This window comes from Thalassophryne amazonica, chromosome 12 (genome assembly GCF_902500255.1).
Source record: "Thalassophryne amazonica chromosome 12, fThaAma1.1, whole genome shotgun sequence".
Lineage (NCBI taxonomy): Eukaryota > Metazoa > Chordata > Actinopteri > Batrachoidiformes > Batrachoididae > Thalassophryne > Thalassophryne amazonica.
This window is the reverse complement of record NC_047114.1, coordinates 54,402,650-55,556,082: the sequence shown is the minus strand read 5'-3', so window position 1 is coordinate 55,556,082 and position 1,153,433 is coordinate 54,402,650. Positions and strand designations below refer to the sequence as shown.

General features: G+C 41.7%; 2 protein-coding genes and 3 long non-coding RNA genes across 5 annotated transcripts in view; 4 read left to right on the top strand and 1 right to left on the bottom strand.

Annotated features, from left to right (window-relative positions):
- Positions 1-304,092: 304,092 nt before the first annotated feature.
- brinp2 (bone morphogenetic protein/retinoic acid inducible neural-specific 2) lies at positions 304,093-984,354 on the bottom strand. The gene is made up of 9 exons (XM_034184056.1): positions 983,603-984,354; positions 697,611-698,036; positions 589,070-589,260; positions 574,469-574,650; positions 488,093-488,198; positions 421,763-421,999; positions 338,767-338,989; positions 314,673-314,979; positions 304,093-306,540 (listed from the first exon to the last, which is right to left on the bottom strand). The coding sequence occupies exons 2-9, from the start codon at positions 697,967-697,969 to the stop codon at positions 305,719-305,721; spliced, it is 2,427 nt and encodes an 808-aa protein (XP_034039947.1). The 5' UTR covers positions 697,970-698,036; positions 983,603-984,354; the 3' UTR covers positions 304,093-305,718.
- LOC117522613 lies at positions 571,689-586,522 on the top strand. The gene is made up of 3 exons (XR_004564257.1): positions 571,689-571,698; positions 575,639-575,643; positions 586,427-586,522. It is a non-coding gene; the product is annotated as an uncharacterized LOC117522613 (long non-coding RNA).
- Positions 736,041-755,369, top strand: LOC117522612. The gene is made up of 3 exons (XR_004564256.1): positions 736,041-736,229; positions 738,795-738,797; positions 755,359-755,369. It is a non-coding gene; the product is annotated as an uncharacterized LOC117522612 (long non-coding RNA).
- On the top strand, positions 855,138-864,702 carry LOC117522611. Its single transcript, XR_004564255.1, has 3 exons — positions 855,138-855,151; positions 862,843-862,848; positions 864,412-864,702. It is a non-coding gene; the product is annotated as an uncharacterized LOC117522611 (long non-coding RNA).
- A 123,742-nt stretch (positions 984,355-1,108,096) lies between the features above and the next one.
- The window catches only part of astn1 (astrotactin 1), a 1,400,536-nt gene continuing 1,355,199 nt past the window's right edge, over positions 1,108,097-1,153,433 (top strand). Inside the window, exon 1 of the mRNA XM_034183391.1 lies at positions 1,108,097-1,108,508. Coding sequence (XP_034039282.1) covers positions 1,108,229-1,108,508 — 280 coding nt within the window. The 5' untranslated portion in view covers positions 1,108,097-1,108,228. The remainder of the gene's footprint in view (positions 1,108,509-1,153,433) is intronic.

Below are 1,153,433 nucleotides of genomic sequence, written 5' to 3'. Positions count from 1 at the left end.
AATGCTTTGGTAAGAAAGTTTGGTATGATTCTGTGTTCAAAGGGGAGCGTTAAGGGAAAATGTTTTTTTTAAACATTCAAAGTGAAATAAAAACTGAGTCTGGAGTTAAACAGAGGTGTGATTATTGTATCAATCTCTCGTGATGCTGGTGTGTTTCTTCCCTTCACATCTTTACAGCTGGTTTCCTCATCTCACCTGGTCTTTTATGAAGTGATTTGAAAATACGTACAAATTTCAAAAAAGGTGATATACAGTTGTGCTCATAAGTTTACATACCCTGGCAGAATTTTAGATTTTTTTTTGCCATTTTTCAGAAAATATGAATGGTAACACAAAACGTTTTTTTTTTGGACATGGTTAGTGGCACACTCTCACAAGCACCACTAGCTTAGCTTATGACGAGCTAAAAGTGGACGCTCTCATTACGGCCGAACAACTTTCCACAGTTTCTGGGGATTCTGTGTTAGTATGCACATGTGGCCAATGTGCTTGATGAATTCCTGCTCAAAAAGTAGTTTCCAGATAATTGTGATACATTCGTGTGAGATAATGAGTATATCTCATCTAAATCAATTCTAAAATTTACCAGTAATGAAAATTATAAAGAGAACTGAAGTTTTAAGAGTGGCCGTAATAAATATTTAAGAAACTTAAAAGTTTATGAGCATTGTAAACATTGGCACGATGGATTTTGATGTGGAAGAGTTCAGAAAAATACAACAAATGTTTTGATTACCATTTACAGTTGGCAATGAAAGACTTGGGTGTTAACTTCGTGTTAAAGTCAGAACAAGAAGCTACACTGAAAGACATCTATCTGGGAAGAGACACATTCTGTGTGTTGTCGCGTCAACGAGAGCGGCACGTTGAGCAGGGTGGCGAAAGTAGTCCGGTGAACTCAATCTGTGGGCGCAAGCTATCCCACAGTGCTAAAATAGCAGAGAGGTCGGTCCAGTGAGAGTGGCACTCTGAGCAGGGTGGGTTAGTGGTCGTGTGACGCCATTCATTGTCAAACAACTGTGTTTACTCTTTTTAAATAGTAAATGGACTGCATTTATATACCCAGGTAACAAAAAAATGTTCCCAGAATGTTATCAGAACATAACCAGAAATAATCCCAGAACGTTACGGAATACGTTTGCAGAACGTTCTTATGGATGGTAGAGAAGCTTGAATCTTCAAGTGGACTGGGTTGGTTGACGCGAGGACGTTTCGCTTCGCAGTGAAAGTGTCAGTCCGACAATTGGTGTGGATAGCTAGGGAGATGAGCTTGTCCAGCTCTTCTGGTAGGTCAACAGCGATGAGCTGGTTCTGGACGTGGTCAGCCAGTCCCTGGAAGAAGAGATCTTGATTCCACTCACTCTTGCAGGCCAAGATGCAGAAGTCATCTGCGACTGGAAAGAGTCACAAGAGGAAGACTGCCTGCTCCACTCTGCCGTAGCCAACGCCACAGCCCGGCCGGTAAGCTGAGTGATCATGAATGCTATCATCATCCTTTCGGACGGAAACATTGATGACATTAATTCAAAATGCAGTGCACACTGGGTGATAAACAGTTTGACATCTCCAGACTCGCCGGAGAAACGCTCTGGTCATGACAGCTGGTTGCAAAGAATTGGTTCAGCTGTGGATGCTGCACTCAGTCCCGGAACTGAATTGCTGGAAGTCACGGGAGCCAAATCAGTAGAGGCCTGAATGTTCAATTTAGCAAGAAGCTGCTCCATCTGTGAGCTCACGAAGACATGAACGAATCTTATTGTTTAGCAAGGTCGCTAAATGCTGAGCTTAGAGCAGTAAGACTGTCTTCTTGCTGGGCTAACTAGTGGCTATGATGGTGTACCACCAGCTAGAAAGAGTTAGTGTCTGCTGTGTCCATTGTTGGCCAGATCGTTCTATCAGGCTTAGTGGTCAGAGACGTCTGGACACAAATGCAGGACTCAAACTCACAGCTCTGAATTTAAGATTGTTTACTGAAGGAATATGCAGAGTCCGGTACACAAAAAGGCAGTCCAAAATCAGCAAAGAAATCAGGATCATCAGGCAATAAGGCATGGTCGAAAAAACAGGCAGTAAGTCAATCTGACAGGTTTGGACGAGGCAGTCTGTCTGTGTTCTGGCAGAGCTGGCCATGCATCTTTTCCTCTGGACTGCATCAGATTATGGCACTATTTGCTGTGTCGGGCATGGCTCCAGCATATTCTTGCTATGTGTGACGGGGGCTTTACATTTAAACAGTACATTCATTGCTCTTATGAAGTTCTGTGCACTCTCATTATTTTGTGCTTTACACATTTCTGTTGATTTATGCACAGCATAAATATGTCCAGCATGTAATCACTGCTGCCGCTGTCTGAGCACAATGTACGTCCTTGCACTGTTTTGTTGCCCCGGCATCATTCACACCTGTCCGACCATGTGTCCTTCCCAACAGCAGGTGAAATTTTTCGCCTTTTTTTTTTTTTTTGGTCTTTTTTGGCCAGTTCCTGCTTCTTTTGCCCAACTCTCATACTTGAAAGTGATTTTTTTTAGACATTTATATTTAACTTTGAAAAGCCCATTTGGTGTACATTTTGCATTATATCTCAATCATAAGTGCCTCAATCACTCTCATTTTACAGTTATGGATCTTCCTACACTGCCAAAATTGGATGAAGGTTCCAATTTTATGCCTGTTCGTATGTCTTCCAGTTATCAGTTGGAAACCCATAAAGCAATGACAAATTGTGCATAGCAGCGATAACCAATGAAAATTGTGAAAATTATCTGGAAAAGAATTCATAAACTCAAAAGTTGAAAAAAATTCCCCGCTGATAATAATACAAAATAACTTTGATTCAAGTGCATGAACTAAATACATACTCCTGACATTTGATCACATGCAATTTAGGATATGAAAACGCACTTCTAACAGGACTTTGTCCTTGAAAATTTTTCCAAGGTAAAATTTTGTAGAATTGGAAACTAGTGTTGGCGGAAGTTTGCACTCTATCTGCTACTGATTGTAGGGGGAAAAAAAGTACAATTACTACAGAAATGTAATGTTCAGTGTGATACTCAACAAATCAACTGTTTGGTCTGTGTCAAATTCTCTTCACTCAGATGACGAGGCTGGTACAGCCACACACAGGAGGAACTTTCCCCCTGTCTCCTGGTGCCATACCTGCATCCGCTGTCCTCGTACAACAACCAGAATAGCGACCAGAGTCCAAGACTGACTCAGACAGGTAAAGCAAGAAACATTTCTGTGGCTATTATTTTAATTAATCTGAAAGTAAAGATCTGTAAGATCAGGAGACAGGAAACATAGATTAAATTGTCCTTGTTTTCCTGTTCTTCAGTGGCAAAGGCAGCTGCATTGAGGCGTCTGAGGAGAGGTTGAAGAATGAAGTGAGCAGATGCCCCTCAGAGGAAGATGATGCTGCTACTTCAGCAGATGACATCTCGCTAAGTCCCATCGAACAAGAAGAAGAAGCTTGCATTGCCTAAACATAATGATTTAAATAAGACCATCATTGTAATGCCTTTTAAAATATATATTATCCATACCTTGTGTTCTGACTGAAGCATTCAGATATTGGCACATTATGACAATATTAATTCCCTGAAACTGTCCCAACCATTTTTGGAGCTTTTTTTTTTTTATTTAATGAAACATCAACCCCCCTGGGCCTGACTCTTCACCACCATTATTCAGAAAATCAGTATTTTTGAGATTTCCTCAACATGGACAAGGTATTTTTCTTTTATTTTTTTTCCTGACCTGTGTGAACATTAAAAGTTCACAGCCTGCATTTTTCTCTGATCAGTCACTGTAGAAATTCAGGTTTGCAGTACACATTTCTACATCATGTTGCATAAATGCACTAACCTGCTGTCAAAGTTTCAGCCTGCATCAAACTATCCTATGTTGTTTTATGTCATACTCTCATATATCTTTCTTTTTGCAAATGCACACTTGTGGAAGAACATGTTTTGGTGCTTGCTGCTCAGACAGTGACTCTGGGCAACACTGTGTCACTCACTGTCCAATTCCAGCCATGTCTGCAGACATTCTTGATATATCCTCCCATCTATGAGCAGTACAGGGAAAATCCTCCCTTTTGTGACATGTTTAAAGCGCATAAATCACTTTAAACAAATTACATGCATTTCATCTTGCCAAGGACGCCACCATTTTGAAGATCATATAATTTAACCAGGTTAGTCCCATTGAGATCAAGATCTCTTTTATAAGGAAGACCAGGGCAATTATAAAGTTTCCAATTCACTGAACCTGTATGTTTTTAAATGTGTGAAGAAGCCGGAGCACAGGGAGAAACCCAGGGAGAACATGCAAACTCCACACAGAAAGGCCACAGGTGGGAATCGACCCCATGATCTTCTTGCTGTGCGACAACAGTGCTAACCACTAAGCCACCATGCTGCCCACATGATCATGCGAGGCAAACAAGCACTTTGGTTGGTCAAAATTCAAAATCACTGCCCTCGACCTCAGACTAAATACTACAGCATAAAAGCAGGCTAAAATTTAAAAGTGGCAGAATTTGTGAGTTAAACCTTTTGTCTGTGCTATAGTTCTTCTAAGTACAAATGTTTACTTTTTTTGGCTACTTGAAGTGGGAATGAACCGAACGAAAAATGGGACTCAGCTGGCATCTTAAATGGCAATATGTTATACCAGTCTTTTATATATATATATATATATATATATATATATATATATATATATATATATATATATATATATATATATATATATATACACACACTACACTCAACAAAATATAAATGCAACACTTTTGGTTTTGCTCCCATTTTGTATGGCATGAACTCAAAGATCTAAAACTTTTTCCACATACACAATATCACCATTTCCCTCAAATATTGTTCACAAACCAGTCTAAATCTGTGATAGTGAGCACTTCTCCTTTGCTGAGATAATCCATCCCACCTCACAGGTGTGCCATACCAAGATGCTGATTAGACACCATGATTAGTGCACAGGTGTGCCTTAGACTGTCCACAATAAAAGGCCACTCTGAAAGGTGCAGTTTTGTTTTATTGGGGGGGGGGGGGGGATACCAGTCAGTATCTGGTGTGACCACCATTTGCCTCATGCAGTGCAACACATCTCCTTTGCATAGAGTTGATCATAGAATTGCATAGAATTCATCATAGTACAGAAACAGCATTAGTGAAGGTTACAAATGATCTTCTTATGGCCTCGGACAGTGGACTCATCTCTGTGCTTGTTCTGTTAGACCTCAGTGCTGCTTTTGATACTGTTGACCATAAAATTTTATTACAGAGATTAGAGCATGCCATAGGTATTAAAGGCACTGCGCTGCGGTGGTTTGAATCATATTTGTCTAATAGATTACAATTTGTTCATGTAAATGGGGAATCTTCTTCACAGACTAAAGTTAATTATGGAGTTCCACAAGGTTCTGTGCTAGGACCATTTTATTCACTTTATACATGCTTCCCTTAGGCAGTATTATTAGACGGTATTGCTTAAATTTTCATTGTTACGCAGATGATACCCAGCTTTATCTATCCATGAAGCCAGAGGACACACACCAATTAGCTAAACTGCAGGATTGTCTTACAGACATAAAGACATGGATGACCTCTAATTTCCTGCTTTTAAACTCAGATAAAACTGAAGTTATTGTACTTGGCCCCACAAATCTTAGAAACATGGTGTCTAACCAGATCCTTACTCTGGATGGCATTACCCTGACCTCTAGTAATACTGTGAGAAATCTTGGAGTCATTTTTGATCAGGATATGTCATTCAAAGCGCATATTAAACAAATATGTAGGACTGCCTTTTTGCATTTACGCAATATCTCTAAAATCAGAAAGGTCTTGTCTCAGAGTGATGCTGAAAAACTAATTCATGCATTTATTTCCTCTAGGCTGGACTATTGTAATTCATTATTATCAGGTTGTCCTAAAAGTTCCCTAAAAAGCCTTCAGTTAATTCAAAATGCTGCAGCTAGAGTACTGACGGGGACTAGAAGGAGAGAGCATATCTCACCCATATTGGCCTCTCTTCATTGGCTTCCTGTTAATTCTAGAATAGAATTTAAAATTCTTCTTCTTACTTATAAGGTTTTGAATAATCAGGTCCTATCTTATCTTAGGGACCTCATAGTACCATATCACCCCAATAGAGCGCTTCGCTCTCAGACTGCAGGCTTACTTGTAGTTCCTAGGGTTTGTAAGAGTAGAATGGGAGGCAGAGCCTTCAGCTTTCAGGCTCCTCTCCTGTGGAACCAGCTCCCAATTCAGATCAGGGAGACAGACACCCTCTCTACTTTTAAGATTAGGCTTAAAACTTTCCTTTTTGCTAAAGCTTATAGTTAGGGCTGGATCAGGTGACCCTGAACCATCCCTTAGTTATGCTGCTATAGACGTAGACTGCTGGGGGGTTCCCATGATGCACTGTTTCTTTCTCTTTTTGCTCTGTATGCACCACTCTGCATTTAATCATTAGTGATCGATCTCTGCTGCCCTCCACAGCATGTCTTTTTCCTGGTTCTCTCCCTCAGCCCCAACCAGTCCCAGCAGAAGACTGCCCCTCCCTGAGCCTGGTTCTGCTGGAGGTTTCTTCCTGTTAAAAGGGAGTTTTTCCTTCCCACTGTAGCCAAGTGCTTGCTCACAGGGGGTTGTTTGACCGTTGGGGTTTTACATAATTATTGTATGGCCTTGCCTTACAATATAAAGCGCCTTGGGGCAACTGTTTGTTGTGATTTGGCGCTATATAAAAAAATTGATTGATTGATTGATTGATTGATCAGGTTGTCAATTGTGGCCTGTGGAATGTTGGTCCACTCCTCTTCAATGGCTGTGCGAAGTTGCTGGATATTGGCAGGAACTGGTACACGCTGTTGTATACGCTGGTCCAGAGCATCCCAAACATGCTCAAATCTGTGATAGTGAGCACTTCTCCTTTGCTGAGATAATCCATCCCACCTCACAGGTGTGCCATATCAAGATGCTGATTAGACACCATGATTAGTGCAAAGGTGTGCCTTAGACTGCCCACAATAAAAGGCCACTCTGAAAGGTGCAGTTTTATCACACAGCACAATGCCACAGATGTCGCAAGATTTGAGGAAGCGTGCAATTGGCATGCTGACAGCAGGAATATCAACCAGAGCTGTTGCTCGTGTATTGAATGTTCATTTCTCTACCATAAGCCGTCTCCAAAGGCGTTTCAGAGAATTTGGCAGTACATCCAACCAGCCTCACAACCGCAGACCACGTGTAATCACACCAGCCCAGGACCTCCACATCCAGCATGTTCACCTCCAAGATCGTCTGAGACCAGCCACTCGGACAGCTGCTGAAACAATCAGTTTGCATAACCAAAGAATTTCTGCACAAACTATCAGAAACCGTCTCAGGGAAGCTCATCTGCATGCTCGACATCCTCATCGGGGTCTCGACCTGACACCAGTTCATCGTCGTAACCGCCTTGAGTGGGCAAATGCTCACATTCGCTGGCGTTTGGCACGTTGGAGAGGTGTTCTCTTCACAGATGAATCCCGGTTCACACTGTCCAGGGCAGATGGCAGACAGCATGTGTGGCATCGTGTGGGTGAGCGGTTTTCTGATGTCAATGTTGTGGATCGAGTGGCCCATGGTGGCGGTGGGGTTATGGTATGGGCAGGCGTCTGTTACGGACAAAGAACACAGGTGCATTTTATTGATGGCATTTTGAATGCACAGAGATACCGTGACGAGATCCTGAGGCCCATTGTTGTGCCATACATCCAAGAACATCACCTCATGTTGCAGCAGGATAATGCATGGCCCCATGTTGCAAGGATCTGTACACAATTCTTGGAAGCTGAAAATGTCCCACTTCTTGCATGGCCAGCATACTCACCGGACATGTCACCCATTGAGCATGTTTGGGATGCTCTGGACCGGCGTATACGACAGCGTGTACCAGTTCCTGCCAATATCCAGCAACTTCGCACAGCCATTGAAGAGGAGTGGACCAACATTCCACAGGCCACAGAGAAAAAACACCTCCGTGTTGATAACCATTTGTAAAAACCAGGCAGCTTTTGATGGCTTTCAGTAGAGTGAGTATCTGAGAAATTGTTTAACAGCTGGACATGTTCCAACTTGTCCTTAAGGCTTCCAGCGGAGGTGTTTTTCCTGTGGTGGCGCATTGCGCGGCTGCCTGCCGACGCGCCAATCCGGCCGCACGTCTTTCATTACAAAATCTCCCTTAACAGTGGAATGTCCGGATAAACTGCTGATCCCGAGCTCTTCTGAAACTTCTCTGTTCTCTCACGACATCCTGGGTCAACAGAGGCTTAAATTTGGAGGTTTTCAGCTCGAAACAGGCTGACGACGGCGCCTCAGAGCACGGCGCGACGTCCTGCTCCGTGGGAAGTCCTTAAACCGACAGTAACACTCCATAATCTCTCATCAGCCATTAAAATTTTCACCGAAAACCAGCTGAATTTCTCGAATGGTTTCCACTTCGATCTACCTCACAGGTTCTGAAAAAATTTTGATCAAGCAAAGCGCCAGTCTCTCAGGAAGAAGTCAAAGGAATTCCGATGAGGGGGGTGGACCACTCCTCACTCAAAGCCTGCCCACAGGCGAATGACGTAACCGACAGGCGTGAAAAAACTCTTGCATGCCCACGAGGGTTCAAGCTTGTCTGATGTAATCACACATGATTCAAATCCATATAGTTTTTGAAACAAATAAAGAGGTCCGATGCTTTTCTCACAGACCTCGTATATATATATATACACACAAGGTTGGGTAGGATTACTTTGAAAGAATACATGTGGATTACATGTATGTATGTACATACATTTTAATTACTTGTAATCTGATTACTTTTGGATTACATTTAAAAGTAATCCTACCCAACCCTGTATATATATGGCAATCTATGTGTGTATATAAGTATGCGGCACGGTTTGTGTTCGGGGTGAACTGCCACACTACACTATATTGCAGACATACACAAACACTAAAAGACTTTTAAATAACCCTGAACACTATGTGTGCAGACACCCGATAGATTAGATAACTCCGTGTATCACGGTTTGAACTTTTTTCAATACAACATATAAACTTTGAAGTACGTTTCCTGCCCAGTTCTTTTTGAGATCACTCACCACAATAAAAGAACCTAACATTACGCCAGGGAAGACTCCAATAAATTTTGGAGGTGATCCAGATCTGGATCCAGATTCTGGATCAAGATTTCACTTTATATGCGCGTTGAAGGATTATGTAAAAAAAAAAAAAACCTTCACAGATTCTCACCAAATTTGCACAACAGATAGATATTTCAGCATGGAAGACTCCACTGAAATGGTGGAAGTGATCCAGAGCTGGATCCGGATTCTGGAGATATTATATATATGGCAATCTATGCATGTGGTACGGTTTGTGTTTGGGGTGAACTGCCACAGTAATTAAGGAATCAACACCAAACTTGGTATGGTGACTGGGTGCACCAAAGGGGATGTCTTTGGGGTCCTTGGGTTGAAAGCGCACGTGCGCGAACACACACACACACAAACACAAACACGCGGTCAGCCTTATATAGGCTTTGAAGGATTACGTCAAAACTACTTCATGGATTCTCACCAAATTTTCACCATGGATACATATTAGGCCATGGAAGACGCCAATAAATTTTGGACATGCTCTGGCTCTGGATCCAGATTCTGGATCAAGATTTCATTTTATATAGGCTTTGAAGGATTATGTCAAAACTACTTCACGGATTCTCACCAAATTTTCAACACAGATACATATTACGCCAGGGAAGACTCCAATAAATTTTGGAGGTGATCCGCATCCAGATCCAGAGTCTGGATCAAAATTTCCCTTTATATACGCTTTGAAGGATTACATCAAAACTACTTCACAGATTCTCAGCAAATTTGCACAACAGATACATATTAGGACACGGAAGACTCCTCAGAATTTTGGAGGTGACAGTACAGTAGGTGTGACAGGAAGTACAGGAATTCATTTTGTCACCAAACTTCCAGTGGAGTTCGTTTCACTCGGCAGCTTGGATAAAATTATTTTGCAACACTGCACAATGAGGCAACATGATGTTGTTTGTGGATATTATCCTTACAATCAATTGTCTAAATGGTCTTTTACGCCCTCTATTTTACCATTTTGAGCCTGTTATACAGCGTAAAGTGCAAGGACAAGGACAGTGTTGGGGAAAGTAACTTTGGAAAGTTACTTCATTAGTTAATTTATACTTATATTTTACAGTTACTTCATACAGTTAGTTCATTAGCAGCTGCGGACACCTTGTCGGCAGCTGCTGAATGTAATTAATAAAGTTACTCATAATCTAATTTGGTTATTTTTAAGATTTAGTACTCAGAAAAGTAACTATTAGTTACTTTGCTGATGAGTTACTTTGCTGATTGCTCAATCTTACGAGTAACCAAGTTACATTACTCGTTACCTTATTAGTTACATTACTTATTAGTTGCAAGTTTTCGGCAGATTCTAATAAAGTAATTGCATAATGCTGCTAATGAAGTAACTGCATAAAGCAACTGTATAAAGCAACTAAAAAAGTAACTAAAAAAGTAACTTGTCAAAGTTACTTTTCACAACACTGGACAAGGAGAACCAGTTCAGCTGCTGGATCAGAAGGGCCCAATGTGGACGCGAGTAGGAAGAGATCTCACCGAGCATCAGGGATTTGCTCCGTTGTAAAACAAACAACAAAAAAACTGTTTTCCATTTAGCTAAATGTTGATGCAGGCCACTTCCACAGATGGACAAAGCTCTGGAAATGCACACTTAATCTCTGAAACACACAAAGACATGCTTATTATAGCTCACACTTAAGCCCTTTGCATTGTTGTTTCTATGCCAACACGAGAGGCAGCTATCTATAAAAGCTTTTAGCGAGCCATGTGGCACTTCAGAGGGTGTTTGATGGTGCAAAAAACATCAGAGAGAAAGAGTTCTGAAGGCACAATGTCTAAAAAGAGAAGCAAATCTTTCTCAAAGAACTGTGATAACAAAGAATATCTGTCCAACTGGTCATTATTCTTACCTGTGATGACACGTTCCTCCTGTGTGGTGCTGGACGTTGATACAGATGTTGAAGCTGGTGTTCGAACCCTTCTCGCTTATGGAACTGGATTCTTCAACAAAAACACAAAATGGCGACATGTCAAAAAAAAAAAAAATCATCACCGTAATGGCACTAAATGAGTCAAATGTACACGTTTGTTGTCTTGCTGACTTGAGGTGTTTTTCTGTCAGAAGTTAATAGTTTAAAGCAGAGCACAGAGTTAGCTAGCTCGCTAGTTAGCAGTCAGCTAGCTCACTGAGTCCGCATACATGAGACAACGATGTTACTTTAACACAAGTTTAGACTCACAATCTTAGTTTGTTAAAGTGTGCTTCCCACCAATGGGAAAAGGAACGTTAAACGGTGCTTTCAAGCAAACTACAGTCACAAAAACACTTCCAACAAAGCCGAGTCGCGGTCATTCTGCCTCCCGTTGCTCGCCGGTGTTGTCCGTAAACAGCGTTCCTGCGGTCGTACCGTTTCCAGCCCTTTTACGGTCCGACCTACTCTGGTCATTGTGGTCCTTTAATCACTTTTAAGCTTTTCAGATGTTCTCTGAGTTGCTGTAATGTCCGGTGAGCCGAGTGCGGCCTCATTTCAGATCGCTTCATCCACTCTGTATTTTCTCCTCCGCCACCAAACATAAACGTCCGCAGCTCATCCACAGACCACGGTGTGGTTTTGTGCGAGTAAAAAAAAAAAACTCGCCATGAAACGAAAGAAAATGACGGTCGTTCTAACGCTGCTGTGACTATTTAAAAATGCCAGGTTTTGATTTTCCTCTCGGACGGCGCACTCATGACTCATCCAGTGACGACGTTCTCTGACCAATCAGTGGCCGGCAGCCTGTTGACGTCACATTTTAGTATCGGCTCGGCTCGCTTGGAACCGCTCCCGAGCAGGTACTAAAAAAAACCTACCCGGTACTAAAAACTACCCTAATGGAAAAGCGAAAAAAACGAGTAGAGTCGAGCCGAGTAGTGCTACTTTTGTGAAGTGGAAAAGCGCCTTAACGTGTCTCACATCACCTTAACTTTCCCAAATACTATATATATACAGGGTGACCCCCCCCCCCCCTTCACCAAAAAAAAAAAAAAAAAAATCCAGAACCCATAAATATTGTCATAAATCCCACAAAGGTCCAGCAGATTTTGCTGGACCTTCCCAAAGTTTCAGTTATCTTGATCGCTTTGCATAAAAGTCATGTTCTTTCAAAATGATGCTCCAAATGATCTGATTTGTTGGAGGATAAGTTTGAAAGAACATAATTTTTATGCAAAGTGACCAAGATAACTGCAACTCTGGGGAATGATCATACAGAGATTGAAGGTTTTTTTTTTTTAAACTTTCTTTCCCATTTCTACCTTCATTATTGTCCAGGAAAGAGATAAAGGGAACCTGTTCCAGCAGGAGAATCTGACCATCTTGAGTGACGTTGAGGCTGAAGCTGAACTGGTTTCAGTGTGATCGACACATCCGGTTGATCCTTGAGGAAGCAACGGTGGTGGAAGCTGCATTTAATCAGGCATATCTTGGCATGCTGGGTGACCTTGTGCACGCGATGCATGACCACATGTGACCTGCACCCCCAACCCAGACTACAGACACATGAAACTTTTGTATAGTTTGTGTTGCTTTTTTTATGTGTGTGTATTTGCTCTTTTTTGTTGCAGTAAACAATTTGACTCATGTGACTGTATCATAATTTGTCATTTCATTCTGAGTCAACAGTAAAAAACATTTTGGTTCATTTCTAAGAATTTTTAATTTGGGTTTTAGCCTCTCCAGAAGACACTGCACATGACACCTGGCTGAATCTTTACACAGATGCTGGAATAATCATGTCTAAACTGAGATTTTACCAAATGGTATTTAACATAAACAAAAAGGTTTACTCACTTCAGTGAAGGCACCATTACATCAAGGAATTTTGAACAACCAGTTTTACTGTCTGTTACATTTACATTTATGACCCCATTAAATGTAAAACTTATTTTACTACTGGATTATGCTTAAACAGCTTTTCAAACTGTTAGCCTTTAAATCAGTAAACCTTGGTAACTTTTACAAATCAAACTGATGTTACACAAAAGTGGAGACATTTTAGCAAAAAGTACAATAATTTATTCAAACTTCACAGTGCAACATAACTGGTGTATAACATGATGATGACAAAGGTGTCCCATTCTGTGGCATGAACCTCTGCAGCGGTGACTCTGAGAAAACCATCTGAAACACACACATACAGCATACATATTTTAATTAGTGCTGTCAGGTTATTAAAAAATAATGTGATTACAAGGTTTGTGATTAGTTAATCTAAATTAATCATTTAATTGCAGGTATATTAAAAAAAAAAAACTCAGATCTGTGTGTGTTTGGGACATTTAATAATCAGGTAAAAAATAATCAGGGTTATTTTTGTTACATATCAAGGAGGTATTAAACAAGCTGTAAATTGGTCTTAAATTGGGAGAACTGTCTAAGTGTAATTTGGATGGGTTAAATGCAGGCAAATTTCATTGTATTTATGTGTACAATTACAATAAAAGGATATATTATAAAGAATGTCTATAAAATCAGAATTGTGGGAGTTTGGAGGCTGATTCTTTCTGCACAATATGACTCCTTTAATAATTATCTTATTAGATTTCATATTTTAAATTTGTCCATTGAACATTAAACTCTGGATGAAAAACAAATGTTTTTAATGTTTTAAGCCTGTTCGAGTTCAGTGACGACGTTAATTAACGGTCATTAATGTTGTGAAAGTGTAGGAACACGGACCCACAACAGGGGGCGCAATGAATGGACAATGGAGGAAGTAAAAAACAAGATTTACTACTGAAACAAGCACGAGTAGTATAACAAACACAATGTTTAGGGTCGAATCCGCTGGTGTCGTGTGGGCAGGCTCGAAGATAGGAGACGTCCGTCTCAGTCGAACCGGAACCACCCAGATCTCCACTGCCACCGAACCCCGGAAATACTGGAACCGCCAAGTCCCGAATTCCCAGGTGGCCACTGCCTCCGCTCGTCGGATCCGGTACTGCTGGCAGGAGAGAGCAAGAACACACAGGAGTGGATGAACGCACCCAGTACAGAGAGGGGAGAAGCCGCCTCCACCTCTTGGCAAAGTTCAGCAGGAAGGTGAGTACTTATCCAAAGAAGGAGGGTCTCAGTAGTCACCAGTCCTGAAAGGTTTAACAAGTTTATCAATCACAGAATATGCTGCAGAGAATGTTACCTTGGTCTTAGGCGATATCTCGGCACTGAGGTGGAGACGCCGTCCTCCTGATATACCTCGGTGCTGAGTAGAAACAGCTGTGTTTGGTGATGGGTGACAGCTGTCACCCAGATTACTCCCATGATGCGGTAGCGCCCTCTGGTGCCTGGAGCCCGCACTCCAGGCAGGGCGCCCTCTGGTGGTGGTGGGCCAGCAGTACCTCCTCTTCAGCGGCCCACACAACAATTAAAACCGAATCAACATTTTGTGCGTGAATGTCAGTAAATGCACAAACTCCCACATTTGAGATTTAACAATAAATTATCAAAGCAAGTTACTTTGGTAAAAAAAAAGTATTGACATTAACACTATTGCTCAGAAACGCGTCTTTATTCACAGACCAAGTCACTGACGTCAAAACAAAATGGAGCAAAGTGTGACTGAAGGCCTGATAGGTATTGTAATTAATCTAAATTAACGCTTTATTTTGACAGCCACAATTTTAATAGTTAATAGCGACAGCCTGCAGTTATTAATTATTTACGAGCTACTTAGGAAGCTAACGATTAGCTTACCGTCATGCTTTGCCTTTTCATCTCTAGCAGCTTGTACCTTCTCGTCTTCATCTTCATATGAATTCCCAAAGTCTTCTGTACGTCTCAAGCGTGTTTTTCTCGCCGCCAGCAACTTTCTCTTAAAAACTCACACAGTAGTAAACACACAGAGTTCGCCATTGTTTATTTTTGTGTCGCGTATAAAACGACGTCACTGCAGTTTGCTCTGCTGACCCCGCCCACGTTGAAGAGGTACCATTTGCAGTGGAAAAGCTCGCGCTTGGAACCAGACCGAATAGAGCCGAGTAGTGCTGGAGCTTTGTAGTGGAAAAGTGGCTTTACAGTACGTATTTACAGGGCTGCAGCTAGCAATTTGGGTGCCCTTATCACAACTGCTCGTTTGTCTCAAATAGTGAAAGCACTGAGAATGAAGCAACCAAAACTTGGCAGGATAGTAAAGTACTGTTTATTCTTTATTTTGGCCCATTTTTTGTGTCCCAAATCTTGCTCAGTGCAGAGATTTCACTTTCACTTTATTTCATTCATGTCATTTCATTCATTCATTGCCTTCTTACGTAAGCATTTTTCATGAATAAAAAGGAACAGAAGGAAGATATATATTGTGTTCTTTGCTCCTTTTAACAAAAATAAAAAAGAAAGTAATCCATTTGTTTCCTCAATTCCAACCCGAGTAAGTAATCTAGCATCAAATAAACACCATTTACAGTAACATGATTGTCTTATATTTCAGCATTTACATTCATTTTTCTTCTAATTTTCTACATTCTGTCATGATTTTGTCCTTATGCATTTTTTTAATTCATAAACATTTATACAACATTTAATTTCTTCATTCAATGCATTCCAAAGCATAACTCCATAAACAGAGGGACACTTCTGTTTTGTAGTTGTCCGTGCGAAAATAGTTTGACAGTTATATTTTTGTCTATGCCAAATGGCCTGTGTGACAAAATTAAATCAATTTTGGACATCATATGGCAAAATTCCTTGCTTAGCTTTCCACATATAAAAAGTGTAATTTTTAAGTCAACAATATCCTTAAATTGTAACCTTTTTTAAACCTTTTTTGTTAATAATTCTAATGGCTCATTTTTGTAACAGATACAAGGACTAAGTGGTACTGCTATATGTGTTACTCCAGACCTGAGAACAATAACTGAAGTATGGGAGAATCACTGAGCAATACAGCATACGCAACAAGTTACAAACTTTTTTTTTACTTTAAATAAAATGTCAGTACTTTTACTAACTGTCCCATTTATATAATCTATATGGGGTTTGTTTTGTTCCAGTTCAAAGACAACTTATTTTCATTAAATCAATTTCTCACTTTTATCATTTCTTCTCCTAACTTACTCTTATTTCCAACAATTTACTTCCTGAGTGATATACGAGGTCTGTTAGAAAAGTATCGGACCTTTTAATTTTTTTTCAAAAACCTGAAACTGGGTGACAGCCAGGTGGAAACCATTCGGAAGATTCAGACAGCTTTCGGTGACTTTTCAGTCATGTGACTATCTGAGAAATTGTGGAAGAGGTGGGCATGTCACAGCATGTCCTGTGAGACTTCAAGACAAAGGTGCTTTTGCTGCGCCGTCAGCAGCTTCGTGCCGAAGCCATCGGCATGATTTTCACCGCCACTCTTTTCATGGCCAAATCTTCTATCACAGTGGAATGTGCTGAAAAAGTGCTGATGTCCACCTCTTCCGCAATTTCTCGGATAGTCACATGATGGTCCCGCATCACCACAGCGTTCACTTTGGAAATGATCTGGTCATTTCAGTATGTTGATGGCCAACCGGAGCGTGGCTCGCTCTCCACCATTGCGTGGACGTCTTTAAACCGGTTGTACTGCTCCTTAATCTGTGTGATGCCCATAGCATCGTCACCGAAAGCCGTATGAATAATCCGAATGGTTTCCACCTAGTTGTTGACCAGTTTCTAGCAAAATCTGATGCGGCGCTGCTCCAGTCGTTCCGTCTTTTTCCTTGGAATGAAAAAACGCCAAGCGCACGACACACACCTCACACAAAGGCTGCTTACCAGAAAATGATGCAATCGACAGGCATGAAAAAGTTCACGCATGTGCATGAAGGTCCAAGGTTTGCTCATGCAAGCACACGTGATTCAAATCCATCAGGTTTTTGAAAAAAATAAAAGGTCCGATGCTTTTCTAACAGACCTCGTATACTGGTATCATCAGTAAACAACAAAAAAATTTAACATTTTTGATGATTCATTAATAAACAAAAGAAAACACCAAAATCCCTAAAACTGACCCTTGTGGGACTCCATATAGGGAGTTCAATCAGAGTAAGTGAAGCATTCTTATCCAAGAATGGGGTGATGCTGATTAAATCATGATTGAAAGAAAAAATTATGACAGATTTATTATTTTGATAATTTAAACAATGGACACCTTGTTTTCATTCAGCACCATCAGCAAATTTCTTTGTTTTCCATTGATTAAAGGATAAAGAAAACAGGAAAATATTTCTCTCCCTTTTTTCTGCTGATCAGAAGTGATCTGATCCAAGTCTAAAAGCTGTGATTCTATGTGAATCAAGTTTTGTGATCCACAGGGTTGCCAGTGTCGCAGACCGAACAGTCCCCCCATAAAAATTGGTCCACCTGCCCTCGCTGTACATGCTTCATTTGGGACCAGAGCAGCTCGTCTGAGACTTGCGTCTCTACACCCAAAACGATCAAAGGGAATAATGTGATTATTAACCATCAGATGACAAGCTAAAACCTCTTAAATCATTCTAAAGTCAGTTTTAAGCAGAAACAAGGCCGTTTTCAGAAAAAATGATGCAGTAATCGGTTAGTCGTTACTGACGCTTTGAAATAATGGAGGCGCAGTGAACGCAGCACCAGAAGCTCGTGCTGCTGCGGTGCTGTGATCGCTTCCTCTGTCTTTTATGATGAAATAACGCTGAATTTATGTGGAAATGATTGTTGCACAAAAGCTTCAGATATCTGTCGCTGAGATAGTTTATGACTGGAGTGTGAAATGAGGTGATGATCCGTGAACTGCGGCTGACGCACAGGAATGATGCATGCACGGTGAAGGCAGGGTGGACCGTAACACGTTACTGTAATGTGACCGTTTTTTTCAGTAACGAGCAATCTAATGCGTTAATAATGCCAAAACAGTAATCAGATTAAATTTACTTGTCCAAGTCACTGTGCGTTACTATTATTTTTGTATTTTTATCCAGTATAAGGGGTGCCTGACTGGTTGATCGCAGAGATAATGTGGGTAAATCGCAGCATGGGCAGAGCAGCTCTGAGTTGAAAAAACAGTTGTCGTCTATCAAAGTGTGGTGATGGCAGCACACCTACACTGAGCTTTACAATGACGTTTACGATTTTTTTCTTTAAAACTCTGTGCCGCTCTGTGAGTGTCCTCGTTAAAAACAGGTGAACACCTGCGACGCATTAACAACAAATACTAACACTTTTTTTTTTTTACACCCAAATGCACCTAAAGTCTCTTTCTGAGGATGACATGATGTAAAAAAAAAATGCAGATAAAACTTTCTTATCTGGCAATCCTGGTCATGCTTTTTGCATAAAAACACATTATCCATTATTCCTGCTCAGACGGCAAACCAGGGGCAAATCCAGATGGAAAGGGGACATGGGGGAGAGATGCGGCTCCCCACAACACCCCGAGATTTAAGGTCCGCTTTTGATACATTTTTTCATACTACTACGACAACTAATAATAGTAATAATAATAATAATAATAATAATAATAATAAAATTAATTTCAACAACTAAAAGGTTTAGAAAGAATTTAAATGTTAGAAAAATGGTAGAAAGACTTATATGTTACATTTATAATACACCCATCACAGTAGAGCACGAATGAGCCCGAATGCAGCACGAGTGACGATTCGAACAACAGTCATGCAAATTCCAGCTGCACTCGAATGCCTCGTACAGCATTCTTACTGCAGTCAGCACATTCCTCCAGCCAGACCACATGCACTCTACATTTGTGTTCCGCTCGTGTTGGAAAAAATTCAAACGGTGGTTGAGTTGCAGTCGTACCACAATCTGACTGCCATACTAATGTGGTATGACATATGTCCAGCAATTCGTATGCAATTGGAACCATTCAGACTGTGTTCGGGGGGCTGTACAAATTGTTCGAGCACGCTGAATCCTGGCCGAATGTCTCCTCGTCACACTAGAGCATGACTGAGCACAACTGCCATACAAATGGACACTCGAACATCATTTGTGCACACTGAGCTGCATTTGAATTCCAGGTACAGCACTCGTGTGGCACTGAACACATTTAGCAAATTTGCAAGGCCAGCACGAATGTAGAGAACATGCACACCACTGTCATGCTGCATTCGAACTGGGGAATATTTGAACGCCAGTTGAAGGTCAGTCATACTGCATTTGTGCTGCATTCGGAGCATTCTGATAGTGGTCGAGGGAACCTAGAAATGGATCAGGCATCCCGATGAGCTAGACCCCCCCTTTTGCAATGTGCAAAGTCTGTGGCATGCAATCATTATGTGCACTAGACATGAACATTGCTCAATCACACTGAATACACTGTGTGTCAAAGCAAGTCAGTGCATCTCTGTCACGCACTGATGAGCAGTCTGAATGGGGTCTAACAGCCATGACAACATGATGTTACAGATACATCCTCTAACACATGAGGTGGGCTGACAATGGATCTGTGACATCATGCTCATTCTGGACATTACGCCAAGATCACAGGCACACCCCCCCCCCCCCTGCCCACTTGTCTTCCACCCAGACCTCGGGTGGCACGTACGGCATTGGATGAGCCTTCTGCCAGCATTGTGGGGTTTCGTGCTATGTTCTTTTCATACTTTTGGATTTTATTCTGTTTTTATTTTTTCAAGTTACATGCTGTGTTGTGTTGGCATTTGACCTGAACTCTGGGTAGTCGACCTGGATTCGGGAGCTACTGCGCTCCAAATGTGCTGGTATAAACTGGTAAATTCTAGGTATTCGTATGGCATTCGGACATGGCTATATGCAGCCCAGTCTCACGTTTTTTTTCGTGCTCCCTTTTGTGATGGAGCTTTTTATAACTACCTATTCCTAACACTACTCCCACCCCCAACCCTAACCTTAACCATAACCTGATCATACTCCTTCCCCCCCACCCGAACCATAACCTCCCCGACCCCCCGCTTCACTTTTAATTTCGTGCAGCCATCAAGGAATGAATGAGAATGAATTTGTGCTGCCATGACAAAAATGAGGCGCTTTTCGTCACAATATCACAAACCACTGGATCAGTGTATAGTTCATGCTGCTGAAGCATGACTTGCCGTGAGACCAGGTTGCTGTATGAATGTCTCTCCCATATGAATGCATCTTGAATACTGTTTCTTTTTTCAATTTGTGTGATTCATATGGCATTCATGCTCTAGTATGACAGGGCCCTTATGTAGATTATAAATTGTAAGTTTTGCCATTACAGTGCTGTCAAAAATTAAATATGAGGTAAAAAAAAAGATGTCTTTATTTTTTTTAATAAAACAAGTATTTATGTTTGTTGAAGTATATATATATATATATATATATATATATATATATACCTTCGTGTGCATGAGTGAGTTTTTTCACACCTGTCGGTTGCGTCATTCGCCTGTGAGCAGGCTTTGTGTGAGCACTGGTCCACCCTCTCGTTGTTTTTTTATTGCGAATAAATGTCTGAATGATTTGGAGCTTTGCTGCATCAATTTTTTTCCAGAAACTGTGAGAGACCTCCAGGTGGATACCGTTCGGAAAATTAATATGGCTTTCAGGGACGATTTTATGGGGATTATACAGATTAAGGAGTGTTACTGCCGCTTTAAGGACGGGCCGAATTTCGCTCCGCTTTCCATGACAAAAACTCCTGTAACAGTGGAATATGCAGTTCATTTCTAAACTGGACGCTGTCTTGATCCGGTATGTCATCTGACTAGCACAGGAATTGTGAAAAGACGTGGACATCAGCACTTTTTCAGCACATTAAGACAGACGTGCGGAGGAGTTCCGCGCGTCGCGGTGGAGCCGCATGGCGCAAAGCAACGTCGTGATGAAGCCTTCTGGGACATGTTGGGGCATGACCAGTTCATGCACAATCACAATCGGATAATCACACGACTGAAAAGCAACCGGAATCCATCTGAAATCCACCTGAAAGCCATCCTGTGAGACCAACACGGAGGTGGTTTTGTGCCGCGTAATGAACGGCTCCGTGGTGCGTCCCTCCGCTTTTCTTTCCATGAAAAAAACTCCTGTAACAGTGGAATGTGCCCAAAAAGTGCTGATGTCCACGATTTCTGCCTTTTTGTGAAAGTCAGACGAGGACCCAGATCAACAAAGCCTTCACGTTGGAAATGATCTGATTGTTTCAGCGGGGTCTGAGCATGTCGATCTCAGCAGTTGTGGGCCGTCCATAAAGCAGCAGTAACACTCCTTAATCTGTATAATCCCCATAAAATCATTCCTGAAAGCCATATTAATTTTCTGAACAGTGTCCACCTGGAGGTCTCTCACAGTTTCTGGAAAAAAATTGATGCAGCAAAGATCCAAATCGTTCAGACATTTATTCGCAATAAAAAAAACGACGAGAGGGTGGACCAGTGCTCACACAAAGCCTGCTCACAGGGCGAATGACGCAACCGACAGGCGTGAAAAAACTCACGCATGTGCACGAAGGTTCAAGCTTGTCTGATGCAATCACATGTGATTCAAATCCATATGGTTTTTGAAAAAAATAAAAAGGTCAGATACTTTTCTAACAGACCTTGTATATAGTCCCTGATTGTGCAAGGTCTCCTACGAGAGAGGTCTGTAATTTTCATCATAGGTACACTTCAACTATGAGAGACAAAATGAGAAAAAAAAAAAATCCAGGAAATCACATTGTAGGATTTTTAAAGTATTTATTTGTAAATTGTGGTGGAAAATAAGTATTTGGTCACCCACAAACAAGCAAGATTTCTGGCTCTCACAGACCTGTAACTGCTTCTTTAAGAAGCTCTTCTGTCCTCCTCCTGTTACCTGTTTAATGGCATCTGTTGGAACTCGTTATCTGTATAAAAGACAACTATATACAGCCTCAAACAGTCAGACTCCAAACTCAACCATGGCCAAGACAAAAGAGCTGTCGAAGGACACCAGAAGAACATTGTAGACCTGCACCAGGCAGGGAAGAGTGAATCTACAATCGGCAAGCAGGTTGGTGTGAATAAATTTCAATTTCAATTTATTTTATTTATATAGCGCCAAATCACAACAAAGTTGCCTCAAGGCGCTTCACACAAGTAAGGTCTAAATAAATCAACTGTGGGAGCAATTGTAAGAAAATGGAAGACATACAAGACCATTGATAATCTCCCTCGATCTGGGGCTCCACTCAAGATGTCATCCTGTGGGGTCAAAATGATCATGAGAATGGTGAGCAAAAAATCCCAGAACTACACGGAGGGACCTGATGAATGACCTCCAGTGAACTGGGACCAAAATAACAAAGGCTACACACCACGCAGAGAGGGACTCAAATCCTGCAGTGCCAGGCGTGTCCCCCTGCTTAAGCCAGTACATTTTCCAGGCATGTCTGAAGTTTGCCAGAGACCATATAGATGATCCAGAAGAGGATTGGGAGAATCATGTGGTCAGATGAAACCAAAATAGAAGTTTTTAGTAAAAACTCAAATAGTCATGTTTGGAGAAAGCAGAATGCTGAGTTGCATCCCAAGAACAGCATATCTACTGTGAAGCATGGGGGTGGAAACATCAAGATTTGGGTCTGTTTTTCTGCAAAGGGGACAGGACGACTGATCTGTGTTAAGGGAAGAATGAACGTGGCCATGTATCATGAGATCTTAAGCTAAAACCTCCTTCCATGAGTGAGAGCATTAAAGATGCAACATGGCTGGGTCTTCCAGCATGACAATGATTCCAAACACACCGCTCGGGCAACAAAGGAGTGACTCCGTATAAAGCATTTCAAGGTCCTGGTGTGGCCTAGCCAGTCTCCAGACCTCAACCCCATAGAAAATTTGTGGAGGGAGTTGAAAGTCTGTGTTGCCCAGTGACAGCCCCAAAACATCAGTGCTCTAGAGGAGATCTGCATGGAGGAATGGGCCAAAATACCAGCTACAGTGTGTGCAAACCTGGTGAAGACTTACAGGAAACATTTGTCCTGTCATTGCCAACAAAGATTATGTTACAAAGTACTGAGTTGAACTTTTGTTATTGACCAAATACTTATTTTCCACCACAATTTACAAATAAATTCTTTAAAAATCCTACAATGTGATTTTCTGGATTTTTTTTCTCATTTTGTCTCTCATAGTTGAATGAAGTGTACCTATGATGAAAATTACAGACTCTCTCATCTTTCTAATTAGGATAACTTGCACAATCAGGGACTGACTAAATACCTGTTGTCCCCACTGTGTGTGTGTGTGTGTGTATATATATATATATATATATATATATATATATATACACACAGTGAAGTATACTGTGAGAGACATAATCTAAAAAAAAAATAAAAAATCCAGAAATCACAATGTATGATTTTTTAAAATAATTTATTTGTATGTTACTGCTGCAAATAAGTATTTCAACACCTGTGAAAATAAATGATAATATTGGGTACAGTAGCCTTTGTTTGCAGTTACAGAGGTCAAACGTTTCCTGTAGTTTTTGCCTCAACCCATAAGTTGAGGCCAGGCTGGGCGAATTGGAGACTCAGCTCCGCACCTTGGAAAATCCTACAGCTAGCCAGGCCCCTGTAGTCGGTGCGGACTAAGGTAGCTTAGCCGCCGTTAGCTGCCCCCAGCAGATCCCGAGCAGCCAGGAAAGCAGGCCGGCTGGGTGACTGTGAGGAGGAAGCGTAGTCCTAAACAGAAGCCCCCTGTACACCACCAACCCGTTCACATCTCTAACTGTTTTTCCCCACTCGGCGACACACCCGCCGAGGATGTGGCTACTCTGTTTTGAGAAATGTGAAGTTAGCGACACCAGCAACCACAGTCAATTGTCTTCCGGGGGCCAGAGCAGGTGACACTGAAGGAAATTTGAAACTGCTGGCTAAGGCTAAGCATAAATTTGTTAAGATTGTAATTCACATCGGCAGTAATGACACCCGGAGGTCACTAAAACTAATATTGAATCGGTGTGTAACTTTGCAAAAAAAATGTCGGACTCTGTAGTTTTCTCTGGGCCCCTCCCCAATCGGACCAGGAGTGACATGTTTAGCCGCATGTTCTCCTTGAATTGCTGGCTGTCTGAGTGGTGTCCAAAAAATGAAGTGGGCTTCATAGATAATTGGCAAAGCTTCTGGGGAAAACCTGGTCTTGTTAGGAGAGACGGCATCCATCCCACTTTGGATGGAGCAGCTCTCATCTCTAGAAATCTGGCCAATTTTATTAAACCCTCCAAACCGTGACTACCCAGGGTTGGGACCAGGAAGCAGAGTTGTAGTCTTACACACCTCTCTGCAGCTTCTCTCCCCCTGCCATCCCCCCAATACCCCATCCTCGTAGAGACGGTGCCTGCTCCCAGACCACCAACAACCAGTAAAAATCTATTTAAGCATAAAAATATAAAAAAAGAAAAAATAATATAGCACCTTCAACTGCACCACAGACTAAAACAGTTAAATGTGGTTTATTAAACATTAGGTCTCTCTCTTCTAAGTCCCTGTTAGTAAATGATATAATAATTGATCAACATATTGATTTATTCTGCCTTACAGAAACCTTGTTACAGCAGGATGAATATGTTAGTTTAAATGAGTCAACACCCCCGAGTCACACTAACTGTCAGAATGCTCATTGCATGGGCCGAGGGGGAGGATAAGCAGCATTCTTCCACTCCAGCTTATTAATTAATCAAAACCCAGACAGAGCTTTAATTCATTTGAAAGGTTGACTCTTAGTCTTGTCCATCCAAATTGGAAGTCCCAAAAACCAGTTTTATTTGTTGTTATCTATCGTCCACCTGGTCGTTACTGTGAGTTTCTCTGTGAATTTTCAGACCTTTTGTCTGACTTAGTGCTTAGCTCAGATAAGATAATTATAGTGGGCAATTTTAACATCCATATAGATGCTGAGAATGACAGCCTCAACACTGCATTTAATCTATTATTAGATTCAACTGGCTTTGCTCAAAATGTAAATGAGTCCACCCACCACTTTAATCATACTTTAGATCTTGTTTTGAATTATGGTATGGAAATTGAAGACTTAACAGTATTCCCTGAAAACCCCCTTCTGTCTGATCATTTCTTAATAACATTTGCATTTACTTTAATGGACTACCCAGCAGTGGGGAATAAGTTTCATTACAATAGAAGTCTTTCGGAAAGCGCTGTAACTAGGTTTAAGGATATGATTCCTTCTTTGTTATGTTCTCCAATGCCATATACCAACACTGCAGAGTAGCTACCTAAACTCTGTGAGTGAGATAGATTATCTCGTCAATAGTTTTACATCCTCATTGAGCACAACTTTGGATGCTGTAGCTCCTCTGAAAAAGAGAGCCTTAAATCAGAAGTGCCTGACTCCGTGGTATAACACAAACTCGCAGCTTAAAGCAGATAACCCGTAAGTTGGAGAGGAAATGGCATCTCACTAATTTAGAAGATCTTCACTTAGCCTGGAAAAAGAGTCTGTTGCTCTATAAAAAAGCCCTCCATAAAGCTAGGACATCTTACTACTCATCACTAATTGAAGAAAATAAGAACAACCCCAGGTTTCTTTTCAGCACTGTAGCCAGGCTGACAAAGAGTCTGAGCTCTATTGAGCCGAGTATTCCTTTAACTTTAACTAGTAATGGTTTCATGACTTTCTTTGCTAAAAAAATTTTAACTATTAGAGAAAAAATTTACTCATAACCATCCCAAAGACATATCGTTCTCTTTGGCTGCTTTCAGTGATGCCGGTATTTGGTTAGACTCTTTCTTTCCGATTGATCTGTCTGAGTTATTTTCATTAGTTACTTCCTCCAAACCATCAACATGTCTATTAGACCCCATTCCTACCAGGCTGCTCGAGGAAGCCCTACCATTAATTAATGCTTCGATCTTAAATATGATCAATGTATCTTTATTAGTTGGCTATGTACCACGGGCTTTTAAGGTGGCAGTAATTAATCCATTACTTAAAAAGCCATCACTTGACCCAGCTATCTTAGCTAATTATAGGCCAATCTCCAACCTTCCTTTTCTCTCAAAAATTCTTAAACTTTTATTACTAGAAATCTGGCCAATTTTTTTGGATCCTCCAAACTGTGACTGTCTAGCGTTGGGACCAGGAGGCAGAGCTGTGGTCTTATACACCTCTCTGCAGCTTCTCTCCCCCTGCCATCCCCTCATTACCCCATCCCCGTAGAGACGGTGCCTGCTCCCAGACCACCAATAACCAGCAAAAATCTATTTAAGCATAAAAATTCAAAAAGAAAAAATAATATAGCACCTTCAATTGCACCACAGACTAAAACAGTTAAATGTGGTCTATTAAACATTAGGTCTCTCTCTTCTAAGTCCCTGTTGGTAAATGATATAATAATTGATCAACGTATTGATTTATTCTGCCTAACAGAAACCTGGTTACAGCAGGATGAATATGTTAGTTTAAATGAGTCAACACCCCCGAGTCACACTAACTGTCAGAATGCTCGTAGCACGGGCCGGGGTGGAGGATTAGCAGCAATCTTCCATTCCAGCCTATTAATTAATCAAAAACCTAGACAGAGCTTTAATTCATTTGAAAGCTTGTCTCTTAGTCTTGTCCATCCAAATTGGAAGTCCCAAAAACCAGTTTTATTTGTTATTATCTATCGTCCACCTGGTCGTTACTGTGAGTTTCTCTGTGAATTTTCAGACCTTTTGTCTGACTTAGTGCTTAGCTCAGATAAGATAATTATAGTGGGCGATTTTAACATCCACACAGATGCTGAGAATGACAGCCTCAACACTGCATTTAATCTATTATTAGACTCTATCGGCTTTGCTCAAAAAGTAAATGAGTCCACCCAAAACTTTAATCATATTTTAGATCTTGTTCTGACTTATGGTATGGAAATAGAAGACTTAACAGTATTCCCTGAAAACTCCCTTCTGTCTGATCATTTTTTAATAACATTTACATTTACCCTGTTGGACTACCCTGCAGTGGGGAATAAGTTTCATTACACTAGAAGTCTTTCAGAAAGCGCTGTAACTAGGTTTAAGGATATGATTCCTTCTTTATGTTCTCTAATGTCATATACCAACACAGAGCAGAGTAGCTACCTAAACTCTGTAAGGGAGTTAGAGTATCTCGTCAATAGTTTTACATCCTCATTGAAGACAACTTTGGATGCTGTAGCTCCTCTGAAAAAGAGAGCTTTAAATCAGAAGTGTCTGACTCCGTGGTATAACTCACAAACTCGTAGCTTAAAGCAGATAACCCGTAAGTTGGAGAGGAAATGGCGTCTCACTAATTTAGAAGATCTTCACTTAGCCTGGAAAAAGAGTTTGTTGCTCTATAAAAAAGCCCTCCGTAAAGCTAGGACATCTTTCTACTCATCACTAATTGAAGAAAATAAGAACAACCCCAGGTTTCTTTTCAGCACTGTAGCCAGGCTGACAAAGAGTCAGAGCTCTATTGAGCTGAGTATTCCATTAACTTTAACTAGTAATGACTTCATGACTTTCTTTGCTAACAAAATTTTGACTATTAGAGAAAAAATTACTCATAACCATCCCAAAGATGTATTGTTATCTTTGGCTGCTTTCAGTGATGCCGGTATTTGGTTAGACTCTTTCTCTCCGATTGTTCTGTCTGAGTTATTTTCATTAGTTACTTCATCCAAACCATCAACATGTTTATTAGACCCCATTCCTGCCAGGCTGCTCAAGGAAGTCCTACCATTATTTAATGCTTCAATCTTAAATATGATCAATCTATCTTTGTTAGTTGGTTATGTACCACAGGCCTTTAAGGTGGCAGTAATTAAACCATTACTTAAAAAGCCATCACTTGACCCAGCTATCTTAGCTAATTATAGGCCAATCTCCAACCTTCCTTTTCTCTCAAAGATTCTTGAGAGGGTAGTTGTAAAACAGCTAACTGATCACCTGCAGAGGAATGGTCTATTTGAAGAGTTTCAGTCAGGTTTTAGAATTCATCATAGTACAGAAACAGCATTAGTGAAGGTTACAAATGATCTTCTTATGGCTTCGGACAGTGGACTTATCTCTGTGCTTGTTCTGTTGGACCTCAGTGCTGCTTTTGATACTGTTGACCATAAAATTTTATTACAGAGATTAGAGCATGTCATAGGTATTAAGGGCACTGCACTGCGGTGGTTTGAATCATATTTGTCTAATAGATTACAGTTTGTTCATGTAAATGGGGAATCTTCTTCACAGACTGAAGTTAATTATGGAGTTCCACAAGGTTCTGTGCTAGGACCAATTTTGTTCACTTTGTACATGCTTCCCTTGGGCAGTATTATTAGACGGTATTGCTTAAATTTTCATTGTTACGCAGATGATACCCAGCTTTATCTATCCATGAAGCCAGAGGATACACACCAATTAGCTAAACTGCAGGATTGTCTTACAGACATAAAGACATGGATGACCTCTAATTTCCTGCTTTTAAACTCAGATAAAACTGAAGTTATTGTACTTGGCCCCACAAATCTTAGAAGCATGGTGTCTAACCAGATCGTTACTCTGGATGGCATTTCCCTGATCTCTAGTAATACTGTGAGAAATCTTGGAGTCATTTTTGATCAGGATATGTCATTCAAAGCGCATATTAAACAAATATGTAGGACTGCCTTTTTGCATTTACGCAATATCTCTAAAATCAGAAAGGTCTTGTCTCAGAGTGATGCTGAAAAACTAATTCATGCATTTATTTCCTCTAGGCTGGACTATTGTAATTCATTATTATCAGGTTGTCCTAAAAGTTCCCTAAAAAGCCTTCAGTTGGTTCAGAATGCTGCAGCTAGAGTACTGACGGGGACTAGCAGGAGAGAGCATATCTCACCCGTGTTGGCCTCTCTTCATTGGCTTCCTGTTAATTCTAGAATAGAATTTAAAATTCTTCTTCTTACTTATAAGGTTTTGAATAATCAGGTCCCATCTTATCTTAGGGACCTCGTAGTACCATATTACCCCATTAGAGCGCTTCGCTCTCAGACTGCGGGCTTACTTGTGGTTCCTAGGGTTTGTAAGAGTAGAATGGGAGGCAGAGCCTTCAGCTTTCAGGCTCCTCTCCTGTGGAACCAGCTCCCAATTCAGATCAGGGAGACAGACACCCTCTCTACTTTTAAGATTAGGCTTAAAACTTTCCTTTTTGCTAAAGCTTATAGTTAGGGCTGGATCAGGTGACCCTGAACCATCCCTTAGTTATGCTGCTATAGACGTAGACTGCTGGGGGGTTCCCATGATGCACTGTTTCTTTCTCTTTTTGCTCTGTATGCACCACTCTGCATTTAATCATTAGTGATCGATCTCTGCTCCCCTCCACAGCATGTCTTTTTCCTGGTTCTCTCCCTCAGCCCCAACCAGTCCCAGCAGAAGACTGCCCCTCCCTGAGCCTGGTTCTGCTGGAGGTTTCTTCCTGTTAAAAGGGAGTTTTTCCTTCCCACTGTAGCCAAGTGCTTGCTCACAGGGGGTCGTTTTGACCGTTGGGGTTTTACATAATTATTGTATGGCCTTGCCTTACAATATAAAGCGCCTTGGGGCAACTGTTTGTTGTGATTTGGCGCTATATAAAAAAATTGATTGATTGATTGATTGAAGGCTTATAGTTAGGGCTGGATCGGGTGACCCTGGACCATCCCTTGGTTATGTTGCTTTAGACGTAGACTGTGGGGGGGGTTCCCATGATGCACTGTTTCTTTCTCTTTTTGCTCCGTATGCATCACTCTGCATTTAATCATTAGTGATCGATCTCTGCCCCCCTTCTCGGCATGTCTTTTTCCTGGTTCTTTCCCTCAGCCCCAACCAGTCTCAGCAGAAGACTGCCCCTCCCTGAGCCTGGTTCTGCTGGAGGTTTCTTCCTGTTAAAAGGGAGTTTTTCCTTCCCACTGTGGCCAAGTGCTTGCTCATAGGGGGTCGTTTTGACCGTTGGGGTTTTTCATAATTATTGTATGGCCTTGCCTTACAATGTGGAGCGCCTTGGGGCAACTGTTTGTTGTGATTTGGCGCTATATAAGAAAAACGTTGATTGATTGATTGATTACAGAGATTAGAGCATGCCATAGGTATTAAAGGCACTGCGCTGCGGTGGTTTGAATCATATTTATCTAATAGATTACAATTTGTTCATGTAAATGGGGAGTCTTCTTCACAGAGTGAGGTCAATTATGGAGTTCCTCAAGGTTCTATGCTAGGACCAATTTTATTCACTTTATACATGCTTCCCTTAGGCAGTATTGTTAGAAAGCATTGCTTAAATTTTCATTGTTACGCAGATGATACCCAGCTTTATCTATCCATGAAGCCAGAGGACACACACCAATTAGTTAAACTGCAGGAATGTCTTACAGACATAAAGACATGGATGACCTCTAATTTCCTGCTTTTAAATTCAGATAAAACTGAAGTTATTGTACTTGGCCCCACAAATCTTAGAAACATGGTGTCTAACCAGATCCTTACTCTGGATGGCATTACCCTGACCTCTAGTAATACTGTGAGAAATCTTGGAGTCATTTTTGATCAGAATATGTCCTTCAGTGTGCATATTAAGCAAATATGTGGGACTGCTTTTTTACATTTGCGCAATATCTCTAAAATTAGAAAGGTCTTGTCTCAGAGTGATGCTGAAAAACTAATTCATGTATTTATTTCCTCGAGGCTTGACTACTGTAATTCATTATTATCAGGTTGTCCTAAACGTTCCCTGAAAAGCCTTCAGTTAATTCAAAATGCTGCAGCTAGAGTACTGACGGGGACAAGAAGGAGAGAGCATATTTCACCCATATTGGCCTCTCTTCATTGGCTTCCTGTTAATTCTAGAATAGAATTTAAAATTCTTCTTCTTACTTATAAGGTTTTGAATAATCAGGTCCCATCTTATCTTAGGGACCTCTTAGTACCATATCACCCCAATAGAGCGCTTCGCTCTCAGACTGCAGTTAGACTACTTGTAGTTCCTAGGGTTTTTAACACCCTCTCTACTTTTAAGATTAGGCTTAAAACTTTCCTTTTTGCTAAAGCTTATAGTTAGGGCTGGATCAGGTGACCCTGAACCATCCCTTAGTTATGCTGCTATAGACTTAGACTGCTGGGGTGTTCCCATGATGCACTGAGTGTTTCTTTCTCTTTTTGCTCTGTATGACCACTCTGCATTTAATCATTAGTGACTGATCTCTGCTGTCTTCCACAGCATGTCTTTTTCCTGATTCTCTCCCCTCAGCCCCAACCAGTCCCAGCAGAAGACTGCCCCTCCCTGAGCCTGGTTCTGCTGGAGGTTTCTTCCTGTTAAAAGGGAGTTTTTCCTTCCCACTGTCGCCAAGTGCTTGCTTATAGGGGGTTGTTTTGACCGTTGGGGTTTTTCTGTAATTATTGTATGGCTTTTGCCTTGCAATATAAAGCACCTTGGGGCAACTGTTGTTGTGATTTGGTGCTATATAAATAAAATTGATTTGATTTGATTTGATTTAGTTTTTCACCAGTTTTGCACACACTGCAGCAGGGATTTTGGTCCACTCTCCATACAGATCTCCAAATCTTTCAGGTTTGGAGTTTCAGCTCCCTCCAAAGATTTTCTATTGAGTTCAAGTCTGGAGCCTGGCCAGGCCACTCCAGGACCTTGAAATGCTTCTTACAGAGCCCCTCCTTAGCTGCTCTGGCTGTGTGTTTGGGGTCATTGTCATGCTGGAAGACCTAGCCATGACCCATCTTCAATGCTCTTACTGAGGGAAGGAGGTTGTTTGCCAAAATCTCGCAATACATGACCCCATCCATCCTCCCTTCAATACGGTGCAGTCGTCCTGTCCCCTTTGCAGAAGAGCACCCCCAGACTATGATGTTTCCACACCCATGCTTCATGGTTGGAATGGTTTTCTTGGGGTTGTTCTCATCCTCTAACCCTATAACGCCAAGTGTATCATATTTGATACAGGATTTTCTTCATCAGTGTGATATTTTCTCCCCAAAAAACCCATCATACGAGGTCTATTAGAAAAGTATCCGACCTTATTATTTTTTTCAAACCCTCGTGGGCATGCAAGAGTTTTTTCACGCCTGTCGGTTACGTCATTCGCCTGTGGGCAGTCTTTGAGTGAGGAGTCGTCCACCCGCTCGTCGATTTTTTTCATTGTTTAGGAATGGCTCAGAGACTGTTGCTTTGTTTGATAAATTTTTTTTCAAAACTGTAAGGCACAACTGAGTGGACACCATTCAATAAATTCAGCTGGTTTTCCGACAGCTACTGAAACAATCGGTTTGCATAACCAAAGAATTTCTGTACAAACTGTCAGAAACCGTCTCAGGGAAGCTCATCTGCATGCCCGTCGTCCTCATCGGGGTCTCGACCTAACTCCAGTTCGTCGTCATAACCGACTTGAGTGGGCAAATACTCACATTCGCTGGCATTTGGCACGTTGGAGAGGTGTTCTCTTCACGGATGATGCGAAGGAGATGTGTTGCACTGCATGAGGCAAATGGTGGTCACACTAGATACTGACTGATATCCCCCCTCAATAAAACAAAATTGCACCTTTCAGAGTGGCCTTTTATTGTGGACAGTCTAAGGCACACCTGTGCACTAATCATGGTGTCTAATCAGCATCTTGGTATGGCACACCTGTGAGGTGGGATGGATTATCTCAGCAAAGGAGAAGCGTACATTGTGGATTGTCTGGGTTACCTTCATGGGCCTGTAAACTGCTGTTGATGGTAGAATAGTGTGCCCTACTGCAGTTAGCTTTATAGTCTGAAGAGTATATAAGCAAATGTTCTGTTTTGACTACAGATGCCAACTTCTTTTGATCATCTCTTTATTTGGAAAAGTTTTGTGCTGGAGGCTGCTATGAAACCCCCTTCCATCTGGTCTCACGTTTTGTGCACAGTTTGTATGTGGTGAGAGTCTAAAATATGTGATAGCCATAGAGCAGGGTCAGTTGGTATGGGACACATTGGTCTCTGCTTCATCACTCGCTAATGGTTTCTGAATTACAGTAATTGTTGACACAGCTGTACCTTCAGAAGTGGTCTTTTGTGTCTTGTGTATCATCCATACCTGAACTGCTGCACAAAGGTAGTATGCTGTGTCTGCACGGCACATCATAGTAGAAAAGCATGATACTGTAGTTATTTAAAAGCCAGAAAGAATGTCTGCCTTGACACATTTAATATATTTCACAAAAGTACAGTTTTGCTCAGTTATGCACTAGGTTTAAAAGAAGTGATATTTTCTGCTGTCAGTGAGCAGCAGGTGGAGACGGAGTTAACAGTACCTGAAACCCACAGTGCCACTTCTTAATGTGAAAGGTGAGCAGAAAATGTAGATAGTATTAATCACGTATTTAAAAAATAAACCATAATCTATACCCTAATATTTGTCCCTAGTTCATAATTAATCTCTTGTGAATTATTTGCCCAATAGAAAGCTTAAAATAGGAAAGTCTATAGAATATTTAGCTTGTAGTTGACATGAAAAAATCTTTACACAAGAGCATCTGATCAAGGTGTTTCCAACTCCAAATTGTTTTACTAGATTTTAAAAATAAATATTTGAAAACATATAAGTGTCGTCTCGCAGGTTTTTTTCTTATCTACCCCTGACTGCTGCTGTTTTGTGGACAATTCTAAAATTGTCTCTATCAGACAGCACAACAGGACAAACCAAGGGCGGGACTCAGCTATTCTAACTTTTAACTAAGTTCATTATTTCATACAATTTATTCATTCATTTTCTAGACTCACTTACTCCAATTAAAGGTCACGAGGGGTCTAGAGCCTATCCCAGCAGTCACTGGGCAAGACGCTGGGTACAGCCTGGACAGGGTACCAGTCTCTCGCAGGACCACATGTAGACAGACAAACACCACCTCACTCAGACGTATGGTCAATTTAAAGTTTTCATTTCACAAAACCTGCATATAGTTGGAAATGGGAGGAAGCCAGAGCACCTGGAGGTAACCCACACAAACATGGGAAGAATATGCAAAGTCCACACAGAAAGGGCTGGGTGGGTAGCGGCCCCAGGACATTGTTGCTAACAACTATGCCACATTATGATTATTATTATCATTATTATTGTTGTTATTATTATTATTATTATTATTATTGTGCAGTTGTTATTAGGCTATTTTGGTGCCCCATCCAGCACTTGGTGCCCTACTAGGGATGGGTATCGAGAACCGGTTCCTTTCGGGTATCGTTAAGAAATGGTTCGATCCACCGACATCAATAACCTTTTTACTTAACGATTCCCTTATCGGTCCTTCAGAGTGGTTGTTGTTTTTGGGGGTGTTTGTCAGGAAAATTATAATTTCTCTACATTGATTACAGACCCTGTAGCGGGTCTGTAATCAACTTTTCTGCAGCGCGGCTTTGCTTTGAACCTTGAACCAATCAAAGCAGTGATTCACAGATCGAAGCAGTGCTTTGATCATTGCTTTGTTGATTTATTTTTTTCTTTTGCTTTCCCCGGCTAAAATCCTAACGAGCATATGGCTGTGAGTATTATTTACCTTTTTTTATGTTAAACCGACCTATTGTGGTCTTCTGAAACAGTTGATAGATGTATTTTATAACTTAAAAACGGGACCGATGCTAACATGTTAGCATGTCTATGGCATTTTCAATGTTAAGTTAGCATTAAGCAGTTGCAGCTGTCAAGTGTCTGTTGTTGTAAAAGAGTCAAATGTATTATAAATTGTAATATTTTTTAAATTTATTTTTGTTTATATATTAATAATAGCAAGTACAACAATAGTAATAACAGTAATAATAACTAATCTCGTGATTATATACAATTTTAAAGAGACATAAAGAACCTGAATAAAAGCACAACAGAAAATATAAAACCAACTAACAATGAACATACATAAATAAATAAATACATACATACATACAGAAATAAATAAGTGTTTCCTGTGAACACCTAGTGACTCTTACACCTCCATTTCATCCCTGTCTTATTTAAGTTTAATGACGTTTAATGAAGTTTAATTTCGGTAAAACCATATTTTCAATGTGTTAATTTATTCAGTGATTTCCTCCAGAACTATCTGCCAAACTAGAAAACTGCTGCATCCTAGTAAGAGCAAAATACTACTGGAATGAATTTGAACAAGGAAAGTTTTTTTTTTTTCTCACTAAATGGATGCTGCACTCACTGCAGTTTTATTGTCTGGAATAGCCCCAGATTGCATTTCAGAGCTTCTAGAATTCAAACATTTTCATGCAGGTGGTGTTGGGGATAATTTTGGGTTTCAGCTTTTTTTGTTTTTCACCACTTTCATCCCTGAATATGTGAAATCGTGAGTCACTTTCGTGTGGATTAAAGTCACTAACTGGGAGTCTTGTCTTGTTGCGAGAAAGAAATGAGAATCGTCCTCCGTTCTGTTCACTCAGCTCCAAACACTGCATGGCTCTCTGCCGAGTCAAGTTAGAATAATAGAGTCCAGTCGGAATTAATAACTTCAAAGCGAAACACCGTTTTGTTTATTTTTATTTATGTCCAGAGATCAAGGATACAGTGACCAATTTCATATTTAGTTACTTTAAGACTTAATGAAATACATAGAAAACCTGTAAAGCCTACTTTCAGTACAAAATTCACAAGAGGTATCGATAAGGGAATCAATAAGGAATCGGATCGATAAGCAGAATCGATAATGGCATCGATATCGATAAAATCTTATCAATGCCCATCCCTATGCCCTACACAAAGTACCTGATGTGTGTAGTGGTACCGGCAGCCCTGCATAATAAGTGACATAATTCACTCTTTTTCTTAACCAAACAATATGAAAAAGAGAGATTAGATTTTTCAACATGTTTTCATGTGAAGGTATCCATGAAGCAAAGCTTTTGATAAAAGAAAGAAGAAAGAAAACAAAAGGGACAAAATGCTGTTCAAAGCAGCTTGAACTTCATTAACACCTCAGCAGTGCTACAAGCTGATTGCCTTAGTGTCACAACATATTGCAGTAATTAATTCAAAAGGAACCCCAACCAAATACTGAGTGAACTTTGTGAAAAATCGGAACAAAAATTCTTGAAATTTTCATGATATTCAAATTTTTGAGCTGCACCTTACTGGTGCCTAGGGATGGGTATTGATAAGATTTTATCGATATCGATGCCATTATGCTTATCGATCCGATTCCTTATTGATTCCCTTATCGATACCTCATGAATTTTGTACTAAAAGTAGGCTTTACAGGTTTTCTATGTATTTCTTTGAGTCTTAAAGTAAATAAATATGAAATTGGTCACTGTATCCTTGATCTCTGGACATAAATAAAAATAAACAAAACAGTGTTTCACTTTGAAGTTATTAATTCTGACTGGACTCAAATAAACAAAACAGTGTTTCACTTTGAAGTTATTAATTCTGACTGGACTCTATCGTTCTAACTTGACTCGTCAGAGAGCTGCGCAACGTTTGGAGTTGTGTGAACAGAACGGAGGACGAGTCTTGTTTCTTTCTCGCAACAAGACAGGAGTCCCAGTTAGTAACTTTAATCCGCACAAAAGTGACTCCTGATTGACATATTCAGGGATGAAAGTGGTGAAAAACAAAAGAAGCTGTTACCCCCCAACACCACGTGCATGAAAATGTTTCAATTCTATAAGCTCTGAAATGCAATCTGGGACTATTCCAGACGATAAACTGCAGTGAGCGCAGCATCCATTTAGCTGAGAAAAAAAAACAAAAAAACAAAAACAACTTTCCTTATTCAAATTCATTCCAGTAGTATTCTGCTCTTAGTAGGATGCAGCAGTTTTCTAGCTTGGCAGATAGTTCTGGAGGAAATCACTGAAGAAATTAACAAATTGAAAATATCGCTTGATCGAAACAAATTGTCATTAAATAAGACAGGGATGAAATGGAGGTGTAAGAGTCACTAGGTGTTCACAGGAAACACTTATTTATTTCTGTATGTATTTATTTATGTATGTTTATTGTTAGTTGCTTTTATATTTTCTGTTGTTTCTATTCAGGTTCTTTTTGTCTCTTTCTCTAAAATTGTATATAATAACTAATCATTAGATTATTAATATATAAACAAAAAAAATTTAAGAAATATTACAATTTGAAAAGAAATGCACCCGAACGTGATGACAGCTGCAACTGCTTAATGCTAACTTTTAACATTGAAAATGCCATAGACATGCTAACGCATTAGCATCGCTCCCGTTTTTAAGTTATAAAATACATCAACTGTTTCAGAAGACCATAACAGGTCGGTTTAACATAGAAAAGGTAAATAATACTCACAGACATATGCTCTTTAGGGTTTTAGCGGGAGAAAATTAAGCAAAAGAAAGAAAGAATAAACAAAGCAATAGATCGAAGCATTGCTTCAATCTGCGAACCACTGCTTCGATTGGTTCAAGGTTCAAAGCAAAGCCGCGCAGCAGAAAAGTTGATTACGGACCCGCTGCAGGGTCTGTAATAAACGTAGAGAAATTATCATTTTCCTGATAAAACACCCCCAAAACAATGGCCACTCTGAAGGAGCGATAACAGAATCATTAAGCACAAAGCTTATTGATGTTGGTGGATCGAATCATTTCTTAACGATACCCGAAAGGAACCGATTCTCGATACCCATCCCTACTGGTGCCTGATGGCAGCAGAGTCTTATGGTGTCTGTTATCATGTCCCTGCAACTGGTGCACATGCACGAATGCAACGGTGCCCCATCTGGGACATTACGGCTGTGGGAAACCTCCAATCACCTGAAAAAGTCAAACATCAGCCCTGGCAGTCTTGTCATGACCTTTTCCAACAGTAACCCCTTGAGGGGAGCTGTCAGGAAATGGATGTTGTTGCCCCCAAGATGAAAGATTTATTTTTGTTAAAGCTTAGTTTGGCAAAAAGCAAAATGCATCAAATAATAAACCTGTATTTCAGCTGTTGTCTTCTGCAGCTTCTTGTGGTCCTCAGGATTGATCTCTGATCTCATCTCCCTTCTTTCTCCACTCTGTCTTTCTGTTTCAAAGGAGGTTGACACTGCAGGTTGAGTAAAGCCATAGAAACATCTTTTCCTTTAAAATTCCAAACTTCCATGTATGAGAGGCAATGCATGAATTATAATTTCTGCGCAAACTACTGGAGGGCTGCAAACTGATGCTGTACTCAAAAGTCAAGAATCTGACAACAGAGTGTACATCTGTGTCATTGTTCTTCATTACAGATCACAGCGGTGGCTATAACCTCATTAATGTTATCACTGTTTGACAGGGCAAAGGTTTCAGGTCTTTTGGCATCCAGGAAAGCTACAAAACTCTATCTCAGCCTTGCATGCAAAAGAAATGATTTATCTCACTCAAATAGGTTTGCACTCCAAAACCGTATGGGTGCCAAGTTCATCCATTCTTGCACAACAGAGCTTCAGGAGTTAACATTTACAAAACCACAATCAGGCAGGAATTAAATATTTAATGAATTCTGAATATACTAAAAGTTTCATGGCCATTAATTTTACAGTAGAGAGCATTGCTCTTTGCCTCAGTAAACCTCAAAATATACTGGTAGTCAGATTCTTTTGTGTCTCAGACACAAAAGAATCTGACTACCAGTATTTTATTCTGTGATTCAGAATTGCAACTAGGCTATACAAGGAACTTTTTTCATGGATCTATCAAACATTTGATCTCCAACCACATTCAGAAAATTAAGAAAATGTACTTATTAACTTAAAAAGTGGATTTTTTTTTGCAAAATTACAGGTAATTTAATTGCTGGAAAAATACTTATTTTGGGGGGATCCAAAGGCAAATATAGTGAATTCGCTTCATGAAATCCTGCAGACATGAAGGAGGACTGCAAGGTTTCAAATTTACCATAACTGTGTTATATAAATTAATTATGTTGTGTAAATTAGTACATTTCAACAGCAACAACAAAAAAATGGTATAAATGTAACTAATGATAGTATTGACAACTGACATGGCAGGTCAGTTATCCAGCAAAACATGTACAGAAAACATGCCCAGATTGTATATGGAGTCCTTCTCAACAGGATCTCTGGTCTCCTGCGTTTACCAGAAGACACAGAAGACAAGCCTTAATCACTTTGGAAATATAAGATTGTAAATCCTTTATTTGAATTGTACCAAAGTAATTTATTTGACTTTGGCAAAGGATCTTTTGATCCTTAGCCATCAAGAACATACTAAGACAACAATGCATGATATGCATTGAGAATAAGTTTGCTTTTGCCAAATGCTCAAATAGACCTGGGAAGAGTTTACGGCGTCACAGAATCCCTTCAGAGAGGTGTTTGGCAATGCTGATACCTTTGCAAGAGAACAAAGGTCCATGTTTTTAACATCATGTCTTAATGTATGAGTGTGATGGCTGAATGCTAATCAGTGACCTAATGGCAACAAACGGATATCTTCGGTCTTTTCAGAGGATCCCTGGGTACTCCTGGTATGACGTTACATCAGTTAAACGGTTACTTTGGAGAATTCAAATGAAGTGTAGTATTTGCACTGTGAAGTAACTTCAGCTGAAAAGTGTAGAAAGAATAAATGAGTAGATCTGAAGGAGGCCACAGGAATGATAGCTTTACAGCATAATGAGCTTCCTTCTACAGCATCTTCAGGAGAGGCCCACCCGCGGGAATTTGTCATTGTCAACAAAAATGCTAGATACCACCGGCTGGCTGACAGCAGAAATAGATGGAACTGGGCCTCATTTATTGTTAGCTGCTACCAAGCAGGAGTCGTCAGCAGGGCAAGTCAGCCAGCATGGGTTCACAGCAGGGTCAGCAAAGCTCCGAGAGGAACACAAATGTACACAGGATGTTTCAAGAATCAGCTTATGGTTACAGTACTGAGAAAGGGAAAACACGAGGCTTGGCATGCGTATACATCCTGTTGTAAATGTTGTTGAACTGTGATGTGGAAAAACAGCATATATGCAGTTTACAATTCATAAATTATTTGTGTACCCCACGATTCCTTCCATATGGTGACTGTATACTGCCTGATTGTGTCAACATCAAAGACCAACTCGGCAAACATCACAATTTACTTATGTATATTAATGCATTAATAATATGTTGGAATATTAACAGTAGATGGGAAGAGCAGATGGGATGTGTTCATCAATGAAATCACCTGTTGGAGTTGGTGGTTACAAAGAAACCTGACCCTTTGCCCTTTCTGGAATCAGGTTGACATCTATGAATGTTGCAAGTGAGTGTTGTATTCAATCACTGTGCGCTTGATGAAAATTGTTTATTTTTGCAACAGCAATTTTTTAAACCATGAAAACACTGGGATGAAGCACTCCACAGCCATGCCAGGGTAAAAAAAAAGAAAAAGTAATGTAAATGTGGGGCCTATGCAATTGATGAGAAGTTATGGTGATAACAGCAGCAGAGCCATCAAACAACTCTCAAACAACCAAGAAATATGGTGTGACAACTGTAATGTTAGACTATGGCAAGCCCACATAACGCAATAAACAAACAAACAAATAAATAAATAAATACATTCTAAGAGTTTTGCTTCTATATTTTTATTGATTGATTTTTTTTTTTGGGTTGCTCTCAATCATTCCTTCTTGAACTAATTTTTTTGAAAAAGGAATTCTCACAATTAAAGCACCTAGCAAATGTGAGTACAGCACCAGATGGTTGATTGAAAATAATGCTACAATAATATGACAATGGTTGTAAAAAGTGAACTTTTTCTTTACGATTGATTCAGTTTAAAGTTGCATTTGTGTTTATAGATCAGTTAAATATCTGTAGTCTCTTCAATTAGTGATTAACACTTTTCTGTCTGGGAGTGGTTTGAGACATCTATTGATGTCATGGTGTGGTGCTGTAATTGGCTAATGTCTACAGTCACATGTCTTTCTGTGGAAATGACACAATGCTCTGGGAGGTTGACCTTTAGTTTTCTGGGTGAGCAATTTAGATGAAGAATGAAGCTCTGAAAATGTGAAGAACAGCTACTTTTATTTTATATCTACATCATTGTGAGTTACTGCAATAAAACATCCTAATGCCCAATGTTGGAGTTATTGAATAGAGCTGACTCTGATAGATGGTGATTGTAAATGTAGAATTGTTCTATATTAAACTGTCTTCAACATTAAGAGCTTTTTGATACTTCACTGAAAGAATTAGTGTGTAGAAAGAAGTCTGTCATTGTCTTACAGCCAAAAGGGACAAAAATGTGTGTGCTCACTGCAGGCATCTTGATAGTCTGACATAAAGAAACTAGTTTAGTCAGGATAATTTAAGTCATCTTCAGTTTGCATGCCCTTGGTTCTTTTTCAGAGAGAATAACAGTTTTTGAAATAATAATGTGGTGTGTTGCCCCAAAAAAACAGTGAGGTAAATAATTAAAAACCTGAAGTACTTGTATAGGAGGAAATTTAGAAAGGCAATGTCAAAAACTGCTCACAGACTGCTCACGTTCATCAGCCTGCTTATCTGTGACATATATATCAGCGATAGAAGGAAAGTTGGTAAGTTTAGTTTTTACTTTGTTGCCACTTTAGTCTCATAAATGTATGATTTTAGAAGTTTGGCTTGTGGTTTTGGAGGCAATGTGACATTTATGCTAATATTCACCTCATTGATTCTAAGTATTTGTCATATTAAATGTACTGTTTGAATTCTTTAAACATGTGCATGTAATATATTGGATCTGGATGGACCTTCTGCCTTTTTGCCTGAGCATGAAACCAACTGGATGTGTACGTACATGTGCACGGGTGGCAGCAAATGGACAAGCACAACATAACTAATAAATCACATTAAATAAACAGCCATGTTCTAGCAGGATGCAGTTCAATTGTGCTAAGTAAAATGAGGGAATGCAAGTTTAACCCTCTGGGGCCGACGCCGTCGTATACGACAGCAAAGACCAAGCTTTACTAAATTATAAATAACTTTTTAATGATATGAGATAGAAACTTGCTTTTTTTTTTGCTGAAAAGTTAACTCCGCGGACTTTCGAGCCAGCCATCTGCCATCTTTGCACTCATAGAAGCTGTGTGATGACATGCGCAATGTGAGTGTCTAATCTGAAGTAGTTCACCGTCACATGGCTTTCCAAAATCCAATCATAGGGCAGATTTACCTCACGTGAAAAGCCAAAGATCGTTTGCAGGAGTGATATGTTACTAGTTGGCCCGTTTGAATAGCCCCCTGGGTCCTCCAATGAGTACATACTATTAGTACATACTCAGTGCGCCCTACGCCATTATGCACAGTAAGTGAAAGCAGACGGAGCGCCTCTGATGACAATCTCACGTGCTCAAACAAAGAGTGTGTAACTATCAGGATTGCTCCACTAGTTTGCATGTGAATGTTACTGGATAACTCTGTTGCTTTCTCTGCGTAAAGCACTGTTTACCATATCAAAATGAAAAAACGCAAAGGCCATTTTGTATATATATTGTTCAAAATGTGCATTTGTGTTTATTGTTTGAATCTTTCTGTTGTACAGTCTTTTACACAAGACCTCAAATTACCTTTATAACGTGTCAAAACAGTTGTTTATTATAGTTTGCTGTGTGTTTTGAATAAATGTGTGTGGAAAAATATTTTTCGCTTTATTGTTTCCTTGCCTATTTTTGATTGTAAACCTTTATTACACTTATAAAACACAACAAAAAACATATATGTTCTGAAAGCACAGGTTGTCTTGAAAAAAAAGAGACATAAAACTTGATTGTGGGATGCAGGGAGAGCTGTTAACAGCAATAATAAAACATTTATGCCAGGCGAGTGAACTGTCCAAAAAATGCCCTCGGACCCCAGAGGGTTAACATTTAATATTTATATCTTAATCAAATATGCCCCAATCATATTTAAAAGTGAGATGCAGACTGGCACTCACTATCTCCTGACAAAGTTTGATCCGGATCTGATCTGGATTGTGTCATGATCCAGCCCTTTAGGGGCTGTTGTTGTAGTTCTTGAGATTTTTTTGTTCCCATGCTCAGAGCCTTTGCATTTTTTAGTCATGTCATGTATCATAGTCTTGCTTAAGTTATGTTTTGGTTCATATCAGGTTTCCATGCTCAGTTTATTATTGGTTTTGTTTATTCTCCGTGTATGTTTTCTTCACCACGTATTTAGTTTTGCTTTATTGTGTGTTTGCTTCCACTCTTGGTCCCTCAGGTTGTTTTAGTCTTAGTTTACTTATGTTTATCATATTTATTCTTTTATGCTTTAGTCACAGGTTTTGGTTATTATTTGCCTTCAAGAGTCTTCTCATCTGATTATGTTCCGTTTGTTATTTATTGCATTCATTGCTTATCAGTTAATTCCTTTTATTTATTGAACTATTTTGTAGTCTCTGGTTTTGTCATTTTGTTGATTATGAAGTATTAGTTTATGTTGTCACCCACTATTGGTTAATGCATTGACATTTATATTTTAATCCGTCTCACTCCGGTTATAGTTTTGATTATGCTCATTGATCTTCTTGTTTTCCGCCATTTACTTAGTTCTGTCAGGTCTTGTTAATATATACTCAACAAAAATATAAACGCAACACTTTTGGTTTTGCTCCCATTTTGTATGAGATGAACTCAAAGATCTAAAACTTTTTCCACATACACAATACCACCATTTCCCTCAAATATTGTTCACAAACCAGACGAAATCTGTGATAGTGAGCACTTCTCCTTTGCTGAGATAATCCATCCCACCTCACAGGTGTGCCATATCAAGATGCTGATTAGACACCATGATTAGTGCACAGGTGTGCCTTAGACTGTCCACAATAAAAGGCCACTCTGAAAGGTACAGTTTTGTTTTATTGGGGGGGGATACCAGTCAGTATCTGGTGTGACCACCATTTGCCTCATGCAGTGCAACACATCTCCTTCGCATCATCCGTGAAGAGAACACCTCTCCAACGTGCCAAACGCCAGCGAATGTGAGCATTTGACCACTCAATTCGGTTACGACGACGAACTGGAGTCAGGTCGAGATCCCGATGAGGACGACGAGCATGCAGATGAGCTTCCCTGAGACAGTTTCTGACTGTTTGTGTAGAAATTCTTTGGTTATGCAAACTGATTGTTCCAGCAGCTGTCTGAGTGGCTGGTCTCAGACGATCTTGGAGGTGAACATGCTGGATGTGGAGGTCCTGGGCTGGTGTGGTTACACGTGGTCTGCGGTTGTGAGGCTGGTTGGATGTACTGCCAAATTCTCTGAAACGCCTTTGGAGACGGCTTATGGTAGAGAAATGAACATTCAATACACAAGCAACAGCTCTGGTTGACATTCCTGCTGTCAGCATGCCAATTGCACGCTCCCTCAAATCTTGCGACATCTGTGGCATTGTGCTGTGTGATAAAACTGCACCTTTCAGAGTGGCCTTTTATTGTGGGCAGTCTAAGGCACACCTGTGCACTAATCATGGTGTCTAATCAGCATCTTGATATGGCACACCTGTGAGGTGAGATGGATTATCTCAGCAAAGGAGAAGTGCTCACTATCACAGATTTAGACTGGTTTGTGAACAATATTTGAGGGAAATGGTGATATTGTGTATGTAGAAAAAGTTTTAGATCTTTGAGTTCATCTCATGCAAAATGGGAGCAAAACCAAAAGTGTTGCGTTTATATTTTTGTTGAGTATTCTATTTCAGCTTTGCTCATAGTTCGCTGTTTCCCTCACGCCGAGTATGTTCCCACTCCATATGACTGCACCAGCCATTGTGTCTTTGTGTCACACTTTGTTTCTGTCTGCTTTGTATGTCCATTCACTCCTGCTCTTGCACCTGCTCACGTCTTTGCTTCTTACATCACTCCACTCTGTGTTTTCCTGCCTTCACTCTCTTGCACATACCTTTGTTTTCCCTGGTCACACCCCCTTCCAGAACTTTCACTGACACCTGTGTCTTGTTCCACAAATTACACCACCAGTTATTTAAGCCCTCACAGTCTCACAGCTCACTGCCTGATTGTTAAATGTTATTCACTTTCCAGCCCTCACACCTTGCCTTGTTCTGCTTCGTATTTAGCCTGCCAGTATTTGAACCCGTTTTGTCCTCAACCACGTTTTTTGACTTTGTTTGCCACCACGTTGTGTTTTTGACTTCCGCCTGTTTGTTGGACCTAGCCTCAGCCCGCTGACTGTCTGTACCTTTGCCTAGCTGCTGGACCACCACTACCAAATCCTTGCCTGTTTTAATGATTAAACCTTATTCTAACTGCCCCTACTGTGAGAGTTTATTTGTGCCCCGCCCTGACAGATTGTGGACTTTGTGGACATTTGAATTTTATATATATATATATATATATATATATATATATATATATATATATATATATATATATATATATATATATATATATATATATATATATATATATATATATAAATTCATATTGAAATATAGAAAAGCCCACCATTTGGTGTACATTTTGGATTATGTCTCCATCAATGTGCCTCAATCACTCTCATTTTTCTGTTTTGGTTTTACACCAACAAAATTGTATAGAGGTTCAAACTTTATGCCTGTTTGTCTATATTCCAGTTATCATTCGGAAAACAAGTGCCAGAAAGCAATGACAAATTGTCCATAATGGAGATAACTACTGTTCTGTTCTGCAAATTTTCTGAAAAATAATTCACCAAATAAACTTGAATTCAAGTGCATAAACTAAATAAGACTCCTGGCATTTGATCACATCCAACTTTAGCTTATGAAAAATCACTTCTAACAGGACTTTGACCAAACTGTCGAATTGGAAACTAGTGTTGGCAGAGGTTTGCGCTCGATGAGCACGGTGCTCTATTTAAACATGTTGTTTTTCTTTTCATGTCTTCATTGATCCCCTTGTTGTTAACACAACTGTACATATCCTTAATGATATGACTTGGCCCTTACTAGAATATACAGATAAGGGGTTACAAGATAGTACTAGAAAGGCAAGGACAGTTGTTGCACTTGGGGACATTGCAGATGTATTTGCATGAGTTTCTCTGACAACCTACAAAATTTATACCCCCGTCACACATAGCCAGAATCACGCAGAGTGGTGTTGGACTTATAAATTGGCGCACATCCGAAAAGTGTTGGATTTCAGTTCCAGCACATTCTGACAGCCATCTACGGAAATCAACACAGTTGGTCCAAATCGGCCGGCAGTCCCGAGTGTGAGCACATGTTCAAAACTCTCCGGGCGTCGTCGAGATTGGACACCTATCCAACGGTGGTCCATGTGTAATCTGACGACCATCTGACCGCAATTTACATATTCTGACAGCATCAAAACAGCACCTGAAAAGATCTGATCGCAGTTGATTGAGCTCTGAGATCGATCAGTCACAGCAAAGCCTGCCAACATGCTGTGCCACGTTTATCCACCTCCACTGGACCCTGACCAGGGAGTGCGAAGGAAATGTTGTTATGTAGTAACATGTATGTAGCACTCTGCGCACATCAGAGGCTCAGTACAGCGCCCAGCAATGCAGCTGAACAGTTGTAATGCACATATTATTACACATACACCTCCTAAGTCTGTAGCAGATATGATGTGGAAATGTTTGCCAAGCATATGACAACATAAATAAACATGTAACTCACCTCCGGTACCTCGCGTTCCAAAACGCAGTGCAGGCAGCTGGTCAAGTCGCTTTCACCTGGGTGCGCTGTGTGCTGGCAACATTGATCAGCTGACAAATGCATAATCCACCTCTGATATGAACAAATCCCATGTGAATTGCTGTACCGCACCGATAATCCAACTACAGTTGTGTTAAGATGCGTATCAAGTAAAATGACAACAAAAGAGTTTAAAAAAAGAGAAAAGGGAAAGTCCACTGGCTGTATCTGAAAGTTGCGCACATGTGGGAGGATGGCGCACTGCCAGCACAGTTCAACAGCAGTTATGGAGTCCAGCCAGACAAATAAAATCTAGCAATGCAAGCAGTGTTGTATAGTAATGAAGTAAAAATACTTCACTACTGTACTTAAGTACGTTTTGGGAGACTTTGTACTTTACTTGAGTTTTTTAAATTCAGCTTACTTTTACTTTTACTTCACTACATTTCCGACCTTAATTGCATACTTCTACTCCAATACATTTTCTATTTGCCCTGTCATTACTCATTACACACACAAAAAAACAAACAAACACACACACACGAAAAAAGTCGTGTTTTCACCCAGAGACACCACTGATTTCTAGTGACTGCAACAAAGTCAGGCCCATACATGTCAACCTATACGGATTTTCCGAGCTTCAGATTCATACGGACGTACAAATAAAGTCTTACGGATATTCAGGGTTTGGTCTGCAGCGGGTCTGTAATCATCTGCAGCGCGATTCCACTTTGATGCGTGAGCCACTGAAGCAATGCTTTGAAGCACTGGCTTGTGATCCTTTGATTCGCTGCTCTTCAGAAGCGGTAAGTCTGCTTCTTAACTCCTCTCAAAGCCATTAAAATATCGTGAGTCGCTTTTGTGTGGATTAAAGTCACTAACGGGGACTCTTGTCATGTTGTAGCCAAGAAACGAGAATCGTCCTCCGTTTTGCTGACACAAAATTGCCACTTTAAATAAAATGACACCTCTCCAAATGCTATAATACAGAAAATAAACTACAATCAACTAAAACATTTTTTTTCTTCCCAAAATGAGACGTCCTGTGTTCTTTATGAATTAAACTGATGCTGACATACAGCACAGCCAGCTGTAAGAGCTCAGCTCAGATATATGGAAAGACATTCATGCCAAAATGTCTGAAAGGAAATGCTTTTGACAAAAACTACAGATTTTGTTTATTTATGTCCAGAGATCAAGGATCCACCGTATAGAGTTTATTATGTCCAAAGTTTAAGGATCCAGTGACCAATTTCATATTTATTTACTTTAAGACTCAATAAAATGTTGTTCAATTCAATTTCAATTTAATTGGCTTATAAAGAACCAAATCGCAACAAAAGCTGTCTCAAGGCACCTCACACAGAACAGTTCAACATAAAAAATTAAAATAAATAAATAAAAATTAAAAGATTTAAATACATAATTTAAAAGAGAAGTACACGAATAAAACAGATAAAAAATAAAAACTATTCATAAGAAAGAGAATAAAATAGGCTTTAAGGCTTGACTTAAAAATGTCCACAGACTCCAACTGCCTCATGGTCGCAGGAAGACCGTTCCACAGAGCGGGTGCATGATAAGAAAAAGCTGTTTGACCCGCTGACATAGAAAAGCTGTAAAGCCTACTTTTAGTACACAAAAAATTCACAAGAGTTATCGATAAGGAATCGGATCGATAAGCGGAATCGATAATGATATCGATAAAATCTTATCGATACCCGTCCCTAATAAACACACAGGGTGAAGTCGAGGATCACTGACATGCCCGTCTGCAACACAGGCACTGGCGAGGCGATTTTTCGATACACTTGATGAAGTTCTGAGGTATGTTTTATTTTGTTCATTATATTCGATTTATTTTTCATGATTTTATTTCCACTAGTGACACACAGTTCTTGTTTCTGTAAAAAATAACTAAATATGACACATTCAGTTCTATAAAATTCAGCTTGACGCATGAATACTAGATCTCTATTGTTTGAAATTCAACTGTGGAGGAAATACTAATGATCCTGACTTTAATGTCATTGTGGCAACTTTAATATGTGGACAAAAACCCAGTTAGTGATACCACTATGCGGTATCATTAACATCATTGATAACAAAGCCCTTCTGAACTCCGGTGGTTCACTTAGCTGGGTCTGTTGGATTGTGGTTTTGCTCCGGTCCGATTCCTTGATGGGCCTTTGGGTCTTCACCCATCTGCGTTGGGGTTGTGCCCAAGCAGGCCTCCCAGGTGACTACAGACTGCAGGTCCAACTCATTTTACTGACAAAACCAAACGTGCTAGTTTGACGGTTCTGTTGAAGACGGTGATCGACCCAGGAATGAATGTTTGAGGTGTTTATTCTCAGACATACTCTGGTGGCTTCCAAAAACTTGTCGAAGGCCAAATTAAAGTCTTTGTATGAATTTAGAAAAAGTTCAAGGCTTGATAACTAGATTTGTAAAGTTAAAGAAAGAAAAAAAAAAGAAATACTCTTGGCATGAGTGGAGGTGATAGGAATTTGGACACCTCATAATTTCTGAAAAATTGGAAAAACTCTGCTAGAAAATTGTCTTTAAAATGAAGAAAACTTGACTCAAGCCTTAAAACCTATCAAGACTGGCCCTTTACCATAAAAAAATATGATACAATGAACAAAGCACACTGGAACAAAAAGAAGAATAAATGAACAAAGAAACCATGTGGTGGAACTTTTAAAACAAAGGAACAAGTGCACATGTGGCCTGCAGTTGCCCAATACACACAATGGAAAAGAGAGAAGGAAAAATGCAGAGGGAAGAGAGTAAGTTCCTTTGTGCGAAGCCTTTTAAAGGGAGCTGCTACGTCAGTAAGCGCCGCCCATTTGGTGTATTGTTTTGTCTCACAGGGAAAGTCAGAAAAACTTCAACTATAATGGCAGACATTGTTATTTTTTTCTACAACATATATGATTATTGAGTTTTCTAAATACCTCTTAAGAAAGAACTTGATTAAAAAAAAAACTTTCCACCATGACAGTTCATTAATAATTTAAGAAATAACATTTGACATACATCATGGTTACAAAAGACTTCACCTGAAAGAAGCATGTCAACAACTTAGAACATATAATTCGTCTTATGATAAATTATACAAACAGGAAAGGCATTCTAGCTTTTCTACTTTGGATAAAAAAATGAAGCATGTCTGTGTACTTCTCACCCTGGGCCTCCCGGAGTAGCTCTGGTTTTGCCCCAGTGTTGGTCATTTTTATGACACTTAACATTAGGGTTGAGGGTTGATAAAGCATTTTTGATGAGCACGAGCATGATCCGAATAAAACTCATCAATATCTGTGCTCGTGCTGAAGGAAAATCTTGATTGGCTAACTGACTGTCTTCATGCTCTGTGACTGGCCAGTCACTCACAGTGCCCGCCCCTCCCTACACAGACACGTCTCACTGCAGCTTCTCTCACACACACAGACAGGATCTTTCTCTGTGCTTGGCTGGATTCTGCTTCACGTTGCTCTCAGTACTCTTAAAGTTTTCTTCAGCTCGCCTCTTTTTCGGTTTGTCTGACATTTAAATTTACTTGGTGAACTTGTTTCGTATCATACATGGTGCTTTTGACAAGACAGAGCTGAAAACGGCTCATGTCACGTCAGTCACTGCATCCACTCCAGTCGGTTTTTTATTTTCTTTTTTAAACTGTTTGTTTGCTCTTCATTTTGTTGGTGATATAAAGTCATTTGGAAAACTTTGCTCCTATTGAACGTGGTGCTTTTGAGAAGAGTACAGTGAACAAGGCTGACATATTATTTCCCTGTTTGCCATCCCTGGATGTTTGCATGAATCATCAAGTTCACACAGATCATTAAAAATAAACAGTCTTACAGACCACTTACACACATACACATATAACTGAACACACAAAGTAGCCTATATCAATATTTTTATTGAATATGGCTGCATGCAGTATCTGACACTTTCTCACTGCAGTTCATAAAAATAAATTGGTCAGTCGAACAACCTCTCTCTCTCTCCCTCTCACACAGTCATTCAGTCACACACACATGCACGCACAGACACAAACACACCTTAATCAATATTGTTTAATTTTGTGTGGAAAAAATGCCAAGAACTTTAGGTAGTAAAAATAAACAAATAATTGAAATTTCCTGCTACAATGAATGTCAATTCTGAGGCTGTTCTGTTATTCATTCATACACTTAAGAATATTCATGTTCTGAGTTTATAAAAAAAAACTTGTTCTGCAAATAGTTCTTTTAATTGGTGATTGATCTCTGCTCTCTTCCACAGCATGTCTTTTTCCTGACTCTCTCCCCTCAGCCCCAACCAGTCCCAGCAGAAGACTGCCCCTCCCTGAGCCTGGTTCTGCTGGAGGTTTCTTCCTGTTAAAAGGGAGTTTTTCCTTCCCACTGTCGCCAAGTGCTTGCTCATAGGGGGTCGTTTTGACCGTTGGGGTTTTTCTGTAATTATTATATGGCTTTTGCCTTACAATATAAAGCTCCTTGGGGGCGACTGTTTGTTGTGATTTGGTGCTATATAAAAAAAAAATTTGATTTGATTTACTTTTGTGATCAAAAACATTGATTTGAATAGCAGTTTTGAGCCTGTTCTGCAAATAGTTTTCAAATAAACAATACATATAGCAACTTCTGATCAATCCTTTTCAATTTCAGACTTAAAATAAAGTACTGATTTAAGCCCCGGCCATTTCAGGTTAAACCACGCCCACTTCTGGGTTTGGCCTCGCCCACTATGAGTAAAGATATGGATACAGATAATTTAGATGGTTGAACAGATACAGATACAGATAGTGGTGTACTTGCTCATCCCTACTTAACATCTTGATGCTGACAACTCTGGGTTTACTCTGGAATATCTCTGGCTTTGATGTGTGGCTGTTAAAATGTCCAATAACTTATGTTGAACTGAGTTCAAACCAATTCTGGTTTCAGAAAAATCTTTCAAGTATAACCCTGTTGTTGACATGTGATCACTCTTGTGGGATTGTGGCCTTCCACAGGAAGCCTCCCCTGTGAAGTTGTCAGATTAGGTTAAGTAACAACTAACTTTTAGTTTAAAACATTATGCCTTTGGGAGGTTTGGATAGACAGTTCTTTGAAAAAGGAGAACGTTTTTTTGTGAAAGTGAGTCTGACACCAGATTCACAGTTACACAGTTGACTGCATTACTTACTGTTTTCTTTGAAGCAGTTATACCTGCTAATTCCATGTTTTTCTGAATTTCCTCACAAGTGGTCCTTTGCTCTTTCACAACTCTTCTGATAATTAATTTCACTCCTATGTCAGAAATATTATTAGGAGCACCTGTTCATGGCTGGTTTGTGGTGAAATGATGTTCTTTCCACTTTCAGATTATGGCCCAAACAATGTTCACCGGAACATTCAGATCTTTAGGAATCCTTCTTTAACGCTCTGGGGCCAACGCCGTCGTATACGACGGCTAAGACCGAGCTTTACTAAATTATAAATAACTTTTTATGATATGAGATAGAAACTTACTTTTTTTTTTGCTGAAAAGTTAACTCCGCGGACTTTCAAGCCAGCCATCGGCCATCTTTGTACTCCTCATAGAAGCTGTGTGATGACGTGCGCAATGAGTGTTCAATCGGAATTGGTTCACCGTCACATGGTTTTCCAAAATCCAATCGTAGGGCAGATTTACCTCACGTGAAAAGCCAAAGATCGTTTTCAGGAGTGATATGTTACTAGTTGGCCCGTTTGAATAGCCCCCTAGGTGCTCCAATGAGTACAACCAGTGCGCCCTGCGCCATTACGCACAGCGATCAGTGAAAGCAGGAGCAGATGGAGAGCCTCTGACGACAATCTCACGTGCTCAAACAAAGAGTGTGTAACTATCAGGATTGCTCCACTAGTTTGCATGTGAATGTTACTGGATAGCTCTGTTGCTTTGTCGGCATAAAGCACTTGTACACCATATCAATGGAGCGAGGTGGGGAGGGCTGCTCCTCAGACTGTAAGGAGCCAAAGTGGGCCAAATTTTCCAGTGTTTCCACTGAGTGACGAGAATCCACTGTGCTGTCTGCAGGATGTTGCCAGGAAGTTGGAATGAAAAGCTGGACTAATTTCTGATGTGACTTTTTTCGCTGCACTGAGGATGTACACAGTCTTTTTTTGGTAGTACATGTGCGCACAAGCGTTGACCAGGTAGTGTGTGTGCATGTGCAGGGGACAATGACAACCGAGACATGATTTGATTGAACTAAATGACGCTGCTAATTCTTGTAACACACACACACACAAAACAAATCCACTGTGCTATCTGGAGGCTGTTGGCAGGAAGAAATAATGAAAAGCTGGACTAATTTCTGATGTGATTTTTTTTCCCGCTGCACTGAGCATGCACACAGTTTTTTTTTTTTTTTTTAGTAGTACATGCACGCACAAGCGCTGACCAGGTAGTGTGTGTGCACGTGCAGGGGACAACGACAACCGAGACATGATTTGATTGAGCTAACTGACACTGTTAAGTCTAGTAACATACACACATACACACACAAAATCCACTCTGCTGTAAGCGGTCTGGATGTATGAAGAACTCCAGATGAAAAGCTGACGTGACTTTTTTTGCTGGACTGAGGAACTACACAAGTTTTTTTTTTCTTTTTTTATGAAAGTCTGAAGTCAGTGCACAGCATCACTGGACTACACATTACAATTTGGACTTTAGCAGCAGTGGAGCACCAAAATGTAAATTCCCTTTTCTGTTGTTTATAAATTAATAAAATATCAAATGACAAGGATCTATTTTAGCCGTTATATAAAACAAATAATGAATGTTTTTACATTCTTTCAATGGAACAAATATTTAATTCATGAAATATTCATACCATTGAACTCATAAACATTCAGTATTTGTATACTAATTACTGATAGATTTCAGCTGGTGTCTTAGTTTTCCAGGCCTTATTGCACCTCCCTTTCATCAGGTATTCAGTACTTTTCCCGGCGTCATTTTACATTATTACACATAATTTATGGACATCTATGGTTTGATTTCTTTCAAGGGCACAATTTAGAACTAGAAATTGGGGGAGACAAAGTGCGAGGCCCGCAGGGCCGAAGCCCATAGGCTGGGGGTCTGGGGGCAGCTTTAGGCCCCCATAAGCCAACGGTTTCTAGATGAGCTCAGATGCATTCTGAGCATCCAGAACAGTAATTTTAATGTTTTGAGAAGACCATAAAGTGGACACCATTTGACTTATGCAATTTGAAACTGTGGATATAAGTACTTTATTCTGAGAATAGCCAGCATTGATTTTATTAACATTCTGGTGTAAATAAGGTATCACCACATGTGTAGAACTCAAAAAGAATGATAGGTTGAATTTTCATTAAAAAAAAACAAAAAAAAAAAAACAACTGCAATGTGGTAAAATATATTCATAAATATGAAAGAACAAGCTCTTAATTATTAACTATCACATACTGTATTTTTTTTCTCAAGATTTGTTTTTGCATAAGTATGAAAAAACAACAGATCATAAGTTTAGGATAAATTACTTATCATGAATTTAATTTTCGAATTGGCACTAATGACAACACTCATACTGAACATAATTTTGCTTGCATAGACGGATTTTGGAGCTCAAGCAATAATTGCAGATGGGCTTTCTGAGGTCCCAAATAGCTTTTCTGATTTCCTTTTCTAACTTTCAGAATTTAGTAAATTAGCATATGGTCCATTGATACTTATGTGTAGACACTAGTCCCTAGAGGCAACTATTAGTTATTTAGTTTTTAATTTATTAATTTATTTAGTAATTTATTTATAATTATTTAGTTTCAAATCTGGGCAAATGCAGTCCCAGAAAATTCTGAATGTGACAAACAAGAAACAGGTGTTGTAAACAAGTCAGTGCTGCTAAAAATACAAACTTGCAGAAACAAAGATACTATTCTGACATGGTTTTGCACATAAGACTGGCATAGCATGTTTCAAGTACACACATATATGTCAGAAGGTGGGGGGGATACCATATTCTGTCCCCTCTGGTTGTAAAGGTGGGGGGGGGACATGTCCCCCTATCCCCCACCAAATTGAGCCCATGATTTCTTCGTATGTTTGGATTACTTGGGTTGTTACAGACATCTGGTGAAAATTTCATGGAAATAGAACCTTTTGAAAAATATTTACTAAGGAAAAATGGTGTGGTCAATATTTATTTTACCCACTATATATGCTGGATATGAGCAGAGTTTGTCATGGTCTTAAGGAATGATGTTATATTTCGTCACTGTTTGTGCATTCCATGTACTCTGCTTGTGTTGAATTGATACCGGAGCTTTGGTAAGCCACTGGACAGCCGCAGGAAAAGTAGAAGACAAACCTCTCTGCCTGATCTGGAAGAGATGTCGAACTTCTGTGCCTCCCCGTGAGATCCCTTTACCTTCCGAGCGAGTTTGTTAACATTTTAATTTTTGCTGTTTATGTTCCTCCTGGTGGAAACACAGCCCCGAACCACAGCTCCAATTTCAGACTTTGTCCACCTACAACTACAATGTGTGCCTGGTGCTTCTGTAATAGCTGTAAACTAGAACTGTCCCTCCCTGGATGTGATCAAAATGTTGATTGTGCAACCCGGGATAACAAGATTTTAGATAAATGTTATGGTAAGAACACCTACAGGGGCAGAGCAAAGCCTCCTCTGTCTAATTCAGATCACAACACAATACACCTGATCCCAATTTACAGTAAGAGCAGCAATCCACAGATCAAGACAGTGTCTGTTTGGTCTAGTGATACTATAGAGGATTTAAAGAAGTCTTTCCTCTGCACAGATTGAGACATTTTTCATACACTGGACATTGATGAGGCCACTGACACCATAACAGACTACATACAATTTTGCACTGACTGTATGGTTACCAAAAAGGATATTATTATGTATCCAAACAACAAACATTACATATCTAAAGAAGTTTAAGACTGTATCAATCTAGGGGTCCTTAAAGTGAATGAGGCAGACATTGAGCTGACTTGGAAGGAAACCAGAAGTGACATTCTGCAACTGAATCAATTATTTTGTGACCCTGCAGTGAGTTTCTGTCATCCTCCTAGGACGTCCCCTGGACTGGGTCTTCAGCCAATCAGCCGGGCAGTTGGTGTATATATTGATGATTATTGTACTTGGTACAGTGGGGAAAATAAGTATTTGATCCCCTGTCAGTTTTGCAGGTTTTCCCAGCTACAAAGAATGGAGAGGTCTGTAATTTTTATCGTACCAGGCACACTGTATGTGCCTGGTTTTGTTTTCGGCAGTTCCGCCTTCCGGCCCCCTCCTCCCTCCCAGTGTTGCAGACCAAACGGTCCGCCCCTAAAAATCAGTCCGCCTTTTGCATCTGCGCATGTGTCATTTCGGACCACAGCACCACGTCTGCTGTGTCACCCAAAGCAATCAAATGGATTAATGGGATTATTAACCATCAGATGATAAAGGTTAAACCTCTTAAATCATTCTTAAGTCAATTTTAAGCAGAAACGAGGCTGTTGTAAGAAAAAATTCCGTGATGCTTGAAATGACCGACTCACAGTGAACTCATCAGACAGCAACTCATTTAGCTGCAGCGCTCTGATCACTTCCGCTGCTTTTTATGATGAAATAATGCTGAATTTATGTGGAAATTATTGTTGTACAAAAGCTTCAGATATTTGTCACTGAGATAAACAATGCCTGGAATGCAGTTTGAAGCAGAAACAAGGTGCTAATCCATGAACCACATCATCAGGGGAGACCGATTTTTAGGGGGACTGTTCGGTCAGCGACACTGGGTTCTTCTAATTTTGGGGGGTCTTGTTTTTTTTGTGTGGTGTTTCACCTTTTGGCTGTCATCTCTGTGTTTTGCTCCCAATGTTTTTGTTGGGTCCATTTTGTGTTGTTGGGGGGTGGATCTTTGTGGGCCATCTGAGCCATCCCTTGGGGTAGGGGCCCTGTTGTGGTTTGCCCCCTGCCAATACCCCTTTAAGTGTCATGTTCTGTTTGTGCTCAATTGGTTGTGCTCTGATCCCTGGCAGTGTCTGTCTCATGGTGGTCTGTCTCCGGTCTGGGTCCCCCATGTTCCACTCCCATGTCCTGACATGTACTGTTTCATATCGTACACATCTGAATCTCATGTTATGTTTTGCATCTGGTATTATTCATTTTTTTTGAGCATGCTGGCACTTTGCGTTTTTGGTTATTGTTATATTATTTTCTCGACTCACCTATTGATGTCTGTTTAGTTCAGCCACCTTGTTTCTTGTAGTTTTCCACATGCATTTTCTTGTTCCTGCCTCCTTAGTTTCACACACGTGTTTAATTGATAGTTTGGAATTTAAGCCCTCACTTGTTCCCTGCCGTTTGTGGATTCATTCTCTGTCTTCTTGCCTCACTGTGAGTATTGGTTTGCCTTGATGTATTTTTCAGTGTTACCCCGTGTTAACAGTTTCTTAGTGATTGAATATTTTCTTTTGTGTGAGATACCGCCGTGTGTTCTGCCACCTGCTCCCTCCCGTTACTCTCCAGTTTATTGCCACCTTGGGGAGTTTTTGTTTGTATTTTGATCGTGGACTTTCACCATTTGTTTAGGACTGTGTTTTAACTGTTGTCTGGGAAGAATAAGTCACTTTGGTTTCTTCACTCAAAATTCTGTCCTGGTTACTGCCTGCATTCATGGGTTTGAGTAACAACTGCCAACACAACACATTCACATTAACAAACTGGACAAAAATTTTGATTGTATGTTGCATATAATCAGCAAGGTCATCCTCAGTATGTGGTCCCGTGTGGCTAGTGACAACCCAAATTCCAATGAAGTTGGGATGTTGTGTAAAATGTAAATAAAAACAGAATACAATGATTTGCAAATAGAATAGAATAGAATAGAATAATTCTTTATTGTCCACCGATGTGGAAAATTGTCTTTGGCTCACCAGCACAAAAAAGACAAAAAAAAAAAAAAAAAAAAAAAACAGTCATAAAACATTCATACAAACACACGAATAAAACAAAAATAAGATACATAAAATACATGGAAGTAAAAGAACAAATAGAATAAGACCTAGTAAGATAAATAAAACGTACAGTAAGATCTAATAAAATAAAATAAAACAGAAGTAAAGCAGTTCAGGTTTAATTTGTGGAGTGGTCACTTTTTTGAGTTCATTATGGTGACGGCATTTGGTACAAAAAATTTTATAAAAGCCAGAGGAGCTCTATAGCGCCTCCCAGACTTCAAGAGCTCAAACTGACAGGACAGAGGATAAGAGCTGTCTGCCAGGACTCTCTCAGCTTTCCTCCTCATCCTATCAGTGTAAATGTGAGAGTCTTCTGGGGTTTTCCCACAATTTTCCCCACCATTTTTACAATTCTATTTAATTTGTCCTTACATTTACAACTCAAGTGACCAAACCAAACACAAAGATGAAATGTTAAAATACTCTCAATATGTGCAGAATACACAAGCTCTAAAATCTGCAGATTAACACCAAGACAACTCAATCTTCTGAGAAGACTGAGTCGCTGTGAACATTTCTTAAAGATAAAATCAGTGTTTTCAAAGAAGCTCAAGTGACTATCAAGAACTGTACCAAAATATTTAAAAGTTTCAACCGTTTCAACAAGCTGGCCATCGAGTGAAACTGGCTGCACGGTCAGTTCTTGCTTTGTGTGAAAAACAAGCTCCTTTGTCTTAGACACATTGATTTCCAGCTGGCTGTCGAGACACCAAGCTTCAAGAGCCTTAATGTGAGCGAGATAGGAGGCTTCGCCAGAGGAGTCACACTTCTGTAGCAGGCCGACTAGGGCCATGTCATCCGCGTATTTAATCAGTTTAAAGTTTGTGTCATTAACTGCAAATTCGTTTGTAAAAAGAGAGAAGAGCAGAGGTGAAAGAACGCTACCCTGTGGGCAGCCAGTGCTTATGATGAGCTCTCCTGACAGAATGTTGTTAGCACAAACTCTTTGAGGGCGACAAGACAGAAAGTCTCTGATGCAGAGCATCAGGCCCTTTTCAACATTTAAATCAGCCAGCCTTTTCAGAAGAATATGTAATTTCATAGAATTAAAAGCTGCACTGAAGTCTACAAACAAAACCCGAGCATATGCTTTAGCAAGTGAAAGCTGCTTTGAGATCATGTCCAGCAAGATCAATCCGGCATCATCAGTACCTCTGTCCCTCTTATAGGCAAACTGCAGAGGGTCTAGTTCACTGACCACTGTGGTGGTCAGGACATCAACTAAAACTCTCTCCATAGTTTTACATAATATGGAGGTTATGGCAATGGGCCAAAAATCTTCAAGTTTGCTTGCCCCTGGCTTTTTTGGTATAGACCTTATTATGGAGAATTTCCAAGATTTGGGCACTCCTGTGATAAGAAGGGAATTAAACAATCTGGAAAAGACTCCTTTTAATTGAGGAGCACAGTCTTTGAGTAGACGGGCTTTCAGGCCATCTGGGCCAGTGGCCTTGTTTGGCTTCAGTTTAGAAAGACTTTTAGCCACGTCATCCTCAGTGATGGCTGTGGGAGCTCCTGCTGGAAGATTTTTACAGATCTCATCACATTCCTGTTTATCATCCACTTTATCAAATCTACAGAAGAAACGGTTTAACTCATCAACAAAACATTGATTAATGGTTGTAAGAGCATCACATTTCTTACTGGATTTGCCCATCAGTGTATTTAGACCTTCCCAGGCTTGTTTTATATTGCCACTGAAAAATTTACTTTCTACTTTATTCTTGTACTCAATTTTTGCCTTAAATATATTCCCTCAGCTGTCTCCTTTTTTCCTGCATTAATTGCACATTACCAGAGCAGAAGGCTGCCTTCTTTTCATTAAGACAGATTTTCAATTGTTTGGACACCCAGGGTTTGTTATTTGGGAATATTTTCACAGTTTTAGTCTCTGACACGTTATCCTCACAGAACTTAATATAAGATGTGATGGTGTCAGTGAGTTCATCTCCATCCAGACAGGATTCAAAGAAAATGTCCCAGTTTGTTTCATCAAAACAGTCTGAGTTGCTCTTTGCTTTCCTCGGACCACACCTATACCTGCTTATTAACTGTTTTAATTCTTTTGACCACAGCTTTGTATTTAGGCAAAAGATGAATCACATTGTGGTCAGATTTTCCAAGAGGCGGTCTGCATACCGCTTTATAAGCCTCTGGGATGTTGCCATAGCAACAGTCAAGCGTCCGATGCAGACGTGTAGGACAGTCTACATATTGCTGTAGAGTGGGCAGGTAGTCAGACAGACTGCAGGAGTTAAAGTCACCCAGAATGAAAACGGGCTGGTCAGCAGAGCGGGTGAGTGCATTATTATAGCTCTCTGCTATTCTCTCTCCTGCTGCGTCATCATCTGGACCGGGCACGTATACGAGAATGACAGTGATCTGTCCAAACTCCCGCGGAAGATAAAAGGGTCTAAAAGATACAGTCAGTATCTCATAGTCTGGTGTGCATACTTGCTCTCGTATGCTGTATTGAGTGGCCCAGCTGTTATCCACAAACAAACACAGACCCCCTCCGATGGATTTGTGCGCAGTGTGCGCGTCCCTGTCCGCTCTGACAGCGGTGTAGCCTGACAGGCTCGGTGTATCGTGATGATCTTTAAGCCATGTTTCCGTCAAACACACAAGATTACTCTAAATTCACTGTCATGCACGGCTCTCAGCACAAGTTCATTGAGTTTATTGCTTACCGAGCGGACGTTAGACAGAGTGATGACAGGCAGCGGGAATCTGCTGCGGCATCTCCAGAGTCGGTGCCTCACGCCTCCCCTGGAGCCACGCTTTTTCCTCTTCCCCAGACATTTAAGAGGCCGTCGGATTTCCTGACAGTCCGCAGGTAGACAAACTGAAGGAACCCCACCAGGTGAGCGAAGTGACAAAAGATGCTCTCTGGTGTAGGTAAGGAAGCTTTGCCGGCTTGTGAGGCAGCTCCCGTGTGCAAACGCTGATAGGCAGAAAATGATCCACAGCAGTGCGATTTTCATTGCGATGATAAGGTGCAAAGTGCAGTGAAGTTCTGACAGGTCACATCCACATTAAACCAATGAACTGCTTAAAAAAATACGTTAAAACAAATTTAATAACGGTAACAGACAAACAATGAAACAAACAGTGAGCGCAGGGTCAGCAGCAGGCCGCGCCCCCGGAAGTAAACGTCTTAAACGTAAATCCTCTTCAACCTATATTCAATTGAATACACCACAAAGACAAGATATTTAATGTTGAAAGTGATAAACTTTATTGTTTTTGTGTAAATATTTGCTCATTTTGAAATGGATGCCTGCCACACCTTTCAAAAAAGCTGGGACAGTGGTATGTTTACCACTGTGTTACATCACCTTTCCGTCTAACAACATTCAATAAGTGTTTGGGAACTGAGGACACTAATTGCTGAAGCTTTGTAGGTGGAATTCTTTCCCATTCTTGCTTCATGTACGACTTCAGTTGTTCAACAGTCTGGGGTCTCCATTGTCATATTTTGCACTTCATAATGCGCCACACATTTTCAATGGGCGACAGGTCTGGACTGCAGGCAGGCCAGTCTAGTACCCACAATCTTTTACTATGAAGCCACACTGTTGTAACATGTGCAGAATGTCGCTTGGCATTGTCTTGCTGAAATAAGCAGGGACGTCCCTGAAAAAGACGTTGCTTGGATGGCAGAATGTGTTGCTCCAAAACCTGGATGTACCTTTCAAGCATTTATGGTGCAATCACAGATGTGTAAGTTGCCCATGCCATGGGCACTAACACACCCCCATACCATCACAGATCCTGGCTTTTGAACTTTGCGCTGGTAACAATCTGGATGGTCTTTTTCTTCTTTTGTCTGGAGGACACAACAGCCATGATTTCCAAAAACAATTTGAAATGTGGACTCATCAGACCACAGCACACTTTTCCACTTTGCGTCTGACCATTTCAAATGAGCTCAGGCCCAGAGAGTTAGCAACGGCGTTGTTAATGTATAGCTTTCGCTTTGTATGGTAGAGTTTTAACTTGCACTTGTAGATGTAGCGACGAACTGTGTTAACTAACAATGTTTTTCTGAAATGTTCTTGAGCCCAAGTGGTAAGATCCTTTACACAATGATGTCAGTTTATAATACAGTGCTGCCTGAGGGATTGAAGGTCACGGGCATTCAATGTTGGTTTTCAGCCTTGCCATTTATGTGTACAAAGTTCTCCAGATTCTCTGAATCTTCTGATTATCTTATGAACTGTAGATGATGAAATCCCTAAATTCCTTGCAATTGAACATTGAGAAATATTCTTGTTAAACTGTTGGACTATTTTTTCACGCAGTTGTTCACAAAGTGGTGATCCTCACGCCATCTTTGCTTGTGAACGGCTGAGCCTTTTGGGGATGCTCCTTTTATACCCAATCATGACACTTACCTGTTTCCAATTAACCTGTTCAACTGTGGAATGTTCCAAACAGGTGTTCTTTAAACATTCATCAACTTTCCCAGTTTTTTATTGCCACTGTCCAAGCTTTTTTGAAACATGTTGCAGGTATCCATTTCAAAATTAGCAAATATTTGCACAAAAACAATAAAGTTTATCAGTTTGAACATTAACTATCTTGTCGTTGCAGTGTATTCAATTGAATATAGGTTGAAGAGGATTTGCAAATCATTGATTCTGTTTTAATTTACATTTCACACAACATCCCAACTTCAATGGAATTGGGGTTGTATTTTCTAAGATGGTCATTGTAAAAAGATTGAGAACCACTGCTCCAGGGGGTTAAATAAAAAGAGAGTGAACACTTATGGAAAGATACAAATCTTCACCTTACTGCTGTACTGTTTCATGTCAGGGAGCTTTGGCAGCCTCTTTCCTCTCTTAGCTTTCATTGGCTTGAAGTAATCCCTGTAAACCATAGTGGACTGTACCTAGTGGTTTACAGGGAAATACAGGTATCCATCTGACTGGTTGGTATAACTTTTGTTCTAAAACATTCCCAGTCTCCACCTTTCCTGAGGTATTTCCACTTGCTTAAATAGCAATATGTGCTCAGGCACACCGCAAATGAAGCCCCCCGCACACACACACACCTCATCTTTAAGCATCAAGATAGTGCCTTGAGAATTTGGTTGATGGAATGTGTGCTAAATGCTTTAAGATGATTTTACATTATAAATATTAGTTTATGTAATGTTGCAGTGTTAAGACTATTTCAGACCAGCTACTGATGCATTCAGGCTTTAATCATGCATAGATTCACCAACAGTTAAATCATGTTTGTGTACCTCAGACACACTTCTGAAGGTGTTGCTCATAACTGCACTTCCTCACGATGTGTGGTTGTACAAACTCACCTCTGACCTACAAGTGACAAGTTACAACCTTGATATATTTTTGATTTGTTGATTGTATTGTTAAATCTTGAACTTATATTTGTAATTTGTCATTAATGACTGGGAAATTTCCTTCCAAAATGTAAATAGCTAAAGTGATACCACTGTTCAAATTGGGGATGCTCCTTTTATACTCAGTCATGGCACTCACAATTAGTGTCCTCAGTTCTCAAACGCTTATTGCGTGTTGTTAGAAGGAAAGATAATGTAACACAGTGGTAAACATACCACTGTCCCAGCTTTTTTGAAACATGCTGCAGGCATGCATTTCAAAATGAGCAAATATTTGCACAAAAACAATAAAGTTTATCAGTTTGAACGTTAAATATTTTTGTGGTGTATTCAATTGAATATAGGTTGAAGAGGATTTGCAAATCATTGTATTCTGTTTTAATTTACATTTTACACAACGTCCCAACTTCATTGGAATTGGGGTTGTAGATGTTTGTGCTTTTCACCTGGAATTTGGCCGACACCTGCCGCGAGAGCGTGCGATGGGTTCGCACAGCACATGCTCTGTCTTTCAGCTGCTGGTGTGTGCAAATAGTTGTAGCAACAGGTGTATGCGGTGTGGGAGGCAGGTACGATTCTACATGTTTTGCATACAATTCCTGCTTTGTGCACACTTTGACCAAACTTTGCACTGTGTGAACGGGCCCTTACATTTCAATCAATCAATCAATTTTTTTATATAGCGCCAAATCACAACAAACAGTTGCCCCAAGGCGCTTTATATTGTAAGGCAAGGCCATACAATAATTACGTAAAACCCCAATGGTCAAAACGACCCCCTGTGAGCAAGCACTTGGCTACAGTGGGAAGGAAAACCTCCCTTTTAACAGGAAGAAACCTCCAGCAGAACCAGGCTCAGGGAGGGGCATTCTTCTGCTGGGACTGGTTGGGGCTGAGGGAGAGAACCAGGAAAAAGACATGCTGTGGAGGGGAGCAGAGATCGATCACTAATGATTAAATGCAGAGTGGTGCATACAGAGCAAAAAGAGAAAGAAACAGTGCATCATGGGAACCCCCCAGCAGTCTACGTCTATAGCAGCATAACTAAGGGATGGTTCAGGGTCACCGGATCCAGCCCTAACTATAAGCTTTAGCAAAAAGGAAAGTTTTAAGCCTAATCTTAAAAGTAGAGAGGGTGTCTGTCTCCCTGATCTGAATTGGGAGCTGGTTCCACAGGAGAGGAGCCTGAAAGCTGAAGGCTCTGCCTCCCATTCTACTCTTACAAAACCTAGGAACTACAAGTAAGCCTGCAGTCTGAGAGCGAAGCGCTCTATTGGGGTGATATGGTACTATGAGGTCCCTAAGATAAGATGGGACCTGATTATTCAAAACCTTATAAGTAAGAAGAAGAATTTTAAATTCTATTCTAGAATTAACAGGAAGCCAATGAAGAGAGGCCAATATGGGTGAGATACGCTCTCTCCTTCTAGTCCCCGTCAGTACTCTAGCTGCAGCATTTTGAATTAACTGAAGGCTTTTTAGGGAACTTTTAGGACAACCTGATAATAATGAATTACAATAGTCCAGCCTAGAGGAAATAAATGCATGAATTAGTTTTTCAGCATCACTCTGAGACAAGACCTTTCTGATTTTAGAGATATTGCGTAAATGCAAAAAAGCAGTCCTACATATTTGTTTAATATGCACTTTGAATGACATATCCAGATCAAAAATGACTCCAAGATTTCTCACAGTATTACTAGAGGTCAGGGTAATGCCATCCAGAGTAAGGATCTGGTTAGACACCATGTTTCTAAGATTTGTGGGGCCAAGTACAATAACTTCAGTTTTATCTGAGTTTAAAAGCAGGAAATTAGAGGTCATCCATGTCTTTATGTCTGTAAGACAATCCTGCAGTTTAGCTAATTGGTGTGTGTCCTCTGGCTTCATGGATAGATAAAGCTGGGTATCATCTGCGTAACAATGAAAATTTAAGCAATACCGTCTAATAATACTGCCTAAGGGAAGCATGTATAAAGTGAATAAAATTGGTCCTAGCACAGAACCTTGTGGAACTCCATAATTAACTTTAGTCTGTGAAGAAGATTCCCCATTTACATGAACAAATTGTAATCTATTAGACAAATATGATTCAAACCACCGCAGCGCAGTGCCTTTAATACCTATGGCATGCTCTAATCTCTGTAATAAAATTTTATGGTCAACAGTATCAAAAGCAGCACTGAGGTCTAACAGAACAAGCACAGAGATGAGTCCACTGTCCGAGGCCATAAGAAGATCATTTGTAACCTTCACTAATGCTGTTTATGTACTATGATGAATTCTAAAACCTGACTGAAACTCTTCAAATAGACCATTCCTCTGCAGATGATCAGTTAGCTGTTTTACAACTACCCTTTCAAGAATTTTTGAGAGAAAAGGAAGGTTGGAGATTGGCCTATAATTAGCTAAGATAGCTGGGTCAAGTGATGGCTTTTTAAGTAATGGTTTAATTACTGCCACCTTAAAAGCCTGTGGTACATAGCCAACTAACAAAGATAGATTGATCATATTTAAGATCGAAGCATTAAATAATGGTAGGGCTTCCTTGAGCAGCCTGGTAGGAATGGGGTCTAATAAACATGTTGATGGTTTGGATGAAGTAACTAATGAAAATAACTCAGACAGAATAATCGGAGAGAAAGAGTCTAACCAAATACCAGCATCACTGAAAGCAGCCAAAGATAACGATACGTCTTTGGGATGGTTATGAGTAATGTTTTCTCTAATAGTTAAAATTTTGTTAGCAAAGAAAGTCATGAAGTCATTACTCGTTAAAGTTAATGGAATACTCAGCTCAATAGAGCTCTGACTCTTTGTCAGCCTGGCTACAGTGCTGAAAAGAAACCTGGGGTTGTTCTTATTTTCTTCAATTAGTGATGAGTAGAAAGATGTCCTAGCTTTACGGAGGGCTTTTTTATAGAGCAACAGACTCTTTTTCCACTTTCCAAGTGAAGATCTTCTAAATTAGTGAGACGCCATTTCCTCTCCAACTTACGGGTTATCTGCTTAAGCTGCGGCACTTCTGATTTAAAGCTCTGTTTTTTAGAGGAGCTACAGCATCCAAAGTTGTCTTCAATGAGGATGTAAAACTATTGACGAGATACTAATAATAGATTAAATGCAGTGTTGAGGCTGTCATTCTCAGCATCTGTGTGGATGTTAAAATCGCCCACTATAATTATCTTATCTGAGCTAAGCACTAAGTCAGACAAAAGGTCTGAAAATTCACAGAGAAACTCACAGTAACGACCAGGTGGACGATAGATAATAACAAATAAAACTGGTTTTTGGGACTTCCAATTTGGATGGACAAGACTAAGAGTCAAGCTTTCAAATGAATTAAAGCTCTGTCTGGGTTTTTGATTAATTAATAAGCTGGAATGGAAGATTGCTGCTAATCCTCCGCCCCGGCCCGTGCTACGAGCATTCTGACAGTTAGTGTGACTCGGGGGTGTTGACTCATTTAAACTAACATATTCATCCTGCTGTAACCAGGTTTCTGTAAGGCAGAATAAATCAATATGTTGATCAATTATTATATCATTTACCAACAGGGACTTAGAAGAGAGAGACCTAATGTTTAATAGACCACATTTAACTGTTTTAGTCTGTGGTGCAGTTGAAGGTGCTATATTATTTTTTCTTTTTGAATTTTTATGCTTAAATATATTTTTGCTGGTTATTGGTAGTCTGGGAGCAGGCACCGTCTCTACGGGGATGGGGTAATGAGGGGATGGCAGGGGGAGAGAAGCTGCAGAGAGGTGTGTAAGACTACAACTCTGCTTCCTGGTCCCAACCCTGGATAGTCACGGTTTGGAGGATTTAAGAAAATTGGCCAGATTTCTAGAAATGAGAGCTGCTCCATCCAAAGTGGGATGGATGCCGTCTCTCCTAACAAGACCATGTTTTCCCCAGAAGCTTTGCCAATTATCTATGAAGCCCACCTCATTTTTTGGACACCACTCAGACAGCCAGCAATTCAAGGAGAACATGCGGCTAAACATGTCATTCCCGGTCTGATTGGGGAGGGGCCCAGAGTAAACTACAGAGTCCGACATTGTTTTTGCAAAGTTACACACCGATTTAATGTTAATTTTAGTGACCTCCGCGTAACCGGGTGTCATTACTGCCGACGTGAATTACAATCTTACCAAATTTACGCTTAGCCTTAGCCAGCAGTTTCAAATTTCCTTCAATGTCGCCTGCTCTGGCCCCCGGAAGACAACTGACTATGGTTGCTGGTGTCGCTAACTTCACATTTCGCAAAACAGAGTCACCAATAACCAGAGTTTGATCCTCGGCGGGTGTGTCGTCGAGTGGGGAAAAACGGTTAGAGACGTGAACGGGTTGGCGGTGTACACGGGGCTTCTGTTTAGGGCTACGCTTCCTCCTCACAGTCACCCAGTCGGCCTGCTTTCCCGGCTGCTCGGGATCTGCCAGGGGGTAACTAACGGCGGCTAAGCTACCTTGGTCCGCACCGACTACAGGGGCCTGGCTAGCTGTAGAATTTTCCACGGTGCGGAGCCGAGTCTCCAATTCGCCCAGCCTGGCCTCCAAAGCTACGAATAAGCTACACTTATTACAAGTACCGTTACTGCTAAAGGAGGCCGAGGAATAACTTAACATTTCACACCCAGAGCAGAAAAGTGTGGGAGAGACAGGAGAAGCCGCCATGCTAAATCGTCTAAGAGCTAGTAGCTACGCTTAGCTAGCGGATTCCTAAAAACACGCAAAGTGAATAATGTGTAAATAATTTAGAGGTGATTCAGCAGAAGGAGTGCTTTAGTTAAGGCACGTAAAGATTACACTGGGAAACAAATCGTAATCTAGATAACTAGATCAATCTAACTGCGCAGATTAAACAGCTAACAGATACAGAAAAACACCGCTGTGCTCCGGAACAGGAAGTGATACAATACCGCAGTGAGAGCCAACATTTGTGTGTGTATAGGCACCAAATAAAATTCATTCATTCAATTCATTCATTCATTCATCTTAATGTAAACATTTTAACTCTGTAGCAAAACCATTTGAAGTCTTTAGGACTAACTATTGACGTAGCTATTGTTAGTTTCAAAAAAATGTTTTCACCACATGGACATATCCAACCATCCATTTTCTAAACCTATTTATTACACTTAAGTTACGAAGTCACTGGAGCCAACCCCAGGAATCACTGGTTGAGAAGTGGGGTACACTATGGACAGCTCGCTAGTCTATTGCAGGACTGACACATATAGACAGACAGACACAGTCCCACTCTCTGTCACACCTACAATCAATTTAGAGTCACCTAACCTGCATCTTTGGAAGTGCAAACACAGAATAACATGCACACTCCACACAGAAAGGACGAGGCAGGTATCAAACTTCTTTTCACTGTGAGGTAACAGTGTTAACCACTAAGCCACCATGCTACCACATGGACACATATCATGGAATGCATATGAAAGCAGGTGCAGGGCTGACCCCTGTATCGTGGATGTGGTGACACGCTGCACCAGTATATACTCCCAAACGTGACTTTAGTTGTTCATTCCATCTGCAAAAGGAGCTAACAGAGACTGAAAAAGAACTACGTTTGTGTACCGCCGTCCATAAGATATGCGGGTCAGGCAGGACACGTGCGCGGGGCCGGCTGGACATGCTGCCAGCAGATGTGGACATGAGAAGTGCGCACATGCGTGCCGTAGGACAGACACAGCATCATGTGAAACAGAGCTCACATGGGTGACGTGACATTCAGATCACCCTCTGCGTGTTATGATCTGATGGTCCGTTGCAACGTGGGGTAGCCTGTCAATGTGTGCGGCATGCACTCATTTGCTGCAATCCATTGCAACAGCGATATATGTTTTTATGTATGTCCATATGAGGACAGCAAGCAGACACATGCGCATCACAGTGAGCAGTTCTTAGTTCATGTCCATCCAAACACGGTACGTGTTTTCCAGCTGGAACATCCAGAACCAGAAATCTCCACAGCTGCTCCTTTTGGTGGATGGACCCCCTGTCAGTTCAGTGCACACACTGTGTCACTGAACTGTTTGAAAAGCCACACTTGTGGGTCACTTAGACAAATTTCACATCCAGCCCGAAAGTGATCAACTGCTGATTGTTTTTGTGCTAATAGCGCGAATGGCCACACATTTTCTAAGTGCCAAGTGAACGGTGTAGAAGTTCGTGTGTATCACCTGGAATTTGGCCAACACCTACCGTGAGAGGGATCGATGGGCTTGCAAACCGCACACTGTCTTTCAGCCACTGGTGTGCATAAATAGTTGTAGCAACAGGTGTACAAGGCATTGGAGGCAGCTACAATTTTACATGCATTGCATACGATTCCTGCTTCATGCGCACTTCATGCACAGTTAGACCACATTCGTACTATTTGTGAAGGGGCCTTAAAATAGGTCAAAGTTAGCCATGTTTGAACTTGTCCAAGGTCTGCTTCCCAAGAATGTCCCTGTGAATCTGGAGTCTGGCAGTAATAGGACTGGACTTATGCTGAGCACAGACAGACAGACGGACGGACAGACGGATGCATGCAAAATCTTCACAGTACCCAATGATCATATTTGATGGCCTCTGGTAAAAATGGAGTTGGACATGCCTAAAATGCAGTTGTGCAATGCGCTTTAAGGCGGTACACTGTAAATCTTGGTAATAGAAACCTCTATTCTTTGATGCAATCTGTGCAATGTAGAAGCGAGAAACTGAAACTGATATCAATCCTATGGATACTGGAACTGATCTTCAAACAAGAGGGATAGTGTCTACAGTATTGATGTTTTGGAATCGAAAAAAAAAGCCCTCCGTAAAGCTAGGACATCTTACTACTCATCACTAATTGAAGAAAATAAGAACAACTCCAGGTTTCTTTTCAGCACTGTAGCCAGGCTGACAAAGAGTCAGAGCTCTATTGAGCCGAGTATTCCTTTAACTTTAACTAGTAATGACTTCATGACTTTCTTTGCTAATAAAATTCTAACTATTAGAGAAAAAATTACTCATAACCATCCCAAAGACATATCGTTATCTTTGGCTGCTTTCAGTGATGCCGGTATTTGGTTAGACTCTTTCTCTCCGATTGTTCTGTCTGAGTTATTTTCATTAGTTACTTCCTCCAAACCATCAACATGTCTATTAGACTCCATACCTACCAGGCTGCTCAAGGAAGCCCTACCATTAATTAATGCTTCGATCTTAAATATGATCAATCTATCTTTATTAGTTGGCTATGTACCACAGGCTTTTAAGGTGGCAGTAATTAAACCATTACTTAAAAAGCCATCACTTGACCCAGCTATCTTAGCTAATTATAGGCCAATCTCCAACCTTCCTTTTCTCTCAAAAATTCAATCAATCAATCAATTTTTTTTTTTTAATATAGCTCCAAATCACAACAAACAGTTGCCCCAAGGCGCTTTATATTGTAAGGCAAGGCCATACAATAATTATGTAAAACCCCAACGGTCAAAATGACCCCCTGTGAGCAAGCACTTGGCTACAGTGGGAAGGAAAAAATCCCTTTTAACAGGAAGAAACCTCCAGCAGAACCAGGCTCAGGGAGGGGCAGTCTTCTGCTGGGACTGGTTGGGGCTGAGGGAGAGAACCAGGAAAAAGACATGCTGTGGAGGGGAGCAGAGATCGATCACTAATGATTAAATGCAGAGTGGTGCATACAGAGCAAAAAGAGAAAGAAACAGTGCATCATGGGAACCCCCCAGCAGTCTACGTCTATAGCAGCATAACTAAGGGATGGTTCAGGGTCACCTGATCCAGCCCTAACTATAAGCTTTAGCAAAAAGGAAAGTTTTAAGCCTAATCTTAAAAGTAGAGAGGGTGTCTGTCTCCCTGATCTGAATTGGGAGCTGGTTCCATAGGAGAGGAGCCTGAAAGCTGAAGGCTCCATTCTACTCTTACAAACCCTAGGAACTACAAGTAAGCCTGCAGTCTGAGAGCGAAGCGCTCTATTGGGGTGATATGGTACTACGAGGTCCCTAAGATAAGATGGGACCTGATTATTCAAAACCTTATAAATAAGAAGAAGAATTTTAAATTCTATTCTAGAATTAACAGGAAGCCAATGAAGAGAGGCCAATATGGGTGAGATATGCTCTCTCCTTCTAGTCCCCGTTAGTACTCTAGCTGCAGCATTTTGAATTAACTGAAGGCTTTTTAGGGAACTTTTAGGACAACCTGGTAATAATGAATTACAATAGTCCAGCCTAGAGGAAATAAATGCATGAATTAGTTTTTCAGCATCACTCTGAGACAAGACCTTTCTAATTTTAGAGATATTGCGTAAATGCAAAAAAGCAGTCCTACATATTTGTTTAATATGTGCTTTGAATGACATATCCTGATCAAAAATGACTCCAAGATTTCTCACAGTATTACTAGAGGTCAGGGTAATGCCATCCAGAGTAAGGATCTGGTTAGACACCATGTTTCTAAGATTTGTGGGGCCAAGTACAATAACTTCAGTTTTATCTGAGTTTAAAAGCAGGAAATTAGAGGTCATCCATGTCTTTATGTCTGTAAGACAATCCTGCAGTTTAGCTAATTGGTGTGTGTCCTCTGGCTTCATGGATAGATAAAGCTGGGTATCATCTGTGTAACAATGAAAATTTAAGCAATACCGTCTAATAATACTGCCTAAGGGAAGCATGTATAAAGTGAATAAAATTGGTCCTAGCACAGAACCTTGTGGAACTCCATAATTAACTTTAGTCTGTGAAGAAGATTCCCCATTTACATGAACAAATTGTAATCTATTAGACAAATATGATTCAAACCACCGCAGTGCAGTGCCTTTAATACCTATGGCATGCTCTAATCTCTGTAATAAAATTTTATGGTCAACAGTATCAAAAGCAGCACTGAGGTCTAACAGAACAAGCACAGAGATGGGGGTTCCCATGATGCACTGAGTGTTTCTTTCTCTTTTTGCTCTGTATGCACCACTCTGCATTTAATCATTAGTGATTGATCTCTGCTCACTTCCACAGCATGTCTTTTTCCTCCCTCAGCCCCAACCAGTCCCAGCAGAAGACTGCCCCTCCCTGAGCCTGGTTCTGCTGGAGGTTTCTTCCTGTTAAAAGGGAGTTTTTCCTTCCCACTGTCGCCAAGTGCTTGCTCACAGGGGGTCGTTTTGACCGTTGGGGTTTTTACGTAATTATTGTATGGCCTTGCCTTACAATATAAAGCGCATTGGGGCAGCTGTTTGTTGTGATTTGGCACTATATAAATAAAATTGATTTGATTTGATCCGCCCACCCTTGGAGTGAGCAGTCGCTCCTTCCCAGTAAAAGCAGTTGGCACAGAAGCCATTTGTTTCCCAGAGAGTGGAAAATTATGATTATCTTTTTTGAATGCATCGCCTCAGTGTCTCCAGAGTATTCTTGGCTGCAAAGTTCTGCTTTTAATACACCCAGTGACTGCTTGAGTATGTCATGACCATGATGACTATATCCATCAATGCTGTTATGACATTTTTATTGAAGATTCATATCCTGATAGACAAAAACTGATTCAAGGTCATAGGTCAAAGGTCACAGTCAGGAAAAATCTTGGAAAATAGGAAAAATCCCTATCTTTAACATTGATCACTTACACACACACACACACACACACACACACACACACACACACACACACACACACACACACACACACACACACACACACACACACACACATCTTCAACCGCCTAGTCCAATCAAGGGTCGCGGTGGGCTGGAGCCTATCCCAGCAGTCATAGAGCATGAGGCGGGGTAGACCCTGGACAGGATGCTAGTCTGTTGCAGGGCCCCATACAGACAAACAAACACATTCACACCCGCACGCACACCTACGGACAATTTATAATCTCCAATCCATCCAACCTGCGTGTCTTTGGATGTGGGAGGAAGCCGGAGCACCCCGAGAGAGAACCCATGCAAACATGAGGAGAACACGCAAACTCCACACAGAAAGGCCATTGGTGGGAATTGAACCCATGACCTTCTCACTATGAGGCAACAGTGATAACCACTAATCCACCGTGCTGCCCTAACATTGAACAATTATACAAACATTCATAACTCTGCCAAAAAAAAAAAAAAAAATCACATTCTTTTCATAACTGAGAACCTTATGTAGGTTATTATCCTTAATCCACTAACAACATTTGATCTGGAGCTGATGCAGATTGCAGGTTACAGATTTTTTTTGGCCATTTAAATTTTACATTGAAAACCCCATGTAATGTATATTTTACATTATATCTTTACACACACAAGCCCCAATCACTCTCATATTTGCTAGTGAGGTGCAGACTGGCACCCACTATTACCTGACAAAGTTTGATCCAGAGCTGAACCGGATTGTGGATTTTTGTGGACATTTGAACTTAATATTGTACATTTTGCATTAAATCTCAAACAGAAGTGCCTCAGTCACTCTCATTTTTCTGTTATGGATTTATCTACACTGCCAAAATTGAATGGAGGTTCCAGTTATATGCCTGTTTGTCTGTCTTCCAATTATCAGTGCCAAAAAACAATGACAAATTGTGCATAGCAAAGATAACCAATGTTCTGTGAAAATTATGTGAAAAAGAACTCAGAAACCGAAAAAGTTGAAAGAAAAAAAAACTGATTCAGGTGCATGAAATAAATACATACTCCTGACATTTGATCACATCTAATTTATCTTATGAAAAGTCACTTCTAATAACACTTTGACCTTGAAAGGTAAAAATTTGTGGAATTGCAAACTAGTGTTGGTGGAGGTTTGTGCTGTAAGAGCACGATGCTGTAGTTAATTCATACATTCATTGTCATCAGTAAGCATTTTGAGTTTGTTGCAAATTAAATTCTGTGCACAAAACCTGACAGACACACACAGAGAAAGGTCCAGGTGGGAAGCTATCCCACAACATTTTTGTTGGCAGCAGTGTTAACCACAAAGCCACTGTGCCTGCCCTGTTATTGATTAGGTGATTAAAATCTGAGTCTTCCTTATACAACCTGGCAAAAATTATGGAATCACCGGCCTCGGAGGATGTTCATTCAGTTGTTTAATTTTGTAGGAAAAAAGCAGATCACAGACATGACACAAAACTAAAGTCATTTCAAATGACAACTTTCTGGCTTTAAGAAACACTATAAGAAAACAGGAAAAAAAAATTGTGGTAGTCAGTAACGGTTACTTTTTTAGACCAAGCAGAGGGAAAAAAATATGGACTCACTCAATTCTGAGGAAAAAATTATGGAATCATGAAAAACAAAAGAACGCTCCAACACATCACTAGTATTTTGTTGCACCACCTCTGGCTTTTATAACAGCTTGCAGTCTCTGAGGCATGGACTTAATGAGTGACAAACAGTACTCTTCATCAATCTGGCTCCAACTTTCTCTGATTGCTGTTGCCAGATCAGCTTTGCAGGTTGGAGCCTTGTCATGGACCATTTTCTTCAACTTCCACCAAAGATTTTCAATTGGATTAAGATCCGGACTATTTGCAGGCCATGACATTGACCCTATGTGTCTTTTTGCAAGGAATGTTTTCACAGTTTTTGCTCTATGGCAAGATGCATTATCATCTTGAAAAATGATTTCATCATCCCCAAACATCCTTTCAATTGATGGGATAAGAAAAGTGACACAGTGACACAGCTGACTGTGAACAACCAACATCTTTTGCAACATTGCATGATGATTTGCCCTCTTTTAAGAGTTTGATAATCCTCTCCTTTGTTTCAATTGACATCTCTCGTGTTGGAGCCATGATTCATGTCAGTCTACTTGGTGCAACAGCTCTCCAAGGTGTGATCACTCCTTTTTAGATGCAGACTAATGAGCAGATCTGATTTGATGCAGGTGTTAGTTTTGGGGATGAAAATTTACAGGGTGATTCCATAATTTATTCCTCAGAATTGAGTGAGTCCATATTTTTTTCCCTCTGCTTGGTCTAAAAAAGTAACCGTTACTGACTGTCACAATTATTTTTCCTGATTTCTTATAGTGTTTCTTAAAGCCAGAAAGTTGCCATTTGAAATGACTTTAGTTTTGTGTCATGTCTGTGATCTGCTTTTTTCTACAAAATTAAACAACTGAATGAACATCCTCCGAGGCCGGTGATTCCATAATTATTGCCAGGGGTTGTAGAACTAATGCTTATGCTACATTTTCTGTGGTGTGGTGGATGCTGTGGCATGTGCTACAAGCACATACTGGCAGATCTGACCTGACCCTTCTGTGTGATGCTGAGTTCATTGGTGTACCCTCTGCAAGGTCTAGAATCTGGGTATATGCACCTCTGCCATTTTAGTCATGAGAGCATCCACAACATCCTGAGTTGGTTTCCACATCAACCGAGGACCTGACAACAATCTGTCATGCTCATGTGCTAATTATAGGCCCTCTTCCTTTGCTGCAAGGAGCGGACTATAGTAAAGGTGAACGTAATGTGCAAGTGGTTCTTATGATAAACTTATGATATAATTTCAGAATGTATCATCATGATCTGCAAACATGAGAATGAACACAGACGTGTTTTGTGTGTTCATGAGAACGTATTCACACCTATTTCCTCTTCTTTTTCACTCAAATCATCTTTGATCAATTTGCATTTGTTTCATTCTGGCAGCTGTCCCTTTGCTTCCCACATTCCTCGTATATTTTGCATGACACAATTTGGTGGGGGATATGGGGGGACACGTCCCCTCCACCTTTTCAACCAGGGGGGACAGAGTATGTCCGCCCCACCTTCTGACATATATATGTGTACTTATACAATTTCTAGTTCTAAATTCCGCTCTTGATATTTTGAAGTAGCTTCCTTATATGATAGTCTTCCATGTGAATATTAATCCTAGTTGTCACTGCACTTACAGGTGTGACCATATTTGTATGAAGACAAGACCAGATGTTTCGGCGTGTCAGAGGACAAGTTTGGACATGTCTATCTCGGCTTTCAATGCTTACCAGTCCAGTAAGTATCAGTGAAATTGTGGAGAGCTGGACATGTCCAAACTTGTCCTCTGACACGCCGAAACGGAGGTGTTCCTTTGTCTCGCTTCCAAAGCGAATCGGTCGTGATGCGCGAAGCCTCCGCGCGGCTTTCCATGACAAAATCTCTTGTTAAAAGTGAAATCTGCTGGAAAATGCTGATGTCCAGCTCTTGTGATAACCAGAGAAAGAGCACACGACGGTCTCGTATCCACAGAGCCATCCGTTTAGAAATGGTCCGGTGGCTTGTGCCGCGTCGTCGCAGCTCGGAGCGCGGCGCACCGAGCGTCCTTAAAGGGGTCCTTAAAGCTGTACTAACAGACCTTATTCTCTGTGAAGCCCGTAAAATTTTCACCGAAAGCCAGATACATTTTTCAAATGGTTTCCAGGTGCCAGTCTCTAACAGCTTCTGAAAAAATTCTGATGGAAAAAAAGTCCTTTTCATTCCGCCATTTCCAGACAATGAAAATCGGACGAGGGGGCAGGACCACTCCTTCCCAAGGCGTGCTCACAGGCGAATGACGTCACCGACAGGCGTGGAAAAACTCATGCATGCGCATGAGGGTTCAAGCATGTCTGACATAAAAACATATGAATGAAATCCATATTTTGAAAAAAATAAAAAGGACCGTTACTTTATTGACAGACCTCGTATGGGTTAACTTGCAGGACCAAGCACACTGATTTGCTGTATGTGTTTTTCTGCTACAGAATAAGTGCAGAGTGAAATACTGCAGACACTAAGAGATGGTATCCATCTCAAAGGAATGTCTTATTCATGTAATTTCCCTTTATTCTAGAGAATGTCTGGATTTTTGTATCCTGGCACATTACAGCTTTCACACTAATACTGTATTACACACTAGCCAACTTATGTGTAATCAGGACTTCGATGTCAAGGTGACATGGCTCTTTTTATGGGCAAGCAATAGTTGAAGAACAGTCTGACAGTCTGCAACCGGGCAGTGGCATTCTGGGAGATATTTAATGCCTTTAGCTACCACAAGATTTTCACTATCTGAACTGCATGGTGTAAAAAGGCCTATGTTTGTCTACTTGGTGTCACAGCACTGCTATGTGCAGTCAGAAAGAACATACAATGAACTCTGTCAGTACTTTCAGAATAAGAGATGACAGGAACTAATAATCAAAACATATTAAAAAGGATGTGGTGGCCAGAAATATGAGAGTTGTACCCAAAGTGGTTGGTACTGGCATAAGACATCTCTGTGCAGTGGCACTTTGGCGCTCTAAGCAGCTATGACAGAACCCAATAGCGCCATGCCGTTATTAACAAAATATTAAAATACTACAACATTATAAGGGGTTTAAAAAAATGTCAAATAATGTATAATTGCTGATCTTTTTGTCTCAGTGCTGACTTTAAATGAAGTGCAAAGTGACTTGAAAGCAATATTTTGATGCCCTTTTGCTGTTACATTGGTCTTGTTGCATAAGTGTCTTCTGAATTACTGGTATTATCTTCAGTAATGCACAATCTGAAATGTTTTTAAACTATGGCTTTCGAAATAATTTAATTTAGATTAATTGGTTACAGCACCTTTATTTTTTTTTAATATTCAACTTTCGTACATTTTGATGTCACTTAGGGTGCTTCCACACATGGACCTTTTCAGCCTTCAAATCAAACTCAGGTTGATGACTCGGCATTTTTTTCACTCCAACCAGACTCAGACCCTGAAGGTGGTCTCAGTGCGGTTCGCGTAATGTATGTATTGTGAACACAAAGCGTGGAAGGTTCACAGAACCTTTTTGCACTGTATTGTAACTCTTCTTCACTTGCCGTCTGGCATGAACAGGCCATCTGGTGTACCGGACAATGTTTAGTGGGCTGATGCTCATTTTTGGGCCAGCTGTCATAATTTACCCTCTGGGGCCGATGCCGTCGTATACGGCGGCTGAGTGCAAGTTTTACTAAGTTATAAATAACTTTTTAATGATATGAGATAGAAACATACTTTTTTTTCTGAAAAGCTAACTCTGTGGACTTTTGAGCCAGCCATCCACCATCTCTGTACTCCTCATAGAAGCTGTGTGATGACGTGCGCAATGTGAGTGTCCAATCGGAATTGGTTCACTGTCACATGGTTTTCCAATATCCAATCGTAGGGCAGAGCAGTGAGGTAGACCAAAGATCATTTGTAGAAGAAATGTGTTACTCTTTGGCATGTGAATGCTGTCTGAATAGCCCTCTGGCTGCTGCCTCCATGCGTAAAAGCGCAGCATTCGCAGCATTGCGCATATGAATGAAGGAGATCAGCGTAAGAGGGTCTCATACAACCTCACGTGGTCGACCAAAGAATGTCACTGAGAGAAATAATTCACTACAGGGAATATTGTTGAATAAGCCTCTTTCGCTCTCACTCATAAAGTGCCATTTACGCATTTGAATGAAAGGAGGGGGTGTTAACAGGGCCTCAAACTGTGAAGATAGGTTGTTTACAGTGCAAGAACACATTCCAAAAAAGAGTCAAACTCCATGGAAATAAAAAGTTTCTGTTGTAAGCCTTTGTCTAATAGCAGACAGAAATTCTTTGAGATGTGGCATAAAGACAAACAAAACGCATGGACCATTTTGTATATATTGTTCAAAATGTGCATTTGTGTTTATTGTTAGAACCTTAATTCTGTAGATTATTTTGTACAAGACCCCAAACTAACTTTATAAAGTGTCAAAATAGTTTATTATAGTTTGCTGTGTGTTTTGAATAAATGTGTGTGAAAATTATTTTCTGCTTTATTTTTTATTTTCTTATTTCTGATTGTAAACCTTTATTGCACTTTTAAAACACCACTATAGCACATATATTCTGAAAGTACAGGTTGTCCTGAAAAAAAGAGACATACCACTTGATTATGGGATGCAGGGTGAGCTTTTAACAGCAACAATAAAACATTTATGCCAGGTCAGTGAACTGTCCAAAAAATGCCCTCGGATCCCAGAGGGTTAACCAAAAAAGTATATTATAAATTTATCAACTGTGAAAGGCCCATTGGTTGATTTTCTTGAAGGACATTGAGGTAGTCCAATGACGGCGTCGGCTACTGTCAGCCCAGTAAGAACTAACCAAAATGTTTATGAAGACAGACCTTTCATTTACAGATGGCAGAGGGCTGTGTGCATGTGTGTGAGTGTGAGCGGAGAAAGGCTATTTGCACCACGGTGGTGTAAATAACGGCACGTTACAGCCTTATATACACCACAGCAGTATAAATTCTATCTCTTTATGCCCTTATTTGCACCACCATGATGGATACACTGTAAAAAAAATCCGTTGTTTTTACAGAACAATTCTGGCAGCTGTGGTTCCCAGGGAAATTCTGTAAATTTACACTGAATATGGCAATGTTTTTTTATGTAAAATATGTACATTTTTAATTTAAACCTGTAATTTTAATGGTCCTTTCCTGTTGAACTAGCATGGCCATGCTGTTATTAAAACATTGTCTTTGTTATGTGCCGACGCGGGTTGAGGAGCGGACCTGCGTCTGACTGAACCCAGCGCTAAATAACCAGAAAGCGGTTCCAAAAAACAAAACAATTTTATTATCCCCCTCTTGTGCAAAACTCTGTGTACAACATAAAGTGCGTTTGTCTGGCGGAGTGAAGGATGGCGCGCTCTCCAGCGCCCAAAGGGATTGAAGCCTGGCGCTTCTGGACTCACATTCACCGCCAAACACCCCCCAGGTGGACACGACAAACTGACTCTGTGAAGGATAGAAGAGGTGAGGTAAGTCAACAGCTACAACTAATATCCTTCAAAGGCACACACTATCAGCAACACATTCAGGTCTGAATTTAAGCTTTATGTAAATGAGCAGCTTCTCACAACAGGTGGAGGATCATCTGTCCGCACGCCACGGCCGTGAGAAGCGAGCTGCACAACTCTCATCAATATTCACATATACTGCGTAACAAAATACCAAATTACTGTTAACACTTATTCAGACAATCAGTCACCTCTGATGTGTGCTGACAGCATGTGTCCCTCACCCGTCCTCCTTCACAGGCACGATGTGTCAAACCCAGGCGCGGTCCTCAGCGTCTCACAAACGAACGTCACAAGGTCGAGTTCCCGGCAATTCTGCTTGAATCACTCATGGCTTAAATGCAGAACGCCATCTCATTATCTGCTTCAGCTGAAAGTCTTTAAGGTTGCACGTGAGCATCATCCACAGGTGCTGCAAATCATGCTGATGAGGGTGAAGGACTCTTCTGCCAGCACCTTCTCCACAGACAGAAACCAGTTTGCATACCACCTGGAGAGCAAAGAAAAGAAAAGAACACCAAAATGTCCAGCCAAACCCCCCCCAACACACAACAGTCTTTCTGTAATATTTACACATATAGTAAGTCCCTTTGGCTGCTCCCTTGTTTTCACTCAGGGTTGCCACATTTTATCTCACCAGTGAAAAAATAATGCTATCGGTACATCTGCAGTGCTTGGATCAGCATTATGTCTTTCTCAACTGTCAGCCTAGTTAATCTTTCCTTCTGCTCAGCTCCACATGTCAGTCAAACACCTGTTGAATGCTGCCATTGATATAAATGTGGGGTCTTGTACATAAACAATCAGACATTTTCTGCTGAAACGCTGGTTAGACTTTAACAATCGTATATTACACAGCCACGGAGCTCTTACAGGCTTAAACAATGTAGGAATGATTGAGCCATGGCGTTTCTCATTCAGATTTAATTCCTCAATGAGCAGATTTGAAAATGAGATGATCTTGGATCCAGTAAGATAATTATTAAAGGGGTCATACTGTGCCAAATCACTTTTTAACTACCTTTTCCGTTTTCATATTTGATATTTAATGTTCAAAATCACCACAGTCCTGCAGTTCTATAAGTGTTTCACAGATATTACTCATGTTTAAGCATTACCTTTGACTGACACAGCTTCTTTAAGACCTCTGTGACATTGATTCATTCATTTTATGGGGGATCCCAAGGTGTTCACAAACCAGCTGGGAAAAATATCCCTACAGTGTGTCTTGGATCTTCCCTGGGGCCTCCTCCAAGTTGGATGTGCCTGGAAGACCTCCCTAAGGAGATGACCAGGGGGAGTGTGAAGCGACTGGGATGAGAATCAGCTCCTCCAAATCTGAGAAAAAGGTCCTCTGTTGGAACACAGTGAAATGTCCCTCTGGGTCAGGGGAGAATTATTGCCCCAAGTGGAGTACTTTAAGTATCTTGGGGTCTCGTTCACAAGTGGGTGTAAATTGGAGTGTGAGATTGATAGTTGGATTTGGCTGGCATCTGATGTTTTATGGATGCTGTACCGGACCATCGTGGTGAAGAGAGAGCTGAGGCTGACGGTGAACCTCTCAATTTACCTATGGTCATGAACTTTGAGTAATGACTGAAAGAATAAGGTCGTGAATACAACTGGTGAAAATGACATTTTGCTCTCGGGTATCTGGGCTTAGAATCCTGGATAGGGTAAGGGATAGGGTGAGAAGCTCGACTATCCAAAAGGAACTCAAAGTACAGCTGCAGCTTCTTCACATCGAAAGTTGCCAAATGAGGTGGTTTGGGCTTCTGGTGAGGAAGCTCCCTCTGTGACATATGTAACAGAAATAACTTGCCCTCTAATAATCTCTACCTCAGATTATTAAAAGCCCACAAACACTCTCTCAATGGTCCAGAGTACAGTCTGATTCCAAAATCAGATCCCCCCCCCAATACATTTCTGAAAGCCCTCTATGTTTTATGCTGTGCTGTATGTACCTTGCAATTTGGGGGGGGTATTTCAAACAATGCACACTTTTAAATGTGACAAATTTCGATTAATTAATCACAAAGCTTGCAATTAATTAACTTTTCATCGCCTGACAACATTCAACATATTTTATACAATACTTACTTCTAAAAGTGCAAACAAACTTTACAGTTCATCTCTCCGCGCACCTCATCATGCCTCCGCCTGGTATTTGCATCTTTGTATCAGCTGCAGAGTGTAAATTTCAATTATCGCCTCACGGTCCAGAAATAATCTCACAAAGCCTGTAGCACAGAACAATGGAGGTTTCAGACAGCTTTTCAGACAAATGTGTGAGCACACTTGAGATGGTGTAAAAAAGGTACAAACTGCATGTTTGTGCCACAGTGCACATTCCTGTACAAATGGAATCATTTACTGCATTTTTCAGAACTGTCAATCTTGGCTAATGACTAAGCTGCACCCATTCTGGCAGGTTTCATACAGTCAAAGTTGAACACATGTTCATGTTCTTCAACGGTTTGATATCTTACCCGTGTAGAAGTACAAGATTAAAAGTATGCTTTTCTAACACTGTGTATTATCCTAGTTAACGCACAATCAACCACCAGAAGTGCATTTGGATGCAGTGACTGTGTTGAATCTGTAGAGGCATTCATTCATCTCAACAGTGAAATTCATCCCTCTGGATTCTCGGCTTTTGAGATCGAGAGACTCCAGGGCGTCAAGAGGTTGGTGGACAGAGGCCAATGTCTTTGCAGGAGAATGAAGGTCCAAGGCACTGATTGTCTTGAGTGAGCCCGAGATGAAAAATACTGGAGTTCTCCTTTAAGGATACTAGGAAGGAGAGGAGCATTATGATGAATTATTCTCAGAGTTGTGCACTATTCTTTGCAAATGATGATGGTGTGCACTGGTATAGTGAAGTGACGTGCCCATTGAAATTCTAGTACTTTGTCCTCTTGTGAATCTGTTGTGTGAGTTATAACCTTTTACACTTAGATACACACACAACACAAGTAGGACATTACATTTAGAATTCAATGTTAATATTCTAACTCCTTCACTCTCCACTCATTCATCCAACTCATTTTCTACACCCACCACCCCAGCCTCATCTTGCTCTGCGGTGGAATGAGGTGATGTACCGCTACATGCCATTTTGATGTAGTGTGAAAAAACTGCTGGTGGGACTGCGGCTCCACTGACAATGAATACAAATTGAGGGGGGGAGCAGCAGGCTCAAGGTCACCTGGGAGGACAATTTCAAAACGTGGCTCCATTGTTGAACCAGTAATGAGAGGAGGGATCTGGATTACGGAGCAAACCGCTGAGTGAGTGCTCTCAGTCCGTCAGCTGGTCCATTGGTCACAGCTCAATTATGTGTCTGCAGGACTGTCTTAACTCTTCTACCTTTGCTGCTTCTGTAATCCCATAATGAACTGTTATTACTGGCACTAACAACATGAGAAAATCACTGCAAAATTGTCACAGTCAAACGCAGCTCACTCCAGTCTTAGTAGAAATCGGTTCCATACTCAGTGTCATTATTTTCTGATGAATAATTTTGAAATCATTTGCATGAATAATGTGTGTTACTGGTCTTGGGAATTAGTTCAAATAATTGCTTAAAGTATTGTCCTTGGAAATTGTAAGCTTTTTTCTTTCTTTGCAAAACTGATTTCAATGAAAAAAAAAATCACAGTTTTTGAATGTGTGGAAAACACATTAAAAATTAAAAAAAAAGCTATAGGTCACTTCATGGAATCTATCATTAAAGACCATGCAGAGCTTCCATAATATTTTATATTATACGATTTTACAGCTTTGACACAGTGTTTCAGTAGTATTTAAAGGTATTCAGCTCTGTGAAGCCTTAATGGGAATATTTTAATTGCAGAGCAGCTGAGTTAATGAACTACTGTGCTCATTTCACCACAAAACTCAGTTCACATTAAAGAAACATAAAGTGGTTTAAATAAGTATTGAACACGTCACCATTTTTCTCAGTAAATCTATTTCTAAAGATTGTATTGATGTAAAAATTTCACCAGATGTCAGTAACAACACAAGTAATCTATATTTGCAAATAAACCAAAACAAATAAATAAAGAAATTAAATTATATGCAATAATATGTAATGACACAGGGGAAAAGTATTGAACATGCTTGCTTACAAATTTATTTAATATTGTGTACAAACGCTTGCTCAGGTGTGATTTTGGTCTATTCTTCAACACAGTCTTCAAATTTTGAAGGTTCAGTGGACCTCTTCTATGAACTCTGATCTTTAGTTCTTTCCATAGATTTTCTATTGGATTCAATCAGGTGGTTTTCTGGGCCATTCTACCAGCTTTATTTTCATTCTCTGAAACCAACTGAGAGATTCCTTGGCTGTGTGTTTTGGATCACTGTCTTGCTGAAATGTCCATCCTTGTTTCATCTTCATCATCCTGGCAGATGGCAGCAGATTTTTTATCAAGAATGTCTCGGTATATTTTTCCATTCATCCTTCCTTCAATGATATGATGTTTTCCAACATCATCTACTGAAAAACAGCCCCACACCTCTAAACTTCACTGTTGGTGTGGTGTTTTTGGGCTGATGTGCAGTACCATTTGACCCCCGAACATGGTGTGTATTATGGCATCCAAAGAATTCAATTTGGGTTTCATCTGTCTAAATGTTGTGCAGCAAACTTTAAATGAGCTTCAACATGCTTTTTCTTCAGGAGTGGAGTCTTGCATGGTGAGCGTGCGTACAGGCCATGGTGGTTGTGTGCATTACTTATTGTTTTCTTTGAAACAATTGTACCTGCTATTTCCAGGTCTTCCTGAAGCTCTCCACAAGTGGTCCTTGCCTCTTGGACCGCTCTTCTGTTAATTCTTTTCACTTCTTTGTCAGAAATCCTATGAGAAGCACCTGGTCACCTTTGAAAAAGCTCCCTATTTTATAAACATTACCCAATCTAGAGCCCTTTGATCCCCACGGGCATGGTGCCAGTATTGTTTGTATTTCTTAATGGTTGTTGTAAATTAAATCCAAAACATATTCAGTAACTTGCAAATGTTTATGTATCCATGTACTGACTTGTCTAAAGAAAACTGGCTATAAATGCGATGATATGTATAAACAATTATCCTGGCATTTAGTTTGTCCAATAGGGCAGCGCAATCTCGTTTGAACCCTCCATGATATTGCGGGATTTGACCACTAATGGGAACCTCCATTTAATATATACACAACATAACTTCACATGGATAAATGGTGTACGGTTTTGTTTTTGGCTGCAATCACTGAAGCAGTCGCAAAAAGGTTTTTTTTTTTCGGTTCTCAGTGGAGAAGAAAAGGTGAGGAGGTGGGAGGCATCATGTCGGTAAGTGTTAACCTACACAACTAACCAGAGTAGCTCCGTTCTCTATCGCCTGCAAAACCGCCTTGACAAGTTTGAGCTCCGGATCATAAACAAACCGCAACACATGTCCACTTTCCCACTGCATTGTCACTTTTTCTTTGCATTTACACTTCGTTTGCGTGTCATTTGTCCAAAGCCCCATTGAAAATGCTGTGGTTTGTACCCCGGAAGTACAGAAATTACATCATATGCGTCATATTTTACCCCTTTAGTGCCCGCCCCCAAGCAAGACTGCACTGCCTTATTGCTTATTGCCCCTGAAAGTGGAGGGACCATGTGTATATTTTGTGTATATTTACATTTATTCATCCATTTTGTTGTTAAGCCATGACCTCACAACGCCACATGTTTTACGCTTCCAGGTCCAAACAAGCTTTCTGCACTCGGCCACTGCACAGTGAGCAGACGACAGCCCCACGCAACAAAAAGCACGTCCGTGTTGGAAGTCTCACAGGACAAGTTGTGACATGCCCAGCTGTTACACAATTTCTCGGATACTCACTTGACTGAAATGCCACCGAAAGCCGTCTGAATCTTCCGAATGGTTTCCAACACGGACGTGCTTTTTGTTGTGTGCCATTGCGGCTTCGTCCCGACGCGCGAATCCCTCCGCATGTCTTTCATTACAAAATCTCCTGTAACAGTGTAATGTGCCGCAAAAGTGCTGATGTCCAACTCTTCTGCAATTTCTCTGGAAGTCAGACGACGTCCCGGATCAACACAGCCTTCACTTTGGAAATGATCTGGTCGTTTCAGGCTGTCGATGGCCGCTCGGAGCGCGGCGCGCCCTCCATCGCTGTGGGACATCTTTAATTCGGTTGTAACACTCCTTAATCTGTGTGACGCCCAGAGTATCCTCGCCGAAGCCGTCTGAATCTTCCAAATGGTTTCCACCTGGCTGTCTCTCACAGTTTCTGGAAAAATTTGATTCAGCGCTGCTCCAATCGCTCAGCCATTTCCCTGACAATGAAAATCTGAAGAGGGGGGTGGACCAGTGCTCACTCAAAGCGTGCTCACAGGCGAATGACGCAACCGACAGGCGTGAAAAAACTCCCGCATGCGCACGAAGGTTCAAGCTTGGCTGATGCAAGCGCACATGATTCAAATCCATATAGTTTAAAAAAAAAAAAAAAAAAAAGGTTGGATAGTTTTCTAACAGACCTCGTAGATCTATGAACAGTGTGCCCTGGTTTTTGTTCAAATGATGCGATGTTTCGCACCCGGTGACGTGAGAATTTCTCATGAGAATTGCAGGATTTTGAGAAATTCCTGATAAATTATTTTTTTCAACATTTTGAGTTTTTTTTTTTTTCCTCAAAGAAATTTTCTTGGAGAAAAATTTTGGGAAACATATGCAATGGTGATGTCATAGTAACAACTGTTCTTCTGACAATGGATGACATCATTCAATTGTTACCAAAGGAAACTATCAATAACCGCAGATCATACTGGATCAGTTTTTAAGAATTTCTCAAACGCATTTATTTATTCACACCCAAATAATTTCTCAAAATCTTGAGAAAGATTTCGCATGAGAAATTCTCAGGGCTAAATAAACACTGCCAATATAAACAATAGTGTACATAGAGCTTTGTTCAGCGTTCCAGTATAACTCGAATACAAATACGGTAATTTCTAAGGAACATTTCTTGAAATTCTGCCAAGATGAAACTTACAATTAAGTCTATTACCACACATATGTCTCCTCTACTGTACTCTTCATAAACATAAACTGTGTGACCTTAACATTGATACATTCTTTAATCTTTAGTAATTTGCTCATGCATTTGTTATATATTAACAAATATTTTGTTCTTCACAGGCGCAAAGATTTCTAGCCAACCTGTAACACAGGAATTTGCAGTTAGCACTTCCCTGATGGAAAAGCTGCAGGGCCATCAAGATTTGCATGGGATGAGTCCAAGGTGTTCAATTTTCCGGATCAAGGTCGTTGCTCATCAGGTGTGAAACGCAAAGCACTCAGCATGGAGGAAGATGAGCTGGAGACGCGCTCAACATGCTCGCTGATGCTGTGTCTGAACTTCCTAGAGTCGGGCGTGAACCTCTGAGTGTTTCAGACATTGAGAACGATATGTTAAAGAAGGAGAATAAGCGGCTCAAGAAGGAACTGGAGTGGCAGAAGCAGATCTTCTCGTTCAGCCAGATCAAGGACAGCCCAGAAAAGGTGCAGTACTTCACTGGACTGCCAGATAGTGCCACCATTATTTTTTTGGAACAGCTGCTCTCCAGATTTGAACTGCAGTACCACAGTGACTGGTCAGTCCAGAAGCTGCATCTCATTGACCAGGTTCTTCTCACACTGATGTAGCTGCAGCTTAACCTGGGAAACATCAACCTGGGGACTCGCTTTAACTGCACCACTGCCACTGTCACAAATGTGTTCAACACAGTTGTGAGTGCTCTGTTTGACACTTTGTTTGTTGGAATGCTGAAAAACAACATACCGTCCAGGGCCAAAAACCAGAGATGCATGCCTGAGTGCTTCAAGCCATTTCCCAACTGTTGCATAGTGCTGGACTGTACGGAAGTGAGCATGTCCAACACAGAGAAACTGGACACTCAGTGTCATCTCTACAGCCAATACAAGGGTCGCACCACATTGAAATCTCTCATTGGGGTTGCCCCCAATGGAATAATAACTTATGCCAGTGACGTATATGGTGGCAGCGCATCAGACAAGGCCATAACAGCTGACTGTGGCATCCTCGAGCAGCTCGTATCCGGCGACATGGTTCTGGCCAACAAAGGCTTTACGATTCATGACATCTTACCCCAAGGAGTGTCTCTTAACATCCCAGCCTTCCTTGTCAACGGACAATTCACAAAAGAAGAAGGAATTAAAAACCGCAAGATATCGTCTACCCGGATTCATGTAGAAAGGTCAATCCAGAAACTCAAAGTGTTCTCAATCTTGGCCCACATTCCATATCAGTATAAAAAGATGGCCAACAAAATTTTGAAAGTGTGTGCATGCCTCACAAATCTCCAAACTCCAATATTGCGTGAAATTGAAATGTTTTAATGTGTCCAGATGATGTACATAAACAGAACAATTACATGACAAGTATGTGTACTTTCAAACTTTGAGAAAATTGGAAAAAATAAACATTACCCAACTTCAAAGCACTCACATCAAAAACTGTGTACATGTACAAGGAGTCGAGAGGATTTGAGTTGGGGATGGGGGAGAGTGGGGCGGGGGTTGGGGGGTTGAAGGAAGGTACGGGGGAGGCAAAAATGGTCTGCAGATATTTGCCCGACACATGTACACCATACCACTGATGTGTGAAGTGATTTCTGGGATGGCAACTTTTGGAAAAGAAAGTAACGGTACATTTAATTTGGGTCATAATTCACCCGGACAAAGATATATCTCAAAGCCATTATAGTCATGACTACAAACTTGACAATATTTTGGGCAAAAAAAAAAAAAAAAACAGCTTTGTAAAAGGCTTCCGGAGCCTCCAGGTTTGTTGCCCATGCTGTATCTTTCATCAGAGGGACAATAACAAAATCCTGCAGTGTCCACACTGCCAGGTCACATCTGCTTGTGCCACTGATGTGTAAGTTGCCCTGGATCTGGTGGTAGTAGTTGTGGGCCTTTTTGAGCCTCAGAGCCCCAGTGACCTCATCCAGCTCCAGGAAGAACCCGTTGTCTTCTGCTGCCTTTAACACTGTCCCTGAGCGGAACTTCCAGGGACACTTGACTTCAATGATCCTGTCGTTGGCGATTCTGGAGAACCCCCAAGCATTCCACTCAAAGACAGAAACACCCCAGTCTGATGTACGGGTCGACCTGTCTCCTGGTTGTACAGCTCCTTGGCTCTGACTTCATGATTGGAACCCCAATCACAGGCCTAATGCATGAATGAAGATACATATATTTACGTCATACTTTTACATACATTTAGATAAGAACCAGCTGTGGAGTACTGGCCAAGAAGCGTCTTGAACGGCGATGGCGGCAAAGACTTTCTCTTTATCGCTGCCAGGACCAAACCAAAATTGCTTGCGGTGATGCGGCATTTGCAGTACAATACCCTGGAAGAATAAAATCCTATTATTTAAGTACAAAGAGTGTCAACAGCAGGGTAGAACTTGTCAGTCATTCTTGGCACTCAACCACAAACACTATAAATTTTCTACAGAGGTGCATTTCTATGTCTACATAAAGTGCTTTGGTGGTGGCAAGATACATGTAAGTTGTCTTTGACCAGTCCCTGAAAGGGACTGACTTCAATTGCACAATCCACACATGTTATACTGTGCCACAGTATAAGACAGAAGTAAATACACAGATACAGATACTACTAAGTGTTACGTGCCCACATCCAGCTCAACCAAGTGAGAGAAAATAGGAGATAGCTGAGACAAATATAGTAAGCAAAATGAAAGCTCCACAACCACAAGCGTACTTACATCAGGTGCAGGTGCCAGTTTTTCTCTGAAAAACTTGTCTCGATTTAATACATTGTGAATCTGACATATTCAGAAGAAACATAATTTCACTTGAATGCCAACTTGCAAGAGAGTGCATGTATGTACACCTCTGACCATAAAGGGTTTTTGTTCTGGCCCACAGTGCTCCTCTCTATCGCTTGCAGCTCTGTGGGTGAGATGGCCAGGTTGGACAACACTCACTCCACCTTGTTGGTCACTTCGTGGAACTCCGACCTCTCCATCAACACATCAAAGGTCTTCACAGGCATTGTCTATACTGTAAATTGATCATACCAACATGCACAAATCAATGAACAAATATATGAATACTATGATATGGGTCCACCACACAACTATACCTTCTCGGGTTCAGGGTACAGGACCCATCCCATGCCAACGAAACGGTTCCAGATGGAGATGACCTTGCCTGCACATATCTTGTTCTTTTCAACCAATGGTCGCTTGACACCAGCTGGAAGTCAAACATTTTCATTGTCCCACACAAAAACTTTGAATATCAATTTATATACAAGTTACCTCTACTTACTGATGGAGCCATTACAGCCACTTGCTTTGCAGCGATTACCTCCTGCTTATGGACTTTAGGTTTTGTCCACCGGCACTCCACATCAGTGTGACTGATGTTCTTCTCAACCCAGATCAAGACAGCTGCCATGTAGTGGCATCTGTCCTTCCCTTTGGGGCATTCACAGCTCCTGACTTTAACAAGCTGATTTTCAACCTGCAACTAAATCAAATGAGAAACTTAATAACATACACCAGTATATGTCAAACAGGAAAATATTAATCAATATTTCAAAAATTAATAATAAAAAAAAAAAGGCATACAGATAACACTAAACTGATTTACTCCCTTACTTCTCCCCACACCCCTCCCCAATACCCAGAAGTCTCACACACCTAACCACCCATTTAACCACTTCTCTGACAACAACAGTCATGCCTAAAATAAAAAGGAAGGTTTGTATCGTGGCATAGACAATTATCAGGACCTGGGCCAGGTGATGTTACTTTCAAGCCAGCAATATCACTTGTCAGACAACAGACGTCAGTGTGTTTACATGCTTACCTCCACTTTGTAGGTCTTTTTTTCATGGAAGCTTGCACGCTCCCACGAATGACACCGCCTTTCTGCAGCTCCACAGAACTTACACGATTCCCATTGTACAAAAGTAAACCCTTCTTTACCCTCTCCAGTGCCTCAGAAAATAAATTTGTGATGGTAAACATGGTCATTGGCTCAGCCGTTTTCGCAGAGCGCGCCGCTGTGGTTTTGCTGTTTGGACCCGGAAGCGTAAATCACGTGACGCACTGACGTCACACTTAACAAGCAGATAAAGGTGGACTTTAGTAACACTTGAATCCAGGCCACTCTCAGCAGCCAGTTGTTATTCAGCTGTCAGACAGTAAGAGTTATTCGGTTACCAGGTGCACTTTTATGGCACAAGCACCTGCTCAGTAAATTCTGTTCAGTGGCGGCTCCAGAGATTTTTTTCTGCAGGTGCTATGGGGAGCTTGGCATTTTTATGAGGGTGCCATGGGCTCGTGTCATGACGGCTCTCTGCTACACCTCTGCCACATTCACGTGCGTGCATACACATAGCCACATTCTGATCTGCAACAGTCACTAATGACACAGAATGACCAAAATCACACACAAACCACAAATATCCATAGACCTCCACAGGTATCCTGTAGCCTCAGGGAAAAATGGTGCAACAGCAGGCAGAGGAAAAAAAACTTTCACATACTGTTGATTTCTTCATAACAGTACAATGTGCCTGTTGTTGTGGTTAATAGCAAAATCATCAATGATTTGGTCGCTGTCCAGAGGCCATGCTCTCTGAGGGTTAATTGCCTGGAGTGACAAAGGGTCACTGGTTTGTCTGTACCTACTGCTGTTCCCCAGGTAGTTCTTTAGATGACACAGACTTCACTTCTTTCCAATTCCACTCATGGATATTTGGGCAGCAAAACCTGAACCATTTCAGCAACTTGAAACTACACTAACTACAGTACAACATCATCACTGATGCTGGAAAAACTCGTCCATGCCTTTGTCTCCTCTAGGCTTGACTACTGTATCTCCTTGCTCTTTGGTATCTCTGGAAAAAAAAAAAACCTTTAAAGGCTCCAATACATTCAAAACAGTGCAGCTAGAATTCTGATTTCAGTTTCAATATTCAGTGATGTAACACAGTGGTAAACGTACCACTGTCCCAGCTTTTTTGAAACGTGTTGCAGGCATCCATTTCAAAATGACCAAATATTTGCACAAAAACAATAAAGTTTATCAGTTTGAACATTAAATATCTTGTCTTTGTGGTGTATTCAATTGAATATAGGTTGAAGAGGATTTGCAAATCATTGTATTCTGTTTTGTTAACATTTTACACAATGTCCGAACTTCATTGGAATTGGGGTTGTATCTTATACTTGATTTTCTCTTGAATAAAATTATGCAAGGAGTCACATTTGCTTTGTTGCATTAAAATAAGTAGACATTTTAAATTAGATTTTCTACTCAGCAATTATATTATTATGAAAAAAATCTAGATTACTGTCTGGATTTCATGTTATAATTTCAATTAAATTTTCAATTTATTTAATTTATATTAATAGGCATTTCACACAAGCAAGATCTAACCTTACCAACTCCTAGAGCAAGCACACAGGCAATAGTGGTAAGGAAAAACTCCCTCTCTTGATACTGAGGAATAAATCTCAAGCAGACCACACTGAAAGGGGTGACTCACTGCTTAGGTCATTCTAACAAGTTACAAGGTTTTAACAAAGCTTTACAAAGGTGAAGAAACAGGAATTCAAAACAACATGACATAATAACAAAAGAAAGAATGTATTTGATGAATAGTCCATGCAGGCGGTTATACCACAGACAGGGGTCATCCAGCAGTCCTCATGCCATCAGTGGGCCTGTTCCCGTGGCAACATCCATTTCAGCTGTCAGTCTAGCATCCAGTGTTAAGTAGCCATCCTACTATCTGTACCTCAGACAGAGAGAAAAAGAGCAGAATTGCATCTAAGGTATAATTCATCGACAGGTAATTGACAGGAAATCAGAGAAAATACTAAAGGTGATCCCTAGCCGCTAGCACCCAGCTTCACTAACAGATTCAAACTTTCTGAATGGGAGACCTGTTCCGTTACTAATAAAATTAATTTAAAAGGATAGGAAGCATAGTACCATACTATGCCAATATGCTAGACATACAAAAGGAAGAATAAATGTATGTAAGTATGGATTTGAATGTCTCTAGAGAATCTGACTGTTTTATCCCTAGCCGCTAGCACCCAGCTTCACTAACAGATTCAAACTTTCTGAATGGGAGACCTGTTCCGTTACTAATAAAATTAATTTAAAAGGATAGGAAGCATAGTACCATACTATGCCAATATGCTAGACATACAAAAGGAAGAATAAATGTATGTAAGTATGGATTTGAATGTCTCTAGAGAATCTGACTGTTTTATCTCCATAGGAAAATCATTTCACTAAACAGGTGCACGATAAGAGAAGGCTCTGTGGCCCACACACTTTTTATTCACCCGAGGGACACAATGTAGTTCTGCATCCTGAAAACGCAGAGCCCAGGCTGGTACATATGGTTTAATTAGGTCAGCTAAGTAGGGAGGTGCTAGTCCATGAATAATTTCCTAAGTTAATACCAGAACCTTAAGATCCGATCCCACATAGACAGGAAGCCAGTGAAGTGACACAAAATAGGTGTAATGTGGTCAAACTTTCTGCTTCCTGTCAAGGGTTTGGCAGCAGAATTTTGACACAATTGGAGACCCCTAATACTGGACTGCGGTCAAGGTTGGGTAGGATTACTTTGAAATGTAATCCACAAGTAATCAGATTACAAGTAATCCAAATGTATGTACATACATACATGTAATCCACATGTATTCTTTCAAAGTAATCCTACCCAACCTTGACTGCGGTAAACCAGAAAACAGAACATTAGTGGTTAGCTGCGTTTGTTTCTAGAGCATAAAGGTCCCGCTGCAAGGCTGCTCCTTCTCATTCTCCATGTAATGTGGAGAATGTGTAGTGCATTGTGTAGTGTGTTTAATGTGTAATGCAGGAAGGGCATCCAGCATAAACTTGTGCCTAATCAAGATGCACATCTTCCTCGGATCTGCTATGGCAACCCTGAGTGAAACAAGGGACAAATCAATGGGATTTAGAGTGTATAAATATACGAGGTCTATTAGATAATAAACCGACCCTTTTATTTTTTTTTTAACTATATGGATTTGAATGACGTGCGATTACACCAATCATGCTTGAACCCTCGTCCGCATGCGTGAGTTTTTTCACGCGTGTCGGTGATGTCATTTCCCTGTGGGCAGGCCTTGAGTGAGATGTGGTCCCGCCGTATTGGCTGAATTCCTTTGTTTCACACGCTGCTCGAGACGGCGCGCGTTGCTTTATCAAAATTTTTTCTGGACCTGTGAGGAATATCCGAGTGGACACTAGTCGAGAAATTAAGCTGGTTTTCGGTGAAAAGTTTAACGGCTGATGAGAGATTATGGGGTGTTTCTGTCGGTGTAAGGACTTTCCACAGAGCAGGACGTCGTGCAGCGCTTCCAGGCGCCGTCGTCGGCCTGTTTCGACCTGAAAACATCCTAATTTAAGGCTTAATTCACCCAGGACGTCGTGAGAGAACAGAGAAGATTCAGAAGAGGCCGGCATGAGGACTTTATGCGGACATTCCACTGTTTAAGGACATTTTTTAATGAAAGACGTGCGCGCAAATTCGCCGAGTCGTTTCCGTGACGACTCAGCAAATCTGTGTGCGCGGCGACAGGAAAAACACCTCCGTGTTGAAAACCATTTGTAAAATTCAGGTGGCTTTTGATGGCTTTCAACAAGTGAGTAACTGAGAAATTGTTTAACAGCTTGGGCATGTTCCAACTTGCCCGTTAAGGTTTCCAACGGAGTTGTTTTTCCTGTCGCGACCCCCCGCGGTCGGGTCCGGCCCGACATGCGACTCTGCCCGCACGTTCTTTCATTACAAAATGTCCGTTAACAATGGAATGTCCGAATAAACTCCTCATGCCGACTTCTTCTGAAAGTTCTCTGTTCTCTGACGACTTACTGGGTCAACAGAGCCTGAAATGTGGAAGTTTTCAACTTGAAACGGCGAGACGCTGCCGCCTCGAAGCGCAGATCGCCGTCAGGCACCGTGGGCCGTCCTTACGGCGACACTACCAGACCAAAATCTCTCATCAGCCGTTAAAATTTTTACCGAAAACCAGCTGAATTTATCGAATGGTGTCCACTCAGTTGTGCCTTACAGTTTTGAAAAAATTTTGATCAAACAAAGCAGCAGTCTCTGAGCCATTCCTAAACAATGAAAAAAATCGACGAGAGGGTGGGCAACTCCTCACTCAAAGACTGCCCACAGGCGAATGACGTAACCGACAGGCGTGAAAAAACTCTTGCATGCCCACGAGGGTTCAAGCATATCTGATGTAATCACACGTGATTCAAATCCATATGGTTTTTGAAAAAAATAATAAGGTCGGATACTTTTCTAATAGACCTCGTATGTGGGTAATTTGATGGCCTGAACACACACAGTATGTTTTGCTCTGTGCAGTCTTGAGCAGCTCACACAGTATACTGTAACAATTTGATTAATAGTGAATGTAAACCAAAGTGACTCCATATTGGTCCCTACAGTAGATAAGCTCACAATCACTGCATCCCATGCGTATTGGTGCCTGCAGGTGCAAATTCCTGAAGTGCTCTGAGGGTTAAGTTAAAGCAGAAAAGAGACATTTCAAATTAAAATGCATCTCTGAAAATAATTCCCCTGTGAAAACAATAGTCCAAAAAAAAAAAGCATGTTCACGTTCTTATTTTCCCTTTCTCAAGAAATACATAATTCATTCTAATGTGATGAAATCCAAATGTCTTAAGTGGCCCAGCTCAGTATCAAGTTCTATTAAGAAAATGTAGCCACATATGTTGCATTGTCATCTGTTGTGTGTGTTGATTATGTCTGTCCCCCGTATGTGCTTGCTCCTGTCTCCGGTCTGTGTGTGGGTGTGCCCCTCCCGAGTTCTTTGTATGTATAAGGGTGTGTCTGCCTCCCTGCTGCGTGTCCGAGTTCCGTGTCTGTCACATCTTATGCACCTGTCTCCCCACGCCCTGCGTGCATGTGCGTGTGTGCTTCCACACATTTTGATCTCTGGTGTTATGTAATGTGTTCATTGTGTACAGGCAACTTGTGCGCATGGTTGAATTCTGTTTTCCATGTCGTTGTTCCATTATAATTCTGGATTTTGACTGTACTCTGTTTTTGTGTTGATCATTTATTATTTGTCAGAGATACTTATTTTCCATTTTCGTTTGTAGTCTGAGAGTTATCATTTTTCATGCGTTGTGTTTTCATTTGTCATGATTATTTAGTCCTCACGTGTTCTGGCCACTTCCGTTTCATGTTAGTCTGCACCTGTGCCTCATTTATGTTCTGCATTTAAGCCACTCCTATTTTGCTTGTCTCTTCCAGGTCAATTGACATATTGTTACTGTTAAGGTTTCTTTTAGTCTTATGAGATAGTGTTCTTTGCCTTTATTCCCTCTGAGTATTTGTGTCTGCAAGTATCTGGCGTTATTAAGTAGGTGAGAAGATACTGACTGAGGGGAACTGCTGGTTTCCCTCAGTCCTGAGTTTGTATTTTTGTTGGAACTGCCTCTGCACCTGTTTATGCTGTTTGCTCACCGTTTGATAATTAAGGTCTTTTTGTGGATTTTGCACACTCAAGTGTTGCTGTCCTGGTTGACCTGCATACTTGGGATCCAATATAGTTTCAGTTGTCATGGACCCACTTCCTTCCAATTTCTGTTTGGGTCGCAGGTCATATGATAGCCTGAGAAAGGTCGTAAAACGTTTACAGTCAAGTGACATAAGGCTGAGTTTTGAGCATCAAACCTTCCCTCAGGGCCCCTTCACACATTGTATGAATGTGGTTGAATTGCGCATGAAGTGCGCATGAAGCAGGAATTGTATGCAATATGTGTAAAATCGTAGCTGCCTCCAACACCTTGTACACCTGTTGCTACACCAGCGGCTGAAAGACAGAGTGTGTCCTGTGAGAGCCCATTAGATCCCTCGCGCGACAGGTGTCAGCCAAATTCCAGGTGATACACACGAACATCAAACACCGCTCACTTGGCACTTAGAAAATGTGTGGCCATTCATACTATTAGAACGAAAACAGTCAGCAGACAATCACTGTCAAGCTGGATGTGAAATTTGTCTAAGTACCCCCATGAGTGTGGTGATGTAAACAGCAACACACATGTGGTCTGCATGTGCATCGCATGTGTGCGCGTGTCACCCCCCGAAACACATGTGGCATACGTGTGATTCACCCCCCATTCCCCCAGCACATGTGGCATGCCAGGGGGGGCACACTTGCATAAAATGCTGATATATATGCTGCACAGACATGATCACATGTGGACCGGACAGGCAGGTCTGAGCACACACAGCACAGCCAGGTGCCTGTCAGCTGCTGACCAGAGACTCACTGACAACTCACATAACACAGACACAGAGTGACACATTGGTGTGTGCACTGAACTGACAGGGTGCGTGGCCGCCAACAGAAGTTGCTGTGGCGATATCTGGTTCTGGATGTCCCAGCTGGAGAACACGTGCCGTGTTTGGACGCACATGAACTTACAATTTTTCACTGTGACACACATGTGTCTGCTTGCTGTCCTCACATGGACATACTTAAAAACATATATCGCTGTTGTGACGGGCTGTGGTGAGTGAGCGAACACACACCGCGCACGTTGACAGGCTACCCCAAGTGAAATGGACCATCAGATCATAACAAGCAGTGGGCGATCTGTATATCACGTCACCCATGTGAGCTCTGTTCCACATGACATGGTGTTAATCCTGCGGCGCGCCGTCCACAAGACACTTGTCTGGCCGAACATATGCACAGGGCCGGCTGGACAGGCTGCCAGCAGATGTGGACATGATAAGAGCGCCCTGCTTGTCATTCATGTCATTTCATGACTGTACAGCTGTAACCATGGGTCATCTACAGAGGAAACGATGGATCATACTTGTATTGCCTGCTTGATAAGTGGGATTCATTAAAATGTGGTGTTTTTATATGGTGTGTGATTTTATTTTGTTTTTAAATACGTCCATGTCCTTCTTGATATCAGGCATTTTCCCAAACCTTTCACAGGACAGTGATGGTAGTTCAGAAAGAGTTTCCAAGGTTACTGTATTTGGATACAAATATACACTCATTAGCCAGTTATTAGGTACACCAATCAAATGTAATGAAGAGGTAAAGGTGCGACCTCTTCAGAAATCAGTAAACCCAACCCCCACTGGTGATGAATAATGGAATATTTCTCATAGACGAGACCACTTACCACCATTTTTCTCAGGAAGCATCATTTTTGAGTAGAAGTTGGTATTCACTCTTGTTGGATGGAATAAACTCTCCTGAAGCTTGAAAAAAATGGACACCAAACTCAAAATTTCTCATTGGAAAAACGTACTTAGAAATATATCCTTAAATAGGCAAAATTCACACATTCTAAAACATCACAGCCTCATTTATTTATGTCCACTTGCTACCTCTCTTTAATATAAAGAGATCTTACAAGTTTTGGATGTTGAACTCAACTTGTAAAGCTGAGTTCAACATCCAAACCTTGTAAGAGTTCTTTATGTTAAAGAGATGTAGGAGTGGACATAACTAAATGAGGCTGCAATGTTTTCGAGTGCAGTATTTCAGTGTTTCAGCCAATGCCCTTTGCTAATGATGTTGTCCAGCATGTGCAATGTGATCTTATATTGCTGTCTCAGTTTTGAATATTGTTTAATAATGTTTCCATATGTTAAGCAAAAGCAGCAGGACATGATTGATGTCTGAATGACAGTACATAAAATATGTGTTCTCTCAGCAACAAACATGCATGCTGTTATTATGTGGATGTTGAATATTTCTCCTTAATCCTTATTTTGGTCTAATTTGTCGTTTGGTCTAATGGTCATTTATGTGTTAGTCATGATTTAAAGAAACATAAACTGGATAGTTTGAAATTTTGTTCCCATAAGCGGTATTCTGCAGCCACTATTAATCAGTTGTAAGCTCTTAATGAAATGGCATAGAAGATGTAGAAGTGACAATGGTCATTGTATTTTTTCAACAGTTTAAGAGGAATACAATTTTTGTTGTGATGTTATGTTGAACACTTTACTTAAAATTTGTTGTTTATCTACTGTGTACATTTCTTGTCCATTGAAGCTAAAATAAAAAAAAAAATGTTAGCTTGGTATCCTGTTTTTCTATGAACTGGACCATTTGATCAAATTAAACACAATACTGCCCCTAGCAAAAAGAAGTTTATTCAAGTGTACTATGAGTATACTTATTTTTTACTAAAATTGAGGAAGTATACTTGAAGGTGACTTTTTATGAACTATATTTTATATACTTAAGAATAGTATAGTGAAGTATACTTGGCTTATACTGAAAAGTATAAACAAAAGTCTAAGTCTAAGTACATTAATACTAAGACTTACACTTATACTTTAATACTAAAACTTATACTTTAGTATACTTTTTACATCTTTCTGCCACAAAGTACTAACACTTATTATGCACTTGGAGCAAGATATACTAAGTCAAGCCATTGACTCAAGTAACTGAAAAGAAGTCATAAAAGTACAGATTTTTTTTTCTATGTAGCTATTTGTTTTTGGTTCCAAAGGTTCACACTTTTCTTTTACCTTTTTTTGACAAGGAAGGACTTTAGTTCTCAGTTGAAGACGCTATGTTTACATTTTTACAAATAAGGACTTGATCTTGTAGAGACCATTATGTTTACATTTTACATGGACTTTTTCCTTTAATTTTCTCCACAAAGGAAGGACTTGATTTCATAGATCTTTGTTTTTGAAATGTTTGAAAATATATCAAACTTGTTTTCAACATTCTGTGTTGTGATTTTTTAAATGTATCACACCCTTGTGTACATACAGTATGAGTAAACTTTAAGAATACTTTAAGGAGTATATTTTCAGTGTATAAATAGTAAGCTACAAGTAATATGCCAAGCAAAATGAAAGTATAAAAAGTAAAATAGTGACCAATAACCAATGTGTATAACAGAATACTTTAAGTATACAATAATAAACTAAAAATAGGGACTCAAAGTATATACAACTAGTACAATGGCAGTATATCGATAAGTGCACTTGTGGTGTACTTTAAGCATACAAGAGGGCAGTGGTGGGCACACTTCCGATAATCCGATAACAGATAATTATCAAAGATAATGTATTCATTATCGGATTATCTTTTTAGATAAATTTAAAAACCATCATCGGACTAATTATCTTCCGATGAATTACCGTCCGATAACCTTTAGACCGATAACGTACTAAACTAAGATGAACAGTGAAAAACATTTTTAAAACTGATAAAGCTGTTGAGACCTACCTGTCAAAAGTTTCCTAATAAGCATGTTGTTCTACCCTCTGCAATCAGAAACCACTCTATAGTCTGTAAGCAAAGGAGAACTGGTGACCAAAAAAAAAAAGTCATTTCCTTTAACACCATACTAATATAATCACAATGTCACCAAGTCATCCAGAGGCATACATGTTTAACTTATGGTTCAAATTTTAACCACTCATTTTAGACAAGTTATTTAAAATTATTTTCATGTCTGAAGTTTATAAAGTGAAAATATCAGATATATGTTTTCGTTTTAAAGTAATGTGCTAATTTTTAAGGTTTTGTGAGCACATGCTGTGCCAGGCAGCAATGCATTATGGGTAGCATAAGGTAATCTCAGACATTCACGACAGGACAAATGCATTTCAGATACTCTGTTCGGGGTCCACAGCATTAAACTCTAGTGCCTAAAACTCTCATGAATATATTCTCTGGGTTTATAGACGTTAGTGTATTTGTGTTTGTTAAATTCCACGCATCTTAAATGTAGCAGACACGGATTATCTGGAATTTTGTTTGACATTTTTTCAAGGCCGCTACTGCCATCTACTGGCCAGGAGTGTTCATGGCAGTATTAAACATCTGGGTACATGGCTGCTCTCAAAGTGTTGGTACTGTCCATTGTCCAGGCGCTTTTTGTGTGCATATATGTTAACTTTGTATTCTAAAACTACGGTTAGAAGTAATTCCGACTCCTTATCGGTCCACACGAACAAGGTTGGCGCCATGTTTTTAGTTTTTGTGGAAGTGACGACAAGAGAATAAGGCTCCTGATTGGATAGAATTTTAATCAGTACCGCCACCCAAAGGTTTGGCAGACTAATTACAACACATTTATACGGTTCGATGTGGATGGATTTTTTTTTTAAACGACGTAGTGTGGATGAAGTTTTTTCCCCAAACTGAAAGGGTAAGATATTCTGTTTTACAAATACCCGACAACGTGTGTACATGGCCTTATGTCTGTGAAAGGCACTATATAAATACATTTACTTACTTACTTACTAATATTGAGTGCACGTTTTACAACATCATAAAAGTTTTAAAACATGCAATTGCGATGACACTTCCAGGGCTCCGTAAAAATGCCTATTTTTACAAATAAAAATTGAATATTTTACAAAAGCACATTTATCTTTAAACCAACACACGACACACGTCACATTAACGTGTTGGTTTACATAATGGATTACTGAACCAATCACTGTTTAGCACTTTTACCCAGAATGCTTTGCGGTCTGTGTTTGTTACAAAACCTCAGAATTAGTGCCTTATTCAACATTAAAAGATATATGTTATATTTTAACTTTGTACAAATGACAGAATTGACATTAATGGAGTTATTCTATCAGTATTTTCAAAAAACCATAAGTTAGTATGACTTTATTTTTCAAGATCTCCACCTGACCGGAGTGTTGAAATTGATAGGGAGCTGGCCTTATGGCTGCTCTTGGTGCACCTCTGTGGTGGGAGCGCTGTTGTAAACAAGAGCTTCCAGCAGGAACAGAATGTTGAAAGAAAAATGATTATGATTAGTAAAGAGTTGATTTTGTGGGTGCTGCTTCCTGTAGGGGGCAGCATGGTGAAACATTTTTGCTTATTCTTTAGGTCTTTTACCGCTTTTGATGCTTTCAAAAGCGATCATGTTAAAAATCAATTTCAGCTCTTTAGTAACTGCAAATGTCCCATAGACAACACCGGAATTTATCGGTTATCGATTATCTGTAACTTCCGATACATTTTTGGGTGGTTTATCGGTTTATCGTTATCAAAGATAACTTTTCAGTTATCTTATTATCCGTTATCGAAGTTAATTTTTTGGTTATCTGTGCCCACCACTGCAAGAGGGATATACCAAGTACATTGATAGTATATAGATAAGTGTACTTGTTGTATACTTTAAAGTGTACTTTTGCAAACTTAAAACGAACTTTAAAATATACTTTTATAAATTTGAAATGTTCCAGTTTAGTCCGAAAAAGTATTAAATTTGTGTACTTTCTAGTATACTAACAGTACACGGTCTGCAGTATACTTATACTGAAGCATACTTAATAAAATGAACTTTAAGTATACTACTTTTTGCTAAGGGTGATATATTTCTACTCAAAAATGCCGGTTAACCTTTTATAAAGCCACTTTTCATGAATTCTGTCTAGACTATCACCCTCTTTGTATTTTTCTCACCATCCTGTTGATACATTTTTCAAAGTAAACAATTTAAATGGCGCTTCACCTGCTGAGCTTTTGTAAATAAATTCCACAAAGACTAACCATTAATTTTGAAGCACTTTTTCCTGTGTGAGTGATAAAAAAAAAAATACTGATATCCTAAAACAAAGAAACCAGTCCTAACAGCTGCCATTTGATTTTTCAGAGAAGTGATGAATTAAACAAGTTTAGAAAAGTTTGTTAATTGTTGTATGACTGGGGGGGCCTGGCTGCCTTTTTGTTTCTGTCTTCTGTTTCTGTGTTTTGTTTTCCCTTCAGGTGGTACGCGTTTAGGACTGAGTGGCTGTGTGGCTGAGTTTTCAGGACCTCACCCTGATCACCTGAGGCTGATAAAGTGCAGCTCGTCAGGACTCACAGCTGTGGTGCATCTACACGGATTGGAGCATGGTGGCATTTAAGTCTGGAGTACACAGTGTGTATTTGCCAGAGACTCGACCTTGTGACCAGACGGGTGAGATCGTCGTCTCGAGAGCCATCTCATCATCAGTGGATGCAGAGAACGTCCAGGTTTGATGCATGGTCTGTGAAAGAGGAGGGGGTGAGGTCTCACGCTCGTCAGCACACTTCCTGAGGTACGTTAGGTTTTGTGACTAACATTATTACAGTCAGTAAATGTGGTGTCCCTCACACCTTATTATATTGAGCTGTTATGTTAGTCGTTTAATCAGCTTCCACTGCAGTTGAGTTATGTGAACGGGGTGTTCCATGCCTGCAGGGAGGGAAGCTGATTAGTGATTAAGCCAGGAAGTGTTTGCTGTTTATATACACCTTTGAGCGGTCTCTCTGTGTGTGGAGTGTGGACTCACATGATGATTTCTTCTTTCACAGACTCGGTTTGTCGCGGCCACCTTTGGGGTGTCGGCGGGGTCCTTGGGTCCGAACTGTTTCTGGCTCCGGACCGTTAGTGCTGCTGGGAGCGCACCGCTTATCCACCACGCCAGACCGCGCACTCATTTGTTGTCTTTTTCCACATCACTGTTATGTAATTAAATTTAGTTATCCTTTGTACCGTGCTCTGCTTATTTCATACTGGGTCCTTCAAACGCTGGTCGGTTCTCCGGGCTGCGTCCGACACATAACATTAATGTGCTGTATGTGGCAGCAGACAAGCATGTTGGCAAATACTGCTGATTATCGTCAAGGACATTCGTTGGATCACATGCACCTGAGCTGAATTAGAGACCGAAAGACAACAGAGAGATTTGTTGCTTTCCAGACAAAAAAATGAGGAAGTGCTGCCAGTATCTGAAGTGAAATGAGTGATCCATTTTGAAAGATTTTATTTTATTTTATTCCATAATTTCATATTTACTACCTCTGCCTAGCAGTTTTTTTTTCCCTCCTGCATCAGTCTGTTTGTTCTGTCAGTAAGATTGCACAAAATCATTGGATCTTGGAGTAAGGATGGTGTCTGACATGGATTAGCGCCCCTTCACACATAGTGCAAAATTGGTTGAATTGTGCATGATGTGCACATGAACAGATATGCAATATGTGTAAAATCGTAGCTGCCTCTAATACCTTGTACACCTGTTGCTACAACTATTTGCGCACACCAGTAGCTGAAAGACAGGCAGGTGTCTGCCAAATTCCAGGTGACACACACAAACATCTAACACAGCTCACATGGCACTTAGAAAATGTGTGGCCATTCGTGCTGTTAACATGACAACAGTCAGCAGACAATCACTGTCAAGCTGGATATGAAATTTGTCAAAGTGCCCCACGAGTGTGGCTTTGCAAACAGACACAGTGACATGGTGTGTGTCTGAACTGACAGGGGGTGTGGCCACCCACAGGAGTGGCTGCGGAGATCTGTGGTTCTGGACGTCATGGCTGGGGAACATGTACCGTGTTTGGATGGACATAAACTAACAACTATCCACTGTGACGCACGTGTGTCTCCTTGCTGTCATCACGTGGACATACATAAATATTGCTGTTGCAATGGGTTGCAGCAAGTGTGCGCACGCCGCGCAGTTAGGCAGGCTAGCCCAGGTGATCTGGACCGTCAAATCATAACACGCAGCGGGTGATCTGACTGTCATGCCACCCACGTGAGCTCTGTTCCACATGACACAAGTGAGAGCAGTTGAAACGTTGCCCCTTTGTGACATAACAATCCATTGAAGTGGTTATATCCTTTATAGGCCCTGAAATAAAAGCAGTAACTAATGGGGAAGAAATTGTAATAACTTGGTTTTTAACCATCATTTCACATTAGTTTTCTTTCTCCCCAGGTTGGTTATTGGACAGTAACAAAGGCTGATTTTACTGGGGTGGACATTCAGTTTCCACAGGGGTATAACTAGGGGTATAACAAGTTACTGATAACTGATATAAACAAATAACTGAAATCAGAAATTGATTTTAAAGTAAAAAACCACTACCAGTACATTTATACACAGAACCCTGAGCTAATCTAAATGTACTATATGAATTTAGTTAATGGCTTCATTGGTCATAATGTATCATTTAATTTGTTACGCTGCTGCTTTCATATTTTCAAACAATCCCAAAAAGTTCAAAGGTCAGCCCAAGGCCCTCATGAGGGCCTTGGGCTGACCTAGAAGGAGGCCTAGAAGGAGAGAGCATATCTCACCCATATTGGCCTCTCTTCATTGGCTTCCTGTTAATTCTAGAATAGAATTTAAAATTCTTCTTCTTACTTACAAGGTTTTGAATAATCAGGTCCCATCTTATCTTAGGGACCTCGTAGTACCATATCACCCCAATAGAGCGCTTCGCTCTCAGACTGCAGAGTAGAATGGGAGGCAGAGCCTTCAGCTTTCAGGCTCCTCTCCTGTGGAACCAGCTCCCAATTCAGATCAGGGAGACAGACACCCTCTCTACTTTTAAGATTAGGCTTAAAACTTTCCTTTTTGCTAAAGCTTATAGTTAGGGCTGGATCAGGTGACCCTGAACCATCCCTTAGTTATGCTGCTATAGACGTAGACTGCTGGGGGGTTCCCATGATGCACTGTTTCTTTCTCTTTTTGCTCTGTATGCACCACTCTGCATTTAATCATTAGTGATCGATCTCTGCTCCCCTCCACAGCATGTCTTTTTCCTGGTTCTCTCCCTCAGCCCCAACCAGTCCCAGCAGAAGAATGCCCCTCCCTGAGCCTGGTTCTGCTGGAGGTTTCTTCCTGTTAAAAGGGAGGTTTTCCTTCCCACTGTAGCCAAGTGCTTGCTCACAGGGGGTCGTTTTGACCGTTGGGGTTTTACATAATTATTGTATGGCCTTGCCTTACAATATAAAGCGCCTTGGGGCAACTGTTTGTTGTGATTTGGCGCTATATAAAAAAATTGATTGATTGATTGATTGATGAGACTGATCATAAGAATGTTACCTTTTTGATGTAAAAATAAACTCAATATATCCAGTTGTGGTAAATATCATAATGCATACAAATGCCTGTTTGAACTTTATGTTCAGTTCACAATACAGCCATATTGTTTCATAAATGGAAGGTTATGATGTGCTATTTATACTGTGCAAACAACAGCTGGCTTCTTTTTCAGGGCTCCTTCTGTGCTCTGCTTTCTGCTACTTGATGTGCTGATCCCAGCTGGTAAACAAAAGTCATACAGAAGAGGTGTTAATGTTCTGTAGCAATTGTAAAATCTAAAGGTTCCTGATTACCATGTGGGGTACTGTTTTCACTGGCGTGCGTGTGTGTGTGTGTGTGTCTGTAGACAAGATAAATTAAAAATGGCTGGATGGCTTTCCTCTAGACTTGGTGGGTATATTAACTGAATAGATATCACATCAACCTGAAGAAGACACAGATCCTGTACCAGGCGTCACCCAACACGGTCAATCAAAAGCTCCCTGCTGTGAAACTGCATGGACAGGTCGTGGAGAATGTGACCCACTTGCCATACCTGGGCACCCATGTGCCATGAAACACTGACATTGATGATGAAATCCAACAGCGACTCATGTGTAGTTCCTTCTGTAATGGATAAACAAATTGTTAAGTGCAATATGGCACAGTATATAGCTGAGGAATATTACCTCGATTTACAGGCGATATCTCGGCAGTGAGGTGGAGATGCTGCCCGGCTTTTGTGGTGATGGCTGATGAATGAGAGCTGACAGGGGTGATGAGTGACAGCTGTCACTCCCGGTTGGTTCTGCAATGCGGCAGCGCCCTCTCATGCCCGAAGCCTGCACTTCGGGCAGGGTGCCCTCTGGTGGTGGTGGGCCAGCAGTACCTCCTCTTCAGCGGCTCACACAACAGGACCCCCCCTCAATGGGCGCCTCCTGGCGCCCGACCAGGCTTGTTGGGGTGTTGTGTGTAGAAATCGGCCAGGAGGGCCGGGTCCAGGATGAAGCTCCTCTTCACCCAGGAGCGTTCTTCGGGTCCATAGCCCTCCCAGTCCACCAAGTACTGGAACCCCCGGTCCTTCCGATGGACGTCCAGGAGCCGGTGCACCGTCCAAGCTGGCTCCCTGTCGATGATCCGGGCAGTAGGTGGCGCCAGTCCGGGAGCCCTCATCCGGGCCTTCAACAGGGCAGAACGGGTGGTGCGCCACACCCGACGGCATCTCCGCAGGTGGGCCTGGACCGAGGGCACCCCGACCTCTCCCTCCACCATGGGAAACAATGGGGTTCCAGACACACCTCAAACGGGGAGAGGCCAGTGGCAGAGGACACCTGGCTGTTATGCGCATACTCGATCCAGGCCAGATGTTCACTCCAGGCCGTCAGGTGCGCGGATGTCACACAACGTAAGGTCTGTACCAGTTCTTGGTTGGCCCGTTCTGCCTGTCCGTTAGTCTGCGGGTGATACCCAGACGAGAGGCTCACGGTGGCCCCCAGTTCTCTGCAGAAACTCCTCCAGACTTGAGAGGAGAACTGGGGACCACGATTGGAGACTATGTCTATGGGTATCCCATGCAGATGAACGACGTGGTGGACCAGAAGGTCTGCTGTCTCCTGGGCTGTAGGGAGCTTCGGGAGGGCCACGAAGTGGGCCGCCTTGGAGAACCGGACCAGTATCGTGAGGATGGTTGTCATACCCTGGGATGGCGAGAGACCGTGACGAAGTCCAGGCCGATGTGGGACCAGGGGCGATGGGGCACAGGTAACGGCTGGAGGAGTCCCTGTGCCCGTTGATGGTCAGCTTTGCCCCTGGTGCAGGTGGTACAAGCCTGGACATAGTCCCAGACATCGGCTTCCATGGACGCCCACCAGAAGCGCTGCCGAACCACTGCCACGGTCCTTCGCACCCCTGGATGACAGGAGAGCTTGGAACCGTGGCAGAAGTCCAGGACTGCAGCTCTGGCTTCTGGTGGGACGTAGAGGCGGTTCTTCAGTCCATTTCCTGGGTCCGGGTTCTGTGCCAGGGCTTCCCGGACGGTCTTCTCCATGTCCCAGGTGAGGGTGGCCATGATAGTGGACTCAGGAATGATGGATTCCGGCGGATCTGACAACTCTGTTTTGACTTCGTCTTCGTGGACCCGGGACAGGGCATCCGATCTTTGGTTCTTGGTCCCGGGGCGATAGGTGATCCGGAAGTCAAAACGCCCGAAGAACAGTGACCAGCGGGCTTGCCTGGGGTTCAGCCGCTTGGTGGTCCTGATGTACTCCAGGTTCCGGTGGTCCGTGAAAACCGTAAATGGCACCGCAGCTCCCTCCAACAAATGTCTCCACTCCTCAAGAGCCTCTTTCACCAAGAGGAGTTCCCGATTGCCCAGCGCAGAAGTTGTGGAGCGTGGGGAGGGCGGAACCTTTTCGGACCCGGAAGGGAGAGGGACGGCGCGTGCCCGGCCACGTCCTTCATCTCGCTCCCAACGGCGTTGTTCTAACCGATTGTCTAATCATATGACTAGATCAATAAGGCCGTCCAAATCCCACAGCTCGTCCTTAGCCACCAGATGCTCCTTTAGGACCAGAGACAGTCCGTTTACAAAGGCGGCGAGGAGTGCAGCAGTATTCCAGCCGGACCTCGCAGCCGCAATGCGGAAGTCGACTGCATACTCGGCTGCACTCCGACGCCCCTGTCTCACAGACAGCAGCACCGTTGAAGCGGTCTCACCTCTATGTGGGTGATCGAACACCAGTCTGAACTCCCTCACAAACTCAGTATACACCGTTAGGAGCCATGAATTCTGCTCCCAAAGTGCCGTAGCCCAGGCGCGTGCCTCTCCTCGAAGCAAATTAATCACATAAGCCACCCGGCTTGAGTCCGACGCGTGCATGATGGGACGCTGTGCAAGACGAGCGAACACTGCATTAAGAAGTCTGCGCACATCTCGACACAACCTCCGTATGGTTCTGGGGGACTTATGTATGCTTCAGGGGACGGTGGGGGGGTTCGTTGAATGACCAGTGGAATGTCTATATCCGGCACCAGGACAGCAGGAGGAGGAGCTGCAGCCGCGCCCTGTGCACACGCTTCCACCTCCGCGGTGAGAGCCTCCATCCTGCGATTGAGTATATTGCTCTGCTCAGTCCATCTGAGCAGTGAAGGTGGTTAAGATGCACTGCAACTCACCTAACACACCTCCTGCTGGCGCCTGTGCACCCTGCTCTTCCATTGGTTGTTCAACAGATGGTTGACGCCCCTCGGAATCCATGAGATTGGCCGAGATATCCTGTTGGGAAAGTGTAGGGACACGGACCCACAACAGGGGGCTTAAATGAACCGGACAATGGATGAGCCAAAGAATAACAATTTACTGTTGTACATGTGCACAACGGAATACAGACAGAAACAGAATTTAGATTACAGTCAATTACATGAAGGTGGCGTGTGGGCAGGCTCGAGGATAGGAGAGCACCATCCAGAGAAGAGCCGGGCCCCACACGATTTCCACTGCCACCGGATCTGGAAACACACAGGAGACGCCCAAGTCCTGATCTCCCCAGGTGGCCACCGTCTCCAGCTGTCGGATCTGGTACTGCTGGCAGGAAACAAAACAGAAATAAAGGTGAGTGGAAACACTCAGTAACTCCTCGGAATAGTCCAGTTCATGCAGGTTGGAAACAACACTTCCACCTCCGCAATAAATGAACACAGTCTGTCCACTAAACCCGACCAGTTACTTGTCTTACGAGTCGTGAAGGGTGAAATCCGTCACTCTGCCGTCAACGACTGGTTCAGCCTCCAGCTGACACAAGTAATTAGGTCCTTCTGTAATGGATAAGCAAACTGTTAAGTGCAATATGGCACAGTATATAGCTGAGGAATATTACCTCGATTTACAGGCGATATCTCGGCAGTGAGGTGGAGATTCTGCCCGGCTTTTGTGGTGATATCTGATGAGTGACAGCTGGCAGGGGTGATGAGTGACAGCTGTCACTCCCGGTTGGTTCTGCAATGCGGCATTGCCCGAAGCCCGCACTTCGAGCAGGGCACCCTCTGGTGGTGGTGGGCCAGCTGTACCTCCTCTTCAGCGGCCCACACAACAATATGTATATTAACTTTTACGAGGTCTATTAGAAAAGTATCCGACCTTATTATTTTTTTGAAAAACCATATGGATTTGAATCACGTGTGATTGCGTCAGCCAAGCTTGAACCTTCGTGCGCATCCATGAGTTTTTTCACGCCTGTCGGTTGCGTCATTCGCCTGTGAGCAGGCTTTGAGTGAAGAGTGGTCCACCCCTCTCGTCGTTTTTTTCATTGTTTAGAAATGGCTCAGAGACTGCCGCGTTGCTTGATCAAAATTTTTTCAGAAACTGTGAGGGACATCAAAGTGGACACCATTCGAGAAATTCAGATGCATTTTGGTGAAAATTTTATGGGCTTCAAAGAGATTACAGAGTGTTACTGTCGCTTTAAGGATGGCCCAGAGCGACTGGTGGTGCACCGCGCTCCGAAGCCGCCATCGACAGGCTGAGCGACCATTTCATTTCTAAACGGATGTCTCTCAGCTGGCTTGGGAACGCCTGAGGGTTTCCCCGGAGGAGCTGGGGGAGGTGTGTGTGGATCCGTGTTAGAAGTCTCACAGGACAAGTTGTGACATGCCAAGCTGTTACACAATTTCTCGGATATTCACTCGACTGAAAAGCCACCGAAAGTCGTCTGAATCTTCCGAATGGTTTCCAACACGGACATGCTTTTTGTTGTGCGCCATTAGCGGTTCCGTCCCGACGCGCGAATTCCTCCACACGTCTTTCATTACAAAATCTCCTGTAACAGTGGAATGTGCCGCAAAAGTGCTGATGTACACCTCTTCCACAATTTCTCTGGTAGTCACACGACGTCCCAGATCAACACAGCCTTCACTTTGGAAATGATCTGGTCATTTCAGCCAGTCGATGGCCGCTCGGAGCGCGGCGCGCCCTGCGCCACTGTGGGCTGTCTTTAATCCGGTTGTAATGATCCTTAATCTGTGTGACGCCCGGAGTATCTTCACCGAAAGCCATCTGAATCTTCCGAATGGATTCCACCTGGCTGTCTCTCACAGTTTCTGGAAAAATTTGATTCAGCGCTGCTCCAATCGCTCAGCCATTTTCCTGACAATGAAAATCCAACGAGGGGGGTGGACCAGTGCTCACTCAAAGCCTGCCCACAGGCAAATGACGCAACCGACAGGTGTGAAAAAACTCACGCATGCACACGAAGGTTCAAGCTTGGCTGATGCAAGCGCACATGATTCAAATCCATATAGTTTTTTAAAAGAATAAAAAGGTCGGATAGTTTTCTAACAGACCTCGTAGCCCGCAGGATGTGTTCCATCTGGGCAGGTAGGATCCCTGGTTCTGACCTTCTTGTAGAAAAGAAGGTGTCAATAGCGTTCAGAGACCAGCTGATCAATTCTATGGTTAATCCAATAGTAGTCCAATAGATCCAGTATCCAATATAATTCGAGGAATTCACAGTCTGGTGAAGTAGGGACTTGAAGGTTAAAGCAGACAGCAGAGATAAGGGAGAGTGGAGGAGATGTGGCCGAGGGTATTTTAGCATGGTGTTATGTTTCTATGTTGTATCCCTGACTGCCCCATCATACATCTCCAACTTTTCTGTAGTGTTTCATTCAGTCGTCAATGAAGATGAGCTTGTATTGATCATTAAATGGATGATGAAAGAGACCAATCAGTGGTCATGCCACTATTGGCAGTGTCTGCTCTCATTAATGTCCACAGAGTGGAAATGTAAGCATTTGTCAGCAGGAACAATAGAAGCACTGTAATACTGCCACAGTGTTATCCTTGTATTGCAATGGAACTCTTGTGGGTTCAAATCAAGGTTAAAAAATAAATAAAATGTGGTGGATTGGTGGCACCTTTTACTTTGGGAAACCTATGTTCTGACTATGTAAATGATAACATTAGCTGATTCAAGTCATTTGATGTACTGCTGCATCGAACTACTTAAATGAAGGGTGTTGATTGCATAAAGGCTCATAATGTTTAACTAAATCAAGTCTATAAAGAGTTAAAATATTAAAGTCTACCCTCACGTGGACGTGCATGTGAAAAGACTATAATACTGGAGTGATATAGTATACACACTTCTAGGCAATGATTAAGTCAGTCAACATTTAAGATTACATTTCTTTCTTTCTTGTGTAACAGTAACACTAACCATCCAACAGCTTACTGCTAGAGTTTCATTAAGACTCATCACCATGCCAACTTTGAAGCAGTGGTACGTGAGCAAGCTCACAAAAGACAGATGTGTTTCCTTCTGTGCTTTCATCCTGTGGGTCACAACAAGGTAGTGTCAGTTGCAGCAACACACACACACACACACGCACACACACACACACACACACACACACACACACACACACACACACACACACACATGCACACATCAAAGGTTGTCACTACTTTGTGTTGTGTTGTCCTGGCTTTCCTTTTTCAAATACACCCACTCTGCATTGTACATGTTTGCTTCATACTCTTGATTTTTACATCTGCTGATGAGGTAAATATACTAACTGGAAGTCTCCAAGTACAAATGGCACATGCCACAGAAGATGGTTGAGAATGCCAGAGAAAACATCATGGTGGTTTACAAGGAGCAGAAGCTGTTGTGACAGATCAAGGAAACCCGAGAGGCAGCAACAACAGTAAGAAGAAGCATGAGAAGTACAAAGGGCTGAAAAAAGAAGTGGACCGATACGGAAGGTGAGGTCATATGGTCCCAGCGGTAATGGCAAAATTCGGGGATGTGAAGTCTGACTTGAAAGAGTCGTTGCAGCAGATATCTAAGATCTCTGTCCCTGAGTGCAGCCTTAAGAAAAGGAGTAGCTAAGATAATGTGCAGAAATGTCAAACTCCTAGGTGTATGTTAGAGAACCCAAGGGAGAAACACACCATCCAAGGGGCACAGTAAATTTAGCAGAGTAAAATGTACTCTGATCCCAGTCTAAATAGAGTAAATTGCAGTCTATTATAGAGTGAAATCAGCTCAACAGTTGTCACAGATTGAAATGTCCCCACTAAAACTCAGCCACCCTGCCGCCACTCTGCATGCGTCATCAGCCGCGGTTCACCAATTATCACCTCGTTTTTGCTTAAAACTACACTCCAGTCATCATCTGTCTCAGCAACAGATACCTGAAGCTTTTGTACAACAATCATTTCCACATAAATTCAACATTATTCCATAATAAAAGACAGAGGAAGTGATCAGAGCTGCTAGCTGTTGCGTTCATTCCACGTCGGTCATTTCAAATCGTCACCAATTATGGCCTTGTCTCTACTTAAAACAGCCTCATTTCTGCTTAAAACTGACTTTAGAATGTACACCTTTGTGCCAAGGTGAAAACGTGCTACACAAGGTCACGGAATTCCGACCTTGGGCAAGTTCAACTTCTGGTGTGTGTGTTGATTCTAACTGTGGTCACCAGTGTGTTGAATAATAACATGAGAACTTCATGGCTCATGGTGAAATTTACTGTGGAATATACCTCACTAACCCTATGGTCACATTAGCTACAAGGACAGAGGCAAATGGACAACTTGCTATTGACTTTCATTCAAAGTGGCCGTTTTGCAGTGACAAGAGGCAATGGCCACTCTGGTACCTACTAGACGGAGCCAAAATAGACCACAAGTCTATTTTATACAAATATGGAACTAAATCGTAAATATGATGCCACAATATACGGTATTTAGGTAAAAAACAAACAAACAAAAAACAAAACAACATTTTATACATTCATGTCTTGAACAAGAAGTAATTTCCAACAACTCAGTGTTTCTTAATGAAGAGTTCAGGTGCAAAACCCTGCATCTCCACCAGACCACTTTTGTTTTAAATAAGGATATTTACCTGATGGAAGTTGTACATCTCCATGAATCATTCTTTTTTGTTATGAAATGGTTATGGTGCACTGAACAAAATAGCAGAATCTCAAAAATCAACCTTTATTCAGAAATGTGTTAATTAGCAACCTTTAATATATTTGGATGCAAAACCTGGTATCTTCACCTTCAGTTTGTATGTAAAACTCACTAAGTCCATCACTTTAATGTACGTTTGGACAGAGACGTCAAGTCGGCTAAAAGTCTCGTTCCAATGCTTCACATCGTGGTCCTGCAGGTGTTCCACCTGCTGCTGTGCCTGATGTTTGGGAAAACGAGCGACACAAGAGCCGTGTGAAGCCACGCATCTGGCTCTCTCTGTTTCCTCCTCCTCTCTGCGCTACTCCATGGCACAGAACCCAACTAAGCATGGCGTCACAAAGTTCTTCTGCTGTGGAATTAAAGGAGCAAACTGGAGCAATCTGAATTGTTCATCAGCAGATGGATGAATATGGGTGTGTGTGTGGAGACAATTCGCATCATTCACAACGTGACAGAATTTAACGATACGCTGTTACGTGGTAATAGGTTGGAGCAGTTCCTGAGGACACCTGATGCCTCTGCCTCAAATCATCACATTCGTTTTCAGCAGTCAAGAATGTATACTTTGTGGCATTTGTGACGCGCTGTCGTTATGTATAAACGCAGCATCAGGGAAGCTCTCGTTGTGCCGCAATCTTTGCGTCACGTGACCGAGATACATGCCAGTGAGTGGTGCGCTGTTCACTGTGTGGTTTTGCACACAAACTGGGATGGAGCTTATGAGGTTCTGCATACAAACCGCATCCTGACTTGCATTTACCACAGGATTTATGGGGTGTTGCAGCAGAATTGATTTTGTTATCGGATACAAGCCTCGGTCAGCTTTCATTCACAATTATCTCATTTTCCGTGGGCGTGGCGTTTATCAATCAATCAATCAATTTTTTTTTTTTTTTTATATAGCGCCAAATCACAACAAACAGTTGCCCCAAGGCGCTTTATATTGTAAGGCAAGGCCATACAATAATGATGTAAAACCCCAACGGTCAAAACGACCCCCTGTGAGCAAGCACTTGGCTACAGTGGGAAGGAAAAACTCCCTTTTAACAGGAAGAAACCTCCAGCAGAACCAGGCTCAGGGAGGGGCAGTCTTCTGCTGGGACTGGTTGGGGCTGAGGGAGAGAACCAGGAAAAAGACATGCTTAGTGTTTAGCGCCTGAACACTTCTTATATACCTATGGTAATGTTACGATGTGCCAAAAGACATTTTATAGTTTGTGAATCTTGCAACAGAACATATCCAGATCAACCATATTGTTCATTTTAACACATGCAGGTCTGTGATCCACATCCTGATTACTCACCAAAGTTTTATTTTTATGACTGCCTTGCCCTCTATTCTTTAATCTGGGCAATATTGCAAAAATGACTCTGATACCAGCTGATATAATCTAAGCCACGAAGAATGGTGCAGTGCCAACTTTTTAGTAATTTTTATTCAAATTTTCTATTAAATTTAGCCTGTTGAATTTACAAAAACTTTAACAAGCAGATATACCACGGAGTTGCCAGCAAGTATCCATAAAATAATGTGCTGACCTTTCATGGGACACACGGATAAAAGAAGAAGATAAATATTTTGTACTGAGTCCAAGAACATTTCTCCAAAAAGTCGTGAACCTATTCGAAACACTACGTGTCTGTGTGTCTCTGCGTGTACGCAGGGCATCTGAGCGATTATGATGACATGTTACATCTACAGTAAACATAATTTTACAGACTAATAAGAAGGAATGAAAATGCAACTGTTTTACCGCACACACACACACACACACACACACACATGCACACACACCTACACACAAAACAAACCCACTGCGCTGTAAGCCTTCTGGAGGCTGTTTGCAGGAAGTTCGAATGAAAAGCTGGACTAATTTCTGAAGTGATTTTTTTTTTGCTACACTGAGGAGTACACCGTCTTTTTTTGTAGCGCACTGCGTGCACACGGGACAATGACACCAGCGAGACAATGATTTGATTGAGCTAAGCTAACTGTGCTAGTTCTTGTAACACACACACACACAAAATCCACTCCGCTGTAAGCCGTCTGGAGGCATGAAGAGCTGTTCAGATGAAAAGCTGATGTGATTTTTGGCTGCAGTATGGAACTACACAAAGCATTTTTTTTTCTTTTTATGGCAGTCCGAAGTCAGTGCACAGCATCACTGGACTACACGTTACAATCTGGACTTTAGCAGCAGTGGAACACCAAAATGTAAGTCCCTTTTCTGTTGTTTATAATTTAATAAAATATCAAATGGCAGGGCTCTATTTTAGCTGTTATATAAAACAAATAATACATGTTTTTACATTATTTCAATGGAACAAATGTTTAATTTGGTGAAAGCTGGAACAAACCATTCAACTTTCACCTCATGAAATATTTGTACCATTGAACTCGGAAACATTCATTAGTTGTAAAATGAACTATGGATGTTTTTGAGAAATGTATAGAGCCTTTATTGTCATTGTACAGTAGTGTTCAGAATAATAGTAGTGCTATGACACTAAAAAGATTAATCCAGGTTTTGAGTATATTTTGTTTTTTAGCATTCCTGTGAATCACTAAACTAGTATTTAGTTGTATAACCACAGTTTTTCATGATTTCTTCACATCTCGAGGCATGGAGTCAACCAACTTGTGGCACCTTTCACCTGTTATTCCACTCCAAGATTCTTTAACAACATTCCACAATTCATTCACATTTCTTGGTTTTGCTTCAGAAACAGCTTTTTTGATGTCACCCCACAAGTTTGTCAATGGGAATTAGGTCCGGGGATTGGGCAGGCCACTCCAAAACATTAATTTTGTTGGTTTAGAACCAAGATTTTGCTCGTTTACTAGTGTGCTTGGGGTCATTGTCTTGTTGAAACACCCATTTCAAGGGCATGTCCTCTTCAGCATAAGGCAAAATGACCTCTTCAAGTATTTTGACATATCCAAACTGATCCATGATACCTGGTATGTGATATATAGGCCCAACACCATAGTAGGAGAAACATGCCCATATCATGATGCTTGCACCACCATGCTTCACTGTCTTGACTGTGAACTGTGGCTTGAATTCAGAGTTTGGGCGACGTCTCACAAACTGTCTGCGGCCCTTGGACCCCAAAAGAAAAATTTTACTCTCATCAGTCCACAAAATATTCCTCCATTTCTCTTTAGGCCAGTTGATGTGTTCTTTGGCAAATTGTAACCTCTTCTGCACATGTCTTTTATTTAACAGAGGGACTTTGCGGGGGATTCTTGCACATAAATTAGCTTCACACAGGCATCTTCTAACTGTCACAGCACTTACAGGTAACTCCAGACTGTCTTTGATCATCCTGGAGCTGATCAATGGGTGAGCCTTTGCCATTCTGGTTATTCTTCTATCCATTTTGATGGTTGTTTTCCATTTTCCTCCATGCGTCTCCGTTTTTTTGGCCATTTTAAAGCATTGGAGATCATTGTAGATGAACAGCCTATAATTATTGCACCTGCGTATAAGTTTTCCCCTCTCCAATCAACTTTTTAATCAAACTACGTTGTTCTTCTGAACAATGTGTTGAACGTCCCATTTTCCTCAGGCTTTCAAAGAGAAAAGCATGTTCAACAGGTGCTGGCTTCATCCTTAAATAGGGGACACCTGATTCACACCTGTTTGTTCCACAAAATTGACAAACTCACTGACTGAATGCCACACTACTATTATTGGGAACACCCCCTTTTCTACTTTTTTTTACTAATAGCCCAATTTCATAGCCTTAAGAGTGTGCATATCATGAATGCTTGGTCTTGTTGGATTTGTGAGAATCTACTGAATCTACTGATACCTTGTTTCCCATGTAACAATAAGAAATATACTCAAAACATGGATTAATCTTTTTAGTCACATAGCACTACTATTATTCTGAACACTACCGTACTTACATACAACAAAATTTGTCCTCTGCATTTAACCCATTGTAATTACAGTTAGACACAATCCAACCACTAACAGCAGTGAGCAGCCACACTCTGGTGCACGGGGACCAACTCCAGATGTAGAGACAATGCCTTGGTCAGGGGCAGAGAAAGTGTTTGGCAGGGGCGTGTTTTTGATTGTGGGAGGAAACCAGAGTTTTGTTTTTTTTAAGGAAATGTGCCAGCAGCAGCTCAGACATGCTCATGTTTAACAATGATGATGACATAACCTTTAAAATACTGATGCAAACACATGATTATTTTTGATTTATACACTTTTCAAAATGGCCATTTGAGGAGCACAATTTATTCTTCAGTTATCTTGTGACCTTCCTAAATATGTAAACTCACACTGCAGAACTAGAAAAAAAGTTTTGGCATTTGTGCCAAAATGGATTTTTACACAAAATTAATAAGTGCATCAAGTGAAAATACACATAATTTTGGACATAGTGAAAATACTTTCCATTTATTAGCTTTGCATTGTTCATGTTCCAGACAGCTATGGTCATCCATGGCACCCATCATCTGACATGTATTTTATGCACCCAAAAGCATGCCTGTTGCCATGGCCAAACAAAAGCTGGTAAAGCCAATAAATCAATAATTAAAACACCTGCTAGCCTACTGTCAAATTGTAGAGAAGAGATTTTAAAATTTAAGTCCCTCCAAAAAGTGATTATATTAAAACAAAAGGCCTGAATGAAGCAATGCTTAGTCAAGAAGCTATCTTGTGCTTTTATTGGATTTTTCTAGGAAGGATCACTGGTCTGTACCATGAAATCAGAAAAAAAAACATGGGACATAGGGAAAATGCAAATTTAGAAAATCCACATTCTTACATTTACTTTGACTTCTATTTTATTGCACAGTATGAACACAAGATAATTCAGATTTTGTGTGGTCAACTTCATTTCATTTGTTCATATACATCCTTTCCCAGATTTCAAGCCTGCAAAACATTCCCAAAAAGGTCATATAGGCACAGATTCAAACAAGTGATGTCAACAGGTGATTGTACTCATGAATTGTATTCACAGTATCCACAAAAAGGCTGTCATTGACAAGCAGTATCAACAAATGAGTGAGAAAATTATTGAAATGTTTCAAAACAACACTCCTTTAGATTAGAAGATTAGAAATAGTTTCTATATGTCTCCCTCTACAGTGCATAATATCATTAAATGGTGAAAGGAATCTGGAGGAATTTGATTGCATAAAGGGCAAGAGTGCATGCCTAAGCGGAACACCCATGAGCTCTGATCACTCAGATGACACAGAAACAAGAACTCATTCATCATTCATCAATAGCTGATATAAACACATGGGAAAGGGATTAATTTGGGAAACCATTGTCAGGGACTACAATACGTAGTTGGCACTTAAAACTTAACTGTGCAAAAATGAAGCCTTTCCAAGAAGCTCTGAGGCATCTGGGTTGAACCATCACACAAGGACCATCCAGACTGTTATCAGCAACAAGTCCAAAAACCATGTCTGTTATTGGATTGGGGTTGTGCCAGTGATCATGGCAACAGTAATTTATACTTCTTTGCAGCATTATGGGCCTTTCACACTGAATACGTCAGGCCAATCCGTCAACGCTTCCCAATCCGTCGGATTCATTTCCAACACGTCGTGACGTCACCACGCTTCGCTTCGGAAGCGGCAAGGGGGCAGAGATTGCTGCATCACACTCTGGCTGTTTCCACAATCTGAAAAAAGTTCAGCGATCGTCATCTTGAATTTGCGTTTCCTGAACCACAAAAAAAGCTTAAAAAAAACAGCAGTAGAACAATTCTCCCATCACCCTGCTGGGAGAAGCTTTATTTCAGTTACTTTTCGGAGTGACGCCGACCGAGGGAGGACTGACGAGTTGTTGGATATCGATCGTGACAGTGGGCCAACCCGCACGGAGAAGCCGGCCTTCAGGCATCATTTCTGGGCAGACCGAGGCAGACAGCCGGCATGATGGAGCAAACCCACTCAGTCTGAAATCTCCCACTTTTTGGATATATGAGGTCTGTTAGAAAACTATCCAACCTTTTTATTTTTTTTAAAAACTATATGGATTTGAATCATGTGTGCTTGCATCAGACAAGCTTGAACCTTCATGCGCATGCATGAGTTTTTTCACGCCTGTCGGTTGCGTCATTCGCCTGTGGGCAGGCTTTGAGTGAGCACTGGTCCACCCTCCTCGTCAGATTTTCATTGTCAGGGAAATGGCTGAGCGATTGGAGCAGCGCTGAAACAAATTTTTCCAGAAACTGTGAGAGACAGCCAGGTGGAAACCATTCGGAAGATTCAGATGGCTTTCGGTGAGGATACTCTGGGCGTCACAGAGATTAAGGAGCATTACAACCAGATTAAAGATGGCCCACAGCGGCGGAGGGCACGCCACGCTCCGAGCGGTCATCGACAGGCTGAAACAACCAGATCATTGCCAAAGTGAAGGCTGTGGTGATGTGGGACCGTCGTCTGACTACCAGAGAAATAAAGAAGAGGTGGACATCAGCACTTTTGCGGCACATTCCACTGTTACAGGAGATTTTGTAATGAAAGAAGTGCAGAGGAATTCGCACGTCGGGACAGAGCCGCAATGGCGCACAACAAAAAGCACGTCTGTGTTGGAAACCATTCGGAAGATTCAGATAGCTTTCGGTGGCTTTTCGGTCGAGTGAGTATCCGAGAAATTGTGTAACAGCTGGGCATGTCACAACTTGTCCTGTGAGACTTCCAACATGGAAGTGCTTTTTGTTGTGCACCATTGCGGCTCCGTCCCGACACGCAAATTCCTCTGCACATTTTTCATTACAAAATCTCCTGTAACAGTGGAATGTGCTGCAAAAGTGCTGATGTCCACCTCTTCTTTATTTCTCTGGTAGTCAGACGACGGTCCCACATCACCAGAGCATTCACTTTGGAAATGATCTGGTAGTTTCAGCCTGTCGATGGCTGCTCGGAGTGCGGCGCACCCTCCGCCGCTGTGGGCCGTCTTTAATCCGGTCGTAATGCTCCTTAATCTCTGTGACGCCCAGAGTATCCTCACCGAAAGCCATCTGAATCTTCCGAATGGTTTCCACCTGGCTGTTTCTCACAGTTTCTGGAAAAATTTGATTCAGCGCTGCTCCAATCGCTCAGCCATTTCCCTGACAATGAAAATCCGACGAGGGGGGTGGACCAGTGCTCACTGAAAGCCTGCCCACAGGTGAATGATGCAACCGACAGGCGTGAAAAAACTCACGCATGCGCACGAAGGTTCAAGCTTGGCTGATGCAAGAGCACATGATTCAAATCCATATAGTTTTTAAAAAAAATAAAAAGGTTGGATAGTTTTCTAACAGACCTCGTATGCGAAGGCCCAGTTTGCCCAATGGAGTTTAGTTCTGCAGCTTTATCGACATGAGAATAATATTAAAACAAAACGTGACATTTGCACTGCTGTGAAGGTTTAATTATTGGCTAAGTTAGCTTAGCGTTTTAGCAGAGTTGATCTGAGTGAACTCTTTAATTTGTAAATGGTTCAGTCTTTTTTATTTTTACCAAATAAGGTACAGCTTTTTTCAGACACCACAAAAGCTCAACTTTAAATAACTTTTTTTTTTCAGGCATTTTTTTCCATTGTTTTTTCCGTTTTTTTTTTCTTTTTTTATGTATAAACTGTTTAGTGTTTCTTTATATTTAAAGAAATATTTTTATTTGTCCCAATGAAGAATGGTTGCTGTGCAGACAACCAAACTTCCAATGAGCTGAACACCATGAAGTCCAGTCGAAAGAAAACATCTCTGCTCTTCAGCAACACCACCAGAGGTCAAAGCTGCAGAAGAGACCTTCATCTGTTTCTGAGAATCCAGCAGAACATCACCTGCTTTTAAATAAAAGGCTCTTTCAACAGCAACTATTTTATTATTTTTTAAAAAGCTGTTTCATTTTATATTTTAACAATAAATGAACGGATCATTAAAAATGTCCACGAATCAAAATCAAAAGACATTTGCACAAGTAGAAGCTCTCCACGTGCTCAAATTCATATTTTAGAAATGGCTCTGTCCTGATAACATTAAAGGCAATTACATATTTTGACGAAATTACAAGTTGAAATGACTATAAAAAAATCAGCATGATTTTTTTATGTCACAGAAATCCTACTTTACAGTCACACTGCAGTCATTGTTAAATTATTTCCTGTTGCATTTATAATAAACATTTGTATTTATTTATAATGTCTGTTTTTCTGGTTGAAATGAGATATAAATAATCTACCTGACTTAAAAAATGTACAAATGTTCATGTTATTTTATTTGTCTAAAAATAAATGTCCGAGGTTCCTTATGTTAAACAAGAAATTATCTAATCTGAAATAACAGGTGGGTTTAATTTACAGATGAAAGGTTTCTAAAGAACCATTTATTGATTTATTTAGCTATTTTAATTACAAGTGTTCTAGACTTTTTTAACAGTAATCAGAAATTTTGAGGTAACAAACAACAACAAAAAAACATTTCCAAGGATTTTTCTTCAGAAATCTGCCGTATAAGTGAGCAGTCCTGTGACATGTTTCTGTTTTGAACAGATCAGTGGTTTCTGCACCGATCTGTTTTGCAGAGATCAGTGGTTTCTGCACCATTCCATTTTGTAGAGATCAGTGGTTTCCGCCACTAGTCTTTCGTGTTTTGGCCCGACGCGTCGTTCCTATTGGACAGCGCGAAGGTACGTCACAGCTCAGAGCGTCCAAAGTGGGACTGGTTTGAACTTTGACTGCGTCAGCCTGCCGACAAGCGGCAATGTGCGCTCCCGTCAGAAGCGTCAGTTTAGCTCGGCTTTTGACGCGACACTTCTGACGCATCTAAAAAGCAATGCGTCTCATTGAAAATAATGCTTTTTAGACCGATTTTTGACGCATTTGACACTTCTGACATGTTTAGTGTGAAAGGCCCATTAATGTAGAAAAGTATACTGAGGTTTTAGAGCAACACATGGTGTACATGAAAATAGATGGGTGAACAGAGTGCAGTAAATATGTCAGAAATAAACTGACACTTTCTCTTTCAATGCCAGAATTAAAGAAAAATGTAATCACAAAATGCATAGCAGAATACAGAATACAAGAACGGTTTACTGTACTCTGATCTTACTCACTGAATGAGTACCAAGTACACATGAAAACTTAGATTGTATTTCAATTTTTAGCATTCGATGCTTTAAGTTTAACGGAGCAGCTGTCAAGTGTGTAGCCACTCCCACAGTGAGCAAGCCATGATTCTGGACAGGAGGATTAAAAACAAAACAAAACATCAAGACCTCGAAGGAAAAGTTGGACCTTTTGTGAAGTGAAACATTTTGCCTGTTTTATGAACAGCGGGAACACAATCACTGCATTTTTCGAGGACTCCAGCTTTAAAGGTCACTGTGACACATGGCATGACAGAGACAAACGGAGTAAAAATAATAAATACTCTGCTGGAAGTCGAGTGCATCTGTATTAGCAGTTGATTTACTGCGCGCTTCTGAGGCGTGTGACCTAAAAGGAAACTGAAAAAGAACATTTCATGACATCACAACCTTTCAGACAGCAGGATCTTTAAAAATAAATTGCTTGCTTCTATCAGGCGGTGACAGTACAGACGTGCTGGCTGAGAAGATGTTAAGGCAGTTGCACTTTACCTCATGTACCTCCACACTAAGGTGAGGCAGCCTGCAGCATCTGTGATGACTCACATCCACCTGCTGCTAATATTCTGAACAGACTGTTTTTACCTTTAATTTGCTTCTGCTTGCATCTCACTTCAAAGAAAATCTGTTTCATTTTCCTTCTTAGTTCTTCCAGCCAATTTGAAGTTCATGATGTTATATGTATGTGTAGACATAGACCTCAATCAGAGTTATATATTCCAGTGCAGATTCCCTCAGACGTGTGCAGAAGGTAAGAGATGCTGCCGACAAGTGACGTTTTCCCATCTGTGAAGTCTTAGATAATCTGGTGCATTGAACCAGAGTCTTGTAAGCAACAACTGAAGGAAAACTAGATGCCGGGGCAGCTGGTCACAAGACTGGTGACCAGCTGCAATGTTTTCCTTTCTCAAAACATTGAGAAAGGAAAATCTACGAGAACATAATCAATAAGAAATCAATATAATTGTGTCAGTATACATTTAAATTTGATCCATGTCATTTCAGTGTTTTTTTTCCCATTTCATTGAATTTCATTTTGATTGATGAGAGGAAAACCCGTTCCCTGGTTGGGTTGGCAGTAATATGAAAGTCTATGGAAGGTTGAAAACTTTTCACAATCATGTGACCTGAGGCTGATTTAATTTAAGTCAAACTTTGAGTCAAACTTTCCCTCAGTGTTATGTGTCGACGCGGGTTGAGGAGTGGACCTGCATCTGACAGAACCCAGCGCTAAAAATAACCAGAAAAGCGGTTCCAAAAACAATATATTTATTTCACCCGCTGTGTTTAAAAGGTGTAAAAACAAAAATAGCATCCTTCTGGTGGAGTGACTGTTGGCACGCTCTCCAGCGCCCGCAAGGATCAAAGCCCGGCGCTCCTGGACCCACTACCACCACCAAACACTCCCCAGGTGGACACGACAAACTGACTCTCTGTGAAGCAAAGAAGAGGTGAGGTAAGTCAGCAGTTACAACAATATCTTTCAAAAGACACACACTATCAGCAACACATTCAGGTCTGTATCTTTTTTAACTTTATGCAAATGAGCAGCTTCTCACAACAGGTGGAGGATCACTTATCCGCACGCCACAGCAGTGAGAAGCAAGCTGCACAATTCTCATCACAATTCCAGTATACTGTGTAACAAAACACCAAGTTACTATCAACACTTAATCAAACACTTAATCACCTTTAATGTGTGCTGACAGCAAGTGTCCTCACCCTTCCCTGCTTCACGGGCTCAATGTGTCAAACCCAGGCGCGGTCCTCAGCGTCTCACAAACAAACATCACAAGGTTGAGTTCCCGGCAGTTCTGCTTGAATCACACATGCCTTAAATGCAGAACGCCATCCAATTATCTGCTCCAGCTGAAAGTCTTTAAGGTTGCATGTGAGCACCAGTCACAGGTGCTACACATGATGTTGATGAGGGTGAGGACTCTTCAGCCAGCACCTTCTCCACAGACAAATCAGTTTCCATGCCACCTGAAGAGCAAAGAAAAGAAAAGAACACCAAAACATCCAGCCACACCCCCCAACACACAACAGGATAGTTTTCTAACAGACCTCGTATTTTTGATTAATTTATAGCAAGCTGTAGAGATTTGCTTTCAGTTTGACTTTAAGGAAGATCAATTTAGAATTTTTTATTTTTTGTATTTGAAGAGACATAAACAAATTAAAATGTGTGAAATACCATGTGTTACAATACTTTTGGGGGGCACTGTAGAGGCGACAACCTGGAGATTGTCTGCCCATCTTTGTTCCTGAAAAACTCAGGCTTTCACAGAAACTGCTTTTGTATACATACATACATCTTCAACCGCTTATCTGGTATCGGCTCCAGTGGGGGATCCCAAACTTCCCTTTCCCAGGCCACATTAACCACATTTGACTGGGGGATACTGAGATTTTCCCAGGCCAGTGTAGAGATATGTTACAGATAATTACATTCCCCTGTTGACATAACCCATTTGAAATAATATAAATGCTTTCTTAATGTCATTACAAGCCCAACATTCTTGGGAATGTATTGTTGACCTGAAAACATTAAACATCTTAGGATAATACTGTCTGCAATAAAACAGAAGAAAATGCAGAGGTCCCATGAGTAAAAGTCCAACCACATCTTAAAAATACAATAGATACAGATCACCAACAATAGATACAGCTGTGCTAAAGAAGCAGATAATGTAAAATTCACCTTACAGGTTCTAATAAATTGTAAAATTATCACATACATGAGCTGCTGCTCTCAAGATATTCATGGTATGAGCATTTTTCATATGGTCTTTCTGAAATGAACGTGTCATAATCCTCCCTGATCACAAACAATCCTCTACTTTGTAAAGATCGGAGTAAAACAAAATTAAATGTTAATGTATAACTGCTGCAAGTGTTGATGTGTGTTTCAATGAGACAAACAAAGGCATCAGGAACTGAAAAGTGAAGGAATGGTTGCTCTCATCTATCTGTGCATGATGGAAACCTTGAGCTGTCAGTAGCGGGGTTTTGAACGGAAGAGGATAAAGCCAGCGTTAAGCTTATTAAAACACCAAGGTGTTGAATAGCCAGATTATAAAAACTCCTCCCTAATTTCACAAGCAAAAGGAGGAACAGTGCCGTCAGAGCCAACGAGATATGCCTCCAACCAGTTTTAAGCTTCTATCATCATTCAGCAGACCACTTTTCATTTGCATTATCTTTTTCACACCAGTAGGAAAAAACGGGGGGAAGAAAACTCTCAAGGCATCTTCTCTCTGTCTCTCATTTATTTTTGTCTGTTTTTGTCGACACCCCCGCCCCCCTTTTTCACTCATCCTATCATTCTTTCTGCATGATTTCTCACCATCTTGACATCTAAATCAGACATTTCAGGGCCAAGCAGCAGCTTCCATTAGCTCTGTGTGGAATTGGAGGCAGAGATGAGAGCAGCTACTTCAACAGGAACAAGTAACTGCTGAAAACTTTACTCTTTAAGTTTTTTGGTAAAGTCGAGCTGAGATACAGGAGCACTGCAGCTCTGGAGCTCCCACAGTGTTGTTCACTGTGTGCCCATTAAATACAACCTTTTCGCTTTGTCAAACGAACAGCAGTAAAAAAAAAAAAAAAAAAAAGATTTCCACTATCACTTCAATGTATCACTTCAATGTACTGGGTCATGGTATTTCACAGAATTGCTGCTTATGTACTTTAAATGTTCTGTTGTTACATGATATTACAATAGTTCCGTGTGGTATGAAGGCTTGGGATTTTTTTTTATCTTTGCAATACCTAATAGCCAAAATATGGTCATGCGGTATTGCGAAGGTCTTGCGTCCGTCCATCTGTCTGTGCTCAGCATAACTCCATTCCTATTACTGCCCGGGTCTTCAAATTCACAGGGGACGTTCTTGGGACACAGACCTTGGACAAGTTCAAAGATGGCTCACTTTGACCTATTTTATGAGGTCAAAAGGTCACATTCTGCTTCCTATTTCATGCTCATATGCCTGAGGGTATTATAGCATTGCATTATATATGCGTTATTTATTTATATTTACACACATACATACATACATACATACACACACACACATATATATATATATATATATGTACAACCCCTGGCAAAAATTATGGAATCACCGGCCTCGGAGGATGTTCATTCTGTTGTTTAATTTTGTAGAAAAAAAGCAGATCACAGACATGACACAAAACTAAAGTCATTTCAAATGGCAACTTTCTGGCTTTAAGAAACACTATAAGAAATCAAGAAAAAAAGATTGTGGCAGTCAGTAACGGTTACTTTTTTAGACCAAGCAGAGGAAAAAAATATGGACTCACTCAATTCTGAGGAAAAAATTATGGAATCACCCTGTAAATTTCCATCCCCAAAACTAACACCTGCATCAAATCACATCTGCTCATTGACATTGACCCTATGTCATGAAATTGACCCTATGTGTCTTTTTGCAAGGAATGTTTTCACAGTTTTTGCTCTATGGCAAGATGCATTATCTTCTTGAAAAATGATTTCATCATCCTCAAACATCAGAAAAGTGTCCAAAATATCAAAGTAAACTTGTGCATTTATTGATGATGTAATGACAGCCATCTCCCCAGTGCCTTTACCTGACATGCAGCCCCATATCATCAATGACTGTGGAAATGTATATGTTCTCTTCAGGCAGTCATCTTTATAAATCTCATTGGAACGGCACCAAACAAAAGTTCCAGCATCATCACCTTGCCCAATGCAGATTCGAGATTCATCACTGAATATGACTTTCATCCAGTCATCCACAGTCCACGATTGATTTTCTTTAGCCCATTGTAACCTTGTTTTTTTCTGTTTAGGTGTTAATGATGGCTTTCGTTTAGCTTTTCTGTATGTAAATCCCATTTCCTTTAGGCGGTTTCTTACAGTTCGGTCACAGACGTTGACTCCAGTTTCCTCCCATTCGTTCCTCATTTGTTTTGTTGTGCATTTTCGATTTTTGAGACATATTGCTTTAAGTTTTCTGTCTTGACGCTTTGATGTCTTCCTTGGTCTACCAGTATGTTTGCCTTTAACAACCTTCCCATGTTGTTTGTATTTGGTCCAGAGTTTAGACACAGCTGACTGTGAACAACCAACATCTTTTGCAACATTGCGTGATGATTTACCCTCTTTTAAGAGTTTGATAATCCTCTCCTTTGTTTCAATTGACATCTCTCGTGTTGGAGCCATGATTCATGTCAGTCCACTTGGTGCAACAGCTCTCCAAGGTGTGATCACTCCTTTTTAGATGCAGACTAACAAGCAGATGTGATTTGATGCAGGTGTTAGTTTTGGGGATGAAAATTTACAGGGTGATTCCATAATTTATTCCTCAGAATTGAGTGAGTCCATATTTTTTTCCTCTGCTTGGTCTAAAAAAGTAACCGTTACTGACTGCCACAATCTTTTTTTCTTTATTTCTTATAGTGTTTCTTAAAGCCAGAAAGTTGCCATTTGAAATGACTTTAGTTTTGTGTCATGTCTGTGATCTGCTTTTTTTCTACAAAATTAAACAACTGAATGAACATCCTCCAAGGCCGGTGATTCCATAATTTTTGCCAGGGGTTGTATATACGAGGTCTGTTAGAAAAGAATCCGACCTTTTTATTTTTTGCAAAAACTATATGGATTTGAATCGTGTGCTTGCATCAGCCAAGCTTGAACCTTCGTGCGCATGCGTGAGTTTTTTCACGCCTGTCGGTTGCGTCATTTGCCTGTGAGCACGCCTTGTGGGAGGAGTGGTCCAGCGTCCTCGGCGGATTTTCATTGTCAGGAAATTGGCTGAGCGACTGCCGCTTTACTGCATCAAAATTTTTTCAGAAACTGTGAGAGACAGCCAGGTGGAAACCATTCGGAAAATTCAGATGGCTTTCGGTGAAGATCTTATGGGGATCACACAGATTAAGGAGCATTACAACCGGATTAAAGACGGCCCACAGCGGCGGAGGGCGCGCCGCGCTCCGAGCTGCGATCGACAGGCTGAAACGACCAGATCATTTCCAAACTGAACGCTGTGTTGATCCGGGACATCGTCTGACTACCAGAGAAATGGCAAGAGAGCTGGACATAGCACTTTCTCGGCACATTCCACTGTTACAGTAGTTTTTGTCATGGAAAGAGGAGCGGAGGACTTCGTCACGGAGCCGCTAATGGCGCGGGACAAAAGCACCTCTGTGTTGGTCTCACAGGACATGCCCTGACATGCCCAGCTCTTGCACCATTCAGAAGATTCAGACGGTTTTCGGTGGCTTTTCAGTCGTGTGACTATCCAAGAAATTGTGGACGAGCTGGACATGCCACAACATGTCCTGTGAGGCTTCATCATGGCGTTGCTTTTTGTTCTGCGCCCTGCGCCTCCGTCCCGACACGCGAATTTCTCCGCTCCTCTTTCCATTACAAAAACTCCTGTAACAGTGGAATGTGCCGTTCATTTCCAAAGTGAACGCTTTGTTGATCCAGGACGTCATCTGACTACCAGAGAAATGACAGAAGAGTTGGATATCAGCACTTTTTCGGCATGAAAAGACATGCAGAGGAATTCGCGCATCGGGACAGAGGCACATATATATAACAGTGGAATGTGCCGAAAAAGTGCTATGTCCAGCTCTCTTGCCATTTCTCTGGTAGTCAGACGATGTCCCGGATCAACACAGCGTTCAGTTTGGAAATGATCTGGTCGTTTCAGCCACTTGGCTGTCTCTCACAGTTTGGCTGATGTAATCACACATGATTCAAATCCATATAGTTTTTGCAAAAAATAAAAATGTCGGATTCTTTTCTAACAGACCTCGTATATATATATATATATATATATATATATATATATATATATATATATATGTATATACGTGTCAGCAAAGTTAACAAGTAAGTTAAACTATTTGTTAAAGACAAAGTTTGGCTTCAACATTCAAAAAATACTGTATGTGCTGCTGAATGTTTGCAGTTCAAACTTCAGAGACATAGTACCAATGGCCAACAGAGTTCAATGTGATGCTACATCACAATGCTCGATGAGTCTCCATACTAACATTCATGCCATCTTGGAAGATTTTGGACAATTACTACACACAAACTAACTTTGCACCATTTATCATGATTAATTATCATGTTACAGGGTAACATATGTCACATGTCATAGAATCCAATGGATGTTGACATTGTTTGACCCACTTTGGAGACCAAGCATTCAGCATAATGTTGTATAAAGTTATCTTCAAAATGCAGGGGCTTTACTCGTGCTTATGTCTGTTCCATAGGGACTGTTTATTGAAGCTTTCCAGAGGCATCGTAAATTTGGTCAGGGAATGTTTGGAAAACTGGTAACTTTCTGAAAAGTTGGCAGTTTTTGGTTCCTAACAAGGAGACAAGTGATAACACAGTCCTTCAGTTTAAGACATTCTGGCCTTAGAAATATCTGGAGAGTCAGTTCTTTGTTAAAAGTGGAAAATTAAGACAACTTTTGATTCTGTAATGCCGCGTTCACACCGGGCACAACGTGAGCAACAGCAGCGACAGGTTGCCATGTAATTCCTATGGAACGACGCATTTTGGCGCCAAGTCACGCAGTGCGACGCGATGGACGCGGATGAAGCGATGCCAGTGAAGCGATTTTGAGCTATTGGCGCGTTTATGGCGTGATATTGCATCGCATCACGTCGCGTTGCCGTCCTCCCCAAGTTGAAAAATCTGAACTTTTTCGTCTCGTCGCGCCGCGATGACCAATCAGGGACTGAATATGTAGTGACGTGGAGATGTCTGGAGTTTGACTGAAGATGTGAACATGTCCTGTATCTGGTAGCAGCCTGTGAGCAGGACTTATGTCTCTTTTGTCCTTTATTTCACAATTATGGCAGAGTTTTTGGAGCGAGCAGCAGCCCCGCAGCAGCGGGGAGCGGAGTTTCTTTTTCTTTTATTTTTACGTGCGCGCGCGAGCGAATCATCCGTGGAGAATATTTTATTAATTAACTACACAAATGTATAGTAAAACAAATGGTGACTGGTTTCTAAACACAATTATGACAGAGTTTTTGGAGCGAGCAGCAGCCCCACAGGTTGGGAGTGGAGTTTCGATCTTTCTTCTTCTTTTTTACGTGTGCACACGAGCGAATCGTCTGTGGAGAATATTTTATTAATTAACTACACAGATGTATAATAAAACAAATGGTGACTGGTTTCTAAACACAATTATGACAGAGTTTTTGGGGGAAGAGAGAGCTGCAGCCCCGCAGCAGGCAGCAGTAATTTTTTTTTTTTAAATTGTTTACATGTACGCGCGTGAACGGGACAGGAGGTCCTCAAACTGGGTCCCGCAGAGGCGGCAGGACCGCTGAAAGCAGCCGTCATCCAGACACAGCTCCTGCAGCAAATAATGATACTCCCTGAATTGGGAATGTCTCATGACGTTTGTCATCTTTCCACAACTCGCTCCGTGTGATCAAGGTCCGTCATGTTAACTTGACTGACAACCGGAGCTGGCGAGTAGAATGGAAGCTCCTCCTATTTGATGACACACCAGGGCAAATTTTCGCAGCAAAAGCAGAGCGACAGACCGGGCAATGGTGGCACGTCCGTCTCCACGCGACCCCCACGATTTGTTGTGGAAAGCTCCCAATACAGGGAATATCACTGTTTGCTGCAGGAGCTGCGTCTGGATGACGGCTGCTTTCAGCGGTCCTTCCGCCTCTGCGGGACCCAGTTTGAGGACCTCCTGTCCTGTTCACACATGCACATGTAAACAATTTTTAAAAAAAGAAACTCCGCTGCTTGCTGCTGGGCTGCTGCTCGCTCCAAAAACTCTGTCATAATTGTGAAATAAAGGACAAAAGAGACATAAGTCCTGCTCACAGGCTGCTACCAGATACAGGACATGTTCACATCTTCAGTAAAACTCCAGACATCTCCACGTCACTACATATTCAGTCCCTGATTGGTCATCGCGGCGCGATGAGATGAAAAGGTTCAGATTTTTCAACTTGGGGAGGAGGGCAACGCGACGTGATGCGACACAATATCGCGCCACAAACGCGCCAATCACTCAAAATCGCTTCACTCGCGTCGCTTCATTCGCGTCCATCGCATTGCGCTGCATGACTTGGCGTCAAAACGTGTCATTCCATAGCGATTAATGACAACCTGTCACTCACGTCGCGCCCGGTGTGAACGCAGCATTAGACAAAAACTCATTTACACTCGCACACACACCTACGGTCAACTCAGAGTTACCAATTCACTGAACCTGCATATCTTTGGAAGTGGTAGGAAGCCAGACCACCCGTACTCCAGACAGGAAGCACCATTCGGGAAGTGAACCAAGGACCTTCATGCTGTGAGGCAACAGTGCTAACCCTTAAGCCAACGTGCTGCCCCAATTCCATGTCCCAATCAGGAATAATTCAGATTTGCAAAATCTTGTTGTCCCTGTCTCCAATGTACAAGAAGCAATGTTTACACACAAGGCATGGTTGGTTGCTCAGAATGCATCTGTCAAGTGGCAGTTGAACAGTGTATAAAAAAGTGTTTTTGTGTGCACACTGGATGCAGAACAGCCTGGTAGTTGTAAATAAAGCAGTGATTTTTGTAAAATGTTGAGAACTTGAATGTCCAAAATCTCTCTGCTACAACTGAGTGTTTTATCCTCGAATTGATGGGCAGGTAACTTGAATACGATCACCAGTGGATGTAGACCTTGTCCACACGGATATGGCACTTTCCCGGTACAAGCTTTTTCTTTATTTTCAAATAGTGTTCCATAAACACAGCCCTGTTTCAAGATTTATCTGCTTCCACATGAATGGACACATGAATGAATTTAATATTTGAAACAGTATATATCGGATCAGTATGAATTGTTGAGGGAGGACCTTACTGCGTTTCTCAGCCATCTCAGGACATCCCACCAACAACAAAACAAAATAACATTCTAAATCTGAAAGTCTTCTGCAATTATTTTAAAACTATCACAGCGCTCCATTTATTCACACCAGTGCATTTAGCACAGACATCTGTCTTCTCTTCAGTATTTTGCTCGCAATGAAAAATTTCATCCATTTTCAAAAAGTGTTTTCAGTGTTAAGTTCTTTTATCATGGTCTGTGGTCTCCAAAGAATTGGACAGGACATGGACTTCAAAGTTTAGATGTTGTATTGTAAAAGTTCTTACACTGATACAGAAAGTCATCTCAGCACTGGGATCTTGACCAAGTCGCATGAAAACACCTGAAACAAAGAACCCAGATTTCCACTCTATGCTACCTTTTGATCCTTCAGCCTAAGCTACCCCCATATGGGCTGTCCTTAACCTAACTTGAATCAGTGTCTATGTGAGATGGCTGCAAATTGAGGTGAAATAGACTGGTGTCTGTTCATGTTGCGTTCACGGTTGTTATGTAAAAATCTTATAATGTGTGTTTATGTCTGTAATTCAGTGTCACGCAATAAAAACAGTGTTCCATCATGCTGATTGGGTTTATCAATTAAACATCTATAAAAAGATCAGCTAATTTTACCAAATACAAGGACATTTTGTGCATCAGCCATTTTGAAAAGCAGTTAGGTTAAGATCAGATAGTTACAAGGACATTTTGGATGTGCGTCAGAAAAATTGTGTCATCCATCATGGAACACACCAAAAATGCCGTTCCTGTGTGGACGAAACACCAATGAGATACAAAACTTATGCGGATACAGCTGAAACCATTTCCATTTGGGCAAGGCTGTAGTTTGCCTGCAATTTGTGTTATATGTCAGAAGAAGGAAACAAAAACAAAATGAAGAAAAAAAAAAAAAAACAACCTACAAACACATTTGGCTTAGTACACAAGAAGTTTCCAATAAGCCACTTTCCTTATAGGGACTGAAACTGACATGAACAGCCATGTTAAAAAAAAAAAAAAATCACAAACAGCATAGTACAATAGGGAGCTCTATGACATTAAACAGGAGAACACTCACAAAAGGTTTTGGACCCTTAAACTGCAAAATCGTATACATCATTGTCCAAAAGGGATACTGTCCAAGTTTTCCTCAGTAATTCTTTTTAAATGTGTCTTGTTCACACACACACACGCACGCACGCACGCACGCACGCACGCACACACACACACACACACACACACACACACACACAAAGCCACAGTCTGGTTTTAAACAATGTTTTTCCCACCCAAGGCAATACAGATAACCATGCAAAAAGTGGGAAGAAAAGTGAAATATGCAGTGCAAATGTTGCAGTTCATGTCGATTTTTGTCAGTGCAAAAGGCAGTGCATGCTGGGCCACCCTCTGAACTGGTGCTGCACAGACGCATCTCATCAGTGGCCACTGGCTTACTTAAGCTAAGTTAAGCATACCTGACAATAGATGAGGTCATTGCGTTGACACTCCAATATGATATGCTTACAAACCCTAACTTCATTCACAGAAAGGTTCTGCTTCCATTGTGATTGTTTCAGTAACAAGCAAGATATCTTTAAGATACCTTTACTTATTCACTATCGGGACACCAAATGGTTTTTGCCTGCAATTTCAGGCATTTGCAGAATCACCTTCAATGTATCACATGCAGACAGTATTTGGCCTGTAGCAGCCGATTTATACCAGCCACAGAAGTATAGAATCAAGTGCAGGTTCATGAACTCTGACCGATATCTGGACACTTTGCAAAAGCTGTGTGCATGCTTGAAGTGAGTTCATCCTGGAAAAGACACAATTCTTCAGCATGACAATACTCATGCACACATTAATTGACATAGGATGCATTGCAGTGTCTTAAATATTACCACACCCACCGTACAGTCCGGATCTCTGACCCTATGATGGTTTTAAACTGAAAGAACACATGAAGGGACACCATTATCTGCACCTCTGCATCATTAGTATTTGGGTCTGCAGAGAGAAGATACCCAATTTCAACACCAATTGGATGGAAATACTTGTCAAGAGTTGGTGAAAGTGTTTGGAAAGAGAAGGTGACTATATGGAAAACTTATGACACAGACAGGTAGAGAACATTTCAAACTTTAAGGGCCCCTTCACACATAGTATGATTAAGTACAAATCTGGGTGACTCATGGCAGAACAGCTCGTATGAGCGAATCACGAAAACATCTAGCCGACAGGCAGGCTTGCACGATCCCAGTGCGACGGTGCTGTGAATGCAACAGTGTCATGCGAGCAGGAACACAATGCGAGCAACTGGGACGAGGTGCACCACATCGCGCCGCTGATGTGGAGGAAAATAAAATAAAAACCAGCTGTATAATTAGTGAAAGTCACTGGGTTGGTATAAATAATACATAAAAGGTGACGCACTACAAAACCCTGCGGTTAAATAACCCTGGTTAAATTAAAAAAAAAATGCCACTCATAGGATTTGAACCTGGAAGCTCTGATAACCAGACAGAAACTTTACCACTGCATTACCATCACTGGCCTGTAACTGAAGCAGAAAAATGCCTGAATACAATAAGGACATGAAGGACGTGCACTGTGTGCAACCGCTGCAGCCCGGCGCAAAGGCATAAGTTGTTTTATATATATTTTCACGTGAGGACAGTAGACAGTGCCATGCACCTCACGGAGCAGAATGTTGTAAGCTCATGTCCTTCCAAACACAGAATGTTTTCTCAATCTGTGACATCCAGGAGCAGAGATCTTTACAGCCGCGGCTGTAGGCGGACATGCCCCCCATTGTCTGTTCAGCGCCCAGACCAACGTGTCACTCTGTGTTATGTGGTCATTCATTTTCATTATTTGTTATGTAATTGCATATGTAGGTATTGTCATAATTATTTATATAACTGTCCTGGCGGTGGTTTCTGTGTTTGTAATGTGTGCACTGAGTGGTCATCCAGCTGTCAGTGTGCTGCAATCAGCTGACAGGCCACTCCCCATCCTGTGTGCGATCAGACATCGTTGTCCAGCCCCCATGTGATCAGATCTGTACTTACATATAAGCATTTTATGCAAGTGCGCTCCCCCGGCACAACAGATATGTTGGGGGATTTGGGGGGGGGGGGGGGCGACACATACGCACATGTGCAAGACACATTGTGGTGCAGGATATGTCAGGAACACTCTTAACTTTAGAAAATGAGAAAAAAATTGAATATTAAAAAAAATCTCTTTACCAACTTCATCAACAGATAAGATTTCCGAGTGTTTTGCTTTATTTATTTATTTTTACATCGCATATGGTGTGCACATATGGTGATGAACAGATGGTGTTAAATAGACAAGACAATATTTTTTTACTTCTTTAGTTTACATTTGGTAAGTAAATCATTTCATTTCTTCCCGTGAGCTTTTGCTGATGCCTGATCTGCGTAACTGGTGATGCATCTGACAAAAGTTGCACAGTTTGTACAGTTTGAACATTTACAACCACACAAGCTTGTAACTCCTTCCTAGTTGTGTTGGTGTTTTCCCTTGCTCTCCTCCTCCTTGCACACAATATCATGCTGTTTGTATTTCTTAACTCTCAACCGACCAACCTATTTTAGCAACTAATATGACTGAGTGGGGTCATATATGACCACATTGACATTATATTGAAATACTTCTATGTAAATGATTGTTTTAGGGTTCTTCATGCTTATTTCACCCTCTAATATATTTGTCCATCATCTAATGTAATAATGTATGGAATTTGATTGTTTTTTTCTTTGCATCAAAAATGAAAACAATAAATCATAAAAGGTAAGGTTTCTTTCAGTAAAATATGTATTACAGTGTGGTTGGATAATTATAGCATCAAAATATAAAAGAACCAGTGACAAGCAAATATGCCAGTACTTTAACACAACACATCTTCACTGTCTGACGCTGACTCATCTCCATCAATGGGGCTATTTTCATCCCCACTCTGGGCATCAAAAATCAGTCTCAATGCTTATGTAGCTGTAAATCTTGTATTCTAGGTCTGTTGGGCATGCTTCCCTGCAAAACAGTAAAATGTAATGATTATAGTTGGCAAATTACAATACCATGTGAAGCTATGAAAAATCTCATAGATCTTCCCACAAGTTTGGATTATGCTTGCCACACGGATCAACTTGTTGTGTGGGCCGCCCGAAGATGAGGTATTGCTGGCCAACACCAGAGGGTGCCCTGCCTGTTGTCGGGTTTCAGGCACCAGAGGGTGCAGTGGCCACAGGAGTCACCAGGAGCCAGGAGCTGACAGCTGTCAGTAATCATCATCATTCATCACCACCATCCATAAAAGCCTGGAAGAGACATCAGAACTCTGCCAAGTTATCAGCTTACTACGCAGGTAAACAACTCAGCCGTTCTGTGTCGTACGCACACGTTTTTCGCATCAGAGCTTTTTGCAGTCGTTAACCTTTTGTACACTTGCAGCTTGTAGCCGCGTTTGTGGAAGTTGGAAGGAGTTGGCGTACCCACTCCTCAACTCCTGACTTGTTAAGTGATACATTAGGCACTGCACGTACTGGGTTCCTGTGTAAGGAGGTGGAGGTTTTTCCCTCAGGAAGGAACTGTACTTTTTGCTGACTGTTTGCTGGGTGTACACACACCCACCTTTAAACTGTTTGTTTTCCCTGCCAGCAGTACTGGATCTGACAGCTGGAAGCAGAGGCCACCTGGGGACTCAGGACTTGGCGGCTTCGGTATACTGCAGGTCTCCGTTGGCGGTGGAACCTTGTGGGTCCCGACTCTTCTCTGGATAGGCGTCTCCTACCCTCGGGCCTGCCCACACGTCACCTTTTATGTAACTGTGACTGACTGACTAGAAGCAGTATTTGACCTGTTGTGCACATATGCAGCAATAAATTGTATTTATTGGCATATCTATTGACAGTTCAACAATCGAGGCGAAATTGCCTCAAACGTGCTGCTGTCGATACGACAGGGGCGTCGGAGCGCCGCTGAGTATGCCGTCGACTTCCGCGCTGTGGCAGCGAGAGCCGGCTGGAATACGGTAGCACTCCGCGCCACCTTTGTAAATGGAATGTCTCCGGTCCTTAAGGAGCACCTGGTGGCTAAGGACGAGCCGCGGGAATTAGACGGGCTTATCGACCTCGTTATACGGTTAGACAACCGAATAGAAGAACATCGACGGGAGCGAGATGAAGGACGTGGCCGGGCACCAGCCGTCCCTCCCCCTTCCGGGTCTGAAACAGCGCCGCCTTCCCCACGCTCCAAAGCCAGAGCTCTCTGCGTGACAACAGCTCCCCCTGCTGATGTTGCTATGGAAACGAGCAGGGCCAAAATAAGATCAGTAAACAGACAAAGGAGGCTGGCCCGTGGAGAGTGTTTTTACTGCAACTCTGATGAGCATGTGCAGAAGAATTGCCCCAAACGGACAAAACGTCAACACTCTCCCTTAGAGACTGGGCTAAGGGTGGGCCATAACACACACGCAGGAAATGCACGGAAATCCGCACGAGTCCCAGTCATGATCCTCCGCGGGGATTTAACCCTTCATGCCCCAGCACTGATCGACACGGGGTCAGAGGGGAATCTGCTGGACAGCAGATGGGCTAAGGAAGTAGGGCTCCCTCTAGTGGCCCTTCCTTCACCATTGAAGGTACGGGCACTAGATGGCACCCTTCTTCCATTAATCACACACCAGACACAGCCCTTAACACTGGTTGTGTCTGGAAATCACAGGGAGGAGATTGTGTTTTTTGTAACACCTTCTACCTCCAGAATTATTTTGGGTTATCCATGGATGAGTAAACACAATCCCCGGATCGATTAGCCGTCTGGGGTTGTGGCTCAATGGAGCGAAACCTGCCACCGGGAGTGTTTAAGATCCTCGGTCCCACCCGGTGCGACTGCTAAAGAGGAGGTTCGAGTCCCCCCAATCTTACAGCGGTGCCAGCTGAGTACCACGATCTTGCTGACGTTTTCAGCAAAGATCTGGCACTCACGCTTCCCCCGCACCGACCGTATGATTGTGCCATTGATTTGATCCCGGGCGCTGAGTACCCGTCCAGCAGGCTGTACAACCTCTCATGCCCGGAGCGCAAATCAATGGAGACCTACATCCGGGACTCTTTAGCTGCCGGGCTGATCCAGAACTCTTCCTCCCCGTTAGGTACTGGTTTCTTTTTTGTGGGCAAGAAAGACAACGGACTCTGTCCATGCATTGATTACAGAGTGCTTAACGAGATCACGGTTCGCAACCAATACCCGTTACCTCTGTTGGATTCAGTGTTCATGCCCCTGCATGGAGCCAAAATATTTACAAAACTGGATCTTCGTAATGCTTATCACCTGGTTCGGATCCAGAAGGGAGACGAATGGAAGACAGAATTTAACACTCCGTTAGGTCACTTTGAGTACCTGGTCATGCCGTTCGGCCTCACTAACGCCCCCGCAACGTTCCAAGCATTGGTAAATGACGTCTTGCGGGACTTCCTGCATCGGTTCGTCTTTGTATATCTAGACGATATTCTCATCTTCTCCCCGGATCCTGAGACTCATGTTAAGCATGTACGTCAGGTCCTACAGCGGTTGTTGGAGAACCGGCTGTTTGTGAAGGGCAAGAAGTACGAGTTCCACTGTACTTCTTTGTCCTTCCTGGGGTTCATCATCTCCTCCAACTCCGTCGCACCCGATCTGGCCAAGGTAGCGGCGGTGAGAGATTGGCCCCAACCGGTAAGCTGCAGGAAGCTGCAACAGTTCATCGGCTTCGCAAATTTCTATAGGAGGTTCATCAAGGGCTATAGTCAGATTGTTGGTCCCCTTAAAGCCCTGACCTCCCCAAAAGTCTCCTTCACCTGGTCGGATCGGTGCGAAGCCACGTTTAGGGAGTTGAAACGCCGGTTCTCAACTGCGCCAGTTCTGGTGCAGCCCGATCCTAATCGCCAGTTTGTTGTAGAAGTTGATGCCTCTGACTCAGGGATAGGAGCCGTGCTGTCCCAGAGCGGGGAGTCCGATAAGGTTCTCCACCCTTGTGCCTATTTTTCCCGCAGGTTGACCCCGGCAGAGCGGAACTATGACGTCGGCAATCGGGAGCTCCTGGCGGTGAAAGAGGCCCTGGAGGAGTGGAGACATCTGTTGGAGGGAGCTGTGGTCCCATTCGCGGTTTTCACTGACCATCGGAACCTGGAGTATATTCAGACCTCTAAGCGTCTGAACCCCAGGCAAGCCCGTTGATCACTGGTTTTCGGGTGTTTTGACTTCAGGATCACCTACCGCCCCGGGACCAAAAACCAGCGGTCTGATGCACTGTCCCGGATGCATGAAGAGGAGGTCAAAACTGAGCTGTTGGATCCACCAGAAACCATCATCCCGGAGTCCGCTATCATCGCCACTCTTACGTGGGACGTGGAGAACATCATCAGGGAGGCCCTGACGCGTCACCCGAACCCCGGCGGTGGACCATCTAACCGTTTGTACGTCCCACCAGACACTAGGACTGCAGTTTTGGACTTCTGTCACAGTTCCAAGCTCACCTGCCATCCAGGGGTGCGAAGAACCGTGGCAGTGGTCCAGCAGCAGTTTTGGTGGGCATCAATGGAGGCCGACGTCCGGGATTATGTCCGGGCCTGTACTACCTGTGCCAGGGGCAAGGCCGTCCACCAAACTGAAAGAGGACTCCTCCAGCCGCTTTCTGTGCCTCGTCGCCCCTGGTCCCACATCGGCCTGGACTTTGTCACAGGTTTCCCTGCGTCCCAGGGAATGACAACGATCCTGACGATAGTGGACCGGTTCTCCAAGGCGGCCCACTTCGTGGCCCTCCCGAAGCTCCCGACGGCCCAGGAGACTGCAGACCTCCTGGTCCACCACATCATACGTCTGCATGGTATCCCCACGAACACAGGACTGTGGTCCCCAGTTCTCCTCTCAAGTCTGGAGGAGTTTCTGAGCCTTTCGTTTGGGTACCACCCTCAGACCAACGGACAAGCAGAGTGGGCTAACCAAGATCTGGAGCAGGCCCTAAGATGTGTGACCTCCGTGAACCCGACGGTCTGGAGTCAACATCTGGCCTGAATCGAGTACGCCCAAAATAGCCAAGTCTCGTCGGTGACCGGCTTCTCCCCATTTGAAGTATGTTTGGGGTACCAGCCCCCATTGTTTCCGGCTGTGGAGGGAGAGGTCGGGGTTCCCTTGGTCCAGGCCCACCTCAGGAGGTGCTGTCATGTGTGGCAAACAGACCGCTCTGCCCTTCTGAAAGCCCGGACGAGGGCAAAGAGCCATGCAGACCGCCGACGCGCCCCGGCCCCCACATACCAGCCCGGGCAGGAGGTTTGGCTGTCTACTAAAAACATCCCGCTGAACACGGAGTCACCAAAACTCATGGACAGATACATCGGACCCTTCAAAATCACTAAAGTCATCAGTCCAGCCGTAGTGAAGCTGAAACTCCCAGCTTCACTGCGGATCCATCCCGTGTTTCATGTCTCCAAACTGAAGCCATACCACACCTCAGACCTCTGCACCCCCGGACCAGCGCCGCCTCCTGCCTGCATTATCGAGGGCGAGCCTGCTTGGACAGTCCGCAGGCTCTTTGATGTTCGCCGGAGGAACGCTCCTGGGTGAAGAGGAGCTTCATCCTGGATCCGGCCATCCTGGCCGAGTTCTACCAGCGACACCCCGACAAGCCTGGTCGGGCCCCAGGAGGCGCCCGTTGAGGTGAGGGTCCTGTTGTGTGGGCCAACCGAAGAGGAGGTACTGCTGGCCAACACCAGAGGGCGCCCTGCCTGTTGTCAGGTTTCAGGCACCAGAGGGCGCAGTCGCCACAGGAGTCACCAGGAGCCAGGAGCTGACAGCTGTCAGTAATCATCATCATTCATCACCACCATCCATAAAAGCCTGGAAGAGACACCAGAACTCTGCTGAGTTATCAGCTTACCACGCAGGTAAACAACGCAGCCGTTCTGTCCTGTACGCACACGTTTTTTGCATCAGAGCTTTTTGCAGTCGTTAACCTTTTGTACACTTGCAGCTTGTAACCGAGTTTGTGGAAGTTGGAAGGAGTTGGTGTACCCACTCCTCAACTCTTGACTTGTTTAGTGATACATTAGGCACTGCACGTACTGGGTTCCTGTGTAAGGAGGTGGATGTTTTTCCCTCAGGAAGGAACTGTACTTTTTGCTGACTGTTTGCTGGGTGTACACACACCCACCTTTAAACTGTTTGTTTTTCCTGCCAGCAGTACCGGATCTGACAGCTGGAAGCAGAGGCCACCTGGGGACTCAGGACTTGGCAGCTTCGGTATACTGCAGGTCTCTGTTGGCAGTGGAACCTTGTGGGTCCCGGATCTTCTCTGGATAGGCGTCTCCTACCCTCGGGCCTGCCCACACGTCACCTTTTATGTAACTGTGATTGACTGACTAGAAGCAGTATTTGACCTGTAAATTGTATTTATTGGAATATCTATTGACCGTTCATTTACGCCCCCTGGTGTGGGTCCGTGCATTACACTTTCCCCAACACAACTGATCCTTGCAAAATTCTATGAACAAATGCAGGACAAACAGATTGACAAATTCATCGCCGGAAACCTTTTACTGATTAAAATTAGAAAAGTGGTGCACAAAAATATATGCGCCGGGTCATACACTCAACAAAAATATAAATGCAACACTTTTGGTTTTGCTCCAATTTTGTATGAGATGAACTCAAAGATCTAAAACTTTTTCCACATACACAATATCACCATTTCCCTCACATATTGTTCACAAACCAGTCTAAATCTGTGATAGTGAGCACTTCTCCTTTGCTGAGATAAACCATCCCACCTCACAGGTGTGCTATATCAAAATGCTGATTAGACACCATGATTAGTGCACAGGTGTGCCTTAGACTGCCCACAATAAAAGGCCACTCTGAAAGCTGCACTTTTATCACACAGCACAATGCCACGGATGTCGCAAGATTTGAGGGAGCGTGCAATTGGCATGCTGACAGCAGGAATGTCAACCTGAGCTGTTGTTCGTGTATTGAATGTTAATTTCTCTACCATAAGCTGTCTCCAAAGGCGTTTCAGAGAATTTGGCAGTACATCCAACCAGCCTCACAACCGCAGACCACGTGTAACCACACCAGCCCAGGACCTCCACATCCAGCATGTTCACCTCCAAGATCGTCTGAGGCCAGCCACTCGGACAGCTGCTGAAACAATCGGTTTGCATAACCAAAGAATTTCTGCACAAACTGTCAGAAACCATCTCAGGGAAGCTCATCTGCATGCTCGTCATCCTCATCGGGGTCTCGACCTGACTCCAGTTCGTCGTCGTAACCGACTTGAGTGGGCAAATGCTCACATTCGCTGAAGTTTGGCACGTTGGAGAGGTGTTCTCTTCACGGATGAATCCCGGTTCACGCTGTTCAGGGCAGATGGCAGACAGCGTGTGTGGCGTCGTGTGGGTGAGCGGTTTTCTGATGTCAATGTTGTGGATCGAGTGGCCCATGGTGGCGGTGGGGTTATGGTATGGGCAGGCGTCTGTTATGGATGAAGAACACAGGTGCATTTTATTGATGGCATTTTGAATGCACAGAGATACTGTGACGAGATCCTGAGGCCCATTGTTGTGCCATACATCCAAGAACTTCACCTCATGTTGCAGCAGGATAATGCACGGCCCCATGTTACAAGGATCTGTACACAATTCTTGGAAGCTGAAAATGTCCCAGTTCTTGCATGGCCGGCATACTCACCGGACATGTCACCCATTGAGCATGTTTGGGATGCTCTGGACCGGCGTATAACGACAGCGTGTACCATTCCTGCCAATATCCAGCAACTTCGCACAGCCATTGAAGAGGAGTGGACCAACATTCCACAGGCCAAATTGATACCTGATCACTCTATGCGAAGGAGATGTGTTTGCACTGCATGAGGCAAATGGTGGTCACACCAGATACTGATCTGGTATATCCCCCCCCCACTCCCAAATAAAACCAAAACTGCACCTTTCAGAGTGGCCTTTTATTGTAGACAGTCTAAGGCACACCTGTGCACTAATCATGGTGTCTAATCAGCATTTTGATATCAATCAATCAATCAGTTTTATTTATATAGCACCAAATCACAACAAACAGTTGCCCCAAGGCGCTTTATATTGTAAAGGTAAGGCCGGCCATACAATAATTATGTAAAAACCCCAACGGTCAAAACGACCCCCTGTGAGCAAGCACTTGGCGACAGTGGGAAGGAAAAACTCCCTTTAACAGGAAGAAACCTCCAGCAGAACAGGCTCAGGGAGGGGCGTCTTCTGCTGGGACTGGTTGGGGCTGAGGGAGAGAACCAGGAAAAAACATGCTGTGGAGGGGAGCAGAGATCACTCACTAATGATTAAATGCAGAGTGGTGCCTTACAGAGCAAAAAGAGAAAAAAAACACTCAGTCCATCATGGGAACCCCCCCAGCAGTCTAAGTCTATAGCAGCATAACTAAGGGATGGTTCAGGGTCACCTGATACAGCCCTAACTATAAGCTTTAGCAAAAAGGAAAGTTTCAAGCCTAATCTTAAAAGTAGAGAGGGTGTCTGTCTCCCTGATCTGAACTGGGAGCTGGTTTCCACAGGAGAGGAGCCTGAAAGCTGAAGGCTCTGCTCCCATTCTACTCTTACAAACCCTAGGAACTACAAGTAAGCCTGCAGTCTGAGAGCGAAGCACTCTATTGGGGTGATATGGTACTATGAGGTCCCGAAGATAAGATGGGACCTGATTATTCAAAACCTTATAAGTAAGAAGAAGAATTTTCAGTTTTATCTGAGTTTAAAAGCAGGAAATTAGAGGTTATCCATGTCTTTATGTCTGTAAGACAATCCTGAAGTTTAGCTAATTGGTGTGTGTCCTCTGGCTTCATGGATAGATAAAGCTGAGTGTCATCTGCGTAACAATGAAAATTTAAGCAATGCCGTCTAATAATACTGCCTAAGGGAAGCATGTATAAAGTGAATAAAATTGGTCCTAGCACAGAACCTTGTGGAACTCCATAATTAACCTTAATCTGTGAAGAAGATTCCCCATTTACATGAACAAATTGTAATCTATTAGATAAATATGATTCAAACCACCGCAGCGCAGTGCCTTTAATACCTATGGCATGCTCTAATCTCTGTAATAAAATTTTATGGTCAACAGTATCAAAAGCAGCACTGAGGTCTAACAGAACAAGCACAGAGATGAGTCCACTGTCTGAGGCCATAAGAAGATCATTTGTAACCTTCACTAATGCTGTTTCTGTACTCCGATGAATTCTAAAACCTGACTGAAACTCTTCAAATAGACCATTACTCTGCAGATGATCAGTTAGCTGTTTTACAACTACCCTTTCAAGAATTTTTGAGAGAAAAGGAAGGTTGGAGATTGGCCTATAATTAGCTAAGATAGCTTGGTCAAGTGATGGCTTTTTAAGTAATGGTTTACTTACTGCCACCTTAAAAGCCTGTGGTACATAGCCAACTAATAAAGATAGATTGATCATATTTAAGATCGAAGCATTAAATAATGGTAGGGCTTCCTTTAGCAGCCTGGTAGGAATGGGGTCTAATAGACATGTTGATGGTTTGGATGAAGTAACTAATGAAAATAACTCAGACAGAACAATCTGAGAGAAAGAGTCTAACCAAATACCAGCATCACTGAAAGCAGCCAAAGATAATGATATGTCTTTGGGATGGTTATGAGTAATTATTTCTCTAATAGTTAAAATTTTATTAGCAAAGAAAGTCATGAAGTCATTACTAGTTAAAGTTAAAGGAATACTCGGCTCAATAGAGCTCTGACTCTTTGTCAGCCTGGCTACAGTGCTGAAAAGAAACCTGGGGTTGTTCTTATTTTCTTCAATTAGTGATGAGTAGTAAGATGTCCTAGCTTTACTGAGGGCTTTTTTTTTCCAGGCTAAGTGAAGATCTTCTAAATTAGTGAGATGCCATTTCCTCTCCAACCTATGGGTTATCTGCTTTAAGCTGTGAGTTTGTGAGTTATACCACAGAGTCAGGCACTTCTGATTTAAAGCTCTCTTTTTCAGAGGAGCTACAGCATCCAAAGTTGTCTTCAGTGAGGATGTAAAATTATTGACGAGATACTCTATCTCACTTACAGAGTTTAGGTAGCTACTCTGCACTGTGTTGGTATATGGCATTAGAGAACATAAAGAAGGAATCATATCCTTAAACCTAGTTACAGCGCTTTCTGAAAGACTTCTAGTGTAATGAAACTTATTCCCCACTGCTGGGTAGTCCATCAGAGTAAATGTAAATGTTATTAAGAAATGATCAGACAGAAGGGAGTTTTCAGGGAATACTGTTAAGTCTTCAATTTCCATACCATAAGTCAGAACAAGATCTAAGATATGATTAAAGTGGTGGGTGGACTCATTTACATTTTGAGCAAAGCCAATTGAGTCTAATAATAGATTAAATGCAGTGTTGAGGCTGTCATTCTCAGCATCTGTGTGGATGTTAAAATCGCCCACTATAATTATCTTATCTGAGCTAAGCACTAAGTCAGACAAAAGGTCTGAAAATTCATAGAGAAACTCACAGTAACGACCAGGTGGATGATAGATAATAACAAATAAAACTGGTTTTTGGGACTTCCAATTTGGATGGACAAGACTAAGAGTCAAGCTTTCAAATGAATTAAAGCTGTATCTGCGTTTATGATTAATTAATAAGCTGGAATGGAAGATTGCTGCTAATCCTCCGCCTCGGCCCGTGCTACGAGCATTCTGGCAGTTAGTGTGACTCGGGGGTGTTGACTCATTTAAACTAACATATTCATCCTGCTGTAACCAGGTTTCTGTAAGGCAGAATAAATCAATATGTTGATCAATTATTATATCATTTACTAACAGGGACTTAGAAGAGAGAGACCTAATGTTTAATAGACCACATTTAACTGTTTTAGTCTGTGGTGCAGTTGAAGGTGCTATATTATTTTTTCTTTTTGAATTTTTATGCTTAAATAGATTTTTGCTGGTTATTGGTGGTCTGGGAGCAGGCACCGTCTCTACGGGGATGGGGTAATGAGGGGATGGCAGGGGGAGAGAAGCTACAGAGAGGTGTGTAAGACTACAACTCTGCTTCCTGGTCCCAACCCTGGATAGTCACGGTTTGGAGGATTTAAGAAAATTGGCCAGACTTCTAGAAATGAGAGCTGCTCCATCCAAAGTGGGATGGATGCCGTCTCTCCTAACAAGACCAGGTTTTCCCCAGAAGCTTTGCCAATTATCTATGAAGCCCACCTCATTTTTTGGACACCACTCAGACAGCCAGCAATTCAAGGAGAACATGCGGCTAAACATGTCACTCCCGGTCCGATTGGGGAGGGGCCCAGAGAAAACTACAGAGTCCAACATTGTTTTTGCAAAGTTACACACCGATTCAATGTTAATTTTAGTGACCTCCGTTTGGCGTAACCGGGTGTCATTACTGCCGACGTGAATTACAATCTTACCAAATTTACGCTTAGCCTTAGCCAGCAGTTTCAAATTTCATTCAATGTCGCCTGCTCTGGCCCCCGGAAGACAATTGACTATGGTTGCTGGTGTCGCTAACTTCACATTTCTCAAAACAGAGTCGCCAATAACCAGAGTTTGATCCTCGGCGGGTGTGTCGTCGAGTGGGGAAAAACGGTTAGAAATGTGAACGGGTTGGCGGTGTACACGGGGCTTCTGTTTAGAACTACGCTTCCTCCTCACAGTCACCCAGTCGGCCTGCTTTCCCGGCTGCTCGGGATCTGCCAGAGGGAAACTAACGGCGGCTAAGCTACCTTGGTCCGCACCGACTACAGGGGCCTGGCTAGCTGTAGAATTTTCCACGGTGCGGAGCCGAGTCTCCAATTCGCCCAGCCTGGCCTCCAAAGCTACGAATAAGCTACACTTATTACAAGTACCATTACTGCTAAAGGAGGCCAAGGAATAACTAAACATTTCACACCCAGAGCAGAAAAGTGCAGGAGAGACAGGAGAAGCCGCCATGCTAAACCGGCTAAGAGCTAGTAGCTGCGCTAAGCTAGCGGATTCCTAAAGACACACAAAGTGAATAATGTGTAAATAATTTAGAGGTGATTCAGCAGAGGGAGTGCTTTAGTTAAGGCACGTGAAGATTACACTGTGAAACAAATCGTTATCTAGGTAGCTAGACCAATCTAACTGCACAGATTAAACAGCTAACAGATACAGCAAAACACCGCTGTGCTCCGGAACAGGAAGTGATACAATATCGCAGTGAGAGCCAACCACCAGTATATGGAACACTTGTGAGTTGGGATGGATTATCTCAGCAAAGGAGAAGTGCTCACTGTCACAGATTTAGACTGGTTTGTGAACAATATTTGAGGGAAATGGTGATATTGTGTATGTGGAAAAAGTTTTAGATCTTTGAGTTCATCTCATACAAAATGGGAGCAAAACTACAGTGTTGCGTTTATATTTTTGTTGAGTGTAAATGACCCCACTCGGTCGCTTTAGAGTAAATGGCTGATGTAGACATATTCAGTGATATGGCAATAATCAAGTCTCCATGTGCTAACTTGTCTAAAGAACACTGTAAAAGTGATTATTTACACATAAATCTCTTTATGCTGAGCCTCTACTGGTGGTTGGCTCTCACTGCGGTATTGTATCACTTCCTGTTCCGGAGCACAGCGGTGTTTTTCTGTATCTGTTAGCTGTTTAATCTGCGCAGTTAAGATAATTATAGTGGGCGATTTTAACATCCACACAGATGCTGAGAATGACAGCCTCAACACTGCATTTAATCTATTATTAGACTCTATTGGCTTTGCTCAAAATGTAAATGAGTCCACCCACCACTTTAATCATATCTTAGATCTTGTTCTGACTTATGGTATGGAAATAGAAGACTTAACAGTATTCCCTGAAAACTCCCTTCTGTCTGATCATTTCTTAATAACATTTACATTTACTCTGATGGACTACCCAGCAGTGGGGAATAAGTTTCATTACACTAGAAGTCTTTCAGAAAGCGCTGTAACTAGGTTTAAGGATATGATTCCTTCTTTATGTTCTCTAATGCCATATACCAACACAGTGCAGAGTAGCTACCTAAATTCTGTAAGTGAGATAGAGTATCTCGTCAATAGTTTTACATCCTCATTGAAGACAACTTTGGATGCTGTAGCTCCTCTAAAAAAGAGAGCTTTAAATGCCTGACTCCGTGATATAACTCACAAACTCGTAGCTTAAAGCAGATAACCCGTAAGTTGGAGAGGAAATGGCGTCTCACTAATTTAGAAGATCTTCACTTAGCCTGGAAAAAGAGTCTGTTGCTCTATAAAAAGCCCTCCGTAAAGCTAGGACATCTTTCTACTCATCACTAATTGAAGAAAATAAGAACAACCCCAGGTTTCTTTTCAGCACTGTAGCCAGGCTGACAAAGAGTCAGAGCTCTATTGAGCTGAGTATTCCATTAACTTTAACTAGTAATGACTTCATGACTTTCTTTGCTAACAAAATTTTAACTATTAGAGAAAAAATTACTCATAACCATCCCAAAGACGTATCGTTATCTTTGGCTGCTTTCAGTGATGCCGGTATTTGGTTAGACTCTTTCTCTGCGATTGTTCTGTCTGAGTTATTTTCATTAGTTACTTCATCCAAACCATCAACATGTTTATTAGACCCCATTCCTACCAGGCTGCTCAAGGAAGCCCTACCATTATTTAATGCTTCGATCTTAAATATGATCAATCTATCTTTGTTAGTTGGCTATGTACCACAGGCTTTTAAGGTGGCAGTAATTAAACCATTACTTAAAAAGCCATCACTTGACCCAGCTATCTTAGCTAATTATAAGCCAATCTCCAACCTTCCTTTTCTCTCAAAAATTCTTGAAAGTGTAGTTGTAAAACAGCTAACTGATCATCTGCAGAGGAATGGTCTATTTGAAGAGTTTCAGTCAGGCTTTAGAATTCATCATAGTACAGAAACAGCATTAGTGAAGGTTACAAATGATCTTCTTATGGCCTCGGACAGTGGACTCATCTCTGTGCTTGTTCTGTTAGACCTCAGTGCTGCTTTTGATACTGTTGACCATAAAATTTTATTACAGAGATTAGAGCATGCCATAGGTATTAAAGGCACTGTGCTGCGGTGGTTTGAATCATATTTGTCTAATAGATTACAATTTGTTCATGTAAATGGGGAATCTTCTTCACAGACTAAGGTTAATTATGGAGTTCCACAAGGTTCTGTGCTAGGACCAATTTTATTCACTTTATACATGCTTCCCTTAGGCAGTATTATTAGACGGTATTGCTTAAATTTTCATTGTTACGCAGATGATACCCAGCTTTATCTATCCATGAAGCCAGAGGACACACACCAATTAGCTAAACTGCAGGATTGTCTTACAGACATAAAGACATGGATGACCTCTAATTTCCTGCTTTTAAACTCAGATAAAACTGAAGTTATTGTACTTGGCCCCACAAATCTTAGAAACATGGTGTCTAACCAGATCCTTACTGTGGATGGCATTACCCTGACCTCTAGTAATACTGTGAGAAATCTTGTAGTCATTCTTGATCAGGATATGTCATTCAAAGCGCATATTAAACAAATATGTAGGACTGCTTTTTTGCATTTACGCAATATCTCTAAAATCAGAAAGGTCTTGTCTCAGAGTGATGCTGAAAAACTAATTCATGCATTTATTTCCTCTAGGCTGGACTATTGTAATTCATTATTATCAGGTTGTCCTAAAAGTTCCCTAAAAAGCCTTCAGTTAATTCAAAATGCTGCAGCTAGAGTACTGACGGGGACTAGAAGAAGAGAGCATATCTCACCCATATTGGCCTCTCTTCATTGGCTTCCTGTTAATTCTAGAATAGAATTTAAAATTCTTCTTCTTACTTATAAGGTTTTGAATAATCAGGTCCCATCTTATCTTAGGGACCTCGTAGTACCATATCATCCCAATAGAGCGCTTCGCTCTCAGACTGCAGGCTTACTTGTAGTTCCTAGGGTTTGTAAGAGTAGAATGGGAGGCAGAGCCTTCAGCTTTCAGGCTCCTCTCCTGTGGAACCAGCTCCCAATTCAGATCAGGGAGACAGACACCCTCTCTACTTTTAAGATTAGGCTTAAAACTTTCCTTTTGCTAAAGCTTATAGTTAGGGCTGGATCAGGTGACCCTGAACCATCCCTTAGTTATGCTGCTATAGACGTAGACTGCTGGGGGGTTCCCATGATGCACTGTTTCTTTCTCTTTTTGCTCTGTATGCACCACTCTGCATTTAATCATTAGTGATCGATCTCTGCTCCCCTCCACAGCATGTCTTTTTCCTGGTTCTCTCCCTCAGCCCCAACCAGTCCCAGCAGAAGACTGCCCCTCCTGAGCCTGGTTCTGCTGGAGGTTTCTTCCTGTTAAAAGGGAGTTTTTCCTTCCCACTGTAGCCAAGTGCTTGCTCACAGGGGGTCGTTTTGACCGTTGGGGTTTTACATAATTATTGTATGGCCTTGCCTTAACAATATAAAGCACCTTGGGGCAACTGTTTGTTGTGATTTGGCGCTATATAAAAAAATTGATTGATTGATTGATTGATTTAGTCTGACCAATTACTTATTGGCTCTGAAAATATCAATCAATCAATCAATTTTTTTTATATAGCGCCAAATCACAACAAACAGTTGCCCCAAGGCGCTTTAAATAGGTGCATTAGGCATACATCAAGTACATCTTGATTTATTTCAACTCCTTTGTGGCTGTTACAAAATGATCACTGTCCAGTTACTTATGGACCAAACTTGGCCTTTCAAACACCAATGTATGTTTTTGTTCTCGCACTTGCAGTCATTCTCATGCATGTGTCGTGTCAGTGTCATATATCACTGTATCAGGTTTCACTGATCTTCAAGGTTTTAGTTTTTCTTTTGCTCATCCACTATCCTCTGCTGTGGTCTTCCTCCTGTTCTCTTGCTGTTGTGGCAGCACAGCTTGGATTTCCATCTTCTTTTTTTGTTTCTTCCTTAAAGCCTGGGAAGCCTGTGTGCAGAATGATAACTCATTACTGCCTGAACTGTACCTTTTACATTAGACATTTGCACTGCGCTGCACCCTGCTGACTGAATAATGTAAATCTATTCTCTGCAGCTGAGCCACAAGCAACACAAGCTGTTTGGCCTTTGGAAAACAGTCATCCTAATGGGGTCCAATTATAATGCACATGCTAGTTTCAATCATCCATATGGTGAATGTTACTGGTGAAAGGAATTGATATTAAAGGAACTTTTTAAATCATAACCTCAGATAATATGACATTCACATAGCTTTAGTGGAATTAGATGAAGGTGGTGCAATGGTTCAGTATTTAGAATGGCAATTATGAAAATATATGCCATTATTCCATTATTATTTTTCCTTATAAACTTGTAAAGATTTACGTTATTTGCAACTAGCTGGGGTACCCAGCGCTGCCCGGGTTAACCTGTTTTAGACATAAGCCAAATGCCAGCCATTTTAATCAAAACAATTGCCCAACATTTGTTTTTGTAATGCTGATGTCTTATAAATATAATAGTTAATGGGCTAAGGTTTGTCCAGCAGAAATATATAGTGCAGCAGATAAGTGAAACAATCATGCAAATGGTGATAAAAGCATCAAATTCGGCAGAAATACTCCTTAGACACTCCTCTTTTTAAAAAAAATGATTGGCCACTTGACTTTTCAATCGGTGGTCAGGTAGGGGTCAACTGAAGAATTACACAGAGGTCAAAATTAAAAGATGCTCCAATCATATTGAAAAATATTCCACATTATTTGCCTGATCATAAAGATTCCAAAAAGGTATAGTTTGGACAATCTGTGACTGAATTCTATGGAGTTATGGGATAAAAATAGCAAGAATGGTGACAAAGGTCAGTGTCATTTTGTACAAGGGTCAAAAGTTAAAGTTGCTCCAATTTTGGTAAAAAGTTATGCAAATTATTGGTTGAGCTAATAGGATTAATAAATGGAATAGTGTTGACAGTGTTGAATGCTTGGTCTCCAAAGTAAAGGTCTACGTCTATTGGATTCTATGACATGTGACATATGTTACCTCGTAACGTGATAAGTAAGGATGATAGATGGTCCAAACTATTCCTTTTTAAAACCTTGTTTTAAAAAGGAATACGAGGGCTGTCAATAAAGTATAGGTCCTTTTTATTTTTTTCAAAAACTATATGGATTTCATTCTTATGTTTTTACGTCAGACATGCTTGAACCCTCGTGCGCATGCGTGGGTTTTTCCACGCCTGTCGGTGACGTCTTTCACCTGTGAGCACTCCTCGTGGGAGGAATCGTCCAGCCCCTTGTCGGAATTCCTTTGTCTGAGAAGTTGCTGAGAGACTGGCGCTTTGTTTGATCAAAATTTTTTCTAAACCTGTGAGACACATCGAAGTGGACACGGTTCGAAAAATTAAGCTGGTTTTCAGTGAAAATTTTAACGGCTGATGAGAGATTTTGAGGTGATACTGTCGCTTTAAGGACTTCCCACGGAGGGAGACGTCGTGCAGCGGTCCCAGGCGCCGTCGTCAGCCTGTTTCAAGCTGAAAACCTCCACATTTCAGGCTCTATTGATCCAGGACGTCGTGAGAGAACAGAGAAGTTTCAGAAGAAGTTGGTTTCAGCATTTTATCCGGATATTCCACTGCGTCGGGATGCAGCCGGCGCGGTGCGGCAGCACAGGAAAAACACCTCCGTGTTGATAACCATTTGTAAAATCCAGGTGGCTTTTGATGGCTTTCAGTGGAGTGAGTATATGAGAAATTGTTTAACAGCTGGACATGTTCCAACTTGTCCTTAAGGCTTCCAACGGAGGTGTTTTTCCTGTGGCGGAGCGTCGCAGCGGCTGCGAGCTGATGCTGCAATCCGCCCGCATGTCTTTCATTAAAAAAATCTCCTTTAACAGTGGAATATCCGGATAAAATGCTGAAACCGACTTCTTCTGAAACTTCTCTGTTCTCTCACGACGTCCTGGATCAATAGAGCCTGAAATGTGGAGGTTTTCAGCTTGAAACAGGCTGATGACGGCGCCTGGGACCGCTGCACGACGTCTCGCTCTGTGGGAGGTCCTTAAAGCGACAGTATCACCTCAAAATCTCTCATCAGCCGTTAAAATTTTCACCGAAAACCAGCTTAATTTTTCGAACCGTGTCCACTTCGATGTGTCTCACAGGTTTAGAAAAAATTTTGATCAAACAAAGCGCCAGTCTCTCAGCAACTTCTCAGACAAAGGAATTCCGATGAGGGGCTGGACGACTCCTCCCACAAGGAGTGCTCAAAGGCGAATGACGTCACCGACAGGCGTGGAAAAACTCACGCATGCGCACGAGGGTTCAAGCATGTCTGACGTAAAAACATATGAATGAAATCCATATAGTTTTTGAAAAAAATAAAAAGGACCTATACTTTATTGACAGACCTGGTAGTTTGATGGTAACCATTTACTGTAAATATTGATATTTACTGTAAATGTAAATATCAGTGAATCAAAACTGAGGTAGTGGTGTATTTCACTGTTTTTACATTGCAGTTTTACAAACATAAAATGAAAGTATTCAGACAAGAACGCAAGCTGGGTTATACAGGACAGTCAGGTGCTTAACAGTTGAGAACTTAAAGTAGCTGAAGGAAGGGATTAAATAAACAGAGATGGCCAACACATATACAGGGCTGGAAATTTGAATCTGTCTGGTCATACCCACAGCCTCAGCCTAAGCATGTTGTTGTTTTGCTGAGTGTGCTGTGGCTGTGCTGAGTGTGCTGTAGAAAGGGATTAAATAAACAAAGATGGCCAACACATATACAGGGCTGGAAATTTGAATCTGCCTGGTCATACCCACAGGTGGCTATTTTGGGGTAATTTTCAGTTCAACTTTTAAAAAATGGCACCGGTTTGTTCCCCATGCCATGAGGATTCAGAATATATATAGTTTTTAGGGCTACATATTATAGTTCGGGAGTTTATCGCACATGGTACAACATGGTATAATCTTACATAAATGGCTATTTTGGGGGTAATTTTCAGTTCAACTTTTTAAAAAATGGTACCAGTTTGTTCCCCATGTCATGATTCAGAATATATATAGTTTTTAGGGCTACATATTATAGTTTGGAAGTTTATCTCGGACAGACAGACAGACAGATGTTGTTGTGAATGTGTAGGAACACGGACCTACAACAGGGGGCGCAAATGAACGGACAATGGAGAAAGTCAAATACAACACTTTACTGTTGTGAAAATGCACAACAAACACAACGGATCACAATAGAATGCAATGAAGTCAATTCACAGAATGTGTCATGTGGGCAGGCTCGAAAATAAGAGACGTCTGTCCAAAGTAGAACCGGAACCACACGATTTCCTCCGCCACCAAACCCCGGGAAAACTGGAGCCGCCAAGTCCCGAACTCCCAGGTGGCCACTGCCTCCGCGTGTCGGATCTGGTACTGCTGGCGAGGAACAAAAACAGTTAAATGTGGGTGCGTGTGCACCCAGTAATCCGCAAGGTGGGAAAAACACCTCCACCTCTCGTTGGAAGAATATCTGTCAGTCAACGCACAAAAAGTAGCAAAGGGTTACTGTCACAAAATACAGTCAGCTGAGTACAATACCTTCTGGGTAGAGTGATATCTCAGCAAAGAGGTGGAGACGTCGTCCTGCTGATGTACCCCTGCTGATCCGGTGATTGGTAACAGCTGTTGCAGGTGATGCGTGACAGCTGTCACCCTGGCTGCTCCTGTGAGGCGGCTGCGCCCTCTGGTGCCTGGAGCCCGCACTCCAGACAGGGCGCCCTCTGGTGGTGGGCCAGCAGTACCTCCTCTTCTGGCGGCCCACACAACAGGACCCCCCCCCTCAACGGGCGCCTCCTGGCGCCCGACCAGGCTTGTCCGGGTGGCGGCGGTAGAAATCGGCCAGGAGGGCCGGGTCCAGGATGAAGCTCCTCTTCACCCAGGAGCGTTCTTCGGGGCCGTACCCCTCCCAGTCCACCAAATACTGGAAGCCCCGGCCCATCCTTCGGACATCCAAAAGCCGGTGCACAGTCCAAGCCGGCTCGCCATCGATGATCCGGGCAGGAGGTGGTGCCGGACCCGGAGTACAGAGGGGTGAGGTGTGATGGGGCTTGATCCGGGACACATGGAAAACGGGATGGATCCGCAGTGAGGCTTCAGCTTCCGGCCTCACTGCGGCTGGACTGATGACCTTAAGGATTTTAAACGGTCCGATATACCGTTCCTGCAACTTAGGGGAGACCACTTGGAGGGGAATGTCCTTAGTAGACAACCACACCTCCTGCCCTGGCCGATACGCAGGGGCCGGGGTCCGCCGACGGTCTGCATGGGCTTTTGCCCTCGTCCGGGCTTTCAGCAAAGCAGAACGGGCGGCACGCCACACCCGACGGCACTTCCGTAGGTGGGCCTGGACCGAGGGCACACCGACCTCTCCCTCAACCACCGGAAACAACGGGGGCTGATACCCCAGACACACCTCAAAAGGGGAGAGGCCGGTGGCTGAAGACACCTGGCTGTTATGGGCATACTCGATCCAGGCCAAATGGGTACTCCAGGCCGCCGGGTGCGCGGCTGTCACGCAACGCAGGGCCTGTTCTACCTCCTGATTGGACGTTCTGCTTGCCCGTTGGTCTGGGGATGATACCCGGACAAGAGACTCACCGTGGCCCCCAGTTCCCGGCAGAAGCTCCTCCAGACTTGCGAAGAGAACTGGGGACCGCGATCGGAGACGATGTCTGTGGGAATCCCATGCAGCCGGACGACGTGGTGGACCAGGAGGTCCGCTGTCTCCTGGGCCGTCGGGAGCTTCGGGAGGGCCACGAAGTGGGCCGCCTTGGAGAATCGGTCCACTATCGTGAGGATGGTGGTGTTGCCCTGAGACGGCGGGAGGCCCGTGACAAAATCCAGGCCGATGTGGGACCAGGGGCGATGAGGCACGGGCAGCGGCTGGAGCAGTCCCGAAGCCCTGCGATGATCAGCCTTACCCCTGGCGCAGGTGGTGCAGGCCTGGATGTAATCCCGGATGTCGGCCTCTAGGGATGCCCACCAGAAGCGCTGCCGGACAACTGCCATGGTTCTTCGCACCCCTGGATGACAGGAGAGCTTAGAGCCGTGACAGAAGTCCAGGACTGCAGCCCTGGCCTCTGCTGGGACGTAGAGTCTGTTCTTCGGCCCAGTTCCGGGGTCCGGGCTTCGTGCCAGGGCCTCCCGGACGGTTCTCTCTACGTCCCAGGTGAGGGTGGCCACGATAGTGGACTCCGGGATGATGGGTTCCGGTGGATCCGACAACTCCGTTTTGACTTCATCTTCATGTACCCGGGACAAGGCATCCGATCTCTGGTTCTTGGTCCCGGGACGGTAGGTGATCCGGAAGTCAAAACGGCCGAAGAACAGTGACCAGCGGGCTTGCCTGGGGTTCAGCCGCTTGGCGGTCCTGATATACTCCAGGTTCCGATGGTCAGTGAAAACCGTGAATGGCACGGACGTTCCCTCCAACAGATGTCTCCACTCTTCAAGAGCCTCTTTCACCGCAAGGAGTTCTCGATTGCCGACGTCATAGTTCCGTTCGGCCGGGGTCAACCTGCGGGAAAAATAGGCACACGGGTGAAGAACCTTATCGGTCTTCCCGCTCTGGGAAAGCACAGCTCCTATCCCTGAGTCCGAGGCGTCCACTTCAACCACTAACTGGCGACTAGGATCGGGCTGCACCAGAACGGGTGCAGACGAGAAGCGCCGTTTCAACTCCTTGAACACGGCATCGCAACGATCCGACCAGGTGAAGGGGACTTTTGGTGAGGTCAGGGCTGTCAGGGGGCTAACTACCTGACTGTAGCCCTTAATGAACCTCCTGTAGAAATTAGCAAAGCCGAGGAACTGTTGCAGCTTCCTACGGCTGGTGGGTTGGGGCCAGTCTCTCACCACCGCGACCTTGGCCGGATCAGGAGGGACGGAGTTAGGGGAGATGATAAACCCCATGAAGGACAAAGAAGTGCGGTGGAACTCGCACTTCTCGCCCTTCACAAACAGCCAGTTCTCCAACAACCGCTGCAGGACCTGACGTACATGCCGGACATGAGTCTCAGGATCCGGAGAAAAGATGAGTATATCGTCTAGATATACGAAGACGAATCGGTGCAGGAAATCCCGCAAGACATCATTAACCAATGCTTGGAACGTCGCGGGGGCGTTTGTGAGGCCGAACGGCATGACCAGGTACTCAAAGTGACCTAAGGGGGTGTTAAATGCCGTCTTCCACTCGTCTCCCTTCCGGATCCGAACCAGGTGATACGCATTTCTAAGATTAACACTGAATCCAACAGGGGCAACGGGTATCGATTACGAACCGTGATTTCGTTCAGCCCCCTATAATCAATGCATGGACGAAGTCCGCCGTCTTTTTTACCCACAAAAAAGAAACCTGCACCCATCGGGGAGGTGGAATTCCGGATCAACCTGGCGGCTAAAGAGTCCCGGATGTAGGTCTCCATTGATTCGCGCTCAGGTCGTGAGAGGTTGTACAGCCTGCTGGACGGGAACTCAACGCCTGGAACCAAATCAATGGCACAATCGTACGGACGGTGGGGGGGAAGGGTGAGCGCCAGATCCTTACTGAACACATCCACAAGGTCGTGGTACTCCACCGGCACCGTCCCTAGATTGGGCGGGACTCTGACCTCCTCCTTAGCCTGGGAACCGGGAGGAACCGAGGAACCTAAACATGCCCGATGGCAGGTCTCGCTCCACTGAACCACTACCCTGGATGGCCAATCGATCCGGGGATTGTGTTTCAACATCCAGGGGAACCCTAGAATCACACGGGAGGTGGCAGGAGTCACAAAAACTCGATCTCCTCCCGGTGATTTCCTGACACCACCAGAGTTACTGGTGGTGTCTTATGTGTGATTAGAGGGAGGAGGGAGCCATCTAGTGCCCGCACCTGCACAGGCGAGGTAAGCGCCACCAGAGGGAGCCCTATCTCCCTGGCCCATCTGCTGTCTAACAGATTCCCTTCAGAGCCCGTGTCCACCAGTGCTGGGGCCTTCAGGGTTAAATCCTCATAAAGGATTGTCACTGGGAGTCGTGTGGCAATATGGGTATGTCCCACGTGAATGTTTTGGCCCACCCCTAACCCAGTGTCTAGGGGCGGGCGTTGGTGTTTAACCGCTCGGGGCAGTCCCTCACTTGATGCTCTATAGAGCCACAAACAAAGCACGCTCCGTGGGCCAGCCTCCTCTGTCTATCTGGTGCCTTAAATGTGGCCCTGCTCATGTCCATAGCTTCGTCAGCAGGGGGAGCTGTCACCACACGGAGCGTAGAGGCCGTGGAGCGTGGGGAGGGCGGAACTCGGTCGGAACCGGAAGGGAAAGGGACGGCGCGTGCCCGGCCACGCCCTTCGTCTCGTTCCCGACGGCGTTCTTCTAACCGATTGTCTAATCGTATAACGAGATCAATAAGCCTGTCTAAATCCTGCGGTTCGTCCTTGGCCACCAGGTGCTCCTTCAGGACCAACGATAGTCCATTTACGAAGGCGGCGCGGAGGGCAGTGCTATTCCAGCCGGACCTCGCAGCCGCGATGCGGAAGTCGACAGCATAGGCAGCTGCGCTCCGGCGCCCCTGTCTCATTGACAGCAGCACGGTTGAAGCGGTCTCTCCTCTATTTGGGTGATCGAACACTGTTCTGAACTCCCTCACAAACCCATCATATGTCTGAAGGAGCCGTGAATTCTGCTCCCAGAGCGCTGTAGCCCAAGCGCGTGCCTCACCGCGAAGCAGATTTATTACATAAGCTATCTTGCTGGCATCAGTCGCGTACATGACAGGACGTTGTGTGAAGACGAGTGAACACTGCATGAGGAAGTCCGCACACGTCTCCACACAACCTCCGTACAGCTCTGGAGGGCTTATGTATGCTTCCGGGGAAGGTGGGAGGGGTCGTTGAACGACCTGTGGAACATCACTATTGCGCACAGGACCGACAGGAGGGGGAGCTGCAGTAGCGCCCTGAGGGCGCGCTTCCACCTGCGCGGCGAGAGCCTCCACCCTGCGGTTAAGGAGGACGTTCTGCTCGGTCATTAGATCCAACCGAGCCGTAAAGGCGGTGAGGATTCGCTGCAACTCACCGACCATTCCTCCTGCAGGCGCCTGTGCGCCCTGCTCTTCCATTGGCCGTTCAACAGCCGGTTGACGCCCCTCGGGGTCCATGACGTTGGCTGAGATATCCTGTTGTGAATGTGTAGGAACACGGACCCACAACAGGGGGCGCAAATGAACGGACAATGGAGAAAGTCAAATACAACACTTTACTGTTGTGAAAATGCACAACAAACACAACGGATCACAATAGAATGCAATGAAGTCAATTCACAGAATGTGTCATGTGGGCAGGCTCGAAAATAAGAGATGTCTGTCCAAAGTAGAACCGGAACCACACGATTTCCTCCGCCACCGAACCCTGGGAATACTGGAGCCGCCAAGTCCCGAACTCCCAGGTGGCCACTGCCTCCGCGTGTCGGATCTGGTACTGCTGGCGAGGAACAAAAACGGTTAAATGTGGGTGCGTGTGCACCCAGTAATCCGCAAGGTGGGAAAAACACCTCCACCTCTCGTTGGAAGAATATCTGTCAGTCAACGCACAAAAAGTAGCAAAGGGTTACTGTCACAAAATACAGTCAGCTGAGTACAATACCTTCTGGGTAGAGCGATATCTCAGCAAAGAGGTGGAGACGTCGTCCTGCTGATGTACCCCTGCTGATCCGGTGATTGGTAACAGCTGTTGCAGGTGATGCGTGACAGCTGTCACCCTGGCTGCTCCTGTGAGTGCCTGGAGCCCGCACTCCAGACAGGGTGCCCTCTGGTGGTGGGCCAGCAGTACCTCCTCTTCTGGCGGCCCACACAACAGATGTAGCCCTTTATGTACACGAGGTCTATTAGATAATAAACCGACCGTTTTATTTTTTCAAAAACTATATGGATTTGAATGACGTGCGATTACACCAATCATGCTTAAACCCTCGTGCGCATGCGTGAGTTTTTTCACGCGTGTCGGTGACATCATTTCCCTGTGGGCAGGCCTTGAGTGAGATGTGGTCCCGCACTCTCGGCTGAATTCCTTTGTTTCACACGCTGCTCGAGACGGCACGCATTGCTTTATCATAAATTTTTCTGGACCTGTGAGGAATATCCGAGTGGACACTATTCGAGAAATTAAGCTGGTTTTTGGTGAAAAGTTTAACGGCTGATGAGAGATTATGGGGTGTTTCTGTCGTGTGTAAGGACTTCCCACGGAGCGGGACGTCGTGCAGCGCTTCCAGGCGCCGTCGTCGGCCTGTTTCGACCTGAAAACATCCTAATTTAAGGCTTAATTCACCCAGGACGTCGTGAGAGAACAGAGAAGATTCAGAAGAGGCCGGCATGAGGACTTTATGCGGACATTCCACTGTTTAAGGACATTTTTTAATGAAAGACATGCGCGCAAATTCGCCGAGTCATTTCCGTGACGACTCGGCGAATCTGTGTGTGCTGCGACAGGAAAAACACCTCCGTGTTGAAAACCATTTGTAAAATTCAGGCGGCTTTTGATGGCTTTCAACAAGTGAGTAACTGAGAAATTGTTTAACAGCTTGGCCATGTTCCAACTTGCCCGTTAAGGTTTCCAACGGAGGTGTTTTTCCTGCCGTGACCCCCTGCGGTCGGGTCCGGCCCGACATGCGACTCTGCCCGCACGTTCTTTCATTACAAAATGTCCGTTAACAATGGAATGTCCAAATAAACTCCTCATGCCGACTTCTTCTGAAAGTTCTCTGTTCTCTGACGACTTACTGGGTCAACAGAGCCTGAAATGTGAACGTTTTCAACTTGAAACGGCGAGTCGCTGCCGCCTCGAAGCGCAGATCACCGTCAGGCACCGTGGGCCGTCCTTACGGTGACACTACCAGACCAATATCTCTCATCAGCCGTTAAAATTTTTACCGAAAACCAGCTGAATTTATCGAATGGTGTCCACTCAGTTGTGCCTTACAGTTTTTAAAAAATTTTGATCAAAAAAGCAGCAGTCCTCTGAGCCATTCCTAAACAATGAAAAAATCGATGAGAGGTGGGGGCGACTCCCACTCAAAAGCCTGCCCCAGGTGAATGACGTAACCGACAGGCGTGAAAAAACTCTCGCATGCCCACGAGGGTTCAAGCATGTCTGATGTAATCACATGTGATTCAAATCCATATCGTTTTTGAAAAAAATAATAAGGGTCGGCTACTTTCTAATAGACCTTGTATAGATTACTCTATTGTGTTTGGGCTCAACTTTTCATTCTAGTCCATATTATTGCCAAGTAGCATCTGTGTGCACGTATGTGTGTGTGTATGGCTTCGATCACAGACAAACTGGGGAGAGCTGACATTTGCTGTTTGGTATGCTTATGCATTTTGGGTCAGAGATGAACGCTGCAAAAATGGAAAATTCGTAGGACTAATATTTTTGGAGAAATTAGCGATATTAGCTAACAACAGTGAACCAATGTATTTGTGCTTGCAATACACCATGGGAGTTTGGGGGTTTAATGTTGTATTGTGGTTCATCTTAGTTTAACAGTTTTGTTATTGTCACTGATTTACTATGTATTTGTATTTTAATTGGTTTAGTCAGTTTAGTTACGTTTCATGTTGCCATTACCATGAGTGAGAAGTGTAATGTGTTTGATGTCTTCCACCACCACCTCTTCACTGTCTGACGCTGGGATGGGATGGGTCTGGGAGGACTGGAAGATGGAAAGTCTGTGCTAGTATACTAGAGGAGAATCAGACTATTAGTCGAAGCTCGTATTCAGGAGCTGCAAGGCGGGTTCCCCTCTGGTCGTCGAGTGGTGGACCTGCTCTTTAGCCTCGCAAGGACATTAGAAAGGTCTTGGCAGTGTGACCAACCAGTCTGCTTGTGTTTTGTGGACTTGGAAAAGGTGTACCACCAGGTCCCTCCAGGTATCTGGCCATGGGCCCTGCATATTTGTCGACCAACTCATTCCATCGTGGTTACTGCTCTCTGTGCTTTCATGATGATATATTTAAAACTCCACATTTGATCTGAAATTCATTCATTTGTCTCATTATTGTGCTACTGCAGACATTATTACTAATGTTGCTAGGATTCATAGAATAAATGCAAGTGAAACACGTTCAGACTCACCATGAATACCAGAGCGACTCTGCGGGGTGTTTGTGTTGCTCTATTGAGGTGTCATTGGAAACGCTGAATATGACCTCTTCAGACTTTCTTTCTAACATATCTTTTATTTTCTGCCTCAGATGAAACACTTTATTGCCTGGCATGACTGTGATGATGTTTTCAAACTGTAAAACAGATTCCAAAGCCACATCACTATGACTGATGTGAAAAGGTCAGAACCCATCCGATATTTGACAAAGTATTCAGTGATCCCATGTTTCAGGATTTCAGAATCATGTGATTGTTAATAAGAAGAAAAGATGGGGTGACAAACTCCATCCATTGGCTACAAACACTATCAAAGTCAAGTTTGTCCAGCAACAGAGTGATAAGCAGGGTGTCCTGTCATTAATCATCTTGCAGTGACTGATCCTGAAACATGATAGTGAATGCATTCAGGGTCTACAGTTTAGTTATGCAACATTTTGTTGTCTGATGTTGCACATGCACACACAAAGTCAACATCACCAACTTCAAACATAACAGGCCCGGATCCAGACCGGTTTGGACTGATGCAGTTGCATCGGTCACATTTTTATGCAGCGTTCGTCACTGGTTAAAAAAAAAACAAAAAAACAAAATTCGAATAATCCCGAATAGTGCCGAACGTGTCCCCGCGGTGAACACAGCTTTTGATTTGATCCCACATTGCACCATGCAGGTGTACACAGGAAAATTCAAACCGGATCAAACAAACATAGCGTCAGTCCAGTTGAGTCAATGATCATGGCATCCTGGAAAAAAGTTGTGCAAGGAAAATTGGGTGCTTATTTCAGCAAGAAATGGTGAGTGGTTTATAAATAGTTTTCAGACAATAGTGTGTTTGAAAGGCATTCTATGATGACTGAAATTACATTTTCGGTGGTGTTCCGACCATACATGTCAACCTATACGGATTGTCCTTAAATTATACGGATTTTTCCGAGTTTCAGAGTCATACGGACGTACAAATAAAGTCTGATATTCAGGGTTTGGTCTGCAGTGGGTCTGTAATCAACCATTTCTGCAGTGCGACTCCACTTTGAAGTGCAAACCATTGAAGCAATGTCTCAATCCACTAGTTCTTTGGTTCTTTGATTCGCTGCTCTTCAGAAATGGCAAGTCCGCTTCTTAACCCCTCTCAAAGCCATTAAAATACTGTGAGTCACTTTTGTGTGGATTAAAGTTACTAACTGGGACTCTTGCCTTGTTGTAGTCAAGAAACCAGAATCATCCTCCGTTCCGTTGTCACAGCTCCAAACGCTGCGTGGCTCTCAGCCAAGACAGAGTCCGGTCGGTAGTAATAACTTCAAAATGAATTGCAGCTTTAAATAAAATGACACCTCTTACAAACGTTGTAATACAGACAAGAAACTACAACTGACTAAAACGTTTTTTTTTTTCCTCCCAAAATGAGACGTGCTGTATTTCTTTACAAATTACATCCTGATGTGCAGCTCAGGAGCTACAAGAGCTCAGCTCAGATGTATGAAAAGACATTCATGCCAATAATGGCTGAAAGGAAATGCTTTTGACAAAAATGACAGATTTTGTTTATTCCTATTTATGTCCAGAGATCAAGGATCCACCATGTCAGTTTTTGTTATAGTGGGTGTTTTTTTAGGACATCATATTTATACAATAAGAAGTGCTCACTGTGGTCCATAAAGTATAATAAATATATTAAAAGAAGTGTGACAGTGTATGTTGCACACGAATAAAATAATGAAGATTATTGAATAACAAGACACGTACGATTTTTATTTTATCATTGGGCAAAAATGCTTCTGTCAGATTTTCACTCTGGATCCAGCCCTGCATAACATCCTCTGTTTTCCCCTTTAGACTAATATATTGTCAAAACACACACACACACGGATGGTGTACAGATGCCCACATATATTTCAGACCACCATAAACAAACATGGCTGAAAGCAACCAATGAAATTTATGAACTGTATGCTACTCTGGATGACATTCTTGCATTATTCATTGCAAACAAGGATTTTTCTATAAATTGTACACAGCGCCTGTTGTTTCGGGTTTTGGGAATGCGATACATCACATCAACATCAATAAATGTTTGTTTTCAAGTCGGTGCTTTTTTATGCTGTTGTTCGTTAATTTTACACTATTTGATGCTCAGGTAAAGGATGTCAGTGGAGCAGAGTAATTAGGTTTGTGTTCTCCACTGTCATTTGTGTGTGGAATCATTTCCCTGTTTTTATTTTGCTCTGTACCACCTGTGGTGTGGTTGTGTCACCACTTGGGGGTGTATGGGTTAGGTAGGCGGGGAAGGAGATGTGAGGTGTGTGGGTGTCCTACCTGGAGCCCTACTATTTTGGCAGAGTCCACCCTTTGATATTTGTCTTCCCTACACTTGCCCTCCATGTGGTGAGTTGTGTTGGTTCTCTCTTATTTATATTATAATTTATTTGTTGTTTTATATTAATTTATAGTAGTATGTCTTTTCTGGTATAGTGTTGTTTCATTGTAAAATTGAGTTTATTCCCTTTCTTTTAGACAATTGAATGCTGCTGGAGAGTGATGCATTTTGTTTTTTATGTATATATTTTTCTACAGTCAGATGTTCAGTAATAAAGACTGAGAGAAAGGCAAAATGTCTGTGGATTGTGAAGTGACAGAAATAAAAAAAGAAACAACACACAAGTAAAACCACTACAACAACATGGACCATCACAGGTCATGAGCAAAAGATTCATTCATTTTCTATACCCACTCACTCCAATTAAGGGTTATGGGGGGCTGGAGCCTATCCCAGCAGTCACAGGGCCTGAGGCAGGGTACACCCTGGACAGGATGCCAGTCTATTGCAGGGCCACATATAGACAGACAAACACATGCATTCTCACGCACAGACTTATGGTTAATTTTTTTTAGTTCATAATTAACCTAACCTGCATTGCTCTGGAAGTGGGAGGAAGCCAGTGCACCCTCAGGAAACTCACATGAACACTGGAAGAACATGCAAATTCTGCACAGAAAGGACCAGTTGAGAAGTGATCCCACAACCTTCTTGTTAAGAACAGGCTTCCAAACACAAAGTGAACCCGCAACAACAGACACCAAACAGAAGAAAGTTTAAAAGGGTTTATTGCAAAAGAAAACGGGGTTTCAAAAGGTGATCAAGGGAGGAGAGACACTGGGCTAAGCATGACAGGCTGGTGAGCAGTGTTGCCACAGTTACTTTGAAAAAGTAACTTAGTTACTTTACTGATTACTCAATTGTAAAAGTAACTTAGTTACTTTACTGATTACTCAATTGTAAAAGTAACTAAGTTAGATTACTAGTTACTTTTTTAGTTACTTTTCCCAGCTGCCGACAACAACCCTCTGCCACCTCAACATGACAATGATACCTGTTTTGCCAAAACTCACTTTATAGTCACCCTTTCTTGACTTCAATGAAAATAAATACTTGTTTTATAAAAAGTAAAATAAAGACGTCTTTCTTGACCTCATATTTAACTGTTGACAGCACTGTAACAGTAAAACTTGCAATTTTGAGCCTACATTGTTTATAAAGGTAACTATTAAATTCTAACATTTTTCTAACATTTAAATTCTATCTAAACATTTTACTTGTCGAAATTATTATTATTTTAAGCAATATTAGTTGTAGTAAAAAACGGCTTCAAAATTGCACCTTTAATCTAGGGGTGTTGTGGGGGGGGGCACATCCCTGCCCCACGCCCCCATTCCATCTAGATTCGCCCCTGCTTTGGCGTTTGAGCACAAAGAATGGATAACATTTATTTATGCAGAAAACAGGACCAGATTTACAGGTAAGAAAGTTTTATTGCGTTTTCACATCATGTGGTCCTCAGAAAGAGAGTTTAGGTGCATTTGAGTGGAAAATAGTGTTAGTTGTTGAGGCGTCGCGGAGGATCAGCTGTTTTTAACGACCAGATACAGAGCGGCTCAGCTCAGAATTCTAAATAAAGGAGGAAAAAAAAGTATAAAAATGTCTTTGTACAGCTCAGTGCAGGTGTGCTGATCACCGCACTTTAAGAGGTGAGGACGAGTCGAGCAGCTGCAAAAAACCGCGGATTAAAAGCTCACAGCTCGCTTAAAGTGGGCAGTTCAGTCGAACCCCGACCTCCTGCCCACAGACCAAGTTTAATGCTGTTATCGACCCACAATGAAAAATAATAGTAACACACAGTGACATGGAGAAGTAACTTTAATCTGATTACTGATTTGGAAAGATTAACGCGTTAGATTACTCGTTACTAAAAAAAGTGGTCAGATTAGAGTAACGCGTTACCGGCATCACTGCTGGTGAGCACGGCTGGGCTGGGGTTAGAAGAAAAACACAGGTGTCAAAATGGTGCATCAAAAACACAGAATACTTCTAAGATGCAAAAGGTCACCCTGGCCAAGTAGCTACCATGGTGGTTACAACAACGACTGGGGCTAAATATGCAGCTTAAGGTGGAGATAATCAGTGTAGGCGAGGAGCAGGTGAGCTTGATTAGGTGGAGACAGAGGGGAAACTAGGTCAGCCACACCAGGCCCAGCACACAAGAGAGACTGGGATAACAGGTAGAGACAATGGGCAGATCCCAACACCTCTTTCTGTGAGGAAACAGTGCTAATCGCTAAGCCGTTGAGCCACCTGAGTGAAGAATTAATTATTTGTAATGTTGCAGTGTGCCCCCCCCTTTTTAAAATTAATTCAGTTATTAATTCATTTTTTTGGCTAGTTTCAGTCAACAACAATTGTGGAAAGTTAAGTAAGGGCAGAAGAAGGTATTTACCCAAAATTTAAATAACTGAAATGATTCTGTCGTATGACAGATGATGTTAAACCCAACAATGTCTGGTGATTATAAACTAAGAGAGGAGAGACGACATGAGCAAGACATGAACAAAATAAAACCAAAATGAGAAGGGACAGCAGACTTCTTGCTGCACACACCAGCGCCATCTTTCATGACTCTTGCTTCAATTCCTAAGTGGTTAATGTGACATTTTTATTAGACACACTGAATTAAAGCCGAAAGTCTTCACCACAAACACATCCTGATGGTTTAATTTCAACCCCATTGTGGTGTGTCGAGGCAAAAATTACAAAATAATAATAAAAAAATGTGTATCACTGACCAACTGTTCTAGTATGTTGACTGTGTGGCACTTATAGTGCAGCGGCTAAGAGAATATTTAGAGCAAAATCGTGCAAATGGTGATACAAGCACCAAAGTTGGCACAAATACTCCTTAGACATTACTCTTTTGAACTGGCCACTTGAATTTTCAATAGGGGACCAGGTAGGGGTCAATTGAAGAATTACACAGGGGTCGAAATTAAAAATGCTGAAATCATTTTGAAAACTACACCACATTATTTGTCTGATTGTAAAGATTCCAAAAAGGTATAGTTTTGACTATCTATGCCTGAATGATCAGAAGTTATGGGCTAAAAACAGCAAAAATGGTGACAAAGGTCAGTGTCAGTTTGTACAGGGGTCAAAAGTTAAAGTTGCTCTAATTTTGGTAAAAAGTGATACAAATTATTGGTTGAGCTAATAGGATTAATAAATGGAATAGTTTTGATTGTGTTGAATGTTTGGTCTCCAAAGTAAAGGTCAAACAAGGTCAATGTACCAATTTACCAAAATTGGAGCAAGTTTAACTTTTACCCCTGTACAAACTGAAACTGACCTTTGTCACCATTTTTCCTGTTTTTATCCCATAACCCAATCTATACCTTTTTGGAATTTTTGCGATCACACAAATAATGTGGTGTAGTTTTCAAAATGATTTCAGCATTTTTAATTTTGACCCCTGTGTAATTCTTCAATTGACCCCTACCTGGCCACCTACTGAAAATTCAAGTGGCCAGTCGGTTTGTTCAAAAGAGCAATGTCTAAGGAGTATTTGTGCCAACCTTGGTGCTTGTATCACCATTTGCACGATTGTTTCAGTTATCTGCTGCACTATTATATGAGTGGGAAAGACAAAAAATAAGCGGAGTGGTGTTACTCCGCGAAGTGCATTCAAACCGTATAATGCACAGCTTCGAGTTGTTTAATCCGCTTATACCATGGTCCCACACAGTGAGCTAACACACAAATATTTATTTAAGTTAACAGAACTTGATAAAAATGTGTGAGTATTTGGTATTATTTTATGCCAGTCTCAAGATATTTTGCCTCCGATGCACTTACCGAGTCTGCGGGCTCGGTAAGTGCCGCAGCGGGCCACTCACACCGACCCCTCTCTGCTGTACGGAGCTGCGGCCAACTCTGGCAACAAGTCCAGAAACTACACTCGCTGTTTAGGATAGAACCGTTCTCTTCTTCTTTCCCGTCTTCAATCTTGTCCAGTTTGTCCAATGTTAAATCTTTACGCCGTTGCTTTTGCTGTTCTTCTCGTTTGCTCTCCTCCTCTTTCCATTCCTTAAACTTTTTATTTTGGCCAAAAATATTAAAATTCACTTGGAAATCCATGTTTTATCACGTTTCTGTCATTCACTTGTCAAAACACAGCTGATCTGCGCCAACTGATTTGGGCGTTGCTATGGTGACGACCAGAGCGGAGTGATATTACAGTGACTTAACTCGCCGAACTATGTGTGCGTATACATGAAAATAATGCACGCCAGTTAGACATGGAATTCTCACTGACAATGGTATAAAATAAAATAAATAAACTTGTCATTTTAGGTTACAAAAGCAAATGTGACATGGCAGCAGAAAAGGCCTTTTTGCACCTTGTACATAAAGAGTCAGACTTAAATTGACCACAGTTCTTGGACCTATCAGCATGATGGCAAGTGTTGTCCATCCAGATGTGCTATCTGGCTATCTGTTAGCCCCCGGTTTAACTCGGTGTTCCGAGGCCTTACACATTTATCAACGGCATACCTGCCGCCAGCTCTTCACTTTTCAATCAATCAGCATTTGGCACTCAATAGAGTGGAGCGCCTTGCCATTTTCTCTCCAGCTATATACTCAGGTTACATGAACAAGCTGGAAAGATTGAGAGGGTGGGAAATAAAGAGAGAGAGGCCCCCAAAAAATGATACAACAGAAGAATGGAGAGGAATGACAGTCTGAAAGGACAGAAAGACAAGTAGAAGTATTTCCATAGGTCTGGTTGTTTGAATAAGGCCACTGTATTATGATTTATGGATATGTATAAAAGAAAAAACATACATACATACATACATCAGCATTAAAATATCAAGTCAGGTCTGGGAGCATGCTAGTGCCACAATTTTCCTCATTCATGATACCACTGAACATCCTTGGGTCATGGATAGCAACCACGCAGACATACAGCCGATCCATCCCCACATCTCTAAAATAACCATCTATTTGCATCAGCCAAGTAAAAATGAAATGCTTGTAGAATTCCTCTGTAAATATTCTGTTATCTGCTGCACTATTAGATCCCAATACAATCAGAAATATGTCCAAACTGCCGGACTTTAGCTGTCATTGACTTGTCAACTCATTATCAAGTCTGAGGCTGAGTTTGCAGGCTGACTTCACAGCCTTTGGGGTTTGAGGCCATCAAAAAGTTGCCTCGAGCCCTGGCTTGAGGGCAATTCCGGTTTTGAATCCTCCAATACGATATACATCTCATAAACCCTGATGCTTTTGTACCTGGGCCCCTCAGAAAGGAGTACAGCAAATATCATTTACACATCCAAGTGAATAGGTGGTGGTGGAATACCTGTAACTGACATTTACTGCCTATAAAATGCATTCACTCCTTCAGTGTCTCATTGTTTTATTATTCATTCATTCATTCCCCACAGGATCTCACTGAGCTTTCTGTGGATTATTGTGATAAAAGATTGTGAGTTTACTGTGGCTTTTCTGGAAAAGTGAAAGTGACTTGTGGCATTTATTATTATTTATGTTGGAAATATATTGTATAAATCCATTGTGTTAAGCTTATACTGTAAATGACAAGTCATCCACAAAAATGTGGTTATTTCAAACACTTTCACATAATTAATGCAGAAATTATTACATATATTATAAAGTGTTAATCTGTTACATGTGCATTAGCATATTGTCATAAACTGAGGCATGATGCTCAGAAAAATGGCATGTTGAATAGCCAAACTGTCTGGCTTTACCACTCTGTTGGTAATTACAGTAATTTTGGGAATTTAGAGGACATAAATTCACATATATCTGGGCTAAACTCATTCAAACTCAAATTGTGCAGATTCAGTGTTACCAAACACATACTGTGTATATGTTAAGCATGTTAGAATGATTGCTTTATTGTTGGGAAACGTGTAGTGACATGGACCCACAACAGGGGGCGTAAATGAACGGACAATGGATCAGCCGAAATACAACAATTTAATGTTGTGAATGTGCACAACGGAAAAAAACAGACAAATGCAATTTAGAACAATAGTCAATAATACGAGGTGACGTGTGGGCAGGCTCGAGGATAGAAGACGTCTGTCCAGAGAAGAGCCAGGTCCCACACGATTTCCACTGCCCACGGATCTGGAACACACCAGAGCCGCCAAGTCCTGAATTCCCAGGTGGCCACCGTCTCCAGCTGTCAGATCGGTACTGCTGGCAGGAAGCAAAAACAGCTTATAGTGGGTGTGTGCACACCCAGCAAAACAATCAGCAATCAGTTCTTATCCACTTGGAGGGAACACCTCCACCTCCAACTCAGGAACAATTTAACGGCAGAGCCTGAACCACTACTTATCGTATGTGGAGCGAGGAGTGAAGGTCGTCACTCCTCCACCGTCCACAAAACCCAGCTCCCAGCTGCAAATAGAGGTACAGGAACTCCTGCAAATAGTTCAGAAAAGGATTACGTGCAATCGGCACAACAGCGGCTGAGAATTTTACCTTCCAGGTAGACTGATATCTCAGCAGGGAGGTGGAGTTGCTGCCCGGCTTTTATGGAGATGGAGATGATGAGGAACAGCTGTCAGGTGGTGATGAGGGACAGCTGTCATTTCCAGCTGCTCCCGTGAGGCGGCGGTGCCCTCTCCTGCCTGAAGCCCGCCATTCAGGCAGGACGCCCTCTGGTGGTGGGCCAGCAGTACCTCCTCTTCAGCGGCCCACACAACACTTTATGTCTGTATAAAGTTATTTAATCATGTGACTTACTAGGTACATTTATTTGAGATTTTTGATATTTGACTGCATGGATGATTCCAAAGTTTCTATAAATTGGTGGAATTACTAATTAGGTAGGGGTTCATCAGGCTGCATTTCAGTCTATTTAATGTGCTACCTGTAGAACCAATGCTTTCTTGCATATACGAGAAGCAGGGGAAAATACCAAAGTGTTAAGTAAAGGCACCTGGAGGAAAATTTTGCATCTCCATAAGTTGGGTTCCTCCTCCTAAGTAGTCATCTCCAAGCCGTTCATGGTAACACAAATAAATGCCCAATCTGTTTTTCAAAAATGCGAGACGCTTGAGACTATGCAAAGCCCCAGATTAACACTCAGGAATTCATGAGCATTTGTCCCAAAGGTACAATAGAACTTCAGAATGAAAACTAAAGAGCTGACAGTTTCATGAGGGGTCAGGTGGAAAGTTGCGATCTCTAACAGAGCGCTCCATGATCAGCAAACTGTTAAGTCAAGTGTGGGACCATGCATTGGTGTCATGTGTCGCCAGACCCACCACACTACAAAGCCACCTCAAGTCCTGAATGCAACCACCCACATCGACAGCCGGTCCATCTCCACTTCTTGAAAGTAATCATCTGTCTGCCACAGCCAGGTGAAATGTAAGTGTCCCCTTTGGCCTGTCCAGTTGCTAGGCACATACAACCCCAATTCCAATGAAGTTGGGACACTGTGTAAAATGTAAATAAAAACAGACTACCATGATGTGGAAATCCTCTTCAACCTATATTCAATTGAATACAACACAAATACAAAATATTTAATAAAAAAGAAGAAATAACTGGTGCCGTCTTTAATAAGGTGCTGAAAAAAATGTTCAAAGGGACTGACGTTTCGATGTGAGAGTCACATCTTCCTCAGAGTCCAGGACTGCACCAGTTATTTCTTCTTTTTTACAAATTGGTCTTGCCTGGTTGCACCAGATTTGTTTGTGCTGTGCAGAAGCGCGGTGAACTCTTTGTCTTTGCTTTACAAAATATTTAATGTTCAGACTGACAGAATTTTTTGTTTGTGTGCAAATATTTGCTCATTTTGAAATGGATGCCTGCAACACATTTCAAAAAAGCTGGGACAGTGTCAACAAAAGACTGGGAAAGTTGGTGAATGCTCAAATAACACCTGTTTGGAACATTCCACAGGTGAACAGGTTAATTGGAAACAGGTGAGTGTCATGATTGGGTATAAAAGGAGCATCCCCAAAAGGCTCAGCCGTTCACAAGCAAAGATGGGGTGAGGATCACCACTTTGTGAACAACTGCGTGAAAAAAAATAGTCCAACAGTTTAAGAACAATGTTTCTCAATGTTCAATTGCAAGGAATTTAGGGATTCCATCATCTACAGTCTATAACATAATCAGAAGTTTCAGAGAATCTGGAGAACTTTTTACACGTTAGCGGCAAGGCTGAAAACCAACATTGATTGCCCGTGACCTTCGATCTCTCAGGCGGCACTGCATTAAAAACTGACATCATTGTGTAAAGGATCTTACCGCGTGGGCTCAGGAACACTTCAGAAAACCACTGTCAGTTAACACAGTTCGTCGCTACATCTACAAGTGCAAGTTAAAACTCTACCATACAAAGCGAAAGCCATACATTAAAAACATCCAGAAATGCCGCCACCTTCTCTGGGCCCGAGCTCATTTGAAATGGACAGATGCAAAGTGGAAAAGTGTGCTGTGGTCTGATGAGTCCACATTTCAAATTGTTTTTAGAAATCATGGATGTCGTGTCCTCTGGACAAAAGAGGAAAAAGACCATCCAGATTGTTACCAGTGCAAAGTCCAAAAGCCAGCGTCTGTGATGGTATGGGGGTGTGTTATTGCCCATGGGATGGGCAACTTACACATCTGTGACGGCACCATCAATGCTGAAAGGTACATCCAGGTTTTAGAGCAACACATGCTGCCACCCAAGCAACGTCTTTTTCAGGGACGTCCCTGTTTATTTCAACAAGACAATGCCAAGCCACACTCTGCACGTGTTACAACAGCGTGGCTTCATAGTAAAAAAAAAGTGTCTGATCTGCCTTCAGTCCAGTCCTGTCGCCCATTGAAAATGTGTGGTGCATTATGAAGTGCAAAATACGACAACGGAGACCCCAGACTGTTGAACAACTGAAGTCGTACATCAAGCAAGAATGGGAAAGAATTCCACCTACAAAGCTTCAACAATTAGTGTCCTCAGTTCCCAAACGCTTATTGAGTGTTGTTAGAAGGAAAGATGATGTAACACAGTGGTAAACATATCCCAGCTTTTTTGAAAAGTGTTGCAGGCGTCCATTTCAAAATGAGCAAATATTTGCATAAAAACAATAAAGTGGTTTTTAATAAAAAAAAATAAAATTTGTGGTGTATTCAATTGAATATAGGCTGAAGATGATTTGCAAATCTTTGTATAGGGGAGGTGATGGTGGCTAAGGTGTTGGGCTTGAATCCAGAAGATCATGGGTTCAAATCCCCACCTGACTGGAAAATCACTAAGGGCCCTTGGGCAAGGCCTTTAATCCCCTATTGCTCTCGGTGTGTAGTGAGCCCCTTGTATGGCAGCACCCTAACATCGGGGTGAATGTGAGGCATAATTGTAAAGCGCTTTGAGCATCTGATTCAGATGGAAAAGCGCTATATAAATGCAGTCCATTTACCATTTACCATTTGTATTCTGTTTTATTTACAGTTTACACAACATCCCATCTTCAATGGAACTGGGGTTGAAGTATGGACACCTATAAGTAAAATAGTCTTTATAAATCACACAATACCATGAATAGACCATTGTTACATTCTCACTGTGCATGGTCAGTAGTGTGTAAATCTCACATATCTAAGTGTGAGTTCCCACCTCCACTGCAGGTATGGGAAAGGTTAAGTGTCTATTCATCCAAAAAACATACGAGGAGCAGTTCTCCTAATTTATTCCACAGGGCACTGTTCTACTACAATCGCATACAGTATACAAAAGGTTACGACTGCAAAGAGTTCAGAAGCAAAACGTGCATACGGCACAAAACATCTGAGTTGGTTTACTTGATGGGTAAGCTGATAACTCGGCAGAGGTATGGTGTCTCTCCCAGGCCTTTATGGATGATGCTGATGAATAATGGGTGACAGCTGTCAGATGCGGTGCTCCTGTGAGGCGACTACGCCCTCTAGTGCCTGAAACCCGATGACAGGCAGGGCGCCCTCTGGTGGTGAGCCAGCAGTACCTCCTCTTTGGGTGGCCCACACAACACCATATTTCAAAAGGGAGCAAATTAATTTTTCCCTCAAACGTCTCCTCACAACACCCCATAATGGCAACAGGAAACAGGTTTTTCATGGAAATTCTTCCAGATTTATTAAAAATAAAAAACAGAAATCACACGTACCTAAAGTAAGTAATCACAACGTTTGCTCAATACTTTGTTGATGCACTTAAGGCAGCAATTACAGCCTCAAGCCTTCTTGAAGATGATGCCACAAGCTTGGTCCACCTATTTTTAAGCAGTTTTGTCCAAAAGATTGGTGGACTAAAGATATATATATATATATATATATATATATATATATATATATATATATATATATATATATATATATATATTTATTTATTTTTTTTTTTTCTTTTACCTCTCAAGCTCCATCAGGTTGGATAGGGAGTGTCAGTGCTCAGCCATTTTCAGATCTCTCCAGAGATGTTCAATCAGATTCACGTCTGGGCTCTGGCTAGGCCACTCAAGGACATTGTTCTGACGCCACTCCTTTGATATGTTCCCACCCGGAAGTGAACATTTGCGAACATTAATAAAATGTTAACAGAAAATTTGTTTACTGTTCAACAAGTTTGCGAACATTCATGTAATGTTTGTGATGTTTGTCTAATGTTTGCATGGAAGCGAAAATTTGCGAACATCAATTGAATGTTCATAGAATGTTCATTTGCTGTTCAGCAAGTTTGCAAATGTTCATATAATGTTTGTGATGTTTGTCTAATGTTTGCATGGAAGAGAACACCACAAACATGTAAGCAAACATTTGCAAAATTCAATCAAATGTTCATACAAGTAGAATGTATGCTTAATGTTCAGTGTGTTTGCGAACATTCACATAATGTTCATATTGTATGTGTAAAGCTTGTCCCTAAATAAAAGTATATATATTCTAAAATTTTGTAAAATTTCTTATCATTATTACAGGAAAACAATAAATATAATTTACTGCCTACAGAAAGTTAATGTTGGACTCCTTTTAAATGATGTATGCAAACATATGTAGAATGAACAATAGGAAATAATTTAAGCACTCTACCATGGTAGCCAAGAATTTGTCGATTTATGATTTATTCAGGCCTACTGAATATATAATTTCAAGATTACTGTGATAAACTGATAGAGCTAACTCAGAAACATGTCTTGGGGCAACTTGCATAAACATGCACTATGTTAATTGGAATATTAATTTTTGCAAAATAATTTAAGTCACTGCACACTGTGATTGTCAGCTACCAAAAATATGTTTTTTATGGAAACAGATTGCAATGGCACCTTGTTATCCAGAAGTCCCACAGACCTGAGTTACATACATTTTGCCAAATTTTATAAAAGCATAATATCTTTAATATTTTTGTAAATAATTAAAAATTTACTCAGAAAATAATGTTTTCAACATGCATGAGCAGGAAGCATTGACATTTAAATAAAACAGCTCACAGACAAACAATATTTTTTACCGGTCACTTCACAACTTGCAATTCAAACATTATCAGACATGTTTTTAAACAAACATGCTGAACATGAGATGAATATAGCATCCACACATGTTACAGTGACATGTAGAACATCAACTAGATTTCACATTTCCAGAATGAACATATTTGTCCAGGGTTTATTGTTTCGCTCAGACCTCATTTGAGGATGACTTCATGTCACAGTCAAACAGTGTTTAGTGGGAATTGTTACCATAACAACATATTTTTTGCTTTCTGATTCCGGTAATTTCAGCTGCTCAATTCAGTTTTGCAGTGAGGCATGATATTATAATTATCGAGGGTAAAACATGTACATTGTACACAATATATTTGTAACACCTGAATACAATCATTTCTGTATGTAAAATGCAACAATCTCATTCTGGTAAAAAAAAAAAAAAGACTCGTTAGCAGACTTTTAATGAGCCTTTCATTGGATTCAGGTGTGTTGGATCAGGGAGACAACTAAGAATGTCAGGAAGGTAGCTCTCGAGGACCGAACTTGGCCAGCCCTGTTTTATACGCATCAGGCAACGCGTCATGACGTCAGTTGCGTCGCGTCAACGCCTCCCACATCCCCGACGCGTCGCACGCGGCAAGGGGGCAGAGACCTTCGCTCTGATTTTTTTTTTTCCAGAGGAAATCTGAGTGATCACCATGTTGTATGTGCATCGATGAACCACGAAAAAGCTTTCATACAGCAATCAAATTAATTTTGAGGTTAAAAAAAAACATTTGCAAGGATTTTTCTTCAGAAAACTGCTCTGTATAAATGAGCAGTCTTGTGACACATTTCTGTTTTGTAGAGATCAGTGGTTTCTGCCACTAGTCTTCCGTGTTTGGACCCGACACGTTTCTATTGTACAGTGCAAAGCTTTGTCACAATTCAGAGTGGCGAAAGTTGGATTGGGTTAAACTTTGACCATGTCAGCCTGTCAACAAGCAGGGATGAGCACACTCCCGGCAGAAGCATTGGTTTAGCTCGGCTTTTGACGCAACGCTTCAGACGCCTCTAGAAAGCAACATGTTTCATTGAAAACAATGCTTTTTAGACCGATTTGTGGCACCTCTGATGCTTCCAATGCATACAGTGTGAAAGGCCCTTTACACAAATAGCAGTGGGTACAGAGGATTAATCATTTTGTCTGATCTGCTTTCATCTGTGTGGTATATCTAGCTGATAACTAAATTGAGAAAATTATGCAACAATATAAACAGCTTGTTAAAAATATAGGGTGTCCAATAAGGTGTTGAGTTGAATTCCAGTTATGACCATGCCGCTCAAATTATACAGTATCTGAACAGTAAAATATATATAATTGCTTATGACAATGGAACAATGGAAATTTTTAACTTGCAGCTCAAGCGTGCTAATGATAGACTTAATGGCGAGGACAAGGGAACCAGGCACCAGAGGAATGCCCTAATCAATACCTTGACTGCATACACCCCTGGAATGGAACAAGAGAAGGATATGGCAACAAGCATTGTCAGGGGCTGCTTGAACGCTACGGCTCCTGTTTATCTTTGGCAGTGCTTCAACAGTCAGGGCAAGTCAGGAACCATCAAAGGCAACCTTGCCAGGGACGTCCCACAAATTTACAGAGTTGTCATGGCGGCTGCAATAAATATCATGTCAATGGACAGTACTACCATCATTTCTATAATTGTGCCATAATCCGAAGATGTCCTATCTGAGCAGAAGAAGTATAGACGGGACCATCCTGAACTTCTTCCTGACCCAGATTACAGGTTTGAGAAACTAACAATCTTGCAAATCTGTTTTTTTATTTTTTTGTTGGGGGTTGGGGGGTGGCAGCCAGTCACAGTAGAGAGGCACTGATCTCACAGAGAGGTCTGATCGAATGACGCAACCGACAGGCGTGAAAAAACTCACGCATGCGCATGAAGGTTCAAGCTTGGATGATGCAAGCGCACATGATTCAAATCCATATAGTGTTTGCAAAAAATAAAAAGGTCGGATAGTTTTCTAACAGACCTCGTATATATATATATATATATATATATATATATAATATATTATATATATATATATATATATATATATATATATACGAGGTCTGTTAGAAAAGTATCCAACCTTTTTATTTTTTTCAAAAACCATATGGATTTGAATCACGTGTAATTGCATCAGCCAAGCTTGAACCTTTGTGCGCATGCGTGAGTTTTTTCATGCCTGTCGGTTGCATCATTCGCCTGTGAGAAGGCTTTGTGTGGGCACTGGTCCTTCCTCTCATTGTTTTTTTTATTGCGAATAAATGTCTGAACGATTTGGAGCTTTGCTGCATCAATTTTTTTCCAGAAACTGTGAGAGACCTCCAGGTGGACACCATTCGGAAAATTAATATGGCTTTCAGGGACGATTTTATGGGGATTACACAGATTAAGGAGTGGTCCAGATGGTTTAAAGACCGCCCACAACTGCTGAGAGCACGCCGCGCTCTGAGCGCCAATTGACAGGCTCAAACCCCACTGAAACAACCAGATCATTTCCAATGTGAAGGCTTTGTTGATCCGGGACGTTGTCTGACTTTCACAAAACGGCAGAAGGCGTGGACATCAGCACTTTTTTGGCACATTCCACTGTTACAGGAGTTTGTTTCATGGAAAGAAAAGCGGAGGGATGCGCCACGGAGCCGTTCATTACGCAGCACAAAACCACCTCCGTGTTGGTCTCACAGGACGGCTTTCAGGTGGATTTCAGACGGCGAGAAATTGTGCATGAGCTGGACATGCCCCAACATGTCCTGTGAGGCTTCATCACGGCGTTGCTTTGCACCATGCGGCTCCACCGCGATGCGCGGAACTCCTCCGCACGTCTGTCTCAATGTGCCGAAAAAGTGCTGATGTCCACATCTTTTCATAAGTCCTGTGCTAGTCAGACGACATACCGGATCAAGACAGCGTCCAATTTAGAAATGAATGGCACATTCCACTGTTACAGGAGTTTTTGTCATGGAAAGAGGAGCGGAGTTCCGCGAGTCGCGGTGGAGATTGTTGTAGTTTTTGTTTCAAGCGGTGATTTATGTTTAAGCTGAATTTATTTTTGCTTCTAAAATGTGTATTATCAGTTGTTTGCAGATCAATAGATTATTTCTAGAAGATTTATTCTTGTTTTGACTGAACATTTTTTGGAGTAGTGTCCTGTGGTATACCACATAAGAAATCTTTTGTAAAGTTGAACATTTTTTATTTTATGTGCTTTTTTTTTTATTTTTGAGCAATGATGTTTAATTCTGTAAAGATGAATTCCATCATTGTGACTTCAAAGGTTTCTGCATTATTGATTTTATATGTGAATTCCATAAATACATTGCAAGTTACTATTGGAATAAAACCTATTGAATTTTAAAACATTTATAGAGTTTGTTTTACATCATTTTTAGTTCTCAATAGGAAAAATCATACAAATTGTAGGTATATTGAGCATGAACAAAGAATGAGGACAGGTAATGTTCACATTCGAACATTCTACAGATGTTCATTTAATGTTCTGGTTCAACGGTTCATATCATGTTTGTGAACATTTGTGAACGTTTGTATAATGTTCATTAAATGTTCACATGCAAACATTACCTGTCCTCATTCTTCGTTCATATGATGTTTGTGCAATGTTCATGCCATGTTTGTGAACGTTCTCATGCAAACGTTCAATGAACATTCAAAGAATGTTCAGTTTCTGGGTGGGTTGGCTGTGTGCTTAGGGCAGGGGTGGACAATGAAGGCCAAGACAGTGCAGGTTTTCCTTGCAACCAATCACCTCATCAGGGTTTGCTGATGAGTTTCTCCCCTGAAAATAAATACCTGAACCTCAATGAAATGTTGAGGTGATTGGGAGAAAGGGAAATCTGCAGTGTCTTGGCCCTTCATTGCACATGATTGCCAGTCAACTGATTCCAGTCAACAGAATTTACCCCAGGTGGGCTCCAGTTAAGCTGTAGAAATATCTCAAGTATGATCAGTGGAAACTGGATGCACAAGAGCTTAATTTTGAGTTTCATGGCAAAGGCAGTGAATACTTATGTACATGTGATTTCTTATTTTTTATTTTTCATAAATTTGCAAAAATCTCATAAAAAACATTTTTTCAAATTGCCATTATGGGGTATTTTGTGTAGAATTTTGAGGAAAAAATAGTTTCATCCATTTTGGAATAAGGCTGGAACATGACAAAATGTGGACTAAGTGAAGCACTGTGAATACTTTCTGGATGCACCATATGTAGAATTAAAGTAGAGATTATGATGAACTTAATACAAAAATTGTTTCATAAAATGGAATACATAGTCACAAAATATTGGGTTAAATTTTTTTTACAAATGTGTATGTAAAACGTATGGCCTCAGAAGTAAGTCTGTGTCAGATTTGACACATCAGGGCACACTCCATTTCAGGTTGTGTGGGAGTACAGTCTTTCAAGTTCAGTCACTAATTCAAACTTGGCTTGAGAGCTGTGCTCTCAGTCACTCCAGGACATTAATGTTGTTGTTTTAGCTGTTTCATTTAAGATTTGTTCTTATGCTTGTGGTCAGTGTCTTATTGGAAAATAAATCTTGTGACAGGTAAGGCATCTTGGAGGCTGCATCAGATTTCCCCCTGTAATTTGTTGCATTATTTCACTCTCTGCCAAGAGAGCTTCCAAGGACATTACAGTAGTCCCAACAGCATAATGTCCACAATGGTTAAAATCTTTAAAAGGCAAACTTTTAAATGTATTTATTTTCTTCTCCTAATTTTTGCTATGGATGCATAATTGTTTTTGTTCTGTTTTTATGGTTCATTTTGTAGAGCAGCACTTCGTGAAATAAATAAATAAATAAAATTCTGCTCGAAGGTGCTAAATAAATCAGTTATTATTTTTGTTACCTTTGACTATATCAGGTTCGACAGGCAGGACAGGCAGGACAGGCTGGACAGGCTGGACGCAAATGCAGGACACAGGTACACATCTTAGTGGAGTAAAAGCGTTTACTAAGTTAGGTTGGGATCGGTACACAGAGAGGCAGTCAGAGCAACAGTAGCAGAAGCATCAGGCAAAAGACGTGGTCAAGGTATACAAGCAGGTAGTCAAAACACACAATGAGGCAATCAGAGCAAGACAAAAACTACAAGAACTGAGCTGGAAGGAAGGCACAAGGCACATAGATCTGGTGAAGAACAAAGGCAACTGTGAAGCTTATAAAGCACCCAGGTGATTAACTGCAAATCAATAACAGGTGTAGAGAAACTCCCAGAACCTTGGTGTGGCCAGACAGAGAGACACCCACCACCAAGAGCCAAGACAAAGAGACAAGAAAAAGCAGAATGGAGAAAACCCAAGCAGAAAGACAGTGCAAACGACAGACAGAACACAAAAACAGCCCAAACAACACAGTAATGGAAAACAAATCACCCAACAGGCCAAAAACCTGACAGACTAACCCTCTGGGGCCAATGCTGTTGTATACGACAGCTGAGACCAAGTTTTACTAAACTATAAATAACTTTTTAATGAGATAGAAACTTACTTTTTTTTTTTTTGCTGAAAAGTTAACTCCACAGACGTTCGAGCCAGCCATCCACCGTCTTTGTACTCCTCATAGAAGCTGTGTGATGACGTGCACAACGTGAGTGTCCAATCGTTATTGATTCACCGTCACATGGTTTTCCAAAATCCAATTGTAGGGCAGATTTACCTCATGTGATACACCAAAGATTGTTTTTAGGAGTGATGTGTTACTAGTTGGCCCATTTGAATAGCCCCCGGCTGCCGGCTCCGATGCCCCCCTGCGCCATTACACACAGCGATCAGTGAAAGTGAGCAGACGAAGAGCCTCTCATACAGTCTCATGTGCTCAAACAAAGAGTGTGTGAGTATCAGGATTGCTCCACTAGTTTGCCTTTGAATGTTATTGGATAAGCCTGTGGCAAGCTCTCTCGCTCTGGTGTAAAGCACCGTTTACCATATCAATGAAGCGAGGGGGAGGGGCCGCTCCTCAGAGTGTGAATGGGCCTTGAAATGTGAAAGCTGCTTTCAGAGCAGGGGAGAACAAACACACAGTCAACTTCATAGAAGTATAAGTTTGTGATGTGATCTTTGTGTAATAGCAGACAGAAATTGATATGATATGAAGACAAACAAAATGCATAGACCATTTTGTATATATTGTTCAAAATGTGCATTTCTGTTTATTGTTTGAACCTTTTTGTTGTACAGTCTTTCACACAAGACCTCAAATTACCTTTATAAAATGTCAAAACTGTTGTTTATTATAGTTTTCTGTGTGTTTTGAATAAATGTGTGTGAAAATTATTTCCGCTTTATTTCTTATAACACATCACTATAGCATATATATTCTGAAAGTACAGGTTGTCCTGAAAAAAAAGAGACATAAAATGTGATTGTGGGATGCAGGGAGTGCTGTTAACAGCAATAATAAAACATTCACGCCAGGCGAGTGAACTGTCCAGAAAATACCCTCGGACCCCAGAGGGCTAAACTCTAATAATGGACTGCTTATCTTCTCAGCCAAAAATCATGATATTAACAACAACAACAAAATTGCCTCTCGAGCTCTCACCACAACCAGAAAAGTAAAAGAAAAAACCTCAATGTCATGAATGATGATCAAGTATCCTTCTCAGGTGTTATTGCCTCTTTCTCCTGGTCATGCTGTTTCACAATATTCAACATAAGGATATCAGGCCATACGTACATACTCAATATGCCACCCATGCCCTGGGACAGGCTAGGGTTATCTCTTGCCTTGAATACTGTAACACCCTTCTGCACTGCTTACTAGGTGAAAATAAATTTGGCGGTGCATTTGGTTTTTGATCATTCCAAAAGGGCATGTTATCCCACTCCTTATGAAACACATGATAGTGGAGTAACGGAGTCCCTGATGACTTTCAAGAAGCTCATGACAACCCCACAATTCCATGAGTACCTCCTCAACCATTCATACCATGGGTACCTCCTAACCAGGCACATAAGTGGCTCTACTCTACTCTATTCTACTCTTCTATTCTACTCTTCCTTTTTTAGATATTTAGATATACCTTAGTATACAGTAGTATAGCTCTACCTTAGAATTGGAATATATTATAGAAGACATACCTTACTGAATTTTCATGTAGCTACTTAACTTTCAGTTCTGTGCTTGGTGGTTTCACTACCCTGGCAGACTGGCTTAGGTTAAGTTTTGGTATGACACGTTTATTTGTGCCTGGTAATCTTCATATATGCTCCATATACTGTTTGTATATTGTGTAACTTATTCTTAGCTATTCTTAAACCTACCATCCTTGGTTCTCAAAACCAGGCACCTAAGTGGCTCTACTCTACTCTATTCTACTCTTCCTTTTTTTGATATTTAGATATACCTTAGTATACACTAGTATAGTTCTACCTTAGAATTGGAACATATTATAGAAGACATACCTTACTGAATTTTCATGCCTAACTCATAACTTACCACGCACTTCTTCTCTCTCTGCACCTTTCATCACATTATCAAATTTTACTCTCTGGTGGCAACGTCAGTTATTGCATCATCACTCTATGGTTTGTATGTATATGTAATGAGGATATTTTTCATTATGCTAAAGTCTACTTTTACCCATAAATATAGTATTTCTTGTTATGGTCAACGACTGTATTTGACTGTCAGGAGTCACTCACAACCAATGAAAAAATCTTGAACTGTTTTAGAACAGTCACTCTCTGGTATATAACCAAGTTTATCTACAGACGAAAAAAATACACATTTGGAGTGAATTAAGCTATTTGTGTCTTCTTTTATTCATTTTCAGCCACTTATCCAAGTCCAAGTCATGGTGGCAGCAGAGCAAGCAGCTTTTCCCACACTTTCCTTTCCTGGACCAAGTCCTGAAACCCTTCCCAGGGGATCCCAAGGCATTCCCAAGCCAGCTGGGAAATATATTCTCTCCAGTGTGTCCCAGATCTTCCTCCTGGTTGGACGGTGCCTGGAAGACCTCCCTAGGGAGATGACCAGGGGGCATCATCACCAGGTGCCCTAACCACCTCAGCTGGCTCCTTTCAATGTGAAGAAGCAGCGGCTTTACTCTGAGTCCCTCACAGATAGTAGAGTTTCTCACCCTGTCCGGGAGTGTAAGCCCAGATACGCAACAGAGGAATCTCATTTCTGCCGCTTGGATCCGTGATTTTATACCTTCAGTTATTGCCCAAAGCTCACGACCATAGGTGAGGATTGGAGCATAAGTCGACTGGTAAATTGAGAGCCCTGCCTTCTGGCTCAGCTGCTTCTTCACCACAATGGTCTGGTACAGAGTTCACAAGATTTCAGATACCACCCCAATCCAACTATCAATCTCACACTCTAGCTTACCTCCACTCACGAACAAGACCCTGAGATACTGAAATTCTTCCACTTGGGGCAGTAACTCTCCCCTGACCATTGGGGACAATCATCCATTTTCCAACAGAGGACCATGTTCTCAGATTCGGAGGTGCTGATTCTCATCCCAGTCACTTCACACTCGTCCTCAAACATGCACAGTGTGCATAATTTTTTTTTATCTGAAACAAATCAGAGTTGTTTGTTGCAATGCAAAGTTGAGTCAAATAAAGCTACTCTTCTCTGTGAACTCAAGCGCTTACTTCGGAGAACAAGTCAGTACAACTATCAGGCCTGAAGCTGAGAAAATTAAAAACCTTTCACAGCTGGTTGTATTATATTTTTAAGTTGACTCAACTTTTTATTTTTTCAGTATGTTCATTATTGTGTTGAGCATTACCACAGTACTTTATGGCATTTGACCCATGGCCTAGATATGTTTTTTATAAAGGTACATGTTCCATTAACTGTACCACCTTATCCCGTGCAGTGTGAAAGTCAACCACTATCAAGCCACAGCGGTGAGAAGCAGGGTTTATAAATACATGAGAAAGATGACAACCTTTACACTGCTGCAATGTTCTCAAGAATGTCCTTACTGAGACTTCTCAGGCACAGAAACATTTACTAAAATATGGTCTTGTGTAAAAGTGGAGGTGAAGCTACAAAGGTCAAAATATATTCTGCTACAGCATCAGCTTCTTCTATGTTTACAAAAGATGAGCAAATTGTTCTTAGAAGATGTATTTCAATGACCACGTTTTCTTTTTTAAAGCTGTGTGCAATTTTTAGTCATTTTTTCACAATATCACACTGTGGAACCTTTGTACTTGGAGAATACATGTCTGGATTGGAAACACTGTCGCACATTTTATTTTGCACCTGTTCACAGTTTTACTGTAACCCTGTCTGTTCAAATTGTTTTACCAACACATCAAATAGAAAGACAGTATTAAGAACTAGAAGCACTCGGAGAGTGCAAACCTCTGCCAAGGCCATGGAGTCACTGACGCCATAACATCTACACGCCGTGGAATCATTGAACCTAAAAACGTCTAACGATGTTTGCTAGTAAAAAAAGTTTCATCTGCTGTGACTGGATAGCATGTATCCTTAGCGCTTGGCATCACAGTTTATTGCAACTTGCACCTTTCCCAGAAGCTACTGTCATCTGAGCACTGATTTTGATGTTGCATGTGTTTATAGACAAAAACAAGAGACAAAATTCAATTTATTATTCAACTAAACTGCAAATATATGAATTTTTTAACATGTATGCAACACTTCTCTAAATATATAACAGTAAATTCTGAAATAGAACTGTTTTTTAAGTGTTGCATGTGCTACACAAGGCCATAGGGTCACTGACCCTAAAGAGATTCCCTCCTTGGCACAGTGATCTATTCAACAATTCAGTGTTACAACCAAAACTATGATACATACACTTTTCTTTATATTTGACATCCTTGACCATGAAAACATATCACTAGAACTTGGAATCACTTTTATGTCTTTATTAGTTCAAAAGTTATTGTATAAAAACGATTTTTTGGTAATGGCGGTTTTCTTCTGGATCTAGCTTCATAACATTTGAAGCTACATCAAATCTGATGACACCTTACTAAATCAGTACAGATTCAGCTACAATTTGGTGTTAGTTGTGCATGTCTAGCTTCATTTGTCACCTCACACTGACACATTTTCTATTTTCCCTATATTTTTGCATATTCTGGATCACCAGATCCGGACGGAATCCAGATCCGATCATCACCAAACTTTGTTGTTTGATAGAACATTTGACTATGTTACACCCTAATTTTTTTCAAGCCTTTCTGCCTTGTTTTTGTGGAGTTAGAAACTAGAATGTCAAAATTCCCCCTATCCCGCAATGGTGAAGAATCCTTTACAAAATTCCTGGATCCGGATCATGATCTGGAGCACCACTAAAATTTAATCACTTGTTCCTCTTGTCATTTCCAACCACTCCACAAAATTTCATCAAAATCTGTTCAAAACCTTTTGAGTTATCCTGCTGAAAAACAGACAGACAGACAACAAACAAAGAAACAAACAACTCGACCAAAAACATAACCTCCTTGGCGGAGGTAATGACGTGACACAGCATGATCCAGGGGATTTATCAGCTGCAGAGAGTTTCTAGACCCAGACCCTAGCAGTTTATGATTTTTAAAAAATATTTGGATTCCAATTCCAGTGACATGACTGCACCCGTGCTCAAAATCTGACTCCAGGACACCTGTCATCTACTTGAGGACTTTAATACCTGCTACTTTGAACTTGTCACCTGTATAAAAGACACCTGTTCACACACTCCATCAATCACACTCCAACCTGTCCACCATAGCCAAGACCAAAGAGCTGTCTAAGGACACCAGGGACAAAACTGTAGACCTGCACAAGGCTGGAATGGACTACAGGACAACAGGCAAGCAGCTTGGTAGAAGACAACTGTTATGATTATTTCTTAGAAAGTGGAAGAAACACAAGATGACTGTCAATCTCCCTTAGTCTGGGATTCCATGCAAGATCTCACTTTGTGGGGGTAAGGATGATTCTGAGAAAGCTCAGAACTACACAAGAGGACCTGGTCAATGACCTGAAGACAGCTGGGAACACAGTCACAAAGATTACATTAGTAACACATGATGCTGTCATGGTTTAAAATCCTGCAGGGCAGCAAGGTCCCCCTGCTCAAGCCAGCACATGTCCAGTCCCGTTTGAAGTTCACCAGTGACCATCTCGATGATCCAGAGGAGGCATGGGAGAAGGTCATGTGGTCAGATGAGACCAGAATAGAGCTTTTTGGAATCAACTCCACTTACCATGTTTAGAGGATGAGAACAACCTCAAGAAAACCATCCCAACCGTGAAGCATGGGGGTGGAAACATCATACTCTGGGGGTGCTCTTCTGCAAAGGGGACAGGACGACTGCACCGTATTGAAGGGAGGATGGATGGGTCATGTATTGCAAGATTTTGGCAAACAACCTCCTTCCCTCAGTAAGAGCATCGAAGATGGGTCATGGCTGGGTCTTCCAGCATGACAGTGACCCTAAACATAATGCCAGGGCAACTAAGGAGGGGCTCCGTAAGAAGCATTTCAAGGTCTTAGAGTGGCCTGGCCAGTCTCCAGACCTGTACTCAATAGAAAATCTTTGGAGGAAGCTGAAACTCCAAACCTGAAAGATCTAGAGAAGATCTGTATGGAGGAGTGGACCAAAATTCCTGCTGCAGTGTGTGAAAACCTGGTGAAAAACTACAGGAAATGTTTGACCTCTGTAATTGCAAACAAAGGCTATTGTACCAAATATTAACATTGATTTTCACAGGTGTTTAAATACTTATTTGCAGCAGTAACATACAAATAAATAAATTAAAAAAATCATACATTGTGATTTTCGGATTTTTTTTTTTTTTAGATTATGTCTCGCACAGTGGACATGCACCTAAGTGAAAATTTCAGACCCTTCCATGATTTCTAAGTGGGAGAAGTTGCAAAAATGCAGGGTGTTCAAATACTTATTTACCTCACTGTACATATATACAACAAAGCCCTGAGCAACACCTGGTTGGTTCAATTAGCTTGGGTCCGTTGAAGGTGGGTCTGGTCTGCCCCAATTTCTTGATGGCCCTTCATGGCCTTCGCTTTTCTGTGCCTGGGTGAGGCCAAGTGGGTCCTCTCAGGTGACCACAGACTGCAGGTCCAGCTCATTTAACTAGCAGAACTGAGCATGTTAGTTTGGCAGTTCCATTGAAGAGGGTGGTTGATCTATGAATGAAGGATTTTGTTTGCTCTCAACTGATGCTGTGGCAGCTTCAAAAATGTGTGGAAGACTGAATTAAAGTCTCTGTAAAAAATTGGAAAAAGTTCAAGGCTTAATACAAGATTTGTAAAGTTAAGGGAAAAGAAAAACACTTTGGCATTGAGTGGAAGTAATAGGAACTTGGAAACTTCACAAATTCACTGTTAATCTAAAAAACTCAGCTAGGAAATTGCCTGTAACAGGCAGAAAACTTGACTCAAGCCGTAAAGGTTTTCAAGACTGGCAGATTACCATCAAAAGTTATGAAGCAATGAACAAAAGTACACTGCAGCAAAAGAACAAAGAAGCTACGTAGTGGAACTTTAGCAAGTCCAAAAACAAAGGGAAGCAGGAGGATGTCTGACAGCCACAAAAAAAAGGCCTTTTAACAGGAGCCCCATCTGTAGATAAGGTCCCACAAGGAACGTCAGAAAAAACACATCAGATGTTCTTTTCTTAAAATACGTTAGTTCCTGCCTGTTATGTGTTTGCAACAGTCAGGCTGGTGTTCTGTCGAGATGCGCTCCCATAATGTAAATCGGCAGTTAGTGTGTCGAGTGTAGCTCCCTCATCGAGATAGGGTTCCTGTTATCTGGCAACGGTGTTCTGCTTCAAAGACACAGTGTACATGCAAATTTTTACTTTATCAAAGTGAAAAGAAAGTTATTGCTGTATTTTTATATAAAGACAAAACTTACATGGGTTTTCTTGGGTGGGAATATGCATATGTTACGGACATGAATGAGGGAAGCTTGTTAGCATCTCACCATGTCATTTAGGGCCTTCAGACTTTATTTTGAGTAAATGCTTCAGGGGAGCATTGGCATGGCAAAAACCTTTCAGCCCCCCAGACCAGCCCTCTCAACCCCCTGCCACTTTAAGCATTTTTTTTAATGTAGATGTAAATTAATATTCAAAGTTTTCAGCTAGTTGACATGGGGGCTGTACAATATGGCCAAATTATCGTATCTCAATATTGTCATATAAATTGTCATGTAAATGTCACTTATATACATCCTGTCAATATTCTTGAGCCGCGTAGGTGGATAGGGACAGTTCCCATGTGAAAAAAAAAACTACCATCCCTGGTTCTCAAGACCAGACACCTAAGTGGCTCTACTGTCTCTCTCTCTCTCTCTCTCTCTCTCTCTCTCTTTTTAAAAGATATTTCGGTGTACAGTACCTTAGGGCCCTGTCCCACTGGGGAGAGAATTAATTGAGCATGAATTGAGTACACAAATTAAGGGCGTTCGTTGTCGTCCGCAACAAAAATGGCCAAAAATGACAAATGTCCCAGTATGAATTACGGATATATTAATAATATATAGCGAATATATGATGAACAATCACGGTTATATAACGCATGTAGTGAGGAAACTGATCCAACACATTGAGATTATCACAGCAGTATTACGGGTGTATTATGAATGCATTGCGCATGTGTTGCGCGTGCACGGCATCTGCATTGCGGTAATAAAAGAAGCGCAGTTGGGCCTTTCGCAATCACTATTCACACCAACAATACAGGTTCTGGAGCATTTGCTGGACTTGGACAAGTTGATCACAGAGTTTTGTCATGCGAGGGTTAACTGTTCATGAGTTTGGGGAGCAGGAGGGGGGAAGCCGCTCGGGGTGTGAGACCGTGTTTTTTTTTTCTTTTCTTTTTTTTGAGAGTGTCACAGAAAACAGACGTCAGCATGAGTTGTGGCTAAACAGCAACTCTTCCTTTTGTTGGTGTTAAATAAAAGTCCTGGATTGCAGCAGCTACATCTTTGTGGATTGACACAGCCGGACCGGCACTGACTGGCAGGTATGTCGCTTTCTGCCACATATAGTACTTTGGGTTTACGTGACGTGTTTGTTATGCATTCACAGATTGTCCGCAAATCAGCTGCAAAGCAGATGTAATAGAAACGCTTTATTCATGGCCAATTTGTATGCATTCGCTACAACTTATTTTAGTTTGTAATGTGGAAATGATGGGAGTGCAATATATCTGTTTTACACACTGTCCCAGTCCGCTGTCAAGCCACAAATCCACGTCAGTTGTGGATGTCAATGTCACTCTATGCGCTGTATATCTGTCGTTAAGACAGATATACAGCGCATAGAGTGAGTATGTATTGTGTATGAATTGAGTACATATGGAGTATGTAAGGCGGATGTCATCCGCATGCAGATTTTTGAACAGCTCAAAAATCCTGGCTGCGGACATGCATGCCTCTGCGGACGATCATGGGCGTGTTTGGATGACGGCTGACTCATACAGGCATGTTACATGGATATTGCGGATGTTTGGCGAATATGGGCCAATTTTGTGCACAATCCATACGCAAATCCTCCTAAACGCCAGTGGGACAGGGCCCTTAGTAAACACTAGTAGAGTTCCACCTTAGATTTGCAATGTATAATAGAAGATATAACTTACTGAAATTTCATATCAATAAGATATACGATATGACTATGATTTGACACAAAATTGCAGCAACAGTGAAAATTTAACATTAATAGACATAAAATACTAATAATACCACACTCATTTTGCACTCATCATAAGATTAGGACACTGTGCCCTCCAAAAGTATTGGAACACTTGGAATTTCACACATTTTAATTTGTTTATGCCATTTTAAATACAAGAAATACAAAAAAATTATTAAAATTTCTAAAATTATCTTCCTCAAAACTGAAAGCAGATCTCTAAAACTTGATAAAACCTGTAAATAATAAACAGTTTTACTGCTAGTTTTCTTTTGACAAGTCAGGGGATGGAAACATGAACATTTCCAAGTGTTTGGACTTTATTTACATCAATTATGAAGAAATACAAAAGTTTCTTTCACCAAAACATCAAATCTAGGCCTTCATCTCAAAGAGAATTTCTGTCAAATTGTAGCTGAACTTTCAGGTCTTCTTTTTAAGAAAATCTTCCTCTACACCACTTCATCAGGAAGCTGGATTTTATATTTTTAATTAACTTATATCAAGTTGGAGAGATTTGCTTTCAGTTTGAGTTAAGGAATATAGTTTTAGAAAAAAATGTATTTGAAATGGAATAAACAAATTAAAATGTGTGAAATACCAAGTGTTCCTATACTTTTGAGAGCAATTGAGAAACACTGAGGAGCAGCATCTTACATCTCATATATAGTGCAGCAGATAAGAGAATATTTAGAGTGGAATCCTGCAAATGATGATACAAACATCAAATTCAGCAGAAATAATCCATAGATATTAACTCTTAAAAAACTGATTGGCCACTTGAATTTTCAATAGGCAGCCAGGTAGGGGTCAACTGAAAAATTACACAGGGGTCAAAATCAGGGGTGGGCAACTTGTTCTAGAAAGGGCCAAGAGGGTGCAGTTTTTTTGCAGCCACTGATTCCACCAGGTGACGTCACTGATTCATATCACTTTGAGCAGATGGAATCAGTTAATCAGGTCTTTCAACCAGCCGTGCAGCTCTTTCAACCAGAGATGCGGTGCCGTGACATGTCAATCATCTGTGTCCAATCAGATTTCAGGGGAGTCCAGTGAAACCCCGGCCTCCGCTCTAGCTCCACCCATGCCAGTAAATGTTCATCATTTCACATTTCCTGTTTCACTGTGACTGATAAATTGGCACTTCCTGTTTGAGTGTGAGCTTGCCACTGAGTTCCCGCGAGAGTCCTTGGGATCTCGTCTGTCAATCTAGGAAGTGTTTGACATTTGAACATTTCCTGTTCTACTGTGGAATTGAAAATTGGCACTTCCTTTTTAGGACACCCTGTACCATGAGTGAGCTTCGCACCGATGCGCAACGCTTCGCTCATATTAATACTGCAATTTACTGCTTTTTATAAAGATGATGACCATGTTTGGGATTTAATTTTTTTATTTTTTTATTTTTCGTGCATTTGTGTTGTGTTTGTGAACGTAATACGGGTGAGCCATAGCTCCGTTAAAGGTTTATAAATACATAATATAAACTATGACTTCTAATATTGCAATTTACTGCTTTTGATAAAGATGATGACAGTGTTTGAGGTTTCTTTATTCATTTACTTTTGTGCATTCATTTTGTGTTTGTGATCCTGGGAATGTGCGAGTTATGTGACTTGACCTTTGAATTTACCCAGCAGCCCTTGCGGCACTTAAGCTCGAAACTGGCTATAGCCGACAGTGTAATCCGATGTGGCTGCAACCAAGTCAATACTAAAAGTTAGCGGTTAGCTGTAAATTCTACTAAATGTTTTATTGGTTTATCAGTTTAGCATTATAAAATTTAACTTTTCAGTTAGTGGATTAATGGTTTATGAATACATAATATAGAGATAAACTGTGACTTCTATTACTGCAATTTACTGCTTTTGATAAATATGATGACAGTGTTTGAGGTTTAATTTTTTTATTCATTTACTTTTGTGCATTCATTTTGTGTTTGTGATCCTGGGAATGTACCAGTTATGTGACTTGACCTTTGAATTTACCCAGCAGCCCCGGCGGCACTTAAGCTCGAAACTGGCTTATAAGTAGCCGCCAGTGTAATCCGATGTGGCTGCAACCGAGTCAATACTAAAAGTTAGCGGTTAGCTGTAAATTCCACTAAATGTTTTATCGGTTTATCAGCTTAGCATGATAAAATTTAACTTTTCAGTTAGCGGATTAATGGTTATTGAAGCTAACTTTTCAGTTAGCTGTGCCCACCACTGGAGGTAGAGAGCTCAGCTGGCCTGGAATATCTCTGGCTTGGACAGGTTTATACGAGGTCTGTGAGAAAAGTATCTGACCTTATTATTTTTTTCAAAAACCATATGGATTTGAATCACGTGTGATTGTGTCAGCCAAGCTTGAACCTTCGTGCGCGTGCGTGAGTTTTTTCATGCCTGTCGGTTGCGTCATTCGCCTGTGAGCAGGCTTTGTGTGAGCAGTGGTCCACCCCTCTCATCGTTTTTTTATTGCGAATAAATGTCTGAATGATTTGGAGCTTTGTTGCATCCATTTTTTTCCAGAAACTGTGAGAGACCTCCAGGTGGACACCGTTCCAAAAATTAATATGGCTTTCAGGGACGATTTTATGGGGATTAAACAGATTACGGAGTGTTACTGCCGCTTTAAGGACGGCCCACAGCTGCTGAGAGTGCGGCGCGCTCCCAGCGCCGATCGACTTGCTCAGACGCCGCTGAAACAACCAGATCATTTCCAATGTGAAGGCTTTGTTGATCCGAGAGGTCATCTGACTTTCACAAAAAGGTAGGAGACGTAGACATCAGCACTTTTTCCGCACATTCCACTGTTACAGGAGTTTTTTTCATGGAAAAAGAAGTGGATGAATGCGCCACCGTGCCGCTCATGGCGTGGGACAAAACCACCTCGGTGTTGGTCTCACAGGACGGCTTTGAGATGGCTTTCAGACGGATTCCGGTTGCTTTCCAGTCGTGTGATTATCCGATTGTGATTGTGCATGAGCTGGACATGCCCCAACATGTCCTGTGAGGCTTCATCATGGCGTTGCTTTGCGTCGCGGTGGAGCCGCTCCTCTTTCCATGACAAAAACTCCTGTAACAGTAGAATGTGCCATTCATTTCTAAACTGGACGCTGTCTTGATGCGGTATGTCATCTGACTAGCACAGGAATTGTGAAAAGATGTGGACATCAGCACTTTTTCGGCACATTAAGACAGAGGTGCGTAGGAGTTCCGCTTCGCGGTGGAGCCACATGGCTGTGGGCCATCCTTAAAGCGGCAGTAACACTCCGTAATCTGTTTAATCCCCATAAAATCGTCCCTGAAAGCCATATTAATTTTTGGAATGGTGTCCACCTGGAGGTCTCTCACAGTTTCTGGAAAAAAAATTGATGCAGCAAAGCTCCGAATCGTTCAGACATTTATTCACAATAAAAAAAACGATGAGAGGGGTGGACCAGTGCTCACACAAAGCCTGCTCACAGGCGAATGAAGCAACCGACAGGCATGAAAAAACTCATGCATGCGCAAGAAGGTTCAAGCTTGGCTGACGCAATCACACATGATTCAAATCCATATGGTTTTTGAAAAAAATAAGGTCGGATACTTTTCTCACAGACCTCGTATGAACTGCTCCATCATTCACGCTTAACTGAGTTCAACCCATCTTGGTCGCAGAAGAACCTTTGAGGCATAACCGTGTTGTTGACATGTGCTTACGTTTTTGGAATTCCCCAGGAAGCCACCCTGTGGAAGGTTGAGATCAAGTCAAGTAATAACAGTCCTTTAGTTTAAAACATTCTGCCTTTGGAAGGTTTGGAAAGATGGTTCTTTGGAAAAGGAGAACATTAACATGTCAAATCAATTTTATTTATATAGCACCAAATCACAACAAACAGTTACCCCAAGGCGCTTTATATTGTAAGGCAAAGCCATACAATAATTACGGAAAAACCCCAACGGTCACCAGCTTAATTTTTCGAACCGTGTCCACTTCGACGTGTCTCACAGGTTTAGAAAAACTTTTGATCAAACAAAGCGCCAGTCTCTCAGCAACTTCTCAGACAAAGGAATTCCGACGAGGGGCTGGACAGCTCCTCCCACAAGGAGTGCTCACAGGCGAATGACGTCACCGACAGGCGTGGAAAAACTCACACATGCGCACGAGGGTTCAAGCATGTCTGACGTAAAAACATATGAATGAAATCCATATAGTTTTTGAAAAAAAGAAAAAGGACCTATACTTTATTGACAGACCTCGCAGACCATTCCTCTGCAGATGATCAGTTAGCTGTTTTACAACTACCCTTTCAAGAATTTTTGAGAGAAAAGGAAGGTTGGAAATTGGCCTATAATTAGCTAAGATAGCTGGGTCAAGTGATGGCTTTTTAAGTAATGGTTTAAATAGACCATTCCTCTGCAGATGATCAGTTAGCTGTTTTACAACTACCCTTTCAAGAATTTTTGAGAGAAAAGGAAGGTTGGAGATTGGCCTATAATTAGCTAAGATAGCTGGGTCAAGTGATGGCTTTTTAAGTAATGGTTTAATTACTGCCACCTTAAAAGCCTGTGGTACATAGCCAACTAATAAAGATAGATTGATCATATTTAAGATCAAAGCATTAATTAATGGTAGGGCTTCCTTGAGCAGCCTGGTAGGAATGGGTTCTAATAGACATGTTGATGGTTTGGAGGAAGTAACTAATGAAAATAACTCAGACAGAACAATCGGAAAGAAAGAGTCTAACCAAATACCGGCATCACTGAAAGCAGCCAAAGAGAACGATATGTCTTTGGGATGGTTATGAGTAATTTTTTCTCTAATAGTTAAAATTTTATTAGCAAAGAAAGTCATGAAGTCATTACTAGTTAAAGTTAAAGGAATACTTGGCTCAATAGAGCTCTGACTCTTTGTCAGCCTGGCTACAGTGCTGAAAAGAAACCTGGGGTTGTTCTTATTTTCTTCAATTAGTGATGAGTAGTAAGATGTCCTAGCTTTACGGAGGGCTTTTTTTTATAGAGCAACAGACTCTTTTTCCACTTTCCAAGTGAAGATCTTCTAAATTAGTGAGACGCCATTTCCTCTCCAACTTACGGGTTATCTGCTTAAGCTGCGAGTTTGTGAGTTATACCACTGAGTCAGGCACTTCTGATTTAAGGCTCTCTTTTTCAGAGGAGCTACAGCATCCAAAGTTGTCCTCAATGAGGATATAAAAATACTGACGAGATAATCTACCTCACTCACTCACAGAGTTTAGGTAGCTACTCTGCCCTGTGTTGGTACATGGCATTGGAGAACATAAAGAAGGAATCATATCCTTAAACCTAGTTACAGCGCTTTCTGAAAGACTTCTACTGTAGTGAAACTTATTCCCCACTGCTGGGTAGTCCATCAGAGTAAATGTAAATGTTATTAAGAAATGATCAGACAGAAGGGGGTTTTCAGGGAATACTGTTAAGTCTTCAATTTCCATGCCATAAGTCAGAACAAGATCTAAGGTATGATTAAAGTGGTGGGTGGACTCATTTACATTTTGAGCAAAGCCAATCGAGTCTAACAATACTGATTAAATGCAGTGTTGAGGCTGTCATTCTCAGCATCTGTGTGGATGTTAAAATCGCCCACTATAATTCTTATCTGACCTAAGCACTAAGTCAGACAAAAGGTCCAAAAATTCACAGAGAAAGTCACAGTAACGACCAGGTGGACGATAGAAAACAACAAATAAAACTGTTTTTTTTTTTTTGTATCTGTAGAGAGAGTCCGTTTAGGGCCTGGAACAACTCTGATTTAGACAGGTTTACTTACACCTGCCTAATAATTCAGACTGAAATGGGTTTAACAGTAGAAGTCCCACAGAGCAGCAATTTGGCTTTTCTAACTATAAAACCCACAGGGCAGCCGATCGGATGTATGGCTTTTAGCTAATCTGCTAAATCATCTGTGAGTACTCATTTTGTTATGTAAACAAGGTGATAATCACTGGTGCACCACAGGAGGGACTGGACACTGGACAAGCTTGTGGGGGAGGGGGTGGCTTCACTCTTGTAAACCTGGCAAAGAAACTGGTTCATCCCAAAGACAAAACACCAACACACATGGGTTTTTTTCCTTTGTTGCTGAGATTTATTGATAAAAATGGTGCAAAATATTGTGAATTAAAAAAAAAACATATTTACACATATTTACAAATAATAAAAAAACTATGCCTTATCAGGATACAGTGTTCGAGAATGGCAGTGAGTACGTTTCAGCAATCACTCACAATCCCGGCACTGCCATGGCATCTCCCTTCTGCATTTGCCACATGTGTATCTGTAGCAGTCAACACATCGCACAGTGGCATGATTGTTCTTACAGTGATTTCTAATCTGACACATGGCTCTTTTCCCAGGGCTAGGTGTGGAAGGTTGTTGCCGAAGCAATTGTTCCTTTTGTGCCTTCTTCTCACCCACATGAGAGTTAGCCAACTCTCTTGCAAGCTCCACCAGGAAGTCCACCTGTCTCTCCTGCCTCCCGGTGCATGCTTGATACAACACGTGTATTCAGTGCTGCCATATCAATCATGTTATAGAACACAGCGACTGGCCAGCGCCGTGTTCCTGTGCGGACAGTGTACTCCCGCATCATCTGGTCCATCACATCCATGCCACACTTTGTAGTGTTGTAAAGGGTGATGGTGTTTGGCTTCCTTTTGGTGGTATTCTCAGTCTGAGCCACACTGCGCATGCTGCTGAGAATGCAGACAGCCTTCTTCCGTTTGGGCACATACACCGTCAGTATGGCACCGGTGGTTGAAAACACCTGAGTGGTGAATTCATTGCGGTCCCTCTGTCGAGTTGATTGTGGAATTTCTCGGCGAATCTTGTTGACTGTGCCAAGGATGGTGGTTTTCAGGCTAAGTAGTCATCGCGCAAGTGACAGCGATGTGAAAAATTGTCCATGGTAACCTTTCTGCCCTTGTCCAGGAATGGTTCCATCGGCGTCATAACTACATTCTCAGACAGTGTCTCCCCACTGGGACGACTGGGGTCCTTGCCAAGATATGGGAGGACATTGCAGATGTACTTAAATTTCAAGTGACAAGCCACCCAAAACTTGATCCCAAACTTGTCAGGTTTTGTTGCAATGTACTGAAGGAAACAGCAGCGAGTCTTTGATGGAAAAAGCTGTTTGTCAATGGTGATGTGTCAACCAGGGTTGAAAGATGTGATGCAGTTGGTGACAAACGATCCCCACACACCTGAAATTGCAGCAAACTTATCAGTCTTTGCTCGCTCACTCTGGGTGTCCCTGACATCAAAGTGTAGGTGATGCATGATGTCTCGGAAGCGTTTTCGGGACATAGTTTTAATGATCTGTGGGTTTCCCAGGTTTGCTGACCAGCAGTCACGCAGTGATGGAACCTTGGTCAGCCCCTGCAAGATGACAATAGCAATAAATGCCATTAGTTCAGGGAGGGCCATGAACCAATCCTCATGCTCTGTTTGCTGTGCATGTTGAACAGTCCAGTCTCAAATGAGATGAAGCATGTCCAGAGTGATGAGACACAAGAAGCTCTGAAGGCGACTCAAGATGGACCTCCTGGCCTTAGCCGTTGGCTCTCCATCTGTGTCATACGCATACGGAGGGGTGAAATGGAGACCCAGCCCCACCTGTTGTTCTTGCCACACTGTGCCATCTTTCGCCGTCTCTGTCAGGCCAGTCCCCAACTGAGCTCTCTTTTCTGGTTGAGGAGCAGTCTCTTTATCTGCAGTGTGACCAAATCAAATTATGAGCAATGGGAAAGTCAAATGATATCACAAACGCATGCATAGAAGCTAATAATAATAATTCCAGCACATCTCAAATAGTTTGGCTAAGGTGCTAAGGTGCAGGGACCTCAGGAGAAGTAGAACCAAATGAAACAAATGGCTGTCTGATGCAAGATGGCCAAAACTCTATTAACATGGTGCTTTGTGTGCCACCATTTTCACCTTCCTGCCTGAAATGAAATATAAAATAGGAAATAATATGAAATGAAATCTAACCTGAAGACAGCTCAGACGGCTCGGAATCTGAATCCAGCTGAAGGTTTATGTCTTCTCCATCCAAGTCACAAGGGTTTACTCCATCCAGGACCATTTCCAACGCCTGTTGAGTGTTGAATCTTCTCTGCATCTTCGTTCCTTGGAGAGGAGGTTCGTACACCACTCAATTCTTGAGGGCACTGAAGTGGCAGGCTATGTGCAGTGAGGGATTTATCTACCTCAGCACAAAAGGAATTATCTCTCCTTTGAGAGCAAGCTGCATATACAATAGGCTATCAGATGGGTCAACCACACTCTTGTCAGCATGTCCCCCTCCTGTGGTACGCCAATGATTGCCTTGTTTACATAACAAAACGAGTGCTCACAGGTGATTTAGCAGATTAGCTAAAAGCCATACAGCCGATCGGCTGCCCGGTGGGTTTTATAGGTAGAACAGCCAAATGGGGGGGACTTCTAGTCAACTCCAATTCCAATGAAGTTGGGACATTGTGTAAAATGTAAATAAAACAGAATACAATGATCTGCAAATCCTCTTCAACCTGTATTCAACTGAATACACCACAAAGACAAGATATTTAATGTTCAAACTGATAATCTTCATTGTTTTTGTGCAAATATTTGCTCATTTTGAAAAATGAATGCCTGCAACACGTTTCAAAAAGTTGGGACAGGGCAACAAAAGACTGGGAAAGTTGATGAATGCTCAAAGAACACTCAATTGGAAATAAGTGCGTGTCATGACAGGGGATAAAAGGAGCATCCCCATAAGGCTCAGGCCTTCACAAGCAAAGATGGGGCAAGGATCACCACTTTGTGAACGACTGCATGAAAAAATAGTCCAACAGTTTAAGAACAATGTTTCTCAACATTCAATTGCGAAGAATTTAGGGATTCCATCTTCTACAGTCCATAATATAATCAGAAGATTCAGAGAATCTGGAGAACTTTCTACACGTAAGCGGCAAGGCCGAAAACTAACATTGAATGTCCGTGACCTTCGATCCCTCAGGCAGCACTGCATTAAAAACCGACATCATTGTGTGTGGGCTCAGAAACACTTCAGAAAACCATTGTCAGTTAACACAGTTCGTTGATACATCTACAAGTGCAAGTTAAAATTCTACCATACAAAGCAAAAGTCATACATCAACAACATCCAGAAACACCACCGCCTTCTCTGGGCCCGAGCTCATTTGAAATGGACAGATGTAAAGTGGAAAAGTGTGCTGTGGTCAGATGAGTCCACATTTCAGATTGTTTTTGGAAATTATGGATGTCGTATCCTCCAGACAAAAGAAGAAAAAGACCATCCAGATTCTTACCAGCGCAAAGTTCAAAAGCCAGCATCTCTGTTAGTGCCCATGGCATGGACAACTTACACATCTGTGATGGCACCATCAATGCTGAAAGGTACATCCAGGTTTTGGAGCATTAATGTAATTTTTAATTCCGGGAAGATGAGTCTGTGTGGCTAGTTCCGCTACACAATGCTGCAGGCAGTTAGCGAAATGTGTTAAGCCATAATGGACAACATTTCCGGCTTAATGTGCTTCATAGTACGATACGATACGATACGATACGATACACTTTATTGTCCCCTCAGGGAAATTTGTCTTGGACTCATGCTAGGTGCCTTACAAGAAAAGAGAAAACAAACAATACAGATAAAAACACAACCACATCCATAACAAATTAATATGACAGGAGTCAGGAGAAACACCATAAATATTGCATAATTCCAATTTTAAACATTATTGTTTAACAATTTAATAGACATGGGGACGAATGAATTTTTAAATCTATTCAGTCTACTCCGAGGAACTCTGTACCTTCTCCCAGAAGGAAGGAGAGTGTACTCTGCATGAAGAACATGAACTGAATCCATCAGTATCCTCTGAGCTGCTTTCAAAACAGACTCTTCATAGAGTGTATTGAGGGACTGATATTGTTTCTTTCCGATTATCTTCATTGCATCATCAATTTGTTAAGTTTCGTTTTAAATTGTACAGAAAGATTGCCGTACCAGGCAGTCATGCCATACCTAACTAGGCTCTCTAACACTGCCTGGTAAAACAACAACATAATTTTCTGATTGACTCCATACAAACGAAGTCTACGAAGGAAATAAAGTCTTTGATGGAATCGGGAGCACAAACTGTCCACATGTGCAGTCCAGCTGAAGGTATTGTCTATGTGCAGCCCCAAGTACTTGTATGAGTTGACCTGGTCAATGGGAATACCATGTATGACCACAGGAGTATGGTCCCCAACAGTCCTTGGATCCAGAATCATTTCCTTGGTTTTATTGACATTTAAAACCAAGTGGATGTCATCACACCACTGCACAAAGTGTTTCACTTCAAGGAAGTACTTTGTTGGACTTGAATCCTTGTGCAGTAGGCTCAAAATAGCTGTATCATCAGAAAATTTAAAAACAAAGTTATTGCAGTAGTTATTTGTACAGTTATTAGTATAAAGAGTGAAGAGAACAGGAGAACTGACACAGCCTTGTGGTACACCTGTATTTGATGATTTGAGTACCGAAAGAGCTTGATTAACTCTAACTTGTTGAGTTAATCAAGCTCTAGTGTACGAGGTCTGTGAGAAAAGTATCCGACCTTATTATTTTTTTTAAAAAACTATATGGATTTGAATCATGTGTGATTACATCAACCAAGCTTGAACCCTCGTGGGCATGCAAGAGTTTTTCACGCCTGTTGGTGACGTCATTCGCCTGTGAGCACCCCTTGTGGAAGGAGTGGTCCAGCCCCCTCGTCGGAATTCCTTTGTCTGAGAACTTGCTGAGAGACTGGCGCTGTGCTTGATCAAAATTTTTTCAAAAACTGTGAGGCACATCCGAGTGGACACCATTCGAGAAATTCAGCTGGTTTTCGGTGAAAATTTTAACGGCTGATGAGAGATTTTGGATTGTTTCTATCGCTGTAAGGACTTCCCACGGAGTGGGACGTCGCGCAGCGCTCCGAGGCGACGTCATCATCCTGTTTCAAGCTGAAAACCTCCAAATTTAAGCCTCTGTTGACCCAGGACATCGTGGGAGAACAGAGAACTTTCAGAAGAGGTCGGAATCAGCAGTTTATCCGGACATTCCACTGTTAAAGGAGATTTTTTTAATGAAAGACGTGCGGACGGATTGGCGCATCGGCTCGCAGCCGGCGTCGGCTCGCAGCCGGCGCGCCCACCACAGGAAAAACACCTCCGTTGGAAGCCTTAAGGACAAGTTGGAACATGCCCTGCTGTTAAACAGTTTCTCAGATGTTTTTCCTGTGGCGGGTGCGCCGCGCCGGCTGCGAGCCGACACGCCAATCCGTCCACATGTCTTTCATTAAAAAAAATCTCCTTTAACAGTGGAATGTCCGGATAAACTGCTGATTCCGACCTCTTCTGAAAGTTCTCTGTTCTCTCATGACATCCTGGGTCAACAGAGGCTTAAATTTGGAGGTTTTCAGCTTGAAACAGGATGACAACGTCGCCTGGGAGTGCTGAGCGACATCCCGCTCTCAACAGCCATTAAAATTTACACCGAAAATCAGCTGAATTTCTCAAATGGTCTCCACTCGGATGTGCCTCACAGCTTTTGAAAAAATTTTGATCAAGCACAGCGCCAGTCTCTCAGCAACTTCTCAGACAATGAAAATCCTGACGAGGGGGCTGGACCACTCCTTTCACAAGGCGTGCTCACAGGCGAATGACGTCACCGACAGGCGTGAAAAAACTCAAGCATGCGCACAAGGGTTCAAGCTTGGCTGATGTAATCGCACGTGATTGAAATCCATATAGTTTTTAAAAAAAATAAAACTGTCGGTTTCTTTTCTAATAGATCTCGTAAATATTATAAAGCAGTGGTGGCTGTATAGTAAGGCCACAGTAAAGAGCTTTATTGTTACTGTTAAATTTGCAAATTGTATAATCTGTATAGGACCTCTGAACACAATGATGTTGGAAAGTTGTTCATGTCAGTACTTAGACTAATTTGACAAGCCTATTTTAAACTTATTGTAGCACACATTTGGAGACGGAATTTTGCATTTTAAAATGGTGGTACAAATGCATAATCATGTGCATGAGGTTCACTTGTGTCCCTCATACCCTCTTCCAAGTCAAGCTGAGTGGATAATTACAGTATTTTGTGTCGTCAGACAGCGTGCGAGCCCACTGGGGGACAGTTATCGCTGTAATTGAAGGATTACAAATTATTTCATTTGGAATGAATACCGTCATCGAAATAGGCAGTTTAGAAATGGTTTAAATGAAGATCTGATCAGTGAAATGGATGGGAAGGGAGTTGGCGTATGTGCTCATGTGTGTTTTTATTTTTATTTTTTACTGACAGTTTAGTATTTGACTTCTTAGCCTCCAAAAGGAGAAATGTGAAACATAAAGCAATGAAGGCTTTATTGGCGCAAAATGAATTTTTGACCTGTAACTGTAAATATTTCTTCCTCTGGAGTTTTTCCAAATATACTTTTTCGTGTGAACAGATATGATTCAAGAGAAGTTCAATATGATGTGGCCTTTACTTTGCAAGGTCAAATAAGTAGCAATAAAATGAGTAAGTCTAAAAGCTGGCAGCACGGTAGCTTAGTGGTTAGGAGAAGGTCATGGGTTCAATTCCTGTGGCCTTTCTGTGTGGAGTTTGCATGTTCTCCCCGTGTTTGTGTGAGTTTCCTCCGGTGCTCCGGTTTCCTCCCACATCCAAAGACATGCGGGTTAGGTGGATTGGGATCTTTAAATTGTCCTTAGGTGTGTGTGTGTGGGTGTGTCTGTTTGTCTGTGGCCCTGCGACAGACTGGCGTCCTGTCCTGGGTGTACCCCGCCTCGCGCTCTATGGCTGCTGGGATAGGCTCCAGCCCCCCGCGACCCTTAAATGGACTAAGCGGTAGAAGATGAATGAATGAATGAACTATAAAAGCTCAATGAATGATAAGCAATATGTAAAGAATTTAAGCAATTTAAATGATACTTTGAGTTTATTATAGTCAGAAAAATTATTCTGAATAACTCTGCATCATGTTGCATATATTTGATTTCTCTTCAAGTGTTGGGCGTATTTCTAAAAGCTATTTCTTATTCTGAGAATTTTTCCATGCAGGCAGTAGACAAGAGAAGGAGAATGCAATTACCCAAATGTGTACTCTCACTTCCTAACTGAAGCAAAAGCAGAATATATTACAAACGGATGCGGCGGAGAAGACTAACCCTGGACTCTGTGTGAGCTTCATGAATCATGTAGCCTTCGTGAGATAAGCAAGGTTCCAGTTGTTATTCTTTGCTAGCTGCTGAGTACCAAATGTGTTACACCTCTTCCATGTGTTTGGTCAAGTAAAGATCTGCTGGTGAATTCAAGTGTTGCTCCAGTTCTTCATATCCCAGTGCAGATTCAGAATGCCACATCCAAATGTCACATTTGGGTTTCAGTGTGTTTATTTGCATAGGTCACACCAATACCTATTTGTGATAAATGGTAAATGGACTACATTTTTATAGCGCTTTCCCTCCTGCATCAGATGTTCAAAGCGCTTGACAATAATGCCTCATATTCACCCCAATGTTGGGGTGCTGCCATAAAAGCTGCTCATTACACACCGGGAGAAACAGGGGATTAAAGACCTTGCCCAAGGGCCCTTAGTGATTTTCCAGTCAGGCTGGGATTTGAACCAAGGATCTTCTGGTCTCAAGCCCAACACCTTAACCACTAGACCATCACCTCCTATTTGTGGATGTATTCATGTATAGCATGTATGCAAGCACATAAGCAATCTATACATACATACAGTGAGGAAAATAAGTATTTGATCCATTGACAATTTTGCAAGTTTTTCCACCTACAAAGAATGGAGAGGTCTGTAATTTTTTATCACAGATACGCTTCAACTGTGAGAGACAGAATCTAAAAAAAAAAAAGCATCAAAATCAAAATCACATTGCATGATTTTTAAATAATGAAATTACATTTTATTGCATGAAATAAGTATTTTATCACCTGTCAACCAGCAAGAATTCTGGCTCTCACAGACCTGTTAATCTTTCTTTAAGAAGCCCTCTTAGTCTGCACACTTTACCTTTATTAATTGCACCTGTTTGAACTTGTTACCTGTATAAAAGACACCTGTCCACACACTCAATCACACTCCAACCTATCAACCACGGCCAAGATCAAAGACCTGTCTAAGGACACTGGGGACAAAATTGTAGACCTGCACAAGGCTGGGATGGGCTACAGGACAACAGGCAAGCAGCTTGATGAGAAGGCAAGCACTGGTGGCGTAATTATTAGAAAATGGAAGAAAATCTTTTCTGGATGCCCCCTGGACGCCTCACTGGAGAGGTATTCCGGGCACGTCCCACTGGGAGGAGGCCCCGGGGAAGACCCAGGACACGCTGGAGGGATCACATCTCTCGGCTGGCTTGGGAATGCCTTGGGGTTCCCCCGGAGGAGCTGGGGGAGGTGTGTGTGGATCGGGAGGACTGGGCGGCTTTGCTTGAGCTGCTGCCCCCACGACCTGACTCCGGATAAAGCGGAAGAAAATGGATGGATGGATGGATGGATGGATGGATGGATGGATGGATGGATGGATGGATGGATGGATGGATGGATGGATGGATGGATGGATGGATGGATGGAAGAAACACAAGATGACTGTCAGTCTTCCTCGGTCTGGGGCTCCATGCAAGATCTCACCTCTTGAGGTAAGGATGATTCTAGGAAAGCTCAGAACTACATGGGAGGACCTGGTCAATGGCCTGAAGAGAGCTGGAACCACAGTCACAAAGATTACATTGGTAACACATTACGCCGTCATGGTTTAAAATCCTGCAGGGCAGCAAGGACAAAAAAAGGTAAATATTAAATGAATCATTTTCTTTGCTATGCAGTGTGCATTCAGTTTGGATTTTTCTTGCATGCATGTGTGCATGCATTTTATTAATTTTTTTTACTGCCACATGCCTGACAGCACCTGGTTGAAAGCACCTCGTGTGGAATGTTTTATGTATAAATGGATACATTAAGTTCATGGAGACTTACCTTTGACATTGTCTTTTTCCATAATTTGTATTTAATTTGTATATATAGTTACAAAGCTCCATGTGGAGATCTGGGTGCAAAGAGGAGAAAGTTTTCGGAACTAGACAGCAGTCATGTGACTTTTTCAGTCACTGCAGTGGTTTAAAAAAAACTTTCTATTTTTTATGGCTGTCAGCTGTTTTCCCAGCCTTAGACAGTCCAGTGAAAGGTGATAATCATTCAATGTTTTAATTTATAATGTCTGATTGAGCTGCACGCCACCCATGTGAAAAAAGGTTATCACCAACAGTACAATGAGGAAACGCAAGAAAAATCCAGACTGAATGCACACTGTGTTGAGATTTTCTTTGTCAACTTTCCAATAATGAATTGAAGGCTGTCAGCGAAACCAGGACATACAGTTTCAGTTCCAACTGAAGGGCATTCTAGGAAGAAAGGGAAGCAAAACTGAAGGCATTCTTTCCTGTTTCCTTTAGACTTGGGGAACATAAAATTCAAAATGTCATTTGAACATAAGGCATAGCAGTTTACAGTTCTCCGCAAAAATGCTGACATGTACAGAGGAACTAGCCTAATAAGAGCGTTATACACAGCAAAGTCGTCCAATGTGTGCATCGCCTTACATCCAAAGAGGGCATGCCAGCTTTGGCATAAAGTTCACAGTGGTGGATCAGGCGGCTCCTGCCAGTAATAAATCTAAGAGCACAATGATACAATGGGGACAAGGACTGTAAACAAGAATCTGAGGTACACAAATATACAATATCACAATAGGGTAGCAGAGTCTCGTTTGAACCCATGTGTGATATTGCAGGATTTGACCAATTCTTGGGACAGCCTCCCGTTGCACAATACAAAAACAGCATAACTTCACATGGATAAATGGTGTCCGGCTGCAATCACTGAAGCAGTCACGTAAAGTGCATTTTTTTCAGTTCCCAGTGGAGAAGGGAAGACAAGACAAATGGAGAAGGTCGTGTCAGTAAGTGTTAGCCTACAGAGCTAACCAGAGTAGCTGTGTTCTCTTGCCTGCACAACCACCTCCACATGTTTGAGCTCTGTGTCATAAATAAACCGCAACACATGTCCACTTTCCACAGCATTGTCACTTTTTCTTTGCATTTTCACTTTGTTTACCATGTAATTTGCCCCAAATCTCAGAGAGGGCTGTCCCTGGATGTAGAATTATAGCCTCATATGTGTCATATTTTAACCCTTTAGCATCCAACCTCAAACAAGACTGCGCTGCCCAATGGTCAACTACAGACATGAAAGTAACGTTTATCAGATGCTTTCGAGCTCTGAGAGAGAAACCTGACTCGTTTCTATTAAAGGAAGATTACGGTCACATGAGCGCATATAGTCTTTGTCTTCAGTTGCCACCATCTCGCTTAATCATTGTCCGTATTTCATAATGATAAAAATGCATAATAATACAAAAACATGCTTTTGGAGGGTGGTATGCATTTTCAGAGGCTCAACATCCATGCCGTCGCCCAAAATGACTATCCATGAGAAAATCATCCGGAATATCCATAATGAGACCAACACACACTTCTCACCTTTTCATCTTTTCCTGTGCGGACAGTTCTTGGGCTGCGTGCGCGCGCTATGACGTCATCAGTTTATGCACAGCAGGCAGGTATCCGGATACCTGCCTGCTGTGGGCAGCTGCGGGTGGGTATAGCCAGGTAGCGTAAATGTAAATCTACGCTACCAGCCCAGCAATGCCTCAGTAAGTGATAATAATGTGTGCTATAGTTCTAGAAGATATTGACATGTCGCAAGATCTGGTCCACACCTATTCTTCACATATAATATGGATCACCAAGACTCACCATAAATTGTCTCACCATCAGAATCAGAATTCTGATGGTGAGACAATTTATGGGGATTCTTGCTTACATTTTGTCATGTCTGGTTGAGGTCTTGGTGGCATCTCGCAACACTGCAGTAATGTAGTACCAATATTGCTACAGGTGCTGTGACTATATAGTTGGTGAGGTATGTTTTGAGTCAAGTGGCCAAGGACTGTCACAAACTAGTTAGAGGCAGTTTGGCTTAGAAATTGTGACATTTCATGAAGGTGGAAACCTAAACTATGCATCATGTGAGGGAACATCAGGAGGCTAAAGCAGAAGAATTTATTTTGCTGCATGAAGGGACAGGAGAGAAAGTAGTGATTATTTGATAGTCTTTCTCATGTTCACACATGAACACACACAATCAGCATTTCTCATCTCTTTAGCTTTTATTATTTTTCACAACGGGGAACTCGCTGCCAGTTCCTTCAAAGACCCATAATTGCTTTGCTGGCCTCTTTATGAAATGGCCCCGTACTGTGTAATCCCGAGTCTGTGCACTGCCTATGACTAAAGATTACTTTATTGATCTTTAACTGGTCCATTTTTTCCCCTCCTGCCTTCCTCTATTGCTCTCATTTTCTCTGCTTTTTCATGACCAGCAGTCAACTCTTTACCGCTGCTGTTTCCTACCGCTGGGTTCACACAGTCCCATACTGTGTGCAAAGCTGAGTTCCTACGGGTAATTGGCCACTGGGTGGTTGATACTCCAGATTTCCCTCAGCCAGCCAGGCTGTATCCACTGAAGGTATCTCTTGTTCTGACACTCAACCATTATTGCAAAATCTGACCATCTCTACAAAGCGTAGGTGTAGAAAATGGATAAATAGCGCATGAGAAGGTTGAGATAGCGATAACGCATTGCTGAGATATAAAAAGCTGCAGCTATAACAGTGTTTGAAAAAGAGACAAAAGGGAGAAAGAGCAAGATGGTGTTCACTCTGCATGAGTGCGTTGGCTAGACAAACAGGTTTTTGGCAGAGTGGATGGCCCTTGACACCTGGATTGTCATTCAGATCGTAGGTGGCTTTTAGATGCGCTGCCCACTGCTGCTTTGACGCACAATCGGCCTTGTTCAGAAACCCATTTCACAGTCAGTTTAACAACTTTCTCCAGCAAGGAAATATTCATACACTCGCTCTTTCACTCTACAATCTCTTTGGGGGAAATTGAAGTTCACATTCTCTGGAAATGAAGTTCATATTTCTTTTGTTTATTGTCGAGAGAGACGAGAAAAGTCATAAAGATGACAATATCATGTACTCAGAGCAAGCACGAGTGAAAGAATTCCTGTTTTCTCTTCTGGGCTGGCAGTAATCCAACAGACAATTGTCTCGTTTTCTTTTTTACAACGTAGTCATAAAAAGCAACAGTAAATTACACGCTATGCTGAACAGACCCACACATGACACAAGTCATGAATTTGGAAGAGTGGAAAAACTAGGATCCTGTCATGGTTAATAATAACAGCATAAATACCTCATGAGTTCACAGTTAACTTTACCAAAAGTTAACAAAATCAGGTGAATCGCAAGTGCTCGTGAATGGCGTTTTCTGAGTTTATTACATAAGTGTAATACACATTTGGATGAGTGGGTGGGAGGGTGAAAGAAGGCTATTTTTTCCTCCCTTTTCAAGTTTTACTCCTGCAAATAAAATAAATCTATAACTCATATAAAAATCTCTCATCCCCAATTTATTGTAGTGTGTGGGCTGACATAATAGTCCCTATATTTTCATTATTTTTCCCTCCATAAAGTTTTTATAGAAAGGATGCAGTTTTATGTTTCTGCTGAGGATAAGGGTTCCTTTCTATCTCAATCTGATTAAATTTTTAACTGTTCGCACAAACATAACGTTATTTCCAATTTTGTTTTTTATACTCGCATCTTCTTTAAAATGACCCAAAATCGATCTCAATCAGTTCAAATTTTTACAGTCACAATAAAGATGACAGTGATATTATATCTATTACATCAGTAATTGGAAAGAAAATGATTCATCTTGTATCAGTAAAACACACAAAGATACCAACAGCACCTTCATCCAAAATTGTTTTACAATTATAATTTACAAAAATACTCATGGAAAAACTCAGACAGAACAAATGAAGTTTACATGGGTGGAACTGGAAAATATAGAACCGCATGACACAGCAAAATCAGCATTAATGGCTAGATAATTATACACATCATATAATTAGTAGGGGTGTATACACCCCTACTAATTATCATTATAACGATACATAAAAATCAGACTTTGGTACATACCTCGGTTTTGAGGTCACGGTTCGGCCATTTTTGGTACAGTATGGGCAAGGTTGGGTAGGATTACTTTGAAAGAATACATGTGGATTACATGTATGTATGTACATACATTTGGATTACTTATAATCTGATTACTTTTGTAATACATTTCAAAGTAATCCTACCCAACCCTGAGTATGGGAACGAAATGCAAAACCAAAATTTGCTTATTGTTTAAAACCAACAATTTATTGTAACATTATACAAACAGGAAAATAAGATAATTGCAAAGTGCTGCCTGGTAATAAGATAAATAAAATGTTCTCAAATAAACAACAAATGTATGAAATATGATAAAAAATAAATTCCTCCTAAACAGCTTTTAACAAAACCTTTCCACAAGTAAAGCACAGCACAACGGTTCCAGCATGAAGCCCTGTTCAATTTTATTCAACCTTCATATGTTTTGCCAAAAAAATTAACTTGTCCAAAACTGTCACACTCTATAAGGAATTTTTAAAAGAGAATTCATGTTAAAGAATCTCTTTACTTTTGTACAATTTATTTTATTTTCTATCAATTTCTATTAACTGTTCATTTAATGTTTGTTAATATATATTTTTAAATAAAGTTTTGAAAACAAAAACATTGTGGGAGAGGCAAAAAGTGAGTAAAACCACCTGCAAAAATATTTAGAACCACAAATAAACTTGATTCTTGGTTTGTTTATTTATTTTGCCATTAAAATTGGCCAAATTGACTTATTAAAATAAAATAATTTCAAGGCCAGGGCTTCTCAAAGTCTGGGGACTATTTAATCGCAGCACAGCAAACGAGGTCAGTAGGCTGAGCGAGTCGAGTGAGGAGAATTGTAGATGTCCCTCCGCTCAGCACTTTACAGGCTGCAGCGGTCAGCGGAGGAGGGGGAGACCCTCTTCCTCTCAGTGACAACAGACTTTCAGTCACTAAACATCAGAAAAGTCTCCAGTAATGTCAGAAAAAGTAGCTAGATTTGTCGCTAGTTGCTTTTGAGAAAATAATTCTTGACAACTTATTTTCTCAAAGGGGGGTTTAGAAAGTCACCAGATTTAGCGAGAAAGTCGTCAAGTTGGCATCACTGAATGTAAACGCACGCAAGGCAAACTCACCCATGCACAGCCCTGTACCGAACCGAACGTCCCGTACTGAAATGGTTCAATATAAATACATGTATCATTACACCCTTAATAATTAGTGAAAAGCAAGATGGCCTTTGTTTTTTCAAGTTCAGGTAATATAGAGGTGATAAAAAAGGTTGACATACAATGGCTTTTAAATATTGCTTCCTTTCAATGTGTTGTGCTGCCTGTTCTTGGTTCTATGGTTTCTGTTCTCTCCCCCTCCCTTCCCTGTGTTCCAGGTGGCTGTACTGTGGAGCTGATTTGACTCACCTGTTCATCATTGTCACTGTACTTAAACCTTGGTCCTGCCTCTTGACACTCGCCAGAAACTCAACGTTGGCTATGTGGTACCTGGATTCATTCTTCCTTTGTCTTGTGCTTTTTTTTTGCACTATTTTGTCTCCGTGTTCCAACCTGGGTTTTTTTTTTTGACCATCTGCCTCTTTTCTTTTCCAGCAATCCTGCCTCCAGTAAGCTCCGTAGCTGCCTCCTGGTCCTGGGTCTGCTTTATCTGCCATCTGGTCTGGGAACTGACTCCACTACCAGCCTGTGCAAGCCAGCGTCTCTTCTCTCCGGCGTCTCGATGTTCATTTGTAACATTATCAAATTCCTCTGGTTGTACACAATAAATTGTTATCCTTTTTTATCCATTCTGCTTCCCTGCATTTTGAGTCTTACAGGAGTTTCTGGCCGCAGCCGATCTACTCTGTGTAAGCCTGATCCCATTAGATCTCAGAAGCTAAGCAGTGCGAGACCTGGATAGTACTTGGATGGGAGACCTCTTTGAAACACCAGCGATTGTGTGTGTTTGTCCAGCTAAAACTAGAGTTGTGTCAGGAAAGACATCCAACATAAAACTTGTGCCAAATACCAATGCGGATCTGGCTGTATCTGCTGTGGCGACCCCGAATGAAATGGGAACAGCTGAATGGACAACAACAACAATAGGAGTTTCTGGCCACAGCATGGACTTAGCGGGAGCATATCAGGTTCACAAGGCCCTCAGCTTGCAGGGCACCTTGTTAGGATAACAACAGCAGCAACTGGAAGCACTAGCCGAACAATAGCAGGCGTTGGCCACCCAGGTATCTGCTCTATACACTCAGCTGATCGGTTACCTCCTTGCTTAGCTCCAGCTGCACCAACCACGCCAGCCCTCCACCTCCAAGCTAGCTACACTGGCTCCATTCCAGCTGTCCCTGGATCCACTTATTTGTCATCCTGAACACTATTCTAGTTCAATGAAAACATGTACGTCTTTTTTGCTTCAGTGGTCATTGGTATTTTCTCAGCGACCCTCTATGTATACAACAGATCAACACAAGATAGCCTACCTTATTAGCTTGCTCCGGGGCAAGGCGTTATCCTGGGCTAAAGCCCTGTGGGACTAACAGTCTTCTGTTTTGGTTTCATGTTCCAGGTTCAAGCAGGAATTCTGGATGGTCTTCAATCAGCCGATGTGGGAGCAGGCAATCTCCAAAAGGCTACTATGGATTCGGCAGGAGATCTGCAGTTTGGTGTCACATTTGGTCAAATTTAGGGTGCTGGCCACAGAGTCCCGCTGAATGTAGCTGCACTGCGGAGTGCATTTGTTGCAACAATTGACAAGGATGAACCAGTTAGAAATGTCAGTGGCTGTGACTGGAGAATCTATAAAAATAAATTATAAAAATGAATTAACCCTAAAAGAAATTTTATTGTTACTTCACCAGTCTGGACTGGAATACTGGAATGCAGAAGTGCTACGTGGGCCCTGAGGGTCAATGGTGCTGTTGCTTATCCCTGGATTCTGCACTGTCAGGCAGATGAGAGGCTATGAGTCCCCCTGGAGGGACACCAGTTCTTTGCAGGAACACAGAAGACTTTGTTAAAAAGATGAAATGAGAACTTTCAAATAGACCCTCTGCCTCCTGCAAACTGTACTGGCATCTTTCACTTCTGCACCTAAGTCAGTGTTTCTCAGTATTTTTCAAACCAAGTAACACTTAATTAATAAAAAGACACTGATCTCCCCAAATATCCAAAAAACAATAGATCTGCTGATCAATCAACGGTATGTCCATCCATCCATCCATCCATCCATTTTCTAACACTTTATCTGGAGTCGGGTAGCGGGGGCAGCAGCTCAAGCAAAGCCGCCCAGACCTCCCGATCCACACACACACCTCCCCCAGCTCCTCCGGGGGAACCCCAAGGCGTTCCCAAGCCAGCCGAGAGATGTAGTCCCTCCAGCGTGTCCTGGGTCTTCCCCACGGGCCTCCTCCCAATGGGATGTGCCCGGAACACCTCTCCAGCGAGGTGTCCAGGGGGCATCTGGAAAAGATGCCCGAGCCACCTCAACTGATTCCTTTCAACGTGGAGGTGCAGCAGCTCAACTCCAGGGCAACAGAGTCCCTGCTCCCCCTCTAGCTGCCACTCCCCCTCTAGCTGCCACCTTATCGTGGTGGGGGAGTTTGCGTACCCAGATGATCCTAGGAGCTATGTTGTCAGGGGCTTTGTGCCCCTTGTAGGGTCTCCCAAGGCAAACAGGTCCTAGGTGATGGGTCAGACTAAGGGCAGTTCAGAACCTCCAGTAAGGTCGAACCTTGCCAACTCCGTGCGCTGGTGGCATCCTCCACCAGCGCACGGCAGTCTGTGATCATGGTGTTGGTCAGCGCTGCACGCACCTGAGAAGGGAGGTGCTGCACAAAAAGTCTGGCCGGTGTCCTCTCAGAAGCTGTAGCCTTCTGTCCATGAGCTCTGAGGGCTTGCTGTCCTCCAGCCCATGCAGAGAGAAGAGCCTGCTGGCCCTTTCTGCATCTGACAGTTCAAAAGTTTTGAGGAGGTGATCCTTGATGGTTATGTATTTGTTCATAGCAGGGGGGCTTTGCAGGATTGATCAACCTTGACCAGTCTACCGAGGAGCTGCTGAGGGCCGACACGACGTAATATTTCATGTCGTCTGCAGTGATCTCTCAGAGCAAACTGCATCTCTGTTTGTGCAAACCAGGCCGCAGTTTACAGAAGTATGACTTTGAGCATCACGTGTGAAAAAGTGCCCAGCTCTCCACAATTTCTCTTATACTCACTCGACTGGTAAGCACTGAAAGCCAAGATAGGCATATCCCAACTTGTCACTCCGAAACAGAGGTGTTCCTTTGTCTTGCTTCATCAGCGAATCGGTCGTGACGCGCGAAGCCTCCACGCGGGTTTCCATGACAAAATCTCTTGTTAAAAGTGAAATCTGCCGGAAAATGGCTGATGTCCAGCTCTTGTGATAACCAGAGAAATTGCACACGACGGTCCCGGCTCCACACACCGATCCGTTTAGAAATGATATGGTGGTTTCTGCCTCTCGATGGCGGCTCGGAGCGTGGTGCGCCGTGCGCCATTGTGGACCATCCTTAAAGCTGTAGTAACACTCTTTATTCTCTGTGAAGCCAGTAAAATTTTCACCGAAAGCCAGATAAATTTTTCGAATGGCTTCCAGCTGCCTGTCTCTAACAGTTTCTGAAAAAATTCTGAGGGAAAAAAAGCCCAAATCATTCAGCCATTTCCTCGCAATGAAACAACGACAAGAGGGGTGGAGCAGTGCTCACTCAAAGCCTGCCCACAGGCGAATGACGCAACTGACAGGCATGGAAAAACTCACGCATGCGCACGAAGGTTCAAGCTTGGCTGACGTAAAAACACATGAATCAAATCCATATAGTTTTTGAAAAAAATAAAAAAGGTACGATACTTTTCTAACAGACCTCGTATTGCGGCATTTGGGATTACCTTTCACTGCTATGATGATGATACTCAGTTATACATGCCAATAACTGCTGCTATTCACATGAAATCCTTAGAAGACTGCCTTGCATCAGTGAGAAGTTGGATGTCTAGAAACGTCCTACTTTTAAACTCTGATAAGACTGAAATGATGGTTCTTGGTTCAGTGAGACATCAGCATCAATTTGACCAGTTAATGCTTAGCCTAGGCTCGTATGTCATACTTCACACTAACAAAGTGAGGAACCTTGGGGTAATTTTTATCCTACATTGTCCTTTGACCTCCACATTACAAATATTACGAGGACTGTTTTCTTCCACCTGCGAAATATAGCGAAGATTCGTCCCATCCTGTCTATGGCTGATGCTGAGACCCTGTAGTAGTCCAATCTATCTCTAGATTGGACTACTGCAATGTTCTATTTTTTGGTTTACCACAGTCCAGCATTAGGGCTCTCCAATTGGTTCAAAATGCTGTAGCCAGACTTTTGACACGAAGCGGAAAGTTCACCCACATTACACCCATTTTGGCATCCCTTCACTGGCTTCCTGTCCCAGTGAGATCAGATTTTAAGGTACTGCTACTAGTCTAATAAATTGTTCATGGACGGGCACCTCCCTACCTAGCTTACCTAATTAAACCCTATGTACCGGTCTGGGCTTTGCAGGAGTACTTTGTGTCCCCAGGGTGAATAAGAAGTCTGCGGGTCATAGAGCTTTCTCTTATTGTGCCCCTGTTCTGTGGAATGATCTCCCTGCATCAATGAAACAGCCAGATTCTGTGGAGACTTTCAAGTCCAGACTTAAGATGCACTTATTTGCCTTTCGCATGGTTAGCATACTGGCACAGTATAGCTTTACGCTTTTTACTCTTTTAATTCATTTTATTAGGAAACGGACCGTGCTGCGGCCTCAACTTTACCTAAATTCTGGGTCTTTTAGTGAAGCTTAGGGCTCATGGCCGGCGATCGCCTTAGTATTTCTCTGTTTTTCTTGTTGTTTAATGCTGGCAAATTATACTGCATTTCTTGTCTTTCTGATGCTGATTCTGTTTTTTCTCTCTATTTAAGGTGCAGCTCCATCCAGAGATGGGTGTGGTATTTGTGCTGGAGACCCTCCTGTCCTGTGCACCACCAGCATTTCCTGTATATTCATTTTGTGAATTGTTCTGTAATTTGTGTGTGTAGCATGGCCAAAGCAGAGGGTCACCCCTTTGAGTCTGGTCTGTTTGAGGTTTCTTCCTCAGAGGGAGTTTTTCCTTACCACTGTTGCTCTGGGGGTTAGTAACATTAGACCTTACTTGTGTGAAGTGCACTGAAGCAACAATTTGGCACTATATAAATGAAAATAAATTGAAAAAATTGAAAATTGTTCATCTAACATCCCCTATCTGATATAAAATGGCTGTAAAAGTGATGAATAATACAAACAAATCCATTTACTTATACTATCTAAATCTGGAGCCACTTTATATGAAAATGGTGTCAGGGTTTGGGGTCTTGGATGTCTCCTGGTGTTTTTTTTTTATGCAGTAATTTTTTTTATGTTCTGTGTGGTGTCTTCCGTGTCTATTACTTTTTGCTTTGGGTTTTCTGTCACTGCCTCTCTTGTCTGTTGCATGGTGGTGGGCGTTTCCTTCTGGATCTTTCCGTCACACGTGTTCCTCATTGTCTGCTCATCACCTTCCTGCATTTAAACTCCACTGTGTCCATCTGTTCCCCACCAGATTGTTGGGCTTTTCTGCCTTCATTTCCAGCCTTCCTCAGAATCCTTGTTTTTGAACTTCCTGCCTGCTTCCTCGACCTCGCCTTTGCCTGATGCTTTTGATACTGTTGCTAACTCTGGACTGCCTATCTGTGTACTGACCTCAGCAAGTATATTCACTAAAGCCTTTTAAACATCAAACTCTGGTGTCTGTGTCCAACATTTATGTCCACTCATCTCTGGGTTCAGATTCTGATAAATGGCTGCAATTTCTTAATGGTTAATGCATTTCTTTTTTTGACCCCTTGTGGGAAAAAATCCCAGAAAGATTACACTCCAAGCAAATTTTGATTTTCCCAATTCATCTGCATTGTTGTGGTGTACAGAAGCAACATTACAAAAATTGCCACTGTCCAAATACTTATGGTCCAGGATGAAGCTTCTTTAGTTTCTGTCCCTAACAGTAGATACATATTGTTCCTTTGATATTTGACAGTCAAATCAATAGCTGCAAGCAGAAAGCAAATCATTGCTAAAGATTGACTTGAGAGCCCCACAGCAGCAAACAACCACACAGTTACTTAAACAGTAATTAAGATGTTGTAGTTAAAATGGAGCTCAACTTGGGCACACTTCAAAGAAAGTCAAACTTTAAAGAAGTATGTACGTTGCAGAATTTGATATGGTATTATAGTGTTTCTATGGTGCTATAACAATTGTAGTAAGAGACTATGACCAGGTAGAACTGGGTTAATGTGTTCCAGCTCTCTAATACCAAATACCACCCAACTCCACATCACTTGGCTGTTTAGCACTAACCCATATTGCGTGAATGAATGCTTGTGTCATGCGGTGCTGTCACCTCGAAATTGGCTTTAGAATTGAATTTTATAATGTCTATTTGAAAATCACCCCAGGAAAATGCATTAGATGTCCAAACCTGCTGTGATTTTATTCACTGTCCATTTTAAATTTTTAGACATAAAAAGCTACAATACAATAAAGGTTTTTTTCCTTCCAAAGTGCTCCAATTCTACCTTCAGGCTAATAATGGCTGAAGAAAGGCGGTACAAGCAGGGCGACACACACACAAAAATAAGCACTAATGCACTGCATGTGTACACACACACACAGTGTGAAAGCAGATTGAAAGTCAAATCAAAATGATTATAGTCCAAAGAAACAGTGACATGTTAGGTGTTCTTTTTGTCAGTTATGTCCAAACAAGCTCAACACTGAACTCCACTCAGCATGATATCACTGCTGCAGCTCCATAAACTGGCTTTATTTGTACTATTTTTCAAGACAATGGATCTCTGAACAATGAAAAGTCAGCATGTGTTGCATTATAAAGAGTTGGAACTGTACTCCTTAATCTTTAAAGTCTGCACTTTAAAGATATTTTCAGATAAAGAAATTTAATATATTTTCAATAATTAATGGAATCTAAACAAGCAATTCTATTGGAGTTCAGGGTTAATAGGATGAATGCATTTCTGTTGTTTAGATATCCTCCTGAGTCAAGTCTGGGAGCATTCATTAATGCCACACTTTGCTGCATCCAGAACACCAGGGACCCAGCTTAGGTCCTGGATTGCAACCACCGAGGTAGACAGGTGGTCTATCCCCACCTCTCCAAAGTAACCATTTGTCTGTTGCAGCCACACCCACAGCCACTTGCATTGTAATGCTCCCTCACAATGGAAGTGATGCTCCTAATCTTTGTCTCCCTATTGGGGTTTTATCTCACTGGGTTGCAACAGCCTGTGAACAGCAATTGTAAGGGAAATTGATTTTGCGAGACGTTCACTGGGTGGGGCTCTTCCCTTGCTTGACTCACAGGGTGTAGCAAGCATTTGCCAGGATTTTGGGCTGTTCACTCTTGGCAAAGGAACAAAGGTCTTCACAATATTAATAAAACTCCCGGTCCCCAATCGGACCGGGAGTGACATGTTTAGCCGCATGTTCTCCTTGAATTGCTGGCTGTCTGAGTGGTGTCCAAAAAATGAGGTGGGCTTCATAGATAATTGGCAAAGCTTCTGGGGAAAACCTGGTCTTGTTAGGAGAGACGGCATCCATCCCACTTTGGATGGAGCAGCTCTCATTTCTAGAAATCTGGCCAATTTTCTTAAATCCTCCAAACCGTGACTATCCAGGGTTGGGACCAGGAAGCAGAGTTGTAGTCTTACACACCTCTCTGCAGCTTCTCTCCCCCTGCCATCCCCTCATTACCCCATCCCGTAGAGACGGTGCCTGCTCCCAGACTACCAATAACCAGCAAAAATCTATTTAAGCATAAAAATTCAAAAAGAAAAAATAATATAGCACCTTCAACTGCACCACAGACTAAAACAGTTAAATGTGGTCTATTAAACATTAGGTCTCTCTCTTCTAAGTCCCTGTTGGTAAATGATATAATAATTGATCAACATATTGATTTATTCTGCCTAACAGAAACCTGGTTACAGCAGGATGAATATGTTAGTTTAAATGAGTCAACACCCCCGAGTCACACTAACTGTCAGAATGCTCGTAGCACGGGCCGGGGCGGAGGATTAGCAGCAATCTTCCATTCCAGCTTATTAATTAATCAAAAACCCAGACAGAGCTTTAATTCATTTGAAAGCTTGTCTCTTAGTCTTGTCCATCCAAATTGGAAGTCCCAAAAAACAGTTTTATTTGTTATTATCTGTCGTCCACCTGGTCGTTACTGTGAGTTTCTCTGTGAATTTTCAGACCTTTTGTCTGACTTAGTGCTTAGCTCAGATATGATAATTATAGTGGGCGATTTTAACATCCACACAGATGCTGAGAATGACAGCCTCAACACTGCATTTAATCTATTATTAGACTCTATTGGCTTTGCACAAAAAGGAAATGAGTCCACCCACCACTTTAATCATATCTTAGATCTTGTTCTGACTTATGGTATGGAAATAGAAGACTTAACAGTATTCCCTGAAAACCCCCTTCTGTCTGATCATTTCTTAATAACATTTACATTTACTCTGATGGACTACCCAGCAGTAGGGAATAAGTTTCATTACACTAGAAGTTTTTCAGAAAGCGCTGTAACTAGGTTTAAGGATATGATTCCTTCTTTATGTTCTCTAATGCCATATACCAACACAGTGCAGAGTAGCTACCTAAACTCTGTAAGGGAGATAGAGTATCTCGTCAATAGTTTTACATCCTCATTGAAGACAACTTTGGATGCTGTAGCTCCTCTGAAAAAGAGAGCTTTAAATCAGAAGTGTCTGACTCCGTGGTATAACTCACAAACTCGTAGCTTAAAGCAGATAACCCGTAAGTTGGAGAGAAAATGGCGTCTCACTAATTTAGAAGATCTTCACTTAGCCTGGAAAAAGAGTCTGTTGCTCTATAAAAAAGCCCTCCGTAAAGCTAGGACATCTTTCTACTCATCACTAATTGAAGAAAATAAGAACAACCCCAGGTTTCTTTTCAGCACTGTAGCCAGGCTGACAAAGAGTCAGAGCTCTATTGAGCTGAGTATTCCATTAACTTTAACTAGTAATGACTTCATGACTTTCTTTGCTAACAAAATTTTAACTATTAGAGAAAAAATTACTCATAACCATCCCAAAGACGTATCGTTATCTTTGGCTGCTTTCAGTGATGCCGGTATTTGGTTAGACTCTTTCTCTCCGATTGTTCTGTCTGAGTTATTTTCATTAGTTACTTCATCCAAACCATCAACATGTTTATTAGACCCCATTCCTACCAGGCTGCTCAAGGAAGCCCTACCATTATTTAATGCTTCGATCTTAAATATGATCAATCTATCTTTGTTAGTTGGCTATGTACCACAGGCTTTTAAGGTGGCAGTAATTAAACCATTACTTAAAAAGCCATCACTTGACCCAGCTATCTTAGCTAATTATAGGCCAATCTCCAACCTTCCTTTTCTCTCAAAAATTCTTGAAAGGGTAGTTGTAAAACAGCTAACTGATCATCTGCAGAGGAATGGTCTATTTGAAGAGTTTCAGTCAGGTTTTAGAATTCATCATAGTACAGAAACAGCATTAGTGAAGGTTACAAATGATCTTCTTATGGCCTCGGACAGTGGACTCATCTCTGTGCTTGTTCTGTTAGACCTCAGTGCTGCTTTTGATACTGTTGACCATAAAATTTTATTACAGAGATTAGAGCATGCCATAGGTATTAAAGGCACTGCGCTGCGGTGGTTTGAATCATATTTGTCTAATAGATTACAATTTGTTCATGTAAATGGGGAATCTTCTTCACAGACTAAAGTTAATTATGGAGTTCCACAAGGTTCTGTGCTAGGACCAATTTTATTCACTTTATATATGCTTCCCTTAGGCAGTATTATTAGACGGTATTGCTTAAATTTTCATTGTTACGCAGATGATACCCAGCTTTATCTATCCATGAAGCCAGAGGACACACACCAATTAGCTAAACTGCAGGATTGTCTTACAGACATAAAGACATGGATGACCTCTAATTTCCTGCTTTTAAACTCAGATAAAACTGAAGTTATTGTACTTGGCCCCACAAATCTTAGAAACATGGTGTCTAACCAGATCCTTACTCTGGATGGCATTACCCTGACCTCTAGTAATACTGTGAGAAATCTTGGAGTCATTTTTGATCAGGATATGTCATTCAAAGCGCATATTAAACAAATATGTAGGACTGCTTTTTTGCATTTACGCAATATCTCTAAAATCAGAAAGGTCTTGTCTCAGAGTGATGCTGAAAAACTAATTCATGCATTTATTTCCTCTAGGCTGGACTATTGTAATTCATTATTATCAGGTTGTCCTAAAAGTTCCCTAAAAAGCCTTCAGTTAATTCAAAATGCTGCAGCTAGAGTACTGACGGGGACTAGAAGGAGAGAGCATATCTCACCCATATTGGCCTCTCTTCATTGGCTTCCTGTTAATTCTAGAATAGAATTTAAAATTCTTCTTCTTACTTATAAGGTTTTGAATAATCAGGTCCCATCTTATCTTAGGGACCTCGTAGTACCATATCACCCCAATAGAGCGCTTCGCTCTCAGACTGCAGGCTTACTTGTAGTTCCTAGGGTTTGTAAGAGTAGAATGGGAGGCAGAGCCTTCAGCTTTCAGGCTCCTCTCCTGTGGAACCAGCTCCCAATTCAGATCAGGGAGACAGACACCCTCTCTACTTTTAAGATTAGGCTTAAAACTTTCCTTTTTGCTAAAGCTTATAGTTAGGGCTGGATCAGGTGACCCTGAACCATCCCTTAGTTATGCTGCTATAGACGTAGACTGCTGGGGGGTTCCCATGATGCACTGTTTCTTTCTCTTTTTGCTCTGTATGCACCACTCTGCATTTAATCATTAGTGATCGATCTCTGCTCCCCTCCACAGCATGTCTTTTTCCTGGTTCTCTCCCTCAGCCCCAACCAGTCCCAGCAGAAGACTGCCCCTCCCTGAGCCTGGTTCTGCTGGAGGTTTCTTCCTGTTAAAAGGGAGTTTTTCCTTCCCACTGTAGCCAAGTGCTTGCTCACAGGGGGTCGTTTTGACCGTTGGGGTTTTACATAATTATTGTATGGCCTTGCCTTACAATATAAAGCGCCTTGGGGCAACTGTTTGTTGTGATTTGGCGCTATATAAAAAATTGATTGATTGATTGAATATCCTCCCAGAGCCATTGCTGGTGTCATGCAACCCTCTGAATGCACTCACTGGGACTCCTAACATGCGAGCTTCATGAGAGAACTGTGGTAGGGGCTGGGCTGCATGCACGAGCTGGTGGGAAACACACCAAAATAGCAGAGATGATTGGAAAGGAACAGCCACTTTTGCAAGTGGTTGAACTGCTGCCAGCATGGCTGCAGTTGCAGTGGATATCAGGACTCCCATTCAAGCTTTCTGGACACGCATTTTATGTTCTTCTTTTTTTTATTGAGGCACACAATTCTGCAGGAGCGGAGGGCACAGTGCTGTGTAATTTTTAATCTTTTTCTGTCTGGAGAGCTTTCTCTCTCTCTCCCTCTCTCTGGGGATGTGCGCCTAATTTGTTTGATGTGTTTGCTGTGAGGAGTGTGTGTAACACATGATCACTAAGGAAATATTTAAGAATTCACACACTCTACTTATATCCAGCTCCAACAGTGCACGTGTCTTTAAACCGGGAAAATCTTTCTGTTAAATGCCGTGCCATGGAAATGTGACATCTGTCCATCAAAGCCAAATTCAGGAGTACATATCCATGCCCGATCAATATGCAAGTCCACGTCTGATCTGCTGTGGAGACCCAGAGTGATAAAAACAAGGGGACAGACAAAGGAACTTACAATGTTATTGCCAAATCAAATCAAATCAAAGGACGCACACCCCTGAAGCACTGCTGGACATCGCTGCATCACAGAGAAGAGGCTGTTCCAGTGCGTGGATGAGCACTTTGCATCCAAGGACAAAAAGATCATATAAGTGAGAGATTATACACTGGACATGGAAGAGGGTTCAGGAGATCCAGCAGGGACCTCATTCTGCAAGTCAGTGATTGCACTGTACACACGTTCATTCCAGTCCTCACCCCCCTGCCTCTGTGGAGATACTGGCTTTATTATTTTTAATTTGTTATTGTTTCATTATTTTAATTTGTTGTACTGGGTACAGTGGGGGAATTTCCACAGTCCATTCACATGGATAATATTAGGATAGTAAAAGCTGAACACTTTGTACAAAAACATGTCATCATTTCAGCTGCGAGTGGCCACTTCAGCGACATATCAACTGCCAAATTATCGCTTGTTCGTGTATTCGGTTGTTAATTCGTATCTCCAACTGCTCTCCAGCAGTCACAGTCCAGTGGGATATTATTACAAAGCACAATTTGCTTTAAGTGCTTTTTTCAAAAGAGACTGTCATCTATTTGCTGAGGAACCACCCCAAAAAACAAATGCATCTCTATTATTGTACTCGCATAAATTCTCAGAGTTACGCGGGTATGCGGGCGGTACTGGACATACGCATTGCGGGAACAGGTAGAAGTGTAAAGGCCCATTTACACGAGCATGCCTTTTCTTCATGCAATAACACGAACATTGTTGTGACGACCACCGGCTGCCATGTGCTCTGCTGGATGCTGCATATATAAAATAATTATTTCAAGGTGGATTAATCATTTTTTTCCTGCAAACTGGCCATTGAAAACAGCTCTAATCACTTCTTGAATCACAGAGGAGGCTGCAGCTGGAGCCATTCGCACACGAGTGCTTAACAAGCTGCAGAAAGTATTTTGAGCCGTCTAAAAAGGTAATTATTTGTCTTGTTTACATTGTCATGGCTTGACAACATAGTTGCGTGTTCCTTCCTTCTTGTCTGCAGCTGTTAAAGTATTTATTTTTATGTTTATAACAGATTTAACTTTAACTTAATCCTTCAGACGAGCTGCGCTCTGATGCGATCTGCTGACATCACTCTGTTCACTTCGTTTACGCCACTTGATGAGCTGCACGTCGTGTTTGAGATTAGATAGCGCCACATAGCACAACATTTGTGTGTGAAAGATTTTTTTGAACATTTCAAAATTCTCCTGTCTGCACCAGTGAAAGACAAGTTTACTCTCAAGCATGACACATCACGACACAGGTTATGATGTGTCGTGAAGCAAAGGCATGCTCGTGTAAATGCCCCTTATCACACACGTTGTGGTGCGAGTGGTAGTGGTCTGAAATTCAGCGGAAACGGGACAAAGAAATTAGTCCCATGCAGGGCTCTAGTTCACAGTACCCCGACAGTGTCAGGATCTACATCAGCCCCAAAAACTGGCTTCTCATTTGCAAAATATGTCTAGAGAGTAAAGGTTTGAAATGGAATTTAAAACTCATACCAATGCCTGATATATCTGTCTATGTCAGATCTGGAGTGTCAACCCAAAGCAAATGGAGACAGATGAAAGACAAAATATTGTATGATCAGTGGTCTGAGGAGTTGAGTTATATCAAGAACGGCATCAGGCATAAAACATGCAGATCCCTACCGGATCTGCTGTGGCATAAAGGGAGCAGTTAAAAGAAGCACACACATATTTTTGAAAACACCAGCAGACTAACATGTGACTTCAGATCTTATATCTTTTTCTTTTATTAACATACAGTGGTATATTCCTTTACAACCTCATATGTGAGTATGTACTGTAGGTATTTGTGAAAACAAAAGATGAATGCCAATTTGGCTTGAAAATGAATACTGATGCCAGCTTCAAGGGGTGAAGTTTTGGATTGTTTTTAAGACAGTCATTAGATTGTTGTTTTCCAAAGATTTTTCTTGGCAGTCTTTTCCCCCAAAAAATACTCACAGCAGACTGAGGCAGCATTTATTTTCAGTTCCACAGTAAATATATATTGAATGAAAGGAGTTCTTTCAAAAATACATTAAAGTTGCTTTGTTTATTTCAGTTTGATTCCACAAATGAATGAATGGCTCATGTAACGGCACTCTTGGAAGTTGTTTTTGAGATTTTTTTTTAAAAGCATCATGATGTAATTATGAATATGGCGATTAGAGATGAGGAAATGCAATATTTCTGTCCAACACTGAAGGTTGGATTTGTTGTTCTGCATCTTCCAGAGTAGATTTTTCACCACTGTTTTAGTCAAACTCTGCTGCGAGAAAGTCAGCAGGCAGCTTTAAATGGGCTCACATTGTAAAATCCAACAAAACTCAGCATTTGCCTCTCTTCATTGGCTTCCTGTTAATTCTAGAATAGAATTTAAAATTCTTCTTCTTACTTATAAGGTTTTGAATAATCAGGTCCCATCTTATCTTAGGGACCTCATAGTACCATATCACCCCAATAGAGCACTTCGCTCTCAGACTGCAGGCTTACTTATAGTTCCTAGGGTTTGTAAGAGTAGAATGGGAGGCAGAGCCTTCAGCTTTCAGGCTCCTCTCCTGTGGAACCAGCTCCCAATTCAGATCATGGAGACGGACACCCTTTCTACTTTTAAGATTAGGCTTAAAACTTTCCTTTTTGCTAAAGCTTATAGTTAGGACTGGATCAGGTGACCCTGAACCATCCCTTAGTTATGCTGCTATAGACTTAGACTGCTGGGGGGTTCCCATGATGCACTGAGTGTTTCTTTCTCTTTTTGCTCTGTATGCACCACTCTGCATTTAATCATTAGTGATTGATCTCTGCTCTCTTCCACAGCATGTCTTTTTCCTGGTTCTCTCCCTCAGCCCCAACCAGTCCCAGCAGAAGACTGCCCCTCCCTGAGCCTGGTTCTGCTGGAGGTTTCTTCCTGTTAAAAGGGAGTTTTTCCTTCCCACTGTTGCCAAGTGCTTGCTCCCAGGGGGTCGTTTTGACCGTTGGGGTTTTTACGTAATTATTGTATGGACCTCTATAGGACCTCTTGTTTACAGCACAACCCAGTGCAAAAGAGATCCGAGTTGTCTTTGTCTACATAAAGAAAGATATGGCACACCACTAAACATTATATCAGCAGCTGATATCTTGACTACATACAACCCCAATTCTAATGAAGTTGGGACATTGTGTAAAATGTAAATAAAAACAGAATACAATGATTTGCAAATTCTCTTCAACCTATATTCAATTTAATACACCACAAAGACAAGATATTTAATGTTCAAACTGATAAACTTTGTTTTTGTGCAAATATTTGCTCATTTTGAAATGGATGCCTGCAACACGTTTCAAAAAAGCTGGGACAGTGTTATGTTTACCACTGTGTTACATCACCAATTTCCTTCTAACAACACTCAATAAGCATTTGGGACCTAAGAACACTAATTGATGAAGCTTTGTAGGTGGAATTCTTTCCCATTCTTGCTTGATGTACGACTTCAGTTGTTCAACAGTCCGGGGTCTCCGTTGTCGTATTTTACGCTTCATAATGCACCACACATTTTCAATGGGCAACAGGTCTGGACTACAGGCAAATCAGACTAGTACCCGCACTCTTTTACTACGAAGCCACGCTGTTGTAACACATGCAGAATGTCGCTTGGCATTGTCTTGCTGAAATATAAGCAGAGGTGTCTCTGAAAAAGACGTTGCTTGGATGGCAGCATGTGTTGCTCCAAAACCTGGATGTACCTTTCAGCATTGATGGTGCCATCACAGATGTGTACGTTGCCCATGCCATGGGCACTAACACACCCCCATACCATCACAGATGATGGCTTTTGAACTTTGCGCGTTAACAATCTGGATGGTCTTTTTCCTCTTTTGTCAGGAGGACACGATGTCCATAGTTTCCAAAAACAATTTGAAATGTGGACTCATCAGACCACAGCACACTTTTCCATTTTGCATCTGTCCATTTCAAATAAGCTTGGGCCCAGAGGAGGAGGCGCCGTTTCTGGATGTTGTTGATGTATGGCTTTCACTTTGCATGGTAGAGTTTTAACTTGCAGTTGTAGATGTAGCGACAAACTGTGTTAACTGACAATGGTTTTCTGAAGTGTTCCTGAGCCCATGTGGTAACATCCTTTACACAATGATGTCGGTTTTAATGCAGTGCCGCCTGAGGGATCGAAGGTCGATCCCCAGACAGGATGGATGGATTCATCTGGGTGGGAAAAGAAAACCTCATTGCAACTTCCCTGATTCACTTTATGTTTTAAAAACTGTGCAAACTTTCAGAGTTTTGTTTTTGTGCTAGGTTCATTCCTACAATATCTGTGCAGGTGACACATTATATAAGTAATGCTTCAAAGGTATCTTCCACATGAAAACTGAATGACTGAGCATGACTGTAATTCACTGTCTTAATGATGATTATCACAGTGGTAATGCGTGTGCATGTGGGGACGTTAGGATCAAACAGTTTTAGGCGAGGTCAAGCTTGTGTCATCATGAATAGTTTGACAAGCTGCAGAATGACATGCAGTATGATGGGAGATCTTGAAGTCTGTTAAAAGGCAGCGAAGTGTGTCGGCTACAGTGAACAGGGTCAGCAAGTGAAACAGGCACAAAAGGTCAAACCAAGGACCATGTTCTGACTTCAGATCTCAGTTGTCAGCACATCAAAAGAAAACTTTCATATTCACTTTACTTTTTACACAGCCTTTTCTTTATTGCCTTGATCTTCACCTTTGTTCCTATATCTTAATGTTAAATTTTAAGGAAAAGCAAACTAAAACAGATAAAATATTGTTTTGATGTGTACAGTCCTGTCCAAATCCTGATTGCAGCACTTAAGAAACTGAGTGACCATTCGGAGATTCTGAGTTTGCCAATTTCCTGAACAGGGCCAGCTCTAGGCAACAGGGGCCCTCTCCAACATTTTGTTTGGGGATACCCCTTTGCCTACAGTTGGGAATGATGAAATGAACCTATATGCAATATACAAGTCATGTGTTGCAGGCCATGAATGCAGGAATGGATATTAAAAAATAACGAGCTTATGTGGACCACACGAAAAATGACATATCTTGGATTCATACCGTGTGCAGTGAAATAGAAGTCGTAGAAGTAGTACGTAAATGTAAGAATCACAGCGGGCATGTTTTTAGTTGCATTTTCTATACTGTCCCAGCTTTTTTCAAATTTGGGGTTGTATGTTGTTTCACACATGTAGATATAATTACCATGAAATCAAAGCTGACATTATAAACTGTCTTGTCATGTTCATCTTTTGATCTCAAAATATCAACACTGGATATATTTTTCTCAGTGTTAGATGACACAGAGTGACTGACTGAGTATGGTACATAAGATGACAAGTCTTTAAGAGTGTATGCACAAGGAACAGATGGGCAATTCTACAGTAACGGAATTACAGTGACAGCAGCAGGCCATATTTCATCTTACCATTAACATTTGCTTTAATTGTAATTGAATTACTGTAGAAGTACCCACATGATGCTGGCATACTGCACAATGCATTTGCCACTTGAGATAAGTAAGGCTGCAGTTTGCTCCATTGCTTGGCAGTGTAACGTGTGTTGTGTCATCATTTCAATTCATATTTGGCTCATTGGGATTTCATTGAACCACTGCTCTGGTATCTGTTATCACACTCTTAGGTCCTGTTGTCCAAATGGTGCCACAGGTTCTTAGCTAAGAAAATGACAGATGACACAGTGGAAGCAGTGAATTTTTCTTGATAATGTGCAGGAAGCAGACACATTAGCCGAGGCGCTGCAGATTCCCTTGCTTATGAGCAGAAGACATTTGATGTAAGGCTGGTGTCTTGATTAATGCACCACACTGGTCAGTGAGCCATTTTTCTGCTACAGAAGCTTTTAGATGGCTAAAAAAGCATAAATGCAGTGTTCTCTGGTCCCTATTCCATGCTCGTTCCTACCTGTCCTGATCATAAGGTGATTTCTGGCAGTGCAAGGGCCTTGTTTACACAGTGCTGTCCGGGTTTGTGAGTGGAAATGTATGCACACACAAAGCAGAAACATGCAGATACTTTCTTTTTGTGTGTGTTGTTTGTTATAAAGACATGCACTCCTTGATCAGTCTTAATCATGGGAATTTGTTTGCATAAGCCTGTGCCTCCTATCCACTCCCATCTTTAGCAATGAATGGATGCAGATGCACCTTCAAGTATTCATTTCCATAATATGCCTGTTTCTGGCAACCTAAAAATTGACCCTTTTCCCAATAGCTCATGTGGAAAAATACCAAAGAAAAAAAAGAAAAAAAAAAAAAGAAAAAGCAATTTTAAAAATAAAGCACAATTCTTGCATTGAAACAGAGAGTCTTCAAAGAGGGTAAGAGAAGGAAATATGTTTTATTTGGTGGTGCTGGCTCTGAAATCAAATATAACTACAAAGGAAAAGCCAATGAATAGGAAAAAAGAAAGAGGCTATCAACTTGCACACAGCAGAAGGCTGTATATCAGCCATAACTAAACAAAACAAGTAAATTCAGAAATAAATAAATATATTTATTTATTTATATATATATATATATACACACACACACCAAAAATCTAATCACCTTTGAGCTCCACAACCTGCTGATGAGTTTGAATTGGTTTCTTTACAAAAGAAAATTTAACACAAAATTAAAATACCCTCGGCCGTACGATCACGTAATCAGTGAAAGAGTGTGTAGAAGAATGTGACTTTTTGACCCCTTAGAATAGGTCAAAGTTAACCATCTTTGAACTTTTCCAAGATCAGTGTCTCAAGAATGTTCCCTGTGAATTTGAAGACCCTGGCAGTAATAGAACTGGCCGTATGCTGAGCACAGACAGATGAACATATGGAAGGACAGACGCAAAGTCTTCGGAATACCCAATACCCATATTTTGTCCTTGGGTAAAAATATAACACAATGCTAAAATACCCTAGCCCGAATAAACACAACAATAGGAAGCAAAATGTAACTTTTTGACCTCTTAAAATGGGTCAAGGTTAGCCATCTTTAAACTTGTCCAAAGTCTGTGTCCGAAGAATGCTCCCTGTGAATTTGAAGACCCTGGCAGTAATAGGACTGGGATTATGCTGATGGACAGACGCAAGGTCATCACAATACCCGATAGCTATATTCTGGCGTCAGGTAAAAATAACTAAAGTGACTGTATTTATTTATAGCCAGAAAATGTAAAATCATAAATGGTGCTCAGGTTGTCAAAGTATTGGTAATCTTTGAACTAACCATGTCCTTCAAAGATTTTTATCACAAAAATAACCATATCTAATCTAAAAATAGTGGTACAGTACATCCAGAAAGTATTCACAGCACTTCATTTGTTCCACATTTTGTGGAAAATGTTTTGCCTTATTCCAAAATTGATGAAATTCATTTTTGTCCCTCAAAATTCAACTCACAGCACCCTATAATGTGAATGTGAAAAAAAAAGATTTTTGCAAATTTATTACAACCCTAATTCCAATGAAGTTGGGATGTTGTGTGAAATGTAAATAAAAACAGAATATGGTACAATGATTTGCAAATCCTCTTCGACCAATATTCAACTGAATACACCACAAAAACAATATATTTAATGTTCAAACTGATAAACTTTATTGTTTTTGTGCAAATGTTTGCTCATTTTGAAATGAATGCCTGCAACACATTTCAAAAAAGCTGGGACAGTGGTATGTTTACCACTGTGTTACATCACCTTTCCTTCTAACAACAGTCAACCGTTCAGATATCGTCAACGTTCATGCAAGATGTCGGACTTGGGAAGTTGGACGAAGTTGGACGACAATCAAATGGAACACTGACGGTATGGGAACTACGCAAACAATGAAGAACCATCAAGACATAAACCAAAAAGGAATATGGATGAATTGAAGTCGTTGTCGGGATTCGTCCTACAGTTGACAGTGCATGTCAGAGCACAAACCAACATGAAGCCAAAGGAACTGTCTATAGCCCTCCGAGACAGGATTGTCTCAAGGCACAAATCTGAGGAAGGGTATAGAAACATTTCTGCTGCTTCCAAATGATGTGTATATATTATATATAAATCGTTATACAGGGAGAAGGGGTGGGATTCAATAATTTTTGACTTCTTCTTACTCCTTTTTGAACTATATTCAAAATAAATCTTCAATTAAATAAATTAAAAAAAATTCAGGCAAAACTACTCCATTGCTCTCGTCAGGCGCATATCAACCCCCCCCACCACCAAGACACTTTTCAACACCTTAATGATGTATTTCATTGAAATGACCCCTGCAGGAGGAAAGAAATACTGCCCTGTGACAGTGGACATGTAAGCAGTGGCGAAAGCTTTAATGACAGACATTGTTTTCAGATGGGACTACCACAAAAAGTATCCTCTGATAATGGCACACTGAAAAACAAACTGGCAAAATGCACTGCTGAAACAAGCCTGAACTAAATGCTTGCCTCTAGTTCTGATGCAAATGAGATATTGCACACAACAGAGAAACAACCTGTCACCCTTTGAGATTCTGTTTTGACAACTTCCTAACACAGGGCTCCACCCCAGGGTGTTGACAGGGGAAGACACTGTGTTTGTTGATCATAATATGTGCATCAAGCTTTCGCAAGTTTTTTCTGTGTGCAGGCCTTGTGTGAAGGAAGCTTATGATCATCGATGGATTGACCCTTTCCTTGTTCAGTTAAAAACACACGCCACCATCAAGGTTGCGGAAAGGTCCACATGCAGACACGAAACTGGCCCCTGTTCCTGATTCCTTTCCCCCAACAACCTAAAAGGACTTGATCAACCCCATCCCATCAACCATGACTCTTTTTTGTATTGATGATAATTTTGTATTTTTGAAACTTGTTTATGATGCATTATTTGAAACCGGATGATGATGTAATGATGTTGAAGATGTTATCAGTGTTTTCTTTTGTGATGTTATTGGAATGTTTTGATTTCTTTTAAGAATGTGATTGTTTTGTTTTATAATTTTGATTCATTTGTGTAATCAAATTTGATCAAAGGGTGGGAATGTAGTGTCAAAATGATTAATTTAATGTCTTACACATAGCCTGCCTAAAACCTTGCATTCTGAACTCTATTCATTGTCTTTATGCAACGTTGCAGGTTTGCAGCTACACTGATAAAACTCACCATCTCTTCTCCAATGCCAAAAACTGAGATACATTCACTAAAGGTTTAATGGAAAACTCTAACTTTCATTTTACTGGAAAATGTGTACGTGACTGTTTGCTGTGCCCCCGCCTTTCTCTGAATGTACAAAAGATCTCCTCAGAAATGCTGTGCTCACACACATGTATTCAGAATCCTGCTGTTCAGATTTTGACTATTGCGAGTGTCTTTGAGTCTTCGAATTAAAAGCCTGTTATTTTAATCTGCCAATTCTTTGACTTTATTTCCACAAACAGTCTCAGACACGTTGACTTAAAATAATTTTTGCCTCCACACAAGGTCACAATGAGCACATTTCAGATACCCCAGGACCCTTCGTAAAGCTGGCCACCATCTATCTATCTATCTATCTATCTATCTATCTATCTATCTATCTATCTATCTATCTATCTATCTATCTATCTATCTATCTATCTATCTATCTATCTATCTATCTATCTATCTATCTATCTATCTATCTATCTATCTATCTATCTATCTATCTATCTATCTATCTATCTATATATATATATATAGAGAGAGAGAGAGAGAGAGAGAGAGAGAGAGAGAGAGAGAGAGAGGAAAATAAGTATTTGAACACCCTGCGATTTTGCAAGTTCTCTAACTTAGAAATCATGGAGGGGTCTGAAATTTTCATCTTAGGTGCGCGTCCACTGTGAGAGGAATAATCTAAAAAAAAAAAAAAAAAAATCCGGAAATCACAATGTATGGTTTTTTAATAATTTATTTGTATGTTACTGCTGCAAATAAGTATTTGAACACCTACCAACTAGCAAGAATTCTGGCTCACACGGACCTGTTAATTTTTCTTTAAGAAGCCCTCTTATCCTGCACTCTTTACCTGAATTGCAGTTGTTTGAACTTGTTACCTGTATAAAAGATACCTGTTCACACACTCAGTCAATCACACTCCAACCTGTCCACCATGGCCAAGACCAAAGAGTTGTCTAAGGACACCAGGGACAAAACTGTAGACCTGCACAAGGCTGGGATGGACTACAGGACAACAGGCAAGCAGCTTGGTAGAAGACAACAACTGTTATGATTATTTATTAGAAAGTGGAAGAAACACAAGATGACTGTCAATCTCCCTCAGTCTGGGGTTCCATGCAAGATCTCACTTTATGGGGTAAGGATGATTCTGAGAAAGCTCAGAACTACACAGGAGGACCTGGTCAATGACCTGAAGAGAACTGGGACCACAGTCACAAAGATTACATTAGTAACACATGATGCTGTCATGGTTTAAAATCCTGCAGGGCAGCAAGGTCCCTCAAGCCAGCACATGTCCAGGCCCATTTGAAGTTCACCAGTGACCATCTGGATGATCCAGAGGAGGCATGTGAGAAGGTCATGTGGTCAGATGAGACCAGAATAGAGCTTTTTGGAATCAACTTCACATACCATGTTTAGAGGATGAGAACAACCCCAAGAAACCATCCCAACCGTGAAGCATGGGGGTGGAAACATTATACTCTGGGGGTGCTCTTCTGCTAAGGGGACAGGATGACTGCACCGTATTGAAGGGAGGATGGATGGGGTCATGTATTGTGAGTTTTTGGCAAACAACCTCCTTCCCTCAGTAAGAGCACTGAAGATGGGTCATGGCTGGGTCTTCCAGCATGACAGTGACCCCAAACACACAGTCAGGGCAACTAAGGAGGGGCTCCAAAAGAAGCATTTCAAGGTCCTGGAGTGGCCTGGCCAGTCTCCAGACCTGAACTCAATAGAAAATCTTTGGAGGGAGTTGAAACTCACATGTTCAAAACCTTCCGGGCATCATCAAGATGGGACACCTATCCGATGGCAGTCCATGTATAATCTGAGGACCATCCAACTGCAATTCACAAATTGGCGATGGTGGCAAAATGGGATCCGAAATGATTAGAGCGCATACGAGGGAAACTCAAGATGAATCTGGCACGGTAATGCTTGCCAGTATGACCTGCACGTGTCATGTATAATAATGTCTTCCTCCCAGAGCACAAAGGAACTGTTGAAATGTATTTGGCACACTTCATCATGATAATAATTCATACAGTGAATGTGAACAGCGGCTATCAAACCGAAAGCACCATGCACTACTGTGTGCATGCCGCCGCAAATGTGAGCAGGCTGTTATATCCAGAATAGACCTTGCAGTACAGATATTTGTCCATTCCTTCCCATGGATGAATTAAATAATGTGAACTATTGTCTCCATCATAACTGTATATAACACGGGCAGCTGCCTCTCCGTGGTACGAAGTAACGGGTCATTGCACGCATCAGGCTCGGAGCTGAACAGATCTCACGCTGTAATATATGATCACCTTCTAACTGTCGGAGATATGAGGTGGAACTGTTGTGCCAGACTGTTACACGATTAATAAACATGAATCTTTCCTCCAACAGTGGTCCAGGAGTGTTTCACAGCGTGGACATGGACGTGGAGCGGAAACTGGCAGCCGGTGGTTAAAATACTCTCACCTAAAATAAAAATTAAATCCCATGTGATAATCCAACTATCACACTGTCCAGAGTTTTGTTGTGCTCCTGAAGTGAACAAAAAATAAATTAAAGTTCGCTGGAAATTCTCTGTCTGATGCAGGGAACAGCATGGCACAATGCCAGCAAACTTTCAGCGAAGCTGTACAGTGGCACTAAACGTGCGCGCATGCTCTTAGTAGCTCATATATGCATACACATACACACACACAGCTGAGTGATAATTGCAGCCCCACGCGTGGGTGTGGCGCACACATGGGCCACACGTGTGCGGCACACTCGCGTAAACGTGCGCATGAGGAACACAGCACTCCAGTCCTGTGTTTGCCATCTAGACATTTGGAGATTGGGCAGTCTGCAGTGCCTTTTATGGCCGTCTGACAGCACTCTGTATCATCCACCTGTTGTCTACATGCACTTTGGATGCCATCATGCAGGTGTGGACAAGGTATTCCGGATACGTTTCGACACAGCTAACCACACCTCTTTTCCTCCCGACTGCATTAGATTATGGCAATATTTGCAGTGTTGGCCATGGTTCCTCCACATTCTTGCTATGTGTGAGAGGGTTTAAGAGACCTTATCATTTTTAGTCTGAGGAATCTGACTCTTATTAGATTCATGACTCCAAATGAAGGCTTCTTTTCATTAACATTCAGCAACCTACTATATCTTGAAAAGCAACAGGGCATGGCCTAAATTCCATAGCACAAGTGCATTTGTGGCATGTCCAACTCCACTTTGCTATTTAGATGTTATGAATTCTGAGCACAAAATAAGGCACAGGGCACAAAGGAGCTGAATTTCATCAATTAATCATGGGTGTGTTTTGTGCATACCATGAATTAAAAATTGATCAAACACATTTTTTCAGGGTATTGTCTGTTATTCACTTTTAGAGCTAGGTGCACAAGTATCTGCTGCATTGCTGTTTAGATCAGGGGTGCTCAACCTTTTTTGAACCGAGATCTACTTTTAAAGTTGACAGTCTATCAAGATCTACCAAGCCATATTGAACGCCATAGCGTAGCTGCAATTTATTATGCACCAATATAATAACAATTTTCTGGCACAAATATGATGTTTTAACAGTAATAATACATGATTGCAGTAAATGTGTGTAATGCAAACAATAAGCAAAAGTAGGCCTAGGACTGGCCTGTAACAACACAACAAACAACTCGAATAATACAATCCTTAATTCATGTTGGGAAAGTTGTTCCCTACCTTAGTGGGACTTCTGGCACTGAGAGGAGACAGGTAGCCTCTCGTAATCTGAACAGTAGGATGTGACTGCCAGCCGTAAGCAGGCCGCAAGGTGGTTATCTGTCATGGTGGATCTGTATTTTGACTTGATTGTCATGTGTGAAAAGGCAGATTCACACAGATAAGTTGATCCAAAAAGGGCAGTCAAATTCTGTGCAGTTTGTCTGAGGTTGGGGTATTTCTCTTTCTGTATTAAATTCTAAAATTGGATGTTTAAGCCAGGTGTTGCTCTGGATTTCATCTCAATGTCATTTTTCAGTGTGAGGATCTCATTCTCAATAGCACAGCTATCCAGGTTGAAGAGTGATTCTATTTTGGATGTTATACAGTCCACATCAATATTTTCCCCAAATTGAAAACAGAGAAAAGTGAGAACAGGCTCAATGGAAGCAAAATCAGTAAAGCGCCTGTCAAATTCTGACAAGATGCTCAGCATAACGTGCACTCTCAAGCTCCGCACAGTCTTTGCCTTGACGCTTAAGTTCTGCATCCATGTGTGGAAAGTTCCGTAGATTCACACTGTTGCAACCTGCTCGATAGCAAGTGTACCTTGCTTTTAAATGTGTTTACGGAGCTGATCATGTTGATGATGTGTTTGTCTTTACCCTGCAGTTCTCGATTCAAGTTACTGAGCTTGTCAGTCGGAAATAATCGCCTCTGCAGACTCCTGGCTCGAACAGAACAAGCAATTTTGTTGGCCATATCCATAACATCTTCCATATTTAAAGTCTTCCCACACAACCCTTGCTGGTGAATTACGCAATGGTCATTCAGGACCTCTGGGAAAGATTCACACTGTTTGCACAATCCGATGAACGCAGCAGTACGTCCAACCATCACTGGAGCCCCATCGCTGGTTATGGAAATGAGTTTGGAGAAGGGCAGCTGGCTGTTATTAACAAATTCCATAAAAACCTGAAAAATATCTGTGCCTCTCGTGTGCCCTTTCAAAGGCAAAATGGTCAGTAATATTCTTTTACATTCATGTTGTCAAAAACCATTCTAATAAAAACACATAGCTGAGCCACGTCCACAGCATCAGTGGATTCATCAAATTGCAGAGAAAAACACTCACATGCCTCAGTATCATTCCTCAGTTGCCGTTCAACATCCTCCGCCATTAACTCACATCGTCGTGTAACAGACTTTCTTGAGAGCTGCACATCCTGAATAGCAAACACAATCTCCTGATTTTAAAATCGGTAAAGAGCACATCTGTAGTTTCCATGAATGCTTCTTTCACAATCTCCCCATCCTTGAAAGATTTCTTTCTTTTTGCCAGAACACGGCTGACACAATAAGAAGCTGTGGTTGCAGCCTTACTGGTGGTATTTGGCTGGGTGAAAACAGCCTGTTGTGCTGCAAGCTGGCTTTTCAATTCCTGCACTTTTCTGGTGCGAAGAGGTGATTTAGCTGGGAAGCTAGCATTGTAGCCCTTGTGGTTTGTCTTAAAATTGCTCCAAATTCCCTTTCTTCAGTAATGACACGTTTGCATTGCAGATAAGGCAGATGGATTTTCCATTTGAATAAACAAAATAAATAAACTTCCTCCCACTCTGGATGAAAATGATAAGTTTTGGATCTTTTTGCCTCCGCCATTCTACGCTCGCCTCGACTGGTCGGGCACGCCCGGTTTAGATGGTGGGCTTAAATGATATATTTTGTGGTGAGGAAATGCAGCTAGGCACACACTGTTGAAGTGAGTTGATCACTTACTATATGGAGAGTAGCCACCAAAGATCCCTGAGGTGACGCATTGAAATAGTAATGTGAATTGTTGTAATTTTCCAGTAGTATTTGCATGCATTTCATTTTTTGTTTTCAGTTTGTATTTGTTGTAGTTTGATGCTGTAGTGTGCATCCCTGTGTGTGTAAGCAGGGTGCGTGTGTCATCGGTATTCCTTTGTCAGGTGTATCTGAATACTGCACCATATAGTGAAGCCAAGTGTGGGAGCATGCACTGGTGTTGGGGTTCACCGCATTTACAGTATAGCACCTCAGAACCAACTTAGGTCCTAGATAGCAACCACTCGGCAAACAACTTGCTGGATGGACAAGTTGTCTTCAAGAGTGGGGGCAAAGACAGGTTTAAGGAGTCAAGGTTTGGTAAGGCAGTAAGGGAAGCTAAATGCCTGTACACTGAGAAACTATAAAATTCTCTCCAAAGTACTCAGCCAATGACTCCATTTCTGTCCCCAACACACACACACACACACACACACACACACACACACACACACACACACACACACACACACACACACACACACACACACACACACACACACACACACACACACACACACACACTCTGCCAAGGACCCTTGCAAACCAGTTGAATGAGTTTTAGTGCAGATTTGAAAGACAATGAGACAGTTATATTACTATTTCCAACCCACCAGCACCTCTTCCCCCTCCACCCCTCTCTTCATTCATGAGAGGGATGTTAGCTGGCTCTTCAAGAGACAGTAGCCACACAAAGCTGCCGGACGTGACTCTGTCTCATCATCCATGCTAATGAACTGTGCAGACCAACTGTCCCCGTTGTTCACAGACATCTTCAACACCTCACTGGAGACATGCCAGGTGCCAGCATGCTTCAAGGCTCCACCATCATCCCCATCCTCCAAAATCAAAGAACTTCAGGTCTTAATGACTACAGACCTGTCACCCTGACCTCTGTGGTGATGAAGACCTTTGAGTGCCTTGTCCTCATACACCTCAAGGCCATCTCTGACCCACACTTGCATCCCCTGCAGTTCTCCTACAGAGCCAAAAGGTCTGTAGACGATGCTGTCAACATGGCACTCCACTTCATCCTTCAGCATCAGGACTCCTCAGGAACCTACACCAGGATTCTGTTTGTGGACTTCAGCACTGCTTTCACTACAATCATACAGGCCCTGCTGCAGGAAAAGCTCTCTCGGCTTGCCGTGCCTGACTGCACCTGCAGGTGGATCATTGACTTCCTGTCCAACAAGAAGCAGCATGTAAAGCTGGGAGGGCACTTCTCCAACACACGGTCCATCAGTACTGGATCCCTCCACGACTGCGTTCTTTCTTCTCTACTCTTCTCCCTGTTCACCAACAGCTGCACCTCCAGTCACCAGTCTGTGAAGATCCTGAAGTTCATGGATGATACAACCCTCATCAGACTCATCTCTGATGGCCACAAGTGTGCCTATAGAGATCGATCACCTGGTGTCCGAGTGCATGCAGGACACCACTCCACTCTTTCCTCAGAGTTGCTCTCAGACACTTCCTGGATCACTCTAAGATTCCTTGGTAGTAATCTTTAGGCTAAGTTCGGAGCTGTCTGAGAGGACTCAGATTCTTCTTGAATACTGGCCCTGGATCTTAGTCTTGATCCAGGACAAACACAAACCCAGACATTCTCATTCCTCACTCAGCTTCTCAGGTATCAAGTATTTCTCTCAAGTATCTATTGATTCTGCAAGGGTCACAGCAACTTCTTGGGATGTCCCACCAACAAGCCCAATCAAACACCATATAAATCATAGAAAAACATGTGCCCTCAAGACCAGGTAATCTTTGGTTCATTTGACTTCTTATGCGTCACAAGAGGAATGCATAACACTGCATATTAAATGGTATTTGTATATTGCTTTTCCGTCTGAGTGCTTTACAATAAGATAAGATACGATTTTATTGATCTCACAGTGGAGAAATTCACATGTTACGTCAGCTCTTAAAAAACACACAAGATGGGTGCAAGTAGAGGAAAATGTGCATCAAACAGCGAGTGTAAGGATAAGCAACAATACTTGTAACAATACAATAAAATAAGAAAATGAGGTAGAAATAGAATATCTCTCTCTCTCTCTCTCTCTCTCTCTCTCTCTCTCTCTATATATATATATATATATATATGTACATATATAAGTACATATGCATATGTCAACATGACTGGAATTGAAAAAAGATAGGGGCATCTTATTTAGTGGAATTCAGATGTGATAAGGCGACACCAGTGCTGGAATTTGCAAATGAGTTGTTATTGCACATGATTTGTGGACATATTAATATTACACGTTTTGTGGACATATTATTGCATGTGGTTATTTCACAGTGCCACTGCACAGTTTGAAAGCAGCAGGGAGGAACGACCTGAGGCATTGTTCCTTCTTGCACTGAGGATGCCTCAGTCTGTCACTGAAGAAGCTGCTCAGCTCCACTACAGTCCGGTGCAGAGGGTGAGAGGAGTTGTCCATGATGGATTTGAACTTGGCTAACACCCTCCTCTCAGCCACCTCCTCCAGAGAGTCCAGAGAACAGCCCAGGACAATGATGCCTCGCATTCACCCATTCACATACACACACCAGTGTCAGGGTGCTGTCATGCAAGGCACTCACTACACACTGGGGGCAACTGAGGGTTTTAATGGCCTTGCCGTAGAGTCTTTAGTGAATGTCTGGACTGGCTGGCTTTTGAACCTGGGATCCTCTGGTCTCAAGCACTACACTTAACCACTAGACCATCACCTCCCCTGCACCTATTACCACACCTCATTTTAACATCAACGTGCCTTCAGTTATTTGGGATTTAGCCCCTTTATATGTGAGTATTTTCACCCTAATTATATGAGTGGAGCACCGCGCAGTGGTGCGAGGCTCGCTCTATGGTAGACGAAGGCACAAACTGGAAATGGCACAAAAAATCTCCACAGAGGGGAAAAAGCCACAAACCACTGTTGTACAAAGTCACAAACCGACGGTAGACAAAGGCCAGCCCAGTCTCGCGTTTTGTTTTCATGCTCCCAGACAAAATGAGTCAAAGTTTCGTGACGGGTTTTTTTTTTTTTAACTCACTATTCCAAACCCTACTCCTACCCCCGACCCTAACTTTAAACATAACCTAATCTTACTCCTTCCCCCCACCCTAACCATAACCACCCCGACCCCCTGCTTCACTTTTAATTTCGTGCAGCCATCATGGAATGAATTAGAATGAATTTGTGCTGCAGTTACAAAAATGAGGCGCTTTTCATCACAATATCATGAACCAATAGATTAATGTATATTTCGTCCTGCTGAATCACGACTTGCCATGAGACCAGGTTGCAAAGGCACAAATTGGAAATGACACAAAAAATCTCCACAGTGGGGAAAAAGCCACAAACAGTTGCCGTAAAAAGCCGTAAAAAGCCACAAACCAACGGTAGACGAACATAAACATTATAAAGACGAGTAGATGCTGCATTGGTTGCTATGGCGCAAGAAATGCGGCCGCTATCTTGGACCAGTCATCGTAGTGATTCTATCACAAGGCCGACAGTAGACGAACATAGACATTATAAAGAGGAGTAGACACCGTACTGGTTGCTGAGGCGCAAGAAATGTGGCCACCATCTTGGAGCGGTCATCGTAGTGATTCTATCAAAAGACACAGTGAAGGTTTGAATTTATAATCTTATTTTCTTTTTTAATCTTTGTAACATAATATGCGTGAAATACCAAGTGTTCCAATACTTTTGGAGGGCACTGTATCCAAAGCTAATGATGAGTGCAAAATAAGTGTGGTATTACTGTTTTGTTTAAAATGTTTAATTTTCACTGTTGCTGCCCTTTGTGTGAAATCATAGTCATATCTTATATCATACTGATATGACAATATTGCAATATGATAATTTGGCCATATTCTAGGGAAAAAAAGAAAAATGCTCCTCCAGATGCTGAAAGGCAAATAAATAAACAAAATAAAAGGCGGGGGGTGAAGAGCCTGGAACAGCTCCCTAGGAAGGCACACAGGAGGCATCCTTAACTGGCTGAAAGGTTTTAGCCATGCTCATGCTCTATTATAAGGATCGCTTCATGAAAGTTTTCTGAAAATTCACTGTTGAGGTATATTTTCAAAGTTTTGCTCTCTGTGAACCCTTAAGATTTTTATCTTGAGTGTATATTAGTCAACATGGACCAACCACCAAACAAAATGTAAATCTGTTATTGCACTGACAGTGTCATTATGAGAACTTCTTCCTTCACTACAATTATCATCCACCATAGATTTTCATAGCAGCCCCGAGTTTGTTTTCCTCACAGCAGTGGGTAGCAGCACAATGAGGCTTCATGTAAATGGATGGCTACATATCTGCAGCCAGACATACAGCAGTTGTTTTCTGTTTGGGCTGCAGCCTCTGTGATTGTTCGGTACCTTTCACAGGCTAAAAGATGAACAATGGCTGTCAGTCCAAAAATATATTTTTGTTTCTCCCTCCACACTGCATTATAAAAAAAACAAACAGCAACAACAACAACAACAACAAAAACATACTGAGCTAGTCAGGAGCATTGACACCACTGTGTCAGAAAGTAAGGGCCCTGTCCCACTGGGGAGAGGAATGCGCATGAATTGATTATACAAAGTACAGGCGTTCGTTGTCGTCCGCAACAAAAATGGCCAAAAATGACAAATGTCCCAGTTTGAATTACAGATATATTAATAATGTATAGCGAATATATGATGAACAATCACGGTTGTATAACGCATGTAGTGAGGAAACGGATCCAACGCATTGCGGTTATCACGGCAGTATTACGGGTGTATTGTGAATGCATCGCGCACGTGTTGCATTTTTAGATGGCTCAAAATGCTCTCTGCAGCTGGAGCCGTTTGCGCGCGCGTGCACGGCCCAGCTGCAGCCTCCTCTGTGATGCAGGAGGTGATTAGAGCCGTTTTCAACAGGCAACTTGCAGAATAAAATGATTAATCCGCCATGAAATAATTATTTTATATAGGCAGCATCCAGCACAGAGTGCGTGGCAGCCGGAAGAACAAAGAATGGCATCCAGCTGTGAACACAGCGCATCTGATTTGCATCCGCCGCAAATCAGATGTAAAGCAGACATAATAAAAATGCTTTATTCGTGGCCAATCTGTATGCAGTCGCTACAACTTATTTTAGTCCGTGATGTGGACATGATGGGCACGCAAAATATCCATTTTACACACTGTCCCAGTCCACGGCCAAGCCACAAATCCCTGTCAGTTGTGGATATCAGCAGATAATATACAGCGCATAGATTATGCTTGTGTATGTACTGAGTATGTATTGAGTGTGTATGGAGTATGTAAGGTGGATGTCATCTGCAGCCAAAATTTTGTGCAGCTCAAAAATCCTGGTAACAGAAAAACGTGCCTCTGTGGATAATTGTGGACGTGTGCGGGTGTCGGCCGACTCACACAAGCATGTTTCACGCATATTGCGGATGTTAAGCGAATATGAGCCAATTTTGTGCGCAATCCATATGCAAATCTTCCTAAACGTCAGTGGGACAGGGCCCTAACATGTCCAGTGCAGACACCAAAGCCAAAACGAAACAAGAAATTTGGCGTTACTTTGACTTTCAGAGACATTGTTTAACCACCATCCAGCTTCGTTCCTGTAGCTGACGCTTTGTCAGAATTTTCAAACTGTTGAAAAATGTGAACGAACCCTGACAACAACTTCAATTCGTCCGTATTCCGTTTTTGCTTTCTGTCTTGATGGTTACTCATCGTTTGCGTAGTTCCCGTGCCGTCAGCGTTACGTTTGGTTGTTGTCCAACTTTGTCCAACCTCCCAAATCCAACGTCTTGCACGAACATTGATGAAATCTGAACAGATTAATAACTAAAGCTCAGATGAGCTAAATGTGACTTGTCCATCTGTGGGACGAAAAGCAACTTTTTCAAACAGAAACAATAACGGCAAGAACGTTTTATCAACTACTTGAACTATTTATGCACATTCTAGCTGTCTGTGGCTGGAATGAACATGTGCGCACCCGCAGTTGTTGTGAAGACAAACCTGTTGTCAAGACAACCAGATCTTGCACCTGCAGGTGCTGTGGAGAACACATCTTATGAATCACACCGTGCATTATTTTTCCTCATTTAGTCCAGTCTTATGTAAAGGCCCCTTCACACATAACACGACTGAGGCAGAATGGCGCATGAAGAAGGATTCGTGGATAATCAGAGCTGCACTCAAACTCCTCGTACAGCAGTCGCCACATCCATTAGGGCACAGCACCTGCACTCTACACAGTAAAATCACCAGTGTAAAACGAACACTCGTGATTTTACTGTGTACATTCCAGTGCCTCTTGTGCAGGAAACCCATTAGAATGGCAAGCAAGATAAGGTCGCACTGCCATCTGATCCTGCTCGCATCATTCACACGGCATGTCGTACACAGGTCGGATATATGGAGCCGCAGCCATGAAGCTGCACAAAATCATCGACCATGATTCTTTAGTTTATGGGTTCTTTAATAGATATCAACATATAGTATCTAAGTTTGGGTTTTCCATTAGATAGCATATAGAATATGTATTTTGTCTTCCTAGAGTAAACTATCAGGGTGAACTTTAGATAGATACCTAAACATATTACATCATAACTCCTGTTTCTATAATAAAATAACAATATTTATAGCTTAGCCTACTAGCTATAATTTATTTTTACTACTAGTCTACAGACTAGGTATACATATACTACAATCTTCTCCTGTAGTAATATTTAGGTTCTAAGCTCTACTCTATTCTGCTCTTCTTTTTTTTAGATATTTAGATATACCTTAGTATACACTAGTAGAGTTCCACCTTAGAATTGGAATGTATTATAGAAGACATACCAAAGTGAATTTTCATTACACAATATGGGACGTTATGATCATTTCAGCTGTAGTACCAGGCGTGCATGTGCGCAATTGGCATGCTGACAGCAGGAATGTCAACCAGAGCTGTTGCTCGTGTATTGAATGTTCATTTCTCTACCATAAGCCGTCTCCAAAGGCGTTTCAGAGAATTTGGCAGTACATCCAACCAGCCTCACAACTGCAGACCACGTGTAACCACACCAGCCCAGGACCTCCACATCCAGCATGTTCACCTCCAAGATCGTCTGAGACCAGCCACTCGGACAGCTGCTGAAACAATCGGTTTGCGTAACCAAAGAATTTCTGCACAAACTGTCAGAAACCGTCTCAGGGAAGCTCATCTGCATGCTTGTCGTCCTCATCGGGGTCTCGACCTGACTCCAGTTCGTCATCGTAACCGACTTGAGTGGGCAAATGCTCAAATTCGCTGGCGTTTGGCACGTTGGAGAGGTGTTCTCTTCACGGATGAATCCCGGTTCACACTGTCCAGGGCAGATGGCAGACAGCGTGTGTGGCGTCGTGTGGGTGAGCGGTTTTCTGATGTCAGTGTTGTGGATCGAGTGGCCCATGGTGGCGGTGGGGTTATGGTATGGGCAGGCGTCTGTTATGGACGAAGAACACAGGTGCATTTTATTGATGGCATTTTGAATGCACAGAGATACCGTGACGAGATCTTGAGGCCCATTGTTGTGCCATACATCCAAGAACATCACCTTATGTTACAGCAGGATAATGCACGGCCCCATGTTGCAAGGATCTGTACACAATTCTTGGAAGCTGAAAATGTCCCAGTTCTTGCATGGCCGGCATACTCACCGGACATGTCAGCCATTGAGCATGTTTGGGATGCTCTGGACCGGCGTATACGACAGCGTGTACCAGTTCCTGCCAATATCCAGCAACTTCGCACAGCCATTGAAGAGGAGTGGACCAACATTCCACAGGCCACAACTGACAACCTGATCAACTCTATGTGAAGGAGATGTGTTGCACTGCATGATGAGGCAAATGGTGGTCACACCAGATACTGACTGGTATCCCCCCCCAATAAAACAAAACTGCACCTTTCAGAGTGGCCTTTTATTGTGGGCAGTCTAAGGCACACCTGTGCACTAATCATGGTGTCTAATCAGCATCTTGGTATGGCACACCTGTGAGGTGGGATGGATTCTCTCAGCAAAGGAGAAGTGCTCACTATCACAGATTTAGACTGGTTTGTGAACAATATTTGAGGGAAATGGTGATATTGTGTATGTGGAAAAAGTTTTAGATCTTTGAGTTCATCTCATACAAAATGGGAGCAAAACCAAAAGTGTTGCGTTTATATTTTGTTGAGTGTATAATGTTCTGTGCTCTCTCATCTATTTTGTCCTTACACGTTTTTGCTGTTTTATGTACATTTGCACATCTAATTGCTTCTGTTGCTGTGTGAGCGCAATGTGGTATCACACCTCTAATCTGCTCGCACTGTGTTTGTGCACGCACACATGAGCGTGCACAAGACTGCTGCAGCGGGATTGTTCATGCCTGTCCGACCGTGTGTCCTTCCCGACAGTGACTGGAACCTCTTGTGTGTAGTTTGTCTGTTTTCCCTCCAGGCGGCGCACTGCAGAGCCAAGGAACATCTGCCGCTCATCTTCTCCTCACATCTGACGCTCATCAGCTCCTGATCAGGAGCCGGCTACTTAAACCCCAGCTCTGAGCTCAGTCTTTGCCAGAGTTTTCATTGACCTTGACTCGCGAGAGTCTTGCGTGACTTTCCATGATACTTCCTGAGTCTTCCATGACAAATCCATGATCCTGTCTATGCTGATGCTACGATGTGCTCTGACATCTGAGCTTCCTGCAGCTCATCTCAAGGTAACCTCTCGACCTCTAATTCCTGTATTAGAGCTCGTTGATCTTTTGGTGCTTCCAAATGCTTTCCTGCGTGGCTTCCATGCTGCATGCTCCTGGCTCCCACGCCACCCTCTGCATGACCCTCTGAACCCATCTGCTCTCAGCCTCAGAGCGCATAAGTCTGCCACGTTCAGCTAAGTTCCTGCATGTCTGTGAGATCCTGTTCTCACACTACCCCTGTTTGTGACTGTGCATGACCAAGAACTGTTTCCAAGAGCTGTATTCAAGAACTGTTTCCAAGAACTAGTACCAAGAACTGTTTCCAAGAACTGTATGTGTTCTGATGCAGAACCACTAAGAACTTTCCAAGTAGTTTCTAAAGTCAAGTCCAGCTTAATTGGAACTGTGTCACCCGCAGACCCGCAGCAGCTGACCAATAAAGACAATTCATGGACTGTGCACGTTCCTGCCTTAAGCCTATAGTGAACTGTTGTGTTGAGGGCTTCCAGTGTTATGAGTGCAATCACTCACCTCTGTTCTCCTCTGTCCTCCTACTTCCTCGTCCTTGGATCTCTGCGTCCCACCTGGGCCTGGTTCCTGCTCCATATATTCCAGGATTCCAGCTCCAGAGAAGAATAAGGTCCAACCCCTATCAAGAGGGACACGTGGGGCTTACATACAGGATATGATAAGTGGAGGTGAGGCGGAAAGATCAGAAATGGGGTGTGGCAAATGGAAGACAAACAGGAAAGACACACCCAACACCAAACCCCCAGACAAAGGACAAGAGAATACAGGGAGAACAAAACCAATCATAACTGTTGGGAAAGTGTAGTGACACGGACCCACAACAGGGGGCGTAAATGAACGGACAATGGAAGGAGTCAAATTATAACACTACTGGTGTGAATGTCACAACCAAACACAGCAGAATTAGAATGTGCAACAGTCAATTAATAAAAGGTGTCGTGTGGGCAGGCTCGATGATAGGAGACGCCCGTCTGGAAACGAACCGGAACCACACGATTTCCACCGCCACCTGAACCCGAGGAATACTGGAGCCGCCAAGTCCCGGAGTCCCCAGGTGGCCACCTTCCCGGCGTGTCGGATCTGGTACTGCTGGCAGAAAGCAAAAGACAGTCAAAGGGTGGGTGTGTGAACACCCAGTAACAATGGTGGGAATGCCACCTCCACCTCTCACTCAGCGCGTTGCAGCGGTCTCAGCTGAAAAGGAGCGCCGTCATTTTTGAGGAGGCTGTGCAGCCTCCTCAAAAATGACCGGTTCTCCTGCAAACACTCACAATAATAGATTTATTGATCTCACAAAAGGGGCTGAGAGTATTACCTCCAGATGAAGATGATATCTCGGCAGTTTGGTGGAGGTGTCTTCCTGCTTTTATACCAGATGTGTTGATTAGTGACAGCTGTCACGGATGATGGGTGACAGCTGTCACCACGGCTTGTTCCTGAGGCGGCAGCGCCCTCTCGTGCCTGAAGCCCGCACTTCAGGCAGGGCGCCTTCTGGTGTGGGCCAGCAGTACCTCCTCTTCTGGCAGCCCACACAACACATAACATCCAAATGTCAAACAATAAAACCCAAAATACAATAACTCAGAATAAAATAAAAAGTCCAACCATGACAAAATCTTCTCCACAGACACACAGAAACACACACACTCACCAGTGAAAACAATATGCCGTGTGCTTGATAAATAAGGAAGTAGGATAATAATTCATAGTAACTCAAAAGGTCTGTGCATCACATGGAGAAAAAGACTATCTGGAACAGTTTAGTATTTAATGCAAATGAAGCATTTCCTCCTGGACCAATAAGAGTAGTATTTGGTGCAACCTTTCTTTAATGTTTGTCATCTTCATTGTTTTCTCCCTTCGCTCTCCATTGGAGATGCATGTGCTATCCTCTGCCCTGTGTTTGGTCCTTGGAGTCCACCTTCCAATAATTCATGTCCGTCTGTTCTGCAAGCATGCATCCTAACGTGGCTGTGGAGAGACCCCCAGGAAACGTTAAGCTGTGTCTTTCACATGAGCTGTGGGTTTACATTTCTGACCTTGGAGGAGCTCTTCAATGTTTTCAGGAATCATTCACGAAGTTGAGCCCCTCTTCCCAGTCTTTCAGTCACAACCCACAGTGAAGAACACACTGTCATACTTGACCGATTTTTCTTCAGGTTATTTTTCAGTCACAGTTCTTTGCCTTTCTTATTCTTGTTTTACTCCAGTGTCCCAACTTTCCAAAAGCTTCTAACCAGACTCTCACTTGACTGGATTCACCTCAAGTAATTCACTCTTGACATATTAGTTGAAGCAAATTATGTTATTATGTCAAGTGGAAAATAACTACATGTTGTAAATGACCGTAAAGGTCAGCCACCATATAGCACGATTATCGACACTGTAATATTTTGTTTGCAGTTGTCATATGCATCACATTACAAATGTTAAACTGGTGTTGCCATGTTGAGCTGTACCAGTAGTTGGTGAGCTTGGATTCCCTTAAAGCAGAGGTCATCAACCCGGTTCCTGCAGATCACCTGCCCTGCATGTTTTCCAACTCTCTATGCTCCTCCCACTGCTAATGAACTAAATCAGGTGTGCACAATGGTAAATCGACTGCATTTATATATAGCACTTATATAGCACTTTTCCATCTGCAAGGACCTTGCCCAAGGGCCCTTAGTGATTTTCTGGTCAGGCTGGGATTTTAACCGAGTATCCTCTGGTCTCAAGCCCAACGCTTTAACCACTAGACCATCACCTCCAATGCATCAAGAGTTATTTAAGGTCACACAGCCCATTAGTCAAGTCTGATATATCCTGAGTCTGTGTCCTGCATTTGGGTTCAGCTTTCCATTCAACATCACAGGATGAATCATCACTACTTCAGTTCGCCTTAGAGATTAAACTGACAGTTTATGTATGTTCATACAATTTTTTTCTCCTCTACATCAATATGCAGACATTAGGAAGACATTTGCAGTTATTTGTCTGCATGTGTGGGTGTTACTTAGTCTAGTTGCCAGGGCTCGATTAAGACCTTCCATGCACGGGCTTTCAACCTCAACCTTGCACCATCTAATGCTGCACAAACGTGCTGTGAGAGAATAAACCTTTACATCTCCTACATCCTTAAGATCCCCAAACACCTCAGAGCTTTGCAGATCTTTTGTTCTTAGCTTCAAAATGATCTGTGCCCATTAAAAGAAGTCTCTCTGCTGGTCTTCTGCCCTCTGTGCACTTGCCTGCAGCCAGATTGTAGAGATCAAGTAAGAGCAGTAGGTACTTCTCAGCTGTATATTCATTATTTTACAATGGTTCCTCCAAGCTGCCTCTTCTGCACCTTTGCCCTCAGGTTGTAATGGTGAGTCAGTGCCTTGTGGGCTACCAATACATGCTTGGTTAACATGCTGCTGACAATATGAGCTCTTACTGTTTCAGGGCTTTTTTCTTTTTCAGACTTCGCATGACTGTGACTGCTGCATTTATCCCCTCAAGGTTTTCATTCTCTTCATGATTTTTTTGCCCCTTAATTAGTGACGTTCTATAAAAAGATATTCCTAATTGGCTCTAAAATTAATCATCAAACAAGCATGTACTAAAGCAAAACTTTTGTCTTTAGCTCCAATGAAAAAAATTGGAAAAATTGTATGTACGGTGCATCCGGAAATTATTCACAGCGCTTCACTTTTTCCACATTTTGTTATGTTACAGCCTTATTCCAAACTGGAGCAAATTCATTTTTCACCTCAAAATTCTATTCACAACACCCCATAAAACAGTTTATTTGAAATTTTTGCAAATTCATTAAGAATAAAATAACTAAGAAATCACAAGTACATAAGTAATCACACCCTTTGCTTAATACTTTGTTGATGCATCTTTGACAGCAATCACAACTGTCAAAGGTGCTATTTCAAATGTTCTTGAATATGATGCCACAAGCTTGGCACACCTATCTTTGGGTGGTTTTGCCCATTCTTCTTTGCAGCACCTCTCAAGCTTCATCAGCTTGGTTGGAGAGCATTGGTGCACAGCCATTTTCAGATCTCTCCAGACTGTGGACTGACCATCTCTGGAGTCCAGAGATATTTAATCGGATCTAGTTCTGGTCTCTGGCTGGGTCACTCGAGCACATTCACAGAGTTGTCCTGAGGCCACTCCTTTGATATCTTGGCTGTGTGCTTAGGGTTATTGTCCTGTTGAGCTGAAAGACGAACCATCACACCAGTCCAAGGTCAAAAGCAAATTGAAACAACAATCCTTTCTGCTTTAACTGACCACCTAGGAGAGATAAAAAATGTATTACATGTCACTGTCCACCTATTTTGTGAAAACAGTCATGGGGAGTGGCATTTGGTTCCAATTTTCTTCACCTCCAGAAACTGACGTCGATACCACTCAACAACTTGCAGTAGTTATTGGCGCTGCTGTTCATCCTTCGTTACGATCTGATTGTAACCCTGGATAAGTGCAACTCCTCGCTCAGCAAAATCATTGACAGCAGCAATCCACAACCTGCTGTGATGACTGGAATGATGGGTCATCCTCCCACTCTGAGGGGTCCTTGATGAGGAAGTCCATGTTGATGTTGAATGCCTCAAAAATGTGAACTGAGGTAGATGTAACAAAATCATGAAATTTCACCCAATTTATTTTTACCCATAAAGGAACCAAAAAATTAAGAAGCACCTTGAAAAAGTTGAAGTTTGTTTTTCGGGACCACCCTAGTGTTATCAGCATCCCTGATTGTAAGTACCTTTCAGAACTGATTTCCATCCCTTGTAATTCATAGTTTATTTTTGTGTAGAGTCCGTGTTTGGATTCCTGTGTTGGATTTGATTTGGACTTTATACCCACGCTCCTGTTTGTCACCAAGTGAACATTAAATCACATTGGTCTTTGCAACTCATCCTTCTGACTCATTGCTGCCTGGATCTTGTGTTCTATTTTGGCACTGACAAACCTCAACGCACACCCTGATTTGCATTTTGGGATGAAACTGGAAAGAAAGGTGCTCTGTGGAATAGGGGTATTGGGCAGTGCATTCTCATTTGAGGGTGGGTATTAAAATGTTAAAATATGACGCAATAACCCTACATTTGGGGACAGCCCTCCTATGTCCCCATTGGAAACATGGCATTTTGTCTGAGTTTTTGGGCAAATTACAAGTCAAACAAAGTGAAAATGCAAAGAAAAAGTGACGATGCAGTGGAAAATGGACATGTGATTTGTTCATGATCAGAAGCTCAAACATGTCAAGGCAGTTGTGCAGGCGAGAGACTGTGGCTACTTTGTCATTTGCCTCGTCTTCTCTTCTCCACAGGGAACCAAAAAAACAAAAACCCTTGCACTTTTTGTGACTGCTTCAGTGATTGCACCCAAAAACAAAACAGTACACCATCTTTCTGTGTGAAATTATGCTGTGTTTGTGTTGCGCAACAGCAGGCTGTCCCCAAAAGTGGTCAAATCCCACAATATCACGCAGAGTTTCAAATGAGACCCATTAGCTTTTGTTTTTGGGCAAGTTGCCAGGTCTGCACATTGTAAACCAGCCAGTTGCCATGTCTGCTCTTTAAAACCAGCTTGTTAGGAGGCAAACCAGATCAATCTGTTTCATCCCATTTTTGCACTTTTTTTGATCATGGATGATAGTAGTAGAATGATGCCCTGTGGAATATGGTGTTATTTGTGTTAAACCCCTTGAATTAAAGGTGAAATTCTATACTATAAGCATATCTTGACTGTTTCAATTCAAATCCAGTGGGATGGTGTACAGAGGCTGCAGGACAATGCCACTTGAGAAAGACATGTCAGAAGAAGCCATGCACTGGAGGTGAACCGTCATGTTCAAGACAGCTACTAGCTTTTTTTTTTTTTTTAATAAATGATATTGTCCAGTTTTATGTTTTAAATATGAAATCGTGTGATTAAAAAAAAAAAGCCTCCGAACAGATAAAATGACAGGATTGTCACAATCATTGTATTCTTCTTTGCTCCAAGTGACTTTTTGTACCATCGGATTAAATCAGCACATGAAAAGGAAGCTTTTTGCTGACATACAGAGAATGTAGAAGAAAGCTGGCAGACTCTGACAGTGACAGTATTCTTAAAGAATTCAGTCAATGTATATTGACTCCATATTTAAAATACGACCCCTCTAAAGACTGTGAGCTCATGCTGTATACTGTGCAAATTTATGAGTAGTTGTTGTGTGTATTTGCACATCGATTCTCTGTCAGCAAAAGTGTGTGCGTATGCGTGTGTGCTCACGTGGCTGCAGCCGCTGTGTGGAGGGTTGACGTGACGGCGATGAGTGTTTGCCTTCACATCTTGAGAGCAGCTACTTGGTGAACAATTATCATTCATTACCGCCGGCTGTCAGCCTGCCTCTTTCTCTGTCTGTTTGTTTACCATCGGTCTTGAACCCTCTCGCTTTCCTGGGTGTCTTTCAGTGATCGGCATTTGGCTGTCATTCTGTCAGCCCTCTATCAGCCTATTGATTCAGCGATCTCTGCCCAACCATGCACAAATGCTTGCAAGCCAATTTCTCCCTGTTTCACCTTACTTTCACTCTCTCTTCCGTCCCCATGACTTTTTCTTTCGCTTTAAGTACTTTTGGCAGAGAGGTAAATAATCCATTCTAAAGTTTATTTCACTGTGACAAGACATATTGCTTTTTCTAAAGAATGAGGTAAAAAGCTGCCAGCAGTGTTGAAAAAGAAGAATGATGCAGATGCTCAGAAGTGACTTAAATCTTATGAAGTTTCTGGAGAATGTTACCATATTTCACATAGATATGATGATGTTGTTACCAGTTTTCAGTGGGGTATCTGATTTTGTGCACAATCACTTTTATCCTGCCAATTAGGATGCAGTTAGAAATACATGTGTGCTTTGAGAGTGCATACTTCCATCAGGGTAACAACTCAGCACCTGGCCAAACATGCCGTGCCAGCTTTGAGAAGCACCTGCAAGGATTTCTGCCATTGGCTGACTCTAAAAGCTGCCATCATTGTTGGGAAAGTGTAGTGACACGGACCCACAACAGGGGGCGTAAATGAACGGACAATGGAAGGAGTCAAATTATAACACTTCACTGTTGTGAATGACACAACCAAACACAGCAGATTCAGAATGTGCAACAGTCAATTAATAAAGGTGTCGTGTGGGCAGGCTCGACGATAGGAGACGCCCGTCTGGAAACGAACCGGAACCACACGATTTCCACCACCACCGAACCCGAGGAATACTGGAGCCGCCAAGTCCCGGAGTCCCCAGGTGGCCACCTTCCCGGCGTGTCGGATCTGGTACTGCTGGCAGAAAGCAAAAGACAGTCAAAGGGTGGGTGTATGAACACCCAGTAACAATCCTGGTGGGAATTCCACCTCCACCTCTCACTCAACACTTTGCAGCGGTCCCTCAGAAGAAAAAGAGCGCCGTCTTGCACAGCCTCCACTAAACGGACCGGTACTCCTGCAAACACTCACAATAACAGATTTACAAATATCACAAAAGGCTGAGGATATTACTTCCAGATGAATATGATATCTCGGCAGTTTGGTGGAGGTGTCTTCCTGCTTTTATACCAGATGTGATGATTAGTGACAGCTGTCACGGATGATGGGTGACAGCTGTCACCACGGCTTGTTCCTGAGGCGGCAGCGCCCTCTCGTGCCTGAAGCCGGCACTTCAGGCAGGGCGCCCTGTGGTGGTGGGCCAGCAGTACCTCCTCTTCTGGCGGCCCACACAACAATCATATCACCAACATTCCACACACGCAATTACACTGTCACCAACATTTTATCAAAATTCCTGACATACAGCTGTGCTCAAACGTTTACATACACTGCCAGAATTTTAGATTTTCTTGCCCATTTTTCAGAGAATATGAATGAACACAAAACCTTTTTTTTTCATTCGTGGCTAGTGGTTGTGTGAAGCCATTTATTGTCAAACAACTGTGTTTACTCTATTTTTTTTTAAATTGTAATGACGACAGAAACTAACCAAATGACCCTAATCAAACATTTACATACCCTAGTGATTTTGGACTGATACCATGCACACAGGTTGACACAAAAGGGTTTGAATGGCTACAAAACCATCCTCACCTGTGATCTGTTTGCTTGTAATCAGTGTGTGTGTATAAAAGGTCAGTGAGTTTCTAAAGCTCCTGAAAGACCTTTGCGTCTTTCATCCAGTGCTGCACTGATGTTTCTGGTTTCTGAGTCATAGGGAAAGTAATAGAATTGTCAAAGAAAAGGTAATTGAACTGTGTAAAACAGGAAAGAGATAGTAAAAGACATCCAAGGGACTGAGAATGCCAATCAGCTGTATTCTAACTGTAATTGAGAAGTGGAAAATGAGGGATTCTGTTGGAACCAAACCATGGTCAGGTAAACCAACAAAAATTTCAGCAACAACAGCCAGGAAAATTGTTTGGGATGCAAAGAAAAAAAACCACAAATAACTTCAGCTGAAATACAGGACTCTCTGGAAAAATGCAGTGTGGTTGTTCATGGGACATACTTGGATGTCCCAACATGACAACAATCCAAAACACAAGGCCAAGTTGACCTTCCATTTGGCTACAGCAGAATAAAGTGAAGGTTTTGGAGTGCCCATCCCAGTCTCCTGACCTTAATATCATTGAGCCATTCTGGGGAGATCTCAAACATGCAGTTCATGCAAGACAGCCCATTGATAAAAGGTTAAAAATGCAATCAATAAATAAATTGAATAAGAAATATTTAGAAAATAGATGGAGATCAGTCCATTGCACAGTGCCAATGTGAGGTGTCAGGGGGCAGCAACAGCCAGCTCAGGAGCCTCTTCCATTGCCTGAGTTGTTAAACAGTCTATATATATGGCTGTCCTTCGTTATCGAAGATGACAGTCTTGTCTTGAGTTGAGTTATTTAGGACTTGGGCTTTGAGACCCACACAGAATCTGCAAAAACCTTGACAACTGCTGCACTGGAAAGAGCCTGGCGCAGCCACTGTGTCATAGAGGTCATGTATTTTTGGTATTCTTGCTGGCGATGTTCTTCTATGGCTACCGAGGCTTCCTTCAGTAATCCACACCATTTGACTTTCTGGAAAGCATCCTCTTCCCAGGTATCATGTGAAATGCCTGTTCTCTTCATGTGGTGCTTTAAAACATCTTTGTACCACAGCTTTTGTCCTCCTTGGCTCCATTTGCCTTGTTGTATTTCTGAATAGAACACAGGTTTTGGCAGTCTACTGATGGGCATCCGACATACATGCTCTGCCCAGCGAAGCTGTGACACATTTATGAGTGATTCTTTATGCCGCGTTCACACCGGGCGCGACGCGAGTGACTGCAGCCACAGGTTGCCATGTAATCCCTATGTAAGGATGCGTTTTGGCGCCAAACCGCGCAGCGCGACGCGATGGACGTGAGTGAAGCGATGCGAGTGAAGCTATTTTGAGCGTTTTGCGCGTTTGTGGCGCGATATTGCGTCGCATCACGTCGCGTTGCCCTCCTCCCCAAGTTCAAAAATCTGAACTTTTTCGTCTCGTCGCGCCGCGATGACCAATCAGGGACTGAATATGTAGTGACGTGGAGATGTCTGGAGTTTGACTGAAGATGTGAACATGTCCTGTCTCTGGTAGCAGCCTGTGAGCAGGACTTATATGTCTCTTTTGTCCTTTATTTCACAATCATGACAGAGTTTTTGGAGCGAGCAGCAGCACCACAGCAGCGGGGAGCGGAGTTTCTTTTTATTTTTCTTTTACGTTCGTGCGCGCGAATCATCCTGGAGATTATTTTACTTATTAACTACACAGCTGTATAATAAAGCAAATGGTGACTGGTGTCTAAACACAATTATGACAGTTTTTGGAGCGAGCAGCAGCCCTACTTGCAGCAGCAGGAGCGGCACTTTTTCCTTTTCTTTTATGTGCGCGCGTGCGCAAATCATCCTGGAGATTATTTTACTTATTAACTACACAGCTGTATAATAAAGCAAATGGTGACTGGTTTCTAAACACAATTATGACAGAGTTTTTTGGGGGAAGAGCCAGCTGCAGCAAGCAGCGGAGTTTCTTTCTTTTTTTTTTTTTTTATTATTTACATGTGCGCGCGCGAACGGGACAGTTGATCCTCAAACTGGGTCCCGCAGAGGTGGAACACCCAGACACAGCTCCTGGAGCAAATAATGGTACTCTCTGTATTGGGAGCTTACCACAGCAACTCGCTCCGTGTGATCAAGGTCTGTCATGTTAGCTTGACTGACAACAGGAGCCGGCGAGCGGAATGGAAGCTCCTCCTATTTGATGACGCACCAGGGCGAATTTTCGCAGCGAAAGTCCACCCAAGCAGAGCGACACATCGGGCGAAGGAGGCGCATCCGTCGCCTGGTGACCCACGCGAATTTGTAGCGTGCGTCCGGACGCGACGTGAGCGACTGCAGCCACAGGTTGCCATGTAATCCCTATGTAAGGACGCGTTTTGGCGCCAAACCGCGCAGCGCGACACGATGGAGGCGAGTGAAGCGACGTGAGTGAAGCGATTTTGAGTGTTTTGCGCATTTGTGGCGCGATATTACGTTGCCTCACGTCATGCTGCCCTCCTCCCCAAGTTCAAAAATCTGAACTTTTTCGTCTCGTCGCGCCACGATGACCAATCAGGGACTGAATATGTAGTGACATATACGTCACTACGTATACCTATATGTATATGTAGTGATGACCAATAACCAGCAAAAATCTATTGAAGCATAAATATTCAAAAAGAAAAAATAATATAGCACCTTCAACTGCACCACAGACTAAAACAGTTAAATGTGGTCTATTAAATATTAGGTCTCTCTCTTCTAAGTCCCTGTTAGTAAATGATATAATAATTGATCAACATATTGATTTATTCTGCCTTACAGAAACCTGGTTACAGCAGGATGAATATGTTAGTTTAAATGAGTCAACACCCCCGAGTCACACTAACTGCCAGAATGCTCGTAGCACGGGCCGAGGCGGAGGATTAGCAGCAATCTTCCATTCCAGCTTATTAATTAATCAAAAACCCAGACAGAGCTTTAATTCATTTGAAAGCTTGACTCTTAGTCTTGTCCATCCAAATTGGAAGTCCCAAAAACCAGTTTTATTTGTTATTATCTATCGTCCACCTGGTCGTTACTGTGAGTTTCTCTGTGAATTTTCAGACCTTTTGTCTGACTTAGTGCTTAGCTCAGATAAGATAATTATAGTGGCGATTTTAACATCCACACAGATGCTGAGAATGACAGCTTCAACACTGCATTTAATCTATTATTAGACTCAATTGGCTTTGCTCAAAATGTAAATGAGTCCACCCACCACTTTAATCATATCTTAGATCTTGTTCTGACTTATGGTATGGAAATTGAAGACTTAACAGTATTCCCTGAAAACTGTGGGGAATAAGTTTCATTACACTAGAAGTCTTTCAGAAAGTGCTGTAACTAGGTTTAAGGATATGATTCCTTCTTTATGTTCTCTAATGCCATATACCAACACAGTGCAGAGTAGCTACCTAAACTCTGTAAGTTAGATAGAGTATCTCGTCAATAGTTTTACATCCTCATTGAGCACAACTTTGGATGCTGTAGCTCCTCTGAAAAAGAGAGCCTTATATCAGAAGTGTCTGACTCCGTGGTATAACTCACAAACTCGCAGCTTAAAGCAGATAACCCGTAAGTTGGAGAGGAAATGGCATCTCACTAATTTAGAAGATCTTCACTTAGCCTGGAAAAAGAGTCTGTTGCTCTATAAAAAAGCCATCCATAAAGCTAGGACATCTTACTACTCATCACTAATTGAAGAAAATAAGAACAACCCCAGGTTTCTTTTCAGCACTGTAGCCAGGCTGACAAAGAGTCAGAGCTCTGTTGAGCCGAGTATTCCTTTAACTTTAACTAGTAATGACTTCATGACTTTCTTTGCTAATAAAATTTTAACTATTAGAGAAAAAATTACTCATAACCATCCCAAAGACGTATCGTTATCTTTGGCTGCTTTCAGTGATGCCGGTATTTGGTTAGACTCTTTCTCTCAGATTGTTCTGTCTGAGTTATTTTCATTAGTTACTTCATCCAAACCATCAACATGTCTATTAGACCCCATTCCTACCAGGCTGCTCAAGGAAGCCCTACCATTATTTAATGCTTCGATCTTAAATATGATCAATCTATCTTTATTAGTTGGCTATGTACCACAGGCTTTTAAGGTGGCAGTAATTAAACCATTACTTAAAAAGCCATCATTTGACCCAGCTATCTTAGCTAATTATAGGCCAATCTCCAACCTTCCTTTTCTCTCAAAAATTCTTGAAAGGGTAGTTGTAAAATAGCTAACTGATCATCTGCAGAGGAATGGTCTATTTGAAGAGTTTCAGTCAGGTTTTAGAATTCATCATATTACAGAAACAGCATTAGTGAAGGTTACAAATGATCTTCTTATGGCATCAGACAGTGAACTCATCTCTGTGCTTGTTCTGTTAGACCTCAGTGCTGCTTTTGATACTGTTGACCATAAAATTTTATTACAGAGATTAGAGCATGCCATAGGTATTAAAGGCACTGCGCTGCGGTGGTTTGAATCATATTTATCTAATAGATTACAATTTGTTCATGTAAATGGGGAATCTTCTTCACAGACTAAAGTTAATTATGGAGTTCCACAAGGTTCTGTGCTAGGACCAATTTTATTCACTTTATACATGCTTCCCTTAGGCAGTATTATTAGACAGCATTGCTTAAATTTTCATTGTTACGCAGATGATACCCAGCTTTATCTATCCATGAAGCCAGAGGACACACACCAATTAGTTAAAACTGCAGGATTGTCTTACAGACATAAAGACATGGATGACCTCTTATTTCCTGCTTTTAAACTCAGATAAAACTGAAGTTATTGTACTTGGCCCCACAAATCTTGGAAACATGGTGTCTAACCAGATCCTTACTCTGGATGGCATTACCCTGACCTCTAGTAATACTGTGAGAAATCTTGGAGTCATTTTTGATCAGGATATGTCATTCAATGCGCATATTAAACAAATATGTAGGCCTGCTTTTTTGCATTTACACAATATCTCTAAAATTAGAAAGGTCTTGTCTCAGAGTGATGCTGAAAAACTAATTCATGCATTTATTTCCTCTAGGCTGGACTATTGTAATTCATTATTATCAGGTTGTCCTAAAAGTTCCCTGAAAAGCCTTCAGTTAATTCAAAATGCTGCAGCTAGAGTACTAACGGGGACTAGAAGGAGAGAGCATATCTCACCCATATTGGCCTCTCTTCATTGGCTTCCTGTTAATTCTAGAATAGAATTTAAAATTCTTCTTCTTACTTATAAGGTTTTGAATAATCAGGTCCCTTCTTATCTTAGGGACCTCATAGTACCATATCACCCCAATAGAGCGCTTCGCTCTCAGACTGCAGGCTTACTTGTAGTTCCTAGGGTTTGTAAGAGTAGAATGGGAGGCAGAGCCTTCAGCTTTCAGGCTCCTCTCCTGTGGAACCAGCTCCCAATTCAGATCAGGGAGACAGACACCCTCTCTACTTTTAAGATTAAGCTTAAAACTTTCCTTTTTGCTAAAGCTTATAGTTAGGGCTGGATCAGGTGACCCTGAACCATCCCTTAGTTATGCTGCTATAGACTTAGACTGCTGGGGGGTTCCCATGATGCACTGAGTGTTTCTTTCTCTTTTTGCTCTGTATGCACCACTCTGCATTTAATCATTAGTGATTGATATCTGCTCCCCTCCACAGCATGTCTTTTTCCTGGTTCTCTCCCTCAGCCCCAACCAGTCCCAGCAGAAGACTGCCCCTCCCTGAGCCTGGTTCTGCTGGAGGTTTCTTCCTGTTAAAAGAAAGTTTTTCCTTCCCACTGTCGCCAAGTGCTTGCTCACAGGGGGTCGTTTTGACCATTGGGGTTTTTACGTAATTATTGTATGGCCTTGCCTTACAATATAAAGCGCCTTGGGGCAGCTGTTTGTTGTGATTTAGCGCTATATAAATAAAATTGATTGATTGATTGAATGATTGACGTGGAGATGTCTGGAGTTTGACTGAAGATACATGTCCTGTATCTGGTAGCAGCCTGTGAGCAGGACTTATGTCTCTTTTGTCCTTTATTTCACAATCATGACAGAGTTTTTGGAGCGAACAGCAGCACCACAGCAGCGGGGAGTGGAATTTCTTTTTATTTTTATTTTACGTGCGCGCGTGAATCATCCTTGAGATTATTTTACTTATTAACTACATACCTGTATAAAGCAAATGGTGACTGGTTTCTAAACACAATTATGACAGAGTTTTTGGAGCGAGCAGCAGCCCTACTTGCAGCAGCAGGAGCGGCGCTTTTTCCTTTTCTTTTTCTTTTATGTGCACGCGTGCGCAAATCATCCTGGAGATTATTTTACTTATTAACTACACAGCTATATAATAAAGCAAATGGTGACTGGTTTCTAAACACAATTATGACAGAGTTTTTTGGGGGAAGAGCCAGCTGCAGCAAGCAGCGGAGTTTCGTTCTTTTTTTTTTTTTTTTTATTATTTACATGTGCGTGCGCGAACGGGACAGTTGATCCTCAAACTGGGTCCCACAGAGGTGGAAGGACCGCTGAAAGCGGCCGTCACCCAGACACAGCTCTTGCGCAAATAATGCTACTCTCTGTATTGGGAGCTTTTCACAACAACTCGCTCCGTGTGATCAAGGTCCATCATGTTAGCTTGACTGACAACCGGAGCCGGCGAGCGGAATGGAAGCTCCTCCTATTTGATGACGCACCGGGGCGAATTTTCGCAGCGAAAGTTCACCCAAGCAGAGCGACACACCGGGTGAAGGAGGCGCGTCCGTCGCCTGGCGACCCACGCGAATTTGTAGCGTCTGATCGCACCCGGTGTGAACGCAGCATTAGACTACGGGCACTTATGTCCTTTGATCATATTGTATGAAAAACAGAAAAAAGGGGAAATTTCACACTTTTATAGTTATCTTTACAATGAAGGTGTGTTAAGAAATTTGTTCTAGTAGTCTATGATGACTTTTTCACCTTTTTTTCAGCATTATTATATGCAAATATTGCAAATATTGCATTGTCCCACACCCAGACTTTTGATCTTCAATGATAAAAATGAATGGTAAAGAAACATTTTTTCTAATGTTTTAAAATATCTCTGAATAAAATATCACTAAAATAATCAAAACATAATTGGGGTATTCAATGTCATACAACTGTTGTCATTTTTTTAAACAAAATGTAGTTGTCCCACACTATTGCCGTAATTTCCACCACAACACTGTAATGTCCCTTTAAGCAGTTTGTATGAAAGATTGTTTGGGTAGTTTCTATGGAGATAAACAGTGACATCAGAGCACATGTATATAGCGCCAAATCACAACAAACAGTTGCCCCAAGGCGCTTTATATTGTAAGGCAATGGTGTGGTGGAAATTACATTTACAAGGCCAATAATGCCCGTAGTTAAAGAATCACCCTTATAAGGGCTTCAACACTGACTGCATGTGCAAGTCGCAATACCCCGACATCTGGTATGTGATCTTGCCATTTGATCTTGAGGATGGAGCGTAGATGGTGAAGCTGAACACTTGTCAGAGCCTTGATGTGTCTGTGGTAAAGACTCACACACTCAATAGAGTAGGGCAGGCAAGCTCCAGAGAGATGCAGACAGAATACTTCTTTCCACTTCCAAACCTAAAGAGTTTGTGTTGGTACACGTAGATAAAAGACTTGGTTGTCTTCAGTGGATTATCAAGGACTGTAATCCTCTCTGGTAACTCAGTGAACCTTGGAGGAGGTTGATACTAGAATACCTCGGTTTTGGAGATGTTGATTTTCAATCCAAACATATCAACTGCAGAGCAGAAATGATCCACAGTCTGCTGCAAATCAACTTGATTACTGGCTACAAGAGCCAAGTCATCAGCATAAAGCAGTTCCCTGACACACAACACTTGTATTTTAGTATGGCCGCGAATCCTGGCAAAGTTGAAAAGTTTGCCATTTGTTCTTGTGCGGATAAACACACCCCTGTTGAGCCCTTCATAATATCCAGCACAGCTGTTAGGTAAAGAGAGAAAAGAGCTGGTGCCAATACACATCCCTGCTTCACACCATGGTTAACCAAAAAGGCATCACTGGGTTCCCCGCCGACTGAGATTTGTGCCTTCATTCCCTCATGGAATTGTTTGATGATATTAACAAGCTTGTCAGGGCATCCATAGACTTCAAGGACCTTCCATAGTGTTGTGCAGTTCACGGTGTCGAAAGTCTTTGTGAAGTCAAGAAAGACTACATATAACGGCTGATGTTGCTCTGCCGCCTACTCTTGGAGCTGCCGCAGGGTGAATATCATATCAGAGGTGGAATGACCAGTCCAGAATCCACACTGAGATTCAGGGAGAACTTCTTCTGCAATGATTTCAATCTATTCAGCACAATTTTGGCAAGGACTTTGCCAGCTGTGGCCAACAATGATATACCCCGGTGGTTTCTGCACTCTGTGCGGTCACCCTTTCTCTTATAGATGGTGATAATCAAAGCATCTCAATAGTCTTGGGGCACATTACCAGAATGTAGGCATCTTTTGAATAAGTCTAGCAGAACTTCGCACAGCTTTTTGCCTCCATTTTTCAGGTTGTCTGAGGGAATGCCATTGAGACCAGGTGCTTTACCACTAGCCATTGACTTCAGAGCATTCTTGAGTTCTTCCATGCTAACTTCTCCACACATCTCATTACTTATAGGTGTCTTTTCCAGCTGTAGACATGCATATGTCTGTGCAGATCCTTCTTGGTTAAGCAGGTTGTCAACAGTCTGATGGCTATGGGGAGGAAGGCTCTCCTGTGCCATTCAGTCTGTGAGCGCAGGGAGATGAGCCGCCCACTGTGGTTCCCGCTTTGCTCTGCCAGGATGTGGTGGAGCAGGTGGCAAGCATTTATTTCAGAATCAGAATCAGAAGAAGTTTATTGCCATTGCCAATGAACAGGATTCACAGACTAGGAATTTGCTTTGATATAATGGTGCAACATTAAGCAGAAAGCACTATAAAATGCTAAGATAAAACATAAAATATGTGCTAAAATAAGATCAAATATAAGATAAAATATGAAAGGCTGTGTGCAACAGAAAAACAGAAAAACAGTGCAGTGGGAGGAGTGCAATTAAAACCAAAGTACATTTGTCTAAAGTGACCTGTGATAAAATGATAAAGTGACAGAGTTAAGGTTAAGGTGACTGAGTTATGAGGTGTTCATGAGTCTAACGGCAGAGGGGAAGAAACTGTTCTTATGGCGGGAGGTTCTGGTCCGGATGGACCGTAGCCTCCTGCCCGAGGGGAGTGGTTCGAATAGACCGTGTGCAGGGTGAGAAGAGTCAGCTGTGATCCAACCTGCTCGGCCCAGAGTCCTGGAGACGTGCAGGTCATGGAGAGATGGAAGGCTACAGACGATCACCTTCTCAGCAGAGGCCACAATGTGCTGCAGTCTGTGTCTGTCCCTGGCCCCGGTGTACCATACCGTGATGGAGGAGCAGAGGATGGACTCGATGATGGCCGTGTAGAACTGCACCATCAGCTGGACAGGCAGCTTGGCCTTCTTCAGCTGTCACAGAAAGTACAGCCTCTGCTGGGCCTTCTTGATGAGGGAGCTGATGGTTGACTCCCACTTGAGGTCCTGGGTGATGGTGGTGCCGAGGAAGCAGTGACAGTCCACAGTGGTGATGGGGCTGTTGGTGAGGGCAAGGGAGGGCGGGGGGGCTGTGGCTTTCCTGAAGTCCACGATTATCTCCACTGTTTTCTGGGCGTTGAGCTCCAAGTTGTTGCTTCTGCACCAGGTCACCAGCCGGTCCACCTCCCTCCTGTAGGCAGACTCATCCCCATCCGAAATGAGTCCGATGAGGGTGGTGTTGTCCGCAAACTTGATGAGCTTTACGGAGTCGTGGCTGGAGGTGCAGCAGTTAGTGTACAGGGAGAAGAGCAGAGGGGAAAGGACACAGCCTTGTGGAGATCCTGTGCTGAGAGTCCGAGTGTTCGAGACATTCTTTCCCAGCCTCACACGCTGACTCCAGTCCGTCAGGAAGTCTGTGATCCACCTGCAGGTGGAGTCAGGCACGTGGAGCAGAGAAAGCTTGTCCTGGAGCAAAGCCGGAAGGATGGTGTTGAATGCAGAGCTGAAGTCCACAAACAGGATCCTAGCGTAGGTTCCTGGGGAGTCCAGGTGCTGCAGGATGGAGTGCAGGGCCAGGTTTATGGCGTCATCTACAGATCTGTTGGCTCTGTAGGCAAACTGCAGGGGGTCCAGGAGGGGGTCGGTGATGGACTTCAGGTGGGATAAAACCAGGCGTTCGAAGGTCTTCATGAGTACAGACGTGAGAGCCACAGGCCTGTAGTCATTAAGTCCAGTGATGCGTGGTTTCTTGGGGACTGGAACTATGATGGAGGACTTGAAACAGACTGGAACATGGCATGACTCCAGGGAGGTGTTCAAGATCCCTGTGAAGACTGGGGCCAGCTCATCAGCGCAGTGTCTCAGGGTGGCATTGTCCTTAATGGCTAGGAGCTTGCTCATCCTGCACCTCTCCACCGCAATCCCCAATAGGACTAGGCTCCTTCCCAGCACCGACTCAGCCTTCATGACTTTCTTGTCCAGCCAGTTGGCATCCTTGTCTGTGATGTTGCCTCCCCAGCAGACAGCAGCATAGGAGAGGATGGCTGCCACTACCGACAGATAGAACATCTGCAGGATCTCTCCACAGACATCAAAGGAACTGAGCTTCCTTAGGAAGAACAGCCAACTCTGTCCCTTCCTGTAGAATGCATCCACATTAGCTGACCAATCCAGCTTGTTATCCAGGTGCACACTTAAATATTTATAGGTTTACACCATCTCGATGCTATTACCCCAGATGCTGATGGGTTCCAAGGGAGACCTGGACCTGCGGAAGTACATGACTATCTCCTTGGTGTTGGACATGTTCAGAAGAATGCCATTTCATTCACTCCAGTCACTGAAGGCTCCCATCATGTCTCCACATTCCCCCTCCTGACCTCTCCACACACATGGCACAATGGCTGCATCGTCCAAATGTTTCTGGACTTGGCAAGACTCAGAATTTGTAACTAAAGTCTGCTGTGTACAGAGTGAACAGGTTGGGGCGAGAACACTCCCCTGTGGAGCCCCAGTGTTGCTCACCACTGTCCCTGAAACACAATTCCTCGGCCTGACAAACTGTGCTTGTCCTGTCAGGTAGTCTGTAATCCAAGCAGTGAGGGAGGGAGGCACTCCCACCTTTCTTAGCTTCAGTCTCAGGAAGAGAGGCTGGATGATATTAAAAGCGATTGAAAAGTCAAATAGCATAATCACTCACTCTCCGGTTTGTCCAAGTAGGTGTGAGCCCAGTGGAGTATGTAGAGGACAGCATTATCCACTCTAATACGCTCCTGGTACCCGAACTGCAGGGGATCATGAGCATGTTGTACCTGCTGTCTCAGATGGCAAAGGAGCAGCCTCTCCAGAGTCTTCATGTTGTGCAATGTGAGGGTCACTAGTCTGCTGTCATTGAGCTCGGCTGGGTGCCCAGCCTTGGGTACTGGAAGAAGACGTGATGTTTTCCACAGGACTGGGGCCTTCTCCAAATGCAGGCTAGAGTTGAAGAGCCTCTGGAGGGGCTCAGCCAGTTGGTCAGCACAGGCCTTCAGTAATCTGGGACACACATCATCTGGACCAAAAGCCTTACCTGGATGCAGTCTCTTCAGCTCTGGATGGAGAATATTGTGGTGGAAGAAATTTGGCAGATATCATATTGTCTTTTATGTATTTTATTATTTTGTCCAAAGGTTCAGCACAGAGAATAGAGTATGTGCATCTGTCCTTGAATTGACAAAGAGGTGCTTTCTTAGGCAGATCTTATAAGGGGCACAGTTCTCAGTCTTGCATGTCACATACACAGATGACAAGTGGAACATCTTTGCAGTTGAACAGTCTGTTTCAGTAACAGAAAAAACAGGATGTGAGCATGCATTAGTATGGATGTATCAGTGAAAAATAGCAATTTTTCTCTATCAGGATGAAACCACTGGGAAAAAGGAAGTGCCAAAGAGGAGGTTTATGGATGTGGTGAGGTTGGTGGTTGGTGTGAAAGAAGAAGATGCATGCAACCCCAAATGGAAGTAGCAGAGAGAAGAAGAAGAGGAAGAGCTATTGGTGCAGGCTTGAAACAGTGAAAAAAATGACATGACTGTTCCGAGTAAATATGAGATTTTACAACTTTTTAGCCTATGGTTAAAAGGTTGACTCAAAACATGACAGATCCATGCACACATTGATGGGTTTCATGTAATTCTTTAGCCTCCATCCTGGCCTATCTGATGCAAAGGAAAAATGACCTGCATGTACTAGCCAGTAAGTCGGGCTTATTGGCTAGGGCGGCACGGTGGCTTCCCACCTGGGCCTTTCGATATGGACTTTGCATGTTCTCACCATGTTTGCGTGGGTTAACTCTGGGTTCTCTGGCTCCCACTTCCAAAGACATAGAGATTGGGTGGAATGGTGACTCTAAATTGACCGTAGGTGTGAGTGTGGTTGTATTTGTCTGTCTATATGTGGCCCTGCGATTGACTGGCGGCCTGTTCAGTGTGAACCCTGCCTCTCACCATATGACTGCTGGGATAGGCTCCAGGCACCCTATAACCCTTAACTGGCGTAAGCAGGTAGGGAAAATGAATGAAAGAATTAATGTAATAGCCAGTTCTGGGCAGCAAGGTTGCTCGGTGTTTAGCACTCTTGCCTCACAGCAAGAAAATCTGTGTTGAAATCCCACACATCCCCATAGGGATGGGTACTGAAACCAGGTATTAAAAATGGACCTGGTGCTAAATTATTACTGGAGTATCAATAATTTCTGCCCTTTAATAGTAGTGCTTTCAGTACCGGAGACATTAAGGAAATAAACGTAGCGATCTCTTGTTTCGCCTTGTGCATTGGTCTGTGTGTTTGCAGAACTGTGTGCAGAGTGCCTGTGAACCAGCTGGCTCTGCTGTCCGTCTGTCTGGGAGCGTGTGCGTGTGTATGTGTGTGTGTGTGTGTGTATCTCCACTCGACTGTGAAGACAGAGTGCCACTTTTGCATGTGCACATAAACACACACACACACACCCCTAAATTCCCACTTGCTTTTGGTGTAGAGTTTGCATGTGTCCTCGTGTCTGGGCACTCCAGTTTCCTCCTACCATCGAAACATGCAGCTTAGGATCTATTGCTTTCTCTACCTTTAAACAATTCAGCTTCCATAGATTTGGAGTTGGTCCCTTGGTGTACTGCTCTGAGTGGTTGGCTTGTGTAATTAGTACGAGTTAAATGTAGAGTACAAATTTCATTCTGTGTTTCTCTGTATGTACAGTGACAGTAAAGGCCCTTATTCTTCTTCATTCTCAGGGATGTAGATGGACTGGTAGATCTCAAACTCTTCCTTCTGACTCAGGTGCCTTTTCAGGACAACACATATCTGCTTGAATTAGTGCATTTCGTTGTCACTTATTAAAACATCTTATTTCCTTCACTTGGACCAACAACTCAGTCTCAAACCACAGTGAGAAATCTGTCAGTTTTTAACATTGTGTCTTGGCCACAGACATTTAATGTTCTAATTCTCATCCTTTCACATTCAGCTGCAGACCTCCCTAATGAGCAGTGGAGTTCACTTTCAGAAAAACTACAAGAAAATCTACTGCAAAATGCAGTAATGTAACCTCATCCTTTGGCTATTCTGTCCAAGATTACACACACACAAAAAAAAAAACAATCACAGTTACTGACAAGGCACATATGTTGGCGGAGTCCAACAGTGTGCTTGACTTTGTGCTAACAATGTGGCACAACGACTGACTCACCCTGATGGAACCTGACAACTGGCTGTCCTGTGTTTTCCAAGTCAGATGAAGTTAATGTTGAATGAGTCCATTATTTTAGTTTGTGGCTCCGGGACATACAGCAGGTTTTGCACCGTTGTTTCCTTGTCTATTTTTACTGAGTATTGTGGTCAGTCTAGACAGTAGGTATCATACCTGTCTCCCAGAGTGAAACATATATTGTGTACAAACCCAGGAAAGCATCATCTGCTGTAACCTGGAGGAGCTCACTTCCAACAACACAGATCCCTGCAGCTTTCCCCGCTCTCACCTAGGCTAACCAACCTTTGCAATCTCATATTTGGCGGTTCACTGCTGACCAGCCACCGGAACCCTGGCACTGGAAATGTTTGGCCTTACTTACCAACTGAAGCTATTAATTCACAGCACAAACAATGGGTGAAAACATTGAAAATGAAACAAGTGGCTTACCCTCTCTAATAGTTTTGAATCAAAGCTAAAAATAACATTTTTAATGATGATATGTTATAACAAAGGGCACACCTGATCCTGTCAGATCTCAGAAGGCAAGCTTAGTAGGGAGCAGACTTGTCAAGGTGTTTTCACACCTGAAAGTCTGGAATTTTCTGATTTGTTTGGTTTCACACTGTCAAGCTGTGTTCACAATAAAGGATTTTTCATACCATACTTATATGCTGATCTTTCTGATGCCCCTCCCTATACTTTACATTGACTGGTTTATAAGTGTGTGTGTGTGTGTGTGTGTGTGTGTAACATTGGTTTGTTGTCAGTTTGTCAGCACAAATGACTGATCTTAATTCCTTTATTTCATCTACACTATTATTGCTATGGTATTTCTGTGAGCACCACACGACAGCCATCAAGAGTTAAGGTTTTTCCACCGTTATCATCTGCCACATTGACAAGGACAAAACAGATATTGCTTTACTTTTAATGAGGAGAAAAGATAGGCAGCGAGAGATGGACTATTTAAGTGCAGAGAGTCATCTGGTTTTAAACAGATAACCATGAATAATTTATGTGATATTGCAGAGATGAATTAAGTTAAGCTACCTCACAAAAAATTGACATTTTAAGCAACCATCAGAGTCAGAGCATCCTGTTCTAATATAATGTTAAAATGCAAAAAGCTGTTGTAGCCTATAATTAAATTAGTCAGTTTCTTTTCTTCTGCTGTTTGATGGATGACGATAATCTGCCTCAACTTCGTGGAATTGGTCTGAACTATCCAAAAAGTGTCTTTACACTGCAAAGGAACTGGACCATGGTTCAGTTTAATCTCAATTGAGACTACTTCTTTTGGTCGCACCAAGTTTTGGTGTTTTGGTCTGGAACATGGCCTGATGCAGCTGTCACCCATACTATCTTGGTTTAGACCAAACTAAAAATTCCAAAGGTTTGGACTAAACAAGGTAGGTCGGAACGCACCAGGACAGACAATAGTTATGAGCATGTTTCCTCTATGTAGAACTGGATTTGCATCAGGAAGGTCATCTAGTGTAAAATATGCCCAATTCCAAAGTGACTATGCCAGATCCACTCTGGTGGTCAGGGGGTAAGGTGCGCCGGAAAAATCTAGAATGGCATTCTGGGACCTTCCCTAAATTTTTCCACAATTGCTTCTAAATTCCAAGCAAAAAAAACAAAAAAAAACAAAAAACAAAAAAACAAAACAAAACAAAAAACTACTGCTGCAGCATAAACAGTGCCATTATGACTCATTAAAAACACAAAAGTCTGACTTTCCTTTCAGTAGGGATGTATATAAAAATTCTATCCCATACCAATATAAATCTGACAGTGAATTCTGAAAGAACAGGAAAAAACATTTAAAATGACACCAAAATCATGTGATTAGCTTAAGTATTAAGGATGTTATGGCCGTTTTTGTGAACACACTGTGGGAGCTAGGTAATTCTTCTACATCATCGACCTAAAAATAGATCAGGATATCCCTCAAACAGCCAATAGCAATGCGAATTGCAGGGAACTCCCTGTGCAACTCCCGGAAATACAGTCACATGCAATTATGCAGAACCTAATCAACGCGCTGGCCTACTTGTTCACATCCCTACTTTCAGTCATTGTGCATTTCAGACCAAAGAATTTGTATTAAGTGTTTGAAAGGTGGATCCAGATTTTTTGGAAGATGAGTGAGTTATTCCATTAGCTATGCAGGCTAACTGTTGTGCTGCCTTGGTGTTTGCTCTGCTCTGCTCCCCTGTCCTTTCTGTGTCTCCAGGCGCTGCATCACAGAGCTGATTATCATCACCTGTCTTCAATCAACTCACCTGTTTATAAGCTCTGGTTCAGTGTCTCCACCTTTGCGAGACTCAGTAATTACTGCATGGTACCTGAACTTCTTAGAAAGATAGCATTCATGTTGTTCTTGTCTAGTTTTTCTGACCAGTGTCTTGTTTCTCTGTTCCCCAGCATTCCAGTTACCTGTCAGCTCCGTGGGTGGCCACCTGGTTCCGGTGTCCTGCCACTATACCTGTTGTGGTCCATTCTGTGTCCCCTGCCTCCTGTGTCTACAGCAACATTCCAAATTCTTTTGTAAAAATGTAAAATGTGATGAAATGTAAAATTGTCATTTTACATTTCATCACAGCTCCGTGCTTTTTGGGTCCTATCTTGGTTTGATCGGCTCGACCATAAAACTAATGTACTGTAACAATGGCTCATAGTAGCATTCTGACCGTTCTATGTTCTGTAATCAAACTATAATGTTTGCGCTTTAAATAAATATCTCCAGTCTGCAGTTGCAGATAATCAAATCTGGCAGCCTGCCCTTGATCAGAAATGCATTTGTTGAGTCTAACAGTCGTGAATCATTGCTTCAGATCTCCTTGCTAGGACATTTAGTCAAATAAATGTTCATTAGCAATAAAAATGAAAGCTGGCCAAAGAAAAAAATGACAATATGATGAGTGCAGCCCAGTCTACAAATTCCATTCGTGGTCTAATAAATACATTTTTAAAAGCATAAATAGATGATAAAAAACATTCAGAAAAACAGCTAAAATGTTTGTAAAAGATATTAAAATGTTTCTGTAAAATTATAAAATGTTCTGGTTCATCTACAGCATTTAAATCCAGTTCATGCCTGATCTAAAATGTTAAAAACAGCAGCAGCTGATAAAGGAATCATTGAGATACACAGGACGGCCACTTAATTAGATACACCTGTTCAATTGCTTGTTAACACAAATAATAACCAGCCAATTACATGACAGCAACTCAGTGCATTTAGACATCTAGACGTGGTGAAGACGACTTGCTGAAGTTCAAATCAGCATGAGAATGAGGAAGAAAGGGGATTTAAGTGACTTTGGATGTGGCATGGTTGTTGGTGCCTATCCCGCCATACTGTTCTAAGTAATTTAGAAACTGTTGATCTACTGGTATTTTCACGCACAACTATCTCTATGGTTTATAGAGCATGATCCAAAAAAGAGAAGATACCCAGTGAATGGTAGTTGTGTGGAAAAAAAAATGCCTTGTCTATGTCAGAGGAGAATTGGCAGACTGGTTGATTGGGTGACTGTGTGATACTATCATGTCAATTAGGGAATAACCCTGTTGTGTCTGATGCTTTGCGGATGTTAATGCTGGATTTTATGGTCGTAAATCAAGTTTTAAAATGGATATTTCCCATTCTAAACCAATTCCATCATTTGCATGGTTTATTTTTCTGGAAGTAATTCGGTCGGCGAGTCGTTGTGAAAGGGTGTGGTCGGTTCGTTAAAGCTTACCATAGCAACAGTGTCTTCATGCCAAACTGGAAATTCTGTGAGCAGATTTCTCCATCTCGTCAGCTGCATTGACTTAAATTCATGGTAAGTCCATCAATCAATCCAGTTATGCTGCGTTTACACATAACGACGACAAGTCACGAATGCCACGAAGTACACATTCTTGGCCGCTGATCACGAATGTGATGATTCGGGGCAGAGGCGTCAGGAGTCCTCAGGAACTGCTGCAACCTGTTACCACGCGTTACGATTAATGGCACATGTTGCCGGAGAATTATCAGGAACCATTACGCACGGTCAAGAATAGTATTCCGCGTTGTTACGCGCTATTGTGCGTAACAGCGCATCGTTAAGTTCTGTCACGTTGTGAACGAGGTGAATTGTCTCCACACACACACCCATATTCATCAAACTGAATTCAGATCGCTCCAGTTTTCAGAAGAACTTTGTGACTGCATGCATAGTTGGGCTCTGTGCCATGGAGTGGCGCAGAGAGGAGGAGGAGGAGGACAGAGCCAGATGTGTGGCTTCATGTGGCTCTCGTCTCGTGCATTTTCCCAAACATCAGGTGCATGCAGCAGGTGGAACACCTGCAGGAGCGCGCTGAAGAGCACTGAAATTTGATTTTTAGCCGACTTGGTGTCAGCAATCAAACTGAATGCGGTACAGCAGGGTTTAATTGTGCGCACCCTTCTTCCTCCGCCGGACTGGAGGAGGTGCAGAGATGTCTGGCTGCACGTGAGTCTCCTCTCGCTCCTCTGGTTCAGACTCGTTCTCCCGCTCATCGATTACAACAGCAGGTGGAAAACCTGCAGGAGCGTCCTGAGGAGCTTCAGCAGGAACTGTGGACCGACATTTGGAGCCGAGTTTAATTGTGCGCACGTGACAGAAAACTGATTTGCCGTGGCACGCAGTGAAATGTGACGCCGCGTTACAAGTCGTGTCAAAACTTGACAGTTTCTGTATCACTTTGTAATAATGCGTGACAGTTTGGGCTCCAAGAACCATCACAGGAACCACTACGAACGTTGTCACATTCTTTAAGGATCACTACTCATCAAGACGGATCAATACGCTCAGTTGCGACCTCCACGACATGAGACGAAATGAGGGTGGTGTGTGACATTCGTGGAAGATTTTTTGACAGGCAAAAACATGCTCCACGAATATAAAGAATATCACGCACCAACATGCACTATTAAGAAACATATTCAGTTGCGTTAAGTCACATTAAGAATGTCAGGAATGTGTCACGAATGACAGAAAAATAACATTCGTAACATGTCTTGCTTATGTGTAAACTCACCTTTAAATCCATGCATTTCGGCATCGTTGTTGCTGCACTAGTTTCTCTTGCTCTCAGCTGATAGTGCCATTATTGACACCTGCGTAGCAACGTGGTCAGGGCACGGAGCAACACATCAAACAGTCAAATATTTTGCCACTGCCAACGCGATATTTTATGGTCTGAAATCTCACATGATTAACCAATCAGATTTGCGGAACAAATGTAACTGGATTAGAGTATGGACCAATGTGTCTGAGGACTGTTTCCAACACCTTGTTGAGTCTATGCCACTTAGAATTAAGGCAGTTCTGAATGCAAAAGGGGGTCCAACCTAGCAAGGTGTACCAATAAAGTGGCCGGGTGAGTGTATATGTGTATGTTGGGAGAAATTCTTTTGGCTTTTGCTTTTTTGTGCTGCTTGGAGAGTATAGCCTGGACTTCAGCTGCAGTATATTTCCACCACATTGGGGTGTGATTGCTACCTGATGAGTGTTGCTGTTGCTCTCATCATGTCCCTCATTATCTCATTAATCATCACTCCCTCTCATCATCCCAAAACCTCTCCATCAGTTAAGACTGCCACCTGACTGTCCTGGGAGACTGTGAGTAAAACTGTGCATGTTCTTTATTGATTTATTTAGTTTTTTGCTTGCTTTGCCAATGAACGGGTCACTAAGTTTTAGACCTCAACACTCACAAGCTTCGACTCAGGCCTGCAACTTTCTTTTTTTTTTTTTTTATAAAGGATTCTTTTTTATTCAGCAGGAGATTGAGTGTGCGTAAGTGTGGGTCAATTTTTGTTTAAAAGGTTGTGATAACTGAAATTATTGATTTAACAAAGTTATTCTCTAGGAGTGTTTGCATAAGAAAAAAGAAATGTTAAAAATTGTTGGAAAAATATTGAACGCACTGTGAGACCTAATTTTATATTTTATTTAATTTGAAAAAAATAAGAACCCTTTTTTTTTAGCATTTAAAGTACTTTGTGTGTGTGTCTCATACTTTTAGTGAATACAGTACCAACTGTGTCTAAAAAAGCAGAATAAATAGTGTAAAATTTGGTTTAAAAATTCTTAGTGGGTTTAAAAATATAATAGTTCATGTTTCTACTAAGTGGAGGCAACAGTTGTTGCATTCATAATAATGTGTGAAAAGGATAAAATGTGTCACAGTTGTAAAGGTTAGTACTGTCAGATATAGTTAAAGGTACTCAGGGCCCCACCCATTGCACTTCAACACCCCCTTTATTTTTCCCCCTTTATTTTTCAAAAGCCATAGGAGACTAAACAGTGTCAAGTTTAAGTGTAATTTAATTGACGTTCAGTGTCTCAAAAGGTTTGCTAATATGGAGCTAAATCAAGGCCAAAAGTTTTGTAATCTGAAAATAAAAAAGATTGAAAAAATAAATGAAACTGAAAATTCAGTGTTTGTTCTTGAATTTTATAATCATTTAAAAAGTATTATCAAAATAAAAATAAGTGTAAGATATATATTTTTGATTCAGCTCTGTAATTTTTTTTTTTTTGATCAAATAATTTATTTTCATTCATATTTCTTTTTTTCACCTTCAGATCTTTTATTCACTTTCAGATCTTATTTTTTCAGTTTCAAAATTTTGGCCCCGTTCTGGCGTGGGAGGGCATGGCTTCGATTGAGAGGGGCGTGGAATTGTGAGTGACAGGAGAGCAATCAGTCCTCACATGATGTTGCGTTCAGGAACCGTGGGTACTTTGATAGGTAATGACTCTGCTCCTGTCTCCATCGCGGATTACTACACGGCTGGCACGTGAAAGAAGATAGAGAGAATGAAAGCTTATTACGAGGCTTTAAACCCTCGCGATAAAGCTGTTTATTGTGATTGATGTGTAACAGTTGGTTCAGTGGAGCCGTATGTTGTACCAGATAGTGAATTTAATGACGATGTAATAACGTTGACCGCCGGTAAATCCAAAGCCGCCCAGAAGAGCGCTCAAACTACCGGCGGTGTGTAGAAGCCCCACCGTTACAGGCCCGGCACTGAGGCGTTGAGAGATATCCACCGCTACCAGAAATCCACTGAGCTGCTGATCCGCAAGCTGCCGTCCAGGTGCCTCGCCGGTCTCCTGCAGAGCATCACAGCGGAGCTCTGAAAGCAGAGGTCGGTCTTGAAGTCCTGAGCGATTTCTCTCACCAGGTGCTGGAAGGGCAGCTTGTGGATCAGCAGCTCGGTGGATTTCTGGTAGCGGCGGAGTGCCACAGTGCCGCACCTGTAACGGCGAGGCTTCTTCACACCGCCGGTAGCCGGAACGCTCTTCCAGGCAGATTTGGATTTACGGGCGGTCTGCTTGGTTGTGGCCATATTAAAGCTTCCTTCAGATCTGCTGATCCAGGTCTCTGTGTGTCACTTAGAAAGCTCGTAACACTCCACTGCAGCCTGTAAAATGAGTGACCTGCCTCATTTTTATGCAGCTATGCTGTGCTGCGTGCACGGTCTTGTGTGGATTTGGGACATATCAGGTTTTTAGGTATAGGTGTTAAACTTTACAATCTTGCATATTTTCCAGTTTTTAAACATAAAAAATGACCAAGAGTGGTCTAGAATTACTTGTAATAGACATCTTTAGCATCACTTTATTTACAGGTATAAAGACAATACAGTGTAGAGAAAGTGTTAAGTCATTATCTATGAATGTACCCACGTTTCCTGAAAGCAACATCATGTGAGGACTGATTGCTCTCCTGTCACTCACAATTCCACGTCCCTCTCAATTGAAGCCACACCCTCCCACGCCAGAACGGGGCCAAAAGTTTGAAACTGTACAAATAAGATCTGAAAGTGAAAAAAAAAAAAAGATCTGAAGGTGAAAAAAAAGAAATATGAATGAAAATAAATTATTTGATCAAAAAAAAAAAAAATAGAGCTGAATCAAAAATTTATTTAAACTGAAAAATATATATCTTACAATTATTTTTATTTTGATAATACATTTTAAGTATTATAAAATTCAAGAACAAACATTGAATTTTCAGTTTCAATCTTTTTTTTAATTTTCAGATTACAAAACTTTTGGCCTTGATTTAGCTCCATATGCAAAAAGCTTCATTACTTGAAGTTTCATACTAATGCTGCATTAATTATGATTTGGAAATCCAAGTTGAAAATCTTTGGGTTCTGAAGACTGTGTGGTCACATAATGAACTCAGAAAACAGTATCGATCCACACAGTAACATAAGATTTCTTGTATTTTAAAGGAACACATAAATAAGTTGTTCGATCTGCTTGTTGTGGATGAACAAGATAGAAAATGTGTCAGATTAGTGTATTTCTCTTTGAAGACTGGACTCAGTGAAAAGATCAGTTACTGCAGATGCCTTTGAAAAAGCTATAACACTGGCAACCTCACTAATATGTAACAAATGCATATCTCAGACAAAAGTAAATGCTTCAAAAGTAAATGGTATTTGTAAGATTACTGTACAATGTAACATAGCTGGAAAAAACTGGGATATAGTTTATAAGCACTTAAGCCATTAAACAACTTTACAAAATGAAAGCAGATATGAGCTAACAGATGCTGTACACACACTAAGAAATAACTATGTGTGTGTGTCTCTCTCCTGCCCAAATAGTACCTTGGAACTGAGCCAAACTTGGCACACATACTTAGAGATACAGGGAGTGATATACGTAGGCTACTGATGTCCCAATGGGACTAACTGTCTCATCCACCAGCTGCACCAGAACATCAATAAATCAATCAACATTTATTTATAAAGCGCTTTACAGCACCGACTGGTGTCCAAAGTGCTTAACATTAAAAACACAAATTCACAAAAATAAAACACACATAGAATAAAATTTTAAAACAACACATAAAAAAGAACATAAAAATAACAGAACATGTCACCTACCCACTAAGTGTTAAAAGCCATTTTAAATAAATAATTCTTTAACTTAGATTTAAAAAGTGCTAGGTCAGGAATAGTTCGTAACTCAAGAGGTAGCTCGTTCCACAGTCTGGCGCCAGCTACCGCGAAAGCATGATCACCCCAGCGTTTATATCTTGACCTTGGAACATCTAAGTAAAGGTGGCCAGACACCCTTAATGTCCTACTGTAGGTGCGCAAAGTTAAAATTTCAGACAAGTAGGGAGGTGCAAGGCCATAAATAGCTTTAAAAACAAACATTAAAATTTTAAAATCAATTCTAAAATGAACTGGAAGCCAGTGGAGTGAGTACAGGAAGGGTGTAATATGCTCACGTCTAAAAGTGTTTGTTAAAAGACGAGCAGCAGCATTCTGCACCAACTGGAGACGTGCAAGAGAGGACTGATTAATGCCCGAATAAAGTGCATTACAATAATCAAGTCTGGAGCTGATGAAAGCATGAATGGCTGTCTCAAGATCACGTCTACTGAGAAAGTGCTTTATTTTAGCCAAAAGGCAAAGTTGGAAAAAACTAGCTTTGACAACAGAGTTTATCTGTTGATCAAACCTCAAACAGCTGTCAAATATCACTCCCAAATTCTTGACAGCTGGTTTTACATAGTCAGCCAAAGCACCAAAATGTGGTGTTACCACATTTGGTATGCCAGAGCGCTCAAACACCATGATCTCCATTTTACCATCATTCAGGTAAAGGAAGTTTTGGGACAGCCACTGCTTTACATCGTGAATACAATTAAATAATGATGACAAAGCATCACTTCCATTAGTCCTCACAGGAAAATAGATTTGCAGATCATCTGCATAACAATGAAAGGACAGATTGTGCTTGGTTATAACTGACCCCAATGGCAGAATGTACAAAGAAAATAGAATTGGCTCAAGGACAGAACCCTGCGGCACACCACAAGACAGATAAGCAGTTGATGAGGAGAGGTCCCAATCATGACAGAAAAGCTCCTTTCAGCCAAATATGATCTAAACCACTTAAGTGCAGTACCATGAATGCCAATAAAATGTTCTAACCGGGAAACAAGTACTGTGTGATCCATAGTATCAAAGGCTGCTGTGAGGTCCAACAGAACCAGCACAGCAGGATTCCCTGCCCACCACTGACAAAGTGATGTCATTATGAACTTTTAAAAGTGCTGACTCAGTGCTGTGTCGTGATCTAAACCCAGATTGGAATTTTTCAAGGATGAGATTGTTTTCATCAAAGCAGCCATTTCCTGTGACCCATACAAAGCTGAAGTTGTCGTCCTCCCCTGAATACTGATAATTCCATGAGATTTACCTTTCCTGTCCAGATGTGCTTTACCATGATCATCAACATGGCTCACGGACAGTTTCTCAAAGCTAGTGAGCCAACTTTTTCACTGATGTCTTAGCTTCACATTTGACAAATACCCAGTCAGTAGACAGACTTGTGGATAGTTTAAACTCAGTGCTCAAAACTACACTCAACATGATTGCACCACCTGTGTTAAAACCACACTCCCCCAAATCACAGTCACCTTGGTACAATGATTATCTGCGTGACCTCAAGCATAAAGCAAGAGGTCTAGAACGGAAATGGCGTCATTCAAAATGAGAAGTATTTCACCTTGCGTGGCATGATGCTATCTTAGACTATAAGCATGCATTATTGGCTAGAAAGTGGACCCACTACTCTGATTTGATAAAAAAAAACAAGCATAACACAAAGTTCTTGTTCGACACGGTGGCAACACGTATGCATGGACAACCACCTGTAGTTCTCTCTCCTTTTACAGCACAAGATTTCCTGGATTACTTTGGGAAGAAAATAGAAGACATCAGGTTAAACATATCCCAACATGCCTTAACCCAGCCACTACAGCCTGCTATTGATACTCAGTTATACATGCCGATAACTGCTGGTAATCTCGTTCACATAAAATCCTTAGAAGATTTCCTTGCAGCAGTGAGAAGTTGCATGTATAGAAACTTTCTACTTTTAAACACTGATAAGACTGAAACGATGGTTCTTGGTCCAGTGAGACATCGGCATCAATTTGACCAGTTAATGCTCAGCCTCGGCTCATGTGTCATACATCACACAGACAAAGTGAGGAACCTTGGGGTAATTTTTGATCCTTCGTTGTCCTTTGGCCTCCACATTAGAAATATTACTAGGACTGCTTTCTTCCACCTGCAAAATACGAGGTCTGTCCATAAAGTATCGTACCATTTTATTTTTTTTTAAACTATATGGATTTGATTCATGTGTTTTCATGTCAGACAAGCTTGAACCCTCGTGCGCATGCGTGAGTTTTTCCACGCCTGTTGGTGACGTCATTCGCCTGTGAGCACACCTTGTGGAAGGAGTGGTCCCGCCCCGTCGTCGGATTTTCATTGTATGGAAATGGCGGAATGATTTGGGGTTTTATTCCATCAGAATTTTTTCAGAAGCTGTTAGAGACTGGCACCTGGAAACCATTCGAAAAATTTATCTGGCTTTCGGTGAAAATTTTACTTGCTTCACAGAGAATAAGGACTATTACTATAGCTTTAAGGACGGCCCACAGTGGCGCTCGGCGTGCCGCGCTCCAAGCCGCGATGACAGGCACGAACCACCGATGTGTGGAGCTGGGACCATCGTGTGCACTTTCTCTGGTTATCACAAGAGCTGGACATCAACCATTTTCTGGCATATTTCACTTTTAACAAGACATTTTGTCGTGGAAAGCCGCGCAGAGGCTTTGTGCGTAAGCAGAGCACGGTACAAAGGCTAACTGAACTTAATACATAACAGTGATAATAACAAAAAGGTGCGGTCTGGCGTGGTGCGGTCCCAGCAGCGCTAACGGTCCGGAGCCAGAAGCTGTTTCGGACCTAAGGACCCCGCCGACACCCCCCAGGTGGCCGCAACAACCGAGTCTGTGAAAGAAGGAACCATTATGTGAGTCCACACTCTACACACAGAGAGAACACTTAAAGGTGTACAAACAGCAAACACTTCCTGGCTTGATTACTGATCAGCTTCCCAACCTGCAGGCATGGAACATCCAGTTCACAAAACTCCACTGCAGTGGAAGCTGATACATGACTAACAAACAGCTCAATACAATAAGGTGTGAGGGACACCACATTTACTGACTGTATAACTGTTAGTCACAAAATCTAACGTACCTCAGGAAGTGTGCTGACGAGCGTGAAACCTCACCCCCTCCTCTTTCACAGACTGTGCATCAAACCTGGACGTTCTCAGCATCCGCTGCTGATGAGATGGCTCCCGAGACGACGATCTCACCCGTCTGGTCACAAGGTCGAGTCTCTGGCAAATACACACTGTGCACTCCAGTCTTAAATGCCAACATGTTCCAATCCATCCAGATGCACCACAGCTGTGAGTCCTGACGAGTCGCAGGTGATCAGGGTGAGGTCCTGACAGCCTCAGCAACACAGCCACTCAGTCCCAAATGCACGCCACCTGGGAGGAAAACCAAAAGACAGAAACAAACCGGCAGCCAGGCCCCCCCAGCCATATAACAGTACCCCACCCTCACGGGAAGCCTCCCGGCGACCACACACACCTGGCCCAGGAGAAACACCCCCCTCCAGGGTGTCTGCGTTCATCCTCCAACAGACTGGTTGAACTGGCTGCATCTTTGCCCTTGTTTCTGACAGTCTCTTAGCACAGGTGTGGCCAGGAGTTCTTACACCTTTATCTTTATCCTTTATCTTACCTTTATCCAAACATGTGGAATTAGTCATAAAACAAAACACAAACAACCAAAACACCCCCCCCCCCAGGGGACCGTCCCATCAAACCCCAGGGAAGGGGAGAAAGGAAAAACAACCCAAACCCAAGCCCACAAACAAAAATACCAAGACACCCCCCCCCCCCCAGAGGACCGCCCCATCAAACCCCAGGGAAGGGGAGAAAAGAAAAACAACCCAAACTTGAGCTCAAACAAAAATGCCAAAATACCCCCCCTCCTCCCCCCAAACGACACGTAGGGACCAACACCCCCCAGAGGGCCTCCCGCCAGCTCCAGGAGTAATAACCACGGCCAAGGTCCCGCTGGGATCCAACGTCACCCACGGGGACTACCAGCGCCTCCCAGAGGACCACTCGTCAACCCCAGGAGACGCCTCCCCTCATGACCAATGGACCCAGCCCCGGCCGTCCACGGCTAGATGGACCCAACGCCCTTTCCCCCCCAGAGGACACCACAGTCAAACCCTGAGGGCGGAAACTGGGGGGGGAAAACAAAAAAATACCCCAAACCCCCCCCCTCCCCTCCCGGGTGCAGAGGCTACCTGGGAAACGCCCAGCACAACCTAACTGCACCCCTCCAGCAATGCCGACACTACGGCACACCCGGCTGGAGTCAGAGGAGAAGAGAGGGCATAACAAAAAACAAAGAGAAAAAACAACCCAAGTACCACCCCATCACCCCCCAGGGGACCGTTCCATCTAACCCTGGGGATGTGAAACAAAAAGAAATAAAAGAAAAAACAAACAGACCAACACACAGTTGTTTGGGTCCTTTTTTTTTGTTTTTTTTTTGTTTTTTGTTAGACAGGCTGCAGGGTCACAACCCCAGACAAATAGTGGACAACAAAAAATAAAATCCCACACAAAAACCAACTCAAAAAACACCCACACAAAATGAACTAACACAAAACAAATCAGTGAGTTATACCGTCAAGCTCAACCAAATGGAACACACCTGTTCCTACTCAAGAGCTTGACGGTAACATGATTCAGTCACCACAAGGGGGAGCCAGAGTGCAAAAAATGAAAAAACCCCTTTGGCGACAGAAAAAACAAACGAGCTGCTCTTATGTGCGCAGCTGAGTGCAACACACAACCAAAATGTGCTCAACTAAATAACGCCGGAGCTGATACAACAGACGCAGTAGTTACCTTTGTCCGGGGAAACGGGGCTACGACTGTAACACAGGAAGCCCAGCGACCCGTGCTAACAGAGCTCCGCCGTGCGCGTGAACCCATTACAAACGCACTCTTGCAGCTCCCGTTTACACCTCTTATCCGGTCGGAGTGTGACGCGAAGCCGTCGCCAGTCACACTCCACCACGACCCACGGATAAGGCACAACACAGGAACACGGCTGCAAGAGAGCACAAATCAGTATCCAGTAATGGGTCTCAAACACGCACCTTCCGGGCGGAGAGCCCCGCAACTGATCTGGATAACCACTGAACGTCTGCTGCCGCCTTCCCGGCGTGTTACCGTCTCTGCTACCGCTGGGTCCGTGATGTTTGGCCAGAGACTACTGTTATGTGTCGGACGCAGCTCGGAGAACCGACCAGCGTTTGAAGGACCCAGTATGAAATAAGCAGAGCACGGTACAAAGGCTAACTGAATTTAATACATAACAGTGATAATAACAAAAAGGTGCGGTCTGGCGTGGTGCGCTCCCAGCAGCGCTAACGGTCCGGAGCCAGAAGCTGTTTCGGACCCAAGGACCCCGCCGACACCCCCCAGGTGGCCGCAACAACCGAGTCTGTGAAAGAAGGAACCATTATGTGAGTCCACACTCTACACACAGAGAGAACACTTAAAGGTGTACAAACAGCAAACACTTCCTGGCTTGATTACTGATCAGCTTCCCAACCTGCAGGCATGGAACATCCAGTTCACAAAACTCCACTGCAGTGGAAGCTGATACATGACTAACAAACAGCTCAATACAATAAGGTGTGAGGGACACCACATTTACTGACTGTATAACTGTTAGTCACAAAATCTAACGTACCTCAGGAAGTGTGCTGACGAGCGTGAAACCTCACCCCCTCCTCTTTCACAGACTGTGCATCAAACCTGGACGTTCTCAGCATCCGCTGCTGATGAGATGGCTCCCGAGACGACGATCTCACCCGTCTGGTCACAAGGTCGAGTCTCTGGCAAATACACACTGTGCACTCCAGTCTTAAATGCCAACATGTTCCAATCCATCCAGATGCACCACAGCTGTGAGTCCTGACGAGTCGCAGGTGATCAGGGTGAGGTCCTGACAGCCTCAGCAACACAGCCACTCAGTCCCAAATGCACGCCACCTGGGAGGAAAACCAAAAGACAGAAACAAACCGGCAGCCAGGCCCCCCCAGCCATATAACAATCCCTTCACTGGCTTCCTGCCCCAGTGAGATCAGATTTTAAGGTTCTGCTACTAACCTATAAAATTATTCATGGACTGGCACCTCCCTACCTAGCTGACCTAATTAAACCTTACGTACCGGCCCCGGCTTTAAGTTCTCAGGGTGCAGGACTTCTTTGTGTCCCTAAGGTGAATAAGAAGTCTGTGGGTCACAGCTTTCTCTTATTGTGCCCCTGTTCTGTGGAATGATCTCCCTGTGTCAATAAAACAATCAGATTCTGTGGAGATTTTCAAGTCCAGACTTAAGACGCACTTATTTTCCCTTTCATATGGCTAGCATACTGGTACAGTTTTGTTTTATGCTTTTTACTCTTCTAATTCATTTATTAGTAATTGGAGCGGGCTGCGGCCTCAACTGTACCTAAATTCTGGGTCTTTTAGTGAAGTTTAGGGCTAGTTGCCGGCGATCACCTTAGTATTTCTCTGTTTTTTTTCTTGTTGTTCAATGCTGGCAAATTATTCAGTATTTTTTCTCTTTCTGATGCCTGATTCTGTTTTTTCTCTCTGTTTAAGGTGCAGCTCCATACAGAGATGGGAGTTGTATTCGTGTTGGCGATCCTCCTGTGCGCCAATAGCATTTCTTGTATATTTGTCCATGAATTGTTCTGTGAATTGTTTGTGTAATTTATGTTTGTAGCATGGCCCAAGCAGAGGGTCACCCCTTTGAGTCTGGTCTGCTTGAGGTTTCTTCCTCAGAGGGAGTTTTTCCTTACCACTGTTGCTCTGGGGTTGGTAAGGTTAGACCTTACCTGTGTGAAGCACTTTGAGGCAACTCTGTTGTGATTTGGCACTATATAAATGAAAATAAATTGAAATTGAATTGACATGGCATGTGCTACGTAGCAGTCTCACGAATTGGAACCCTTGAGAACATCTTCCTCTTTGCATCAGATGTATAGACAAGAAACATGGTGTACAATGTGGTGCAGTAAATGTGCGGCCTCTTCTTGAAGCAGCCTTAGTTATGCCCTAATAGTTCTCTGGAATCCAGGGCATTCAGAAAGTATTCACACTGCTTCAATTTTTCACCATTTTGTTATGTTACAGCCTCATTTCAAAATAATAATAATGACTTGGATTTTATAGAGCACTTTTCAAGACACCCAAAGTGCTTTACAAGATGCATTATTCATTCACTGGTGGTGGTAAGATACTAGTGTAGCCACAGCTGCTCTGAGGCAAACTGACAGAAGCATGGCTGCCATTCCATGCCTACTGTCCCTCTGATCACCACCTCATTCATACAAAGGCAAGGTGGGTTAAGTGTCTTGCCCAAGGACACAACGGCAATGTGCTGAACTATTGAGCCTTCGCTGTACCAACTGAGCTATTGCCGCTCACAAATGGATGAAATGCATTTTCCACCTAAAATTCTATACACAATACCCCATAATTACAATGTAAAAAAAGTTTGATATTTTTGCAACTTTATTAAAAACAAACAAACCTAAGAAATCACATGCACATAAGCATTCACAGCCTTTGCCATGAAACTGAGCTCAGCTGCATGCTGTTTCCACTGACCATCAATCAATCAATCAATCAATTTTTTTTATATAGCGCCAAATCACAACAAACAGTTGCCCCAAGGCGCTTTATATTGTAAGGCAAGGCCATACAATAATTATGTAAAACCCCAACGGTCAAAACGACCCCCTGTGAGCAAGCACTTGGCTACAGTCCTTAACCCTCTGGGGCAGATGCCGTCGTATATGACGGCTAAGACCAAGCTTTACTAAATTTTAAATAACTTTTGAATGATATGAGATAGAAACTTTTTTTTGCTGAAATATTAACTCCGCAGACTTTTGAGCCAGCCATCGGCCATCTTTGTACTCCTCATAGAAGCTGTGTGATGACGTGCGCAATGTAAGTGTCCAATCGGAATTGGTTCACCATCACATGGTTTTCCAAAATCCAATCGTAGGGCAGATTTCCCTCACATGAAAAGCCAAAGATCGTTTTCAGGAGTGATATGTTACTAGTTGGCCCGTTTGAATAGCCCCTTGGGTGCTCAATGAGTACATACTATTAGTACATACTCAGTGCGCCCTGCGCCATTACACACAGCGATCAGTGAAAGCAGGAGCAGACGGAGAGCCTCTGATGACAATCTCATGTGCTCAAACAAAGAGTGTGTAACTATCAGGATTGCTCCACTAGTTTGCATGTGAATGTGACTGGATAACTCTGTTGTTTTCTCTGCGTAAAGCATGGTTTACCATATCAATGGACAACAAAACGCATAGACCATTTTGTGCAGTAGTGTTCGGAATAATAGTACTGCTATGTGACTAAAAAGATTAATCCAGGTTTTGAGTATATTTCTTATTGTTACATGGGAAACAAGGTACCAGTAGATTCAGTAGATTCTCACAAATCCAACAAGACCAAGCATTCATGATATGCACATTCTTAAGGCTATGAAATTGGGCTATTAGTAAAAAAAAGTAGAAAAGGGGGTGTTCACAATAATAGTAGTGTAGTATTCAGTCAGTGAGTTCATCAATTTTGTGGAACAAACAGATGTGAATCAGGTGTCCCCTATTTAAGGATGAAGCCAGCACCTGTTGAACATGCTTTTCTCTTTGAAAGCCTGAGGAAAATGGGACGTTCAAGACATTGTTCAGAAGAACAGCGTAGTTTGATTAAAAAATTGATTGGAGAGGGGAAAAATTATACGCAGGTACAAAAAATTATAGGCTGTTCATCTACAATGATCTCCAATGCTTTAAACTGGACAAAAAAAAACAGAGATGCGTGGAAGAAAATGGAAAACAACCATCAAAATGGATAGAAGAATAACCAGAATGGCAAAGGCTCACCCATTGATCAGCTCCAGGATGATCAAAGACAGTCTGGAGTTACCTGTAAGTGCTGTGACAGTTAAAAGACGCCTGTGTGAAGCTAATTTATTTGCAAGAATCCCGTGCAAAGTCCTTCTGTTAAATAAAAGACATGTGCAGAAGAGGTTACAATTTGCCAAAGAACACATCAACTGGCCTAAAGACAAATGGAGGAATATTTTGTGGACTGATGAGAGTAAAATTTTTCTTTTTGAGTCCAAGGGCCGCAGACAGTTTGTGAGACGACCGCCAAACTCTGAATTCAAGCCACAGTTCACAGTGAAGACAGTGAAGCATGGTGGTGCAAGCATCAAGATACAGGCATGTTTCTCCTACTATGGTGTTGGGCCTATATATTGCATACCAGGTATCATGGATTAGTTTGGATATGTCAAAATACTTGAAGAGGCCATGTTGCCTTATGCTGAAGAGGACATGACCTTGAAATGGGTGTTTCAACAAGACAATGACCCCAAGCACACTAGTAAATGAGCAAAATCTTGGTTCCAAACCAACAAAGTTAATGCCTCACAGATTTGAAGAAATCATGAAAAACTGTGGTTATACAACTAAATACTAGTTTAGTGACTCACAGGATTGCTAAAAAAGCAGTTTGAACATAATAGTTTTGAGTTTGTAGCGTCAACAGCAGGTGCTACTATTATTGTGAACACCCCCTTTTCTACTTTTTTTACTAATAGCCCAATTTCATAGCCTTAAGAGTGTGCATATCATGAATGCTTGGTCTTGTTGGATTTGTGAGAATCTACTGGTACCTTGTTTCCCATGTAACAATAAGAAATATACTCAAAACCTGGATGAATCTTTTTAGTCATATAGCACTACTATTATTCTGAACACTACTGTATATATTGTTCAAAATATGCATTTGTGTTTATTGTTTGAACCTTTTTGTTGTACAGACCTTCACACAAGACCTCAAATTACCTTTATAAAGTGTCAAAACAGTTGTTTATTATAGTTTGCTGTGTGTTTTGAATAAATGTGTGTGGAAAATAATTTTTCGCTTTTTTTTCCTCGCCTATTTTTCATTGTAAACCTTTATTACACTTATAAAACACAACAAAAACATATATATTCTGAAAGCACAGGTTGTCCTGAAAAAAAAGAGACATAAAACTTGATTGTGGGATGCAAGGAGGGCTGTTGATAGCAATAATAAAACATTTATGCCAGGCGAGTGAACTGTCCAAAAAATGCCCTCGGACCCCAGAGGGTTAAGGGCCCCTTCACACACAGTGCGAATACATACAACTCTGGGCAACTCATGTAGGAACAGCTCATATGAGCGAACCATGAAACATTGCGCTGACATGCACGAGCCGCTGTGACAGTTCATGCACACGGGAACACAGTGCGAGCAACTGCGCAATGTGTAACCACATTGCACAGCTGCTGTGAAAAAAAAAAAAGAATTGAACTTGTGCTTTACAAAAGCTCTGATTGACATTCAGAAGCTTTACCATTGAACTACCATCACTGTCCTGAAAAGTTGCAGGAAACTGCCTGATATCAGGAAGGACATGGACGTATTTACAAAAAATAAAACCACACACCATATAAAAACACTGCATTTTTATTGAATGCCATTTGATAAAGCAGGCAATACAAATATGATCCGTCTGTCCATGGTCACAGGCATACAGTCATGAAATGACATGAATAATGAAGCAATTCGCTCTTATATCCACATCTGCTGGTCCGGTGAGTCCAGCCAGCCCGCACGTGTGTCCTGCCCGTGTTTTGTGGATGGCGTGCCGCAGGACTGACACCGCATCATGTGGAACAGAGTACATGTGGCTGACTTGAGTCAGATCACCCGCTGCGTGTTATGAGCTGACGGTTCGTTTCAACCTGGGGGCAGCCTGTCAATGTGCATGCCATGCACGCGCTCGCTGCAGCCCGTCGCCACAGTGATATATGTTTTTATTTATGTCCATGTGATGACAGCAAGCAGACACACATGCATCACGTGGGGCAGTTGTTAGTCCATGTCCGTCCAAACACAGTACGTGTTGTCCAGCCGTGACGTCCAGATCCACAGATCTCCACAGCCACTTCTATTGGTGGCCATGCCCCTTGTCAGTTCACTGTGTCTGTTTACAAAGCCACACTCGTGGGGCACTTAGACAAATTTCACTGCCAGCTCGACAGTGACTGTATGCTGACAGTTGTCGTGTTAATAGCGCAAATGGCCACACATTTTCTAAGTGCCAAGTGAGCGGTGTTAGATGTTCATGTGTGTCACCTGGAATTTGGCTGACACCTGCCGCGAGAGGGTTTGATGGGCTTTCACAGAGCACACCCTGTCTTTCAGCCGCTGGTATGCGCAAATAGTTGTAGCAACAGGTGAACGAGGCGTTGGAAGCACTTACAAAATTACACGTTCTGCATACAATTCCCGCTTCATGCACACTTTATGAGCAATTCGACCAAATTCGCCCTATGTGTGAAGGGGCCGTAAGATGTTTCAACAACTTAAATGGAGTCCACCTGGGGTAAATTCAGTTGCTTGGACATGATTTGGAAAAGCACACACCTGTCAACATATAAGGTCGCACAGTTAAGGGGACGCAAGAGGGCTCAGTGGTTAGCACTGGTACCTCACAGCAACAAGGTCGTGCAATTGCTTCCTGCCCTTTCTGTGTGGAGTTTGCATGTTTTCCTCATGTCTGCGTGGGTTTCCTCGGGGCACTCTGGTTTCTTCCTACAATCAAAAACATGCTTATTTAGGGTCTGCTCCTTTCGCTGCCCCTGAACAACACCGTGTCTCTACATCTGGAGTTGGTCCCTGGGTGTGAGATTGTGGCTGTCCACTGCACCTAGTGTTTGGATTGTATCTAACTGTAATTTGGATGGGTTAAATGCATAGGACAAATTTCATTTATGCATGTATATGTACAATGACAATAAAGGCTCTATTCTATTCTATTACTGACAGTGCATGTCAGAGCACAAACCAAGCATGAAGTCAAAATAATTGTCTGTAGACCTCCAAGACAGGATTGTCTCGAATCATAAATCTGGGGAAGGGTACATAAACATTTCTGCTGCTTTGAAGGTCCCAATGAGCACAGTGGCCTCCATCATCCATAAATGAAAGAAGTTCGGATCCACCAGGACTCTTCCTTGAGCTGGCCGCCCATCTAAACTGAGCGCTTGGGGGAGAAGGGCCTTAGCCAGTGAGGTGACCAAGAACCTGATGGTCACTCTGTCAGAGCTCCAGCATTTCTCTGTGGAGAGAGGAGAACCTTCCAGAAAGACAACCATCTCTGCAGCAATCCATCAATCAGGCCTGTATGGTAGAGTGGCCAGACGGAAGCCACTCTTCAGTAAATGGCAGATGGCAGTCTGCCTGGAGTTTGCCAAAAGGCACCTGAAGGACTTTCAGACCATCAGAAACAAAATTCTCTGGTCTGATGAGATAAAGATTGAAATCTTTGGTGTGGCAGGCATCATCTTTGGAGGAAACCAGGCAACATTCCTACAGTGAAGCATGGTGGTGGCAGCACAGGTCTTTCTCTTATCATGCCTCTGTTGTGTGGAATGATCTTCCTGCATCAATAAAACAGTCAGATTCTGGGGAGACTTTCAAGTCCAGACTTGAGACGCACTTATTTTTCCTTTCGTATGGCTAGCATACTGGCATAGTATAGTTCTACACTTTTTACTCTTAATTCATTTTATTAGGAAACAGAGCGTGCCGCGGCCTCAACTTTACTTAAATTCTGTGTCTTTTAGTGAAGCTTAGGGCTAGTGACTGGTGATCACCTTAGTATTTCCTGTTTTTCTTGTTGTTTAATGCTGACAAATTATACTGTATTTCTTGTCTTTCTGATGCCTGATTCTGTTTTTTTTTCTCTCTGTTTAAGGTGCAGCTCCATCCAGAGATGGGTGTCGTATTTTTGCTGGAGACCCTCCTGTCCTGTGCACCAACAGCATTTCCTATATATTTGTTTTGTGAATTGTTCTGTAATTTATGTCTGTAGCATGGCCCAAGTAGAGGGTCACCCCTTTGAGTCTGGTCTGCTTGAGGTTTCTTCCTCAGAGGGAGTTTTTCCTTACCACTGCTGCTCTGGGTGTTAGTAAGGTTAGACCTTACTTGTGTGAAGCGTCTTGAAGCAACTCTGTTGTGATTTGGCGCTATATAAATGAAAATAAAGTGAAATAGACTAGTCAGGATTGAGGGAAAGATGAATGCAGCAAAGTACACAGACATCCTGGATGAAAACCTGCTCTGGAGCACTCTTGACCTCAGACTGGGGTGACGGTTCATCGTTCAGCAGGTCAGTGACCCTAAGCACACAGCCAAGATATCAAAGGAGTGGCTTCAGGACAACTCTGTGAACATCATTCAGTGGTCCAGCCAGAGGCCAGACCAGATTCCAATTGAACATCTCTGGAGAGATCTAAAAATGGCTGTGCACTGATGCTCCCCATCCAACCTGATGGAGCTTCAGAGGTCCTGCAAAGAGGAATGTGTAAAACTGCCTAAAGATAGGTGTGCCAAGTTTGTGGCATCATATTCATGAAAACCTGAGGCTGTAATTGCTGCCAAAGGTGCATCAACAAAGTACTGAGCAAAGGTTGTGTTATGGATGTTATTTCTTAGTTTTTTATTAGGTCTGCCAAGGACATAATAAAATCATTGGCATTTATTTATTTGTCTGTCTGACTGTTAGCAGGATTACATCAAAACTACTGCACGGATATTGATGAAATTTTCACCACAAATAGATATTAGACTCCATTAAATTTTGGATGTGATCTGGACCCGGATTCTGGATCAAGTTTCAATGTATAGGCTTTTAAGGATTAGGTCAAAACTACTTCACAGATTCTCACCACATCTGCACCACAGATATATATATTACAGCATGGAAGACTCTGCTGAATTTTGGAGGTGATCTGGATCAGGATTTCTACTTGTATGCTTTACTTTGCTGGATTTTGAGTATTACGTCATAACTACTTAACGGATTTTCAGCAAACTTTCACCACGCATTGGTGTTAGGCTTTGAAAGACTCCATTAAATTTGGGAGATGATCTGGATCAGGATTTCACATTGTAGACTTTGCATTATGTCACACTGTTAAACCGAACACTCCATTTTAACACAATAATTAAGTTAATGTAACTCAAACTTAAAAAAGTTATAGTCACTCATTTCCATTAATTAAACTAACTCAAAAATGAATTGTTGTCATAACAACTCAGTTCCTTTAAGTGCATTTAAAGTTTTGGGGCATTTAAGTGTTGATGATGTATTTCCAGTGCATTCCATTCACTCATTTTAATTGAGTTTATGTAACAGAGGCCAGCAGGTGTCGCTGTACATATGTAGTTAGTAAACCTCACTTCCAACAGCTCAACAGAATTCTCTGGTCACAAGGCCAGAGGCCTGGGTTTTAGCCTTCTGGTTATAGAGTCCAACTTCCATGCCAGAGATGGTGAGTTCCCTTCACGAGGGGAGCAAATGGCTGGGTCATAACAACACAATGCAGAGTCAACAAGTAAAAGAAAGAATGCATAAAAAAAAAAAAAAAAAAATCTAATCCAAAATGTAATGCAAATTTTTTAGGCAGAAATTTGTCACTTTTTATTTGAAAAACATAAACTAGATTTACATAAGTTTAATTAACTACAAATTGTTAAGTTACTAAAACTTTAACAATTACATGTTTGAAAATTATGTTATTTAAGTTAGCAGCATGGTGGCTTAGTGGTTAGCACTGTTGCCTCACAGCGAGAAGATCGTGGGTTTAATTCCCGTGGCCTTTCTTTGTGGAGTTTGCATGTTCTCCCCGTGTGTGCGTGGGTTTCCTCCGGGTGCCCCGGTTTCCTCCCCCATCCAAAGACATGCGGGTTAGGTGGATTGGAGTCTTTAAATTGTCCGTAGGTGTGTGTGTGGGTGTGTCTGTGCTTGTTTGTCTGTGACAGACTAGCGTCCTGCTAGTTTTTAGATTGCTCTTGTTTTTAATCAACTTAATAATAATCATAATAATAAAAAATCTTTTCATGTTGTTATTATGGGGTTTTGCTAGTAGAATTTTGAGGGGAAAATGAATTTACTCCATTTTGGAAAAAGGATGTAACATAACAAAACGTGGAAAAAGTGAAGCGCTGTGGATACTTTCCGGATACACTGTGTGCGTATATATATATATATAATCACAACTTCTTAACCTGTACTCAAGGTTAAGAAGTTGTGATTATACTGTGTCCCCTAAAATATATGAAACTGGGGTACAACATAAACACTTGGACACGCAACATTGCAAAGGCTAACAAATGTTTTTTGTTTTGTTTTTTCCCCTCTGCTGGGTGTCTTTAAATCGCTGACAAAGAAAGTCTGATAGTGTGCATGCAAGACAAGTGAATGTGCAATGTGACCTTGTCTGTTCTTGCTTTGAGGTAATGAATGAGTTTGCTCCCCTGACTTTTTTCTTTTTTGTAAGTCCTTCCATGAAACTTTTGAGCTCAGTAAGCGTGCGGATTTCTGATTTGTCAGCCATGATGCTACCATTAGCGGCATCACGGCTCCGTTTAGCTCTGTCAAGGTCAAACACTCGCTGACTTTGCATGATGCAGTCTCTTTCCCACCTAACACTGCATCCAAGCATGACTTATTTCTTGGGATATGTTTATAATAATGTAATTTGAAACTAATTTGAAACTCCAAATCTACAGGGTTATTGATGACTGTGTCTACACGAGCACGATGCACACACAGAAGTCCGTTTCACCAATTCTCCCTCATTAATTCAAACAGTCTGATTTTCTAAACATCATAAATCACTGCAGGATGAGTGGCCCAACACCTCTCACCTTTCCTGTCTCTCCTTCTTTCTCCTTCTCTGGCAACCATATCCTCTTCATCTCACTCTGGCATCTATTCCCTCTTCGAGCTCTCTCTTTCACTCGGACTTCTTTGGGAGGTCCGGAAAGTTTTTACCACATGGTTTAAATCGTGCTCTGATGGATTGGCTGCCATCCGCTGGCCTGAAGATTAGCCCAAGGGCAAAGCCATTCCTGTTTCAGAGTGCCACGCTGAAGATGAATAACTGTTTATTAAACCAATGTGGACACACCCCTTCCCCACCTCATTATTGGGTTAAAAAAGCATCTCTCTCTCTCTCTCTCTCCCTGATGTTGTGTCTCTGTCACTGTCTCTCTCTTACACATTCTGTTTCTCTCTTGCATTCTTAGATAAACCAGCACTCTGATGTAATGTGACAGTGTGCATTTGCTTCTTGTTTGCTCCTTGACAACCCAGGAAATTGGCTTTTCATCTTACAAAAAAAAAAAAAAAACGTGTCACATATTACAAGACATTCATCTTATTATGAGGGGCTGAGAGAAACTGGAGGTTTTTGCATCCGTGTTATGGCAGCACACACTGAGTGGTGGATTCTCCTGGAGTAGCAACAGTGGAAAGATTGTGATGACCTGGTTTGGAATGATTATTTGACGAAAGTTTAATGAGAAGTACAGTGGCATATTGTGGCCACTGTGAATGAAACTTTAAACTAAAGAATAAACCTGTGTATATTTTATTGAGAAGTTCACGATGTAATGTGGAGTTGTGTCAGGAAGGGCATCTGGCGTAAAACATGTGCCAAATAAACATGCAGATCCAGCTCAGATATTTCTGTGGTGACCCCAAGTGCAAACAAGGGAGCAGCTGAAGGGACTTACTATATATATATATATATATACTCAACAAAAATATAAACACAACACTTTTGGTTTTGCTCCCATTTTGTATGAGATGAACTCAAAGATCTAAAACTTTTTCCACATACACAATATCACCATTTCCCTCAAATATTGTTCACAAACCAGTCGAAATCTGTGATAGTGAGCACTTCTCCTTTGCTGAGATAATCCATCCCACCTCACAGGTGTGCCATACGAAGATGCTGATTAGACACCATGATTAGTGCACAGGTGTGCCTTAGACTGCCCACAATAAAAGGCCACTCTGAAAGGTGCAGTTTTGTTTTATTGGGGGGGGGATACCAGTCAGTATCTGGTGTGACCACCATATGCCTCATGCAGTGCAACACATCTCCTTCGCATCATCCGTGAAGAGAACACCTCTCCAACGTGCCAAACACCAGCGAATGTGAGCATTTGCCCACTCAAGTCGGTTACGACGACGAACTGGAGTCAGGTCGAGACCCCGATGAGGACCACGAGCATGCAGATGAGCTTCCCTGAGACGGTTTCTGACAGTTTGTGCAGAAATTCTTTGGTTATGCAAACCGATTGTTTCAGCAGCTGTCCGAGTGGCTGGTCTCAGACGATCTTGGAGGTGAACATGCTGGATGTGGAGGTCCTGGGCTGGTGTGGTTACACGTGGTCTGCGGTTGTGAGGCTGGTTGGATGTACTGCCAAATTCTCTGAAACGCCTTTGGAGACGGCTCATGGTAGAGAAATGAACATTCAATACACGAGCAACAGCTCTGGTTGACATTCCTGCTGTCAGCATGCCAATTGCACGCTCCCTCAAATCTTGCGACATCTGTGGCATTGTGCTGTGTGATAAAACTGCAGCTTTCAGAGTGGCCTTTTATTGTGGGCAGTCTAAGGCACACCTGTGCACTAATCATGGTGTCTAATCAGCATCTTCGTATGGCACACCTGTGAGGTGGGATGGATTATCTCAGCAAAGGAGAAGTGCTCACTATCACAGATTTCGACTGGTTTGTGAACAATATTTGAGGGAAATGGTGATATTGTGTATGTGGAAAAAGTTTTAGATCTTTGAGTTCATCTCATACAAAATGGGAGCAAAACCAAAAGTGTTGCGTTTATATTTTTGTTGAGTGTATATATATATATATATATATATATATATATATATATATATATATATATATATATATATATATATATATATACGAGGTCTGTCCAAAAAGTATCGTACCTTTTTATTTTTTTCAAAAACTATATGGATTTGAATCACGTGTGATTGCATCAGCCAAGCTTGAACCTTCGTGCGCATGCGTGAGTTTTTCCACGCCTGTCAGTTGCGTCATTCGCCTGTGGGCAGGCTTTGAGTGAGCACTGGTCCACCCCTCCCGTCGGATTTGTTTTGTCTGAGAACTTGCTGAGAGACTGCCGCTTTGCTCCATGAAATTTTTTTCAGAAACTGTTAGAGACAGGCAGTTGGAAACCATTCGATAGATTCAGTTGGATATCGGTGAAGATTCTGTTGGCGTCACACGGATTATGGACTGTTAAAACCTTTTTAAAGACGGCCCACAGCGGCGGAGGGTGCGCGGCGCGCCGAGCGGCCATTCGACAGACTGGATCGACCAGATCATTTCTAAACTGAACGCTGTGTTGATCCGGGACATCATGTGACTACCACAGAAATGGCAACAGAGCTGGACATAGCACTTTTGCGGCACATTCCACTGTTACAGGAGATTTTGTAATGAAAGACGTGCGGAGGATTTCACGCGTCGGCACGAAGCAGCTCAGGACGCCCAGCAAAAAAAAAAAACACCTCCGTGTTGGAAACCATTCAGAAGATTCAGACGGCTTTCGATGGCTTTCAGTCGAGTGAGTATCTGAGAAATTGTGTAACAGCTGGACATGCCCCAACATGTCCTGTGAGACTTCCAAGACGGAGGTGTTTTTTTGCTGCGTGTCCTGAGCTGCTTCGTGATTCTTGCATCATCTTGATGCTAAATTCATATACAATGTACCACATATCAGAGATCCACTGACAAACCTTTTGAAGAGTAGGGACAACTAAGTGTGTGCTGGTGGTAACCAACAGTGGTGGACACAGCTAACCAGAAAGTTAGCTTCCATAGCCATAATCCGCTTACTGAAAAGTTATCTTTTATGATGCTAAACTGATAAACTGCAAAAAAAAAAAAAAAATTATCTTTATTACAGATAACTGATAACTTTTATTCAGACGCGGCCACATCAGATTACACTGTCGGCTTCTGATAAACAAGTTTCACTTTCACTTTTCGCTGCTGGGTAAATTCAAGGATCACAAACACATAAGAACGCAAGAAAATGAATGAATAAAAAAATAAACCCCCAAACACTGTCATCATCTTTCAAAAGCAGTAAAACACAGTATTAGGCGTCACAGTTTACCTCGGTATTAGATACACCGTCATTTATGAGCTAAAAAGCTGCTGCTTTTTTCCCCACACGCTTTCAACCTTGCGGCTTAAACAACTGAAATACGTCTATTAATGCATTGATTGACAGAGCAAAATACACGTAGTAAATATAAATTTTTACCTGTTAGTTTCAGTGGGATTCATCTGAATAAATAATCCACATAAAGCGTCCTTTTTAAAAAAATCCAAAACAGTGTCTAAACGTGAAGAAAAGTCCCTCTGTACACACAGCTGCGCCATGAGAGCTCCTCTCCCCCATCGAGTCTTGGCGATTAAATTACAGCCTCAAAGAAATAAAATCAAATAATGTTAAAATTAGTCTGTTTTGTTTTTGTGTCGAATACTCACTCACTGTAACGTCCAAAGTGAACCTGAACTACACTACCCACAATGCTCCTTGTGTCGACCAGCCAATCACTTTTACGCTTAATAATGATGTCATCAGCAAGCGACAGGCAGCCGGTCTGCTACAAACACACAACAGACAGACTAAAATGTTTGATTTTAGGGTTTACAAATGTTTTTGACCATTAAACTTTGCTCACTTTACCAGCAAAAAAAAATATTACTGGACTGAAAGTTATCGAGACTAAATTTATTGGAAGATGATTGGTCCAATGGTGGTTTTAAAACTTATCTAAAAAGCTAATCCGCTTGCAAATCATTAGCTTTGATAATTATCTGTTATCGGATTAGTTGAACTGTGCCTACCACTGGTAATCAAGCACATTTGGGATGCCACAGGTTTCAGTTACATGGGTCTAATGACAAATAAATGGCAAACTAACTGCATTTTCACGTCATTTTTACATCTAAAGTAGATACTCAAAGCCCTTTCCAATGATGCCCAACATTCACTCATTCATGCACAGCCTCACACATCAGTGTCAGTGTGCTCCCATGGAACAAGCTCAAATCCATAATGGGAGCAACTTCAGAATTAAGAGCCTTGCCCAAGCGTCTTTCGTGATGTTATGATTTGCCAGGGATTTGAACCAAGGATCCTCTCAGTTGAAGCCCACCGCTTTAACCATAATAGATTAAAATCCATCCATTTTCTATACCTGCTTACAATTAACAGTCATGGGCAGAGGTTAGAATGGAATGACAAATTTGTTTAAAGAAGAATTCTGGGTAATTATACCTATTTTTAGATTGTTCAGAGGTTATCATTTTACTTGGGCCAAAAATTAATTTAATAGGCATATTATTTATGGGGAACAGAAACACCTCATTAATAAGCAGAAGCTAACCAGCTACTTGTTTTTGGATGGGGCAAAATGTACAGCAGAGTAAAGTGCTTCTTGTCACCAATAAACAGGCAAAAACCTCATAAATATCTGGTTGCACAGACCTTGGAGCTAAATGTGTGCAGGTTTATCTCACTAAATAAAGAAATAATTTACTTTGGTTTGAAAGATACAATAGATTTTTACAGTTTTGCATAGCATTATAACAGAAAACCCTGGTGCTAATGTTATCTTAAAAAGTTAACTTGTTGTGAGGTTATAGATTAATTTTTAAGGTTTAATTAATTTCTCTCTGTAATATCACAGATTATTCATGTTTACTTGATTAAAACTGGGTGACTCTCTGCACTTAAATAATTATCTTGCTGCCCATCTTTTGTCCTCATTAAAGATAAAACAACATCCAATTTGTCCATGTTAATGCGGTAGGCATTAAAAGTTGAACATTTTTAACTTTTAAGAACAAGTGACATTGTGGTGCACAGTTGTCACACTCACACCCACTGGTGGCATTATTTTTCCACCAACTTCTCACTGAACATACAGTTTACTGTCTACTTACAGCCAAGGTGTGAAGCATGGATCTCATCAAATCTGCTAACGTTTGAATGCTAGAGTGATGCTAGAAATCGACAGATGACACATTGCAAAGAGAAACTCTGCTGTTACTTTATAAAGTGTGGCAGCAGCGCTTGAAACAATAGCAGCACCTCATATAGCACAGCAGTGCTGCTGTGCTATAACACTGGCAACACAATTTTTCTTGCATGGAGCTTTTCAAAGGATTTTGGGTCATTTTGAGGCACTGAATTCGAATCTAGTGTTAGTTTTTGCCAATCACATCACATTTTTGAGATATGACTTTTTTAAATGATATTTATTGCACACAAAATATTCCTGTTAAGAAACTAATGCTGTTACAGTCAAACATATGTTTAGAAATAACATTTCGTAACCTAACTACTTTTCTGGAAACAGCTTTTCTAAGCTTGTTATGGTGTCAGATCAGTGACAAACCCCACTACACGTTAATATCTACATGTGAACGCATTTTTTTGCGCGGGTGGGGTTTTGTCACTGATCTGACCCCATAGTTTGCGGCTACTTCTCGTATCAAGCATTGAAGCAAAAGCTGCAGTTTTGCACACCTCTTCGGCGCCATAAACAATATTACAGCTCTTTGTTCACATTTTGCGAACCTGGTTTAAAAGCTATGCTTTTGAAGCTGCTTTTGTGCATGATTAGTGGCATCAAACTCATGAGTGAATGACAACTTTTGTGTAATCCATCAAGTCCATTCGCCCTATTGAGATATCCCATAATCCCGTGTGCGCCAGAGAGTTGCTGTAGTTTAAACAACATAAAGAAACCACACAATGACAATTGCTAATGAACATTATGCAACCAAAAATGTAATTTTTGATGCTTTTCATCACATTAATAAGAGACTGCTACATGAGACCCTGAAACTTGGTAAAATAAATATTCCAAATAATCGATGTCTACTACATTTAATCTGCGTGGATCTTCATAAACACAAACCGAATTTCAAATGTTTTAGATATACTCCTCTGGAACAAACAGGACAAAGAGTGTTGTAAAGGACAATAAGCAGGGCATTAAAGAGCAAACTTCACTTTCCCTCAGAATGACATGAACAGGAAATGATCATAGCTCACAATGATTCCTATTAAAAATAACGGAGAAACAATCTGAGCTCCTCGTATGTTTACATAAAACAAGCACAATAACAACAAACCCAGATAATATATTCATGAAAGGTTTAGGCACAATATACAAAGGGTTTTATGTTGCAATGTTAATGTTGTTGTCCGTGTGCAGCGGTTAAAGTGCAGCCTGATCAGAAGAGCTGGGTATCAATTCAAATTTCAATAATCGATTTGATTCTGATTCTTAAGATTCAGAATCGATTATTTCGATCCGATATCGATTTGGGTTAGTGTTATTAAAACCGTTTTTTTTTTTGTTTTTTTTTTTAGCTGTTACATGATTGTCTAGTTATGCAACATATTAATACTACTTCACAAAATTTGGCTCTCAAAAAGCAAGTGTTTCAGAGAGTTATAAATGTTCTGAGGGATAATGGTCCAGGTCTCCCTACAAAACTCACACCTGTCATTTTATGTTTTATTTCAAATTATATCAATTTTCTCTGTCCTGCAACTGTGGAAGTATTCACCACCCCACAGTGTTCGTCTTGTTCAGTCCCCTTGGACTGCGGGTGTCTTATTTTGTGGACAGGCTAACACCAGCTGAGACATTTTGTGACTTGAGTAAAAATGGAAACATTCATAAGATTATCTTCAGACCTGAAACATTTGAAAAAGAAAAAAAAAAACATACCTCCTTCACACAGGAGTCACTGAGTGTGACATAGTAAGGTGGAGAGGAACACACATACCTCCCTCTGGCGGGGGGATCATTTATATATGTAATCTCCCTCTCACCCGACCGGGTAGAGTGGTATGTGTGTTCCTGAACCTCGGGCCCTCTAACAGAGGCCTGTTAGTTTGAGGGTTCAGCATAGCTGTTCCTAGGACTGCACTCTTCTGGAAAGAGACCTCTGATGTTGTGCATGGGATTTGTTGGAGCCACTCTTCCAATTTGGAGCTTGCAGCTCCTAGTGCTCTTATTACCACTTGGACCACTTTGGACTTTACCTCCCACATCTGCTCCAGTTGCTACTTCAGTCCTTGGTACTTCTCAGTTTTCTCATGCTCCTTCTTTCTGATGTTGTCAGCTGGGGTTGTGTACATTATATATATATATATATATACATACATGCTTGCTTACTTACTTACTTGCTTATGGCAGTCCATCATTGTTGATGATGACATCACTCCATCACTATTCACTTCTGGTGTGTTCTTCTATGGCTGACCAAGCCAACGGGCAGCAAACACATGTCAGCACACATCACAGACGTAAGTTCTTGACAAACACAGCTATCTCCACCTGCACCTATTCTCAGCTAGTTCTTCCAGCCTTCTTGGCTCAGTGTCACAGTCCTTCAAGTTTGTCTTCAGTTGGTCTTTATACCGCTTGTGCTGACCTCCTACAGAACGCTTGCCTTTTCTAGAGTTCTCCCTACAATACCTGTCTAGGTAGACCACTAGGCGGCATGCATATTGTATGTCCCACCCATTTGAGCTGCCTCTCTAAGAGTAGAGTTTCAAGAGGTTTGATCTTAGCCCGATGTTGAATCTCTGTGTGTGGTATCTTGTGCCACCACTTCAGCCCAAGTATTTGTTGGAGGCAACGGATATGGAAGTGTTCGAGGGTGCAAATGTGGCATCTGTATTGGGTCCATGTTTCACTGGCATAGAGGAAGATTGACAAGCAGACAGCACGGTAGACAGAAACTTTGATCTATAATATATCTGTATATTAAAAGTCCAGGGATCTCTGTGTACGTCTATGCATGCATGCGTGCATGTATATATGGCTTTGATCATGGACAAACTAGGGAGAGCTGACATTTGCCATTTGGTATGCTTATGTATTTTGACTCAGAGATGAACACTGTGAAAATGGGAAGTTGATAGGACTAATATTTTGGAGTAATTAAGGATATTAGATACAACGGTGAGCAATGGACATCGATAATTACAAATTCTGGACTCACACACCATTCCAGCAGGGGGCGATAAATCATCTATATAGTGGCCTGTGTGTACATGTATGCATGCGTATAAGTTTAATCACAGACAAAATGGGGAGAGCTGACATTTGCCATTTGGTATGCTTATGCATTTTGGGTCAAGGATGAACGCTGCCAAAACAGAATATTGATAGGACAAATATTTTTGGAGAAACTACGGATATTATGTAACAACAGTCAACAATGGACATTGATACTTACATTCTGGACTCACACGCCATTCCAAATCATTAAAGAAACTTTGTATAATTTATTACCACCCTTGAAAAATATCAGCTACACTATTTTATAAACACTACCCAAGCTAGGATCACCACGGACACGTGCTAGTGTGTGTATATTTTCCAGATGCATTGTGACATTGTGGAGCACAGTTGCCACACTCACACCCACAGGTGAGATTATTTTTCCTCCAACTTCTCACTGAACATACAGTTTGCTGTCTACTTACAGCCAAGGTGTGAAGCATAGTGATGTGCTGATGTGCAGTCTGTCAAGTCTTAATCAGTCACCTAAAACCTTAGCTAACATGATCATGGGCGTAGGTGAGTTTCTTTTGTCCCACCCAGGTTGCACCGCTCTTGCCCACATTTATGGTTTGACTGGGAGTTCCATGGAGCCAGGTACTGCCAAGATTGCAACAGCCATAACCAATCCATTTGAGCTTCAAACCTGTTCTTCAGAAAACCTGTGCCATCACAGTGGTTTGGTCCATTGTATACACACTCACCACCCACTATTTTAAGGAACACCTTGCTAGTACCGGATTGGACCCCCTTTTGCTTTCAGAACTGCTTTAATTCGTCATGGCATAGATTCAACAAGGTGTTGGAAACATTCCTCAGAGATGTTGACCCATACTGATGTGATAGTAACACAGTCGCCCATTCAACCAGTCTGCCCATTCTCCTCTGACCTCTAACAGCAACAAGGCATTTTTGTCCACACAACTGCCACTCACCAGATATGTTCTCTTTTGCAGACCATTCTTAGTAAACCCTAGAGATGGTTGTGCATGAAATCCCAGTAGATCAACAGTTTCTGAAATACTCAGAGCAGCCCATCTCGCACCAATGACCATGCCACTTTCAGAAATATTTACAGTGAGGAAGATAAGTATTTGAACACCCTGTGGTTTTGCAAGTTCTCCCACTTAGAAATCATGGAGGAGTCTGAAATTTTCATCTTAGGTGCATGTCCACAGTGGGATATATATATATATATATATATATATATATATATATATATATATATATATATATATATATATATATATATATATATATATATGCTCCTCCATGTTGAAAGGAGCTGGGGGAGGTGTGTGTGGATCGGGAGGTCTGGCAGCTTTGCTTGAGCTGCTGCCCCCGTGACCCGACCTAGGATAAGTGGAAGAAAATGGATATATATATATATATATATATATATATATATATATATATATATATATATATATATATATGCTTCAATGAACAGTTGAACATGTACCTATTGAAGAAATAGACTGACGAATGTCACATCTTGGATCTTTCGGCAATCTACTGACAAATCATTCTGGCATGATAAAGTGTGCACATTTACCTATCTAGTTGTTCCGAAAGGTACTTCTAATTAGTTTTGTGCCCCACCATACATTCCAAAAGCACAACCCTTGCTACTAAAATACTGACCTTGTGAAAGTAGGATTTTTTTTTTCTTTTAATAGTACTTTTTCCCCCTTATATTGAGACTTTTTTCCTCATATCACAGATTCCTTTTTTCAAATGTAGTAGTTATTTAATTGTACCAGTGATGGGTAAAATACAATGGAATTACTGAAACAAAGAAAAGGATTCTGTCTTGATAAATCACTTTTTTACTTAAGCAAGCTGAGCACAGAAAGAACTGCCAAAACTGACATATAAGGTTATTGACTTTCCCTGTGAATTTAGTGACGTAAATGTAAAATCATAACAAGTATCATCCTGGTGATTTTGCAGCATTCTTCATTATCATCACTGCCCTGCAGAAACCTTGTATAGCTCCAGTCGCCATGGGAACTGACGGCTGACCTTGGGCCACATGTAAAAACAAACAAAATTAAAATAAACAAATAAGAACCTGTTTCATTGCCCTGAGACAAAGCCAAACCATATGAAAACCACAAGCAAATTAATCACGTTTTGTTGACTTCAAGAAAGTGGTCAAATTGGCATTAAAAGGGTTTTGCAGAACATTTACAATGTGAAAGTACTGGTGTGCACTATGAATAGTGACTTAAACATTTCACAACACCAAGTCCAAACAAAGATCTGCAGAAATTGTGATTGGCATTTACACATAAAAGCTACATTACCACATGTTCTTGAGAATGTGTTTGCGGCCTTGTCTTGGTAGAAAGATTGAAATATAAAAACCAATACAGCCTTCGCTGTGAAAAAACAAACACAGAAACATAATGTGCTTCTTATCTGAACACTGACTCTCCATATAAGGCATGAGTTTGATAAAAACTTTTTTTTTTTTTTTTGGTCTTTGCACTTGGTTATCTAAAAAGCAATGTGCACTTATTGACACCTTGGGTTAGATGGAGCATTATTTACAAGCGCCATATCCGCACACGTTTTTGTTACCACATCAGATTTTTTAAGATTTAACTCAAAAATATGTCAACATTTAAGATATTTTGCCATTCAGTTCGATGTGCTCTCCTTCTTTTGGTATTGTCACACCACCAAGGACAGAATATCACTAACAGGCTTTGCACTCCATGTTAAGCATAAATACTTAATCGTACAAGTTTTCAAATGCCGGATAAAATAGAAGGCAGGGATTCAAAAGAGATATTTAAAGGCGGAAACAGGTATCAGGATTATCAAATTTTAAACTGTTAAGCATAACATAATTCATTCACCACGTATATATAATAATATCCCATTTCTCTCTCTCTCTCAGAGATCGTCCACAAACAAAATAAGGTCTGCAAAGTGGATATCCTCATCCAATAACACACTTCTAAAATCATCTCAAGAGTTCCTCTTCATGTATTACAACCACCTCTATATTTGCAAGGCATTCATCTTAGGTATACTTGATGATGTTGGCTTCATGAGTTTCCAGATCCTCTTTGCTCAGTCAAATCATACTGTTTGTACACACTTTCTGTAAAAAGCAGGGCAGTAACAGGAAAATAACTCTCCAAGCTTGGACAGCAGACATTTGCAGGTCTTGTTCTCCTGAACGTCCCCAACGTGACTGTGCTGCTAAGAGAAAAGCTTTGTACAAACTTGACGCAGTGCACATACTGTGAAACCTCTTGAGAGGAACCATTAGAAAATCCCAACAGTAAGATCAGAGTTGGATGTTCATTAAATCCAGATGATTAGGGTCCAAAACGTCAACTTACTAGGACTTTCTGAGCTCAGTCTGACTTTGTCCCATTTGTTCAAGCATTCATGCCTGAATGTGACTTCTGAGCTGAGTTAGCTAGCTGCACAACTGAGCAAGCTCAAGTTCAGGAGTGGCATTAGGAAGCTTGGAGTTGAACATCTGCAGAGAATCCTTGATACGTGCCACTTCACCAGCTGACAACTTGAGCCGATGGCGCAGCAGACAGGAAAACAGGTCCAATGGCTGTGGGGCTGGTGGTGACAGCCGGTTAACCCGGTCCCTCATCTCCAAAAGCATCTGGAAGGCAGCATCCTGGGTGCCCTGGGTGTAGGGGTAGTCCAGTTGCAGAATTAAGTCTTTGATTCCCTCAGGGTCAAAGTGCATGCTGTATCCAAACACTTTCAGTGTGTTGATCTTCATGTACCCCAGGTTGGACGTCTGGTCATCCAGATCTAATGGCTCATAAAACAGTGTTTCATTCACCGTTGGGTCATCTGTCACAATGCGGCTTCTCAGGTAGATGTGCACTGTTTCAAAGAAGGACTTCCACTTGCTTCCCAGTGAAAGCGTCCAGTTGTAACACTGCGCCATGACAACAGCATCGAGTCGAGTTCTCTCCCAGTCTGGGAAGTCAGGCTGGTTGACTGGCATGAACCAACTCTCTGAGTGACTCCCTCCAAAAGGATTCACATAAACTGCAGGCACAGGCTCCAGGGTGGAATTCTTTGTTGAACAAATCTGGAAGGAAATGCCCATCAGCATGTGGATGAGATTGGACTTATTTTTGTTACTTTTCAGCGTCAGTAACATTCTTTTCCTCCAGGCAGGATTGAACCAACTCCCCAGACGGACATCGTTGCTAATGTAAATTGCATGGACTTCTATCCTGCTGTCCAGACGCTGGAGCAAGTACTTGACCTGCAGATGGAATAACAAATTGTGAAACAGTGCTTCAACAGCTATAAAGAGAGTAGAACATAAACACGTATACATGTGATTTGTACATTAGGAAAAATAGCACTGCAGGGGGTAACTCAATATACCAATACTCAAAAGTACCCCAGTAACTGCACAATATTGCATTATATGCATTATAAACCTACTTTATTTTAGGATCAACCTTTTAAAATATCAGTGCTTGCTGCTGTATTTTCTGGAAGCTTCATGGTCAGTTCTCCATATTGCACACTGCCAAAATTCAGCCCAGAATGCATTCACTTTTGGTCGTTTTCATGATGTGAAGGCTTTTATGTCACAGCGCCTTCAGGAACACGACAGCATCACAACTGGAAAAAAAAAATTGAGCTGAAAGAGGTGAGGTGGAAAATGATGCAGGGAGCTGATAAGTCGTGCAGAGAAAGCAACGCAAATTTATCTGATTTTGGAACAGTGAGGCCATGACGACTCGGAGAGAAAGAGGTGGTGAGTGACTACAGCAAGAGGTGGTGAGTGACTACAGCAAGTTCTCCAATCACAGCCACATAAGCCCAGGCTCGGACTGATAATCTGTGATTTTGGGCATTTGCCTGGTGGGCCGCTGCAAGTTTAGACGTGCGTGGGCTGGCCTTCCCATATTTATAGAGATTATGGAAATATACAGTGTTCTCGAACCGCGCGCTGCTGTCAACACGAGGAAAGTCCGTGACCGGTGAACCTACAGCATTTAATCGGCGCAGCTGCAGAGCCACTTCCTGAATTTGTGTCAAAATAAAAGTTCTGTAGTGTTTCATACACGGCACAGTCTTATTCTAGGTTTCAGTTTTGTTTCCGTTTGATCACATAACGGAGACTTACATCGAGCACAATGATTGACATGACCAACAGCCAATGACAATGGAGAAGCATACAGGGTGGCCAATCAGATTGCAGGAAGAGCAGGCGGCCGCTCCCGCCCCTGTGAATGGATTGAGTCCTCGGCGCCTGGACTTCTCTCCGCTCTTCTACTGATACAAGGTTGGAATCGTTTCTTTTATCTTAATTAACTGTGCTTTACTTTTGTTAATCTTTAAATGCAACAGCTACGGACTTCAGCTCCTTAATTTGCTGCTGTGTGAATGTCTCTCTCTCTCTCTCTCTCTCTCACTCTCTCACTCACTCACTCACTCACTCACACACACACTTTGGAGACACAAAAACTTTTTTCTGCTTGTGTGCATTTGCTTCCGTTTTGTCAGACCTGGCACCAGAAAAAGGGGGCGATGAGTTTATCATAGGGGGCGGGGTGCCCCCCCCCCAAAAAAAAATAGTGCACACCGGAGGAGACGTGTGCTCCTGGAAAGCTTGTGTATTTACGGTGCACCGTTGTAAGAGACTGACCAAGAGTGAAGAGTGATGACAGTATTTTTTTTAATTATTATTTGAACATATAGACCCTCGGTCAAGTGATCTCCTTCATACCACAGAGCCGGTGTTCTGTCGAGATGAGGTGCGCCAACTTTCGACACTCTGAGCTGTGATGTACTTTGGCATTGGCCAATAGGAACGACGCGTCGGGCCAAAACACGGAAGACTCGTGGCAGAAACCACTGATCTCTACAAAGTGGATTGGACCAATCCAATTGGTGCAGAAACCACTGATCTGTACAAAACATTAACGTGTGACAGGACTGCTCATTTAGAGAGCAGTTTTCTGAAGAAAAATCATTGGAAATGTTTTTATGTTGTTGTTACCTCAAAATTTCTGATTACTGTTAAAAAGGTTTAGGTAGGTTTAGGTAACACTTGTAATTAAAATAGGTAAATAAATCAATAAATGGTTCTTTAGAAACCTTTCATCTGTATTAAAACCACCTGTTATTTCAGATTAGATAATTTCTTGTTTAACATAAGGAACCTCAGACATTTATTTTTAGACAAATAAAATAACATGGAAACTTGTATATTTTTTGAAGTCTGGTAGATTATTTATATCTTATTTCAACCAGAAAAACAAACACTAAATAAATACAAGTGTTTATTATAAATGCAAAAGGAATTAATTTAACAATGACTGCAGTGTGATTGTAAAGTAGGATTTCTGTGACATAAACCTCATGATGTTTTATATATATATATATATATATATTAAACTTGTAATTTCGTCAAAATATGTAATTGCCTTTAATGTTATCAGGACGCCCCCTCGTGGCGCCGGGTCCGCGTTTTGTACTATGATCAAGGTGAAATGACAGTGAAAGTGTGTGTTTAGGTGTGTGTTCATGGTGTTTAGGTGTATAGTATTTGTTCATTGGGGGTTCGGTATGGACGGGTTGGTGTGCGTGTTTGGGGGTGGATTCGTCGGGCCAATGGTGGGCTGGTCCAGAGGAAAAATGCCAGGGCCGAAATTTGTTCCCAGTCCGACCCTGCATAAGCCTGTAACTTCTACTGGGTTGTCTTGGTGGCCTTCCTCACTCTTCTCCTTGCACAGTTAGTCTTTGAGAAGTGTTTACTTCATGCAGATTTACCATAGAGTGCCATACTGTTTGTATTTCTTCATAATTGATGTAAATGAAGTCCAAGACATATTCAGTGGCAGCTTTACCATCAGAGAAAATAAAGAGCCTCATCCACAACTACCACAAAAGATTCCAAGCTGTCATTGATGTTAAAGGGAGCAATACACGGTATTAAAGCTGGGGTATGTAAACGGTTGATCCGGGTAACTTGGATAGTTTATGTTGTCATTATGATTTAAAAAGAGTAAACGCAGTTGTTTGACAATAAATGGTCTCACTCAACCAGAGTGAACAAAAAAAAGTTTTTGTGTTATAATTCATATTCTCTGACAAATTGCCAAACAAAAAAAATCAAAAATTCTGCCAGAGTATGTAAACCTTTGAGCACAAGCGTTGCCAGAATCAGCACTGCTACTGCTGCCAACATGGTGACACCCAGATATGGTTTTCATATCGGCTGCTCCAGGTCTCCAAAGAAAACCAATGGGCCTATGTCATGCACGGTTTGTGCAGTATATATACAGTCTTTGGTGTATATGTGTTAGCACTCGCTTTCTGACCACTGCACAGGTGATGCAACTGGATTTGGGAATACGGCTGATTGCAAATATTGGCAAATTAAGGCAATAATAATAATGGTGTGCCTCTATGTTGGTTCTTATGTCACAATGTGCAATATGGAGAATTTAGTTTGTGCACAGACCACGGAACATGTAAGTCATGGGTTGGTGGTAGAATGACCTTCTACTCTTTGTTGTGCTTTCCTCTCATCAGTTTACAACGAAAACTTCAATCCAAGATGGCTTTCATCAAGATATTAATGTAAAATGCTGCAGCTCTGCACTTTGTTTTGGTGAGTGAAAGCTAAAAGTGTAAGGTGACTGTCAGCATTTTAATATTAAAGCAGCAGTAAATGTTTTGATTTAAACAGCGATGATATAATACTGTTGTGTTTACTCTGGTTCTTTAGTAATGGCTGCACCTGTGAGAAATAGTGGTAGTGCTTGCTACAGCCACAATTTAACACTTATGAAGGAGCATAATTTGTTGTGAAACACTACAGAGATCTCACCGAATAGCTTAGTAACCACTTAAAAGCTGCATGGGGGGGTAATGAGTGACAAGTACAGTTTTTATGTATTTAATATATGGATTCACAGGATTCTACAAAAACTAACAAAATAAAAAACTGAAAAACCTGAATGTGTGTGAATTACTTTTTATGTGCTGCTTTTTCTGTTCATATAAAATGATGATCTAAAAAACATCAAGTTCCCTGTTTTGCTCTCTAATACAGCATTTTAGTATTTTTATGTTAGATTGTTAATTTTCTGTATCATTGATTTTGGGATACTTCAACTGTATCCTTATTGAAGTTAGTATCTTGGTATTGTGACACTTTTTGTATTGGTACTAAAGTTACTCTTATCTTACTACTGGTTAAACTTCAAATTAATGTGTTGCCAGGTTTCTTGATGCAACAAAATAAGATTTAATGTAGACTGGACACAGCGCACTCAGATAGTTTAGTGTTCATTCTCCTAACCATAGTTCCTCAAGCAGCATCCTCCACTTTTTGGCCAACACCCTAAAATTGCATCTTTATTTATTTACTTTTTCATTTCCTCCAAAACTGAGGTCATGTGATCACTGGAACACATCTGCACCAGTATATTTAATACATTTGAAAGGAATGCCTTTTTGAGATTTATTGGTAATAATAATAATAATAATAATAATAAAAACAAAAGAGACTGTTATTATGTGCTCTTTGAGTGGCCTCAAGTTTTACACACTACAACTGCACAAAACAAAGTTTAACAGCAATAAAATTGACTTTACAAAAACCCTTAAGAGCGAACTGAAGGTTTTTGGAAAGAAAAGATTTACAAAAAACAGTTGAAATCATTGCATAACTCAAACTAGATATTCACCGAAGTCAGGTTTCATGAGGACCCCTTCAGACATAGTGCGAAGTTTGGTCGAATATGGTGAAACAGCGTGAAACAGTTCGAATTAGTGCACCACGAAACATGACGCAGACGGGCAGGTGTGCACGATCCTGGTGCAAGGGTTCATGCATGCAACGGTGTCGTTTGAGCAGGAACACAGTGCGAGGTGCACCACATTGCGCCGCTGATGTGGAATAAATAAAAAATAAAAACCAGCTGGTACCTGTGGAACCATAAACGCACCGCTGATGTGGATTAAATAAAAAATAAAAACCAGCTGGTACCTGTGGAACCACATCACACATGTGGAATAAATAAATAAATTAAAAATAAATTAAAAAACATACCACCCCTTTACTGATTGCCAGCCTGAAACTTTACCACTGAGCTACCATCACTGACCTGTAAATGGTGTGGGGGAAAATGCCTGAAATCAACAAAGAGATGGACGTATTTAAAAAAAACAAAAAAAAAAAAAAACACAGCATTTTATGTTGAATCCCTCTCATCAACCGTGCAAAACAAATATGATCCATCTGTTCCTCTGTAGATGACCCATGGTCACAGACATACAGTCATGAAATGCCATGAATGAGAAGTAGTTCGCTCTTCTCATGTCCACATCTGCTGGTGCGTGTCCAGCCAGCCCGTGCCCATGTCCTGCTTGATACGCGTGTCTTGTGGACAACACACCAGAACTGACACCGTGTCATATGGAACAGAGCTCACGTGGGTGACGTGAAAGTCAGATTGCCCACTGCATGTTATGATCTGACAGTCTGTTTCAACCTGGGGGCAGCCTATCAATGGGCTGCAGCAAGAGAGCGTGCGCACACTGCAGCCCACAACATATGTCGCCACAGCGATATATGTTTTTATTTATGTCCATGTGATGACAGCAAGCACACACACACACACGTCACAGTGGGCACTTGTTAGTCCATGTCTGTCCAAACGCAGTATGTGTTGTCCAGCTGGGATGTCCAGAATGACAGGTCTCCACAGCCGCTTCAGTGGGTGGCCACACCTCCTGTCAGTTCAGCGCACACACCAAAGCTGGGTGGCCACACCTCCTGTCAGTTCAGCACACACACCAAAGCTGGGCGGCCACACCTCCTGTCAGTTCAGCGCACACACCAAAGCCATACTCGTGGGGACTTAGACAAATTTCACTGCCAGCATGGCTAGGGATGGGTATTGATAAGATTTTATCGATGCTGATTCCTCATTGATTCCCTTATTGATATCTCTTGTGCATTTTCTGTGTACTAAAAGTAGGCTTTACAGGTTTTCTATGTCAACAACATTTTAAATTAGTCATTGTATCCTTGATCTCTGGACATAAATAAAAATTAATAAAATCTGTAGTTTTTGTAAAAAGCATTTCCTTTCAGACATTTTGACATGAATGTCTCACCATACCTCTGAGCTGAGCTCAGCTGGCTGCTGCACGTCAGCACAGGACGTCTTATTTTGGGAGGAAAAAGCGTTTTGATCGATTGCAATTTGTTGTATTAGAACATTTGGAAAGAGGTGTCATTTGATTTAAACAGTGTTTTGCTTTGAATTTATTAATCCTGACTGGACTCTATCATTCTAACTTGATTCAGCAGACAGCAGGGCAGAGTTTGGACCTGTGTGAACAGAATGGAGGACGATTCTCATTTCTTTCTTGCAACAAGACAGCAGTCCCAGTTAGTGGCTTTAATCCGCACAAAAGTGACTCACAATTGACATATTCAGGGATGAAAGTGGTGAAAAACAAAAAAAAGCTGAAACCCAAAATTACCCCCCAACACCACCCGCACAAAATTTTTGGAATTCTAGAATCTCTGAATACATTAAAAGACAATAAAATGCAGTGAGTGCAACATCCATTTGGTGAGAAAAAAAAAAAAAAAACAACTTTCCTTATTCATATTCATTCCAGTAGTATTCTGCCCTGACTAGGATGCAGCAGTTTTCTGGCTTGGCAGATAGTTCTGGAGGAAATCACTGAAGAAATTAACAAATTGAAAATATGGTTTGACCAAAACAATTTGTCATGAAACTTAAATAAAACAGGGATGAAGTGGAGGTGTAAGAGTCACTAGGTGTTCACAGGAAACAGTTATTTATTTCTATATGCATTTATTTATTTTCATTGTTAGTTGGTTTTATCTTTTCTCATGTGTTTTGTTTCATCAGGTTCTTTTTGTCTCTTTCTCTAAAATTGTATTATAGCATTATTAGTTATTATGAGTTATTATTACTATTATTGTTGTTCCTGTTATTATTATTAATATATGAATAAAAAATAAATAAATAAAAAAATACAATTTGACTCTTTTACGACAACGAACGCTGAGCCATTAATTATTATACAGAAAACAAATGCACACAAATGTGCTGAGATGCAAACAGCTTAATGCTAACTTTAACATTGAAAACGCCATAAACATACTAATGCGTTAGCATCTGTCCCGTTTTTAAGTTATAAAACACATATATCAACTGTTTCAGAAGACCATAGCAGGTTGGTTTAACATAAAAAAGGTAAATATTACTCACAGACATATGCTCTTTAGGGTTTTAGTGGGGAAAAATTAAGATAAAGCAAAATAAAACAATGAACCAACAAAGCAGCAGATTGAAGCACTGGTTCGATCTGCGAATCACTGCTGCAATTGGTTCAAGTTTCAAAGCAAAGCTGCACTGCAGAATAGTTGAGTACAGACCCGCTGCAGGGTCTGTAATCAGTGTAGAGAAATGATCATTTTCCTGACAAACACCCCCCAAAACAACGGCCACTCTGAAGGACCGATAAGGGAATCGTTGAGCAAAAAGGTTATTGATGTCGGTGGATCGAATCATTTCTTAATGATACCCGAAAGGAACCGGTTCTTGATACCCATCCCTAAGCACAACAGTGATTGTCTGCAGTTTGTTGTGGTGCCAAACGTGTGAATGGCCACACATTTTTAGTTTTAACTGCCGTTCTTAAGGTACTTCATTGTGACATTGACATAATTGCATTCTTCATCTACAATTATCATTGCATAACAAATCAGCGATCTTGATCAATGAACAAAGGCAAGAAAAGGATTAACAGAAGCTTGGCAAGGAGGTTGCTTCCATTGCTGTTTTTCTTTCTGTCTTGCTTTGATTCTGTAATTAGGATTAAAGCAATTTGTCCTTGTCTCAAGGCGTACCTCTCCAAGTATGATATTTATTAGAGAGAGAGAAAAAAAAAAGAAAAACTAAAAATATTTTGTTGCAGGTTGGGATCAGCACCAAAACTTCAATTTATCCATGACTCAATCAAGAACCATTTCCAGACACAATGTCATCCAAATAACCTCTTTTTCAGATGGAGTGTTCACATGACCAGGATCTTCCTCTGTCAGTTGGTGGAGGTATCTCAACTTCACAGGTGTTGAGAGGTACACTTTGGATTACATGAGGTTAACTGTTTATGCTTCTTTTCATCATTTTACTCAGAACTTTGTGACCCAATCTAAAACTAATCTTTGTCTTGATTTAAAATTGTGCAGGTGTCTGTGCATCATTCGTGACCTGTGTCATGATAGGGTGCTGCAGGAAATTAAAAGCTTTCATGTGTTCTGAAGTATCACTAAGACACAAGGATCGAGAACAAACAAAATTAAATGGAAGCTCTCAAAACCTCAGCATCAGGCATGTCCAGGTCAAAGTTCAGGTAGTGGTCCAGCGATGCAGCGATGCTTGGCCGGCATGAACCAAGATAGAGGACATTGCCATGGTGACAGGCTCCGCATCGGGTTGCATTATCAGTTGCACAGGAGGAGCAGGAGGTTGACGAGGTTCCCACAATGCAGGGAATGACTCCCTGGCAGGTGGGCTGCTCCACAGGGCAGCTGCAGCTCCTCACCTCCTCAGAGAAGGAGCCCGGAACTCCATGCTCATTGCAGTAGAGCAGAGACTGCGCTTTGCTCAACCAATACCCAGCAGGCCTGTAAAGAGGAAATAAATAAAACACATCTTATTGCAGTAGTGTCCGTGTGGCACTATAAATAAAGCTATTTCAGAGAAGCAAGCTGTGACCTGAGTTGTTATACTGAACTTTGTTATTCACTGATTGTAACTGGTCCACTCAGAGGTTGCTGTGATTTCCAGTTTCTCTACACTACACTTTTCATTTCACTTCTGAATCTGCATTTATTTTAAACACGTTTCCAGACACTGTTTAAAAAAAAGGCAGCTGTGGTGCCAGAATATTTCTGTAAAAAATACAAAAGAACCTGTATATTTAAAAATATAACGCAATGCTAAGGAACAAGGATGCTAAGGATAAGGATTCGAATGCCACTCATGAAAAATCTGAGCTGCCTCAAACACCTCGTACAGCACTTGCCTACATCCATTCAGGCTAGGACATCTTTCTACTCATCACTAAATAAAGAAAAGAAAATAAGAACAACCCCAGGTTTCTTTTCAGCACTGTAGCCAGGCTGACAAAGAGTCAGAGCTCTATTGAGCTGAGTATTCCATTAACTTTAACTAGTAATGACTTCATGACTTTCTTTGCTAACAAAATTTTAACTATTAGAGAAAAAATTACTCATAACCATCCCAAAGACGTATCGTTATCTTTGGCTGCTTTCAGTGATGCCGGTATTTGGTTAGACTCTTTCTCTCCGATTGTTCTGTCTGAGTTATTTTCATTAGTTACTTCATCCAAACCATCAACATGTTTATTAGACCCCATTCCTACCAGGCTGCTCAAGGAAGCCCTACCATTATTTAATGCTTCGATCTTAAATATGATCAATCTATCTTTGTTAGTTGGCTATGTACCACAGGCTTTTAAGGTGGCAGTAATTAAACCATTACTTAAAAAGCCATCACTTGACCCAGCTATCTTAGCTAATTATAGGCCAATCTCCAACCTTCCTTTTCTCTCAAAAATTCTTGAAAGGGTAGTTGTAAAACAGCTAACTGATCATCTGCAGAGGAATGGTCTATTTGAAGAGTTTCAGTCAGGTTTTAGAATTCATCATAGTACAGAAACAGCATTAGTGAAGGTTACAAATGATCTTCTTATGGCCTTGGACAGTGGACTCATCTCTGTGCTTGTTCTGTTAGACCTCAGTGCTGCTTTTGATACTGTTGACCATAAAATTTTATTACAGAGATTAGAGCATGCCATAGGTATTAAAGGCACTGCGCTGCGGTGGTTTGAATCATATTTGTCTAATAGATTACAATTTGTTCATGTAAATGGGGAATCTTCTTCACAGACTAAAGTTAATTATGGAGTTCCACAAGGTTCTGTGCTAGGACCAATTTTATTTACTTTATATATGCTTCCCTTAGGCAGTATTATTAAACGGTATTGCTTAAATTTTCATTGTTACGCAGATGATACCCAGCTTTATCTATCCATGAAGCCAGAGGACACACACCAATTAGCTAAACTGCAGGATTGTCTTACAGACATAAAGACATGGATGACCTCTAATTTCCTGCTTTTAAACTCAGATAAAACTGAAGTTATTGTACTTGGCCCCACAAATCTTAGAAACATGGTGTCTAACCAGATCCGTACTGTGGATGGCATTACCCTGACCTCTAGTAATACTGTGAGAAATCTTGGAGTCATTTTTGATCAGAATGTCATTCAAAGTGCATATTAAACAAATATGTAGGACTGCTTTTTTGCATTTACGCAATATCTCTAAAATCAGGTCTTGTCTCAGAGTGATGCTGAAAAACTAATTCATGCATTTATTTCCTCTAGGCTGGACTATTGTAATTCATTATTATCAGGTTGTCCTAAAAGTTCCCTAAAAAGCCTTCAGTTAATTCAAAATGCTGCAGCTAGAGTACTGACGGGGACTAGAAGGAGAGAGCATATCTCACCCATATTGGCCTCTCTTCATTGGCTTCCTGTTAATTCTAGAATAGAATTTAAAATTCTTCTTCTTACTTATAAGGTTTTGAATAATCAGGTCCCATCTTATCTTAGGGACCTCGTAGTACCATATCACCCCAATAGAGCACTTCGCTCTCAGACTGCAGGCTTACTTGTAGTTCCTAGGGTTTGTAAGAGTAGAATGGGAGGCAGAGCCTTCAGCTTTCAGGCTCCTCTCCTGTGGAACCAGCTCCCAATTCAGATCAGGGAGACAGACACCCTCTCTACTTTTAAGATTAGGCTTAAAACTTTCCTTTTTGCTAAAGCTTATAGTTAGGGCTGGATCAGGTGACCCTGAACCATCCCTTAGTTATGCTGCTATAGACGTAGACTGCTGGGGGGTTCCCATGATGCACTGTTTCTTTCTCTTTTTGCTCTGTATGCACCACTCTGCATTTAATCATTAGTGATTTATCACTGCTCCCCTCCACAGCATGTCTTTTTCCTGGTTCTCTCCCTCAGCCCCAACCAGTCCCAGCAGAAGACTGCCCCTCCCTGAGCCTGGTTCTGCTGGAGGTTTCTTCCTGTTAAAAGGGAGTTTTTCCTTCCCACTGTAGCCAAGTGCTTGCTCACAGGGGGTCGTTTTGACCGTTGGGGTTTTACATAATTATTGTATGGCCTTGCCTTACAATATAAAGCGCCTTGGGGCAACTGTTTGTTGTGATTTGGCGCTATATAAAAAATTGATTGATTGATTGATTGATTGATTCAGGCACAGCACATGCACTCTATATTTGTGTGCTGCTTGCGCCAGAAACCCATTCGAATGGCGGGCAAGCTGAGGTTGCACTGCCATCTGATCGTACCCGCAACATTCTCATGGCATGTTGAACGCAGGTCAGACGTAATGTGCCTAAAGGGGCGGCACGAAAGCATCGACCATGTTGAACCCTGTCCAAATGGCACAATCGAGGCAGCCTTCACACCAGAGGCCAAATGACGGTGAATGGCGTGCAAGTGCCCATTTGACTCACTCTCGGCTGGAGTCCAGGTGCCACCCACGAACATCCAACACCACTTGTGTGGGACTTAGAAAAGGTGGGGCCATTTGTGCAGCCAGCACAAAAGTAGAGAGCAGGCAAACCCTTTTGAGCTGGATGCACGAATGTCCCCGCATTTTCTAAGTGCCTCGAGCAACACAAATGGCATGCGAGTGTGCCATTCTCCCGTCCCGCAAAACAAATGCCAGGTGAGTGTGCCCCCCCACCCACCCACACACACACACACACACACACACACACACACACACACACACACACACGCACACACACACAAAACAAACTCTACATCATGATTTCTTTTTGGATTATCCCATTGGAATTATTTATGCCGTCGTTGTTTCCAGCATTCCACCACACCTGTGTGGGCCTGGCGCACTGCCCTGCAAAATGCTCCTGGAGATGAGATTCGTGTTTCATATGTTGTCATGGCAAAACAGTTCCCCGTCATATGTCCGACAGAATAAATGTGATCAAGCAATAATTTGTTTATTACAGCAGTAAGATCTGTTCAGCTCTGAGCATCTGACGCGAGGTGTGACAGCGTGTGCACCTGCCTGCCAGCCACCGTGGTGTCACAGATCTGATGGGCACAATATTTCACATGACTTATGTCACCCATGGGTAGGAATATTATCTGTACTGTAAGATCTATTATGGATATAACAGCCTGTCCAGATCGTGCACTGTGCCACACATTGACCCGCAGTGGACACGGTGCTTTTGGTTTGTTTGTGCTGTGTTCACATCCCCTGCACATGGATGGCTGTGTGCCACATACATATCAATGATCAACGGTTCCTTTGCACTTCAGCGGGGTGAGGCAGTCAAGGTGGACATTATAAGTGGATAAGTTGCATGTCATGCCGGCAGGCGTTGCCATGCCCGAGCCATCTCGAGGTTCCCTCATACACGCTCAAATCGTTTCTCAAATCGATCTTGTTTATGCCACATTCAGGATGGTGCTCAGATAACACATGGACCACTGTCGGCTAGGTGCCCCATCTCGATGGTGTCTGGAGAGTTCTGAACATGTGCGTCACACTTGGGGCCGCCGGCCGATTTTGACCAACTGTGTTGACTTCCGCAGATGGCTGTCAGAACGCAGCAAAGTTTAGCTGGCATGTAAAACTGTCCAGTAACAGCTGAGCACATGCGCACGCATGCGTGTATGAGCACACATAGTGGCTTACTATGAAAACACACACAAACACACACTGAGCGGCCATTTCCAGCAGTTCTACACACACACGCACATGTGAGGTCAGTGAGCCTGGGAAAAAGAGGACGAGTGAATTTGTGATTGAATGGGAGTGGGTGACCGCGGGGATGGACACATATGGTGTGAGTCCGGTCAATACGTTGGTTGTTCTTTGATGTCCAGTACAGGTCCTGTGCAAAGGGAGGAACACAGTACTCCGGTCTGTTTGCCATAAAGACATTTGGACAGCCCTACTGCAGTCTGTAGTAGAGCTGAAACAATTACTCAAATAACTTGAATAATTCGATTACAAAAATGGTCGAGGCAAATTCTGTGCCTCGAAGCTTCATTTAATGTTGTAGTATATATGCCAGGCCTGTGTGTGGCACTGTAACATCCCCAGAAAAAAAAAAAAAAAAAAAAACTGAAAAAGACTACAGCATGCACTCAGGCCATGTAACAGCTAATAATTTAGCCCTTAAAGCTACTGCTTTCCAATGCGACACAGAGTAAAATAAAGTCTGCTCGATGTGGTGAGTGACGATTGACCCCACAGCCTGGTACCCACAGTCGAAGCTGGCTGCTGTCTGTTTTGTTCATACTCGCACTGAGTGTTTCGCTTTTTAATTTTCGCTTTTTTTGGGCAACACACAATGCTTCACAAGCACAGTAACATAAAAAAAAAAAAAACTGACAGCAAGGCTTGCATGTTCAAACTCCAGCTGAAATGCATCTGCTGAATCGCAGAGAAAGAGAGATGAAAAAAAAAAATCATGTAGGGACCCAGTCCACCAGCCTTAAAAAAACAAACAAACAAACAAAAACATTCAAAATGGTTAAATTTTACAAGTTGGGGAAAAAAACAGAACAGAAAGCCACATCCTATCGCCATTTCAGCAAAATGTCAAGACTTTGGCACAGCGACATTGTGCCATTGCTTAGGGACAGCCATGGACTATTGATGATGTTTAAAAATGCAAAAGTACTTTTTATCCAATCGATAGCTGCAGCCCAAGTCTGCAGTGCCTTTTATGACCATCTGACAGCAGTCTGTGTTATTATGCACAGCTATCCAGCATATTCCACCTGTTTCTTGAACTTCTATGCACGCAAATCACTAACTTGCCCGGAACTGAAATGGCGATCACACCTCCTTGTCGGCACACGACTCAGTGTTACTGTGCTCTCTAGTTCTTATATACAGCTCCATGGGTATGACTGACTCCACCGCCATTCAGATGTTTTCCAGCACAAGCAAAACACAAATGTGTCGAATGCTGTACGAGTTGTTTGAGTGCAGCTTGAACGCAGCACAAACTGCACAAATGTCATTCAAAAATTCAATTTGTACGTCATTCGTGCTGTAGTGTGATGGGGATATAAAAGATGTTGCAGAGAGACAAGCTCTCATCAACTCTCTGGTCAGCTTAGCTGCTGTGTATCTGAACTCTTGAAGTAACTGTTTGATGAAGCTGGAACAGAATTAGTGTCCACAGAAGCTGAGGAACATTTGTCCATGTAAGAAGGGGAGAAGAGGGGCCCCTCCTCTGCTCACGCAGCGGGAAGGAGGACCTTCTAAGTGTGTGTTGATACAGTCTATTATCAGAATGAATCAACTCTGATCAGTGTGTAGGATGAACACATTTATCCAGAAGGAGTTCTGAAATAACACTTCTCTTGTCCCCTTCTCATTATTGTGGATGTCCTCATCTCGCTGTGTGTGTGTGTGTGTGTGTGTGTGTGTGTGTGTGTGTGTGTGTGTGTGTGTGTGTGTGTGTGTGTGTGTGTGTGTGTGTGTGTTTTAAAGGCTTAGTTATAATTTCAGATCAGTTTTCCTATTTTTCTCTTTTTAGAATTTTGATGGTTTTGACAAAGACAATTCATTTTTTATTCACCGATACTGTTCATTTCTTATCAAATTAAAGTGTTTTGTCCCCAACCGATGACTGTAAACTGATGGAAAACTGGTGGGGATAAGCTAATCTACACCCACTGTTACTTCATTTTGATCGTATCACAAAATGTGAACCATAGTTTGACAACACTGTGAACCGACATAATTGACATGAATCGGTCAATTTTCGAAAATATATTATTTATTTCTTCTGTTTGTGAAGAGATGGTTTTCCCATTGACACTGGGATTTTGCTGAAAGATCAATTGTGTGTTCACTGTGCCAGTACACCACTCGTTTAATGTGACCTGATTTTACTGTGAGCAACCTGGAAATGTCTGTGAACTACTTAAATTGACAATGAAACAGTTAAATGGTATTGGTTCATAGCTTAGTTCAATGTAACTGTTTCATTCTCAGCGATACATGATAAAGCAGCACTGGCATGCATTGTTAAAATTGATTATTTTACCTCATATCATCTAGAACAGAGGCCTAGATGATATGATATTAACTGATTCCATCTGCTCAAAGTGATGTTAATCAGTGAAATCATCTGGTGGAGTGGGTGGTTGTAAAGACATCCTGCACCCTCTCAGCCCTTTCTGGAATAAGTTTGAGACCTCTGATCTAGAATCTCATTGTTCTGATTCTGCACAGCTATGAATGACAAATTTATTCTGCTATTGCATATCAATTCAAATAAGTTTAACTGAATATTGCTCAATCAGTTTACCATGCAATACTGTGCAGTTTAAAATTTTGCATAATTGTGTCCTATCTGTGGCTTGATTTCAAGCTCATGAATGGAAATTTGTTGAAATGGAAATGAGTACTTTTTCCTGCAACCCCAACCCTGTGAAAATATGTAAAATATAAAATATTTTCAGGGCAAGTATGGACTTTCTTCACTCTATTTATCCCTAAAATTGTGCTCAAAATGCACCATTTGGTAACTCACTTTCAAAATAGATGTGCTTTAGGATGTACAGTGCATCTGGAAAGTGCTTCAGCTTTTCCACGTTATCACCTTTTCTGAGTTTCAGCTTTATTCCAAAATGGATTAAATTCATTTTTTTTCCTAAAAATCATACATACAATACCCCATAATGACAATGCGAAAAAAGTTTTTTTGAGATTTTTGCAAAATTAGTGAAAATAATAAAACTAAGAAATCACGTGTACATAAGTATTCACAGCCTTTGCCAATTGAGCTCAGGTGAATCCTGTTTCCACTGATCATCCGGATGCAATATGCATCCGGAAAGTATTCATAGTGCTTCACTTTTTCCACATTTTGTTAAGTTACAGCCTTATTCCACATTGGAGTAAATTCATTTTTACCCAAAAAATTCTACTCACAACACCCTATAATGACAACATGAATAAAGATTCTTTTTTACATTATTTTGCAAATTTATTAAAATAAAAAAAAACTAAGAAATTACATGTACATACAGATATGCTCAAACGTTTACATATCCTGGCAGAATATTTCTTTTTTTTTCACAGAATATGAATGACAACACAAAAACTTCTTATTTTACTCATGGTTAGTGGTTGTGTGAAGCCCTTCGTTGTCAAGCAACTGTGTTTACTCTTCAAAAATTATAATAACAACATAAACTAATTAAATGACCCTAATAATACCCTGGTGATTTTGGCCTGATAACATGTACACAAGTTGACACAAACGAGTTTGAATGGCTACAAAAGGTAACCATCCTCACCTGTGATCTGTTTGCTTGTAATCAGTGTGCGTATAAAGGTCAATGAGTTTCTGGGCTCCTGACAGACCCTTGCGTCTATCATCCAGTGCTGTACTGAAGTTTCTGGTTTCTGAGTCATAGAGAAAGCAAAAGAATTGTCAAAGAAAATGTATTTTAACTGTATAAAACAGGAAGGGGATATAAAAAGAAATATCCAAGGGACTGAGAATGTCATTCGGCAGTGTTCAAACTCTAATTAAGAAGTGGAAAATGAGGGGTTATGTTGAAACCAAACCACGGTCAGGTAGACCAACAAAATTTTCAGCAACAACTGCCAGAAAAATTGTTGGGGATGCAAAGAAAACCCACAAATAAGCTGAAAGGACACTCTGAAAAAATCAGTTGTGGCTGTTTCAAGATGCACAATAAGGAGGCAGTTGAAGAAAAATGGGCTGCATGGTCAAGTCACCAGCAGAAAGCCATTACTATGCAAATGCCATAAAGTATCCTGCTTACAATACACCAAACACCACAGAGAACAAAGTCATTTGGGGTGATGAGACCATAATTGAACTTTTTGGCCACAACCATAAATGTTACATTTGGAGAGGAGTCAACAAGGCACACCCTTCCAACTGTGATGCACAGAGGTGCATTGCTGATGTTTTGAGGATCTGTGAGCTACAAAGGCACCGGACACTTGGTCAAAATTGATGGCAAGATGAATGCAGCATGCTATCAGAAAATGCTGGTGGAAAATTTGTATTCATCAGCCTGGAAGCTGCACATGGGATGTACTTGGACGTTCCAACATGACAATGATCCAAAACACAAGGCCAGGTCCATCTGCCATTGGTTACAGCAGAATAAAGTGAAGTTTTTGGAATGGCCATCTCAGTCTCCTTACCTCAATATCACTGAGCCACTCTGGGGAGATCTCAAGTGAGCAGTTCATGCAAGACAGCCCAGGAAATTACAGGAACTGGATGCTGTTTGCCAAGAGGAATGGGGAGAGAAAATAAAGAGCCTCATCTACAAGTACCACAAAAGACTGCAAGCTGTCATTGATGTTAAAGGACAATACATGATATTAAGATCTGGGGTATGTAAACTTTTGATCAAGGTCATTTGGTTAGTTTCTGTTGTCATTATGCTTTACAAAGAGTAAACACAGTTGTTTGATGATCAATGGATTCACAGAAAAACTAACCATGAGTGAAAAAATGGTTTCATATTCTCTGAAAAATGCCCCCCCCCCCCCCCCCCCCCCAAAAAAAATCTACCATTCTGCCAGGGTATGTAAACTTTTGAGCGCAACTGTATGTATTCACCACCCTTTGCTCAATACTTTGTTGATGCACCTTTGGCAGCAATTACAGCCTCAGTTGTTTGAATATGATGCAACAAGCTTGGTGGGCCAATCTTTGGGCTTTTTTTCCCATTCCTCTTTGCAGCGCCTCTCAAGCTCCATCAGGTTGGATGGGGAGTATCTATGCACTGCCATTTTCAGATCTCTCCAGAGATGTTCAGTCAGACTCATGTCTGGGCTGTGGTTGAGCCACTCAAAGACATTCACAGAGTTGTCCAGAAACAACTCCTTTAATATCTTGGCTGTCTGCTTAGGGTCATTGTCCTCCTAAAAAATGAACTGTCACCCCTGTCTGAGGTCAAGAACACTCTGGAGCAGATTTTAAATTTATTTATTGCATTTATATAGCACCAAATCACAGCAAAGTTGCCTCAAGGTGCTTCACACAAGTAAGGTCTAACCTTACCTACCTCCAGAGCAAGCACACAGGTGACAGTGCTCATTCTTTTGGTCATAAGCCAAATGTCATGACCATAGGTGAGGATCGGAACATAGATCAATCGGTAAATCGAGAGCTTTGCCCCCCTACTCAGCTCTCTCTTCACCACGACGGTCCGATACAGTGACCGCATCACTGCAGATGCTGCACCGATCTGTCTATCGATCTCACGCTCCATCCGTCCGTCACTCGTGAACAAGACTCCGAGATACTTAAACTCCTCCACTTGAGGCAAGGACACTCCACCGACCTGAAGAGGGCAAACCACCTTTTTCCGGTCGAGAACCATGGCCTCGGATTTGGAAATGCTGACTTTCATGTCCGGATGCTTCACACTCGGCTACAAACCACCCCAGTGCACGCTGAAGGTCCTGATTTGACGAAGCCAACAGAACCACATCGTCCGCAAACAGCAGAGACGAGATTCTGTGGTTCCCAAACCAGACCCCCTCTACACCCTGGCTGCGTCTAGAAATTCTGACCATAAAGATAATGAACAGAACCGGTGACAAAGGGCAGCCCTGGTGGAGGAAAACATGCACTGGAAACAGGTTTGACTTACTACTGGCCATGCAAACCAAGCTCCTGCTGCAGTCGTACAGGGACCAGATAGCCCTTAGCAAAGGACCCCAGACCCCGTACTCCCAGGGACATGGTCAAACGTCTTCTCCAGATCCAGAAAGCACATGTGGACTGGTTGGGCGAACTCCCATGAACCCTCAAGCACCCGATGGAGCGTGTAGAGCTGGTCCAGTGTGCCGCGACCAGGACGAAAACCACACTGCTCCTCCTGAATCTGAGGTTCGACTATTGGTCAAATTCTCCTCTCCAGTACTCTGGAATAGACCTTACTGGGGAGGCTGAGGAGTGTGATCCCCCTGTAGTTGGAACACACCCTCTGGTCCCCCTTCTTAAACACAGGGACCACCACCCTGGTCTGCCAATCCACAGGCACTGTCCACGACTGCCACACGATGTTGCAGAGGCGTGTCAGCCAGGACAGTCCCACAATATCCAGAGACTTAAGGTACTCAGGATGGATTTCATCCACCCCAGGAGCTTTGCCACTGAGGAGCTTTCTAACCACCTCAGTGACTTCGGCCTGGGTAATGGATGAGTCTGCCTCTGAGTCCCCAGTCTCTGCTTCCTCTTCGGAATATGTGACGATGGGATTGAGGAGATCCTCGAAGTATTCCTTCCACTGCCCGACAACATCCCCAGTCAAGGTCAACAGCTCCCCACCCGCACCGTAGACAGTGCTGGTGGAGAACTGCTTCCACGTCCTGAGGCGTCGGACGGTTTGCCAGAATTTCTTCGAGGCCGACCGATAGTCTTCCTCCATGGCCTCCCCAAACTCCTCCCAGACCAGAGTTTTTGCCTCTGCGAACGCACGGGCTGCGGCACACTTGGCCTGCCAGTACCTGTGAGCTGCCTCCGGGGTCCCACCTACCAACAAGGACACGTAGGACTCCTTCTTCAGCTTGACCTGATCCCTTACTTCCGGGGTTGACCACCGGGTTCGGGGACTGCCGCTGCGACAGGCACCAGAGACCTTGTGACCATAGCTACGAATGGCCGCATCGACAATGGAGGTGGAGAACATGGTCCACTCGGACTCCATGTCTCCAACCTCCCCCGGGATCTGGGAGAAGCTCTCCCGGAGGTGGGAGTTGAAGACCTCGTTGACAGAGGGTTCCGCCAGTCATTCCCAGCAGACCCTCACGATATGTTTGGGCCAGCCAGGTCTGACCGGCTTCCTCTCCTCCCAGCGGATCCAACTCACCACCAGGTGGTGATCGGTCGACAGCTCAGCCCCTCTCTTCACTCGAGTGTCCGAGACACATGGCCGAAGGTCAGATACGACTACAAAGTCGACCATTGACCTCCGGCTCAGGGTGTCCTGGTGCCACGTGCACTTATGGACACCCTTGTGCTCAAACATGGTGTTCGTGATGGACAAACTGTGACTAGCACAGAAGTCCAACAACTGAACACCACTCGGGTTCAGATCGGGGAGGCCATGCTTCCCGATCACCCCCCTCCAGGTCTCACTGTCGCCGCCCACGTGGGCATTGAAATCCCCCAGGAGAACAATGGAGTCCCCAGTCGGAGCACTATCTAGTACCCCTCCCAGGGACTCCAAGAAGGTTGGGTACTCTGCACTGCCGCTCGGCCCGTAGGCTGAGACAACAGTGAGAGACTTGTCCCCGACCAGAAGGCATAGGGACACGACCCTTTCATTCACCGGAGTGAACTCCAACACATGGGGAATGAGCTGGGGAGCAATAAGCAATGCAATCCCAGCTCTCCGCCTCTCCCCGTGGGCAACACCAGAAATGTGGAGTGTCCAGTCCCTCTCCAGGAGTTGGGTACCAGAGCCCAAGCTGTGCGTGGAGGTGAGCCCGACTAGCTTTAGTTGGTATCTTTCAACCTCCCGCACAAGCTCAGGCTCGTTCCCTCCCAGCAAGGTGACATTCCACGTCCCAACAGTGAGGGGCTGTGAGCACGGACCAGGCCGCCAGGCCCCCCGCCCTCGACCACCACCAATCCTCTCTGCACCCGACCCCCATGGCCCCCTCTTCAGGTGGTGAACCCACAGGAGGGCGGGCCCACATCGCTCTTTCAGGCTGAGCCCGGCCGGGCCACAGTATCTGCAACCATTTCCTCAAAACAGCTATTTTAAATGTCTCATATAATTAGTATATACATGTATTTTGTACATGTGATTTTTCGCCCTTAAAAGTTGTTTGTAGTTGAAGCAGTCTCTCTTGATAGTGGTAAGCTCAAGTTAGTGTTTGGGAGCTCCACTTTCTAACTACACTGGCTGCAATTATGAAAATGTTCCCAAATGTTCCCATCAAAGGTCAAAACGTAGAGGCAGAGCTACAGCCTTTCCCCTATCTTTTTGTCCTCCTCTATGAAATAAGGGAAACCACTGAAATGGACTGCATGCATCCGTCCATGCCAGTTTTGACGTATCTGTAATTTACTTCATTATTTACATTTCTGGCAACTTTCACTTTTACTCCACTACATTTCCTCATTTATACTTTATACTTTTACTCTGATTAATTTTCCTTAAACATCTTTGTTACTCATTACTACAATATAAAAGTAGAAGAAATTTGATTGGGCAACACCTGTTTGCAGAGGTGAAAGCCAGAGTGCAGCGCCTTCCACCCCTGCAGCGTCAAGTGCCGTGTTTGACATAAAATAAGTTTAAAAAGCAAAAAAATATAAAACATGACAGGTTGAATCTGCATCCCACTGAGGAAGAGGAAGACTGTGGAGGGTGAAAATTATCTGCTCTTTGGACTCCAAATGTGCACTGACACACACACACACACATACTTCCCGATTGGCTCCCGCTGGAGTCCAGCGCATGATTGGAGTTAAGGGGAAAACTTCAGTGACAAAACTTGCCGGCATGGCTATTTTGTTTCATTTATTTTCTTTGAAATGTTCAAGGAGAAGCGCTCCGTAAAAGCGGCACCGTGTTTTGGATTCGAGAGCCCAAAGAGCGCTGCGTTTGGTTGCGGTGATGCTAGCGTTGTTGTTTTTTCTTTCTTTACTTTTCCTTAAATTTGTCACAACTGTGTAGCTATAAATGACTGTTCTGTTTCACAATAACCTGACAGTGTTTAACAGAAAAGTATGTGTGGCTCTTCAGAAAAAGAATGGCAACTTTATTTACAGCTACATACATCCCGTCACCAACACCAACTGCTCTGCCAGAGGTGGATCCAGCCATTTGTTGGGGCTTAGACCCCCTCCTGGTTTCTTCAGACACCACACTGACTTTCTTTTCGTGTCGCTGTTTCACTCACCACTCGTTTTGAATTTTACTTTTACTCAGTACTTTTACTTAAAGTACATTTTATATGAGAAATTTACTTTTGATATTTAAGTACAGTAAATGTCAGATACTTTAAGACTTTTACTCAAGTAATTTTTATAAGGAGACTTTAACCTTTACCAAAGTAATTTTATGGTAAGATACTTGTACTTTCAACTACCACTTTGAGGTACTTTATACAAGACTGTATCTAACCATACTATATTTGCATGCATCTGTGAGGCGTTGTGTTAACGCAATTCTGCAACTGAATGATTGATGAATGGTTTGAATTGAATCCTCTAACACCACTTTATTGATCTAACTGCATGTTTTTATAGAATGACCTATTGAGATCATGGCTCTGAACTACACTAGAACTACCAGAGTGGTGCCAAATGGCACTTCTTCCTTTCATGACCAAGGTGGTGCCAAATGACACTGCTGGGGTAATTTACAACTCATTAGGCCACTTTTTCTTATGTAAGTGCAGCCATTAGATCAGAATGTGGTAGTACCAGAGTGACCGGCAGTTTGAGCCTGTGAGAATGTTCAGTTTTTTAACCCTTGTATTATGGTGAGAAATAAATAAGTTTATTATGTTGCGGGTCATTTTAACCCGTATTGTTTAAATCCACTCAAAACAGTCAAAAATGAAGTTAAACCAATCAGAACTTGATTTTAGAATATACAAACATTTTGAAGAGATGAGAAGAAGAGATATACAATTCAAACACTATATCAAAGAAATCCTGTTTTCAATTTTTCCCTCTTCATGAGCACTTTTTTTTATTTAACTTGCCCCATTTTCTCTGATTTTCAATGTTCAACATTTCCCCCACATGATGGACAGAATGTGACTTTGTGCTTTCTGCAGATGTACTTCTTGCACCTTGCAAAACAGGTACTTGTTTTATTGTCATCTTGATAGGGACAGACTTGGCATCTTTTGCGTTTCTTTGCAACTGTATCCAAAGGATCCATTGTGGGTTGGCCAGATGCCCTTCCCTGGACCTTTACAATGAAAGCTGCAGCTGCTGGGGATCGAGCTGGCCTGGCCCAGTTCTGGATCTTGGAAGTGACGAGTACTTTGCCTAGTTCTTCCAGGAAAAGTTGACGTCTGTAGTTTGCCAGCATTCCACTGCTGGTTGATCTCAATCTACAGCACATAGGCATTGTATGCAGACATGTCCCCAATGTTGTAGAAAACCACCAAGGGCCAACGGGCAGTCTTGCACTGGCAGCTATATGTTGCTGTGACTTTGTTAAGATTGTCAACTCCTCCTTTGGTGGAGCTGTAATCCAGGATCATCTGTGGCTTCATGTCCTCTCTCATGCTCAGAGATGCATCTTTATGCATCATGCTCATCACAAGAACATTCTTGTTTCTCTTTGGGTAGTAAGAAACAAGTGTTTTCTCTGTGAAAGCAAATTTTGAGGAATGGAGAGGTCTTCCTTGCATCTTCAGAATCTCACAAGGAAGTTTTGGCTTATTTTTTCTGACTGTTCCCAACATAGTCAGCTTTCTCTCCTGAAGTTCATTTCCAAGACAGTAGGAGGTAAAGAAGTTGTCACATGTTATGTTATGACCTTGCAACCCTTCAGTCATCTCCAATACCGCACGCATTCCCTGATTCTTCTCAGGTGCTCCTCCAGGTAGCTTTCCAGTATATAGCTTTCCATGCATAACTGGATTTTGCATCACAGGCTGCCCATATTTTGATGCCATATTTCGCAGGCTGGTTTGGCATATACTTTTGGAAAGGACAGCGTCCTCTGAATGGAACGAGGCGCTCATCAACAGTGACATTGGGGCCAGGATTATACAATAAAGGCAGGATTTCGACCCATTTATCCCAGAGATCTCTGATCGCTGGAAGCTTGTCTCTCTCTCGTCGACCAGCTCTGGTGTCACGGTTGTCAAATCGGATCACATAAGAGATCATGTGAAATGTCATCAAAAAAACGTTGTTGCTCTGAAGATTGGCCTTCCATTCTCTTCATTCCATAAACTTGCAGTTGCTTCACCCTTTGACCTGTATACTCCAGCTAACACCAGAATTCCAGTGTAAGCATGCAAGTCTATTGGATCCAGTGGCTTCCATTTCTCTTGATAAACATGCCTCCCCTCCAAGTTCATCATGTCAAGGATTATCTTCTCTATGGGTGGGGATATGAAGAACTGAAATTCTGATTCAATATCATCAATTCTTGTTACAGCAAATCTTGTTGGACCAGGAGTCATTTTGATGACATGAGAAGATGACAATCTGCCTCGACTTTGGTGTGGTGATGTTGACCATTTTATTTCACAGTCTTTAGATGTCCATGTCCCCTGTGTGGATGACGATTGTTGTATTTGTTGGTTTTCATCTGATGAAGGGACACCGGCAGACTCATCCTCTGAATCCTCCTCATCGTGGGAAAGTTGACAATCTGGATCATCAATAGCATTGTCCTCTGGCTCTGAAGTATCCTCCATCTCTGAAATCTCTTCCTCTGCATCACTATCCCAGTTCATAAGCTGCGACAAAACTTCTTCAGATGTAAATCTTCTGGAGCTCATTTTTGGTGTATTTCTCAAAGAAAGGGCATGGAAACAGTGACAAGAACAGGGGAGAGAAAGTCCCTCTTCCACCATACCTGGTTCTGAATGGCTGTCCAGAGGCAATCAAAATAAAGTAGATCAAAGAGTCATGTTTATTTTGGATTTGAACAGCCACTTTGTGTCTGGGTCAAAATGACCTGCAACATCATCTTTGTATACAAACGCTGTGCAGACACTCCACAACACATCAAAGTGTTCAGATTTTACACAGCAGTTCATGACCCTAGATGAGGAAAAGTCCTAAAATTTCATGGGAAAAAAGTGAGGATAACTTGCACTTTGGCCAACACAAAAACTGAAATGGGTCAAATTGACCCAAACCATAATACAAGGGTTTTAAAAAGTGGTGCAGAAGCTTCAATTCAACTTCAATTCAATGTTCAATTTTTTGGTCTTTTTTTATTTGTATGCATGCATAACAGGGACTTTTCTGACTTTCTCAAAGTCAGAATGCAAGCTTGAGCAGAAAGCTCAAACTGCCAGTCACAATGGTACTGCCACATTCTGATCTAGTGGCTGCACTTACATATGAAACATAAGAAGAAGTGCATAAGAAAAGGTGGCCTAATGAGTTGTAAATTACCCCAGCAGTGCCATTTGGCACCCTCCGGTCAGAATAGGAGGTGGGAGAAAAGGCTGGGTTTTCGAGTGTTAATAGCACAAATGACTGATTCACACAGACACATACTGAGCAAACAAGCTGTTCCTCAGTTTCTTTGCTCAGTATGTGCTTTTGGATTCAGTAGATATGATGAAAAAGCAATGCAGGATGTGGTATTGGGCGTTAGCTGCAAGAACATGAGGTTAAAAACAGAAGATGTTGATGTGAGGACTTGGAACGGGCAATAAGGACTGCAGTGATAATCTGTGCTCATCTTCAGTATGTGTAACTCAAACAGAATTGCTGGAAAACCTCAGATTTATATCCCAACCTACATGCCCTCTTACTGCTTTTCACTCAACTTGTAACTAATGTCTCTAGGGATTTTTTTTTCTTAGCTCTAGAAGTCATCAAGTGTTGCAGCTGTCAGATCTTAGTTAGATCATCTGAGAAACACATCTGAGGAACCAAGGATATGGATGAGCTGATATTTGCATTTGCAAATGCTGAAGGCCAGAATTGGAATATTAACATATAAACACCAACAATCAGGAGGTATTACAGTTGTACACTGACCTTCTACTCAGAGAGAAAGAGAGAGAGGGGAAAATCTGGACAGTCCATGAGGACCAAAAACCGTAGCATGAGCATATGTATGGAATTTCTTTACAGCTTTATCCAGTTTTTCTCTGATATCAGTGGAACTCCAGCCCTCCATGACCCTCTAACTGTCCCACTGATAATCTGTGACCTGGGTGACTGATGGATGTTTGAAATTCCTCACTTTGAACAATCGTCTCTCCTTTTGTTCTGTGGCTTTGTTAACTGATAAATGTTGCCTCCAAGTAGTTTTTGTGCAGTAGCACATGATTTCATTAAGCAGAATGGATAAGGGCCTTACACTGGTCCTGGGGTTCTACAAATCACTAAAACTACCTCTGGTAAATCCATACATAAATTACTGTCCGCTTGCTTGTGTTAGAAATAGCAATGGGTACAGACTGAAGATTGTCTCCTCAGAGATTTTGTCCTCAGGCTAACTTCAGGAAATCATACACAACATTGCCAAAATGCTGCAGCATTTCCTTCCCAAGGGGTTGTTTAAATAGACAAAGGCAATGATGATAACACAAATGGATTTGTGCAGAAGAAAATGGGATGCTTTTGCAGACTCGCAGCCCCAGATAAGTTATTGTCATGGATACAGATGGGTTAAAGGTCTGAAACACAGAGGGACAGACAATGAGGGAGACAAATTAAATACAAAAAGTGAGTCAGATGGAGAAACATCAGAAAGTAATAGGGTGAGACTGTGGACAGCCAGTCCAGTTAAGCTGCAATTTGGTTTTGATCTCTACTTGACACAGTCGTACATGTCATCCATTGCTCACAAAGTGGCAGAGATCCTTAAGGTACCTGGAATAACTGGGTTTAGCAAATAAATGGATGGACTTTTATTTTAGTTTTCATTCATTCATGTTTAAGTTACAGTGCACAGATTGTGGTGGCACAAGTGGCTTGTGCGTTTCCATAAAAGAAGATTCCTGGTTCAAGGCCACCTGTACCCATTTTCAATGTATTGTGAAGTTGCGTCCAAATGGGTTGTGCCAGATCCATGTTGGATCTGCTGTGGCAACCCCAGGCAAAAAGAGCGACAAGCCAAAATGAAACACTTTGTTGTGTAGGTATTCTTTGAACCATTAAATGTTGGCAGTGAAGTCTGATGAGCCAAAAAGCAATGTCTGTCTAGAAGGCCAGAAGGAAATCACAGCTTGGACTGTCTGAGAGATGGTATTTAAAAGGAAGACAGGCAAATATATTTAACGAAGACAATCTGTTTGAAGGCCATTATAAGTTTTGGTCAAGACATTTTACGGCAATGAAAGTTGACTTTAGAAAACTATGGTGTGCCAAAACAAGTCTCACATAAAACATTTGTCAGGTTTCAGCTCTGATCTGGGTTATGATTTAGTTTTTTTTTTTTCCTTTCTGTTACCCACCATCTGCCCCGGCCTTTATTTATTAGTTTTATTTTTGTCTCATATTCATTCTCTTTCTTTGCCTATAATTTTTGTCCTTAGTTTTGTCCTTGGTTCATCATTTTTTCTCTGTCTAGTTTTGCATTGTCACTTTGTTTTTTTTATTACTTTAGCCATAGTTCTGTTGCATTCTTGTTTTTTCATCCAGTCTGTGTTTTCATTGTTTATCATTTGTTTATTTTGCTGTGCTCATTTCTGATTTTGTCTGTTATGCTTTAGTATCGGGTTTTGTTTTATGTTATCATGTAGTCTCTGTTTTACTTATAGTTTGTTTAGCCACTTTGTTTTATTAGTCAGTTCCAGTTTAGTTTTGTCTTAGTATTTATTTTCTATATAGTTTTTCTTCTGTATGGTTTGCTTTTCAGTTCTCGTGTTCAGGTCCTGTTCGTCGTAGTATTACATTCTGTCCTCGGTTTCTGTTTGAGCTCCGTCTTCCTCACTCCCATCTGATTATGTTCTCACTCCACACCCCTGCACCTACCATTGTGTCTTTGTTTTTCACTTTGATTCTTTCTGCTTTGTGTTTTCATCCACTCACGCTCTTGCACCTGTTCACATGTCTTGGTCTCTTTCTTCACTCCACTTTATGTATTCCCTTCCTCACTATCTTACACCTTGTATAATCTTTTTCCTCCAGCCATGCCCCCTTTCTAGCTTGTTCACCTGCACATGCACCTTATTAACTCCAGTTTATTTAAACTCCTCCCAGCCACCACACCGTTGCCAGTTTGTTGTCTGTGTGCACTTACCTGCTCTCTTCACAGTCCTGATTTGTCTTGCCATGTTTTTTGATCCTGCTTTGTACTTTTGACCGCACCTTTATCTCATCCCTGAAATCTACTTGACTATGACTGCGTGTTTGCTAAGTTCTGTTTGTACCTTTGCTCCGCTGATTGATAACCTGTGCACCAAACCTAAGCCTGGAATAAAGATGACAACTTCTTTTACACCAATGCCTGATCTGGGAGTCTGCATTGAGGGTCCACCCTCTTCAAGTTGCCAGGCACCCTCAGATTTACAAATGCATGCAATCGTATTATATTACTTCACATGCGTGTGTATGTATGTATACGAATACAAAAACACTCCTTGGTTTCAAATATTTATATTTTCAAAAGTGTACAATTTTGAAGAAGAATCTGCAAACAAGGAAATAACTTGATGAATTTCTGCAACTGTAGATACCAAAATTATAAAATTATTCATGTCACTTTTGATTATATATATATATATATATATATATATATATATATATATATATATATATATATATATGGCAGCACAGTGGCTTAGTGGTTAACACTGTTGCCTCACAGCAAGGTAATGGGATCTCTTGCCACCTGTGGCCGTTCTGTGTAAACTTTAATGTCCTTGGCATGTTTGCGTGGGTTCCCTCTGGGTGCTTCAGTTTCCTCCCACATCCAAAGACATTCAGGTTAGGTGAATTGGAAATGTTAAATTGTCCATAGGTGTGCATGCAGGGGTGAACATGTTTGTCTGTCTAGAGTTTTCTGCAGATGTTAAAGGACCACAGCCTCCTCAGAAAGTACAGCCTACTCTGTCCTTTCCTGTACAGATGGTTGGTGTGGGTTGTCCAGTCCAGTTTGCTGTCCTGCCACAGGTGGACAGTCCAGCCACAGGCCAATCATCTTCCCCAAAATGTTTTGATCAACCAAGGAAAAGACCTTTTGCCTGGATGCCTATTTTGTCAACAAATCATACCATTTGGAGCATAATTTTGAAAGAACATGACTTTTATGCAAAGCGGCCAAGAGAACTGAAACTTTGGGGAATGACTGTATACAGACTGAAGTTTAAGACCTTTGAAGGATTCATTACCCTTTTTATGGGTTATGTTATATATATATATATATATATATATATATATATATATATATATATACACACACACACACACACTGGGTGCACATAACTGGTACTCATTGTGCTTGTGTGCACTAAACATCATTGATGTACAGCAGAGGGAAACACTTTGCTTACAATCTGTCCTTGCTTTCCTCTTATGAATTGCTTCGGTTGTGTTTTCTGCTACGCATCATTTATTTTTAGCATGCACAAGCACCATGAGTACCAGTTATGTGCACCCCTGATATATATATATATATATATATATATATATATATATATAGAGTAGTGTTCAGAATAATAGTAGTGCTATGTGACTAAAAAGATTAATCCAGGTTTTGAGTATATTTCTTATTGTTACATGGGAAACAAGGTACCAGTAGATTAATTAGATTCTCACAAATCCAACTAGACCAAGCATTCATGATATGCACACTCTTAAGGCTATGAAATTGGGCTATTAGTAAAGAAGTAGAAAAGGGGGTGTTCACAATAATAGTAGTGTGGCATACAGTCAGTGAGTTTGTCAATTTTGTGGAAGAAACAGGAGTGAATCAGGTGTCCCCTATTTAAGGATGAAGCCAGCACCTATTGAACATGCTTTTCTCTTTGAAAGCCTGAGGAAAATGGGATGTTCAAGGCATTGTTCAGAAGAACAGCGTAGTTTGATTAAAAAGTTGATTGGAGAGAGGAAATCTTATATGCAGGTGCAAAAAATTATAGGCTGTTCATCTACAATGATCTCAAATGCCTTAAAATGGACAACAAAAAAAAAAAAAAAACAGACGCATGGAAGAAAACGGAAAACAACCATCAAAATGGATAGAAGAATAACCAGAATGGCAAAGGCTCACCCATTGATCAGCTCCAGGATGATCAAAGACAGTCTGGAGTTACCTTGCTGTGACAGTTAGAAGACGCCTGTGTGAAGGTAATTTATTTGTAAGAATCCCCCGCAAAGTCACTCTGTTAAATAAAAGACATGCAGAAGAGGTTACAATTTGCCAAAGAACACATCAACTGGCCTAAAGAGAAATAGAGGAATATTTTGTGGACTGATGAGAGTAAAATTGTTCTTTTTGGGTCCAAGGGTCGCAGACAGTTTGTGAGACGACCCCCAAACTCTGAATTCAAGCCACAGTTCACACTGAACACAGTGAAGCATGGTGGTGCAAGCATCATGATATGGGCATGTTTCTCCTACTATGGTGTTGGGCCTATATATTGCATACCAGGTATCATGGATCAGTTTGGATATGTCAAAATACTTGAAGAGGTCATGTTGCCTTATGCTGAAGAGGACATGCCCTTGAAATGGATGTTTCAACAAGACAATGACACCAAGCACACTAGTAAATGAGCAAAATCTTGGTTCCAAACCAACAAAATGAATGGCTCGCAGATATGAAGAAATCATGAAAAACTGTGGTTATACAACTAAATACTAGTTTAGTGATTCACAGGATTGCTAAAAAAGTAGTTTGAACATAATAGTTTTGAGTTTGTAGCATCAACAGCAGATGCTACTATTACTGTGAACACCCCCTTTTCTACTTTTTTACTAATAGCCCAATTTCATAGCCTTTAGAGTGTGCATATCATGAATGCCTGGTCTTGTTGGATTTGTGAGAATCTACTGAATCTACTGGTACCTTGTTTCCCATGTAACAATAAGAAATATACTCAAAACCTGGATTAATCTTTTTAGTCACATAGCACTACTATTATTCTGAACACTACTGTATATATGTGTACACACACACAGTTCTTTGTAGTGCCATAATGATGTAACTGGTCTTCATGGTCTAGTCTCAAGAAAAGCAAACAAATTACAACATACTGCAATATCAAAATGAAATACATGTGGAATCACATTTCTGAAGGATCATATGTACATACATCAGTACATATCATATCGGCACCCATATATTGTGGTACATATTGTATTGAGATTCAAGTGTATCACACCAGCTCTACTGTCTATTATATCCATCACATGCATTCATTAATTTTTTTTATACCAATCAAGGGTCACAGGGGGCCCAGCAGTCATAGGGTGAGGCAGGGTACACCCTGGACAGGATGCCAGTGTGTCGCAAGGCCACATATAGACAGACAAACACATCCACACTCACACGCACATCTGCGGTCAATTTAGAATCACCAATTCACCTAACCTCCATGTCTTTGGAAGAGGGAGGAAGCCAGAGCACCCGCCATGCAAACTACACTCAGAAAGGTCCAAATGGGAAGCAATCACACAACCTTCTTGCTGTGAAGCAATAGCGCTAAGCACTAAGCCACCATGTCACCCCATCCAATGCCAGCCCAGTCTCCTGTTTTTTTTTAAGTGCTCCAGTGACGAAATGAGTCAAATTTTCGTGATGGAGCTTTTTTTTAACTCACTATTCCTAACCCTACTCCCAACCCCAGACCTAACCTTAACCATAACCTAACCTTACTCCTTCCCCCCACCCTAACCATAACCACCCCGACCCCTCCCCCCGCGCTTCACTTTTAATTTCATGCAGCCATCACCGAATGAATGAGAATGAATTTGTGCTGCTGTGATGAAAATGAGGCACTTTTTGTCACAATATCACAAACCAATAAATTAATGTATATTTCGTGCTGCTGAAGCACGACTTGCCGTGAGACTGGGTTGCAAATGCAACTGAAGCCATAAAGGATTTGAGAAACTGTGTACAATTTGTTCACCAGCATTATGTTTGCCCACCTGAAATGTAATGTGAAAAAACAGAAGAACACCGATGTAAGTTTCAGCCTCTAGTGCGACTGCTCAGCATTAAATAATAAAATAAAAATGATGATTGCCAAAAGTCCATTTTTGGACCCATGTGATGTCTAAATATAGACTTCAGAAGTTGTATGACTATAATAGTTCACGCACAATCCGGTATTCTAGTGGGCTGCTGGTATACTCAACACATTCAGAGAGTAACTTACCAATTAGTACTGCTAACACTTTCCCTTTATAGACCACAGTGTTGCACAGTGATCTATTTTTTACTCCTCTGCACTGAATAAGAAGGAATCACAGATACACTACTAGTCTGCAAGTAGTGTACATATATTTATGTGAATCTGTGAACAGGGAACGCATTCAGCCAGTGTGTCCTTTTTGTGATAAGACTGTTAGACAGCCTTAACCTATAATGAATGAACACACAGCAGCTGCCAAAACTACCAGAAAAGTAAACGGATCCCTTTAGACTTTTGTTTGCATCTTGTGTCTCAGTGAGCTACCTCTCTCGGGGCAGACCAATGCGTGGTTGTCTTGGGCAGCGTTTGCTCAGAGTAAAAAGCTTCCTGACGAACTTGTGAGCTTTTCTCAGAATCAGGGCAGTGCTGGTCTCCATCTGAGTGTAGCGCTTCTGGAGAGACAAGTCAGCTGACCACAACTTGGAGATCATGGTCACATTCAAGAAGCGGTCTGTGGGCAAACGCTTGAGAAAGGCTTTGAATTCATCTGTCAACAAAAATGGAAAACAAGGAGAATGGGGTCATGAAGGAAGGGAAGGCAGAGAAAGAGAAATAATCAAGTTAATTTAGGCTGACAACACCTTTTGGAGAACTGTAAATCAGCACAGTGTGTTTACACATTGATAATGAACAAGGAGGTGGTTTCTGTTGTCATTAGAATACAAATAAAGCTGTTGTGTTCTGACAAATTCTCATTACAAACACATGACTCAATCTGCAGTTATGGTCATTTGTCTCATTGTAAAACCCATTTTGTTCACAACTGCATCATCTGAAACATTTTCAGTTACAAAAGCACCTACAGCGTACTGTTCAAAAACACAGATGGCACAGAATTTGCAACAGGTTCTCCCCATAAACTACGGGAGTGCCAAGATGATGCCGTTGTGTCTGGCTGCTTGTCTCCAGTCTGTTATTTTATTGTTTTTAACTTGTGCTGTTTTTGAATCAGAGTCATTGCGGATGTATGATCACCAAACACTGCTGGATCTCCAGCTCCCAGTCCGGGGTGCGGTCCGGTTATCGGCGGGTGGACAGACGTTTCCGCCCCCATTTTTATCAGAGTTTCTGGCTTTTCTGTGCCGGGCTCCTGTGCAGCCTTTCAGCTGAAAGCACAGTCGTCGCCGCGGGAGACGAAGTGGCCGGCTGGTGAAGCTGAAGCTCTGTTAGGCGTCTGGACAAGTTCTGCACAGAATTCAGACGGGATCTGTCCTGCCCTGGTGCCTTGTGGATCCGGTCAAAGTCTACGTGGTGCCGCTGGTCGGCTCTGAGAACTGTCGGCCCAGCTCTCGGAACCTGTGCTTGCTTCACCGGGTTCCGAACAGTCAGACTGTCATCCCCACTGGGGTCCTTATCCTGGGTCTCATTAGCATAAGATTGCCCTCAAAATCTTTGTTGATTAATGACCTAATCATGGATCATCAATTAGATATGATTAGGTTATGTGAAACCTGGCTCAAACCCACAACTCTCCTACCGCTGAATGAGGCCTGCCCACTGGCATATACATTGAGTCACGTATCTCGTGGTGTGAAGCAAGGCGGGGGTGTTGCTTTTATTTATAAATCTATGTTTTCTTTATTAGGTATTGGGGGTCACAAATATAATTAGTTTGAGCATTTGACTCTCCGCTATGCCCATGATGCTAAGTACTGTCAGGGTCATAAAACTGGAGCTCAGCTATGTTATTTTGTCACTGTTTATAGGCCCCCTGGCCCATATTCTGATTTCTTAGATGAATTTGGTGCATTAATCTCTAGTTTGTCAACTAGTGCAGATAACATATTGATTATTAGTGACTTTAACATTCATATAAATAAGCCCTCTGATCAAATCAAATCAATTTTATTTATATAGCGCCAAATCACAACAAACAGTTGCCCCAAGGCGCTTTATATTGTAAGGCAAAGCCATACAATAATTACGGAAAAAACCCAACGGTCAAAACGACCCCCTGTGAGCAAGCACTTGGCAACAGTGGGAAGGAAAAGGAAAAAAATCTGATCCCCTTAGCAAATCCTGGATGCAAATTCTGGATGCATTGGAATTCCAACAATGCATTCAGGACCTGATGCACATTAGTGGAAATACCCTGGATTTGGTTCTTGCATGTGGGTTTGCTATCACAAATATTGACATCTTGCCTCTTGCATCTATGGTCTCAGACCACTCACTTATCAGGTTTACATTTACCTGCATGTCTTTAAATGTGGGAGGAAACCGGAGCACTTGGAGGAAACCTATGCAAATAATGTCACTACAGTGGGTTATGTATGACTGTTTGGGTATTGAACATCTTCCCACATATATTAACGGGTAGTAAGAAAAGCATGAAAATATAGTTTCTTGTTTCATAATTCTAAGTGATAATTGTGTTCAAATACAGCAAGGTTACAACTTTTTGCAGACTTTCATTCGAAAAACAAAAACAACAGCTGTATATGGTGTTGGATTAGAACTGCATGAAAATGTGATTTTGAAGTCACTTTTTATTGAAGAAGTACAGAAACACCTGGTTTAGGAAATAAACAAACAACCCTGTTGTAATGCATTGTCATCTCATGATGTGGTGATTGGAGAAATTACTTCCTTAATTGAAATAATAAAAGTTTTGATTACAAAAGGTTTACCCTGCAAGGTGACCTCAGCTCATTTATGCACTGTTGTATCAAAGGTAAAGTAAGTCCCTTTGGCTTTGCCCTTGTTTTCAACATGTAGATCTGAGGTGGATCTGCATTTTAATTTTGGTTAATTTGGTTAAGATCATTTTGCTTCTATTATGAACCACTGGGTAAATATTATACAAGCATGAAGCCTTCCTTCTGGGATCTCAAACCTATTTCTTTTTCTCCCACAGCCAACGAAGTGAGACCTTCTAAGACTGTTTTAGCTGTGCTGAAGAATCATCTGCAACTGTTGGCAGGAAGACAGTAAAGAAATCTGCAGACAAGCCAACCTGAGCTAAGCCCAAGTGACGAGACTCGAGACTATTACAGTGCTCAGTGATCCTAAAGGACAAACATTCTGTCTGTGCTTTTCTTTGTCTGCCTCTTTCCCAGGAAGAAAACAATCTGTCTTATCGTCTCTGTTAGGTTAGGTCTTCCCGATTCTTTGTTTCTGTATCTCATCTTACTTTCGAATCATTCATCTCTTTCAACTTTGCTGTCTTCTTACTAGTAAGCAGACAGAATCAGCTTCTTCTGCTTCTCCCTTTTTCACTTGGGGTCACCACAGCAGATCCAGTATGGATCTGCATATTGATTTGGCACAAGTTTTACACCACCTGCCCTTCCTGACACCACTCCACATTACATGGAGAATGAACACTGGAGGTCTTGAACCCAGTGACCTTCTGCTCAAGAAACAAGTGTATGAACCAATTACCTCATTCTGTCTTTTTACTGCGCATGTTTAACTAACAAATTTGCCAGTAATATATTCTATTCTGGGTGCATTAGACTAGTGGTGGGCACAGCTAACCAAAAAGTTAGCTTCGATAACCATTAATCCACTAACTGAAAGGTTAACTTTTATAAAGCTAAACCTTTAGTGGAAGTTACAGATATAAACTAAACTGCTAATTTTCAGTACGGACTTTAGTACACTGGCAGGTACTGACACAACAATGAGTCAGCGCTTCTGTCTCAGATCAGCCTTATGTCAACGAAAGAGACCTGGTGACCAGAAAGAAAGGAGAAAGGAGAGAGGAGAGAAAAAAGATAATTTATCTTCACACCATACAGACCTGCTGCATATCACTGGAGTCATGCACAGGCAGATGGTTTTGACTTATGGTTATAATTGTAAACACACTAATCAAACTATAAAGCAAGTTATTGAAATTAACATTGCGTCTGTCGTTTTACAAAGTGAAAATATCAGCTATATGTTTTAGTTTTAAAGTAATGCACTAATTTTGAAGGTTTTAGCATTTAGACACACATACCGCAATGCATTATGAGCGCATTAGTTTCCTGACATCAGCAGTGGTTGGTTGGTCGGTATAATCATATACTGAAACATGTGGTGGGTTTTACAAATAAATCTGTATTTGTAAATATGTCTTTTTTTTCATTTGTAAAAAAAAAAAAAGAAAAAAAAAAGGTAATTTGAAAACTGAAAATTCTTTATGGTAAGTGATTCATCACTTTTAGCGAATGTGTGGCAAATGCTCTTCACACTGCTATGACCACTGCTATGTATTGGCCAGTAGATGGCAGTGTTCATGGCATCACACATGTGACATATGTTGATCCTTCACTGATTCATTGATTGAACAAAATATAAACATAAGCTAACCCATTCTAACTATTTCTTAAGTCTGAGAGCATCCATGAATCACAGAACTGCCTTGAGTCCTGCTGTCCTGTGTCCTACTTTACTGTATTACTGTACCAGCTACATAATGCACAGAGAAATGTGCCATGTGGCTAAAATGGTGTTGTTGTTGTTGTTGTTGTTGTTGATGATGTTTACTGACAATGCAAGTGATACTTGTCATCTGAGATTGCCTACGGAGCCAGTCACACCAAAGATACAACAAGGTTACAACTTGCCCACAACCTAAAATCTGAGGAATCATTGGATCAATCGTGAGAAAATTGTGTGACCGATTATGGAGGTCGGGGATGATCAGTGAATGGAAATACAAAAAAATTGTCATGAGTGGTTTTTGCACATGTTCAAAATTGAGTTGTGACTGAATTGTAAATTCTGAGGTTGCAGAAGCTCGCCTGGAGGTTGTTCCATCAGTTTTGGGTCATTGAACAGCCAGTCTTGGAACATCATCTGACAATGCTGGCTTAGTGGCTAGCACAGTTGACTCACATCAAGAAGGTCATGGGATCAATTTGTACCTGTGGCCTTTCTGTGTGGAGTTTGCAAGTTCTCCCTGTGTTTGCATGGGTTCTCTCTAGGTGCTCCAGCTTCCTCCCACATCCAAAGACATGCAAGTTAGGTGGACTGGAAACTTCGCAATTGTCCAGGTCTCCTTTGTAAAGGAGATCTTGATCTCAGTGGGACTAACCTGGTTAAATAAAGGTTAAATAAAAAAAAAAACTTGTGGCACAAGTTGTGCAACTGCTTGCGCCACCTGATGATTGGTGGCACAATCGATCAATCAATCAATCAATCAGTGTCCTTCATTTAATCAGATCTTTTTCAAGAGTGACCTGGCCAAGAAGGCAGCACAAAACAAATTACAGCAAACACACAAAACACAAATAAAATACAGTCTCAGCTTCATTCACTGTAGAAAAACAAGTGAGATTACACAGTGCAGTCACAAGATCCAATTGATCTTATTTCTCTGTCTTTTATAATTGTTTTAAATTTTCCCAGAGATACAGGACAATGTGCAACAGCATATAAAGAAAAGTGATGTATATGATAGCTGCAACCAGTAATAAAACACAAAGCACAGCGGTATACAGTATCGAATTTCTTAAAAAAAAATAAAATAAAAAATGATAGGAGCGTTCATATAAAGCAGGTCTCCATAGTCCAACAAGGGTAAAACAAAGTTGTGATCAGACGTTTTCTGACTTGCAATGAAAAACATGATTTATTTCTAAAAATGAAGCCCAGTTTCAGTTTCACCTTAAAAAAATCTATGTGCAATTTAAAGGACTTAAAGGAATTTCTAAGTGTCAATATTACATTTTCAACCCCATGAACAGTTCACAACCTCAGAAGGTGAGATGGAAGCTGTTTGACATTTGAATATAGCATGGTTTTTGATTGTCTGCATTCAGCACCAGTGGTGGGCACAGGTCAGCTAATCCGATAGCAGACAATTATCGAAGCTAATGTTTTTGCTAGCGGATTAGCTTTACAGTTTTAAAACCATCATTGGACCAATTATCTTCCATAAATTTAGTTCTGATAACTTTCAGTCCAGTAACTTTTTTTTTTTTTTTTTTTGCTGGTATAGTGAGCAACGTTTAACAGTCAAAAACATTTGTAAACCCTAAAATCAAACATTTTAGACAGTTTGTTCTGTGTTTATTTATGGCAGACTGGCTGTCGCTTGCTGATGATGTCATCATTAAGCCCAAAATGTGATTGGCAGCTCGACGCAGGGGGCATTGTGGGTAGTGTAGTTCAGGTTCACTTTGGACGTTACAGTGTTACCGTCCCTTGTCCCTTGGAAATGTGCTGCAAAACCCATCGTACATTGGGCCTCATGTATCAAAGTTGCGCAAGTACACCAAAGTTGCCGTGACATGTATCAAGCAGTGCGCACCTGCCCATTTCCGGCGTACGCCCAACGTGACCTTGATAAATGCGGCGGGTGAAAACAATCGTAATTATAATAAACACGCCCATAAATATTCAGACTCCGCTTCAGACACACCCTCATTTTACGACATGGAAGCCAGGAAGACGGCAAAGAAAAAGAACTCCACCAAGCACGACGCATGCCAATAGAGCGGCAAAAGCGGCCATCGTATCAATTGTTTTGTAGTATAATCAAAAAAGTGTTACAGTGGTCCCTCGTTTATCGCGGGAGTTATGTCCTAAAAATAGCCCGTAATACGCGAAACCGCGACGTAGTCAGCATTATTTTTACAATTATTATAGATGTTTTAAAGCTGTAAAACCCCTCACTACACACTTTATACACTTTCTCAATCAGGCATGAACATTTTCTCACTTTTCTCTCGTGTGTAAACACTCTCAAAGTTCAAACCTTAGTAGAAAAATAAGACCAAACTGTTTTCAGGCCCAAACATTTGTTTGAGAAATAAAAATAGAACGTATTCCTATAAATAATTATGATGGCTTTTAGAACTAACAAATTTAAATTTAACGATCAACGTACGAGGTTGGACACATAAGAAACGATTAATAGTGACTGACCAGTATTTCACAGTTCCTCTGATCGCGCCTCTTCATCCTGGCGCCGCGCCTTTTCCACTCACACCTCGCTGCAGGTGTCTTTTTCCGAGCGACGAACACAGTTATGAGTAGTTGTTGGCGTTCTTTTTTCTTCTGGGCGAGAAGATTCTTATAAACAGACATGCAGAACAAAATGCACTGTAAAAAAGGCATGCAAAATTGGACTAAAAAAATCCGCGAAACTGCGAGGCCGCGAAAGGTGAACACTGTATTCTCTTTTCACATGTCAATAATTCTTGACATGTGGATATTTGCTTGCTCAATTAATAAGACATGCCTAATTTTTCAGATTTCATTATTTTTAAAATGTATTTCTTTATTTTATTGTAACAAACAAATGGAGAAGACAGCACGGGCGAAGGGAATGACAACACTACAGTTGTAATGATCAATTTCATTGTCTAAAATTATCACACCACATAAAGTTAAGCTCAGCGCTGCTCTGGCTCCAGGCTCGAAGTCTGGAGAAAAAGGCGAGCAGCGCTTTCTTTGCAGTCAGCGCTGTGGCCACGGATCATGCTCGATAGACCAAAAGCGGGATTTGTATTAATTATTATGTAGTATAATCAAGAAAGTGTTATTTATTTAACATATGCATTGATTTGTATAATGGCACTGTTTATCATGTTGATCATTTTCATTTTTATGTGGATTCCAGTGCTGGTTCATTTTGCCGTATAATTTACACCACCTCTCGACCTGGTGTATATTTTCAGCGCAGCGTACGCCAACGACCACATTGATAAATGCCAAGTACTGCAGCCATTTTGGTGTACACCCCATATACGCTCAAATATCGCCGTACGCAACGTTGATACATGAGGCCCAATGTGTAAAGGACACTGGATTACTTCATCGCATCTGAACAAATGACTATTGCTGCCAGGAGTTAAGGTTTTGAAAAATCTCAGTGATCGCTCACCAGCCCAGTAGGTGGCGGTAAATGCATCTTAAGCTGCACACTCTCACGAGCGCCACTAGCTTAGTTTATGGCAAGGTAAAAGTGGACAATCTTGTTTTGGCCGAACAACTGTCAAGTTTCTGGGTATTCTGTGTTAGTACGCGCCCGCGGCCGACGTGTTTGATGAATTCCTGCTCAAAAAGTAGTTCCCAGATAATTGTGATATATTCATGTGAGATAATGAGTATATCTCATCTAAATTAATTCTAAAATTTACCAGTAATAAAATTATAAAGACAACTGAAGTTTTAAGAGTGGCCATAATAAATACGTATTTAAGAAACTTAAAGTTTATGAGCAACTTCACCTGTTATTACTCGAGCACATTGTAAACATTGATGCAGAACAGTTCAGAAAGACACGATTGGAATGTTTTGATTACCATTTACAGTTGGTGATGAAAGACTTGGGTGTTAACTTCATGTTAAAGTCAGAACAAGAAGCTGCACTGAAAGAGATCTATCTGGGAAGAGACACATTCTGTATGTTGTCGCTGCAACGAGAGCGGCACGCAGAGCAGTGTGGGGAAAGTAGTCCGGCGAGCTCAACCTGTGGGTGCGAGCTATCCCACAATGCCAAAATAGCAGCGATGTCGCTCCAATGAGATGGCACTCTGAGCAGGGTGCTTAAGCTGGTGCTGTCTGGCATTGGATCCGAAAGAAGAAGAAGAAGAATAGAATAGAATAGAATGCTTTTGATTGTCATTATACACAAGATACAAAAAATTAAAAGACAAGTCCCGTAGTGCAAAGGTGTAAAAGTAAATATAAAAAATATAAATATAAAAAGACAAATAACAATATACGAGGTCTGTTAGAAAACTATCCGACCTTTATATTTTTTGCAAAAAACATATGGATTTGAATCACGTGTGATTGCATCAGCCAAGCTTGAACCTTCGTGCGCATGCGTGAGTTTTTTCACGCCTGTCGGTTGCGTCATTCTCCTGTGAGCACGTTTTGTGGGAGGAGTGGTCCAGCCCCCTCGGCGGATTTTCATTGTCAGGAAAATGGCTGAGCAACTGCCGCTTTGCTGCATCAACATTTTTTCATAAACTGTGAGAGACAGCCAGGTGGAAACCATTCGGAAAATTCAGATGGCTTTCGGTGAAGATCTTATGGGCATCATACAGATTAAGGAGCATTACAACCAGATTAAAGACGGCCCGCAGTGGCTGAGGGCGCACCGCGCTTCGAGTGGCCATCGACAGGCTGAAACGACTAGATCATTTCCAAAGTGAAGGCTGTGTTGATCCGGGACGTCGTCTGACTACCAGAGAAATGGCAAAAGAGGTGGACATAGCACTTTTTCGGCACATTACACTGTTACAGGAGATTTTGTAATGAAAGATATGCGGCGGGATTCACGCGTCAGGACGGAGCCGCGTAATGGCTCACAACAAAAAGCACCTCCGTGTTGGAAGTCTCACGGGACATGCCCAGCTCTTCCACCATTCGGAAGATTCAGACGGCTTTGGATGGCTTTTCAGTCGAGTGAGTATCCGAGAAATTGTCGAAGAGCTGGGCATGCCACAACATGTCCTGTGTGATCAACACGGAGGTGCTTTCATTCCGCGCCATTAGCGGCTCTGTGGCGAATTCCTCCGCTCATGTTTTCATGACAAAATCTCCTTTAACAGTGGAATGTGCCGGAAAAGTGCTATGTCCACCTTTTCTGCCATTTCTCTGGTAGTCAGACGACGTCCCGGATCAACACAGCATTCAGTTTGGAAATGATCTGGTCTTTTCAGCCTGTCGATCGCCGCTTGAAGCGCGGCGCGCCCTCCGCCATTGTGCGCCGTCTTTAAACTGGCTGTAATACTCCTTAATCTGTGTGATACCCATAAAATCATCCCTGAAAGCCATCTGAATTTTCCGAATGGTGTCCACCTGGCTGTCTCTCACAGTTTCTGGAAAAATTTGATGCAGCGCTGCTCCAGCCGTTCAGACATTTTCCTCACAATGAAAATCCGATGAGGGGGGAGGACCAGTGCTCACTCAAAGCCTGCTCACAGGCGAATGACGCAACCGACAGGCGTGAAAAAACTCACGCATGTGCAAGAAGGTTCAAGCTTGGCTGATGCAATCACACGTGATTCAAATCCATAAGGTTATTGCAAAAAATAAAAAGGTCGGATACTTTTCTAATAGACCTCATATACATGTATTTACAAGGGAGCCAGTAGAAGCGGAAGAAGAAGAAGAAGAAGTGTTATTGTCCGCTCAACACAAAAACAAAATGGACTAATTTTATTTTATTTTTATTAACAGACTAACATTATTTTATTTTATTTCTTTGTGGCTGACGGTATGGCCAAGACTCAGTGGGAGAGAGGAGCTCTCACGGCACAGCTGTGTACAGACTAGGACATTTCTTCACCATTTAGACCATTTTGGATAATCTCAGAAGGATTATTTTTTTAGATGAATCCCACTGAAAGTAACAGGTAAGAATTTATATTTACTATATGTATTTTACTCTGCCAATCAATGCATTAATGGATGTATTTCAGTTGAAAGCATGTGAAAAAGCAAAAGGTTTTAGTTTGTAAATGATGGTGAATACTGAGATAAACTGTGACTTCTAATACTGTGTTTTACTGCTTTTGAAAGATGATGACAGTGTTTGGGGTTTTATTTTTTATTCATTCATTTTTTGTGCATTCTTGTGTGTTTGTGATCCTTGAATTTACCCAGCAGCCCCTGTGGTGCTTAAAGTGAAACTGGTTTATCAGAAGTCGACAGTCTAATCTGATGTGGCCACGTCCGAATCAATACTAAAAGTTATCGGTTATCTGTAATAAAGATACATGTTTTCATAAAAGATAACTTTTCCGTTGTCTGATTAATGGTTATCGAAACAAACTTTTTGGTTAGCTGTGCCCACCACTGTTAATTGGACTGCATTTATATAGCGCTTTTTCCATCTGCATCAGATGCTCAAAGTGCTTTACAAATAATGCCTCACATTCACCCCGATATGGGGGTGCTGCCATACAAGGCACTCACTACACACAATAGGGGATTGAAGACCTTGCCCAAGGGTCCTTAGTGATTTTCCAGTCAGGCTGGGATTTGAACTGAGGATCTTTTGGTCTCGAGCCCAACGCCTTAACCACTAGACCATCACCTCCCCCACCTGTTCAGCACTAACTTAAGCTGAGTTAAACGGGACTGAACAGTATCAAAGGCTGACTGCAAGAACTCAAGGAATTTTAACAGTGAAGCAACAAACAATAAATTACTGTGTCATTGGCATAAAATTGGGACACAGACAGTGTTACAACCTTATGATCAGTAATGCTACTTGCCATGATCTCTCCTGACTTGTGGCACCATTGGTCAGGCTATCAGCTCAGCAAATGGAATCGATTTGTTACATCCCAAGAATATTTTGGAAATTGCAATAAAAATCATTATGAATACTGTGCCAGGCACTGTGTTTTTTCATTCATTCTGCAACTGTTGTTGTGTGTACATGTAGAAAAACAGCTCTCCTGCCAATGTGCTGCTTTAATTACAAACAAATTCTCAAATGCGGTCCATGCATGCATGTGGGAAGGCACATGTCTGTGGGCGCAAGCATGCTTTGAAGCAACCTGGATTTTTAGGAAGAGGTGCAGGACAATTTTTTTTCTTTTTTCTTTGGCTGTGTTCAGTACCAACAGACAGCAATCGGCACATTTCATTCACAAGTAATCACGATGACAGACAAGTCCGTGGAGACTGGACATGCCACTACCACATTGTGGGTAACTTGTGGAATAAAATAGTCATGCGAGTTGGTGTGACCATGGCTTAAGTATCTGCTGGTTTGACAGAAAGTTATTCCAGCAGTCCCCAAGGATCCTCAGAAGTCACAGGCACTGTGACCAAACATATTCTGTTCATCAGTGCAAAAACATAGTGTGTTGTTGGAATCTTGCTATAACACTTTGACGTGCCATGACGTGCTTTGCGCATAAGATAAGGCTCCAAGTCATTATTTTAACAGTCATTTGTATACCGAACAAAGGGCAAGTTTTGTTAAAAAATAACAAAAAACAAAAAGGGTAAGATTTGCAACATCTCAAATTAGGTATAAATATAGATTTATAAATTAGGTAAATATAGATTATAAATATAGGTTTTTCTGTGAAAACATGAAGCTGCATACAGTTAAAAGTAGTTGATAAATTTAAGACTAAAAGTGCATCTTACTGCTCTCGTATATGCCTTTTAGCATGGCTTAGAGGAAAAACAATGCAATGTTCTACCCACATATTCAACCTGAAATCAAACTGAAAAGCCTCCATCCTCTGAACCATGACCGTGATCTCATCATTTACTATACACAGTAAATAGACTTCATTTCTATCAGACCTTTATATCTAAAAGCAAATGTTCAAAGTGCTGTACAATGGCTCCTCACATTCACCCACTCATCAGTGTCAGGAGCTGTCACTCAAAGCAGTTAAGTCAGAACTTTGAATGTTGGAACTGTAACTGGTACAGGGAGAGAGATGGCTGATATGATGGAGACATTATGTATCAACAAAAGACCAAGTGAAAGGGAAGTACAGCCAGGACCATCATAGGTGGGTTTGACCTGTTCTACTATGGTGTGGATGGGAAGTAACTGAAGGATGAGTGTATAAACAGTGTGCTGAAGGTGAAGCAAGTGTGAAGTGTGATGATGGATGTCATCAGCGATATGCACAGCAAGTGGATTGCGCAGTGGAGGTCTGCGACACTGGGCTGGAAATTATGTGCAGCATTTTAGTGTGATAATTTAAGCATACTATGGAAAGTGCGGACAAGCAAGTTGAGTGTGTTGAAAAAGTGGAGGGAGTACTTTGAGGAGCTGATGAATGAAGAAAAAGAGAGAAGACTGGATAAACTGGAGAGTGCATTGAGAATTGCACCTAATTAGTAAGGATGAAGTGATTATAGCTATGAAGATAATGAAAAATGGAAAGGCTGGTGGTCTCAGTGACATGCCAGTGAAGTCATGCAGATGTTTAGGAGAGACTGCAGTGGGGTTTTAAACCAGATTATTCATTAAAATCTTGGAAAAATGGGAGGATATTTTGCAGAGTACATGACTAGGCTTTGGAAAAGCCTCAGCACACTAAAAAGATAAAATAAAAATGAAAAATAAAAATATATGCCTTTCAAGATCCCAAATAAAAGTCTTGTGCTGATAGAATTAACTCATTAAAACTGATGGTATTCTGTTTAAAGTTGGTTTCTTTTGTGGAGGAGCACTGAGTCTCTTTGTGAACATCATCAGCTGAGATCAATCGCTCAGTGCTTTAACACCATTTTACTACCCCTTCTCTCTTTTTTCTGTCCTATTTTTATTACTCAACCTGCACTCAAGAGGATAACACACATTCTCCTTTGTTCCTTGTTATCAACATTTTAGTTTTGTTTTTAATCCTTAATGCTGTTAAATTTGCATCCAAACCTCTTCCTGCCTTATTCAATTATCAGCCATCATTAGCAGTGCCGTCACGTTGACGGAATCTGTTTGACTCCCTTTTTTGACATTTATGAGCCCATGTCTTAAATTCATGAACAATTTAGATCGCTTAAAATCTGTCAGCTGGAGAAGTGGGTGGAGGAGGTGGAATTTTCCATAATGGGTGACTGAGTGGCCACGAATAATCAGCCCCAGGCTGAGTTAGTGATTCATGACAGAGACAAAAGTGAAGTGAGCGTCTAGCTGAGGCCTGTTCAGCAAACTCTCGACAAGGACACGGGACATTAAAAAGTCCGTCTGGGATTTGAAGAAGCCAAATTGCCGCACACGGAGTAGTGGAGCATTAACTGAGCTCAAAGAGCTCAGTGCTTTGTGTTTCTGTTGTAGAGTCGACTCCTTTCTGGGGATCATCAGCCTTCATGCTGCATTCTCATGGTATCATGTGACAGGAAGTCAGGCACAGCAGCCAAGATGGCTTATTTAACAACCGTGAGTCCAAAAGCACTTAGGAAATTCTATTGTTTTGTCACCTAAAATGTTATTGGAGCACAGACAGAGGGTGTATACAGTGCTGCTTGAAAGTCTGTATACCTTAAGATTTTACATGTTTTAATTTTTTTGAGGACATTAAAAAAAAAAAAAAAAAAAAATTAAGGCTTTTTAATAATAAAAATTCTAAAATTAGCCGTTTACATTCACAGTGAAAAGTAATCTCTACACCATGAATTAAAATAAATAAAAATCTAAAAGCCAAAATGATGGTGTGAATAAGTAAGTGCATCCTTTAGTATAACACACATAAACCATAAACCTTATATGCAGTCTTCTTCAGACAAAGTCAGGGGATGGATGCATGAACTTTTCCAAGACAATGATTATGTCTTGGACTCAGTTATTAAAGAATACAAACAGTATGGCACTCTATGGTAAATTTCTGTGGAGAAAAAAACTAAGGGGCTGTGCAAGAAGGACATGAGTGAGGAAAGCCATCAAGGCACCCAGACAACACTGAAGACATTATAGACTTATGTTCTGCTATGATTGCAGAAATTGTGCATCACTACTCATAGCTTCATAATTGACTGGAACAGAGAAGGTTTTTTTATTTCAACAAAACAGATCAAATCTAGGTTTGCATCTCTGATGTGCCTTCTGGCAAACTGTAAATGAACTGTCAAGTTTTCTTAAAATAATAATAATAATAATAACAATAATAATATTAATAATAATATTAATAATAATAATAATAATAATAATTTTCTACACCACTACATTATGAAGCTGTATAACTGGAGCAGGAATTGCATTTACCGGACTATGAAAATAGTTATTATAAAAAAGGGAAAAAAAAATTTAATTAATTTAAAAATTAATAAAAAAATAAAACAAATTTAAAGGTGAAAAAAAATATGAAGTCATATATCACCTTTTTAAAGGGAACATGACCTTTGACCATGGGTGAGTTTGAAAGGTTAAATACAATTAGAATAGCTACTTGTAGGAATTTGTTAAAGATAGATCTACAGGTTGCTATGAAACAGTAATCTGAAGTCATATATCACATATCACCTTTCTATTGGTAACATATTTGAACTTGGGTACCCTTGGAAGGTCAAACTCATTTTCAAAGATTATTTTGAGGAATTTTTTTTTTCTGTGGTTCCCAAACCAGACCCCCTCTACACCCTGGCTGTGCCTAGAAATTCTGTCCATAAAGATAATGAACAGAACCGGTGACAAAGGGCAGCCCTGGCAGAGGCCAACGTGCACTGGAAACAGGTTTGACTTACTACCAGCAATGGGAACCAAGCTCCTGCTGCAGTCGCACAGAGACTGGATAGCCCTTAGCAAAGGACCCCGGACCCCGTACTCCCGGAGCACCCCCCACAGGGTGCCCCGAGGCATACAGTCAAACGCCTTCTCCAGATCCACAAAGCACATGTGGACTGGTTGGGCGAACATTGAGCTTCTCTGGGGGAATGCCCTGGGGTTCGTATATATATATATATATACGAGGTCTATTAGAAAAGTATCCGACCTTATTATTTTTTTCAAAAACCATATGGATTTGAATCACGTGTGATTACATCAGACATGCTTGAACCCTCGTGGGCATGCGAGAGTTTTTTCACGCCTGTCGGTTACGTCATTCGCCTGTGGGCAGTCTTTGAGTGAGGAGTCACCCACCCTCTCGTCGATTTTTTCATTGTTTAGGAATGGCTCAGAGCCTGCTGCTTTGTTTGATCCAAATTTTTTCAAAACTGTAAGGCACAACTGAGTGGACACCATTCGATAAATTCAACTGGTTTTCGGTAAAAAAATTTTTACGGCTGATGAGAGATTTTGGTCTGGTAGTGTCGCTTTAAGGACGGCCCACGGCGCCTGACGGCGATCTGCGCTTCGAGGCGGCAGCGTCTCGCCGTTTCAAGTTGAAAACTTCCACATTTCAGGCTCTGTTGACCCAGTAAGTCGTCAGAGAACAGAGAACTTTCAGAAGAAGTCGGCATGAGGAGTTTATTCGGACATTCCATTGTTAACAGACATTTTGTAATGAAAGAACGTGCGGGCAGAGTCGCATGTCGGGCCGGACCTGACCGCGGGGGGTTGCGACAGGAAAAACACCTCAGTTGGAAACCTTAATGGGCAAGTTGGAACATGCCCAAGCTGTTAAACAATTTCTCAGTTACTCACTTGTTGAAAGTCATCAAAAGCCGCCTGAATTTTACAAATGGTTTTCAACACGGAGGTGTTTTTCCTGTCGCAGCGCACACAGATTTGTCGAGTCGTCACGGAAACGACTTGGCGAATTTGCGCGCACGTCTTTCATTACAAAATGTCCTTAAACAGTGGAATGTCCGCATAAAGTCCTCATGCCGGCCTCTTCTGAATCTTCTCTGTTCTCTCACGATGTCCTGGGTGAATTAAGCCTTAAATTAGGATGTTTTCAGGTCGAAACAGACCGACGACAGCGCCTGGAAGAGCTGCACGACGTCCCGCTGCGTGGGAAGTCCTTACAGCGACAGAAATACCCCATAATCTCTCATCAGCCGTTAAACTTTTCACCGAAAACCAGCTTAATTTCTCGAACAGTGTCCACTCTGATATTCCTCATAGGTCCAGAAAAAATTTTGATAAAGCAACGCGTGCCGTCTCGAGCAGCGTGTGAAACAAAGGAATTCAGCCGAGAGGGCGGGACCACATCTCACTCAAGGCCTGCCCACAGGGAAATGACGTCACCGACACGCGTGAAAAAACTCACGCATGCGCACGAGGGTGCAAGCACGATTGGTGTAATCGCACGTCATTCAAATCCATATAGTTAAAAAAAAACAAAAGGGTCGGTTTATTATCTAATAGACCTCGTATATATATATATATATATATATATATATATATATATATATATATATATATATATATATATATATATATATATATATATATATATACATACATAATCCACACTGCTGTAAGCATTTGTTTTTGTTTTTTGTGTGTGGCGTTAGAAGAATTAGCTCTTTCAAATTGTCATCCGTCAGCAAAACAAACTGCGCATGTTTAGCTAAATGCCGGGGCGTGCTTCGTTGTGTGCAATGGTACAAAACGTATGGAACTAAATTTGCATGCTAAATGGAACCAAATTGCACGCTAAATTCAACGCAAGCCAAATGGGATGAATAATCCAAGTCAAGTGACATATAAAGCACCAATCAAATGACAAGTATCCACTCAGCCGTTATATAATATACAAATTATGAATGTTTATGAGTTCAATGGTATGAATATTTCACATTGTTGTGCCGAATTCAGTACAGACTGCCATCTGCTTTCCTCACTCCAGCGAAAAACTGCATCAGAAATTTGTCCATCTTTTCATCCTAACTTCATCCTCCCCATCCTCACAGCTCTTCATACCACCAGATGACTTACAGTGTAGTGGATTTGTTTTTTTTGTGTGTGTGTGTGTGTAAGAACAATTAACTCCTTCAAATTGTCGTCCGCAAGCAAAACAAACTCTGCCATGTTTAACTAAATGCAGCCCCCGGTAATGTAAGCATGCGCATGGTGGAAAGGGCTTGCAATAGCACATTTCATATAGTACCAAAATTGCACGCTAAAAACTATTGCATGGTCAATGAAACACAATGGCAAATGGTATGAATAATCCGTGTCACATGACATACAACCAACCAGTCAAATGACAAGGAGCCACTCAGCAGTGATATAAACCATGTATCACGGCATCGCAAAGAGCTAATTTGCATTAATCATTGTGAAACACATAAGGGGCAGAATAGATATAGTGTTCTCTGGTTGTCCATTGTAGTTAATAATGATTTTCAAATGTATGTCAACAACCATGCACAGCAAAAAGTTGTAACTTTAACACAATTTCCCTCTGTGACTCAAATTCCCTGTTGGCTCGTGCGACGCTGTGTTTTGTCAAAATATTTAGTCCCTGACATGCGCTCCCTGTCACACACTGTCACCGTCGCAGCTCAAATTACAACTGATGTCTTTACATCTGCCTGTCACGCGTCGCTGTGAACACCGGTGTCAGTAGCATTTTCTATTTTTCAGGAGATGATGTTTTGCCGTTGTACTGCTCCGATCTGCCAGTTACATCTTAGTGAAGATCCTCTCATTAAATCCCAAATGATTCCGTGCACCAGCAGCTTCAATAATCATCCACTTTCTTCTGTGGCTTTTAATGCTGCTGCAAACATGACAGACAATAAGGTTGGAGTTGGGATGTCTTCAGGCGTAGCTTTTATTCAGCAGTAACGCTCAGGCTGGGAGAGATGAAGTGGAAAACACAGAGTCCAGAACTGTCGAGTAAGCTGCTATCTCCGTCACTTCAAAGTGTCTGGGACACATTAGAGGTGCCATCCGTTATACCCTGCTCACATAACATTTAAGCAGCAGTGATTTCATGTTTGACAGCCTCGTATCCTCTACTAAAATCTACTCTTGAATTATTTTATTAAATATACAAGCTTGTGCTCAGCTGCTTGGCTTATCTAGTTAGAACATCAACTCAAAACATTTTTATGTAAAAGACTGATTTTCAGACAGAAAATGTGATTTATTTATTTTGTTTTATGAAATGGGGGCATAAAGACGAGACAGATTTGTCTAATGAGCCCAACAAATCATCAGCTAATGCAAAAACTGTGTTGGCAACTGAGCGTTCCTTAACTTTGTGACGGTGTGCATGCTGTCAAACGGGAGTCAGAAGCAAAATAAAATCTGTGCATGTTCTTTAGTTGTTTGCAGCTAATGCTGGCACATTTAATTATACTGGCATTAAGCTAAGATGGAATACTTTTCTATTTTCTGATTAACCCATAAGCACCAAGTGATTTACAGGTTTTCCAGCAAATTATAAGAGATTGTCTGAAAATCCTTCAAGAGGACATGTGAGCTCTGTGGAGCTAAACTCAAAAAAGTTAAAAAAAAAATATGTGTCATTAGTAAAGTAATTAAAGTCGCTCTGCAGAGAAAAGATTTTGTAAAATATATTACAGCTTTTGTGCTTACAAAAAGAACCCATATGATGATATACAGCTACAGCAGATGTGTACACACACACACACATACACACACACACACACACACACACAATATGGTGCAAAGGTTTTTTGGATCCCAGAGCTATAAAAAAGCAATGTTTGATGCCCTTCCCTCAACCCCTTTTTTATTAGCATGTCAACACAAAATCGGTTCCAGCAAAAGTGAACTGTGAGCTCACTCACTCACTCACTCACTCACTCACTCACTCACTCACTCACTCACTCACTCACTCACTCACTCACTCACTCACTCATCTTCAATCGCTTACTCCAATTAAGGGTTGTGGGGGGCTGGAGCCTATCCCAGAAGTCAGAGTGTGAGGCGGGGTACAGCCTGGACAAGACACCAGTCCGTCGCAGGGCCACATATAGACAAACAAACACATTCACGCCCGCATGCTCACATACGGACAATTTAAAGTTACCAATCCACCTAACCTGCTTGTATTTGGATGTGGGAAGAAGCCGGAGCACCCAGAGAGAACCCACACAAGCACAGGTAGCTATTATAATAACAATAATAATTTCTTTGTAATGTGCTGGCCAGTAAAATAGCACACAAACAGTTTAAAATATTCATGCAACATTCAAATGATAGTAAAACTCAATTACTCATACTTCAAGTCCACACCAGATGACCAAACCAGTGCTCACATTTTTGTGCTTCTCACCCTTTTTCAGAGTGTAAGCCAAAATACCATACAGAGTATTCTCATTTCCACTGTTTGCATCCACGACCTTGTTCTTTTGGTCATTATCCAAAACTTATGAGCACAGGAGCATTCCAGATTGCTCCACAAATCAACAGAATTACTTCTCCTTTCTGAGAAGAAGCAATGTCTTTTCATAAAGTCTAAATAATTAAACCATGGTGCCCAAAGCACAGTTTTGTATCTGTGCAGGGGTGGTGGCAAAGTGGTTAGTGCATTTAGTTTCAGTGTGGAATGTTTCCAGTTCTAACCCCACCCCTGCCACATTTCTCTATGCAATGTGGAGTTGTGTCAAGAAGGGCATCCAATAAAAACTAAATAAAACAAATAAAAAACAAATAAAACTTGTGCCAAATCAGCATACAGACCCAGTTTGGATCTGCTGTGGCGACCCAGAGTCGCCAGAAAACAAAGGAGAAGCCGAAGGGACTTACTTACAATTCCAGTTACTCCTTAGTACCCTTTTTAAAAAATTAATTGTACAACAAACAACTATACAATCTATTTCACAAAAATATGATACACTTGGTACTTTTCAAACATTGTTAATGAAATATGCCCAAATTAACACCCATAAAGCGATGAACTGTTCTTCTAAAGGTCTACCACAACCACAGAATCACAACTAAAGAACTGGTTATGGACTTGATGGGATCAGTTTGAAATGCAACATAGTCCACCTTTAAGACAGCATTTCATCACAATGACCAAAGAAGACCGTCTGTGAGGAAGTAGCCATTTATCCATAACTGACATTAAAAATGTAGTTGGCTTTTGCTACGGTTTTCAACCGTAAACTTTTATTTTAATGTAGTTTTGTTTTTGTTTTACAGTAATAGCAAGCAAGATGGCACATACAATGTGCACAGACAGACAAATCTGATCAATCGTGACAGATTTCAGGTCACAAACACGTCCCTTGAGGCTTTTTCCGAAACACACCATCTCAGTGGGAAGCTGAAATTGTTTCTTTGTCAGATAGCATTTAAAGAAAGCAGCATCTTCACAGACACCACTCTCTGGAGGAGTCATCCTATCAAGGCCTGCACTTAAAGGACTCTTGTGAATGATTGTCTCAGGGACATAAAAACAACTTCATAGTTGTATCGTTGGCCTTGACCATGTTTTAGCGATCAATCTGAACTGAAGTTTCTATTTAGTTCCCCATCCAAGGCTGGTCAGGAGGCATAAAGTACAGAATATCCTCTGTCTCTGGACACCATGAAAACTGAAAATGGTTAAAATCAGGATGTGTAGAAAATACATCCAATATCTGAACAGTTGGCTGGACACAGTAATCCAAAGGCGCTTACTTTAGCTCAAGTAAATTATGTTTTTTTTTTACATTTTTTTTTGACTGTACAATAAGCAACAAATTGATTAATCATAAAAGTAATCATCAGTTTTATTCCACCCACATGCAGCAGAAACACATGCAAGATATTGGGTTTTGTTTTCAGTCCTTTTCTGTCTTGACTTGAATGAACCAGTTGTCTGTCTGGATGGTTGCCATCCAGGATCCATCCATCATTTGTGGTGTGGTGGATTTTGCAAAGCATGCACTCAGACCTGAACTGTCTTGATCATGTATAATATACAGTGTAAAGTGCATAGCACAAGTGCATTGAATCCAAATCTGTTTTGCTATTTATACAGTACATAATCTGACAGCAGTTTATTCACAGGTGTGTTTTGAGTAGAGCATGAATTCCTCTAATCAGACTGCCATCTGTCATTATTTTAAGATGGCGGACTCAATAGGTGAAAGGAATGAGATAATGTGGGGCAGAGTAACATATCTGCATATAAAGCAACAGTAGGAATCCTCTTCCTCCTCCTATGTCCATTGATCTCTACGGTGGGCTGAACAATTCAAAAGCCTGGCCAAGGAAAACACCAGATATTAAGCTTTCTTTCACTGTGGTAAAGCCACACCGTCCTGAGTCAGGTCGTGCACGTTGTTGAGTCTAGTTGAACAGTAGCACTATTCAGTTGGTTTGCACACAGTGTCCAGTTGGACAGCTGCACTATCTAGTCGGATTGTTATCACAGTCCAGCTAGATAACCATGTTATATAGTTATGTTGCTCGTGCAATCCAATTTTTATTTAACATTTAGGGAATAATCCTGTTGTGTCTGATGATTTGCAGATGTTCATGCTGGTTGCAAATTGACCTTTACCAGCGACACGTTAGCGGCGCTGGTAAAGGTCAGTTTGCGACCATATAACAACATGAACGTCTGCAAATCATCAGACACAATGGAGTTATTCCCATTCTAATACAATTCCATCGTTTGCACTGTTTATTTTTCTTCAGGTAATTCGGTCGGTGAGGTTTACCGTGAGGCAACATCACTCCAACAGCGATCAGGGTGCAGAGTAATCCATTAAATGTGCAAATCCATCAAATGTGAAAATCCATCAAATCCATCAAATGTGAAATGGTAATTCTGTATCAGAATCCACATCAGTACTTTCATATGGTAGCTTAAATTCACCCACTTTGGCAGCGGCGTCGGTATGCAACTTTCTCTCGCTCTTAGCTAACAGCGTGCATGGCTAGTGTTCTGTCGAATTGTGCGTCTCGTCGCATAAATTGACAGTTTCGCGTCCCGACAATATTGTGCATGCATGCGCATGCGCAGTTGCACGGAGGGCTGGTGTGTTGACAGGAATGACATCTCGTCAGAACACCAGCAAAGTAATACATTACATCCAAATGTGAAACCATCAAATATTTTGATAATGTTACCCCGATATTATAAAGTCTGAAATCTCACATGATTAACCAATGAGATTTGCAGAAAAAAATGTAACTGGATTATAATTATAAATGGGTGATTCTTAGACTACGAGCACTTATTATGTCCTTTGATCATATTGTATGAAAAACAGAAAAAAAGGGGAAATTTCACACGTTTATAGTTATCTTTACAATGAAAGTGTGCTAAGAAATTTGTTCTAGTAGTCTATGATGACTTTTTCACCTTTTTTCAGCATCATTATATGCAAATATTGCCAGTTTGTGCTTGTCCCACACCCAGACTTTTGATCTTCAATGATAAAAATGAATGGTAAAGAAACATTTTTTCTAATGTTTTAAAATACCTCTGAATAAAATATCAGTAGAATAATCGAAACATAATTGGGGTATTCAATGTCATACAACTGTTGTGATTTTTTTTTTAACAAAATGTAGTTGTCCCACACTATTGCCGTAATTTCCACCACAACACTGTAATGTCCCTTTAAACAGTTTGGATGAAAGATTGTTTGGGTAGTTTCTATGGAGATAAACAGTGACATCAGAGCACATGTATATAGCGCCAATTCACAACAAACAGTTGCCCCAAGGTGCTTTATATTGTAAGGCAATGGTGTGGTGGAAATTACATTTACAAGGCCAATAGTGCCCGTAGTTAAAGGATCACCCAAATATACACATCACTTGTTTGTGTGTATGTGTGTGTGTGTGTGTGTGTGTGTGTGTGTGTGTGTGTGTGTGTGTGTGTGTGTGTGTGTGTGTGTGTGTGTGTGTGTGACTGAGCGAGTAAGTGAGTGAGCGAGAGAGATAGAAAAAACATACATCACGATGGAAAACATGGTGATCAAACATGCAAAAGAAAAATTCAGACAAAAACAACAACAAACAAAACTGGTGCATATAAAACACTGAACAAAGGCAAACAAAAACAAGGAGCATTGTGAAAAGTCAGGCATTAACAGAGTGTACGTGTGTTGTGCACACACCTACACACCATGCAAGAAAATTCTGCAGTCCACTTTAGACCACGTTTTCAGTGGTTTATGGTGCAAATCATGTTCAGCTGCCTCAAATCAGCAATGCACCTGACCACACCTCATTTTAAAACCAACACAACTGTGGACACACAGGTGACTTAAACAACATATGAACTGGGCATGAAAATGACAACTGCATCCCCTTACATATTTCACAACACACACATACATACACACACACACGCACACACAAGCACACACTGAAAATCCTGCAAACACAGGAAGACACTGCCTGAATCAGTTTTGAATTGACTTGGATGATCAGAAGGCACAAGTAATTAATACAGACGGACTGGAGGACAGATGTATGATGGCAAAACTCTGCTTAACTTATGTGTGCTACTCCTTAACTTTCAAACCTCATACATTAGGGAAAGCAATTGTGGGGTCAGATGGCTCTGCCTAATAAGGGGGAATTAACCTTGAATATCCCCAAGGTCTCAGGTAGCAAACGGAACCCAGATGGACTGGCTTTCCATTTGTCTGCAGACAGATGGGTTTTAATGGTGCACCCGCTCAACCTGCAAATGATCTCAAGTTATGGCACTGCTCTATTTATGCATTTACACCTTCAGCATTATCACTGAGTTCCTTTATGTGTGAAGGTTATGAAGCCAAATGGATAAGTATGCCATCTATGAAGCAGAAAAGCCAACAATTTACAGGAGTGGCAATACTTAGACACAGCTACTTTACGTGTTAATTTTGAAAAGTACACTTATGGTGCTAAAATTTAAATGATAGAAATTTCATTCAATGTCTTTGTCAAGCCATTAAAATGATAGTGTGCGCCTTACAAACAGAAACATAATGATGTGACTGCAAATATACATCCAACATACAGATGCTTCATTGTCAGTCTTGTATAAAGTACCTCAAAGTGATACTTGAGTGAAAGTATGTGTATCTTACCATAAAATTACTTTGGTAAAAGTTAAGTCTCCTTTAACAATGTTACTTGAGTAAAAGTCTTAAAGTATCTGACATTTTTTGTATTTAAGTGTCAAAAGTAAATTTCTCATATAAAATTTCTCATACTTTAAGTAAAAGTATTGAGAAAAAGTAAGATCCAAAATGAGTGGAGAGTGAAACACCAACAGAAAAAGAAAGCTAGTGTGATGTCTGGACAAAAACCAGGAGGGGGCCTTAGCCCCTATAAAAGGCTGGATCCGCCTCTGGTGGAGCAGTTGGTGTTGCCACTTTTTTGTTAAACAGAACAGCCTTATACAGCTACACAGCTGTGCCAAATTTAAGAAAAAAACCCCAAACAAAAACAAACAAACAAACAAACAAAAAAAAAAAACAATGCGACTGTAAAGCACTGTAAAGCAACCAAACGCAGCACTCTTTGCACTCTCGAATCCAAAATGTGGTGCCACTTTTACACACCGCATCTCCACAGAAATTTCAAATAAAATAAATGAAACAAAACAGCCATGCCGGCCAGTTTTGTCAATACTAAGTGTGTGTTAACTCCAGCGGGAGCTGATCCGTGTATGCATGTGTGTCGGCGTGTGCGTGTTTGGAGTCCAAATCGCAGATGGCCCCCTTTTCACCCTCAAGTCTCCTATCCTCAGCAGGGGCGCAGATTCAACTCGTCATCTTTTTGTTTTTTGTTTGTTTTTGTCTTTTATGTCAAACACGGCACTGATGCTGCAGGGTGCATACCCCTGCACTGTGGCTGAAGAGGATGTCCCTTCCCGGTACGGCGAACTGCTGCTTTCACATCTGCAAACAGGCACTGCCCAATGAAATTTCTTATACTTTTATATTGTAGCAATGAAGATGGTTCAGGGAAATGTATCAGAGTAAAAGTATACATTTTATTGAGGAAATGTAGCAAAGTAAAAGTTGGCAGAAATGTAAATAATGAAGTAAAGTACAAATACGTCAAAATTCTACTTAAGAACAGTAACAAAGTATTTCTACTTCATTACATTGGCCACAGGAGGGCCCACCCTCCTGTGGGTTCACCACCTGCAGAGGGGGCCATGGGGGTTGGGTGCAGAGAGGATTGGGTGGCGGTCGAGGGCGGGTTGCCCAGCGGCCCGGTCCATGCTCACAGCCCCTGGCTGTTGGGACGTGGAATGTCACCTCGCTGGGGGGAAGGAGCCTGAGCTTGTGCGGGAGGTTGAGAGATACCGACTAGAGATAGTTGGACTCACCTTCACGCACAGCTTGGGCTCTTGTATTTTTCTGGCGTTGCCCACTGGGAGAGGCGGAGAGCTGGGGTCGCATTGCTTATTGCTCCCCAGCTCAGTCGCCATGTGTTGGAGTTCACTCCAGTGAACGAGAGGTGCCTCAGTGCCTCTGGATTGGCAGACCGGGGTGGTGGTCCCTCTGTTTAAGAAGGGGGACCAGAGGGTGTGTTCCAACTATAGGGGGATCACACTCCTCAGCCTCCCCGGTAAGGTCTATTCCAGAGTACTGGAGAGGAGAATTCGACCAATGGTCGAACCTCGGATTCAGGAAGAGCAGTGTGGTTTTCTTCCTGGTCGCGGCACACTGGACCAGCTCTACACGCTCCATCAGGTGCTTGAGGGTTCATGGGAGTTCGCCCAACCAGTCCACATGTGTTTTGTGGATCTTTAGAAGGCGTTCGACCGTGTCCCTCGGGATGCCCTGTGGGGGGTGTTCCGGGAGTACAGGATCCGGGGTCCTTTGCTAAGGGCTATCCGGTCCCTGTACGACTGCAGCAGGAGCTTGGTTTGCATTGCCGGTAGTAAGTCAAACCTGTTTCCAGTGCATGTTGGCCTCTACCAGGGCTGCCCTTTGTCACCGGTTCTGTTCATTATTTTTATGGACAGAATTTCTAGGCGCAGCCAGGGTGTAGAGGGGGTCTGGTTTGGGAACCACAGAATCTCGTCTCTGCTGTTTGCGGACGATGTGGTTCTGTTGGCTTCATCAAATCAGGACTTTCAGCATGCACTGGGGCGGTTTGCAGCCGAGTGTGAAGTGTCCGGGATGAAAATCAGCACCTCCAAATCCGAGGCCATGGTTCTCGACCAGAAAAAGGTGCTTTGCCCTCTTCAGGTCAGTGGAGTGTCCTTGCCTCAAGTGGAGGAGTTTAAGTATCTCGGGGTCTTGTTCACGAGTGAGGGACGGATGGAGCGTGAGATCGATAGACAGATCATCTGTAGTGATGCGGTCGCTGTATTGGACCGTCGTGGTGAAGAGAGAGCTGAGTAGGGGGGCAAAGGTCTAGATTTACTGATCGATCCTCACCTATGGTCATGAGATTTGGCTCATGACCGAAAGAACGAGATCGCGAGTACAAGTGGCCGAGATGAGTTTCCTCTGCAGGGTGGCTGGGCGCTCCCTTAGAGATAGGGTGAGGAGCTTGGTCACTCGGGAGGAGCTCGGAGTCGAGCCGCTGCTCCTCCACGTCGAAAGGAGTCAGTTGAGGTGGCTCGGGCATCTTTTCCGGATGCCCCCTGGACGCCTCGCTGGAGAGGTGTTCCAGGCACGTCCCATTGGGAGGAGGCCCCGGGGAAGACCCAGGACTCGCTGGAGGGACTACATCTCTCGGCTGGCTTGGGAACGCCTTGGGGTTCCCCCGGAGGAGCTGGGGGAGGTGTGTGTGGATCGGGAGGTCTGGGCGGCTTTGCTTGAGCTGCTGCCCCCGCGACCCGACTCCGGATAAAGCGGAAGAAAATGGATGGATGGATGGATGGATACATTGGAAACACTGTTCATTGTTGAGGACCCAAGCAGCTGAGAAGACCAAGGGGACACCCACATTTCAACTGGTAGGTGATCCTTCAAGAGGTGGGCATGGACTAGTCATCTGCTTGGAAGGTTGCCAGTCAGGACATGGAATGCTTCTGCAGTGTGATGGATGTGGTACCACATGGCACCAGCACATGTTTCCAAACCTGACCTAGTGTACATTCAGTGGCCATTTTATTTGGTAGCACGGTGTGCTCAATAAAATATCACTGTGTTTGTTGCCAGGTTGTATGCTTGTGCTGCTGTTACAGTCCTGTGTGATTCATAGGACCCTATGATTTATGACACTTGCAGTGTGCACATTGACATGGATATCAACATCTCAATGTCAACTGGATGAAGACAATACTCTGAATAAGACACTCTCATCTAAACAGTATTTTCTGACTAACTTAGCATGAATGTCTCTTGTAGACAAATGATCCCTACAAATCATCTGTACACACTTATATTTACAGTTGTTTCACCTTCTATCCAAACAAAAACACAATGTGAATAGGAAAAGCGAACTAAAATACAGTATATGCACTGCAAAAACTAATTATTTTACAGCTTTTCTGTTTATACTGAAAAATATGCAATGAAGTTTTATTTCACTTCTCTTAAACATATGTGCTTTGTTATTGGCAAATTTAAATCTTTGAACAAGAAACTCCCTTCATAATAATCATTTGTATTTAATATATAATGTTACATAATTGCATAATAGCATTTTCACATATTGGTACTGTTGACAAAAGTTGCAGTTAGGAATAAATCTGAAAAAAAACAACATGTAAGATCAAGTGAACAAATTTATTTGTATTCTTTTAATAACATGAAGCATTTCTTTAACATTGTTCATGCAGGTATGGTTGTCTTCTTTTGTCCTCTGAGGTTAATGAAAACATGATTTCTGATCCTTATTTTCTTCTCTTTTAGCATCGAGAAAGTCATTTTGTTTTCAGAAGGAACATTCACCATATGACCTCTTCAAGCTCATCCATGCTCACAAATTATGTTGTTTTATTTATTTATTTATGTTGGTTTTTTTTTTTTTTTTTTTTCAGTGCAAGAGGTGAAACTTTCCTCCTGTTCTGGCTCTGTTTTTTTAATTGCTGGATTTTTTTTTTAATTTATTTATTTCAACAACATTACCCTCTAGCAGATGTTGCTTAGAATGCTTTCACTAAAACTGTTGCTCTGTCTGCATGCATGTGCGTGCACACACAGCAACCTTTTGCTGAGAGTCAAATGACACCTATGCTTAAAGTTTGAGCTTTCCCATTATATTCGACAGATGCAGTCTTTCGAGCAAACTTTAATTTCTTTTTTCTTCCCCCACAATGCGGGGCGGTGGGGGAGAGCTCTGTCACTGCATTTGTTGTGTGCACATCAGTATGCGGTACAGGACATCCATTCCTCACACAGTGCTATGATAGCCGTTGTGGAACAGCGATTGGTTGTGTGTTTGTTGTTTGGATGCTTATTGTGTGCCCACCCGAGACGTGTCATGTAATCTTGTTTGTGACACTTGCACGGATGTGGTCCCTGCACTGCGGCGCCATGCGTCATGCCAATGGGTTTCGCTCAGTCCCGCTTGACGCCACCCTATATCAGATACTCATTTCAGAGATGATGATGCATTTGCTGTCAGAACTTGGCTGATGAAAACACACTTTGTGGACATGTCAGCCTGTTCAGATGTGCGCTCCACATGCGCGGTGCGACACACTGACCCACAGTGGACAAGGTGCTTTTGTTTTGTTTGCACAGTGATCACATCCCCTGCACATGGATGGCTGTGTGCCATACACATATCAACAGATCCTATGCGGGGGGCGTTGAGCGACATTGGAGGTGGACATTATTATACGTGGCACATGCAGATACCAGCAGGCTTTGCGCCATGTCAGATCCATCTCGAGGTTCCCTCGTATATGTTCAGATCATTTCAGATGCTCTTTTGCCACCCTCAGAATATGTAAATTGCGGTCAGATGGTCCTCAGATTGCTCATGGAGCGATGTCGGATAGGTGTCCCATCTCGACCACACCCGGAGAATTATGAACATGTGCTTCACACTCAGGGCCGCCAGCTAATTTTGACCAACTTTGTGGACTTCCGCAGATGTTTCTGTGAAGGCTCTCAGTTGTCCAGGTGGTTTCCATAATGCAAGGACATTTCGCTTCAAATCGCAGAAGCTTCCTCAGCTAATATTCTTGCTCTGGTGGTCTTACTTCTGTCTTGACTCTTGTAGATTCAAGACTACAAGAGTCAAGACAGAAGTCAGACTACCAGAGCAAGAATTTTAGCTGAGGAAGCTTCTGTGATTTAAAGCGAAACGTCCTTGCGTCAAGCAACCGAGTCCAGTCGAAGATTCAAGCTTCTCTATGACTTCCGCAGATGGCTGTCAGAACGTTGTGGAACTGAAATCCAACACTTTTCGGATATGCGCTGATTCATAACTCCAACGGCATTGTGCGTGATTCGGCTATGTGTGACAGGGGTATAATGTTTCCAGAAAACTCAGTGGTACTAAACTAGGTTTAAGGATATGATTCCTTCTTTATGTTCTCTAATGCCATATACCAACACAGTGCAGAGTAGCTACCTAAACTCTGTAAGTGAGATAGAGTATCTTGTCAATAGTTTTACATCCTCATTGAAGACAACTTTGGATGCTGTAGCTCCTCTGAAAAAGAGAGCTTTAAATCAGAAGTGCCTGACTCCGTGGTATAACTCACAAACTCGCAGCTTAAAGCAGATAACCTGTAAGTTGGAGAGGAAATGGCATCTCACTAATTTAGAAGATCTTCACTTAGCCTGGAAAAAGAGTCTGTTGCTCTATAAAAAAGCCCTCCGTAAAGCTAGGACATCTTACTACTCATCACTAATTGAAGAAAATAAGAACCCCAGGTTTCTTTTCAGCACTGTAGCCAGGCTGACAAAGAGTCAGAGCTCTATTGAGCCGAGTATTCCTTTAACTTTAACTAGTAATGACTTCATGACTTTCTTTGCTAATAAAATTTTAACTATTAGAGAAAAAATTACTCATAACCATCCCAAAGACGTATCGTTATCTTTGGCTGCTTTCAGTGATGCCGGTATTTGGTTAGACTCTTTCTCTCAGATTGTTCTGTCTGAGTTATTTTCATTAGTTACTTCATCCAAACCATCAACATGTCTATTAGACCCCATTCCTACCAGGCTGCTCAAGGAAGCCCTACCATTATTTAATGCTTCGATCTTAAATATGATCAGTCTATCTTTATTAGTTGGCTATGTACCAGAGGCTTTTAAGGTGGCAGTAATTAAACCATTACTTAAAAAGCCATCACTTGACCCAGCTATCTTAGCTAATTATAGGCCAATCTCCAACCTTCCTTTTCTCTCAAAAATTCTTGAAAGGGTAGTTGTAAAACAGCTAACTGATCATCTGCAGAGGAATGGTCTATTTGACGAGTTTCAGTCAGGTTTTAGAATTCATCATAGTACAGAAACAGCATTAGTGAAGGTTACAAATGATCTTATGGCCTCAGACAGTGGACTCATCTCTGTGCTTGTTCTGTTAGACCTCAGTGCTGCTTTTGATACTGTTGACCATAAAGTTTTATTACAGAGATTAGAGCATGCCATAGGTATTAAAGGCACTGCGCTGTGGTGCTTTGAATCATATTTATCTAATAGATTATAATTTGTTCATGTAAATGGGGAATCTTCTTCACAGACTAAGGTTAATTATGGAGTTCCACAAGGTTCTGTGCTAGGACCAATTTTATTCACTTTATACATGCTTCCCTTAGGCAGTATTATTCAACGGCATTGCTTAAATTTTCATTGTTACGCAGATGATACCCAGCTTTATCTATCCATGAAGCCAGAGGACACACACCAATTAGCTAAACTGCAGGATTGTCTTACAGACATAAAGACATGGATGACCTCAAATTTCCTGCTTTTAAACTCAGATAAAACTGAAGTTATTGTACTTCAGTTAGAAACATGGTGTCTAACCAGATCCTTACTCTGGATGGCATTACCCTGACCTCTAGTAATACTGTGAGAAATCTTGGAGTCATTTTTGATCAGGATATGTCATTCAAAGCGCATATTAAACAAATATGTAGGACTGCTTTTTTGCATTTACGCAATATCTCTAAAATTAGAAAGGTCTTGTCTCAGAGTGATGCTGAAAAACTAATTCATGCATTTATTTCCTCTAGGCTGGACTACTGTAATTCATTATTATCAGGTTGTCCTAAAAGTTCCCTGAAAAGCCTTCAGTTAATTCAAAATGCTGCAGCTAGAGTACTAACGGGGACTAGAAGGAGAGAGCATATCTCACCCATATTGGCCTCTCTTCATTGGCTTCCTGTTAATTCTAGAATAGAATTTAAAATTCTTCTTCTTACTTATAAGGTTTTGAATAATCAGGTCCCATCTTATATTAGGGACCTCATAGTACCATATCACCCCAATAGAGCGCTTCGCTCTCAGACTGCAGGCTTACTTGTAGTTCCTAGGGCTTGTAAGAGTAGAATGGGAGGCAGAGCCTTCAGCTTTCAGGCTCCTCTCCTGTGGAACCAGCTCCCAATTCAGATCAGGGAGACAGACACCCTCTCTACTTTTAAGATTAGGCTTAAAACTTTCCTTTTTGCTAAAGCTTATAGTTAGGGCTGGATCAGGTGACCCTGAACCATCCCTTAGTTATGCTGCTATAGACGTAGACTGCTGGGGGGTTCCCATGATGCACTGTTTCTTTCTCTTTTTGCTCTGTATGCACCACTCTGCATTTAATCATTAGTGATTTATCTCTGCTCCCCTCCACAGCATGTCTTTTTCCTGGTTCTCTCCCTCAGCCCCAACCAGTCCCAGCAGAAGACTGCCCCTCCCTGAGCCTGGTTCTGCTGGAGGTTTCTTCCTGTTAAAAGGGAGTTTTTCCTTCCCACTGTTGCCAAGTGCTTGCTCACAGGGGGTCGTTTTGACCGTTGGGGTTTTTACATAATTATTGTATGGCCTTGCCTTACAATATAAAGCGCCTTGGGGCAACTGTTTGTTGTGATTTGGCACTATATAAATGAAATTGATTGATTGATTGATTGCTAGAACAAATACAACAGTATTGGAGGCTCCACAGTAATGCAATGCCTGTCAAAGGTTTGTTTTTAGGGGGGGATTTTTTTAATGTCTGCCAAAGTTTGTGAAAAAAAAACCCAAACATAATTTTTGAATGTTAGGCTACCAATACATAGACATGGGTTTGATTAATGTTATCTGTCTTCGTCTTTGGACAAGATCCTTCATTTGCATTGTCCCTGTACATCCAGCTGTGATTGGGTACCAGGTTTGACTGGGGAAGTAATCTACATCAGACTGGACTGTCATCCAGGGGGAGTTGAAGACTTTCATTCACTTCATCCTATGTAATCTGGGGATAAGCACCAGCACCACTGGCCCTCAGAGCCTACATAGCACTACTCCCCCTTTTGGGAAATTCCTGGTCAGGTCAAGTGAGGTCTGGGGGCATATGATGGTGATGTGTGTCACTGCATCCAATCACAACTACAGAACAGCCTCAGGTCCTGGATGACAACCACCAATGTTGTCAACCGGTCCATCTCTAATTCACCAAAGTAACTACTGATCCACCAAAGCAAGATGAAACGTGAGTGATCCTTTGGTCTTCTGCAGTCATTGGGAGCCTTGACACCAATGAAGCTACATGAGGGATCATGTCCAGGGAAATGTGCAACATGGCCAAAATACCTCCACGGTCAAAAACAACATCACCGCACAGTGGTGGCATATCCTCATGGACACGCTCCCACACCCTCTGGGGTTTTCCAATGTAAAAATAATGCATGAAATGGTGATCTTCTGGGATATATACTGTATCTGTCAAACTCAGAACAGGTTTTAACTCTTCATATGTATGTACATATGCACACAAACACATGCTATATTATACATAATCTTCTAGGTTAATAAATTATTATATTTAGCATTGATGGTAACTCACATTTTTAAATTGTCAAATACAATATAGTGCAAGCTCTGGTAAGGTGCCAAATTGAGCCTCAATTTATTGATAAAAATTCATTAATTTTCTGCAGCGACTGCCTCAGCTATAGTGTCAGCAATTATAGTTGAAACGGCTTTTTGCAATCAAGTACTTGTAGTGAGCTATAAATCTTTTTTCCCCACAGTGTAACAGACTAAAGACGTCCATTAAATTCTTCTACAGAATGACTGAGATGCTGAGGACTCAGGGAAAAGTAAAGTTTGCTCTGCACACAGCTCTCGGTGCTGAATCAGTGGGCCTATATGTGTTCCCTCTGGGTGGTCAACGATCTCAAGGAAGCGATGCAAATTCAAAGAGATTAGCAGTGAGAGAAAATTGTTCAGTGAATCCACTGCCTCATTAAAGTCTCAATCCATAATAGGCTATCAGTGTGCTGTGCTGCAGCATAGCACTACACAATGTTTCCATTCATCCAGTGGCTGAGTCCCAAAACCTGACTAACGACCTTATGCACAGCTACAAACGATGTCTGATGTCATTTAAAAGTACTTATAGACTTCAGGTTGGGCTGAATTGCTGCAGTGACTCTAGCAGTTTATGAACATCATTGCTGTAGTAATATTTCTTCTTTTTTTTTTGTAAAAAAAAAATAGTGTTCAGTCTGTCTTGTCATCTCTGGCATCTGTTACAGGAGGGTCCACAATATCCCTGAAATGAGTGGAAAGGATATCATGAACGTTTATTGAGATTGGTTGATTAAATTTTAGTGCTGAGTTGGATTTTTTTTTCATCTCTTCTTTAGTTTTGCCTTAAGCCTGGCTCCCACCGAATAATTAGGATGAATAATGAGCCACGCAGCATGTTTTCTTTGCTACGAGAGGGTTTCTTCAACTATCGTGGGAGTTTCGTGGCTCTTAGAGGTATTATCTTCAGTTAACGAGGATCCTCTCTGATTTTGAATTTCAAGAAGTTCAAAATTTAGCAACAACAGTGTGGCGCAGTTTGTGTATGAGTTACTGCGACGGCTTAGAGGCATTTGCGTGGTGCTTATGAGGCTGCTAAAAGCCCATTATCTGTGTGCCTGGCAGCCACGCAGGACCTGAGAGGCTATTTTTGGAGCGGCTGCCCTCTTGCGCACAGAATTCCACCTGCTCTGTGTGCTGGACGCTATATATAAAAATAATTATTTTGTATCAGATTAATCATTTTCTGCCAAACCTTGGATGCTGAAAACACCTCTAATCGCTTGTGGAGTCACAGAGGACTGTTTCATCTGGATGCTTTTTTTCCTCTCTTTCCTGCTCCATCTGGAATGTATTTTGAACAACAGCTTAAGGTAACTATTTTTAATGTTTTTTATAGCTTGATAAAACAATTCTTAGCCGTAGAAGTATATCTATAGTTGATTTCATATCTTGTTAACGGATCACATGAGCTCTGCTGTGTGTGCGCACTGCGCACTGACGCAGTGACTCATCACGCTCCAAACGAGCATTTAGGCAGAACGCCAGCTCACAAAAGAGTGATTTTTCAGTCAATATTGGACGAACACAAAGTTAAAATTTGGATGACTACGTGAAGTGGATGTGTGTTTGTGTTTGATGTTAAAAGCAGCGCCGAGCTGTGCGGCAACACAGAAGGAGAAGCACGCAAAAGACCGATTTTGAAGACATAACACAAAGTTAAAAGTTGTATCATGGTGACTTGTAAGCTGCGGAATAAATAAAGAAATATATATACGAGGTCTGTTAGAAAAGTATCCGACCTTTTTATTTTTTCAAAAACCATATGGATTTGAATCACGTGTGATTGCATCAGCCAAGCTTGAACCTTTGTGCACATGCGTGAGTTTTTTCATGCCTGTCGGTTGCGTCATTCACCTGTGAGCAGCTGTCTGACTAGCACAGGAATTGCGGAAGACGTGGACATCAGCACTTTTTTGGCACATTGAGACAGACGTGCGGAGGAATTCCGCGCATTGTGGCGGTGCCGCATGGCGCAAAGCAACGCTGTGATGAAGCCTCACAGGACATGTTCTGGCATGTCCAGGCTCATCCACAATTTCTCGGATAGTCACACGAATGAAAAATCACCGAAAGCCGTCTGAAATCCATCTCAAAGCTGTCCTGTGAGACCAACACGGAGGTGGTTTTGTGCCGCGCCATGAACGGCTCCGTGGCGCATCCCTCCGCTTCTCTTTCCATGAAAAAAACTCCTGTAACAGTGGAATGTGCCGAAAAAGTACTGATGTCCACGTCTCCTGCCATTTTTGTGTAAGTCAGACGACATCCCGGATCAACAAAGCCTTCACGTTGGAAATGATCTGGTTGATTCAGCCTGTCGATCTGAGCGGCGCGCTCTCAGCAGCTGTGGGCGGTCTTTAAACCGGCTGGAGCACTCCTTAATCTGTGTAATCCCCATAAAATCGTCCCTGAAAGCCATCTGAATTTTCTGAATGGTGTCCACCTGGAGGTCTCTCTCAGTTTCTGGAAAAAATTGATGCAGCAAAGCTCCAAATCGTTCAGACATTTATGTGCAATAAAAATCCGACGACAGGGGTGGACCACTGCTCACACAAAGCCTGCTCACAGGCGAATGACGCAACCGACAGGCGTGAAAAAACTCACGCATGCGCACGAAGGTTCAAGCTTGGCTGATGCAATCACATGTGATTCAAATCCATATGGTTTTTGAAAAAAATAAAAAGGTCGGATACTTTTCTAACAGACCTCGTATATATATATATATATATACAATTAGTTGAACCTTTGTAGGTGGAATCCTCAGTTCCCAAACGCTTATTGAGTGTTTTTAGAAGGAAAGGTGATGTAACACAGTGGTAAACATACCACTGTCCCAGCTTTTTTGAAACGTGTTACAGGCATCCATTTCAAAATGAGCAAATATTTGCACAAAAACAATAAAGTTTATCAGTTTGAACATTAAATATCTTGTCTTTGTGGTGTATTCAATTGAATATAGGTTGAAGAGGATTTGCAAATCATTGTATTCTGTTTTTATTTACATTTTACACAATGTCCCAACTTCATTGCAATTGGTGTTGTACATCACACTGACAAAGTGAGGAATCTTGGGGTAAATTTTGATCCTACGTTGTCCTTTGACCTCCACATTAGAGATATTAGGAGGTGTGCTTTCTTCCACCTGCGAAATATAGCAAAGATTCCTCCCATCTTGTCTATGGCTGATGCTGAGAACCTGATTCATGCATTTGTCTCTTCTAGATTGGACTACTGCAATGTTCTATTTTCCACCAATAGGGGTCCAGTTTCAGTTGGTTCACAATGCTGCTGCCAGACTTTTGACAGGAAGCTGAAGGTTTGACCACATTACACCCATTTTTGGCATCTCTTCACTGGCTTCCTGTCCCTGTGAGGTCAGATTTTAAGGTTCTGTTACTAGCCTAAAAAAAACTGTTCACGGACTGGCACCTCCCTACATAGCTGACCTAATTAAACCCTACGTACCGGCCTAGGCTTTGCGTTCTCAGGGTGCAGGGCTACCTTGTGTCCCTAGGATGAATAAAAAGTCTGTGGGTCACAGAGCATTCTCTTACCATGCCCCTGTTCTGTGGAAGGATCTCCCTGCATCAATAAAACAGATTCTGTAGAGACGTTCAAGTCCAGACTTAAGATGCACTTATTTTCCCTTTTGTATGGCCAGCATACTGGCATAGTATTTTACTATACTTTTTACCCTTTTAAATTCATTTTATTAAGAAACGGAGCGGGACGTGGCCTCAGCTTTATCTGTCTGGTCCTTTTAGTGACGCTTAGGGCCAGTGGCCGGCGATCACCTTAGTATTTTTTCTGTTTTTCTTGTTGCTTAATGCTGACAAATTATACTGTATTTGTTGTCTTTCTGCTGCCTGATTCAGTTTTTTCTCTCTGTTTGAGGTAGGGCTCCATCCAGAGATGGGTGTGGTGTCTACGTCTGCCACCCTCCCCTCCTGTGCACCGGCAAAATTTCCTTTATATCCATTTTGTAAAATGTTTTGTCAGTTATGTTGGTAGCATGGCCCAAGCAGAGGGTTACCACTTTGAGTCTTGTCTGCTTGAGGTTTCCTTCTCATATCATCAGAGGGAGTTTTTCCTTACCACTGTCACCTGTGTGCTTGCTCTGAGGGTTGGTAAGGTTAGACATTACTTGTTTGAAGCGCCTTGAGGCAACTTTGTTGTGATTTGATGCTACGTAAATGAAATAAATTGAAATTGAAGTAATACTTGAAGCTTTAAGTGCTTTATTAACATGAAACTGTTAATGCTAAACTGTGCAGTCACTGAAGTGTGCAATAATAAATATAAATTTTAAGGAAAACAGACCAATACATTTAATCTTTAAAATAAAAAATAACAATACTTGTTTGCCTAGTTTGCCTTGTACCCATTGCCACTAACGCTGTCAAGACAGGGGTTGAACTCTTCCCACCCACGTGTAGCGAGGACCTGACGCGAGGTACAGAGATGACATTGGCAGCCCTTCATATTTCCTGTGTTTTATTTTGTTCATTATTCAGTTTTTGTGAAGGCTCTCGGTTGTCCATATCGTTTCCATAGTTGAGAAGCTTGAATCTTCGACTGGACTGGGTTGCTTGATGCAAGGACATTTCACTTCTGATTGCAGAAGCTTCCTCAGCTAATTTTATTCTATCAGATGTCAGGAAAACTGTAATGAACACTACATAGGTGAGACTAAGCAGCCGTTGCACGAAAGGCTATACCAGCACCGCAGAGAGGGCACCAGTGGACCTCAGTCTGTAATTCATCTCTACCTTAAAGACACTAACCACACGTTTGAGGACAAGGAAGTTAAAATCTTAGTCAGAGAAAGGAAAAGGTTTGAGAGAGGAGTGAAGGAGGCATTTTATGTGAAACAGTTGAAACCCAGCCTTAACTGGGGAGGGGGTCTGAGACACGCATTGTCCCCTGTTTACAATGGGGTACTCAGGTCAAAGCAGTTTCAGTCTTTTGTTCATGGTAATGAGTCATTCACGTCATCAGGAGAGTCATCAGGAGAGGCGTCAGTCCCATCTTTACTTGGGACAGCTGCCCTCTTATTAGGAGGGTGCTAACTAGAGCACAATAGATGCTAATTAGAGCAATTGTTAGTCACTAGCCAATAGCAGTCTGCCTCTCAGTAGGAGGGGTCTGGTTAGGTTTAAAACTCCAGCTTTTGCTGGCTTCTTTTATTCGTCTCTACAAGAGTCAAGACAGATTACCAGAGCAAGAATTTTAGCTGGGGAAGCTTCTGTGATTAGAAGTGAAATTTCCTCGCGTCAAGCAACCCAGTCCAGTCGAAGATTCAAGCTTCTCTACTATTATTCAGTTTTGAAGAGTGTGTGTGGGACATTTATGAAAACACGGAACAATTTATGTCCAATATTGATTCAATACAGGACGCAACCATTTTTCATCAAATAACGGATAATTCTGTATTTTAAGGGACAGGTGGCAACTAGGGTTGTCCCTTGCCACAAATTGAAAAGGTATCATCAAGAAGAATGTAATGCCTTCTGAGTAGTTCATGTCATACTTGAGTTTAACAATATTATAATAAAGCATAGAGTTCAGAAAGAAAGCACCAATTAATGGAATATACAGACAATAATGTTGCTTCTATACTGCTGTATATGTTTAAGTATTTTAATGATGTTATGTACTAGGTACTTACAGAATGTACTACGTTAATACAGTATGTGTTTCAGGTCAGATCTGTCTCTGGGTCTTCAGCTTTTGAGGGCAGATATGTGTGAGAAGAGCTTATGGGGCCATGAAGTCCCTGGACATAAGTGTTTTGGTGAAGCTGACACCTTTGCACAGGTCAACCAGTGACCTCAGGCAGTGACTAAATGTCAAGGTGTGAGGTCTCTTTGGAGAATCCCTGGGCAGCACTGGAATGACTGTGTCATTTTGGGAGTCTTCCATGAGGGGTATCACTTCTGTACTTACTTCAATTACAACATTGTGGTCATGTGACATATTTCTCCAGGCATGATACAGGATGTAGGTGCTTCATTGCTGAGGACCCCAAGAACTGGACAAAGCCAAAAGGATGCTCTATAAAAATACAGAGTGTGTAGGATTTGGTGTAATCGGGTGGTGAGGTTGCAGAATGCATTACACTGTTGTCAGTCATGATTTTGTTTCCTTTCACATTTTTGCATCTTTGGTGCTTGGGATTCACGCTTCCTAGCATTCTCTTGTCATAAGCAATATGTATGACCCTTTATATAACGGCATGTCATTTGATTGGCCACTTGACATGGATTAATTCATCCAATCTGTGTTTCATTGCATTTTGAGTGCGATTTGATTACATTTAGAGTGCAAATTTGATTCTATATGTTTGGTTACATTGCACTCTGCGTACACACACATGCACACCTATACACACACGCGCACGTACACACGCATGCACACATACTCAAAACAAATCCACTGCACTGTAAGCCATCTGGAGGCTCTTAGCAGGAAGGTAGAATGAAAAGCTGGACTAATTTCTCTGATTTTTTTCGCTGCACTGAGGAAATACACAGTACTTTTTTTGGTAGTACACGTGCGCACAAGCAGATCCCTTTTGTGTGAGCATGCACACACGCGGGACAATGACACAAGCGATGATGATTTGATTGAGCTAACTGACGGTGCTAGTTCTTCCAACACACACACACAAATCAACTCCGCTGTAAGCTGTCTGGATGCAGTAAAGAGCTGTTCAGATGAAAAGCTGATGGGATTTTTTGCTGGACTGAGGAACTACACAGTCTTTTTTTTTGTTTGTTTTAAGTACAAAGTCAGTGCACACCATCACCAGTTTGTGTTGGACTTTAGCAGCAGTGAAGTACCAAAATGTAAGTCTCTTTTCTGTTGTTTATGAATTAATAAAATATCAAATGACAAAGATCTATATTAGTCGTTATATAAAACAAATAATGAATGTTTTTACATTCTTTCAATGGAACAAATGTTTAATTCGGTGAAAGCTGGAACTTACCATTCAACTCTGCTTCACCACGTTGAATGGTATGTTCCAGCTTTCACCTCATGAAATATTCGTACCATTGAACTAATAAACATTCATTATTTGTATACCATTTCACAAAAATGAAGGTTCTCAAACTGCTACCCTGCACTAGCAACCAACAGACAGTGTAAAATGAAGTAATCACTGATTCCTCTTTTTACTTTTACTTTAGTTCTGGCAGTGCTGTGATATGCTCAAAAGTAGGTACGTCCCTTTCAGGATGCTGCATCAAGATGGTGATGCAATGTGGAGGTGTCCATGAGGGGGTTCATTCCCCTGTAGATATGACAAGTTCATTCTAAATTTATAAAAAAGCCACATTGATTCATGTTATGTAAAATCTCCAGTGAAGAAACCTGACCATATAGTTCTGAAATCAAATACATATTCAGATGCCAGAGCCGTGCACATACAGTTTATTGTGACTGTCTTGCACAAAGCGGCACCTTTTGTACAGTGCTGCTATTATTGCAAATTAATTATTCTCAGTGGGTTTTTTTCTTCAATTTTCTCAACATTGAATCAGTTAGTTATGCTGATAACGTATAAAACAGCATGACAAATTATATAATTATATACTTTAAATATATATAAAAAATGATAACAAATTAAAAAAAAATATAATTTTATGTTAACTGATTATTTTAGCTAATCACCAGCTTTGATAAATAACAGTGGTGTTTTTGATTGTTTGTATTGTCCTCTGTCACTCTGACAATCTCATTTTGTACAGGAGGTTGAATTTTACAAGCATTTAAAGGAAAAAAAAATAAAATAAATAAAAGCTGCCTTTAGCTCGATAATGAGCACCTCATTAACTGGAAGGCCTGTCTGCATGGTTACACGCAGCTGTGACTTTATCTCACACACATGCACACACACATACACATAGAGGCAGTTGTACAATTACACAAGAATGCGCACACACACGGTGATGACATTTGATCAGCTGTGTGTCTGTGTTTTAATTGAGTCTCCAGAGGGCCATGGTGACACTTGGCACCAGGAGAGGCTCGGTTCAGCCACGCAGACTAGCAGCTGGAAACACACACAACGGTGGCGAGCCGTGGTGCAACGCACGCCATAAACAAAATCATTCACTAAGTCACTCATCAAGTGTTTGATTTTGTCTTTCATTCACCACCATTTAGTATGAAAGATTTCAGTATCACATTAGTCACGTCCAGTGGCAGATGGTGAAAACAAATCTAAATAGAGCTAACAGTTATACTAATCATTACAGCTGTAACAATTAATTGATGAAAATGATAATGAAATGGCTGTCAACAAAATTCATTTTTGATGAGTTGTTTCCTTGACATCACATGCAGTGCTACGTGAAATGAATGACAAAGGGTCATTACGTGTGAAATCATCAGATTTTCCAAAATATTCCCAGGTCACTGACTCGGATTCTCATGATTTTTGTTTTTAAACAAGTACCCACATATGTTTGATGAACACATGCAAAATATGTCTGCTTAATTCAAAGTAGTTTTTTAGAAATATTTTTTTTTAATCAGGGTACCCGCAATCCTATTTTACACTTGTGAATGCATTTTGAGCTTTCTTTCATTTTTAAAACGCATTATCTCAGTTTAAAATGCAGCTATAAAGCTCAGTTCTGAAATATTAAAATGATCTCTCAATTTACTCTCGGAGTGCAGCTCTTCAAAACTTTGTAACAAAATTGCATTGATGACTGAATTGCTAATTTTATGATGCCATGAAAGAAAAAAAATAAGCTTAATAAGCTGTCTTTCAAAGCTAATCCATTATTTTGGGGTGCCAAATATTGTAAATACCAAATTTGAGCTTTATGCATCCATTCTGAGCTGATACATTGCTTTCTGAATATGCAAATACAGGTTAAATGGTTCGCGCCATGTTACGGTACCCTACTTTGCATTTTTTTTTTTTCACTATGAAGGCATTTGAGCTAGATAAAAACATTTTGACATAAAACTATGAAGTGGCTGAGCACTTGCACACATGGTCAAATCATAAAGAGACTGAAGGCCTATTTTGACATTCTACGATCATGTTCGATTTTCAAGAGTCAATAATTCAAAAACCCTTCAAGTTATGACCACAGTGTTTTACACACATAACTAGTACCCCAGATATGTGTATTCTACATTATGAAGATTATCCATTGAATCCCTTCTTTAGTATAGCTCTTTGAAATTTTGTAATTTTTTGCAAGAATGAACCAGCTGCCATTTTGTGATGCTACAGAATGAAAAATTGGCTCTGTATCCCTTTTTTTTTTTAAATTTACTACTGTATCTGGGGTGCCCAAATAGGGTGTATTCCAAATTTGAGCTTTATACCTGCATTTTTAGTTGAGATAATGCCTTTTAAAAATGAAAGAAAGCTCAAAATGCATTTGCAAGTGAAAAATAGTATTGTGGGTAACCTGATTAAAAAAAATTATATCTAAAAAACTACTTGGAATTAAGCAGAAATATTTTGCATGTGTTGATCAGACATATGTAGGTACTGAAAAATGATGATGATAGGATCTGAATAATCAGGCTGAATCTTTCCACAGTTTATACAGACCCTGTGCAACATCACAAGACCACGTGATCTGCTGTGATGGTGGGAAAAAAGAATTTGCTCCATAGAAGTAGTATTTACGTATTTAAGTATATTTACATGTACCTCACTAAAACCTGCTTGCAGTGTCTCTATTCAACATGACACAAACTATATTTTTGTGCATATTAATTTAACAACATGGATTTTAATTTTCCTGCCTCCATGGATCAGCGTGCCATGTGCTGGTATCGATATCACTGAACTCGAAAAATCAAATTTCATAACTGGGTCCTTTAGCCAGTGCTTCTCCGCTGCAGCTCTGTACCGCTATCTTAGTTATGCGTCAAGGAGACCATTTCCAGTAAGTGAGGCAGCCACAGCGATAAGAGAGTGTTCATTACACCAACTGACCCCCCCCGGAGGGAAGGATGGCACCTTCTTATCTCTATCTTCAGGAAAATGTGAGTTTCTACAAAGACTACGGAGGAGCAGAGGTTAAGAATTAAAAAAGTGGAGTGTAGCTTGTTTGTGGAAGTGCTGTTCCAACAGTAATAAATCACAAAACAGTTTCCTGACTTCTGGAAAAATACCTCAGACCAGTTTCAGAAAACTTTATCGATTCAAGACACAAATTACAGAAATACAAGTTGCACACTGTCACCAGAGTTACAAAACCGTACTTGCACAGTTACCTGCTTGGTAAATCTCATTCTTTGTGAATCTGTGCACACATGCAAGAACTTCAGCAAGTGAACACTTCTGCCTGATCCACTGGTCAATCAACCACAACAACAAGAACAACAAAAAAAAAGCAAGAAGAAAATGAAGTAAAACATCAGAGCAGTGATGTGCACAGCTGGTTCACTGCATAGACTGTATACAGTATACTGGACAAAGCCTTTTTTATACTCAGACGCAGTGTCGCCGACCAAACAGTCCCCTTCTAAAAATCGAAGCCCTCGTCCTTTAAAAGCAAACATTAAAATCTTAAAATCAATTCTAAAACAACCTGGAAGCCAGTGGAGTGAGTACAGGACAGGTGTAATCTGCTCATGTCTAAAAGTGTTTGTTCAAAGATGAGCAGCAGCATTTTGCACCAATTGGAGGCATGCAAGAAAAGACTAGTTAATGCCAGTATAAAGTGCATCACAGTAATCAAGCCTGAAGCTGATGAAAGCATGAATGGCCATCTCATGATCACGTCTACTGAGAAAGTGTTTTACTTTAGCTAGAAGACGTAACTGGAAAAAACTTGACAACAGAGTTTATCTGTTGATCTAACAGCTAAAACATCTTAGTAGAGGAGCTTGAATCTTCGACTGGACTGGGTTGTTTGATGCGAGGACGTTTCGCTTCTTGTAGAGAAGAATTCTTCTCTACAACAGTCAAGACAGAAGTCAGACTACCAGAGCAAGAATTTTAGCTGAGGAAGCTTCTGCGATTTGAAGCGAAACGTCCTCGCGTCAAGCAACCCAGTCCAGTCGAAGATTCAAGCTCCTCTACTATGGAAACCACTTGGACAACTGAGAGCCTACACAGAAACAAGCTAAAACAGCTGTCAAATATCACTCCCAAATTCTTGACAGCTGGTTTTACATAAGTAGCCAGAGCACAAAAGTTTGTTGGTGCCATATTGCGCATGCCAGAATGTCCAAACACAATGGTCTCAGTTTTACCATCATTCAGATAAGGAATTTTTTCAACACCCACTGCTTTACATCACAAATACAATTAAATAATGATGACAAAGCATCGCTCCCATTAATCCTCATAGGCAGATATACTGTATGTTACAAATAATGAATGTTTATGAGTTCAATGGTACAAATATTTCATGAGATGAAAGCTGGAACATTCCAGCTTTTACTGAAATATTCGTTCCATTAAAAAAAACATACAAACATTCATTATTTGTTTTATATAATGGCTAAAACAGATCCTTGTAATTTGATAGAATATTAATTTATAAACAACAGAAAAGAGACTTACATTTTGGCCCATCACTGCTACTTTGACATCAACAGTCCAACACAAATTTTAAATAGGAGTCCAAAAATAATTCTGACAATGTAGTGCGTGATGCTGTGCACTGACTTTGTGTGCTTCAAAAAAAAAAAAAACAACTTTGTGTACTTCCTCACTCCAGTGAAAAATAATGTCACAAATTTGTTCAGCTTTTCATCCTGACTTCATCCTCTCAACAGCTCTTCATGGCTCAAGACGGCTTACAGCAAAACAAACTCTGCCGTGCTGAGGTAAATGCCACCCCCAGCCTACAATGGTACAAAATGTAAGGAACCAAATTGCACAGTAAATGGAATGAATAATCCATGTCACGTGATGTACAAAGCACCAATCAAATGACAAGAATCCACTCAGCCGTTATATAATTGCGGATCATCCACAGAGCATTGAAAAGACACGTTGTGCTGGGCTATAATTGACCCCAATGGCCAAATGTACCAAGAAAACAGAATGTGGAAAAAGTGAAGCACTGTGAATACTTTCTGGATGTTTGTATATATATTGTCATGGCCTCTCCTCTGCCCTGCAGGGTCGGTTCCTCCTGCAGGCAGAGGTGGGTCATGTCTAATTGGAGTCACCTGGGGCTCATTATAAAAGCTGTGCTCCAGCAACATTCATTCTCTCTCTGCTGGCTCCTACAGGTATCACCTTTTTGTTCAGTTGTTGTTGATTTGGTTTTACACTCAGTCATATTTGCACAATCATGCTCACATGCCCATGCACTGCATACATCTTACATATTGACACATCACACCTCATTGTCTTTATCTTTGTTTAAAGTTAAATATTATTTACAATAAAATCCTTCTGATTGGCCTAAACTTCTTTCTTGTCATGGTGCTATGAGCCGGCCTAACTATATATATATATATATATATATATATATATATATATATATATATATATATATATATATATATATATATATATATATATATATATATATATATATATATGTAAAAGTTTGGGCACCTCTGATGATTTCCATAATTTTCCTTTATAAATCATTGGTTGTTTAGATCAGCAATTTCAGTTAAATATATCATATAGCAGACAAAAACAGTGATATTTGAGAAGTGAAATGAAGTTTATAGGATTTACAGTAAGTTTGCAATGATTCTTTACACAAAATTAGGCAGATGCATAAATTTGGGCACCCCAACAGAAAAAAAAACAAAAAAAAACATCAATATTTCGTAGATCCTCCTTTTGTAGAAATAACAGCCTCTAAACGCTTGCCATAGCTTCCAATGAGAGTCTGGATTCTGGTTGAAGGTATTTTGGGCCATTCTTCTGAACAAAACATCTCAGGTTGTCGGTTTCTGAGCATGGGCAACCCACTTAAAATCACACCACAGATTTTCAAGAATATTCAAGTCTGGGGTCTGAGATGCTCATTCCAGAATGTTATACTTGTTCCTCTGCATGAATGCCTTAGTACATTTGGAGCAGTGTTTAGGGTCTTGTTGGGTTATCTTGTTGAAAGATCCAGCCCCGGTGCAACTTTAACTTTATCACTGATTCATGAACATTGTTCTCAAGAATCTGTTGATATTGACTGGAATCCATGTGACCCTCAACGTTAACAAGATTTCCTGTACCTGCACTGGCCACACAGCCACACAGCATGATGGAACCACCTCCAAAATTTACTGTAGGTAGCAAGCATTTTTCTTGGAATGCTGTGTTCTTTTTCAGCCATGCATACCGCCCCTTGTTATGTCCAAATAACTCAGTTTTAGTTTCATCAGTCCACAGCACCTTATTCCAAAATGAAGCTGGCTTGTCCAAATGTGCTTTACCATACCTCAACTGACTCTGTTTTTGGCGAGTATGCAGAAAAGGCTTCCTCTGCATTACAGCATCGTACAGGATCTCTTTGTGCAAAGTGTGATGTGTAGTTGAATGATGCACAGAAACACTATCTGCAGCAAGATCATGTCAGGTCTTTGGAGCAGGTCTGTGGGTTGACTATGACTGTTCTCACCATTCTTCGCTTCAGTTTATGTTCCTCAAAGTGGAAACTGACAGTTGAAATCTCTGAGATAGCTTTTTGTATCCTTCCCATAAATCATGATGTTGAACAATCTTTGTTTTCAGGTCATTTGAGAGTTGTTTAGAGGCTCCCATGTTGCCACTCATTAGAAGAGATGCAAAGAGGGGAAACATTTGCAAATAGCCACCTTAACCCTCTGGGGCCAACGCCGTCGTATACGATGGCTAAGACCAAGATTTACTAAATTATAAATAACTTTTTAATTATATAAGATAGAAACTTACTTTTTTTTTGCTGAAAAGTTAACTCAGCGGACTTTCGATCCACCATCGGCCATCTTTGCACTCCTCATAGAAGCTGTGTGATGACGTGCGCAATGTGAGTGTCCAATCGGAATTGGTTCACCATCACATGGTTTTCCAAAATCCAATCGTAGGGCAGATTTATCTCACGTGAAAAGCCAAAGATCGTTTTAAGGAGTGATATGTTACTAGTTGGCCCATTTGAATAGCCTCCTGGGTGCTCCAATGAGTACATCCAGTGCCCTGCGCCATTATGCACAGCAATCAGTGAAAGCAGGAGCAGACGGAGAGCCTCTGATGGCAATCTCACGTCAAACAAAGAGTGTGTAACTATCAGAATTGCTCCACTAGTTTGCATGTAAATGTTACTGGATAACTCTGTTGCTTTCTCGGCGTAAAGCACCTGTTTACCATATCAATGGAGTGAGGGGGGAGGGGGGCGCTCCCCAGACTGTAAGGAGCCCAGGTGGGCCAAAGTGTGAATGAAAGCTGCTTTAAGCCCCTGTCACAGTGGCGTATTCGGAGAGCAGCTCATTACAGCGTATCGTCTACACTGTACACTGTTAAAGGCTGAGTACATGTGTATTTCGGGCATATTTAAATGAAACACAACGCTGCAATGAGCAGCTCTATGAATACACCACTGTGACAGGGGCTTTAGGAGCAGCACAGAACAGTCCAAAACGCAGTAAAAGTAGAAGTTTGTGTTGTAACCTTTGTGTAATAGCAGAAAGAAATTGCTTTGAGATGAAGACAAAAAAAAAAACAAACAAACAAAAAAAACACGCATAGACCATTTTGTAAATATTTTTCAAAATGTGCATTTGTGTTTACTGTTTGAACATTTTTGTTGTAGGGTCTTTCACACAAGACCTCAAATGACCTTTATAAAGTGTCAAAACAGTTGTTTATTATAGTTTGCTGTGTGTTTTGAATAAATGTGTGTGGAAAATTATTTTCTGCTTTACTTTTTTCTTTCGTATTTTTGATTGTAAAACTTTATTACACTTATAAAACACAACAAAAGCATATATATTATGAAAGCACAGGTTGTCCTGAAAAAAGGAGACATAAAACGTGATTGTTAACAGCAATAATAAAACATTCATCCCAGGCGAGTGAACTGTCCATAAAATGCCCTCAGACCCCAGAGGGTTAAATACCCTTTCTCATGATTGGATTCACCTGTGTAAGGAGGTCAAGGATCAGTGACCCTACCAAACCAATTTTGTGTTCTAATAATTAGTGCTAAATATATTCAAATCAATAAAATGACAAGGGTGCCCAAATTTACGAGGTCTATTAGAAAAGTATCTGACCTTATTATTTTTTAAAAAAACATATGGATTTGAATCATGTGTGATTGCGTCAGACAAGCTTGAACCCTCGTGCGCATGCGTGAGTTTTTCCACGCCTGTCGGTTGTGTCATTCGCCTGTGAGCAGGCTTTGAGTGAGGAGTGGTCCACCCCCTCGGTGGATTTTCATTGTCAGGAAATGGCGGAATGATTTGGGCTTTTTTTCCATCAGAATTTTTTCAGAAACTGTTAGAGACTGGCAGCTGGAAACCATTAGAAAAATTTATCTGGCTGTCGGTGAAAATGTTACGGGCTTGGTAGAGAATAAGGAGTGTTACTGTCGCTTTAAGGACGGCCCCCAGCGGTTGTGGGGCGCGCCGCGCTCCGAAGCCGCCATCGACAGGCTGAACGACCATTTCATTTCTAAACGGATGACTGTCTGGATCCGTGACCATCGTGTGCCATTTCTCTGGTTATCACAAGAGCTGGACATCAACCATTTCCAGCAGATTTCACTTTTAACAAGAGATTTTGTCATGGAAAGCCAAGCAGAGGCTTCACGTGTCACGATGGATTCGCTACTGGAGCGAGACAAAACCACCTCCGTTTTGGTCTCACAGGACGGCTTTGAGATGGCATTCAGACAGCTGTTGGTGGTTTTTCCATCGAGTGATTATCCGAGAAATTGTGGATGTGCCTGGACATGCCAGAACATGTCCCGTGAGGCTTCATCACGGCGTTGCTTTGCGCCATGCGGCACCGCCACGAAATGCGGAATTCCTCCGCACGTCTGTCTCAATGTGCCAAAAAAGTGCTGATGTCCACGTCTTTTCACAATTCCTGTGCTAGTCAGACGACGTCCCGGATAAAACACAGCGTCCAGTTTGGAAATGAATGACACATTCCACTGTTACAGGAGTTTTTGTCATGGAAAGAGGAGCGGAGGTGGAGGGTTATGGATATTCTTTTTTCCTTACTTTTTATTTTTGAGAATGAGTACTCTGCATGTAGACTGAGAGAGACAGAGAGAGAGTGCTGTCTTCTGCACAGTGAAAATGCACCAATTTAATTTCATATCCCAAAAGCAGTACCAATAACACCAGACCCTATTGGTATCTTTAAATAAAGTGAAAAGCAGCAGCTTGCATGCACACAAGAGGGACTTCCTCATACAAGCTAAGAGAGACAGAAGACAGCTGCACAGCGAAAATGCGCTGAGTTTATCGATACTATGGTCATCAATAATTTATCCCTGGGGCCTGTTTTAATACCGGGTTTTGCCTGCTCAGGGGGCTGATGTGGGTCCTCACATGTTTGAGGGAAATATGTCTTCACATTATTATGAATATAAAACATTTGGCTATGGTTGTAAAGTTTGAAAGTCTCACAATTTAATCTGATCACGGGTTAATGAGTAACACCTGAATTATCCTTTAAAGTGAAGCTCATGAAGGTGTTCTGAGTGCAGCTGCTGCTGAGCTGACATTAAAATGTTACTATGAAGCATCTGTAAGAAAATCTAATTCTCAGAAATGAGCCAAACCCCACCACAGGAGATGTGATGCTGATGTAGAACATGGACATGCAGAAAGACCAGCAAAGCAAATAACTGATCTTCAGATGGCACTACAGCAGTGCCTATTAATCCCTAATAAAATTTTTATCATTAATTTTCCATCTGATTTCCCAATAGTGACAAACCTTTGGCCATAATAACATGCCACACACCGTCAAAATAAACCTCTTCTGATATTTCTCCTGCCATAACCTCAAATCAGAAGAAAGTTTGGACTGCATGAAAAGTGCAAGACAACCAAATAAAACACACAAACAAAAAAGCCATGCAGTGACTGTAACATTTACTTTGATTTCTGTTTCATTGCAGACCATATGAACCAAAGACATTTCATGGCCTTGTTGACAAATGCAAAATAGATGTCCTCATGAAGGCATATGATGTACTAAAATCTCTAAAACCTCTCTTTTCTGCCTTAATACCTTTGAAAAGGGCAATGACACAACCCCATACCATGACAAACCCTGGCTTTTATACTGGTTGCTGGGAACAGTTGGGATGGTCTTCTCCATCTTTAGTTCTGAAGAACATGGCTTCCCTTTGTTCCAAGAAAGGAATTCTGAGTCATCTGACCACAACACGTATCTGCTGTGCGATGGTCCAACTCAGAGCCCACAGAAGTCATCGTTGCTTCTGGACATGGTTAACATAGTACAACTTTTAAGTGGCATTTGTGAATGTAAAGCCTAGGTCCCACCAAATAATGAAGGATGAATAATGAGCAACGCAGCATATTTTCTTTGCTACGAGAGGGTTTCTTCAACTATCGTGGGAGAATAGTGGCTCTGAGTTGCTCTTAGAGGCATTATCTTCAGTTAACAAGGCTTCTCTCAGAGCGTGGCGCTAATTTCAAGATGTTCAAAATTTAGCAACAACAGCGTGGGGCAGTTTGTGTACGGGTTACCACAATGACTTAGAGGCATGTGCGTGGTGCTTATGAGTCTGCTAAAAGCCAATTATCCATGCACCTGGCAGCTACGCAGGACCTGAGAGGCTGTTTTTGGAGCGGCTCTTGCGCACACAATTCCACCTGCTCTGTGCGCTGGATGCTGTGTATAAAATAATTATTTTGTAGCGGATTAACACCTCTAATCACTTGTGGAATCACAGAGGACTGTTTCATCTTGACGCTTTTTTTCCTCTCTTTTCTGCTCCATATGGAATGCATTTTGAACAGCTTAAGGTAACTATTTTTTAATGTTTTTATAGCTTGATAAAACAGTTCCTAGCTGTAAAATTGTGTCTATAGTTTATTTAATATCTTGTTAATGGATCACATGAGCTCCGCTGTGTGTGCGCACTGCGCACTGACGCAGTGACTCATCACGCTCCAAACGAGCATTTAGGCAGGAGGCCAGCTCACAAAAGAATGATTTTTCAGTCAATTTTGGACAAACACAAAGTTAAAATTTGGATGAGTGCGTGAAAGTGGATGTGTGTTTAAAGCTGCGGAAAAAATAACTAAGACACTAAAACCACAGCAGAGCTGTGCATCCACACAGAAGGAGAGCATGCAAAAGACCGATTTTGAAGACATACAGTTGAGTTAAAGAGTTAAGTGAGTTAAGTTAAAAGTTGTATCACAGTGACTTGTATGCTGTGGAATAAATAAATAAATAAATAAATATATATATATATATATATATATATATTTGAAAGTGTTCCACAAGTGTATATAATTATAGCGGCCACCTCATTGTGTATGCAGAATGGCACTGCGCGCAAAATAGTGATTTTGCAGAAATAAACGGACGAACACAAAGTTAAAAGTGGGATCGTGGTTTGAAAATGACTGTGTTTAAAGCCAGGAGAAAAATAAAGCCAGCAAGCTAAGGATGGAAAGGAAGCCAGTGAGAAGGAGCACAGAGGCGAATGAAGAACAGCAGTGCACGCAAAACAGCAATTTTGCAGAAATAAACGGACAAACATAAACTTAAAAGTGGGATCATGGTGTGTGTGTTTAAAGCCACAGAAGAAATAAAGCCAGCGAACCACAGAGCCAGCAAGGAGCACAGAAGCGGCTGTCCAGGAACCCTTGGTTCACTTCTAGCTGGTCTGGTGCATTATAGGTGGATAGCAGCCTATCGCACAGTGCACAACTGCGGGTCTGTACTGGAGCGTCTATTTTTGGACTGCATTTAAAAAATGTGACATCTTTAAATGCTGCTGTGAATCTGTGTTATCATGGCGCTAGCATGGCACTACATGGCTTAGTGTTGCTGATGCGAGCCATTTGAGGCTCTAATGACAGGTCGGTCGTGGCTCACTAGAGGCTGCTACGTGGCACATGTGGGGTACAGAGAGGCACATAGAGGCACCTTCATAGCGGATACATGATAGATGAAAATGTGGGTCATTCTTTGTATAATAACTGACACACCCATGCGTGGCTCATTATTCATCCTTCATTATTTGGTGGGTCCCATGCTTAACTCTATCATACTGCTTGACAAAGTAATCCTTTGCCCATATAGTTATATCAGTTGTTGATGAGTAACAGTTCTTGATGTAGTGCTACAAGAAGGATCCGAGATCACGGGTGTTATCCACTCCAGATTCCTTGAATCACTTATTGATATTATGAACGGTAGTGGTAGAAATATGCAGATCCCTTCCACAGACAACAAGCCATCATCCAAACTGTAAAGAGATGGACTGAGGACTCTGAGGAGGCCCTTAAGGACTGTTTTGATTCAACAGTGTGTGGTCTGTATTCTGGGACTCACATGGTATATCGCAACCTAACAGATTGCATTACAGATTACATTAATTTCTGCATGGACAACATTGTATCTACCAAAATGGTATGATGCTTTCCAACAGGAGGAGAGGAGGGCTTTCAGATCAGGTGTGAAGAAGGAGATGAAGGTTGTGCAGAAGGAGCTAACAAGGAGGATCAGAGAGGGAAAGAAAAACTACAAAGAAAAAAATGGCGGCTCAACTGCAGCAGGAGAACATCAGAGGAGTCTGGATAGGCTTAAAAACTATATCTGGGCACCAGACCCGGCGCCAGACACAGATTTTTAGAGTCGCCTTGCATTGCTTGGAGGGGGCACTTTTATTCTTAGGCCAGACGTGTGAAGTCCTATTTAAATGGGGGTTTCTCCCCCAGGATATTTAATAATTTGAACTTTTGAATATGCAATTATAATGTAGTTTGAGAAGGAAAGAGCAATCTTCTCATGTCTGACTCACATGAACAAAGTGCAGGGCTGCAGAACAATCAAAGTTTAAATGCACCTCTAATATTAGGCTACTGAATAGGATTTAAAAATGTCATACACCTCATTTATGCACCAAATGCATAGGCCAAACAGTCTCTAGAGACTGTTTATTATTGTTACCAGTAGGACATGCAACTCATACCCAACCTGAGTTATCTGTAATGGTAAAATTCACAATTTCTTTCACTCTCTCACTGTCTGGGGTACTTGATTAAAGAAATGCTGTATATCCATCTTCAGCATAGTTTTGTTTTTTTTGTTCACTTCTTGCTCTCTTTCACATGTCCAGTAGTCAACACTCGACACATATCATTTCCATTTTACATTTGAATTTTACCCAGGTCATTTCATGAACCAATCGAAATATTCACAATTAGTTTAGTAAAAATTAGATAAAGCACAGTGTGTTTATCAATATTATCATGATTCATCTATATTGGAAATTTGTACAAATTGTAATCAGGGTAGTACAGAAGTTCATTGCATTCACTGGATTAAAAAAATGGAGACCTTATCTAACAAACTGAAGTTATTGTACTTGGCCCCACAAATCTTAGAAACATGGTGTCTAACCAGATCCTTACTCTGGATGGCATTACCCTCACCTATAGTAATACTGTGAGAAATCTTGGAGTCGTTTTTGATCAGGATATGTCATTCAAAGCGCATATTAAACAAATATGTAGGACTGCTTTTTTTTGCATTTGCGCAATATCTCTAAAATTAGAAAGGTCTTGTCTCAGAGTGATGCTGAAAAACTAATTCATGCATTTATTTCCTCTAGGCTGGACTACTGTAATTCATTATTATCAGGTTGTCCTAAAAGTTCCCTGAAAAGCCTTCAGGTAATTCAAAATGCTGCAGCTAGAGTACTGACAGGGACAAGAAGGAGAGAGCATATCTCACCCATATTGGCCTCTCTTCATTGGCTTCCTGTTAATTCTAGAATAGAATTTAAAATTCTTCTTCTTACTTATAAGGTTTTGAATAATCAGGTCCCATCTTATCTTAGGGACCTCATAGTACCATATCACCCCAATAGAGCGCTTCGCTCTCAGACTGCAGGCTTACTTGTAGTTCCTAGGGTTTGTAAGAGTAGAATGGGAGGCAGAGCCTTCAGCTTTCAGGCTCCTCTCCTGTGGAACCAGCTCCCAATTCAGATCATGGAGACAGACGCCCTCTCTACTTTTAAGATTAGGCTTAAAACTTTCCTTTTTGCTAAAGTTTATAGTTAGGGCTGGATCAGGTGACCCTGAACCATCCCTTAGTTATGCTGCTATAGACTTAGACTGCTGGGGGGTTCCCATGATGCACTGAGTGTTTCTTTCTCTTTTTGCTCTGTATGCACCACTCTGCATTTAATCATTAGTGACTGATCTCTGCTCCCCTCCACAGCATGTCTTTTTCCTGGTTCTCTCCCTCAGCCCCAACCAGTCCCAGCAGAAGACTGCCCCTCCCTGAGCCTGGTTCTGCTGGAGGTTTCTTCCTGTTAAAAGGGAGTTTTTCCTTCCCATTGTTGCCAAGTGCTTGCTCACAGGGGGTCGTTTTGACCGTTGGGGTTTTTCCATAATTATTGTATGGCCTTGCCTTACAATATAAAGCGCCTTGGGGCAACTGTTTGTTGTGATTTGGCGCTATATAAATAAAATTGATTTAATTCGATTTGATTTGATCTCATAATTACGAGAAAGATTTTGTTAAAGACAAGCATGAGACTTCCTGAGTCATAATATCCCTGAGTTGTCGGTGAGGCTGTGGGAGGGAAGACTGGAGGGGGGCACTCCCTCCAACATACCCCCCCCCCCCCCCCACACACACACACACACACAACAGCCTGCTTATACTGCTTTTCTGACTAAAGGTGCGCTGACACTTGATGCACATCGTCGTGATGATCCCACCGGCTGTGTTCCCAGCTGGACACTGTGCTTTGTTCCACTGGACGCTGCGTATATATTTCGTAATAGATAGATAGATAGATAGATAGATAGATAGATAGATAGATAGATAGATAGATAGATAGATAGATAGATAGATAGATAGATAGATAGATAGATAGATAGATAGATAGATAGATAGATAGATAGATAGATAGATAGATAGATAGATAGATAGATAGATAGATAGATAGATAGATAGATAGATAGATAGATAGATAGATAGATAGATAGATAGATAGATAGATAGATAGATAGATAGATAGATAGATAGATAGATAGATAGATAGATAGATAGATAGATAGATAGATAGATAGATAGATAGATAGATAGATAGATAGATAGATAGATAGATAGATAGATAGATAGATAGATAGATAGATAGATAGATAGATAGATAGATAGATAGATACTTTATTGATCCCAGAGGGAAATTCAAGAGGGAAATTAATCATTTTCTCTGCAAGTTGGCTGCTGAAAGCGGCCCTAATCACTTCCTAAATCACAGAGGACTGCTCCAGCCAGAGCCGTTCAAGTTGAACGAGCTGGAGAAAGCATTTAGAGCTGTGTAGAAAGGTAATTATTTGTCATGTTTACATTGTCATGGCTTGGTAAAACAGCTGCATGTTCTTTCCTTATTGTGTGCAGCTGTAAAAGTATGTTTATGATAGATTAAACTTTTTATTATAATCAATCAGACCAACTGCTCTCTGATGCGGAGCACTGACACAACCACTCGCTCTGTTCACTTCTTCTTTACTCCACTTGACGAGCTGTACGTAGTGTTGGTGGGCAGATTGTGCCATGTTGCATGACATTTATTCATGAAAGATTTTTGAACATTTCCAAATTCCCTTTGCGCAATTGCACGCGCCAGTGCTCCTCTCACATTCAGTCTACACCCATTAAAGATGAGTTTACGCTCCTGCACGACACAGGTTGTGCAAGTGCGTGCACCAAAGTCGTGCAAGTGTCAGTGTTAAGTGTCAGTGTTTTTTCCTGAAGAGGAACGTTACACTCTGATGTCAGAAAACAGAAGACAGTCTGCAATTGTTAACAGTGTAAAAAAAGTGGAATTAAAGGACCTGTGAAAGCCAGCAAGTGGTAAAATATAATGAGTACTTTTAAAGTCATTTCAACCCACTGAGGTCAGACCCCATCGCTGAAATAAGAAAGTAATGGTTTGGCATGTAATTGGATTTAAAAAAGTCTTGCCATATTGTACACACCATTTATGAAAGGATCTGTGAGTAGGAGTCCAAAGTTTTCATCGGGGTATCTGCTATAAAAACATTTGCATTGCTGTTAAATTGAATTGGTCCACACTGGTATACAGTAGAGTTCAGAATAATAGTAGTGCTATGTGACGAAAAAGATTAATCCAGGTTTTGAGTATGTTTCTTATTCTTACATGGGAATCAAGGCAGCAGTAGATTCAGTAGAGTCTCACAAATCCAACAAGACCAAGCATTCATGATATGCACACTCTTAAGGCTATGAAATTGGGCTATTAGTAAAAAACAAGTAGAAAAGTTGGTGTTCACAATAATTGTAGCATCTGCTGTTGACGCTACAAACTCAAAACTATTATGTTCAAACTGCTTTTTTAGCAATCCTGTGAATCACTAAACTAGTATTTAGTTGTATAACCACAGTTTTTCATGATTTCTTCACATCTGCGAGGCATGTCATCCAACTTGTGGCACCTTTCAGCTGTTATTCCACTCCAAGATTCTTTAACAACATTCCACAATTCATTCACATTTCTTGGTTTTGCTTCAGAAACAGCTTTCTTGATGTCACCCCACAAGTTCTCAATTGGATTTAGGTCCGGGGATTGGTCAGGCCACTCCAAAACATTAATTTTGTTGGTTTGGAACCAAGATTTTGCTCGTTTACAAGTGTGCTTGGGGTCATTGTCTTGTTGAAACACCCATTTCAAGGGCATGTCCTCTTCAGCATAAGGCAACATGACCTCTTCAAGTATTCTGACATATCCAAACTGATCCATGATACCTGGTATGTGATATATAGGCCCAACACCATAGTAGGAGAAACATGCCCATATCATGATGCTTGCACCACCATGCTTCACTATCTTCACTGTGAACTGTGGCTTGAATTCAGAGTTTGGGGGTCGTCTCACAAACTGTCTGCGGCCCTTCGACCCAAAAAGAATAATTTTACACTCATTAGTCCACAAAATATTCCTCCATTTCTCTTTAGGCCAGTTGATGTGTTCTTTGGCAAATTGTAACCTCTTCTGCACATGTCTTTTATTTAACAGAGGGACTTGGGGGGATTCTTGCACATAAATTAGCTTCACACAGGTGTCTTCTAACTGTCACAGCACTTACAGGTAGCTCCAGACTGTCTTTGATCATCCTGGAGCTGATCAATGGGTGAGCCTTTGCCATTCTGGTTATTCTTCTATCCATTTTGATGGTTGTTTTCCATTTTCTTCCACGCGTCTCTGGTTTTTGTCCATTTTAAAGCACTGGAGATCATTGTAGATGAACAGCCTATAATTTTTTTGCACCTGCATGTAAGTTTTCACCTCTCCAATCAACTTTTTAATCAAACTACGCTGTTCTTCTGAACAATGTCTTGAATGTCCCATTTTCCTCAGGCTTTCAAAGAGAAAAGCATGTTCAACAGGTGCTGGCTTCATCCTTAAATAGGGGACACTTGATTCACACCTGTTTGTTCCACAAAACTGATGAACTCACTGACTGAATGCCACACTACTATTATTGTGAACACCCCCTTTTCTACTTTTTTTAACTAATAGACCAACTGTGGTTATACAACTAAATACTAGTTTATGATTCACAGGATTGCTAAAAAAGCAGTTTGAACATAATAGTTTTGAGTTTGTAGCGTCAACAGCAGATGCTACTATTATTGTGAACACCAACTTTTCCATTTGTTTTTTACTAATAGCCCAATTTCATAGCCTTAAGAGTGTGCATATCATGAATGCTTGGTCTTGTTAGATTTGTGAGACTCTACTGAATCTACTGGTACCTTGTTTCTCCTGTAACAATAAGAAATATATTCAAAACCTGGATTAATCTTTTTAGTCACATAGCACTACTATTATTCTGAACACTGCTGTACGTCTACAGATCACATGTTCAGGTAATACGCACCAGGTGTAGTTCATTACAAGTTGCAATACACATTCTTCTCAACTTCTCAAAGTAGGATACACAACAGTACAACAAACCAACAACAACAAAAAGTTAACCATATTGACCTTGACATTTTCCAAAAAGAAACCTTGAAGGACAATTCTGGAGTTGAGAGGGTACTATGAAACAAGACTGACATACAGAAGCTAATGATGAAAAAAAAAATGCTTGCTGATTACATAAATTCATGTTCATATATTTATGTTACCACTCTGAATGCTTGACCTAGGCTCTGCTGTGGTGACCCTGAGTGAAAAAAAGGAAGAAGTTGAAGGGACTTACTGTTCATATTCCAATTCAATATAACAACTAGCTCATTGTGGGATCCACGGGTTCTAGATTAGGCAGTGTTTATAAAATAGGTAGCTGACATTTTTCACGGGTGGTAATAAATGATCCAAAATTTGTATATAGTGGAATGGTGTGTTAGTCCAGAATGTTTTTAGAACCTTAGACCTCAACAGTTAGATGAAGAATGAAACTTTTTTCCTGTTAATTACATTTATAAATTCTGTTATTGTAATCATATACACACTATTATTATCATCATCACTATTATTATTATAATCAGTATTTTTATAATTATTTTATTTTTACTTCTATTTTGTCATTTGATTTTGAAATGGACCACAATGGAAATAAGTGTTTTCACTTTCTTGTGACATCCATGTATTTTCAACGTATTTATATTATGTACTTACATTGAACTTACTAAATAAAATCACACACTCACACTTTTAATATATAGATGATTTAACACCCCCTGCTGCAATGGCATGTGAGTACATAATGTAATTATCATTGTCCATTGTTCAGTGTTGCTTGCCAATATCCGTATTTCTCCAACAATAGTAGTCCTATCAGTGGTCTGTTTTGCGCATTCATCCTTGACCCAAAATACATAAGCATATCAAATGACAAATGTGAGCTCTCCCCAGTTTCTCTGTGATTTAAGCCATACACACGCATGCACACAGAGGCCACTTGCATATTATTATATAGACATAAAATATTTTTATTTTGAAAAATTATGTAAAACACTGGACACCTTGTTTTCATTCAGGACCATAGGCAAATGTTTCTTGTTTTTGTTGCCCATAGTTATTTTTTTGAAAATAGAACACAAATTAGTATTTGTCTGTTTTCTTTCTTTCTTCTTTTGATCTGATCCATGGCTTAAAACCCATATCTGATCCAAACCACGGCTTTTGTGATCTGTGACACCCCTACTAATCACTGCCCTAATCAGTCTTCTAAGAGCTATTTTAAGTTCAAACTCTCAATAGAAGTTGCTCCAGACCAGGTTATGTTTGCAGTGTAAGTTACCATTGTGATCTACCCAGAATGAATGATAAATGCTTTTGGATTTATACACCATGTTAACACAATAACAATGATCTGTAGTACATCCCTCATTCGATTGGCAGCTTTCACTTTGCTGTAGGTTGTGAATATTTATCACCCAGGCAGATCTATAGTGTTGAGAATGACAAGTTAAAGTGACTAGAAAAAAATTAATTGCACCACACTTCACCTAAACAAAAAGTAACCATTTGCAGATGATATTTTTTTTTTCTTGATGTAAATTAATGACTTCATTTTGATAATGTGGGCTATTATAATAATAGCAAACTCTTCTGTAGATGAAATTATCCTCTGATTCAGTCTGCCCTCTGAGTTGGATATAAAAAAAATGCTTTTAACTCAGTGTCTTATTTTTTCCCTTTCCCTCGATAATGGCCAGTGCTCCTTTGTGATCTCTGATGTGAACCCTGACAATAACACAGCTAATCCTTTTCAATTTAGTGGCAGAATAATATCTTGATGGGACAACTTTCAGTTGAGGCTCCAACAAATCCATTTACAGTAAATGTTAGACATGTATACATGTGCTGTCTTTGATTACAGGCAGCTTGGTCACTTCAGCTCTCTTGTGTGTTCTGCATTATATATAATTATTATTGCAGTATTCTTTAAACCTTAGGTACAATCATTTATGATGATCAAATCATATATACGAGGTCTGTGAGAAAAGTATCGTACCTTTTTATTTTTTTCAAAAACTATATGGATTTGATTCATATGTTTTTACGTCAGCCAAGCTTGAACCTTCGTGTGCATGCATGAGTTTTTCCACGCCTGTCAGTTGCATCATTCGCCTGTGGGCAGGCTTTGAGTGAGCACTGGTCCACCCCTCTCGTCGTCGTTTCATTGCGAGGAAATGGCGGAATGATTTGGGCTTTTTTTCCATCAGAATTTTTTCAGAAAATGTTAGAGACAAGCAGCTGGAAACCATTCGAAAAATTTATCTGGCTTTCGGTGAAAATTTTACAGGCTTCACAGAGAATAAGGACTGTTACTACAGCTTTAAGGACGGCCCACAATGGCGCACGGCGCGCCGCGCTCCGAGCCGCCATCGAGAGACAGAAAACACCACATCATTTGTAAACGGATGGCTGTGTGGAGCTGGGACCGTCGTGAGCAATTTCTCTGGTTATCACAAGAGCTGGACATCAGCTATTTTCCGGCAGATTTCACTTTTAACAAGAGATTTTGTCATGGAAAGCCGCGTCAGGACCGATTCGCTGATCGAGCGAGACAAAGGAACACCTCCGTTTCGGAGTGTTAAAGGACAAGTTGGGACATGCCTATCTTGGCTTTCAATGCTCACCAGCCCAGTGAGTATAAGAGAAATTGTGGAGAGCTGGGCATGTCCCAACTTGTCCCCTGGCACTCCGAAACGGAGGTGTTTCTTTGTCTCGCTCGATCAGCGAATCGGTTGTGATGCGTGAAGCCTCTGCGACAAATGGCTGATGTCCAGCTCTTGTGATAACCAGAGAAATTGCTCACAACGGTCCCAGCTCCACACAGCGATCTGTTTAGAAATGTCGGTTTGAAAATGGAGTCGGTTCCGTGACGACGCCGCAAATCCATCTGCGCTGCGACAGGAAAAACACCTCCGTGTTGAAAACCATTTGTAAAATTCAGGCAGCTTTTGATGGCTTTCAACAAGTGAGTATCTGAGAAATTGTTTAACAGCTGGGCATGTTCCAACTTGTCCGTTAAGGTTTCCAATGGAGGTGTTTTTCCTGTGGCGACCCCCCGCGGTCGGGTCCGGCCCGACATGCGAATCTGCCCGCACGTTCTTTCATTACAAAATCTCCTTTAACAGTGAAATGTCCGCATAAACTCCTCATGCCGACTTCTTCGGAAACTTCTCTGTTCTCTGATGATGACCTGGGTGAACAGAGCCTGAAATGTGGAAGTTTTCAGCTTGAAACAGCGAGACGACGCTGCGTCGGAGCGCAGATCGCCGTCAGGTACCGTGGGCTGTCCTTAAAGCGACACTTACACACCAAAATCTCTCATCAGCCGTTAAAATTTTTACCGAAAACCAGCTGAATTTATCGAATGGTGTCCACTCAGTTGTGCCTTACAGTTTTGATAAAATTTTGATCAAACAAAGCAGCAGTCTCTGAGCCATTCCTAAACAATGAAAAAATCGATGAGAGGGTGGGCCACTCCTCACTCAAAGACTGCCCACAGGCGAATGACGTAACCGACAGGCGTGAAAAAACTCTCGCATGCCCACGAGGGTTCAAGCATGTCTGATGTAATCACACGTGATTCAAATCCATATGGTTTTTGAAAAAAATAATAAGGTCGGATACTTTTCTAATAGACCTCGTAAGTAGCGGTGGGTGGGATAACAATTAGGCCGGAGAACTGATTCAAAATTTATATTTGGTTCAAAATGTGTGAATTTAAATTCTATTCAATTTATTTTATTCGTATAGCACCAAAGCACAACAAAACTGCCTCAAGATGCTTCACATGAGTAATGTTATGTGTCGGACGCAGCTCGGAGAACCGACCAGCGTTTGAAGGACCCAGTATGAAATAAGCAGAGCACGGTACAAAGGCTAACTGAATTTAATACATAACAGTGATACAAAATAACAGAAAGTGCGGTCTGGCGTGGTGCGCTCCCAGCAGCGCTAACGGTCCGGAGCCAGAAGCTGTTCGGACTCTGGGACCCCGCCGACACCCCCCAGGTGGCCGCAACAAACCGAGTCTGTGAAAGAAGAAACCATTATGTGAGTCCACACTCTACACACAGAGAGAACCCTTAAAGGTGTACAAACAGCAAACACTTCCTGGCTTGATTACTAATCAGCTTCCCAAACCTGCAGGCATGGAACATCCAGTTCACAAAACTCCACTGCAGTGGAAGCCGATACATGACTAACGTACAGCTCAATATAAAAAGGTGTGAGGGACACCACATTTACTGACTGTATAAATGTTAGTCACAAAATCTAACGTACCTCAGGAAGTGTGCTGACGAGCGTGAGACCTCACCCCCTCCTCTTTCACAGACCGTGCATCAAACCTGGACGTTCTCTGCATCTACTGATGATGAGATGGCTCCCGAGACGACGATCTCACCCGTCTGGTCACAAGGTCGAGTCTCTGGCAAATACACACTGCATACTCCAGTCTTAAATGCCACCATGTTCCAATCCATATAGATGCACCTCAGCTGTGAGTCCTGACGAGCCGCAGGTGATCAGGGTGAGGTCCTGATAACCTCAGCAACACAGCCACTCAGTCCCACATGCAAGCCACCTGGAAGGAGAAACAAAGGACAGAAACAAAAAGGCAGCCAGGCCCCCCCAGCCATATAACAAGTAAGGTGTAAATTTACCAACCCCAATGAGCAAGCACACAGGCGACAGTGGCAAGGAACTCTCTCTGGGGATGATGAAGAAACCTTAAGCAGACCAGATTCAGAGGGGTGACCCACTGCTTTGGCCATTCTAACAGTTACAGGGTTTTTACAGATTGTACAAAAGTTTGTTTACAAACAAATAAAACAGAAGAACAACAAAAACAGAGTCCTTAATTTAAAATACAGTGGAGTCCATCTGCTGGGCCACGATCAGTCAGTGATGTTGTCACTGCCTCAGATAGAGAGTAAAAGAGCAGAATCAGTTGGCCAGAAAACCTGCACCTAAGGTATGAGTTTTCCAGTAAATCGATAGGGAAGCAGAGAGAATACTAAGGTGATCGCCGGCAGCTGAGCTTCACTAACAGACCCAGAATTTAGATGACGTGAGCCTGAGACCTGTTCCATTGCTAATAAGATGAATAAAAGGGATAGGAAGCATAGTTCCATACTATGCCAGCATGCTATTCATACAAGAGAGAAAATAGAAGCATCTTAAGTCTGAACTTGAATGTTTCTACAGAATCCGACTGTTTTATCTCTGTATGGCAATCATTCCACAAAACAGGTGCATAAGAGAAGGCTCTGTGGCCCGTAGACTTTTTATTCACCCTAGGGACACAAAGTAGTCCTACCCCTGAGAACACAGAGCCCAGTCTGGTACATAGGGTTTAATTAGGTCAGCTAAGTAGGGAGGTGCTACTCCGTGAATAATCTTATAGGTGAATAATATAACCTTAAAATCCAACCTCAGAGAGACTGTAAATCAGTGAAGAGATTCCAAAATCGGTGTAATGTGGTCAACTTTTTGCTTCTTGTCAAACACTGGCAGCAGCATTTTGAACCAATTGGAGACCCCTAATGTTGGACTGCGACCATAGAATAGAACATTGCAGTTGTCCAACCAAAAGAGACAAAGGTCTCTGACTAGATTGCCAGCCATTATTGACAGGTACAACTGAGTGTCATCAAAAGTAATCCCATAACCCTGCAGTATATGTCTGAGGCATGCTATATAAAGACAGCAAAGCACAGACCCCTTTGGAACCCTGTATTTCATGTCACCAAGATTAAAGGTCTATAGAACACAATGAGAGTGAGTGGTTAGGTAAGATGTCAACCATGCAAGGACATTCCCAGTAATCCCAAAATGATTATATAGCCCATCAACTAGAATATGATGATCTACTGTATCAAAGCAGCACTAAGATCTAACAGTAACAGAACTGTATTGGTGTCTAAATTTATTGCAAGCAGAAGATCATTTACCACTTCAGTGAGAGTTGTCTCAGTGGAATGATATGTTCTAAATGCACACTGCTGTGGCTCAAAGACATTAATCTGAGTAAGGTGGTCCACGAACTGCTGTGAAACCACCTTTTTAAGGATCTTAGAACAAAATGATAGGTTTGATATTGGCCTATAATTTTTCAGTAGACTAGGGTCAAGATTAGGTTTCTTTAATCACTCCAGATTTGAACCATTTTTAGTGACAGATTAATAATTTCTAACACAGTAGGCCAGGTCCTTAAACAGTTTTGTTGGCATACCAACAATCAAACAGACAGGCAGAAGTTACAAGTTTTGTCAGCGCACCCAGTGAAATAATATCAAATTCATATATATATATATATATATATATATATATATATATATATATATATATATATATACATTTTTTCAAGAAGTTTCAATTTTCTGATTCAGCTACTGGTCTGGTAATACATATTTGTGTTTTTGGTTGCCAAGTTACACTCAGTTGCATGTATTACCAAATGTGGAAACACACACAGACAGCCATGAAAAATATTACTTCACTCCTCCTCAATTAAGGATATATTTTAGCCACAGGTTTCCCAATGACAAATCTAAGAGTGGCTAGAAACTTGCAACTATTTTTCCCCACATACTCGTATATTCTTTGAGCATACAGACTTAATCTGTTTCTGATAGAGTGAACACAACACAATATTACCATAAAAGTTTAATCATAACAAAATCACAGCTAGAAAATAATGAAAAAAAGGAAATTACAGCAAGATGAGTAAGCCTTTAACAATTTTGTTGTGTTCACTCGTTCAGAAGTAAATATTATTTTTGTATGCTCACAGAAATTGTTTGTGTACATTTGTTATCTTTCACTCAGTATAAATGCACCCCTTAAAATTGCTATTTTGATTAATAAAATCCAGACATTTACAGGAATTTGCACAAACTTAAACAAAACATTGAAAAGTCTTAGAATATGAATACCCCACTTTTAAAATAATGGTTTTGACATTAATTTCCAAGAAACTGACAAAGATTTGCTAAATTGTCCTGTCTCAATGGGATAATGAAAGTGGGAGTGGGACAAAAAACAAAAAAAAATTCTGAATTTACTCCCTTTGTTGGATCAGTTCCAAGGATTTTTGGTTTTCTCCTTGTTCCATATTCCACTCTTCCACTGAGTTTAAAAATAAATAAATAAATAAATAAAAATCTGGATTATTTGGCATAATCCTGCTAACACACAAGCAAATACGAGGGCTGTCCATAAAGTATAGGTCCTTTTTATTTTTTTCAAAAACTATATGGATTTCATTCATATGTTTTTACGTCAGACATGCTTGAACCCTCGTGCGCATGCGTGCGTTTTTTCCAAGCCTGTCGGTGACATCATTCGCCTGTGAGCACTCCTTGTGGGAGGAGTCGTCCAGCCCCTTGTCGGAATTCCTTTGTCTGAGAAGTTGCTGAGAGACTGGCGCTTTGTTTGATCAAAATTTTTTCTAAACCTGTGAGACACATCGAAGTGGACATGGTTCAGCTGGTTTTCGGTGAAAATTTAAACGGCTGATGAGAGATTTTGAGGTGATACTGTCGCTTTAAGGACTTCCCACGGAGCGAGACGTCGTGCAGCACTCCCAGTCGCCGTCGTCAGCCTGTTTCAAGTTGAAAACCTCCACATTTCAGGCTCTATTGATCCAGGACGTCGTGAGAGAACAGAGAAGTTTCAGAAGAAGTCGGTTTCAGCATTTTATCCGGATATTCCACTGTTAAAGGAGATTTTTTAATGAAAGACGTGCGGACGGATTGCAGCATCGGCTCGCAGCCGCTGCAACGCTCCGCCACAGGAAAAACACCTCCGTGTTGATAACCATTTGTAAAATCCAGGCAGCTTTTGATGGCTTTCAGTGGAGTGAGTATATGAGAAATTGTTTAACAGCTGGACATGTTCTAACTTGTCCTTAAGGCTTCCAACGGAGGTGTTTTTCCTGTGGCGGAGCGTCGCGGCGGCTGCGAGCCGACGCTGCAATCCGCCCGCACGTCTTTCATTAAAAAAAATCTCCTTTAACAGTGGAATATCCGGATAAAATGCTGAAACCGACTTCTTCTGAAACTTCTCTGTTCTCTCACGACGTCCTGCATCAATAGAGCCTGAAATGTGGAGGTTTTCAGCTTGAAACAGGCTGACGACGGCGCCTGAGAGTGCTGCACGACGTCTCACACTGTGGGAAGTCCTTAAAGCGACAGTATCACCTCAAAATCGCTCATCAGCTGTTAAAATTTTCACCGAAAACCAGCTTAATTTTTCGAACCGTGTCCACTTCGATGTGTCTCACAGGTTTAGAAAAAATTTTGATCAAACAAAGCGCCAGTCTCTCAGCAACTTCTCAGACAAAGGAATTCCGACGAGGGGCTGGACGACTCCTCCCACAAGGAGTGCTCACAGGCGAATGACATCACCGACAGGCGTGGAAAAACTCACGCATGCGCATGAGGGTTCAAGCATGTCTGACGTAAAAACATATGAATGAAATCCATATAGTTTTTTAAAAAAATAAAAAGGACACATACTGTATGGACAGCCCTCGTATACTGTAAAACAGGCTCCTTGGCCGACAAAATCAATCTTCACACATCAAACTGATGAGTAGCCTTGCATTAGTTATCTTTGTGGTCTGTTTCACCGAACATGCACAGCATTTGTTTGGATTAGGAAAACACAACCTGATGTCAGAAAATACTTTGTGTGATAGATCATGAGGGGAGCACTATTATAGAGTCACTCATACATGAAGCATAATATGGAGCTTCACTGTAATTGAGACTTCCATGCTCAAAGTGTGGGGAGGAGGGGGAATTAACTCCCTGCTGAGAGAAAGAGAGCGCGAGGATAAGGAAGAATTCCCAGAATAATTTTTAAAATGCAAGCCTTTTATCTTGTGCTGAGCAGACTGATGATTTAAACATAAAACACTGTCAGAACAACGTTGCATCCATCAGGCGCACAAAGACTGAGCTGAGATCTTTTGTTCTCGTTCAGTTTGAATTTGTATAATGTGCAGAGTTCTGTGGTGGGAGCAAGTGAGCACTGACATTTAACTGACTTTCTGCGGCAATAGTGATTTTTAAAGTTCTCCAAGGGCCATGCTGAAACATGAAGCATAAAACTCTCACTGCATGTTCTTACATTATATAGTGTATCCAGAAAGTATTCACAGTGCTTCAGTTTTTCCATGTTTTGTTGTGTTACAGCTTTATTCCAAAATTGATGAAATTCATGTTTTCCTCCAATTTCCACACACAATACCCCATAATGACAATGGATTTCTTTTTTTTTTTAGATTGTTGCAAATTTCTTAAAAATAATAATAATAAAAACCCTAAGAAATCACATGTATATAACTATTCACAGCCTTTGCCATGAAGCACAAAACTGAGCTCAGGTGCATCCTTTTCCACTGATCATCCTTGAGATGTTTCTACAGCTTAATTAGATTCCACCTGGTGTAAATTCAGTTGATTGGACATGATTTGAAAAGACACACAACTGTCTACATACAAGGTCCCACAGTTGACAGTGCTTGTCAGAGCACAAACCAAGCATGAAGTCAAAGGAATTGTCTGTAGACCTCCAAGACAGGATTGTCTCTAAGCACAATCTGGGGAAGGGTACAGAAACATTTTTGCTACTTTGAAGGTCCCAGTGAGCACAGTGGCCTCCATCAACTGTAAATGGAAGAAGTTTGGATGCACCAGGATTCTTCCTAGAGCTGGCTGCCCGTCTAAACTGGTGTGGTAGGACAGGTGATGACCTCATTTTTATACTCATCCACGATGACCTGGTGCCACACGGAAGCTATACATCAGGCTTGGGTGTTTGTCACCTGATGCCAGGTACATGATGGTGATGGCCAGCTTCAGTACTGCAGGCAGCGCCTTTCTCAGACGTGTGTCCTGCCTCTGGATCCTGGGCCCCACCCTCTGCACCAGCTCGTTGAAAATGGCAGGCTCCATCTGCAGGTAGTTGTGGAAGGTCTGCGGGTCCTCCATTCAGAGCTCCTCCATCAGCCAGGTATAATGACCATACAGCCTCCTCCTCTCCTTTGCCAGCCATGGTCTGGTCTGATATCTTCTGTGTCTCCTCCTCCTTCATACTGTCCTTTTCCTGGCCTCCACAAGCTGCTCCAGCAGCTGTTGCTGGAGTACAGCTATTTGCAGCATCACTACATGGCAAATGGGGTGCATACTCTCAGTAGTCTGGGAATGATAACTCGGTTGCAGTGGGCAGGCTTTTATACCCTGGCAGTAACATTTCAGCCGTCATTCGTAGGACACTCGGGTTATTCGTCTCAAACTCTGGGAACATTCCTGTTATTTGGGATGCAATCCCTTTGGGTCATTACATGTTCGACACACAGTCGGCACACATTCTGCGGGCATTCTGGTTGCCTTTGGGGTCTTGTAGAGCATTAGGGGCGCCTTTTGAGCGGCCCTTGGGTGTGATTCGGACAGCATTCAGCCCTCTGTTGTACGCTATTTGGGATGTATTCTGTGTATTCTTGCTGCATTCTGCCGGCATTATGGGTATTCATGCTGTGTTCCGGCTCCATTTGACCTGTATTCTGGATATTTGTATTGTGTTCCGGCTCCATTCGACCTGCATTCTGGGTATTCGTACTGTGTTCTGTGTGCATTGGACCTGTATCCGGGAGTTGCTGCACACGGAATGTGTGTGGATCATTCATTTTGGGTATTCGAACGGCATTCATACACTACTGTTGGAATATCTGTCCCTCCCAACTGCATCTTGAATTATGTCTTTTTCCCCCCATTCTGGCTGATTCGGCTAGATTCCTGCTCATTTGTGATAAGTGTGATGGGTCCTTTATGGACAGGGATAGAGTTATCATTTCCCCACACATTATACAAGGTCTATTAGAAAAGTATCCGACCTTATTATTTTTTCAAAAACTATATGGATTTGAATCACGTGCGATTACATCAGACAAGCTTGAACCCTCGTGGGCATGCGAGAGTTTTTTCACGCCTGTCGGTTGAGTCATTCGCCTGTGGGCAGGCTTTGAGTGAGGAGTGGTCCACCCCTCCCGTCTATTTTTTCATTGTTTAGGAATGGCTCAGAGACTGCCGCTTTGCTTGATCAAAATTTTTTCAGAAACTGAAAAAATTTTTCAGTTCCAACATCCAACTCCGTTGGAAGCGTTGCTCAGCTGTTAAACAGTTTCTTGGATACTCACTCGACTGAAAACCATCGAAAGCCGCCTGAATTTTACGAATGGTTATCAACACGGAGGTGTTTCTCTGTGGCGCCGGGCCATGAGCGGCTGCCTGCCGACGCGCAAATCCATCCGCACGTCTTTCATTACAAAATCTCCTTTAACAGTGGACTGTCCGGATAAACTGCTGGTCCCGACCTCTTCTGAAACTTTTCTGTTCTCTCACGACATCCTGGGTCAACAGAGGCTTAAATTTGGAAGTTTTCAGCTCGAAACAGGCTGACGACAGCGGCTCTGAGCGCGGCGTGCCCTCCGGCTCCGTGGGTTGTCCTTAAAGCGACAGTAACACTCCATAATCTCTCATCAGCCCTTAAAATTTTCACCAAAAACCAGCTGAATTTCTCAAATGGTGTCCACTTGGATGTGCCTCACAGTTTCTGAAAAAATTTTGATCAAGCAAAGCGGCAGTCTCTGAGCCATTCCTAAACAATGAAAAAATAGACGGGAGGGGTGGACCACTCCTCACTCAAAGCCTGCCCACAGGTGAATGACGCAACCGACAGGCGTGAAAAAACTCACGCATGCCCACGAGGGTTCAAGCTTGTCTGATGTAATCGCATGTGATTCAAATCCATATAGTTTTTGAAAAAAATAAAAAGGTCGGTTTCTTTTCTAATAGACCATGTATAGTGAAGCAATAGGATTAACAGACTCATCACATATTGACACTCTGTCAAAATGAGCCCTTTGCAGGGTGTGAGCGTGGGTTGACAGACCAGGTTGAATCTTCACTATATTCAGTAACTCACTCTATCTATCTATCTATCTATCTATCTATCTATCTATCTATCTATCTATCTATCTATCTATCTATCTATCTATCTATCTATCTATCTATCTATCTATCTATCTATCTATCTATCTATCTATCTATCTATCTATCTATCTATCTATCTATCTATCTATCTATCTATCTATCTATCTATCTATCTATCTATCTATCTATCTATCTATCTATCTATCTATCTATCTATCTATGTCATAAGACACATACGGCTTTGATGTTCTGTTTCAATCCACTTAGATTTTTTCTCCTTTTTAATCCTTCAACCATCCTCTTTCATGTTATTTTTGGTCAATCTGCTTTTCTCTTCCCCTCTCATCACCTCCACTCCATTACCATAACACAGTCCACTTGCATCTTCATCTTTAGATCTCTTATCATGTTCTGTTCATGCCTGTGATCTTTCACATTTGTTGGTGAGAAATGGTTTGGAGTCAAAATATTTTTAGTACCTACGTCATACACTTGTATTGGAATGCCTTACATTTCTTTGCCTCTTTTCCATTCCTTGCAGCCATGCATCAAGTCAACATCTTGTTTTGAACAACTGACTTTCCATCTTCCTGCCAATGTATGAAGCCAGTCTGGTTTTACTTAATCTCTGCTGTATGTCTTGAGTTGCTCCACTGGCTTTGTCCAACAGTGCACCTAAATGCATAAACCTTTCCATCCTTTTTTCGTCAGCCTTCTCAATGGGGGGTTGCCAAGGGGCATTTTCATTGGCATAAAAGGTCAAAAGAAGTGATTTAATCAAACAGGTAACTGGGGTATCTAAATAATTTTAGGCCAGACTTTGCTCTCTAGTCCCACTAGTTCTAAGTATATAACAAGGGGCGATTTAATTTATAGGTAATATCGTAACAGGCATTTCTGGTCATCTTTCAGAAATGTGTTCAGTTGTAATAAACAGAAACTTGGGGTCACTGAGAAATTAAAATCCACAATCTGCTCTAGGTTCTGAAAAAGTGTTGTATTACAGGCCATAGAAATGTGTATCTTGCACGTAAAATGGCACCAGAATTTCAAGTGTGCACCTAATCTACATTCTGCCTAGAGTAGGCGAATGATGAGACAAATGTTACCGTGTAGAACACACATTAGGGAGTTTTGTGCTAAGCCTTAAACCCGGTTGCAATTTCCAAATCCACAAACCCAAAGGTGTGATTTGTCAGACACAATGTAGTATTCGCACCTGTACAGAACTCCCCAAACTGTACGAGAGTCATCCAAAGTAAAGAAGAAAATGGGCCAGAGAGTGGAAGCTCTTCTGATGCCTGATGTGTTGAGCAAGCTGTGGGAAATGGTGTGTGACTGATTGTTAAGGATATTATTCTCCTTTTTTTTCTTTATAACACAAAGACAGCAGTCATTTAGTCTCTATCTTATGTGGAATATGCAGCAGATACACATCTGTCACATTCTAGCTGTATTACAGTGGCTTGTGAGTCTGCCACAATGTCCACAGGAGAAACACCAGAAAGATATTTTGTCTTGTCTGACGAAATTAACACTACTTCTGTCTGCTAATTCAGTGTTTATGTTATACATAAAGATTGCACTGATTAAATTTACTTTGTCCCAAGTGAAAAGGTTTCTAAAAATAGAACCTGTTATAATTAGGCATAACTGTCCATTAAGTTGCATTGCATTTTAAGTGTGTCAATTGTTTCATAATGAGATTTTTATTCAAATTGTTTTGTTTTTGTTTAGTAAGCCCCTTCGGCTGCTCCTTTGTTTGCACTCAGGGTCACCATAGCAAATCCTGTAGAAAAAATCTTTGTATGCAATGTGATCAAAGCTGAAATGGGAAGTAAAACAAAAAAGTAAGTCCCTTCGGCTGCTACCTTGTTTTCATTCAGGGTCGCCACAGCAGATGCAAGGCAGATCTGCATGTTGATTTGGCACACTTTTTGCACTGGATGTCCTTCCTGACGCAAATCCACATTACATAGAGAAATGTGGCAGGGATGGGGCTAACTATTTTCTAGACTCACACGCCATTCCAGCAGGGGGTGGTAAGTCATCTTTATATTAAACGTGGGTGAGGGTGTGATGAGTGATTTTTTTTTTCTCATTATTTTTATTTGCAATTTAACTTTAACTTCACAAACACAAGTGAACAAAAGGACACAGCAAAACAGATGACAGCTTGGTCAATAGAAAAAAAAAATCCAACGAGGAAAATAAAAGTAAGAAGAAGAAGTGGTGGGATTAGAAAGGGATGCACTGAGGTCAGAATCCACCCAACCCTACAATAATTTAAAGATAAAAGATAAATTAACAAATAACAAAATGTCACACTTATTTAATAATATGAAAATCCAAAAAAAAAAAAAAAAAAATAGTAATAATAAATTTCTCAAACTCCATATCCAAAATTTGAGTCAGTAGTCACTACATTGGTGCATCTCTATACAATTGAAGTGTCATTTATAGGAGACCTTTTAACAGAGTGGAAGACAAATCTGGCCCAATATAATCTAAAAATGGGCACCATACTTTGTTAAACTGATGCCCAGTATCATGAATGATACTTGTGAGATATTCTAAAGGAATTAACTCAAAAACAATTTTTCGCCAGCCACTAATAGATGGGATCCGGTCACTGACCCAGTTCAAAAGAATATTTTTTTCTTGCAGCAAAAGTTAGAGTATTGTAAAGTCTTTTACCAGCAGCTGTTTTTACACATTTACTTGGGAGGCCCAGGAGTAAAGATACAGGGTTTACTTCTAAATCCAATAGTAATATTTTCTCAGTCTCCCTTACAATTTTGACCCAGTATCTTTGAAGTTCATGACAAGTCCATAAACAATGCGTTAAGGTTCCTACTTCAGTTTTACACTTAAGGCAGAGAGGAGAAAGGGTGCGGCCAAAGAGGTGTCTGCAGTGTGGGGATATATGAAGTCTATGAATCATTTTTAACTGTATTGCTTTAGTTTGTGTACAAACTGAAATCTTTTTTGCACAAGACCAGATACTATCCCATGTCTCTTCATCAATGGTTAAAGACAACTCCTTTTCCCACACACCCCTCACTCCCTACGTATCAGTAGTAGTTAAATTGTTCAGAACACTGTACAGAGAGCTTAGAGACACTTTCCTGCGGTGTTGTTTAAACAGCATATCCTCTAGTGGGGATATTTCAGGGTGGTCGATGAGAGTAGTACTATGAGTTATATGTCTTATTTGCAGAAAACGAAAAAAATCTTGCTTCATCAGTTTATGGCGTTGTGAAAGTTTTCAAACAACATTAGTCTGTCATCGGAAACAGGTCCTTGAGCATCCTGACATCCTTATTTACCACTGACGAAAACCAGGATCAGAAGAACCCGGATAAAATGCAGGATTATTTATTATTGGGGTGAACATAGATGTTAATTTAGAACGACCCTCTAGACAGCGCACAATATTCCATGCCTTTAGGGTGATCAATGTAATAGGATTTGTACAGTATATTTGAATTTCTTTTAGATTTAAAAAAAAAAAAAACAGATCACTTAATTTACACCCAGACAATGCCGTCTCAACATCCATCCAAACAGAGGTTTTGTTATTACTGACCCAATCCTTAATAAACCTTAAATGAGCACTAAGTTGGTATAATTTAATATTAGGCATATCCAAGCCGCCCTTAGAACTTGGTGAGTGTAAAACCGCCATTTTAAGCCTGGGTCTACGCTTGTTCCAAATAAATGAACTGAGCCAACCATTTACATCTTTTAACACCCTTTTAGAAAATATTGCAGGAGTCATTTGAATAGGATATAGCAGTCTTGGCAACACATTCATTTTAACCAAGGCTATTCACCCTAGCCAAGAAATAGGCAGTGAGCTCCAGCGTTCTAGTTCCTGCTTAATTTGATCAATTAGCGTTTCAAAATTGGCTTTATATAAATTATCAAAGGAAGGAGTAATAAAGATACCCAAATAAACAAACCCATCTGGTGACCATTTAAATGGAAAGGCAGATAAGTTTGGTATTGATGAAAGTGTCCCAAGAGGCATAGCCTCAGACTTTGCCAGATTAACTTTATATCCTGAAAAACAACTAAATGAGTCCATCAGGTTGACAAGGGCTTCTACAGAAGTTTCATGGTTAGTGAGAATAATCAAGATGTCATCTGCATACAGGGTTATCTTATGACATAACTGTCCAATATTTAAACTATGAATTGTAGGTGACATCCTTATCGCTTCAGCCAGTGGCTCTATAGCCAGGGCAAAAAGAAGTGGCGATAAAGGGCAGCCCTGCTTTACTCCTCTCCCAGTAGAGAAGTACTCAGACCGAAACCCATTTGTTAAAACTGCTGCTTGTGACCCGCTGTACATTACCTTAACCCAATTAATAAAATTTGTACCCAAATTAAACCGATTTAAAGTATAAAATAAAAAAGACCACTCAATTCGGTCAAATGCCTTCTCTGCATCGAGAGAAAGCACCAAACCAGGAACAGATTTTCTTTTAAAAGCTTCAATCACATTGAGCAGATGTCTGACATTAGCAGTAGAGCAACGACCTTTTATAAAACCAGTTTGGTCCTCTTTTATTAACATTGGCAATCTCCAAACGAGAGGCCAAAATTTTAGCAAGTAATTTCCTATCCACGTTTAATAGAGATATAGGCCTATAAGAGGCACACAATTCCAGACATTTTCCTTTCTTTAAAATCAAAGATATATTGGCCTCCTTTAAAGTTTGTGGTAATTGCCCTGTTATAAAAGAATGATTAAACATATCAAGCAGAGGCTCCACGAGAATATTTTGAAAGTGTTTGTAAAATTCACTACAAAACCCATCAGGCCCAGGACCTTTTGAGTTCTACAGTGATATAATAGCTTTGACAACCTCAGCCTTTGTAATTGCAGAATTCAGGGCATTCTTTTGCTCTACTGACTATCGATTAATCGCTCTGAGTCCAAAGCCTGGTCAGATGTATACAATTTTGTATAAAAATTTTTAAAACAATCATTTATTAATTTATTTTCATAAACTTTGTGTCCAGCATCAGATATAGCTGCAATAGTTTGCGATTCTGCCCGCTTCTTCACGTGATAGGCTAGGCATTTTCCTGGTTTATCTCCATGCTCATAGAACCTCTGCCTGGTAAATCTTATTTTCCTCTCTGCATCTCTAGTTAGAAGACAATTTAAAGCTGATCTATTTGAGGTAATTTCTTGCCATAATTTTGACGAAGGGGAGGAGATGTATATCCTTTTCTTATCTATTAATTCAAGTTCAAGAGATTTTTGCTTCTCCAGTCTTTGGTGTTTCTTTGTAGCAGTGTATGATATAATCAAACCCCTAGCATATGCTTTAAAAGTTTCCCATAAAATAGACGCGTTATTAGCAGAGGGGGTGTTAATTGACAAAAATGCTCTAACGTCTGAGAAGAAATAGGATACAAATGTCTCATCTTTCAGTACAGACGTGTTAAGTCTCCAATAACGAGACTAGTGTGAGGGAGATCTGAGGTTCATGTCCAAGATCACTCTAGCATGGTCGGAGATAACAATACTGGTAATTTCACAGGAAAGAATTAAATGCAAATCAGTTCTCGGCAGGAAAAAATAATCTATTCTCGTTTGGCATTTGTGTGGGCTAGAGTAGAAAGTGTACTGTTTATCTGATGGATAAACACATCTCCAAGCGTCTACCAAACCAAACTCATCACACAGAGCCTGAAATGCATTGGCTTGATGGGAGGGGAGTATTGTACTATGTGGAAATCTATCAATAAGTGGATTAAAAATTAAATTTAGGTCCCCGCCTACAATAACTGTTGAGTTAGAAAGAATCTGTGCTAACTCTAGAAATATTTTGGTAAGAAAATTGGTTGGGTGGGCAGGAGGAAAATAAACATTCATTAAAATTATATTTTCACCTTGTAAAGTTCCTTTTACTATTACATAGTGACCTTTGTGATCTCTAATACAATTGGACATTTTGAAGGTCAATGTTTTCTTTATAAGCACAGCAACTCCTCTACTTCTAGTTGTGAAAGATGAGAAAAACACCTGATTGTATAATCCTTGTTGTAATTTTGAATGCTCAATGTCATTGAGATGTGTCTCTTGCAAGAAAGCAATATCTATCCCATCCTTTTTCAGACAAGTAAATACTTTCCTACACTTAATGGGATTATGCACACCTCGTACATTCCAACTAAACAATCGCAATTTACCCATTGAAATTAACAAAGAAATATGTTGAACATAGATACATAGGATCCCACCACACTTCCAATAAAACATATATAAGCCAAGCTGTGTCAATGCTAAACAAAGATAAAACAATAGAACACAATAAAATAAAACACAAATTAAGAAACATAGTATTCTTGGAATAACGCCTTACAGAACAAGTAGGAACCAAAACCGATCTTGGCCTGCTAGCAAATTTACCAACAGGTACCTGCATCTAGCACACGCCTATTCATAGAGACAAGCACAGTGCGCCAGGCACCAAGTGAAAAATAACAGTTTCACCTGAATATCGAGAGAATGTGAGAGAATGATGAGTGATTTTAAGTTCAATGTAAGTACATAATCTAATTGTAAATATGTTAAAAATACATGGATGACACAAGAAAGTGAAAACACTTATTTCCATTGTGGCCCATTTAAAAATCAAATGACAAACTAGAAGTAGAAATAAAATAATAATAATAATAATAATAATAATAGTGTAAATGATAACAACAACCTAAACAATTTATAAATACATTAAGACAGTAAATTAACATAAAAAATACATAATTAACAGGCCATAAAAGGGTTGAGTTCCTCGAAAAATTGCTGAGGTCTAAAGCCTCAGTCCCACTGAATAATAAAGCCATGAATAATGAGCCATGTATAGATTTGCCAGAAATTTCAGTGTTTATTTGAGTAATGATCCATGTATAAATCTATCATGTATCCGCTATGAAGAAGCCTCTATGTGCTTCTCTGTACCTCACATGTGCCAGGTATCAGCCTCCAGTGAGCCACGACCGACCTCTCATTTGAGCCCCGTCCAGCCTCGATTGGCTCGTGTCGCCGAATATGATCCATGTCAAGCCACATACGATCCATGTAGCACCACATAATGCAGTGTTGGGGTACGTTTAGGCATGGGTTTGGTCCAACCCTCCACCCCTCCCACACTTGGTCCCTTTAAAGTGTGGGTTTTCAATTCATAGCATCTATTCAAGATGTTGTCACATTTTTTAAACACAGTCCAAAAAAAGATACTCTGTACGCGAGGCTGCAGTTCACCTGTGTTCCAGAGTCATTAAATGCGCTTCTTCTCACTGGCTTTATTTCTTCCGTGGCTCACCGGTGATCCAACTTTTAACTTTGTGTTCATCTGTCATTGTCTGCAAAATCACTTTTGCATGCTTGCATTCTGCGTAAATGCCCGTCTTCATTTTGACACCAGTGATCCAACTTTTAATTTTGTGTTCGTCCGTTACTGTCTCCAAAATCGCTCTTTTGCAAGCTGGTGCTCTGTGTAAATGCTCTTTTTAAGTGTCAGTCATTGTCTCGGCGTGCACAGAGCACGCTTCATCTGATCCATTATAACAAGATGTTAAATCTATCATAAACATACTTTTACATCTGCTTATAAAGAAGGAATGGACATGTTTTACCAAGCTATTACAATATAAACATTACAAAAAAATTACATTTTAAGCTGTTCCAAATACGTTCTCCACCTCAGCGCATGAGACAGAGACAGGAAAAAAGCTCCAAATGAAACAGTCCTCCGAGATTCCTAAAGCGATTAGAGGTGTTTGCAACTGCCAAGCACACAAAGCAGGTGGGATTGTCACAACTAAGTGCACAAGAGGGCGGAGCCAAAATAGCCTGTCCAAAACAGCCTGTCCTGTCCTCATAGCCACCAGGTACTTGGATAATGGGCTTTTAACAGCCTTGTCCTCACTACAAACATGCCTCTAAAATCCTCGTTTGTCCTCTGCCCCACTCTGTTGTTGCTAAATTTTGAACTAATTGAAATTAGCACCACACTCAGAGCTGAGCCTCGTTTGCCGAATATTCTGCCTCTAAGAGCCTCTCAGAGCCACTATTCTCCCAGGATTGTTGAATAACTGGACTCATACCAAAAAAACATGCTATGTGGCTCATTATTCATCCTTCATTATTCGATGGGACCAGGGCTTAAGGTTCTAAAAACATTCTGGACTCAAACGCCATTCCAACTCATTATACAAACTTTGCTTAATTTATTATCAACCTTACCACAAAAATGTCAGCTACCTAATTTATAAACACTACCCATTCTGTAGCCCGTGGATCCCCATGGGCAACACGCTAGTTTTTATTTTAATGTCTATGTAAACATGTGATTCTTTTAAGTGTTTTACTTCTGCTCAGGCTTATCACAACAGATCTGGTGTGGAATAATATTCCAGGGGGAAAAAATTCAATTAATTACATGAAAAACTTCGATATTCTCTTTACCTCCACCTACAATGGACCTAATACACTGTAATATGTACACCAGATGTCCTTCTTGATGCAGTTTGCAGATTTGCAAGACGATTTGGGCACAGATGGGCTTTGAACCATGATCTTTCTTGCTATGAGGTCATCCTGTCACTTCAACGGCTAAAAACAGGTGCTTTAAATAATGATTAATGACAAAATTTTAATTCTGTCCCTGCTCATGGTGTTTTACATGTCCTTTAAGACTTTGTCCCATTTGTATTTTAATTATCCTTGTTAATGTGGACCTTGTTAAAAAAAAGCATTGCATATATTTTTGCAAATTACTCCTCAAATAGAGCTATACTAATTGCAGCCCCTTAAAGTCTGATAAAACTTGATGTTGAGAATATGTGGCGGACGTGTACAGTGTATGTCTTTTATATTTTTTATCTGATTACTCACACAGTTCTCTGAAAGTACTAAAGGCATGTTTTCGATGTTAAATAACACAAAGTTGAGATCTTGACAAAACCACTAACATCAGCATAACACGAAGAGTTTTGCATTTACTCCTCTTGTCTTTTCAACACCAAAAAAGCAGTGGCATCCTTCCAAAGATGTAGTATGCAGCAAAAATGCAACTCTGCAAAGTCAGGCAGTGTCAAAATGAGGCTAAGTGAATGCAGAGAAATGCTATTTAGCTCCATAATGTCACTCAATATGCACCTTCCAAATATATGGTAACACATACAAATTTACCTGATGTGTATAGAGAAACACAATACACAGGCAATATTCAGAAAGCTGTCAGAAACCTGTCTCCAATTGCTGCCTTCCAAGTCATTAAGAAATAGCGGGCGGTGTAGTGAGATGTAGGAAAAAAAGCCAATTTACATGCCAATTTATGCCTGAATGACTGCAGCATTACCGCCATTACCTCACACACCTGTGTCTCACTCTCTGTGATAAACAGCTTTGATAAAACACCGGCTGGCAGGAAATGAGTTTAACAAGACTACGAAAACACCTATGTTCTGAGAACTGCAATGTATTAGTCCTAATCCCAGTCTGGAACTTCATCACACATCGATAATAGAAGAAATAGTAAATCCTATATAGGCCCATTGGTGCCCGTGCTTACCTTCAGATTCCAGGTAGATAATGCAATAATAATAACATTTATAAAAAAAATACAGTAAAACTCACAAACTGGCCTACTTCATGTCATACCAGTCATAAGTGTTATGTTTGTTTTTGTTAAGAAAATGTTACGGAAAGTCAAACCTCAGAGAAAATTTAATTACCATTCACCTTTCCTTTAATTAATCTACTTTCATAAAACGGCTTCACTCAACAACAGTGTTATGCAGCTGTAAAATTATCACCCTAGTTAGATTTGAAGGAAAAGGCTTTTCTCAAATCATAAAGTTAAAAAACTTCACATTGCTCACTTTTTCAAAGTCATTCATTCTCTATTCACGGTCTTAGAGTATCCCAGAATCCTTTGCACGCTGGGGAGGGAGGCTTGATAGTGGTTCAGCTTAAAGCTAACTTTAACATTGAAAATGCCATAGACATGCTAACATGTTAGCATCGGTCCCGTTTTTAAGTTATAAAATACATCTATCAACTGTTTCAGAAAACCATAACAGGTTGGTTTAATATTAAAAAAGTAAATATTACTCACATACATATGCTCTTTCGGGTTTTAATGGGGAAAATTCGTTCAAAGTGCAAAGCAAAGCCGTGCTGCAGAAACGGTTGATTATACAGACCCGCTGCAAGGTCTGTAATCATAGTAGAGAAAAAATCATTTTCCTGACAAACAGCCCCAAAAACAACGACCACTCTGAAGAACCAATAAAGGAATGATTAAGCAAAACGGCTGTTGATGTCAATGGATTGAATCATTTCTTAAGGATACGCAAAAAGAACCGGTTCATGACATGCAACCCTAATAACAACATGCATTTTATTTATTTATTTTTTTATAAAACTCACATTAAAGACTCACAGTTATCTTAGTTAAACACCTAAAGACATATTTTGGTTAAACTCACCTCCATAATGACGCAATGTTGCAAACAAGTTGCTTGTGGCTTGTCCATTCCACTGACAACAAAATCTTGGCCTCCCCAGCAAGAACATGATTACGCGTGAGATTTGACACCGTAAAGGCATCAATACCTGCTTATTAATGGTCATGGGGAGTTGGAGCCTATCCCAGGGCTCATTGGCCAGGAAATGGGGTCCACGCTGGACATGTAGCCTGACAACTGGCCTGAAAAAGGTTGGATACTACCCTCTCTCTCCTAGCCTGTGATTGGTTGGTGGCCGAGACGCTGACATCAGCCTCACTTTGGTGTGGCACAAGTGCTGCTCTCCTATTGGTCGTTTGGGAGTGGAAATTCCCACTCCTAAATGGCAGCCAATATCAGGCCTAATTAGGCGGTTGTCGGGCTATGTGGACATGATGCCAGTCCATCGTAGAGGCCACATATAAACACACCTACAGTGAATTTAATGTCTCCAATTCAACTAACATGCATGTCTTTGGAAGTGGGATGAAGCCAGAGCACCTGGCGGGAACCCACGCAAACATGGGGAGAACACGCAAACTCTACCAAGTCAGAAGGAACCATGCTAACTTTTAATAATAAATGTCTTAATACTAGGGATCCACCCATCATACATTCCTGATTTAGTACCCTGTGACTTCCATCCATTTTCAAACATATCAAAGCATTTGTCTGGGAAGCTTAACAAATTTGCCCTAATTGCTGTTGCGGACCTTTTGATCATCAGGATGAAAGCTTCTATGAGCCAAGGTGTTCCAAGTATTACAGTACTGTTGGAACATGTGTGTAGACCTCAAATGTGATGATGTTGACAAATAATCCAGATATAGTCTCATCCTACAAGAAGAAAACTAAAAGGTGGTATCATCTCACAAAGAGGATGAGGCCAACTCTGCCTTATTTTTTAACAATGTCCTTTTGAGGTCCACACTCTTCTTCTGATGGTGCTGCAACATTTGGACCCCCTTAGCTCATAGAACCAAAAGGCAGTTGCATTGTGCCTGTAGATTTAGGGAAAGCTCAGGATACATTGAAAAATGATGTATTATATGAGGAACCAGCAAAACAACAGACATGGTTGAAAACATAACTTCTTTAGGGGAGATAATGAAGAAGCGCAGACATCTTTGTGCTTGATGACTTTGTGGTATTTGGAATGCCACAATATCCTGACACCTGTGGAACCACACAAAATCTCTGCCAACCACCTCTAGTTGAGGTGGTTGTCCTTTTCTTTGGACACACATTAGTTTAAACCAACACGGCCAACATATGTGCAGGAGTTCCCAGGATATAGAATACCTTGGTGTTCAGTGTGAAAATGACACTCGCACTGTGCACTCCTTTGTGCCACGTGAAAAACTGGGCACAATGTATAACAAACTGCATCCCACACTGAACTTGTCGTGATTTATGTGAAGATGCCAATAGACAAACACACAGATGCACACTCTTAAAATAAAATAGTTTAGCTCTCATTTGGGTTGGACTATCAGAATAACAGGTCTTCCATTTTCACCACATGGCATTAAATGCCACATGAAATGATTAATCCATAGTGTACTGAAAGCCCACAGACGATATATATATATATATATATATATATATATATATATATATATATATATATATATATTTATTTATAAAAGACATAAATATGTGTTGTATCTTCATGATGTGCTGTCATTTCGGTATATTGTCACTTATTGATTGCATAATCACAAGTACACGATTTTTAAGAAGTGTTTCATGGGATGGAATCCATCCAGACTGAACCAATAAATCATCACCATCTGTAAGAGGAACAGAACTGTATTATGTAATGTTGTCACATCTTCTCTGTGCATCTCACCTTTTTTTAGTGTAGTACTGAACACCAACAGAAAAACAGCATGAGAATAAATGTTTATGTGCAACTTGCAGAAGATGTAGTCTTGTTTTAATGGAGCTAATACTTTCTGAAGTGCAATATATTGCAATTTAAATATATTTTCAGAAGCTCATAGTGTTATCTGGTCTCATTTCAGAGGACTTGGAGTGGATCAGTTCAGTTTGTCACGGTTCTTGAATGAATATGTGCTTGGTGTAAACAAAGGCTCCTTGAGCACCCTTCCAGTTCATTGATTTGCACCTCAATGAACTGGAAGAGTGGATTCTAATGGACAGATTTTAGTCATCCAGAAAGGGAAAAAGTCAAACGTGGTGAAGCATCTGCTTCACTGACCTCCAGTTCTAACATCCAATCAAACTTATTTGAATATTTGTTCATACGTATCATTTGATCAGCCATTAGCCTAACTTTCTATTTTAGATGCTCCAGCAAATCTCCCAACGTCACCACACTGTAAGCACGTTACACCTCACTGTATCAGCTTTAATGATAAGCATTCTCCTTTTTACCTGACTCCATGAATTCTTTGTTGAAGTTCTGCCAAGCCTCTTTGCTTTTCTCCAGGTTATCTTCCATGACCTTGATGTCAGCAAAGGGACAGTTGCATTCTGGGAAGCGAGGCGAGCATCGGCACCAGCAGTCGTTGTTACGGCACAGCAGCTCGCCCTCTGAGTTACAGGCCACGTAGCTGAGGGCTGCCTCCACAAAACGCCCACGCAGGAACTCAGGAAGGACATCCTGCAAGCCTGGTGGGAGAGATAACAATCACTTACATTTACTTTTACATCAAGACACCAATCTTTCCAACTGTTTTCAACTATAATTTGGTCAGGTGGAAATGGAAATGATAAAAAACGTGGCACTGCAAATGGGTCTTTGTGAAAAAGAAATATATACTTGAGAATATAAGTTCCTGGTTTTACAAATACATTTTAAGGTGTGTGACAATTCCTTACAGTGCTGTCCAAGGGCATGCTGGGAACATTTTTCAGCCCGGGAGTTTCATATCCAACTAGCCCACAAACCGCCAGCGCACAGGGATAATAAGAGTTCTGCTGTGGCATTTAAATCCAGCATTTATGTGCTGACTGACTGTGAAAATTGGGTGGCTTATAATACAAAGTAAAAGTTAGTTAGTTAAAACAAGAACGGTATTGTTAACTCACCAGTGCACCACCTGGGCTTACACTGTGCGATTTCTGGCCCTTTTTCAGTTTTTTTTTTCTGATTTTTCACTCATGCGAGAATTTTTTGGATCGCACCGAGTTTCAGCTTAATCGTGCGTCCTGCGTCGGAGTAACGAGCTGCGTTTAACATCTCACGACCACCTCCCGATGGGGAATCATATGGTCGGATGAAAATCAAACCTGTTTGATATTTTGGTCGGCCGTCGTGGCTCGTGAGGGTTCCGCGCTGTTGAAGCAGCGCTACAAGCGTCTACGCGCTGATTACCTCGCGCACTGTGCATGTGCAAACACCGGAGAGAGCAAACAGTGATCTCATGTAAAGTCTTGTGTTTTTTTATTGCATTCCCTCGCAATAACCTAATATCATATTAAAGTTCATGCCTATCAGCGCGCACAGTGAGTGGAATCAGGTGGGGGGAGACTGAACGTATATGCGCGTGCACACACACACAGCAGACAACAACAGGATTTACGACAGATGAGCACAGCTGTAAGACTCCGTATGAAATATAGTTTATTTATACAACAGTGTAAGTGCCAACACCTGTTATGAATGTTTATGTTTTCTTTTTTTACCATCCTTTCGTGAATCATGTTGCCGTCTGCTGTGTGTGCGCGCACGCGCATATGCGTTCAGTCTCCCCCAACCTGATTTCACTCACTGTGCGCGCTGATAGGCATGAAATAAATAAAAAAAAAAAGAAAAAAAAGCTTCTGTTACGTTTTGCTTTTGGAAACACCAGTCCGACATGTGGTTTTTGAACGTAAAATGTGAGCAGTCAGATCGCATCAGAGCATCGGGCCGTACAGTGTGAGACCATGAATCGTGTGCTCTGAACTTTTAAACCCTGCAGTTTTGTCGCACAGTTTGAGCTGGAGCCAAGTATAACGATTGAAAATATCGTACAGTGTCTGTGAAGTCTGTAAGTAGCTGGAAGAGGTGGTACTGGACTACAAATGTTGATACGGCTGACACCCTGGCATAGCCTGTTATGTCCGGCCCTATTTACCATTTCCCTCTTCGCTCTGTCTTCTTGAAAAAATATCTGAGCTTTGCACACTTGGCAGCATCTTCCTCCAAAGCTTTTCTTTTCTTAATCTAACTTTTTCAGCTCCACCTGGCTTTTTTCTGTCCATGTTTTCACTCACGGGTAGCGCAAGTCCCATCTGAGCGCACAGGGCTTAGTTGGACTGAATTAACTGTAACGAATGCATAGGGGTGTTAAACGTGTAATGGTATGTCTCTACCTTAGGCTTTGGAAAAGATAACAGCGTTGCAAAAGAAGCAGTCTTAAGTTATTTTTTTGTGAATTTTCATGATTGTACGAGGTCTATTAGAAAAGTATCCGACCTTATTATTTTTTTCAAAAACCATATGGATTTGAATTACGTGTGATTACATCAGACATGCTTGAACCCTCGTGGGCATGCAAGAGTTTTTTCACGCCTGTCGGTTACGTCATTCGCCTGTGGGCAGTCTTTGAGTGAGGAGTGGCCCACCCTCTCGTCGATTTTTTCATTGTTTAGGAATGGCTCAGAGACTGCTGCTTTGCTTGATCCAAATTTTTTCAAAACTGTAAGGCACAACTGAGTGGACACCATTCGATAAATTCAGCTGGTTTTCGGTAAAAATTTTAACGGCTGATGAGAGATTTTGATGTGCAAGTGTCGCTTTAAGGACGGCCCACGGTGCCTGATGGCGATCTGCGCTCCGAGGCGGCATTGTCTCGCTGAAAACTTCCACATTTCAGGCTCTGTTCACCCAGGTCATCGTCAGAGAACAGAGACGTTTCAGAAGAAGTCGGCATGAGGAGTTTATGTGGACATTCCACTGTTAAAGGAGATTTTGTAATGAAAGAACGTGCGGGCAGATTTGCATGTCGGGCCGGGGGGTCGCGACAGGAAAAACACCTCCATTGGAAACCTTAATGGACAAGTTGGAACATGCCCAGCTGTTAAACAATTTCTCAGATACTCACTTGTTGAAAGCCATCAAAAGCCACCTGAATTTTACAAATGGTTTTTCAACACAGAGGTGTTTTTCCTGTCGCGGCGCAGACGGATTTGCGTCGTCGTCACGGAACCGACTCGGTAAATTTGCCCGCACGTTCTTTCATTACAAAATCTCCTTTAACAGTGGAATGTCCGCATAAACTCCTCATGCCAACTTCTTATGAAACTTCTCTGTTCTCTGACGACGACCTGGGTGAACAGAGCCTTAAATTAGGATGTTTTCAGCTCGAAACAGCCAGACGGACGCCACCTCCGACCGCGCCGCACCGATCCGCTTTGTGAGCTGTCCTTAAAGTGAAAGAAACTCCACAATCTCTCATCAGCCGTTAAACTTTTCACCGAGAACCAGCTGAATTTCTCGAATAGTGTCCACTCGGATATCCTTCACAGGTCCTGACAAAATTTTGATAAAGCAACGCGCGCCGTCTCCAGCAGCGTCTCAGACAAAGGATTTCAGCCGAGAGGGCTGGACCAGTGCTCACTCAAAGCCTCCCCACAGGCGGATGACGTCACCGACACGCGTGAAAAAACTCACACATGCGCACGAGGGTTCAAGCATGTCTGGTGTAATCGCACGTGATTCAAATCCATATAGTTTTTTTTTTTTTTTTATAAAACTGCCAGTTAGTTTTCTAATAAACCTCGTAAAACATTTATAACACTTAATGTCTTGTCTTTAAGATACAGCAGCCCAAGTGTCTTGCTGTGTAGCCTGACAGTTAGTGGTGGTCATATATGTATGCATCTATTAACACCCCCTCACAATGGCCCCAGGTTAGACCAGCCCACCGGGAAAACTCCCAACTCTCCCGATTACCCAGCACGCGGTAGGTGCTGTCCATCTATCTAACTATCCATCCATCCATCCATCCACCCATCCCAGCTTATTGGAATACTCAAATGCCCATATTGTATTTAGGCCATGCCCAGCTGACCTTATACTCCCTACACTTGTTTGTCCACAACGATTTCCTTTGTTTGTGAAACTAAAAACAAAAGTGCTTTTAAGCAGACAGGACCATTCTTCCAGAGTTATGAGCATTTGGTGGTGAGAATTTTCCACTTATAAATGCTGCAGCCTGAGTGTAGCTTCTCGCAGGGTGGGAGGGGAGACAGACGTGTTGTTTCTCTGCCCATTAGCGTTGGCTGTGAGTCAGATATTGATCAAAGCAGAGATGCATTCAAAGTAAGTGGTCAAATTAAGTCCCTGTGATGTTCTGTCACTGATCTATTAAGATAAACATAAAGAAAAGTACACTTTGATGTGCTGAAGCATCCATGGATCTCATACAGTTAAGAGTTACTTGAACTTGGTGCATTGCTATTTAGATGGTGAAACTTATTAAGTAACAGAAGTGAGAGGTTTTCTGGTGGGTGAAGAGCTCTACATGTGTGCAAAGAGTCAGTGCACACAGCAGATCATTTAATGGAGCAGTATCCACAATTACTCTGTGAGGTGAAATGGCCATCTCCATCCACCCAACCACATCCCATAGCCAACCCTGTCTCTATGCTTCCTGCCTGTGAACCCAGAGAGGAAGAAAACCAGCTTAAAACTATGGTACAAACCAGTTATTAATCCATTCATTTTCTATATCTGCTTACTCCAATTAAGGGTCACCAGCAGTCATAGGGCATGAGGCAGGATACACCCTGGACAGGATGCCAGTCTATCGCAGGGCCACAAATACACAGACAAACACATTCACACCTGCATGAAAACCTATGGTCAATTTAAAGTTTCCAATCCACCTAACCTGTATGTCTGTGGATGTTGGAGGAAGCCAAAACGTCCAGAGGGAACTCACGCAAATACAGGGAAAACATGCAAACTCCATACAGAAAGGCCCCGGGTGGGAAACAATCCCACAACCTTCTTGGTGTGAGGCAACAATGCCAACCACTAAGCCACCGTGCTGCCCACTAGTTACTAAAATCTTTATTTTTCCATTAGGGCTCCTTCAGACATAGTGCCAATTTGGTCGATTTGTGTACTCCAGGGATATACACGTCAGTAGAGTTGTATGAGCGCACCATGAAACATCGCACCAATGGGCAGGCGTGCATACTGCCAGCGTGATGGTTTGTGCACCCGATGGTGTCTGTCGAGCAGGAACAGCAGCTCGCATTGTGTTCCATGGGACGAGGTGCACCACATCGCACTGCTGATGTGGAGGAAAATTAAATAAAACCAGCTGTATAATTAGTGAATATCACTGGGTTGATATAAATAATACATAAAGGGGGACACAATACAGAACCCCATGGTTAAATAACTCTGGTTAAAAATATAAAACATGGCATTTGAACCCACACACTCTGATTACCAGACAGACACTCTCGCACTGCACCACAATCACGGTCTTGTAACGGGATCGTGAAATGGCTCAAATCAACAAGCAGACAAACATATTTACTAAAAAAAGGAAAAAAAGTGCTGTGATAACTGACCAAACAGTGTTTGCTATGGTGTATTTCTGCTGATTTGTGACTGAAAGTGGCTTATTTGTTGTACTGTTGGCCTGTCATATGGTCCTGCGGCACCCCGCTCACTGTCAGATGGACATGCCGTTCAGATCACCTGCTGCGTGTCCACATAAACTGGCAGTCCGGTCCAGCTGGAACAGTCAGCCTGTGTGCGCAGTCTCCAGCCCGTCACAGAAGCAATACATGTTTTAGGTTTTCGATGTGAGGACTGAAAGCGCACACACGCACATGTCCGTCAAAACAAGGTGTGTGTTCTGCAGCTCTGATGTCCAGACCAGACATGTCAACAGCTGCCACGCCCCCGTCTGTTCAGCACACACACCAAGGTGTCACTCTCTGATCAGATGAGAGGCACCTCGCCTGCGGGGGAGCAAGCAAACCACATGCACATACGTGTTGGTGGATGGGAGCGGGGGAGGGGGGAATGCGACACAAACACACATGTTGTGGGGACATTCTGTGGCATGCCACATCTCGGCAACTCCACAGTCATGTGGAACTTAAATTTCACAGCAGCACGACAGTGATGGTCTGCAGTCTGTTGTTGTGCCAAGAGTGCAACTGGCCACACATTTTCTAAGTACCATACGAGCGGTATTAGATGTTCGTGCGTGTCACCTGGAATTTGGCCAACACCTGCCACGAGAGGGTGCGATGACTTCACACAGTGCACACTCTGGTGTGCGTAAATAGTTGTAGCAACAGGTGTACGAGACATTAGAGACAGGTACGATTACAAAGGTTTTGTATACAATTCCTGCTTCGTGGGCACTTCGACCAAACTTCACACTATGTGTGAAGGGGCCCTTACTTTTTAACTTGGAGTTCATGTTTAATTGTTTCTGCTTTTTATTCAGAACGGTCCCCCCTAAAAATTGGTCTGCCCTGCCTTCACTGCGCATGCGTCATTTCCGTGCGGCAGCTGCAGTTCACTGATTAACACCTCGATTCTGCTTAAAACTGCACTCCAGTCATCATCTATCTCAGTGACAGATATCTGAAGCTTTTGGACAACAATCATTTCCACATAAATTCAGCATTATTTCATAATAAAAGACAGAGGAAGCGATCAGGGTGCCACCAAGCAAGGGCACACCCAATACCCTTGCATGGTTGACGTCATACTTGACCAGTCGTTCTCAATGTGTTTTGTACAGTAACACTACCTCTAAGCTTAGTGACATGAAATTTGGGGTTCCACAGGGGTCCATCTTAGGCCCCCTGCTTTTCTCCCTTCATATGGCACCCCTTGGGCACATATTGTGGTGTTTTGTGATTACCTTTCACTGCTATGCTGATGATACTCAATTATACATGCCTATAACTGCTGGTAATCTCAGTCACATAAAATCCTTAGAAGATTGCCTTGCATCAGTGAGAAGTTGGATGTCTAGAAACCTCCTACTTTTAAACTCTGATAAGACTGAAATGATGGTTCTTGGTCCAGTGAGACATCGGCATCAATTAGACCAGTTAACTCTTAGCCTAGGCTCATGTGTCATACATCACATTGAAAGTGAGGAACCTTGGGGTAATTTTTGATCCTACATTGTCCTTTGACCTCCACATAAGAAATATCACAAGGACTCCTTTCTTCCACCTGCAAAATATAGTGAAGATTCACCCCATCCTGTCTATGGCTGATGCTGAGACCCTGATCCATGTGTTTATCTCTTCTAGACTGGACTACTGCATTGTTCTATTTTCTGGTTCACCACAGTCCAGCATTAGGGTTCTCCAATTGGTTCAAAATGCTGCAGCCAGCCACTTTTGACACGAAGCAGAAAGTTCGACCACATTACACCCATTTTGGCATCCCTTCACTGGCTTCCTGTCCCAATGAGATCAGATTTTAAGGTTCTGCTACTAGTCTATAAAATTGTTCATGGACTGGCACCTCCCTACCTAGCTTATGTACCGGCCTGGGCTTTGCGTTCTCAGGGTGCAGGACTACTTTGTGTCCCTCGGGTGAATAAGAAGTCTGCGGGTCACAGAGCTTTCTCTTATTGTGCCCCTGTTCTGTGGAATGATCTCCCTGCATCAATAAAACAGTCAGATTCTGTGGAGACTTTCAAGTCCAGACTTCAGACGCACTTATTTTCCCTTTCGTATGGCTAGCATACTGGCATAGTATGAGGTCTGTTAGAAAAGTATCGACCTTTTTATTTTTTTCAAAAACCAGATGGATTTGAATCACGTGTGCTGGCATGAGCAAACCTTGAACCTTCGTGCGCATGCGTGAATTTTTTCACGCCTGTCAATTGCGTCATTTGCTTGTAAGCAGCCTTTGTGTGAGGATGGGTGTTGTCTCTCATCGGATTTTCTTTGCAAGGAAAATGGCGGAACAACTGGAGCAGCGCGACTGCATCAAATTTTGCCAGAAAATGAGCGACAGCCAAGTGGAAACCATTCGGATTATTCAAACAGCTTTCGGAGACGATGCTATGAGCATCACACAGATTAAGGAGCAGTACAACCGGTTTAAAGCCATCGGCATGAATTTCGCTGCAACTCTTTTCATGGCTAAATCTTCTGTCACAGTGGAATGTGCTGAAAAAGTGCTGATGTCCACCTCTTCCGCAATTTTTTGGATAGTCACACGACGGTCCCACATCACCACAGCATTCACTCTGGAAATGATCTGGTCATTTCAGCATGTTGATGGCCGACTGGAGCGTGGCTCGCTATCCACCATTGTGCGGCCATCTTTAAACCGGTTGTACTGCTCCTTAGTCTGTGTGATGCCCATGGAATTGTCACCGAAAACCGTCTGAATAATCCGAATGGTTTCCACCTGGCTGTCGCCCAGTTTCTGGCAAAATTTGATGCAGTCACGCTGCTCCAGTCATTCCATCTTTTTCCTTGGAATGAAAAAAACGCCGAGCGCACAGCATACGTCCCACACAAAGGCTGCTTACCAGGAAATGACGCAATCGACAAGCGTGAAAAAAATCACGCATGCGCACGAAGGTTCAAGGTTGGCTCATGCAAGCACACGTGATTCAAATCCATCAGGTTTTTGAAAAAAATAAAAAGGTCCGATACTTTTCTAACAGACCTCGTACAGTTCTATGCTTTTTACTCTTTTAATTCGGAGCATGCCGCAGTCTCAACTTTACCTAAATTCTGGGTCTTTTAGTGAAGCTTAGGGCTAGTGGCGATCAACTTAGTATTTCCTGTTTTTCTTGTTGTTTAATGCTGGCAAATTATACTGTATTTCTTGTCTTTCTGATGCCTGATTCTGTTTAAGATGCAGCTCTATCCAGAGATGGGTGCGGTATTTGTGCTGAAAACCCTCCTGTCTTGTGCACCAACAGCATTTCCTGTATATTCATTTTGTGAATTGTTCTGTAATTTGTGTCTGTAGCATGGCCCAAGCAGAGGGTCACCCCTTTGAGTCTGGTCTGCTTGAGGTTTCTTCCTCAGAGGGAGTTTTTCCTTACCACTGCTGCTCTGGGGGTTAGTAAGGTTAGATCTTACTTGTGTGAAGCGCCTTGAGGCAACTCTGTTGTGATTTGGCGCTATATAAATGAAAATAAATTGAAAATGAATTGAAATCACAGCAGCATGAGCTTCTGGTGCTGCGTTCACTGCGCCTCCGATTATCGCCTCGTTTCTGCTGAAAATGGCCTTGTTTCTGCTTACAACTGACTTTAGAATGATTTAAGAGGTCTTACATTGCCATCTGATGGTTAACAATCCCATTAATTCCTTTGATCGCATTGGGTGTAGAGATTCAGTCTTAGGCGAGCTGCTGTAGTCCCAAATGACGCATGTGAAGTGAAGGCAAGGCGGACCAATTTTTAAGGGGGACCATTCGGTCTGCGACACCGGCATAAACCCAGCATAATATTGCACTGGGTAAAAAGTCAAAAATCTATGGTGGGCCAGTTTTTGGTGGTTGATACCTCAAACAGTTTCTGCATACTCTACTTGTATATCATTAATACAATAACATGCTTTTGGAGGGCGATATGCATTTTCAGAGGCCCGACCTTCACGCCCAGTCGCCCAAAATGACAGATATTTGCCCGAGTTAGACGAGGCCCCAGTATGTGATGCTTGTCAATGAAACTAACCATTTCCCATATTTTACAGAACAGTGGAGCAGATGAGCAAAGTGATTGTGCATTTTATGAGCATGGAACCTTCAGCAGACATGCTTCATATCCCACAAAATTAATTTGAGATGTGGAGGCACTTATGTGACCTCTGGTGGTAATGAAAGGTCATTAATCTGAACATCACTTTTTTTTTTTTTTTTTTACATATTTTTCTCATTAATCTTCCTCATAATCGTGAATAACATCACAAAACCTTTCAAATGAAAAAGATTAAACTCTCTCTCAAGAATGTTGTCTGTTTGTGGGCATAAAGGTCACCTTAGAACTGCATCAATAATACAAGTAATTTCTTAATATTTTACTATGAAATGATAATAAGTGCTGTGTTGTTGTATAGTTCTTCCAGTCATTTCACATAAATATGTTGTACTTATTGTACTTTATTTGATCATTTTAAGCACTATTCTACACTTGCTTTTTGTACTTTTACTCCAGTTGGCTTTTTTCTGTTTAACTACTAACACTTGTAATTGTGTATTTAATTAACAGTTGTTTACAGTTTCTGTACTCTGGCAAAATAATTTTGTTCAGGATAAATAAAGTTGATCTTGATCTTTTTAGGACATTTTTAGATTTTTTTTTTTAAATGGGTTTTCTGCTTTTGGTGTGTACTACTAGTCTTAGTGTCATTATTGTCAATGATCCTGACAACCTTCTACATCTAACCAATCCAAGCTATGCAGCTCCACTAACTGGAAACACAGAAGAAACAGGAATCCTTGTGTGTACAGTCAGGTTAAGCAACTAACTGATTCTGGTTATAAGTTACTGGCAAAAGACCTCACTGGGTTTCAGGAACTTGGATAGAAGACCTCTGAGCTCGACTTTGGCTAAATGATGGAAACAAAGTTGAAGCCACAATAATACGAAAAAGGCTTTAGTGGCACAAGATCTGTGTGTTAAAATGTAAGCAAACAAAGTTCGAAGTCAATGAAAAACTGCAGCTATCTAATACATCCATGGTTCTCATGAGGTCTGCACACAATAATCCCAATTACAAAAGCATCAACAAAACAATTTGACACGAATGCTTATAAGGTTGCTTGGGAAACAGAAAACACTAAACTACTTGACAAACATGCATCCAGGTATGTGATTGCCCTTGAGACAAAATATCACTGCAACTGTTTTTGGTGTGCCACAATAAATCAAGACAAGCTACTTAATAAATAAATACATGCTACTCTCATGTGGAACTAGATCCATTTCTTCTGCATGTGTCAGGTGTTGTTTTGAAAGGGGTCCAAGTGTCCATCAAGACCCATTATTGCATATCTGTCCCATTCGTCTATCTGCAGACTGAGAAGAGGAAACAAGACTAATCAAACAGAGGTTTGATTCCCACTCTTGCTACTTGGCTGAATGTTTGAAAAAGATACTTAATTGGGACACTTCCAGTCCACCCAGTTGTAACTAGGTATTGGCCATAGAAAAACATGTCAGAACTTCCAAAACACTTCCACCTATAGAAGAAATTGAATTAAGTTCTACATAGGCTCTAAGAAGTATTGGTGCAGGTGCTTATCTCTGCATTCAGAAACCACGGAAAAGTCTGTCATGTCCCATCCCTGGGGAATTGTAAATTCTCAACCATTTTGTATTAAGGAAACAGAGAAAAGGCACTTGCACCAATGGGCCTCAGGGCCTTTATAGGTCTTACAACGACAGCTTCTATCGTTAGAAGTGTTTGTTAATTCTGGCATATTTTTCTTTGGTCAACACATATTACAGAATTCAAATGAAAATTCTGATCTGGATCTGCTTTGTGAGGCATCTGTGTTAAGGTTATAGTTTTGGTACAAGGATGATCACCGGAGAGATGCATGATTTACAGGAAGGCTGATGGGGTAATAATGGGCACACTACTGACACTGTGGTCACCTGAGGTCAGATGCAAAATGCCTCCACATTTGAAATAAGAGCTCTCAGCATAAATGAGAACATGTGGCTCACTAGTGATCTCTATGGACATTTGCTATAGAGATGTCACCTACATATACTGCATTGGTGGTGCGATTATGAAAAAGAGCAAAAATCTGCACCCATAGGAGCTTAACTAACAAGTTTTGCAGGAAATGGTCAGACACAGAATGGGTGCAAAAGCCTGCCAAAGGGCCTATTTTAGTGATTTTTTGGAAACGTCAGTAACAGCTACCAAACAGTCTGCAGACAACATAAACAACCTGCTGTTCTAACCTGCCACGCACAGGTTGTTCCTATCTGCAGATTTCATCATGTCCTCTCTCTGCTGTGTGATGGAGACATTATCATCATAGGAGCAAAGATTGCTGGCAGGTTTTTTTTTTTATTTATTCTTTAATTGCAACAGTCAGACATTTTCCAGACTTTATAAGAATGTCAAGATTGAGAGAGATGATGAATGTTAAAACAGTTTTGGGTTTTTTTATGTACTGCCCCATATATAGATGTTTTATTTAATGACCCATGTTTAATAAAGTGCAGTGTTAACTATCAGGCTCCTTCATGCAAGGTGGAACACCCAGAGTCCACTGTGGTGTGCACAAAGCCAGTCTTTCACATTAAAAATATAGTAACAGCAGTGTTCTTTGCATTCTTGGCATTTCTCTCCATTTCTTCACAGCATTGCCACCAAAAACACCCTCACACCCTCTTCACAAGCCTGGCGAAACAGCCTGACAACCCTTGACCCCACCGGCCATCAGGTGTCAGTCAGTGCTCGATCCTGCCTTAATCCACTTAAGCCCCACCTTCTGCGACACATAAATACCCAGCTTACATTTCTCAAGCACATACATGCATAACACTGTGAAGAAATGAACAGACATTGTATGAACCATAAAGGGCATCATTATCAGCTATTAGCTATTATTATTATTGTTATTATTATAATACTGCTAGTTATTTTGGTCAGCACAACGGCTTAGTGGTTAGCATGGTTGTCTCACAGTGAGAAGGTCATGGGATCGATTCTCACCCGTGGCCTTTCTGTGTGGTATTTGCATGTTCTCCCCATGTTTGCATGGGTTCTCTCCGGGTGCTCAGGTTTCCTCCCACATCCAAAGACATGGAGGTTTGGTGAATTAGAAACTTAAAATTGTCCGGAGGTGTGCATGCAGGAGTGAATGTGTTTGTCTGTCTACAGTAGTGGGCACAGTTCCGATAATCCGATAACAGATAATTATCGAAGATAACGTTTTCATTATCGGATTATCTTTTAAGATAAGTTTAAAGACCATCATAGGACTAATTATCTTACGATGAATTTTTGTCCGATAACTTTTAAACTGATGAACAAAATAAACAAAGCTGAACAGCGACAAGCATTTTTAAAATTAGTTCAGCACCCACCTGTTAAAGGTTTTGTAACAGATGCACAGTTATAACCTTTGCAAACAGAAGAGAACTGCTTGTATAAAAAGCATCTCAAGCCTCTGCAGACAAAGGAAAAACAGCCCCAAAAAGAAAAAGAAAAAAAAAAACATTTCCTTTAAAGCCGCGTTCACACCGGGCACGATCAGACGCTACAAATTCGCGTGGGTCGCCAGGCGACGGACGCGCCTCCTTCGCCCGGTGTGTCGCTCTGCTTGGGTGGACTTTCGCTGCGAAAATTCACCCCGGTGCATCATCAAATAGGAGGAGCTTCCATTCTGCTCACTGGCTCCGGTTGTCAGTCAAGCTAACATGACGGACCTTGATCACACGGAGCGAGTTGTTGTGAAAAGCTCCCAATACAGAGAGTATCATTATTTGCTGCAGGAGCTGTGTCTGGGTGACGGCCGCTTTCAGTGGTACTTCCACCTCTGCGGGTCCCAGTTTGAGGATCAAACAATTAAAAAAAAAAAAACTCTGCTGCTTGCTGCAGCTGGCTCTTCCCCCAAAAAACTCTGTCATAATTGTGTTTAGAAACCAGTCACCATTTGTTTTATTATACATCCGTGTAGTTAATTAATAAAATATTCTCTACAGACGATTCGCTCGCGTGCGCAGGTAAAAAAAAAAAGAAAAGGAAAACGCTCCGCTCCCCACTGCTGCAAGTAGGGCTGCTGCTCGCTCCAAAAACTCTGTCATAATTGTGTTTAGAAACCAGTCACCATTTGCTTTATACAAGTGTGTAGTTAATAAGTAAAATAATCTCCAGGACAATTTGCGCGTGCACGTAAAATAATAAAAAAGAAACTCCGCTCCCCGCTGCTGTGGTGCTGCTGTTCGCTCCAAAAACTCTGTCATGATTGTGAAATAAAGGACAAAAGAGACATAAGTCCTGCTCACAGGCTGCTACCAGATACAGGACATGTTCACATCCTCAGTCAAACTCCAGACATCTCCACGTCACTACATATTCAGTCCCTGATTGGTCATCGCGGCGTGACGAATATGTTCACATTTTTGAACTTGGGACATGAGGCGACGCAATATCGCGCCACAAACACGCAAAATCGCTTCACTCGCGTCGCTTTACTTGCCTCCATCGCATCGCGCTGCACGGTTTGACACCAAAACACATCCTTACATAGGGATTACATGACAATCTGTGGCTGCAGTTGCTCGCATCGCACCCAGTGTGGACATGACATAACACCATACTGATATGCTGGCAATATGACCCAAGTCATCCAGAGGCATACATCTTTAACTTATGGTTCAAATTTTAACCAAACTAATTTTGGACAAGTTATTTAAAATTACTGTCATGTCTGAAGTTGTATAAAGTAAAAATATCAGATATATGTTTTAGTTTTAAAGTAATGTGTTAATTTTTAAGGTTTTGTGAGCACATGCTCTGCCCTGCAGTGCATTATGGGTAGGATGATGTAATCTCAGTACGTCACGACAGGACAAATGCATTTCAGACACTCTGTTCAAGCTCCAAGAACAACAGCATTAAACTCTAGTGCCTAAAACTCTCTTGTATATATTCTCTGCATTTATAGACGTTGATTTTTTAATTGCGGTTGTTAAATTCCACGCATTTTAAATGTGAACAGACAGGGATTATCTAGAATTTGTTTTGAAAGCCTCTACTGCCATCTAGCATCTACTGGCCAGTAGTGTTCATGGCAGTGTCTGGGAACCAGTAGATGGCAGTGTTCTATTTATTTTGACCAAGGTTATGTCAGATATAAGACTTGTTCTTCTCTCTGCTCCTTTTCATTCTGGTGATTGTGATGCTTTATTTCTGTTTTTTCTTTTCAATGAAATAAATATTAAAGAAAGAAAGAAAGAAAGATGATTGTCAAATCAATTTTTTGCTTTGCAAATGGCTTTTTTTTTTACAAATGAAGTTTAAAAACAAAACAACTGCATAATAATAATAATAATAATAATAATAACATTATTACAAGACAGCTCTGCAGCTCTGCACAGGCACAGTGCGAAGGGTTGGATGCTGCTTGTAGCTTTCAGCAGCAGGAAACCCTCACGACGGCCGACCACAATAATATATCAAGGTTTGATTCTTATTCGACCATACGATCAGCGATCAGGAGGTGATCGTCACGTGTTGACCGCAGCTTGATACTCCATGAACACTACACGATGCAGGATGCACGATTAACCTGAAACTTGGTCCAAAAAATTCCTGCATGAAAAATCATCTCGCACAGTGTAAAGTATGTTTTACATCAAATGAATGTTGTAAAGAGAGAATGTGGAGAGAATGTGCGCAAACATGTGCACATTCTCTCCACATGCAAAAAAAAATTCACGATGACACTTCCAGAGCTCCGTAAAAATGCCTGTTTTTACAAATAAAAAAATTGAATATTTTACAAAAGCACATTTAAACACCAACACACAACAGATGTCACATTAACGTGTTGGTTTACATAATGAATGACTGAACCAATCAGTGTTTAGCAGGCACCTTTACCCAGAATCCTTTGTGATCTGTCTCTTTGTTACAAAATCCCAGAATTATTATTCAACATTATTCAACATTAAACGATATATGTTATATTTTAACTTTGTACAAATGACAGAATTGACATTAATGGAGTTATTCTATCGGTATTAATGTTATTTATAAATCAAAACCATAGGTTGAAAGAAAAAAGTGTGGTTTTATTGTTTGGGTTTGTTGTTATTTTTAATATTATTGGATGCTATTAAATTTGTTTTACTAATAGTTGTAAATGTGTAAGAGATAATATTGGAATTTATCTGTTATCTGTAACTTCCGATACATTTTTGGGTGGTTTATTGTTTTATCTTTATCGAAGATAACTTTTCAGTTATCTGTTATCGAAGTTAATTTTTTGGTTATCTGTGCCCACCACTGTCTGTCTATATGTGGCCCTGTGATAGACTGGCATCCTGTCCACGGTGTACCCTGCCTCATGTCCTATGACTGCTGGGATGGGCTCAAGCCTTGTATGCCCCAATCTTGGAAAAGCAGTTGAAGATGTGTGTGTGTGTGTGTTAGTCATTTTACATGCAGCTGACATTTATAAGACCTCTTTTAATCTTCATACTGTTTCTGGCAATATGTTTATTTGTCATCAGCTGAAACATTCTGCTTCCTATGTGGTTATTTCAACAACAAGCAGAAAACTCACATGAACTATATACAGTTGTGCTCAAACGTTTACATACCCTGGCAGAATTTGATTTTTTTTTGGCCATTTTTCAGAGAAATGGTTAGTGGTTGGGTGAGGCCATTTACTGTCAAACAACTGTGTTGCGAGGATACCTTAACAGGTTCATTTTTGTATATTTGGACGATATTCTGATCTTCTCGCCAGACCTTGAAACCCACACCCGACATGTGCGAACCGTTTTACAGACCCTCCTACAAAATGATCTTTATGTCAAAGTGGAGAAGTGCGAATTTCAGGAGTCAACAATTTCCTTCCTTGGTTTTGTTATTTCTGAAGTAAAGATCCAAATGGACCCCGACAAGGTGGCAGCAGTACAGGATTGGGCGGTGCCCAGTAGCCAGAAAGAGGTTCAGAGGTTTTTAGGATTTGCAAACTTCTACCGTAAATTCATTTGTAACTTTAGCTCTGTTGCCGCACCCCTTTACGATGTGACCTCCTCTCTCCGGTCATTTAAATGGACGCCAGAATGCGATGAGGCCTTCAGGGTCCTAAAGCAGCGGTTCTCAGCCACCCCTATACTACTCCTTCCTGACCCTGCGTGGCAGTTTGTGGTGGAGGTCAATGCTTAAGATATTGGTGTGGGTGCCATCTTGTCTCAAATGAGTCCCACAGACAGATGGCTGCATCCATGCGCCTATCTGTCCCATAAGTTGTCTCCGACAGAGTGCAACTACAGCATCGGCGACCGTGAATTGCTGGTGGTCAAAGTGGCCTTGGAGGAGTGGCGACACTGGCTCGAGGGGGTACAAATACCATTTCTCGTGTATACCAACCATAAGAACCTGGCTTATTTATGCTTGACAAAACGCTTGAACGCTCATCAAGCTCGGTGGGCAATCTTCTTTAGTAGGTTTAATTTTGTCCTTACTTATCGACCCGGGTCTAAGAACGGCAAACCGGATGCGTTATCCAGACAATTTGATGGCCCTGACCCTCCTGCAGATTCTGGTAGTATCCTCCCAGCCTCTTGTTTTGTTTCGGCCCTCACGTGGGACATCGAGTCTCGGGTTAGAAATGCTCATGGTAATGATGCTACTCCGGCAGGCTGTCCGGCGGGGAAGCTATTCGTTCCGGTCGCATTAAGAGGGGAAGTTATTGAATGGGGTCACAGTAGCCGGTTTTCCTGCCACCCAGGTATCAAGAAGACCTTATTTGTAGTCCAACAGCGATTTTGGTGGCCTCGGATGGCTGCAGACATTATCGAGTTTATTAACGCCTGTCAAGTATGTGCCATGTATGAGACCTCCATTCGTCCTCCCGCCGGTTCATTATGTCCACTGTATGTTCCTCGGCAACCCTGGAGTCATATCTCTCTTGATTTTGTCACTGGCCTTCTGCCCTCAAAGGGTCATACTGTGATTCTAACTGTTGTGGACCGCCTCTCGAAGATGTGTCATTTTGTGCCTTTATTGAAACTGCCCTCTGCTAAAGAACTTCCCGAAATAATGCTTACACATGTCTTTCGTCTCCATGGCTTTCCGCAGGATATTGTCTCTGACCGGGGTCCGCAGTTTATTTCTGGATTTTGGAGGGAGTTGTGCCGTCTCCTCGGGGTCACCTCCAGCCTTACGTCCAGGTACCATCCCCAGGCAAATGGTCAGTCTGAACGATTTAATCAAGAGTTGGAAAAGGGTCTCAGAATTCTATGTTCACAGCATCAGAATTCTATGTTCACAGCATCCATTAACCTGGTCCTCACAAATTTCTTGGATTGAACTAGCCCACAACAGTTTACCATCGGCTTCTTCCAGGTTTTCTCCTTTTCATGTGGTTTATGGTCATCAACCTTCTCTTTTCTCTCCCTCTATCCTTCGTTCCTCTGTTCCGTCTGCCCTTAGTTTGATCGTCAGGTGCCGATGAACCTGGGAGCAGGCTTGTCGGGCCCTGGGTCGCTCTTCGGCCCTTTATAAGGTGGCCGCTGACCGTAAACGGTCGGTTGCCCCAACTTACTTGGTGGGACAGAAGGTTTGGTTGTCCACCCATCACATGCCACTCCGTGGGGTTTCGCGCAAGCTGGCTCCCAGGTTCATTGGTCCCTTCCCCATATCAAAGATCATAAATCCTGTTTCCGTTCATCTTCGGTTGCCTCCATCTATGCGTGTTTATCCCACATTTCATGTTAGGCACGTCAAGCCAGTGAGGGCTAGCCCTCTGTGACCTCCAGCCGTTCCCCCGCCTCCCGCCCGGTTTGTAGGCGGGGAGCCAGTGTTTTCTGTGCAGCAGCTTCTGGCTTCGCATCGCGGGGGTAGCGGCTTTCAGTATCTGGTTGATTGGGAGGGGTATGGTCCAGAGGAGCAGTCATGGATCCCCTTCCGTTTTATCCTGGACCCCGGTCTCATCCGGGATTTTCACGTTGCCCATCCGGCTGCTCTGGGGCCATCTGGGGCCGGCCTTTGGGGGGGGGGGGGGGGGGGGTTCTGTCAGGATGTGAGATTCTTCCTGGTTTTGTTTTCATGCTTTTGCTATGTTTGCTTCTGTGTAGTCTTATTCTCTTTTCGGGGTTTTTCCCTGCTTGGGTTTTACTGTCCCTGTCTCTCTTGTTTGCATCACCTGCCTCTTGGTGGTGGGCGTTTCCCTGTCCCTGGCCACACCCTCATTCTGGTGAGTTCCACACACACACTTGCTCCCAATCTACACCTCATCACTTGGGTGTATTTAACATCCTCTTTTTGCCCTGTTACCTTGCCAGATCGATGCACTCTATGCCTTCTCTCCAGCCTTCTTTTTCTCGTTCTCGACCTGCTTACTACCCGTGTTCTTTGACCTCTTGCTTGTATTTTCGACCATGCACCTGCCTGATGTTCTTGCTCTTGTTAGCCTTGTTGGATTGCCTACCCGTGTACCAGACCCTGTTTTTTGCCCAAGTAAACTGCTTTTGCCTACTAAGCCTCGAGTCTGAGTCCAGCATTTGCATCCTGTCACATCCGTTTACCAGCCTTGATAGTATCACTACTCTTAGCTTCATAGTGGAGTAGAGTGGAGAAGGGTATTCTTTTACCAAAACAGATCAAATTTAGGCTTGCATCTCAGATGTACCTTCTGGCAATTTGTAGCTAAACTAAGAAAACCCTCCTTTATACCACTTCATCATGAAGCTGTATAACTGAAGGGACACACTTGGGGGTAAATTCAGTTGATGGGACATGATTTGGAAAGGCACACACCTGTCTACATTTAAGGTCTCACAGTTGACAGTGCATGTCAGAGCACAAACAAAGCATGAAGTCAAAGCAATTATGGGTATACCTCCGAGACAGGATTGTCTCAAGGCACAACTTTGGGGAAGCGTACAGAAACATGTACAGAAACATTTCTGCTGCTTTGAAGGTCTCATTAAGCACAATGCCTTCCATCATCTGTAAATGGATAAAATTCAGTCTTCCTGGAGCTGCGTAAGCTGAGTCATCAGTGAAGCGCCTTAGTCAGGGAGATGACTAAGAACCCAATGGTCACTCTGTCAGCGTTCCAGCATTTCTCTGTGGAGAGAGGAGGACCTCCCATAAGGACAACCATCTGAACAAACAATATGGTTTCATGCTGAGAAAGAGCACGACAGATGCACTGTTTGTCTGTTTGCTGATGGAGAAGTACAGAGAAGGCCAAAAGGACTTGCATTGTGGCTTGTGGACTTAGAGAAAGCATCTGATGGATTGTCAAGAGAAGAGTTCTGGAACTGTATGAGGAAGTGTAGAGTATCAGAGAGTTTTGTGAGGGTAGTGCAAGATATGTAGGAAAACAGTGTGACAGCAGTGAAATGCACAGTAGGAATGATGCATTTAAGGTGGAGGTGAGATGACAGCAAGGATCAGCTCTGAGCCAGTGGCTTAGTGGTTAGCACTGATGCATGGGGTGACTTTCTATTCTTTCTGTGTGGAGTTTGCATGTTGTCCCCATGTCTGTGTGGGTTTCTTCCGGGCTCCAGTTTTCTCCCACAATCAAAAACATGCAACAATATTAGGGTCTGCTCCTTTCTCTGTCTCTGACCAAGGCAGCATCTCTACATCTGAAGTTTGTCCTTGGGTACCAGACTGTGGCTGCCCACTGCTCCTAGTAGTTGGACCCTGTCTAACTGTAATTAGGATTGGATAAATGCAGAGGACAAATCTTGCTGTATACAGTGAGGAAAATAAGTATTTGAACACCCTGCACTTTTGCACGTTCTCCCATTTAGAAATCATAGAGGTGTCTGAAATTTTCATCTTAGGTGCATGTCCACTGTGAGAGACATAATCTTAAAAAAAAAAAAAAAAAAAAATCCGGAAATCACAGTGTATGATTTTTTTTTTTAAATAATTTATTTGTATGTTACTGCTGCAAATAAGTATTTGACCCTCTACCAACCAGGAAGAATTCTGGCTCACACAGACCTGTTAATTTTTCTTTAAGAAGCCCTCTTATTCTACACCCTTTACCTGTATTAATTGCATCTGTTCACACACTCAATCAATCACACTCCAACCTGTCCAGCATAGCCAAGACCAAAGAGCTGTCTGAGGACATCAGGGACAAAACCGTAGACCTGCACAAGGGTGGGATGGACTACAGGACAACAAGCAAGCAACTTGGTAGAAGACAACAGCTGTTATGATTATTTATTAGAAAGTGGAAGAAACACAAGATGACTGTCAATCTCCCTCGGTCTGGGATTCGGTCTCGGTCTGGGACTCGGTCTGGGATTCAGCCTGCTCAAGCCAGCACATGTCCACGCCCATTTGAAGTTCACCAGTGACCATCTGGATGATCCAGTGGAGGCATGGGAGAAGGTCATGTAGTCAGATGAGACCAGAATAGAGCTTTTTGGAATCACCGTATTGAAGGGAGGATGAATGGGGTCATGTATTGCGAGATTTTGGCAACCAACCTCTCTGGAGAGAATTTGAATGAAAGTCAGCTGGAGCAAGACTGAGTACATGTGTTTGAATGCAAAGAAGGCTGGTGGAAGAGTACGGTAACAAGGGGTCATTGGTGGGCACAGTTCCACTAATCCACTAATTATCGAAGCTAATGTTTTCATTATCGGCTTAGCTTTCCAGATAACTTTGAAAACCATCATCAGCCCAATTATCTTCCGATAGGTTTTGGTCCGATAATTTTTAGACCGCTAACATATTTTTGGAGGCGTGGTGAACAAAACTTACAGTTACAACATTTATTAAGTTTAAAATCAGTTCAGTACCTGCCTGTTAAATGTTTTGTAGTAGATGTGCAGTTTTATCCTCTGCAAACAGGGGAGAGCTGGTTCCAGAAGAAACCACTCTATCCTCTGCAGGCAAAAGAGAACTGGTCACAGAAAAGAAAAAAAAAAAAAGCACATTTCTTTTGACCCCATACTGATACGCTGGCAATATCACCCAAGTCATCCAGAGGCATCCAGTTTTAACTTATGGCTAAAATTTTAACCAAACAAATTTCGGACACATTTAAATTACCGTCACGTCTGAAGTTTTCTAAAGTGAAAATATCAGATATATGTTTTAGTTTTAAAGTAATGCACTAATTTTGAAGGTTTTAGTGTGGACATGCTGTGTCCAGGTGCATTATGGGTAATCTCAGTACATTCATGACAGGAAAAAATGCATTTGAGACACTCTGATCAGGCTCCACATGGACAACAGCATTAAACCCTTTGTATATTGTGCCTAAAACGCTTGTGAATATATTCTCTGGGTTTATAGACACATAAAGACATTGTTATTGTGTTTGTTTTATGTAAAAATGCCCAGGTTGCTTCTCCATTATTTTCAATTGGAATTATTGCAATCGATTCCTGTTTGCTCTTTAGAGCAATTCAAATACTTGAGGCCAACTGTCCAAAATGATTGAAAAAGGAGAGGGTGTTAGAGAGGTGAAGAAGAGAGTGCAGGCAGGGTAGAGTGGGTGGAGAAAGGTGGCAGGAATGATTTGCGACAGACAGATGACTGAAAGAGTGAAGGGGAAAGTCTACAAGACAGTAGTGAGACCTGCTATGTAGTACAGCTTAGAAACAATATAGCTAACAAAAGAGAAGAGGCAGAGCTGGAGGTAGCAGAGCTGAAAATGTTGCCACTTCCTTTGTGAGTGCTGAGGATAGACAGGATTAGGAATCAACATATCAGAGGGACAGCTCAGGTGGGAAGGTTTGGAGACAAAGTCAGAGAGGTGAGATTGAGATGGGACATGTACAGAGGAGGGATCCAGGGTATGTAGTGAGAAAGATGCTGAGGATGAAGCCACCACACAGGTTTATGGATGTGTTGAGGGAGGAAATGCAGGTGGTTGGTGTGAGAGGACAATGCAAAAGACAGGGTAAAATGGAAACTATTGACCTGCTGTGATGACCCCTAACAGGAGAAGGCTGTGCACATGTGATACATCAAGTGCAATTCTGTGCATACCTGAAATTGCAGGCGAAAACTGTTTGGTGTTGTGAGATGTAAATTATTCTTGCACCAGTGTAACTTCAATATCTTTGTTATTGTTTACATAATTGCATTGGAAACAGAACTTGACCCTCGTGTTCCTCTGTCGTCAGTCCAATAAACATCAATTTGTTGTGTCAAAAAGAGCCTGTCTCCACACTTCACAAAGTCATTTTGGCTGCTTTTCAACAGCTAAGTCAATCCTGCTGTGCCCAACTATGAATATGCATGTCTCTTCTTTGATATTTACTCTTTCAATGGCTTGGAAAGAGATGTAATTAGTCACATTTTTCCTCTGTCGCATGTTGGCAGGTGGTTTGAGTTTGTGTGTGTCTGAGTGCGTGTGTGTTCACAGGAAATTTGGCAGCCATGTATTCAGTTTGGGAGACAGTTAAATAACACTGTTCCCCTCACCAATCACTATCCTAATTTCTTTGTCTCATTGAGCTCACTGTTTATTGATCTTTCATGCTTTCATTTTCTCTTTCTTTCTGCTCTACCGTCATAATGACTTGCTTGTTTTTCCTCAACCACACAGTACCCTGAAAAATCCATTATTTTATTAAAGAGACTGATTTTTTCTGTTTAGAAAGTATTTGAGTTTATTTTTTACAATTACCATGTCTCTGCTAAAGAGGCTGCTTTCACCAACAACCTGTTTGTTTTTTTCCTGTATTTTTGCAGGATGGCAAAATACAGTGCATCCAGAAAGTATTCACAGTGCTTCACTTTTCCAACATTATGTTATGTTACAGCCTTATTCCAAAATGGAGTAAATTAATTTTTCCCCATTAAAATTCTACTCACAACACCCCATAATGACAACATGAAAAGGTTTTTTTTTTTAAAGTTTTTTTCAAAATGAATAAAAAAAAACCTAAGAAATCACATGTACATAAGCATTCACACCCTTTGCTCAATACAGCAAATTCAGCCTAAAGTTTTCTTGAATATGATGCGACAAGCTTGGTGCACCTATCTTTGGGCATTTTTGCCAATTCCTCTTTGCAACACCTCTCAAGCTCCATCAGGTTGGATGGGGAGTGTCAGTGCACAGACACTTTCAGATCTCTCCAGAGATGTTCAGTCAGATGCCCTCTAAAAGTATGGGAAAACTTGGTATCTTTCAACAAAACATCAGATCTGGGCTTACATCTCAGATGTACCTCCTGGAAAATTGTAGCTGAACTGTCAGTTCTTTTTTAAGTAAATCCGTCATGAAGCTGTATAACTGGGATACAAAATGCAAAACATGCACTATGCACAATTTCTCCAATCACAGCCAGAGAAGCCCATAATGTCTTCTTGGTTGTCTGGGTGTCCTGGTGGCTTTCCTCACACTTCTCCTTCTTGCACAATCACTCAGTTTTTGAGAAGTGTCTATTCCACACAGATTTACCATAGAGTGCCATACTGTTTATATTTCTTCAGAACTGATGTAAATAAAGTCCAAGAAATAATTAGTGACTTAGAAATGCTCATGTATCCATCCCCTTACTTGCCCGCCTCTGCTTCACTTCATCATGAAGCTGTATAACTAGAGATACAAAATGTAAAACATGCACTATGCACAATTTCTCCAATCACAGCCAGAGAAGCCTATAACTTCTTCTGGGTTGTCTGGGTGTCTTGGTGGCTTTCCTCACTCTTCTCCTTCTTGCACAGTCACTCAGTTTTTGAGAATTGTCTACTCCACACAACTTTACCATAGAGTGCCATACTGTTTATATTTCTTCATAACTGATGTAAATAAAGTCCAAGACATATTCAGTGAGTTAGAAATGTTCATGTATCCATCCCCTGACTTGTCTGGAGAAAACAGGCAACAAAAATTGATTATTTACATGTATTATACCAAAGTTTTCCGTAACTAATGAAACCTATTCTAATCAATATTAAGTGTTACTGTGAAATTGAGGTTGTAATTATACAAGGCCAGTGGAGAAAAATCTCAGAAGATTAGGTTTGGCTGCTGGAGGGCAGCGACAGTAAATAAAGACAATGAAACAAATGTATGTTTGAGTGAATATATTACAAATCAAGTGAAAAGGAAATATATAAATTACAATGTGCACAAATGAAATTGAAAACTCTTTTAGTCAAACCAGACCAAAATCAAAAACAAGCAATAAGCAACCTTGAGAGTCCAGCTCTTTAAACCCTGCAGTTTGTGAGCAACCACCAACAGAAAAGCGTTTTATGTCCAGTGAGAGTTATGGAGAAATCCTGAGATGTCCAACAGTGCAATGTCCGGAACTGACAGAATTATGAGAGATGCTCAGTTGGAGTTGGTGGGAGAGCTTGATGGATAGCGAAAAGGGCAGGCTGCAAAGTCGCCTACCAAACCGGGCTGTGAGAAAGTGGACTGATATGTTATTTTCCTTAGGCTTCAGGCCTGGATCTGTAGCTCACCATCGTAGAGAATCCTTCACAGGACACCTGGCCAGTTCAGGTGGATCAAAAAGCATATACAATCAAACAGGTCCCCAGCATAACTACAAAGGTCAGGACTCTGCAGCTGCTGTCCCTTGGCTTGTCTCCCACACAACTGAGGAGGAAAAAGCCAAGAGAGTTTATATACTGCTTTGGGGGAGTATATAATTGAGGTCACATGATCTTGTCAGGTGGCATGGTGCATTCAAGGAGAGTGGGAACAACCACTACTGGGTTCAACTTTGGGATTTTAATCCCAAAGTTTAATCTCCCCCTCTAGCTGCCACCTTATCGTGGTGGGGGAGTTTGCGTACCCGGATGATCCTAGGAGCTATGCTGTCGGGAGCTTTGTGCTCCCTGTAGGGTCTCCCAAGGCAGACAGGTCCTAGGTCAGACTAAGGGCAGTTCAGAACCTCCATGACCAGTAAACGATCAAGGACCGAGACGTCGCCTGGTATGGCGGAGCCGGGGTCCCACTCTGGAGCCAGGCCTGAGGTTGGGGCTCGCGCGCGAGCGCCTGGTGGTCGGGCCTTAGCCCATGGGGACCGGCCGGGCTCAGCCCGAAAGAGTGACGTGGGCCCACCCTCCTGTGGGTTCACCACCTGCAGAGGGGGCCATGGGGGTCGGGTGCAGAGAGGATTGGGTGGCGGTCGAGGGCGGGTGGCCCGGCGGCCCGGTCCATGCTCACAGCCCCTGGCTGTTGGGACGTGCAATGTCACCTCGCTAGGGGGGAAGGAGCCTGAGCTTGTGCGGGAGGTTGAGAGATACCGACTAGAGATAGTCGGGCTCACCTCCACGAACAGCTTGGGCTCTGGTACCCAACTCCTGGAGAGGGGCTGGACGCTTCATTTTTCTGGCGTCGCCCGCAGGGAGAAGCGAAGAGCTGGGGTCGCATTGCTTGTTGCTCCCCAGCTCAGTCGCCAAGTGTTGGAGTTCACTCCGGTTAACGAGAGGGTCGCGTCTCTATGCCTTCGGGTCGGGGACAGGTCTCTCACTGTTGTCTTGGCCTACGTGCCGAGCAGCAGTGCAGAGTACCCGACCTACCTGGAGTCCCTGGGAGGGGTACTAGATAGCGCTCCGACTGGGGACTCCATTGTTCTCCTGGGGGATTTCAACGCCGATGTGGGCGGCGACAGTGAGACCTGGAGGGGGCTGATCGGGAAGCATGGCCTCCCCGATCTGAACCCGGGTGGTGTTCAGTTGTTGGACTTCTGTGCTAGTCACAGTTTGTCTATTACGAACACCATGTTCGAGCACAAGGGTGTCCATAAGTGCACGTGGCACCAGGACACCCTGAGCCAGAGGTCGATGATCGACTTTGTAGTCGTATCATCTGACCTTCGGCCACATGTCTCGGACACCCGAGTGAAGAGAGGGGCAGAGCTGTCGACTGATCACCACCTGGTGATGAGTTGGATCCGCTGGGAGGGTAGGAAGCCGGTCAGACCTGGCAGGCCCAAACGTATCGTGAGGGTCTGCTGGGAACGACTGGCGTAACCCTCTGTCAGCGAGGTCTTCAACTCCCACCTCCGGGAGAGCTTCTCCCAGATCCCGGGGGCGGTTGGAGACATGGAGTCCGAGTGGACCATGTTCTCCACCTCCATTGTCGATGCGGCTGCTCGTAGCTGTGGTCGCAAGGTCTCTGGTGCCTGTCGTGGCGGCAATCCCCAAACCCGGTGGTGGACACTGGAAGTAAGGGATGCCATCAAGCTGAAGAAGGAGTCCTACTTATCTTTGTTGGTAGGTGGGACCCCAGAGGCAGCTGACAGGTACCGGCAGGCCAAGCGTGCCGCAGCCCGTGCGGTCGCAGAGGCAAAAACTTGGGTCTGGGAGGAGTTCGGGGAGGGTATGGAGGAGGACTATCGGTCAGCCTCGAAGAGATTCTGGCAAACCATCCGACGCCTCAGGAGGTGGAAGCAGCTCTCCACCAGCACTGTTTACGGTGCAGGTGGGGAGCTGTTGACCCTGACTGGGGATGTTGTCGGGCAGTGGAAGGAGTACTTCAAGGATCTCCTCAATCGCATCGTCACGTCTTCTGAAGAGGAAGCAGAGACTGGGGACTCAGAGGCAGACTCATCCATTACCCAGGCCGAATTCACCAAGGTGGTTAGAAAGCTCCTCGGTGGCAAGGCTCCTGGGGTGGATGAAATCCGTCCTGAGTACCTTAAGTCTCTGGATGTTGTGGGGCTGTCTTGGCTGACACGCCTCTGCAACATCGCGTGGCAATCGGGGACAGTGCCTCTGGATTGGCAGACCGGGGCGGTGGTCCCTCTGTTTAAGAAGTGGGACCGGAGGGTGTGTTCCAACTATAGGGGGATCACACTCCTCAGCCTCCCCGGTAAGGTCTATTCCAGAGTACTGGAGAGGAGAATTCGACCGATGGTCGAACCTCGGATTCAGGAGGAGCAGTGTGGTTTTCGTCCTGGTCGCGGCACACTGGACCAGCTCTACACGCTCCATCGGGTGCTCGAGGGTTCATGGGAGTTTGCCCAACCAGTCCACATGTGTTTTGTGGATCTGGAGAAGGTGTTCGACCGTGTCCCTCGGGGCACCCTGTGGGGAGTGCTCCGGGAGTACGGGGTCCGGGGTCCTTTGTTAAGTGCTATCCGGTCCCTGTAGGACCGCAGCAGGAGCTTGGATCGCATTGCCGGTAGTAAGTCAAACCTGTTTTCAGTGCACGTTGGCCTCTACCAGGGCTGCCCTTTGTCACCGGTTCTGTTCATTATTTTTATGGACAGAATTTCTAGGCGCAGCCAGGGTGTAGAGGGGGTCTGGTTTGGGAACCACAGAATCTCGTCTCTGCTGTTTGCGGACGATGTGGTTCTGTTGGCTTCGTCAAATCAGGACCTTCAGCGTGCACTGGGGCGGTTTGCAGCCGAGTGTGAAGCGTCCGGGATGAAAATCAGCACCTCCAAATCCGAGGCCATGGTTCTCAACCGGAAAAAGGTGCTTTGCCCTCTTCAGGTTGGTGGAGTGTCCTTGCCTCAAGTGGAGGAGTTTAAGTATCTCGGGGTCTTGTTCACGAGTGAGGGACGGATGGAGTGTGAGATCGATAAACGGATCGGTGCAGCATCTGCAGTAATGCGGTCGCTGTATCGGACCGTCGTGGTGAAGAGAGCTGAGTAGGGGGGCAAAGCTCTTGATTTACCGATCGATCTACGTTCCGATCCTCACCTATGGTCATAAGATTTGGCTCATGACCGAAAGAACAAGATCGCGAGTACAAGCGGCAGAGATGAGTTTCCTCCGCAGGGTGGCTGGGCGCTCCCTTAGAGATAGGGTGAGGAGCTCGGTCACTCGGGAGGAGCTCGGAGTCGAGCCGCTGCTCCTCCACATCGAAAGGAGTCAGTTGAGGTGGCTCGGGCATCTTTTCCGGATGCCCCCTGGACGCCTCACTGGAGAGGTGTTCTGGGCACGTCCCACTGGGAGGAGGCCCCGGGGAAGACCCAGGACACACTGGAGGGACTACATCTCTCAGATGGCTTGGGAACGCCTTGGGGTTCCCCCAGAGGAGCTGGGGGAGGTGTGTGTGGATCGGGAGGTCTGGGCGGCTTTGCTTAAGCTGCTGCCCCCGCGACCCGACTACGGATAAAGCGGAAGAAAATGGATGGATGGATGGATTTTAATCCCGGTTACACCACCATCTTTTATTTTGTTAATTAATTTATGTCATGTTGTAGAGATTTGCTTTCAGTTTGAGTTTAAGGAAGATAATTTTAGATTTTTTTTTTTTTTTTTTTTGTATTTAAAATGGCATAAACAAATTAAAATGCATGAAATACCAAGTGTTCCAATACTTTTGGAGGGTACTACATATGTGCTCTCCAAAGTAACCTTGACTTTACATATATAGCATTTCATTTTACTGCTTTGTTTACATTTTTATCTTGAACACATAACTTACAACTTCTGTTAAGCACAAAAAATGTGGTGAAATATGTTCTTTCCCTTTTTATTTTGCAAGCAGTGCCTCTTCATGAAGGCAACATAAAATTATATTACCTCCTACACAAACAGTCTTGTACTTGTTTCAGCTGTTCCTGTTATGGGTTGCCACGACAGATCATCTGCCTCCATCTCACCCTGTCCTCTGTCTTTTAATCTGTCACATCACCCGCCTGCATGTCTTCCCTCAGCACAACCATGAATCTCTTTGGCCTCCCTCTTCTCCTCCTGCCTGGTGGCTCCATCCTCAGCATCCTTCTCCCTATATACCCTGGGTCCCTCCTCTGTACATATCCAAACCATCTCAGTCTCACTTCTCTGACTTTGTCTCCAAACCGTCCGACCTGTGGTATTCTGACAATAAGGTTTCCACAGTTCATTTAAAGTCATTATATGGATTTTTCAAAAATGATGGCCTTAAAAAAGCATTAGCATATTTTCTGGGGGATAAGTCATATATTTTTAGAAGTTTGAGAAGTCCTCAGACTCATAATCCAGTGCGAGTTATTAAAAAAAAAAAAAAATCACCATTCACAATCACAAATTGTCATGACAGTGGAAACGAGAAACACACCATGAAACATAACTTTATACAGTTACAATTTACACTTACTTTTACTTCATTTGCAGCTGCGGACAACTTGTCGGCAGTTGCTGAATGTAATTAATAAAGTAAACAGTAATCTAATTTGGTTATTTTTAAGATTGAGTACTCATCAAAGTAACTATTAGTTACATTGCTGAGTACTCAATCTTAAGAGTAACCAAGTTAGATTACTAGATTATTAGTTACATTACTTATTATTTGCAAGTTCTTGGCAGCTCCAAATAAAGTAACTGCATAAAGCTGCTAATGAATTAACTGTATAAAGTAACTAAAAAGTAACTAATAAAGTAACTGTGGCAACACTGGCTATATGAGGTCTGTTAGAAAAGTATTGGACCTTTTTATTTTTTGCAAAAACCTGATGGATTTGAATCACGTGTGCATGAGCAAACCTTGAACCTTTGTGCGCATGCGTGAACTTTTTCACACCTGTCGATTGCATAATTTTCTGGTAAGCAGCTTTTGTGTGAGGACGTGCAGCGCGCTCGGCGGAGTTTCATTTCAAGGAAAAAGACGGAACGACTGGAGCAGCGCCGCATCAAATTTTGCCAGAAACTGGGCGACAGCCAGGTGGAAACTATTCGGATGATTCAGACGGCTTTCGGTGACTTTTCAGTCGTGTGACTAATCGAGAAATTGTGGAAGAGGTGGGCAGGTCACAGCATGTCCTATGAGACTTCAACACGGAGGTGCTTTTGCTCTGCTGTCAGAAGCAGCATGAATTTCACAGCCACTCTTTTCATGGCCAAATCTTCTGTCTTCTACAGTGGAAATCTTCTACAGTGGAATGTACCGAAAAAGTGCTGATGTCCACCTCTTCCACAATTTCTTGGACAGTCACACGACGGTCCTGCATCACCACAGCATTCACTTTGGAAATGATCTGGTCATTTCAGCATGTTGATGGCTGACCAGAGCGTGGCTCGCTCTCCACCACTGTGCGGACATCTTTAAACCGGTTGTACTGCTCCTTAATCTGTGTGATGCCCACAGGATCGTCACCGAAAGCCGTCTGAATCATCTGAATGGTTTCCACCTGGCTGTCGCCCAGTTTCTGGCAAAATTTGATGCGGCGCTGCTCCAGTCGTTCTGTCTTTTTCCTTGAAATGAAAATCCGCCGAGCGCACGACACATGTCCCACACAAAGGCTGCTTACCAGGAAATGACGCAATCGGCACACGTGAAAAAGTTCACGCATGCGCACAAAGGTTCAAGGTTTGCTCATGCAAGCACACGTAATTCAAATACATCAGGTTTTTGCAAAAAATAAAAAGGTCCGATACTTTTCTAACAGACCTCGTATGCATATTTTTCATGTGTTGCACACAATTCAGAGCTTCGCACTGACTCTGCTGCTTGTATCATTCAATACATCTTCTGATCCTAGTTTCATAAAAAGATACATTTCCAATGATGTCACTGTGTTAGGCACTGCACTGTATTCTTGGGTGACTTTTAACATCCATTTGTCATTTCACATTCTTGGAAAAACACACATGTCCAAAGATGCAATTAAACCCATGTGACCCATTTTGTTAAAAAAGGAGCTTCATCGTGACTCTTTGAACTAAATACAGAAGCACAGGAAGGTGGATGAACCAAATAGGAGTCATACCCTTGAACATTTGAACAAAAGATGAAAGTCTTTTCACCTGCCAGGCAATCAGCAAAGCACAACACTCAGTAAACATCTTCAGCAATAAACATCAGGGTTTCAGCAACTCAATAAAACAACCATAAATTATTTGGCTTACAAAAAGAAAACTTTCACACAGTTTGAGAAGCCAAGAATGGTGATGAAATACAAGAGTCGTACAGATATAGACATTTATTTTTCAGATGAATTCACAAATTGCATTTGGCCATGTTACCAAAGTAGAACATTTACAGCCATTTTGTGAAGGCACAACAACCAGCACAGGCACTGCAAAGATAAGCTGGTTTGTTCTTGGCAATGAAATGTGCTGTGCACATCTGTTTGGTAGTTTTGTGCCAACCATAGAGCATGAGGTTGAAAGGAAGGAGAAGAGGCAAATACACGTGCCAGTTTCAATCGAACGTGCTGCAGCCTTGGCCTTTGTGGCAGGCCGTGGTGTGTGTGTTGGGGGTGGGGGGTCTGCTCTTGCTGTGGTTGACAGTCTGAGCTGGTGCACCTTTTCATGGCTGTTGTAGGTTCCCCAAGATCATTCCTTGCCTCGCGCAGAACTCCTCTTCCGTGGTGCTCTGGAGTGCTCTGACTATGGAGCTTGGCCTGCTTGTGGGCTCCATGTGCAGCCAGGAGGCCTCTCCTGCAGTTTATAGCACTGTGGCACTGATATAACTCCTCACATTCAATCACTTATTCAAGCATCTTTTTATAACTGTTACACTCTGCACATACAAGGGGAGATTGACAACTTTTGAACCCGACCGTAAAAACCAAAACTGAATTTATGTCTTGCTTTCTTTTCTACATAGTCCCCATGTAAGTTGCTGCAGGGCCTTAATACCATTCTCATAGAAGGTCAAATGCAAGTTCATACTCATGAAGGGCCAAAAATGAATCTGGGTTGAATGCCAAGGACCCATTTTTTTTAAATGTGACATCAAAGTACATTACATTGTGTTTTGTACAAAATTAACATTTGAAACTGAAAAGTGAATTGTAATTAAAAAGCAACTTTTCTGTAATCTCCTTGCAGTATTTTATTAATGCGTAGACTGCAGAGATAAATAACATCCATGAGAATCTTATTTGTGCATTTGTAAAGTATTCACAGTGCTTCACTTTTTCCACATTTTGTTATGTTACAGCCTTATTCCAAACTGTATGAAATTATTTTCTCCCCTTCATAAGTCTACACATAATACTCCACAATGACAAAGTGAAAACATACTTAAGAGATTTTTGGAAATTTATAAAAAATAAAAAAATCCTAAGATATCACATATAAATAAGTATTCACAGGTGTTATCATGAAGCACAAAATTTAGCTTATGTGCATCCTGTTTCCACTGATCATCCTTGAGATGTTTCTACAACTTAACTGGAGTCCACGTGGGGTAAATTCAGTTGATTGGACATGATTTGGAAAGGCACACATCTGTGTACATATGAGGTCCCACAGTATAACTCACAGTCTATACATACACACACACACACACACACACACACACACACACACATATATATATTTCTATATCTATCTATCTATCTATCTATCTATCTATCTATCTATCTATCTATCTATCTATCTATCTATCTATCTATCTATCTATCTATCTATCTATCTATCTATCTATCTATCTATCTATCTATCTATCTATCTATATACACTGAGGAAAGTAAGTATTTGAACACCCTGCGGTTTTGCAAGTTCTCCCACTTAGAAATCATGGAGGGATCTGAAATTTTCATCTTAGGTGCATGTCCACTGTGAGAGACATAATCTAAAAAAAACAAAAAAAAACAAAACGGAAATCACAATTATGATTTTTTAATAATTTATTTGTATGTTACTGCTGCAAATAAGTATTTGAACCCCTACAAACCAGCAAGAATTCTGTCTCTCACAGACCTGTTAATTTTTCTTTAAGAAGCCCTCTTTTTCTGCACTCTTTACCTGTATTAATTGCACCTGTTTGAACTTGTTACCTGTATAAAAGACATCTGATCACACACTCAATCAATCACACTCCAACCTGTCCACCATATCCAAGACCAAAGTGCTGTCTAAGGACACCAGGGACAAAACTGTAGACCTGCACAAGGCTGGGATGGACTACAGGACAACAAGCAAGCAGCTTGGTAGAAGACAACAACTGTTATGATTATTTATTAGAAAGTGGAAGAAACACAAGATGACTGTCAATCTCCCTCAGTCTGGGATTCCATGCAAGATCTCACTTTGTGGGGTAAGGATGATTCTGAGAAAGCTCAGAACTACACAGGAGGACCTGGTCAATGACCTGAAGAGAGCTGGGACCAGAGTCACAAATATTACATTAGTAACACATGATGCTGTCATGGTCTAAAATCCTGTAGGGCAGCAAGGTCCCCCTGCTCAAGCCAGCACATGTCCAGGCCCTTTTTGAAGTTCACCAGTGACCATCTGGATGATCCAGAGGAGGCATGAGAGAAGGTCATGTGGTCAGATGAGACCAGAATAGAGCTTTTTGGAATCAACTCCACTTACCATGTTTAGAGGATGAGAACAACTCCAAGAAAACCATCCCAACAGTGAAGCATGGGGGTGGAAACATCATACTCTGGTGGTGCTCTTCTGCAAAGGGGACAGGACGACTGCACCGTATTGAAGGGAGGATGGATGGGGTCATGTATTGTGAGATTTTGGCAAACAACCTCCTTCCCTCACTAAGAACATTGAAGATGGGTCATGACTGGGTCTTCCAGCATGACAGTGACCCCAAACACACAGCCAGGACAACTAAGGAGGGGCTCCATAAGAAGCATTTCAAGGTCCTGGAGTGGCCTGGCCAGTCTCCAGACCTGAACTCAATAGAACATCTTTGGAGGGAGCTGAAACTCCAAACCTGAAAGATCTAGAGAAGATCTGTATGGAGGAATGGGCCAAAATCCCTGCTGCAGTGTGTGAAAACTTGGTCAAGAACTACAGGAAACACAGCAGTAACATACAAATAAATTATTAAAAAAATCCTACATTGTGATTTCCGGATTTTTGTTTTTTTTTTTAGATTATTTATATCACAGTGGACATGCACCTGAAAATTTCAGACCCCTCCATGATTTCTAAGTGGGAGAACTTGTAAAACCAAAGGGTGTTCAAATACTTATTTTCCTCACTGTATATATATATATATATATATATATATATATATATATATATATATATATATATATATATATATATAAATTTGAAAACATTTCAAAAACCCTTTTTTCATCTTGTCATTATGGGTGTGTTGTGAGTAGAATTTTGAGAGGAAAAAAAAAAAAATTACTCCCCCCTTGTGTTCCCAACTTTGAAAAACAGTTTTAATAGATAAAACTGAACTGAACTGGAGTTCAAAGCATGATAAAATGAAGAAATTTTGTTGCTGTTGATTAAATCTGGGTAACATTATGTCATTATTTTTACCCAGATTTAATTAAATTATTTCTTATCTGCACAAACGTTTTTTCCCCATATGTCTGCGTGCACATATTTAACCCAGAAATGCTTTGTCCATTGAACTTAGGGATTTTACAGAAGGGTAGTTGACATCACGGTTATGTTTTTAACATTGAAAGAATGGAGTTTAGAATTCTTTAAATTATTGTTTGGTGTTGAAAGTTGCTACCATTTCTGACACTGTGGCTTTCATCTTCAGTGAGTCTCATGACACTTTCCATTTTGGGCCATTTGACGATCTTATACCTCCCGCACAATCATCCCTCTGTGACTGAAGAACAGTAACGTGTGTGTGGGTGAGAACAAGTGTGTTCTCTCTAAGCATTTCCTTTGGCAAGTGTCTGGCCCATTCCACTGGAAGGCACTCTTGGCTGTAGAGGAGAGGATGTGAGTTCTTTGGGACTGTTTCTACGCCCAGAACTTCAGACTTTGGCAGGTTCCCAGCCTCAATAGAGGACACCGGCTGGCACAGGCCCTGCTGTATCACATTCTCTGTGTCTGCATTCCTGCTCTACTCTTTATTCTCCCTTATTATTATGAATAATATTTCTATCAAAAACTGAAATGTGTTTTTTTTTTTAGCTTGGTGAAAAGCAGATAAAATAGATATCTGTTCTTTCGTAATAATTTTCTGCTCTTTGATAACTCCATGGGTAGATAGATGAATCTGCACAAAATGCAAGACAGCCCAAGAGCAGAAAATGGTGCTGTTGTGATGAATAAGTGACACAGGTGTTTCAGTTGAAAGGACAAGGTGCAGTTATCTATCATCGAGATTAGATATCTTCTGGCCCCCTACTCCTACTGTAGATGATGAGCACTTCCTGCCCTCTTGTTTAGACAGACCAGAGCCTGCGTGTGTTTCATTTATGTATACGAGGTCTCTTAGATAATAAACCGACCCTTTTATTTATTTTTTTAACTATATGGATTTGAATGACATGCGATTACACCAATCATGCTTGAACCCTCGTGCGCATGCGTGAGTTTTTTCACGCGTGTCGGTGACGTCATTTCCCTGTGGGCAGGCCTTGAGTGAGATGTGGTCCCGCCCTCTCGGCTGAATTCCTTTGTTTCACACGCGGCTCGAGACGGCGCGCGTTGCTTTATCAAAATTTTTTCTGGACCTGTGAGGAATATCCGAGTGGACACTATTCGAGAAATTAAGCTGGTTTTCTGTGAAAAGTTTAACGGCTGATGAGAGATTATGGGGTGTTTCTGTCGGTGTAAGGACTTCCCACGGAGCGGGACGTCGCGCAGCGCTCCCAGGCGACGTTGTCTGGCTGTTTCGAGCTGAAATCATCCTAATTTAAGGTTCTGTTGACCCAGGACGTCGTGAGAGAACAGAGAAGATTCAGAAGAGGCCGGCATGAGGAGTTTATGTGGACATTCCACTGTTAAAGGTCATTTTGTAATGAAAGAACGTGCGCGCAAATTCGCCGAGTCGTTTCCGTGACGACGACGCAAATCTGTGTGCACCGCGACAGGAAAAACACCTCCGTGTTGAAGACCATTTGTAAAATTCAGGCGGCTTTTGATGGCTTTCAACAAGTGAGTAACTGAGAAATTGTTTAACAGCTTGGGCATGTTCCAACTTGCCCGTTAAGATTTCCAACGGAGGTGTTTTTCCTGCCGCGACCCCCCGCGGTCGGGTCCAGCCCGACATGCGACTCTGCCCGCACGTTCTTTCATTACAAAATGACCGTTAACAATGGAATGTCCGAATAAACTCCTCATGCCGACTTCTTCTGAAAGTTCTCTGTTCTCTGACGACTTACTGCGTCAACAGAGCCTGAAATGTGGAAGTTTTCAACTTGAAACGGCGAGACGCTGCCACCTCGAAGCGCAGATCGCCATCAGGCGCCGTGGACCGTCCTTAAAGCGACATTACCAGACCAAAATCTCTCATCAGCCGTTAAAATTTTTACCGAAAACCAGCTGAATTTATTGAATGGTGTCCACTCAGTTGTGCCTTACAGTTTTGAAAATTTTTTTATCAAACAAAGCAACAGTCTCTGAGCCATTCCTAAACAATGAAAAAAATCGACGAGCGGGTGGACGACTCCTCACTCAAAGACTGCCCACAGGCGAATGACGTAACCGACAGGTGTGAAAAAACTCTCGCATGCCCACGAGGGTTCAAGCATGTCTGATGTAATCACACGTGATTCAAATCCATATGGTTTTTGAAAAAATAATAAGGTCGGATACTTTTCTAATAGACCTCGTAACTGGATTTGCATCAGAAGGGGCATCCACTGTAAAAATTACAGTGCTGTGGGGGAGGCAAAGCAGCGGGTGTCGGAGGAGTTTGGAGTAACCATGGAGAAGGATTTTTGGTTGGCACCAAGGTGCTTCTGGTGGACCTTGAGGCACCTCAAGATGAACGAGTGAGTTAGAGTATCTTGAAAACTCACTAGCATCACATAATGCAATGCTAAAAGGCTAATTGAGCATCAAAAGTTGCCAACATCATTAATGAACATCAGCATGAAAATTTGATTGAATACCTAATGTGATGCTCTAGGGTAAAGGCGCCTTGATACTTGCACAAATTTGAGCTGCCATGCCAGAGAGTTAACTTGTAAACTTGTTGTAAACCACCGTAAACAATGTTCCCTCTAACCTGTGCACGTGCGTAATTGTGCATGCACATTCTCAGCACACAAGAAAATCTATGCAGCGCATAAAATAAAATCCAACAATAATGTGTTCTGCAGCATTTTTGCAATGTAACTCAGTTAGTGACTAGAGTCCAGCCAATGATAAGCTTACTTAATGCTACGCAGCAAATTATGGCATTGACCGCGCTTGTGTACGTGCCCTGCCCATACGCGCTTGTGGCGCTGCGCAGGTTAGCTACATCAGAAGAGTGCAGCGGAGGACAGAAGAGACAAATGCTAAACTAACCTCTTATCATGGCGAAACGAACGAGCAGCGACACATCCACTCACCAAGCCAAAGTAAAAATGAAATGTTTCTGTGTAGGCTCTCAGTTGTCCAGGTGGTTTCCATAGTAGAGAAGCTTGAATCTTCGACTGGACTGGGTTGCTTGACGCAAGGACGTTTCGCTTCAAATTGCAGAAGCTTCCTCAGCTAAAATTCTTGCTCTGGTAGTCTGACTTCTGTCTTGACTCTTGTACAGAAGAATAAAGAGAAGCCAACAAAAGCTGGAGTTTTTTAAACCTAACCAGACCCCTCCTACAGAGAGGCCAACTGATATAGGCTAGTGACTAAACAATAGCTCTAATTAGCACCTATTGTGCTCTAGTTAGCACCCTCCTAATGACAGGGCAGCTGTCCCTCCTAATGATGGGATGGAAGCCTCTCCTGATGGCTCCCTTGACAACTCTCCTGATGATGTGAATGACTCATTACCATGAACAAAAGACTGAAACTGCTTTGACCTGAGTACCCCATTGTAAACAGGGGACAAAGCATGTCTCAGACCACTTCCCCGGTTAAGGCTGGGTTTCAACTGTTTCACATAGAATGCTTCCTTGACACCTCTCTCAAACCATTTCTTCTCTCCGGCTAAGATTTTAACTTCCTTGTCCTCAAACGTGTGGTTAGTGTCTTTCAGGTGGAGATGAACTACAGACTGAGGTCCATTTGCGCCCTCTCTGTGGTGCTGGTATAGCCTTTTGTGTAAAGGTTGCTTAGTCTCACCTATGTAGTGTTCATTACAGTTTTTCTGACATCTGATAGAATACACTACACTGCTCTGTTTGTAACTAGGGATCCTGTCCTTAGGGTGAACTAATTTCTGTCTCAAGGTGTTAACCGGTTTAAAGTAAACTGGGATTTTGTGCTGTCTGAAGATCCTCTGTAGTTTTTCCCCTACTCCTGCCAAATAAGGGAGAGACACTCCTCTTCTTCTTGTCTCCGTCTCCTGTCTATCTGGTCTCTTTGTTTTCTGGGACTTCTGCACTTTGTCCAGGGACCATTGTGGGACCAAAATTTGATGCGGCGCTGCTCCAGTCCTTCTGTCTTTTATCTTGTAATGAAAATCCGGCGAGAGCACTGCAAATGTCCTCACACAAAGCCTGCTTACCAGAAAATGATGCAATCGACAAGCGTGAAAAAGTTCACGCATGCGCACGAAGGTTAAAGGTTGGCTCATGCAAGCACACGTGATTCAAATCCATCAGGTTTTTGCAAAAAAATAAAAAGGTCCGATACTTTTCTAACAGACCTCGTATATTAGTCTGGAACAAAGAGGACAAACAGTGTTGTAAAGAACAATAATCAAGACGTTAAAGAGCAAACATCACTTTCCCCCAGAACGACATGATCAGGCAAGCGTAGGTCACAGCAGATCCCATTGAAAATAACGGAGAGACAGCCTGTGATTCTCGCATGTTTACATAAAATAAATGCAAAAACAACGTTTAAAAACCCAGAGAATATATTCACAAGAGTTTTAGGCACAATATAAAAATAGTTTTATGTTGCATGTTAATGGTGTTGTCCGTGTGCAGCGGTTAAAGTGCAGTGTGATCAGAGCATCTCAATGCAGTTCTCAGTGTTACTGAGATCTCGCAGCGCAGCGACCTCGCCGAGGTTTTGTGGGATTTGAAACGTCAATAGGGCGAATGGAAGATGGACAACCTCAAGTGTCAAATTCAGCAGAAAAGTCATCTGAATGCTGTTTGAATTGTATGAAGACTCAAGATGGGGAAGGGAATTGGTACATTATTGCGGGATAGTGCAAAAGACAGAGAGAAAAGGAACGAGCTTTCACACAAAAAAATCTGACCCTAAGCAAGTTAAAGTTCTCATTGACAATGTTTTACTTGCCATCAAAATGAATGTATCAACGTTGCCAGTTCAACAAATCCATGATCACATGGCAAAGTATGTGAGTGTACCAGAAAGCTGGCAAAGCAAAAATGACGCCTTTGAATTTCTGAACTCAGTCAATGAGATAGTGCAGAATGAGACTATGCGCAATGTTAAAAATGCACCCTGGCATACCCTGATAGTAGATGAAAGCACACACATAACAGTACACAAAATGCTATTAAATACAGGGAAGAAAATGATAACTATAAAACTGTGTTTGGTGGCATCATCCAGCTGACAGCATGCACTGCTCAGGATATTGTGCAGGCAATACTTCAGTTTTATGCCAAACATGGACTGGACATGCAGAGAATAGTGATGCTGACCTCAGAGTGTGCCTCAGTAACGCTAGGAAAACACAACAAAGTTGTGGCTTTGTTAAAGCCCCAATTACCACACCTAACTGAACAACATTGTGTGGCCCATAGAGAGGACTTGGGGATTGATGATGCCTGGAAAGATGTGCTTTTGATGCAAGATGTGGAAACTCTTCTTAGAACAGTTTATTCCACTTTATCTCAGTCCACTGTGAAGAGGGGCAAATGGAGGACTAGCAAAGATTCTTGATGAAGATACACCGTCATTCAGACCTCTGAACGAAATGCGATGGCTGTTGCGGCACCAAGCTGTGAATGCTGTTCTCAGGAACTACACTGTGCTTGAAGAATACTGCAAAAGAGAATTCACTGATAACAGAGATCCAGTGGCAGAGTAGTGCTACAAATAGCTGAGTGACTCAAAGTTCAAGATTACTATCACTGCTCTGGGAGATGTTTTGGGTGAGCTACCACAACTCTGCATCTCTTTACAAAGACACAACCTGACGGTGATGGAAGGGCACTGCTTTGCTAGAGCAAAGATTGAGAAGTTATGCTGTGTTTACACATAACAGTAACAATAAGTCATGAATGCCATGAAGTATACATTCTTGACCGCTGATCATGGATGTGATGATTCCGGGCAGAGGCTTCAGTACTCCTCAGGAACTGCTGCAACCTGTTACCATGCATTACGGTTAATGGCATGTGTTGTTGGTGAAGTATCAGAAACAATTACGCACGGTCTGTTATGTGTTGACGCGGGTCAGAGAACCGAACCAGCATCTGACAATGGCCCAGTGCTAAATAACCAGAAAGCGGTTCCAAGAAACAAATTTATTCCCCTCCTGTGCAATAATTCGTGTACAACATAAATATTCAGCTGTCTGGCAAGGTGAAGGACGGCGCGCTCTCCAGCACCCAAATGGATCAAAGCCCGGCGCTTTCTGGGCTCAGATTCACCGCCGAACACCCCCCAGGTGGATACGACAAACTGACTCTGTGAAGGACGGAAAAGGTGAGGTAAGTCAACAGAGCTACAACAAATATCCTTCAGAGGCACACACTATCAGCAACACATTCAGGTCTGAATTTAAGCTTTATGTAAATGAGCAGCTTGGCTATGTTGGGTTATTGGATTTGGGAGTTTTTCTTTTCTTCCCGGGGTTGGATGGGACGGTCCCCTGGGGAGGGTTTGGGTGGGTTTTGTATTTTTCTTGTATGTTAGGTTGTACTTGGGACTCTTTTGGGGTTTTTGTTGATGCCAGCCGGCCTTCCAGCCGCGGTGCCCTGTCCTGCTGTCTGCTGTGGACTTTGGGAGCGTTACACCGTCTGCTTCCTGTCGTGGACCCCGGAGGGAGGTGCTGTTCTCGGGCCTGGTCTGTTCGGTCGCCGGGCGGCTTCCCGTTGATGGGGGGGTACTGTTGTGTGTTGGGGGGTTTGGCTGGACATTTTGGTGCTGTTTTCTTTTCTTTGCTCTCCAGGTGGTATGCAAACTGTTTTTTCTGTGGAGAAGGTGCTGGCGGAAGAGTCCTTCACCCTCATCAGAACTATTGGCTGCACCTGTGGAGGATGTTCATGTGCAGGCCTAACGACTTGCAGCACCTGTGGATGATGCTCACGTGCAGACTTAAAAACTTTCAGCTGAAGCAGATAATGAGATGGCGTTCTGCATTTAAGCCATGAGTGATTCGAGCAGAATTGCCAGGAACCCGACCTTGTGACGTTCGTTTGTGAGACGCTGAGGACCGCGCCTGGGTTTGACACATCGTGCCTGTGAAGGAGGACGGGTGAGGGACACATGCTGTCAGCACACATCAGAGGTGATTAATTGTCTGAATAAGTGTTAACAGTAATTTGGTATTTTGTTACGCAGTATATTTGAACATTGATGAGAATTGTGCAGCTCGCTTCTCACTGCCGTGGCGTATGGACTGATGATCCTCCACCTGTTGTGAGAAGCTGCTCATTTACATAAAGCTTCAATTCAGACCTGAATGTGTTGCTGATAGTGCGTGCTTTTGAAGGATATTTGTTGTAGCTGTTGACTTACCTCACCTTTTCCATCCTTCACAGAGTCAGTTTGTCGTATCCACCTGGGGGGTGTTCGGCGGTGAGTCTGGGTCCAGAAGCGCCAAGCTTTGATCCATTTCGGCACTGGAGAGCGCGCCGTCCTTCACCTCGCCAGACAAATGCACATTTATGTTGTACACCAATTATTGCACGGGAGAAAAATAAAATTGTTTTGTTTTTGGAACCGCTTTCTGGTTATTTAGCGCTGGGTTCAGTCAGACGCTGGTCGCGCTCCTCAACTCGCGTCTGCACATAACACGGTCAAGAATAATGTTCTGCACTGTTGCGCCTAACAGCGCATCGTTACTTTCTGTCACGTTGTGAATGAGGCAAATTGTCTCCACACACACACCCATATTCATCCTACCGTCAGCTGCTGAGCAATTCAAATCGCTCCAGTTTGCTCCTCAAAATCTAAATTAATCCACAGCAGAAGAACTTTGTGATTGCATGCTTAGTTGGGCTCTGTGCCATAGATTGGTGTAGAGATGAGGAGGAGATAGAGTGAGCCAGACATGTGGCTCCATGTGACTCTTGTCTCGCTCATTTTCCCAAACATGAGGCACAGCAGCAGCAGGCGGAACACCTCCAGGAGTGCGCTGACGAGCATTGGAATGAGACTTTTAGCGGACTTGGCAGCACTGATACTGCAGCAATGAAACTTAAATGCGGTGCAGTAGGGTTTAATTGTGTGCACGTCAGAGAAGAACGCTGTCACACTCTATTAAGGATCACCACTAATCAAGGCAGATCAACACGCTCAGTTGCAACCTCCATGATATGAGGTGAAATGAGTGTGGTGCGTGACATTCGTGGAAAATTTTTTGACAGCCAAAAAACATGCTCCACGAAAATCATAAATATCATACATCAATACGCACTATAAGGAAACCTATTCAGATGCGTTAAGTCACATTAAGAATGTGCCAAGAATGACGCAAATATGACATTCGTAACGCGTCCTGCCTATGTGTAAATGCAAGACGTTCTCAGTACTTGAAGGAGAAGAATGTACAGTGGCGTGACCGTGTGAAAGACGCAATGGGGACCTCATCAGCTGATGACTGAAATACTGCTGAGATTACTCTTTTTATTAGTAAACTCTGTGATCACATGGGTGTTCATTTTCCAGAGGATGAATTAAAGGAGTGGTCTGTATTTGACATTGAAACATTGAGCTCAGACATCAGTTTTGACTATGGATCAGCAGACATTACACTGGCAAAGAAGTATGAGGCCATTCTCCACCACCCACAGTCTATGGAGGCCATGAACAATCAGTATGATGAATTCAAGTACGTAATGAAGCAAAAACCTAAGCAAGGATCAATCAGCACATTCTCAGATACTATGGCTGAAATACTTCTATGTGAGGAGCTTGTTATGAAAGTGTAGTGACACGGACCCACAACAGGGGGCGTTAATGAACGGACAATGGATAAGCCAAAAAGTAACAATTTAATGTTGTGAATCGCACGACGAAATACAGACAATAACAGAGGATGAGGATGGTCAATCATACACAAGGTTATGTGTGGGCAAGCTCGAAGATAGAAGACGTCTGGCCAGAGAAGAGCCGGATCCCACACAGTTTCCACCGCCAACGGATCTGAAGAACACCGGAGCCGCCAAGTCCTGCGCCCCAGGTGGCCACTGTCTTCAGCAGTCAGACCCGGTACTGCTGGCAGAAACAGAAACAGTTAATGGTGGGTGTGTGAATACACACCCAGCAATCTTTCAGTGCTTAATTCCTCCAGGAGGGAAAACCTCCACCTCCAGTAACACACTCGTACAGCTCCTGGAAAACCACTTATCTGGTTGGGGTGTGAGGCGAAGCCGTCGCAGTCCACACCAAACGCCAATGCAGCAGATAAGGACACGTCGCAGGAAAACGGCTGTAAATGAGATCAGACTTTTGTTTGTTAACGATGCAGCAGAGAAGTTACCTGAGTGGTAGCTGATTTCTCGGCGGGGAGGTGGAGTTGCAGTCCAGCTTTTATGGAGGATGTGGTTGATGAGTGACAGCTGGTGTTGATGATGTGTGACAGCTGTCACTCCCAGTAGTTCCGACACCCTCTCGTGCTTGAAGCCCGCACTCCAAGCAGGGCGCCATCTGGTGGTGGTGGGCCAGCAGTACCTCCTCTTCAGCGGCCCACACAACAGAGCTAAATGAGATCTCACAGCTTGTGGATATTGGTGCTACATTTCAAGCTTCCAGTGCAGAATGTGAAAGAGGATTCAGTTTAATGAATCATATCAAAAAAAGCACCCAGAAATCATCTTGAAGTGGCACATTTGGACTAGCTGATGTGCATAAAGTCAAAGCAAGAACCAGACAGAGCCATCAACCTGGACAAAGTGTACAACCATTGGAGAAGTAAGAAGGACAAGCGTGAAAAATAAGGTCAAATGTAAGTCAGATTTGTGCATATTCCAGTGGCATTTATTCAGATTTTTTTTATTTATAGATATTAATCATTAAATGCTGTTACTACTAGATCATTTATGGGTAATAGAAATACTATTGAAAACACACTGTGTAATCAGAATCAGAATCAGAGTCAGAAGAAGTTTATTGCCATTGCCAGTGAACAGGATTCACAGACTAGGAATTTGCTTCGGTACAATGGTGCAACATTAAGAAGAGATAAAATGCTAGGATAAAATATAACATATGTGTCAAAATAAGATAAAATATAAGATATAATAAAAGAAATATGAAAGGCTGTGTGCAACAGAAAAACAGAGAAACAGAAAAAAACAGTGCAGTGGGAGCAGTGCAATTAAAAACCAAAGTACATTGTCTAAAGTGACCCATGATAAAATGATAAAGTGACAGAGTTAAGCTTAAGGTGACTGAGTTATGAGGTGTTCATGAGTCTAATGGCAGAGGGGAAGAAACTGTTCTCATGGCGGGAGGTTCTGGTCCAGATGGACCGTAGCCTCCTGCCCGAGGGGAGTGGTTTGAATAGACCGTGTGCAGGGTGAGAAGGGTCAGCTGTGATCCAACCTGCTCGGCCCAGAGTCCTGGAGATGTGCAGGTCGTGGAGAGATGGAAGGCTACAGCCGATCACCTTCTCAGCAGAGGCCACAATGTGCTACAGTCTGTGTCTGTCCCTGGCTGTGGCCCCGGCGTACCACACCGTGATGGAGGAGCAGAGGATGGACTCGATGATGGCCGTGTAGAACTGCACCATCAGCTGGACAGGCAGCTTGGCCTTCTTCAGCTGCCGCAGGAAGTACATCCTCTGCTGGGCCTTCTTGATGAGGGAGCTGATGGTTGACACCCACTTGAGGTCCTGGGTGATGGTGGTGCCGAGGAAGTGGTGACAGACCACAGTGGTGATGGGGCTGTTGGTGAGGGCGAGGGAGGGTGGGGGGGCTGTGGCTTTCCCCGAAGTCCACGATCATCTCCACTGTTTTCTGGGCGTTGAGCTCCAAGTTGTTGCTGCTGCACCAGGTCACCAGCCGGTCCACCTCCCTCCTGTAGGCAGACTCATCCCCATCCGAAATGAGTCCGATGAGGGTGGTGTCATCCGGAAACTTGATGAGCTTTACAGAGTCGTGGCTGGAGGTGCAGCAGTTAGTGTAGAGGGAGAAGAGCAGAGGGGAAAGGACACAGCCCTGTGGAGATCCTGTGCTGAGAGCCCGAGTGTTCGAGACATTTTTTCCCAGCCTCACACGCTGACTCCGGTCCGTCAGGAAGTCTGTGATCCACCTGCAGGTGGAGTTGGGCACGTGGAGCAGAGAAAGCTTGTCCTGGAGCAAAGCTGGAAGGATGGTGTTGAATGCAGAGCTGAAGTCCACAAACAGGAGCCTAGCGTTGGTTCCTGGGGAGTCCAGGTGCTGCAGGATGGAGTGCAGGGCCAGGTTTATGGCATCATCTACAGACCTGTTGGCTCTGTAGGCAAACTGCAGGGGGTCCAGGAGGGGGTCGGTGATGGACTTCAGGTGGGATAAAACCAGGCGTTCGAAGGTCTTCATGACTACAGATGTGAGAGCCACATTAAGTCCAGTGATGCGTGGTTTCTTGGGGACTGGAACTATGATTGAGGACTTGAAACAGACTGGAACATGGCATGACTCCAGGGAGGTGTTGAAGATCCCCGTGAAGACTGGGGCCAGCTCATCAGCGCAGTGTCTCAGGGTGGCAGGAGAGACACAGTCTGGGCCCGGGGCCTTACATGGATTCAGCCTTTTGAAATGTCTCCTCACGTCCTCCTCTTGGACCGAGAGGGCAACAGGGGGAGTGGGGAGGGCAGCAGTGAGAGGGGGGAGGTCCAGAGTGTTTGAATATCCAGTTGTGTGGGGGGTGGGGAGGTGTGAGTCCTTGTCTTCAAAGCGTGAATAGAAGACGTTCAGGTCGTTGGCCAGCTTCAGGTCGTCAATAGAACGAGGTGCTTTGGGCTTGTAGTTGGTGATCTCTTTCAACCCCTCCACACAGAGGCCGAGTCGTTGGCAGAGAACCTTTGCTGCAGACCTGAACTGTACATGGATTTAGCCTTTGCCACCTCCTTGCTAAATCTGTACTTTGCACCTCTATAGCTGTCTCTGTCTCCTTCTCTGAAAGCCACCTCTTTCTGCTGACGGAGCTGCTGGAGTTTAGGTGTGAACCAGGGCTTGTCATTGTTATATCTCACCCTGGTACGCTGTGGGATGATGCTGTCTTCACAGAAATGAATATATGACGTCACAGTGTCCATGTAGTCATCTAGACTGTCTGTTGAAGCCTCAAACATATCCCAATCCGTGGTGGCCAAGCATGCGCGTAGCTCCTCTACAGCTTCATTGCTCCACACTTTAGACGTCCTCACAACAGGTTTAGAGAGTTTAAGTCTCTGTCTGTACGTGGGGATCAAGTGGACCATCACGTGATCTGAGAGTCCCAAAGCTGCACAGGCCACCGCACGGTAGGCGCCGCTCACTGTCGTGTAACAATGATCTAACATGCTCCCTTCTCTGGTCGGGCATTTAACAAACTGTTTGTATTTTGGTAATTCCTGACTGAGATTCCCTTTGTTAAAATCACCAAGAATTATAACAAGAGAGTCCGGAAAGTCTCTCTCCACGCTCATAATCTGATCCGTGAGCGCGCGCTCGGCCTCGTGCACGTCCGCGCTCGGTGGAATATACACAGAGTAAAGTATGAAAGAGTTAAACTCACATGGAGAGTAGAACGGTCTGCAGTTTATGAGGAGATATTCCAGAGAGGGACAGCAGTATTGGGAGATCACAGTCACATCGGCGCACCAGGTGTTGTTGATATAGAAGCAGAGTCCTACACCTCTTGTTTTTCCACCAGAGAGTGTTCGGTCTCGGTCTCTGTCTGCGCGGAGGAGTTGGAATCCCTCTAGTTGGAGCGCGCAGTCCGGTGTCTGTGCATTTAACCACGTCTCCGTGAAGCACAGTACACAAGATGTGGAGAAATCTCTATTCTTCTTCATCAGCAGTGCCAGCTCATCCATCTTGTTGTGGAGAGAGCGGACGTTGGAGAGAAATATCCCAGGTAGGGGCGTGCGCGTGCCCCTTCGTCTGAGGCGCACGAGAGCTCCAGCTCGTTTTCCTCTCCGCCGTCGTCTCACTTTTTTCAGCTGCAGGCACTAAAAAAAACTGGCGTAATGTCCGTGGGTGTTGATGATTTGATGTTTAGAAGCTCCTCGCGGGTGTAGGGACACGATGACACACGATTCACGCACAAAAACAGACAAAACAGGGAGCACCAGAATACCAGGGGGCCTTCACGTGGCGCCATCTTGGAAGGTCATCCCTATTAGATATTTTACAGACAAAGAGTTATAGGAATTTACACGGTTTCACCAGCTACAGCACACATCAATGTGAAAATGTGAATGTTTTAATGTGAACAAAATGTTTTGTCTGAAAGGTGTATATGTCTCATTTCTTCCAGAGCAAGACCCTCACTCAGGCCACAGCTGGACCCTCACCCAGGCGAAAGCAGGACTTTCACATATCAGATTCTACACATCTCACGAACAACAATATTTTTGTCTTTTTCTTGTTAAGTGGGCCAAATCACTTATATTAAAAGTAAACTAATGGAAATTACTGCTGTAATTTGATTCTTTTAATAGGCCATGTAACTTGCTATGATCCCAGGTTTTGACCAGGTGTGATACTGGTGTGTGGCCACAGCGCGCACATCTGATGTTGCTCACAGTGGTCCTCAGTGTACTCAGGGAGCTTGTATGTATGCCAAGGCACATGAAAAATTAGAGGGAACATTGACTGTAAACTGTGCACGGGTTTGTGCAAGTTTGCAAAGAAAATTTTGAAATTATCAAAATCTCTGGCACGTTTTAATTTTGTGAACTTCACATGAACATTGCACAAACAATTCAAAAACACAGTGTCAGTGCCAGTCAGTGCCAGTCGTTGCGTCAGTGCACGGCTTCACACCACAGCTCAGCTCATCTGAACGATTATGACGATGTTAAATCTATCATAAACACACTTTTACAGGTACTCATAAGAAAGAATGAAAATGCAACAGTTTTACCAAGCCATTACAGTATAAATATAACAAATAATTGCCTTTTAGACCATTCCAAATGCGTTTTCCGCCTCATTAAGCGCACGAGAGAGAGTGGAAAAAAACTGCAGCTGTAAAAAAATTATTTGTTATTCCAGAAGCAATTCGAGGTGTTTTCAGCAGCCAAACTCTGAGAACAAATGATTGATCTGCTACGAAATAATGATTTTATATGCGGCATCCAGCGGCACAAAGTGCAGCATCCAGCGGGGAACACAGCAGGTGGCATTGGCACGCAGTGCAGGGGTTAAATACATGCAATTGTCAAGGCACTATAACATTAGGATTAGCTGAGTGCATCCATGGTGTCCACTGAGCTTAATAATGCGCTTAAAAATGCACCTAGAGTTGCAACTTTGCCTGGAAAAAGCTTATTGCACATCTTCAGGTAATTTTACTTGCTACCAAAAAAAAGAAAAAAAAAAAAAAAAGAATCTAACTGTATGGTTTTTGAGTTTTTTGCCAGACAGATTAATATATGACAGACCTAGATTTAAGCCTTGTAGCAACCGATAATGTTATAATGGTCAATAATGTAATACTACACAAATAAAAAATGTTTATGAGTTCAATGGTACAAATATTTTATGAGGTGGAAGCTAGAACAAACCAGCTTTGTTCCAGCTTTCATCAAATTAAATTTTTGTTCCACTGTAAGAATGTAAAAACATTCATTATTTGTTTTATATAACGATTAAAATAGATCATTGTCATTTTCTATTATATTAATTTACAAACAACAGAAAGGGACTTACATTTTGGTTCCTCCTCAGTGCAGCAAGAAAACTAACATCAGAAATTAATCCAGCTTTGGTGTGTCACTGCTGCTTTGACATCAACAATCCAACACAAACTTTAAATAGGAGTCCAAAAATAATTCTGACGAAGAAGTCCGCCATGCTGTGCATCAAATCGTCGTCTGTCAGCAAAACAAACTCTGCCATGTTTGTTTTAAAGCTAAGCGCCGCCCAGCTTGTGTGAGCGTGCATGCAGAGCGTGATCACACAAGCGGGAAGGCGCTTGTGCGCATGTGTACTACCAAAAAAAGGACTATTTCCTCAGTGCAGTGAAAAACAAAAATCATGTCAGATGGCTTACAGTGCAGTGGATTTGTTTTGTGTGTGCACGCGTTTTGTGTGTGTGTGTGTGTATGTGCGCGCATGCACATGTATGTGTGTGTGCGTGTGTGGGTGTAGGTGTGCACGCGTGTGTGTAGATATGTGTATGTGTGTGCACACACTGCAATGGTACCAAATGTATGGAACCAAATTTTCACTCTACATGGAACCAAAATGCACTCTAAATGCAATGCAACACAAATGGGACGAATAATCCATGTCACGTGACATACAAAGCACCAATCAAATGACAAGGATCCACTCAGCTGTTATATAACTCCCAATGGCCACAATTATTATGTAATTGGCAGGTATTACATTATTGGCCATTATTATCACTTTACTGAGGCGTTGCTAGGCCGGTATCATAGATTTACATCGACACTACCTGGCTATACCCGCCCGCTGTGCATAAACAAATGACGTCATAACGCGCAGCCCAAGAACTGTGAGCAGAGGAAAAAAAAACTGTCCGCAGAGGAAAAGATGAAAAGGCGAGAGGTGTGTTTTGGTCCCAATATGGATATTCCGGATGATTTTCTCATGGATAGTACGACAATGAACAATAGCTAAAGCAGCCAGCTTGATGAGGACGCACTGCTGGAGAGCAGTGCGCACCAGCCGACATGACAAAAGTGAGCCAACTTTTTATGTACGCATTACGTGTTGTGTATCTCAGTAAGTAAGTCCCTTTGGCTGCTCCCTTGTTTGTACTCGGGGTTGCCACAGCAAATCCAAGGTGGATCTGCATGTTGAATTGGCACAGGTTTTACGCCGGATGCCCTTCCTGACGCAACTCCACATTACATGGAGAAATGTGGCAGGGGTGGGATTGGAACCCGGAACCTTCTGCACTGAAACCAAGCACATTAACCACTTGGCCACCACCCCTGCACATTGTGTATCAGTAAAAAATGATAATAATGCAAATAACATGCAGTTGTCGTGCGGTATGCAGTTTCTGAGTCCCTCCGTTCACGCCCAGTCGCCCAAAATGACAGATATTCGCCCGAGTTAGACAAGGGCGAATATCTGTCATCCTCGGGCGACTGTCATCTGTCATCGCCGGGCCTCTGAAAATGCATACCGCCCTCCAAAAGCATGTTATAGTATTATTATTACATTATCAGTTGCTACAACCCTTACAAAATTAGCTTTGGATTGGCTGCATCATTTATGTTAACAGTATCTGAGTCATTACCTTGATGTGATTGGTTGAGGTCATTCAGTTTGGTGAACACGTCAGCAATGTATGCAAGAAATGGAACCAACTCTGCACCTTCAAATACTGTCACAAATGAAGTGCAAGTACACTTTCGGTAAACCGAACACCTCAGGGTAAAACTGTCATGTTAGCAGCATGGTGGATGAGTGATTAGCACTTTTGGCTGACAGCCAAAAGGTCTGGGGTTTGATTCCACTCATGTCTGGTTTCTTTCTTGTGTGGAGTTTCCATGTTCTCCAAGTGTCTGCGTGCGCTTCAGGCAATCTGGTTTCCTCCCGCCATCAAAAACATGCACATTAGGGTCTGCTGATTTTTCTGTCCTTGATCAAGGTAGTGTGTCTAGATCTGGAGTTGGTGTATGGGTGCTGGACTGTGCATAACCACTGCTCCTAGTGGTTGGATTGTGTCTAAATGTAATTAGGATGGGATAAATTTCCTTATATGTAGAATTACAATAAATGTCGTCCTTTTTCTAAATCTTCCACAAGCCAGTGGAAATCAGTATGAAGCAATAACTACCTGCTGTTACCACCAGGATTTTCAAACTGCCCATGATTTATTAGCCCTGACTGAATGAAATTAATCATCTTAACTGCATCATTCAAAACAGCACTTTACTTAGAGCTCATTCTTACAGTAAATAACACACTGGGTCAACTTTATGTCGGGGTTTACCTTCTTCATGCACCCAAGAAGTCCATCACTGCTGCCAAGCCATGGGCACAAAGGGGGTCTGCACGATTTCCACTCTGTCATTAAGCTGAAAAATGTCCTTGCCAATTATCTTTTCTGTAACCTTCAGGCAAAACAAAATATGCTCATTTCCATCTGACACATCAAGACAGGAGCTCAGCCTCCCAACTAACATTTGTCATTTCATCAGCCTGCAAAACAAACTGGCCTGCTTCCTTTATGTTATCCACCACTTACCCCATCAACACTAATGAGCATATCATCAATCCGATGGGAAACTGTGTCATGTGATAATGGCACTGTGCTGAGTGATCTGGCTGTTTTCTTGTCAATTACAGTTTCAGCCAAAATTATAACTGTAGGGAGAATGAGATTTGATAGAATGTGGTGATAGAACGTGGCTATTGACTTAGTAATAACTAGTTAAATAGATTTAAAAAATGCACCTCTTGGAACTCTTGGTCCAACGGAAGCTGCTATCTGACGAAGGCCTTTTGGCCGAAACGTAATTATTATGAAATAAAACAGCGGCTAGACATCAATATTTTGAGTGTGCTATGCTTTTTCTTTATATTTGAGTTAGTAATAACTAGTAACATGACATGAGATCGCTACAGCTTAACAAACCTTTTGCTGTCTTCGGGTATAGTCTAAAGCAAGTATTTGCGTTTGACTCCAAGAAAACGTGACTGCAGTAGAAGATGCAAATTTAAATCCACATAACATGCATTTTTCCCTTAAGTGCCAGTGTTTGGGCATGGCCTCTTTCTAATTTTTGTCACCAGCCTCCTCGATGCCTAAACCTGGACCTGTTGTTGTTTGAGCTATTTATTAATGTTTGCTTCTGTAGCTAATTAATTTGTGCACAGTTTTGACATGCTTGAACACAACTTCTTCATACAGCAAAAGAATAGATGGCATTTGCTGGAGGTTTAACATGTTGTGGTGCACATTTATACCGTAATTCTCCAAGGACAAAATCTGTGTCTGTTTGTCTGTCTGACAAGAAACTGAAAAACACACACACACACACACACACACACACACACACACACACACACACACACACACACACACACACACACACACACACACTCACACACTGTTAGATTGGCATTTTGTCTGGCAACATATAATATTATCTGAAGATATGCTTTAAGATTTTTAGGCTAACAGGTAACATTGTATATGTAGACATGATGAATACTTTATTGAGCAAGTTAAAAAAAAAAAAAACATTTATACATTGCGCACATTCATCTTTGAAAATCCGTACATTACTCAAAGGGAGTAGAATGAAGTAAAACTTATATTTTCTACCCCCTTTCACATGTTTTATTTTCGACTACGCAGACAAGAATTTTTTTTTTTTTTTTTCCCACACACATGTATCATGGGCAACTCGTGTGCATTCATATTTCCCATACATTCGTCATGACCAAATAATATAACGGTTTAGATCCACAAACATGCACACCTGTATGTATACTAAGAATTATGTTATTCAGTTTCATATTTTTTTAATATTTTGAGTTTTAAATTTCTTTTGAATTGATGTACTGTAGTACATACTTTGATGTCCTCAGTTAGATTATTCCATAAATCCACCCCATGTCTCGTAAGGCACATTTGTTTCATTGTTGTACGAGCACACTGTTTTTTTAAATTATATTTCCTTCTTAGATTGTAATCTCCCTCTCTTTCACTAAACAATTTTTGGAGGTTATCTGATAGTAGGTTTTGTTTCACTTTAAAAATCATTTGTAAAGTTTTAAATTCTGCAAGATCTCTAAATTTTAGTATTTTGGATTGTAAAAACAGTGTACTCGTATGATCTCTGAAGCCTACATTATGGATGATTCTTATTATTGTAACTTAAAAAGTGTGTCTACATTACTTTGATATGTATTACCCCATACCTCAATGCCATAGCTAATATAAGGTAATATTAATGTGCAATAAATAATATATAAGGACTCCTGATCTAAGAAATGTTTGGCTTTCCCCATTATGGAAATACTTCTGGCCATTTTGGATTGTATGCTAGCAATGTGGGGTTTCCAGCACATCCTGTGATCGATTATTATTCCTAAAAATCTATATTGGTTAACCCTTTCAATAGGAACCATGTCAATTTTAAGATTTACTTTTGTTTTCATTTCTCGGTTTCCAAAGAGCATTAATTTTGTCTTTGAAATATTAAGTGACAATTTATTAGTATCAAACCAATTTTTTAATTTAATAATTTCTATTTGCATTTCGATCATAAGTTCTTCCAGGTTTTCCCCAGAACATACTATCGTTGTGTCATCAGCAAAGAGGATAAATTTCAGTTTTTCAGAGATGAATTGCAAGTCATTAATATAAATTAAAAAAAGTTTAGGTCCTAAAACGGACCCTTGTGGAACTCCACAATGTATCTGTTTAAACAAAGATTTATATTCTCCTATTTGTACATATTGTTGCCTGTTGTTTAAATAAGATTGGAGCCAATTTAGTGCAATACCCCTTATGCCAATTTTTTCCAATTTACGTAATAATATGTTGTGGTTAATAGTATCAAACGCCTTTTTTAAGTCAATGAAGATCGCCATTGTATGTTTCTTTTTATCAATATTATTTGTTATTTCTTCCACTAAATCAATTAAAGCTAAAGTTGTTGATCTATTTTTTTCTGAAACCATACTGGTTATCGTTTAATATCTTGAACTTTTCAATGTATTGATCTAACCGTACTGTATATAGTTTTTCTAAAATTTTTGAGAATTGAGATAACACAGATATAGGTCTATAATTTGAGAATAGATACTTATCTCCACTTTTATATATAGGTGTAATTTTGGCAATCTTCATTTGACTTGGAAACTCTCCATTAATAAAAGATAAGTTATACATATGACTTAGAGGTTTTGCAATTTCATTAATGACTTGTTTAATTATTGTAGTGTCCAACTTATTGCAATCTACTGATTTTTTTGCCTTCAATTCATTAACAGTGTTTATTATTTCCATTTCGTCTGTTGCTGATAGAAAGAATGAATTTGAGTTTACTTGTTCAGTACCTATTTCTGAGGCTGAATATGGCATTTTTATTTCAGCTGCCAATTCTGGCCCTATATTGACAAAATAATGATTAAATGCATTTACTAGTTCTTCGTTGTTATAGATCTTTTTATCACTGTCAATGAAATAGTCCGGCAAGGTACTACGGTTCTCCTTTTTCCTGTTGACACTATTTATTACATTCCAGAGGCCTTTAATATGTCCCTTGTTTTGTTCTAGTTGTGTTTTATAATACATCTTTTTACAATTTCTTAATACACGTCAACTTATTTTTATATATTTTATATTTATTTTCTGTTTCGATTGTTCTTTCTTTAATAAATACCCTGTATAGCCAGTTTTTCTTTTTACAGGCATTAATTAAACTGCTTGTCATCCATGGGTTGGTTTTAGCTTGTTGTTTGATTTGGATTGATTTCACAGGGCAACATTGATCATAGAGAGTCAAAAATTTATTCGAAAAAGTGTTATAAGCCGAGTTAACCTCAGTTTCATCTAATATTACTTTCCAGTCTTGTTTTAATAGACTTTGTTTGAATATCATTATTGATTCATTTGTTTTTACTCTTATGAAATTAGTAATCTTAATATTTTTCTTGGTAACATTTTCATGTTACCAAGAAAAATATTAAGATTATGTAACATTTTCAGCACATTATACGTAAATCTTGTTGCTGACAATGGAGACACTCTTGCTAACATGAGGTTGTTAGCATCTTATTATGTGATGCTAATGGGTTTCATGCAAACATTAACCCAGTAGCATTATGGGATGTTAGCAACCTTTCAAGACAAATGAATGTATTTTTTTAAGCACATTATGAATCCCGTTGAACACAATGAAGGCACTCAGGTCAAGCTAACATTAGGTGCAATGTCAGTGCCTTGACATCACACTTCACGTCAAGCTAGCGCTAAGCAAATTATGCAACATCTATATGCTAAGCAAAAACTCTGTGTGTGTGTGTGTGTGTGTGTGTGTGTGTCCCTCTTCTGTCCAAATGGCACCTCGGAATTGAGCCAAACTTGGCACACATATACTCTGACATACAAGGAGTGACACAGGCTACTGATGTCCCAGTGGGACTCAATGTGTCATCTGCCAGCTGCACCAGAAGGTCATCGAGGTAACCATTTCCTGCGACCCATACAAAAGTGAAGTCATCCTCAACTATGTACTGTCCTCTTTATTTTGGCTAGATGTCAGTGTTTTCCAGTGTCAGTGGCTATAAGAGTTTTTTTTTTTTTAATGTGCTCTTCATCAAAGTAAAAACACACTTTAAACTGTCTTCATCTTCACTTTCACACACTCAAACACTTTAAAAAAATTATAAAAAACTCTGGCATTGTTGAAGACACCTAAAGCCCCTTTCACACGGGGCTAACATAGAGCTGCGCAATGCTGCGTACAGACTACGCCGAGCTTATGCAGCCCTATCGCAAGTTTATGCAGCCCTACGTGGCAATACCATGAGGGACGCAAAGAGGTCAGTGAAATGGATGCACAAAATTAAATATGTTTAATTTTTTTGTGGACTGTCAGCGTAGATCACAGATGCAGGGCTCTACGCACAAAGCACTCTGCTAATGTATGTAAATCTACACAACACTGCACTACTGTACACCAGGCCTCTGCAATTGTATACAACCATACGCCAGACGAAAAAGCCTTTTCAGTTTTTTTATCAGTACATACCTATGCTAGACTTTGTTGGCAGTGAAGCTTCAAAAACACAGAAGACGAGGCGGGCCAGCCAAGCTTCCACGTTCACTAACCTGCAGCTCTGCTGTGCTTTCACCTTCTTACATTCTCTCACAATTGTGGCACATTAAATAAAGTCCATTAACTCCTGCTCACGGGCTGATTGCCAGCGAGAGGACATGTCCATGTCCACTCCTCATGGATCGATCGCGCGCGCCATCGCCGGCTGCAGCTCTGCAGTGCTTTCATCTCCTCAAGTTCTTTCAAGATTGTGGCACATTAAATAAAGCCCATTAACGCCTGCTCACGGACTGCTATCAACATACTTGTATTTCCTTTAATAGTCTAGGTAACTTCAAAAACTGTAAGGATGCTGTTATTTGCCCAAAATCCATTTGATCAAGATGCTGGTATGGTTGGTCTCTCGTGGTTTCTGTTATCTTCATACTTTATGCTAATATTAGCTGAGCTGAAGTTAGTTGTGATGTATTGCATATGTATATGCAGGTTTAACGAGAAACATCTCCAAGTGTCTGACAACCCGACGCGCTGTTTATTAACTGTTATAATAATAGCTTACGTCTGAGTTATTGTGGTGCCTGATTGGTTGAAAATGACATTACGTTGACCCCACAAATGGCAGTGTTTTAATACAAACTATGACCGTGTTGAATGATAATGTCACTGGAGCAGCTCCTCAGAAGAAGGTGAGATCACCACATAACATGCTGTTGGTTTGCCGGGGTTACATGTGTGTGTAGCTGTGTGTGTGTGTGTGTTTATATATATATATCTCAGTTGACTGGAATCTGGGATAGGTGTGAAGTGATAGCTTTGTTGGTGAAGATGAAGTTTCATTTCATTTTCTGATTCATTTAAATCATATAATGTAAACTTGATGTAAACTTTACTAAAATATGGAAACAGTGCTGCAACACAGAGACAGCACTTTCTAATTATGAACCACAACTGGATTAAATATGTATAATTTACAAAATATATATAATTTAGAGGGACAATGGAACATGTTTCTTGGTATTTATCCAATAATTGCTGCAAGGAAAGACGAATAGCAGATGATAGCCAAATTTATTGGCTGTGATCATAATGAAGTATATTTTATTTAATTATCAACTCATGTTTCATGAATGCTATTACTAAAGAAACCCACTTAGCTATTGTTATTTAGGATACCTTAGATTTAGTATTTTTGTTTTAGGGATATTTGGCTGGATTACAGTAGCTTTAGTCACAGGAATTGCTCTAGTAGACCCTATTAGAATGGGCTCATGAAATAAAAAATAAGTCCTATAGACATTCTGAGTCACATCAGGCCAGTGCTTATCCGTGGATACTGGAGAATGAAGCAGATGAAACTTCATTACTCCACCTGGATGGGACAAAAGTCTATCACAGGTTACTTTCCCAGCCAAGGCCGGCACCCATTTACATCTGGATACACTGGAGCCAATGCAGATGAAGTGTCTTATCCAAGGACACAGACAGGTAGCCCGAAGCACACACCTGTGATTGAACGATCTATATTGATCTACATGTTAACAGTCCAGCTCCTATCCCACAGAGCCACCTGCACTGCACCACCTTCCTCTACATATGAAATGAAAAGAAGTCCTCTATAGGCCATGAGGCCAACTGGTTTCTTGCGCTTATCCCCACATTCCATAGCATGAAGTGGATGCAAGTCTACAACATCCCCAAATGGGATGCCGTCTGTCTTACTTCCTCAGTCAAGGCCAGTACCCACTGACTGCAGTATCAGGTGGATTGAGATGATGCAGATGAAGGGTCTTGTTCGCAAACAAATAGCTTGAAACACACACCTGGTGTCAACCCCCAGTCTTTAGGGATGTTGCAGCTGACGACACACACTATAGGGATTTTTTATGAGCTTTGCAACATACTTCCATCAAGTTGGAGAGAAAAAAAAGTGTAAGATTAAAAGGGAATCACATCTCAAGTGTATTCAGCAATATGTTTGTTCGTAGAGATAGTTCTGAATTGTGTGACTGCTGAAAGTTCTAATTACAGAGGAAAAAGTTAACCTTTTGTTGGGAGTATGTGATTTTTCATTTATTCAATCTCTGTTTAACTGACTATTGATAGGATTAGTGTTGTTTTTCATTGAATACTTATTTCAAACAATCAATCAATCAATCAACTTTTTTCTTGTATAGCGCCAAATCACAACAAACAGTTGCCCCAAGGCGCTCAAACAACTTTGCACGATCGGTCAAACCGAGCACTTTGTCATAGCTACTGCAGGCCAATATTGTAGTTTTCCTGTGGCTATCAAAATAATGCACTAATTTGAATTCATTAAGTATAAAACCTATAACACAACAAAAATAATTAATCTTGGTTATTAGCACGAACAATAGTGAGTAGTTCAGAACTTCACTCATGCTGGGAATTTCCCAGGGCTACCACAAATTCAGAAACAAAATATTTAGAGAAATTCAAGCTTGGGCACACTTTCAAGGTTTGTCCAGGTGCTCCAGAGTGGGAAGTTCCTTAGATGTAGCTGTACATGGCTTGAACAGGCCAGCCAGGAGTAAGTACAAATCATGCTGCAAGCCTGAAATCCTACGTTTCTCAACTTTGAGAACAAAATGTTAACTTGCTGCCTGATATAATCTATGTTATATAATGGCTGAGTGGATCCTTGACATTTGATTGGTGCTTTGTATGTCACGTGAGAAGGATTATTTGTCCTATTTGTGTTGTGCTGCATTTACCGTGCAAATTTAGTTCCATTTACCGTGCAAATTTGGTTCAATACGTTTTGTACCATTGCACGCTGTGACCACTGCACGTGCACACACAGCGCACACACACTAGAGGAGTTGCATTTAACATGGCGGAGTTTGTTTTGCTGACAGGAGCTAATTGACAGTGCTAATTCTTCTAACACAAAAAACAAATCCACTATGCCGTGAGCCGTCTGTGGGCATGAAGAGCTGGTAGGATGAAGAGGATGAAAACCTGGACAAATTTCTGATGCAATTTTTTGCTGGACTGAGAATTACACAAAGTCAGTGCACAGCATCACAGACTACACTGTCAGAATTATTTCTGAACTATCGGGCTGTTTTTGCAAGTTGACTGAGAACTGTTGGACTGTTGACGTCAAAGCACCAGTGACGAACATCAAAATGCAAGTCCCTTTCAAATCCCACCCCTACCGCATTTCTTGGCTTGGCTTCCTTCCCACTGTCGCCAAGTGCTTGCTCACAGGGGGTCGTTTTGACCGTTGGGGTTTTTACGTAATTATTGTATGGCCTTGCCTTACAATATAAAGTGCCTTGGGGCAACTGTTTGTTGTGATTTGGCGCTATATAAATAAAATTGATTGATTGATTGATTTCTCCATGTAATGTGGAGTTGCGTCAGGAAGGGCATCTGGCGTAAAACCTGTGCCAATTCAACATGCAGGTCCACCTTGGATTTGTTGTGGTGACCCCAAGTGCAAACAAGGGAGCAGCTGAAGGGATTTACCATGAAACAAATAATAAATGTTTTTTCATTCTTTCAATGGTATGAATATTTCATGAGGTGGAAGATGGAATGTTCCATCTTTTACCTCATGAAATATTCATATCATTGAACTCATAAGCATGTAATGTTTGTAATGGCTGATTAGTGTATATTAGAAGTTAACTCCTGTCTCACAGAGCCACCTGTTCTTCACCATCCTGCTCTGCATATGAAATGACTTGATAATATTTTCCTATAATATGTAAAATTTTATTTTAGAAATAACCTGTAATCTCTCCCTTTTTCCACATAACACCCTGCAAGTACGATCAGTTGGGAACCACTGCCTTAAAACATGAGCTTTCGGAGGCCACCATTAAGAGTTGGCGCATGTGCATTAAAGAAGCCAAGATTACTCTTGGGCTAAAAATAAGGGGTTGAACTTTCAAGACAGAAACTATTCACACTGTGGGTGTCTTCTTGGTGTCAAGAAGCTATATGTCTTGAAAAAATTTCAAACACAGGGAGTGTTTTTGACCACATTTAAAATGGGTAGCACATCCACTCTGCAAAGTAATATTGCCACTCAATGTCTTCAACGTGAGCATGTCAAGGGCTGCATTGGGAGAAGCAGATCTCATAAATTGTGAAGTTAGGGTTTGAAATTTGCATCAGCTCTAACTGTGTAGCCCAGCGGATTATGTTTGACATTTTGTCGAGGAACTCTTACAGCACAGCTGTGCACTCTCACAACAAAAGAAGAAGAAACAAAAAAAGAAAATTACACACACAGCTGCTGAGAATTTCCAGGAGAGAGATGATAAATCCCTTCTCTGATTATGAGTGATTGTTGAGGAAAGCCTGTTTGGGGTTGTGGTGAAGGTCAGTCACAAACTTCCTCTTGATTGATCTCTGAGAAGATGCTGGCATACACACAAATCCCCAACAGAAGCACAGGTTGCAGTACGTCACCTCAGCAAACAGATGTACACAGGAGCACATACTCACACAACCATATGGGAGATTATATGGAACAGTAAGAGAGGAATTTAAAAAATGCAAAACACACGCACACAAAAGTGAATGTCTGACCTCACTGTTACCAGGACTGGGAACAGCCAGTGTATTTTTAAGGTAAAAGGCATTGTGGCTCAGACAAAACCCACTTGTACAAACAGATTTCTTTGTAAATAGTGTGTATGTGTGATTTACAAGAACTTCCTGCTTTCAATAATTTTGTTGTATTTTGAGCATTTTTGTAAGGATGAATAAATTTAAGTGTTGTCCAGATATGTAGTCGGAGTCGTGTGTGCTATTTTGCAAATCTTTTTTTTTTTAATTGTATGCATGGACGTTCAACGGCTGTTGTAAATAATGATTACAATATTTATGTATATTATTGCGCTGGCAATGGTACATTTTATGTTTTCAGATGCTTGCATGTGCTGTACCTTTACCAAAACAAATGTTTGTTCATCACAATTAGTTCATTTTCAGATTTCTAATGTGAACAATAAATTAGTCAAAACCAAACTTGGTTTCATCATGGTTCAAACTACATTATTTTACTTTTAAATGGTACAAATGGTAAGTCAAAGACCCACACCATCCACTATGACCAGTATTCCACTACTTTGAAAAAATTGAAAAAAATGTAAATATTATTTTTTTCAAAGTAGTACAATGCTGATTATGACTCTTATTCAAAGTACAGGGTGACCAAAAAACCCCAGAACCCATAAATATTGTAATAAAGTATACAAAGGTGTGCAGATTTCAGTCTGTGTACGATCATTCTCCAAACTTTCACCTATCTTGGTCGCTTTACATAAATGTCATGGTCTTTAAAAGTCATGTTCCCTAAGCAATTGCTCATTTGATACACTGTCATTCCAACTGTACCCAAGGAGACTTAGTACTAACGACATCTCGTCTGACCCTCAGTGGGGTGAAATTACATTGAAATCACTCATTATTTTCGATCCTTCACTGGCTTTAGCAAGTGTATTAATTCTAAGCTGCTAACAACCACAGACTTTCTTCTGGGTGTCTCCGATAGGGGCGTCAATCTCTGACTACTAAAGCTCCTCCTTGGTAAGTTATTTTGGCTTTTCCGTTTTTCATTCAGGGTCACCACAGCAGATCCAATATGGATCTTCATGTTGATTTGGCACAAGTTTTACACCGCATGCTCTTCCTGACGTAACTTCACATTGCATGGAGAATGTGCACATACATGTCAACCTATACGGATTGTCCGTAAATTATACAGATTTTTCCAAGTTTCAGAGTCATACGGATGTACAAATAAAGTCTTACGGATATTCAGGGTTTTCTGTGGTAAATTTATTTTTTTACTGTTGTTTTTCTTAACTCCGTGGACTTTCAGCCAGCCATCCACCATCTTTGTACTCCTCCTCGCTGTACTACCCACTCCGCGTGCACACGCAGATTGGCACAAACAGACTGACAGCTGTTAGTGATCGCCTGCTGTTAGTCCAGTAAAAAAATCCCTTTAGGTGTTTGATCAGTATATACTTGCACTGCTCAAGTTTATTTGTCCGACTGGACTGCGTAACTGCTGTTGAACTGTTGACAGCGCTTCAAAGGTGGATTATGCTTTAGTCAACTGATCGACATTGCTAGCACACAGCGCAGCCACGTGAAAGGGACTTGACCAGCTGTCTACGCTGTGCTTTGGAACGTGAGGTACTGGAGGTGAGTTACATGTTTATTTATGTCGTCATGCGCTGGGCAAACATTTTCCCATCATACCTGTTCCAGACTTAGGAGGTGTATGTGTAATAATACAAGGTTTGTTAGAAAAGTATCGTACCTTTTTATTTTTTTTCAAAAACTATATGGATTTTATTGTATATTTTTACGTCAGCCAAGCTTGAACCTTCGTGCGCATGCGTGAGTTTTTCCATGCCTGTTGGTTGCGTCATTCGCCTGTGGGCAGGCTTTGAGTGAGCACTGGTCCACCCCTCTCATCGTTGTTTCATTGCGAGGAAATGGCGGAATGATTTAGGCTTTTTTTCCATCAGAATTTTTTCAAAAACTGTTAGAGACAGGCAGCTGGAAACCATTCGAAAAATTTATCTGGCTTTCGGTGAAAATTTTACGGGCTTCACAGAGAATAAGGAGTGTTACTACAGCTTTAAGGATGGCCCACAATGGTGCACAGCACGCCGCGCTCCGAGCCGCCATCGAGAGGCAGAAACCACCACATCATTTCTAAACGGATGGCTGTGTGGAGCCGGGACCATCGTGTGCAATTTCTCTGGTTATCACAAGAGCTGGACATCAGCCATTTTCCAGCAGATTTCACTTTTAACAAGAGATTTTGACATGGAAAGCAGCGCAGAGGCTTCGCGCGTCACGACCAATTCGCTGATGAAGCGAGACAAAGGAACACCTCCGTTTCGGAGTGCCAGAGGACAAGTTGGGACATGCCTATCTCGGCTTTCAGTGCTTACCAGTCGAGTGAGGATAAGAGAAATTGTGGAGAGCTGGGCATGTCCTCTAACATCCCATTCAAATTGTTCAACTGCAAAGCAATACTACAAAATCAAATTTTTCATCTCTTGGTGTTAGTTTTCATTTGAAACCAAAGTGACATATATTTTACAACACCAGCAATGCCACTGAGCTCAAACCTAGTATCGGACAGTCTGGTTTTGTGATTGAATGATGATAAAGAAATATCAATACAAACTCAACAAGTTTTTTAAAGCCATGGTCTAAAAATTATTTTGTAACTTTGGCTGCAGTTAGATGATTTTTATCAACCATTATTATTGAACAAAAGGTATTCCCAACTCAGGCAAAGCGTGAAAGCCTACACACAGTCATGCAATCTGAGTCTGAGATCAGAGTAAGACCAGCAGACAGTTAAAGAGAAAATATCTTCCTTTTTTTCATACCAAAAAAGAATAGACATCAATATTCACAGCTTAAGAGTCACTGGTACAAAATGATGTAACATGTTTCTGTCCTCCAGTCTCTTTGTTGTCTGAATTTGCAACACTGCAGAGGCTCAAACATGAAAAAGCTGCATATATGAAGTGAGGAATCCTGTTAAGTTCCCAAGAAGGAGATTCAGATGCAGTAATTGAAATTAGTAGAAGGTATTCATGCATGAAAGGGACCGGATATGACTAACGTGACTAATCCATGACACATTTAATAGCAGAAAGCTTAATATTAACTCCTTAATGCCTGAATTTATATAGCTGTATATAAAAAAAATGTTTTGTGTGTGTTTTTGCCTTTAAGTAGATGGTAAATAATGTTGCGATTATTAATTTCACTTTTGCACAAAAAATAAGTCGTAATTTTGGTATTTTGGTAATAATTTATGTTATAATGTTATAATAATAATACTGGTATGTTGCAAATATGCGACAACAGGCATACTGATCAATTTGGTATGTTGCATATTTGAGTCAAATATTGTAGCATATATGCGACAATAGGCATTAAGGGGTTAAAATGGACAGCATAGTGGTTTAGTGGTTAGCACTGTTGCCTCACACCACAAAGGTCCAGGGATGTCTTCATCTTAAAATGCCTAAACCTAAGAAGTCTGAAAAAAATGACCCCATACAGTTGCCACAAAGGAGGAAACTATATTTATAGAGACAAAAACTTTTTTTTTTTTTGTGCTAGGCTGTCAACTTGGTTATTTATGCTCAAAAGCTGGGCATTTTAACATAGACTTCAATGGGAACCTGCTCGCTTTTCGAGCCAGCCTCAAACAGCCAGTCAAAGAACTATAACTTTTTCTTCTTCCGAGTGTGCCCATTTAGTACCCATTTAGAGCTGGGCAGACTGGGACAAGCAGATAATGTGCCTTGTCAAAGTATACATACAGGTAGTTTTAAGCACACCTGCAATGGAAAAGCACACTGTATACATTAGGCAACCAACCCCTCCACCACATAGTGACTTGCTCTGCACAGAGGATGCCACCAAATTTAATTGGACACTACCTTGTTCTGCTAAGAACAGTGGTAACATATCCAACCAGAATTCTGCCAGAAGCTTGTTGATGGCTCTCACAAGCATGTGATCAAAGTGAAACTTGCTAAAACACATTCAATCAAAATTAGATGTGCTATCCATATAATTCTGACCTTGAATTTAATTGAAAAAAATCCAAAATCAATAATAATAACTTTTGCACCATTTTTAAAATTTAAATGAGACGTTATCGAAAGCCAAGTATTCTACTTCACCGAAGAACGTTGTACTTATAAAATTACAAAACTCAGTGGATCCAATATAGTGCAGCAGATAACAGAATATTTACAGAATATTTTTTTTAAATGCTGAAATAAGCAGAAATACTACCTAGACTTTACTCTTTTGAAAAACTCTGATTGCCCACTTGAATTTTCAATAGGCAGCCATGTAAGGGTCAGTTGAAGAATTACATGGTCAAAACATACGCCAATCATAATGAAAACTATACCACATGATTTGTCTGATCACAAAGATTACAAAAAGCTATAGCTTGGACTATTTATGACTGAATGTTATGGAGTTATGGGGTGAAAACTGCAAGAATGGTGACAAAGGTCAATTTCAGTTTGTAAAGGTGAAACAATGTTGGTATCCATTGGATTCTATGACATGTGACATATGTTACCCAGTAACATGATAACTAAGCATGACACACATTTCCCACCCTGCACCCATGTGTCTTAATGTACTTAACTGACTTGTACTCTTTTCTGTACCCATGGGTATGTTGGTGTAGTCAGTGAGGTGTAGTCAGGTGCAGTGTTGGTGCATTGCTATCATGGGGCAACAGAAAGTGATTGTGCCATAGACGCTAAAAACATTAGTCTCAAGTCGAATGCAAAGTGTTTTATGCCATTTAAACAGTGGAATATTCAGTTATACCTCACGCACATGGGTTCACAATGTGCATACTCTCCTCTTGAATGCACCGGGATGCACTAATGTGCATCCTGATGCACACAAATGAAACAGAAGTGAAAATTAAAGTTTAAATTGAAATAAAGTGAAAACTAATGGAAAACACAAGACATCATCACCTGTGTTTTTCTGGTTTCTTTCGCCTCAGATTTGCATGTGGGGATCACCAATATGGGCTGACTACAGCATGGACTAGGTGCAGCAAGGAGGTGTGGGTGATTGGATGGAGAAGAAGCTGTGGGAATGACCTACTTGCACGCTTTGATGCTTTGCCTCTGAGTTACTGTCGGAGTGGCACACGCTCATCTTAAAGGTGACGACAGATGACAGTGTGATTGGGCTAATTCATGTCATGCCCACCACACACCCATTTGTACAATATGCCTCACATTGTGCTCAGATTATGTGCAACACAAATAGCAAAATGGACTTGGATATTCCACAAATACACTTGCGCAATGTACTTTAGACAATGCATTGTCGGTCACCACAATAGGGTCCTGTGTGTTTGCCATAAACATGCAGTGTTACGGTATTATTTCTGACAAATGAACTGCTGTACCAAACTGTTATGACACTGAGGTTTGAAAAAGTGGATTATGTATTGCAATAAATCAGTTAACACTTTTTAAAAGCTGTAAAAGGATTAAGCTGTGGCCATTGTTTTGATCTATAGCCAGAGAATAAATCAGATTACCCTGGAAGGTGACACCTACTCAAAGCCCAACAGACATACAAACTACTGCACCATAAAGTAAAGGATCACCCTGGTTCAGGATGACACACAGCAGACTAGGCTGGTGTACAGCGTTTGAAAGAAAAAAAAAAACAAGATAGAACAGAGTGATGGATTTTAAATGAATGCATAGAAGAATAACATTGCACGTGTGGGTGTTATTCAACTTTACCTTTTAGGTGGATCTTATTTTCTGGGCTATGCACCAACACCGAGCTAACGGAATCCAAGCTGTCGTAGTTACTGCAGCCAAGAGGGCCTGTCCTTGTTTCTGTTACCTGGGAAACAGAGAAAGGACAAATCTATTTAAGATATGTCTGCATACATATGTTGTCAGGTCCACGGGTTAGAGCAGGAAGAACAGGTGACAGAGGGCATTGGATTAGATACGGCGTCTGACAGCAGAGAAAACTATCACTGTGTTTTGCTTCACTCCACACACCTGCAGCCACAGCAGTCTGCTTTGTGCTGGCTGTCTCATCCAAGGCAGCGAAGACAGATGTATATATGGGAAACAGTAAAAATAGAATGGAGAGGGGTGAGCTATTTGAGTGAAAAAGCAACTTCAACTGAACAAAATCATAGAAAGGGAGGTTTGTTCACATTAAAATGGATGACAGGAGTAGGTACGAACTGTAGAGTATGTTTATTTCTGAGCAGCACAAGTTGCAGGGGAAACAGATTTTATAGACATATGATGGGGTGGCCTGGAGATACAGTTTTCACAAGGGGTTTGGACTTACGGTTTGAAACAAAACCGTGGACTGCTGATAACACAATATTAAGATGAATAATATTCTATACTGTAATACAAAAACAAATTATTAACACTATTCACACACTCCAGCCTAAACAGAAAAGAAACCTCACTCATCTGCCTTAACTGACCTACATACTGCTAGCGACGGGTTTCTGTACTTCCATTCATGGATTGTATTCAGGGATTTTTCTAAACCAGAAACAGGTACACTATGCCCTGTAAAAAAAAAAAAAAAAAAAAGGATTTATTGAATCTACTTGACTCAGTCAAGTCCATTTTTTTTTTTTTTTTTTTTTTTGCTTTGGCCACATTATGTTATTTAAATTAAAGTGCAGAGATTTCAGAAATATAAAGTTGATATTTTAAATTAACTTTGGCAAAACAAAACAATGACTTGACTGAGACAAGTTGAGTCCATAAATCCTAAATTGTTGATGAGGGACTCCTTCTTGATGCAAGTAGAACAAACCTATTATTGACAGTCCACTTGTATAGACAGTGCAGTGGTGGCACCAAAAGGGAAAAAAGGCTAAGGTAAGACATTAACTGTATAATCAGTCATGTTAAAAGGTTTCTTTACTTTTATTGAGTTCAAGATGCACATTCATACCTCCATTGGGATCCTCTCCTTGGTATCGGAGACTTCAAATTACATTTTCAGCTATTCACTGGTGGTGACAAGAAGCAGTTTACTTTGAGGGTTTTAGCTTGGCCCACAGCCTTACACTGAACAACTGTTTAGTGATGTTAGCAGAGTCAATCAGTGTTGCACTGATTAACATTGTTTCTTCGTGTTAAACCCAAGAGCATCTAAAAATAGGGGGCAGTTTGAAAAGTGCCTGAGTTCCTCTTTAAGCACCAGCAGACATCACAGACAACATTTAATATGACTTACATTTATTTTAATGACAAAAAATGAGTTAATGATTTCAAAGGTGATAGGAATAAATTAAATATTTTCAATGAAATTTTCATTTACATTCATTTTCACAGAACAGATCAAATTTAAATAGTCTCAACTCCCGTAACACATAGCTGGAATTACGCAGAATGGTGTCAGAATTATGAACCTGCGCACATCTGAAAAGTGTCAGATTTCAGTTCTAACACCTTCTGACAGCCATCTGCAGGGAGTCCACACAGTTGGTTGAAATCGGCTGGCGGCCCTGAATGTGATGCACATGTTCAAAACCCTCCGGGTGATGTCGAGGTGGAATACCTATCCGACAGCAGTCTGAGCGCCATCTGACTACAATTTACATATTCTGAAGGTGGCATAAACAGGATCCAAAATGATTTGAGCGCATATGAGGGAACCTCGAGATGGATTGGGCATGGCAAAGCTTGCCGGCATGACCTGCACATGCCACTTATCCACTTATAATGTCCACCACCACTGCCCCTCCACCCCCAAAGCGCAAAGGGACTGTCGATCGTTGATATGTATGTGGCACACAGCCATCCATATGCAGGGGATATGAACTCAGTGCGAACAAATCGAAAGCACTATGTCGACTGAGGGTCAATGTGTAGCACAGTGCTGCCCATCTGGACAGGCTGTTATATCCATAATAGACCTTACAGTACAGATAATATTCCTCCTCATGGTCAATATAAATATTGTGAAATATTGTGCCCATCAGATCTGAGACACCACAGCGGCTGGCGGGTAGGTGCGCACGCTGTCACACCTCATGTCAGAGGCTTGGAGCTAAACAGATCTCACTGCTGTAATAAACAAATTATTGCTTGATCACATTAAATTCCGTCAGACATATGATGTGAAACTGTTTCGCCATGACAACCAATGTAACATGAATCTCACCTCGAGGAGCATTTTGCAGCATAGTGCGTTAGGAGCACACAGCCTTTGGTGGAATGCTGGAAATAACGACAGCATAAATAAATCCAATGTGATAATCCAACCAGAAATCATGATATAGAGTTACGTTGTGGGAAAAAAAATAAAGTTTGCTCGAAAGGCTGCGTCTGACGAATATAATGGGAAAGCTCACTGCAAACTTTAAAGCAAAGGTGTCCTTTGACTCTCAAAGCAAAGGTTTGCTGCGTGTGCGTGCACATGCAGTGAAGTTCAGCTGTCCAGTGACAGCTGAGCACATGCACGCGTGTGTCTGCACATGTAGCAGCTTATTATGTAAACACACACACACTTACACAAACACTGAGCGGTCATTTCCTCATTTCAGCATTTCTACCACACACACACACACACACACACACGTGAGGCCAGTGAGCCTGGGAAAAAAGAGGACATGTGAAGGAGTGACTGAATGGGAGTTGGTGACCGCACAGTGAGTCTGGTCCATAAGCAGATTGTTCTTTGATGTCCAGTATAGGTCCTGTGCAAAGGGAGGAACACAGCGCTCTGGTCTCGTGTTTGCCATCCAGACATTTGGAGATCGGGCAGTCTGCAGCAACTGTTTATGGCCATCTGACAGCAGTCTGTGTCATCTACATACACTTTGGATGTGATCTGACAGGTGTGGACGAGGCAATTTGGCTGCATTCCGACACTGCTGACCATGCCTCTTTTCCTCCCGACTGCGTCGGATTATGGCAATATTTGCTGTGTCAGGCATGGTTCTGGCAGATTCTTGCTTTGTGTGACAGGGGCTTTAGTCTTAGGTCAGTTAAGTCTTGATTAATTAAGGTAATTAGTAAAGCAATTTCCTGATACTATTTATCTATCTATCAAAAAATTATTTTAATGTAATAGATATGACTACATTGATGCCAGTGAATATGTAATCTGAACCAGTCAATGGGTCATATTTAATGTGAACATCTTCAAACTCTTGTAAAACTTCAAAGGTCAGCATGAGAGTCTCGAGTGATTGCTCACAGGAATGTTACCCTTGTGAATCGGTTGCCAACTGTTCCTTGAAAAACAGAATCGTCCTGTATTTGGAAACTAAAATACGCATCTAGTATTGAACCGATAAATGCCCTGTGTTTTTGTGAGAATCAAACATAGACGGTATATGCTCAATTAATGACAGGGCTATTTATATTAGAATTTACAGTAATGTGATAATCTCAATAGTAGAAGTGATATCACTCTGTGTCACATGATGTGATACTGAAAGAGTCTCACAACAACAAAAATGGAAAATACCGACTTTGATGCGGAAGTACGAGGGTTGAGCACGGCAGGCAGCACACTCTCCATTAATACTCTCCCAAGGAAAAAGAAAAGAAGGCTGCAAAATATAGACCTGAATGGGAAAAAGAAAATGCATGGCTTGAAAAGGTACATAATGTTTGCAACGCACACTGCACCTTCTGCCGGCAAACCTTTTCAGTCGCCCATGGTGGGTTGACTGAAGTCAAACAGCATGTTTCTAATGATGGACACGGTGGTCAAAAAAACCCGGGCAATACTTGACCGGTTTGTTGTCCACTAAGCAACTCCAGAGGTAGATATGGTATGTACAAAAAAATTATGTATTTTTTAATCCTCTCCCAAATAGATAGGCTTGGTCAAATTTGAAAGTGCAATGAATTTCAGCATTTCATGGCTAAAAATAATACAATATCATTAATATTATTTAATTTAACAAGCACATTGTATGGATGATTAATAAATACTTTATCAAAAACACACAATACACACACATGCATATGCACAACCTTTTGCTCACATCTTACAAGCCCAGACACTTCATACTGGTTATGAAAACAAGTAAATAAATGCGTAATATTACATTATGTGTGTGTGCCCTTTAAACTCACAGTGAACAGTAATCTCTGCATTATAAATTTAAAGAAATAAAAATCTAAAAGCCAAAATGATGGTGTTAATACGCAAGTGCACCCTTTTGTATAACACATATAAACCATCACTTTTACACCCAGTCTTCTTCAAACAAGTCAGAAATTTTTCCTTTTCTTTTTTATTATTGTTTATGCATTAACAACACCAGATCAAATTCCTTGCATTTGATAACTTACTACTTGGCAATAAAATCTGATTATGATAAAAAAGAAAAAAGTGTCTTTAATGATTCAATATACGGCAGCACAGTCTTGGTTGGGGGCAGGCACTAAAGGGGTAAAATATGGCGCATGTATTTCTCTACTTCCGGGGTACAAACCATGACATTTTCAGTGGGGTTTTGGGGAAATTACACGCAAACAAAGTGAAAATGCAAAGAAAAAGTGAAAATGCAGTGAGAAAGTGGACATGTGTGCGGTTTTATTATGATCCGAAGCACAAACGTGTCGAGGTGGTTTTGCAGGCGAGAGAACAGAGCAACTGTGGTTAACTGTGTAGGCTAAGACTTACTGACACAACGTCTCCCACCTCCTCACCTTTTCTTCTCCACCAGGAACCGAAAAAAAGAACTTTCGCAACTGCTTCGGGGATTGCGGCCGAAAACAAAACCATACACCATCTATCCATATGAAGATATTAAATGGGGGTACCCATAAGTGGTCAAATCCCGAGATATTACGGAGGGTTCAAATGAGACGACGGCCTCCTATTGTAGTCCATGTATCTGTATAAGGGAGATATGCACACTCATATGACCATATGTATTCAGGCTGCTCTGAAAAGCAGGAACGATTTTCAAAATCAGGTATTCTGTTCAAAGTCTATAAATTAGTTTTTGTGTTACTTCCCCAACCTTGTGTTTTCCAATCATTTGTATGTGTGACAGTTATATTTGTGATGGTGGTAACAAAAAGCAACCATTTCTCTGCAGAGAATGAATTATAAATTGAGCTGCTCATTTAATTGAAGAGGTGTCCCCGAAACACCTTCTATCAAGGTCAATAAAATATTAATTGCTGTTGCACAAACATGTGACCTGGATATTAATCCTGCTGAATTACAAGCCTTACTTGACATGTTGGATAAGAATGTCTGCTTTACGCCTGATGTTACATGGGTGTAGAAGGAGACAAATGCATGAAGAGACAAAGAGGGATATGTGACAGAAATGGAAAAAGATCAAGGATTAGTGGAAATGTGAGGACTCCATTGGCATATAACATTTAAAGACCTGAATAAAACAAAGAAGAGAGTCATGAGAAAATATTAATTTCAGAAGTACATTTTCACAATCGCATAATTTGCATAAGGAAATGTGGACGGCCTCCGGCAGAAGCATTCTGCAGATAATTTTCATGTAGCAAATGACAGAGCCTGTGCAAATTTGATGTCCTAAAAAAAAAAGCCTTGCGCCTCATGCCCTCATGGTTTTTCTGACATTAAGAATGGCTGTTATCAAAAGCAAGGTAAGTCACACATCAGGTGGAGACAAAAGTTACACACCTAAAATGTCTCAAATATCACTCACTCATCACTCATCTTCAACCACTTATCCAGGATCGGGTCGTGGAGGCAACAGCTCAAGCAGGGGTCCCCAGACTTCCCTTTCCCGGGCCACATTGACCACCTTTGACTGGTGGATCACGAGGCATTCCCAGGCCAGTGTGGAGATATAATCTCTCCACCTCTCCTTGCCCGGGTTCTCCTCCCAGATGGATGTGCCTGGACCACCTCTGTAGGGAGGTGCCCAGGGGGCATCCTTACCAGATGCCCAAAACAGCTGGCTCCTTTCAATGCGACGTAGCAGCGGCTCTACTCCGAGCTCCGCACGGATGACCGAGCTTCTCACCTTATCTCTAAGGGAGACACCAGCCACCGTCCTGAGGAAGCCCATTTCAGCTGCTTGTACCCACAATCTAGTTCTGACGATAATGACCCAACCCTCATGACCATAGGTGAAAGTAGGAATGAAGATCAAGAGCTTCATCTTTTGGCTCAACTCCCTTTTCGTCACAACAGTATGGTAGAGTGAATGTAATGCCGCCCCTGCTGCGCCGATTCTCCGGCCACTCTCACACTCCACTGTCCCCTCACTAGTTAACAAGACCCTGAGGTACTTAAACTCTTTCACTTGGGGGAAGACCATATTCCCTACCCGGAGAAGCCAGTCCATCAGTTTCCTGCTGAGAAGCATGGCCTCAGATTTAGAGGTGCTGAGCCTCATCCCAGCCACTTCACACTTGGCTGCGAACCAATCCAGTGAGTGTTGGACGTCACAGGCTGATGACGCCAACAGGACCACATCATCTGCAAAAAGCAGCGATGAGACCCTGAGCCCACCAAACTGGAAACCCTCCTTCCCCCAACTACATCTCGATATCCTGTCCGTGAATATCAAAAACAGGATTTGTGACAAGGCACAGCCCTGGCAGAGGCCAGCCCACACCGGAAACGAGTCCAACTTACTGCCGTGCACCCAAACACAGCTCTCGCTTTGTGAGTACAGAGATTGGACGGCCCTAAGAAAGGACCCCCTCACTCCATACTCCTGCAGCACCTCCCACAGTATCCCCTGGGGTACCTGATCATATGGCTTCTCCAAGTCCACAAAACACATGTAGACTGGATGGGCATACTCCAAGGCACCCTCCAGGATCCTTGTGAGAGTGAAGAACTAGTCGGTTGTTCCACGATAAGGATGGAACCCCCATTGTTCCTCTTCAATCAGAGATTTGACTTTCAGCCGAACCCTCCTTTCCAGCATCCTGGAGTAGACTTTACCAAGGAAGCTGAGTAATGTGATGCCCCTGTAATAGGCACACACTCTCTGGTCCATTTTTTAAATATGGCGACCACCACCCCAGTTTGCCACTCCTTAGGCACTGTCCCAGACCTCAAAGCAATGTTGAAGAGATGTTTCATCCAAGACAGTCCCTCCACACCCATAGCCTTCAGCATTTCTGGACGGATCTCATCAACCTCCGGGGCCTTGCCAGTGCGGAGTTGTTTGACTACCTCAGTGACTTCCACCAGGGAAATTGATGATAATCCTTAATCAGCTTCCAGCTCTGCCTCTCCTATAGAGGGTGCTCCGGTCTGATGCAGGAGTTCCTCAAAGTGTTCCTTCCACTGCCAAATTACATCCTTAGTTGTGGTCAACAGAGTTCCATCCTTACTGTAGACAGCTTGGATGGTTTCCTATTTTTCCTTCCTGAGGTGCCTCACGGTCTGCCAGAAGCACCTTGGTGGTGGCCAAAAGCCCTTCTCCATAGTTGCTCCAAACTCCTCTCACACCTGCTGCTTTGCCTCCCCCACAGCAAAGGCTGCTGCCCTTTGGGCCTGTCAGTACCTATACCTATGAGCATCCTTATGTTCAAACATGGTGCACATTATGGGCAGTCCGTGACTAGCACAGAAGTGAAGTATCAAACAACCATTTGGGTTTAGATTGGGGAAGCCGTTCTTCCCAATCACAGCTCTCCAGGTGTCTCTGTCATTGCCCATGTGTGCATTGAAATCCCCCAGCAGAACAATGGAGTCCCCCACCGGAGCCCCATACAGGACTCCACTCAGGGACTCCAAGAAGGTAGAATACTCCAAACTGCTGTTCTGTACATATGCCCAAACAACAGTCAGCATTTCCCCCCACCACCCGAAAGCGCAGGGAGGCGACCCTCTCATCTACCGGGGTAAACTTGAACGTAGCGGGGCTCAGCCGGGGACTCGTGAGTATCCCCACATCTGCCCAGAGCCTCACTTCCTGTGCAACTCCACAGAAGAAAAAGGTCCAACCCCTATCAAGGAGAGTGGTTCCAGAGCCAAGGCTGTGTGCGGAGGAACACAAGATCTAACTGGTATCACTCCACCTCCCGCACAAGCTCTGGCTCCTTCCTTCATAGCAAGCTGACGTTCCACACCCCCAGAGCTAGCCCCTGCCACCTGGATCTGGTCCGCTGAGGCCCTCGACTTTCATTGCCACACATGGGACAGTGCACCCGACACCAGCGGTTCCCTCTGCGGGTGGTGTGCCCACAGAGTGGAGATGGAAGGTCCACTTTGCCTTTTCGGGCTGTGCCCGACTGGGCTCCATGGCAAGCTCAGCCACCAGGTGTTCGCTGACGGGCCCTCCATCCAGGCCTGGCTCCAGATGGGGGCCCTGGGCTTCCTCCGGGCTGGGTTACATTTCCTCTGCCTTTTTCTGGCATGGTGTCTTGTGAACCATTCTTAGTCTGGTCTCTCACCTGAGACCAATTTGCATGGGAGACTCTACCAGGAGCACAAAGGCTCCAGACAACATAGCTCTCAGGTTCATAGTGGTACACAAACCTCTCCACCACGATAAGGTGATGGTTCCATCTCAAAGACCTTTAGTAAAAAAAAAAAAAAAAGACAATTGAGATGAGTTAAAGATCAATAGTGATTAAAACTTGATTAGTAAGACAAGACTTATATTGGTTTGCCTTTGAGTGCAATATGTGGTCAAAGATAATTTATTATAATTATATATAAATATAATATATGAAGTAACAAAATGTCTTCAGTTGCTGCATCCAGTCATATTTAAAAAGTTCTTCTCTGCTGAACACCGTTGTTTATATATATAAATTAGTGCTGTCAGGCAATTAAAAAAATTATATAATTAATTACAAGGTTTGCCATTGCTTAATCTAAATTAATCCCATTTCGCTGCATGTATAATAATAATAATAATAATAAAAAAACACCCCTCAAATAGTAAAATACATACACAGGCTCTCAGAAATACAAAAACAATGAAGAAAAGAAATTCACTCTTTAAGATAGTTACAGAAATATATTAATGTATACAAATAAATTGCAAGCTATCAACTATGCAAAAATGTGGCATCATGAACATAATGAGCATTATTTCTTGCAGCACTACAAAATGTATTTTGAAAATTTTTTATCACTTCCAGTTTGGTGATGGTATGTGATGGGACAATTTCACTTTGCATTTCAGAGTTTTTTTTTTTTGTGAATTTGGAATACACTTTAATTCTGGTTTACAGAGAGAGTAGGTTTCTCTGTGTGTGTGTTTGGGGGGTGGGAGGCTTTTAATAACCTGAGTTATTTCTGTTTCAAATGTCGCAGAGGTGTTTAATGTCTGTGTCGCTCATAAATTCTTGTTACATCAGTAAAATAACGATGGAAGCACTTGTGTGATTTTGTTGAACATTAAATATCAAACAGTTGAAAATGTAAAAGACAGATAAAAACTGATCTGACACAAGATGTACCTTTAATAATTATCTTATTTGATTCAAGACCATTTCATATTTTAATCTACCCAGTGAGCAAAAAGATCTGGAATAAAATTAATCAAGCATTTGTAGACAGTTTTAAACCTATAAGAGCTCTGTATGGCTGTTAATTAATATACAAATAATGGATGTTTGTGATTTCAGTGGTACAAATATTTCATGAGGTGAAAGATGGGATGTTTGATTCAATGAGGCAAAGCCGAGTTGAATGGTACATTTTAGCTTTCACAGAATTAAATATTCGTTCTATTGAAAAAATGAAAAAAAAAAAACATTCATTATTCAATTTATATAATGGCTAAAATTGATCCTTGTCATTTGATATTTTATACATTTATAAACAACTGAAAAGGGACTTACTTTTTGGTGTTCCACTGGTGCTTAACAGTTTAACACAAGCTTTAAATTGGAGTCCAAAATTGTGACGATGTAGTCCGTGATGCCGTGCACTGATTTTGTGTACTTCCAACAAAAAAGAACTTTGTGTCCTTCCTCAGTGCAGCAAAAAATCATGTCAGAAATTTGTCCAGCTCTTCATCCTCTTCATCCTAACAGCTCTTCATGCCTCTAGACGGCTTCCAGTGCAGTGGATTTGTTATTTTTTGTTAGAATTAATTAGCTTCTTCAAATCGTTGTCCGCCAGAAAAACAAACTCCGCTATGTTTAACTAAATGCTGACCCTGGTAGTGTGAGCATGTGCGGTGGTCAGAGCATGCACTAGTAAATTTCATATAGCATCAAAATTGCATGTCACCTGACATACAACCCACCAATTAAATGACAAGGATCCATTCAGCCTTATATAATGATTTTTAAAGCCTAACCAGCATCAGAACCAAATTTCATGCACAAAACTGACTCATTTAAGATGTAATGATGACAGCAATTAAAGCAAGTTACTTTGGGATGGAAAGTATTTAACAGTATTTCCCCAATATACAATATGTTGCTTCGGATACTGTCTCACTGGGCTGCAACAGTAAGATATCGTTTGAGGAAAATGGCTTGATTTCGCACAATGTATGCTGGGTGGCGCTCTTACCTCCCTTGACTCGCGGGGCATCACACACATTGTGTCAGGAAACCCTCTGAAAGCACTCCCCACAAATGCTAATGTGCATGCACACATGGCCGGGGGGCTACACACACCTGTCAATGGCAGCTGGGATTATCTTTTTAAAAAAATTCAAAATCGGTGGTCAGCCCACATATGCAACTCAGCAGACCTGCAAAAGCTGCATTCAACATTCGCGTGAGTACCATGGGTGCTTGCAGCTGCATTCATCACATTTTGGACAAAATTCACCATAACGGAGTGGTCCTGCATCTGTTCTTAATCTGTTAACATGCCCAGATGTGCAAAGCACAGACAATGTGTCTGTCCCATGTGCTGCATGTGTTAACACGTAGAGGCGTGCAATATGTCATCCACACATACAAAGGTCTCTGTATGCTACCTATGCAAATAACAAGCAGTCGCCTCTTGGAGTTTCAGGGTGCTCCCTGCTGTACATGTGTTAACAAGCCAAGACGCGCATATTGGTGACTTCCCGTTGGTGCCTGTTTCCTGAAAATGCCAGTGTTCTTGCTGTACATACGACAAAGCTGTATAAAAGGTGTGTGATTTGTGTAAGAGCACACATACTACTGTGTCTCCTTCCTCTATCACAACTTCTCCATGCTTCCTGTTTTAATGTATGGTTGTGTGACTTTGTCTTTGGCACTAGGTCTCTTTGGAGGATACTTGGGTACCGCTGGAACAACTTTGTGTCAAATGAAAGGTTACTTAAGGAGACTCAGATGAGGAGTCAGAGATGCATTTTCAGCAAAAGTCAGCTTTGACATTTTGGAGATGTGCATTTTTTGGGCATGATCCAGTACACAGGTGCCTTAGTGTTGAGGAGACAAGTGGATGGAGGACATCAAGGGGGTGCCCACATTTCAGGACACATGGATCCATCATGTGGTGGATTCTGCAATCTGTGCTCCCAGACCTGACCTGACTTAACCTGAAAATATTCATTCTAACAACAGTTTCAATCAGCAGCTCATGAAAAAAGAAAAGAAAGAAATCTCACATTTTGCTCATGTTTCATTTTAACCCATTTCAATGTGATTAAATTGGACATTTCCATGTCACTACAGCTCTATAATTATTTTTTTAATTAAAAATGAACCAAAGGTTTAATTATATAGGAGCTGAACAGTATCAGAAATTTCACAGAGGATGAACATTAATCTTTCTTTTTGTGCACCACAGTGGCAAAACCACAAAGCAGCAGGACATAACAGCCTTCTGCCCAGGTGGGTAATATTTTTGTTTTTCCTCAGACTCAAGTCATCCACCTGAGGACTGGGACAGTAGGGGTTCTGGAGAGCATCTTCTCCCTTCCTAGAATCTCCTGATTTGAGCTGGAGATCCCAAAAGCAAATCCTGCTGTAGCCACTATATACATTTTGAAGTAACTGTGGAGATTTTATCCTGTCAGGACTTGGATCAAACTGATCTTTACTGTGGGTGCCAGTATTTCACCGTCATTTCTCTAAAGAATTTCAATCTAAAAATGATATTTATCCTGTTGTAATGCCAAGATCACTTTTAATCATGACCTTGTACCTTGTCTTCCTTTAATTTTCTGTTATGTCTGAAGCTTTTTCCTTTGTATACTGTTGTTGCTTGGGACTAATTACCACTCCTATACCGCATTTATTGTACCTGCCACAAAAACAAAAGAATACTCCAGTGAGGATTTATGTTTACCCATATAGTGTTTTGTAGAAGCAAATTCACTAACACAATGAAAAATGCATGTTTTCACTGTGTTCAAATAATTCTCTGTTTGCCTTTTTATACTCCCAGCAAACAAAGGTTTGGGGGTCTATAGGCATCATCTTGTTTGTTGGCCTCTCTTCATTGGCTTCCTGTTAATTCTAGAATACAATTTAAAATTCTTCTTCTTACTTATAAGGTTTTGAATAATCAGGTCCCATCTTATCTTAGGGACCTCGTAGTACCATATTACCCCATTAGAGCGCTTCGCTCTCAGACTGCAGGCTTACTTGTAGTTCCTAGGGTTTGTAAGAGTAGAATGGGAGGCAGAGCCTTCAGCTTTCAGGCTCCTCTCCTGTGGAACCAGCTCCCAATTCAGATCAGGGAGACAGATACCCTCTCTACTTTTAAGATTAGGCTTAAAACTTTCCTTTTCGCTAAGGCTTATAGTTAGGGCTGGATCAGGTGACCCTGGACTATCCCTTGGTTATGCTGCTTTAGACGTAGACTGTGGGGGGGTTCCCATGATGCACTGTTTCTTTCTCTTTTTGCTCTGTATGCATCACTCCGCATTTAATCATTAGTGATCAATCTCTGCCCCCTTCCAGAGCATGTCTTTTTCCTGGTTCTTTCCCTCAGCCCCAACCAGTCTCAGCAGAAGACTGCCACTCCCTGAGCCTGGTTCTGCTGGAGGTTTCTTCCTGTTAAAAGGGAGTTTTTCCTTCCCACTGTAGCCAAGTGCTTGCTCACAGGGGGTCGTTTTGACCGTTGGGGTTTTTCATAATTATTGTATGGCCTTGCCTTACAATATAAAGCGCCTTGGGGCAACTGTTTGTTGTGATTTGGCGCTATATAAAAAAAAGTTGATTGATTGATTGATTGATTGATTGATTTGTCCATTTGTCTGTCTATACCTCTGTCTATGCAACTCCTCCGAAACCTGTTAGTGGATTTCAATGATGCTCAACAAAATGGTTGCATACCACATAAAGATGTGCATGAAGGAAAATAATTCTGGTATAGTCTTTGGGGGGTTAAAATGAAGTGTATCCAGAGGCAGCAAAGAACAAAGGAATTATTCATGCACCTATCAGCAGAGACAGGTGCATAAGGGGGACGAATAGATGTAAAAGTTGCAAAAAGATGTGCCGCACGCAAAGTTGAAAGACTATATTTATTTGTGACATTTCAGTATAAAATCATTGGTCAAAACATTCATCACAGTTAATTTGGTTCTACTGAAATGTCACAAATACATGTTGTATTACAAGTTTGTGCAGGTATTGTTTTTGCTATTTTATCCTGAAGCAGTAGAAAGTGGTTGCACACAGACAACCAAAAACCATATATATATATATATATATATATATATATATATATATATATATGTATATATATATATATATATATATATACGAGGGCTGTCCATAAAGTATAGGTCCTTTTTATTTTTTTCAAAAACTATATGGATTTCATTCATATGTTTTTACGTCAGACATGCTTGAACCCTCGTGCGCATGCGTGAGTTTTTCCACGCCTGTCGGTGACGTCATTCGTCTGTGAGCACTCCTTGTGGGAGGAGTCGTCCAGCCCCTCATCGGAATGCCTTTGTCTGAGAAGTTGCTGAGAGACTGGCACTTTGTTTGATCAAAATTTTTTCTAAACCTGTGAGACACATCGAAGTGGACATGGTTCGAAAAATTAAGCTGGTTTTCGGTAAAACTTTTAACAGCTAATGACAGATTTTGAGGTGATACTGTCGCTTTAAGGACTTCCCACGGTGCGAGACGTCGCGCAGCGCTCTCAGGCGCCGTCGCCAGCCTGTTTCAAGCTTAAAACCTCCACATTTCAGGCTCTATTGATCCAGGATGTCGTGAGAGAACAGAGAAGTTTCAGAAGAAGTCGGTTTCAGCATTTTATCCGGATATTCCACTGTTAAAGGAGATTTTTTTAACGAAAGACGTGCGGACGGGTCCGCGCGTCGGGACGCAGCCGATGCGGTGCGGCGGCACAGGAAAAACACCTCCGTGTTGATAACCATTTGTAAAATCCAGGCGGCTTTTGATGGCTTTCAGTGGAGTGAGTATATGAGAAATTGTTTAACAGCTGAACATGTTCCAACTTGTCCTTAAGGCTTCCAACAGAGGTGTTTTTCCTGTGGCGGAGCGTCGCGGCGGCTGTGAGCCGACGCTGCAATCCGTCCGCACGTCTTTCATCAAAATCTCCTTTAACAGTGGAATATCCGGATAAAATGCTGAAACCGACTTCTTCTGAAACTTCTCTGTTCTCTCACGACGTCCTGGATCAATAGAGCCTGAAATGTGGAGGTTTTAAGCTTGAAACAGGGCAAAGCGTATCATCAGGGCTTTCTGGAGGAGAGCAGCAGACCACTCACAGCCTTTATAACACCGTGGGGTTTGTATGAGTGGGTGCGGATCCCCTTCGGCCTATCCTCAGTTCCAGCAGAGTTTCAGCACAGCATGGAGGAGTGTCTGGTGGGTTTGAGGGATGAAACATGTCAGCCGTATTTGGATGACAATCTTCCACAGCAAGTCTTTGAAGACCATCTGCATGATATGAGAGAGGTGTTATGTCGCTACCAAGCACATGGTGTAAAGCTGACACCAAAAAAGTGTGAAGTGTTCAAAGACAAGGTGAAATTTTTGGGGAAGATTGTGTCCAAAAATGGCCATTGCATGGATCCTGCTGAGATCGCACCAGTACAAGCACTCAAAAATAGCCAACCTGAGGCTGTGGGAGACCTAAGGAGGATGCTAGGATTCCTGCCCTACTACCGTCCATACATTCCAAATTTCTCTTGCATTGCAAAGCCTCTGTATGCTTTGTTATCTACTGAGAAAACACCAGGAAGTGAAGTCCAAGGGTCCAATGTAAATAAGGGCAAGAGGAAACGCAGGTAATCAAACCAGTTATCCTCCAGCCAGCTGATCATGTGGACAGAACAACACCAGCAAGTGCTCTGCCAGCTCATAGAACATCTGCTACATCCACCAGTCCTGGGTTATCCTGACTTTGGTAAGCCACTTGTGTTGCAGTGCGATGCCTCGCAGGAGGGTCTTGGTGCAGTACTGTACCAGAGACAGCAAGGCCAGTTGGTTGTCATTGGTTATGGGCTGAGAACATTAACTGCTCCAGAAAAGAACTACCACCTTCATTCTGGGAAGTTGGAGTTCTTGGCAATGAAGTGAGCAATCTGTGAGAGGTTTCGTGAGTATTTGTATTATGCACCTGCATTCACAGTCTACATGGACAATAACCCTTTAACCTATGTTTTGACCACAGCCAAGCTAAATGCAATGACACACAGGTGGATTGCTGAGTTAGCAGACTTCAACTTCTCTATCAAGTACCAGCCTGGAAAGTCAATGGAGATGCAGATGGCCTCTCACAGATGCCGCTCGACATGGAACAGTACATGCACACATGCTCACAGGAAATGGATCCAGAGGTAATCACAGCTGTCACAGACACTCCAACTTCAATCTCAGGAACATGAGCCCTGGATGTGTCCAATCACTATCGTTGCAGCTTGTGCTGATGTAGAACAAGAACGAGTGCCATGCCCAGTGCCACAAATCTCCACAGACAACTTAAAGAAAGCACAAAAAGATGATCCAGTCATTGGCAAAGTTTGTGAGTATGTCATGTCAGGACAGTGCCACCAAATAAGAGGAAAAGATCGTCGTGATGATATGTCTCTCCTAGCAAGAGAGAAAAACAAGCTATATGTCAATAAAGAGGGTGTCCTGTGTTATGTGCAGACGCGAGTTGAGGAGCGCGACCAGCGTCTGACTGAACCCAGCGCTAAATAACCAAAAACACCAAAATGTCCAGCCAAACCCCCAACACACAACAGTACCCCTCCATCAACGGGAAGCCTCCCGGCGACTCGAACAGACCAGGCCCGAGAACAGCACCTCCCTCCGGGGTCCTCGTCAGGAAGCAGACGGCATAACGCTCCCAAGGTCCACCGCAGACAGCAGGACAGGGCACCGCGGCTGAAAGGCCGGCTGGCATCAACAAAAAAACCCCAAAAAGTCCCATATACAACCCAACATACAAGAAAAAACACAAAACCCACCCAAACTCTCCCCAGGGGACCGTCCCATCCAACCCCGGGAAGCAAAGAAAAACACCCAAATCCAAAACCCAACATAGCCCCAACAACACAATACCAACATAAATTCACAAAGAAAAATAACAAACAACCCCCCCAGAATGACTTGCAGAGCCCAACACCCCCCAGAAGACTTTTACCGCCAGTTCCAGGAGTAACAGCCCAAGCCGGAATCTCACAGAGGTCCCCAGGTATTCATGGAGCAACAGCGCCCCCCAGAGGACCGTACCATCAACCCCAGGAGGCACCCTCCCCACAACCGAGGAACCCCAGGACCCGGCCACACTTGGCTAGTCCGGCCCCACAAGCCAATTCCCCCCCAGAGGACCGTCCCATCAACCCTGGAGGTGGAACCTGGAAGGAAACATAAAAAACACAAAAAGCCAACCCCCGGCGGACTTCAAAAAACCACCCCGGGGGCAAATAAAACAACCGGCAAACCCTGTTACCCCCCCCCAGCACCTCGAAAGACCCCAGATCACTCCCAGAGCCTAACGTTAGCCCAATTTCGGCGAACGGCACAAAACTACTAAGCTGGGGAAGGAAACAGGAAAAAACTAACCCGGTCCCATCCCTGAAGCGCAGCGGAAAACCGGAAAGACGTCCGGTGCCCCAACCCGACCATACCACCAGCCTATCGGGAGGGTGGAACTACCGAAATGGCGAACGGCAACAGATCGGCCCACCACTCCGACTGAGGTATGTTCCCCGCTGCACCACACCCCGGTAACACCAATGACGAACGGTCAAAGGCCCACCGGGGCTGAAGAGGAACCGGGCCCTAACCAAACCCAAAAAAACGCCCCTGACAACCCCCCTAGGTGCAGAGGTCGTCTGAGAAACGCTCAGCGTGACCAACCTGCACCACCCCACAACCCAAAAGACAAAACGGTCTCAGAGCAATGTGAGGTTGAGGTTAGGGAAGCAGGGAACAACAAAACAAAATGACCCAATCCTCAAACAGAAAATACTAAGTCCAAATAATGAAAACAAACGATACCCTGAGTCCAGCTGAGCTCCGATCTGCCAGTCATTCACTCCACCAGAACCGCTGTTAAGGATTTTATATATATATAATATATGTTATCACTGTTTAAACATTTGTACCTTCGTCTTCTTTCTTATGAAAACGGTGTTGTGCTGTTTGCACTTCACCCTGAGAATGTATGTGTTATTCAACCTTGTTTTAGCTTTGTCTCTTTCTCATGAGAACGGTGTTGTGCTGTTTTGCACCTGTCTTAACCAAGCCTGAGAATTCAATTTTGTTTTAGCACTCTGGGGTCAATCTGAGCTGGGAATGAAGGGCTGGATGTACTTATTATTATAATATAACTTTGTTTCGCAGCCTCTAACGACTGGGAGTAAGAGAACGTTTTGACTGTTGTGATGTGGTGCTTAGTGTGAAGGAGTGTGAAGGACAGGACACTTCAGGCAGATGCAGAACAGCTGATAACCTGCAACAGACGAACCGAGATGTGCTGACCTGTGTAAAAGAAAGTGTCCTTCCTTACAGCTGCACTTATTGACGTATGCGTTTATGTTACGGGAAGAAACTTGTCTTGCGTCATCACCCCCACCTTAGGACAAGTTTTTTGTTATGTGATGAGGGCATCTCTTAATAAAAGAGCGGAAAAGCAGGCCAGACTTTAGTGTAGCCTTGGTGTACAGCCTGGCCGCACTCCGCGCGTAAAATTTGACTTTCTGTCTCACTGGTGTTTCTTGACTCTGTTGTCTTGTTTAAAGGTTTTAAAAATGTTTGGAGGAGAAAATACCCAACACACCGCCTCTAAATCCCCAAACAATTTATAACCCCTTACAAAAAAACAAAAACAGCCCAAAATAATTTTTTTTTGTGTGTGTGTCCATTATTATGCCTGTCCAAGAACACCTGGAGATATCCTTAAAGGATCCTAACAATGGAGAGTTATTACTCCACCACGCAGTGACCCAGCTAAGACGTCACCTCGGAGCAGATTTGTCACATATGAGACACGGCTACCATCAAAAGAGAAGGAAGCCGGTCGCTGAGCAAAAACCAGAGAACATTGCCATCAAAAACGGAGCACAGGCTTCGAAGTTTCCCGCAATAAGGCTCCGAATGACCAATAATTGGTTCGGAAGCCGACTCTCTGGGTGACGGAATTATCTGCACCGGTATCGATGGTGCCGCAGCTGGAGCAGCAGGAAGCGGAACGGCTTGTGCTGCAAGCTCCGTAATGTGAGCATCTGTTTGTTTAATTTGATTTGCGAGAGGCCGTAATTGCTCCCATATCTTCTCCAAGTATTCTTGAACTTTTTCAGGCAAAAGGAACCGCTTCTGCCGCTGGGTCCATTTTGGAATGGCCGGGAACTACTGTTATGTGCAGACGCGAGTTGAGGAGCGCGACCAGCGTCTCACTGAACCCAGCGCTAAATAACCAGAAAGCAGTTCCAAAAACAAAACAATTTTATTTTCTCCCGTGCAATAATTGGTGTACAACATAAATGTGCGTTTGTCTGGCAAGGTGAAGGACGGCGTGCTTCTCCAGCGCCGAAATGGATCAAAGCTCAGCGCTTCTGGACCCAGACTCACCGCCGAACACCCCCCAGGTGGATACGACAAACTGACTCTGTGAAGGATGGAAAAGGTGAGGTAAGTCAACAGCTACAACAAATATCCTCAAAGGCACACACTATCAGCAACACATTCAGGTCTGAATTAAGCTTTATGTAAATGAGCAGCTTCTCACAACAGGTGGAGGATCATCAGTCCATACGCCACGGCAGTGAGAAGCGAGCTGCACAATTCTCATTAATGTTCAAATATACTGCGTAACAAAATACCAATTACTGTAACACTTATTCAGACTATCAATCACCTCTGATGTGTGCTGACAGCATGTGTCCCTCACCCGTCCTCCTTCACAGGCACGATGTGTCAAACCCAGGCGCGGTCCATCAGCATCTCACAAAACGAACGTCACAAGGTCGAGTTCCCGACAATTCTGCTTGAACCAAAGTCTTTAAGGTTTACCACGTGAGCATCATCCACAGGTGCTGCGAGTCAGTAGGCCTGCACGTAAACATCCTCCACAGGTGCAGCTAATTATGCTGATGAGGGTGAAGGACTCTTCTGCCAGCACCTTCTCCACAGACAAAAACCAGTTTGCACTACCACCTGGAGAGCAAAGAAAAGAAACACCAAAATGTCCAGCCAAACCCCCCAACACACAACAGTCCTGTACAGGAAAACAGCAGTTCGGGGATCAGTTAGTATTACCAAAAACATTTCATCAGCTCACTCTTCAGGGAGTTACCTGATGAGATGGGACATCTTGGAGTTGAGCGGACCACTCAGCTTGATTCGTGATGATTCTATTGGCCTCATAGCAAAGGGATGTGGACCACTATTAAAAAAAGAGTGCAGCTGTCTGAAACGAAAGCGGCCAAACAAGCCTACCAAGGCACCACTAGTTAATAATAGTCACCACATACCCGTTGAGATGGTGTCGATCGACTTCCTACACCTAGAAATTTGCAAAGGAGGATATAGGTATATTCTAGTGGTCACGGATCACTTCACTCGCTTTGCTCACGGCGTGTGCAATGTACCAACAAATCAGCAAAAACAGCTGCTGAAAAGATCTTTGGAGACTTTGTGCTAAGGTTTGGCTTTCCTGCTAAGCTGCATCATGACCAGGGCAGAGAGTTCGAAAAACAAGCTGTTTTCCAGGCTGGAACAGTATTCTGGTATCCAGGGGTCACATACAACACCCTATCATGCAGCTGGAAATGGTCAAGTTGAGAGATTTAATCAGACCCATCCGAGAAATGCCGAGGAAACCTGACACAAGGAAGCCAAGTCAGATTTGAAGAGCTCTTTAGCCAAAGTTATGCATGCATACAACTGTACGCGCAGTGAAGCGACCGGTTATGCCCCATACTACCTTCTCTATGGCAGAAATCCCCCGACTACTGTAGATCTTATGTTCAGACTGACACCAAGTGATGAAAGTACTTCACATAGTGAGTACGCAAGCAGTGGAGGAAAGCGTATGCAAGAGGCATACAGGTTAGCAACAGAGACTGCTCAAGTGAGCAAAAGAGGAGTAAAGAAGCACTATTACCGAAAGACCTATGGAGCTGAAACTACAGCCAGGGTGCAGAGTGTTGGTACGAATATTCAGGGGACAAGGGGGACCAGGGGAAGCTCAGGTCCCTACGGGGAGGAGCAAATTCACATTGTAACTGGAGAAACTACAAAGACGGTCCTGTCTATGTGGTAGACCTGAGAGAGGCCCCAGGAAAGAACCAGAGTCCTGCACAGGAACCTGTTACTGCCCTGTGACTTCTTGCCTATGGAAGAGGAATACAGGCGACAAAGACCAACTGTAATGAGCAAGCCTGCCACAGACAGGAAGAGGAGAAGGCGGACAGAAACACAAAGAAAGAGACCAGAGTAGTTCAGAGGATGAAAGTGATTGGAGGTTCAGAGAGAGCTGAGAGTGGAGCGAGGAATTCAGACCCCAAGCAGCTGACAGACACCTGGAGCGAGGAAGTGACAAAAAGGAGTGTCCAGAGCAAGGCGGAATGGAACCAGAAGTGGAGGATGATGAAACAGCAGAGGATGAGCAGGAGACGTCATCTGATGAAGCAGACAAGAGGCAGCCTGAGGCGCAGTCATCTGACACAAGAATGTATCCTTTCCGACAAAGAAATCCACCCAAACACTCACATATAACACCTTAGGTCAACCATCATTCACGTACAGACACAAGTAATGGTTACAGCTAAAGTAGAAGATATGAGTTCATAGTCGCATTTTGAATGTATTGTTGTGACTTTAACAAAGGGAAAAAATTAGTTCATAGTTCATAACATCTTAGATTTGTTTTAAAAGGCAAAGTTAAGCATGACAAATGCTTTGACTTTTTGTTTGTTAATGAGGAGAGTACGAGAATTCAGACCACTGACACATTGAACTGTACTGGGACACATGTGACACATGCAATATTATTGGTGGGTCTGTAGATAGAGTTAAGGGGCAGAATTAGGGTCAAACCTTTCAGTCTGAGACACTTAGCCCGCTAAAGGAGCGGAGTAGCACCTCAGATATCACCTGGCCAGTGGTGTATGTTGCAGGCACATGACATAAAGAGGGAGATGGATGTCATGTCAAAAACTGTTGGTACACAGGAAGTATCTCAAAGACTGACTCCCAAACACCTTGCACCTTTAATTCACAGGTTTAAGACATGAACTGTTGGGGAAATCCATAATGTTGGGACGACATTAATTTTGGAGGGGAGAGTGTGGGAACCACAGTAGATGTGTGAATAGAGGACACCCCTCATTTTCCTACCCCTCATTTTCATTTGTTATTTTGTCACCCTCATTTCTCATTTATTTTTATTGTGATGATATAATATTACTGCCACTTATTGTCTGTTGGTGCACGTTGGCAGCAGCTTTCTGATGTATTTTCGGCTAGGCACGATAGTTGCCATAAGTTAATGAGACAGGCACCTGAAGGGCAGCTGAGAGCGCGGCAGAGAAGGGTCCTGTGGAGAAAAGTGAGAAACGCAGCAGCGTTACAAAGAAATAAAGTTTTGTTGTTTTTAAAAAACCAACGCACGCTTGAAAAGTCCTGTTTATTTTGTTCAAGTGTGCAACAGAATACAAATTTTATTTTTTCATTATATGTTTTGAATTGGATTGCAGTTCTTGTTGTTAGCACTGGACACATTTACTCTGGAGCACTTTTTTGTTTGTTTTTTGGTTTTTACTTTTATTGACAAAGTGTCCCACCAGACCACCTTCAACATTTTGTCAATGTTACATTTGCACAAATTACAGCTTGTTATACAACCACAATTCCAATGAAGTTGGGACATTGTGTAAAATGTAAAGAAAAAACATAATACAATGATTTGCAAATCCTCTTCAACCTATATTCAATGGAATACACCACAAAGACAAGATATTTAGTGTTCAAACTGATAAACTTTATTGTTTTTGTGCAAATTTTTGCTCATTTTGAAATGGATGCCTTCAACACATTTCAAAAAAGCTGGGACAGTGGTATGTTTACTACTGTGTTACATCACCTTTCCTTCTAACAACACTCAATAAGCATTTGGGAACTGAGGACATTAATTGTTGAAGCTTTGTAGGTGGAATTCTTTCCCATTCTTGCTTGATGTACGACTTCAGTTCTTCAACAGATGGCAACAGATGGCAGCATGTAAAGTAAGTCCCTTTGGCTGCTCCCTTGTTTGCACTCGGGGTCGCCACAGCAAATCCAAGGTGGATCTGCATGTTGAACTGGCACAGGTTTTACGCCGAATGCCCTTCCTGACACAACTCCACATTACATGGAGAAATGTGGCAGGGGTGGGATTTGAACCCGGAACCTTCTGCACTGAAACCAAGCGCATTAACCACTTGGCCACCACCACTGCTTGGATGGCAGCATGTGTTGCTACAAAACCTGGATGTACCTTTCAGCATTGATGGTGCCAGATGTGTAAGTTGCCCATGCCATCACAGATGCTGGCTTTTGAACTTTGCACTGCTAACAATCTGGATGGTGTTTCTCCTCTTTTGTCCAGAGGACACGACGTCCATGATTTCCCAAAACAATTTGAAATGTGGACTCATCAGACCACAGCACACTTTTCCACTTTGCGTCTGTCCATTTCAAATGAGCTCGGGCCCAGAGAAGGTGGCGGCGTTTCTGGATGTTGTTGATGTATGGCTTTCGCTTTGCATGGTAGAGTTTTAACTTGCACTTGTAGATGTAGCGATGAACTGTGTTAACTGACAATGGTTTTCTGAAGTGTTCCTTAGCCCACATGGTAAGATCCTTTACACAATGATGTTGGTTTTTAATGCAGTGCTGCCTGAGGGAATCGAAGGTCACGGGCATTCAGTGTTGGTTTTTGGCCTTGCTGCTTACATTCAGAAAGTTCTCCAGATTCTCTGAATCTTCTAGTAAGTAATAAGTAAAATTTGTGTACATAGTTAAAAATAAATAAGTAAATAGGCAGGAAATATACAAAGAAACAAAACAACTGATTACAACATCAGCAGCAAGATATAAACACAACAATCATTAACATGACAAAAACTTGGCATAACCAGCTAGCGGTTAATTAGTAGGGAATGCTAGTGTAAAAAGGTGTGTCTTGAGCTTGGATTTAAAAACAGTAATAGATGGGGCATCTCTGATATCAGACGGCAGATGGTTCCACAGTCGGGGACCAGCGAATGCAAAAGCTCTGTCTCCTTTTAACTTGAGGTGAGTTCGGGGGACATGAAGGAGACCTTTACTGGAAGATCTCAGAGACCTGGGAGTAACAGCAGGATGAATGGCAGTAGCTATGTAGTTAGGGGCCAGGCCATGAAGAGCTTTAAAAACCATTAACAATAATTTAAATTGGATTCTGTACTGGACAGGAAGCCAGTGTAATGTGGCTAAGACAGGTGAGATATGTTCATGTTTTTTCCTGTTATTGAGCAACCTAGCAGCAGCATTTTGGACCATTTGAAGCCGTGACACCAGTGTTTGAGGGAGACCAAAGTAAAGGGAGTTACAGTAGTCTAGACGTGAAGTTATAAAGGCATGGATAACTTTTTCCAGGTCACTGTAACACAGAACAGATTTGAGTTTTGCAATAATTCTTAATTGATAGAAACTAGTTTTAACAACAGAAGAGATTTGTTTGTCAAAGTTGAGTTGGGAGTCTAGAATTACACCCAGGTTTCTTGCATAGGTTTTGACAAATGGAGTGAGGGAGCCAACATTCCTGGAGATGGAGTTAATGGATGTTAGGGGGCCAAAGATTATGACCTCAATTTTATCCTCATTTAACTGGAGGAAATTATTGGCCATCCAGATCCTTCTGATTATATTATGGACTGTAGATGATGGAATCCCTAAATTCCTTGCAACTGAACATTGAGACACATTGTACTTAAACTATTGGCCTATTTTTTCATGCAGTTGTTCACAAAGTGGTGATCCTTGCCCCATCTTTGCTTGTGAACAGCTGAGCCTTTTGGGGATGCTCCCACTAATTGTGAGTGTCATGATTGGGTACATCATGACACTCACAATTAGTGTCCTCAGTTCCCAAATGCTTATTGAGTGTTGTTAGAAGGAAAGGTGAGTAGTAAACATACCACTGTCCCAGCTTTTCTGAAATGTGTTGCACGCATCCATTTAACATTGAACATTAAATATCTTGTCTTTGTGGTGTATTCAGTTGAATATAGGTTGAAGAGGATTTGCAAACCATTGTATTCTGTTTTTATTTACATTTCACACAACGTCCCAACTTCATTGGAAATGGGGTTGTAAATGATCATGTTGTACAGAATCAAAATCATCATAGGCAGCGTCTCTATTCATCGAACATCCCATTCGTGAGGTCTTACACCAAATCATATAAAATGTCAACTTTGTAATAAATTGGTTATGTTGTCTGTGTGAACGCACATGCAGCGCAGTCTGATCTTATACAGAGTCACTTATTTTTTTATTTTTTTTTTTAGATTCTGTCTCACAGTTGAAATGTACCTACGATAAAACTGACAGACCTCTCCATTCTTTGTAGGTGGGAAAACGTGCAAAATCAACAGTGGATCAAATACTTATTTGCCCCACCGTATCTGGATCAGATCCAAGAAGTAACGTCATCTGTGCAAGAGCAGACTCGGCATATTAGCTCTTTCACAAATCTGTTCATTAATAAAATCAACAGATTTCCCAATTTTGTCTTTTGTCTTGTTTTAAATTGGCCTTTTTCCACTGCTTTGTCCAACTCCCCATAATATCATGGCTCTATTTCGTTACAATTTAAACCTTGCCACCAAGCTTGACAACAATCAGTCCACCAAGTTCCATGTAATCCTGCTAACAAGACTCTGCTAATAAATCAAGGAACACTCAAAGACGTCATTCCTGGGGGAGGTACATATGAGGGCATTTTTAACATACTGATCAGCAGCACATTTTCATATTACACTTGCTGTGATGTAGATTTGTTGTCTATTTTTCTAAACATGTTGTTCAGTATCTTCCTACATCTGCACGAGCACAGAGCTTCTTGAGTAACTATTTCCACTGAAGAACATCTTCTCGAACGCGAGCAGTTCCAAAGTATCTTACACACTGCTGATCACAAGGAATATAGGTGATCTAAATAACTGCCAAGACATGAAGATGCATTGTTGAAATGATTATTTTACTTCATGTTTGTGCTGTTTGCACTAGTCAATAAAACTGTACATTTGTGCAGAAGTACTTTAGCTGCCACGTGAAGCGGATTTATAATGGCGTAAAGTATATGGCTGCAGTTTCCCTGTTGATTTCAACTCTTCTCGACTGCTGTGTTCTGATTAAAAAAAAAAAAAAAAGTGAGTCATTCACAGCCAATTTCCAAACAGATGATTTCACATCTTTTATTGCCTCATAGAACTCTGATGTTAAAACGGAACTGTTATTGGGGCCTCTACTTTATTGCTAGAATTGAGCAAAATGTGTTTCTCTCCATCCTCCTACTCTGTGCTGCACAAACACAGAGCCTAGAGGCGTACACAGACACAGGTCAAGTACATCCCACTCTGCGCTGCTTCCTCTCCGGTGATGAGTTGATCTGGCAGAACACCGAACAGCAGGTGGTTTGCATAGCAGAGGTCCTCATTAAGCAGAAACATGGAAGAGGATGTACTTGTGCAAGTGGCAGCCATAGTGCAGTTGTTGCATGCAGCATTAAGTGTTTAAGTACGTGTGGGTGGGTGTAGGAACCTCTGGAGGGGTTCACCTGCCTGTCACTGATGGGAAGGGTACCCGTGTCTACTTATTCACATTCATTACCACAATCAGGTGTGTCACATGTTTCCCTCGGACTTTGAAACCTTTTTATCTTCAGAGCATCCTTGAGTACTGCTGGAATGACTTTGTCTAAGAACTTTTTTTTTTGGGGGGGGGGGGGGGGGAAGGGGAGTGTCACTTTCATTGTTTAGGAACATCAGTTACAGCCTTTAGGCCATGTGGTGTATTCCTCTGGATATTATCGAGCACATTCTTAATAACAATGAGAAATGCATTGAGACCCTCTGATCAGGCTGCAGTTAAACTGCTGCAAATGGACAACAGCATAAACATCGCAACATAAAACTCTTTGTAAAGTGGGGAAATAAGTATTTGATCCACTGTCAATTTTGCAGGTTTTCCCACCTACAAAGAATGGAGAGGTCTGTATTTTTAATCGTAGGTACACTTCAACTGTGAGACAGAATCTAAAAAAAAAAAAAAAATCCAGAAAATCACATTGTATGATTTTTAAATAATTAATTTGCATTTTATTGCATGACATAAGTATTTGATCCCCTAGAAAAACAGATCTTAACAATTGGTACAGAAACATTTGTCTGCCATTACAGAGGTCAGGTGTTTCCTGTAGATCTTGACCAAGTTTTCACACACTGCAGCAGGGATTTTGGTCCACAACTCTATACAGATCTGCTACAGATCTTTCAGTTTTGGAGTTTCAGCTCCCTCCAAAGATTTTCTATTGAGTTCAGGTCTGGAGACTGGTCAGGTCACTCCAGGACCTTGAAATGCTTCTTATGGAGCCCCTCCTTAGTTGCCCTGGCTGTGTGTTTGGGGTCATTGTCATGCTGGAAGACCCAGCCATGACCCATCTTCAATGCTTTTACTGAGGGAAGGAGGTTGTTTGCCAAAATCTCGCAATACATGACCCCATTCATCCTCCCTTCAATACAGTGCAGTCGTCCTGTCCCATTTGCAGAAGACCACCCTCAGAGTATGATGTTTCCACCCCCATGCTTCATGGTTGGGATGTTTTCTTGGGGTTGTTCTCATCCTCTAAACATGGTAAGTGGAGTTGATTCCAAAAAGCTCTATTCTGGTCTCATCTGACCACAGGACCTTCTCTCAAGCCTCCTCTGGATCATCCAGATGGTCACTGGTGAAGTTCAAATGGGCCTGGACATGTGCTGCCTTGAGCAGGGGGACCTTGCTGCCCTGCAGGATTTTAAACCATGACAGCATCATGTGTTACTAATGTAATCTTTGTGACTGTGGTCCCAGCTCTCTTCAGGTCATTGACCAGGTCCTCCTGTGTAGTTTTGAGCTTTCTCAGAATCGTCCTTACCCCATGAAGTGAGATCTTGCATGGGATCCCAGACCAAGGGAGACTGACAGTCGTCTTGTGTTTCTTCCACTTTCGAATAAATAATCATAACAGTTGTCTTCTACCAAGCTGTTTGCCTGTTGTCCTGTAGTCCATCCCAACCTTGTGCAGGTCTACAGTTTTGTCCTCGATGTCCATAGACAGCTCTCTCGTTGGCTATGGTGGACAGGCTGGAGTGTGATTGATTGAGTGTGTGGTCAGGTGTCTTTTACACAGGTACAAGTTCAAACAGGTGCAATTAATACAGGTAAAGAGTGCAGAATAGGAGGGCTTCTTAAAGAAAAATTAACAGGTCTGTGAGAGCCAGAATACTTGCTGGTTGGTAGGGGATCAAATACTTATTTCATGCAATAAAATGCAAATTAATTATTTAAAAATCATACGTGATTTTTTTTTTTTTTTTTACGATTCCGTATCACAGTTGAAGTGTACCCACGATAAACATTACAGACCTCTCCATTCATTGTAGGTGGGACAACATCCAAAATTGACAGTGGATCAAATATTTATTTCTCCCACTGTATATTGTGCCTAAAACTCTCGTGAATATATTATCTGGGACATTGTTATTGTGTTTGTTTTATGTAAACATGCAAGAAGCTCAGGTTGTTTCTCTGTTATTTTCAGTGGGAATTGCTGTGAGCTGCGATAACTTCCTGTGAAGTGAAAGTGAAGTTTGCTGTTTAACGTCCTGCTAATTGTCCTTTACAACACTGTTTGTCCAGTTTGTTCCAGAGTAATATATATAAAGTGTCTTAAATTCGGTTTGCGTTTATTAAATTCCATGCACATTAAATGTAACAGACATGGAATATTTGGAATATTTGTTTTAGCAAGTTTTCAAGGTCTTGTGCAGCAGTCTCTTATTAATGTGATGAAAAGCATAAAAAAATTACATTTTGGTAGTATAATGTTCATTTGCAATTGTTGTCATGTGGTTTCTCTGTGTTATTTTGACTGCAGTGACTTTCTGGCATGCAAGGTATTATGAGATATCTCAATAAGGTGAATACCCATAGGTGCCCAAGTGCTGAGGACCCCAGCAGCTACAGAAGGCCAGCTTTCACCTGACTGTGATTACTGGTGAAATGTGTGGATGGACTAGTTGTCTGCCTGGGTGGTTGCCATCCACTACTGAAGGTGGTTCCATGGTGTGGTGAATGTGGCTAAGCACGGCACCAGTGCATGTTCCCAGACTTAACCTGACTTGATCTGAGTAGAAGTCACATACATGATCATATATAATTTAGGGTAGCACGGTGGCTTAGTGGTTAGCACTGTTGTCTCACAGCAAGAAGGTCATGGCTTTGATTCCTTAATTTCAGGCTTGCGACACATTCTCAAAAAGTTTGTGACAAGGCCATTTAGGGCTAGTATTGAAGTAAAATAAAATAATAATAATGACTTTTTCCAACAGGTGATGTCAACAAATGTTTGTAATGATGTTGAGACAAAAGCAGTATCTACAAAACAGTGAGTAATTGAGGAGCAAAGTTTGGCAGAGGATCTCCAGTTTGTCCACAGATGCATGAGAAAATTATATATATATACAGTAGTGTTCAGAATAATAGTAGTGCTATGTGACTAAAAAGATTAATCCAGATTTTGAGTATATTCTTATTGTTACATGGGAAACAAGGTACCAGTAAATTCAGTAGATTCTCACAAATCCAACACGACCAAGCATTCATGATATGCACACTCTTAAGGCTATGAAATTGGGCTATTAGTAAAAAAAGTAGAAAAGGGGGTGTTCACAATAATAGTAGCATCTGCTGTTGATGCTACAAACTCAAAATTATTATGTTCAAACTGCTTTTTTAGCAATCCTGTGAATCACTAAACTAGAATTCACAATTTCTCAGATAGTCACACAACTGAAAAGCCACCGAAAGCTGTCTGAATCTTCCGAATGGTGGAAGAGGTGAGCATGTCACAACATGTCCTGTGAGACTTCAACACGGAGGCGCTTTTGCTCCGCCATCAGCTTCGTGCCGAAGCCAGCAGCATGAATTTCGTTGCAACTCTTTTCATGGCAAAATATTCTGTCACAGTGGAATGTGCCGAAAAAGTGCTGATGTCCACCTCTTCTGCAATTTCTAGGATAGTCACACGATGGTCCCACATCACCACAGCGTTCACTTTGGAAATGATCTGGTGAATTTCAGCATGTTGATGGCCTCCCAGAGCGTGGCTCACTCTCCACCGTTGTGCAGACGTCTTTAAACCGGTTGTACAGCTCCTTAATCTGTGTGATGCCCATAGCATCGTCACCGAAAGCTGTCTGAATAATCCGAATGGTTTCCACCTGGCTGTTGCCCAGTTTCTGGCAAAATTTGATGCAGTCGCGCTGCTCCAGTCGTTCCGCCATTTCCTTGCAAAGAAAAAACGAGGAGAGACTACACCCATCCTCACACAAAGGCTGCTTACAAGCAAATGACACAATTGACAGGAGTGAAAAAAACTCATGCATGCGCACGAAGGTTCAAGTTTGGCTCATGCAAGCACACGTGATTCAAATCCATCAGGTTTTTGAAAAAAATAACTTACTAACTTACTTTTCTAACAGACTTTGTGTATATATATATATATATATATATATATATATATATATTAAAAAGTAAGTCACTTCAGCTGCTCCCTTGCTTTGGTGTCACCACAGCAAAGCTGAGGTGGAACTGCATGTTGAATTGGCACACGTTTTATGCCAGATGCCCTTCCTGATGCAACTCCGCATTACATGGAAACATGTGGCAGGTGGTGTTTGAACCAGCAAGCTTCTACACTGAAACCAAGTGCACTAACCACTTGGCCACCACCCCTGCATTTATATTATAATAGCCAAGTGGCCTCTGTTTGTGTGTATGCCCGCATGTGTATGGCTTTTATGATGGAAAAATTGTGAAGACCTGGCATTTGTCATTTGGTTTGCTAACGCATTTTGGGTCAAGGATGAACGCTGCAAAAAGAGAAAGTTGATAGGACTAATATTTTTGGAGAAATTAGCAATTTTAGCTAACCAGTAAACAATGGACACTGTGCTGCAATGTACCATTGGAGTTTGTGGTTTTGGGGTTTTCATGGGGTGGTTCATGTTAGTTTAACAGTGTTGTTAGTGTTATTGATTTATTGTGTTTTTGTAGTTCAGTTGGTTTAGTCAGTTTAGCTAAGTGTTATGTTGGTTCCATGAGTGAAATGTGTATTGCTTTTAATGTCTTTCACCTTCATCTCTTTTTGTCAAATTAAAAGCACCAGAATGCAGAATAGAACAGTAATTGCGTAATTTTGATCATGCACAAACTGGGGAGAGCTGACATTTGCCATTTAGTGTGCTTATTTATTTGGGTCAAGGATGAATGGCACCAAAACCTAACATTGATAGGACTAATTTTTAAAGAAGCTACATGTATTAGCTAACAACAGTGAACAATAGACATTGATATTTGCATTCTGGACTCACACACCAATCCAGGAGGGGGCAGTAAATCATCTATATCAGAGGTGCCCAATACATCGATCACGATCCACTGGTCGATCGTGAAGCTGGTGCAAGTAGATCGCGTGACATGATAAAATATGATGGTGAAAAGTGTCTATCCTCCCTGTGCAACCCAGTCTCACAGCAGGTCACCCTGTGAGAAGAGATCTCAGATTGGCTGCTGTGCACGTCAGTCAAGTGGCAACTGCCCCAATTCATTGACGTGCAGTTGGTGCAATTGCCACGTGATTGACGTGCACAGCAGCCAATTGAGATCTCCCCTTTTCCAGGGGTCATTCTCAAGTCACCACGCAGGTGTGGTTGAAAGTATTGGCTAGTGCCAGTTAGCCTTCAAATTTGTAGCAAAAGCTGAACCAAGTAAGAAGCCAAAAACATACCACTTCCATGCGAAATGGGATGAGGACTTTTTTTCACCATGTCCTATTCGAAATGCATTTGTCTGATCTGCCAATCTGTTGTTGCTACTTCAAAGAAGGGAAATGTGGAGACACTTTCAAACTGTTCACAAAAACTGCGAAACTGACTTCCTCCGAAAAGCATGCTGAGAAAGAGAAAGGTGAGGGAACTAAAATCACAGTTAAGCGGACAGCAGTCATTTTCACACCGCTTCAAAAGCAAAAGCAGTCACCGAAGCATCGTTCTGGGTGTGTCACTCCATCATTAAGCATAAGAAGTCCTTTCAAGATGGAGAGATGATAAAAGACGTTTTCATTGAGGCAGCTGACTCCTTGATTCAGGATTTTAAAAATACTATCTTCAATCAAAGCTCTTCAGTTATCAAGAAGTACAGTTACACTGCGCTGTGAAGTTATGGCTGAGGATTTGACACAGCAGCTTTGGAAGGACATCGCAGACTGTGAGTGTTTCTCACTGCAATTAGACGAGTCTACAGACAGAAGTGATACAGTTGTGCATTTTCATTCGGATGGTGTTTTCAGATATGAGTGCAAAAGAGGAGGTAACAATACTGCCCATGAAAGAACAACGCCGGGAGAGGACATCTTTCAGTGTTTCATAAACTTTGAGAAAACCCAGCTCCCATTGTGTAAATTGATGTCAATCACCATGGACGGAGAAGATGTTGAGGTTGATTTACTCACATCAAAAATCTCAGCACTGTTTCACCTGAAATCATCTGCAGTGGAGAATGAGATTTTGACACTACAGGCTAACATTGAGCTTAAGGCCAGGGCTCATGGACAATTCTGGAACTTACAGAGCAAAAGTATCCAAATCTGAGGAAATGTGCTACCTTGACTGCATTATTTGGCTCTACTTATTTATGCAAGTCAGCCTTTTCCAACATGAAAATTATTAAATCCACCCACCGTTCCACCATGAGCGATGATCACTTGGAACCCTGCTTAAGACTAGCTACCAGCAGCTACTGTCCAGACTATGCAACCTTGGCTGAGTCCATTCAGTGCAAGTCAAAGTAAAGGTGCACTGACACGAGCATGCCTTTACTTCACGACACATCACAACCTGTGTCTCGAGGTGTTGTACTGGAGAGTAAACTCGTCTTTAACTGGTGCAGACAGGGCGCCAGAGGGGCGCTGGTGCATGCTATTGCGCACAGAGAATTGTGAAATGTTCAAAAAATCTTTCACACACAAATGTCGTGCTATGTGGCGCGATCTAATCTCCAACATGATGTGCAGCTCGTCAAGTGGAGTAAACAAGAAGTGAACAGAGCGAGTGGTGATGTCAGAGCGCAGCTCGTCTGAAGAATTATAACAAGAAGTTAAATCTGTTATAAACATAAAAATAAATACTTTAACAGCTGCACACAAGAAGGAAAAAAAAACATGCAACTGTTTTACCAAGCCATGACAATGTAAACAAGTCAAATAATTCCCTTTTTAAATGGCTCAAAATGCTTTCTGCAGCTTGTTAGGCACGTGCGAGCGAACGGCGCCGGCTACAGCCTGCTCTGTGATTCAGGAAGTGTTTAGAGTCTTTTCAAAAGGCTAATTTGGAGAAAAAAATGATTAATCTGCCATGAAATAATTATTTTATGTACGCAGTGTCCAGCGCAGAGCGCGTGGCAGCCGGAAGAACAAAGAACGCGATTGTCATGACACAGGTTGTGCTGTTGTATGAATCAAAAACACGCTTGTGTCAGGGCACCTTAAGGTATGTACTTACTTATGTTAAGCATTTTTGATGAAGGTAGATCTTTTGGACCTGGTCATTTTGAAAGCAGCTCATGAACCAAAAAAAGTGTGGACACCCCTGATCTATATATTAAAAGCATGTGTGCATGATTTTGTTTAGTAAGTTCAATGTAATATAATTGTGAATAAAATAATAAAAATAAATAAAGATTTTGCACAATGTATTACCACACTTGAAAAATGTCAGCTACCTATTTTATAAACATGACCCAATGTAGAGCCTGTGGATCCCCATGGGCAACACGCTAGTATACATTAATCAGATTCATGTTTCATCTGTGCATATGTAACAATAGTTGTCGCTCACATTTCCAGACATTCAGCAGTACGACCTGCTGTCTTGTCATGCCTCGTAACATCCTCCATCAGACCAAGCAATCAATCAATCAATCAATTTTTTTATATAGCGCCAAATCACAACAAACAGTTGCCCCAAGGCGCTTTATATTGTAAGGCAAGGCCATACAATAATTATGTAAAACCCCAACGGTCAAAACGACCCCCTGTGAGCAAGCACTTGGCTACAGTGGGAAGGAAAAACTCCCTTTTAACAGGAAGAAACCTCCAGCAGAACCAGGCTCAGGGAGGGGCAGTCTTCTGCTGGGACTGGTTGGGGCTGAGGGAGAGAACCAGGAAAAAGACATGCTGTGGAGGGGAGCAGAGATCGATCACTAATGATTAAATGCAGAGTGGTGCATACAGAGCAAAAAGAGAAAGAAACAGTGCATCATGGGAACCCCCAGCAGTCTACGTCTATAGCAGCATAACTAAGGGATGGTTCAGGGTCACCTGATCCAGCCCTAACTATAAGCTTTAGCAAAAAGGAAAGTTTTAAGCCTAATCTTAAAAGTAGAGAGGGTGTCTGTCTCCCTGATCTGAATTGGGAGCTGGTTCCACAGGAGAGGAGCCTGAAAGCTGAAGGCTCTGCCTCCCATTCTACTCTTACAAACCCTAGGAACTACAAGTAAGCCTGCAGTCTGAGAGCGAAGCGCTCTATTGGGGTGATATGGTACTACGAGGTCCCTAAGATAAGATGGGACCTGATTATTCAAAACCTTATAAGTAAGAAGAAGAATTTTAAATTCTATTCTAGAATTAACAGGAAGCCAATGAAGAGAGGCCAATATGGGTGAGATATGCTCTCCTTCTAGTCCCCGTCAGTACTCTAGCTGCAGCATTTTGAATTAACTGAAGGCTTTTTAGGGAACTTTTAGGACAACCTGATAATAATGAATTACAATAGTCCAGCCTAGAGGAAATAAATGCATGAATTAGTTTTTCAGCATCACTCTGAGACAAGACCTTTCTGATTTTAGAGATATTGCGTAAATGCAAAAAAGCAGTCCTACATATTTGTTTAATATGCGCTTTGAATGACATATCCTGATCAAAAATGACTCCAAGATTTCTCACAGTATTACTAGAGGTCAGGGTAATGCCATCCAGAGTAAGGATCTGGTTAGACACCATGTTTCTAAGATTTGTGGGGCCAAGTACAATAACTTCAGTTTTATCTGAGTTTAAAAGCAGGAAATTAGAGGTCATCCATGTCTTTATGTCTGTAAGACAATCCTGCAGTTTAGCTAATTGGTGTGTGTCCTCTGGCTTCATGGATAGATAAAGCTGGGTATCATCTGCGTAACAATGAAAATTTAAGCAATACCGTCTAATAATACTGCCTAAGGGAAGCATGTATAAAGTGAATAAAATTGGTCCTAGCACAGAACCTTGTGGAACTCCATAATTAACTTTAGTCTGTGAAGAAGATTCCCCATTTACATGAACAAATTGTAATCTATTAGACAAATATGATTCAAACCACCGCAGCGCAGTGCCTTTAATACCTATGGCATGCTCTAATCTCTGTAATAAAATTTTATGGTCAACAGTATCAAAAGCAGCACTGAGGTCTAACAGAACAAGCACAGAGATGAGTCCACTGTCCGAGGCCATAAGAAGATCATTTGTAACCTTCACTAATGCTGTTTCTGTACTATGATGAATTCTAAAACCTGACTGAAACTCTTCAAATAGACCATTCCTCTGCAGATGATCAGTTAGTTTTACAACTACCCTTTCAAGAATTTTGAGAGAAAAGGAAGGTTGGAGATTGGCCTATAATTAGCTAAGATAGCTGGGTCAAGTGATGGCTTTTTAAGTAATGGTTTAATTACTGCCACCTTAAAAGCCTGTGGTACATAGCCAACTAACAAAGATAGACTGATCATATTTAAGATCGAAGCATTAAATAATGGTAGGACTTCCTTGAGCAGCCTGGTAGGAATGGGGTCTAATAAACATGTTGATGGTTTGGATGAAGTAACTAATGAAAATAACTCAGACAGAACAATCGGAGAGAAAGAGTCTAACCAAATACCGGCATCACTGAAAGCAGCCAAAGATAACGATACGTCTTTGGGATGGTTATGAGTAATTTTTCTCTAATAGTTAAAATTTTGTTAGCAAAGAAAGTCATGAAGTCATTACTAGTTAAAGTTAATGGAATACTCAGCTCAATAGAGCCAGAAAATTTAAAGAGTCCGTTGTGCATAAAAAAAGAAAAAAAAAGAAAGGTTTCCTAAATCCATGACGTCATATCCATGACGCTCAAGGACATCAACTCTGTGAACCTCCACAATGAGAGACAGAGAGAGAGAGAGAGAGAGAGAGATATGAAGAGAGAGAAAGAGAGAGAGACAGAGGTCGAGAGAGAGAGATATGAAGAGAGAGAAAGAGAGAGAGACAGAGGTCGAGAGAGAGAGATATGAAGAGAGAGAAAGAGACAGAGACAGAGGTCAGAGAGAGAGAGAGATAGAGGGAGACAGACAAAGGAGGAGAGAGAGAGACAGAGAGAGAGACAGAGAGCGATAGAGAGGTAGACAAAGAGAGACAGACAGATAGAGAGAGAGAGAGAGAGGTAAACAGAGAGACAGAAAGATGAAGAGAGAAAAAGAGAGAGAGACAAAGAGGAGAGAGAGAGAGAGAGAGAGAGAGAGAGAGGGAGACAGAGAGGGAGACAGAGAGGGAGAGAGTCTTGTTTTCAGTCTTTGCTTTTCTTTAAGAGCTGCCTTTCTTTTTTTCTCCACTTCCAAAGAAATCCAACTAATGAACTGAAATCATGTAAACCTGGTTTCTCCAATTATTGGATTACTGAAGTGCGTGCAAACGCAAGAGATTAGATTATTACAGACAGTCATATGAATATTATGGTAATGTAAACACAGCCATTGAAAGGTTGCACCTTCGTCTTGATCCAGGGCAATCACAAACTCAGACACACAGTTTTCTCACTTTGCTTCTCAAGTCCGACAATCAGAGTATCCAGTGATTCTGCAAATATCACAATGCTGTCAGCAAAGTCAAGGTTGGTAAACCTTTCCTTGCCAACAAATGCACCTGGTTTCCACAACCCTACCCAACAACCAAAATCAGTTCATTTCTTGCAATCCAGAGGCGTGATTTCTGCCAGGTTTGCTCCAAGTCAGATGAAACTTTCTTAAGATATCATATTGGGAGCATAGTTACATAGAAACCAAGGCAATCACAACAGCATGCACCTCTGGCGGCATCTCAAATACATTTTTGAGTTTGAGCTCCAATACAAATCACAAACAGCAACATTCAGTGCTGAATCTCAAATGTGGATTGTTGCCAAACTGAAAATATAGTTATCTTCTTTTTATACTTTTTGAGATAAAAAATGTTTTCACCTTACAGCAGCAACATCTGAAGTGTACTGTAGGTGGATTCTTTTTTTAATCCTCTTTCAATGCACGTCTCCTGAGCCTGTGTTATCATAGCTTTCTCTGCTGACTGTACCTGTGGGGCCACATTGCTTCTCTGCCTCGGCTTACGTTGTTGCATATGCCTCCATCGGTTCAAATGTTACACTTACTGAAGCTTTACAGTCACAAATGTACAGAGAATGCATGAGGGGGCTGATGTGATGATGTTCCAATTCATGAAAGAGTTTGGGAGAGTCATTCCTGTGTCCTTGCCACTGACAGCTTCTGTTACTTACACTTTACATAGGAGCCTAGAAAAATACTGCAGAAAAATAACTTCATGCATTTTGGAATACTCTTGGAATATTCCTTTTGCCTTTTTCAGAATGTTTATCTCTACTGCAGGACAGAAGCATCCAGAAAGTTCTTTCTTTGAACTAAAACTTTATACTTAAATTGCATTTTTCATGACTATGTCTTTATTTACACTTTCTGCATCATGATGCTCCGAGGTGTCATGTGATTATGTTCTCATGTTTCATCTGGAACATTACACACAAAGTCACCTTAAATTTAAATAATAGAAAACCACATTTGCTTTACAGGTACTTGGTGGTAGAATCATAACAAATGTTTTGATTCGGACATAATATTTATTTTATACTTTTTTTGTATTATTTTTTTAAAATTTACTGTCAGAAATATGTTTTGGACTGCGCAATATGTGCCTGAAATGGAAAACATCTCTTGTCTACAACTTCTGGTTTAAAAAAAATGTGCTAATAGACAAGCATGAGAAACAGCTGTTGAATTTGTATTTGCCAAAATATCATTTTTATAGATTAAAAACTATCTAACTGTTGTGGAAAACAATGACTTCACAAATGATTATGCTAGCTAGATTTGATCTCTTACTGTGGCAAAATGGAAGTGTAGCCTCTTTAAGTGGACACTGGAGGAGAAGCAGGGTAGGCCCTGGGAAGGATGCTAGTCTATCATAGGGCCAAATATAGACAAACAAACACATTCAGACCTATGTTCAATTCAATATCTCCAATTCCCCTAAACTGCATGTCTTTGAAAGTAGGACGATGCTGGAGCACCCACAAACACATGGAGAACCTGCAAACTCCACACAGGAAGGACCACGTAGGAAGCAAACCAAGGACCTTCTTGCTGTGAGGCAACAGGGCTAACCACTAAAACACTGTGCTGCCACATGTCTATGCTTCCATATTAGCATTCCCAATTACTACAGTAAACAAACAGACTCTTCTTTTTTGTTTCTTGACATGAAAAATGTCACATTCTACATGAGGAACCAAAAATTGATGGTCCGAGGTGTCAGCCAGACACTCCATCTTCTGCCTCAGTGCTGCAATCAGTCCATCCATTGATTCTATAAAGATCATTGGCTTCTTTAAGGTTTTTCATCCGAATGTGACAAGGACTGATGACTATGAATTGTTTCCTTTTTTCAAACAGACTATAAGTGTGCATCAGTTTAACCCTGAATTGATGAGGCAAAGGTATTTATGACTGATGTATACTGTTATTATACCACAATAAATGAAGCCAATATGGATCTGCCAAAACCTGCAGGTCCTTGAATAGTCACTTGAAGCTGACTCAAAGAAAGCCAGTCCTCACAGAGCCCTATACTAACATGTCCACCTTTACATCAGAAATAAACATGTTTACAGCCTAGTACAAAGATGGCTTCCCTATTCATGACAACTGTACAGGGAGAGTGAAGTTTTATATAAATCATTAATTTAACCTCTTTTACATGATTATGCTGCAATCACATATTGGGCCTCATGTATCAACATGCGTACGGCGATATTTGAGCGTATATGGGGTGTACGCCAAAATGGCTGCGTACTTGGCATTTATCAATGTGGTCGTTGGCGTACGCTGCGCTGAAAATATACACTTGGTCGAGAGGTGGCGTAAATTATACACCAAAAAGAACCAGCGCTGGAATCCACATAAAAATGAAGATGATCAACATGATAAACAGTGCCATTATACAAATCAATGCATATGGTACATAAATAACACTTTCCTGATTATACTACATAATAATCAATACAAATCCCGCCTTTGCAGGATTGTTATGGAGCACGATCCGTGGCCACAGCGCTGACAGGAAGGAAAGCGCTGCTCGCCTTTTTCTCCAGACTTCGAGCCTGGAGCCAGAGCAGCGCTGAGCTTAACTTTATGTGGTGTGATCGTTTTAGACAATGAAATTGATAATTACAACAGTAGGGTTGTCATTCCCTTAATTCGCCCGTGCTGCAGCTGGGTTTTGTCATCTCCATTCGTTTGTTACAATAAAATAAAAAATACATTTTAAAAATAAAGAAATCTGAAAAATTAGGCGTGTCTTATTAATTGAGCGAGCAAATATCCACATGTCGAAAATTACTGACATGTGAAAAGAGAATACAGTGGTCCCTCGCTATAACGCGGTTCACTGTCGTGGCCTCGGAGTCTCACGTAGTATTAGTCCAATTTTGCATGCCTTTTTTTTTTTTTTTACAGTGTTCTGTGTTCTGCGTATCTGTTTATAAGAATTTTGTTGCCCAGAAGAGAAAAGAGCGCCACCAACTACTCATAACTGTGTTTGTCACACGGACACAGACACCTGCAGCCAGGTGTGAGTGGGAAAGGCGCTGCGTCAGGACGCAGAGGCATGATCTGTGACATACTGGTCAGTCACTATTAATAATTTCTTATGTGTCCGACCTCGTTCGTTGATCATTAAAATTAATTTGTTAGTTCTATAAGCCATCATAATTATTTATAGGAAAACGTTCTATTTTTATTTCTCAAACAAATGTTTGGGCCTGAAACAGTTTGGTCTTATTTTCCTACTAAGGTTTGAACTTTGAGAGTGTTTACACACGAGAGAAAAGTGAGAAAATGTTCATGCCTGATTGAGAAAAGTGTAAAGTGGTTTTACAGCTTTGAAACATCTAATAATTGTAAAAAATAACGCTGACTACGTCGCGGTTTCGCGTATTTTGGGCTATTTTTTAGAATGTAACTCCAGCGATTAATGAGGGACCACTGTAACACTTTATTGATTATATACTACAAAACAATTGATACGCCGGCCGCTTTTGACGCTCTATTGGCACGCGTCGTGATTGGTGGAGTTCTTTTTCATTGCCGTCTCCCGGCTTCCATGTCGTAAAATGAGGGTGTGTCTGAAGCGGAATCTGAATATTTATGGGCGTGTTTATTATATTACGATCATTTCCACCCGCCGCATTTATCAAGATCACGTCAGGTGTACGCCTGAAATGGGCAGGTGCGCACTGCTTGATACATGTCACGGCGACTTTGGTGTATTTCAAGTTTACAGAGTTTCAGTTTACAGTTTTCAGATGGTAACCTGGATGTTCCATTGTTTTCAGTGGAGCCTGATATCTGGCTATGAGCACTGCAGCCATACACTGCTATGGCACTTTCCATCAAAAGTTAAAATGCGGTAGCAACAAGGCCAAACTGGATGCTGTTTTGTCTTTAATGAGGAGAAAAGACAGAGAGCAAGAGACAGATTATTTAAATGCAGTCATTTAGCTTTAATCGGGTAAACATGAATTACTCTATAACCTCACAGAAAGTTAACTTCTTAAGCTACCATCAGAAATGGCATCCCTTTTTAATATAACACTGTCCAAAACACTGAACAGTGACCACACCTCAAATCATTACCTACAGTCTCCCACTGCTGTTGTCAGAAATTTGACTATGATGACCAGTATTGTGTTTCTTTTTCTACTGAGTGAATACCATCCCCATGGCTAACATCAGGAGGCTGCTAGCATGATGCTAATAGCTGCCTCCTGAGAAATGCCATCTTTATCAGCATTTGGCTACAAATAAGAATTAAAACAGGTTCCTGTGTGGTTAACTGTACTCACAGCCATCTAAGAAGTCTGTGCTCCAGTATTTTCAATGAGTGAAATTTTAGTGTTATTTAATTTGTATGTTAGCATAGCATCACAGTGCTACAATTATTGAGGCTATATTCAAGGTCACAGTTTTTAAAAGCTGCACTCAAGCCTTCCACTATTAGAGTCAGTGCCCAGTCCACAAAACATGCATTAGCCAGTACCCTGACTAATTACTTGTCTTGGTAATTTTGCAATAGTTTAATTCATCCTGCCTAGGACACACTGGCTTTGCAAATGCTTCACACCTTCACCCATGTGTGGGTTAGCTGGGGATTAGGTGGAATCAGGCACTGCCAAGACTCTAAAAGCTGTGGGTAACATCACAAAGGACTCGTCCAGTATATACATAGTGTCTGGTTGCAGTGGACACAAAGGAAGGGTTTTGTTGTCCATGTGTGTGTGCGTGTGTGTGTGTGTGTGTGGTGTGTGTGGGGGGGGTGCATCAGATGTTAATTTTTATTGTTGCCAAACTGGGTTTTGAGCCCCAACTTAGGACATAGAGGTGGCTGAGGTTTTGCCTGCTCTTCACTTACAACAATTAAAAGTTTGCCTGTTAAATAAAGGCATATCACACTTACTTGACAATCAAAACTAAGTTCTGTATTGAAGGAAAATAAATTATTCTAGAGTATTGTAATCTCAATCATATGCAAGAAAATCAGCCCTATGTTGCAGCACTTTTGTAAAATGAGTTGCATGTCTTTTAAAAAGCTGTTTGATCAGCACCATGGACAGCTCACCTATAGAAACTAAAATACACATGCATGGGTTTTCTCTTATAAGTGCATTTGGGAAGGTCTTCACAGAAATGCTTGCTGAAAATGTGCATAATTCTCAATCTGAATCTTCACTGGGAACACTTTGTTTGTCAGTGTAGTTATGATAGCAATAAAATAAATGATTCTAAGAATCCAAGATCTTGCAGAAAGCTGTCATCCCCTTCCCTCGCATGCAGTGGCAGAAGTAGCTTTTCACACCACCAACCCCAGTAACCCGCTACAAAAACACTGTCTAACAAATGTTTTTCATTTTCATTGAAATTCAATTTCATGTTCTTCCAATGGTCACAGACGACCCCCCCCCCCCCCAACTAAAAGTAATTTGAGCTGAGTCCAGGAAATCATTCTATTCTCTATTTTCTGTTACACCGCCATTCAAAGCTACGCTGGAAATTTGTTTTCTAAGTAATCAAGTGCTTCAGTGGATTTTTAAAAAGTGACTCTTGGCAACAAAAATGCTCTGACAGCCAATCTCACCTCTACATACTGCAAGAACGCCACATTTTCAGCAGAAGCACATGGACATGAGCCACCTTATTCAAAGTAGGCACAGAATTGACATTCACCAATTACTCACTTCAATCAAATTTTCTATTTAAGTCGAAGCTTGAAAAACATAAAACTCAGTCCACCCACCCACACCTGCTGTCATCACATTAACAACCCACACACCTCTCCCAGAGTGAAAAACCTAGCTATTTGTTTATGCATTGATTCTGTTAAGCTTGTGGGGGATCATAGATTTAAGCAAGGTAAAATGAGGAATGTGAGATAACTGGATTTTTTCATAGTATTGTACATAACAAAGGGTTCAATGAATGGGAGAAAGAATGGATTTTGGGTAAATGGAGATCAATCTACCAGATGACTGCATTTGGCATTTCCGGGCTTTTTCTCAAACTGATGGTAACTGCTAAGCCTTTAAACACTTAAAAGAGCACAGATGGATTTGTAACCTGGTGCAGGTGGTGTACAGTAGAGTGCTGTTTACTTACCAACACACATCCCCCAGTGGGACGTTAAAGACTCTTGACACTTGAGATGGTTTTGTGCCTCTGTGGGCTGCAGTGCATACATTGTGTTTTTATATCTGGGCTGCCATTTTTTTTTTTAAATGTCTTGTCCTCCCCTGCTCTCTTTCTCTCACCACAAACACCGCTTTCTCTCACTTTTGCTCTTCTTGACTCTCAAAGCAAAGGTTTGCTGCGTGTGCGTGCACATGCAGTGAAGTTCAGCTGTCCAGTGACAGCTGAGCACATGCACGCGTGTGTCTGCACATGTAGCAGCTTATTATGTAAACACACACACACTTACACAAACACTGAGCGGTCATTTCCTCATTTCAGCATTTCTACCACACACACACACACACACACACGTGAGGCCAGTGAGCCTGGGAAAAAAGAGGACATGTGAAGGAGTGACTGAATGGGAGTTGGTGACCGCACAGTGAGTCTGGTCCATAAGCAGATTGTTCTTTGATGTCCAGTATAGGTCCTGTGCAAAGGGAGGAAACAGCGCTCTGGTCTCGTGTTTGCCATCCAGACATTTGGAGATCGGGCAGTCTGCAGCAACTGTTTATGGCCATCTGACAGCAGTCTGTGTCATCTACATACACTTTGGATGTGATCTGACAGGTGTGGACGAGGCAATTTGGCTGCATTCCGACACTGCTGACCATGCCTCTTTTCCTCCCGACTGCGTCGGATTATGGCAATATTTGCTGTGTCAGGCATGGTTCTGGCAGATTCTTGCTTTGTGTGACAGGGGCTTTAGTCTTAGGTCAGTTAAGTCTTGATTAATTAAGGTAATTAGTAAAGCAATTTCCTGATACTATTTATCTATCTATCAAAAAATTATTTAATGTAATAGATATGACTACATTGATGCCAGTGAATATGTAATCTGAACCAGTCAATGGGTCATATTTAATGTGAACATCTTCAAACTCTTGTAAAACTTCAAAGGTCAGCATGAGAGTCTCGAGTGATTGCTCACAGGAATGTTACCCTTGTGAATCGGTTGCCAACTGTTCCTTGAAAAACAGAATCGTCCTGTATTTGGAAACTAAAATACGCATCTAGTATTGAACCGATAAATGCCCTGTGTTTTTGTGAGAATCAAACATAGACGGTATATGCTCAATTAATGACAGGGCTATTTATATTAGAATTTACAGTAATGTGATAATCTCAATAGTAGAAGTGATATCACTCTGTGTCACATGATGTGATACTGAAAGAGTCTCACAACAACAAAAATGGAAAATACCGACTTTGATGCGGAAGTACGAGGGTTGAGCACGGCAGGCAGCACACTCTCCATTAATACTCTCCCAAGGAAAAAGAAAAGAAGGCTGCAAAATATAGACCTGAATGGGAAAAAGAAAATGCATGGCTTGAAAAGGTACATAATGTTTGCAACGCACACTGCACCTTCTGCCGGCAAACCTTTTCAGTCGCCCATGGTGGGTTGACTGAAGTCAAACAGCATGTTTCTAATGATGGACACGGTGGTCAAAAAAACCCGGGCAATACTTGACCGGTTTGTTGTCCACTAAGCAACTCCAGAGGTAGATATGGTATGTACAAAAAAATTATGTATTTTTTAATCCTCTCCCAAATAGATAGGCTTGGTCAAATTTGAAAGTGCAATGAATTTCAGCATTTCATGGCTAAAAATAATACAATATCATTAATATTATTTAATTTAACAAGCACATTGTATGGATGATTAATAAATACTTTATCAAAAACACACAATACACACACATGCATATGCACAACCTTTTGCTCACATCTTACAAGCCCAGACACTTCATACTGGTTATGAAAACAAGTAAATAAATGCGTAATATTACATTATGTGTGTGTGCCCTTTAAACTCACAGTGAACAGTAATCTCTGCATTATAAATTTAAAGAAATAAAAATCTAAAAGCCAAAATGATGGTGTTAATACGCAAGTGCACCCTTTTGTATAACACATATAAACCATCACTTTTACACCCAGTCTTCTTCAAACAAGTCAGAAATTTTTCCTTTTCTTTTTTATTATTGTTTATGCATTAACAACACCAGATCAAATTCCTGCATTTGATAACTTACTACTTGGCAATAAAATCTGATTATGATAAAAAAGAAAAAAGTGTCTTTAATGATTCAATATACGGCAGCACAGTCTTGGTTGGGGGCAGGCACTAAAGGGGTAAAATATGGCGCATGTATTTCTCTACTTCCGGGGTACAAACCATGACATTTTCAGTGGGGTTTTGGGGAAATTACACGCAAACAAAGTGAAAATGCAAAGAAAAAGTGAAAATGCAGTGAGAAAGTGGACATGTGTGCGGTTTTATTATGATCCGAAGCACAACGTGTCGATGTGGTTTTGCAGGCGAGAGAACAGAGCAACTGGGGTTAACTGTGTAGGCTAAGACTTACTGACACAACGTCTCCCACCTCCTCACCTTTTCTTCTCCACCAGGAACCGAAAAAAAAGAACTTTCGCAACTGCTTCGGGGATTGCGGCCGAAAACAAAACCATACACCATCTATCCATATGAAGATATTAAATGGGGGTACCCATAAGTGGTCAAATCCCGAGATATTACGGAGGGTTCAAATGAGACGACGGCCTCCTATTGTAGTCCATGTATCTGTATAAGGGAGATATGCACACTCATATGACCATATGTATTCAGGCTGCTCTGAAAAGCAGGAACGATTTTCAAAATCAGGTATTCTGTTCAAAGTCTATAAATTAGTTTTTGTGTTACTTCCCCAACCTTGTGTTTTCCAATCATTTGTATGTGTGACAGTTATATTTGTGATGGTGGTAACAAAAAGCAACCATTTCTCTGCAGAGAATGAATTATAAATTGAGCTGCTCATTTAATTGAAGAGGTGTCCCCGAAACACCTTCTATCAAGGTCAATAAAATATTAATTGCTGTTGCACAAACATGTGACCTGGATATTAATCCTGCTGAATTACAAGCCTTACTTGACATGTTGGATAAGAATGTCTGCTTTACCGCCTGATGTTACATGGGTGTAGAAGGAGACAAATGCATGAAGAGACAAAGAGGGATATGTGACAGAAATGGAAAAAGATCAAGGATTAGTGGAAATGTGAGGACTCCATTGGCATATAACATTTAAAGACCTGAATAAAACAAAGAAGAGAGTCATGAGAAAATATTAATTTCAGAAGTACATTTTCACAATCGCATAATTTGCATAAGGAAATGTGGACGGCCTCCGGCAGAAGCATTCTGCAGATAATTTTCATGTAGCAAATGACAGAGCCTGTGCAAATTTGATGTCCTAAAAAAAAAAGCCTTGCGCCTCATGCCCTCATGGTTTTTCTGACATTAAGAATGGCTGTTATCAAAAGCAAGGTAAGTCACACATCAGGTGGAGACAAAAGTTACACACCTAAAATGTCTCAAATATCACTCACTCATCACTCATCTTCAACCACTTATCCAGGATCGGGTCGTGGAGGCAACAGCTCAAGCAGGGGTCCCCAGACTTCCCTTTCCCGGGCCACATTGACCACCTTTGACTGGTGGATCACGAGGCATTCCCAGGCCAGTGTGGAGATATAATCTCTCCACCTCTCCTTGCCCGGGTTCTCCTCCCAGATGGATGTGCCTGGACCACCTCTGTAGGGAGGTGCCCAGGGGGCATCCTTACCAGATGCCCAAAACAGCTGGCTCCTTTCAATGCGACGTAGCAGCGGCTCTACTCCGAGCTCCGCACGGATGACCGAGCTTCTCACCTTATCTCTAAGGGAGACACCAGCCACCGTCCTGAGGAAGCCCATTTCAGCTGCTTGTACCCACAATCTAGTTCTGACGATAATGACCCAACCCTCATGACCATAGGTGAAAGTAGGAATGAAGATCAAGAGCTTCATCTTTGGCTCAACTCCCTTTTCGTCACAACAGTATGGTAGAGTGAATGTAATGCCGCCCCTGCTGCGCCGATTCTCCGGCCACTCTCACACTCCACTGTCCCCTCACTAGTTAACAAGACCCTGAGGTACTTAAACTCTTTCACTTGGGGGAAGACCATATTCCCTACCCGGAGAAGCCAGTCCATCAGTTTCCTGCTGAGAAGCATGGCCTCAGATTTAGAGGTGCTGAGCCTCATCCCAGCCACTTCACACTTGGCTGCGAACCAATCCAGTGAGTGTTGGACGTCACAGGCTGATGACGCCAACAGGACCACATCATCTGCAAAAAGCAGCGATGAGACCCTGAGCCCACCAAACTGGAAACCCTCCTTCCCCCAACTACATCTCGATATCCTGTCCGTGAATATCAAAAACAGGATTTGTGACAAGGCACAGCCCTGGCAGAGGCCAGCCCACACCGGAAACGAGTCCAACTTACTGCCGTGCACCCAAACACAGCTCTCGCTTTGTGAGTACAGAGATTGGACGGCCCTAAGAAAGGACCCCCTCACTCCATACTCCTGCAGCACCTCCCACAGTATCCCCTGGGGTACCTGATCATATGGCTTCTCCAAGTCCACAAAACACATGTAGACTGGATGGGCATACTCCAAGGCACCCTCCAGGATCCTTGTGAGAGTGAAGAACTAGTCGGTTGTTCCACGATAAGGATGGAACCCCCATTGTTCCTCTTCAATCAGAGATTTGACTTTCAGCCGAACCCTCCTTTCCAGCATCCTGGAGTAGACTTTACCAAGGAAGCTGAGTAATGTGATGCCCCTGTAATAGGCACACACTCTCTGGTCCATTTTTTAAATATGGCGACCACCACCCCAGTTTGCCACTCCTTAGGCACTGTCCCAGACCTCAAAGCAATGTTGAAGAGATGTTTCATCCAAGACAGTCCCTCCACACCCATAGCCTTCAGCATTTCTGGACGGATCTCATCAACCTCCGGGGCCTTGCCAGTGCGGAGTTGTTTGACTACCTCAGTGACTTCCACCAGGGAAATTGATGATAATCCTTAATCAGCTTCCAGCTCTGCCTCTCCTATAGAGGGTGCTCCGGTCTGATGCAGGAGTTCCTCAAAGTGTTCCTTCCACTGCCAAATTACATCCTTAGTTGTGGTCAACAGAGTTCCATCCTTACTGTAGACAGCTTGGATGGTTTCCTATTTTTCCTTCCTGAGGTGCCTCACGGTCTGCCAGAAGCACCTTGGTGGTGGCCAAAAGCCCTTCTCCATAGTTGCTCCAAACTCCTCTCACACCTGCTGCTTTGCCTCCCCCACAGCAAAGGCTGCTGCCCTTTGGGCCTGTCAGTACCTATACCTATGAGCATCCTTATGTTCAAACATGGTGCACATTATGGGCAGTCCGTGACTAGCACAGAAGTGAAGTATCAAACAACCATTTGGGTTTAGATTGGGGAAGCCGTTCTTCCCAATCACAGCTCTCCAGGTGTCTCTGTCATTGCCCATGTGTGCATTGAAATCCCCCAGCAGAACAATGGAGTCCCCCACCGGAGCCCCATACAGGACTCCACTCAGGGACTCCAAGAAGGTAGAATACTCCAAACTGCTGTTCTGTACATATGCCCAAACAACAGTCAGCATTTCCCCCCACCACCCGAAAGCGCAGGGAGGCGACCCTCTCATCTACCGGGGTAAACTTGAACGTAGCGGGGCTCAGCCGGGGACTCGTGAGTATCCCCACATCTGCCCAGAGCCTCACTTCCTGTGCAACTCCACAGAAGAAAAAGGTCCAACCCCTATCAAGGAGAGTGGTTCCAGAGCCAAGGCTGTGTGCGGAGGAACACAAGATCTAACTGGTATCACTCCACCTCCCGCACAAGCTCTGGCTCCTTCCTTCATAGCAAGCTGACGTTCCACACCCCCAGAGCTAGCCCCTGCCACCTGGATCTGGTCCGCTGAGGCCCTCGACTTTCATTGCCACACATGGGACAGTGCACCCGACACCAGCGGTTCCCTCTGCGGGTGGTGTGCCCACAGAGTGGAGATGGAAGGTCCACTTTGCCTTTTCGGGCTGTGCCCGACTGGGCTCCATGGCAAGCTCAGCCACCAGGTGTTCGCTGACGGGCCCTCCATCCAGGCCTGGCTCCAGATGGGGGCCCTGGGCTTCCTCCGGGCTGGGTTACATTTCCTCTGCCTTTTTCTGGCATGGTGTCTTGTGAACCATTCTTAGTCTGGTCTCTCACCTGAGACCAATTTGCATGGGAGACTCTACCAGGAGCACAAAGGCTCCAGACAACATAGCTCTCAGGTTCATAGTGGTACACAAACCTCTCCACCACGATAAGGTGATGGTTCCATCTCAAAGACCTTTAGTAAAAAAAAAAAAAAAGACAATTGAGATGAGTTAAAGATCAATAGTGATTAAAACTTGATTAGTAAGACAAGACATATTGGTTTGCCTTTGAGTGCAATATGTGGTCAAAGATAATTTATTATAATTATATATAAATATAATATATGAAGTAACAAAATGTCTTCAGTTGCTGCATCCAGTCATATTTAAAAAGTTCTTCTCTGCTGAACACCGTTGTTTATATATATAAATTAGTGCTGTCAGGCAATTAAAAAAATTATATAATTAATTACAAGGTTTGCCATTGCTTAATCTAAATTAATCCCATTTCGCTGCATGTATAATAATAATAATAATAATAAAAAAACACCCCTCAAATAGTAAAATACATACACAGGCTCTCAGAAATACAAAAACAATGAAGAAAAGAAATTCACTCTTTAAGATAGTTACAGAAATATATTAATGTATACAAATAAATTGCAAGCTATCAACTATGCAAAAATGTGGCATCATGAACATAATGAGCATTATTTCTTGCAGCACTACAAAATGTATTTTGAAAATTTTTTATCACTTCCAGTTTGGTGATGGTATGTGATGGGACAATTTCACTTTGCATTTCAGAGTTTTTTTTTTTTGTGAATTTGGAATACACTTTAATTCTGGTTTACAGAGAGAGTAGGTTTCTCTGTGTGTGTGTTTGGGGGGTGGGAGGCTTTTAATAACCTGAGTTAAAATTTCAGGATTTGAAAGGACGGGCTATTTCTGTTTCAAATGTCGCAGAGGTGTTTAATGTCTGTGTCGCTCATAAATTCTTGTTACATCAGTAAAATAACGATGGAAGCACTTGTGTGATTTTGTTGAACATTAAATATCAAACAGTTGAAAATGTAAAAGACAGATAAAAACTGATCTGACACAAGATGTACCTTTAATAATTATCTTATTTGATTCAAGACCATTTCATATTTTAATCTACCCAGTGAGCAAAAAGATCTGGAATAAAATTAATCAAGCATTTGTAGACAGTTTTAAACCTATAAGAGCTCTGTATGGCTGTTAATTAATATACAAATAATGGATGTTTGTGATTTCAGTGGTACAAATATTTCATGAGGTGAAAGATGGGATGTTTGATTCAATGAGGCAAAGCCGAGTTGAATGGTACATTTTAGCTTTCACAGAATTAAATATTCGTTCTATTGAAAAAATGAAAAAAAAAAAACATTCATTATTCAATTTATATAATGGCTAAAATTGATCCTTGTCATTTGATATTTTATACATTTATAAACAACTGAAAAGGGACTTACTTTTTGGTGTTCCACTGGTGCTTAACAGTTTAACACAAGCTTTAAATTGGAGTCCAAAATTGTGACGATGTAGTCCGTGATGCCGTGCACTGATTTTGTGTACTTCCAACAAAAAAGAACTTTGTGTCCTTCCTCAGTGCAGCAAAAAATCATGTCAGAAATTTGTCCAGCTCTTCATCCTCTTCATCCTAACAGCTCTTCATGCCTCTAGACGGCTTCCAGTGCAGTGGATTTGTTATTTTTTGTTAGAATTAATTAGCTTCTTCAAATCGTTGTCCGCCAGAAAAACAAACTCCGCTATGTTTAACTAAATGCTGACCCTGGTAGTGTGAGCATGTGCGGTGGTCAGAGCATGCACTAGTAAATTTCATATAGCATCAAAATTGCATGTCACCTGACATACAACCCACCAATTAAATGACAAGGATCCATTCAGCCTTATATAATGATTTTTAAAGCCTAACCAGCATCAGAACCAAATTTCATGCACAAAACTGACTCATTTAAGATGTAATGATGACAGCAATTAAAGCAAGTTACTTTGGGATGGAAAGTATTTAACAGTATTTCCCCAATATACAATATGTTGCTTCGGATACTGTCTCACTGGGCTGCAACAGTAAGATATCGTTTGAGGAAAATGGCTTGATTTCGCACAATGTATGCTGGGTGGCGCTCTTACCTCCCTTGACTCGCGGGGCATCACACACATTGTGTCAGGAAACCCTCTGAAAGCACTCCCCACAAATGCTAATGTGCATGCACACATGGCCGGGGGGCTACACACACCTGTCAATGGCAGCTGGGATTATCTTTTTAAAAAAATTCAAAATCGGTGGTCAGCCCACATATGCAACTCAGCAGACCTGCAAAAGCTGCATTCAACATTCGCGTGAGTACCATGGGTGCTTGCAGCTGCATTCATCACATTTTGGACAAAATTCACCATAACGGAGTGGTCCTGCATCTGTTCTTAATCTGTTAACATGCCCAGATGTGCAAAGCACAGACAATGTGTCTGTCCCATGTGCTGCATGTGTTAACACGTAGAGGCGTGCAATATGTCATCCACACATACAAAGGTCTCTGTATGCTACCTATGCAAATAACAAGCAGTCGCCTCTTGGAGTTTCAGGGTGCTCCCTGCTGTACATGTGTTAACAAGCCAAGACGCGCATATTGGTGACTTCCCGTTGGTGCCTGTTTCCTGAAAATGCCAGTGTTCTTGCTGTACATACGACAAAGCTGTATAAAAGGTGTGTGATTTGTGTAAGAGCACACATACTACTGTGTCTCCTTCCTCTATCACAACTTCTCCATGCTTCCTGTTTTAATGTATGGTTGTGTGACTTTGTCTTTGGCACTAGGTCTCTTTGGAGGATACTTGGGTACCGCTGGAACAACTTTGTGTCAAATGAAAGGTTACTTAAGGAGACTCAGATGAGGAGTCAGAGATGCATTTTCAGCAAAAGTCAGCTTTGACATTTTGGAGATGTGCATTTTTTGGGCATGATCCAGTACACAGGTGCCTTAGTGTTGAGGAGACAAGTGGATGGAGGACATCAAGGGGGTGCCCACATTTCAGGACACATGGATCCATCATGTGGTGGATTCTGCAATCTGTGCTCCCAGACCTGACCTGACTTAACCTGAAAATATTCATTCTAACAACAGTTTCAATCAGCAGCTCATGAAAAAAGAAAAGAAAGAAATCTCACATTTTGCTCATGTTTCATTTTAACCCATTTCAATGTGATTAAATTGGACATTTCCATGTCACTACAGCTCTATAATTATTTTTTTAATTAAAAATGAACCAAAGGTTTAATTATATAGGAGCTGAACAGTATCAGAAATTTCACAGAGGATGAACATTAATCTTTCTTTTTGTGCACCACAGTGGCAAAACCACAAAGCAGCAGGACATAACAGCCTTCTGCCCAGGTGGGTAATATTTTTGTTTTTCCTCAGACTCAAGTCATCCACCTGAGGACTGGGACAGTAGGGGTTCTGGAGAGCATCTTCTCCCTTCCTAGAATCTCCTGATTTGAGCTGGAGATCCCAAAAGCAAATCCTGCTGTAGCCACTATATACATTTTGAAGTAACTGTGGAGATTTTATCCTGTCAGGACTTGGATCAAACTGATCTTTACTGTGGGTGCCAGTATTTCACCGTCATTTCTCTAAAGAATTTCAATCTAAAAATGATATTTATCCTGTTGTAATGCCAAGATCACTTTTAATCATGACCTTGTACCTTGTCTTCCTTTAATTTTCTGTTATGTCTGAAGCTTTTTCCTTTGTATACTGTTGTTGCTTGGGACTAATTACCACTCCTATACCGCATTTATTGTACCTGCCACAAAAACAAAAGAATACTCCAGTGAGGATTTATGTTTACCCATATAGTGTTTTGTAGAAGCAAATTCACTAACACAATGAAAAATGCATGTTTTCACTGTGTTCAAATAATTCTCTGTTTGCCTTTTTATACTCCCAGCAAACAAAGGTTTGGGGGTCTATAGGCATCATCTTGTTTGTTGGCCTCTCTTCATTGGCTTCCTGTTAATTCTAGAATACAATTTAAAATTCTTCTTCTTACTTATAAGGTTTTGAATAATCAGGTCCCATCTTATCTTAGGGACCTCGTAGTACCATATTACCCCATTAGAGCGCTTCGCTCTCAGACTGCAGGCTTACTTGTAGTTCCTAGGGTTTGTAAGAGTAGAATGGGAGGCAGAGCCTTCAGCTTTCAGGCTCCTCTCCTGTGGAACCAGCTCCCAATTCAGATCAGGGAGACAGATACCCTCTCTACTTTTAAGATTAGGCTTAAAACTTTCCTTTTCGCTAAGGCTTATAGTTAGGGCTGGATCAGGTGACCCTGGACTATCCCTTGGTTATGCTGCTTTAGACGTAGACTGTGGGGGGGTTCCCATGATGCACTGTTTCTTTCTCTTTTTGCTCTGTATGCATCACTCCGCATTTAATCATTAGTGATCAATCTCTGCCCCCTTCCAGAGCATGTCTTTTTCCTGGTTCTTTCCCTCAGCCCCAACCAGTCTCAGCAGAAGACTGCCACTCCCTGAGCCTGGTTCTGCTGGAGGTTTCTTCCTGTTAAAAGGGAGTTTTTCCTTCCCACTGTAGCCAAGTGCTTGCTCACAGGGGGTCGTTTTGACCGTTGGGGTTTTTCATAATTATTGTATGGCCTTGCCTTACAATATAAAGCGCCTTGGGGCAACTGTTTGTTGTGATTTGGCGCTATATAAAAAAAAGTTGATTGATTGATTGATTGATTGATTTGTCCATTTGTCTGTCTATACCTCTGTCTATGCAACTCCTCCGAAACCTGTTAGTGGATTTCAATGATGCTCAACAAAATGGTTGCATACCACATAAAGATGTGCATGAAGGAAAATAATTCTGGTATAGTCTTTGGGGGGTTAAAATGAAGTGTATCCAGAGGCAGCAAAGAACAAAGGAATTATTCATGCACCTATCAGCAGAGACAGGTGCATAAGGGGGACGAATAGATGTAAAAGTTGCAAAAAGATGTGCCGCACGCAAAGTTGAAAGACTATATTTATTTGTGACATTTCAGTATAAAATCATTGGTCAAAACATTCATCACAGTTAATTTGGTTCTACTGAAATGTCACAAATACATGTTGTATTACAAGTTTGTGCAGGTATTGTTTTTGCTATTTTTATCCTGAAGCAGTAGAAAGTGGTTGCACACAGACAACCAAAAACCATATATATATATATATATATATATATGTATATATATATATATATATGTATATATATATATATATATATATATACGAGGGCTGTCCATAAAGTATAGGTCCTTTTTATTTTTTTCAAAAACTATATGGATTTCATTCATATGTTTTTACGTCAGACATGCTTGAACCCTCGTGCGCATGCGTGAGTTTTTCCACGCCTGTCGGTGACGTCATTCGTCTGTGAGCACTCCTTGTGGGAGGAGTCGTCCAGCCCCTCATCGGAATGCCTTTGTCTGAGAAGTTGCTGAGAGACTGGCACTTTGTTTGATCAAAATTTTTTCTAAACCTGTGAGACACATCGAAGTGGACATGGTTCGAAAAATTAAGCTGGTTTTCGGTAAAACTTTTAACAGCTAATGACAGATTTTGAGGTGATACTGTCGCTTTAAGGACTTCCCACGGTGCGAGACGTCGCGCAGCGCTCTCAGGCACCGTCGCCAGCCTGTTTCAAGCTTAAAACCTCCACATTTCAGGCTCTATTGATCCAGGATGTCGTGAGAGAACAGAGAAGTTTCAGAAGAAGTCGGTTTCAGCATTTTATCCGGATATTCCACTGTTAAAGGAGATTTTTTTAACGAAAGACGTGCGGACGGGTCCGCGCGTCGGGATGCAGCCGATGCGGTGCGGCGGCACAGGAAAAACACCTCCGTGTTGATAACCATTTGTAAAATCCAGGCGGCTTTTGATGGCTTTCAGTGGAGTGAGTATATGAGAAATTGTTTAACAGCTGAACATGTTCCAACTTGTCCTTAAGGCTTCCAACAGAGGTGTTTTTCCTGTGGCGGAGCGTCGCGGCGGCTGTGAGCCGACGCTGCAATCCGTCCGCACGTCTTTCATCAAAATCTCCTTTAACAGTGGAATATCCGGATAAAATGCTGAAACCGACTTCTTCTGAAACTTCTCTGTTCTCTCACGACGTCCTGGATCAATAGAGCCTGAAATGTGGAGGTTTTAAGCTTGAAACAGGGCAAAGCGTATCATCAGGGCTTTCTGGAGGAGAGCAGCAGACCACTCACAGCCTTTATAACACCGTGGGGTTTGTATGAGTGGGTGCGGATCCCCTTCGGCCTATCCTCAGCTCCAGCAGAGTTTCAGCACAGCATGGAGGAGTGTCTGGTGGGTTTGAGGGATGAAACATGTCAGCCGTATTTGGATGACAATCTTCCACAGCAAGTCTTTTGAAGACCATCTGCATGATATGAGAGAGGTGTTATGTCGCTACCAAGCACATGGTGTAAAGCTGACACCAAAAAAGTGTGAAGTGTTCAAAGACAAGGTGAAATTTTTGGGGAAGATTGTGTCCAAAAATGGCCATTGCATGGATCCTGCTGAGATCGCACCAGTACAAGCACTCAAAAATAGCCAACCTGAGGCTGTGGGAGACCTAAGGAGGATGCTAGGATTCCTGCCCTACTACCGTCCATACATTCCAAATTTCTCTTGCATTGCAAAGCCTCTGTATGCTTTGTTATCTACTGAGAAAACACCAGGAAGTGAAGTCCAAGGGTCCAATGTAAATAAGGGCAAGAGGAAACGCAGGTAATCAAACCAGTTATCCTCCAGCCAGCTGATCATGTGGACAGAACAACACCAGCAAGTGCTCTGCCAGCTCATAGAACATCTGCTACATCCACCAGTCCTGGGTTATCCTGACTTTGGTAAGCCACTTGTGTTGCAGTGCGATGCCTCGCAGGAGGGTCTTGGTGCAGTACTGTACCAGAGACAGCAAGGCCAGTTGGTTGTCATTGGTTATGGGCTGAGAACATTAACTGCTCCAGAAAAGAACTACCACCTTCATTCTGGGAAGTTGGAGTTCTTGGCAATGAAGTGAGCAATCTGTGAGAGGTTTCGTGAGTATTTGTATTATGCACCTGCATTCACAGTCTACATGGACAATAACCCTTTAACCTATGTTTTGACCACAGCCAAGCTAAATGCAATGACACACAGGTGGATTGCTGAGTTAGCAGACTTCAACTTCTCTATCAAGTACCAGCCTGGAAAAGTCAATGGAGATGCAGATGGCCTCTCACAGATGCCGCTCGACATGGAACAGTACATGCACACATGCTCACAGGAAATGGATCCAGAGGTAATCACAGCTGTCACAGACACTCCAACTTCAATCTCAGGAACATGAGCCCTGGATGTGTCCAATCACTATCGTTGCAGCTTGTGCTGATGTAGAACAAGAACGAGTGCCATGCCCAGTGCCACAAATCTCCACAGACAACTTAAAGAAAGCACAAAAAGATGATCCAGTCATTGGCAAAGTTTGTGAGTATGTCATGTCAGGACAGTGCCACCAAATAAGAGGAAAAGATCGTCGTGATGATATGTCTCTCCTAGCAAGAGAGAAAAACAAGCTATATGTCAATAAAGAGGGTGTCCTGTGTTATGTGCAGACGCGAGTTGAGGAGCGCGACCAGCGTCTGACTGAACCCAGCGCTAAATAACCAAAAAACACCAAAATGTCCAGCCAAACCCCCCAACACACAACAGTACCCCTCCATCAACGGGAAGCCTCCCGGCGACCGAACAGACCAGGCCCGAGAACAGCACCTCCCTCCGGGGTCCTCGTCAGGAAGCAGACGGCATAACGCTCCCAAGGTCCACCGCAGACAGCAGGACAGGGCACCGCGGCTGAAAGGCCGGCTGGCATCAACAAAAAAACCCAAAAAGTCCCATATACAACCCAACATACAAGAAAAAACACAAAACCCACCCAAACTCTCCCCAGGGGACCGTCCCATCCAACCCCGGGAAGCAAAGAAAAACACCCAAATCCAAAAACCCAACATAGCCCCAACAACACAATACCAACATAAATTCACAAAGAAAAATAACAAACAACCCCCCCAGAATGACTTGCAGAGCCCAACACCCCCCAGAAGACTTTTACCGCCAGTTCCAGGAGTAACAGCCCAAGCCGGAATCTCACAGAGGTCCCCAGGTATTCATGGAGCAACAGCGCCCCCCAGAGGACCGTACCATCAACCCCAGGAGGCACCCTCCCCACAACCGAGGAACCCCAGACCCGGCCACACTTGGCTAGTCGGCCCCACAAGCCAATTCCCCCCCAGAGGACCGTCCCATCAACCCTGGAGGTGGAACCTGGAAGGAAACATAAAAAACACAAAAAGCCAACCCCCGGCGGACTTCAAAAAACCACCCCGGGGGCAAATAAAACAACCGGCAAACCCTGTTACCCCCCCCCAGCACCTCGAAAGACCCCAGATCACTCCCAGAGCCTAACGTTAGCCCAATTTCGGCGAACGGCACAAAACTACTAAGCTGGGGAAGGAAACAGGAAAAACTAACCCGGTCCCATCCCTGAAGCGCAGCGGAAAACCGGAAAGACGTCCGGTGCCCCAACCCGACCATACCACCAGCCTATCGGGAGGGGTGGAACTACCGAAATGGCGAACGGCAACAGATCGGCCCACCACTCCGACTGAGGTATGTTCCCGCTGCACCACACCCCGGTAACACCAATGACGAACGGTCAAAGGCCCACCGGGGCTGAAGAGGAACCGGGCCCTAACCAAACCCAAAAAAACGCCCCTGACAACCCCCCCTAGGTGCAGAGGTCGTCTGAGAAACGCTCAGCGTGACCAACCTGCACCACCCCACAACCCAAAAGACAAAACGGTCTCAGAGCAATGTGAGGTTGAGGTTAGGGAAGCAGGGAACAACAAAACAAAATGACCCAATCCTCAAACAGAAAATACCTAAGTCCAAATAATGAAAACAAACGATACCCTGAGTCCAGCTGAGCTCCGATCTGCCAGTCATTCACTCCACCAGAACCGCTGTTAAGGATTTTATATATATATATATATGTTATCACTGTTAAACATTTGTACCTTCGTCTTCTTTCTTATGAAAACGGTGTTGTGCTGTTTGCACTTCACCCTGAGAATGTATGTGTTATTCAACCTTGTTTTAGCTTTGTCTTCTCATGAGAACGGTGTTGTGCTGTTTTGCACCTGTCTTAACCAAGCCTGAGAATTCAATTTTGTTTTAGCACTCTGGGGTCAATCTGAGCTGGGAATGAAGGGCTGGATGTACTTATTATTATAATATAACTTTGTTTTCGCAGCCTCTAACGACTGGGAGTAAGAGAACGTTTTGACTGTTGTGATGTGGTGCTTAGTGTGAAGGAGTGTGAAGGACAGGACACTTCAGGCAGATGCAGAACAGCTGATAACTGCAACAGACGAACGAGATGTGCTGACCTGTGTAAAAGAAAGTGTCCTTCCTTACAGCTGCACTTATTGACGTATGCGTTTATGTTACGGGAAGAAACTTGTCTTGCGTCATCACCCCCACCCTTAGGACAAGTTTTTTGTTTATGTGATGAGGGCGTCTCTTAATAAAAAGAGCGGAAAAGCAGGCCAGACTTTAGTGTAGCCTTGGTGTACAGCCTGGCCGCACTCCGCGCGTAAAATTTGACTTTCTGTCTCACTGGTGTTTCTTGACTCTGTTTGTCTTGTTAAAGGTTTTAAAAATGTTTGGAGGAGAAAATACCCAACAACCGCCTCTAAATCCCCAAACAATTTATAACCCCTTACAAAAAAACAAAAACAGCCCAAATAATTTTTTTTTGTGTGTGTGTCCATTATTATGCCTGTCCAAGAACACCTGGAGATATCCTTAAAGGATCCTAACAATGGAGAGTTATTACTCCACCACGCAGTGACCCAAGCTAAGACGTCACCTCGGAGCAGATTTGTCACATATGAGACACGGCTACCATCAAAAGAGAAGGAAGCCGGTCGCTGAGCAAAAACCAGAGAACATTGCATCAAAAACGGAGCACAGGCTTCGAAGTTTCCCGCATAAGGCTCCGAATGACCAATAATTGGTTCGGAAGCCGACTCTCTGGGTGACGGAATTATCTGCACCGGTATCGATGGTGCCGCAGCTGGAGCAGCAGGAAGCGGAACGGCTTGTGCTGCAAGCTCCGTAATGTGAGCATCTGTTTGTTTAATTTGATTTGCGAGAGGCCGTAATTGCTCCCATATCTTCTCCAAGTATTCTTGAACTTTTTCAGCAAAAGGAACCGCTTCTGCCGCTGGGTCCATTTTGGAATGGCCGGGAACTACTGTTATGTGCAGACGCGAGTTGAGGAGCGCGACCAGCGTCTCACTGAACCCAGCGCTAAATAACCAGAAAGCAGTTCCAAAAACAAAACAATTTTATTTTTCTCCCGTGCAATAATTGGTGTACAACATAAATGTGCGTTTGTCTGGCAAGGTGAAGGACGGCGTGCTCTCCAGCGCCGAAATGGATCAAAGCTCAGCGCTTCTGGACCCAGACTCACCGCCGAACACCCCCCAGGTGGATACGACAAACTGACTCTGTGAAGGATGGAAAAGGTGAGGTAAGTCAACAGCTACAACAAATATCCTTCAAAGGCACACACTATCAGCAACACATTCAGGTCTGAATTTAAGCTTTATGTAAATGAGCAGCTTCTCACAACAGGTGGAGGATCATCAGTCCATACGCCACGGCAGTGAGAAGCGAGCTGCACAATTCTCATTAATGTTCAAATATACTGCGTAACAAAATACCAAATTACTGTTAACACTTATTCAGACTATCAATCACCTCTGATGTGTGCTGACAGCATGTGTCCCTCACCCGTCCTCCTTCACAGGCACGATGTGTCAAACCCAGGCGCGGTCCTCAGCATCTCACAAAACGAACGTCACAAGGTCGAGTTCCCGACAATTCTGCTTGAACCAAAGTCTTTAAGTTTACACGTGAGCATCATCCACAGGTGCTGCGAGTCAGTAGGCCTGCACGTAAACATCCTCCACAGGTGCAGCTAATTATGCTGATGAGGGTGAAGGACTCTTCTGCCAGCACCTTCTCCACAGACAAAAAACCAGTTTGCATACCACCTGGAGAGCAAAGAAAAGAAAACACCAAAATGTCCAGCCAAACCCCCCAACACACAACAGTCCTGTACAGGAAAACAGCAGTTCGGGATCAGTTAGTATTACCAAAAACATTTCATCAGCTCATCTTCAGGGAGTTACATGATGAGATGGGACATCTTGGAGTTGAGCGGACACTCAGCTTGATTCGTGATTGATTCTATTGGCCTCATATGCAAAGGGATGTGGACCACTATGTAAAAAAAGAGTGCAGCTGTCTGAAACGAAAGCGGCCAAACAAGCCTACCAAGGCACCACTAGTTAATATAGTCACCACATACCCGTTTGAGATGGTGTCGATCGACTTCCTACACCTAGAAATTTGCAAAGGAGGATATGAGTATATTCTAGTGGTCACGGATCACTTCACTCGCTTTGCTCAGGCGTGTGCATGTACCAACAAATCAGCAAAAACAGCTGCTGAAAAGATCTTTGGAGACTTTGTGCTAAGGTTTGGCTTTCCTGCTAAGCTGCATCATGACCAGGGCAGAGAGTTCGAAAACAAGCTGTTTTCCAGGCTGGAACAGTATTCTGGTATCCAGGGGTCACATACAACACCCTATCATGCAGCTGGAAATGGTCAAGTTGAGAGATTTAATCAGACCCTCCGAGAAATGCCGAGAAACCTGACACAGGAAGCCAAGTCAGATTTGAAGAGCTCTTTAGCCAAAGTTATGCATGCATACAACTGTACGCGCAGTGAAGCGACCGGTTATGCCCCATACTACCTTCTCTATGGCAGAAATCCCCGACTACCTGTAGATCTTATGTTCAGACTGACACCAAGTGATGAAAGAACTTCACATAGTGAGTACGCAAGCAAGTGGAGAAAGCGTATGCAAGAGGCATACAGGTTAGCAACAGAGACTGCTCAAAGTGAGCAAAAGAGAGTAAAGAAGCACTATGACCGAAAGACCTATGGAGCTGAACTACAGCCAGGGTGCAGAGTGTTGGTACGAAATATCAGGGACAAGGGAGGACCAGGGAAGCTCAGGTCCTACTGGGAGGAGCAAATTCACATTGTAACTGAGAGAAAATACAAAGACGGTCCTGTCTATGTGGTACGACCTGAGAGAGGCCCAGGAAAGACCAGAGTCCTGCACAGGAACCTGTTACTGCCCTGTGACTTCTTGCCTATGGAAGAGGAAATACAGGCGACAAAGACAACTGTAATGAGCAAGCCTGCCACAGACAGGAAGAGGAGAAGGCAGGAAAAACACAAAGAAAGAGACTCAGAGTAGTTCAGAGGATGAAAGTGATTGGAGGTTCAGAGAGACTGAGAGTGGAAGCAGAGGAATTCAGACCCCAAGCAGCTGACAGACACCTGGAGCGAGGAAGTGACAAAAAGGAGTGTCCAGAGCAAGGCGGAATGGAACCAGAAGTGGAGGATGATGAAACAGCAGAGGATGAGCAGGAGACGTCATCTGATGAAGCAGACAAGAGGCAGCCTGAGGCGCAGTCATCTGACACAAGAATGTATCCTTTCCGACAAAGAAATCCACCCAAAACACTCACATATAACACCTTAGGTCAACCATCATTCACGTACAGACACAAGTAATGGTTACAGCTAAAGTAGAAGATATGAGTTCATAGTCGCATTTTGAATGTATTGTTGTGACTTTAACAAAGGGAAAAAATTAGTTCATAGTTCATAACATCTTAGATTTGTTTTAAAAGGCAAAGTTAAGCATGACAAATGCTTTGACTTTTTGTTTGTTAATGAGGAGAGTACGAGAATTCAGACCACTGACACATTGAACTGTACTGGGACACATGTGACACATGCAATATTATTGGTGGGTCTGTAGATAGAGTTAAGGGGCAGAATTAGGGTCAAACCTTTCAGTCTGAGACACTTAGCCCGCTAAAGGAGCGGAGTAGCACCTCAGATATCACCTGGCCAGTGGTGTATGTTGCAGGCACATGACATAAAGAGGGAGATGGATGTCATGTCAAAAACTGTTGGTACACAGGAAGTATCTCAAAGACTGACTCCCAAACACCTTGCACCTTTAATTCACAGGTTTAAGACATGAACTGTTGGGGAAATCCATAATGTTGGGACGACATTAATTTTGGAGGGGAGAGTGTGGGAACCACAGTAGATGTGTGAATAGAGGACACCCCTCATTTTCCTACCCCTCATTTTCATTTGTTATTTTGTCACCCTCATTTCTCATTTATTTTTATTGTGATGATATAATATTTACTGCCACTTATTGTCTGTTGGTGCACGTTGGCAGCAGCTTTCTGATGTATTTTCGGCTAGGCACGATAGTTGCCATAAGTTAATGAGACAGGCACCTGAAGGGCAGCTGAGAGCGCGGCAGAGAAGGGTCCTGTGGAGAAAAGTGAGAAACGCAGCAGCGTTACAAAGAAATAAAGTTTTGTTGTTTTTAAAAAACCAACGCACGCTTGAAAAGTCCTGTTTATTTTGTTCAAGTGTGCAACAGAATACAAATTTTATTTTTTCATTATATGTTTTGAATTGGATTGCAGTTCTTGTTGTTAGCACTGGACACATTTACTCTGGAGCACTTTTTTGTTTGTTTTTTGGTTTTTACTTTTATTGACAAAGTGTCCCACCAGACCACCTTCAACATTTTGTCAATGTTACATTTGCACAAATTACAGCTTGTTATACAACCACAATTCCAATGAAGTTGGGACATTGTGTAAAATGTAAAGAAAAAACATAATACAATGATTTGCAAATCCTCTTCAACCTATATTCAATGGAATACACCACAAAGACAAGATATTTAGTGTTCAAACTGATAAACTTTATTGTTTTTGTGCAAATTTTTGCTCATTTTGAAATGGATGCCTTCAACACATTTCAAAAAAGCTGGGACAGTGGTATGTTTACTACTGTGTTACATCACCTTTCCTTCTAACAACACTCAATAAGCATTTGGGAACTGAGGACATTAATTGTTGAAGCTTTGTAGGTGGAATTCTTTCCCATTCTTGCTTGATGTACGACTTCAGTTCTTCAACAGATGGCAACAGATGGCAGCATGTAAAGTAAGTCCCTTTGGCTGCTCCCTTGTTTGCACTCGGGGTCGCCACAGCAAATCCAAGGTGGATCTGCATGTTGAACTGGCACAGGTTTTACGCCGAATGCCCTTCCTGACACAACTCCACATTACATGGAGAAATGTGGCAGGGGTGGGATTTGAACCCGGAACCTTCTGCACTGAAACCAAGCGCATTAACCACTTGGCCACCACCACTGCTTGGATGGCAGCATGTGTTGCTACAAAACCTGGATGTACCTTTCAGCATTGATGGTGCCAGATGTGTAAGTTGCCCATGCCATCACAGATGCTGGCTTTTGAACTTTGCACTGCTAACAATCTGGATGGTGTTTCTCCTCTTTTGTCCAGAGGACACGACGTCCATGATTTCCCAAAACAATTTGAAATGTGGACTCATCAGACCACAGCACACTTTTCCACTTTGCGTCTGTCCATTTCAAATGAGCTCGGGCCCAGAGAAGGTGGCGGCGTTTCTGGATGTTGTTGATGTATGGCTTTCGCTTTGCATGGTAGAGTTTTAACTTGCACTTGTAGATGTAGCGATGAACTGTGTTAACTGACAATGGTTTTCTGAAGTGTTCCTTAGCCCACATGGTAAGATCCTTTACACAATGATGTTGGTTTTTAATGCAGTGCTGCCTGAGGGAATCGAAGGTCACGGGCATTCAGTGTTGGTTTTTGGCCTTGCTGCTTACATTCAGAAAGTTCTCCAGATTCTCTGAATCTTCTAGTAAGTAATAAGTAAAATTTGTGTACATAGTTAAAAATAAATAAGTAAATAGGCAGGAAATATACAAAGAAACAAAACAACTGATTACAACATCAGCAGCAAGATATAAACACAACAATCATTAACATGACAAAACTTGGCATAACCAGCTAGCGGTTAATTAGTAGGGAATGCTAGTGTAAAAGGTGTGTCTTGAGCTTGGATTTAAAAACAGTAATAGATGGGGCATCTCTGATATCAGACGGCAGATGGTTCCACAGTCGGGGACCAGCGAATGCAAAAGCTCTGTCTCCTTTTAACTTGAGGTGAGTTCGGGGGACATGAAGGAGACCTTTACTGGAAGATCTCAGAGACCTGGGAGTAACAGCAGGATGAATGGCAGTAGCTATGTAGTTAGGGGCCAGGCCATGAAGAGCTTTAAAAACCATTAACAATAATTTAAATTGGATTCTGTACTGGACAGGAAGCCAGTGTAATGTGGCTAAGACAGGTGAGATATGTTCATGTTTTTTCCTGTTATTGAGCAACCTAGCAGCAGCATTTTGGACCATTTGAAGCCGTGACACCAGTGTTTGAGGGAGACCAAAGTAAAGGGAGTTACAGTAGTCTAGACGTGAAGTTATAAAGGCATGGATAACTTTTTCCAGGTCACTGTAACACAGAACAGATTTGAGTTTTGCAATAATTCTTAATTGATAGAAACTAGTTTTAACAACAGAAGAGATTTGTTTGTCAAAGTTGAGTTGGGAGTCTAGAATTACACCCAGGTTTCTTGCATAGGTTTTGACAAATGGAGTGAGGGAGCCAACATTCCTGGAGATGGAGTTAATGGATTTTAGGGGGCCAAAGATTATGACCTCAGTTTTATCCTCATTTAACTGGAGGAAATTATTGGCCATCCAGATCCTTCTGATTATATTATGGACTGTAGATGATGGAATCCCTAAATTCCTTGCAACTGAACATTGAGACACATTGTACTTAAACTATTGGCCTATTTTTTCATGCAGTTGTTCACAAAGTGGTGATCCTTGCCCCATCTTTGCTTGTGAACAGCTGAGCCTTTTGGGGATGCTCCCACTAATTGTGAGTGTCATGATTGGGTACATCATGACACTCACAATTAGTGTCCTCAGTTCCCAAATGCTTATTGAGTGTTGTTAGAAGGAAAGGTGAGTAGTAAACATACCACTGTCCCAGCTTTTCTGAAATGTGTTGCACGCATCCATTTAACATTGAACATTAAATATCTTGTCTTTGTGGTGTATTCAGTTGAATATAGGTTGAAGAGGATTTGCAAACCATTGTATTCTGTTTTTATTTACATTTCACACAACGTCCCAACTTCATTGGAAATGGGGTTGTAAATGATCATGTTGTACAGAATCAAAATCATCATAGGCAGCGTCTCTATTCATCGAACATCCCATTCGTGAGGTCTTACACCAAATCATATAAAATGTCAACTTTGTAATAAATTGGTTATGTTGTCTGTGTGAACGCACATGCAGCGCAGTCTGATCTTATACAGAGTCACTTATTTTTTTATTTTTTTTTTTAGATTCTGTCTCACAGTTGAAATGTACCTACGATAAAACTGACAGACCTCTCCATTCTTTGTAGGTGGGAAAACGTGCAAAATCAACAGTGGATCAAATACTTATTTGCCCCACCGTATCTGGATCAGATCCAAGAAGTAACGTCATCTGTGCAAGAGCAGACTCGGCATATTAGCTCTTTCACAAATCTGTTCATTAATAAAATCAACAGATTTCCCAATTTTGTCTTTTGTCTTGTTTTAAATTGGCCTTTTTCCACTGCTTTGTCCAACTCTTCCCCATAATATCATGGCTCTATTTCGTTACAATTTAAACCTTGCCACCAAGCTTGACAACAATCAGTCCACCAAGTTCCATGTAATCCTGCTAACAAGACTCTGCTAATAAATCAAGGAACACTCAAAGACGTCATTCCTGGGGGAGGTACATATGAGGGCATTTTTAACATACTGATCAGCAGCACATTTTCATATTACACTTGCTGTGATGTAGATTTGTTGTCTATTTTTCTAAACATGTTGTTCAGTATCTTCCTACATCTGCACGAGCACAGAGCTTCTTGAGTAACTATTTCCACTGAAGAACATCTTCTCGAACGCGAGCAGTTCCAAAGTATCTTACACACTGCTGATCACAAGGAATATAGGTGATCTAAATAACTGCCAAGACATGAAGATGCATTGTTGAAATGATTATTTTACTTCATGTTTGTGCTGTTTGCACTAGTCAATAAAACTGTACATTTGTGCAGAAGTACTTTAGCTGCCACGTGAAGCGGATTTATAATGGCGTAAAGTATATGGCTGCAGTTTCCCTGTTGATTTCAACTCTTCTCGACTGCTGTGTTCTGATTAAAAAAAAAAAAAAAAAGTGAGTCATTCACAGCCAATTTCCAAACAGATGATTTCACATCTTTTATTGCCTCATAGAACTCTGATGTTAAAACGGAACTGTTATTGGGGCTCCTCTACTTTATTGCTAGAATTGAGCAAAATGTGTTTCTCTCCATCCTCCTACTCTGTGCTGCACAAACACAGAGCCTAGAGGCGTACACAGACACAGGTCAAGTACATCCCACTCTGCGCTGCTTCCTCTCCGGTGATGAGTTGATCTGGCAGAACACCGAACAGCAGGTGGTTTGCATAGCAGAGGTCCTCATTAAGCAGAAACATGGAAGAGGATGTACTTGTGCAAGTGGCAGCCATAGTGCAGTTGTTGCATGCAGCATTAAGTGTTTAAGTACGTGTGGGTGGGTGTAGGAACCTCTGGAGGGGTTCACCTGCCTGTCACTGATGGAAGACGGGTACCCGTGTCTACTTATTCACATTCATTACCACAATCAGGTGTGTCACATGTTTCCCTCGGACTTTGAAACCTTTTTATCTTCAGAGCATCCTTGAGTACTGCTGGAATGACTTTGTCTAAGAACTTTTTTTTTGGGGGGGGGGGGGGGGGGGGGAAGGGGAGTGTCACTTTCATTGTTTAGGAACATCAGTTACAGCCTTTAGGCCATGTGGTGTATTCCTCTGGATATTATCGAGCACATTCTTAATAACAATGAGAAATGCATTGAGACCCTCTGATCAGGCTGCAGTTAAACTGCTGCAAATGGACAACAGCATAAACATCGCAACATAAAACTCTTTGTAAAGTGGGGAAATAAGTATTTGATCCACTGTCAATTTTGCAGGTTTTCCCACCTACAAAGAATGGAGAGGTCTGTATTTTTAATCGTAGGTACACTTCAACTGTGAGACAGAATCTAAAAAAAAAAAAAAAAATCCAGAAAATCACATTGTATGATTTTTAAATAATTAATTTGCATTTTATTGCATGACATAAGTATTTGATCCCCTAGAAAACAGATCTTAACAATTGGTACAGAAACATTTGTCTGCCATTACAGAGGTCAGGTGTTTCCTGTAGATCTTGACCAAGTTTTCACACACTGCAGCAGGGATTTTGGTCCACAACTCTATACAGATCTGCTACAGATCTTTCAGTTTTGGAGTTTCAGCTCCCTCCAAAGATTTTCTATTGAGTTCAGGTCTGGAGACTGGTCAGGTCACTCCAGGACCTTGAAATGCTTCTTATGGAGCCCCTCCTTAGTTGCCCTGGCTGTGTGTTTGGGGTCATTGTCATGCTGGAAGACCCAGCCATGACCCATCTTCAATGCTTTTACTGAGGGAAGGAGGTTGTTTGCCAAAATCTCGCAATACATGACCCCATTCATCCTCCCTTCAATACAGTGCAGTCGTCCTGTCCCATTTGCAGAAGACCACCCTCAGAGTATGATGTTTCCACCCCCATGCTTCATGGTTGGGATGTTTTCTTGGGGTTGTTCTCATCCTCTAAACATGGTAAGTGGAGTGATTCCAAAAAGCTCTATTCTGGTCTCATCTGACCACAGGACCTTCTCTCAAGCCTCCTCTGGATCATCCAGATGGTCACTGGTGAAGTTCAAATGGGCCTGGACATGTGCTGCCTTGAGCAGGGGGACCTTGCTGCCCTGCAGGATTTTAAACCATGACAGCATCATGTGTTACTAATGTAATCTTTGTGACTGTGGTCCCAGCTCTCTTCAGGTCATTGACCAGGTCCTCCTGTGTAGTTTTGAGCTTTCTCAGAATCGTCCTTACCCCATGAAGTGAGATCTTGCATGGGATCCCAGACCAAGGGAGACTGACAGTCGTCTTGTGTTTCTTCCACTTTCGAATAAATAATCATAACAGTTGTCTTCTACCAAGCTGTTTGCCTGTTGTCCTGTAGTCCATCCCAACCTTGTGCAGGTCTACAGTTTTGTCCTCGATGTCCATAGACAGCTCTCTCGTCTTGGCTATGGTGGACAGGCTGGAGTGTGATTGATTGAGTGTGTGGTCAGGTGTCTTTTACACAGGTAACAAGTTCAAACAGGTGCAATTAATACAGGTAAAGAGTGCAGAATAGGAGGGCTTCTTAAAGAAAAATTAACAGGTCTGTGAGAGCCAGAATACTTGCTGGTTGGTAGGGGATCAAATACTTATTTCATGCAATAAAATGCAAATTAATTATTTAAAAATCATACGTGATTTTTTTTTTTTTTTTTTTACGATTCCGTATCACAGTTGAAGTGTACCCACGATAAACATTACAGACCTCTCCATTCATTGTAGGTGGGACAACATCCAAAATTGACAGTGGATCAAATATTTATTTCTCCCACTGTATATTGTGCCTAAAACTCTCGTGAATATATTATCTGGGACATTGTTATTGTGTTTGTTTTATGTAAACATGCAAGAAGCTCAGGTTGTTTCTCTGTTATTTTCAGTGGGAATTGCTGTGAGCTGCGATAACTTCCTGTGAAGTGAAAGTGAAGTTTGCTGTTTAACGTCCTGCTAATTGTCCTTTACAACACTGTTTGTCCAGTTTGTTCCAGAGTAATATATATAAAGTGTCTTAAATTCGGTTTGCGTTTATTAAATTCCATGCACATTAAATGTAACAGACATGGAATATTTGGAATATTTGTTTTAGCAAGTTTTCAAGGTCTTGTGCAGCAGTCTCTTATTAATGTGATGAAAAGCATAAAAAAAATTACATTTTGGTAGTATAATGTTCATTTGCAATTGTTGTCATGTGGTTTCTCTGTGTTATTTTGACTGCAGTGACTTTCTGGCATGCAAGGTATTATGAGATATCTCAATAAGGTGAATACCCATAGGTGCCCAAGTGCTGAGGACCCCAGCAGCTACAGAAGGCCAGCTTTCACCTGACTGTGATTACTGGTGAAATGTGTGGATGGACTAGTTGTCTGCCTGGGTGGTTGCCATCCACTACTGAAGGTGGTTCCATGGTGTGGTGAATGTGGCTAAGCACGGCACCAGTGCATGTTCCCAGACTTAACCTGACTTGATCTGAGTAGAAGTCACATACATGATCATATATAATTTAGGGTAGCACGGTGGCTTAGTGGTTAGCACTGTTGTCTCACAGCAAGAAGGTCATGGCTTTGATTCCTTAATTTCAGGCTTGCGACACATTCTCAAAAAGTTTGTGACAAGGCCATTTAGGGCTAGTATTGAAGTAAAATAAAATAATAATAATGACTTTTTCCAACAGGTGATGTCAACAAATGTTTGTAATGATGATTTGAGACAAAAGCAGTATCTACAAAACAGTGAGTAATTGAGGAGCAAAGTTTGGCAGAGGATCTCCAGTTTGTCCACAGATGCATGAGAAAATTATATATATATACAGTAGTGTTCAGAATAATAGTAGTGCTATGTGACTAAAAAGATTAATCCAGATTTTGAGTATATTTCTTATTGTTACATGGGAAACAAGGTACCAGTAAATTCAGTAGATTCTCACAAATCCAACACGACCAAGCATTCATGATATGCACACTCTTAAGGCTATGAAATTGGGCTATTAGTAAAAAAAGTAGAAAAGGGGGTGTTCACAATAATAGTAGCATCTGCTGTTGATGCTACAAACTCAAAATTATTATGTTCAAACTGCTTTTTTAGCAATCCTGTGAATCACTAAACTAGAATTCACAATTTCTCAGATAGTCACACAACTGAAAAGCCACCGAAAGCTGTCTGAATCTTCCGAATGGTGGAAGAGGTGAGCATGTCACAACATGTCCTGTGAGACTTCAACACGGAGGCGCTTTTGCTCCGCCATCAGCTTCGTGCCGAAGCCAGCAGCATGAATTTCGTTGCAACTCTTTTCATGGCAAAATATTCTGTCACAGTGGAATGTGCCGAAAAAGTGCTGATGTCCACCTCTTCTGCAATTTCTAGGATAGTCACACGATGGTCCCACATCACCACAGCGTTCACTTTGGAAATGATCTGGTGAATTTCAGCATGTTGATGGCCTCCCAGAGCGTGGCTCACTCTCCACCGTTGTGCAGACGTCTTTAAACCGGTTGTACAGCTCCTTAATCTGTGTGATGCCCATAGCATCGTCACCGAAAGCTGTCTGAATAATCCGAATGGTTTCCACCTGGCTGTTGCCCAGTTTCTGGCAAAATTTGATGCAGTCGCGCTGCTCCAGTCGTTCCGCCATTTCCTTGCAAAGGAAAACGAGGAGAGACTACACCCATCCTCACACAAAGGCTGCTTACAAGCAAATGACACAATTGACAGGAGTGAAAAAAACTCATGCATGCGCACGAAGGTTCAAGTTTGGCTCATGCAAGCACACGTGATTCAAATCCATCAGGTTTTTGAAAAAAAATAACTTACTAACTTACTTTTCTAACAGACTTTGTGTATATATATATATATATATATATATATATATATATATATATATATATTAAAAAGTAAGTCACTTCAGCTGCTCCCTTGCTTTGGTGTCACCACAGCAAAGCTGAGGTGGAACTGCATGTTGAATTGGCACACGTTTTATGCCAGATGCCCTTCCTGATGCAACTCCGCATTACATGGAAACATGTGGCAGAGGTGGTGTTTGAACCAGCAAGCTTCTACACTGAAACCAAGTGCACTAACCACTTGGCCACCACCCCTGCATTTATATTATAATAGCCAAGTGGCCTCTGTTTGTGTGTATGCCCGCATGTGTATGGCTTTTATGATGGAAAAATTGTGAAGACCTGGCATTTGTCATTTGGTTTGCTAACGCATTTTGGGTCAAGGATGAACGCTGCAAAAAGAGAAAGTTGATAGGACTAATATTTTTGGAGAAATTAGCAATTTTAGCTAACCAGTAAACAATGGACACTGTGCTGCAATGTACCATTGGAGTTTGTGGTTTTGGGGTTTTCATGGGGTGGTTCATGTTAGTTTAACAGTGTTGTTAGTGTTATTGATTTATTGTGTTTTTGTAGTTCAGTTGGTTTAGTCAGTTTAGCTAAGTGTTATGTTGGTTCCATGAGTGAAATGTGTATTGCTTTTAATGTCTTTCACCTTCATCTCTTTTTGTCAAATTAAAAGCACCAGAATGCAGAATAGAACAGTAATTGCGTAATTTTGATCATGCACAAACTGGGGAGAGCTGACATTTGCCATTTAGTGTGCTTATTTATTTTGGGTCAAGGATGAATGGCACCAAAACCTAACATTGATAGGACTAATATTTTTAAAGAAGCTACATGTATTAGCTAACAACAGTGAACAATAGACATTGATATTTGCATTCTGGACTCACACACCAATCCAGGAGGGGGCAGTAAATCATCTATATCAGAGGTGCCCAATACATCGATCACGATCCACTGGTCGATCGTGAAGCTGGTGCAAGTAGATCGCGTGACATGATAAAATATGATGGTGAAAAGTGTCTATCCTCCCTGTGCAACCCAGTCTCACAGCAGGTCACCCTGTGAGAAGAGATCTCAGATTGGCTGCTGTGCACGTCAGTCAAGTGGCAACTGCCCCAATTCATTGACGTGCAGTTGGTGCAATTGCCACGTGATTGACGTGCACAGCAGCCAATTTGAGATCTCCCCTTTTCCAGGGGTCATTCTCAAGTCACCACGCAGGTGTGGTTGAAAGTATTGGCTAGTGCCAGTTAGCCTTCAAATTTGTAGCAAAAGCTGAACCAAGTAAGAAGCCAAAAACATACCACTTCCATGCGAAATGGGATGAGGACTTTTTTTCACCATGTCCTATTCGAAATGCATTTGTCTGATCTGCCAATCTGTTGTTGCTACTTCAAAGAAGGGAAATGTGGAGACACTTTCAAACTGTTCACAAAAACTGCGAAACTGACTTTCCTCCGAAAAGCATGCTGAGAAAGAGAAAGGTGAGGGAACTAAAATCACAGTTAAGCGGACAGCAGTCATTTTTCACACCGCTTCAAAAGCAAAAGCAGTCACCGAAGCATCGTTCTGGGTGTGTCACTCCATCATTAAGCATAAGAAGTCCTTTCAAGATGGAGAGATGATAAAAGACGTTTTCATTGAGGCAGCTGACTCCTTGATTCAGGATTTTAAAAATACTATCTTCAATCAAAGCTCTTCAGTTATCAAGAAGTACAGTTACACTGCGCTGTGAAGTTATGGCTGAGGATTTGACACAGCAGCTTTGGAAGGACATCGCAGACTGTGAGTGTTTCTCACTGCAATTAGACGAGTCTACAGACAGAAGTGATACAGTTGTGCATTTTCATTCGGATGGTGTTTTCAGATATGAGTGCAAAAGAGGAGTGGTAACAATACTGCCCATGAAAGAACACACGCCGGGAGAGGACATCTTTCAGTGTTTCATAAACTTTGAGAAAACCCAGCTCCCATTGTGTAAATTGATGTCAATCACCATGGACGGAGAAGATGTTGAGGTTGATTTACTCACATCAAAAATCTCAGCACTGTTTCACCTGAAATCATCTGCAGTGGAGAATGAGATTTTGACACTACAGGCTAACATTGAGCTTAAGGCCAGGGCTCATGGACAATTCTGGAACTTACAGAGCAAAAGTATCCAAATCTGAGGAAATGTGCTACCTTCTTGACTGCATTATTTGGCTCTACTTATTTATGCAAGTCAGCCTTTTCCAACATGAAAATTATTAAATCCACCCACCGTTCCACCATGAGCGATGATCACTTGGAACCCTGCTTAAGACTAGCTACCAGCAGCTACTGTCCAGACTATGCAACCTGGCTGAGTCCATTCAGTGCAAGTCAAAGTAAAGGTGCACTGACACGAGCATGCCTTTACTTCACGACACATCACAACCTGTGTCTCGAGGTGTTGTACTGGAGAGTAAACTCGTCTTTAACTGGTGCAGACAGGGCGCCAGAGGGGCGCTGGTGCATGCTATTGCGCACAGAGAATTGTGAAATGTTCAAAAAATCTTTCACACACAAATGTCGTGCTATGTGGCGCGATCTAATCTCCAACATGATGTGCAGCTCGTCAAGTGGAGTAAACAAGAAGTGAACAGAGCGAGTGGTGATGTCAGAGCGCAGCTCGTCTGAAGAATTATAACAAGAAGTTAAATCTGTTATAAACATAAAATAAATACTTTAACAGCTGCACACAAGAAGGAAAAAAAAAACATGCAACTGTTTTACCAAGCCATGACAATGTAAACAAGTCAATAATTCCCTTTTTAAATGGCTCAAAATGCTTTCTGCAGCTTGTTAGGCACGTGCGAGCGAACGGCGCCGGCTACAGCCTGCTCTGTGATTCAGGAAGTGTTTAGAGTCTTTTCAAAAGGCTAATTTGGAGAAAAAAATGATTAATCTGCCATGAAATAATTATTTTATGTACGCAGTGTCCAGCGCAGAGCGCGTGGCAGCCGGAAGAACAAAGAACGCGATTGTCATGACACAGGTTGTGCTGTTGTATGAATCAAAAACACGCTTGTGTCAGGGCACCTTAAGGTATGTACTTACTTATGTTAAGCATTTTTGATGAAGGTAGATCTTTTGGACCTGGTCATTTTGAAAGCAGCTCATGAACCAAAAAAGTGTGGACACCCCTGATCTATATATTAAAAGCATGTGTGCATGATTTTGTTTAGTAAGTTCAATGTAATATAATTGTGAATAAAATAATAAAAATAAATAAAGATTTTGCACAATGTATTACCACACTTGAAAAATGTCAGCTACCTATTTTATAAACATGACCCAATGTAGAGCCTGTGGATCCCCATGGGCAACACGCTAGTATACATTAATCAGATTCATGTTTCATCTGTGCATATGTAACAATAGTTGTCGCTCACATTTCCAGACATTCAGCAGTACGACCTGCTGTCTTGTCATGCCTCGTAACATCCTCCATCAGACCAAGCAATCAATCAATCAATCAATTTTTTTATATAGCGCCAAATCACAACAAACAGTTGCCCCAAGGCGCTTTATATTGTAAGGCAAGGCCATACAATAATTATGTAAAACCCCAACGGTCAAAACGACCCCCTGTGAGCAAGCACTTGGCTACAGTGGGAAGGAAAAACTCCCTTTTAACAGGAAGAAACCTCCAGCAGAACCAGGCTCAGGGAGGGGCAGTCTTCTGCTGGGACTGGTTGGGGCTGAGGGAGAGAACCAGGAAAAAGACATGCTGTGGAGGGGAGCAGAGATCGATCACTAATGATTAAATGCAGAGTGGTGCATACAGAGCAAAAAGAGAAAGAAACAGTGCATCATGGGAACCCCCCAGCAGTCTACGTCTATAGCAGCATAACTAAGGGATGGTTCAGGGTCACCTGATCCAGCCCTAACTATAAGCTTTAGCAAAAAGGAAAGTTTTAAGCCTAATCTTAAAAGTAGAGAGGGTGTCTGTCTCCCTGATCTGAATTGGGAGCTGGTTCCACAGGAGAGGAGCCTGAAAGCTGAAGGCTCTGCCTCCCATTCTACTCTTACAACCCTAGGAACTACAAGTAAGCCTGCAGTCTGAGAGCGAAGCGCTCTATTGGGGTGATATGGTACTACGAGGTCCCTAAGATAAGATGGGACCTGATTATTCAAAACCTTATAAGTAAGAAGAAGAATTTTAAATTCTATTCTAGAATTAACAGGAAGCCAATGAAGAGAGGCCAATATGGGTGAGATATGCTCTCTCCTTCTAGTCCCCGTCAGTACTCTAGCTGCAGCATTTTGAATTAACTGAAGGCTTTTTAGGGAACTTTTAGGACAACCTGATAATAATGAATTACAATAGTCCAGCCTAGAGGAAATAAATGCATGAATTAGTTTTTCAGCATCACTCTGAGACAAGACCTTTCTGATTTTAGAGATATTGCGTAAATGCAAAAAAGCAGTCCTACATATTTGTTAATATGCGCTTTGAATGACATATCCTGATCAAAAATGACTCCAAGATTTCTCACAGTATTACTAGAGGTCAGGGTAATGCCATCCAGAGTAAGGATCTGGTTAGACACCATGTTTCTAAGATTTGTGGGGCCAAGTACAATAACTTCAGTTTTATCTGAGTTTAAAAGCAGGAAATTAGAGGTCATCCATGTCTTTATGTCTGTAAGACAATCCTGCAGTTTAGCTAATTGGTGTGTGTCCTCTGGCTTCATGGATAGATAAAGCTGGGTATCATCTGCGTAACAATGAAAATTTAAGCAATACCGTCTAATAATACTGCCTAAGGGAAGCATGTATAAAGTGAATAAAATTGGTCCTAGCACAGAACCTTGTGGAACTCCATAATTAACTTTAGTCTGTGAAGAAGATTCCCCATTTACATGAACAAATTGTAATCTATTAGACAAATATGATTCAAACCACCGCAGCGCAGTGCCTTTAATACCTATGGCATGCTCTAATCTCTGTAATAAAATTTTATGGTCAACAGTATCAAAAGCAGCACTGAGGTCTAACAGAACAAGCACAGAGATGAGTCCACTGTCCGAGGCCATAAGAAGATCATTTGTAACCTTCACTAATGCTGTTTCTGTACTATGATGAATTCTAAAACCTGACTGAAACTCTTCAAATAGACCATTCCTCTGCAGATGATCAGTTAGCTGTTTTACAACTACCCTTTCAAGAATTTTTGAGAGAAAAGGAAGGTTGGAGATTGGCCTATAATTAGCTAAGATAGCTGGGTCAAGTGATGGCTTTTTAAGTAATGGTTTAATTACTGCCACCTTAAAAGCCTGTGGTACATAGCCAACTAACAAAGATAGACTGATCATATTTAAGATCGAAGCATTAAATAATGGTAGGACTTCCTTGAGCAGCCTGGTAGGAATGGGGTCTAATAAACATGTTGATGGTTTGGATGAAGTAACTAATGAAAATAACTCAGACAGAACAATCGGAGAGAAAGAGTCTAACCAAATACCGGCATCACTGAAAGCAGCCAAAGATAACGATACGTCTTTGGGATGGTTATGAGTAATTTTTTCTCTAATAGTTAAAATTTTGTTAGCAAAGAAAGTCATGAAGTCATTACTAGTTAAAGTTAATGGAATACTCAGCTCAATAGAGCCAGAAAATTTAAAGAGTCCGTTGTGCATAAAAAAAGAAAAAAAAGAAAGGTTTCCTAAATCCATGACGTCATATCCATGACGCTCAAGGACATCAACTCTGTGAACCTCCACAATGAGAGACAGAGAGAGAGAGAGAGAGAGAGAGATATGAAGAGAGAGAAAGAGAGAGAGACAGAGGTCGAGAGAGAGAGATATGAAGAGAGAGAAAGAGAGAGAGACAGAGGTCGAGAGAGAGAGATATGAAGAGAGAGAAAGAGAGAGAGACAGAGGTCAAGAGAGAGAGAGATAGAGGGAGACAGACAAAGGGAGAGAGAGAGACAGAGAGAGAGACAGAGAGCGATAGAGAGGTAGACAAAGAGAGACAGACAGATAGAGAGAGAGAGAGAGACAGAGGTAAACAGAGAGACAGAAAGATGAAGAGAGAGAAACAGAGAGAGAGACAAAGAGGGAGAGAGAGAGAGAGAGAGAGAGAGAGAGAGAGGGAGACAGAGAGGGAGACAGAGAGGGAGAGAGTTCTTGTTTTCAGTCTTTGCTTTTTCTTTAAGAGCTGCCTTTTCTTTTTTCTCCACTTCCAAAGAAATCCAACTAATGAACTGAAATCATGTAAACCTGGTTTCTCCAATTATTGGATTACTGAAGTGCGTGCAAACGCAAGAGATTAGATTATTACAGACAGTCATATGAATATTATGGTAATGTAAACACAGCCATTGAAAGGTTGCACCTTCGTCTTGATCCAGGGCAATCACAAACTCAGACACACAGTTTTCTCACTTTGCTTCTCAAGTCCGACAATCAGAGTATCCAGTGATTCTGCAAATATCACAATGCTGTCGGCAAAGTCAAGGTTGGTAAACCTTTCCTTGCCAACAAATGCACCTGGTTTCCACAACCCTACCCAACAACCAAAATCAGTTCATTTCTTGCAATCCAGAGGCGTGATTTCTGCCAGGTTTGCTCCAAGTCAGATGAAACTTTCTTAAGATATCATATTGGGAGCATAGTTACATAGAAACCAAGGCAATCACAACAGCATGCACCTCTGGCGGCATCTCAAATACATTTTTGAGTTTGAGCTCCAATACAAATCACAAACAGCAACATTCAGTGCTGAATCTCAAATGTGGATTGTTGCCAAACTGAAAATATAGTTATCTTCTTTTTATACTTTTTGAGATAAAAAATGTTTTCACCTTACAGCAGCAACATCTGAAGTGTACTGTAGGTGGATTCTTTTTTTTAATCTCTCTTTCAATGCACGTCTCCTGAGCCTGTGTTATCATAGCTTTCTCTGCTGACTGTACCTGTGGGGCCACATTGCTTCTCTGCCTCGGCTTACGTTGTTGCATATGCCTCCATCGGTTCAAATGTTACACTTACTGAAGCTTTACAGTCACAAATGTACAGAGAATGCATGAGGTGGGCTGATGTGATGATGTTCCAATTCATGAAAGAGTTTGGGAGAGTCATTCCTGTGTCCTTGCCACTGACAGCTTCTGTTACTTACACTTTACATAGGAGCCTAGAAAAATACTGCAGAAAAATAACTTCATGCATTTTGGAATACTCTTGGAATATTCCTTTTGCCTTTTTCAGAATGTTTATCTCTACTGCAGGACAGAAGCATCCAGAAAGTTCTTTCTTTGAACTAAAACTTTATACTTAAATTGCATTTTTCATGACTATGTCTTTATTTACACTTTCTGCATCATGATGCTCCGAGGTGTCATGTGATTATGTTCTCATGTTTCATCTGGAACATTACACACAAAGTCACCTTAAATTTAAATAATAGAAAACCACATTTGCTTTACAGGTACTTGGTGGTAGAATCATAACAAATGTTTTGATTCGGACATAATATTTATTTTTATACTTTTTTTTGTATTATTTTTTTAAAATTTACTGTCAGAAATATGTTTTGGACTGCGCAATATGTGCCTGAAATGGAAAACATCTCTTGTCTACAACTTCTGGTTTAAAAAAAATGTGCTAATAGACAAGCATGAGAAACAGCTGTTGAATTTGTATTTGCCAAAATATCATTTTTATAGATTAAAAACTATCTAACTGTTGTGGAAAACAATGACTTCACAAATGATTATGCTAGCTAGATTTGATCTCTTACTGTGGCAAAATGGAAGTGTAGCCTCTTTAAGTGGACACTGGAGGAGAAGCAGGGTAGGCCCTGGGAAGGATGCTAGTCTATCATAGGGCCAAATATAGACAAACAAACACATTCAGACCTATGTTCAATTCAATATCTCCAATTCCCCTAAACTGCATGTCTTTGAAAGTAGGACGATGCTGGAGCACCCACAAACACATGGAGAACCTGCAAACTCCACACAGGAAGGACCACGTAGGAAGCAAACCAAGGACCTTCTTGCTGTGAGGCAACAGGGCTAACCACTAAAACACTGTGCTGCCACATGTCTATGCTTCCATATTAGCATTCCCAATTACTACAGTAAACAAACAGACTCTTTCTTTTTTGTTTCTTGACATGAAAAATGTCACATTCTACATGAGGAACCAAAAATTGATGGTCCGAGGTGTCAGCCAGACACTCCATCTTCTGCCTCAGTGCTGCAATCAGTCCATCCATTGATTCTATAAAGATCATTGGCTTCTTTAAGGTTTTTCATCCGAATGTGACAAGGACTGATGACTATGAATTGTTTCCTTTTTTCAAACAGACTATAAGTGTGCATCAGTTTAACCCTGAATTGATGAGGCAAAGGTATTTATGACTGATGTATACTGTTATTATACCACAATAAATGAAGCCAATATGGATCTGCCAAAACCTGCAGGTCCTTGAATAGTCACTTGAAGCTGACTCAAAGAAAGCCAGTCCTCACAGAGCCCTATACTAACATGTCCACCTTTACATCAGAAATAAACATGTTTACAGCCTAGTACAAAGATGGCTTCCCTATTCATGACAACTGTACAGGGAGAGTGAAGTTTTATATAAATCATTAATTTAACCTCTTTTACATGATTATGCTGCAATCACATATTGGGCCTCATGTATCAACATGCGTACGGCGATATTTGAGCGTATATGGGGTGTACGCCAAAATGGCTGCGCTACTTGGCATTTATCAATGTGGTCGTTGGCGTACGCTGCGCTGAAAATATACACTTGGTCGAGAGGTGGCGTAAATTATACACCAAAAAGAACCAGCGCTGGAATCCACATAAAAATGAAGATGATCAACATGATAAACAGTGCCATTATACAAATCAATGCATATGGTACATAAATAACACTTTCCTGATTATACTACATAATAATCAATACAAATCCCGCCTTTGCAGGATTGTTATGGAGCACGATCCGTGGCCACAGCGCTGACAGGAAGGAAAGCGCTGCTCGCCTTTTTCTCCAGACTTCGAGCCTGGAGCCAGAGCAGCGCTGAGCTTAACTTTATGTGGTGTGATCGTTTTAGACAATGAAATTGATAATTACAACAGTAGGGTTGTCATTCCCTTAATTCGCCCGTGCTGCAGCTGGGTTTTGTCATCTCCATTCGTTTGTTACAATAAAATAAATAAATACATTTTAAAAATAAAGAAATCTGAAAAATTAGGCGTGTCTTATTAATTGAGCGAGCAAATATCCACATGTCGAAAATTACTGACATGTGAAAAGAGAATACAGTGGTCCCTCGCTATAACGCGGTTCACCTGTCGTGGCCTCGGAGTCTCACGTAGTATTTAGTCCAATTTTGCATGCCTTTTTTTTTTTTTTTACAGTGTTCTGTGTTCTGCGTATCTGTTTATAAGAATTTTGTTGCCCAGAAGAGAAAAGAGCGCCACCAACTACTCATAACTGTGTTTGTCACACGGACACAGACACCTGCAGCCAGGTGTGAGTGGGAAAGGCGCTGCGTCAGGACGCAGAGGCATGATCTGTGACATACTGGTCAGTCACTATTAATAATTTCTTATGTGTCCGACCTCGTTCGTTGATCATTAAAATTAATTTGTTAGTTCTATAAGCCATCATAATTATTTATAGGAAAACGTTCTATTTTTATTTCTCAAACAAATGTTTGGGCCTGAAACAGTTTGGTCTTATTTTCCTACTAAGGTTTGAACTTTGAGAGTGTTTACACACGAGAGAAAAGTGAGAAAATGTTCATGCCTGATTGAGAAAAGTGTATAAAGTGGTTTTACAGCTTTGAAACATCTATAATAATTGTAAAAAATAACGCTGACTACGTCGCGGTTTCGCGTATTTTGGGCTATTTTTTAGAATGTAACTCCAGCGATTAATGAGGGACCACTGTAACACTTTATTGATTATATACTACAAAACAATTGATACGCCGGCCGCTTTTGACGCTCTATTGGCACGCGTCGTGATTGGTGGAGTTCTTTTTCATTGCCGTCTCCCGGCTTCCATGTCGTAAAATGAGGGTGTGTCTGAAGCGGAATCTGAATATTTATGGGCGTGTTTATTATAATTACGATCATTTCCACCCGCCGCATTTATCAAGATCACGTCAGGTGTACGCCTGAAATGGGCAGGTGCGCACTGCTTGATACATGTCACGGCGACTTTGGTGTATTTCAAGTTTACAGAGTTTCAGTTTACAGTTTTCAGATGGTAACCTGGATGTTCCATTGTTTTCAGTGGGAGCCTGATATCTGGCTATGAGCACTGCAGCCATACACTGCTATGGCACTTTCCATCAAAAGTTAAAATGCGGTAGCAACAAGGCCAAACTGGATGCTGTTTTGTCTTTAATGAGGAGAAAAGACAGAGAGCAAGAGACAGATTATTTAAATGCAGTCATTTAGCTTTAATCGGGTAAACATGAATTACTCTATAACCTCACAGAAAGTTAACTTCTTAAGCTACCATCAGAAATGGCATCCCTTTTTAATATAACACTGTCCAAAACACTGAACAGTGACCACACCTCAAATCATTACCTACAGTCTCCCACTGCTGTTGTCAGAAATTTGACTATGATGACCAGTATTGTGTTTTCTTTTTCTACTGAGTGAATACCATCCCCATGGCTAACATCAGGAGGCTGCTAGCATGATGCTAATAGCTGCCTCCTGAGAACATGCCATTCTTTATCAGCATTTGGCTACAAATAAGAATTAAAACAGGTTCCTGTGTGGTTAACTGTACTCACAGCCATCTAAGAAGTCTGTGCTCCAGTATTTTCAATGAGTGAAATTTTAGTGTTATTTAATTTGTATGTTAGCATAGCATCACAGTGCTACAATTATTGAGGCTATATTCAAGGTCACAGTTTTTAAAAGCTGCACTCAAGCCTTCCACTATTAGAGTCAGTGCCCAGTCCACAAAACATGCATTAGCCAGTACCCTGACTAATTACTTGTCTTGGTAATTTTGCAATAGTTTAATTCATCCTGCCTAGGACACACTGGCTTTGCAAATGCTTCACACCTTCACCCATGTGTGGGTTAGCTGGGGATTAGGTGGAATCAGGCACTGCCAAGACTCTAAAAGCTGTGGGTAACATCACAAAGGACTCGTCCAGTATATATACATAGTGTCTGGTTGCAGTGGACACAAAGGAAGGGTTTTGTTGTCCATGTGTTGTGTGCGTGTGTGTGTGTGTGTGTGTGTGTGTGTTGGGGGGGGTGCATCAGATGTTAATTTTTATTGTTGCCAAACTGGGTTTTGAGCCCCAACTTAGGACATAGAGGTGGCTGAGGTTTTGCCTGCTCTTCACTTACAACAATTAAAAGTTTGCCTGTTAAATAAAGGCATATCACACTTACTTGACAATCAAAACTAAGTTCTGTATTGAAGGAAAATAAATTATTCTAGAGTATTGTAATCTCAATCATATGCAAGAAAATCAGCCCTATGTTGCAGCACATTTTGTAAAATGAGTTGCATGTCTTTTAAAAAGCTGTTTGATCAGCACCATGGACAGCTCACCTATAGAAACTAAAATACACATGCATGGGTTTTCTCTTATAAGTGCATTTGGGAAGGTCTTCACAGAAATGCTTGCTGAAAATGTGCATAATTCTCAATCTGAATCTTCACTGGGAACACTTTGTTTGTCAGTGTAGTTATGATAGCAATAAAATAAATGATTCTAAGAATCCAAGATCTTGCAGAAAGCTGTCATCCCCTTCCCTCGCATGCAGTGGCAGAAGTAGCTTTTCACACCACCAACCCCAGTAACCCGCTACAAAAACACTGTCTAACAAATGTTTTTCATTTTCATTGAAATTCAATTTCATGTTCTTCCAATGGTCACAGACGACCCCCCCCCCCCCCCAACTAAAAGTAATTTGAGCTGAGTCCAGGAAATCATTCTATTCTCTATTTTCTGTTACACCGCCATTCAAAGCTACGCTGGAAATTTGTTTTCTAAGTAATCAAGTGCTTCAGTGGATTTTTAAAAAGTGACTCTTGGCAACAAAAATGCTCTGACAGCCAATCTCACCTCTACATACTGCAAGAACGCCACATTTTCAGCAGAAGCACATGGACATGAGCCACCTTATTCAAAGTAGGCACAGAATTGACATTCACCAATTACTCACTTCAATCAAATTTTCTATTTAAGTCGAAGCTTGAAAAACATAAAACTCAGTCCACCCACCCACACACCTGCTGTCATCACATTAACAACCCACACACCTCTCCCAGAGTGAAAAACCTAGCTATTTGTTTATGCATTGATTCTGTTAAGCTTGTGGGGGGATCATAGATTTAAGCAAGGTAAAATGAGGAATGTGAGATAACTGGATTTTTTCATAGTATTGTACATAACAAAGGGTTCAATGAATGGGAGAAAGAATGACTGGATTTTGGGTAAATGGAGATCAATCTACCAGATGACTGCATTTGGCATTTCCGGGCTTTTTCCCAAACTGATGGTAACTGCTAAGCCTTTAAACACTTAAAAGAGCACAGATGGATTTGTAACCTGGTGCAGGTGGTGTACAGTAGAGTGCTGTTTACTTACCAACACACATCTCCCAGTGGGACGTTAAAGACTCTTGACACTTGAGATGGTTTTGTGCCTCTGTGGGCTGCAGTGCATACATTGTGTTTTTAATCTGGGCTGCCATTTTTTTTTTTAAATGTCTTGTCCTCCCCTGCTCTCTTTCTCTCACACACAAACACACGCTTTCTCTCACTTTTGCTCTTCCACAGCATTTGAGCAATGATAGTCCTTGAATATAATATAAAAAAAAAAAAAACAAACAAACGCCTGCATACCTGTACAGTAAGCAGAGTTATTTGTTATCAGGACTGCTTGTGCTAATGCATCCCAACGGGACATTTTTATACCACTGTTAACATTTCTAAGTACATACAGTGAATGTGTTTGTGTACATAGATGTATTTTTGTGTTGCATATACAGTATGTTGAAAGTGTTGAATGTTAAAAATGATCTTTAAAAATGTTGAAAAGACAGAACCTAAAAAATACATTGGGAGTAGGGATGGGTATCGCGAACCGGTTCTTTTTGGGTATCGTTAAGAATTGATTCGATCCACCGCTACAGTAGCCTTTTTGCTTAACAATTCCCTTATCAGTCCTTCAGAGTGGACATTGTTTTTGAGGGTGTTTGTTGGGAAAATGATAATTTCTCTTCATTGATTATAGACCCTGCAGCAGCTCTGCAATCAACCACTTCTGCAGCGCAACACCACTTTGAAGTGTGAACCAATGAAGCAGTGCTTCCATCCACTGGCTCATTGGTTCTTTGATTCGCTGCTCTTTAGAAGCTGCAGCTTCACTTCTTAACCCCTCTCAAAGCCATTAAAATATCATGATTCACTTTTGTGTGGATAAAAGTATAACTGGGACTCTTGTCTTGTTGCAGTCAAGAAATAAGAATCGTCCTCTGTTCTGTTGGCACAGCTCCAAAGGCTCCGTGGCTCTCTGCTGAGACAGAGTCTGGTCTGAATTAATAACTTCAAAATGAATTGCCGCTTTAAATGAAATGACACTTCTTTCCAAATGCTGTAATACAGACAATAAACTACAATTGACTAAAACATTTTTTTTTGTTTGTTTTGTTTTCCCTCCCAAAATGAGATGTCCTGCATTCTTTATGAATTAGATCCTGACCTGCAGCACAGCCAGCTGCAAGAGCTCAGCTCAGATGTATGGAAAGATATTCATGCCAATAATGTCTGAAAGGAAATGATTTTGACAAAAACTACAGATTTTGTTTATTTCTATTTATGTCCAGAGATCAAGGATCCACCATGTAGAGTTTATTTATGTTCAGAGATCAAGGATCCACTGGCCAATTTCATATTTATTTACTTTAAGATTCAATAAAATGTTGTTGACAAAGAAAACCTGTAAAGCCTACTTTTAGTAGACATAACTTCACAAGAGGTATTGATAAGGGAATCAATAAGGAATTGGATTGATAAGCGGACTCAATAATGGTATCGATATCGATAAAATCTTATCAATACCCATCCCTAATTGGGAGTGTATCGAGCAGGCCTCACTTGTTTGGTACCCATTCTTGCAAAATATTTACGATTCAGTCTTACCCATATATAGTTGGCAACTCCTGGGGTTCAAGCTCAGATGAGGTGGCTCTGCATGTTGCCATCTTTGCAATGACTCCATCTCCTGGGCAACCCATAAATGGGTAAAGAGATAGAACTTGGGCAAGACCCACATGAAATGGGCAATACAAATGATGCCCCCAAGCTTGAGTTCTCAAACAACAGTGTTGAGTCCCAGCAGGGACTCGGACTTGGATAAGCAGTTGAAGATGAGTTTATTGTGCTGTAAAATTGAAGATTTCAACAAGGGGGTCTAAGGGGAGTGACTCACTTTTGGAGCCCACCTAAAGTAAATGAAAGATTTTCCACACCCATGGGGGCTTCATTTATCATAAGACATGGTTATCTGCAGCGTAAACATTTTAAATGTGGTAGTATTTTAAAGCTGTTAGAAAATGTCTTACAAAATATATCCTACATTTGACATTTTTTGGTTTTCTTGCATTTCAGTCATACATATGGTTTCCCAGTGGGATAAGGAGTTAAGCTAGCAATATGTTGACCTGGGGGTGATTACTGATCATGTTGCCTGTCTGCATTTCATCTGCATTGTCCCAGTCCACCCAGCTGTAAATGGGTAATGACCTTGGCTGGAAATTTAACCTACAATGGACTGACATCTCATCCAGACTGAGTTGTTGACTTTCATCAACTACATGATATGGAATCCAGGAATAATCAGTGGCACCATTTTGGGGGCACCTGTAACATCATTATACATATTGTGACATCACCGGAGGGCTTACAGAAGCACATAGGTTATGCTAACTTTATATTAAGAGTATGCAATGGCAGTTTCTGCACATGACATGGTACAAATCCAGCATGTTCAATCATCAGTCCATATGCTAGATCACATTCATGGCCAACTGTGATCTTCGCACATTGGTTTATCGTTGTTGTAATATACTCATCCATGAATAACTATAACAACAGGGCATAAATATAGTTGCGTTTTGACAAATTCTTCCAAATAGCTACTATAAATGGCATAACCAATTCCTCAAAAACTGCCATTCTAAATATCACATTATACCAAAATTATATTTGTGTGTAACCTTGGGTTTGACCCACTTTTTCTCAATTACAAACTACTTAACTGTTACTTACCAAATTTCTGACTCTCAATCATTCCAAATCATTTTGTCCAACTTGGATCAAAACAGACACACATTACCCTTGCATGTGCAAGGGTAATGTAATTGTAAAAAGGGTAATGTAATTGTAACAATAATTTTAACACATGCATCCAACAGTAGTTGGATGCATGTGTTAAAATTATTGTTGAAGTGTATTGACGTAAAATAGACACTTACCTTGATAGCAGAGGTGGCTATCTGGAGGTGGTGCAGTCTCCTTAAGGTGCTTTCACGATCTGTGAAGTAGGAAGCTGCGAGTTGATGGAGCAGCTCCAGTGACACCACAGAGCTGTTGGTGTTGCCGTCTGTCTTCTTATTCAGCTTCTGCTTGTCCAGGAAAATGGTCAAAGATTCCTCACCTGTCAATCAATCATACATGTCAGGCTAGTGATACTCCCTTTCCTGATTACTATACTGTGTACTGCATGTACTACATTTCATAGTGCATGAACCATAAACATGTAAACGCTCACACCGCCATATTTCCCCTACTATTGTACAAAAGTGAAATCATGCTTCTATAAATAAAGTGCTGCCATGTTGCACAATTCATATTTGAAACCAGATTTCGTAGGGTGCACAAAAGAAAGACATCCTTCTGGGAACTCATTATAGTGTAATGAAACACAAATTATCCTGCACATTTAATCAACCAAAGCAGAGACACAAATTAATAAGTAGTCAATCTTCAAAACAGGTCTACATGAATAAATTATTAACACAGCTGCAGGTGCATGAACATTACCTTTGTTGATAGCATGTGTCAATCACAGCTTTTGTTGGGCAATCAGAGGGCCAATCCACAGTACAGAAAGCTCAATGGGATAGGAGAAGGAGGACTAATATGTAGACCTGGGTTTGATTCTCAGGACACACTAGCCTATATTTAGTCTGTATTGTCCCCGTCCACCATCCTGGGTACCAGTGCTGGCTAGAGGAATGACCTTTGTTAGATGAGCACCCTATACAAGAGGAGTCATAGACTCTCACTGGCAGCACCAGTGGGAATCAGGACCTATATTGGTTTACTTCTACAGGGCCAATCCCACAGTCTGTTACCAAACTATATCTCTTTGAAGAACTTTTTTATTTTAATAGTCAACAGTTAAGTATCTCCAAAATCAAAGTGCACAGAATAAAATACTGGATACTGAAGAATACAAATAATAATCAATAACTCCCCTGTATTAAGCTACACTACAGAAACCACCCAGTTAAATTTGGAAATTTATTGTAGAAAATTATGTTTCGTGGCACGGTTACATTTTTCTGGCATGTGATCACGCCCCAAAAGTGTGTTTGTACTTTATTTTTTCAATGGTTATGAAGGTAAATGTGTAATTTAAGGTGGGGTTTTTGCTACACCTGAACATGCCAGTGAGTGCCAATGGGTACAGGTACAACCTTTGCGTTGAATGGGCATTTAGGTGACAGGGTAACAGTTTTACTTTTGCGATTGTTATAGATTGTGAGTTTCATAGAAAATCAATCAATTTCAATCAATTTTATTTATATAGCGCCAAATCACAACAAACAGTTGCCCCAAGGCACTTTATATTGTAAGGCAAAGCCATACAATAATTATGTAAAAACCCCAATGGTCAAAACGACCCCCTGTGAGCAAGCACTTGGCGACAGTGGGAAGGAAAAACTCCCTTTTAACAGGAAGAAACCTCCAGCAGAACCAGGCTCAGGGAGGTGCAGTCTTCTGCTGGGACTGGTTGGGGCTGAGGGAGAGAACCAGGAAAAAGACATGCTGTGGAGGGGAGCAGAGATCAATCACTAATGATTAAATGCAGAGTGGTGCATACAGAGCAAAAAGAGAAAGAAACATTCAGTGCATCATGGGAACCCCCCAGCAGTCTAAGTCTATAGCAGCATAACTAAGGGATGGTTCAGGGTCACCTGATCCAGCCCTAACTATAAGCTTTAGCAAAAAGGAAAGTTTTAAGCCTAATCTTAAAAGTAGAGAGGGTGTCTGTCTCCCTGATCCGAATTGGGAGCTGGTTCCACAGGAGAGGAGCCTGAAAGCTGATGAAATTTAAAATGAAAGCTTTTAAACAAAGATTCAAGGAAAACAATCCTGAATGTGTCAGCAATTATGTTGTTTGTCAAATCTAATCTACCGGGCCTCTGAAACCAAATTGGGAACTTAAATGAATGTTGGGATAACTTGAAAGAATTTAAAATGTTGAATAGGTATGGGATGAACTCACAGATAATTTATGTATGAGTGGATGCACCTTGGATTCATATGTGTGCAGGCTATGCTGGAACATTTGAAACCAGGAATCACTACTGGATGAAGAGTTGTCTCAAGGAGAGGTTCGAGATACATCTGGCATGGGTTGAGCTATGGGAAATCGTTCTTCAAAGACTTAATGTCTTAGTACCTTATTTTTCAGACTATCAAGTTGCAGTTCCTGGGTCCATCCCAAAGGCCACCCCAGAGTTCTCCATTATCCCAGTGACAACTGTTTGTCAGTCTTCATTGCCGTGTTCGCTTCAGTCTCAAGCGTCGTGTTCACTTCAGTCTGAGGACTGAGGTTTCAACCTTATACTTTTCTGAGTTTCAGGATCAGCCAACAAAATATCCACCAGTGAAGTGCAGCTCAAGAATGTAGGAACTATACTCGCATGGGCACATAGACAGTCATACAGGAAACTGCATTTGCATATGCCTTTCACTGTGAGGTATGTCAGCCATTTTGTGACATAACCTCACTGGAACGTGTAGTAGTGTGAATGATCTTTTGGTAAAAAGCAATCTCTGTACTTCACCAATTTTTTTTTAAGTCGTGTAAAAAAACTGCCGTTTTAGTGAGGGTTTGCTGATTCCAGTGTAGATTGTAATAAGATTCCCTTTTAATTATCCAGTCATTCATTCATTTTCTATACCCGCTTATTTCAAGTGAGGGCCATGTCAGAGCTGGAGCCGATCCCAGCAGGCATAGGGTAAGAGGCGGAGCACAACCTGGACAGAATGCCACTCTATCGCAAAGTCACATATGGACAGACAAATACACTCTCACTCACACCTACAACCAATTTGGAGTTTTCAAGTCACCTGTCCTGCACATCATCAGAGGTGGGAGGAGACTGGGGTACCTGGAGGAAACCAACATAAACACAAGGAGAATATGCAAACTCCACCAGGTGGGAAGCGATGCCATGATCTTCTTGCTGTGAGGCAACAGTGCTAACCACTAATCCACCGTACCACCCAGATTTTATTTTGCACATATTTCAATTAAGAAGAAATAGTACCTTGTAGGGGTGTGCATGTCTGCCTCATAACAAGATCTGTTACATGTCTGCGTGAGCAAGGACAATACTTTTTAATTGGTGCAATAAGATGCAATCTAATACAATGCTTTATTTAATGTAAACATTAATTGGAAATGATAAAATACAATAAACCAAAAGTGGCGTTGCTTACATTCAAATTCATATTTCATGAAAAACCAAGGACCTTTTTCAGTCTCATACTGACCTTTGAACCTTTATGACTTTGTGGATGATGTAGCACCGTAAGAGCTTAGTTTAACCGATTCCTAAAATTTAAACTCGTTCATGGACAAGTTCATGCTACATTTTGATCAATCATATTATTATTTTAAAAAACATTTCTGATTCATATTGTTGAATTGCTCTACACCAAGTCTTAGCTTATGCGTTGTGTAACTCTGATAAATTAGTGTTTAAAATGGGAATTCAATCATAACATTATTTATAATTCAGTGTGATCTCAGTAAGCAAGCCCTGAGTGTAAAGTTTATCTACCTTTCAGAGAAACACAGATACTAAAGACATTTTGACAGTAAAGAAGCTGCTTTTTTCACGTGTGTAATACATATCTGACATTTCAAGTCTTCCTCCAAAATGTACTTCACATGTAAGTGGCACAGTAGCTGGGCGAGGGAGTCATTGATATGAGGAAAAGGAGGGGAAAAAAGAGATTAGACATTTGAGCTCTGAAATGTGTGTACTGGCTGTTCTACCGTCTAATCAGTATGCAGACTGACTCATCCCATTTAGCTGAAGCTGTTAATTACATATAGAGTATAACTGTCAGTCTGCCAATGCATTCATCTCGGCTATCTCTCCCACGCTGAAGCTCTGCTACTTACAGCCAATGATAAGTGGCACCAGAGTTGGGTGTCTGAGCTTCCAAATCTAACACATCACTAAAACATCAGAGCGAATGCTCAGAGAAGTTCTGAGGGAAACAAAAAATGGATTTTTCTTTTTGTGATGAGAGTTGGAGCCACTATTTCAATGCAGTGGGGAAACTTTGTTATCATGAGAGTGTTTTGTTATATTTGTAGCTTAGTTCTGCATAATCCATCACCGCCCTCAAAAGTGTTATTTTATACATCCACTGTTTCAATGAGACAACACATCCCATCAAAGCCACTATTTTAAACAATAAAACTGTGTATGATCAAAAATGGCAAGTTATGTGTGTAATTTCCATGGTGGATTGAGGGATATCCATTCCCCCCCCCCCCCCCCCCCCTTCTCCCAATAAACGTAGGCGGCAAATTTCATCCCTTGTGTGCTAAAATCCTGCCAACACTTTACAAAAGAAAAGCAACAGTGGCCTTAGTGGCCAACAGCAACCTGTGATCAGTAACAAGGCTTCACAAACAATAGGACTGTTTGCCTTTAGCTGAGATTATGGTTATTGTCCATGATAAAACATGCCAACATGGCCCAAAACAGACCAGTACACTAGTCCTTGCCTGTATCTGCCAGAACCCCAAATTTTTCAAAAGTAAATTTGCTTGAAAGGATAATTTTGCAAAATATAGTGCATTAGTTTTTTGATGGTGTTTTGTATTTGCAAACCACATTATATTTGATGGCGTATAAAATTTTGTCAGGATATTAGGTCCATACCCCCGCCCCCTCCCACTACCACAAAATAAATAAATAAATTGATAAATAAATAAAGCCATCCACTGATGCATCAAGGAGGTCTTGTTATACTAGAGTGGGAATGAGGATGCAAAGCGGCAGGTTACTAAAAGTTACAATGGTTAAGTGCATTGTCCATCTCCAGTGAATTAACCTTCTGACACCACTTGGTTTCCGGGCATTGTCATATTTTTTGCTCAGGGTGAGCTAAGTTTTTTTTACTGCACCAGTAAGTCCTATGCAATACTGATGAAGAGTAGGTTGAAATCATATATAATAGGGATGTCATAATACATGTATTGCACTGAATAGGGGTACACACATGTCTGTTCGGTGCACAGAACCATAACAGAATACACGATACGACTTTGCACAATGTTATTATATAAATGTGCGTATTTGTTTCCACAAGCTACTGACATTTCAGCAAGTTGCGTTGCTCATGTCCACAGACTGCATCTGTCTTGTCTCCTGCTCTGTGCAGGAACCTGCTCTCTGTGTGTGAAGCGATCACAGAGAACAACGAACCAGCTAGTTGAAGCAATGCAAAGGTATTATTCCACCCAGAAACTGTGGAAACATAAATGGGATAGGCTAATTCTCAATTTCTTTCAAAATATGAACCTAAAAGTGAAAGTGTACCAATCTACATGTGTACTGAAACACTGTCCCTGCATGAAAACACACCACATTTGAGATTAGATTAGATATACTTTACTGATCTCACATTGGAGCGTTTAGACAGACAAATTAATTTATGACAAAAGTTGATATTTTATATGGATTAGTGTAAAAATTTTGAGGATGAGATGGCCGCCGAATAGCGACACTGCGTAAAATAATTTCAAATCCATAGAAAGCGAGGTTTTATGAGGCACTGTCTTTTGAACAAAAATCAAACAATGTTAAAATGGACAAATACTGAAGTTGGTCTGGCTTGACACATCACGCGACATAAAAACAAACAAAATACTTAACGCGCCACTCAGTAGCTTCATGAATGAATGACAAGAGATGTAATCATAAAAGTTTAATGGAAAAAGAAAGTTTACACTTCCACTGTCTCACAGCGCTGAATCGCCTGATGGCTGCTCTCAGCTGCAAACAGATCAAAGATCCTGTGTGTAAGTGTTGAACACAGGTTGAATTCTACGTCTATCTAATAAAAATGTGTTTTCAACCTCTCAAAATTATTTATGACCTACGCATAAGATCAAATGACATTAATAGTCTCATCAGTGACAGACAGGTTTGGGCATGAAGACAAAAATCATCAAATTGGAAATAGTGAGTGATTTTATTTTTCTTTTATTTACACTGGTAAACCCATTTCTAGCACCAAAACAGTTTGCCCATATGAATAAAGACATATTTTTGATAAAGATCTGAAGAATTTTGGAAAGCCAAACTCTTATCTAAATAATGCGTGCATTATTTAGATAAGAGATAAGATGCATGTGTGTGTGTGTGTGTGTGTGTGTGTGTGTGTGTGTGTGTGTGTGTGTGTGTGTGTGTGTGTGTGTGTGTGTGTGTGTGTGTGTGTGTGCATGTGTGTGTGTGTGCATGTGTGTGTGCAGCATAATAACCATCAAAGAAGAAAAAAGCAAGTTGAAAACTCGGGCTATTAATTCATTAATTTCACAAAAATTGAACAAGTCACCTCAGGGGGGTTGGTAAGGTCTATCCTTACCAACCCCCCTGAGCAAGCACACAGGCAGCAGTGCTAAGGAAAAACTCACGACAGCATCATGACTGTTGCCTCACAGCAGGAAAGTCCTGGGATCGCTTCACCTGAAATTTGACAGAGCAGCACAACTTCTCCAACTTCTAAGTAATGGAAGATGGGAAACTTCTCGGATAACCATCCTTTTCTATACAAGCAGACAGAAAGTGACTTGTTTGATTGCTCCTTTTGACAATAGATTATTTTCTGAACACATGATTTTTGCATACTGGACAAGATATGGGCATCGACACTGATATTGTTTTGTAATACTTTTTTGTTTTTCTATTTTAAGGCATATTAAACTCTGATAGAAAGTGCTAAAAAATAAACTTATTGTTATTGCCTGGTCCGTTCTGTGTGGAGTTTGCATGCTGTCCCTGTGTTTGTGTGGGGTATCTTCCAGGGGCGCCAGCTTCCTCCCACTTGCAAAGACATGCAGGTCAGGTGAACTTCAAACTTTAATTCGGCTGAGGTGTGCATGCAAGAGTGAATGGGGGGTTTGTCTGTCTGTGTGTGGCCCTGAGATAGACAGCATGTTGTCCAAGGTGTGCCCCGTGACTGCTGGAATAGGCTCCAGCACCCCCTGTCCCCGTCACTCTTGACTGGAGTAAGCTGGTGTAGAAAATGAATAAAAGTGGGATCTGTACGTACAAATTTTCCCAAGTGACAAGTGTTGGAAAAATAAAACGTGGCTCCATATGCTGCACATACATTATGTTTCCTCTTTTTATTCTCCTCGCTCTCTTGACAAGAGCTCTCTGTTCTCTCCACTATCAACATGTTTTATTTGATAACAAAATAAAACACCCTGTTGTTTTAGCATTTTTTAGAGTAGTTAATACCTGTCTTGGATTCAAGTTATTATAATTAGCTGTCTCTCCCTTCATTCAGGCTCTTTTGCCTCATTAGGACGTACATAAAATATCAGATGAGGCCTATTTGCCTTGTTGTATGAACATCCTACTACATAACTTTTAGCCATTTTCTATGAGGGCTGAGACTCAGGATCTATTGCAAGGGCAACTGAAATTTGACAGAGCAGCACATGACGTTTGTCTCCAACTTGTAGGTAATGGAAGATGGGAATCTTCTTGGATGACCATCCTTTTCTGTACAGGCAGACATAAAGTGACTTGTTTGATTGCTGCTTTTGACAATAGATTATTTTCTGAACATATGATTTTTGCATACTAGACTAGATATGGGCATCGACACTGACATTGTTTTCTAATACTTTTTTGTTTTTCTATTTTAAGGCATATTAAACTCTGATAGAAAGTGCTCCAAAAATAAACTTATTGTTATTATTATTATTATTATTATTATTATTATTATTATTATTATTATTATTGTTATTATTGTGGGGTCGTGTGTTCATCCATTTCAGTCAGGTGAATATTGGAAGGTAGATGAAGGGAAGTAGAAAGATAAGGAAATGTGGAACACAACATGGCACAGACTTAAAGATGCATCGCTTACAAAGTTTGTCAGAAGTGGAACAACATCATGGAAGGGAAAACTCAGGGTGTGCTCAAACAAAAACAGGACACTGTGATGTTTCTTGGGTGTAATCTCTAAATACTGACAAATAAACTGGGACAGTTGGACAAGTGGAAAGACAGATTTCAACAAGAACAAGAAGTCAGGTCAAAAAAAAGAAAAAAAACCTGGAAAGAAAGTGCAGAGGGTTGCTACAGTTGTAAAAAAACTTGAAAGGTGGATTATTACTGAAATTCTAACAGACTAATGACAGACTGAGTATAGGTTTAAGAATACAGGAAGTATGAAAACTGACAAACTGACAGCTTGCTTGATAAGGAAATGCTTTAAGAGAAGGGTTGCAATACATCCCTCCACTGCTATAGAATGTTATAAGTGCCAGCACCTTAGTCATGCTTCTGTAGTTTGCAAGAGAAAACAAAGATGTGGATGGCGTTCGGGAAATCAGTGTGAGGAAGGAGCCAAGGTCAAGCATTGCAATTCAAGGAATCTATTGTGGTTGCAAAAAAGCAGATGATTCTTAGCTGCATTAAAGTCAAGCATGGGACTTTGTTCGTGAACAAGTCTGACATTATTTTATTTGTGCCTTCATAAATTGTACAGCACTGGCCACAAATAGGACAGACAAAAGTGAGGCTCCTGATTAGTATCTGGGAATGGAGGGAATGAGTAGAGAAAAAGTGAAAGAGGTGATGAGTGGGGTGAGCAAGAAGTCATCATGTACCCCATCAATTTGATTTTTGTCACTCCACTGCTCCGTACTGCAGTCCAGTTGTTTGCAGTTAATAGTATTATAGAATTTACCAACAACACAGAACATGCAACTTTGAGATGGCAGTGAGTGTAGACTATATATATATATATATATATATATATATATATATATATATATATATATATATATATATATATATATATATATATATATATATATATATATATATATATACACTCAACAAAAATATAAATGCAACACTTTTGGTTTTGCTCCCATTTTGTATGAGATGAACTCAAAGATCTAAAACTTTTTACACATACACAATATCACCATTTCCCTCAAATATTGTTCACAAACCAGTGTAAATCTGTGATAGTGAGCACTTCTCCTTTGCTGAGATAATCCATCCCACCTCACAGGTGTGCCATATCAAGATGCTGATTAGACACCATGATTAGTGCACAGGTGTGCCTTAGACTGCCCACAATAAAAGGCCACTCTGAAAGGTGCAGTTTTATCACACAGCACAATGCCACAGATGTCGCAAGATTTGAGGGAATGTGCAATTGGCATGCTGACAGCAGGAATGTCAATCAGAGCTGTTGCTCGTGTATTGAATGTTCATTTCTCTACCATAACCCGTCTCCAAAGGCGTTTCAGAGAATTTGGCAGTACATCCAACCAGCCTCACAACCGCAGACCATGTGTAACCACACCAGCCCAGGACCTCCACATCCAGCATGTTCACCTCCAAGATCGTCTGAGACCAGCCACTCGGACAGTTGCTGAAACAATCGGTTTGCACAACCAAAGAATTTCTGCACAAACTGTCAGAAACCGTCTCAGGGAAGCTCATCTGCATGCTCGTCGTCCTCATCGGGGTCTCGACCTGACTCCAGTTCGTCGTCGTAACCGACTTGAGTGGGCAAATGCTCACATTCGCTGGCGTTTGGCACGTTGGAGAGGTGTTCTCTTCACGGATGAATCCCGGTTCACACTGTTCAGGGCAGATGGCAGACAGTGTGTGTGGCGTTGTGTGGGTGAGCGGTTTTCTGATGTCAGTGTTGTGGATCGAGTGGCCCATGGTGGCGGTGGGGTTATGGTATGGGCAGGCGTCTGTTATGGACGAAGAACACAGGTGCATTTTATTGATGGCATTTTGAATGCACAGAGATACCGTGACGAGATCCTGAGGCCCATTGTTGTGCCATACATCCAAGAACATCACCTCATGTTGCAGCAGGATAATGCACGGCTCCATGTTGCAAGGATCTGTACACAATTCTTGGAAGCTGAAAATGTCCCAGTTCTTGCATGGCCGGCATACTCACTGGACATGTCACCCATTGAGCATGTTTGGGATGCTCTGGACCGGCGTATACGACAGCGTGTACCAGTTCCTGCCAATATCCAGCAACTTCGCACAGCCATTGAAGAGGAATGGACCAACATTCCACAGGCCACAATTGACAACCTGATCAACTCTATGCGAAGGAGATGTGTTGCACTGCATGAGGCAAATGGTGGTCACACCAGATACTGACTGGTATTCCCCCCCCCAATAAAACAAAACTGCACCTTTCAGAGTGGCCTTTTATTGTGGGCAGTCTAAGGCACACCTGTGCACTAATCATGGTGTCTAATCAGCATCTTGATATGGCACACCTGTGAGGTGGGATGGATTATCTCAGCAAAGGAGAAGTGCTCACTATCACAGATTTAGACTGGTTTGTGAACAATATTTGAGGGAAATGGTGATATTGTTTATGTGGAAAAAGTCTTTGAGTTCATCTCGTACAAAATGGGAGCAAAACCAAAAGTGTTGCGTTTATATTTTTGTTGAGTGTATATATATATATATATATATATATATATACTGGACAAACCCTCCATGATGTCACCCATAGAGCTCTGAAGTGCAGTTCTGAAGGTCAACTCGTGCAACTCTGGGTGTCACCATTTGGCAGTGCTAAACACTGTTTAACTCCTGGTAAAACCAAAAATGGGAAAGAGGTGGATTTCAGGTAAGGCCGGCATGACCTGGGCAGTATGAATAAATCCAAAACACATCATCCAGCTCAGGTTCCCAAACAAACATAGTTAACTACACACACAGGCTAACTTTACCTCAGGTGTTTGATTAAACAATTCCTTTTTTTGTGAACTGGGCAATGGTTTTCACAATGGACAGGTTAGGTGTTGATATCAAATCATATATCAGGCATATTGCCTGAATAACCATCATCATCAGTGGACCTAAAGTCACCAAGCTACCTAATAATTTGTGCTAATGGTCTGAATGTGTTAACACTAAAATTTTCACTCAACAGAAATACTGGAGCACCGACTTCTTTGATGGTCTGTTAGTACAAATTAACACAGAGTAACCCATATTTGATATTTATAATAAAATGTTGAGAAAGCTCAAAGAGTTGACTCAACTTTGTCAAGTTCACAGGAGATAGCAGCCACTGCTAACAGGGCCCTGAGTCTGACAACCACCTGTGTGACCCAGGCTACTGAAGAAAAAAAATACATATATACATGCCAGATTCATATATTGATGGATGGAAAATTGGATTTTGTGAGCTGATGCCGAAGAATTAAATGTGCTTATGGTTTTGACCTTCTGGTGAGTGGAAAATGACTTGTTTGATCGATGTAAAACAGGGCACATTAATCGCTCTTCACCTGTGCGTGTGCATATGCATATTGTGGTTGCAGTGGCACCAAAACTGAGAAGTGGAGCAAAGACCACAGCAAACAAATATGTTGCAGGTCAGAGAAATTACCACATCAACATATTTAACTGTGCCTATTGAACTATATTATTTCTGATCAGGCAGTTTTTTTTTTTCTTATCCACATATGAGTAATGAGAATGTCAAAAAGGTGTATGGCCTTTGAGTTTTCTTAAGATTTAAGTCATAAAAAAATTTCTTTGGCACCACAATAATTTTATTCCTTAGCAATAAAATAAGGGATTCATAATATGATATTGCCAATATGATCAAAGTTCACACTGTCTGGAAACAATTTAGAACCCCTGAAGGGTAGAAATTCAAGCCATCAGATGCCATGACCTGCATTTGACAGCAACATCATAGATCAAGTGGGGCTTCCCAGATCTGTGTGCGGATGCTGTGGAGGACATGGCAACTGCCAATTGGAGTAAAGATAGAAGGCAGCGTGATGTCAGCTGGCTGCTCACTCAAACAAATTAAACCAAGATGGTGTAAAATGCTATGAAACAGCTTATTTCTGGAAAAAGTAAGAAATAAACACTTCTAAATCTATAAATGCTGTTTTTGCAACCAGATAACACCTGTGAAATGATTTACAAGGCATCTTACAGATGTTACACACCGTGCACACCGTGGGAATGTGCATCAAGCAAATGGGTCAATTCACAAGTAATCTCAAAAACCTCATGCTTGCACGCACACTCTCCCTCCGGTTGATAGGGTCAGGAGAAGAAAATACTCGCTATGGAATTTCCCCTAGGTAATTATGTTTTCTTTATTAAAATGAGCTGTAATTTTGCAACTCTTTACAAAAATAACCCTACATTATAATGCTTGGAATTCAGTAGAAACCAAATTTTGTCAGGTTTTTGAAATTTGAAAGGCCGTGCAGCTTTAAATTAGTTCCAAACATAGTAAAAGTTTGTAGAATTCTGAATGTGCACTTAGCAGATGTATAAAACTCTTTTTGGCCTTTACACCGGGTGTTTTTCTTTTCCCCTCATTTCCGTTGCATTTGGATTCCTGGATTTCTTCTGCTGCGTCTTTGCATTACAATAGTGAGGGTGATGTTCAGTATTTGTGGTGAGCCAACCTAATCTGTGAGAGAGCATATAACCAGAAAATGATAGTTCTTCAACTTTTATGGACATGTTCAGAGAGTGCACAATTACTTTCAATGGACTGAAGACATTGTTTACACTTGCTGTAAATTTTTTTGTTGTGCAATGCTGCTCTGATTTTTTGAGTGTGAAAATTGTGACGACACTTTGAAACTGTTGGGACTGTGACATTTAGAACATTTTGTTCTTTGGGGGGTAAAAGCCTTTTATTAAAGTGTGGTTTTAATGGCAGTATGGCACAGGATAATTGAATTTGCATGTCCAAGAAAAATCTAGCTTCCAAACATCAGCCAACTTACAGTAAAGTAGGTTATAAACCATAATAAATATGTCACAAACTAGTTTAAAAGATAACTAGAGTGTATGTCTGTATTAAAACTGACTGAGATGCTAAATTTAAATAAATACACTACAACAGAGATGTTTTGTTTTTCCTCTTCTTTTCATCCTCTAGGGTTCATGTCATTTTAACAAAACTATTGAATTGCTGTTTATGAATTCTTATTTTCCTATTTTGTCTCCTCCTGTTCTCAAGACATTTTATATTATTTTATAAAATCAATTATGGTCTGAGTTGTTCTTATTTGTTGACTAAATAACGGCCAACAGTGCAACATCAGCTTCTCCTGCAAGCGACCCTAAATCTCTAATGTGTTGGTCCTAGTGAATTGTACTGGTATATATTGCTTCTGAGCTGCTCAACCTCTAATTTGTAACACTGTAGCTAAGACAGGTTACAAGCTGTCACTCAAAGGAAGAACACCCCAAATTATTCATAACTTTATGGCTTAAAATGCCCTCAACTGATGGGTTATTAAAAAGAAATACTTAAATAAAAACTCACACGACAGACAGGAATGTCTAGAGTCACAAATCTGGGGAAGGGTACAGAAGCATTTCTGTTGCTTTGAAGGTCCCAATGAGCACAGTGGCCTCCATCATCCATAAATGGAAGACGTTTGGATCCACCTGGACTTTTCCTAGCGCTGGCCGTCCATCTAAACTGAACAATCGAGGGAGAAGGGCCTTAGTCAGGGAGCTGACCAAGAACCTGATGGTCACTCTGTCAGAGCGCCAGCATTTGTCTGTGGAGAGAGGAGAACCTTCCAGAAGGACAACCATCTCTGCAGCAATCCACCAATCAGGCCGGTATGGTGGAGTGGCCAAACGGAAGCCACTCTTTCGTAAAAGGCACATGGTAACCCACCTGGAGTTCACCAAAAGGCACCCGAAGGACTCTCAGACCATGAGAAATGAAATTCTCTGGTCTGATGAGACAAAGATTGAATTCTTTGGTGTGAATGCCAGGCATCATGTTTGGAGGAAACCATGCACCATCACTACAGTGATGCATGGTGGTGGCAGCATCATGCTGTGGGGATGTTTTTCAGAGGCAGGAACTGGTTTACCTTCATTTAACAGGACCAGTGGCTGGGGCTTGGTAGTGAGCTAGCACTGCGCCTAAACACAATAGCTTCTGAAGCTGTGGAGCACATACATAAATGTTCTAAGTTTTATATTGGTTTTCACTTTACTTAATGCTTTATTTTCACTATAACATCTTCAAGTCAGGGCTGCTATGTGATGTTGCTATGTGGGGTTTCAGCACCATGAGGTCAGTGCTGTGTGCACCGTAACTCAGTGTCTTTGGTCTTGCTTTGTGAGGTGTCTTCGATCGATACCTCTGGTAATTCTTCTCTTCTCTGAGATCAAAGAATGGAGGAAAAAGGAATTCATTAAAAGTGCATTTTTCTATAAAAAAAAAAAGGTCAATATAGCTGCAGCTGCATGTAGGTGTCATAATGAAAAGCAAGTGTTAAATTACTGGAAAACCATTTATTTTTGAGTGCCATAGGTACAGAACATATCCTTTCCATTACTGCCTATCGTGTATTTCATTGACTAAACCCACAAGTGTGAAGCTTCTGCATGTTTGCAGTCAGCTGAAAAAGCAGCAGCAGAAATCCAATCTAGCAATTAGTGCGTGTTGCCTCTTTGTTACTTCAGAGTAATAGTGCAGTGAGTGTGTCGCTTGCTGACGGTCCTTACCTCCAAGAGTAGCAGAAATGAGGAAGTGGGTCCCGTACTTTTTGATGAGGTTCTCGTTGATTTGCTGCAGGGTCGGCCGGCGCCCAAGTAACCGCAGGTTGCGTAGGAACTCTGGCGCTAAGGGCAACGATGATTTCAGGAAATCTCTCTTTTCTGTAGCAAGGCTGTTCACCTTCCAGTGGCTGAACTCTCTGAAATTATAAATAAATGATATAGAAAAGAAAGATTAAAGGTGTGAGGCAAATGTTATTATGTAACGGCTAAGTGGATCCTTGTCATCTGATTGGTGCTTTTTATGTCACGTTACATGGATTATTTGTCCCATTGTTGCATTTAGAGTGCAGTTTGGTTCCACACGTTTGGTACCATTGCATGCTTCCGCTGTGGCGATCCCGAACGGGAGCAGCCAAAAGAAAATGAAGAAGAAGAGCACACTTCCACCACCACCAGCACCGTCCTGCATGTGTAAGCACACCACGCGCATGCTCACACTAGCGGGACGGCGCTTATATCTTTAAAACAAACATGGCTGAGTTTGTGTTGCTGACAGACAACGATCTGAGAGAGCTAACTGATGGTTCTTATTCTTCTAACACACACATACATACACACACACACACACACACACACACACACACACACACACACACACACAAACGCTGTAAGCCGTCTGGAGGCATGAAGAGCTGTTCGGATGAAAAGCTGAAAAGCTGACGTGATTTTTCACTGGACTGATGAACTATGTAAACAAAGACTTTTGTTTGTTTGTTTTGTTTTTTGGAAGCACAAAGTCAGTGCACAGCATCACCAGACTGCACGTCACAATTTGGACTCCTATTTAAAGTTCGTGTTGGACTTCAGCAGCAGTGGAACACCAAAATTTAAGTCCCTTTTCTGTTGTTTATGAATTAATAAAATATCAAATGACATGGATCTATTTTAGCCATTATATAAAACAAATAATGAATGTTTTTACGTTCTTTCAATGGAATGAATATTTAATTCATGAAATATTCATAACATTCATTATTTTTGTACTATCAAATGGATTATAAAATGGATTGTGGCTTTAATTAACCTGAATATGCAAATGGAATGTTTTGCATTAGGGTAATTTAAAAAAGTTATTAATGATCAATTATTGTAAGATAATTGTGCATGTGTGTGTGTGAGAAAGAGAGAGAGAGAGAGAGAGACCACATTTGGTTGTTCTTGTTCGCTGATACCTTACACAATATTTATTATTAGACCTCAGTGGATTAATGCGCATAAGTTAAAGTTGAAATTGATTGATTTATTTTTAAGATGGAAAAACACAAATCACAAATGGTGGAGCACTTATCATCTACAAATAAAAATCTATTCACACCTAAGGCTGTTCACCTTCCAGTGGCTGAACTCTGTGAAATTATAAATACATGATATATAAAAGAAAGATTAAAGATGTGAGGCAAATGTTACTGTCAAATGGATTATAAAATTGACTCTGGTCTTAATTAACCTGAATTTGCAAATGGAATGTTTTACATTACGGTAATTTAAAAAAGTTATTAATTAATTATCAATTAATGTAATATAACTCTTATTTACATGCACACACACACACACACACACACACACACACACACACACACACACACACACACATATATATATATATATATATATATATATATATATATATATATATATATATATATATATATATATATATATATATATATATGCCCTACATTTTTTAATCAACTTCAATCATTCCAGTCACTAAATTCTAATGTATCATTTACATTAACACCAAATAAATAAATACATTTTATTCAGATATAGAAAATTAGAAAAGTTCCAATCACTATTTTTTTTTTTTTTTTTTTGGCCACAATCTCAGTCTGATGAATTTAATGTTGAGTGTCGACCAATTTCAAGTAATGATTCCATACTATACAGAGGGCACACTGCAAGTGCACTGAAGACAATTGAACTGCTCTGTAATGTATTCTGGGAAAAAGAAAAAAAAAAAACATAATTGGACCTAATACCAATCTGTCAGATCAAATCAAAACTTCCTTATACACAAGCTTAAGGACCAAGCTGCTGTGGAACAAGGTTGTTTTTACTTCTAATTTCATGCTGAATTTCCAGTATCAAGGGGAAACATTTTACCTTCTATTCTCAACTTAAATGTAGCTGTCAACAGAACACAGTGGCAGAGAGGGGTGGAGAGCGAGCTTTGGAAATCCATTCATTTCAAGTGGTTGATAATCATTTTATCACTTCACTCCTGACATGCTGGAAACCCTGAGGTATGTGAAGATTATGCAAATTCAAGCAGTAAAGTACTGCACCTCCTCGCCTGCATACATTTGCTGGCAAAACAAGAGTTGTTGAATATTAACTTACTATGTATGCATTCTCGGTGAACAAAATACAGCCAGTGACACACCGTTTTCCCAGAGGTGTATACACACACACACACAAATACAGCACAGTGTACTTATTATTGTCTATGTTTCCCCTGACTACTTGTGCTGTGCCTCTTTGTGGTCAGTTCTGCCGTTATTGACAACATGCTGCTGTAACTATTCTGCCGACAGCATTCAAACTACACCAAGCTGCACAGTAGGTCATTTCACTTAATAATGGGATGCAATATATATATGCATGGGGATACTGTAAGACAGCATGGGGCTGGAGTTTATTTTTAGAAGTGATATTGAGTACAGGTGTTCAAGGTATGCGCATATTTGTAACCTTTTAGTGCATTACATGACAAAGCTTTTCTCTGATGGAATGGTCCTAGGAGCAGCTGGTCATACTCCAGCTTCATTAGGAAGTTATTCTCTCATAATGCACCAATTAATGTTTGCAGCCTGACCACAGTCGCACTGCAATTTGTACAAGCCATCATTAATTCTGGCTACACTTTCATGAAAGCAAGGCAGCTCAGGGAGAATGAGTGCAAGTGCACAATCTGGGGGCTGCAAGCAACATTTATTATTATTATTATTTTTTAAGTCTGAAAATGAGAGACGATCCTCTGCAGCAGGCAGAAGAGCTTCTCATTCATCAGCACCAGAGGTTACCTCTTGGTAACTAAATGAAGCCAACTCAGAAGTGCCAAACCCTGTAGTTTATTGAATGACCACCTGAGGCTGGCTCCAAAAGGGAGCAAACCCTCATAGAATCCCATGTTAAAATGTGCAAATTTGCAGTAGAATTAAACTCAAAGTGTCACTGGCTTTCTCAAAGTGGTGGAGAAAGAAATATTAGATATTGTTAAAAAATGTACAAACAAAACATCAACTGATTATAAGGACATTGATATGACAACAGTAAAGGAGGTCATTGAAGGGAAAACCTTTAGCATACATCTGTAATTTATCATTTCAAACTGGTTCATTCCCAAAACAAGATGAAAATAGCCAAAGTCATTCCACTGTACAAACTGGGAACAAGCATCATTTCAACAACTACAGACCTGTGTCTTCCACAATTTTCCAAAATACTGGAAAAACTCTTTAATAAGAGATTGGATATATTCACTGAAAAGCACAAATTACTCTCCGATAACCAATATGGTTTTAGATCAAAGAGTACAACATCCTTAGCAATAATACAAGCAATTAAAGAAATCACAAATGCCATTGAACAAAAGAAATATGCAGTTGGAGCATTTATTGACATTAAGAAAGCCTTTGACACAATTAACCATGAAATATTAAATAAAAAACTGGAAAGATATGGCATCAGAGGTATTGTATCAGACTGGGTTAGAAGCTATTTACAACAGAGATAGCAGTTTGTTAAGTTGGGTGATGTCAGTTCTGAATGTTTGGACATTGTTTTTGGGGTACCACAGGGTCAGTGTTGGGGCCCAAACTATTTATATTGTATATTAATGATATTTATAAGGTGTCCCAGATACTCGAACTAATGTTGTTTGCTGATGACACAAATATTTTCTGTTCTGAGGAGAATTTAAAAGAAATGGTAGAGGAAATCACTGAAGAAATGAACAAACTGAAAATATGGTTTGACCGAAACAAATTGTCATTGAACTTATTTGGGAACTGCAGAACCAATGGTCAAGTACGAATACAGATAGACAGGGTGCACATTGAAAGGGTTGATGAAAATAAATTCCTTGGGGTAATAATAGATTAGAAAATCAGTTGCAAACCACACATCAAATATATACAAACCAAAGTATCCAAAGTAAGAGGTATTTCACTGTTAAACAAAACTAAACATGTTCTGGATCATAAATCACTCCGCATCTTATACTGTTACTGTTCGTATTTCAATTAGTGTATAGAAATTTGGGGTAATAACTATATGAGTTCAATGAAATCACTAATTATTCTTCAAAAAAGTGCAATACGGGTCATTCATAATGTCGGCTATCAAATCATACTCACTCACTCTTCTTAAAATCAAAACTATTAAAATTAACAGACATAGTAAAATTCCAAACAGCACAGATCTTGTACAAGGCAAAAAATGACCTTTTACCAAAAAAAACATGCAGAAATTGTTGATCGAGATCGAGAGGGGGGATATCAATTACGAGGGAAATACAATTTCAAAGTGAACAAAATCCACACAAACAAGAAACGATTCTGCATTTCATTCTGTGGGGTGAGACTGTGGAAAAGTATGAATGAGGAGTTAAAAAGCAGTGTCCAAACATTCAGCAGTTTAAAACAAAATATAAGCAATGTGTTTTCATGGGATACAGGGATGAAGTGTGAGAGTTACTAGGTGTTCACAGGAAACTGTTATTGATTATTGATTTCTGTATTTGTTTATGGATTTATTTATGTTCATTGTTAGTTGGGTCTACCTTTTCTGTTGTTTTGTTAGGTTCCATATGTTTTTCTAAAATTACATTATATGATTATTATTGTTATTATTAGTTGTTGCTATTATCATCATCGTCATCATCATCATCATGATTGTCAATAATATTTTTAAGGAAACAGGGATTGATATGTAAATCATTATACAGGGAGAATGGGTGGGATTAGATAAGTTTTGACTTCTCACTCCTTTTTGAACTAATTTTAATTTTATGTTGTTTTATTTTTTTCTTTTGTTATGTTCAAAATACAAAAACTCTTCAAACATGTCTCCTTTAGCACATCCATAAACCTCCGCTTTGGCCTCCCTCTTCTCCTCCTGCCTGGTGGCTCCATCCTCAGGAGGATCCCTCCTCTACACATGTCCAAAACAATCTCAGTCTCACCTCTCTGACTTTGTCTCCAAACTGTCCCACCTGAGCTGTCCCTCTGATATGTTCATTCCTAATTAGGGATGGGTATTCATAAGGTTTATTCAATATCGATGCCAATATCAATTCTGCTTATCGATTCCCTTATCGATATCTCTTGTGAATTTTCTGTGTACTAAAAATAGACTTTACAGGTTTTCTATGTCAACAACATTTTATTGAGTCTTAAAGTAAATAAATATGAAATTGGTCACTGGATCCTTTATCTCTGGACATAAATAAAATAAACAAAATCTGTAGTTTTTGGCAAAAGCATTTCCTTTCAGACATTTTCGCATGAATGCCACTCCATACCTCTGAGCTGAGCTCAGCCGGCTGCTGCATGTCAGCGCAGGACATCACACTTTGGGAGGAAAAAAAATGTTTTAATCAACTGCAGTTTGTTTGTATTACAACATTTGGAAAGGGGTGTCAATTGATTTTCACTTTTTATTAATTTCAACTGGACTCTATCATTCTATCTTGATTCGACAGAGAGCCGCACAGCATTTGGAGTTGTTTGAACAAAACGGAGGATGATTCTCGTTTCTTTCTCGCAACAAGACTGGAGTCCCAGTTAGTGACTTTAATCTGCACAAAACTGACTCACGATTGACATTCAGGGATGAAAATGGTTAAAAACAACAGCAAAAAAGCTGAAACCCAAAAACCCCCAACACCAGCCGCATGGCAATGTTTGAATTCTAGAAGCTCTGAAATGCAATCTGGGACTATTCCAGACAATAAATTACAGTGAGTGCAGCATCCATTTTGGTGAGGAAAAAACACAGCTGTCCTTATTCAGATTCATTCCAGTAGTATTCTGCCCTGACTAGGATGCAGCAGTTTTCTAGCTTGGCAGATAGTTCTAGAGGAAATCACTGAAGAAATTAAAAAAATTGAAAATATGGTTTGACCAAAACAAATTGTCATTAAACTTAAATAAGACAGGGATGAAGTGGATGTGTTAGAGTCACTAGGTGTTCACAGGAAACAGTTATTTATTTCTATATTTTTTATGTTCATTGTTAGTTGGTTTTATATTTTCTGTTGTGTTTTTAATCAGGTTCTTTTTGTCTCTTTCTCTAAAATATATTGTAGCATTAATTATTATTACTATTATTGTTGTTGTTGCTATTATTATTAATATATAAACAAAAATAAATTTAAAAAATATTACAATTTGTATGACATTTGACTCTTTTACAACAAAAAACGCTGGGCCATTAATACAGAAAACAAATGCACACAAATGTGTTGAGATGCAAAGAGCTTAATGTTAACTTTATCACTGGCTATGGATGTCGGTGGATCGAATCATTTCTTAACAATACCCGAAAAGAACCGGTTCTCGATACCCAACCCTATTCCTAATGCTGTCCATTTTCGGTACTCCCAAAGAGAATCGCAACATCTTCAGCTCTGCCACCTCCAGCTATGTCTCCTGTCTTTTTGTTAGTGCCACTGTCTCTAAGCTGTACAACATAGCTGGTCTCACTACTGTCTTGTAGGCTTTCCACTTCAATCTTGCTGATATTCTTCAGTCACAAATCACTCCTGCCACCTTTCTCCACACACTCCACCCTGCCTGCACTCTCTTCTTCACCTCTCTACCACACTCTCCATTACTTTGGACAGTTGACCCCAAATATTTAAACTCATCTACTTTCACCACTCATCTACTTTCTCACAGGCCTGTTAATATTTCTTTAGGAAGCCCTCTTATTCTGCACTCTTGCAGCTTGGTAGAAGACAACAACTGTTATGATTATTTATTAGAAAGTGGAAGGAACACAAGATAACTGTCAATTTCCCTTGGTGTGGGATTCCATGCAAGATCTCACTTTGTGGGGTAAGGATGATTCTGAGAAAGCTCAGAATTACACAGGAGGACCTGGTCAATGACCTGAAGAGAGCTGGGACCACAGTCACAAAGATTACATTAGTGACACATGATGCTGTCATGGTTTAAAATCCTGCAGGGCAACAAGGTCCCCCTGCTCAAGCCAGCACATGTCCAGGCCTGTTTGAAGTTCACCAGTGACCATCTGGATGATCCAGAGGAGGCATGGGAGAAGGTCATGTGGTCAGATGAGACCAGAATAGAGCTTTTTGGAATCAACTCCACTTGCTGTGTTTAGAGGATGAGAACAACCCCAAGAAACCCGTCCCAACCATCAAGCATGGGGGTGGAAACATCATACTCTGGGGGAGCTCTTCTGCAAAGGGGACAGGACGACTGCACCGTATTTAAGGGAGGATGGATGGGGTCATGTATTGCGAGATTTTGGCAAACAACCTCCTTCCCTCAGTAAGAGCATTGAAGATGGGTCATGGCTGGGTCTTCCAGCATGACAATGACCCCAAACACACAGCCAGGGCAATTAAGGAGGGGCTCCGTGAGAAGCATTTCAAGGTCCTGGAGTGCCCTGGCCAGTCTCCAGACCTGAACTCAATAGAAAATCTTTGGAGGGAGCGGAAACTCCAAACCTGAAAGATCTAGAGAAGATCTGTATGGAGGAGTGGACCAAAATCCCTGCTGCAGTGTGTGCAAACGTGGTGAAAAACTACAGGAAATGTTTGACCTCTGTAATTGCAAACAAAGGCTACTGTACCAAATAACACTGATTTTCACAGGTGTTCAAATACTTATTTGCAGTAGTAACATACAAATAAATGATTTAAAAAAATCATACATTGTGATTTCCGGATTTTTTTTATATATTATGTCTTTCACAGTGGACATGCACCTAAGATGAGAATTTCAGACCCCTCCATGATTTCTAAGTGGGAGAACTTGCAAAATTGCAGGGTGTTCAAATACTTATTTTCCTCACTGTATGTATGTATGTGTGCGTGTGTGTGTTAACACCAAATGCCCTTTCTGATTCAGCTGCAGTTTTACATGTAAAAATGTGCACAGCTCCTGGTATCCCCAAACAGATTCACAGCCAAGTATTAATCAAGACCTACCCTATTTCACATCTGAAATCTGATGAGATCAGATGTGCAGAGACCAACGTGGCTGCAACCTCCTGTTTTCTGAAGAACATTGTTGAGAGCAGCTGAATGTTGGGTCTGGCCCAGAATACAAATTGTATACAGTATTTTCTGCCAAAAAAATAAAAATGATAATAATTGAGCCCATTTGAGGTGAGAAACTTTAAAACATTTTGTGTAAAACAGCACAAGGCATGCTTTTCTCAAAATAACATTTTCCTCGATTTGAAAATCGGACAAATCTTGTCAAATGTTGAGATTAAAATGGTGAGTCACATGAGTCAGTGAGGTCTCAGGGTTCGAAGCATGCACTGGTTCTGCCCCATTCATTGTATTACAGAACTGCCCTGGACCTCAATTTCCAACCATCCAGGTAGTCCAGATGATCCATACCTGTCTCCTCATAACATCTATTTACAGTGTCTGTGAAAACCACGATACATGGCCATAGAGTTTGCACCATAAAGCACCAAACCCAGTTATTATAAAAGTAGGCTGTTTAATTTACAAAATTAGTAATATAACTGCATCCGTTTTCACAAAAAAGAAGAAATAAAGTTTAAAATGTTGGTCTGGTTTGAATAGAAAACATATTTTAGGGCCCACTTCTTAATCACCTGCATGCCATGGTGCTGATCACATAGAGAAAGAATTAAACGTATGTGGTGTATTTAATTAACTGTAAAGTGACATTATAACATGCAAATGTTGCAAACGCTAGAAATACTTGACACTTGATTTATTTGCGAGTTGACTGAAAATATGGCTTCATATGTTCTGCACGTCGTTAGCGCTAATGTCAACTTATGATGTGTTTTACTCAAGGAAAGTAAGTTTAAGAAAGTAAACTTTGATTGTTTTACTACTACCCATAAACATAAATGATGCATCACAGCAAGCGGTGATGATTCTTACAAACGTTTCCATGTGCAATAATAACTTGCTTTGCAGTGCAGATGTTTACATAATTATGAAGCCAATGAGGTTAATATGACATATTCTAAATTACTCTATTATCCAACAAGAGCTGAAATTAACAACATAAATTAAGTAGATCACTTCATTCTGTTATTTTAAAAGTAATAGATGTTTGCATAATTAAAACCATTGATGCAATGATATATGTAAACAGTTCAAGGTCAGTTTGTCACTGTTTTGAATTGCTCCAACAAAGATGTTTTGGCGACATTTTATTATGATTATGAATATGAATTGGGTGATTCAACGTGATTGACTTGTCTTGATGTTAGAAACAGTCATATCTCATATATATGTTGTGGACACTCATTCCTACATTGGCGATAATGACTAAAGTGTTTTACGTCACCAGCACTACTTGTGAAACCTCTCTACCTCCATGTGCAGTAAAACCACTTGGTTAAATTTAGAAAGAAATCTCCCTTCACCCATGCAAATAATGTGATGGTCTTTCGCTTTTTGCAATCTAAAAGTGGTCCATTTCTCGCTGTTCGTGTCTTGGAAACAGCCTCTAAAAACATCAACGCCAACAAAAAAACTTCTTCCTGTTTTTTTTTTATTATTCTGGCCTCACTTGGGTTACCTATTGTGGATGTTACATCAGGAACAATGCCTGCAACTAATGTATCTAATCAGTAAAGCCACTTTCACGTTTGATATTTGAAAAATAACATTTTTTCTCATTCAAATCATGAACAGTGTTTTATGATTACTGTGATGTTTGTGCAGGAGCTGTTCATATGGAGAGTAGAACTTGTTCAGACTGGCGTTGGGATTTTGGGAATGCACATCTTGGTGCAACTCCGGTTTTACATAAGAAACATGCTCAGAGCTCCTAGTTGTTCTTGAGTGGTGCACATGGTCTGCAGTTCTGATTCTGCAGTGTGGCGGAAAGTCCAGTGGTGAGTGATCTTGTTTCCAGAGAAGGATCCCAGTACAAGACCACTCCTGCTCATTCTCCATGTTATATGCAGTTGTGTCAGAAAATGGCATCCAGTGTAAAATGTTGGGAAAGTGTAGGTACACGGACCCACAACAGGGGGCACAAATGAACGGACAATGGAGGAAGTCAAATACAACACTTTACTGTTGTGAAAGGGCACAACAAACACAACAGATTACAATAATAGACAAAAGGTCAAATCGCAACAGGTGTCGTGTGGGCAGGCTCGAAGATAGGAGACGTCTGTCCAAAGTAGAACCGGAACCACACGATTTCCTCCGCCACCAGACCCCGGGAATACTGGAGCCGCCAAGTCCCGAACTCCCAGGTGGCCACTGCCTCCGCGTGTTGGATCTGGTACTGCTGGCGAGGAACAAAAAAACAATTAAAGGTGGGCGCGTATGCACCCAGCAATTCACACGGCAGGAAAACCAACTCCACCTCTTGTTGGAAAAAGAGTCTGTTACACGATACACAAAAAGTCACAAAAGGTTACTGTCGAATAAATCTCACAGCCAGCTGAGAACGTTACCTTCCTTTTAAAGCGATATCTCGGCAAAGAGGTGGAGATGACGTCTTGCTGATATACTGATGCTGATCAGATGAGTGGTGACAGCTGTCATAGGTGATGAGTGTCAGCTGTCACCCCGGCTACTCCTGTTAGGCGGCAGCGCCCTCTGGTGCCTGGAGCCCGCACTCCAGGCAGGGTGCCCTCTGGTGGTGGTGGGCCAGCAGTACCTCCTCTTCAGCGGCCCACACAACAGGACCCCCCCCCTCAACGGGCGCCTCCTGGCGCCCGACCAGGCTTGTCCGGGTGGCGGCGGTAGAAATTGGCCAGGAGGGCCGGGTCCAGGATGAAGCTCCTCTTCACCCAGGAGCGTTCTTCGGGTCCGTACCCCTCCCAGTCCACCAAATATTGGAAGCCCCGGCCCATCCTACGGACGTCTAAGAGCTGGTGCACAGTCCAAGCCGGCTCGCCATCAATGATCCGGGCAGGAGGTGGTGCCGGACCCGGAGTACAGAGGGGTGAGGTGTGATGGGGCTTGATCCGGGACACGTGGAAAACGGGATGGATCCACAGTGAGGCCGGAAGCTGAAGCCTCACTGCGGCTGGACTGAGTACCTTGATGATTTTAAACGGACCGATATACCGGTCCTGCAGCTTAGGGGAGTCCACTTGAAGGGGTATGTCCTTAGTAGACAACCACACTGCCTGCCCTGGCCGGTACGTAGGGGCCGGGGTCCGCCAACGGTCTGCATGGGCCTTCGTCCTCATCCGGGCCTTCAGCAAGGCAGAACGGGCGGCACGCCACACCCGACGGCACTTCCGTAGGTGGGCCTGGACCGAGGGCACACCGACCTCTCCCTCAACCACAGGAAACAGAGGAGTTTGGTACCCCAGACATACCTCGAAAGGGGAGAGGCCGGTGGCTGACGACACCTGGCTGTTATGGGCATACTCGATCCAGGCCAGATGGGTACTCCAGGCCGCCGGGTGCGCGGCTGTCACGCAACGCAGGGCCTGCTCCATCTCCTGATTGGCCCGTTCTGCTTGCCCGTTGGTCTGGGGATGATACCCGGATGAAAGACTCACCGTGGCCCCCAGTTCCCGGCAGAAGCTCCTCCAGACGTGCGAAGAGAACTGGGGACCGCGATCGGAGACGATGTCTGTTGGGATCCCATGCAGCCGGACGACGTGGTAGACCAGGAGGTCCACTGTCTCCTGGGCCGTCGGGAGCTTCGGGAGGGCCACGAAGTGGGCCGCCTTGGAGAATCGGTCCACTATCGTGAGGATGGTGGTGTTGCCCTGGGACGGCGGGAGGCCCGTGACAAAATCCAGGCCGATGTGGGACCAGGGGCGATGGGGCACGGGCAGCGGCTGGAGCAGTCCCGAAGCCCTGCGATGGTCAGCCTTGCCCCTGGCACAGGTGGTGCAGGCCTGGATACAATGCCGGACGTCGGCCTCTAGGGACGCCCACCAGAAGCGCTGCCGGACAACTGCCACGGTTCTTCGCACCCCTGGATGACAGGAGAGCTTAGAGCCGTAACAGAAGTCCAGGACTGCAGCCCTAGCTTCTGGTGGGACGTAGAGTCTGTTCTTCGGCCCAGTTCCGGGGTCCGGGCTTCATGCCAGGGCCTCCCGGACGGTTCTCTCTACGTCCCAGGTGAGGGTGGCCACGATAGTGGACTCCGGGATGATGGGTTCCGGTGGAGCCGACAACTCCGTTTTGACTTCATCTTCATGTACCCGGGACAAGGCATCCGATCTCTGGTTCTTGGTCCCGGGACGGTAGGTGATCCGGAAATCAAAACGGCCGAAGAACAGTGACCAGCGGGCTTGCCTGGGGTTCAGCCGCTTGGCGGTCCTGATATACTCCAGGTTCCGGTGGTCAGTGAAAACCGTAAATGGCACGGACGTTCCCTCCAACAGATGTCTCCACTCTTCAAGAGCCTCTTTCACCGCAAGGAGTTCTCGATTGCCGACGTCATAGTTCCGTTCGGCCGTGGTCAACCTGCGGGAAAAATAGGCACACGGGTGAAGGACCTTATCGGTCTTCCCGCTCTGGGAAAGCACAGCTCCTATCCCTGAGTCCGAGGCGTCCACTTCAACCACTAACTGGCGACTAGGATCGGGCTGCACCAGAACAGGTGCAGACGAGAAGCGTCGTTTCAACTCCTTGAACGCGGCATCGCAACGATCTGACCAGGTGAAGGGGACTTTTGGTGAGGTCAGGGCTGTCAGGGGGCTAACTACCTGACTGTAGCCCTTAATGAACCTCCTGTAGAAATTTGCAAAGCCGAGGAACTGTTGCAGCTTCCTAAGGCTAGTGGGTTGGGGCCAGTCTCTCACCGCCGCAACCTTGGCCGGATCAGGAGCGACGGAGTTGGGGGAGATGATAAACCCCAGGAAGGACAAAGAAGTGCGGTGAAACTCGCACTTCTCGCCCTTCACAAACAGCCGGTTCTCCAACAACCGCTGCAGGACCTGACGTACATGCCGGACATGAGTCTCAGGATCCGGAGAAAAGATGAGTATATCGTCTAGATATACGAAGACGAATCGGTGCAGGAAATCCCGCAAGACATCATTAACCAATGCTTGGAACGTCGTGGGGGCGTTTGTGAGGCCGAACGGCATGACCAGGTACTCAAAGTGACCTAAGGGGGTGTTAAATGCCGTCTTCCACTCGTCTCCCTTCCAGATCCGAACCAGGTGATACGCATTTCTAAGATCTAGCTTCGTGAATATTTGGGCTCCATGCAGGGGCGTGAACACTGAATCCAACAAGGGCAACGGGTATCGATTACGAACCGTGATTTCGTTCAGTCCCCTATAATCAATGCATGGACGAAGTCCGCCGTCTTTTTTACCCACAAAAAAGAAACCTGCACCCATCGGGGAGGTGGAATTCCGGATCAACCCAGCGGCTAAAGAGTCCCGGATGTAGGTCTCCATTGATTCACGCTCAGGTCGTGAGAGGTTGTACAGCCTGCTGGACGGGAACTCAACGCCTGGAACCAAATCAATGGCACAATCGTACGGACGGTGGGGGGGAAGGGTGAGCGCCAGATCCTTACTGAACACATCCACAAGGTCATGGTACTCCACCGGCACCGTCCCCAGATTGGGCGGGACTCTGACCTCCTCCTTAGCCTGGGAACCGGGAGGAACCGAGGAACCTAAACATACCCGATGGCAGGTCTCGCTCCACTGAACCACTACCCCGGACGGCCAATCGATCCGGGGATTGTGTTTTAACATCCAGGGGAACCCTAAAATCACACGGGAGGTAGTAGGAGTCACAAAAAACTCGATCTCCTCCCGGTGATTTCCTGACACCACCAGAGTTACTGGTGGTGTCTTATGTGTGATTGGTGGGAGTAGGGAGCCATCTAGTGCCCGCACCTGCACAGGCGAGGTAAGCGCCACCAGAGGGAGCCCTATCTCCCTGGCCCATCTGCTGTCTAACAGATTCCCTTCAGAGCCCGTGTCCACCAGTGCTGGGGCCTTCAGGGTTAAATCCTCATAAAGGATTGTCACTGGGAGTCGTGTGGCAATATGGGTATGTCCCACGTGAATGTTTTGACCCACCCCTAACCCAGTGTCTAGGGGCGGGCGTTGGTGTTTTAACCGCTCGGGGCAGTCCCTTACTTGATGCTCTATTGAGCCACAAACAAAGCACGCTCCGCGGGCCAGCCTCCTCTGTCTATCTGGTGCCCTAAATTTGGCCCTGCTCATGTCCATAGCTTCGTCAACAGGGGGAGCTGTCACCACACGGAGCGTAGAGGCCGTGGAGCGTGGGGAGGGCAGAACTCGGTCGGAACCAGAAGGGAGAGGGACGGCGTGTGCCCGGCCACGCCCTTCGTCTCGTTCCCGACGGCGTTCTTCTAACCGATTGTCTAATCGTATAACGAGATCAATAAGCCCGTCTAAATCCCGCGGTTCGTCCTTGGCCACCAGGAGCTCCTTCAGGACCAACGACAGTCCGTTTACGAAGGCGGCGCGGAGGGCAGTGTTATTCCAGCTGGACCTCGCAGCCGCGATGCGGAAGTCGACTGCATAAGCAGCTGCGCTCCGGCGCCCCTGTCTCATTGACAGCAGCACGGCTGAAGCGGTCTCTCCTCTATTTGGGTGATCGAACACTGTTCTGAACTCCCTCACAAACCCATTATATGTCAGAAGGAGCCGTGAATTTTGCTCCCAGAGCGCTGTAGCCCAAGCGCGTGCCTTGCCGCAAAGCAGATTAATTACATAAGCTATCTTACTAGCATCAGTCACGTACATGACGGGACGTTGTGCGAAGACGAGCGAACACTGCATAAGAAAGTCCGCGCATGTCTCCACACAACCCCCGTACGGCTCTGGAGGGCTTATGTATGCTTCAGGGGAAGGTGGGAGGGGTCGTTGAACGACCTGTGGATCGTCACTGTTGTGCACAGGATCGACAGGAGGGGGAGCCGCAGCAGCGCCCTGAGGGCGCACCTCCACCTGCGCGGCGAGAGACTCCACCCTGCGGTTAAGGAGGACGTTCTGCTCGGTCATTAGATCCAACCGAGCCGTAAAAGCGGTGAGGATTCGCTGCAACTCACCGACCATTCCTCTTGCAGATGCCTGTGCGCCCTGCTCTTCCATTGGCCGTTCAACAGCCGGTTGACGCCCCTCGATTTCCTCCGCCACCAGACCCCGGGAATACTGGAGCCGCCAAGTCCCGAACTCCCAGGTGGCCACTGCCTCCGCGTGTCGGATCTGGTACTGCTGGCGAGGAACAAAAAAAACAATTAAAGGTGGGCGCGTATGCACCCAGCAATTCACACGGCAGGAAAACCAACTCCACCTCTTGTTGGAAAAAAGAGTCTGTTACACGATACACAAAAAGTCACAAAAGGTTACTGTCGAATAAATCTCACAGCCAGCTGAGAACGTTACCTTCCTGGTAAAGCGATATCTCGGCAAAGAGGTGGAGATGACGTCTTGCTGATATACTGATGCTGATCAGATGAGTGGTGACAGCTGTCATAGGTGATGAGTGTCAGCTGTCACCCCGGCTACTCCTGTTAGGCGGCAGCGCCCTCTGGTGCCTGGAGCCCGCACTCCAGGCAGGGTGCCCTCTGGTGGTGGTGGGCCAGCAGTACCTCCTCTTCAGCGGCCCACACAACATAAAACTTGGGATCATCACAGCAGATCTGAGATGGATCTGTATGTTGATTTGGCACAAGTGAAAAAATGGAGAAGCCAAAGGAACTTGGCTTCAGCAGTAATGTGCAGCGCCATGCTCCCAGGCCTGATACAGGATGACCTGCCATGTATCCCAGACAGCAACCATCCAGGCAAATAACCAGTCTATCCCCACCTCTCCTGATCATGCCCAGTGCACTTGAGAGTCCTTATCTGAATCTCCCCAATTAACAGAGTCATTCCAAAGACATTGGAATGTCCAAATCATTCCAGTGGTACCCAAAGATCAACTGAAGACATCTAGTACCCAGTACTATAAAAAATTCTCACGTTTGTAAGTAATCCTTGGTATGAATAAACTGGCAGTGGTAAAAGAACTACGATATGACTTTACATTTATGTGTCCATTGAAATATGGAGTCATTGTTGGGAAGGTGTCGTAGCACGGACCCACAACAGGGGGCGCAAATGAACGGACAATGAATTAAGCCAAAAAGTAACAATTTAATGTTGTGATGATACACAACGAAATACACAGAATTAGTAAAGTCAGTTGACACCAGGTGACGTGTGGGCAGGCTCGAAGATAGAAGACCCCCGACGAGAGAGAAGCCGCGTCCCACACGGCTTCCACCACCAACGGTCTGAAGAACACCGGAGCTGCCAAGTCCCGAGTCCCCAGGTGGCCTCTGTCTTCGGCTGTCGACCCTGGTACTGCTGGCAGAAAGCAGAGACAAGATGAATGAGTGTGAGTCCGCACACTCAGTAATCCACAGTCTGTATTCAGTTAGGAGGGAGCACCTCCACCTCCAATCACACACTCGTGCAGCTCCTGGTTAACCACGTATCTGGTTTGGGGTGTGAGGCGAAGCCGTCGCTGTCACACCAAACGCCAATCCCACAGACAAGGCAAAACATCAGGAAAACGGCTGCAACAGAAGTTCAGATTAGGACACAACGTATTAGTCAGCAGAGAAATTACCTCTTCAGTAGTCGATTTCTCGGCGAGGAGGTGGAGTTGCAGTCCGGCCTTTATGGTGATGATGATGATGATGATGATACGAGTGACAGCTGGTGCAGAGGATGAATGACAGCTGTCACTTCTTCTGGGTCTGGTGCCCTCTCGTGCTTGGAGCCCGCACTCCAAGCAGGGTGCCCTCTGGTGGTGGTGGGCCAGCAGTACCTCCTCTTCAGCGGCCCACATAACAGTCATGAGGCCACTGGACAGAGGTCTTTTGGGATCTGGTGCTTCCTATCTTACAGTATGGATGTGATACTTGGATTCTAAAGTGACCTAAGATGACAACTGGGGGCCTTTGGTACAAGGTCTCTTCGGAGGATCCTTGTGTACGGCTGGAATGACTTTATGTCTAATGAGCTGTTACTTAGGGAAACTCAGATGAGTACCATTTGCATTGTGAGGGAACATCAAATATGAGAGTTTGGCCATGTTTTCTCTATGCATGATCCAGCACACAGGTTCCTCAGCGTTGAGGATCCCATCTAGTGGCCAGTGGGATGCCCACGTATCACCTGGTTGTAGCAAATAGACATTTGAGAGGGTTAGATGGATTTGGAACCACCCATGGTCCAAGATGGCAAACACTCAGGACTCTGGTTGGTTCTTTAGTGTAGTGGATGTGGTGGATGTAGTGGCGTGCGATGCCTACGCATTCTTCCAAAACCTGATTTGACTCGTCCATCAAAATGTCAATACATTCATTATGTATTTATTCTGTTACATCCTCTTCTGTCTACTGTATATCTTCATTCATTAGCAAAGACAGGGGCCCCTTTGGCAGGTTACCATAAAGACACTGACAAGTCAAATGTATAGGGGAAGTCATCTAAATGTAAACATGGGAAAAACACAAACACCACACAGATTGGTTTCAGCCTTGCAGTTTCAAACAGGACCTTCTTGCAGTGAAAGACTGTATAAGCCACTGCATCATTATTCCACTAGCGCCCAAAGTCACATCAACTATGATGTTTAGAACAAATATACCGCTGCCAATTCCAGCAGCACCTCCATGACAAATACCCCAAAGCAAAAAGGTCATTTTCATTTGAATGCAGTTAACTATAACAATTAGTCTGCAGCTATCACATGGATCAGCATGCATTAGTTTAGCTCTGTTTAGTCCAGCAAGCCAACAGAATGCTATTCCAGACTGATTAACTTGGGCTGATTTAGACTGATGTGTTTTCTGAGCTCCTCCACAGTGATTGAGCACAAAGAAGGGTAGCCGGCGGGGACGGGTGAAAAGAAAAGCAGAGCTGTGCATCATTTACTTTTCTCCTCGCTTCACTCTCTAAGAGTTAACGGTCAGACTGTTTGCTGACTATTTGGCTAATGATGACAGATGGTGTTAATTAAAAGGTTTTAGTAGAGCACTGATTGCACCTGCAGCTTCAAGCCTGCTTTCACAAAAAATTAATAAATAAATAAATAAATAAATCACTGGCGCTGCAAAAAAAAAACAACAACAACAAAAAAAAATCCCTTGGATGTTCTTTCTGGCAGCATGTATGGAAATAACACCTGGAAATGAGAGGATATGTCAGAAAGGGAGATGGGGGGGGGGGGGGGGGGGGGGGGGGGGGGGACCTTGAATTATTATTTTTAAAATGAACAAAATTAGCAGGAGTAAGTAAAAATTAATTACTGTGTATGCAAGCAATTTCAGGTTAATGATGCATGTTTTGATTTTTGTAGTTCTTGTATTTATAGAGTTCCTGTAGTATATTATAGTATACTATATTTTTTTTCCAAAATAAAGCTATAAATAAAAACTTATTTAGGATTTAGTCATCAGCCAAATGTTAATCAATAATCCATTTATCTTCTTATAGATATGGAGCTGCTAGCTAGTATCCTTTTATTTATTGCTTCTGATTAGCAATCAGAGGTGAGCATTTCTGGTGACAATCAGCTTTCTCATCACAGTTTGGAGTGGAGCTTATATTTGGCTGTATTTCTGCATTTGATTATGGTTGGAACTCTTCAGCTGGAAGTAGGAATTACATTACATTAAATCTCATTCCATTTGTACACAGACAAAAAGCAGCCACAAAGAAGAAGAAGAAAAAAATCTATAAATCAAGGCCAAGTTCTACTACATCATGCACATGATGCAGTTCTTAGATACATTTTGATTGATGTAATTTACTGATTTAATTCATTTTAGTATTTCTTAAATAATAAATTTAATTCATGTTTTGATTAATTCATACACCTGCAATTATTAAATCACTCTGGCAGCATATCTGGTCAAGTCATTCATGCCTACATATGCTAGAGACCCTGTAAAGTTCCAGTTGCCCCGTGTAAAGACAGTTGTTCTTGATAGTAGTTGATAAAAGCTTGATAAAATAAGTTAATGAAGCTTCACATTAACTTGGGATGGGTGCAGTGAAGTTCATGCTTTGGGGAGGAATGTCATGAAAATTCAGTATGGTATATCTTATGAATTATATTCCAATTCTAAGGTGAAACTATGCCAGTATACAAAGGTATATCTAAATATCTAAAAAGGAAGAGTCAAATAGGAGAGTAGAAAAGAGTAGAGTAGAGCCACTTAGGTGCCTGGTCTTGAGAACCAGGGATGGTAGGTTAAAAAGCTTTTTTATCCCATGGGAACTCTCCCTACCCACCCAAGCAGCTCAGGAAAAAGGTATATATAATATAATAAGTAATAAGACATAAGAAGGATAAGACATCACAGGAGAAGATTGTTATCAACCACAAAGGAACCAACTATTTTGTAAGCTACGATGAACGTTGCTAAGGCCGGCTAGATAAGCTAACGTTAGCTGTTAGGTATAACTAACTGTACCCCACTCCTCCAATATTTACTTAATATAATAATATTAAAAGGGGGGAACAAGAAAAAAGTAAAGCGTGTAGAAATGTATATGGAGACATAAGTACATATATTTGCAGAAAAGAGAAAAACGGCAGCCGTTTTAATCACCAAACCTGCAGCTGCTAGCATTACACATCTTGCTCATGAACCAGACAGACTCTATACCAGGTTGCAATAAAAGAGTCTTTATTTCACACCAAAGTACATACTGAATAAATGATCCAACTGTTGAAAGTAGACCAGTGGTGAGTCAATCTGCTGGCAGTTCCTCCTGGTGCAGCAAGAGGATAAGCAAGCTTGTGATCCAGGAGGAGGCATAAAACAGAAGTCTGAGCCAAAACAATCCCTCTTCAAAAAGCCAATTATGACTAAAGGCAGTAGAGGGCATTGTGGAGTGTTAACCAATTTCCCTCTGCAAAAACATAATTCACGGATGGCAGCGGTGTTTGGAAAAAGCATAAAAACTTAAAACTAACAGCAGCAGCTGAACTCGAATAATCAGGCAGAGTCTATCTTAGAAAAGGACCCTGACACTGAAATGACAGTCTCAGGAATCAAGTTTGATGTCATGGGCAAAAGGCTAAATCAAGGTCAGGAGGTGGGTGGAAGTTGTTCACAGTTGGGCAATACTCTGAAAAGACTTGAGGGATAATCAGAGAACCTACAACCCCAATTCCAATGAAGTTGTGACGTTGTGTAAAATGTAAATAAAAACAGAATACAATGATTTGCAAATCCTCTTTAACCTATATTCAATTGAATACACTACAAAGACAAGCTATTTAATGTTCAAACTGATAGACTTTTTTTGTTTTTGTGCAAATATTGCTCATTTTAAATGGATGCCTGCAACACATTTCAAAAAGCTGGGACAGTCTCAAAGAACACACTCTCAAAAAACACCTGTTTGGAACATTCCACAGGTGAACAGGTTAAATGGAAACAGGTGAGTGTCATGATTGGGTATAAAAGAGCATCCCAAAAGGCTCAGCTGTTCACAAGCAAAGATGGGGTGAGGATCACCACTTTGTAAACAACTGCATGAAAAAATTGTCCAACAGTTTAAGAACAATGTTTCTCAACATTTAATTGCAAGGAATTTAGGGATTCCATCATCTACAGCCCATAATATAATCAGAAGATTCAGAATCTGGAGAACTGTCTACACATCAGCAGCAAGGCCAAAAACCAACACTGAATGCCCGTGACCTTCGATCCCTCAGGCGGCACTGCATTAAAAACCAATACCATTGTGTAAAGGATCTTACCGTATGGGCTCAGGAACACTTCAGAAAACCATTGTCAGTTAACACAGTTCATCGCTACATCTACAAGTGCAAGTCAAAACTCTACCATGCAAAGCGAAAGCCATACAGCAACAACATCCAGAAACACTGCTGCCTTCTCTGGGCCTGAGCTCATTTGAAATGGACAGACGCAAACATCTGTGATGGCACCATCAATGCTGAAAGGTACATCCAGGGTTTGGAGCAACACATGCTGCCAGCAATGTCTTTTTCAGGGACGTGTCTGCTTATTTCAGCAAAACAATGCCAAGCCACATTCTGCATGTGTTACAACAGCGTGGCTTCATAGTAAAAGACTGTGAGTACTAGACTGGCCTGCCTGCAGTCCAGACCTGTGGCCCATTAAAAATGTGTGGCGCATTATGAAGTGTAAAATATGACAACGGAGACCCCGGACTGTTGAACAACTGAAGTCGTACATCAAGCAAGAATGGGAAAGAATTCCACCTACAAAGCTTCAACAATTAGTGTCTTCAGTTGTCAGTTGCTTATTGAGTGTTGTTAGAAGGAAAGGTGATGTAACACAGTGGTAAACATACCACTGTCCCAGCTTTTTTGAAACGTATTGCAGGCATCCATTTCAAAATGAGCAAATATTTGCACAAAAACAATAAAGTTTATCAGTTTGAACATTAAATATCTTTTCTTTGTGGTGTATTCAATTGAATACAGGTTGAAGCGGATTTGCATAACACTGTATTCTGTTTTTATTTACAGTTTACACAACATCCCAACTTCATTGGAATTGGGTTGTAGAACGTCTTACTGAATTGCTACATTTTGGAGCCAACTGAAAGTGTGGACGTGCATATAAACAACCCACGTCGAGATGCAGATGGCAAGAGGGCTTGTCAATTTAGCCCCAGAAGTTCTACATCACAGGGTAACCAGGCAACGAGGAAGGTGGTTGGTGACAGAGGCTCAGAAGCATAATTTGTGTGACTGGACAAAAGTAGTAATCAGATGGCGTGTCCGACACGAGGAGACACAAAGGAGACTCGTAGGGTGTTCTCACATTCGAAACCCCAGGGAGAGGACTTATGACCAAAAGGGCTCAAAAGCAAAAAAAAAAAAAACTGCACACATCAGTGCGCACCTGTATGAATCAGTGACACGAAAGTCCAGTACTGCAGTCAATGTGCTGTCACTTGTAGCCAAACAGTTATTTGAATTTTCTTGTATCTTCATGCACTTATGCAACGTGATGGAAGCAGTCAACATAGAGACTCAGTGAATTGTTCATGTACCCAGTGAAATGTTACGATTTTAAAAAATCATCATGAAAATAATTAATTGAAATGTTTCTTAATGAGATTCTGACTGTATTCATGTTTGTGCTATGAAATACAATTGTTTTAGTGTTGGCTTCCATCAAATGGCAGCTGCCTTAATGGGGATATTGTTGCCATCATGGTTGACTTGACCACAGTGATCTCTGTATAATCTTCTGCAAACAAAGTAATTAAATGTGTGCATGAGTTATTTGAAACTGTACATTTGAGGTAATAAAGTTATAAAGTAATAAAGGAAAATGGTGACTTCAGGGCAAACCAGTTGTTTTTGTTTTTTAGCTGGCAGAAATACTTTAAAGGTGATGGACTAGCAGTCAATAAAACCATATGGCTTTAATTCATCCAAATCATTTCATGCAGGAATACCCTCAACATAATTTAAAATTTGAAGAATAAAAGTCAAGGTCACAGGTCAAAATCTGGCCAAGTGCAATTATATATATATTATATATAGAGAGAGAGAGAGAGAGACGAGAGAGAGAGAGAGAGAGAGAGAGAGAGAGAGAGAGAGAGAGAGGGCATATTTGGAATCGCTATCCTGAGGAATTGGTTAAAAACACACCCGTGGTTACTACAACCCCTGGCAATAATTATGGAATCACACGGCCCTCGGAGGATGTTCATTCAGTTGTTTAATTTTGTAGAAAAAAAGCAGATCACAGACATGACACAAGCTAAAGTCATTCAAATGGCAACTTTCTGGCTTTAAGAAACACTATAAGAAATCAGGAAAAAAAATTGTGGCAGTCAGTAACGGTTATTTTTTAGACCAAGCAAGGGAACAAAATATGGACTCACTCAATTTCTGAGCAATAAATTATGGAATCACCCTGTAAATTTTCATCCCCAAAACTAACACCTGCATCAATCAGATCTGCTCGTTAGTCTGCATCTAAAAAGGAGTGATCACACCTTGGAGAGCTGTTGCACCAAGTGGACTGACATGAATCATGGTTCCAACACGAGAGATGTCAATTGAAACAAAGGAGAGGATTATCAAACTCTTAAAAAAGGGTAAATCATCATGCAATGTTGCAAAAGATGTTGGTTGTTCACAGTCAGCTGTGTCTAAACTCTGGACCAAATACAAACAACATGGGAAGGTTGTTAAAGGCAAACATACTGGTAGACCAAGGAAGACATCAAGCGTCAAGACAGAAAACGTAAAGCAATAGTCTCAAAAATCAAAAATGCACAACAAAACAAATGAGGAACGAATGGGAGGAAACTGGAGTCAACGTCTGTGACCGAACTGTAAGAAACCGCCTAAAGGAAATGGGATTTACATACAGAAAAGCTAAACGAAAGCCATCATTAACACCTAAACAGAACAAAAACAAGGTTACAATGGGCTAAGGAAAAGCAATCGTGGACTGTGGATGACTGGATGAAAGTCATATTCAGTGATGAATGTCGAATCTGCATTGGGCAAGGTGATGATGCTGGACTTTTTGTTTGGTGCCATTCCAATGATTTATAAAGATGACTGCCTGAAGAGAACATGTAAATTCCCACAGTCATTGATGATATGGGGCTGCATGTCAGGTAAAGGCACTGGGGAGATGGCTGTCATTACATCATCAATAAATGCACAAGTTTACGTTGATATTTTGGACACTTTTCTTATCCCTCAATTGAAAGGATGTTTGGGGATGATGAAATCATTTTCAAGATGATAATGCATCTTGCCATAGAGCAAAACTGTGAAAACATTCCTTGCAAAAAGACACATAGGGTCAATGTCATGGCCTGCAAATAGTCCGCATCTTAATCCAATTGAAAATCTTTGGTGGAAGTTGAAGAAAATGGTCCACGACAAGGCTTCAACCAGCAAAGCTGATCTGGTAACAGCAATCAGAGAAAGTTGGAGCCAGATTGATGAAGAGTACTGTTTGTCACTCATTAAGACCATGCCTCAGAGACTGCAAGCTGTTATAAAAGCCAGAGGTGGTGCAACAAATACTAGTGATGTGTTGGAGCGTTCTTTTGTTTTTCATGATTCCATAATTTTTTCCTCAGAATTGAGTGATTCCATATTTTTTTCCCTCTGCTTGGTCTAAAAAAGTAACCGTTACTGACTGCCACAATTTTTTTCCTGATTTCTTATAGTGTTTCTTAAAGCCAGAAAGTTGCCATTTGAAATTACTTTAGTTTTGTGTCATGTCTGTGATCTGCTTTTTTTTCTACAAAATTAAATGAATGAACATCCTCCGAGGCCGGTGATTCCATAATTCCATAAAAAACCTTGTCTGCAGTAATCCACCAATCAGGCCTGAATGGTAGAGTGGCTAGACGGAAGCTACTCCTCAGTAAAAGTCACATGGCATCACACTTGAAGTTTGCCAAAAGCTCCCCCTTTGTAAAAGATACATGACAGCATGCCTTAAGTTTGCCAGAAGGCATCTGAAGGACTCTCAGACCATAAAAACAAAATTCTCTGGTCTGATGAGACAAAGATTGAACTCTTTGGTGTGAATGAGTCATGTTTGGAGAAAATCAGGCACCATCCCTGGTGCATGGTGGTGGCAGCATGCAGTGGTGATGTTTTTTTAGCGTCAGGAACTGTGAGACTATCAGGATTGAGTGTAAAATTAATGCAGCAATATGCAGAGTCATCCTGGATGAAAATCTGCTCCAGAGCACTCTGGACCTCAGACTGGGGTGACAGTTCATCTTTCAGCAGGACAATGACCCTAAGCACACAGCCAATATATCAAAGGAGTGGCTTCAGGACAACTCTGTGAATGTCCTTGAGTGGCCCAGCCAGAACCCAGTGTTATGTGCAGACGCAGGTTGAGGAGCGGACCAACGTCTGACCGAACCCAGCGCTAAATAACCAGAAAGCGGTTCCACAAACAAATGATTTTATTTCCCCCTCTTTAAGTTTACACTTGAGCATCATCCACAGGTGCTGCGAGTCAGTAGGCCTGCACGTGAACATCCTCCACAGGTGCAGCTAATAATGCTGATGAGGGTGAAGGACTCTTCTGCCAGCACCTTCTCCACAGACAAAAAACAGTTTGCATACCACCTGGAGAGCAAAGAAAAGAAAACAACACAAAAACATCCAGCCAAACCCCCCAACACACAACAGTACCCTCCATCAACGGGAAGCCTCCCGGCGACCGAACAGACCAGGCCCGAGAACAACACCTCCCTCCGGGGTCCATGACAGAAAGCAGACGGCAGGACAGGGCACCGCGGCTGGAAGGCCGGCTGGCATCAACAAAAACCCCAAACAAGTCCCATATACAACCCAACATAGAAGAAAACACAAAACCCACCCAAACCCTCCCCAGGGGACCGTCCCATCCAACCCCGGGAAGAAAAGAAAACTCCCAAATGCAATAACCCAACACAGCCCCAACACCCAATACAAACATAAATTCACAAAGAAAAATAATAAACAACCCCCCCCCCCAGAACGATATGCAGAGCCCCCCAGAAGACCTTTACCGCCAGTTCCAGGAGAGAACAACCAAAACCAGAATCTTACAGAGGTCCCCAGGTTTACACGGAGGAACAGCGCCCCCCAGAGGACCGTACCATCAACCCCAGGAGGTACCCTCCCCACAACCCAGGAACCCCAGACCCGGCCACACTTGGTTAATCGGCCCCACAATCAATTCTCCCCCAGAGGACCGTCCCATCGACCCTGGAGGTGGAACCTGGAAGGAAACATAACAACACAAAAATCCAACCCCCGGCGGACTTCATTAAAACACCCTGGGGGCAAAATAAAACAACTGTCAAACCCTGTTACCCCCCCAGCACCCCGAAAGACCCCAGAACACTCCCAGAGCCTATCGGTAGCCTAATTTTGGCGAACGGCACAAAACTAATAAGCTGGGGAAGGAAACAGGAAAAACTAACCCGGTCCCATCCCCGAAGCGCAGCGGAAAACCGGAAAGATGTCCGGTGCCCCAACCCGACCATACCACCAGCCTATCGGGAGGGGTGGAACTACCGAAATGGTGAACGGCAACAGATCGGCCCACCACTCCAACTGAGGTATGTTCCCGCTGCACCACACCCCGGTAACACAATGACGAACGTCAAGGCCCACCGGTGCTGGAGAGAACCGGGCCCTAACCAAACCCAAAAAAATGCCCCTGCCAACCCCCCCAAGGTGCAGAGGTCTTCTGAGAAACGCTCAGCGTGACCAACCTGCAGCACCCCACAACCCAAAAGACAAAACGGTCTCAGAGCAATGTGAGGTTGGGGTTAGGGAAGCAGGGAAATAAAAAACAACAAAACAAAACGACCCAATCCTCAAACAGAAAATACCTAAGTCCAAATAATGAAAACAAACGATTACCTGAGTCCAGCCGAGCTCCGAACTGCCAGTCGTTCACTCCTCCGGAACCGCCTCTAAATTCCCAAACAATTTATAACCCCTTACAAAAAAACAAAACAAAAATAGCCCAAATAACTAAACAACCAAAGGGTTTTTTTTTTGTGTGTGTCCATTTTATGCCTGTCCCAGAACACCTGGAGCTGCATGGGCTCATCCGCAAGAGGAGCCAGTGGTCCCGTCGGAGGAGTCTCAGTGGGGCGAAGAAGAGGCAGCCCAGATCTGTGTCGGGGAAAGCCCCGAGACGAAAAAACCCGCTCTGATGTCCGTCCTCTCTCGCGTCCATGCTCCTTTATCCAATCATCTAGACGAATAACCAAAGATATTAGTTCATCTAAATCTTTGGTTCGTCACAGACTCCTAGCTCGTCTTTTAATGGATCGTTCAAACCATCTACAAACACACCTCTTAAAGCTGTGGCATTCCAACCGGACTGAGCAGAAAAAATTCAGAAATCCACGGAATAATCCGCTGCACTCCGCCTCCCCTGCCTGAGATTCAGCAACCGTTGGGCAACGGTATTTGTTTTCACCGGATGGTCAAAAACCAAGCGGAACTCCCGGGAGAAATCCTTAAAGGACCCTAACAATGGAGAGTTATTACTCCACAACGCAGTGACCCAAGCTAAAGCATCACCTCGGAGCAAATTTGTCACATATGAGACACGACTACCATCAGAAGAGAAGGAAGCCGGTCGCTGAGCAAAAACCAGAGAACATTGCATCAAAAACGGAGCACAGGCTTCAACATTTCCCGCATAAGGCTCCGGATGACAAATGATTGGTTCGGAAGCCGAATCTCTGGGTGATGGAGTTATCTGCATCGGTATCGATGGTGCCGCAGCTGGAGCAGCAGGAAGCGGAACAGCTTGTGCTGCAAGCTCCATAACGCGGGCATCTGTTTGTTTAATTTGGTTTGCGAGATGCTGTAATTGCTCCCATATTTTCTCCAAGTGTTCTTGAACTCTTTCGGCAAACAAAACCGCTTCTGCCGCTGGGTCCACTTTGGAATGGCCGGGAACTACTGTTATGTGCAGACGCAGGTTGAGGAGCGGACCAACGTCTGACCGAACCCAGCGCTAAATAACCAGAAAGCGGTTCCACAAACAAAACGATTTTATTTCCCCCTCTAGTGCAATAATTAGTGTACAACATAAATATTTAGTTTGTCTGGTGGAGTGAAGGACGGCGCACTCTCCAGCGCCCAAAAGGATCGAAGCCTCGGCGCTTCTGGACTCAGATTCACCGCCAAACACCCCCCAGGTGGACACAACAAACTGACTCTGTGAAGGATGGAAAACGTGAGGTAAGTCAACAGAGCTACAGCAAATATCTTTCAGAGGCACACACTATCAGCAACACATTCAGGTCTGAATTTAAGCTTTATGTAAATGAGCAGCTTCTCACAACAGGTGGAGGATCATCAGTCCGTACGCCACGGCAGTGAGAAGCAAACTGCACAATTCTCATCAATGTTCAAATATACTGCGTAACAAAATGCCAAATTACTATTAACGATCATTCAGACAATAATCACCTCTGATGTGTGCTGACAGCATGTGTCCCTCACCCGTCCTCCTTCACAGGCACGATGTGTCAAACCCTGGCGCGGTCCTCAGCGTCTCACAAATGAACGTCACAAGGTCGAGTTCCCGGCAATTCTGCTTGAACCACTCATGGCTTAAATGCAGAATGCCATCTCATTATCTGCTTCAGCTGAAAGTCTTTAAGTTTACACGTGAACATCCTCCACAGGTGCAGCTAATAATGCTGATGAGGGTGAAGGACTCTTCTGCTAGCACCTTCTCCACAGACAAAAACCATTCGCATACCACCTGAGAGCAAAGAAAAGAAAACAACACAAAACATCCAGCCAAACCCCCAACACACAACACCCAGACCTAAATCCGATGAATATTTCTGGAGAGATCTGAAAATTCCCGTGCCATCGATGATCCCCTTCCAACCTTACAGAGCTTGAGAGGTGTTGCAAGAGGAATGGGCAAAAGAAGACTTGAGGATGTGAAAATGCTGCCAAACATGCATCAACAAAGTATTGAGCAAAGGGTGTGATACTATTAGTATTCACACAGTATTTTTAAAAAATTGGCAAAAAATTTCGAAAGAACACTTTCTTCCTGTTGACATTATGGGGTATTATGAGTAGAATTTGAAGGAAAAATGAATTTACTCCATTTTGGAAATAAGGCTGTAACATAAAATGTGGAACAAGTGAAGGATTGTGAATACTTTCTTGATGCTGTTGCGTAATTAAAATAATTATTGTAGACTACTTTGGCCACACACAGCAGCAACAAAAACTGTAGCAAGTTAAATATTGGATAATTATTAAGATACTCAACTGGACTGAGCCTCGACAATGGACACCAAAATAATGTAACAGTTTTAAGTACTTTATAATTATTTGGCCACACACAGCTGCACCATAATATGTAATGATTTTAAATGATTATTCTTTGGAATAATGGTACTTCACGTGTGAGCCAAAATAAATCATTTTAAAAACTGAATTATTTAGAACGATATTTAATTACCTCAAAGTTATCAGGGCACCACCTAATGTTTTAAGCTATTGGAACTTTAATTTAAATATTAATCAGTAATCAGTCTCAGATCTAAAGTCATAATTTCTACGATACTACTGACCAACACTGTTCCCCCTGAACACAAAAAAAAAAAACGCGTGAAGTCGTCGAAGATGTGCGAAGTCCTACGCACTTCTTTTCATGACAAAAAACTCCTGTAACAGTGGAATGTGCCATTCATTTCCAAAGTAAACGCTTTATTGATCCGGGACGTCATCTGACTACCACAGAAATGGCAGAAGAGTTTGACATCAGCACTTTTTCGGCATGAAAAGACGTGCGGAGGACTTCGCGCGTTGGGACGGAGGCACATGGCACAGAACAAAAAGCAACGCCGTGATGAAGCCTCACAGGACATGTTGTGGCATGTCCAGCTCGTCCACAATTTCTCGGATAGTCACACGACTGAAAAGCCACCGAAACCCGTCTGAATTTTCCGAATGGTGCAAGAGCTGGGCATGTTAGGGCATGTTCCTGTGAGACCAACATGGCGGTGCTTTCGTCCCGCGCCATAAGCGGCTCCGTGGCGAATTTCTCCGCTCCTCTTTCCATTACAGAATTTCCTGTAACAGTGGAATGTGCCGAAAAAGTGCTATGTCCAGCTGTCTTGCCATTTCTCTGGTAGTCAGACGATGTCCCGGATCAACAAAGCGTTCAGTTTGGAAATGATCTGGTCATTTGAGCCTGTTGACTGCCGCTCAGTGCGCGGCGCACCATCCACTGCTGTGGGCCGTCTTTAATCCAGTTGTAATTGTCCCTAATCTGTGTGATCCCCATAAGATCTTCACCGAAAGCCATCTGAATTTTCCAAATGGTTTCCACCTGGCTGTCTCTCACACTTTAAGAAAAATTTTGATGAAGCAAAGCAGCAGTCGATCAGCCAATTTCCTGACAATGAAAATCTGACGAGGGGGCTGGACCACTCCTCCCACAAGGCGTGCTCACAGGCGAATGACGCAACCGACAGGCATGAAAAAACTTACACATGCGCACGAAGGTTCAAGCTTGGCTGATGCAATCACACATGATTCAGTTATATTTTATAGGTGAGAGCCTGGAAGCATAGAGAAAAAAAACAAAACAAAACATGGAATAAAGTGACCAGCATGCAGACAAGAAAAATAAATCTTTCCTGAGCAATGTTACTGCATTGGACCATGCTGCCGCTGCACTCTGCCACTCATCCATTTGATGTAAAGTCGGCTTTCAGTCAGCATGACAGTTTTTGGTTGAAAGCAAACACACCTCAAACTATAATGAGCACTTTGAACTTGATCAGGTACAGTTTCTGCTTTAACAAGTGACCCAAATAATATTCCCAAGTGGGCATGTTGGTGGTTGATCTTATCCACAACATTAAGATATTTCCATAAAATTTGCTTTTACAACAATTTCTTAGAAGAAAGTAGCCTTAAATTACAGTGATTTAGTATTCAGTAATACTATAATATATCGTTTTGTGTGTTCTTTTGAAGGCAAGAAAAATTACGAGTCATTTCAGGAAATGTTGGCATGGTGGCAGGCCATGGTTTCACTTCCCACCTGGTCCTTTCTGTGTGGAGTTTGTGTGTTCTCCCCGTGCTTGGGGGGGGGGGGGGGGGGGGGGGTCCATCCCGATCCTCCAACTTCCTCCCATTTCCAAAGACATATGAGTTAGGTGAACTGGTGGCTCTGAGTTGACCATAGGTGTCCTACGTGTGTGAACGTGTTTGTCTGTCTGCACATGGACCTGCAATAGATTGGTGTCCTTTCCAGGGTGTACCCCGCCTCATGCCCTGTGACTGCTGGGATAGGCTCCAGTCCCACTGTAAGCCTTGATTGGAGTAAGCAGGTATAGAAAAGAATTATTTCAGGAAAATGTTACAATGATATACTATATACAGAACAGTCCTGTATTATTATTATTAATATTATTATTAAGTTTTTTTTCTTTAATAAAACCCACAACCCTTGTTCATAATCTGGTATGAACACCACTGAGTCTTTTAGGAGATGTGCCCTGTAAAATGTATGGTGGTTGGATGGATGATGGATGGATGAGTCCATATGCCCTATAGTTTAAACTATAGGGCATGGACTCAAAAATGCAATCATCTTGCATGTCTCTGAATGAAATCATTATTGCATCAAGGATAACCTAACAGATAATAGACATGTCTGCCACCTGCCGAACTCTGCCATCTTCTGAAAATGTCTGGGGTTGTTGTTAGCAATTGTCAAATGAGGCTTCATGAAGCAGTTGGTAATTTTTTTTTTTTTTTTTTTGAGATCTCTTCTAAAAAAAATGTTTAAAGTAATCTGAAGTGCATTGTGCTTTGAACATCTGCTAAACGTGACATTTTTCATAGCATTTTTGATAAGGTGCATCCGGAAAGTATTCACGGCGCTTCACTTTTACAAAATTTTGTTATGTTACAGCCTTATTCCAAAATGGAAGAAATTCATTTTCTCCCTCAAAATTCTACTCACAACACCTCATAATGACAACACATTTTTTTGCAATTTTATTAAAAATAAAAACTACAAAATCACATGTACATAAGCATTCACACACTTTGCTCAGTACTTTGTTGATGTATCATTGACAACAATTACAGACTTAAGTGTTGTGTGGGCCGCTGAAGAGGAGGTACTGCTGGCCCACCAACACCAGAGGGCACCCTGCTTGGAGTGCGGGCTCCAAGCACGAGAGGGCGCCAGACCCAGAAGAAGTGACAGCTGTCACTCATCCCCTGCACCAGCTGTCACTCGTTCATCATCACCACCATAAAAGCCGGACTGCAACTCCACCTCCCCGCCGAGAAATCGACTACCATTATCAAGGTAATTTCTCTGTGAACTTAAGACTGTATATCTGTCTAAACTCTTCTTTGCAGCCGTTTTCCTGTCGGTGAGACTCGTCTGTGGAGGTGGCGTTTGAGGTGTTCAGCGACGGCTTCGCAACACCTCCCACCCAGATAAGTGCTCAAACAGGAGCTGCACGAGTGTGTGCTTGGAGGTGGAGGCGCTTCCTCCCTCACTAACTGTGGATTTACTGAGTGTGCGGACTCACACTCACTCATCATATTTCTGCTTTCTGCCAGCAGTACCAGGGTCGACAGCCGAAGACAGAGGCCACCTGGGGACTCGGGACTTGGCGGCTCTGGTGTTCTTCAGACCGTTGGTGGTGGAAGCCGTGTGGGACGCAGCTTCTCTCTCGTCGGGGGTCTTCTATCTTCGAGCCTGCCCACACGTCACCTGGTGTTAAATTGACTGTGCAGATTATAGTACGTTTCGTTGTGTATTATCGCAACATTAAATTGTTACCTTTTTGGCTTATTCATTGTCCGTTCATTTGCGCCCCCTGTTGTGTGTCCGTGCTACGACACCTTCCCAACAGGATTTCTCGGCCATCGTCATGGATTCCGAGGGGCGTCAACCCGAGCTTGAACAGCCAATGGAAGAGCCAGGAGCGCAGGCATCAGCGGGAGACGTGTTGAGTGAGCTGCAGCAGATCTTAACCGCCTTCACGGCTCGGTTAGATTAGTGACCGAGCAGAATGTCCTCCTTAATCGGAGGGTGGAGGCTCTCACCGCCAGGGTGGAAGCGCGCGACCAGGGCGCCGCTGCAGCCACTCCTCTGGCTGGTCCTGGGCCTGTATCAGACGTTCCACTGGTCGTTCAACGAACCCCCCCACCGTCCCCTGAAGCATACATAAGCCCTCCGGAACCGTACGGGGGCTGTGTCGAGACGTGCGCGGACTTCCTCATGCAGTGTTCGCTCATCTTTTCACAGCGCCCTGTCATGTACGCATCAGACGCTAGCCGGGTGGCTTATGTTATTAATTTGCTTCGAGGAGAGGCACGCGCATGGGCTACGGCGCTTTGGGAGCAGAATTCACGGCTCCTAACGTCTTATGCTGGGTTTGTACGGGAGTTCAAACAAGTGTTTGATCATCCCAACAGAGGCGAGACCGCTTCAAACATGCTGCTGTCGATGAGACAGGGGCACCGTAGCGCAGCCGAGTATGCAGTCGACTTCAGCATCGCGGCAGCGAGGTCCGGCTGGAATAACGTTGTGCTCCGCGCCGCCTTTGTAAACGGACTGTCCCCGGTCCTTAAGGAGCACCTACTGGCTAAGGAGGAACCGCGGGATTTTGACGGGCTTGTTGATTTAGTTATACGCTTAGACAACCGTTTAAAACGAGCATCGTCGGGGGCAGGCCGGGGGGCGTGACCGGGCACGAGCCGTCCCTCCCCCTTCCGGTTCCGACAAGGTGACGTCGTCCCCACGCTTCACTGCCAGAGAGCTCCGTGTGGCTACAGCTCCCCCTGCTGAGGAGGCTATGGACACGAGCAGGGCCAAATTAAGATCAAATATCAGACAAAGGAGGCTGGCCCGCGGGGATGTGTTTGTCTGCGGCTCTTGCGAGCACATGCAGAAGGACTGCCCCAAACGGTCAAACTACAACGCCCGTCCTTAGAAACTGGGCTAAGGGTGGGCCATAACACGCACGCGGGAAAACCCCGCAAATCTGCACGAATCCCAGTAACAATCCTTTGTGGGGATTTAACCCTTCACGCCCCAGCACTGGTAGACACGGGGTCTGAAGGGAATCTGCTGGACAGCAGATGGGTAAAGGAAGTAGGGCTCCCTCTGGTGGCTCTGCCGACACCATTGCGGGTGCGAGCACTAGATGGCACCCTGCTTCCATTAATCACACATCAGACACAACCAGTGACTTTGGTTGTGTCTGGGAATCACAGGGAGGAGATAGTGTTCCATGTAACACCTTCTACCTCCCAAGTGATTTTGGGCTTTCCATGGATGGTGAAGCACAATCCCCGGATAGATTGGCCGTCCGGGGTTGTCACGCAGTGGAGCGAAACCTGCCACCGGGAGTGTTTAGGATCCTCGGTCCCTCCCGGCACTACGGCTAATGAGGAGGTCAAAGTCCCCCCCAATCTATCGGCGGTGCCAAAGGAGTACCATGATCTTGCTGACGTTTTCAGCAAGGATCTGGCGCTCACTCTTCCCCCGCACCGACCGTATGATTGTGCCATCGATTTGGTCCCGGGCGCTGAGTACCCGTCCAGTAGGTTGTACAACCTCTCACGTCCGGAACGCGAATCAATGGAGACCTACATCCGGGACTCCTTAGCTGCCGGGCTGATCCGGAACTCCACCTCCCCGATGGGTGCTGGTTTCTTTTTGTGGGTAAAAAAGACGGCGGACTCCGTCCATGCATTGATTACAGGGGCTGAACGAGATCACGGTTCGCAACCGATACCCGTTACCTCTGTTGGATTCAGTGTTCACGCCCCTGCATGGAGCCCAAATTTTCACTAAATTGGATCTTAGAAACACGTACCACCTGGTTCGGATCCGGAAGGGAGACGAATGGAAGACGGCATTCAACACCCCGTTAGGTCATTTTGAGTACCTGGTCATGCCGTTCGGCCTCACTAACGCCCCCGCGACGTTCCAAGCTTTGGTAAATGATGTCTTGCGGGACTTCCTGCATCGGTTCGTCTTCGTATATCTGGACGATATACTCATCTTTCCCCCCGACCCTGAGACCCATGTCCAGCATGTACGTCAGGTCCTACAGCGGTTGTTGGAGAACCGGCTGTTTGTGAAGGGCGAGAAGTGCGAGTTCCACCGCACTTCTTTGTCCTTCCTGGGGTTCATCATCTCCTCCAACTCCGTCGCCCCTGATCCGGCTAAGGTTGTGGCGGTGAGAGATTGGCCCCAACCAACAAGCCGCAGGAAACTACAGCAGTTCCTAGGTTTTGCAAATTTCTACAGGAGGTTCATTAAAGGTTACAGTCAGGTAGTTAGCCCCCTGACTGCCCTGACCTCCACCAAGGTCCCCTTCGCCTGGTCGGATCGGTGCGAAGCCGCGTTCCAGGATTTGAAACGCCGGTTCTCGACTGCACCAGTTCTGGTGCAGCCTGATCCTGATCACCAGTACATAGTAGAAGTGGATGCCTCTGACTCAGGGATAGGAGCCGTGCTGTCCCAGAGCGTGGAGGCTGATAAGGTTCTCCATCATTGTGCCTTTTATTCCCGGAGGTTGACCCCCGCTGAACGGAACTATGACGTCGGCAATCGGGAACTTCTTGCGGTGAAGGAGGCTCTTGAAGAGTGGAGACACCTGCTGGAGGGGGCATCGTTGCCCTTCACGGTTTTCACGGACCATCGGAACCTGGAGTACATCCGGACCGCCAAGCGGATGAACCCCAGGCAAGCTCGCTGGTCTCTGTTCTTCGGGCGCTTTGACTTCCAGATCACGTATCGCCCCGGGACCAAGAACCAAAAACCAGATGCATTGTCCCGGGTGCACGAAGAAGAAGCCAAAGCAGGGCTGTCGAACCCCACCGAGACCATCATCCCCGAGTCCACTGTCGTGGCCACCCTCACCTGGGACGTGGAGAAGACCATCCGGGAGGCCCTGACAAGGAGCCCGGACCCGGGGACTGGCCCCAAGAACCGACTGTACGTCCCACCAGAGGCAAGAGCTGCCGTATTGGACTTCTGTCATGGGTCCAAGCTGTCCTGTCATCCCGGAGTGCGTAGGACCGTGGCAGTAGTCCAGCAGCGCTTCTGGTGGGCGTCCCTGGAAACCGACGTCCGGGACTACGTCCAGGCCTGTACCATCTGCGCCAGGGGCAAGGCAGACCATCGGAGGACGACGGGCCTCCTCTAACCCCTGCCAGTGCCTCATCGCCCCTGGTCTCACATCGGCCTGGATTTCATCACGGGCCTCCCGCCGTCCCAGGGCAACACCGTGATTCTCACGATAGTGGACCGGTTCTCCAAGGCGGCCCACTTTGTGGCCCTCCCGAAGCTCCCGACGGCCCAGGAGACGGCAGACCTCCTGGTCCACCACGTCATGCGGCTGCATGGGATACCATCGGACGTTGTATCAGATCGTGGTCCCCAGTTCTCTTCACAGGTGTGGAAGAGTTTCTGCAAGGAGCTGGGGGCCACCGTGAGTCTCTCGTCCGGGTACCACCCCCAGACCAACGGCCAGGCAGAGCGGGCCAACCAGGAGTTGGAGCAGGCCCTTCGGTGTGTCACCTCCGTGCATCTGGCGGCCTGGAGTCACCATCTGGCCTGGATCGAGTATGCCCACAACAGCCAAGTTTCGTCTGCTACCGGCCTCTCCCCTTTTGAGGCATGTTTGGGGTACCAGCCCCCATTGTTCCCGCTGGTGGAGGGAGAGGTCGGTGTGCCCTCGGTCCAGGCCCACCTCAGGAGGTGCCGCCGGGTGTGGCGGGCCGCCCGCTCTGCCCTGTTAAAGGCCCGGACGAGGGCCAAGGCCCATGCGGACCGCCGGCGTTCCCCGGCCCCCACATACCAGCCCGGGCAGGAGGTGTGGCTCTCGACCAAGGACATCCCTTTGTGTGTCGATTCCCCAAAGCTGAAAGACAGATTCATTGGACCTTTCAAAATCCTCAAGATCATCAACCCGGCCGCAGTGAAGCTTCAACTCCCGGCTTCACTGCAGATTCACCCTGTCTTTCATGTTTCCCGTCTCAAACCACACCACACCTCGCCCCTCTGTACTCCGGGACCTACGCCGCCTCCTGCCCGGCTCATTGACGGGGAGCCTGCCTGGACAGTCCGCAGGCTCCTGGACGTCCGTCGTAAGGGCCGGGGTTTCCAATATCTGGTGGACTGGGAGGGGTATGGACCTGAAGAATGCTCCTGGGTGAAGAGGAGCTTCATCCTGGACCCGGCCCTCCTGGCCGAGTTCTACGCGAGACATCCGGACAAGCCCCCGTTGAGGGGGGGGTCCTGTTGTGTGGGCCACTGAAGAGGAGGTACTGCTGGCCCACCACCACCAGAGGGCGCCCTGCTTGGAGTGCGGGCTCCAAGCACGAGAGGGCGCCAGACCCAGAAGAAGTGACAGCTGTCACTCATCCCCTGCACCAGCTGTCACTCGTTCATCATCACCACCATAAAAGCCGGACTGCAACTCCACCTCCCCGCCGAGAAATCGACTACCATTATCAAGGTAATTTCTCTGTGAACTTAAGACTGTATATCTGTCTAAACTCTTCTTTGCAGCCGTTTTCCTGTCGGTGAGACTCGTCTGTGGAGGTGGCGTTTGAGGTGTTCAGCGACGGCTTCGCAACACCTCCCACCCAGATAAGTGCTCAAACAGGAGCTGCACGAGTGTGTGCTTGGAGGTGGAGGCGCTTCCTCCCTCGCTAACTGTGGATTTACTGAGTGTGCGGACTCACACTCACTCATCATATTTCTGCTTTCTGCCAGCAGTACCAGGGTCGACAGCCGAAGACAGAGGCCACCTGGGGACTCGGGACTTGGCGGCTCCGTTGTTCTTCAGACCGTTGGTGGTGGAAGCCGTGTGGGACGCAGCTTCTCTCTCGTCGGGGGTCTTCTATCTTCGAGCCTGCCCACACGTCACCTGGTGTTAAATTGACTGTGCAGATTATAGTACGTTTCATTGTGTATTATCGCAACATTAAATTGTTACCTTTTTGGCTTATTCATTGTCCGTTCATTTGCGCCCCCTGTTGTGGGTCCGTGCTACGACACCTTCCCAACATTAAGTCTTCTTGAATATGATGCTGCAAGCTTGGTGCACCTATCTTTGGGCAGTTGTGCCCATTCCTCTTTGCAGCACCTCTCAAACTCCGTCAGGTTGGATTGGGAGTGTGAGTGCACAGCCATTTTCAGATCTCTCCAGAGATGTTCAATTGGATTCAGGTCTGAGCTCTGGCTGGGCCACTCAAGAACATTCACAGAGTTGTCCTGAAGAGACTCCTTTGATATCTTGGCTGTGTGCTTAGGGTCACTGTCCTGCTGAAAGATAAACCATGACCCCATGTGCGACTGAGTCAATAGACCAAAAACACGTCTTGGATTTCAAAGTAAGTCATGGGTAGTGCCCAAACTATTTAAATTTAAGCAAAAAATAAATAAATAAAATAAGATGGCTTTTAATTCCTAGTGGTGCTCTGACATGTTTTGTTTTTATGTGCTGTTTTAACTGTATTGTATGTGTGCTTTGTGTGCTTAAAATGACAGGGGTCAAGAGGGCCCTGGTTGTGGATAAAGGTTTTTACCCATGCTAATGCTCCCCAGAATCGTTTTACTGAAAAAAGTTTGAAGGACCTAAATGGCAAAGTTAGATGGTGAGAAGCTTTTGTTATGGAAGTCACAGGTTTTTACAATGGGTGCCTATGAGGAAGCTGTGTCTTCTGTGACATAGAAGCACGGAATTGGCCTCCAGGCATGTGAGGAGCAAATAAAAAAATGTCAAAAAAAAGTGGGGTGGGTCTGAGGGGACAATGCTCCCCAGAAGTTGACAGGTGTTAGCCATACTAATGATCCCCAGAACGATTTTACTGAAAAAGTCTGCAGGACCTAAATGATATGGTGAGATGATGATGAGCTTTGCTCATTAATGTCGGTGACATAAACATATTACTTACTGTTGCTGTAAATTACATTGATCATTCAATAAATCTGTCGATCTCAAGAATACAGAAGTTTCTCTTCTTGATATTCTACTTAGCAATGATATTTTCATGAATACCTTTAATAAATCTATATATATGTAAAATTAAAGCTTAAAATAGTTTATCATTAACAAATCAAGTCAGTCTATTTAAAATATCTTCATCTCAAGACCTTCATACATCCAAGCTATTTTGAACTATGGTGTAACACATACAATCAACTCTATATATTTACATCAACCTATGTCAATGTTCGGTCCAAGGCTTTGCCTAAGTTATATTAAGAGACCCGCCTCTAGGCCATCAGTTGAGACTGAACCTGTTGACATTAATTTGTACTGAAAAGGTGCAGGATTGCATTCTGATTTCTGATACATTTCATCTGGTGTCTTGACATTCCATGCCTTTTTGCACCTTCCTGTCTTCTGGTGTTCAATACTTTTCCCCGGTGTCATTTAATATTATTACATATAACTTTATTTATGTACTTAAATGATTTGATTCCTTTGTATGACTGGATTACTTGGGTTATTACAGACATCTGCTGAAAATTTCATTTCAGTAGCTACTTTAGAAATATATTTACTGAGAAAAATAGTGGAATGTTCAACACTTATTTTGCCTGCTGTACATGAGGTTTTGCATCCTGTGGCAGCTTTGCAGGAATGGAGCATTTGTTTACTTAAAATTTGAACATTTTTTGTGCATTTCATTCTTCTACCATGGGTAAGTAGTTTATGCTGTTATGCGGTTTCTTTTTTATATGTTTTGATTTTCTGTAATCTCTTTATTTATTTTGGTAATGAACTGAATTATGATCCACAGGCTTCACTGCATATTTTATTTTGAAAATTGACTGGATGCCATTTGAATGTTGGCTTCCCAGTTGACACTCCCAAGTGCACTACTGTCAATTTGTTTTCCACATCAAACATTTATCTTTGCAATAAATTTAGATTAATGAATCACAAAGTTTGTAACTGATTCAATAAAAATTTTTAATCACCTGGCAACTCTAAATGAAAACTGGCATACCTCTTACTTGTAAGGTACTTCACATGCATAGATCAATCAGGACCAACATCTTCGCCATACCATATTCAATATGACTCCTAAATGTGTTAAAAACTTAACCAAATGTTCTTCAAACTTTTCCGGATTAATGAGGAAGTTTCTTGGCAGAAATATTACTTTAGATGCTGTTACATACTTTATTCAGCTAAAGAAACAAACTACAAACTTTCTGTTTTGTCCCTAGACCGACGTTCATTTAAACTCACTCCTGGCTTTTGAGAAACTACTAGAAATAGACCCTCCACTCAGCCTGGAGGGTAGAAGCAGGTACAAAATATTTTTTTAATGATGTGAGTTGCTCTCATGGGAATCCTTTTGAATCTCTTGGAAAGAATTAAACTGTAAGCTGGCTATGTGAGACCCAAAATAGAGATGGTAAAATGACAGCTAACAGGAATGGTAAATTCCTGACAAAGCAAAATTCAAGCCCATGATAGGGCAGGAGTTAAGATTAGATGATAGAGAAGTTTAATGTGGCGTCATTTGCATGGTGTGTCCTGAATCTGTACAAAACATCACCTGCCTACTTCCAGGCTGGCATATCTAGGCTAAATCTCTGTCTGCTATTTTTAAGACTTGCACTTCAGCTGAATATTGCTGAAGATAACTTTGTGTCATTGACATTGGTGAGAAAAGACATCGTGGCAGCAACATTTTTAGGTTGAGATAAATAAGCAATGTGATTCTGTAGCTGCCTATAAAATTAGTGAGTCTCTATTAAGACTCTGAAGAAAGAAATTAATTTGTCACTGGATTCAGGTAATGATCAAATACCTAAAAGAGTAGACACCGGAAGGACCTTAACTGCAGCAGTCACAGGTCGAAACTCTTCACAGTGGAAAGTCACAGAAAGAATATTGAACATGTCTGCAATTTTACATGAAGTGAAAGGTCAGCAGTTTGATTCCTGATTACTGCTGATCTGTATGTCATACACAAGTTAAATAATGCCTGAGAGTCTGTACTGGTGTTGTGCTTTGCTGCATCCATGGCACCACAGAACTGCCTTGGGTCATGGAAGGCAACCACCGAAGCATTCATCCCCACTTCTCAAAGTACACTGAAAAAAGAGAATGTTTGAACCAACTTAAAAAAGTATTACAATTTGTAAAAACCTGAATGAATTAAGTTATTTGAACTTAAGTTTGAAAGTTAAATCAACTCTAACTTACAAACTTAAGTTCAAACAACTTAATTCATTCAGGTTTTTACAAATTGTAACACTTTTTTTAAGTTGGTTCAAACATTCTCTTTTTTCAGTGTAACCATATATCTACTGGAGCCAGGTGAAGTGGGAACATCCCCTTGGTCTTTTCCAGTCACAGAGGTCCTCAGCACTCAAATAAAATCAAATCAATTTTATTTGTATAGCGCCAAATCACAACAAACAGTCGCCCCAAGGCGCTTTATATTGTAAGGCAAAAGCCATACAATAATTACAGAAAAACCCCAACGGTCAAAACGACCCCTTTGAGCAAGCACTTGGCAAACTCCCTTTTAACAGGAAGAAACCTCCAGCAGAACCAGGCTCAGGGAGGGGCAGTCTTCTGCTGGGACTGGTTGGGGCTGAGGGGAGAGAATCAGGAAAAAGACATGCTGTGGAAGAGAGCAGACATCAATCACCAATGATTAAAAGCAGAGTGGTGCATACAGAGCAAAAAGAGGTGAATAAAAAGAAACACTGGGTGCATCATGGGAAACTCCCCAGCAGTCTAAGTCTATAGCAGCATAACTAAGGGATGGTTCAGGGTCACCTGATCCAGCCCTAACTATAATTATTATATACTATTTTTCAAAAAGGAAAGTTTTAAGCTTAATCTTAAAAGTAGAGAGGTTGTCTGTCTCCCTGATCCGAATTGGGAGCTGGTTCCACAGGAGAGGAGCCTGAAAGCTGAAGGCTCTGCCTCCCATTCTACTCTTACAAACCCTAGGAACTACAAGTAAGCCTGCAGTCTGAGAGCAAAGCACTCTACTGGGGTGATATGGTACTAAGAGGTCCCTAAGATAAGATGGGACCTGATTATTCAAAACCTTATAAGTAAGAAGAAGAATTTTAAATTATATTCTGGAATTAACAGGGAGCCAATGAAGAGAAGCCAATATGGGTGAAATATGCTCTCTCCTTCTAGTCCCTGTCAGTACTCTAGCTGTTGCATTTTGAATTAACTAAAGGCTTTTCAGGGAACTTTTAGGACAACCTGATAATAATGAATTACAATAGTCCAGCATAGAAGAAATAAATGCATGAATTAGTTTTTCAGCATCACTCTGAGACAAGACCTTTCTAATTTTAGAGATATTGCGCAAATGCAAAAAAGCAGTCCTACATATTTGCTTAATATGCGCATTGAAGGACATATCCTGATCAAAAATGATTCCAAGATTTCTCACAGTATTACTGGAGGTCAGGGTAATGCCCAAAAAGAAATGGTACCAATGACACCCCCCTCATTAGCTTAGGTGACTGGTTAGCATCCAAGTCTTACAACCATACACTAAGATGGGAAGCCCCGGGACCCTAAAGACTTGGGCGCCTTTGTTCTCCTGCAAAGATTTCACATTACCAAACAACTCTGTCCAGTGACTTCATAAGCTCTTTCCAGGCATCTCTCAAACACAAAGGGAGAGGACCCAAACACTACTGAGATAAGTAAATGTCTCTACAATTTCAACACTTTCACCCCATACAGAAGCACTTCTGGTGGTTGAGTCCAGGAAGTCATTAAAAGCCTGGGTCTTAGTCTTGATCCAGGACAATCACAAACCCAGACACTGATTCTTGACTCAACTTCTCAAGTGCTGCCTCATCTGTGGAACATTCAGCACTTGAAACTGTTTGGAGCCACCACAGGGGAACACCTTGTCTTTGGAGGATGGACGTGGCATTGTGTTGAGGGGTCATCCTTAGCACGGCAGCACCAACTCATGTGGGTGGACACCTGACATCCTTTCTCTCAGTAAGGATGGTCATTTTCCACTGCTGTTCAGGACTATTGGAAAACTCTACATTGCAGTGGCTGTGCAGCCAAAGGTGCGAAGTCCTGGAAATGGCCATATCTCTGTGGGTGGAAGATCTACATGTCATCTGCTCTGCCCTATGGTCAGCATACAGAGGGGGTAGCAGCTGGTTAGATCAGCTCCTTCCAGAGACATTAAGTATAATTAGACTAAGACTAAAGAATTCACAGTGTCAAATACACTGAACACCAAATTTGTTCATGACCCAAACCCAGATAAAATCTCAAACTGTTAATGTCAGGATGAAAATCTATCTGTAAGTACCCTAAGCAATACCCAAAACTGTAAATGGCCCTTCAACCCGAAGACAAAGAAGAAGAAGAAGAAGAAATCTTGTACTCTTTGGTGTAGCTCAGAAAATAATACATTAAAATAATCAAGTCTGGAGGACAAAAGCATGAACCAAGGCCATTAACAAAACTGGTCTAATCATTCCAATATTACATAAAAAAATGAACAGTTTTAGCCACCTCTCTAGCATGCAGGTAAAAAGCCAAAATTAGGTCAGAAATCACACCAAGAGTTCAGTCACTGTGATAAACTGGTCACCTAGAAACAATGCACTGAAAAAAACCTGATATCTAAGAAAGGTAAAAACTCGTTTAAAGAAAATTTGACTTAATTTTTGTCTAAATAGAAAAATAATCTTGGGAAAATGTATCTCACTTTATTTTAGTAAGTTTTTCTAGCTAATATCAAGCTGTATTTAACCAGTAACAAGGAAAGGCAATGGATTTCAAATCATCCAAGCAAAGGAACAAGATTGCTTTCCTTATTTTAAGACAGAGGCTAATCTTAAAATAAGAATTCTGTATAGTTTTTAGGCACATTTTGATTATTCAGTGCCTAGACATTTTGCTAGCTTTGAAAATTCAAACCAAGTAAATTTTTCTTATCTCATTGGCTAATTTTTTTGCTTAGTACAAGACAGTTTGGCTAGATTTAAGATTATCTGGCTTATTTTGAGAGGGGCAGTTTTTAATTAATCATAGAGACATCTTTGTCTGGCTTGGCCACTAACAATCATCTACGTTCTCAGAATTCAAAAGTAGAAAGTTACAAAGGAAACACAGCAGCTTGATTTATTAACACTGGCTTTCTGCTTCAGGCTTTCTGCATGTTCCCATAAAATACAGCATGTAATGCCTCATTTGACTATTCCTTTTATAGCTGATTTAAGATGAAATAGAACATAACCAACTTTGGACTAGAATCACTTTACAGCATCAGTTGCCTAAGCCAGGTTCAAAGAGCCATTTTTTGTAGCACCTGGAACACTGTCTACAACTGTATGATGGTGTACATTTCATTTTGTACTTGTGGATGAATGTATCACATTATTTAAGTAATTTAAAAACTATGAGGTGAAGCAGCAGTATCTAAATGCTCTGGCATTCAGATTTTATACATTGAATTAATTCACACTGAAATGCTATTAACAGGGTGTTGAGTTAACAAAGTTCATGCAGTTTTGTGGTAGTTTAACAGTGGTTCTCCGAACAGATTTTGCAATGGATTTATATATATATATATATATATATATAAAAACAACCTGGAGGGTGGATGTGTTTGTGAACATACCAGCCTCTCAGTTGGTGTATTATAATGGAGAAGTCAAGCACCTGAACGCCTCGCTTTCCCTGCTAAATTTCTCCATATTTTGAGAGATATGTGGTGTGGCTTTTCACCGTGTATGTGTGTGTGTGTGTGTGTGTGTCAGGAGGCTGATGCATTCTATTTCACTTAAAAAAAACAAAAAAAAACAAACTAGGATTTGGGTTTGTTAATATTTGCATCCACTGGTGTAGTTTGGCATCGAGGCAGCAAGACTATCGCTGCAACATGAGGTGTGCAGCTTGAAATTAAAATTTGAATAGAAAAGACTTGCGTGTGATTGTTTATCTCTGTGAATAACTGTTCTGAAAGAAAGAGAGACAACATATCTCGGTGTGCTCTGCCAGCGATAATTTGTCTGTCTGTGTCTGTGTGGTACTTCTGCCCCCTTTTAATATTACATATCTGTAAACTCACCGCTCCATAGGCCGCTGCATTATTCATGACCTTTACATCAAGGGGGAATATTAATTATTGATGTGCAAGGTAGCAACCAAATCAGACTCCAAAAAATTCCAACTTACTCTGTCTAGTTGTAGAATTAATGGGCTGTAGTGAAGTATAGATTGCACGCACTCACGCAAATGTCTGAAGAAAACTTTTAGCGGGCAATTAGCTGCAGTTTCCTTTTTCCTGCATGTGTCTTTTGTGGAGGAGTTACATTAATAAAGAACTGGTGAAAAACTCACTTGGATATATTTCACAAGCAGCTCTGAGCTCCTTTGTCTGCTCACTTTTCATCTGTCTTTGTGTGTCTCTGGGTGATATATTTTTCTATAACCACTCCACTATTTTCTTGCCTGATGTCCGTCTACTCCCCCACCCGTCGCCCCTTATTCCCATTTCTATCTCTATGTCTCTGCTATTACATCAGTTCAACACATCCTGTCTAAATAAACAAACAGCTTAGCAGCAAATTAAATAATTCAGATAAACAGAGGGTGTCTAGAACCACGAACCTCCTGTTTTGAAAGCAAGCGCATTTGTGCCACTGCTCCGTGAGGGCAAGCACTGTTCTAAACCCTTATAAGGTTAATCTCTATTTATTTTCCATTGCTTATACATAGTGGTGGTCATAGTTCTGCAAGTCTGCTCATCATCATATCTTAGCAGACCAGACTAAAGAGCCATATAAGTTTGATGGTGTGGCATAGGTGTCAACCTGACTCCAGAAAGGGCAAAGAGGGTGCAGCTTTCTTTGTAACCACCAACTTCACCAGGTGATTTCACCTATTAACAGCAAACTGGATGAGTTCATCAGTGAAATCACCTGGTGGAGTTGGTGGTTACAAAGAAACCTGCACCCTCTGGACACCTACGGTGGGGCATGTCTTAGGTCATTATCACTGACATGTATGCTTAGGGGGCAGTGTTCTTTTAAGTGGACCAGGTCTTGTTGGGGTTCTCCACAATTGCAGCTACTATCCACTTGCAGGCCCCACATCACCATATTTTTCCCTGTTTTACATACTCCCAGTGCATGCCCCATTTAGTGTGGACCACTCTCACCTTAGTCCCCCCCCCCCCCGGCTAGTTTTTCTTTGGGGTCTTGTATTGTAGTGATTGGTTCAGATATTTCCCCTGTAAGTTTTTACTGCAGTCCCTGCTGAGAGTGGCTGGACTGTTGCATACATGTCAACCCCTTTGAGGGTCCACCTGTATAACTAAGTGATAAAATCCATAAAATCAACACAAAATCCTTATAACCTCCAAATCACACCAAAATCAATTTTATTACAGTACACACAACTGCATAGCGGTATCACATAACTGGGGTTTTGTCCATATATTAATAACTCACACCAGGGATCTCCATGGGCTCTTTTATGGTGGAAGTCCTCCACAGTTAAATCCTCTTGCTCCACAGTAAAATTGCTTGCTGTCAATAAAATCAATGTCTACAAGTACATTGTAGGTATTTTGTACAAACTCAATATATTTCCCGTGAATATAGTGTCACACAGCTGTTCTGTTTTTACAGAAACAAGAACTCACTGCTCCTAACAATCTTTGGACCTACCGTCTGAGACTGTTCTGCCCTACGATTGGATATTGGAAAACCATGTGACGGTGAACCAATTCCGATTGGACGCTCACATTGCGCATGTCATCACACAGCTTCTATGAGTAGTACAAAGATGGTGGATGGCTGGCTGAAAGTCCCCGGAGTTGAGAAAAACAACAGTAAAAATAAATAAATTTACAACAGAAAACCCTCAATATCCATAAGACTTTATTTGTACGTCCGTATGACTCTGAAACTTGGAAAAATCGGTATAATTTACGGACAATCCGTACAGGTTGACATGTATGTGTTGCAAAACCTTTTCCTTAATTTGAGGTGACAGGGAATGCCTGTGTGTTGGTACAAGGAGTGTCTGGAGTCTGTCTGTTGTTTGGTCTTTTCAGCTCTTGCTAGTGCTTCCCTTCATTTTGCTGCAGGTGCTATGCCAGTGAGCCTATAAAGACTATTGATAGGGCTGGGTCGAAGGGTGCCTGTGATGATTCTATAGTCAGCAAGTCTGCTAACCACAAATAATCAAATCTACCTTTTTAATCAGCAGAATAGCTTTCCATCCAACTTCGAAAGCCATTAGCTGACCAATTAGGGCTGTTAAATTTCGTTACTCTTACTTTAAGCAAACAAGCATTTAAAAAAAATAAAGTTTAACGGTCAAAAATATTTGCAAACCCTAAAGTACTACAAGTTTTATCCTATTTTAGCTTATAAAGTCCTACATGTTTTATCCTGTTTGAGCTTATAAATTGTTTACACTAAAGACATGGGGAACATTTTATTGATGAATATTCAAATTTCAGAGAATAGTATTTATTATTGATATTTACATTTGTGCTTTATGTATAAAGTTGTACTCTGCTCATAGCCATACTTAATGACAGGGGTGAACTCCAACATATAATAATAATTTATAATAATAATTTATTAATTTATATAGCGCCAAATCACGACTAATCGCCTCAAGGCGCTTCACAAACATCATTTAAATGCAGAATAACATGAAATAAGATTAAAACACAATAAAACATTTAACCATAAAAAGGTAAAAAAAGTAAAATAAATAAAAGGAATAAAAAAAGACACACAATCATATAAAATGCTAATGATAAAACAGGGAGAACAAATGTGTCTTCAGCCTGGCTTTAAAAGGCTCCACAGAGTCCAACTGTCATATCTGCGTAGGCAAATCATTCCACAGAGCTGGGGCGCGGTGATAGAAAGCTCTGTAACCCGCTGACTTTTTCTTCACCCTCGGGACACACAATAGTCCTGCACCCTGTGAACGCAGAGCCCTAGCCAGCACATAGGACTCAAACAGGCCAGCCAGATAGGAAGGTGCCAGTCCGTGACCAATTTTATAGGCCAATAGTAAAACTTTAAAATCCAATCTCAAAGAGACCGGAAGCCAGTGAAGGGATGCCAGAACCGGCGTAATATGGTCAAACTTTCTGCTTCGTGTCAGTCTGGCAGCAGCATTTTGTACCAGTTGAAGACCCCTGATGCTGGACTGTGGTAAACCAGAAAACAAAGCATTACAATAGTCCAATCTAGAAGAAACAAAAGCATGAATCAGAGTCTCAGCATCAGCCATAGACAAGATGGGACGAATCTTTGCTATATTTCTTAGATGGAAGAAAGCGGTCCTCATAATGTCCCTAATGTGGAGGTCAAAGGACAACGTAGGATCAAAAATTACCCCAAGGTTCCTCACTTTGTCAGTATGATGTATAGCACATGAACCTAGGCTAAGCGCCATCTCTGTTAGATGACGGTCTCCCATCATCTTTCCCATTGTCCTTATGTTGAGACACATTTGAAATTCTTGAAAGGGTAGTTGTAAAACAGCAAACAGCTAACTGATCATCTGCAGAGGAATGGTCTATTTGAAGAGTTTCAGTCAGGTTTTAGAATTCATCATAGTACAGAAACAGCATTAGTGAAGGTTACAAATGATCTTCTTATGGCCTCAGACAGTGGACTCATCTCTGTGCTTGTTCTGTTAGACCTCAGTGCTGCTTTTGATACTGTTGACCATAAAATTTTATTACAGAGATTAGAGCATGCCATAGGTATTAAAGGCACTGTGCTGCGGTGGTTTGAATCATATTTATCTAATAGATTACAATTTGTTCATGTAAATGGGGAATCTTCTTCACAGACTAAGGTTAATTATGGAGTTCCACAAGGTTCTGTGCTAGGACCAATTTTATTCACTTTATACATGCTTCCCTTAGGCAGTATTATTAGACGGCATTGCTTAAATTTTCATTGTTACGCAGATGATACCCAGCTTTATCTATCCATGAAGCCAGAGGACACACACCAATTAGCTAAACTGCAGGAGAGTGTTTTTCTCTTTTTGCTCTGTATGCACCACTATGCATTTAATCATTAGTGATTGATCTCTGCTCCCCTCCACAGCATGTCTTTTTCCTGGTTCTCTCCCTCAGCCCCAACCAGTCCCAGCAGAAGACTGCGCCTCCCTGAGCCTGGTTCTGCTGGAGGTTTCTTCCTGTTAAAAGGGAGTTTTTCCTTCCCACTGTCACCAAGTGCTTGCTCACAGGGGGTCGTTTTGACCGTTGGGGTTTTACGTAATTATTGTATGGCCTTGCCTTACAATATAAAGCGCCTTGGGGCAACTGTTTGTTGTGGTTTGGCGCTATATAAATAAAATTGATAAATAAATTGATTGATAATCACAACACAGCAATCTTGTATGTGTTTTCTGCTTTGATATAGTAATTTTCATTTACAACATTTTGTTGGCCAGTGATCTTTCCTTCATGATGAAAAGACTTGCAGTGAAGCTTTGTGCAGGTCTTTTAGTTGCATTAGCATATTTCATGTTTCAGGTTTTGTATTTGAATGTTGACTTTTGACATTTCAACAGATGTCTGAGTGTTGAGGACCCCTGTGACTAGAGAAGGCCAAGAGGATGCCCATGTTTTACCTGGATGCAGCAAATAGATGGTTATTTTTGAGATGTGTGAATTGCCAGGGTGGTTGGCATCCAGAACCCAAGGCGGTTCCTTTGTGTTATGGATACAGCAAAGTGCAGCACCGGCGCATGTTCCCACACTTCACTTGACTAATTATTATTATTTAAGAAATTCTCTCAGGAATCGTGAGAGACGCACATGGATCCTCCACAACTACCACCACACTAAATTAAAAATGTGACAAAAGAAAAATTCACATGGATGAAAATACAAATGATTATATTTTCCAGCAGCGGTGCCTTGGAAGCAATTCCCCACAGAAACATCTACGGAATCAAACAAATTAACTGTTTGTGCTTCCTGCTGAGATGAAATAATTGAATCTGTGTGCATTTGTACACAGATCTGGTGGCACTTATTATCTTATGATGCCATTTCCCCAACACACCTGCATACCGCACACAGGCATGTGCACACATGCGCACGCGAAGAGCAATTACAATCCAATTCCGGTGCACTCGTATGGGGTGAAGATTGCATGCAACCGGTGAGCCACCAAGGACTGAGGAAAAGTGCAGTTATTACAGTCTGATGATGGCTACAACTGCCTTCTAATAGGAGACAACCACTCTCATATTATTTTGAATTTGACACACAGTGCTTCCTGCAGAATACTACTGAAAGCTGCATTGCGTGTCATATTTAACATTAAGGGCCCTGTCCCACTGGGGAGAGGATTAATTGCGCATGAATTGAGTACACAAATTGCGGGCATTTGTTGTCGTCCGCAACAAAAATGGCCAAAATGACAAATGTCCCAGTATGAATTACGGATATATTAATAATATATAGCGAATATATGATGAACAATCACGGTTATATAACGCATGTAGTGAGGAAACTGATCCGACACATTGAGATTATCACGGCAGTATTACGGGTGTATTATGAATGCATCGCGCATGTGTTGCGCGTGAACGGCATCTGCATTGCAGTCATAAAAGAAGTGCACTCGCTCCTTTCGGCATCACTATTCACACCAACAATACAGGCTCTGGAGCATTTGCTGGAGGGTTAACTGTTCATGAGTTTGGGGAGCGGGGGGGGAAGCCGCTCGGGTGTGAGACTGTGTTTTTTTTTTTTTTTTTTTTTTTTTGAGGGAGTTGTGGGTAAACAGCAACTCTTCCTTTTGTTGGTGTTAAATAAAAGTCCTGGATTCCAGCAGCTACGTCTTTGTGGATTTACACAGCCGGACTGGCACTGACTGGCAGGTATGACGCTTTCTGCCACACTTTGGGTTTACGTGACGTGTTTGTTATGCATTCACAGAGTGTCCGCAAATCAGCTGCAAAGCAGATGTAATAAAACCGCTTTATTCATGGTCAATTTGTATGCATTCGTTACAACATATTTTAGTTTGTGATGTAGACATGATAGGCACAATATATATCTGTTTTACACACTGTCCCAGTCCGCTGCCAAGCCGCAAATCCCCGTCAGTTGCAGATATCAGCGGTTAACGGCAGATATACAGCGCATAGAGTGAGTATGTATTGTGTATGAATTGAGTATGTATGGAGTATGTAAGGCGGATGTCATCGGCATTCAGATTTTTGAACAGCTCAAAAATCCTGGCTGCGGACATGCATGCCTTTGCGGATGATCACGGGCGTGTTCGGATGACGGCTGACTCATACAGGCATGTTACACGGATATTGCAGATGTTTGGTGAATATGGGCCAATTTTGTGCGCAATCCATACGCAAATCCTCCTAAACGCCAGTAGGACAGGGCCCTAAGGCTGAACCCAAGAGTGTAACAGGCAAGATCATTTTATCAGTAACACCAATAGTGCAGCAGATAGGCAAAATAATTGTGCATTTTGTGCTAAAACCATGACATTTGGTAAATATGTACATGTCCAAATAACAATGACTATTAGGCAATTTTTCATTTTTAATATGTCAAGCATGGCAATTTTCAAAATGAAAATTGAAAAATGCTCTGGTCGTATTGAAAAGCCATAGCAATTCCAAAAATGTATAGTTTGGACCATCTGTGACTGAATTTTATGGATTTATGGGATAAAAACAGCAAAAACTGTGACAAAGGTCAATTTCAGTTTGTACAGGGGTCAAAAGTTAAAGCTGCTCCAATTTTGGCAATAAATAAATAAATATGCAACTTATTGGTTGGGCCAATAGGATTAATAAATGGAACAGCTTTGACTGTGTTGAATGTTTGGTTTCCAAAGCAAAAGTCAAAGAAGGTTAGGTCCATTAGATTCTATGACACGTGACATATGTTACTCAGTAGCATGACAACTAAGCATGGCACATGGTGCAATGTATTCCTTTTTAAAACCCGATTAACTAAAACAATAATTTGCATCACTTTTTACCAAAATTGGAGCAACTTTAACTTTTGAACCCTGTACAAACTGAAATTGACATTTTGTAATCCTACAGCTCTTTTTTTTTGTTTTTTGCTTTTATCACAAAATTCACAATTCTTACGACAAAACGAGTTATTCTTATGACAAAAGAAGTTAAAAAGAGATATTTCTTTGCAGCCTTTTCAGCCTCCTGTAGAAACCATTTTAAAACACAATAAAATTCAGTTGCTCAAAACCAGAAGACAGGCAGAAAGAGTGGATGTTTACCAAGGTGCAAGTGAATGCCAAAAAGATGTTTTGTCAGGGGTTGGCAGAAAAAAGAGGAAGTGTGTCCCGAAGGTCCTGTAGCTCCCACCAAATATGTAACCAGACAATCACTGACATTTGAATCCTCCTTGATTTCTTATGTCTTCATGTCTAAATATATCTGTCAGTGAAGAGACATTTCATGCCATTTGATGTTATGCATAGATCATAAATAATGTTTAAAAGACAAACACATTAATTTTGGATTGATATAGGGTTTGCGCCAGTGTGCTTTAATCTATGAACAGCAGAGAGCGGCTATCAGATGTTTTAGCACCATGAGAAAATGTTCTTTTTTTCATTAAACTTTTGCCAACTGGATTACATCTGTCGTCAGTCACATTGGATTAATTTACTGAGCAGCGTGTTAAGTGTTTTATTTGTTTTATAACGTGATGTGTCGAGCCACACCGCCATCAATATTTTGTCCATTTGAAGTTTGATTTTTGCACAAATGACAGCATCTCATAAAACCTCACTCTGAACAGATCTGTAATCACTTTATATGCAGTGTCGCTACTTGGCGGCCGTCTCATCTAAGAAATTAAGATAAACATAAAAAATTTTCATAAATTGGTGAGATCTCTCGAAACTCAAATGCACTCTGAATTCATACGGGGACGGTGATTCATTACAAATGTGGATCGATACGCTCTTTGCTTATACAACCCCTGGCAAAAATTATGGAATCACCGGCCTCGGAGGATGTTCATTCAGTTGTTTAATTTTGTAGAAAAAAAGCAGATCACAGACATGACACAAAACTAAAGTCATTTCAAATGTCATTTCAACTTTCTGGCTTTAAGAAACACTATAAGAAATCAAGAAAAAAAGATTGTGGCAGTCAGTAACGGTTACTTTTTAGACCAAGCAGAGGAAAAAATATGGAATCACTTAATTCTGAGGAAAAAATTATGGAATCACCCTGTAAATTTTCATCCCCAAAACTAACACCTGCATCATATCAGATCTGCTCGTTAGTCTGCATCTAAAAAGGAGTGAACACACCTTGGAGAGCTGTTGCACCAAGTGGACTGACATGAATCATGGCTCCAACATGAGAGATGTCAATTGAAACAAAGGAGAGGATTATCAAACTCTTAAAAGAGAGTAAATCATCACGCAATGTTGTAAAAGATGTTGGTTGTTCACAGTCAGCTGTGTCTAAACTCTGGACCAAATACAAACAACATGGGAAGGTTGTTAAAGGCAAACATACTGGTAGACCAAGGAAGACATCAAAGCATCAAGACAGAAAACTTAAAGCAATATGTCTCAAAAATCGAAAAATGTACAACAAAACAAATGAGGAACGAATGGGAGGAAACTGGAGTCAACGTCTGTGACCGAACTGTAAGAAACCGCCTAAAGGAAATGGGATTTACATACAGAAAAGCTAAACGAAAGGCATCATTAACACCTAAACAGAAAAAAACAAGGTTACAATGGGCTAAGGAAAAGCAATTGTGGACTGTGGATGACTGGATGAAAGTCATATTCAGTGATGAATGTCAAATGTGCATTGGGCAAGGTGATGATGCTGGAACTTTTGTTTGGTGCAGTTCCAATGAGATTTATAAAGATGACTGCCTGAAGAGAACATGTAAATTTCCACAGTCATTGATGATATGGGGCTGCATGTCAGGTAAAGGCACTGGGGAGATGGCTGTCATTACATCATCAATAAATGCACAAGTTTATGTTGATATTTTGGACAATTGAAAGGATGTTTGGGGATGATGAAATCATTTTTCAAGATGATAATGCATCTTGCCATAGAGCAAAAACTGCAAAAACATTCCTTGCAAAAAGACACATAGGGTCAATGTCATGGCATAGGGTCAATGTCAATGAGCAGATCTGATTTGATGCAGGTGTTAATTTGTTAATTCCATAATTTATTCCTCAGAATTGAGTGATTCCATATTTTTTTTCCTCTGCTTGGTCTAAAAAAGTAACCGTTACTGACTGCCACAATCTTTTTTTCTTGATTTATTATAGTGTTTCTTAAAGCCAGAAAGTTGCCATTTGAAATGACTTTAGTTTTGTGTCATGTCTGTGATCTGGTTTTTTTCTACAAAATTAAACAACTGAATAAACATCCTCTGAGGCCGGTGATTCCATAATTTTTGCCAGGGGTTGTAGGTTCATATTTCAGAGGGAATTAAGACTTAACCAATTCCATTTATGCTTCCAAAGTTTCTGGATGGAATAATGTCTTTGCATTTCTTCAACTGGCTGACTCGTTCTCTCTGTTTGCCTCACACACAGAGAGCAGGCTGTTCAATACATATAGAAGTATTGTGACACCCCTAGTGTATTTTATGCTGTTATGCTGTTCCTTTTATATGTTTGTACCTTTATATTTGTTTACTTGTGAGCTCTGCACAAGAATTCCAATGTGCCCAAATCTTGCATGTGAGTAAAAATGGAAAATAAAGTCTCTCTCTATCTATCTATCTATCTATCTATCTATCTATCTATCTATCTATCTATCTATCTATCTATCTATCTATCTATCTATCTATCTATCTATCTATCTATCTATCTATCTATCTATCTATCTATCTATCTATCTATCTATCTATCTATCTATCTATCTATCTATCTATCTATCTATCTATCTATCTATCTATCTATCTATCTATCTATCTATCTATCTATCTATCTATCTATCTATCTAGGTCCTTGATGGCCCTTCTGCTTTGCAGTCCTCTTACTTTCCTCATAGAGATTGCCCTGCAATTACATCTGTACACACAGGGATTCAGTGGGCCCAGGAAAAAACAACAAATGCTTCAAGGGGCTTCAACTGACCATCACAAGCCTTGGGATGGGTGAGTGTGTGTGTGTGTGTGTGGGGGGGGGGGGGGGGGGGGGGTCTGTCTGATGGTATACAGAAGACCTGGTGTGGTTGGAGACAGAGGAGAAGGAGTTGCAGAAATGAGGCATTCAACTGCTTCACCTCAGGGAGCTGAGGTGGATGACTCCTGCTCCTACTTTCCGCACAAACCTGTCTCCTCAAAAGAATAGTTCTCACTTTTTCACAATTTCAACAGAAATGCACTGTATTCCAGTGCAGTTGGTTCTTAAAAAGGTGGACAGATGACACTCTGATTGCCGTCATTCATGTTGCACCCAAAACACACCAATGATTGAGTAAATATGACCCATTTCTGTCAGGTGCCTTACTTATTCAGGTTGTTTGTAGACAGCAAAGTGGAGCTCAACATGCCCCAAATGCACTTATGTTATGCACGTTTGACAAGGTGCTGTGAATTGTCAAGATATAGTCTTAATGTCTGCAGGAAGAGAGATGAAACTGAAATATGCAATGAATAAATAAATAATCACATTTGACATACCAATAAGTAGCTGTGTTTCTTGATGAAGTTTCAATTTTCAATTTTTCAATTTATTTTCATTTATATAGTGCCAAATCACAATAGAGTTGCCTCAAGGTGCTTCACACAATTAAGGTCTAACCTTACTAACCCCCAGAGCAGCAGTGGTAAGGAAAAACTCCCTCAGAGGAAGAAACCTCAAGCAGACCAGACTCAAAGGGGTGACCCTCTGCTTGGGCCATGGTACTGACACAAATTACAAAAACAATTCACAAAATGAAAATACAGGAAATGCTGTTGGTGCACAGGACAGGAGGATCTCGAGCACAAATGTGCCACACCCATATCTGGATGGAGCTGCACCTTAAACAGAAAGAAAAAAACAGAATCGGCATCAGAAAGACAAGAAATACAGTATAATTTGTCAGCATTAAACAACAAGAAAAACAGGAAATACTAGGGTGATCACCAGCCACTAGCCCTAAACTTCACTAAAAGACCCAGAATTTAGGTAAAGTTGAGGCCGCGGCATGCTCCGTTTACTAATAAAATGAATTAAAAGAGTAAAAAGCGCAGAACTATACTATGCCAGTATGAAAGAAGTTGTGATGCGTTTACCTTATTATTAATCATTAAAAATAATAAAAAAAAAACATCCATGGATCATTGCAATCCAACAGTGATCACACTCAAAGGGGTGTTTATATATGTGTTATATTTTTATTCATTTCAAAACAAAATCTAATAATACACTTGCCCCAGTATACGTTATTAAAGTGGACTAAAATGTCGACTATGTCTCTTGTTCCATCCCTTTAAAAGTGTGCACAGTGGCTGTGGCTTGCTCCCATTAATTTGCCAGTTCCCTGTGTGCGAAACATTAGGCTCACTGCCAGACAGCACAATGTGCTCGAACTAACTCCTTCTTAGCAGAACCTGGTCACCGTCTGCTCTTATCCATATGGTCAATTTATCTTCCACTCTCACACTGAAACAAAAACAAACACACATACACACATGCACAGACAAACATCTCTCATTACCTTCTTTCCGTAAAGGATGTTGTCCTTCTACTTTGCCAAGCCGCTCCATTTGTGTCTACGTCTTACTGGTTTTGTTTTGTCTCATTAATTTCTTACTTTGCCTCTCCCTCTTTCTCTCTCTCTGTCTCTCTCTCTAGCTCTTTCCCTTGCCTCCATAATATTTGGAGACACATTTTGCCTTTCATTTGACTCTGATTTTGCTTTTTGCAAACTCTTTGGTTTGCTGATTCACAATCAGTTGCTAAGTAAGCTGTTTGGCTTCTTGTATCTCTGCTAAAGAATTTATTCCACCCAGAGATTTGTACATGGATTGAGAGGAGGGGATCAGCACACAATGCAATGCAGCAAAATCACGATTTCAGCAAAAAGATAAGTCAAACAACAAAAAGAAAATCCACTTTCCTTCTACTTCAAAGTCCTATTAACTGCACACATTGGAAGGTTGAATGGATGGATGGAAGTCCTCAACTCCTTGTTTTATATTCATTCATTCATTCATTCACTCACTCACTCACTCATTCATTTCAAAACCCACTTATTTCATTTTAGGATCATTGAGGTCTGGAGCCTATCTCAACAGCCACTGGATAAGATGTGGGGTATACCTTAGACAAACTGGCAGTCTGTTGCAGGGTCAGCATACATAGACAAATACATATATACTCTGTCACACCTACAGTCAATTTATAGTCACCGGTTCACCTAAACTGCATGTCTTTGGAAGTGTGAGAAAGCCACAGCATCCAGAGAACATGAAAACTCCACACAGAAAGGCACATGTTGGAGTCAAACCCATGACCCCGTTGGTGTGAGGCAAGAGTGCTAATCACAAATCACTTTTGGTCCATTAATAATGGAGGAACAGACACAAAACAAGTTCATTGTGGTGAAAAGTGCCAGAATGAAGTTGTGTTGTCAGATGAAAATTTGATTTGTTGTAATTGCCCTCAAAGTGGAGATCACCGTACATTGTAGATATCATGCTTTTTTTCCATTTTTTCTTTTTAATTTCAGCTGCAACATAAACGTTTTTGTCAAATTACAGTTGATATGGTCATAACTAAATGTCACGGGTTTCTCTTACATTCATCTTATACGCAGAATTTGAGAACATATACATACAACATTACTAACAAAATGATCTGGGGTTTCAGCACCATGGGCAGTTCTAGTGAACTGTGGACAGTAATGGCACGTTGCACTCAATCAGAACAGAGAATAGATCCTTTATTGTCATGCATACAAAAAAAAAATGTCCTCTGCATTTAACCCATCAAAATTACAGTTAGACACAATCCTACCATAAGGAGCAGTGGGCAGCCACAGCCTGGCGCCCGGGTACCAACTCCAGATGTAGAGATGCTGCCTTGGATAGGGGCAGACAAAGGAGAAGACCCTAAATAAGCATGTTTTTTTTTATTTCTTTTGTGATTGTGAGAGGAATCTGGAGTGCCCGGAGGAAATCTGTTCACATAATAGCAATGTAATAGTCCACATCCATCCTCAGCACTGTGTGCACAAATGTGTCATAATTCTTAGCACATCAGTGACACTCAATGGCAATGAGCCATTCACACACAAGTTTCTGCGCTTGCAAAGACCATGACAGTGCTCAACCATTGCATTTGTGCTACGCGGTATGTGTGCGCACTGCTCGGTGTTTGTGGCCATATTTTGCCACCACTCCAGACGGCATTCAGCGGACAGACGGCCACCATGTACACACACGTTGGATGGACCAATTCAGTGAGATTCTACATGAAAAAGCTGCCACTTTTTCGTAGGTGTTTGCACAATTGTGTGTCTCCGCCTCCTCTTCAACAGTCATGCCACGCCTAGTGGGATATTTACCTAAGTCTTCTCCCATTTGGACATGTCTTGAAGACCTCTCTAGGGAAATAACCACGGGCTTCTTCTCACCAGATGCAAAAACCAACTTAATTGGCTCCTTGAGGCAACTTTGTTGTGATTTGGTGCTACAGTTGTGCTCAAAGGTTTACATACCCTGGCAGAATTTTTGGTTTTTTGGCCATTTGTCAGACAATATGAATGATAACACAAAAACTTTTTTTCACTCACGGATAGTAGTTGGGTGAACCCATTTATTGTCAAACAACCATCACTACTCTTAGCTTCATAGTGGAGTGCTCCTAACTGGCAATTAGGATGGGTAAAAATGCAGTAAACACATTTCATTGTGCAGGGAACATGTTCCTATGTGCATATGACAATAAACTCCTTTTGAATCCTTGAATCCTTGAGTAGAGCAGAGAAGGATTTTCTTTCACCAAAACAGATCAAAGCCAGGCTTGCATCTCAGATGCACCTTCTGGCAATTTGCAGCTAAACTTTCAGGTCTTCTTTTTAAGAAAATCCTCCTCTATACCACTGCATCATGAAGATGGATAACTGGTGATACAAAATGCAAAGCTTGCACTGTGCATAATTTCTCCAATCACAGCCACGTAAGCCTATAACTTCTTCTGGGTTGTCTGGGTGTCTTGGTGGCTTTCCTCACTCTTCTTCTTCTTGCACAGTCACTCAGTTTTTGAGAACTATCTACTCCATGCAGATTTACCATAGAGTGCAATATTGTTTGTATTTCTATGAAATTGATGTAAATAATGTCCGAAACATATTCAGTGGCAGCTTTACCATCAGAGAGCCTCATCCACAACTACCACAAAGACTCCAAGCTGTCATTGTTGTTAAAGGGGGCAATACATGTTATTAAGAACAGAGGTATGTATACTTTTGATCAGGGTCATTTGGGTAGTTTGTGTTGTCATTATGATTTAAAAAGAGTAAACCTGGTTGTTTGACAATAAATGGTTTCACCCAACCACTAACCGTGAGTGAAAAAAAAAAAAAAAAGTTTTTGTGTTATAATTCATATTCTCTGAAAAATGGCCATAAAAACAAAAAATCCTTTAGGGTATGTAGACCTTTGAGCACAACTGTATATAAATGAAATAAACTGAAATTGATTTGAAATACATGTTGGTTGATTTTCTGAACTGTGCTCACTGGTGCCCATCTGTGAGTGATGGCAACATGTTTCTTTGCATTCTGAAGATCATCTACACCCATAATGTTCTTGCAATAAATACAAGTATCATATTGTGAGCTGTCTCTTTTCTGCTCTTGTGATTAATGTGAAGATCCATCACTCAAAATTTCATATACAAGTATACAAGGTTATGTGCTTTGATTTTATGAACTCTGAAAAAAAAAATCTGTCTATAAAGGAAGAAGGATCTGTGTGTGTATGTGGCTGGCATATCTCTCTATTTGTCAGATCATCCTCAGCTTTTGGATATGGCTTTCCCATGACACAATGATGTGCATCCTTTATTATGAAAATTTAGGGAATTAATTTTCAAAACCTTTATTTTGAAACCTTTATTTTGATTACAGGGTTGCTGCGCTCCTTCTCTAAATGTCCCCATGAATAAAATCAAGCACACCCTCTCTTCTTCTATGGTGTTTAATGCACCAGTTTAGCTGTTAAACATCATCTTAGCTGCACAATCAATGATTTCCACAATTTACCCAGACTGACTATAAATACGAGTTAATTAAGTACTTTTATTTATTTTTTGGTGGACTTTTTTGTGGATTTTGTAAATGCGGAAATGCGCTCCGTTGTCAAAAAGTACCCTTGTGAACAAATCAAGTGCACCTTTCTTCTTCTATTAACTTTAACAGCAGCTGGGATCCTTATTGTTGTATTGCTGCCACCTTCTGGATCAGTCCGTTATAGCAGCAATGAGTCCAGTGTCTTTCAAGTATTTAAAAAGCCAGCACTTCCCCTCCCACTTTATCTTACGTGTGAAATACTTACGACAAAAACTTCTTTGAGGCCTATTCTTCTAAGTTCTGAGAGACACTCTTGCCTTTCTCTGGAATATTTATTGCATGTATTTATTAATACATGAGGACATGCTGCACTGTCTCTGGCTGTGGACATATTCCACCATACACAGCCTTAAAAACAAATCCAACCAGATTGAGCCTTCAAAACACTGTTACAAATCATGCTGTTGTATTACCTTTGTGCTTTTCCCCAATGGCAAAAACACCAAAAGGCACCAACAAGTAGTGTACGAGGTCTATTAGATAAGAAACCTACACTTTTATTTATTTATTTTTTAACTATATGGATTTGAATGACGTGCGATTACACCAATCATGCTTGAACCCTCGTGCGCATGCATGAGTTTTTTCACGCGTGTCGGTGACGTCATTTCCCTGTGGGCAGGCCTTGAGTGAGATGTGGTCCCGCCCTCTCGGCTGAATTCCTTTGTTTCACACGCTGCTCGAGACGGCGCGCGTTGCTTTATCAAAATATTTTCTGGACCTGTGAGGAATATCTGAGTGGACACTATTCGAGAAATTTAGCTGGTTTTCGGTGAAAAGTTTAACGGCTGATGAGAGATTATGGGGTGTTTCTGTCGGTGTAAGGACTTCCCACAGAGCAGGACATCGCGCAGCGCTTCCAGGCGCCGTCGTCGGCCTGTTTCGAGCTGAAAACATCCTAATTTAAGGCTTAATTCACCCAGGACGTCGTGAGAGAACAGAGAAGATTCAGAAGAGGCCGGCATGAGGACTTTATGCGGACATTCCACTGTTTAAGGACATTTTTAATGAAAGACGTGCGCGCAAATTTGCCGAGTCGTCACGGAAACGACTCGGCGAATCTGTGTGCGCCGCGACAGGAAAAACACCTCCGTGTTGAAAACCATTTGTAAAATTCAGGCGGCTTTTGATGGCTTTCAACAAGTGAGTAACTGAGAAATTGTTTAACAGCTTGGGCATGTTCCAACTTGTCCGATAAGGTTTCCAACGGAGGTGTTTTTCCTGTCGCGACCCCCTGCGGTCAGGTCCGGCCCGACATGTGACTCTGCCCGCACGTTCTTTCATTACAAAATGTCCGTTAACAATAGAATGTCTGAATAAACTCCTCATGCCGACTTCTGTTCTCTGACGACTTACTGGGTCAACAGAGCCTGAAATGTGGAAGTTTTCAACTTGAAACGGCGAGACGCTGCCGCCTCGAAGCGCACATCGCCGTCAGGTGCCGTGGGCCGTCCTTAAAGCGACACTACCAGACCAAAATCTCTCATCAACCATTAAAATTTTTACCGAAAACCAGCTGAATTTATCGAATGGTGTCCACTCAGTTATGCCTTACAGTTTTGAAAAAAATTTGATCAAACAAAGCAGCAGTCTCTGAGCCATTCCTAAACAATGAAAAAATCGACGAGAGGGTGGGCCACTCCTCACTCAAAGACTGCCCACAGGGAAATGACGTCACCGACACGTGTGAAAAAACTCACGCATGCGCACGAGGGTTCAAGCATGTCTGTAATCGCATGTCATTCAAATCCATATGGTTAAAAAAAAATAAATAAAAGTGTAGGTTTCTTATCTAATAGACCTCGTACACTTTTTTTGGAAAAAAATAATAAGGTTGGATACTTTTCTAACAGACCTCGTACTTTCACATTAGTTGAATGGGGTTCAACTACCTGCAGTGGTCTTGCTAAAAGCAAAATTATATGAAAAAACAGTAGTTATCAATCAGTCCACACATTTCACAACAAACCAAAATGTCTCTGACTCACATTATCAATAACTACTGTTTTTACATCCATATGTTTGTGCTTCATGTGTACTAACAGTGTTTATTCCTTCCTATATCTCTATGTGTGCATATATGTCTGACTGTGTTGGATGAATGTCAATTTTTTCCTTAAAATAACTGCATTTGTTTGTCTCTTTGTATCTCAGTGTCAACCATGTCTCAACAAACGTACACTTTGTTAAAACAAAATAATGGTAAGTACACTTCTTTGTACAGCCCACCTTCAAACACAGCCTCATATGACCGTCCATTAAAAAAATCTACTTAAGCTCCCAATTTTCTACAGGAATACAAACTTCCTATGGGCACTGCACTAATAATAATAATAATAATAATAATAATAATAATAACAACAACAAGAGCAATCAGAGATTCCTGATGCCCGCCAATCTGAATCTAGATCACCCTGAAAATGCAGTGGAGTCTTCGTTGCCCTAATATCTATTTGTGGTGCAAATTTGGTGAGAATCTGTGAAGTAGTTTTGGCATAATCCTTCAAAGCCTAAATAAAGTGAAATCTTGATCCAGAATGTGGATCACCTCCAAAATTTAATGAAATCTTCCATGCTCTAATATCTATATGTGGTGAAACTTTTGTCAAAATCTGTGCAGTAGATTTGATGTAATCCTGCTAACAGCCAGACAAATAAAGAAAGAAATTAATAAATGCAGATGATTTCATTACATCCTTGGTGGACATAATAAGCTGGATGAGTGAAAGCAATGCTAAAAATAGCATCTGGCAATCGATAAAAAGAAATTTGAAAGCAGAGTGCAAAGACTCAGCAAGCACAGATCCTCCACCTCCAACTGAGAACGCGTGCACAGAACAAAGTCAACTGTGACTTACTGGCATTAGACCAATGATGGTCCAGATGACACCAAGAAGAACTTCCAGTGTTTGAATTTATAGTGTCATTCTAATTTTAGCTGAAGCTGATCAATCTCCCAGAAATGTCCGATTTGGTGCATAATCATCCTCTGGCTGTGGCTTTATTCTTGGTTTTTATCATTTATACTGAAGGAAAGTCACTACCTCAGCATTGTGGTTGTGTAATAAAATACCACCACAGTCTCGTTTGAACCCTGAGTGATATCGCAGGATTTAACCACTTATGGGGACCACCGGTTCCATTGTGCAATATACACACAGCATAATTTCACTCGGATAAATGATGTACTGTTTTGTTTTTGGCTGCAATCACAGAAGCAGACCTGAAAAGTGCATTTTTTTTTTTTCCGGTTCCCAGTGGAGAAAGGAAGACGAGGCGAATGGGAGACTTCGTGTTGGTAACTGTTAGCCTACACAGCTAACCAGAGTAGCTACGTTCTCTCGCCTGCAAAACTGCCTCAACATGTTTGTGCTCCGGTTCATAAACAAACCACAGCACATAACCACCTTCCCATCGCATCGTCACTTTTCCTTTGCATTTTTGTGTGTAATTTGCCCAAAAATGCAGTGAAAATGCTGTGTTTTTCTTTTTTTTCCCCCCAGGAAGTACAGAAATTACGTAATATGCATCATATTTTACACCTTTAGCACCCACACTCAAACAAGACTGCGGTCCCCAGTTAAGTACCTTTGGCGTCTCTCTTTTTTTCACTCAGGTCACCACAGTAGAGATTGATCTGCATGTGGATCTGGCACAGGTTTTACACCAGATGTCTTTCCACAATACATGGAGAATGGGCAGGGGCAGCCTTGAACAGGGGACCTTCTGCTCTGGGAACAAGCACACTCACCGCTTGGACCCTTGCCCACTCCAGCAGTGTAATATTGTGCAAAATCAACACAATATAATGACTTTGTTCCACTGCAGTGCTGTCAAATCTCTTTACGTGTAAACAAATCCACTGACACATTAGTCCTACAGGATGCAGGAAAAAAAAAAAACATTTCTTTAACCAGAGTTAGGTAGTAGCTTAGCTAACTTTGAGTCACGTTTAATGTTTAGAAACGTTTGTAAACCTTAAAAACATACATGTTTGTTTCTGGTTGTCCTTATACATGAATCCAATAAGTGAAAATGAGACATTACAAAAAGGCAATGAGTGTCACCTCAAGGAGATGGAGGAGCAAGAGGTCACACAAGAGTCAATTCAATAATCAGATAATTTGTCAAGTCCCATGTTTTGTCATGTCCCATGTCCAATATTTTTATTTCTTAATATTTCTTATTATGTCCACCAAAGACATAACAAAATTATTGGCATATCTGGATCAAGATTTCACTTTATCACATATTACAACAAAAATTTGCCCTATACTCATAAACCAGCCCTCATGAGATGCAAGAAAAAAATACGGCTGATAAATCATACACTTGTGCTATCAATTTTACTGTCCTGGAAACTATGCCAATAAAATCAGGACGATACAAATCTTAAAACAAGGCGATACAAAAAAGACATTGAAAATACCAGGCTTTGTATCACCCCGCTTTTCATCCAATTAGGAGCCCCCCATTTCTCAGCTCCACCAATGACACACCCCCATTTTGTGTTACCCCGGTGACAAGTGCCAGATCCTGATAGAGAATCCAGATCATTTTATTCAACCAAGATGTGATGAAGGTGAGAGAGTTTTAGCCTCCCTAGCAGGGAAAATTCTACAACTTGAGTCTCACACTGAAGTTGTGAGACATCAAGAAGTTAGTGAAGAGGACAGTCATGACTTTACGGAGACATAAGAACATTCCATAATTTACATATCTACATGATTTACCTGGTTTATTTGTTCTATTTGATTCGTGTGTATGATTCTACTTTAACTATTTTGATATTATGTAGCTCAGACCTACTGTGTTATGCTCTTTAATATAAGCACAAGTGTTGAATGAATGTTGTTGGTGTAGTGAGTAAATGAGTTGTTACTAAATGGCATTGACAATTATATGGTTTTTGTTTTTTATTTTTGTTGTACAGTTGTAATACGTCATTCAGACTTGGGCTGATACAGATACATCAGGGCATGATACAGGGCCTGATACATAAACAGACATGTGATGAGGTACACTTATATAGGCGTTGAAAGATTATGTAAAAAAAAAAAAAAAAACTTACTTCATGGATTCTCATCAAATTTGCATGACAGATAGATGTTAGGGCATTGTAGGAGGATTTCATTAAATTTTGGAGGTGATGCGGATCCAGATTCTTGATCAAGATTTCACTTTATATAGACTTTGAAGGATTATGTAAAATAAAAAAAAACCCTATTTCACGGATTCTCACCAAACTTGTAGCACAGATAGATACTGGGGCATGGAAGACTCCACTGAATTTTGGAGGTGATCTGGATCTGGCTTGGTGGATGTCAGAAATCTGTCATTGCTCTTGTTTGTTGAATACTTTATGTCCTGTGAATAAATGATAATACAATAACATGCTTTTGGAGGGCGGTATGCATTTTCAGAGGTCCGACGTTCATGGCCAGTCGCCCAAAATGACTGATATTCGCCCGAGTTAGACGAAGGCCAATATCAGTCATTTTGGGCGACTGGCCATGAACGGAGGGACTCAGAAAATGCATACCGCACGACAACATGTTATTTGCATTATTATCACTTTACTGAGATACACAACATGTAACACGTACATAACAAGTTGGCTCACTTTAACTTTTGTTGTGTCAGCTAGTGCGTGCTGCTCTCCGAATTCGGCAGTGCGTCCTCATCAAGCTGGCTGCTTTGGCTGCTGTTCATTGCTGTACTATCCATGAGAAAATCATCCGGAATATCCATATTGGGACCAAAACACACTTCTCGCCTTTTTATGTTTTCCTCTGCGGACAGTTCTTGGGCTGCGCACGCTATGACATAATTTGTTTACGCACAGCGGGCGGGTATAGCCAGATAGCATCGATGTAAATCTACGATACCGGCCTAGCAATGCCTTGGTAAAGTGATAATAATAACTGTTATTTCTGTTTCATTTCATTTGCTTGTTTATTTATGTATATTTTGGTTATCCTCTGATATTGGCATGTTAAACTTTTTTTTCATGTCTAGGCTACAACAAATTAAAATTTCAGCCAAAACTTAAATTCATATAATAAATATTAGTGGGTAACAGTTAACAGTAGCTTCACCAAAATTCATGTTATTACAATCAAGTTTTCAGTACACAGATAGCTGTTGTTGAAGGAAATGTTTATTTTGCCCACCACTGACTTTCATATCATAAACGGCCACCAGTTCACAATTAATGAATGTAGAGGGGACACTTTACAAGTGCTCAAAAATGGCTGAATCTCTCTCAAATAATAAGAAATTGAATTATGAGGCACAAACAAGAACAGAGATGAAAACTGTCACAAACAGTGAGATTTTAGTGGAGAATTAAATGCTTTAATAGAGTCAGACTAATTTTTACTGGCAGACTATTCCCCAAAGTTTAACCATTATAAGCAAAGGCTCTACAGCCTGTCAACATCTTCATTATCCAAGGAACATACAATAAGACTTCACCCTGAAACTGCAGGGATCACGTCTGCACGTAAGGCTCAGCCACTTCTGCAAGATTAGGGAGTGTGGGACCACTTCATACTTTACATGCTCGCAGCAGAAATTGGAAATCTTACATAATGTGAGAAGTAAAGGCAGCTAAAACCGGAGTACTATTTTTGAATTTCTCTAACTAACCCTTGTCAAAACTCTAGCAGCTGTATTCTGGATAATTTGCAGACATTCTGATACTGTATCTTAGCATCACAGCCAGCCTGCACACAGGTACCAAGAGTGTAGGCTGGCCTTTATTTAACTCTGCAGTGACATTCAAGTCACTGGGTCATCATCTTTTGAGATTGAGAAACACCGAGCAAGAGTTTTGGGATCTTGAAGTCTCTGGACAGAAGTGTTTGGTGATGCCAATACCTCTGCAGGAGAACTAAGGCCTAAGTCTTCAGGGTCCTGGTACTTCCTGTCTTACTGCATTGTATGAGACTTGAATTCTAACCAATGACATAAGGTGACTACTCAATGCCTTTGGTTCAAGGACTTTTCTGAGGATTCTTGAGTGTCACTGGAATGACTTTCTTTAAAATGAACAGTTATCTATGGAGATTCAAATGAAGAGTATCCTTTGTATCAGAAGAGAACATCAACTATGAAATTTTGGCCAAGTGGCAATTTTCCCTGGGATTGTTCCAGTGTGGAAATTAGAATTAAAAACTTAAATTTGAGAGTGGATTTCTGAGCTCTCAGTACACTCTAAGAAATACAATGTAGAATTTAACTGATAAAGTTAAGGTAACTTTTTCCACATAACTTTGTCAATTAAGTGCAAAACAATATTGGGATTTAAGTAAAAATGTTTCATTGATTTCATTAATTTCAACTACAATATTGTTTTTCACTTAATTGACAATGTTATGTGGAAAAAGTTACCTTAACTTTATCAATTAAATTCAACATTTTATGCCTAAGAGTGTAGGTGGCTTTCCATTATGCTCCAAATTGCACAATTTGAAGTAGAGAATTTAAAATCTGTTGAATGGAAACACTTGCATTACAAGAAAGAAAGAAAGAAAAGAAAACTCAGAAATATTATAAAAACATTTTAGGCTTACATGAGGCCATTTCTCTGATGACTGAAAAAAGTGGAATTGAAGCACTTTTTTCTGGTAATATGTCACATGACATACAGAAAGCGTCACATGTCATTCTAAAACACATGGTGTGGGCAGAGTAAGAGACAGTGAGTTTGTTAAGCCTTAGAAGAGATAATGTTATGGCAATATTGGACAAAGAAAAACAACAAAATGGACACATTTAATGAGACTTTCCTTTCCATCACCAGGGTTGTTTGTATGACAGTTCTCATGAGACCCTTGCTTGAATGTGAGAAGACCAAAAGCAACAGGCATTAGTTAATGGAAACACTGACATTTCATGATTGTGCATTGTAGACATTCTGAAAATATGTCTAAACCTTTGCACAAATATGTAATTGAAACCCAGCGAGTGTTACAGAGTTGGCAGCTCAGAGAGATCGGAGTCCCAATATATAGACCTAGGTATGATTCTCATCATGCTACCTGTCTGTCCTTTCACAAGACACTCCATCTGCATTGTCCCAGTGCAGTCAGCTGTAAATGGATCTTGGTTTGGAAAGTAACCTGGGTCAGAGTGGCACATTGTCCAGAAGAAGTCATAGACTTAAGTTTTCAAATCAGCACTGGCACATGTGGGCCTGGTTAAGATTTTTACAAGAGGACCTTATAGTAACAAGGTCCTCACAGTTGCACAGTGTCTTCCTGCTGCAGCAAACAACAAATTTTAAATGTAGAGTAGCTGTGAAGGCTTTCAGCTGTCCAGGTGGTTTCCATAGTAGAGAAGCTTGAATCTTCGACTGGACTGGGTTGCTTGACGCGAGGATGTTTCACTTCAAATCGCAGAAGCTTCCTCAGCTAAAATTCTTGCTCTGGTAGTCTGACTTCTGTCTTGACTCTTGTGGAGAAGAACGAGTTCTTCTCTACAAGAGTCAAGTGTGTAGAGCCTTTGCTTATAATGGTCAAGCAACCCAGTCCAGTCGAAGATTCAAGCTTCTCTACTATGTAGAGTAGCTGTAACTTACGACGGTATTAGGGCCATTCAAAGCCGGGGAGAAAAAAAATGGAGATTACATTTTCAAGTTTAAAGTCACAAATATACAAGAATAAACATGCAAATTTATGACAAATAACACACAAATTTGCGAGATTTAAACAATTATAAACCTGTATATTTGCGAGAAAAAGACAATGCGAGATTAGAACACATAAAACTACAGGTACATAAATGCACATGCAAATACAGCCTATTGGGGCCTTAGCGATGGAATGAGACAGGACAATGGCTTCATCATGTATGTTTCTACAGTCAAAAAGAATTAATATATGAGCAGCAGTTTCAATATTTAATGTCTGAGAGATAAGAGAAATAATGCTATAATGCTTTTGCTTGCAGTTAATGCAAATGCAGGTAATTTGGCTATTTATCAAATTACTAAGTTAATGTAGCTAGCGTTAAATGTGCTACTTTTTCCTCACATGTTTAGAATCTCGAAAATGTGTGGTTAATCTGGAAAATTTGCTACATTTTTCTTGCATATTTGCTGCTTTTGTTCTCACATATTTGCATGTTTATAATCTCGAAAATATGCGTGTTTAATTGTGGCAAATGTGCTACTTTTTTCTTGCAGATTTGCTTGTTTTTAATCTCGCAAATTTGGGTGTTTGTGGCAAATTTGCTACTTTTTTCTTACAGATTTGCATGTTTTAATCTTGCAAATTTGCTTGTTATTTCTCATAAATTTGCATGTTTATTCTCGTATATTTGTGACTTTAAACTCAAAAAATTTTTTTTTCCCTGTCTTTGAATGGCCCTAATATGCCGTCGTAGTAACTCATGTTCTAACATATTTTAAACATTTATATTTAAAGCTAGAAAACCTGAGAACTGGGTGATATTTTAGAAAAAAAGTGAATTGTACCATTTGGGTCAGTGGAAAGTTATTGCCCCAAGTAGAGGAGTTTAAGTATTTCAGGGTCTTGTTCATGGCTGGGGGCAAGTTGGATCGTGAAATCGATAGATGAATTTGCACAGCATCTGATGTTTTATGGACGCTATACCATTGTGCTGAAGGAGGAGCTGAGCCAGAAGGCGAGACTCTCAATTTACCAGTCAGTTTGTGCTCCTATCCTCATGAACTTTAGGTGACGGATACAAGTGACTGAACTGAGATTCCTCCATTGGTTATCTGGGCTTATACTCCTGGCCAGAGTGAAACGCTTGACTATCTGGGAGGAACTCAGAGCAGAGCCGCTGCTTCTTCGCATTGAAAGGAACCAGCTGAGGTGGTTAAGACATTTGGTGAGGATGCTCCCTGGTCATCTCCCAAGGGAAGTATCCCAGGCTTGTCCAGCTGGGAGGAGGCCCTGGGGAAAACCCAAGATATGGTAGAGGGATTGTATTTCCCAGCTGGCTTGGGAACGCCTCGGGATCTCCCCTGGGAAGAGTTATAAGACCTCACCGGGGATAGAGAAGTGTGGGATGAGCTGCTTGGTCTGCTGTCACCGTGATGCAAACTTGGAACAAGAAATTAATGAATCAATGAAATTTGACAACTTTTAGACAAGCTGACCCCAGACAGGCTGACCATCTACTGCAGGGCTTTGTCGGCTACATGCAAGGTTGGGTAGGATTACTTTTAAATATAATACAAAAGTAATCAGATTACAAGTAATCCAAATGTATGTACATACATACATGTAATCCACATGTATTCTTTCAAAGTAATCCTGCCCAACCTTGGCTACATGTTACTTATAGGAAAGTTTCATAAGCGTCCACAGTATATTTTTGTTTGTTCATCATGTAGTTGCCCAGTTTAAACTGACCCCAGCCCTTTGCTTTTTCTAACAATGTTCAAAATCAAGATGATTAAATATTTACCTTGTGTTCCACATTTATGAAAGTGTACTTAAATGTTCAGTTCCACTGAATAAACACATTCACTGGATCAACAGAAATCTACAGTTACTTTTCTCAAGCAATAAAATCTCAAATAATTTTTCAAATCAAATTAATTTATTTATTTTCTTTTCTTTGCTCCTGCCAAGGGTTTAAGTTGCCCTCTGAGCAGGAAAAAATGCCGCACTGGCCCCCAGGTAATTTAACTTTGACACTCCTGCTTTAAGCTCATTGACTTTCATATTTGGTGTGTTTTTATTAGTGAAAGAGCGAATGCCAGAAGACTCTGGCTCATATGTTGGTGTGGATATGTGAGTGTGACTGGGAACCTGTGGGTGGAAGAGTATTTTATTTAGAAAATTTCATCTGTGCATGATGAAAAAAGAGAGGAAGATATTGCCTGGATTTCCATTTTATCAGTACTACAATGAATGTAATCTCTGATGAAAAGTTATCTTTTTGATGATTTATTGCCTCTGGTTCATTTGGTTTCTCTCTGAATCTCTTATGCAGGCACACACACACACACACACACACACACACACACACACACACACACACACACACACACACACACACACACACACACACACACACACACACACACACAGCAGGAAGCAAACGGTGTAAATGTAGTGTTTCTTCTATAATTTATGACTGTGCAGGACTGTGTTGGAGAGTAACTACGTAGTTACATTTAACTTCAATTCTGTTATTAAATTGCAAAATAAATTGAATTGTAGTCTATCCCAGTTCCTGAGAAAAATATAGTTAAATTACAGGTACTAAAAATCTTGTGGATTGCAAAGAAATTACATATATATTTTTTTTTTTTATAATTCAGACTGCAACATTCAATTTATAGCTTTGCATCTTTCGCCATGCATAAATAAGTTTTTGGCTTGTTTCCAGTGGACAAATGTAGATATTTTTGATTGGTTGCCTTTACAGCACTTCTTCTCTGCCAGTCAAATCCATGCACAATATTTTATGTATTGTAATACATAATCAGTAACACTTCAGTCTGTAGGTGGACATATCACTAGACACAAATGACTTTCAGTGCTGGAAACGGAAAAATAATTTCATTCAGAAAATAATCCACCAGTATTCCTGTACAGGGTAAAACTCTGTTACAGCAGAATACTGGCAACATGACAATGCACAATGTCAAATCTGAGGAAACATTTTCAGGCAAGTTAATATAACCACAATTAGTGTCATAGAAAGTACCATACCTCCCACCCAATATATATATTACGTGTGTATGTGTTCTCAACGGAATGCGTTCTGTGCTCCGTGCCCGTTCAGTGCACGTAGACACAAATTCCCAACTTCAGCAATGCTTTCATATAAACCCGAGGAAGCTTTGACGTAAAACAAGAACATCATAAATCACACATTGCACATATCACACATTGCGTGTACTTAAATACAGTAACTTTTTTTGGGGGGGGGGGGGTTTGCCCTCAATTTTCAACACTATACAGAAGTGACATATCTCTGAAGAATTTCAGCATATTTCTTTTTTTAAATTGGAGCATAACACAGAGAGTTTCATTTAGTTTTAGTGTGCTTTGTACACAGACTCATAATCAGATTCATTAAAAAAATTTAACCAAAACCAAAAAGTAATTTATCTTAAACTAATTAGATTAAAACATGAAGGTGAAAAAAGTACCTTAAAAGCCCATTTATGAAGCAGTGGCGAATATTTGGATGAGAAACAGTTGCAAAAACATACTATCAAGTTACTGAATTTTCTAAAAAAGTCAGGAAATTCAGCTGGAAACAGAAAACCGATAAAACTGTGTTTTTGGTTTTGAACATTATTCCATCCATTCTTTTTCATATTTGATGAATGCAGCGTTGCCATTTGGGAATGGCACCACCCAAGCTCCAGTATGCCTCCCTCCTATGCAGGGTTGGGTAGGATTACTTTGAAATGTAATCCAAAAGTAATCAAATTACAAGTAATCCAAATGTATGTACATACATACATGTAATCCACATGTATTCTTTCAAATTAATCCTACCCAACCTTGCTCCTATGGATTAAAACTACAACTTCTGAGTTCTTTGTGAATCTCAAACTGCATCATAACAAAATCTGCATGCGAGAAATCATTTCTTTTGACGGTGTGGCTTTGCAGTTCTGTTTCCAAATCGCTTGTTTTAACAGTTAAGACGTACAGTGCATCCAGAACGTATTCACAGTGCTTCACTTTTTCCATATTTTATGTTACAACCTTATTCCAAAATGGATTAAATACAGTTTAATGAATTTAATTGTGTCTTCAATATTATACATACAGTCTCCATACTGACAATGTGAAAAAGTGTTTTTTCAAATTTATTAAGTATAAAAAAAGCTAAGAAATCATGTGTACATAAGTATTCACAGCCATTCCCAATTAAGTTCAAAATTGAGCTCACTTGCATCCCGTTTCCACTGATCATCCTTGAGATGTTTTTTAAGCTTAATTGGAGTCCACCTGGGGTAAATTCAGTTGATTGAACATGATTTGGAAAGGCACACACCTGTCTACATAAAAGCAGTGGTGGGCAGCTAACTGAAAAGTTAGCTTTGATAACCGCTACTCTGCTAACTGAAAAGTTAACTTTTAGAACGCTAAACCGATAAACAGCTAACCACTAACTTTTAGTATCGGTATACTTTCAGCTACTGATAAGTACGTTTCGAGTTTAAGCACAGCAGGGGCTTCTGATTGAATTCAAAGGCGATCATAAGCCCAAAACAAACAATGAGCCAGAGCTTTTGACCTTGTAGCAAGATGAAGTCCAGATTGAAAAGATGTTCCCATTTGCTTGGCTAATGGGGAATTCCCCTTTTGCTGACCTGGTAGAGTTCTGGTCGTTAGTTCGAGCAGTCCAGGGTTCGATCACAACGCGGGCCTGGCCACAAAGGTCCTACAGTCACAATCGGCATTGTTGGCAGTATGTGGGTAGTCACAGAACATGCTTAAATGCACCTGTGGCTTCGGGGAAAAGTCAAAAATGGTGGGGAGATATGTAGCAAGATGAAGTCCGGATTGAAAAGACGTTCCCGCTAGCTTGGCTAACGGGGAATTCCCCTTTGGCTGACCTGGTAGACCTCTGGTCTTTAGTGCGAGCAGTCTGGGGTTTAATCCCACCGCCGTCCCGGCCACAAAGGTCCTACAGTCACATCTTTATGCACCGTGCCAGCTGCTGCAAAGGCATGTCACTTACTTTTCACACACAATAACACAGACAGTGACAAAAGAGATCAAACACAAGGCACTTTTCACTCTCGGTTTCATTTATAAGTAAAACAAATTTCAGACAGTTTATCAACATTAATGGCAACAATGTTATTTTTACTAAGTGAAAATATTGCACATATCTTTTAAAGTAATGTGCTAATTCTGAAGGTTTGAGCATTAACCGACGTGTCAAAAGGCACACGTGTCATCGCTCCACCCCCCCCCCCCCCCACACACACACACACACACACACACCCGTCAAAATGCATGTAACACTCCCATCTACTGGATGGAAGTGTGAATAGCGACCTACATATTTTGTGAATCTCAAATGCAGTTTTGCACTCGGAATGTCTCAATATTGCATAAGTGAGCAAAGCGATGTATGTGTGTGATTGGTGATCTGTAAATGCTGAATCACACTTTACAAACATAATTTTCAGTTTTTCAAATGCATTTTTTTTAACAAATGAAAAAAATACATATTTGCAAATACATTATTTGTAAAAACCAACACAGAAGTTAAAAATCAGAAATGTATGTTTGTGGATTGCAAAACACATGTGCAAATCAAGGACTATTTGTAGCTCACCTTCTGTGCATTTGCAGGTATTAAATAAGTGTCTTTTCACTTAAAAAAGTAAAGATTTGCATGTACACTGTCTTTAAAGCAGACACACTGTTGATCACTGTGGAAATGCATTATGGGAGTTTGAGTTTGTTATTTTTTATCATTATTGTAGTACTTGTTGGTTTAGCAGTGTTGCTCGTGTTATAGATTTTTTGTTTTGGGAGTTCAAATAGTGTGGTTAGTTTGGTGAAGAGTTATGTTATGACCATGAGTGAAAAGTGCCTTGCGTTTGATCTCTTCTGACACTATCTGTGTTGTTGTGTGTGAAACGTAAACAACAATTTTTTTACAACAGCCGGCTGCCAGCCCACCACATTCTGCTGGGGGGGAGCTGAGCTCCTCACAGCGACCTGACTGCTGCAAAACATACAACAGATAAGAATTAACATGTATAATTTTAGGTCTTACAAATGTTTTTGACCGTTAAGCTTTGCGCACTATGCCAACAAAAAAATATTAGCGGACTGAAAGTTAGCAGAACTAAATTTAGTGGAAGCTAAATGTGGTCCGCTGATGGTTTTCAAAGTTGGGTCTTTTTTTAGCGAAGCTTAGGGCTATCAGCTGGTAGTATTTCTTCTGTTTATCTTGTTGCTTAATGCTGACAAATTATACTGTATTTGTTGTCTTTCTGCTGCCTGATTCTGTTTTTTCTCTCTGTTTGTGGTGCGGCTCCATCCAGAGATGGGAGTGGGTGTCTTCGTCTGCAGGCCTCCTGTCCTGTGCACCAGTATGGACTCCCAAAATTTCCAGTATAGTCGTATTTTCAATTGTGCTGGTAGCATGGCCCAAGCAGAGGGTCACCCCTTTGAGTCTGGTCTGCTTGAGGTTTCTTCCTGAAATCATCAGAGGGAGCTTTTCCTTATGGCTGTCACCTGTGTGCTTGCTCTCAGGGTTGGTAAAGTTAGACCTTACTTGTGTGAAGCGCCTTGAGGCAACTTTGTCATGATTTGGCACTATATAAATGAAATAAATTGAATTGAATTGAAATTGAATTAGCTGAAAAGCAAATCCACTAACAAATAGTAAGCTTTGCTAATTAGCGGTTAGCGGAACTGTGCCCACCACTGCATAGGTCTCACAGTTGACAGTGAAAACCTGCTTCAGAGTGCTCTTGACCTCAGTCTGGGGTCTGGAGAGATCTGAAAATTGCTGTGCACCGACACCTCCCCATCTAACCTGATGGAGCTTGAGAGGTGTGACAAAGAGGAATGGACAAAAAACTGCCCAAAGATAGGTGCACCAAGCTTATGGCATTATCATTCAAGAAGATGTGAGGCTGTAAGTGCTGCCAAATAAAGTATTGCGCAAAGGGTGTGAATACCTATGTGATTTCTTAGTTTTTATTTTTAATAAATTTGTAAAAAAAAAAATAAATAAATAAATAAAAAATCATGTCATTATGGGGTGTTGAGCAGAATTTTGAAGGAAAAAAATAATAATTTACTCCATTTTGGAGAAAGGCTGCACCATAACAAAATGTGGAAAAAATGAAGTGCTGTGAATTTTTTGCAGATGCACTGTAATTTTCCTTTGAGAGTGACCCTCGTGTATTTGTTCATTTTCTGAGAACAAGGTCCTTTTGGATTCCATTGCTGCTTTAGACAGTTTATCTTGCACAATCCTACTGAGCTCATACATCTAAAAAGTAATTAGTGTTTTCATAGGTTCACTTTGTTGCCTGAGTGCATAGACTTTATTTATTACAGCAATTTTTCATATTCTACAATTAGTGTTTTATTGCATTATATTTAAGATAGAAGTAATATATTCATACACATGCAGACCCAGTGCCGAGTGCAGTCATTCAGTCACAACACCAGAGGAGGTAAATCAAATAGAATGTTTCAAAGAAATCAGTGATATACAGAGGCCCCATTTTAGGCCATGAGACGAGACCCGAAAATGTTCTTAATAAAGGATTTTTGTAGCATAGACCTGGTAACAAAAAAAAATCCTCCTTTTTATATGAAGATGAAGATAGTGAACACATTTCAGCTTGTTACCACAAACAACACTTTGAAATTTTTAAAAAAAAAATCACTTTATTGAAATTTAATAGGAAGTCGTTGCTAAGGGGCATGGCTGCATAGCAACCACTCATTTTGCAGTGAATACAATTTGTAAAATCACATTTTTCTTGAAATATAATTAGATTATTTTCATGCTGAGAACTGAGAAAAAAAATAGCATAATTTACACAAAAAAATGTCAAATGAACCCCTTCCCATGTGCTGCATAGTACACGACAAAACATAAAACAATTCTGACCACAACCAGAGTAGTTGCATCTTGACAAGACCTGCTCTATGAAAGAGAAACAATTTCTTCATTTAGGTTACTCTATAGATTAGGTGAAAATGTTGTACTTTGAAATTTGTAGCAGCAGTTCAGATTGGTTAAAGAAGCATTGATATTTTATCTCGATCTTCTGTGAAAAAGTACAAAGCCTGAAATTGCATTCCAAGACTTTGAATACATGTTTCATTTTGCAAAATGACTTTTTACATTTACCATCGGCCAGGAATGTCTAGTCATCTGATTCAACTTCACCTTCATCAGAATCTAAGAAATCCCCATCAAAGAAATGCTCCTCCTCTACCGGTGCATCTTTGTTTTTTCAGTCAGTGCAAGAGCAGAACTCTGTGATTATTAGATTATTCTTGAAACAAGTGCATGATTTGGTCTGGCACTTATTCTTCTTGCACTTGCAGTTTGCCAGCTCAAGGACTGAATCAGAGACTGGGAGAAGATCCATCCATTTAACCAGGAGGACACCATCATCAATTGTCCATCCATGGCTGTTTGGCGGTGGGATGCTTGGATTGGGTTCAAGGCAGCAGTGATGAATGCCTGCCTGATAATTTGCCCAAAGAAGATGCTTCTCCAAGGAATCTTTGTTGGGTGGCAGGGTGTTATCCATGTGTTTGCCAGTTTTAAAAAGAACTGCCCTGACATCATTCGCATGCTTCAGATCTTTAACATACAGTGAGCAAACAAATTCCTCTGCTTTGCTGACCAAGCCCTGATCAACCTCCAGTGCCCTCCCAACTTGGGAGAAGAAATCAACAAATTTGGGTTCCCCCAACATCAATTTGATGGGCCTCACTTTCACAGACACTGTCACAGTCTGTGAAGGCAGTAGTAGTAGCAGTGTAGTCCTATCAAGGCCAATGGAGCCGAAGGATTGCCAGTTCCTGTCTCAAACCACAGACAACAGTCCAAATCCTTGAACTTTGCAGTGCACAGGATCTGTACATCTGTATCGGGACTGAATTACTATGGAGTTCGCAGTCTCCCCGCCATGAAGTAGTAGGTGGGTGTCTGCCTCTTCATGAGAGCATTTCAGCTCTTCAACTTCTGCAATTGTGGGGGAGGATGAGGTGCCAGCAAAACAGATTTTGTGGCAGGTGTCTGAATGGCCAATGAAGAGAGTAAAGAAGTGTCCCCAGCCATCTTGTACCCATGATTTGATAAAGAACTCAATGAGAAGCTCCTTGTTTGTCACACAGTACTTCTTCCACTGACCAGGTACTTTTTGACCCTCTGAAAAAAATCTCAGTGGCCCTCAAGTGAGGCAGACTGAACCTTAGCCCTGCGGTCCCTCTCTGCATTCTTGATGCTGACTGTTGGGTACTGGTCTGTAACAAGATGAACCGTCTTTGCAGAGCTCTCCCTGGCAAATTTTGCCACCTTCCTCAGGTACATTGTGGCAAGTCTTTGGAATCTCTCTGAGGCTGATGCTCTGAAGGATGGCCATCACATTAAGTATCCAAACTGAATTGGGTGGGACTCTATTGGCAACAGATGATGACGTTTTGTCCTCCACGTGATGGCGCAGATTTGCCTTGTGCGTCTCCATGAGGCCTCCATCTGGATATGCTAAAGCCAAGGGCATGGGTCCCAGGGTGTAAGCCAGTAATTCCTCAATCTTGATCACCCTTTCTCTTCCTATAATTACAAGGCATGCCATCAGATTCCTCGCTGACTTGAGAATTGTTTCTTTCCCAGTAGTTTTAGTCTTTGTTACCTTGCAGCTGCAGTGTTTTGGAGTGTACATGATTTCTCACCTCTCAATTGCCTCCAAGGCCACAGTACTTTCAATTCCTTCATACTTTGACAGTGAGACCTAAGCTCTTGATGATTCTATGAACTCAGACCAGCTTTTATCAGTGAAATCTGTACTTATTGACTTGCTTTCACAAACATGCATCAAGCAGGCAGCCATGTTTTCATCCTCGAACCCAGGGGCTTACCTGTAGTGCATTTATGTACAGAAGAGCCTGGGTTCTACCTCAATCTAGGCATTAGTCAGCCATCAATTCTAATGATTTTTTTTCCAGGAAATGTGGAAATCTTTTCAAGTGGTAACAGGTAAATTACATATCGATAGGCAAAGAAATTTTAAAAGCCATTTCACCGTAGTTACCAGATGTGAGCTACAAAAATGAAAAATAAATGGTCACGTCTCATGGTCTATTTAGTACAGAACATGAGTCTTGCTTTTGATGCAGATTCTGGAACAACATTCTTTTCAATTAAATTTCAATTCAATTTATTTTGTTTATATAGCACCAAATCACAACAAAGCTGCCTCAAGGCACTTCACACAAGTAAGGTCTAATGTTACTAACCCCTTACTAACAAGCACACAGGTGACAGTGGTAAGGAAAAACTCCCTCTGATGATTTGAGGAAGAAACCTCAAGCAGACCAGACTCAAAGGGGTGACCCTCTGCTTAGGCCATTCTAAAAGTACACAATTTTACAAGTTTTACAAAACAGAACATAACACAATAAAAGATTAAACTGATGAGAAGTCCATGCAAGTGTCCAGTCCATGTTCTGAAATACAAGTGTCACAAAGATTTGAAAACAGAGTTTGTCATCATTTATTTGCAGTGCAGAAAATAGGTTTTGGTAGCATGTGTTTTATCCATTCCATAATTACAGTTTTACATTCCTAGAAGGTCATTTTATAGTTGGGGTTGTCTTATATTTGACTGCCATCAACATTTGTATGGATGTGATAAAGAGAGGAAATTTTAGGTTAGAACTTTTCAGCGTTACACGTCATACTGTTTAAATCAGATACCTTCAATTTTGGATCTGTATTTTAAAGAGTACTATGGTTGCTTTCTAACTCACAGGTTTTCCTGAGCATGATCTGTTCTTATTGTCCATGGACACTTCACATATTATTATTTGGTGCATTTCACATTTTTGAAGGAGCCCTCCAATTCTATCAAGTTGGAGAAATTAAACATTGAGTGCACAAAACCTGTATCAGTAGATTTTTTTTTTTGTTTTTCTGATTTTCATTCAAATGTGTTGGAGAAGCAAATCTATGCAACTCAGTTGGCAGTAACACAATTGGAACCAAGTCCAGCAGTTGTTGCAGTTCTACCCAATTCTGAGGGCTGTTCATGGGCAATTACTGTGTTTTTGATTCCCTCACCTTGCTAAAGCGGCCATCGCTTGTTATAGTAACTTGCGAGCACACAAGGGATTGACAGTCAAGTATGTGTTGCCTAGCAACTGCAAGACATCACTGACTACAAAAATCGTATCAGTAGTTTTTTGTTTTGCTTTTTTTTGGTTGCATGGGGCAAATTAAAGCATTTGGTTTACCAGTTCCTTTCTGTGTAGAGTTTGTATTTTTGCCCTGTGTCTGCATAGTTTGCCTCACACCATCAGACTATCAATGTTAGAATAATCCACCAGCAGGGGTTTGTGTCAGTATTATCACTGCAGTCACTGTAAACACAAGCACCCAACTTGAAATCACATGACTCTGAGGTGGTGGTGAAGATGGCATCCTTATCAGGATATGGCAACATGTACTTGGAAGTGCAGTTGTCCAGTCTGACCTACAAAAAACCAACAGCAATAATAAAGTGCAATGAATGAAGCTGAACTTTGCAGCCCTACATTCTACCAAGCACAAAGCAGAGCACAGTGCAGTGCCATTGTCACTGTCAACCATTGTATTTGTCATTGTCATACCTAGTGCCTGTGTTTATTTTATTTAACCTTTATTTAACCAGGTTAGTCCCATTGAGATCAAGATCAATGTCTGTTGCAAGGGAGATCTGGGCAATTATAAAGTTTCCAATTCACCTAACCTGTGTGTCTTTAAATGTGGGAGGAAACCGGAAAACCCAAAGAAAACCCACGCAAACACAGGGAGAACATGCAAACTCCACACAGAAAAGCCACAGGTGGGAAACCAGTCCCATGGCCTTGTTCCCGTGAGGCAACAGTGCTAACCACTAAGCCACCATGCTGTTTTTTAAATAAGTGTTATGTGGGCCGCTGAAGAGGAGGTACTGCTGGCCCACCACCACCAGAGGGCGCCCTGCTTGGAGTGCGGGCTCCAAGCAGGAGAGGGCGCCAGACCCAGAAGAAGTGACAGCTGTCATTCATCCTCTGCACCAGCTGTCACTCGTTCATCATCATCATCATCATCACCATAAAGGCCGGACTGCAAACTCCACCTCCTCGCCGAGAATCGACTACTGAAGAGGTAATTTCTCTGCTGACTCATACGTTGTGTAATAATCTGAACTTCTGTTGCAGCCGTTTTCCTGGTGGTTTCCTTATCTGTGGAATTGGCGTTTGGTGTGACAGCGACGGCTTCGCCTCACACCCCAAACCAGATAAGTGGTTAATCAGGAGCTGCACGAGTGTGTGATTGGAGGTGGAGGTGCTGTACTGTGTGCAGACTGTGGATTACTGAGTGTGCGGACTCACACTCATTCATCTTGTCTCTGCTTTCTGCCAGCAGTACCAGGGCGACAGCCGAGACAGATGCCACCTGGGGACTCGGGACTTGGCGGCTCCGGTGTTCCTTCAGGACCGTTGGTGGTGGAAGCCGTGTGGGACGCGGGCTTCTCTCTCGTCGGGGGTCTTCTATCTTCGAGCCTGCCCACACGTCACCTGGTGTCATTTGACTTTGCAAATCTTGTGTATTTAGTTGTGTATTATCACAACATTAAATTGTTACTTTTTGGCTTATTCATTGTCCGTTCATTTGCGCCCCCTGTTGTGGGTCCGTGCTACGACACCTTCCCAACAAACAAGTTTGGAAAGACCAGAGTTGGAGCTTTTCCAGTCGAAAGTCATTATATACCACCACAATCCTGGTCAACACTTGATTGCAGAGTTTTGCTGTTCGGAGATGATTTTTTTTTTTTTTTTTTTGTAATTTCTTTGGTTTATTTCATGTTACATCCAAAACATATCCATACATTTGCACCCTAGTTTGTCCTCAGATCATGTTTCCTATAAATAGCAAAGTTGAGTTAAACCCATGTGTCTGCAGAGCTGTGCAGTGCTGTTAACACTGTGAACCTACTGTGGTAGTTTTGCCTAAGGTTATCATATGGTCAAAATCTCATATCACCCTATGCCTAATGTGTGTGATGCAGCGGACTGCCCACAAATCCAATTTGCTCCAGTTCCACATGGAAATCCAGATCTGGTGGATTGTTGTCCCTTGGTGGAGGTTTGGCACTCTAATGAACACTGGCCTAATTGAATTTCCTGTTTTGCGGAAATGAATAGAGACCAGCACATCCTTGGAAGGAAGGATAAAATATGAATTATTTAAAATGAGCAAACTGAATTTTGTGTTTACTTCTACACCACAACAGTAGGTGTTTTTTTGTATTATTTTTATATTTCTTTGTGGTTATCAAAAGTATCAAAATGACTGAAAAGACCCTGTGTATGTGTACATGTGTCACAGGGCACTGTGTTGCATACATGTGTGCTTGAGTGTGTTCGGTCACAAACACATTGTACCCAATAGGCAAGTGTTTCCCGCTGTGCTGGCTGTTTCTCCCCGACTGTTTCCATCACAGAGCCAAAGGCCTGTTCCTGTCCTGCTGCTCTGTGCACACCACATTCTCTTTGTGATGTGAGGCACACAGAAGCAGCCCACAGTGGGAGCCCCACACCAACCCCAACCCCATTCTTTGCCTCATCTGCAGCCAATCTTTCTTCAGTTGTCAAAAAGCAGAAAAGAAGATGTACCATTGCACCCATCGCTTTGCAAATAACGGCTTGCCAGTTCTTACTTGTCATTTCAGACACCTGTAGATTTCAAACAGCATGACAATACACCACAGCAAGGACATCTGCATTGAAATTCCATTTTAGCAACCAGAAGGGAGGCACATCACTTTTCTGTTCCAGACTCAAAGGTGTGATCATTAAGTGAACATCACTATAAAAAATGATAAATGGACTGCATGTATATAGCGCTTTTCCATCTGCATCAGATGCTCAAGCACTTCACAAATACTGCCTCACATTCACCCCGATGTGATGGTGCTGCCATATAAGGTACTCACAACACCGGGAGCAACTAGGGGATTAAAGACCTTGCCCAAGAGCCCTTAGTGATTTTCCTTTCAGGCTGGGATTTGAACAGAGGATCCTCTGGTCTCAAGCCCAACGCTTAACCACTAGACCATCACCTCCCACTATCACATATAAACGACCCATTTGTTCAGTTGATGTACAAAATGGATTATTTCTTTTGAGGATGTCAAAGGTTGGTCAAACCAAGTAATTTATTTATTTATGTTTTTTTCAAGAATGCCACCCTGGAACAGACATTGGCCTTATCTTGGTAGAAAGCAGCACATAGTGCAACACAAATATTATTCACCACCCACCACTCATGCACATCCTCCATTTCATGAGTCCACTTATGCTCATGTGGATGTGAAGGTCTAAAAACAAGTCATGGTCAAATGTGTAGCTGATGCCTTCATATCATTTGGATCCAGAAAGCATTTCCTCCAACGGCCATCAAATACCTAGTCTTAGGTCCAGTGTTGTGTATTTCTTATATATTAAAAATGGCAGCACTCAGATGCACCTCATGCAAGGGGGTTCTACAAACACTCATTGAAAAATCTAAACTTCACTTAATGCTTCACCTCAGGAGCTTTGGTGGCCGCTATCCACTGGTACGAATTGACAGGTTGGCACAGATGGCCCTGTTGACACTTATCTTTAGTGTAGGATATGACCATGACTACATTTACTACAGGAGGGTGGTTTGGTGGTCAAGCAGTTAGTGCATTTGTTTCCAGAGTGGAAGGTTCTCAGTTCAAGACCATCCCTGCCGGTTCTCCATGTAATGTGGAGATGCACTAGGAATGGCATCCTGCACAAAACTTGAAGATTTCTGGAGTGAGTTAGATGAGGTGGTGGGGAGTGTGCCCAAGCATAAAAGAGTGGTGATTGGAGCAGACTTCAATGGGCAAGTTGGCAAAGAGAACAGAGGTGATGAGACAGTAATGGGTAGACATGGTATCAAGAACAGGACTGTGGAAGGGCAGATTTTTAGTTGATTTTGCAAAAAGGATGGAAAGGCTCTGGTGAATACCTACTTTAGGAAAAGGTGAGGTGCAGGGTGACACAAAAGGGAGGCAGTTGCACACAGGTGGATTACATTCTTTCTAGGAGATGCCAGCTCTACAAAATTACCGTAAGGTTGTGAGCGGGAGAGTTTAGCAGACAGCATTGAATTGTGGTTTGTAGGATGACTTTAGAGGTGAAGAAGAGAGGAGAGCTCAACAAAGGATCAGATGTTGGAAGCTGTAGGAGGAAGACTGTTGTATAAAATTCAGTGGGCAGGTGAGGTAAGGTGTTTGCAGATGATGTGAACTGTAGTGAGAGTAGAGAGCAAGTTGAGTCTCACCTACAGATGTGGAGATATGCTCTGGACAGAAGGGGAATGAAAGTCAGTAGGCGCAAGACTGAATACATGTGTGTGAATGAGAGGGAGCCCAGTGGAATTGTGTGGTTATAAGGAATAGAAGTGGTGAAAGTAGATGACTTTAAATACTTGGGGTCAACTTGCCAAAGTAATGGAGAGTGTGGTAGAGAGACGAAGAAGAGAGTGCAGGCAGGGTGGAGTGGGAGGACAAAGGTTGCAGGAGTGATTTGTGACAGAAGAATATCTGCAAGAGTGAACAGGGGAAAGTCTACAAGACAGTAGTGAGACCAGCTACACAGTAAAATCGCCAGTGTAAAACTAACACTGACAGTTCTACTCTGGCCAGAGTAGGACCATATGTGCACTGGCAGTGGTAATTTAACACTGGTGATTTTACTGTGTATGTTGTACGGCTTAGAGATGGTGGCACTAACAAAAAGCGTTGTGATGTTGTGATTCTCTTTGGAAGTGATGAGGACGGACAGGATTAGGAATGAACATATCAGAGGGACAGCTCTGGTGGGATGGTTTGGAGACAAAATTCAGAGAGGTGAGATTGGGATGCCTTGGATATGTGCAGAGGAGGGACCCAGGGTATATAGGGAGAAGGATGCTGAGGATGGAGCCACCAGGCAGGAGGAGAAGAGGGAGGCCAAAGAGGAAGTTTATGGATATATTGAGGGAGGACATGCATGGTTAGTGTGACAGAGAAAGATACAGAGGACAGGGTGAGATGGAAATGATTTATCTGCTGTGGTGACCTCCAATGGAAGCACCCGAAATAAGAAAACGACAACACTGTATGACTGTTAAAGATCAGAATCAGAATCACCTTTATTGTCATTGCACAGTAAAACAGCACAACGAAATTTGCTAATGCATCCTCAAAAACAATGCTTACACTCACACGTAACTTACCCACACTCACCCTCACATGCACCCACTTCCACATATACCTCAATTAAGAACATCAGCATTTTTTTTATTTTTTTTTTATTTTTTGGGGGGGAGTGAGGCAAGCTCAGAAAACTCTACATTACACCATTCCAGTCAGACGTATGTCTCCCCACGAGTCTGCCACGAGTGTAACTTTGGAAACACACACACTAACACGTGGGTGTGTGCACTCCACTGACAGGAGGTGTGGCTTCCGACAGAAGCAGCTGTGGGGATCTGTTGTTCTGGACATCCCAGCTGGACAACACCTACTGTGTTTGGACAGACATGGACTAACACCTGTCCACTGTGAGACGCGTGTGTCTGATTGCTGTACTTACGTGGACATAAATAAAATCATATATCGCCGTGGCCACATAGGCAGTGCGATGTGGTCCCACAGGTACTATCTGTTTTTTTTTTTTGCCACGAAACATCACGCCCGTTGGCATGATGCTTCGTGGCACGCTAATTTGAACTGTTTTGTGCTGTTTCGCCATATTTGACCAAACTTCGCACTATGTGTGAAGGGGCCCTTAGGAAGGGGCCTTTTTAGTATAATGTAGTGCCCTACTTGTGAAACAGCCATTAAACAAGACAGCACGTTCACACAAACTGTAACAGTGCACACCTATACTTTTCAACTTGTTTAAGGATGTAGTAGATGATCTAACTGTTGCAATGAGGAGATTAAAGGTTTAAACAGATTAGGATTAGTCCAAGAAAATGTAAGCAATGTGCATATTCCCATTTCCATTACCGCTAATTAAAAGCTAATGAGAGCAGCCAGTTTTGCTTTTGCCGTCTGGAAATCACATGTCGGGAACAGCCTGACAGCTCATTTTCATTTGTGAAAATGACAGATAGATTTGTTCATTGTAAGGTCATATAACATAACAGAATTGCCAGTGAACTGTTTTTCATATGATGGAACCTGTCAGGAAGAGCGTCAGTGGTTCAGTAGGTTTTGGAATCAGACCCCAATGTGAATGAGGGAGACACTGAATGAATTTCAAACACAGGCTTTAGTGTGGGATGTAGACCAAGGCCAGGAGCTTTAGCAAAAGAGCGCCAATGCAAATACCAAAATGGCACAATACAAAACTAAGGAAGGCAGGAGCTAATATATAACAATCATACCAACTGAAATATCTCAATCAAAAAGTAGCAGGAAAATCAATAAGTTGTAGAACATGAGTTCAAATAACAAAATACCATTTATCCAGTCTGAGAATGAAGCTGTAAGGTAGTCAGGCACAAACACAACCAAAAATAAATCAATAAATTTAATAAACAAAAAAGAAAGTAGGACTGTCATTAATAAAAGAGATGAGTGTTGAACACAGACTGGCATAGAAATGAGGAGGTTCATAACAATATTCAAGAGTGCAGGTCAAAGTCCAATGTGAACAGTGTCCAAGATGGCAGGTTAAGTCAGAATGGAAGCATCGGTCTGACATGGCTTTTGTACCCTTTGGGAAATTGTAAACACTGCTGAACTCAGAAATAACTTGGAGATGGCATCAGAGCAATGGCAAAGTAGAAATAGGCTCCGGAGGGAAAAACACTCATAGGAGATGGCAAAAAGTTGGGAATGCACAAGGATTGCACACACTGACATTCATACAGACAATGTTCTGGTGGAGAACACACCAACAGCATCTTTAAGATCGCACCTAAATCAGATGCAGCTGGGAACAAATCACAACCAGTGATGCTGGTGCACAATGCCACCAGGCAATGTGGGTAAACAAAGCCAGAATGTAACAAAAGTGTCAAATAGTGCAAAAAGGAACAAAAACAAAGAGGGGAAACTCAAAACAGTGAGCATGTACACACAAACTGGACTGAAGAACACCTGCTTACTGATCTGTGTGCTGGGAGGAGGTAAATGAGGGACCCTAATGAAGCAGGAGAAACAGATATGCTGATCACCAAGAGAGCATGAGGAAGGACAGAGAGAATGTGGAGAACAAAGGCCCTAGCGTGAAAGAATAACACACATAACAAGAGCCAAAACCAAAAGAAAAACCACCTGGCTGACCTGTGCGTAACAATGTACAGAGATATGACAGAAAATGAACTCACACAATGCTGGGAAATAAAACCAAAAAGGGACAAAACTCAAAACAAAGGAATGACAGATGCCAAGCCATCAGTTGAGTATACAGAGGAACATGACACCATTTATGTTTTTATTTATTGGCACTGCTCGACTGGCATTGTGTTGTACTATTATTTATACTTCTGTCAGTTTTTTTGGACTGTGAAGAACCACTGAATGTGATTGTCATCTTCTGATAGTCACACTGAGCTGACATATCCTGTGCCCATAGTACAGACAGTGAGTAAATGAGTCTAAACTCTTGCCCAAAAGTTTTGTGTGCATACACAGTAAAATCACCAGTGTAAAACTCACACTGGCAGTGTTAAATTAACACTGGTGATTTTACTGTGTACCAGCAACTCTGTGGTCGGTGGCAGTGACGGTGAGTGTGGGAGGCGTATTAACCGACAAACTAGAACATAGCACTGCCACTAAGAAAACAACAACAAAAAAAACAAGTCCTTTTTTGCCCTGTTGGTGCTCAAAGTGGATGGGAGTCTATTCTTCCACCTGTGCAGGATTCCAGTCCATCACAGGCAACTTTCCCAGCCAAAGACTGTTGCTATTTACTGTGGTAATACAAATCAATAATAATAATAATAATAATAATAATAATAATAATAGTAATACAAAAGTCTTGGACATTGACACAGACAGGCAGCATGACCGGAAATCGAACCAGGTCTGTATATTGTTACTCCAACTCTTTACCTCACTGAGCTGCCTGCTCTGCCTCAAACCAGTAATAAACAAACAATTATGTACAGGGGGTCTATTTCTGCTTCCAGGTTTTATCTTACAACAGAAAATGTTACTGAACAAAACTGAATAAAATTTTATATGTCATGCCAAAGTGTTAATTTTTCTACCATGTTGATGGTATTTCCCCTCACACACACACACACACACACACACACACACACACACACACACACACACACACACACACACACACACACACACACACACACACACACACACACACAAACAGCAAGAGCAATCAGAGATTTCTGACATCCACCATGGGTTGATGAGGGCTCAAAATAAAAGTTATGTGATTCACATTGTGACCCAAACTTTACCTGGATCCAGATTCCACGACACAATGCAATAACTGCATACTAATCCAGAATGGTCGAGCTAATCAACATGTTGCAATCTGATATTTAATTTACAAGCTGAAACAAAATAGTGTCTTCCTGATCTTGATTTTACATTGTGATGTCGTATCTTTCTGCTGCAGAACCTGCACATTGATCTGGATCACTCTCAACAAATACTGAGTCAGAATCTGGATCCAGATTTGGATCACCTCTAAAATTCAGTGTAATCTTCCATGCCCTAATAATTATCTGTGCTGTATATTTGGTGAGAATCTGTGAAGTAGTTTTGACGTAATCCTTCAAAGCCTATATAAAGTGAAATTTTGATCCAGAATCCAGATGCGGATCACCTCCAAATTTTAATGGAGTCTTCCATGGTCTAACACCAATGTGTGGTGAAAATTTGGTGAAAATCTGTTAAGTAGTTTGATGTAATTCTTCAAAGCCTGTACAAAGTGAAATCTTGATCTGGATCAGAATTTGGATCACCTCCAAAATTCAGTGGAGTCTTCCATGCCCTAAAGCCCCAGTCACACAACATGAATGAAGGACAACGAAGCTCAAACAAAACAAGAAATGTGGCCTTTCACTGACTTTCTGAGGCATCGTTTAACCTTTGTTCAGTTTCATTTCTGCAGCTGGCGCTTCGTCAAATTTTTAAACTGTTGAAAGATTTTAACAAATACAGCAGACAAACTCAATTCTTCAATATTTCATTTGCTTTCATTCTTGATGGTTTCTTATCATTTGCTTAGTTTTGCTTTTGATTTCATTTAAAGTGTTGAGGTCGACGTTTACTTTGTTTTTTTTGTTGTTAGTTTCAGTTTTGTTCCTTTCATTCAATCCTTCGTGGAAACCTTTGCAGACGTTGTTAACAAATTTCATTTTTAGTTTTGTTTGAGTTCGCTTGATTTGCAGGCTTTATGGTAATGAGAAAAGTGCAGGATCTTTCGTCTACCTTTTCGCGTTGATTTTTGACTTTTTAATCTTCATCTACTTATTGCCGTTGCCGTGTGACCGAGGCATAATATCTGTCTGTAGTGCGTGAATATCCACGAAGTAGCTTTTTTTTCCATAATCCTTCAAAGATCAAATGTAAAGTGAAATCTTGAAGTGAGCATCGCTTTACCTTTCTGGGAATTTAACATATTTATGATATAAACATGGTGGATGCACATCCTCCTTTAATTACACAGAGTGTTTGAGTCTTGAATCTGCACAAATATAACGTGTGCCTTCTGTCAATTATTTATATTTATGTGTCAAACGCTTTTCTTGTCATTTATTAATCCAACGCTCAAAATATATATTTTATTTTGGGGGTTGGCACTGTTTGCTTTGAGCCTCTTTTGTGAGTATCCTGCTTGTCTTGTTTCACACAGCCAGTGCAGTTCACACAAAAATGAAGTCATGTCCCGGAGTATGGAATAAAAAATAAATAAAATAAATAATAATAATATTAAAATAAAAATGAGGAGGATGTGCTGGCTAGAATACACAAATCCTCTCTCAGTGTAGGTGTTAAGTATATAATAATCAATTCCTCACAAAAATAATCCACAATGCACAAATCCATCACAGAGAAGCAGATTACTGTGCACATCATGAATCCGCTTCTAAACTAAAGGAACAATATGTATAAACGCGGTGATGTAGATACAGTCCAGAGCTACATAAAGAAGCAAATTAAAGTGCACAGCAGTTCCATTCAATATACCGGAATTTCCGGACTATAAGCTGCTACTTTTTTCACACACTTTGAACACTGTGGCTTAAACAATGATGTGGCTAATTTATGGATTTTTACAGGGTTTCTCACAAGTCAAAATATGTCAATTGATGCTGTCCATTGATACGCTGAAAGCTGTGGTCCTCATATGGTGTAAATTCACACACAAACTAAATATAAAGTGTTACCTGTTCATTTTAGTGATTCATCAACACTTCTGAAGAAAGATTATCCACATGAAGCCTCCTGACTTTGGAAAACAATGTCTAAAAATACTTTAATTCCTTGTTGTGGCTGAAGAAAAGTCCCCCTGGCACTTTGCCCCACAGTTGTGCCGTCGGATCAGTCAGCAGAGCTTCTGTTACACCCCCCACCCACCTCTGTCTTTTGCGCCTCAAGTTGAGAAAAGTCATAGCACCTCACCCGCGACACACACACCAAGAATGTGCAGGAACCATGCCCGACACAGCAAATATTGCCATAATGTGACACAGTCGGGAGGAAAAGCGACATGGTCAGCAGTGTCAGAACGCATCCGCAGTACCTTTTCCACACCTGCATGATGGCATCCAAAGTGCATGTAGACAACAGGTAGGTGACACAGACGGCTGTCAGATGGCCATAAAAGGTGCTGTAGGCTGCCCGATGTCCAAACATCTGGATGGCAAACATGGGCCCAGAGTGGGAGGCAGTGCAGTGTTCCTCACGCACACGTGCACGTGAGTGCACACTGCACGTGGTACACGTGTGCTTCGGGAATATACGTAGGGCTACATTTATCACTCAGCCATGTGTCTGTGTGTGTGTGTGTGTGTGAGTGCGTGAGTATGCATAACGCTGCATCGGTCACTAAGCCATGCTGTCCCATGCATCAGACAGAGCGCCTTTCCAGGGAACTTTAATTTCTTTTTTTCTTTTTTATTCACTTCAGTAGCACAGCACACCTCTGGACACCGCAATGGTTGGATTATCATATGGGAGTTATTTTTTATTTTGGGTGAGAGGATTTTAACCACAGGCTGCGGTCCAGCTCCATGTCCACATCCGCTCTGTGAAACACTCCTGGACCGCTGTTGGAGGTGAGATTCATGTATTAATGCTGTAACGGCCTGGCACAACAGTTCCATGTCATATCTCCTACAGAGTTAGAAGTTGATCATATATTACAGCATGAGATCATTTCAGCTCCGAGCCTGACCTGTTCAATGACGCATTACTGCTCACCACGGAGAAATGCAGCTGCTGTGGTATATACAGTTATGATGGAGACAATAATCACATTATTTATGTCACCCTTTGGAAGGAATGGACAAATATTTGTACTGTAAGGTCTATTGTGGTACTCACAGTCTCATTCATGGCCATCAGCATAGTCACAGTTAAAAAAAAAAAAACATAAACAACAAAAAAAAGTTAAGACAGCAGAATAATAAATCAGTCTGTGGGTATTGCAACAAGTTAACATTAAGATTCACAAAAGCAGGCAGCAACTGGAGGGCAATGCCAAAAGAGAATTAAAGGCAACTTATGTTGAATTCAGATACAGTACAATACTGAAGCAATGTCTATATTGTACTTTTTACTGTTCTATAAATGAAAAGGTTATTGGGTCATGTCTTTGTCATCATAAATGAAAAGGGTGCTGGCTCATATTATCTGTCATAAATGAAAGGGTTATTGATTCATATCTTTATCTGTCACCTGCTCCTTCAAACTGTGCAATGGTTTTCCTTTCAGTTAAGTAAATCCTTTCAACCATCTGAAAGAACAAGGACAAATGTGAGTGATAGATCTGGATGTAAAAGTGCTGCACTGCACACTTGTGGAAACAGTTGGCTTTTCTTGTTGCTCTGTCTATTGAAGCTACACATCACTCTGGTCTACATTTACTATATAGCATTACAGCACACCTTAAAGCTACTGAATGTAATACTTATATATTGTTTTATGCATAATAAAAACTGGCATCTACAACCCCTGGCAAAAATTATGGAATCGCCGGCCTCGGAAGATGTTCATTCAGTTGTTTAATTTTGTAGAAAAAAAAGCAGATCACAGACATGACACAAAACTAAAGTCATTTCAATGGCAACTTTCTGGCTTTAAGAAACACTATAAGAAATCAGAAAAAAATCTTATGGCAGTCAGTAACAGTTACTTTTTAGACCAAGCAGAGGAAAAAAATATGGAATCACTCAATTTTGAGGAAAAAATTATGGAATCACCCTGTAAATTTTCATCCCCAAAACTAACACCTGCATCATATCAGATCTGCTCGTTAGTCTGCATCTAAAAAGGAGTGAACACACCTTGGAGAGCTGTTGCACCAAGTGAACTGACATGAATCATGGCTCCAACACGAGAGATGTCAATTGAAACAAAGGAGAGGATTATCAAACTCTTAAAAGAGAGTAAATCATCACGCAATGTTGCAAAAGATGTTGGTTGTTCACAGTCAGCTGTGTCTAAACTCTGGACCAAATACAAACAACATGGGAAGGTTGTTAAAGGCAAACATACTGGTAGACCAAGGAAGACATCAAAGCTTCAAGACAGAAAACTTAAAGCAATATGTCTCAAAAATCGAAAAATGTACAACAAAACAAATGAGGAACGAATGGGAGGAAACTGGAGTCAACGTCTGTGACCGAACTGTAAGAAACCGCCTAAAGGAATGGGATTTACATACAGAAAAGCTAAACGAAAGGCATCATTAACACCTAAACAGAAAAAAAACAAGGTTACAATGGGCTAAGGAAAAGCAATTGGGACTGTGGATGACTGGATGAAAGTCATATCAGTGATGAATCTCGAATCTGCATTGGGCAAGGTGATGATGCTGGAACCTTTGTTTGGTGCCTTTCCAATGAGATTTATAAAGATGACTGCCTGAAGAGAACATGTAAATTTCCACAGTCATTGATGATATGGGGCTGCATGTCAGGTAAAGGCACTGGGGAGATGGCTGTCATTACATCATCAATAAATGCACAAGTTTATGTTGATATTTTGGACAATTGAAAGGATGTTTGGGGATGATGAAATCATTTTTCAAGATGATAATGCATCTTGCCATAGAGCAAAACTGCAAAAACATTCCTTGCAAAAAGACACATAGGGTCAATGTCATGGCATAGGGTCAATGTCAATGAGCAGATCTGATTTGATGCAGGTGTTAATTTGGGGGATGAAAATTTACAGGGTGATTCCATAATTTTTTCCTCAGAATTGAGTGATTCCATATTTTTTTTCCTCTGCTTGGTCTAAAAAAGTAACCGTTACTGACTGCCACAATCTTTTTTTTCTTGATTTCTTATAGTGTTTCTTAAAGCCAGAAAGTTGCCATTTGAAATTACTTTAGTTTTGTGTCATGTCTGTGATCTGCTTTTTTTCTACAAAATTAAACAACTGAATGAACATCCTCTGAGGCCGGTGATTCTGTAATTTTTGCCAGGGGTTGTATAACAGAAAACCTGCAATCTTAAGGCTTTCTGTTTTTACACAGATATAAACATTGAAAGCTTACACAGTTTTGCTTAAGCAGTTTTGCAGTGCAATATATTTTTGTATGTCACTCTGAACCAGTTCAACTTCCTTGGTCACAGTTGATCAGCTGATCTACCAATCTGCTGTTGTGTGTGATTGACTTGTCACCACTCTGTGGACTATCTTTGAGGCACACAGATGAGTGTCAGCACTGACAGAATGGCTCGCCTACACTGAGATGAGCAGGGTCTACAATGGAACTTTTGAACTACAGAACTGGTTTGTGGGGTACAGGGTATCGCATGTGTGTGTGTGTTGGGTGGTTTGTGATGCATCAAGGTTGCGGTAAGAACTGGGGAATGTTCTATTTCAAAGACTGGCCCAGCAACGATACAATCACTGACTCTATTTTGCAGACTTTTTTTACTGTGACTCTTTCAACCATCTGTTATTGTGAACACTGGACTGTATCTATAGTGTTGCATAGTTTCACTGCCAGGGAAGGATTACCATACAAGACGACTGGGCCCGGGACCAGCAGCCCAAGAGTTCAGGGGGCCCTGAAGCCAGAATCTATATTGGTTGATTTTAAAAACAGCTTTTTTGTGTGTATGTGTGTGTGGAGTCTCCTGATTAAAAAAATATGTTGTTGTTACTCCTTAACTGGGAGATTCTATGAGAAAATAGGGTCTCTTTAAGATTTGAAAAGAGTCATGCAATGTGTCCTTTTTCCACTTGTGCTCGTCTTGGCGACATTTCCTCCTGGTATCACAAGTTGTGTCATTTAACCACAGCTCAGAATTAGCCATAGTTTGCCAAGTCTTGAATGGAGCCACCAAATCCAAAATGGTTTGACATGAAGAATACAAGCAAGAAACAAGCGCTTCTATATCACAGGCAGAGGCTTCAAAAGAAGTGCATAACTGCTGAAAGTGAGCAACTGAGCAGCAGTAGAGGGGTTCATAACCCAACAACCCCGAGCGCGGGCACAAGGCTGCACTGCAGCCTGTACCAAATCAATAGAAAATAAAACAGCAAAGTGATCCGAAATCACAAATTTCCAGAACAATTACTGACAGACCACAGGAAAGGGACCAGATCCAATGTGTAGCCACAATCGTGTGTGGGACCAATTACAGACTGAACCAAACTTAAAGAACCAATAAGAATTAAAAAGTCTCTTATCTGTGACCTATCAGGGCAACACATAATTAAAATACAATCATAATTAGGCATGATCTCAACAGCACAGAAAAGGACCCATCTCAAATGAAATACATTCAAAGCTGGGAAAGGAAGACTGTGACAAACATTGCTTGCGTTTATAATCTTTTTTATACACAGCTGATGTGCCTCCACCTCTCCCAGAAATCCAGGAGGATTTAAAATAGCAACAATCCACAGGAAAAAGCTCAACAAGAGCACTGGAATACCCAACACTTAGCCACATCTCAGTTACACATAACAAATCCAGATCACGGGAGCTAAAAAAGTCCTGAAGAATAAAATTTTTGTTTGCCAGTGATCTGGAATTTACCAAGCCAACCCTGGCCGAAGCTGGGACTGGAACTGGACCGTTGACTTCAACCAGCCAAGGGATCAAACTGGGGAAGATGTGGACGGCCAGGCTGACAGTCCTCAAAGCCGACCACAGGCACCACATAAGATTCAACAAGATCCACAAGGTGCCAGGGCAACACAGATCCCGCGTGAATTCTGTGCACAGATCGTCCAGATGCCAAACAACAAGCCAAATAAAGCTTTGGCTCCACCAGACGGCCACTTCTTCTCCCGTGGGGGTGACTGCGCTTTCGACCAAAAGGCAGCGCAGGAACCCGGCACAGAAAACCTGGAACATCCGATAAGAAAGGGGGCAGAAACATCTGTCCACCCACCGATGACACCACTGCACCTTGGACCGAAGGTTTGAGATCAGCAGCATTTGGTGATTACACCAGCAGAGACTCAGTTTCATAAATAACATAAGTTAAAAACAATGAAATAACAAGTTAACTGGAGAGCGACAGATGAGCAGCCACACGCAACGGCGTCATCTTGACACCCAACTGCCCCGTAGTTGTGCTTCACATCAAATGATATCAATAATAACATCGCAGAAGCTCACAAGCACACCACCAATGGACCTGGTGAGGAGAAAGAAACCTGTTTGCATTAGCAGCAGTGCGGATGCTACCCCACCAGAAGGGCTACTGTAGTATTTTGCAGTGATGTATCCCCTGAGTTTGCAGTCAGAGCACTCGATTTTGTCGCCGCACAGACAGATCATTTTGATAGTTTTGAGAGGGCCGCTGTGAGTGTGCTTGGGGTTAAGTAAGAAGTACAGACATGACAGCCCCATTGTTTAAAATGCAAGGCCTTTGCTGAAAAAACAGGTGAACAGGTCACTGAGCTTGATGGGAGACGCAACGTTCAGAGACCTTTAATGTTGCTGTCAAGATGCTCACTCAGAGCCTCAGGCAATGTCTGGAGGCTGACAGGCACCTGCGCAGTTTGTTCAGAATGACTTTCTCTAAAAAAATCTGAATAAAATGCTTCAGTAATCAAAAAGGCTAAAGTTCTGGCATCTGCAAACCCATCTAACCTCAACGACAGTTCAAGGTGATGAACTAATCCAGATCAGGACATTCACTAAGGTTGAAGATGATACAAGCCCAAAAGGACTGCTCCAAATCATTCTGAATTATGGCTTGAAATCTATCTTTTCAAATGCTTATGCTGCACCATGGTTATTTCTGACTCTGCCAGTCATGAATTGTGACGTGGAGTGGTCATTCTCCATCTAAAATGATGAAAAACACTTAATGGAACATTCTTGAATGGCTATTGAGAGCAAACTGGCCAGCTCATTGGTCTTTGGGGACATTATGGAGTTTGCACAAAGCAGAGCCAAGAAAAAAATACACTGCATAAGGTAATGTTCTTGCATGATTAATTTATGATGATAACGTCTTCCTGCATTTGCTACTAATGAACAATAGGCTATGCTGAAGTTGTTTTGTGGAGTTTTAATATAGCTAATGTTTAAACTGATCTCTTAAAAATTCTAATAATTGTTCATTGAAGGTGTCCTGCAACAGACTGGCATCCTGTCCAAGGTATACCCTGCCTCACACTCTATGTCTGCTGGGAGAGGCTGCAGCTCCCCTTGTCACCCTTAACCGGAGTAAGTGGATATAGAAAATGGATGGATATTAGTGGAAGGTAATATGTTTTATCATATGCTGTTGGTTTTAATTGAGTGTAACCTGTCTGTATGGGCGGTAAACCCTGTATTGTTGAGATACACTTTAATTCAGTTATCCTTTGTATATGGTTTTGGAGTTATTAGATATCCAGTAGAAGTGCTGATACAGTATGTATTAGTTATGGTTTTTGCCTCGTGTGTTGTGTGTGCTGTAAATCCTGTTGGAATACATTTGAATAAAAATGTAGTTATCTGTAGTTATTGCACGTGTGCACATGTGAGGGACAGAGTGGTGGTGCGGGGATGGGGGCTGTACACATCTGTGCCAACGGGCCCAGTAACTCATAATCTGTCCATGTTCACTGCATGTTATGGCAAATCTTTGCTGTAGTTGTGCTCTGTTCTGATAGTATGGCCACAACAGATGTTCACTCTACTGACAGACTTTTCCATCAGGAAGTGCTGTCAGGCAGATTGCAGAACACTACAAAATCACAACTTTCCATTCATTCCTCAAAACATGAATGTGTACTGCTCCAGTTGTCATGAAAAGAAACACCAATTCAATATGTTTCAAGCGTTCAGAAACAGTAAAACATGCACTGAAAGCAGCTCAACCTCTGGCCGAGGGCACAGTTTACTTTCGTTTTGACGTGTATTGCCAGGTCTCTACTTTGTAAACCAGCTTGTTAGGAAGCAAGCTGGATTGAGCCATTTCATCCTGTTTTAGCAGTTTTTTAGGATCGTGGGTGATCATAGCACAACGGCGCCCTGTGTACGTGTTTTGGACGAATACCACTTAACGCTACCCATGCCGACAGCAGAGGTGGGAGCTCACGCTTAGTGTTAATTAAAATAACACTAATTTAGCAATCATGTAATATGATTAATTTAGTTTTGTTGCAATACATTGGGTCATCCTGACTGCTAATTGCAATGAGCTGATTTAAGAATGAACTTACTTTTTTAGACACAGGTGAAAATATTGCTTAGCACTGTGTTATAGTGCAGCGGATAACTGAAAAAAAAATGCTTCAAATGGTGATGCAAGCACCAAATTTGGCACACATACTCCTTAGACATTACTCTTTTAAAAATGTCGGGTACCCACGTGAACTTTCACATATTGAAATGTATTCCATATTATTTGTCTGATCATAAAGATTCCAAAAAGGTATAGTTTGGACTATCTGTGAATGAATGGTCTGGAGTTATGGGGTAAAAACAGCAAGAACACTGAGAAAGGTCAATTTCAGTTTGTACAGGGGTCAAAGTTAAAGTTGCTCCAATTTTGGTAAAACGTAGTGCAAATTACTGGTTGAGCTAATAGGATTAATAAATGGAATAGTTTTGACTGTGTTGCGTGCTTGGTTTGCAAAGTAAAGGTTAAACAGTATCAGCATCCATTGGATTCAATGACATGTCAATCAATCAATAAATCAATCAATTTTTTTTTTATATAGCGCCAAATCACAACAAACAGTTGCCCCAAGGCGCTTTATATTGTAAGGCAAGGCCATACAATAATTATGTAAAACCCCAACGGTCAAAACGACCCCCTGTGAGCAAGCACTTGGCTACAGTGGGAAGGAAAAACTCCCTTTTAACAGGAAGAAACCTCCAGCAGAACCAGGCTCAGGGAGGGGCAGTCTTCTGCTGGGACTGGTTGGGGCTGAGGGAGAGAACCAGGAAAAAGACATGCTGTGGAGGGGAGCAGAGATCGATCACTAATGATTAAATGCAGAGTGGTGCATACAGAGCAAAAAGAGAAAGAAACAGTGCATCATGGGAACCCCCCAGCAGTCTACGTCTATAGCAGCATAACTAAGGGATGGTTCAGGGTCACCTGATCCAGCCCTAACTATAAGCTTTAGCAAAAAGGAAAGTTTTAAGCCTAATCTTAAAAGTAGAGAGGGTGTCTGTCTCCCTGATCTGAATTGGGAGCTGGTTCCACAGGAGAGGAGCCTGAAAGCTGAAGGCTCTGCCTCCCATTCTACTCTTACAAACCCTAGGAACTACAAGTAAGCCTGCAGTCTGAGAGCGAAGCGCTCTATTGGGGTGATATGGTACTACGAGGTCCCTAAGATAAGATGGGACCTGATTATCCAAAACCTTATAAGTAAGAAGAAGAATTTTAAATTCTATTCTAGAATTAACAGGAAGCCAATGAAGAGAGGCCAATATGGGTGAGATATGCTCTCTCCTTCTAGTCCCCGTTAGTACTCTAGCTGCAGCATTTTGAATTAACTGAAGGCTTTTTAGGGAACTTTTAGGACAACCTGATAATAATGAAATACAATAGTCCAGCCTAGAGGAAATAACTGCATGAATTAGTTTTTCAGCATCACTCTGAGACAAGACCTTTCTAATTTTAGAGATATTGCGCAAAGTCCTACATATTTGTTTAATATGCACTTTGAATGACATATCCTGATCACAAATGACTCCAAGATTTCTCACAGTATTACTAGAGGTCAGGGTAATGCCATCCAGAGTAAGGATCTGGTTAGACACCATGTTTCTAAGATTTGTGGGGCCAAGTACAATAACTTCAGTTTTATCTGAGTTTAAAAGCAGGAAATTAGAGGTCATCCATGTCTTTATGTCTGTAAGACAATCCTGCAGTTTAGCTAATTGGTGTGTGTCCTCTGGCTTCATGGATAGATAAAGCTGGGTATCATCTGCGTAACAATGAAAATTTAAGCAATACCGTCTAATAATACTGCCTAAGGGAAGCATGTATAAAGTGAATAAAATTGGTCCTAGCACAGAACCTTGTGGAACTCCATAATTAACTTTAGTCTGTGAAGAAGATTCCCCATTTACATGAACAAATTGTAATCTATTAGACAAATATGATTCAAACCACCGCAGCGCAGTGCCTTTAATACCTATGGCATGCTCTAATCTCTGTAATAAAATTTTATGGTCAACAGTATGAAAAGCAGCACTGAGGTCTAACAGAACAAGCACAGAGATGAGTCCACTGTCCGAGGCCATAAGAAGATCATTTGTAACCTTCACTAATGCTGTTTCTGTACTATGATGAATTCTAAAACCTGACTGAAACTCTTCAAATAGACCATTCCTCTGCAGATGATCAGTTAGCTGTTTTACAACTACCCTTTCAAGAATTTTTGAGAGAAAAGGAAGGTTGGAGATTGGCCTATAATTAGCTAAGATAGCTGGGTCAAGTAATGGCTTTTTAAGTAATGGTTTAATTACTGCCACCTTAAAAGCCTGTGGTACATAGCCAACTAACAAAGATAGATTGATCATATTTAAGATCGAAGCATTAAATAATGGTAGGGCTTCCTTGAGCAGCCTGGTAGGAATGGGGTCTAATAAACATGTTGATGGTTTGGATGAAGTAACTAATGAAAATAACTCAGACAGAACAATCAGTGTTGAGGCTGTCATTCTCAGCATCTGTGTGGATGTTAAAATCGCCCACTATAATTATCTTATCTGAGCTAAGCACTAAGTCAGACAAAAGGTCTGAAAATTCACAGAGAAACTCACAGTAACGACCAGGTGGACGATAGATAATAACAAATAAACTGGTTTTTGGGACTTCCAATTTGGATGGACAAGACTAAGAGTCAAGCTTTCAAATGAATTAAAGCTCTGTCTGGGTTTTGATTAATTAATAAGCTGGAATGGAAGATTGCTGCTAATCCTCCGCCTCGGCCCGTGCTTCGAGCATTCTGACAGTTAGTGTGACTCGGGGGTGTTGACTCATTTAAACTAACATATTCATCCTGCTGTAACCAGGTTTCTGTAAGGCAGAATAAATCAATATGTTGATCAATTATTATATAATTTACCAACAGGGACTTAGAAGAGAGAGACCTAATGTTTAATAGACCACATTTAACTGTTTTAGTCTGTGGTGCAGTTGAAGGTGCTATATTATTTTTTCTTTTTGAATTTTTATGCTTAAATAGATTTTTGCTGGTTATTGGTAGTCTGGGAGCAGGCACCGTCTCTACAGGGATGGGGTAATGAGGGGATGGCAGGGGGAGAGAAGCTGCAGAGAGGTGTGTAAGACTACAAACTCTGCTTCCTGGTCCCAACCCTGGATAGTCACAGTTTGGAGGATTTAAGAAAATTGGCCAGATTTCTAGAAATGAGAGCTGCTCCATCCAAAGTGGGATGGCTGCTGTCTCTCCTAACAAGACCAGGTTTTCCCCAGAAGCTTTGCCAATTATCTATGAAGCCCACCTCATTTTTTGGACACCACTCAGACAGCCAGCAATTCAAGGAGAACATGCGGCTAAACATGTCACTCCCGGTCTGATTGGGGAGGGGCCCAGAGAAAACTACAGAGTCCGACATTGTTTTTGCAAAGTTACACACCGATTCAATGTTAATTTTAGTGACCTCCGATTGGCATAACCGGGTGTCATTACTGCCGACGTGAATTACAATCTTACCAAATTTACGCTTAGCCTTAGCCAGCAGTTTCAAATTTCCTTCAATGTCGCCTGCTCTGGCCCCCGGAAGACAATTGACTATGGTTGCTGGTGTCGCTAACTTCACATTTCTCAAAACAGAGTCGCCAATAACCAGAGTTTGATCCTCGGCGGGTGTGTCGTCGAGTGGGGAAAAACGGTTAGAAATGTGAACGGGTTGGCGGTGTACACGGGGCTTCTGTTTAGGGCTACGCTTCGTCCTCACAGTCACCCAGTCGGCCTGCTTTCCCGGCTGCTCGGGATCTGCCAGGGGGGAACTAACGGCGGCTAAGCTACCTTGGTCTGCACCGACTACAGGGGCCTGGCTAGCTGTAGAATTTTCCACGGTGCGGAGCCGAGTCTCCAATTCGCCCAGCCTGGCCTCCAAAGCTACGAATAAGCTACACTTATTACAAGTACCGTTACTGGTAAAGGAGGCCGAGGAATAACTAAACATTTCACACCCAGAGCAGAAAAGTGCGGGAGAGACAGGAGAAGCCGCCATGCTAAATCGGCTAAGAGCTAGTAGCTACGCTAAGCTAGCGGATTCCTAAAAACACGCAAAGTGAATAATGTGTAAATAATTTAGAGGTGATTCAGCAGAAGGAGTGCTTTAGTTAAGGCACGTAAAGATTACACTGGGAAACAAATCGTAATCTAGATAACTAGATCAATCTAACTGCGCAGATTAAACAGCTAACAGATACAGCAAAACACCGCTGTGCTCTGGAACAGGAAGTGATACAATACCGCAGTGAGAGCCAACCACCAGTAGAGGCAAGCGAAGGCGTTGGCGGTATGGAGAAGGTGGTGAGCAAACATCTCATCACAGCTGTAAAGACTCAGCTTGACCCCCTACAATTTGCCTATAGGCCTCTCAGGGGGACAGAGGATGCTACACTGACCCTGATTAACACTGTGGCCAGTCATCTACAACAGAAGGATTCATCTGTGCGGATTTTATTCATTGATTTGACTTCTGCTTTTAATACAATAAAGACTGACATACTGCTGGGAAAGCTCTCCTCTTTGGGGGTGAATGGAGGACTGATCCACTGGTTGAGAGACTTTTTGATCGATCGACCGCAGAGGGTACACATGAATGGAGCAGTGTCAAATGAGACTATGATCAGTACAGGTGCACCGCAGGGATGTGTTTTGTCACCTGTGTTGTTTTCTCTGTATATTAATGCCTTACAGGTAAAAGACAATAATATTAAACTTTTTAAATATGCTGATGACATGGCAATTGTGGGTCTTTTTAAAAAGAATGCTACCTGCAGCTATGAGGCTCAAGTGCATATGGTTGAACAGTGGTGTAGGCAGCATTCACTGATTATCAATGTAAATAAGACTAAGGAGCTCATCCTGAGTGACTCTGGTCCTACTCAGTCCTTGTCTATCTCTGACCAGCCAGTTGAGGTTGTGAGCAGCTTTAAGTACTTAGGTACCCTCATAGATAATAAGCTCAGTTTTTCACAAAATGTGTCGAGACTTATAAGAAAGCCAACCAGAGACTATTCCTGATTAGGAAACTCAGGGGCTTTGGTGTGAACTCACAGACTCTTCAGAAAGTCTATGTTAGTCTCATTGAAAGTGTTCTTGTGTTCAATATAACTGTATGGTTTGGATATCTCACAGTTGTAAACAAGAACAAACTGAACAAAATTGTTAAAAATGCAGCGAAGGTGATTGGTCAGGAGCAAAAGTCACTGGATGTTCTTTACCAGGCAGCTTTGCAGAGAATGACGAAATCTATCATCAGTGACAAGGACCATCCTTTGTTTGAGGAGTTTGAACTGATGCCCTCGTGGTGCCGTTACAGAATGCCTTTTGCAACAAAGAAGGTGTATAGGGGGTCATTTGTGCCTAATGCAGTCAGTCTACTGAACAGGTGCTAGTGAAGTAATGCAGAAGTTATGCAGCACATGAAATTGGATGAATTTTTATGAAACCATTATTTATTGTAATTTTATCTATTGTATATTAACTGTCATGTTTTGTGATTGTCTAAACTTTTTTGTGGTGAACTAAAGACAAGTTTCCACTGAGGTTGACAATAAAGTTTAATCTAATCTAATCTAATCTAATCTAAACATCAAAGGAGAAGAAATAGAGAAGGTTTCCAGCCTTTAGTTTGTGGAAATTCACATCACAGAGGACCTATCACGGACAGTAAGCACCACTGCTCTGGTCAAAAAGCCTAACACTCAGGAAAATTAACTTCTACTGAGCTTCTTGTAGCCTTCTCCAGTACAACTGTTCTATGGAGAGAATACCAACATATTGCAATACAGCATCATTTGCCAACTTTACAGCAGGGAACAGGAAACCTCTGACCAGAGTCATCCACTCAGCTGAGAAAAATAAATGGATGCCCCCCGCCCACACTGGAAGGCATCTTCAGAAAGTATTGTAACATTCTAAAGGATGCAACTCATCCTACACACAATCTCTTCTCTCTGCTGCCCTCTGGAAGGCGCTATATGGCCTCAAAGACAAACATCTCCAGACTGAACAAAGCTTCTTCCTCACTGCCACCCCTGAACTGGCCACTGTCCTCCCACCCCCACTCCTCCAGCACCTTCATAACACTACACAAAGCATAACAACTAATGACCGACAATGTTCAACAACAGTATCTGTAAAACAACATCTATATATCCATATATAATATAAAGTAGTTGGGTCAAAAAAAACATTCTCCTCTTTTTAACGGTATATATATATAATATATATATATATATATATATATATATATATATATATATATATATATATATATATATATATATATATATATATATATATATATACGATCACGTGGTTTCAGACTTGATCGAAATCGGATGTTGCATCCCGATCAGGAATCCGATATAGATTTTATCCTCATTATTTTTATCAGCGCTATTTCAGGCTTGTTACTGCAGATTAATGGGCCTTTCACACGTCGGAACCATCAGAGGCGTGAGACGCGTTGCTTTTTAGAGGCGTCAGAAGCGTCGCGTCAAAAGCCGAGCTAAAGCGACGCTTCTGACGGGAGCGCACATTGCCGCTTGTTGGCAAGCTGATGCGGTCAAAGTTCAACCCAATCTTTTTTTTTTTTTTTTAATTCAACAAAAGAAAAAACATAAGTTCAACTGGACAGAGGTGGGGGGAGTTACACGTGCAAAGTTTCTTTCGCAGAACTGCTGTTTGTGTGTTTATGCGCTCAGCCTGACGCCTCAATGGAACGACAAGAGGATGATGGACACTTTCCCACCGAAACTCTTGCTCAATCATCCCTCCGTGCGCAGCAGGACCCGGTGCTGACCAAGTCCTCAGGAGGACGATCTGTCATCTGATTAACAAAAATAAAAAAACTAATTGTCCTGTGATCGTTTGTCTGCAAAACGGAGCGAGAGATGGTGTGTGCACGAGCGACGTGCACACTCATCACATTTAGGATCGTCTTAAAGAGCTTCCGTCTTCATTCACGTTCACTGTGCTGCTCTGAACTTGTTGAACACTGATAAAGCATCAGAGGGACATTGAGGACCGTCAGGACACAAATGTAAGTTGTTTTTTTCCTTTTATTTTTCAAGTTGACTTTTGAACTTTCGATGCTCTGAGCTGTGACGTAGCTTCACGCTGTCCAATAGGAACGACGCGTCGGGCCAAACCACGGAAGACTAGTGTTAGAAACCACTGATCTGTACAAATGGTAAATGGACTGCATTTATATAGCGCTTTTCCATCTGCATCAGATGCTCAAAGCACTTTACAGTAATGCCTCACATTCACCCCGAGGTCAGGGTGCTGCCATACAAGGCGCTCACTACACACCGGGAGCAATAGGGGATTAAAGGCCTTGCCCAAGGGCCCTTAGTGATTTTCCAGTCAGGCGGGGATTTGAACCACAGATCAGTGCAGAAACCACGTGTCTGAAGAAAAATCCTTGGAAATATTTTGTTGTTGTTATTGTTTGTTACCTCAAAATTTCTGATTACTGTTTAAAAAAAGTTTAGAATACTTGTAATTAAAATAGCAAAATCAATAAATGGTTCTTTAAAAACCTTTCATCTATAAATTTAAACCACCTGTTATTTCAGATTAGATAATTTCTTGTTTAACATAAGGAACCTTTGACATTTATTTTTAGACAAATAAAATAACATGGAAATTTGTATATTTTTTAAGTCTGGTAGACTATTACTTGATTGTTCAACCTACCTCAAGGATAAGTGCACTGTTTAAGTGATAAATAATAAATAAGGTGATTAAATGAAATTATTATATATTTACCATTTGTTCATTGTTCATTCAGTTTTTTAATGTATCAGATCGACAGATACTCAAAATCAGATGACTCGGAATCGGATTGGGGCCAAAAACACCTGATCAGGACATCCCTACTATATATAGTGGTGGGTACAGTTCCGCTAATCTGCTAACTGCTAATTATGGAAGATAAAGTTTTCATTACCGGATTAGCTTTTCAGATAACTTTGAAAACAATCATCAGACCAATTATCTACCAATATTTTTGCAGACGTAAACAAAGCTTAACAGTTACAAACATTTATGAAGTTTAAAATCAGTTGAGTAGCTACCTGTTAAATGTTTTGTAGTAGATGCACAGTTCTATCCTCTGCAAACAGAGGACAGCTGGTTCTAGAAGAAACTGCTCTATCCTCTGAAGGCAAAGGAAAGCTGGTCACAGAAAAGAAAAAAATCTCATTTCTTTTGTGATGCACTCTATGGATTTCTTAAATACTGATGTAAATTAATATTTGAGATATAGGCAGTGAAATGTTCAGTAATCCATCCTCTGACTGTCTAAATTAAAGTGATGATTTAGGAGTGCTGTTGTTGCCATCATTTAAAAAATGTTTATATCAATAAGCATGAATTATTTTGTATTTATATATATATATATATCACTGCAGGGATAGACTACATGCCACCATAGATGCCACTACCATGAAAAATCACTCCAAAAATCTGAGCAATGTCTGTTCTTGCTTCCTTGTTGTCTTTCTCCTCACAGGTCAATTGGTCATATTCCACCAAACGTGACATGTGGATGAAGGTGAACCCCAGAATTTCTGACAAAGGTCAAGGTAATTTAGAACATACGTCAACATTTAGATTTTTCACTATGGTTTGCATGAAAACTAATGAATCAAAGTCATGATAACTGGGAACAAATGTCAAAATTTTGTTTTTGTCTCATATTTGCACAAAACCTTTCACAAACATGTAGGTGGGCTCCAGAATTACCCAAACAATGTTGAATTTGTCAAATGTCAGACACTATGGTCAATGCAATGTCTGTCTATTCCTTTGTGGTTCTTTTGCTGATTTCTACCAAGGCTGGGAGGTGGATGAAAGTAAACTGCAGAAATGACCTAAACATATTAAATGTTTCATAGATCATTCTCATTTGGGTTAAGGTCAAAGAATTTAATTTTCAACCAAATTTTTAGTCAAGGCCTAGCACATGTACAAAAGAGGATTTGGGAATTACCCTGGCAAGGACAGCCAAAGGTCTGTCATATGTGTGAAGGTCAAGGCCATTGGAGTCAACAGCTCGATTTCCACCATGCAATAATTTCTGTGTTGGTTATGAGGAAATTCTATCTAAAAAGTGTCTGCATATCTTATTGGTGCTACTGTATACAAACAATGCCCATCTGTTATAGCTCTTCGATTATTCAAGCCAATGAGTACTGTTACCTAGTGTGATCATAATCTCAAATAATTATTGAAATGCTGGTTAAACAGCTGAAGAATTTATAATTTTATGGGAACAAATGTGAGGGATAACAACCTCAAAGATATCTTGTCATGGAATAGCTTAGACAATGCAAGATGGCTGATTACTATTAAAACCAGACCTTAAGGCCCCTTCACACATAATACGAAAGATGCACATACTGGAAGAAAATCTGTGAACCAAACACGAAATGAGGAACCACAAAACCACCTGATGTCGTGAGGGATGCACGGTCGCACAGGCACGCATGACACACTGGCGACGGTTTTGTGCACGCTCGTGCACGAACACAGGCCAAGCAGCTGGAACGTGTTGAGCCACATCATGCCACTGTTGTGGGAAACAATAAAAACCAGCTGGAACGTGTTTCACCACATCACGCCGCTGATGTGGAGAAAAAGAAAAGAAATACATGCCACCCATGAGATTCGAACCTGTAACTTACAAAAGCTCTGATTAACAGACAGATACTTTGCCACTGCGCTATCACTGTCCTATAACAAGGAAACAAATGTATATTAAAAAAAAGACCAATTAGAGGAAGAGGAAGTCTTTAATTTTCGCCGTAATAACTGACAAAATTTTTTCGGCATTTTTTTGGCGATACGTGACTGTCTTCTGACACGCCGAAACGGAGGTGTTCCTTTGTCTCGCTTCCAAAGCGAATCGGTCATGATGCGCGAAGCCTCCACGCGGCTTTCCATGACAAAATCTCTTGTTAAAAGTGAAATCTGCCGGAAAATGGCTGATGTCCAGCTCTTGTGATAACCAGAGAAAGAGCACACGACGGTCTCATATCCACAGAGCCATCCATTTAGAAATGGTCCGGTGGCTTGTGCCGCGTCGTCGCAGCTCGGAGCGCGGTGCGCCGAGCGTCCTTAAAGGGGTCCTTAAAGGGGTCCTTAAAGCTGTACTAACAGACCTTATTCTCTGTGAAGCCCGTAAAATTTTCACCGAAAGCCAGATAAATTTTTCGAATGGTTTCCAGGTGCCAGTCTCTAACAGCTTCTGAAAAAATTCTGATGGAAAAAAAACCCAAATCATTCCGCCATTTCCAGATAATGAAAATCTGACGAGGGGGCGGGACCACTCCTTCCACAAGGCGTGCTCACAGGCGAATGACATCACCGACAGGCGTGGAAAAACTCACGCATGCGCACAAGGGTTCAAGCATGTCTGACGTAAAAACATATGAATCAAATCCATATAGTTTAAAAAAAAAATAAAAAGGTACGATACTTTATGGACAGACCTCGTATGTCACCTGGAATTTGGCCAACACCTGCCATGAGAGGGATTGAATGGGCTCTCACAGAGCACTATCTGCCTTTTGGCCGCTGTTGTGCATGAATAGTTGTAGCGACAGGTGTTCGAGGCATGCCATGTGTGAAGGGGCCCTTGGGAGGGTGAGCTTAAAAGCATGACAACCACACTAAGAAAGGAACACAATGATTTAGCAAACTTGATTGACAATTCCACATCACACTGACTTTTTTCTCTCCATTTTCCATCACAAAAGAGACTCCAACACCTCTCACCTGTAGATCTTGTATCTGGTAGAAAACCCCTGCTGGAACCGCTCTCTGAACTCTGTGTACTCTGGACATCGATGAAATGGTCCCTTCTCTGAGAGCAACCAATCCAGCTGTCCTCCGGTCTGCCTTGTGCTGAACCCCCAGGATGAAGAGGCTGATGGAGATGATGATGAAGAAGTGGACAAGGAACTGTGGAGTGCCTTTCCACCATGTAACCCACTACCCACTTGTTCAGCTTGGGTTGGCCAAGGCAGCCACAGCAATACCCACAACAAACATAGGAGCATTAAGGAGGACCATCTAACAAAGAAGGTGGAGCCATGGGAGCACCTCTCTCTTCTCACTGGCCAAGCAGTCGCCATGGTGCCGGTGGTGATGTACTAAGGCACCTGGGACCGGCATTTCTTCTGACAGTCACCTCCCGCCGACCTGAGCAATGAGACACAATAACAGATTACTCACCTTCATATGAAGGTAAAGGATAATAACATAGTTTTGTCAAACACTTTTTAATATATAAAAAAATAAATCAATTAAATCTTGATATCACCGTTTGAAATTATGCACCCAGTTCTGAGATCAAAAATACAAAAACACAAGTCATAGTTCAGTAGATAACTGAAACAATCCTTCATGCTGATACACAAACACCAAATTCAGCACAATTACTTGTCAGACATTACTCTTGGAAAAAATAATATGTGGCCAGGTAGGTGTTAAGTGAAAAATTACACAGGGGTCAAAATGCTCCAATCATATTGAATTATTATTATTATTTGTCTGATCACAAAAGCTTCCAAAAAGGTATAGTTTGGCCCATCTATGACTGAATGTTACAGAGTTATGGAGTAAAAATAGCAAGAATGGTGACAAAGATCAATTTCAGTTTGTACAGAGGTCAAAAGTTAAAGTTGCTTTAATTTTGGAAAAAAAAGTGGTGCAAATTATTGGGTGAGCTAATACGCTTAACAATTGGAATAGTTTTGAGCCTGTTGAATGCTTGGTCTACAAAGTAAAAGAAACGGGTTTTTTTAGCATGTTTCACTGTAGGAATGGTGCCTGGTTTCCTCCAAACATGACACCGAGCATTCATGTCAAAGAGTTCAATCTTTGTCTCATCAGACCAGAAAACATTCTCATTGTCCAAGAGTCCTTCAAGTGCCTTTTGGCAAACTACAGATGGCCTGCCATGTGCTTTTCAGGAGTGTCTTCTGTCTAGCCACTCTGCCATACAGGCCTGATTGGTGGATTGCTGCAGAAATTGTTGTCCTTCTGGAAGGGTCTCCTCTCTCCACAGAGGAATGCTGGAGCTCTGACAAAGTGGCCATCGGGTTCTTGGTCACCTCCCTGACTAAGGCCATTGTCACCTGACCGCTCAGTTTAGGTGGGCAGTCCTGGTGGATCCAAACGTCTTTCATTTACAGATGATGGAGGCCACTGTGCTCATTGGGACCTTCAAAGCAGCAGAAATGTTTTTGTAGCCTTCCACAGATTTGTGTCTCCAGGCCATCCTGTCTCAGAAGTCTACAGGCAATTCTTTTGACTTAATGCTTGGTTTGTGCTCTGCCATGCACTGTCAGCTGTGGACCTTATATGTAGACAGGTGTATGTCTTTCCAAATCATGTCCAATCCATTGAATTTACCCTAGGTGGACTCCAATCAGTGGAAAGAGGATGCACCTGAGCTCAGTTTTGAGCTTCATGACAAAGGCTGTGAATGCTTATGTATGTGTGATTTGTTTGTTTTTGTTTTGTTGTTTTTTTCTAAATTTGTAAAAATCTAAAATTAAAAAAAAATGTTTTCACAATGTCATTATGGAGTACTGTGTGTAGAATTTTAAGAGGAAGAAAAAAGAATTTCATCCATTTTGGAATATGGCTGTAACATAAAATGTGGAAAAAGTGAAGTGCTGTGAATACTTTCCAGATGCCCTTTATGTTACCCTGTATAGACTGAAATTGTCCTTTTTCACCATTCACCATTGCTGTTTTTACCCCATAACTACCCAACATTCACGGAGAGTCCAAACTATACCTTTTTAGAATCTTTATGATCAGACAAATAATGTGGTATAGTTTTCAATATGATTGGTGCATTTTTCAATCATACCTGCCAACCAACTGATAATTCAAGTGGTCAGTCAGTTTTTTTTCAAAAAGAGTAATGTCTAAGGAGTTTTTTTTTTTTTTTGCTGTGACCCTTAATTGGATTAAGCGGTAGAAGATGAATGAATGAATGAATGAATGAATGAATGAATTTGGTGCTTGTATCACTATTTGCAGGATTCCTCTGTTATCTGCTGTGACATCAGTGATCACTCAATAATAAAAAACATGTTTAAAACAAGCAACATACATGCTAGTGTATGTATAGACTGTCTGCTGACTACAGCCTTTAAATATGTCATTCAAAATTTGATATGTATGTGCAATCCTGAACTGTCCAGCAGGTGCCAATGTTTCACAGGTGGCAGCACAGCATATGATATCATCCGATAACATACAGACTTTGGAATCGCGTTCAACACATGAAAGGTTATGAAGCACTGTTTCGTGTTAGAAATCTCTAATTTGCAGTGCCGACAAGAAAACGTGGCACCGTCCTCACTTCTATCTGTTCTTTCTGTTTCTTATAATGTGCTCTTTTTAGTTTAGTGATTTCAAGATGATAGCCTTTATTGTCTGCAAGATCTGGTTGGGATTGACCAACTCACTCACCCACCCTTTTTTTGCTGGGTAAACTGTACACTGTTAACAGTGCAGGGAACCAGACTCAAGAAAATTAAATTTTCTCACAAATTTCAGTAAATCAAGTTTATCGCACAGAAAATAAATCCATTTTTGAAAGTGACAAATCATCAAACGGTTCACTTATTTTAACCTACAGCAATAGACAAGTTAGTCATTTGAATGCGGATAAAACTGATTTTTTTGTTATTGGGTGAATTTGTGCCCGTGTGATTGTAATGACAGTGCCCAAATCAAACTCACTAAATTTTACAATCACTTCCATCAGATTGAGTTTTTTAAATGTGATATGATCTAATGAATATGATTTGTAAATTATGCATAAAGTATGCATCTAGGGCTAATAGACTTTTACTTGTTATAGTGTATATTTCCAAAAATGCATTTGAGCATCCCTCAGTGAAATAAATCCATTTATCTTAACCGGGCAGTGGAAATGTTTTTTTCAGTATAGTCATAAATGATTCAGTGTTTCAAAGGCACAATGATTACCATTAATATATATGAAGTGGACTGTCAGTGTCTGCCTAGTCATGTATTTCTATGTAAATGAGTTTTCTCATCGTTGTAATCATGTATGATTTCAGCCAACCTCTTATTTCAGCAAGGATTTTAAACTACATTCATCTTGATTATGATACAAATATATATATATTTTCTCATATGGTCTCACCACTAGCAGAGGAACAACAGTTTAAAAACTGGTAGTTTTTGCATGAGAATATCAGATTATGATACCTGCTGCAATATAAAACAAACAAACAAAATAAACAAGGACACCTCAAATTACACATCTTACATGATGAAATTGAAACTGGGGTCTTGATTTTTGCCTGAGCCTTTCTGCATATATATATATATATATATATATATATATATATATATATATATATATATATATATATATAATATATATATATATATATATATATATATATATATATATATATATATATATATATAAAAAAAATTCATGAAAGATAATAAGCTAAGCACAAGTGTCAATAATTTACAACCTATGCAACTGTCATTTTCACATCCAGCACTGACATCACAAAGAGTAATTGCATTCATGGGAATGTTGATGTTAAAATGAGGTGTATTCAGGCACAATGCTGGCACACCGGTACTGTGCGAAAGCAGAAAGCCATTTCCCCATGACCAAAAACCTGGTGTGAAGAGGAGTGCGTGGTATTTTTCCAGATATTGACGCAGCACGCGATTCAGATAGACCTTATGTATGTGGTTTCCTGATGCACATACACTTTGCTAGTGCACACAGGGATACACATTAGCACTCAATACAAAAACTGAAAATGAAATGAATAAATACTCAAGGGAAAATAGGTTTATACCTTAAAAAACTTTATTTTTGGTTTGCACTTGTTTTGCTCTTTACCCAGGTTTGCAGGAATTGTCCATGTGTGTAGGGAAGGTGAGACGCATCTGCACGTGCAATCGATTGGATAGCTCTGGGGATCTGGTGGACAGAGATCAAGGGGAGGAGGTGTTGCATTAGGGTCCCTTCACACATAGTGCAAATATGTACAACTCAGGGCAACTCCCATCAGAACAGCTCGTATGAGTGCACCACGAAATATCGCACCACGTGCAGGCATGTACGATGCCACTGCGATGGTTTGTGCACACAGGAACAGCTGTAACCACATCACACAGCTGCTGTGAAGAAAAAGAAATTTAAAAAATTCAAAAAAAATACATGTTGCAATGGTTTTTGTACATGCCAGAACACAGTGCGAGCAGCAGTGCCATGTGTAACCACATGGTACTGCTGCTGTGAAAATAAAAAATAAATAAAAAATACATGCCACCCATGGGATTTGAAACTACACTTTCAAAAAAGGTCTGATTGTCAGTCAGAAACTTTACCACTGAGCTACCATCACTTGCCTGTGAAAGGTGCAGGAAAATGCCTGATATTAGGACGGACATGGACATATTAAAATAAATAAATAAATAAAACTACACACTATGTAAAAACATTGCATTATATTGAATCCCTCTTATCAAGCGGGCAATACAAATATGATGTCTGTTCATCTGTAGATGACCCATGGTCACAGACAGAGTTATGAAATTACATGAATGAAAAGCAGTTCACTCATCTCATCATGTCCACAACTGCTGGCGTGTGTCCAGCCAGCCCGCGCGTGTGTCCTGCCCGACACGCATGTCTTATGGACGGTGCACCGCAGGACTGACACCACGTCATGTGGAACAGAGTTCATGTGGGTGATGTGACAGTCAGATCGCCTGCTGCATGCTATGATCTGATGGTCCATTTCAACCTGGGGGCAGCCTGTCAATGCCTGTCTCCACACTGATCTGTTTTTATTTATGTCCACGTGATGACAGCAAGCAGACACATGCATGTCACAGTGGGCAGTTGTTAGTCCATGTCCGTCCAAACACAGTATGTGTTGTCCAGCTGGGATGTCCAGAATGACAGATCTCCACAGCTGCTTCTGTCGGCGGCCACACATTGTGTCAGTTCAGTGCACAGACCAAAGCCACACTTGTGAGGCACTTAGACAAATTTCACTGCCAGCATGACAGTGATTGTTTGCAGACAACGATGATAGTGATGATAGTATGAATGGCCAAACATTTTCTAAGTGCCATATGAGCAGTGTTGCATGTGTGTGCATATCACCTGGAATTTGGCTGACACCTGCTGTGAGAGGGTTCGATGGACTGGCAGAGCACACATTCTGTCTTTCAGCCGCTGGTGTGTGCAAATAGTTGTAGCAACAGGTGTATGAGGCGTTGGAAGTAGGTACGATTCTACACGATTTGCATACGATTCCTACTTCATGTGCACTCTATGCGCAAATTGACCAAATTTGCACTATGTGTGAAGGGAGCCTTATGGAGGTGCTCAACTGCTTCACCTCAGGGAGATGTGGCGCATGCTGCTCCTGTAAATAACCTTCTGTGTGCTTTGTTTGTGTGCAGATTGGTTCCCACATCAGAAAACCTTTCACTTCTCTCCCCTACTGAGTCAGCAACATAGATAGTAATTTGCCAAGTTCCATCACACACAACTCAGAGGGATTAAGTCATGGCAATCTGATTAGTGTAATTATGTTCCGGACCAAAACACAGACTATTAATTTTGAGACTCAATACAACTCCTTTGTTGTGGTCAAAATATACATCATGAAAATAGCAAAGTGGCCAAACACACTTTCCCCATGGGCTTTAGTTTACATTCTATAAATCATCAAGATTGAGGTTGCATTGAATATTTAGGCTGCTGTCATTGGAAAACCTGTTTTATTTTCTAAGTGCTTTATTTTGTTCATTAATGTTGTAAAATGGCAAACGTGGCCCTTGTGTGCCATTGTATTTGCCATTTATTTTTAGACGATTAGTCATGTCAGGCACTTAGCAATTGTCATTTCCTAATTGACATTAAAATGACTTTCACTCGAATCGTCCTTTGAACATCTAGTGTGTATTCTTTGGATGGCTGTGTAAAATGTAAGTATTTATTATGGTCTAAAACACACTTTCCACATTAAACATTCCTCTCAACCTCTGAGGAGCTCATGAATCAAACAGATTCCTCTCTTACTGACACCAGAGCACTTGAAATTTGCAGTGATTGCTAGGTTGACTTCATAAAGTATGATCATTGATCCTGGGTCCAAGCCAAATTACAGGGAAATGTCCTTGTAATGTGGCCAAAATTACATGTCTGTCACAAATAGAGGCGGTCACAACTATCTAACTTTTAAAAGGTGCAAAGGGTTAGAAGTGAAAACAGTTTCATCAAAGTTTGTGAATGACTTGAAGTCACTTTGAGGTATACTTCAAAGCATGAGGATGTGTAAAGTGGCATCATGGTGATCTGACAGTGTGTGGTCAGTTTCTTTGTGCCATCTGTCTTTGGATAAGAATATCAACACCTTCCTCTGCACATATCAGCACGAAAAAACACATTAGCACAAACAGCTGCACGAAAGTGAAAATATTTGTTTCGACCACCAAACACCTCCAAGTGAAAGCAAAAGTGGAAATGTTTGAAAGCCCTTCAGAAAAGTAAATGCTGATTTGTTTTTTCACTGTTAATGGCGTACAGCACCACCGGGCGGAGTCTTCAAGGACAAATCAACACTTCAGAAAATGTACGTAAATTAGTGGGAAAGAGCGGTGGGATCTGATACTCCCTGTTTATCTTACAAACAAATTAGAGAATTAATTTCAGGTGGATAACTGCAGGGGACAGTACTCGTGGTGCTGCATTCTTAATTTTCACCAGCTGCATTCAGAGATTACTGTAGTTTGAACAGGCAATTAGGAAATTTATCTGTTAAACTGATGCAGCTGAAAACAGAATAAAAAGCTGATGAATGGGAGCTTATGCGGATTGTAGTTCATGCATTAAATGACCCAAAGAAAAAGCAGGTACAAATTAAAAAGCAGGCCTAAGTGGATGTATCCTGGTAAAGCATTGGGTTTCTAAATATTAATTTATTTCTGTAGTATTAATTTTATTCCCTAAGTTGTATTTGGGTTGCTGATGTCTGTTATCATTGGGTAAGCAGGTGTCAGTCACAGTCACCCCACTAAATTAGTTGTTTTACGTTACCCAATTGGTTAAATGAGATAAGGTTGCAACCAATCTGATCCAGTATCGGGATCGGCTTCCGATACAGACGTAATTCACGTATCAGAAAATCCAACCCGATCCAACTCACAACATTTTCTGAGAATGGAGAAGAGCCACTGTGAATCCTCTCAACTGCTGTTTGCTCTCTGCTTTGTTTGCTGCCCAGCGTGAGGAGGGGAGGAGGTTTCTGAAGCCGGGCTGTTTGAGAGAGCTCTCTTCTGCAGTGTTTGAAGCTGAGGACAGTGGCAAATTTCAGGTTCAAGTTGTCTGTTCGTCGAGCATGGATTTTCCAAAAAATTAACTGAATTGTTGCTGAAAATGTGTAGTAAAAAGCCGCTTCACTGTCTCTAGGCTGTGAAAGCCAGCTCAGCATGCAGCCAAGGAGGAGAAGCCAAACAGAGATTCTGTCTGCTGAAAGGGAAAAAAGTCTCCATTAAATCCTGCACATGAGCGCCGATGATACATTTATTTTACAGTTGAAAGGCTTCATGTTTCCAAAAAGTTTGAAGATTGCACAGCACAAAAACAGTGAGTGAGAGAGAGAGAGAAAGAGAGAGAGAGAGTGTGCTGTCTTTTCTCTTTAAGTCTATAAAAATAAGGCTTTAAAAGTCTATACAAAAATAAAAGTACTTAATTCTTTCACCAAAACATCAAATCTTCGCTTTAATTTTACTAGATACACCTTCTGGCAAATTGTAGCTAAACTTTCAGGTCTCCTTTTAAGAAAACCCTTATATAAATCAACAACAATAATAATAATAATAAAGCAAACAGAGCTCTGGTATCGGATCAGAAAAGTATTGGTATCGGAAGTGATCCAAATTCAGGTATCGGGATCAGTTTGGAAGTGAAAAATTGTGGATCGGTGCATCCCTAAAATGAGATGTCAATCATAGTCACTCCACTCAGTTACTCCACCCAGATTGGCTGACAGTCATCAGATGAGAGAGTGTGCGCTTTCCATTGGCTGGAGGTCAGGGGAAGTGCCTCCTCTTTAGCACAAAAGTGGTGAGAGATGAAGCGGGAAGAAAAAAATTATCACGGACCCAAAGCACAGAAAAGAAGACTGAAATAAAAGTTCTCCACAGAGAGACCGTGAAGCGAATGCTAATGGGTCCTTCACACATAACACAAAGTTGGGCGGAATTAGCAGGAACCGGCCGAAAAAGAGTGGGAAAAAAAAAGCGATTTGGCAAATGGTAAAAAATTGTACCTGCTGTCGGGAGGGACACATGGTTGGACAGGTGTGAACAATCCCGGGGTGACTGTTTATGCACCTTCATGTGCGCGTGCACGCACAGTGCGAGGACATACATCGCACTCAGACAGCAGCAGCAGTGATTACATGCTGGACATATTATTTATGCTGTGCACAAATCAACGGAAATAACTGTAAAGCACAAAATAATGTGAGTCCACAAAACATCATAAGAACAATGAATGTACTGTTTAAATGTAAGACAATCATGTTACTGGGCATGAATCTGTCCTCACTTAAAAAAAAAAAAAACACACACACACACACACAAAAACACAACCGCACATTGTAATATTTAATTCTTGTTAAAAAGTGCGGACAACACAAGAATTATCCTCCTCCTGAACATAAATGAGGAAGTACTGAATTGCCTTCGTTTTATTTTTTTATTATTTACATTGTGAGGGGAGCACACAGACACAATTGCATTGCTTGGTAACACACTAATGGGGCACTTAGAAAATGTGGGGCCATTCATGCAGCCAGCTTGAAAGTGGTCGCATGCTCTCTATTTTCCTGCTGGCAGTGCGAATTGCCCTGCCTTTTCTAAGTGCCCCGCGAGTGGTGTTGGATGTTCGTGGGTGGCACCTGGACTCCACCCGACTCCGTCCAAAAGAGGGTCAAATGGCCATTCGTCAACATTTGGCACTGGTGTGAGGGCTGCCTCGATCGTGCCATTCGGGCACAGTTCGACATAGCCAATTATTTTGTGCAGCTCCTTGGCCATGGCACGATATGTTCAACCTGAGTACGACATGCCGTGCAAATGCTGACAACACAATCAGATGGCAGTGCGACCTCATTTTGCTCGCCATTTGAATGAGTTTCTGTTGAGAGCGAATATAGAGTGCATGTGCTGTGCCTGAATGGATGTGGTGACTGCTGTATGAGGCATTCGAGTGCTGCCCCGATTTTCCCACAAATGCCATTCAAATTCTCCATCATGCTCCATTCTGCCTCAATCATGTTATGTGTAAAGGGGTCCCAAGCGAACTGCACAGAGATACTCGCAGGAGAGCAATATGGCCACGGAGGACCGAGCGGATAGAGTTTCAGTGCAATAACCGATGTCTTGGTGAGTTATCAGACTTATGCTAATGCTAATCGCAATGCTAATAACAGCACTGCACAAGAGAGTGGTTCCATGGCAATATGTTATTGTTATTAGAAATGGCCTTTTCCCATGGCAGACTTGAAGATTTAGGTATGGGAAAATTAACTTCAGGAAAATTCTTATGTTCTATTGAACAGGACATGTTCACAAGCTTGTTGCCATTACAGCTGATACCAATACACATGCATTGGATTGACAGTACATAAGTGAAGGAAAATCAAAAGAAAATAGCATCAGATCATACATGCATTCATGTGGAAATTCATGCAATTGGGTTAGCGAGCATGTGTTCAATGACCTGATTAAAAAGGGGTATCAAACCAGTGTAAGAGGAGTCCCCAAAATTCTGCAAACTGTTATATACAGTAGAGATGTTAGTTCATCCCCTCCTCCAAATTTTTTTAAAAAGGCTGATGGCGCGGGCCACTAGGTGGCACTATACTTCCTCAAAATTGGGCAAGTTGAGTACTTTGGTGAAAGAGTTTGCCTCCATAAGTCATTTGATAGTTAAACTGGCTTTGGGACTTGATGGTGCTGAATGTTACACCACTTGAAAGATGGGAATTTAATGAAATATGAGGGTTTTTTTTGGGGGGGGGGGGGGGGTTGCGTATTTTTGGCTTGAAACTTTGATGACCCCTGGCAAGGTCACCGTTTGGTTTCCAGTCGAAAAAATCTGCGAAAGTTTGTTTTTTGGTAGGTTCCATCTCTGAGATATGTTTCGTTGAAATCTGAGTCGGCTTGAATCACAGCCCGCCTGATCCTTAAAAAAAAAAAAAAAAAAAAAAAAAAGATCTTAAATTTTTATAGGGGGCTAATAACTTTGTCCTCATCTCTAGGCCCTGTGTCCCATTAGCGCAAGTGCTCATCTCCAGATTCTTTAGTGTGAATCAGAATCTACAACTTCCCCCAGTCCAATGCAGGTTACTTTCCCAGCCAAGGCCAGTTCTTGTCCAAGGACACAGACAGTAGCATGAGTGGAATGCAAATCAAGGTCTACAGATTGACTGGATGCGGAGTAAAGCCAAGCAGTCCTGTGACTTGGGCACCTTTGCCAATAGGTTATTCATCTTTAATTTATGGATGCTCTGTTCTTTGTGGAATCAATGGATTGTTGATTGTGGCATTGGAGTATCTGAGTAAAAATCAGTGTCTGGGTTTGTGCTTATCCTGGCTTAAGGAAAAATACATTTCCAGGATTATAATGATGTCCTGGAGTCTGTATTTGTTGAATGTGTTGAACTTGTTGAGAAATTCACTATCTTGGCAGTGACATTTATGTTTCATGGAGCTCAGCCTATGAGGCTGTGAGAACTCTGAAAGTCATGAGGTCAGTGGAAAGAGACATTTAGCAATGTTGGCATCTTTGCAGGAAAATGGAAGTCCAAGTCTTTTGGGTCTTGGTGTTTTCTGTCTGACTGTAAGGTTTTGATTCTTGGATGCTCACCTACTATCAATGTCTTTGATATGAGGAGCCTGATTTACTAAAGGTTTGCATGTGTTAAATATGTGCACATGCCATTGCACTCACATATACACATGCATGCTGATTTACTAAGAACACACTGAGGATTGTGTCTTTCAAATGTGCCAAATAGTGTATTTTCCATGTAGGACATTTGCCTTGATGAATATGCAATTTGGGGTTTGTCCACATGAGTGCACAAAACTCAGGGGGTCGGGGGGGGGGGGGTATACAAACAGGTGAAGTTTGCACATCGAACATGATTTATCAAGGTCATAAAGAAATTTAGTGGGTGCCACTTGTGCCTGTATTTTGCAAATTTAAAACCTTGGTGTTAATTTACTGCACTTGACAGGCTGTTCCACCAGCACATAGATTGCTGCCTCCTGGTGCACAGAATTCAAAAAATAAAAATCAGTCCTTGCCAATGTTGCTAATGGTGTGTCTTGTGTTTATTTCTTTAAGAATAAATGTCTCCATACATAACAGTTGGACCAGAGTATATTTTGGTGCTACACATGATAATGTCAGTCACTGGTGTGTCACACTGTGTTCCAAACACATACAAGCAAGCACATCTTAGTCTCTATGTGGGATAATGTATGCATGTCTGTGTGTGTATTCTGCTGGTGAAATACACACAAACCACTGTACACACAGAGCGCACACAACTGTGCGTTCTGCCGGTGCACAACAATTTCAATTTATTTTCTGCAAGTTGTGTGTTCATTTCAGCACTGCGCATAGCTACCTGCATGCACGAGACAGCTGTACTTTGTCCTTCACAGACTCAGAGCTGTGCGTGGGAGCATGCATAGCTGTCTATGTAGGATGATACACTCACAACTGTACATGCTGCATTTGCATTCTGCTGTGTGTGTTATTGTGTGTGTCAATAATAAATCAATAAAATGTACTGCTATCCGAGTACTGAGTTTTCTTCCATGTCTATTAAATTTGGATAGAGGTGCCTTGTACCTTGCACCCAGTAACTGAACTTAAATGGCTGATTTCATTTTATTTTGCATTTATAGCCATTAACACGTAAAATCCTCCTTTACATATGGCTGTCTGTCAGTTACCGCCGCTATCAATTAGACATTAAAGTAAATCAATCGCAAAACTGTCTGCACCCCAATGCACAAAAGTGTAGCTTTCCTACACATTATCTGAGATTTTAATAAACTAGACCTCTTTGAGGAATCCGTGGGTATCACTGGAATGACTTTGTTTGGAATAACTGAGAGAGACTCAATGAGACACTTCCCTGAGCATGATGTAGCACAGGTAACGGTCCTGAGGACTCCACAAACTGGGAAAGGCCAAGAATACACCCACAAAACACAAGTGTGCAAGATACACTGCTGCTTTGCAAAGATGGGCGTGGACCCGTGGTCTGGTTAGGTGGTTGGTAATCAGGACCCAGGGTGGTTCCACAGCAACGTGTGGTGCGAGTGCATGGTCTGAGACCTAATCTGACCACTTTAAAACAAATGAGAGAACATGGTTTTTGTTTCATTGTTTTCGACATTAGTTTTTGAAAGTTATAGCACACATGTTTTCACAGTCACAGTGACAAAGGAAATAACTGGTGTGATTAATTACTCAGTTGTACTGCTCTTGAAAGAATAAGTCCTGCTTCTTGTAGTTGCTGAATTTTGTGCTCTCAGGTTACATAAGCTGCACATCATACATCATTTTCAGCCTCCCCCACACCAACCAAAATCACCATATTTTTTCTAAATGAGAGCTTAAACCAGTGTTCAAAAATGACACATACAGTACCTTCCTTCCTGTAGCCAGTATTTATTATTTTTGGCTCGCATCAAATCCCACTTACATCAGAATGCACATACGAGGTCTGTTAGAAAACTATCCAACCTTTTTATTTTTTGCAAAAACTATATGGATTTGAATAATGTGCACTTGCATCAGCCAAGCTTGAACCTTCGTGTGCATGCATGAGTTTTTTCACGCCTGTCGGTTGCATCATTCGCCTGTGGGCAGGCTTTGAGTGAGCACTGGTCCACCCCTCTCGTCGGATTTTCATTGTCAGGAAAATGTCTGAACAGCTGGAGCAGCGCTGCATCAAATTTTTCAAGAAACTGTGTGAGACAGCCAGGTGGAAACCATTCAGAAAATTCAGATGGCTTTCGGTGAAAATCCTATGGGCATCACACAGATTAAGGAGCATTACAACCTGATTAAAGATGGCCCACAGTGGCTGAGGGTGCGCCACGCTTCGAGTGGCCATCGACAGGCTGAAATGACCAGATCATTTCCAAAGTGAAGGCTGTGTTGATCCGGGACGTCGTGTGACTACCAGAGAAATGGCAGAAAAGGTGGACATCAGCCATTTTTTGTCAGATTCCACTGTTACAGGAGATTTTGTAATGAAAGACGTGCAGAGGCATTCGCGCGTCGGGACAAGCCGCAATGGCGGAGAACAAAAGCAAGCCCGTGTTGGAAGTCTCACGGGACATGTTGTGACATGCCCAGCTCTCCACAATGTCTCGGATACTCACTCGACTAAAAAGCCACCGAAAGCCGTCTGAATCTTCTGAATGGTGGAAGACCTAACGCCATTGCGGCTTTGTCCCGATGCGCGAATGCCTCCGCACGTCTTTCATTACAAAATCTCCTGTAACAGTGGAATCTGACGAAAAATGACTGATGTCCACCTTTTCTGCCATTTCTCTGGTAGTCCGACGATGTCCCGGATCAACACAACCTTCCCTTTGGAAATGATCTGGTCATTTCAGCCTGTCGATGGCCGCTCGATGCGCGGCACGCCCTCAGCCACTGTGGGCCGTCTTTAATCCGGTTGTAATTCTCCTTAATCTGTGTGATGCCCATAGGATTTTCACCGAAAGCCATCTGAATTTTCCGAATGGTTTACACCTGGCTGTCTCACACAGTTTCTTGAAAAATTTGATGCAGCGCTGCTCCAGCTGTTCAGACATTTTCCTGACAATGAAAATCCGACGAGAGGGGTGGACCAGTGCTCACTCAAACCCTGCCCACAGGCGAATAACGCAACCGACAGGCGTGAAAAAACTCACGCATGCGCACGAAGGTTCAAGATTGGCTGATGCAAGCACACATGATTCAAATCCATATAGTTTTTGCAAAAAATAAAAAGGTCTGATACTTTTCTAACAGACCTCGTGTTGGCCCCTCTTTCTCTCTACTCCTTCCTCTGTATTTATCTATTTCTCTCATGCTGCCATCTCTTAACCTTCCTGATTGTCTCTCCTCCACTGTCTTCTTGTTTCTTTAACATCATTCAAACCACCATCAAACCATCAAACCACTTTGTTGGTTTTTACCAGCTCTTTGTTTGTGTCACACTCTGTTTTCCATCTTCTCTCCCCGCTCCCTTTTCCTCCATGAACCTTGGTGTGCAGCACGCCTGAATTACATGGGGAGGGAGTGGTAGAGGGCAGGTGTGGAGCTGGGTGGATATTGCTGCTGACTCGCTTAATGGCTGAGGGGTGAGCAGCGAGCTGCTGCCAGAGTTCAGCGATACAGCTGGCTTCTGATGCTGATGGACCTCCACCTGCTCTAATGTTTGCCAAGGGCCCGGCCAGGTGCTCCGCAGCATATGCACATGCACGCATCACACATCCCAAACCCTGACACATACACACGCACACAACTTCAAGACACACACACGACACATGCAGTCAGCATTCCCGACTGCTGTAATAAGAATATACAGATAGCGAGCTGCCGTAGATTCATATTCTCAGAATATAAAGAAAGAGAGAAATGAAGGTTGTAATTATAACCCTGAAAAAATAAATAAATACTGGAAGTATATCGGAATCATCCAATCTGTCCATCTGCCTGTGTGTTCATGATTCTTGATTAGATTATTGACCTTTAGTGATCCCTTGGGAGGACTGAGGGAAACTGAGGTTCCTGCAGCATTGTATAGCAGCACACAGGGTAAGAAGCACACAAAAGTATCAAACGTAAAAAAGAAAAAAGCTTGCAAATATAAATACACAATATAAATACCAGACATACTAATACAATAACATGATTTTGGAGGGTGGTGTGCATTTTCAGAGGCCCGACGTCCATGCCCAATTGCCTAAAATGACAGATATTCGCCTGAGTTAGACATTATTGCATTATTATCACTTACTGAGATACACAACACGTAACACGTACATAAAAATTTGGCTCATTTTAACTTTTGTCGTGTAGGCTGGCGCGCTGCTCTGCAAATTCAGCAGTGTGTCCTCATCAAGCTGGCTGCTTTGGCTGCTGTTCACTGTAGTACTATCCATGAGAAAATCATCCGGACTATCCATATTGGGACCAACACACACACTTCTCGCCTTTTTATCTTTTCCTCTGTGGACAGTTCTTGGGCTGCGTGTGCTATGTCATTATTTGTTTATGCACAGCGGGCAGGTATAGCCAGGTAGGGTCGACGAAAATCTACCCTACCGGCCTAGCAATGCATCGGTAAAGTGATAATAATGATCAATACCAGTTTACTGGCTACTTCTGTTTCTCTCATTCCTGACCCTTGTCTTTCTGTTACTCCTCCTCCCCCTGAGCAGTGGTGGGCACAGTTCCGCTAACCGCTAATTATCGAAGATACAAAGATAATGTTTTCATTATCAGATTAGTTTTTCAGATAACTTTGAAAACCATCATCGGACCAATTATCTTCCGATAAGTTTTGGTCCGATAATTTTTAGTACACTAACATTTTTGCAGATGTTGCTTTTTGTAGTAGATGTGCAGTTCTATTCTCTACAAACAGAGAAGAGCTAGTTCTAGAATAAGCCACTCTAAAAAAAAAAAAAAAGCTCACTTCTTTTGACCCTATAGTGATACGCTGGCAATATCATCCAAGTCATCCAGAGGCATACAGTTTTAACTTATGGTTAAAATTTTAACCAAACTAATTTCGGACAAGTTATTTAAATTAACATCACGTCTGAAGTTTTATAAAGTGAAAATATCAGATATACGTTTTAGTTTTAAAGTATTGGACTAATTTTAAAGGTTTTATTGTGGACATGTGTGCGCAGTGCATTCTGGGTAAAGGTTCACAACAGGAGAAATGCATTTGAGATGCTCTGATCAGGTTCCACATGGACAACAGCATTAAACTCTTTGTATATTGTGCCTAAAACTCCTGTGAATATATTCTCTGGGTTTATAGACATTGTTATTGTGTTTGTTTTATGTAAAAATGCCAGAAGAAGCCCAGGTTCCTTCTCCGAAAGCCGAAAATTCTGTTAAATTGTGATTCAGGCCATGTGATATAATCAGAGTTAAAATGCATAGAACACTGCCATCTAATGGTGACCGGTTATATCACAGTGTTGTCGACCGCAAGATTTTAAAATTATCTGTAGGTATCCAGAAACCTGAGAGACCACACACGTGGAGATTAAAAAAAGTCATAGATCTGACAGGTTTAATTGTACAGTGTGTGGTGTCAGCCACATGGTTAAAAACAACACACACAAAGAGATTTCACACACGAACATTCCCAGGTCAGACACCTCACTTTCTGATTGGTTGCATGTCACATTTAGCTCCTCACGGTCTTCTTAACACACCACACATGGCAGGAATATCTGCTAAGATTATATTTAGTGTCATCACGATTGTTGGGGCATCCTTAAGATTGTCGGAAGGGGAAGCTCGGGTCCGATATCTGCCTAATTATCTTGTCATGTGAACCAGGTTTGATGTTATGATGCCTCACAGAGCGACTGATTGATCTGTTATAACACTGCACCAAGCCGCTAACTGATCGGATGGTATGGCACCTCACAGAGCGACTGATTGATCTGTTATAACACTGCACCGAGCCACTAACCGACTGGATGTTATGACGCCTCACGGAGTGAGTGATTGATGCGTTATGACACCGCACCAAACATGTTTTCACTATTATTTGATTTCTTTGTGCGACTGACATTATTATTCAAGCATTCAAAAGGCGATTCCTTGTCCTCAAATGTGTGGTTAGTGTCTTTAAGGTGGAGATGAACTGCAGACTGAGGTCCACCGATGCCCTCTCTGCAGTGCTGGTATAGCCTTTTGTGCAACGACTGCTTCGTCTTCGTTCATCTCCACCTTAAAGACACTAATCACACATTTAGCTGAGGAAGCTTCTGCGATTAGAAGCGAAATGTCCTCGCGTCAAGCAACCCAGTCCAGTCGAAGATTCAAGCTTCTCTACAATAGAGATGTGATGTCATCATGCATGCGCTTTGGCGCTGTCTAGCGGCATCTTGAAAATTTCTTTCTTTTTTTTATACAAATGAAAAAAATGACATTTTACAAAAGCACATTTATTTGTAAACACCAACACATGTTACACTGATTCATTTGTGTTGATTTTTACATAGAATCAGAATGAATTAATCAACCAATCAGTATGAGCGGAAGCTTAGTTTACCCATAATCCCCTCTGGGCATCTGTGTGTTAATGTTCAAATCTTCAGAATTAGTGCATTATTTTAAAATTAACAAATATGTGTTATATATCACTTTATACATTTTAAGAGTTTACATTAATGTAGTTCTTCTATCTGGAATAATTTTATTTATAAAGCAAAACCATAATTCAAACCTGCTTTCCATTTCAAGACTTCTGCCTCATCACTGGACCATTGTATACTGTCAGGGTAAATGATGTTTTCCTACAGCAGGGGGCAGAGCGCACCAAGACAGAAGCGCTGGCTCATTGGCTGTTTGGGTTTGCGATCGCCATTGGTTCTGTTAGAAGCTTTGGCAGTGTTTAAACTCAAAATCGGCTTCTTAGTAGCTGAGAGTGTATTTGAGGCAAAATTTAAAGTTATCGGTTATAAGTAGCTTCTGATAAGTTTTTAGGCAGTTTATCAGTTTAGCGTTAAAAAAGATAGCTATCATAGTTAACTATTTGGTGCCCCCACTGCCCTTGAGTGAGAAGTTGTACTGAGGGACAAAGGAGATTTTCCAGTCTGTTGGTCCTGCACCTGAGAAGGACCCATCTGGGAAGTATTGTAAGTGTGCCTCCTCCTTAATCAATTTCATTGAAACTTCACAGCTCACGCAAATAGACCATGGGCCAGAAGTGGGTCCCTTGCAACCCCCCCCCCCCCCCCCCCCCCCGCAACTCAATAAAATCTGTTTTGTTCCAAGCATATCGATCTAATAAACATTTGAATGATAGCATTGAAAATACTGGGATGCAATCCATGTTTTGATGACTTAAATAACCAAAAACATGACTAATAGGGGCACCCCCAAATTGCCACTTTTTGTAAAACACCAACTTTTATGCCATATTAATGACCATCTTGTCATGATCTGGACTTTTGTGTCATGTTTTCTGTTTTCTGTTTGGGTTAGATTGTATTGGTAATACTGCAAGTCTGACCATGGTTGATAGACTGTCTAAAATGGCACATTTCATGCTTCTCCCTAAGTTGCCTTCTGCCAAGGAGACTGCTGAAGTGTTATTGATTAATGTATTTAAATTGTATGGTTTTCCTCAGGACATTGTTTCCGATCATGGACCCCAGTTCATTGCACAATTTTGAAAGAAGTTCTGCCGACTATTTGGGGTTACCTCCAGCCTCACCTCGGGTTACCACCCGCAAGCTAATGGAGAGACTGAAAGAGTCAATCAGGAGTTTGATAAAGGTCTCTGCATTCTCACCTCTCAGCACCCAGCCACTGGGGCTTCACAATTAGTGTGGCTTGAACTTGCACATAACTGCATGCCTTCATTTTCTACAGGTTTCTCCCCATTTCATGTCTTTCATGGTTTTCAACCCTCTTTGTTTTCCCCTACAGACCTGAACTTGTGTGCCCTCAGCCTTAACCCTCATCCTCTGCTGCCAACAAACCTGGGAGCAGGCCCATCGGGCCCTCCAGCATGCTTCAACCATCTATAAAGTTGCGGCCGACAAGAAGAAATCCACAGCGCCAGTCTACACCCCGGGCCAGAAGGTCTGGCTTTCCACGCGCCATCTGCCCATCCAGGGACTGCCCAGAGAACTCATTGGTCTGTTCCCCATTTCCAAGGTTATTAATCCTGTTTCTGTTCGTTTACGTCTGCCAAGTTCCATGAGAATTCACCCCACATTCCGTGTCAGCCATGTTAAGCCTATTCACCCCAGTTCTTTGTGCCCTCTGGCTGTTCCCCACCACTTGCCCGGATCGTGGAGGGTGGGCCTGTCTTCTCTGTGCAGCGCCTCTTGGGATCTCGGCAGTGTGGTTGGGGTTGAAGTACCTATTGGACTGGGAGGGGTACGGTCCAGAGGAACATTCATGGATCCCCTCCCGCATAATTCTGGACCTGATCCGTGACTTCCACGGTGAACATTCAGACTCTCCTTGGCTGTGTGGAGCCAGCCGTTAGGGGGAGGGTACTCTCATGACTTTTGTGTCATGTTTTCTGTTTGGGTTAGATTGTATTGGTTTTGTCTATGTGCTATTTCTCTTGTTGTGTTTTTCCTGCTTGGGCTTTGTCTTTCCCCATCTCTTGTGTCTGTCTCTCTTGGTGCTTGGTGGTGGGTGGTGCACACTGTCTGGGCCACACCCTGTTCTGGAGCTTTCCACACACCTGTTTCTAATCTGTAGCTCATCACCTGGGTGTATATAAGCTTCACAAGTTGCAGTACATCTCCACCAGATCGTTGCGCCTCATGCCTTCATTTCCAGCTCTGTACCTGTGTTTTCTAGCCCTGTTTCCACATTATGTTTTGACCACCTGTCTGTTTTTCGACCACACCTTTTGCCTGATGATTCTGATTTGTTTGTTAATTTTGGACTGCCTTGCTGTGTACCAGACCCCGCTGATTCATTCAGTAAAACAATTTTAAAAACCAGAGCTGTGTTGTTGAGTCCAGTATTTGTGTCTAGACGTCTCTGTCCTCCAAACCTGATACATCTAGCTTAGTCAGTAAACTTTGGAATTTTGTGTGCAATATATCAAACAAAAGCCCATTACATGTGCATTTCCCCAAAACAGCTTTTCTTTTAATGGAACTCCAGTCAAAATAAAGACTTCAAATCATTTAAATATATACATATATATACCAATAATGTGAGTATCAAATAAATAAACAAGGAACATGGAATGCATCTCAATGTTTTCAATGCTAATATTCAAATCCATGTTTATTTGATCCAGAGGTTTGGTTAAAAAAGTTGACCAGTTTGTTAAAGCAGGTATTTCAGGACAATATTTAACACTATATATATATATATATATATATATATATACAGTAGTGTTCGGAATAATAGTAGTGCTATGTGACTAAAAAGATAAAAAGATTAATCCAGGTTTTGAGTATATTTCTTATTGTTACATGGGAAACAAGGCACCAGTAGATTGAGTAGATTCTCACAAATCCAACAAGACCAAGCATTCATGATATGCACACTCTTAAGGCTATGAAACTGTGCTATTAGTAAAAAAAAAGTAGAAAAGGGGGTGTTCACAATAATAGTAGTGTGGTATTCAGTCAGTGAGTTTGTCAATTTTGTGGAACAAACAGGTGTGAATCAGGGGTCCCCTATTTAAGGATGAAGCCAGCACCTGCCAAACATGCTTTTCTCTTTGAAAGCCTGAGGAAAATAGGACGTTCAAGACATTGTTCAGAAGAACAGAGTAGTTTGATGAAAAATGATCTCCAATGCTTTAAAATGGACAAAAAAAAAAAAAAAACGATGCCTGGAAGAAAATGGAAAACAACCATCAAAATGGAAAGAAGAATAACCAGAATGGCAGTCTCACCCATTGATCAGCTCCAGGATAATCAAAGACCGTCTGGAGTTACCTGTAAGTGCTGCGACAGTTAGAAGACGCATGTTTGAAGCTAATTTATTTGCAAGAATCCCCCACAAAGTCCCTTTGTTAAATAAAAGACATGTGCAGAAGAGGTTACAATTTGCCAAAGAACACATCAACTGGCCTAAAGACAAATGGAGGAATATTTTGTGGACTGATGAGAGTAAAATTGTTTCTTTTTGGGTCCAAGGGCCACAGACACTTTGTGAGATGACCCCCAAACTTTGAATTCAAGCCACAGTTCACAGTGAAGACAGTGAAGCATGGTGGTGCAAGCATCATGATATGGGCATGTTTCTCCTACTATGGTGTTGGGCCTATATATCACATACCAGGTATCATGGATCAGTTTGGATATGTCAAAATACTTGAAGAGGTCATGTTGCCTTATGCTGAAGAGGACATGCCCTTGAAATGGGTGTTTCAACAAGATAATGACCCCAAGCACACTAGTAAAGAGCAAAATCTTGGTTCAAAACCAACAGGATTGCTAAAAAAGCAGTTTGAACATAATAGTCTTGAGTTTGTAGCATCAACAGCAGATGCTACTATTATTGTGAACACCCCCTTTTCTACTTTTTTTTTTTTACTAATAGCCCAATTTCATAGCCTTAAGAGTGTGCATATCATGAATGCTTGGTGTTGTTGGATTTGTGAGAATCTACTCAATCTACTGGTAGCTTGTTTCCCATGTAACAATAAGAAATATACTCAAAACCTGGATTAATCTTTTTAGTCACGTAGCACTACTATTATTATTATTATGAACACTACTGTACTACTGTATATATATATATATATATATATATATATATATATATATATATATATATATATATATATATATATATATATATATCATGCTAGCTACTAGTATGTATGGGAGAGCATGGGGTGTCATTTTGTCAGCTGTGTTACACATCTGTAGTTTCAGCCCACAATGAATGTCAAAAAAGAAAGGGAACACATCAGCTTCCCGTCAATTTTCTACCTTCCACAATGGAGCTTGATGGAGTCAGGAAGTCAAACCGGATTTACTTAGCTTTCAGCTAGGCCACGCTGGGGCTCAGTGGTAAGGTTCGGGAGCAAAGTGCTATGGGAATAACACAGCTCAATTTTACTACAAGTCCCTTTTGCTGTCTTAAATGCCCTTTGCCATTTATCCCCCTGTCTTTGGCTGTCCATCCGTCTGTCTGTCTGCATTTTCTCTTCATCTGTCTTTCTTCTTCCACTATTTGCTTTTCACCCTTGCTTCCAGCCTCTATGTTTCTCATTTGCTTTTTCCCCTCCGTTGTCTTCTCCTTTTTCAGTTTGAATCGGCCTCGCTTGCGAAGGCTGGTGAAGGTGATGGACAAATCCAATAAACATAAGCTCAGTTCTGCCTCAGTGCCACCTCTGTATCCGAGATGTTATTTAAGTTCGACACATCGTCAATTTTTCCATTCCACCTGTGTGACCTCATGGCCCTCATCCTCCTCCTCATACTTGGAGATGGCCCTGCATTTCACCTTACCTCTTCCTCTCAGAGCTGGGAGAGAGAAGTGTACATACAAAGAGGGTGTGTGAATAATGCAAGACGAACACTAAATGTCAAGGCTAAAAATTCACAATTTCCTCCTATTGTCTCGTTGGAAGTTGCGGCATGTTTTATGCATTTTATAATTAGCGGCGACGTCTCCAGAGAGTAGTGGAAAATGAGGCCCAGCAGTTACGGGTATTGCTTATTTCTGTGAGAGGTGGCGTTTTAAGAAGGTACAGAACTGCATTTGAAAGGCAAATGTCACTGCACGTCAGAGTGGAAATCCATTGTAGGAATTTCTGGAAGTCAATATTGTTATGAATGCATACATAACATACACCGTATATTTCACACAAAAATGAGCTAGGATGAAATTGCCAGTGATCTCACAGCAAACACTTGGCATAGAAGACATCAAAGATACAAATTCAATGTTTTTTACTGAGAGCAAAACTAAGAAACAAAGCTCTTGTGAATGCCTGGGTGAGGTATGTGGTGAATGTAGTTGGAGGGGAGTTTGGGAAAGATAAAAGCGACTGAAAGGTAGGGAAAGAGGAGATGAAAAACAAAGCTGAAAAGATGGCAAGGAGTGACTAAGAGGATGACATGCAAGAGAAAGGAGCTCAAGGAAGCAAAAAAGACTGTGGGTTAACAAAAGAGATAAAACAAGACAAAAATTGATCAGGAGAGATGAAAGCAGTGGAAAAAAAGTGGTTCTTGCTCCATGATTCACACATATGTAGCAACCAGTCTTCTTCCTTGATGTGTGTGCATGGTGCATCCGTGTGCATATGTGTGTGTGTGTGTGTGTGTGTGTGTGTGTGTGTGTGTGTGTGTGTGTGGTGCATCCAAAAAGTATTCACAGCGCTTCACTTTTTCCACATTTTATGTTACAGCCATTGTAAAATGGATGAAATTCTTTTTTTCCCCTCAAACGTCTATACACAATACCCCATAATTAACATGTGATGATTTTTTTTTAGATTTTTGCAAATTAAAAAAAAAAAAATTAAATTAAAAAAAAGAAGAAATTGCACGTACATAAGTATTCACAGCCTTTGCCATGAAGCTCAAAATTGAGCTCAGATGCATCCTGTTTCCACTGATCATCCTTTAGATGTTTCTACAGCTTAATTGAAGTCCACCTGGGGTAAATTCAGGTGACTGGACATGATTTGGAAAGACACACACCTGTCTACATATAAGGTCCCATAGTTGACAGTGCATGTCAGAGCACAAACCAAGCATGAAGTCAAAGCATTTTGTAGACCTCTGAGACAGGCACAAATCTGGGAAAGGGTGTTGTGTGGGCCGCTGAAGAGGAGGTACTGCTGGCCCACCACCACCAGAGGGCGTCCTGCCTGGAGTGCGGGCTCCAGGCACCAGAGGGCGCTGCCGCCTCACAGGAGCAGCCGGGGTGACAGCTGTCGCTTATCACCGACGACAGCTGTCATCAATCATCAGATCCACAATGGTATATCAGCAAGACGGCATCTCCACCTCATTGCAGAGATATCGTTCTACCTGAAAGGTAATATCCTCAGCCTGACAGCTTGATTGAAAGCCTTTTTTTTGTGATTTTGTGAGTGATAACAGACTTTTTCTCCAACGAGAGGTGGAGGTAGCTTCCCTGCCGTGCAGATCGCTGGGTGCAGACGCACCCACGTTTAACTGTGTTTTTGTTCCTCGCCAGCAGTACCAGGTCCGACACACGGAGGCAGTGGCCACCTGGGAGTTCGGGACTTGGCGGCTCCAGTATTCCCGGGGTCTGGTGGCGGAGGAAATCGTGTGGTTCCGGTTCTGCTTTGGACAGGCGTCTCCTATCCTCGAGCCTGCCCACACGACACCTTGTAATTTGACCTTCGATCTATTGTGTGATCTGTTGTGTTTGTTGTGCACGTTCACAACAGTAAAGTGTTGTTATTTGACCTATTCCATTGTCCGTTCATTTGTGCCCCCTGTTGTGGGTCCGTGTACGTACACTTTCCCAACAAAGGGTACAGAAAGATTTTTGCTGCATTGACAGTCCCAATGGGCACAGTGTCCTCCATCATCTGGAAATGGAAGTTCAGATTCACCAGGACTCTTCCCAGTGTTGGCCGCACGTCTAAACTGGGTGACTGGGGGAGAAGGACCTTCATCAGGGAGGTGACCAAGAACCTGATGGTCACTCTGTCAGAGCTCCAGCACAGTGAAGAAAGGAGAACCTTCCACAGGGTTCTCCCCAGAAATGTTTAGTATAGCAGTGTTGCTGGCAACTATCACCCAATGCAAGTGGGTAGATCCTCCTCCGGAGGAAGCTCTAGTCTGTTGGCTGTTTCAAGTACAAATGGAGGCCATTTCCTGCAACTTCGGCCTTCAGTCTTCTCTAAATATACAACTTAAGACATAATAAAATCTTCAACACAAAGTTCTTCTTATGATCGAATGTTATTTATATCACAATATGTGGTGTGTCCATAAAGTAACGGTCCTTTTTATTTTTTTTAAAAACTATATGGATTTCATTCATATGTTTTTACGTCAGACATGCTTGAACCCTCGTGCGCATGCGTGAGTTTTTCCACGCCTGTCGGTGACGTCGTTCGCCTGTGAGCACGCCTTGTGGAAGGAGTGGTCCCGCCCCCTCGTCGGATTTTCATTGTCTGGAAATGGCGGAATGAAAAGGACTTTTTTTCCATCAGAATTTTTTCAGAAGCTGTTAGAGACTGGCACCTGGAAACCATTTGAAAAAGTTATCTGGCTTTTGGTGAAAATTTTACGGGCTTCACAGAGAATAAGGACTTTAACTACAGCTTTAAGGACCCCTTTAAGGACGGTCGGTGCGCCGCGCTCCGAGCTGCGACGTCGCGGCACAAACCACTGGATCATTTCTAAGCTGATGGCTCTGTGGATACGAGACCGTCGTGTGCTCTTTCTCTGGTTATCACAAGAGCTGGACATCAGCCATTTTCCGGTAGATTTCACTTTTAACAAGAGATTTTGTCATGGAAAGCCGCGCGGAGGCTTCGTGCGTAAAGACCGATTCGCTGATGAAGCGAGACAAAGGAACACCTCCGTTTCGGAGTGTTAGAGGACAAGTTTGGACATGTCTATCTCGGCTTTCAGTGCCTACCAGTCGAGTGAGTATAAGAGAACTTGTGGAGAGCTGGACATGTCCAAACTTGTCCTCTAACACTCCAAAACAAATAGCTCTGGAATTAATTAAACCATGATATTTTTTACCTTTTACATACATGTTTCCAAAATATTGAACAATCAGGTTAAGTTCCTGAATGTCCAATCGTTTGGAAACAACACACCTGACTTTAGGAGTTTATTGCCATGCGCAGCATATCAGGTCATATGGCATATACAGTTGTGAGTGTATCATCCTACATAGACAGCTATGCATGCCACTGCACACAGCTCTGAGTCTGATGGACAAAGCACAGTTGTCTCGCACACAGGTAGCTGTGCGCAGTGGTGAAAGGAACAAACAGCTGGTTGTGTACCGGCAGAATGCACAGCTGTGTGTGCTCTGTGTGTACAGTTGTTTGTGTGTATTTCACCAGCAGAATGCACACATAGACATGTATGCATTATCCCACATAGACCCCAAGACGTGTATAAGGGATACACTTTGTGAGCATCCAATATTCTTATTCTCAAGTTTGACACTTTCTCAATTGACAGCTCAAACCATTGCTGAAGTTTTTATACTGCATATGTTGAAATAGAACCCTCATTTTTAACTTGATTTTACAAGCTTTGAGCATTACGTACAAAGTTAAGGGCCCCTTCACACATAGTACGAATTTGGTCAATTTGCACAGAAAGTGCGCATGAAGCAGGAATCGTGTGCAAAACGTGCAATTTCATAGCTGCCTCTAACACCTCATACACCTACAACTATTTGCGCACACCACTGGCTGAAAGACAGAATGTGTGCTGTGGGAGCCCATCAAACCCTCTCGCGGCAGGTGTCAGACAAATTCCAGCTGACACACACGAACATCTAATAAAACTCGATTGGCACTTAGGAAATGTGCAGCCATTCATACTATCATCATGAAAGTCTGCAGACCATCACTGTCGAGCTGGATGTGAAATTTGTCTAAGTGCCCCACGACTGTGAAATTGCTGAGTGTACATGTGGCGTGCCAGATTGTTGGCTCCCCCCACAACATGTGTGTGTGTGTTTCACCCCCCCCCCCACAACACACCTGTGCATGTGGTCGCCCCCCCCGCCCGCAGGCAAGGCATCATTTTATTCACAGCTGCTGGCAGTGTGTTCCCGCGTGTGCGAACCATGCCTGCCCATCAGCGCAATGTTTCGTGGTTCAATCATGCAAGCTGTTTCACCGTGTATTGCCCTGGAGTTGTACGTACTCACACTATGTGTGAAGGGGCCCAAAAGCATATCATTGCACAGCAGTGGTTTGTGCTATGGCTCAACAAAAAGGTCAATTTTTAAAGGGTATAATAATTATGAGCTTTTGGTTTCTGTGAAATCATTATGTTTCTGTGTGCAAAGTAAAATAATGTATCCAAAATAAAACTTGGATGTTTGAAAATGTGCTGTTGAAAATTCGTTGCTCTATTGAACAAGCGCTTGCGAAAATTTTGAAGAAAGTGCTTTCAGGATCTTTTTGCAGAAGAACTCACACAATGTGGGCCATTGGCTGTGTTGATATTTGCACTTGAAATTTACACATTTTTCAAAAGTTATTTAACATTTGAAAAAATAAGTATTTCAATAAAAATCAATTTTTACTCCCTTTGTTTTGCAGTTGTTTTTGTAACCGTTAACTGAAAATATTATGTTTGACATAATGTCTAAGTCTTTGGAAAGGTTCATATGCTTACATAACATAAAACCAGGTAACATGCTGAGTCAGTGTGGTGATGGATTGAAAGCCTTTTCAAAGTTATTCTTGGATCCTGCTAAGGTACTGTATTGACAATAAAATGAAAAAATAATGAGTTTTTTTAATAAGCCTTCAGTTAATTCAAAATGCTGCAGCTAGAGTACTAACGGGGACTAGAAGGAGAGAGCATATTTCACCCATATTGGCCTCTCTTCATTGGCTTCCTGTTAATTCTAGAATAGAATTTAAAATTCTTCTTCTTACTTATAAGGTTTTGAATAATCAGGTCCCATCTTATCTTAGGGACCTCATAGTACCATATCACCCCAATAGAGCGCTTCGCTCTCAGACTGCAGGCTTACTTGTAGTTCCTAGGGTTTGTAAGAGTAGAATGGGAGGCAGAGCCTTCAGCTTTCAAGAGCTCCTGAATTGGGAGCTCCTGTGGAACCAGCTCATGGAGACAGACACCCTCTCTACTTTTAAGATTAGGCTTAAAACTTTCCTTTTTGCTATAGCTTATAGTTAGGGCTGGATCAGGTGACCCTGAACCATCCCTTAGTTATGCTGCTATAGACTTAGACTGCTGGGGGGTTCCCATGATGCACTGAGTGTTTCTTTCTCTTTTTGCTCTGTATGCACCACTCTGCATTTAATCATTAGTGATTGATCTCTGCTCCCCTCCACAGCATCTTTTTCCTGGTTCTCTCCCTCAGCCCCAACCAGTCCCAGCAGAAGACTGCCCCTCCCTGAGCCTGGTTCTGCTGGAGGTTTCTTCCTGTTAAAAGGGAGTTTTTCCTTCCCACTGTCGCCAAGTGCTTGCTCACAGGGGGTCGTTTTGACCGTTGGGGTTTTTACGTAATTATTGTATGGCCTTGCCTTACAATATAAAGCGCCTTGGGGCAACTGTTTGTTGTGATTTGGTGCTATATAAATAAAATTGATTGATTGATTGAAATTGATTGAGTTTTCTGCATATTTTTATAAACGTAGAGGTCTACTGCTGCTCCGTATTCTACAGGGCTGAAACTAAAGAGGTGCTTGATCTCCTTCACTTGGGGCAAGACCGCATTCCCTACCTGCATTCCCTACCCGTAGGCAATCCATCAGTTTCCTGCTGAGAACCATGGCCTCAGATTTAGAGGTGTTGATCCTCATCCCAGCCGTTTCACACTCGGCTGCAACCCATTCCAGTGAGTGTTGGAGGTCATACACTAATGAAGCCAACAGGACCACATCATCTGCAAAAAGCAGTGATGAGAACCGGAGCCCACCAAACTGGAAACCCTCCTCCCCCGACTATGCCTAGATATCCTGTCCATGAATATCACAAACAGCATTGGTGACAGGGTTCAATTATGGTTCAATTACAGATGAGGGGCTCGGGACCGTCTCCATATGACCAGACACTTCAAATTACATTTTTAAATTTCTACATTATGTCGCCAGTTAGCTTGTGATGGTGTTTGCATTCTAAATCAATACTGTACTCATTAAATAATTTTTTTTTGTCTTGAGTGAAAAGTTGAACCCTACAATGTCTAAAAATACAGCCCAGGTTGAAAAATGTAAAACTACCAATGTAAAGAAACAGACTAAAATATCTATGAGAGCAAAATCACCAGCAAAATTAAATCAAATCTTCCTTTACACAAAGATAACTGCAACACATATGTATATTTGTCAAAATCTGTGCACTGCATTTTGGAACATCTTGTACAAAGTCAAACAGACACATAATCTCCATCCCTCCTCTTATGCTTGGTTAGTGGAAATAAAAAGTACAGTATGCCTTCCAATTTTATTAAACTGCATCCAAGTAAATCCCTCAGTAAAGTGCAAATACCTCAAAATTATACTTATGTACTTGAGCAAACATACCCCCCCTTCATAAGTCGCACACTGTAATTAAAAATGTTGGATCCCATCAGAGAGCAGAGATAATTTCACCATAAATATTTGATGGAAAATAAACTCCATCCAAGTGTTCCCACTCACTGACAGCAAATACAGACACGCCCATGGATGTAGCAACAAGCTGTTTATCTTAGAAGACCTCTTCAATCTGTCTGCACGAAATGACGACACTTTATTTAATATCGGATGGAAATTTGCATTGGTTTTGCCGGGCCTTGGCAGAACGCTTTAAAGTAGCTTGTTGACATACACATAAAGCAGGAAAAAAAAAGAAGATTAAAGTCAAGACATTTATCATCATGTTTGCACAAACTGCTACATGTCTGTCAATATTTCATGAAGTCTCATCAGCCCTCAAGTACCCATTTTGCAGATATGTGAAAATCCCAATAAAACAGTATGATTAAGAACTAAATATTAGAAAAGCATTCAATGGAAAATGGCTGAAAGGAGCAAATAAAGATCTGTGAGGGGGAAAACAGAAACATGCAATCAGCTTCTTTCTGAGCATTTTTGCACAACAGCACACATCCACATGTGGCACAAAGTGGATTAGCAAGGAGCAGAGACAGCAAGAACAACAGCGTGGCGTGCAATGCTAATAATGTCCGGAGGAGATGCTTACTGATGGTCTGTGCACGGAAGATGGATCACTGACAAATGATCTGCTGAGCTGGCTGGGTCCGGCCGTGTATAAACATTTCTGTGCACACTGTGCATGATGGACCCATGTGTGTGTTACTGGTGCATTTTCTGGCCAATTTCCAGCTAAACAAAGAAACAGCCATATGGTCAATTAAGACACATCAATACTCGTGTTAACATCTTTACCAGGTGATAATGAAGAAAACAACAGCCTGTCAGCAGCAGTCTGCTGAAAGTCATATTGCCACACCTCACATACCACAGCTGCTGTTTAGTGTCAGGAAAAACAAAATGACATCATTTAACTGTTTTTAATGGGGCATCGTGAGACATTTTTGTGTCTCACTAGTGTATGAGGGTTGTGGAAAATTTTTGCTGTATAGATTTTTTTGTTATTATGATGTTAACCTTCAAAGGTATAAGCATCAACCTGAAGTCATTTAAATTCTGTTGTTTTTTTATTACGAAAATTTATTTACCTTCACTGAACAGAATCTATCGCTCCCATTATTTTATTTATTTATTTTTGTGCAGAACAGCAGTGAGTGTGGTCATATTGTATCATCTCTACGGGAGAACAAGCGTCACCTGCTTCAGGACACCATCACAGCACAGAGCAGCTCCTTCAGTGCCTGACTCATTCAGGTGAAGTGTCTGAAGGAGAGGAATCACAGGTCCTTCTTCTGATCTGCACTGCTCCCAGTAAGTGTGTGTCTGTGTGTATATATATATATTACAATTATTTGAAAATCCTCTTCAATCTATATTCAATTGAATACACCACAAAGACAAGCTATTTAATGTTCAAACTGATAAATTTTATTGTTTTTGTGAAAATATTTGCTCATTTTGAAATGGATGCCGGCAACACATTTCAAAAAAGTTGGGACAGGGCAACAAAAGACTGGGAAAGTTGATGAACACTCAAAGAACACCTACGTAAAGGAAACAGGTGAGTGGCATGACTGGGTATAAAAGGAGCATCCCCAAAAGACTCATCTGTTCACAAGCAAAGATGGGGCAAGGATCACTACTTTGTGAACAACTGTGAGGAAAAAACAGTCCAACAGTTTAAGAACAACATTTCTCAATGTTCAATTACAAGGAATTTAGTGATTCCATTATCTACAGTACATAATATAATCAGAAGATTCAGAGAATCTGGAGAAATTTCAACACGCGAGGCTGAAAACCAACATTGAATGCCCGTGACCTTCAGTCCCTCAGGCGGCACTGCATTAAAAACCGACATTATTGTGTAAAGGATCTTACCACGTGGGCTCAGGAACACTTCAGAAAAGCATTGTCACGTAACACAGTTCGTCGCTACATCTACAAGTGCAAGTTAAAATTCTACCATGGAAAGCGAAAGCCATACATCAACAACATCTAGAAACGCCGCTGGCTCATTTGAAATGGACAAAGTGGAAAAGTGTGCTGTCGTCTAATGAGTCCACATTTCAGATTGTTTTTGGAAATCACTGACATCGTGTCCTCCAGACAAAAGAGGAAAATGACCATCCAGATTGTTACCAGTACAAAGTTCAAAAGCCAGCATCTGTGATGGTATGGGGATGTGTTAGTGCCCATGGCATGGGCAACTTACACATCTGTGATGGCACCATCAATGCTGAAAGATACATCTATTTGGAGCAACACATGCTGCCATCCAAGCAATGTCTTTTTCAGGGACGTCCCTGCTTATTTCAGCAAGACAATTTCAATTTATTTTCATTTATATAGCACCAAATCACAACAGAGTTGCCTCACAGCGCTTCACACAGGTAAGGTCTAACCTTACCACAATGCCAAGCCACATTCTGCACGTGTTACAACAGCGTGGTAAGACTGCAGGTACTAGACTGGCCTGCCTGCAGTCCAGACCTGTCCCCCATTGAAAATGTGTGGCACATTATCAAGTGCAAAATATGACAACGGAGACCCCGGACTGGTGAACAACTGAAGTTGTACATCAAGCAAAAATGGGAAAGAAGTCCACCTACCTATTAGTGTCCTCAGTTCCCAAATGCTTATTGAGTGTTGTTAGAAGGAAAGGTGATGTAACACAGTGGTAAACATACCACTGTCCCAGCTTTTTTGAAACGTGTTGCAGGCATCCATTTCAAAATGAGCAAATATTTGCACAAAAACAATAAAGTTTATCAGTTTGAACATTAAATATCTTGTCTTTGTGGTGTATTCAATTGAATATAGGTTTAAGAGGATTTGCAAATCATTGTATTATGTTTGTATTTACATTTTACACAATGTCCCAACTTCATTGGAACTGGGGTTGTGTGTATATATATATATATATATATATATATATATATATATATATATATATATATATATATATATATATATATATATATATATATATATATATATATACACACACACACACACACTTATGAATATGTGAGGTCAACCATCTGTCTAATACTTTTGTTAAATGTGCTTCACTGTACATGCACAAGACTTGTTTTTCCCCCATTTCATATATACTGTGTTGTGCTTGTACTGTGTTGTGCTTACAATGTGTGTAGGATTTCTCTATTTTTTCATAATCTTGATTTGCCATGTCAAGGTAATTGCCTTTCCTTATATTTGGACATTTTACTCTCTCCTACTGTTGCACAACTCCATTATCACTGCTGTGACACTGCAAATTTCCCCATGTGGTACAAATATAGGAATATGTTATGTTATATTTGGAATAGATTGACGAGAACCTGGTCAGCGTGTTGGCATAGTGGTTAGCACTGCTGTCTCATAGCAAAAAAGTCCTGGAATCACTTTCCACCCGGTCCTTTCTGGTGAAGTTTGAACATTCTCCCCATGTTTTCATGGGATCCTTCCAGGAATTGATAGTAAGTGTGAGTGTAAATGTGAATATTAATGTATAGCGGTTTGAGACAACGCTAGATTGTACCATTCTGCTTTGTGTGCACGTGATCCCATGAGATCTCAGAAATGAATCAGCATAGGTCCTAATTAGTAACTGGCTGTGAGACTGCTTGGGAGCACCGGGAGCTGTGAGAGTGCATGTGTGTCCATGTAAAAACGAATAATAATAGAATAAAAGAATAATAATTGTATATATATATATATATATATATATATATATATATATATAGCACTGCAACAACAACAACTAAGTGCTTCAAAAACCACACAAATAATACTTCCAGCATAAAATGTATACCAAATCCCAATGTACTGCATCTATTGCTGTGATCCTGAACAACAGGGGGGCAGGCGAAAGTACAAATAAACCAATACAACTGAACCAATATTATCTTCAATGCTTCACTTTTTGGCGGCACGGTGACTTACTGGTTAGGTTGTGTGATGTCTTCCCACACTTTCTGTGTGGAGTTTGGATGTTCTTCCCATGTCTGTGTGGGTTCCCTCTGGGTGCTTCTCCCACATCCAAAGACATGCATGTTGTGAGTTTGCAACTTTGAAATTGACTGTAGATAGGGGCATGGATGTGAATATCTTTGTATATACGAGGTCTGTGATGAAAAAAGCGGTCCTTTTTATTTTTTCAAAAAATAAATGGATTTGATTCATATGTTTTTACGTCAGACATGCTTGAACCCTTGTGCACATGCGTGAGTTTTTTCACGCGCCGGTGACGTCGCCTGTGGGCAGGCCTTGAGTGAGGAGTGCTCCACCCCGCCCGTCGGAATCTCTTTGCTTTATCAACATTTTTTCTGGACCTGTGAGGGATATCCGAGTGGACACTATTCGAGAAATTAAGCTGGTTTTCGGTGAAAAGTTTAACGGCTGATGAGAGATTATGGGGTGTTTCTGTCGCTGTAAGGACTTCCCATGGAGCGGGACGTTGTGCAGCGCTTCCAGGCGCCGTCGTCTGCCTGTTTCGACCTGAAAACATCCTAATTTAAGGCTTAATTCACCCAGGACGTCGTGAGAGAACAGAGAAGATTCAGAAGAGGCCGGCATGAGGACTTTATGCGGACATTCCACTGTTTAAGGACATTTTTTAATGAAAGACGTGCGCGCAAATTCGCCGAGTCGTTTCCGTGACGACTCGGCAAATCTGTGTGCGCCGCAACAGGAAAAACACCTCCGTGTTGAAAACCATTTGTAAAATTCAGGCGGCTTTTGATGGCTTTCAACAAGTGAGTAACTGAGAAATTGTTTAACAGCTTGGGCATGTTCCAACTTGCCCGTTAAGGTTTCCAACGGAGGTGTTTTTCCTGTCGCGACCCCCCGCGGTTGGGTCCGGCCCGACATGCGACTCTGCCCACATGTTCTTTCATTACAAAATGTCCATTAACAATGGAATGTCCGAATAAACTCCTCATGCCGACGACTTCTGAAAGTTCTCTGTTCTCTGATGACTTACTGGGTCAACAGAGCCTGAAATGTGGAGGTTTTCAACTTGAAACGGCGAGACGCTGCCGCCTCGAAGCGCAGATCGCCGTCAGGCACCGTGGGCCGTCCTTACGGCGACACTACCAGACCAAAATCTCTCATCAGCCGTTAAAATTTTTACCGAAAACCAGCTGAATTTATCGAATGGTGTCCACTCAGTTGTGCCTTACAATTTTGAAAAAATTTTGATCAAACAAAGCAGCAGTCTCTGAGCCATTCCTAAACAATGAAAAAAACGACGAGAGGGTGGGCGACTCCTCACTCAAAGACTGCCAACAGGCGAATGACGTAACCGACAGGCGTGAAAAAACTCTCGCATGCCCACGAGGGTTCAAGCATGTCTGATGTAATCACATGTGATTCAAATCCATATGGTTTTTGAAAAAAATAATAAGGTCCGTTACTTTTATCACAGACCTCGTATGTGTGGCCCTGCAATCAACTGGCATCCTGTCCAGGGTGTACCCTGCCTCATGCCCAATGACTGCTGGGATAGGCTCAAGCTCCCCCCACCCCCGTAACCCTTAATTGGCGTAAGCGGGTATAGAAAATGGATGGATGCTTCACTTTTAAAATCTGACAGGATCTTGTGTTCTTGGTGAATTATAAAATATATTTAAAAAGCTCTATCACTAATTATTACACAAGATTTGACAACTAATTAATTCTGATAAATAGTTGATGTATTTGAGTGTTTGGGCTGCAGAAAAAAGTAACTTATTTTGGCTTTACCACAGCACATCCAATAGAGATCTGCATGTTGACTTTTTAAGCACATATATATATATATATTTAATTTAATTAGCTTATAATGCGCCAAATCACAGCAAAAGCCATCTCAAGGCGCATTACATAAAACAAGTCAACATAAAATTTCATAAATAATTAAAAATGAACAAAAAACTTCAAATACATAAATAAAAACAGAAGTAAACGAATAAAACAAATAAAAATAAAACTATTCATAAGAAAGAGAATAAAAATAGGTTTTGAGCCTTGTCTTAAAAATGTCCACGGACTCCGACTGCCTCACGGTCGCAGGAAGACCATTCCACAGGGTGGGTGCACGATACGAAAAGGCTCTTTGACCTGCTGACTTCTTCTTCACCCTGGGAACACAGAGAAGTCCCGCATCCTGCGACTGTAGAGTTCCACCAGATCAGCCAGATAAGATGGCGCCAGTCCATGAACAACCTTATATGTCAATAGCAAAACCTTAAAATCTGCTCTCACAGAGACAGGGAACCAGTGCAAAGATGCCAAAATGGGTGTGATATGTTCAGACCTTCTACGTGTCAGAAGTCTGGCGGCAGCATTCTGAACCAGCTGAAGACCCCTAATGCTGGACTGTGGTAACCCTGAAAATAGAATATTACAATAATCTAGTCTAGAAGAAACAAAAGCATATATATATATATATATATATATATATATATATATATATATATATATATATATATATACACATACTGTAATACCACAGGCACCCACAGAAGAACTACGTATCTACCTGCTGTAGACAGGTGATATGTAGGTGTCCTCGTGGCCTTGGGTCCTCAGATACATCTGCATACTGGACTGTCCTTTCAGAAACACACCATATCAGACTTCAGACTTCAGACAACTTTATTGATCCCAAAAAAGGGCAATTACGTTTACACTCCAATTACCTCAGACAAGATACAGCAATTAATCCACAATTATTACTTGTTTACTGTAATAATGGCACACATCAAAATTAAAGACAACACATATACATTTGACATTGTTTATGTGCACTGAACTTGAAGTAGTCCGTCTTCCGAATTGAGGCAAAGTGGGTGAAGGCCGCAGCAGGAGGGGCCTGCGCCGCCCAGCCTGGGGGTTGAAGGCTGCAGCAGTAAAAAAACCGCGCTGCCTTCGAGGTGGCAAGGAGGAAGCCAGGGTGGGGGGAGTGGAGAGACATGGGGGGGGGGGGTAATAGGGATGGAGGGAGGGAGACATGTGTCGTGTGCAGATGAGTTAAATTTCTGTCAATTTCTGTCCATGTGTGTGTAAAGTCTGACAGTTTCTGTCCGTGTGTGTGTAAAGTTTGATGTTGCTAGGCAACAGCAGGCTGGTGGGGGGAGATGAGAAGTGGGGGCGAATTCCTTCACCAAGGCTGTAGATCCTTCTAGGGGAAGAGCAGGGAATTTGGCCTTCAGGAGCTGATAAGGCTGCCATGTTGATGTTTGGTGGAGAGATACAGAATTCTATTTACTGCACCCCTGACTGTCGAGATTCCAAATTTCTGAAGAATATTCTCTGGTCCTCAGCAGTACAATTCCTTTGCAATGCAGTGATTTGCTCTGAGATTGAATCCATTTTGCGTTTGAGTTCAAGAGTTCACGCAGTCTGAGATTACACAGCATTGCCCAACTCATTAATTATGACGGACTGATGAGGGGACAAAATTCTGGAAGCAGCCGTCTTGCTAATATTCCTGTGGGTCAGGGCAGTGCACAAACCAATCAGCACCAAACCTCCCACCATAAAAGCGAATATGAATGAATCCTCAACATCTTCCACAGAAACTGGAGCCACATGTCACACTCCATTCTCTCAGCCGTCAAGAGCAAAGCCCGCTGGGTAGGTTCCATCAGGGCACGCAGGGTCCCCAAACCCTGATCTCCTTGTCGAAAACAAATGGTGTCAATGGCTTCACAGTCTGAATTCACAGTCTGGTGAAGCTGGGACTTTGAAGGTCGGAGCAGAGACAGAGAGCAGAAAGGAGAGGAGAGGGGAGGAATGCGACCGTCCTTGCCAGAGTCCAAGCTGTTCCCATATCCCCATAATGTGGGCAGTAGCTCGCGTTAAAGACCTTCTTTTGCTACTGTAAGCAGGCCAGGTTCAGTCAAGGATCATGCGCTGTAGTTGTGAGGTCACATTTGAATGAAATGCATAAATAGGACACCAACCTCCTCCATCCTAAGATTCTGAGCTAGGGAAACATTTTCACAGCAAAAACAGCATTAATTCAACCACAACCCCTTGGAGAGATTTGTAAAGGTTGGGGAACACCTGCAGAGTCTCTTTAGTAAAGATATACTGTGCACTTATTTATTCGATGTATTATTCACAGACACACACGAGCTGTTGGTGTTTAGCAGATTTTCACCGAGTGAAAAGTAAATACAGATGCACATTCTAAATGACTGCCCTTTACATAGTAAGCACTTTTTCTTTCAGTAGAAGTGATTCAGCAGATATGGCTTTAGTTCCTCAAGTCCCACATGTACAGTAGACCATTGCAGCCTCTTTGTTCCATTTTTTATTCCCTTCCTCCTTCTACAATCACAGCTTTCCCCCTCATTAGCCTCTATCCCTTCCCCCTCAGTCCTTTCTTCACACTTTCGTCTTTCTTCTCTCTTGCTCATCTCTCTCCATCCATGTGTCTAACAATTACACAAGCTGTTTACTACCGAAGAAACTGGACTCATAAAGCTGGCAACATCCCGTTTATTAGTTGCTGGCTAGCTTAATCCCTTCGTAATAGGTCCACACAGAGTTAGTTTGACTTCACTTGAAACTCTGCCAGCAGCAGCAGAAAGGAAATTCTAATAACTGAAAGTCCAGAGGAGCAAGCAGAATCAAATTACCTGTACTGTAAAACATGCAATAACTAGGACGAAAGATTTGCTCTGATTCAACACAATGGTCGTGTCAACAACACTATGGAACTGCCTTGGGCCTTGAATGGCAACCATCCAGCCAGAAAACTAGTCCATCCCCACCTCTTTAAAGTAACCATCTGCCTGCCAGAGTCGAGAGAAATGGTGGTGTCCTCTTGGCCTTCTCAAACCATTGAGGTAATCAACACTCAGGCACTGATGTGTTGGATCATCCATAGAAAAATGCATCATATGGCCGAAATGCCGACATTGATGCTCCCTCACAATGCAAGTGATACTCCTCATGTTAAGGGACATTGACACTTGCACGGATTTCATCCCCGCACTGGCATGCGATTTGGCGAGCTATATAATGTCAAATTTTGATGTAATCCCTTTTTGCACTTCACATCTTTTATACAGCATGGTGGATTAGTCGTTAGCACTGTTGCCCCACAGCAAGAAGGCCATGGGTTTGATTTCCACCTGTGGCCTTTCTGTGTGGAGTTTGCATGTTTCCCCGTGTTTTCGTGGGTGTTCTCCAGGTGCTCCGATTTCCTCCCACAATTAAAGACATGCAAGTTAGGTGAATTGGAAACTTCAGAATTGTCCAGGTCTCCCTTGCAAAAGAAGTCTTGATCTCAATGGGACTAACCTGGTTAAATAACAATGAAAATTTTATATATATATATATACACATATATATATACAGTGAGGAAAATAAGTATTTGAACACCCTGCGATTTTGCAAGTTCTCCCACTTAGAAATCATGGAAATAATTTATTTGTATGTTACTGCTGCAAATAAGTATTTGAACACCTGTGAAAATCAATGTTAATATTTGGTACAGTAGCCTTTGTTTGCAATTACAGAGGTCAAATGTTTCCTGTAGTTTTTCACCAGGTTTTCACACAATGCAGCAGGGATTTTGGTCCACTCATCCATACAGATCTTCTCTAGATCTTTCAGGTTTGGAGTTTCAGCTCCCTCCAAAGATTTTCTATTGAGTTCAGGTCTGGAGACTGGCCAGGCCACTCCAGGACCTTGAAATGCTTCTCAGGGAGCCCCTCCTTAGTTGCCCTGGCTGTGTGTTTGGGGTCATTGTCATGCTGGAAGACCCAGCCATGACCCATCTTCAATGCTCTTACTGAGGGAAGGAGGCTGTTTGCCAAAATCTCGCAATACATGACCCCATGCATCCTCCCTTCAATACAGTGCAGTCGTCCTGTCCCCTTTGCAGAAGAGCACCCCCAGAGTATAATGTTTCCACCCCCATGCTTCACGGTTGGGATGGTTTTCTTGGGGTTATTCTCATCCTCTAAACATGGTAAGTGGAGTTGATTCCAAAAAGCTCTATTCTGGTCTCATCTGACCACATGACCTTCTCCCATGCCTCCTCTGGATCATCCAGATGGTCACTGGTGAACTTCAAACAGGCCTGGACATGTGCTGGCTTGAGCAGGGGGACCTTGCTGCCCTGCAGGATTTTAAACCATGACAGCATCATGTGTTACTAATGTAATCTTTGTGACTGTGGTCCCAGCTCTCTTCGGGTCATTGATCAGGTCCTCCTGTGTAGTTCTGAGCTTTCTCAGAATCATCCTTACCCCACAAAGTGAGATCTTGCATGGAATCCCAGACCGAGGGAGATTGACAGTCATGTTGTGTTTCTTCCACTTTCTAATAAATAATCATAACAGTTGTTGTCTTCTACCAAGCTGCTTACTTGTTGTCCTGTAGTCCATCCCAGCCTTGTGTAGGTCTACAGTTTTGTCCCTGGTGTCCTTAGACAGCACTTTGGTCTTGGCTATGGTGGACAGGTTGGAGTGTGATTGATTGAGTGTGTGAACAGGTGTCTTTTATACAGGTAGCAAGTTCAAAAGGTGCAATTAATACAGGTAAAGAGTGCAGAATAAGAGGGCTTCTTTGCAGCAGTAACATACAAATAAATTATTAAAAAAATCATACATTGTGATTTCTGGATTTTTTTTTTTTAGATTATGTCTCTCACAGTGGACATGCACCTAAGATGAAAATTTCAGACCCCTCCATGATTTCTAAGTGGGTGAACTTGCAAAATTGCAGGGTGTTCAAATACTTATTTTCCTCACTGTATATAGGGATTGTTTTTTGTAAAATATATACTTTTATAGAAGAATATTTTAATATCAGTTTGAAAGTCATGGGAAGAAAATATTGCTTTGATTTACTGATAAATTAAACCAAAGGATTAATTGCCTATTCAGAAAATATTTAACAGATTAATCGAAAAAAGAATCCAGAGATTAATGAATTAATAAAAAATTAACTGTTTATCAGTTACAAAAAGAATCATTAGTTGCAGCTCTAAAGGAAATTAACTACAGGATTATGAGAAACTTGAAAGAAGCATTTAATTATTGTACCTTAAAAACATTATGTTTTTTGTGTTTTTCTACAGACATGAACCAAAAATGGCTTGTTTGGCTCGTCTCCCATGTTTATGTTGTTTTTCTGCTTTACTGAAATTCTTACAAGTGCCAGATATAAACCCATTTTTTCAGCTGCAGTGCTTTCGACGTATGATGCATTCTGAAAATCCTAATTCGAGTGGAACTTACATAACTTTTTTTTGTCCAGTTTTTCAGTGTAATGTGTGCAATATACATGAGCAATTTAAAAACCACAGCATGCACAGCATAGCTGGTGACTAAAAATGACTAAATACAAACAGTGCAGTGTGCATCTGCATAACAGACAGTGAGTTCCCAAACAATGCTAACGGGCAGTTAGTGCAACTGTCCACAGCTGAATAAAATCTTTATGTGCACAAACAGTTGGTGGATAATTGAGTGAGCTTCAAGCCTCATGTGAGCCATTGGGCGCTTAGCAGTCTGGTCATGTCAACTAATAGGGCAGCCACACAATTAGCATGATTCCAAATGTGGCTTCAATAATTATTCCCACTATCACACAAACAAAACGACTTTGACCAAACACACCAACTTACCACTGTGTCACTGTGACAACAGCAACATTTGTACACATTTTACATGAAAGATCTGAGTCTTAAAGTCTTCAGTGTGTTCATCAAATCTGTAAATGACCTTAAAGTCACCATTATGTTTGTGTAGGACAGAATCAGAATTCTTAAACACGAACAAATGCTGCATGTAGAATTCTGACAAAACAGCGTCAGAGGGTTGATAGATACTCTACACACTCTGCAGACTGAGATACACATTTATAATGTGACCTAGCACATTGCCCATGGGGATCCAAGGGTTCTAGATTGGGTAGTGTTTATAAATTGGGTAGCTGACATGTTTCAAAGGTGGTAATAAATTATGCAGTGTTTCTATAATGATTTTAACTGAAAGTGCAGGAAATTAAAATGAGACGTTTTTGTGAATAGTTGTATTTATAATTTGGGACAATTAGTTGATGTCATGTTTTACAACTGGCAAGGTGGAGATATTTCCTTTTTTTCAGTGCTTGTCTGGTTACCAGGGACTGATTAATGGTGATATTATCGTCCATTGCCAATGTTGTTACATATCACTAATTTATCCAAAAATATTAGTCCTATCAACTTTCTGTTTTTGTTGCATTCATCCTTGATACAAAATACATAAGCATACCTAACAGCAAATGTCAGCTCTCCAGTTTCTAATGATGGAAGTTACACACATGTACACAGAAGCCAGATAGCTTTTAATATATATAATGTTATAATATTAACATTAAAATATATATAACATAGATGATGTACTGCCCCCTGGTGGAATGGAGTGTGAGTCCAGAATTTAAAAATCAAGATCCATTGTTTACCATTGTTAACTAATATTCCTAATTTCTCCAAAAATATTAGTCCTATCAATTTTCCACTTTTGCGGCGATCATCCTTGACCCAAAATACATAAGCCTACCAACCGGCAAATTTTAAGTCAGAATTGGACGAATAACACATTTTGAAAATTCTTATAGCCTCCAACCTCCTCTGCAAGTTCATGGAGCCATTTGGGAAGAGGGCCCATTGCCACCTGAAGGCGATTTGATTTTGTGTGCTCATCACTTCAGTTAAGTGTCTTCTGTTTTTAGCTTTTTTTGTGTTTGGTTGTTTTTGATTTGTTGATGCTATGGTAGTACCCTTGTTGCCAGCATTTTGTTCCTGTTGAGTGTTTGGAAAGTATTTTTTTGTCAAATTCACCTGTGTGGCCCTGTCGATCATCTCTGATACTATACTTCAGCTTACCATGTGGTCATAATCTGTGTGCCTGGGCATGCATTATACTCTCTTTTGTGTCTGTCAAGGCATACCTGCCCTCTTGTTCAACTGATCATGTACACTTGTGTACAAGTGTAAACCTGAGTTGTTGCATCTCATTATTGACATTCTGCAGTACATGTGCATGGTTGCCTGTTCTCATTTCCTGTCTACACTGGTCCATTTTATGCTCCCTGCTACATCCACACCACAGTCACTTCTTCTATATTCAAGTCTGTCTGTTGGACAGTGGTCTTGTTAATACAGCCCTGGTGCAGTCTGTTTGTTGTATACAATGTCAATCAATCACCTTCACCGACCAACCTTGCACTGCATCCTGCGTTTGGGTTCATCTCTGCTAAATTGGACCAATTCAATTTCTTAGAAGATGCATGGGCTCTAGTTAATAAAAATCCCTTTGTGTTCATCTTGTTCACAGATATGGAAGATTTAGATCTTCCGTTTAGTGAGTTGAGGTTATCTGATTGAATTTAATCTGTGGAACTGTATGTGCCTGCTAATCATGAAACACACTTATCTAATGTTGGAGACTGAAAAAACATTTTTAGGCCAACACCATTTTTAGACCAACACCTCCATAAATAAAGATTCCCTAGGTCTATGCAATCCTCAGGAGTTTTCTTTTTCTTCTTCTTTTTAAATTGATGACCTAGGAAGGTTATGAATTCATCTGCCCTACAGATATTATCTGCAGGTGCAAAATACTTTCCACAACATAATTAAGTCTGAACCCAGCAAGCAGCCACTTCTCCCAAATTACCTCATGAAGTGTTTGTCCCCAAAGATCAGTTCCTAACTTACAATGTTGTGAAAAAAATTGTAACCCCTTGTACCTTGACCAATTTTAATTTGTTTGAGTTCAAATAAAAAATAAAAAATAAATCAGGTATTATGTAAACATTTCTGAAATTAGGTCCTTTCAAGTCACAGTGAGGACACATTTCCGCAAAATGAAGGAAATTAAATTTGAGTAAAAATATCAAAGCCAAAATAATGACTGCAGAGGTACGAGCACCCATTAGTACAACGAAATCATCACATTTACAGCCAGTTGTTGGATAAAGCCAGGGAATAGTAAACATTGCCAAGTCTCTGACAAAAAAGTATGGGACATTTGTAGATGTTGCAACATCTACAAATGTGGTTGAAGTGTACATGCACTGATCATGGGCATGGACGTCATGGTAATTTTGGACTTTTCATGATGTCTTTGGACTGTTCTTTTGCCAGGGTGGAATAATTGCACAGCACACATTGTTAATAACAGGAGTTGCCTTCCCAAAGCCCACACTTCAACCTTATTAAAAATGTGTGGACTACACTTGAAAGCTGGATCTGTGCCAGAAAACCAACCAGTTTAAATGAACTCTGCCAATCCTGCACAGAAGAGTGGTCAAATATCAAGATAGAATTATGCCAGAAGCTTGTTGATGGCTACCAAAAGAATTTGGTTGAGATGCAGGTTGCTAAGAGACATTTAGCCAAATATTACTACTGGGGATATATATATATATATATATATATATATATATATATATATATATATATATATATATATATATATATATATATATATATATATATAGCTTACAGAAGATCCAAAATAAATTCAAACTCAATTCACCCAATTCTTGTTTTTAAAGGCATTAATGATGTACTCTCTACAGTCATTCCACCCTGGCAAAAGAACAGTTCAAAGGCATTCAATCTTTCATTTTCTATACATGCTGACTCCATTTAAGGGTGACCGAAGGTGCCTATCCTAACAGTCATAAGGCATGAGGTAGTGGACACCTTGGACAGAATGCCAGTCTATTGCTGGATAAAATGGCAGAAAAAGAAATATAAATATAAATCCATAACATTAAAGGATGCACTATTAACAGTCCATCACGTTGCATTCTTTTGAGCCATCAGTCTTTACAACATTTCTATCTGTGCATGTTTGGTCATTCTTTATTGTTGTGAGGGTTAGCCTTTACTCATGTGGCGTGCCTTAGGGTCACATATGTTGAGATTTGGTGCTGCATAAATGCATGAAATGTATTTCGATGCACAGTACGAGATAAAAGCTGTTCTCGCTTTTTTGATATATTCCAACTGAAGGTCGATGATATATTTGAAAAGGGATTTCAAGGTTGCTATGTTATTGATTTTCATGTCAACTGTTTTTTAGTGCTGTTAATTTTAAAAGCTTCATACATATCATCATTTGGTGGTGTCACTTTTCAGCAACAGCAGCAACAATGCTGACCAGCAGCATCCATTAATGAGCTGCCGGCCTCCTGCCATCAGCCAATAGTGCTAGATTGACAATAACAACCATTAATGAGCTGAATTAGGTACAGCCATGGGCTCAACAGAGCTTAAAGGAAATCCATGGACATACAAACAGCTGCCCATTAACCTGGTCACTTACAACCATTCAAGTTGTTGTGTGGGCCGCTGAAGAGGAGGTACTGCTGGCCCACCACCACCAGTCGGCGCCCTGCTTGGAGTGCGGGCTTCAAGCATGAGAGGGCGCTGGAGCCATTGGAAGTGACAGCTGTCACTTGTCAACCACACCAGCTGTCTCTCATCAACCACCACATAAGAAGCGGATTACAACTCCACCTCCTCGCCGAGAAATCATCTACCACTAGAGGTAATCTTCTCTGCTGTATTCTCTGAGTGTTTTTCAAATTGTGTTCTGTCTGCAGCCGTATACCTGTAAAGTCTGTTGGAGATTGGATTGGCGGATAGTGAGAAGACGACGGTCTTCGTCTCTCACTCCATCCAGAAGAGGGACAAACAGGAGCTGCACGAGTGATAACGTATCTGGAGGTGGAGGTTTTCCCTCCCGGAGGAATTGTGTGTAAAGGTTGCTGGCCAGCAGTACCAGGGCCGACAACGGAGGACAGAGACCACCTGGGGACTCAGGACTTGGCGGCTCTGGTGTTCTTCAGGCCGTTGGTGGTGGAAGCGGTGTGGGCCCCGGCTCTTCGATCATCAGAGGTCTCCTATCTTCGAGCCTGCCCACAGTCCTCTTGTGTACAATTGGCATCCAGTATTTTTCTGTCTGTATTCCGTTGTGTGCCTTCACAACATTAAATTGTTACTCCTTTTCTTATCCATTGTCCGTTCATTTGCGCCCCCTGTTGTGGGTCCGTGTTACGACACCTTCACAACAGGATTTCTCGGCCATTCGTCATGGATCCCGAGGGGCGTCAACCACAGCTTGAACAGCCAATGGGAGAACAAGGAGCGCAGGCGTCAGCAGGAGGCGTGGTAAGTGATCTGCAGCAAATCCTTACCGCTTTCACTGCTCAGTTACATCTGGTAACCGAGCAAAATGCAATCCTCAATCGGAGGATGGAGGCTCTCACCGCCAGAGTGGAAGCACGCGAGTCGAGCGTCGCTGCAGTGTCTCCTCCTGCTGGCCTGGGGCCTAATACAGACGTTCCACTGGCCGTTCAACAACCCCCCCCACCGTCCCCTGAAGCTTACATAAGCCCTCCCGAACCGTACGGAGGCTGTGTTGAAACGTGCGCAGACTTCCTAATGCAGTGTTTGCTCGTTTTTGCACAGCGTCCGGTTATGTAAGCATCAGACGCCACCCGGGTGGCTTATGTAATTAATCTGCTTCGAGGTGAGGCACGCGCTTGGGCTACAGCGCTCTGGGAACAGGATTCATGGCTTCTGACATCATACGCTGGGTTTATACGGGAATTCAAACAAGTGTTTGATCATCCCAACAGAGGCGAGACCGCCTCGACCGTGCTGCTGTCAATGAGACAGGGGCGTCGGAGCGCAGCTGATTACGCTGTCGACTTCCACATCGCGGCTGCGAGGTCTGGCTGGAATGACGTTGCGCTCCGCGCTGCCTTCATAAGCGGACTGTCTCCAGTACTGAAGGAGCATTTACTGGCTAAGGACGAACCGCAGGATTTCGACGGGCTTGTCAATCTGGTTATACGCTTAGACAACCGCTTAAATGAACACCGTCGGGAGCAGGCCGGGGGGCGTGGCCGGGCATAAGCCGTCCCTCTCTCTTCCGGGTCCGAAGGGGTGACGTCATCCCCACGTTCCATTGCCAGAGGGCTCCGTGTGGCAACAGCTCCCCCTGCTGACGAAGCTATGGACACGAGCAGGGCCAAAGTGAGATCTGATGTCAGACAAAGGAGGCTGGCCCGCGGGGAGTGTTTTTACTGTGGCTCATGTGAGCACATGTTAAAAGATTGCCCCAAACGGTCAAACACCAACGCCCGTCCTTAGAAACTGGGCTAAGGGTGGGCCATAACATGTACACGGGGAGACCCCGCAGATCAGCATGAATCCCAGTGATAATCCTGAGTGGGGATTTAACCCTTCACGCCCCAGCACTGGTGGACACGGGGTCCGAAGGGAATCTGTTGGATAGCAGATGGGCAAAGGAAGTAGGGCTCCCTCTAGTGGCTCTGCCTTCGCCTTTGAAGGTACGGGCACTAGATGGCACTCTACTCCCGTTAATCACACACCGGACACAGCCCGTGACTCTGGTTGTGTCTGGGAATCACAGGGAGGAGATCGTGTTTTACGTAACACCTTCTACCTCCCGAGTGATTTTGGGTTTTCCTTGGATGGTGAAACACAATCCCCGGATCGATTGGCCGTCTGGGGTAGTGGCGCAGTGGAGCGAAGCCTGCCACCGGGAGTGTTTAGGATCCTCGGTTCCACCCGGGATCACGGCTAAGGAGGAGGTTAAAGTCCCTCCCAATCTGACGGCGGTGCCTGACGAGTACCATGATCTGGCTGATGTTTTCAGCAAAGATCTGGCACTCACTCTTCCCCCGCACCGACCGTACGATTGTGCCATTGATTTGATTCCGGACGTTGAGTACCCGTCCAGTAGACTGTACAACCTCTCACGTCCGGAACGCGAATCAATGGAGACCTACATCCGGGACTCCTTAGCCGCCGGATTGATCCGGAACTCCACCTCCCCGATAGGTGCAGGCTTCTTTTTTGTGGGTAAGAAAGACGGCGGACTCCGTCCATGCATCGATTACAGGGGGTTGAACGAGATCACGGTTCGCAATCGATACCCATTGCCCCTCTTGGATTCGGTGTTCACACCCCTGCATGGAGCTCAAATATTCACCAAACTTGATCTTAGGAATGCGTACCACCTGGTTCGGATCCGGAAGGGAGACGAATGGAAGACGACATTTAACACCCCGTTAGGTCATTTTGAGTACCTGGTCATGCCGTTTGATCTCACCAACGCGCCCGCGACGTTCCAAGCATTGGTTAACGACGTCTTGCGGGACTTCCTGCACCGGTTTGTCTTCGTATATCTGGATGATATACTCATCTTTTCTCCGGACCCTGAGACTCATGTCCAGCATGTACGTCAGGTCCTACAGCGGTTGTTAGAAAACCGGTTGTTTGTGAAGGGCGAGAAGTGTGAGTTTCACCGCACTTCTTTGTCCTTCCTGGGGTTTATCATCTCCTCCAACTCCGTCGCCCCGGATCCGGCCAAGGTTGCGGCGGTGAGGGATTGGCCCCAACCAAAAAGCCGTAGGAAGCTGCAACAGTTCCTCGGCTTTGCAAACTTCTACAGGAGGTTCATTAGGGTTACAGTCAGGTTGTTAGCCCCCTGACTGCCCTGACCTCCACTAAGGTCCCCTTCACCTGGTCGGACCGGTGCGAGGCCGCGTTTAGGGAGTTGAAACGCCGGTTTTCGTCTGCGCCAGTTCTGGTGCAGCCTGATCCTACTCGCCAGTTTGTAGTGGAGGTGGATGCCTCAGACTCACGGATAGGAGCCGTGCTGTCCCAGAGCAGGGAGTCCGATAAGGTTCTCCATCCTTGTGCCTACTTTTCCCGCAGGTTGACCCCCGCTGAGCGGAATTATGACGTGGGCAATCGGGAACTCCTCGCGGTGAAGGAGGCTCTGGAAGAGTGGAGACACCTGTTGGAGGGAGCTACGGAGCCTTTCACGGTTTTCACGGACCACCGGAACCTGGAATACATCCGGACCGCCAAGCGGCTGAACCCCAGGCAAGCCCGCTGGTCCCTGTTCTTCGGACGCTTTGACTTCCGGATCACCTACCGCCCCGGGACTAGGAATCAACGGTCCGATGCACTGTCCCGGGTGCACGAAAAGGAGGCCAAGGCTGAGTTGTTGGACCCCATCGAAACCATCCTTCCCGAGTCCACTGTCGTGGCCACCCTCACCTGGGACGTGGAGGAAACCGTCCGGGAGGCCCTGGCAAGGAACCCGGACCCGGGAGATGGTCCGAAGAACAAACTTTACGTCCCACCAGAGGCTAGAACTGCCGTCTTGGACTTCTGCCACGAATCCAAGTTCTCCTGTCATCCCGGAGTGCGTAGGACCGTGGCAGTAGTCCAGCAGCGCTTCTGGTGGGCGTCACTGGAAGCCGACGTCCGGGACTACGTCCAGGCCTGTACCACCTGTGCCAGGGGCAAGGCGGACCATCACAAGACCAGGGGTCTCCTCCAACCCCTGCCTGTGCCTCATCGCCCCTGGTCCCACATCGGCCTGGACTTCGTCACGGGCCTCCCGCCGTCCCAGGGCAACACCGTCATACTGACGATAGTGGACCGGTTCTCCAAGGCGGCCCACTTCGTGGCCCTCCCGAAGCTCCCAACGGCCCAGGAGACAGCAGACCTCCTGGTCCACCACGTCGTGCGTCTGCATGGGATACCATCGGACATCATCTCGGATCGTGGTCCCCAGTTCTCCTCGCAGGTCTGGAGGAGTTTTGTAAGGAGCTGGGGGCCACCGTACGTCTCTCGTCCGGGTATCACCCACAGACGAACGGCCAGGCAGAGCGGGCGAACCAGGACTTAGAACAGGCCCTTCGCTGTGTAACCTCCGCGCATCCGGCGGCCTGGAGTAACCATCTGGCCTGGATCGAGTACGCTCACAACAGCCAAGTGTCATCTGCCACCGGCCTCTCCCCTTTTGAAGCATGTCTGGGCTACCAGCCCCCATTGTTCCCACTTGTGGAGGGAGAGGTCGGGGTACCCTCGGTCCAGGCCCACCTGCGGAGGTGCTGCCGGGTGTGGCGGACCGCCCGTTCTGCCCTGTTGCGGGCCCGGACGAGGGCCAAGGCCCATGCAGATCGCCTGCATACCAACCGGGGCAGGAGGTGTGGTTATCCACTAAGGACATCCCGCTCCAAGTGACATCCCAGAAACTGAAGGACCGTTTCATTGGACCATTCCCCATCGCCAAGATCCTCAGTCCGGCCGCAGTGAAGCTGACACTCCCGGCTTCACTGCGGATCCACCCGGTTTTTCATGTCTCTAGACTCAAGCCATACCACGCCTCACCGCTCTGCACCCCTGGACCCGAGCCACCTCCTGCCCGAATCATCGACGGGGAGCCGGCATGGACTGTTCGTCGGCTCCTGGACGTCCGTCGGATGGGCCGGGGTTTTCAGTACTTGGTGGACTGGGAGGGGTACGGACCCGAAGAACGCTCCTGGGTGAAGAGGAGCTTCATCCTGGACCCGGCCCTCCTGGTCGATTTCTACCGCCGACACCCGGACAAGCCTGGTCGGGCGGCAGGAGGCGCCCGTTGAGAGGGGGGTCCTGTTGTGTGGGCCGCTGAAGAGGAGGTACTGCTGGCCCACCACCACCAGTCGGCGCCCTGCTTGGAGTGCGGGCTTCAAGCATGAGAGGGCGCCGGAGCCATTGGAAGTGACAGCTGTCACTTGTCGACCACACCAGCTGTCTCTCATCAACCACCACATAAGAAGCGGATTACAACTCCACCTCCTCGCCGAGAAATCATCTACCACTAGAGGTAATCTTCTCTGCTGTATTCTCTGAGTGTTTTTCAAATTGTGTTCTGTCTGCAGCCGTATACCTGTAAAGTCTGTTGGAGATTGGATTGGCGGATAGTGAGAAGACGACGGTCTTCGTCTCTCACTCCATCCAGAAGAGGGACAAACAGGAGCTGCACGAGTGATAACGTATCTGGAGGTGGAGGTTTTCCCTCCCGGAGGAATTGTGTGTAAAGGTTGCTGGGTGTGAGGACTCACACTCACCGTCATCTGTTTCTTGTCTGCCAGCAGTACCAGGGCCGACAACGGAGGACAGAGACCACCTGGGGACTCAGGGCTTGGCGGCTCCGGTGTTCTTCAGGCCGTTGGTGGTGGAAGCGGTGTGGGCCCCGGCTCTTCGATCATCAGAGGTCTCCTATCTTCGAGCCTGCCCACAGTCCTCTTGTGTACAATTGGCATCCAGTATTTTTCTGTCTGTATTCCGTTGTGTGCCTTCACAACATTAAATTGTTACTCCTTTTCTTATCCATTGTCCGTTCATTTGTGCCCCCTGTTGTGGGTCCGTGTTACGACACCTTCACAACACAAGCTTTGTCACACTGTCACACTAAGGGTGTTTTCACCAGCCCATTCTCATCTTTTGGTGGTGTTTTCTTTCGTGATATTGTCAAGAAATGTATTTCATTTTCATGGCACTGTCACCCATCCCTGAACCCTATCCAAAACACCAAATGCCCCCCCTCCCCAAATTTCGTGATACGGTCACAAAAATCAACTATATTTTGTGACCGTATCACAAGGTAATAGAATAAATCACTTTTCGTGATGCCATCACAAACTCGGCATGAGATTGGGTTGGCTTTCACATATAATTGTTTGTTTGGGTCGGACTAAGAACCACAATATGACTATAGTATTTTATTTTATTTTTGCCTTATTTTAGGTTGTTTTCACACATCAAGAACAAAACTTATAAACATGCATCAGTCACCTGTGAGCTTGATCAGAACATTCGTGCTAACGTTGCTGGATTTATGTCTGTTAAAATGACATGCTAATATAAGAGCTATCATTAGCCTTTACTAGCTTAGGCTAAACTTTTATTTTCCCTTTGGATGTGAAACTGAACTGCAGACTGATGAAAAGTGAATACTTGAACACTTTATCGACAGATTTTTTGTGGATTCTGTGCAGAATTGTTCCTCTTTGAAAAAAATAATGTTTTTACGGGAAAAAAAGTGGTAGTGTGAAAAATACTCAAAACACCACATTTTAAACAAATTAACTCTGTGCTGGAAGGTTTGCTATTATCGAAACGTTATGCTGTTTAAAAAATAGGCGAACCTGACCCTTCATGAAAACACAATAAATGTACTCTAGCAATTGTTTATCCAATACATGATGGTTCTGTGTGTGCATCTGTTGTGCCTTTCTTGTGGGCAAAAATATCAAATAAATCAAAAGCAGCCCAGCCTCTAGCAGTTGTACTGATCACGCTTTAAAGTCTGGTAAGCTTTTTCAATTCACAAACATTTTGAGACGAGTAATTACCTCCAATTTAATCACGCACACACTGCAATATTCTTCAAAACTGTAAGTTTAAGCAACACAGTACTGACTGTGTTGCTTAAACTTACTTACTGGCTCAAGGTGCTTCACACAAGTAAGGTCTAATCTTATGCAAAAACCTCCATTTTGGCAGCACAGTGGATGGAAATCCATTGTAGCGAAGGAGAACTTTAATCCCTGCAGTTGTCTAAAATATTTGAGTCATGTTGACGAGTCAGGTTTGGCAGTGTGAGTATTTTGGTTCATTTCAGAGTAATTGTAGAAGAAACAACTGGCTGTCCATTGAACAATAAACCATTTACAGCCAATTAAAGCATTTTCATGCGAGCCATTTTTGAGCTAGTGGTCTTAATCATGGTGTTAGACTGAGTCAAATAATAGTGGTGTGAAAACTTTTTTTATCTTTACTAGTACCGTTTGTATCAATATTCCATAACCTCTGGTGTCTGTCTGGAAGGTCGCCATCGAGGACCCAAGATGGTTCTGTAGTGTGCTGTGTGTGGGACCAGCTTATGCGCCCACACTTGACCCTGACCTACAACAATCGAAACCTCAACAACTTTTGTCTGTAGAATACACTGGACCTTCACACCTCAGAACATCCCATAACACCACAACTGGAGCTCTACCAGACAAGTTCATCATGTGTATAGGTCATCTCCCAATGTGGCTTGAACTATAACAGATCACCCACACTGTTGGAAGGGACATGTTTGTAGTTTCATTTTAGACAATAGATACTCACTTGGATGGCCACACGTAGTCATAGAAACCATGTTCCACACACTATTGTTCCAGCACCTCACCATGTATCTACAGTATGCGCTGGACACAGTATCCTTCAGGAATAGCCAAGGGCGCAATTTAGAACTAGAAATTGGTGGGGGGACAATGTGTGAGGCCTGCAGGGCCGAAGCCCATAGGCTGGGGGTCTGGGGGCCGGTTTAGGCCCCCAGAAGCCAACGGTTTCTAGATAAGCTCAGATGCATTCTGAGCATCCAGAACAGTAATTTTAATGTTTTGAGAAGACGATAAAGTGGACACCATTTGACTTATACAATTTGAACCTGTGGATATAAGTACTTTATTCTGAAAATAGCCAGCACTGATTTTATTAACATCCTGGTGTAAATAAGGTATCACCACATGTGTAGAACTCAAAAAGAATGATAGATTGAGTTTCCATTAAAAAAACAACTGCAATGTGGTAAAATATATTCATAAATATGAAAGAACAGGCTCTTAATTATTAACTATCACATACTGTATTTTTTCTCAAGATTTGTTTTTGCATAAGTTTGAAAAAAACAACAGATCATAAGTTTAGGATAAATTACTTATGAATTTAATTTTCGAAGTGGCACTAATAACACTCGTACTGAACATAATTTCGCTTGCATAGACTGATTTTGGAGATCAAGCAATAATTGCAGATGGGCTTTCTGAGGTTCCAGATAGCTTTTCTGATTTCCTTTTCTAACTTTCAGAATTTAGTAAATTAGCATATGGTCCATTCATACTTATGTGTAGACACTAGTCCCTAGAGGCAAATATTTCTGGTTTCAAATCTGGGCAAATGCAGTCCCAGAAAATTCCGAATGTGACAAACAAGAAACAGGTGTTGTAAACAAGTCAATGCTGCTAAAAACACAAACTTGGAGAAACAAAGATACTATTCTGACATGGTTTTGCACATAAGACTGACATGGTTTGCACATAAGACTGGCATAGCATGTTTCAAGTACACACATATATGTCAGAAGGTGGGGGGGACATACCATATTCTGTCCCCCCTGGTTGAAAAGGTGGGGGGGCATGTCCCTCCTATCCACCACCAAATTGCGCCCATGGGAATAGCACATATTAACTGTGACAGTGTGGCACATCATGTCAGACAACAATGTGCACTATACAAATCCAACAATTGTCATTTAAGACCTCAGTAACTTTGGCTGAGATGGATTCTTTTTGTCAGAGAGAAGGGTGTAAAATCAGTAGAACATCACTGAATGAATGGATCATTTATTGTGGTTTAATTTGATTTTATATTTAAAAGTTGGCACACAAGTACTATACTGACTGAAGAAGTGGCATACGTAATCATGTTAACATGCAGTTTGATGCTCATGCTTCCTGACCAAAGCTGGAGAAACAGCATGTTGTTAGTGCTCATAGATCATTTGCTTTCTGACCTTTTACATGGTTTGTTGCGTAATGGGAGCTTTTTTTTAACTTACTGTTGGTTCAGAAGTGCATCATAAATCATTTTTTTTCCTCTCACACATTATGGGGGCTGTGATAAAGGAGCTCTGGTTTACGGTGTTTTGGTCACATTTGCACTGATGAGGACTCTGCCATCCCTTTTAAAGCCAGTTCACAAGTTAAGTAATCGCTGCCCAGAGTTATTCATCTTCAATAAGTGGGGAGAAGGCAGGTGCAGAGTCACAGTCAGTCTGGCAGCCATAAAGGCAAGTGAGTTTATTCTGAAACTGTCATGTTTATGCCAATTTAGCACCTACACGGCCACCCAGCTGCACTTTAATCAGTTTCTTTGTTTGACCTGTGGCATAGAGTCATTTATGAGAAAATTAATGGTAAAGATGTAATATATCTATACCATAAATGACCTCACGCACACACGCGTGTGTGTCCAACTGTCCGTGTCCACAGAGAAAGCAGCACTCTCGGCGTAGTAGCTTGTGTCCATAAGCCGCCACCTCACTCAACATAAAAACTGCAGCACACCACACAACACAACATATAAGACGTATCGTTATCTTTGGCTGCTTTCAGTGATGCCGGTATTTGGTTAGACTCTTTCTCTCCGATTGTTCTGTCTGAGTTATTTTCATTAGTTACTTCATCCAAACCATCAACATGTTTATTAGACCCCATTCCTACCAGGCTGCTCAAGGAAGCCCTACCATTATTTAATGCTTCGATCTTAAATATGATCAATCTATCTTTGTTAGTTGGCTATGTACCACAGGCTTTTAAGGTGGCAGTAATTAAACCATTACTTAAAAAGCCATCACTTGACCCAGCTATCTTAGCTAATTATAGGCCAATCTCCAACCTTCCTTTTCTCTCAAAAATTCTTGAAAGGGTAGTTGTAAAACAGCTAACTGATCTCTGCAGAGGAATGGTCTATTTGAAGAGTTTCAGTCAGGTTTTAGAATTCATCATAGTACAGAAACAGCATTAGTGAAGGTTACAAATGATCTTCTTATGGCCTCGGACAGTGGACTCATCTCTGTGCTTGATCTCTGTGCTTGTTCTGTTAGACCTCAGTGCTGCTTTTGATACTGTTGACCATAAAATTTTATTACAGAGATTAGAGCATGCCATAGGTATTAAAGGCACTGCGCTGCAGTGGTTTGAATCATATTTGTTCTAATAGATTACACATTTGTTCATGTAAATGGGAATCTTCTTCACAGACTAAAGTTAATTATGGAGTTCCACAAGGTTCTGTGCTAGGACCAATTTTATTCACTTTATACATGCTTCCCTTAGGCAGTATTATTAGACGGTATTGCTAAATTGAATGAATGAATGAATGAATGAATGAAAACTGAATGAATGAATGAATGAATGAATGAATGAAAACTGTTTATTTCGAACATTTGATACAACAACAATTACAGATAGATCAGTAAAGACAACAACAAAAAAGTTCCTACTGTGTACCCAACATGTCCGAAAGGGTAGGGTGAAGCATCAGCTTATTTATCCCTACCCCTTCTTCCCACAACCAGTAATACCCTTTGCCACATATACACATAGATTCCTACACACCTAAATCGATATCAATATATATATATATACTACATATACACATATATATACATACACACATCAACATACATACACATATACATACATATATACACATATACATATATACACATATATATACACAAACATAAATATACACCTTCACATACCTACTTACATACAAAATACTATATATTTACAAGCCGAAGCAAAAAACAAAACACCCCTAACCCTCATTACCCTTCCTCCTCCCTATACCCAGAAAAAACTATTTTTGTACCGCTGTTTGAACTGGTTCATGCTTGGACATTGCTTGAGCCCCACTCCCAATCTGTTCCACATCCTCACCCCACAGACAGAAATACAGAAACCTTTTAATGTTGTTCGTGCCCCACTGATGCTTTAAATTAAATTTCCCCCTCAGACTGTAATCCCCTGATCTGTTAAAAAACATATTTTTAATATTTGCTGGAAGTAAATTGTTTATTGCTTTATACACAATTTGTACTGTTTGAAAATGAACCAAGTCTGTGAATTTTAAGAATTTGGATTGTAAAAATAGTGGATTTGTATGATCTCTATAGCCAGTATTATGAATAATTCTTATAGCTCTTTTCTGCATTACTGATAGTGATTGTGTTGTACCTTTATAAGTATTACCCCATACCTCTGCACAGTACTGTAAATATGGTAAAACCAGTGAGCAGTAAAGAATGCGGAGTGAGTTGTGGTCCAGAATATGTTTCGCTTTGTTTAGAACTGAAATGCTTCTTGACAGTTTACTTTGTATATGTTTTATATGAGTCTTCCAGTTTATCTTATCATCTATTATCACCCCCAGAAACTTATTTTCATGTACCCTTTCAATATCTACCCCCTCGACTTGTAACTGAACCTGTATGTCTGTATTACAATAGCAAATAACATGTATTTTGTTTTACTTAAGTTTAATGATAATTTGTTTCTGTCAAACCATATTTTCAATTTTCCCATTTCTATACTGATCCTCCTCAGTAACTCCTGCAAATCCCCCCCTGAACAAAAAATGCTTGTGTCATCTGCAAATAATACTACTTTAATATTTTGGAAACATTGACAATATCATTTATATAAATTAGAAACAGTTTTGGACCCAATACTGACCCCTGTGGGACGCCACAAGCATTGTCCAAGCATGATGATGTATATTCCCCCAACTTCACAAACTGTTTTCTGTTACTTAAGTAGCTTCTCACCCAGTTGCAACACCAACCCCCTAATCCCATACTGTTCAAGTTTATTGATTAATATGTCATGATTAATTGTATCAAAAGCCTTTTTAAGGTCTATAATATTCCAACTGAATGTAATTTGTGGTCTATGGCGTTTGTAATCTCCTCAACTGATTCTATTAATGCAAGTGATGTTGAACTATGTGCTCTGAATCCATATTGACTATCAGTAAGTAATTTATGTTTATTTATGAATTTGTCTAATCTATTATTGAATAACTTTTCTAATAATTTGGAAAATTGTGGAAGCAAAGAAAGAAACAGGTCATAATTTGTGAAGTGGTGTCTATCCCCAGTCTTATACAGCGGCACAACCCTTAGCTATTTTCATTTTGATGGGAAATTTACCGGTTTGAAAGATAAGTTACAGATGTATGTTAATGGTTCTACAATCCATCAATGACCTGTTTTCCACCACCATATCATTTCATTTAAATCGGTAGATGTTTTATATTACAATTATTCCACAATGTCTATAATTTCATTCCAATCCACTGCTTGTGAGGAACATGAACAGGATTTCTTTCTATAAGATTATTATCCCAATCCTCAGATTGGGAACGGGAATTTTTTCTGCCAAGCTTGGTCCAATATTTACAAAAAATTATTAAAACCGTTGACACCTCATCGTTATTTTCCTTCTTGACATTATATCAATGAACTACTGAGGGTAACTCTGTTTTTTATTACCATTTTTGATAATGCTATTTAATATATCCATATTCCTTTAAAGATGTATATTGTATAATATGTTTTTGTTATTCTATAATATGTTCCTATAATATTCCTTCCTACATACCCGTATAATATTAGTTAATCTATTTTTGTATTTCTTATATCTATTTTCTGCCTCTTTAGTCTTAGTTTTATGAATTCTCTATACAGTGTATTTTTCTTATTACATGCATTTCGTAACCCTTTCGTCATCCATGGTCGAGCTTGGATTTTTTGTTTTCTGTAGTCTGTTTAATTGGACAATTTTTATCATATAATGATGTAAATATTTGTAACAAAGTTTCATAGCACTATCAACATCACTTTCACTGTATACCTTTTCCCAGTTTTGCTCCTGTAAATCCTCTTTAGTGTGTTCATGTTTCCTCTGTCCGCACTCGCCTGTATTTTATTTTCTCCTCTGGCTGATTCCGCCGATGGTTCTATTATAAACGATTTTGAAACTGGTAGATGATCACTAATGTCATTGATTAATAATCCACTCACAGTGTTATTCTCAATATCATTGCTGAATATATTATCAATTAAGGTGGCACTATGGGATGTAATTCTGCTTGGCCTGGTGATTTTTGGATATAAACTCATACTGTACATTATACTGATAAATTCATCTGTTATTTTATGCTTATTTGGATTGAGCAGATCAATATTTAAGTCACCACAAATGAACACAGTTTTTTGATTAGTTTTTGAGAACATTTTTCCCATACAGTCAGTGAATGTTTCAATACTAGATCCTGGTGCTCTATATATACAGCTGACTAATACATTTTTGCTTTTTTTCTTCACATATTTCAATAGTTATACATTCTAATAAGTTATCAATCACAGTTGTCATATTGTCTACTATTTATAATCCATGTTCTTATCCACATACACAGCCACTCCTCCTCCACTCTTATTTTTTTCTGTTTACACAATTAATTCATATCCATCCAGTTCAAAATCCATTCCTTTATCTTCATTGATCCATGTTTCTGATATAGCAATTATGTAAATATTTTTTTAAACTGACTTAAATATTCTTTAATGTTGTTAAAGTTTGCATATAGACTTCTGCTGTTGAAATGGATTATTGATAATTTGTTATCCGTTTTAATGATCCGATTAAACTGTTCATCTGTATAATAGCAACAACTGTCATTGATATTTGAGAAGAAATTATTGTCCGGGTCTATATCGTGCTCAAGTCCAGTACATTGTGGTCTGTGTATTTAAATGTTCTCAGTTCTACTTTTCCATGATCAGCAATCCTTTGAGTTATATCCTTCTTGTCTCCAGATGTAGATGAATAGGTAGTAGATGAATAGGTTCCTCTGGTCTGTGTCATGGTGTTGTGATGTGTTTGTGTCCTCATACCTTATTGGTCATATTTGTCCAGATCCTCGCTTTAAGAAACACTATTGTCATATTTGTCCAGCTCCTCGATGTTCCTTATTGCCATGACTTTTGCTTGTTCTGGTGATCCGTTCAGTTTGATGAATATTTTACAGTTTGAAGTCCATGTGTGCTGGATTTTTCCCTGTTTCTTCAAGAAGCGTGCGTTCCTGGCGATGTCGGCATTCCGTTTGGTGAGATGTTCATTGCATGAATACGTTTGTCCCTTTCAGTTTTTCTCCTTGTTTTAACAGTGCTGTTTTGTGTTTTCTGTTGATGAATCTCATGATGACGGTTCGTTTATCACCGTCATTTCTCCAGGGCAGAGGGTGGCACGCTTCAATGTTATTAAATCCATTTCTATACCTTTAGATAGGAGGAATCAGCAACCTGTTTTTCCACAGAGCTGACCTCCTGTTCACTGGGCTCCCCTCCGCTCTCATCTGTTACCGCCCGTGCGTAGGACCGTGGTTTGATGTGAAGACCTGTGATGATGACGTCGTTAATTCTGGTGTACTGCTCCAATTCAGCCACTCTATTTTCCAGCTGCACCAGATGCCGGTCTTTCTCCGGCATTCTGGAGCCGTAATGCCTTCACCTCCTCCACCAGATCCATGATTGATTCTGTGCTGCTTCACAACAGAAATCTCCTCTGATAGAAAGTCCAGAGATTTTTTAATATTGTCACCTTCCTCCGCTGTCAGAACCTTCTTAGGCCCCATGGTCGGCTTATGAGCAGCTTGTCGATCGCCCATGTAACAGCCTGCGTTGTTTGTCACCGGGATGGATCTGCACTGCGCTGGTGCCGCGCGGCCTCGGTGTTTCCGCGCTGATGGATCCGCGGTGGCTGCACGAGGCCTCGGGGAAGCGGCACTCGTGACGCGCGGCTCTAATGACGCAGCGCGCGGCCTCAGTGAATTCACCACGTTGGGCCTCGGATGTTGTTGCTGTACAGTCGCGGGGCTAAGTTGCGGTTGAGGTGGTATTCCCACTGTCCGGGTTGGCAAACACCGGCGGGCAGATGGCAACTACAAACACACCTCTGAAAACTCAGTACAAAACTTTTTGCAGCTCGCTCTGACGACACGCAGCTCTGACTGACTGTGAATGACGCAGCTCTGACCTCACCGACCTAAATTTTCCTTGTTACGCAGATGATACCCAGCTTTATCTATCCATGAAGCCAGCGGACACACACCAATTAGCTAAACTGCAGGATTGTCTTACAGACATAAAGACATGGATGACCTCTAATTTCCTGCTTTTTAAACTCAGATAAAACTGAAGTTATTGTACTTGGCCCCACAAATCTTAGAAACATGGTGTCTAACCAGATCCTTACTCTGGATGGCATTACCCTGACCTCTAGTAATACTGTGAGAAATCTTGGAGTCATTTTTGATCAGGATATGTCATTCAAAGCGCATATTAAACAAATATGTAGGACTCCTTTTTTGCATTTACGCAATATCTCTAAAATCAGAAAGGTCTTGTCTCAGAGTGATGCTGAAAAACTAATTCATGCATTTATTTCCTCTAGGCTGGACTATTGTAATTCATTATTATCAGGTTGTCCTAAAAGTTCCCTAAAAGCCTTCAGTTAATTCAAAATGCTGCAGCTAGAGTACTGACGGGGACTAGAAGGAGAGAGCATATATCACCCATATTGGCCTCTCTCATTGGCTTCCTGTTAATTCTAGAATAGAATTTAAAATTCTTCTTCTTACTTATAAGGTTTTGAATAATCAGGTCCCATCTTATCTTAGGGACCTCGTAGTACCATATCACCCCAATAGAGCGCTTCATTCTCAGACTGCAGGCTTACTTGTAGTTCCTAGGGTTTGTAAGAGTAGAATGGGAGGCAGAGCCTTCAGCTTTCAGGCTCCTCTCCTGTGGAAACCAGCTCCCAATTCAGATCAGGGAGACAGGACACCCTCTCTACTTTTAAGATTAGGCTTAAAACTTTCCTTTTTGCTAAAGCTTATAGTTAGGGCTGGATCAGGTGACCCTGAACCATCCCTTAGTTATGCTGCTATAGAGGTAGACTGCTGGTGGGTTCCCATGATGCACTGTTTCTTTTCTCTTTTTGCTCTGTATGCACCACTCTGCATTTAATCATTAGTGATCGATCTCTGCTCCCCTTCCACAGCATGTCTTTTTCCTGGTTTCTCTCCCTCAGCCCCAACCAAGTCCCAGCAGAAGACTGCACCTCCCTGAGCCTGGTTCTGCTGGAGGTTTCTTCCTGTTAAAAGGGAGTTTTCCTTCCCACTGTAGCAAGGGCTTGCTCACAGGGGGTCGTTTGACCGTTGGGTTTTACATAATTATTGTATGGCCTTGCCTTACATATAAGCGCCTTGGGGCAACTGTTTGTTGTGATTGGCGCTATATAAAAAAAATTGATTGATTGATTGATTGATATTATACAGATATTGTCACAAATGCTCGCTAAGGAGCCATTTAGGCATGCTAACATGCTGTCATCGTGCTATGTGAAGCTACAGAATTCTAAAAAAAATATGTTTTATAAGACACTTAAACAATAAATCCATCATGAATCACTGCTTTTAAAGCACTCGCTTTATAATTAAACGTTAGACTGTATACGAGGTCTGTTAGAAAAGTATCCGACCTTATTATATTTTTCAAAACCATATGGATTTGAATCACGTGTGATTGCGGTCAGCCAAGCTTGAACCCTCGTGCGCATGCGTGAGTTTTTTCATGCCTGTCGGTTGATACATTCGCCTGTGAGCAGGCTTTGTGTGAGGTGTGGTCCACCCCTCTCGTCTATTTTTTATTGCGAATAAATGTCTGAACGATTTGGATCTTTGCTGCATCAATTTTTTTCCAGAAACTGTAAGAGACCTCCAGGTGGACACCATTCGAAAAATTAATATGGCTTTCAGGGACGATTTTATGGGGATTAAACAGATTAAGGGGTGTTACTGCCCTTTAAGGACGGCCCACAACTGCTGAGAGCGCAGCGTGGTCCCAGCGCCAATAGACAGGCTGACACCCCGCACAAACAACCAGATCATTTCCAATGTGAAGGCTTTGTTGATCCAGGACCTCGTCTGACTTTCACAAAAAGGCAGAAGATGTGGACATCAGCACTTTTTCCGGCACATTCCACCGTTACAGGAGTTTTTTTTTTTCATGGAAAAAGAAGCCGAGGGACGCGCCACGGAGCCGTTCATTACGCGGGACAAAACCACCTCGGTGTTGGTCTCACAGGACGGCTTAAAGGTGGATTTAAGACGGATTCCAGTTGCTTTCCAGTCGTTTGAATATCTGATTGTGATTGTGCATGAACTGGACATGCCAGAACATGTCCTGTGAGGCTTCATCACGGCGTTTCTTTTCGCCATGCAGCTCCGCCGCGCGCTGCGGAATTCCTCCGCCTTTGTTCCTCTTTCCATGACAAAAACTCCTGTAAACAGTGAATGTGCCGTTCATTTCTAAACGAGGTCCCAGATCAACAAAGCTTTCACGTTGGAAATGATCTGGTTGTTCCAGCGGGGTGTCGACCTGTCCATCGGCGCTGAAGAGCACGCTTCGCTCTCAGCAGTTGTGGGCCGTCCTTAAAGGGGCAGTAACACCCCCTTAATCTGTTTATGTTATATGGCTGGGGGGGCCTGGCTGCCGGTTTGTTTCTGTTTTTTGGTTTTCCTCCCAGGTGGCGTGCGTTTGGGACTGAGTGGCTGTGTTGCTGATGGCTGTCAGGACCTCACCCTGATCACCTGCGACTCGTCAGGACTCACAGCTGTGGTGCATCTGGATGGATTGGAACATGTTGGCATTTAAGACTGGAGTGCACAGTGTGTATTTGCCAGAGACTCGACCTTGTGACCAGACGGGTGAGATCGTCGTCTCGGGAGCCATCTTCATCAGCAGCGGATGCTGAGAACGTCCAGGTTTGATGCACAGTCTGTGAAAGAGGAGGGGGTGAGGTCTCACGTCGTCAGCACACTTCCTGAGGTACGTTAGATTTTTGTGACTAACAGTTATACAGTCAGTAAATGTGGTGTCCCTCACACCTTATTGTATTGAGCTGTTTGTTAGTCATGTATCAGCTTCCACTGCGGTGGAGTTTTGTGAACTGGATGTTCCATGCCTGCAGGTTGGGAAGCTGATCAGTAATCAAGCCAGGAAGTGTTTGCTGTTTGTACACCCTTTAAGTGTTCTGTGGTAGAGTGTGGACTCACATAATGGTTCCTTCTTTCACAGACCTCGGTTGTTGCGGCCACCTGGGGGGTGTCGGTGGGGTCCTTGGGTCCGAAACAGCTTCTGGCTCCGGACCGTTAGCGCTGCTGGGAGCGCACCACGCCAGGCCGCACCTTTTTGTTATTATATTATCACTGTTATGTATTAAATTCAGTTAGCCTTTGTACCGTGCTCTGCTTATTTCATACTGGGTCCTTCAAACGCTGGTCGGTTCTCCGAGCTGCGTCCGACACATAACAGTAGTCTCTGGCCAAACATCACGGACCCAGCGGTAGCAGAGACGGTAACGCGCCGGGGAAGGCGGCAGCAGACGTTCAGTGGTATCCGGATCAGTTGCGGGGCTCTCCGCCCGGAAGAGTGCGTGTTGAGACCCATTACTGGATACTGATTTGTGCTCTCTTGCAGCCGTGTTCCTGTGTTGTGCCTTAGCCGTGGGTCGTGGTGGAGTGTGACTGGCGACGGCTTCGCGTCACACTCCGACCGGATAAGAGTGTAAACGGGAGCTGCAAGAGTGCGTTTGTAATGGGTTCACGCGCACGGCGGAGCTCTGTTAGCACGGGTCGCTGGGCTTCCTGTGTTACAGTCGTAGCCCCGTTTCCCCGGACAAAGGTAACTACTGCGTCTGTTGTATCAGCTCCGGCGTTATTTAGTTGAGCACATTTTGGTTGTGTGTTGCACTCAGCTGCGCACATAAAGCAGCTCGTTTGTTTTTTTCTGTCGCCAAAGGGGTTTTTTCATTTTTTGCACTCTGGCTCCCCCTTGTGGTGACTGAATCACGTTACCGTCAAGCTCTTGAGTAGGAACAGGTGTGTTCCATTTGGTTGAGCTTGACGGTATAACTCACTGATTTGTTTTGTGTTAGTTCATTTTGTGTGGGTGTTTTTTGAGTTGGTTTTTGTGTGGGATTTTATTTTTTGTTGTCCACTATTTGTCTGGGGTTGTGACCCTGCAGCCTGTCTGGAAAAAAACAAAAAAAAAACAAAAAAAAGGACCCAAACAACTGTGTGTTGGTCTGTTTGTTTTTTCTTTTATTTCTTTTTGTTTCACATCCCCAGGGTTAGATGGAACGGTCCCCTGGGGGGTGATGGGGTGGTACTTGGGTTGTTTTTTTCTCTTTATTTTTTTGTTATGCCCTCTCTTCTCCTCTGACTCCAGCGGGTTGTGCCGTAGTGTCGGCAATTGCTGGAGGGGTGCAGTTAGGTTGTGCTGGGCGTTTCCCAGGTAGCCTCTGCACCCGGGAGGGGAGGGGGGGGGTTTGGGGTATCTTTTTGTTTTCCCCCCCCAGTTTCCGCCCTCAGGGTTTGACTGTGGTGTCCTCTGGGGGGGAAAGGGCGTTGGGTCCATCTAGCCGTGGACGGCCGGGGCTGGGTCCATTGGTCATGAGGGGAGGCGTCTCCTGGGGTTGACGAGTGGTCCTCTGGGAGGCGCTGGTAGTCCCCGTGGGTGACGTTGGATCCCAGAGGGACCTCGGCCGTGGTTATTACTCCTGGAGCTGGCGGGAGGCCCTCTGGGGGGTGTTGGTCCCTACGTGTCGTTTGGGGGGAGGAGGGGGGGTATTTTGGCATTTTTGTTTGAGCTCAAGTTTGGGTTTGTTTTCTTTTCTCCCCTTCCTGGGGTTTGATGGAACGGTCCTCTGGGGGGGGGGTGGGGGGGGTGTCTTAATATTTTTGTTTGTAGGCTTGGGTTTGGGTTGTTTTTCCTTTCTCCCCTTCCCTGGGGTTTGATGGGACGGTCCCCTGGGGAGGGGGGGGGGGTGTTTTGGTTGTTTGTGTTTTGTTTTATGACTAATTACACATGTTGGATAAAGGCTGACCGCACAGGTGTAAGAACTCCTGGCCACACCTGTGCTAAGAGACTGTCAGAAACAAGGGCAAAGATGCAGCCAGTTCAACCAGTCTGTTGGAGGATGAACGCAGACCGCGGTTTCCAGCCATGGTCCCTGGAGGGGGTGTTTCTCCTGGGCCAGGTGTGTGTGGTCGCCGGGAGGCTTCCCGTGAGGGTGGGGTACTGTTATATGGCTGGGGGGGCCTGGCTGCCGGTTTGTTTCTGTTTTTTTGGTTTTCCTCCCAGGTGGCGTGCGTTTGGGACTGAGTTGGCTGTGTTGCTGAGGCTGTCAGGACCTCACCCTGATCACCTGCGACTCGTCAGGACTCACAGCTGTGGTGCATCTGGATGGATTGGAACATGTTGGCATTTAAGGACTGGAGTGCACAGTGTGTATTTGCCAGAGACTCGACCTTGTGACCAGACGGGTGAGATCGTCGTCTCGGGAGCCATTCTCATCAGCAGCGGATGCTGAGAACGTCCAGGTTTGATGCACAGTCTGTGAAAGAGGAGGGGGTGAGGTCTCATGCTCGTCAGCACACTTCCTGAGGTACGTTAGATTTTGTGACTAACAGTTATACAGTCAGTAAATGTGGTGTCCCTCACACCTTATTGTATTGAGCTGTTTGTTAGTCATGTATCAGCTTCCACTGCAGTGGAGTTTTGTGAACTGGATGTTCCATGCCTGCAGGTGCGAAGCTGATCAGTAATCAAGCCAGGAAGTGTTTTGCTGTTTGTACACCTTTAAGTGTTCTGTGTGTAGAGTTGTGGACTCACATAATGGTTCCTTCTTTCACAGACTCGGTTGTTGCGGCCACCTGGGGGGTGTCGGCGGGGTCCTTGGGTCCGAAAACAGCTTCTGGCTCCGGAACGTTAGCGCTGCTGGGAGCGCACCACGCCAGGCCGCACCTTTTTTGTTATTCATATTATCAACTGTTATGTATTAAATTCAGTTAGCCTTTGTACTGTGCTCTGCTTATTTCATACTGGGTCCTTCAAACGCTGGTCGGTTCTCCGAGCTGCGTCCGACACATAACAGTTTAATCCCTATAAAATCGTCCCTGAAAGCCATATTAATTTTTTTCAACGGTGTTCACCTGGAGGTCTCTTACAGTTTCTGGAAAAAGAATTGATGCAGCCAAGATCCAAATCGTTCAGACATTTATTCACAATCACATGTGATTCAAATCCATATGGTTTTTGAAAAAAATAAAAAGGTCGGATACTTTTCTAACAGACCTCGTATACACTGGACAAAGCCTGTGTGTTTTCTTACAGAGACCTGAAATAGCAGATGATGCCAGCATCTGGGTGGTGGTAGTGTAACTTGACGAGAGAGTGGTGACATGATGAATTAAAAAAAAAAAAAAAAAAGAAAAATCAGCCACGTGACCCACGTGGTGCCATTTTGGGTTCAAGTAGCATTTGCTGTTAATCTGTCTGAATGTAAATCCAGGTATTTTTTTTATTTATTCACTGAAAATGCCAGGTTGTTGTGCATTTGAAGGCACAAATACACGCAGCAAGGGATTCAAGATGTACAGATTCCCTTCAGATCCCAACAGAAGAAAAACTTTGGAAAATAAAGTCAGCCATGTGGGATGGAAGCCGACTTCATCGTCAAAGTTTTGAGAGGTAATTTATTGTTCAGTCCCACGTACAGTAAAACTCACCTAAACTGTCATCTTATAAACCAGATATTTGCAGTCAATGGACAAAAAATAGTCCCAAAGTTTTTGTATTATTTCCATGTAATAAACATTGTATATAACAGATTGTGTACAATGGATTTCCGCTCACATTGGATAAAATGTCCCGTCCCATCGCAATGTATTTCCATTAAACCCTCGCATGTAGGACCAGAGTCATTTCTGTGATTAAAAGTCCGACCATTTTTTTTTTTTCACACCTAATGCATTAAGTGGACCAAATGGGCAAACCTACCAAGAACTGCTTAAAGTGCTAACACAGTTAGCATCCAAAATTAAATAAGATGAGAGTTTCACTCAGTGCGAACATTGCAGCAGAGGTGCCTTAGATGATCCGTTAGGACGTTGCACCACACAAACAAGCCATATTATTCCAGGTGTTCGTAGTAAAATATGCCAAACACCAGACACATCCTCCATAACAGCCGGTCGGATGCTATGAGAGATGGAGTTGCTGGGCTCTGCCACTGTCACTCAAAGCAGCTGTGCCCACATTTAAACAGAGCTCTATGGCTTAAAACGTCTTGAACTAAGAGATTAGAAAAAAAATTCACCCTCTGTACAGTTGTGATGGAGGACGAAACTATCTGTAGAGAAAACCACCTTTTTTTGTACCAGTCTGTAAACATGTTTACTTTTCCTCTAAAGTTGGACATTTTAACACGGAGTCCTTTGGGTTATGTGCTCTGTTTGTTATGCAACCTCAAGCGGCCACTGAAGAAACTGCAACTTTTTAGCAAGGTGAAAAAAACCCCAATCGAAGTTTGCCGTTTGAAATGAACAAATATAAAACCTCTTCTTCTTTGGTTTTATTGACAAAATCGCAAATCAGCTTATTGGTGTATACTGCCACCTACTGTATCAGAGTGTGTGGATTCAGGACATTAATTATTTTCATTTAATACAACACAGAATGTCACAATAAAATAAAAAAAAACCAAAATAATCAAAAATGTACAATATACATCTTAACACTATTAGGAAACAGCATGTTTAATAGTTTTAGCACAATCGTACAGCAACTTTTAAAAAACTGAACTTGTGCTGCAGTTTATTTATAGTTGAAATGATTGATGTGGTGATTCTAATGGCATGATCATGTTTTTTTTTCTTTTCTTTTTCAGGAAAAACACTTAAAACATGGTAACTACTCTTCACCCGGGCCAAGCTGGGTACCGCTACTGGGAACATAACTTCATTCAGCTATGTCATAACAAAAGAGCTCTGCAGAGCAGGAATAAACACAGGTGGATGAAACCTAATGCATAAAATCATTATCAGCGTAAGTTAGAATTCCATGCCGTCAAAGGTGCACTTGTTACGTGAAATCTTTTGTTTCTTGTCAGCTCAAATAAAGCGGGGCTGGTACAGAGGAGTGAGTTCAGTCAATCTGAGTTCAGAGGCAAAAGATTTACCCTGGCTGCCAAATTCAATTTTGCTCCTTGTGACCACCAGCTGCAAATGAGAAATTGAAATTCAAAAGCCAAAGACAAAATGGTTCCCTTAGAAGTGATGAGTGAGGGTTTTGTTAAAAAAGAAAAGAAAGAAAAAAATCCAATGTGACTGTGATTCCTTTATACTCCAACATATATTTGATGGGAAATCTCCTCTCTCAGTGAGTAACCTGGCACCAATATGACTAATTCACTTTCGCAGCCTATTTCAGCAGGCTGCTCATCAATATCTCATAGCTGTTCAATTATCCCATCATTATAATCAATGATTTAAGCACAGCTGATTTGTTGCAACATTTCTGTCATTGCATGTTCTGTCAATCTTGTGTTGTTCCTTTAACATTTTTCTTTTTAGAATGACTCAGTCTGGTCTGTTTGAGTTTTTTTCCTGTCCACTGGGGCTTGCTCATGTGGTGGGTGAGGCCTGTGTTCATATACAGTGCCTTCAGGTGATCCATGTTTTGATTTGGCATTGTATAAATGAATTGAATGCAATTAATTTCATGTAGTTTGTAAGTAAGACCCTTCGGCTGCTCCTTTATCTTTACTCAGGGATCACCACAGCAAATCCAAGGTGGATCTGCATATTGGTTTGGCACAAGTTTTTACACTGGATGCCCCTCCTTTACATAACAGTAATAATCCTCGTATTCCTGTTAAAGGTCACAGGGATAGGAGTGGGGGTGCTGGAGCCAATCCCAGAGGTCAATGAGCAAGAGGCGTTCCAGCACATGCAGACAAACATGTCTCTCTTCATTGACACGTACGGTCAAACTGGAGTCACCAATTCACCTAACCTGCATGTCTTTGGAAGTGGTAGAAGCCAGAGCAAATGGGATGGGATTCAAACAAACACAGGCAGCACATGCAGACTCCAGAGAGAAAGGACAAGGTTGTAAGTGAACAATGCTAACCACTACTTGGAGCATCTTGAAAAAAGGCAGTGCAAAATATTGAAGAACTAGCTGATTACCTGACCCAGGGCGGGTTTGATTTAGAGACTGAAATGAAAACTTCATATTCACCAACAAAGCTATCACCTGCCATCTAACTGGATTCCAGAGAACTGCGCTGCTGCTACTGCTACTTGCAAAAATGAAGGGGTAAAAAGTTCAAAGGAAAAAAGAGGAGAAACAAAAGTATGACACCAACGTTTTAGCATCTTGCTGATGATGTTGCAAAAAAATGACTCCTGCCTTAACTACTAGTAATACTACTGTTACTACTACAACTAAAGTGCTCAGTATCCTATGTCACACCCTGTATGTCAAAGTATGCTAAGTTTGGCTTAATTCTGCACCACAGAAGTGTCTCCCCCCTTTTTCTTTGACTACTAATACTACTACTACTAATACTACTACTACTACAGTGCCCAATAAACTAATGTCACTCCACGTATATCAAAGTATGTGTATGTCAAGTGTGGCTCAATTCAGAGGTGCTGCTTGGACAACACAGGGACCACACACCACACACACAGATACATTAGTAAGTCCCTTCAGCTGCTCCCCTTGTCACCACAGCAGATCCAAGGCAGACCTGCATGTTGAATACGCACAAGTTTACACCGGATGCCCTTCCTGATGCAACTCCACATTGCATTGAGAAATGTGGCAGGGGAGAGGACTGAACCGGGACCTTCCGCACTGAAACCAAGTGCACTAACCACTAGATCACCACATTAGTATATAGATGAAATAGAATAGACACCCATGATAAAATTGCCCAACCTTCCAGCAGAAATGTATATGTTAAAAGACTGGTGCAAAAAACATGGTCTTGGGTTTCTGTAACTACATAGTTCCCCCGATCGTGACAACTGCAAGGGGGAGGGGGGGTTAAAACGTATTGGTTTAAGCTTTTTAAAGCCATAAGGTTATAATTGCTTAATTTGACAAACAGCTAATGTGTGTCAGCAAACCATATCTAGGGCCCCATTAGCAGAGGCCACTGCTAGCAGTAACTATAAGTTGCTGTGGACTGACTGTGTCAGTCCTCTGGGCATTTTAAACAATATCTGAAATTATAAGGCTTAGTTTTTAATTGTACTAATGGACCATTGAAGAAGCCAGTGCTCCAGCATGTCTGTTTAGTAAATATTTAAAAAAATAATATTTCATGTATATGTTGGCACCGTTAGTACAAATTAGCTAATGGTGCCAGCATACAAATTGGCTTCAGAGCCAACATGCACAGTGGCTTCAGCGTTTGGTTAGGTTATCTCCACAATTCCTCTGGCAATATGCCATGATATATTACATATATTTAATGTGCCTTAATTATTGATATGAAGGACAAGGAGCTCAATATTTAATAAGTACTCCTTGTAGGATTCTAACTTTGGGACACAGCCTAAACCTGCAGACTTTAAACAGAAAATATAGAACAGAAGATAAGGCTTGCACATTATGTGCAAAAAAAGAGGGTGTACTACTTATGTAAGAAGTAAAACCTTGATATTTGCTCTCAAATGTACGGGGGACCATTCAATGGTCAAATTTCCTTCAAGGGAATTGTCTTTATCTTAAAGTGATACTGCATTTATTACTGGAGGTGGAAGCCTCTGGGCCATAACCTTGAGACCCTAATGGTAAACTTCACAGAATGCTTTTATTTCATCTGGTTTTAATGGAGACAGTCATTGGAGCAATTTAGTCTATGTGCCTATTTATTGGACCTCTCTGGGCCAGCTAGCATTTGCTATGCCTAGTCTTTTACCATAAGAAAAATTAAAGCCTAACATTGGCTTTTAATATATTTCTTTGTTCTGAACACTCCATCATCTCAAATTACCTTTATATCTGAGTGTTTCTGATAAACAGTGTTTCATCTGCTGCATAAATTACAGCTTCTAAACCTTTTTCAGTCCTACTGCAAATGAAAAATGTAATCTCATACCTTGGGTCAGGTGCAGGCTCATTATTCATCACTATTGGTGTCACGAGGGAACCCTAGCAGAAGTATGCCCATGAGATATTGCAGATCCCAGCACATACTTTCAAACGAATAGGGCACATGCTCATGTACGTGTGGGCAGTTTGCTCCATTTGTTTTCAAACGTGCCTGAGGCAGTGGCAACTCACCAGTGGTAATGTATTGTCTTTTGCTCCATTGCCACAGGGAATAAACATGATGGGCCAGGAATGTGGTGACCTTGTCATCACAGAAATATGTTGCTCATCGTAACTGTATTGCTTTGGGAGGTCATGCTCAATCAAGGCCAGCTGTAAGGCCTGATTTAAAACCAGATGTCTTACAGGTGTGTGTGACTATGTAGTGTCTATTGTCATTTTTTTGCGGCTGTTTTTACAGGGTAACATTTTGCACATTTCTTTCCATGAGTGGCACATGACAGATGCACAAATTATGTTACGACGAAAGTGCCTCTAGTGCATTTTGTTTTTAAAGATAAATTAACCATTTAAATTTATTAAATGAAATTAATTTAAATTTGTTTTGAATGTCCTTGTTTTATATGAGATGTGCATATTTTGTTTTCTATATTTAATTGTGGGTTTTGTTTTAATTTGTTCACATATTTGTTGTAATTTTATCAACTCTTCACTTTGTTTCAGTAGCATAGCACTTTTGTTTTTACCTTAAAAGTGCTTTGTAAATAATAATTTATTATTATTGTCATTATTATTATTATTTATTATTATTATTATTATTAGGCGGCACTGTTGCCTCACAGCAAGAAGGTCATGGGATCACTTCCCACCTGGTCCTTTCTGTGGTGTTTGCATGTTCTCCCAGTGTTCATGTAGGTTTCCTCTATGTGCTTCCTCCCACATCCAAGACATGCAGGTTAAGTCAATTGGTGACTCTAAATTGGCCATCTGGGTGAATATGTTTGTCTGTATATAGGTGGCCCTGTGACAGACTGGCGTCCTGCCCAGGGGTATGCCGCACCTCATGCCATATGACTGCTGGGATAGGACCCATGCTCACCCTTCCCCCCGGTGGCCCTTAATTGGAGTAAGCGGATATAGAAATATTATTATTAATTACTATGTATCTCATAGTGGAAAAAATAACACTTTTACTGTAATTTGTAGTATGAGGAAGAGGGCATAGATGTGAAAAATACAAATTTTCTTTGAACTATTTCAACTATTGAAAAAAGTCATATGGTATGTGATTGCAATACAGTTTTCTTCACTTTTCCAAATGCTCCTCAGTGAAACTCACAAAGATCTCTAAGAAACATAGGATCCAGATGAGAAATATAACCTAAAATGGGGGGGGGGGGGGGGGGGGGGGGGGGAGAAGGAAGGACTGTTACTTCAAATGATAAGCTTGTATCAATTTATTCCTTAAATGGATTTTATATACAGTTTTATGCAAAACTTTTATGTAAGTTTTATGCACCCCTGATAATTTTCATGATTTCCTTTAAATCAATGGTTGTCTGGATCAGAAATTTCAGTTAAATATATCATATAGCAGATGAACACACTGATTTGAGAAGTGAATGAAGTTCCTACAATTTACAGAAAGTGTGCAATAATTATTTAACAAAATGGTCATTGTCATGCTGGAAGACCCAGCCATGACCCATCTTCAATGCTCTTACTGAGGGAAGGAGGCTGTTTGCCAAAATCTCGCAATACATGACCCCATGCATCCTCCCTTCAATACAGTGCAGTCGTCCTGTCCCCTTTGCAGAAGAGCACCCCAGAGTATAATGTTTCCACCCCCATGCTTCACGGTTGGGATGGTTTTCTTGGGGTTATTCTCATCCTCTAAACATGGTAAGTGGAGTTGATTCCAAAAAGCTCTATTCTGGTCTCATCTGACCACATGACCTTCTCCCATGCCTCCTCTGGATCATCCAGATGGTCACTGGTGAACTTCAAACAGGCCTGGACATGTGCTGGCTTGAGCAGGGGGACCTTGCTGCCCTGCAGGATTTTAAACCATGACAGCATCATGTGTTACTAATGTAATCTTTGTGACTGTGGTCCCAGCTCTCTTCGGGTCATTGATCAGGTCCTCCTGTGTAGTTCTGAGCTTTCTCAGAATCATCCTTACCCACAAAGTGAGATCTTGCATGGAATCCCAGACCGAGGGAGATTGACAGTCATGTTGTGTTTCTTCCACTTTCTAATAAATAATCATAACAGTTGTTGTCTTCTACCAAGCTGCTTACTTGTTGTCCTGTAGTCCATCCCAGCCTTGTGTAGGTCTACAGTTTTGTCCCTGGTGTCCTTAGACAGCACTTTGGTCTTGGCTATGGTGGACAGGTTGGAGTGTGATTGATTGAGTGTGTGAACAGGTGTCTTTTATACAGGTAGCAAGTTCAAAAGGTGCAATTAATACAGGTAAAGAGTGCAGAATAAGAGGGCTTCTTTGCAGCAGTAACATACAAATAAATTATTAAAAAAATCATACATTGTGATTTCTGGATTTTTTTTTTTTAGATTATGTCTCTCACAGTGGACATGCACCTAAGATGAAAATTTCAGACCCCTCCATGATTTCTAAGTGGGTGAACTTGCAAAATTGCAGGGTGTTCAAATACTTATTTTCCTCACTGTATATAGGGATGTTTTTTTTGTAAAATATATACTTTTATAGAAGAATATTTTAATATCAGTTTGAAAGTCATGGGAAGAAAATATTGCTTTGATTTACTGATAAATTAAACCAAAGGATTAATTGCCTATTCAGAAAATATTTAACAGATTAATCGAAAAAAGAATCCAGAGATTAATGAATTAATAAAAAATTAACTGTTTATCAGTTACAAAAAGAATCATTAGTTGCAGCTCTAAAGGAAATTAACTACAGGATTATGAGAAACTTGAAAGAAGCATTTAATTATTGTACCTTAAAAACATTATGTTTTTGTGTTTTTCTACAGACATGAACCAAAAATGGCTTGTTTGGCTCGTCTCCCATGTGTTTGTTTTTCTGCTTTACTGAAATTCTTACAAGTACCAGATATAAACCCATTTTTTCAGCTGCAGTGCTTTCGACGTATGATGCATTCTGAAAATCCTAATTCGAGTGGAACTTACATAACTTTTTTTTGTCCAGTTTTTCAGTGTAATGTGTGCAATATACATGAGCAATTTAAAAACCACAGCATGCACAGCATAGCTGGTGACTAAAAATGACTAAATACAAACAGTGCAGTGTGCATCTGCATAACAGACAGTGAGTTCCCAACAATGCTAACGGGCAGTTAGTGCAACTGTCCACAGCTGAATAAAATCTTTATGTGCACAAACAGTTGGTGGATAATTGAGTGAGCTTCAAGCCTCATGTGAGCCATTGGGCGCTTAGCAGTCTGGTCATGTCAACTAATAGGGCAGCCACACAATTAGCATGATTCCAAATGTGGCTTCAATAATTATTCCCACTATCACACAAACAAAACGACTTTGACCAAACACACCAACTTACCACTGTGTCACTGTGACAACAGCAACATTTGTACACATTTTACATGAAAGATCTGAGTCTTAAAGTCTTCAGTGTGTTCATCAAATCTGTAAATGACCTTAAAGTCACCATTATGTTTGTGTAGGACAGAATCAGAATTCTTAAACACGAACAAATGCTGCATGTAGAATTCTGACAAAACAGCGTCAGAGGGTTGATAGACTCTACACACTCTGCAGACTGAGATACACATTTATAATGTGACCTAGCACATTGCCCATGGGGATCCAAGGGTTCTATTGGGTAGTGTGTTTATAAATTGGGTAGCTGACATGTTTCAAAGGTGGTAATAAATTATGCAGTGTTTCTATAATGATTTTAACTGAAAGTGCAGGAAATTAAAATGAGACGTTTTTTGTGAATAGTTGTATTTATAATTTGGGACAATTAGTTGATGTCATGTTTTACAACTGGCAAGGTGGAGATATTTCCTTTTTTTCAGTGCTTGTCTGGTTACCAGGGACTGATTAATGGTGATATTATCGTCCATTGCCAATGTTGTTACATATCACTAATTTATCCAAAATATTAGTCCTATCAACTTTCTGTTTTTGTTGCATTCATCCTTGATACAAAATACATAAGCATACCTAACAGCAAATGTCAGCTCTCCAGTTTCTAATGATGGAAGTTACACAATGTACACAGAAGCCAGATAGCTTTTAATATATATAATGTTATAATATTAACATTAAAATATATATAACATAGATGATGTACTGCCCCTGGTGGAATGGAGTGTGAGTCCAGAATTTAAAAATCAAGATCCATTGTTTACCATTGTTAACTAATTCCTAATTTCTCCAAAAATATTAGTCCTATCAATTTTCCACTTTTGCGGCGATCATCCTTGACCCAAAATACATAAGCCTACCAACCGGCAAATTTTAAGTCAGAATTGGACGAATAACACATTTTGAAAATTCTTATAGCCTCCAACCTCCTCTGCAAGTTCATGGAGCCATTTGGGAAGAGGGCCCATTGCCACCTGAAGGCGATTTGATTTTGTGTGCTCATCACTTCAGTTAAGTGTCTTCTGTTTTTAGCTTTTTTTGTGTTTGGTTGTTTTTGATTTGTTGATGCTATGGTAGTACCCTTGTTGCCAGCATTTTGTTCCTGTTGAGTGTTTGGAAAGTATTTTTTTGTCAAATTCACCTGTGTGGCCCTGTCAGATCATCGCTGATACTATACTTCAGCTTACCATGTGGTCATAATCTGTGTGCCTGGGCATGCATTATACTCTCTTTTGTGTCTGTCAAGGCATACCTGCCCTCTTGTTCAACTGATCATGTACACTTGTGTACAAGTGTAAACCTGAGTTGTTGCATCTCATTATGACATTCTGCAGTACATGTGAATGGTTGCCTGTTCTCATTTCCTGTCTACACTGGTCCATTTATGCTCCCTGCTACATCCACACCACAGTCACTTCTTCTATATTCAAGTCTGTCTGTTGGACAGTGGTCTTGTTAATACAGCCCTGGGTGCAGTCTGTTTGTTGTATACCAATGTCCATCAATCACCTTCACCGACCAACCTTGCACTGCATCCTGCGTTTGGGTTCATCTCTGCTAAATTGGAACCAATCAATTTCTTAGAAGATGCATGGGCTCTAGTTAATAAAAATCCCTTTGTGTTCATCTTGTTCACAGATATGGAAGATTTAGATCTTCCGTTTAGTGAGTTGAGGTTATCTGATTGAATTTAATCTGTGGAACTGGTATGTGCCTGCTAATCATGAAACACAACTTATCTAATGTTGGAGACTGAAAAAACATTTTTAGGCCAACACCATTTTTAGACCAACACCTCCATAAATAAAGATTCCCTAGGTCTATGCAATCCTCAGGAGTTTTCTTTTTCTTCTTCTTTTAAATTGATGACCTAGGAAGGTTATGAATTCATCTGCCCTACAGATATTATCTGCAGGTGCAAAATACTTTCCACAACATAATTAAGTCTGAACCCAGCAAGCAGCCACTTCTCCCAAATTACCTCATGAAGTGTTTGTCCCCAAAGATCAGTTCCTAACTTACAATGTTGTGAAAAAAATTGTAACCCCTTGTACCTTGACCAATTTTAATTTGTTTGAGTTCAAATAAAAAATAAAAAATAAATCAGGTATTATGTAAACATTTCTGAATTAGGTCCTTTCAAGTCACAGTGAGGACACATTTCCGCAAAAATGAAGGAAATTAAATTTGAGTAAAAATATCAAAGCCAAATAATGACTGCAGAGGTACGAGCACCCATTAGTACAAACGAAATCATCACATTTACAGCCAGTTGTTGGATAAAGCAGGGAATAGTAAACATTGCCAAGTCTCTGACAAAAAGTATGGGACATTTGTAGATGTGCAACATCTACAAATGTGGTTGAAGTGTACATGCACTGATCATGGGCATGGACGTCATGGTAATTTTGGACTTTTCATGATGTCTTTGGACTGTTCTTTTGCCAGGGGTGGAATAATTGCACAGCACACATTGTTAATAACAGGAGTTGCCTTCCCAAGCCCACACTTCAACCTTATTAAAAATGTGTGGGACTACACTTGAAAGCTGGATCTGTGCCAGAAAAACCAACCAGTTTAAATGAACTCTGCCAATCCTGCACAGAAGAGTGGTCAAATATCAAGATAGAATTATGCCAGAAGCTTGTTGATGGCTACCAAAAGAATTTGGTTGAGATGCAGGTTGCTAAGAGACATCTAGCCAAATATTACTACTGGGGATATAATATATTATATATATATATATATATATATATATATAATATATATATATATATATATATATATATATATATAGATATATAGCATATCTTACAGAAGACCAAAATAAATTCAAACTCAATTCACCCCAATTCTTGTTTTTAAAGGCATTATGATGTACTCTCTACAGTCATTCCACCCTGGCAAAAGAACAGTTCAAAGGCATTCAATCTTTCATTTTCTATACATGCTGACTCCATTAAGGGTGACCGAAGGTGCCTATCCTAACAGTCATAGGCATGAGGTAGTGGACACCTTGGACAGAATGCCAGTCTATTGCTGGATAAAATGGCAGAAAAAGAAATATAAATATAAATCCATAACATTAAAGGATGCACTATTAACAGTCCATCACGTTGCATTCTTTTGAGCCATCAGTCTTTACAACATTTCTATCTGTGCATGTTTGGTCATTCTTTATTGTTGTGAGGGTTAGCCTTTACTCATGTGGCGTGCCTTAGGGTCACATATGTTGAGATTTGGTGCTGCATAAATGCATGAAATGTATTTCGATGCACAGTACGAGATAAAAGCTGTTCTCGCTTTTTTGATATATTCCAACTGAAGGTCGATGATATATTTGAAAAGGGATTTCAAGGTTGCTATGTTATTGATTTTCATGTCAACTGTTTTTTAGTGCTGTTAATTTTAAAAGCTTCATACATATCATCATTTGGTGGTGTCACTTTTCAGCAACAGCAGCAACAATGCTGACCAGCAGCATCCATTAATGAGCTGCCGGCCTCCTGCCATCAGCCAATAGTGCTAGATTGACAATAACAACCATTAATGAGCTGAATTAGGTACAGCCATGGGCTCAACAGAGCTTAAAGGAAATCCATGGACATACAAACAGCTGCCCATTAACCTGGTCACTTACAACCATTCAAGTTGTTGTGTGGGCCGCTGAAGAGGAGGTACTGCTGGCCCACCACCACCAGTCGGCGCCCTGCTTGGAGTGCGGGCTTCAAGCATGAGAGGGCGCTGGAGCCATTGGAAGTGACAGCTGTCACTTGTCAACCACACCAGCTGTCTCTCATCAACCACCACATAAGAAGCGGATTACAACTCCACCTCCTCGCCGAGAAATCATCTACCACTAGAGGTAATCTTCTCTGCTGTATTCTCTGAGTGTTTTTCAAATTGTGTTCTGTCTGCAGCCGTATACCTGTAAAGTCTGTTGGAGATTGGATTGGCGGATAGTGAGAAGACGACGGTCTTCGTCTCTCACTCCATCCAGAAGAGGGACAAACAGGAGCTGCACGAGTGATAACGTATCTGGAGGTGGAGGTTTTCCCTCCCGGAGGAATTGTGTGTAAAGGTTGCTGGCCAGCAGTACCAGGGCCGACAACGGAGGACAGAGACCACCTGGGGACTCAGGACTTGGCGGCTCTGGTGTTCTTCAGGCCGTTGGTGGTGGAAGCGGTGTGGGCCCCGGCTCTTCGATCATCAGAGGTCTCCTATCTTCGAGCCTGCCCACAGTCCTCTTGTGTACAATTGGCATCCAGTATTTTTCTGTCTGTATTCCGTTGTGTGCCTTCACAACATTAATTGTTACTTCCTTTCTTATCCATTGTCCGTTCATTTGCGCCCCCTGTTGTGGGTCCGTGTTACGACACCTTCACAACAGGATTTCTCGGCCATATCGTCATGGATCCCGAGGGGCGTCAACCACAGCTTGAACAGCCAATGGAGAACAAGGAGCGCAGGCGTCAGCAGGAGGCGTGGTAAGTGATCTGCAGCAAATCCTTACCGCTTTCACTGCTCAGTTACATCTGGTAACCGAGCAAAATGCAATCCTCAATCGGAGGATGGAGGCTCTCACCGCCAGAGTGGAAGCACGCGAGTCGAGCGTCGCTGCAGTGTCTCCTCCTGCTGGCCTGGGGCCTAATACAGACGTTCCACTGGCCGTTCAACAACCCCCCCCACCGTCCCCTGAAGCTTACATAAGCCCTCCCGAACCGTACGGAGGCTGTGTTGAAACGTGCGCAGACTTCCTAATGCAGTGTTTGCTCGTTTTTGCACAGCGTCCGGTTATGTAAGCATCAGACGCCACCCGGGTGGCTTATGTAATTAATCTGCTTCGAGGTGAGGCACGCGCTTGGGCTACAGCGCTCTGGGAACAGGATTCATGGCTTCTGACATCATACGCTGGGTTTATACGGGAATTCAAACAAGTGTTTGATCATCCCAACAGAGGCGAGACCGCCTCGACCGTGCTGCTGTCAATGAGACAGGGGCGTCGGAGCGCAGCTGATTACGCTGTCGACTTCCACATCGCGGCTGCGAGGTCTGGCTGGAATGACGTTGCGCTCCGCGCTGCCTTCATAAGCGGACTGTCTCCAGTACTGAAGGAGCATTTACTGGCTAAGGACGAACCGCAGGATTTCGACGGGCTTGTCAATCTGGTTATACGCTTAGACAACCGCTTAAATGAACACCGTCGGGAGCAGGCCGGGGGGCGTGGCCGGGCATAAGCCGTCCCTCTCTCTTCCGGGTCCGAAGGGGTGACGTCATCCCCACGTTCCATTGCCAGAGGGCTCCGTGTGGCAACAGCTCCCCCTGCTGACGAAGCTATGGACACGAGCAGGGCCAAAGTGAGATCTGATGTCAGACAAAGGAGGCTGGCCCGCGGGGAGTGTTTTTACTGTGGCTCATGTGAGCACATGTTAAAAGATTGCCCCAAACGGTCAAACACCAACGCCCGTCCTTAGAAACTGGGCTAAGGGTGGGCCATAACATGTACACGGGGAGACCCCGCAGATCAGCATGAATCCCAGTGATAATCCTGAGTGGGATTTAACCCTTCACGCCCCAGCACTGGTGGACACGGGGTCCGAAGGGAATCTGTTGGATAGCAGATGGGCAAAGGAAGTAGGGCTCCCTCTAGTGGCTCTGCCTTCGCCTTTGAAGGTACGGGCACTAGATGGCACTCTACTCCCGTTAATCACACACCGGACACAGCCCGTGACTCTGGTTGTGTCTGGGAATCACAGGGAGGAGATCGTGTTTACGTAACACCTCTACCTCCCGAGTGATTTTGGGTTTTCCTTGGATGGTGAAACACAATCCCCGGATCGATTGGCCGTCTGGGGTAGTGGCGCAGTGGAGCGAAGCCTGCCACCGGGAGTGTTTAGGATCCTCGGTTCCACCCGGGATCAACGGCTAAGGAGGAGGTTAAAGTCCCTCCCAATCTGACGTCGGTGCCTGACGAGTACCATGATCTGGCTGATGTTTTCAGCAAAGATCTGGCACTCACTCTTCCCCCGCACCGACCGTACGATTGTGCCATTGATTTGATTCCGGACGTTGAGTACCGTCCAGTAGACTGTACAACCTCTCACGTCCGGAACGCGAATCAATGGAGACCTACATCCGGGCTCCTTAGCCGCCGGATTGATCCGGACTCCACCTCCCCGATAGGTGCAGGCTTCTTTTTTTGTGGGTAAGAAAGACGGCGTACTCCGTCCATGCATCGATTACAGGGGGTTGAACGAGATCACGGTTCGCAATCGATACCCATTGCCCCTCTTGGATTCGGTGTTCACACCCCTGCATGGAGCTCAAATATTCACCAAACTTGATCTTAGGAATGCGTACCACCTGGTTCGGATCCGGAAGGGAGACGAATGGAAGACGACATTTAACACCCCGTTAGGGTCATTTTGAGTACCTGGTCATGCCGTTTGATCTCACCAACGCGCCCGCGACGTTCCAAGCATTGGTTAACGACGTCTTGCGGGACTTCCTGCACCGGTTTGTCTTCGTATATCTGGATGATATACTCATCTTTTCTCCGGACCCTGAGACTCATGTCCAGCATGTACGTCAGGTCCTACAGCGGTTGTTAGAAAACCGGTTGTTTGTGAAGGGCGAGAAGTGTGAGTTTCACCGCACTTCTTTGTCCTTCCTGGGGTTTATCATCTCCTCCAACTCCGTCGCCCCGGATCCGGCCAAGGTTGCGGCGGTGAGGGATTGGCCCCAACCAAAAAGCCGTAGGAAGCTGCAACAGGTTCCTCGGCTTTGCAAAACTTCTACAGGAGGTTCATTAGGGTTACAGTCAGGTTGTTAGCCCCCTGACTGCCCTGACCTCCACTAAGGTCCCCTTCACCTGGTCGGACCGGTGCGAGGCCGCGTTTAGGGAGTTGAAACGCCGGTTTTCGTCTGCGCCAGTTCTGGTGCAGCCTGATCCTACTCGCCAGTTTGTAGTGGAGGTGGATGCCTCAGACTCACGGATAGGAGCCGTGCTGTCCCAGAGCAGGGGAGTCCGATAAGGTTCTCCATCCTTGTGCCTACTTTTCCCGCAGGTTGACCCCCGCTGAGCGGAATTATGACGTGGGCAATCGGGAACTCCTCGCGGTGAAGGAGGCTCTGGAAGAGTGGAGACACCTGTTGGAGGGAGCTACGGAGCCTTTCACTGTTTTCACGGACCACCGGAACCTGGAATACATCCGGACCGCCAAGCGGCTGAACCCCAGGCAAGCCCGCTGGTCCCTGTTCTTCGGACGCTTTGACTTCCGGATCACCTACCGCCCCGGGACTAGGAATCAACGGTCCGATGCACTGTCCCGGGTGCACGAAAAGGAGGCCAAGGCTGAGTTGTTGGACCCATCGAAACCATCCTTCCCGAGTCCACTGTCGTGGCCACCCTCACCTGGGACGTGGAGGAAACCGTCCGGGAGGCCCTGGCAAGGAACCCGGACCCGGGAGATGGTCCGAAGAACAAACTTTACGTCCCACCAGAGGCTAGAACTGCCGTCTTGGACTTCTGCCACGAATCCAAGTTCTCCTGTCATCCCGGAGTGCGTAGGACCGTGGCAGTAGTCCAGCAGCGCTTCTGGTGGGCGTCACTGGAAGCCGACGTCCGGGACTACGTCCAGGCCTGTACCACCTGTGCCAGGGCAAGGCGACCATCACAAGACCAGGGGTCTCCTCCAACCCCTGCCTGTGCCTCATCGCCCCTGGTCCCACATCGGCCTGGACTTCGTCACGGGCCTCCCGCCGTCCCAGGGCAACACCGTCATACTGACGATAGTGGACCGTTCTCCAAGGCGGCCCACTTCGTGGCCCTCCCGAAGCTCCCAACGGCCCAGGAGACAGCAGACCTCCTGGTCCACCACGTCGTGCGTCTGCATGGGATACCATCGGACATCATCTCGGATCGTGGTCCCCAGTTCTCCTCGCAGGTCTGGAGGAGTTTTTGTAAGGAGCTGGGGGCCACCGTACGTCTCTCGTCCGGGTATCACCCACAGACGAACGGCCAGGCAGAGCGGGCGAACCAGGACTTAGAACAGGCCCTTCGCTGTGTAACCTCCGCGCATCCGGCGGCCTGGAGTAACCATCTGGCCTGGATCGAGTACGCTCACAACAGCCAAGTGTCATCTGCCACCGGCCTCTCCCCTTTTGAAGCATGTCTGGGCTACCAGCCCCCATTGTTCCCACTTGTGGAGGGAGAGGTCGGGTAACCCTCTGTCCAGGCCCACCTGCGGAGGTGCGGCCGTGTGTGGCGGACCGGCCCGTTCTGCCCTGTTGCGGGCCCGGACGAGGGCCAAGGCCCATGCAGATCGCCTGCATACCAACCGGGGCAGGAGGTGTGGTATCCACTAAGGCATCCCGCTCCAATGACATCCCGAAACTGAAGGACCGTTTCATTGGACCATTCCCCTCGCCAAGATCCTCAGTCCGGCCGCAGTGAAGCTGACCTCCCGGCTTCACTGCGGATCCACCCGGTTTTTCATGTCTCTAGACTCAGCCATACCACGCCTCACCACTCTGCACCCCTGGACCCGAGCCCCTCCTGCCCGAATCATCGACGGGGAGCCGGCATGGACTGTTCGTCGGCTCCTGGACGTCCGTCGGATGGGCCGGGGTTTTCAGTACTTGGTGGACTGGGAGGGGTACGGACCCGAAGAACGCTCCTGGGTGAAGAGGAGCTTCATCCTGGACCCGGCCCTCCTGGTCGATTTCTACCGCCGACACCCGGACAAGCCTGGTCGGGCGGCAGGAGGCGCCCGTTGAGAGGGGGGTCCTGTTGTGTGGGCCGCTGAAGAGGAGGTACTGCTGGCCACCACCACCAGTCGGCGCCCTGCTTGGAGTGCGGGCTTCAAGCATGAGAGGGCGCCGGAGCCATTGGAAGTGACAGCTGTCACTTGTCGACCACACCAGCTGTCTCTCATCAACCACCACATAAGAAGCGGATTACAACTCCACCTCCTCGCCGAGAAATCATCTACCACTAAGGTAATCTTCTCTGCTGTATTCTCTGAGTGTTTTTCAAATTGTGTTCTGTCTGCAGCCGTATACCTGTAAAGTCTGTTGGAGATTGATTGGCGGATAGTGAGAAGACGACGGTCTTCGTCTCTCACTCCATCCAGAAGAGGGACAAACAGGAGCTGCACGAGTGATAACGATCTGGAGGTGGAGGTTTTCCCTCCCGGAGGAATTGTGTGTAAAGGTTGCTGGGTGTGAGGACTCACACTCACCGTCATCTGTTTCTTGTCTGCCAGCAGTACCAGGGGCCGACAACGGAGGACAGAGACCACCTGGGACTCAGGGCTTGGCGGCTCCGGTGTTCTTCAGGCCGTTGGTGGTGGAAGCGGTGTGGGCCCCGGCTCTTCGATCATCAGAGGTCTCCTATCTTCGAGCCTGCCCACAGTCCTCTTGTGTACAATTTGCATCCAGTATTTTCTGTCTGTATTCCGTTGTGTGCCTTCACAACATTAAATTGTTACTCCTTTTCTTATCCATTGTCCGTTCATTTGTGCCCCCTGTTGTGGGTCCGTGTTACACACCTTCACAACACAAGCTTTGTCACACTGTCACACTAAGGGTGTTTTCACCAGCCCATTCTCATCTTTTGGTGGTGTTTTCTTTCGTGATATTGTCAAGAAATGTATTTCATTTTCATGGCACTGTCACCCATCCCTGAACCCTATCCAAACACCAAATGCCCCCCCTCCCCAAATTTCGTGATACGGTCACAAAAATCAACTATATTTTGTGACCGTATCACAAGGTAATAGAATAAATCACTTTTCGTGATGCATCACAAACTCGGCATGAGATTGGGTTGGCTTTCACATATAATTGTTTGTTTGGGTCGGACTAAGAACCACAATATGACTATAGTATTTTATTTTATTTTGCCTTATTTTAGGTTGTTTTCACACATCAAGAACAAAACTTATAAACATGCATCAGTCACCTGTGAGCTTGATCAGAACATTCGTGCTAACGTTGCTGGATTTATGTCTGTTAAAATGACATGCTAATATAAGAGCTATCATTAGCCTTTACTAGCTTAGGCTAAACTTTATTTCCCTTTGGATGTGAAACTGAACTGCAGACTGATGAAAAGTGAATACTTGAACACTTTATCGACAGATTTTTGTGGATTCTGTGCAGAATTGTTCCTCTTTGAAAAAAATAATGTTTTTACGGGAAAAAAAGTGGTAGTGTGAAAAATACTCAAAACACCACATTTTAAACAAATTAACTCTGTGCTGGAAGGTTTGCTATATCGAAACGTTATGCTGTTTAAAAAATAGGCGAACCTGACCCTTCATGAAAACACATAAATGTACTCTAGCAATTGTTTATCCAATACATGATGGTTCTGTGTGTGCATCTGTTGTGCCTTTCTTGTGGGCAAAAATATCACATAAATCAAAAGCAGCCCAGCCTCTAGCAGTTGTACTGATCACGCTTTAAAGTCTGGTAAGCTTTTTCATTCACAACATTTGGAGACGAGTAATTACCTCCAATTTAATCACGCACACACTGCAATATTCTTCAAAACTGTAAGTTAAGCACACAGTACTGACTGTGTTGCTTAAACTTACTTACTGGCTCAAGGTGCTTCACACAAGTAAGGTCTAATCTTATGCAAAAACCTCCATTTTGGCAGCACAGTGGATGGAAATCCATTGTAGCGAAGGAGAACTTTAATCCCTGCAGTTGTCTAAAATATTTGAGTCATGTTGACGAGTCAGGTTTGGCAGTGTGAGTATTTTGGTTCATTTCAGAGTAATTGTAGAAGAAACAACTGGCTGTCCATTGAACAATAAACCATTTACAGCCAATTAAAGCATTTTCATGCGAGCCATTTTTGAGCTAGTGGTCTTAATCATGGTGTTAGACTGAGTCAAATAATAGTGGTGTGAAAACTTTTTTTATCTTTACTAGTACCGTTTGTATCAATATTCCATAACCTCTGGTGTCTGTCTGGAAGGTCGCCATCGAGGACCCAAGATGGTTCTGTAGTGGTGCTGTGTGGGGACCAGCTTATGCGCCCACACTGACCCTGACCTACAACAATCGAAACCTCAACACTTTTGTCTGTAGAATACACTGGACTTCACACCTCAGAACATCCCATAACACCACAACTGGAGCTCTACCAGACAAGTTCATCATGTGTATAGGTCATCTCCCAATGTGGCTTGAACTATAACAGATCACCCACACTGTTGGAAGGGACATGTTTGTAGTTTCATTTTAGACAATAGATACTCACTTGGATGGCCACACGTAGTCATAGAAACCATGTTCCACACACTATTGTTCCAGCACCTCACCATGTATCTACAGTATGCGCTGGACACAGTATCCTTCAGGAATAGCCAAGGGCGCAATTTAGAACTAGAAATTGGTGGGGGGACAATGTGTAGGCCTGCAGGCCGAAGCCATAGGCTGGGGGTCTGGGGGCCGGTTTAGGCCCCCAGAAGCCAACGGTTTCTAGATAAGCTCAGATGCATTCTGAGCATCCAGAACAGTAATTTTAATGTTTGAGAAGACGATAAAGTGGACACCATTTGACTTATACAATTTGAACCTGTGGATATAAGTACTTTATTCTGAAAATAGCCAGCACTGATTTTATTAACATCCTGGTGTAAATAAGGTATCACCACATGTGTAGAAACTCAAAAAGAATGATAGATTGAGTTTCCATTAAAAAAAACAACTGCAATGTGGTAAAATATATTCATAAATATGAAAGAACAGGCTCTTAATTATTAACTATCAATACTGTATTTTTCTCAGATTTGTTTTGCATAAGTTGAAAAAACAACAGATCATAAGTTTAGGATAAATTACTTATGAATTTAATTTTCGAAGTGGCACTAATAACACTCGTACTGAACATAATTTCGCTTGCATAGACTGATTTTGGAGATCAAGCAATAATTGCAGATGGGCTTTCTGAGGTTCCAGATAGCTTTTCTGATTTCCTTTTCTAACTTTCAGAATTTAGTAAATTAGCATATGGTCCATTCATACTTATGTGTAGACACTAGTCCCTAGAGGCAAATATTTCTGGTTTCAAATCTGGGCAAATGCAGTCCCAGAAAATTCTGAATGTGACAAACAAGAAACAGGTGTTGTAAACAAGTCAATGCTGCTAAAAACACAAACTTGGAGAAACAAAGATACTATTCTGACATGGTTTTGCACATAAGACTGACATGGTTTGCACATAAGACTGGCATAGCATGTTTCAAGTACACACATATATGTCAGAAGGTGGGGGGGACATACCATATTCTGTCCCCCCTGGTTGAAAAGGTGGGGGGGCATGTCCCTCCTATCCACCACCAAATTGCGCCCATGGGAATAGCACATATTAACTGTGACAGTGTGGCACATCATGTCAGACAACAATGTGCACTATACAAATCCAACAATTGTCATTTAAGACCTCAGTAACTTTGGCTGAGATGGATTCTTTTTGTCAGAGAGAAGGGTGTAAAATCAGTAGAACATCACTGAATGAATGGATCATTTATTTGTGGTTTAATTTGATTTTATATTTAAAAGTTGGCACACAAGTACTATACTGACTGAAGAAGTGGCATACGTAATCATGTTAACATGCAGTTTGATGCTCATGCTTCCCTGACCAAAGCTGGAGAAACAGCATGTTGTTAGTGCTCATAGATCATTTGCTTTCTGACCTTTTACATGGTTTGTTGCGTAATGGGAGCTTTTTTTTAACTTACTGTTGGTTCAGAAGTGCATCATAAATCATTTTTTTTCCTCTCACACATTATGGGGGCTGTGATAAAGGAGCTCTGGTTTACGGTGTTTTGGTCACATTTGCACTGATGAGGACTCTGCCATCCCTTTTAAAGCCAGTTCACAAGTTAAGTAATCGCTGCCCAGAGTTATTCATCTTCAATAAGTGGGGAGAAGGCAGGTGCAGAGTCACAGTCAGTCTGGCAGCCATAAAGGCAAGTGAGTTTATTCTGAAACTGTCATGTTTATGCCAATTTAGCACCTACACGGCCACCCAGCTGCACTTTAATCAGTTTCTTTGTTTGACCTGTGGCATAGAGTCATTTATGAGAAAATTAATGGTAAAGATGTAATATATCTATACCATAAATGACCTCACGCACACACGCGTGTGTGTCCAACTGTCCGTGTCCACAGAGAAAGCAGCACTCTCGGCGTAGTAGCTTGTGTCCATAAGCCGCCACCTCACTCAACATAAAAACTGCAGCACACCACACAACACAACATATAAGACGTATCGTTATCTTTGGCTGCTTTCAGTGATGCCGGTATTGGTTAGACTCTTCTCTCCGATTGTTCTGTCTGAGTTATTTTCATTAGTTACTTCATCCAAACCATCAACATGTTTATTAGACCCCATTCCTACCAGGCTGCTCAAGGAAGCCCTACCATTATTAATGCTTCGATCTTAAATATGATCAATCTATCTTTGTTAGTTGGCTATGTACCACAGGCTTTTAAGGTGGCAGTAATTAAACCATTACTTAAAAAGCCATCACTTGACCCAGCTATCTTAGCTAATTATAGGCCAATCTCCAACCTTCCTTTCTCTCAAAAATTCTTGAAAGGGTAGTTGTAAAACAGCTAACTGATCATCTGCAGAGGAATGGTCTATTTGAAGAGTTTCAGTCAGGTTTTAGAATTCATCATAGTACAGAAACAGCATTAGTGAAGGTTACAAATGATCTTCTTATGGCCTCGGACAGTGGACTCATCTCTGTGCTTGATCTCTGTGCTTGTTCTGTTAGACCTCAGTGCTGCTTTTGATACTGTTGACCATAAAATTTTATTACAGAGATTAGAGCATGCCATAGGTATTAAAGGCACTGCGCTGCAGTGGTTTGAATCATATTTGTCTAATAGATTACAATTTGTTCATGTAAATGGGGAATCTTCTTCACAGACTAAAGTTAATTATGGAGTTCCACAAGGTTCTGTGCTAGGACCAATTTTATTCACTTTATACATGCTTCCCTTAGGCAGTATTATTAGACGGTATTGCTTAAATTGAATGAATGAATGAATGAATGAATGAAAACTGAATGAATGAATGAATGAATGAATGAATGAAAACTGTTTATTTCGAACATTTGATACAACAACAATTACAAGATAGATCAGTAAAGACAACAACAAAAAAGTTCCTACTGTGTACCCAACATGTCCGAAAAGGGGTAGGGTGAAGCATCAGCTTATTTATCCCTACCCCTTCTTCCCCACAACCAGTAATACCCTTTGCCACATATACACATAGATTCCTACACACCTAAATCGATATCAATATATATATATATATACATATACATACACATATATATATACATACACACATCAACATACATACACATATACATACACATATATACACATATACATATATACACATATATATACACAAACATAAATATACACCTTCACATACCTACTTACATACAAAATACTATATATTTACAAGCCGAAGCAAAAAACAAAAACACCCTAACCCTCATTACCCTTCCTCCTCCCTACCGCTGTTTGAACTGGTTCATGCTTGGACATTGCTTGAGCCCCACTCCCAATCTGTTCCACATCCTCACCCCACAGACAGAAATACAGAAACCTTTTAATGTTGTTCGTGCCCACTGATGCTTTAAAATTAAATTTCCCCCTCAGACTGTAATCCCCTGATCTGTTAAAAAACATATTTTTAATATTTGCTGGAAGTAAATTGTTTATTGCTTTATACACAATTTGTACTGTTTGAAAATGAACCAAGTCTGTGAATTTTAAGATTTTGGATTGTAAAAATAGTGGATTTGTATGATCTCTATAGCCAGTATTATGAATAATTCTTATAGCTCTTTTCTGCATTACTGATAGTGATTGTGTTGTACCTTTATAAGTATTACCCCATACCTCTGCACAGTACTGTAAATATGGTAAAACCAGTGAGCAGTAAAGAATGCGGAGTGAGTTGTGGTCCAGAATATGTTTTGCTTTGTTAGAACTGAAATGCTTCTTGACAGTTTACTTTGTATATGTTTTATATGAGTCTTCCAGTTTATCTTATCATCTATTATCACCCCCAGAAACTTATTTTCATGTACCCTTTCAATATCTACCCCTCGACTTGTAACTGAACCTGTATGTATGTATACAATAGCCAAATAACATGTATTTTGTTTTACTTAAGTTTAATGATAATTTGTTTCTGTCAACCATATTTTCAATTTTCCCATTTCTATACTGATCCTCCTCAGTAACTCCTGCAAATCCCCCCCTGAACAAAAAATGCTTGTGTCATCTGCAAATAATACTAACTTTAATATTTTGGAAACATTGACAATATCATTTATATAAATTAGAAACAGTTTTGGACCCAATACTGACCCCTGTGGGACGCCACAAGCATTGTCCAAGCATGATGATGTATATTCCCCCAACTTCACAAACTGTTTTCTGTTACTTAAGTAGCTTCTCACCCAGTGCACACCATCCCCCTAAATCCCATACTGTTCAAGTTATTGATTAATATGTCATGATTAATTGTATCAAAAGCCTTTTAAGGTCTATAAATATTCCAACTGAATGTAATTTGTGGTCTATGGCGTTTGTAATCTCCTCAACTGATTCTATTAATGCAAGTGATGTTGAACTATGTGCTCTGAATCCATATTGACTATCAGTAAGTAATTTATGTTTATTTATGAATTTGTCTAATCTATTATTGAATAACTTTTCTAATAATTTGGAAAATTGTGGAAGCAAGAAACAGGTCTATAATTTGTGAAGTGGTGTCTATCCCCAGTCTTATACAGCGGCACAACCTTAGCTATTTTCATTTGATTGGGAAATTTACCGGTTTGAAATGATAAGTTACAGATGTATGTTAATGGTTCTACAATCCATTCAATGACCTGTTTTACCACCACCATATCAATTTCATTTAAATCGGTAGATGTTTTATATTTACAATTATTCACAATGTCTATAATTTCATTTCCATCCACTGCTGTGAGGAACATTGAACAGGGATTTCTTTCTATAAGATTATTATCCCAATCCTCAGATTGGGAATCGGGAATTTTTTCTGCCAAGCTTGGTCCAATATTTACAAAAAAATTATTAAAACCGTTGACTACCTCATCCTTATTTCCTTCTTGACATTATTATCAATGAAATACTGAGGGTAACTCTGTTTTTTATTACCATTTTTGATAATGCTATTTAATATATCCCATATTCCTTTAATATTGTTTTGTTATATAATATGTTACTATAATATTCCTTCCTACATACCCGGATAATATTAGTTAATCTATTTTGTATTTCTTATATCTATTTTCTGCCTCTTTAGTCTTTAGTTTTATGAATTCTCTATACAGTGTATTTTTCTTATTACATGCATTTCGTAACCCTTTCGTCATCCATGGTCGAGCTTGGATTTTTTGTTTTCTGTAGTCTTGTTTAATTGGACAATTTTTATCATATAATGATGTAAATATTGTAAAAAAAGTTTCATATGCACTATCAACATCACTTTCACTGTATACCTTTTCCCAGTTTTGCTCCTGTAAATCCTTCTTTAGTGTGTTCATGTTTCCTCTGTCCGCACTCGCCTGTATTTTATTTTCTCCTCTGGCTGATTCCGCCGATGGTTTCTATTATAAACGATGAAAACTGTAGATGATCACTAATGTCATTGATTAATAATCCACTCACAGTGTTATTCTCAATATCATTGCTGAATATATTATCAATTAAGGTAGCACTATGGGATGTAATTCTGCTTGGCCTGGTGATTTTTGGATATAAACTCATACTGTACATTATACTGATAAATTCATCTGTTATTTATGCTTATTTGGATTGAGCAGATCAATATTAAGTCACCACAAATGAACACAGTTTTTTGATTAGTTTTTGAGAACATTTTTCCCATACAGTCAGTGAATGTTTCAATACTAGATCCTGGTGCTCTATATATACAGCTGACTAATACATTTTTGCTTTTTCTTCACATATTTCAATAGTTATACATTCTAATAAGTTAGCAATCACAGTTGTCATATTGTCTACTATTTTATAATCCATGTTCTTATCCACATACACAGCCACTCCTCCTCCACTCTTATTTTTTCTGTTTACACAATTAAATTCATATCCATCCAGTTCAAAATCCATTCCTTTATCTTCATTGATCCATGTTTCTGATATAGCAATTATGTTAAATATTTTTTAAACTGACTTAAATATTCTTTAATGTTGTTAAAGTTTGCATATAGACTTCTGCTGTTGAAATGGATTATTGATAATTTGTTATCCGTTTTACATGATCCGATTAAACTGTTCATCTGTATAATAGCAACAACTGTCATTGATATTTGAGAAGAAATTATTGTCCGGGTCTATATCGTGCTCCAAGTCCAGTACATTGTGGTCTGTGTATTTAAATGTTCTCAGTTCTACTTTTCCATGATCAGCAATCCTTGAGTTATATCCTTCTTGTCTCCAGATGTAGATGAATAGGTAGTAGATGAATAGGTTCCTCTGGTCTGTGTCATGGTGTTGTGATGTGTTTGTGTCCTCATACCTTATTGGTCATATTTGTCCAGATCCTCGCTTTAAGAAACACTATTGTTCATATTTGTCCAGCTCCTCGATGTTCCTTATTGCCATGACTTTTGCTTGTTCTGGTGATCCGTTCAGTTTGATGAATATTTTACAGTTTGAAGTCCATGTGTGCTGGATTTTTCCCTGTTTCTTCAAGAAGCGTGCTTTCCTGGCGATGTCGGCATTCCGTTTGGTGAGATGTTCATTGATGAATACGTTTGTCCCTTTCAGTTTTCTTCCTTGTTTTAACAGTGCTGTTTTGTGTTTTCTGTTGATGAATCTCATGATGACGGTTCGTTTATCACCGTCATTTCTCCAGGGCAGAGGGTGGCACGCTTCAATGTTATTTAAATCCATTTCTATACCTTTAGATAGGAGGAAATCAGCAACCTGTTTTTCCACAGAGCTGACCTCCTGTTCACTGGGCTCCCCTCCGCTCTCATCTGTTACCGCCCGTGCGTAGGACCGTGGTTTGATGTGAAGACCTGTGATGATGACGTCGTTAATTCTGGTGTACTGCTCCAATTCAGCCACTCTATTTTCCAGCTGCACCAGATGCCGGTCTTTCTCGGCATTCTGGAGCCGTAATGCCTTCACCTCCTCCACCAGATCCATGATTGATTTCTGTTGCTGCTTCACAACAGAAATCTCCTCTGATAGAAAGTCCAGAGATTTTTTAATATTGTCACCTTCCTCCGCTGTCAGAACCTTCTTAGGCCCCATGGTCGGCTTATGAGCAGCTTGTCGATCGCCAATGTTAACAGCCTGCGTTGTTTGTCACCGGGATGGATCTGCACTGCGCTGGTGCCGCGCGGCCTCGGTGTTTCCGCGCTGATGGATCCGCGGTGGCTGCACGAGGCCTCGGGGAAGCGGCACTCGTGACGCGCGGCTCTAATGACGCAGCGCGAGGCCTCAGTGAATTCACCACGTTGGGCCTCGGATGTTGTTGCTGTCCAGTCGCGGGGCTAAGTTGCCGGTTGAGGTGGTATTCCCACTGTCCGGGTTGGCAAACACCGGCGTGGCAGATGGCAACTACAAACACCACCTCTGAAAACTCAGGTACAAACTTTTTGCAGCTCGCTCTGACGACACGCAGCTCTGACTGACTGTGACTGACGCAGCTCTGACCTCAGACCTAAATTTTCATTGTTACGCAGATGATACCCAGCTTTATCTATCCATGAAGCCAGAGGACACACACCAATTAGCTAAACTGCAGGATTGTCTTACAGACATAAAGACATGGATGACCTCTAATTTCCTGCTTTTAAACTCAGATAAAACTGAAGTTATTGTACTTGGCCCCACAAATCTTAGAAACATGGTGTCTAACCAGATCCTTACTCTGGATGGCATTACCCTGACCTCTAGTAATACTGTGAGAAATCTTGGAGTCATTTTTGATCAGGATATGTCATTCAAAGCGCATATTAAACAAATATGTAGGACTCCTTTTTTGCATTTACGCAATATCTCTAAAATCAGAAAGGTCTTGTCTCAGAGTGATGCTGAAAAACTAATTCATGCATTTATTTCCTCTAGGCTGGACTATTGTAATTCATTATTATCAGGTTGTCCTAAAAGTTCCCTAAAAGCCTTCAGTTAATTCAAAATGCTGCAGCTAGAGTACTGACGGGGACTAGAAGGAGAGAGCATATATCACCCATATTGGCCTCTCTTCATTGGCTTCCTGTTAATTCTAGAATAGAATTTAAAATTCTTCTTCTTACTTATAAGGTTTTGAATAATCAGGTCCCATCTTATCTTAGGGACCTCGTAGTACCATATCACCCCAATAGAGCGCTTCATTCTCAGACTGCAGGCTTACTTGTAGTTCCTAGGGTTTGTAAGAGTAGAATGGGAGGCAGAGCCTTCAGCTTTCAGGCTCCTCTCCTGTGGAACCAGCTCCCAATTCAGATCAGGGAGACAGACACCCTCTCTACTTTTAAGATTAGGCTTAAAACTTTCCTTTTTGCTAAAGCTTATAGTTAGGGCTGGATCAGGTGACCCTGAACCATCCCTTAGTTATGCTGCTATAGAGGTAGACTGCTGGTGGGTTCCCATGATGCACTGTTTCTTTCTCTTTTTGCTCTGTATGCACCACTCTGCATTTAATCATTAGTGATCGATCTCTGCTCCCCTCCACAGCATGTCTTTTTCCTGGTTCTCTCCCTCAGCCCCAACCAGTCCCAGCAGAAGACTGCACCTCCCTGAGCCTGGTTCTGCTGGAGGTTTCTTCCTGTTAAAAGGGAGTTTTTCCTTCCCACTGTAGCCAAGTGCTTGCTCACAGGGGGTCGTTTTGACCGTTGGGGTTTACATAATTATTGTATGGCCTTGCCTTACAATATAAAGCGCCTTGGGGCAACTGTTTGTTGTGATTTGGCGCTATATAAAAAAAATTGATTGATTGATTGATTGATATAACAGATATTTGTCACAAAATGCTCGCTAAGGAGCCATTTAGGCATGCTAACATGCTGTCATCGTGCTATGTGAAGCTACAGAATTCTAAAAAAAATATGTTTTATTAAGACACTTAAACAAATAAATCCATCATGAATCACTGCTTTAAAGCACTCGCTTTATAATTAAACCGTAGACTGTATACGAGGTCTGTTAGAAAAGTATCCGACCTTATTATATTTTTCAAAAACCATATGGATTTGAATCACGTGTGATTGCGTCAGCCAAGCTTGAACCCTCGTGCGCATGCGTGAGTTTTTTCATGCCTGTCGGTTGCTACATTCGCCTGTGAGCAGGCTTTGTGTGAGGTGTGGTCCACCCCTCTCGTCTATTTTTTATTGCGAATAAATGTCTGAACGATTTGGATCTTTGCTGCATCAATTTTTTTTCCAGAAACTGTAAGAGACCTCCAGGTGGACACCATTCGAAAAATTAATATGGCTTTCAGGGACGATTTTATGGGGATTAAACAGATTAAGGGGTGTTACTGCCGCTTTAAGGACGGCCCACAACTGCTGAGAGCGCAGCGTGGTCCCAGCGCCAATAGACAGGCTGACACCCCGCACAAACAACCAGATCATTTCCAATGTGAAGGCTTTGTTGATCCAGGACCTCGTCTGACTTTCACAAAAAGGCAGAAGATGTGGACATCAGCACTTTTTCCGGCACATTCCACCGTTACAGGAGTTTTTTTTTTTCATGGAAAAAGAAGCCGAGGGACGCGCCACGGAGCCGTTCATTACGCGGGACAAAACCACCTCGGTGTTGGTCTCACAGGACGGCTTAAAGGTGGATTTAAGACGGATTCCAGTTGCTTTCCAGTCGTTTGAATATCTGATTGTGATTGTGCATGAACTGGACATGCCAGAACATGTCCTGTGAGGCTTCATCACGGCGTTTCTTTTCGCCATGCAGCTCCGCCGCGACGTGCGGAATTCCTCCGCCTTTGTTCCTCTTTCCATGACAAAAACTCCTGTAACAGTGAAATGTGCCGTTCATTTCTAAACGAGGTCCCAGATCAACAAAGCTTTCACGTTGGAAATGATCTGGTTGTTCCAGCGGGGTGTCAGCCTGTCCATCGGCGCTGAGAGCACGCTGCGCTCTCAGCAGTTGTGGGCCGTCCTTAAAGGGGCAGTAACACCCCTTAATCTGTTTATGTTATATGGCTGGGGGGGCCTGGCTGCCGGTTTGTTTCTGTTTTTTGGTTTTCCTCCCAGGTGGCGTGCGTTTGGGACTGAGTGGCTGTGTTGCTGAGGCTGTCAGGACCTCACCCTGATCACCTGCGACTCGTCAGGACTCACAGCTGTGGTGCATCTGGATGGATTGGAACATGTTGGCATTTAAGACTGGAGTGCACAGTGTGTATTTGCCAGAGACTTGACCTTGTGACCAGACGGGTGAGATCGTCGTCTCGGGAGCCATCTCATCAGCAGCGGATGCTGAGAACGTCCAGGTTTGATGCACAGTCTGTGAAAGAGGAGGGGGTGAGGTCTCACGCTCGTCAGCACACTTCCTGAGGTACGTTAGATTTTGTGACTAACAGTTATACAGTCAGTAAATGTGGTGTCCCTCACACCTTATTGTATTGAGCTGTTTGTTAGTCATGTATCAGCTTCCACTGCAGTGGAGTTTTGTGAACTGGATGTTCCATGCCTGCAGGTTGGGAAGCTGATCAGTAATCAAGCCAGGAAGTGTTTGCTGTTTGTACACCTTTAAGTGTTCTGTGTGTAGAGTGTGGACTCACATAATGGTTCCTTCTTTCACAGACTCGGTTGTTGCGGCCACCTGGGGGGTGTCGGTGGGGTCCTTGGGTCCGAAACAGCTTCTGGCTCCGGACCGTTAGCGCTGCTGGGAGCGCACCACGCCAGGCCGCACCTTTTTGTTATTATATTATCACTGTTATGTATTAAATTCAGTTAGCCTTTGTACCGTGCTCTGCTTATTTCATACTGGGTCCTTCAAACGCTGGTCGGTTCTCCGAGCTGCGTCCGACACATAACAGTAGTCTCTGGCCAAACATCACGGACCCAGCGGTAGCAGAGACGGTAACGCGCCGGGAAGGCGGCAGCAGACGTTCAGTGGTTATCCGGATCAGTTGCGGGGCTCTCCGCCCGGAAGGTGCGTGTTTGAGACCCATTACTGGATACTGATTTGTGCTCTCTTGCAGCCGTGTTCCTGTGTTGTGCCTTATCCGTGGGTCGTGGTGGAGTGTGACTGGCGACGGCTTCGCGTCACACTCCGACCGGATAAGAGGTGTAAACGGGAGCTGCAAGAGTGCGTTTGTAATGGGTTCACGCGCACGGCGGAGCTCTGTTAGCACGGGTCGCTGGGCTTCCTGTGTTACAGTCGTAGCCCCGTTTCCCCGGACAAAGGTAACTACTGCGTCTGTTGTATCAGCTCCGGCGTTATTTAGTTGAGCACATTTTGGTTGTGTGTTGCACTCAGCTGCGCACATAAAAGCAGCTCGTTTGTTTTTTCTGTCGCCAAAGGGGTTTTTTCATTTTTTGCACTCTGGCTCCCCCTTGTGGTGACTGAATCACGTTACCGTCAAGCTCTTGAGTAGGAACAGGTGTGTTCCATTTGGTTGAGCTTGACGGTATAACTCACTGATTTGTTTTGTGTTAGTTCATTTTGTGTGGGTGTTTTTTGAGTTGGTTTTTGTGTGGGATTTTATTTTTTGTTGTCCACTATTTGTCTGGGGTTGTGACCCTGCAGCCTGTCTGGAAAAAAACAAAAAAAAACACAAAAAAAGGACCCAAACAACTGTGTGTTGGTCTGTTTGTTTTTTCTTTTATTTCTTTTTGTTTCACATCCCCAGGGTTAGATGGAACGGTCCCCCGGGGGGGTGATGGGGTGGTACTTGGGTTGTTTTTTCTCTTTATTTTTTGTTATGCCCTCTCTTCTCCTCTGACTCCAGCCGGGTGTGCCGTAGTGTCGGCATTGCTGGAGGGGTGCAGTTAGGTTGTGCTGGGCGTTTCCCAGGTAGCCTCTGCACCCGGGAGGGGAGGGGGGGGTTTGGGGTATCTTTTTGTTTTCCCCCCCCAGTTTCCGCCCTCAGGGTTTGACTGTGGTGTCCTCTGGGGGGGAAAGGGCGTTGGGTCCATCTAGCCGTGGACGGCCGGGGCTGGGTCCATTGGTCATGAGGGGAGGCGTCTCCTGGGGTTGACGAGTGGTCCTCTGGGAGGCGCTGGTAGTCCCCGTGGGTGACGTTGGATCCCAGAGGGACCTCGGCCGTGGTTATTACTCCTGGAGCTGGCGGGAGGCCCTCTGGGGGGTGTTGGTCCCTACGTGTCGTTTGGGGGGAGGAGGGGGGGTATTTTGGCATTTTTGTTTGAGCTCAAGTTTGGGTTGTTTTTCTTTTCTCCCCTTCCTGGGGTTTGATGGAACGGTCCTCTGGGGGGGGGGGGGGGGGGGTGTCTTAATATTTTTGTTTGTAGGCTTGGGTTTGGGTTGTTTTTCCTTTCTCCCCTTCCCTGGGGTTTGATGGGACGGTCCCCTGGGGAGGGGGGGGGGTGTTTTGGTTGTTTGTGTTTTGTTTTATGACTAATTACACATGTTTGGATAAAGGCTGACCGCACAGGTGTAAGAACTCCTGGCCACACCTGTGCTAAGAGACTGTCAGAAACAAGGGCAAAGATGCAGCCAGTTCAACCAGTCTGTTGGAGGATGAACGCAGACGCGGTTTCCAGCCATGGTCCCTGGAGGGGGTGTTTCTCCTGGGCCAGGTGTGTGTGGTCGCCGGGAGGCTTCCCGTGAGGGTGGGGTACTGTTATATGGCTGGGGGGGCCTGGCTGCCGGTTTGTTTCTGTTTTTTGGTTTTCCTCCCAGGTGGCGTGCGTTTGGGACTGAGTGGCTGTGTTGCTGAGGCTGTCAGGACCTCACCCTGATCACCTGCGACTCGTCAGGACTCACAGCTGTGGTGCATCTGGATGGATTGGAACATGTTGGCATTAAGACTGGAGTGCACAGTGTGTATTTGCCAGAGACTCGACCTTGTGACCAGACGGGTGAGATCGTCGTCTCGGGAGCCATCTCATCAGCAGCGGATGCTGAGAACGTCCAGGTTTGATGCACAGTCTGTGAAAGAGGAGGGGGTGAGGTCTCATGCTCGTCAGCACACTTCCTGAGGTACGTTAGATTTTGTGACTAACAGTTATACAGTCAGTAAATGTGGTGTCCCTCACACCTTATTGTATTGAGCTGTTTGTTAGTCATGTATCAGCTTCCACTGCAGTGGAGTTTTGTGAACTGGATGTTCCATGCCTGCAGGTTGGGAAGCTGATCAGTAATCAAGCCAGGAAGTGTTTGCTGTTTGTACACCTTTAAGTGTTCTGTGTGTAGAGTGTGGACTCACATAATGGTTCCTTCTTTCACAGACTCGGTTGTTGCGGCCACCTGGGGGGTGTCGGCGGGGTCCTTGGGTCCGAAACAGCTTCTGGCTCCGGACCGTTAGCGCTGCTGGGAGCGCACCACGCCAGGCCGCACCTTTTTGTTATTATATTATCACTGTTATGTATTAAATTCAGTTAGCCTTTGTACTGTGCTCTGCTTATTTCATACTGGGTCCTTCAAACGCTGGTCGGTTCTCCGAGCTGCGTCCGACACATAACAGTTTAATCCCTATAAAATCGTCCCTGAAAGCCATATTAATTTTTTCAAACGGTGTTCACCTGGAGGTCTCTTACAGTTTCTGGAAAAAGAATTGATGCAGCAAAGATCCAAATCGTTCAGACATTTATTCACAATCACATGTGATTCAAATCCATATGGTTTTTGAAAAAAATAAAAAGGTCGGATACTTTTCTAACAGACCTCGTATACACTGGACAAAGCCTGTGTGTTTTCTACAGAGACCTGAAATAGCAGATGATGCCAGCATCTGGGTGGTGGTAGTGTACCTTGATCGAGAGAGTGGTGACATGATGAATTAAAAAAAAAAAAAAAAAGAAAAATCAGCCACGTGACCCACGTGGTGCCATTTTGGGTTCAAAGTAGCATTTGCTGTTAATCTGTCTGAATGTAAATCCAGGTATTTTTTTATTTATTCACTGAAAATGCCAGGTTGTTGTGCATTTGAAGGCACAAATACACGCAGCAAGGGATTCAAGATGTACAGATTCCCTTCAGATCCCAACAGAAGAAAAACTTTGGAAAATAAAGTCAGCCATGTGGGATGGAAGCCGACTTCATCGTCAAAGTTTTGAGAGGTAAATTTATTGTTCAGTCCCACGTACAGTAAAACTCACCTAAACTGTCATCTTATAAACCAGATATTTGCAGTCAATGGACAAAAAATAGTCCCAAAGTTTTTGTATTATTTTCCATGTAATAAACATTGTATATAACAGATTGTGTACAATGGATTTCCGCTCACATTGGATAAAATGTCCCGTCCCATCGCAATGTATTTCCATTAAACCCTCGCATGTAGGACCAGAGTCATTTCTGTGATTAAAAGTCCGACCATTTTTTTTTTTCACACCTAATGCATTAAGTGGACCAAATGGGCAAACCTACCAAGAACTGCTTAAAGTGCTAACACAGTTAGCATCCAAAATTAAATAAGATGAGAGTTTCACTCAGTGCGAACATTGCAGCAGAGGTGCCTTAGATGATCCGTTAGGACGTTTCACCACACAACAAGCCATATTATTCCAGGTGTTCGTAGTAAAATATGCCAAACAACCAGACACATCCTCCATAACAGCCGGTCGGATGCTATGAGAGATGGAGTTGCTGGGCTCTGCCACTGTCACTCAAAGCAGCTGTGCCCACATTTAAACAGAGCTCTATGGCTTAAAACGTCTTGAACTAAGAGATTAGAAAAAAAATTCACCCTCTGTACAGTTGTGATGGAGGACGAAACTATCTGTAGAGAAAACCACCTTTTTTTGTACCAGTCTGTAAACATGTTTACTTTTCCTCTAAAGTTGGACATTTTAACACGGAGTCCTTTGGGTTATGTGCTCTGTTTGTTATGCAACCTCAAGCGGCCACTGAAGAAACTGCAACTTTTTAGCAAGGTGAAAAAAACCCCAATCGAAGTTTGCCGTTTGAAATGAACAAATATAAAACCTCTTCTTCTTTGGTTTTATTGACAAATCGCAAATCAGCTTTATTGGTGTATACTGCCACCTACTGTATCAGAGTGTGTGGATTCAGGACATTAATTATTTTCATTTAATACAACACAGAATGTCACAATAAAATAAAAAAAAACCAAAATAATCAAAAATGTACAATATACATCTTAACACTATTAGGAAACAGCATGTTTAATAGTTTTAGCACAATCGTACAGCAACTTTTAAAAAACTGAACTTGTGCTGCAGTTTATTTATAGTTGAAATGATTGATGTGGTGATTCTAATGGCATGATCATGTTTTTTTTTTCTTTTCTTTTTCAGGAAAAACACTTAAAACATGGTAACTACTCTTCACCCGGGCCAAGCTGGGTACCGCTACTGGGAACATAACTTCATTCAGCTATGTCATAACAAAAGAGCTCTGCAGAGCAGGAATAAACACAGGTGGATGAAACCTAATGCATAAAATCATTATCAGCGTAAGTTAGAATTTCCATGCCGTCAAAGGTGCACTTGTTACGTGAAATCTTTTGTTTCTTGTCAGCTCAAATAAAGCGGGGCTGGTACAGAGGAGTGAGTTCAGTCAATCTGAGTTCAGAGGCAAAAGATTTACCCTGGCTGCCAAATTCAATTTTGCTCCTTGTGACCACCAGCTGCAAATGAGAAATTGAAATTCAAAAGCCAAAGACAAAATGGTTCCCTTAGAAGTGATGAGTGAGGGTTTTGTTAAAAAAGAAAAGAAAGAAAAAAATCCAATGTGACTGTGATTCCTTTATACTCCAACATATATTTGATGGGAAATCTCCTCTCTCAGTGAGTAACCTGGCACCAATATGACTAATTCACTTTCGCAGCCTATTTCAGCAGGCTGCTCATCAATATCTCATAGCTGTTCAATTATCCCATCATTATAATCAATGATTTAAGCACAGCTGATTTGTTGCAACATTTCTGTCATTGCATGTTCTGTCAATCTTGTGTTGTTCCTTTAACATTTTTCTTTTTAGAATGACTCAGTCTGGTCTGTTTGAGTTTTTTTCCTGTCCACTGGGGCTTGCTCATGTGGTGGGTGAGGCCTGTGTTCATATACAGTGCCTTCAGGTGATCCATGTTTTGATTTGGCATTGTATAAATGAATTGAATGCAATTAATTTCATGTAGTTTGTAAGTAAGACCCTTCGGCTGCTCCTTTATCTTTACTCAGGGATCACCACAGCAAATCCAAGGTGGATCTGCATATTGGTTTGGCACAAGTTTTACACTGGATGCCCCTCCTTTACATAACAGTAATAATCCTCGTATTCCTGTTAAAGGTCACAGGGATAGGAGTGGGGGTGCTGGAGCCAATCCCAGAGGTCAATGAGCAAGAGGCGTTCCAGCACATGCAGACAAACATGTCTCTCTTCATTGACACGTACGGTCAAACTGGAGTCACCAATTCACCTAACCTGCATGTCTTTGGAAGTGGTAGAAGCCAGAGCAAATGGGATGGGATTCAAACAAACACAGGCAGCACATGCAGACTCCAGAGAGAAAGGACAAGGTTGTAAGTGAACAATGCTAACCACTACTTTGGAGCATCTTGAAAAAAGGCAGTGCCAAAATATTGAAGAACTAGCTGATTACCTGACCCAGGGCGGGTTTGATTTAGAGACTGAAATGAAAACTTCATATTCACCAACAAAGCTATCACCTGCCATCTATACTGGATTCCAGAGAACTGCAGCTGCTGCTACTGCTACTTGCAAAAATGAAGGGGTAAAAAGTTCAAAGGAAAAAGAGGAGAATACAAAAGTATGACACCAACGTTTTAGCATACTTGCTGATGATGTTGCAAAAAAATGACTCCTGCCTTAACTACTAGTAATACTACTGTTACTACTACAACTAAAGTGCTCAGTATCCTATGTCACACCCTGTATGTCAAAGTATGCTAAGTTTGGCTTAATTCTGCACCACAGAAGTGTCTCCCCCCTTTTTCTTTGACTACTAATACTACTACTACTAATACTACTACTACTACAGTGCCCAATAACTAATGTCACTCCACGTATATCAAAGTATGTGTATGTCAAGTGTGGCTCAATTCAGAGGTGCTGCTTGGACAACACAGGGACACACACACACACACACACACACAGATACATTAGTAAGTCCCTTCAGCTGCTCCCTTGTCACCACAGCAGATCCAAGGCAGACCTGCATGTTGAATACGCACAAGTTTTACACCGGATGCCCTTCCTGATGCAACTCCACATTGCATTGAGAAATGTGGCAGGGGAGAGGACTGAACCGGGAACCTTCCGCACTGAAACCAAGTGCACTAACCACTAGATCACCACATTAGTATATAGATGAAATAGAATAGACACCCATGATAAAATTGCCCAACCTTCCAGCAGAAATGTATATGTTAAAAGACTGGTGCAAAAAACATGGTCTTGGGTTTCTGTAACTACATAGTTCCCCCGATCGTGACAACTGCAAGGGGGAGGGGGGGTTAAAACGTATTGGTTTAAGCTTTTTAAAGCCATAAGGTTATAATTGCTTAATTTGACAAACAGCTAATGTGTGTCAGCAAACCATATCTAGGGCCCCATTAGCAGAGGCCACTGCTAGCAGTAACTATAAGTTGCTGTGGACTGACTGTGTCAGTCCTCTCTGGGCATTTTATAACAAATATCTGAAATTATAAGGCTTAGTTTTTAATTGTACTAATGGACCATTGAAGAAGCCAGTGCTCCAGCATGTCTGTTTAGTAAATATTTAAAAAAATAATATTTCATGTATATGTTGGCACCGTTAGTACAAATTAGCTAATGGTGCCAGCATACAAATTGGCTTCAGAGCCAACATGCACAGTGGCTTCAGCGTTTGGTTAGGTTATCTCCACAATTCCTCTGGCAATATGCCATGATATATATTACATATATTCATAATGTGCCTTAATTATTGATATGAAGGACAAGGAGCTCAATATTTAATAAGTACTCCTTGTAGGATTCTAACTTTGGGACACAGCCTAAACCTGCAGACTTTAAACAGAAAATATAGAACAGAAGATAAGGCTTGCACATTATGTGCAAAAAAAGAGGGTGTACTACTTATGTAAGAAGTAAAACCTTGATATTTGCTCTCAAATGTACGGGGGACCATTCAATGGTCAAATTTCCTTCAAGGGAATTGTCTTTATCTTAAAGTGATTACTGCATTTATTACTGGAGGTGGAAGCCTCTGGGCCATAACCTTGAGACCCTAATGGTAAACTTCACATAATGCTTTTATTACATCTGGTTTTAATGGAGACAAGTCATTGGAGCATTTTAGTCTCATGTGCCTATTTATTGGACTCTTCTGGGCCAGCTAGCATTTGCTATGCCTAGTTCTTTTACCATAAGAAAAATTAAAGCCTAACATTGGCTTTTAATATATTTCTTTGTTCTGAACACTCCATCATCTCAAATTACCTTTATATCTGAGTGTTTCTGATAAACAGTGTTTCATCTGCTGCATAAATTACAGCTTCTAAACCTTTTTCAGTCCTACTGCAAAATGAAAAATGTAATCTCATACCTTGGGTCAGGTGCAGGCTCATTATTCATCACTATTGGTGTCACGAGGGGAACCCTAGCAGAAGTATGCCCATGAGATATTGCAGATCCCAGCACATACTTTCAAAACGAATAGGGCACATGCTCATGTACGTGTGGGCAGTTTGCTCCATTTGTTTTCAACGTGCCTGAGGCAGTGGCACTCACCAGTGGTATGTATTGTCTTTTTGCTCCATTGCCACAGGGAATAAACATGATGGGCCAGGAATGTGGTGACCTTGTCATCACAGAAATATGTTGCTCATCGTAACTGTATTGCTTTGGGAGGTCATGCTCAATCAAGGCCAGCTGTAAGGCCTGATTTAAACCAGATGTCTTACAGGTGTGTGGTGACTATGTAGTGTCTATTGTCATTTTTTTGCGGCTGTTTTTACAGGGTACATTTTGCACATTTCTTCCATGAGTGGCACATGACAGATGCACAAATTATGTTACGACTAAAGTGCCTCTAGTGCATTTTTTTTTAAAGATAAATTAACCATTTAAATTTATTAAATGAAATTAATTTAATTTGTTTTGAATGTCCTTGTTTTTATATGAGATGTGCATATTTTGTTTTCTATATTTAATTGTGGGTTTTGTTTTTAATTTGTTCACATATTTGTTGTAATTTTATCAACTCTTCACTTTGTTTCAGTAGCATAGCACTTTTGTTTTTACCTTAAAAGTGCTTTGTAAATAAATAATTTATTATTATTGTCATTATTATTATTATTATTATTATTATTATTATTATTAGGCGGCACTGTTGCCTCACAGCAAGAAGGTCATGGGATCACTTCCCACCTGGTCCTTTCTGTGGTGTTTGCATGTTCTCCCAGTGTTCATGTAGGTTTCCTCTATGTGCTTCCTCCCACATCCAAAGACATGCAGGTTAAGTCAATTGGTGACTCTAAATTGGCCATCTGGGTGAATATGTTTGTCTGTATATAGGTGGCCCTGTGACAGACTGGCGTCCTGCCCAGGGGTATGCCGCACCTCATGCCATATGACTGCTGGGATAGGACCCATGCTCACCCTTCCCCCCGGTGGCCCTTAATTGGAGTAAGCGGATATAGAATATTAATTATTATTAATTACTATTATGTATCTCATAGTGGAAACAAATAACACTTTTACTGTAATTTGTATGTATGAGGAAGAGGGCATAGATGTGAAAAATACAAATATTTCTTTGAACTATTTCAACTATTGAAAAAAGTCATATGGTATGTGATTGCAATACAGTTTTCTTCACTTTTCCAAATGCTCCTCAGTGAAACTCACAAAGATCTCTAAGAAACATAGGATCCAGATGAGAAATATAACCTAAAATGGGGGGGGGGGGGGGGGGGGGGGGGGGGAGAAGGAAGGACTGTTACTTCAAATGATAAGCTTGTATCAATTTATTCCTTAAATGGATTTTATATACAGTTTTATGCAAAACTTTTATGTAAGTTTTATGCACCCCTGATAATTTTCATGATTTTCCTTTATAAATCAATGGTTGTCTGGATCAGAAATTTCAGTTAAATATATCATATAGCAGATGAACACACTGATATTTGAGAAGTGAAATGAAGTTCCTACAATTTACAGAAAGTGTGCAATAATTATTTAAACAAAATTAGGCACATGCATAAATTTGGGCACCCTTGTCATTTTATTGATATGAATACATTTAGTACTAATTATTGGAAGACAAAATTGGTTTGGTAGGGTCATTGACCCTTGACCTCCTTACACAGGTGAATCCAATCATGAGAAGGGGTATTTAAGGTAGCCATTTACAAATGTTTCCCCTCTTTGCATCTCTTCTAATGAGTGGCAACATGGGAGCCTCTAAACAACTCTCAAATGACCTGAAAACAAAGATTGTTCAACATCATGGATTAGGGGAAGAATACAAAAAGTTATCTCAGAGATTTTAGCTGTCAGTTTCCACTGTGAGGAACATAGTGAGGAAATGGAAGACCGGAGGCACAGTACTAGTTAAGAACAATGTTCATGAATCAGTGACAAAGCTGATGTTGCGCCGGGGCTGGATCTTTCAACGACCCTAAACACTGCTCAAAATCTACTCAGGCATTCATGCAGAGGAACAAGTACAGTGTTCTGGAATGGCCATCTCAACAAACCTGAGATGTTTTGTAAAGAATAATGGTCCAAAATACCTTCAACCAGAATCCAGACTCTCATTGGAAGCTATAGGAAGCATTTAGAGGCTGTTATTTATGCAAAAGGAGGATCTACTAAATAGTGATTTTTTGTTTTTTTTTTTGGGGGGGGGGGGGGGGTTGGGGGGGGGTGCCCAAATTTATGCACCAGCCTAATTTTGTTAAACAAATTTTTGTGGAGAAAAAAAAGAATGAGCTGGCTGCAGCAGTGCGGCCACAGTACAGCAGCATAAACCCTGCCAGTATAAGTATACTCAACAAAAATATAAACGCAACACTTTTGGTTTTGCTCCCTTTTTGTATGAGATGAACTCAAAGATCTAAAACTTTTTCCACATACACAATATCACCATTTCCCTCAAATATTGTTCACAAACCAGTCTAAATCTGTGATAGTGAGCACTTCTCCTTTGCTGAGATAATCCATCCCACCTCACAGGTGTGCCATACCAAGATGCTGATTAGACACCATGATTAGTGCACAGGTGTGCCTTAGACTGCCCACAATAAAAGGCCACTCTGAAAGGTGCAGTTTTATCACACAGCACAATGCCACAGATGTTGCAAGATTTGAGGGAGCGTGCAATTGGCATGCTGACAGCAGGAATGTCAACCAGAGCTGTTGCTCGTGTATTGAATGTTCATTTCTCTACCATAAGCCGTCTCCAAAGGCGATTCAGAGAATTTGGCAGTACATCCAACCAACCTCACAACCGCAGACCACGTGTAACCACACCAGTCCAGGACCTCCACATCCAGCATGTTCACCTCCAAGATCGTCTGAGACCAGCCACTCGGACAGCTGCTGAAACAATCGGTTTGCATAACCAAAGAATTTCTGCACAAACTGTCAGAAACCGTCTCAGGGAAGCTCATCTGCATGCTCGTCGTCCTCATCGGGGTCTCGACCTGACTCCAGTTCGTCGTCGCAACCAACTTGAGTGGGCAAATGCTCACATTCGCTGGCATTTGGCACGTTGGAGAGGTGTTCTCTTCACGGAAGAATCCCGGTTCACACTGTTCAGGGCAGATGGCAGACAGCGTGTGTGGTGTCATGTGGGTGAGCGGTTTTCTGATGTCAGTGTTGTGGATCGAGTGGCCCATGGTGGCGGTGGGGTTATGGTATGGGCAGGCGTCTGTTATGGATGAAGAACACAGGTGCATTTTATTGATGACATTTTGAATGCACAGAAATACCGTGACGAGATCCTGAGGCCCATTGTTGTGCCATACATCCAAGAACATCACCTCATGTTGCAGCAGGATAATGCATGGCCCCATGTTGCAAGGATCTGTACACAATTCTTGGAAGCTGAAAATGTCCCAGTTCTTGCATGGCCGGCATACTCACCGGACATGTCACCCATTGAGCATGTTTGGGATGCTCTGGACCGGCGTATACGACAGCGTGTACCAGTTCCTGCCAATATCCAGCAACTTCGCACAGCCATTGAAGAGGAGTGGACCAACATTCCACAGGCCACAATTGACAACCTGATCAACTCTATGCGAAGGAGATGTGTTGCACTGCATGAGGCAAATGGTGGTCACACCAGATACTGACTGGTATCCCCCCCCCCCCCCCCAATAAAACAAAACTGCACCTTTCAGAGTGGCCTTTTATTGTGGGCAGTCTAAGGCACACCTGTGCACTAATCATGGTGTCTAATCAGCATCTTGATATGGCACACCTGTGAGGTGGGATGGATTATCTCAGCAAAGGAGAAGTGCTCACTATCACAGATTTAGACTGGTTTGTACATATACTACGAACAAAAGCCATGGCTCTTCAAGAACACAGTCACAGCACACGTGCAACACATGTGGTGTGGAACGGGCGTTCAGCCGTCTTCCGGTCTCTCTCCAGCAGACACAGCACATGTTGACATGTGTCACTTAGACCCGAGCACCTCAGCACTAATGAAATAAACTGGAGTTTGCATAATGGGCCAAGATAAAAAATTGTAACCTTGGACTGTTTTCAACACAAATAATCAGTGTGAATTTCTCAAGAGACTGTACGTTTCTATTTGATCCTTCTTGCACCCGTGCAAATTGAATCCATTCAGCCGCATGGGGAGGAATATGAATTTTTTGAGATTAGCATTTTGGTGAATCAATAAAATGAGCAACTCGCTGGTGTTTTATTCTGTGTATTAATCTATCTAAGATTAATTAGACTTATCCTCTGGGATGACAGTTGTCCCCATCCTTGGCATTTTGCAAAAGAGACACTCTTGGCCCACAGCGAGAGAGATGGCATGATTGAAAGCTTATTTCGCTTTCCAACATCATCAGCAGCAACCTGTCTCCATTACAGGAACGCATTAGCGGCTTAGAGTCAGTTCATTGGAATGTGTTTAAGAAGTGCCTTCATCTGTAAAAGATGTACTACAGTCTCCTGGGTGTCAGCGGAAATGTATACCTCAGTAACACACACATGGCATGCATCTCCCACTGCTTCACAAACAGACTGAGGCTTATTCCTTAATGGGACTCCGATAGAAAACTGTTCAATTGGCAGCAATCCGCCTCAATACAGTCTGTAGTGGTCCTGGAATTGCTTCACTGGGCCAGTCCCGAGGAACGCCTGCAGGGGTAAGATCATGCGTCCATTCTGCATCTTTTCTGTGTTTATTCTTGACTGGCGATCGTGCAATTTGTTCGTATGTGAATGTAATTAGTGAAAGCAAAACAAAAGCTGTTTTACAGGCAGGCAGCAGCAACATGACAGCATGAATGCATGTGTCAGAGCTGACATTAGCGATGTCAGCGATGATGCATGCATCATCATTTGTCAGTCGTTCCACTGGAAGCCAAGGCAGGCTGTTCACTTTTTCGTGGAATTCAAGCCCCAACTTTCTGTGATATTTGTTGCAGAATATGTTTTATTTTTCAACTTTGCATTTCAAAAAGATGAGCATATTTTTGTGTTTTGTTTGGCTTCGCCCCGTGCAGCATCATGCTCCCTCTGACCCATTAATACTGCTGTTTAGTGCCAAAACAGATAATCTCTGAGTCACTATCATGCTTTTCTGTGAGTGAACACAGAACCCCTGCATGTCGCCAAAGGCCAATTAACAACAATATTACATTAGCAATTTAGGAATTACAGCTGTTTTTTTTTTTATGTCGTTCCTCCACTTACAGAGGTCAGATGTAATTGGACAATTGACGAGTTTCACATTACATTGCATCACCTATCAGACTTTTACTTTCGTAAGTTTACACAACACATTCAACTCAACGTGTACTGTCAGCTGACGCCTGGTAATGTTCACTGCAAGCACCATTAAGCAAGCAAACAAACACAAAAAAAAAGGCTGATCAACACCCTGCAAAAGACTTGTAGACATCAGAAGACAAATGATGTGGAGAGACGGGGCCGGCCATGGCAGTGCCGCAACATTGCACTCACACAAACAGTGCAGCTGGTGTAAAGCAGGTGACAATCGGCGGCACAGACAGCATCTCTCGCAAACAACCGTAAGCAGTGCACTGTGTATGAATGCAGTCTGCTGACTGATAAACAGGCTCATGGCCAGGCGTGACACGCTTCTTCCTTATTCCATCACCAAATTAAGCATATGAAAGGTGTGTAGTTGATTGAAAGTGCTGAATTTGCTTTTGGTAGCTGCTCATTGGAATTATGAATATGAGGTCCAAAAAAGTGTTGATACAAGTAAAGGAGGCCATAGTTAGGTCACAAAAAGAAAAGAGGAAAAAACACAATCCCACAGTCCAGTCCATAAGTGTGTGGACAGTGTCAGATTTTGTGACTTTGTGCACAACTGCAAAGGAGTTGAAATTAAATGATCAGTTTGTGCTTGTCGTGTTCTGCTTTAATTCAAGTGGTTTCGGAAAAAAAAAATTGAGTTATCCATAAAGGAATTACGGAAATTTTTACAGACAGTACTTACATTTTCAGAGGTCATAATTAATTGGACAAACTAGCACAATTTTAAATACTGTGTAATGATTACAGTTTGTTTGTTTGGGGTTGTTTTTAGACATGTGAGGAGATGTACCCAGGAACATTTTCAAGTCACTGACTATGTCTTGGACTTCAGTTATATCAGTTGTTACAAAATACAAACAGTGCATCACTGTAAGGTAAGGAGGCATTTCTCAAAAACCAAAGGAATGTGCAAGAAGGAGAATAGTGAGGGAAGCCAACAAGACTCCCACAGAATTATAGGGTTCTGTCTCTGAAGAGATAAACCGGGCATGGTCAAACCTTTCTCTGTTGCATCATCAGTCACAGTTTGATGGTTGGAGTGGAACAGAGAAGGATTTCCACACAAGAAAATGGATCAAAGCTAGATTAGAGTCTCCCATGTGCCGGCTAGCAAACTAAGGCTAATGGACTGCATTTATGTAGCGCTTTTCCATCTGAAATCTGACGCAGAAACCACTTTACAATGACGCCTCACAATTCACTTACACACAAATGTTGGGACATTGCCACACAAGGTGTTCACTGCACACCCGGAGCAACTTGTGGATTAAGGACCTTGCCCAAGGATCCTTAGTGATTTTCCAGCCTGGTGTGGATTTGAACCAAGGATCCTCTGGTCTCAAGCCCACCACTTAACCATGACACCATCACCTCCTTAGCTGAAACATGATGTCTTCTTTGTAAGAAAAAAAGACCCCCCCTTTAACAATGTGCTTGCTCATGGGGTGGGTACGACCAATGGTGGGCAACTTTTTTCCTATCAAGGGTTGTTTCAATTTTTAAAACATCATTCAAGTGCCACACTACATGTGAAAAGCAGCTTGTGAGTGATACATTCACACCGTCTGTGATCCAGATGGGCATATCGTCAGCAAGAACCAACCTGACTGTATTACTGTTTTCTTATATTTTATTTTGGGGATCAAAGTAATTGCTGAGTTGCTAGTATTTTGTTTTGTTTTTTTGGTATTTCTGAGCTGCTTTTTTGTATTCATGAATTCTGCTAAGATCTGTCTTCAAGGCCCAAATTTAGCCTTTTTTTTATTACTTGGCATTTCAAAATTAATGGCTTTGGTGCTTACAGAGAAATGTGCTCATAATTTTCTGTTTATATGAGGTCCTCTAAAATTGATGCCTTAGAACCTGATTCTATCACAACATCTAACCTCTCTGGCACCAGTGGAGTCTTGTAGTCTGAAAGCACGAGTTGCAGGTTTGCATTGCTGCTGTGTATGCTTTCAAACCTCTGCCTAAGGTTTCAGAGATGAGGAAAGGTGCTGCATATTGACGTTATGAAGAACCCGAACCAGGCCTAAGCCACTTCCACATGTCTGACCATATGACAGACCTGCTAACAATTCCTTCCTATTATGACTATGAACCTTGAAGACCTTGGAAACCAGCTTTAACCACATAGTGGCCCCGCTAAGTCAAACTGGCTAATGTGTCCCTGCACACCTCTCCATATACAGTAGTGTTCAGAATAATAGTCGTGCTATGTGACTAAAAAGATTAATCCAGGTTTTAAGTATATTTCTTATTGTTACATGGGAAACAAGGTACCAGTAGATTCAGTAGATTCTCACAAATCCAACAAGACCAAGCATTCATGATATGCACACTCTTTAGGCTATGAAATTGGGCTATTGGTAAAAAAGTAGAAAACAGGGTGTTCACAATAATAGTAGTGTGGCATTCAGTCAGTGAGTTTGTCAATTTTGTGGAACAAACAGGTATTTAAGGATGAAGCCAGCACTTGTTGAACATGCTTTTCTCTTTGAAAGCCTGAGGAAAATGGGACGTTCAAGACATTGTGCAGAAGAACAGCGTAGTTTGATTAAAAAGTTGATTGGAGAGGGGAAAACTTATACGCAGGTGAAAAAAAAAATTATAGGCTGTTCATCTACAATGATCTCCAATGCTTTAAAATGGACAAAAAACAAGAGACGCGTGGAAGAAAACGGAAAACAACCATCAAAATGGATAGAAGAATAACCAGAATGGCAAAGGCTCACCCATTGATCAGCTCCAGGATGATCAAAGATAGTCTGGAGTTACCTGTAAGTGCTGTGACAGTTAGAAGATGTCTGTGTGAAGCTAATTTATTTAATAAAAGACGTGCAGAAGAGGTTACAATTTGCCAAAGAACACATCAATTGGCCTAAAGAGAAATGGAGGAATATTTTGTGGACTGATGAGAGTAAAATTGTTCTTTTTGGGTCCAAGGGCCGCAGACAGTTTGTGAGATGACCCCCAAACTCTGAATTCAAGCCACAGTTCACAGTGAAGACAGTGAAGCATGGTGGTGCAAGCATCATGATGTTTCTCCTACTATGGTGTTGGGCCTATATATCGCATACCAGGTATCATGGATCAGTTTGGATATGTCAAAATACTTGAAGAGGTCATGTTGCCTTATGCTGAAGAGGACATGCCCTTGAAATGGGTGTTTCAACAAGATAATGACACCAAGCACACTAGTAAATGAGCAAAATCTTGGTTCCAAACCAACAAAATTAATGTTTTGGAGTGGCCTGCCCAATCCCCGGACCTAAATCCAATTGAGAACTTGTGGGGTGACATCAAAAAAGCTGTTTCTGAAGCAAAACCAAGAAATGTGAATGAATTGTGGAATGTTGTTAAAGCATCTTGGAGTGGAGTAACAGGTGAAAGGTGCCACAAGTTAGTTGACTCGCAGATGTGAAGAAATCATGAAAAACTGTGGTTATACAACTAAATACTAGTTTAGTGATTCACAGGATTGCTAAAAAATCAGTTTGAACATAATAGTTTTGAGTTTGTAGCGTCAACAGCAGATGCTACTATTATTGTGAACACCAACTTTTCTACTTTTTTTCCAAATAGCCCAATTTCATAGCCTTACGTGTGTGCATATCATGAATGCTTGCTCTTGTTGGATTTGTGAGAATCTACTGAATCTACTGGTACCTTTTTCCCATGTAACAATAAGAAATATACTTAAAACCTGGATTAATCTTTTTCGTCACATAGCACTACTCACCTAAAACTCACCTAAACCATCATTGTGTAAACCAGATATTCGCACTCACCAGACAAAAGCAAAAGTCCCAATACTTTTGTATGGTTTTCCATGTAATAAACATCATATATACTGGATTTTGTATAACGGGTTTTCGCTCACATTGGACAAAACGTTCCATTCCATCGCATTGTATTTCCATTAAAACCCCCTCACATGTACCAGACAGAGCAGTCTGGGCATACTGAGCCACAACAGAGGTATGAAAAAGTTCAGCACTGACACTCACCGATTGGAGGAAAGTGGGTACCGTGTTTCCTTAATTAAAAGCCCAGGCATTTATTTTGTAAATCATTATTAAATTTCGATCATGGATCAAATATGTTTGGCAGAAAAGTCCGCAAATATGACCAACTTTAAAACACGGAGTAAAAATATTACCAAGACACTCAAATGACCCGCAATTCATGGAAGGAAATTGCATCTACCGTAATATTGATTTCGAGATTGATGACTGTATGAAGAAGTGGAGTTCATTGAGGGACAAACTGATCCTGAAAAGGCCACTGCTCTTGCAGTAAATCACAAAAAGATGCCCAACAAAGCAACAGAAAACTTTAAAAGGGTCATGCGCATGTCAACGTCATTTCATGGCCGCAGAGTTACAGAGTTGTCGAAGCATAAATCAGGCTTTATGATTTTCAAGTACCACTCTGCAGCGGACTTAGAAAAAAGAATGACTCGACCAAGTGTAATTGAACATAATGTCCGGCGCATATTTATATTTTTTAGCCGAAGTTTTGACCCAGTCATTGAATGGGGCAGGTCCCTATTCAAGGTCAGGCATTTAATCAAGGAAATATCTAAACCTAATTGCTTTTTATATATATATATATATATATATATAGCCCTCCTGACTATAACTATTTAATCCATTAATTACATATAACAGATGTGTTCATTTTATACATATAACAGATTTTGTCCATTTAATGAATATAGTGGATTTTGATGGAGATAATTCCACCTGAATCCATTACATTCAAGTTTTAATGAATAAGCATTAATATGGTATTTTAACTTTGCAGATAAATGCATATATGCAAATGTAAGAAGACATACATTTCAAGTTTATTACTTAATGCCTCAGCCACTTTATTAGCGTCACTAGCGTTTACTTTGGTCTTTTTGATACGTGATTATTATTTATGTTGCCATTTTGCAGAATCACTTTTGCAGTACTGAATAAATACGGGCATTGTGTTTGTGATCAGATGTGGAAAACAGGTCCGCATAATCACGGATACACCGAAATCAAAAGTCTATAACTGCTTTATTATATGGTAAACAAGAAAATTGTCAAACATACTAAAACTGAAAATCAATCTCAATTTGCAACTCTTTATTATTACTGTCATACTGCACCAACTGACATCCCATCGATTGACTGGAGATGACTGTTAAGTCCGTGACGAAGAGTCATCAGGCTTGTTTTCTTATAAAGTTTGCCATTCGCCTGTCTAGCTTCCGCGTAAAATCGACCGAGTACTCTGTCAAGCGTCCGTCTGTCATAAGTTTCAAAGTTGGGCACATGTCTCTCTTCAGTGACGTACTTGCAAAACAGGTTGGCTGCTGACTGTGTATTTCTGTGGGTGTTCTTCGCATCTTTTTTGTGTAAAATTCATCTTAAGTCAGCGTCGCTAACAGATGCAAACCTGTCTTCTGCCATCTTGTCAACAAACTGACAGCCAAAGTAGGCGTTGTTTCACGTTATCTGATTGGTCGTTATCGATGCAAGGCGTCGCTCAAGTAGCTAGCGCTACGCTGCACCAGAGGTGTACTCTTTCGCACGTGCGGTCTACTTGGCTCCACTAGCAGTCGACTCGGCATGTGGTACAGCTCGGAAAGTGGTGAATGGGCCAATCAGAAGTTGGCAAAATCCCATACCATATAATAATGGCTTTTATACATTGGCTTCCGGTGAATAAGGAGGCTACTAAGTGAAAGGCAAGGGTGTGCACATGAAAGTGTACCAAACATACAGTAAACAGAGTACATACTGCCTGCTTTGCAAAATGACAAGGCAGGTACAATGTGCTACGTTTATGAGCCATCAACTTGGCAAATTCAGACTTGACCAGTATTAGGCTGTTTTAACTGGCTGAGTATATCCAGTTACTTTTGATGTACTTTGTCAAAAGCATGTCTTTTTGTAACCTACTGTATGAGACTTTTCTGAACAATTGTGTCACAAGGATACAGCTCCACTCTGTCACAGAGAAAACTTGCAGCTCTAATGTCGTCCATCAGTTCATATTTAACACACAGGGTGTTTCTTCTGAGGTAATGACAAGTGCATAAATAGTGCGAGAACAGCAAGATTTGTGAAAAAAAAAAAAAAAAGAAAATTACAAAAAATCTTGTAAATATTATTTAACCTAAAATGGTAAAGTACTGTAGAAGCACAGTGCGATACAGTATCGTATCATATCGATGTAACAATTATTTATTTTCTGTTCTTCACTTGTGATGAACTAAGGCCACTGAGCAGTGTCCTTCAATAATTTCAGAAGGATAAAATGTTTCTTAAGACAAATGCTGTGTGAAGGGTAAGATGTGCATTCTGTACCACTGGCTGTTGAAAACTGGAATCTTTCAAACAACCTTTCCTGTCAATGTGCCTTTTCCCCATTATTTCATCATTAATGGCCACCACACTTTCACTGCTTGCATTGTCTCATTGAACAGTTACTGTAATAGTACCCAAGAGCCTTAATTATAATGTTCTACTCTGATTACAGCTACTGTATGACAGTGACAAGGTTAGACAAGGAAATTGCACCAAATGTTCTTAAAGAACAAAATTGTAAATCATAAAAATAATTACACGGTAGATGGTAGGAAAAAATGTCTCTGCCAAGGCTAATTGTTCTCTGTCCCTTTACATGCAAATCTGCACCCAAATCTCATTATTGGAACTCATACCTTGTTTTTACTATAGAACTTAAAATGAAGGAAAATGACATCGCATGCAATGTTATAAAAAGTGAAAAACTAAATAGAAAATAAATACTAGCTTCCACCAGGTCAGGTCACGTCAGGTCTACAAGCATGTGCTGTGCAATGTTGCATCTGCTCCCTGGCTTACAACCACCCAGGCAGACAATTGGCCCATCCACACAGCCCGAAAGAAGCAATCTGTCTGCTGCAGCCAAGTGATAGGTGGGAATCCCCTGGGCCTCTTCCAATTGCTGTGGCCTTGAGCACTGAGATGGTGTGCTGGCCCATGCTTAGGGACATGTTCCACATTACCAAAGTATACTAACTGAGGGCCCCTCACAATACATGGAGTATACCTCATCTGAGTCTCACTCCATAACTGTTTATTTGACACAGTCATTCTACACTTTCACAACAAACAAATGTACTTCTGATGGCTGAATCCAGAAGTAGATTAAGAGTGTGAGATGTTTCCATATGGTTCAGAATACTGCTGCTAGAGTTTTGCTGAAAAACAGGAAATTTTATCATGTTTCACCTGTTTTGGATTCTCTTCCCTAGCTCTCTGTGAATGTAAGTGCACATTTTAATTTTTTTGCTGCTAACTTATAAGGTTTTAAAATGTCCCAATTTTGCTGAACTCGTTAAACCTTATGTGCCTTCTTGTGCCCTGCGCTCCCAGGATGCAGGATCGCTTTGTGCTCCTATCTGTGCTCCAGTAGTCAGCTGGCTACAGAGTATTCCCATACAGTGCTCCTATTGGGCCTCATGTATCAAAGTTGCGCACTTGTGGCATAAATTTACGGTGTAAATTTGAAGTACACCAAAGTTGCCGTGACATGTATCAAGCAGTGCGCACCCGCCCATTTCCGGGGTACGCCTGACGTGATCTTGATAAATGCGGCGGGTGAAAACAATCGTAATTATAATAAACACACCGATAAATATGCAGACTCCACTTCAGACACACCCTCATTTTACGACAAGGAAGCCAGGAAGACGGCAAAGAAAAAGAACTCCACCAATCACGACGCGTGCCAATAGAGCGTCAAAAGCGGCCGTTGTATCAATTGTTTTGTAGTATAATCAAAAAAGTGTTACAGTGGTCTCTCGTTTATTGCGGGAGTTACGTTCTAAAAATAGCCCATAATACGCGAAACCGCGACGTAGTCAGCGTTATTTTTTACAATTATTATAGACGTTTCAAAGCTGTAAAACCACTTTATACACTTTCTCAATCAGGCATGAACATTTTCTCACTTTTCTCTCGTGTGTAAACACTCTCAAAGTTCAAACCTTAGTAGAAAAATAAGACCAAACTGTTTTCAGGCCCAGACATTTGTTTGAGAAATAAAAATAAAACGTTTTTCTATAAATAATTATGATGGCTTTTAGAACTAACAAATTTAATTTTAACGATCAACCTACGAGGTTGGACACATAAGAAATTATTAATAGTGACTGACCAGTATTTCACAGATCGCGTCTCTGCGTCCTGACGCTGCGCCTTTTCCCACTCACACCTGGCTGCAGGTGTCTGTTTCCGAGTGACAAACACAGTTATGAGTAGTTGTTGGTGCTCTTTTTTCTTCTGGGCGAGAAGATTCTTATAAACAGACACGCAGACCACAATGCACTGTAAAAAAAAGCATGCAAAATTGGACTAAAGAAATCCGCGTAACGACGAGGCCGCGAAGGGCGAACCGCGTTATAGCGAGGGACCACTGTACGTATTCTCTTTTCACGTCAATAATTCTTGACATGTGGATATTTGCTCGCTCAATTAATAAGACATGCCTAATTTTTCAGATTTCTTTATTCTTAAGATGTATTTCTTTATTTATTTTATTGTGACAAACGAATGGAGACGACAAAACCTGATTGCAGCATGGGTGAAGGGAATGACAACACTACAGTTGTAATTATCAATTTCATTGTCTAAAACGATCACACCACATAAAGTTAAGCTCAGCGCTGCTCTGGCTCCAGGCTCAAAATCTGGAGAAAAAGGCAAGCAGCGCTTTCTTTGCTGTCAGCGCTGTGGCCACGGATCGTGCTCGAGACCAACAATCCCGCAAAAGCGGGATTTGTATTGATTATTATGTAGTATAATCAGGAAAGTGTTATTTATCTAACATATGCATTGATTTGTATAATGACACTGTTTATCATGTTGATCATTTTCATTTTTATGTGGATTCCAGTGCTGGTTCATTTTGGTGTATAATTTACGCCACCTCTTGACCTGGTGTATATTTTCAGCGCAGCGTACGCCAACGTCCACATTGATAAATGCCAAGTAGCGCAGCCGTTTTGGTGTACACCCCATATACGCTCAAATATCGCCGTATGCACGTTGATACATGAGGCCCATTTTGTGGAGCAGTTTGCCAGCTGACATTAGAACGTCAGCTTTGGCTGAATCTTTTAAAGCAAATCTTAAAACCTATTTATTTTGTGGCGGCAATGCAGCCAGTCTGCACTGTGTAAGCTTGATCCTGCCAGATCTCAGAAAAAGCAAAGTGAGTCCAAATCAGTAGAATTCTCTCTTTGCAAGCATATATGTTTTATTATATAAGGTCTAAAATAGATACTTGTCATTTAATTGGTGGTTTTTATGTCACGTGACATGGATCATTCATACCATTTACCATGCAATTTTGGTTACATTTTGTCTGCAATTTTGATTCTATACATTTTGTGCCGTTGCATGCTGGGGCCACCGTGCACTCAGACTAGCAGTGATGGCACTTAGCTTCAACACAAACAGCAGTCCAATACAGTGCCCAGACTCACTGGGTAATGAACAGGAAGGCTGGATGCACGGAGTGGCTCGAGAGCGAGTCAGGGCTGGTCCTGAGAAAGGATTGTTTGCTGGAAGCAGAACCACAGAGGCCAGGTTGCCCCTGCTGCAGGTCGGGAAATGTGGGGGGCATAGCAGGCACTGGCAGATGCCACCTGGGTGAGACAGGGCATCTTGGTCTTGCAACAGAGCTTTGGGGGACAAAATAGTCCCTTTTCTCTTTGTAAATTAATAAAATATCAAATGATAAGATCTATTTTAGATGGATCTATTTTAGATGGAATGTTCAGCTCAAGAAGGCATTACACCTGTATTGGATTCCCTTCCTTGGCTATACTTTGTTGAATGGAACATTCCATCTTCCACCTCATGACATATTCTTACCATTGCACTTATAAACATTCATTATTTGTATACTATATATTTATAAAAGAAATGCGGTGCATGCTTGATGCTCCAGTCAATTTTGTACTCACTATGGTCGAAAGAAAACACCGTGTATACCTTGCCGGTAGTTCCTCTGTCTCTGCATCGTCCTGCAAACACAATCTTCCGTGCTCCCGGTGTTGACTGACAGCTGCCTTTCATAAGCCGTGGCGTCCCGTCACTCCTTACTGAAATGTTGTCTTGCGTCCATGTTGAACATGCCCTCTGACACTTTGATAACTGACTTCTCCTCATGCCTTTTTCTGTTTCTGGCAGCCAGAGAGATTTTTGTGGACTGAAGTAAGCAGTCAATGTATCATCGTGTTTTTTGATCAGTGATCGCCATTTTTTCCCAGCATTATTAATTCCATTACGTTTTGTGCCGTCTTTCCTTCAGAAGTGAATTTTGTTATGGACTCACAGAGTCCTCTGCTGCTGTTAATGTGAACCACCACCAAGTCTGTTTTGCTTTCACTGTGTTTTTTGTTCCAGGACTCTCAGCACCCTCCACTTTGCCTGAGGATGTTTGTTGAAGATGTGGCTTTATTTTTTCCCTCTCTCTCTCTGTCTCTCTCTGTGCTTAAATAAAATGACTTGAATTGCTCATTGCTACACTTTCATATCTTTTAAAACAAGAAAAAGAATGCAGCGTCTGTGACCACCAGCTTCTAAGACAGACAAATGGAATTTTTTCTTCTCAAACAACACTCCTCTGAGAAGAAAAGCTGCCTATACGGAGACACGTACCACCATCTTATGCATGTGTGGTTAGCATGAACGTTACACCCGGTGTCTGATCAAACGTTTCACGAAAAACAGTTCAGGAACTGAATTCATCTTTGACAGAGCGAAAAAAAGAGAGGCATACAAGCAGACAGACAGACAGACACTTTGATGGGTCCTGAATGTTCCACATGAAGGATAGGTAAATGGCTTTCAGTGCCACTAGCCACTAGGGAGCAAAGGAGACATAAAAGGTGCCCTGACACTTGCACTGAGCGCACTTGCATGCACTCCGTTGTGACGATCCCACCCGCTGTGTTCCCAGCTGCATGCTATGCTTTGTTTCACTAGATGCTGCACTTTGTGTGCTGGGCGCTGCGTATACAAAATAATTATTTTGTAGCGGATTAATAATTTTCTCTCAGAGTTGGCTGTTGAAAACAACTCAACTTGCTTCCGGAATCACAGAGGACCTTTTCATCTGCAGCTTTTTTCCCCCCTTTCTCTTTCCTGCGCTTAATGAGGTGGAGAACACATTTGAAACAGACTAAAAGGTAATTATTTGTTATATTTATATTGTAATATCTTTGTAAAACAGTTGCATGTTCATTCCTTTTTGTGAGCAGCTGTAAAATATATGTGTGTGTGTGTGTGTGTGTGTGTGTGTGTGTGTGTGTGTGTGTGTGTGTGTGTGTGTGTGTGTGTGTGTGTGTGTGTGTGTGTGTGTAGATATGTATTTATGAAATTGTGTTTGGGTGCAGTGCATACATGTATATATTTCTTTTTTTAGTATAAGGGGTGGGTATTTATAATCTCTGGTTCTGCCCTCACCCTTTCAGCCAGACAGGATCTTTGTAAAGTTGTTTTGTTATGAGTTTTTTTTTTTTTTATTTGTGTGCCGAATAAACTCATTCATTCATTCATTCATTCATTCATTCATACAAAATTATGTTTATGATAGATTTAACATCTCATTATAATCGTTCAGAAGAGCTGCGCTGTGATGTGGTGTGCTGACACAATCACTCGCACTCACACACAGTGTTTTTTAATTGTTTGCGCAATGTTTACATGGAGTTCATGTAATTAATGCATGATGGAGATTTTGAACATTTCAAAAAAAAATTTGTCCATTTGCACAAAGCCGCGCACAGATTACAACAGTTTGCCATGAGTTTACTCTCCTGCACGGCAGAGTGCATGCAAGTGTGTGGATCAAAGTCATGCAAGTGTCAAGGCACCTTAAGGACTCGCAGTGTTTTTACATGTGGCTGAGGTGGCTCTTTAAAATGACTTGCACTTAAATGCAGCAATGTCATTCATTTACATCTACTTTCTCACAGTCGCATACCTGCAAGCGGCCTCATTCAGGCTCTCTTTCTGACTCATGTTTTTCAGATCCAGATGGGAGTGAGGTGGGAGGCGGATGGGTGGGTGAGAGGTTAAAGTTAATAGAGGAGATCAATAGCGAAGCATTGACTGAAAAGCCTCCATGCGACTCCTGGCACTATTTCAAAAATCACTCAACACTCTCAAATGCCAACACTTACTGACTTTCTACTTTCACATAGATGAGCACATGCACACGGTTGTGTCTGTATTTTTAATTGCTACCACTCACTAAAGAGTTCCCCGTCACTTCTCAACATTTAGTTCAATGGAGCATTACTGCAGTATCTGGGTTAGCAAAGTCAATATATTGACATGCCACAAATATAAAGTCACTAGTACAGCCATGCAAACTCTGCCACACGTGTGAAACGGCAAAAAGCCTGCACAATCTACAAATAAAACAATCAGTCTTAATGAGAGCTGTTGTTATTCCATAGAGCTTGTGCTTTGAAGAAGAAAATTTATGGCTCATATTCCAAATCAAGTCTGCAAAGCAAGATGCTTATGTCAAAGAGGATCTTGCAAGCCACAAAAAAGCCACATACGCAACCGACCCCCGCCCCCACCCCACTTTGCTATTAAGTAAAGCACTCAAACTTTCTTCCTCACAAACCAGGCACAGCATGTTTCAGTGTGTTTTTCAACATAAATTTCCCTGTGTTAAATTGGATTTAGATATCCAAACTGAATCAATATGAAGACCGAATTGTCGCGGGTATAACCAGAGCGGCGTATGACGCTAATCAGCTGTCAAAGTTAGTTGTTCTAATTCCGTTTGACCTCCTCGAGAGGATGCATTTCACTCTAAATGCCATAAACAGGCCTGAGTGGAAGGATATGCTTATTGAAGAGAGCAGAAATTAATAATGTGAGCTACTTTTAAGCTTTAAGTGGAAAATTTAAGGAGAGTGTGCATCTGTAAACCTTTGCTAAGGGCAAAATCAGGCACACACCGACACATTCCTTTTTATGTGGAATAGTTTGGCGGTAGCCAAATTCAGTTAAAACTTTTAAATTGAGACAAACGCAGGGTTGGTGACCCTGGTTCTGTTCTGTTCATGGGCTTATATTAAATAATATTTACTTTTTTCAACTCTTCAACTGTTCTAATTGTTACTATGTTGTTTCTTTCAGTACTGCCGTTAAATATTTGGTGTTTTAAACTTTACCATATTTTAAATATATTTTGAAATTCCTTTGTACTGTGTGGATGTAAAACAATTTGAAATGTCTGATCACAAGTGATAGGCAAATAAAATAGATTGGGGTGTTTCTGTATTATTATTGTTATTATTGTTATCATTATGTGGCCAAGTGGTTATTGCACTTGTTCCCAAGGAGGAAGGTTCCCAGTTCATGGTATTCTATAATACTGGTCTTGTAGCTCAGGAGATTAGGCATGTTCTTATGGGAAGACACCAGAAGCTCGTTGCAGAACTATGTGGGCTGCAGAAGTATCCAGTTTATGAACTATGACAACGGTTTTGTCGTAACATCCCTACGGTAAGGGTTCATTTTAAGGCTCTGTCCACACAGAAATGGGTATAGGTGTATCTACATAGGTTTTGTTATGTTCAGTGGCGTTACTTTTTGAAAACAGGTCCCAGGGTGAATAATTTGAAAATGCTGCTTTCATGTCTTTGTGTGGATAAGCAATACACAGAACTTTTCTGAAGGGCCCCCTCACACATAGTGTGAATACGTACAACTCGGGGCTACTCACGGGGTTGAGGTCATATGAACGCACCACAAAACATTGCACCAACGGGCATGCACAATGGCAGTGTGACAGTTTGTGCACTCGACTCGTGTCTTTCAAGCAGGAACACAGTGCGAGCTGCTGCAGTTGCTCACACTGTGTGCCAAGGGGCGAAGTGCACCACATCGTGCCGCTGATGTGGAGGAAAATAAAAAAAACAGCTGCATAATTAGTGAATATCACTAGGTTGATATAAATAATACACAAAAGAGGACACAATACAGAAACCCATGGTTAAATAATCCTGGTTAAATAAAAAGAAAAAAATGCCACAGGAAGCAAACCCACACATTCTGATTACCAGACGGAAACTTTACCACTGCGCTACAATCACTGTCTTGTAACAGGAGCGTGAAATGGCTAAAATCAACAAGCAGATGAACGTATTTTCTAAAAAAGAAAAAAAGCACTGTGAAAACTGACCAAATGGCCTTTGGTATGGTGTATTTCTGCTGATATGTGACTCAAAGTGCTGTATTTGTCATAATGTTGGCTTGTAATGGTCCTGCGACACGCCACTCACAGCTCCACGTGTGTCCTGTCAGACCTGACACTGACATCACCTGCTGCATGGCCAAATGGACTGATGGTCCATTTCTCCAACCATCACAAAAGCGATATATGTTTTTATGTATTTCCACACACACACATACACACACACATGCACGTCTGGCAAAACACGGGAGGTGTGCTGCAGCTGTGATGTCCAGGACCAGAGATGTCTCAACAGCTGTGGGCAGCCAGCCACGCCCACTGTCCTGTCAGCACACAGACCAAGATGTCACCCTGTGATCAGTTGAGAAATGCCTCGCCTGCGGGGGGAGCATGAAACACACGCACAGACGTGTTGGGGGGAGCGTGCAAAGCACACGCACACATGTTGTGGGGGGAGCAGGCACTCTGACACGCCAAATGTGCACTCGGCAACTTCACAGTCGCGGAGCACAGACAAATTTCACATCCACCTCGACAGTGATTGTCTGCTGACTGTTTTTGTGATGATAGTGTGAATGGCCACACATTTTCTAAGTGCCAAATGAGTGGTGTTAGATGTTTGTGTGTGTCAGCTGGAATATGTCTGACAATTGCCGTGAGAGGGCTCGATGGGTTTGTACAGGGAACACTGTGTCTTTCAGCTGCTGGTGTGCGCAAATCATTGTAGCAGCAGGTGTGCGAGGTGTTAGAAGCAGCTACAATTCTACACGTTTTGCATACGATTCCTACTTGATGTGCACTTTATGCGCAAACCGACCAAATTTGCACTATGTGTGAAGGGGCCCAAAACTATCTCATAGCCCTGCCTCTGTAAGATCAGCTACTCATAATGAATGACATATTGTTGTTAGTAGTGTAATTTAAAATACAGTGGTCCCTCGCTATAACGCGGTTCACCTTTCGCGGCCTTGCAGTTTTGTGGATTTTTTTAGTGCAATTTTGCATGCTTTTTTTTTTAAATGGCGCATTGTGTTCTGTGTCCTTATCAGGCGGGCCAGTTGTGGCACCGGTCAGCATCACCGCGATTGCTCTCACTGCCTCCGATGCACTTACTGAGTCTGTGGGCTCGGTAAACGCAGCAGCGGGCCACTCACACTGCCCTCCTGTCTGCTGTGCGGAGCTGCGCCAAATCTGGCAACAGGTCCAGAGACTATGCTCGCTGTTTTGATGCGGATGTTGACCGCAGCCGCAGAGTTCCGTGGACACCGAGAGAGGACTTGGATTCTTTGCGGGTCCCGCATCCGTACCTCCGGAGGCAGTGAGCAAAGGGAGAGTTCTGTGTGTGTCTGTTAATCTTCTCGCCCAGAAGAAAAAAGAGAGTGTTTACACAGGAGAGAAAGTGAGAAAATGTTCATGCCTGTTTGAGAAAAGTGTATAAAGTGTGTAGTGACGGGTTTTACAGCCTTAAAACATCTATAATAACTGCAAAAAATAGCGCTGACTACTTCGCGGATTTCGCTTACCGCGGGTTATTTTTAGAACGTAACTCCCGCGATAAATGAGGGGCCACTGTACTTTTTTTTGTCTTAGTGAGTCCTTAATGGGATTTATTTCCATCGCATGCAGAGTGCTGAGGGGTGACAGATGGCTAAGGTGAATGCTGGTGTGAATAAATGGAGTGCTATAATGCTAATAAAATTATTGCCGAAAAGAAAGATTTTCAGCTTCTAAAATAAGTGTTTTTTTTTTCTTCTTCTTGGTGGACAAAGTGCTGGCATCCTCCGATTCAGGCTGAGAAATTCACCCAGAGCAGACAAACACAGAGGGATTTCTTTAAAAATGCACTGTTTATTCACAAGTAATTTCCATGATAAGGAATGAAAGTATTTCCAGACGTCTTGTTATGTGTCGGACGCAGCTCGGAGAACCGACCAGCGTTTGAAGGACCCAGTATGAAATAAGCAGAGCACGGTTCAAAGGCTAACTGAATTTAATACATAACAGTGATAATATAATAACAAAAGGTGCGGCCTGGCGTGGTGCGCTCCCAGCAGCGCTAACGGTCCGGAGCCAGAAGCTGTTTCGGACCCAAGGACCCCGCCGACACCCCCCAGGTGGCCGCAACAACCGAGTCTGTGAAAGAAGGAACCATTATGTGAGTCCACACTCTACACACAGAGAGAACACTTAAAGGTGTACAAACAGCAAACACTTCCTGGCTTGATTACTGATCAGCTTCCCAACCTGCAGGCATGGAACAATCAGTTCACAAAACTCCACTGCAGTGAAAGCTGATACATGACTAACAAACAGCTCAATACAATAAGGTGTGAGGGACACCACATTTACTGACTGTATAACTGTTAGTCACAAAATCTAACGTACCTCAGGAAGTGTGCTGACGAGCGTGAAACCTCACCCCCTCCTCTTTCACAGACTGTGCATCAAACCTGGACGTTCTCAGCATCCGCTGCTGATGAGATGGCTCCCGAGACGACGATCTCACCCGTCTGGTCACAAGGTCGAGTCTCTGGCAAATACACACTGTGCACTCCAGTCTTAAATGCCAACATGTTCCAATCCATCCAGATGCACCACAGCTGTGAGTCCTGACGAGTCGCAGGTGATCAGGGTGAGGTCCTGACAGCCTCAGCAACACAGCCACTCAGTCCCAAACGCACGCCACCTGGGAGGAAAACCAAAAGACAGAAACAAACCGGCAGCCAGGCCCCCCCAGCCATATAACACGTCTTCCAAAACAAGAGTGTCTTATGTGGAAAACTTATGTGTTTTCGGTATCCGGTTCAAACGACAAAAACAGTCAGATTAAGACTTTATATTTACACACAACCACCACTCTCACTGAGCCCCTATCTGTAGCTTGACGTGCAACTCCCAAAAATTTTAAACTAAACGTTGAAGCGACTGAGATTGCAAGGGCTGTGATTGGCCACTTTTCCAGTTTCACTTTTTCCTCCCTCATCAGATTTAGGTCTGAGGTTTTGCAGTGTGCATGCCGGTTACATCTCAATCATGAATCAAATACAGCCACGTTTGGTTGAAGTAGTTCGTAAATGTTGAACATTTTTACAACACAATCGAAAAACTACAAAGATGCTCAAATGACCAGCAATTCATGGAGGGAAACTGCACATAACATTGGGTTGGAGGCTGATGATTGTATAAACAACTGGAGGTCACTGAGGGACACATTACTCCAGAAAGAGGAAAAAAAATGACCAGAACACTGGCAGTGCAGGCAGAAAGAAAGTCCATGACTTGTTCATGTTGCACCCCCTACTATTCAAGTGGTAAACTGCATTGCAACAACCACCAATGCAACAGACAACTAAGTTGAGCAGACTGTCATATCGTCAGTGTCCTAAGTATAATCTGGCTCAAGCTGGTTTCACAGGAGTGGACACAAAAACTACATCGCACTGGAATGTGGGAGTACTTTGTGACAGCACCCTAAAAGCTTGATCTCATGCATGGGCACAATTTGGTGGGGGATAGGGGGAACATGTCCCCCCCAAACCTTTTCAACCAGGGGGGACAGAATATGGTATGTCCCCCCCACCTTCTGACATATATGTGTGTACTTGAAACATGCTATGCCAGTCTTATGTGCAAACCATGTCAGTCTTATGTGCAAAACCATGTCAGAATAGTATCTTTGTTCTGCAAGTTTGTATTTTTAGCAGCATTGACTTGTTTACAACAACTGTTTCTTGTTTGTCACATTCTGAATTTTCTGGGACTGCATTTGCCTCTTATTGCTTGATCTCCAAAATCAGTCTATACAAGCAAAATTATGTTCAGTATGAGTGTTGTCATTAGTGCCACTTCGAAAATTAAATTCATGATAAGTAATTTATCCTAAACTTAAGATCTGTTGTTGTTTCAAACTTATGCAAAAACAAATCTTGAGGAAAAAAACAGTATGCGATAGTTAATAATTATTAAGAGCCTGTTCTTTCATATTTATGAATACATTTTACCACATTGCAGTTGTTTAATGAAAACTCAACCTATCATTCTTTTTGAGTTCTACACGTGATGATACCTTATTTACACCAGGATGTTAATAAAATCAATGCTGGCTATTCTCAGAATAAAGTACTTATATCCACAGTTTCAAGTTGCATAAGTCAAATGGTGTCCACTTTATGGTCTTCTCCAAACATTAAAATTAATGTTCTGGATGCTCAGAATGCATCTGAGCTTATCTAGAAACCGTTGGCTTCTGGGGGCCTTAAGCGGCCCCCGGACCCCCGGCCTATGGGCTTCGGCCCTGTGGGCCTCGCACTTTGCCCCCTCCCAATTTCTAGTTCTAATTGCGCCCTTGCTCATTGGAGTTGCTGCAGTGTTCAGAGGAGGTTGGATGGAAAAATTCCACTGGCACAAAAAGCTGAGAAATCAGGCATGGAAGGCACCAAGAATAGACAACAATGCATTTGTTCGAGGTGTCACATTGACTTGTGGTCTCAAGACCACAGGCTGTATTCAGAGGAATTTCTGTGCTCATTAAATATAAAAAAAATAACACAGTGCTTGACTTTAGACCAGGTTTGTGACGGTCTAAGGCACAAACACATTTTGCTGCCGGATGCTACCAATGCATGGGAGCTGTTGAACATGAAAAGGAGAACTGTGTTGGATGGAAACTATGAATGACAGTTGTGCTGGCGGGTGTGCCGCTTTGCTCTGGGTGAAAGATTCAACCCCTAACATCCTTCAGAAGGGCTACCTGAGGGTACTTGTAAAGACTGAGCAAAATATGACAAATCCTTCTCTATGAGAAGGTGTATCATTTTTTAAACTCGGAGATTAGCCTACAGCAACCCCCTGTCCACAGAAGACATCTGGAGAAACACACTTGCTTACTGATGACGTTATAAAATTAGAAAGGACTATAGTACTGCTGTCTCACACACAACATAGTCCATTAGGAATTTCACCCTGTTCAAGGCTAAAAATGGTGGAAGAATGAATAGGCAGAAATTCTTTTCATCTTGCCATTCAAATGTCATTTCCCCAGAAATGCTTTAGGAACTGACGTGCTTAAAACTTTTCTTTAACCATTCGGCACTACTTTGCCCCAATCATGTCAAAAGTGGAAGTTCACATGAGGTGCCGGTGTGTGCACAAGTGTTTGTTCACATCTTGTTCTTCTCAGCCCTGAAGTTACAATGTGCATCCAGTCAATCCTGCTCCTGCTGAAGATGATGGTGTTTGTGAGGTTTGCTAAAGGTTCTTTCTGCACCACACGTCTGTCTGTGTTTGTGATGCAACACACACAGCTTAAACTGTGAACAAACTTTTATAACTGAACTATTTCAAAATGGACTGCACCAAAACTGGTCTTCCCTGAAATTATTTTTGAAGCCTATATATATATATATATATATATATATATATACACATACACTGTATTTCTTCACATACACAATACTCAGTAATGTTGAAAAATTTAATAATCCATATGTTTGTCCCCTCAACCTCTCAATCATGGAGCATCCAGTTTTCATCTCAAATAACTCTGTTTAGTGCCAGATGGTGCCACATAAGGTGTGCAGCCAGTACATTCCGAGTGCCGGTCCCAAGCCCTAATAAATGAGGAGGGTAGGAGGAGGCAGGGCTTTAACCTTAAAGTTTGTCAAATCTCAGCCACATGGGGTGTGCAGCCAGTACACTCTGAAAGCCGGTCGTAAGCCTGGATAAATGTGTAGGGTTGCATTAGGAAGGGCATCCAGTGTAAAACAAGCCACCCCAACCATGCAGAATACAAATCAAATTTCCATACCAGACTGGTCAAAGCCTGGGTAAACAATGACCGCCATCAATGCTGTTGCCCAACAGGGTGCTGGCAGAAATTGGACTACTGCTGGCTGAAGAAGAAGAAGAGAAGGAAAACATGTCCACAGACAGTGGGAGAAGAGCAAAAATAGAAGGGTGGATGTGAGAGTCGGGACTTTGAATGTTGGCATTATGACTGGTAAAGGGAGAGCGCTGACTGATATGATGAAGAGGAAAAAGGTAGACATATTGTTTGTGCAAAAGACCAAGTGGAAGGGAAAGTAGGAGCAGGAGCATAGGCAATGGGTTCAAGTTGATGTATCACGGTGTGGATAGGAAGAGAAATGGTGTTGAGGTCATTTTAAAGGAAGAAAATTTTTAAAGTGTGTTAGAGGTTAAGCGAGTGTCTGACAGAGTGATGAGTGTGAAGTTGGAAATTGAAGGGGTGATGATGAATATCATCAGTGCATATGCCCCACTGGTAGGTTGCGAGAGGAAGGAGAAAGAAAATATCTAGAGTCAGTGAGATGAGGTGGTGGAGAGTGTGCCCAAGCAGGAAAGAGTGGTGATAGAAGCGGACTTCAGTCGGCATGTGGTCGAAGAGAACTGAAGTAATGAGGAAGTAATGGGTAGATATGGTATCAAGGACAAGAATGTGGAAGGTCAGGTGGTAGCTGATTTTACAAAAAGGGTGAAAAGGGCTGTAGTGGATACATATTTTAAGAAAAGGGAGGAGCACAGGGTGACATAAGATTGGAGGAAGTTGCACACAGGTGGACTCCATTCTTTGTAGGAGATGCAAGCTAAAAGAAATTGGAGACTGTAAGGTGGCAGGAGAGAGTGACAGCATAGGATGGTGGTTTGTATAGCATGACTTTAGGGGGTGATGAAGAAGAGAGTGAGCATTCAACAAAGGATCAGATGGTGAAAGTTGAAGGAGGAAGACTGTTGTGTGAGCAGGTGAGAGTGGCACTTGATGGAGGAGAAGAAATTTTGGACAACTGGAAAAGAACCCTAGATGTGGTTAGGGAGACAGCTAGGAAGGTACTAGGTATGATAACAAGACAGCAGAAGGAAGATAAATAGACTTGGTGGTAAAACAAAGACATCCAGGGAAGCATAAGGAGAGAGAGGAGATGAAGGAAGTAGACAGGATGTACTCCTGTCTTTTTGCCTTATGGCAGGAGTTGTGGCGTAAGGCAAAAAGAGAAGTGGCTGAAGATAAGGAAAAGACATAGCAAGCTGTACAAGAAATTGAATAGTAAGTAAGGAGAAAAGGATTTGTATCTGGATATTTTAGAAGTATGTGAGGGTAGTGCAGAACATGTACAATGATAGTGTGACAGTGGTGAGATGTGCAGTAGGAATGACAGACTCATTCAAGGTGGAGGTGGGATTACACCAAGCATCACCTCTGAGTCCTTTCAATAGGGTCTTTAATCCCCTAGACAAAGGGACAGAGCTGGAAAGGATGTGCAGCAGATGAGAGTGGCAAAAGAGGAGAGTGTGTTGAGAAAGTGGAGGGAATATTTAGAAGAAAATGAGAGAGCAAAAAGCCTGGATGATGTAGAGCAGATGCTTGAGGAGTGGAGACAAAGTGTGCTGGTTCCTATTTGTAAGAACAAGGGTGATGTACAGAGCTGCAGTAACTACAGAGGCATAAAGTTGATCAGCCACAGCATGAAGTTATGGGAAAGAGTATTAGAAGCTAGGCTTAGAAAACAGGCAAATATCTGTGAGCAGCAATAGATTTTCATGCCAAGAAAGAGCACAACAGATGCAGTGTTTTCTATGAAAATACTGATGGAGAACTATAGAGAAGGCCAGAAGGAGTTATATTTTGTGTTTGCGGATTGACAGAAAGCTTATGACAGGGTTCGAAGAGAAGTGTTGTGGCATTGTATGAGCAGTGGTGGGCACAGTTCTGCTAATCCGCTAACCGCTAATTATCGAAGATAATGTTTTCATTATCGGATTAGCTTTTCAGATAACTTTCAAAACCATTATCGGACTAATTATCTTCTGATAAGTTTTGGTCCGATAATTTTTAGACTGCTAACATATGTGGTAAACAAAGCTGAATAGCTACAAACATTTATAAAATTTAAAATCAGTTGAGCACCTACCTGTTAAATGTTTTGTAGCAGATGTGTAGTTCTACCCTCCATAAACAGAGGAGAACTGGTTCCAGAAGAAACCACTCTATCCTCTGCAGACAAAGGAGACGTTGTTATGCGTTTGTGTTTGCGTTTATTAAATTCCACGCATCTTAAATGTAGCAGACACAGATTATTTGGAATTTTGTTTTGACAAGTTTTCTCCATCTCTACTGCCATCTATTGACCCGTAGTGTTCATAGCAGTATTTGCCCTAAAGCTGGGGAGACACTGTACAATATTTTCAATCACTGTACTCAGCTACAGCTCAAATTGTACGACAAAACTCTCCATGGGAGATATCAAATAAAAAAATAAAAAAAAACATTACAAGACTTTACATGAGTTGAAGAAAGTGGGGGAAAAGAAACAGAAGCTGCTCTCCTAAAGAGATGATCACTGTTTATGTTGTTTATGTTATCTCTCTGGTGTTTGCACATGCACAGTGTGAGAGGTTGGACGCTTGTCGCACTTCAGCAGCGGGATACCCTCACAACGCTCGACCAGAATTTCAAACAGGTTTGATTTTCATCCGACCATACGATTGTCAATCAGGAGGTGGTTGTGAGAGGTTAAATGCAGCTCGTTACTCCATGTATACTACATGATGCAGGACGCGGGATTAACCTGAAACTCGGCGCGATCCAAAAAATTCTCGCACAAGTGAAAAACCGGCTGAAAAAGGGGCAAAACTCGAACAGTGTAAGCCCAGCTTAAGTACTGAACATCTGGCACCAGTAGATCATGACAGTGTTCTGTTTATTTTGACACGGGTTATATCAGATGGTTATCTAATTACAACTTGGCTTTTTTTTTTTTTTTGAAAATGGATTTTTTTTTCAAATAAAAAAATGGCATTTTTACAAAAGCACATTTATCTGTAAACACCAACACATGACACACCTCACATTAACGTGTTGGTGTTTACATAGAATGAATGAGTCAACCAATCAGTGTTAGCAGAGGCACATCAATCAATCAATCAATCAATTTTTTTATATAGCGCCAAATCACAACAAACAGTTGCCCCAAGGCACTTTATATTGTAAGGCAAGGCCATACAATAATTATGTAAAACCCCAACGGTCAAAACGACCCCCTGTGAGCAAGCACTTGGCTACAGTGGGAAGGAAAAACTCCCTTTTAACAGGAAGAAACCTCCAGCAGAACCAGGCTCAGGGAGGGGCAGTCTTCTGCTGGGACTGGTTGGGGCTGAGGGAGAGAACCAGGAAAAAGACATGCTGTGGAGGGGAGCAGAGATCGATCACTAATGATTAAATGCAGAGTGGTGCATACAGAGCAAAAAGAGAAAGAAACAGTGCATCATGGGAACCCCCCAGCAGTCTACGTCTATAGCAGCATAACTAAGGGATGGTTCAGGGTCACCTGATCCAGCCCTAACTATAAGCTTTAGCAAAAGGAAAGTTTTAAGCCTAATCTTAAAAGTAGAGAGGGTGTCTGTCTCCCTGATCTGAATTGGGAGCTGGTTCCACAGGAGAGGAGCCTGAAAGCTGAAGGCTCTGCCTCCCATTCTACTCTTACAAACCCTAGGAACTACAAGTAAGCCTGCAGTCTGAGAGCGAAGCGCTCTATCTATACCCATAATTCTTTGCTATCTGTCTGTGGTTGTTACAAAACTTAAGAATTAATGCATTATCCCATATGGAAAAGAAATAGAAAAAACTTACAAGTTACATCAGTTCCAGTAATAAACTTTATATTTGACACGTGTTGTGCTTGTAAGTCTCAGTTTGATATTACACATATCTACTAAGGATTCTGTATGTGGAATTACTGTCATATATTGTTCTTTTAAGTTCCCAATTTATAAAAGTCACATATTGTACAAATTTACTAAGGATCTTATATCTGGTTTGGCTGTCACATGCATTACTTACAAGTTCCAGATAGAACAGATACAAACTTTATAAAATTTATGTATATCTTTTCCATATGGGATTCAACATTACAAGATATATGTTCTATTTTAACTTTGTACAAATGACAGAAATGACATTAATGGAGTTATTCTATCAGTATTAATTTTATTTATACACCAAACCATAATTCAGCACTGCTTTATTTTCCAAGACCTCTGCCTGACGGCAGCGCTGTTATTGCATACAGAGTTGAGCTTTGCTGTTCCTCTCAACTGCTTTTCTGCTGGAAGCTATGTAGTAAACATGAGCTTCCAGCAGTGGGCAGGGCACTGAAAGACAGAAGTGCTGACTCATTGTTTGGGTCTGTCTTTGCCTTTGATGCTCCCAGAAGCAATCGTTGTGTTAAAACTCAAAATCAGCTTGTTAGTAGTTGCAAGTGTACTGGAGATAATACTGGAATTTATCGGTTATCTGTAGCTTCCGATAAATTTTTGGGTGGTTTATCGGTTTAGCTTTAAAAAAGATAACTTTTCAGTTAGCTGATTATCTGTTATCGAAGCAAATTTTTTGGTTAGCTGTGCCCACCACTGTGTATGAAGAAGACTGGAGTGGCAGATAAGTATGTGAGGGTAGTGCAGAACATGTACAATGATAGTGTGACAGCGGTGAGATGTGCAGTAGGAATGACAGGCTAATTCAAGGTGGAGGTGGGATTACACCAAGCATCAGCTCTGAGTCCTTTCAATAGTGTCTTTAATCCCCTATTGCTCCTGGTGTGTAGCGAGTACCTTGTATGGCAGCACCCTCACATTGGGGTGAATGTAAGGCATTAATTGTAAAGTGCTTTGAGCGTCTGATGCAGATAGAAAAGCGCTATATAAATGCAGTCCATTTCTTGTTCGTAATCATCATGGACAGGTTGATGGATGAGATCAGACATGAGTCTCCATGCACTAGGATGTTTGCAGATGGCATTGTGATCTGTAGTGAGAGCACAGATCAAGTTGAGTGTAGCCTGGAGATGTGGAGATATGCTCTGGAAACCAGGGGAATGAAAGTCAGCAGGAGCAAGACTGAGTACATGTGTGTGAATGGGAGGGAGCCCTGTGGAACAGTACGGTTACAAGGAGTAGAGGTGGTGAAAGTAGAGGAGTTTAAATACTTGGGGTCAGCTGTAATGGAGTAAGTAATGGAGAGTGTGGTAGAGAGGTGAATAAGAGAGTGCAGGCAGGGTGGAGTGGTGGACAAAGGTGGCTAGAGTGATTTGTGACTGAAGAATATCAGCAAGAGTGAAGGGGAAAGTTTACAAGACAGTCATGAGACCAGCTATGTTGTACAGCTTAAAGACTGTGGCACTAACAAAAAGACAGGAGGAAGAGCTGGAGGTGGCAGATCAAAAGATCTTGCAATTCTCTTTCTAAGTGATGAAAATGGACAGCATTAGTAATAAACATATCAGACGGTCAGCTCATGTAGGACGGTTTGGAGACAAAGTCAAAGAGGCGAGATTGAGATGGTTTGGACATGTGTAGAGGACGGACCCAAGGGTATATAGGGAGAAGGATGCTGAGGATGGAGCCGCCAGGCAGAAGGAGAAAGGGAGGCGAAAGGGGAGGTTTATACATGTGATTAGGGAGGACATGCAGGTGGTTGGTGTGATAGGGGAAGATACAGAGAACAGGGTGAGATGGAAATTATTGATCTGCTGTGGCAACTGGTAACAAGAGCAGCCAAAAGAAGAATAAGAGTGCCAGACTGCGCCAGAGGGTGCCAGATCCATTCCGTCTTGTGTGCAAGTCTTGTACTCAAGCTTGGCATCATTCATGCAACTACTGCTGATTTAGGGTGGTGGTGGGGGGTGACATTGCTGTGTTGGTGCATCAAATTGATGTCATTGTCATGTGACTACTGCTGATAAAATACAGCCGTTGTGTGAATGTATTCATTCATTCATTTTCATTCATTTATTTATTTCATTCATTTAAAAGAAAAAAAACAGAAAAGCAGAAATAAAGCATCTCAATTACCAGAATGAAAAGGAGCAGAGAGAAGAACAAGTCTTATATTTTCTGCCCCTTTTTACAATACAATCTTTCAGTATCCAGCGTCATTATTCTACAGATTGTATTTCTTTAACTTGTCACATACCACTGACTTATTTCATAATTATGACCATTATTGAATAGATTACATCTCTGACAGGTTACATTTTTAAACTTAAAACTTTGTTGAGACAAATTTTGCACACTTTGCTGCAAACCAACTCTCTTGGCAATTATCTAACAAGACAGCTGAAAAGAAACCCAAGTAAAATATGGAATGATTTCAAGGATGAAATGCTCACACAGAATTTCTGGTGGAGGGAAGAAGAGTGTGTGTGTGTTTGTGTGTATTTATATATCAGTTGTATGTGGAAGTGAATCATTGTCCCTCCTGGACTTTGGAGGTCCTAGTGGGACTTATCGTGGCTTGATAATTTCATGTTATTGATACTTTTGTGTGTGTGTAATTCTTCCATTTTTTTCAGATCCAGTATGGAGCACCTCTTGATTTGGCAGTAGTTTTAAACTAGATGTCCTTTCTGATGTAAGGGTAGAGTAGGGCACAGGTGGTTATGAACCAAGGACCTTCCCATTGGGAGGAAAGCAAACTAACCTTTAATGGATAATTGTAAACCCTACATGTCTGAATTTACTGTTGTTACACGTTTACATCAACTCATTGGTGAACATGAATATGGAATATAAATGGGCATGGTATAATTGACTTTGGGTCTGAAGTCATATGTTCACAAAACACCCTCCATTTTAAATTCACTCACAGAATAATTAACCTGTTTCTAAATAAAAAATATTAATTTTCTGTTACCTGCTAGTAGCCTGTGATGCGTATCTACCATACATATTTGTTGTGTGGGCCGCTGAAGAGGAGGTACTGCTGGCCCACCACCACCAGAGGGTGCCCCGCCTGGAGTGCGGGCTCCAGGCACCAGAGGGCGCTGCCGCCTCACAGGAGCAGCCCAGGTGACAGCCGTCACTTATCAACTGAAACAGCTGACATCCATCAGCTGAGGGGTATATCAGCTGGACGGCATCTCCATCTCATTGCCGAGATATCGTTCTACTAGGAAGGTAACGTACTCAGCCAATTGTGTTGTCTTCTTGACAGTAATCCTTTGTTGCTTGTGTACAGATAGTGAATACTACAGCTGGAGACTGTGTTGGACTTGTTTTGGATAAGTACTCACATTCCTGCACTTATCAGTATTTTCCTGACGAGAGGTGGAGGTGGTGTTTCCACCCTACGTGTTGCTGGGTGCAGCCTCACCCACATCTGACTGTTTCTGTTCCTCGCCAGCAGTACCGGATCCGACGAGCGGAGGCAGTGGCCACCTGGGAGTTCGGGACTTGGCGGCTCCAGTATTCCCGGGGTTCGGTGGCAGAGGAAATCGGGTGGTTCCGGTTCGACTCAGACGGACGTCTCCTATCGTCGAGCCTGCCCACACGACACCATTGGAATTGGTTTATTTCACAATTGTGATCTGTTGTGTTTGTTGTGCGTGTTTACAACAGTAAAACCTTGTTATTTGACTTTCTTCATTGTCCATTCATTTGCGCCCCCTGTTGTGGGTCCGTGTTCCTCACTTTCCCCAACAGGATATCTCGGCCAGTGTCATGGATCCCGAGGGGCGTCAACCGGCTGTTGAACGGCCAATGGAAGAACAGGGCGCACAGGCGTCCGCAGGAGGGGTCATCGGTGAGTTGCAGTGGATCTTCACCGCTTTCACGACTCGGTTGGATTTGATGACCGAGCAGAACTTCCTCCTGAACCGCAGGGTGGAGGCTCTCGCCGCGCAGGTGGAAGCGCGCCCTCCGGGCGCCGCTGCGGCTCTCCCTCCCGTCGACCCTGTGCATAACAGCGACGTTCCACTGGTCATTCAACGACTCCTCCCACCTTCCCCTGAAGCATACATAAGCCCCCCAGAGCCGTACGGAGGCTGTGTGGAGACGTGCGCGGATTTTCTTATGCAGTGTTTGCTCGTCTTCGCACAGCGTCCCGTCATGTACGCGACTGACGCTAGCAAAATAGCTTATGTGATAAATCTGCTTCGTGGTGAGGCACGCGCTTGGGCTACAGCGCTCTGGGAGCAAAATTCACGGCTCCTTCAGACATATGATGGGTTTGTGAGGGAGTTCAGAACAGTGTTCGATCACCCAAATAGAGGAGAGACCGCTTCAGCCGTGCTGCTGTCAATGAGACAGGGGCGCCGGAGCGCAGCTGCCTATGCAGTCGACTTCCGCATCGCGGCTGCGAGGTCCGGCTGGAATAGCACTGCCCTCCGCGCCGCCTTTGTAAACGGACTGTCGTTGGTTCTCAAGGAGCACCTGGTGGCTAAGGACGAACCGCGGGATTTAGATGGGCTCATCGATCTTGTCATACGATTAGACAATCGGTTAGAAGAGCGCCGTCGGGAACGAGACGAAGGGCGTGGCCGGGCACGCGTCGTCCCTCTCCCTTCCGGTTCCGACCACGTTCCGCCCTCCCCACGCTCCACGGCCCCTGCGCTCCGTGCGGTTACAGCCCCCACTGCTGACGAAGCTATGGACACGAGTAGGGCAACATTTAGGGCACCGGTTACACAGAGGAAGCTGGCCCACGGGGCGTGTTTTGTTTGTGGCTCGATTGAGCATCAATTAAGAGACTGCCCCGAGCGGTTAAACACCAACGCCCGCCCCTAGAAACTGGGCTAAGGGTGGGCCGAGACATTCACGTGGGACACACCCACATCGCCACACGACTCCCAGTTACCATCCTGTATGAGGATTTAACCCTGAAGGCCCCAGCACTGGTGGACACGGGCTCTGAAGGGAATTTGCTAGACAGCAAATGGGCCAGGGAGATAGGGTTCCCTCTGGTGGTGCTTACCTCGCCTGTGCAGGTACGAGCGCTAGATGGCTCCCTACTCCCTCCAATCACTCACAAGACACCAAAAGTAACTCTGGTGGTGTCGGGGAATCACCGGGAGGAGATCGAGTTTTTTGTGACTCCGGCCACCTCCCGTGTGATTTTAGGATTCCCTTGGATGTTGAAACACAATCCCCGGATCGATTGGCCGTCCGGGGTAGTGGTTCAGTGGAGCGAGACCTGCCATCGGGTATGTTTAGGTTCCTCGGTTCCTCCCGGTTCCCAGGCCAGGGAGGAGGTCAGAGCCCCGCCCAATCTAGGGTCGGTTCCGGTGCAGTACCATGACCTTACGGAGGTGTTTAGCAAGGATCTGGCGCTCACCCTTCCCCCGCACCGCCCGTATGATTGTGCCATTGATTTGGTTCCAGGTGTTGGGTTCCCGTCCAGCAGGCTGTACAACCTCTCACGACCTGAACGCGAATCAATGGAGACCTACATCCGGGACTCTTTGGCCGCCGGGTTGATCCGGAATTCCACCTCCCCGATGGGTGCGGGTTTCTTTTTTGTGGGGAAAAAGGATGGCGGATTACGTCCATGCATCGATTACAGGGGGCTGAACGAAATCACGGTTCGTAACCGATACCCCTTACCCTTGTTGGATTCGGTGTTCACGCCCCTGCATGGAGCTAAGATATTCACCAAGCTTGATCTTAGGAATGCGTATCACCTGGTTCGGATCCGGAAGGGAGACGAGTGGAAGACGGCATTTAACACCCCGTTAGGTCATTTTGAGTACCTGGTCATGCCGTTCGGTCTTACAAAGGCTCCCGCGACGTTCCAAGCATTGGTTAATGATGTCTTGCGGGACTTCCTGCACCGATTCGTCTTCGTATATCTTGACGACATACTCATCTTTTCTCCGGATCCTGAGACCCATGTCCGACATGTACGTCAGGTCCTACAGCGGTTGTTGGAGAACCGGCTGTTTGTGAAGGGCGAGAAGTGTGAGTTCCACCGCACGTCTCTGTCCTTCCTGGGGTTCATCATCTCCTCTAACTCCGTCGCTCCCGATCCGGCCAAGGTTGCGGCGGTGAGAGACTGGCCCCAACCCACAAGCCGTAGGAAGCTGCAACAGTTCCTCGGCTTCGCTAATTTCTATAGGAGGTTCATTAAGGGCTACAGTCAGGTAGTTAGCCCCCTGACAGCCCTGACCTCGCCAAAAGTTCCCTTCACCTGGTCGGATCGTTGCGATGCCGCGTTCAAGGAGTTGAAACGCCGGTTCTCGCCTGCACCCGTTCTGGTGCAGCCCGATCCTAGTCGCCAGTTAGTGGTTGAAGTGGACGCCTCGGACTCAGGGATAGGAGCCGTGCTGTCCCAGAGCGGGAAGACCGATAAGGTCCTTCACCTGTGTGCCTATTTTTCCCGCAGGTTGACCCCGGCCGAACGGAACTATGACGTCGGCAATCGAGAACTCCTTGCGGTGAAAGAGGCTCTTGAAGAGTGGAGACATCTGTTGGAGGGAACGTCTGTGCCATTCACGGTTTTCACTGACCACCGGAACCTGGAGTATATCAGGACTGCCAAGCAGCTGAATCCCAGGCAAGCCTGCTGGTCACTGTTCTTCGGACGTTTTGACTTCCGGATCACCTACCGTCCCGGGACCAAAAACCAGAGATCGGATGCCTTGTCCCGGGTACATGAAGACGAAGTCAAAACGGAGCCGTCGGATCCCCCGGATCCCATCATCCCGGAGTCCACTATCGTGGCCACCCTCACCTGGGACGTGGAGAAGACCGTCCGGGAGGCCCTGGCACGAAGCCCGGACTCCAGAACCGGGCCGAAGAACAGGCTCTATGTCCCACCAGAAGCCAGGGCTGTGGTCCTGGACTTCTGTCACGGTTCTAAGCTCTCCTGTCATCCTGGGGTGCGAAGAACCGTGGCAGTCGTCCGGCAGCGCTTCTGGTGGGCATCCCTGGAGACCGACGTCCGGGACTATATCCAGGCCTGTACCACCTGCGCCAGGGGCAAAGCCGACCACCGCAAGTCCTCGGGATTGCTACAGCCGCTGCCCGTACCTCATCGCCCCTGGTCTCACATCGGCCTGGATTTTGTCACGGGCCTCCCGCCGTCCCAGGGAAACACCGTCATCCTCACGATAGTGGACCGATTCTCCAAGGCGGCCCACTTCGTGGCCCTCCCGAAGCTCCCAACGGCCCAGGAGACAGCGGACCTCCTGGTCCACCACGTCGTCCGGCTGCATGGGATACCATCAGACATCGTCTCCGATCGCGGCCCCCAGTTCTCCTCGCATGTCTGGAGGAGTTTTTGCCGGGAACTGGGGGCCACGGTCAGTCTCTCGTCCGGGTATCACCCCCAAACCAACGGGCAAGCAGAACGGGCCAATCAACAGATGGAGCAGACACTACGTTGTGTGACAGTCGCGCACCCGGCGGCCTGGAGTACTCATCTGGCCTGGATCGAGTACGCCCACAACAGTCAAGTGTCGTCAGCCACCAGCCTCTCCCCTTTTGAGGTATGTTTGGGGTATCAGCCCCCATTGTTTCCGGTGGTTGAGGGAGAGGTCGGTGTGCCCTCGGTCCAGGCCCACCTGCGGAAGTGCCGTCGGGTGTGGCGTGCCGCCCGTTCTGCTTTGTTGAGGGCCCGGACGAGGGTTAAGACCCATGCAGACCGGCGGCGGACCCCGGCCCCTACGTATCGCCCCGGGCAGGAAGTGTGGCTGTCCACCAAGGACATTCCACTACAAGTGGCCTCCCCGAAACTGAAGGACCGATACATAGGACCGTACAAGATCCTCCAAATCGTCAATCCCGCCACAGTGAGGCTTCGGCTTCCAGCCTCACTGCGGATCCATCCTGTGTTCCATGTGTCAAGACTCAAACCGTATCACACTTCGCCCCTCTGTGCTCCCGGTCCGGCGCCACCTCCTGCCCGGATCATCGATGGCGAGCCGGCTTGGACTGTGCGCCGGCTTCTGGATGTCCGACGGATGGGCCGGGGCTTTCAATACCTGGTGGACTGGGAGGGGTACGGCCCCGAAGAACGCTCCTGGGTGAAGAGGAGCTTCATCCTGGACCCGGCCCTCCTGGCCGACTTCTACCGCCGCCACCCGGACAAGCCCGGTCGGGCGCCAGGAGGCGCCCGTTGAGGGGGGGGTCCTGTTGTGTGGGCCACTGAAGAGGAGGTACTGCTGGCCCACCACCACCAGAGGGCGCCCCGCCTGGAGTGCGGGCTCCAGGCACCAGAGGGCGCTGCCGCCTCACAGGAGCAGCCCAGGTGACAGCCGTCACTTATCAACTGAAACAGCTGACATCCATCAGCTGAGAGGTATATCAGCTGGACGGCATCTCCATCTCATTGCCGAGATATCGTTCTACTAGGAAGGTAACGTACTCAGCCAATTGTGTTGTCTTCTTGACAGTAATCCTTTGTTGCTTGTGTACAGATAGTGAATACTACAGCTGGAGACTGTGTTGGACTTGTTTTGGATAAGTACTCACATTCCTGCACTTATCAGTATTTTCCTGACGAGAGGTGGAGGTGGTGTTTCCACCCTACGTGTTGCTGGGTGCAGCCGCACCCACATCTGACTGTTTCTGTTCCTCGCCAGCAGTACCGGATCCGACGAGCGGAGGCAGTGGCCACCTGGGAGTTCGGGACTTGGCGGCTCCAGTATTCCCGGGGTTCGGTGGCAGAGGAAATCGGGTGGTTCCGGTTCGACTCAGATGAACGTCTCCTATCGTCGAGCCTGCCCACACGACACCGTTGGAATTGGTTTATTTCACAATTGTGATCTCTTCTGTTTGTTGTGCGTGTTCACAACAGTAAAACCTTGTTATTTGACTTTCTTCATTGTCCGTTCATTTGCGCCCCCTGTTGTGGGTCCGTGTTCCTCACTTTCCCCAACAATATTATAAAGTCTTGGGTCCAATCTCAATGTCCAATGTCACACATGCTCCCACTAGGTGTGTTAGTGTTTATGGCTGTCCCACTGTAAAATCATCAAGTGCACGAGGTCTCTCACACAGGAATTTTGGGCCCTTTAGGGCCACTTTATGCAAATGAACATTAATACAGATTTTGTTTTTGAGACTTACCTACAGTTAATAGTACTGTGACAAACTTAGTCACAAACCTGTAGATGTCTGAAAGTGTAAGAAGTTAAGCAGTTGGTACACTGGAAGAAAGAATCCTTGGGATATGGGGTTTGAGGTGGGGGGTGCAATTATGAAACAAACTCTACAAAATAAAGGATTAAAACATTAAAAAAATATATAAAGTCAGGGGAATGCAATCATATACTATATTACAAACATAAGTTAATATTTGCCAAAAAAGAGTAAAATGAGGCATTGATTTGGTCTTGATAAATTAAAATAATACAACCCCTGGCAAAAATTATGGAATCACCGGCCTCGGAGGATGTTCATTCAGTTGTTTAATTTTGTAGAAAAAAAACAAATCACAGACATGACACAAAACTAAAGTCATTTCAAATGGCAACTTTCTGGCTTTAAGAAACACTATAAGAAATCAAGAAAAAAAATTGTGGCAGTCAGTAACGGTTACTTTTTTAGACCAAGCAGAGGGAAAAAAATATGGACTCACTCAATTCTGAGGAATAAATTATGGAATCACCCTGTAAATTTTCATCCCCAAAACTAACACCTGCATCAAATCAGATCTGCTCGTTAGTCTGCATCTAAAAAGGAGTGATCACACCTTGGAGAGCTGTTGCACCAAGTGGACTGACATTACTCATGGCTCCAACACGAGAGATGTCAATTGAAACAAAGGAGAGGATTATCAAACTCATAAAAGAGGGTAAATCATCACACAATGTTGCAAAAGATGGTTGTTCACAGTCAGCTGTGTCTAAACTCTGGACCAAATACAAACAACATGGGAAGGTTGTTAAAGGCAAACATACTGGTAGACCAAGGAAGACATCAAAGTGTCAAGACAGAAAACTTAAAGCAATATGTCTCAAAATTGAAAATGCACAACAAAACAAATGAGGAACGAATGGGAGGAAACTGGAGTCAACGTCTGTGACCGAACTGTAAGAAACCACCTAAAGGAAATGGGATTTACATACAGAAAAGCTAAACGAAAGCCATCATTAACACCTAAACAGAAAAAAAAAAACAAGGTTACAATGGGCTAAGTAAAAGCAATCGTGGACTGTGGATGACTGGATGAAAGTCATATTCAGTGATGAATCTCGAATCTGCATTGGGCAAGGTGATGATGCTGGAACTTTTGTTTGGTGCCGTTCCAATGAGATTTATAAAGATGACTGCCTGAAGAGAACATGTAAATTTCCACAGTCATTGATGATATGGGGCTGCATGTCAGGTAAAGGCACTGGGGAAATGGCTGTCATTACATCATCAATAAATGCACAGGTTTACGTTGATATTTTGGACACTTTTCTTATCCCATCAACTGAAAGGATGTTTGGGGATGATGAAATCATTTTTCAAGATGATAATGCATCTTGCCATAGAGAAAAACTGTGAAAACATTCCTTGCAAAAAGACACATAGGGTCAATGTCATGGCCTGCAAATAGTCCAGATCTTAATCCCATTGAAAATCTTTGGTGGAAGTTGAAGAAAATGGTCCATGACAAGGCTCCAACCTGCAAAGCTGATCTGGCAACAGCAATCAGAGAAAGTTGGAGCCAGATTGATGAAGAGTACTGTTTGTCATTCATTAAGTCCATGCCTCAGAGACTGCAAGCTGTTATAAAAGCCAGAGGTGGTGCAACAAAATACTACTGATGTGTTGGGGCATTCTTTTGTTTTTCATGATTCCATAATTTTTTCCTCAGAATTGAGTGATTCCATATTTTTTTTCCCTCTGCTTGGTCTAAAAAAGTAACCGTTACTGACTGCCACAATTTTTTTTCTTGATTTCTTATAGTGTTTCTTAAAGCCAGAAAGTTGCCATTTGAAATGACTTTAGTTTTGTGTCATGTCTGTGATCTCCTTTTTTTCTACAAAATTAAACAACTGAATGAAAATCCTCCGAGGCCGGTGATTCCATAATTTTTGCCAGGGGTTGTAGTGCCACAGGTACTCTAGCTCACCTGAATGATAAAAGATTTCACAGTTTCAGTTACAATAGTGGGCATGGTCAAACTGTAAAAGTCGTCTCAAGGTCTAATTAAAAATAAAATCTGATAAAACTGCCAAACATATTTTTGTGCCACCTATGAATTTACCCTTGCTCCAAATTTCAGCTCAGTATCTTTAAAAACTGCTGACCAGTGGCTCGATGTGGCATTTTTCATATGGCCGCCACTGCAGCCATGTTTGACATCAGATTAGAATGCCTCAAACAACCCTTGAGGTTCTCATAGGATGGAACATTTTTACCAAGTTTCAGCTTCAGTGGCTCAGCAGTTTCTGAGAAAAATGTGTTTACTCACATCGCCGCCGATCAATGCCAACAGACAGGGGCCCCACAACATAAGCCCATCAGACCTTTGGTCCAGGTAAGCTAAAACCTTTGCAAAAAACATTAGATTTAGATTATGGCCTTGCTGATTGCTACCCATGCAGCAAATTTCAGCTTAAATGCCACATAAATGGTTGACAAATGGCACTATATGCGATTTTCAAAATGGCCACCATTGTGGCCATATTTGAACTCAGATCACAGCACTTCAAATAACCTTTGGTGTCCTCATGGGTAGAAACAAGCACTCGAAATTTCAGCTCCATAGATTCTGTGGTTATGGAGAAGATGATGTTTAAAGTAACAACTGTAAAAGTGGGCGTGATCACAGTCCAGGGTCATATCAAGATTAAAACTGAAAATTTCACAAAACCCATCAGAAATATGCTTTGGCTCCCTGATTGCTACCCAATTGCTGCATAAATGGGTGACAAATGGCCATATATGATTTTTTTCAAGATGGCCACCATGGCAGCCATATTTGAAATCAGATGGGAATGCATCGAACAAACTTTTGTGTCCTCATGGGTAGGAACAAGTTTTAGCTTCACTGGTTCACAGGGCTGCTGCCAAGGTTTTGAAGGCCCTAAGCATAACTGGTCAGGGAGGCCCCCCACCCCCATACAAGAGGAACCCCCCCCCCCCCCCCCCCCACACACACACACACACACACACACACAAAGTTCTACTCAAACCGTTACTATTTATTAAAGTATTTAAGTTTAGCGTTTAAAGCTACATCAAATCAGCAAAGCCAATGCAACCTAGCTTAAGCAGCACCACTGAACATTAAGTAATGAAAACAATTTAAACCTTTAACACGTACTTACCAGCAAGGGATGCACGGGCATCATCTTTTTGTTTCTTTTTCCTCCGTTTTTAAGCTCCATACTCCTGCAGTCGCTTCATTGTTTAATTGTGGCAGAGTGGCAACTTGTCGTCTCGTGTCAGAATCGAATGTGGGCTAGCAGTGCTACTTCAGTTAGGGGCAGGGTTGCCAGATTGGGTGTTTTCCCATCCAGTTGCTTTGTTTAGGGTAAAAATATGGCACTGGACGAGTTTTTTGTATAGAACTGCCACACACATTTTAAAAATCAGTTCAAATTGCGCAGGATTTAGTGCCTCCATGCATTTTTGAGCATTTATTGGACTGGAAATCGTCACATCTGCCAACCCTGGTTAGGCGACACAGCAAACAGAGAAAGACGCAAACAGGGCTGTACCATGTCAGGGAATCGGGGCGGGTGTGGATGGGGGCTTTATATTAGGCAAAAAAACTGTTCATTTGCCCCAATTAAGTAATGGGGTAGGGGCCTACACAATGTTTAAAGACAAAAACGATGGGCCTATTCATAAATAATTCATATTGATTTTGAAATGTAATAATCAGTGTTGTCACAGTTACTTTGATAAAGTAATCCAATTACTGATTACTGATTACTCCTGACTGGAAAATCACTAAGGTCCCTGGGACAAGGTCCTTAATCCCTATTGCTCCCGGTGTGTAATGAGCGCCATGTATGGCAGCATCTTGACATTGGGGTGAATGTGAGGCATAATTGTAAAGTGCTTTGAGTGTCTGATGCAGATGGAAAAGCGCTATATAAATGCAGTCCATTTACTGATTACTTAATTGTAAAAGTAACTAAGTTAGATTACTAGTTACTTTTTTAGTTACTTTCCCCAGCTGCAGACAACAACCCTCTGCCACCTCAACATGACAATGATACCTGTTTTGCCAAAACTCACTTTATAGTCACCCTTTCTTGACTTCAATGAAAATAAATGCTTGTTTTATAAAAAGTAAAATAATCTTTCTTGACCTCAGATTTAACTGTTGACAGCACTGTAACAGTAAAAGTTGCAATTGTTAACCTATATTGTTTATAAATGTAACTATTAAATTCTAACATTTTTCTAACATTTAAATTCTCTCTAAACATTTTACTTGTCAAAATTATTATTATTTTAAGTAGTATTAGTAGTTGTAGTAAAACAATGGCTTCAAAACTGGACCTTTAATCTAGGGGTGTTGTGGGGGAGGGGGGCACATCCCTGCCCCACGCCCCCATTCCATCTGGATTCGCCCCTGCTTTGGCGTTTGAGCACATAGAATGGATAACATTTATTTATGCAGAAAACATGACCAGATTTACAGGTAAGAAAGTTTTATTGTGTTTTCACATCATGTGGTCCTCAGAAAGAGAGTTCAGGTGCATTTGAGTGGTGTGCTGTTTTCACCCCGCTTTAAGAGGTGAGGACGAGTCGTAGCTGATGAAAAGCTCACAGTTCGCTTAAAGTGGGCAGTTCAGTCGAACCCTGACCCCCTGCTCACGGACCAAGTTTAATGCTGCTATCGACCCACAATGCAAAAATAATAGTAAAGCACAGTGACTTGGAGAAGTAATTTTAATCTGATTACTCATTTGGAAAGATTAACGCGTTAGATTACTTGTTACAAAAAAAGTGGTTAGATTAGAGTAACGCGTTACTAAGTAACGTGTTAAGTAATGCGTTACCGGCATCACTGGTAATAATGTAATAATTTCAACATATTTTTCAGTCAATTATAGGCCCTGCAAACTAGTGCAACGTGGTTGGTGCCCCACACAGACTGTAGTCTGCTTATGCCGAACGGCGGCGCAGCTGGTTCAGTGGATTTGGAACAAAATGTGTACACAAGCCGACAATGACAACGGACATATGACTAATGACAGGTGAGCTCATAACCATAAACACATAAAATAAAAAGCCCCAAACCCACAAAAGAGGAAAAAAGCCTACCACTACCATTTACCCATTTTCCAATTACATACAAGAATCCCATCCATTTGATAACAGTTTGGATATACACAAGTGTATATATCAGTAATTCTTAAATGAAACAGGTATGAATAAGATTCATGTTAACAGGCTAACAATAACCTCAGTGTTTTAAATGCACAGTAAGCACATGTATGCATTTATCATGAATAAATCTAAATTTGTTTCAAACTCATACAAACCAGTTTAAATGACAAATATGCTTTACATTATTTATTTCTTTGTTGAAATTAAAACGATGAAAACAATGTCCCAATTCCAATGAAGATGGGACATTGTGTAAAATGTAAATAAAAACAGAATACAATGATTTGCAAATCCTCTTCAACCTATATTCAATTGAATATACCACAAAGACAAGATATTTAATGTTCAAACTGATAAACTATTGTTTTTATGCAAATATTTGCTCATTTGCTCGTGATGCTATCTTAGATTATAAGCATGCACTACTGGCTACAAAGTGTGCCTATTATTCTGATTTGATCAATAAAAACAAGCATAACTCAAAGTTTTTGTTTGAAACTATAACATTTCTCATTCATGGACAGCCACCTGTTATTCAGTCTCCCTTTTCAACACAGGACTTCTTGGACTATTTCGAGAAGAAAATTAAGGATATTAGGTTGAGCATATCTCAGCAGGCTTTGGTCCAGCCACTGCATACTGCTATGGAGGTGGATGCGCCCCCTGAGGTGTTACCCAGATTTACAGATGTTGATGGTATCTCGCTAGGTGCGCTGACAAAGCTCGTGACGTCTACTAAAAGCACAACCTGCTTATTTGATCCTATACCAACAAAACTGTTTAAGGACCTGTGGCCCATTCTTGGGCCAACTGTGCTGGAAATTATAAATCTCTCATTAACTTCTGGATCTGTTCCTAAATGTTTCAAGTCTGCAGTGATTAAACCATTACTTAAGAAATCCAATCTTAACCCTAGTGTATTGAAAAATTATAGACCGATATCAAATCTATCATTTTGTTCTAAAATCCTGGAAAAAAGTGGTTTCGCGACATCTCGTGGACTACCTCACTGAGAATAATCTTTTTGAGCCACTGCAGTCTGCTTTTAGAAAATATCACTCCACAGAGACAGCACTTACTAAAGTAGTGAATGACCTTTTGCGAGCAATGGACTCAGATACCACTACAGTCTTAGTGCTGTTGGATCTTAGTGCTGCATTTGATACTGTGGATCATCATATTTTACTCAATAGGCTGGAGAATCACTTTGAGATTACTCTTGCATGGTAGATGTCATACCTGTCCAGTTGTTCTTACTGTGTATTGTGTAATGGCACCTCCTCTGATAGTAGGGACATGAAGTTTGGGGTTCCGCAGGGATCCGTTTTAGGCCCCATGCTTTTTTTCCCTTTATGTAGCACCCCTTGGGAATATACTGCGGCGCTTTGGGATTCCCTTTCATTGCTATGCTGATGACACTCAATTGTACATGCCAATAACTGCTGGTAATCTCATTCACATAAAATCTTTGGAAGATTGCCTTGCATCAGTAAGAAGTTGGATGTCTAGTAACTTCCTACTTTTAAATTCTGATAAGACTGAAGTTATGGTTCTTGGTCCAGCGAGGTATCGGCATCAATTTCATCAGCTAGCACTTAGCTTAGGTTCGTGTGTTATACATCATATGGATAAAGTGAGGAACCTTGGAGTAATTTTTGATCCTACGTTGTCCTTTGATCTCCACATTAGAGACAGTACGAGGACTGCTTTCTTTCATTTATGAAATACAGCGAAGATTTGTCCCATCCTGTCTATGGCTGATGCTGAGACTTTGATTCATGCATTTGTCTCTTCTAGATTGGACTATTGTAATGCTCTATTTTCTGGCTTACTGCAGTCCAGGATTAGGGGTCTTCAACTGGTTCAAAATGCTGCCAGACGTTTGACACAAAGCAGAAAGTTTGACCACGTTACGCCCGTTTTGGCATCCCTGCCCTGTCTTCCAGTTGCTGCAAGATCAGATTTTAAGGTACTGTTATTAGTTTATAAAATTGTTCATGGACTTGCACCTCCCTATCTGGCTGACCTGGTAAGCCCCTATGTACCAGCTTGGGCCCTGCGTTCTCAGGGTGCAGGACTTCTATGTGTTCCCAGGGTGAATAAAAAGTCTGCCGGTCATAGAGCTTTCTCCTCCCATGCCCCAGCTCTGTGGAATGATCTCCTGGCACACATTCAGCAGTCGGATACTGTGGACACATTCAAGTCACGTTTAAAGACTCATTTGTTTTCTCTGTTTTATCATTAGTGTTATGTGTTTTTATTCTTGTATTCTTTTATGGTCATCTTTTTATTGTGTTTTAAATTTTTAATTCAGTTTTTTTTTTTATGTTGTGTGAAGCACCTTGAGACGATTTCATTGTGAATTGGCGCTATATAAATTCATAAATTTGATTTGATTTGATTTTGATTTCATTTTGAAATAGATGCCTGCAACACATTCAAAAAAAAGCTGGGACAGTGGTATGTTTACCACTGTGTTCGATCACCTTTCCTTCTGACAACACTTGATAAGCATTTGCGAACTGAGGACACTAATTGGAACTGAGGACACTAATGTGCAAGAGGTGCTATATAAAGGGAGAGAAGCATGGGGCCTAAGACGGACCCTTGTGGAACCCCAAATTTCATGTCACTAAGGTTAGAGGTAGTGTTATTGTATAAAACACAGTGAGAACAACTGGTCAGGTATGACATCAACCATGCAAGGGCATTCCCAGTAAATCTAAAATGATTCTAAAGCCTATCAAGTAGAATATGATGATCCACAGTATCAAACGTAGCACTAAGATCTAACAGCACCAGAACCGTAGTGGTGTCCGAATTCATTGCAAGCAGAAGCTCATTCACCACTTTAATGAGAGCTGTCTCTGTGGAATGATATTTTCTAAAACCAGACTACAGTGGCTCAAAAAGATTATTCGTAGTAAGATGGTCTACAAGTTGTCTGTGAAACCACCTATTCCAGAATTTTAGAGCAAAATGATTGATTTGATATTGGCATATAGTTTTTTCAATATATTAGGGTCAAGATTAGATTTCTTCAGTCATGGTTTAATCATTGCAGATTTGAAACATTTAGGAACAGATCCAGAGGTTAATAATTTTCAGTACAGTTGCCCCAAGAGTGGGCCACAGGCCCTTAAGTTTTGTTGCTATAGGATCAAATAACCAGGTTGTGCTTTTTGTAGACGTTACGAGTTTCATCAGCACACCTAGTGAGATACTATCAAATTCTGTAAATCTAGGTAATACCTCAGTGATGGTGCCCACCTCAATAGCAGGGTGTAGTGGCTGGGTTAAGGCATGCTGGGATAGGTATAACCTAATGCCATCTATTTTATTCTCAAAGTAATCCAACAAATCTTGTGCTGTAAAATGAGAGCGTCTTACAGGTGGTTGTCCATGAATCAGTGTTGCCACTGTGTCAAACAAGAACTCTGAGTTATGCTTGTTTTTGTTGATCACATCAGAGTAATAGGTCTGCTTTGTCACCAGTAGTGTACGCTTATAGCCTAAGACAGCATCACACCACGCGAAGTGGAATACTTCTAATTTTGAACTATGCCATTTTTGGTCTTGACCTCTAGCCTTATGCTTGAGGTCACGCAAGTAATCATTAAACCAAGGCGACTGTGTTTTGGGGGGAGCATGGTTTTAATATAGGTGGAGCAATCATGTCGAGTGTAGTTTTGAGCACTGAGTTTAAACTGTCCACAAGACTGTCTACTGTTGGGCATATCTGGCTTTGATGCATGTTTTTATTTTTGGGAATGTGATTGTGTTTTGGGGTCATCTATGGAACCTAAAAAATGGTTATGTTAAGTTCTGGGGTACCGTAGGTAAAAAGGGGGTGGCCATATAGCTCGCTTACTAATTTGTTGGGAGTAATGACCACTGCATAAACCTAAGGATGATGCAGAAATATTTTGTGGACCGTCATTTGTCTTAAAACAGTTACACAGAAAAAAAAATAAATAAAAAATGTCATTACATATCCACCAACCCACACACCAGCCCTCCTAGTATGTTATATTTTGATTCCCGGCACTGCCGAAAGAAACTGCCCTGGACACACTGTGCTACTAATATTAGAATCTTTGGTGTTGAGGTAAAAGAGAGGTAATAACACCATAATCTCAGTGTCTTTACAAGGGGGTACCAAACCTAGAGACCCACAGCTGTGTTTTGGATCAATAACACATGCACTGGCTTCTACACTTTGTGGTTCAAACAAAAATTCTGCACGGAACATTGAAATAATTATGCACAGAGCATCGTGCATCTTTCAACTGATTCCTGCAGTCAATATTTGTAGTTAGAAATGTTTCTTTAGGGAATCAATTTATTTTTGTGGGCTGTAACAGCTGTGTGAAACTACAGAGTTGTTGCACTCTGTAGTTTGCAGTACAACGTTTTTAAAACGCCTTTTACTATCAGAATCATTTTTGTGAGAGGGACATATTGCTGCTCATGAGCCCATATCAGAAATCAGTAAGAAGCTGTTTTTCCACATTGCAGATGAGACGAAAGGGTAAATTGATGACCTAAACCATTTCCAGCCATCAGATTTAACCAGCTTTAAGAGCGGAGTTATGTAAGAGCTGCTTATTCCCCACTATGCAAACATGGGAACTTTTCCCCAGGCTTCTTGGACGTGCCAATAACATGAGGCCGATCATTTTGTCTGAGTGATATGGTCATGAAACAGGCTGTGTGCATGTAGACTTTCATTCTTCTCTAATAACACAGTGGTGAGCTGCAGTGAGCAGAGATGAGAAAATAGATTGAGCTGTGAGAGGACGACACAACTTACTCAAGTCAGGTCAGTCCAACCATACAGGACAAAAAAAAATCTAAACATTCCAGCTCAGTTCTGGCGACCGCACAGACTGTGCACAGTGTTTACTGGATTCCTTTGCAAAAACAAAATTACATTATTTCGGATTTACCAAATCAAAACGAGCAATGCCCTTGTGTCGTCTGACTTCCTTCTTGGAACCTGTTAGTATGTCACGCAAGCGGCGTCCTACACTCAGATCAAAACTCTGTATTATCTCCTGTTCTGAAAAGGGACACTTTACCTACAATGTCACAGTAAAAACAAAGTGAGCGCTTTCAGTTTAGGGAACAAACAGACTTCAAGGGAGAGTGGAGAAGAAACACTACCAGCGCAATTCGTCCATCTTTCTTATTTGACTTTGACAACCTTTCTCTTGCGTCAGAGCCCTGTGACAGCGTACATGCCACTTTTGTGTCCCAGCTCTCGCCGGTAAATTGTGTTCTCCTTCACCGAGCAGCACAGCTACAAAGCCTTCCATCCATTTTGCTCTCAGAAGCTAAAGCCCGCCACAGCGGCTTAAAGTAACCACTCAAAGGGCTCTGTGTGGCTTTTATGTTTAATTGTTTGAGCGCTCAAAGGGTAGAATACACTGTCACGATTGTTTTCCCATTTCTCTTGTATGCATCCGTCCTTCTGCCACTTTGACATGCGTGTTCCAAATATACTTTCACCTCTTTTTTCTCTCTTGTTGTGTCCTTTATTCCGTCACCGTCACTACGGTAACTACACTTCAAGTAAACTTCTGTCTACTTTTCATCCAACTCCAATTCCCACTCCAGGGGGAGAGGCAACAATCTTTAAACCCTTAAATAGATGAAGCACTCAATCGAGAGAGCACAAGTTTGATAGTACTGCAAGGGAGAGAAAGAGAGAAATATGGTTAAACAGGTTAGAGCTGATGGAAGCTGCCTCCACATGACCAGATGTCTTTCACAACTGTCACATGCTCCATAGCAATGAAACTGATTGAGCAAGTACAGTACTGAACCTCATTAACACACATCAGTGATCAGCTACACTTCTATTAGCTGGAGCAGTTCCCTTTCGTTTACTCTGGTCTGCCTGCCCACACTTCAGTGATCCCATAGCCAAAAAACATTCACCACTATTACACCCAAACAACATGCAAGTTCAGACTGGACAGGGGGCTTGTGGTGGTTGGGAAGCAGAACTGGGTCTTGTTATGGCTGCAGGAGTGGGGGGGGGGGGGGAATCCAACCATCCCCAGGCTGATGTGGGCAGGCTTACATGTCCTTAGTGGACAGTGGCTAATTGTGTGACCATGAACTTGTGATAGGATGTTATTTGGAGGATCTAGTGTTGCCCAGTGGGGGTTGGTTGGGGGTATTACGGCTAGTGGTAGGAGTGGTGTGCTGGGGGGGCACAGAACAATCTTCTCTGGGTAGATTGGATTGATGACTGGTGGTCTTGGTGGACATGTTTCTGGTAGAATTGAGATGGTCTCCCAGTTCCTGTTGTCGCCATAAAAAGGAGCCCCTAATTGACAATTGACTTGTAATAACTGGAATGGCCAGATTAAAGACAAACACTGTGCTTTTTACTCCACTGCATTTGTAGTCAGGTCCATATATTTTTGCTCAGTGACACAGGTTTTGAAAATTTTTGACTCTGTACACCACAAAACAGGAGTTGGAAAAAAGCTGTCCAGTTGTGTAGACTTTCACCTTTAGTCCAAGGGATTAAAAAAATACTATACAAATAATGACTTCATTAATACAAATATTTCATGAGGTGAAAGATGGAAAGTTCCATTCAACGAGATGAAATCCTAACCCCCAAAACTAGTAAAGTAAGTCCCTTCGGCTGCTCCCTTGTTTTTGCACTCGGGGTCGCCACAGCAAATCCAAGGTGGATCTGCATGTTGAACTGGCACAGGTTTCATGCCGGATGCCCTTCCTGATGCAACTCCACATTACATGGAGAAATGTGGCAGGGGTGGGATTTGAACCCGGAACCTTCTAAACTGATACAAAGTGCATTAACCACTTGGCCACCACCCCTGCCAAAACTGTTCTCAGTCAACTTTTCTCAGTCAACTTGCAAAAACAAATAGTTCAAAAATAATTCTGACAGTTTAGTCCGTGATGACATGCACTGACTTCATGTCCATCCGCGAAAAGTTGCATCAGAAATTTGTCCAGGTTTTCATCTTAAACTTCATCCTATTCTAACCACTGTTCATACCTTCAGATAGCTTACGGCGCAGTGGATTTGTGTTTGTTTTTTGTGTGCGTATTAGAACAATTGGCACCATCAATTGGCACCCTGTTGGTGTGCGCCTGGTGGTTGCAGAGTGCAATGGTACAAAATGCACAGAACCAAATTTGCATGGTAAATGGATCCAAACCTGCACACTAAATACAACACAATACAAATGGGACAAATAATTTATGTCACGTGATATACAAAGCACCAATCAAATGACAAGGATCCACTCAGCCGTTATGTAAATCATACTAACCATTTTGATGTTATGACTGTTTTTATAACTGCCCTCTCCCAGTTTTCAGAGCTCATATGTAATTGGACAAAAGAAATATAAATATTACTGTTTATACAAATGATCACTTTTGCAGACAGTTTTCTTTTTCCAAGTCAGGAAATGGACACAAGAACATTTCTAAATCACTAAATATGTGTTGGACATCATTTATATCAGTCATAAAGAAATGTCAACAATATGGCACTGTATGGTACAATTATAACTTAAGTGCCTGGAGCGGCCACCGGCAACCACGCATGTGTTACGTGCATGAGAAGTGGACAAGGACATATTCCCTTGCTGGCCATCCATCCATGTTGAGTTAACCTGGACGTGGAAATGGTCTCTCACTGGAGATCTGGCCGTGAGCAGGAACTAATGGACTACTTAACTTGCTGCACTCGTGAGAAAACTGGAGGAGAGAAATAAAAGCAAAACAAAGCGAAGCTGCATATGGTGGTCGTGCGAGCAATCCGCCATGAGAAGTGTACGGTGGACGGTGTGGACATGTCCTCTTGCTGGAGATCTGTCTGTGAGCGGGATTTAATGGACTTTACACTTGCTGCAATTGTGCAAGAACTAGAGGAGGTGAAAGAAAGCTGCGATGTACAGCGGCGATGTCGTGAGCGATCTGTGCATGTGAAGAGTGGACGTGGAAATGTCTTCCCACTGGAGATCTATCCGTGGACATGTCCTCTGAACTTGGAAGCTTGGCTCGCCTCCTCGTCTTCCATGGTTTAGAAGCTTCACTGCCAGAAGTCCAGCAGGATGAATGAAATCTATCAATCCAGGTTTGTACTGATAAAAGGATTTTTCGCGTATAGAATTGCGGAGTCTTAGTGTACATTAGCACGGTGTTGTGTGGATTTACAAACAGTTGGGGTGAGTTGTGTAGATTTGCTTAAAAACTGCATACTTTCTGCATCCAGTGCGCTACGCCGAAAAAAAATTAAATGTTTAATTTCTTGCATCCTCCTTGCATACCGCTCAGAATACTGCTGCGTAGGGGAGCAAAAACTTGCTGTAGAACTTTTAAACTTGGCGTAGAGTGGCATAACAGTATGCCACAATATGCAACTTTCTGTTGGCCCTGGTGGGAAGGGGCTTTAGACCCCAAACATCCGCTCACCACCTGACCATGGGTAAGGCAGACAGTCCACCACTCCACACCCAGGTCCCCTGCCATCCTTTGTAAGACCACTACCATCACCACTGAAATGTTCCATTGGAGGATGAGCCTGAACACTCAGAATAATTTATACCGACTCAAATTGGATTCAAACCAGAGCATGATGGGACATAATTGGGGAGGTGATGGTTTTGTGGTTACGTAGTGGGCTTCAGACCAAAGGATCCTCGGTTGAAACCCCAGTCTGGCTGGACAGTCACTACGGACCTTTGAGCAAGGTTTTTAATCCCCTAGTTACTCCCGGAAATGAAAGTGAGTGCCTCGCATGGTAACACCTTGATATCCTGTGTGTGAGTGTGTGTGTGTGTGTGTGTGTGTGTGAATAGGTGAATGCAAGGCATAATTGTAAAGTGCTTTGAGCTTCTGATACAGATGGAAAACTGCTATAAAAATGCAGTCCATTTCACATTTACTATGATTGCCTCACTATATCCTGCAGTGCATTTGTGTGGAAGCATCTGCAAACATTGTGTTTCCTCTTTCTGTTTCTCATCCATCTGGTTTGGCGTGTGCAGTTGTTGGCCTAATATTTAAAAGCATAGTTTGGTAGAGTTTTAAGCTTCACTTGTCTCATTGGTGAAAACTAAATTAGGGTACAGCAGATGGTAATTAAAAATATCTTTTAACGCTGGACCTCAATATTTCTTGTGGCTGTGAAGATGGGAGTGGAAAATTAATTGTTGCTGTTGTGCACACATTTCTCTGAACAGAAAGCTCATTTGCTGGTTGGGAAACAAATAATTACATTTCATTCCTTTAATAAGCACTCCTTGAACAAATTTGTTGGGGATAAGTTTGTCTTTTCTGTTTATCTGTAACATGATTATTACATTAAAAATAGCATCAAATTTAAATCCAATCTGTGGGTCTGTATTATTCTTTGAGAAAAGAACAAAAATATAAATTACACAATTCACCTGTACACAGCAACATCACCAGTGCCAGCAATAGTAAGTGCCCATATGTTGCCACTCTTTTTTTAGTTTTAATTTAACATTTGAAAAGTGTGGAAAAAACAAGACTGATGTTAAATTAAAACTGACAGTGCTACAGATAACACTTTCTCATGCTAATTTAACACTGGCGATTTTGCAGTGTACCTAGTTTTGGAATCATGCATGCACAGCATGCATTTTTTATTTTTCTTGAGTGCACCATCTTTAGCTTGGTCAAATTATGACATAAAATAATTATGAGCAGGTGGATTGGGTGCTGAGCTTTGGCGCACAAAGGATGCACAGCAACACGGTCATGCCAACACCTGGTCCTCTGGGTAAGAGAGGAGAACATGGCGCAGCCATGTGTAAAAGACAGTTCAGCCACTTTAACAATATGAAGTCATCCGTATCAAGCGAACCTGGCCCGCATCGTGTTTACACAAAACACAAAGATGTAGAGGAGCTCATCGGGCACACCTGAGAAGAAGTGCTTTTTTGTGCCAAGAGACATTTCTGTGAAAACACACTGAGCTTCTTTGGCTACCTTTCCTACTCTCAGTGTGGGAATGGGGTTCTAATGCTGGAGGCACAGTGCCCCTGGCAACACTGCCATGCCAACTCCAATCATGTGTCCTGCATTGCTACAAAACAGTCGAGTGCCCCTGGGAGGATACAGCCAGCAGCTAACAAGAAACAAACACCTCTGTGTTCTTGATGCTCAATGAGCGATGGCTGTGGAGAGAGAGATGGAGAGAGTCACAGAGAGAGAAAGTTCAGTGGCTGAGATAAAGAGAGACCAACCCATATAAAGAGCTTAACTTGCTGGTCGCAGAGTGTGAAAATAAATAGGCTGCATATATACCAAGCTACAGAGGTGTCCCTGAACTGTGCCTTATTCTGACAAATGAGTGGGTGCTCAATCATGAGATCATGAAATGTAATAGAATAGAGCCTTTATCGCCATTGTACATATGAGGTCTGTCAATAAAGTAACAGTCCTTTTTATTTTTTCAAAAACTATATGGATTTCATTTATATGTTTTTACGTCAGACATGCTTGAACCCTCGTGCGCATGCGTGAGTTTTTCCACGCCTGTCGGTGACGTCATTCGCCTGTGAGCACGCCTTGGGAAGGAGTGGTCCCGCCCCCTCGTCGGATTTTCATTGTCTGGAAATGGCGGAATGAAAAGGACTTTTTTCCATCAGAATTTTTTCAGAAGCTGTTAGAGACTGGCACCTGGAAACCATTCGAAAAATGTATCTGGCTTTCGGTGAAAATTTTACGGGCTTCACAGAGAATAAGATCTGTTACTACAACTTTAAGGACCCCTTTAAGGATGCTCGGTGCGCCGTGCTCCGAGCTGTGACGTCGCGGCACAAACCACCGGACCATTTCTAAATGGATGGCTCTGTGGATACGAGACCGTCGTGTGCTCTTTCTTTGGTTATCACAAGAGCTGGACATCAGCCATTTTCCAGCAGATTTCACTTTTAACAAGAGATTTTGTCATGGAAAGCCGCGCGGAGGCTTCGCACGTAAAGACCGATTCGCTTTGGAAGCGAGACAAAGGAACACCTCCGTTTCGGCGTGTCAGAGGACAAGTTTGGACATGTCCAGCTCTCCACAATTTCACTGATACTTACTGGACTGGTAAGCATTAAAAGCTGAGATAGACATGTCCAAACTTGTTCTCTGACACGCAGAAACGGAGGTGTTCCTTTGTCTCGCTTGTATCTAATGAAATTTGTCCTCTCATTCAACCCATCCTAGTTACAGTTACACACAATCCAACCACTAGGAGCAGTGGGCAGCCACAGTTCAGTGCCCGGAAACCAACTCCAGATATACAGATTCTGCCTTGGTCAGAGGCAGTGAAAGGAACATACCCTAAATAAACACGTTTTTTTGATTTGTGGGAGGAAACTCACCCAATAATAAATGCAATAAACAATTAAATAAGTAGGTATTAATTATAAGTATTTCTTACAGGAAACAGCTTTGCGTGAGCAGAACAAAGAACCAACGATCGTTCAGTGTGTGAAACAAACGGTCAGGAAATAGTATTGTTGACTGCAACACAGGTCAAAACAGAGCCACATCAAAAGAGGCCAAAGGCTTTATTCACATGTCGTACACATTGCACCTTGGCGTGCCAACACCATCGGCTGGACATGGGACGTGAATGAGCATTAGCACATGTAGAAAGCATGTATGAAGATGTAACTAAAGGTCACAGCCCCAAAGGTCTGAAGCGAATCCAACACAGATTGACATGCATGCGTTCATTTTGCCAGACAATCTAATATTGATTAACTGCAGTTACCCTAAACAGATCCAAATAAACAGAGAACAATGCAATCATCCAATGGCACATCAAGCTTTTTCCAAGTATGTTTGGTTTGGAAGGATGCCGCAACACCAAGGGGCGTCCTCTGGCTACACAGGTGCATTATGCTCAACACAGAATAGCTGGAGAGAGGAAAATGTGTTATTCTGCTTCATTGTTTAGTGTTTGTATGTCAAATGTGTAAAAAAAACATCTGTGTGTTCATCCAAGCCCTTCAGGCAGGCCCCTGGGCCGGCACAATGTCAGGGGAACCCCTGCAGCTCTATACATAGTTAAAAACTTTAAATAATGATTTAGTTATCAAGACTGTTGGCACAAGTGAGATAGTAGCTGAACAGCTGAAATGTGCATGTGTGTGGACAAGTATGTTTGTGTAATTGTGTCACTGAAAAAAAAAAAAAAAAAAAAAAAAAACAGGAAGCAAAATGTAATTATTTTCCATTCATTGTCATGGCTGGACTCTGGGCATGTGGTAGCAGAAGGTCTTCTAAATTAGCTAAGATATCTTTGTCTGTATATAGTTACTCCATTAAATTAAATTCACTGTTTATATAATGCTATAACATAACTCACCTCAAAACGCTACACACTAGACCTTACCCACCTCATGAGCGGCAACACTAGTGACAGTGGTAAGAAAAAGATGTCTCATAATGGATAGATAATTACAACGGGGAATAGACTCAAGTCCCAGAGAAAGACTTTTTTCTCGGGATCCCACGGCATGCCACATCACATACCCCACCAAACAGAACTTTGTTTCCCAGGTAGCAGGTATCCAGGCAGACCCACAGGCCATCCTAATCTGTTGAAAGTACCATCTAATGCCTGGTTCACACGGCAAAATAATTACACCGATATTGGATCAATCTTCCCCTCCAGACAATCTTAAGGACACCCCAATTATCGTGATGAAGATAAAGATAATCTTATCAAATATTCCTGCCATGTGTGGTGTGTTAAGAGCGTTCTGATCTGCTCGGAAGGACGTCGGGACCGCTCAGACCGGAAATCGGGGATATTCAACATGTTGGCTTGTCGGCCCAATACTGCAGCGTGTGTGGTGTCCCCCGACCATAAATGAGCATGCAGCCTGCTGAATGTGACATGCAGTCAACGAGAAAGTGAGATGACGGACACACAGAACAGAATCCAAAATCAAAACGGCCGTTATGGTTTACCAGAAAGTTCGGTGGTCACGCTGTCTCCACTCCTTTAACCAACACCTTTTCTTTTTCTTTTTGTATCATTTTTTTTCCCCACAAACCTATCTCTGTTGCATCTGAAGTTGACTCTGAAGTCACGTTTAATCTTGAGAGATTTGGCAAGATTTCCCATCTGACATGGGAATGTTTGTGTGTGAAATCTGTTCGTGTGTGGTGTGTTGTCTTTACCATGTGGCTGCGCACCCCATACAATACCACCAAAACCATTTAAATCGACAGTGGGGGAAATTAATATTTGATCCACTGTCAATTTTGTAGGTTTTCCCCACCTAAAAAGAATGGAGAGGTCTGTAATTTTTTATCTTAGGTACACTTCAACTGTGAAAGGCAGAATCTAAAAAAAATCCAGAAAATCACAATGTATGACTTTTAAATAATTCATTTGCATTTTATTGCATGAAATAAGTATTTGATCCCCAACCAACCAGCAAGAATTCTGGCTCTCACAGACCTGTTAATTTTTCTTCAAGAAGCCCTCCTATTCTGCACTCATTACCTGTATTAATTGCACCTGTTTAAACTTGTTACCTGAATAAAATACACCTGTGCACACAGTCACAGTCATTGGCATCCATGACAATAAAGCACCCATTTGACGCACCATACTTGTCTTGGGTATGATATTAAACTTCTTATGTTTCCCACATTTTTTCCAACAGCATATATAAAATTTGTCTTCTAAGTTATGGTGGGATTACCATATAGGTGTCTAAGTGTTGAGGACACCAGTGACTGGAGAAGGCCAAGTGGACACCCATGTATCACCTGGATACAGCAGGTTGATCAGGATTGATGTTAGGGATAGGCTGATGGATCAGTTGTCTGCCTTGGTGGTTGCTATCCAGAGCCCAAGCCAATTCCATAGGTAGTGTGGTGGATGCTGCAAGTGTGGCACCAGCGTATGCTCCTAGGCTTGACTTGACTTTTGAATTTTGTAGCTTTACACTGTAAGACAGTGACAATCTCCCATTGACTGTCTTACACAATGCCAGTATTACTGTTTGCTTTATTCTTCCCTCAACTGTGAAGAACGCCCAAGATACTTAAACTGCACTTAGGGCAGGAACTCTCTTCCAACCTGGATTGGCAGTGTTGAGCAACCAATGTTTGGGCTCACCAACAACAAGGATGGTGCAGGCTGTCTTTCATGTCCAAATGGTGACATTAGTGTTCCAACTGAACAAAATTATTAGTGCATATAATTTTTTTTCAACTTTTAAAATTGACACAGCTGGTTGTTAAAGAATAAATTTGAATGCATAAAGCATTTTAACTGTCTTCATAATCAACAGTGGCAAGAACAACATGATGCTACAGCCCTCCCATACACTGGTGGCCTGTACAGGGTGTACCCCGCTTCTCGCCCATTCACTGCTGGGATAGGCTCCAGCAACCCCCGTAACCCTTAACTGGAATAAGTAGGTTCAGAAAACGGATGGATAGATTATTATTGCTATTATTATGTAAACTGCATTAACTCAGTTGGATTTTATTCAGTTCAGTTCATTTATACAATACCAAATCATGATCCTACTTGCAGACTTCAACAGAAAGGTGATTGTTCTGAGCAATGAGGGTTTACCATAAATTTAGGCAAATGGAAAACCTAAGTAAATTTAGACCCACAACACTATTTTACCATTCCACAATAAATTTGCTATTTTGATGATGCACAAATTCACAATAGAATGGCCAACAGCCTTTAAAAGTAGTGAACACTACAAACATAAAAAGGCTGGCTAACCGAGCTGTCGTAGCTACAGTGGTTAGTGGTGTGCATCTTAATGGAAGTAATTCCTCTCCAGTTTTCCTCCAGAGTCAAACGATCACATATGGAGGTCAAGGAAGATGAAGTGTTTCTCTGATTCTGCTATGACCTGCGTGCCACTTAGTGTGGCCCCACATGGAAATTAATCCCCAACACAGCAAACCTGTCAGTGTTGAATTTCCAGCATCCAGGCAAATCAATGTAAAGTCAGAAGGTTCTGGTATGAAATTCAAGCAAATTTATAGCAGATTAGTGTCACACCATCGCAGAAGTAATGTTAAATTATGACATGTTATTTTCGCTTTCTACAGTTGTTAAACTTCATCTATGAGTGATTGACAAATGAGAAAAATGACTGAGTGATGTGTTCTATATGAGGGTAGGCTGAAAGGTTCTAAGGCTGACTATGATGCGATTTGAACAAATTCAGGGTTATTTTTCTACATAGTCTCCCTGTAACTCCACACACTTCTTCCAGCGGTGCTTGAATGCTTCAATTCCCTTGGCATAGAAGCTTTCATCTTGAGAGTCAAAATAGTCCTCAACGGCAGCCATCACCTCATCATTGCTCCGATAGTGCTTCCCAGCCAAGTTTTTTTTCAGGTTTGGGAACAGTCCGAGGGTGCCAAGTCAGGGGAGTATGGTGGGTGATCTACCAGTTCGAATCCACACTCGTGGATAGTGGCCATGGCCACTGTTGACTTGTGAGCTGGGGCATTGTCTTGATGGAACAGCACCCCTTTCGTCAGCTTTCCTGGTCGCTTCTTTTTGATAGCCTCGCGTAACTGTCTCAGTATGTTAGAATAGTACTGTCCATTTATGATTTTGTCCCTTTTCAAGACAGTCCACAAACACAATGCCCTTGGCATCCCAGAAAACTGAAACCATGACCTTCCCCGCAGACAAAACGACCTTGGCCTTCTTTGGAGGTGGTGACCTTGGGTGTTTCCACTGCATTGATTGTTTTTTGTCTCTGGTTCAAAGTGGTGAACCCAACACTCATCCTGGGTAAGAAAACGTTCCATGTAATTGGCTGGATCCTCTTCAAATAGTGCCAAGTTTGCCTTCGACATGACTAGCCTGGTGCGTTTCTGATCAGGCATCAGAAGACGTGGCACCCACCGAGCTGACACCTTTGACATTCCAAGTTCTTCATGCAGAATGTGTTCAATTCTCTCACGGGATATTCCCACAGCATCTGCTAGCTGATTAATCGTCGATCGTCTGTCGTCCATCACCATTTCATGACAAGGTCAATGTTTTTCTGGGTTGTGGCTGTTGCAGGCCGCCCAGACCTTGGGTCGTCTTCAAGGCTCTCTCTGCCCCTCTTAAATTCAGCTGCCCACTTCTGCACTGTAGATATGGAGGGAGCTTCATCCCCTAATGTAGCAACCATATCCTCATGAATGTCCTTGGGCTTTAACCCCTTCTTATGCAGGTACTTAATCACATCGCGATGCCAGATTTTGTCCATTTTTGCCGTTTCCTTTTACCACGAACTTTCAAACTTGGCTATGAACCACAAACTACCTCACAACCTGGAAGAAAAAACACAGTTAGTCATCAGAAGAGCTGAACTTAATGCATGCCAAGTTTTATTGAAATGGCATTTCTCCTTCTTGGTGAGCCTTAGAACTTTTCAGCCTACCCTCATAAGACTGTCCAGCAGGATTGCAGATGACTCGTAGCTAGAAGAGGTGTGCAACAACAAACTGTGCAACCGAGAACCTGCAATATTTTACATGTACCGAACTATTGGCTGTGTACCATTAAAAAAAATGGGAGTTCTGCAACACTGACTACAAATTACTTTGTCATGCTGAGATGTTTACTTCTAATGTGACTACAGAAAATGCAGTCTAAAAAAATTCATCAAAAATCATCAGCATGTCGGACAGCACAGTGGCTTCGTGGGTAGTACTTTTGTCCCACAGCAAGAAGGTCCCAGGTTCACTTTCGGCCAAGTCCTTTTGGTGTGGAGTTGGCATGTTCTCCCCGTATTTGTGGTGGTTCCTCCCACTTTCAAAGACTTGCATGACAAGTGACTTGGTGACTCCAAATTAGGGATGGGACAATCAACCCAAAGCTCGAGCAATTCATAAATCTTGGCCATGCATTAGTAGAGTCCAGTGCAATAATTAATCAAGTACAGAAAGTCCCCTGTCCCGCCCACTACAGATAGCTCTGCTGATTATCCTCCACTCCCTTACTCAGATTTATATATATATATATATATATATATATATATATATATATAAGAAAACTATCTGCATAGTATTTTAATTTATACTGGCAGTAAAATATATGCACACCCAAATGTGTGTGCGGCTGTGGATCATTCATGCAATGTGGGCACATTTGTCAAATTAAAGTCATTTTCATATCATAGAGGCAACATGAAATTATTAAAACCTTTCACAGAAATTTCTATGACTAGCAGCCGGTCTGCTCTGTGTAAGTCTGATCCCATCAGATCTCAGAAGCTAAGCAGTGCGGCATCTGGTTAGGACTTGGATGGGAGATCTCTCTGGAACACCAGCGGCTGTGTGTGTTTCTCCAGGTAACACTGGAGTTGCGTCAGGAAGGGCATCCAGCATAAAACTTGTGCCAAGTACCAATGTGGATCGATCCGCTGTGGCGACCCCAAACAGAACGAGAGCAGCTGAATGGACAACAACAACAACAGAAATTTCTATGACTGGGAAACATGTCACAGGCATATGTATATATATATATATATATATATATATATATATATATATATATATATATATATATATATATATATATATATACACACACACACACACAGTTTGTTTTTAAACCTTTTCAGCAAAAGAAAAACTATTTTTGCTGAGTTACAAAAAAGTCATTTTTCTGTTCACATTTACAGAATGCTCACGGAGTTTTGTGACATGGATTATAACAAAGGAAAAGCTGATGGAGATATTCTTAAGTTTACTGTATATGTTACAAAACATTTTGCAGGAGATGTGCAGAGAGGTGCAGTCAGCATCTCAAAAAAAAAAAGAAAAGAAAAAAGTGTGCAGTGTGGTGTCTGGAGAAACCAAGAGGGAGCCTCAGCTCCTATGAAAGGCTGGATCCACCTCTGGCGGAGCAGTTGGTGTTGGTGACGGGATGATTGAGCAACAGGCGGATGTATGTAGCTGTAAATAAAGTTGCCGTTCTTTTTCTAAAGACCCACACACACTTTTCTGTTAAACACAACAGTCAGGCTCTTGTGAAATAGAACAGTCATTTATAGTTACACAGTTGTGCCAAATTTAAGGAAAAGAAAAAAAAACATGGTGCCACTTTTATGCAGTGCTTCTCCGTGAACATTTCAAATAAAATAAATGAAACTAAACAGCCATGCTGGCCAATTTTGTCGGTACTGAAGTTTTCCCCTTAACTCCGATCGTGCGCTGCACTCCAGCGGGAGCTGATCCATAAGTATGTGTGTATGTGCGTCAGCGTGTGCATGTTTGGAGTCCAAAGAGCAGATGGTTTTCACCCTCCACAGTCTCCTCTTCCTCAGCGCAGATTCAACCTGTCATCTTTTATATTTTTTGTCTTTTAAACTTGTTTTATGTCAACCATGGCACTTGATGCTGTAGAGGTGGAAGGTGCTGCACTCTGACTGTGGAGGACTGTATCTCTTCCCGGTGTATAGTTGCGCTTTGGCTTACTTTCACCTCTGCAAACAGGCATTGCCCAATCACATTTCTTCTACTTTAATATTGTAGTAACGAGTAACGAAGATGTTTAAGAGAAATGTATCGGAGTAAAATTATACATTTTATTAATGAAATATAGTGGAGTAAAAGTGAAATTCAACAGAAATGTAAATAAAGTACAGATACGTCAAAATTCCACTTAAGTACAGTAATGAAATATTTCTACTTCGTTACATTACAACACTGGTTGAGATGGCTCAATAAGTCACAAAAATAAACTGACAAACACTAAAGCAAGGAAGACAGGTCCATCATTGTGCCATCATGAGATAACATACCCCCCGGTACCCAAAAATCAGTAATACAAAGTGTCGGGGATCACGCAAGCACACCCTTATGTTAAATATGAATGAAATTGGTCAATTGGTTCTTAAGATATTGCGCTAAAATAGGGTGTCAATGACAGTATCTTAAATATCTTGCTGTGACCTTGAAATTTACCCCAAGTTCACTGTATTCAACTGGTGTTGGGGGAATCACCCAAGCACACACTTATGCTAAATATGAATCAAATTGGTCAACTTGTTCTTGAGATATCGCACTAAAATAGGGTGTCAATGGCAATATCTGAAATATCTTGCTGTGACCTTGAAATTGACCGGAAGGTCACTGTATTCGACTGGTGTTGGGGGAATGACCCAAGCACTTGCTTATGCTAAATATGAATCAAATTGGTCAACTGGTTCTTGAGATATCGCACTAAAATAGGGTGTCAATGGCAATATCTTAAATATCTTGCCGTGACCTCAAAATTGAACCCAAGGTCACTGTATTTGACCGATGTTGGGGGATTCATCCAAACACACGCTTATGCTAAATATGAATCAAATTGGTCAACTGGTTCTTCAGATATTGTGGTAAAATAGGGTATCAATGACAATATCTTAAATATCTCGCTGTGTCCTTGAAATTGACCCCAAGGTCACTGTATTCAACTGAAGTTGGGGGAATCATCCAAACACATGCTTATGCTAAATATGAATCAATTTGGTCAAGTGGTTCTTGAGATATCGCATTAAGCGAAAACCGATGGATGGACAGACAGACGGACATGTTGATTGCTATATCCTCCATATTTCTTACTCGGGAGATAAAAAATAAAATAAAAAAAAATACTTCCAATTCCCAACACGACTCTAAACTGACCATAGGTGTGAGTGAGAGTATGAATGTGTTGTTTGTCTATATGTGTCAGCCCTACGATAGACTGGCAGCCTGAGTGGATGGAGTGTAGTGAGTGAAGGGTGTAAAACCTTCACCTTCACTCACCCAAGGGTGTAACACCCCCACCCCACCACAATAACCCTGAACTTGAGAATAAGTGTTCAGAAAATGGATGCATGATCAGAATGAAGAAACCGTAGCATACGGAGGCGCAGGCATACTGACAAATGTAATAGCGTCTGTGCTCATTCATCTTCAGGAAAATTTTGCATAGAAAACCCAGGGCCTTTCTGCCTTGTGGCTTCTTCTGTCTTGCCTGTGGCCGTGAAACAAAGTGTAAAGGAAGAGCAAAATGCTCAGAGGATATTTAACATGCCGCCTACACATTTAAATGGGCTGAACACAAGTGCACAGCCTGAGTATTTACACAGCTTAATGTAATGACTAGTCTCTTAAAACAGTCTTAACCTTCCCACCTTACTGATAGGAATATGTGCACTTGGCACTGCTCATTGAAGGTTCAAGAGGTTAAAACTGCATGTGAAATGCCAAGGAACAGGCCTAAAGCTCTGTGCGGAACTTCAAGAGGCTAAAGGGGTTATCCATTTTCATATCGCTTGAGACAAATGACTTCTACCGTGATATTAAAGATTTGCCAGTAACTGACAGATAGGAGGTAACATGCACTCAACTGAGTAGGAACTGTAGCCACTATTGTAGTGGTGTTTGTACAACTGCAGATTCCATCTGGAAAACAGGTGTTTCTTGCAAAGTCACAGTGGTTTTAATCCTGCTTCAGACAGCAGCGCTGTGGCTGGTATGAATTTTTATCAGGTAGCAATGAGTCTCTGTAACTTGCATTCCACTGAACCTCAATGGTTCAACGGAATGGAACTAACACTGTCTGGTGTGGGAGGCACATGCTCCAACCAATCACTCAATCAACCAGTCAAAGGGCTCTAGTGTACATCTGTTGCTGGAGCATCTGTTGTGTTCGGGAGTGAAGTTTCCTCACTGCAAAGCGCCCACTGTCTAACGTTACACTCGTTCCCGTGATGTTCACATCCACCTGAATCACAACGCCAATGTAACCTGCAATGTATCAGTCCATCACATGACGCAAAGCCACAGCGTTCAGGATGGGAGGAAGACTGTCTAACCACAAGGCTAAAAAGTCATTACACACCCACCTGCTGGCTACTGGTACACGTCTTCAGAAAGTGTATGTTTGTTGGGGGACTGGAAAGATATAGATATATATGCATCAGCACCATGTACCCACCACTGACATGCTGAGGTCTGAAAACTCGTCAAATAACAGTCGAGCAGATCCATGAGTGATGATGCAGTCCTTGTCAGTGACAGCAGTCACTGTGAAATTACAAGTGACTGGTGCAGTGTTAGTACTTGGACAATGGTCAATTGAAAGCTGAAGCTGCAAATAAAAAGTATCCCTCATCCATCCTGTAGGCAGTACGCAGAATAAGACAAGGCAAGACACCCAATGAATGATGATGTCTGAGCTTCATAATATGCTCATCGTCATATCTGACACCATCAGTGCCACAATTGCCACTCCCTCAATATGGCAATCACTGCAGTGGCCAGGGGGGGGGATCACCATAGTATCGACTCTCTGTGATCTGACTGCTTCCAGGTTTAAGAACTTCATAGAGCGCACCTACTGCAATGCAGAGCTTTGCAAACTTCCTCAACAGCAATGGACGTTGGTCATCCTGGGTGAGAGTAAGCATGGTACAGGTGCCCATCCACATAAGCCACCTCAGCTTTGGAGCTGGACACCAGCATGCAGTGGACAACCGCTCAGCACCACACCAGTCTCAACCATCCAGAGTCAAGTGGACAAAAATGGTGGCGAGTCATCTTTTTTCCAAGACTGAAGCTTCAAAGAGCTTTCCATGACCACGGTTGAATAATTTGTATTGATGTTTCTACTACAAAACAAAGAAAATTGCAGGCATCTCCACACAGAAAAATGATCGAGTTCTTTATTCACATTAAAATTAATATATGCACAATTAAAATCCATCTACAGACATACAGAGGTGGTCTGTGCGACCATTAAATACTTCACCAAAAGATTAGACATTTTTATCATTCTCCTCAAACTATTCCCCGTTTGTTAACTAGGGGTCGGAATTTTAATATATCATATCAATAATCATATATCAACAAGCAATAATCAACAAGCTTTGGAGGCTGATATAGATATTTGCCTGCAGTAAAAAGTGTCAAAAAATGTGCCAAAATTTAGTAAAACACACTCTTAAGAAAACTTTCTTTAAAATGTTTTGCAGCATATGTTTAACTCACACAACCTTTCAACATGAACTTCACACAAAAAGTGCAAGAAGCTAAAAATAACATTATTATGAAGTTGAACAAATGAATAAGTGCAGCTGACACAGTTCCAGTGTGCACACTGCTAGCCTGTGGGACAGCAGCCTTCAGCAGTGACGGGCTGATCTTCTCTAACAAATCAAGTAACAAATCTGGAAGGGACTTTGCTACAAACCAGAAACCAACAATTTATATTTTAATATTGTGGTATGGGCAAGCAGCCAATCACTGCCTGAAGTCAGGGGCCATTGGCTCAATATCAGTAGGCAAAATACAGGGTTGCCAACTCTCACATGTCTGGCATGACAGTCACGCTTTCAGCATCAATCTCTCCCTCTCACACACAAGCAAGAAATGTCACGCGAAAATAAAAATTTTGCCCATTAATTATCTGTTGATGACTAGACCAGACCACGGCACATTGTTTCTTAAGGAAAGGAGAGGCGTTTAAGGCGCACACCTGAAACAGCTATTAACATCTGCTTACAACATTCTGACTGCAGTATTCTCTGATCATTAATTCGCTAAAAACCTTGTACCTGATACGCCAGCTGCGTGTGAAGAGTACAGAGAGAATTTGAACATAGGTTTGAATCTTGTTTCTGAGTCTGCCACTTTTTGGCTGACAAGTAAGTCAAAAAATAGCCTAACAAACTGAGTAATCTATTGTCTAATAAAATTGGTTCCCTTGTCACTACGGACGTAGGTTAATCAGACTAATTGTGTGCTGAGACAGTAGGCTACAGACTTCAACTAGTTGCAAACTAGGCAATTTAAAGGACATGTTGTATATTAATGTCGAGGAGCCTCATGTGCAAAGTGTGCTTATGCACAAAAACGTGGCATACGTCCACCTCCACGCCAACATTCAGATGTATCAAAAGTGATATGACCGTGGAAATGTGCGGTGCATCACACAAAAATCCTAGCTGGCATGCGTACGTTTCTACAGTTATTGTTCCATGTAAAAGGATGGTGGAAACCATTAATAGTGTGAAAACAAGAAGTCATCAGAGTGATGTGCACATCTGTGAAACAGTGATGAGCAATTAACACACTCACGTGTTTACAATTATATGGATGAATATAAAACCATGCGCAAAGTGATGTGTAAAATGGCAGTAACAGTTGCTGCGTTAGTGTCAGAGCACCTTGGCAAATGGTGCAATCTGACATGATTACGATAACTGGCTCAAAGCGATGCAGTCCATTTACCACTTTTATCTAGAGGAGGTGTAGCACCTGTGATGAACTTCTGCTGTGCCCCGATGTTGTCTTGTTGTCCATACTTCACGAGGTGTGTTTACAGTGTGCCCTAAACCAAACGGTTCCCCCCTAAAAATCGGTCCGCCCTGCCTTCACTGCGTATGCGTCATTTCTGTGCATGAGCCGTGGTACACCAATTATCACCTCGTTTCTGCTTCAAACTGCACTCCAGTCATCATCTATCTCAGCGAAAGATATCTGAAGCTTTTGTACAACAATCATTTCCACATAAATTCATCATTATTTCATAATAAAAGATGGAGAAGCGAAAGATTGCCTCGTTTCTGCTTAAAATTGACTTTAGAATGATTTAAGAGGTTTTATCTTGTCATCTGTTTGTTAATAATCACATTATTCCCTTTGATTGCTTTGGGTATAGAAACTCAGTCTCAGACAAGCTGCTGTGGTCCTAAATGACACAGGCGCAGTGAAGGCAGGGCGGACCAATTTTTAGGGGGGGATCGTTCCATCTGCGACACTGGAACTCTGCTGAAACCAACCTCGTGTTTGTCACAGACCACAAGACGGCGCAAAATTCACAACTGTAAAACAGCAAATTACCATAACAACAACAAAAACAAAAGCAATTTCTTGTTTTTTTGGTTACCCACGTTTTGGGTTTTAAATGGAAAAACCAAAGAATGACTATTGCACAGATTATTTAAAGTCAGAATAATGAGAAGTCACGCAACAATAACTCAGGATTTATTCAAAATAATACAAACTCAGATGCCTCAATTGTTTCAGTGCAATTAATTTAAAAAGGCGTGTGTGTGTGTGTGTGTGTGTGTGTGTATGTGTGTGTGTGTGTGTGTGTGTGTGTGTGTGTGTGTGTGTGTGTGTGTGTGTGTGTGTGTGTGTGTGTGTGTGTGTGTGTGTGTCCTGCATTGCTTTCTGAAACTCTGAAGTCAGAAGAGCTTTAATGAGCAGCTTTCATTGAAATGAAAGAAAACGCTCTGGGAGCAGTACGTCCAGTTTTCTTAATACACAGATGTGTCTTGTTATGGGCCAGCCGGGCATTTTAAGATGGTGCACCTGCATATTCCCCCAATTTTTTAATACTAAGGTAATGGGCACATGCTCTTTAAAGTAATAGGCAAATGTGTTTTGAAAGGATGTTAAATATTTTAGGTTGTCCTTATAAAGCACCACAATTATAACGTTGGATAGTAATTCCCAGTGAAGATGGGCATCAGCAATTTAACATAGCTCATCAGGGAACATTTCTGTGCAGGGCTGCTGACAAAGCTTCCACCAGAAATAGCTCATGACTTGCAGTTCAGCCCAGATGAAAGTAGAAATTACTTTGGAACACTATATGTCAGATATTTCAGACACATTTGCCTCTGTGTTAACTAAGACACCGGAGAAGCCAAAGTACTCTTACCGCTGGTCCCAGACTTGAATAAATGAGATTGGTTAGGTCAGGAAGGACATCCGGCATAACACATGTGCCAAATCAAACATGAACATCATTTATCTGATTTCCATACCAGATCAGTCAAGGCCCGAGTTACATCACCATCAGTACTGTTAGCCAGATAACTAAAACAGTAGCGTGAAGGAGATGGCGCAGGTGTGTCCATGCACACAGGAGGTGGAGAATTGGAAGTGAGCTGCCTGAAGTGATGGACAGAAAATTTCAAAAACATATGTACAAATGTAGCGAACAACAAAGTTACATACAACTATTTACATTAAAATGCAGGGAAATGCTTCAGGCGTTTTTTTTTTCAGACAACTATTTACAAAACAATTAGATGGCACACAAATTATTAGTGCCACTCAAAAAAACAATTCCTGTTCAACACACAACAGAGTAAGCACAGTCCTGACCCACAAAAGGGGCCTGACATTCACACCAAAGAGTTCAATCTTCGTCTCATCAGACCAGAGCATTTTGTTTCTCATGGTCTGAGAGTCTTTCAGGTGCCTTTTGACAAACTCTAGGCGGAGTCATGTGCCTTTTAGTAAGAAGTGGCTTCTGTCTGGCCACTCTGCCATACAGGCCTGATTGATCTATTGCTGCAGAGATGGTTGTCCTTTTGGAAGGTTCTCCTCTCTCCTCAGAGTAATGCTGGGGCTCTGACAGAGTTCTTGGTCACGTCCCCGATCACTCAGTTTAGACGGGCAAACAGTTCTAGGAAGAGTCCTGGTGGATCTGAACCTCTTCCATTTATGGATGATGGAGGCCACTGTGCTCATTGGGACCTTCAAAGCAGCAGAAATGTTTCTGTACCCTTCCCAATCCTGTCTCAGAGTTTTACTGACACTTCCTTTGACTTCATGCTTGGTTTGTCCTCTGAAATGTACTGTCAGCTGTGGGACCTTATATGTAGACAGGTGGGTGTCTTTCCAAATCATGTCCAATCAACAGAATTTACCCCAGGCGGACTCCAATTAAGCTGTAGAAGCATCTCAAGGATGATCAGTGGAAACAAGACACACCTGAGCTCAATTTTGTGCTTCATGGCAAAGGTTTTGAATAGTTGTTCACATATGATTTCTTAGCTATTTTTGATAAATTTGCAAAAATCTAAAAACAAAAAAGGGGGTATGTGTAGAATTTTGAGGAAAAAGTGACTTCATCCATTCTGAAATAAGGCTGTAACATAAAATGTGGAAAAAGTGAAGCACTGAATACTTTCCGGTTACACTACATCCTACCCACTGACGTGTCATTTTAACAACATAATCAGTTATTCACTTAACCTGTCAGTGGTCGCAATGTGATCGCTATTTGGTGTATATGAGGTATTCGCAGTGTGACTGCTTGACACAAATCATTGCAAACCCAAAATAATTGAAATAAAAGTTCACCTTTCAATTGAGAGTGTAGTGATTTTAAAGTACGTTTTCTAGGTAAAAAAAAAAAAAAGAGGATTCAAATTTCCATTCAGGTCTGAATACAAACCCTTCTACAGTACCAGTTCAACAGAAGCTAATGGTCTTTCAGGGCAGATCTCTTGTTCTCTTCTTTGGTACTCACCCACAAAAATTATATTTCATATTTCTGCTTTGGCACTAGTGGACAGTATCACCTCGATTTTTTACAGAATGGAAATATTATTTCAAATGCAAATGGAAAACTTAGTCATTTGGTATTATACTTAAAATTAGACAGGTGTTTCTTCTCAGAACAGGATGCCAAAAGGAGCAGGACAGAGACAGCTCTGTGTCTGCACAGGAGTTCACTCTGCCCAACCGGCGAGCTGCCAATACACCACTGAGCTCAGCAAGAGTGTGTGTGTGAAAGCACACGCTTCCTTTCCACAACCCAGTGAAAAATCACGTGTGCTGTTCTTCATCTGACAGCGCTTCTACAGCCCCAAAAGATGTCACAGAGAACACCGCCTAAGCTTCTAATTACTTCATGGCATACTAGAGTTAGCTTCCCCGAATTATGGATGGATTTTTCTAAAAAAAAAGTTATGGAGTCATTCAATGGAACAAAATGTATGGGACAAAAATGCACAGTAATCCATCCATCCATTTTGTAACCTGCTTACTCCAAATAAGGGTCACGGGGGAGCTCCTGGTTTAAAAAAAAAAAAAAATCATACAATGTGATTTTCAGATTTTTTTTTTTTAAGATTCTGTCTCTCACAGCTGAAGTGTAGCAACGATACAAATTACAGACCTCTCCATTGTTTGTAGGTTGAAAAACATGCAAAATTGACAGTGGATCAAATACTTATTTGCCTCACTGTACATCAGATGTTATCAGTTCCTCCTATTACTGCTGGCATGTTTTTTTTTTTTTGTTTGTTTGTTTGTTTGTTTGTTTGTTTTTTTCCTGACAATGTCAAAATTTTACATGGAATGCCATGACATCAAACTCTGCATTCAGCAACACTGAAAACACTCTGTCGACCTTAATTTTTTCACACAAAAAAATAAATTAGGAATTCGTATGGGAATGGAAAAATAATCACACTGATATGTAGTCCGAGTCCACAATGTAACTGATTTTGATAATATCGTATCAATCCAAATTGCTGTTGTCACTTCTGTCGTACTTCACCATTGGAGTCTGCTGAAAAAGAGTGAAAATTATTAGTTTTAATTTCATTTTCAATCATTTCATCTTATCTGATATCACATATTAATATTTAATCTCCTTAACACAGTATCGTGTATTCAGATTGGTGCCCCCTTCCCCCCTCAAATCCATGATACAGAAGTTGTTGAATTTCATCATTTAAATAGAAAAATGTGTGGATAACACAGACCTCTTCTTTTTTTTTTTTTTAAACCACTATCTCCACTTCAAATACCAATTTAATGTCACCCTAACACCAGCAGGAAGGTCTGGCTCCATCAGAGTTGTGAGGGTGAAATACGCACATGAAAGCAATCTCCAGACTGCTTGTTCAGAGCATCACATTTGCTCTGGGTAGTAATCAAAACTAGAGGGTTGATAGGTCTCCTGTTATCCATCTGTCCTACATTACAACTGCAGCTGTCGCTGTCACCTATCATTCCCAAATGCCGTCTGTGACAGGCTCAGGTATGAGCAGTTATTTTGCTTCAGGCACAGAATTCTGACAAAGCTAACATTCTGGTTGCTGCCATATATGAGGCAGACTAACCTTTTCACTGGAGAAGTAAAACGCTGACTGTGATTGTACAGGAGCAACATACGATGCTGACCATTTCCACATGCTGTCTTCAACACCTGAATCAGTGATTACAAAAGCACTGTATTTCTAGATTTGTGCTTCTGCACAGCAACAAATGTGCAAAGACTTTTCAGGTGACCTACTAGGTTTCTTGAGCATTGCTGGAATACTTGTGTCAAACAAGCCCACGTGGCACATTTCTTTGGGCAAGATCCAACACAAAACTGCCTCAATGTTGAGGACACTAATGGCTGGAGAAGGCTTCTGTAGATAGGTGTTTACTTTCAAGAGGTGAGGATGGATGAGTTGTCTGCCTGGGTGGTTGCCATGCAGGATGCAGTGCAGTTCCACTGTGGAAGCATCGCCACTAATTAAGTTTTTCTTTTTTCCCAATCAAAAGGAGAAATGTAAGAAACATGAGACCAGCACTCAGAACACGCCCTTTTATCTATTGATTATCTTTGTGCTATTTTAACATCATGCAGTCAGGAGAGGACACTAAAAAGTACAGGAAAATGTTAGCAGTTGTAGCTATGTAACATAATGCCTATTGATTTTGGAAGGGAGGTGGAACCTTTGATTTGGCTCTATATAAATGAAATAAAATGAAAAAAAATCACTCATATCACATGATCAATATACATTTTACAGTAGTGTTCAGAATAATAGTAGTGCTATGTGACTAAAAAGATTAATCCAGGTTTTGAGAATATTTCTTATTGTTACATGGGAAATAAGGTACCAGTAGATTCTCACAAATCCAAAAAGACCAAGCATTCATGATATGCACACTCTTAAGGCTATGAAATTGGGCTATTAGTAAAAAAAAAGTAGAAAAGGGGGTGTTCACAATAATAGTAGCATCTGCTGTTGACACTACAAACTCAAAACTATTATGTTCAAACTGCTTTTTTAGCAATCCTGTGAATCACTAAACTAGTATTTAGTTGTATAACCACAGTTTTTCATGATTTTTTCACATCTGCGAGGTATTAATTTTGTTGGCTTGGAACCATGATTTTGCTTGGTTACTAGTGTGCTTGGGGTCATTGTCTTGTTGAAACACCCATTTCAAGGCCATGTCCTCTTCAGCATAAGGCAACATGACCTCTTCAAGTATTTTGACATATCCAAACTGATCCATGATACCTGGTATGCGATATATAGGCCCAACACCATAGTAGGAGAAACATGCCCATATCATGATGCTTGCACCACCATGCTTCACTGTCTTCACTGTGAACTGTGGCTTGAATTCAGAGTTTGGGGGTCATCTCACAAACTGTCTGTGGCCCTTGGACCCAAAAAGAACAGTTTTACTCTCATCAGTCCACAAAATATTCCTCCATTTCTCTTTAGGCCAGTTGATGTGTTCTTTGGCAAATTGTAACCTCTTCTGCACGTCTTTTATTTAACAGAGGGACACTGCGGGGTAGTCTTGCAAATAAATTAGCTTCACACAGTCATCTTCTAACTGTCACAGCACTTACAGGTAACTCCAGACTGTCTTTGATCATCCTGGAGCTGCTCAATGGGTGAGCCTTTGCCATTCTGGTTATTCCTCTATCCATTTTGATGGTTGTTTTCTGTTTTCTTCCATGCATCTCTGGTTTTTTGGTCCATTTTACAGCACTGGAAATCATCGTAGATGAACAGCCTATAATTTTTTGCACCTGCGTATAAGTTTTCCCCTCTGCAATCAACTTCTTAATCAAACTGCACTGTTCTTCTGAACAATGTCTTGGATGTCCCATTTTCCTCAGGCTTTCAAAGAGAAAAGCATATTCAACAGGTGCTGGCTTCATCCTTAAATAGTGGACACCTGATTCACACCTGTTTTTTCCACAAAATTGACAAACTCACTGACTGAATGCCACACTACTATTATTGTGAACACCCCCTTTTCTACTTTTTTTTTTTTACTAATAGCCCAATTTCATACCTTAAGAGTGTGCATATCATGAGTGCTTGGTCTTGTTGGATTTGTGAGAATCTACTGAATCTACTGGTACCTTGTTTCCCAGGATTAATCTTTTTAGTCGCATAGCACTACTATTATTTTGAACACTACTGTATATTGCCTCTCTAGCAGCACTGGTTATACTGGTAAATGTCTCTCAAAAGTATCCATATGTTTACCACAGCCAGGTGAAACTGGTGAAAATATTTCTGACTGTGGTGAAACCTGTAACTTGCAATATATTTCCCATATTCATGCCTGGAAGAATAACATAATATGATTTCAGGCACCCATAAAGTGGATAACACAACTTGTTAGATTAGTCAAACCTCTTGTTTGCTTGTGTCACTCCCATCATTCATTGGCCAAAGAATACTATAGTAGACTGTTGCAGATCAAAGGTTTGGACACACTTGCCCAGTCAGGAACGTGTGCCCAACTTTTGATTGGCAACACAAGTACAACCTAATCTCACACCAATTCATGAAGGCATCATGAAAAGTGAATTAATTTATTTGTTCATGATTCGGCCACAAAATACAAATTTTCATGACAGTATCACAAAATTATTTTGTGATACTGTCACGCAGCTCAGTCTCACACTTGAGTTTTGTGCTCTTGTCATGAAACAAGTCACATTTTCATGACATGTTTTTCTAAAGCCCAGGTTACACATAGACGGTTTTGTCGGCGGGTAGTACGTAGACCGAAATTTGCGGTAGTTCCAGCTGTTTTCGCTGTGGAAAGGGGCGGAGCATTTCGCCGGCGTTTTTAGCGCCATACTAGCCGCAAATATGCGGATAAAACGCCGCTAAATCTGCCAAATAAAGCGGTGTTTTGATGCCGTAGCGTCCAGCACATGTCAGGCAACGGGGGTTAATACCCAGTTCTATCCTTTACAATCGCAGGTTAAGACGAGCGTGAGAATTGCGATGTTCTGCTGCCGCCCATAACGCCCTGTGTACAGCTGGATTTATCCAGGCAAATCCTGCATTACTCCAGGAAATTTTGCATATAGGCACCGCCCCCAGAGTATAATAGGCTGAAGCAGCTGTCACTGCAGGGGGAGGGAGCTCATCTCTCAGCCTTTTCTTCTCCTTTCCTTTTCCCCTCCTCAACGTGTTGCTCGTCTCCACCACAGGCCTCTCCTCTGCTTCTGAACCACACCTCTTGGTAAGTCCTTGCCGCTGCCAATTTTCTTTTAGGAGGAATACTGGAGCTTCTCTGCAAAAATTTCTGGAGCTGGCCGCGAGTGAGAGGCCTGCATACAGCACGCTAGCGTTTTTATACTGACAACTGCCTATCGACCTAGCGCCGCCGTTTTGTCTGCCTCTGTTGCAGGTTAAAACGCCTTTGAGGACACCGATGTGGGCTCTATCACCGTTTTACACGCAGTTGGTTGGGGATACAACGCCGGCTGCCAATTATGGCGGTGTAAACTGCGGCACTACAGGAAGGGGCAGGATGAAACGGCGGTTAAAAAGTATCAAACGCTGTTGTTCGCGTTGTCTCCGTCGTCATGCGAATTCTCCGGGAGCGCTCCTGGAATTATTCGACATGTTGAATAATTTTTTCGACGATTTCCGGTAAAGCCGGAACTAAGCCACGCCCCCTAGTGCCGGCGTTGACAACGGCGTTTGATCCTTAAGACGGCCAAAAACTCTTCCGGGACGCTTCCGGGAGCTCTTACCGTCTATATGTAAACGGGGCTTAACCCTGCTCCTTCCTCTAACCATAACCCCCACAGAACCATGAACAACAAATCATTACACCGTGGTGCTTTTTGTGACGGTATCATGAACCAATAGTTTAATTTACTTTTTGTATCAATCTCACACCATCATGAAATGATGTGAGATTGAATTGTATCATACAATTTGGGGTGAGCAAGAGTAGTGTCCAAGTGGTTAGTGCTCTTGGTTTCAGTGTGGAAGGTTCCCAGGTCAAACCTCACCCCATCTGCCACATTTCTCCATGTAATGTGAAACTGTATCAGGAATGGCAGGCCTAAAATTTGTGCCAAATCAACATGAAGAGCCACCTTAGATCTGCTGTAGCAACCACAAGGGAGCAGCTGAAGTGTCTTACATTTTTATCCTGCAATTTGGAGTGACGCGGGTTGATTGTGGTTACAGTAATGGAGGATATGGTTAAACCCTAACCATAGGTTCGATTTAGGGGTAGGGTTAAAAATAGTGAACTAAAGTTGACCGCCTCAAGGAAATGTGACATTTCATGATGGTATCATGAAAAAAAAACTGTTACTGGGCTGGTAAGTACCAATCAAGCTTGGTTAATAAACGTTACTTTCTTACCTTCAGAGTTTCTGAATTAGACTGTATCAAGTATCTACAAATAAATGTTAATGGTAGCTAGTTTCTAATTTCTGCATGAAGTTACATTTTAACTAAAATTAGCAAACTACCGCTAGCTAACAAATATTAGTCAAGGGCCCTGCGATACGTGAATACCTCAATTTACATCATATAATTTGCACTCTGTGCACAACACGTGTCATGATTGTGCTGTGCCCTCTAATGTCAATCAAAAGGGACATGTGCCACCACTCTTATGTGTGAGTCCCGTGGAGGACATCTCATAGTGTGGGTGAGTTTAGCTTGTTGGAAATTAGAAGCAGGTGTTGTTCAAGTTACACGTTGCCTGAAATGAGCTTCGAGTTTTTCTTAAACTTCCAAAGCTTAAGTCTGTTGGCCACTAAAACCACTCCTGCTTCTCTATGTACAGTAGTACCTTAAATCTGTGTCTCATTTTAGAAGGAGATAATATCAGATATATTCAGGCACACTGACCTAAACTTTAAAAATTACCCATATACACATGCACCCTGTTATGCCTGGCAGGCAAGGTGTGAATAAAACATAAGATCTGTGGGTATTTGGCTTGTGCACCATAAGGAATGTGATGGATCACCACAGTCATAATGTATGATAAGAAATGTGATGGATGGCCAAAGTGATGCCAATGACACAATGTTTTGGTTTCTGCCTGACAATGGCAAAAAAAAAAAAAAATTACATTGATAAATGATTTTATTTTATGAAAATTGATGAGGCCACGCAGTTGAAATTGCATGGCCGAGGGAGCTTTCAACCATTCTGACATGTGTACATGCATATGAAGGAGCAAACACCACAATGCATCCTCTGGTGGATGGAAAAAATCCACGCCAGCTTTGTCATTTGGAGAAATTTTTGTTAAGTATTAAAAAAAAAGTAGTTATAACCTACAGAAATCCACAACAAAGCCGCTTCTCTATCAATATTTAATCAGAGGCTTGGCCTGCTCTCAGGCTCATGAAGCATTTTCATGGGAACAAGAGCAAAATCCAGTAAAATAACAACAGCGTTCTGCATCTTGCACTCAGTTACAGCCTCGCTGCCTTGCAGCATATTCTCATCCATTCTGGGCAGTGTTCGGTTAACAGGCTGTCTTGCATACAGCACATGGCAGAGTTTGCTCCAGGCCCAAAATGACAGATACTAAACAAAAAAAACCTCCAGGGGGGGCAAAAAAGAAACACGAACAAAATAAGTTCTTCCACGTCTGACACACACTCTTCACAACTCCTCTTTCCATCTGTTCAACCAAAACCAACTCCTATACTCCCATCTCCTACCCACATTACCTGCAGCCAACAAGCACCTCCTTAAAACAAGACCTAAATGTAAATGTCACCACGTGTCTAAGCATGCATACTTGCACAGCCACGTATACGCTGACACACCACTACCACCCTGCTGCATGATTTATTCATAAGGGCTGATTAGGTTGCAAGTCCAAAATAAAGCCGTTGCATTATTGTGTGGGTAAATTGCTCTTACTTGGAGCCGCTTGCTCGATTTACAGCCTCTTAATGGGAGGAAATTGGAGCAGTGATGGCCTTTTTAATTAAGGAAGAAAAAGTGGTGAAGAACAGGTTTCACCACAGTGATGTACGCACATGGACAGAGGACCAAGGTGACTGATGAGGCATTTACGACCATGTGTTTACAAAAGCCCACCTTTATTTATTCAGCTACCAGGGAAAATAAAGGCTTTTATCACATTCCTTAAATGCCATTGATTCCCAATTGGGAAGTTCTAGATTGATAACAATGCTGTGCTGCTCCTTGATGAACTGGACCACAGACTTATAGCCCTATCTTGAAGATCTATGGTACCAGGTCTGAAATGCAGAATGCAAATCCATTTGGTGCATACATTGCTACTGACAGAGTATGTATTCTGAGGACAAGCCTGAGTGCTATGGACCAAGGGGTTGGATTAATGCTCCACATTATGCAGTAGTGTGTTGTGGGTGTTTTGTAGGCATATCATACCATCTACCACTCACAGTGTCTCCTGTCATCTCCTTTAAATGCCCTGTCTCATCTTGACAATTTAAACTGCGTATGCCAACAGTATTAAACACGCTGGCATATGGTGGCATCCATCTAATAAAATAATGCAGCTGTCACACCTTGACGATTAACCAGCATAAGCTGACCGAGTGGTTTGGGTCAGTACTGCACAGTGTGGTGCGGGTCAGAAACGCAGTAATTTAACATTATTTTATTATCATTATTTTTTATCTTCGTGGACCATGTTCATTTTGTACAGAATGCTGATGAGTCAACTGGCTGGACTCTTGAAACGTTTAAAGTGTTGTCACTGTTGTCTGATCAGACCCGATCAGGCCATCACAGACTTGAACAATGAAACGCTGTGATGATTTAAACTTTTGAAGCACCAGTAGACCATGATCAGGCGTGATAAGACCTGAATGAAGTGATCTGGTGATCTGTTACTGCGATCACCAACAGCTCACGCAGTCAGCGACAGTGCTTTAAAAGTTTAAAGAGACACAGCCCTTCATTTGGCTCTGATCACAGTGATCGATCAGGTCATCTGATGATCCCACCTGACTGTGGTCGACTGGCGCTTTAAAAGTTTAAACCATTGCAGTGCTTGTGTGCGTTCAGAGCGCGACACCAGCATCCTCGCAGAAACGCACCTACAGCAGAAAAATTACCAAGGGACTTGCTTTAAAACATTACATTTTCAGCCACAACATCATTTTTGAAAATCAGGAGCTTTATGTGGATAAGTGTCTGGCAGTCTGTGATGGTGAATTGGACTGAAACGAACAGGTCAGATTTTCCGTGTGTGAATGAAACAGTCTGTCTGCATGAGGACTGCAGGTTTCAGGTAATCAGTGGCCAGCATTAATGGACGCATTTAGACTTATGAGTAAATAACAAGAAAAGTGTGCCAACAATCGAGTCGTTTCAACGAGTGCCAAGGTATGAGTTATATGCTGGCACTCGTTGAAAATTTTCAACATGCCCAAAAAAACAAACAAAAAAAACTTACCTTTAACTTATTAGACTTATGCCAGTGTTTTTTTAATACGGTTGGCATACGCTGGCTAAATCGTCAAGCTGTGACAGGGCCTTAACCTGGAATGTGCAAGTTGCATAATGCCGTAGAACTGAACAGAGGCAAGAGAAAGGTTTGGTGAGGATTTCTGGTGAGTAAATGGATCTACACAAACCCTACAAGCACAATCAGGTGGTAAAAGACATCACTTCTCATGTTGCATGACACTGGATAATCACCTCTGTGACAATTGTATCCTTTAACACCTGTAACCTTTCTGTATGAATACTGTCCGCCAGCCACCCTGCATGAGGCATGCACATAAGATGCAGCTATTCATGTATTATTTCTTTATATATCACACCCCCACCCACCCACCATTAATATTATATAATTAACTTCTTGATTATTAATAGGGAGTGGTGTTATTTCAAAAAAATTGGAAATCTATAAATGTTTGCATGGAATATGGAAATATACACGGAATAAACCATAACAGGATAAATTTTAGGTCATTTGATTCCAAAAAACCATATGGTCGGAGCGTTTGAAAATTTCAAGTAATGCGTGTGTCGTATATGTGCTGTTAACGTAGAAAACCACTCTGTTGCTTATAATTAGTTCATTGTGGCCATGTCATTCTTTACATGTGATGATTATACTCAACTGATGGTCCTGAAATAAAAACTACATAGATTTTGTTTGTTACAATTGATCGTAACATACAGTCAACAAAAATATAAACGCAACACTTTTGGTTTTGCTCCCATTTTGTATGAGATGAACTCAAAGATCTAAAACCTTTTCCACATACACAATATCACCATTTCCCTCAAATATTGTTCACAAACCAGTCTAAATCTGTGATAGTGAGCACTTCTCCTTTGCTGAGATAATCCATCCCACCTCACAGGTGTGCCATATCAAGATGCTGATTAAACACCATGATTAGTGCACAGGTGTGCCTTAGACTGCCCACAATAAAAGGCCACTCTGAAAGGTGCAGTTTTATCACACAGCACAATGCCACAGATGTCGCAAGATTTGAGGGCGGATGCAATTGGCATGCTGACAGCAGGAATGTCAACCAGAGCTGTTGCTCGTGTATTGAATGTTCATTTCTCTACCATAAGCCGTCTCCAAAGGCGTTTCAGAGAATTTGGCAGTACATCCAACCAGCCTCACAACCGCAGACCACGTGTAACCACACCAGCCCAGGACCTCCACATCCAGCATGTTCACCTCCAAGATCGTCTGAGACCAGCCACTCGGACAGCTGCTGAAACAATCGGTTTGCATAACTAAAGAATTTCTGCACAAACTGTCAGAAACCATCTCAGGGAAGCTCATCTGCATGCTCGTTGTCCTCATCGGGGTCTCGACCTGACTCCAGTTCGTCGTCGTAACCGACTTGAGTGGGCAAATGCTCACATTCGCTGGCGTTTGGCACACTGTTCAGGGCAGATGGCAGACAGTGTGTGTGGCGTCGTGTGGGTGAGCGGTTTTCTGATGTCAGTGTTGTGGATCGAGTGGCCCATGGTGGCGGTGGGGTTATGGTATGGGCAGACGTCTGTTATGGATGAAGAACACAGGTGCATTTTATTGATAGCATTTTGAATGCACAGAGATACCGTGATGAGATCCTGAGGCCCATTGTTGTGCCATACATCCAAGAACATCACCTCATGTTGCAGCAGGATAATGCACGGCCCCATGTTGCAAGGATCTGTACACAATTCTTGGAAGCTGAAAATGTCCCAGTTCTTGCATGGCCGGCATACTCACCGGACATGTCACCCATTGAGCATGTTTGGGATGCTCTGGACCGGCGTATACGACAGCGTGTACCAGTTCCTGCCAATATCCAGCAACTTCGCACAGCCATTGTAGAGGAGTGGACCAACATTCCACAGGCCACAATTGACAACCTGATCAACTCTATGTGAAGGAGATGAGTTGCACTGCATGAGGCAAATGGTGGTCACACCAGATACTGACTGGTATCCCCCCCCAATAAAACAAAACTGCACCTTTCAGAGTGGCCTTTTGTTGTGGGCAGTCTAAGGCACACCTGTGCACTAATCATGGTGTCTAATCAGCATCTTGATATGGCACACCTGTGAGGTGGGATGGATTATCTCAGCAAAGGAGAAGTGCTCACTATCACAGATTTAGACTGGTTTGTGAACAATATTTGAGGGAAATCGTGATATTGTGTATGTGGAAAAAGTTTTAGATCTTTGAGTTCATCTCATACAAAATGGGAGCAAAACCAAAAGTGTTGCGTTTATATTTTTGTTGAGTGTATGTACTGAAATTAGGTTTTTTGTCAGTTACTCTTAAAAAACACCAGATAGGCTTATTGTTACTATAGAAGTTGAATATAAACTTTGGGTCAAGCAACATTTGGAGCCAAATTTCAAATCTCTAGGTGCAGCAGTTCTCAAGATATGACATTTTCGTTGATATTTTTGGCGATTTTTGAACCCGATATCTTCACTGGCTCCGTCCATATGGATTTTTGGAACCAAATAACCCAAAATTTATCCTGCTATGTTTATTCCATGTATATTTCCATATTCCATGCAAATACGTATTTATAGATTTCCAATGTTTTGGAAATAACACCCCTCCCTATTATTAATATTATCATTAAATGATAATATTTACAGTTTCCTATAATAAAATATGTACTTTCAGAAATAATTATAAATGCAAAATATAAACTGCATGCATAAAGACCTACAAATTCACTAAAAATAAATAATCTAAGAAGTCCCATGTACGTAAGTATTCACACCCTTTGATCAATACTTTGTCAATGCACCTTTGGCAGCAATTACAGCCTCAAGTCTTCTTGAATATGATGCTACAAGCTTGGTGCACCTATCTTTGGGCAGTTTTGCCCATTCCTCTTTACAGCACCTCTCAAGTTTCATCAAGCTGGATGAGGAGCATCAGTGCACAGCCATTTTCAGATCTCTCCAGACATGTTCAATCGGATTCAGGTCTGGGCTCTGGCTGGACCACTCAAGCAAATTCACAGAGTTGTCCTCAAGCCACTCCTTTGATATCTTGCCTGTGCTTAGGGCCTGCTGAAAGATGAACCGTGACCCCAGTCGGAGGTTAAGAGCGCGGTGGAGCAGGTTTTCATCCAGGATGTTGCTGTACATTGTTGCATTCATCTTTCCCTCAACCCTGACTAGTCTCCCAGTTTCTGCTGCTGAAAATCATCCCCACAGGCCAGACGTCATGTTTGGAGGAAACCAGGCACCATCCCTATAGTGAAGCATGGTGGTGGCAGCATCATGCTGTGGGAATTATTTTGATGATTAAATTAATAGTGACACCTGGCCGATGTCGTGCACTGTGTTGTGTCGAGTGGAAGACATGGGCCTTAGTATACAGTTGTGTGCCATATTTTTGCCTGCCGCAGTAACATATTGGAGATTAGAGACAAGCAGAGGTCTAGAAGTGAACAGCCACCAGAGCACTCTGCAACTGCATTCTGTCTGACAAGCTCAAAAGGAGATATATATATATATATATATGCACTGTACCCCAACTGTATAAATATTTAAGTAGCCTTTTGAAGCATTATAGTAACTTCTTGATCCATCTTTGTCAATTTCTAGCAAACCTGGTATACGTCACAGTTTCATCTGGTGGAAATTTAATGTGGGTACGACCTTTATAAATATATTGACTGACAAAAATGGTGACGTTCAATATTTATTTTACCAGCTGTATATAAAATCCTACGAATTTGCCAACATAAATGTAACACCAGATTGGCCTGTGCACAGTGTTTTATTTTAATTTTGTTTTCAATGGAGAGTTTCCACCGTATTTCTTGACATAATTCCAGTCTTTAAAGATATATATATATATATATATATATATGTGTGTGTGTGTGTGTGTGTGTATGATCGGCATGCCCTGATGAAGGCTGAACAGTTGAAACACTTTGGCATGCAGCCAAATTTGAATCATGGTTTTTTTTAATATATTTTTCAAGCAAGACTGCCTCAACTTTCCTGTTTTTTTCAGTGCTAATCTAGAGGCACATTTTGAAGAGCACCCTGTATTTTCACTGCAACAGACATTTCCTAACACAGACAAGCATTCCTATGTTTTCTCTTTCTAAAACTGAATATTCTTTGAGATACCAGACAGATCCCAGTGACTCAAGCCATCAGCACACCAAATTTGGATGGAATTTTGGAGGACCAAAACTGAAGATTTCTATATGCCTGCCTCTCCCTCCCTCTCTCTCTCACACACATGCACACACACAATTATTTTTATATATCAAGATCAACTTGCAGATTTTGCTGGCTTCTCTGAGGTAAATAATAAACAAGCCAACAATTAATAAGCAGATGTTAAATATTTCACTGGTGAAGTCTGCAGAGCCTCAGCATAAAGTTTTCAAGAATGAATTTAGGGTATGAATAAACTACAGCACTCAGAGCACGCCTGTTTTTTAAGCCTTTAATCACTGTATGCTATTCTGCCTGAAGAGGGGGTGGGGCTATGCACGATCAATATTACATTCTTACATTCATTACGTCAATATTGCATTCTTTGGAACACCCATTTCAATATAATGCCTGATTTCATCACACACAAAAAAAGAATCACAAATAACTCAGACATTTTGTGTCTAGTTTTGTCCTGCACAAATGATTTTCTCATTTATTAAATGTGATCTTTGTCAGCTGATGTCTGGCAAGTAAGTCAGAAAGTTGTGTACATGCTCAAAAATTTGAGCAGACAGACAGTGAACTTTCCTGATGGGTGCACATTTGATTTGTCCTCTACCTGTCTGTAGTTTGCCATTGGATGTCCAGTCGATGTTAAGCTGTTTTCTTATGTTGGCAGCAGGAAAAACTGTTGCAGCAAAATTCCATCTGCAGCTGCAGAGAGCAGGCGATGACTTGAGGCGCAGCCATTTTTCAACGATAATGATTTACTTCATTGAAACATTTTGCAGTGCAGTATATTAAAACAGGAAAACTTAACATTTTGTGAGGTTATATATAAATTCCTTTCTGAAATATAACCCATTACTCATACTGGTTTAAAATCAGGCAGCTCTCTGCACTTAAATAAGCTGTATCTTTTTTCTCCTTGTTGAAGATAAAAAAAACATCCATTTACCACAGAAGGTGGAATTTTCATGTACGCCTCTTACTGATAACAATGTAACATCCAGTTTTGTCCTTGTCACTGATTGCTGATATGTGAAGGCAGTTTGCACTCAGAAGTGCTGTACATACTAGTCTGTTTGTCCATTCATTTCATGAGAACCCAAGATCGACCAAAACCCAGTGTAGATGATTTTTACGACCAGGTGAATTATCAATTATATCTGTTGTGATCAGTTTACTCAATCCGTCACAGTGTGTGCCACAACTCTCAGAATGCAAACTTTTAAACTGACATTATAATCATGCGTCTGCTACCAGCACACACTGATGATATCATCACAGTTACACTTGGAAAAGATGAGAAAAACATTGTGAAAAGTCATTTTTTACTTTTAACCATGTGTTCTGGTTGTGAAAAAAATAACTTTTGGTGGGCATTTAACCAACTTTCTTACAAAAAGGGGTGGGCTAATACTTCACCAAGGGCGGTCCAGACATATATATATATATATATATATATATATATATATATATATATATATATATATATATATATATATATATATACACACACACACACACACAGAATTTTATTCAAAATAAAAAAATACAAAGAAATCACATGTACAGAAGTATTCACAGCCTTTGCCATGAAGCTCAGAATTTAGCTCAGGTGCATCCTGTTTCCACTCATCATCCTTGAGACCTTTTGACACCTTAATTGGAGTCCACTTAAATTCAGTTTGATAAAATCAGGTGATTGAACATGATTTGGAAAGGCACACATAAACACACACACACACCCCTACATATAAGGTCACACAGTTGACAGTGCTTGTCAGAGCACAAACCAAGCATGATGTCAAAGGAATTGTCTGCAGACCTCTGAGACAGGATTGTCTCGAGGCACAAAACTGGGGAAGGGTACAGAAATATTTCTGCATGTCCTTGAGTGGCCAAGCCAGAGTCCAGACTGGAATCCGATTGAACATCTTTGGAGAGATCTGAAAATGGCTGTGCACTGATGCTCCTCATCCAACCTGATGGAGCTTGAGAGGTGTTGCAAAGAGTATTGGGCAAAGCTGCCAAAAATAGGTGTGCCAAGCTTATGACATCATATTCAAGAAGACTTGAGTGTAATTGCTGGCAAAGGTGCATCAACAAAGTATTGAGAAAAGGGTGTGAATACTTATGTACGTGTGATTTCTTAGTTTTATTATTATTAATAATAATTTAGCAGAAATTAAAAAAAATATATTTTTCATGTCATGGGAAAAAATAAATTTACTCCATTTTAGAGTAAGACTGTAATAAAAATGTGGAAAATGTTTAGTGCTGTGAATACTTTCCGAATGCACCGTGTGTACACACACACACACACACACACATATGTCACTTTAAATGCTGTTATTTAAAGGTTTGATTGTTTCAACTAAAACTCGATTCATTGACATTTATTGGCAATCGGTTAACACTAGATAGATAAAGCTGGGTATCATCAATGATGCATGTGCAGTGAAGGCAGGGCGGACCGATTTTTAGGGGGGACCATTTGGTCGTCGACGCTGGAGCACAGTGGAATAGTGAGATTGCAGAGCGTGGAGATGGTGAATGTAGATTAGTTTCAATACTTGGAGTCTGGCAAAGAGATGACTAAGGCTGATCTCCAGTTGCTGATTTTCTGCACCTATTGATGTTCAGATTCCAAATTTGATGTAATCAGGTATGATTGTCCACATCAAGCAGAAACAATTTAAATCAAGATGTAGTAATGAAATAAAAACAAAAGCCATCTGTAAAATGACAGTAGCATATGCTTATCCCCTATCTACACAAATTACAACTGTTCACTTTTGTGGATCAAAGTGGGTCACAGCATCACAATAACTTTAAACATCTTAAGAATTTTCGAGATCGGCCTCAACTTTCTACATCACCATGATGACCACTGGTTGCACACTAGGGCATGCCCCGATTGGGTATCCCATTATTTTTTGGTTACTATAGTAACCAATCAGGAGCCAGAAATTTGGAACCATCTTAAGAAAGTTCAGGTAAGGTTGAGTGGGTGGAGAAGAGTAGCAGGAGTGATGTGTGGAAGAAGGGTATCTGCAAGAACGAAATGGAAAGTTAACAAGACAGTTGTGAGAGCGGTGATGTTGTCTGATGATTAGTACAAACGAAGAAGACTGTTGTGTGGGCCGCTGAAGAGGAGGTACTGCTGGCCCACCACCACCAGAGGGCGCCCTGCCTGGAGTGCGGGCTCCAGGCACCAGAGGGCGCTGCCGCCTTACGAGAGCAGCCAGGGTGACAGCTGTCACCCATTACTGGACACAGCTGACTCCACTCAGCACGGAGGTATATCACCAGGACGGCGTCTCCACCTCAGTGCCGAGATATCGCCTTAAGATAGAGGTAACGATTCTCTGCTGTATTATTGCCTTTCTTATTGAGCATTGCAGGACAGCTGTCTACTCAAAGCCGTTGCTTCAGATAAGTACTCACCTTCCTGCAGTATTGTGACGTGAGGTGGAGACGGCTTCTCCCCTCTCTGTGTTACTGGGTGCAGCCGCATCCACACCTGTGTGTTTTATTCTCTTGCCAGCAGTACCGGATCCGACGAGCGGAGGCAGTGGCCACCTGGGAATTCGGGACTTGGCGGTTCCAGTACTTCCAGGGTTCGGTGGCAGAGGAAATCTGGGTGGTTCTGGTTCGACTTGGACGGACGTCTCCTACCTTCGAGCCTGCCCACACGACACCAGTGGAATTCGGCTTAACCCCAAATTGTCAATTGTTGTATTGGTTGTGCACGTTTCACAACAGTAAAACCTTGTTATTTACCTTCTCCATTGTCCGTTCATTTGCGCCCCCCTGTTGTGGGTCCGTGTTCCTACACTTTCACAACAAAGACATGAGGGAGAGCTGAAGGTAGCAGTGCTAAAGAAGGTGCAATTGTCTTTGGCAGTGATGAGGATGGCCAGGATTAGGGACGAGCATGTCAATGAGACATCACACATAGGATGGGTTGTAGACAAAGTCAGAGAAACAATAATGAGATGGTTTGGATATGCAGAAAAGGTGCACAGGGTGTGTGTGTGTGTATATATATATATATATATATATATATAAAAATTCCAATCAGAGATACCACCCGCGATAAAACACTGAGGCGCAAACCGCTGTGTGACAATTTATATTTCATCTCTTACATAACACTCTTACGCACAGCCTCAGCCTTACAACCTGCGTGCCTCAGTTTCATGCGGTCTAGATGTGGCTGCTTTTCTGTCTGCAGGCCTGTGAGTGTTTCTTTGTGGATGTGTGTGATCCATAAGACACAAACCAACCAACCCATGTGCATATTATTGGCCCTTGATAAAGAAAAAACATGAACCCATTCAAGGCCTCCGGGCTTATCTATTAGCACAGAACAATCTCAATGACCTTTCTGTCTTTGCTAATTTCACACAATAGTCTGACCTTTAAGCAAGTCTGTCACAGACACACGCCTAGTTAAGCATCTTTGCCACAACAATGCCGCCTTATCCTGCCCAGTGATGACAACGAGCTGTAATTACCGCCTCTATTATTACCCGGCTTCTTGAATTGTTGTGTCCCGCGCAAAGATTCCCTTACCAAAAAGTAGTACATGCAAGTATGTTTCAAGTATACTTCCAGTTTACTTTTTATATACTTATGAGTACTATTTTTTGGTAAGGGTTATATTAAAATGATCCATTATTGTTATTCAAAAATATTTCAACTGATGAATAATGATTCAGATTCAGTTTGGGCTGTATTGTAGCGATACATTTTGTGATCAGCATCAAAAGTTAACGCTCAAAAGCTTAGCGTTCGTGGGAGGGATTGTTTGTCATTTTATTCACTCTTACACAGCAGGTGTTTGTGAAGTCTCACTTGTAAAATGACAAAAGTTTAGCTTGCCATTTTGTTCTTTCAGCTTCTGGCATCACAGCATCAGGGTTTGTTCAAGTATGTGTGCACCTCTCTCTGTCTCTCAAATATAGTCATTTGAGTTCCCTCCATAGTTACTTAGAGCAACAGAACAAAGGCTTAAGAATGAGCATAATGTGAACTCCGTGGCTTCATTTTTGTGACTAATCTACCCTGTCCTGCCCATGAGCACAGTGAGCCACTTGTCAACTCAAAGAGACCTTCATTTAAAAAAAAAGAAAAAAGCAACAGGAAAAAAAAAGATAAAAAAAAAAAAAATCCAGAGAGGCTAGCACAGGATTTTGCCCTAAACAAAGATAGTAAAAAAAAACTTCTGAATTCTATTAAGATTAAATCAGTTGCCAAAGGTTTTTAATCATGCTTCCGTGCTACTTAATCTTGGCCTGGCAGATGTACGCTGTTGGTGAAGCAGCAGAGGGAGACGATGAGTCATGTAGCTAGCTAGTTCATTTGGCACAAAGACATAAGCAAACCAAACAGCACATATCATTCTTTCAACAAACTAATGAACATAGATGGCGTAAAGATGACTTTTACACATTATTTCCTGTTTTGTGCTGTCTTTTTGGCTGTTGCTGGTGTGGACACCAGGGCCATTGCTGCACAAAAGCAACCTTAGCCGTTAGCATTGCATGACCAGGTACAGGCACACGAAAATAAAATAAACTACACGTTTGTTTATGGCTAATTTATTTACACTCTTGATCTTTGTAACATTTGGTGCAAAAAAAATAGGCACTACTTGGGCATGTACATCAACAGTTTAAATTAGGGTTGGGGTGTGTAATGAAAGTCATTATGTCCATACTTAAATATCAATCATTGAACAGTCACAGTCTAACGTTGACCCTAAATTAGCTCTTTAATATCCTCACATTTTTTTTTCAATAGATAGTTTGCTCTATCAAATGGTTGAGCTGACCATGAAAGAGTAAGCAGTAAAACTTCCCAAATGGCTTCATGTCATGGGGAAGTTCAATATTTTTCAAACTGTGCTGTATTACTATAAGTAATGGGGATAATCGTTTTATTCTGGTATTCAATTGGTGCAGTATTAACTCAGAATCCAAACATCATCACACACTAAAACAGCTACATTATGTATTATTATATGGTATGGGATTTTGCCAACTTCTGATTGGCCCATTCACCAATTTCTGAGCTGTACCACATGCCGAGTTGACCGCTGGTGGAGCCGAGCAGGCCGCGCGTACGAACTCGCGTGCAGCCTTCTATTGATAACAACCAATCAGATAACGCGATACAACACCTACTTTGGTGTCAGTTTGTTGAAAAGATGGCAGAAGACAGGTTTGCGTCTGTTAGCGATGCTGACTTAAAACACATTTTACACAAAAAAGAAGCGAAGAACACCCGCAGAAATACACAGTCAGCAGCCAACCTATTTCATACGTATGTCACTGAAAAGGGACATGCGCCCAACGTTGAAACTTATGACAGACGGATGCTTGACGGAGTACTCGGTCGATTTTACACGGAAGCTAGACAGGCGAATGGCTAATTTTATAACAAACCTGATGACTCTTCGTCACGGACTTAACAGTCATCTCCAGTTGATCGATGGGATGTCAGTTGGTGCAGTATGACAGTAATAATAAAGAGATGAAACTTGAGATTGATTTTTCAGTTTTAGTATGTTTGACAAACTCCCAATTTTCTTATTTACCATATAATAAAGCAGTTATAGACTTTTGATTTCGGTGTACCCGTGATTATCCTGACCAGCCCTATTATTCTAGTTGTTTGAAATAAAATACTCCAAAAAGAACAGACACAGCCTCCACTACCAGCCACATCAAGCAGACTCTGGGCCAAGAAAAGATGGGGAGACGCTAGGCTCAGCTGCTGTCACTCAAAGTGATCACACCCCCAAATTTTTAGAACTTTATGGCTTAAAACGTCTGAAAATAAGTTAGAAAAAAAAATTCAACCCTGTACACTTGTCATGGTGGAGGATCTATCTGTAGAAACCATAACTGTTTTGTATCAGGCTGTAATCATGTTTATTTCAGAGTCTTGTGGGGAAGTGCTGTGTTTTGGAGTCAGCCTCAAGCAGCCAGTCAAGGAACTGCATTTCTGCACTGGCTTCATCTGATGCCATTGGGGTTTGCCACTCGGTCAAGAGGAGTTTATTCTGTAAGACCAAGCCATTCATCAGCAAAGGACTTATGACTGACTGGCAAACAGCATCTCCAGATGTTTTCATAATCATAATAAAGTTAATATATAATTTTAAAATAAAAAAGTTACATTTAATGATGTACACATCCATGTTTACCTTCACTGGGACCATCTTCCTGCTACCAGACACTTCTAATGACATTTTCACCTGTTCAGTGGCAACAAGAAGCAGTTTTCTGTGAATGTTTGCATATTATCCCCCGTGCCATTACATAACACAAGGAATTATGTGGAAAAAAAATGTTTGTGGTGGTACTAAACATGATGTAAGATATTTATTCAAAGCCCTTCAAAGAAGGGAGTGCTGGCTGCTGGTGGGTGTTGAACAGTGTTGGTATCTCCTTGATCTCTGTCTTTGGTGCCCTGTCTGTGTTTTTGGGAGGCGTGTAGGAGGAGAACAGCCTGTCAGCCTCTTTCCTGGAAACTGAAACTCAATTCCTTATTCTCTGCAATACATTGTTTGCTGGAAACTGAAAGTACAGTAATAGAGCGTTTTACATTTCTTGATTCTTGGTAACATTATTCAAGTCAGGGGGTGTTGTAAATCAACCACAAATGACTGTTAATGATTTACACTTAAAATTCAGGAAAATCCTTTTGTCCGAATTGCCCATTGAGTTGACTACAGTATTTCTCTCGAGTAATTCAGGTAGGAGGATTCAAATAACAGATCCTAGTTAGTCGTGGTTGACAATTTCAATTAGTCATCCCAGCCCTAGTCTCAATGTACAAAAGAGAGTAGAGGAAATGAGAGTTAGCTTAAATATTGAAAATATTATAGCTTTGTAGCAGTTGTCATGATATTGTGATATCTTTTGAATTTACATTTGCAGCCATTAGTTTGACACCTTGGGTTAAAATGTTCCAACTGAATTTTTTGAAGCAATGCATATTCCAGTAAATCCATCTAATTATTGTGTAAGCTCACTGGCTAGTGTTCAGAGGAATCCACAAAAGGTAGTGTCGAATCAAAGATAAACTATGTGGAAATCACAAAGTCAAGAAATTTGCAAAATACATTTTCTTTTCACCACAGTGATCAAGCCATGTGTAGGCAATGGTCTCACTTAGAAACCTCTGTTACTATGTAATTGTACACACAGGCACGAACCTGCTTTCCACTCCCATCTTTATCCACAAATGGAAGTATGCACTCCCTCAAGTAAACGTTTGCATATAGATGTCTTTACAGTGTCAAATTTTGCGCATAATCACGTTCTCACTGGGAAGGCCGAGATTTCATTGCCAGTGTAAAAAAGCGTTTGAGAGTTGTTGTTCAATGTTGTTTGCAACATTGTGTTGTTATGGATGTGAGTTCAACCAAAATATGTCTTTAGGTCTTTAACTAAGAAAATTGTGTCTTTAATGTGAGTTTTATATATAAAAAAAAAGTGTTTTGCTGTTAGGGTTGTCTGTCATGAACCGGTTCTTTTCAGGTATCCTTAAGAATTGATTCGGTCCATCAACATCAATAGCCTTTTTGCTTAATGATTCCCTTATCGTTCCTTCAGAGTGGCTGTTGTTTTTGAGGGTGTTTGTCAAGAAAATGATCATTTCTCTACATTGATTACCCTACAGCGGGTCTGTATAATTAACCGTTTCTGCAGCACAGCTTTGCTGTGAACCTTGAACCAATGAAGCAGTGCTTCAATCTGATGCTTCCTTGGTTCTTTGTTTTATTTAGCTTTATCTTAATTTTTCCCTGCTAAAACCCCAAAGAGCATATGTCTGTGAGTAATATTTACCATGTTTATGTTAAACCGACCTGTTATGGTCTTCTAAAACAGTTGATAGATGTATTTTATAACTTAAAAACGGAACCGATGCTAACATGTTAGCATGTCTGTAGCGAAATTCTAAATCGCCTCACACGTGGGCACCATTATACATGTAGCAAAATTTCATGTCTCGCAACGGGGGACCAAAATACATGTAACAAAATTAAATTAATTATTTGTAATGAATGGCACCTCACACAGAGGCACCAATTTAATGTAGTGAAAGTATTGTTAAACTCCCAAATTGAATTATATTGGCCTAGACCTCATTTAATGGGTCACCAAAATAATCAACAATTTTAGGGTTTAATATTTATTATTTAAAATCAAATTTACTCGGGGCACCACCCATTTAAAGCATAGATACTTTAATTTAAACATTCATTAATTTATCAGCCTCAATTTAATTAATCAGTCTCGGGTCTGAAAGTCTGAATTCTATGATACGATTGACCAAGGGTTTCCTTCTGAATTACCCTGACCTCCAGTAATACTGTGAGAAATCTTGGAGTCATTTTTGATCAGGATATGTCCTTCAATGCGCATATTAAACAAATATGTAGGACTGCTTTTTTGCATTTGCTGTTGTGTGGGCCGCCAGAAGAGGAGGTACTGCTGGCCCACCACCAGAGGGCGCCCTGCCTGAAGTGCGGGCTTCAGGCACGAGAGGGCGCTGCCGCCACGGACACAGCCGGGGGTGACAGCTGTCGCTCATTACCTCTTGACAGCTGTCACCCATCTACTCAACATCATCTCACTCCATAAAGACCAGACGTCATCTCCACCTCGTTGCCGAGATATCATACTTCATTGGAGGTAATATCCTCAGCCGTTTTGTAATTGCAATATTTGTATATTGTGAGTGTTTGCAGGAGTACCAGTTCCTCCGTCGGTGGAAGTTGTGAGAGCGCTGAAGGCACTCTTTTCCCCTGAGGAATCTACAGTACTCTGCAAGTTATTGAGTGAGAGGTGGAGGTGGCATTCCCACCGTTGTTGTTACTGGGTGTACACACACCCACACTTGACTGTCTTTGTTCTTCGCCAGCAGTACCAGATCCGACAGTCGGGGACGGTGATCACCTGGGAATTCGGGACTTGGCGGCTCCAGTATTCACCAGGTTCTGGGGCGGTGGAAATCGTGTGGTTCCGGCTCTTCTTAGGACAGACGTCTTCTATCCTCGAGCCTGCCCACACGTCACCTTTGTGTATTGACTGTTATGATATTCTGAGATTGTCTGTATGTTCGTTGTGCACATTCACAACATTAAATTGTTATATTTTGGCTCATCTATTGACCGTTCATTTGCGCCCCCTGTTGTGGGTCCGTGTCACTACACTTTCCCAACATTTGCACAATATCTCTAAAATTAGAAAGGTCTTGTCTCAGAGTGATGCTGAAAAGCTAATTCATGCATTTATTTCTTCTCAGCTGGACTACTGTAATTCATTATTATCAGGTTGTCCTAAAAGTTCCCTGAAAAGTCTTCAGTTAATTCAAAATGCTGCAGCTAGAGTGGGACTAGAAGGAGAGAGCATATTTCACCCATATTGGCCTCTCTTCATTGGCTTCCTGTTAATTCCAGAATAGAATTTGAAATTCTTCTTCTTACTTATAAGGTTTTGAATAATCAGGTCCCATCTTATCTTAGGGACCTCATAGTACCATATCACCCCAATAGAGCGCTTTGCTCTCAGACTGCAGGCTTACTTGTAGTTCCTAGGGTTTGTAAGAGTAGAATGGGAGGCAGAGCCTTCAGCTTTCAGGCTCCTCTCCTGTGGAACCAGCTCCCAATTCGGATTAGGGAGACAGACACCCTCTCTAATTTTAAGATTAAGCTTAAAACTTTCCTTTTTGCTAAAGCTTATAGTTAGGGTTGGATCAGGTGACCCTGAACCATCCCTTAGTTATGTTGCTATAGACTTAGACTGCTGGGGGGTTCCCATGATGCACTGAGTGTTTCTTTTGATGCACTGAGTGTTTCTTTTTATTCACCTTTTTTGCTCTGTATGCACCACTCTGCATTTAATCATTAGTGATTGATCTCTGCTCTCTTCCACAGCATGTCTTTTTTCCTGATTCTCTCCCCTCAGCCCCAACCAGTCCCAGCAGAAGACTGCTCCTCCCTGAGCCTGGTTCTGCTGGAGGTTTCTTCCTGTTAAAAGGGAGTTTTTCCTTCCCACTGTCGCCAAGTGCTTGCTCATAGGGGGTCGTTTTGACCGCTGGGGTTTTTCTGTAATTATTGTATGGCTTTTGCCTTACAATATAAAGCGCCTTGGGGCAACTGTTTGTTGTGATTTGGCGCTATATAAATAAAATTGATTTGATTTCTGAACACAAAATGGACCACAGCCGAAATATTTACATTTTATTTCCAATTATACAAGAAATGAACAGTTTACTGGCATTTTTGTGGACAGTGATTAAATACGTTCATTTATGGACACAATTTGCTTACTCATGAGACGTGAAAGAAAGAGATGAAGCTTAAAGACTTTATGTAAATAAATCTGATTACAATTTAGTGATGAAATTTGAAGCCAATTATTTTGAAGCAAATTATTAAACAAACATATGAAGATGTTTAAAAAGAAGAACCCTTTTTCTGTAACCTTTAACTGGGTCACTTAGCTGATGCATTGAAGAGGTGGTTCTGACAACTTGTCCGTCCGTCATTGATATAGGCTCTTTGCAGCATGCTCACTTGGGTCAGTGGTTAACTCAGTGTACACAGAAAATTCACAAGAGGTATCGATAAGGGAATCGATAAGGAATTGGATCGATAAGCGGAATCGCTAATGGTATCTATCAATAAAATCTTATCAATACCCATCCCTAGTTGCAAGGAACACCGACAGCATGCGTTTCACAGTAAAAGTATTGCTGGGATGCTGGCATTAAACATTTTATTGTGAAATGGTGCAAGCACATGAACTATCTGATGTTGTTTAACTTTGCTACCAGTAACATTAGCGAGCCATGCTATCTTGGAAGTATGAATGTTAGAATGTTGATCAAGATATAGGTTTTGAAAATGAATCCCCAAAATTTTCATAATAAAGGATGCACATCATCGTGCTATGCACAAGCCATATCCGAAAGCTGAGGTCAAGCTGACAAACAGAGATATGTGAGCCACATATGTTTCCACAAATGTTTCTTGCTTTATAGATAGATTTGGTGAGTTACAAGATGATAGCATTTCTTGTTTTTGAGTTGTTGTGTACACAAGCTGACTGGAATGGACTGACTCACTCATACACAATTTGGCTGTCCAAAACCTTTGCTGTCACCAATACAGGGAGCATTAATGGAGTCTTCAGTCATGTCTACAATAAATGATAACTTCATTGTAATCATTATGCTGCGTGAGCCCTTTTAAAAGAGTTCCATGAACACATTTCAGGCTAATAATGGGTTCTCCAAACCACCACTAGTTCAGTGGTCAGGTAATATGTTTGGTGGCTTGGGTATCATTACTGTCTTTGGAGTTTGCAAAACTGTCCATCCATGCATTTTCTATACCCACTTACTCCAATTACGGGTCACAGGGGGGCTGGAACCTATCCCAGCAATCATCGGGCATGAGGGAGGGTATACCCTAGACAGGATGTCAGTCTGTCCTGGGTATACCCTGCAAAACTAATAAACTACAAAACCAGAAATGGCACCAAACAGCCCTGACAGAACATCTCAATAATTAAACATTGAATCCTTCTGGCCTGCTCACCCCAATACTGTTTTTATTTGGGGCCATATTTTCATTCTCTCCCTTCAGTTGCCATCATTAGCAGCATATAACAGGCTTCATGAATGATTCCCTAGTCGTTTATGAGATGTGCCACATACAGCTGAGCGGTAAATTTGCATGATGGACAACTGAGGAATATGGTTGGTGTGTGGACATAGCTAAGATAATGAGTGGGGACCAGTCTACAGATGGAGTTAACGCCACACAGGTAATATGGATACTCCTCGGTAATACAATTTGTCTGCAGAAGGTAAGATTACCACACAAAACCAACACAAACTAGAGAAATCACAGTTTAGAGACTCACGCACTGTTGTGTCATTGTGTCAGTGATGATCATACCAATGGAAACACACATCTGCAAGATCCAAATGAATTATTCAAACCAGGTCAGATTGTATAGTTCCATAAACACTGTTGAATGCATGGTTAACCTCTGTTGAAGAATGATGCATACAACCTTCCAGGTAGAAGTTGGGGAGATATGGAAAAAAAGCGATGATTTTTACTTTAACACATAAATGTCATGCTGCCACACAAAGCACACTGCACACGGGGAGCAACTTGAAGTTTACACTTGTGATATTTCTATTTCATCTTTGCAGCAGTCTGGGCTCAACTCGGAGGGCAAGGAGGCATCTGTGAAGAAGGGCATCTCATCGGCAGAGGATTTTCATACCTGGCTCCCACCTCCAGTAATCTCAAGTACATCACATGTGTGGTGGAGCTTTACTTCAAGAGTCTCAAAAATAGATAAGCAAGTGACAGAGATGGAGATAATAATAATCCCAGAGTGGTACCGGGTCGAAATGAGTGGCCACTGCACAATAGCAAACTAAAAGGCCTGGATGCCAAGGTATAACCACAGTGATGATCAGAAAAAGAAAAAGGATGGAAAAATAGGAAGAAGATGATGGGACAGGAAAGTAAGACCCAGAAAGCTGATAGAGGAGGTGACACAATGGATTAAACACATTTGAGGAGTAGAAGAAGGTCAAAAGAGAGAAAAGTAAAGTGGAGATGACAAATGTGTTGGAAAAGAGCACAAGACCCGACACATGTTAACGGGAGGGGTTTGCCCCTCCTTATTACAGCTGGATACCATAGCATAAATATCTGACATACTGTCATACAGCCAAGGGGGAAAATGCTCAGCTGCCGCAGAGGCGCGAGACAGTAAAGAAAAAAAACCCACAATGCTAACATACCCTCGGCTGTATGCGCATTGTGTTACACATATAATTATACAGTTACTGATTTAAATTATACATTAATTATTAAGAACCTATTGTCTTACTTACAACTTGTACATGTTTAATCAATCTCCTCTATTTTGTCCCATGATAATTGCACAAGGGCCACAATGGAAATAAGCATTTATGCTTCATTGTGCTATCCATTTATCACTGATATATTCACCTCTGTATGTTTATATTGCCCACAACCTGGCCCCAGTGTTGCCGACCAAATGGTCCCCCCTAAAAATCGGTCCACCCTGCCTTCACTGCGTATGCATCATTAGCCGCGGTTCACAGATTAACACCTCGTCACTTTAAAACTGCACTACAGTCATCATCTATCTCAGCGACAGCTATCTGAAGCTTTTGTACAACAATCGTTTCCACATAAATTTAGCATTATTTCATCATAAAAGATGGAGGAAGTGATCAGAGCACCATGGCTACATGACCTGCTAGCTAATGCGTTCACTGCGCATCAGTCATTTAAAAGCTTCACAGAGTATAGCCTCGTTTCTGCTTAATACTGGCTTTAGAATGATTTAAGAGGTTTTACCTTGTCATCTGATGGTTAATCCCATGAATCCAGTTGATCACTTTTGGCGAAGAGACTCTGTCTCAGACTAGTGGCTGAGCGCTGAAATGACACATGCGCAGTGGAGGCAGGGCATACAGATTTTTAAGGGGGACCGTTCGGTTGGCAGCACTACTCTAGATCGTTCATTGAGGCTTCTTGGTTGTTGAGATATATTTCTGTATAGGCTCTCAGTTGTCCAGGTGGTTTCCATAGTAGAAAAGCTTGAATCTTCAACTGGACTGGGTTGCTTGATGCGAGGACGTTTCGCTTCAAATCGCAGAAGCTTCCTCAGCTAAAATTCTTGCTCTGGTAGTCTGACATCTGTCTGACCCACTTCTGTTTGCTCTTCTCGACACTTGCCTGTGATGAAAGTGGAAGAATAGTTTTTACAGGGTAGGTAACAGAGTAGGGTTTGAGTGTAGATGAGTGGGTGTCTGTTAGTTCTCCCCAGCCAACTTGCGTAGGCAATAGCTCAAAAACAATAAATGCTATCATGTTATCTTTCTGTCAGCATTTTAACAGTGACAGTTTTTGTAATTCTGCCGTTGTACACCACCATAAAGGAGCTACCATGATAGAATCATGATGTGCTTGAAGAACAGATGTTCAGCTTCAGTTCAAAGGGTTTTGACAAAATAAGACATTAATCATTAAGAATTACAGCCATTTTTACACACAGTCCCTCCTTTTTAGAGTTCATAAGTAACTGGAAAAAAAATACAAGCCTTTTTACCTCCGGCAACAAAGTTGGAGAAGGTTATGGTATCGCCCGTTTGTTTGTTTGTCTGTTTGTGAACAGCCTGGAGCCCGCAATTTTTCATATATCATTATCCAATTTTTACTGAAGATTCATATCCCAATAGGCAAGAACTGATTCAATTTTCAAGGGCATAGGTCAAAGAGCAAAGTCAGAGAAAATCCCTATGGTTGAGATAAGGATGGTATCCTTTAATCAGCTGATGAAGTTTCATCTGGATGTGACCCAGATTGCAGATTTTGTGGCCATTTAAATTTAACATTGAAAACCCTATTTAATGTATATTTTATATTATATTTTAACCAAACATGCCCCAATCACTCTTACACTTGAAAATGAGGTGCAGTCTGGCACTCACTATCACCTGACAAAGTTTGATCTGGATCTGATCCGGATTGTGGATTTTGTGGACATTTGAATTTAATATTGAAAAGCCCATTTGGTGTACATTTTACATTATATGTCAATCAAAAGTGCAAACTGGCACTCTCAATGAACCTCTCCTGGGTTGAGTGCCATACTGTTTTTATTTCTTTGTAATTAATGTAAATAAAGTCCAAGACATATTCAGTGGCAGCTTTACCATCAGAGAGCCTCGTCCAAAACTACCACAAAAGACTCCAAGCTGTTGATGTTAAAGGGGCAATACACAGTATTAAGAAGAGGGGTATGTAAACTTTTGATCAGGGTCATTTGGGTAGTTTTCTTGATTAGTTTTCTTGATTTAAAAAGAGGAAACAGTTGTTTGACAATAAATGGCTTCACCCAACCACTAACCATGAGTGAAAAAAAAAAGAAAAAGTTTTGTGTTGTCATTCAAATTCTCTTAAAAATGGCCAAAAAAGCAAAAATTCTGCCAGGGTGTGTAAACTTTTGAGCACAACTGTATATCTATCCATCCATCCATCTCTCTCTCTCTCTCTCTCTCTCTCTCTCTCTATATATATATATATATATATAGCAATCAGACCACAACACAACTTGCATGCATGCCAGATATGACAGTCATTCAGTAGCTGTGGGTATCAACAATTAAAAATAAATAAATAATTACCTACTCGCTGACACCTGACAGTCAGCATGTTGTCTCCGTTCCTTCTTCAGCATTACAAATATAATAAATCCAGTCATTTTCCACTTATTTATGATGCCTTAACAGGTCTGGAACCACATACATCACAACTCACTTTTTAATTGGGACTGAATAGTTTATGTCACAATGATGGAAAGTTGGATGGAATGGAATTATTGATGTGTGGTGATAGGCAACCAGATATCACCTATCATGTGTCATTTCAGCATCCGTCATCCGCTGCCTCGCTTTTGTCAAATGCAGAAAGAAAGAATTGATGGGTAAACTCATCACAGTCTGTACTCATGTCTGCAGCAACTAGCACACAAACCTGGGCTGTCATGAATAAAGAATTTTTGTTTTCAGCTATAAAATGCCAAGTGGAGTAAGAAAATACAAAATAAGTAAAAGGAAAATAATTCAATTCATTTCTACAGTACCAAATCACAACATACGCTGCCCCAAAGTGCTGCACAAGAGTAAGGTCTAACCTTACCCACCCCCTGAGCAAGCACATTGACAGCAGTTAGGAAATACTACCTAAGGTGTTTTTTTTTTTAAACAGAGAAAACTTGGAGAATAACATGCTGCTGAGAGGCCAGAATACTTGGGTCACATCCACACATGGGAGCACATACATAAAACTGTGGAGTTTCATGAATAAAGAAAGTAGAAATGCGGCACATTCTTTTCACCAGATTGATAAAGCTGTGAGCACACACAGTCCTCTACAATCATCATGAAATTGAATGCTCCTTCTTTCTATGCTCATCTTTAGCCATCAATGGAAGTAGACATACCATCAAGTAAACATCTGTGCATAAAAGTGGTGTTTGCATCAAAAATTATTGGGCATGGCAAAAAAAACAAAAACAAACAAAGACACAGAAGAAGCACACAAATTTTAATTAATTTTGAAATTCTGCTCTCTCAGACAATAGTGACAAGCAGTAAAGTAGAATGCTCATGTACTAACCCAAGTGTAAATTTCAAAATGAAATGTCCAGTTAATGATCAACTGAAACACAAGTTCATCCACCTGACCCTTAATTGGAACACGTGGGTTTAGAAAATGGATGGATGGATGGACGTTTGTGATCTTTTATTATAACTAGCTGTCTAGATGGAAGTTATCTAGTTGTAATTGTCTTGTTTCAAAGGAACAGAATTTGAAGTGACATACTTGTGCAGGACACACTGCAAGGACATTACCAGCAATCCCAAAGTGATTCTCAAGCCTATCCAGTAGTATACAATGATACACTGTATCAAACACAATGCTGAGACCCAAATATAGTAGCACTGAAGTGGAGTCTAAGTCCATTGCAAACAGAAGTCTTTCATCACTTTACTAAGTGGGGTTTCTGTGGAGTGGTGCATTCTAAAAATCAGACTGCATTGGCTCAAAGAGCTTATTTTCAAGGATATGGTCCACAAGCTGCTGTGAAATTACTTTTTCAAGGGTTTTAGAACAAAGGGATCGCTTCAATATCAGCTTATATTTTTTCAGAAAACTTGAGTACAGGTTAGGGTTCTTCAAAATTGGTGTGATCACTGCAGCTTTAGAACATTTAGTAACACAACCAGATGATAATGACAAGTTAAGAATTTTCAACATAACAGACCCAAGTGAAGCCCACAGATCCTTAAACAGTTGAGTTGATATCAGGTCAAAAAGACAGGTTTCATCAGCATACCCAGTAGTAGCAAAGGACCTTACTAGAAGTGACACCACGGCCGGTCAGCCTGTCATCTTTGAGGGTGGATCTGTCCTAATGTATGTCAGATGTCTCAGATTAGGTTTATGTTTACAAAGTTCTATGTTGTCTGAAGGTAGTAACAGCAGAATGTCATGTCGGGCGGCAGTCCAACCCCAGGAGCGGGTGGACCCACAATACAAACTCCCGAACCAGGCTTTCAGGTACAAGTCATCATGTTTATTTCGGGCAGAGGTTCGGTACACAGGTTGTCAGAAAACAGAGCAGAGGCACAAGCAGGGTGAGGCAAAAAGGCAGTCATCTCCAGGCAGGGGTCTGATACACGGGCAAACACTGGCATATAGGCTGAGGCAAAAAGGCGGCCAAAAACACAACGCAAGGAACTGGTACACGGCAAGACTAATCAGGACAGAGAACAAAAGGCTGGAGAGTGTGCTGGAAGCGACAACAATCTGGCTAGGGACTGTGAGACTGTGAGGGTTTATATGCATGTGGACAAATTAGGAACAGGTGGTGTTAACAAGATGCACGTGAGAGGAAGGATCCAGAAAGGGGGCGTGGCTAATGAACAAAGATACTATGTTGTGCAAGACAGTGAGGGAAGAGAACACAAGGTGGAGAGAAGCAAAGACAAAGATGTGCGAACAGGTGTCAAAAATGTGACTAAATGAAAACACAAAGCAGACTGGGACAAAGTGTGAGAGGAGGGCGCAGAACTATGTGACATGACGTGACAACACAGACAGAGATGCCAGAGGGATGAAGACAAAAAGCAGGTGCAGCTTGGAGTGAAACACAAAACTAAGAACAGAGCTACTATGGAATATAATATTACTATGAACAAAAGTAACAATGAAAACTTAGGGCCGAAAAACATAGCTAGGAACCAGGCATGACATAACTGATCAAAACTAAACAAGTGATAACATAATAAACAATGACTGAAAACAACTAGAACAGAATGGATGGCAAAAGTATACAGTAACAAAGAAAACAAAGTGACAAGTCAAAACAGAAAATAACCATATGAAGAAAACAAAATAACTAGTGAATCATAACCAGAACAAAGTGACAAGAAAAACATGACAGAATAATTCCTGATGAAAATAAATATTAATACATCAAAGCTGAAAAGAACAACAGAAAGGGGAAAACTAGAATAAACCCCCAGATCTGGCTGAAACCGTGACACAGAATATTTAAATATATTATAAAATCAGCTGGTGGGGCATTCCCAGTTATAATATTCAAGAAAGGAATGAGCACTCAGTGTGCATAACATGACACGCTATACCAAGCCTTTCCAACTGTGCTCCTGGAGTGCATCTGTCCTACATAATTTCCATGTCTACCTGCTCTGGTCCCACCTGATCAATTAACATTGGTGTGTCCCACCTCTTGATTGGCTGAGCACACCTGAGTTAATTAGCTGTGGGGGAGTAAAGAGTTGTAAAACATGAATGCATTAAAAAAAAAAAAAATGCTAGATCGGTACTTACATTAACCTATGACAGTATCTTTTGGCTTGGACCACACAGTGGGCCAAAGACTCAATTGAGCCATTGCAATGATGGAAGTGAAGCAGGCAGTTAAGACGTTCAAGGTTAAGAAATTGTATAGTTGACTTCAGGGGTGTTTGAAATAGTCTTTAAAAAAATGATTCCAGGCATGAATAAAGGAATTATATTGCATTATTTACAATTATACATGAGAAGAATATGCAATAGTTGATGTGTTGTTTTAACTTTATCCAGTACACCTTGGGTCCAAGAGACACCAGGGTTATATTTTATTTTTTAAATATATTTTCTCAACTGTTATGCAGCTGAAACTTTATGTAATTGTCACTTATACAGCTGTCTTCAGTCTCACTTACTCCCCATGTTTTCATTGGTTCGCTCCGGGTGCTGTGGCTTCCTCCCACTTCCAAAGAATTGGTGACTCTAACCATAAGTTTGTTTGTTGATCTATATGTTGCCCCGCGATCAGTGGTGGTTTTTGATTCGGGCCATGCGGGCTGTTGCCCTGTGTAGCATTTATGTAGGGGTAGCACCGTGGGGATGAGTACTTTGGGAAAAGAAAAAAAGATCTCCACTGCAAAATGGTCTTCTTGTCACCGTGTGTAGAATTGGTGAATTGCCCCCCCGTAGGCACCTGCAGACTGCCTACAGCTGCAGGCTGCAATCTATTTACATGTTTAGCCAAATATGTACAAACATCAAGCTAAATATTTAACTTAATGTTGAGACAAATATGCACCTTAATAAAAGAGCTAATTGTTCCTCCCTGAAAGACAGATCAATAAAGTATCTAATACAAGGCATATTTATTCAAACTTGAAATTCATGGATGTTTTGTTTTGTAGTAATATGGTAGCCTGCAGCTTTTGATGTCAATTTAAATTGCAATTTCAGGGGTACTTATAAAATATTATTCATAAAAATTATAAAAAAAAATGGCCGTTTGTGCAAACATTTCTTCTGTATTTTGGGGAGACTCGGACGGAGTGTTGCCCGGGGAGTAATTCAGTGTAGAACTGCCACTGCCTGCGATACACTGGCATTCTGTCCATGGTGTAACCGACCTCATGTCCTATGACTGCTGGAAAAGCCACTTCTAAAATATTATTCATAAAATTATTAAAAATGGCTGTTTGTGCAAAATTTTGTCTGTATTTTGGGGGGACTCGGACAGAGTGTTGCCCGGGGAGTAATTCAGTGTAGAACCACCACTGCCTGCGACTGACTGGCATTCTTTCCATGGTGTAACTGACCTCATGTCCTATGACTGCTGGAAAAGCCACCAGCCACAGAAAATAGATGAATGACCCAGTCTGATTAAATACTGTGAGCACCAAAACATTTTTTTCTTATGGGGTCTGCTTGGACCCCAGTTATAAATACTGGTATCTGGTCAGATTCCATAGCACAATTTTGAGTCTAGTGTTAATTTTTCATAACTACTGAATTATCAGAATGTTTTATTTGTATATAATGTTTTATGTTTTATCATTATTGTTGTTATGGTTATTTGTATTAAAGTAACTGCATTAAGTAGAAGTATTGAATTTTTGTCTTGAAAATTCATGTTCAAAAAAGAAAAAGAAATGGTCGAGTCTTCCAAAATGAAATGCAGTTTATCAGTTATATACTCAAAAAGTATTTTCAAAACAGGTGCAAAGTGACCCTATCTAATTATCTTATGGGATACTACAAGAATGGCATCAATAAAAATATGTTAATAGCAGTAAGAACAAAAGGTTCAGGTTGGCTTCACATGGACCCCGGGCATAAAGATCCATCCATCCATTTTGTTCCGCTTTATCCGGAGTCGGGTCGCGGGGGCAGCAGCTCAAGCAAAGCCGCCCAGACCTCCCCATCCACACACACTTCCCCCAGCTCCTCCGGGGAACCCCAAGGTGTTCCCAAGCCAGCCGAGAGATGTAGTCCCTCCAGCGTGTCCTGGGTCTTCCCCAGGGCCTCCTCCCGATGGGACGTGCCCAGAACACCTCTCCAGCAAGGCGTCCAGGGGGAATCCAGAAAAGATGCCCGAGCCACCTCAACTGGCTCCTTTCGACATGGAGGAGCAGCAGCTCGACTCCAAGCTCCTCCCGAGTGACTGAGCTCCTCACCCTATCTCTAAGGGAGCGCCCAGCCACCCTGCGGAGGAAACTCATCTCAGCCGCTTGTACACGCGATCTTGTTCTTTCGGTCATGAGCCAAATCTCATGACTATAGGTGAGGATCGGAACATAGATCGATCGGTAAATCGAGAGCCCTGCCCCCCTACTCAGCTCTCTCTTCACCACGATGGTCCAATACAGCGACCGCATCACTGCAGATGCTGCACTGATCCATCTATCAATCTCACGCTCCATCCATCCCTCACTCGTGAACAAGACCCCGAGATACTTAAACTTCTCCACTTGAGGCAATGACACTCCACCGACCTGAAGAGGGCAAAGCACCTTTTTCCGGTCGAGAACCATGGCCTCGGATTTGGAGGTGCTGATTTTCATCCTGGATGCTTCACACTCGGCTGCAAATCGTCCCACTGCACACTGAAGGTCCTGATTTGATGAAGCCAACAGGACCACATCATCTGCAAACAGCAGAGACGAGATTCTGTGGTTCCCAAACCAGACCCCCTCTACAACCTGGCTGCGCCTAGAAATTCTGTCCATAAAGATAATGAACAGAACCGGTGACAAAGGGCAGCCCTGGCGGAGGCCAACGTGCACTGGAAACAGGTTTGACTTACTACTGGCAATGCGAACCAAGCTCCTGCTGCGGTCGTACAGTGACCGGATAGCCCTTAGCAAAGGACCCCAGACCCCGTACTCCAGGAGCACCCCCCACAGGGTGCCCTGAGGGACACGGTTGAATGCCTTCTCCAGATCCACAAAGCACATGTGGACTGGATGGGCGAACTCCCATGAACCTTCGAGCACTCGATGGAGCATGTAGAGCTGGTCCAGTGTGCCGCGACCAGGACGAAAACCACACTGCTCCTCCTGAATCTGAGGTTCGACTATCGGTCGAATTCTCCCCTCCAGTACTCTGGAATAGACCTTACCGGGGAGGCTGAGGAGTGTGATCCCCCTGTAGTTGGAACACACCTTCCGGTCCCCTTTCTTAAACAGACGGACCACCAACAGAGGGGCATAAAGATTAGTCATTTTTATGATACACTGATGAGGGTTAAGTCAGACCACCGCCACCACTGCCACCGCTGCCGTCAGTACACCTTGTAATTCACACCACAACCAGTTCCATGAAAACAGAGTGTGTTATCCCACCCCTGAGTGCATGTCATTAAAAAAAAAAAGACACATGGGGTTCCACAGCGCTCACTTCCTTGGCTAAAGTGTGCCGCCTCCTCTAAATCAAATATATTTTAACGTGTCTCATTTTATTTCATGAAAACATCACGCTTTAATGGTTATTGTTGTTTTGTGAAGAAATAGTGCAGCAGTAAGTCTGTGCTTAATGAAAGCAGTAAAAGTAGGCCTCAAGCTGCAGCTCTCGGAATAACAAGGACACATGTTCATATTATGCAATCGCAAGATTTCTGCTATGATGTATTTATTGCTCGTCTCCTGTAAAATCCTTGTGCTGTATTTCCATTTTGCCTTTCTCTGTACTTGACAGTTGACATTGTCCCCCAGGTATTATTTTATGACCCTGGGACCAGACCAAACCACTGAATATGTATTATAAACCTGTCAAAGATGCCACCGGACTGTTTTTCAAAATCGTTGGGAAGATGGGTTTTTTCTTTTTTTTTTTTTTTTTTTGGTGATACAAGGATTTTGAGGGATATTCATGTAATATTTATGGGTGAAAATCCAACAGAGGAGGTGTCAATAGCAGAGCCGCCTGTTACCGTGCACACGCACATCACAGCACAATTTGATAGCTCAATTATCAAGCCGAGCTTCCTTCCAGCTGCCAGTATCATTTATGCATACAAAAAGCACGCGAGTGAAAATGAAGTCCGACCCACTCGTCTTTTTGTTTTTGTTATCGAAAATAAGTGCCGGTAATTTAGTTAATGCAGTTTCTATGAAGATACTCAGCACTCCGCTTGCCTCGTTTCAGCTTGAAAAGTGTGTCATCACTGCTGTATCAGCGCAATACCGAAGAGACTTTTTTTTCTTATTTTCTGCTCTCTCAATCCTTCAATTTTCCAAGAACATCACAATGCTAATCTTATTACTGTGTGAGTTGGTGTGCATATGTGTGTGTGGCTGTGCACACACCAGTATGCTTTAATACAATATTCAAACTCACCCGTGGTGCTTTTCCATCAGGGAAATATTAAAACTCTCCCATAACATCCTCTGCCTGCCTCGCCAACTGTTCAGGCCGACACTGACTCAGACGGCGCCTTAATAATTCCACTGCACAGTTCCTCTTCCTACCCGCCAAGTCTACCCAAACATAGGATCACATTCTACAGCTGCTTTTTCCGCCGTGAGGCTTGATATTTAATGCATAGGTGCCATGGAAGTGATGGACATGAGGAGAAGTTGAAGATGACATCCCACAAGCACAATGCAAAGCCGTCAAAGCAGAGCCTGCTGTCTGCGAGAGGCATGCCCTGTCGAGGGGCAGAGTGAGCGAGAGAGAAAGGTGTGAAAAGTGGCAAGAAATGTGAAGGTGACTGAAAGATGGGGACAGGAAAGTGGGAAAAAAGGTGAAAAGAGCAGGAATCTGCTTCATCTGGGGGTTAGAGTGATACAGGATCAAGATCCAGTGGTCAAAGTGTTTCCTTCAATGGGCCAAGAACATAAACCTGCCATGATGTATGATTATTATTATTACTAGCGTGTTGCCTGTGGAGATCCACAGACTCTAGATTGGGTTGTGTTTATAAAATAGGTAGCTGACATTTTTCAAGGGTGGTAATAAATCAAGCAAAATTTCTATAGTGAGTTAGAATTGTCTGAGTGCAGAATGTTTTTAGAACCTTAGATCTCAACTGTTTTTAGAAGAGGAACTCAACCCTTTTATTTCCTGTTAATTATGTCCTTTTTAATGTCTTAATGTATTTATAAATTGTTTAGGGTCTTGTTATTATATACACACTATGATTATTATCAGCATTGTGATTATTTTATTTTTACTTCTATTTTGTCATTTTTACTCAACCCTTTTATTTCCTGTTAATTATGTCCTTTTTTTAATGTCTTAATGTATTTATAAATTGTTTAGGGTCTTTTATCATATACACACTGATTATTATCAGCATTGTTATTATTTTATTTTTACTTCTATTTTGTCATTTGAATTTTTTTTTTAATGGACCACACTGGAAATAAGTGTTTTCACTTTCTTGTGTCATCTATGTATTTTTTAATGTATTTCTAATTATATTATGTGCTTACATTGAACGTACTAAATAAAATTACACACGCACATAGTAACACTTTTAATATAAAGATGATTTACTGCCCCCTGCTGGGATGGCTTATTAGTCCAGAATGTAATTAGCAACGTTAGCTAATATCAGCAGTTTCTCCAAAAATATTAGTCTTGTCAATGTTCCATTTTGGTGCCATTCATCCTTGACCCAAAATGGCAAATGTCAGCTGCCCTCAGTTTGTCCGTGATCAAAGTTACACACATGTACACACTGAGAGGTGGCGGTGACAGAACACATCAAGCAGTACCAGTAACATGACAAGTAAACTGAATAAACCAACTGAACTGCAAAAAAAACCCCACCTAAATCAATAACACCAACAACAGTGATAAACTAACTTAAACCACAGTAACATTTAAAACCCCAAAACCCCGAACTCCCATGGTCCATTGGTTTTGTCCTATCAACTTTGTATTCGCAGCGTTCATCCTTGAGACACACACACAGAGTCCACTTGACTATTATAATATAGATTAGGGAGTGTCACGGATCACAAAACCCTGGGTCTGTAATGATTAGAGTTTTTAGTCATGGACTGGGTCATTTTCAGATCATAAAAAAGGAGAACTTCATGAGCAATGAAAACAAGAAACCTTTGGTTGTGATGGTGACTGAAAGCAAAGTGTCCAATATTTCACATATTTTAAAATAAAATCCAAAATAAAACATGTTAACGACTGAAGATTCACAATTCGACTGATTATAAGCAAATTTACACACTATATTAATTTTAGAAGATAATGTGTTAGTGATTTTAAATTGTGTCACCATAATTTCCTTTTTAATCTCTCTAATCACTTATCCTGGCATTTCAGAGTTTGTAGCTGTTAACTACATTTGAAGGATGTGTTTGCACTGAATCAAGTCTTACTGGTAATTACTGTAAGTGCAGGTTATGAACTATGCATTCAGAATGAGAAGGAGCTTCATCACATTCATCATGACAGAGATATCACAAACAAAACAACCTGTGAAATAGAGATGGCCAGATGTGAATAACTCAAAATAACTGTACTTTGTCCCACCAAATCCATATATCACTGCAGTTAATCATAAGGCAAGGATGGCAGTAAGCAGTAAAGCTCATTAAAATCACGTGGCACTCAGCACTGAGAGCAGTGCGAGCCAATAGAATTAGCATTTTTACTCTGTGGGGATTATAACATTGTTGCTGCCATATAACATTTGTCTGGCAATGTTTTAATATTAAAATTAAGATAAGAAAGAATTGTATTAGTCCCAAAGGAATTTGTTTAAATATGGTAGGTTTTAAAATTTCATGAACAAATTCAAATTTCAAATTCATATAGCACCAATTTGCAATGCGATCGCCTCAAGGCGCTTCACGCAACATAATAAAAACAGAGAAAACTGAATTAAAAATACAATAAAAAGACAAAACCATAAAAGAACACAAGAATAAAAACACATCATAACACAATAAACCTAATGATAAAACAAGGAAAACAAATAAGTCTTTAAACGTGATTTAAAAGTCTCCACAGTATCCGACTGTCACATGTGTGTCGGGAGGTCGTTCAACAGAGCTGGGGCACAGAAAGAGAAAGCTCTGTGACCGGCACACTTTTTATTCACCTTGGGAACACATAAAAGTCCTGCACCCTGCGAACGCAGGGCCCGGGCTGGTACATAGGGCCTTACCAGGTCAGCTAGATATGGAGGTGCAAGTCCTTGAACAATTTTATAAACTAATAACAGTACCTTAAAATCCGATCTTGCAGAGACTGGAAGCCAGTGTAGGGAAGCCAAAATGGGTGTAATGTGGTCAAACTTTCTGCTTTGTGTCAAAAGCCTGGCAGCAGCATTTTGAACCAGTTGAAGACCCCTAATACTGGACTGCGGTAAACCAGAAAATAAAGCATTACAATAGTCCAATCTAGAAGAGACAAATGCATGAATCAAAGTCTCAGCATCAGCCATAGGATGGGACGAATCTTCACTATATTTCACAAATGGAAGAAAGCAGTCCTCGTAATGTCTCTAATGTGGAGGTCAAAAGACATTGTAGAATCAAAGTTACCCCAAGATTCCTCACTTTATCCGTATGATGTATAACACACAAACCTAAGCTAAGTGCTAGCTTATCAAATTAATGCCGATACCTCACTGGACTAAGAACCATAATTTCAGTCTTATCAGAATTTAAAAGTAGGAAGTTACTAGACATCCAGCTTTTCACTGATGCAAGGCAATCTTCCAAAGATTTTATGTGAATGAGATTATCAGCAGCTATTGGCATGTACAATTTGGTGTCATCAGCATAGCAATGAAAGGCAATCCCAAAACGCCTAAAGCGGATCCCTGCGGAACCCTAAACTGCATGCCCTAACATCAGAGGAAGTGCCATTGCACAACACACCGTAAGAACGACTGGTCAGGTATGATGTCAACCATGCAAGGGCAGTTCCAGTAATCCCAAAATGATTCTCCAGCCTATCGAGTAAAATATGATGATTCACAGTATCAAATGCAGCACTAAGATCCAACAGCACCAAGACTGTAGTGGTATCCGAGTCCATTGCTCGCAAAAGGTCATTCATAACTTTAGTAAGTGCCGTCTCTGTGGAGTGATATTTTCTAAAAGCAGACTGCAATGGCTCAAAAAGATTTTTCTCAGTGAGGTGGTCTACGAGCTGTCGCAATTTCCACCCATCATAATTCGATGTTGACATTTCTGCAAAATTAGCATGAGTTTTGGGAATGTATAATAATAATAGTAATAATAATTATTTCATTTATATAGCACTTTAAGCAAAAAATGCTTAATATAATAAAAACATAACAAAATAATAAAACGGGATAAAAACTTTTTATATAAAATGTCAAATACAAATTTAAATAAAAACAAAATAAAAAGCTCAGCTCATAAGTAAAACTAATGATAAACATAAGGAAATAAATGTTTGAAGATTTGCCTTATAAAATATACAACCGAGTTAGACACTTTCTGAAGTCAACAGGCAAACTGCTCCAGTGTCAGAGCACAGTAATCAAAGGCTCTAAGACCTGCTGACTTCTTTTTAACACTGAAAACAGAGTGATCACAGGGCATGAGAAAACACACAAGATTGAAAAAGTTCAGCAAGAAAGGTCAGCATCTTATATGTCAGCAGCAAATCTTCAGCACCACCATCACACTGTGATGGAGTAAACTGATTAGTGACTGTAACAGCTGTTTAATCAAATTAAGTCTGATCTCCCCAATATGATGAAAATTCATTCTTTTTGGAAACAACCTAGGTTTTTGAACAATGCGAGTTAAAATACAGCAACAATACACCATGACACACTGGTAAACTCACTTTCCCAGCATCCTATTCTGTGGCCAAAAAGGCACCGTGACACTATATGTGGTAACATGCAGTGGTAAACCTTCAAATGTGAAAAAGAAAAGAAAAAGCTGAAAAACAGAAAAAAAAAAAAGACATTATGCTGTTTAGTTTTCAATGTTTCAATATGCAAGTGTCAAACATCATCAGCTCCAGATGTAAAAGCAGCTTTGAGAAAAGATAGTAACAAACACATGAGGATGTGACTGCAGCCATGGGGAGCTGAATCCCAAATGGGAATGGCTTTAGGGATGAGACATTACCGCACAATGGTGCTCACACAACCCCTGTCAGTCCAGCACACAATCCGTACATCCATATATCAATGCCCCCTCGGCACACCACATGTTTACGGATGGGGGGAGCACAACACAAGCGCGATTCACACGCACGGCACGTGTGTGCAAGGGGAGCCGACACTCTGTCACCTCACATGTGTGTTGCTGTTTTGCAAAGCCACACTCATGGGGGCACATAGACAAATTTAACATCCAGCTCAAAAGTGATGGTCTGCTGACTGTTGTCGTGCTAATAGTGTGAACGGTCACACATTTTCTAAGTGCCAAACAAGCGGCGTTAGATGTTTGTGTGTGTCACCTGGAATCTGACCAACACCTGCCGTGAGAGGGTTCGATGGGTTCACACACCGCTGGTGTGCGCAAATAGTTGTAGCAACAGGTGTACGAGGTGTTGGAGGCAGCTACGGTTTTACACGTATTGCATATGATTCTTGCTTCATGCGCAATTCAACCACATTCGTACTGTGTGTGAAGGGGCCCTTTTACATGAGATGAATGAATGCACAAAGCAGACAGATTGTTTGAAGAGTTTGGAAGATGTAGACTCAGTATTTGTGTCATGCATGTAAGAAATTGTTTTGGGTTGTTTGTTTGTTTTTATCCCTGAAAAGACTATGCAGGTTACTTGATGAGACTTCATTCATTGTGAATGTGCACAGGACAGGTCAGGCTGTCCTTAAAATGTACTTTTTGGTTACAAACTCTAATCTGTGCGTGTTTCTGTATGTTAACAGTGGTTTAGAGCTAAACACACAAACTGCAGTTATGATTACAATATAAATATGTCTTTTCCATCAACACAGCAAAGTCCTACAGTATTTGCAGCTTATTGGGATTATGCAAATGATAATGAAAATTTATGTCCAGCAGTTTGGGTAGTAACGTGTCCAAGCTTACAAATCAGAGTATGCACCTTTAATGTGCACAATTTTTTTTTTTTTTTTTTCTGATAAAAAAAAAAAATACACAATCACAGAAGGTGCAGATTTTTAGACAGTACTGACAACATCCTGTTATGTATCTGATGTCACACGTTGCCTTTTATATACTGAATCACACAATACAAGTAGGTGCGTATGCGCGCACACACACACACACACGAAGGGTTCAGATGCAAAACCCTGGAAATTGAAAAAACTAAAAAAAAAAAAAGAAAACTGGTTAAGAGGTGAGTTAGGGGCCAATTAACATTGAATTTTGGAGTGGAACTGGATCAAGGTGTGTATCCAAAGTTTGTATCCAACAACAAAGTGTTATTTTACTTTCCACTGGTGTTCGTTTCTCAGGATATATTACACTGATATTCATGAAAACATTCAGTCAGTTATAGTGATAATATCTATAATTCATATAGATATCAGTAATAATATAATATTTACTATGTAAATCTGAGTGCAGATCCACATGAAAGTTCAGATCCAGTTACTTAATAGTCTTAAATCTATTAAGTATCAAATCGGGCTAGAAATCCATTTCATGGAAGAGTGAATTATTGGCTTTTTGGAGGTCTGTGCTCTCCAAGTCCCTTTCTACTTAAGAAATGTGCACATGGCACGATGTCATGAATCTGTCAAGCATGCCATCTTCAAAAACTGAGCTACCAAGACACACACAACAACTCTGAAGGAGTGACTAGTTTCAATAGCGGAGATTGGATACAATATTGTAAATTGTTATGGCAAATATAAAATTGCACATTTCAACACGTTAGTGGAGTGAAGCTTAATGCATCAATGTGGCCAGTGTTGAGATCATCTCCCTGTTTGCTCACTGACCAGCAGTGTACAGAGATCATCATTCATCATTCACAGTATTGAGTCCTGTGAATGATCCCTTTGAAGACTCGTCTAAGAGTGACCCCAGAGACATAAAATTAGAGCTCAGTGCAGAGAACAGAGCAACAGCCTGATGCAGTGTAAGAATCCCAGATGGGACATGCATTCCACATCAATCAAAGCTCTTCATCCTCATTAAGAACCTGACTTGTTTGAGCGTGCTCGAGCATGTGGGAGTGTGCGTTTGTGCACATGCATCCTTTGAGGGCCATTGTTCAGTCCAGCGGTTATACTGTTGGTTTTAAATCACCTCATCAACTTTAATACCTTCTCAGAGTTGATACACCCATCGCCCTGGTCAAGGAGAAACACTTTTTTATATGCTCATTACTGCGGTCAAGGAGATGCACCTCCATTGCACACAAGCGCAAATATGCTCTAAAACGGCCGCGCTTTAGATAACACACACATCTCTACGACAGTGTGGCAAACTCCTCATGTTGGCAATTTTGATTGATCGGTAATCCCTGATGGCAACAGACCTAGAAATGGTCAGTGGACCCCAGGTGGATGAGGCAGGAGGGCAAATAATGACAAACATCCATCTTGAATTGCAGAGGGCAAATGAGGGGCCACCAAAGCACCAGTGTAGATGTGACACTTTGTGATGTGGTGTGTGTGCTGTAAGGTGGCGGGCCAATTGTTGTCACCTTATGTGATGGCCGGTGCACCTGTGCTCAGGGTATTTTCTCAAAAATATGACTCAGCGGAGGAAGGACTGCAACTGTCAGGGATATGTTAACACTTTAATGGCTCAGTTCATCAATGCTGCATTTGTAGGCCTATTGCAACATAAATGATAGTATAATAGATGTATTTGATGCATTATTATGTGAGCAGTCAACCTTTTAAAATCTTTAGCAAATGCACTTTTAAACAGTTTTTCTCCTAAAACCTGCTTAATCCTCTCCCTCCCAACTCTTCTGTACTTTGCTGCACAGTGAAACCGTCTGATAAGGCCGATGATTAAGTCGTGCACATATCAATCATCACAGAACCTACTGTGGACAAACTGTATCTGCATGAATTACCGACCAATTCCCATTCATGTCAAAATGGGAGCCTTTCTACTGTCAATACGTGAAGTTTGTAAAATGTGTAAAAAAGATTATAATTTTGACTGGGCTGAAGAGGATTAAAAAGTGTAGCTATAGATGTGTTAAAAAGGTATCACACCTTCACATGGTGCACTTATTACTCTGTTAACTGATCCGTGACACAATCTATCAAAAGCTGTTTTAAATTATTAATGCAAATCAGTCCACCATAAATTTCACATTTAAAGTTACAACATTGTTTCACCTCTAATGTCTGACACAACTAGACTGACATAGCACCACTTTTAGTTTGATACAAGTTCATTTTTTAAATATAGACTAAACCTGAGATGTAAATATTGACATTAATTATCCTGTAACGCATATTGTAAACAGCCGTGTCATTAGTCACAGGGAAAGATGCAGCAATTGAAGTAACGGTGGTTACAAATGTTGAGATTTAACACCATTTTGAAATAAATAATCTGCATTAGAAGATGCTATACAAACAAAGTTTATTATTATGTATTCCAGTATGGTGTATAACAGAAATACAGTGTAACCATTCATGCAACTGTGATGGGCAATGAGAGGGGGCTCAACACCAAATGCTTCATAAAGCTTCATTTTACTGCCACTACCTGCAATAAGCCCAGATATGTACAGTAGGTGGCAGACATGCATCCATTACGTAAGCAAAAAAAAAAAAAAGAAAAAAAAAGAAGAAGAAATAAAGGCTTTGTCTTGTCAATTTTATCAATTTCCTCATCACATGCTGTCTCAGTATGAATATATACAAGTTTATATCATTGACTAGCGTGTTGCCTGTGGGGATCCACGAGCTCCAGATTGGGTAGTGTTTATAAAATATGTAGCTGACATGTTCAAGGGTGGTAATAAATTAAACAAAGCTTGTATAACGAGTTGGAATGGCATGTGAGTGCAGAATGTTTTTAGAAGCTTAGATCACAACAATTTTTAGAACAGAAATGCAACCCTTCCTGTTAATTTATTTTTTTTTATGCATTCATAAATTGTGTAGGTTGTTATCATATACACAGTATTACTATTAGTAGATTATTATTATTATCATCAGTATTATTAGTTTTATTTAGTCATTTGATTTTAAATGGATCACAATGGAATATGTGTTTCACTTTCTTGTGTCATCCATCTATTATTTAAATGTGTTACCAATTATATTATGCACTTACATTGAATTTACTAAATCACACACTCATGCTTTTAATATAAAGATGATTCACTGCCCCCTGTTGGAATGGCATGTGACTTCAGAATGGAATTATCTACTAGGGCTGGGTAAAATTGAATCGTAATTCAATTTTATTACAATTCTTAAGATTCAGAGTTGATTATTTGATTCAATTTGATTTGATCCAATATTGATTTGGGTTAGTGTGTTAAAACCATTGTTTGAGCTGTTATCTGATTGTCTAGCTATGCAACATAATACTACTTCACAAAATTTGGCCCTCAAAATGCAGGCAATAGTGTTTCAGAGAGTTATAAATTTAAAATTTTCTGGGACATAATGGCCCTGGTCTCCCCTACAAAACTTGCATATGCAGCGCTCGCTGCATGGCACGCTGTAGGAGAATTTTTTTCTCCTGCAGCAGGAGAACGCGGTTATGAGAAAAGTTCTCCTGAAGCCGGGGGAAAGTTCCGCTAAGTTCACCTGCAGCAGAAGAACTTTTCCCCTGCAGCAGAATGCGACTATGGGAAAGTTCTCCCACAGTCCACCCCAGAGTATCTTCATGCACTGTCCCACAGAAATGACACGTTGTGAGAAAAAAAAAAAAAGTACTGTGTGAATTATAAACAGTGGACCATTCTCTTTTCCTCCTGGCAACAACAGTCCTGGTAGTCATGATTATCATCTTTAAATAGCTTTGACAGAGGTTGATGAATAAATTGTGGACACACTGCTTCCAAATCAGAACCAGCACGTTCACAATCAATGTAGAGAAATGATCATTTAATTTTTCAGTTACACACCCTTGGAAACAGCTTAGCAGCCCAACTGCAGCGTCATTTTTTCAGGCCTGCTGTTATAATGCTGGTGAGAAGTGCATATATATTTAAATTGCTGCTCGGATGTATGAATTGATATGTGGGAATTAAAATGAGAAATGATTTTAAATCGGCAAATCTGTCTTTTCAACCCAGCACTATTATCAACATCCATTGTTCAGTATTGTTAGCTAATATCCATAGCTTCTCCAAAAATATTGATCCCATCAAGCGGTGCTTATCTTTGACTCAAAACATATAAGCATACCAAACGGCAAATGGCAGCTATTCACAGTTTCTCCGTGATCGAAATTGCATGCACACACACGTTTTGTCTTTTCTGCATTCTGCCGCAAGCAGGTGCTTCTAATTTTAGACATTCACAGAGATGGTGGCGAAGAAAAACACAATACACTTTTCAGTCATGGTAACGGCAACATGACACTTACCTAAACTTACTAAACCAAGTGAACTGCAAAAACACAATAAATCAGTAACACCAACAACACTGTTAAACTAACATGAACCACAATAGCAACATTTAAAAAACCCCAAACCCTGAACATCTATTGTTTACTGGTTAGCTAAAATAGTTAATTTCTCCAAGAATATTAATCCAATCAACTTTCCATTTTCACAGCATTCATTCTTGACCAAAAATACATAAGTATACTAAACAGCAAATGTTAGCTCTCCCCAGTTTCGGCATAACTGAAGCCATACACACGCACACACACAGAGGCCACTTGGCTACTGTAATACAGATTGTTGTTGAATTATAATTTTTCCTTCCACACAACCAGATGCACCCCCCCCTCACCCCACACACACACAAAAGCTCAAATTCTGAAATGATTTTAATGAATTAAACTAATTATTCTTCTCATCTCATTTTCAAGTGTTTGCCTTTGAAATATACGAGTGGAAGAAAAAAAAACAGTCACACACACACATTATGGCAAGACTGTAGGATACTACCAACTTCTCTGTGTCTCTCTCACTTTTCATTTTCATGGAAGAAACTCTGACACACAGCAAAGACCAGGAGACAGTCATATTCAGCTTCACTGTATTGTGAAACTGACAGCAGTGCAAAATTTAATCTATAAGTACCATTTCAATTTTCCCACCATTAGTTTCCAGAGATTTTAATTAAGCATAAGCCATAAATCTCAATTTTTTTTCTCGATTTCTCTGCTGTCTTCCCACACACACACACACATACACACACACACACGTACACACACGTAAAAAGCAGCACACAGAGAAAAAGCAAACAAAGTGTTTTTGGTGCATTAGTTTCGGTACATATATGTGATGCAGCGTTAACATCCAGGTGGAATGATTTTTACCACAACCAATCTAAAAAGTTCCAAGCTGCTGTATTAAAAAAGCCTGTACATCACAAAGCACTGGTATGATTTTGCACTGTGCAATTTGTCACAAGCTCAAGGCATTATCAAATCTGAAATTGCTGCTGTAGCCAGAAATGGAAGAAAGCATAAACAAGGATGATTGTTCCGAGTCACAGTTATTCAGTTTTTTGAGGCAAGCTTTACAACCTGAATTCATAATAAGTATTGGGAAGGAAAGCTATTTGAGTGTGCACCTCCGTGATATTTACATGGATCCAATTTAAAACTCACTGAAATTGCTGTGTTTTTTTTATGCACATTAGGGCATGTGCACGGAGAGATGAAGAGGTTAGAAGTGACAATACACTTCAAAGAGAGGGTTAAGCAACCCTAAAACATTTAAGTCAGCCCGGTCAGGTCCAGGAGCGTGTAACACTGAGTGCACAGTGTTCCAACACCGAGTGGCTACAATAGAAAGCAGTTGTATTAATGTCTTGCAGTACTTATTTAAAGACTAAAGACACAAAGAATAAATGTTGGCAACCATGCATGGGTTGCTACTCCATAGTCACTGCACATTTCATCTCAGGGAAGTAAAATTAAACTCTAAACTAGTGTGCCTAGAGAGTGTGGCATCAACTCAGAACATGGTGCCATTTGGGCTCAACTGCGCTGAATAGTGCAGCAGATAAGTGAAACAATCATGTAAATGGTAATAAAATCATCAAATATAATAAATAAATAAATACTCCTTAGACACTCCTTTTTTGAAAAAAAAAATGATCGGTGGTCAGGTAGGGGTCAATTGAAGAATTACACAGAGGTCAAAATTAAAAGATGCGCCAATCATACTGAAAAATATTCCACATTATTTGCCTGATCATAAAGATTCCAAAAAGGTATAGTTTGGACTATCTGTGACTGAATTCTATGGAGTTACAGGATAAAAACAGCAAGAATGGTGACAAAGGTCAGTGTCATTTTGTACAAGGGTCAAAAGTTAAAGTTGCTCCAATTTTGGTAAAAAGTGATGCAAATTGTTTTTGAGCTAATAGGATTAATAAATGGAATAATGTTGACAGTGTTGAATGCTTGGTCTCCAAAGTAGAGGTCAAACAAGGTCTACGTCTATTGGATTCTATGACATGTGACATGTTACCCCGTAACATGAAAAGTAAGGATGATACATGGTCCAAAAGATGATACATGGTTTTCAAAAGAGGATTGTCTGAGGAGTATTTCTGTCGAATTTGATGCTTTTATCACCATTTGCAGGATTCCCCTCTAAATATTCTCTTATCTGCTGCACTAACTTTTTTTTTAATCATTTAACCACATACAGCAACACATCCAGGCACAGGTACTACCAAAATAAATATATAAAAAAAAAAAGTTAAGCTCTCAAATTTACAGTTAAAAAAAAAAAAAAATTAAAGCCTGATTTATGCAGCTGCAGCTCTGTGTCATACAATGATGTACGTGACAGTTTAAAGTTCTCCGTCTCTGGATTATGCTTTATTCTGGACTATTTTGACCCTCAGCAAGCTTTTCTTTCTACAATCATCACCTCCGAATCAAAACATAAGCTGTACATTTTCCGCTTATGAACTTCTGCTGTAAAGTTGTAGACTTTTCAGATCCATTTTTAGTCACTGTGCACACTGCAAAAAACTACTGTAATATGATGGCAGACAAAGGATTGAAGAATTTGGTGCCTTCACTGTGCAGCCTGCAGCCTGTCGCAGACTGACACGCACGAGTCTGAACAAGATGTGAAAAAAATAATAATCGGTTGGGTTTTTAATCATGGAAATGACTCCGGTCCTACATGCGACGGGTTTAATGGAAATACACTGCGATCGGACAGGACATTTTATCCAATGTGAGCAAAAAATTGAATTGTATACGGTGTTTGTTACCTGGAAAACAATACAAAAACTTTGGGATTTTTTTTTTTTTTTTTTGTCCGGTGACTCTGGTTTATACAATGATGGCTTAGGTGAGTTTTACTTTACATGGGACTGAACAATAAATTTACCTCTCAAAGCTTTGACGATGAAGTCACTTCTATCCTACACAGATGACTTTATTTTCCCACATTTTTCTTCTGTTGGGATCTGAAGGGAATCTGTACATCTTAAAGCCCTTGCTGTGTCTATTTGTACCTCCAACTGCACAGCAACCCGGCATTTTCAGTGAATAAATAAAAAAAATAGCTGGATTTACATGCAGACAGATTAACAGACAATGCTTTTTTGAACCCAAGATGGTACCATAAGTCACGTGACTGATTTTTTTTTTACTCATGTCACCACTCTATCTAGACACACTACTCTAAGCAATCCCCCGATCCCACCCAAATATGTATCTGAATAAAATAAATAAATTTCCCCCTCAAACATTTTCTCTCACAGAACACATTATGCTCAGCAGAGTCAGTTGTGACTCAGCTGTTGCTTAGAGCTAATCTTTAACATCATTAACACCCAAAGTGCTGGAAAAAATAATTAAACAGTACTACTGGGTTCTATCACAGCCACCCAGTGTGTCAGAGCACCATGCATGCAGAAATGTCTCAAACCCTTTGCCACGCCCTGTGCCTTAATTGTATTATCTCATAAACATGGCATGGATTTCTTTACGTGACACTTAGATCCTTGCCAGTTGGTGATTGTATGTCACGTGACATTCGTTATTTGTCCAGAGGTGTCAAGTAACGAAGTACAAATACTTCGTTACTGTACTTAAGTACACTTTTTAGGTATCTATACTTTACTCCTTTACTTATTTTTCTGCCTACTTCTGACTTCTACTCATTACATTTTCACACAAGTATCTGTACTTTCTATTCCTTACATTTTTAAAACAAACAGCCTCGTTACTCTTGGCTTCAGTTTAATGTTTATATATATATTTCACGTCATGCGCGCCTGTAATCAACTTTTCTGCAGCGCGGCTTTGCTTTGAACTGTGAACCAATCCAAGCAGTGGTTCGCAGATTGAAGCAATGCTTCGACCTATTGCTTTGTTTATTCTTTCTTTCGCTTAATTTTCCCCCGCTAAAACCCTAAAGAGCATACTTCTGTGAGTATTATTTACCTTTTCTATGTTAAACCGACCTGTTATGGTCTTCTGAAACAGTTGATGTATTTTATAACTTAAAAACGGGAGCGACGCTAACGTGTTAGCATGTCTATGGCGTTTTCAATGTTAAAAGTTAGCATTAAGCAGCTCTCGTCACGTTCGGGTGCATTTGTTGTCAAATTGTAATATTTCTTAAATTTATTTTTGTTTATATATTAATAATCTAATGATTATTATATACAATTTTAGAGAAAGAGGCAAAAAGAACCTGAATAGAAACACAACAGAAAATATAAAAGCAACTAACAATGAACATACATATATAAATACATACATAAATAAATAAATGTTTCCTGTGAACACCTAGTGACTCTTACACCTCCACTTCATCCCTGTCTTATTTAATGACAGTTTGTTTCGGTCAAACCATATTTTCAGTTTGTTAATTTCTTCAGTGATTTCCTCCAGAACTATCTGACAAACTAGAAAACTGCTGCATCCTAGTAAGAGCAGAATACTACTGGAATGAATTTGAATAAGGAAAGTTGTTTTGTTTTTTTTCTTCAGTAAATGGATGCTGCACTCACTGCAGTTTATTGTCTGGAATAGTCCCAGATTGCATTTCAGAGCTTCTAGAATTGAAACATTTTCGTGCAGGTGGTGTTGGGGGGTAATTTTGGGTTTTGGGTCTTGGGCCACATGTAGAACGAATCAGTTTTTAAATTAAGCTTTCAATTCATATAGTGGCATCTACTTTTTTTTTTTTTTAAAGGTTACTTTATACTTTTATACTTTAAGTAGGTTTTGGAGCACATACTTTTTCACTTTTACTTGAGTAAAGAGGTCAAGTTGATACTTCAACTTTTACCAGAGTGTTTTTAAACTGCAGTATCTATACTTCTACTTAAGTAACAAATGTGTGTACTTTTGACACCACTGTATTTGTCCCATTGTATGAGTGACGGCACTACTGTGCATTTTTCTGTCATTTACCATACATTTTTGTCCCGTACCTTTCATTCTATTGCATGACTTTGTTAGGTTTTCGTACGAATACTACGAGGACATCGTTAGCAGCAGTTGAAGCAAGTTGTCATGATTTTTTTTTTTTTTTTTTTTTGGTTGGACTGGAGAAAACATCCTGCTGAGGAACTGCTGCGTCCCACTGCCCTCCTATTCTTCTTCACCTCTTAAATTTTAAATGGCGCAGATCTATTTAGGTGTTACATAAAACAAACAATGAATGTTTTCCATTCTCACTCCCTGAATGACATGCTCCATCCTTCAGCTCATCCAAGCAATCTTAGCATTGCACTCAAATTTTCATTATTTGTATACTGTTTTTTCTCACTTCACTGTCCATCATTGTATTTTAATAGAGGCACTCAAAGTGGAAAAAATTAAATAAATTAAAAATTCACCAGATTTGTGTTTTGGCATAAACTGAGCACACTGATGCATGAAAAAGTCTAAGAAATTTGAAAAATAGTTTCAAATTAAAGTGCAAAAAATAAATATTTACTCAAAAAGGAGTGCTCAAAAAGGAGTGCTGTAATATCACTATTGCTAAAGTTGCCATGATGAATAAATAGATAAGGGAAAATACTATCTACCTGCCAGTTTGCATAACCTTTGGGTACCACTTCACTGACTTTGTGTCAAATAAGTGGTTACTTCGGATGACCCACAGCCACATAGCAAAATTCCTTGGGCATGATCCAGTGTGAAAGTGCCTCACCACTGACCACCACAGCACCTGGATGAGGCCAAGGAAATGCCCACGAAACACCTGGCTGAGGCAGACAGATGACTACTTTCAGGAGGCAAGACTTCACTATTGTTCTGCCTGGGTCATTGCCAGTCGGGACTCAGGGCAATTCTATAGGTAGTTGCATACTGCAGTACACAGTAGCAGTGCATGCTCCTAGTCCTGACCTGACCACAAAATAAAACCTGAAGTACCTGCAACAAAATGAAAAGGTTGCCCCAGGAGCACCCGACTACCCAGAGAGGGTATTACACTGACCCCAGTACAGAGACACCATGTCAGGGAACACACAGTGAAGACCAGCGATTAATCAAATCTTTTTCCCAGGCACCAAGACTGACTGTCCACAGGAGGCGAAATGAAGAAACCATTTTCAGTTAAACTACAGGGTGAGACTCCCGGTTGCAGGCTCATTTTGGTGCAAGACAGTTCAAAACACCTACATGACCTCGTGCCTGTCCTGTAAAAATATCTATTTGCTGCAAGATTTGAAGCTTTTGGCTATTATTGCCTTCAGACAACCACACAGAAGAGGGCTGTCAGGATTCTGTTTATCGATTTGCCAAAAAAGTAGTGAGATAAAAAGAAATGTTGCAATGTAAAGAAAAAAAAAATAAAGAAACACTAATAATGAAAGAATGAGGTAAAAGGAATCATTCTGATACAGATCCCCCCAAAAATGTGGTAAATTATACCTAGACCCTACAGCTTTGAAAGTCAGATGTACGGCTAAACTATTCCTCAAAGTCTGGAGAGGATAGAAGGGTGGGCTCATGACCAGAGGGATCCTCGGTTCGATTTCATATCAGACTGGAAATCACAACAATTGGGCAACATCCCCAAGTTGGTAACTTCATGCAGTTGAGCTTGTATCTGTGTGTGTGTGTGTGTGTGTGTGGTATCATTGTGAAACATTTTCAACATCTACTTCAGATGGAAAAATCCTATTGAAAAACAGTTGAAAGGATGCCTTCTGTCAGACATCACAGACCCGACAGAAGGAAACATACGACTGCGTGTCAGTTGGTGGCAGCAATAACGGTACCTTGTGCGACAGCTCACGGACATTTCCCTACTAACGGGCCATGGTGATGTTTTTCCAATTATCTCGCATGCTGTAATTCTCCGGGAGCTGCCGTTCAGACTGGAAGTTATTAAAAGCAAGAAAGGGAGGAGTACTTCACAAGCTTATTTTGTCATTCTGGGTCAGCATACGGGTTTAATATGATATTGCTCTCAATCTCGGGAGCAAATCTACTCTCACGTAAAAATCAATACTTTCCTGTTCCCCCCATGTTTTTAATTTTCTTGGCTTCGCTTCTTTTTCCTAAAGCGCGCGTCAGTCTGCCCTCAACCTCTTCCCTGCCTTTCTGATTCGGAAGACAGATCAGCGTGCGCTTCAGTGAAACCCCCCATGAAATTAGCGTTGTTTCGATCCTCCACCTCAGATGACCCTTCTTATCTCGTCCCCGAGTAATGGGCATTGGCTTGAGGCTCGTTGGTGATCTGCACGCCCCCCCACCCAACCGCCCCATGACACATTCCTCTCTCGCTCTCTCTCTCTGCAGCCAATTAAACAGCAGTGGCAGTGGCGACAGGGACCCTGCTGCCACTGATTGCGTGAGCCTGAGCGCCATGTTGTGATTCTGAGTTTGGTCCATCTCCTTTGATCTGCGCCAACTTCCCTGTGTCCAATAAATCATTTTCTCAGCGAGCACAGCCTCTTTGACCGAGGCAATCAAGAAATTACACTTTATCTACCGCCAGCTTTGCCGTTAAACATTAAATGGTGATTTTGAGATGACCCCGGGATAGGCTCGGCGAGTGGAGCCAGATGTGATTTACTGTGCGTGTGTGAGCAAGACAGAGAGAGAGAGAGAGAGAGAGAGAGGGTAACCCACACAGAGGCAGACACTTTTATAAGTTTGGTGACACCTGTGCCTGGTTTCCATTGACTGAATTTTTGAGGTATTTGAGGTTTCACCCTGCGATAATATACTACATTACTGTATACAGCAATGAAAGTGAAATAAATCCAAAGCACCAGAACCAGCAGGAGGAGCAGCTGGTCAAAGCACACATTTTTGCATTTAAAGTCCTCTCAGCACTCTTGCTGACTTCACTTTCTCCTGAGAGAAATGAAAAGCCTGTCGTGCAAGATAAAAAAAAAAAAAAAAACAGAAATAAATCCCAGTCCTGCCTGAGACCACAAGATGAGGATCTGAATTCTATTTTAATAACAAATTCAACCATCAATTAAGTAAAAATAACTGTCAGAGGACACAAACTGTCATCAAATTGTACTTTTCAGGCTGGTGCCGTTGTTGTTTTAAAATGTCAACATAGGCTCTCCAAAGTTTAAAAAGAAAAGTCTTGCCTGGAGCAGAAAAATAGAATTTAGAGGTGCTGTTTTACGCTTCAGCAATTATGAAGAAATGTTCCTTAAAATCCCTGGGGCTGGCTCAGTAGTCCACTAACTGGGTCAATGGGTTTGATCCCTGATTGCAGCTGAGTGTTGAAATGTCCTTGAGCAAAACACTGAACCCCTAAATTGCTCAACATTGCAGCACGTTGCCCCCCTCAACCCAACATGAATTTGGGATTAAAGGTGTTATGTCTTCATTTTTCGTTTTTTTTTTTTTTTTTAGTTTAAATCATAAAAGAATGTTCTGTGTTACCACAAAAGTTTTCTTCCATAATATACAAATGAAGAACTTACAATCAAGAAAAGAGTGTAACACTGGGTTAATAAAGTGAGTGTTAATGATACATAAAAATGTAACCCCAAAAAATTAAATCAAAGGATGAGGCCAAGAAAGATGAATAAATAAATAAACAAACAAATACAAAACAGAATACTGACTGCCCATCTTTTTACAAATGAAGATTAATAAAAATATATATATATATATATATATATATATATATATATATATATATATATATATATATATATATATACGAGGTCTGTGATAAAAGTAACGGACCTTATTATTTTTTTCAAAAACCATATGGATTTGAATCACGTGCGATTACATCAGACATGCTTGAACCCTCGTGGGCATGCGAGAGTTTTTTCACGACGGTCGGTTACGTCATTCGCCTGTGGGCAGACTTTGAGTGAGGAGTCGCCCACCCTCTCGTCGTTTTTTCATTGTTTAGGAATGGCTCAGAGACTGCTGCTTTGTTTGATCAAAATGTTTTCAAAACTGTAAGGCACAAGTGAGTGGACACCGTTCGATAAATTCAGCTGGTTTTCGGTAAAGATTTTAACGGCTGATGAGAGATTTTGGTCTGGTAGTGTCGCTTTAAGGACGGCCCACGGTGCCTGACGGCGATCTGCGCTTCGAGGCGGCAGCATCTCGCCGTTTCAAGTTGAAAACTTCCACATTTCAGGCTCTGTTGACCCAGGAAGTCATCAGAGAACAGAGAACTTTCAGAAGAAGTCGGCATGAGGAGTTTATTCGGACATTCCATTGTTAACGGACAATTTGTAATGAAAGAACGTGCGGGCAGGGTCGCATGTCGGGCCAGACCCGACCGCAGGGGGTCGCGACAGGAAAAACACCTCCGTTGGAAACCTTAACGGGCAAGTTGGAACATGCCCAACTGTTAAACAATTTCTCAGTTACTCACTTGTTGAAAGCCATCAAAAGCCGCCTGAATTTTACAAATGGTTTTCAACACGGAGGTGTTTTTCCTGTTGCGGCGCACACAGATTTGCCAAGTCGTCACGGAAACGACTCGGCGAATTTGCGCGCACGTCTTTCATTAAAAAATGTCCTTAAACAGTGGAATGTCCGCATAAAGTCCTCATGCCGGCCTCTTCTTTTTCTTCTCTGTTTTCTCACGACATCCTGGTTGAATTAAGCCTTAAATTAGGATGTTTTCAGGTCAAAACAGGCCGACGACGGCGCCTGGAAACACTGCGCGATGTCCTGCTCCGTGGGAAGTCCTTACAACACCCCATAATCTCTCATCAGCCATTAAACTTTTCATCGAAAACCAGCTTAATTTCTCGAATAGTGTCCACTCGGATATTCCTCACAGGTCCAGAAAAAATGTTGATAAAGCAACGCGCGCCGTCCGCAGCGGCTATTCAGACAAAGAGATTCCGACGGGCGGGGTGCAGCACTCCTCACTCAAGGCCTGCCCACAGGCGAATGACGTCACCGACGCATGTGCACGAGGGTTCAAGCATGTCTGACGTAAAAACATATGAATCAAATCCATTTATTTTTTGAAAAAAATAAAAAGGACCGCTTTTTTCATCACAGACCTCGTATATATATATATATATATATATATATATATATATATATATATATATATATATATATATATATATATATATATATATATATATATCAAACAGCTGCCCCAAGGCGCTTTATATTGTAAGGCAAGGCCATACAATAATTACGGAAAAACCCCAATGGTCAAAACGACCCCCTGTGAGCAAGCACTTGGCGACAGTGGGAAGGAAAAACTCCCTTTTAACAGGAAGAAACCTCCAGCAGAACCAGGCTCAGGGAGGGGCAGTCTTCTGCTGGGACTGGTTGGGGCTGAGGGAGAGAACCAGGAAAAAGACATGCTGTGGAAGAGAGCAGAGATCAATCACTAATGATTAAATGCAGAGTGGTGCATACAGAGCAAAAAGAGAAAGAAACACTCAGTGCATCATGGGAACCCCCCAGCAGTCTAAGTCTATAGCAGCATAACTAAGGGATGGTTCCGGGTCACCTGATCCAGCCCTAACTCTAAGCTTTAGCAAAAAGGAAAGTTTTAAGCCTAATCTTAAAAGTAGAGAGGGTGTCTGTCTCCCTGATCTGAATTGGGAGCTAGTTCCAGAGGAGAGGAGCCTGAAAGCTGAAGGCTCTGCCTCCCATTCTACTCTTACAAACCCTAGGAACTACAAGTAAGCCTGCAGTCTGAGAGCGAAGCGCTCTATTGGGGTGATATGGTACTATGAGGTCCCTAAGATAAGATGGGACCTGATTATTCAAAACCTTATAAGTAAGAAGAAGAATTTTAAATTCTATTCTAGAATTAACAGGAAGCCAATGAAGAGAGGCCAATATGGGTGAGATATGCTCTCTCCTAGTCCCTGTCAGTACTCTAGCTGCAGCATTTTGAATTAACTGAAGGCTTTTCAGGGAACTTTTAGGACAACCTGATAATAATGAATTACAATAGTCCAGCCTAGAGGAAATAAATGCATGAATTAGTTTTTCAGCATCACTCTGAGACAAGACCTTTCTAATTTTAGAGATATTGCGCAAATGCAAAAAAGCAGTCCTACATATTTGTTTAATATGCACATTGAATGACATATCCTGATCAAAAATGACTCCAAGATTTCTCACAGTATTACTAGAGGTCAGGGTAATGCCATCAAGAGTAAGGATCTGGTTAGACACCATGTTTCTAAGATTTGTGGGGCCAAGAACAATAACTTCAGTTTTATCTGAGTTTAAGAGCAGGAAATTAGAGGTCATCCGTGTCTTTATGTCTGTAAGACAGTCCTGCAGTTTAGCTAATTGGTGTGTGTCCTCTGGCTTCATGGATAGATAAAGCTGGGTATCATCTGCGTAACAATGAAAATTTAAGCAATGCTGTCTAATAATACTGCCTAAGGGAAACATGTATAAAGTGAATAAAATTGGTCCTAGCACAGAACCTTGTGGAACTCCATAATTAACCTTAGTCTGTGAAGAAGATTCCCCATTTACATGAACAAATTGTAATCTATTAGATAAATATGATTCAAATGACCGCAGCGCAGTGCCTTTAATACCTATGGCATGCTCTAATCTCTGTAATAAAATTTTATGGTCAACAGTATCAAAAGCAGCACTGAGGTCTAACAGAACAAGCACAGAGATGAGTCCACTGTCTGAGGCCATAAGAAGATCATTTGTAACCTTCACTAATGCTGTTTCTGTACTATCATGGATTCTAAAACCTGACTGAAACTCTTCAAATAGACCATTCCTCTGCAGATGATCAGTTAGCTGTTTTACAACTACCCTTTCAAGAATTTTGAGAGAAAAGGAAGGTTGGAGATTGGCCTATAATTAGCTAAGACAGCTGGGTCAAGTGATGGCTTTTTAAGTAATGGTTTAATTACTGCCACCTTAAAAGCCTGTGTTACATAGCCAACTAATAAAGATAGCTTGATCATATTTAAGATCGAAGCATTAATTAATTGTAGGGCTTCCTTGAGCAGCCTGGTAGGAATGGGGTCTAATAGACATGTTGATGGTTTGGAGGAAGTAACTAATGAAAATAACTCAGACAGAACAATCGGAGAGAAAGAGTCTAACCAAACACCGGCATTACTGAAAGCAGCCAAAGATAACGATATGTCTTTGGGATGGTTATGAGTAATTTTTTCTCTAATAGTTAGAATTTTATTAGCAAAGAAAGTCATGAAGTCATTACTAGTTAAAGTTAAAGGAATACTCGGCTCAATAGAGCTCTGACTCTTTGTCAGCTTGGCTACAGTGCTGAAAAGAAACCTCGGGTTGTTCTTATTTTCTTCAATTAGTGATGAGTAGTAAGATGTCCTAGCTTTACGGAGGGCTTTTTTATAGAGCAACAGACTCTTTTTCCAGGCTAAGTGAAGATCTTCTAAATTAGTGAGATGCCATTTCCTCTCCAACTTATGGGTTATCTGCTTTAAGCTGCGAGTTTGTGAGTTATACCACAGAGTCAGGCACTTCTGATTTAAGGCTCTCTTTTTCAGAGGAGCTACAGCATCCAAAGTTGTCTTCAATGAGGATGTAAAACTACTGACGAAATACTCTATCTCACTCACAGAGTTTAGGTAGCTACTCTGCACTGTGTTGGTATATGGCATTAGAGAACATAAAGAAGGAATCATATCCTTAAACCTAGTTACAGCGCTTTCTGAAAAACGTCTAGTGTAATGAAACTTATTCCCCACTGCTGGGTAGTCCATCAGAGTAAATGTAAATGTTATTAAGAAATGATCAGACAAAGGGAGTTTTCAGGGAATACTGTTAAGTCTTCAATTTCCATACCTTAAGTCAGAACAAGATCTAAGATATGATTAAAGTGGTGGGTGGAGTCATTTACATTTTGAGCGAAGCCAATTGAGTCTAATAATAGATTAAATGCAGTGTTGAGGCTGTCATTCTCAGCATCTATGTGGATGTTAAAATCACCCACTATAATTATCTTATCTGAGCTAAGCACTAAGTCAGACAAAAGGTCTGAAAAGTCACGGAGAAACTCACAATAACGACCAGGTGGACGATCGATAATAACAAATAAATCTGGTTTTTGGGACTTCCAATTTAGATGGACAAGACTAAGAGTCAAGCTTTCAAATGAATTAAAGCTCTGTCTGGGTTTTGGATTAATTAATAAGCTGGAATGGAAGATTGCTGCTAATCCTCCGCCTCGGCCAGTGCTACGAGCGTTCTGGCAGTTAGTGTGACTCGGGGGTGTTGACTCATTTAAACTAACATATTCATCCTGCTGTAACCAGGTTTCTGTAAGGCAGAATAAATCAATATGTTGATCAATTATTATATCATTTACTAACAGGGACTTAGAAGAGAGAGACCTAATGTTTAATAGACCACATTTAACTGCTTTATTCTGTGGTGCAGTTGAAGGTGCTATATTATTTTTTCTTTTTGAATTTTTTGCTTAAATAGATTTTTACTGGTTGTTGGTGGTCTGGGAGCAGGCACCGTCTCTACGGGGATGGGGTAATGAGGGGATGGCTGGGGGAGAGAAGCTGCAGAGAGGTGTGTAAGACTACAACTCTGCTTCCTGGTCCCAACCCTGGATAGTCACGGTTTGGAGGATTTAAGAAAATTGGCCAGATTTCTAGAAATGAGAGCTGCTCCATCCAAAGTGGGATGGATGTCGTCTCTCCTAACAAGACCAGGTTTTCCCCAGAAGCTTTGTCAATTATCTATGAAGCCCACCTCATTTTTTGGACACCACTCAGACAGCCAGCAATTCAAGGAGAACATGCGGCTAAACATGTCACTCCCGGTCCGATTGGGGAGGGGCCCAGAGAAAACTACAGAGTCAGACATTGTTTTTGCAAAGTTACACACCGATTCAGTGTTAATTTTAGTGACCTCCGATTGGCGTAACCGGGTGTCATTACTGCCGACGTGAATTACAATCTTACCAAATTTACGCTTAGCCTTAGCCAGCAGTTTCAAATTTCCTTCAATGTCGCCTGCTTTGGCCCCCGGAAGACAATTGACTATGGTTGCTGGTGTCGCTAACTTCACATTTCTCAAAACAGAGTCGCCAATAACCAGAGTTTGATCCTCGGCGGGTGTGTCGCCGAGTGGGGAAAAACGGTTAGAAATGTGAACGGGTTGGCGGTGTACATGGGGCTTCTGTTTAGGGCTACGCTTCCTCCTCACAGTCACTCAGTCGGCCTGCTTTCCCGGCTGCTCGGAATCTGCTGGAAGGGAACTAACGGCGGCTAAGCTACCTTGGTCCGCACCGACTACAGGGGCCTGGCTAGCTGTAGAATTTTCCACGGTGCGGAGCCGAGTCTCCAATTCGCCCAGCCTGGCCTCCAAAGCTACGAATAAGCTACACTTATTACAAGTACCATTACTGATAAAGGAGGCCGAGGAATAACTAAACATTTCACACCCAGAGCAGAAAAGTGCGGGAGAGACAGGAGAAGCTGCTATGCTAAACCGGCTAAGAGCTAGTAGCTGCACTAAGCTAGTGGATTCCTAAAAACACACAAAGTGAATAATGTGTAAATAATTTAGAGGTGATTCAGCAGAGGGAGTGCTTTAGTTAAGTCACGTGAAGATTACACTGTGAAACAAATCATTATCTAGATCAATCTAACTGCGCAGATTAAACACCTAACAGATACAGCAAAACACCGCTGTGCTCCGGAACAGGAAGTGATACAATACCGCAGTGAGAGCCAACCACCAACCACATTGACAAAATGTCAACTCATATATATATATATATATATATATATATATATATATATTATATATATATATATATATATATATATATATATATATATATATATATATATATATATATATATATATCAATGCCCTGATGAGGACTCAGGAGAGTCCTCATCAGGGCATTGATGAGGACTCTCCTGAGTTGAAATGTGTTTGCACATGGCATATTCTTTATTTTATTAAAGCATCTTTTAAAAACTTTTCTATCAGAGTGCCTTGAATTGTTTTATATTTCTTTTCATTTTAGAGTCACTTTTGTTCTTAAAAATCTCACCATTCACTGCTGTGTGTATTTTAAAAGGATTCATAATGTTCTGTTGTCAATATGATCAAAATTGCCCTTTTCTGGGAATGCCAGGAACCACAGTGAATTCTGAATTTCATTCCACATACTATATTAAATCAGGATTGATAAATGAAGAGTAACACAAAAAAATTACATAGTTTTGCATTATTACTTCTGATTACATTTTAAAAGCATTCAAACATTGTAGGTAATTTTTTTACTTTTCCAAACTGAAAATCAAATGGTTTTTATTTATTAGAATTATCTCTCATGGTCCACCTGCAGCATCTTCAAGGCCCACTTGGAATTACTGCATACATTTTTAACTAATGTGCCAGCATTAAACGCAATTTTCCAAAAACAGTTCTTTCTTTGATGGGTACTCAAATGGCTTTGTATGATTCAATATAAATGTAGCTGTAAATACAGTGTTATGTGTTTTATATTTTCTTTATCACTCTCTGCCTGGACAATATGAGTGCACTCTTTTTCATAATTTAGTGTCAGTGAAGCAAAAATATCACTATTTCAACTTTCATACTTTATCCTGTTAATTTACAACATTTTAATAATTTACTCACAATTCATGAGTAATCTGGTTATCTATTGATTACATTAAAATTTCAGCTTAGCTATTTTACATGATGTCCCCACCTTGCACTTAAAAGGAGACGGAAAATTCCTTGAACTTCAAATATTTTCAGCTTCCAGTGTTCTTGTACTGTCGTCGGCAGATGGTAGATGATTGAAACACATTATTTTTTCTGTCTTAATAAAACTGTCATTAATTTACTTAAATATAAACTCCAGAGGTTTAGCATTTGCACAATGCTATATTAAAACTGGTTGGCTGCTTTAAAACTCAAATTTTGATGCAACAGTTTAATTTTTCTCTGTCATGTCACACAAATTATTCAAGTATACCTGATATAAAACCAGATGTCTGTACTAAAAGGGCTCACCTTCTGCCCATCTTTCCTCATCTTTAAAACATGTCCATGTTGTCAGATGTGGAAAAAAATTAAAGCACTCAGAGGGTACAGTTGAGAAATTTCCCACCATCATTTCTTTGAAACAATGGAACATCCAGTTTGCTCTCTGACACATACAACCAGCAGGTGAATGCAGCATGAACTGCAAACAAAGTAGGTCTTCCCAACCTGTGGAAACACTTCAGAAGTAGTCCCATTCCACTGGAAAACGATGGACCTGACAACACTGTATAGCAGCTATAAATGCACACTGATGTACACAGATGCACGGAATGTGTGAACTTAGCTTCTAACTTGGTTTAAACTGCATTGCTTTTCACTTGGTTTAGAGAAAACATTTTTTTTTGTTCCAGCACTGTCAATCTAAATTAATCTGCCAGTTAAATCAAGCTGTTGTTTATATTTGAATATGAGATTTACTGGGTCACAGTAGATCAGTACTGGGACAGGTTCACCAGTAAAAGGAGTATGGTGATACCCATGGGTTTATTCTAATGTAGAATCTGTTGAAACTTCATGCTGATCCAGGTCACAGTCCAGGAGTTGATAGCTGGAGGAATAAAAGGGGTGTTGCATGGCAACATCCTGAAGGACAGTCGTAATTTCAACATTATAGCAATGAAATGGTTGGCTAATGGTAATCGACAACTGCGAACTTGAGGAAAGTTTCAAAGTATGCTTCAAGACTCCTGTAACGTTCTTGCTTCATGATTTTCCCAGCAGAAACACTGGATGTTCTGTGCAGCAAATTTTTGAGAAGCTGGTTGGGTCAATTTCATGGCATATGGATTTAGAGAAAGAATTCAATGCCATGAGAGTAATCGCTGTCAACACACCACATCTGTCAATAGTCACTTAGGCCACTGGCAGGAAATGAAAGCCTGACCACACTTCTCAGTGTCATGGCAGACACATACTGTCAACATCAAGGGATTGCAGAGATTGTTTGTCAAGGACAAGGGGTCTTTGAAACTACGATACCAAAAACTGGAACAACACCAATGCCAGAAAGTGAGGGAAGCAGCAGATGAAAACCTTTGGGTACAGGGACCAGGCCACTGAAAAGTAGCTGTCTTTGATGCATATTTGTTCTGTGGATAAGAACAACCTTATCTTCCTCCACTGCACTGTTTCACACATTTTATCCACAGCAACATCCTAAAAATATTAGGGAAAGAAAAATGTACCGAATATATAAGCAGTGTGGCACAATATATTGTATCACACCTTAACAACTTGCCCAAATGTTTGAGAGAAGCTTCTTACTTGATTACCTAATAGGTAGAACCTACAAGAGTGAACCTCTGGAATTATTTCTCATCAGCATCTCCTGAAACAAGCAGCTCTGTTGCAGGAGGAGTTAGCATTCTCAACAGACCAACAGCAAAATTAACCTCATAAAGAAGTTGGTCTACCCTTAGGATGCGCAAGTAATACCTCTCTGGTGAGATATGGTAGTATGAGTGTCAAAGCTGTGTTTTTGGTGGCACCTACTTTCTCTTGGGAAGACAGACATGGTATCTCTCTAGAACATAAACCAGCCATTAGAATTAAAATGACAAAACTCAACTCATTAGCTAGCATGCAGCCCTAGTTCCCATCACAGTTGGCTGTATGGGTTTCACTGCAAATGCCAACCCGACTTCTTACTGCAGAAAGTAGACCTGGCTCTTCACCAGCTGAAGATTGTGCCTAAAGAAAGTGAAACAGCTGCCAGATCTGCTCAAGGTGACGATGGCTTTGTCACAGAGAAATGAGCCACACTGACAAAACGTCAACGTTGATGCTCCCTCACAAAGCATGTGATACGCCTCATTTAAAAGTATTCCAGCAGTACCCAAGGATCCTCCAAAGACACCTCGTACCAAAGACATCCAGCCATCACCTTAGGTCACTGGTTAGTATCCAAGTCTCTAAACCATATAACAACAAGACAGATCGAACCAGGACGCGAAAGAACTGGACCGCCGTTCACCTGCAAAAACACAGATATCGCCAAACACCTCTGTCCAGCAACCTCATAACTCCATAAGCTCTTCACAGTCATCTCTCAATTTCAAAGGCCGAGGACCCAGAGACATGCACATTCTGCCAAGATAAGTGAATGTCTACATGTTCAACACTCACTACAGTTACAATAATTACAAAAGTGTATTTAATTGCTCTTAGCTGTCAAAGCAAATCTTTGGTCATTCTGAAAACATTTTTGTTGTGTTAACAGAGTGTCAGGTGTTGTGTGGGCCGCTGAAGAGGAGGTACTGCTGGCCCACCACCACCAGAGGGCGCCCTGCCTGGAGTGCGGGCTCCAGGCACCAGAGGGCACCGCCGCCCCACCAGGAGCAGCCTCGGTAACAGCTGTCACCCATCACCTGAGACAGCTGACGGCAATTATCACTGGGGTATATCAGCAGGACGGCATCTCCACCTCATCGCCGAGATATCGTTTCTACCGGAGAGGTAACTTATCGAAGCATACAGAGTACATATTCTTGACTGAGCTAGTTTATTGGATTACTGTTCCAACGAGAGGTGGAGGTACCTTTCCTGCCGTTCGGAGTTATGGGTGCAAACGCGCCCCCATCTAACTGTTCTTTTTCCCTCGCCAGCAGTACCAGGTCCGACACGCGGAGGCAGTGGCCACCTGGGAGTTCGGGACTTGGCGGCCCCAGTATTCCCGGGGTCCTGTGGCGGAGGAAGCCGTGTGGTTCCGGTCTTACCTGGAGAGGCGTCTCCTATCTTCGAGCCTGCCCACACGACACTTTTGTGTATTGACTGTTGTCCATTTCTGTAATTGGTTGTATTCGTTGTGCACATTCACAACAGTAAAGCGTTGTTATTTTGACTTACTCCATTGTCCGTTCATTTGCGCCCCCTGTTGTGGGTCCGTGTTCCTACACTTTCCCAACAGGATATCTCGGCCAGCGTCATGGATCCCGAGGGGCGTCAACCGGCTGTTGAACGGCCAATGGAAGAACAAGGCGCACAGGCGTCCGCAGGAGGGGTAATCGGTGAGTTGCAGTGGATCCTCACCGCTTTCACGACTCGGTTAGACTTGATGGCCGAGCAGAACGCCCTCCTGAACCGCAGGGTGGAGGCTCTCGCCGCGCAGGTGGAAGCGCGCCCTCCGGGCGCCGCTGCGACTCTCCCTCCCGTAGACCCTGTGCGTGACAGCGACGTTCCACTGGTTGTCCAACGACCCCCCCCCACCATCCCCTGAAGCATACATAAGCCCCCCAGAGCCGTACGGAGGCTGTGTGAAGACGTGCGCGGATTTCCTTATGCAGTGTTCGCTCGTCTTCGCACAGCGTCCCGTCATGTACGCGACCGACGCTAGCAAAGTAGCTTATGTGATAAATCTGCTTCGTGGTGAGGCACGCGCTTGGGCTACAGCGCTCTGGGAGCAAAGTTCACGGCTCCTTCTGACATATGATGGGTTTGTGAGGGAGCTCAGAACAGTGTTCGATCACCCTAATAGAGGAGAGACCGCTTCAGCCGTGCTGCTGTCACTGAGACAGGGGCGCCGGAGCGCAGCTGCCTATGCAGTCGACTTCCGCATCGCGGCTGCGAGGTCCGGCTGGAATAGCACTGCCCTCCGCGCCGCCTTCGTAAACGGACTGTCATTGGTCCTCAAGGAGCACCTGGTGGCTAAGGACGAACCGCGGGATTTGGATGGGCTTATCGATCTTGTCATACGATTAGACAATCGGTTAAATGAGCGCCGTCGGGAACGAGACGAAGGGCGTGGCCAGGCACGCGTCGTCCCTCTCCCTTCCGGTTCCAACCGCGTTCCCCCCTCCCCACGCTCCACGGCCCCTGCGCTCCGTGCGATCACAGCTCCCCCTGCTGACGAAGCTATGGACACGAGTAGGGCAACATTTAGGGCACCGGTCACACAAAGGAGGCTGGCCCCGCGGAGCGTGTTTTGTTTGTGGCTCGATTGAGCATCAGGTAAGAGACTGCCCCGAGCGGTTAAACACCAACGCCCGCCCCTAGACACTGGGCTAGGGGGGGGCCGAGACGTTCACGGGGGACACACCCACATCGCCACACGACTCCCAGTTACAATCCTTTATGAGGATTTAACCCTGAAGGCCCCAGCACTGGTGGACACGGGCTCAGAAGGGAATTTGCTTGATAGCAAATGGGCCAGGGAGATAGGGTTCCCTCTGGTGGCGCTTACCTCGCCTGTGCAGGTACGGGCACTAGATGGCTCCCTACTCCCTCCAATCACCCACAAGACACCACCAGTAACTCTGGTGGTGTCGGGGAATCACCGGGAGGAGATCGAGTTTTTTGTAACTCCGGCCACCTCCCGTGTGATTTTAGGTTTTCCCTGGATGTTGAAACACAATCCCTGGATCGATTGGCCGTCCGGGGTAGTGGTCCAGTGGAGCGAGACCTGCCATCGGGTATGTTTAGGTTCCTCGGTTCCTCCCGGTTCCCAGGCCAGGGAGGAGGTCAGAGCCCCGCCCAATCTAGGGACGGTGCCGGTGCAGTACCATGACCTTGCGGAGGTGTTCAGCAAGGATCTGGCACTCACCCTTCCCCCGCACCGCCCGTATGATTGTGCCATTGATTTGGTTCCAGGCGTTGAGTTCCCGTCCAGCAGGCTGTACAACCTCTCACGACCTGAACGCGAATCAATGGAGGCCTACATCCGGGACTCTTTGGCTGCCGGGTTGATCCAGAATTCCACCTCCCCGATGGGTGCGGGTTTCTTTTTTGTGGGGAAAAAGGATGGCGGATTACGTCCATGCATTGATTACAGGGGTCTGAACGAAATCACGGTTCGTAACCGATACCCCTTACCCTTGTTGGATTCGGTGTTCACGCCCCTGCATGGAGCCAAGATATTCACCAAGCTTGATCTTAGGAATGCGTATCACTGGTTCGGATCGGAAGGGAGACGAGTGGAAGACGGCATTTAACCACCCCGTTAGGTCATTTTGAGTACCTGGTCATGCCGTTCGGTCTTACAAATGCTCCCGCGACGTTCCAAGCATTGGTTAATGATGTCTTGCGGGACTTCCTGCACCGATTCGTCTTCGTATATTTAGACGACATACTCATCTTTTCTCCGGATCCTGAGACCCATGTCCGACATGTACGTCAGGTCTGCAGCGGTTATTGCGAGAACCGGCTGTTTGTTAAGGGCGAGAAGTGTGAGTTTCACCGCACCTCTTTGTCCTTCCTGGGGTTCATCATCTCCCCCAACTCCGTTCGCTCCTGATCCGGCCAAGGTTGCAGCGGTGAGAGACTGGCCCCAACCCACAAGCCGTAGGAAGCTGCAACAGTCCTCGGCTTTGCGAATTTCTACAGGAGGTTCATTAAGGGCTACAGCCAGGTTGCTAGCCCCCTGACAGCCCTGACCTCACCAAAGTCCCCTTCACCTGGTCGGATCGTTGCGATTGCCGCGTTCAAGGAGTTTGAAACGGCGCTTCTCGTCTGCACCCGTTTCTGGTGCAGCCCGATCCTAGTCGCCAGTTAGTGGTTGAAGTGGATGCCTCGGACTCAGGGATAGGAGCTGTGCTGTCCCAGAGTGGGAAGACCGATAAGGTCCTTCATCCGTGTGCCTATTTTTCCCGCAGGTTGACCCCGGCCTGAACGGAACTATGACGTCGGCAACCGAGAACTCCTTGCGGTGAAAGAGGCTCTTGAAGAGTGGAGGACACCTGTTGGAGGGAACGTCCGTGCCATTCACGGTTTTCACTGACCACCGGAACCTGGAATATATCAGGACCGCCAAGCGGCTGAATCCCAGGCAAGCCCGCTGGTCACTGTTCTTCGGCCGTTTTGACTTCCGCATCACCTACCGGCCCGGGACCAAGAACCAGAAGTCGGATGCCTTGTCCCGGGTACACGAAGACGAGGTCAAAGCGGAGTTGTCGGATCCCACCGGAACCCATCATCCCGGAGTCCACTATCGTGGCCACCCTCACCTGGGACGTAGAGAGAACCATCCGGGAGGCCCTGGCACGAAGCCCGGACCCCGGGACTGGACCAAAGAACAGACTTTACGTCCCACCAGAGGCAAGGGCTGCAGTCCTGGACTTCTGTCACGGCTCTAAGCTCTCCTGTCACCCAGGGGTGCGAAGAACCGTGGCAGTTGTCTGGCAGCGCTTCTGGTGGGTGTCCCTGGAGGCCGACGTCTGGGACTATATCCAGGCCTGTACCACCTGTGCCAGGGGCAAGGCCGACCATCGCAAGGCTCCGGGACTGCTACAGCCGCTGCCCCGGCCTCATCGCCCCTGGTCCCACATCGGCCTGGATTTTGTCACGGGCCTCCCGCCGTCCCAGGGAAACACCGTGATCCTCACGATAGTGGACCGATTCTCCAAGGCGGCCCACTTCGTGGCCCTCCCGAAGCTCCCTACGGCCCAGGAGACAGCGGACCTCCTGGTCCACCACGTCGTCCGCCTGCATGGGATACCATCAGACATCGTCTCCGATCGCGGTCCCCAGTTCTCCTCGCATGTCTGGAGGAGCTTTTGCCGGGAACTGGGGGCCACGGTCAGTCTCTCGTCCGGGTATCACCCCCAGACCAACGGGCAAGCAGAGCGGGCCAATCAAGAAATGGAGCAAACACTGCGTTGTGTGACAGCCGCGCACCCGGCGGCCTGGAGTACTCATCTGGCCTGGATCGAGTACGCCCACAACAGTCAAGTGTCATCAGCCACCGGCCTCTCCCCCTTTGAGGTGTGTTTGGGGTATCAGCCCCCGTTGTTCCCGGTGGTTGAGGGGGAGGTCGGTGTGCCCTCGGTCCAGGCCCACCTGCGGAAGTGCCGTCGGGTGTGGCGCGTTCTGCTTTGTTGAAGGCCCGGATGAGGGCGAAGACCCATGCAGACCGGCGGCGGACCCCGGCCCCTACGTATCGCCCCGGGCAGGAAGTGTGGTTGTCCACAAAGGACATCCCACTACAAGTGGCCTCCCCTAAACTACAGGACAGGTACATAGGACCGTTTAAAATCCTCAAGGTCATCAATCCCGCCGCAGTGAGGCTTCAGCTTCCAGCCTCACTGCGGATCCATCCTGTGTTTCATGTGTCGAAGCTCAAGCCCCATCACACCTCGCCCCTCTGTACACCCGGTCCGGCACCACCTCCTGCCCGGATCATCGATGGCGAGCCGGCTTGGACAGTGCGCCGGTTGTTGGACGTCCGTCGGATGGGCCGGGGCTTTCAATATCTGGTGGACTGGGAGGGGTATGGTCCCGAAGAACGCTCCTGGGTGAAGAAGAGCTTCATCCTGGACCCGGCCCTCCTGGCCGACTTCTACCGTCGCCACCCGGACAAGCCCGGTTGAGGGGGGGGTCCTGTTGTGTGGGCCGCTGAAGAGGAGGTACTGCTGGCCCACCACCCACCAGAGGGCGCCTGCCTGGAGGTGCGGGCTCCAGGCACCAGAGGGCGCCGCCGCCCCACAGGCGCAGCAGCTCGGTAACAGCTGCACCCATCACCTGAGGACAGCTGACGGCAATTATCACTGGGTATATCGCAGGACCGGCATCTCCACCTCATCGCCGAGATATCGTTTCTACCGGAGAGGTAACTATCGAAGCATACAGAGTACATATTCTTGACTGGAGCTAGTTTATGGATTACTGTTTCAACGAGAGGTGGAGGTACCTTTCCTGCCGTTCGGAGTTCTGGGTGCAAACGCGCCCCCATCTAAACTGTTCTTTTTCCCCTCGCCAGCAGTACCAGAGTCCGACACGCGGAGGCAGTGGCCACCTGGGAGTTCGGACTTGGCGGCTCCAGTATTCCCGGGGTCCTGTGGCGGAGGAAGCCGTGTGGTTCCGGTCTTACCTTGGAGAGGCGTCTCCTATCTTCGAGCCTGCCCACACGAGACTTTTGTGTATTGACTGTTGTCCATTTCTGTAATTGGTTGTATTCGTTGTGCACATTCACAACAGTAAAGCGTTGTTATTTTGACTTACTCCATTGTCCGTTCATTTGCGCCCCCTGTTGTGGGTCCGTGTTCCTACACTTTCCCAACAGTCAGGTATTTAGAAGAGACAGGCAATGCTTGGAACTTTGCTATACATCTGGTTGTCAATTATAGCACACAGTAAATATAGATAGGAAATATTTGCAATGAGATCTGATACAAAATTGAGGAAAGCCAATTCTTACCATCCATGGTTCAGCACAGTTCAAGTGGAGAGTGAAGCAGCTGCACATGGACGTCATGCAGTCAGGAACACAGTCTGTTCACAGCCTTTCATTTATTTTCTCTACCTGTTTACTATCTATCTCAGCAGTCATAGGGCTTGAGGCAGGGTACGCCCTGGACAGGACAGGAATCAACTGCAGGGCCACATATAGGCAAACACATTCATCGACAATTTAAAATTTCTAATTCACCCAACCTGGATGTCTTTGGAAGTGAGAGGAAGCTGGAGCACCTGCAAGCAACCCACACAAGCACAGGGAAAACACGCAAATTCCACACAGAATGGACCAGGTGGGAGCAATCCCACAACCTTTTTGCTGTGAGGTAACAGTGCTCACCACTTAATCACCGTGCCTCTCCTCAATGCACTTGTAGCTCAAAAAAAAAAAATAAAATAAATAAAAGGAGTTAAAGTAGATCTTCCCTGTGGTGCCCTTAGTCCACCAAATCGTGCATTGCTGAACATCTGCAGCTCTGTAAAATAACAAGGGTAGGACTAATGAATTTATCCTGAAATGGTTATAAATAAAATTATTATTGTTACCCTGTCACCAGACAATGTAGTCTTCATCTTTTAGAAGTAAAAAATTTAGATGAGCTTTACATCATTTCTTTTTTATTTTCTATTTTACTTTTCATGATTTTAGCAAAGGCTATTTTCATTCAGCAATACAATTCTTATTGCAACTTAATACAATTAAATATTTTATTGTGAAGTATGTAAAACATTGGAAAGCTCATTTTCATTTTTCATTGAGGATCACAGACAAACTCTGATAACCCCTAACCCCTAACTCTGATATAACACTGTCAACATTCAAAAAGTCAAAAAGAGACAGACACTGACACTAACCACTGACTCAATGTCTTTGGAATGAGTTCTATTTGGAGGATCCTTGGTTATCACTGAAATGACAGAAAAATTAATAGTTACTTTGTGAGTCAAAGATGAGGAGTGCCATCATCTACAACATGACCATGTACTACATTTCTCTGGGCATGACCCAGGATGCAGATACCTCAGTGTTGAGGAGCTCAGGGGCTGGAGAAGACCAAGGGGGTCTCTATGTTTCCTCGGGCTGTGGCAGATAGATGACTACTTCCCAGAGGTTGAAATGGACCAGTTGTCTGCCTGTGTGGTTCTATCAAGAACCCAAGATGGCATCATGGTGGCTACATGGATGCCATGACATGGAATGAAAACAGCAATTTAGATAGAAAATCCCAATTCATGGTGCACAAAGTTACAAAAAAAAAAAAAAAAAAGGTCACAGACAAAATAGATTTAAATTATTAAACAATTCTAATTGGACAGCATATAGTAGTTTTTCTCTGAAGGGAAGTGAACCAAAACATCCCTCGCTTCAGATCACTGACAATCCCCATCAACACTAAATGCCACACACCTTGCAAGGAATCCAGCAGGGAAGCTGTGATACCTATACATTTTCCACTGCACACACATACACTTATGTTACTGTTATATATATATATATATATATATATATATATAGTCATTTAGTTATTAGTGCACATTATTGCCCATGTATGGATTTATAGTAATACATATATTTATGTAACATTTCCTGCTTTACCTCAGTCTTGCATATATACTCAACAAAAATATAAACGCAACACTTTTGGTTTTGCTCCCATTTTGTATGAGATTAACTCAACGATCTAAAACTTTTTCCACATACACAATATCACCATTTCCCTCAAATACTGTGCACAAACCAGTCTAAATCTGTGATATTGAGCACTTCTCCTTTGCTGAGATAATCCATCCCACCTCACAGGTGTGCCATACCAAGATGCTGATTAGACACCATGATTAGTGCACAGGTGTGCCTTAGACTGCCCACAATAAAGGCCACTCTGAAAGGTGCAGTTTTGTTTTATTGGGGGGGGGATACCAGTCAGTATCTGGTGTGACCACCATTTGCCTCATGCAGTGCAACACATCTCCTTCGCATCATCCGTGAAGAGAACACCTCTCCAACGTGCCAAATGGCAGCAAATGTGAGCATTTGCCCACTCAAATTGGTTACAACGACGAACTGGAGTCAGGTCAAGACCCCGATGAGGACGACAAGCATGCAGATGAGCTTCCCTGAGACAGTTTCTGACAGTTTGTGCAGAAATTCTTTGGTTATGCAAACCGATTGTTCCAGCAGCTGTCCGAGTGGCTGGTCTCAGACGATCTTGGAGGTGAACATGCTGGATGTGGAGGTCCTGGGCTGGTGTGGTTACACGTGGTCTGCGGTTGTGAGGCTGGTTGGATGTACTGCCAAATTCTCTGAAACGCCTTTGGAGACGGCTTATGGTAGAGAAATGAACATTCAATACACGAGCAACAGTTCTGGTTGACATTCCTGCTGTCAGCATGCCAATTGCACGCTCCCTCAAATTTTGCGACATCTGTGGCATTGTGCTGTGTGATAAAACTGCACCTTTCAGAGTGGCCTTTTATTGTGGGCAGTCTAAGGCACACCTGTGCACTAATCATGGTGTCTAATCAGCATCTTGATATGGCACACCTGTGAGGTGGGATGGATTATCTCAACAAAGGAGAAGTGCTCACTATCACAGATTTAGCCTGGTTTGTGAACAATATTTGAGAGAAATGGTGATATTGTATATGTGGAAAAAGTTTTAGATCTTTGAGTTCATCTCATACAAAATGGGAGCAAAACCAAAAGTGTTGCGTTTATATTTTTGTTGAGTACCTGCATGATTAAACATGCACAGACATGCCTACAATTCCAGTCGTTCCATGTCTTTCTGTGGTCGAACTATCCCAGTCAATAGCAACAAATCCCTTCACAGCTTTTAATCAGATGGGGCGACTACCGGAGCTTAGCTAATAAATGAACTGGGATAATATGATCTCGGTAATCTCTATGAGGCCTCTAATTGAACCATATGCTAAATGTGATGTATGGCTTAATTAAGAGTTGATGTCTTGTTTTATGTGATGCTGTTGGTGACCTTGACTGGCTTCACTGCTCAGGTGAACGACCTATACTGTCAGAGCTGTTCAGTAAAGGTGGCACGTCACCATGAACTGCAGGTTTATTGATGATGCCAAGTTGAGAAAGACACCTCAAACACGCAATGCCTTCTAATTTTGGTAAGTGAGAATTTTATATAAAAAGTGAAACACTAAAACTGTAGTTTGTCCACAAAATGAGAGCACCCTTGAAAAAAATCATTTAAAACAGCAAAATGGCAAGTCTGTCATCTTGTGAATGTTACATATGAGTGTTTTATGCTCTGACATCATAAAGAAAAAAAAAGTGTCGCAAAACATACAGTAGATCTGGGTTTCGAAATCAGACAGACATTTCCTGGATTGGTAAAAATTGTGATCAGAGTTTCCACTGTTACAAATCCAACTATAATCCTTTTCATTTCATCTTTGACCAGCAAAGTAGGACATCTGTATTGATATTAGCATGGGAGTTAGCATGGTTCCATTCATACTTGTCAAATCGTTCACAGTGTGCTGCAATAAACGGAGTATGATCCCAGTGCCTCAGCAGTGATGTAGGAATACCGCAGGGTTCTGTGCTTGGGCCTTTGTTGTTCTCCTTATACATTAATGACCTGCCAGATATATGCCCTGAGCTTAATACACTGATGTATGCAGATGATGCTGTGCTGTTCATCCAGGGCGTGGATGCTAGGACAATTGCTGCTGATCTCACTAATGGCTTATACAAGGTGCATGACTGGCTTAAACAGAATTGTCTTATGCTAAATCCAAAAAAGACAGTATGCATGTTGTTCAGCAAAAAAAAACGTAAAAAAGATATCAACGCAAAAATGTTCTTTCTATCAAGGGTTGTTCCAGCTGGAATGCTCTACCAATTATAGTTAAAGAAAGCAACATGTATGTTTTATTTAAGAGGGGACTTAAAGAATGGCTCCTTGGTCAGCAAAACTGTGAACATTAGTTGAGATTTTAGATGAAGAAGAGGGTACAGAGGAGTGTGTATTTTTTTTTTTTATGATCAGCACTTTAACAATTAGGCACTTTAGCAATAGTGTTGATTTTGTGTTATTTTGTTTGTGTTGTCATGTTAATTTGCTTATTGTAGTGTTTGTCTTGTAATGTGTTATGTTGTGTTGTACTGTATTGCATTATACTGTATCTTTGTATAGGTCATATATGTTTTATGTTGGTGGTAATTTTACCCCATGGGACTGCGGATGGAAAATAGCCTTGAGCTAAATGTGGCATATTTACAGTACTTGTTTTCTGTTCATTAATATGCATTGTCCCATTCAAATAAATTAATAAATGAAATGAAATATAAGCAGACAAGCACAGTTTGAGACTCCTCCAAGTCGAAGCTGCAGACTGACTATCTGGTGTTAACTCGCGACAATCAGAAAAGCTTGCACACAGTGATTATTGATCTGGACAAGGCCTATAATGCTGTGCTTTGTCAAGAGATTGGAAGGTGCATGAGGGAGAGAGGAGTACCAAAGAACACTGACAGCCATGACATTGCGACCACCGACAGGTGAAGTGAATAACATTAGTTCTCTCGTTACAATGACACCTGTCAGTGAGTAGGGTAGATTAGGTAGCAAGTTAACAATTTATCCATAAAGCTGATGTGTTGGAAGCAGAAAAAAAAATGAAGATGTATAAAGACGTAAGTGACTTTGACAAGAGTTAGGTTGTGATGGCTGGATCAGAGCATCTCCAAAACTGCAGCTCTTTTTCAATTTCAATTTATTTTCATTTATATAGCGCAAAATCACAACAGAGTTGCCTCAAGGCGCTTCACACAAGTAAGGTCTAACCTTACCAATCCCCAGAGCAGCAGTGGTAAGGAAAAACTCCCTCTGAGGAAGAAACCTCAAGCAGACCAGACTCAAAGGGATGACCCTCTGCTTGGGCCATGCTACAGACATAAATAACAGAACAATTCACAAAATCAATATACAGGAAATGATGTTGGAGGATCAGGACAGGAGGGTCTCCAGCACAAATACCACACCCATCTCTGCATGGAGCTGCACCTTAAACAGAGAGAAAAAACAGAATCAGGCATCAGAAAGACAAGAAATACAGTATAATTTGCTAGCATTAAACAAGAAAAACAGGAAATACTAAGGTGATCACCGGCCACTAGCCCTAAGCTTCACTAAAAGACCCAGAACTTAGGTAAAGTTGAGGCCGTGGCATGCTCTGTTTCCTAATAAAATGAATTAAAAGAGTAAAAAGTGCAGAACTATATTATGCCAGTATGCTAGCCATAAGAAAGGGGAAAATAAGTGCGTCTTAAGTCTGGACTTGAAAGTCTACACAGAATCTGACTGTTTTATTGACACAGGGAGATCATTCCACAGAACAGGGGCATGATAAGAGAAAGCTTTATGACCCGCAAACTTCTTATTCACCCTAGGGACACTAAGTAGTGCTGCACCCTGAGAACGCAAAGCCCAAGCTGGTACGTAAGGTTTAATTAGGTCAGCTAGGTAAGGAGGTGCCAGTCCATGAATGATTTTATAGACTAGTAGCAGAACTTTAAAATCTGATCACACTGGGACAGGAAGCCAGCGAAGGGATGCCAGAATGGGTGTAATGTGGTCGAACTTTCTACTTTGTGTCAAAAGTCTGGCTGCAGCATTTTGAACCAATTGGAGAGCCCTAATGCTGGACTGCGGTAAAACAGAAAATAGAACATTGCAGTAGTCCAATCTAGAATAGATAAACACATGGATCACGGTCTCAGCATCAGCCATAGACAGGATGGGACGAATCTTCGCTATGTTTTGCAGGTGGAAGAAAGCAGTCCTCACAATATTTCTAATGTGGAGGTCAAAGGACAATGTAGGATCAAAAATTACCACAAGGTTCCTCAGTTTGTCAGTGTGATGTATGACATACAAGCCTAAGGTAAGTGTTAACTGGTCAAATTGATGTTGAGCTGTTGTTCCACAGTTTTCACTAACCAGTACCTACCAAAAGTGGTCAGAGGAAGAAAAAACGGTGAACAATTCAATTGAGCATCACGTGAAGATCATGTTGAGCGACAGCATCTGATGTAATTATGGATGTCAATGTTCAGATTTAAAGACTATTCCCCCTGTTTCATGTTGTTATAGTATTGTGCAGCTATAGAAGGGAGGATGTAGAGAGGAAGCTTAGCAAGAATAGACAGGATGGAGAATTGGATGCAGAAAGAACCCACAGAGTATAGCATGGATGATGAAACTGGAAAGGGTATCAGGGCTGTTGTGTGACCCAAGAAGAGAAGAAAGGGTTAAAACTCAGTTTTACAAGATAGTTTTAAGTAGTGATGCACTGGGCTAAGATAAAGGCAATACAAGGAATACAGGAAAAGAAGTTTCATGTTACAGAAATGAGAATGTTGCGATGGATGCATGGACTTCCAACAGAATAAGAAATGAAAGATTCAAAAGGTACAACAGAAGCAAATGAAACATATATAAGATAGTACAGCAAATTGGGTTAAGTGGGTTATGTGATGGGAAGAGACTTTGAAAATTAAGTTCCTTCAGCTCTCTGGACTGCCAGAGCGGATCCAAGATGGATCCGTATGTTGGTTTATTTATTTATTTTTGGAAGTCATTTACTAAAAATGTGATGACAATAAAAGTACAGGGATAGATAAAGAAGGCAATGGGGGAAAAAGAAGTGTAGATTAATGGACAGTGTAAAGGGGGATTTATGCTGTTATGCCACATTTATACCCAGGTTTTTACCTTAGCCTTGGATGCCTTTAGATTGGCCTTGGTTTTCAGGATTCATAGCGTTGGTCATCTCAAGAAAATTCAAGGGATGTGAAATTTTATGTTTTGATTTTTCTTTTAAAATACAATTTAGGTACTTAACCTGCAGTATGGTAATTTTACTGGAAACAACTGTTGAAGTTCCTTACACAATGTACCACAATTAAGATAAGAGACCTTTTTTGTGTGAAAAAAATTTCACAAATTTATTTTTTTTTCTTTATTTATGCCTTGGTATTGAGGTTTGAATCCTTGGCATTGAGGCTTCAATCTTTGGCCTTGAAGTTCTTCTTAGATGCCGTGGACTTGGTCTTGAAGGCTCAAAGCTTTTGTCAATTTGCATTAATTCAAGACATTTTTAAGATGTGGTGCTTTTCCATTTTTAATATAATTTAGGCACCTAAACAACCTGTATAATACTGAATACTACTTATATTACAAACAGTTTCCTTTTTGAAATTACTTTTATAATATGCCACATTGTAGATGTAAACATCCGTTTGTTTTTGTGTGATCCTCCATCTTTGTATGAATGTTTTTCTTTTTTCCCTGTATTTTATTATTTTCTTTTTTATTATTTTCTTTTTTTTTTTTGCTTTGGCATTGAGGTTTAACCTACAATATGGTAATTTTACTGGAAACCCACTGTCCTACCCATTTTTTTTTTTTTTTTTTTTTTTGCAAAGGGTTGAAACCTCAATGCCTTGGCATGGGCTTGGCCTTGAGGGATCCAAGTCTTGGCCTGGACCCTGGAGTGCCAGCCTTGGCCTTTACAACAATACTGACAGCCTCTCACTTATTATCCAATGGATGCATTCCTCTCTCTGACACAATGCAAGATAATATAACATTCAGAGAAATTCCCAGCAGGGCATTCACAGTGCTTCTCAAGAGGAAATCCTTCAATATGGAATCATTTGTGTGATCATTTCCATATATAACAACCTGCTCACATTCACCAATGAAATCTTAGTCCACCCTCATGGTATCTTCTACCTATGAAATGTAGTGTTGGGTTAGACAAACAAACTCATCTTTGTGACCAAAAATTTTAATTGAACAGGAATGATTCATTTCTGCTAATCTTGCATCTTGTTCCTTTCATTCGTTTGGATTATTTTAGTGGGTGTTTTACTAAGCCAGGTTTATGTTTTACGAGTGTTTAGTTACACTATCAGCTTCAACCTTTTGTCATCAGCGCCCATCTTCCAGTGTCATGGAACAATGCATGGCCAGGCTACACACATTTGAAGTCAGCCAAGTTTCACACTATTAGATCGTGACACAATCACGGAATGTAGTAGATTTCCATCTAACCCTAAGCATGACTAGAACCATAACCCTAACGTCCCACAGCGAGTCTGCAATCCAGCCCGGTCTCACGGCAGTTTGTGATCTATGAGACTGTGATACCATCACGTACTGTAATTGGATCATGGTACCATCACGAAAAACAACTACTACATTTTGGTATCATGATATAATAGATTAGATCACTTTATGTTATGCCGTCACAACCGGCGTGAGACTATGTTGGTTAAAATACATTTTCTCATTCACCTGTTAATGATTCAATAATGACCAGATCTGACTATGTGACACTGTTCATTGTGGGTGTAGGCTGTGTATTCACTCCCAAGTTTATTTACCAGCCCATGAGAGTCAACAAGGCATGGTAAGTGCTCACTGTAGGCTTTGGCACGCATATGTTGGCAGGCAACATAGCCTGCACATATCCTATAACCTACAATGAACAAGCAAATAAGAGTGGATGAATAAGAAACCCAACTGTGATGTTCACGACACAAACTTAGGGGGTGCTGGTGTATCCTGCAGTGACACTAAATTTTGCACGTGTAAACGAAACCTATTTAAAGACAAAGTGCTTACATTTTATTTTCATTGCATTAATATGAGTTTAACATTGTTTAACAAAAATAGCAGGCTTTTTTTAAACAAAGCATTTCAGATCTGATACTGAATGAACTCATAAATAAATCAAAATTCATGTTTTAGTTGAAGAATGGAAAGAAACATGTGGCACTGAAAAATCATCTGGCCCTTTACTAACCAGATGAATTACAGAAATAACGCATAGGGACCAGATGGCAATGTGCTTCTAGCGTCAAGACATGAAAGGTGCACTGAAATGTCAGTCAGTCGGCTGGTGCCACCACACATTAATAACAGCAGGCGGACTTAATGGACATGGGCAGTTAACTACACTATTCATACATTTGAGCGGCATGGCCCCTGAGGGCAGTGTAGCCTGCTTGCTCTTTTGTAGCCTATAGAACAACTACAATCTTCCCTTGTTGCATATGCATGTGGGAGAGTACGTTTGGAATTGTTAAGTGACAACAATATGCCTCACAGTGCGGGCTGGGCTTAAAGTTTTGCACATTAAAAATTTCAATTTACATAGCACCAAATCACAACAAAGCTGCCTCAAAGCACTTCACATGAGTAAGGTCTATCCTTACCAACCCCTAGAGCAAGCACACAGGTGACAGTGGTAAGGAAAAACTCCCTCTGATGATATTGAGGAAGAAACCTCAAACAGATCAGACTCAGAGGGGTGACCCAGTGCTTAACCCATTCTAACAATTACAAAGATTTTACAAAGTTGCACAAAGCTGAAGAAACAGAAAACATGAACTCAAAACAACATCTGCCGTTTCAGTTTCAGGCATGGCATCTCACAGCCTGTCCAGGATCCCGTGGTCCATAGCAGCCAATCCCATGCAATGATCTCCGCACCTCAGGCAGAGAGAAAAAGAGCAGAATCAGTCGGCCATAAAAACCTCACCTAAGGTATAATTCATCAGCAGTAATCAACAGGAAAGCATAGAAAACACTAAGGTAATCACCAGCCGCCAGCCCTAAGCTTCACTAACAGACCCACAATTTAGATAAAGTTGAGGCCACGACCTGTTTCGTTACTAATAAAATGAATATAAAAGGTCAGGAAGCTTAGTACCATACTATGCAAGTATGCTAGCCATACAAGAAGGAGAATAAACCTGTCTTAAGTATGGACTTGAATGTCTACAGAATCTGACTGTTTTTATCTCCATAGAGAGATCATTCCACAAAACAGGTACACGATGAGAGAAGGCTCTGTGGCCTGCAGACTTTTTATTCACCCTAGGGACACAAAGTAGTCCTGTGCCACATTATCTAGCGATCTTCAATTCCAAATGAGTGAAAATGTTTCCATTTCAGAAGGATAGTACTAATCACTCCAGGAGAATTCAAAGAATTGTAGTCTACGCCAAAGTATAGTAAAGCTGTTACTACGGCTTGTGTTGTTTCAACATCTTGCTGAGAAATAGACCCTTTCATTTGTCAACCATCTGCAATGCCCTCTGTTCAGACAGAAAAGAAAGGCCGCAGACATTTTTTGACAGAAGATGTTGGGGTATTTGAAAAAGCTGCACATGAAACTGCCACTGCTGTAAATCTTGAATACAGTAGATAATCATGTGCATGATTCTATAATTCATTGCATTTCAGAGGTTCATTATCTGAACATCACCCTGGACTGCTCTCTTGTTATTTACACCTGAACATATCTCAAGTATCAGTCTGCACTTCTTTCTTTAACTACTTCATTATTTATACATATTGGCTGAGATCAAAAGCCTCTTACTCATTTCACCCCTTAAAGACAGCATGTTCAAACACACACACACCCACACACACAAAATCTCCTTCCCAAGCATTTAATTTCACAATATTCAACTCGGGGAGCTGAAAATCTATGTGTTCCCCTTTGGTGATGTCAACTGCAAAGTCAGATTTGCCTGAATGCATTTCCAAAACCACACGCAAAAAGTAAGTTCAAAGGCAGGCAGTGGGTTAGTCAGCCAAAATGTGGGAAGCAGGGGAGGGAGAGGTTTCTTAGCCTGCATTTTGGAATGTCTTCTCATGAATTAAATATCTAATCAAGCATGCAAACTGAGCCAGACAAATTTTGTGTTTTAACTTTGCTAAAACTAAGCCAATAAGAGAAGAAAAATGCCTGTTCAATGAATAAATTTGCATTATTGGAAACATGCTGGACTTCCGTCCTTTCACTCGTGTTTTTAATAGCCAAGCGGCAAATTCTTATGATACCAATTACAACAGACCACAAACAAATGTCAAAATCTGGCTCGAATTCAGCACCCAGTCTTGCTGCCACATCAGAAGAAATGACATTATGAGCACAGAGAAGGAAGAAGTAAATCCTGCACGGGAGGAGCGGAAGAGTTTACAACTCGCCCTGGAAGGGATGCCAGGTATTGGTACCTCAACTCATATCCCCCCATTTAAAATAAATAAATGAATATAGTCAAATAAATGTTGCATATGCTCAGTAAAATACTCGTTTCTCATATCATCTCTCAAAATGTTATGCACAACATCTTGTGCATAATTCTATGAATATCCATGTGACTGCACAATCCTTAGGAGTGCAGCAACCGAGAGTTAAGGTCGGGGTTAGTGTTACAGTGAGAATAATCATAAAAATAAGAGGAATATCTTCCATTTCTTTTTGTTTCCACAACAACACATACGAGGTCTGTCCAAAAAGTATCGTACCTTTTTATTTTTTTCAAAAACTATATGGATTTGAATCACGTGTGATTACATCAGCCAGGCTTGAACCTTTGTGCGCATGCGTGAGTTTTTCCACGCCTGTCGGTTGCGTCATTCGCCTGTGGGCAGGCTTTGAGTGAGCACTGGTCCACCCCTCCCGTCGGATTTCTTTTGTCTGAGAACTTGCTGAGAGACTACCGCTTTGCTCCATGAAATTTTTTTCAGAAACTGTTAGAGACACCCAGTTGGAAACCATTCGATAGATTCAGTTGGATATCGGTGAAGATTCTGTCGGCGTCACATGGATTATGGACTGTTAAAACCTTTTTAAAGATGGCCCACAGCGGCGGAGGGCGCGCGGCGCGTCGAGGGGCCATTCGACAGGCTGGATCGACCAGACCATTTCTAAACTGAATGCTGTGTTAATCCGGGACATCATGTGACTACCACAGAAATGGCAACAGAGCTGGACATAGCACTTTTGCGGCACATTCCACTGTTACAGGAGATTTTGTAATGAAAGACATGCGGAGGATTTCGCGCGTCGGCACGAAGCAGCTCAGAACACGCAGCAAAAAAAGAACGCCGTCTTGGAAGTCTCACAGGACATGTTGGGGCATGTCCAGCTGTTACACAATTTCTCGGATACTCACTCGACTGAAAGCCATCGAAAGCCATCTGAATCTTCTGAATGGTTTCCAACACGGAGGTGTTTTTTTTTTTTGCTGCGCATCCTGAGCTGCTTCGTGCCGACGTGCGAAATCCTCTGCACGTCTTTCATTACAAAATCTCCTGTAACAGTGGAATGTGCCGCAAAAGTGCTATGTCCAGCTCTGTTGCCATTTCTGTGGTAGTCACATGATGTCCCGGATCAACACAGCATTCAGTTTAGAAATGATCTGGTCGATCCAGTCTGTCGAGTGGCCACTCGGCGCGCCGCGCGCCCTCCGCCACTGTGGGCCATCTTTAAAAAAGTTTTAACAGTCCATAATCCACGTGACGCCGACAGAATCTTCACCGATATCCAACTGAATCTATCGAATGGTTTCCAACTGCCTGTCTCTAACAGTTTCTGAAAAAAATTTCATGGAGCAAAGCAGTAGTCTCTCAGCAAGTTCTCAGACAAAAGAAATCCGACGGGAGGGGTGGACCAGTGCTCACTCAAACCCTGCCCACAGGCGAATGACGCAACCGACAGGTGTGGAAAAACTCATGCATGCGCACGAAGATTCAAGCTTGGCTGATGCAATCACACGTGATTCAAATCCATATAGTTTTTGAAAAAAATAAAAAGGTCTGTTACTTTTTGGACAGACCTAGTAGGTCACAGCTGACGATAACATGAGCTGCGTATGAATTATTATGCATTAGTGTCTGTACATTTTAGAAGTGAACACTGAATAAGAACAGCTTGAAATAAGATGAAAATGTGTTACAGTTTATCATGTTACCAGCATAAGGGTTTAACACTATGACACCCACTGGCAAATATATTGTATTTTGTAGTTTAATAGTACTGCCTATCTCCGTGGGGACATTTTTCAGTGCTTTTCTTTGTCTCCCTCCTCTCATAGCCAGTTTATGACATGCATGAAAAGCATACTTTTTAAAAAATATTGCATTGATTATTAAAAATTGTCTCCATTTTAACTACTCATGACAGTGGATCCCCCCCCCCCCCCCCCCCGCCATGCAACTCCACATCTACAACTATGAGAAGGGACATGGGTGGGCTGGAAGTCAGGATCTTCTTATTGAGAACCAACAGTGTTAACCACTGTGTGGCTGACGTGCCACTGATTAGAGTGTCACCGAGCTAAACAATGATGATTTTTGGACCATCTTGTAATTTCCACAGAGCCACCCCTTCATTGAAATAACTGTATTGTGCATTTGAAAAAAGTTGCATCTTTATCTTTACTCACTGTACTTTGCAGAAGATTTTAAATTTAAAAGCATAATGCAATTTGTTGAACACTTGGATGGGAGACCTCTTTGAAACACCAGCAGCTATGTGCGTTTCTCCAGGTAAAACTGGAGTTGCGTCAGGAAGGGCATCCGGCGTAAAACCTTTGCCAAATACCTATGCGGATCTGACTGTATCCACAGTGGCGAACCAGAACAATAATGGGAACAGCTGAACTGACAACAACAATGCAATTTGCTGAACAGTTTTCTGGCCTACTGATAGTTTGCTTTCACTTTAACCAAAATGAGTAAAAGGGGGGAAAATAGCTGATGTATTTATTAATTATCCACATTAGCTCCTTAGTTAACTTATTTATTTCTCCAGTATCATCAATGCAGGTCTCTGCTTAGTTCATTTGGACAAAGAGCTGTTAATTGCTCATGTTCCTGTACAGAGAGTATTGACCAAGTGAAACCTCGTGAAGCATTTGCTGTTTTTTTCTTAGGCCACCAGATGGCGGCATTTTCAAAACAGATTTAAAGTTAATTTTGCTGTGAAGGTTTTGTTGTTTTTAAGACTGCAATCAAGTGGGCTAAGAAAAAACAAATGCTTCATGTGTCTTCATTTAACCATCACTGCTTATTTGGTCATCACTACCTTTCAGGGCACAATCATGTTTGATAACTTATCTCTTCTTCAAAAGAACACTTGGACATGAGGTTACCTTCCTCTTCTGATCTGCTGCCATCTGTGTTTTGCTGACAACCAAAATGTCCCAGTGCTCCTTTTACCCTGACATATGATTTTTTAAGTGCACAAAACATGTTTGTATTGCACTGGGGTTCTGCTACTGAAGTATACTGTGGACCTGGTAATTATCTTAAGTCGAATGGTTTCTGGTTAATCAAGTCATTAAAATTCATTAACAAAAACAATCAGACATCCCAAACCCACGGACCACTAAACCGGGTTCAAACCCATGACGTTCTACCAGTGAGATGACAAAGTTAAAGAATGTTCTGTTGGAATCTCAGCTACTATCAATCTGTCATAAGCTAGAGTAGTGTCCCCTAGTGGCTTCAAACCCCCATCAGGCTGAAAAGGGAGCTTGGGCAAGGTCCTTAATCCCCAAGTTGCTCCAAGTGTGTAGTAAGCACCTTACATGGCAGCACCCCGATTGCAGATGGCAAAGTGCTCTATAAATACAGTCCATTTACAATTTTACCATTTCTATATTTGTCAATGTGCTGAAAATAGTTTTAAAACATGAACATTCTCAATGTTGCCTTTGGATAATCCTCAAACCTTACCCATTTACAACCCCTGGCAAAAATTATGGAATCACTGGCCTCGGAGGATGTTCATTCAGTTGTTTAATTTTGTAGAAAAAAAGCAGATCTTAGACATGACACAAAACTAAAGTCATTTCAAATGGCAACTTTCTGGCTTTAAGAAACACTATAAGAAATCAAGAAAAAAAGATTGTGGCAGTCAGTAACGGTTACTTTTTTAGACCAAGCAGAGGAAAAAAATATGGAATCACTCAATTCTGAGGAAAAAATTATGGAAGCACTCTGTAAATTTTCATCCCCAAAACTAACACCTGCATCATATCAGATCTGCTCATTAGTCTGCATCTAAAAAGGAGTGAACACACCTTGGAGAGCTGTTGCACCAAGTGGACTGACATGAATCATGGCTCCAACACGAGAGATGTCAATTGAAACAAAGGAGAGGATTATCAAACTCTTAAAAGAGAGTAAATCATCACACAATGTTGCAAAAGATGTTGGTTGTTCACAGTCAGCTGTGTCTAAACTCTGGACCAAATACAAACAACATGTGAAGGTTGTTAAAGGCAAACATACTGGTAGACCAAGGAAGACAAAGCGTCAAGACAGAAAACTTAAAGCAATATGTCTCAAAAATCGAAAAATGTACAACAAAACAAATGAGGAACGAATGGGAGGAAACTGGAGTCAACGTCTGTGACCGAACTGTAAGAAATCGCCTAAAGGAAATGGGATTTACATACAGAAAAGCTAAACGAAAGGCATCATTAACACCTAAACAGAAAAAAACAAGGTTACAATGGGCTAAGGAAAAGCAATTGTGGACTGTGGATGACTGGATGAAAGTCATATTCAGTGATGAATCTCGAATCTGCATTGGGCAAGGTGATGATGCTGGAACTTTTGTTTGGTGCCTTTCCAGTGAGATTTATAAAGATGACTGCCTGAAGAGAACATGTAAATTTCCACAGTCATTGATGATATGGGGCTGCATGTCAGGTAAAGGCACTGGGGAGATGGCTGTCATTACATCATCAATAAATGCACAAGTTTATGTTGATATTTTGGACAATTGAAAGGATGTTTGGGGATGATCAAATCATTTTTCAAGATGATAATGCATCTTGCCATAGAGCAAAAACTGCAAAAACATTCCTTGCAAAAAGACACATAGGGTCAATGTCATGGCATAGGGTCAATGTCAATGAGCAGATCTGATTTGATGCAGGTGTTAATTTGGGGGATGAAAATTTACAGGGTGATTCCATAATTTTTTCCTCAGAATTGAGTGATTCCATATTTTTTTCCTCTGCTTGGTCTAAAAAAGTAACCATTACTGACTGCCATAATCTTTTTTTCTTGATTTCTTATAGTGTTTCTTAAACCCAGAAAGTTGCCATTTGAAATTACTTTAGTTTTGTGTCATGTCTGTGATCTCCTTTTTTCCTACAAAATTAAGCAACTGAATGAACATCCTCTGAGGCCGGTGATTCCATAATTTTTGCCAGGGGTTGTATATGCAGTGCTCATATCCCACATTTCCAACCAATTTCAACCAAATGGAATGGAATGAGACTTATTATCATTGTCATTACAAGTGCAACAATGAGATTACATTTACACTCTAATTACCTCAGACAAGATATAGCGATTAATCCATAATTATTACTTGTTTACCCTAATAATGGCACATCAAAATTAAAGACAACACATGTACATCTGACATTGTTTATGTGCTCTAAACTTGAAGCAGTCCATCATCCGAATTGAGGCAAAGTGGGTGAGGGCCTCAGCAACATGAGTCGCGCTGCCGAGAGTGTGTGTGTCCAAAACTTAATGAATTCTTCTGTCCACAGACAACTACATACAATCAATTATTCAAGGCTTTCTGAGCTTTACTTGTGTGCTCTTTAGATATTTTTGTTCTTGTTGTTTAGACTCCCACCAGCTCCTGCTGCCATCTGTCCGTCACATATAACCAAGGGGAAGCAACCAGATCTCTGCTCGTTGAGATTTTCTCTTCAAATTCTACAACTTGCCTCTCTCTACTTCTACATGTCCGTCAGTGACAGATGCTTCCCATAGGGCACTGTGGTGAGACAGGGCTCTGAGGGATTTTAAAAGGGAGGGTTAGAGTTAGGGTTAGCATACCTTGTTGACCATACGTGATTTCTTTTGTTGAAAAACACCCCTCAATGAATACTTGTGCAAGCATATGACTACATAAATTGGGGGGGGGGGTCAGGAACTTCATTTCTTCAGCACATAGCTGAAGAAGTTTGTATGTATAGCTGTGGGATTGAATGGGTGGCTGTGGAGAGATAACATCATTCAAAAAAATAAATAAATAAATAAAATAAATCAACCGAGTTGAGTTTGAATGTCAGAACCAATAAATCTGGATGATACAGCTCAATGTGCTGATCAATGCTGCAACTTATAACTCTTGCCATGAAATAACTCATCTCATAATTGACTATAAGTGGAGAAGAATCACAGAAAAAGCCCTAGATTTTTGAGTGGGTGCAGTTTACTGGTTTGTTTACTTGTTGGCAGATTGCTCAATCCTTTTGAAATTTGATGCATGATGATACGTATCCAAGGCAGGGTTCGTTCCACAAACACCACTTGGCAGCATCTTCATTAAAATTGCAGTAACAGCACATTTTTGTCCAAATTAAATTGACATGCTTGTTGGAGGAGTAACAAATGGACAGCTTGCACAAGCACTCCATGTCAGCGTATGCACTATTCAACAACGTTGAGCCGATAAACACCACATATGGCTGTACATCAAAAGGGCCACCTTATACACCTCTACTACCTGATGGGACCTCTGTCATGCTACCGTGACCGCTGCCAACCCAGGTGAACTCAAAGTTTGTTGATCCCAAAAAATACGATACATTTGCAAATATGAAAACTGAGTTTATTGGAAGACCGACACACTTGTGCTTTTCAAATATTGTTGCCACAGAAGTTGGTGCTTTTTGAATTTAGTTGCCACAGTAAGCATTAAGGTAGACATGAAAGGGATTTCAAAGTATGAGATCAAAAATATCCCTATCACCCTCATTAAAAATTACCACTAAAAAACAGTAGCAGGAAATTAAGGAAATTCAACATTTGAAAACATTTTTGTCCCTGTCTATGTATGCCGAATTGATGTAGCTGTTTGTTCCAGAGTACTGCAGCATGAAGATGATGAGTGTCTACGATTGCCCTTGGGCGGTCCATTGAAGATTACTTCCCCAGCAAAAGACAGTTTAGGTCATGCCTGTTAGCATGAGTGAGTTCAGCACATTCAAAGTGTTGAATTGTTTCCATTAGGTCTGCGTACTCGTTTGTGCTCGGGGCACACCCCACACGCTGGGATATCGGACCAAGACAATCCAACAGGTCATGATTTGAGGTCTGATAACATGATAGCCAGGGTTTCATTAATGCTTGATTCACATGGCAAGATAATTATGATGATTCCTGACCGAATCTTCCCCTTCTGACAATCTTAATGAAGTCCCGACTATTGTGATGGCTCTAAAGCTAATCTTATCAGACATCCCTGCTGTGTGTCATGTGTTGAGTGCTTTGTGCTCGGACGGATGCCGGGACCGCTCAGACCTCAAATCTGGAATATTAAACATGTTGGATTGTCTTGGCACAATATCTCAGTGTGTGGGGTGTGCCCTAAGCACAAATGTCACGTGTAGCCAATCAGAAAGCGAGGTGATGGAAGCCCAGAGGGGAATCAAATTTACTCAAAATTTATGTTTGATTTTGAGAGGTTTTGTGAGATTTCCCATCTGAACAGGGAATGTTTGTGAATGAAATCTGTTCATGTGTGGTGCTGTTGTCTTTACCATCTGACTGCACACTGTATAACCAAAACTGTTATATCTATCATTTTTTAATCACCATGTGTAGGGTCTCTCAAGTATTTAAAACTTACCGGCAATTTTAAATTCTTGCCATGTGAACTGGGCATAAGATTGTTGGAAGGGGAAGATAAGGTCAGAAATCAGCATAATTATTTTGCAGTGTGAATCAGGCATTAGTCACCAAGTCTGAGAACCATGCATTACAACAAGTGCCAGGACTCTAAACACTTGGTCCTTGTTCTTCTGCACATATACCGGTATCACCAAACACCTCTGTCAAGCAATGACATGACTCCATAAGCTGGAGATGACTCCATATAATCATCTCCAGATCTCAGACACCGAGGACCCGGAGTTATGTAGGTCATTACCAAAATAAGTGAATGTCTCTCTACAAGTTCAATACTGTCACTGCATATAGATAAACCTCTAAGGCCAAGGAATCCTTTAAAAACTGAATCTTAGTCTTAATATATGACAATCTCCAACCCAGACAGTGAATACAATGACACCACATGATCAGAGCTGGTTTTGATTATGGTATATTGCTAAAATATTCAAGTTATGGAATACCCATGCTGACGACACTGGATTATATTGAAAGTAAATCTCTGTGTCTCAGTCTGCTTTAAGCACAAGAATCCCAGTGTCTACACACAGGAAATCAAAGGAGCCGACTGATCAAGCATTTGTGCTGGACACTGAAATGTCTTGAAGTGAGGGCCAAGACAGAAAAAAAGTTTTGTCACACTTTGTGCAAATCCATCTTCAATGGCAGTTTAGTGTCACTGAAGACATGTTTGGCTTTTGGTTTTTATTTTACTTTGAAGGAATGAAAACACAATTATGGTGACAAAGAAAGAGAAATTCTCCAAGCATTTGATGCTTGACCTTTTTAAAATAAGATGAGAAAAACAATTTCCCTGGGACTTATGGGAAATTTGACCTAACCCCTCAAATGATTTTCCACAGAGAAACTCATTAATGAGACAGAGATTTTAAAAACAACTAAACAGCTTAGACTGGAAGAGTATTTGGAAGAAGCTTTAAAAAAATCCTCTGGGGATTTAAATTAAACAAAAGATTTCATTGTACAGCAGCAAAACAATTATTAGATTAAAAAAAAAACTTTTTATATACAGGGGTAAAAATTGTATTAGACACACCCACACAACATACTTAAATGTTCCGTCGCTTCCCATCCACCCTCCGCACAGATTGAAATGTCAGCAAGGCTTTGGACTGCGGCACTGGGTGTTGGATTCTGGCTCAGGATTAATGTATAAATGGGAAACAATGGAGCATTCCTGCTGTTCAGCTGAGGACGATTTTCCTCATCCTCTCCTACTGCTGCGACAGCAGAACGTACATGGCTTCTCCTTAAGAAGTGATGAGGACTTTGATGAACAAAGAGTAGCAGAGAAGGGGTAGCCAAAGAAAGAAAACAAGACTTTATCAGCCTTTCATGTCCCCGACACTCCAGTTTTGCCTTAAAAGCCGGGCACGTCTCCAAGCTTTGCCACCAGAGGTGTGTCGGCGCCACAGGTTGTAGTGAAAGCAAAGGTGTCGGTGGTTTAAGATTTTGTTTCATGTTTTATTTTTTACTTCCCTAGAGGTGCCATTTGAGCTGGCGGAAAGGAAGATAAAGAAGAAGAAAAAAGTCAATCTTTTGGATCGCAAGTTCAGAGAGCTCGTAGCGCCATTACTTTGTATCACCAGTAATTCTTTCTGTTTGACAAAGTATTTGTGCAATTACAGTCCAGACATGCCTGGAGTTACTTCAGGTTCACTATCAAACTGTGAAGATGACCTAGTGCTGATGCAATTAACATTCTCTGCAGTAATAATAACATTTTATAGTTGAAGGTGTTTATGAAAGAAGTTTCCAAACATTCTTTGGTTACATCTTCAAAAATGTGATTTTAAAAGCTCATGAATCAAATACACAACTGTTAGGAAGCAACAGATTCAAAGCTTGAGTTCTGGGGTTGTTTCATGTTTTGCATTAATACCGTCAAAGAGTTAAAATTATACTAAGATGATTGATAGGAAACCAGTCATATTTTGATAATTATTTCAGTCATTTAAGAAAAAAGGCAAGCTTTTATTCAGCCATAGTTATTGGATTTATTGATTTATGGATTTTTCTGGGACTCGAGGGTCAGGGTTTGTCAATAAAAAAAAACAACAACATGGTTTGAAGGGTCTGTCGGTTAAAAAATAATAATCAAAGTTTAAATAACTGTTTTCAGGAAATGAAGGGTTTAACTTTTTAATGAAAAATTAGTTTTATACTTTTATTGCAAACAATCTCTTGAACAAACAAATCTGCTGTGGCAACTCTTCTGAACACACTGTGATTTTTTTTGCCGACTTTAAAATCAAGTGACGCGAGTTTCACTGTCCCATGAAGATGCGAGACAAGCTGTCCCATGAAAAACGTGAAGGCAGTCATTTATGGTGGCGCTTCGGAGTAATCCACAGATCCGTGTGATCGGAAATTTTTTTTTTCAGGGGTGGGGTTCAAAAATGTGAAAATCTGCATTTCTGCAGAAAGCTTGCATGTCTGATGATGTCCAGGGGCTGTGTCTCTTATATTGATGTACCTCACAGACAATAAAAATAAATAAATCGAATCGCCTTGTCCACATTGGCCACACAGGTAAGCCGGCTGTCGCTGTGTGCATGGGGGCCATTGCAGACCCGGCAACATTAGACTTATTTCCACAGTGGTCCTCAATAAATAAATAAATAAAACCAGAAAATACAATAAATCTGGTTCATATGCCAACTCCACGGATAAACAGGACACATCCAGCGTACGTGCACAGCCGGTCTACCCATAAAAAACTTAATTCCATTAGATGGCACAGTTCCTCCATGATCGAACAGGACACATTCAGAGTGTGTGCACAGTCAGTCCACCCATAAAACTTCATTCCCTTAGATGGCACAGTTCCTCCGTGGCTGGACAAGACACACTGGCATCATGATTCTTTGGAAGCACTCCAATAAAAATTCAGCTTAATTCATAATGTAGGATATTAGTTAACCCTCTGGGGCCGACGCCATGGTATACGACGCCTAAGACCAAGCTTTACTAAATTATAAATAACTTTTGAATGGTATGAGATAGAAACATACTTTTTTTTGCTGAAATGTTAACTCCGTGGACTTTCGAGCCAGCCATCAGCCATCTTTGTAATCCTCATAAAAGCTGTGTGAAGAAGTGCGCAATGTGAGTGTCCATTCAGAATTGGTTCACCGTCACATGGTTTTCCAAAATCCAATCGTAGGGCAGATTTACCTCATGTGAAAAGCCAAAGATAGTTTTCAGGAGTGATGCATTACTAGTTGGCCCATTTGAATAGCCCCCTGGGTGCTCCAATGAGTACATACTATTAGTACATACTCAGTGCGCCCTGCGCCATTACGCACAGCGATCAGTGAAAGCAGGAGCATACGGAGAGCCTCTGATGACAATCTCACTTGGTCAAACAGAGTGTGTAACTATCAGGATTGCTCCCTTGTTTGCATGTGAATGTTATTGGATAACTCTGTTGCTTTCTCTGCGTAAAGCACTGTTTACCATATCAATGGACAACAAAACGCATAGACCATTTTGTATATATATATTGTTCAAAATGTGCATTTGTGTTTATTGTTTGAACCTTTTTGTTGTTCAGTCTTTCACACAAGACCTCATATTACCTTTATAAAGTGTCAAAACACCTTATTATAGTTTGCTGTGTGTTTTGAATAAATGTGTGTGGAAAATTATTTTTCGCTTTATTTTTTCCTTGCCTATTTTTGATTGTAAACCTTTATTACACTTATAAAACACAACAAAACATATATATATATATATATATATATATATATATATATATATATATATATATATATATATATATATATATATATTCTGAAAGCACAGGCTGTCCTGAAAAAAGAGATATACAACTTGATTGTGGGATGCAGGGAGAGCTGTTAACAGCAATAATAAAACTTTTATGTTTATAAACTTTTAATGCCCTCGGACCCCAGAGGGTTAAAGCTCACAAACCCAGGACATAACACCACTCTTGAAATTTATGGCCAGCACACAAAGCAGTCGGTGGGAAAAAATTTTAAAAAGTGCTATGGAGAATTTTTTTTTTCCACATTGTGCCATTTTTAAAATCAGTCAGTGGATCTGTAAACCAATAAATCAAATAATACGAGCTTAATTCCACTTTCGTGAATGTTATTGTTAAAGTTAAAGCCTCATTCTCACTTGCACAGATGTGCATCTTGGAAGATCAGGTTTTGTTACCTTGTCCATATTTTGGAAAATCTCAAAGGGACCCACAAAGTGGTTATAAAAAAAACATGGATATTCAATTATTGTGCTGTTGTCTTGTTTAACCATGGCGGGATTTCCCAGATTCCTTTGTTACTTCATACATTGCAAACTGTGACATACTTGGCAACAATGCTAGCAATGCTTTGGGCTTACGCCATCAGTGGAGCGCCACCACCAGGCCCACACCACTATTTGAAATGTGACCAAGTGTACATTCAGTGTGTTGAACAGAGATTTGACATTGACAATTATATTTTTGGAACAAAGAATTTCTACGATCATTCTTTTCAAACATTCTGTCAATGTATTCCCTGATATTATGATCAGGGTTGTGCTAGGCCTGCTCTGTCTGCTGTGGCACAGTGCAGATTAAGAAATGAAATGACGTATTAAATAATGTGAGAAAATTGCTCTCTGACCACCCTCTCTCTGATGGCACAGAGCCAAGACACAAGGGTGCAGAGCACAAGCAGAAATAAATAATAATAAATAAATAAATAAAAACAAACATTACTGCCGGATGGGGCTCATTTATAAAGTCGACAGATTAATTAAGAAGTCAGCAGAACTCTACGGAATGGGGTTTCTTCAGAACACAATGTGAGAGAGAGAGAGCAAGGGGCTTGTATAAACAGCAGGATCTTCATTTATAAATGATGCGCATGCACAAAAACTATGCATGCACCTTCCCCCCCACACATGAACTGGAATATGTGTTGTGAATGTGCACACTTGACACACAATTTTCAGAGCATGTAAAACAAAGCAGCCAGTGTCAAAGAGCTTGTGTTCACTGTTACAATTTAAACATTACTTCTCTTCACACACAGTACACGCACTCATACCATGCACTGTAAATAACTGTGTATTAAATTTTATCAGCCCTCTCAGTGTTATTTATTGATTTATTAATTTGCTTTGTTGATTGCAAGTGCTGCAGTTGCAGCTGTGCATTGTGCATGAGTTGATCAAATAAAAGCAAACTTCATTTTCTCCCTCTGAATCTAATGATGGCTTCAACTTCAAAATTAGTAAAATTGTTTCTTCTGTCCCCACCCCACCTCTCTTCCATTGTCATATTTTTCCCCATGAGGTCTGAGGAAACTGGTTCAATTTAGAGCGCCATATAAAACTGATTATTTTAGGAAGTGTCTGCATCCATTGATGGCTCAACATGTTAGTAGACAGCAGATAATCCTACAATGTCTGAGGTTTGTAAAGGAGAACCATGCATACATGGCTTTATAACTGACAAAATGAATGAATACCATATTTTCTGGACCAAAGGTTCTCTTCAAACGTGTTTGACTGGTCCTGTGGTTTATATTTTGAAGTGACTTCTATGTATAAATTATACTGTATTGTCATCAATGGCTGCAAGATGCTGCTGTCTACATGTGTGACAGCTGTACGCTTCTCCTGAACACAGATCTTAATGAAGACGAGGATGGGATTTCAAAGGAGCCCTCTTGGTATTTGACTTCTTTACAACTGCAAAGGAGAACAACTAAGATAAGGCCAACTGTATTGTCCATTGTTTTAAAGTTAATTGACATTTGGTGAGGTAAATGTGCACATTTAGCGCTACATGGAAGTGATCCATGTGTCCAGGCACTTTTAATGACATTTTCATCTGTTCAGTGGCAGCAGAAAGCAGTGTACTTGGAGTAATTTTTGCCTAGTGCAGTAACATTAATTAGCTCATTGGCTTCTGCTTGCCGACATAGAATTTGCATCATAATTAAATAATGCAACGATTAAATTCATTTTGCTTATTGCTGCTTGAAGACTTCTGACACAGCCCCAATCCATTCATTGATCTCATGCTCTCCTGTTTTTAATTGTCAAAGTAATGCATTTCTGACAGTTGAAATTTATCTGAAGGTGCACTCCTCTGAGGTGAGTATGGTGCCATTCATCATTTTCTGAAATCCTTATAAGAGCAAATTATGGCCTTCGGCTGCTATGTGTCTCAGAAGAATGTGAACTAAATGTTGCATCAATGTCTTTCACAAAACATCTTTAACAAACATGAAAATTATCAAAGAAATTAGATCTAATAACTCAAGGTACAATGAGAAGAAGAAGAAGAATTGTATAGAACTTTCAGGCATACACATCACATAAAAGTGCTTAACACAAGCCACTGCATATAAAATAATTTAAAAAGTAAAAATGGACAATCACATAACTCCTCACACCATATTAATTAACTATAAGCATCTTAATTTTAATTAAAACAATTGGCAGATTTATGTATAATGAACCATTAGGTGTTGCACTATTTTTAACAAGGAAGTCAATTTGGCAGTCAGTGTTTGAGTGCTGTTGTATTCTGTCCTCGACATATTTATAGCAGTGTTGTGCTCAGCTTTGAGGAAGGCTTTTATTTTAATTGACTGATGACAATGTATTCTATGTGTTGAGGACATTACCAACAGCCATAAATCAATCACTGATGCGCATCATAAAGTTCGCCAGTGAAACACATTAAACCCGACTGTTTCTTGGGGGAACAAAGATACAACAGAACAGATGACATCTTGTTACGACAACATTTTGGAAAAGCCAGAAATATCCACAGAGTAATTCATCACTGAGCTGAATCGAAGTGACATGTTGAAGAGGGCAGATCTGGAGCCGTTAGCTGTGAAATGTCTTTTGAGGTCAACAGCTGACGAGAACAAGCACATGCACAGCTCTGTGTAGAAGAAGCAGCTTTTGCTCACCTTAGTGGACACTTGAGACCACCAGTGGTCCTCAATGGAATACACCAATCACACGGCTCCCACTACAGAGAGTGGAAAACGCTACAGCATTGTTTGTTATGAAAGAGTCAAAACTGACGTGCACAAAAATGCATGTGGCTGTGGAAGACGGCAGAGAAAGAGCAAGTTTAGTTGCGCCCCCAAGCTGAAATGCACTGCCAGAAAAAAAATAAAAAAATAAATAAAAAATCTTCTGGTCACATCACATTCATTTTCTAACTCGGCCAAAAAAAAAAAAAAGTTTCACGGGGTATAGCTATGTTTTTTTTTTTTTTTTACATGTACAAATTTTAGTTGGTGGATAACATAACAAGATGTTGGCACAAAACTGCATTGTATTAAAAAGTTTGACATGCCACTATTCTGGAATTGCTGCAAATAATTTATTCTAATTTGGAATAAGAGAATATATAAAATGAGTGAGTGAATGCATGAATGTTACAAATCCTTAATAATATTAAGGTAACAATTTTTAATGGACATTTCTGAACAGAATGGAAGTAAAATAAAGAAGCTAGAATGAATGAAATAATTTGGCTAAAATATTTTAATTAAGTTCCTTCAAATTACTCTTGTAGAGGACAAACCAAATCAATTATACTAAACTACATAATTAAACTCTTTACATACCACTATTCTAGAATTGCTGTAAATAATTTATTCTAATTTAAGTGAAATATGTTACTAATCCTTTCCAGGGTGTACCCCACCTCACACCCTATGACTGCTGGGATAGGCTCCAACCCCCTCCCAGTGACCCTTAATTGGAATAAGAGAATATAGAAAATGAGTGAGTGAATGCATGAATGTTACAAATCCTTAATAATATTGAGGTAACAACTTTTAATGGACATTTCTGAACAGAATAGAAGTAAAATAAAGAAGCTAGAATAAATGAAATAATTTGGCTAAAATATTTTAATTTAAGTTCCTTCAAATTACTCTTGTAGAGGACAAACCAAATCAATTATACTAAACTACATAATTAAACTCTTTACATACCACTATTCTGGAATTGCTGTAAATTATTTATTGTAACATAAGTGAAATATCCCAGCTAACACGGAACGTCCTTGCAACGTTGCTGGGAGGTTACATTTTCGTTGCATAATTGGGAACGTTCTGTCCACCTCCTGGCAACTTCCATCAGGAACGTTTACTTGTTACAGTTTTTGGACGTTTCTTTGGAACGTTGTACTTATGTTGAGGGGGCGTTCTATTAACTACATAATTCACCAGCCTTATCAATCTATATATTGATTGATAAGGCTGGTGAATTGGTATTGTTGTAAATTTAAATAAAGTGATTCCTGTATTTTCTTTCTTAACACTTATATTTTATAACTTGCTTAATTTTTCGAAAGTTTTCATTCTCAGGGATACTTTAGTAGGCCTACCGTCCCGATGATAGTCTAGTCCTGATTGACTGGTTGATTGCATGGGGGGAACTCCCGCGGTTCATTCTATCTGCGCATGCGCAGGGTCAAGAGGTCGTGAGGAGCTACAGTGGACAGTGATGGCGGAGGAAAAAGATCCCAAACTTATCATTTTCATCCAGAGTGGGAGGAAGATTATTTTTTTGTTTATTCAAATGGCAAATCCATCTGCCTTATCTGCAATGCAAACGTGGCATTACCGAAGAAAGGGAATTTGGAGCGGCATTTTAAGACGATCCACAAGAGCTATGATGCTAGCTTCCCGGCTAAAAGCCGGCTTGCAGCACAACAGGCCGTTTTCCCCCGGACAAATACCACCAGTAAGGCTGCAACCACAGCTTCTTATCGTGCCAGCCGTGTTCTGGCAAAAAGAAAGAAATCATTCAAGCATGGTGAAATTATGAAAGAAGCTTTCATGGAAGCTGCAGATGTGCTCTTTGCCGATTTTAAAAATCAGAAGGAGATCGTGTCTGCAGGATGTGCAGCTCTCAAGAAAGTCTGTTGCACGACGATGCGAGTTAATGGCGGAGGATATTGATCGGCAACCGAGGAATGATATTGAGGTATGTGAGTGTTTTTCTCTGCAATTCGATGAATCCACTGATACTGTGGACGTGGCTCAGCTATGTGTTTTTATTAGAATGTTTTTTGACAACATGAATGTAAAAGAACTGCTGAGCATTTTACCTTTGAAAGGCCACACGAGAGGCACAGATATGTTTCAGGTTTTTATGGAATTTGTTAATAAGAGCCAGCTGCCCCTCTACAAACTCATTTCTATAACCGAGCTGCCAGCTCGATGCCATCTTCATTATGTATTTATACAAACAACCATGTCATCAAATTTCATTGCATGAGAGGCCTATTAACTGATCGAGTAGTTCTGTTGTGTTTATATACGTGTTCCTGCTTTCAGCAGCATTGTAGCTGTTTCATGTATACTAAACTTGAAGCAACTTTGTAACAGATGGTACGCAGCAACGACTCGACAGACTGGAGTCAAAGGTGGACCGCATACTACAACTACTGGTGAGGAATCAGGCTGCTGAAGAAGCTGACTGCATTGGAGATAATGCAGGCCAGACTTAAAACAACGGAGGAGCTGGACCAATTCAGCAAAACGCTGGAGGACCAGGAATTTCGGAGGACAGTGGTAAATTATTGTTCCTAACACTTTTGCAGAAGTGGTTATTTTCATAAAAGTTGCATATTGCCATTGCACACATACTTCTTTTTACTCTGTCATAGGTGAATCTGCTGAAACAGCTATCTGGATCAATGCTGAACTCCTTTGCCAGGACGATGCTCGGTGAAATTGGGATGTGGCGGTTGTGGGCTGGCGTCAGCCTCAAAGGATGGAAAGGGAAGAAAGCCCTGCAGCCTCTCACGCTCTAGAATTTTGAAGAGTAAGTTATCAAGGTGTCTCACTGCATCATTTAATTTTAGTTAGCAATTAAAAAGAATTTTATCGTTTCTCCAGTTAAAAAAGAGGAAAATACAAGACCGTTTTTTATTTTGTTTTTCTGACAGAAGCCTTCAGCAACAAGATGGAAATTTTACCAGATGCTATCGATGATGCGTTAACTGAAACACTGCGCCATGCAGCAAAGAGGGTAAGTAGTTAAACTTTTATGGCATCAGCAACTCACAGGTGACTTGTACTAGCACCATGGCCACACCTAGTAATTCCCTTCAATCAAATCCCGGTCCAGTGTTGACTGTTTCAAGAGTAAAGACCGTGACCGGCTCACATGCACCCCAGCTCTTTGGAGCAATCTCTCTCTCTCTCAATCCGTTCCTCACATTCTGTATTCTCTTTCCGCAAACATCTTAAAACCTATCTGTGTGGGCTCACCTTCCCTCCATAGTGTAACTGTCACTCGGCTGTGTTGACAATTGGAATTCATTCATTCATTATTGGTTTATTTGACAGGGACAGTGCATATTAATGAACGTACAACTGTCAGTAAAGTATAGGTCCTTTTTATTTTTTTTTCAAAAACTAAATGGATTTCATTCATATGTTTTTACGTCAGACATGCTTGAACCCTCGTGCGCATGCGTGAGTTTTTCCACGCCTGTCGGTGACGTCATTCGCCTGTGAGCACTCCTTGTGGGAGGAGTCGTCCAGCCCCTCGTCGGAATTCCTTTGTCTGAGAAGTTGCTGAGAGACTGGCGCTTTGTTTGATCAAAGACGTGCGGACGGATTGCAGCGTCGGCTCGCAGCCGCCGCGATGCTCCGCCACAGGAACAACACCTCTGTTGGAAGCCTTAAGGACAAGTTGGAACATGCCCAACTGTTAAACAATTTCTCAGATACTCACTCCACTGAAAGCCATCAAAAGCTGCCTGGATTTTACAAATGGTTATCAACATGGAGGTGTTTTTCCTGTGCCGCCGCACTGCGCCGGCTGCATCCCGACGCGCGGACCCGTCCACACGTCTTTCATTAAAAAAATCTCCTTTAACAGTGGAATATCCGGATAAAATGCTGAAACCGACTTCTTCTGAAACTTCTCTGTTCTCTCACGACGTCCTGGATCAATAGAGCTTGAAATGTGGAGGTTTTCAGCTTGAAACAGGCTGACGATGGCGCCTGGGAGCGCTGTGCGAGGTCCCACTCCGTGGGAAGTCCTTAAAGCGACAGTATCACCTCAATATCTCTCATCAGCTGTTAAAATTTTCACCGAAAACCAGCTTAATTTTTCGAACCGTGTCCACTTCGATGTGTCTCACAGGTTTAGAAAAAATTTTGATCAAACAAAGCGCCAGTCTCTCAGCAACTTCTCAGACAAAGGAATTCTGACAAGGGGCTGGACGACTCCTCCCACAAGGAGTGCTCACAGGCGGATGACGTCACCGACAGGTGTGGAAAAACTCACGCATGCGCACGAGGGTTCAAGCATGTCTGAGGTAAAAACATATGAATGAAATCCATATATATATATATATATATATATATATATATATATATATATATATATATATATATATAGGGCACACACTTTAACGTAAATATGCCAGTTTTAGCATAATACTAATTTCCATCCGTAGTCTCCAGACATAAAATATAAAACACAGAGCATTTAACAAACATAAAAACATTGATAATTTACAATATAATACACTGTCATATTTTAATATAACCCAGAGCCATATAAAGGAGGAGTTATCTGTTCTGGTCAAGATGGAGGTTAAAATGCTGTTGTCTCAATATAAAGTGCAGGAAAGTACTGAGGTAGAATTCAGTTGTAGGTGTGTACAGGTACAGTCAGTTTTATTATAAGATGCTGAATTAAAGTGCTTTGTCGCGATAGTAAAGTGCTCGGTACAGCTGCAGTATCTCTTTAAAGTGCTGGTGTGCATAAGCTTACCTATGTGTTGTTGTGTGCGTGTATATGAAAGTATATTGCTTTCGCATGTCTTTAACTCGTAATGATTACAGGTTTGGTTATCTTTCAGCCATGTTTTAAGCTGTGTCTTGAATAAAGCAAATGTGGGGCTGAACCTGATTGTCATTGGCAGAGTATTCCATGTGCTATTGCCCCTAATAGAGAGTACATTTTGAGCAAAGACAGTTTTTCAAAATTTGATCTCGCAATCACACCTAGAGGAGGATCTGGTGTTAATTTCATTGTTACTTTTCCTGTTAATATAGTTCCTCAGAGGGAGTGGGGCCAAATTGTGTAGGGACCTGTACACAGCACAACACATTTTAAATAGCATGAAATTCTCAAAACTTAAAAGCTTATATTTTTCTAAGATTGGACGGTGATGAGAAATTGTTTTTTTTTTTTTTGTTTTTGGTCCAATATTTTTATGGCTTTTTTGTACAATTGTTCTACTGGTTTCAGTGCAGTTGTTCCTGCAAAGGACCGTGTTGTAATGCTATACTCTATATGTGACATGAAGTGTAAGTAAGATTTGGCCGCATCTATTGTAATAAACGGTCTCATCTGTTTAAAATTAGATCGATTGAACTTTAAAGTGTGATTTACCTTTTTGATATATTTTTTGAATGTAAGATTTGGGTCTAATATCACTCAGAGATATTTGAATTGGTTCACAAGCACAGTTCTTCCCCTTCCAAGAAAACATGGGATCTGGCTAACTTAATTGGTCTTTTGGTGAACATCATACATACAATTTTTTGGTGTTCAGCAGAAGACAGTTTTTATGTAGTCATTTGTGTATTTTACATAGTGCATTTGTGAGGTCTACAGATATTTTGTCACTCTTTCCCTGGGTCAAGATTACTGCATCATCTGCATACATTTGCATATTTAGTTCAGAGCACACATCGGGGAGATCATTTCTATACAGAAAGAATAATAGAGGGGCTAATATTGACCCTTGTGGAAGACCAACATAACTAGGGAGATACGAGGATGTGGCACCATCCACAACAACACGCTGCTTTCTGTTCGAAAGATAGGATTGAAACCATTGAATAGTATCCTCTGAAAAATTAAAATATGAATTGTAAAAATTGAGATATTGAATTAAGGATTCTGCATATTAATACATGGACTGGTTGAGCACCCTTGAACTTCACTGTGCTGAGGGGACTGGCACTATAGAAGTTATTGTATAGTATTTTTATGAATGGTTTTCTTTGTTTTTTAGGCAAAGAAGGAGGATGAAAGAATTGGTACTGGTGTTAATGCTGACTCAGATGCTGGGGTGGATGAAGCCCTGGCCGATGATGTGGATGCCGATGCCATGGGCGCCGATGTGGATGCCGATGCCATGGACCAATGTGTAGTGAATGATGACGCCATGGACGGCAGTGCCATGAGTGATGATGCCACAATTAGTCATGGGTCAGATGAGAAGTGATTCATTTTATACTGAGAACTTATGCCTCCCCCTCTGTAAGGTGCGGGGGAGACATGAAATAAGTGCCCAATTTTCCTTGCACAACTTTTTTCCTGGATGCCATGATCATCAACTCGACTGGACTGACACTATGTTTGTTTTGATCCACCTTTGTGATCCACCCACCATTGTGGGAACAAATCAAAAGCTGTGTTCACCACGGGGACACGTTCTGCACTATTCAGGATTATTTGAGTTTTTTTTTTTTTTAACCGATGACGAACATTGCGTAAAAAAATCTGACCGTTGCAGCTACATCGGTCCAAACCGGTCTGGATCCAGGACTGATGTTGCTGCTTTAAAGGGTGGGCGGTGGAGACATCTTCAGTTTTTGTTTAACGTTGACCCTTCTAGTTCATTTTATACTGAGAACTTATCCATGGCTTAATGCTATTGTAACTGTAATAATACTGGATGATGTCACCTGGCTTAGTACCTGAGAGATTGGAGTGTATTTTACCTGTTTCTATGACTGTATTATTTTATGTGTTTATTTATTTATGTAAGGTAAATTATTCTATTGAAGTTTTATTGCACTGAAGTCACTGATTGAGAAAAGAAATTTTGTTTTCTAGTGTATACAATTGCACAGTGAAAATAACAAAATCTTTGAACCTTAGTCATGGGTCACATCACGGATGAGAACTGATCCCTGGCTTAATGCTATTGTAATTGTAATAATACTGGAGGGCGGATGAGAACTAATCAAGTTACTGAGAACTTGTCCGTGGCTTAATGCATTGCTATTGTAATAATACTTCTAAAGTAATAAACTTGCAATTTACAGACTCATGCAATGTTCACAGTGTTCCTTCGTGTTGGGGAACATTGCAACAACGTTGCAGCAATGTTGTGTCACAACCTCCTGAGAACGTTCTAAGTTGGTTGGTTCCCTGGAACGTTCTGGAGAGTCTACAAATGAACGTTCCTACAACGTTGTGATGCAACGTTACTGCCACTTTAATGTAACGTTCAGGCAACGTTCCATTGTTAGCTGGGATGTTACTAATCCTTTCCAGGGTGTACCCCACCTCACATCCTATGACTGCTGGAATAGGCTCCAACCCCCTCCCAATGACCCTTAATTGGAATAAGAGAATATAGAAAATGAGTGAGTGAATGCATGAATGTTACAAATCCTTAATAATATTAAGGTAACAATTTTTAATGGACATTTCTGAACAGAATGGAAGTAAAATGAAGCTAGAATAAATGAAATAATTTGGCTAAAATATTTGAATTAAGTTCCTTCACTTACTCTTGTAGAGGATAAACCAAATCAATTATACTAAACTACATAATTAAACTCTTTACATACCACTATTCTGGAATTGCTGGAAATAATTTATTCTAATATAAGTGAAATATGTTACTAATCCTTTCCAGGGTGTACCCCACCTCACACCCTATGACTGCTGGGATAGGCTCCAACCCCCTCCCAATGACCCTTAATTGGAATAAGAGAATATAGAAAATGAGTGAGTGAATGCACGAATGTTACAAATCCTTAATAATATTGAGGTAACAATTTTTAATGGACATTTCTGAACAGAATGGAAGTAAAATAAAGAAGCTAGAATAAATGAAATAATCTGGCTAAAATATTTTAATTAAGTTCCTTCAAGTTACTCTTGTAGAAGACAAACCAAATCAATCAAATACTAAACTACACAAGTAAACTTTACTTAACATGAGTTACTCCTACTACAAAAGTCTTATGACATTACCTCGGTGGAATTACAGTTACTTAAAAAACACCCATTGCAAATTGCTATCTTAGTTTTTTGTTGTTGTTTGTTAAGTTGAACGAGTGTTTTTTTTTTTGTTGGTTTTTTTTTTTTTTTGGTTTGTTTGTTTTTTTAAGGAATGAGCTTTCTGCACACCTGTGGGTGTCAAATTGCTTACTTGGCCTGGTTCATGTCTATAAAGTGTGGTGCAATAATCACACTTTCGCCTTTTCTCACACATGAGCTGCTATTTATAAAGGATGCCCATACAGGAAGAATGTACCACAGTATAGATAACTGAAGCATAGATAAAAGAAAATTATCCAACGATTTTTCCACTGGGGCTGTGAAGATCATATCCATGTATAACGTCAGAAGACACATGGCTAAACTTTCCCACTTTAGCAACACCATCTCTGATTACCATATAACACCAGAAGTAAATATCACAGAGGATAAACAGCTTTGAGTGCATGTGAGAAACAGGCGCAATGCTGTTCCCTGAGCTGTGATTCCACAAAGCCTACAACAAAATGACAAATGTTTAATTTAGCTTTAAAGATACAGACATTTCTGATGGCCTTGTTAGGACATCTGTAAAGTTATGTAAAATATGTAGAAACTCACAATTTGAAAACTTGGACCACCTTAGAACAGGGGTCATAAACATGTTTTGCAAAACTCCCTACTCTACCCATGACAAATTATCTGAGCCAGGCGTGGAGAGCCTATGAAGAGCTAGGAAACACCAGACTGTGGTTGCAGCACATAGACATTGAAAATAGGGCAGCAGCTACCTGTGAGCAGGGTTGGTGGACCCCGCCTTGGGTCTGGAAAGGAGGGTGTGGTTTTCATGATGTAAAAAAAAAAAAAAAAACCATGCCCGAGTGAGCATTTTTACACTGACAAGATGTTTAATAAAGGTGTGGGCCCGCCATTGAAAAGATGTTCAAAAGTGAAAGTTTATTTTAGATTTAGACATTTAATCAATGTTCAGGTTTAGACTGTTTTTAAAGGACACGTGTCAAACTTTTAACATCCCAGTTAGCAAGACTACATAAAAGTACTCATGATTGTAAGTGTCTCCACACACGTGCTAATAATTAGTGATCGCTGATGTTTTTATTCGTCTTACTCTGAGGTGCATTTCCGGAAAACGTCTCACTCTGCAATTTTCTGCATTTTTCACTATGTGACGTACTTATTAACAAAACAGAAACATCCCAAATGACTGACAGACAGAGGGAAATACCTGCTCCATCCGAAAATGAAGCTTCTGAGCTGCCGTTCAAAAACGATGGCTTGGATTTACAGAGAGGAGACGACATGCTTCACCCTGAAACTCTTAACTTTTTCAGTGTCACATTTTGGAGCCTAAAATGTGGTGATGCATTGTTTGTGTGGATGCTGCTATAAACTGGGCTTACACTGTGCGAGTTTTGGCCCTTTTTCAGCCGATTTTTCACTTGTGCAAGAATTTTTTTGGATTGCGCCAAGTTTCCGCTTAATCGTGCATCCTGCATCGTGTAGTATACATGGAGTAACGAGCTGCATTTAACTTCTCACGACCACCTCCCGATCGGCAATCATATAGTCAGATGAAAATCAAACCTGTTTGATATTCTGGTCGGCCGTCGTGAGGGTTCCGCGCTGTTGAAGCAGCGCTACAAGCGTCTCTCGCACTGTGCATGTGCAAACACCGGAGAGAGCATAAACAGTGATCATCTCTTTGGGAGAGCAGCTTCTGTTTCTTTTTCCCCCCATTATTCTTCAGCTCATTTAAAGTCTTGTATTTTTTTTTAAACTTTGATGTCTCCCATCGAGAGTTTTTGTAAAAATAAAAATGTAAATAAAGTTTGAAAAAAAAAAAGAAAAAGAAAAGCTTCCGTTTACATTTTGCTTCCAGAAACACGAGTCCAACGTGTGGTTTTTGAACGTACAATGTGAGTGGTCAGATCGCATCAGAGCATCGGGCCGTACAGTCTGAGAACATTAATCGTGCGCTGTGAACTTTTACACCCTGCGGTTTTGTCGCCCAGTTTGAGCCAAGTACAATGATTGAAAATATTGTACAGTGTTTGCCCAGCTTTACTGAAGCTGATGTGGATGTCGGGACATCTGACACTGTTTTTTAACAGACTGCCTGGACACCGAAATGGATTTGTTATATTGGAAAAAGTCAGAATATATTATTTCCAGGAGTTAATGGACATCATCTTATGTGCCACAATTGAGGCAGAGCTGCATCCAGTGACCCCACTTGCCTGCGCGTGCACGCCTTTGATCGTGTGGAGTTTACATTTGGAAATTAATTCATAACACAACGGTGAGTCTGGCTAGATTAATTTTTTTTTTTTTTTTTTACTTTGATAGAGTAAATTTGGAGCTGCAATGTGTGTCTGTATGTGTGCTGCGAAGCTTGCTGTGTGTGTGTGTGTTTGTGTGCACTCGTGCATGAACTGCGCAGCTGATGAGGCACTCATTCTCCCCCGGTTGCAGATGTATTTTTTTAGATTTTATTGATAACACCACTCATAATCATGCACAAAACTGATCCTCCAGCAGAGACTATTACTGAGAGGCTGTGTTTATGACTCATGGCAGTGCAGTTGCACATCAACCTTCTTGGAGCCACAGCTTTTACCGTGATTATATCAAAATTAACAGTTATCACTTAAAAACGAGTCATTATAACACAACATCATACTTATGTCAACTTTGGAATTAATCTGTGCCTCAGTTCTTAACGTTAGCAGCTACATTCCACTGAAGCACACGCTGGGGCGTTTCTAGTAGCGCCATCACTTGTCGGAAACACCAGAGAACTCACGAGTGCTTTGTTTTTGGATGACTCTGTAGCTGTTTGTTGCGAATGCCGTATACTTTGAAACCGGTCAAGGAAGTACAAAGTAATCCCAGTGGATCGTCGGATGGTCACTAACAGCCTAAACCTTAATTGTTTGGTGCGACATGTCCTTTAACCATGATTTTAAATAGTGTTTTTCCAACCTGTACAATGAGTAAATTATAATTCTGAAGCTAGCAAAGCACATCCACATTCATCATTAAAAAGCTGGCAATGAAAACTGCGTTAAAAAACTGGTGTAAACATGAACATCTATAAACAGACATTGACCAAACTTTACTTTGAAGCCAGTTTTCAAACATCTATTCACTGTCAAAATACTCCCATTTGGAAGTTTGAATTAATGACCATAGCATTTTTTTTTTGTTAAATCTACCAACAAATCACATTTTTAAAAATGTTCCGACTGTTGAGAGACAATTACAGTGCCATTAAATATCACATATATAATCATAATAGATTACAAAATAACTTTCTGTGAATACCTAAAACCAACCCCACAATTTGGATCAAGATTTATCACAGATTAATTGACAGCCATGCTCATAGCCCAAATTGTGAAAGTGTGACAGTGCTTTTAGAGTTAAGTCATCACTGTGTTGTTGTGTCTACAGTTACTACACAGTAAAATCAGCAGTGTTAAATTAACCCTGCCAATGTACATATGGTCCTACTTTGGTGAGAGTGGGACCATATGTTCCCAATGAGCGACTTATTTCTTCCAATTCTTCTGAACTGTTGCTTGTCGTGGCAAGTTGTTCACAACTGGCCATATCTCAATGAAATAGTGGAAAAGATACTTATCTTCCATGTGAAAGATGCTTGTGTGTGACTATGTATTTACTGTACAGCACTATGGAGCTATTCTACAGAGTGCCATTCCTTCCCATTCCATTCCGAATACCAATTTTGGGCATGTTTTGAAGCATTGCAGTAACTTCTTGATCCATCTTTTGTAGATGTTGAGCAAAGTTTGTATACACTTTGGTATATATGGCCCTCATCGACACCACTTCCTGGTGTTCGTAGTCTTAACAGCTACACTCATGACATGTCTTTAAAATGTGGTATTCCTAGTTAATATAGCTTGAAACTTGTGTGCTCGTGCCTCATCAGGGTAAAACTTTCAAGTAGAAGCAATGTTTGTGACAGTCGTATCCGAGGACGCAGCTCATTACTTTGTTTTTGGGCGAGTTACCACATCTGCACTTTATAAGCCGGTCTGTAGGAGGCAAGCCGGAGTAAGACTGTTTCAGCCCATTTTTGCAATTTTTTGGGGGATCGTGGGAGATCAGAATAGAATGGCACCCTGTGGTATAGTGCTGTTGGTGTTTCAACTTTTTGACCCCCCTTTTCATTTGAAGATGAACCAATATTGGCAGTTTTTATTGAAACAAAACAAAATAACATGCTGAACCAAGAGAAGAAAGGTGCATTAAACACTGATTGGAATGAAAGTGTGCAAAACAACCCTAAACATATCTTATTATTTCAGGTAGTGGTAGTATTGAGTGGGCTGATGTGAATAGACTACAGAGTACATTAATACTCCAGAAATGTGACTGAAAATAGACAAAATAACAACTCTTTTGAGCAGATGGACCTCAAAGAGCCACCTTTGTTTAATGAATGGCTTTCGTCTTCACAAATCACTGCTTGACAGTTAGCTTTTGGTCCATTACTGCCAAAACATAGATCAAAGTGAATCATTCATGTTGAGTTTGGAGATGCATCCCCACCTTGTGGACTGGAGGTGAAAGCACATTGTTGTTGTTCAGGTAAAATTGGGAGATCGCTTTTTTTTTAAAAGAAAAATAAAATCAAGACAAGACCATGGGAACTTTTTTGTTTTCAATATCTAAATTCCTCCAGTTGCAAAGATCCACCTTCAACATCACTGAATGTGGCTTTTAATTGGTCTGCTTTTCCTTCTCTATGGTGCTATAGTCACAGAGCACAAAAGAGTGGTGAATCATTTTCCCTACAGTGGCGATCACGCCAAAAACACCTGGTTTCATGTTTCTATATCAAGGCAACAAACATCATTATAAATCACCTCAAACGGTGAAATCTCAATCCAAAGTGTTTACAGTTTTTATCAGCCATAATATCAACAATGACAGCACCGAGTTGACGCTACTCATGGAAGGTTTTTTTTTTCTTCCATTTTGTCCATTTACATTTTGCCAAACTGTCCCATTCCCATCAGAGGATTATCATCAAACACTTATCACGGGATCAAACATTCGGAGACCTGACATCAAAGTAAATGCCATCATAGCTTTCAGTTGGCTGTATACCTAAATGTTTTCAGTGAAACATTTAGGCCCGGAACTTGTGGCTTGTTGTCATTGACAACTGCACAGTCAGTTGCTCCGTCTCACTCACACAGTATGCACGATTATCACACTACTAGCGTGCAGTACACTGACCGTATTCAACGTAGAAACTAAATTTATTTTAAAAATAGCTGATAATTTGAGTTCCTCACTTCCTCACAGGTGCTGTGTCGTTTTTCAGGTTTGAAATGAAGTGGTATGTACCTGTTTCTAAGAAAATAAATAAATAAAAACCCACCTTCCCACGTTTTTTTTTTTTTGTTTTTTTTTTTTAATGGGGCCTAAGTCTGTCCCCTCCAGTTGGCCAGAACACCAAAAACAATAAATATTCTGACATTATCTCAAAATTATAAAAAGGTACATAAAGAATAGTCAAACCTAGTCAACTTTTTGTACTTAATCAATAAACAAAAAAGACCTTTGTTTTGCTTACATAATAGAAAGTAGATCTGCCTATCATCTGCTGTATGGTTAACAGACACTTGATGGATGATAAAAATTAGGAGCAGGTGTGATTGTGAAGTAAGAGAAATACCATTTCCCATTAGAGCTCATGTACTAAATCAGAGCAGCAGTTCTTTTCTAAGAACAAAATAACACAAATCACAAGTCTGTGCAGCTCCACAAAAATGATTGGCCTTGGAAAAAAAAAAACAGGAAGTGAGGGAGGTGGCTGAGCGAGACTGAGAGAGAATGGAGTCAAAGAGACAGACACAATTTTCACAAATAAATGTACTAAATTAGAGAAATAAACTATTATTTTATGATTATTTAACAGCAGTTAATGTATAAAACTCAACATTTTTTGCAAGCCCGCATAATTTGGGAAGGATTTTGTGTGATTATAGTCGAAGCAGACACTTCATTTTCTCTCCTCTCTGTACCGACCCAGTCTGTCTCACGGCAAGTTGTCATTATCCATACTATGTTTGGGAGGATGTCTCTCCCCTGTCACGTTTGGCACCAGCAGTGGGAATGGAGTATAAATGAGAGGGAGCAGCTCCTCTCTGAGGATCTCTCACAGGTACACATACAGTGATCTGGACAAAGTCGCTGACAGGTAAATGTTGTGATTACACGGCCCACAGAGTTTGTGAGAAATTGTGCAGTGCGTAGCAGCCATTCTGGGTGACTGATGGGGCAACAACATAACAAAGGGAGGGAAGAGAGAAAGCTCAGTTGCAGATCTACACACACACACACACACACACACACACACAGGTTGGACTTTTCGAGGCACGTAACCTGATTTTCATGCGCGCATACTACATCTTCGCCCGACCCGTTCAAATTTGGAGCCGAAGCAACAATTTCCTCCCCTGGAAGTACAACTGCTGACGACGATGATGATGATGATGATGAGCCTCACCTCTTCCTCACCCTCCGCCCCTCGCATCACGACTTTAACAGCGTCGCGCTGTGTCTAACAATCCAAGACCACACTGTGCGTTATGCGTAAAAACGCGCAGGGCGCAGACGCACTTTTCTCCGCGCCCCCACGCCTCCTCTTCCCTACATCTCGATCGCCCTTCGCGCGCGGGCCCGCGCTCACTCACCCAGGGTGCGAACGCTGGCCCTCCCGGTCCGTCTCTCGATGCGCGTGCGTGTATCCAGCAGAGACGAAAAGGGTGGGAGAGCGCGGGCGAACTGGAGGACGGCAGTGCAAAGCTGCCGCGGGTTCTTCTCTTTGCGTCTTTTTCCTCTCCTCACTCTCCGCCGTTCCTCCGGGGCTGCGGCTGTAATAATCCAGACATTGTCCTCCTCGAAACACACATCACAAGACACAAGTTCAGAGTTTCAAGAAATTCTTCTTGCTGACTTGAGACGCCGGCTGATGCGCTGCTCTCCAGATTCGCCTTTTTTTTTTTTTTTTTTTTTTTGGAACAGTCCGAAAAGCTCCGGGTGGAAAAAGCAAATATGAAGTTGGTTTGTGGCAAAGTTTGCCTTAGCGGAGATCAGAAAAGACCAGGCGACAAAAGCACAGTAATCCTACCAAAAAAAATGTTTTGTCACTTGCCTCTCCGGAAGGAGGAGGAAAAAAAGTCTTCAGTCAGAGGGATTTGGTGCACCTGCGGCCGGAGCGGACGCGCGCAGGTATCCAAGCTGAGCGCCCTCCCCTCTGCGCGCTTTTAGTGCTTCTTTTTATTCCCTTCTGCTGCGCCTCTCTGCGCCACGGTCATCACTCCGTGTCAAGCCTGGTGTCGCTTCTCCAAGCAGCTCAGGAAAGCGTATCTTTTCGCCAACGTTCTCTCCTCTTTCTCTCTCTCTCTCTCTCCCTCACCCCTCCACGCTGTGTCCATCCTCCCGTTGCGAAGCCGCGCCTCCGTCGGCAGCGATTGGCTACCAACTTTGAGAGAAGAGCTGGAGGAGAGGAAAGGAGGTGAGGCCGAGGATGCGCACTGGGGGAGGAAGGATGGAGAGAGGGAAGACACAAGTGGGATGAAAGTAAGGTGGCAGAAAAAGGAAAACCGTTCCAGGAAAGGCGTGCAGAGAGAGTAGAAGGTGGGCTTATCGTTCTCTGTGCTGTGCGTTGGAACCCAAAGGGACACTGGTAATAAAAGCCAAAATGTTTTAGCCAAATGTGTCTGCTGCAAATCAGTACGGACTTCAGGCAAAACTGAATTCATACTGACAACATCCCGATTCGAGGGCAGAGGGCCACATGTGTCTGTCTCTTGCTTTTGTAAAATCTTCTCTCTGCTGGGTGCTTGTTGCTTTGGTGAGTGTGTGATGCAGGGAGTGAAGAGCATTCTGAACAATACCCTGCTCTGTGATATGGGGATATGATTAACACAATGTAACAGGAGCAAATGGGCTGGGCAGGACACATCACGATGGTTGAGGTGTCTTCATCCAAGAAAATGAAGTCGTTTGACAGCTCCCCTGCACATGCTTCGAAAGACGTCAGCACTCCAGTGAGCATCTCAATATCAACTTATTTAACTAGGTGTCACATAAAGCATTTGTCCCAAACTGATTTGTAGAATTGAGGCTCTGACCGAGAGCGCGGTGGCACGTTATTTAGAATGGTATCGAGGGAACATCTTCACAGGTTCTGCTATAGTTATTTTAAGGTACCAACAACACGTGCTCAATCAAACTGCATCAACAGTCTAATGACAGATGTTTTAGTCTGTTCATCAATTTTTCATGCAGAAAAAAAAAAAAAAAAAAAACCAGGAAACACATCAAAGTGAGTATTAGGGCCTGCAATTCACAAGTTCAAAAATGATGAACCAAAGACAGCAGAATTCTTGGATAAATTAACTTTTTTACAACCTTAACCCTTTAACGCCTGAATTTATATAGCTGTATGTATATATATATATATATATATATATATATATATATATATATATATATATATATATATATATATATATATATATATATATATATAAATGTTTTTTGTGTGTTTTTGCCTTTAAGTAGATGGTAAATAATGTTGAGATTATTAATTTCACTTTTGCACAAAAAATAAATAGTAATTTTGGAATTTTGGTAATGACTTTATGTTATAATGTTATAATAATACTAATGGTATGTTGCAGATTTGTGACAACAGGCATACTGGTCAGTTTGGTTTGTTGCATATTTGAGTCAAATATTGTAGCATATATACGACAATAGGCGTTAAGGGGTTAATCATGTTAAAATATTGCGATTGGAAGTGTAACAATTATTCAACACAATTTTGGAAGTAATAAATGCAACTACATCAATACATAGACCCCTGATTTGATGTCAACATACTACGAGCCAGTTGATGGCTTTATTTTCAACATTATAAATTGGTTGAATTAAGCTTGTTTTGGCCGGTACAGCCATCATACATACCATCACACCTGATATCACGGCACATACCATCACACCTGATATCACGGCACATACCATCACACCTGATATCACGGCACATACCGTCACACCTGATATCACGGTATATACCGTCACACCTGATATCACGGCACATACCCTCACACCTGATATCACGGTACGTAGCGTCACACCTGATATCATGGCACATACCCTCACACCTGATATCACGGTACGTAGCGTCACACCTGATATCACGGTACATACCGTCACACCTGATATCACAGTACATACCGTCACACCTAATGTCACGGCACATACCATCACACCTGATATCACCGCACATATCATCACACCTGATATCACAGCACATATTGGGGAGGTGGTGGTCTAGTGGTTAAGGTGAGTGTCTGATGCAGATGGAAAAGCGCTATATACTTGTAAATGCAGTCCATTTACCATTTATATTGTCACACCTGATATCACGGCACATACCGTCACACCTGATATCACGGTACATATACCGTCACACCTGATATCACGGCACATACCCTCACACCTGATATCACGGTACGTAGCGTCACACCTGATATCATGGCACATACCCTCACACCTGATATCATGGTACGTAGCGTCACACCTGATACCATGGCACATACCCTCACACCTGATATCATGGTACGTAGCGTCACACCTGATATCACGGTACATATACGTCACACCTGATATCACGGCACATACCCTCACACCTGATATCACGGTACGTAGCGTCACACCTGATATCATGGCACATACCCTCACACCTGATATCACGGTACGTAGCGTCACACCTAATATCACGGTATATACCGTCACACCTGATATCACAGTACATACCATCACACCTGATATCACCGCACATATCATCACACCTGATATCACAGCACATATTGGGGAGGTGATGGTCTAGTGGTTAAGGTGAGCATCTGATGCAGATGGAAAAGCGCTATATACTTGTAAATGCAGTCCATTTACCATTTATATTGTCACACCTGATATCACGGCACATATTGTCACACCGGATTAGGGCTGCCATGGCTAGATAACTAGTCACGACTATGTTGACTATTGAAACCGTCAACAACTAATTTAGTAGTCGATGAGTCATTTGCTTTGAACCTTGAACCAATGAAGCAGTGCTTCGATCCACTGTTTTGTTGGATCTTTGCTTCTTCAGAAGCGGCAATTCCGCTTCTTATCCCCTCTCAAAGCCATTAAAATAGGTCAATCGTGAGTCACTTTTGTGTGGATTAAAGTGACTAACTGGGACTCCTGTCTTGCTATGAGAAAGAAAAGAGAATCGTCCTCTGTTCCGTTGCTCCAAACGCTGCGCCGAGTCAAGTTAGAAAGATAGAGTCCGCTCGGAATTAATAACTTCAACGTGAATCACAGTTTAAATCAAATGGCACCTCTTTCAAAACGTTGCAATACTTTACAAACAATAAACTGTAATCAATCAAAATGCTTTTTTTTTCCTCCCAAATTGAGACGTCCTGGCTAATGTACAGCAGCCCAAGACTGTATGGCTGCACAGACCTGCAGAATCAAGCAGCGAGCTGAGCTCAGCTCAGACGTATGAAGTGACATCTATGCCATTTGTCTGACAGGAAATGCTTTTGACAAAAACTACAATTTTTTTTTCTACGTGCAGAGATCAAGGATCCACCATGTAGAGTTTATTTATGTCCAGAGATCAAGGATCCAGTGACCAATTAAGACTCAGTAAAATGTTGTTGACATAGAAAACCTGTAAAGCCTACTTGTAGCACACAGAAAATTCACAGAAAGTATTGATAAGGGAATCGGTAAGGAATTGGATTGATAAGCAGAATCGATAATGGTATCAATATTGATAAAATGCGATAAGCTGCAATTTACATATGATCCGAATAGTCGACTAATCGCAAAAATAATCGTTGACTAGTTGATGATCAAAATAGTCATTTGTGGCAGCTCTACACATGATATCATGGTACATACCGTCACACCTGATATCACGGCACATACCGGAACACCTAATATCTCGGCACATACCGTCACACCTGATATCACGGTACATACCATCACACCTGATATCTCGGCACATACCGTCACACCTGATATCATGGTACATACCGTCACACCATGGTACATATCACGGCCCATACCGTCACACCTGATATCACGGCACATACCGGCACACCTAATATCTCGGCACATATCGTCACACCTGATATCACGGCACATACCGGCACACCTAATATCTCGGCACATACCGTCACACCTGATATCATGGTACATACGGTCACACCATGGTACATGTCACCACACCTGATATCACGGCCCATACCGTCACACCTGATATCACTGCACATACTGTCACACCTGATATTATGCGCATACTGTCACACCTGATAGCACATACCGGCACACCTGATCACGGCACATACCGTCACACCTGATATCACGGCACATACTGTCACACCTGATATCACAGCACATACCGGCACACCTGATATCACGGCACATACCGTCACACCTGATATCACGGTACATACCGTCACACCTGATATCTCGGCACATACCATCACACCTGATATCAGGATACATACTGTCAAACCATGGTACATACCGTCACGCCTGATATCACTGCGCTTACTGTCACACCTGATATCACGCGCATACTGCCACACCTGATATCACGGCACATACCGTCATACCTGATATCACGATACATACCATTACACAATATCATGGCACATACTATCATGGTACATATCACCACACCTGATATCATGGCACATACCGTCACATCTGATATCATGGCATACCTGATATCGTAGTGCATACTGTCACGCACATACTGTCACACCTGACATCACGGCACATAGTGTCACATCTGATATCATGGTACATACTGTAGATCAGTCAATGAGCAGTGCAAAGTTAAAGTTTTCTGGCTGAAGTAGAGTAGGAAAATTAGCAGTTATTAGACAGAGAGAGAAAGAAATAATTGAAACTTAAGAAGAAGGCCATCTCACATGGGAGAGAGAGAGAGAGAGTAACACACTGTGGATATGCAGCAGGAAAGAAAAGACGGTGAGCAACAGAATGCATGCATCAACACTAAAACTATGGAACTATGTTTGAAAAAAAAAAATCAACTTATTCCAGACGGTGCACTTAAAAAAAAATTCACACTTTTTTTTAATCGAATCATCTCGTTGTAAATTTGAATATATGGGGCTCATTCTATCAACTCATTCAGAACATATAGACACAGCTTCATTGTGGAGTTTAACAAAGAAGGCTTTTAATAATAATAAAAAAGAAGATATGAAACTTCAGCTACATTTTCCATGGAAAACACAAGTTGAAGTTTGATTTGTTTCCATGTCACCATGATGCCTTTTTTGTCCAGTCAAATCCGCAGAAGAAGCATAACCTCGTCAGAGCTGCCATGATAACGGTGGGTTGCCTTACAGGGTAGTCTTCTCCTGGAAGAACTAAACTGCCTACTTCAGAAAGATTTATTCTACAGGACTATAGAATTTGTAGTTCTTAGGGCCCCTTCACACATAACACGATTGAAGGCGACTAGCACACGAAGAAGGAATTGCATGCCATTCATGAAAAATTGGAACCGCCTACAATCTCTCGTACAGCTGTCGCTACAACCACTTGCACACACCAGTGTCTGAAAGTGAGTGGCCTGTGAGAGGCCATTCAATCCCTCTTGTAGCAGGTATCAGCCAAATTCCAGGTGACACACAGGAACATCCAACACCGCTCACTTGTCACTTAGAAAATGTGTGGCCATTCACGCTGTCAGCACAAAAACAGTGAGCAGACAATCACTTTCGAGCTGGATGTGAAAGTGCCCCCACGAGTGTGGCGTTGCAAAAAAGCAACACCCATGTGACGTGCCAGAGTGTCAGCTCCCCCCACATGTATCGTGCGTGTGAATCGCATGTGTGTTGCACCCCCCAGCCACAACACATGGCGGGGGGGGGGGGGGGGGGGGAGCGCTTGCATGAACGTCTGATATGGATGTACAGATGGAGCTGCTAGCCACGTCAGAGCGCACACAGCACAGCAAGCTGCCTCCCAGCTGCTGGACAGAGACTCACAGACAGCTACAAAGGAATAATATGGCTCAGTGCACATGCCGTGTCACATTAAAAACACAGAGACCACAGCCAGGACAGGTATATTAATAAGTACTACACTACCTACATACACAGTTACATAACAAATAACTAAAAGAAAATGATCACATAACACAGAAACAGAGTAACATGGTGTTTGCGCTGGAAGGACAGGGGGTGTGGCCGCTGACAGCAGCAGCAGTTGTTGAGATCTCTGGTTCTAGACCTCCCAGCTGGGGAACATGTACCGTGTTTTGACAGACATGAACTAAAAACTGTCCACTGTGACATGCATGTGTCTGCTTGCTCTCCTCACATGGACATAGTACATAAAAACATATATCACTGTTGCAACCTGGTCTCAAGGCAAGTCATGATTCAGCAGCATGAAATATACATTAATCTATTGGTTTGTGATATTGTGACGAAAAGCTCCTCATTTTCGTCACGGCAGCACAAATTCATTCTAATTCATTCCATGATGGGTGCACGAAATTAAAAGTGAAGTGGGGGGGGGGGGGGGGGTGGTTATGGTTAGGGTTGGGGGAAGGAGTAGGGTTGGGTTATGGTTAAGGTTAGGGTTGGGGATAGGAGTAGGATTAGTAATAGTGAGTTAAAAAGACTCATTTCGTCACAGGAGCACAAAAAAAATGTGAGACTGGGCTGGCTGTTGCGACGGGCTGCAGCGAGCTTACGGTGCGCACATTGAAGATGCTTTGAAGTATGCTGATTTCAGATGTTGCCAGATCCAAGCACTTTTCCCATTGGATCCAGAAGTAAAATGAGAATTAATGATGGCCCCGATGTTATTGGTTCATTAGATTGCGTACTCCAATCTTTGACATATCATCACCTTTGAATGTCAGTAGGACAGTTTGTCAGTAGGAGTCAGGATAGCTCAGTGGTTAGAGTGTTGGTCCACTAAGCCAGGTAACATACAAGCTCTCCTGGGAGACCAGTTTAAATTAACTGAAGCAGAATTCCTGGGTAAACATGCTAACAATGTGAACCAGGGTTTTAATCTGTTGGTTTTGATGAAATCCAAATTATATGCAGCACTATTTTGATGGCGTAGAATATCACTGAGTACATTTAGAGGTACATTAGGCAGATATTTTACACTTAAGACTGGCTGATATACCTTAACTTGACATTTTGCTCAATTTTCAGGTGGCTGTTCCTGTGTGAAAGGCTTGTTAAAGAGTCAGGTTGCTGATAATACAGTAATATTTTTGAAGCCAATAGAAGCTTTGGATAACACTCTTCTTTCCAACAATTTCTTAACTTATGTTCTTTATTTTTCAGGACTTGTGGTATCTTGTGGCGGGTGAAATGTAGAGTAGAATTGAATTAACTGCATTATGAATTAATAACTAATGTATTAATAATTGATGTATTAATTATTATATATTCCTAACTGTATTATTGACTCAGCATGTCAAAATACCCTTGTGTACCAAAATTCAGTAAACTGTGTCCGAAGATAGTGACTGTCAGTGTTTCAACATAACAGCCATATTGGAATTCAAGATGGCAGTCAACCCAATGGTTAAACCTCTTGGATCCACTAATCTGTATAATAACACTGCATAGTTCACTGACCAGTATTTTTGAAGCAAACTGGATGCCATATTACCACTCGCATGCCCCACTCCTGAAATCTCTTTTCTATTGATCTTTAATCAGGCGCACACAACTTTATTCTTTGTAATTTTGTTAAAAAATACCTTCATGTGTCACTATAAACTGCGCAAATTGCCAGTTCAGAGCTTGTGGATGAACATTTCACCTGTGAGTATGATTGAAATGGGAAGTAATGAACAATAATTTTAAGAGTTCTACCCCTTATTCCAGCATATAGGCAGAGATAATAATAATAATAATAATAATAATAATAATAATAATATTAATAATAATAATAATAATAATAATAATAATGATAATAATTGGCTTATCATAGTACAGAAACAGCATTAGTGAAGGTTACAAATGATCTTCTTATGGCCTCGGACAGTGGACTCATCTCTGTGCTTGTTCTGTTAGACCTCAGTGCTGCTTTTGATACTGTTGACCATAAAATTTTATTACAGAGATTAGAGCATGCCATAGGTATTAAAGGCACTGCGCTGCGGTGGTTTGAATCATATTTGTCTAATAGATTACAATTTGTTCATGTAAATGGGGAATCTTCTTCACAGACTAAAGTTAATTATGGAGTTCCACAAGGTTCTGTGCTAGGACCAATTTTATTCACTTTATACATGCTTCCCTTAGGCAGTATTATTAGACGGTATTGCTTAAATTTTCATTGTTACGCAGATGATACCCAGCTTTATCTATCCATGAAGCCAGAGGACACACACCAGTTAGCTAAACTGCAGGATTGTCTTACAGACATAAAGACATGGATGACCTCAAATTTCCTGATTTTAAACTCAGATAAAACTGAAGTTATTGTACTTGGCCCCACAAATCTTAGAAACATGGTGTCTAACCAGATCCTTACTCTGGATGGCATTACCCTGACCTCTAGTAATACTGTGAGAAATCTTGGAGTCATTTTTGATCAGGATATGTCATTCAAAGCGCATATTAAACAAATATGTAGGACTGCTTTTTTGCATTTACGCAATATCTCTAAAATCAGAAAGGTCTTGTCTCAGAGTGATGCTGAAAAACTAATTCATGCATTTATTTCCTCTAGGCTGGACTATTGTAATTCATTATTATCAGGTTGTCCTAAAAGTTCCCTAAAAAGCCTTCAGTTAATTCAAAATGCTGCAGCTAGAGTACTGACGGGGACTAGAAGGAGAGAGCATATCTCACCCATATTGGCCTCTCTTCATTGGCTTCCTGTTAATTCTAGAATAGAATTTAAAATTCTTCTTCTTACTTATAAGGTTTTGAATAATCAGGTCCCATCTTATCTTAGGGACCTCGTAGTACCATATCACCCCAATAGAGCGCTTCGCTCTCAGACTGCAGGCTTACTTGTAGTTCCTAGGGTTTGTAAGAGTAGAATGGGAGGCAGAGCCTTCAGCTTTCAGGCTCCTCTCCTGTGGAACCAGCTCCCAATTCAGATCAGGGAGACAGACACCCTCTCTACTTTTAAGATTAGGCTTAAAACTTTCCTTTTTGCTAAAGCTTATAGTTAGGGCTGGATCAGGTGACCCTGAACCATCCCTTAGTTATGCTGCTATAGACGTAGACTGCTGGGGGGTTCCCATGATGCACTGTTTCTTTCTCTTTTTGCTCTGTATGCACCACTCTGCATTTAATCATTAGTGATCGATCTCTGCTCCCCTCCACAGCATGTCTTTTTCCTGGTTCTCTCCCTCAGCCCCAACCAGTCCCAGCAGAAGACTGCCCCTCCCTGAGCCTGGTTCTGCTGGAGGTTTCTTCCTGTTAAAAGGGAGTTTTTCCTTCCCACTGTAGCCAAGTGCTTGCTCACAGGGGGTCGTTTTGACCGTTGGGGTTTTACATAATTATTGTATGGCCTTGCCTTACAATATAAAGCGCCTTGGGGCAACTGTTTGTTGTGATTTGGCGCTATATAAAAAAATTGATTGATTGATTGATTATTAACTCAACACGTGTAACCACATGTTGTGTTTTGGACAAACCTTTTTAAGACATTTATTAGGTCTACTTGTGCATAGTTTTAGAGCTTTAGGCGTTGTTGCTCCGAGCTTTATTAATAATATTAGGGTGAAGCTGATAGAGCTATGTGTAATAAATGTTGTTATTGCAGGGAAAACTAACTGTCCTGTAACTAGTTAAGTGGTGTTTTAATTGGTGTTTTATTATTTTAGTGCATTATTCATCATGACTTTTGTTATCCATCCATTTTTGTTCTTGTTCACTTTTGTTCATGATATGGTACCAATACACACACACACACACACACACACACACACACATACATATATATATATATATATATATATATATATATATATATATATATATATATATATATATATATATATATATATATATATATGAGAGTTATCGGTTAACTCTAGCTTCCGATAATTTTTGGGGGTTGTTTATCGGTTTAGCTTCATAAAAGATAACTTTTCAGTTTGCTGATTAGCTGTTATCAAAGCTAACTTTTTGGTTAGCTGTGCCCACCGCTGTTCTTTGGTGACGCCTAAGTTCAGAGGGAGTTTTTCCTTACAACTGTCACCTGTGTCCTGTGTCCTGTCACCTGTGTCCTCACCTCACTTTACACGTACATTTTGGTCACTGATTACTATTTGGAGAACATCTTATTGGGAAGATATTGATTGGTTATAATGAAGCCATTACATTTTGTATTACTTTGAAAACCGAAATCTGCTTTTTTTTATATCAGCCATATGTCTGAGCTCCCTACCACCACCACCTTCTCCTTGAAATAAATGAGGGATTAAAGCAGACATGTCTATAAGAGAAGACTGTGATGGGAGAGGAGCACGAGGATGACAGCAGCTCACTGAAATCCAAAGGATTTCTTTTGTCTTGGGGCTTAAAAAGTGCAACACCCATTCAGTAGCTCAGCTTGATCTCTTTTTCATTTGCCATCCATTTTTCCTGCTATGTGGCTGTGATGTTAAATACTGGATATGGAGGACATTTTTTTCCAATGTCAATTAATAACTATGTGTTAATCAGTCTTGTCTTTTCTTCACAGATGCACCCATACACCAGATTTTTTCATGGCTATTCTTGCAGATAAAGACAGTTGACCTTTTTGGCACAAAGGTGAAACAGAAAAACAAGTGTGCATACATTCTGATTGTACCCACAGGAAAGCAGTGGCTTATGTGCTTTTACTGGTGAGGAAACGTTTACTGTCCTTGATTTTGCAGATGATGCTGTGATATTTGATTTGATTTGATCATTTATTTAGTCCCCATGGGGGCAATTCAGGTGCAGTCAGCAGTAAAAATTGCATTCATAAAACCACATCATACAAGTTCATAAAAACACAGCAGAATAAATATACAAAACAAAAACCAAGAAAAATAAGGTGCAAGTCAGTGTAGACTTAAGTACAACAGTGAGTCCTTAGGTGTTATTTAGGAGAGCAATGGCTGTGGGAATAAAAGAGTTTTTTAGTCTGATGGTTCTGCATCTGGGCATTACCAGGCATCTGCCCGAGGGCAGAAACTTAAATTGTGAGTGCAGAGGGTGTGCCGAATCTGCCATAATTTTCTTGGCTTTTGACCCAATCCTTGTTTTAAAAAGGTCCATGATCTCCGTGCACTGAGTTCCCATAATTTTACCACATTCCTTGACAATATTACAAAGACAGTTGTGATTCTTAAGGTTCAATAAGTTGAGCCAGCACAGGAATGAAAAGGTTAACACAGACTCCACAAAGCAACTGTAGAACATTTTCATGAAGACACCATCTACGTTGTAATTCCTAAGTTTTCGCAGAAAGTGCATTCTTTGATGTGCCTTACTGCACACTGCATTAATTCAAAAGATAATTTATTGTCAGTTTGGGTGCCCAGATACTTATAATTCTCAACAACATCTATGGGCTTCCCATCAATGGACATTTGATTCAGAACAGGTGGTGTTTTCCTGAAATCAGTGTGCATTTCTTTAGTTTTGTCCACATTTATATATAGAGAGGATGAATGGCACCACTCTAAAGAGACCAGCAAGACCAAGCTATGGTCTGTGGAGTCATCACCGTGCAGAAGGGACAGGATAACTGAATCATCTGCATATTTTATGATGTGATGATTATCATGTTGGCTTTGACAGAGATTAGTATAAAGAACAAACAACAAAGGAGATAAAATGCAGCCCTGAGGGACTCCAGTGGATGATACAACAGCATCAGAGAGAGTTTCATTAACTCGGACTCTCTGCGATCTGTTTGTTAAAAAGTCATTAATCCATAAAATTAGGCCAACATCAGTGTTCATGTCTCTTAATCGCTCTGCCAATACATGTGGTTATATGGCGTTAAAAGCAGAGGAGAAATCAATAAACAACATCCGAATAAAGGTATGTGTACCTTCAAGATGCTGCAAAGCCAGATTAAGTAGAGTGGAGCTCGCATCATCCACGCACCTTCCAGATCTGTATGCGAACTGAAGTGGGTCTAACACTCCCTGTGTTTGTCTTAAAAGCTCCTCTTTCACAATTTTCTCAAAAGTCTTCTTTTTGGTATTGGAACAGTTTTTGAGGATTTCCAAAGGGATTTGATTTGTGAAATCAATGGATACCCTGATTATAGCAGTTGCAAAGCTAAATGAGGAAGTGTCTGGGTTTGTGATTGCCCTCGATCAGAAATCAGTCTTTCAGTGGCTTCCTGGATACAGCCATCAGAAGTGTATCCATATATGGTGAAAGCTTTGAAGTTGTACAGATGTTCACTTACCTCTGCAGTGACATTCATGTCCAATCCTAGGCCTTTGAGATCAAGTGATACCTATGAAGAAGTTATGGAGTTGTGATGTCGCTGGACAGAGGTGTTTGGTGATGTCAATGTGTTTGCATGAGACCAAAGATCCAAGTGTTTGGGGTCCTGGTGCTACCATTATTACTGCATTGTTGTGAGACCCGGACGCTAACTCGTGGCCTAAGGTGATGACTTGATGTCCTTGGTGCCATGTCTCTTTTGAGGATCTTGAGTAGAGCTGGAATGACAGTGTCAAACAGTTACTTAGGGAGACTCAAAGCAGAAGTATCAACAGCATTGTGAGGGAACATTAGCATTGATATTTTGGTCATGTGGCACATTTCTCTGTGCATGATTCTACATGTAGGTGCTTCAGATTTGCAGTTCCCATTGGCTGGAGAAGGCCAAGAGTATGCCTGCTCTTCACCTGACTACAGCAAATAAGATGGTTACTCTTGGGAGGTGGGAAGGATCAGTTGTAGGCCTGGGTAGTTAGCATCAGGACCCAAGGCAGTCAGGCATGAATGAAGACTTGCAAAAGCCAGAAAGCCTCTCACTTGAGTGTAATAGTTATAAAGCACCATGTCATGTTCCAGCACACACCAGCTGCTTTATTTCATATCATTCCTCAAACGCACCCTTGACAAATTAAGTGACTAAACAATAACCCCCTTGCACCTTGCCCCTACTGTGCATTCAAATTAAATGCTGTGTTAACAGGGAAGTGGAGTTGGACACTGAGGGAGTGACTTCTTCTTATAGTCATGTTAGAAAAAGGAAGTACAATTTCTACACCACTGAGACAAAGGTGCAAGCTGTTGCGTTATTTGAAAAAACAAACCCAGCAAGGTAGGTACAGTTTAGAATAAATTTTTTTCTAAGTCCACTGCAGAGTGTTACCTTGAAATCCTAAGATGAAATGGTATGCCATGGTGTCAGTTGCAGAGGAATAATGGTAGGTGATGCACTGATTTTCATTTAGCACTGCATTGATTTCTTACCATCCCATTATAAGAAATTGAGAAAGTCTAGCTGGACACTACATGACAGATGTAAAGAAGTTGCCTTTGGTTTGCCACACGGATATGTGTGAAATTTATAAACTACATTGCAGGCAGCAAGCAGCATTTTGTTCATACTCACCAGCCTTGAATAATCCCCTGCATCATTTAGGTGCTGGGTGTGCACATGGTTTGAAAAAACAAATGCGTGGGCTATTAATAAAGGAAGTATGGTAAACACGGAAATGGAAAATATAAACGTTCTTTGTATGGCCACTTGAGGCTGGCTCCAAAAGTAAGTCACTCCCCATAGAAGCTTATGTTGAATTCTCCAACTTTACAGTGCAAATACGCGCTTATTGCCTGGTACAAAAAAAAAAAAAACATTTTAGTTTCTATAGATGATTTCATTCTTCATGACAACTGTAGAGGGATGAAATTTTTTAATAGCTCATCAGTTTAAGCTATTTATGCCATAAAGTTATGAGTAAATAGGGGGAACAGGGAAACAGAGAGAATGTTAAAGTGATCCCCATCAGCTAGCCTTGAGCTTCACTAACAGACCGAGAATTTAGTTGAAGTAAGGCCGAGAGCTATTCCATTGCTAATTAGATGAGTTAAAGGGATAGGAAGCATAGTTCCCACCGGGGCCATGCCTGTCTTGCCCTCGAGCCATCCATTTGCCCATTCTTGGGTTGACCTGGAGTTATGCAGAGTTCAGCACTGCCACAGTGGCAATCTCCACAGCTGCACTATTTCACCTTCAAGACCACTCTTTCAAAATCTATGGGTGACGGCATGGAGGATTTAACCAGTGTGAACAGTCTATGGTAGATTGGCGATCTCTTCTGGAGTCTGCCATTGGAGTTAGTCCTGGTGTGGACGACAAGTCCAGCTGATAAGAATACACCATAGACCATTGGCACATTGCGAAATTACTAAGGCTAATATTTGAAACAATTGCATAAGCTAAATTTGCCCCCAGTCAGAAAGGCAGGTTTTATAAAATTTAAAAAGCTGACTGTGAGTTTGAATCTTCAAGCCTCAGGCAAATCAGCTTTTCACCAAGGGGCTTGAATCACAAAATTCATGTCATCACCTTTGCAGTCACAGCCTGCAGGCAATATCTCATTATGAATGCTTTCAAAAGCACACAGATGAGGCAGGCAAACAGACATAATACAGAAACGACACATATTTATTGCATTGTTGTTTAATTATAGTAATAATGCAAAATGTCAACACTATTGCATCATCAGCACAACATGAAAATATGACAACCAAACAATACAATATCTCTGTATGATTGGAAGAAAGATTATGTGTCTCTGACTCACTTGTGTCATTCTGCAGTACCATAAATAAAAGATTTGTGTCAGTGTTTACACTGACAGGCAGAAATGCTCAAGATCTATGTTTGGTAAGAAAACACAGTTGGAGGGATATTGTACAAGATAATGTATTTTGGCGATGCTCACCACAGTAATGTAAATAAAATGCAGAAACTGTCTATTTATAGTTTGACCCAGAGAGTACTCCTTTTGATTCAACCACACCATGCACCATTCACCATAAGCTACACATACAGTACGTTTTCAAACAGGGATTCTCTACATTGTAATTTCATAATTGGCTATTTGCACACTGACAACGCTCCCATAACAAGAATCAATAAGAATCGTTCACAAAAAAATGAAATACTACATAATTATTTAGAACTATTTACAGTTTTCCCAGGAGTCCTTGTGCTCCAGTTCCTGGACCAGAATTCCTGCTCTGACCTCCAAAGTGTTCAGATAAGTGATGGCCACATTATCAGACTATTAGTGGGAGTAATATCATGCAATGATGCCAGTATTGCCACTTAGTATAGTTATTTTTGTTTTACTTTTTAAAAACCATAAATACATTAGACCTGTCGGCATATGTTTGAAAGTATTACTCCAAGTTATAATGAGTGATTGGCAGAGGGCCTGGTTGTAGCTGGGGGGTGGACACTGCTCTCACCGACAGCAAAGGACAACCCCAAAATTGTAAAATGTTGAGACAGCACGGAAAATGCAAAACAACTCAATTTTATAGCAGACAGTATGATCCTGAGATATTTCATATTTTGTGTGGTAAACTTCATTTAATTTGTTCATATACATCCATTCCTTCATGAAACCCCTGCAATAATGTGCCTACATAGAGAGAGTGGCGATATTACAAGTCCCCAAAAATTGGTCACGTGACTCATGGTGTCATCTTGGGTTCAAATTAGCATTCGCTGTTAATCTACCTGCATGTAAATCCAACTATTCTATTTATTTATTTGCTGAAAATGCCAGGTTGTTGTGCATTTGGAGGCACAAATAGACAAAACAAGGGCTTCAAGATGTACAGATTCCCTTCAGAAGTCAGCTGTGTGGGATGGAAGCTGACATCATCGTCAAAACTTTGAGAGGTAAATTTATTGTTCAGTCTCATGTACAGTAAAACCCATCTAAACCGTCACTGTATAAACCAGATATTTGCAGACACCGGACCAAAAAAGCCCTAAAGATTTTGTATTGTTTTCCATATAATAGACATAGTATATAACGGATTTTGTACAATGGATTTTTCCCTCACATTTGATAAAATGTCAGTCCGATTGCAATGTATTTCCATTAAACCCCTCACATGTGGGGCCGGAGTCATTTCCATGATTAAAAGTCTGACGGCTTTTTTTTTTTCACACCGTGTTCAGGCTGCATGCTGCGCAGTGAAGGCAGCAAAGTGTCAAATCACAGCTAGCTGTGATTTGACACTTTGCTGCTTTCAATCCTTCATCTGCCATCATGTCACAATAGTATTTGCAGTGCATGCACTGATTACAAATGAATCAGAAAAGTCCGCAACTTTACAGCGCAAAGTCAAAAAAAGAGGAAATTGTACAGCTTACCTTTGATTTGGAGGTGATGATTGTGGAAAGAAAAGCTTGTTGAGGGTCAAATTAGTCCAGAACAAAGCATAATCCAGAGATGGAAAACTTTTCAACTGCACGTCTTTGTATGGCACAGAGTTACAGAGATGCAGCTGCATAAATCAGGCTTTAAATTAATTAAATAAATCATCATAAATTGTAAATTTGATAACTTAACTATTTTTATATTTATTCTAATAGCACCTGTACCTGGATGTGTTGCTGTATTTGGTTAAATGATTTTTAAAAATGTTGAAACATTAAAGGTTCATTCAGTAGTTCAGCACCGTTTGGCCCCAAATGGCGCCATGTTCTGAGTTGATGCCACTCTATCTAGGCACACTAGCCTGCAACAACCCCCCCCCCCCCCCCCCCCAAAAAAAAATGGTGGGAAAAGCACATTTTATTCTACATATATAATACTTAAATCAGGGGGGCACAGTGGCTTCCTGGTTAGTAGAAGGTCCTGGGATTGCTTTCCGTCTGGTCCCATCTGTGTGGAGTTTGCATGTTTTCCCTGTGTTTCCCCTTATTTGAAGAAAGTGGCTATATAATATGAATATAAGGATTATATCATTTAAATATTCAGGTATCCATCCCCTGACCTGTCTCAAGAAAACTGGCTATAAAATAATGATTTAACCCATGGACTTTGTTTTTGTTTTGTTTTGTTTTGTTTTTGAGAATAAATTGCCCCATCCCAACTTTTTGGAATGTGTTGCAGGCCTTAAATGCAGGATGCATAGTAACAAATTAAGTTGACCACACAAAACATAAAATATCTTGGGTTCATACTGTCTGCAAAAAAAAAAACAGAAGTCAAAGTAAATGTAAAAATCACTGCAATTTTTTCTTTTTAATTTGATTTATTTATTTGTTTATTTTTCTTCTTCCTATTATTATTGTCACTTTTGCATTTTCCATATCTGTTGTGTGGGCAGCTGAAGAGGATGTACTGCTGGCCCACCACCACAAGATGGCGCCCTGCTTGAAGTGCGGGCTTCAAGCACGAGAGGGCGTCGGAGCGACCGGGAGTGACAGCTGTCACTCATCATCTGTACCAGCTGTCACTCATCCACTACTCAACACCGTCACCATAAACCAGATAAGTGGTTATCCAGGAGCTGTACGAGTGTGTTATTGGAGGTGGAGGTTCTCCCTCCTTACAGGACACAGACTGAAGAATTACTGAGTGTGCGAACTCACACTCACCTGCATTGTTTCTGTTCTCTCTGCCAGCATTACCAGGTCTGACAGCTGGAGACGGTGGCCACCTGGGGACCCAGGACTTGGCAGCTCCGGTGTTCTTCAGATCCGTTGGTGGTGGAAGCCGTGTGGGATCCGGCTCGTTTCTGGACAGACGTCTCCTATCCTCGAGCCTGCCCACACGTCACTCAACGTATAATTGACTGTTTTTCCAAACCTGTTTTGTCTGTATTCCATTGTGCACGTCATAACATTAAATTGTTACTGTTTTGGCTTATCCATTGCCCGTTCATTTACGCCCCCTGTTGTGGGTCCGTGTTCCTACACTTTCATAACAGGATTTCTCGGCCAGCGTCATGGATCCCGAGGGGCGTCAACCATCGCTTGAACAGCCAGTGGAAGAGCGAGGTGCACAGGCGCCAGCAGGAGGTGTGTTAGGTGAGCTGCAGCACGTCTTAACCGCTTTTACTGCTCGGTTGGACTTAGTTACCGAGCAGAGCATTATTCTCAATCGAAGGATGGAGGCTCTCACCGCCCAGGTGGAAGCGCATGCTCAGGGCGCTGCTGCAGCACCTCCTCCTGCTGACCGAATGCCAGAAACAGACATTCCACTGGTCGTTCAACGAACCCCCCCACCTTCCCCTGAAGCATACATAAGCCCTCCGGAGCCGTACGGAGGCTGTGTCGAAACGTGCGTGGACTTCTTGATGCAGTGCTCGCTCGTCTTTTCACAGCGTCCCGTTATGTACGTGTCAGACACTAGCCGGGTGGCTTACGTTATAAATTTGCTTCGAGGAAGAGGCACGCACCTGGGCTACGGCGCTCTGGGAGCAGAATTCACGGCTCCTAACGACATATGCTGGGTTTGTGAGGGAGTTCAGACAGGTGTTCGACCACCCTCATAGAGGCGAGACCGCTTCAAGCGTGCTGCTGTCGATAAGACAGGGGTGTCGGGTGTCGGAGCGCAGCGAAGTATGCAGTCGACCTCCGCATCACGGCAGCACGAGCCGGCTGGAATGCTGTTGCGCTCCGTGCCACCTTCATAAACAGACTGTCTCTGGTCCTTAAGGAGCACCTGGTGGCGAAGGACGAGCCGCGAGATTTAGACAGGCTTATCGACCTGGTTATACGGTTAGACAACCGATTAACAGAACACCTACAGGAGTGAGACGAAGGGCGAAGCCGTCCCTCTTCCTCCCGGGTCCGAAAGGGAACCATCTTCCCCACGCTCCACAGCCAGGGCACTCCACGTGACGACAGCTCCCCCTGCTGACGTTGTTAGAGAGACGAGCAGGGCCAAACGGCGATCAGATCAGAGACAAAGGAGGCTGGTCCGTGGGGAGTGTTTTCTCTGCAGCTCAACCGAGCACACACAGAAAAAATGCCCCAAACGGTCAATACAGCAGCACTCGTCCTTAGAGACTGGGCTAAGGGTGGGTCACAATACCCACGCGGGGAGACCCCGAAAATCTGCACGCATCCCAGTCATGATCCTGAGTGGGGATCTAACCCTTCACGCCCCAGCACTGGTGGACACGGGGTCGGAGGGGAATCTGCTGAATAACAGATGGGCAAAGGAGGTTGGGCTCCCTCTAGTGGCCTTACCGTCACCATTGTCGGTGCGGGCACTAGATGGCACCCTTCTTCCACTAATCACACACCAGACACAGCCAGTGACATTGGTGGTGTCTGGTAATCACAGGGAGGAGATTGTGTTTTATGTAACACCTTCTACCTCCCGAGTGATTTTGGGTTTTCCATGGGTGTTAAAACACAATCCCCGGATTGATTGGCCGTCTGGGGTTGTGGTTCAGTGGAGCGAAACCTGCCACCGGGAGTGTTTAGGATCCTCGGTTCCACCCGGTGTGACAGCTAAGGAGGAGGTTTTAGTCACCCCCAATCTGGCGGTGGTGCCAGCCGAGTACCATGACCTTGCTGACGTCTTCAGCAAGGATCTGGCACTCACGCTGCACCCGCACCGTCCGTACGATTGTGCCATTGACTTGATACCGGGCGCTGAGTACCCGTCTAGCAGGCTGTACAACCTCTCACATCCGGAACGCGAATCAATGGAGACCTACATCTGGGACTCGTTAGCTGCCAGGTTGATCCGGAACTCCACCTCCCTGATGGGTGCTGGTTTCTTTTTTGTGGGCAAGAAGTATGGCGGACTCCGTCCATGCATTGATTACAGAGGGCTGAACGAGATCACGGTTCGCAACCGATACCCGTTACCTCTGTTGGATTCAGTGTTCACGCCCTTGCATGGAGCCCAAATTTTCACTAAACTAGATCTCAGGAATGCTTATCACCTGGTTCGGATCCGGGAGGGAGACGAGTGGAAGACGGCATTTAACACCCCATTAGGTCACTTTGAGTACCTGGTCATGCCGTTCGGCCTCACCAATGCGCCCGCGACGTTCCAGGCCTTGGTTAATGACGTCTTGCAGGACTTCCTGCATCGGTTTGTCTTCGTATATCTAGACGATATACTCATCTTCTCCCCAGATCCTGAGACCCATGTCCAGCATGTACGTCAGGTCCTGCAGCGGTTGTTGGAGAACCGGCTGTTTGTGAAGGGCAAGAAGTGCAAGTTCCACCACACTTCTTTGTCCTTCCTGGGGTTCATAATCTCCTCCAACTCCATCGCCCGTGATCCGGCCAAGGTTGCGGCGGTGAGAGACTGGCCCCAACCAACAAACCGAAGGAAACTGCAACAGTTCCTCGGTTTTGCGAATTTTTACCGGAGGTTCATCAAGGGCTACAGTCAGGTAGTTAGCCCCCTGACAGCCCTGACCTCCACTAAAGTCCCCTTCACCTGGTCTGATCGGTGCGAAGCCGCATTTAGGGAGTTGAAACGCCGGTTCTCGACTGCTCCAGTTCTGGTGCAGCCCGATCCAAAATCCCAGTTTATAGTCGAAGTGGATGCCTCTGACTCAGGGATAGAAGCCGTGCTGTCCCAGAGCGGGGAGTCCGATAAGGTTCTCCACCCATGTATCTACTTTTCCCGCAGGTTGACCCCGGCTGAAAGGAACTATGACGTCGGTAATCGGGAACTTCTTGCGGTGAAGGAGGCTCTGGAGGAGTGGAGACACCTGTTGGAGGGAGCTTCGGTACCATTTACGGTTTTCACGGACCATCGGAACCTGGAGTACATTCGGACCTCCAAGTGTCTGAACCCCAGGCAAGCCCGCTGGTCACTGTTCTTCGGGCATTTTGACTTTCAGATCACATATCACCCCGGGATGAAGAACCAATGATCTGACGCCCTGTCCCGGGTGCACAAGGAGGAAGTCAGGACCGAGCTGTCAGACCCGACGGAAACCATCATCCCCGAGTCCACTGTCGTGGCCACCCTCATCTGGGACGTGGAGAAGACCGTCCGGGAGGCCCTGACACAGAATCCGGACCCGGGAACCGGTCCGAAGAACAAGTTGTACATCCCACCAGAGGCCAGGGCTGCAGTCCTAGACTTCTGTCACGGTTCCAAGCTCTCCTGTCATCCAGGGGTGTGAAGAACCGTGGCAGTGGTCCGGCAGCGCTTCTGGTGGGCGTCTCTGGAAGCCGACATCCGGGAATACGTCCAGGCCTGCACTACCTGCGCCAGGGAAAGCTGACCATCATAAGGCCCCAGGCCTCCTCCAGCCTTTCCCGTGCCTCATCGCCCCTGGTCTCACATCGGCCTGGACTTTGTCACGGGCCTCCCGCCGTCCCAGGGCATGACCACCATCTTCAAGATAGTGGACCGGTTCTCCAAGGCAGCCCACTTCGTGGCCCTCCCGAAGCTCCCGACGGCCCAGGAGACTGCAGACCTCCTGGTCCACCACATCGTGCGTCTGCATGGGATTCCATTGGACATCATCTCAGATCATGGTCCTCAGTTCTCCTCTCAAGTCTGGAGAAGATTCTGCAGGGAACTGGGGGCCACCGTAAGTCTCTCGTCTATCCTCAGACGAACGGACAGGCAGAGCGGGCAAACCAGGATTTGGAGCAGGCCCTCCACTGCGTGACCTCCGCGCACCCGACAGCCTGGAGCAACCATCTGGCCTGGATCGAGTACGCTCACAATAGTCAAGTATCATCTGCTACCGGCCTCTCCCCGTTTGAGGTGTGTTTGGGGTACCAGCCCCCATTGTTCCCACTGGTGAAGGGAGAGGTCGGGGTGCCCTCGGTCCAGGCCCATCTGAGGAGGTGCCGTTGGGTGTGGCGTACAGCCCGCTCTGCCCTGCTCAAAGCCCGGACGAGGGCCAAGGCCCATGCAGACCGCCGGTGTTCCCCGGCCCCTGCATACCAGCCCGGGCAGGAGGTTTGGCTATCCACAAAGGACATCCCCCTGCAGGTGGAATCCCAGAAGCTAAAGCACAAGTTCATAGGACCTTTTACCATACTCAAAGTCCTCAGTCTGGCTGCAGTGAAGCTGAAGCTGCCAGCTTCACTGCGGATACACCCCGTTTTTCATGTGTCAAGACTCAAGCCCTGCCATACCTCACCACTGTGTGCCCCTGGACCAGCGCCACCTCCTGCCCGGATCATCGACGGGGAGCCCGCGTGGACAGTGCGCCGGTTGTTGGACGTCCGTCGAAAGGGCCGGGGGTTCCAGTATCTGGTGGACTGGGAGGGTTATGGACCCGAAGAGCGCTCCTGGGTGAAGAGGAGCTTCATCCTGGACCCAGCCCTCCTGGCCGACTTCTACACCCATCACCCGGACAAGCCTGGTCGGGGCGCCAGGAGGCGCCCGTTGAGGGGAGGGTCCTGTTGTGTGGGCCACTGAAGAGGAGGTACTGCTGGCCCACCACCACAAGATGGCGCCCTGCTTGAAGTGCGGGCTTCAAGCACGAGAGGGCGTCGGAGCGACCGGGAGTGACAGCTGTCACTCATCATCTGTACCAGCTGTCAGTCATCCACTACTCAACACCGTCACCATAAAGGCCGGACTGCAACTCCACCTCCCTGCCGAGAAATCAGCTACCCTAAAGGTAACTTTTCTGTTGCAATGGCATTTGGTGTGGACTGCGACGGCTTCGCCTCACACCCCAACCAGATAAGTGGTTATCCAGGAGCTGTACGAGTGTGTTATTGGAGGTGGAGGTTCTCCCTCCTTACAGGACACAGACTGAAGAATTACTGCGTGTGCGAACTCACACTCACCTGCATTGTTTCTGTTCTTTCTGCCAGCAGTACCAGGTCTGACAGGTGGAGACGGTGGCCACCTGAGGACCCAGGACTTGGCGGCTCTGGTGTTCTTCAGATCCATTGGTGGTGGAAGCCATGTGGGATCCAGCTCATTTCTGGACGGACGTCTCCTATCCTCGAGCCTGCCCACACGTCACTCAACGTATAATTGACTGTTTTTCCAAACCTGTTTTGTCTGTATTCCGTTGTGCACATCATAACATTAAATTGTTACTGTTTTGGCTTATCCATTGCCCGTTCATTTACACCCCCTGTTGTGGGTCCATGTTCCTACACTTTCACAACAATATCATCCCAATGTTTTCTGATTTGGGTTTGAGATTGGAGGTGCCCTGGGCACTGCTCTGGGCATGGCACTTGTGGGCCCCAGTGAATCAAAGTAGTGGCTCACTGTGTAGGAATTGGCACTTGGTGGGGTTTTGTTTCACAGTTCTGCTGTAGCCTGGGGGGTCCTCTAGGATGGGGGCCTGGGGATGGTCTGGTTGTGATGTAAGGTCTGGCAGGCGCTCTTGGACTGCCAATAGGTGCCCCTTCTTGGTGGCGTGGGTCACTCTCCAGTTAGCTGTTGTGGGTGATGGTCTCCTGTTGGTTTCAGTGCTGCAACCTCAACCTTGGGGATTGGGTGGGAGTTTGGGTGTGGTGGTGGTGGGGGGGGGGGTACAGAACTTGCCATTTTTTTGGCTGTTCTTGCCCTTTCTACTGCTTTGGTCCACCCTGTCTTTGAGGTGTGGGAGCCTGTCTGTTGATGGGGGTTGAGTATTTGTCCCAAATCTCATGGTCGCACAATGGTGGTAGATCATTTTGTTCAAAACATGTGAAAATATAAATATGCAGCTTTGCATGTTCAAAGCTGTTGCACTTCACTGAGCTACACATTTGGCATGCTGTATGTAACGGAACCCCACTCCTTTTCCCACTCAGGCACGCGTGGCATTATACGCAGTAAAATACACAATGAGTGAATTTAAAACAACCATGAAACAAAAATAATAGTAAGCACTCAAGGAAAAACACAGAAAGCTCACCAAGCACTGCAGTTCAAAGGTAAGGCCAACATTATGTTCATACTGTAATACACTCATGAATAACAAACACGGTAAATCCAGCCCTTTTGCTCTCAGTGCCCAGCTTTGCATCGCCTTTTCACATTGCTTAATAGTGTACAATCATGTGTAATTTCATGGGGGTTGTATGTTTGTTTTGGGGGGTTTTTTTGTTTGTTTGTTTTGTTTGGTTTGGTTATTTTTTGTAAAAGCAAAAACTCACTTGATTTTGAAAGTAGATATCATAAATTTAAAAATATAAATTAGGGTGCCATTTTTCTTCAAATTCTAATGGTCTGAAATCCAAGATGTCATCCAAAATGGCCTCCGTTTAGCAATAATGCATTATCTTTGCTAATACATGCGATATAATTACAAAGTATCTAAGTATAGGTTTTCTGACACAAGCAAACCAATGGAATCATCGAATTATGTAATTACATAATGCAATTAACAGGCTATACGAAAAGGGTTGAGTTCTAAAAATTGTTGATGTCTAAAGTCTAACGTTCTAAAAGCATTCTGGACTCAAATGATATTCCAACTCATGATAGAAACTGCATAATTACCACCACTGACAAATGACAGCTACCTATTTTTTAAACACTACTCACCTGGAGCCCATGGATCCTCACGGGCTAGGCGCGAGTTGACTGTAGCTGACAAATAAAGCAAAGTCCAAAATCCACAGTTTTTGACTTCTTGTTAGATGAAGATTGCCATGTTGGTTAACATATGGACTCTAAGCAATGTTGTTGTTGCTGTGGGTACTTGTTTCCTGAAAATACAAAGAAAATACATCTTTGTATACGCATATACACCATCTTTAAACCTTAACCTAATGTGGAAAAACTGCATCCAGTGACTTCATTCAAGCATCAATTTTTGGCCCGCCATGTTTAATTAAGGTTGGTAGTCTGACTGAAACTTCACAAAATAAAAAAAGATTAGTAGTCAGAGCGAAATTGCTATCCATGTGGGAATCTGGAGATACAGTTTGACAAGGAATAGATGCTGAAAAAAATATTGGAAGAAGATTTATGTCAATCATGTCACATTTATGCTGTTTTTGCATCATCGAAGCCATCTTGGATTTCAAGGCATTAGAATGCAAAATAAAAATGGCACCCTATTTGTTTTTTAATGTTGAAACCATATTCTAACAGAATCAGGTGAGATTTTGCTTTTACCAAAAAAATACACAAAGTTTTACTTCAGGACAAATGAGCCTACACTGAAGCAAAGTGTGCTCAGACACACACACCCAGTGGATTTTCTCCAGCTGTAGGGTCCAGATTCTTCACCCATTTAAGTTCAGCTTTAGCACTGGTATCAAAACATCATCGTCATCTTCTTGGAGTAAGTATATTTATTTTTTCCGTTTTGGCATATATTGCTGCTTGCCCTCGCAGCCTTTAGTGTAAAGAACCTACTTAAAGGATAAGAGCAAGACACTTAATTTGCTGAAATATTTAATCTAATATACACATGAACACTAAAAGTAACATAAACCCCAAATAGAATGTGACTGTACTGTGGTGTTGTACATCAAATTATATACAGTATGACAAACTAGAACTAGATCTACTTAAACATTATGAGCACATATAATTTTGTGTGCATGGATACTTGAAATAAATGTGTGTGACATAAAAGATGTTTGGATGCATAAAGTAGAAAAAAGAAAATTCATTAAAACATGAAGCAACACCAACATGTGAGCCACTATACAGAAAAATACAAACCACACGTGCATGTGTTGGGGGTGGAGGGGAGGGAGTGGGGGGAGCGCGCAAAACACACACACACACACGCACGTGTTGTGGGGGGAGCCAACACTCTGGCAGGTCACATGTGCACTCAGCAACTTCACAGCCATAGGGCACTTAGACAAATTTCACTGCCAGCTCGACAGTGATTGGCTGCAGCCTGTTGTGCCAAGAGTGTGACTGGCCACACATTTTCTAAGTGCCAAGCGAGTGGTGTTAGATGTTCATGTGTGTCACCTGGAATTTGGCCGACACCTGTCGCGAGAGGGATCAATGGGCTCACACAGCACACACTCTGTCTTTCAGCTGCTGGTGTGCACAAATAGTTGTAGCTGTCAGGGATTTGGCCGGGTCAGGGCACTGAGCCCTTGTTTTTCCCCTTTTTGGGGTTCTTCAACCGCTTCAGCTTTGATTTTTCAGTAATTATTTTCACCATGTGTTATTCTGTTATGTTTTTCTTATCACTTTGTTACTTTCCTTACTTTAGCCATTGTCCAGTTCTGTTCTAGTTTTGTTCAGCTGGTTTGTGTTTTCATTGTTTATCATTTAGCTTTCATCTGTTTGCTGTTATACTTTTATATCGGGTTTTGATTTCTGTTTATTAGTCTGTTCCTGTTTTATCCTACTTTTGTATTGATTCCCTGTTCAGTTCTTCTTGCTTTTGTTCTCATGCTCATGTTTGATTTTGGTTCCTGCTGTTGCATTATATTCTGACCATAATTTCCAATTTAGCTCTGTTCTGTTTTTGTCATTTTGTTTCCACTCCGCACCTCCCATCAAGTCTTTGTTCCTTGTCTCACGCCCAGTTACTTATGTTCACTCCACGCCCTGCACCTGCCCCATGTCTTTGTCTCCCACACTTTGATTCTGTTTTGCATTTTCATTCACTCCCACTCTCGCTCCAGCTCACGTGTCTTTGTCTGTTACTTCACTCCATTCTGTGCTTTCCTTCCTTCACTATCTTGTACTCTGCACAACCTTTGGCCTCCCCGGTCACTCCTGCTTCCAGAGACTTCCAGGCACCTGCTTCACATCACCCTAATTTGTTTGCTCCTTATTTAAACCATCACAGTCTCACAGCTCACTGCTAGTTTGTTGTCGCTTTTGCACACATCCCAGCCTTAGTTCTCAGTCCTGTTTTGTCAAGCCGTGTGTTCTGAATTCTGCTCTGTTTTTTGACTACGCTTTTTGCCTAATCCCCGATGTCCATGTTTGCTTGTGCTTCTGAACCCTGCCTGAATAAGACTGCGTTTTTGCCTGACCCTGTTTGTACCTCCGTTCCGCTGACTGACTGTGCACCGAACCTAAGCCTGAAATAAAGACCATGTTTTTTCCAACTCCAACTACAAATCTGGAAGTCTGCATTGTGGGTCCAGCCACCATGGATGTCGGGCAGTCGCCCGCCCTGACAGTAGCAACAGGTGGAAAGCCAGCTACGTTTTACACATTTTGCACACGATTCCTGCTTCATGCTCACTTTATGCGCAAACTGACCAAATTTGTACTAAGTGTGAAGGGGCCCTTAAGGATTGCAAAGGTATCAAATTTTAAAAAAATACTTCATTCATGCTGAAATGAAAACCACATTATTTGTGTGATCATAAAGATTCCAAAAAGGTATGGTCTGTACGCACAATGTGTGGCCAAATGTTATTGAGTTTTGTGGTGAAAACAACAAAGGTTTTCAGTTTGTACAAGGACCAAAATTAAAATTGATCAAATTTTGTGCAGAAATCAATGCAAATTATTGGTTGCATTGAAAAACACAAATAGTTTACATCAATCATTCCCAATTTTAAGAACACTGGGGTGCGCTTTGAAATCTGCTAATCTTCTAGGGCCCACTGAAACCTTTAATGACAATTTTGATTGACATATGAGACAAATGTGGAGTATTTCCATAAAGATGTATTTTGTTGAAGTCGATCAGATAAATACAGTCATTAAAAGTATATATTTTCTTACATTTGGAAAAAACTCAAATATTTTAAGGTAATTTTAAATTATTTAATAGAATTAAAAATGAAAGGCATTACTTTTTTATTTATTTTTAATGCCGTCTCATGACCCACCTGCAATTCCTTTACTGTCATCCTGAAGTATTGTACCTTCAGTAGCACACTTGTACACTTTGGGAATTACTTGTTTCAACCAAGTTATGATTAAGATTTAGATATTAGAGGAAATTACAAGGATTAACATCTTCCTGCCTCCTTTTCAGGCATGTCTGCTTATGTCATTAATTTTATTTACTTTTTTGTTCGTAGTTGTGTCGAGATGAGTATGAGAAAATTTGTCATTTGTGTTGGATTATTATGGACCCCCAAAAGGGGCATAGAGATGTTGCAACCTTGCGAGATGTCGCAATAGTTTTGCAAGATTTCGCAAAACAATTGTCATCAGACAGGAAATGGGGACTTTTTTCCTGTTCTGCTTTAAGTTTGTGTGTCAGTGAAAAAGTAAAGTAAATCACTTCAAAAGGTGTTATCTGGTTTTTAAAACAGAATTTTTAGATTTAGAAATGTTTATTTCTCACTAACATTTACAAAATATATGACAAACTTACAATATTTGTACTAGGGATGGGACGACTAGTCATATTAGTCAATTATGACTAGCTAACATTGAACTAGTCAACTAGTCAAAAGCCATTTATTAAGTTCATTTAACCCTGAAAAGAATAGACCTGCTGGAGCTGCCACCACTCCCTTCACTCAGTGAAAGCGTATGAACCTTGGCAGGTGAATTAGTCAACTCAAATGGGTAGTCTCAGTGCTGCCAACCGTGCCACATGCTTTATTGCTATATTGCTTTCTTTACTCTGATTGGCAGTTGGCATGTCCTTCCCAGCATACTTGTGCAGCTCAGATGAAGCCCCCACGTGAGCTATGATGCTTTTATGTACGTCATGGTGTCTGATTCCTTGAATTTCTACCCATCAGGGGTTGAAATTTTAATTGTTTCCAGGCAATGCGAATCTCATATTATGAATAAAAATTACAGTGGTGCCAAAGAAAATTATTTTATGATTTAAATCTTAAAAATACCCAAAGGCTGTACAGCTTAAAATAAGCTTTATATAAAAAAAAGTAACACTTTTGTTGAAGCAAGATGCAAGATTTTGTGCACACAAAAGATTTACTTCTGTCATATTTTGGTCACAGATTTGTTAGTGACCACTTTACCTTTGGCATTACAATCCTTCCACCTGGCAGCTGTGGCATACTAGCATGATTAAACAGCATGATTGTTGCACCTGTGTGTGACAACAACAGGACATTATATTGTGTAGTGTTATCATGACAATGCCAGAAATGTCACAATTTTTGAGAGAGTACACAGCTGGAATACTGACTGCAGAAATGTCTGCCAGAGCTGGTGCCTCTGAAATGAATGTTCATGTTGCTACCATAAGCCACCTCCAACATCGTTTTTGAGAACTTGGCAGTACATCCAACCGGTCTCAACTGCAGCCCAGGATGGGTACATCCGGCGTCTTCATTTAACAAAAGAGCTTTTTATTTTTCTTTCAAGATCAACTGAACATTTGAGAGTGGCCTTTTTTTGTGACCATTCCAGCAAATACTTCTGCAATAATCATGCTGATGAAATACCATCGTGATATGCCACAGCTCTCAGGTAGCTGGATTATGCTGTTATAGGTGAAATGTTCATGATGATCATGGATTTTACCAAATTTGTGAACAAAATTTGTAAGAAAAAAGCCCTATTTTGTGCATAGAAGTCTTAGATCTGTTACTTCAATTCATAAAAAATGGAAGTGAAAACAAAAGTGTTGCATTTATATTTTTGTTGTGTATAAATAAATCATAGGCCAGGGGTAGGCAACCTGTTCCAGAAAGAGCCATGAGGGTGCAGGTTTTCTTTGCAGCCACTGACTTCACCAGGTGATTTTACTGATTAAATTTATTCGGACATTCCATTGTTAACGGACATTTTGTAATGAAAGAACATGCGGGCAGAGTCGCATGTCGGGCCGGACCCGACCGCGGGGTGTCGCGACAGGAAAAACACCTCCGTTGGAAACCTTAACGGGCAAGTTGGAACATGCCCAAGCTGTTAAACAATTTCTCAGTTACTCACTTGTTGAAAGCCATCAAAAGCCGCCTGAATTTTACAAATGGTTTTCAACACGGAGGTGTTTTTCCTGTCGCGGTGCACACAGATTTGCCGAGTCATCACGGAAACGACTCGGCAAATTTGCGCGCACGTCTTTCATTACAAAATGTCCTTAAACAGTGGAATGTCCGCATAAATTCCTCATGCCGGCCTCTTCTGAATCTTCTCTGTTCTCTCACGACGTCCTGGGTGAATTAAGCCTTAAATTAGGATGTTTTCAGCTCGAAACAGGCCGACGACGGCGCCTGGAAGCGCTGCAGGACATCCCGCTCCGTGGGAAGTCCTTACACCGACAGAAACACCCCATAATCTCTCATCAGCCGTTAAACTTTTCACCGAAAACCAGCTTAATTTCTCGAATAGTGTCCACTCGGATATTCCTCACAGGTCCAGAAAAAATTTTGATAAAGCAACGCGCGCCGTCTCGAGCAGCGTGTGAAACAAAGGAATTCAGCCGAGAGGGCGGGACCACATCTCACTCAAGGCCTGCCCACAGGGAAATGACGTCACCGACACGCGTGAAAAAACTCACACATGCGCACGAGGGTTCAAGCATGATTGGTGTAATCGCACGTCATTCAAATCCATATAGTTAAAAAAAAAAATAAAAGGGTCGGTTTATTATCTAAGAGACCTCGTATATAGACTTTTTTTTACATCGTGCTCATGCTGCTTGTCTGTCTCCTTGGGCAAGATGCTTAGGGCCTGGTTTACTAAGATCCCAGCTAAGGAGTACGAAATTGTGTGGGCAAAATAAAATTATGCGAGTTGGGATAAAGACAGTGTTGGGAGTGATTCAAGCGTAACTGCGCAATTGGTAGAGTGACATAGACAGCAGTATGTAATTGAGGATTATGCATGTGTTAATGGTCGTAAGTACAAAATGAAATGAAATCAGCCACTTAAGTGACTGGACGTAGGTGCAAGGTACCTCTTTATCCAGATCTATGTAAAATACATGGAGGAGTTTGCATGTTCTCCCCATGTTTGCTTGGGTTCTGTCCTTTTTAGTTATAGTCATTCACATAACGTTTTTATTACGTCCGCCAAGGACGTAATAAAAACATCAGCGTCTATTTATTTGTCTGTCTGTTACAGGATTACGTCAAAACTACTGCACGGATTTTGATCAAATTTGCACCACAGATAGATATTAGGCCATGGAAGACTCCATTAAATTTTGGAGGTGATCTGGCTCCGGATTCTGGATCAACGTTTCACTTTATATAGGCTTTGAAGGATTACTTAAAAACGTAAAAAAACAAAACAAAACAGATTCTCACCAAATGTGCACCCCAGATAGAAAGGGCATGGAAGACTCCACTCAATTTTGAAAGTGATCCGGATCTGGACTATAGATCAAGATTCCACTTTATATAGGCTTTGAAGGATTAGGTCAAAACTACTTCATGGATTCTCACAAAATTTGCACCACAGATAGATATGAGGGCATGGAAGACTCCACTCAATTTTGGAGGTGATACAGATCCAGATTGGCAGATGCCAGAAATCTCACATTGCTCTTGTTTTGTCATGTTTTAGTTAACTAAAAGTCTGGTTATTGGTCATATTTTAGTCAAAAGAGAACTGAATGTATTTTAGTCTTGTTTCACTCAAGACATTTTAGATGTTGATTTAAAAAACTATGTGATTATTTCTGATTAGCATTTCAGTCAATATAATGTTTCGAATATCTGAAATAATGAATTATAATGACCTGACAAAATACACTTATTGAACGATTGAAAGTTTGCGGTGTTTTTCCCCGATATGTTAAAACAGCAAGGTTCCCGGTCAGATAGAATTAGACATTGGGTTTCTTGTCAGTCTCATGATATTTAAAATGGGACCAGATATGAAGCCTTCTCTTCCACAAGATGTTCGCTCACTTTAGTTTTATGTTACAGCCACAAGGTTGCAGCGGTAGTACAGGAAATAGTGCTGTGCCTTGGTTACTCGCTATGGCAACATTCTGAATGCAATTACTTGTAGATGAAAGTGATGCCAAAAAAAACTGATTTTAATTCAGTTTTATTTCATGCAAAACATTTTTGTCTCATCTTTTTATGTCAACAACAATGCATGTTAATATCATCTTCATCAGTGTTTGAGAACACTGATGGAGTCTCATCACTGGTCATTGAACATATTTCATCTAATCTCATCTGATGAAATTAACACTACCACACACTTCTAAAGACATGCAGGTTAGGTGAACTGGACACTTTAAATTGAACGTGTGTGTGTGTGTGTGTGTGTGGCAGTGTGATAGACTGGCATCCTCGACCAGGTCCACCATGCCTCTCACCCTATGACTGCTGGGATAGGCTCTCCTGTGACCCTTGAATGGGGTAAGCGGGTATAGAAAATTAATGAATGAATAATATACATAGACAGCATTATTGATGCGCACAGGAAAACACAAAGCAAAGTGCATATGCAGCATGTACAGGCGTGCATGTATCATCCCACACAGACAGTTGTGCGCGCTGCTTGATTTGTAGCTTTTAATCAGTGATTAGAAGGTAAAAAACTAAAAACAATTTCAAGGTTGACTTCAAATTGAAAGTTAATCCGAGAGAAGTAAAATGAATCTTATCTAACATTTGAATCATAGAGCTGTTAGAAATGTAATATAGAAAAGAATTCAACAAATTATGGAAGAGGAGAGCAAAAACAGAAGGACAGAGAAAGCTTAATGTGAGGAAGAAGCAGGTGGAGTGAGTGTCGAAACAAGAAGGCCACAAGAGAAAGGACAGACTGAGAAAATGAATACACCACTTGTGGTAATTGATGACAAAGTAATGGATAAGCCATTAGCATCAAATGAAATGCCACACATTCTACAAATAGCACCTCTACCATTAATTAACTCAGTGGATTTATAAAGTGGTGGGCTTCAGCCTTAATACCTGAGCCGTGCGATGGTACATATTGACTACGCTCGTGCATAATATACCGCTTCACATTGAGAAATGCTGACACTTATGATAGACGCTTACAATAATGGCACTCCTATATTACATCAAATACACATTATACTTCTACAAATGGGTAAAACACAGAAAGAAACTGAAGTAGTGGAACACATATTTTTTGAATGAAAATTCAGCACATAACAGAGATGTGACTGGAATATTAAATTATAAATGTATACCGAAAGAGTAAATGTCACATTATTATGCATCAAGAGTTCAGAAGTGATGAGAAGAACAAGCTCAGTCAGACATTTCAGATAAACACCATCCCTTCTTAGTTTTCACAGTTCTAATGGCCTGGATCCACAAGCTGTTGATGCTGTAAATCTGTCTTCATCAGACGTATAGTCTTTGTCATCAGCAATGTTATTTAATAAACTAATGGAGTTAGATGCCAGTTAAGCCAAAAATGCAGGATCTTCAACTGGATCATGGGGTTTGAGTTGAATATTGACTTGAGTACAAAGTAGCTGGACACTGATCCCATTTTTGTCATTTTGTCATTGTGCCCATCTGCAGTGAAGCTGAAATGATTTAGTGATGTGATTATAGTGAAGACTTTCAGATTCAGTTCAAAGGGGTTGACAAACTTATCACAGCCCTTCCATTTTTAGAGGCCAAAAGTAATAGGACAAACTAGTATAACTATGATAAGTAGAAGGATTATTATTAACGCTTGATGTCAATGACTGCATGAAATCTGGAAAACATGGACATCACTAAGGAGTTACCCCCTCTTAAGATGCTTTGCCAGGATGTTACTGCAGCCTCCTTCAGATCCAGCTTCTTTGTGCACCATTCACAAACAAGCACCAATTTTAATCTTCATCTTCCTTTCATCTGACTTGGCCATTGAAGAATTTTCCATTTCGTTGCCTTGGGAAGCTTTTGTGTTGCTTTGGCAATATGTTTTAGGTCATTATCCATCTGCACTGTGAAGTGCAGCATGTGGCTGAGTCTGAGCAGATAGTATAGCCCTATACGCTTCAGAATTCATTATGCTGCTTCCATCAGCAGTCACATCATCAATAAAAACCAGTGACCCACTTCCACTAGAAGCTGTACATGCCCATGTCATAACACTACCTGTTCCATTTTTGAAAGATGATATTTCATCCTTTTTCCATCATTCTGCTACAAGTTAATCTTGGTTTCATCTCTCCAAAGAATGTTGTTCCAGAACGCTTCAGACTTAGATGTTTTCTGTCAAGGTCTAATTGCAACTTACAGTTCTTGAGTGACCATCGTTTTGCACCTTGCTGTAAACCCTCTGGCTGCAATGCAATTTGCATTCTGATTGGTGGATTACCGGTCAGCAGCGGTGGGCACTGTTCAGCTAATCTGATAACCAATAATTATCGAAGCGAATGTTTTTGCTAACAGATTAGCTTTTCAGATAAATCATCGGACCAATTATCTTCTGATAAATTTAGTTCCGGTAACTTTCAGTCCAATAACATTTTTTTCTGGTAAAGTGAGCAAAGCTTAACAGTCAAACATCTTAAAATCAAACTTTTTAATCCCTGTCGTGTGTAGATCAGTGGTTTTTGGTAGACTGGCTATCGCTTGCTGATGACGTCATCATTAAGCGCAAAATGTGATTGGCCGGTCAACACAGGGAGCATTGTGGGTAGTGTAGTTCAGCTTCACTTTGGACGTTACAGTGTTGTCGCCTGCTTGGACTAATTTTAACATTATTTTATTTTATTTCTTTGTGGCATGGGATAATTTAATCGCCAAGACTCGGTGGGAGAGAGGAGCTCTCACAGCGCAGCTGCAGGACTTCTCTTACACACTTCTTTACACACTGTTTGGATAAGCAGGAAGCTTTCTTTATGTGGATTATTTCTTGAGATGAATCTCACCTAAACTAACAGGTAAGAATTTATATTTACTGCATGTGTCTTTTACTCTTCCAATCAATGCATTCATGGACGTGCGAGGTCTGTGAGAAAAGTATCCGACCTTTTTTATTATATGCAAAAAATATATGGATTTGATTCATATGATTTTACGTCAGCCAAGCTTGAACCTTCATGCACATGCGTGAGTTTTTTCACGGCTGTCGGTTGCGTCATTCGCCTGTGGGCAGGCTTTGAGTGAGCACTGGTCCACCCCTCTCGTCGTTTTTTCATTGCAAGGAAATGGCGGAATGATTTGGGCTTTGTTCCATCAGACTTTTTCCGGAAACTGTTAGAGACAGGCAGCTGGAAACCATTCGGAAAATTCACATGGCTTTCGGTGAAAATTTTAATGGGCTTCAGATATTACGGAGTGTTACTACCGCTTTAAGGACGGCCCACAACGGCGCACGGCGCAGCGTGCTCTGGGCCGTGATCGACAGGCAGAAATGACCATTTCATTTCTAAACGGATCGCTGTATGGCTCCGGGACCATCATGTGCAATTTCTCTGGTTATCACAAGAGCTGGACATCAGCAATTTTCTGTCAGATTTCACTTTTAACAAGAGATTTTGTCATGGAAAGCCGCGCGGAGGCTTCACGCGTCACAACGGATTCGCTGATGGAGCGAGACAAAGAACACCTCCGTTTTTGAGTGCCCAGCACTCCACAATTTCTCTTATACTCACTCGACTGGTAAGCCACTGAAAGCCGAGATAGGCATGTCCCAACTTGTCCTCTAACACTCCAAAATGGAGGTGTTCTTTGTCTTGCTCTATCAGAGTGTTAAAAGTGAAATCTGCCGGAAAATGGCTGATGTCCAGCTCTTGTGATAACCAGAGAAATTGCACACGACGGTCCTGAATCGACACAGCCATCCGTTTAGAAATGAAATGGTGGTTTCTGCCTGTCGATCACGGCTCGGAGTGCGGCGCGCCATGCGCCATTGTGGGCGGTCCTTAAAGTGGTAGTAGCACTCCATAATCTCTGTGAAGCCCATAAAATTTTACCCGAAAGCCATGTGAATTTTCAGAATGGTTTCCAGCTGCCTGTCTCTAACAGTTTCTGAAAAAATTCTGATGGAACAAAGCCCAAATCATTCCGCCATTTCCTCGCAATGAAAAAACGACGAGAGGGGTGGACCAGTGCTCACTCAAAGCCTGCCCACAGGTGAATGACTCAACCAACAGGCGTGAAAAAACTCACGCATGCGCACGAAGGTTCAAGCTTGGCTGACGTAAAAACATATGAATCAAATCCATATATTTTTTGCATAAAATAAAAAGGTCGGGTGCTTTTCTCACAGACCTCGTATTTTGGTTGTTTAAACTGCAGGGTTCAAGTGTGAAAAAAGCAGCAGCTTTTAGCTCGTAAATGACGGTGTATCTAATACCGAGATAAACTGTGACATTTAATACTGTGTTTTACTGCTTTTGGAAGATGATGACAGTGTTTGAGGTTTTAATTTTTTATTTTTTTTATTCATTCATTTTTCATGTGTTCTTTGTGTTTGTGATCCTTGAATTTACCCAGCAGGCCCTGTGGTGCTTAAAGTGAAACTGGTTTATTAGAAGTTGACACTGTAATGTGATGTGGCCGCATCCGAATCAATACTAATAGTTATCGGTTATCTGTAGTAAAGATCTTTTTTTTTAGCAGTTTATCGGTTTAGCGTCATAAATGATAACTTTTCAGTTATCTGATTAATGGTTATCGAAGCTAACTTTTTGGTTAGCTGTGCCCACCACTGCCGGTCAGATATTTTCCCATATCCGGACCGGTTACCATGACAGTTGGTCCGCAATGCATATTTTTGTTACAAACCAGGAAGCAAAGAGCACGATTAAAAAAACCAAGTCACATATAAATATACTCCATAAATATCTAAACAAATATACAGATTGAAAGCTTACCGGCTAACGACTGGACTATCTGTTAGCAAGTTCTTCATGGAGGTGAAGTGAACAGGTCTGAGTACGAGCCATCAGTAGCTTGCATTTTTGTGCAATACTGTAAGATTGCATGTTTATATATATATAGTAGCCATATAATAAACAAATTATTAACCTCACTTGGTCGGTCTGTACGGGGATATCAGACCACCATGTTTTTTTACACGGACCTCACTAATGCAAAATGTCGATCTGATATTTCTATAAGAAGCAGAAACCAGATGAAAAAGGGCGAAAAAAAAAAAAGAATTGGGGAACCGTGAAAAATTCCACCTGCTGTCAGGAAGGACACACAGTCAGAGAGGTGTGACCAATCCCACTGCGATGGTTTTGTACACGCTCGTGTGTGTGTGTGCGCATGAACACAGTGTGAGCACGTGGGAGGTGTGATACCACATCACGCTTATACAGCAGGAGAGCAATTAGATGGTGGACATACAAGTATATGCATAAATCAACAAAAATGTGTAAGGACAAAATAATGACAGAGCACAGAACATCATAAGAATTTACTGTTTAAATGTAAGACAATCATATTACTGGTCATGATTCTGTTCTCACTATAAAATAATAATAATAATAACACCACAATTTGTAATATTTAATTCCTGTTACAAAGAGCATACAATACAAGAATTATTATCTTGTGTAAAATGTAAATAAAAACAGAATACAATGACTTGCAAATCCTCTTCATCTTATATTGAATTGAATAAACCACAAAGACAAGATATTTAATGTTCAAACTGATAAACCTTATTGTTTTTGTGCAAATATTTGCTCAATTTCAATCAATTCATTAATTTATATAGCGCCAAATCACGACAAAGTCGCCCCAAGGTGCTTCACATAATTCACAACAACACAAATTAATCTAAAATCAAAATTAAAAGCAAGAAAAGCACAGTAAAAAGATAAAACACAGTAGAATAAAAAGAAATTACAAAGCAAACACAAACAGATTAAAAATTAATGATAAGACAGTCTAAAAAAGTGAGTCTTCAGTCTTGATTTAAAACTCTCCACCGTGTCAGACTGCCGAATAACAGCAGGTAGATCATTCCAAAGAGCCGGACCACGGTAGGAGAAGGCTCTATATCCTACAGACTTTTTGTTCATCCTCGGAACACACAGAAGTCCTGCGCCCTGCGAACACAAAGGCCTCGCAGGTACGTAGGGCTTAACTAAGTCCACCAGGTAGGAAGGTGCCAGTCCATGAACAATTTTATAAACCAACAATAAAACTTTAAAATCCGATCTGGCAGAAACCGGTAGCCAATGAAGGGATGCCAGAATGGGAGTAATGTGGTCAAACCTTCTACTTTGTGTCAAAAGTCTGCTAGCAGCATTCTGTACCAACTGAAGTCCTTGAATGCTAGACTGCGGCAGGCCAGAAAATAAAGCATTACAATAATCCAATCTAGAAGAGACAAATGCATAAATCAAAGTCTCTGCATCAGCCATAGACAGGATGAGGTGAATCTTTGCTATATTTCTCAGATGAAAGAAAGCAGTCCTCATAATGTCCCTAATGTGGAGGTCAAAGGACAACGTAGGATCAAAGATTACCCCAAGATTCCTCACTTTGTCAGTATGATGTATAACACATGAACCTAGGCTAAGCACCAGCTGATCAAATTGATGCTGATGTCTTGCTGGACCAAGAACCATCATTTCAGTCTTATCAGAGTTCAAAAGTAGAAAGTTGCTAGACATCCAACTTCTCACTGCTGCAAGACAGTCCTGTAAAGATTTTATGTGGACAGGATTTCCAGCAGCTATCGGCATATACAACTGAGTATCATCAGCATAACAATGAAAAGCAACCCCGAAACGCCGCAAAATGTTCCCAAGGGGTGCCATATCAATCAATCAATCAATTTTTTTTTTTATATAGCGCCGCATCACAACAAACAGTTGCCCCAAGGCGCTTTATATTGTAAGGCAAGGCCATACAATAATTATGTAAAACCCCAACGGTCAAAACGACCCCCTGTGAGCAAGCACTTGGCTACAGTGGGAAGGAAAAACTCCCTTTTAACAGGAAGAAACCTCCAGCAGAACCAGGCTCAGGGAGGGGCAGTCTTCTGCTGGGACTGGATGGGGCTGAGGGAGAGAACCAGGAAAAAGACATGCTGTGGAGGGGAGCAGAGATCGATCACTAATGATTAAATGCAGAGTGGTGCATACAGAGCAAAAAGAGAAAGAAACAGTGCATCATGGGAACCCCCCAGCAGTCTACCTCTATAGCAGCATAACTAAGGGATGGTTCAGGGTCACCTGATCCAGCCCTAACTATAAGCTTTAGCAAAAAGGAAAGTTTTAAGCCTAATCTTAAAAGTAGAGAGGGTGTCTGTCTCCCTGATCTGAATTGGGAGCTGGTTCCACAGGAGAGGAGCCTGAAAGCTGAAGGCTCTGCCTCCCATTCTACTCTTACAAACCCTAGGAACTACAAGCAAGCCTGCAGTCTGAGAGCGAAGCGCTCTATTGGGGTGATATGGTACTACGAGGTCCCTAAGATAAGATGGGACCTGATTATTCAAAACCTTATAAGTAAGAAGAAGAATTTTAAATTCTATTCTAGAATTAACAGGAAGCCAATGAAGAGAGGCCAATATGGGTGAGATATGCTCTCTCCTTCTAGTCCCCGTTAGTACTCTAGCTGCAGCATTTTGAATTAACTGAAGGCTTTTTAGGGAACTTTTAGGACAACCTGATAATAATGAATTACAATAGTCCAGCCTAGAGGAAATAAATGCATGAATTAGTTTTTCAGCATCACTCTGAGACAAGACCTTTCTGATTTTAGAGATATTGCGTAAATGCAAAAAAGCAGTCCTACATATTTGTTTAATATGCGCTTTGAATGACATATCCTGATCAAAAATGACTCCAAGATTTCTCACAGTATTACTAGAGGTCAGGGTAATGCCATCCAGAGTAAGGATCTGGTTAGACATCATGTTTCTAAGATTTGTGGGGCCAAGTACAATAACTTCAGTTTTATCTGAGTTTAAAAGCAGGAAATTAGAGGTCATCCATGTCTTTATGTCTGTAAGACAATCCTGCAGTTTAGCTAATTGGTGTGTGTCCTCTGGCTTCATGGATAGATAAAGCTGGGTATCATCTGCGTAACAATGAAAATTTAAGCAATACCGTCTAATAATACTGCCTAAGGGAAGCATGTATAAAGTGAATAAAATTGGTCCTAGCACAGAACCTTGTGGAACTCCATAATTAACTTTAGTCTGTGAAGAAGATTCCCCATTTACATGAACAAATTGTAATCTATTAGACAAATATGATTCAAACCACCGCAGCGCAGTGCCTTTAATACCTATGGCATGCTCTAATCTCTGTAATAAAATTTTATGGTCAACAGTATCAAAAGCAGCACTGAGGTCTAACAGAACAAGCACAGAGATGAGTCCACTGTCCGAGGCCATAAGAAGATCATTTGTAACCTTCACTAATGCTGTTTCTGTACTATGATGAATTCTAAAACCTGACTGAAACTCTTCAAATAGACCATTCCTCTGCAGATGATCAGTTAGCTGTTTTACAACTACCCTTTCAAGAATTTTTGAGAGAAAAGGAAGGTTGGAGATTGGCCTATAATTAGCTAAGATAGCTGGGTCAAGTGATGGCTTTTTAAGTAATGGTTTAATTACTGCCACCTTAAAAGCCTGTGGTACATAGCCAACTAACAAAGATAGATTGATCATATTTAAGATCGAAGCATTAAATAATGGTAGGGCTTCCTTGAGCAGCCTGGTAGGAATGGGGTCTAATAGACATGTTGATGGTTTGGATGAAGTAACTAATGAAAATAACTCAGACAGAACAATCGGAGAGAAAGAGTCTAACCAAATACCGGCATCACTGAAAGCAGCCAAAGATAACGATACGTCTTTGGGATGGTTATGAGTAATTTTTTCTCTAATAGTTAAAATTTTGTTAGCAAAGAAAGTCATGAAGTCATTACTAGTTAAAGTTAATGGAATACTCAGCTCAATAGAGCTCTGACTCTTTGTCAGCCTGGCTACAGTGCTGAAAAGAAACCTGGGGTTGTTCTTATTTTCTTCAATTAGTGATGAGTAGAAAGATGTCCTAGCTTTACGGAGGGCTTTTTTTTATAGAGCAACAGACTCTTTTTCCAGGCTAAGTGAAGATCTTCTAAATTAGTGAGACGCCATTTCCTCTCCAACTTATGGGTTATCTGCTTTAAGCTACGAGTTTGTGAGTTATACCACGGAGTCAGGCACTTCTGATTTAAAGCTCTCTTTTTCAGAGGAGCTACAGCATCCAAAGTTGTCTTCAATGAGGATGTAAAACTATTGACGAGATACTCTATCTCACTTACAGAGTTTAGGTAGCTACTCTGCACTGTGTTGGTATATGGCATTAGAGAACATAAAGAAGGAATCATATCCTTAAACCTAGTTACAGCGCTTTCTGAAAGACTTCTAGTGTAATGAAACTTATTCCCCACTGATGGGTAGTCCATCAGAGTAAATGTAAATGTTATTAAGAAATGATCAGACAGAAGGGAGTTTTCAGGGAATACTGTTAAGTCTTCTATTTCCATACCATAAGTCAGAACAAGATCTAAGATATGATTAAAGTGGTGGGTGGACTCATTTACATTTTGAGCAAAGCCAATAGAGTCTAATAATAGATTAAATGCAGTGTTGAGGCTGTCATTCTCAGCATCTGTGTGGATGTTAAAATCGCCCACTATAATTATCTTATCTGAGCTAAGCACTAAGTCAGACAAAAGGTCTGAAAATTCACAGAGAAACTCACAGTAAAAACCAGGTGGACGATAGATAATAACAAATAAAACTGGTTTTTGGGACTTCCAATTTGGATGGACAAGACTAAGAGTCAAGCTTTCAAATGAATTAAAGCTCTGTCTGGGTTTTTGATTAATTAATAAGCTGGAATGGAAGATTGCTGCTAATCCTCCGCCTCGGCCCGTGCTACGAGCATTCTGACAGTTAGTGTGACTCGGGGGTGTTGACTCATTTAAACTAACATATTCATCCTGCTGTAACCAGGTTTCTGTAAGGCAGAATAAATCAATATGTTGATCAATTATTATATCATTTACCAACAGGGACTTAGAAGAGAGAGACCTAATGTTTAATAGACCACATTTAACTGTTTTAGTCTGTGGTGCAGTTGAAGGTGCCATATTATTTTTTCTTGTTGAATTTTTCTGCTTAAATAGATTTTTGCTGGTTATTGGTGGTCTGGGAGCAGACACCGTCTCTACGGGGATGGGGTAATGAGGGGATGGCAGGGGGAGAGAAGCTGCAGAGAGGTGTGTAAGACTACAACTCTGCTTCCTGGTCCCAACCCTGGATAGTCACGGTTTGGAGGATTTAAGAAAATTGGCCAGATTTCTAGAAATGAGAGCTGCTCCACCCAAAGTGGGATGGATGCCGTCTCTCCTAACAAGACCAGGTTTTCCCCAGAAGCTTTGCCAATTATCTATGAAGCCCACCTCATTTTTTGGACACCACTCAGACAGCCAGCAATTCAAGGAGAACATGCGGCTAAACATGTCACTCCCGGTCCGATTGGGGAGGGGCCCAGAGAAAACTACAGAGTCCGACATTGTTTTTGCAAAGTTACACACCGATTCAATGTTAATTTTAGTGACCTCCGATTGGCGTAACCGGGTGTCATTACTGCCGACGTGAATTACAATCTTACCAAATTTACGCTTAGCCTTAGCCAGCAGTTTCAAATTTCCTGCAATGTCGCCTGCTCTGGCCCCCGGAAGACAATTGACTATGGTTGCTGGTGTCGCTAACTTCACATTTCTCAAAACAGAGTCGCCAATAACCAGAGTTTGATCCTCGGCGGGTGTGTCGTCGAGTGGGGAAAAACGGTTAGAGATGTGAACGGGTTGGCGGTGTACACGGGGCTTCTGTTTAGGGCTACGCTTCCTCCTCACAGTCACCCAGTCGGCCTGCTTTCCCGGCTGCTCGGGATCTGCCAGAGGGGAACTAACGGCGGCTAAGCTACGTTGGTCCGCACTGACTACAGGGGCCTGGCTAGCTGTAGAATTTTCCACGGTGCGGAGCCGGGTCTCCAATTCGCCCAGCCTGGCCTCCAAAGCTATGAATAAGCTACACTTATTACAAGTACCGTTACTGCTAAAGGAGGCAGACGAATAACTAAACATTTCACACCCAGAGCAGAAAAGTGCGGGAGAGACAGGAGAAGCCGCCATGCTAAATCGGCTAAGAGCTAGTAGCTGCGCTAAGCTAGCGGATTCCTAAAAACACGCAAAGTGAATAATGTGTAAATAATTTAGAGGTGATTCAGCAGAAGGAGTGCTTTAGTTAAGGCACGTGAAGATTACACTGGGAAACAAATCGTTATATATATATCCATATACAGGGAAAAAAGCAGGGGACCCAGAACGGATCCCTGTGGAACCCCGAACTTCATGCCCTTAAACTCAGAGGTAGTGTCACTGCACAAAACACAATGGGAACGACCAGACAGATAAGACGTCAGCCATGCAAGAGCAGTTCCAGTAATCCCGAAAGACTTTTCTAGCCTATCAAGTAGAATATGATGATCAACTGTGTCAAACGCAGCACTGAGATCCAACAACACCAATGCTCTAGTAGTATCCGAGTCCATTGCTCGCAGAAGATCATTAACTACTTTAATAAGTGCTGTTTCTGTGGAGTGATGTCTTCTAAAAGCAGACTGCAGTGGCTCAAAAAGGTCATTCTCAGTAAGATAGTCCACAAGCTGCCGTGAAACCACCTTTTCCAGAATTTTAGAGCAGAATGATAGATTTGATACCGGCCTATAATTTTTCTAATACACCAGGATCAAGATTGATTTTGAAATGGATGCCTGCAACACATTTCAAAAAAGCTGGGACAGTGGTATATTTACCACTGTGTTACATCACCTTTCCTTCTAACAACACTCAATAAGCGTTTGGGAACTGAGGACACTAATTGTTGAAGCTTTGTAGGTGGAATTCTTTCCCATTCTTGCTTAATGTATGACTTCAGTTGTTCAACAGTCCGGGTTCTCCGTTGTCGTATTTTGCGCTTCATAATGCGCCACACATTTTCAATGGCTGGCAGCTCTGGACTGCAGGCAGGCCACTCTAGTACCCGCACTCTTTTTCTACGAAGCCACGCTGTTGTAAGATGTGCAGAATGTGGCTTGGCATTGTCTTGCTGAAATAAGCAGGGGCGTCCCTGAAAAGGATGTTTCTTGGATGGCAGCATGTGTTGCTCCAAAACCTTGATGTATCTTTCAGCATTGATGGTGCCATCACAGATGTGTAAGTTGCCCATGCCATGGGCACTAACACACTCCTATACCAGCACAGATGCTGGCTTTTGAACTTTGCACTGGTAACAATCTGGGTGTTTTTTTTTTCTCTCTTTTGTCCAGAGGACACAACGCCCATGATTTCCAAAAACAATATGAAATGTGGACTGATCAGACCACAGTACACTTTTCCACTTTGTGTCTGTCCATTTCAAATGAGCTCAGGCCCAGAGAAGTCAGCGGCATTTCTGGATGTTTTTGATGTATGGCTTTCACTTTGCATGTTTCTAATTAACCTGTTCACTTGTGGAATGTTCCAAACAGGTGTTCTTTGAGTATTCATCACCTTTCCCAGTCTTTTGTCCCAGCTTTTTTGAAATGTGTTGCAGGCAACCATTTCAAAATGAGCAAATATTTGCACAAAAACCAAAAAGTCTATCAGTTTGAACATTAAATATCTTGTCTTTGTGGTGTACTCAGTTGAATGTACGTATGTTGAAGAGGATTTGCAAATCATTGTATTCTGTTTTTAATTTACATTTCACACAACGTCCCAACTTCATTGGAATTGTTGTTGTCGATAGGCTCATGGCTCCAGGCTGTGGAGTAATTGAGCTGGCCACGCTGATTTTTCTGTGAGGCTGTCAGTCAGGCTGTGACATGACAGACTGACTGCGTGGACATTGCAATTGCGTGTCACATGAAGAGCCTGTCTGTCCGGATGGTGCGCTGGGACTGTGACATGCAGCCGGGCTGGGTTTTTATATTCATCTCTGTTGTGGTGGTGTGAGTTTGCGATATGCCATGGTATTCCACAGTTGTCAGTTGTTCCATCATGGACATGAGAGCCTTTCAGCTGTGCATACTTTGCTGACAGCGATCACACTGCACTGCAGCCACCATTTGCAACCTCAGCCACACCTCAACTATAAGCTCAGGGGAGGGGGGGGTGACACACCCACACGCCATCTGTGTTGCGGGGGGGGCGCACACTGCACACTCACATGCCATTTCTGTTGCGGGGCGACACACTGCACACTCACATGCCATTTCTGTTGCGGGGCGACACACTGCACATTCACATGCCATTTGTGATGGGGGGTGGACACGCACACTCACATGTCATTTGGGTTGCCAGGGGGGCACAATCACACACCATTTGTGTTGCTCAGTAATGTGGGGTCATTCACACAGCCAGCTCGACAGTGTTCGCCGGCGCTCTACTGTCATGCTGACTGCGGGAATGGCCCCGCCTTTTCACCGTGGCACGATGTGTCCGACATCGAGGCTTTTCAGGTTTCAAATCCCGCAAAACCTTGATAGTTTGCTGCAACATTGAGAACTGCATTGAGACGCACTGATCACGCTTCACTTTAACCGCTGCACACGAACAACAGCATTAACATTGCAACAAAAAACTATTTTTATATTGTGCCTAAAACTCTCGTGAAAATATTCTCTGGGTTTATAGACGGTATTGCGTTTGTTTTATGTAAACATGTGAGAATCACAGGCTGTCTCTCCGTTATTTTCAGTGGGAGCTGCTGTGAGCTACGCTCGCTTCCTGATCATGTCGTTCTGGGAGAAAGGGAAGTTTGCTCTTTAACGTCTTGATTATTGTTTTTTACAACACTGTTTGTCCTCTTTGTTCCAGATTAATATATATAATGTGTCTGAAATTTGATTTGCGTTTATCAAATTCCACGCAGATTAAACATAGCAGACACTGATTATTTGTTATAATTGTTTTAGCAAGTTTTCAGGGTATCATACAGCAGTCTCTTATTAACATGACGAAAAGCATAAAAAATACATTTTTGTAGTATAATATTCATTTACAGTTGTCATCATGGATTCTCTATATGTTGTTTGACTGCAGCGACTCTCTGGCTCGCAAGGGATTGTGGGATACGTGAAAACCCCGAATGCCAACAAACACAGCTCAACATGCGAATGTTGTGAGCACCATGAGATGGCAGTGCGATCTCATTTTCCCACTGTACGAATGGGTTTCTGGTGTGAGCGGCACGCAAAGATAGAGTGCATGTGCTGTGCCCGAATGGATGTGGCAACTGCTGTACGAGGCGTTCGAGTGAGGCTCCGATTTTTCACAAGTGACATTCCAATTCTCCTTCATGCACCATTCAGCCTCAATCATGTCATGTGTGAAGGGACCCTAAGATACCGAAAGCTGTTACAAATGCCAATGCCATTACCATCTTACAGACAAACTCAGCTAACAGGTTAAACTTGATTCAGGTGTTTTTATTACAAGATATGTTTGGAGGCTGAGCAGTATTTCTGACAGCACTTTTGATTTGATTTTGGCAAAGAAACTTATGACCTGCTTAATTCCTCAGTACTTGTGGATTAATGACCTAATGTTATGAAGTTGCCAATAACATGCTAAAATGCTAACACTGTTAGCATCCAACATTACATTTGGTGAACATTTCACTCAGTGCAAATATGGACACACACACAAGTCTTAGGCAATTCTTTCAGAGAATTAACAAAACAAGCCATATTATTGCAGATATTTGTAATAAATAGTGCTTGCTCACAGGGGGTCGTTTTGACCGTTGGGGTTTTACATAATTATTGTATGGCCTTGCCTTACAATATAAAGCGCCTTGGGGCAACTGTTTGTTGTGATTTGGCGCTATATAAAAAAATTGATTGATTGATTAAAATGCTGAAAGAGAGAGAGAGAGAGAGAGAGAGAGAGAGAGAGAGAGAGAGAGGAGAGAGAGAGAGAGAGAGAGAGAGAGGGAGAGAAAGAGAGAGAGATGGGCCTTTGACCAACTGCAGTATCAACACGAGTAAAGAATAAGTGTCAACATATGAACTGTCACTCAATGCAGTCATGCCCGGATGTGTCGGAAGAACTGGGCTTTAGTCAATGAACATGGTGATGATGATTTCTGAAAGACTGATCCAAATCCAGTGATGTAACTGAAATATGTATCTAAAATGTTTTCATTTCTACAACTTGCTTCTATTTTCCCACAAAAAATTACAGTACCCATGGCCAGTATTTACAATCTTTTTCAAAATGTGAATTCCCTAATGAGCATAACGTGGTCACTGCATTTATTTATTTGTTTATTTATTTTTTATCTTTTGCATGATGCATTTTAACAACAGGTATTTCTGCTAGTAATATATGCATTCGTGCCTTTTGATTACATTAACAGTGACATGAACACCTCCTCGAGAATATACTAGGCTTAGCCAGATGCAGTGAAAGTTTGTTGTTTTGTTTATTGTTTTGTTTTTGCTTTTCCCCACCCACCAAGGATAGAATTTTAGGTTCATCCACATTAATTTATTTCCATGATCATGGAATGTTTTTTGCTTTGCTTGACAATGTATTCCATGTTTTTAAGAATGTACCAAATTGTTGATGCAAATTAATTAAATAAAAATCATACAATGTGATTTTCAGGTTTTTTTTTGTTTTTTTTTAGATTCCATCTCTCACAGTTAAAATGTACCTACGATATAAATTACAGACCTCTCCATTCTTCGTAGGTGGGAAAACTTGCAATATCGACAGTGGATCAAATACTTATTTGCCTCACTGTACCTATCAAATGTTTCAGGGTGTTTCTCAAAGAGGTAGGGTCAATAACAGAGAAGAAAGTGGCGGTCCTCTTAACTGATCAGGCTTCAGTCTGCCACCACAGAGATAAAGATTTTCACCAAGACAGAAGAAGTCATAGATCTAAAAAGCCTCCCTAAAATGTCCCAGCTCTGGGTGGACACACAATATCTCTTGCCAGTATCCAGTTTTGTCAACCATTTGTCAAATATTTGGGAAATGCTCTGAAAAACGTTTGCCAACATTTATACCCACGCCGTGTGACAATGATAAAAGGCCAGAGATAAAAGGCTTTTCTTTCTGGGAGTTGTGTGCTATTGTCAAGCATGGCACACAGAATAAGCTGCATATGACTCAATCCTTTTCAAAGCTATGTTTAAGGATGCTCTTAGCACTGTTCAGTGGATGTCTTGAGTCTATCTCCTCGCTCCTATCTCGTTTTCAATCCCAATCATGTTTATATATATGCATATGTATATGTGTATAGGTATGTGTGGGCATATACATATAAAACCCCTGGCAAAATTATGGAATCACCGGCCTCGGAGGATGTTCATTCAGTTGTTTAATTTTGAAGAAAAAAAGCAGATCACAGACATGACACAAAACTAAAGTCATTTCAAATGGCAACTTTCTGGCTTTAAGAAACACTATAAGAAATCAGGAAAAAAAATTGTGGCAGTCAGTAACGGTTACTTTTTTAGACCAAACAGAGGGAAAAAATATGAAATCACTCAATTCTGAGGAAAACAATTATGGAATCATGAAAAACAAAAGAACGCTCCAACACATCACTAGTATTTTGTTGCACCACCTCTGGCTTTTATAACAGCTTGCAGTCTCTGAGGCATGGACTTAATGAGTGACAAACAGTACTCTTCATCAATCTGGCTCCAACTTTCTCTGATTGCTGTTGCCAGATCAGCTTTGCAGGTTGGAGCCTTGTCATGGACCATTTTCTTCAACTTCCACCAAAGATTTTCAGTTGGATTAAGATCCGGACTATTTGCAGGCCATGACATTGACCCTATGTGTCTTTTTGCAAGGAATGTTTTCACAGTTTTTGCTCTATGGCAAGATGCATTATCATCTTGAAAAATGATTTCATCATCCCCAAACATCCTTTCAATTGATGGGATAAGAAAAGTGTCCAAAATATCAATGTAAACTTGTGCATTTATTGATGATGTAATGACAGCCATCTCCCCAGTGCCTTTACCTGACATGCAGCCCCATATCATCAATGACTGTGGAAATTTACATGTTCTCTTCAGGCAGTCATCTTTATAAATCTCATTGGAACGGCACCAAACAAAAGTTCCAGCATCATCACCTTGCCCAATGCAGATTCGAGATTCATCACTGAATATGACTTTCATCCAGTCATCCACAGTCCACGATTGCTTTTCCTTAGCCTATTGTAACCTTGTTTTTTTTTTCTGTTTAGGTGCTAATGATGGCTTTCATTTAGCATTTCTGTATGTAAATCCCATTTCCTTTAGGCGGTTTCTTACAGTTCGGTCACAGACGTTGACTCCAGTTTCCTCCCATTCGTTCCTCATTTGTTTTGTTGTGCATTTTCGATTTTTGAGACATATTGCTTTAAGTTTTCTGTCTTGACGCTTTGATGTCTTCCTTGGTCTACCAGTATGTTTGCCTTTAACAACCTTCCCATGTTGTTTGTATTTGGTCCAGAGTTTAGACACAGCTGACTGTGAACAACCAACATCTTTTGCAACATTGCGTGATGATTTACCCTCTTTTAAGAGTATGATAATCCTCTCCTTTGTTTCAATTGACATCTCTCGTGTTGGAGCCATGATTCATGTCAGTCCACCTGGTGCATCAGCTCTCCAAGGTGTGATCACTCCTTTTTAGATGCAGACTAACGAGCAGATCTGATTTGATGCAGGTGTTAGTTTTGGGGATGAAAATTTACAGGGTGATTCCATAATTTATTCTTCAGAATTGAGTGAGTCCATATTTTTTTTCCCTCTGCTTGGTCTAAAAAAGTAACCGTTACTCACTGCCACAATTATTTTTCCTGATTTCTTATAGTGTTTCTTAAAGCCAGAAAGTTGCCATTTGAAATGACTTTAGTTTTGTGTCATGTCTGTGATCTGCTTTTTTTCTTCAAAATTAAACAACTGAATGAACATCCTCCAAGGCCGGTGATTATATATATATATATATATATATATATATATATATATATATATATATATATATATATATATATATATATATATATATATATATATATATATATATATATATATATATATATTCTATTTCTACCTCATTTCTTATGTCTTGTACTGTTACAAGTATTATTATTACTGCTTGTCCTCGCACACGCTGTTTGATGAACATTTTCCTCTACTTGCACCCACCTTGTGTGTTTTTTAAGAGCTGACGTAACATGTGAATTTCTCCTCTGTGAGATCAATAAAGTTTAACTTTATCTTTTAGTTTTATGTCTTGAGCTACAGCAAAATCCTCTTCTGTATGATTACAGTGGTGGGACTACCATGTTCTATCTGTATGTGGCTGACAGTGGGATGGCTGATACTGCTGACTGGCTCCAGCTCCCCAGAGACCTTCAACTGGAATAAGCAGGTACAGAAAATGAATTTTTAAACAAAGCACTGGGCATGGATGTCATAGCCATCGAAGTGCCTATGTATGGTGGGGTGAAGACACTGAGTGAGCTGCATGTGGTAGCCAGTAGAATGAACACAACTGGTTTTCAGTATAAAAAACAAAGTGCATCACTGAGGTAAGCACAAAGTCATTGGCACCAGAGGCAGGGCATTGTGAGAGCACCCTGGGGTGCAGGGCCAGCGTCTAAGCCATTGCATTGTCAGTGTCACCCCAGTAAAAGCTGTCTTCCGACAGCAGAGCGCAGTGGCTCAGAGAGGTCACCCTGGTCACGTGTTACTTCAGACATGTGATGAGGCACCCTTGCGACAATATCAAAGGGAGAGTGATGACAGGACTTCATGAAGGTTCCAGAAGCCACAGGAAACAGAGAATATGCTGTTTTGACAACATCATTGCATGGATCTGAACTACTACATGCCACAAGAGACAGAGGATGTTGGAAGCACCAACCTATGCATCTAACAAACCATCACAATGAGATGATTTCAAAATGAAAAGACATGGTGAAAGTATTTGACTTTCAAATTAATTTATCTCAGAACTGACATTTGTGTAATTCATGTCTCTGGCAAGTTCGATGTCAGACATCAAATGATACCTTGGAAGAGTTTATGGAGTCATGATGTCAATGGACAGATGTATTTGGCAATGCAAATGTGTTTTGCAGAAAGATGAAGGTCTAAGTGTTTAAGAGCCTGGTGCTTCCAGTCTCATTATGTAGTTATGATGCCTGCCCGTTAAGGAGTTCCCAAAGGCAAAAACTGGATATATTTGGGGCTAGGTCCTTCTGAACAATCTTTACTTACTGCAGAAATTGCTTGGTGTCAAATCAGCACTTACTTAGGAAATACACAGTTGAGGTGTAGGGGAAGCTGGGACACAGTGGATCAGAAAATACAGTAAGTTATTGTTTATAAGGCTGCTTCAAAATTATTAAATATATGCTGATGCATATACAAACTATAATCCAGCAAACCAGCTATGTAATGTGTGAGTGTCATATACGTAGTGATATAAGTCCTTTAGAAACTATTATAAATACAACTGTCATAATTTCTGTTCAAACATGAAAAAAGTTGTTTATTCACAAATTATAGAAATAGTTCATGGAAAAATAAATGTATAAGCTTCAACAAGTAATATTTGTTGTCCACTTGATACTGGGTCTTAGTAAATCACTTTCTAGACTGATTCACTGTGCCCCAGGTGCATGTGACACACATGAGTCATGTTATCAAATAGCTGATAGTCTGGAGAAGACATAACACATGGTCATCAGTTGGACGGGGTAGTCTTCTAACTAATAATTTTTTGGGCCACCTTTCCTCTGTTGTGAGAAATAAATACAAAGACACTGACAAGACACTGACAATCCACAAGATTTACTTTTGATAGGAAAAAAATTGACTTCACTTGCTACTTAGTTTTACCCTTAATGTAGCCAAAAACAAAACACAAATTTGTAAGGGAGATGTCTTTATACATCAAAATATGGCATAACTGCTGCAAATATATATGTAGTTTTGTAGATATAGCTCCTGATTCACTGTGCCACTTGATTCACTGTGCCCCAGTTTCCCCTACTGCTTGCATTTTGAAGGAACAGCAGGCACAACTTTGTGGTCATATGGCATGCTTCTCTGATTCAGTGTGCAGACTCCTCAGGACTAAAGCCCCGTTTACACATAGACGGTAAGAGCTCCCGAAAGCGTCCCGGAAGAGTTTTTGGCTCCTCCAGGCCGTCTTAGGGATCAAACGCCGTTGTTAATGCTGGCGCTAGGGGGCGTGGGTTAGTTCCGGCTTCACCGGGAATCATCGAAAAAAATTATTCAACATGTCGAATAATTCCGGGAGCGCTCCCGGAGAATTTGCGTGACGACAGAGACAACGCGAACGGCGTTTAATACTTTATAATCGCTGTTTCATCCTGTCCCTTCTTGTAGTGCCGCAGTTTACACCGCCATTATTCGGCCAGCGTTGTATCCCTAATCAACGGAGTATAAAATGGAGATAGAGCCCACATCGGCGTACACAACAGCGTTTTAACCAGCAACGGAGGCAGACAAAACGGTTGCGCTAGCGGACAGTACGCCATTCTAAATGCCACCTCCCGGTTAAAACGGCGTTCCAAATGGCCGATAGGCGGCGGTCAGTACAAAAACGCTAGCGCGCTGCATTCAGGCCTCTCACTCACGGCCAGCTCCAGATATTTTTGCAGAGAAGCTCCAGTATGCCTCCTAAAAGAAAGTTGGCAGTGGCAAGGACTTAAAGAAGAAGGAAACCAAGAGGTCTGGTTCAGAAGCAGAGGGGAGGCCTGTGGTGGAGATGGAGCAACACGTTGAGGAGGGGGAAAGGAAGGAGAAGAAAAGGCTGAGGATGATCTCCCTCCCCCTGCAGTGACAGAGGCATGTATTCCTGCTGCTTCAGCCTATTATACTCTGGGGGCAGTGCCTATATGCAAATGATCCTGGAGTAACGCAGGATTTGCCTGGATAAAAGCCTGGGTATTAACCAGCGGTACACAGGGCATTATCGGCGGCAGCAGTACATCGCCATTCTCACGCGCGTCTTAACCTGCGATTGTAAAGGATAGAACTGGGTATTAACCCCGATTGCCTGATGTGTGCCGGTTGCTACGGCATCAAAATGCCGCTTTATTCGGCGGAATTAGCGGCGTTTTATCCACCTATTTGCAGATAGTACGGTGGTCAAAACACCGGTGAAATGCTCCACCCCTTTCCACCACGAAAACAGCCGGAAATTCCACAAACTTCAGTCTACGTACTACCCGCCGACAAAACCATCAATGTGTAAACTGGCCTTAAAGGTCCCCAGCAACTGGCCAGGGGAGGATGCTCACATATTACCTGGTCATGGCAGATACTAAGCTTCATTCAGGAATGGACCAGCTGCTATCTGCCTGTGTTGTTGCAATGTAGTACCCAGGGCTGTTCCATAGTGTGGTTGATGGCACACTATGCCAGTACATGTTCCCATGCCTGATCTTTACAATACAGTTGGGAAAATCTCAAAAATAATCAGGACAAATTGGCTGTAGACTACTCACACTTGCAGAAGTAACACCTATTTGCTGTTATAGCAGTGACCTCACTTTGTCAGAGAGAGCATAAATCCAGCAATGCAGTAACAGTGGCCTTCCCTATTATTTCTTCTGCCAACTCACAGAGGAGGCATGGTGTTTTATGATGTCATAAGGTGGATTTTGGGAGATTTAACTCAGTGTTTCTTGTCTCAATGACCGACTTTAACTCTGACATCTCTGGTTAAGTCTATCTGTTGTTTATTGAGATGCCTTTTCAACTGTTGCAATACTGGGGGAGTGTTCACATTAACTCCACCTCCACCTCTAACGAATGGCGAAGGAGAAAATTAGTTATTGAGTAAAACTCTACTTCCCCCTCATGAAACAGGAGGAATGTGCAGATAATCACCTGCACAGTGTAACAAATGTTTGTAATGCCTCATTCTCTCTAGGCTCTGTCTCTTAGTGTCAACAAATTACATGAGTGATTCTTCCACTGTGAATTCTAAGCAAAGTCACTGGCGCCATTTCTGCTCTAATTACACCCAAAATAGAACATAATGATGCACCTGCTTTTCCTCTTTTAATTCTTTCTCTCAAGCCAGTTGTCCATGAACCCAAAAGGCCCACACAGTTGAACAAATGAATAAACTAAAGCACATAAGTTACCGTATTTTCTAGAGTTGAGTTCTAAAGTTGCACCAGAGTATAAGTTGGACCTGTCAAAAAAAAAAAAAAAAACTTCTTATATTTCAAATTCAATCAAATTGAAATTGTCATTGTAAACATGATGAGCTTTGCATGCTTAGCTCATAATTTTGCACTAGCCATCAGAATTTCATAAGTTTTGTGACAAGTTAGTTCCCTGTTGAGACCAAAGTAAGGCCAGTACTTGAGAGATTTCCAGCCACACTGAAGTGGGTCAATGAGACAAGTGGACAAACAAAGAGACTGACCAGATGTGGGATGAGCTCATGCTATATCATCTGTGAATGTGACCCTTTTCTGCATGGAGATATTTGCAGTTAACATGAAAGCTTTTGAAGCTCAAAACTTGCTTTTGGATATGAGGCATTTTTTGGGAAGTTGGAAATGAATCAGAGTTGGAATGAGATCTGGGGAATGCTCTAATTCAGTAGCTGATCCGGGAGCAGTGAAATCACTGATTTACTCATAGTCTGTTTGGCCAGGGTTCTCTTCCTGGCGTCCTGGTTGTCCTTTCATTAATTTGTCACTGTGAACTACATGAGCTGCACCATTCTTTCACTGTTCTGACCTTTCATTTTTGTTTTTGTTATATTTGTTTATATGGCAAACCAGATGGTCACCCCAGTGAGTCTGGTCTACTTGAGGTTTCTTCCCATGATGAAAACATTACAAAAAAAAAATTCCCTGTGGAAGTTTGTCCATACCACTGCTGCCAGTGTTCTTGTACATGGGCTGGTTAAGATTTAAACCTTGCTTATGAATAGCACCTTGCAACAACTTTAGTTATGATTTGTCGCTGTATAAATACATTGAATTAACTGAACTGTTTTCATTATTTGTGTGAACCTACATTGCTAAGTCCATCCTCTCCTCAAATTTGTGCAAGGTTTGAGAAAAATATAAACTACAGAAACAAGTTTAATCATACTCCATTAAGTTCTTGTGATACTATCATGTACAATAACTTTTTGAAACTCAATCCACTGGTGGCCTCTATAAGAAGTGAAATGCATCCACCCTTAAACTTGTCTGATATCTTGGCTAGGTGAATCTGTGTAACAAGTTTCCTCTTGGTTTATTAAATATTTGTCAAGATATTACATACACACTGACCAGTCATAACTCTCAAGTAAATGTTCAGTAGGTACATATTTTAATATGCATAACTGTCATATTAAGGATTTTTGTTTCAGTGTTTTGGGGTTGAATGTCTCAGGGTTGCCACAGCAGGTCCAGCATGAATGTCCACCAGGTGCTTAGGGTTGCCACAGCAGGTCCAGCATGAATGTCCACCAGGTGCTCAGGGTTGCCACAGCAGGTCCAGCACAGATCAAAACTGGAAATGAGCGCAACTTCTACCCTTCCTGGTCAAACACCAGTTCAACATGAAGAAACACTGCACAGCGTGTGGTCTCCCAGTCAGTTATGAATCAGGACCTAATGTACTTCACTTCTGAGATCTGATGGGATCGGGTATGCATAGCTTCACTTGTTTAGCAAATCTCATACACATTTGAAGACAAAAATAGATTATACATAGTTACCGATTAAATATTTTAGAATTCTTATATTTCATTGTTTTATTTTTTTGTACATTTCTGTAACATAATTGTTTGTTATTATAGCCAACATTATTATATTTATTTGCATCATCACCAGTACCACCTTTAATAGACATTTGTGCATTTTATTCTGCATAATTTCACTACTGACTCTATAATTTATGCACTTGCGTAGGACTGCAACGTTTGTTTGCACACGGAATAAGAGCTGTGTCCATACATGTGTGCAATAACTTAAACAATAAAGTATCACAACTATGATTCTGTCCTTTTTACATTTTAATTACCTCTCCTGCATTGAGCACCTAGTGCTGTGTAATGGCCGGGAGTAAGGAAGTAAGTAAATTTATTTATACGGCATCTCTCACAAGCAAATGCCACAAACTCTTGTCCAGTGGACACAGAAAAATAAGGCATAATAAAAGACAGTACTACATAAAAGCATAAGTAAAAAATACCACACAGTGGCAAGACAGAGTGCTGCCAACCTAAAGGTCTACTGAAGCAGGTGTGTTTTAAGCTTGCTTTTAAATAATTCCACGCAGTCAACCTGACACAGCCCTACAGGGAGAATATTCCACAATCTTGGAGCAACAGCCTGGAACTCACGATCACTATTCAACTTCATTCTGGTGCATGGAACTGCAACAAAACTCTGCTGGAAAGATCTAAGAGGCTGTCGAGCAGTATAACGGGTGGAAGGTCACTGATGTACTGAGGGGTTTGCTCATAAATGGCTCTGTGAGTGATGGCTAAAATTTTAAATTGAATCCTAAATTCTACAGGAAGCCAATAGAGTGATGATAATGTGGGTACTGCATGCGATAGTCAACTGGACTGTGTTCAAAGCCTGGCAGCTGCGTTTTGTAAGGTTAGAAAGTGGGTTAAGGAAGATTTGCTTTGAGATGTAAACAGTGAGTTGCAATAGTCAAGGCAAGTTGAAGATGAAAGCATCACAAGCATTTCCATCTCTGTCCTGGAGACAACTGTCCAGGCTTAGAATGGTTTCTCAGATGGAAGGAACAGCTGTAACTAAGTTATTTAAAATCGGCATTAAAAGTGAAGGACAGATCAAACATGGACGTGCATGGCCAAGAGTGCGAGACAAGCGCTGGATGTTGAGGTGTAAAATTAATGTTATTTTGCCTTTTGCATTGTATGGATGCAATGCAGTGTAATAGGTGTTTGGTGATGCAGGCACATGTGCCAAAAGCTTACTCAAACAAGTGTGTTTCCAGTTTTGCCTTGATCTATTCAGATGGGTTGGCTCAATCGAATTTGATTTGGTGGGTAAGTTGATTCCACCATTTCGTGATGCCATTATAAAAAGTAAATGAATCTAGGAGTTCATGATACTGTCACAAAATGTGCTTTTTGTGACACTACGAAATGCAAGGTGAAGCGTGGGGAGGGGGTCTGGGGAGTTATGGTTACTTAAAGGGCGAGAGTTAGGTTATGGTTAAGGGAAGGCGTAGGGTTAAAAATAGTAAATTAACAAAAAATGCATCATGAAAATGTGACTTATTTCGTGACAGTAGCACAAAAAAAGTGTGCGCAACTCGGCTGGTGTGGACCACGGTGACAGTTTGGTGATGACCCATCATGAGGCTAAGCACACACACACACTCATCTTCAACTGCTTAGTCCAATTAAGGGTCGCGGAGGGCTGGAGCCTATCCCAGCAGTCATAGAGCCCAAGGCAGGGTATACCTCGGACAGGATGCCAGTGCATCGCAGGCCACATATAGACAAATGAACACATTCACACGCACACCTACGGACAATTTTAAAGTAACCTGCGTGTCTTTGGATGTGGCAGGAAGCCGGAGCACCCGGAAGGAACCCACACAAACACAGGGAGAACACGCAAACTCCATACAGAAAGGCCACAGGTGGGAATCAAACCTATGACCTTCTTCCTGTGAGGCAACAGTGCTAACCACTAACCCCCAAGGCTAAGCAATATTTTTCAAATCAAAGTGTACAGTGGAGGAAATAAGTATGTGACCCCCTGCTGATTTTCAAAGTTTGCACACTGACAAATAATTAAACAGTCTATGATTTTTATGGTAGCTTTATTGTAACAGTGATAGAAATAATATATAAAAAAGAGAAAATTACATGAAATAAAAAATAAAAATTAATTTGCATTTCACTGAGGGAAATAAGTATCTGACCCCCCTTGCAAAACATGATTTAACACTTTCAATTTTAATTTATTTTCATTTATATAGCGCCAAATCACAACAGAGTTGCCTCAAAGCACTTCACACAGGTAAGGTCTAACCTTACCAACCCCAGAGCAACAGTGGTAAGGAAAAACTCCCTCTGAGGAAGAAACCTCAAGCAGACCAGACTCAGAGGGGTGACCCTCTGCTTGGGCCATGCTACAAACAAATTACAGAACAATTCACAGAACAATTCATGGACAAATATACAAGAAATGCTATTGGCGCACAGGACAGGAGGATCGCCAACACGAATACAACTCCCATCTCTGGATGGAGCTGCACCTTAAACAGAGAGAAAAAACAGAATCAGGCATCAGAAAGACAAAAAATACTGTATAATTTGCCAGCATTAAACAAGAAAAACAGAGAAATACTAAGGTGATCGCCGGCCACTAGCCCTAAACTTCACTAAATGACACAGAATTTAGGTAAAGTTGAGGTCGCAACCCGCTCCAATTACTAATAAATGAATTAAAAGAGTAAAAAGCGTAAAACAAACCTTTACCAGCATGCTAGCCATATGAAAGGGAAAATAAGTGCGTCTTAAGTCTGGACTTGAAAATCTCCACAAAATCTGACTCTTTTATTGACGCAGGGAGATCATTCCACAGAACAGGGGCACGATAAGAGAAAGCTCTGTGACCCGCAGACTTCTTATTCACCTTAGGGACACAAAGTAGCAGTCAGATGTTTCTTGTAGTTGCTTACTAGGTTGGCACACACACCAGGAGTAATTTTAGTCCACTCCTCTCTGCAGATCATCTCCAAATCATGGAGGGTTTGAGGCTGGCGTTTGGAAACTCGAAGCTTCAGCTCTCTCCATAGATTTTCTATAGGATGACCTTGATGTGCTTCTTATGGAGCCACTCTTTTGTTACCTTGGCTGTATGTTTTGGGTCATTGTCACACTGGAAGACCCATACACAACCCATTTTCAGTGTCCTGGCAGAGGCAAGGAGGTTGTTACCCAAGATTTTGCAATACATGACCCCGTTCATCTTCCCGTCAATACGGTGAAGTCGACCTGTCCCCTTAGAAGACGAACACCCCCAAAGCATAATGCTTCCACGCTTGGCGGTAGGGATGGTGTTCTTGGGGTCATATTCAGCATTTCTCTTCCTCCAAACACCTCGATTTGAGTTGAGGCCAAAGAGCTCAATTTTGGTCTCATCTGACCACAGCACCTTCTCCCAGTCTCTGTCTGAGTCATTAATATGATCACTGGAAAACTTCAGGCGGGCCTGGATGTGAGCCTTCTTGAGCAGATGGACCTTGCGCGCACTCCAGGATTTTAAACCGTTGCATCTTAGTGTATTACCAATGGTTTTATTGGTGACTGTGGTCCCAGCTGCCTTGAGATCATTAACCAGCTCACCCTGTGTAGTTCTAGGCTGATCTCTAACCTTTCTCATGATCATTGAGACCCCATGAATTGATATCTTGTATGGAGCCCCCTATCCTAGCTCGATTGACAGTCATGTTGTACTTCTTCCACATCCGAATAATTGCACCAACAGTTCATCACCTCATTCAGCTTCATACTTATGGTTTTGTAGCCTATCCCAGCCTTGTGTAGGTCAACAATTTTGTCCCTGACATCTTTAGACAGCTCTTTGGTCTTGTCCATGGTTGAGATGTTGGAGTGTCACTGAGTCTGTGGGCAGGTGGCTTTTTATACAGGTGACAATTTGGAAAAGGTGCATCTCATGCAGGTAATGACTTCACTGAGAGTAGGAGTATGTCAATGGTCTATGGGAACCAACATTGCTCATGGTTGGTAGAGGATCTAATACTTATTTCCCTCAATGAAATGCAAATTGATTTTTATTTTTCATTTCATGTAATTTTCTCAATTTTTATTTTAATATTCTTTCTATCACTTTTAAAATAAAGCTACCATAAAAATCATAGACTGTTTAATTATTTGTCAGTGTGCAAACTTTCAAAATCAGCGGGGGATCACATACTTATTTCCTCCACTGTACGTACCTAATAACCAGCTGATGTAAATTTTTGACTGACTGCAATGTCTACAAATGATGTTCTGTGGGTCATCAGAGCCTTATGAATTTTCACCACATTTTGCACGTGCAGATACCTGATGTCTAATAAATAATGTAATATGAATGTTGAGTTAAATCAGTCGGGTATCTCTTAGTAACATGATAAGCCTGGCAACCAAGTGACAAGTTAGATGCTCACTGCTAGGCATTTGCTTTGATTTAGGGCTGTTGCAGAACATTTACACACACACACACACACACACACACCCAGGACAAAACTGTACATAATAGACAATCAAGTTAATCAAAATAGACTCAGGGCAACTGTTCAGGAATTATGTGTAGTAGTTTTTTTTTGTTGTTGTTGTTGTTTGCTTATTATGTGTACCTGCTTCTCAGGATCTTGTAAATTGATGAGTACTTGCATGATGTACAATTGTCCTCATCTGATATGTTGGTCTCGTTTGATTAGTGGCAGCAGATGGTTGATTGGTCACACCTGATCGAGTATCTGCCTTGGTTTTTTCTGTATCTGCTCTGTGAAGCACCCATGTCATTCATTCATTGTCCATACCCAGTCAGTCCAATTAAGGGTCACGGGGTGTTGCAGCCTATCCCAGTGGTCAATGGGCAAGCGTTGTGGTTCAATGTAGACAAGTCACCAGTCTATTGTAGGCCAGCACATGTAGACAGACAAACATATTCACAAGCAATTTAAAATTTCTAATTCATCAAACCTGGATGTCTTTGGAAGTGGGAGGAAGCCGGAGCACCCAGAGGAAACCCAGGCAAACACAGGGAGAACATGCAAACTCCACACAGAAAGAAGCAGATGAGAAGCGAAACTAGGACCTCCCAGCTGTGTGGCAGCAGAGCTAATCAGTAAGCCAATGAGCCACCTGAATTGGTCAGTACCAATGAAATGTTTGTTTGCTGACGTTTTTAATCCAATTTATTTCTCTCATTTTCACTGCTTACTTTGTTACTTTTTGTTAGACAAACAACTTTTTGTTAGATTGGTCGATGAAAAGGTTTATCAACCTGTGCTCCAGAAATACAACAGATTTGTGAAATCAAAATGTATTCCACCAATGTTCAGCAGGAGATGATGCTACCCAGGGACCACTTGGTGAATCAGGCCAGAATCAGCCATGCAAGGTCACTCACAAATGCTTGGCTATTTTAGTTACATTGCACAATGTAACTTGCTTGGTCTTCCATGATATCTCCTCTTCTTGCTCCTCATCGCCATCTGTCTTCAGCTGTCTGAGGCATTCTTGTAGTAGCTGATGTCAGAAAGTGATCTTTCTGATGTATTCATGGATGCTCCTCGTCTCATTCTAGATTGTGGCTCTGACACTCACTAATCCTTGCCCTCCCTCCTTCTGTTGCTCATAGAGCCTCAGCATACGGGACTTTGGGTGGAAACCTCTGTGCATTGTAAGGAGTTTTCGTGTCTTGACATTAGTGGCATCTGTCTGTGGCCAACTTAGTATCCCAGCTGGATATCTGCTGACTGTTAGGGTGTATGTACTGATAGCCCGGATCTTATTCCTACCATTAAGCTGGCTTCTCAGCACCTGTCGTACCTGCTGGAGGTATTTGGCTGTGGCTGACCTTCTTGCATCTTCATCATGGTTCCGATTGGCTTGTGGGATTCCCAGGTACTTGCAGCTTTACTGTATGTCCACTATCCTGCCTTCTGGCAACTCCACCTCAATATACACAATTGGGGAAAAATGCAGAATTGGAGTTACAGAAGTACAGAAGTAGGGTTATGCAGAAATGCAGTTACAATGTTGTAATGGGACTTGTATCTGTCTGTGTGTGTGTGTGTGTGTATATATATATATATATATATATATATATATATATATATATATATATATATATATATTTTTTTTTTTTTTTTATTAGCACAACATTCACACATGGTTGTGCTCAAAAGTTTACATACCCTAATCAATTTTTTTTTCTTTTGTGGCCATTTTTCAGAGAATATGAATAACAAAAACTTTTTGTGCACTCATGGTAAGTGGTTGGGTGAAGCTATGATTGTCAAACAACTGTGTTTAGGCTTTTTAAATGATAATGACAACCAAAATTACCCAAATGAGCCTGATCAAAAGTTTACATAGGGGAAGGCGTATAGTTAGAAATAGTAAAAAAAAAAAAAATATATATATATATATATATATATATATAAATAACTAAAAAAGTGCCATGACAATGTGACATTCATTTCATTACAGGAGCGCAAAAACAGTGCGAGGCTGGGCTGCAACTCTCAAGCTCACCAAACAGATGTGCTGAAACAACTGGTGATTATTTCTCATAACGTCTTATTCAGTGCAGTTTGCATCTCTTATCTTTGCATTTTCTTTGCTTCTTTTAGCCTGCCTCACCAATGAATTTGTTATTTTAAATCCACTTTTCAGCCAGATTTCACTTTAACGCAGTGGACCAGTCCCTTCTTGTTATTCTTTCTGTCCTCCTCACTTTTGCTGTACCCCCCTCTGGTCGCCTCAATGTCACGGCAGCAAAGGCAAAGACAATTAAGGTGTATGTGTATAAATATGTAAATATGGTCATGGCAGCTCAGCGGGAGGAATGGTGTAATGACATTTTCTGCCCTCGTTTGACTAATCCCCAAGACACCTCCGAATTAGAAACCTTAATGACAACCAATAAGGCACAGATGGTGAAGCTCTGGGGGCACACCGGCCCTTCTGATGCCGTCCTGTCTCCTTGCGGTATCACTCTTCATGCCAACAATACACACATTCTCACTAGCAAGGGAACACACACACACGGATGGGCGGACAAGCAAATAGCAAGTCGACTCAGGCATGTAGGGAAGCCGGACTACAAACATGATGCAGAACACGCACACTGATTTAGCCAGATGCCACCTTGCCCATGGGGGTGATCATGGTCATAACTGGAAGGTCAGGTCTTGGCAGCCTATTTAAGGCCAGGCAGAGTGGTGTGCTCACTGTCTTTTCTGTGTGTGTGTGTGTGTGTGCGCGCGTTCGTGTTTCTGTAGAGGTTATTGTTTGGAGTCTCAGGTAATACGTCCGGCGAGGCTTTGAGACAGATGTCGACCATCCGTCTTGCAAAGCTGACATGTAGAAACACTCCCTATGGTCATATCACAGACGAGTGAGCCAGAGTTGTGCATGGAAAAGAGTATTTGTGTGGCGTTTTTGTGCATACGAAAGAAACGGAGAGCGAGAGACAGAGGGGGTTTTGGCTGCTTTCCGAGAGTAATTAGTTCAACCTAGCTATTTGTTCTACCTACCTCTATTAGATGGGAATATGTTTCTTTTGGGAGTAAGCAAGTTTTTTACAGAGGGCAAAGCAGTTCAAAGATGCAGAAAGAGCAGGAAAAGTTGCCAGTGTTGGTCTAAAAAGTTTGAGTGACTTCAGAATTGATTGCTTTGGGGTGGTTCAGTGGGACTGTGGCACATTGATTTGGTTCATTTAGGCAGAGGTGGGTACAGATAACCTAAATGTTATCTGTACCTAATCTGCTTATTGAAAAGTTAGCTGTCATAATGCTAAATCAAATCAAATCAATTTTATTTATATAGCGCCAAATCACAACAAACAGTTGCCCCGAGGTGCTTTATATTGTAAGGCAAAAGCCATACAATAATTACAGAAAAACCCCAACGGTCAAAACGACCCCCTGTGAGCAAGCACTTGGCGACAGTGGGAAGGAAAAACTCCAATTTAACAGGAAGAAACTTCCAGCAGAACCAGGCTCAGGGAGGGGCAGTCTTCTGCTGGGACTGGTTGGGGCTGAGGGGAGAGAATCAGGAAAAGACATGCTGTGGAAGAGAGCCGAGATCAATCACTAATGATTAAATGCAGAGTGGTACATACAGAGCAAAAAGAGAAAGAAACACTCAGTGCATCATGGGAACCCCCCAGCAGTCTAAGTCTATAGCAGCATAACTAAGGGATGGTTCAGGGTCACCTGATCCAGCCCTAACTGTAAGCTTTAGCAAAAAGGAAAGTTTTAAGCCTAATAATAAAAGTAGAGAGGATGTCTGTCTCCCTGATCCGAATTGGGAGCTGGTTCCACAGGAGAGGAGCCTGAAAGCTGAAGGCTCTGCCTCCCATTCTACTCTTAAAAACCCTAGGAACTACAAGTAAGCCTGCAGTCTGAGAGCGAAGTGCTCTATTGGGGTGATATGGTACTATGAGGTCCCTAAGATAAGATGGGACCTGATTATTCAAAACCTTATAAGTAAGAAGAAGAATTTTAAATTCTATTCTAGAATTAACAGGAAGCCAATGAAGAGAGGCCAATATGGGTGAAATATGCTCTCTCCTTCTAGTCCCCGTCAGTACTCTAGCTGCAGCATTTTGAATTAACTGAAGGCTTTTCAGGGAACCTTTAGGACAACCTGATGATGAATTACAATAGTCCAGCCTAGAGGAAATAAATGCATGAATTAGTTTTTCAGCATCACTCTGAGAAAAGACCTTTCTAATTTTAGAGATATTGCGCAAATGCAAAAAAGCAGTCCTACATATTTGCTTAATATGCGCATTGAATGACATATCCTGATCAAAAATGACTCCAAGATTTCTCATAGTATTACTAGAGGTCAGGGTAATGCCATCCAGAGTAAGGATAAACTGATAAACCGCTGAAACATTTAGCTTTCAACTTTTATTTTGTCTTGGCTTGGGTTTTGCCACAAAAAGTAAAAAAAAAAAACAGACCAAAAAAAAAAAAGAGGTAAAAATTTTAACATGTTGAAGCATAAACATTGAGGTTACCAAAAAGGTTTAGCATACTGAAATCAAGATATACAGAACCGTAATCTCCCTTTATTCACAGTACAGGAAGTATTAAACAAATACAAATGCAATATGAAATAAAAATGCACATGGAAAATACTTTTAAGAATCTAATTAATACATTTCCTCTGGCTTGACCTCCTATCCTTCATCTCCTCGAGGTTGCCTCCACTCGATGTGTCAATTTTCCTTCTTGGATTCTTGTTTAAGCACTAACAGGAACAAGCATATGATTTTAGGGCTGAGAAAATGATTCTGACTGTGAAAGTTTGTTCAATAAATGTTAGTTCAATTTAAATTAGCAAAACTAAATTTAATGGAAGCCAGCTACCTCGCTAATGATTTTCTATGTTAGCTGGAAAGCTAATCCACTAACAAAAAATGCCAGGATTACTAATTAGCTGTTAGCTGATCAGTTCAACTGCGCCCCCTACTGTGTTTTGTACAGTGTGAATGAAAACTGGCGGGAAATATATTGGACAAGTTCAAAAATAGTAGTTGTAGCTCATATTCACTCATTTGGTTAATAAAGCAGCATGGTTGCCATTTATTCCATGGCCAGAGGGGTCAAAGTATTGCACAGGGACCAGACCACCAGTGGCGAGCGTTCTCGGTCCACTAACAAGCAAACTGCTGATGTTTCTTTAGGGCTTGAAAGAAAAACAGATCAACCAGTTATGGTAAAAAATAATAATAATGAATCTTTCTTAGTTTTAATGGTATTTTTACATGAATAGGCATGTTGAATTCACAGACAAAAACCATTTGTTTGCTATGATATCCAAAGTCAATTTATTTCCTCTGGTATATACAATGTACGGAGAAGTGTCCAACTGAGATTCAGAAATTAAACATAAGTTTTTTTTGTTTTGTTTTGTTTTTTTGTTTTTTTTAAATAATACAGAATGTGTTGATCACACAAAACCTACAACAACTTTTTCACAAATCCACATAATAATAATAAGCAATTTTAATGAATAAATTAATAACAGCTGTGACAGCTTTCCAAAAAAAAAAGACTGAAAAATCTTACCAAGTATATTTGTCCAATTTCTTATCAAAATATGTAATCTACACTTAAAATTATTCATTACTAAAATTTCAGTGAAATATAAAGATGGATATGGTCAAATGCATCTCTGGTTTCTTTGTACTTGTAGTTAAAATCATGAGCCACACTAGTCATTCGGTCTGCAATGGTAAAAGTAGGATTCATATAGATGTTACTGCAAGCGATCATATATCATTTATGCCTTTTATGGCATTTCAATGGTATATTTGTTTTGCAACAGAACAGTTGCAGCATTTATAACTTTAATAAAATAGAAATTTGTTTATTTAAAAGACATGCAAATTTAAGGTAATTTGACAGGATCATTTAAAAGATGCTCTTCAAATAAAAATAATTTTCAAAGTGAGAAATAACACTATGTAACAAATTTTTATTTTTGTTTTGTTCCTGGGTACACAGTGTGTTTTCCTAACTAGTTATGCCTTAAATAAATAGAAAATAGCTGTTATTCCACAGAAACTTTGCTTCTGTGATCAGGACAATGATATTTTGAAATTTGTCTGTTTTCAAGAATATTCTCGATTCGCCTTCACTACTACTGAGTAGTCTTCTAGAATATTCTTTAACTGGTAGAACTGTCCAGAATTTTCTAGAAGTTTCCAGAATTATCTAGAAATTTCAAGAAACTTTTAGAACTTTCTAGAACATAAAAAAAATAAATAAATAAAATCAAAGTTTGTGCTGAATGTAGTCATTTTTCCATAGACTTTAGACATAAGCAGTTGAAATATAACACTTAAATTGTGTTATATAGTGTAATCTAACATTAAAGACAGAATTGATGTACTCTGTTTAAAATATGTTTGGAAATAAATGTAAAAAGTTAATTGACCAATTTTGTAGAACATGTTAAAATATCTAATATGTAGAATATGTAATATGTAAAATACTTAAAAAAAAAATCTAATCTCATTATACTAAAACATAGTTATTTTATAGTAATATTAAATGGGCAAACTGAATATATGAAGGACTTTTACTGCCAGTTTTAGACACATTAGAGGATGGAAACATGAATATTCAGAAAAGTTATATTGGACTCGCCTACGCCTCGTCCAATATAACTTTTCTTCATCCAATATTTCTCTATGTTGGACTCCTTACCATCCATTATTTATACAATGTACAAATTTTTGTACATTTTTGTCTATATGTTTTACTTTTAATTTTTCTTAAGAACAGGCTGGCTCATCAAAGCTTCATGGCACAACAGAACAGATGAAGTATAATGTGTTATCAAGTGCATCTCAGTGCAAATACAAGAAATACACTACATGGACTTTACACCAGTTTTTTCCTATCTAACATGCAAAAACATTCCAGCATAGTACCAGACAAACTATTTTTCAGAAGCACAAGCCTATGAGCCCTGTTTTAAGACACAACATGGATCCTAGGACTGAAAACAGTTGGGTGGAAACTGACAACACATGCATTGTGCTGTGCCAGCCAGGTGGAAGACAAGGCCCCCACAGGTCTGTAAGTGACTTGTGCATTGTTGTTGTGTTCTGTTGTGCGTTTTAAAATGACTTTATGAAGAGAAATTTATTAGCATTGAGGTGCATTGCAGTAAAACCTCACAGCATCTTCACCAGTTGTTGACTATATGGGGAGAGCAAGTGATAATAAAAGAGATACAGAGAGAGAGCGATATAGAGAGAGAGAGATCCAATTCCCTTGGCTTTACTGCGCTCAGCCCTTAGGTATTCCATTAGCCAGCTACTGCTCGCCTCATGCACCGTGGTGATATGACATTATTCTAAGTAAGGAAACCTCATTATACCTACTACGATAAATTATTAACAGCCTTAACAAATCACCCATCACCAGAATTTGTTGAAATATGTATCGACCATCTTCATCACACTACCATTCAGTTTCTCCAGCCAAATCTGGAGCTTCAGGTGCAGGAAGAAGTGATCATTTGCAGAAGAGAGCCTACAGATACAAAATATATGAGTAAAGAATTGTTTCTACTCTGTTGTGTGCTGCAGAATTGTGTAAAGATTGCAAAATGCATTTAATTGGACATAAGATCAAAGGTTTCCAACAGCTTCTTACCAATGATGGGGATTATTAAGTGTGTATTTGCACAACAGTGATAGGTTTAAACGGTGAAAATTAAATGAGCTTTGTTTGAAGAAAAAAAAAAGTTTTCAAATACAAGTTCAACAACTACCCCCTTTCATATGATTGTGTCTTTCTTTTTTAAATATCTTAATCCTTTTTAATAATTGGAACAGTGGGACATTTTGCATGGAAAAGCAAAACACCAAAATCTGGAGAATGGGGAACATTTTGAGTCATGTAAACACACAAAAATTCATAAAAGGGCAAAAGATAGCCAGAAATTATGTATATTTGACACTGTATCTATAGGTTGACATCCATCATTTCTTCTTTTCGAATAGCAAATGATGAAGAATCGCACATAATTTTACATGATCCAAAATATCAAACATCACTAAATTAAAATACATGATAATGACTTACACTATGACTAGCTGAGGATAGCTATGAAAAATATAAAAATTAAAAAAAAAATCATAAAGTGTACATAAAATTTGTGATAGCAGTGTGGAAATGGTGCAATTTCTTGTTGCCACAGCAACAAAACTGAGTACACATTCAAATTATATGTCATTTAAAGAAAACCAAAAGGTCAAAGACTTTGTTGAAATGGAATATGAACTCTTTATTTCAAACCAAACAGCTGAAGACTGAAAAAAGAGAAATGTTGCCTTCTTTTACAATTAAGGTCTTAAGGTCTTACTCACCCCCATGTTTCTGCATAAATGCTGTTTATGATGTTTGATCATCATTCTTAGTGTGTGTGCGCACGTGTGTGTGTGTGTGTGTGTGTGTGTGTGTGGTGTGTGTGTGTGTGTGTGTGTGTGTGTGTGTGTGTGTGTGTGTGTGTGTGTGTGTGTGTGTGTGTGTGTGTGTGTGTGTGTGTGTGAGAGAGAGAGTAAAATTCTTGATCTAAACATTTGATCATTCAGGTTTCAGCCACTGTATGTGGGCCCAGGATGCATAGGAAGACATTCATCCAAATGCAAAAAAAAAAAAAAAAAATGCATGCACAACACACACACACACACACACACACACACACACACACACACACACACACACACACACACACACACACACACACCGTGAAGCATTGCCCATCAAGTGTTGTATAGACTGAAACAAATAGGCTCAATGGAGCTGATGTGGTGTGCAGACTGACAGGAATGTCTACAATTTTTAATTTCAAAGAAATTTTTTATTTTACGTTCAAAGAAATGCACATCAATATTGATTAAAAATAGTTTCATTTAAATTTGCTATTTTTTCCACCTATGCCTTCATATAAGTGATTTTTTCTTTTCACTACAATTCATCACAAAAATAAATAACACTTTTATCCATAAGTTCTAACACATAAATATTAACAATATACAATGTGTTTTCTATATTGTAGGTAACTGGGATAAATATATGTTGAGTATTTTTTTACATTAATCATTGTGACTGTATTAATTTAACAACCTAATAATGTGTGTGTGTGTGTGGGGGGGGGGGCAACATGGACTTTCAACTCCCTCAACAAATTTTCTATGGGGTTGAGGTCTGGAGACTGGCTCGGCCTCTCCAGGACCTTGAAATGCTTTTACGGAGCCACTCCTTTGTTGCCCGAGTGGTGTGTTTGGGATCATTGTCATGCTGGAAGACCCAGCCATGTTGCATCTTCAATGCTCTCACTGAAGGAAGGAGGTTTTGGCTTAAAATCTCATGATACATGGCCACGTTCATGCTTCCCTTAACACAGATCAATTGTCTTGTCCCCTTTGCAGAAAAAAACAGCCCCAAAGCATGATGTTTCCACCCTCATGGTTCACAGTAGGTATGGTGTTCTTGGAATGCAACTCAGCATTCTTCTTCCTCCAAACACGACGAGTTGAGTTTTTACCAAAATGTTCTATTTTGGTTTCATCTGACCACATGATATTCTCCCAGTCCTCACCTGGATCATCCATATGCGCTCTGGCAAACTTTAGATGGGCCTGGACACGTACTGGCTTAAGCAGGGGGACATGCCTGGCACTGCAGGATTTGAGTCCCTCTGTGCATAGTGTGTAGCCTTTGTTACTTTGGTCCCAGCTCTCTGCATGTCATTCATCAGGTCCCTCTGTGTAGTTCTGGGATTTTTGCTCACCATTTTCATGCTCATTTTTACCCCACGTTATGAGATTGTGCGTGGAGCCCCAGATCAAGGGAGATTATCAATGGTCTTGTATAGGGATCGGTATCGAGAACCGGGACCTTTCGGGTATCATTAAGAAATGGTTCGATCCACCGACATCAATAACCTTTTTACTTAACGATTCCCTTATCGGCCCTTCAGAGCGGCCGTTGTTTTGGGGGGTGTTTGTCAGGAAAATTATAATTTCTTACATGATTTACAGTAACCTGCAGAGGGTCTGTAATCAACTTTCTGCAGCGCGGCTTTGCTTGGAACCTTGAACCAATTGAAACATTAATCAACAATTCAATGATCGAAGCAGTGCTTCGATCATGAATCGTTGATTAATGTTTTTCTTTCACTTTCCCCCACTAAAACCCTAAAGAGCATATGCTGTGAGTATTATTTACCTTTTTTTATGTTAAACCGACCTGTATGGTCTCTGAACAGTTGATAGATGTATTTTAAACTTAAAACGGGGCCGATGCTAACGTTAGATGTCTATGGCATTTTCATGTTAAGTTAGCATTAAGCAGTTGCAGATGTCAAGCGTTTGTTGTTGTAAAAGAGGTCAAATGTATTACAAATTTGTAATTTTTTTTAATTTATTTTTGTTTATATTAATAATAGCAAGCACAACAATAATAGTAATAATAACTAATCTAATGATTATATACAATATTAGAGTAAAAGACAAAAAGAACCTGAATAAAAACACAACAGAAAATATAAAACCAACTAACAATGAACATACATAAATAAATAGATACATACATACAGAAATAAATGTTTCCTGTGAACACCTAGTGACTCTTACACCTCCATTTCATCTGTCTTATTTAAGTTTAATGACAGTTTGTTTCAGTCAAACCATATTTTCAATGTGTTAATTTCTTCAGTGATTTCCTCCAGAACTATCTGCCAAACTAGAAAGCTGCTGCATCCTTGTAAGAGCAGAATACTACTGGAATGAATTTGAATAAGGGAAAGTTGTTTTTTTTTTCCTTCACTAAATGGATGCTGCACTCACTGCAGTTTTATTGTCTGGAATAGCCCCGATTGCATTCAGAGCTTCTAGAATTCAAACATTTTCGTGCAGGTGGTGTTGGGGTGTAATTTTGGGTTTCAGCTTTTTTGTTTTTCACCACTTTCATCCCTGAATATTTGAAATCGTGAGTCACTTTTGTGTGGATTAAAGCCACTAGGCTTTAATCCAGCCACTAGGATCCTGTCTTGTTGCAAGAAAGAAACCAGAATCGTCCTCTGTTCTGTTCACACAGCTCCAAATGCTGCGCGGCTCTCTGCGAGTCAAGTTAAAACGATAGGTCCAGTCAGAATTAATAACGTCAAAGCGAAAACACTGTTTGTTTATTTTTATTTATGTCCAGAGATCAAGGATACAGTGACCAATTTCATATTATTACTTTAAGACTCAAGAAATACTAGAAAACCTTGTAAAGCCTACTTTTAGTACAAAATTCACAGAGGTATCGATAAGGGAATCGATAAGGATGCACTCGGACGCTACGCAGAATTGATAATGGCATCGATTATCGATAAAATCTTATCAATACCCAGCCCTAGTCTTGTATGTCTTCCATTTTTCTTACAGTTGCTCCTACAGTTGATTTATTCACACCAACCTGCTTGACTATTGTAGATTCACTCTTCCCAGCCTGGTGCACATCTACAATTTTTCTTCCTGGTGTCCTTTGACAGCTCTTTGGTCTTGGCCATGGTTGAGTTTGGAGTCTAACTATTTGAGGCTGTGGACAGGTTGTCTTTTATACAGATGAGTTCCAACAGGTGCCTTTAATACAGGTAACAGGTGGAGGACAGAAGAGCTTCTTAAAGAAGAAGTTACAGGTCTGTACGAGCCAGAAATCTTGCTTGTTTGTGGGTGATAATACTTATTTTCCACCATCATTTACAAATAAATTATTTAAAATTCTACAATGTGATTTTCTGGATTTTTTTTTTTTTCTTTTTTTGTCTCTCATGTTGATCGTGTACCTATGATGAAATACAGACCTCTCTCATCTTTCTAAGTAGGAGAACTTGCACAATCAGTGACTGACTAAATACTGTACGTGTTGAGGACCCCAGTCTCTGGAGAAGGCCCAAGGGGACACTCATATTTCACCTGCCTGTGGCGGATAGATGGTTCCTTTCAAGAGGTGAGGATGGGCAGTTGCCATCCAGAACCCAGGGTGGTTCCATGGTTCTGTGGTTTCACGGACATAGAGAAGTGCATCACCAGTGCATACTCCCAGAACTGATTTGATAGCACATTGTAGTCATGATTGGGAACTTCCTAAAAAAGTCAATATGGAAAAGCTTTTAGCTGCAAAATTTGTGCTTCATTAGTGGGGGGTTTTGTCACGTTCATATTTCATTCAAATACACGTGTGAAACAAATGCAAAGCACACAGTCATTTTTTGCAGACCTTATTTAATTAACTATCAGAACTTGGAGTGGCTTTTATAAAGAGGGTGGTCACGCTTGTTTGTGAGAGTGAGGATTGTATGAGAAAGATGGACAGGAAAACAAAAATGATAAGCTGCTTGATGATTGAGTGGAGGAAGCACATTTATTGTTCTATTTATGGGTTAGTTTTCAGAGTGGCTTATCCTGACGGCTGCCCAGCACTGAGGTTGCACTATTTGTTTGTACGTTCTTGCAAGAACCATGATGCCCAAGTCCCTTTCATAGCCAGCACTCTCTGAAAAGTGTCAGCAATGTCATGTGAATGGTAAAAAGAGCAGTACAGTGAGCTGGTGGCCCTTTATTAGGTTGTATAGGATAGCAACAGCAGTGGCATTGGTGGACACTAATTCTACGCTTTCAGAATAAAAAAAAAAGAAGGTAAATTTGTTTACTTCAATCATACCTGTTCCTATGTAATTTCCATTTCAGGGAATGGACTTTGAGACTGACTGTCTTATACTATCAAATTATTTCCATTCAATGGATTTTGGCACACTCTGGGATTGTATATAAGTGGCATTAAACAATATATTTTTATTGTTCTTCAGACCTACACTCTGCATGACATCTACCTTTCATGCTTTAAATATCAAAGATCTTAGAACTGAAATGTGTTTCCTCTGGTGTCTCATGTGTTGTTCTGTTGTCAGAGTTTTTTAGGTCATTTTTCCTAACACATGTATTCCTAGACTTATTTAATACTCACACTGTAAAAAATGTCCGTGAAAATTACAGTGAAAAACTGTGAAATGGCACAGGAATAAACGTAAAGCAAGAAAGAAGCTTATTGTTGTAGAATAAACATTTAATTACCATAAATTTAAAAACTGTCAAAAATGTTATTTTTAATTTTTTAACATGTGAAATATATGGTGAAAAGTTGAATGGTGACAGCATTGGACAGTCATATTAAAAATACCACATTACTGTATATTCACGGAATATCACCCAAGTCATCCAGAGGCATACATTTTTAACTTATGGTTCAATTTTAACCTACTCATTTTGGACAAGTTATTAAAATTACTGTCATGTCTGAAGTTTTATAAATTGAAAATATCAGATATATGTTTTTGTTTTAAACTAATGTGCTATTTTTTAAGAACCAATCAGTGTTTAGCAGAGGCACTTTTACCCAGAATGCTTTGCAGTCTGTGTTTGTTACAAAACCTCAGAATTAGTGCATTATTCAACATTAAAAGATATGTTATATTTTAACTTTGTACAAATGACAGAATTGACATTAATGGAGTTATTCTATCAGTATTTTCACAAAACCCATAAGTTAGTATGACTTTATTTTTCAAGACCTCTGCCTGACTGGAGCATTATGATTAGTAGAGAGCTGATTTTGTGGGTGCTCTCAGGATTTGTCTGTGCAGCTTCCTACAGGGGGCAGTATGGTCAGACATGGAAATACTGGCTCATTCTTTGGGTCTTTTGTTGCTTTTAAGCGATCGTGTTCAAAGTCAATTTCAGCTTCTTAGTAATTGCAAATGTACCAGAAAAAACACTGGAATTTATCGATTATCTGTAACTTCTGATACATTTCTGTGCTGTTGTTTTTAGCAGGAATAAACCATAAAATAGGGTAATAAATTATGTGGAAAGGATAAAAATTCACCTTAAAAGTAAAGGGTTTATACTGTGAATTGAACAGTCATACCATCAAGGCATAAATAATTGTGCTGTTGTTTTAACAGAAATTGACCATAAAATAGGACAATAAATGGGTGGAATGGATAGTATTTCACTTAAAAAGCAACAGGGTTACATTGTGAATTGTACAGCTATACATGAGCCTATATACAATTTCACCGTTATTTTAACAGTAACTCATCTTTATTGGAACATTTTCAAACTGTTGTTTTTACAAGTGTTAATATACCTTACCGTGAAGCCATATACAATATCACTGTATTTTTTACGGTGAAAAAATGGCAACCACAGCTGCCAGTTTTCACCGTAAATTTGACAAGATTTTTTTTTACAGTGCATAAATGTACTGCAACTATGTCACAATTAAGGTTATTCTCACAAAGTGTTAACAGTTAAGTGTATATAGGATTTATATAGCACCAAGTGTGTGTGTGTGTGTGTGTGTGTGTGTGTGTGTGTGTGTGTGTGTGTGTGTGTGTGTGTGTGTGTGTGTGTGTGTGTGTGTGTGTGTGTGTGTGTGTGTGTGTGTGAAGCCTATGAGGGAAAAGGGCTATGGCTGGCATTGGCATGAATTTCTTTTCACTTAAGTGTAGTTGTAGTTCCTGTTTGGATGCCAGTAACTGGGATTTGTAGGCTGGATCAAGTGATAGTCTTTTCTTTTCCTTCTCTTTTTTTATGTCAGCCCTTGAATTAGATTAACTATTGTTGTAAAATGATTTGATTGAGTTATTGCATGTCAAAAGCCCAAATGCAGCCATGGTTTATTGGTTTGACAGCTTTAATTGTTTGTGTCACACCTCCTGCTGATAAGTGGCTTTTACCAGTCTGAACATAAAGTCTCAGTGAATGAAACTGAGTTACTACTACTACATGCATCAAAATACATGCTTAGCTGAGGCTTCACATCCTGATGGAGTTATAAACTCCAGACCAACAGTATTTTTTCTTCTGAAATAGCTTAGCTATGCTGAAAATCAGCATCAGGACGCCGCGCTGCAGGACTGACACCACATCACGTGGAACAGAGCACACATGGGTGATGTGACAGTCAGATCGTTCGCTGCATGTTATGATCTGATGGTCCGTTTCAACCTGGGAGCAGCCTGTCGCCACAGCGATATGTTTTTATTTATGTCCATGTGATGACAGCAAGCACACACACGTGTGTCACAGTGGGCAGTTGTTGGTTCATGTCGGTCCAAACACAGTATGTGTTGTCCAGCTGGGATGTCCAGATCGACAGATTTCCACAGCTGCTTCTGTCCACGGCGACACCTCCTGTCAGTTTAGCACACGCACCAAAGCCACACTCGTGCGGCACTTAGACAAATTTCACTGCCAGCATGACAGCGATTGTCTGCTGACTGTTGTCGTGTTAATAGTACGAATGGCCACACATTTTCTAAGTGGCAAATGAGCTGTGTTAGATGTTCATGCGTGTCATCAGTGGAGACAGTAGAGATTCACATTTAGTTTTGGCACAACTCCATTTCTACTTGTGACCAGCTTCATGGCCTGTCATACAAACAATCTGAAAAGATTAAAAATCCATTTTATTCTCTGAGTAAGAAACTTTTAAGCCCCTTAAAAGTCCTCATCCCAACTCCTAACAGTTCCATGCCACTGTAGGAGCTCTTTTCTGCAATTACATACTTTGTGAATACCTTATATCTTTAGATCACTCGGAGCAACATTTTGTAAAAGGGGACTTTAAGAATAGGACTCTAAAATCTTGGACCTCTGCTATCCTGCAAAGATACAGTGTCATCATCATCATCATCATCATCATCATCATCATAATTCACCCCTTTCCATCAACCTCACACCTTTCATAGGTTCTTACCAGACATTGTGTTGTGTGGGCCGCTGAAGAGGAGGTACTGCTGGCCCACCACCACCAGAGGGCACCCTGCCTGGAGTGCGGGCTCCAGGCACCAGAGGGCGCTGCCGCCTCACAGGAGCAGCCGGGGTGACAGCTGACACTCATCACCTATGACAGCTGTCACCACTCATCAGATCAGCATCGGTATAACAGCAGGACGTCATCTCCACCTCTTTGCCGAGATATCGTTTCTACCTAGAAGGTAACGTATCTCAGCTGACGGATTGTATCCTTTTGGATTTTGTGCGTTGTTCTGTAGATTACTTTTCCAACGAGAGGTGGAGGTAGCTTTCCTACCGTTCGGATTCCTGGGTGCAAACGCGCCCTCATTTAATTGTTCTTTGTTCCTCGCCAGCAGTACCAGGTCTGACACGCGGAGGCAGTGGCCACCTGGGAGTTCGGGACTTGGCGGCTCCAGTATTCCCGGGGTCTGGTGGCGGAGGAAACCGTGTGGTTCCGGTTCTACTTTGGAGAGGCATCTCCTATCTTCGAGCCTGTCCACACGACACCTTTGTGAATTGACTTTTGTCCATTATTGTAATCTGTTGTATTTGTTGTGCACATTCACAACAGTAAAGTGTTGTTATTTGACCTATTCCATTGTCCGTTCATTTGCGCCCCCTGTTGTGGGTCCGTGTACTTACACTTTCCCAACACATTGCTCAACACCAGAGGTTGAGTTCCCCGAGACATGAATGTTAATACCAAGATAAGTATATAAATCCTGAACAAGTTTGACATTTATAGAGTGTAACAGATGTGAGGGACTATGAAATTTATTGGGGATATCAGGAATTCTCAGGATATCCAACAAAGCAGCTTCTTCCAAAGAACCAAACAGTCTGTGAAAACCAGCAGAGGCTCCAAACATGTATCGCTGCTGAGCAGGTAGCTTTTTCTAATTCCACCTTCATACTGTATGGTTTAACCAGTGTACCTAACTGTTCAGTTCAATTCTATTTATTTGGATGGTGCCAAATCACAACGCAGGGTGCCTGAAGGCATGTCAACCAAGATTAAGGTCCAGTATTTTTTCATTTAATTATATAGTGCCAAATCACAACAAAGCTGCCTCAAGGTGTTCATACAAGTAAGGTCTAACCTTTCCAGTCCCTAGACCAACTACACAGGCGACAATGGTAAGAAAAAGCTCCCTCTGATGATTTGAGGAAGAAACCTCAAGCAGAGCAGACTCAAAGGGGTGACCCTCTGCTTGGGCCATTCTACCAACACACTTGACAATACAAATATACGGGAAATTTTGTGAGTCTATGCTGGTGTCCAGGGCGGGAGGCTGGCTGGGACAGGGGGGTTGGTCCACAGATCCCGACTGTTTCATGACCATTGCAAAGGAAGAAGACGCCCACTCCCACTTCTGGATGGAGCCGCTCATTTGAGTGACCAGCCATTCTAGCAACAACAAAAAATTCAAAACAGTCACCATAAGCAGTACAAGGTGCAAAAATGTGTTACATACAGTCAACCCAAACTAATCACAACTAATATCAATAATAATTAAATCTAATAATAAAATTCAACCAATTTAAAAACTAAAACAACAGTTATAAAAAAAACATATGCATTCAACAGCACATAATGGTATTTCAAAATATCTTGCTTAAATCCAGTATGCAAATGTCTGCAGTGCATAGACTATAAAATAGAATATAAAATAATAATCAGGTACACCATGTAGGTTCAGCAGTTAAGTGAGCTGAATGTGAAATGCACCATAAATGACAAAATATAAAATAACCACTTCTACAATTGGAAAAAAAAATACTACTGTGCATATTATATTTGAGTGCTTTACATTTGCATATTTATAACAGCAGGTGTTTTGTTGGAAAGGAGCAAGAACGAGCTTCTGCACAACAGCCGGAAACTGTTGCATTATGAGTTGTTGTTTTTGTAAGTTGTCTTGTCTAGTGTCCTTGTCTGGGGTCCTTTAGACCAATTGACAATTAAGGCATGGATCCACAGTGGTCCACGCGACTGTCCAACTTTTTTTTAATCCAGGCTATTTGCTGTAGTAACCCTATGCCAGTCTACAAAGTGGGACAATGTGTCTGGACTACCACCAAGGACCTGCCCACAACAAATTGAAGCTACACAAGTGGGACACAGGAACATCAGCTTCACCAAGTCTACGAGTCCATTCCATGTTCCATGTATCCAAAAACAATCTGTTAAGGACTGTGTAATTCTGCTTTTCTCCAATTCTTGTCCACTCACATGGCTCCTGGGTAGGGTTGCCAACCGTCCCTTGAAAAACGGAATCGTCCCTTATTTGGAAATAAAAGTGTGCGTTCCGTATTGACCTGAAACGGGACGCAGTTTGTCCCGTATTTCTGTGAGAATCAAAGTTTGTAAAATGTCAATGGAATTGACTTGCGCTTTATTTGGAAACTTACGGTAAATTTGATCCCAGCCTCTCTCCTGCTCTTCACCAATGAGCTGACAGACATGAGTTGACGATACAGAATCACTCTTATCTCATTGGTTGAGAGACATCTGCTCGCAAGAAGATCTCGGACGAGAATCATGAGCCGACGACCGTTTGTGAGTGAAAATTTATTTTGCACTAAAAATAAATTGCTAAATAATAATTTGTTTTCTGCATGTTCATATCATAACAAATGCATGTGTGCATCTACTTAAATTCAGGGTCAAGTCAATAGTCAAATGGTTAAAAATCGTTTCACACACACGCTGGGAAGGGTGAAGGCAATGGTCAGTTGGCCGGTCCATGGAAATAGAGACTGGAATGGACGTCACGTGACTAGCGGCGTGCCCCACGGCGGCCATTACTGAGGGTGGAGAGAGACCTTGATCCTGTTAAACAGAAGCGATATGAGGAGAAAAAAGGCAGCCAGTGCTTCACCATCAACTGCACGAACCACAAAAACAAATTCTCCAATACTAAAATGAACTGTAAAAGAGCCTTAATGTAATTATGTAAAACAAATGTCTATTTTAAAGTCGTTATGCCGCAATTTAATGTCAGTATACTGAGACTATAACTCAACGCCATAAGTTCTTTTCATTAAGCTGCGTTCACATGCGGAAACAAAAATGTTTAAATATATTTATGTATATATACTTGCAGCTGTTGTTTAATATGATATGTACATGGTCACAGGAGGCATTTAAATTTGAACAGTGTGGTTGGAGGGGATGGAGGAGGTACTTTTTACCCTGACTGAGGGTCAAAAGTCATAAATTCTGAATGGCTTTATATCTACTTGTAATAAAATGTTAGTAAAAATCATATATATGTTGTTGTCATTAAAAGTCTAGCAGTAATATTACAGTGGAAAAAGCAGCAAGGTAAATGAGCACAATGGCAAGGCATACTTCAGATTTATATTTTAATACATAAGGATTTTTTATCCAGACATGTATGGGTTCATTAGACCTTTTAATTAGCATGAATACAACTTACAAGCGTCATTTATAAAAATCCATTGAGAATTATGATGACAGGAAAAAACAATCACAGTAAATGAACAGAATGGAATATTTTCCACAAATTTCCACACTTTACATAAAACATTTTTTTCTACCCAGACATGTATGGGTTCATTAGAAAGAGCAATTAAAAGGCTTTAAAACAAGCCTACTTTTATTAAAATCTGTTAACAAATAGCGACAATAAAGTGAGAAAACCAGCACAGTTTGTTGTAATTTCCCCAGATTTCTGCATTTTACATAAAAGTTTTTTTTTCACCCACACATGCATAGGTGCACTGGAAAGAGCTTTCAAATGGCTTTGAAACAAGCCTACATTTATTAAAATCCATTAAGAAATAGTGACGCTAGTGCAAAAAAAGCAGTCAGTTTATTATTGATGAGCTGCACATTTCCACCCTTAGTAATGGCGCCTTCCTGTCCTGAGTGATGCTAATAGATAGAGGCGCGCATGTCCATTCCAGTCTATATTTCCATGGGCCGGTCAGCCCTGCCAGTGAGGTGTCCCTTATTTATTTTTCAGAGAGTTGGCAACCCTACTCCTGGGTGAACACATGGTTTACACAATTAAATGCATTATGAATGTCAGACATCGGGACAAGAAGAAGCAATAACTTGCTGATTGGGAGGGGTGTTGGCACAGCATTGGTACAGGACATCTGCAGACTGGACTTCTGCAGCATCACTCACAACCCACCACATGCCTGTTGGACATGCACGGTCACAAGGATTGGCAAGTTGCAGCCATGCCGTATGTATCGGGAGGAAAGTTTTTAAGAGTATGTGTGTGTACTTGTCATGTACAGACTAGTGCATATGAAGTGCATGAGACTTGCAAATTGCCATGCCCGTAAGCCAGGAGTATGGACTGCCGGTGTGACACAGGTGCTCTGCATGAGACAATTACTCCTGACTAGAGTGTGATGTGAGCCAGAAGTCCGTATAAAAGGAGGCCCACCACCACTTCTGCAGCCTTGCATTCCAGCGTTGGTGTTCCTGTATTAGAACAGCCAATATTGCTTTGTGCTTCTCCACAGTGGTATGGTCACAGCCATGGGTGCTGTCAGCCATAATGCTGGATGCAGTGTGTGTACATTTTTGTCACAGATTTGTGAAAATAATTCAATACTACAATAAAAATGGCTTATGTGAACATGATGCATCAAGGCTGTACTGCTGTCTGAGGTACTGAAAAAGTGAAAATGCCAACTGTGGGTCTGTGTTGCATTATAGCACCGCGCTCTGGCACTCAGTACCACAGAGGTCATGTCTAATCACATCTCCTCTCTTTTTTAAATAAAAAACCCATGCATCTGATTATTCGGGGGAAGGGTCTGGTGTGTAGTATGGAATGTAATCCTGGTGGCCACCTCTTCTTCCCTTCTCCAATGCAACAGGCTACATGATCTTTACAATGTATACGGTGCATCCACAAAGTATTCACAGCATTTCACTTTTTTCAAATGGATGAAATTCATTTTTTCCCCTCAAAATTCTACACACAATACCCCATAATGACAAAGTGAAAAAGTTTTTTTTTAATTTCTTTATTTATTTTAGATTTTAGATTTTTGAAAAATTATTAAAAATAAAAAATAAAAACCTAAGAAATCACATGTACATATGTATTCACAGCCTTTGCCATGAAGCTCAATATTGAGCTCAGGTACATCCTATTTCCACTGATCATCCTTGAGATGTTTCTACATCTTAAATGGAGTACACCCTCCGGTAAATTCAGTTGACTGGACATTAGTTGTAAAGGCACACACCTGTCTACATATAAGGTCCCACAGTTGACAGTGCATATCAGAGCACAAACCAAGCATGAAGTCTGTACCCGGAGTATTTCCACTTGTGTCACGTGGATTACATGCACATCACACATACATAGGTGTGGAGAGTAAATAAATGGAGTGGTGAGTGAGCATTTGGGTGGAGAGAGAGATATACTTCTGTCTTGTGGTCAACACAAATAGCAGGTGTGGAGTATTTGTCTAGTACATGTGACACACGGCACCCATGCAATGGCTGTGCATCTTACTATCATCGTAGAGCCCCTACTAGCTGTGCTCACGACTTGGTTCAGGCATATGACAGCAGCCCCTATGTCCTATTTGCATTTAAAATTCATCTCAGAACCCATACAATTTGTACGTGCATGTCAAAAAACCTCCACAAGCAGTCTGCAACCTTCACATGAACACACGCACATGATGCATATGTCTCACACACGGCACGTACAGTGGGTTGGAGAGTGAAACTTTAATACGTGTTGTTGTCACCTTATTTTCTTGTTTTTCTGATTCACCTGCTGTTCCTGTCTCCTTCATGTACTCTATGAGTTCCACAATTGGAGTACACTTGTCTTGCTTAACAGTATTTAGTCGCTACTTATTAATTGCCTCTTGCTAAATCATCACGTCTTGCTGTGCTTACTTCAGCCCAGTCAGCCTGGCCATGTTCTGACCCATTCCATTTGTGACACTACAGTATTTGTGTTCAGTGTCAGTGGATTCTCTCTGCCTGGCCGCTTGTCTGCCAGTCTGCTCCAATACATCCGGAGCAGAATTCTGTATCAGCCTGTGTTTATTCCTTGGTTTGCCTAACGTCCCAGCTTCCCACTAGCCTCCTCAGTTGGGTTTCTGAGGTTGCCAGTCTTCAAAATTCCAATTAAGACAACAACAGATAGATGTGAAACTATTTTAGAGTTTAGATGAGCAGTTATTTGCTGAAAATTGCAGATAGATTATAGTTGGGTTGCTTGTGTCTGTGAATGTAGCGTTGGTATCGTTTTATTTTCTTTTCTGAGAAACCTTCAGTTTTGAAAATGACTGTTGAAACTGGTAATGCTTTGGTACAAAAACTTGAGTCTGAACAGACTCAATCACAAGATCACTGGGCGGGGCGATAATCACTGCGGCCACTATGGATGATATTTAGTCCCTGATGCCCCACTCCCCTTTTTTCGGGTGCTTTTCCAGTCTTGTTGTTCTTTATCTTGATTTTCAAGTTCTTAATGCTGACTTTGGCAAGAAACTGAGGTGATTTTACATTCTGTTCATGTCTCAGACACAGAAGAGCCTTCGTTTTAATGACTGGGCAAATCTATTTTTTTACCAATTTATTCTTAAAATCATGGCAGCTTCATTAATCTTCTGAAAGGTTCAGTTTGCTGTGCTTAGAGCATTTCTCACATTTTTGTTTGGTTAATGATGAAATACTTATTTTTAAGGACCCCTCTGTTCACAGATATATTCGATTGCTTTCAGGTGATATTTTCTTGTCTCAGCTGTGTTTTTATTTTATGGGAATAAATCTGTAATGGTTTACAGATTTCATGTTTTTGTGTAGAAGAAGCATAATTAAGTGTTGTGCAGGCACTGATGCCCATTTGGGCATGTTTTTGTCCCCAGATATCACAGCATGACGCGAATGAGTTGACATACTGTCTTACTGGGATGCCAGTAATTGGCAATAATTATTGCAGATGAAGTGTCTTATCCAAGCGAGGACACAGACAGGTAGCATGATCATGACTATGTGTTGCATTCTGAAGAACCAACATTAGCCAATAATAAAAGAATTGAATGCATGAATAAGAAAATAAGAGTGCAGTCTGAATGGGACAAGTAAAGAGTATGTTAAATAGTTGTGTCTCTGACGAATCAGTGCAAAGGTTAAAAGTCAGGTTTGTAAGATAATAGTAAGCCCAAAGATCTCAAACCAACTTCAGAAAGGGTCAAGAGGGTGCAGGTTTTCTTTACCACCACCCACTCCACCAGGTGATTTCACTGATTGCATCTGCTCAAAGTGATGTTAATCAGTGAAGTCACCTGCTGGAGTGGGTGCTTGTGTTATGTCTCAGTGGTAGACACTTTAAACCCCAATAATGCAGAACAGCAACAAAACTCAGGGAGGTATGTCAAACACAGTGATTTTATTGTGGCAAAAATGTTCCAAAAGTGCAGGGGTGAATTAACAGTCCCAATCCCAGAAAACACCATGCAGCAAAAAACCACATAGGCTGCAAAGTAAAAATATTTACAAGGGCAGAATATCACAAACAGGGAAAAAAAAAATATGGATGGCAATCAAGTACTTACACACAAAGAGTATAAAGAACCACAGCAAAAAGCAAGAACTCAAGAGTAATAATACACAATGGACCAGTGCTGACAGACAGATGAGGAAGTGTTTAAGTAACAGGTGAGATTGACAGTAGGTGGTGAGAGGGCAGAACAGAGTGCAGAGACATAAATAACTGAACATACAATACCGAGTGAAAGAAATAATCATGACCATAAAAAGAACTACAACAGGAGAGAAGACAAACTCCAATAATTTACTATAACTGAAGAGGAAACCACAAAGCCATGAACCAGCTAAATATAAGGAAGTGATCAGAACATAAAGACTAATTATCAACACAGAAAAGCCAACTGAAAAAGAGTGCAAAAGAAGACAAACACTATCAACGGGGCGAATGCAAGGGTGGAACAAGAGGGGCCAGACCACCGACAGAAGAACAATCAAACCTATTCAGGACATAAGACTAAATGAACACGTACTCAAAATGTAAAAGAAACAACAGAAAACATACAGAATATGAAAATACTGAAAGAATTGAAAATTCAATCAACTGAAAACCCAAAAATATGAAAAAAAAAAAAAAAAAAACTAAAACCCAAGCCAAACGGGCTGCAGGGTGGAATCTCATCAGGGTGTAAATAAAACCTGCATGCTCTTGGCCCTTTGTGGAATCAGTTTGAGACCTCTGGGTATGACCACTGTTGTGGAAAAATATGCTTTTTTCTGAACAGGGTGCAAAACAGTAAAGGTTCTGACAGAATGGTCTTCTTTGTCTTGGATTTATTAGAAAAATAGACCACAGGGCAGAGCCTGCCTCCATGTTCCTGGAGAAGGACGGATGTCATACAACCCTTATGTTCATCCACAGTGTGGTTTTCATATCAATGAATGCTTGATCAGCCTCAGGTGTCCAAAGCAGACGAGTGGATGAGGTGATTCCCCTTCTGCGTGAGATGGCATGGAGAGGAGCCTCGATCTGTGAATAATTTGGAATGAAACAGCGAGAATAGGAACACATTTCCAGATATGACAGCATCTGTTTTTGAGTTTGTGGTTTAGGAAGACAAACAATTGCATGAATGCGTTCTGGTGACAATGTTTTACCAGAACCAGAGATAATGTGACCTAAAAAGGTTCCTTCCTGAGCCACAAACTGAAGTTTGGAGAGGCTGGCTTTAGAGTCCCCAAATCCTGTCAGAAAAGAGGAATACTGGAAAAAGGAATATTGGGCTGGAACGTGCACAGTGTAGGGAGTGCAGAAATAAGAGTGCTGAAACAGATGTGTTGAGTTTAAAGCTGATCCGAATAAGATATGAGCAGCAGAATGGTAGAAAGTACAGTATGTGAACAATGCTGTCTAGCTAGCATGTACATACAGTAGTGTTCAGAATAATAGTAGTGCTATGTGTCTAAAAAGATCAATCCAGGTTTTGAGTATATTTCTTATTGTTACATGGGAAACAAGATACCAGTAGATTCAGTAGATTCTCACAAATCCAACTAGACCAAGCATTCATGATATGCACACTCTTAAGGCTATGAAATTGGACTATTAGTAAAAAAAAAAGTAGAAAAGGGGGTGTTCACAATAATAGTAGTGTGGCATTCAGTCAGTGAGTTTGTCAATTTTGTGGAACAAACAGGTGTTAATCAGGTGTCCCCTATGTAAGGATGAAGCCAGCACCTGTTGAACATGCTTTTCTCTTTGAAAGCCTGAGGAAAATGGGACGTTCAAGACATTGTTCAGAAGAACAGCGTAGTTTGATTAAAAAGTTGATTGGAGAGGGGAAAACTTATACGCAGGTGCAAAAAATTATAGGCTGTTCATCTACAATGATCTCCAATGCTTTAAAATGGACAAAAAACCCAGAGACGCGTGGAACAAAATGGAAAACAACCATCAAAATGGATAGAAGAATAACCCAGAATGGCAAAGGCTCACCCACTGATCAGCTCCAGGATGATCAAAGACAGTCTGGAGTTACCTGCAAGTGCTGTGACAGTTAGAAGACGCCTGTGTGACGCTAATTTATTTGCAAGAATCCCCAGCAAAGTCCCTCTGTTAAATAAAAGACATGTGCAGAAGAGGTTACAATTTGCCAAAGAACACATTAACTGGCCTAAAGAGAAATGGATGAATATTTTGTGGATTCATGAGAGTAAAATTGTTCTTTTTGGGTCCAAGGGCCGCAGACAGTTTGTGAGACGACCCCCAAACTCTGAATTCAAGCCACAGTTCACAGTGAAGACAGTGAAGCATGGTGGTGCAAGCATCATGATATGGGCATGTTTCTCCTACTATGTTGTTGGGCCTATATATCGCATACCAGGTATCATGGATCAGTTTGGATATGTCAAAATACTTGAAGAGGTCATGTTGCCTTATGCTGAAGAGGACTTGACACTTAGAAAATCTTGTGCCATTCGCACTGTCAGCATGAAAATAGTGAGCAGACAATCATTTTTGAGCTGAATGTGAAATGTGTCTAAGTTCCCCCACGAGTGTGGTGCATGTGTCGCCACACGTGTGTCACACCCCCCTCCTCACATATGGCGTGCGTGTGCCCCCACCCCCCGCTCCCCCAACACATGTGGTGTGTAGGGGGAGAGCACACTTGCATGACATGCTGATACGTATTTCCAGACATGATCATATGGGGGCCACACAGCCACGTTTGAGCGCACGCAGCCAGGCTACAGTGGCTGCACACAGCGGCTGCTGCATGTGAAACAGACGATCAGATCACACAGCAAGCAATCTGAATGTCATGCGTGTCAGGCCCGACACGTGTGTCTGGCAGAACACTCGCACCGCAGGATTATGACAATAAGACAAGCCAACAGTGTCACAAATATGCCACTTTCAGTCATGTATCACCAAAAATACGCCGTAACAAACACTGATTTGTCAGTTATTACGGTGCTTTTTTCTCTTAAAAAATCTGCTTATCTCCTTGTTGATTTTAGGCATTTTACGCTCCTGTTATAGACAGTGATTGTAGTGCAGTGGTAAAGTTCCTGTCTGGTAATCTGAGCTTTTGTAAATTGCAGGTTCGAATCCCACGAGTGGCATTTATTTTTTATTTAACCAGGGTTATTTAACTGCAGGGTTCTGTACCAGTGATTTTCACTAATTATACAGCTGGTTTTTATTTTATTTCTCTCCACATCAGCAGCGTGATGTGGTGCAACACATTCCGGCTGCTCACACTGTGTTTGTGCACATGCATGAGTGTGCACAAAACTGCCATCAATGTGTTGTGCACACCTGTGTGACCATGCCTCCCTCATGACAGCAGGTGGATGGTTCGTGGTTCCCCATTTTTTGTTTGATTTGCAGATTTTCTTCCAGTTTCTGCATTTTTCGTGTTATGTGTGAAGGGGTTCTGAGGTTGCAAGTGATTTTCAGCATGGGGACATCAAGTGTCTCAATGTGTCGAAAGTGCTCTAAATATTCCCCTCATGAGAGGTTTACAAAGGATCTGTTTTTCATGATATTTTTTGAGTTAACCAGTCCCTAGTTACTGTGGCAATTGTTCACTGTGGAAGCACAGGCTGGTGGAAGAAAAAATACATTGAGCGCAACTGACACGTTCAACAGTAAAGTATAGCAACACACTGAAAACAATGGCATGAGATCATGGCATGAGAAAGTAAACAAATCATTTAATGTGATAAAGTTTGTGTGGTTCAAGGATTACTGTTAAAACCTGCAGGTCAAACTGAACTGGATTTTTCTGCATATCCCTTTTGTGCAGAGGTGCCATTGACATTGGCAGAGTTCAAATTTGAGTCAGGTATTGCACCAAACACATTTTTACCCAAGGCCATCAAATATGGCCATCAGGTATTGCGAAGGCTTTAGGTCCATCCATCCATCCATCTTTTCCTCTGTCCATCTGTCTGTGCTCAGCATAGGTCCAGTCCTATTATGGCCAGAGTCTTCACATTCGCAGGGAATATTCTTGGGACACATACCTTGGACATGTTCAAAGATGGCTAACCTTGACTTATTTTAAGTGGTATTTTAAGAGATTAAAAATTCATATTCTGTTCCTATTTTTATGGTATGATGCGGAAGTTAGTGTGGTGATGTCAGTTCCTGGTGTCCTGGTGTCTTCTGGGTCTTCAACCCAGAAGAAGTTATAGGCTTATGTGGCTGTGATTGGAGAAATTGTGCACAGTGCAATTTCTGCATTTTACATCACCACTCAGCTTCATAGTGGAGTAGAGCAGAGAAGGATATTCTTTCACCAAAACATTAATTCCAGGCTTGCATCTCAGATGTACCTTCTGGCAATTTGTAGCTAAACTTCCAGGTCTTCTTTTAAAGAAAATCCTCCTCTGTACCACTTCATCATGAAGCTGTATAACTGGTGATACAAAATGTAAAGCTTGCACTGTGCACGGTTTCTGCAATCACAGCCCTGTAAGCCTATAACTTCTTCTGGATTTTCTGTTTGTCTTGTGGCTTGCCTCACTCTTCTTCTTGCACAGTCACTAAGTTTTTTAGAACTGTATACTCCATGCAGATTTACCATAGCGTGCCATACTGTATTTCTCCGTAACTGTTGTAAATAAAGACCAAGACATATTCAGTGGCAGCTTTACCATCAGAGAGCCTCAATCACAACTACCACAAAAAGACTCCAAGCTGTCACTGATGTTAAAGGGGGCAATTAAGAACTGGGGTCTGTAAACTTTTGTTCAGGGTCATTGGGGTAGTTTCTGTTGTCATTAGGATTTAAAAAGAGTAAACAGTTGTTTGACAATAAATGGCTTCATCAGTGAAAAAAAAAAAGTTTTGTGTTATTATTCATATTCTCTAAAAATTGGGCAAAAATGTCAAAATTTTGCCAGGGTATGTACACCTTTGAGCACAACTGTATAAGGACTGATGAGACAATAACATGCAAAGAATGTCAGGTTACTCAAACTCAAGTTGTAACCAGAGGAAAAAGGTGTTTAGTGATTTCACAATAAATCGTTTTGCACAACTACATTAGGGTTTCACAGTTAAGTGCTACTTTTCAAGAGAATGGAAAAGGAAGAAAACGTTGATGTAATCAAAATAAATTTTGCATGGCTCCGAGGTCGATGAGGGAAGAGAGCGGCCTACTTTGGATGTCTTCTTGGCAAAGGTCAGAAGGCTACTTCCAGCTTTCATGATGTCTGCTGGCAGAATGCCAGCCAGCACAACATGCTGGGTGGATATTCTTGATCTCCACAAGTGATAGAACTGCAGTATCCAGCTCTGTCCTGACTTTTACAGAAGCGCCTATAGCGATCATCTGCAGTTAAAGCTGAACAGAATGTTAAATCCAGCAGTGGCAGGATTTCCATCATGTACTCAGGAATAAAGACACTTGAAAATTAATTTTAAAAAATACAGTCAGGTGGATGTGATTTTATTAACAATTAATCAACTGAGTTCAGACACTTGAATAGAAAAAGCTGATATGTGCCACACTGGAAGAACCCTGCAGCACAGCAAGTAAATTACAAATGACACATGTACTATCTGGCAAAATTTCAATGTTTAAGGCAAAGGAAGAACAGGAATGTTCAAACCAGACTTGAAACACATTTATGGTGTCAAAAGAATAAGGGGAGTGTGCCTACCGCAAAACTAAAAAATCCCCTGTGCGGATCAATGTTTTTTCAATATTCTGGGTTTTCATCAAATTCAGGCTTTGTTGATGAGCACCCTTTGGTGTCCTATGAAAGGAACCAGCACAAATACAAGGAACTTACACAAATAGCGACCGTGTGTTAGTTGGCCAGTATTATTCACACTGCCATCCAATAGATGGCAGTGTTCTATGCATTTTGTTATTTTGCTATTTGTTGCGCTGAATAACACGTAACAAACAGAATTTTCAGTTTTGCAAATACCTTTTTTTTACAAATGAAAAAAATGACATGACATAAAAAAATAACAGTTGACATTAATGTCGATGAACTGTCCGGAATTAGTTTTATTTATAAATTAAAACCATAAGTGAAAACTGCCTTCCTTTTGATATTTCCTGCCACATGCCTGTACTGTTCCATGTCAAAAGTAAATTACACTTCCTTTCAGCAGTGGGCAGGGCACAGAAAGACAGATGCTTGTTTGTATTGGGTTTGTGATCGCCTCTGATTCTGCTCAGAAGCCTCGGTGGTGCTTAAACTCAAAACTATCTTGTCAGTAGCTGACAGTTTACCATAGTCAATACTAAAATTTAGCAGTTAGCTGTACCTTCCTCCAAAAGTTTTAGTGATCTATCAGTTTAGTGTTATAAAAGTTAACTCTTCAGTTAGCAGATTAGAGGTTATCAAAGCTACATTTTTAGTTAGCTGTGCCCACCACTGGCATTCTGAGGAGCTGATGACTGAAGAAAATGAGAGAGAGAGAGAAGGCTGGAAGATGTGGACAGAGTAAATTGAGAAGGGAAGAATTTGTAACAATGAAGTCAGGATAGCTATGAAGATGATGGACAGTGGACAGGCCAGATGACATCCCAGTGGATGCACTCAAATATTTAGGAGAGGTGGCAATGGAATTTTTAACCAATTTGTCCAATAAAATCTTGGAAAGTGCGGGAGTGCCTGAGGAGTAAAGACGTAGTGAGCTGTTTCAGATTTTTAAGAAAAGGGTGACGTGCAGAGCAGCAATAGCTACAGATGTATACGTAAAGTTGATCACTCACAACATAAAGATATGGGAAGAAGAAGTAGAAACTAGGCTTATGAAAGAGGTGCAGATCTTGACCTCTTTGAGCAGCAATATGGTTTTATGTCAAGAAAGAGCACTGCAGATGCAGTGTCTGCTCTGAGATTGCTGGTGGATTTATTGAAGTAGAGGGGCAGCCAGAAGGAGTTACATTGTGTGTGTGCTGTTAGACAAAACTTATGACAGAGTGCCAAGAGAAGAGTTGTGGTATTGTGTGAGGAAGCCTGGATTTGCAGAGAATTATGTGAGGGTAGTGCAGAATGCGTACAAGGACACTGTGACAGCGGTTAGATGTGTAGTAGGCCTGACTGATGCATTCAAGATGGAGGCAGGATTACAGTACATCAAGGATCCACTCTGAGCCCTTTCTTGTTTGCAGTGGTGATAGTGTTAGTGCAGGGTTATTCTGTTGTCCCTGTGTCGTTTATGTGAGCTCTGTCCCCTGTCGTGTCTGTCTCTTGTGTCCGTTGTTGGGGCGCACTTGGGCTGATTTTGGGCATGTCCCCCCGTCTATGTCTGCATCAGCCGACCAGTCTGTGCCCTTGTCACCTGTCATGTTTGAATCTTTGTCACCTGTCATGGTCTGCCTCCCGGTTGTATGTGTGAGGATGTGGAGCATGTGTGCTGCCCTCATGCCATCAGTCATGTGTGGGTGGATGTGTGAGTGTGTGTCTGCCCCCCCTGCCAAAACTTGTGTGTCTGCATAGGTGGGTGTGAGTGAGTGGCTATGGGCACATGTGTACCTGTTCTCTGGCTGTCTAGGTGTGTGTGTATGCATGAGTGTTCTTCCATTGTCTTGTCTTCCTGTCCCTCGGCCGCATGCAATTGTCATGGTTATGCATGTCAGCTGTGCACGGCATTTGACAGCTCGGCCGTGTCCGAGGATCCCACCCCTCATTATCTTGTTATGTTTCCCCACTGTGCTCTGTAATTGTTGATTAGGCTACATTTCATTGTACTCCTGTTCCGTTATCGGTTTCTGCTATTGTATTGTTGTCTGTTATATTTATAGTTGACATGGGTTATCTCCACGTTAGTTCTGTAAGAGTTGCACTTTATTTGTTGGTGTGATATTTCTTGATCTGGTGTTACTTTCCACCCACGTCGGGGTGTCCGTTTATTTTTGGGTTCTGTATATTCCTTTATTTCCTCATGTCCCAGCATGTCCATTCTCACTTATGTTACACCTGTTGTGAATTAGTTGAATTGTATTTAGGCTGCACTTGTACATTTAGTCCCTGCCGGACAATTATGTTTCCCAGTATCATCAGTCACATGTTACTTTCAGCTCATCTTTTCATGCCTCATGCTCTGTCCCTCTGCACCCGGTTATTGTTGTTTGTAAGTTGTTTGGACAGTTGTTTTTGTTGTTTGGACAGTTGTTTTTGTTACCACCTCATTTTGTTTCAGACCTAGACTATGTTGTTTTTGGTTCTTTGTCATGTGGGATTGTCACTATTGTATTATCACTGTCACCTTGGAACATTAAACACCCTGGTTTTTGCCCTCACCTCTGTGTCATGGCTGTCCTGCATCCTGGGGTCTTATCTTGAATCAGCTTAGCTGTAAACTGCAACAGAATCAGCCGGCCACCGCTGCGCCACCTGCTCTCCAAGATCTTCTTCAGCCAACTCCCCTCCCTCCTCTCCAACCACCAATGAACACCTCCACACCGTGACTGGTGGGTTTGGCCACTCTCACCAGGTGGCGGCCCCCGGATCTCACCTGTGGTTCGGGCAGGGCCTGAAAGAAGAGGGAAAAGGGCTGTGCTATGGCCGATGGAGGGGCGCTCCATCTGGCTGCTATAATGGCTACAGTCCTTCCACGGTGCCCATCCTCCAGGCCTGTCCCAAGAGGAGATCTATAGCCTTTCACTAGTGCCAACTCATGGCTCTGGGGAGGGCATGGAAGACCCCCAATATAGCAAAACTGCACATTTCAAAGTAGCTTTTATTGTGGCCAGCCTAAGCACACCTGTGAATAATCACGCTGTCTACATCTGATATGCCACCACATGTGAGGTGGGATGGATTATCTCGACATAGGAGAAGTGCTCACATAACACAGATTATATGATTTGTGAGCAATATTTGAGCGAAATAGGTTTTTGTGTATATAGAAAATGTTCTTGATTTTTTGATTTCAGCTCATGAAAATGGGAGCAAAACAAAAGTGTTGCATCTTTTTTTTTCAGTGTATTTTCATGCCGCTTTGCTGAGAATGTTGAATGTTGTATTTTGTACTTGCAGTCACATCCTGAGCGAGGTGTGTGAGATCTGTTAGCATTTAAATGTCTGGAGATGTCCTCTCATGCCTTTGTCTTGTCAGCACTGGTTAATGTTGGGCTGAACCTGACTTTTACAATATATTTCCTGTTTTTGACCAGTTCAGCAAGCAGTTGTGCTTATTTTTCAATCCAGTTTGGTTTTCTTTTGGAATACTTGGTGGCTATGATTGCATCATAAAATCTAGGCTGTGCCAGTCTGCCAAAGAGCACCAGAGGACAGTAGCCACAAAGGTGAAGCAGTGAAGCAGTAAGGTGAAGTTTTGCATTGTTCCATGACAGTTCACTGTTGTTTCTTTTGCTGTTTTTTTTTCCCCCATTCACATTCATTGTGTGTCCAAGCAGGGTGTATGGATGTCTTGAAACAACTTTAGAATACTGCGTCCAAATACTCTTTATGTACTAATATCAATTAGGAGCCTACTACACACATCAGCGTTATGCATATTCAAAGGAAGCAAGTGAGTAGTTGAAGTGTAGCAGATAATATCAGTTTTACAGCAAAATTGTGCAAATGCTGGTTCAAGCATCAAATTTGGCATGATGATCCCCAAGATAGTACTTAATAAATCTGGTCAATTGGCCACTTTGGCCAGTTTCATATATGTCCACTGTCTGGTTTGAATTTTCTCAGGAAGTTCTTCTTCTTTAATTATCAGGCTATGGGTACCTCATGGGATAGTGTAGTGTCATCCATTTACACACTATGGGTGTTGTATAGATCATCCTGGTATCATTCCACTACTGACAATTTGGATATGTGATGTTTTGGCCCTGATCTGAGTCTTGATTCCATTTTTTCCCCTTTCTTTTGCTCACCATCTGCCCCAGCTTTGTTTTATTAGTTGTTTATTTCCATCATGTGTTTAGTCTGTGTTCCATTTTGCTTTGCCACTTTGTTTCTTTGTTATTTCTATACTTTGGCCATAAGTTCAGTTCCATTCTAGTTTGTTCTGCCAGGTTGTGTTTTTCATTGTTTATCATTTAGTTTAGTTTTGCTATTCTCATTTCTGTTATTTTCTGTTGTACTTTTATATGGGGTTTAGCTTTCTGTTAGTTAGTCTTTGCTTCTTTGTTTTGCCATCTGGTTATCTTCTATTTTATACTTCAGTCATGAGTCATTTCCAGTCTCATTTTGTCATGCTTATTTTCTTATTATTATTCTCTGCTTTATTCTCATGTTCATGCTCTGTGCTGAGCCACTTCATGGTAATATTTTTTTCTGTCCTCAGTCTCTCTCTGTTTTATCTCGGTTCATAGTTCCCCGTTTCCCTCACACCTATCTGATTATGTTCTCACTCCACATCACTGCCTCATGTCTTTGTCTCTCACTTTGTTTCTGTCTGCTTTGTGTTTTCATTCAATCACGCTCTTGGCACCTGTTCATGTATCTTTGTCTTTTCTTCACTCCACCTTGTGTTGTCCTCCCTCACTATCTTGCACCATGCATAATCTTTGTTCACTCACCATGCCCCTTTCTAGATTGTTTCTTACGTGCAGCTTGTTAACTCCTGTCTTATTTAAACACCTTCCAGCCACCACTCCTCCACCAGTTTGTTGTCTTTAGTACAAGCTGTCTACCCTTTATTGCTCTGATCTCCTCGACCATGCCTCTTGCCTCATCTCGGAACTCTGTGTTTGCTCGTGCCTCTGACCCCTGCTCATCCATGACTGGGTCTCTGCCTAATTCTGATTGTACCTCTGTTCCGCTGCTTGATTACCTGTGTACCGAACCTAGGCCTGGAATAAAGACCATGTTTCCTCTTACACATGAACCTAGTCTGCTATTCTACTCACTAATTACATGCTGTACATACTGGGTGTAAAAACTAGAACCATCTTGACTCTTAATGAGTCTTGTGTATGCTGTTTTGCACTGAGCAGAAAGTAGAGACCCCAGATTTGTGTGACATGCATGCATGCACTACTAAGTAAATCAATAATGTGCCTCACGTTACTTCAAACAGCCATGTGAATGTCATGCAAAAGCCCATAGCAAAAAAGAAAATGTTTAGACCCCACTGCACACAGACTTTACAAAGAAAACTGCTTCAGTGCAAACATCATAATAAATAAATTTTTCTATTTTTATAGGAACCACTCACAAGCACATTGTGTTAAGGTTATTCAAGCACAGATCAGACAAAAAGTGTACACTGCTTCTTTGGAGCAGCCACACTCAGGTAGGAGAAAGCAGCTGTTACCACTAAAGAGAATGTGCATGACCTGATCAAACTGCAGCACACCAACCTAATCAATGCCAACCAACCTGATCACTCTTGCTCTTGCTTGCCTCTACTGGTGGTTGGCTCTCACTGCGGTATTGTATCACTTCCTGTTCCGGAGCACAGCGGTGTTTTGCTGCATCTGTTAGCTGTTTAATCTGCGCAGTTACATTGATCTGGTTACCTAGATAACGATTTGCTTCACAGTGTAATCTTCACGTGCCTTAACTAAAGCACTCCCTCTGCTGAATCACCTCTAAATTATTTACACATTATTCACTTTGTGTGTTTTTAGGAATCCGCTAGCTTAGCACAGCTACTACCTCTTAGCTGGTTTAGCATGGCGGCTTCTCCTGTCTCTCCTGCACTTTTCTGCTCTGGGTGTGAAATGTTTAGTTATTCCTCGGCCTCCTTTAGCAGTAATGGTACTTGTAATAAGTGTAGCTTATTCGTAGCTTTGGAGGCCAGGCTGGGCGAATTGGAGACTCGGCTCCGCACCGTGGAAAATTCTACAGCTAGCCAGGCCCCTGTAGTCGGTGTGGACCAAGGTAGCTTAGCCGCCGTTAGTTTCCCTCTGGCAGATCCCGAGCAGCCGGGAAAGCAGGCCGACTGGGTGACTGTGAGGAGGAAGCATAGTCCTAAACAGAAGCCCCATGTACACCGCCAACCCGTTCACATCTCTAACCGTTTTTCCCCACTCGGCGACACACCCGCCGAGGATCAAACTCTGGTTATTGGCGACTCTGTTTTGAGAAATGTGAAGTTAACGACACCAGCAACCATAGTCAATTGTCTTCCAGTGGCCAGAGCAGGCGACATTGAAGGAAATTTGAAACTGCTGGCTAAGGCTAAGCGTAAATTTGGTAAGATTGTAATTCATGTCGGCAGTAATGACACCCGGTTACGCCAATCGGAGGTCACTAAAATTAACACTGAATCGGTGTGTAACTTTGCAAAACAATGTCGGACTCTGTAGTTTTCTCTGGGCCCCTCCCCAATCGGACCGGGAGTGACATGTTTAGCCGCATGTTCTCCTTGAATTGCTGGCTGTCTGAGTGGTGTCCAAAAATGAGGTGGGCTTCATAGATAATTGGCAAAGCTTCTGGGGAAAACTTGGTCTTGTTAGGCGAGACGGCATCCATCCCACTTTGGATGGAGCAGCTCTCATTTCTAGAAATCTGGCCAATTTTCTTAAATCCTCCAAACTGTGACTATCCAGGGTTGGGACCAGGAAGCAGAGTTGTAGTCATACACACCTCTCTGCAGCTTCTCTCCCCCTGCTATCCCCTCATTACCCCATCCCCGTAGAGACGGTGCCTGCTCCCAGACCACCAATAACCAGCAAAAATCTATTTAAGCATAAAAATTCAAAAAGAAAAAATAATATAGCACCTTCAACTGCACCACAGACTAAAACAGTTAAATGTGGTCTATTAAACATTATGTCTCTCTCTTCTAAGTCCCTGTTAGTAAATGATATAATAATTGATCAACATATTGATTTATTCTGCCTTACAGAAACCTGGTTACAGCAGGATGAATATGTTAGTTTAAATGAGTCAACACCCCCGAGTCACACTAACTGCCAGAATGCTCGTAGCACGGGCCGAGGTGGAGGATTAGCAGCAATCTTCCATTCCAGCTTATTAATTAATCAAAAACCCAGACAGAGCTTTAATTCATTTCAAAGCTTGACTCTTAGTCTTGTCCATTCAAATTGGAAGTCCCAAAAACCAGTTTTATTTGTTGTTATCTATCGTCCTCCTGGTCGTTACTGTGAGTTTCTCTGTGAATTTTCAGACCTTTTGTCTGACTTAGTGCTTAGCTCAGATAAGATAATTATAGTGGGCGATTTTAACATCCACACAGATGCTGAGAATGACAGCCTCAACACTGCATTTAATCTATTATTAGACTCAATTGGCTTTGCTCAAAATGTAAATGAGTCCACCCACCACTTTAATCATATCTTAGATCTTGTTCTGACTTATGGTATGGAAATTGAAGACTTAACAGTATTCCCTGAAAACTCCCTTCTGTCTGATCATTTCTTAATAACATTTACATTTACTCTGATGGACTACCGAGCAGTGGGGAATAAGTTTCATTACACTAGAAGTCTTTCAGAAAGCGCTGTAACTAGGTTTAAGGATATGATTCCTTCTTTATGTTCTCTAATGCCATATACCAACACAGTGCAGAGTAGCTACCTAAACTCTGTAAGTGAGATAGAGTATCTCGTCAATAGTTTTACATCCTCATTGAAGACAACTTTGGATGCTGTAGCTCCTCTGAAAAAGAGAGCTTTAATCAGAAGTGCCTGACTCCGTGGTATAACTCACAAACTCGCAGCTTAAAGCAGATAACCCGTAAGTTGGAGAGGAAATGGCGTCTCACTAATTTAGAAGATCTTCACTTAGCCTGGAAAAAGAGTCTGTTGCTCTATAAAAAAGCCCTCTGTAAAGCTAGGACATCTTACTACTCATCACTAATTGAAGAAAATAAGAACAACCCAGGTTTCTTTTCAGCACTGTAGCCAGGCTGACAAAGAGTCAGAGCTCTGTTGAGCCGAGTATTCCTTTAAATTTAACTAGTAATGACTTCATGACTTTCTTTGCTAATAAAATTTTAACTATTAGAGAAAAAATTACTCATAACCATCCCAAAGACGTATCGTTATCTTTGGCTGCTTTCAGTGATGCCGGTATTTGGTTAGACTCTTTCTCTCAGATTGTTCTGAAAGCCATCACTTGACCCAGCTATCTTAGCTAATTATAGGCCAATCTCCAACCTTCCTTTTCTCTCAAAAATTCTTGAAAGGGTAGTTGTAAAACAGCTAACTGATCATCTGCAGAGGAATGGTCTATTTGAAGAGTTTCAGTCAGGTTTTAGAATTCATCATAGTACAGAAACAGCATTAGTGAAGGTTACAAATGATCTTCTTATGGCCTCAGACAGTAGACTCATCTCTGTGCTTGTCCTGTTAGACCTCAGTGCTGCTTTTGATACTGTTGACCATAACATTTTATTACAGAGATTAGAGCATGCCATAGGTATTAAAGGCACTGCGCTGCAGTGGTTTGAATCATATTTGTCTAATAGATTACAATTTGTTCATGTAAATGGGGAATCTTCTTCACAGACTAAAGTTAATTATGGAGTTCCACAAGGTTCTGTGCTAGGACCAATTTTATTCACTTTATACATGCTTCCATTAGGCAGTATTATTAGACGGCATTGCTTAAATTTTCATTGTTACACAGATGATACCCAGCTTTATCTATCCATGAAGCCAGAGGACACACACCAATTAGCTAAACTGCAGGATTGTCTTACAGACATAAAGACATGGATGACCTCTATTTTCCTGCTTTTAAACTCAGATAAAACTGAAGTTATTGTACTTGGCCCCACAAATCTTAGAAACATGGTGTCTAACCAGATCCTTACTCTGGATGGCATTACCCTGACCTCTAGTAATACTGTGAGAAATCTTGGAGTCATTTTTGATCAGGATATGTCATTCAAAGCGCATATTAAACAAATATGTAGGACTGCTTTTTTGCATTTACGCAATATCTCTAAAATTAGAAAGGTCTTGTCTCAGAGTGATGCTGAAAACCTAATTCATGCATTTATTTCCTCTAGGCTGGACTATTGTAATTCATTATTATCAGGTTGTCCTAAAAGTTCCCTGAAAAGCCTTCAGTTAATTCAAAATGCTGCAGCTAGAGTACTAACGGGGACTAGAAGGAGAGAGCATATCTCACCCATATTGGCCTCTCTTCATTGGCTTCCTGTTAATTCTAGAATAGAATTTAAAATTCTTCTTCTTACTTATAAGGTTTTGAATAATCAGGTCCCATCTTATCTTAGGGACCTTATAGTACCATATCACCCCAATAGAGCGCTTCACTCTCAGACTGCAGGCTTACTTGTAGTTCCTAGGGTTTGTAAGAGTAGAATGGGAGGCAGAGCCTTCAGCTTTCAGGCTCCTCTCCTGTGGAACCAGCTCCCAATTCGGATCAGGGAGACAGACACCCTCTCTGCTTTTAAGATTAGGCTTAAAACTTTCCTTTTTGCTAAAGCTTATAGTTAGGGCTGGATCAGGTGACCCTGAACCATCCCTTAGTTATGCTGCTATAGACTTAGACTGCTGGGGGAATCCCATGATGCACTGAGTGTTTCTTTCTCTTTTTGCTCTGTATGCACCACTCTGCATTTAATCATTAGTGATTGATCTCTGCTCCCCTCCACAGCATGTCTTTTTCTTGGTTCTCTCCCTCAGCCCCAACCAGTCCCAGCAGAAGACTGCCCCTCCCTGAGCCTGGTTCTGCTGGAGGTTTCGTCCTGTTAAAAGGGAGTTTTTCCTTCCCACTGTCGCCAAGTGCTTGCTCACAGGGGGTCGTTTTGACCATTGGGGTTTTTACGTAATTATTGTATGGCCTTGCCTTACAATATAAAGCGCCTTGGGGCAACTGTTTGTTGTGATTTGGCGCTATATAAATAAAATTGATGATGATGATGATGATGATGAATGCCAAGGCTCTTTTTGGAACTGTTGGAGCAGGAAAGCTACAAGCTTTGTCAAGCGCACCCCCCGACCAATACCGCCACCCCTTCCTCCTTGGCATGATCAATATGAGGACTCCTGTCTTGGTATGATGCATTATGTGTTTGAGCTTCGCTAAGTAAAGTAAAGCATTTATTGACTCGATCATCTGCAGCATGGAAGTGTCAAAGTCTGTAATAGAGGGATGCTGCCAGAAACAGGAGAGAAAAAAAGAGCAGGAAGGCAGGGCTTGCGCTGATATGCATATACACAAACATGGAACTGATCATTTTAAGCAATCCACTAGGGGGTAAGAGGCTCTGCATAATCTGGAGTGGCATGTTTCCAACCCACCTCTCGGACTTGAAGTGTCTACGCTTCCTGCAGCATAATTTGAAACAGCAGCTGGCAGCTTCCATGACAACAGTTTTTTTCTTTCTTTCTTTCAGTGCTGCAATCAACTGTGTAGCTCATGCACATGCTTAGATTACTGGAAAAGATTAATCTGTTGAAGATCACACAATCAACCAGGCAGCAGACTGACGCTTTGCTTGTTTGGCAGCGGGAGCCATGTTAAGTTAATACAGTGAGATCTTTCTCTGGATCAGTCTGGCCTCCCAGCTCTCCCTGCACCTGCTTGTCACAGCCTCTGATGTATTCACCCCCGACTCCCACCCCCACCCAATGACTCACTCAACTTTCACTGACTGTCTTTCTCCTGCTCTCCGCTCACATCACCTTTCACCACTTTTGATTATCGGCAGCAACCTGGAACTCATATGGCCCACAAAATCGAAATTTAATCTTGTGCTTCGCTTGCAATCACTTTTACATGAGTGCGTTTTCTCTCTCTCTTTCTTTCACTTTTGCTGTGCACATTTTTCTTCTATGGACTCAGTGCCTCTCTTGCACACAGAAGCATACTGTATCTTCTGTTTTCATCCCCCTCTACCCCCTTTACTCATAAGTATGGGAATTCTCCCTGATCTGCCTTGCAACACTTACAGCACTGCTGGGTTGCTGAAGCATGTGTAAAATTTAACAAAGTCAAATTTGTTCCAGTTTTTATTTACTTTTACTTCAAGTTCATGTGGTTTTATATTTCTCTATTGAACATTTCGCTCTCTGCTCTGCTCAGGATGCCACGTATAGTCAAGATGGAAAGAATAAAATTCAAATATGTTACTTTGTTACTGTATATAGGCCTGCGGCCCATATTCTGAATTCTTAGATGAATTTGGTGAGTTTATCTCTAATTTGGCAACTCATGCAGATAACATTCTGAATGTTGGTGGTTTCAGTATTCAAACAGTCCTTCTGACCCTCTCTGCAAAGATTCAATTAACGCATTCAGGGGTTGACTCACATTAGTGGAAATACCGTGGATTTGTATGGCGTCACATCGGTGCCAAAACAAGTCTCACGTAAAGCATGCACTTGGGCATATTATTTCACACGCATAGATATTAACTGTGCGTGCATAAATTATCTTTGTGTGCACACACTCAGAGGAAACTACTCCTCAACCTGACCTAATTAAACTCTACATACCAGCCTGTGCTTCGCCTTCTCAAGATGCAAGACTACTTTGTGTTCCTAAGGTTATAAAAAAAGTCAGCAGATCACAGAGCCTTCTCTTCATGCACCTGTCCTGCGGAATGATCACCCTGCAGAGATAAAGCAGTCACATTCTGTGGAGTCATTTAAGTCTGAACTAAAGACGCATCTATTCTCCTTCTAGTATGGCTAGTACTATGGAATTCTGTTTCTTCTCCTTTTAATTCATATTATTAGCAACAGAACAGGTGACAGCCTCACTACATTTAACTCCTGGGTCTGTTGGTGAAGCACAGGGCTAACTGACGGCAACCACTTTAGTCATCTATTTGCTTCCCTGGTTATCTGCTGCTGGTGACAAAATGCTTTAGGTTCTGGCATTTCCGGCTGACTGATTCTGCTCTTTGTCTCTCTGTTCAAGGAACTGACAAACACTTTAAGGATGCCATCTCTACATCTAGAGCACTGGACAAACCTATCATTGGCCTTGAAATCTGGTATCATAAAATACCTGGAAACAGAGGCTAAGCACCAAGATGGACTATTTGTTTTTGTTGTTCTTCTGTTTTTTTTTTTCTTTTTCTGTTTTCTGTTTCTTCTGTTTTTGTCCCCATGTTTTGTAAATCTCTTGTAATTGTTCGAATGGCCCAAGCAGTGGGTCACCCTTCTGAGTCTGGTCTCCTTGAGGGAGTATTTCCTTACCACTGTCACCTTTCCTTTGTGCTTGCCCGGGTGTGTGTGTGTGGGGGGGGGGGGGGGGGGGGGGGGTTAGACCCTACCCATAGGAAGCAACTTGAGGCAGTATTGTGATTTGGCACTACATAAATAAAAATAAATTGAATTTAATTAAATTTTGCCATAATGTGAGTGTTTAAATGATTTTTCTCAGAGCCTAGTATCCAGTTGTCTATCCTGCCAGTTTACAAGCCTGCAAATCAGTTTTCTGCTATTGCTAGCCCTTTTGATAGCCCTGCTGTTTTTAGGGGCATCCTTCATCCCTGTCAACGGGCTGAAAGATGACGGATAAGTGATAGGTGACTCCATTCCTCATGTTTGATTCAAAGTGCCAGGTGACATTAATTGTTTACCTGGGGCCAGAGCCTCCGACATGCTCTGTCATCATGCAATGTCAGACAGAGGGCTGAAGAACATAGCATGAACAGACCACAACATAACAGAACTACATTAGGCAACACTGTTCTCCGTGTTGTTGCAAACAACACCATGATGCAACAGTCTAAGGTCACAAAGATGAACATGGTGAGGACTTATGATGGTATTACTGTTTTTGAGTTAATGTGTAACTCAAATCTGGAGGGGACAGACTTTTTCATTAGCAATCTATTGTCTATATGAATGCACTTCACGTGCTGCATGGCAAAGGCTACAAAAACAGATTCCAGGTTGTTTTCCCTATCTCAACAGATGTGTGTTTTAATGGTGGTATTGAGGATAAGGCAAGTGTTGCAGTTTCACTCCTCCCCCCAACACACACACCGATTATATCCCTCTGGTAAACGGGGTTGAACCTACAACCTTCACGTCACCACCTCATCTTTCCCATGCTGAAGAAATATAGTATTATGGCGAAAAGATACTTTGTACCTTGCTCAGATCATAGGTCAGTTTCAGAGGCAGAAAGGTGCACAGAGGCATGCAAGGACACTTTGTAATGTGGAAGATTGAACCTGAACCCTGTGGTAGAAGGGCAGCCTGTTCCACCTTCAAATTGACTCTGCAGGATTTGTAGTGGAGGGAATGTGGAGGGGAAAAACAAATCCTAAAAATGAGCACTTTGTGTTGTCGTTTTTCTCAGGCTGTATTCCAAAGTGTTTTGCTATGTTCTCATCATTCTTGTCATTTGAGTCTTCTGAACAAACAGCCTGAAGCAAACAAATTATACCAACTTTGAATACTAATGAATTTTCTCTGAGTGGTGTTTTGAGTTCGTCATCAATAATGAAAATGAACTCTGTTACATTGGGTCCACTTGGACTCTTCAGTCACTGTGAACTTTTTATAGTTTAATGCGGGTGTCCGAAGCCAATTTATCATTACCCCTCCTTGGTTTTTCATTTAATTTCTTTTCTTTTTTGGCTTTGATCCAAACATTGCCCTACTTTGGACTTTAAAATAGTTTGAGAAGAGATGGGGCGAGATTGAGAAATGTTGGTTACTAGACAACCACGGGGCTGCTTAAATATTTAATGGCTGGACAGTGGTGACACAGAAAACACAAATCTTCTTACAGTTTTGCATCCAAATCCAAATGGTGATTGTCCGATCAACAAAAATAGTCATGGGATTTACAGACTCTTTAAGCCTTGTGCAAATTTCAGTCTTAGTCCTACTTCAGTGTGGTGCTTTGCCTTGTTATTTGTCAGTTTTACTGTTGTGAAATTCCTACAAATGAGGTCACTCCATCTTGCACGCATAAACTTGTGGGACACCGGTGTTGCAATGACAGGTTGTGAAAGAGTTAATTTTGTGCAAACCTGATTCATTACAGTCAGGCTTATAGTTGAAATACTTCACTTATATGTTCATGATTCCACCACTGAGTTTTTTGTTTGTTTCTCTGGATTATAAGCTAATAAAACTGTGAGAAACATAATGGCTTTACCTCTGACAGCAGCATTATATTCATGACATATGGTGCTTACACACTGAACAAGTTGAATGCTTGTAAAAAAAAACACCCAACAGCACAGAAAAACACAAGTGACAAGCAGAGCAAGTGCCTTTCTGAAAGCTTAACCCTATAAATGCTGACAGTTTTTTGGCAACACAAAGTATAGCTGCTAAAATGAATACTTTCATCACATTTAGGGGATATTTGGTGCATTTTATGAGAATTGTCTCGATTTACCGATCAATCTACGTTCCGACCCTCACCTATGGTCATGAGATTTGGCTCATGACCGAAAGAATGAGATCACGAGAACAAGTGGCTGAGATGAGTTTCCTCCGCAGGGTGGCTTGGCGCTCCCTTAGAGAGCACAATATGGCATTTAGAATTCTAAGCTTATAATTCTCGATCTCTCAAAAGGACAACACAGGGTCTTAAAATGGCGCTGCCTCGCAACCCTGAGTTTCAACAACGTATTTCTGTGCATTTCTGTCTCCCGTTCATGCCGAGTGTTCAGGGTTAATGGCGGAGGCGAGACGACTGAGAAAAGGCCTGTTTCTCCAAGAAGGAGGGAGGGACAATGCGCCATTTTGCAGCAGGTCATTGGCAGGAGGTGTGCAGCTAATGGGCAGCTCATTGGCTAAGAGCAGAGCAAGTGCCTTTCTGAAATGTTAACCCTATAAATGCTGATAGTTTATAGTCAACACAAAGTATAGCTGCTAAAATAAATACTTGATCACATTTAGGGGATATTTAGTGCATTTTATGATAACCATATTTAAATGTGGGTTACATGTTGCGTGATTCAAATTCCTGTTTATAAACCATGGCCATCTCTGCATATCAATTTTCTCAGCCAATTAAAAACGTGTTCATTTTAAAATAGGTGTTTGTGTTGGGAAAGTGTAGGAACACGGACCCACAACAGGGGGCGCAAATGAACGGACAATGGAGAAAGTCAAATCACAAAGTTTTACTGTTGTGAATTCACACAACAAACACAACAGATTACAAATACAGCAGTAACCGAATTCCAAAGGTGTCGTGTGGGCAGGCTCGACGATAGGAGACGTCTGTCCGAGTCGAACCGGAACCACCCGATTTCCTCTGCCACCGAACCCCGGGGATACTGGAGCCGCCAAGTCCCGAACCCCAGGTGGCCACTGCCTCCGCTCGTCGGATCCGGTACTGCTGGCAAGGAACAGAAACAGTCAGGTGTGGGGTGCGGCTGCACCCAGCAACACACAGGGTGGAAACACCACCTCCACCTCTTGTCAGGAAAATACAGGTGAGTGCAGGAATGTGAGTACTTATCCAAAATACAGTCTCCTGCTGTCTTTTCTCTTTCTGTGTAAAGGCAAAATGTATTTAATGGTCAAAAGATGATCTGTTTGGCTGGATACGTTACCTCCTTGGTAGAGCCATATCTCGGCAATGAGGTGGAGATGCCGTCCTGCTGATATACCTCCCTGTTGATTGATATCAGCTGTCTTGTCTCAGGTGATGGGTGACAGCTGTCACCCTGGCTGCTCCTGTGAGGCGGCAGCGCCCTCTGGTGCCTGGAGCCCGCACTCCAGACAGGGCGCCCTCTGGTGGTGGTGGGCCAGCAGTACCTCCTCTTCAACGGCCCACACAACAGTTTGGGTATCATAGCAGAAGTGAAATAGTAAGTGGAAATAGAAGGACTTTGTTTAAAATTCAGTTACAGTTTGCCATAACACACTTGGCAGACTGAAGCCTGGATTTAATTGGTTTTCTTGTATAAAACTCCTTCTTTTTCCCCACTACACTATGAACTGTGACCAGGTGATGCAACAGTCAAAAGTTGGATGATGGATAGGTTCTCCAGTTACAGATGCAGAAGCCTTTAACTCTTACCGAGTTGTCATGGGTGCATGTCCTAATGTCTTCCCCCATGAGTACGTATTCTTGTACAGACAGATTTATCCTACAGTGCCATACAGTTTTGATTTCTTAATGATTGATGTGAATCAAGTCCAAGACCCACACATTGATTTAAAAATGTTCATGCATCCATCACCTGACTTGTGTGAAGAATATGTGGTGTGAAAGTGATGATGTACTGTCAATTCATCAAAGGGTGTCCATAACCATGTCTGGCATACATCCACTCACTCACTCACTCTCACTCATCGTCAACCGCTTATTCCAATTAAGGTTCACAGGGGTGCTTGAGCCTATCACAGGAGTCATTTGACGTGAGGCGGAGTACACCGTGGACAGAACACCAGTCTGTTGTAGGGCCACATGGAGACAGACAAACACATTCACACCTGCACGCACACCTACAAACAATTTAAAGTTTCCAGTTGACGTAAGTTTTTTGGGATGTGGGAGGAAGCAGGAGCACCCAGAGAGAATCCATGCAAACATGGGAAGAACATGCTAACTCCACACAGAAAGGCCCCATGTGGGAAGCAAACCCATGACCTTCTTGCTGTGTGCATGTCCAGCATATCTAGATTTTTTTTTTTTTAATTTGACTTTATAAAAGCATTTTGTTTTCTTATTTCTATTCAGTACCTTTGGCATTTAAAAAATGTATTCCTATGATTTCCCCCCGTCCTTAACTAGAAGAAGAAGAAAAAAAATAGAAGAAGAAGAGCCTGTACATTAATAGGAAGAAATCATTCCCGGATGGGATGGTGGAAGCATAGATGACTCAGCAGGTCCAGTCTTGCTGTGGGAAGCTTCTGCCCACCAGAATCTTGCTCACTCTGTTTTTTTTAAAAGACTTCCACTTCCATGTGGAACATTGCTTTACAGCTGGCACAGATCCTCACTTGTTCTTTCCAGGTCTTCCAGTTGATGGGATGAAGACAAAAGCTTGAGTCTTCATGTAGAAGGCACTACTTCATTGACTGGACAGAAACAACCAGATGCAGTGTCCTTTTGAAAATAGACTTGGATTTGAAGTGAAGCAGACATCAAATATGCTTTTGAAACATGTCATCACGGTGATCATGAAACAGACATAGTGGAATGCAGACTGTCCACTGAGATTTTTGCACTGAGCAAATCAGATTCAGATCAATCAGAAATTGGTTTGATTAGTCCTGATATCAATCTCTGTGATTGGACGTCCCGACTCTCAAAAAAGGAACTGCTGTCTCACCGAGAAAAGTTTCTGTAACAATTTGCATAGATTTTTTTTTTTTACATAATCTCAACTTTGTTATTTCAACTTTCAACTAAGTTAATGTCACAAGGCTTCTCTAGTTACATTGAAATAACTTTAGTTAAGTTGAAACAACTTTAAAAAATCTATGCAAATTGTTACATCACTTTTTCTCATTGAGACAGCGGCTCATTTTTTAGAGTGTACTAAATTTTTGTAGGAATTTATTATTAGGTCATTATTATGCACATTTACACTGATTTAACTCAAAGCTCTTTTTACTTAAAATAGGTTTTCAGCTAACTAAAACTCTAATTATGTTAATTTTGAGTATATAAACTATTAAAAATCGAGGTTATCTCTTGCCTAAGTCTTTTATTCCTTCCAGCTTATTTTGGTTTACAGTGAACCTGTAACATTTTAATGTGAATTAATATCAGTTAATTTTGGGGTTTGTGTTATGATATTTAACACTTTTGATGTATGACAGCTTTGCAGTAATGATGGTGCTTGTTTGTGAGTCTGAGTTTGGGGTACTCAGTCGTCAGTCTTAAGCTGACACATTTTGATTTCCCTCCTTCATCAACAGGAATGAACTGAATAATTAGATTGACGGTTTAAAATCTGCCTGGTTTTGCTGGTGTTCTAGCAGTAGAAATTATATTCTGTACACACTGACATGCATTTAATATAGATTTATTGCAACCACCAAATCTCATCAAAATTGAAATATCGAGACACTTTGGTTTTAGGCAATGGATGACATTTCTCATTGTGGGTTCCAGAGCTCTTTTGGATCATATCTGTGGGAATACCAACTGACAAGTGGGTCTGGAGATTACAGACCTTTGTGGGGGTTTAAGTAAAGAATAACAAAGACACAAAAGGAAACCTGTCTTGCAGTGTTAAATCCATAAAATAGAAAAATTTGAAGCATATCTGGAGCATGGACAGAATTAAATCCTCTGTTCCTTGACCCAAGGATTATGTCTCCACAAAATGTCAAAATCTGTTAATGAGTTTGTGAGTTTTTCTTAAGCACAAACAAAGAAATAAACAATCACATCGGATCACGTAACCTCCACCTCTCCTCTGGAGAGGCGCACAGGATGCACTTCCACCTTCCTGCATCACTTGGCAATGATAATAAGTCATGTTGGACTGAGAAGATGTTTATAATGAAGCTACAACTATATTTCACTGCAAAAAAAGTGGAAAAATTGATTTGATACAATATGAGCCTTCATCATGTTTTGCATGTCTATTTTTGAAGGTTCATACCACTTTTTAATTTGAGGTAAGACCTGAGTTTTTTCAGAATGTTTTTCAAAATGCTTGTGAGTTATAAAACTATCATTGACCTGATTCCACCTAAAACTGTTGTAAGGACCTAAGGGCTATACCTCAGCCTAAGTGAAAAATTATTACGCTGTTACTCGCCTTGAGTTCTGTTCCGAAATGTTTTAAATCTGCAGTAATAAAACCAATTCTGAAGAAACCACACCTGAACTCTCGATTACTGAAAAAGTATAAATCAATATTGAACCAATCCTTTTGCTCTAAAATCCTTGAAAAAGTGGTTTTACAGCAGCTTGTGGACCATCTTACTGAGAATAACCTCTTTGAACTACTGCAGTCTGCTTTTAGAATTCACCATTCCACAGAAACAACACTTCCTAAAATGTTGAGTGACCTTCTGCTTGCAATGGACTTTGACTCCACTGTGGTGCTGCTATTGTTAGATCTCAGTGCTGCACTTGGAATGGTACAGTAGATCATTGTGTACTACTGGATAGGCTTGAAAATCATTTTGGGATTGCTGGTAATGTCCTCATATGATTGACATCCAACATAACTAGTTGCTTTCTAGTGTGTCCTGTACAATAACATCACTTAAAATCTTGTTCCTATAACATATGGGGTTCCACAAGGGTTTGTTTTAGGCCCCCTGCATTTCTCCTTTTATATAACAGCCCTTGAGCAGATACTGCAACATTTTTGGGATTACTTTTCATGGTTGCGCTGATCACACACAGTTGGACATTGATAGATCAGTATCATTGATAGATCAGATAGATTACTTTTGTTATTGTCATTTTTGTGTTCCCATAAAAACAAAATTATGTTTCACACATCCACCACTAGAATATCAATTCACAATAAAATAAAGTGATCACATGGTAAAAGTGTGTAGGAATAAGGTAAAATATGGCAGAATTTAAAAAATAACAGTTTACATGAAATCTATAAAGAGATAAAAGAGTCTGATTAATAAATAAGAGTTAATTTAGTTCTTATTAGTGCCGATAACTGCAGGTTATCGGCACTATTGACGTAGAATATCCACATGTAGAATATCAACAGACTTGTGTGTTATACGTCACAGTGACAAAGTGAAAAACCTTGGGGTGATCTTCAATCCCACACTGTTCTTTGACCTCAATTGATAGAACTCATTGGGGCTGCTTTCTTCCACCTCCATTTATTGCAAAGATTCATCCTAGACTGTGATCAATGCCTTTATGTGTTCTTGATTGGATTACTACATGGACCTGCTCTCTGGCTTACCACAGTCCAGTATTAGAGGTCTCCAACAGGTTCAAAATGTTACTGCTAGAACTTTGACAGGAAGCAGAAAGTTTGACCGTATTTCCCTAATTTTGACATCCCTTCATTGGCTTCTTGTCCCTGTGGGGTCTGATTTTAAGGTTTTGTTGCTAACTTACAAAACCGTTCACAGACTGGTGCCTCCCTACCTGGTGCGCCTAATTAAATCTTCATTACCGGCCCATATTCTTCATTCTCAGGACACAGGATTACTATGTGTCCCTGTTGTGCTGCCTTGGTTTCTGCTCTGCTCCCTCTCCTTTCTTGATTCTCCAGGCACCGCGTCACAGAGCTGATTCCGCACACCTGTCAGCAATCACCATCACCTGTATTTAAACCCCAGCCCTGCCTATCTACAATTGCCAGAAAGTCAGCTTTGCCTGTGTGGTACATGGCCTAGGTACGTTTTTCCATGAGGTATTTCTCAGAATTTTCCTCTGATCAGTCTTTGCATTTTTTTGACCTCTCTGTTTCTTGTACCTCCAGCATTCCTGCCACCTATCAGCTCTGTCATGGCCACCTGGTCCTGGTTCTGGCTCCACGCACCACCTGGTCCAAGAATTCACCCCATCAAGCATTCTGGTGAAGTTGGTGTCTCTCTGCCCTGGTGTGTCCTTCCTATATTTTGTGTAATATTACCATTTTCTGTTACCAATAAATTGTTATTTGGCTTTTGGCATCCTCCCTGCATTTTGGGACCTAACTTTGTTCTCTGGTCTTATCATAACAGCTCCTGAGGTAAAAAAGAAGTCAACAGGCAACAGAGCTTTCTTTCTCTTAGCGTATGCCTGTTTTGTGAAACAATCTGCCTGCTGAGATAAAGCAGTCCAGCTCTCTGGAGTCATTCAAGTCTAAATTAAAGACTCATCTGTTTTCCCTTTCATATGGCCAGCATACTTGTGTAGTATCAAACCATTTTTACTCTCCTTTTAAACTGTTTTATTAAAAGTGGACCATTATATATTAATTCTGGGTCTGATAATCAAGCCACAGGCTAGGTGCCTGTGACCACATTAGTAACCTCTGTGCTTCTCTCTTGGTTTACTGGTGGGAACTGGTGCTGTAGGTGGTGTTTTCTCCACCTGACTGATTCTGCTCTCCTTTTCCCGTTCTGAGGTGCTGTCACCGAAACTGATTAACATCACTTTGAGCAGGTGGGATGAGTTCATAGTGAAATCACCTCCTGGAAGTCGGTGGTTGCACAGAAAACCTGCCACCCTCTTGACCCTTTCTGGAATGACTTGAACACCACTGGCCTAAGCAGTGGGTCACTCATCTGAGTCTGGTCTGTTTTAGGATGCTTCCTCAAAAAAAAAAAAAAAAAAAAAAAAGAGGGTGTTGTTCTTTACAATTGTTGCTTACGTGCTTGCTTAGAGGGGTTGTAAGGTTAGACCCATGTAAAACGCTTAGGGTACTTGGCGGTGATTGATGCTATACAAAATAAATTCAATTGAAATTGAATTTATTGACACATCTGCTGCTTCCCCTGTTTAGGCAGATCTGCCAGTAAAACTTGCTGTTTGGTCACATACTGCAAGTATTATTATTACTATTATTATTATTATAAGTAGTAGCTGTCCTAGTACTAGTAGTATCACTAAATTTACATGCCGTTAATATTCGGTGTTAAGGTCAACGTTTACATCAAAGCTTACACAACGTTAAGGTCATTTACATGCTTAAGCAGACAGAGTAACTGCTCTATACCTGGTAATTGGTATCATTTGGAATATCCCCATCTAAACAGCGAGGCACGTCTTCCACTGGTGCTTGATTTGATCTGGTGTTCGTGTAAAACCCCTCACTACACACTTTATACACTTTTCTCAAACAGGCATTAACATTTTGTCACTTTTCTCTCCTCTGTAAACACTCTCTTTTTCTTCTGGGTGAGAAGATTATAAACAGACACACGCAGAACACAATGCGCATGCTGTCCCTTCGCTCACTGCCTCCGGGGGTATGGATGCGGGACCCGCAAAGAATCCAAGTCATGGCCACGGAGCTCTGCGGCTGCGGTATACCAAGACCCTGCGGCGCTGTGGATTTTTTCTGCAAGAAATCTATCTTTGCAGGCTGCCTCCGCATCAAAACAGCGAGCATAGTCTCTGGACCTGTTGCCAGAGTTGGCACAGCTCCGCACAGCAGAGAGGGGGGCGGTGTGAGTGGCCCGCTGTGGCGTTTACCGAGCCCGCAGACTCAGTAAGCGCATCAGAGGCAGAGCAATCGCGGTGATGCCGCCCCGGTATGCCTGATAAGGATGCAGAACACAATGCCCGGTTTATCTCTGCTTCTGTGGTGTCCGGTGAATTGCGCGTGCTGCATACAAGTAGTTGCTGTACTCAAAAGACCAAGATTCCTTGCAAATAGGACATGCGCAGAACACAAAATAATGTTCCTTTCTATGGGGATATCCCGATGTGCGTTTATATGACCTGATATTCGTGTTAGAAAGGAGTAACCCAGGGGTCTTATTCAGGTTTTTAAAATCCGGAATATGTGCATATTCGGGTTTTTGCGGGTGTTTACATGGCCGTGCACAACCGGTTTATTGCTAATATTCCAGTTATGAAAGGATTATGAAAGGGTTATTGGCTGCATGTAAACGTAGTCACTGTGTGCTTGCTCTAGGAGTTGATAAGGTTAGACCTTACTTGTGTGAAGCACCTTGAGGCAGCTTTGTTGTGGTTTGGTGCTGTATAAATGAAATAAATTGAAATTGAATTGACAAAGCGTATCAAAAAAGAAACAAAAAAACACACTGGATGCTACACCATCGTCTCCTGCAGACAGACGGATGCCAGGAGGCAGGAGGAGTAGTAGTAGTAGTAGTAACAGTAGGAGTAGCAGTACTATTTCTTAGTTGTCTTCTCTGTAGTATTATTCATGAGTCATGTTTTTTGTTTGATCACCACATATTGTGATGCACTCCTATACTATTTTTATCATTTTTAGTGTTAATTTTCCAGTATAAATTGTAATAAGCCAAAAAGTAGTACTGCTTACCTTCAAATACAACTTTCATGAAAAACCTGGGACCTTCTTTGGATTTTTTACCATCAACTGTATATAGAACAAACACTCCATGACATCACCCATACAATTTCTGAACAGTTGTTCTGAAGGTCAAAACGTGCTTCTCTGGGTGTTACCATGTTTGCAGTACTTGCTTTACCCAAGTCCAGGCCAAAATATCAATCTGTGAAGACTTGAAGTGGGACAAATGAAGACAAAACATACCCCCATCTCAAAGTTAGAAGACAAGCTAAAGCTAACAGGCTGTCTTTGGTTCGGGTGTTTAATTAAAGTCTATTTTTGGGGACTGGGTCATAGTTTTTATGATAGGTGGCTTGGGTGCAGGTATTAAAAATTATGACTGCTTATTGATTTTATTTCATTGCTATGCAGATGATTGCCAAATTTATGTGCCTGTGACTCAGGGGGATGGCCAGCCATTGATGTGGCTCTTTGCTTAGAAGATATTAACCTGTTTTTTCCCAAATTTTTATTTTTTATTTTGAGTTGTGGAAAAAGTTGCATTAGTACCTTTGAGATTTTTTTTATTGTAAGTAGAAAATGACAGTGATACACTTAGGCAACAATTGTTACCAGTGGGGCAAAATGGGTTAAAGCCTGGCTTGCCTTGAATTTCCTCAGTTTTAATGAAAAGTAAATAGTGGTGGTCGTTTTGGACCTAGTAGTCTTTGTGAGCCCTTCTCTGTCAATTTGGGACCCATGGAAGCATATTTTAAACCTGTTATTCTTGATCTTGTTTGCTTGTTTGTTTGTTAATTTTATCCAGAATCTGTTCAGATTGAGGGAATCCGGTTACAGTTTACGAGGTTGTGTAATGTTTAGAAACCACCAGTAAGAACAAATGCAAAGGGTTTTTGTGTGTCTGTGATTGGGATGAAGAAGTGGAATGAATGTCCAACAGAGATTAGAATGTGTGGCACTTTAGTATTTTTCAAGAGATTATTTAAAAAGAATATTATAACAAAGTATTACAGTGAAGAAAATATGATTTGAATTATAGGTATTGTTTAATGATGGACAAATATGCATATATGTGTGTGTGTGGATGTGTATGTATCATCATTCCTTCAGGTGTATGTAGGTATGTGTATATATATGTATCTATGTATGTAGATAAAGATATGGTGTTCACTAGATATGTTTATGATGATGGGATTTGAGTTTGTGTTGTGTTAAATGTGTTTGTAGCATGGCCCAAGCAGAGGGTCACCCCTTAGAGTCTGGTCTGCTTGAGGTTTCTTCCTCAATACATCGGAGGGAGTTTTTCCTTACCACTGTCGCCTGTGTGCTTGCTCTGGGGGTTGGTAATGAGTATAAATGTATATATGTATATAAGGGGTGGGTGTTTATAAGCTTTGCTTCTGCTCACCCCCTTTTGGTCACACATGTCACCGTGGAATTGTCTTGTGTATCACTTTTTAGTTATTGTTGAGTCTATGTGCCAAATTAATTAATTCATTCATTCATTCATTTAATCTAGCAGTTAATAAAAAAGCTCAATTTTAGGGTTCATTTTAAAATTCTGATGTTTATTTTTAAGTCCCTCCATGGTTTTGCTCCATCTTACCTCTCTGGGCTTCTTCAACCTTATATACGAGGTCTGTTAGAAAAGTATCCAACTTTTTTTTCCCCCCCAAACCTGATGGATTTGAATCAGGTGTGCTTGCATGAGCCAACCTTGAACCTTCGTGTGCATGCGTGATTTTTTTTTCACGCCTGTCGGTTGCGTCATTTGCTTGTAAGCAGCCTTTGTGTGAGGATGGGTGTAGTCTCTCATCGTTTTTTCTTTGCAAGGAAATGGCGGAACAACTGGAGCAGCGCAACTGCATCAAATTTTGGCAGAAACTGGGCAACAGCCAGGTGGAAACCATTCGGATTATTCAGACAGCTTTTGTGATGATGCTATGGGCATCACACAGATTAAGGAGGGGTACAACCGGTTTAAAGATGGCCGCACAATGGTGGAGAGCGAGCCATGCTCCGGTTCGGCCATCAACATGTTGAAATGACCACATCATTTCCAAAGTGAACGCTATGGTGATGCGGGACCATCGTGTGACTGTCCGAGAAATTGCGGAAGAGGTGGACATCAGCAATTTTTCGGCACATTCCACTGTGAGAGAAGATTTGGCCATGAAAAGAGATTTGATGCAAAATTTGATGCAGTTGCCCTACTCCAGTCATTCCACCATTTTCCTTGCAATGAAAATCCAACAAGAGACTACACCCATCCTCACACAAAGGCTGCTTACACGCAAATGACGCAATCGACAGGCGTGAAAAAATTAATGCATGCGCACGAAGGTTCAAGGTTGGCTCATGCAAGCACATGTGATTCAAATCCATCAGGTTTTTGCAAAAAATAAAAACGTCAGATACTTTTCTAACAGACCTCGTACCTAGTCGGTCTCTCAGGTTGGCTGACCAGCTGTTCCTGCACATTCCAAGGTCGAAAAGAAAGCTCGGGGGGGAGCAGAGCTTTTTCTGTTATTGCTCCCAAACTGTGGAACAGATCTGGCAACTTGCTTCTGAGGGATTGTTTGTTGCTGTGACGCCACTCTGAACTTCACACGGTTGTATACGCTTCTTTTATTTCTGTTTACCACTCTTCTGGTTATTAATTGTATTGACTCTGAACATTATTTAACAACAGTCTTGTTGTGAATCGCTAGCAGTTAGCATTCACTAGCACTTAGCATTCGCTAGCAGTTAGCATTCGCTAGCATTTAGCATTTGCTAGCAGTTAGCTTTCCCGAGCTAGGTCGACACCTCCCCTCTCCGTTGTTACTTTTTATAGCTATTTATTTTCTACCCGTTTAATACTTCTGTTCATTTTTCAGTTGAACTGTTGTGAATTTTAAGTAATTTTTACTCCTGTGTAAAATCTTAGGAGCGGCTAGCATTTTCGCTAGAGGTTAGCTTGCGTTAGCTATTTCTGACCCTTGTCATTTTTTTCATTTCATTTTTTTACACTCCTGTTAGTTAATTAACTGTTTAGTGTATTTTATAGCTGCTGCTTTTTTACCTGTTTAATACTTCTGTTAGTTTTTCAGTGTAACTGCTGTGAATTTTAATTCATTTATCTACGTCTGTGTGAGCCTTAGGAGTGGTTAGCTTATCCATTATTGGTGAGCTTGTATTTGCTTGGCTACATTTTTGAATTTCTTAGTGCACAAAGTACACTACTAATTCTACTTTACACCCTCCGTAAATCCTGCGTGATGTTGGAAGATAGGGTGGCTCTCTTAGAGAGCCGTGTCGGTAAGTTAGAGCAGCTTCTTAGTGCAGTGGAGTTAGATGTTACGGGCACTCCAGATGAGGTTAGTGTTGGGCCGGCTAGCGAGCCCATTAGCATCAGCTTAGAAATGCCGGCTGTGGAGGACTGCTTTCGGACTGTGGCTAGGCGGAGGAAGCCCCGTAGGGCTTGGTGCCCGGTTGTGGCACCCCGATCACACTCGCCAGTGCGAACTGTGAATCGGTTCTCCGCCTTGGATTTGCCAGATGTGAATTCTCTGAGTCCACGCGTGACTTCCACTCATGTCTCCAGGCTGAAACACCGGACGTTTGTGATAGGGGATTCTATAACCCGCAAAGTCAGGTTACAGACGCCGGCTGACGTTAAATGTATTCCTGGGGCCAGAGCTCCTGCCATTGCATCTCATCTTAGGGTGCTGACGCTGCAGAAGGGAAGACAGTCGAAGGAACATGACATGAGGTATAGTCACATAGTTATTCATGTTGGCACCAATGATATCAGGATGAAGCACTCAGAGGTCACAAAAATGGACATAGAGAGGACTTCTTCCCACAAGCTGTGATCAGCCTGAATAGTGCACTTTAAGCCTGACAGCACCTTATTTTATTTTATTTTATTAATTTGATCTTAACTTTTTGACTTGATCTCTGTTCCTTGTATTTCACAATGTCAATGTGTCTTTATGTGATAATTTGTTCCATGTCTGTCTAATGTTGTTTTCTTGTGTGTGATGCACTGAGCTTTTTGCACAACCATTTCCTATGTGTTTTTTTTTTACTACAAAAGGCAAATAAACTAATCTTGAATCTTGAGTCTTGAATCTTGTGACCTTGCCAGAAAGATGTGTCGGCATCGATTAATAGTCTCTGGTCCCCTCCCCTCCCGGGGTACTGATGAGGCATTTAGCAGGCTGACATCATTAAATAGGTGGCTGGCACAGTTTTGTAGACAGCAAGGCTTTAGCTTTATTGATAACTGGCCTTCATTCTGGGGCCGCCGTGGCCTGCTGATGCCAGACGGCCTCCACCCTACTGGGGAAGGCGCCGCCATATTGTCTGCGAACATAGATAGAGCTCGACAGGGAGGGTAACATTAGGAATCTACAGCAGGCCACGGAGCAGGTGATTAGAAACCCTGCAAGGCTTATGACAAATGTGGGTGTGGAATTCATTAGCATAGCGGGGAAATTAGTGCAGAAAATCCACTATGGTGATAGTGCAGTTTATCTGCCAGGGAGGGAATTTCAACAAGTTGAGACTGTGGCCTGCTCCCGTAGACGTGTCCATAAAAATCATAGAGGGATATACTTTGTAAACTTAATTCCCATTACTATATTGGATCATGTTGAAATTGAGGATGGCCCAATGGTTGTTCCAGCAATATCAAAGATTTCATGTCTGCTACCTTCAACGCATGTGGAATGTCTCAAACCTAAACCTACTTCTAGGCATCTTATATATGCTACTCTGGAACCACCCCTAAACCCAAACAGTTCAACTGTCAACCCCACTGAGGTCCTTAGACTGGGTCTCATTAACATAAGATCACTGTCCTCAAAATCATTGTTGATTAATGATTTAATTATTGATCATCACTTAGATATGATTGGGTTATGTGTAACCTGGCTTAAACCTACAGCTGTCCTCCCCTTAAATGAGGCCTGCCCACCAGCATATACATTTAGTCACGTCCCTCGTGATGCGAAGCAAGGCGGGGGTGTAGCTCTTATTTATAAATCTAGGTTTAGCTTATTAGCGGTTGGGGGTCACAAATACGATGTCTGTGAGAAAAGTATCTGACCTTTTTATTTTTTTCAAAAACCATATGGATTTGAATCACGTGTGATTGCATCAGCCAAGCTTGAACCTTCGTGCGCATGCGTGAGTTTTTTCACGCCTGTCGGTTGCGTCATTCGCCTGTGAGCAGGTTTTGTGTGAGCACTGGTCCACCCCCCTCATCGTTTTTTTTATTGCGAATAAATGTCTGAACTATTTGGAGCTTTGCTGCATCAATTTTTTTTCCAGAAACTATGAGAGACCTCCAGGTGGACACTGTTCGGAAAATTAATATGGCTTTCAGGGACGATTTTATGGGGATTACACAGATTAAGGAGTGATCCAGATGGTTTAAAGACCGCCCACAACTGCTGAGAGCGCGCTGCGCTCCGAGCACCGATCGACAGGCTCAAACCCCGCTGAAACAACCAGATCATTTCCAACGTGAAGGCTTTGTTGATCCGGGACGTCGTCTGACTTTCACAAAAAGGCAGAAGGCGTGGACATCAGCACTTTTTCGGCACATTCCACTGTTACAGGAGTTTTTTTCATGGAAAGAAAAGTGGAGGGATGCGCCACGGAGTCGTTCATTACGCAGCACAAAACTACCTCCGTGTTGATCTCACAGGACGGCTTTCAGGTGGATTTCAGACGGCTGTCGGTTGCTTTTCAGTCATGTGATTATCCGAGAAATTGAGCATGAGCTGGACATGCCCCAACATGTCCTGTGAGGCTTCATCACGGTGTTGCTTTGCGCCATGCGGCTCCACCGCGACGCGCGGAACTCCTCCGCACATCTGTCTCAATGTGCCAAAAAAGTGCTGATGTCCACGTCTTTTCACAATTCCTGTGCTAGTCAGACGACATACCGGATCAAGACAGAGTCCAGTTTAGAAATGAACGGCACAGTCCACTGTTACAGGAGTTTTTGTCATGGAAAGAGGAGCGGAGTTCCGCGCGTCGCGATGGAGCCGCATGGCACAAAGCAACGCCGTGATGAAGCCTCACAGGACATGTTGGGGCATGTCCAGCTCATGCTCAATTTCTCAGATAATCACACGACTGAAAAGCAACCGACAGCCGTCTGAAATCCACATGAAAACCATCCTGTGAGACCAACACGGAGGTGGTTTTGTGCTGCATAATGAACGGCTCCGTGGCACATCCCTCCACTTTTCTTTCCATGAAAAAAACTCCTGTAACAGTGGAATGTGCCGAAAAAGTGCTGATGTCCACGCCTTCTGCCTTTTTGTGAAAGTCAGACAATGTCCCGGATCAACAAAGCCTTCACGTTGGAAATGATCTGGTTGTTTCAGCGGGGTTTGAGCCTGTCAATTGGCGCTCGGAGAGCGGCGCGCTCTCAGCAGTTGTGGGCGGTCTTTAAACCGTCTGGATCACTCCTTAATCTGTGTAATCCCCATAAAATCGTCCCTGAAAGCCATATTAATTTTCCGAACAGTGTCCACCTGGAGGTCTCTCACAGTTTCTGGAAAAAATTGATGCAGCAAAGCTCCAAATTGTTCAGACATTTATTCGCAATAAAAAAAGGACGAGAGGGGTGGACCAGTGCTCACACAAAGCCTGCTCACAGGCGAATGACGCAACCGACAGGCGTGAAAAAACTCACGCATGCGCACGAAGGTCCAAGCTTGGCTGATGCAATCACACGTGATTCAAATCCATATGGTTTTTGAAAAAAATTAAAAGGTACGATACTTTTCTCACAGACCTCATATAACTCATTTGAGCATCTGATTCTCCACTCCGCTCAGGATATTACGCATTGCCAAGGTCAGAAGAATAAAAATCAGCCATATTACTTTGTCACTGTATATAGGCCTCCTGGCCCATATTCTGAATTCTTAGATGAATTTGGTGCGTTCATTTCTAACTTGTCAATGAGAGCAGATAACATTCTGATCATTGGTGACTTTAATGTTCATATAAATAAGCCTTCTGATCCCCTCTGCAAATCATTTATGGAAATTGTGGATGCATTAGGATTTCGGCAATGCATTCGGGATTCGACGCACATTAGTGGAAATGCCCTGGATCTGGTTCTCGCACATGGTATTGCTGTCACGAATATTGACATCATGCCTCTTACATCAGTGGTCTCTGATCACACACTTATTAAGTTTACAGTTTCACTGCCGTGTTTAGTGGAACAACAACTTTATTTATCATTACGGCGATGCATCATCTCCTCAACTAAGACTGAACTAGAAGCTAGATTGCCTGATGTCTTAGCCTCACTTTTGACAAATACCCAGTCAGTAGACAGACTTGTGGATAGTTTAAACTCAGTGCTCAAAACAACACTCGACATGATTGCACCACCTGTGTTGAAACTGCGCTCCCCCAAATCGCAGTCACCTTGGTTCAATAATTAGCTGCGTGATCTCAAGCATAAAGCAAGAGGTCTAGAACGGAAATGGCATCGTTCAAAAATTAGAAGTATGACACCTTGCATGGCGTGATGCTATCTTAGACTATAAGCATGCACTATTGGCTACAAAGCGGACCTATTACTCTGATTTGATCAACAAAAACAAGCATAACTCAAAGTTCTTGTTCAACACGGTGGCAACACTTATTCATGGACAACCACCTGTAGTTCGCTGTCCTTTTACAGCATAAGATTTCCTGGATTACTTTGAGAAGAAAATAGATAACATTAGGTTGAACATATCCCAGCATGCCTTAACCCAGCCACTACACCCTGCTATTGAGGTGGGCGCCACTACTGAGGTATTACCTAGATTTAAAGAATTTGATAGTATCTCTCTAGACATGCTGACGAAACTCGTAACGTCAACAAAAAGCACAACCTGTTTATTTGATCCTATACCAACAAAACTGTTTAAGGACCTGTGGCCCACTCTTGGGCCGATTGTGCTGGAAATTATTCATCTTTCTTTAACTTCTGGATCTGTTCCTAAATGTTTCAAATATGCAGTGATTAAACCATTACTTAAGAAACCTAATCTTGACCCTAGTGTATTGAAAAACTATCGGCCGATATCAAATCTATCATTTTGCTCTAAAATTCTTGGAAAAGTGGTGTCACGGCAGCTTGTAGACTACCTTACTGAGAATAATCTCTTTGAGCCGCTGCAGTCTGCTTTTAGAAAATATCATTCCACAGTAAGGGCTCTCACTAAAGTAGTGAATGATATTCTGCTTACAATGGATTCGGACACCACTACGGTTCTGTTGCTGTTAGATCTCAGTGCTGCATTTGATACAGTGGATCATCATATTCTACTTGATAGGCTGGAAAATCATTTTGGGATTACTGGGAGTGCCCTTGCATGGCTGACGTCATACTTGACCAGTCGTTCTCACTGTGTTTTGTACAGTAACACTACCTCTAACCTTAGTGACATGAAATTTGGGGTTCCTCAGGGGTCAGTCTTAGGTCTCCTGCTTTTCTCCCTTTATATAGCACCCCTTGGGCACATATTGTGGCATTTTGGGATTACCTTTCACTGCTATGCAGATGATACTCAGTTATATATGCCGATAACTGCTGGTAATCTCATTCACATAAAATCCTTAGAAGATTGCCTTGCATCAGTGAGAAGTTGGATGTCTAAAAACTTCCTACTTTTAAACTCTGAAAAGACTGAAATGATGGTTCTTGGTCCAGTGAGACATCGGCATCAATTTGACCAGTTAACACTCAGCCTAGGCTCGTGTGTCATACATCACACTGACAAAGTGAGGAACCTTGGGGTAATTTTTGATCCTTCGTTATCCTTTGGTCTGCATATTAGAAATATTACTAGGACTGCTTTCTTCCACCTGCGAAATATAGCGAAGATTCATCCCATCCTGTCTATGGCTAATGCTGAGACCCTGATCCATGTGTTCATCTCTTCTAGATTGGACTACTGCAATGTTCTGTTTTCTGGTTTACCGCAGTCTAGCATTAGGGGTCTCCAATTGGTTCAGAATGCTGCAGCCACACTTTTGACACGAAGCAGAAAGTTTGACCACATTACACCCATTTTGGCGTCTCTTCACTGGCTTCCTGTCCCAGTGAGATCAGATTTTAAGGTTCTGCTACTAACCTATAAAATTATTCATGGACTGGCACCTCCCTATCTAGCTGACCTAATTAAACCTTACGTACCGGCCCGGGCTTTACGTTCTCAGGGTGCAGGACTACTTTGTGTCCCTAAGGTGAATAAGAAGTCTGCGGATCACAGAGCTTTTTCTTATTGTGCCCCTGTTCTGTGGAATGATCTCCCTGCGTCAATAAAACAATCAGATTCTGTGGAGATTTTCAAGTCCAGACTTAAGACGCACTTATTTTCCCTTTCATATGGCTAGCATACTGGTGCAGTTTTGTTTTACGCTTTTTACTCTTTTAATTCATGTTATTAGTAATAATTGAAGTGGGCCGCGGCCTCAACTTCACCTAAATTCTGGGTCTTTTAGTGAAGCTTAGGGCTAGTGGCCAGCAGTCACTTTAGTATTTCTTCTGTTTTTCTTGTTGATTAATGCTGGCAAATTATACAGTATTTTTTGTCTTTCTGATGCCTGATTCTGGTTTTTCTCTGTTTAAGGTGCAGCTCCATCCAGAGATGGGAGTTGTGTTTGTGTTGGCGATCCTCCTGTCCTGTGCACCAACAGCAATTCTTGTATATTCGTCCGTGAATTGTTCTGTGAATTATTTCTGTAATTTATGTTTTTAGTATGGCCCAAGCAGAGGGTCACCCCTTTGAGTCTGGTCTGCTTGAGGTTTCTTCCTCAGAGGAAGTTTTTCCTTACCACTGTTGCTCTGGGGGTTGGTAAGGTTAGACCTTACCTGTGTGAAGCACCTTGAGGCAACTCTGTTGTGATTTGGCGCTATATAAAGGAAATAAATTGAAATTGAATTGAATTGGAACAGCTTGCCTCTCTGTGTTAGGGAGGCACCCTCATTGGTTGTTCTTAAAATTTGTTTAAAAACGTATCCTTTTTCTTTGGCTTTCGACGCCAACAAGGTTTCGTTTGATAATTTTTTAAAATGCATTTTAGTGGTTTATTTTTATTATATTGTCTTTTAATTTGGATGATGTTCATAGTGGATTGCATACCTTGTGTCAGCGCTGGCTATTTTAATGTGCTTTATAAATAAAGTTGGATTTTATTTACTTTATTTTTTATTTTATTTTAAATTTTCCAAGTTCATTCACTCATTCAGTTACTATACTCGCTTACTCCAGTCAAGAGTCACGGGGGGCTGGAGCCTATCCCCTGGACACTATGCTTGTCTATTAGACAGCTTGTTCAGATTAGATATTAGAATTAGATTATATTTTGTGTGCCTTTTTACAAACAGTTGTTTTAAAACAGAAATTTCATTATGACAAGAACCAAGTGTGCAGCAGAATAGTTTGCGGTTTATGAACATTTTTTGAACATTTCCAAAACTGTGTACTCAGCCTCCACCTGCTGCAGCTTCACTGCAATGTGACCCACAACATTCTGTTATTTATATTATGTTTATTTCAAGCAAACAGATTTTTTTGTGGCGCTGTGTGATATGAACTTGTTGAGCTTTGTAAGTTGAGCTACCCATGGTGCTGATCAGACAAGCTACATAAAGCGGTTTGAACAATATGGGGACAGGATGACTGGTATTCATACACAGTAATTTTTGCAGAGTAAAATACGAGGTCTGTTGGAAGCCTTACAGGACAAGCTGGAACATGCCCAGCTGTTAAACAATTTCTCTGATACTCACTCGACTGAAAAGCAATCCGCAAAGCCGCGGTGGACCAGGTGGCCCAGGTGGACTCCAATTAAGCTGTTGAAACATCTCAAGTATGACCAGTGGAAACAGGATGTGCCTGAGCTCAATTTTGAGCATCATGGCAAAGGCTGTGAATACTTATGTACATGTGATTTCTTTATATATATATATATATATATATATATATATGCAAAAATCTAAAAAAAGCACATTGTCATTGTGAGGTATTGTGTGTGGAATGTTGATGGGAAAATTAATTTAATCGATTTTGGAATAAGGCTGTTACAAAATGTGGATAAAGGAAAGCACGTGAATACTTTCTGGATGCACTGTATATGAAGAACAGATTAGATTTACACTAAAATAAGCTATTTCTTTCAGAACAACCTCACCTGTGTGACTATACAGTTTTTTTTTTTTGTTTTTTGTTTTTTTGTTTTGTTTTGTTTTGGGGTTTTTTTTAAACCCCAGGTGGACTCCAATTAAGCTGTTGAAACATCTCAAGGATGACCAGTGGAAACAGGATGTGCCTGAGTTCAATTTTGAGCATCATGGCAAAGGCTGTGAATACTTATGTACATGTGATTTCTTTATATATATATATATATATATATATATATATATATATATATATATATATATATATATATATATATATATATATATATATATATATATATATATATATATATTTGCAGAAATCTAAAATGTGAAAATATGAAAAACAGATTAGATTTACACAAAAATAAGCTATTTCAGAGCATTTCACGGCTTCTTGGATGTTTTGTTCAAGTGAACAATCAGATGTGGCTGTGCCTTTCTGTACCCTGATTGGCTGTCATTGCGTGCTTCCCAGAAAGAAAGAAAGAACAAAGAAAGAAAAGAAAGAAATTCAGTGTGGCCCTAAAACTCCGTCGTATGAATCCACTATTTAAAGGCTAATAAATAAAATTATACTCTTGCCAAAGAAAATTCTTTTTATGACTTAAATCTTAAAATGCTCAACGGCAGTATACTTTTAATAAAAAAGTATTTTTTTTTTTTTCAAAAACGTATCTTCAGCCATGTATCCAGAGTGTGCCAATATGTGTGTGTGTGTGTGTGTGTGTGTGTGTGTGTGTGTATACATCAGTGTTCATTGAATGTGGTGATTTGTGAGAACTGAGAAGCGCTTGTTTCGCTGACTGGGCGCTCCCCGTGCGTGCTGCGTTCACTCTGCCACCTCCGGCGGCGGTGCTCCTGCTGACAGACTGAAGCTGCTTGACAGAGAGCAGCAGTGAGCGGACCGGACAGAACCGTCAACATGGGGCTCAGAGTGCTGCTTCTGTCGCTGCTTCTTGCCGTCCAAACCGTAGGCGTTCGGTGCCTGAACGGCGACGAGGACCAGAACCAGGACACCGAGTGTAAGATGAAGAGCGTCACCGTGTCGGCGCTGCCGTTTCTGCGGGAGAACGACCTGAGCATCATGCACAGCCCGTCGGCCTCCGAGCCCAAGCTGCTGTTCTCCGTCAGAAACGATTTTCCGGGAGACGTCGTGGTCGTGGACGACCTGGAAAACACCGAGCTTCCCTTTTTCGTCTTAGGTGAGTCATTAAATTTGTCCGCCGCTTCTTTTAAACAGATCGCTGACACAGCTTATGCTCCTTATTGTTGTTATGGGAACAGCTGTCTGCTAGCTCAGGCCTGGCTTACAGCGCTGCTTTCACTCACGCACCATTTTCAGAAAAATAATCGTTATTACGCACTTTATTTGTCATTCAAAGCGAAGGATTGCCGGTCAGCCCGACACCTTTCACTGCTCTCTTCTTTTATTATTTAGCATGTCTTATTGGTGTAGCAGGCCAGTTAGCATCCAAAAATGCTAACAAACTTATAGTTTTCACTTTGAATCACAGGATAAATTGAATTAATATGTGAGAGTGACTCCACTTTTGGACACCTCAATCTGTGTGTTCTTTTTCTGCTTCACTTGAACACTTCAGTCGAGTGACTTTTTGATGAACTTTCTCTGTTGTCCAAAGTCTTTCACTGCGTTGGCCCTCTGTGACATGTTTCTCATTCTCATTTTAGTATGTATGTTTTAAATCAATCTGAGGCCATAGATCTTGAAAAAGTGTGGTGGACTGTGCTTTTTGAGCACTGTGAAGTTGGCACAGGATTTGATATTCAACATTCGAATATGGGGCTGGCAGTAATATTGCAAAATTATGCACTGTGCCACCCTGTGCATTTGTCATCAAGAACCATCCACATGTGGTCTTGGGTGGCACATTTATTGTTTAGGTCGTGGGTGGTGTTATGGTAACCGCACGTGTTGAGACACACAGTAGGTGGAGGGACAGCAGCACTAACCTCTTCAGCACCATGGACAGCAGCCAGCAAAATCCCTGAAAGCACAAGCACAGTGAAGTTGGTTCGATACAGTGGCGGCTCCAGAGATATTTTTCTGCAGGTGCTGTGGGGGAGCTTGGGATTTTTATGACGTTGCTGTGGGCTCATGTGTCACGAAGCTCTGTGCTACCCCTCTGCAGACATGTGTACACATAGTCACATTCTGATTTGTGACATAGTCACTAATTTGATTTGTAAGTCCCTTCGGCTGCTCCCTTATTTGCACTTGGGGTTGCCACAGCAAATGCAAGGTGGAGCTACATGTTGAAATGGCAGAGGTTTTCCGCCGGATGACCTTCCAGACACAATTCCACATTACATGGAGAAATGTGGCAGGGGTGGGATTTGAACCCGGAACCTTCTGCACTGAAACCAAGCGCATTAACCACTTGGCCACCACCCCTTCAGTCAATAATTTGATTTGATTTGTTTATTTAGCACAAAATAAAACACAAAAATAATGTATGTACATAAAACAACCAAAGAGAGAGGGAGAAAAAAAAAATACACTATAAATAAAGTGCAAGGGAGTGGTGGAAGCCAAAATGCTTATAAAGAATCCACTCCCAAACAAAGCAAACATAACAGAATACAAATGATTTACACCATTTTTTTTTTCAGATTAAAACAAATCATTGTAAATACTCCTGCAGGATCTTCGCTTTTAGATCACTTTTATATAAGGTGATAGATGGATTGAATGAATGAATGAATAAATGAATGAAAACTGTTTATTTCGAACATTTGATACAACAACAAATACAAGATAGATCAGTGAAAACAACAACAAAAAAGTTCCTACTGTGTACCCAACATGTCCGAAAAGGGGTAGGGTGAAGCATCAGCTTATTTATCCCTACCCCTTCTTCCCCACAACCAGTAATACCCTTTGCCACATATACACATAGATTCATACACACCTAAACCGATATATATATATATATATATATATATATATATATATATATATACAAACATAAATATACACCTACACATACCTACTTACATACAAAATACTATATATTTACAAGCCGAAGCAAAAAACAAAAACACCCTAACCCTCATTACTCTTCCTCCTCCCTATACCTAGAAAAAACCATATTTTTGTACCGCTGGTTGAACTGGTTCATGCTTGGACATTGCTTGAGCCCCACTCCAAATCTGTTCCACATCTTCATCCCACAGACAGAAATACAGAAACCTTTTAATGTTGTTCGTGCCCACTGATGCTTTAAATTAAATTTCCCCCTCAGACTGCAATCCCCGACCTGTTAAAAAACATATTTTTAATATTTGCTGGAAGTAAATTGTTTATTGCTTTATACACGATTTGTACTGTTTGAAAATGAACCAAGTCTGTGAATTTTAAGATTTTGGATTGTAAAAATAGTGGATTTGTATGATCTCTATAGCCAGTATTATGAATGATTCTTATAGCTCTTTTCTGCATTACTGATAGTGATTGTGTTGTACCTTTATAAGTATTACCCCATACCTCTGCACAGTACTGTAAATATGGTAAAACCAGTGAGCAGTAAAGAATGCAGAGTGAGTTGTGGTCCAGAATATGTTTCGCTTTGTTTAGAACTGAAATGCTTCTTGACAGTTTACTTTGTATATGTTTTATAACGGTCTTCCAGTTTATCTTATCATCTATTATCACCCCCAGAAACTTATTTTCATGTACCCTTTCAATATCTACCCCCTCGACTTGTAACTGAACCTGTATGTCTGTATTACAATAGCCAAATAACATGTATTTTGTTTTACTTAAGTTTAATGATAATTTGTTTCTGTCAAACCATATTTTCAATTTTCCCATTTCTATACTGATCCTCCTCAGTAACTCCTGCAAATCCCCCCCTGAACAAAAAATGCTTGTGTCATCTGCAAATAATACTAATTTTAATATTTTGGAAACATTGACAATATCATTTATATAAATTAGAAACAGTTTTGGACCCAATACTGACCCCTGTGGGATGCCACAAGCATTGTCCAAGCATGATGTATATTCCCCCAACATCACAAACTGTTTTCTGTTACTTAAGTAGCTTCTCACCCAGTGCAACACCAACCCCCTAATCCCATACTGTTCAAGTTTATTGATTAATATGTCATTATTGATTGTATCAAAAGCCTTTTTTAGGTCTATAAATATTCCAACTGAATGTAATTTGTGGTCTATGGCGTTTGTAATCTCCTCAACTGATTCTACTAATGTGCTCTGAATCCATATTGACTATCAGTAAGTAATTTATATTTATTTATGAATTTGTCTAATCTATTATTGAATAACTTTTCTAATAATTTGGAAAATTGTGGAAGAAAAGAAACAGGTCTATAATTTGTGAAGTGGTGTCTATCCCCAGTCTTATACAGCGGCACAACCTTAGCTATTTTCATTTGATTGGGAAATTTACCGGTTTGAAATGATAAGTTACAAATGTATGTTAATGGTTCTGCAATCCATTCAATGACCTGTTTTACCACCACCATATCAATTTCATTTAAATCGGTAGATGTTTTATATTTACAATTATTCACAATGTCTATAATTTCTTTTCCATCCACTGCTGTGAGGAACACTGAACAGGGATTTCTTTCTATGAGATTATTATCCCAATCCTCAGGTTGGGAATCGGGAATTTTTTCTGCCAAGCTTGGTCCAATATTTACAAAAAAATTATTAAAACCGTTGACTACCTCATCCTTATTTTCCTTCTTGACATTATTATCAATGAAATACTGAGGGTAACTCTGTTTTTTATTACCATTTTTGATAATGCTATTTAATATATCCCATATTCCTTTAATATTGTTTTTGTTATTATATAATATGTTACTATAATATTCCTTCCTACATACCCGTATAGTATTAGTTAATCTATTTTTGTATTTCTTATATCTGTTTTCTGCCTCTTTAGTCTTTAGTTTTGTGAATTCTCTATACAGTGTATTTTTCTTATTACATGCATTTCGTAACCCTTTCGTCATCCATGGTCGATCTTGGATTTTTTGTTTTCTGTAGTCTTGTTTAATTGGACAATTTTTATCATATAATGATGTAAATATTTGTAAAAAAAAGTTTCATATGCACTATCAACATCACTTTCACTGTATACCTTTTCCCAGTTTTGCTCCTGTAAATCCTTCTTTAGTGTGTTCATGTTTTCCTCTGTCCGCACTCACCTGTATTTTATTTTCTCCTCTGGCTGATTCCGCCGATGGTTTCTATTATAAACGATGAAAACTGGTAGATGATCACTGTCATTGATTAATAATCCACTCACAGTGTTATTCTCAATATCATTGCTGAATATATTATCAATTAAGGTAGCACTATGGGATGTAATTCTGCTTGGCCTGGTGATTTTTGGATATAAACTCATACTGTACATTATATTGATAAATTAATCGTTATTTTATGCTTATTTGGATTGAGCAGATCAATATTTAAGTCACCACAAATGAACACAGTTTTTTGATTAGTTTTTGAGAACGTTTTTCCCATACAGTCAGTGAATGTTTCAATACTAGATCCTGGTGCTCTATATATACAGCTGACTAATACATTTTTGCTTTTTTCTTCACATATTTCAGTAGTTATACATTCTAATAAGTTATCGATCACAGTTGTCATATTGTCTACTATTTTATAATCCATGTTCTTATCCACATACACAGCCACTCCTCCTCCACTCTTATTCTTTCTGTTTACACAGTTAAATTCATATCCATCCAGTTCAAAATCCATTCCTTTATCTTCATTGATCCATGTTTCTGATATAGCAGTTATGTTAAATATTTTTTTAAATTGACTTAAATATTCTTTAATGTTATTAAAGTTTGCATATAGACTTCTGCTGTTGAAATGGATTATTGATAATTTGTTATCCGTTTTAATGATCCGATTAAACTGTTCATCTGTATAATAGCAACAACTGTCATTGATATTTGAGAAGAAATTATTGTCCGGGTCTATATCGTGCTCCAAGTCCAGTACATTGTGGTCTGTGTATTTAAATGTTCTCAGTTCTACTTTTCCATGATCAGCAATCCTTTGAGTTATATCCTTCTTGTCTCCAGATGTAGATGATGTAGTAGATGAATAGGTTCCTCTGGTCTGTGTCATGGTGTTGTGATGTGTTTGTGTCCTCATACCTTATTGGTCGTATTTGTCCAGTTCCTCGATGTTCCTAATTACCATAACCTTCACTTGTTCTGGTGTTCCATTCAATTTGATAAATGTTTTGCAGTTGGATGTCCATGTCCATTCCCTGCTTTTTTAAGAAACGAGCTTTCCTGGCAATGTCTGTGTTTCTTTTGGTCAGATGTTCATTGATGAATACATTTGTTCCTTTGAGTTTCCGTCCCTGTTTTAACAATGCCATTTTATGTTTTCTGCTGACAAACCTCATTATAACTGCTCGCTTGTCTCCATCCTCTCTCCTGGGCAGGGAGTGGCACGCTTCAATGTTATTACAGTCCATTTGAATACCTTTAGATTGCAGGAAGTCAGCCACCTGTTGTTCCACTGAGCTGGCCTCCTGCTCGCTGGCCTCCCCTCCGCTGTCTTCTGACACCGCCCGTGCGTAGGATCGAGGTTTAATATGAATTCCTGTAATAATAACGTCGTTCATCCTTGTGTACTGTTCCAACTCCGCAACATGGTTCTCCAGGTACACCAGACGCCGGTCTTTCTCTGCATTCTGGATCCGGAGAGCCTTCACTTCTTCCACCAGCTCCATAATGGATTTCTGCTGCATTTTAACAACAGAGATTTCCTCAGACAAAAAGTCCAGGGACTTCTTGATATCGTCTCCCTCCTCTGCTGTCAGTGCCTTCTTTGGACCCATGGTCAGATAACTCCGCGCTGGCGCCTCGGGCCTCAGTAAAGCCGCGCTGGTGGAACTGCGCTGGTGCCTCGGGCCTCGGTGAAGCCCGTTACTACATACAATCCACTGCACCAGCGACAATATGCGCCTTGAACATTGGTACATATTGTCATGATATGCCGCAACAGGTGTGTGTGTGTGAGAGCGAGAGGTCATAATAATTTTGAATTTTATTAATATATAGATGGCTTTGTAACCATATTTAAGTATTTCAGGTTTTTTTTGTCTTTGTTTGTTTTTCTGTGTTGTCACGGCGACCATGACGGAAATAAGTATGTGCTTTTTCGTGCCATCATTGACAAGTAGATATATGCATATTGTCATTGTTATTTCATATCATGTATTTTGTCAAATCAGTCAATCAGTCAAAGAGAGAAAGAGAGCGAGAGAGACTTGCTCGAATTAGATCCACGCACCTAGTGTGTAAAAGCTGGTTGGAGTCGCACATAAATCTGTGGATCAGTGCGAGAACTCTGGGCGCAACATAAATCCTCATGTGACTGTTGAGCCGGCAGCAGCCCGAATCATCCTCGTCTGCATGTACACCACAATATATTATTGTGCACGCTTAATTGAACTTCACAGCAAAAGCAACTGTTTAAATGTCCTTAAGTCTCACTTCGGGGATCACATCACCATGGGACAGTCATTTTGTGTTCAACTCCACGCTTTGTCAAACCCATGGTGAGGAAGGGAGGGCGCAAGAGAACTCAGCCACCATACGCGTGGTGAATATTTCATCCGAAATTGCCACAATGCACAGTGCGAGCGTTCAGGGTCTCTGGTGGGTGCCCTGTCCTGTCACTGCCATTAGCAGCAGCACCGACACTGTTATTATTACTGAGCCAATATCACCTGAGCGCTTTGAATAATTCACCAACATCTGAATGCTACAAGTCATGCTGAAATGATGTGGTGTTCTGCAGCCTGCTGCACAAAAACATCTCCACATGACACATCACCAGTCACTACAGGATGGATCAAACCATCTTCCTCCGTCCTGTGCGTACTGGTGGCGAAAACTCCTGGTGCTGTCAAGAAGGCATGCAAGAAAATAAACGTGACACTTTTCATGCGCTCACAGCAATAAAACGGCACAACCGAACCTCCATGCACCGGCTACCCGCGTCGTGGTTTAGCAGTCGATGCGCGATGATCTCCAGCAAGGGTGTTGCCTGCAGCCTGCAGCCTGCAGCCTCCAGCGGGCTTCCTGAGCACCCCCAGGGGCCACTCTTTTCCCCAGGGGGAAAAAAACAAAACCTTTGGGCTGCTCAAACAACACCACCTGCTGAATTTAAGCAGCATATTAAATAAATAAATAAATAAAAGCCAATGATTTTATTACATGCTTGGCAGCATATTAAATAAATAAATAAATAAAAGCCAATGATTTTATTACATGCTTGGCAGATATAATGCGAGTAAGTGTACGTACGTGTGTGTGTGTGTGTGTGAGAGAGACAGAGAGAAAAAAAAACAATTCATCGTTGAGCATCAAGTTTTACTTATTGCTCTAATGACCAGAATCGCCTTTATTGTCATTGTAATTTACATTGCAACAAGATTTGAGTGCAACTCCAAAAGGTGCTTTTCCAAGGTGCAAGTAATTACTAACCAAATTACCAGACAATAAAAATTAACAAAATAAATTATTTAAATATATGTACAACTAAAAATAAAATGTAGCCAATATACAAAATTTAAAACAAGAATTATGTACAGCTGTGAATGGTATTGCACATGGATTCAGATACTGCACAAGAAACTTTGAAAAGTACAGATTAATGTAATTTGTTATTGTTCAGTGTAGTGATTGCTCTGGGGAGAAAGCTGTCCCTGTGCTTGTTTGTCCAAGTTTTGTGTGAGCTATACCGTCAGCCTGAGGGCAGTAGGTCAAACAGGTGGTTGCTGTGGTTGGATGTGCCTTTGATGATGTTGGCAGCTCTGCTGAGGTAGCGAGAGCTGGCAATATCCTCCAGGCTGGGCACAGAGCAGCCAGTGATCCTCTGGGCTGTGTTGATCACCCTCTGCAGCACTCTCCTGTCTGCTGCTGAGCAGCCCCTGTACCACGCAGTAATGGAGTATGCCAGGATGCGCTTGATGGTGGCTCTATAGAACAACACCAGCAGCTTCTCCTCCAGATTGTTCTTCCTGAGCACCCGCAGGAAGTGGAATCGCTGCTGGGCTTTCTTCACCACCACTGTGGTGTTGGCAGTCCAGAAGAGGTTGTTAGAGACCTGCACTCCCAGGAACCTGATGGAGCTGACCCTTTCCACACAGTCTCCATGGATGTAAAGCAGGGTTGGGTCAGCCCTGCCCTTCCTGAAGTCCAGGACTATTTCTTTTGTTTTTGTGGTGTTCAGCGGCAGGTTGTTAGCTGAACACCACGCTGTCAGTTGGTTGACCTCGTCTCTGTAATGAGACTCATCACCCCCTGAGATGAGCCCAACCATGGTGGTATCATCTGCAGACTTTATGATGGTGTTTGAGAGATGGGTCAGAGAGCAGTCATGAGTGTAAAGGGTGAACAGGTGGAGGCTCAGTACACAGCCTTGAGGGGAACTGGTTCTGAGTGTGATGGTGGAGGAAAGGTGAGGGCCAAGTTTCACGGACTGTGGGCGGTCTGTGAGAAAGTCCTTGATCCACTGGTGGAGATGCCCAGATGTGTCAGTTTCTGGACCAGGATCTCCAGGTTGATGTGGTTGAAGGCTGAGCTGAAGTCCAGGAAGAGCATCCTGACGTAGCTCCCCAGGTGCTTCAGGTTGCTCAGCACGGTGTGGAGCGCTATGGTGATAGTGTCCTCTGTGGAATGGTTTGCCCTTTAGGCAAAATGATGGGGGTCCAGAGTGGGAGGCAGACAGGCCCTGATGTGCTGAGAGACCAGTCTTTCAAAGCACTTCATGTCCACAGGCGTAACTGCAACAGGCCTGTAGTTAGTAATGCTCTCCACTGCTGAATTCTCTCGACTGGATGATGGTGGAAGATTTGAGACAGAGTGGAATGATGGCCTGCGACAGAGACAGGTAAAAGATGCAGGTGAAAACTCCAGCCAGTTGGTCAGCACACGCTTTGAGTACCTTGCCAGGTATGCCATTGGGGCTGGCCGCCTTCCTGGGGTTCACCACCTTCAGCACACATCTCACTTCATGCTCCTGAAGTGTTAGTGTGCTACTGCTGGAGGGTGGTGGGTGTGGAGTTGATGCTGGTCTGTCTGCTTCAGGGCGGGCAAAGAAGATAGTTCAGCTCCGCTGCCACCAAGGCATCAGACCTTGCTTTATCTGGGTTGCTGCTTCTGTGGTTAGTTATATGATTTATGGGACAGTGGTATGTTTACCACTGTGTTACATCACCTTTCCTTCTAATAACACTCAATAAGCGTTTGGGAAATGAGGACACTACTTGTTGAATTATGACACTCACCTGTTTCAAATTAGGTGTTCTTTGAGCATTCATCAACTTTCCCAGTCTTTTGTTGCCCCGTCCCAACTTTTTTTGAAATGTGTTGCAGGCATCCATTTCAAAATGTATAAATATTTGCACAAAAACAACAAAGTCTATCAGTTTGAAGATTAAATATCTTGTCTTTGTGGTGTATTCATTTTAATATGGGTTGAAGAGGATTTTCAAATCATTGTATTCTGTTTTATTTACATTTTACACAACTTCCCAACTTCATTGGAATTGGGTGTATATATATATATATATATATATATATATATGTATGTAAAAAAAAAAATAAAGCTGAAATATCATGTGAACACTACGTTACGAATAAACTTTTTGAGACTAAATCAAAGCATGCACACATCTGGCTCTACAAAATGCCTTGTACAGATTAATAACATTATATTGTACATTATTAGATCTTGGTGGTCCTAAAAGACCTGCCATCCAAGTACTAACCAGGACCCACTCTGCATAGCTTGTGACAGCTGATAGGATCAGGCATTAATAGAGCAGGCTGGCTGCAGAAAATGAATGACTATATATGATTGTGAATATAAGGATTGGGAAGAGAGCTCTTCACAGTTATTATTATGGTGTAAATTGAATCTGTTCAGAATGAGAAACCAAACAAACTTTGAAAGAAATGTTCACATTCATGAAAACTGAATTACCGGTAATAGACAGATGGTATCAGTGGTACCACTTCCATGCAATACAGAGAAGATATACAAGAAAGTAAGAGTTAATTGTTTGATTACGAAGTCACAGTGCTTATGAAACCGTAGCATCGTGGTGCATTACCATAGGTTTGGTGACCACATCTCCTGGAGCCCGCTGTTTAGCAGGGTGGTGGGCGTTCCAAGGCACTTTATTTGAAAATCTCTCAACCTTTCAGAAACTGTTGTGCTGGTGTGTGTGTCTTTACTCACTGCAACTCTGAACAGAGCAGGGCACAGCATTGTGTGCACTTTTATTTCACACAAAACTGGTCAGTTTGAGGAAGGTGGGTGGTGTCGAGAAAGAAGGAGAGTGAAAGGGAGGGAGTGTGCCGCATGCTGACTGCTGGGGTTTACATCAAGTGGCGATTAGAGGGAACTACAAGATTTCCACACAGGTTTGGGTTTGTACATAAGGTGTTAGTAAATAAATACTAATGATTAGTCAACAGCTATTATGGAAAACCTGTCAACTTCGAAAATAGAGTAGTTGCGAACCTCCCCAAAGCCTGCATATGATAATTCATAATCAGAAAGTAGAACTAGAAATGTATTCGTCATGTAATGACGAATACATTTCAAAATGCCATTGCATTGTGTTGCATTTTGATGTTCAGTTAAATAAGCAACTTGTTTTTCCAGTTATATTTCATCATTGATGTTTTATTAAAAATAGTGTTAAAATGTCATCTCAACTCATTCTCATGAACCCATGAACCTCATGAACATGTAGACTGCCATGCACAGCATAACTTTTGTAGACAAATGATTACTAAAGTGACCATATAATCCCAATTCCAATGAAATTGGGATGTTATGTAAAATGTAAATAAAGACAGAATACAATGATTTGCAAATCCTCTTCAACCTATATTGAAATAAATATACCACAAAGACAAGATATTTAATGTTCAAACTGACACACTTTATTGTATTTGTGCAAATATTTACTCCTTTTGAAATGGATGTCTGCAAGACGTTTCAAAAAAGCTGGGACAGTGGTATGTTTAGCACTGTGTTACATCACCTTTCCTTCTAACAACACTCAATAAGTGTTTGGGAACTGAGGACACTAATTGTGAGTGTTATGATTGCGTATAAAAGGAGCATCCCCAAAAGGCGCAGCCATTCACAAGCAAAGATGGGGCAAGGATTCCCACTTTGTGAACAACTGTGTGAAAAAAATAGTCCAACAGTTTAAGAACAATGTTTCTCAATGTTCACTTGCAAGGAATTTAGGGATTCCATCATGTACAGTCCATAATATAATCAGAAAATTCAGAGAATCTGGAGAACTTTCTACACATAAGCAGCAAGGCCAAAACCAACATTGAATGCCCGTGACCTTCAATCCCTCAGGCGGCAAACCAACATCATTGTGTAAATGATCTTACCGCGTGGGCTCAGGAACACTTCAGGAAACCAATGTCAGTTCACACAGTTCGTCGCTACAAGTGCAAGTTAAAACTCTACCATGCAAAGCGAAAGTCATACATCAACATCCAGAAATGCCACTGCCTTCTCTGGGCCCGAGCTCATTTGAAATGGACAGACATAATGTGGAAAAGTGTGCTGTGGTCTGAAGAGTCCACATTTCAAATTGTTTTTGGAAATCATGGACGTAATGTGCTCTGGACAAAAGAGGAGAAAGACCATCCAGATTGTTACCAGCGCAAAGTTCAAAAGCCAGCAATCTGTGATGTATGGGTGTGTGTAGTGCCCATAGCATGGGCAACTTATACATCTGTGATGGCACCATCAGTGCTAAAGGTACATCCAGGTTTTGGAGCAACACATTCTGCATCCAAGCAATGTTTTTTTCAGGGATGTTCCTGCTTATTTCAGCAAGACAATGCCAAGGCACATTCTGCATGTGTTACAACAGCATGGCTTCATAGTAAAAGAGTGCAGGTACTAGACTGGCCTGTCTGCAGTCCAGACCTGTCGCCCATTGAAAATGTGTGGTACATTATGAAGCGCAAAATATGACAATGGAGACCCCGGACTGTTGAACAACTGAAGTCGTACATCAAGCAAGAATGGGAAAGAATTCCACCAACAAAGCTTCAACAGTTAGTGTTCTCAGTACCCAAACGCTTATTGAGTGTTGTTAGAATGAAAGGTGATGTAACACAGTGGCAAACATACCACTGTCCCAGATTTTTGAATGTGTTACAGGCATCAATTTCAAAAGGAGCAAATATGTACAATAAAGTTGATCAGTTTGAACATTAATATCTTGTCTTTGTGGTGTATTCAATTGAATATATGTTGAAAGGATTTGAAAATCATTGTATTTGTTTTTATTACATTTTAACAACGTTCCAACTTCACTGGAATTGGCGTTGCACGTTTTCAACCATTTTTGCTTTTTTGTGTTTTAGGTCTGGGAGGTGGAATGGTTTGAAAGTCAGAAGTGGGAATTTTAAATTGGGTAATCTGTCATCTGAGTGGTGGGCAAGTCAGCATAAGGTTCAAGAGGGATGGAAGGTTTCAACCATACGATCAGTCTCCCTGTCTCACCTGTTATATAGTAGGGAGTCTTACGTAAGACATTTCCTTGGAACATGCAATGACTAGTGAAGATGAGCACCCAAGATGGTGAAGATATCTTGGACATTGTGGTTGGGAGTAGATTATGATAAGGGAAGAGTTTTCACTGTTTCCAATGAGTAAATGTATGAAATTTGGTGACAGGGAAGTCATAACGCCAACAACATGTATCTGCTGAGGGTCAATCACTGACTTACTTATCAAGTGTTACAACTGGCGCATTAATCAAACCGACCATTCAGATCCCTGTCTTCACCCATGTTCTGAGGTCATAGAATCTCTGTTGAATTTGGAGAGAATGATAAATGAAATGAAATGCCAGAGGAGCAGGAGTGACAGTGAACAAAGTGAATGGAAAGTAAGCTGAATAAGATGAAATGTATGTTATTCCCTTCAAAGTGGCAGTGAATGGACTGACTTGTGAGAAGGAATAATCCAGGAAAGTGAATAACTGAAAAGTCAAGGGAACAAACAGGTCTTTCAAGTGAATTGATCTCAGAGTCAACTCCACAAAACACGATGTTTTTGACTATCAAATGACTTTTCCCTATTACCAATTCACATTCTTATAAGAGGATTCAGTCACAACCATTGGCGTCCTACTGTCAAAAGATGACTGATGATATAACAATACCTTTATTTTTCAAAAATGGATAGTATCATTAAAGGTCCTATACTGATGATCTATAGCATGCAGTCTACAGCACATAAGAGGAGTAGACTGTGTGGTCAACTCAAATTTGTTACTGTGTAACCAAAGCACAAGTAAGCCACTAGGCATAATGGGTTCTATTTAGTCAGTTAATTATTTGTAGGGCTGTCACGATTTGGAATTTCTGGAGACGATAATTGTCATGCAAATAATTGCGATTGACGATTATATTGTCTATTTTTTCTTTTTTCCCTTCTTTATATTCTACTATCGTAGTATGATTACACAACTCTGGAAGTTTTATTTTTATCTTCAATTTACATATAGTCCCAACTTTTTCTGATTTGTGGTTCTGTTGCATTTCTGAAATTACAGTGAACATTTTATTGTGCTTTAAAACTTTGTGGAGCAAACGCAAACACCAAATGCTTATAAAGAAGGAAGAAATACTTGGACATGTGCAGGAAAACTGATATAAACTTAACAGAACCATCCAGGCTGATTAGACTCCCCATATTTTTTTGTATAAATAAGTCAGAATACAATAAGAGGCAACTCACTTTGAAATAATTAAAACATATAGCTACAGCTTAATAACTTTGAAAAATAACAGAAATCAGCAGCTTGTATTTTTATTCTGGCTCCAGTTCATTTTAGTGTGATGAAGTCATCCTTTTTTTCCTCATCAGTCACGTTTTGTGCTTGAACACTACATTAAGCTCAAGACTGAATAAATACATACCTTTGGAAAATAACAGCTGTTAAGTTCAGCTTTTTGTGACCTGTGCCTCTGAACATCACTGCACAGCTTTTCTGTAATTTTTGCTCAGTTCATTTATATATTCTAATTTTTTAAGGATGTTTTTAAGGATATTTGACCCTTTATTTCATCTCATGATCTCATAAAATCAGTATACGAAGTGCACAGGACGGTGCCGTCAGAACCGCACCGGTAGAGAAAGTACAGAAAGTAAAGGCAGCTCCAAGGTTTTGTTTTGTTTTTTATATATCTCTGCTCCGCGCTCGCTGTCTCATGTGATGGTTCACAGCAGAACGTAATGTCTCTTGCCTCTGTTCAGGAATCTCTCTCCCTCAGTCTGCAGCAAGTTGACTCCGCACGCGCGCACACACACACAGCTCCTTTGGTAAACTGCGCATTTTAAAAGGCTTTGAACAAGATGGCTGCTGTTTTAATCGGCCGTCTTATCCAAAATTTGAACGTCCAAATGACGGCAGGACAGCTCGCTGCCTAAAACTATGAATTGAGAGAAAAATCAAAGACTTAAATAAAATAAATGACGCGTCGACTACTAAATTATTTGTTAATGATTTCAATCAGCGACGTAGTCGTGACTAGTCGAGCCTGCCCTACAAAACTGAAATGCCTCCACAGCGGTGCGTGGCTTTGGAACCAGAACCTCCTCATGCTCCATGTTATTATCCAAGCCTCGCTAACCGTCCGACCAAGACGAGAGGAAACATAGTGAGTGAGGCTGTGTGCGGCTGCTGCTGCACGATGACGTCAGATTCCGAGTTGTTTATGCAACTTTGTTGATAAAATAAATAATTCACGGTAATCGTGATTATGAAAAATATTCGTGAATATGAAAAATAATCGTGATTGGCGAATATTGTAATAATTGTGACTGCCCTGATTATTTATGGCTCTTTTGGGCACAACAAGAATTCCACCAGTCAGATTCTTTGTCATTCTTTTTAAACCTCTAAGGTCAATGGGTGTGTCTGTGCATCCGACATTTCTATGAATAAATCAGTGATGAAATGTCACGGAGACTTCATTCGACCATTCTCTGAATCTACAGAATGCGACCTCTAGTTTCAGTCCCTGTTGTCGATCTTTGCCTCACAGATTCCAGAGATGATCACATGGTAGTCTCTCTCTCTCACTCACTCACTCACTCAGTCTGAGGCTTCAACAGGGTTGTTCAGAGTGCATCGCACTGTTCAGGAGACAGGCAAATTCATACTGCCACTCAGCCCTCATGAATGCTACAAAAATAGTCCTGACATTCTGACAATACTTTACATTTTACTTTGTCTTACAGACAAAGCATACTGTAAACAATAAATGAATAAAGAAAGGTGCATCTTCAATAAATATTTGAAGAATTTTCTAAACATGCACTTCATTTTTTCAGATTTATGGCCAAAATATTTCTGCGTACAATGTTCCATGCAAATATGTGACACATTCGGAAAGCTGAGGTTGATGTGAACATTTTGATGCACAACACATTATACTACAAGAAAAAAGTACCATAAAATGGGTATAGCTGAAAATATGGTAAAATGTACAACATACTGCTGGACCCAGAGGATAAAAAGGTGTGTGCACTGGAACCTGTTGCATTGCTCTTTAGATGGCTGAAGTGATGATTTCTGGTAATAAACCGGATTTTGGTGAAAAGCATCAAAATGTGAATGTTTCTGCTGTTGATGCTGCTCTTACATAGTGATCGGTCGATTATTTTGCTACTGTAATCTCTGGGAAAGCAGCATAAGGCTCTATAGGCAGTTACAGACTTGGGAACGGATACTTATTACCCACAGTTACTACTTCCACTATTCAAAGGGGATGGCGGTTGTGTGACTGGTCCTGTCTGTCTTGCAAAGTAGTTTACACATGCTTTTCTGTGGAGAACTGGTTGTTGGGCCAAGGAAGAGTTGGAGACTTGGATCACAAATTGTGACCCAAGTCTTGTAAATTGTTTTCTTTTCTCTGTTGCTTGAACACAGCTTTCCTATTATCTTACGCGATTGCATTATTGTTTTACAGCCAGTCTGCTCTGTATATGTCACATTTCAGTAGCTTGTAGTCTGTCTGTCTCTCCGTCTGATTGTCTGTCCGTCTCACCCAGAAAAAATTTAGGAGAGGCAGAAAAGAGAGTTTATTTTCGTTTCTCCTAATTGTATCCTTTTTGGGCGAGAGCATCACAAATTTAGATTTGTGCGTCTTCTATATACTTGGATCAAACTTGAAAATTGCAGGTATTGTCTTTTAAAATTGACTTGTATTTTATTTCTTCTGATTAAGGAAGGTCTCCTATTGACATTTTTTGGCCTCAGTTTACATCCCAGTTCTAAAACTAAGGAAGTCAGGCTTGATTTATTAAAATAGCAGGCAAAATTTGCATTTCCTTTATGACCGCTTCCAGTGATGAAAGTTTTCCCTAAACTTCCAGAAATCCATGTTTTTTTGGGGGGGGGTTGATGAAATTTCCGGCAAAATCAAGCATCGATTGAAGCAAAATGTTAGAGTTGTTCCTGTTGGCCATTTTGATGTTTACTGGACCTCGCAGCCAATCACAAGGCTTGGGACTAAGCAGTGCACTATGCTGGCCTCCCATTGGTTGATTGTGTCATGTGACTGGCGGTGAACGTTTCCTTTTTATTTTTGTTTTCCTGACGCGCATCACATTTAGTCTGTGGTGTGATTTCATGATGTTCATATTTGTAAAATCATTTGGAAACGCCTCTGAGAAGCCGATAAATGTAACATGCTGCCGCTCATCCGTACAGCAACAAATGAGAGGCGCTGTTACAGATTTTACCATGAACTCTGTGCTGTGCTGAAACTACAAGCAAAAAGTACCAAAATGGTGACCTAAGATTTTTTTTTTATGATGGCAAGCATTTTCCTCAAATTTCAAGGTGTTTTTGATGCAGTTTACCCTGAGCTAAATCATGCCTATTATTATTATTATTATTATTGTTATTATTATTATTTGTAATTGTAAGGCTTGTTGTGTTAATTTAGAAATGTTGTGGCCTCTCAGCCACCATAGGAAACTGCTCATTTCAGTAAACACAGTATGTATAATATTACCACAAAAAAGTAGCTAAGTTTTTCTATAAGTTTGAAACCATTAGCATCATGAGTTGCACTTATTTTGCACAATTATTAGGAATGGCAAATTGCAGTCTGTTTTTAAATTTATATATGGATGGTGCCATATCATGTGAAGCCTAATCAGTATTATATGTTATGTCTAATCAGTATTCTCATCAAGTATTCATATGTAGTGCTCAAGTTTTGTTATTTTATGTATTGTTTTAAGGGACTGCTACATATTGTATTGTGGTTAGATGAATGGATTGTTTTTGTGTTGGAGCCATTACATTCATCCAAGACAAATTTCCCATTGGGACAATAAAATCTATCCTGTCATAAGTAGGCCTGAAGGCAGACTCAGTGCAGCTAGTTTGGGTTAATTCATAACCGCTTGTTGCACCAAATCAGTCATCCTGAAACATGACTTAAACCACAAATCTCATAGTCCCATTAACAGTGAGTGATTCATTACCATGTCAAGACAGTAGCAAAAGATTTCAGCCACGCTAAATTAAAAAATATGTGAAAATAACCCGTGTCCAGATGAGTGTTTACAGCCAGTTTCCAACCATAATATAATACCTTGTCATTTGGAAGTTGGCTAAATGTACATACAAATAGTATGGCACTGAGTGGTAAATGTGTGTGGAGTCGACAGTTCTCAAAATCTGAATGGTCGTGCAAAAAGAATAGTGAGGTAAACCAACAAGACACACCTGACAGCTCTAAAGAAATTACAGGCTTCTGTGTATGTAATTAGAGATATTATGCTCAGGACAAATTTTGTCCTGTTGAATCACCACTCACAGGTTCGTGGTGGAGTGGAATAGAGAAGAACTTTCATAAAAGAGAACAGCTCAGATCTTGACTCATGCTTGAGTCTCCCATGTGTCTCCCAGAAAACTGCAGCTGAACTGCTTTTTTTTTTTTTTGTTCTGAAATCCTTCTTGCTCCACTCCATCATGGTGTTGTACAACTGGTGATGCAAATTACAAAACTTGCTCTGTTCCTGGGTGATTCTATGGTAAAGGAATTACAATCGGAGCACATTTTGAATGGAAGCAGAAAAAATAAATATGGCCAATTTTCCGGTCATTGTAATTCCGTTACCATAGAATCACCCTCCTAGATTCACCAGTTGCAGCCAAGAATGTAACTCTTTCAGAGTTGTCATGTGTGTCTTATGGCTTCCCTCAGTAGTCTAGCCTTTGCATGACAGCTCAGTTTTTGAGAACTGTCTGCTCCACACAGTTACCATAGAGTACAGTGCTATTTGTATTCCTTAATAATTAATCCTTAATCAATGTTACATGTATCCATCCCCTGACCTTTTCTAAACTCGTGCGGAAGAGTGATGATTTACTTTTGTTATACTAAAGGGTGCCAATACTTCTGCAACCCATCACCTTCACTCACTCACTCATCTTCAACAGCCTATACCAATTAAGGGTCACAGGGGGCTGGAAGCTATCCCAGCAGTTATAGGGCAGGACAGGACATCAGTCTGTCAGAGGGCCACATAGACAAACAAACACATTCACTCCTTCTGACAATTTAAAGTTAACAATCCAATTAACCTGCATGTCCAAGGATGTGGGAGGAGACTGAAGCACCCGGAGAGCCCACACAAACAAGGGGAAAACACAGAATAGAACTGAGCTTTTATTCTCAATGTACATACATATATCCATGCAATGAAATTTGTTCTCATCCTAATTAAGTCAGACACAATCCAACCACTAGGAGCAGTGGGTTGCCACAGTCCGGCGCCCAGGGACCAACTCCAGATGTAGAGGTGCTGCCTTGGTCAGGGGCAGAGAAAGGCGGAGACCCTAAATAAGCATGTTTTTGATTGTGGGATGAAACCGGAGTGCCTGGAGGAAAGCTCAACACGCAAAACTCCACACAGAAAGGCCAGAGGTGGGAATCGACCCCATGACCTTCTTGCTGTAAAACAGTGCTAACCACTAAGCCACTGTGCTGCACCCATCATCTTGACTTTGATATTTTTACTTAATTTATATCAAGTTGGAGAAATTTGCTTTCAATTTCAATTTATTTTCATTTATATAGCACCAAATCACAACAAGGTTGCCTCAAGGCGCCTCACACAAGTAAGGTCTAACCTTACCAATGCCCATAGCAACAGTGGTAAGGAAAAACTCCCTCTGAGGAAGAAACCTCAAGCACACCAGACTCAAAGGGGTGACCCTCTGCTTGGCCCATGCTACACTACATACACTAATTACAAAACAATTCACAAAATGAACAGGAAATACAGGAAATGTTGCTGGTGCACCCATCTCTGGATGGAGCCGCACCTCAAACAGAGAGAAAAGAAAAAATCAAATCAATTTTATTTATATAGTGCCAAATCACAACAAACAGTTGCCCCAAGGCGCTTTATATTATAAGGCAAAGCCATACAATAATTACGGAAAAACCCCAACGGTCAAAACGACCCCCTGTGAGCAAGCACTTGGCGACAGTGGGAAGGAAAAACTCCCTTTTAACAGGAAGAAACCTCCAGCAGAACCAGGCTCAGGGAGGGCAGTCTTCTGCTGGGACTGGTTGGGGCTGAGGAAGAAAACCAGGAAAAAGACATGCTATGGAGGGGAGCAGAGATCAATCACTAATGATTAAATGCAGAGTGGTGCATACAGAGCAAAAAGAGAAAGAAACACTCAGTGCATCAGGGAACCCCCCAGCAGTCTAAGTCTATAGCAGCATAACTAAGGGATGGTTCAGGGTCACCTGATCCAGCCCTAACTATAAGCTTTAGCAAAAAGGAAAGTTTTAAGCCTAATCTTAAAAGTAGAGAGGGTGTCTGTCTCCCTGATCCGAATTGGGAGCTGGTTCCAGAGGAGAGGAGCCTGAAAGCTGAAGGGTCTGCCTCCCATTCTACTCTTACAAACCCTAGGAACTACAAGTAAGCCTGCAGTCTGAGAGCGAAGCACTCTATTGGTGTGATATGGTACTATGAGGTCCCTAAGATAAGATGGGACCTGATTATTCAAAACCTTATAAGTAAGAAGAAGAATTTTAAATTCTATTCTAGAATTAACAGGAAGCCAATGAAGAGAGGCCAATATGGGTGAGATATGCTCTCTCCTTCTAGTCCCTGTCAGTACTCTAGCTGCAGCATTTTGAATTAACTGAAGGCTTTTCACGGAACTTTTAGGACAACCTGATAATAATGAATTGCAATAGTCCAGCCTAGAGAGTTTTATCTGAGGTTAAAAGCAGGAAATTAGAGGTCATCCATGTCTTTATGTCTGTAAGACAATCCTGCAGTTTAGCTAATTGGTGTGTGTCCTCTGGCTTCATGGATAGATAAAGCTGGGTATCTTCTGCATAACAATGAAAATTTAAGCAATGCTGTCTAATAATACTGCCTAAGGGAAGCATGTATAAAGTGAATAAAATTGGTCCTAGCACAGAACCTTGTGGAACTCCATAATTAACCTTAGTCTGTGAAGATGATTCCCCATTTACATGAACAAATTGTAATCTATTAGATAAATATGATTCAAACCACTGCAGCGCAGTGCCTTTAATACCTATGGCATGCTCTAATCTCTGTAATAAAATTTTATGGTCAACAGTATCAAAAGCAGCACTGAGGTCTAACAGAACAAGCACAGAGATGAGTCCACTGTCTGAGGCCATAAGAAGATCATTTGTAACCTTCTCTAATGCTGTTTCTGTACTATGATGAATTCTAAACCCTGACTGAAACTCTTCAAATAGACCATTCCTCTGCAGATGATCAGTTAGCTGTTTTACAACTACCCTTTCAAGAATTTTTGAGAGAAAAGGAAGGTTGGAGATTGGCCTATAATTAGCTAAGATAGCTGGGTCAAGTGATGGCTTTTTAAGTAATGGTTTAATTACTGCCACCTTAAAAGCCTGTGGTACATAGCCAACTAATAAAGATAGATTGATCATATATAAGATCGAAGCATTAATTAATGGTAGGGCTTCCTTGAGCAGCCTTGTAGGAATGGGGTCTAATAGACGTGTTGATGGTTTGGAGGAAGTAACTAATGAAAATAACTCAGACAGAACAATCGGAGAGAAAGAGTCTAACCAAATACCGGCATCCCTGAAAGCAGCCAAAGAGAACGATATGTCTTTGGGATGGTTATGAGTAATTTTTTCTCTAATAGTTAAAATTTTATTAGCAAAGAAAGTCATAAAGTCATTACTAGTTAAAGTTAAAGGAATACTCGGCTCAATAGAGGTCTGACTCTTTGTCAGCCTGGCTACAGTGCTGAAAAGAAACCTGGGGTTGTTCTTATTTTCTTCAATTAGTGATGAGTAGTAAGATGTCCTAGCTTTACGGAGGGCTTTTTTATAGAGCAACAGACTCTTTTTCCAGGCTAAGTGAAGATCTTCTAAATTAGTGAGATGCCATTTCCCCTCCAGCTTACGGGTTATCTGCTTTAAGCTGCGAGTTTGTGAGTTATACCACGGAGTCAGGCACTTCTGATTTAAGGCTCTCTTTTTCAGAGGAGCTACAGTATCCAAAGTTGTCCTCAATGAGGATATAAAACTATTGACGAGATAATCTATCTCACCCACAGAGTTTAGGTAGCTACTCTGCCCTGTGTTGGTATATGGCATTGGAGAACATAAAGAAGGAATCATATCCTTAAACCTAGTTACAGCACTTTCTGAAAGACTTCTACTGTAATGAAACTTATTCCCCACTGCTGGGTAGTCCATTAAAGTAAATGTAAATGTTATTAAGAAATGATCAGACAGAACAGGGTTTTCAGGGAATACTGTTAAGTCTTCAATTTCCATACCATAAGTCAGACCAAGATCTAAGGTATGATTAAAGTGGTGGGTGGACTCATTTACATTTTGAGCAAAGCCAATCGAGTCTAACAATAGATTAAATGCAGTGTTGAGGCTGTCATTCTCAGCATCTGTGTGGATGTTAAAATCGCCCACTATAATTATCTTATCTGAGCTAAGCACTAAGTCAGATAAAAGGTCCGAAAATTCACAGAGAAACTCACAGTAACGACCAGGTGGACGATAGATAACAACAAATAAAACTGGTTTTTGGGACTTCCAATTTGGATGGACAAAGTCAAGCTTTCAAATTAATTAAATCTCTGTCTGGGTTTTTGATTAATTAATAAGCTGGAGTGGAAGATTGCTGCTAATCCTCCACCTCGGCCCGTACTACGAGCGTTCTGGCAGTTAATGTGACTCGGGGGTGTTGACTCATTTAAACTAACATATTCATCCTGCTGTAACCAGGTTTCTGTAAGGCAGAATAAATCAATATGTTGATCAATTATATCATTTACTAACAGGGACTTAGAAGAGAGAGATCTAATGTTTAATAGACCACATTTAACTGTTTTAGTCTGTGGTGCAGTTGAAGGTGCTATATTATTTTTTATTTTTGAATTTTATGCTTAAATAGATTTTTGCTGGTTGTTGGTGGTCTGGGAGCAGGCACCGTCTCTACGGGGATGGGGTAATGAGGGGATGGCAGGGGGAGAGAAGCTGCAGAGAGGTGTGTAAGACTACAACTCTACTTCCTGGTCCCAACCCTGGATAGTCACAGTTTGGAGGATTTAAGAAAATTGGCCAGATTTCTAGAAATGAGAGCTGCTCCACCCAAAGTGGGATGGTTGCCGTCTCTCCTAACAAGACCAGGTTTTCCCCAGAAGCTTTGCCAATTATCTATGAAGCCCACCTCATTTTTTGGACACCACTCAGACAGCCAGCAATTCAGGGAGAACATGCGGCTAAACATTTCACTCCCGGTCCGATTGGGGAGGGGCCCAGAGAAAACTACAGAGTCCGACATTGTTTTTGCAAAGTTACACACCGATTCAATATTAATTTTAATTAATATTTTAATTAGATTGTAATTTTAATTACAATCTTACCAAATTTACGCTTAGCCTTAGCCAGCAGTTTCAAATTTCCTTCTGTGTCACCTGCTCTGGCCCCCAGAAGACAATTGACTATGGTTGCTGGTGTCACTAACTTCACATTTCTCAAAACAGAGTTGCCAATAACCAGAGTTTGTTCCTCGGCGGGTGTTTCGCCGAGTGGGGAAAAAACGGTTAGAGATGTGAACGGGTTGGCAGTGTACACAGGGCTTCTGTTTAGGACTACGCTTCCTCCTCACAGTCACCCAGTCGGCCTGTTTTCCCGGCTACTCGTGATCTGCTGGAGGGGAACTAATGGCGACTAAGCTACCTTGGTCTGCACCGACTACAGGGGCCTGGCTAGCTGTAGGATTTTCCAAGGTGCAGAGCCGAGTCTCCAATTCACCCAGCCTGGCCTCCAAATCTACGAATAAGCTACACTTATTGCAAGTACCATTATTGCTAAAGGAGGCCGAGGAATAACTAAACATTTCACACCCAGAGCAGAAAAGTGCAGGAGAGACAGGAGAAGCCGCCATGCTAAACTGGCTAAGAGCTAGTAGCTGCGCTAAGCTAGCGGATTCCTAAAAACACACAAAGTGAATAATGTGTAAATAATTTAAAGGTGATTCAGCAGAGGGAGTGCTTTAGTTAATACCGCAGTGAGAGCCAGCCCCCAGTAGAGGCAGAGAATCAGGTCGTCTGCAAGAAAAAAGCAGAATCCAGCATCAGAAAGACAGCAAATGCAGTGTAACTTGTCAGCATTAAGCAACAAGAAAAACAGAAGAAAATGTGATCGCCGGCCACTAGCCCTAAGCTTCACTAAACGCTGAAAGTTGAGGCCGCAGCCTGCTCCATTTCCTAATAAAATGATTTAAAAGATGAAAAAGCATAGAAACATACTATGCCAGTATGGTAGCGATACAAAAGGGAAAATATGTGCGTCTTAAGTCTGGACTTGAAGGTCTCTACAGAATCTGACTGTTTTATTGATGCAGGGCGATCATTCCACAGAACAGGGGCATGATAAGGGAAAGCTCTGTGACCCACAGACTTTTTATTCACTCTAGGGACACTAAGTCGTCCTGCACCTTGAACGCAAAGCCTGAGCCAGTACGTAGAGTTTAATTAGGTTAGCTCGGTAGGGAGGTGCCAGTCTGTGAACAGTTTTATAGGCTAGTAGCAGAACCTTAAAATCTGATTGCATTGGGACAGGAAGCCAGTGAAGAGATGCCAAAATGGGTGTAATGTGGTCAAACTTTCTGTTTCGTGTCGAAACTCTGGCAGCAGCATTTTGAAACAATTGGAGACCCCTAATACTGGACTGCGGTAAACCATAAAATCGAATATCGCATTAGTCCAGTCAAGAAGAGACAAACGCATGAATCAGGGTCTCAGCATCAGCCATAGACAGGATGGGACAAATTTTCGCTATATTTTCCAAGTGAAAGAAAGCACTCCTCATAATATCTCTAATTTGGAGGTCAAAGGATAATGTAGGATCAAAAATTACCCCAAGGTTCCTCACTTTGTCAGTGTGATGTATGACACACGACCCTACGACAAGCATTAACTGGTCAAATTGATGCCGATGTCTCACTGGACCAAGAACCATCATTTCAGTCTTATCAGAGTTTAAACGTAGGAAGTTGCAGCTTCTCACTGATGCAAGGCAATCTTCTAAGGATTTTATGTGGATGTGATTACCAGCATGTATAACTATCATCAGCATAGCAGTGAAAGGTAACCCCAAAACGCCATAATATGTGCCCAAGGGATGCTGTATAAAGGGAGAAAAGCAGGGGGTCTAAGATGGACCCCTGTGGAACCCCAAACTTCATGTCACTAAGGTTAGAGGTATCAGGTCTGGATAACTGGTTCGGCTGGATGCAAATGCAGGACTCTAACAACAAGCTCTGTAGGTAAAAGCAGTTTACTGAAACAGTAAACAGGGTCCGGTACACAGTAAAGCAGTCCAACAAGAGTAACAAAACCAAAAACATCAGGCAAAGGCATGGTCGAGGATACAGACAGGTAATCGGAACACAGAAGAGGCAAGCAGGTCGAGAATACAAACAGAGCTGGAAAGAATGCACTAGTTGCATCAATCTGGCAAATGACCAGGGGAAGTGAGGAGCTTAAATACACCCAGGTGATGAAGTGCTGATTAGGGACAGGTGTGCACGGAATGAACCAGAAGGAGGTTGTGACCAGAGAGAGAGGGAAACACCCACCACCAAGAGTCAGCAAAGACAGACAAGAGAGAAAGGGACAGACAGACCGAACAGGAAAACCCCAGCAAGAGACTAAACATAACAGAACCAACAAACAAAACCCCAATTCTGACAAGAGGTAGTGTTATTGTATAAAACACAGTGAGAACGACTGCTCAGGTATGACGTCAACCATGCAAGGGCACTCCAAGTAATCCCAAAATGATTCTCCAGCCTATCGAGTAGAATATGATGATCCACAGGATCAAACACAGCACTGAGATCTAACAGCACATAGTAGTAGTAGAAGTAGATCATTCACCACTTTAGTGAGAGCTGTTTCTGTGGAATGATATTTTCTAAAAGCAAACTGCAGTGGCTTAAAAAGATTATTCTCGGTAATGTAGTCCCCAAGCTGCCGTGAAACCACTTTTCCCAAAATTTTAGAGCAAAATGATAGATTTGATATCGGCCTATAGTTTTTCAATACACTAGGGTTAGATTTCTTAAGTCATGGTTTAATCACTGCAGATTTGAAACATTTAGGAACAGATCCAGAAGTTAATGAGGGATTAATAATTTCCAGCACAGTTGGCCCAAGAGTGGTCACAGGTCCTTAAACAGTTTTGTTGGCATAGGATCAAATAAGCAGGTTGTGCTTTTTTTGTAGACATTACTATCAAATTCTGTAAATCTAGGTAATACCTCAGTAATGGCACCCACCTCAATAGCAGGGTGTAATGGCTGGGTTAAGGCATGCTGGGATATGCTCAACCTAATGTCTTCTATTTTCTTCTCAAAGTAATCCAGGAAATCTTGTGCTGTATAAGGAGAGTGAACTACAGGTTGTTGTCCATGTTTAAGTGTTGTCACCCTGTCAAACAACAACTTTGAGTTATGCTTGCTTTAATTGATCAAATCAGAGTAATAGGTCCGCTTTGTAGCCAGTAGTGCATGCTTATAGTCTAAGATAGCATCACACCACTCAAGGTGGAATACCTCTAATTTTAAACAATGCCATATCTGTTACAGATGTCGAGCCTCATGCTTGAGGTCACACAAGTAGTCATTGAACCAAGGTGGCTGTGTTTTGGGGGGCGTGGTTTTAACAAAGGTGCCAAGTGAAGTTTTGAGCACTGAGTTTAAACTATCCACAAGACTGTCTACTTATTGGGCATTTTCCAAACTTGAAGCAATCAGGCAGTACAGCTTCGAGTTCAGTTGTAGTTTAGGAGTTGATGCATCACTGTAGTGATAAATAAGGTGGTTGTTCTACTAAACATGGCAGCAAAACTGTAAACCTAATAAGTGAGTGATCAGAGACCACTGAAGCAAGAGGCATGATCAGAATCAGAATCAGAAGAAGTTTATTGCCATTGCCAGTGAACAGGATTCACAGACTAGGAATTTGCTTCGGTACAATGGTGCAACATTAAGAAGAGATAAAATGCTAAGATAAAATATAACATGTGTAAAAATAAGATAAAATATAAGATAAAAAAAGAAATACGAAAGGCTGTGTGCAACAGAAAAACAGAGAAACAGAAAAAACAGTGCAGAGGGAGGAGTGCAATTAAAAACCAAAGTACACTGTCTAAAGTGACACGTGATAAAATGATAAAGTGACAGAGTTAAGCTTAAAGTGACTGAGTTATGAGGAGTTCATGAGTCTAACGACAGAGGGGAAGAAACTGTTCTTATGGCGGGAGGTTCTGGTCCGGATGGACCGTAGCCTCCTGCCCGAGGGGAGTGGTTTGAACAGACCGTTTGCAGGGTGAGACGGGTCAGCTGTGATCCGACCTGCTCGGCCCAGAGTCCTGGAGACGTGCAGGTCGTGGAGAGATGGAAGGCTACAGCCCATCACCTTCTCAGCAGAGGCCACAATGCACTGCAGTCTGTGTCTGTCCCTGGCTGTGGCCCCGGCATACCACACCATGATGGAGGAGCAGAGGATGGACTCGATGATGGCCGTGTAGAACTGCACCATCAGCTGGACAGGCAGCTTGGCCTTCTTCAGCTGCCACAGGAAGTACATCCTCTGCTGGGCCTTCTTGATGAGGGAGCTGATGGTCGACTCCCACTTGAGGTCCTGGGTGATGGTGGTACCGAGGAAGCAGTGACAGACCACAGTGGTGATGGGGCTGTTGGTGAGGGCGAGGGAGGGCGGGGGGATGTGGCTTTCCTGAAGTCCATGATCATCTCCACTGTTTTCTGGGCATTGAGCTCCAAGTTGTTGCTGCTGCACCAGGTCAGCAGCCGGTCCACCTCCCTCCTGTAGGCAGACTCATTCCCCATCCAAAATGAGTCCGATGAGGGTGGTGTCGTCCGCAAACTTGATGAGCTTTACAGAGTCGTGGCTGGAGGTGCAGCAGTTAGTGTAGAGGGAGAAGAGCAGAGGGGAAAGGACACAGCCCTGTGGAGATCCTGTGCTGAGAACCCGAGTGTTCGAGACATTTTTTACCAGCCTCACGCGCTGACTCCGGTCCGTCAGGAAGTCTGTGATCCACCTGCAGGTGAAGTTGGGCACATGGAGCAGAGAAAGCTTGTCCTGGAGCAAAGCTGGAAGGATGGTGTTGAATGCAGAGCTGAAGTCCACAAACAGGATCCTAGCGTAGGTTCCTGGGGAGTCCAGGTGCTGCAGGATGGAGTGCAGGGTCAGGTTTATGGCGTCATCTACAGACCTGTTGGCTCTGTAGGCAAACTGCAGGGGGTCCAGGAGGGGGTCGGTGATGGACTTCAGGTGGGATAAAACCAGGCGTTCGAAGGTCTTCATGACTACAGGCGTGAGAGCCACAGGCCTGTAGTCATTAAGTCCAGTGATGCGTGGTTTCTTGGGGACTGGAACTATGATTGAGGACTTGAAACAGACTGGAACATGGCATGACTCCAGGGAGGTGTTGAAGATCCCCGTGAAGACTGGGGCCAGCTCATCAGCACAGTGTCTCAGGGTGGCAGGAGAGACACAGTCTGGGCCCGGGGCCTTACGTGGATTCAGCCTTTTGAAATGTCTCCTCACGTCCTCCTCTTGGACCGAGAGGGCAACAGGGGGAGTGGGGAGGGCAGCAGTGAGAGGAGGGAGATCCAGAGTGTTTGAATATCCAGTTGTGTGGGGGGTGGGAAGGTGTGAGTCCTTATCTTCAAAGCGTGAATAGAAGACATTCAGGCCGTTGGCCAGCTTGAGGTCGTCAATAGAACGAGGTGCTTTGGCCTTGTAGTTGGTGATCTCTTTCAACCCCCTCCACACAGAGGCCGTCGTTGGCAGAGAACCTTTGCTGCAGACGTGAACTGTACATGGATTTAGCCTTTGCCACCTCCTTCCTAAATCTGTACTTTGCACCTCTATAGCTGTCTCTGTCTCCTTCTCTGAAAGCCACCTCTTTCTGCTGACGGAGCTGCTGGAGTTTAGGTGTGAACCAGGGCTTGTCATTGTTATATCTCACCCTGGTACGCTGTGGGATGATGCTGTCTTCACAGAAATGAATATATGACGTCACAGTGTCCATGTAGTCATCTAGACTGTCTGTTGAAGCCTCAAACATATCCCAATCCGTGGTGGCCAAGCATGCACGTAGCTCCTCTACAGCTTCATTGCGCCACACTTTAGACGTCCTCACAACAGGTTTAGAGAGTTTAAGTCTCTGTCTGTACATGGGGATCAAGTGGACCATCACGTGATCTGAGAGTCCCAAAGCTGCACGGGCCACCGCGTGGTAGGCGCCGCTCACTGTCGTGTAACAATGATCTAACGTGCTCCCTTCTCTGGTCGGGCATTTAACAAACTGTTTGTATTTTGGTAATTCCTGACTGAGATTCCCTTTGTTAAAATCACCGAGAATTATAACAAGAAAGTCCGGAAAGTCTCTCTCCACGCTCATAATCTGATCCGCGAGCGCGCGCTCCACCTCGTGCACGTCTGCGCTCGGTGGAATATACACAGAGCAAAGTATGAGAGAGTTACTCTCACGTGGAGAGTAGAACGGTCTGCAGTTTATGAGGAGATATTCCAGAGAGGGACAGCAGTGTAGGGAGATCACAGTCACATCGGAGCACCAGGCGTTGTTGATATAGAAGCAGAGTCCTCCCCCTCTAGTTTTTCCACCAGAGAGTGCTCGGTCTCTGTCTGCGCGGAGGAGTTGGAATCCCTCTAGTTGGAGCGCGCAGTCCGGTGTCTGTGCATTTAACCACGTCTCCGTGAAGCACAGTACACAACATGAGGAGAAATCTCTATTCTTCTTCATCAGCAGTGCCAGCTCATCCATCTTGTTGTGGAGTGAGCGGACGTTGGAGAGAAATATCCCAGGTAGGGGCGTGTGCGTGCCCCTTCGTCTGAGGCGCACGAGCGCTCCAGCGCGTTTCCCTCTCCGCTGTCGTCTCACTTTTTTGGCCAAAAGTGAACCAGTTCAGCTGCAGGCACTAAAAAAACTGGCGTAATGTCCGTGGGTGTTGATGATTTGATGTTTAGAAGCTCCTCGCGGGTGTAGGGGCACGATGACACACGATTCACGCACAAAAACAGACAAAACAGGGAGCACCAGAATACCAGGGCGCCTTCACGTGGCGCCATCTTGGAAGGAGAAGATGTCAGTATTTGTGACAGTAATAGCACGTGTGAGAACATTCACATTTTATTTTAGTTGTACATATATTTAAATAATTTATTTTGTTAAATTTCATTATCTTTTATTTGGCTAACAATTACTCGCACCTCAGAAAAGCACCTTTTGGAGTTGCACTCAAATCTCGTTGCAATGTAAATTACAATGACAATAAAGGCGATTGTGATTCTGAAAATCCAGGATATTTCCACTAATGTGCATCAAGTCCTGAATGCATAGCTGAAATCCTAATGCCACAATTTCCGTAAATGATTTGCAGAGGGGATCAGAAGGCTAATTTATATGAATGTTAGTCACCAATAATCAGAATGTTATCTGCACTCATTGACAAGTTCGAGATGAACACACCAAATTCATCTAAGAATTCAGAGTGTGCGTCAGGGGGCCTATATATAATGACAAATTAATATGGCTGATTTTTATTCTTCTGACCATGGCAATAGATAGCATTGTGGGCAGAGTGGAGAATCAAATGCTTAAATGAGACCCCAACAGCTAATAAGCTAAGCCTTGATTTATAAATAAGAGCAACACCCCCGCCGTGCTTTGCATCATGAGGGACATGACTAAATGTGTACTCCGGTGGGCAGGCCTCATTTAAGGGGAGGACAGCTGCAGGTTTAAGCCAGGTTTCATATAACCCAATGATATGTAAATGATGATCCATAATTAGATCATTAGTCAACAATGATTTTGAGGACAGTGATCTTATGTTAATGATACCCAGTCCGTGGACCTCAGTGGGGTTGATGGTTGGACTGTTTGGGTTTAGGGTGGTTCCAGAGTAGCATATATAAGATGTCTGGAAGTAGGTTTAGGTTTCAGACATTCCACGCAAGTTGTAGGTAGAAGACAGGAAATCTTTGATATTGCTGGAACAGTCAGCAGGCCATCCTCAATTTCAACATCATCCAATGTAGTAATGGGTACTAAGTTTGCAAAGCATATCCCTTCATGATTTTTTATGGACACAGTCTCAACTTGTTGAATTTCCCTCCATGGCAGTTAAACTGCGTTATCACCATAGTGGATTTTCTGCACTGATTTCCCTTCTAAGCTCATGGATTCCACACCCTCCTTTGTCATAAACCTTGCAGGGTCTCTAATCACCTGCTCCGTGGCCTGATGTAAATTCCTAATGTTACCCTCCTTGTAGTGCTTTATCTGTGTTTGCAGACAAGATGGCAGCTCCTTCCCCTGGTTTTCAGTTTGAGTTTATGGCCCTGTCACACACCTTGATGCCTGCATATATGCTAATGCGTGGCGGTTTTTGATATGGGCCATGCGGGCCATCACCCTGGGTGGCATTTATGGAGGGGCGGCACCGTGGGGACGAGCACTTAAAAAAAATTATCTCCACCGCAAAATGGTTTTCTTGTCAGTGTGTGTACAATTGACAAATTGCTGCCCCCTGCAGGCAGCTGCAGGCACCCCTGCTTGCTGAAGCAGTGAGATGGTGAATGAAATGGGAGGGGTGCGCTGCACGCAGAGGACAGTTCACCTCTGGGTTTCTCTAATGGGAGGGACAAGTGGAGGGGTAGGGAGGTGGTTTGTGGGGTGAAGTCAGTTACACCTCGACTTTCTTCCAAATAACACTCTCATTCACAAAATTATAAATACAGGTCTATAATTCCTGCACGTTTTTCTGAATTGTGTGACATGTCCTGCTGCACACCAAGAGGATTCATCTTTACCCTGAGCTGTGCGCACCACATTTCTCTGCGGATCAGGCAGCAAATGAGGGAGGCAGCCAGTTTATGAAATAAAAGGCATTTGAAAGCAGAGTGTAAAAAAACAGGTTTGAATCTGCCCACTTGTGGAAAAAAGTTTGATTTTATTTCATTTGATTTTATTTTAAAATGTTTGCAAAAAGGACAGCCTGCCTATTTGTAAAGATGGCTTAGAACCTATGCTGTGTTCACATTATGAGCTGAAGTGACTGAATCTGACCCTTTTTTCTGTGCCTGCATGAGTGTGTATAATAATTTTCGAGCAGCTGGCAACTGTTTTTGTTGTCATATACACTGACAAAATAATAACAGTAATAATAACAATGATAATGAAATTTAAATTTAGGCTTATCATCATAATTAACTGTTTGTTTAATGGAGAAAAATAATCACATTTGATTTAATTGGCATGGGAATGCTAGTAACATTTCAGTTTAGATTTTTGTTTGATCCACAGATGAAGACCAAAAATTGGGGGGAAAAAAGGCAAACACTACATGATCAAATTTCTGTCAAACTTAAAACTTTTGCAAATTAGTTTATGCAAAGTATTTACACATTTAGCCCAGTATGTGCAAACATCCAGCTAAATGTGTAGCTAAATGTTGAGACAAATATGTACCTTAATAAAAGAGCTAATTGTTCCTTCCTGAAAGACAGATTACTAAAGTCAAATGTAAGACATGTTTATTCAAACTTACAGTTCATTGATGTTTTGTTTTGGAGTAATATTGTAGGCTGCATGCTTTTGATGTCAATTTGAATTGCAATTTCAGGGGCACTTGTAAAACATTAATAATTTAATAATAATAATAAAAAAAACTGGCTGTTTTGCAAAATTTTTGGTTTTATTATGGGGGTTGGTGGGGGGCTCGGACGGAGTGTTGCCTGGGGAGTAATTCAGTGGAGAACCGCCACTGTGCTAATGTATTAAAATACACTGAATACGCTGGCATATGTCTGATAAATTATTGGTAAGTTTTGTATAAGTTACAACCCCGATTCCACTGAAGTTGGGTCTTTGTGTAAAATGTAAATAAAAACAGAATACAATGATTTGAAAATCCTGTTCAACCTATATTCAATTGAATACACCACAAAGACAAGATATTTCTCGTGACGTCTACTAAAAGCACAACCTGTTTAATTGATCCTATACCAACAAAACTGTTTAAGGACCTGTGGCCCATTCTTGGACCAACTGTGCTGGAAATTATAAATCTCTCATTAACTTCTGGATCTGTTCCTAAGTGTTTTAAGTCTGCAGTGATCAAACCATTACTTAAAAAATCTAATCTCGACCCTAGTGTATTGAAGAATTATAGACCAATATCAAATCTGTCATTTTGTTTTAAAATCCTGGAAAAAGTGGTCTCGCGACAGCTCGTGGACTACCTCACTGAGAATAATCTTTTTGAGCCACTGCAGTCTGCTTTTAGAAAATTTCACTCCACAGAGACAGCACTTACTAAAGTAGTGAATGACCTTTTGCGAGTAATGGACTCGGATATCACTACGGTCCTGGTGCTGCTGGATCTTAGTGCTGCATTTGACACTGTGGATTACCATATTCTACTCAATAGGCTGGAGAATCACTTTGGGATTACTGGAACTGCTCTTGCATGGTTGACGTCGTACCTGTCCAGTCGTTCCTGCTGTGTATTGTGTAATGGAACCTCCTCCGATCGTAGAGACATGAAGTTTGGGGTTCCTCAGGGATCCGTTTTGGGCCCCTTGCTTTTTTCTCTTTATGTAGCACCCCTCTGGAATATATTGCGGCGTTTTGGGATTCCCTTTCATTGCTATGCTGATGACACTCAATTGTATATGCCAATAACTGCTGGTAATCTTACTCACATAAAATCCTTGGAAAATTGTCTTGCATCAGTAAGAAGTTGGATGTCTAGTAACATCCTACTTTTAAATTCTGATAAGACTGAAATTATGGTTTTTGGTCCAGCGAGATATCGGCATCAATTTGATCAGCTAGCATTTAGCTTAGGTCCGTGTGTTATACATCATACAGATAAAGTGAGGAACCTTGGAGTAATTTTTGATCTTGCGTTGTCCTTTGATCTCCACATTAGAGACATTACAAGGACTGCCTTCTTCCATTTGCGAAATATAGCGAGGATTCGTCCTATTCTGTCTATGGCTGATGCTGAGACTTTGATTCATGCGTTTGTCTCTTCTAGATTGGACTGTTGTAATGCTCTATTCTCTGGCTTACCACAGTCCAGGATCAGGGGTCTTCAATTGGTTCAGAATGCTGCTGCCAGACTTTTGACACGGAGCAGAAAGTTTGACCACATTATGCCAATCTTGGCATCCCTGCACTGGCTTCCTGTTTCTGCAAGATCGGATTTTAAAGTACTGATTTTAGTTTATAAAATTGTTCATGGACTTGCACCTCCCTATCTGGCTGACTTGATAAGCCCCTATGTACCAGCTCGGGCCCTGCGTTCTCAGGGTGCAGGACTTCTGTGTGTTCCCAGGGTGAATAAAAAGTCTGCTGGTCACAGAGCTTTTTCCTTTCGTGCCCCAGCTCTGTGGAACGATCTGCCGGCACACATTCGGCAGTCGGACACTGTGGAGACCTTTAAATAATGTTTAAAGACTCATTTATTTTCCCTGTTTTATCATTAGTGTTATGATGTGTTTTTAATCTTGTATTCTTTTACTGCTGTCTTTCTTTTATGGTTGTTTTTATTGTGTTTTACATTTTTAATTGTTTTTTTATGCTGTGAAGCGCCTTGAGACGATTTTGTCGTGAATTGGCGCTATATAAATTAATAAATTTGATTTGAAATTTGATATTTAATGTTCAAACTGATGAACTTTATTGTTTTGTGCAAATATTTGCTCATTTTGAAATGGATGTCTGCAACACGTTTCAAAAAAGTTGGGACAGGGCAACAAAAGACTGGGACAGTTGATGAATGCTCAAAGAACACCTGTTTGAGTGTCATGATTGGGTATAAAAGGAGCATCCCCAAAAGGCTCAGCTGTTTACAAGCAAAGATGGATCACCACTTTGTGAACAACTGCGTGAAAAAAAATAGTCCAACAGTTTAAGAACAATGTTTCACAATGTTCAATTGCAAGGAATTTAGGGATTCAATCATCTACAGTCCATAATATAATCAGAAGATTCAGAGAATCTGGAGAACTTTCTACACATAAGAGGCAAAGCCGAAAACCAACATTGAATGCCCATGACCTTCGATCCCTCAGGTGGCACTGCATTATAAACGAACATCACTGTGTAAAGGATCTTACCGCATGGGCTCAGGAACACTTCAGAAAACCATTGTCAGTTAGCGCAGTTTGTCACTACATCTACAAGTGCAAGATAAAACTCTATCATGCAAAGTGAAAGCCATACATCAACAACATCCAGAAATGCCGTCACCTTCTCTGGGCCAAAGCTCATTTGAAATGAACAGACACAAAGTGGACAAGTGTGCTGTGGTCTGATGAGTTCACATTTCAGATTGTTTTTGGAAATCATGGACATAATGTGCTCTGGACAAAAGAGGAGAAAGACCATCCAGATTGTTTCCAGCACAAAGTTCAAAAGCCAGCATCTGTGATGATATGGGGGTGTGTTAGTGGCCATGGCATGAGCAACTTATACATCTGTTATGGCACCATCAATACTGAAAGGTACATCCAGGTTTTGGAGCAACACATTCTGCCATCCAAGCAACGTCTTTTTCAGAGATGGCCCTGCTTATTTCAGCAAGACAATGCCAACCCACATTCTGCACGTGTTACAACAGCATGGCTTCGTAGTAAAAGAGGGCAGGTACTAGACTGGCCTGTCTGCAGTCCAGACCTGTCACCCACTGAAAATGTGTGGCACATTATGAAGCGCAAAATACAACGGAGACCCCAGACTGTTGAACAACTGAAGTCATACATCAAGCAAAAATAGGAAAGAATTCCACCTGCAAAGTTTCAACAATTAGTGTCCTCAGTTCCCAAATGCTTATTGAGTGTTGTTATAAGGAAAGGTGATGTAACGCAGTGGTAAACATACCACTGTCCAAGCTTTTTTGAAGTGTGTTGCAGGCATCCATTTCAAAATGAGCAAATATATGCACAAAAACAAAGTTTATTAGTTTGAACATTAAATATTCAAAGATTCAAAGAAATTTTATTGTCATATGCACAGTACAGAAGAACATCTTCCCTGCACAATGAAATGTGGCTACTGCATTTAACCCATCCTATTTGCCAGTAGGAGCAGAAGTCGCCATTATGCGCCCGGGGACCAGCTCCAGATGTACATCCCTGCCTTGGTCAACAGCAGGGCTGAGCAAACCAACACCGACCCATAACAAACAACACACACAACACACAACACATAGGCCGGCCCGGTACATAAAACATATATATGAAAGCAAAACACGAGGGAAAAGGAGAAGAAAAAAAACCCTCATAGCTGCTGCATTACACAGCGGCAATGAGGAAAAAAAAATTCCCATCAGCACAGAAAAACAATAATCACAGAGACAAAACAAGGACACGGGACGACAACCGAGATTTGAAAGGACCAGTTTATCAGAACACTCCGGAAGGCAGCCTGTTCAGCGCTGTCAACGGCCTTGTCCGACAGTCCTGGAGGGGGGAGGGAACAGCCCTGCGCAGTCTGAGAAGTCCTGGACAGTTCTAACACAGTTCACGTCAGAGCTGGAGAAGCTGAGGGGAGGGGGGAGGCTTAAGTGTTGATCTTCTGAGGAGGTTTTTATCACAGCGACCTTGAAGTGCAGCTGTATTTGGGGAAGCCAAATGAATAGCCAGATTAACAGACGCCTGAAAGATTCCACAGTTCTGAGAACAGAGTGGCTCTCAATGCATCTGAATGTAGAATGTGGTCTTCACAGACGGTCATAGCGGGTTTCCAGGGCTGCGATCTTGCTCGAGATGTTTTCCAACGCGCGGTTAACCCCCGCCGACTGCGCAGCCACTGCCTTCCCAATCGAATCAATCATATAGGGCAGCCTGGAAGGACCAATCAAAGCTGCTTCCACTTTCTTGATTTTCCGGTAAACCAGCAGAGTGCCCGCACCACACATCAGAAAGCCGGTCACCACCAAGCCGAATATGTACACATCTTCGACGTCCTCCACAGAAAGCATGTAAAGGCACATGACCTGCCATCTCCTCCACAAGTCCATCACGTAAGCCATCACATGCGTCCCAGCAGGACAGGTCGGGTCCTCCGCTCCCGAATGTCTTGTAGAAAAAATAGTGTCAATTGCGTTCAGAGACCACTTTAACAGATCCATTTTTGTCGTTTCCAGAAGAGCAAAGCTGCAGCCTCACAGACAACATGCCACAGAAGCAGGAAAGATAAGGAGGGAGGGAGAGGAGAAAAGTGCGTCCATCTCGGTCGAGTGCAAGCTGGCAAAAAAAAAAAAAAAAAAAATCTTGTCTTTGTGGTGTATTCAATTGAATATAGGTTGAAGAGGATTTGCAAATCATTGTATTCTGTTTTTATTTACATTTTACACAATGTCCCAACATCATTGGAATTGGGGTTGTAAAAGCACATTGGCATACATCATAGTACAGCGAGTTCATTGCCAAAAGCTTTGGCGTGCATAATATTTTCGATGCATGCCAGTGAAGTCTCATATGTCCCATATATGCGGGCCATAAGTTATAGGTGAGTCATGCGATTGTTGACACATGTTACTCATAAGTCTAAATGCATCCATTGATGCTGACAATTGAAAGGCTCAACAACTGAAAGCTGCAATCCTCATGCGAACAGTTCAGACAGTTTCAAATATTTAAGCCATTCACACACTGAGTAAATATAAAGTCTTAATCTTACCTGTTGCGTTGTTTCAGTCAGATTCATCATCACAGCCTGACAAAAATGTATCAATTCAATGTATTTAATTTATATAGCACCAAATCACAACAAAGCTGCCTCAAGTTGCTTCACACAAGTAACATCTAACCAACCCCTAGAGCAAGCACTCAGGCGACAGTGGTAAGGAAAAACTCCCTCTGATGATTTGAGGAAGAAACCTCAAGTAGACTGGACTCAAAGGGGTGACCCTGTGCTTGGGCCATGTTACCAACACAATAGACAATACAGGAAATCATACAGGAAATTTTGGGAGTCCATGCCAGTGCGCAGGACGGTATCCACATAAAGGTTCCTTATTTTGTAAAAAAGACCTCTAAAAATACTTTATTTCCTTGTTGTGCCTGAAGAAAGTAGTGTTTTATAAGAAGTTCCTCTGTGTTTGTCTTCTCCTGGTGCATTTCTCAGCCTCAACCAGAGAACGCTGGTGCTTTGTGCCACACCAAGAAAAATGGATGGATGGATAGCTTTGTTATCATTGTCATTACAACAATGAGATTGCCACACTCACATTCCACAGACAAACAGCAATTAATCCACAATTATTACTTGTTTACTGTAATAATGGCACACATCAGAATTAAGACAACACATATACATTTGACACTGTTTACGTGCACTGAACTTGAACAGTCCGTTTTCCAAATCGAGGCGATGTGAGTGTGTGGTAGCCGCTGCAACTGGAGTCACGCCGCCTGCCAGCTTGGAAAGAAAGGGGGCCTGCTGGGGGGAGGCAGGAAGGGAGGTGAAAGGGAAAAGCTGGAGCATGCTTCAGTCCATGTGTAAGTCTGTCAGTTTATTGTTTTTGTGGGTTGAGATAAGAATGGAGCTGAATAATCTCACCAAGGTGTTGGGAAAGTGTAAGTACACGGACCCACAACAGGGGGCGCAAATGAACGGACAATGGAATAGGTCAAATAACAACACTTTACTGTTGCGAACGTGCACAACAAACACAACAGATCACACAATAGATCAAAGGCCAAATTACAAGGTGTCGTGTGGGCAGGCTCGAGGATAGGAGACGCCTGTCCAAAGCAGAACCGGAACCACACGATTTCCTCCGCCACCAGACCCCGGGAATACTGGAGCCGCCAAGTCCCGAACTCCCAGGTGGCCACTGCCTCCGCGTGTCGGACCTGGTACTGCTGGCGAGGAACAAAAACACAGTTAAATGTGGGTGCGTCTGCACCCAGCAATCTGCACGGCAGGGAAGCTACCTCCACCTCTCGTTGGAGAAAAAGTCTGTTATCACTCACAAAAATCACAAAAAGGCTTTCTATCAAGCAGTCAGGCTGAGGATATTACCTTTCAGGTAGAACGATATCTCGGCAATGAGGTGGACATGCCGTCTTGCTGATATACCACTGTAGATCCGATGATTGATGACAGCTGTCGTCGGTGATAAGCGACAGCTGTCACCCCGGCTGCTCCTGTGAGGCGGCAGCGCCCTCTGGTGCCTGGAGCCCGCACTCCAGGCAGGGCGCCCTCTGGTGGTGGTGGGCCAGCAGTACCTCCTCTTCAGCGGCCCACACAACACAAGGCCTGAATAAATTCCTCTGGAGGTAAACAGTGGGCAATTTGTCCTTGAGGCTAGATAAGCCTGGAGTGTTGTAGCTGAGCAGTGAAAAACACTTTTTAACGGTTCCACTTGAACAGCCAAATCCCAATTATGAATTTAGAAAATTCCCAATTATGAATTAAGAATATTCACCGGCCTCCGAAACCTTCAGCTTCAACTGCAAGGCACGCATCATCTCCAAGGTGTCATCCAATTTGCGTCTGAGTTCAAGAGTCAATGCCATCTGAGAATGCACTGCCTTGCCAACCTCGTTAATCATGACGGACAAGCGAGGGCCCTTGGTTCTTGATGCCGCCATTTTGCTAATTTTCCGGTAGATCAGGGCAGCACATAAGCCAAAAAGTACCAGCCCTGCTGCCATGAGACCAAAAATGAATAAATCTTCTTGTAGAAAAAAATGGTGTCAATAGCATTCAGAGACCAGCTGATCAATTCCATGGTTAATCCAATAGTAGTCCAACAGATCCAGAATCCAATATAGTTTCGAGGAATTCACAGTCTGGTGAAGTAGGGACTTGAAGGTTAAAGGGAGAGAGATAAGGGAGAGTGGAGAAGATGCGACCGCCCTCGTCGGAGTCCCAAGCTGTTATAATAAAAAAAATTAAAAATAAATAAAAAATAACGTACAAGTATTTTAAAAGTTGAGTCACATCGCCTCATTCATTCACGTTAGCATTTACCACAGACATTAGTCGATTCTTCAGCATTTTGCACACAATGAAAATTAATCTAATGATTCACCAAGACAAAAATAAAATAAAATTAAATTAAAACAATGTTAAATTACTCTGTTTGCCCTCCGTGTGGAGGGGTTGAGGCCACGCGGTGTATGTCAACGTCTACATGCTCCGCCTACCAAACAAAAGGATTCTGCTGGAGGTGGAAATGCAGGCCATGCCAGACTCGGGCCGCTCAGTGGAAACAGGGCTGTCAGCATACTGAATTACTTTTTGTGTTCAAAATGGCAAACAAATTAAAATGTAGCATGGTGTACTTGTACCATGTGTTGTTTGCAGAAACAATATGACAGGCCCATAGCATATCTTTCTCCCTGTCATGCCACAGCATGTCCAGTAACATTACTGGCTCCATAGAAATACAAGATATTAGGGCTTTCACATATGATTATTTTAATTATCAGTTCATCTCCCTGTTATTTTATTGATTAATCGATTTGTTGTTTGCTCTAAAAAATTGTGTGAAATATTAATCAGCGTTTTCCATGGACCAAAGTGATGCATTCAAATCTCTTGTTTTGTCCACAGTCCAAAGATGCTCAGTCTACTGTGAGAAAAGAGTAAGGATGCACAAATTATGCTGCACATAAATAGCAAAGTTGATTTGTACACACCTCAAATGCCTCTACACTGAGTTTGTCAAAGACGGTAAACACTGTAGCTGTACTATGTTTGGCTATCTTAACATATGTGTTCTTTGAGAGTTGGAGGCAACAATAATGAAATTGTTACATTTATCCTGTCCCTGTTGAAGCATTTTCAGATTTATCCATCTTAGTTTTGAAGAAGTTAATTTCAGTTTTTGTGAAAGACAAATATGGACATAAAGAGATATATTTTCCATCAGAAAGAACTCAGGCTCTAAGATTTGAATCAAAACCGGTACAATAAAGAGCATCTCTTCAGCATTGTGTAAAAATGTTATTTGTGTGAAAATCAATCGGTAGCTACTGGAGAAGTAAGTGTTTGCAAAGTCTGAGGTAAAACTGTGCAGTTGTTAAGCCACATCCCATGTCCTGTAGCCTGTAGTGATTTGTAAACCAGATGGTCTCATCTAAAAAAACAAAAAAAGATTTATTAGCTGCAGATGAATTCATTTGTAGTTCAGGAAGCACTAGTATGTGCAGGACAATTTATATGTCTGTTTTTTAATTAGCAGTTATTGGGAATCATTCTATGATGGCCCTTAATTTTGTTTGCAGTATTATTGAGTGTTCATGTCAAGGGACCATGCTGGCTCTTTCAGCACTCTGAATAGTTCATTTCAAAGCTTAATTTCAGCATCCCTTAATTTATTATGGGACAAAGGGAAATAGGTTAAGGTGAATCCACAGCAGGACACATCTCTGAGGACTCACGTTGCATGTTAATGAGTTGGAATTTGTATCTGACATTTCCTATACGTAGCATTCTATTCCAGGACAAAAAACTTTTAATGAAACCTCACACTGGGGAGCTCAACACAATTGCACATTAATGATGTGAGAAGTACATCAGCACCCAAACATAAACACTTGAGCAGCTGCATCATTTAATTTATTTCTTTCAATCTGGTCTGATGTGTTTTTTGTTTTTTTTTGCCTAACACAACCTGGTTCATGAAATAAGAGGTACTGGCTGTGCATTACTAACGAGACAGCTCACTTGTGTACGTGTCTCCTCAGCAAGCAGAAACATTTCACTTTCACATTGTATGGTTGCCTTGATAACAAATAACAGTTAGAATTATGCTAATGCTGCAGCAGTGTTGTGGTAGATAGGATGCTTGCCAAATGCAGTTCTGGCATACATTTGAGGCTTTTTGTTGTGCACGTGTGTGTGTGTGTGTTTTAGTAGTAGTACTAGCATCTGACTTGTAACTTTCTCTCTTGCTGTGTGAATATTGCATGCTGTTTAATATAGCCTGGACATGATTAATGTTTTTAGAGTGAATCTGTGTTATAATAGCACAAGTGTGATAATAATCATTCCACATTAAATCATAAGAGCACTGACTCTGTGGGAGTGTCCAGATTCATTTGGTGTTTCTGCTTACAGAGAAGCAGTGGTACAAATGGCTCTCTTAAGTAGAATATTAAAAAGCAGCACGGGATCTTGGTGGCCACAAGACCAAGGCTTTCAAAATGACAGACATTGATAAACAAGTTAATTTGAAGCAACATGCTCTACTCTGAAAAAAAATCTGTGAGTTTAATATTGAGTTTGACATAATTTTCCTGTGTAAAAAGACAATATTTGAATGTATTCTGCTCATATGCAACCATTTACACATTTAAATCAAGTACATTTATTGACATTTTGAGTGTAGAGCGAGACAGAGAAGGAAGACATGTCTGTGTGTGTGCTTCCTCTGCAGTCATACAAAATCCTTTCCATGGGGTTTATGTGGTTTAAATCTCTGCAGAAATGGTGTGTCTTTCATAGACACCTTTCACTGCATTCCTCACTCCCTTTCTTTTGCAGCTAAGTTCATACAGAGTCCTTTCCATAGGGCTATGTACCAGCTGTAAACGGGTACCACCCTTTGCTATAGACGTTACCTCTGATGCACTGGTGCCCCATCCAGGGAGGATCTCACTTTCACCAGCTTCACGCTAGGGCTGGTCGATATGACCTAAAATTCATATTGCGGTATAAATTGAACCCTTCACAGTAATGGTATACGTATATCGTCAAATTAACCAAAGTGTAAAAATTATAATGGTTGTGTTTCTGAATGGGTCCCTTAGCAAAAGTAAATATGAAAATAAAGAAAAACAACAAAAAAACAAAAACATATAATGTAATTTTGAGAACGTTGTGCAGATCTCAAAACTACAGCTATAATTTTCTAGAAGGTACATCTAAGATGCAAGCCAAGATTTGATGGTTTGGTGAAAGAATTAAATGAATTTAATTATTGTTGGGACAGTGGCTGAAGTTTCATCTCTTGAGCACTAGATGGCACCCCTGCTCTGAATACGTGATCCATTTTCAGGACGGATTGCTTTTTCTCATTTACAAAACTCAACATGAAACCACCACCACCAAAAAAAAAAAAAATGTTATATATATATATATATAATAATTTACTCATATTTGAAGTCAGTCTGGGTAAATCGTCATTCTCTGCCCCATTTTGTGTTTCTGCTCCAGTTTAAAAAAATCCTTGCATTATTTAATGTGGTACTTTCTCAAATGTTTGATTCAGGTCGCATTTGTTGCGTTTGCTGAAACAAATAAACAATGACTTTGCAAATATTGCAGGTTACTGTCTTGGTTTTGTGGTGTTAAGCAACAGAACTGTGTCTCACTCCTCGTCTCAGTGAGAGACAGGCCTCGCCTCAGAACACCCCCCCTCCCCTCTGCAGCAGTGGTTCAAATACAGAGAGCGGCTCTGTGTTCACACACAGATGCTTCACAGAGGAGTTTTCCTGGATTGAAAAACTCCGTGGGCGTTAACGCAATTTCTCAGTGGAGTCCAAATCTCTACCATCAACCAAAATTATACTGTGTACTGGTTAAACCAGATATACCATGCACCCCCTACTTCACGCTACACTATCCAGAGATAGGCACCAGCCTGATGGCCTCAGACCTGGAGAAGACTTAGTTATGTGCTGAAAGGGTCTCTCTGTCTCACTGACAGCCACACTTGCTCCTGATCCATCATAAATCTGGCATCCACTAATCGGCACTAACTGGATTTTGTGTGGCATCCACCACACAAAATTTGTGAACCAAAAACAAAATGCGGAACCGTGAAACATTCCACCTGCTATCGAGGGGGGCACACGGTCACACAGGCCTGCAGAAACACAGTGGGAGCACATGGAAAGTCACGCAAGCAGCAGTGGAGCAAAAAAAATTCAAAAGCGCCACAATTTAGAATACTTTATTCTTGTTATAAAGAGAGGACTCAGTTCCGCCCAGATGCACACCAGGAAGTAATGAAATGATGTGTATTACTATTCTCCCTCTTAGGTTCTACATGAATAACCTGATGCGCTCCTCTCATGAAGACATCAGCCGGGCTCCGGTTGCATGAAGAGCCACCTCCCATCTCATGAACGCATCAGCCGGCATGGCATGTCCAGTGCATAGTGTTTTGCTGGTGACCGCGTTGCAAATGTGATATGTGTTTTAATTATTACAATGTGGGGAAATCCCGCATAGTGACACGTGCCTTGCGGTGATTTACAGCATGGCATGATATTCACCAGCATTGTGGTGGGCTGAGGTGGCGGTCAGCTGAAGCAATATGTGCTTTAATTTATTTCTACTTTGAGGACAGCATGCCGACGTCCATGCTTCACAATGAAGTTATGCGACTTCATATCTACAAGGCACTACAGGTGTTCCCCAGCTGTGACTTGCGAGCACAGATATCTGAAAAGCTGCAGGTTGCAGGGGGACATGCCTACCTTTGCCTGCGGACGTTGTCAGCTCACAGAAAAATAGGGCTCATCTCTGTTCCTGTATTCTGTGATTTTAATTTTATGCATATATTATTATTATTATTTTTTTTTTTGTCCTGCATCTGTCTGATGTCTATGTCCTTAATTTTACACCTTGCGTGCATGGCAGTGGTGGGCACACTTCCGATAATCCGATAACAGATAATTATCAAAGATAATGTTTTCATTATTATCTTTTTAGATAACTTTAAAAACCATTATCGGACTAATTATTTTCCGATGAATTGTCATCCGATAACTTTTAGACCGATAACGTAGTAAACCAAGCTGAACAGCAGCAAGCATTTTTAAAATTTAACATCAATTGAGACCTACCTGTTGAAAGTTTCCTAAGAGATGTGTAGTTCTACCTTCTGTGAACAGAAGCAAGCTAGTTTCAGGAGAAGCCACTCTACCCTCTGCAGGGAAAGAAGAACTGGTCACAAAAAAAAATAAATTTCTTTAACACCATACTGATACATTGGCAATATCACCCAAGTCATCCAGAGGCATACATTTTTAACTTATGGTTCAAATCAAAATCAAAGTTATTTAAAATTACTGTCATGCCTGAAGTTTTATAAAGTGAAAACATCAGATATATGTTTTAGTTTTAAAGTAATGTGCTAATTTTTAAGGTTTTGTGAGCACATGCTGTGCCCAGCAGTGCATTATGGGTAATCTCAGTACGTTCACGACAGGACAAATGCATTTCAGACACTCTGTTCAGGCTCCACGGACAGTAGCATTAAACTCTAGTGCCTAAAACTCTCGTGAATATATTCTCTGGGTTTATAGACATTATTGTATTTGCGTTTGTTAAATTCCATGCATCTTAAATGTAGCAGACACACGGATTATCTGGAATTTTGTTTTGGCAAGTTTTCAAGGCCTCTGCTG

Excerpts from the sequence above, each read along its gene's own strand:
- brinp2 (XM_034184056.1), bottom strand. The coding sequence starts at position 697,969 with ATGGCGACTGCTTGGCCAGTGAGAAGAGAGAGGTGCTCCCATGGCTCC. Across the intron at positions 589,261-697,610 it reads ACCAGATACAAGATCTACAG|AGAGTTCAGCCACTGGAAGG; the intron begins GTGAGAGGTGTT and ends TTATAATTTCAG. Across the intron at positions 422,000-488,092 it reads AAATAAGATCCACCTAAAAG|GCTTGCAGGATGTCCTTCCT; the intron begins GTAAAGTTGAAT and ends CTCTCCCACCAG.